The following is a 975,175-nucleotide window of genomic DNA, read 5'->3' on the forward strand; positions in this document are numbered from 1 at the left end:
GCCTCTGGAGCTTGTATATATGGACTTCCTTACCATAGAGGGTGACGACCACTGGAAGGGCAGTGTACTGGTAGCGACGGATCACTTTACCAGATACGCTCAGGCCTTCCCCACCCATGACCAAACTGCTCATACAGTTGCTAAAGTACTTTGGGAAAAGTACTTTTCAGTGTTTGGGTTACCAGCTTGGATTCATTCCGACCAGAGAAGGGACTTTGAAAGCAAGTTACTGCAAGAAGTACCGACCATTGCAGGAATGCAAAAGTTCCGGACCACCCTGTACCATCCTTAAGGGGACCCTCAGTCAGAATGTTTTAATCATACACTGTTAAACATGTTGGGGACATTGTCTCAGGAGCAAAAAGCATTGCGGAGCCAGCATATAGCTTACCTGGTTCACGCTTACTATTCTACTATTCTGCAAAGAATGATGCCATGGGAGTCAGTCCGTACCTCCTCATGTTTGGGAGACAGCCTTGGTTGCTCATACTGGCCTGTCTGTTATATAATTGTAGTGTCTCAGCACCGTGGAATGGCTGAGACTGGATGTCCAGGCTGCAGCCATAGGCCTAGCTTCTTTTTCCTGTTTCCCAACTATTGCATTTCAGCCTAGCTGTGCAGCTGAACCTCAGCCATATGTTTGTCTGTCAGATTTGGGCCAGGGTGAAGCCTGGCATGGTTTGAGCTAGGGTAAGACCTGGCACTTGTTGTCTACCCAGGCCCCAGTGCAGTATAGGCCTGGCTGGCTTTTTGCTGCCCAGTTCAGGCCCAACAAGATAGGCCTGTGCCTCCTTTTGTCCCTTTGGTAATTTATGCCCCAAACAAGTGATGTGGTTGGGTGCTAGTTGTAGTTCAGATCCAAGCCAAGATAGGCCTTATCTTTCTTTTAACTTCTTCTGCAGTTTTCTGCGCAACAGATCTGGGATTGGGACTAGGAATTGTGAAGTACTATATGATGACAAAAGCTGCGGTTAACCCCTCAAAGCCATCATGTGGAAATGGAGGTTGGCACTCTACCATGTCTCTAGGAGCAACAGAGCTCCTTGCAACACAAAAGGACTCACGCCCTCGAGCAGCTCCCTGCAGTGCAGTGAACCCAAGAAGCAGCACAGGATTCTGGTGTGGGCTCACCACTCCAGCCCATTGCTGAAGAGCAGGTATAGGGGTGCAGGTCCCTGGAACTATCCATTGGGGAGCTCCGCATCGCAGACTACCTGGGTATAGGTGAAGCCTCCCCCAAGAGGGTGCCACCTATAGACTTTGCTTTAGTAATAGTGTTTTAAAATTATATTTAATGTTTTCTTTTGTTCTGTTTTATTCTCTGTAATAAATTCGGATGTTTGTGTTTATACTGTTTGCAAGGAGAGGGTTTAATTTATAATTAATTAAATTAATTAATTTAGTGTTTCCCAGGTGGTCTGGGTTGGGGCTCAAGGCAAGGTAGAATATATTTAGTAGCTAAAACTGAATCCAGCCCTTGTTGCTGCCAGCAAAATGGTCATATGAGACTAAGCCAGGTCTTGTCCAATCTGCCCTTACTATTGAAAGAGGCCTCCTATCCCAACCATAAGTAGATCTCACTGTACCTCCTTGGATTGAATTACCTCAGTAGGTTGGGTTATAATTTTGTGGTGCCAGAATTTCATGTGTAAGGAGATTTCAGACCTACATGGCCAACATTTTTCAACATTCTCAGCGCTTCTTCTGAGGTTCCTACTCCTGAACCATCATAACAACATCACCTGAACTCTATTCATCGGCAAGATCCCTTTGACTTGAATATCTACAGCTAATGAGGCCTTTATAGTTTAAACCATTTTACAAAGCCATAAGTATGAGGATGATAGCAAGAGTGGGGATGTTAAATAGACAAGCTTGTTATGCTGAGGCTAGAGGGCTGGTGGATTTCTGAAGAACAGTGCATAGACAATTATATCTGTTATTTATCAGAGATAAAGAAAGAAGTCCACAGGGCTGATGCAACCTCACTCATAAAAAGTTACCATCATCCTGTGTGTTCTAAGAAGTAGTGTGTCTCAAGAGGAATCAGGTTCAGAGATGATGATACTTTCCTCATCTTCTTGTGGCTACTGATTGCAACTTATAAGATCATGTAATACCATGTAGAAGTTGCAAGATTCATCTGTGTTGTCAACATTATGAGTGTCAGACAAGAGATGGGCTGGAATTAGGACAAATGTAGCCTTACAGACTGCTTCCCTAGCAGCCACAGGTGCTCAATACTATGCTGATATGATTGGAAATGGAGAAGGAGGGTCAGGTTTTAGAGGGACCTCACAATATACTACCAGCAGCTCATAAATACAAGCCAGGGCCTTTCTGACTGAAGTAATACAACAGAGTAGGGCCTGTGTGGGCAGTCGGACATCAATTCCTCACTGAGCTTGGAGACTTGGGGGTCAGTAAGTATGTGATAAGCCCCTTGTGTGGGTGGTTGGGGAGAGGACTGTGACGGGACTGGGTCAGCTTGGTGGAAAGAGACACCAGCTTGGGAAAGTCCCCAGGATGTTTGTGTGTGCTAAGACCCAGGGAAGAAAGACCTATGTATTTGCATCTTCCAGTTAACATGGTCCTTAAGGCCCACCCATCTAACTAATACCCCCCACTATGTGGAGCCAAAGAGTGAAAGATATAACTAATTTTTTTGGGGGGGGGGGGAAGGGCAACTAAGGAAAAGGCAGGATAGAAGTCACATGGGGGTTAAAGGGTCAAAATGTGAAAAAAAGAGGGCTCCAGAGAGGGACACCAAGCAGAGCCCCCGGGCCACACCCACCAGTTCTCAAAGGCATCGAAGGAGCCGGTGGATGCTGCCCATTGCTACTCTGCCCAGAAACATTCATGGACAAGTAAGAGAAATGGGAATAAAGACCTGAGGGGAAGCCTCAGTGTGCCTGAGTGCTTAAAGGGAAAATGAGCCCAGAGGTGCTGCCTGGTCTGCTGGTGGAGGCTTGCTTTCCCTCTGTGTGTTTAACTGCATAAGCAGTGGACTTGGACAGGCTGTGCTCAGACACATAAGAGTGCATGGAGGTGCATGGAGAATAATTTGTATTTTGCAGGGGTCTGAGTGGACATAGCCTCTGCAGACTGTGAGATGCCTTGGCTGTGTGGGATAGCCTGAGGCAGTTGGAGCCTGCAAGCAGGTGATGAGAGAAATGAGGGACTGCCCCTCCCTTCATTCATTGGGTAATAGTCAGAGTGATGGCTATTAGTTGTAAATAATTCATTAGGGGATTAATACAATGAGTATTTAAAATAGTGCATAAGTTATTGGTTTATCCATTATCTTGATCACCCCTTGAGTGTAAATAGTTATCAACTGTTGGTTTTGCATAAGCTTGTCCTTGTGTGTTGTAAAGAGAGTATTGCAAACTTTTGATAGTATTTAATATTTGCTTGCATATACCAATTATTTTCTGTATATAATTAAATTCTGTAAATAGTTATTTCTGAGTCTGTAAGGTCTTTCCATTGTAAAGGGAGCCTCTGGTCACTCCTAGGTGAGCTGAGCAGGAGGTAAAGCTATCTCGCACCCCCTTGTCTGTTTGTAGGTCCTGAACAATTGGACATGGCTGTGGTTAGCGCCCTGTGCCAAGGGTAACATAGGTATCAGTTGAACACAATATTTTATTAATATATTTACAATTTTAAAGCAATTTGGAAGCCTACCAGTGCCTCAATCATTATAATAAAATAAATTCTAAATACCTATAAATTTGTGGCACCGAGCAGCCCTAATATGCCAATGCCCTGCCCATACCATTGTACCTCACATCTAAGCCACAGCCCCCCCAGACCTGCTCGTGCCCCTTACTCCTCAACCACAGCCCCCCACCCCACTAGCCCTGCCAGAGGGGCCCTCCAGCTGGCAGGGCTACAGGGCTAGGGACCTGGGTCTGCAAGCCCCACCACCTGCAGCAGCACCTGTACCCCAGCTGCTGCCCATGGGAGGCAGCAGTAGTTGCTGCAGCACAGTAGAGGATGAAGCCTGGCCACCACTCCCCCACGGGTGGCATGGCCAGAGCAGAGCCCATTGGTGGGGGCAGATGTGAGCTGCCCACTGTGGGCTTGGGCTCCCCACCTGGCTGCTTTCCCCCCTTGGCCTCTGCAGCCCAGTGGGAGGACAAACACAACAGGGAAGAGACACCCCCTGACTGCCCAGCAGCATCGAGGGGCACAACTCTGTGCCACCAACCCCTGTTGCTGCCAGGCACCTCAACATGGTGAAGTGGTGGTAGCACCAAGCTTCCCTGCCCTGCTCTGCCCTGCTGGGCCAGGTCCTCCCACTGGGCTACAGAGGCCCTGGGGGAAGGCAGCAGGGCAGGCACCCTGAGCTGGCAGCAGGCAGCTCACTCCCCCCCCCCCCCACACACACAGATCTCGGGGGCACTTCCCCACCCCCCCATATCCCCCTGTGAGTGCACACAGCAGCAGGAAGCCAGACCCCTGTCTTGCCCCTGGAGGAGCTGCCCACAGTCCCATCCTACTCCCTGCCTGAAGCCTGTGCCCATGCATTCTGGCCCTGGGTCCCAAGCACCACCCAAGCTGGACAGTGCCTCCAGCCCCAGCTCCACCCCTCCCTCCCCTCACTATGGGGGCCTCAATTCCTGCCCCCCCCCCGCCACATCACCACCACCAGACTTACTTGTGGGGAGTTGCTCTCATGCTGTCTGGTGGCCATGTGCTTGTGTACATGAGCATGGCGTCTCCTGCTGATTGCCCTCCTCCTGCCAGTTTCTTGCAGGCTGGAACTCTGCCAGCCTGCAAGGGGAAACCCACCATTTCTTAAAAGGAGAAAATCTGGCTTTCCTCTTTCGGGGTTTGCCGCATTTTTCTGTGGTGAATGGAAAACCCAGGTCCCTGCTAATCCTATAGGGCACTTTTACATATGCTTTCAGGGTGGGGGGTGGTGTTTTAATTAGAGTGTCCCTGCACTTAAAAAGACAGTGGGGGCACTTGACCAAAAGCTCATTCAGTGAGCTTTAGTTTAAGCAACCTCACCATCATTTTTAAGTATGAGGACACTGATACACAAGATGCAGGAGATTGCGGGAGCATGAAAATTGCTGCACTCCAGCAGATTTGATGAATTGAGCTCAACATGCTGCTCAAACATGCTGGAATTCCAGTGCAGCCTTCCTACTTGTGTATAGGCACCCATAAATACCCTATTCCAATATCAGTGCAGTAGTTCTCTTTGATTTCCTGCAGTTGTAGATTCTAAGGATTCAAAGTTTGCTGCCTGCAAATATTGCTTCCTTGTACTGCCTCAGACAGTTGACTTCATGAGTTTAGGATACATCTGTGGGATCATTCCAGGGTTCTTCATCCTATTCAGTTCCCTTTCCTTTATTTTCTGTCCTGCACAGTCACATGTCTGACCCACTCTGATGCTCCTGCTCCTCCAACCATGAGATAGTCCTTTTCAGGCCCCTCATGTTGGCTCAGAAGAAACAGGTCAGAAGAGCATATTGATTTTACCTGAGTCCCTGGTGACACTGCCAAAAGCTCCAGAGGGATACAGAAAGATGAGTACCCACAGGGTCAGGTGAGAATTCAGGGTTATTTTGAAGCTCTAAGAGCTCTCTAGGGCTATGTCCTCACCCCAAGGAATTTGTGAAGCTGGCTTACGAATGCCATGTGTTTGTCTTAGAGGCCTGCTCTCTCCTGCTTCACCCTTCAGGCACTCGACTGGCCACCAGCCCACTCACAAAGGGTTTGGCAGGCACTCGTGGAGTGGGACTATGCTGCAGAATCTTCCCAGCCTTTTCACTCAGCACGCACCTCTTCTCCCACCCCTCGGGGTGGGAAGAGACTCTGGTTTTAAGGGAAGCTGCCCAGTCAATCTTTGGGGTGGAATTTTCCCAGGCTCCCTAACCAATTTTTGAATCTTGCTTCCCTTTGTTGGGCTGAATACCGGACTACAAGTATGGTATCCCTGCTGGGACGATCTCCCTCAAGCATTCAGGCAGAGCCCAATGTAGGACACTTGGAAGGTAAGTGCCCCTTAATATGCCTGTTAAAATGAAACACCACATAGATATGTGTGGTGTTTCATTTTAATCACAGAAAAACATAGAATTTGGGGAGTTTAATCAGAGAAGTTGTGATTTTTAGACAGAGAAAACTAGGATTCCTGATAACTAGCAATAATATCTGTAGTTAGAAGCACTGATAAAAGTAATAAAAGGTCTACCCTCAGGGTGCACACTATCTGCATAGTGTTGGACAGGAATCTCCCCCCTCCCCACCCCTTAAATAGCTGAGGGCATTGTGGGAATTTTACACATTCTCCTAAGGCTGCAGAATTGGAGGCTGGTAGAAAGCAAAACCTGGGCCAGATGGGCCATGGTCTGTCCTCTGCAGTAATCGATCACAGCCCATTTCCAATCATTGTTAGAGATATTTGGAGTAAGTTAAAATACAGACAAAACCTTTTTTGATATTGAAAGGATGAAGAGCTTCCCTCTACCCACAAAGGAAAGACCAAATCTTGTCCTCTGATCTGTTTCCCTGGAACTAAGTGGAGTAGCACCATGCAAATGAGAGCATAATGTATCCCCATATTTATCTCTAGTTAATGATGCAGGGAGACCCACAGAGACCTATAGGGACATTTTGGGAAGCAGTATGCCATCATGGTCAGGGCAAGAAACTTAGCACTTCTAAAGTTGGGTCACCAAAATTAGTGTCTAAATATCAGTTTAGATCCTGGAATTAAGACTTCTAGCTTTGGCTGCCGGAACTAGTCCAAGGTCAGAAGGTAAGCCATGGACATGGTCAAGGATAGAACCCAGAAGCCCTGACTTGCACATTGCTAATGGGAGTACACCTCAGTTGGCCTTGATCTCTATGTATAAATTGCAGACTCACCTCCTCAAGGCACTTGGAGATTGTAGACTGAAACATGCTACTGGATAATTGAGGCCTAATCTGCTCATGGGCTAGGAACTATCTGAACTTTGTCTCCAGGCCCTGAAGTAGCAGAATAACCGTTAATTCACACCCTGACTCTGCAGACACTCATCTTTGTCACTGGGATCAGTTCTACATGTTCTAGGTAGCAGGAAGCTGTATGCTCCTGCAGCTTTATTTCTTTATCTACGGTCTGGCTCAGAGCTATGTATTCACTAGGACGAGCAGCAGGACTACCAAATTTGCATTATGAGACTAGTGCATGATAAAGGAAAATACTGTTCATCTCTGACTTCAGCTCAGACACATCACACATCTACTTCTATTGTGAAGGGAAAGACTTGACATTTTTATTTTTATTTTGCCAACTGGTCAAGGGATTACAATGGCCCAAATAAAGTGAGTAGGAACCAGTTACCTGGAGTCTGTTATATGAGGCGACAGAAAAGGTAAGTGTAGGAGGCACTTTAAACCTGAGACACACCTGGGACAGCTGCAAAGATGTCTGTATTTGTTTTAATTTACAAGTGTAATAACATTTAATGCTAACTAAAAGTCTCCAGCATTTCACATAGTACATTTGTTACAGATAATACACCAGGAAGACTGACTTGCTAGCAGAAACATCTCCTTATGCAAAGGGTGGGGAGTCTGGAAAAGGCACTAAAATGGGAATCTGTAGTTGGCAACAGGCGCATTCATTTTGTCATGAGCACTGCCTGCTTTTCCATCCCTTTCCAGGCCTCAGTAAACACCATAACAAATCTGATACCTCTGTGATAGTGGCTCTGGTGAGCTGTTTTGCAAGGCAATAATCCAGCCCCAGGGGATGCACTGCAGAGTGAAAGGCTAATTACCCTATCTCTAATTAAGAACTGGATTAGTATCTTTCAGTGCATCTCCATGATGCTGTTAGCAAGACTGCCCCTCTTCCCCCTGCCCACTCCCCAAAGCTGCTTTTGCTTGCTGATTTATTATCCCTCTGAAGATTTGGCTAGAAATCAGCTATTTTTGGCTTGCCACTCTCTCAGTTAATTTCTATTTATCGTTCTTACTGAAGGAGACAACTTCATGGGGACAAGTAGTGAGGGTACAGACCTGGAACACCGGAGGCCTGCAGTGTATTCCCAGCTCTGACACTGACCAGCCCTTTGGCCTTAGGCCAGTTACTGCACCTCTCTGGTTCTCTTTGTGCCTTTTGTTTGGCTTGTCTATTTATATCATCAGCTCTTCAGGGAAGGAACTGATTTTTCGGTCTATTTTGTGCCTGCTGCAATGGAAACTTGACTGTGGTTGGGCCTTCAAGCTTGTGATATTGCAAATTATTTACCAAAAACGGTATATTCAAACAACATAATTAAATAAGTAAAGTCAAACACCCAATAATTAGGTAGCGTCTTGCACAAAAATGCGTGTCAGCCAGGCAAAAGCTGTGGTGTCTTACACCCACTGGGGACCAAGTTAATGTTGAGCAGGCTTAATTCTTGCCTTTCCTAACTTGTGTATTTTTTCCCTGTGAACCCTAATAGCATTTTCTTGATGTTGGTTTTATCTAACAAGCATTATTGAGAAAAGCAAACTGAAAAGAACAGGAATTCTAACAAAGGGCATCATACTGACCTCTCCAAGGGTCATCATCAGCTAGGTGTAAGATCTACTGTGTAGAGCTTTACCAGTGTAGCGAATGGAATAACTGATAGGGCTGTGTGAAACAGCTATGTTTTGATTCATTTCAGTGTTTCAGATCACTGTTCTGTTTCACTGAATCTGTTTCAGAGTTTCGATGTTATTTCAGTGATTCGGCCATAGGCTATAATAGAGAAATCACTAAAATGACTATAAATTTGTCATTTTTTTGCCTGATTTGGATGAAAATTGTCAGGATGGTAGCCTGTTCTGAAGGCATGAAGCCTGCCAAGTTTCAAAGAGATAAGTAAAGGGGTTTCTGTGGAACTGTACCTCAAATTGTTCAAAGCAAAGCTTGTGACATGTATGACTTTCTGTGTGTTAAGGAGTGGGATAAAAACAGCAGGCATGGTAGCCGCTTCTAAGGCCATGAAGCCTGCCAGGTTTTAAGGAGATAGGTGCAGGGGTTTCCTCCGAAACTGCACTGCAAGCTTCTGAAAGCAAAACTCGTGTCACTTGTGTGTGTGTGTATATGCAGAGCAGGATGAAACCAGCAGGGATGTAGCCTGTAACAGGGGGCCTTCCCTGTCCCAGTTAGATCTCCGCCTGCCTATCTTTTTCTGAGCCAACCCCCTCCCCCCCCTTTTTCCAGCCATGCCTTGATGGAAAACTGATTCAGATGTTTCCAAGGTGGGAGGCTGCCCATTTAGGTGTCTTGGGGTGACATCCATTCTGCAGCTCCATATCTCACATAAAACTGTGGCCCATGCTTTGCACATTTCATCCTTCAGCCCTTCCAGGTGTGGTCCCCTCTCTGGGACCTTTGGCTCTGGCCCCACCTTCAGGCCAGTCGGAATCCTGAGCCTGTTGCTCTGGACATTCCTCATGGTGGTCCCCTGGCCCTTTGACACCCCTTTGGGTCCTGGCCCCAGCACAGACCAATTGAGGGTGCCTGTGATATCTTTTATTAGACCAACTGAAGGTGAGGTTTTATTCACCAAGGCACCCCCGGGGGTTACAAGAAATAATGGCCACAAGCTAGCAGAGAGCAGATTTAGATTGGACATTAGGAAGAAGTTCTTCACAGTTTGAGTGGCCAAGGTCTGGAATGGGCTCCCAAGGGAGGTGGTGCTCTCCCCTACCCTGGGGGTCTTCAAGAGGAGGTTGGATAAGCATCTAGCTGGGGTCATGTAGACCCAGCACTCTTTCCTGCCTATGCAGGGGGTCGGACTCGATGATCTATTGAGGTCCCTTCCGACCCTAACATCTATGAATCTATGAATAGTTGGAGAAATATATCTTAGAAAGCTTTTGGGTTTAAAAACCCTTCATCAGGCTGAGGAAGCATCTGCAGCTGGTGGGTGCTCTTCCTGGATGGAAGGAATAGTAAAAAAGCCAGAGGCTTGCATGCAATGCAGGCAAGAAAGCCAGTCAGAGAAAATGTAAATTGAGGTGTCAGGGGGTGAGGGACTGGCTGGGCGGGGGTTGGGGGGGATGTAGCAGGTAAAAGTGGAGAGGTACCTGGGGATGCAGATGTCAGGTAGGTTATAGTGTGTCATAAATCCAATGCCTACATTGAGTTCATGAGGTTTTTTTTTTCCAGGAGATTGATGAAGGGAAGTTCATAGGCTTGTCTGTGAAAAGTGGTTTGTAAATTCAAATAAGCACCGAATCTAGCTAACCTCATCACCAGAAGCAAACTTCCTACAGCCCAAAACACACCAAATGGATCCAAACCATGCCATGAAACGAAGTGCAAAAATTGCCAACATATCTCCAGTACCCATACAATTACTACACCCCACAACAGAACCATCATCACTCATGGATCTTACAGCTGCACCTCCAGAAATGTTATATATTTCATCCAGTGCACCAAATGCCCTGATGGCACATACGTAGGAGACATCAAACAACACCTGCATACCAGAATGAATGCACACCAGAAATCTATTACAGACAAGAATACCCAACTACCTCTGGGGACACATTTCTCACAAGAAAGCCACTCTGTCTCTAGTCTCTCAGTCCTGATCCTCAAAAGAAATTTACAAACCACTTTCACAGATGAGCCTATGATCTTCACTCTTAGATACAGAAACTCATGGACTCAATATAGACATTGGCCCATACCTCCAAGTTTGTCCTGGCATGGGAGCTCAGCAGGGACATGTTTTTCCCCTGCTGGCTAGTGATACAGTGAGTGCCCCTTCCAGCTCTGAGACTGGGGCATTAAATGTTTAAAGAAAAAAATTAAAAAGAAATAGGAATGAGGAGGGTAGCAGTCACTCTGTCTGCACATGGAGCTTGGGGAACCCCAGCAGCAGGAGGTTCACCTTGAGGAACACCAGCTGCTCCACCAAACCAGGATCCAAGGAGGTGCAGTGAGGTATCACAACATCCCCAGCAATGATGAACACCCTCTCACTTGAAACACTGACTCATGGACAAGATAGGTGTTCCTGGGCAACTGTGGACAAATCCAGCCACATCTGACTGCGGCTTGCTCAGTAGGCCAAGGGGTCATAGAGCAGCAGCTCTACATCCTAAGCGAGATAGGTAGCCACTGAGGCCTCAGTGCTAACTACCCAATGCTGGGGTTTGGTGCCTCTGGACCCCAATATAGAAGCCATGCTCTTCGCCCACATTGGCAGTGCTTGTGGTAGAGGATAAAGGCTGGTAGATGGAGTGTTGGTGTGGGACAGTGATTCCCCCTCTTCTACATTCCCCCACCTCTGCCCTTCTTCCTCCCTGACTCTTTTCACCAGCACCTCTGTCCAGTGATCCAGGGTTTTGGTGGTACGCACACTCCCCTTCAGCCTTGGGTCGCACATACCCACCAGCATGTGGACCGTACTGGACTGCAATGGATCCAGACATTTCTTCACGCCCTCCTTCAGCTGATTCATCAGTGTCTGTACCTGTGGTGACAGCGGGTTGCCCCAGTCAGGAACACTGATCCCCTGGAACTTCTCCATTTGGTTCTGAAGCTCCTTCATTATGGGGATCACCTGGCTAAGGAAAGCATTGCCAGTGCTGAGGCTCTAGGTGGTCTTAAGGAATGGCTTGAGGACCACCAAGATCTGGCAGATGGTATCCCACTCTGTTTTGTTAAGAGGTCCACTGATCCCAATCTCCTTGAGCACGGTCATCTCATGGATAGCCTTCTGTTGCTCAACCGGCTTTTTGAGTATCAGGTATGTGGAGTTCCATTGAGTCTCCATATCCTGCATGATTTTGTGCTGCAGGATGCTCAGCTCTGCCTTTTTGTGCCATGGCATCTTGCCCTGCTTGATGCTATGGTGGAAGTAGCCCGTCACCATCCTGCATTTTGAAATGAGCTAGCTGGTTGTCATGGCACCCTCACCGGCAGCTCTGTCCCCCTCCAAGGTGTCCCTGACTATAAGGTGGAACTTGTTTGCCACACAGCAGATGCCAACAAAGTTGGCATCATGCACCACCTTGACCATGTTGGCCCCATTGTCAGTGACCATGAACCCATGGATGAGCTTGCCCTGCCCAACGAGCCACCCCTTCACCATGTGGTTCATGGCCCCCATGCTCTCCATTGTTGTGTGGGACTCATGCATCACCTCTGCTTGAAGGAGAGCCCACCGATGGCCTGACTGATTGCACCAGTGCCCTATGAGGAAGAGGTAGGCATAATCTCCACTCTGGCTTCTCCAGATGTCTGAGGTGAAGTGTAAAGCCACCTGCAGACCTGCCTTGCACAGCTTCTCCCTCAAGTACTCCCTGCATACCTCATACAGGGAGGGTACCACCGTCCTGCTGAAGGTGGTGCATGCGGGCACATGGTATGATGAGACCATGAGTGCCACGGTCCACCTGAACCCTGGCTGCTCAGCAAGGGAGAAAGACTGGCCATCCAGAGCAAGCATCTCCCCAGTGCTCTTGGTGACCTCGCTCAACTTTGGAATGTGCCCCCCTCTCCCTCTACCTTTCCCTCACTGATCCAGGTTGGCCTGCCTCTGCTTCTGGGGGACTGGCACTTTGGAATGAGAAGGGGGCTTCCCTTTGGGCATGCTCCCACTTGTGCCAGGCTGAGAAGGACAAAGGGCAAGGGGGTGGTGCCTCCTGAGATGCATCATCATCCCCATGGTGCTGAAGTGTTTCTCGCCCTTGCCCCGGTTGGTTTGCATTGGCAGTGCAGGCAGATAGCATATATGGGCTCATCTGCCACCTCAACATGATCCCACAATACACTACCCCTTTGCTTCTGGGGTGTGGGTGGGGATCCTGCCTTATCCCCCTCCTCATCAGGCAGAGGTACAAACAGGACAAGCTGACTCAGCTGAGTCACTTGCCTCCACAACCTCAACCTCATCCAAGGTGCTTTCTGGAGAAGGAGACTTGACTTTAGAGGAACTTTGAGGTACATGTAGCACAAACTCAGATTCCCTGTCCTTTCCCAGAACTTCTCTGGCTATGGCACTGAGCTCCTCTGGTTCTATATGCAGCTCCTGCTCTGGCACTGGAAGGCTTAGGCTGGGAACTGAAAGTGGGATAGAGGAGACTGTCATGCTGGTGCTTCTCATGCCGGTGGTGCTGGCGGTTATTATTATTGCTAATGTTAGTGGAGGTGGGGCAGGTGCAGACACTGCTCCCACCTCCTTGCTGCTACTAGCAGTAGAAGCCTCATGCCTGGTAAAAAAGAGGGTGCATTTAAGTTTGGGGGATGGGGGAACTTACAGCTCTCCCTCTGACCCTTCTCATTCCCCTGCCAGAAGACTTGGCACCTGTCTTTCCAGTACACTTCATGTTTGGTGCACTGGAAAATGTGTGTCTGTGTGCTGTACATTTGTAGTGCTTTCCTGCAAAGTGATGAGACACTGCCAGGCAAAGCACAGTTTTCTTTTTGTTTGGGGTGAAAAGAAAAATAACAAGAATAAATAACAGGATTTTGGGGGAGAAATAGTTGAAACAGATTAACAATAGGGATGGTAGGCAAGGGTAAGTGGGAAAGGATTGGCTAATGACTGGCTACAACTTGGTACCAACAGACTATCTACTGCTACCAGCCTAGACCTTTCAGATGGTGTGCTCTGCTGCTCATGCTACAAGAGACAGATCTCACAAAAGGCAAAGAGCAGTTCAGAAACAGCCTTATATGTTCTTTCTTTGTCCCTCCCCCAGAGCACTGGGATTGGAAGGGACCTCAGCAACAGATCACAGGCACTGGTCAGCTACAGATGTCAATAGCAGAGCAGTCCTTCCTCGCCCCCTTCCCTCTCCCTCCTAAGTTTCTGTTTCCCCGCAAGCTCGTCTCTGAAACATTCCAAAACATTCCAAAATATTTTGTATGGTTCCATTTCATTTCAGAGATGTTTTGGAACCTTCCATTTTGTTTTGGAATCAGTGTTTTGGGTGCCAAAAGGGGCTGAAACACCTCCAAAACAAAATGGCTGCCGAAGTTTTGCACAGACCTAATAACTGATTATAGCAGTTGGCTAGAAATTAGATGCCTACTTTGCCAATGGTTCACAGATGTGTTGGCTTTAGGGGAACAGTAAAACTCCAAAATCCAGAATTTCATTTGAAGCTTTGAAGGGGAGTTCACTTAAGTGAGAACAGAAACTTTTGCCCATTTCATCCAAGTTTGACCTCCCCCCTCCCACCCTGTCTCCTGCATACTCCAGCATATCCCTGTCCTAGTATTGTTGTCTTATCACCTCTGGTTTTTTATCAGTCAAATTCTCCTTGCCACCTGAATCCTAGTCTCCCTACCTCCGTCCCAATCTTACCCTGCTGCTAGTTCTTCCCGTGTCCCTGGACTCCTTGCTCAGCCAGTCTTCTTCCTCTATTCCTGGATTCTTCCTTGTCTCCCAACCCTTGCTTTCCAGGTTCTCCTTTATTTTCTTCTCCCCCAATTCCCAGTCCCAATATCTTCCCTCACAGCCTGGTTCCTCATCATATCTGTCTCCTCTGGTACTTATAGTTCCTTGTCTTTGCCTCACTTGGGCACAGATGCAGTCTCTGGCAAGTTTTCCTTTCCTCCATATCCTTGTTGGATCTTGTTTTTTTTCTATCCACTGGCTCTCAATGCATCCCGCTGTTTTCTTCCCTTACACCATTTCCCAGAAATACCCAGTCTTCCCCATCCATATTGCAGTCACAGTCTCCTTGCATAACATGTCCCAGTCCTTTTGTTCCCTATTCCAATCCCCATATTAGTTACCCACTGGGCTCACTGTCTCAAATAACTTCTCTTCAGATCTAGCTTTTCCCCCGCATATGTTCACTTTCAGTACGATGCCCTGCTCCTGATTCTGGCCCTGGCCCAGTCCTCAGAAGTAACTGAAGGGAAGAACCTGCTCAGCTCCTGTAGCCCCCATTTGGAGTATGATCAGTGCAGGTGGAATCTTCTGACAGTCAAGATAATAAACTCTAGAAAATCTCTATATGTGAACTGAGATTTTCCAAGGCTTGACCAAATTCTGGTACCTTTTCTCGGGGATAGCAAACGACGCTTCCCTGACAAATGCCATCTACCCTGCCTCTTGTAATGTCCTTACTTGAAAGCATTGAGGTGCTGGAGCTTCTCGGAGAAAAGGTCACCAGAACTAACGTGAACAAGGCAATGTATTTTCTTCTAGCTTCATTTTCAGACAGAGCTGAATCAATGTGGGTTAACTTTTCAAACACATTCAGCATGAGGCAGATACCTGGCATGGATATTTTCAGCCTTGTAGTTAAAGTTCAGGAAAATTATAAGCATTGAAAACAGAAGATTATAATGAGAAGTACTGAGCAACATTATGAATATTGTTACTGGCCCTGCTATAACAGCAACACACAAAACTTCAGTTTTAAAGTTAAGATTTAACTTTAATTGGCCCAAACGCATAGCTAGTTCGTTTCATAGGCGTGAATCTTTTTGCAAAGGGTAAAGCTGACTTCAACCTCCAACAGGTTTTGTGTGAAACAAAAATCACAGAAGCTATAGATGAGAGAGAACTCCTGGTTGTTTGTAATGTCATCAAGTGCACCTCTCCCCAGACCCTGGCAAAGGAGATCATGCTGTCTGCATTGTGTTCTCTACCACGTATCCAATTGTGTTTCTAACCATTAAATGAGGATACTATACCATGGATAGAACTATGTCCTTACATCTAGATTAGTATGGTTTTGTTTAATGATATCATGTTACGCCTGCTACTCTTCAGATGCTTAACCCCATTCTGCTGTTTGGACATATTAATTCACTTACGCTATACTCACAATCTTTACCTAGTCTTTCCAAAAATACTCTAGCAAAGGAGTTTTATTAACCCAAATACTTGGAGCAGTGATCTTTATGCTTAAGTACTTGAATATTCCCCAAAAGAAAATTGCAAAAAAGTGTATTTAATTATAAGATTTAACATTCACAATTCCAATTGCATTTGTTCATTGTATGTCACCAGTCATGGAACAAGAATCAGTGTCCCTTGACTTTAAACAAGGAGAAGAGCATTGCAAGGCAAGCACTAAACTCAGAGAATGAAACCTCTGAATTTGGAGCGTAATCTGAGTGTATGGTTTTGAACTTTAGATATTTACAAACATTGTGCAAATAATTTCTGGCCAAAACCCCGACAGACTGCAAGAATAATTTCAAATGGAGAGATTCAGGGGGGAAAAAAATCACAATTTAGTTGCAGTAAAAAATACAGGCAACATTGTCATATAAATTATTATGACAAATGATTTCTCTTCTTCCTTGGCCTCCAAGGTGTGTAAACCATCATGGGAAAATGGATACATCCTCACAGTGAAGCCAGGAGAGTTCTTTTCCTTCCAACAATTAAGGGAGTGTGAAGAAACTCAAGGGGTAGCAGTAACAAATGCCATACACGGCAGTGTGCTGAACAACACCCCACAAGCCTGTGATGCAGCATTTTCTCAATCTATTAATCCACGATCCAGTGCAGTGGTATCTTGGGATCACTGTAAGTTCGACATGGTTAAACTATTGCAGGAACAAAACATTAATAAATAACTTTTATATTCTTCATTTCTTCAGTTGTGACATCTATAAAAGAGATAAAATGAGCCCTCTAAGAATCCAGCCTTAGCTTTTATCTTCCATTTGAACCATTAAATGCCAGCTTAGTGATTACTCATCCTCTGGACCATTGAAGTTTTTCCTTGGACAGTAATTTTTGTGCTAAATTACTGTGTGTAATCTCAGGGATTTAGGTGGCTGCATGCTCGGACTGGCATTCAGTAACAGCTGAAGCCAGCCATTACTCCTTTTCCTTTTTTCTGGTTTAGTCCCTAATAAAGTTGACTCCTACACCCCTTCAAGAGGTTGCAGTTTCCCCCACCACATATCTATGCATGTTTGAGGCAGGGAGAGAATGTAGTCTGCTCCAACAATTAGGGTGATCCACTGGCCCCACTTCATAAATCACTGTGAATCGGGAACACAAGAGAGCACCCTTCTCCTCTGAGTCAAACTTCATGCCTGTGTAGTTAATTGTCTTGAACCACTGAGGTCAAAGACAGCCATTCTCTACTGCTCTTCTACTTTGGCAATTGCAACAATGACTCAAAACATGTCCCAAACCAGGTGGGATCTGGACAGGGTGGCAGCAAGAAAATGAAATAAAGTCTAATGATCTTGTAGGATGAGGCACAGAGCTTGATTTTTCCGGAACGGATGGAAGCAAGGACTTTCTCCTAGTTCAGGGTATATGTAATGGGGAGCTTAGTGCTCCTGTCACTTTAAGAGGACAAAGGCTGCAGACAGGGCTCAGGTATAGGGTGACTATAATAATATGAGAGAGATCTGGGATGGAGTACTGGGGATATCAGGATGCATGTACATGCACACACATACACAGCCCTGACCCTGTAGCTCCCAGGAGTGGGGCTAGGTGGGACAGCATGGCATAAATACACACACACAGCCCTGACCTCCGTGAGCATGTGTGCATGTGCACGCGCACACACACATACACACCCCTGGCCCCCAACCTCCTCACACACGCACAGCCCCAAGCCTGCGGCTTCTCACATGTACTCCTCCTCTGACTCTGATATTGCATGTGCAATTCCACTCACAGCCTAGTGGAGTCCAGACTAGGGAGCAGGCCACCCACTGGCTGAGCTCCCTGGAGAAAACTGAAGCAAAAGTCCCAGATTGGCACGAATCCACCCTCACATGCCCAGCTCCTGGTTGAGGAGCTGCACTTGGGGGTGGGTTCCCACCAATCCAGGATGTTTTCTTTAATTTTCTCCAATGGCCAGGACACTGAGGCAGTCTCCAAAATCCAGGATGGTTCTGGCCAATCCAGGGTATATGGTTACCCTGCTCAGGTGGCATTCAAGGGAAGGCACCTGACTGGAAGGGGGCCAGGCTTAGACAATATATAAGCCCGGGGCGTGAGCTGGGGCAGGCAGTCTGGGCCTGGAGGCCATGGAAGGATAAGCTTCTGAGCAGGAGGGCTGCAGAGGAGCCACTTGAGATGCACACCAGGGATACACTTGAGTCCAGAAGCAGGGCAGGCAGTAGGCCTGTGTGAAGTGGCTAGTATTCACTTCAGATTCGGATTCGGCCAATTCAGGGGACAGTGATTTGATTCAATGATTCAAATCACTGTCCCAAATCGATTCAGCCAAATCTGATTCAGAGATTCGGCTGCTGCTGAACCAGCCACATCTCTGAATCACACAGACCCAATCCCCCGCCTGTTCTCAATAGCTGCCCCGCCTGGGCCCACCTCCCAGCTGTTAGGAAAAAAAAGGCCCCCACTCACTGGCTCCTGCCCAGTGGAAGGTGATCCCTGCTGCCTCCCACTGCCCCACACCATGTTGGGGGGCTCCACCACAAGCCCCGCAACCCCCACCCACTCTCCCAGCCCCCCCATGGCTGCCCCACCCACCCCAGCTCCCGGCCCTTAACCCCCCCCCCAAACCCAGACTCACTGGGTGCTGCCAGGTGGGGGGACAATCCCTGCTGCCCCCCATTTTCCCACACTGTGTGGGGGCTCTTTCATGAGCCCCCAGAAGCCCTGAGGCCACTGTAGCAGCTGGTAAGCCTGGGGGGGGGGGTTTAACGAGCTGGGAGCTGGGGTGGGTGGGGCAGCCATGGGATGTGGGGCTGGGACAGTGAGCAGGGGTCAGGGGACTCGTAGCAGAGCCCCTCCATGCAGTGTGGGGCAGTGGGGAGCAGCGGGGCTTGCCCCTCCACCTGGCAGTACCCAGTGAGTAGGGGATTTTTTTTAAACAACCCGAAGCTGGGGTCAGGCGGGGAAGCCATGGGGGTGGGCTGGGAGAGCAGGCAGGGGCACTTGAGGGAGGCTGGGGGAGCAGACAGGGGATGGGGCCTGGCAAGGATCCCCCCATGGTCCACACCCTCCTCCTCCAGTCCCCCCTCCCCTGCCCCCTACTTACCAGCATGGAGTTCGGGTCCAGTTCCCTACTGCAGCCAGTCTGGACTGCCTAAATCACCAAAGCTCTCCAAATCTTTTCTGAATCGATTCAGAGACCTTTGAATTGATTCGGACCTTTTAATTTGTCCCCTGATTTGATTTGGATGGAGATTCAGCCATTGAATCGGGCAGAATCTCCTCCAAAGTGAATCAGGACACAAAGCTTTGCACAGCCCTAGCAGCCAGGTAGACTACTGTGGACTTGCCTGGGCAACAGCAGTGGTTTGGGAATGGGACTAGTGGGGGAGGTCAGAGGTCCCAGCAGGTCCAGGAGCAGGGCAAAGCCCAGAAACAGGCTAGACAGAATATAATAGACCTGGGGGTAAGGCCACAGCCCAGGAGCAAGGCAGAGGAAGGGCTAGAGACAGCCCAGTGCCCATAGAGCAGCAGAGATGGGACTAGAGAGCTCATTGAATTTACTGAGCCTGGGAGCAGAGCAGAAACCAGGAGTAAGGTGTGTATTTCATAGATTTCATAGATTTCATAGACATTAGGGCTGGAAGGGACCTCGGAAGATCATCGAGTCCAGTCCCCTGCCCAAAGGGCAGGAAGTCAGCTGGGGTCATAGGATCCCAGCAAGATAAGCATCCAGTTTGCTCTTGAAGGTGTTCAATGTAGGCGCTTGAACCACCTCTGGTGGCAGGCTGTTCCAGACCTTGGGGGCTCGGACAGTAAAGAAATTCTTCCTTATGTCCAGCCTGAAATGGTCTTGTAGTAGTTTATGACCATTTGACCTAGTCGTCATCTCTAGGGGCGCTCTGGTGAACAAACGTTCCCCCAGATACTGGTGGTCAACCCGATAAACTTATAGGTGGCCATCAGATCACCCCTGAGCCTACGCTTTTCCAGGCTAAACAGCCCCAGGGCTCTCAGCCTGTCATCGTAGGGTCTGCTTCCCTGACCTCTGATCATGCGCATGGCTCTTCTCTAGACTCTCTCAAGCTTCTCCACATCCTTTTTGAATTGTGGAGCCCAAAACTGGACGCAGTACTCCAGCTGCGGCCTCACCAGGGCCGAGTACAGGGGGAGAATGATGTCCTGGGATTTGCTTGAGAAGCATCTATGGATGCAAGCCAGCGTTTTGGTTGCTTTACTAGCCGCAGCATCGCATTGCAGGTTCATGTTCATCTTGTGGTCAATGATGACCCCCAAGTCTCTTTCTTCCATAGTGCTAGCCAACATAGCACTGCCGAGCCTATAAGGATGCTGCGGGTTTTTCTTCCCAAGGTGGAGAACCTTGCATTTATCTGCATTGAACACCATCAGCTTCTCATCCGCCCAATTGCTGAGCCTGTCCAGGTCAGCCTGGATCATCCGCCTGTCTTCTGGTGTGGATGCTTTGCCCCAAAGTTTGGTGTCATCGGCGAACTTGGCCAGTCTGCTTCTGACTCCAGTGTTCACATCATTAATGAAGATGTTGAACAATATGGGTCCAAGGACAGAGCCTTGGGGGACCTCACTGGTCACAGAACACCCTGATGAGTGACTTCCATCAATTACTGCCCTCTGGGTCTGACCACGGAGCCAATTTTCCAGCCACTGGATCGTGGTGGACCCAAGGCAACAATTGGCCAGTTTCACCAAGAGGTGATCATGGGATAATTGATTGATTAGTAAAATCTGTGAGGTTTAGGTATAGCTAGAAAGGGGGGTGAGGAGTCATTAAATTAGCTCTTAAGATGATGAGCAATTAGACTATAGCTCATGAGTGAACAAAATCTCAGGGCTCCTTGGGCAGCCTCCCTTTTCTAAATATATATTTACAGCAAGGTGTGGCAGGAAAGTAGAAGGGGGGTATGCCCTAAGGAATTAGAGGAAACAAACCAGGGGGCATCACAGTCACCCCTGGGGCAGACCTTTGTCACAGTAGGCAAGTGGTCAGACCTGCAAGCTGGTAGCTTGCATTATCCACTTCCTAGCAATGTTTTCTAACTACCAAGACACAGGATAGGCATTACTCAAATTCTTTTTGAAGCTTGATCATGAGGTAGCCAAGAAAGGGAACCATATGGATCAAGGAGGAAAAAAATAAGCCAGGTGACATGTGGCTCAGTAACATGAAGCCTGACAAGGAAGGGGAAGGGGCTCTGAGGTCTAACTTGGACCCTTACTTCTAAGGGGACACACATTTCCTCAGTGCTGTTTAGGCTTCTTATCCAGTGAATATTAAATACAAGGTAAAGTGGACTAGCTTCAGGAGGAAGTCTAAGGAGGGGTCTGGGCAATGCCTAGCTGGTGAGAAGTAACAGATTCAGATTCAAATACCATCTGGCTGCGGGGAGGGCCTAGAAGCCAGGTCTTCTGATCTTTGAAAAGTGTTGTAACCACTAGACTACTGGGCTAGAAGACAGAGGATCTCCCCCTGGCAGGAATGTGCATAGATCAAAGCTACAGCGCCACAGGACAAAACAGAATCCAAAATTATTCATAAGTGCCAGAAATTGCAGTTATGTGTCTGAATGCATACCACTTAAGCCCATAAGGTGGAATAAGATTTAACTCACAGGGTGCATCCAGACGAACGCGGTCATGTGGTATGTGACATTGCAAACACGTTTGCAGTGCCACATACTGCACAGTCTGGAATTCTCTGTGCTGTAAGGGCACAATGCCTGAGCGTGCGCTGCTCCAGTTTTATTTCGGCAGGTTTTTTTTACCCCTGGACATTCAGGGGTCAAAAAAAAACTGTGGAAAAAGAACCTGAAGCAGCACATGCTTGGGCAGCGTGCCCTTGCAGCGCGGAGAATTCTGGACTGTGCGGCATGTGCTGCTAAAAAGCAGAGCTGTGCTGCGGCTGCTGGCCAGGCTCTGCCCAGCAAGATTACCATGGCTGCAGCTCCAGGAGGCCCCCAAGATCCCAGGTAAAGCTGCTGGGGCCAGCACTGTGCTGGCCCTAGCCTCCCCTACGCCACCCAGGGCAACTTGCCGTGCACCAAAATGCACACAGCAGGGACGTTCCCAAGGGACAAGAAATGGTGGTGCAAAATGTGCTGCTGATACTTGTCCCTAGGGAACCAAACATCCACGCATGTCTGGACATGCCCACAGTGTTCAGTCATCTTGGATCCAAGGAATTTGAGGCTTATTATTGATATTCCAGAATAGATGAAGAGCAGAAATCTTTCTTTGCATTTTTTAAAATAAGATTGCTAGCCAGTAAAGCAAGTGAAAAAAGATGCCTATCTATTGTTACAGTTCAGCCTCAGGGCATACATAATGATCAGGGCCTGCTCACACTCACTCAAGCTAGCTAAATTGTTCTGATGACAAGAAACCAAGTGCCTATTGCCGTTTTCATGTTTGCCTCCGCTCTTGAGAGGTCATACCTGTCGTGACTGCTTCCAGTCCTTAACAACCTACTTCAGCATTCTAAGGCCAAGCTGATGTTCTTCCCAAGACTGAAATACTGTTCTCATGGCCAGTTACTGCTCCCAGCTACAGAGGATACAAATATGGAGGAACTCAAATACTATTACCTTCATGTAGAGGCAGGATTATAAACTCTGAAATGCAAAGGCCAGTCACAATAAGTAAGGGATGAGGATATGTAGAGGACACCAGGATTATGTACAGGTCACACTCCTTCTGCTGTATCTTTTTCTCTCTCATTGTTCCTCTAGATGGGGGTCTAAAATATATATAACAATGAGGTCTTCACCATTTCACATGAGAAAAAAAGAAAGAAAGAAAGAAAGAAATAGTGCTAGTGAAGAGCATATAGCTAAAGTAAAGTCCCACTTAATGGGAGGATCACATCATCAACTGTGCCATTTAGCAGGGTCCCCAATTCCTTGATGATGTTAAGCTGTCACATAACTGTATGTATACATGATACTTCCTACAACCTCCACTTGGCCTGGTTACCTTGGCTCAATTATTCATACCTTTTCACCTTGCAGCTGGCTCACAGCAATGTCATATGGCTGAGCATGAAGCCTTCAGCACTAACAGCTAGTACAGAATGGTGCACTTCCTCAGTAACACCACCAACAGGGGCCCAAGCTTGTCATCTACTGTCTGTACTCCCTAGAATTTCAAATCTAGTTTAAGTTGTATTTAGAGTGGCCCTTTAGGCACCATCACTTAGGCATGGTAATATCTAAACATTAGGCACTCTGCCCCATGAGTTGATTCAAAGAAATGAAGTTAGGTGCCCAGGCTCTTTGTCCAAAGGGAGGTTTAGAGATGCATGCTCAGAAGGACAAGATCTAAAATAGATCTAATTATAATGCATCTAATTTTAGATGGCTAAGTAGGACTTAGCCATCTAAAGCAGAGCTGGAATTGGACCTAAAACCTTCCCAAAACAAGGCACTCCACTGCACACTCTTCTCTTCCTTAGTAGACAATGAGAACACTAAATACATGAGAAATGTCACATTGTTCAATTCACTTGAAAGCTGTGCGGATACTATGCTGCTGATTGTGGTATAAGAACCAGAAGAATAGAGGAGAGGAGGAACAACATAGGTCTTTGTATTTCTGTTTTCATGCATCTATAGTAGAGTACATAAGCTAACCACCATCTGCTATAAATGAACATCCAGCTGATTCCCCATCCTTATGAATTCTAGTATTTCCAAATCAGTTTCATATTTTTTCAGTAAGAGCAGCATGAAACATCTTGATTCTGAAGAACCACCATTAAAAAAACGATCCTTTCTCCAAAACGAATAGAATACACCATCGTCTACTCCCTTCTTTATCACCCCTAGTGAGATGTGGAGGGTCCTGCTGACCTTGTGTTTCATGTACAAAACAAATGGTTTCTCTAGCAGAAAGCTGCTGGCAGGGCTCCTCCTGGAGTTTGAATGAACCTCCTTTCTGCTGTTAGGTTGGTCCTCCAAGACCCCATAAGTACTATCCACAAGTAAAATATACTGCCTTCCCTTTAGACTTTTCACCCTGCTATTGTAAATCCCATTGGCTTTATGCCAAGGGCTATGCTAGACACAACTATAATACAGTAATTTTTCTTTTATGCTTCATAGAAGGAAACAGCAGAAACATTATTCTTTCAAATAATTTAACAAAATACAGATCCCAGCTTTAACTCTTTAACCTCCACCATGAAAGCCAACTTTGCTCCTGCCAGGACTCCAAAGCCCTGCATAAGAAACAATAGCTTACCATAGCCATGTTCAGGCACTCTTTAGGGAAAGACACTCAGAATTAGTATTAGGATTCATATTCATTTAAAACAGTGTTGCCAGTGAACAATCTTGTCAAGCATATTGATATGCAGATGCATATCAATATATTTCATGCAGTTACAGGCTAGGTGAAGGGAAAAGTTGACCAGTAAGCCTAAAAAGAATCACATAGAATATATATAGCAGCAGACAAAATATCACTCTAAATCCTAAAGCTGCTCAATCTGGCTCTGCAGCAGTAAATTGGATGAAAGTAATATACTGTAGTTTCTTCAACAGGTCCTGTGCATGTGTGTGCGTGCATGCACACACAGACACACATGCACTTAAGATTACACTTGTGTACAGAATTGCTCATTCCCATGCCTCTTATATAGTTTTATGCACTCTATTTCAGTGTCATGCCAGGTTATCAGTGGCCAGGTCTTGGAGTAACCTCAGGGTCAGGAGAAGCAGCCAAGGCCTGAGGGGGGTCTGCCAAGTCAGGGTGTAAGAAAGCCAGGAAGCCAGAAGGAGGAAAATCCATGTTTTCCTGCATTTTTCCTCCTTTAAAGGGAGAAAAAGCCTCATTTTTCCATGTTTTTCCACAGTGAATGGAAAACCCGGATCCCTGTTTATCATGACCTCCATCTGCTGATGTTGCAACCCCATCTGGGGTCATGACACACAGTTTGGGAACCACTGAGCTAGAAGGTATGTCAGTTAGGTTGCTACTATCCTGGAAAGGGAGGGTGTGACAGGAAGGGCCTTGGGGTGGCCATGGGCCACCCTAATGCTATCCACACTCCCAGTCCTCTGCATAACCTCCCCTGTTGATCTTGACTGCCACACCTTGATGTTCTCTTGATATATGAAGTGGGAGGCTGCCCCGGGGTCCTAGAGTCCCCTCGCTGGTGCTTTTCCTAGCCTGACTGAGCTCTCATAATTGCTGGACCCTCAGCCCACTAGCCTGAAACAACACAATTCTCCACAGTGCCTCCCACATCCCAGTGGTCCTTCTGGTACCTGGCTGACACTGTGAGCCAATGGTCACCACCTGTGGCTCAAATGGCCCTTAGGGCTCTTAATCATAGCCTCCTTCCACCCCCATTGCCACACCCATGCCAGGAAGATGTCACTCAGTTACTGTTTGCCTTCCTGTATAGACTTCAGTCTTTTTAGCCTTAGCCTACAGGTTACTCTGCCTGTTGACTGGTAGCCTAAGGCCACTGGCTTTGGCTGGACCTTTTCAATATCAGTCTGTTGTTGGCCTCAGGCCACTTTAATCACCCTACTCTCAGGGCAGGCCCTGGCCTTCTTGACCTCAGTCTGCCTGTGCCCCACTGTCACGGTAAGGCCCTGGCCCCTCTCAGCCTCAGCCTATTTCTTCTCCACAACTCTGCCCCCAGCATGGCTCAAATACTGGTGTGCCCCTCAGGCACACCTGTGACCTCCTTTGCATCCCTACAGCCACATCTGGTCCTCTGGTATAAAACTAAAACAAACTGCAAGAAATTGCTTTAAACTCAAATACTCAGTGCCCCATCTGGGTCACCATACTGCTGCCAAGCCACCTCCCTTTCTCAGCCCTGGGAATACCAGTCATGGCTTACAGCTTCCCACTCTGCACCCACCTGAGCTGGCAGGAGCTTCTCTCTCTACAGACTTCAAATCCCTGTTTTTTCATTATTTGCCCCAAGAAATCTGTTATCCCTTTTCCTGTAGCCTTCCCACCTAAGGGAGGCCAATGAGAGACTTGGTGGGCTGGGCCCATGTGTTTTAAAGAGTGACAAATAGGACTACAAACTTCAGGGCCTCCCTGCCCCTCTGCCTCAGGAGGCTATCTGCAGGTGTGCCCCACAGCCTCTAGGGAAACTTACTGCCATTTTCTCTGGCCAAACTGTAGTAGTGCCCTTGATGCCTAACCAGGGCTCTGCCCTACAGTCCTATTGCTAGGCAGCTAGCCCTGAAATAGGCACTTGCAGGCTGCTCACTGGCTGCTTATTCCCCTGCAGCTATCCCATAATGTGTGGCCTTCTCCCACCTGGAGCCATCCCTACTGCAGCTTTTCCCTTAAAGTAACAAGAGCCCCTGGCTCCCTGTTGCAGAGGGCCTCTAGGTTCTGGGTCACCAAAAGAGCAGAAACTTTACCATTTGTATCCACCTAATGATTATTCAATGTAAAGTTCAGTGGTTTAATTTCAAAAGGAGGGCTGGAGTAGAGACAGGACAATGTCTAAGTTGTGGCCAGGTGGTTAGAGTACAATTCTGGGTAGTCAGAAAATTATAGATTCTTTACCCCTTTGGTTGGGTGACAGGACCTTAAAACATGGATCTGCTGCTTCCTGGATGAGTGCCCTAAACATTAGGCTTAAAAATGAAAGAACCCTTTCATTCCCTCCCTGCTTTTGCCAATCTACCTTTTTGAGACATGTGCTCAGGTATATGTATACAGAGCCACATACATGACCTGCTAGAGTGCAGCATACTGATTATGTGAACTAGCTGTGTGGATCCCTGTGTGTCTACATAGCACATGAAGTAGAATTTCACTATCTATGTAAGTGCCAAAATGACAGTTATGCAGCTGGGTAGGTGTCATCTGGATGCACAAAGTAAAAAGGATTCTGCTGTGTCCTGGGTCAGTCTGAATATGTATGTAATCTATAGTCTACATCCTGGATGCAGGCCCCAAATTGCCCATGTGTTTAGGTAAACGCCAACATGTAGTGTGATCAGACCTGGTTGCTATTAGTCTATAACTCTTCTAGAATAAAAAGGAATCTAATTTAACCGTGGAACTCAACAGTTTTTCTTACTCAGACCCTTAAGAGAAAAGAAAGTAATTTACTCCCCTGTGAGTGAGAAATCGAAAAAAAGTCTTTCCCTTAGGGAGGTAAAGCAGGAGTACTCCAGACAGATTCCCCCAATGTACAATTGTGTAGGGTCTGACTGATCAGTGTCACTCATGAACTGGAAGTTCCCAACTTGTCCCACACTCTTATTAAATAAATCTATATGTAGTAGGACACCAGTGTGTAAATAATCAAACACCCTGCTCTTAGAAGCTGATCATCAATGTTGCATCTCTGAATTGTTCTTTAAATGTAAGCTTTCATCAAGTGCTTGCATTAAATGTTGTACTCCACGTAATGCCAGCTCCATGAACTGACAGAAGAGTAATAGATTGGACTGAGCTGGCCTTCCTGAGTCAGTTATAAGAATCAGGCAAAGTATCAGCTGGATTAGCATTGGCTGTCCAAAGGACAGCGCAATTGTTATTTATACTCAGCTCAGAGCTGTATAACACTTCTAAGAAACCAAGCATTTGCCTTTATTGACATGGATATATAGGCACTGGGCACAAATGCTGTGCATGTAGCACAGGAACAAAGCTTTACACAGCCCAGAGATCTCTCCAGACAGAAAGGGCTTTTCCAAAGAATAACATGACAGGAAAGACCAAGTAATCCCCCAAAAGAAACACTAGCACATTCCTCCAGGCAAACCATTACGTGACAAACAGCAGAACAGCTCCCTCCAAGCCGTCAGAGAACAGTTCGACAAGTACCATGTGTGGAAACTTCAGCTCTGATTTTACATCACAGGCTATAATAATGTAGGAGGTGGAAGCCAGCCCCTGCCAAGAATGCAGGGCCCTGCTCTAGAAAGAAGACTTTGTGGCAATCAGCTCAAAAGGCAACGCAGGTCATCTGCCAGAAACATGCTGTATGTGCATCTGGACCTGAAACTCTTCTCCAGGGGCAGACCGATGCTTTCACTGGGGGCACATATACCTGTGACAGAGCTCTGCTCCAATGCATGCTAATTAACATGCATTGGAGCAGACTTGGTTAATCAAGTCTGCTGAGACTCTAGTGGAGCAGCCTCCGCCTCTTGTGTATTCAGTATCCCTGAATTTCAAAGTGGTGGTGGAGGTGCTTTAACTAGAGTTCGTTAAACAAGGTTTAGTTAAAGAGCCCCCACTGCCATTTTGAAGTGTGGGATGCTGAATACATGTGACCTTGTGGGCACTTTAATTCAAGTGCCACCCCCTCCACTCTGGAGCACAGAATGGGTGTAGCTTGTGCATTTACCCATTTTACTTCTCTGATCTGTCACTATACCAAAAGGACATCAACATTTAGTGAAAGGGGTTAGGCCTGACTGCTGTGAGCATGTGTCACCCTAGTCTTAGGAATGGATATTGCAAAATAAATCAAAACAGGTTTTATTCAAACAGAGTTCCTTCCCGCAAGTCTGTCTATACAGTTGTCTGCATGCCACAGGAGGCCAGAGGACAGAAGTCAATAAGGACATCGGAATTAATTCCACTACTTGTTTATGTTGAAGAGTGGTGCTAGCTAGTTAGAGGAACACATCTATATTGGCTACCTACCACAGACCATGGTTATTGGCTTCCACCTCAAAGTCATCTCTTAAAGAAGTTCAGGCAATGCTGGTCACCAGCCACTGGCTACAGCAAGATGATGGACATGCTCTTACATGTTAATGAGTAAATGTAGTCAGTTAGGAGGCTTTGAGGGAAGTGTATAGGTCAGGGGTGAGCAATTATTTCATCTGCTGAGTCACTTGACAAGTTTTGGTGAGCTGACAAGGGCCACACATGTAAAATCTTTGAGAAGATGTCATTTTAACAAATTATAGATAAAAAAAAAACCATAGTCTAAAAATAAAACATCTACAATATCATATTTTAATTTTTTTTCCAAACATTTTTTTTCCCTGATTTTTGTTTTTTTGAGTAGTGTATATGGAGGCAATTAATAGCTCTAGATAAAGTCTTATTCTTGTATATTGTAGAGGGATTGTGGGAGGTGGGGTGTGTGTGGGAAGGGTCAAGGGGTACGTGGGGGTGGAGTGTGTGTATGTAGATATGTGTGTTGGGGGTGCTGGGTGTGTGGGGTTGAGTGGGAGTGGGGAGGGGTGTGTGTGCATGTGAGTGGGGGGGCTGCCTGCATGGTAGGTCCTGGGAGTAAGCTGGGGTTGTGGGAAGGGAGGGGGGGCAGAGGGCACATGCAGCAGAGCTCATGTGGGGCATGCAGGTGAAGATGCAGCCCATGGCCCCCACCTCTTGGCCCGCAGTTGCCTCCTTGGTGCTCCACATGGTACTGAGCCCTGCCTACCCCTGCCCAGGGAAGCCCACACTGGGCTCCCGCCCATGCCTGCCGGCTCCAGCCCATCCAGTGTGCACAGCTTCCCAACACGGGTATTCCTGATGGGGATGCAGCTGCCTGAGTACTGCTCAACTTTCCCTGCCTCCGGTGGCTCCTCCTCCTCCTGCCCCTGCTGCACTGTTCCAGATGAGGGGAGAGAGCTACAACCAGGCAGCTCCAGCTCCAGCTTTTGGCTGCCTTCCACCCGCTCGACAGCCTGCAAGTGGCTGCTCATTGCAGTGGATGGGTGGAGTGGGTGGAAGGTGTCCAGGAGCTGGACCTAGAGCCCCATATTCTGGGGCAGGAGCTGCCTCACAGCAGCTCCCCCATCCCACTCCTGCTTGGAGCAGTGCAACAGGGGCAGGAGAAGGAGCTGCTGGAGGTGGGGGAGGCCAGTAGTACCTGGGAAGCTGCAGCTGCACTGGGAGTAGCCATGCCAGGAAGCTGTGCATGCTGGCCAGGGCTGGGGCCAAGGCCAGGGCCAGGGCAGGGGCCAGTGGGCACAGGAGGAAGTGCTTCCCTGGAGCAGGCAAGTCTCAGCCCCAGATAGAGCAGCCACAGGCCAGATCTAATCAGTTGCCGGGCCAAGTCCAACCCTTGGACTGTATTTTATCTACCCCTGATGTGGATGGAACTCAGACCTTTGTAGGCAGAGGAGATTCGTTTCTTTCCGGGTGGCTTATTTAATTGAGAAAGAGCTATGAGATGGAACGTGGTTGGTACTGGGGCCACAAGCATATGCTGAATTGGGGACAGAGACTGGAGTAGTGAAGATGTTAAATGAACAGGGACCCAAATCTTCCTTTTTTACTTACCCTACATAATACCTTATTCTAAGTAACTCCTCTGCTATCAGTGGGACTGCTCAAGCAGCAAAGTCCAACTCAGCAGAAGAAGGAGTGCCTGAATTATTAACAGGCAAAAAGATTTCAAATGTCTACATAAAAGTGACTCCCTGTCCATTAGCCAGATTCTACTGGAGGAAGGGTGGTTAAACCCATTCTGTGAAAGTGGCTTCATTTATGTGGACTGGCAAATCTAGTTCTAAGTGATGCAGGGAGGGATTTTTAATTTGTGTGAATGGTGTCCACAATAAAAAATATGATTTTGTGACCTTTGCATAGGTGTACTGAAGTTGGAGCTGGTAACTACATCTATGGTTAAGAGTTGTCTGACTCTTCTTATTTGCAAAAGCTTTGTTTGCCACCTTTTATTCCCAAACCTCTACCAACTCCCATCCCCCCAAATCCTCAACAAACAAAATACAAGCTTTGACCCTTGAATGGAGAGAGCCACTAGAGGTTCAAGGGAAAAAGAAGAGCAAATTAAAGGTAAGGAACAATGTTGGTACAAGGACATATTGTCATAAACTGTCCATGGGTGTATTTACATGAGACGCTTACTGTGGAGTTGGCTAATTAGCTCTGCAATAAATGTCTCATCATGCACACATGTGGCTAAAATTAGGCCACATGAAATTAATAAACTCTGCAGCAGGTTAGTATTTGTAAATAAAAGCAGTGTCCTGCTGCAGAGTTCATTCATGTGCATCAACACATGTGTAGATGCTGACCCTGCCAGTTGAGGCACAAGGGTGCTTCATTGCAGGGGCTGAAGCACCACACTGAAGCACTCTTGTGTCCCAGCCAGCCCCTCCGCAGCACGTTGAGCCAGATTGGAGCAGCCCTGGGCTGGCGGCTGACTTCCCAGATCCCCTGCCAGTTGGGGCTGCTCTGTACCGGCTCAATGTGCTGTGGTCCTGGGCCCATGTGAAGAACTGGTGCCTGGGCATAATAGACTCCAGCACGGTATGTGCTGGAGTTTATTGTGTCCCATTAATAAGCACATGTAGATGTGTTGCATATGTAGTTTTAGGATGAATATTAGAAAGCTTGTGACCATTAGAAGAGTTAGCTTCTGAAACATCTGGCCACTAGGAGTCATGGAGGCAAAACCAGTTTTAACATAGTTCTTGATCAGTTTCTGAATGGGAGTATATGATGTGGTTACCGGCAGTAATGGGACTGAGCTCAGTGATCAAGGAGGTCCCTTCCAGTCCAATATCCAATGCCTCCATGAAATCCACAGAGACCTTTACTATTGCTATAGATTTTTAATGGAAGTGGATTTTCAAACTACAGTATGAAATTCTAAGTTCTATCTATTCACATCTATGAATCTATGAATCTAAGTTAGTTTAAGAATTTTTCCTTTGGCTGTGATTGATACTCATGTTTCATTTTCAATGGTTGAATCAAATGTGGCACAAATGTACAGAGCCAGCACTTTGTTACCATCATTTAAAGCAGCAGGATATGGTACTATTCACAATGAGCAAGGGGGAGGATCTAGTCCAACGTGGGTGCATCTACACATCACCCCATGGTGACATAGCAACACACTATGTTGCTGTATAGTGTGCTATGGCAACATAGCGATCATGTGGATCTACACAGGCTTGCCAGCTATGTTGCCATAGTGGCATGCTCTCCAGTTACTGCGTACCGCTACAGCGATGTAGTGGTGAAATCTACCTGTGCACTGTGTGTACAGTGCAGTAACCACCCATACTGTGCTGCACTTTAGTATTTCCAAAAGGAACAACTAATAACAACAACTAACACCATAGCAACATCTCCATATGGTGATGTGTATACTCAGCCTGTTTTACCTTTCTAGAAACCTGAACTTCCTCATTGGATTCCTTTAGACTGAGGCAAGGCACAGGGTGTGCTTCCTTAGTAACAGACTATATCACCTCAGTTGCACCTGCTTCTGCTGACAGCTGACTGCAATAAATTTAAAGGAGTAGAGTGCTGCAAACAAGTATTCAGAAATTAAATCCAGTTACCCACATCACAGAGGGGAGTGGGAATGGGATGCTCAAGGTTGCAGTAATGCTTCTTAGTAGGACTGCACGAAGCTCTGGTCGCTGATTCGATTCAAAGGAGATTCGGCCTGATTTGGTGGCCGAATCTCTGAATCCAAATTGAATCAGAGGACCCTTTAATCTCTGAATTGAATTGGAACCCTCCAAAGTGATTCAGAAAGATTTGGAAAGATTAAGAGATTCAGACATAGACGCAACTTTAAATGTTTTTTCTACATACCTCTAGGTAGCAGGCAGCTCATGAACACTATGATGCTGGGGCGCATGGAGGTCCCACAGGAGCATGGGTGGCTCCCTAGTGCTCTTGGCAGCAGACCTGGAAGTGGACCAGAAGCACTTCCGGATCCACCAAGGAGCACGCTGGGGGGACTCCTGGCTCAGTGACTGGTGCCTCCTGGGTCTGGGGGGGCATGTGCGGTCCCCCTGCAGCCAATTACTGAGCCAGAAGTGCATCGGGGGGCCCCCAGCATGCTTCCCAGAAGACCCAGAAGTGGACCAGAAGTACTTCCAGTCCACTTCAGGGTTTGCTGCTAAGCACGTGGACACCCCCTCCCCCGCCCCGCCATGCTCCTGTGGGACGCTCCTTGCGCCCCAGCATTGCAGTGTTCACAAGCCGCACTGGTACCTCGAGATATGTAGAAAAAACATTTAAAGCTATGTCTATGTCCGAATCACTGATTTTCCGAATCAGCATCAAACTTTCAGATTCAGATTTGGCCGAATCAAATCAGGGACAGTGATCCGAATCAACAGATTGAATCACTGTCCCTGATTTGGGATGAATCCGAATTGAATAGGGCCCGCTTTGCACACCCCTACTTCTTGGGACAGAAATCTATTTGTGCTTTCATAGGTTTTTCACAATAACTATTAGAGAAAAACAAAGGTGAGAGATCAAAAAAAATCTTTCCACTAGAAGATATCCACAGTGATACGTGGAAAACAGGTTCTACAAAATATTGAGACTCTATGATCACAGTCTGGAAGAAAAATGGGAGACATGAAACATGGCAGGTCATGTGGATAAGGAGAAATTTGAAATTAAAAGCAAATTATTCTTCTCTGTGTCTCACAAAAAAGACTTTCCAATCAAGGGAATAGCGTAAGTAGTCCTACCTTGGAGAAAAGGAGAAGGGCAACAGGGAGAGCATGTCAGCTCTGCACTGTGATATATTTCTAGGAAATTCAGCTTCCTAGGAAATTTATTCACTGTGAAGTCAACAGTGAGGTCAGCCAGTCTGCTGGGTAGGAGTTGAAGCCTGGCTTGTCTTTTCAGAAAGGGCACAGTTCCATAAAGGAACAGAGTGGTTAAGTGCAGGGTGCCCAACCTCACAGCTTGAGAGACGTGCAAGGCAGTGGGAACAAGGAAGGAACGGTTAAAAACTGTAAGGAAGAGATTTAGTAGATGACATGGGAGGAAAAGACTAATAACTCAGAGGTTTTGGGGGCAGATACATTTTTATAAAATACGTAGGTGTGTGTAAGTGGGTCTATAGGGCTCAAGAATGAAGCAGAGGGCAAGTTTAGGGAAATACCTAAATGAGTGGAGCTATGAAGATTTGTCCCAGTAATTTCATGGATACCGGAAATATTCTGGTTCTGATAGAACAATATCAGATTTGGGGGTAATTCTGTTGGAAAATGAAAAAAAAAGAAAAAGAAATGAGTGAGTATAGAGACACCTCTGTGACCCGTTCTGCCTGAGAGTTCTCCAAATAAGGGCATTCAAGGTCTGGGGGGAGAAGGAATCGTGTCAGAGCTAGTAGGGACTGTGAGTGTGTCTACCTATGTGCCCAGGTGAGGCTAGTGCAAGGTTAGTATTGAATTCATGGGTCCTGAAGAGTCAGGTTTAATGACTTAGAATCATAAAAGTATTGAAAGTTAGGGTTGGAAGGGACCTCAGGAGGTCATCTAATCCAACCCTCTGCTCAAAGCAGGACCATCCCCAATTAGATCATCCCAGACAAAGCTTTGTCTAGCCCGGTCTTGAAAACTTCCAAGGATGGAGATTCCACAGCCTATCTGGATAACCTGTTTCAGTGTTTTACTACCCTCCTAGTGAGAAAATTCTTCCTAACATCTAACTTAAACTTCCCTTGCTGCAACTTGAGACCATTGCTTCTTGTTCTGTCATCTGCCACCACTAAGAACAGTTTCGCTCCATCCTGTTTCAAACTGCCCTTCAGGTAGTTAAAGGCTGCTATTAAATCCCCTCTCAGTCTTCTCTTCTCCAAACTAAATAAGCCAGTTCCCTCAGCTTCTCCGCAAAAGTCATGTGCCCCAGCCTCCTCACCGTTTTTGTTGCCCTTCATTGGACTCACTCCAATTTGTCCACATCCTTTCTGTAGTGGGAGGCCCAAATCTGAACACAATAATCTAGTTGTGGCCTCACCAGTGCTGAACAGAGGGGAATAATCACTTCCCTTAACCTGCTGACAACACTCCTACCAATGCAGCCCAGTATGCCATTAGCCTTCTTGGCAAAAGGGCACACTGCTGGCTCATATTCAGCTTATTGTCCACTGCAGTCCCCAGGTATTTTTCTACAGAGCTGCTGCCCAGCCAGTCAGCCCCGAGCCTGTACTTGTGCATGGAATTGCTCCATCCTAAGTCCAGGACTTTGCACTTGTCCTTGTTGAACCTCATGAGATTTCTTTTGGCCCAGTCCTCCAATTTGTCTAGGTCACTCTGAATCCTAGCCCTACCCTTCAGCCTATCTAGTACTCCCCCTAACTTGGTGTGATCTGCAAACTCGCTGAAGGTGCATTCTATGCTATCTTCCAGGTCATTGATGAAGACATTGAGCAAAACCGGGCCCAGGACCAACCCCTGGGGCACTCCACTTGATATTGGCTGCCAATTAGACATAGAGCCATTGATTACTGCCCTCTGAGTCTGATGCTCCAGTCAGTTTTCTATCCACCTTACAGTCATTCATCCAGCCTGTACTTCCTTATCTTGCCTGGGAGAATGTTGTGGGAGACCATATCAAAAGCCTTGCTAAACTCGAAGTATGCCACATCCACTGGTCTCCCTGTATCCACAAAGCCAGTCACCTCATCATAGAAGACAATCCGGTTAGTCAGGCATGACTTGCCCTTGGTGATTCCATGCTGACTGTTCCTAATCACCTTCTTTTCTTCCAAGTGTTTAAAAATGGATTCCTTGAGGATCTGCTCCATGGTTTTTCCAGGGACTGAGATGAGGCTGATGGTTCTGTAGTTCTCTGGATCCTCCTTTTTTCCTTACTTAAATATGGGCACTATGTTTGCCCTTCTTCAGTCACCCAGGACCTCTCCTAATCACTATGAGTTTTCAAAGATGATGGCCAATGGCTCTGCAATCTCATTAGCCAACTCTATCAGCACCCTAGGGTGCATCCCATCCAGACCCATGGACTTGTGCACATTCAGCTTTTCTAAGTAGTCCCTAACCTGCTCACCTCCTCCCTAAATTGTGCTGTCCGCTGCAGTAGTCTGGGAGCTGACCTTGCCTGTAAAGACTGAGGCAAAAAAGGCATTGAGCACTTCAGCTTTTTTTCCATCCTGTCACTAGGTTGCCTTCCGCATTTAGTAAGGGACCCACACTTTCCCTGATCCTCCTCTTGCTACCAACATACTTGTAGAAAGCCTTGTTACCCTTCACATTCCTTGCTAGCTGCAACTCCAGTTGTGCTTTGGCCTTCCTGACTTCATCCCTGTATACCAAGCAATGCTTTAATACTCCTCCCTAGATATTTGTTGAAGTTTCCACTTCTCCACTTCTTATAAGATTCCTTTTTGTGACTTAGTTTACTGCTAAACCAAGCTGTTCTTCTGCCATACTTGCTAGTCTTCCTGCACATCAGGATGGTTTGTTCTTTCACTCTCAATAAAGCTTCTTTAAAGTACAGACAGTTCTCTTGGATTCCTCTCCCCCTAAGACTGGCTTGCTGCAGGCTGAGTTGATTCTACTGAGTGTCTGCATTTTAAAGCCACATTGGACCATGTGTCTCATAGTAATGGGACAGAAGTGAAATTAGGGCACCTTGGCCTACAGAGGACTCATCTTGGCACCCCACAAGGACATCAGATGGAGCCCTAGAGGCAATAGCTTAACTAGGATGGAGTAAGGGGAGCACCAGCCCCAGAAAGTGGTGCTGGATTGCAGATTTCAGTGACTGTGTTTTGCAGCAGAAGCAGCCCAGGTGCAAGGAAACTGCTTGGTGACTGCTTCCCTGCACTTTGCTGCTTGACAGCACCCTGCCCAAAGTGCCAAAATTTCTAGTTACGTCTCAACTAGACCCTGGAGGCAACCAGAAGAGAAGGAGCCAAGGGAGGTTCAGGCCCAGCAGGACCTCTGGCAGCAGGGCCAGCACCTGCTCCCTTCTGCTGCTCACCCCCAGTGCTGTCTCCGGTCCTTGCAGGCACTGTGGCACATTTGCCTCTGCTGCATGGCTCTCAGTCCCTGGTCATGCCCTTCTGCTGAGCACTGCTGGCTGCTGTGCAGGGCTGTCCACACAAGAACAGCTGCATGGGGGCCCAGAGAGCTGGAGCCAGATGCACCATCATGTCCTCCCCATCCTCCCCATTGAGGACTAGCCCTACCCATGTGCACACACCTGAGCCTTCCTCCTGGGGCCACAACTGGAGCCAGGAGGAGGTTGGAGACACCGTGGCCCACTGTGGGGATGTGAAGGTCCAGAGGCAGCTCGCGTGTTCTGGGTGCTTGAACACCCATAATTTTGAGGCCCTGTCAGGCAGGATGCATGATCGAGGGCACCCCTGGACAGCACAGCAATGATGCATAAAGACCTCATGGGCACAGTGGGTGGCTGTGACCAACCACAGTTATCATTCCGGTAATGCCTGCAAGACCATGCCCTTTATGGAGGAACTGACCCAGATTTTGGTGACCTGGGGCCCAGGCTACAATGCTGCAGTGCTCACCAGTAGGGGCAGCCTGGCCAACCCCCACCCCACCCTGACCCCTCCAGTGGTGACACCTCCCTGGAGGAGGACCCCTTAGGTGTTCAATGCCCCATCTTGCCCACCTCCCCAGTTGCTGCACCCACTAGCAGCTCAGGGAGCTCTGTCCAGCAGCTGCCTGGCCAGCTCTGCACCCTAGATCCTGCCACAAGGAGTGGTCATCTATGATACCACTGACTGCTACCAGTGACAGCCCCCCCGGGTGGGGGGGGGGGGCTGGCCAGGCACCAGCCCACCCCACACCATGGACCAAGGACACTAGGCCCAGCTGCTTGCTGTTACCAACAGTGAGCCTGCACCAAGCCACCAGCCTTACCAGTCCCAGACATGTGGTAAGTCCCAAACTGGGGGGAGGAACCTGCCCCTGGCCCCTGCCCCTGGCCCCAGCCCCAGCCCCAGCCCCTGCTCCCTAACCAGCCCAGCCTATAAGCAGTCCCTTAGCCCCAGGTTCCCCCCCACCCACGGCACAAAGAGAGGCAGGACACAGTTCAGAACTTTACTGAGCAGTCCATGTCCCCACAGATCAGTGGGCATGGGCCTCTCACAGCAAGGCATTAATGCCAGTGGTGATGTCCTCCTCAGCAGCGGAGGGCATGGATGTGTAGCGCTGCCAAAGGTAGCCCTCTAGATGGCATAGGAAGTTGCAGGACAGCCTGGGCTTCCTCCCCACATTTTCATAGCTCAGGGTCCCAAACCAGGAGTGCAGGTGTGCCTGAGGCACCAGGAATATCAGCAGCAACAGGCTGTAGTGGCTCAGGCACTCCTCCATCTGCACAAACAACTCATCACATACAACTTGGGGCATGCACAGAAGAGGCATGCTTGGGGTGCAGCAGCAGTGCAGGGGGGTCAGCCTCAGGGCCTCTCCCTGGAGAGGCCCTGTGGCAGGGCACAGTTTGTGCCTGCCACTTTAAGGGCCAGAAGGCAGCAGCCGGCAGGTGCCTGATTAGGGCAGCCATTTTAGATTCAGGGCTGCCCATATAAACAGGGCAGCCCTAATGATGAGGGGGAGGCAACAACATTGCTTGGCTGGAGGGCTGCTGGTGGCATCTGGAGGTAAGGGAGGAGCTGTAGGGGATGGATAGGAGGCTCCTTGGTCCTGGGCATGACCTAAAACTGTACCCTGCTAGGAGTGGGTGGCCTGGTGGGGCTCTCAGTGGCACAGGAACCCCCAGGAAATGCCAGGCCAGTTACCACCCCAGTGAAAAGTGGGTTGGGGTGCCTTAACCCCTAACTCCCACAACTGGGTGGGTTACCACTTGTTTGGAGGGTCAGGAAGGTGGACTCCATGAAGAAGAGTAAGGGCTGAACTTCCCCTGACTGGCCCATTCTGGGGCCAGGACTGGAAGGGTCGAAGGGCTGGAGGCCCACCATGAGGAATGCTCAAGAGCTGAGGGCCTGGGGTTCCGACTGGCCTGGAGGTGGGCCAGGGCTAGTAGCCAAAGGTCCCAGTGGGGGGATCATACCCAAAGGGGAAGCAGCTCAGGGAGCTATGTTGCCCGGTATGATGGTGGAAGAGTCTGCCTGAGGAGAGGATTCTAGGCTGGGGTTCAATCAGGAGAATTCTGGGGCCCAGTGTGGGGGCTGGTGATGATGAGAACATCTAGATGCCATCTGTGAGGCTTGGGCTATGGTGTAGGGGAGGAATGGAGCCACAGATAGTGCCCCCTGGCATCGGGGCAGTAAATGGGCAGCCTCCTGCTTAACTAACATCCATTAATTAATTATACCAACAAGGCGTGGTGGGCGAGAATGCAGTTGGTTAGCCTAGGAACAGGTGGGCAGGCCACTAGGAAGTCGGCCCTGAGTAGGCCTCCTGTTACAGGCCCCCTGCAGGGAGGGTGGGGGCTTGGCCAGCCCTTTGCTCCAGTTGCCTAGGAGCCCTGGACACCATGGGATTGGCAGCAGTGCAGCAGACTGGCTGGCTTGCTGGGTTGGGGGCAATGGAACAGGGTTTGGAGCCACAGCAGCAGGTGCTGCCATCAGCCTCACCTGTCCCACCCTGGGAAGGGGGTGGGGGAAGTAGGCTGCTTGTGGCCAGCAACCAGTGATCTGTTGGCCCCAAGGGAGCGAGTAGGGAGTGGGGGCTCAGGCAGCAGCTGCCTTGGCCTGGGCCTTATCAAGGTCCCCAGGCACCCATGTACAGACAAACCTCATTTTGAGGCTGGGCAGTGCATGGCCCCTGGTGGTCAGACATAGAGGGTAGTCATTGATGGAAGTCAATCATCGTGGTACCCTGTGACCAGTGGGGTCCCCCAAGACTCTGTCCTTGGACCCATATTGTTCAACATCTTCATTAATGATGTGGATATTGGAGTCAGAAGCAGACTGGCCAAGTTCGCCGATGATACCAATCTTTGGGGCAAAGCATCCACACCTGAAGACAGGAGAGCGATCCAGGCTGACCTGAACAGGCTCAGCAAGTGGGCGGACGAGAACTTGGTGGTGTTTAACACTGAAAAATGCAAGGTTCTCCACCTTGGGAGAAAAAACCTACAGCATCCTTATAGGCTTGTCAGTGCTACACTGGCTAGCACTATGGAAGAAAGAGACTTGGGGATCATCATTGACCACAAGATGAACATGAGCCTGCAATGTGATCCTGTGGCTAGTAAAGCGACCAAAACACTGGCTTGCATCCATAGATGCTTCTCAAGCAAATCCCAGGATGTCATTCTCCCCTTGTACTCGGCCTTGGTGAGGCCGCAGCTGGTGTACTGTGTCCAGTTTTGGGCCCCACAATTCAAAAAGGTGTGGAGAAGCTTGAGAGGGAACAGAGAAGAGCCATGTGCATGATCAGGAAAACACACCTTACGGTGAGAGTTTGAGAGCTATGGGGCTCTTTAGCCTGGAAAAGCGCAGGCTCAGGGGTGATCTGATGGCCACCTATAAGTTTATCAGGGGTGACCACCAGTATTTGGGGGGAACGTTTGTTCACCAGAGCGCCCCAAGGGATGACGACTAGGTCGAATGGTCATAAACTACTACAAGACCACTTCAGGCTGGACATAAGGAAGAATTTCTTTACTGTCCAAGCCCCCAAGTTCTGGAACAGCCTGCCACCGGAGGTGGTTCAAGCACCTACATTGAATACCTTCAAGAGTAAATTGGATGCTTATCTTGCTGGGATCCTATGACCCCAGTTGACTTCCTGCCCTTTGGGCAGTGGGCTGGATTCGATGATCTTCTGAGGTCCCTTCCAGCCCTAACGTCTATGAAATAATAGCCCCCACACTGCCCAGGCCTGTCTGGGGCCTTGCAGGGTGCTTGGGTCCCATCTGCTGGACTTGGGCAGGCAGGGGAGAAGCCACCCACCACTGATGATGATTCCACTGCCTCCCTCGGTCACTAAGGCCATCAGACCCACAGGGGAATGGCTTGAGGCTAGGGTTCTGGGCACCTGCCCCTGGGCTATGCCCCTTAGCACCCCCCACTCTGGGACCAAAAGACTGAGACTTTTTTATAAATAGTTGTCGCTTTGGGAAGAGGGTTTTTTTTTACTGATGGTGGGTAGGGAGGGTGGTGGAAGAGCACTGTGTTTGGGAGGGAGTGGGGCAGGTACTCTGTGTGTTTTTGATGGAGGGGGATTCATGTGTTGAGGGGAGAGGAGGGAGGAATGAGGGTGGAAGCTGAGAGGGTAATAAATCTTTTTCTTTTGCTGAAGCCATAGCTGGTACCATGGCTAGTAGGAGTGCAGGGCACTGGTCATCACTGGCTGGGGCAGGGATGGAGCAACAGGGCACTAGGTGTTGGTGGCAGGTACAAAGGCAGGATGGGCAAGGAGGAAGCTGCTGCATGCTGCTCTTGTGCAGGGCATGTGGCTTCTTGGCAGGGAAGCAGCTGGCTAGGGATCAGAATTTCTAAGATGGATGCCAAGTGGTGGCAGCTGGATCTGGCTTCAGCATAGCTACCAAGTGCTGGCACATGGCATGGCTGCGGGGACTTGGCACTAACTTTAGTGCCAAGTCACTGCATGTGTAGACACTTGCCAAAGTCACTGAATACTCATTAGCTTAGTGCATAGTAGATTTAGTTGTGCTTATTTACACATTTAGAAATGCCCTTTGTTCCCCCCTGTAGTAGAGCACTTGAGCGCCTGCCACTTTAAGGTTTGAATTTGGCAGTGGAGCGGCCAGCAGGTGGGTGCTAGCTTTATCAAGGCTAGCACATGACCCCAGGAGGGCCCTGAGATTGGCTGAGGGGGTGAAGTAGCCTCCATTTTAGCCCAGGCATCATAGGGGAAAGCAGCAGTCTGTTGGGGGAGAATAGAGCTACAATACTGGCCAAGCGGCTGCTCAGAAACATCTTGGAGGTAAGGGCAGGAGCTATGGGGGATGGCTGGAGGCTCCTGGTCCTGGGTATGACCTAAAACTGCACCTTGCTGGGGAAGGATGGCCTGGTGGGACTCCCTGTGGCAGGGGAGTCCCCAAGAATTGCCAGACTAGTCACCTCTCCAGTGAAAGGTGAGGAAGGGTGCCTGAAAACCCCAGCCCCATGTATGGGCAGGTTACAACATCAGAGGAGACTGGGGCCAGGCAAGAACAATGTCAGGGCTGCCTGAGCCCAGTGTAGGGGGGCAGGCATGGTGTTAGTTACCTGAGTCCCAACAGGTGAGAGACCCCAGTGTAGGGGCCAGGCACGATGGTAGCCACCTGAGCTCTCTGGGTGAGAGAACCCAGTGTAGGGGGCCAGGTGTGACCTTAGCTACTAGAACCCCACAGGGTGCAAGACCCCAACTGTGTGATGTGGCCCAGAGAGGGGGCCAGAGTGTAGAGTGGCCCAGTTGAGGGGCTGTGAGATAAGTAGCCCCAGTGAGAGCAGAATTACCAGATAAGAGAACGCTTGATTACTGGATGTCACAAGGCAGACTTACTTAAGCATTGCTAAAGGCCTGGTGTGTGCCACCTGACTGGAGGCCAGGTGCTAGGCCACATATGTGAAGGCCCAGTGTATGCCCCAGAAGGGAGGCCAGGTGCTTGGCCTAGAAACATCTGCAAGGCATGGGGCACATGGAAGGGGAAGTTGGAGTGTGTACTAAGGCCCCTGGCATCAGGAGGGTGAGAAATGGGCAACCTCCCACCTTTGTAATGGCACTACTACTGTTTTGCATCAAGGCCTGGCAGGTGAGCAATGTGGGGGTTAGCTCTGAACATGCAGGTGGCTGGCATTGAGACCCGGGCTTGTGAGGCCAACCTATTACACTCCCCCACCAGCTCATTCATCTTGCAAGGGACTGCAAATCAGACTAATGGGTAAGGACTTATTCAATGAGAGAGAGTCCCTATGTCTCTTATGCTAGAAACCACTTGGCATAATACATTTAGTTGTTAATCTAGGAAGCAGAGTTGATGACTATTCAATTTGCATTGAAAAGTTAAATGCGAGAGAGAGGAAGTGGGATATACAGCAGTGCCTGGTTATTCAGAGCAAACAGCAGAGGGAAAGACCACTGAGTATATATGGCAGGGCACCTTTGGTGCCTGCCACTTTAAGAGCAGCAAATAGGCAGCAGCCGGCTGCCTAACGAGGGCAGCCATTTTGGCTCAGGGATATAAGCTGAGCTGCAGTTTGCTGCAGGAAGGAAGGAGGAAGCATCAGGCCGAGAGGCTGCTTCAGCCAGAGTGATCCCTTGTCCTGGGTAAGATGTACAACTGCACCCTGCTGGGGAAAGGTGGCCTGGTGGGGCTCCTGGTGGCACCGGAGCCCCCAGGAAGTGCCAGGCCAGTTACCAACCCAGTGAAAGGCGGGACAGAGTGCGTTAACCCCCAGCCCCACATCCCTGGTGGGCCCCCTAGTGAGCAGGGGGAGCCCAGGGCTCTGTTAAGGAGCTCAGGGCAGAGGAGGGACCTGGGGTCTCACCCAGGTGGCAGAGGAAAGCCTGGGGGTGCGAGTCCGACCCTGTGTGAAGGGAGCAATGAGTAGAGAGACCCTGAGCAAGAGGGGTGACAAACAGATGGGCCCGTGATTGAGGAGGCCCAATGAGGGTGTAGAGCCCCGGCAAGGGGCTAAGAGTAAAATAGACCTACAGTCGTACAATTACTCAATCAATGCTCGGGTCAGGGTAGCGGGAGATTCCTTGGTCAGCCCTGGCGCAACCTGTTGGGTGAGCTAAGCCTAAAGCCGGGTGAGGCCAGGCAGCATGAGTGTGGCCCCTGAGAGACAGTGGTATGAAAGAGTCTGGGTGAGAGCCAGCCGAGTGAGTGGGACCCCGGTGAGAGAGGGGTGGTATGTGAGTGGCCCTCCGGGGATGTAGAAAAGAGCTACAACTGCGTGCTCAGTTTGCTACAGCCATAGGCTGGAGAAGTAACACCAGAGCAACATCTGCAAGGCATGAGACCTGTGTAGGGGTGGTCAGAGTGGGTATTAGGCCCTTGGCAGCAGGGCGAGTAATGGGTAGCCTCCTGCCCTTGTAACAACTCTCATATTTTTCCATCAAGATATGGCAGGAAAGTGAAGTGGGTGGTTACCCCAGGAGAAGGGCAGCCAGTGAAGACATAATGAGGGGGCACCCTGTTATAGTATACTATGAAGAAACTAGCCTTTTGTGGTCCAGGTCACAAAGGGAGATGCACTGAGTTGAGGAAAGGAGTGAGAGAGAGGAATCTCATAGATCTTTCACATGTGCCATTCCCATGGGGGTTGACCCAGCACCACTGTATAAGAGGCACATGGACTCTGACGATGTGAATTACCCAATGCCACCCACCACCTTTGTCTTATTTATGCATCCAAAGATCACTATAACAATCTTAAACTTAACATTGTAAAGGATACAAGAAAGATGATAGGCAAAATCCAGGCAAAACTCCAATTGATTTCAGTGGTTCAAAGCTTTAGTTGCTATTTCATGGGTGCACTCCATTAGAGATCCCCTTAGGATGTTTAGCAAAACAACTTCAAAAGAGATCTGCCATAACCCAAGGGATTGGACCATGTCTCAATTCCCCTGTTCCCTTCCTTCTCCCCACTCTCTTCTCTCTCACACAGCACATTCTCTCAGTGCTGTAGCAAACAGCCTGTTGTTCTTTCTTTCTCTGATTTAACGTGATTGCAGTCCCCAAACGAGCCATCCACAGCAACAGGAATCCTAGGAAGCAGATTTGTTCTCTTGCACTGAAAACACAACCTGTGTTATTCAGATGCAAGTATTTTGTCTGAGCAAATACCTGATGGGCAAGCCAATTGTCATGCACTAAGCACCTGTGAAATATCCAAATTAATGCTTTGCCTTAGAAAAATCCTGGCTAATGACTAGGGATATGGGTTTTCCATTTCCAGTGGAAAAACGGAGTAAACTGTGGATTTTGCAAACACAGATTTCTCCTTTTATGAGAGAAACTCATGGGTACCCCTGCTTCCTGGGAGTGTGTGCAGTGGTGGGGTCCCCCCAACACACTGCCTGAGCCCACAGCAGGAGGGAGTTAGGGACAGGGGGCTGCAGACCTGGGTCTGTAGCCCTGGAAGCTGGGGGGGCCCTCTGGCAGGGCTTGGGGTAGCAAGGGCTGTGGGTGCGGGGGCAAAGGGCACCAGCAAGGACTGTGGAGGGTGATGGTTGAGAGGGATGAGCAGCACCAGTGGGGGCTATGAGGAATCTTTAATTTTAATCCTGGATTTGGGTTTTTTTATTAGAGAATTTGTTAATTGGGGAAAACCAGGATCCCTGCTAGTAACAGTTAATTGCCATTTAAGTCTCATATGTAAATGACTGTTCTTGTACCTGTTTTAATGGGAATCAGATCTCAGACAAATCAAACCTGGATTGAGAATTAAACCTTTTATCTGCTGTTAGTCTTACTTCCTCATGTTTTACGTACTGAAAATGCTGGGGGCTTGGTCAGCCTGCTCCCACTGGTTAGCACTGTAGCATTGTGGTCTGGGTCCTGAGGCACCAAGATCTGGGTCAGTTCCTGCATAAAGGGCATGGGCATGACTGAGCTGACAATTGTGGTTGGTCACAGCCACCCACTCTGCCCACAAGGCCTTTAAGCATCACTGCTGCATCATCTGGGAGTGGCCTTGATCATGCATCATGCCTGACAGGGCCTCATAAATATGGGCATTCAAGTGCTCATCACACGCAAACTGCCTCTGGACCACTGCATCCTCCCAGAGGGCCATGAGGACTCCAACCTCCTTCTGGTGAGCTGCCTGGGCTGCTGCCCACCGTGTGCCCCCTGAGCAGAAGTAGGCTGGATAAGAATAAGGTTGGATAAGGCTGGACCATGCCCGCTCCCACCCCCGACTAAGGCCCTGGGCCACTGGTCTTGCTGCAGTGTCCATACCTGTGGTGGTGCCATGTGCCTCTCCCCAGGTTCTATGCCACCAGTGCTTCCATCCCACCATTCCCTGCTGACACTGCACACTCTCTTGTAAATAGTTCCACAAGGAAGAGGGTGTTTTATTGGTGGTGAGTGCTGGGGTTCAGGGGACGGGAGGGAGGGCAGAAGGGAGTGTGTTGTGGTAGAGAGAATACAATTGTTGTTTAGAAATGGTCCAGTGTGTGTGTGGTTCTGGGGATGTGCTGTGTGCCTGAGGCTTACGAGCAGCTGCCCAAGTGCCCTATTGCACAGGTTTGGGGGGAGGTGGTCTGAGTGTGCCTTGCAGACATGGTGCCCTGTCTGCCACTGCAGGGCAGAGGGTGGGGAACATCCACGGTATACTTTGCACAGGCTCCTGGGACAGTAACTCCAGCCAGGCTGAGCCTGCCTTCCCTGCAGACCCCTGACACTTAGGAAGCTGCATACAGAGCCTGCAGCTCCCCTGGCTACTGCGGAAAGTCAGAGAAGGGCAGGAGCAGGCCTGGATCTGCTTAATCTTATACAGAGCAAATCTGCTCCCAACAGGGTACACATGTAGATACTTACCCCTCCCTTGCAGCTCTTTTTAAGCCCCCTGTCCCCAGTAAGGAACCCAGGACAAGGCTCTCCTTGCTTCTGGGGCAGGGGGATGTTGTCCCCACCTGGGCTCCATCACTGGATCCCACCCCAGCAGCAGGCAGGGTGACAGGTGGCAGGAGCAAACTGTTGCCAGGAGCAGCAAGCTTGCTTCTGAATCTCTGCATGCATAGATTCCTGCCCAGGGTGTGTTTCCTCTAGAGTAATTTACCCCACTCCAAAGCATTTGCATGTGTAAACATGCCATTTAAACCAGAACCATAGAAAAGTAGGGATGGAAGGAACCTCCCCAGGTCACTTAGGCTTGTTCCTGCCTTGAGCAAGAGAGTGGACTATCTAAACCATCTCATAAAGTTCTTGTCTAACCTATTCCTAAGACTATACAGTTAACTCTTCTGCTGCACTACTACAAGGCATATTGCCCACAGACACTTGAGACCCAAAAGAGAGAGAGAGGCTCCCTTGCTACAGAGGAAGGCAAAAACCCCACAGTCCATACCATAAAGCAGCAGTTCCCTAACTGTGGTATGCATACCATCAGTGGTACTCGGACAACCTGTGAGTGGTACATGGAAGGCAAGAGGGGCACACACCCACACAAACACCCAGTTCAGCCTGCTGCAGGGGCCAGGAATGCAGGCCGGCTGCATGCGTTGAGGGGAGGGGTATGATGGGGGTGGGGGGAGATTGAGTCCCCACTTCGTGAGGGAAGGAGTGGGCCAGGGGCAGGGGTGAATAGGGCCCAGAGTAGGGTGGTGGGAGCCCTGGGTGGCTCATCCTGGAGTACAGGGGGCTTCCGCCACTGCACACCCTAGGGTAGTCACAGAGGAGGCATCTGCCCCCTGGATTTGTGTGGGGCGGGGGCGGGCTGCTGTTGCCTTGTAGCCATGCACTGGCTGCTCAGAGGTGGAAGTCACATGGTGGTGTGTACAGCTTCCAACACACAGAGCCTCCACTCTCCACAGAAATGGGGGGGGGGGGGGGGGGCAGGTGGCCCTGTGCCTACCCTGGGGTGCGTACAGTAGTGGGGCCCTCCGTGCCTGTGGAAAGGCCCAGGTCATTCTGGGAAAGGCCATGGTGAGTGGGCAGGGTGCCCAGTGACTCCTAAGGCGAGGGCCTGGCTGGGCCCATGCAGCTCCACAAGGGAATACCACCTGGCCAAGGCAGGATGCCAGGCTCGGGGGTGGGGGGGCTTTTGGCTCTGGCCTTGGCCTCCCTGTGCACTGGGCACAGTGCGAGTGCAGTGGAGCCATCCCTGCTGCAAGGGCCTGGCCTCGGGAACTCTCAGGAACCATCCTGGGGAGCTCCTGGGAGCTGTCCCTGCTCCTGGGGCTGGGCTACTGCAGCTTCCCCAGACTGCCTAAGCCCCAGCTTTGCCCACTCACAGCTCCCCTCAAGAGGCCAGGGCAGGTGCTGTGCAGGGCCACTGCATTGTGGGCTCGGGTCTGAGCGCTGCCTGCAGCAGCTATTCCCAGAGCCTAGGGAGTCCCTGCTCGCGCTGCACACAGCGTGCACAGATCAAGCAGGGAGCCCCCCCAAGCCCAACATGCAGCCCGGCTAGGCAGCATTTTCCTCTGGGCAGGGCAGCTGTGCCCTACCCTCACAGAACCGTGTGGCCTGGGCCTGGTCCCACCTCTGGTGCCTCTGAGCACCCCTACTGCTGCCCCTCCCCACCGCCCTCCAGCTGCCACCTTCCCAAGGGCCTGGCCAGGCCAGCCTGCTTGCAGCACCTCCCCCAGGTCTGCTTCTCCCCATGCCTCTCTGTATTCCCTCCCTCCTCTCTTTCCTCTTTTTCTCTCTCCCCCTTCCCTTTTGTCTCTGTTATCTCTCCCCCCCATCACAACATGCTTAACAAAAAAGAATGAACAAGAACAAAGGTAGTGTATGAAGCTTTGTCACCAGGTTTAAAATTTTTAGAAAACCTCATATTTACTGCTGTAAAAAAGCAACATTTATGATTATTAATATACAGTTCATCCTGCCATGTACCCTCTGCCCCAGTTTTGTTTTTGTGGTGTGCCCACACTCTGGCACCCTACAAGGTATACACTACAGATTTTCAGTACTTCGGCCAAAAATGTTGCCTACCTCTGCTTTACAGTTTTTTGTGGGGTTTTTTTTATTTTTATTTCCCAATTTACAATTGTTTTATTGTTTTATCAGTTATGGTAGCCATATGTTTTATGTTATGTTTACTAAATGTTTTGATACTGTTTTAATACATGGTCTCTTACCCATGTGTAAGAAAAAATTGCCAGTGGTACTTAAAACTGTATTATTTTAAGTTGGTGGTACTCTGTCAGAGTTTGGGAACTGCTGCCGTAAAGTAAATTCCATTTCTGATTGCTTCAATATAATTTAGAGGAGCCTCTAGACTGCTTTGTCTATAGAAAAATATAGCTGTTTTTCAGTCCCTTGTCAGCTATGGTGGTTCAAAATGGTCACACTACAGCAGCAAGTCCAGTCCTGTATCTTTTTTTTTATACTCTTTTTTTCATACAACCTGCTAAAAGCTGTGTGCGCAAAAATGCATGTTATTAGTTGAAGTGCAGTTCTTTTTATGAGCTGTTAATATCTATTACCTGTAGTCTATTTGTTGCCTTTATCTCTCTGAGTAGTCATTCCTAGGGGCAGAGCTACTGTCTGAAGGTTTTAACCATACAAAAGAAGACACTACAGGGTGTAGAAACATTTCCATTTATGTCTTTGAATACCAGTTGTCTAGCTGCATAAGTGGCACTCTGGTACATAAACAAGAGTGATTTACTACCCCTACAGCAGGGCTATCTAATTTTTGGGCAGCTGGGAACTGCTTGCCATGCGGGTAGCCCAGCTAACCCAGCTTCCCACTGTCTGGTTCTCCTCCTTCCTAGGCAAGCATCCTAACCATTCAGTTAGGGGGTGCTAAAACATGACTAGCCCCTCTTTCTCCCTGACTTGTACTCAAGTGTGTACACACACCTGCTTGGCTAGGGTATAGCCTATTGCACACACTCAATCTACATGCACACACTTAACACATTCACAGTGCAGAGGGAGGGTGTAACAAAGAATGAGCCTGAGGGCTACCGTGATGTCCCCTAATGGCTGCTTCAGTCCTGCTCAGGTCCTGCTTTGGCTTCCCAGGGTCCCACCCAGCTTCCTTGGCCGCTATGCCTTGATGTAAAAGGATAATGAAGGGAGGCTGCCTTCAGAGGCATGTGATCCCAGGATGCCTTCTTTCTCTCTACTCATTCCCTCAAGCCCTACTTGTCTTAAGGGCTAAATTTTGTTGCCTCCTTTCAGCCTTATGGCCACACTCATGTCTCGCAGATGTCATCATTTATAACTTTAATGGGACACCTTGCCCCAATACACTGTTAGGCCTTCTCAGGTCTCCAAGCTCTTGTTGGGGCTTGAGCCCTTACTGGCTTTGGCCCCTTTCCTCTGGCTGGGCCTTTCTCGGGTCAGGTCTACTGTGACAGACCTAAGCTTCTGGGCTCTAGCCCCTGTCTCACTCCACTCAACCAGGGCCAGGAGCCCAGAGCTTTTCTTTCTTTTTGGAATCTGGGCTCCTAGCCCTGGTTTTATCCCTCCCAGGCTCTAAGCCTTTGGCCATGGTTTTCCCCTCTTTGCCGCTGGGACCTTGGCCATGGCTTCACCCCTCTCAGTCTAAAGGCACCCCACTATGGAATCCTTATGATCCCATACAGCCACATATGGACTACCAGTTTAAAGCTTAAAACAAAAAACATAAGCACAATGCCTATAACTGAAACCATCCCCACACTGGATCAAACCTCACTGCAAGGTATAAACCCTTTACTTGCAGTTCCTAGGGTAACTCCCATGCCAGTCAGTCCCTCTCTAGCAGCCAGCATGCTCAGAAGCCCTCCCCCCGGCTACCTGCAGCACCAAACTGCCCTCCAGCCTGAAGGCAACCCTATTTATTCCCTGAGTGTTGCCCTTTCAAGACAGTCTGGCCTATTAGCTGGCCTGAGCACAGGGGCTGCTCATTAGACACTGCCTGGCCAGCTGCCTTCACCCCAGCCACAACAATCCTTCCCTTAAATGGCCCTTGCTGGCTCTACTAGCTTTGTAGCCCTCTCTGAATAACAGGATAAGGGTTCCCTGTTACATAGAGCAAAAAGTGCCGAAGTATGTGGCTATAAAACATCCATTTAGGCAAACAATGGTAAATAGAAATCTGCCCTAAAACACCTGGGAAATGGATATTTCCACATGCTCCTTACTGAGCAGTAAGCAGATAGCAGTCACTCTGGGATAAGCAGCTCAGGTATGGGACTGCCTTGGGGCCTGTTATACCATTAGTTTAGGTGGCTTCTGGCGCTCTTACTCCCTGGATTGGCTGCACATTAACATCTTTAAGTAGGTTTAAAAAACTCATTACTCAGTTTAAAGTTACTCCACTTCAGGGTAAGATTATCTTTAATCTGTCTAATCTTGCTCCTGTTTGGCCATTTCCTCCAGGTGTTTCACCCTGGTTGAAGTCCTCCAGCATTCAAGTAGGGATGCCAGGGCACAGTGGGGCCAGGCATGGTGCCTCATGTCTTAGGGACATCAGATGGAGCAAGTGCCACAGTGCCAGAGTGCCCAGTGGTCATAGTGTCACATTCTGCCTCCTGGACTAGCTCACTGCTCCAACCAGCAGTGGTATAGGGGAGGCCAACTCTGGAGGGAAAAAAAGGACTGGGTCTCTCAGAGTTCAGGTGGTGTATGGCTGGCTGGCAGCCCAGGCAGGGGTGATGTGGGGAGGTGAGCTCCAGAGAAAAAAAAAGACTTGAGAGCTCAGGGAGCACCCAGTTGGTTGGCAGTCCAGGCAGGGTAGCAAAGGGAGGCAGGTGCCACCTGGCTAGCTGGCAGCCCATTCCATGCACATCCAGCTGCATTTAGTGGGGGGTGGGGGGGGCGAGGCGGAAGGCAGAATCCAGAGAAAAAAAAATGGATTGGGCTGGAACTTGGAGGGGCTTGATCCTTTTTTTTTCTGGACCTTGTCCCCCATACCACTGCTGGGCAGACTGCCAGCTGGCTGGGCACCACATGGGCTCTGAGGGGCCCCATTCTATTTTTCTCAAAATAGGCTTCAAATGATACATTTTTATTGGTCTCCCAATTCGATTCAGATTTGGAGATTCGGCTACTGAATTGGGACAAATCTCCTCCGAATTGAATGAGCACCCAAAGCTTCCACGACCCTAAAAATTACTGCAAGGTAGATAGATAACTGGATCAAGCAAAAGGGTAATTATTAACAGGTCCACGTCAGAATGGCAGGGGGTTTCAAGTGAAGCCCCACAGGGGTCTGTCCTGAGCCTAGGTATGTTCAACATGTTTTTCTGAATGCTGACATACAAAGGTACTTGAGCAAATTTGCAGATGGTACAAAACTGAGAAGGATTGTGAACATGCTGGCAGATGTGCATGCAATTCAGAAGGATCTCAACATATTGGAAAGTTGGGTTAGAGCTAATGAGATGAAGTTCAGCCAGAACAGATGCAAGATGCTATAGCTCGGAAGGAATAATCAAAAACAAGTATAAAATGGGTGATACCTGGCTGGATGGCAGCAATATGAAAAAGGATGTAGAAGTCTTAGTAGATCACAGATTCAATGACTAGGGACAGACATTACACACAAACTGGTTTAAATGTGTAACAGAACAGATGTTCAGTGCACATAAACTAGCTTAAAAATGGCTAAAACCGGTTTGAGATACTACATCCAACCAGGTTTATCAGATGTAACTGATTTTGGTCAAACTGCTTTATGCAATATCTGTTCCAGACCCCTTGCTGATTTAAAATCAGAGTCCTCCAGCATCCCAGCATGCTTTCTGGGCTGGGTGGAGCTCTCTGTCCCACAGCAGGGCTGGCCCCTCCCCCCTCTGCTTCCTGGCCAGAGGTCTGGCAGAGACTTGCAGGCACAACAGGGTCAGCTGGCTACCCTTTGACCCCCTCCCCCTGTCCCCTCACCACTCACTGTTTAAGCAGGGATCCCTTCCTCTTCTCTCCCACACCAAGGACCATAGCCAGTATGTGGTATGCTAGCTAATGCTGTGTAAGGCTCTAGCAAAGAGTGCAGACACGCAGGGTCTGCTGCCTGGCTTCCCCCTGCCCCCCACCCCGTGTTGTTTAAGCAGGAAATACCCCCCCCATCCCTCCCTCCCATCTCCCACAGCCCAAACCCATGGATTCTAAGCAAGTAGTATGCTAGCTAATTGTGTGTGTGTCCAATTTCACTGGGGCAGGCAGACAGAACAGTGACTGCTTAGGGCTGTTTGGAGCTAATCAACAGGTCAGCTGGTAAGCTGTTTAAGATGTTTGGAGTAATGGAGAGAGGCCACTGTTTTACTAATTGGGTGATAAAGACTTATCACTATCAGCCCCCAGATGGCTTGCTTGCTTATCAGTTTGCTTCAGACAGTATGACTAAGGGAGAGACACTGAAAAGTTCCATATTATCAACAGTTGCATGCACTGCACACCCCGCCTTGCCTTAGAGTGTTAGTCCAGGGGTGGGGCTGGCAGCACTCCTGCCCCTTGAGCAGCTAGCAGGAAAAATCCTGCGACCATGCAGGCTGACCTCTCTAATGTTAGAGTCTTGCCAGGGCCTAGGCATGTCCCCCTCAGCTCAGCTCCCTGCAGAAGGGAAGGGAGGGATCATAGAATCAGAAGTAGGGTTGGAAGGGACCTTGTAGATGTTCAAGTCTGACCCCCTGCCTGGGCAGGAGGAAAACTAGGCTCAGATGACCCCAGCCAGGTAGGCATCGAGCCGCTTCTTAAAGACCCCCAGGGTAGGAGCCAGCACCACTTCCCTTGGAAGCTGGTTCCAGATCCTAGCTGCCCTAACTGAAGTAGTTCTTATGGATGTCTAATCTAAACCTACTCTCCAACAACTTGTGGCCGTTATTCCTTGTTATCCCGGGGGGAGCTAGAGGAAACAAGGTCTCCCCCAAACCCTTCTGGTCCCCCCCTAGTGAGTTTATAGATGGTCACAAGGTCCCCCCTCAGCCTTCTCTTGTGAAGGCTGAACAGGTTCAGGTCCCGTAGCCTCTCATTGTAGGGTCTGCCCTGCTGTCCCCGGATCATGCAGGTGGCCCTCCTCTGGACCCTCTCAATGTTGTCCACATCCCTCTTGAAGTGGGGTGCCCAGAACTGGACACAGTACTCCAGCTGTGGCCTGACCAGTGTCGCATAGAGGGGGAGGATCACCTCCTTGGCCCTACTTGAGATGCACCTGTGGATGCATGATAAGGTCTGGTTAGCGCTCCTGACCGTGACCTCTCACTGTCGGCCCATGATCATCTTGGAATCAGTGATGACTCTAAGATCCCTTTCTGCCTCCATGCTCTCAAGAAGGGAGTTTGCCATCTTGTAAGTGTGCTACTGGTTACTACTGCCCAAGTGCAGTACCCTGCACTTGTCCGTATTGAAACGCATCCTGTTTTTGTTAGCCCACCCCTGCAACCTATCCAGGTCTTTCTGCAGTCTTTCCCTCCATACTAGCGTGCCCACCTCACCCCAAATTTTGGTATCATCAGCAAATTTTGAACAGGTTGTTTTCCACCCCTTCGTCCAAATTGCTGATAAATTGAACAGTGTGGGCCTAAGGACCGAGGCTTGGGGGGACACCGCTGCCCACTTCCCCCCAGGTTGAATATGACCCATCCACCACCACCCTCTGAGTATGGCCCTTCAGCCAATTTGCAATCCATTTGACCGTGTAGGCATCAAAGCCACAGTCGCCTAGTTCTTTCATGTGGATGGGGTGGTTGACAGTGTCAAGGGCCTTGCTGAAGTCCAGAAAGACTACATCCACGGCAACACCTACATCCAATGCTTTTGTGACCTGATCGTAAAAGGCAGTCAGGTTGGTTTGACATGACCTGCCCCTAATGAAACCGTATTGGTTGGCCTTGATCATCGTCCCCGATGCTGGCCCATCACAGATGTGCTCCTTGATGATCTTCTCAAAGAGTTTCCCCAGGATTGAGGTAAGACTGACGGGCCTATAGTTGCCTGGCTCCTCCCTTTTTTTAAAGCTGGGGACCACATTGGCTATCTTCCAATCATCTGGCACCTGGCCCAAGCACCATAGGTGCTCATAAAGCTATGCCAAGGGCCCTGCAATAACCCCTGCTATCTCCCTCAACACCCTAGGGTGGAGAGCATCTGGACCTGCTGATTTGAACAAGTCCAGCCCCTCCAGAAGCACTCCAACCCGGTTGTCCTCAACCTTAGGTCTGGAGTCATTCCCCTCGAGTCCGTCTTGAATCACACTGGGGGAGTCCCCGTCCCTGCACAAGAAAACGGAGGTGAAGAATTTGTTAAAGAGGTCTGCTTTCTCCTCTGGCACAACCACCAGATTGCCCAGTGTATCTTGCAGGGGCCCCACATTTCCTGTTGCCTTCTTCATCCTCCCTATATTTGAAAAAGGACTTTTCAGTGCTAGATGCTCTAGCACCTCCTCCCTTCTTCCCAGCTTCTAGCCTGAGTCATTGCAGGTATGTGCCTGAATTTCCTCAGTCCAGAGAAAATGTCTGTCCAGTTTCAAACCGGTTCCACCTAGCCAGGTTAACCTAACCTGCAAAGATTGAATCAATTCAGGCTCAGGTTTTTTGAATGTCTGTCTCTAGCCAATTTAAGTCTGCAATGTGATGCAGCCACACAAAAGGCAAAATGTGTTTTTTGGGGTGCATCAATAGAAGCATTAGGTACATGACACAGGAGGTGATAGTACCTCTCTACTTGGCATTGGTTAGACCTCATCTCCAGTTCTGTGCACAGTTCTTTGCTTGCAGAAAAGGCACTTAAGAAGGGACATGATAGCAATCTTCAAATACTCGAAGAGTTGCCAAAAAGAAGAGGGAAGGCACATTTTCTCTTTTGCTGCAGAGAGGAGGATGCAAACCAATGGCTTGAAGTTGTAGCAAAGGAAGTTTAAATAAGATATCCAGAAAAAAAACTTCCTCACTGTTCTAACAGTGAGGCAGTGGAACGGACTGCCTACTGAAGTTGTGGACTCTCCATCCCTTGAATTGTTCAAGAAGAGGTTGGACAGCTTCTAGACGAGGATGATCTAGGCATAGTTATGTGCTATGTTCTACTATGGGTATTTCTCATGCTTCTGAGCTTTGCTGGTGGCTTCCCCACTCCCCCTTTCTGCTACATGTATCAGGATGTTTAAAGCCTTTGTCAGAGGGTTAGGGTGTTGTCTACAGCCAAGGCCGACTTTGACCTGGCTGTGCCAATGTTCCTGCTTGGACCAAAGCCAGAGGTTCCTGGCTGGAAGGTCTTGCCTCTCCACTCGAGTTCAGACTGATCATCATATTTGGAGTCAGGAAGGAAATTTATCCCACAATCAGATTGATACAAACTGTCGAAATTTTTACATTCCTCTGAAAGAGGAGCATGCAACTCTACCTAAAACCTCTAGAGCATATACTGAGAACAAGACATTGACTGCCATGATTCCTCTGTGTCACGGCGCAGGGTCCTGGAGGATGGCCTTGATCTCCCCAAGGCCCCCTTACCGTGCCAAGTTGGCCCAATGGGCACCCTCAATCCTTATCTGCCATGTCTTTGATGACAATATATAGTTGGGGGGCTGCCTTTCACGCCCTCTTGGTCACGGTTAGCTGTACCCTCTGACCCCGTGCCTTCTTGGACCCCTGGTAGGTCCTGCTCCAAGATAGATGGTACCACAGTTGTTTCAGGGCACCCTAGCCTTATGGGCTATGCGTTGCTCCAACCACCCCTTTACCATGCCCCAAGCCTTACAGATAGAATTTACATTGTTTGGTCATGGCCTGGTTATAATATGGCCCCCTTGTCCTCCCTGGGCCCCGTGCAGCCCTGGTCTCACCCTGTGCCCTCTCTGGCGCTCATCAATGCTGCCCCCTCTCTAGGGCTTCTCCAAAATGCTGCCCCTCTCCTGGGACTCACCATACCCATACTGGGGTTTCTCACCAGTGGCCCCTCTGGGGCTTCTTGCTGCCCCCCTTTCTGGGGCTCACCACACCCATGCTGGGGTGTTTCATCAGCATCCCCTCTCTGGGGCTGGGGTCAGTGCACCCCAAATGCTGCACCCTCGCTGGTGCTAGGGTCTCCACACTGCTGTGGGTCCCTTATGAGGCCTCTTCCAACCCCTAATAGCCTCACCCAAACCCACCGGTCTTAAACAGTAAACAAAATGCAAGCCCCTCGGCTATAACGTAAACTGAAGCCACCTGGCTATAACCACATTACTCAAAACACCCCAAGGATGCTCCATCCTTTACCCAGCTCGGGCTGTACCTGCGGTCAGGCCTCTCCTCTCAGCTTTGCTCAGGGAGAGCTCTTTCCTCCCTGGTTGCTGGCAGGGAACTGTCAGCCTGGTCTCAACCCTGAGGTTTATATGTGCCAGGCCCTGCCCCTCTCAGTCAGCTGACCGCTGGCAGGTGTGGGCACTAACTACCCTGGTGATCAACAGCTGGGTTCCTTACTCACTGTTAGGGCTCTTTCTCTAGCAGTTTCCCCTCTTTAGGAGCAGGGCACCTGCAGTTAGGTTATTAGTCCTATATTGTGTCAGGATTGATGGTAGTCTTATGTAGAATTTAGTTTGTGGTTTGTATAGGATGATTTAGATAGGGAGTTGAACTAAATGATCTCTGGAAGTCTCTTCCAGCCCTACTTCTCTATGACTCTATGAATACCTAATTGTAGGCACTCCTGCTTTTTTTTCCAAAAAATACCTTTTGGACTATGGACCAAGTCCTATTTCAGTTGTGTATGTCCACATGCTACTCACGCACTGCTGCAGTTATGGTGTTTTTTGTTTTTTTGTTTTTTATCTGACCACTCTTTCATGGACTTACAAATGATTACATACCTATATGGCAGAATGCAATCATCACAGAGCATATGGGGCCATAGTAAAGATGTCTGAGGGTATTGTGCAGGTGGAAATAGAACCTAAAATGCAAAATTTCCACTTGTGTAGTTATATTTTGCTGCATAAGCAGTAGTTAGGCATAGAGAGAGACCTGTTTATACATTTTCAAGTTGATCATTGGAGCATTCCCCTGTTATCTCACTATGATTAAAGAAGAATGACAGAAAAACTATTTAAAGAGATTTCAGAGATTGTATTTACCTGACATACCATAATCTTAAAATAACCTTGTCTGAAAAATCATAGTCATGGCCTAAATCAAATCAAGAGTGAGGCCTGGTTCCTCTGCCATGGTTGGAAAAAAGTTTGTTTTGGAACAACAGATCATGGGCATTACGAATCAAGTTAAGGGATACTTGGGACATTAACTCTGCATTTTCCTGAACTTAAAGAGCTTGGCTTTGCAGTCTTAAACTTCTTTTAACATAGATTTCTGCATGCAGTTCACTGAAAAGAAAGGGGATGGAGCAAGCAGTCTTGCAGGAAGCAAAAGTTGTTGCAGCCTAGAGCTAAGTTTTTGTTTTAGCCTATTTCAGAGGAAAGTGTGCCTCTTATTGTGTAGCAAAGGGAAGAGGAGGTGTAGTAGCACACAGAGGGTTTCATTTTGGAGACTCTGACCTTCTTGGAGATCTCCTAGCTTTGAATTAGTGAGGCCCAAGGCTGGCAGGCTCTCTGCCCATGGTGAGGAAGCTGCAGGCTCATTCATTTTTTATACTTATTCACACAGGAGTAGAAAAAAATGAATTATAACAGAACCAAAGTGTTTACCCCTTTTCTGTTCATAAGATAGCCATAGAGTTTTCTGTTTTCTCTGAGACATTTTCTGTTTCACTTTATTTAATAAATAATGCCTGCCAATGGTCCTGATTGCCTCTAGACTATTACCTGATGCTCACTGCAGGGATTCAGAGCAGTATAGCACTTGCCATCTGACCCATTGGCCAAAGTACATTATGGCTGGAATTTTCCAAAATAATTATGGGGTTGGGCACCATTATCCCAATGAACTGAATTTCCTTCAGCCACTGTGAAAATCCCTACTTTAGATATATTTACCAGTTTGTCTAGTCTGATAAAGTACAGATCTATACACAATGCTGCTAGTGCAATCACATAGGCAATGTATCTAAGACACCAGATGGTGAAAGGTTATTTCCCATCTGAACAACACTAACCAGGCTCAGTCCCATCTTAGTGCTACCAATCAGTCAGGATGAGACAAATAGAGACCAGCAGGGTAAAAAAAAAAAAAACCCAAACAAACAGCCAGTGCCTTTTCATGTTCCATTTACTGTGACTCTCCTGATTCAAGTTGTCAGACATGCTTGTACATGGGCACTTGAGTCACTGAAGTTTGTTAGCATGCTTTTCTATACTCATAATTCAATTATTTACTTTCAGTCCAAAGGAATGCAATTTATTTCAAAGAATTAACAAAACTAGAAAGGACAAAACTGATGTCTTCACAATAGACAGCACAGCGGATGTGCTTATACATGCATGAAAATGACTTCTCTAACATGCTGTATCCACCTTGCTTCACAAACTGTCAGCTCTGCCTGCAGACAACTAGTCATAAAACTGTAAAGAAGCAATGTATGCAAAATGAGGTCAGGACAGTTCTCAAGTGATTATAATACATAGTTATACTGTAAATTTTAATATCAGTAAGGGGACACTTTCCTGCTGGCAGAGCTGGAGTTTGGAGGATCATAAGAAAATAGGACTGGAAGGGACCTCACAATGTCATTTAGCTCAGCCCTCTGCTCAAGGCAGCATCATCCCCAACTAAACCACCCCAGGCATGTCTCTGTCTAACCTTCTCTTGAAAATTTTCAAAGATGGAGATTCTGCAATTTTTTCTAGTTATCCTGTCCCAATGCTTGACCACCTTCATTATAGGCAGAAAGTTCTTCCTTACCTCTGACTTAAATTTCCCCTACTGAAACTTGAGTCCATTACTCTTAGTCCTGTTCCCTGCAGTCACAGAGTAAAGCCCATCTGCATCCCCTCCATAATTGCCATTCATAGATGTTAGGGTCGGAAGGGACCTCAATAGATCATCGAGTCCGACCCCCTGCACAGGCAGGAAAGAGTGCTAGGTCTAGATGACCCCAGCTAGATACTCATCTAACCTCCTCTTGAAGACCCCCAGGGTAGGGGAGAGCACCACCTCCCTTGGGAGCCCGTTCCAGACCTTGGCCACTTGAACTGTGAAGAAGTTCTTCCTAATGTCCAGTCTAAATCTGCTCTGCTAGCTTGTGGCCATTATTTCTTGTAACCCCTGGGGGCGCCCTGGTGAATAAATCCTCACCAATTCCCTTCTGTGCCCCCGTGATGAACTTATAGGTAGCCACAAGGTCGCCTCTCAACCTTCTCTTGCGGAGGCTGAAAAGGTCCAGGTTCTCTAGTCTCTCCTCGTAGGGCTTGGTCTGCAGGCCCTTAACCATACGAGTGGCCCTTCTCTGGACTCTCTCCAGGTTATCCGCATCCCTCTTGAAGTACGGTACCCAGAATTGCACACAGTACTCCAACTGTGGTCTGACCAGCGCCCAATAGAGGGGAAGTATCACCTCCTTGGACCTATTCGTCATGCATCTGCTGATGCACGATAAAATGCCATTGGCTTTTCTGATGGCTTCGTCACACTGACAACTCATGTTCATCTTGGAGTCCACTAGGACTCCAAGGTCCCTTTCCACTTCCGTGCCACCCAGCAGGTCATTCCCTAGGCTGTAGGTGTGCCGGACATTTTTCCTCCCTAGGTGCAGCACTTTGCATTTCTCCTTGTTGAACTGCATTCTGTTGTTTTCTGCCCACTTGTCTAACCTGTCCAGGTCTGCTTGCAGCTGTTCCCTGCCCTCCGGCTTGTCCACTTCTCCCCATAGCTTTGTGTCATCTGCAAACTTGGACAGAGTACATTTCACTCCCTCGTCCAAGTCGCTGATGAAGACATTAAAGAGTATCAGTCCCAGGACCGAGCCCTGCGGGACCCCACTGCCCACACCCTTCCAGGTCGAGACCAACCCATCCACCACGACTCTCTGGGTGCGACCCTCTAGCCAATTCGCCACCCACTGGACTGTGTAGTCATCCAAGTTGCAGCCTCTTAACTTGTTCACCAGTATGGGGTGGGATACCGTATCGAAGGCCTTCCTGAAGTCTAAGTATACGACATCTACCCCTCCTCCTGTGTCCAGGCATTTCGTAACCTTTCAAGTATTTGAAGACTCTTATCAAATTCCACCCCGACCCCCTCCCCCCCCCCCCCCACATTTCGCCAGACCAAATAACCTTAGTTTTTTCAGACTTTCCTCATTAGTCTTGCCTCCCAGGCCTTTAACCATTTTTGTTGCTCTTTTCTGTGTTCTTTCCAAACTGTTTACATCCTTCTAGAAGTGTGAGGCCCAAAACTGGGCACTGTATTCCATAAGACCTCATAAATACCAAACAGAACAGAAGAATAACGTGCATGATGTTTTTCATCCCAAGTGCAGGATTTTGCACTTGCCCTTGTTGAATTTAATCTGATTGATTTTGGACCAGTCCTCCAATTTATCAGGGTCATTCTGAAAACTCACCCTACCCTCCAGAAAGTCTGCAACTACACCCTCTTAGTGTGGCTCACAATCACATCTTCTAAATTACATCTTCCAATCTGTTGTGAAAGAAAATCAGTTTCGTTAAGCATGATTTTATTCTTGACAAATCCATGTTGATTGTTCCTGATCATCTTGGGGTGCAGGCACAGGAATGCTTGGAGCACTTTCAATAGGGGAACTTTTCAAAGAGGAAGCAGCTGGTATATTTTAATTGTTATGTGTGAATGAGCTGAGGACCATATGGATGCAGCAAACCCTCCAACTTTAACACTCTTTTATCCGGGGTTTAAGTTGAAGAGCGTTTGCTGCATTTGACTCTAACAATAAAGATTAGAACAGAAGGTACTAGCTGCTGTCCTTTTTAAATGTCCACGTTTTGAAAGGGCTCCAAGGTTTGTGTGTCCACACCTTTGTTGTTCTCTACATGCTTAGAAATAGATTCCTTGTTGCGCTCTATAATTTTATAGAATATCAAGGTCAGTGTAGCAGAGCACTAAGGTGCCTGCTACTTGGAGAGCCGGGATAACGCATCAGGTGCCGGTTGCTAGGGCAACTAGAGGGAGCCAGTGACCCAAACCTGCTAGCGGTCAGCTGACCGAAAGGGGCAGAGCCAGGCTCCTATTTAAATTCCAGGGCTAAGGCCACTAGGGGAGTTCCCTGCTGGCAGCCAAGGGGGAAAGGTTCCCTGTTGGAATGAGTAATGCATAGAGGCCAAACTGCAGGTACGGCCTGAGACTGGGGACAGATGAAGCAACTCTGGTGTGGCAAGAAGAAGGTGGGAGCCAGATGGCTTAGATGTATATTATAGCCCGGGGGCTTGCGTTTTGTTTGCTGTTTTCACCGGCGGTTTGGGTGAGGCTAAGAGGGGATGGAGGAGGCATGGTTGGAGCCACGCATAGCTCATAAGGCTAGTGTGCACAGACCACCCAATACAAGAACGGGACTAGTGATAACAAGAGAACCGTGGCCAAGAGGATGAAAGGCAGCCTCCCTATAAAATATATATGACATGAAAGTCATGGCGGGCGAGAGTTGAGGGTGCTTGTAGGCAGCTTGGCATGGTAAAGGAGGTGACAGGGGAGAGCACGGTGACCCTGCCCACTTTCCTGTTACAGTCAGGCTAACCAGTCTGTAATATCCTGTGTCTTCTTTCTTTGCTATTTTAAAGATGGGTACTCCAGTCATCTAGGACCTCTTCCGACTTCCATGAGATCTCAAAGCACTCAAAGAGCCAGCACCTCTGCAATTATGGCTGCCAGTTCCTTGACTGTTCTAGGATGCATCTTGTCCATCCCTGCCTATTTGAAGACATTCTGCTTCTGGAAGAAATCTAACCCAGTGGTTTTCAATCATTCTAGTCTTGAAGCAGTCTTCATTAGTTTCAAGACCCTCCCAATAATCTCAAAACACCCCTTGGAAAATGCCTGCTCTCTGTTTTCATTCCTTTTTGAAGTGCAGAAAAAATAATGGAACAACTCTTAAGTTGCAAAGAATTCAGAAAGACCTCAACAGGCCAGAATTTCTGGGTTTAGCTTGTTGATTAGGTTTGTACACTTAGCAGTGCTGACATTGTGTGACACTCCCTGGCACCCTTAAAAGGATCTTACAGAACCCCACGGTGCCTCAGCACCCTGGTTGAAAATCATTACTGTAACCTATTCTTTTCCCTACTCTAAGCTGCTTATCTCCTCCCCTGTTCTTGCTACCAGCTGTGCTCATCTAGGCACCAGTCATGTTAATGAAGGCTGAAGTAAAAAAGACATTACATAGTTCAGGTTCTTTGCATCATGCATTATTCAATTGGTTTCTGCATTCAGTAAGGGACCTACACCTCTTCTGGTCTTTCTCTCTGATGGTGTTCAACGCTGATAAATGCAAGGTTCTCCACCTTGGGGGGGGGGGGGGGGGGAACCTGCAGCATCCTTATAGGCTCGGCAGTGCTATGTTGGCTAGCACTATGGAAGAAAGAGACTTGGGGGTCATCATTGACCACAAGATGAACATGAGCCTGCAATGCGATGCTGCGGCTAGTAAAGCGACCAAAACGCTGGCTTGCATCCATGGATGCTTCTCAAGCAAATCCCGGGACGTCATTCTCCCCTTGTACTCGGCCTTAGTGAGGCCACAGCTGGAGTACTGTGTCCAGTTTTGGGCTCCACAATTCAAAAAGGATGTGGAGAAGCTTGAGAGAGTGCAGAGAAGAGCCATGCGCATGATCAGAGGTCAGGGAAGCAGACCCTACGATGACAGGCTGAGAACCCTGGGGCTCTTTAGCCTGGAAAAGCGCAGGCTCAGGGGCGATCTGATGGCCACCTATAAGTTTATCAGGGGTGACCACCAGTATTTGGGGGAACGTTTGTTCACCAGAGCGCCCCAAGGGATGACGACTAGGTCGAATGGTCATAAACTACTACAAGACCACTTCAGGCTGGACATAAGGAAGAATTTCTTTACTGTCCAAGCCCCCAAGGTCTGGAACAGCCTGCCACCTGAGGTGGTTCAAGCGCCTTCATTGAACACCTTCAAGAGCAAACTGGATCTTGCCGGGATCCTATGACCCCATCTGACTTCCTGCCCTTTGGGCAGGGGGCTGGATTCAATGATCTTCCGAGGTCCCTTCCAGCCCTAATGTCTATGAAATCTTAATGTTAATATATTTGTGGAATGTGTTTTCATTGCCTTCTTTATTTTTTTTTTTTTTTTGTTAGCTGTACCTCAATTTGTACCCTGGCCTTCACATACCTTGTTATAAAACTGGGTCATAAGAGGGCAGAATCAATCCTGCTGTCTTCAGTGCCAGTGTTAAAGAATTTTATTTCCACGGGGTGTTGACACAGTGGTTGAAAAGTTGTTTGTTTTTTTTTCCCCATGAAGAACGTCATCCTGTTGTGTAGGTATCACTCCTAATCTGCACAAACTTGACTTTCACTCTGTACGAGGCAGCTGAGCTGTAGTTATTTGTATCTTCACCATTAAAGAGACTGAGACACTTGCTGCACAGTTCTCTGTGAGGCAAGGACACTGAACAGCTGGAGGGAAAGAAAGGAGAGATGAGCAACAGAGAGTCCCCATACTCCACTTGCTGGTCCTGCAGTGCAGGCTCCCTGAGGGATGTCATTCTGCCAAGACCTCTAAATCAGTGCCCAGAGCTTGTGCCCCACTTTCCCACTCCTAATTATGGTACTGGATATTACAATACTCCTGCACCTGTAGCCCCCCAGACTTATCTGTGCGGAAGCCCAGAAGCATCTAAATTATGCTTAGAGAAAAGTAGCTAGCCATGTTAGTCAAACAAGTGAAACTATGCTTCTCAGTGAGAATAGTGCCATAAACCTGATGTGTCAGTTGTGCTGTTTCTCCTTGTCTCCTGCCTTTCTTCCCTGGGTACTGCTGAGTCACCTTTCATTTTATACATAAGCTGTTTTAAATTAGCTAGAAAGAACTGGGAAATGGGAAACATACATTGTACAGAGGCAGAAGTGAAAACAGATGTGCAAAGAGAACAGGGCAGGAGGTTGAAACTGGGTCAGATTCCCTTTCATATAATTTCGGGCTAGCAATTTGCACATGGTAGCTCATAAAGGGAATGCATGGAGTTATTGATCCTACAAGGCTTGAAGGATGTTCTAGCCAATTTTTGGGCCTGGGATGCCATGGACATTTATAGTGCATTTGGTCTGATAATTACTGGGAAAAGAAAGTGTCAAAGTTAATGTGAATGGCAGACCTGAGCCATCTCAGGGGAGTGGAGAGAGAGGATTTTCTTCCATACAACATATACCTTTTCCCAAAAACCAGCTGTTGGAAATTGGAGTGTGCATTATTTGTGAGGAAATACAGTTACAGCAGTTCCTGCTGCATACATATCGGCCAGGCAAAAGTGAAAGTAAAGTCTGGAGGTGATCTACCGGGAGCAGAACACTCAGCCGGCTCAGAGGCTGGGCTCAGCTCCCTATCTACTGCTACTCAGTAACATACTGCAAGGAAAGATCTTTTTCCCTTTGTTCTGCCTTTCAGAAACAAGGTGTATATCTTATTTCAGGACACGTTGAATGAGAGAAAATATAGTATAACCCAGTGGCAGACTGATTGGGGGGGGGAGGGGGAGGAGGGAAAGGAGGGAGGGGGCCATGGCCCCCGGGTGCTGGCCGGGGAGGCACCAACCAGGCCCTCCAGAGTTCTTATTGCCCAATGTGGGGCCAGCTTGTTCTATCTGTGAAACTTGCTGCCGCAGGGGGCCCCACACAGTCTGCAGTGGCAGCCATGTTTGTTGCGTAGCCTGCCCACCCCATGGGTTGGATGTTTAGTTACCTGTTCCAGCTGGAAATTCAGGCTGCCACCCCTCCCCACTATACCCACTGTGCCAGGACTTTCATTTCCTTCCTGGCCAAAAGAGGTAACCAAACAATAGGGCTGTGGGAAATTTCAGCACCCTTTTTGTTTCGATCCTGTTTCGACCCATATTGACCTCAAAATAGCAAAGTTGAAACAAAACAGGCAGCCTCAAAACAGGGTCAAAACAAAACGGGGCAGGATGAAACATTTCAAAAAATTCAAAACGTTTCACATTTTGACCTTGAAGCTAGGGCTTGCCTTCAATGGCTTGCCTGCAGGAAAAGAGAAAGTAAAGTAACCAGAGGGAGGGGGAGGAGGGGAGAAGGTGCGGGGTGGGGGGGAGAATGAGTGCTCTTATTATTGATTGTGTAGCTGGCCAGTGACTGTCACCCTTCCCTGAGGTCCCTTCCAACCCCAGTGCTCTGTGGGAGGGATGGACAACTACATAAAAGCCATCGTTTGAACTGCCCTGCTTTCTGCTTTGGGGTCACTTACTAAGCTGTCTGTTTTAGCAGCTCACTGTCAGACCACTACGGCACTGATTTTCTAAAGGATTCCCTGCTTGCTACCCTAGCAAGAGGGATTTTGGAATACATTTTTCTTGTAGGTGCTTTTATTTTATTATTATATTCATTGATTTTATTCTTTTGAATTTTATACTTGTATTGGATAGGATTACTATAGAATTTACTTTATGTAAGAATTTACTATATATATTTGTTTTTATACATTCATTCTATGCACCACATCTACACTATTGAATTTATATATGGAGACAGATATACTTCTATCACTTTCATAAATTTATTGACTGAACCAAACCTACGTTTTTTTAATATATATGGAGACAGATATATTTCTATTGCTTTCATAAATTTCTTGATTGCACCAAACCTATATGTCTGAATTTATATAGGAACGCAAATACATTTCGATATTAGTAGAAAAAGAGGACATGAAAAACACCATGAAGCATGGTGGAAAGGCAGGTGGCCAGACTGGCCAGCCTTCAGGGAAGGGCGGAAGAGGGAGCAGAGGGAGAGCTGTAAGTTCCCCAATGCCAAACTGAGATGCAGTGTCTTTCCTCCAGGTAAAAGGAATGCGGCTCTTACAAGCAGCAAGGAGAGGGGAGCAGTGCCACTGCCCCTGTCTGTGCCTGAGACTGCACCCCCTCCATGTGCAGCAGCCATAACCCACCCAGCCCCACCATGACAACAACCACAACCAGCAGAACAGCCTACTCCATCCCTATTTCACTTCCCATGCTGAGCCTTCCAGTGCCAGAAGAAGAGCTGCCACTGGATTTGGATCTCAGTGCCCTAGCAAGGGAAATTCTGGGGAAGGAGTGGGAGTCAGCTGAGTTTGTGCTCAACACCCCTCAAGTTTCCCTTCAAGTCAGGTCTTCTTCCCCAGAAGGCATTTCAGAGGAGGTTGATGTAGAGGTGGAGGCAAGTGGCTCAGCTGAGTCCAGTCCTCCTCTTGCTGTGCCTCTGCCTGCTGAGGAGGGGGAAAGTGCAGCAGCATCCACAGATGCACCCACAGCCCAGAAGCAAGTGGGTAGTGTGGTCTGGGATCATATTGAGCTGGCAGATGATCCCACATATGCTATCTGCCTGCAATGCTGAGCCAAAACCAGCCAGGGCAAGGGAAGAAAATGTATGACCACCACAGGGATATTGATGCATCTCCACAGGCACCACCCCCTTGCCCTTGCTCCTCCTCAGTCTAGCACAAGCAGGAGTGTGCCTAAAGGGAAATGCCCTGCTCACTCCAAAGCCCCTGTCCTCCCAAAGCAGAGGCAGGCCATCCTGGAACAGTGTGGGAAAGGTGGACAGAAAGGGGGGCATGTTCCAAAGGCAAGCGAGCTCACCCAGAGCATTGGGGAGATGCTTGCTGTTGATGGTCAGCCATTCTCCCTAGTTGAGTGGCCAGGGTGCAGGCAGCTCATGGCGCTCATGATCCCATCATACCAAGTGCCCACATGCACCACCTTCAGTAGGACGGTGGTGCCATCCCTATATCAGGCATACACGGAGTACTTGAGAGAGGAGCTGAACAAGACAGGTCTGCAGGTGGCCTTACACTTCATCTCAGACATCTGGAGCAGATGAGGTGGAGATCATGCCTACCTCTCCCTCACAGGGCACTGATGTGACCAGTCAGGCCGTTGGTGGGCTCTCCTTCAAGCCGAGGTGATGGATGAGTCCCACACAGCAACAGAGATCATGGAGGCCATGAACCGCTTGTTGCAGGGGTGGCTTGCTGGGCAGGGCAAGCTCATGCGCCGGTTCATGATCACTAATAATGGGGCCACTATGGTCAAGGCGGTTCGTGATACTGTGTGGCGCACAAGTTGCACCTTTGTTGTCAGGGATGCCTTGGAGGGGGACAGGGCTGCAGGTGATGGTGCTGCCACTACCAGCAAGCTAATTTGAAAATGCAGGAAGATAACAGGCTATTTCCACCAGAGCATCAAGGGGGGCAAGATGCTGTGGGATAAACAAAAAGAGCTGAACATCCCACAGCACAAAATCATGCAGGATGTGGAGACTTGGTGGAACTCCACATACCTGATGCTCGAGAGGCTGGTGGAGCAACAGAAGGCCATCCATGAGATGACCTTGCTTGGGGAGATTGGGATCAGCGGCCCCATGAACAGAGCTGAGTGGGATACCATCTCCCAGATCTTGGCGATCCTCGGGGCCACTGAGAGCCTCAGTACTGCTGATGCCCTCCTTAGCCTGGTGATCTCTGTAGTGAGGGAACTTCAGAGCCAAATGGAGAGCTTCCAGGGGATCAGTGTTCCTGCTAAGGCAAGCCACTGTCACCAGACATGCAGGCACTAGTTAGGTGGCTGAAGGAGGGCATCAGGAAATGGCTTGATCCCTTGCAGTCCAGTACAGTCCATGTGCTGGCCACCATGTGTGACCCAAGGATGAAGGGCACCGTATGCAGCAGCCAAACACTGAAGCACAGTGGCACTGGTAAAGAAAGTCAGGGAGGCAGAATTGTGGAGGTGAGGGGACATGGAACAGGAGGATCCTCTGTCTCATGCTAGCATGCCATCCACTAGCCAGTCTTGTCCTCCACCACAGGTGCTGCCAATATGGGCTAAGGGCATGGCTTCTATGGTGGGGTCCAGAGCCACCAGACCCCAGCATCAGGCAGGTAGTTCTCATGCCTTGGTGGCTGCCTATCTTGCCAAGGACATGGAGCCGCTGCTGTGTGATCCCTTGGCCTACTGGGCAAGCCACAGCCAGATGTGGCTGGATCTGGCCACAGTTGCCCTGGAACACTTGCTTGGATGTTGCTTTGGTGGAGCAGCTGGTGTTCCTGAAGGTGAACCTTCCACTGCTGGGGTTCCCAAAGTTCCAGGTGCAGACAGACTGAATGCCACCCTCCTCACTCCATCACATCTATTTCATAGATTTCATAGACATTAGGGCTGAAAGGGACCTCAAAGATCATCAAGTCCAGCCCCTTGCCCAGGGGCAGGAAGTCAGCTAGGGTCAAAGTATCCCAGCTAGATAAGCATCCAAGCATTTCTTGAATGATTCCAGAGTAGGTGCCTGCACCACTGCTGGAGGGAGTCTATTCCAGGTCTTGGGGGCTCAGACCATAAAGAAATTTATTCTTATGACCAGCCTAAAATGGTCTTGTAGAAGTTTATGACCACTGGTCCTTGTTTTTCCTTGTGGCACTCCGGTGAACAGATGTTCTCCCAGGTCTTGATATGCACCCCTTATGTACTTATAAGCAGCTACCAGGTCCCTGCTGAGCCTGCACTTTTCCAGACTGAAGAGTCCCATGGCTCTCAGCCTCTCTTCATAAGGCCTGTTCTCTTGCCCTCTGATCATGTGTGTGGCTCTCCTCTGGACTCTCAAGATTCTTGACATCCTTCTTGAATTGCAGAGTTCAGAATTGGATGCAGTACTCCAGCTGCAGCTTCACCAAGGCCAAGTACAGCAGGAGGATGACATCCTGAGATTTACTTGAGAAGCATCTATGAATGCAAGCCAGGGTTTTGTTTGCTTTACCAGCTGTGGCATCGTATTGGTGGCTCATGTTCACCTTGTGGTCAATCATGACCCCCAAATCTCTTTCAACCGTGGTGCTAGCAAGCATAGCACTGCCGAGCCTATAAGTATACTGCGGGGGGGGGGGGGGGGGGGGTTCCTGAGGTGGAGTACCTTACATTTATCAGTATTGAACATCATCAGGTTTGTGTCCACCCACTTACTAAGTTTATTCAAGTCAGCCTGTCCTCAGGTGTGGACGCTATGCCCCAAAGCTTAGTGTCATTGGCGAACTTTGCCAGTGCACTTCTGACACCAATGTCCACATTGTTGATAAAGATGTTAAAGAGAATTGGGCCAATGACAGAGCATTGGGGGATGCCTCTGGTCTTGGAGCACCATAATGATTCACTGCCATTGATCACTACTCTCTGGGTCTGACCTTGGAGCCAATTTCACAGCCATTGCACGGTGGTGTAGCTGAGACCGCAATTGGCCAATTTTTCCATGAGGGGGTCATGGGACACCAGATCAAAGGTTTTTTTTAAAGTCCAGATACATGGTGTCAATCTATTCTCTCTTGTCCAGGTGATATGTCACCTGGTCATTGAAGGAGATGAGATTGGTCAGACAAGACCTACACGCAACAAACCCGTGCTGGCTATCTCTCGGGATGTTGCCCTCAGCCAGCTTATCCAGAAGGGTCTCCTTGATAATTTTCTCAAGAATCTTACCGAGAATTGAAGTCAAGTTGATTGGTCTGTAATTCCCAGGATCTACTTTCTGCCCTTTCTTGAAGATGGGTACCACATTGTCCTTCTTCCAGTCTTCAGGTACTTTACCTGAGTGCCATGAGTTTTTGAATATTTTGCCAATGGTTGGGCTATGACACCTGCCAGCTTCTTGAGTACCCTAGGTTGTTATCTGTCAGGACCAGCTGAATTGAAGTTGTCCAGCCTCTCAAGGTGATCCTTTACCAGATTAACACTGATGCTGGGTATAAATACGCCCTCACCTTGGCTGTCCCACATCTTGCTAGGCAGGGCTGTCCCATTGGACTGATGAAAGACTGATGTGAAGTACCCATTAAGCAGGTTGGCCTTTTCCTAGGTGTCAGTTATCAACTGTCCCATTTAGTTCAGCAGGGGTCCAATGTTACCCTTGCTTTTTTTTCTGACTCCCTACATATCTGAACAAGGACTTTTTGTTATCCTTGATATGTGAAGCCAGATGGAGCTCGGTTGCAGACTTGGCTTTCCTGATCCTCTCCCTGAAGGTACAGACCAGTGCTGAGTACTCCTCCTTGGTGGTAATTTGAGCCTTCGATCCTTTATAAGTCTCTCTTTTGAGTCATAGGAGGTCCTCAAGTTCCCTGCTGACCTTTGCTGAGCGCTTTTGCTACCCTTCCTCTGAGATGGGATGGCCATCCCTGTGCTGTCAGGATTTCTCCCTTGAGGAGCAACCACTCCTCTTGGACTCCTCTTCTTCTCAAGTTATGGTCCCTTAAGGCCTTGATAATGAGCCTCCTAAGTTTGTCAAAGTCAGCTTTCCTGAAGTCAAGGACTTCTGTATTCCTGACTGACTTGCCAGCTTTGTGATGGATAGCTCATGGTCACTATCTCCCAGCTTTCCATCGATTCTTAGGTCACTATGTCATCCCCTTTGGCTAGTACCAGGTCCAGCAATACTTTACCTCTTGTCAGCCCATAGACTTCTTGAGTCGGGTAGACCTCATCCACGCACATGAGGAACCTTTGCGACCGATCGGATTTGGCCAAGTGCTCTTCCCATGAGATGTCCACATAGTTAAACACCCCTATGACAACCATGCACTGAGAGCATGCAACCTCAGCCAGTTCCCTGGTGAATTCCTGGTCCAGCTCTTGTTTCTGCTAAGGAGGTCTGTAGTAGACTCCTACCATGGTGTCCCCTGTGCCACGTTCACCACATATTTTAAGCCAGAAAGATTCCAGTCATCCTTCCTGGGTGCCAATGTCAATTTGGAGGGATGTGTAGATTCATGGATGTAGGGTCAGAAGGGACCTAAGTAGATCATCAAGTCCAACCCCCTGCCCTGGGCAGGAGAGAATACTGGGCTCAAATGACCCTAGCTAGGTAATTATCAAGCCTCCTCTTAAAGACCCCCCATGTAGGAAACAGCCCCACTTCTGCTGAAAGTTGGTTCCAGATCCTAGCCACCCTGGCTGTGTAGTGCCTCCTAATGTCCAGCCTGAACCTACTCTCTAACAACTTATGGCCGTTATTCCTTGTTACTCCAAGAGGTGCTTGAGGGAACAGGGTCTCTCCCATTCCCCACTGGTCCACCCTGGTAAGTTTATAGACGGCCACCAGGTCCCCACTCATAGATTTCATAAATTTCATAGACATTAGGGCTGGAAGGGACCTCGGAAGATCATCGAGTCCAGCCCCCTGCCCAAAGGGCAGGAAGTCAGCCGGGTTCATAGGATCCCAGCAAGATGAGTATCCAGTTTGCTCTTGAAGGTGTTCAGTGTAGGCGCTTGAACCACCTCCGGTGGCAGACTGTTCCAGACCTTGGGGGCTCGGACAGTAAAGAAATTCTTCCTTATGTCCAGCCTGAAACGGTCTTGTAGTAGTTTATGACCATTCGACCTAGTCGTCATCCCTTGGGGTGCTCTGGTGAACAAACGTTCCCCCAGATACTGGTGGTCATCCCTGATAAACTTATAGGTGGCCATCAGATCACCCCTTAGCCTGCACTTTTCCAGGCTAAAGAGCCCCAGGGCTCTCAGCCTGTCATCGTAGGATCTGCTTCCCTGACCTCTGATCATGTGCGTGGCTCTTCTCTGGACTCTCTCAAGCTTCTTCACATCCTTTTTGAATTGTGGAGCCCAAAACTGGACGCAGTACTCCAGCTGCGGCCTCACTAAGGCCGAGTACAAGGGGAGAATGACGTCCCGGGATTTGCTTAAGAAGCATCCATGGATGCAAGCCAGCGTTTTGGTCGCTTTACTAGCCACAGGATCACATTGCAGGTTCATGTTCATCTTGTGGTCAATGATGATCCCCAAGTCTCTTTCTTGCATAGTGTTAGCCAACATAGCACTGCCGAGCCTATAAGGATGCTGCGGGTTTTTCTTCCCAAGGTGGAGAACCTTGCATTTATCGGCATTGAACGCCATCAGATTCTCGTCCGCCCACTTGCTGAGCCTGTCCAGGTCAGGCTGGATCACCCGCCTGTCTTCTGGTATGGATGCTTTTCCCCAAAGTTTGGTGTTATCAGCGAACTTGGCAAGTCCACTTCTGACTCCAGTGTCCACATCATTAATGAAGATGTTGAACAGTATGGGTCCAAGGACAGAGCCTTGGGGGACCCCACTGGTCACATGACACCATGATGAGTGACTTCCATCAATTACTACCCTCTGGGTCCGACCCCAGAGCCAGTTTTCCAGCCAGTGGATTGTGGAGGACCCAAGGCGACAATTGGCCAGTTTCTCTAAGAGGTGATTATGGGAAACCAGGTCAAAGGCTTTTTTGAAGTCAAGATATATGACATCAATCTCTTTTCCCTTGTGCAGGTGATAGGTCACCTGGTCGTAGAAGGAAATGAGATTGGTCAAGCAAGACCTACCCACAACAAACCCGTGCTGGCTATGCCTTAAGATGTTGGCGTCAGCCAGTCCATTAAGGATGGCCTCTTTGATAAACTTTTCTAAGATCTTCCCCGGGATAGAAGTCAGGCTAATGGGCCTATAGATAGCCAGATCCACTTTCCTCCCTTTCTTGAAGATAGGCACTACATTGGCCTTCTTCCAGTCTTCGGGCACTACACCAGAGCGCCAGGAGTTTTCAAATATCCAGCCTTCTCTTGTGAAGGCTGAACAGGTTCAGGTCCCGTAGCCTCTCCTCGTAGGGTCTGCCCTGCTGTCCCTGGATCATGTGAGTGTCCCTCCTCTGTACCCTCTCAATGTGTAGCTGTCCTTGACATAGAGAGCTACACCCCCACCCCTTTTATCTGCACAATCTCGCCTGTACAGGGTATAGCCATCTATACCTGTGGGTCAGTCATAGGTGGAGTCCCACCAGGTCTCCATTATCTCTATGAGATCCTAGTCCTTCTTCTTTAGCAGGAGAACCATTTCCCCTGTTTATTCCCTAAGCTCCTGGCATTGGTGTACAGGCAGGTAAGTGCCCCATTGGGGGCCCCTGCCTTCACTACAGATCATTCTGGGGCTAGGGTAGGGGTGGGTTCCCTTAAGCGCCTTAGCCTGCTGGCTAATTCAATGTATCAGAATTCCACTGTCTGATCTATATTGAGTCCATGAGTTTCTGTACCTAGGAGACTGATGAAGTCAAGTTCATAGGCCCGGCTGTGAAAAGTGGTTTGTAATTTGTTACCTCTCAGGATCAGGCCTGAAAGACTGGACGCAGAGTGTTTTTGTTGGTGAGGAATGTGCCCCTACAAGTAGTTGGGTATTGTTGTCTTTGATAGATTCTGGTGTGCAGTTTGTGGGGGTACTGGAGATTATTGGCAGGTTTTGTGTTTTGAGCAGTAGGAAGTTGGCTTCAGTTCTGGTGATGAGGTTAGGTACTTGTTTGAATGTACAAACCACTTTTCAGAGCTGGGCCTATGGACTGCACTTTATCAGCCTCCTAAGTACAGAAACTCATGGACTCAATATAGACAGTGGAATACTGGCACACTGCAACCTGCTGGACATCTGACTCCCCACGTAGGTCTGCACTTTTGCCTGCACTGCTACATCCCCTTTTCCTTCCCCTCCCCACACCAACCTGTCCCTCACCCCCCTGATGCCTCCATTTCCATTTTCACTGACTGGCTTTCTTGCCTGCATTGCATGCCAGGCCAGCCTCTCATTGTGTGCCAGGCTCAAAATGGCGAAACTGTTTTGATGGAATGGAATGGAACAGCTGTTTCAAATCGAAACAAAATTTGAAACAGAATACTGTTCCATCGAAACATCGAAACGCTGGTTGAAACAGAACACTTCCATTTCACACAGCCCTACCAAACAGGGCTAGGGCAGGAGACTAAGTATTACTATGAGAAGGATGGGAGTGGGGGTCTAAATGCAAGCATTGGCCCCTGGCCACTGGAGACCCACAGTATGTCACTGGTATAACCACTGCAGATTAGGAACTCCTCGTAGAAAATAAGAAACTAAATGAAATCTGACCATGGCAGGGTCATGTCCATCCCTTGCACCTGTCCCTCCAAGTATCTCCTCTTACCTACAGAGCCAGAGCACTTCAAACATGCTGTTTAGCTTGTTTTTTTGTGTGCTATAGGTGATCAGTCAGTGTAACAGGGGCCTCTAATCCCAGTTACTGGAGAAACAGAAACTGACTGTAGAACTGTAAACCTGATAGCAGAGGCAGGCTCCAAAACAGTTAACCTGTTAATAAAGTGGAAAACCCCTATAGCTAGTGGAGAGTTCCAGGTCAGGTTACTGGAAAGGAGTGGAGCATAGGACCGTATAAGCATAGGACCATATGAGCAGGGTGGAGTGAAGCATGGTTGGATACAGAAGTTGCTTTTTATGCCATTTAAAGTGTTTTATTACTGTGACTTAACGGAAATGCGTGGCTTTACAACACTTTAAAAATGGGCACAGTACTTTTAAATTAACCCTTTTTAAATGAGTTATTAAACTTGAAACACTGTATTTTAAAAAAATTAATAACCTACAGCTTTTTAAATAACTTCTGTACACTGGTCAAGGTTCTGACCAGTAGACAAACCCCAGGAGGCTGTGAAACACCCCCTACTACACACCCTATGGGCGCATCCAGATAAGCGCGCACATGCCTCTTGCTGCAACTCAAATTCAGGTATAAAAAGAAAAAAACAAAGGGGGGAAAAGTGGGGCATGGCACAGTGCCCTGGGGTAACCCAGGAGCCAGTCCTCCAGAGAGAGACTCTGGTTTCTGGCCAGAGCATCTCTATGGTGCTTCTGCTGCCCCAGCACATGGGGTATGCACCCCTAGCCTGCTGGGGCAAGCCGAAGGGTGGGGCAAGGCTACGGCATGAGCAGAACCCAGGCACTATCTCAGTTAAGATAGGGACCTGGGGTGGGGGGGTTGATGGATGTAGGTGGGTATGAGGAATGGCGGGGGGATGTGGGGGCTGTTGGGAGTAGTAGAGGGGTGGGGGGAAGTGTGTGGGTTTGTGGATGCGGCTTGAGCTGGGGCTGCTACATGACTGCCCACCCTCTCCCTACAGTGCTGGCAGCAGCAGCCAATGCAGCCATGGCCCGGCTGCAGGCACAGCCCACGGCAATGCGGTGCTGTCTGATGCGGCCTCTGTTCATGTTGAATGGACCTGACCTGGCCCAGCCCAGCCCGGCCTGCTAATGCACAGCTTTAGGCAGAACCAGGAAAGCCATGTGCTAGCGGACCGGGCTGGGCTGTGCTGGGTCTGTTCAGCATGTACAGTGTCCACATCACAGCGCCATGCCACTGCTGTGCTGGTGCTGCAGTGGAGGGTGGGGGGGCAGGCATGTGGTGGCCCCTACTCAAGCCCCTCCACAAAGCGCACAGCAGGACCTGACCCGGCTCAGCCAGGTAACACCCTCTAGCACACCTTTGCACAGAACCAGGAGGCACGGCTCTGGGATGTGTGGCTCCTGTGCAAGGTGTGCTAGCTGTGTAGACCAGGTCAGGTTGCATTGGGCTGGCTGGGCATGTTTTCCATGAGGCTCAGGTAGCAATACACCATGGCCCATTATAGCCACAGCGCAATGGCCATGCATTGCCATCTGAGCCACGCTTCCTGGTCCTGTGCAAAGGTGTGCTAGTGGGCCGGGCTAGGTTGGGTCTCTCCATGCATTTTATCCCCCCACACACCATGGGTCCGGCAGCACTGCCAATGGCATGATCCAGCTGGCTGCTAGCGCTGGATGTATGTAATGTTGGGACCCATGGAGGCAGGACCCAGCCCTGCATGACACCGAGTCCCTGCAAGTGGCACAGGGCCCTGGGTAACAGCTTGAGCAGTCTGGGGCTGCCTGAAGGCACACGGCCCTGCGCTGCACTGCACCAAGCTGGGCCAGACCCGCAACAAGCGGCACAGGCGGCAACAAGTCTGAGGCAGCCAGGGCCGTGCTGTGCCACTTGGAGGCTCTGGCCACAGCAGGCCTGAGTGCCTGATTGCCAGTGCTGCTGCAGGGGTGAGCTGTGGGCCCTGTGGGGGGGAGGCTGTGTGCCCTGTGCAAGGAGCTGTGGCCTTGTGGGGGGGGACTGTGGCCCTGCAGGGGGGCTGTGGCAATGTGGGGGGAGCTGTGGCCCTATGTGGGGGGAGTTGTCAGCCCGGGGGGGGGGGGGGGAGAAGTCCATGAGCAAAGGGGGTAGGGGCAGCTCTGAGTTTTCTATGACACCCCCCGCCCCCTCAAAGTAAATGCCAAAACATATAGATATTTAGAATTTATTTTATTATGATGATAGAGGCACTGGTAGGTTTCCAAATTGCTTTAAACTTGTAAATATATCAATAAAACATTGCCCAACTGATCCCTTTCTATATAGTGGCATTTCATTTTAATAGCAGAACACTATTTTGGGTATTTGAATGAGCGTATTTGGGTTTCTTGTCAGAGAATTTGCAATTTTTAAACAGGGAACACCAGGATCTCTGCTAGTGAGACAAGTGGCGAGACCCAGGAAAAGGAGCCTGTCCAGGGCCAGCACTGGGGACCCAGTTGTAGGGCAGATGAGGTGGCTGATCTCTTGGACCTGCAGCCTGATGGTCCAAATGGCCAATGGGGGCAGATGCTGTTGCAGGTTACAGGTAGGCAGCAGCCCCCACCGCCAGACTGCTGCGGTGGGTAGAGGGTGCAGGGGACACTCTAGGTTAGGGCTGCATCAGCAGTCCATCTGGCACAAGGGGCTTGTGTCCCCAGATACCAACTAGCTGGACCTCAGAAGCGCCCTCACCAGGGTAGGTTTTTATACTGCTAGGGCCAGCTCAGGGCAGATTTTTATACTGCTGCGGCCAAAACAGGTGCTGGCCCCAGGTTCTATCTCCCCCTGGCTGCAGATCTGAGAGGAGCTGGGCAGGGTCTTTTTGCCCCAGTTGGCACAACTTGCCTCGCACCAAAGTGCATATACTGAGGCAAAAGTCTTTGGCACAAATTTGTATATGAGTTGCTGCGAGTGCACATGCCTGCATGTGTGGAAACGTCCTGTATGTCTATGGGGAGCATATTACTTGGTCCATTGTGGGCTACTGAACCACTCCCTCCTCTCCTTTACCAGGCATCCTACCTACCTACTGCCCCACATCCAGTGGACCAGCCTGGCTATCATGCTCATCTCTTTCTGGCTTCTTTACTGACACCCCACAGATCCACAGTCCCCCTTTCCAAAACTCACCTGAGCACCCACTCCTTTGCTGTTTGTGGCCAGAGAGATACCAAACTGACCCTACAGTCAGCCAGTCCTACCTCTGTTATCTGTTACTCCCAACTCTTCTCTCTTTTCCCAGAATAACACAGGATAAATGTAGCTGGCCAAAAATATTGTATTCAAAATGTTTGTTTTTCTACAGAAATTTAATTTTTTACTAAATTAAAATGTTCCCTGGAATGTTCATTTTCTGCTTAAAAAATCCAGTTTCCCAATGAGAAGCCAAAGCAAGCAAGCAAGAAATTAGAAAGTATTGCCATAGTTTCTCATGGGAGTTCTATCTAGTCCACACAGTGAACCCTACACCTGTGCTACTCTGTGGTTTGAGTTCACTAATTGGACTACATTTCCCTTGACCCTTCACAGCCAGAATCTCCCACAATGCACTGAAGTGGCTCCACAGGGTTGGGTTAATAACACATCATGAAAAATGTAGTCCAATCAGAAAGGACATTCCATTGCAGCAATGGGAACATGAGTCACCAGAACTCCCGTTCCTCAGAAGCACCATAGTGGCATTTCTAAATCAAACAAATTGCGTTTGTTTGCTAGAAGCTTTTAAATTTTTTTTCCTTCTAGTAAAAGACAACCTTTTCCATATTGGAAAAAAAAAACCCCAACCCTAACTACAATGCCTGGATTTTGCAATATATTTAGTGAGCCTAGCTACAACTGTGTGGTCCAGGCCAATGTTTATGCCAGTGATTCTCAACCAAGGTTTCAGGGCACCCAGAGGCAGGGGTGACACATAGGGGTTGCATGCAGGTGCACATGCACCCCCTGAGCATGGTGGTGTACTCCCTATAAAAAGGCACTGCGCCTGTGGGCAGTCGCCACTTGCCACTTCCCCCTGCTCAGCTGCAGACACCTCCGGCAGCATCTGCAGATGGTCACTGACCCCGGTCAGCGCTTGCCACCCCCTCCCACCACCAACAGCACTAGCAGCATCTGTGGGAGCTCCTGCTTACCGCCACTATACTCCTGCCACTGATGCCGCCCTCCCCCCGCAAGCATGCCCCCTCAGCCGCTGGGGGCACACATCGTTCATGCCCAGAGGCACAATAGAGTGACCTAGGGTGCTGCAGGGGGTTATTCAATGTTAGCTTGGTTAGGTGTACAAACATGGGTCACAAGATAAGCCCAGAGATTTCAAACAGGGATCCACAGTGTTACAAACATTCTGTCCTGTTGTGGTCTTTGAGAGTTCTTTTCAACTGAAAAATTGCTCTATTACATTTTTGTAGTAAAAATGAAGGAAAACCAAGATCTGGCATTTTCTGAGGGATGCGTTAAGTCTAAAAGGTTGAGAATCACTGATTTTAGGACACCCTCTGGGGTGACATTAGTTGCCCCAGAGTATGTGTAGTTAAATGCAGGAGCTAGAAAAGAACTGAGGGTGTGTCTACATGTTCATTAATACACTTTAGGTAATGTGCATTAAATCTAGTACCTCCACTGTGAAGTTCTAGAAAGAAGTGCATTAGCCAATTTAAATGCACATTAGCAACAGGGCATGTGTTTTTGTGATGCTTTAATGCACATTAAAATAGGCTAATTCACATTAAAGCACAGGTATAGATGCACCATAGGTCTGCTTTTGTTCAGCAGCCTCCTAAAGAATATGGTTTATCTATACTATTACGCACACTGCGTGCTGTCTCCGTTAGTAAGTATGAAGTCTCACTGCAATAGATAAAGTTGTTGAGAGAGGGCCCGTATGTACTTGGGATCAGAAGTAGAAGCAATGGAAGCCCCGTGTTTGCCAACTGGAAGTTATTGGCTGTGTCCATAGTGTTCATCCCCCAGCATGCAAGCTTTTTTACCTGTGTTTGTTGCTATATCGTACTCATTCAAAAGGAAAAATGAGTTTTGCAGAGCTGAAAAATGTACATGGGATTCAGCACAGCACGTACCAAGAGGCTTGCCAAGCACTGGGAATTCTACAGGATGACAATGAATAGGATGGTGTTTTATCAGGCGCTGCACTTACACACATGTGCAGTCAGATAAGGGAGCTGTATGTCACAATGCTCCTCTTTTCAACACATCAACCCCAGCAAGACTCCTTGAACGTCACATTGATGTGATGGTTGATGACTTTGAGCTCTGTACAAAACCAGCTTCACTGTCTAGGGCTGTTCTTCATGCTATGGTTGTTTTTGATATTGAGAAAAGTTTAAGCAACCATGGCAAAAACTTGAAGGACTATCAGTCACCTCCCATCGATAGGCCGTGATCTCAGACAGCAAGCTTGCTCATTCTTGGAAGACATCCCCACTCAACGGCTGTCAAATGCATTAGTAGAGGAGCTGTACTATAACTGGCAGGAGCAACGCCAAATTGCTCAAGATTCACTGCCATGTATGCTTCCAGCTCAGCAACAAATGGTGGATGCAATCTTGAAAGCAGTGGAGAATCAAGAGCCACTTTGTGCATTGGTTGATGCACCTGGTGGTACAGGAAAACCATTCTGCTTCAACATGATTCTTTCAGCAGCGCACGGGGCAGGGAACATTGCATTGACTGTGGCATCCAGTGGAATTGCTGCTACCATGCTTACGGGAGGCAGGACTGTGCACTCAAGGTTCCAGGTACCTCTGAATGTGTTGAAAACCAGCACCTGCAGTATATCAGCAGAGCCTGACCTTGCTGAGCTGATTCGAGAAGCAGCTATCATCATCTGGGATGAAGCACCAATGGCTCATCAGTACATGCTAGAGGCTGTAGAACGGACACTGCAAGATTTACTGCAGAGCAATTTACGTTTTGGTGGCAAGGTGATAGTGCTTGGGGGTGCTTTATGGCACATCCTGCCTGTTGTGAAAAATGCTTCATGGCCACAAATAGTAGAAGCATGCTTGAAGTGATCAGAGTTGTGGAACCACTTCCAACTTCATGAGAACATGTGACTAAGTAAGGGAGATTTTGATGCACAAAGTGCAAAGTACTTGGATTTTGGATCTGGAAAATGGTCAAGTTCCAAATACTGACGAAATCATTACCCTGCCTCCTGAGAGCTGCATGCTTCTGGATCTCTCAGCAATGATAGAATGGACATTTCCAAATCTATTGCATAATTATAAAAATCCAGGATGGACATCTGAAAGAGGTATTTTGGTGTCACATTACTCCACTATACAGGAGATCAACAATGCTATTGTGGCAAAATTTCGAGGCCAAAAATGGATTCATACAAGTGCAGGTGCTCTTTTAGAGGATGAAAGTGTTAGGCTGTGCCAATTGAGTACTTGAATTCCATGGAGGTGTTAGATTTGCCTCCACATCAGCTCCACCTTAAGTCTGGGATGCTCATCATGCTTCTGCAAAACCTTGCCCCTAAGCATGGTCTGTGCAATGAAACACGGCTATTGGTGCAATCTGTCATCAACAGCAGACTACATGAGGCAAAATTTTTTTGGATCAGAAAGAACAGTACTAATTCCTTAGATAGCACTGAAGTTGTCTGACGACATTTCCATTGACATGGACATGTCAACAATTCCCTGTGCAGGTGGCATTCAGCATGACCATCAATAAAGTCCAGGGGCAAACATTAAAAAGAGTAGGAGTGTTCCTTCAGGATCCTGTCTTCACCCATGGACAACTATGTGTGGCTGTTTCCAGAATCTCCCACCCAAAACACATCTGATTTGCAGTGACTGCTGACTTGAGTAACAAAACAAGGAATGTTGTGCATATGGAAGTGTTGTAAAGCTCTTACAGTAAGAAAGTGTGATATGTTTCAGGATTCTGTGTATGTGGAAGTGTTGTGAAGCTGTTGAAGTGCAATAAAATGTGATCATGTGATCTCAAGCAAAAATTGGCTCATTGGATTTTCATGCAAGCAACACTGCACGGGGGATCTAGTATTTTATTATTCCTGAGTCCTGTCTCTGAACTACCACCAGACTCCTTGTATAAAATGTGAAGGTGCAAAGCACTTCAGTATGTTGCTTTTCTAGGAATAATTACAGATGCAGAGGAACTCCATTAGAAATAACAGCCTCCTAAGTTTCCACAGGTTTCAGCACCTCCAACACTTAAAGGCACAGTTCATCATGTATTTGCTTTCATATCAGAGAATGCTAATTGCTCACACTATTGCCCATTCATAAGTGCTCAGCTTTGTGGGAAATAAGAAAACTTTTCACATGTAGTGTTAATTCCTTTGATGATAAAGTTCTGGATCTGCTATATCAGCTCATAAACTTCCCTGTGCCAGGAAGCCTTTATTTAGCATCAAAATTTATCACTGCTAAGCATATAAATAATACATTAGCCACTCTGAGCAGTGATAAAATTAGCAGTATAAACAGAGAAAGTAAATGACCTTAGTGGAGAACCATTGTTGATTCTGACCCAACACCTACCAGGATGATTAGTCACAGCAGATCAGCACAGTGCAAAAGGGGCCCATGGGGCTTGTTTAGAAATCAGAGACTCTTACTGTTTATTTTATGGAACAGATTTAATTCCCACTGTGAGTTTCTCTATAAGCACCAGGTCATGACCTCATCTCCATTTCTCTGGACTCCAGAAATCTCAGGGGTAAAACAGTTAGACAACTGAAAGAGAATGTGCAAATAACTCCTGGAAGCTAAACTGATTCCACTTCCAAACTGAACATAGAGGAAAGCCCTTGGCTTTTGTGAGTGTCCAAGGTGAATGTGGGACAGACAGTAGTCACTGGAACAAGAGAATGTGATTCTGTATTGGACTAAAGCACTTGGATTTCCTCTGTATCATTTGAACCCTAGGAAATATCTAGCCTCAGGAGGAGGGTATGACTTCTCCTTCACTGCCTGTACATGTCTGATTAGTGAGGCATTCACATGAGTGTCCTCACCACAGGATCTAAGAACCTGCCACACCTTCTCTGGAAAAATTCTCAGTGAAATCTTAGTTATATGTGGTGTTTGCAATTCATGCCTGTAGAAAGAGCCAGCCCAAGCACTGACTGAAATAGGTTTCAAGACAGATCAGTTGTGTATTAGTTCTGTTCTTGCTCAATGCTTAGAGGTTGTGAGATCTATATGATCTGCCCCTGAATATTCTATACCATATTACAAACATTAGGGCTGCACAAGTAAGCACTCAAAGATCAGGATTCACACATAACCCTAACTCTGACCTGTGTGTTCACATTGTGATGCTAATCACATAACATCTCTCAAATAATATAACATAGGAGTATGCCATTCGCCCCTCCTCCAAATTTAGGATTTACATGGAGTGCAGGGTTGCGGGGGGGGGGGGGGGGGGGATGAAATTCTATCCCCATTGAAGTCACAGGGAGTTTTTCATTAATTTCTGTTACACTAGAATTTCAGCCTTGTTTAGTCAAAGCACTGGGTACTGCTCTATCGTGCTTCCAAGATAAGCCTGCATATAAATAAAAGACCCCAAAATTGTGATTTGAGGGTGAAAAGACTTTTGTTCTCAACAGAGTGAACATTTAAACTTTCACACAGATTCTTCATGTTGGACAGGCTGTTCAAAGTTGAGCTGCCAAATACCAAAACATAGAAAAATTTATAAGCATCTGTGTCCCTCTCTGTGCATGTCTGTGTGACTAGATGAGTGGTGCTTTCTTATTATTTCAGACCCACTAATTTGTTAACTTTTCATTGTTTAAATTATTTTTCAGTCATCACCTTTGAGGATGGACAACCTTCAGCTTCAAATGACTCAAAATACCTACAGGTATGCTGAATGACATGTTAGGTGTTTATTTTTGAGTCAATGGACTTTCTAAGAATGCACTTTTATTACTGGAACGGAAAGGTTTTTAATTATATAAAGGTTACCTCTCCAAAAAGAGCTGTTTAGGAATTATTAATTTATATTACTGAGTTTAATCAACCTGCTAATTCAAATAATTTGATATGTTATCAGAGATGGTGCAGATTTTAACTAGGTAACTGACAAATAGAATCATAGAACCTACTGTTGCAGTAGATTTTCCATTAGTGGTAATCTGTAAATCACAAAGGGATGCTTTTGAAAAAGATATGCTTTCATTCAAAGCAGAACTAACTCAAAGCAGTCCCATGGCCTGTATGGGTGCCTATACATGAACAGAGAGGCTGCTCCAATATGCTGTAAGATTAATTGAGTCTGCTGGAGCATGGTAATTATCACACTCCAACAGACTCAAGCATCACATGTATCAACGTCCCCACACTGAAAAATGGTGGTGGGGATGCTTTAACTAAAGCTGATTCAGATGGGTAGGCAGGATGGGAGCGCTATGAGAGGTATGGCAGAATTTTGGGCAAATCCCTCTTTCAATATAGAGTTAGCCCAGGCCCAAAGTTCTTAACTATATACAATTTATTGAGTTGCAAACATTTATATATAAAACTCTGTAAAATAGATACAGGTACAGGTATAGATACAAATCTACATATAAAGAGCTGTTAGCAAAAGGAAGTCTGCCCCAGGGAGGGCATTCAGGTAAGTACCCATGCCCCAGAGCCCAGAAGTGGTATGGATCCCGGGACTGTCAATCCAGCAAGTTTATACCACAAATGGGTTACCTAATAAAGCCATCCTTACAGAGCCCATTATACAGAATTAATACAACCAACTATGTATAACACCAACAATAGCAATAGATACCAAATGGGAAGCATAACTGTACCAGATATTAGATGCACCCTATCTGAGTTCCAACAACTTTGTCCCTCAAATAGAATAGTCTTCTCCTCCTAGACCCCCTGGGTGTTCCACAGAACCCTCCCTAGTGTATATTTGAGGTATCCTTCCCTCCTACCCTGGATCGTGGAGGAGGTACGGCGCCTTTCCCCTGCCCACTCCTCCCAGGGTCCCTTGCCCGGGGGCACCTACCCTGTGGGACCCGGGTTCCTGGTAACTCATGGTCCTTCCACTGGGGGCTGTTGATCTGGCCTCTGGGTCCCTGCACCATCTCAGGCCTCCTGGAGCCATCGGCTTTGAGTTAGAGGTCTTTCCTTCTGGGCCCTCTGCCCTGTGCTGGGCACCCAGAGAGCTCCTATGGGAGCCGAGCCCTCAGTGGCTCTGGTTCCCAAGCCTCATGCTGAGGGTCTTTCCCCTTCCCGGGCCCTGCTCTGGGCACCTGGGCTCTTTTAGTTTAATGCTGAGCCACACTGTGGGGCTCCGATTACCTGGCCTAGAGCCAGGGCTAACTTGAACAGCTTTGAGCTGCTCTCAGGGTTGACTCTCTGCGCACTGACTTGCGCGCTGTGTGGGGCCCGAGCAGCTTCGAGCTGCTTTCAGGGTCAGCCGTCTGTGTGCTGATCTATGCATCGCCCCACGCAGCCACTTGCTGGGTTTGCAGGCTCAAGCCACTTCGAGCAGCTCCCAGAGCCTGAGCACCGTGTCCCGATCCGTGCACCATTGAGGCTTAGGCAGGGTCCCAATGACAGTCTTCTCCAGAGCTCCTCTCTCCTCGCCATTCCTTGCCACATCTGCCCAGTTGGCTGAGCAGACTGGGCTTTTATTTACACTGGAGATCCTGCCCCGAAGTCCACCAGACCTGTAAAGCACATTCTTCAATCAGGTCCAGGGGCTTCCCATCTCCCTTCCCCCCCCCCCCCCAACCCCAGCAAACAGGGGTGGGGCAAGCTGCTCCCAGCTGTTACCTGATTGGTGGAAATGTTCCACCAATCTGAAGTGTCCTTCCCCAAGGCTGGCTTGCCAGGCAAAAGCAGTGACCTTGCCACAGGAGTAACCAGCCTCCTAACTCCCCACAGGTTTTAGCACCACCAACCCTTAAAGGCACAGTTCATAATTATTGGCTTTTGTATCAGGGAATGCTAATTGCTAACAGTATTTCCCATTCATAAGTGCTCAGCTTTGTGGGAAATAAGAAAACCTTTCACATGTAGTGTTAATTATTTTAATGATAAAGTTCTGGATCTGCCATGTCAGCTCTTAAACTACACTGTGCCAACATGTAGGTTGAATCTTCCTTCCTCACACATAACAGCTATTCTATATGCTCACTATTTCTCACTTCCAGAGGCTTATAGCTTGGTCACATAACACTTGTTTCTCCCCAGAACAGCACCAAGGGGGCACACTTAGGATGCTGCATGCTTCCTGACTCTATGACCTTAGAATTTGCCACAGAATTCACCCTGGCTCAAAACTGCACCACAAACCAATTTTTATTTCAAATAATATTTCCAGGCTTTTATGGTGGCAATGTGCATGCTACAAATAGGAATTAAATATAACTGATGTAGTGACAACTGTTTGAGTCAACCTGAATCATCGGGATGATGACTGAAATCTAATGACGCAAACAAGCATCCCAGCAAAGGTGCTCATAACACAGACTTACCCTGCTCCTGATGCACAGTACTAGTTCTTCTCCCTTCTGTCTCCTCCCCATGGCTTTTGCTCCTAAGTTTCCTTTCCCCATTCCTCATGTTATAGCTGACTTTTTGCTGCCTCCAACCCTGTGGGCTATCTATCACCCACTGGCTGTTAGGATTATCTTTAGAAAGGAGCTTCCCCTGCCACAATGCTTTTCCCTTCTGTAGACACTGATTTTCTGTTGCTGGTCCCAGTGTTTTCTTCTGCCACCTCTACTGGGGAACAAGCCATCATGTCACGCAGAACAATAATTTGTCATCACTAGAAAATTTCTAGGGCCTAGACAGACCTTCCCAGAGGCTCCCCACTCCAACATGCAGCTCAGCTTATTTGTATAAGGATTGGCCTCACATCGGCCACTTGCCTTAATTCTCCTATAGCTGACTGGAAAGTATAGTCGGTGAAGATTGGTGGCTTAATTACAAGCACATGCTGGCCAAAACCTACACACAGCCTGATGATTAGAGTTGTCTCAGGAAATGTAAGCAAACTCTGACGCGTGTATATGCCACGTTAGTTTTCCTGTTTTGCAGCTGATTGGCATGTTTAATCCAAACTAAACAATACCTAGTCTGTAGAATCCAGAGTGCTTTCCCAGTTGCAACTGCCAGGTGCTGGCAAGCATAATAGATAAGCAGGTTGCAATGTTCTAACACAGCTTGACATGATCTGCAGCAGTCTTGTGGGGTAATCAAACTATTCCCTCTGTGCTTCTCTATTTCCTGTTCACTTTGTGTTGTCATGCCTATCATGGAGACTCTGAATGGGCAAGGATAAGAGCTAGACCCTGAGGTTCTTGGCTACAGTCTGGAAATCCTTGTCCATAACATGCTCGACCAGTGCTCTCAATTTAGAGTTCTCTTGAATGTCTATTCTGCATTTGATCTTCTTTTGAAGCCTTAAAAGATGGGCCAAATATTGTTGCCAGGGCAGAAGTCGGTTTAAATTTGTCTTTCTTCAGCTTTTCACCTGTCTCTTCAACAGTCACCAGGCCCGTGAAGCCTTGCCATTTTTGAGAGAAGGGAGCAGTGTCTACAGGAGGTGTCATATTTGTTGGTATGGTGAGCTGTAGCTCTGCTCAGTATAATGTAACTAAATGGGGCAAGGCATAGGCAGATTAATGGACAGGCCAGCTGGGCCCAGGCCCAAGGGCCACTACCGATTCAGGGTCCCCAGGATCCTCATCAGCAGGGAAGTGAGAGCCACAGTTTTAAACGTGGTGCTGTTTTTTGTCTCCCAGCAGAGAGACAAAAATGACTCCAGTTTAAAACTGAAGCTTTTGCATTTGCTTCCCTGAGAGCTGGAAGCAGGACCCCTCTACCAATGGGGCGGGGGGTGGGGTGGGGTGGGGGGGGACAGGGCCAGGGCTGGGCCAGCCGGGAGAACAGTGCTGTTCCTGGCAGGGGGGTGGCCAGGGCCAGGTCGGGAGTGCTGTACCTCTCTGAACAGGTGGGCAGTGGCACTGGGTGGGCCTTGGGGGCTATATCCCCTAAAATTCATCTTATCTCCCCTGTAACCACCATTCCCAGTGCCACCACCAGCCCCTAGAGACATGACGTGGCACTCCCAGCCCAGCCCAGTCTGGTCCTGTGCATCTGCGCGGCCACCTAGAATACAGCCGCGCAGCAGCTCCTTGCAGGTAAGTCTAATAGAGGTGGGGGGCAGGACAGGGGGGAGCTAGATGGAGGGGTGGGCAGCTTGTAGTTGGGGGGGGGTGCCTCAGAGTGATCAAGAGTCGGGGAGGGGAAAGTTTGCGCGTCTGTGTGTGCCTCTGTGTCTCTCTCTGTCTCTGTCTGTTTGTTTCTGTTTGTGTGTGTGTATGCATGCGTGTGTGTGCATGAGGGCATCTGTGTCTGTGTGTGTGTCTGTGTATCCACGTGCAAAGAGTTAGTGAGAGTAGAGTGCATGCCTCTGTATGTGTGTGCGTGTATGTGTGTGTGTTTGGCCATGGCAGGGGAGGGGACAGGGAGCAGGGAGAAAAGGAAGGTACAGGAAATCCTCACCATTCACAGATTCACCATTCATCGTTTTGAATATTCGAACCCATGCTCTCTCCCCATGCATGCTCTCTCACATGCCCTCACCATTCTCCCACCACCCCCACCCCCTGCTGCTGACAGTGCTGGTGGCATCTGCAGGAGCTCTGCGCTTGCTGCCGCTGGGTTCCCACTGCCACCACTGTGCTCCCACCACCGCCACGCTCCCACCACCGTTGCCACCACATTTCCGATGTATTTGCAGATTTCACAATTCACAGGGATCTCTGGAAAGTATCCCTCATGAATGGCAAGGGTTTCCTGTATGTGCCCTCCACCCCCACCTCAGCAGGATCTACCTTGCCTCCTCTGCCACCACCAGGAGGGAAAGGGGCCCCTCTCTTTGCTGCTGCAGCCTAGCTCCCATGGGGGTAGGGAGCCTCCAATTTTGTGCTTGCCCAGGGCCCCAATACACATTAATCCACCTCTGGGGCAAGGTATCTGGATGCAGGTAAATCTGGGATTTTTGGCAGCAGGTAGAAGTGTAGCAGATAGAAAAGAGAAAAGAGCAGCAGATATCCTGGTCATCTCATGTGTTCCACTAGCTCGTCAGATATACCACAAGAATGAAATGGAGAGGAGGAAGGCAGCAGCAACAGGAGGAATGAAAATCCCTCCCTGGAGAGTCTGCATACTACAACTGAGATTCAAAGACAGCAGCATTAAAGTATAGAGAAGATCAAGTAGTACAGGTTCTACAGGGTTCTGATGTCATGGACCACATGGAAGGTGACACAGTGCATGCTGTGGTGCAGGTACTGCAGGGTGCTAAACCCATTGCTGATCATTAGAAATGGCTAGCACAGATTTCTTATAATTCAGGCAGTTAATTAAATTCCACCCCACCCGAAAACATGGAGCTTTATAAAATACCATTGCATGCCTGACAATTTGCTATTGGAATTAGGTATGCTGTATGCTGCATAATTCTCAGCAGGCCCTCTCCAGTTGGATTTGTATATTCAGCATTTAGTTCCAGAAGCACCACTTATTGGCACATTCAGTACAGAATCCAATACATGTAAGAAGTCTTATCTACACCTACCTATATTATGATCAGCAGTTGTGATTGCTACCTTACTGTACAGAGCTGAGACATCTCAAGTTGCTGGAGAAACACTATCAATGCTACTTTCGGAAGATTCTTTAAATCCAGTGAGAAGGCAAATGCACCAACATTAGCATTCTTTCACAACAAATACCATGAGCAGAGGCAACAATCATTCAACATTAACTTTGTTGGACCAGCCATGTCATCCAGATGTCTTACTCCAGGCTTCCAAAGCAAGTTTTATTCTCCCAGCTCAGTCAAGGAATAGGCTGAAGAAGAGGGCAGAGAAAGCTCTTCAAAGATGTCCTCAAGGCCAGCTTCAAAAATGCAACATCAACTTTAACTCATGGGAAGCCATCACCCAGAACTGCCCCAAATTGTTGAAGAGTTTGCTGTAAGGGTGTCAGTACTTTGAAACCTCAGGATGACAACAGGAGACAGAAATGTGGGAGCAGGAGAAAGCATTTTTGCACTTAGAAATGGAATTTCTAAACCTAGTGCTTTAAGAATTGACACAACGCTCAGTTGATGAATAGCAGAAAGGCTTGCTTTAATTACTACCAATTAGAAAACTAACTGACAGAAAAACAAAAGGCTTTTTCTTAGTGTTCAATAAATGACCTATTACAGTCCTTGTATTATCTTAGCTGCAAAGAGAACTTTACCCAATGCAAGCAGGAAGCAGTTCTTGTACAGCTTTACAGAGCATGGGTCCTTCACTGGTCGGTGGGTAGCAGGATGGCTTCTTGATCTTCTCTGGACTCCACACATCTTCCTGGCAGTTCTGTTTTGTTTTTGGTACTGTTTTAATTGCATAGCTTCAAAGCATTCCTTCTTGATAGTTGGTTAATCAAAGTCCAAACAAAGCAGGCAAGGACATCATTAACAGGGAGGTAATCCCAACAAGGATCAAAGGGGACAAGAGGGCACAAAAGCCCCCATGGCTCACCAAAAGCATGCGGGAACATCTCCTAGCTAAAAAGGAGGCGTACACCCAATGGAAGGGAGGGGCCATCACCAGGGAGGACTATACCTCGGTTGCTCAGGGCTGCAGGGGGGCTGTCAGGAAGACCAAGGCAGAGATGGAACTGGGACTAGCTACCCAGATCAAGGACAACAAGAAGTCATTTTTTTAAATACATAGGGGGCAAAAAGAAGGTGCTGGGTAACCTGGGGCCTCTGCAAGACATTCTAGGAAATCTGGTCATCACACCAGACGACAAAGCTAACCTATTTAATTTCTTTGCCTCCATTTTCCTGATCAGGGACCAGATCAGCCCGCCCGCCAGGACCCCCTCAGGCCCTGGGGGAGGCGCACCTAGGCCCAGGGTCAGTGAGGATCTAGTCAGGGAACCTCTGGAGAGACTGGACGTATTTAAATCAGCTGGTCCTGACGATCTCCACCCCAGAGTGCTGAGGAAATTAGCAGAGGTCATTGCAGGACCCCTGGCACAGCTTTACAAGCACTCGTGGTGCTCTGGTGTGGTGCCAGAGGACTGGAAAAGGGCCAGTGTGGTTCCCATTTTCAAAACAGGGAGGAAGGAGGACCCAGGAAACTATAGGCCAGTCAGTCTTACCTCGATCCTGGGTAAGCTTTTTGAGAGAATTATCCTGGGGCATGTCCATGAGGGGCCAGCAGGGGAGGTTATGCTTAGGGGCAACCAACATGGGTTCATTAGAGGCAGGTCGTGTCAGACCAACCTGGTGGCCTTCTACGACCAGGTCACAAAATCCTTAGACGCAGGGGTAGCAGTGGACGTAGTCTTTCTGGACTTCAGGAAGGCCTTCGACACTGTCTCTCACCCCATTCTCATTAAAAAACTAGGTGACTGTGGCATCAACACCTACACAGTCAAATGGGTCGCTAACTGGCTGGAGGGCTGCACCCAGAGAGTGGTGGAGGATGGGTCATTTTCAACCTGGAGAGATGTGGGCAGTGGGGTCCCCCAGGGCTTGGTCCTCGGACCCGCACTGTTCAACATCTTCATCAGTGACTTGGAGGAGGGGGTAAAAAGCACCCTGTTCAAATTTGCTGATGACACTAAGATGTGGGGGGATGTGGGCACGCTAGAAGGGAGGAATAGGCTGAAATTGGACCTAGACAGGTTACAGGGGTGGGCAGATGAGAACAGGATGGGTTTCAACACTGACAAGTGCAAGGTACTGCACCTGGGGAGGAAGAACCAGCAGCATACCTACAGGCTGGGGAACTCCCTTCTCATCAGTGCAGAGGCAGAAAAGGCTCTCGGAGTCATTATTGATGCCGAAGTAAACATGGGCCGGCAGTGTGGGGACGCGGTCAGGAAGGCCAACCACACCTTGTCATGCATCCACAGATGCATCTCGAGCAGGTCCAAGGAGGCGATCCTCCCCCTCTATGTGACACTGCTCAGGCCATAGTTGGAGTACTGCGTCCAGTTCTGGGCGCCGCACTTCAGGAGGGATGTGGACAGCATTGAGAGGGTTCAGAGGAGGCCCACCCGCATGATCAGGGGGCAGCAGGGCAGGCCCTACGAGGAGAGACTACGGGACCTGAACCTGTTCAGCCTCCACAAGAGAAGGCTGAGGGGGGATCTAGTTGCTGTTTACAAACTAGTCAGAGGGGACCAGCAGGCCTTGGGGGAGTCCCTGTTCCCCCGAGCACTACCAGGAGTGACTAGAAATAATGGTCACAAGCTGGCAGAGGGTAGATTCAGGCTAGACATCAGGAGGCGCTACTTCACTGTCAGGGCGGCTAGGATCTGGAACCAACTTCCAAGAGAAGTGGTGCTGGCTCCTACCCTGGGGGTCTTTAAGAGGAGGTTAGACAAACACCTAGCCGGGGTCATTTGACCCCAGTACTTTTTCCTGCCCATGGCAGGGGGTTGGACTTAATGATCTGCTCAGGTCCCTTCTGCCCCTACCAACTATGAAACATGTTACAATTGTATCCTGTTTGTGTGTTTGTGAAGTTTCTAAACTGGTCTTGGAATCAAATGGGATGGATATTAATTGAATGAGGTACCTTTAGGAAATTAATCACAGAATACTATTTTTCAGTAGTTATTTTAACAATGGAGCCTAATAAATAGCTGCATCAAATGGATTATGGAGATTGTGAAGATTAGAGACCATTGGAAACAGTAGGTGTGAGTTTCAGGAAAATACATACTGGTTTAGCATAATAAACATTTAGAAATGGGCTGCCTATTTTTGAGAAATATGCCCCAATTAATTAATGTAAATGTGAGGCAGTAAGGATCAGACAATAGGTGTGAGGTAGGTTAGATGCAGTCACATAGACTTATTTAGCATAAAACTTTAAACAGATATTGGATGTTTGCTTTGGGAAATAGGTCTCAATCAAAAAGGGAATGTGTTAACCAGGATATATTTACAGTCATGTTTTCAATGCACCCTTGGCTTTTCTCCTTGCTTACAGCCTTTGCTTTGAAGTGGATATTTTAGTTCTTTTGTTTTGTTTAGTGACACTTAGCTCAACTGAGATGTAGATGTAGTTTGTAGGTTTCTCCCCAGGACGCTTGGCTTTCTAGCTTGCTCTCTGAGTCTTGCTACGTATATGTCATGAGTGTGTCAGGTCTCTGCTATTACTTTTAACCACCACTTATTTTTTTTTTAGGCTCAGGTGTGGTAGAAGGTTGAGGACTGTTATTATGACTGCTATTAGCTTATGGCCTGGTTCTGGTATTTGGTACCACAAGCATTCTACTTTCTCTTACACTTAATGGCTTGCAAGCCATTAGTGAAGTTTGATTTTCTTTGAGGCAGGCTTGTTACCAAAACCCAGACTTGCCCCAGCCACTGTCTTGTATTTTTGTGCAATAGGCACTGTTCCAAGCTTTCATAGCTTTCATAGTCAGCACATGTCATGGACTGAATCAGGAATTCAGAGTCATCCACCCTGCAGTGATGTATGTGCCCAAGTTGCAGCAGAACCTGTCAATCCCAGATTAACCTTCTCAACCATATCTGGTAACACAGATAAGACAATCATGGAAGCGAGGAATTGATGATGATGACGATACTATGATCATCAGACATGCCCACAGCTGCAGAAAAACAATTCACCTGAAGCTTCACTGACTACTGCCATAAAAATGGCAAATCTCTCAGAGATGGCAGTTGCATCAAGCCTATTGTATTTTAATTTAGTCAGTCGATATTGAGTTGCTTCTATTGAGAAGCATCACAGTATTATACAATGAAATCAAAATCCAGACCATTATGGAAGCACTAAACTGCCAAATCAGCCAAAGAAATGAAGTAAATCTCTCATGTGGCAGTCCACAGAAACCTCCCACCCAGAGAGAAGCCAGATTCCAATTGCTACAAAGAACATGGGTATAAAGAGAGGAACACATTCAAAAACAAGCAAAAGAAACAAAAAATGGTCAAGAAAAAGCCAGTGGAACTACCCAGGTCAGCACTGTGCCATACACCATTACAGGCATTTTTTTCAGGCATCAGAGTCCTCCAAAACCAAAGACCCAATGCTAAGGAAGATCTTCCCTAAATACAGCCTTTTCCAAATCTCAGGAGTGAGCACACAGTTTGGTCAACAGGCTAAGAGCTTTTTTTATCTCCCTTCTGGGGCAGGATGGCATAATCCTGTTGAACAAAGTCAGTCCCCTGTGCACTAGTCCGAACATTAAATGCACCTCTGACAATGGCACAAGAATCTATGTGACACCTACCATGTATTGTGGGTGACACCAGTCAGGGATTTAGGCAGGTTCCTTGTGGTAAGCCTGGACTGTCACCACCCAAGAATCACATTCTTTCAGTTGCTCCCTTCACTGCTTAGCCCAGCTCAGTCCCCACTGTTTAGCCTAGATCAGTCCCCACTTATGGCCTTTGTCTCAATGGGTCATGCTCACAGCTGGAGGTCAGAGAAGGAACAGTGAGGAAGTTGCAAATGGGATAGTGGTCTGAGGGAGCCAACAGCTCTTGGTGAGAGGCAATCGGGAATAGAGTTGCCAGCTCACTTGGTTTCATTATTAATCTCACCATATTTGGTGTTTTCTGCATTTCTTATGATACCATGATTGCTAGCATCAAAGTCATGAATTCTGCCCTCATCCCAAATGGTTGTCATCTCCCATTACATTCAATGGCACTGAACTCTATCAAGGTACAAACTACACTCTCTGCATATGAAAAGGCGCCTACAAAAGAAAAGAAGCCCAGCTGCCTTCAGGAAAGCAGGATGCCCCTCCCCTTGCTTTCGGGCTAGGCTAGGAAGTGAACGGGGGATGATATGGTAGGGGACCTACAGATCGGTGGTCATCTGGGGGACAGCAATCACCAAATAATAGAATTCTTCATAAAACGTTGAGTAGGTAAGGTAACTAGTAGGGTGAAAGTGCTAGACTTTAGGAAAGCTGATTTCAATGAACTCAGGCGATTAGTCAAGGACGCCCTGCAGAGTAGGAGTTTTGAAGAGATGGGAGCCCAGGAAGGGTGGCTGTGCCTTAAGGAAATGATCCTTCGGGCACAGAGGGAGACAATCCCAATGCAAGGAAAAAGAAGGAAAGGGGCCAGGAGGCTTCCTTGGCTGACCAGAGAAATCCAGGGCAGCCTACAGGCCAAAAGGGGGGCACATAAAAAGTGGAAACAGGGAGAGTTTACCAAAGAGGAGTATACCTCCTCTGCTTGCGCTTGTAGGGAGACAGTTAGATGAGCCAAAGCTACCATGGAGCTGAGGATGGCATCCCAAGTAAACGATAACAAAAAATTGTTTTTTAGATATATAGGGAGTAAAGGAAGGCCCAGGGAGGAATAGGACCCCTACTAAATGGGCAGAAGCAATTGGCGATGGGCAGGGGGGACAAGGCTGAACTCCTCAACGAGTTCTTTGCCTCAGTGTTCCTACGTGAGGGGCAAGACAAGTCTCTCACTGGGGTTGTAGAGAGGCAGCAGCAAGGCGCCAGACTACCATGCGTAGACCCTGAGATGGTGCAGAGGCACTTGGAGGAACTGGATGCCTTTAAGTCGGCAGGCCCGGATGAGCTCCATCCGAGGGTACTGAAGGCACTGGCCGACGTCATTGCAGAGCCACTGGTGGGAATATTTGAACACTCGTGGCGCACGGGCCAAGTCCCGGAGGACTGGAAAAGGGCCATTGTGGTCCCCATTTTCAAAAAGGGGAGGAAGGAGGACCCGGGCAACTATAGGCCAGTCAGTCTCACCTCCATCCTTGGCACAGTCTTTGAAAAAATTATCAAGGCTCACATTTGCGAGAGCCTGGCAGGGCAAATTATGCTGAGGGGAAACCAGCACGGGTTCATAGCAGGCAGATCATGCCTAACTAATCTATTCTCTTTTTATGACCAGGTTACAAAACACCTGGATGCAGGAGTAGGGGTGGATGTCGTATACTTAGACTTCAGGAAGGCCTTCGATACGGTATCCCACTCCATACTGGTGAACAAGTTAAGAGGCTGTGACTTGGATGACTACACAGTCCGGTGGGTGGCGAATTGGCTAGAGGGTTGCACCCAGAGAGTCGTGGTGGATGGGTTGGTATCGACCTGGAAGGGTGTGGGCAGTGGGGTCCCGCAGGGCTCGGTCCTTGGACCGATACTCTTCAATGTCTTCATCAGCGACTTGGACGAGGGAGTGAAGTGTACTCTGTCCAAGTTTGTGGATGACACAAAACTGAGGGGAGAAGTGGACACACCGGAGGGCAGGGAACAACTACAAGTAGACCTGGACAGGTTGGACATATGGGCGGAAAACAACAGAATGCAATTCAACAAGGAGAAATGCAAAGTGCTGCACCTAGGGAGGAAAAATGTCCAGCATACCTACTGCCTAGGGAATGACCTGCTTGGTGGCACAGAAGCAGAAAGGGATCTTGGAGTCCTAGTGGACTCCAAGATGAACATGAGTTGGCAGTGACACGAAGCCATCAGAAAATCTAATGGCACTTTATCGTGCATCAGCAGATGCATGACGAATAGGTCCAAGCAGGTGATACTTCCCCTCTATCGGGTGCTGGTCAGACCGCATTTGGAGTACTGCGTGCAATTCTGGGCACTGCACTTCAAGAGGGATGTGGATAACGTGGAGAGGGTCCAGAGAAGGGCCACTCATATGGTTAAGGGCTTGCAGGCCAAGCCCTACGAGGAAAGACTAAAGAACCTGGACCTTTTTAGCCTCTGCAAGAGAAGGTTGAGAGGCAACATTGTGGCTGCCTATAAGTTCATCACGGGGGCAAAGAAGGGAATTGGTGAGGTTTTATTCACCAAGGCGCCCCCAGAGGTTACAAGAAATAATGGCCACAAGCTAGCAGAGAGCAGATTTAGACTGGACATTAGGAAGAACTTCTTCACAGTTAGAGTGGCCAAGATCTGGAATAGGCTCCCAAGGGAGGTGGTGCTCTCCCCTACCCTGGGGGTCTTCAAGAGGAGGTTAGATAGGCATCTAGCTGGGGTCATCTAAACCCAGCACTCTTTCCTGCCTATGCAGGGGGTTGGACTCGATCTATTGAGTTCCCTTCCGACCCTAACATCTATGAATCTATGAACAAGGATCTGAGAGGATGCCAGAGAGTGCAAGCCAGAGGTAGACTGAGGAGATACATGGGTTAAGAGGCAACAGAGAGGGAATTTACCAGAGGAAAGAGATGGTAGGATGAAAGAAGAAAAATAGGTTAGAGGCATAGGAGGCTGTGAGAAAGAATATGAGCTGAGCAGGTGGAAATGTGAGCACGAATGCGATTCTAGCAGGGAGGAAGATAAGATAGTGCTAAGAAGAGCTAGCGGGTGATAGGTAGCTCCCTGTCCTGCACAGTGGGGAAGAAGTGAATGAATCCACTTTGAGCAGGTTTCATTGTGACCCTGATGCAGAGCTAGCCTTAGTAGTGGGCAACATGGGTGCACACCCCTGGGGCTGGGAGAGCACCATACAGACGTACGGACTCATCCGCATACACACACAATAGCACCCAGCCCCACCATGTCAGTGGTGGTGCTGCAGGCAGAGGCAGGCAGACAGGGGTGTGGGGTGCAGTCCAGCGGGGAGGTAGAGCCGCCCACACTGCTCAGCCCACCCCTCCACCTTCAGCCACTGCTCAGGAAGAGTCACGCCAGGGAGTGTGTGGGTTCACCTCCCTGCTGGACTGTGCCCTGTGCCCCTGCCCATCTGCTTCTGCCTGCAGCAGTGTCACTGACTGAGGAGGGGGTGCCAGGGGTGGCAGCGGGGGGAGAGGAGGAGGTGGGGCACCCTTCAGAAACTAGATTGTTTATCATGTTAGTCTGGAGGTCAGGCAGCTAGATGTGGGTATGGGTGGTGGAGGCCAGCATAAAAAAACTTTGTAAAGCAGGAACAGGCAAACCCAAAACCATCCCCAGTGGATGCAGAGATGTGTCTGGGTTGGAGGGAAGGAAACAGCTATAATCTAACTCTGACAAGACAGTGTAATAAAGCTTTAGGAATTTGAAGCCAATCCTGTGCTAGGATAGGTCTGATGTGTGTTTGTTGAATGTATGGGGCTGGCCACCTGTGCAAGTCACACATGCTACCTGAGATGAGGTAGCCTTGGAAAACAGTCTCTGAGTACCTAGCTTCATACCCTGCCTCTGCAGCTTGGATAAGAGCCCTGAGGTCTGGGAGAGGTGGGAAGCTAACAGCTCCCCTCTCCCCATACACTCAACAGTAGTAAGAGAAAGCCTAGACCCATCTCTGGGGTGGGGAGATAGGAGCAGAGGTCATATGATGGAAATGGAGGGAGAAATCGCCATAACATTATTGAACTTGATTTCACTCTCTCACCTCAAGAGCACTCCTCTTTCCCACTTCTTACTGAGGGTTGCTTGATGGCTGGTCTCCTGGATAGGCTGTGAAGAATCTGCCTTTAGCAGCTCCTTGATCATGCAAAGAAAAAGCAGCCATAAAGAGATGGGGAACCACGTGGAGCCTTCAGACCTGGCCCCATTGGTAGGAGCCTTTGTAGGACAGGAATTCTTTGGGTCATCTCTCCTGCTGCTTTTAAGCAGAGAATACCTATACCCAAGGAGGCAGAAGACTCCTTAGGCTGGTAGGAGGTTTTGGGAGTAGTGGTATGGTTATTTCACTTCACCTCCTCTCAGCCTAAAGCTGTCTACTCCCCTGTCTTTGCCCTAGCTAAAGGGAAATTGGGGATGGATGATGAGTGAACTTAGAGGGCATAGGGAATGGGTGGCCCCTCCTTTGCTCTCAGTGCTGCCTTGATGCAATAGAGAACAGCAGCTGAGGATGGAAAGGAGAAACTGGAGAAAGAGGAACTCATGGGCCTGATCCTCCACTGATTTCAATCACCAAGATCTACTGATGGCAAAGAGCCTCTGACAGTGTGCCCTAGCTGGGTGTCTCACATCTGAGCTGAAGGTCAGTTGGGACTGTTCCGACTTTTCAGTTCAATCTCTTGCATAGCACAGGGAACAGACGCTCCCCAGTGATCCCTGCCTTGTTCCAGGCTCACAGGCAAGTTGCATATTAACGGCTATTCCCTGTAAGAACACTACCCAGCCCCAGTCCTCAGTCTCATCCAGCACTGTAGCTTACATTGATCTTCCTTTGATAAAATAGTTTCAAACATGCCTTGAAGCCTTCAGCTGCAGGGTCATGTTTGCTGGCTGCCCTCATGTTTGGGACATGATCTGAAATAGAAGCAAAATATTTATATTCTGTAAACTCTTGCAAATGTCAACAGACAGATTTCAGCTTATTTGAGAGGCTCTGGATCCATCACCTATGCACGTGCCTGATGCCTGCTCCAATGAATTCTAATTAGAACACGTTGGAGTAGACAGAATCACATGTATTCTGAGGCATTTTTCCCAAAGCTTGTCAAACAAGCCATTTTGAAATATAGGATGTTGAACACACAAGACACTATGGGAGCATGTGTAGATGCCCACTTAACCCAGGCTTCTGACCACCAGCTCTTGGTTTGTTCTGCTTGTTAAATCTATCCTGTGTTGTCTGGACTTTTTTTGCAGAAACAGGGTGACAAACATCAAAAAGAGTGATAGCTTCATAGGGTAAATTCAAATAAGCTCTACAGAGTTAGTCAACCGATCTGGACTTAAAATTCTGTTTCACCTAAGGATACACTAATGCCATTTGACTGCAATTTTTGGCACTTAAGCACAGCTTGGATTCTATTTGTATTTGCCTAGCCCTGTGCTTTCTTTTTAACCTTCATATGTTCCCATGGGGTAATTTCCTACCCCAGATAAATATTTTTTGTAGTATCTTAAAGTTAATTAATTCTAAAAAAAATTATTTTTAGGACATTGTCACTGGCACTGCAGTGCACAATATCCCCAAAGAACAGCCAGCTTACATGAATGGTTTGCTCTCTGTGGAAGAAAAACTGCCCAGGGTAAAATGTTACCCCAGGCATGAATGTGTTTTTCCACATGGGGTAACAACTTACCCCAAGCCCATGTTAACACATTGCAGTAACTTGTTACCCCAATGCAATTTCAGTATAAATGACAGGCCTAGACCTGTTTGGCCTTTTTGGGTGGATGCATCTGAAAGGTCAGCATTCTTTCACACCTCATTCATGCCCACTTCAGGTATCTGTGGTAACTAATAGAAGGCCATCATCCACTCTGGTTTTGCAGATGTGGTAATCGCTTTTGCTAACCACTTTGTTTGCAGGCTGCAAGGTCATCAAAACACCCTGCCCTTTACCAACCCTCCCCCCCCGCCCCAAAAAAACAAAACAACCAGCCTTTGTCACACCCAAATCCACCTGTGTTCTCTTTTCTCATGGCAAAACTCCACCTCACCTGCCCCTTTCATAACATACAAGCTAGTTTGCCCTGCCTTTGCTGGAAGTAAGGACAAGGAGCAAAGGGACAGCAGAGAAAAAATAGAACAACATCATACTGATGTACAGAGTACACTATGGAGTCCCCTTTAATGGTAAGGGCTTGACACCCCCATGTCCCTTTTACCTTCTCTCAATAAGCCCCTGCATGTGTGGTTTCCAAACAGCATCCACCCACATTTGGCTTGCTTGCAAAGGGTGGATGCTGCTCTCTGGTTTCTGTGCCCAGGAGGAAAGGGTGTTACCTGCGCTGCCATAGGGAAGGTTGGAATTACTTCTGTGACAGCACAGGTGTTTCATAGTTTCATAGTTGGTAGGGTCGGAAGGGACCTGAGCAGATCATCAAGTCCAACCCCCTGCCATGGCAGGAAAGAATGCTGAGGTCAAACAACCCCGGCTAAGTGATTTATCTAGCCTTCTTTTGAAGACCCCCAGGATAGGAGCGAGCACCACTTCCCTTGGAAGCTGGCTCCAGCTCCTGGCCGCCCTGTGAAGTAGCACCTCCTGATGTCTAGCCTGAATCTACTCTCAGTCAACTTATGGCCCTTGTTCCTTGTTACTCCCGGTAGTGCTAAGAGGAACAGGGACTCTCCCATTGCCTGCTGGTCCCCCTGGGTAAATTTGTAGATGGCCACCAGATCCCCTCTCAGCCGTCTCTTGTGGAGGCTGAAGAGGTTCAGGTCCCATAGCCTCTCCTTGTAGGCCCTACCCTGCTGCCCCCTGATCATGTGAATGGCCCTCCTCTGAACCCTCTCGATGCTGTCCACATCCCTCCTGAAGTGCGGCACCCAGAACTGGACACAGTACTCCAACTGCGGCCTAACCAATGTCGCATAGAGGGGAAGGATCACCTCCTTGGACCTGCTCATGATGCACCTATGGATGCATGACATGATGTGGTTAGCCTTCCTGACCACTTCCCCACATTGGCGGCCCTTGTTCATCTTTGAGTCAACAGTGACCCCATGATCCTTCTCTGCCTCTGTGCTGACAAAAAGGGAGTTCCCCAGCCTGTAGGTATCCTGCTGGTTCTTCCTCCCCAGGTGCAGTACCTTGCACTTGTCAGAAACCCATCCTAATCTCATCCACCCATCTCCGTAACCTGTCCAGAGCTAGTTGTAGCCTGCCCCCTCTCTTCTAGCATGCCCACTTCTCCCCACATCTTAGTGTCATCCACAAATTTGAACAAGGTGCTTTTCACCCCGTAGTCCAAGTCTCTGATGAAGATGTTGAATAGTGCGGGCCCGAGGACCAAGCCCTGGGGAACCCCACTGCCCACATCCCTCCAGGTCAAAAATGACCCGTCCAGCACCACTCTCTGGGTGCAGCCCTCCAGCCAATTTGCAACCCATCTGACTGTGTAGGCATCAACACCACAGGTGCCTATTTTTTTAATCAGGATAGGGTGAGAGACAGCATCGAAGGCCTTCCTAAAGTCCAGAAAGACTACATCCACTGCAACACCTGCATCCAAGGATTTTGTGACCTGGTCATAGAAGGTAACCAGGTTAGTCTGACAGGACTTGCCTCTAATGAACCCATGTTGATTGCCCCTAAGCATAATCCCCCCTACTGGTCCCTTACAGATGTGCTCCTGGTTAATTTTCTCAAAGAGCTTCCCCAGGACTGAGGTAAGACAAACTGGCTTATAGTTTCCTGGGTCCTCTTTCCTCCCTTTTTTGAAAATGGGGACCATATTGGCCCCTTTCCAGTCCTCTGGCACCTCGCCAGAGCACCACAAGTGCTTGTAAAGCTGTGCCAGGGGTCCCACAATGACCTTTGCCAATTCCCTCAGCACTCTGGGGTGGAGATCATTGGGACCTGCTGAGCTGAACACATCTAGTCCCTCCAGAAGTTCCCTGACTGGGTACTCACTGACCCTGGGCCTGGCTGCACCTCCCCTTGGTCCATCTGGATTCCCAGTGTGGGGTATGTCTCTGTCTCTACTCAGAAAAATGGAAGAAAAGAAACTGTTAAAGAGATTAGCTTTCTCACCTGGTGCTACCACTGGATTACCAAGCATGTCCTGCAGTGGCCCCACATTACTTGGTACCTTCTTTTTACCGGCTATGTATTTAAAAAAGGACTTCTTGTTATCTTTGATCCAGGTCACTAGGTGGACAGGCTTGTCTTTGACTGTTTTTATATGCATTCAGCAGTAATCGAATTTTTCTTTTTTTCTGAAGTCCAGGATGAGAAGGAAGAGCATACTCAGTGCTGAAGCCTGTCTTGCACAGGGAACCGGGGATAACAGTGACACATCCATTGATGAAATCTTATCCCAAGGCACTGAAGATGCTGACTTTGTTCCAGACATGGCAGACTGTTCAGAGCAAGAAGGCATGTCTCTATGGAAGATTCCTCCAGCTCAGATGAGGAGAAGTTGGTGCCACAAGCAGAAGTGATGCCAACACTTCCAGTGGGAAAGGGAAGAGGACCAGCCTGGGGCTGCCATAGAAGACCAAGGAGAGCCACAGCAGGACGTGGAGAAGAACCACTGCCACCACCCCAAAACACATTGCAGATGATGGCACCTTTAGAGGAAGAAATGGCAGTGTGTGGGGAAAAAGTCCACAGCTAATACATCATCAGAGAACAGCCAAGGACATAGTCCATGAAAGTGCTGGGCCAACAAGAGAAAGTAATAAAGGCACAGTGGTGGAAACATTCCACCTGTTTCTCACAAGATATCCTGCCTGTTATCATAAGAGAAACAAACAGAGAGGTAGAAAGAAGATTCAGGGAGTGGAATGACAGCCATCCTGAAAATAGAAAGAAGTAGAAAAAGCTGAACACAATTATGGTCACAAACTACTACAAGATCATTTCAGGCTGGACATAAGGAAGAATTTCTTTACTGTCCGAGCCCCCAAGGTCTGGAACAGCCTACCACCAGAGGTTGTTCAAGCGCCTTCATTGAACACCTTCAAGATGAAACTGGACGCTTATCTTGCTGGGATCCTATGACCCCAGCTGACTTCCTGCCCTTTGGGCGGGGGGCTGGACTCGATGATCTTCCGAGGTCCCTTCCAGCCCTAATGTCTATGAAATCTATGAACAAAACAGAGCTGAAAGCCTACATTGGCCTCCTAGTGCTGAGTGGTCTATACCACAGTGGTCAAGAGGCACTGGAGGAGTTGTAGGAGCAATATACCGGGCATCCTTGCTTCCATACCACGAGTTTAAAACGATTCCCTCAAATTACCAACTACCTGAGATTTGACAACAAACTGACATGTAAGGAAAGGAGAGCCGTGGACAAGCTTGCTGCCTTCAGATATATTTGGACACAATTTGTGGAGCAGCTCAGGAAATGTATATCCCAGGAATACACCTGATGGTTGATGAGCAGCTCATTGTATTCAGGGGTCGCTATCTCTTCAGGCAGTAGTATATGCCCAGCAAGCCTGCCAAATATGGCTTGAAAATTTGGTGGTGCTGTGATGCAGCAACGACATTCCCCTTGTCTGGAGACATCTACCTGGGCAAGCAACCTGAAGCTCCATGCCAAGGTAATCTTGGTACACGGGTCTTTGAAAAGCTGGTTCATCCCTGGTGCAAGAGGGGAAGGAATACTGTGGGTGACAAGGTCTTCACAAGTACTGACCTGGCAGAAAGACTGTAACTTTTTCATCTATTTTTGCTTTTGATGGGGAACTCACCCTAGTTTCCTATGTACCAAAGAAGTCCAAAGTTCTGCTGTTGCTGTCAAGCATGCACCATGACCTGTCATTGGGTGCATAGCAAAGAAAAACGGACATCATCCATGACTACAATAAAAACTAGGGTGGGGTGGAGAACCTTGACCACTCAGTCCATATGACCACCTGCAGATGGAAAATCACACTATTTTTCAATATGTTGGATGTGGCTGCCATTGCCAGCCACATCATTTAGGTAGGCGACAATGCAAACTGGAAGCAAAGGTCACATTTAAGAAGACAGTGCTTTTCTTTTGCAGGAGCTTGGAGAACAGTTGATCAACAGACAAATAAAACAAAGAATGATGGATACACGTAATCTGTCTAAGTTCATCAAGTCTGGTATGACTGTCCTAAATTACAAATTGCCCCAACACACCACAGTAGAACCTTCTATAAGCATGAGTGGACGTTATGCTTTTTGTCCAAGGACAGACGACCGCAAAAACCAGAAACGATGTGAAGATTGTAAGCGATTTGCTTTTGTGCACCACAGTACATCACTGCTGCTTTGTGTGGAATGCTATATTTACTTAAAGCAGTTAGGAAATGTTTTTGGAAGTAATTGTTAGTTTGAAAACAGTGTGAACTGCAGACTTAGCAAATTGTTCATTCACATTTTGAAACTCTAGAAAAAGTTTAAATCTTGTTCATAGTCATAGTCATGTCGAGTTGCCTGGCCTCTTGCTGGAGGAGCTGGAAGCAGAGCTGGGAATCTCTCAGGTCACTGCTCAGATCTTGCTGAAGCCGGGGAGCCTCTCCTGCTGGCCACAGCCTCTCATAGGGGATCCTGGAGCCCAGCAGGAGCCTCTCCGGTCGGCCACATGCCGCGCTGCTGAGGGTCCAACTGCTGCATGCAGGTCCCACTCCTTCAGGTGCTTCTGGGGCTACTGCTCCCACCCTGCTGGCTCAGCTCTTTGCCAGCTCTTTGAGACTCCTTCTTTGTGGTCCCTCGCTGGTCTCCTCTGAGTCAGCTGTGCTGCCCCTTTTATCCCCCTCCAGGTGACCCAAGGGACCAATCAGGGGACACGGAGGGTGAGTCTCTGGGGCTGACTGGTGAGTAAAGGGAATCCCAATCATCTTTTACCCCTTCAAAACCCCTGGGCTAAGTCACTGCCAGCTAGCCCGTCACATTCATTTGCCTCTGTTGTACTTACCTGTTACAGATAGCTGCTTACCTGCATAGGGACCCATGCTCTTTGAAGCGGTGTGACCCTTGGGACCTTTGATTGTAGAGCATAATGGTATTTGGTGATTTGGATATTGTATATATTTACCATTACTTTCCTGTAAGTCTGTACATATTGTTTGTTACCTGTATACTAATAAACCTGTAAATAGTTAAGCTGTCGAGTCCTGGCCTGACTATAAAGAATAGAGGGGGCTGGCCTGCACAGCAGACCCCTGTCTCAGGACTTCTGCCTGGCCACCCATCCCCTCCAACTGAAGGGGGAGCACATACTTGGGTGCACCTGGGTTACATTTTGGGGGCTCTCATGGGATTTGGTAGCAGGCAATTCAACATTGCAAGTGCTGCATTTCTCTATAGAGAATCAGAAAAGGAAAAATGTTGGACCTTGCCAGTCTTCAGACATCTGGAGGGGAGGATGCCCAGCAAGCCTTGGGGTCTAGAGGAGCATCAGCCTCAGTAGATTGGGTCATGGCCCTACAGCAGGTGATTAGGGAGGCGGCCAGCTCCTCCAATGAAACAGCCACATATAAAAGTTTGAGAAAATTTTCAGGAAAACTCCTGGTCCCTTTGGGAGAATAAGGATTTGAAGCATGGGTCGCTCACGTGCAGGAAACCCTAATGACATGGCCAATACCTGATGGTGAAATATGCCACTGTCTTCTAGATGTGCTACGAGAGCCCACTTTCAGAGTAATTCGCATGACCAAGCTCGAAAATCCTGGAATCTCGACTCAACAGTGTCTCCAGATTCTTCAGGATGCGTTTGGTCGGCCCTCACAGAGAGGGAGTGCTTTTTATGAGTTATTAAGCACCTTTAAACAAAAGGGTGAAACTGCTTCTTCATACCTGCTCCATTTAGAGCAGGTGCTTCAGTGTGTAGTAGTGCAAGGGGCTCTTATTGAGCTGGAGGCTAATCATGTGAGACTCCGACAGGTCCAAACAGGGGCTCGTTACAGTTTAACCCTCTTTTGGGATTTAAATCTGGGTGGAAGAAAACATGACCCTCCTGAGTTCCCTCAGCTTGTGAAAGAGGTGAAGGAGGAGGAGGAAATCTAACAGTTATGTGAGGCCATGTGGGCACTGGAGGGCCCACTCTGTCAGAAGAGGTCTGTGGGGCATGTGTTAGAGGTATCCCCACAAGAGGAGGACTCCCTCAAGGAGGAGGAAGACCAACAACCATCCTAACCACTGCAGTGTTCCAGGCACCTCCCCGATTGTGACCCCTGCCTAGACCAACCCCCTGAGGCCGGATAAAAACAAGGCCTTGCTCCAAAACCCCTGAGTTTTGTAACAAGTGTGGGGAGCCTGGGCATATGGCCAGGGGGTGTACCAGGCCAGAAAACCCTGCTCTGGTCTTCCAACAACTGAAGGCCCAGTGGGAGTTGGGAAACGGGGTTGGACAGTGCAAGGGAGTCAACTCTGCCCCAGGTCAGGTCAGACTCCCAAGTCATGGCCCTAAATGTGATCCCAGCTGGGCTGATAGGCCCCAGTGCTGAAGTTCCTGTAATGGTAAATGGTCACCAGTGTTCAGCCATCTTGGATAGTGGGTTCCAGGTGACTATCTTGTTTGAGTCTCTATACAAAAAAAATTTCAAGCACCTGCCTTTGTATTCCCTGTATGGTTTGGGTTTGTGCAGTCTGAGCAAGGACCAATATCCTTATTATGGGTATGTTAAAATCCAAATCAAATTCCTGGCATCTGTGGCTGGAATAGATAAAGAAGTGGCAACTATTGCCTTGGTGTACCCCAATCCAGGGTGGAGAAGAGGGGCTTCACTTATTATTGGGACCAACTCCAGTATTTTTCCGGTGTTGGCCCAGTACTGCAGGCAACAGGCAGGCCCCAGTTATCGAAGGTAACTGTGAAAGCACATTCTGTGTTGGGAGGCTTACACCCAATGGGAAGAGAGGGATACCTGGAGGAACTCCCAAATTTTGGGGATGCTGCATTTTGTGGGTTTAACCCCCCCCAGAAAATTCCAGCCTGGGCTCAATGGTCCTTACCCATGGTGTGCAGATGGGAAGGGGACCCCTCACCTGCAGGTCCAGTTGCAATTGAAACTCCTTCTGGGAAAGAGGGACCCCATTACATAAGGGTGCCTGATGGGCTATTTGAACCCCAAGGCTTGAGCGAGAAACAAGTCACCATTGTGGTGGTGAACCCTGCCCTGAAGGATGAGGTAGTATACCCTGGACAGAAAGCGGACGTTGCCGGAGAGGCTGACATGGTGACTCTTAAAGCCAAACCCGACACACCGCCTCTAGATCTAGCCCAATTTTTTTTCAGAGACTCTCCAGCACCTGAGGCCTGGAAAGCAAAGCTGTGTGAGCAGCTGCAGAAAAGGACCAATGTCTTTTCGCTCCATGAATGGGATGTGGGGAAGGCTAGAGAAAACATCAAATTCACCTCTATGATCCCCGTCCTTTCTATGAGAGGTTCTGACTGATTCCACTGGCAGAGATGGAGGAGGTGTGGTAGCATTTGCAAACTCCTTGACAATCACATCATCATGGGGTCTAGAAGTCCTTATGTCTCCCCTATAGTCACTGTGGTCAAGAAGAATGGGAAATTGCCAATCTGCATAGATTACCACGTTGAATGCCTACAGTGTCGTAGACCAATATACTGTTCCCCAGGTACAGGAGGCATTGGACTGCTTAGGGGGAAGTAAATGGTTTTCCATTTTAGACCTCTGGAGTGGTTATTACTAGGGGTGTGTGAAATGGGCCATATTCAATTCAGATTCAGCCCAAATCAGGGACAGTGATTCGATTTGTTGATTCAGATCACTGTCCCTGATTCAATTAGGCCAAATCTGAATCTGAAGACTCGATGCTAATTCAGCCATAGACAGTTTTAAATGTTTTTTCTACATACCTCAAGGTACCAGGTGTGGCTCATGAATGCTGCAATGCTGGGGCAAATGGACTGTCCCACGGGAGTGTGGGGGCTCCCCCATGTACTTGGCAGTAAACCTGGAAGTGGACCAGAAGTACTTCTGGTCCACTTCTGGGTTCACCACTGAGCGCATAGGTGGCCCCCCTGCTCCCTCCCCTGGCTCAGTGATTAGCCATGGGGGGACCCCGAGTGCCCCCCAGACCCAGAAGGCACCAGTCACCAAGCCAGGGGGGCAATAGGGGCTCCCAGCATGTCACAACCCAAAGTTGTGGTTTTTGTTTGTGTATGTGCTTTGGCACCGCTAAATTATTTTCCCGCTATTTGTCGCTTTCTTTGCACGGTAGAGTTCTCTGCTGCGAGAGAGAACTCTGGTGCAACGGGGGATTTCCCGCCAAATTACAGCTTCTTTGCAGGGTGCATGTCTTTTGCATACTGGTGATACACGCTGCAAAGGAGTTCCTGCCATTTGTATTCGGATTCGCGCCACATTATTGGCCAATTCCAAATGTAGGCACACGTGGCAGTTAGCTATTGGCTTGCTAGCCGTACAAAAGGCTTGGGTAGCTTCCGCCCAAGTCGGAGGAGGGAGGAAGAGAGAGACTCTGTGTGAAGATCTCCAAGCACTGTGGACCCTCGCGGACCCAACGTGCTTCCCCTAAGCAGGCAATAGAGGCAATAGAACTGAACCTACGGAGTTTTCGCTTCTAGCCTCTCCCCATCGCCGATCACAATCCCAGACATATCCCTTTCCTGTAAACTTCGGACCTGCGGAGCCTAAGCAACTCCGGGGAACCCTTCGAACCCCGAACCGGACCCGTGGAGCCTGAACAACTCCGTGGGAGCAATCGAATTTGTCGTGTTCCTCTAGCGAGGATCTAAGCGGGAGCTGTGCCTGGAAACCTGTCCAGCCTACACCAATACCATCTTTGGGTGTAAGTAAACAATCTTTTCAATCAACCATTACGCCTCTGTGACTAATTATAGCTCGCGCGGGCCAAACCGCCCCGCCGGTTCTCTCCAGCCCGGCATGCCCGGGCTGCTGGCCACAGCCCGCGTGCGCGAAGACGGGCCCGGCTCGCCCCTGGCCCGCACATGGCGGCGGGATTGGGGCCCGGCCCGCACACAGCACACTCCTTGACAGGTCCAGAAGTGGACCAGAAGTTTCACACACCACCAAAAGCCACTCTGGGAGGCTGACTAAGAAAAGACAGCATTTATCTACCCCTTGGGGTTTATTAAGTTTGAACACATGCCCCAGGGCATATCAGGTGCCCCCATCACTTTCCAGAGATTGATGGAGAAAGTGGTCAAGGATATGCATTTAACCCAGGTGCTTGTATATCTCAATGACATCATTGTATTTGGCTGGACCCTGGAGGAATACAATGAGGGATTTTTTCGGGTCTTTCAAGTGGTTTGAGGCCACAGGACTTAAATTGGCCATTGACAAATGCATGTTCTGTTAGGCCTTGGTCAAGTATGCAGGACACACAGTATCCTGAGAAGGGATCTGTATGGACCCCGAAAAGGTTAACATTATACCCAACTGGCTGTGTCCCACAAACTACAAGCAATTAAATAGATTCTTGGGGTTTGTGGGGTTCTACAGGAGATTTGTGGAAATCTATGCCATTATCACCCAACTGTTGAATCACCTCACTAGGGGCTACCAGGTGGGGAGCCCCTCCTGCAAGAAGGGAGCCCAAAGACAGTTCACCTCAGGAGGTAGGGTGCCGAGTCCTACAGAACACTTCAGGATTCAGTGGGACTCTCACCATGAGATTATCCAGCACCTCATCAAAATGCCAGTGCTGCCTTACATGACGGCTCGTAAGCTAGAATTTCTCATTCTCAAGTTGGCCGTTATGAAAAAATTCAAAGATAATTTATATGTTGCCACTTTTCAGGACTGACAGTAACCCACTTATGTATATATTGACCAGTGCCAACTCGGATGCTACCTGGCCCCAGTGGGTCTCTGTGTTGGCAGACCACTCATTCAGTCTACACTACTGTGCTGCACGGAAGAACATCGATGCGGATGCCTTATCCCAGTTGACCCCCAGCTGCTTGGGATGTGTTGCAACCAGAGGCGGTCTGAGCCCTCTGTGATTTACCCATCCAGGATCCCATACCAGCAGGAGAAAATGGTGTCTGCATGGCTGAAGTGCTAGGGGCACCTGCAGGCTTGGGCACATTATACCACTCTGACTCCCTCAGCATCACCCCAGGTGCCTGCTGCCAAGTGCCGAGCCGCTCAGGAATGTGACCCCAACATCCAGGTTATACTGTGGGCCTGGCAGAATGGTACCACTCCACCCTCCTTTACCCCCCTGGTATGCATCCTACTGAGAGACTGGGAGAGCCTACAGCTACTGGATGAGATCTGCACTGCAAGGTGCATGACATAGAGGGGAAGGGAGGTATTGCAACTGGTTCTCCCCAAGGGGTAGCGGGCCCTAGTGCTCAAAGCCCTGCATGATGAATTTGGGCACATGGGGGTAGAATGCACCCTAGCACTGGCTAGGGAACGGTTCTTCTTCTGGCCAAGGATGGCTGCGGACATAAGGGAAAAATGCCTCAACTGTGAACACTGCATGAAGTGGAAGACCCTAGCCATGCATACGGCCTATTTACGTAGCATGTACAGCTCACAGCCCTTGGAGCTAGTATGTATGGATTTCCTGTCTCTTGAGGGAGAAGGAAACCAAAAGGGAAACATTCTTTTGGGCACCGACCACTTTACTCAGTACACTCAAGCTTTTGCCACCCACGAGCAGACTGCCAGGACCGTAGCAAAGGTACTATGGGAGAAATACTTCTTGGTCTTCAGACTGCCCGCCCGGATACATTCTGATCAGGGCCAGGACTCTGAAAGCAGGCTGCTCTAGGAGGTGATGACCGTGGTAAGGATTAAAAAGTGACAAACCACTCCATACCACACACAGAGGGATCCTTGGACCAAGTGGTTTAACCAAACTATGTTGAATACACTGGGGACCCTCCGCCAGGAGCAGAAGGCCTCTTGGAGCCAGCACCTGGCTTTCCTGGTGCATGCTTACAATGCAAAGCAAAACGATGCTACTAGGGTCAGCACCTATCTTCTCCAGTTTAGCAGGCTACCCCACCTGCCCATAGATCTATGTTTTGGGGTAGAGAAGGATTTTGGGCAGCAATTAACCCATGGGCAATATGCTCACCAGCTGAATTCACCATCCAGCACAGGGTGTCAAAGGCCTGCAGCAAGGCAGCAGTCCTGGACTTCAGGAGGGTGGATTTCAGTAAGGTAAGGAGACTAGTCAGGGAGACACTGAGGTCCCAGAGGGCAGGGGATTTGGGAGTCCAAGAAGAGTGGTCGTTCCTGAAGGTGATGATCCTCCAAGCCCAAAGGGTGACAATCTCCACGCAGATCAAAGCGGGCAGGAGTGCTTAAAAGCACCCATGGCTTACCAGAAGCATCCAGGAACATCTCAAAGTGAAAGAGGCATACACCTAATGCAAGGGAGGGGCCATCACCAAGGAGGATTATACGTCCATTGCTCGAGATCGTAGGGGGGCTGTGAGGAAGGCTAAGGTGGACATGGAACTGGGACTAGCGACCAGGATCAAGGATAACAAGAAGTTCTTTTTTAAATACATAGGGGGTAAAAAGATGGTATCGAGTAATGTGGGGCCTCTGCAGGACACACTTGGAAATCTGGTGGTCGGACCAGATGCCAAAGCTAACTTCTTTAATAGATTCTTTGCTTCCGTTTTTCTGAGCAGGGACCTGCCTCTGCTTTGGGGTGACAGGGGCTTTGGAGTCAGAGGGGGACTTCCCTTTGGGCACACTCCCATTTGTGCCAGGTTGAGGAGCAAGGGCAAGGGGGTGGTGCCTGTGGAGATGCATCAGCATCTCTGTGGTGCGCATGTGCTTTGTTCCCTTGCCCCGACTGGTTTTGGCTCAGCAGTGCAGGCAGATAGCATACATTAGTTCATCTGCTAGCTCAAAATGATCCCAGACTACACTTCCCGCTCACTTTTGGGGTGCAGGTGCATGTGTGGATTCTACAATTTTCCCCTCCTCAGTGGGCAGAGGCAGAGCAACAGGAGGAGCAGACTCAGCTGAGCCACTTGCCTCTACAACCTCTACCTCAGCCTCCTCTGAAATGCCTTCTGGAGAAGGAGATGGGGCTCTAAAGTAAACTTGATGGGTGTGGAGCACAAACTCAGCTGATTCCCCCTCCTTACCCAGAATTTCCTTTGCTAGGGCACTCAGCTCCAGTTCCAGCTCTTCCTCTGGCACTGGAAGGCTCAGCATGGGAAATGAAATGGTTGTAGAGGAGACTGTCATGCTGGTGCTGCTGCTTGTTGTTGTAGTGGTGGTGGTGGGGTGGGGGTTATGGCTATGGCTGGTGCTCTTGGAGAAGATGCAGTCTCAGGCACAGGCAGTGGCACTGCTCCCTTCTCCTTGCTGCTTCTGTAAGCCTCATCCCTGCTACTTGTAGGAAAGAGGCTGTGTCTCATTGGGGAGGGTGAGGGGGGGGGGACTTACACCTCTCCCTTTACCCCCTTTTACACCCCTCCCTGAAGGCTTGCCAGCTGCCTTTCCGCCATGCTTCATGGTGTGTTTGGTAGTGTCTTGCTTTTATACAAATATATAAATGTATCTGCATTTCTATATAAATTCTGTAAGGCGTATAGTCTATGCCACAAGGTATAAATGTACCTCCCTTCCTATATAAATTCTATAAGGTATATAGTATGTGCCGCAAGGTATAAATGTATAGAAATAAAATATAAATGTGTCTTCCTATATAAATTTTATAATGTTTGTATATTAGGGCTGTGCAAAGCTTTGGATCACTATTCGGATTCGGAGATGATTTGAATGATTTGGAGGCTGAATCTATGAATCTGAATTGAATCACTGGAAGCTTTAGGCTTTCTGAATCGATTCAGAGCTTCTGAATAGATTCAGAAATGATTTAGAAAAGATTTGGCGATTCAGCCATAGGGTATAATGGGGAATCAATTAAATATCTATAGCTTTATTGTCTTTTGGCTGATTCAGATGAAACTTGCAGGTATGATATCCTCTGATGAGAGCATGATACGTACCAAGTTTCAAGGTGATAGGTGCAGGAGTTTCAAGGAAACTGTCCCTCAAATTCCTGAAAGCAAAACTCATATCACATGTGTGTATTAAGCCACAGCAGGGTCAAAACTGCAGGGATGCTAGCCCCTGATCAGGCCACAAAGTCTGCCAAGTTTCAAGGAGACAGGTGCAGGGGTTTGGGGGAAACTGCATGTCAAGCTGTGGACAAGCAAAACTTGTGACATGGGTGACACTGTGTGTGTTAAGGCAGAGCAGGGTGAAAACTGCAGGCCTGCTAGCCCCTGCTGAGGCCACAAAGCCCGCCAGCTGTCAAGGAGATAGGTGCAGGGGGTTCTGGGGTCCTGCACCTTTAGCTGCTGACAGGCAAAACAGCGTTGAAATGAAACAGCTGGCAAAATTTTGCACAGCCTCATGAGTTAGTATAATGCCATGTGATGGAATTTCTGTTCTTTTCCACTTGCTTTTTAATAACCTAGGAGACTTCAGTGTGAAAAACTGTGTGAAATGAATATACTCAGAAATAAGGAAGTGCCTGAAGATGGTCTCTGTAAATTTATTTGTCTCTCACACATAGGCACAATGAAGCTGTAATTAATTTCACTATGGGCCAGATTATATTTCATACGTGGATTTGGGCACCCAACTGTGATCCTATTCTGCCCTGCTCAAGTCCCTGGAAAACTTAATGCAAAAGTTAGGTGGGTCTCCCACTTCCTCAGTGTTTTTTTATGACTCAGTTTTAAGGGTCAGATGACAGTGTATTACAAAAGTAGATGCTGAATGGATTTTCAAGAGTTGAACAGGGTAGAATAGAATACCATTTAGATGCTCAATACGTGAAATAGCATCTGACTCTATACATGACTACAGGACCACTACTTCATTTAGTGCACAGGGTGGGTGTCCAGTGAATGAATCAGGGTTGTGTATTGAAGCTGTTTTCTGTATTCAGGGTGTTATAAAATAATATATTATTTGGTAATTAAATCATTTGTCATAATGCATACTCACAACAGGGAGCAAGTTTTACTTGCACAAGGAAGCTTGATGCTGGCATTTCCAAACTTTTCTAGGTTTGATTTTGCAAACATTACCTTATTTTAATGTGTTTTCTATATGTTATTCTATGTAATATTAATATTGAATGATATTAGGTCTAGCATAGAACCTTGAAGCCCCTACTATTAGTCTTTTAGGAAGATGAACACTTATTCCCACACTTCGCTTCCTGCTTCCCTACCAACATTTGATCCATGGCAAATTTTAGTCTTCCCCTCTGATTATTTAGTTTCTTTAGTAGTGTCTTATGAAGGGCCTTGTCAAAGCCCTTTTGAAACTGTTTGTCAAATGGTTCTCCCGTATTCTCTACCTTTTTGATGCACTGAGTTGTAATAAATTAGTGAGATATACTTTTCTTTTGCAAGGTAATATAAAGCAGTCAAATCTTGACTTCAACATCACTATGTATTCAGCTCTGACTTTCTTGAGGAAAAATAATGTGAGTTCAGCCTTGACATAGATACCATGCCTTACTGCACACTGATTGCACCCTGTCAAACCACAATCCAATAGCCTGAATTTTATACATCACTCTTTGTGGCTTCATATTATTTGTTATTCACAAATATTGGGAGAAAGCAAAATATTTTCTAATTTGGGTCATTTGACTTAATGCCATAAGTTGCTGTGGCCCATATGTCATCTAAAAACTGTCTTGCCTGATGGATACATGACATTCACATAACAGAAGTTGGCATAAATCAGGACGAGCTTATGAATGACATACAAATTGAAAAGTATGAATCCAGAGATACTTGTAAGTGAAAGAATGTGCGTTGCCAAACTCTGTACACTCTCAAGTCAAATCCAGAGAAAACCAGAGAGCAGTGGTAACAAAATCATTTGTATATTATAGTAATGCTATGTGATGCCTCTTATCCCATACATCTCTGACATTTAATTTGAAACTTGAGTTTTGCATCCCTGGATATCTCTATGTAAGTTCAAACTCCTTGTAGGCCACACCACAGAGCCTTTACTGTACATCTCCTCACTGTTCTTTACCTATAACTTCCTCCTTAGAATTCCTGGTAAAGCAATGAACTGTGTCTTCCTTTAAAAAGTCTAGTGGTCAACCCACATCTAAAGAATGATATTGTTTCCTATAGGGATTCTGAACAATGACTATCTTATAAAGAATAAAATGATCGCAGCAAATTCCAAGGACATCCAAGGAACTCAAAGTGATCCGATCATGTTTCCAGCTATAAGACCTTTGGAAGGAGCCACAGGAAGAGAGGGAAGCACATTAATTTTCTGTTTTTCTGTTCAACAAACAGAGCAGACTTTGAAAAGCGGCACTGTCCAGTCAAAAGTGTCAAGAGGTTTATTTTTGTTCAAACCTGTAACAGGGTTGAATTTGGGACTCTGTGTTTGGCTTTTCAGCCTGTAGTTACACTGTGTAAACAGTTTATTTAACATCATTTTTGGCACTTCTTCAGTAAACCCACCATAATAATCCTACTGGCAGACCAAACAGATCACAGATTAGCTGACAAAGCTGCTGTAAAACACCAAATTACCCATCCCCTGCTTTCCTGTTTTGTGAGATGTAAAGTCCTGTACTTAGCTGTGTTTATGCCTCATTTCATAGCTGCGCCAGTGGGTCACAGAGCTATTCCTATTGATGTGTTGCTTTGGAATTGCTACATGGAAGGAGAAGCAGAGGATTTTTTTCAGGCCTTTTAGAAGCTTATAAAATGTGCTGGGGTGCTGGCTGTTGTTTAACAGAGAAGGTATGTGGCTTGATCCAGACTGGAAAAGACTGTAATGCTAAAGTCACCTATTGCTTACATTTCATTTTAATGTGCTTGAGTTCAATAAAAGTTTATCATCTCCATTAAAATGGTGCCTATTGGAACTGATTTAATCTTGTTAGCACAGAAACCACATGAAAGAAATCAAGTTCACAGACAAGACTGAGCACAGTTACTTTCGGAGCATAAATTACATAAAAGCAATGGAGGATCAAGCAGAGCCACAGTGCCTGTCACCTGCATTATTAGCATATTTATGCCAATGTACTTTGCTATGGAAGGGTTTGGTTGTGAGCCATATCGCAGCAGGACTGAGTGCCTGCCAAGCACAGGAGTAATCAGCTGCTTAATGTCACAGCATCAACACTCTCCTGCAGAGACTATGAATTGTGTTACATTTGAACAAACAAATGTCATGTGTGAGGGTGCTGGTCAAACGTCTACTGGCAGCAATACAATGCACTCATAAATCTTGTGTTCAACATCACCCTGCTTTCAGCACAGAGATGCTCTGCCTTTCTTAAGGAAAAAGAATGTCAGTTTAGGTACTGGCTAACACGGCCATTTCTTGCTGCACACAGACTTTGCTCAGGGCTGTAGGGAAGAAGCACTTTTTTAACAGTAGAAGAGCATAAGAAGGTGCCAGCATTAGCATTTCAGACTACAGCTTACTGCACACCCTTTCCTAGCCAGCAGCAGCCCTGGCCTCAGAATGGATTCCTCCTGAGGTATTATCTAATCTCTCTCTTGGGAACTGTTGTTGCCATGGCTCTGAATATTCAGAGAGGAGGGCTGGCCATCTCTTCACACCCTCTCCCTGTATTACAGCTCACCTAGATGAAGTAAGACACCTGACCAAGTGCTACTATTGGCAAGAGGTTCATGTCTGGTGCAGACACTTGGGATGCATGCCCTCTTGTGATGGGAAGTCTGTGAAGCTGGGGTATTGTGACTTTCAAGCATGTAAACCCTCATGCCATGTTTTTTTTGTCTCAATCTCTTCATGGGTATCTTGTTTCCATGACTATATATGCAGTTTGGAGATAGAAATCCCATACCCACTTGCAAGGAAATAATAATAATAGGAACCATCCCTGCCCCCCACTCAGCTCAGCTGGGTGTTGGCAGTGCTGGCTGCTCTAAGGACAAAAGTCACCGAGTAGCATTTTACAAATTGTCAGCCCTCATTGTCCTAATAGTTCCTAGGGTGGAGAGGAACATTGCATTTCTTTCCAGGTGCTATTTCTAATACTCACTTTCACTTAGCTGTATTGATCCTCATTATGCAGATTACCACTGTGGTGCAGCTGCCTGCCAACTGTTTGGATATCCTTTGTTCTTGTAGCAATGCTGGTAGCCAACAGAAAATCCCTTAGGTCACTTTTACATGGCTTTGAGAGCCACTCTAATTAAAGTGCTACAGCATCTTGTTTATCAGTGTCCCCACAGTTCAAAATAGCAGCAAACAACCTTTTGAAGTGCAGGGCCATTTTAACTAAGCTCCTCCCTACATTCAACAAGCTTTAGTTAAAGTTCCCCTGCCACAATTTTGAAGCGTGGGGACACTGATGCATGAAACACAGAGGCTGGCTGGAGCTGGGTAATTACCATGCTCCAGCAGATTTGATTAACTGAGTAATTACAGAGCATTGGAGCAGTCTTGCAGAACATCTACAGGCACCCTTGGAGCCCAGCTAAAGTCACCACCAAATACATTCAGCCCCAGCTTTCTCAGTGCTGAGGTAAAGGGAACATTAAGAGTTTGATCCTGTATTCTGCCATGGACTTCACTGGGTGTATCTAAATGTGAAATTAACTTGACACAATAAACTCCAGCACAGTTTGCACCGGAGTTTATTGCTCCCAGGCAGGGTGTTTACACATGCACCTAGGTTCACAGTACATTGAGCTGGGGTGGAGCAGCCTCAGCTGGCAGGGACCCCCAGGGGTCAGCCTGCCAGACCAGAGCTGCTCCAACCCAGCAGAATGTGCTGCAGAGGGGCTGGTTAGGGCATGATGGTGCTACAGCACAGGGCTAGCCAGCAGGCAGCCCTGCACTGTAGCATCTTCAGGCCTTTGTACATGCCACAAAATTGGCCTTTAAAGCAGCTGAAATGCCTTTTTGCACCTCTTTAATGGCATTGCTGTTTACACTGTTGGCAGCATATTGCGCTTTAAACGACTTTGAGGCATTGCAAAATAAAACATCTCCAAAGTATTTTAGTTTGCTATCTAACAAAGTGCAACAGCTGTGGAAGGAAGCACTGGGCCCTGTGCAGCTCTGTGGTTTTGCAGGTAGTTCATGCAGGCAGCCCAGCGACAGCCCATGCAGGCAGTCTCCCCTAAAGAAGAAAAAAAAAAATTGGCAAACCTGATCTTTCGTTTTCTCTCTCTCTCCCTGGAGCCTGCCTGCCTGCCTGAGCTGTGTGGGGGCCCAGTGCTTCCCTCTGCAGCTGTGGGGTGGCTGGTCCTTCCCTCCATGTCTGTGGTGCCCCTGGGATTGCCTGGGCTGGGCACCTGTGTATGGGTGCTGCCTGGGGGGTGCTGCCACCGCGGAGGGAAGCACCTCCCCCAACAACTCAGGGACCGCTCGGCCTGCTGGCAGCTCACTCCCCTCTTCCTTCCCCTGCCACCAGAGAGGCAGGTTTAATTCTCCCTAAATCCACCACTTCAATTTAGGGAGAATTAAACTGAAGTAAACCCCCATGGTATGTACAACCGGCCCTCGTGCCCCAGACAGCCTTGGTCAGTGTCTACATTTGTGGTGTCGCAGCGTAAATAACTCAGCTGTAGGATGACAAGGTTCCTTGGGTGAATTTGATATCTTTTATTAGACCAACCCAATCAGCTGTAGGATAGTACTTGTGTTGAGCAGTACTATCTTACAGTGGAGTTAATCAGTTTACTTTAGTCAAGCAGCACTGCATGTGTAGATGCTGATGCTTAACTGTGAAGCTAATTAGTCAGCTCCATAGAAAAAGTCTTGTCAAGGCATGTCCACTGGATGCTGGGTTGGATCCAAAAGGTCTAAGAGGTAAACTTTTGGGGTGTAGAGTCCCCACCTACCTGTGTTTTTGTACAGTGTATAGGGCAATAAAAGTAAATCATTATCACAATCATTGCTGTCATTCCATTAAACTGAAATGCCAAAAGTCTGATATATTCTAACGTTCAATGGAACAAACCTGAAGGCACACATGGATTTGAAATTCTACACTCTGAGCTGGAAAAGCTAATCAGTTTGAGTTCCTGGGCTGCCACAGAAATGCAATTATCTAAAGGCATCTAAAATCAAGAACACAGTGTCCAAAACAAGTTACATCCAGCCATAAGACCCTAGAACTCGCCAATCACCACTTGACATGTCACCACATTATTCTGGATGTAATGTATTGTACCAGTTCCAAAAGCAATTCATTTTTAACTGCACAGAGTAACAGGCACAGCTGTAAAAAAATCCAATGTCGTTTTGAGCTGCATAGGCAAAGGTGGCATGTCCCTGAACAGGGGCATGGGGGAGATGATCTTCTCAAACTCAGGTGTCATTTCACCTGAATTACTAAATTCAGTTGTGGACTCCATGTCACTATATAGAGATTGACAAACTGGAGAAGATCCAGAAACAAGAGAAACTGACTTGATAAAGAGATTTAAAGAAATAAATATTTACAGTTTGGTTAAGTGATGACTAAGGGGGGACATGATAAAAGCTTAAACATATTTGAAGGATGTAAGCACTATTGAGGGAGATGAGTTATTTAGTGTGGTGCATGGGGGAAGAGCTGGAATGGATGGCATGGAATTAGGGGAGGAAAAATTTAAGGAAAACTTCCTGGCAGTGAAATGTCCTGGGCCTCCCTATGGATGGGTATGAAGCTGAAACATTGGGGCCTTTAAAGTGAGGAATCAAAACACTAAAACACTTGTGCTTCTTGCTTAATAAATGCTGAATTTATTCTAGGGAGGCAGACCTCATATATCTTTTCTGGCACTTGTCTCTGTACATAATAGGAAAGTTCTTGCCCTCTACTTGAGCTTTATCACGTACCCATGTTTTGCAAGACCTATAAACTCATTCTGTCATGCCTAGTTAACACCAGCCCTGTATACCTTAGCACAAACGAATAGGAAGCTACTAGGACAGGGGTGTCAAACTCATCTGCCCTGCAGACTGAATGAATGGTGCACGTCCAGTCTATAGCCAAACCAGACCCAAAGCCTGATTCCACATTCTAGTCCTGCTCCAGCTGCCTCCAGGCAATGTCATATGGCCCCAGAGCCATTGCTGCAGGGCTGTGCTTCATTGCCCCAGAACCGCCATCATATGCAGCACAACTTTGGTGGTACATACAATCCTTACATTTTGCCTGCGGGTCACCCTGAGAATCAGGCAGCACCAGTAGCCAGAGGATATGGATCTCTGTAGCAGATCCAGCCCACAGGCCATGTCTTTGACACCCCTCTACCAGTATATTCAGGCAAAAGGCAGGGCAAGGGAGCACCGTAGAGACAAACTGGTTCAGAGAGGCATAGGCAATAGGCTACTTTGTCAGATATAAGATGTTGTCTATGAAAGTGTATGACTCTGTTCCATGTAGTGTCTAAAGTACTACCTTGCCTTACTTTCTGTCTGACTTCAGACTAACATGGCTAACTACCTCTCTTTACTCAACAGTGATCAGGAGAATGGAGAACCTGTCTTCCAGGAAGGGACTCAAAGAAGTTGGTTTATATAGCCTAACACAATCAAAGCTAAGCAGGGATACAGTTGTTCTCTATAAATACATGAGGTAAAAAAACAGGGAATGAAAAGAGTTATTTAAATGTAAAAAAAAAACACAACAGTTTTTGAATGAGAGCAAATGGGGATACACTGGCTGTGAATAAATTTACACTGGAAATTAGAAGAACAATGCTAAGGAGCAATAAGGTTCTGTAATAGGAATCCAGTTGGGATACTATGGACAAAACACTTAACTATCTTTAAGATGGACTTGGATCATTTTGTGGAAAGGATTATGTGATACATTTGCTTGTGAAAGCAGGGTAAAGGCTTCAGTGTCCCAGGAGGTACCTGATAGTTCAGTGTTTGGGTAGGCATGGGGAAACAAAATGGGACAAGTCACTTTTTTACACCTAGATATGAATGAGGGTTGGGAAGGATGGGAAGCACAGTTGGGATGGCTGGAAGGGTTTTCTCTCATAGGTGATAACAGGGCATTGCGTGTGGTCATTTGGGAGTCTACTGTTGTTTCTTATGTGTGGATTGTTTGTCTTCTATTGTAAGTTGCCCCGAGCCTTTCTGGGTAGGGTGGAATAGAAATCTAATAAATATTAAACATACAACACAGAGCTGCACCTCATATAGAGACACCTGCACTAGATTTAAGATGGTTAGCTCAGGTACTGCCATCAGCATAACCACAGCAGCACTGGAGCTCAGTATAGGTTGCAAAACACACCAAAATGCTGAGTAATACTCAGGCAACTTGTCCACTCTGATCTCTACACTGACATGGCCACACTGCTAGCAGTACCTGAACTAGGTGGTTTAAATCTAGGTCAGGTATCTCCACATGACCTGTAGTGACTGCAGTGTAGATTAACCCACAGAGAGAAGACAATGCATTTATTACACCAAGAGCCAGCTTTACCTCTGGCTTGCTTCTCCTCAAGTATTGCAGTCACAGAAAAGGTATAGCTATCACATCTCAGTCAGGTTTAGATCCTGGGGCAGCTGAGAGAAATGACTGGACTTGTAAGAGTCTCTTCAAATCCCACCCCTCATTACTCAAAAGTCTTATTCATCTTCACCAAATTTGTCACAAGGTAAGTAGCTCAGCTAGGTTTGCTGTTCACTGGAGTATCATGGTGTTCTACCCTGCTGACCACTGCTGGTAGCATCTACAGTGTACTCCATTTCTGTACATATCTGCTTATAGTGATCCTCAGGAAATTACTGAGATGGCTTTTTGTGCAGTTTGCCAGCATTGCCAAATATGCCCACAGCTCCTAATAGCTTGCAAGTACAATGATTAATGTGTGTGCCAACCACATCTTTGGCTGTCACCCATCAATTGTAAAATATAATGAAGGTTTGACGTATAAAAATACCTAAATACCTAACACAAATAATTGGAAGCAAATGTGGAAAACTGACTTTAGAGCTGCACTCTGTGAGATACCACTTGGTTAGTACATTCCACTTCTCTAAATCTAATTATGTAATTAGAACAACCTTGTGGCACTGAGCCCCAAATGGCTGCTGCTGCTGTCATTAAAGCAACAGCTTGGGGATGTCATTGTGATGCAGTGAGCACCAAACAGAAGAGAATGTACAAATCAGCAGATCTCCTGTGGTGTATCAGCTGGTCTAGCTGCCTGTGGGATTGATTCCACATGTGCAGTGGGATTCTTGCAAGAAACATGTCCAGAGAAGACCCCATCTTAGGGGTTGCCTACACTAAAAGGCTTATGCCAGCAGGAATTCTGCTGGCAAAGAGAAGACATTGCAAAGAACCAACACAGGTTCCCTAAAAATGTCTTGGAACCAATTTTCCTGTGAAAGGGTTGTGGCAGATGCAAGGAAGCGTTGTGTGGCTACGTGTTGCTTCTGTCATCTGCCAGGTGACAGAAGAGGCTTTTGTCATGTGCAGAACTGGTGTTACTTTGCCACAGAAGAACAGGGACTGCTGTAACAGGGAGCCACAAGTGTGAATGCACTCACATTGTTGCTGGCAGAACCTGATTTCAGCTGGCAAAACAAGATAGTATAGCCAAGTTTGCTGGGTTTTTGGTTGTAGCCATGTTTGTCTAAGGACATAGTCAGGCAAAGTTCTTTGGGTAGATGTGGTATCATTTATTACACTGAGTAGTTGGGAAAAAGCTCTTTGCAAAAAAAGCGTTCTGATGCAATCACCCTTCTTCAGGCATAGGTAGTATAGCCAAGGCCTTGTTCAGATGAGTAGTTACAGTGATTGTGTCACACTGTGACGGTAAATAACAGAAATGATGTGCGCTTACATGGTACCTTTCATCTGAGGACATCACAGCACTTTGCAAAGGCACCTGGGACAAAGGAGACTTGTTCATAGCTTTCATTTATCTGCTGAACCAGAGATAGCAGTCTGTAATCAGTTTTCACATGTACCTCTTCTAATTGCAGGCAGAAGGAAGGACAGGATGGCACCATATAGATGACAGAGAATAACTAATTCAGAAAGGCAGATGCTAAGGTGTCATCCTGCCCTACCTTGTTAGTGTGAAGCCAGGCAGAAGGCATTCTGCCTGACTTCAGACTAATACAGCCTCTCTCTTCTGATGTGCATGAGATTCCGGGGCAATGTGGACACAAGAATCTTATGGAACATTTATTCTAAGAAAGATCATCTGCCCCACAGCCATCTACCACAATCATACTGTTAGCAATCTCAAACAGGATTTTCCCATTATTAACAATTGCTGAATTCAGGAACGTTCACAAAGAGCCTGAGCAGGATTTTTCCCCCTTTCAAATGACTGCCTGTATACACCACTTCAGAGGGAAAGAATGAGCATGAAATTCAATTATACAGGCACCCACTTAAACACTTGAACCAGAACTGCTTGCCTTAATCTTTATTTTGAGGACAGAGTGAGAATCTGAAGCCACTCGAGTTATTGCAGCACTTTATTCCATCTGCAGTCCCTGGAAAGATACACAATTCACTTAACTGACAAGTCAGGATTTTGAGCTCTCTGTTCCTAACTCTTTTCTTAATGAAAGTGTACTAGTTCTCTGCTACAGGGAGTTGTACTGTATATAGTAAGTGCCACAGTGTCTGAGTGTCTTCCACATAAAACAGATTGATAGTAGTGGCTAGAATCACTCCAAAATAGCCAAGAAAAAGAAATAGGCAATTTTCCAGTATACAATGAGACATAAATAACCATGCAAGTATACAGAATACATAGGGCAATAAGAAAAACAGGTAGCACAAAAGCTATATTTCTTTAGATATACCATGAGGGAAGGAGGGAATTGCTTTTTCATGGATCAGAATCTTATAGGATATATATTTTATCTTGAAGATGGTTCCTTTTCTGCTCATCTAACATGAGTAAGCATCTCCAACATACGGCACACTGCTTGTCACCTGATTTAAGATGGTTGGTCTAGAAATTCAGTTATATGGCTTAAAAAAAAAATTTTCAGGCCCAGCCTTGTCATATTACCATTACAGAACTAGACTGGTGAAGTATTAAACTACGTGATTGACTCTTTTTGGCAAGACCAGTAATTTTTATATGACCATACATGCTAGATATTTAATGCTACATATTTTAAACTATATTCCTTGATACTTTGCAAGGATGCAAATGCAAATTGCTCTGCTATGATGTTTTGGAAATTAAGAAACTCTTAAGGCTAGCAGATATGTTTGAAGCTGTTCAGAACAGGTTTCCTGACACGATTTAATAGTTCACAGCACTTACAGCAGTAAAGCACTTCCATCACAATGCATTAGCCTTCAAGCTGCTCCAAGCAGCAGGGCCCAAAACACTGATTTGATTAAAATAATACTGTTTTCCTTTTAGATCTACTTTTGAGTGCAGATCACTGGGGCAGGACTCAGGGCAAGTGCCAGAATGTTGCAGAGAGGGGGACATATCACTAAAGCAACTCCAACACTCCCTACTGGTTGAAAATATTTTTAGCAGCCTGTTTTGACTCTTCCCAATCCGATTCTGATCTCATTTACTCTGATTTGAAGTAACTCCACTACAGTTAATTGAGTTGGACCAGGCTGAAACTGGTATGAGATTAGAATCAGAGCTAGTATACCTAAGCCAGTTACTTGCAAGCTGCACATCTTATTTTAAACTTCTCTTTCCACCTCTGTAAAATCCAAACAAGCCATTTTCATCTAATGTTATATCCAGTGCTCCTAGAAGTATCACATAAGCAGAGGCAGAGCTCATCCTAAAGAAATCATCAAAGGGCAACATTACAAAATAAAATACATGCAACTAGGTGAATGTCTTAGGAAACAGATAAAATAAGCAAACCTCTAGTCCTCCTAATAGTAATATTGGGCACGTCTGCATGTGCATTAAAGCACTTTTCCTAATGCACATTAAATTTAGTACCGCCAATGTGAAGTACTAACCAAAAACACATTAGGCTGCCTTAATGCACAGTAATGAATGTGCATGATTTTTAAGTGTTTTTAATGTGCAGTAGCCTATTTTACTGTGCATTAGGGTTATCACATGGTTTTTTATGTGCTGTTTTAACATGCAGTAAAATAGGCTATTGCACATTAAAACGCATTTGTAGTCATGCCCAATGGCAGGGTTTGCACAGGATTAGCTGGGAGAACCTGGGACCTTGAACAGCATCTAAAAGCATTATTCTAGCTTTTCTTTGTGTGAGAGAGAAGCCTAATGGAGCCTGACCTAACTCCGGAGAACTTTTAAGGTAGAATTTGTTAGCTGACTATTGTCGTAGCAGAAGGAGCTGTGTGCTCAGCTGTTTGCTGTGGTGTGAACCTCTGGTGAACCATTCTGTTAATCAATTAGTGTGTGTCCCAAACACTTAGAAGAAGAGAAGATCAAAGCATACATTAAAGATGGGCCCCAAAGCACAAAAGAGTTCTTGGCAAAGGGCATTTTTCCATGTTACTCACCCAAGAAAACTCCTTTATTTCTGTGTCATACTTCTTTGTGCTCATTACACACCCTACGCATAGCCCAGTAGGCCTCACAGTACTCAGCTTTACTGGCTGGGTGGGTCATGCATTTTAAAATCAAAGTTGGTTTCGTGCTCCTGTTTCCTTTTCTCCCTTTAAAAGAAATTGCTGGTGTTTTACTGCCAGAACTGCAGCTACCCTGTCTGTGGCCACCCTGGTAAGTTCCACTGCAATGGTTGCTAAAATGCTTTCACAAACTGTTTTGCTCTCTCATATGTTTGCAGGCAGTGTTTAAATAGCTGTGCATTTGCAGACTGCTGAACCTGTCTATCCTAGGAATCTGAGATGTGATTAGGCAACATATAGGCTAATTAACATATATAATTAGCATCCCATATGGACAAAATCAGTATACAAATTTATTTGCTAATGTGGTTCCTTGGGGTGGCCAGACCTAGGGCCACTCAAAATTACTTGGTGCAGACATGTCAGTCTAAGAGCTTATGGTGAGAAGACGGGGATATGTCCATAGCTTATTTTTGGGTAAGAAAATAATTGCAAAACAATATATTTTCCTTATGGAACTTGTTGTTCTTATGATCTAATAATTTGACTGACCTCATATAACATCCAATATCCTTTCAGTGAACGTACAGTTTATATAAAAGAAATATCTCTTCAGGAAGAATTTAAAAAAATGTTTTCTCAACCAAGAAGCATAAACTATTCTGAGCCTGGACTGTGGAGACAGAAGAATTCAGTTGCTCTGGCTTCCTGAACATGGCTTTGTAATATCAATTTTTTTTAGAAAGGGCAATAAATGTGTTTCCTCTGTTTGCATTAAACACTGTGCAGATTCCTGTCATGAGGAATGAAAACAGGAGTTGGGTCAGCAAATGATAATGAGTCTCCATGTGCCTTTCAAAGGGTCAATGCCAGATCACTAAGCCCAGGCCTGCGCCAAGAATCCAAGGGAGGTTTCCTGGAATGGCTCAGAGCAAGAACAACCTAGACACTCTGGTCCCAAGTCTCTGAACAAGCCCCAAATGTGTGAGTTATAGGTTGTTTGTGAGTGCCTGAAACACCAATGGATATCGAACTGTTTGTTGAACTGCACTGACCCCTAGGCCTGGTCAGACACTTTCTGCCTAAAGATTGTCTAGCTGGAATTATGATGGGGGTTTTTTGGTTTTTTGGCCAGAACAGAAATTCTAATGAAGGATACAAACTTCTACTGAATATTTTTTTGGTGGGTGGGGATATTGGAAAAAAAGAAAACTTGAAACATACGTGTCTTTTGGTTACCATAAAACAAAATATTTTAAAAAATTAAAACTTGACTTTTTCATGAAAAAGAAAAAATTGTTTATTTTAATCATTTTTAACAGAAAAAACGTCTCCAGCAGCACCTCTTACTCTGTAACACCACCCTAATCCTTCAGGGGGTAACATTAGGGCTGAAACTAGGGACTCTTCTCCAGCACAAATATTCCACAATAACTATGGAAGAATACCTCCTATGTGGACATTCTTATTTTATGTGAAGAGTATCCAGTATGGTTTACCTCAGTCCACTTTGGGACTGTGGAAGAACTATTTCATTTTACATTCACCCCTCGACTTTGCTGTAGCCTCCTCATGAAGACAAGCCCTAAGGCAAGGGTGTCAAACTCATCTCAGGCCCTGGGCTAGACTCAGAACACGGGGGCTCTTCCCAGGCTGGATTTGTGGAGTTACATTTGGATGGCAGCATGTGTCTGGGCCAGGCAGCTGTACAGAGTCACATTTGAGCAGAGCAGAGCAGGGGACACGCGCCTGCTATGAGCCAGGAGTGTGCAGTGATGTGGAGCTCTAGCCGTCAGCATCATGGAACCATGGCCATGCAGCAGCACGGAGCTGTGTTTGACCAGAGCTCCAAGCTGCCTCATACTCTTGGCTATTTGTAGACATATGTCCCCAGCTCTGTGTGCCTGAATGCAGGTCTCTGCTACCTCACACCCTCAGCTCCATGCTGCTGACCAGCCAGAGTTCCACACTGTTGGGCAGCAGCACATTTCCTATTGGATACCTTTTGGTGGTTTCCCAAATGTGGGAATTGTCATGAATGAAGCAAAGATCTTTTCTTGGTCACTATATAAAGATCCTGGCCTTCTAATCCCATCTCTTTGAATCACTCTCTTGGGTGAGTGATCTGAACAGGGAACTGCAGAATAATAAAGCACCACAGACTGGATTGTGTTAAATACAATTTAAACAGAGACTATGGATTTTTATCCCATTACCTGGACTATCTTTTGTGACTTCTTTGGGTGTTTGTATACAGCATGGCATTTGATCCTCGTTAATTTACTGCACCTGAAAAATTTTAACCCGGTTTATTGTGGTGTGGCACATTTGTGTTTGCATGCCATGCTCTTTTGAGCGAGTTAAGTCTCATGTGTCATTCCCCACAGATTCCAGCAGGGGAAGGCAAAATACCAATCCACCCCCAGTAACGTCTTGCCAATGAATTACAGCAGGACGCACATGTGAACCAGCCTCCACCGCGCCCGCCTCCTGTCCCTGCTGGTCGTCTCCTGCTAATTCCCCAGCTTCCACTCTCCCCCTGGGCATGGTCACCTGAAAACCCTGTCACTTGCATCCACCTAGGCTTGGGCCACGCTCCCAGTAGGTGATGCCCATGGTGATCCTGATGACAAGCTGTGTGAATCATACCCTCCTGTCCCTTTCCCTTCCCTCCATGTTACAAATTACTGATCAGGTATATATATGATTTTTTTTTTTTACTATATCAATAACTGATATGATATCAGAAGTGTACTCAGTTAAGACTGGTGAGTGGGTGGATGGGTGTTGCCCTCACAGTTGGTTGGTGACTACAGCTGATGGTAGTGGCAAGCTCTTCTGTTTCTTGCATTTTAGGAATACATTTCCCAGCATTCCCAAGCTGCCAGGCTTGGAACAGTTTCCATGGGGATGCATGCTACTTCCCTTGCTCCCCTTCCCTGCCCACGTTCCACCATGAATCTGTTTGTATAGTACGACATACGGCTTTTGGAGGGTTGTTGTTATATGTTCTTGATGGTGGGTTGTTGTTGTTGGGCTTGGGGTAGAAAATGCCCCTCCCTTAGTCACAGTCCTAAAGTGGACTTCAGACTGTTCGCTCGCCACCCCATCTGCCTGCCCGCCAGCCCCCCCCCCCGCCCTCAGTAGGCCCATGAGAGGTATACTTAACCTTTCCGGTCCATCTTGCCCCCTGCCCTGCTTGTTCTCCCCTGCACCTGCTGTCCACTACACTACACACCCCTGCAGACAGACACAGATGTTTATGTTGTAAATTGTAAATTGTAAAAGAATTTATTGTAATCAAAGAAAGAATAAGCACTGCTAGTTGTTGTCAGCAATATGTGCTGCCAGGGAATCCTGCACAAGGGCTGCCCGACCAGCTTCTCCTTGTGCATATCTCCTTGGTCCCTGAGCTGCTGCCCAGCTACATCTCTGTCTGGCCACTGCCTGTCATGCCTCTTCACCCCATGCCTGGCTGAAAACCTCTCTGTGGGTCTCACAGATGTTGTGCAGCATGCAGGCTACCACTACAAAGGCCATGATATTTTCTGGCTGCAGCTCGAGCTGGCACGTAAGCACCCTCCATCATCTTTTCAGTCAGCCAAATGCACATTCAACGTTCATCCTGCAACTGCTCAGATGGTTGTTGAAAACCAGCTTCTGCAGGTCCATAACATTCCCTCCATAAAGCTTCATAAGCCAGGGCTTTAGGGGGTAGGCAGCATCCACTAATATTACGGGGGGAACGGCAACACCATGGATCACTGTCTCATGGACTCCAGGTGCATAATGTCCTTTCTCCATGAGGCCAGGGAGTGGGGAGTTTCTGAACATGCACGCATCATGTGTGCTGCCAGCCTGCCCTATAAAAATGTTTGTGAACCAGCCCCGGTGGTCCACCATGGCTTGCAGGATCCTGGAGGCAAATCCTTTCCTGTTTGTGAAAGACCTCCCCCTCCCCGAAGGGGACTGCACTGGGATGTGAGTGCTGTCTAAAGCCTACACACAGTTAGGGAACCTTATGGCATTGAAACCATCTGTTACTTCCTGTGGATTCCCTAGGCAGATAAATTTGTTTGCAGTGATATCCTGCAGCAGCTGGCATACCTCGCGAGTTGCCACCCTGGCTATGCAGGGAGCCACGCCGAACTGGTTCGTGATATAGACGAGTGTCGCAGGGCACCCCGGTGCGGGCTCCTAAAGAGGAGAAACTGCCAGGGAGAGAGCCCTGGCAGAGCCAATTGAGCACAGCTGTGGGTTGCCGGAGCAACTACGGGGAGCCAGCTGGCCAGAAGGGGGCAGGGCCTGGCCCTTATAAAGCCCAGGGCCGAAGCCAGGCTAGCAGTTCTCTGCCAGCAGCCTGGGAGGCAGGAGCTCTGGGAGTGAGGATGTGGGAAGGAGCTTAGTAGCAAGTACCATTGTCATATGGAGCAATGTTGTTATGGCCATAGGGCTTTGGGTTTGAGTTACAGCCAGACGGCTTGAGCTTACATTTGTGTTACAGCCTAGGGGCTTGTGGTTTTGCTTTGACGTTGTGATATTACACCCGGAGGTTTGGGTGAGGCTGTAGGGGTTGGAGGAGGCCTCATAAGAGGGCGCTGTGTCCTCATAGGGACCCCAGAGAGTGTGGAGTGCCCCAGTGCCAGTGAGGGCGAAGTCTAGCACCAGGAGGGCGCAACATTCTTACAGAGCCAGTGAAGGCGCAGCTTGCACGCCAGTGCAGGAGCAACTGGCGGCGAGGAGCGCGGCCAGTGGGTCGCGGGCGCAACCAGTAGGTTGCAGACGGGGGGGGGACATAGACCCTGGATCGCATGCGGAGTACATAGACCCCAGCCCCAGAGCGAGGGGCGATTTCATTGAGAAGCCCAGGGTGGGCACAGCGAGCCCCAAAGAGGGGGAGCGCCACATTGTATTCTTGAGAAGCCCTAGAGAGGGGTGATTTTATTGGGAAGCCCAAGGCAGGCACGGCGAGCCCTAAAGAGGGGGAGCGCCACATCGTATTATTGAGAAGCCCCGTGGGGGCATGGCGAGCCCCAAAGAGGGGGAGCGCCGTATTAGGGAGCCCAGGACAGGTGCAGCAGATGCCGGCAAGGGTATCACTTGCGGGGTACATAGACCCCAGCCCCAGGGAGGGGCCATATTGAGGAGCCCTAGAGCGGGGCCATATTGAAGAGCCCGAGACGGGCATAGCGAGCCTGGCTGCAGACTGGTGCGGCAACACCCCTCAGACCGAGGCAGGGCGTTGCGGTTGCCCCCGAGAAGCCGGGGAGTAGCAGCGCGGTGAGCCGGGGTCGGAGAGGGCACCCGTGCGGTTGGCCCGTAGGACCGGAGGCCTGCTAGGGAGTCCCTGAGTGGGACCACACCGTCAGGGGAGGCCCAGAGTGGGGCTAGACTCTAGAGGACGAGTCCCAGTGAGAGGCTGGGCACGAGAGAGAGCCCAGAGTGAGCTACACTATAGAGGAGGCCCGGGAAGCGGGCATGCAAACCTAACAACGTCTTTCCCATCTGCGAGGCTTGGGGCGTGGTATCAGGGGAGGTAGGAGCCACGCATAGCCCATAAAGCTAGGGTGTCCGGGGAACACCCACCGTATCGGGAGACCCCCAGGGGGTCCGGAAGAATCGCGGGGACAGAGGTCCCGAGTAGCTGTGCCCAGGGAGTCATAGGCAGCCTCCCAATCATATTCCAGCAAGACGTGGCGGGCGAGAACTAGAGGGTGCCTTGGGCCGGCCTAACACGGAGCGAGGGACCTCGAGGAGATCACGGCCCTCCGCGAGGACCCCGCCGTGACAAGGAGGCTGGAAGGGGTGTCCAGTTTCATGATGGCCATTGCCACTCTCTTGTCTGGCAGGATGGCCCGATGCATGTTAGTGTCCTGCCTCACAATCTGGGGCCCCAGCATTGAGACAATATGATAAAACATTTCCCTGGTCATTCGGAACGTGATCAGTCACTGCTGGTTGTTCCAAGTGGTCAGCACGATTTGCTCCCACCAGTCTGAGCTGCTCTCAAAGGCCCAGTCTGTGCAGATGCTGCTCCTGAGCCTTCTCAACACAGCACAGTCATCTTGCACTACTTCATATGCCTCTTGGTTTTCTTACTCCTAGGTACATCTCCATTTTCTTTTTTGCAATGCTAAGAAAGCTTAGATACATGCTAATATTGAATACCCTATCATCCTTATTTGGCAGTACAGCATGTCTTGTATTACTCTCAAGGCCAGCAGCAGTTCAGTCAGCAGCACCGTCACCACCACCTCCTCCTCCTCCTCCTCCTGCTAACCCATGTCCTTCAGATTCTCTGTGTCAGAGGAGTCTTTACTGCATTGATCTCCATTCTCTGCCTCCCATTCCTTACACATTTTGTCCTGATTCTCCATTTGGCCCCTCTCCATCATCAGCATGGGGCAGTAGGAAGGGGGTTGAGCTCTGTCTAGCTGCATTAAATATATGACCACTGCTTTTTCAACAAGTAACCCTGGGGCACTGGGTGTTTGCGCAGCCTTTTTTTGGTCCTGAGATAAGCAGCAGCAGATGCTCTGATGCATCAAGACTTGGTTCAAGACAACTTGTAATCAAGGTTGCAAACAAAAGATTTTGCCATAGCCCTCTCCTGTTAATGTAGAACCAGCTAACTGAATACTTTTGTGAGGTAAGTGAAAACAGACTGTGCTTCTGCAATAAAATTATTGTATTCAGCCATAACAAAACAGCTTTCATCGTGAGACTAACTAGGGCAGGGGTGTCCAACCTTTTTGAATGTGGGGCCGGATCATGAACTTTTTTTATCACACAGTGGGTCGGTGAGCCATATTCAAAGACCTCACAGGAAGTGGTATCACGTCAGGAAGTGATGTCATGTGACCTTTGACACCAATGAAGTTGCAGGAAGTGACAATGAAGTGGGTCTGGAAATGTGGTTTAAAACCTAAAATAAAAACAATATAAAAGCAAGAATGAAATAATACCAAACACTTGACTAAAATAAATACTTTCACTGCTACTCACTTCTCAATGAATGAAAGAAGCATAATGCAAGTTGACAGATCAAATGTGGAAGATATCAGCCAGAGTGGAAACTAATCAAAGCAACAAAATATGGACATTTTTGAGAATAATCTTTAAGAAGATTTACTTTTATTGAATTAATAACTTGTTAGTAACACATCTTTAACAAGTAGTAACAAGTTGAACCCCCAAGCCTGCACAAAGAGAAACAGAAGCACATGCAATCCAAATTCTGGACGGTATTTTTACAAAGTTTTTTACCTGCTCCAAATTCACGTTGGAGCCCAGGTCGTTCATGCTCTATTCTTGAGCATATTGTTTAGTCCTAAAGGAGCATACAGCACAGCTGCAGAGGGTTCAGCCACAGCTTTCCCTCCCTGGTGCAGCCTGGCCAGCCCATCCCATCCCATCCCCTATCAAGCAATGGCTTCCCCATGTGCTGCTGCACTTTCCCCCTACCTACGCCAGCTGGTTCCAAAAGGCAAGAGGCTTCACCGCCGCTTCTGCTGGCCAGTGCCGACCCAGCTGGGCATCCCCAGCAGCACGTGGGAAGCCAGCTTTAGCCACATGCTGCTCCGGATGGGACGGACCCAGCCGGGTCGGCACTGGCCAGGAAAAGCAGCATGCAGGTGAAGCCGGCTTCCCACATGCTGCTGGGGTGGAAGGAGGCTGGCCAGGTTGGCACCAGCCAGCAGAAGTGGCGGCAGAGTCGTGTGCCACTCGGGGCTCATCCCATCCCGAGCGGCACATGGCTCCACTGCCGCTTCTGCTGGCCAGTACAAACCTGGCTGGCCTCCTCCTGTCCCCAGCAGCACATTTGAAGCCAGCTTCAGCTGCATGCCGCTTTTCCTGGCCAGTGCTGACCCAGCTGGGTCCGTCCCATCCGGAGCAACATGCGGCTGAAGCTGGCTTCCCACAAGCTGCTGGGGATGGGAGGAGCCCGGCCGGATCTGCACCAGCCAGCAGAAGCAGCGGTGGAGCCATGTGCGGCTCGGGATGGGATGAGCCTGGCCTGAGCAGCAGGGGCTCGGCTGAATTTTCCCCCTGCCTGCACCGGTCAGTCCCGAGAGGCACATGGTTCCGCCGCTGCTTCTGCTGGCTGGTGCTGACCTGGCTGGCCTCCTCCCGTCCCCAGCAGTACGTGGGAAGCTGGCTTCAACGGCATGCTGCTCCAGATGGGACAGGCCTGCCCGGGTCAGCACCAGCCAGCAGAAGCAGTGGCGAAGCCGTGTGCCACTCAGGACTGACCGGCGCAGGTAGGGGGAAAGTGCAGCTGAGCCCCTGCTGCTCCAGCTGGGCTCATCCTGTCCCGAGAGGCACATGGCTACTCCTCTTCCCACACGCACTGTGTCAGCAACGTCAAGCTGACGCAGTGCATGTGGGAACCTTGTCCCTTCCCCAGCCCTTCAGCAGCCATTAGGAAGCTGCTGAGGGGCTGGGGGAGGGACAAGGGGAGGGAACAAAAGTAAACCATGTTTCCTTTCATTTCCCATCGCAGCACTGTGGGCCACAGAAAATGCCTTGGTGGGCCACATGGCGGCCCACGGGCTGTATGTTGGACAAGCCTGAACTAGGGGAAGACAGGCCAAAACAAAAGCAGGGCAGGTGTGATCAATTTTTGCAACATTCTGGGGCACTAAGCAGCCATCCCAATGGGGCCTTATGTACCCCATGCTCAAGCCAATCAACAAGTCTTTTATTGGTGAACGGGATGCTTCATCACCTTTGGGTGTTGTGAGACACAGGTGATGACTTCAAAATCTTTGGAATTTTTGCAGCGAGTGTATAAAGCTGACCCCCAAATTTCACCAGGGACCTGTCATGAAACAGAATCATTTGTCATTGACTACAAACTGCTTTGCTATGTCTCAGAAAGCTAAGGCCAGCAGTATGGAGGTGACAGAGCAGGAAGCTGACACCTCCAATGCCTGGGGACCCAACTGGACCCAGGAAGAACTGCAGGACTTAATCAACATTTGGTCAAAGCGAAGCATCATAGACAAGCTGGAATGTAGGAGGAATAAGCTTGTTTATGTCTCCATTGCAAAAGTGATGCAGGTGCAAGGGCACAAGCATTACTGGACCCAGGTGCGGTGCAAGATCAAGGCCCTGAGATCTATGTTTTACCGTGCCAAATATATGAACTCTCACTCTGGGGTAGGGCACCCAGTGGCTCCTTTCTACAACCAGCTGTCTATCATTCTCTCCAAGGATGGGGGTGACACTCTGGGTATGCAGTGTTTCAGGACCAGGGTTACTGGAGAGGAGAGCACACCAATACAGGCAGCTCCTCCTGCGATGAAAACAGGAGCATGTCACAGCTGTACAGAGACTGCTCCCTGCTCCCGGGTGACAGGGACTGCCAAGAAGAACAGAGGTGCACCACTGACTTGATTCCAGTGCCACCCCACCCCGATTCCATGGACTGGTACAGATGATGAGGTGGAGGAGGAGGAACAGGAAGAAACCGATTGCGGCCAGTGTGGTTTGTTGTGTTCCCAACAACACTCTATCATCATTTTATATTGCTGAGACCTAAAAAGATCTGCAACCAGTGAATTGTAAGTATCTGTGCCTCTTGCCACTGGCAGGCACTGCTCGGAAATGTGCTGGTTGGGTTTGGGGGACTTCAATAATGCTGGTTTTCAATAAAAATTCCTATGTTCTTTCTATGCTCCCTCCCTCCAATTTTTAGCTACCTTTCTGCTCCAAACTGGACACTACTAGTGGTGGTGACAACAGGCAGAGGAAGAAGAAGATGTGGAATCAGAAAAAATATATGCCTTAAACTTTGATTATTTTAGTTATAAGATGACATAACCGCTTTGTGTAGAATTGCTGGCTCGGTACAGTAGAACAGATAAGGGCAAGTGTTTGTTCTTTGTAACTCTTCTGCAAATGCTTTGCTCACCGCGGCCTTGAAGGTAAAAAAAAAAAAAGTATGTACAAAGTAGATTTCCAGGTGCAAGAAGGAGGTTTGTGAACTAACCCTATCTCCCCCATAATTCCCATCCTGATAACAGCAAAGAAATAATGAAGTAATATTATAGCCGCTTTTCATGCTAATTTCACTATATGATCACGTGAGTTGTAAGCGACTGTTAAAAAGTATATAAGCCTCCTGATTTTGCTCTTGGGGGGGGACCCCTTCCAAGTGCTTGGGAAATCCATGTCACTTTGGAACTCCCCCTACAGCTGTAGTTTCTTTTGAATAAAAGCTTCTGCTGACCTGACCCAAAAGTACTCTGTGTGTGTTTCCACGACAAAGAGGAAATAAGAGGAATAGAAGAGGTACAAGAGGAGGAGCCTGACACCACTTCCTTCAGCATTCTTTCAACAAGAAAGATCTATACCATTATACATTAATGTATGTATTATACTTATAGTAGACTTTTATTATATAGACTTATATATCCACTTATGTTATCTATACTTTATATAGACATAAAATAATCAGTACACTAGACTTATATATTATACTATTATATTTTTAGTGCTATTATACTATTGATAATTGTAACTTATAATAGCCATAACCATTGTGTCTTACTAAGGATTGCACTCCTTTGTAGCTTGTGGAGTGTAACCATCTCTGGTCTGGTTTAAATTTTGCACTTGGTGACCCATCACTATACTATACTATACTATACTATACTATACTATACTATACTATACTATACACTGTTTTCTATAGGACACTACACAGTATACACTACTTATACATACATGCATGAATAGCATAGCATAGCGTTGAGGGGACTCACGCTAACTGAGTGACAGTCCCCTCAATTAGTAGCCTACTATCAAGCGACTGTTGCTGTAAGGTCCATAACATAAAAACACAACAATCTACTGTTCTGGCTTCCACCCAAGCTGGAGGTCAGTCACCTCAAAATACAGCCTGTATTTGAACTCTTGTCTTCTAGCACTGCTGGTCTCGACCGATCAAAGAACATGAAATATTTTTCTAGACAGGTACAAAAGTGGCTCAAGCTCTGCCTTGCAAAGTGCTTCCTTGAGTCTCAGTGCACAGAGAAACAGTCACTCCTTCCTTGTTACAGCCACAGTAGTGGTAGTGTAAATATAACTAACTGACATTAGGTCAACATACATGCATGAGCACGCACAGACACACACACACACATCATCCATGCACACACGCTACTGTTTACAACAACAGTAACTTGATAGTAGTAATACCGGGGGGAATATCCCCTCAAGGGACATTGAGGGGAACATTTGAAACATCCATATACTATATAAACACATAAATCATAACTGAATAAATATGTAATACATGCGTAATGAAGAGAAACAATACATAAATATGTAAATGCGTAAATATATAAGTACATAAATCTCGGTGGACCGTGGTCATAGGGGCCTCTTATCACCCTACTTTTGGCTTGATTACCAACGGCATCCTAGCTTCCTCACTGCATGGTGGGCCTTCCAACTCTCACACACACACACACACCCCCCCCCCCCCCTTGATATCACCATCAGCCTGAACCAGGCCCCCTCTTGCCCCATTGCTGAGGGGAGCTCTTAAAATTCCCTCCCTCCATCCCTAGCTGGGACATGGCCAGTAACCAGGAAGTCGTTCCATCCCTCCCCCAGTAGCTCCCTGTTACCCCATGCTTCTGGCTGGGATAAAATTGCCTCCTTGTTTCCCTGTTGCCCCATGCCTGGGGCCTTATCACTCAGCTTCAGGTTGGTGTTTTACCCTCTTTCTGGTTACTGGCCATGTCCCAGCCTCCCAAACTCCTCCTTCCTGGTTAGTAGCCATGTCTTTAGCTAATGAACAAGCAAGCCCTAGCTCCCTGTTGCTCCATGGCTGGGCTCTCTTGTCTCCCCGATTCTGGCTGGGTAAAAATTTCCTTCCATAGGACTCTTAGTAACAAGCCCTCACATGAAAGATTTGCTCACTTTGAAAGCACACCCTGATGCTGCCATTGCAGCCTGGACTCCCTGTTGCCCCATGGCTGTTTGTTGCTGTGTTAAACTACATGCACACGTATTACTTATGTGCACATACTCGCCAATCAAGCAATATTTGCAAATCAAAACTCTGCCCCCCGCCCCCCTGGTTAGTTCACTTGCAATGTTTGCCATGTGTTTTTTAGAAGCAAATGTACATGGGCATGTTAAATATCTAATATTAAACAACTAATTATTATTATTATTATTGTTATTATTATTCACCATCACTTGACTACTAATGACATTGTTTATTTAAACAGTGCTGTCTATACTGTTTTAGCATTTAGATAGCATTTCAATTTATTGTGAATTCCCAATTGAAATAGATTGCATTTCAATGTATTGTGAAAAACCAAAGGACACAAAAATTTGTGGGCCTTCCAACCCTGCATGGTGGGCCTTCCAACACACACACACACACACACACACACACACACACACACACACACACACACACACACACACACACCCCCCAGCTTCATGCTGGGGAAAATTCCCTCCCTGCCTAGCTCCCTCTTCCCTGCATGGCTGGGACCTGCTTTCTGGTTACTGGACATCTCCCAAATGAATGATGGTGGGGGCCTCTTAGCACCCTGCTTTTTGGCAGAGAAAAATCCCCTCCCTGCCCAGTTCTATGTTGTCCCCCATGCCTGTGGGCCCTTAGCACCCGAGGTAGTGTTTTAAGGACCTGCTTCCTGGTTACTGGTCATGTCCCAAATGAATGCTGGCTGGGGCAAAATTACCAAGGGGTATTATATCATAGGTACAGTACTGGTTTGCTCCTCCATTTCTCGTTATCATCCCTCCAAACTCCCTCTTGCCACATGGCTGTGGGCTCTTAGCATGCAGGGTGGTGTTTTAAGGACCTGGTTTTAGGTTACTGGCTATGTCCCAGTTTGTAAAGTAAAGTAAACTTTGTGATATAATACAGGTTTCCCTTGATTTATGCGGTACATGCATTCCTAGAGAATGCCGCATAAATCCAATTTGCATAAAGCAAAACTACTTTATCGTGTAAGAAATAGGGATAGGTTTCCCTGTTGGTGCTCCCGGGACCAGCTGGGGTGAGTGCAGACAAACGGAGCTCCGGACAGTGCAGGGCATGGCACGGCACTCACCCCATCCCTGGCTGCAGCAGGAGTTGCCGGCACCAGCTGCCAGCAGTTGCTGAGCTGCACTGTGCCCTGAACCTCCTGGGGCTCTGCCTGTCCCCACTTACCCCAGCTCCTGCTGCAGCTGTCATGGGAGCAGACAATGCCAGCTCCCTGTAGCTGCTGTGCTGTACCATGCCCTGGTGCAGGCAGCTGGTGCCGGCAGCTCTTGGGGCTGCTGCAGCCGGGGCTGGAGTGGAGCCAGGCAGAGCGCCAGAAAGAGCCTGGAGCCCCTGAGTCTACAGTGACCACTGGCCCCAGCATGCTCTTGTCTGGCTGCAGGCGGCTACCCGCCCCTGCTGCAGCCCTGAGAGCAGTGGACACCCCCTGCTTGCAGCTGCTGGGCTCCACCATGCTGGGGGGGTTGGGGCACAGTGCCCTGGGGGAAATGAAACCCTGGGGGAGCTGGGGCATGGTGCAGCCCAGTGACTGCAAGCAGCTTGCAGCCACCTGCAGCCAGACAAGATCATTAATTATTTATGAAAATAATTAATTAAACTCCCTGCTTAGCTACCCCTTGCCCCATGGCTGGTGGCTCTTACTTAATTGCCCTCTGGCCATGTCTCCGCAAATGAGAAAGATTCACTCACTTTATTGCATATCCTGATGCTGTTGCAACCTTCAGACTGTTATTATCAGTCTGTACTATATACACTATTTTGTATACGACTAGACAGTATACACTACTTATACATACATGCATGAATAGCATTGCATTTTATTGTAATTCACCAATGGAAAAATCTGTGAATGCTTACTTGCTCCTCCTTAGTATCAAGGATGAGTCAGGGTCAGGTCCAGGGCCTGCCTGCTTATTAGAGTTGAGGTGAGGGAGGTCCCACCTTTTCTCGTATACATAGGTGCATGTATAGCATTGGAATTTATCACCACTGCAAGGTGGACCTTCCAACCCTCACACAAACATGCACACAGTTGAAAACCGTCAGTTTCAATATCCAGGATGAAAAGATGTCTGCTGCCAGGGAGGTGAGAATAAATGCCTAATGCTTTCCCAATGGCGGTTGGGTGGGGGCGGTGGGGAGGAGCATTGGGTTGCAATGTTTGTAATGTGTTTGTAATGTGCTTGCAATGTTTGTTTCTCCCCCTGGTTGCTCTGGTATCAGGAAAAGGGCAAATAAATGCATTAATGGATTGTTAAAAGAGAGTTTCCTGTGACTGACTGACTCCTGTCTTTTGTGAAAGTATTTGCAAAACTCAGAGCAAAAATTAGCAAAGCTGTTTCTGAGCTGCTCCTGAGCACCATGAGGACATTATTCTCCACCAACCCTCTCTCCCCGCCGGTGACCATGCATAGATGCAGTTGCCCCACCAAGCCCAAGCATTAGCTTTTTCTGCTTATCATTCTTGGTCCTTTTGCAACTACGAAAGTTTTCTGCAGGGACGGGGAAGAACGAAGAAGAGGATGGGGTTTTGGACCACAATCCAAAAACCGCCCTCTTGCACCTCAACCCTACCCCGCACAAAGTTGGTGGGACATTTCTGATACTACCTATATGTCACCCAGGATGCTGCATATCCTGGGAGGATTGTCTGGCGGGCAGCATCCACCTGAACTATTCTTCGTGTTTCTGTAGTGGGAACGTCAATTATAAGAAACAGGAAGATTTGAAAATTTCAATGACATCTTAGGGGTAGCACACATAAACAGTTGCAAGCTTACCATTCTGGTGATGCTGCTGTGTACTGCAGTTATGAACACCAAGGTGGGCACAGCAGGCAGGGGGTACAGGCGCAGGGGGGAGCACATAAACTATAAGTAGTGGTGGAGATAAGGGAGGTAAGGGCAAAATTACCATAGGGCAATATATCACAGGCACATTACTGGGTTGCTCCTGCATTTCTCTTGATCCCCCTGTATTAATTATCACTCCGTGCCCCTGCCTGCGCTGTGTGCCTGCAGACAGCTGTGGAGCAGAAGAAGGTAGAGGTGGGAGGGAGAAAGGGTCTGGAGGAAGGGGAAGAAAAGAAAATACCACATAAAATAAAACCACAGCAGCACCTACTGACTAAAGGCCTGAACTACAGAAATAGCACAGCGGCACCTGGTGGTGAAGGAAAGTAATTACAAGTCTTAGAGTAGCTCACTGGATGACACAAATCCATATATATGGCAGTGTAAGCAGGAGCACCGGAAAATAAACCAGGCCCGAGCAGTGTTAGGTTAATGCACCGAAAGGACTTTTAAAGCAGTGGGAAATCCTTCTCATCGAAACAGAAAAGCAGTTGCAGCAGCATAAACAGGAAATCACGTGGCGTGTACAAATGCCCTTTGTTCCTATGTGTTTACTGCTTTTGTGCTTGTCTGTTCCAGCACTGTCCCCCATCCTCCTCCCTTGTCTTTTGTTTTCTAATTTCTCTCTCCTTCTTATACTCAGCTTTCTGCAAGTCCTTTCACAGCAGCTGCAGCTCATGAAAGCTTGTGCTATGTATCTACTTTAGTCTATAAGATGCAAATTTACCCTGCTTTTTTTGCAGTTTCCAAAGCCTCAAGGGCCACTTCCAGACAAGCAAGCATGTGCCTTTTGCCACATTTCAAAGCAGTTTGAGATGCCACAAGAGGCATGCTGGGAATGAAAAAATGTTCCCCGCACTGGATATTTGCAGTACAGACTCCAAATTTGTTACCAGGAAATCCTCGTATAAAAAAAAAACAACCCAACAAACCACGCTGGAAAATGGACATGCCCAAGGAGGCCTCCACACACAGGAAATAAATGGAGCGTGTGCTACTGCAAAGGGTAAGCACATGAACTGAAAGCCTTGTATTAAGGTCAAGGAGCAGGAAAGTCAGCCATTGAAGATGCTGTGCTTTGCAGTTAGTGCTCTGCAGCTGGTTGGGGTCTGGGCTAAGCTGACTCATTTGACTTGAAATGCAAATGTGTGAACTTATAGGACTGAAGTGACCAGCATTTTATTTGGAACTTGACTGTGTTTGGGTTAAAAGTTAATGTTATCTTAAATCTGTGACTCAGCAGCCTGGTGTCCATCAAGGATCTCCAAACTCTGGGCTGTGGTCCAGAGAAAGGCACCAACTCAGAGCAGGAACAATGTAGTTGGCTCTCCCTAGTACAACAAAGGGCAGTGTCTCTAGACTGCTTTGTCTTGCAGACAAATCCTGCAAATGCAACTGAGCATGATGCCACTGAAGACAACGCAGCTCAGTGTCAACAGGCTTATACAAGGGACAACAGAATTAGTTAAAAAATCTAAGAGCCAGCCTGGGCTTCAGTCATTATATTCATGCTGAGCCTGAACCCTTAGGCCAGACACATAAACCATTTTAAGTAATCAGAAATTGGTTTTAACCTGTAACAGAACAGACATTCAGTGTACATAAACCAGTTTGAAAATGTCTGAAACCAGTTTGGGAGAAACCCAGTTGAATGTAGTATCAGACTTAATTGATCTGGCTCAAATCGGTTTATGCATGGTCTGTCCCAGCCCCTTTGCTGGTCTGAGTTAAATCAAAGACCCCCAGCATCCTGGCATACTCTCTGGGTGGGCTCTCTGCTCCAGCCCAGCCAGACTGGCCCTGCCCCTCTGCTCTGCAGCCTGATCAGGGACAGGCAGGGGCAGGGATCTGGACAGAGAAGTGTTTAATTCTCCCTCCTTGTGCCACCAGCAGGGACCTGAGCCAGGTCTGCCTGCACTCTCCCCTCGCTACTGCAGCAGGGGGGCACCATGGCCCCTGAGGCAGAGGGGGTCAGGGAACAAAGTTCATTTCCTAACTACCCCACTGGCAGCCGGGTGGTTCCCTGCCTGGAATAGGCCACCAGCTGTTCCCTCCTCCAAAGGAATAACCCCATTCCTGCCCCTGCCAGAAGCCCTGCCTGGCCATGCCCCCTCCCCACCACTGTGGCAGGAGGGGACACAGCCCTTACTTAGGGTGGCAGTCCCTGTCACACTGTGGAGGAGAGCAAGCCCCTTCCCAGGGTCAGGCTGCATGCACCAGTGGGGGGTGTGGAGTGGGCCACAGCCCTGCAAGCCCCCACAATGCTGCCCTGCTCCACAGCTGCTCTGCCAGCCCCATAGCACGGCCCCTCCAGAAAGCCAAGATGGGCTCCTGCCCGAGGGTCACTCACCTCTCACCACTCCAGCTGCTGGGTGGGGGTGGCTCCCCCCACTTGTTCAGTGGTGGGGAAAGCCACTGAGGGGGCTTATTTAACCCCATTATTCCCCCTGAGCTTCTTGCAGCCTGGCTGGGCAGACCCCACAACCAGCAGCTGAATAAGCCCCTTCCTGCTGGGAGGGGCTTTCCCAAAGCACAGAGAGAGGCCACTCCACTGCAGCAGGGTCTGCCCAGCCTGGCCGCTGATGCCCTGTGCTCAGAAACAGAAGCTGAATAAGCCCCCTCCTCCTGGCAGGGAGCTATCTCTGAGCACAGGGCAGCATTGGTCAGGTTGGGCAGACCCAGCTGGGCAGACCCTTCTGTGCTTAGAGCAAGCCCCTTCTCAGCAGAAAGGGACTTATTCAGCTGCTGGCCACTTCCATGGCAGCCAGGTCTGCCCAACCAGGTCCACCCAGCCTGGCCACTACTGCCCTGTGCTCGGAGAAAGCTCCCTGCTGGCAGGAGGGGGGTTATTCAGCCACTGCCCGAATAAGGGGGAATTAAGCCCCTCTCTAGCCAGTTCAGCCTGGGTTGAGCATGCCCCCCAGCACAGGTTCCCTTCAGGCAAGGGTCGGCTCTAGCACCCACTGCACCTAGCCTGAGCAACTGCAGGCATGTGCCCACATCGCCTCAGTCCAGAGAGCATGTTTGTCCTGTTACAAACCAGTCCAGCCTAGGCAGATTAGATTAACCTGCAAAGGTTGAATCAGTTCAGGCTCTGGCTTTTTGAATGTCTGTTCCCAGCCTTAAAGGCCATGTACACTCTGCTGTGCTCACTGTCCGCTCTTGTACCTAACCACATGCTTCTGCATTTTATCACTAGTTTCCATCATCTGCATATCCTCTGCACTCACAAACACCTTTGTTCTTTGTTCTGTGCTGTCCTTTAGGGCTGTGCAAAGCTTCAGTTCCTGATTTGATCTGGTGGAGATTTGGCCTGATTCAGTGGCTGAGTCTCTGAATCCAAATTAAATCAGAAGACCTTCTGATCTCTCCGAATCAAACTGGAACCCTCCAAATTGATTCAGAGAGATTCAGAAAGATTCGGAGATTTGGACATAGACACAGATTTAAATGTTTTATCTATGTGCCTCAAGGTAGCAGGCGGTTCATGAATTCTGCGACGGTGGGGCATATGGAGCATCCCATGAGCATGCAGGGGTGGGAGGTGTCCCAGCATACTCGGCAGCAGACCCGGAAGTGGACCAGAAGCACTTACAGTCCACTTCCAGGTCCACTAAGGAGCACACTGGCCTCCCCACCCCATGTGCCCCCAGGCTCAGTGACGGGTGCCTCCTGGGTCTGGAGGGGCATCCAGGGTCCCTCCGCAGCCAATTGCCAAGCTGATGGGGTGCAGTGGGGCGAGGCCCAGCGTGCTCGGCAGCGGACCCAGAAGTGGACCAGAAGTACTTGTGGTCCACTTCCGGGTTCACCACTGAGCACGTGCCCCCCTCCGGCTCCTGTGGGACACTTCATCCATCACAGCAGTCTCAAGCTGCACCTGGTACCTCGAGGTATGTAGAAAAAACATTTAAAGTTGCATCTATGGCCAAATCATTTATTCTCTGAATCAGCATTGACTCTTCAGATTCAGATTCAGCTGAATTGAATCAGGGACATTGATCCAAATCAGCAAATCGATTCACTGTCCCTGATTTGGGCCAAATCCAAATCTGAATTGAATAAGGCCTGTTTCACACACCCCTACTGCCCTTTAGATTTGGAATACCCTCCAGAAAGGAATAAATGAAGCCAATTCCCTCTCCCACTACCAGTCCCTGCTGGAGATCCCTTTCTGCTTCAATGTATGCAGAACAGTCACCCCAGAAAGAATAATTTTGATGGTGAAAGTAGGACTGCTGGCTTAGAATTAAGGGGAAAAAAAACCTTTAAAAGATGTGGAAGTGCCTGCTTATTATAGGACACTTGAGTATTGCATCTTGCAGTTAATACTGCCCTATGCTTCCCATTCTGAAATCTTTTTTCAGTGGTTTACAACTTTGACAAATGTTAGCTATTTAATCTGAAATGTTCCTTACTGGGTGTCCCCTCAAACTGAGGATTTTTGTAAAGTTTCAAGTACAATTGGGAGAGTGGGAGGCAGAATCCCTTGTTCTGCCCATGTTTAAAAAATACTTATTAAAATGTTCCACTAAGAAACTCCAGAACTACTGCACTTTGGAACAAGAACTCACAATCTGGCAACATATTGTCCTTGGATCAGGAATGTGCCTTGTGTCATTTTGGGGGAAAATTGACCTAAATTTTGTCATATGAATGTGAGACTAGAAGGAGCCTCCAGGGTGATGAGGTCCAGTCCCTTGCATTCGCAGGCCATTGGAATACCCCACATCCTTACCTTCTACTATAGTGAATAATATTCTGATCAAATGATAAGTCTCAGAAAATCTCTATTTGCAAGTCTCGCACTGTAGAATAGTAGTGTGTGATTATGTAATTAAAACTTTTGTCCAAATTAATACATATTAAAAGCTGAATTAAAGTTGCATAAGAAACAATGTGTTCAGAAATTTCCACCAAAAGATTTTTTTCTTTGGAAAATGCAGATTTGTCAAAATTAAAACTGCCACAGTAACATGTCAGTTTTGCTTTTTTATTGGAAAAAAATGGGGAAAAAAAGGGGTTTGGAAGAAGTTGAAACAATTTGATTTGACATTTTGGAATTAAACATTTCCATTTTTTCAGTTTGAATACCTTTTCATTTAGAAACCTATTACTATAACTTTTTTAATTATTAAAGTCAAAGTTGAAATAAAAACTTGAATTCACTGAAATAATGTTTCAAATGACTGGATTCTCTTTTTTAATTTATTTTTTATTTTTGAAAATTTGAGATTTTGGCTTTGCAGCCCAATGTTAGAAGAGAAAGCATTTCAGTATCTTGATATGGGCATAAGAAATCTATTTTCTGACTAGCTCTATAGACATAATCAAAATCTGACATTTCCTAATTTCTGGGTGCTTGACATAGCATCTGGCTGTGTCTACATGTGCAATTAATGCTATATGGGTCTACTGTGTGGTAATTTTGCTGTGGAGTAAACCCACCCTGGGAAGACATCTGCATGTGCAGCCATTTGGGAGCAGATTTGCTCCCCATGGTGGCACTAGCCTGCTCCTGGCCTTCTCTGGCACCACCCCCCTGCAGCAGCCAGGGGGAGCAAGAGGGGGTAGGAACCAAAAAACAGGGGCCCTCTTTAAAGGCTGTTCCCTGGCCACCTCCATTTCTGGCATGGAACAAGCTACACCATTATGGCACAGCACTCTGTAACTCTGTTGCCAGAGCCTGTGCCGACCATGGGATGGCTGCTCCAAAACCAGGCTGCAGAGTGATGACCCATGCCCCAGGCTCCTACTCACCACCCTTCTTGCTGTACTTCACTGCTGCGGCAACTGCTGCCTGGCCCAGGTCAGTCTTGGCCCTTCCTGCCCCCATCCCATGCCATGCAGCCACTTGGCCAGGCTCACTGCATTGTCTGAGGCCCCCACCACCATGTTGCTGCTGCCCAGCTCCTGTGCTGCCACCCAGACCCTAGCAAGGATGCCAATGATGCGCATGTGGATGGCACTAGTAGTGGCATCCACAAGCTCCTAGTACTCTAGCCCCACAGCCAGTTGGCCCATCAGGCCAACGAGGACTGGTGGCTGCACATGGTCCAGCACACCTGGGACAACGAGCAGTGGCTGGAGTGCTTTTGGATAACCCGGTCTACCTTCCAAGAGTTCCTTGATCAGCTCCATACCTGCAGTGGCAGGCCACTACCATGCAGCTGCCCCTCCCCACAGAGACCCAGCTGGCCATCGCCCTGCTCAAGCTGGCCATACCTGCCAGCCTGTGCTACAAAAGCCATCTCTTGGTTGTGGGCAAGGTGACCACTGGGGAGGCCATCCTGGAGGTCTATGGTACCCTCCAGGATGTGCTGGGGCACACAGTGCTCCAGGTGCATGATCCCTTGCAGGTGGTGGTGGTGTTCTGCACCCTAGCCTCCCCCACTGCATCAGGGCCCTGGGGAGGACCCACATCCCCATCACTTGCCTGCCCTGTAGCAACCACCCCTACTACAGCTGGTGGGCTTTCTCTCCATTGGGCTGCAGACCATCATTGACCAAAACAGTGCCTTCAGCAATGTGAGTGCTGGCTAGGCAGGCAGCACCCATGATGCCCGTGTCTTCGGAAACTCTGCCTGCCAGCCCTGGTGGTGAGTGGGCACCTTGCACCAGGGGTGCCTGACCTCCAGCTGGGCAAGGTGGCAGTCCCACCTCTCCTCACTGGAGATCATGCCTACCTGCTTCTCCCCTGGTTCATGCAGCCCTATACTGGCCAGCTGGACCCTGCCAGGCACATTTCAGTAGGTGCCTGGGCTGGACCCACATACTGGTGGAGTGCACCTTTGGCTGCTTGAAGGGACACTGATGAACCCTTTCTGCCCACCTCAGGGTCACAGAAGCCAACATCCCCTGGGCCATCATCGCAGCCTGTATTCTGCATAACATCTCCAAGGCCCCAGGGGGAGCTCTTCCATGAGGCCTGACAAAAGAAGTCACAGCAGGTGGAGGACACCTGGCACCGGGAACGCTAGCTGTGGTGGCAGTGACAGCAATGGGCCCCCCCTCCAGCAAGGCCCCAGGAGAGGCACACACCTGGCAGCAGGGGCCAGGACACCAGGTGCAAGAGGCACCGGTGGACCACCCCCTCCTGCACTCCCCATTGTAGTCCACCTGAATGGCTGGGTCTGGACCCCAGCCCCACCACACAGCCCCAGCACCATGCTTACTGTGGACATTTTTCAGAAAAGCACTTCATTCCCCTCCACTAACACAGACCCCCTGCTTCCCTCCCTCCCCAAAAACAGACCCTGTCCCCTCTCCCACCTCCACAACAGATGCCACCCCTGATCCACAGAGCCACTCCACCAACCACCCCACCCATCATCAATAAAGCACCCCCTTTCCTGTGCAGACTATGTACAGTGCTCTGTGTGGCCTCTTGAGGTGGTGGGCAGTGGGATGGAGATGTCTAAGGGGTGGATCCCAGGGACAGGTGCCCAGCACCCTGGCCTCTGGCTGCACCACTGTGGGTGTGCATGCTGCGGTGAGGCCAGTGAGCAAGGGACTTGTCTAAGGGAGAGGGTAGCTGCTGATCTGCCAGTGTGAGAAGCTCCCCCTCCTACAGCCAGGAAGCAGCCATGGTCAGCAGGTAGGCCCCTAAATATGCGCATATGTGTTCATATAAGTTGCATAGCTGCTTCCCTAACTTCATCAGGGTACAGGCTTTCTTTAATACAAGGGTGCCCAACCCCTGGCCCACAGGCCCAACCCAGCCCGTGGGGCCATGCCATCCAGCCTCTACTGTCCCAATATGTGATGAATCTCCATTTCAGCTAGGGATGTCATCCCTCTGGTGGCCACTCCTTGGTTGCTGTGCTAGCTGGAACATGATCTCGCTCCAAACAAGCCTTAACATTTGGCAGTGCAGAGAATGGTGAGTTATCTGCACAAGTCTTGTAGACTGACCTCATCCCACTCCATTGTTGTGATGTTCATCCCTGCTATTGCTCCTCATTCCTGTGCTCTAGGTGTTTGTGTCTTGCTTCTGACCTTTGGATTGCTCCCAACTGTGACTTGCAGCCCTAGACTATTCCTGATCCTTAGCTCCTGACCCTGACCTGTGTCTTGCTTTGTGACTGGCTTGTGACCCTGACCTGGTCTTTGACTCCTGATTATGGTTTCTGCCTTTGACTAGTCTCCCAGTTCCTGACTGTGCTCCATGGGTGAGGCCCTAACCAATAAGGATGACCTTTTGCTGGTGAATGTGTACTTCACACTGCAGTCCTGAAAAACTTTAACTCAGAGGAGACTAAGAGCATGTAAATTCTGTATAGCAGCTAGCAGACATGACCAAAGCTATTGAAACCAGGCAACAGACATACCAGGAGAGGCCACCTTGGAAACTGAGAGAAGACTAAAGGAACTTGAACTTGTTGAAAGGGTTTGGGGGATAAGGAAAAGAAGGGAAACAGAAAATGCAGAATTCAGGGACTGTAGAAGTTCTGTCTAGTTAGCAGCTTTCCTACTCCTCATGATGTACTCAGGATACCATTCTCAACCCTTCCCAGTTCCCTTGTTACTAATGCTGCAAATCAGCTGCGCACAGGGGTAAGTAGTAGCAAAGGTGGAGACATACCTGGAAAGACCTTGTGAGCTCAAGCTGGATTCTCCCTAGGGAAAAAGTGTGGGAACTTTTCAGTGTGGATGGTCACATGGTCTGGGCAGAACGTGGTCCCAGGCACTGCCTACCTATCAGTGTACATGTACCCAAAGATAGCAAGGGTGGACTGCTGCCCTGACACAATAATGCCAATATTCTCATTTGTATCTGCCTGGCAGGTTAATGAGAGGAATGTCCCAGTAATGCTTAGTGACAGAAACTAAAGAGTGATTCTGTTAATGTGGAAAGGCATCTCCCAGCACTGCTGAGAGCAACTCTGGGATTCCCAGTTTGCACCATGCTGCTGGATTCTTTTCCAGTTGGAGCTGAGCTTCAGCAGTAGCTGTGAGTTTGTTGGGATATTAAAGCATTGCATTCTTTATATACTTTTTTCCATTTGTTAAATTACTCTCAGTGGCTGAATATGGATTTAGGAACCTGGCTTAGGGGCCCAATTTTGTTAAATCTTGATGCTAACATTTAACTTTCCCTCTGTTACTAAAAGTCCATCTCTCCAACATGCACCCAAATTTTGTAGGTCAGCAATGGATTCTTGGACTCCAACTGGTGGTCTCCTGATTCTGTAGACACCCTGTGTGGCACATCAGCTTGGCCTCTCATTCTGCTCTAAACTATACCCACATATTATCTTCTCCAGTTCATGCTAGGGCCAGATATTCCATATGTAAAGGGACTAATGCTGCAGCTGCCTAAAGAAACCCAAGTGGTGGCAGTAAGCTCCTTTCCCATTGTGGGTACTACTGACCTTATGGCTAGCAGCCTAGTAGAGAACGTTCTTGGGTTACACCCACTATCACTCAGATCTCTGTATGTTGTCGTCGGGGGGGAGGCATGGAGAAAGTTTTTAGGCCAGAGGAATTGGCTGACTTCCTCTGCTGTGTGCCAACAGTAATGCTAACTTTGGAATTTCCAAACAAACCCAGTCTCCCCTGCAAACCCAGAGGCTGTTAGCATCCCCACGGTCTGCTGAGGCAGCATCACTCTTGAGCTTGTGGGATTCTCACAAGATCCAAAGAGATCAAAAGAACATGGCAAATCTTTTACCGCAAATGTCAACACACAGACCACCTTGTACTGTCCCTCTCCCTTGCTCTTCAGGATAGATCATGAGAGCCAGGGTGCCAGTCTGCTGCATTACCAGTGCAACACATCCATATCTCTTGGACATCAGATGTGAGGGCTGAAAGAAAAGCTTTTCTAAGTGGCCTCTCTTGGAAGACGGCAAAGAAAGAACAGGAAAAAGAGGATAATCTCAGGAGGTGCATGCAGAATGATTTGGATAGCTGGAAGTACCGGCTCTTCACTCCCACTGCAATCACAATGGCCAGTGTTATGAAGAACTTGGCACTTTCCTTTCTTGCTGACTTGGCCCTTCCAGATCTAGTTTTCCATAGGAGGCTGGGTGCATTTCCTGTTCACATTTAAGGTAACCCTTGATGGTGCCCTAGAAGCAGCCTGAGCTGTGCCATACATGCCTTCACAAAACCCAAAGCAAAACAAGCCACATTTTCAAAAAGGTAAAACATTCATTATGCTCTTGATTGTCATGAGAATTAAAGAGGCTGATTCCACCAACCGCAAATGCCATCACCTCCGCAGGACAGAAATTTCATTGCAAAAACCACACAATCCTTCCTTGGAAAAGTGACCACAATCCTCTGGGTTGTCCAGGGAGAAGGAGGAAGAAGCAGCAGGAGGATTATTTGAGGAATTGTTTTTAAAAAATCTGTATTCAGCGGAGGGAACAGCTCAGTCACTATCTTGCGATTCCTTCCAGGCATAACCTGGGTGCTTTGCACCAAAACCCAGTTCATGCATGGCAAAGGAAAGAAAATCAATAGCTCTTAGTGGGCATGTCTACAGGTGCATTAATGCTCCTTTTCTAAAGCGCATTAAATTTAGTACCTCCAAAGTTAAGTACTAAATTTATGTGCATTATGCTGTCCTAACTCACAGTAGCACATTTGCATGCTCTTTTGTGATGCTCAATGCACAGTAAAATAGTCTACTGTGCAGCAAAGCACACGTGCCACTATTCAGCAATAGGTGCAGCTGCTCTTGTGCCCAAGGTGCAGACAAACCTATATAGAAGGGATGTGTGAAATTTTGCCACCTGTTTCATTTCAACACTGTTTTGACTTATTTTGAGTTCAAAAAAGCAAAATCAAAATGAAATGAAGGGCTTTGAAACAGCCTCCGAATGAAACAAGGGCAGTCAAAACGTTTTGAAAGTTTTGAAATATTTTGAGTTTTGAAGCTGAAGCTGGGCTTACCTCCAGGGAAACAGAAAGTAAGGAGAGGGAGGGGGAAGAGTGGGGAAGGACTGCTTTGATATTGACTGTGTAGCTGGCCAGTGACTGTGATCTTCCCTGAGGTCCCTTCCAATCCCAGCACTCTGGGGGAGGGATGGATAAACAGCCTAAAAGGCAGCATTGTTTGAACTGTCCTGATCTCTGCCTTGGGGTCAGTTACTGAGCTGTCTTCCAGAAGCTCAGCAGCATTAGACAACAAAGGCTGCCATTCATTTCCTACTTGCTAGCCTAGCAAGTAGGATTCAGCAATACCTTTTGCTATAGTTTCTAAACCCTTTACTGTATTATTATATTAATTGATTGATTCCTTTCAATTTATTCCTCTCCCAAAATCCATTTTTTGTTTAGTCTATTGTGATTCTTTTCAAATCTGTGCTTTCTCTCACAGTGCGTATTTCATTCACTGTGCAAGGAAACACAGCATAATTATATTACATATTATAATATAGAATGTATATAGAAAAACACATATATACACTTATATATTTTTATTTTATTTATTACATACATACAAACATACATACATTACATACATACAATTATCTTATCTACATATATGACATAAATCAAATAGATAACATTACAGAAAAGACAGATTTTCCAGCACACCAAGACTGAAACAAGACACTATGAAATACACCATGAAGTGTGCTGGAAAGGCAGCTGGCAAGCCTGCAGGGAGGGGTGCAAGAGGGACTAGAAGGAGAGCTGTAATTTGACCCCCCCACCCCACCCCACCCCACCCCACCCCACCCCACCCCACCCTAAACTGAGATGCAGCCACTTTCCTACAACAAGCAGGCATGAGGCTTCTAGTTCTACAGGCAGCAAGGAGAGGGGAGCAGTGCCACTGCCTGTGCCTGAGTCTGCATCCCTTCCAAGAGCACCACACATAACCCCACTCACTACCACCCTGACAACAAGCAGCACCAGCATGACAGTCTCCTCCACCCCCATTTCACTTCCCATGCTGCGTCTTCCAGTGCCAGAGGAAGAGCTGGAGTTGGATCTGGATCTGAGTGCTATAGCAAAGGAAATTCTGGGGAAGAAGGGAGAATCAGCTGAGTTTGCACTCCATACCCCGCAAGTTTCCCCTAGAGCCAGGTCTCCTTCCCCAGAAGGCATTTCAGAGGAGGCTGAGGTAGAGGTTGCGGAGGCAAGCGGCTCAGCTGAGCCCATTCCTCCTGTTGTTCTGCCTCTGTCTGCTGAGGAGGAGAAAATTGCAGCATCCACACATGCACCCACACCCAGAAGTAAGTGGGTAGTGTGGTCTGGGATCATTTTGAGCTGGCAGATGATCCCACATATGCTATCTGCCTGCACTGCTGAGCCAAAACCAGCCAGGGCAAGGGAACAAAGCACTTGAGCACCACGGCGATGCTGCTGCATCTCCGCAGGCACCACCCTGTCATCCTTGCTACTCCTCAGCCTGGCGCCAGTGCAAGTGTGCCCAAAGGGAAGTACCCGTCTCACTCCAAAGCCCAGGCCACAGGCCACCTTGGAACAGTGGGGGAAAGGTGGACACAAAGGTGGGTGCATTGCAAGTGTGAGAGAGATCACCCAGAGCATTGGGGAGATGCTTGCTGTTGATGACCAGCCCTTCTCCTTAGTTGAGTGGGCAGGGTTCAAGTGGCTTATGGCACTCGTGGCCCCATCCTACCATGTGCCCACATGCACCACCTTCAGCAGGATGGTGGTACCCTCCCTGTATGAGGTATGCAGGGAGTACTTGAGGGAGAAGCTGCATAAGGTAGGTCCGCAAGTGGCCTTACACTTCACCTCGAACATCTGGAGCAGCTAGGGTGGAGATCATGCCTACCTCTCCCTCACAGGGCACTGCTGCAACCAGTCAGGCTGTCAGTGGGCTCTCCTTCAAGCTGAGGTGTTGGATGAGTCCCACACAGCAAAAGAGATCATGGGGGCCATAACCGTTTGGTGCAGGGGTGGCTCGTTGGGCAAGGTAAGCTCACCTGTGGGTTCATGGTCACCAACAATGGGGCCAATATGGGCAAGGCTGTCCGTGATGCCAACTTTGTCAACCTAAGAGGTTGATGAAGTGCAGTTCATAGGCTCATCTGTGAAAAGTGGTCTGTAATTTCCCTTTGAGGATCAGGCCTGAGAGATTGAAGACAGGTGGTGTTCTGTTCTTGTCTTTGATAGATTTTTGGTGCGCGCTCATTCTGGTGCACAGTTGTTGCTTGGCATCTTCACATACATTCCATCAGGGCACTTGGTGTCCTGATGGGGATATGTATTGTATTGTGGAAATATCTTCATACTGGAGAAATTGCAGGTTTTGCATGTCTTGTCATGGCATGGACTGGATCCATTCAGCGTGTTTTGGGCTATAGAAAGTTGGCTTCTGGTGGTGAGGTTAGCAAGGTTCAGTCCTTGTTTGAATTTACAAACTGCTTTTCATAGACGAGCCTATGAACTGCACTTCATCAACCTCCTAGGTACAGAAACTCATGGACTCAATATTGACACTGTAATTCTGACACACTACAACCTGCTGGACATCTGACTCCCCAGGTACCTCTCCACTTTCCCTGCACTGCTGCAACCCCCTTCCCCCTCACCCCAGCCTGTCCCTCACCCCCTGATTCCTCCATTTCCATTTTCACTGGCTGGCTTTCTTGCCTGCATTGCATGCTAGTCTCTGGATTTTTTACTATTCCTTCCATCCAGGAACAGCACAAACACACACACCGACTGCAGGTGCTTCCTCAGCCAGATGAAGGGTTTTTCAACCCAAAAACTTATTAAGATATATTTCTCTAACTATTCAGTTGATCTACTAAAAGATACCAGATTAGATTGACCCAAAGAACCTTGTCTGCCAGTGCCATGTCCTAAGACCAACACCCCTAGCACCTGTCCCTGGTCAGCTGACCAGAAGGACACAGGGCCTAGGGCTGGGCTGGCAGGGAGAGTTCTCTGGCAGCTGATGGAGAAGAAGCTCCTGCAGGAAAGGAAACAAAGGCTCTAGTCTGTGACAGTTTGGCTGCCTGAGATGCTGCTCGTGCTACTGTGCTGCTTACTAAGTAATCACCTGTTGTCATTTAAAGTGGTGGACCAGACTGAGGCTGTAGGGGAGGTGGAGACCTCATTGGGGCACACTACTGTGTCATGTAGAGGCCCCAGCACCAATGAGGGCACACCTTAATACACACTCATAGTCACACATGGCACAAGTTTTGCTTGTCAGCAGCTTGAGGTGCAGTTTCCCAGAAACCCCTGCACCTATCTCCTCAAAACTTGGCAGGCTTCCTGCCCTCAGAAGGTGCTACCATCTCTTCTCTTTTCATCCAAATCTGCTGAACAATGACAAAGTTATAGGAAGTTTTGTGCTTCCTCATTATAGCCTATGGGCAATACTTTGAAACAGCGTAGACAGTTTTGATGAAACAAAACAGAACAGTGCTTTGAAATGAAATGAAACTCAAAACAAAACACTTTCCCATCAAAACAGTGAAACGGAAGTCGAAATGACACAGTGCTGTTTTGCACAGCCCTACTATCCAGGATGCCTGCTAAGAAAGCTGAACAGGTTAAATTTTGGGTGTTATTTTAGAGAAATTGACTGAAATCAAAACAGACACAGTGGAGGTTTGCATGTCTACTTATGCCACACTGATCTGATTCTGAATCAAATTAAGCTGAACCTAAGTAAGGCACTTTTAAATCAAAATCAGAATATCTTTCCAAGGGTTGGCATTGGTTTATGTAAAGCTGTTTAAAATCCAAAATAAGTTAAGAAAATTATTTTCCTAGCCCATGCCATTGGCCCTGTCATTCCTGTCTTTGAACTCCCTCTCTGGCTTCTTGTCTGTGGCAGCAAATATAAGCTATTTGTGATTGCTTTCAAGGCCCTTCACGGACTGCCTCCTCCCTCCCTATCTTCTTTCAAAAGGACCCTGATATCAACATACATTGCTGACTCGCTAGATTGTCAAGCAAGCATTTCAATGCTTTCTCCCACATTGACCTTCACATTTGGAAGGAACTCCTAGCAAACACCAACAGAGCTACCTTACTTTTCTCCTTAAGTCTCCTCCTTAGAGTGCTATTTGCTGTGTTGCTGTATGGGGTAGGGAACATCTTCATTTCCAATGTTTCTATAATATCTAGCACAGAGCATTCTTGGGCCTCATCCAGGTATCTTAGGCACTGTCAACCTACTACTGATGCTGCTATGAGTGAGGGCATGGTTGGCATTTGCCCCAAGTCCTAGATTCCAGCCAAAGGGGCAGTGGCTCTGAGCTGGTCTATGAGTAGCTTAATAGTACTACCAAAATGCTACAGTAAATCTTGATAGCTGAAATCTCCTCCATGCCTCATACATTGAATCTTAATTCTGCTACCTGAACCACCACTCTCTGCTACAAAGGAATTCATGCCAAGGCCATTTTGCTGCAAGGGTCTGGGTTACCAGCAGAAATGGCTAAATATCAGTTCACCTCAAATTCTGAAAGCTCAGAAAATCTGTCTCCACAGTCTGAGTGGCAAACACTGTCTGCTTTGCTTTTGCCTGGTAACAGAACTAGGGCAGGGACAGTGCTGTAGCAAGGGAGTAGAGTGAGTGGGGTGACCACCCCAGGTGCCAACAGGCACTGCCCAGATGGCTATTTGGTGGGGCTTGGAGATGGGGGAAGGGTGGTTACTGCCACTATGTACACTCCTGGGTATAGGTGGTAGAATGCCAGTGCTTGGCCCCCTCAAATGTGGTGCAGCCTAGGTGTGGGCTCTTGGAAGCTGCAGCACAGGGGGAGAGGCATGTGCAGACACAGACAAGCAGCCAGAGCCTGCAGGCAGCCAGGAACTAGCCTGGCCCTGCCGCATGTGGCACTGTGTCCAGCAGTAAGTGCATAGGGGGAAGGGAGGGAGGGCAGGGTCATAGGGCAGGGAATATTGAGGCCCCACAGTGAGGGAGGGAGTGGGCAGGCAGGGACAGGAGCTGGGGTGAATGGGGCCCCAGGTTGAGTTGTGGGAGGGTCAGAGCCTGGGCAGCACATCCAAGGGTGCAGAGTGCTCCAACCATTGTGTGCACCCCTGGGACAGGCTTGGGCAGCACATGCCCCCTGGATTTGTGTGCAGGGTGGAGGCAGGCTGCCACTGTGGACTGGAGCTCTGCACCCCACTGCCTCTGCCCCAGTAGCTTTGCAACAACACGTGGCTCCCAACGCTGGATGGGCAGGGGCCTCAGCGTAGCCAGCATGCAGGAGACACATGGCATCGTGCACATGCTGGGGCAGAGGCAGCAGGGTTCAGAGCCCCAGCCCACAGTGGCAACCCGCCTCTGCCCCGCATGCACATTCAGGGGGCACGTGCACCCTATGACTGCCGCGGGAGTGCACAAAGTGGCAAGAGCCCCCTGTGCCCCTAGATGAGCCACCTGGACTCCAACCTTCCCACAACCCACCCCGGAGCCCCGTTTACCTCAACCCCTGCCCCACTCCCTTCCTCACCGTGCAGACCTCAATCTGCCCCACCTTGACCCTTGCCTCCCCACCTCTTCCCTCCTACACACTTACCTGCTGGGCAGTGTGTGTGTGTAGAAATATCTTTTAAGTTTAAGTTTTACTCAACCCCCCCAAATAAGATTTTCTCCTTCCACCTATGCTCCCAGGCAAGCATGGGGGTGTGTGTGGCCCCCAGATCAGTGCGTGGGGCAAGGGCGAGCTGCTGTTGCAGGCTTTGCCCCAGGTGCTAAAATTCGTTGCTATGGCACTGGGCATGGAGAACAGGGTAGCCACTGCCCTGGGCACCGACATGAGTGGGGAGTGTGGTGGAAAAAAAGCAGCTGCTGCAGCAGCCAAACTATTGTGCCAGCAGCGCATCAGCAGCCAAAAGTCACTGCTGCCACAGAAACCCAGCTGCCTTGTTACACATCTGCCCCAGTCTACATTTTCTCCACACGGATGGGTTGAGAAGCTTCCTTAACTGCCTCTCTTGTTTTGGTGATGGGCTGAAATACAGAGTTGATCACCTTTTTCCCTGTACTGGTCTAAGCCCAACAGGAAGGCTAGTAATAGACACACCAAGCTACTGATGATAGCAGCACACTTGTTCCAGACAAGAAATCTGGATACACGTGTCATAAAACAGCAGAGAAATCTTCCAGATGTTTTTGTGTTTTGGGTCTGCACAGATGTTTTCGATGTCTGCCCATAAATGTAAGAAATGTAAAACATTTGTGTCCCACAGATGTAGAGATTAAATTATGCAAGAGATGTGATAAATCTGTGGGTAATGCGAGAAGACCATGAACTATTCACATCCATTGTTTTAGTAAAATCCATGCCATTTTCTAGAACAAAGCTGTGAAGGACAGGTTTTTGTTTTTAAATTTGACGAAATGCTATGTAGGCTATTGAATAGCAGCATGCATGGAGCTGAATAAAATAAGACACTGCAAACAATTCTGAAACTTTTCTTGTTTCAGCTAGCTCTTTGCACAGAACTGAGGATAATGCCAGTGTACCTAGGATAGGATCAGAGTAAATGTTCCTAAATGCTGCCAGAAACAGTCTCCAAGCCATGTCCATTGTAGATTTTAATACAACTTGAGCAATGTATGCAGCAACTGAAGGAGCTATGTGGCCTACAGATGCACAAACAAGCTCCAAATTTTCATCTTGATTCACACTTTAAAATACCCTTCTTTCCTTCCCTCCTTTTCAGATTATTATACACATTTTCCACTGGAAAATGCAGGGGTGCACGCAGATATAATTCCATGAATAATATGTAATTGCTTGCATGAAAGCATGTTTCTACATGTTCTTCTCCATCCAGAGCATGTGTTTGTGTGTGTATATGTGTATATCTGTGTGTATGTGTCTGAGTAGCATGTGTGCAGGTATTTCTTTTTTCCATAAGCAGTGCATATGAGTTCTTACATATATGAGCATGTGTGAATTTATCTGGGCAGTGTTGTGTGAGTTCTTGCGTATGTGTCTGTGCATACGTTTTGGTTGGCAGAAGGGGATGGAACATCCCAGGAAGGCAGAGATTGAAAGAAGTCCCTGTAATCAGCCAGTTACTCTTTTTCATTTCCAGAATGAACAAGTAGATGCTACTGTCAACACTACTTTAAAATATTATATTTGTCCAAATCCTGTTAGTACTGCCCAATAGTACTGGATCCTATGGCTCTGCCCTATAGCACAGGGTACCTGTTCAGACGATGCTGCCTCTGCCCCATGGTATCACATGCCTGTTTGGAACCTATTTGTTCTGTCCATGGCATGGGATACCTGCTCAAATCCTGTTAGCACTGCTCCATAGCATTAGATCATGTTAGCTTTTCCAGAGGCATAGCACCACAGCCCTATGCCCAGGGAAGCCACCAACATAAGGGACAGCACTAGTTCCTGCTGTGTCAATTGTAGCAGTATGTCCAATCTGCTGCTGTGGCAGTGGCGGCTTCTGTGCCCCCATCCCCTCCCCACCACAGAGGCAGCGCCTGGGATGCTTACTAGGGCTGTGCAAAATGGCACCATTCCGTTTCGTCTTGAGTTTCAACGGTTCGATAGAACAGTGTTCCATTTCGAAATTCATTTTGAGTTGAAACAGCTGTTCTATTTCATTCTGTTGAAACAAAAATGTTGTTTCAATGCTGTTTCAGCATTTTGCTGGGGATGGGAGGTGAGCCCAGCTGGGCTGACCTCCCATCCTCAGCACTAGATTGTGTGGGGGACGGGAGGCAGCCCAACTGTGCTGCTTTCCTATCCCCAGGGCTAGATTGTGCCAGGGGTGGCAAGGCAGCCCAGCTGGCCTGCTTTCTCATTCCCAGTGCTAGATTGTGCCTCCCACACACTGGAGCCTAGTGTGAGGGATGGGAAAGCACCCCAGCTGGCCTGCTTCCCCCCACCACATGATCTATCCCTGGCTGCTTCCCCATCCCTGGCACTATATCGCGCAGGGGCTGGGGAGCGGTAGGCAGCCCAGCCCGGCTGCTTTCCCCATCCTCGGTGCTAGATTGTGCAAGGGGTGGGAGGCAGCTCAGCTGGACTGCTTCCCTATCCCCTGTGCTAGATCGTGCAGCTGCCTCCCACCCCCTGTGTGATCTAGCATGGGGGATAGAGAAGTAGCCCAGCTGGGCTGCCATCCACCTTCTGTGTGATCTAGCACTGGGGCTGGGAAAGCAGCCCAGCTGGGCTGCCTTCCATCCTCTGTGTGATCTACCATGGGGGACGGGAAGGCAGCCCAGCTGAGGTGCCTTCCGCCCCCCCCCCCCCCCCGATCTAGCGCCAGGGATGGGGAAGCAGCCCGGCTGGACTGCCTCCTGCTGCCCATGCGATCTAGTGTGGGGGATGGGAAAGCAGCCCAGCTGGGCTGCCTCCTGCCTCCTGCTCTCCACATGATCTAGCACTGGGGCTGGGGAGGCAGCTCATCTGGGCTGCCACCCACCCCCGACGCGATCTAGCGCTGGAGATAGGAAAGCAGCTCATCTGGGCTGCCTCTCACCCCCTGAGCCATCTAGCATAGGGGATGGGAAAGCAGCCCAGTTGGGCTTCCTCCCACCCCCCACGTGATCTATAAGTGGGGATGGGAAGGCAGCCCAGCTGGGCTGCCTCACCACCCCCCACGACCTAGCACTGGGGATGGGATGTCAACCCAGCTGGGCTGACTTCCTATTCCCTGCTGGATCTTGTGCTGGGGTGGGAAGTGAGCACAGCTGGACTGATTTCCCAACCCCTGCCTATGGTCAAAACATTTTGACTTTTTAAACATTTCGACTAGCCTCATTTTGTTTTGAGGCTATTTTGACGGCCTTTGTTTCGCTCCAATTTTGCTGTTTTGACCTCAGAATTGGTCTAAACAGTGTCAAAACAAGACAGCCAGAGAAATTTCACACAGCCCTAATGCCTACTCTTTTCATCCCCCTGCAATTATGCTGCTAAGCTCTGCCCCATAGTATTCTATGCCTTCTTGAATTCTGTTAGCACTATTCTGTAGCCTTAGACACCTGCTCTGATACCACTATCTCAGTCCCATGCTATGGGATACCTGCTTGGATCTTATGTCTTCATTTTGCACTCTCCTAATAAACAAGGTTGCTGTGCCCAAGTATAGCTAGTATGAAAGATATAGTACAAGTCTGGGACTGAGCCCATTATCTCAGAGATGATTCCATCTGTACACTCTTCCTAGTGCCACAGTTATGCAGCATGTCCTCTCTGTCCCATAGTTAATAGAATGATTAGGCTGACAACAACATCCTTAAAGCTCTGGCATTCCACCTTAAATCTAATCCCAGAGAATTCACTTGGCATTCTCTACAAACCTGCTACCACATCTCCATGACCTCATTGATATAACTCAAAGGGCTGAGGTTCAGAACCCCACAAAACTGCTAATGTGCCGTACATCAATCCTTGCAGGTACTTTGATCAGCCAAGTGCATTGAATGAAGAAGAGTCATGTAGGAAATGCCTGAGCCAGCCCTTTTCCTGCCCTGCCAGACTTCCAAGCTGTCAATAATGTGAAAGTCAAAAACACTGGATTTCATCTCTTCTATGCATATCTTAATCAGTCCCAAAAGGCACAGATTGTATTTGTCAGTAACATGAAATCTCCTAAGGAAGAATTTGTGTTTTGTCAATGGTGAAAGACCTTGTTTCTGCCATCATAAAGAGACAGACAGACAAGAGAGAGAAAAGGTATGTTTAATTGTTCTGCATGTGGCATAGCTACATCCATTCCCCACTCTGCAAGTGCATCTAAACATGCAGTTAATGTGTCTGAGTTTTCTTTGCAGAAAATTCAGGTGCATTAAACCGCACCCCTGCACACATGCAAATGTGGGCCCAACAGGAGCAAATTTCCTCCTGACAGGGGGAGCAAGTTTCCTCCTGTAGCAGCCAGGGGGAGCTCTAGGCTCCCTCTGGTACCAGCCCCAGGGGTTGGCAGAGAGTATGGAGGACAGTCCCAATCTCTGATGGACAGAGAGAGCTGTGCTGGCTGCAGGGGCAGCTGTCTCCCCATCACCTGGGGATCAGGATGGGTCCTGATCCCCACATGGCCAGGACAGCTCTCCTGGCAGCCAGGACTGCTGTGTCCCAGCCATGTGGAGATCAGGACAGGTCCTGAACTCCACATAGCAGGGAGACAGCTGTCCCTGTAGATGGCATTGCACCCCCTGCATCAGGGCTTAGCCAGGCAGCAGCAGGCCCCCTGCTGCCAGGGCTGACCAGAAGCAAATTGTTCCCAATCAGTGTCTACATGTGTACTACAGCACATTAGCAAATGTGCTGTTTGTCTAGTGCCTATACATGTTGGTACTAGCAAATCACACATAAGACCAGGGGTTAGCAACCCTGGGCACGCATGCCAAGCATGGTGCACAAGGCCATTTTGCTCGGCACACCACTGCCAGCCCAGGCTCTAAGCAGCTGTTGCCAGCCACAGAGCCCAGGCTGCTTCCAGCAGGTGGCTAGGAGGCTGCAAGCCCTGCTGCAAGCAGACCAGGCTCCATGGGCCAGCTGCACCTGGGAGGCTGCAAACAGCTACTCCAGGCTCTGGCATGTCGGCACTCCGGCACCTTCCAAAGTAAACATTGTGGGGTTTTTGGCACTCCAGCCAAAAAACGTTGCCTACCCCTGCATTAGACTAATTTAATGTGCAATAAATCCTGTATACCTGTAGACAGTGATGTGTTATCATGCATTAGATTACCCTAATGCATAGGCGACTGGTAGGGGGTGCACGTGGCCCACCTGACTGGGCTGGTGCCCCCCGTGATGGCCAATGCTGATGCTGTCAGCAGGGCTGGTGCCCCCCTGACAGGGCTGTTGCAGTTGGCGGCTTCTGCCAGTGCCTCCCAGATTCAAGAGGCACCACTCGCTCAAGGCCTAATGCACGGTAAAACATCTTGTGCAGATGCACCACCTGTGAAGGCCAGAAGAGCATACCACAAACGGGGTGGTATAATCATACCAGGATGATGGAGGTATGTGCTGCTACATGGTCATGTGCAGCAAGCTTCAGCAGTTCTGCCTTGCATCGCTTCACTTCCCTGTGTCTGGACATTGCTCTCATAGAATAGCAAACAGCACTGGGTCTGAGGTAGGGCAGACTGAGGTGCTCTGGGTCAGAATACAAGGGGGTCAGGAGGAAAGGGACCTAATGGTAGAGGTCTACTATAGGCCACCTAACCAGGGAGAAGAGCTGGACCGGGAATTCTCTGGTCAGCTTGTGGATGCAGTCAAGTCAAGGGACGTGGCACGTAAGTTCTCAGCCAAATTACAGGACCTTCATCTAACCCAGGAGGTGCACAGTTCCACCAGCGGAAATGCTGTGTTGGACCTGGTCTTGGCCACAGGCGATGACCTGGTGAGGGGACTGTGGGTGCTCGAACACCTGCGCAATAGTGATCATTGCTTACTGGAATTCACCATCCAGTGCAGGGTGTCAAAGGCCTGCAACAAGGCAACAGCCCTAGACTTCAGGAGGGCAGATTTCAATGAGGTAAGGAAACTAGTCAGGGAGGCACTGAGGTCCCAGAGGGGAGGGGAGTTGGGAGTCCAAGAGGAGTGGTTGTTCCTTAAGGAGATGATCCTCCAAGCCCAAAGGGTGAGAATCCCCATGCGGATCAAAGGGGTAAGAGAACTCAAAAGCCCCCATGGCTCACCAGAAGCATCCACAAATGTCTCAAAGCCAAAAAGGAGGCATACACCCAATGGAAGGGAGAGGCCCTCACCAAGGAGGATTATACCTCCATTACTCGAGATTATAGCGGGGCTGTTAGGAAGGCTAAGGCAGAGATGGAACTGGGACTAGTGACCTGGATCAAGGATAACAAGAAGTCCTTTTTTAAATACATAGGGGATAAAAAGAAGGTACCAAGTAATGTGGGGCCTCTGCAGGACATGCTTGGTAATCCAGTGGTAGCACCAGGTGACAAAGCTAATCTCTTTAACAGTTTCTTTTCTTCCATTTTTCTGAGCAGAGACAGAGACATACCCCACACTGGGAATCTGGACGGACCAAGGGAAGGTGCAGCCAGGCCCAGGGTCAGTGAGGACCTAGTCAGGGAACTTCTGGAGGGACTAGATGTGTTCAAATCAGCAGGCCCCGATGATCTCCACCCCAGAGTGCTGAAGGAATTGGCAAAGGTGATTGTGGGACCCCTAGCACAGCTTTACGAGCACTTGTGATGCTCTGGAGAGGTGCCAGAGGACTGGTAAAGGGCCAATATGGTCCCCATTTTCAAAAAAGGGAGGAAAGAGTACGCAGGAAACTATAGGCCTGTTAGTCTTACCTTGGTCCTGGGGAAGCAATTTGAGAAAATTATCCAGGAGCACATCTGCAAGGGACCAGCAGGGAGATTATGCTTAGAGGCAATCAACATGGGTTCATTAGAGGCAGGTCCTGTCAGACCAACCTGGTTGCCTTCTATGACCAGGTCACAAAATCCCTGGATGCAGGTGTTGTGGTGGACATACTCTTTCTGGACTTTAGGAAGACCTTCGACACTGTCCCTCACCCCATCCTCATTAAAAAATTAGGTGACTGTGGTGTTGACACCTACACAGTCAGATGGGTCACAAATTGGCTGGAGGGCCGCACCCAGAGAATGGTGGTGGATGGGTCATTTTTGACCTGGAGAGACGTGGGCAGTGGGGTTCCCCATGGCTCAGTCCTCAGGCCCCCACTGTTCAATATCTTCATCAGCGACTTGGACTACGGGGTGAAAAGCACCTTGTTCAAGTTTGCAGATGACACTAAGATGTGGGGAGAAGTGGGCATGCTAGAAGAGAGGGACAGGCTACAACTAGATCTGGACAGGTTACAGAGGTGGGCGGATGAGAATAGGATGCATTTCAATATGGACAAGTGCAGGGTATTGCACCTGGGGACGAAGAACCAGCAGCATACCTACAGGCTGGGGAACTCCCTTCTTGTCAGCACAGTGGCAGAAAAGGATCTTGGAGTCATTATTGATTCCAAGATGAACATGGGCCACCGATGTGGGGACACGGTCAGGAAGGCTAATCGCACCTTGTCATGCCTCCATAGATGCATCACAAGCAGGGCCGAGGAGGTGATCCTCCCCCTCTATGTGACATTGGTCAGGCCACAGTTGGAGGACTGCATCCAGTTCTGGGTGCCGCACTTCAGGAGGGATGTGGATAGCAACGAGAGGGTCCAGAAGAGAGCCACTCACATGACCAGGGGGCAGCAGGGTAGGCCCTATGAGAAGAGACTACGGGACATGAACCTGTTTATCCTACACAAAAGAAGGCTGAGAGGGGATATGGTGGCCCCCTACAAACTTGCCAAGGGGGACCAGTAGGCAATGAGAGAGGCGTGTTCCCCCGAACACTACCTGGAATTATAGGGAATAACAGCCATAAACTGACTGAGAGTAGGTTCAGGCTAGACATCAGGAGGCACTACTTCACAGTCAGGGCAGCTAGGAGCTGGAACCAACTTCCTATGGAAGTGGTGGTCACCCTTACCCTGGGGATCTTCAAAAGGAGGCTAGACAATCACTTAGCTGGGCTTGTTTGACCCCAGCATTCTTTCCTGCCCATGGCAGGGGGTCGGACTTGATGACCTGCTTATTTCCCTTCCAAACCTACCAACTATGAAACTATGAAACAGAGGCTCCATTCTGGGAGTGGTGAAGTAGCCAGGCCCAAAGGCCACTTTTACATGTGCTCCAGGGGTTGGTAGTGGGCAGGGGGAGGGTTCTTTAATTAGAGAAACTCCAAGCGCCACTCTAGTTAAAGTGCTGCCATGTCTCTTGTATCAGCATCCCTATGCTTAAAATTGGGGGTGGGGGCACTTAAACTAAAGCTCATTGAATGAGCTTTACTTCAAGTGCCTCTACTGCCATTTTAAAATGTGGGGACTGATACATGAGATGTAGGAGCTGCTAGAATGCAGCACTTGCCATGCTCCAGCATGCCATGGAATTCCAGTGTGTCAGAGCTGCCTCTGCACTCAAGTATAGGTGCTCAAAGGGATTACAACTAGGTAAGTATAATTAGGCATATAGGAAAAAAATTCATAGCTGTGTTCTGGCAACTGTGCAGTTATCAATATGTTCAAAATACAGCTAATGACCTGACTTTCTTTTTCAAATAAACCGTTTTTTACATAGATTTCAGGGGAGTCATTCTGGATTTACACCAAGATAAACGAGATCAGGGAAACAGGGTTTCTGAAGGCCTGTCCATACCACAGAAGGCATGATGGGTCCTGAGGATAATGGGCCTGATAACATACAAATCTACTGACAAATCTCCAGAGACAGAAGGTCACCAGTAAGGCTGCTCTTGGTTAACCCCCAGCTCCTGTTCTCAGGCCCACCAGAGAGCAAGTATGCTAAAGCAGGGACTGGAGATGATTGTAGACAAGCCCCACTGGTGATGGAGTAGACTTGGTGGTAGCCCCACTGGTGATCAGTAGACTTGGGCAGGCAGGGAGCACTCATGGCATGGATAGGAGTAACAACTCAAAGACAAAGACATTTAAAGTATTTCAAATACTTCAGAGGACCAAATGTACAAAAGTGCATGCACATACATTCCAAAAGTAGCTGAAGCACTTCATAATAGTACATCTTTAACTGAATCATAGAAAAGTAGGGTTCAAAGAGACCTCAGAAGATCATCTAATCCAATCCCTTGCTCAAAACAGGACCTACCACAATTATATCATCCCATCCAAGGTTTTGCTTTCCTGGGTCTTAAAAACCTCTAAGGATAGAGATTCCACAACCTCTCTGGGTAGCCTGTTCCAATGCTTTCCTACCCTCCCAGTGAGAAAGTTTTTTCCTATTATCTAACCCAAATTTCCTTTGCTGCAACTCAGAACCATTGCTCCTTATTCTGTCATCTGCCACCACTGGGAACAGTCTAGCTCCATCCTCTTTGGAATCACCCTCCAGGTAGTTGAAGGATGCTATTAAATCCCCTCCCCCCCGGGTCTTTTTTTCTCTAGACTAAATAAACCCAGTTCCCTCAGTCTCCCCTCAGAAGTCATGTGCCCAGCCCTCTAATCATTTCTGTTGCACTCTGCTGGACTCTCTCCAATTTGTATACATCCTTTCCACAGTAGGGGGCCCAAAACTGGACACTGTATTCCAGATGTGGGCTCACCAGTGCTGAATAGAGGGAAGTAATCACTACTTTCAATCTGCTGGCAACAGTGTGACAAATGCAGCCCAGTATGCTGTTAGCTTTCTTTGTAACAACAGCATACTGTTGGCTTATATTCAGCTTATTGTCCAGTATAACCCCCAGGTCCTTTTCTGCAGAGCTGCCTGCTCAGCTAGTCAGTCACCACTCCATGCCAATATTATGCGACTATTCTGTCCTAAGTGCAGGACTTCGCACTTGTCTTCACAGATCCTCATGAGATTCCTTTTGGCCAAATGCTCCAATTTGTCAATGTCTCTCTGAATCCCAGCCCTACCTTCCTAGATATCTACTACTCCCCCCAGCCTGATGTCATCTACAAACTTGCTGAGCATGAACAACATGTGCCCCCAGAGGTTGGGGGGGCATGGCGACTGCCCACAGGTAGCAGCAGCGGTGTTGGCAGCGGGGGTTTGGAGGTGGTGAGCGGGGAGCTCCCACAAGCAGCCTCAGCAGTGTCAGCTGGGGAGGGGGGAGTGGAGAGCACTGACCACCTGCAGGCATCACTGGCAGTGCTTTTCACAGGGGTGCACCACCAAACTCAGGGTGTGCGCATGCACCCACACGCACTCCCTATGCATTGCCAATGTTGCTGAGGGTGCACTCCATCCCATCTTCCAGGTCATTGATGAAGATGTACAAAACCTGGCTCAGGACCCACCCCTGGGGAACTCCATTTGATACCACTGCCAACTAGACATCTAGCCATTGACAGTTACCCTCTGAGCCCGATGAGCCAGTCAGTTTTCTATCCCTTACAGACCATTCATCCAACCTGTACTTCCTTAGCTTGCTTGTGAGGATGTTCTGTGAAACCATATCAAAGCCCTGGTAAAGTCAAGGTATATCATGTTCACTGCTCTTCCGAGATCCTTGGAGCCAGTTGTTTAATCATAGAAGGTAATCAGGTTGGTCAGGCATGACTTGCCCTTTATAAATCCATGCTGACTGTTCCTGATAGGGCTGTGCGAAATTTCGCTGCCAGTTTTGTTTCAATGCTGTTTCAACTTGTTTTGAGGTTGAAACAGCAAAATCAAAATGAAACAGATATCATCAAAACAGCCTCAAAACAAAACAAGGCAAGTCGAAATAGTTCGCTGTTTCAACGTTTTGCCCATAGGTTATAATGGGGAAGGATGAAACAGCCTATAACTTTGTCATTTCTGGCCTGATTTGAATGATGCCTGCAGGAATGGTAGTCCCTTCTGAGGGCATGAAGCCTGCTAAGGTTCAAGGAGATAGGTACAGAGGGGTTGGGGAAACTGCACCCAAAGTCTTGAAAGCAAAACTCATGTCACATGTATGTGTTAAGCCACAGCAGGGTCCAAACTGCAGGCATGCTAGCCCCTGCTGAGGCCACAAAGCCTGCCATAGTACCTCACAGTTGTTTAATGAACTTATTCTCACAACAGTCCTGTGAATTGGGAACTGTAATTACTCCATTTTACAGGTGATTAGCTGAGGCTCAGGGAGGCTAAGGAACCCAACCAAGTTTGCTCCAGAAGTCTCTGCAAGAACCGTTTCAAAGCCATATCTCCTAAGACTTAAGCTCCAGCCACCCATAGATTCATAGATTGTAAGGCCTGAAGGGACCTTGGAAGATCATCGGGTCCAGCCCCCTGCACCAAGCAGGAAAGACAGCTAAGGTCAGGTGACCCCAGCGAGGTAACTGTCTAATCTCCTCTTGAAGATTTCCAGGGCAAGTGATTGCACCACCTCTGGAGGGAGCTTATTCCAGTCTGGACACCCTAGTTCTGAAGTAGTTTTTTCCTAATGTTGAGCCTGAAATGAGCCTGAAATGATCTTCCAGGAGTTTGTGGCTATTACTCCTAGTTTTCCTCAAAGGTGCCCTGGTGAACAGTTGTTCACTGAGCCCTAGATGTACACTTCTGATGTAGCAGTATGCTGCTACCAAGTCCTCTCTCAGCCTTCTCCTTTTCAGGGTGAATAGTCCCAGGTCCCTCAGCCTTTCCTCATATGGCTTGCCGTGCAAGTCTGTGATCATATGGGTAGCCCTTCTCCAGACTCTCTCAAGCTTTACCACGTCCTTGTTAAAGTGCAGAGCCCAGAACTGGACACAGTACTTCATCTGCGGTCTCACCAATGTTGAGTAGAGCAGGAGAGTCACTTCTTTGCAATGGTTTTGCTGGAGATGCATCAATTGATGCATTCCAGGGTATTGATTAGGCCTGTGCGAGTCAGCAGTGATCTGATCCTGCTTCAGATGGCCATGATCCAGTCTGGAGCTCCAGACTGGGTTTCTGCCTCAATCTGGCTGAAGCGGCTCCAAAGCTTCAGAGCCACCCCAGAGATCCAGCCATAGGGTATAATGGGGAATCAATAAAATATCTATAACTTTGGTGTTTTCTATCCTATTTGGATGAACCCTGCAGGGATTGTAGCCTCTGCTGAGAGCATGAAACCTACTAAGCTTGAAGAAGAAACCCCAGTTTCTTCTCCCAGGAGTTTGGGAAAACTGTACCCCAAATTCGTGAAAGCCATACTCATGTCATGGCTGTGTGTTACAACACAGGGGGGTCAAAAGTGCAGGGGTGGCAGCTCTTACTGAGGCCACAAAGTCTTCCAAGTTTCAAGGAGATAGGTGCAGGGGTTTGGGGGGAACTGCACCTTAAGCTGCAGACAAGCAAAACTTGTGCCATGGGTGACACGGCACGTATTAAGGCACAGCAGGGTGACCCTGCAGAGATGGTGGCCCCTGCTCAGGCCACGATGCCTGCCAGCTGTGGAGGAGATCAGTGCAGGGGGATTCTGAGGCCCTGCATCCCTTGCTGTTGACAGGCAAAACTCGTACCAAGACTGTGTCCGTCTTGGGGTAGTTGATTGTCTGTATTGATTCTTTCCTCTCCTTAGCCTGGTTTTGTAGGTGCTAATTGATGCTTGTTAAGTCATTATGTAGTAGCTAGGTCCTGTGTAGTGAGCTGGTCCCTGAGTCCCTGGTCCCCGAGTGAATCATGATTGATTGATTGGTAACTGGTAATACAGCAGCTTACCAGCCAGGCCTGCAGTAGTGTCTCCCCTCCCTGGATAGAGTCAGTCCCACAAGCACCCATGGTATGAGTTTTGCTTGTCCGCAGCTTGAGGGGCAGTTTCCCCCAAATCCCTGCACTGATCTTCTTGAAACTTGGCAGGCTTTGTAGCCTCAGCAAGAGCTACCAGCCCTGCAGTTTGCACCCCACTATATTGTAACACATAGACGTGACAGGAGTTTTGCTTTCAAGAATTTGGGGTACAATTGCCCCAAAACCCATGTACCAATCTTGAAACTTGGCAGGCTTTGTGGCCTTAGGAAGAGCTACCATCCCTGCAGTTTTCACCCTGCTATTTTTTAACGCCTAGATATGACATGAGTTTTGCTATCAAGAATTTAGGATACAGTTCTCCCAACCCCCTGCACCAATCTTCTTGAAACTTGGCAGGCTTCATCCTCTCTGCAGTGTCTGCCACCCCTGAAAATTCCATCCAAATCAGACAAAAACCCCAAAGTTATAGATATTTTATTGTTTCCCCATTATACCTTATGGCTGGATCTCCAAGGCGGCTCGGAAGCTTTGAACTGCTTTGGGAAGCCTGATGAGGCCAGAGCTCCAAACTGGACGTGCTGCTTCAGACCCTGAAGCATCCAAAGCTTCTCCAGATCCGAAGCTCTGTCCGAAGCCTCGCACAGCCCTAGTATTGATGGCCCTGCTGACTACAGCATCACACTGCCAGCTCATGTTCATACTGTGGTCAATTATTACCCTCAGGTCTGTGGTGACAAGTGATGGGGGATCTTCAGTCCTGCTGCTTGAGGTGCAGCAGTTGTATAAGCACCCATGTCACGAGTTTTGCCTGTCAGCAGAACCCCCCTGCATGTATCTCCTTAAAAGCTGGCAGGCTTTGTGGCCACAGCAGGGCTTAGCAGGCCTGCAGTTTTCACCCCCCTCTGCCCCAGGACAGACACAGTCCCACAAGCACCCATGTCATGAGTTTTGCCTGTCAGCAGCTAGAAGTGCAGGGCCCCAGAGCCCAGAACCCCTGCACCTATCTCCTTGACAGCTGGCAGGCTTCGTGGCTGCAGCAGGGGCTAGCAGCCTGCAGCTTTAACCCTGCTGCGCCTTAACACACAGTGTCACCCATGTCACAAGTTTTGCTTGTCCACAGCTTGAGGTGCAGTTTCCCCCAAATCCCTGTACTTATCTCCTTGAAACTTAGCAGGCTTCAAAGCTGCAGGCATGCTAACCACTGCTGAGGCCACGACCTCATTGTGGCTTAACACATACACGTAGCGCAAGTTTTGCTTTCAAGACTTTGGGGTGCAGTTTCCCCAAACCCCCTGCACCTATTTCCTTGAAACTTGGTAGGCTTCATACCCTCAGAAGGGGCTACCACTCCTGCAAGCTTCATTCAAATCAGGCCAGAAATGACAAAGTTATAGGCTGCTTCACCCTTCCCCATTATATCCTATGGGCAAAACGTTGAAACATGGTCGAAATGGCAAAACTGTTTTGACAGAACAGAACGGACCAGCTATTTCAAACTGAGACAAAATTTGAAATGGAACGCTGTTCCATCAAAGTGTTGCTTGAAATGGAACGCTGCCATTTCGCACAGCCGTACTTCCTAATCATCTTCCTCTCCTCCAAGTGCTTAGAAATGGATTCCTTGAAGGCCTGCTCCATGATTTTTCCAGGGACTGAGGTGTGGCTGACCATCCTGTAGTTCCCTGGATTCTCCTTTTTCCCTTTCTTAAATATGGGCACTATGTTTGGCCATTTCAAACCATCTGGGACTTCTGATCACCATGAGTTTTCAAAGATGATGGCCAGCATCTCTACAATTACATCAGCCAGCTGCCTCAGCACCCTCAAATGTCATCTGCAAACTTCTGGGCCCATACACTTGTACACATCCAGCTTTTCTAAATGGTTCCTAACCTGCTCTTTAACAATTTTTTGGCTGCTCACCTCCTCCCCTAACTGTGCTGCCAAGTACAGTAATATGGGAACTGACCTTGCTTGTGAAGACTGAGGTGAAAAAGAGATTGAATACTTCAGCTTTTTCCACATCATCTGTCACTAGATTGCCTCCCCCAGTAAGTCAGAGATCCACACTTTCCCTGATCTTCTATTTGTTGCTGACATACTTGTAGAAACCCTTCTTGTTCCTCTTCATGACCCTTGCTAGCTGCAACTCCAACTGTGCTTTGGCATTCCTGATTTCCCAAACAATACTCTTACGCTCCTTCCTAATCGTCTGTTCAAATTTCCACTTCTTATAAGTTTCCTTTTTGTGTTTTAGGTCATTGAAGAGTTCCCTGCCAAGCAGAGCTGGCCTTCTACCATACTTACTAGTTTTCCTGTGCATTGGAATGGTTCATTCCTGTGTCCTCAGTAAGGTTTCTTTAACATACAACTGGATTTCCTGAACTCCTTTCCCCCTCAGACTGGCCTCCCAAGGGTTCCTGTCCATCAGTTCCCAGAGTGAGTCAAAGTCTGCTTTACTCAAGTCCAGGGTCCTGACACTACTGTTCTCCTTCCTTCCTTTCCTCAGGATCCTGCACTCAGTCATTTGATGGTTGCTGCTGCCCAAGTTGCCATCCACTATACTACATTCCCCACCAATTCTTCCCTGTTTGTGAGCAGAAGATCAAGAAGAGCATAGCCTCTAGTTGGACTCTCCAATACTTGCATCAGGAAGTTATCTCCAACACTCTCCAAAAGCTTTCTGGATTTCCTGTGCACTGGTCTGTTGCCCACCCAGCAGACGTCAGAATGAATGAAATCCCTCATGAGAACCAGGGCCTGTGATCTGGAAACTTCCACTGGCTATTGAAAAAAAACCTCATCCACTTCATTCTCCTGGTCTGGTGGCCTCTAGCAGACATCCACCATGACAATCACCCTTGTTTCTCTCCCCTGTGGTCTGAACACAGAGACTTTCAACAGGCCTATCTCCAGTTTCATACTGGAGCTCTGAACAATCATATGGCTCTTTTACATAAAGAACAACTCCTTCTGTTCTTCCCTGCCTGTCCTCCCTGAACAGTTTATACTCATCTACATCAGTACTCCAGTCATGTGAGTTATCCCACCAAGTCTCTGTTATTCCAGTCACATCATTGTTCCATGACTGTGCCAGGACTTCCAAGTCTTCCCACTTGTGTCCTAGTATCTGTGCATTTTTGTACATAAATCTGAGGAAACTAGCCAATTGCCCTACTTTCTCATGAGGTACTCTTCTGGAGTTTCATTATCTTATGTGTGCACAGGGACAGAGGACCCATAGATCCTCCCAAATCCCACAGCCCTGCAGGCTCTCCAGCCACTGTCCCACTCCAATCCTCAGATCAGTGCTGGGTCCCTGCCAGGACCCTCACCAAGATCCCTGAACCCTTCCCACTTGCTAGACTCTTGCTTGCCCTATGCCTGGCACTGCCACCAGAACTAGACTCTCCAGCCCCAAAACCCCACTCTTTCTTTCCCCTCACACAGTGGGTAGAGGAGAGGTTTGGGGGATGGAGGCTAGAAAGCCAGAATTTCAGAAGCAGGAAGCCCCCACTACTACTACATACCTCCCCTCCACATCTGCCCAGCTGCCCCCAGCCCCCTGCTGACCTCTGCACTCCAGCTTTCCAATACAGGGAGAGATATACTCAGCTTCCTGTACTCCTTCCTGGGCCTGCAGAGCTGTAGCTGCATGCAGCCATGGCAGTTCTGAAGTGTACCAACTGTGTGGGGGGCAAGGGTAGGACAGGGGCTGTACATATGTCCCCCAGTTAAAATGCTACTTTTAAAAAATATTTCAGAGCCTATTATACTTGGAAATATTCCAAGCTACTTCTGTTCACAATCTCAGCCTGGTACTTCCTAGGACATGCTGTCACTGCAATATATATAGGCCCTGAGAAACCCACAGGATTCTAAATAGGGAACAGCAGAAGCATTCAAACTCAGGGATAGATATCATGTAGGGGGTACTGGTGCAGTTGCACCCCACTTTGATTCTTTCTCCACTCAGAGTTTAAAAACAAAACTGTCTGCCTAGCAGTGGCAGCAGCATTTCTATTCAGACAACACTGAGGCAATCAATTGACTTCATGGCTCATTAAAATCTACCTGATTCCTTCTAAACTCTTCATTCTACAGTTGTTAATGATCTTCTCCCCTTTTTTACAGTCTTGATGTTCCAGTAGCCTTTCTTCTGCAATTCTGCTGTCTGTTAGTTGCTCCTGATAAGGTAGCTTCTATGTCACAGCCTTGAAGATTGGTTTTAACACATTCTAATAATTAAATATTTGTTTTTGCTTCAATCTTAAATCCTAGGCCCCTAACAAATCAGTAAATCTTCTAGCATCTTTTTACTTGGAGAAAATATGGTTTTTGTTATATGGAATGATGCATCACATCATCTGCACCCATCTTTTCAAAATCCTAGATCCATCCATGTTCAGACCTGTAGTTGCTGGGAAAAGAGTCTGTGTGTCTTCATATCAGTATGCTAAATTTCTACACTGAAGACGGTTCTTATCAGAGATGTGATATTCCCTTAAGAATTCTCCTCTTTGACAAAAATAACCTGTGTTTGAATCTTGAGCAGTGCTGAGGACATTAAATGTTAGGGCAGGGAACTGAATGTACTCAAGAAATATCTGTATTCTTTACCATGGAAGAGCTTGATGTCTATTTGCTTTAAATATCATGTGTGCCTGGGGAGTTAAACTGTAAACATGTTGCCCACAAGATTGGCATTTTGCCTGAATTTAACCTTCTATGGACTCTGGGGTAGTTGATACTAAATTCAGGATTTTAATATTTGGACCCCAAAGTCTCAGCTTTCAGATGAGAAAGTGAGGCCCAGAATTTTCATCCTAAGAATGGGTCTAAAGATCCATGGCCAGAGGCAGTGACTGGACTATGTTGACGTAGGAAAGTTTAAAATATACAGTTCTTCAGCTTGGGGACCCAAACACAGCAGCCTAGTGACTAACCTGCAAGGGGACCCTGACTGTTCCTAAAGCATCTTCCACACTAGGGACTGAATCCATCCAACAATAAACAGCAATAAAAAATATAGCTAAGCCTTTGCAACTTTGAAGGTTTCATTCTGGGTTAAAGTTACAACATTTTAGCTCACTTGCATCCCTGCAGTAGTCTGATGTAACATATATTGTAACAACAGATGTGACCTCCTAAACAGAAACTCCTCCTCCCTTTCAAAACCAGTTGAAAGCTACATCCACAGCATCCATATAGTGACTGAGTAGGGCAAACCCCACCTGTCCACAGAGTCTCCAATCTTTGTACCAGCCAAGCTGAAGACACTAGGGAGGCCAAGGCTGGATGAGACCTCTTCTTCAACTTTGGGCTGTGAACCAGCCAAGCATAGGCAGCTTTACGCTATGTCTACATGACAAATTTACTATGTCAGCAAATGGTGACCTTAGCATGCCACACTGCTCCACACCAGCTAGCTTCTGATAGTCAAGGAGTGCTCAAATGGCACTGTTAATTAGCAGTTAATTAGCCAACCTGCAGTATCACCCAAATGTGGTACAGTGCTTCGTGTTCAGAAGGCCACCAAGGCTGCAGAGTGGCTTGGTGCATCTCACGGTATCACTACCAGGCACATATAGACATGGGGAACAGAGGACTGGTGACTCCATTGCAGAACAAGGAGATGGCTGCAGTCTGGGAAACTTGCTTTTAAGTTTATTTTCTGAGGTCCTGTGACAAATACCCACATATCCTCAAGTGGATCTTGCTCATGGAAGACTCCTTTCTCTCTCGATAGTGAGCAGATGACCCGGAACTCAGGAGTCACCCCAGGGTTTGTCACAGGTCCCCTCTCACTTCCCCATATCTTCCAAATAAATACTTGACAAAATGAGATGGATTGCACGAACATGTAGTGATCTGACTTATTTAAACTATGGTGCTGCCTTCTTAGCATTGCTGGGCTATAACATCACCAGCCAGGCAGCCATACTACACACCAAATGGATGCAACTCAAAGCTCAGCCCTTTCAAATTCTGTATTTTAAACCTAGAATTTTGGCAGGGGCTGTGGTTGCAGTCCTTTCCTTGATGCAGCAAGATTATATCACTGGCTACAGAAGATTCTCTGTTCCTCTCACAGTTTACACCTGCTAGCTGATTCTTTTAGAGATGAAATATAAATGTTTCTAAGGGGATAATACCCTTCTAGCCTAAAATGCCATAACTACATTGTATTGGACATAGATAAACTTTTTTGTGCATTCCTGTTATGGACTGGAAGCTAAAATGTTTCTCTCTGTCCCTCTTTCCCCGCTCTCTCTGTCTGCAAGTATTTGCAAATATCCAGTGCAGACAGGAGAATTCTGGTTGTACATTTTTGGAAGTCTGTACATAGCCTACCACAGCGCAACTCTGACTCATACTTACAGCTACTGCAAGAATTGAAAGAGTAAGAGAGATGGTTGTTTTTCGATGGACTTTTGACATTGTTTGAAAACAAATTTTCTTGAACATGTATTAATTTTCTGAAAATTTCCCAATTTTTTTTTTGTTAATTCTTTTGGAATTTATTAAATTAGTTTTCATGTATTGTTTTCAGAACAAAATGATGTAGACTTTCTTAAAAATATAATGAAGCCTTCAAAGTTAAAATTTGTGCAATTTAAACAGTATTCAAGGAGTTTAACTAATAAAAACTGCAAATTAAGAGGAAATACTAGCAAACTGGATCTCAGTCTTTCCCACTGTGCTATATGGTTGCAATTATTGCATATAGACAAAAAATGACACGCCATCTTTTAGTGTTCCCTAGGGACAGCTGAATATGTTTGTGTGTCTCATTTCTCCAATAAATAATCTTTACTGACAAATGGGATCAGACTATGAGGCAGGATATTTGTCCTATTACTGAAACACCTTCACTGTAAAAATACTGTTTACTTGGCTATTCACATCCGTTTGATGCCAACATTTAATTAGCATCTTTTGAAGGCAGAGAATGGCTGCCTTCAACTTGGATTGGCTTATTAGGAATAAAATGGTTGTGATATACAACATGCCTTGTTGTCCTTTACATATTTCATTTCTTGGAAATGATGACTCATGGTTGGATGTGCAAAAATGTACCAATAACATAACCTTCAATCCTGCAATTCCAGACAAATCAATGTTAGCATGAGCTTTGTGCTGCCCAGATGAATGGTACATCAAGCCATAGTGTGTGTGTGTGTGTGTGTGTGTGTGTGAGAGAGACTTGGTCATTTTGCACTGTGTGGGAAAGACAAAAAAAGTGTAGAATGTCACTGAGGTCACTGTGCTCCCAGAACCACTTTCTATCAATTCATCTACAATCAGCTTCTTTCTCTCCCACCCAGATGGTTAAATAAGCAGCAGTTTCTGGAGTATGCCCTGTGTCCTGGTACATTTTACAGGGTCTCTTCAAATGACCTGCATATAGGATTTTAAGTTTTCTGAGTGTGATTCTAGGCTCTGGAATCACAGAGTAACATCACTATAATAACTCTGAAGAGTGACTATTCAACCTCATGCTACAAGATAAGGTTTATTATGTCTCAACTGGGGCCAGCTTGCAAAAAAAAAGGCAGCAACTGTAAACTCAGCTGGGCTCATTCAGTATATGCAGTGTCAAACAGTCTTCTGCTACACAAATCAAAACCACAGCCTCCAATTCTACCTTTACACTTCTGCAACACTATTGCCTCCAGTGAAGTTTCAAAGTGTGATCAGAGAATCAAGCCCTACAATTGGATCTTTGTTAGCAATTAGTGTATGATGATGGAGCCAGAATAGACACCAATTCTTGTCAGAGATTGATGATTCAGGTCTGATGGGAACAGACTCTAGTTTCTCCAGAGCTGGACTGACCTGTGGAACTAATCTGTAATAAGAAGCCAATTCTTATTTTTGTTAATGGAATCAGAAAAAGTGCTTGAGAATAAAAGCCCTGAGCTAGAGCTACTGCCCAGAGCAGAATCTCTCTCTAATAAACAGGACACTGTTGTTTACCACTTCTCTTGTCAGTGCTTTAAGCCTAACTGTGCATATCTACACGTGGGCATTTAATGCACAGTTACCCAATTTAAGGTGCATTAAGGGCACACATCTACATGTGTTCACGCTTAATGTGCCTTAAAAATGGCGAATTTAGGCTAATTCTGCCTCAATTTGATGCCTACGTAAAGCAAGTATCAAATTTAGGTGTGATTAGTTAAAGCGCTTTAATGCATGTGTAGATGCATTAATGCAGGGAATTTAGTGCTGGGCATGCCCAGCCACTAGGGGGCCAAGAGTCCTGTCCTCTAGCCAGAGCTGCTCCTTGGCCACAGGTGAGTGTTGCAAAGGGCTGCAGCCTGCTGTGTTCCTTGCCCATCCCTGAGATTCCTCTTATGACAGCAGGGCCAGCACCTGCTCCTGCTCAACCCCAGCTCTGTCTCTTTGCAGGCACTATGGTGAAGTGGCTTGGTCAAGGGCAGACCACATGTGCTGCCCAACTCGGGCAGCCTCAGGGAGTGCAGTGAAATTCTCCTGCTTCTCCACAGCTGGTTTTGCCTCAGCTGCTAGAAGTCTAAGGCAAAACTAGCGCAGACAAGTGGAAGAATTTCCCTTTGTTTTCTGAGGTTGCCCTGGGCTATCCCTGAGACTTGCAGGGTCTAAGGCAAGCAGCTCTGGTGTTCAGGAAGGCAAGCAGCTCTCTGGGGCTGACCCAAGCTGGGGGAGCCTGGGATGGGGTGGGTGGAAGCTCCCTGAGGTAGAGGCTCTCCGATGCCCCCATGCTGGGCTGCATGGACAGGCATCCAGCCAGGAGGACTTCTCCCTCCCTCCTGTGGCAGTGGCTGAAGCAATTGGCAGCTGGGAAGGGGGAGTGGGGAATTCCCCTCAGCTCCCCAGGGCTGTCTGGGCTGGGGAGCCCAGGCTGGGGGAAACCTCCTAAGGGGGAGGGGCCAGCATCTGGACTTCTTAATCCCCTGTGGGGGGACAGCAGGGGGTTGGGGACACTTATCTGGGCTGGCAACAGCCACTAGATTGGGCGATGTACTATAGCAACCACTGCCTACTGGCCTGGGGCAGTGTAGGCCTCCCCCTGGCTTTCTCAATTGAAAACTGAATGTCAGTGCGGTTGGTTATCAGTTGAACCTATGTAGCTTAGAGGAAGCTGCTTAGATTGAACTGATTTTGCCTTGGGCTTTCTGACTGTCTTCACTCAGCCAGCATCAGAGCCTATGGTTAACGCTTTGCTCACCCTGCCCTAGTTACTTTATTGCACAGACCTATTAGGCTTTCTATGACTGCTGAGCTAGGCTCTTAAGATATCTAATATTATGGCAGTCACAAAGGACAAAAAAAAATAAAAAAATTTAAGGAGATACTTATGAACTCAGCTTGGAAACCAATGCCAATTTCAGACCCAGACACACCTCTGTCTTGTAAAGGAAAGAAACATGGGCATGTGCTATCCTCTACTGCATTGTTAGAGGACGGAGTCCTTGGAATGATTTTCCCCCCATTGTTTAGCCTTTTTTAAAAAAGAAAATAGCTGACTTTTTTGTCTGTGCTTAGTTTTGTTTTTTGTTTCTTTGTTTTGGTTTTGGTTTGTTTGTTAGAAACCCAGGTCTGGTCTGCTTGGAAGTTTTGTCAGTGGCTAAGCAGCTAATAAAATGCAAGCATCCTGAAAATCATAAAACTGGAAACCACGTAATGAGGAGAAGGGATTTATAGCATAGAAAGCTTTCTGTTTATTTCAATGAACTTCCACTTAACTTCAAATGTTTAATTAACATTTTGAAGAAAAGATATCTCTGTTAAAGATCATCATTCTGTCCCTTTCATAAAAGTGAGAGCTCACCAATACATCCTCTGTAAATACTAAGGGAACCTCCAGCAAAGTCCAACAAGAGCTGGCATCCCTAACAACTGCTCTTCACACACAGTTTTTATACCACAATCACTGCACTACTATAAAGATATGTGAATAAGGCATACCAGTCTAAGCCCCTTAGATAACTGCATCTACAACAATAGTTCTTCCTAAATCACAGCATCATTAAAATAGCTGTATGAGCACAAGTATTTTGCATAGACCAGGACAAGCAAAATAAACAGAAAAAATCTGTAATAAAAACTAACACAAACTCACCATCATTCAGATCTCCTTTACATAGCAAAAGGGGCAGGAACCGAGTGTGACTCTTTTGCAGGTTTTGAAAAGTGCTAGACTCTGACATCAGTGATTGGTGTCATGTAGGGGAAGGCAGCATTTAGTCCAGGGGCATGTTTCATGTACAAGCACCCAAACAATTGCTATATATGTGTGTGTACACACACACACACACACACACACACACACCAGGTGGTTGTCAACCAGGGGTACCTGGGAAGGCCCCAGGGGGTACGCAGCAGCAGCACAGAGAAACAGAGGTACTTGGGAATTGCACTGCCATGTGCCTGCCGCTGCCTGCTGCTGCCACCAACCACCACCTGCCGCCACGCACCGCACGCCTGCCGCTGCCTGCCACCGCAGTAGTGCACAGCATCAGCACCCCCCCAGAACCCCCCTTTCATCGACCGGCCGCTGGGGGGGTACAGTCCAGGAGGAGTACCACCAGAATGGGTATGCTCCCTAAAAAAGGTTGAAAACCCCTGAAATACCAATGAGCTAGATCCAGTGCTACCCCTTCTCCTCTTGTCCTTACTCAACTACCGGGCACCTTTATCATTTACTTGGCCTTATCAGATGGTCTGGCACAGAGGGATGCTCTTGTTTCCTCTTGCCTTGCTAATGGATTCCCCTCCACTCAGATGCACTCAGAACTGCAGCTGGCATGCATCGTGTTCTGCAGATGTGCTCTGCACACCTGTGCAGGTCCACTAAGCAGTTGTTTTCACTTGTTAGCAGGGGAGGGTAGTGAAGAAATCACCTGTTCCTGTAGGGCAGCCTTGAATCTGAATAGATGTAGGTGGGTGTCAAGGCTCTCAGCAGCTTTGCCAGTAACAAATGAGGATGGGTCTGAGACTTGCTTCTTCCTGTGTTTTGGGGCAGACTAGTGCTTCATTCAGCAATCCCAGAGCACAAGGGCTGGGAGGCTACAGAGCACCTTGCTGCCAGGTTTCAGAATCTCAGATCCAGTGACTGGATTTTACCTTAGGCTGTCAGTGTGGCTGTTCTCACTGCTGCTACCATGTCCAACCCATATTATACTTCTATCTCTGTAGCAGGTCTTCTTCTTGTAGGGCCACCCAGCCCTCTCTTTCCCCTTGCACAGCACATGCTTCCCTGAACTCCCTAGGCCTAACACAGCCATCTCCATCAGGCAGTTTTACTGGCTGACACTTTAAAATGTTCTGTGCTTTCATGGATTTGATATTGTTTTTATGAACTTGGAGCTCAGTGCAACTGTTTAGTTTGAGATGAGCGAGGAATGTATTAATAGTTGAGGAAAGCGCACTCCAAGCTTCTCATCTGACCGAGCTATTTGCTTTAGGGAAAAAACATTTCACTTTTTCCATTCATTACTATTCTTTGTTAGTGGCTCAAGCACCCGCCCACAGCACAGCAGAGACTGTATTAACCCTTTGGCTGCTGCATCATAGACCTTACCCTTCATGTAGAGGAGGAGGATGCACATAGACAAGCTGGATCATTCTTGGGACCTTCCACACCAAATTCTGAGTTAAATGAGCTCCTTTTACTGACAGAGTCCTAACTTCTATCAACCTTAGGACCAGCACCAGAGATGTGGTCACAGGCACTCAGCCAGGATATTCCACTGACTGAAAAACGCTGATGCCACTTTTCCCTTCAGCCAGGCCAGTGCTACCTGCTTGCACATGCAGCAGTGACAGGTATTCCATTCTGAGGGCCCAACCTTCCACCCTTGTCTAACCACTAGCTTATTGGGCACCGGGGTGATGAACTAGAGCTCTGGGATCAAGAACCATATTTGCAAACAGGTCAGTGGCAACAAATGTAGTTAGGTGGTTAGCTATGTTAGTCTGAAGTCAGACAGAAGGCAGGGCAGAACCAGTGATCTTACCAGGTGTTTACAAAGGGCTCCTAGAGTAAGGAAGAAGTTCTGTCATTTTACCCTGCACTTCAGGTTTGGGGGGAAGGGTATCCCTGCATGTGTCCCTCCTACCTCCAGCATTTGGTCTATTCATGCATCCATCCTGAAGGACACTATAGCACTTGCAGTTCCTTCTGTGTAATTTAACCACTGCAGAAACTGAGTGTAAACCTCCCAGAAGGAACCTATAGCTTTATTCAGCCTAGAGCCAGGACTCTAGAAGGAAGCATCAACCTGGCCTTAGAACAAGGGCCACAGGAGTTTTGGCATGGTGGATCAGGAGTGTGCAATTTTAAATCAGATTACTGCCCTGCTCTTCCATTGATGAAAATAAAGGAAGCAACTTTGCTAAGCCTTCGATAAGCTAACTTTCTGATTATGGAGGACTCCTTGTACGCTGAAGGCTTGTTCGGCACACTGCTCGCCTGGATTCTTCCTGGAATGCAGCAATTGATTTACATTCCAATTAGAATATAAGAGGCATCCCGCCGAGTCTCTTATCCATCCTGGACTTTCCATAAGCAAGGTTCTATTTTTAACTCTGCGAAGTCTAGGACAAGGTTGGCTTCCAGACATGTTAAGGAGTCAATGGGGCTATTCACAGCCCCAGGCAACGAAAGATGGGAGTCAGATTTGCTGAGACCTGGTGAGTAGGATAGTTACCACATGGCTTCATATGCTTACTGGTGTTTACTGTACACATATTGAATTCGTTCAGTGGCAGGGCTAATGGAAAAGTAGGAAGAAGGCAACACAATGGCTCTAGATAAGCAATGTACTGGTAGCACTGAGGTCAGTGTTTGAATTGTTTACTGGAAAATATTATTACAGTGCAGAAGCAAACTGCACCTGTGCTTTGTCTCTGTCTTTCAATGGGCGCTTCTTTTTTTCATGACAGGCCTCTCCTTGCACTTTGCACAGAGTGGACAGTCAATATTTGTCCACTAAGAACTGGATTACCAGGCCACAACCTGGTGATCCAGCATCCCCTGTTTCACCAACACTTATGACAGCATAAAAAACAGTGATTCAGAACAGCAACAAATACTTAACTAGCAGTGGGAAATGGGATGAAAGAATGAATGTCTTTATGTATCTTCTCTGACTTGAACCTCAAAGTTGTCATTTAAGTCATTCTTACCTTAGCCCAGCTTTGCTTCTGAGTCTGCTCAAGCCAAATGCATGTCTCTGCACCAACTCTGAGTCTCCCAGGGTCTCCCTGTGTTGTTTGTTAGACTGCCAAACCAAGGGCAGGTGGGGGCGGTGTGGGGGGTTGGTCCTCTAAAGTCACCCTCCTGTCCCTTTGGTATAACTAGTCACAGGGAAAGAGAGTTGAAATTTGAAAGGTAATTCCACCTGGATAGTCCAAATCATCACAGACAATAGGATGTATCCGAAACCACTGGCTGCTTTCCAGTCTTCAATGCTTCCAGTTTTTGCAGGGAGTAACTGTTTGGTAATCACATAGTACATTATGCAACAGATAAGCAGATAAACATGGACATATACTATTTGCAAAGATAAAACAAGTATCTCCCCTTTTGTAATTGATGCTACTTCCATGCTCCAGCCAAAGTTACAGGATTGTTTTTCCAAGGCTGGGAGCCAAAAACTAGAAGGATGCTAACCAGTTATAAAGTTTCTTTCTCTCTCTCTCTCTCTCCCTCTCTGTGTGTCTTTTTGGAGCAGCGGCTGTTGACAGAGAACAGACTGATACAGAAATACAGACTCCACTGGAAGAGATGAAGAATCAAAATGGATCTGCTCTTGCCCTCTACTATAGGTTGAATGCGAGGTGCATAGGCATGCGGTCTTTTTATTGTATTAAAATTCCATTTAAAGTTCCTGCTGCTATGATTAAACAATGCTTTGTCTGAAGTAATTTGCTTGGTCATTGGGTTAATACCCAATCACAATGCAGGAAGGATGAATGCAACAGGTATGCAGGGGCTATAGCCCAGAGTCACTTTAAAATGCGTAAATAATAAGATTCCTCCCTGGATAAGGTGATACAGGCATGACACTGGCAGGTGTAGTCAGATTGACCAGAGAGGAATGAAATATACAGCTCATCCTATAAGTCTGACACCAGCAGCCCACAGATAGGCAGAGGCATGGCTCAGTTATTCACAAAGATGCTGTTTTTGCTTGAGAAAAACAGCACCGTATTCCCCTGTTGGAGGTCAGTGTGATGTGGGCTATTGCTCAGTGCCCTGCACTGTACATCCGTTGATAAGGAATAGGTAGCCTGGAGTATACTTTCATTCCAGAGTATATAGCCACTGTTGTAGGGAATGGCAGGGCATTTGTCCACAGCTCACAGCTGGACAAAGGGCAGAATCCAATGTGCATCTAGTGGCCAACTCTAAGTTACCCAATTAAAGGGTAAAAATGATTCTTTTACTCCCTCTGGGCATGTACATTGCCCCAATTATAGGAATTTTGAGATGTCTGGGCATCTCTGGAAGGCAATCCTATTCTTATAATGGGGGCACTTATGTGCCCAGAGGGAGTAATAGAATTACTCCTACACTTAGTTGGGTAAGTCAGAGTTGGTCACAAGATGTACCTTGGTTATACACTAAGTGAAACCAAATTCTGCCTCTAAGATTGACTCTTTATGCCATGTTACAGCCAGTATATGTCAGTTTACAAATCCAAATCTGGGTTTAGGTTGTCAGATACCACAGATGTCTCCTATATTTTAGTAACAACTACAACACGACATTTTTCCTGCATATCGTCCCCCCTTCCCCCAAATAAAAATATACACTGTTTCTGGAAAGTGGAATGAAGAAAAAAAAAATCTTTCCTTGAAATTACCAAAGAGAAAAAAAAACAGGAACCTGTAGTAGGGCAGGGTAGCAAAAACCTGTAGATGCTTCGTTAACCCCTCAGCTGGTCTAATCACAGCACTGCCTGCAGATCTGAACTATTTGGTCCTTCTTGAGCTGGTTGGCAAGCAGCAGTGCCTTCCATGTCAGCAAAGGGCCAGTTCAAGAAAAGTGCCTGGGCAGTATGACTGTGGCAAAACCTACCCCTCAGCTGACTCAGCACACCTCACTGCCCACAAAGCTCAAGAAAAGAGGCCAGGCAGTTCAGCTTAGCAAGAAGCATCTGCATAGTCAGCTGAGGGCCTGATCCTGATATGGCTGAATTGCTCAGCCCGTAGTCTTGAGCCAGATAGGCTCTCAGCTCACGCAGCAGGTACTGTTGGCTGCCCACCCAGCTCAAAAAGACAGGCCAGCCAGCTTGGCTTTTGCAGGCTTGGGCTTTCTGTTCCTCACATTTCCTTAAGTCATACACACCCATTTCTAGTGGCTAATTTTTAGGGAAAAGAGTTGTGTGTAATATGAAAATAAATATGTTCCAGTATATAGAAAGGCATTCTGAAATTAAGCTCTATCAAATTCCTGCCCTGTGTTAAATGTACTAAAGCTAACTTGTTTGGCTCCATGGGCTGAATCTGGATTGCAGTATTTTCTGCGAGCTGAATCCAAACCCAAAGATTTCCTTCAGGCCAGGTGATTCATAAGTAGGGGTGGCAGCATTAAGTCCAAAAACTGCTAGAGCCTCTGTTTCAGCATGGCTCTGGAAGCTAGGGAATTCATGCCACTGCTGCCTTCCCATCCCAAACACACACACCTTTTCCCCTGCTGCCAATTTTAGTCACCATAGGGAACTGAAAATTTTGTTTAGTAGCAGATAAGCAAGGGTGAGAGACAGACAGAGACAGACAGACAGAGAGAACAGTGCTAATAACATCACTGCAGGGTCTCTGGCAGCTGCAGTGATTCCCACCCTAAAACTAGCCTGTATAGGTGGTTAGTCTAAGCCAGGGGTGGTGTAACAAGGGGCTTGCTTGGGGCCATTTTCAGAGTGGCCCGCCCACCTGTTCTTGGGCCAACCACCCGTGTTCTTGCCCACCATGCCTTGATGTTAATTGATTAATAGAGATGTTAATAAGCAGGAAGCTGCCCATTTCCTGCCCTGATGCCAGGGGGCGCTATCTGCAGCTACATTCCTCCCCTACACCGCAGCCCAAGCCTTACAGATGGCATCTATGTTCTCATAATCACCAGCCCCTTGCTCTGGGCCCCAGAATCCTACTATTGAACCCCAACCTAGAATCCTCTCATCAGGCATACTCTTCTGCTGTCATACTGGCCAACACAGCTCCCTGAGCTGCTTCCCCTTTGGGTGTGATCCCCCCACTGGGTCCTTCAGCTACTAGCCCTGGCCCACCTCCAGGCCAGTCAGAGCCCCAGGCCCTCAGCCCTTGGGCGTTCCTTGCAGTGGGCCCCTGGCCCTTCAACCCTTCTGGTCCTGGGCCCAGCATGGGCCAGTCAGGGGAAGTTCAGAGAGGCCCTGAGTCAGTGGCCCTTACTCTTCTTCATGGGGGGTCCACCTTCCTGACCCTCCAACAAAGGGGTAACCCACCCAGTTGTGGGGGCTAGGGGTTAAGGCACCCCAACCTGCCTTTCACCAGGATAGTAACTGGCCTGGCATTTCCTGGGGGCTCCTGAGCCACGGAGAGCCCCACCAGCACACCCACTTCTGGCAAGGTGCAGTTTTAGGTCATGCCCAGAACCAAGGAGCCTCCTAACCATCCCCTACAGCTCCTCCCTTACCTCCAGATGCCACTGGCAGCCCTCCAGCCAAGCAAAGATGTTACCTGGCCTCTAGCAGCCAAGCTGCCCTGTTTATATGGGCAGCCCCAGATCCCAAAATGGCTGCCCTAATGAGGCACCTGGCAGCTGCCAGCTCCAGGACCTTAAAGTGGCAGGCACAACCAGTGCCCTGAAACAGATAGGCAATTATTTTAGGTGGAGGGCTACTTACGGAGTTTTCACAAGCTGTCGAGGGCCACATGGGAAGCCCCACCCTTTGATAGGTACCCCATCCCTGGTTTCATAGATTTCATAGACAGTAGGGCTGGAAGTGACCTCGGAAGATCATCAAGTCCAGCCCCCTGCCCAAAGGGCAGGAAGTCAGCTGGGGTCAAGAATCATAGAATCATAGAAGTAGTGTCGGAAGGGACCTTGTAGATCTTCAAGTCCGACCCCCTGCCTGGGCAGGAGGAAAACTGGGCTCAAATGACCCCAGCCAGGTAGGCATCAAGCCTCTTCTTAAAGACCCCCAGGGTAGGAGCCAGCACCACTTCCCTTGGAAGTTGGTTCCAGATCCTAGCTGCCCTAACTGTGAAGTAGTTCTTACGGATGTCTAATCTAAACCTACTCTCCAACAACTTGTGGCCATTATTCCTTGTTATCCTGGGGGGCACTAGGGGAAACAAGGTCTCCCCCAAACCCTTCTGGTCCCCCCTAGTGAGTTTATAGATGGTCACCAGGTCCCCCCTCAGCCTTCTCTTGTGAAGGCTGAACAGGTTCAGGTCCCGTAGCCTCTCATTGTAGGGTCTGCCCTGCTGTCCCCGGATCATGCGGGTGGCCCTCCTCTGGACCCTCTCAATGTTGTCCACATCCCTCTTGAAGTGGGGTGCCCAGAACTGGACATAGTACTCCAGCTGCGGCCTGACCAGTGTCGCGTAGAGGGGGAGGATCACCTCCTTGGACCTACTTGAGCTGCACCTGTGGATGCATGATAAGGTCCAGTTAGCCCTGCTGACCATGACCTCACATTGTCGGCCCATGTTCATCTTGGAGTCAATAATGACTCCAAGATCCCTTTCTGCCTTATAAGAAGCAAGATAAGCATCCAATTTTCTCTTGAAGGTGTTCAATGTAGGTGCTTGAACAACCTCCAATGGCAGGCTATTCCAGATCTTGGGGGCTCAGATAGTAAAGAAATTCTTCCTTATGTCCAGCCTGAAACAGTCATGCTGGAGTTTATAACCGTTTGACCTCATCATCCCCTGGGGCGCTCTGGTGAACAAATGTTCCCCCAGATACTGGTGGTCACCCCTGATAAACTTATAGGTGGCCATCAGATCACCCCTGAGCCTGCGCTTTTCCAGGCTAAAGAGCCCCATACCTCTCAGCCTGTCATTGTAAGGTCTGTTTTCCTGACCTCTGATCATGCACATGATTCTTATCTGGACTCTCTCAAGCTTCTCCACATCCTTTTTGAATTGTGGAGCCCAAAACTGGACGTAGTACTCCAGCTGCGGCCTCACCAAGGCCGAGTACAAGGGGAGAATGATGTCCCGGGATTTGCTTGAGAAGCATCTATGGATGCAAGCCAGTGTTTTGCTCGCTTTACTAGCCACAGCATCACATTAAAGGCTCGTGTTCATCTTGTGGTCAATGATGACCCCCAAGTCTCTTTGTTCCGTAGTGATAGCCAGTGTAGCACTGCCAAGCCTATAAGGATGCTGCAGGTTTTTCCTCCCAAGGTGAAGAACCTTGCATTTTTCAGTGTTAAACAGAATCAGGTTCTTGTCCGCCCATTTGCTGAGCCTGTCCAGGTCAGCCTGGATTGCTTTCCTGTCTTCAGTTGTGGATGCTTTGCCCCAAAGTTTGGTATCATTGGTGAACTTGGCTGGTCCACTTCTGACTCCAGTGTCCACATCATTAATGAAGATGTTGAACAATATGGGTCCAAGGACAGAGCCTTGGGGGACCCCATTGATCACAGGGCACCATGACGATTGACTTCCACAAATTACTACCCTCTGGGTCCGACCACAGAGCCAATTTCCCAGCCAGCAGATCGTGGTGGACCCAAGGCCACAATTGTCCAGTTTCGCCAAGAGGTGTTCATGGGATACCAGACCAAAGGCTTTTTTGAAGTCAAGATATATTAGATCAATCTCTTCTCCATTGTCCAGGTGATAGGTCACCTGATCATAAAAAGAAATGAGATTGGTCAAGCAAGACCCACCTGCAACAAACCCATTCTGGCTATCCTTCAGGATGTTTGTGTCGGCCAGTCCATTAAGGATGGCCTCTTTAATAAACTTTTCTAAGACCTTCCTCAGGATAGAGGTCAGGCTGATGGGCCTATAGTTTGCTGGATCCACTTTCCTCCTTTTCTTGAAGATAGGCACCACGTTGGCCTTCTTCCAGTCTTTGGGCACTACACCAGAGTGCCAGGAGTTCTCAAAGATCCATGCCAGAGGCTGGGCTATGATGCTTACCAGCTCCTTGAGTACCCTGGGATGTAGATTGTCAAGGCCAGCAGACTTGAAGGTATCCAGCCTCTCAAGGTGTTCCTTCACGAGGTCAGCATTGATGGAGGGCATAATCTCCCTTATCCGGACCACCCTGTCCCGTAGTGGGCATGGGCATCCCATGGGACTGACAAAAGGCCGACGCAAAGTACCCATTTAATAGGTTATCATCTTGTGACCAGGAATCCTGTCCCCTAACCCCCGACCTTTGCCACCAGAAATCTCTTTCCTTGCTTCCAGAAGTACTCCTTTCAGCAATGGTTTTTGCCATCTTGGAACCAGAAAAATACCAAATAATATTCTAAAAATCAAACATCTACAACATTAATTAATTTGATTTAAAAAAATATTTTTTCCTGATTGACATGTGTTTGTGTAGTGTACATAGAGATGATTGTATAATAGCTTAAAACAAAGTCTTACTCTTGTATATTGTGGGGGGGTGGTAGGCATGGGATGTGTATATAGGTTTGTGGGAGGTGTAGGTGTATGTGGGGGTTGTGGGGAGACAGATAGGTGTGGGGGCTGAGTGTGGGGTAAGGGAACATGTGGGTGTGTTTTGGATATGTGGAGTGTGGATGGGTATGGGGTTTGTGGGGGATGGTGCGTGAGGGGATGGCTGGAGTGTGTGAGGGGGTGTGGGTGCATGTGTATGTTGGGGTGTGCATATGGGACTCGCCCTACACACACACACACACATAAACACATACACTGTGTCCCTCCGTCATTTCTCTCTCTCCCCCTCCCTCCTTCCCTGATTCCCTCATTGCACGGATGCCTGCACACATGTGAGCAGGATGGATGATCTGATCTTCATCCCTCCTTTATACTTGCCTGCCATGACTTGGACTGTAAAGAAAAGAAAGGATATCAGTGCTCTCTGTGGTTGTGAGACAGATAAATGCTACCCTGATATCAATTGCTCACATTGTTAGTTTATTTTCTACTTAACAGTGGTATAGATACAGTATCCTCCCCAATTACTTCACTGGTGAGGGTAGTCTGTGTTACAGTGAGGATTCCCCATGCTTGATACTTTGTAGATATTTTGATACAAAGTTTATTGTCACTAATTGCCTCGTTAGCAACGCATGCTCTCCATGTCTCTCATATTCCATGGGTGTATGCTACATGGGTTGCAATCCCTCTTCCTCTCAGTCTTCTTTCCTGCCCTCTAAATAAACAATCCCAACAGAGTCTGGGCTTGGAGTGAGTTCCAACTCTCTCTCATCTGCGGGTTGCAATCCCTCTTCCTTTGAGCCACTGGCGGATCCACCTCCTGGTGTCTCCGTATCTCCCCGCACTCACCAGTGCCGTGGGGATTTGCATGGAGGTAATCCCCTTCACAGCTGACCCACCATGTTTCTTGATGTTTCACTCCCCTGGCATCCTTCTATATGCAGGTATGGCTTCTTTTTTCTCAGGTATCTCTGTCCCTCCTCCTTCATCTTCTGGTGCCTGAAGGCAATTAGTCTGTGTCCCACTGCCGGCTTTATGTTGGTTTTGGTGGGCTAATCACCAAATCTTGTCTCGGGTGTGTAATTCTTCCCACCTGGCAGGGTTCATTGTTGGGTCAGTCTGGCCCGATCTTGCCTAAGTAACAGGGCTCCTACCTGAGTCCCTGTTACACACCTCCCCCCCAAGTTCAATAGTTCCCCTCTAGGAAGGGCACTCTGGAACCCATAAGGGGCACCCATCAACGTAACAAGAGAAACAAAAAATAACAAGGAGGAAGAAATAAAGCAAACAGAAAAGAAAGAGGTCTTTGGAAGTTGCTGTCTTCATTCAACTTCCAACAGGTAAGTCTTGGTGTTGTCTTCTTTGTTGTTTGGGCAAGAGAGGAGATCAACATTCCCGCTTCATCTCCCAGCACGATGCCTTACTGTAAAATAAAAGGGTTGTAAGGCCAGGGATCACCTCATTAGCCTAGCATTATCCAGCTTAGCCATCCTCAACCAGCATTGGGGAGCATGATTAGTGATCAATACAAATTCCCTCCCTAGGAGATAATAACAGAACAATTCTATTCCCCATCAGATAGCTAAACACTCACTCAATTGTGAAGTAGCGAGTTTCCCCAGGGTTGAGTTTCTTACTAGCAAAAGCTATGGGCCTTTCTTCACCCCTGTCTTCTTGGAAGAGGACTGCCCCTAAGGCTACTCCCAACTCATCTGTCTGTAAGTAGAATTTCTTCTGAAAATCTGGGGAATATAAGATTGGATGTTGACACAAAGCTTCTTTAATTTGTTCGAAGGCTGAAAGTGCTTTTGTGTTCCACTGCACTGGGTTTCAACGACCCTTGGTTAGTTCTGTTAAGGGAGCCGCCTTTTCTGAGAATCCAGAGATAAACCTTCAATAATAATTAGCAAACCCCAGGAACGATCACAGTTGTTTAAGTGTCTTTGGCAAAGGATGTCGTCATATGGCTGCCACTTTGTCTGCCACCAATTTTATGATGCCCTAGCCAACTAGAAAGGCGACATACTGGGCCTCCCTCTTTCCAAGCGCACACTTACTGGGATTAGCTGTGAGTCCTGGCTGCTTCAGCTCCATTCGTATTTGACATAGGTGTTGACAATGTCTATTCTCTATCCACAGCTGCCATAGGAATCTGCCAATAGCCTTTGGTCAGATCCAGGGTGGATATATATTGAGCTTGGTCAACTTTCTCTAGCATATCATCTACTTGTGGCATTGGAAAGGCATCAAAGGTTGTAATTTCATTTATCTTGTGGTAGTCAATACATAAACGTATAAAACCATCTGTTTTTGGCACCACCACTATGAGGCTCCTCCATGGGCTTTGGGATTCTTCAATAAGTCCTAGTTTCTTCATCTGGTCAATCTCCTGTTTTACTGCTGGCCGAAGGTGATGGGGTAACCTTCTCCAATGATCATATATCACCTGTCCCGGTGGTGTCAGGATTTGGTGATTGATACCCCTTGCTATGCCTGGTATCTCTTGGAACACATTCCAGAATTCTAGAATCAGGGCTTTCAAATTTTCTTTTTGTTTGGTGTTTAATTGGTTATCAGTCTCTGGCTTTCCATGAGACTCTGTAAGGCTCTGGGGTATCACTATTCCCCCTTCATTTAATTCATTCACTTCTCTCATCAACCACCCGTCTCACTGGTGCCACTTCCATAATAGGTTGATATGGTAAATCTGCCTTCTTCAGGTAGGTGTGGTCTGGAGGACCACATAGTTGACCAGTCCCATTTGTCTTGTTACCCAAAAGGGCCCTTGCCACCGGGCCAAGATCTTGTGGGAGTTATCAGGCAGCAATACTAACACCCAATCTCCAACTTGGAGTTCTCTCTCAGTGGTCTGGGTGTCATAAGGTTGTTTCTGCTTTTCCTAGCATTGGCTCAAATTCCGCCGAGCTATCTCTTGGGCTCTTCTCAATCATTCCCTGAAATCAATCACCACTTGTGGTAGAGTTGAATCACTGTCCTCTCTTCTCCATTCTTCACATATAAGGTCAAGAAGCCCTCGTGGGCTATGACTGTAAACTAATTCGAATGGGGCGTACCCAGTGGAGGCTTGTGGGGCTTCCCTTATGGAGAAGAGCAGTGGAAGTATCATGGCATCCCACTCCTGGGGATCCCCCTGATCAGGCCCAAATCATCCCTTTCAAGTTGTGATTAAAATGTTCCGCTAAGCCATCGGTCTGAGGGTGATAGATGGAGGTACACAGTTGTTTAATCCTCAAAACTTGGCAGACCCCTTTTAGGACTTTGGACATAAAATTCTTCCCTTGATTTGTAAGGATTTCACGGGGAATGCCCACCCATGCAATCCATTTCAGGAGAGCTCCAGCTATGGCTGTAGCTGTTACTGATCTCAGGGGTACTGCTTCAGGGAAACGGGTTGCATAATTGATAATTACTAAAATAAATTGATACCCTGATCTGCTTTGAGGAAATGGCCCTGCCACATCCAGGGCGATACAATCAAATAGCCGTACTGCTAGGGGCATTGATATCAGGGGTAACCTCCCAGGTTTCACCCCTCCTGTCTTTTGACACTCGGGGCATTCTGCACAGAGTCTCTCTACCATTTTGTAAAGGCCGGGACAGAAGACCCGCCATTTCAGACGTGCCTCCGTCTTATCCCGTCCTACATGCCCACCCACAGAAAGCATGTGGGTGACCCATAGCAGGGTCTCCCAATACTTGTGGAGAATAAGGATTTGACTCGTCTCCTCCCCATCTTCTTGGTTCTCCACCTGATAGAGGATGCCCCTCCTTACCTCGTACCATGGATTTTGCCCAGCCTTCTGGTAGTCTACTACCTCTCCTTCATCTTTTGCCAGTTGGGACTGCCAGATATTCTGGAACAGGGGTTCTTGTCTTTGCTCATTCTGAAAATACCCCTCATCTATAAGTTGTTTCATATCCTGGTTATCTTGCTCAGCTTCTTTAGGATCCCCAAAGCAGACCGTTCCAGAGTCTCGATCCCACTCACCACCTTTCTTGGTGATGACTCAAGCAATTACTTCCTTGAGATAAGGCCAATCTACTCCCAGAAGCATGGGGCATGGTAGGGTTTCTGCTAGACTCACAGAAATCTCTTCCATGTGACTGAGTATGGTAAGCTGGACCCTCTTGCATTCGTACGTATATGAAGCCCCATGGATACAGATCATGCTCACCAGACTCTCTGAACTCCCCAGATGAGAGGGAAAAAGATCTGCCCAAATCATTGACTGGGAGCAACCAGTATCGACCACTGCCAGTTTGGTGGTGTCTCCGACTCTTACCTCGACCATTGGTTTGTTTTGATGGCCAGGGACCTTATGTAGGCCAAAACTACAATCCATTTCCTTATCATGTGTAGTATCAACAGAAGTTTCAGTCTGGGTTTTCCGTGGGCAGAATCAGAAGATGTGTCCTTTTTGCCCACATCTGTAGCATTTCACTTCTCTGGAGTACCAGGTTTGAAGTTCCCTTCAGGGATTTCAGGCATTCTCACCCCGCCACTACTGGTTAAATGTTTCTTGCTAAGTTCCAGGTGCCGGACCCCCTGCTTGGTCTCTCCTAGGAACTTCACCCTCCCCTTCAGCCACAGCATAGTCTTCAGCAAGTCATAGGGCTTCTTCCATGGTCTTAGGTTGGTGAAGTCGTACCTGTCTCTGAGAGCTACTGCTAAAATCAGCCAGAAATTGCTCAAGAACTGTAAGATCTATTACTTCTTGGAGAGTCTGAGTCTCAGGCTGTAACCATCATTCTGCAAGGTCTCTTAGCATCTGGGCTAGTAGACATGGCTGAGCCCCTTCAGGACCCTTCTGAGCCCAGAACTTTTAGTGATAAGTCTCAGATGAAATTTCTAATCAATATAGTATTGCTGCCTTTACCTTTTGGTAATCTCTGGCCTCCACCCTGTTAAGGGCTTGGTAAGCTGCTTGAGCTGGACCAATAAGAGGTCCTATCCATGCTGCCCAGCTTCCTGGGTCCCATTTCACAGCTGTTGCTGTCCTATCAAAGGCCTCTAGATAGGCTTCAACATCATCGTCAGGAGTCACGTGAGACAATCCGGCTCCATCCCCTTCTCTCCCCAGAGACATCTGTTGCACCTCAATTTTTTCACATAGATCTTTCTCTTGGGAGAAGAGTCGAATCCGTGCCTCTGCCTCTTGGGTACGTACTTGCACCATCTCCTCCAGCTGAGCTTGTTGGCCCTGTAAAAGTCACAGGGTAATACTATGTGCCTGCTGCCAGTCAGTTGGCACTTGGGTATCCATGCATTCCATGCTGCCAGAAGCTGCTGAAAGTTATTCCCGGGATAGTTGAGAGCATTTCCTGGCCAGTGCACCACTTTGTGAGCAGGTTGGATGATCTAATCTTCATCCCTCCTTTATACTCGCCCACCATAACTTGGATAGTAAAGAAAAGAAAGGATATCAGTGCTCTCTGTGGTTGTGAGACAGATAAATGCCACCCTGATGTCAATTGCTCACAATGTTAGTTTAGTTTCTACTTAACAGTGGTATAGATACAGTATCCTCACCAATTACTTCATTGGTGAGGGTAGTCTGTGTTATAGTGAAGAAATCCCCATGCTTGATACTTTGTAGATATTTTGGTACAAAGGTTATTGCCGCTAATGGCCTCATTAGCGATGCGTGCTCTCCGCGTCTCTCATTCTCCACGGGTGCATGCTACTGAGAGCAGCCTCCTGCTACGTTCTCTCTCAGTCTGCCTTCCTGCCCTCTAAATAAACAGTCCCAACAGAGTCCGAGCTTGGAGTGAGTTCCAACTCTCTCCCTTTTCTGAGGGTTGCAATCCCTTTTCCTTTGAGCCACTGGCAGATCTGCCTCCTGGTGTCTCCATAGCTCCCCACACTCACCAGTGCTGTGGGGATTTGCATGGAGGTAATCCCCTTCACAGCTGACCTGCTATGTATCTTGAAGTTTTGTTCCCCTGGTGTCCTTCTATATGCAGGTATGGCTTCTTCTTTCTTCTCAGGTATATCCGTCCCTCCTCCTTTGTCTTCTGGTGCTTGAAGGCAATCAGTCCATGTCCCACCGCCAGTTTTATGCTGGTTTTGGTGAGCTAATTACCCAATCCTGTCTTGGGTGTGTAATTCTCCCCACCTGGCAGGGTTCATCATCGGGTCAGTCTGGCCCAACCTTGCCTAAGTAACAGGGCTCCTGCTTGAGTCCCTGTTACAACACACACACACACATGCACACACAGGCACACACCCCTCCTGCTCTTGGCCCCGGGTTATTGGCACAGGCCCCATGCTCCTGTGGTTTGGCCATGCAGCCAGGAGCCACATGGTGCAGGAGTGGCTGGCAGGTGGGCAGGGAAGTGCTGAAAGTGGCAGCAGGCAGGAAGGAATGGGAGTGAGTGAGTATGTGGGAGTGCAGTGACAACTGTGCGGGAGTGTGGGGCCCATGCCGGTGTCCTGAGGTGAGCATCAGTGGGGCCCAGAGCAGGGTGGCAGAAGCATAGGGTGGGGCTGGCCCCATAGACCCCAGCCAGCCCATGCTCTGCTTTCCTGCCAACCCACTCTGGGCCCTGGTGCTGGTCCTGGAACACCAGTTTGTCCTCACACTCCCACCCAGTTGTCACTGCACTCCCATGTGCCTGCTCACTCCCACTTCCCCCCCCTCCCCCCACTGCTTTCCCCACATTCCTGCCTGCTGCCATGGTGCTCCGGTACCACATGGTTCCCAGCTCCATGGCCATGACCACAGGACTTATTGCCCGTGGTCCTCCTCTGCCTCCCTCCTTCTCTCCTCCCCCCCACCCCATTCTTATCTGAGTTTCCCTCTCCAGTGCAGGGAGGCAGGAACAGCCCCAAAATCCCAGGCCAGAAGTCACTGCTAGGCAGGGGCTTCCAGTTGGAGTGGGGAGGGGGGCCTGGGCCAGCCTTGCTGCTGGGTCCTGACACCAGCTTCCCCTGGGTCCTACTGCCCTTGGATCCTGTCATCTTTGACAGGAAGCTAGGAGCAGATATTAATTTTCTAAATGTTTTAGGGGCTCCACGGGCCAGATAGAATGGCCTGGTGGGCCGGATCTGGCCCATAGACAGCATTTTGTCCACCCCTGGTCTAACCCATGAGAAGTTCCACAGGCTGAATGATCCACCCTCATGGGCTAGGTGATTGACACCCCTGTAATGAAGTTACCTACCAACCCAACAAAGCTGAACTGGACTCTTTTCAGTAAACCTTCTAAATCAAAAGGCCTCACTCAGCCATGCTCTGGAGAAACACTATGATCTACAGATATACCCTTGAGCAGCAAACATTTATTTTCCAAGTTCACTCACTTTTCATACAGACAGCCCCATGATTAGCCTTTGCAACATGTTCCCAAGCACTTTGTCCCATCCAATTTTAAATTATTCCAACAATAGAGCCTCTGCTCTGTCCCCTGGGAGATTACCCCACTCAACTTTCTTCACAAAGCTTATACTCAGGATTTTCTCAATATCTAGTTTACATTTTCCATTGCTAAGATTTAGTGTACAGAACCTTACTGCTCTATGTATTTCTTCTAGTTCCATGGTACTTACATCTTTTACCTAGTTGCAAGGTCCACAGCTCCCTTTCTTGTCATTTAGCTAAACTACACGCATTTAACTCTTCCTCATACATCGGTCCTTTAACCACTCCAATTATTCATCATATTTTTTTTTTTGTTTGATGAATTTGCTCCAATATATGATGTTTTTATATGTGTGTAAACCATTGAGGTAGGTGATGTATGCCTCCAATTCATGCACGCTAATATTTTCTCATCCACAATTTCAGTATATCATTTGTAGTTTACATCAGAAGGTAAATCTCATGTGTATCAACAGATTTATCACAACAGTTGTATTGAAAGAGTCACTTGTTCTTATATGTTATACTGCATACACCACTTAAAAGCCCATTGCTTATACTCAGTGTATAGGCAATTAATAAATTAGACCTTTACAAATTAATGTATCAGTAATCAGGAACTGTGATTGATTTGAATATTCCAGATTGACTCTGGAAGCATCTCGGTTTACTAGAGCAGGGCTGACAAGGAAACAGAAGACATTTATGCACGTGCTCTGGGAATGCGATGGGTGTTTTAAGTGAAGCAGCTCCAAGAGCTGCTCTAATTAAAGTACCAGAAGCATCTAATGTATCAACATCCCTGCACTTAATGGTGCTGGGGGTGTTTTATCTAAAGCTTGTTTAATGAGCTTTAGATAAAGCACCACTGCCACCATTTTGAAGCACAGGGACTCTGATACACAAGATGTAGGAGGCTGTGTGGCAATTGCCATGCTCCAGCAGATTTGACTAATCAAATCACAGGGCTCTGGAGCAGCCTCACTGCTCATGTACAGGCACCCAGAATTTCCATCCTTTAGGAAATTCTAACATTTGAAATGTGTTTTGTTTTGCATGTGAATGAAAAATAAACATTTTGAAATTTACTACAGAATGGGAACTCTGAACATTTTTAATGCAGATGTTTCATTTTGATAATGTTGAGTTTTATAATATAAAATATTGAATATGATATACAATAGTATACCTAAGTTAATATTATAATGTTTGATCAAAACAAAATGAGACAGAACAATACAGTTGAAATATTTGTATTTACCTAAACTGAATATTTTAAATAAAAAGTTTTTTTATGTGAAATATCAAAATTAAAAGATTTTTTCATTTCAAAATGTTCAAATATAGAAAATATTGAACCTTTATCTTTACCATTTCTTTCCCATTTATTGTCCTGAATGCAGTAAAGTATAATCCACCCCTTCTCTCCACTTCCCCATTTCCCCCTTTTTCAGCTCTGTAACTTCAAAACTTTTGCAGGTTAGGGACAAGGAGAAATAAAATTGTGCTGCATTGTCATTCCCTTTGATTTCACAAGGCAAGAAAAAAAAATAATATTCCACACGTCTGTAATCAGACTTTCTCTAATGTGTCTTTTCTGTGAATGCAATTGCTGTCATTGACAGAGTATAATAACAGAGTGGATTGCATTATTAGAAACTGGATGTCAGTGTTCTCTAGTCTAGAACAACTCTTCAAATAAACAGAAAAAATCCCAGCTCCAATAATATCCTGGAATAGCAAATCACCAAGGCAGGATTCCCCTCTGGTCTCCATAACAAAACAGTTGTACTGTGCATTACTGAGTACAGCCCTTCAGGTCCTTAGGAATCCTTTGGAAATTGGGGAAGGTGCTGGCCCTTAGGAAACAAAAAACTTTCACTCCAAGTGAGCTATGATTATTTGTCACTATTGATCATTTATTACAAATGATCCAGAATGTTTTCCTTTTGCATATTACATTTGTAACAACACTCTCATAAGTTGCTATCCCTCCACCAGAGCTGAGAACCAAGCCACCAATAATAAACTGCTTCCATGATGGCACTGCAAAGACATCCCTATTCTTCAACTGTCACAAGTTATCAAGAGAAAAAAACAACACAAGCAATCTGATTGCCCCACACACATGGTAGTCATTCCTTCCCACAGAAGGACAGTCTGTAGGGAGATGTGGTTACTCACCACCCTGGACCTCCCAGACAGTCTGATACAGATCATAAATGGTACCATGGCACTTCCCTTAAAGCATTTAGCTGGACAATTCAATGTTTTCTTGTTTTTAAATAAAAGATCAGAGCCACTCTTAGATTTTATACATAAGATTAAACCAAATGAAGGAGGTTTACACCTCTGATTAGTTATAAACCTTTTATATTAATAGTGCTGTTCTACCTACAGAAGCCCAAAGCATGTGGGATGGGTGGAGAAAAGACCTTACACTTTGGGCTGTGGACTGGCACCCATAAACATAGGATTAGAAGGAACATTGAGATTAGTCTTCTGCTGTTATAGGCACAATATCATATAATACATTTCATAAACTTATCAAGCTTCTTTTCAAGGTTAGGTTCTTGCCCTCACAGCTCCTACTGGAAGGGTGTTCTAGAACCTCACTGATCTGAATCATTCTTCTTTCAACTCCTAATTCTTCCACAGCTCTCATATGATCTTTGAAATGCCACTTCATCTCCCTGGGCCTCAGATCTAGACCTGGTAAAAAAAATACTGTTTCCCATGGAAAATGTTGCTAACATTTTTTTTTTTAAGTTTCAATTTTCCAAGGTTAGGTTTGATTTACAAGAAATATTAAAATATCAAAACAGTTGTGATCAATGCCATAGTATTTCAAACAAAAACTAAAATATTTTGCTTTGATAATAAGGAGAGGGGCTGGTGTGCTGTACATGAGGCCACGGATTATTTTGTGTGAGATAAACTAGAGCAGGGGTTGTCAACGGGGGTACATGTACCCCTGGGGGTACTTAAGCAAGCTCTAGGGGGGACGCATGGGCAGTCACCATGTGCAAGCTTCCCCCACCCCATGGGGGCAAGCGCCCAGATGCAGGGGGCGGGGGAAGCTCACATGTGGCACCTGCTGCTGCTGCTCTGCGTCCAGCCACATGACCGCCCCCCCTCCCCCTGGCTTGGCATCTGGCTGTGCACCATGCCTCCCCCTCCACTCAGTGTCTGGCCATGTGCCACCCCCCCCCCCCAACATACTTGGTGTCACCTTTGTGGATGCATAGCAACCTTAGATGCCTGAAAAATGCTTGAGTCAGCTAGAATCTGTGACTACCAGACTCAGCCTCAGAAACAAAAAAAGGCTATTATCCAGCCCCCCTCAAAGGTGTTTTAGTTCACAAGCTCACCACCAACATGTTCTGCACACTGGCACATGTTTTGCCACTTATACAACTGCATGTGATGCAGCACAGTGCATGTCAGCTTACATGCAAAGCAGACTTAATCAAGTCTGCTCCAACGCATTGGATCTTTGGCGCATTGCAGCACAAAAAGGTATGTGTATAAATGCCCTAGGAGACCAGCTTCAAAAGCAATGCCAGAAAAGGCCCTGTTTAATGGCTGACCTGTTGTGTGGTGGTTTGAGTGGTGTGAGAGGAAGTCAGAGCAATCCAAGTTCACACCCCTCCGGGTGAGTGGGGACTCAGGACATGTGGCTTCCTGAGTATCCTAGCTACTTAGCTACTTTGGGGGAAAAAAATGGCAGCTCTTACTTGTAGTGACATAAGTTATAATTTAGATATACTTCCAAACAGGACACTGAAGAAGCAAGGAATTGGGAGATAGTCCTGAGTTAGAGAGCATCTAGCTAGTTAGCTAAAGAGTGAGATAAAGGGTCTGTTGAAGCTGCCATTTCAGAAGTCCTCTGCAGCTACACACAAGTGTTAGGTCATAGCTGTAGAGCACTTTCAGGGGCCAAATCACACAAAAAATGTCACTTTTGTCTTTGCCCACTGAGTCGCTGTTTTGCTATTAGGACTTACCTACATTGAGATTCTATTGCCAAATAAACTGGAGTGTGAATTGACAATACAGCAGCTATATTATACTAGCTTCTTGTACGGATGTGGCAGGCCAGTAGGGGGTGCTCCTGTGCAGAATCACTTACCTCACTGCTCCCGACCACCTTCCAGGCTCCGAGTGCCTCCCTGGGGGTGCCTCACATCTGGCTGACCCCCTTCCTGGAGAACACCCTCTAGCCTGGGGGTAATGCCACCACCACTGGACTGATCCTGGCCCTGTGCCCACTGATAAACACAGGCCCACTAGCCCTTGAGGGTACTTGACCCACTTCAAGAACTTGGGGTGTTTCCCTCAGTCTGAAGCACAAGGAGTGGTCTCCCTTAGTCAGCCAAACCAAGGGGACCCCAAGGCATAATCTAGACCCACTCCCAATAAGTCTCCCACACTAGGTACAAAGGAGGACTTTACTGGTTACAAGGAGTAGGGTTGGAATAGGGTACAGGGTAGAGCCATGTCAAAGAAATCCCACAGAGCAAACAGGGTGGCTGGGGTAGCCTTTGATCACGCATCTGAGTTACTGCAAGCTATATATCTAGTTAGATCTCAGGTAGCTTACTCACAAGTGTCATCCAGAGGCAGGTGGAGATTCCCTCTGGAGGCAGGCAGTTTATTGATCATAAATTTCAAGAGACAGAGCAAGTTTCAGATGGTTCAGCTTCTCTCTGAGTTTTTCATCATGGCTACTGCCCGTCTGAAGACATACCCATGAAAAGCATACATAGTAGAAAGTTCCATTAATTTTCTAGAGCTGTTGCTGCAGTATGTGCTGGACTGAGGCTGAATTAAAATTTCAATACACACTGGCTGACAAAGGCTGAACTCCTGAAAGGTGACAAGTGTAGCCTCATGGGTTAGGACACAAGTTGGAGTAAGTGTAACAGTAAGCAGAAAGCAATTGCTTTTGGATAAGCAGCTCACATGTGGGACTGCCTTGAAGAGGCTTTTCTAAGGGTGGCTGACTGGTGCTGGAGTGTTTGGGTTCCCCCCCGTGGTATGTGTTTGCTCCCCTAATCTGCCCCTCCTCTGCCCCCAGTTCTCACTCTCTCTTTTTGTTTTTTTCTTTTCTGGAGTGATTGAATAAAAGGGCTTGCTGTGGGTGGGGCCAGTTTAGGTACTTGAAGGGTGGAGCTAGGATGGGCAGCCTTATAAAAAAGCAGCCTCTAGTGAACCTTGCGAGCAGCAAGCAGAGGAGGAGTTTGCTTAGGAAGTTTGTCTGAGGAAGGAGCCAGGGAGCAGGAGACTCGGCGTGTGTATACGTGCAAGAGCCCTGGTGCAGGTGTTTGGTATGCACGTTCTTGTGCTGTCTTTTTTCCCGTCCCCCACCTCCTCTTTTTTTTTCTTTTTGTTTTCTCTCTTTACATCATAGGTGTTGTCTAAGGAGCAAAGGAGGCACAAATAGAGTCTGGGTCAGCCATTGTGATCTGCATGGGATGTGCCATGTTTGTGTTCCTCCCAGAGGGTCAGGAGCACTTAACCTGCACCAAGTCTAAGCTGGTGTCTGCCTTGGAGGAGAACTTTCAAAGATTGGAAGCATGGGTATACATGACGCATTGCATCAAGGACCAGGAAGATTACATGGATAAGAGTTATGAGAGGCTTGTACTAGAGGGGCCAAAGGGCAATGAGAAGTGGCAGCATGTGACTACTCAAAGAAGGAGGGACCCCAGAATTGAAGAGCAGTGGACTGAAGTCAGCAACCACCTTCAAACACTCTGTGGTGGAACTGCTGAGGAAGAGGCAAATGAGAGGACATCTGCAGGCATATAGGTACCTGTAGTAGTGTGGAGGAAGCAAAACCTGTGGCTTCTCTGTTGAAATCAATAGCATGTGATGTTGGCTAAGCTGAACTTCTGGGCCCCTCTTCACAAGCTGGGTGGGCTGCCAGGTCAGCTCAGCTGAGGTCCCACCCAACTCAAAAAAAGGGGTTGGGCAGTTCATCACCTGTCTAGTCTGAAGGCCTGATCCTGCTGGACCTGAACCACCTGACCCCTCTTCTTGAGCTGGGTGGGTCCTCAATTGACTTGACAGGTGCTGCTGGCTACCCACCTAGTGTAAGAAGAGAGACTTGGAAGCTACTTTCCTGCATGTGTGAGCTTTCTCCTCCCCACATTTCCTCATTTAAGACACTGTCACAACTTCCAGTAGCTATTTTGGGGGGGGGGGAAGGGTGCACATTGTATGCAAGCAAATGTGGTTCTACTGGCAATGGTGATTCCCTGGGAGGAAACCAGCCCTGTGAGATACAGGCTCACTTTGGGATGGTGTACTCATGGGCCCAAAGTAAAATTGTTGTGTGTTACTAACCCGGAACTCACAGGATGATGAACAGAGATGGGTCATGGTACCAATTAGCCTCATAGCTTAAGCATTTTGTGGCTCATGTGGATTGGTTCGGGGGAAATTATCCATTGATTAATTTGTGCATTTCTTTAAAAAGGTAAAGAATTACCTCTTCTTATTTTCATTAGTACTAATGAGTAGTATTAGCGGGCATTTATACACATACTTTTTGGTCCTGCAACGTGCCGGAGATTGGCCACTTTGGAGCAGACTCAGTGAATTGAGTCTGCTCTGCACACAAGATGATGCTCACTGAGCTGCATCAGGTGCAGTTGTATAAGTGGCAAAATGCATGTCAGTGCACAGAAAATGGTGGCAGTGCACTTTTGAACTAAAGCGCCTTCTATGTGTTTTAGTTCAAAAGCGTGCCACTGCCATTTTCTCAGTGCTGACGTGCATTTCAGCACTTACACAACTGTAAGCATGGCAGCACGGGGCACTTCTCAAAGCACCCAGCGCTGCGGCGCTTGCATGTGTAAAAATGCCCGGTATTACTGTTGTTGTTGTTACTGTTATTTCAGGTGAAGATAAAGAGAGTTGTTGCAAAACTAGCCCTTTGCCTTTTGGGCTCCACAATTCAAAAAGGATGTGGAGAAGCTTGAGAGGGTGCAGAGGAGAGCCACATGCATGATCAGAGGTCAGGAAAACAGACTTTACGATGAGAGGCTGAGAGCCATGGGGCTGTTCAGCCTGGAAAAGCACAGTCTCAGGGGTGATCTGGTGGCCACTTATAAGTTTATCAGCGGTGCTGATCAGGATCTGGGGGAACGTCTGTTCACCAGAGCACCCCAAGGGATGACCAGATCGAATGGTCACAAACTCTGCTGCGACCAATTCAGGCCGGACATAAGAAAGAACTTCTTCACTGTCCAAGCCCCCAAAGTTTGGAATAGACTGTCACCAGAGGCAGTTCAAGCACCCACTTTGAACACCTTCAAGACACATTTGGATGCTTATCTTGCTGCGATCCAATGACCCTTGCTGACTTCCTGCCCCTGGGCAGGGGGCTGTGGACTCGATGACCCTCCGGGGTCCCTTCCAGCCCAAATGTCTATGAAATCTATAAAACTGTTCCTATACTGATCTTCCCACTATGGCCTTTTAGTTGTGTGCTTCTAATGTGTCATAAGAAGAGAAAAGCTTGCTAATAACTAGAGTTGTCTGGTGTAGGACTTCCTATTTCTAGGAAATCACATGATTCTGAAATTTGATTTCATTCCAAATTGGAATAAATACAAAGAATTCTTAAATTTCCTGTGAAATGAAATTAAAAAAAATCATTTAAACCTTACTCAAAACATTTCATTTTGATTTTCATATTTTTTAAATTTATAATTTTTAACATAAAATAAAAATACTGTGAAATGAAAAATCAAAATAAAAAAGGAAATGCTCCATTCTAAAAATATCAAAGCGAATTCTTTCATTTGAACATCAACAAAAAAGTTTTGTATCTATGTTTTTTTTCTTTAAATGAAGGGGTCAGAATTAAGACATCTTCACACAAAGTTTCAGCTTAGATAAAATGGCAGCCCCATTCGAAAATATTTGACTAGATCTATTAATAATGTACAATGACCTCTCTAAATGCACATGCCTGCCCACAAATATGCATGTACACAGACACATATTTACCTGCACTCGCGCACACACACACACACGCACACACGTATATATCTACATGAGTAGCGCTTAACCTCCAGCCCATAGGCCATATCCAGCCAGCAGAGCCATGTCATTCAGTCTGTAGGTCTTCTCCTGGATCCAGAAATCTGTTGGCAAGGGAACAGCATCAGCATTGTCATTCCCCTGCTGTTAAATTTCTGGACCTGTGGGGAGCCAGGCAGATGATGTGGTCCTCTGTGCTAGTCTGTGTTGGTGCAAGCCAGCATGAGGACTCACTGCACAGGCAGACTGGGTGCACAGTGCCAGGCTGCTACATGGCCAGATATGTATACATGGGACTGGGCCAGCACGTGACTAGATCTGGGCATATAGGATCAGGCCAGAGCACTGACTGCACTCATAGACTGGCCCTGCATGCTGACCCTGCACTGGATCTTCTCTGTGCCCACGCTACTCATCTGACCTGCTGGTCAGGGAACGTTGAGCACCACGGATCTAGACATGAACATGCTGTGTGCGTGCATACATGTGTGCATGCATGCAAGTGCACATGTGCACGTGTATGTGTATGCACATATACACACGCACACAGTGCAAACACATGTATACTCATGCTTTAGAAATGTTTTCTTTAAGTAAAGTGTGAAATCATCCACAAATATCTGTCTGCCTCTCCTGGAGGTTAGACCTTTGGTTCCTGGGCAATGCTCACCTATCTGGTTAGGGCTTTTTAAAATTTTTTTCCAAAGCAAAGCAAAGCAAATATGACCCAAAGCCAGAATCAGACACCTTCACCCCAAAATGGATGCTGGAAGTCAATAAAGGGATGAGGTCATATGTTTTTTAATTATTTCTGCAATTCCAGATTGCTGAAATACCACAACAACTTTTCTTTCTGCGGGGTCACATTTTGCCATCAGCTTCCCATGCTGCACTTCCTTTCACATATGCAAGAGGGCAAACCCAGTCCCACTGTACTATACCCTAACAGGAAAGAGGGGAATGTGTCAATGCCCTGCAACAGGCTGTTTTCATCGGATTTGCTGACCTATAACGTCTTCCAGTTGGTGCAGACACCTTCCCCAGCTGCAGGAATCCTAAGGAGCTCTGGGACCATTTTCTAGGAGCTTGAACCAGTTGATCCTTGAGGTCCCTTCCAACCTTATGATTTATTTCAGATATGTGTGGAGAAGCTCACTGACTAATTCACAGTTTTTGCTGATGTGCTGAGAGCTGCTTCTGTGCCAAAACAGATCCATTTCCCATTAGTGGGCAGGAAACATAGCCCTCCAGCCTTCTCCTAGTCTCTTTCTGAGACTACAGAAGGTAAAGCTCTCTTGAAGTCCTGGAGCACTGCTATTGCTTGCTCTTCCATATGAGCAACTAAGCCCAGGGGCTGCAGTTTATTTTAAGAGAGAGGATGACACATAGCAAGAGAGCCACTGTTTCCACTGCTAGGACACTCAGCATGGTGGTGGGAGACTCACAGCTGTGTCCCTTCTCTGCCAAATCTGGAGAAGATATATGAATCAGTGCTGCCACATCCTACTTTTCTCACTGCCCCAGTGAATATTGAATGCATTATACAAAGTGAAAGAACCCCTACAGGAAAGATTACAAGACAGACACTGAGCATGTCTACAAGAATATCTGTGTCACTGTAGTGATGAGCTATGGTGACATAGTGTTGGTGGGCATGAACCATGATGTTGTTGTTACTGTGCAGTAGGGTCAGAAACGACCCATGTGCCACCAGGACTATGCAGTAATTGCAGTTACTGTGCAGTCATTTAGTACTTGCTAAAGCAAATACTAAATGACTGTGCAGTAACAACTGCACAGTCGGGTGCACATGTAGACGCACCCACTGACTCTGATGCCCTAGTCAGAGCAGTATCTTGGACCCAGGTTTAGGCCTTGTGTATTACACTTGAACATTTGAAGTGGGTCCCTGGCCCACTGGATATTAAGTATTCTGGTATCTGGTATCTAAGAACATTTTCAGAAAAAAAATGCTGAAACTGGTACATTCCTGTGAAAAGTTTAGATTTTAGTAAATCAGTATTTTCTGACAAAAAAAAAATGTAGATGGAAAACTCCTGACCAGGTGACTTCAAAGCACCAAACAAAGGGTGTGTATTATCATCACTCTTGGAGCTAGAGAGGATTAAGTGACCTGTCCACGGCACAGACTGAGTCACTAGCAGACCCAGCTATAGAACACATGTCCCCTGAATTGTACTTTGATACACTATGCATGGGACCATGCTGCCCTCTGCAGCATTATCTACCCCAACCCCCTGAGCAGTTTTGGAGCTGTGATGTTGTGATAGGAAATGTTCTAGTTACTCAGAAGGAGCTGTATATATTGTACTGGGGAGATGTACAGCCTCCCAAGAGTAGCTATGCCAAGAGTCCGTTATATTCTCCAGATGCCCTTTTTTCTTTTCACGAAGGCAGAGACTGACAATAAACAAACTAGCTGTAAAATTCCTATACAAAGCAAAAACCCATATTAAATGGAAACATCGATAACCCCTGAAGGTGTGCAGGCAGGGGGAGTACTTCCAGGACCTGAAGTTGAAGCAAATAGACATAGAACTGGAAATACACACAAAACTGGGATTTTCCAGCAGGCTGATTTACCCTTACTCAACAGAGAACATAAAATTGCCCACTCCCTTCCTCCCCAGCCTCTTTAGGCAACTTATTAATGAAACAACAAAGAAGACAAATAACATTGCTATGCACTGCTCACCAGCCTAGGAGGCTAAGCGAGAAATTACCTCCTTCATATACAGGGAGGAGCCCTTGGGATAGGGAGCCTTCATACTATCTCTGAAAGAGACTACTGACATGGGGTGGTACTGGAACTAGGAGATTGGAAGCAGCCAGACTTGTGCCTCAGTGATACTTCTTAGTGGCCACTATCACATGCATGGGCCTGGACAGCCACTGACTGGGAAGGCCATAGCCTGTGGCTCTCTAAATTAGCATAGGGATGACTCTGGCCTCCCAAGTCATGAAAGAGCCTATGGCACTGGGCAGCATAATCCTGGGCTAAACTAACCCAGCATGGGAGTACCTTGATGGGAGCTATACCTCAAGGGAGAATATGGCCCTTTCTTTTGAGAAATGTAGCTTTCTTTTGCGAAAGCTATGAGGTGAGCTTGGTAATATGTTATGTGAGCAGCAGTTCTACACGCTGGCCACAGTATGATTTGAATGCAATGAGGATTTAAAAGCTCCTCTTTCACATCTCCAAACTCACTACAACCCACTACTACCTACTAGCTTCATGCCATGTGTCAACAAAGCCCCTGCTCCTTCTCAATGCACTTTGAAACAGTTGTAAGTGTTGTAGTGTTGTAGCCATGATGGTCCAGGGAATATGAGAAGAACAATTTATTTTGGTAAAGGCATTTGTGCTACCAAATTTGTCTAAACATCTCCCTCAGCTATGGATCTTCAATATAAGATAAGAAAGTTTCAATCAAGGATATTATCAAACAAATTCTGCTTTGAAAAAGGCTGGTCAGCGTGTTTATGAATGATGTACATGCTGGAATAGTGAGCTTCTTGAGAAAACTTGCAAACAGCACAAAACTGGGAAGGGCTGAAAACACACTGAAGGACAAAAGTGCACATTAAACGGATCCTGACAAATTAGAAAGCTGGACTGGAGCTAACACGATGGAGTTCAACATCAACAAATGCAAGGTTTTCACCTTAGGAAAAACAATTGCAAACAGAAATACAAAATGGGTGACACCCAGCTGAATGGCAGCACTACGGAAATGGATCACACTCAGTTTGAGTCTGCAGTGTGATGCAGCTGCACACAAGATTAATGCAATTTTGGGCTGCATCCATAGGAACACTGGGCATGTCTATTAGAGATGATGACTGTGAAGGAGCCCAATACTACTGCGCAATAGCATCCCATGGCAAAAACCATAACACAACACTACTGTGCAGTAGCATCACCAAAAAGGTGTTAAGTGATGCTACTGTGCAGTAACTTGGGTACTAAATAAATGTGCAGTAACAACTGCAGAGTACTGTCTTGTGTAGATGCAGTCACTAAGTGCAAGACATGGGAGGTGATAGTGCCTCTTTACATAGCATTAGTTAGAACTCATCTAAAGTCTACTGTGTGAATTATTGGGCTCCTCATGCTGAAAAGGACATGGAGAAGTTAGAGAAGGTCCAGAAACAGGGAACAAAACCTATAAAGAGCAACAATGAGAAGACAACTCATACAAGAAGTTGATGGAAACAGGAAAGTTCAGCTTGCAGTAAAGGCAATTAAGAGGAGACATGATAGCAGCCTTAAAATATATGAAGGGTTGCCATAAAGAGGACGGAAAATACCTTTCCTTTCTTGCTGTAGAGAGCAGGACACAGAGACAGACCAATGGCTTGAAGTTGCAGCAATGTAGGTTTAGATCAGCTATAAGGAAAAACATCTTGACTAAGGACAGAAATTACACATAAACTGGTATAAGTGATTGGAAACCAGTTCAAATCTGTAGCACAACAGCAGTTCAGTGCCCATAAGCCACTTTCAAAATGACTGAAACTAATTTAAGATAAACCTGGATGGATGTAATGTCAGACTTAACTGATTTAGGTTAAATCAGTTTATTGAACTTCTGTCCCAGATCTCCTCCAGATTCAAGTTAACTCACAGTTCCCCAGCATCCCAAGGTTCTTTGCACCTCCCCCACAGACCCTCTCTTGCAGGGTGGGTGGGCTGGTCTTGGCCCAAGCTGTCTGTTCCAGTCAAGTAGGGAGGCATGCTCTAGCACCCTCTGGCTTCTAGCCTGGTCCACTGCCGGCATGTGGCTATTTTTCTGGAATCAAAAGTAAATGTCTGTTTGCTTGTTTCTTGGTTCAATCTACACAGCTTAGACTAACCTGTGAAGATTGAATTGATTCACCCTTGGGCTTTTTGACTGTCTGTACTTAGCCCTTTACTGTTAGAACAGTGGGGCAATAGAATAGAATGCCTAGGGAAATTGTGGAATCTCATTGGAAGTATTTAAGAAGAGGTTGGGTAGCATTTGTCATGGGTGATATCAGAGTAGCCTACCTATAGGCATTGCTGGTTGCCACATAGGACTGGGAAGGATTATTTTCCCCTGTTGTTGCTATATGTATCATGCTTTTATTGTTGTTGTTGTTTTGTATTTTACCTGTCTCAGAAGCATTGGGTGTTCACTGCAGCCAAGGCTGAGGATTATGACTGGGGCATGCCAATGCTCCTGCTAGGACCAAAACCCATAGATTTCTGGCTAGAGGGTTTTGCCCCTCCACTTAGAGTTAGACTGATCATGACACTTGAGGTCAGGAAGGAATTTTACCCCATGGTCAGATTGATATGGACCCTAAGGAGTTTTGCATTCTAAAGTACTAAAGCATGGCGCCATAGCAACATCATCATACGGTGACATGTAGACACACCTTTAAAGACTGATTTTTATAACATATTCTGGTGTGCCATTTGCTCAAATCCATTGTCAGTAGCCGTGCCTTTTTTTTACAGTAAAAAGTACAGTAAGTAGCAGGGATATAGTCCAAAACTTGCTTAACAAAAAAATACAGAGGGAATCTTTTTTGCCACAAATTCTAACTGGGCTTTGCAGAAAGTAGGCTAATCTTTTTCTGGATAATTTCTGTCCTGTCTGCTCATTGAAGGGGAGAAAATGACACCATGGTTTCCCACCAGGATTTTACTGCAGTGCTGCCACGTCCTTGATTTACCATCATCAAGTCCCAGTGGAAGTGATTTATTTGGCCTTTGCTGACTTTTTCACTAGCAGTTCAGGAGAAAAATCACAGAGGTTTGTGAATGTCACTAACGAATTCCACATATTTTAATCAATTAAAATATTGATTATATTCAATAACTGGGCAGTTAGCATTAGGGGCTATAGGCTCTACAGGCGGGTTAGAGAAGTAAGGAAGGGAGGAGGTGTGGGGCTTTATGTCAAAGAGCAATACACATCTTCTGCCAGCAAAATGGGGTCAGAGGAGGGGCAAGCTGAGGTGCTCTGGGTCAAGATACAAAGGGGTCATGGGGAGAGGGATTTAACGGTGGAGGTCCACTATAGACCTCCCAACCAAGGGGAGGAGCTGGACCGGGAATTTTCAGGCCAGCTTGCAGAGGCACTTAAGGCAAGGGATGTAGTTGTCATGGGCGATCTAAATTACCCGGACATCTGCTGGGAGGAGCAGTCAGCCAGGTCAGACCATTCCAGGACGTTCCTGGCCGAGATACAGGACCTCCATTTAACCCAGGAGGTGCACAGTCCTACCAGAGGAAATGCCCTGTTGGACCTGGTCCTGGCCACAGGCGATGATCTGGTAAGGGGGCTCCAGGTCCTTGACCACCTGGGTGACAACGATCATCGCTTCCTGGAATTCATCATCCAGCGCAGGGTGTCAAGAGCCTGCAGCAAAGCAGTAGCCCTAGACTTCAAGAGGGCCAGCTTCAACGAGTTGAGGAGATTGGTGGGAGAGGCGCTGGGGTTCTTGAGAGCAGGGGAACTCAGTGCCCAAGAAGAGTGGTCGTTCCTTAAGGAGACGATACTCAGGGCCCAAGGGGTGACAATCCCAACAAGAAGCAAGGGGGGCAAGAGTGCCCAAAAGCCTCCCTGGCTCACCAAGGATGTCCGTCCGGGAATACCTGGTTGCAAAAAAGCAGCGTACATCCGGTGGAAGGTGGGGGGGGGGCGGCGGCTCTATCCAAAGAAGAGTATACCTCCACTGCTCGGGCCTGTAGGGGGGCTGTTAGGAAAGCTAAGGCGGACATAGAGCTAGGACTAGCGTCCAAGATCAAAGATAATAAAAAGTCCTTTTTCAAATACATAGGGAGGATGAAGAAGGCACCGGGAAAAGTGAGGCCCCTGCAAGATACACTGGGCAATCTGGTGGTTGTGCCAGAGGAGAAGGCAGACCTCTTTAACAAATTCTTCACCTCCATTTTCTTGTGCAGGGACTGGGACTCCCCCACCGTGTTTCAAGATGGACTCAAGGGGAATGCCTCAAGACCTAAGGTTGAGGAGGACCGGGTTAGAGTGGTTCTGGAGAGGCTAGACATGTTCAAGTCAGCAGGTTCAGATGCCCTCCACCCCAGGGTGTTGAGGGAGCTAGCAGGGGTTATTGCAGGGCCCTTGGCACAGCTTTACAAGCGCTCGTGGTGCTCAGGCCAGGTGCCAGATGATTGGAAGATAGCCAATGTGGTCCCCATCTTTAAGAAAGGGCAGAAGGAGGACCCGGGCAACTATAGGCCCGTCAGTCTTACCGCAGTCCTGGGGAAACTCTTTGAGAAGATCAAGGAGCACATCTGTGATGGGCCGGCATCGGGGATGATGCTCAAGGGCAACCAGCACTGTTTCATTAGAGGCAGGTCATGTCAGACCAACCTGATTGCCTTTTACGATCAGGTCACAAAAGCATTGGATGCAGGTATTGCCGTGGATGTAGTCTTTCTGGACTTCAGCAAGGCTGTGGACACTGTCTCCCACCCCATCCTCATTAAAAAACTAGGTGACTGTGGCATTGATACCTACACGGTCAAATGGACTGCGAATTGGCTGAAGGGTCATACTCAGAGGGTGGTGGTGGATGGGTCATATTGACTTGGGGGGAAGTGGGCAGTGGAGTCCCCCAGGGCCCGGTCCTTGGACCTGCACTGTTCAATTTCTTTATCAGTGATATGGACGACGGGGTGAAAAGCAACCTGTTCAAATTTGCTGATGATACCAAAATTTGGGGTGAGGTGGGCGCACTAGTAGGGAAGGAAAGACTGCAGAAAGACCTGGATAGGTTGCAAGGGTGGGCTAACAAAAACAGGATGCATTTCAATACGGACAAGTGCAGGGTGCTGCACTTGGGCAGTAGTAACCGGCAGCACACTTATAAGATGGGAAACTCCCTTCTTGAGAGCATGGAGGCAGAAAGGGATCTTGGAGTCATCATTGACTCCAAGATGAACATGGGCCGACAATGCGAGGTCACGGCCGGCAGGGCTAACCGGACCGTATCGTGTATCCACAGGTGCATCTCAAGTAGGGCCAAGGAGGTGATCCTCCCCCTCTATGTGACACTGGTCAGGCCGCAGCTGGAGTACTGTGTCCAGTTCTGGGCACCCCACTTCAAGAGGGATGTGGACAACATTGAGAGGGTCCAGAGGAGGGCCACCCACATGATCCGGGGACAGCAGGACAGACCCTACAACGAGAGGCTACGGGACCTGAACCTGTTCAGCCTTCACAAGAGAAGGCTGAGGGGGGACCTGGTGACCGTCTATAAACTCACTAGGGGGGACCAGAAGGGTTTGGGGGAGACCTTGTTTCCCCTAGCACCCCCTGAGATAACAAGGAATAATGGCCACAGGTTGTTGGAGAGTAGGTTTAGATTAGACATCCGTAAGAACTACTTCAGTTAGGGTGGCTAGGATCTGGAACCAACTTCCCAGGGAAGTGGTGCTGGCTCCTACTCTGGGGGTCTTTAAGAAGCGGCTTGATGCCTACCTGACTGGGGTCACTTGAACCCAGTTTCCCTCCTGCCCAGGCAGGGGGTCGGACTTGAAGATCTACAAGGTCCCTTCTGACCCTACTTCTATGATTCTATGATTCTAAGAATTGTGAGAAGAGCAAAATAAAAGCAGAAAAAAGGAGAGTCAGAGAGGGAATGAGGAAGGATTGATCTGGAGGGGTATAGAAAATGAACAAATCTCTTTTGGAAAAACAAACTGTTATTCCTGTAAGTTTGTTTGTAAAAGACAATTCACAATTCATGAGATGTTTCAGTTATTTTCACACTTCCTGTTTGGAATTGCAGCTGTGATGAACAAGATCTCTTTTCATGTGCGTTTACACATTATGATTCACAAACACTGAATGGCTCTACCTTTTGCAACAACCTGCATTTTCCTTTATATTGTCTGGGTGAATTAATTATCATTGACACTTTGTACAAAACTTGACACCAGAAAACCAGAAAAGAACATAAAGAACCAGTAAAAAAACTAATGTTTCTGGTTACTTCAGATATTACTTAAAAATATTTTTAACGTTGTTTCCAGTTTTCTGGCTGATTTCCTCTTGGTAACTTGGGGGTAGGAAGGTCAGTGGTTTTGTGTGGGGAAGATGTCAGTTAAAGGTTGGTAAAAAAAAAGATGTGATTTTTTTATAAACTTTTTATCAGGTAAAAAATGCTGGGGAAAGAATGAAAATCTCTTTGCCCTGCTGCCTACAGTGGGATTTGTATTTATGCTAACAGTAAAGGCCTGGCCTTCCTTCTAAATACTGACAACTATCTGGGCTTGGAAGAAGTTCCCACCCAGGACAATGTTTAATTTCAATATACATTTAAGAGGACAGAATAGCTTTGGAATTGGCACAGATGTAAGTGCTCTTTTCCATCACATTGGATATTTTACAATTGAAATTGAGACCCTTGTACACACTATACCTTCTTTCGGGCAGCAAAAGTGCTGCCAATGGCAGTAGTATAATCATCATTTCTAAATGTCTCTAAGAACAGTTCCAGTATTGAGGATGGATGGTTCCCTTAGCTCTCTGTTGGTTACATCCACCCAAGATGGTGACTGAGCAATTGTTACTGCACAGTCATTTAATACTTGCATACCCGTGTACTAAATGACTGTGCAGTAACAGGCATTACTGCACAGTAGCATCCCTGCATGGCTTCCTGTTGATGCTGATTGCTCAGTAGCTCAGTACTAGTGTGCAGTAATGTCACATCACAGTTTGTGGCACACAACACTATGTTGCAGTAGTGACAAGCTACTATATAGTAAGCATCTTCTATAGGCACAGCCACTTATTCTAAATTCCTCTCCCTCTGCCTTCTTCCTCCTCCTTAAAGCCAAATTCAGGTAATTTGAGGGGAACTTCCAATGGTATAACTAGGGCAGGACAAACAGGGTACCAGCCATGGGTGCCAATTTAGAGGGTTTCAGAATGGCAGCTCCAGAGGAGCCTGCAGAGCAGCAGCAGCCTGAATATGCCTACACCCTGCTCCCCCCACCCTCATCCCTACCTCTCTGGATGGCTACCCAGGGCACCAAATTTGCTACCTCTGCTTCTAGGAAGAGCCAAGAGAATAAAGCTAATCCTGACTGACAGAGCAAAGAGAAACCCTGCACTCCATTCAGCAGAATTCCAGACTTGTCTGTAACACCGTAACTAGAATATCACATCTGATCTATTCCAAAATTTCTGTGAATATGCTAGTCATCAATGGGCAGAACTGTGTTGTTTTGAATGAAAACTGAAAAGTTAGGAATGCCTGGTTTCCACTGCTGTAAACAAGAGGACAATCAGTTCTACAGAGTGCCTACTTAGTCCTGCAGGAAAAGGAATCTCTTTGGTTCCCCTGCTCCTGAGATGGCAACTCCACAAGGTACTCTCCCTCTGGGGAAAAGCTTGGCTTGCATAACCAAAGAACAGTGCAAACATACAGCCCACAGGGCAGAGCTGGAGATACAGGCAGTCCTCAGACTTAGGATGCAATTGGTTCCTGAAAACCACATCTTAAGTTGAAAGGTTGTAACTTGGAACCAATTTTCCCATAGGAACAATGTTATAAATGGAGGATTAGTTCCTTTACAGTGCTTGATAAAGCTGAATCCAGCTGGTAAGTCTGTTGCAATGGAAAGAGAGGAGGAAGGAAAGGGGTGTGAAAGGGCAGATCAAGGCCCCCTGCGGTCAGGGAGGGGAAGGGACTGGGGCAAGTTGCTTGTCTGGTGGCTCCCGCTGCTCATCCAGGAGAGCATGGGTGGGGGGACATGTGTCCCTGGATCGAGGCGGGAGGCAGCGTGGGGTGTGGTGGGGTGGGCGCTGGAGCGAAGGCTACGCGTGGAGCCATAGCAAGCTACATGAAAGTCACGGGGGGAGGCATAGAATCTTTGTTCCCTGGGCCCCAAATGGACAGAGCCACTGGCAGCTCTGCCAAAAAAGGTTCAAATACTGATGTTTGCCCTACAACTGCTTGTCCCACTGTAGCTGCTGCCTCCACCATGCCAGGGGCTGGGCTATGATGCTCACCAGCTCCTTGAGTACTCTGAGGTGTAAACTGTCAGGGCTGGCTAACTTGAAGGTATCAGACTCTCAAAGTGTTCCTTCACAAGGTCAGCATTGATGGAGAGTAAGGAATCTCCCTCACCCAGGCCTTCCCGTCCCAAAATGGGCAGGGGCATCCCTTGGGACTGGTGAAAAACGGACGCAAAGTACCCACTTAGCAAGTTGGCTTTGTCCTGGGTGTGATACAAGGGGCCTTGAGTGTTGCATTGCCTGCTGGGTGTGTAGCCCCTCCCCTCAACTTGCCATGACTTGATGTAATGCTATAAAGAGAGAGGGTTCAATGGAGATCTTCCTGGGAGGGCTTCCCAGGAAACGGCAGTACTCACAATTTTGGTGCGATGTCCCACGGGGCTTCACCTCCCCTACACCCCGTCCACTCACCAACCAGATGGGTGTCCGCACAATGGTGGTTCGGCCTTGAGGGCTTGCCCACAACTTGCTTCGGGAGGAATTCCACATCCGAGTGGGCTCAGTTGGTACTTGTCACTTTGGCCTCGATGCGTAGCCTTCTCTCCCTCAAGGCTGTCAGGATATCTAGGCGTGATGTCATGCCTACTACAGTGCCTCCGAGTGGGGGCGCTTTCTTTTTACCCTGCTTCTCTCTATCTCTTTGATTTTTCCTTTTTTTTTTTTTCAAAAGAAATATACTTCTGGGGAGGAGAGGGATGTGGAGCTGCCTCCTTTCCCCCAGCCTCCTACAGGGGGCTCAAAGGTTTCCCCTGCTCTGCTTGTTGGTGCTGCGCTGGATGTGCTGCTCCCCTCCCATGCAGGAGCATCAGCACAGCTGGCGTGCTGCACCCCAGTTCTCTCGCTCTCTGGCTCTCCTCCCACCTGGGTTCTGGAGGGGCTTTTAAACTTTCCTGCAGTGGCCGGTATGGCCGCCACGATTGGTCCAGCTGTTCCCTGCCCTGGAAACAGCTGATTAAATAAATGGCATAATGCCAGCCCACAGGCTGAGGTCCCAGCTCCTGCTCTGGCTTCCTGGCAGGAGGTAAGTTTTCCCTGTGGGGGGGCTGTTTCTGGGGTTTGGGGCCTGAGGGGATTACCCTCTCCCCTTCGGGAGACTGTGGGGGCACCTCACCGCCACACTGGGTATCGGTTGTCAGTTGTCCCATCTGGTTTAGCAGGGGTCCAATGTTACCTTTGCTTTTCCTCCAGCTCCCCACATATCTAAAAAGGGACTTTTTATTGTCCTTGATACTTGTAGCTAGTTGGAGTTCAGTTGCAGCCTTGGCTTTCCTGGTTCGCTCCCTACAGGTCCGTACCAGTGCAGAATATTCCTCCTTGGAGGTGGATCCAGTCCTCCATCCTTTGTAGGTCTTTCTTTTTAGATGCAGGAGGTCCGCTAGTTTCCTGCAGAGCCAAGGGGGAAGCTGTGCCCTTTTGCTGCCTTTCCTCCAAGACAGGATAGACTTTGCTTGTGCATCCAGGATCGCTCCCTTGAGGAGCAGTCACTCATTCTGAACTCCCTCCCCTTTGGGTCATGGTCCCTTAGGGCCTCACTGACAAGCCTCCTGAGCTTGTCAAAGTCAGCTTTCCTGAAGTTGAGCACTTCTGTTTTGCTGACTGACTTGCTAGTTTTATGGCAGATGGTGAAGGTGATCAGCTCATGGTCACTGTCACCCAGCTTCCCTTCAATCATTAGGTCACTGATTAGGTTGTCCCCTGTTGCCAGTACCAGGTCAAGTAGCACTTTACCTCTTGTTGGCCCATAGACTCCTTGAGTCAGATAGAGGTCATACATACCCAGCAGCACCTGGATGAGAGAAGCTGGGTGCTGCTGCCTGGGACCGGTGGCGTGCAGGCACTGGACTGGTCCCAGGTGGCAGCACCTGTTTTCCCTCTCTCATCTGGCAGGCAGATTGGGACCCTGGGGGGACTGGCTCAGCCTCCACAGCCCTTCTGAGTTTGCAGGCCCCCAATCTGCCTGACGGATGAGAGAGGCTGTTTCGAGCTTCCCCATTATAGCCTATGGGTGAAAGTTGAAATAGCGTTGAAACAGCATCACTGTTTCAATGAAACAAAATGGAATAGTGGTTTTGAATCAAAACATAAATTGAAATGAAATATTGTTCTGTCAAAACATTGAAACGCAAGTCGAAATGGAATGGTGTCATTTTGCACAGCCCCACTGCTCTAGTTTATCCTGAGTGTAAAATTTGTCTCAAAGAATTGTGCTCTTCGGGTACTGTAAAGCTGGCTGCCTGTTGTAATAACATGTTTGCTCTGAGCCCTCAGGATTCTTATCATATGCTGTCCATTCTTAATTATGCTGCTTTTCCATTCTCTGTGCTTCATTTGTTGGGGCTGGGAGGAAATAAAAATTAGCTGGACAAACTGGCCCCAGAGAGCAATAGACAACATTCCCCAAATCATCTTTCACATTCCAGTGCAAGTTAGTGAGGACAGTCCACATTTGTCTGGACCTTTGGACATTTGTCTAGGCCTTTAGGTTGACCTAAACTACCCTGACATCTGCTGGGAGGAGAAGTCAGCTAGATCCAATGATCACGTTGGTTATGAACCTGCATACAGGACCTTCATCTAAAACAGGAGGTATACAGTCCCACTAGGGGAAATGCCTTACTAGACTTTGTGCTGGCTACAGGGGATTACCTGGTGTAGACTCTACAGACACAAGGTAACCTAGGGGACAGTGACCATCACTTGATTGAATTTACTATCTGGCATAGGGTGGGAAAGATAACCAGTAGGGTAGAAGTACTAGACTTCAGAAAGGCTAACTTCAGTGTGCTCAGGAAATTAGTTAGAGAGGCACTGAAGAACAGAAGCATTGGTGAGATGGGAGTCAAGTAAGGGTGATTGTCCCTAAAGGGAGAGATCCTACAGGCACAGGAGCAGAAAAAATGGGGAAAGGGGGCCAGGAAACCATCTTGGATGAAGAGGGAAATCCAGAAAAGCCTAGGGGCAGAAAAAGAGGCATATAGGCTGTGGAAGCAGGGGGTAGCTACCAAGGTGGAGTATACCTACTTGGCCCACACTTGCAGGGAGGCAGTCAGAAAAGCCAAAGCAGAAATAGAACTTAGGCTGGCAACAAAAATTAAAGACACCAAAAAGTCTTTCCTCAGGTATATAAGGAGTAAAAAGAAGGTGCAGGGTAGCATAGGACCCCTACAAGACAAACTAGGGCAATTAGTGTCAGATAGGGGGGGAAAAGGCAGAGCTCTTCAATTAATTTTTTACTTCTGTATTCCTGAACATGGATCAGGACAGATCTCCCAATCTGGATCATAGACAGGTACAAAAGAGACACCAGCCCACCAACTGTTAGTGCTGACTTGGTGAAGAGGCACCTGGAAGGACTGGATGTGTTTAAGTCAGCAGGCTCGGATGATCTTCATCCAAGGCTGCTGAAGGAATTCGCCAGTGTCATAGCAGAGTCACTGGCATGGATGTTTGAGTACTCATGGTGCTCAGGTCATGTCTCAGAGGACTGGAAAAGGGCCAATCTGGTCCCTATTTTCAAGAAGGGGAGAAAGGAGGATCTGGGTAACCGTAGACCAGTTAGTCACACCTCTATCCTTGGGAAAACAGCTAAAAAAATTATTAAGGATCACATTTGTGGGAGTCCAGCAGGAAAATTAATGCTGAAGGGCAACCAGCATGGGTTCATAGCAGGTAGATCCTGCCTGACTAACCTTGTTTCTTTTTATGACCAGGTCACAAAATGCTTAGGTACAGGAGTCAAGGTAGATGTCATTTACTTGGATTTTAAGAAGTAAATAAATAAACTGAGCGGTTGTGACATAGATGGTTACATGGTCAGGTGGATGGCAAATTGGCTTAGGGGTCACACCCAGAGAGTGGTGGTGGATGGGTTGGTATCAACCTGGAAAGATGTGGACAGTGGAATACCACAAGGCTCAGTCCTTGGACCTGTGCTGTTCAATGTCTTCATCAGTGAATTGGATGAGGGCGTGGGAAGCACTCTGTCCAAATTCACAGATGATACCAACTTATGGGGTAAAGTTAACACACTGGAGGGTAGGGAACAAATCCAGGCAGATCTGGACAGGTTGGAAAAGTGGGCAGAACAGAATAGGATGCAGTTCAACAAAGACAAGTGCAAAGTGCGGCACCTAGGGAGAAGGAATCACCAGAACACTTACAGGCTGGGGAAAGATCCTCTCAGCAGCACAGCAGCAGAAAGGGATCTCAGAGTCAATGTTGACACCAAGATGAACATGAGTATTCAATGCGATGAAGAGAACTGTAAAGCTAACCTCACTTTATCATGTATTAGCAGGTGCATGACAAACAGGTCTAGGGAGCTGATATTTCTATGTGTCATTGGTGAGGCTGCAGTTGGAGTACTGCATCCAGTTTTGGATGCTGCACTTCAAGAGGGATGTGGACAGCCTTGAAAGGGTTCAGAGGAGGGCCACTCATATGGTTAGGGGCCTGTAGACAAAGCCCTATGAGAAGAAATTGAGGGACCTGGATCTCTTCAGCCTCCACAAGAGAAAGCTGAGAGGTGGTCTTGTGGCCACCTACAAATTTATAGGCGGGGGGCGGGGGAGAGCAAGGAACAGGAAATGCTCTGTTTAGCGGGGCACCCCTTGGAGTAACTAGGAACAATGGCCACAAACTGACGGAGAACAGATTTAGGTTAGACATCAGAAAGGAAGAACGTCTTTATGGTAAGGGTTGCCAGAATCTGGAATTGGCTTCCAAGGGAGGTGGTGCTCACCCGTACCTTGGGGTCTTTAAGAGGAGGTTAGACGTGCACCTGGCTGGGGTCATCTAACCCCAGCGCTCTTTCCTACTCAAGGCAGGAGGTCGGACTCGATGATCTACTGAGGTCCCTTCCAACCCAAACATCTATGAATCTATGAAGTGAGTTACAGCTCACAAAAGCTATTGCCACACACACACACACACACACACACACACACACACACACGTGTGTGCACTTTGCTTAGTACTCTATAAGGTACAAGTCTACCCTGCTTTGTACTTGATTTTAGACTAACACAGCTAACTACATCTCCCTTGGGACATCAACATTAAAGTCCCTGCTCTGCCAAAAAAGGATCCAAAACTACAGTATTGCCAACCCCACCATGTCAAAAATCATGAGATAAACTCTTAAAAATCAAGAGATTTGGAATGTAAGTCATGAAATGCTATTTTTGAAGTGTGTATGGTGGGGCGGGGGCATTTTTTGTGAAGCTGTGGCAGCTGTGAGTGTGTGTGGTAGGGGGTTGGAGCCCAGGGAGCGGGGGTTCTCACACACCCCTGGCAGGATGCAGCATGCTGTGGGTCAGGAGTGAGGGACAGCAGCAGGGCTAAGGGGGCTGTGGCTTAGGAGTGAAGGGCAGACACATAGAAACACACAGACATATGCATACAGACAGAAAGCCACCCACAGCTCTGTTGCATGACTTGCTCTAGTGCCCCATTCACCCCTACCCCACGCCCTCCCTCATTGTGAAGGCCTCGATCTGCCCCCTGTCCCTTCCCTCTCCCCCTACCCCTTTGCCTCCACAGATTTACCAGCTTGATGCTCTCTAAATGCGCCAGAAGAAAAAAATCCCGAGATTTCATCTATCAGAAGAACATGGGTCAGAGTTCATTTGACTTGGAAATCATGAATCTCATGATTTTTTCATGAGAGTTGGTATCACTGTGTATATGTGCCAAAAACAGCACTTAAGTGTCTGGATAACTGTCATTTGGGTACATAAAGTAAAAGGGATGCCTCCCTAATTGTCATCACAAATCTAGCCCACAGTGCTTTACTTGAAAACAATTTGTGCTAATAGTAAAATTTTGACACAGTATACAACTTTCCCACACCCTACTTCTTTCTCAGTAATTACACTCATATCCTCTTGTTCACTGACACAAGCAGTCTGGACTCTGTGGCAAGTGGCAGGGACCTGCCCAGAGCCCAGGCAGCTCGTGGGGAGGTTGAAAGTAGCTGCACCAGGGTCTGCACACCCCAGCTATAGGTACTAGTCCCTGCTTTCCCCTCCCTCTCACCCTCCCACCTGCCCTGCCACCTTCTGGTTCCTGCTGGAGCACTGTGTGGCTTCCCCCCACCCTTCCCTGCCAGACTGTGCCCTGCTCCATGCTAAATAATAACCAGTTAGCTGGAACTGTTTATCACTACACTTATCAGCAGAGTGCACGGGGGTGCATGTGCATCCCCTGAGAGCACTGGTACACTCCCTGACAGGCAGTATTCACTGATTAGGTGACGGGCAAGGGGGGAAGGCAAGAGTGCTGGTGCCCCCCCCGAGAGCGCTGGCTGGGGGAATGCGGGCACCAGGAGAAGCGATCCCCGTGGTTCCCCACCTGTGGCTGATCACGCTGACCAGGTTGGGGGGGTCTGCCACGGCCAATCGCAATGACCTGGAAGTGCAGTTGAGTACATGGGAAGGGAATAACTTGCAAGGCACAATACTGAAAACCTGAGATAGATTCTTGCCATGGATTCCCCATAGGAGCACTTGTTTGGGATCCCTAGCTTTGAATAGGCTTTTTGAATACACCCTGAATCCAGCTCAGGTATAGCTTTTTAGAGCAGGTCAGCCCCTGACTCCTTGGACTCAGGGACCCAGCCTTTTGGTCCTCAACCCCCTAGTTATCCAGGACCCCTACAGAAAGCTACCATTTGGCTGAAGCTCCTAAAGTCCCTTTACTCTTCAGTGGATGGGGTACATCCAAAATCACATGCAGTGAAACACAAAGCTTAGACAAAAAAGTAACATAGCCACAGCAATAGCCAAGCCAAAGTCTTTGGGCCCCTGAAGTCCAAACTAAGTTCCTGGCAGTCTCTGTCAGGTAACAGCCCAAGCTCTTCTCTCTCAGACTGGTCATGTTCTCCTTTTCTGCTTTTCTCTCTACCTCCCCTTGCTTCCTCTGATAATCTCCCTTTCAACACAATCTTTTTGTATTGCAGCTTTGATGTCTCTCCTTGATACCAGAAACAGCAGGGAGTATCCAGGTACTGAGGGCTGAATCCAATGGTGCAATATCCATCAGTCCACTGTTTCCTTAATGGCCTGTTCTTCTTTAATAGAGAAATACAGCAGATCCTCACAGGCCTTCTTCAAAACAGAGTTAATGCATTCTTTCCCCAGGTATGAGCTAGCCAGGAAAACTCCCATGCAACATTCTTGTAACATAAACACCCTTAACCCCAACATATTATAAACAGCACCAGAGTCTTGCCACAGTTCTGTTCTCAGTTATGCCATTCTTTACCATGGGGCAACTCTACGAACTCCACAACAATCCTTCACAATCAACACTAGTGAAAACTGGGTCACTGCCTCTGAAACACAGTAGCTGGGCAACCATGTGGATAAGTCTGCCCCCTTTTCTCTTGCGTTGGGAACCAAACCACAGGCAAAGGTTGTGGTTGACAGGAGTGATGGAGGGAATTCACTGACTACAACTCTTTTATTACAACAACAGCTCTTTAAAATAAATTCTATCACAAAAGAACAGCATACTGATGTTCCTAAACTGAGACTTGTACCCTTTAGGGATTCTGCAAAACAAATAAAATGCCTTTTACAAAATAACTATTTAGAGAAAATATTGGAGAAAAATCTAGAGAAAATATGATTTTAACATGGTCTGTTTACAGTGTACTATTGTTGGTCTGTTTAAAACTGTGCTGTAACAGAGGAAAAATGCATCTACATTCTTTCAGTGTGAAAATATTCATGCACAGACATCATAGCAGTATTTTCCTTCTCCTTGTTTTTTCTATAATTTAGGATCATAGGAAAGTAGGGCTGAAAGGGACCTCACCAGGTCATTTAGTCTGGCCCCTGCTCAAGGCAGGATCATTCCTGACTAAACCACTCCAATTCAAGTGTTTGTCCAACCTACTCTTGATAGTCTTAGGGTATTTTTGTAGCTACTATGATCCAGGAGCTATGTGAGAGGCCAGTACTTTTTGGGTGATAACTTTTATTGGCTCAGCTGCATGGTTGGGATAAAGTTGGACAAGCTTTGGAATGCAAGACATTCTTCATCTGATCTGAGGAGGGAAACACATGCAGTGATTGTTAAGAAAAGTAGGTAGAGCTGTGAAACTGGAAAGTGGAGGCATTCCCGGGGTAACAGACAAACAATTAGCAGCTGACAGAAAGCTTGATTACATCTCATTAGTAAAGTGGTTAGATGTAGAGAGAGAAAATAACTCTAGTTATTTAGTTAGTGCATCTCCATAAGATGGTGATTTATCTTCTGTTTCTGGGTGTCTGGGGGTGTGCTTATATGTGCTCTTACGGCACCCTTGCTACTGCGCCATCATTTAGTACTTCCTTTTGGTGCACTAACAGTCCATACTGTGCTGTGCCAGTTGCACACAGTTAGTTTTGGCTGCTAATGTTGCCATAGCAATGCGCTATAATGAGGGATTGTGTTGCTACAGCGACATAGCTGCGGCATCACTGTTTGTAACCGCCAACAAGGCATTGCTGTAGCACATTGCTATGGTGACAAGATGTGCCCTGGGTGTCACAGATTCACTGTGTGACCTTGAGCATATACTTTTCCCTCTTGGCTCCTCAATTTCACTTGAGAAATTTATTTATAAAGGTTTGGGAAATGGTATAAACCAGTAGGGATCAGTTTGAGAGAGTGCCTTCACACACAAAAATCAATCCACTAATTCTCTGGGATGGATGGAGTAGGCTAAAGATGACCCTTTCTCCTTCCTGACTGGTGCCTGCACTGAGTATATGTCACTAGTTCAGTCTCTCACTATCTCTCTCTCAAACCACTTGCTCTATGTCATGTTTTCTTTGTGTTCAGGTAAGCTTTTATTTTTTTCAGGGGATTCTTCGCAATATTGTGGGAAATGCCATTTTTCACAGTGATCACAGAAACTACTGTTTTGTGGCTATTGTGAAAAACATGAAACTGCAATTTAAGTAGGTCCCTAATAATATACTCTCAAACTCTTTCCAAGAGCTGACTAGTTTGTTTTTTCTATCCTCTAGAATGATCCTTCGAGTGCCTTCACTCCCTAATCCAGGGATCTGGCCCACCAGGTGATTTCATCTCACCCGCAGGCAGGCACCCACCAATTAATTGCATCCAGCCCTGGCCAGCATGAACAGCTTCCCAGGGGGGCTACTATTGCCATTGCGGCACCCACCTACTTCTTGGCTCCGCCATCCTTCTTGGCTCCCCCAGCCTCCAGCAGCTCCTCATCCTATCCCTGCTACAGTGCTATGGGCAGCAGGTAAGGAAGTGGTAGTGGGCAAGAGGGAAGCTGCAGCTGGGCAGGAGCACAGAGCGTGGAGTGCAGGGCCAGGGCTGGTGGTAGCATAGGTACCAACCATTATTTTTTCCAAGTGGGGCCTAAGATGATGAAGCTGTGGAACATTTTACAGGAGCCTGCACCAGGGCTGGCAGGAGCATCGGGCACAGGGCAGAGGTAGTATGCAGCCAGCCCAGCTCCATCATGCAGGGCTCCCTGTGGCTCACGTGCAGCTCCCAGGATATGGCTGGGAGCCATGCACAATAGATCCGGCAACCTGGCCCCACTCCCTGCAACCACATGTAGCTCCCGAGACTTGGCCAGGTGTTGTGGGGAGCCCCATGCAATGGAGTTGGCCAGGCTCGGCCCCACTCCCTGCCACCCTCACTGAGTCCCAGGAGCTTCATGGGGCAGCAGGGAGTGGGGCCAGATGGCCAGCTCTTTTGTGCAGGGCTCCCCCCAGTGGTGCACAGCTCCGTCCAAGTCCCGGGAGCTCCACATAGCTGTGGGAAGCCCCACAGGATGGAGCCAGCTGGTCTGGCACTAATCCCTGCCATCATGTGCAGCTCCCGGGACTCGGTTGGAGATATGCACCACTGAGGATCTCAGTCTGCTGTGGGCCATGCACGCCCCAAGGACCTGCTGCCTATTGCTGCTTCTGCCAGCAGCAGGGGCTGTACACGATGGGGAGGCAAGGCAACCCCCAACAAACCCCCCCATACACCCACACCCTTCACACACTCTTGACCCACACATGCCCTGCACCCCCCACAGGCCCCACAAACCCCACACATCCACATACACACCATCCCCTCACCCCCCACACACACCACCACCAACCATACTCCACACACTCCTGCCAGCACACCCTATGAAACCCCCACACATAATATATGAGAGTAAGAGTTATTTTGAGATATTATGCAATCACCTCTACATACAATACACAAAAACACATAAATCAGTACAAAATATTTTTTGAAATAAAATTAAAATATGTTATAGTAGATATTTTATTTTTAGAATATGATTTTTTTTTTCTGTTTCCAAGATGGCACCCGCCTTCCCAGAAGGAGTACATCCAGGGGCAAAGGGAGGGACTTCCAATGGCAAAGGTTAGCAGTTAGGGGTGGAACTTCTGGCACCAGATGGTGACCTGGGGTCAGGGCACTTATCAAAGAGTGGTGTACACCCAATTAAATCAATGGCAAAGCTCCCTTTAAGAGCCAAGAAAGCAGGATTGGAACCCTCAATTTTTAATGAAGTTATTTGGACTATGTTCAGGATGAATGAGGTCCAGGCCCTAACTGAGTTGTGCTCCAGTGCTTCCTGAGGAGACTTGCTTGAATCATACCATACTCTAGAAGATAACTTGTCAGGAGATAGTGGTTTCTAGAGAGATGAGCACCTGCTAGTGGCAGTGATTTTCATGATACTTCTAATGAAATGTAGTAATTGTTTGTGAAAAGCTTGGAACTGGCTGTTCTGCAAACTAAAGGCAGAGCAGCCATGAGGTGGGTATTCCCATACACCATCCTGATAGCAAGCTTTTTGCTCCTGTGCCTTCTTTAGACAGGGCCACATAGAAGGCTGATATATTTCATGCTGTTTTTACTTCAGCCTTCACAAATAGGGGCACCTACCAAATGATGAGTTTAGTTAGCAGCAAAGATAAGGAAGGGTACTCTACTCAGTACCCTAGGGTACTGGAAGAACAAGTTAGGGATTACTTAGAGAAGCTAGATGCTTTCAAGTCAGCAAGGCCAGATAGGATGAGCCATAGGGTACTGAAGGAATTGGCTAAGGTAATTTCAGAGTCATTAGCTATCCTCTTTGAAGACTCATGGAGACTGAGTGAGGTCCTGGATGACTATAAAAGGGCAGATATAGTGCCCATCTTAAGAAAATGAAGGAGGATCCAGGGAATTACAGAACACTTGGCCTGATCTTGATATCTGGAAACATCTTGGATCAGGTCCCTCAAGGAAACTATTGTGAAGTATCAAGGAAACAAGGAGGTCAGAAACAGTGTGCATGGATATACTAAAAGTAAATCACCCCTGAACAATCTGGTCTTCTTCTATGAGAGTGATCATAGGGGAGAGCAGTGGATGTGATATACCTTGACTTCAGCAAGGCTTTTGATGCTGTTTCCCATGACATTCTCATGAATAAGATAAGCAAACAGAGACCAGCTGAAAGTACTTTAAGGTACATAACTGGTTGGAACCTCATGCTCAACAAGTAGTCATCAGTAACTTAATGTCTACTTGGAAGGTGGTATCAAGTGGTGTCCCTGAAGAGTCTGCCCTGGGCCAGGTATTGGCTAATATTTCCATTAATGATTTGGATGATGGGAACGAATGTAGGCTTAGCAAATTTGTGAATGACAAAAGTTAGGGGGAGTTGCAGACTCTCTGGAGTATAGGACTGGGGTTTGGAATGACCTGGATAGAGTGGCGAAATGGTCTGCCATCAAGGAGATGTAATTCAACACAGACAAGTTCAAAGACCTGCACTGGGGATAGAATGGACTACAGATACAAACATGGGTGACTCTTAGGGGGCACCAGCAGCCAATCACTGACCAGGGAAGCACTGGTCCCCTAGTGGCCGATTGCCAACCAGGGTGGGGGGAGGGGCAGGGGGCAATTACTGACTGGAGAAGCACCAACAGCAAAACCATAAGTGCTGCCAGCATTTTTCAGGGGGGCACCTCTGGTGCTGCCCACTTCCTGGCCAGCAAGGGCCAATCTCAGGGGGGCCACATGCCCCCCTCCACCCTGTGCTTCCCCTACACATCACCTATGGGTACAAATACAGACTGGGGAATGACTGGCCAGGCTGCAGTACTGCAGAGAAAGACTGGGGGGTTACAGTACAGCATAAACTGAATATGATTAAACAGTGTGCTCTTGTTGCCAAAAACCCCAGCAGTGTCACTTACATATCAAGAGAAGTGATTCTCCTGCTCTGTTCAGCACTGGTGAGGCCTCAGCTGCAGTACTGCATCCAATTTTGGGCCCCACACCTCAAGAACAATTTGGACAGATTTGAAAGAATCCAGTTCAGAGCAAAAAAAAAAAAAAAATTAGGGGCCTACAAAACATGACTTATGAGGAAAGGCTGAAAGGCCTAAGGGCATTTAGTCTGGAGAAAACAGTCTTCAAATACCTAAAGGGCACTTATAGAAAGGTGGAGATGGGCTCTTCTCTGCGGCCATAAGGGGCAGAACTAGTCCTACTGGCCACAAGCTGCAGCAGCGGAAATATAGGTTGGAGATTAGGAGGAACTGTAAGGGTGATCAAGCACTGGAACAGGCTATCTAGAGAAGCTGCAGAATCTCCATTCCTAGAAATTTTCAGGAATGGGTTGGACAGACACTTGGTTGGGATAATTTTGTCATGGATTATCCTGCTTGAGCAAGGGGCTAGACTCAATGACTTTGTGAGGTTACTTTCAGCCCTACTTTTCTATGACCTATATAGATCCTATATTTGTAATTTCTGCAGTCCCAAAGCAGATTGAATGCAGTCTCCTTATCACAGAACACAACACTTGATCCTGTTCTCATTCAGATCAATGGAAAAGCTCTTCATCTGACTAATTCTCAGGAATCTAGACATGCACTACATAAATTTAGACCAATGTCCCACTTTTCATTTCCCAAGAGAAAAGTGATTAAAAAAAACAAGGAAACTATTGAGACTAACACCACAGAGCCAATGGAGGGAATGGAAACCAAATGCAGAACCCTCAGCAATCAAAAACAGACAAGGCATGAGCTTAGTTATTGGTTTTGCATAGACTAAAAGTCCTAATAAACTGTTAATGGGAAAAATGATCATATTTATTGCAAGAAAACAAGTTTATGATTACTACATAGATGACATCATAAACCCCAGTGCCAGTTTAAACAATATTTGGAGAATTCATTTGTTTAGTACTATTTAAAATCATAGTGTAGGAGCCGATTTTAAGGGGGAGAGGGGTGTTTGTGTGTCCATGGTGTGTGTCTGTTGATGTACCCATGCTAATGTTTATTTTAATCTTTTATTTATAAAATTGATGTCCCTATGCCTAAAATGGAAATTTTCTGACCTAAAACATCTTTCAATTATGGAAAATTATTTTATATATTTACATTTCCCTTCCTATTTATACATGTGTGTTTATAAACAAATGTCCACATGAGTCTTCATACACACACACTCACACACACGTGCGCGTACTAGGAAAACTTCTTGATGCCACTATTAAGGGTGCAGGCCACACATACCATAGCTAGAACCACAAGCAAAGGAAATGAGAAATTAAGCCACATACAGCAGAAAAGAAAGAAAGAGTTAAAAGCAGTATCAACAGAATGGCCAGAAAAAGGTACATTCCCAGAACCCTTGTCAGGTTCCCACCCTTGTCATTCCCACTGTCAGCTCTTCCTCTGCCTGCATCCATTTGGGCATTGCCCAGGTGCAAACATTAACCACTGAAGCTTCCATCCAGGTCCTGATTGTGCAGGGATTGTAGTCTGCATATCCCTGCCAGGGACAGCCAGGTGTGGGAGTGCTTGCAGTGTGAAAAATGCCTCTTGATGGATTCTCTCAGAAGTCAGGTAAAGGAGCATTAGAAGTAGATGGATAGACTCAGGACCATCCTCAAGCATGAGACTTTCAGCCACTTAATGCATGGAGGCCTCCAGCATCATAGAAAAGGGACTGTCAGAGAGGGCATTGGAAGATACAGAAGCTAAAGATACTCAGGAAGGTGGAAGCAGGCAGCACAACTCCTCAACCTGCAGCTGTCCAGCTGAAGAACAGGTATGAAGTCCTGACATCTGATGAGAAGGAGTCTAGTGCACTGTTATGAGAGGCCAAACCATGAACCCCTAGAGGTGGGAAGATTGAGATCACTGCTCCCAAGAAAAAGTGGCAGGTGATGATGGTTGATGACTCACTCCTATGACGCATGGAGGCATCCATCTGTTTACCTGATTGTTGGCTCAGTTCTGCTTCCTGCCAGGAGCCTGTATATGAGTTATCACAGAAAGATACCAAGTTGCCAAGACTCATCCAGCCTTCTGACTACTATCTCATGCTCATCTATGTGGGCAGCAAAGATACTTCCAGGGGTGATCCTGAACAGCTCAAAAGTGATTATATGGCTCTGGGTGCAAGAATAAAGGGGACAGTGGTCCAAGCACTGTACTTCCAGTCAAGGGTAAAGGCCCAGGCAGGAGCAGATTAATCTTGGATATGAACCCCTGGCTGTGTAGATGGTGTCTCCAGCAGGCTTCATTGATCATGGGTGGTATTCCAAGAAGATAGACTGCTAGCAAGAGACAGGATCCACCTGCTGAAGACAAGTACGAAAAAAGGTAGGAACTGATTGAGAATATGAAGGCAGAAGATAACTTGGGTGACAGTGGGCATGTCTACACATGAAATTAATGCAAATTAATGAACTCCAGCATATACCACTCTGGAGTTCATTGCTCCTGGGTGCCATATCTTCATGAGAAGCCCAGGCTGACAGGATCCCTGGGAACCAGCCTGCCAACCCAGGGCTGCTTCAACCCAACTCAACATGCTGTAGGGGGGCTGGCTGAGGCACAAGTGTGCTCCAGTTCAGGGATAGCCAGCAGGCAGCCCTGCACTTGAGCACCCTCGTGCCCCAGCCAATCCCATAAGAGTCTACATATCCATTGCTATGCACTAAAGAATGCCACCGCAGTATAGTACTTGTGTTTAAAAGTATTAACCTGAAGTGTAGTTAATTTCCTGAAGCTTAATAGGGCCACATGTGTAGATGTTGAGACTTTATTGTGGAGCTAATTAGGCATCTCCACAGTAAATATTTTGTGTAGATGCACCCAGTGACCACAAAATGAAAGCGTTCAAGATCCTAAAGAGAGGAAGGAAGGAGAGCAGACAAATAAAAACACTGTACTTCTGAGAAGCAGACTTTAGCAAACTCAGGAAACTGCTGGACAGGATCTCCAGAGAGGCAAGTCTGAGGGAAAAAGGAGTCCAGGAGAGATGGCTGTACTTTAAAGAGGCTCTTTTATGGGCGCAAGAGCAAACTATCCCAATGTGAGAGAAGAATGAGAAGTTCAATAGGAGACCAGCCTATCTAGATGGCAAACTCATCAATGAGTTGAAACTCAAAAAGGAATCCTACAAAAAGTGGAAACTTGGTAATATTACTAGGGAAGAATATAAGACTATTGCAAGAGTGTTTGAGAAAAAAAATTGGACGAACAAAGCAAGCTTTAAATTAGGTTTGTCAGGGGATGGGGATGCAGAGGTGCAGGAGGACGCTTTGAGGTCAAGCCAGGTGATGTGAACAGGAACAACCCAGGTAAATGACAAGGGCCCAGGCATGCTTGGGAACAAGAGGACAGCATGAACACCCATAGGAAGTCTCAATTGCTTCTACACAAATGCTAGAAATATGGGGAATAAGCAGAAGGAACTTGCCCTCCTACTAGCAAGCAAAAACGCAGACCTGGCTGGGCTTACAGAAACCTGGTGGGATTCTACCCAAGACTGGGCAGTAGACATCAAGGGCTATAGGTTGTACAGACAAGATAGAGTAGGGATAAAAGGTGGGGGGTGGAGCGCTCTATGTTAAGGAGCAGTACACATCCTCAATGATCAGGATGGGTTCAGAAGAGGGGCAAACTGAGGTGCTCTGGGTTAGAATGCAAGGGGGTCATGGGGAAAGGGAATTGATAGTGGGCGTCTACTAGAGACCACCTCATCAGGTGAATGAGCTGGACCTGGAATTTTCAGGTCAGCTCACAGAGGCTGTAAGGACAAGAGATGTGGTTGTTATGGGTGCCCTAAACTACCCAGACATCTGCTGGGAGGATCAGTCAGCCAGGTCTGAATGCTCACGTAGGTTTTTAGCCTGCATAAAGGACCTCCATCTAACCCAGAAGGTACAGAATCCCACCAGAGAAAATGCCTTACTGGACTTGGTCCTTGCCACAGGCGATGACCTGGTGAGGGATCTGTGGGTACTTGACTACCTAGGCATTAGTGACCATCGTCTGCTGGAATTTACTATCCGGCACAGGGTGGTGAAAGCAAGCAGTAAGGCAAAAGTCCTTGACTTCAGGAGGGCTGACTTCAATGAGCTAAGTAGATTAGTAAGAGAGACATTGGGGACTCAGAGCCTCAATGAGATGGGAGTCCAGGATGGGTGGGTGTTCCTTAAGGAGACAATCCTCCAAGCTCAGAGGAAGTCAGTCCTAACATGAACCAAAGGGGGCAAGAGTGCTAAAAAGTCCCCTTGGCTCATTAAAGGCATCCAGGAGGGCCTAAGGGCAAAAAGGGTGGCATACAGTCAGTGGAAGCAAGGAACAATCACCAAGGGGGATTACACCTCCATTGCTCGTGATTGCAGGGAGGTGGTTAGGAAGGCCAAGGCAGAGACAGAACTAGGGCCGGTGACCAGAATTAAGGATAACAAAAAGTCCTTTTTCAAATACATAGGGAGTAAGAAGAAGACACCAGGTAACGTGGGGCCCCTGCAGGACAGGCTTGGCAATCTGGTGATTGCAGCAAAGGGAAAAGCTGATCTTTTCAACGAGTTCTTTGCCTCCATATTTCTGAGCAGGGACCAGGACAACTCCCCCAACTAGGATTACAGACAGGCTCAGAGGACAAGATGCCATGGCTAGGGTCAGGGATGATCTAGTTAGGGAACTTTTGCAGGGGCTGGACGTGTTTAAATCAGCAGGTCCGAATGCTCTTCATCCGAGGGTATTGAGGGAATTGGCGGAGGTCATGACAGGGCCCCTAGCATGGCTGTATGAGCACTTGTGGTGCTCTGGCCAGGTACCAGAGGACTAGAAAAGGGCCAATGTGGTCCCTGTTTACAAGAAGGGGAGAAAGGAGGACCTGGGTAACTACAGGCCAGTTAGTCTCACCTCGGTCCTTGGGAAGACCTTTGAGAAAATTATCAAGAAGCACATCTGCGGGGGCCCAGCATGGGAAGTCACGCTCAAGGGCAACCAACACAGGTTCATTGCGGGCAGATCCTGCCTGACTAACCTGGTTTCCTTTCACAACCAGGTCACAAAGTCCTTGGATGCAGGTGTTGAGGTGGTTGTTGTCTAACTGGACTTCAAGAAGGCCTTTGACACTGTTTCTCACCCATTCTCATAAAAAAAACTAGGTGACTGTGGTATTGATGCCTACACAGTCAGATGGGTGGTAAATTAGCTAGATGGTCGTATCCAGAGAGTGGTGGTGGATGGGTCGTTGTTGACCTGGAAGGATGCGGGCAGTGGAGTTCCCCAGGGCTCAGTCCTTGGGCCTGTGCTATTCAACACCTTTATCAGCACCCTGGAGGTAGGCATGGAAAGCATGCTGTCCAGATTTGCTGATGACACCAAGATGTGGGAAGAAGCGGGCACACTGCAGGGGAGGGACAGAATCCAACTAGATCTAGACAGGTTACAGGGGTGGGTGGATGAGAATAGGATGGAATTCAACGCAGACAAGTGCAGGGTGCTGCACCTAGGGAGAAGGAACCTGTAACATACCCACAGGCTGGGGAACACCCTTCTCAGCAACACGGTAGAAGAAAGGGATCTTGGAGTCATTGCTGACTCCAGGATGGACATGAGCCGCCAATGCGAGGAAGCGGTCAGTAAGGCTAGCTGCACCTTGTTGTGCATCTACAGATCCATCACAAGCAGGTCCAGGGAGGTGACCCGTCCCCTCTATGCGGCGTTGGTCAGGCGCAGTTGGAGTACAGCATCCAGTTCTGGGCACCGCATTTCAAAAGGGATGTGGCTAACTTTGAGAGGGTCCAGAGAAGGGCCACTCGCACGGTCAGGGGGCAGCAGGCCAGGCCCTACGAAGATAGACTAAAGGGCCTGAATCTTTTCAGGTTCCACAAGAGAAGACTGAGAGGGGATCTGGTGGCCGTCTATAAACTCACCAGGGGGAACCAGCGGAAAATAGGGGAGGCTGTATCCCCCCTGGGCACCACCTGGGATAACAGAGAATAATAGCCACAAATTGATTGAAAGCAGGTTCGGGCTTGATATCAGGAAGCATTACTTTACAGTTAGGGCTGCCAGGTGCTGGAATGGGCTCCCAAGGGAGGTGGGGCTCTCCCCTACCTTGGGGGTCCTCAAGAGGAGGTTGGATAGATATCTGGCTGGGGTATTCTGATCCCAGCACTCATTCCTGCCCAGGACAGGGGGTCAGACTTGATGATCTGTTTAGGTCCCTCCCGACCCTGGAAACGATGAAACTATAAGGCATGATTTGACATGCAATGGCAAGGGATCTTAAAAGGCCATAGAAAAAGATTCTACAAGTATGTCAAGAAAGAGGAAAACAAAAGAAGCCATAACTCCCTTATGTCATATAGAAGGAAATATAGTTGTGGATGATGCAGAAAAGGCTGATTTATTTTATGACTTTTTTACTTCAGCCTTCACAAATAACAGCATCTACCAGATGATGAAGGCACTTGGCAGCAAAGATAGAGAAACAGGCAAAAAGCCTCAAACAGTAGGAGAACAAGTTACAGATTAATTAGAACAGTTAGATGCTTTCAAGTTGGCAGAGCCAGATAGGATGCACCATAGGTAGGGACATTCACAATTTCACAATTTTCATGGATGGAAACCACGAATTCAGTTAGTGTCCACAAAAAAGCCCAGTTTCAGTGAAAAAGCATGGGGACCGTGAAAAGGAGCAAAATCAGCGAGTGGAAGAAAAGAAAAGAAAAAAAAAAAAAGAAAAGAAAATGAGGGCAGCTCTGACATCCTGAAATGCGGGGGGGAAGGAGTGGGGAAAGGGAGCAAATTGGAGGCTGAACCCCTGATGTAGGCTCAGTCCAGGAGCCAGTCAGGGGCAAGCCTTGGAGCTTGCGAAGAAGCAACACCACCCTCTTTTTTTCGATTTTTTTTCCCACATTTCATTGCAAATGCCTAGCCTGATGCTGCCTGCCTGCGCACTGCCAGGGTCCTTGTGTTTCAGCAGCGCTGTGTGGGAAGCTGCCTCCCCTCCTGGCATGTGGCCAAGTCTGTGGAAGCCATAAACTGCATTTTAGACTGCTTGCTAATGCATCAATTTATGGCTTCCACAGCCTTAATGCCCTGATCAAGCCCATGGAAGCCTTTAATTGATGTGTTATTAAGCCATCTAGCACATGGTTAATGACTTCCACAGGCTTGATCAAGCCTACAAAAGCCATTAACCCTATATTATACTGCTCATTAACATGCTAATTAATAGCTTCCATGGGCTTAAATAGAGAATTATGCTGATGGATAATAGGGGATTATGCCAATGGATTAATTGATGCATTAGCAAGCCCCAGTTTGGGACCATTTGTCAATCTCTGGGGAGGAACAGAACTTCCTGGGCCCCTCAGGCACTTACAGGTATTGAGGGGGGAAGGAGACCACAGTCCCCTGCAAAAATGGCACTGGGCACCATGCTTGGACCACAAAATTGGACTGCAGCCACACCGATTTTGGTAGGTCCCTAAACATAGGGTACTAAAGAAATTGACTCAGGTAATTTCAGAGTCATTAGCTATCCTTTTTGAAGACTCGTGGAGGTTGGATGAGATCATGAATGACTGTAAAAGGGAAAATATAGTGCCCATCTTAGAGAAACTGTAGGAGGATCCAGGAAATTACAGACCAGTCAACCTTATCTTGAAACCTGGAAAGATGCTGGAGCAATCCTCAAGGAATCTATTGTGAAGCACTGAGAGAACAAGGTGGTCAGAAACAGGCTGTATGCTTTTACCAAAGGCAAATCACCCTGAACAACCTGATCTCCTTCTACAATAAGGTTACAGGATATGTGGGAAAGGGAGAGCAGTGGATGTGATTGATATACCTTGACTTCAGCAGGGCTTTTGATTTGTTTCCCATGACATTCTCATTAATAAGCAAACAGAGACCAGCTGAAAGTACTTTAAGGTACATAACTGGTTGGATCCTCATGCTCAACATATAGTCATCCATAACTCAACATCTACTTGGAAGGAGGTATCAAATGGTGTCCCTGAGGAATCTGCCCTGGACCAGGTATTGGTTAATATGTCTATTAATGATTTGGATGATGGGACTGAGTGTAGGTTTAGCAAATTTGTGAATGACACCGAGTTAGGGGGAGTTGCAGACCCTCTGGAGTATAGGACTGGGGTTTGGAATGACCTGGATAGAGTGGCGAAATGGTCCGCCATCAAGGAGATGTAATTCAACACAGACAAGTTCAAAGTCCTGCACTTGGGATACAATACTGCAGGTACAAATACAGACTGGGGAATGAATGGCTAGGCTGCAGTACTGCAGAGAAGAACTGGGGGTTACAGTAGACCAGGGGTTTTCCACTGGGGGTACACATACCCCGGGGGTACTTTGGAAGGCCTCAAGGGGCACACAGAAGTGGCTCAGAAAAGCCGGTGACACTTCCAAATCAATTCTTCTGTTCTATTCAGCACTGGTGAAGCCTCACCTGAAGTAGTGCATTTAGTTTTGGACCCCACACCTCAAGAAGGATTTGGAAAGATTAGAAAGAATCTAGCTCAGAGCAACAAGGAAGATTAGAGGCCAGTGTAAGGGCCTTGTTACATGGTAGTTGTGGGTGGCTCCTGGAGCTCTTAACCCCTGGATTATCCTCAAATTAACACCTGAAACTAGTTTTTTAACACTCATCAGCAGGATCCTGGTTTTCTCTGTTTAAAAATTGAAGATTATCTGATCACCCCCCCCAAATTAGCATTTTTCTGCAATTAAAATGAAATATATATAAGTATCAATTGAACACAATGTTTTCTTGATGTATTTACAATTTTAAAGCAATTTGGAAGCCTACCAGTGCCTCAATCATTATAATAAAATACATTCTAAATACCTATATATTTTGGTGTTCTGTTTTGTTTTTTTTATCATGGAAAATCAGAGCTCTCCTTGGCCCTTCACTCACCAGGATGCATGTCCAGCTGCAGCTGTCCCCACCACTGCTTTGTGGTGCTGAGTAGCCCTAATACGTCAGTGCTCTGCCCCAACCATGTTGTTGCCCCTCACTCCCAAGCCACAGCCGGTGCCGCTTAATGCTGACCACAGCCCACTAGCCCTGTCAGAGCCCCAGTTTTCCTCACTGCCTACCCTCAGCCCTCTGGCCCTGACTGTGGTTCTTAATCTAGAGCCTCCCAGTCCTGCTAGTGACCCTCACTCCCGACGTCCTGCCCCTACCCTCCTCAGTGTATGAGGAATGTAGGGGGTGTGGAAAAGATGGGGGGGTAGGAAACAGGTGACATGACAGGGGGTAGGCATGTGCCCCCCGAGATTTCTCCACCCAAAGCAGGGTGTGAGGCTGCAGCTGGGCTGGGCTAGATCAACTCTGTGCAGAAGCCACCTCTATGAAGCAGCAAGCAGGACCTAGTGCTGGAGGGAGCACTGTACTGCCTGGTGAGGTGCGGCAGTGGCAGTGGTGTGGACTTGCGCCCCTGCTGCTGCTGGATGGGTGGGTGGGCAGGGGCACCTCAGCTTGTTGCTCAGGGTGCCCCTGCCCACCCACCCACCCAGGGTGCAGCACTTCTTTCTGTGCTAGGTCCCCGCTATGGGCTGCAGAGGTGGCTCCTCCAGAGCTGGACTGGCCCTGCTACAGCCCTGTGCCCTGCTGTGAACACAGAAATCTCAGGGGTCACATGCCTCCCCCACCCCCACAACACATCACCTGTGCCTCCTTCCCCCCACATGGCCTGTCCCCCTTTCCAACCTCACCCAATATGTGGCCTGTGCTCCTTTCCCCCTCCATAGACTTATCTGGAGGGAGTTGCAGGACCTGCTCTATACCGCTGTCTGACCGTCACGTGCATTTGTGCATGCACATACATGGGGATCCCCCTGCCTGACAACCCTCCTCCTGCTCCCTGCAGCCCCAAGCATCCCCTTGCAGACTGGAACTGTCCCAGCCTGCAAGGGGAACTTTCTGCTTCCCCTGTTTTTCTCCTGTAAGGGTGAAAATCCATGATTTTCTCCTTTAAAAGAGAAATTCTGCATTTTCTTTGTTAAAGGAGGAAACCCACATTTTTCTGCAGCGAACAGAAAACCCAGATCCCTGCTCATTAGGCAGCTCAAAGTTATGGCAGCTGCAGGCAGCTGCAGGCAGACCTGGATAGGTTGGACGGGTGGGCAGAGAACAACAGGATGCAGTTCAACAAGGAGAGGTACAGGGTGCTGCACCTAGGGAGGAAGGGTGTCCGGCACACCTACAGCCTAGGGAGTGACCTGCTGGGTGGCACAAAGGTGGAGAGGGATCTTGGAGTCCTAGTGGACTCCAAGATGAACATGACCCGGCAGTGTGACGAAGCCATCAGAAAAGCCAATGGCACTTTATCGTGCATCAGCAGATGCATGACGAATGGGTCCGGGGAGGTGATGCTTCCCCTCTATAGGGAGCTGGTCAGACCGCAGTTGGAGTACTGCGTGCAATTCTGGGAGCCACACTTCAAAAGAGATGCAGATGGCCTGGAGAGGGTCCAGAGAAGGGCAACTCGTATGGTCAAGGGCCTGCAGACCAAGCCCTACGAGGGGAGACTGGAGGGGCTGGACCTTTTCGGCCTCCGCGGGAGAGGGTTGGGGGGTGACCTTGTGGCTGCCTATGGGTTCATCACAGGGGCACAGAGGGGAATTGGTGAGTATTTATTCACCAAGGCGCCCCCGGGGGTTGCAAGAGACAGTGGCCACGGGCTAGCGGAGGGCAGATTTGGATTGGACATTGGGAAGAGCTTCTTCGCGGTTCGGGTGGCCGGGGTCTGGAGCAGGCTCCCAGGGGAGGTGGTGCTCTCCCCTACCCTGGGGGTCTTCAGGAGGAGGTTGGAGGAGTATCTAGCTGGGGTCATCTGGACCCAGCGCTCTTTCCTGCTTGTGCAGGGGGTCGGACTCGATGATCTGTTGAGGTCCCTTCCGACCCTAACATCTATGAATCTATGAATCTATGACACTGTAGGGCAGGATTATTTCTGGTCCATGTTACCCAGCTTGTGTTACACCAAGGTGTAGCCACTCTAGGTTTACAATTTAAATTAAACACCCCACCCACCCTCCTCTCAAGCTAGCCCAGATTGGGCCACCACCCCCCTCTCAACACCCCTGATTCCTGCTCACTGACTCCTCCACACTTGTCACTGCCTACCTTTTCTGTCCCCAGGGAGCAGGTAGGGAAGGCTTAACCTGCTTGCCCAGCAGCCCCCACTTCTGCTGCTGGGCAGTCTTAGCCTGGGGAAGAAAAGCCACTGCCACCTTGTCCTGTACTGGATCTGTGCTCCCTGTGGAGCCAGGTCATGTGGCATGGACCAGCACTGCCCTGCCATGTGACCTGGCTCCGCAGGGAACAGAGATCCATGCCGGGGTCTCCTCGCTGCTGCTGCCCACCCCATGCACCCTGCATTGCCGGTGCGGATCTCTGCTCCCTGCGGAGCTGAATCACATGGCAGGGCAGCAGCATACAGCTGTTTTCCTGCAAGCCTGGCTCTGAAACTCCGAAGTTTTCTGAAATATCTCCAAAACATTTCCAAAATGTTTTGGATGCCTTATTTTGTTTCAGAGGTGTTTCTGAGCCTTCTGTTTCAATTTGGATTCGGTGTTTCGGGTACCGAAATGGCTCGATATCCTTCTGAAATGAAATGGCTGCAGAAATTTTGCACAGCCCTAGATATTACCACTTCCCTTCCATCTGGTGATGATGAGGCACAGAAATAGCATCTACTGCAGAAGCCATCCTGGGAGTGCTGATTGTCTATCTGCTCTGTTAACTAGGTTATATCTGCTTACAAAACCAATATAAATTGCACCAGTATTAATGTACTATATGGCCCACCATGGGACCTTTTGTTTGAGACCCTGGGTAGGTCTACAATGGGACTGCAGAACAGCATATACAAGGTAGGTTTAAGTTACCTATCTTGGGTGTAGGTAACAAACGAGCCACAGAAGCATGGAATCCAGTCAGGATTAACTGGCAGTATATTTATCCTATTTCTTGATCAAGTTTTGTAGCTTGAATTGAGTTCTATGTTGCTACAGTTAAACTACTGCCATTATATAAACTTACTAATTTAAAGCCATCTGGTGACCCTCGGATCCAAAGAAAAATACCAATCTCATTAAAGCCAATACGCCAAGCATTTTCTGTCTCAACAGAAACAGAAGTTAAGTCCTTTCTGAAGTACAACTATCTGCAGACGATGACAAATAAAGGCCTAAGGCAGTAGGCTTTCTAGCAGACTAGACCTAATCCATGTGGATTGCGGGGTTTCACTGATTGACAACCAATATATGACACTGGTTTTCAGACTATAAAAATATGAGTTTTTAATCCTCTGGGTAACTAATGAATGTCGAGGTAAAAATACAGTAAAAATGAAACACTTAAGTTTTATCTTCTGTTCAGGGTATTTTCTTAGCTCGTTGTGTTCCTGATACTATATGTTGTTCAGTGATCACTCAGAATCAAAAATGTGACAAAAGCCTGCTTCTTGTAGTCTCTGAGTTCTAATTTATCAGCATTGTACAGCATAGGTTTCCAAAAAAGGACCATCTCGCCTGAGCCTATTTAAGGTGCTATTCCACGTATCTTCCTTCCCCAGTCAGACATACTGGTGATAAAACAATTAACAATCAACATTCCAAACACATATAACTGAATTACTAAGGAAATTAATTAGTTTATGAGGCTCACTACAATGTCTGTTTTGTGCCAATCATAATCTACTCTTCCGTATCTATTAGCTAACTGTTCCTCCAGACTTAAACCAACTGCAAGCTTCCGCATTTTCACCTTTTTTTCTAAAAACTTACCATATTTACTCAAAGACTAGAGAAAGTTTTTTCTCTTAATCAGTATGGGGGGAAAAGCCCCTTGTTTTACATTTGCATACAAGAAAATCTCATTAAATATGTTGTCTATCATTAAACTGCTGCCAAAAGCAGCATGTGTTCAGTAATAAAACCCAACTATGAAGCTGATTAAATTCAGCCAATACTATGCATGCTATAACATACACAGTCCATAAACATACTGATGGAAACCTTTTTTATTTCTTTTTTTGTTTTGTTTTTGAGTGGCATCCTATGTGCAAACCCAAGCCCAGAAGTCTTGGAGTTCAAATACCACCTAGTATTGCTTGCTCCTAGCCAGCTAGGAAAGCAGCTAGGGGAAAAGCATGAATGCAGTCCTCTATTGCCACAAAGTTGATGGGAACCTACCACAAGGATAGATTAGTGCAGCCCTGATGGAAACTTTGGTTTTTTGCATGGCCCTTAAACAAAAACAAACAAACAAAAGACAGGCAGGTATTCCTTTCACAGAAAACTGGCACCAGGCCTTGAGGTACTGCAATACCAAGTCAGCACAGGGAGGGACAGAGCCAGCCCTGACACCCTTCCATGGGTGTCAAAAATGCTTGATTTTAGCAAAAAAAATGGAGACACTGATGGGAACCCCCTTTTTTTAAAATTACAAAACAACTAAAAGAAACTACATTGACACAAAACTTGACAACCTCCCCTACAACAATACCTTGCTCTTCTTATACCCCTCTTCACTATTAACACTAACCTCTCACAAACCACCCCCCAACCCAGAAGGAAGCAATAACTTTCACTCTGTACCTTTGTCCTTTTTTAAGAAACACCCCCATTTCTTTTTCCTCCATCTCTTCTCTACTTTATCCTAAACCATCTCATCTGCATCTTGATCCATAGTATTTCAAGTCAGGCTCAGCAAGTGGGCAGACGAGAATCTGATGGTGTTCAACGCCGATAAATGCAAGGTTCTCCACCTTGGGAAGAAAAACCCGCAGCATCCTTATAGGCTCGGCAGTGCTATGTTGGCTAGCACTATGCAAGAAAGAGACTTGGGGGTCATCATTGACCACAAGATGAACATGAGCCTGCAGTGCGATGCTGCAGCAAGTAAAGCGACCAAAACGCTGGCTTGCATCCATAGATGCTTCTCAAGCAAATCCTGGGATGTCATTCTCCCCTTGTACTCAGCCTTGGTGAGGCTGCAGCTGGAGTACCGCGTCCAGTTTTGGGCTCCACAATTCAAGAAGGATGTGGAGAAGCTTGAGAGAGTCCAGAGAAGAGCCACGCGTGTGATCAGAGGTCAGGGAAGCAGACCCTACGATGACAGGCTGAGAGCCCTGAGGCTCTTTAGCCTGGAAAAGCGCAGGCTCAGGGGTGATCTGATGGCCACCTATAAGTTTATCAGGGGTGACCACCAGTACCTGGAGGAACGTTTGTTCACCAGAGCGCCCTAAGGGATGACGACTAGGTCGAATGGTCATAAACTACTACAAGACCGTTTCAGGCTGGACATAAGGAAGAATTTCTTTACTGTCCGAGCCCCCAAGGTCTGGAACAGCTTGCCACCAGAGGTGGTTCAAGCGCCTACACTGAACACCTTCAAGAGCAAACTGGATGCTTATCTTGCTGGGATCCTATGACCCCAGCTGACTTCCTGCCCTTTGGGCAGGGGGCTGGACTCGATGATCTTTCGAGGTCCCTTCCAGCCCTAATGTCTATGAAATCTATGAAATCTATGAAAGTCACATATTGCCAGCTTCAAACATACACTTCTGGTAAAAGAAGAGTCACTTGATCAACAGTAGGTTCCCCACCTTCCATATTGCTACTGTCACACAAAGTAGTATGGTTCTCAGTCTCTGTATCTCCAGTCCTTTGGGCATTAACTCATATAACACCATATAACACTTGCAGGGAATCAATTATATAACACCATATATGAGTTATATAACAGAAATATATCCGTTATATAATGGCATATAACACTTGCAGGGAATCAGTTAGGCAGGCCAAAGCAGCATTACAGCTGAAGCTGGCAACAAAAAATTAATGACAACCAAAAGTCTGTCTTCAGGTATATAGGGAGCAAAATGAAGGCACAGGGCAGCATAGGACCCCTACAGGATAGACTAGGGCAGTTGGTGACAGATAGCAGGGACAAAGCAGAGCTCTTCAATGAGTTTTTTTGCCTCTGTATTCTGAACATGGATCTAGACAAATCTCCCAAATGCATTACAGATAGAAGCAGGAGGAACACCAGCCCACCGTCAGTGCTGACCTAGTAAAGAGACACATGGTGGGGCTGGATATGTTTAAGTCATCAGGACCAGATGAGCTCCACCCAAGGGTGCTGAAAAAATTAGCCAGTGCCATAGCAGAGCCATTGGCATGACTGTTTGAGCACTTGTGGTGCTCAGGGGATGTCCCAGAGGACTGGAAAAGGGCCAGTGTTGTCCCTATTTTCAAGAAGGGGAGGAAGGAGGATCTGGGTAACTATAGACCAGATAGTCGCACCTTTATCCTTGGGAAAACCATTAAAAAAATTATCAAGGATCATATGTGTAGGAATCCAGAGGGTAATATAATGCTGAAGGCTAACCAGTATGGGTTCATAGTAGGTAGATCCTGCCTGACTAACCTTGTTTCTTTCTATGACCAGGTCATTAAATGCTTAGATGCTGGAGTCAAGGTAGATATCATCTACTTGGACATTAAGAAGGCCTTCTACACACTATCCCACCCTATTCTCATAAACCAATTGAACAGCTGTGCCATAGATAATTACATAGTCATGTGGGTGGCAAATTGGCTTAAGGGTCATACCCAGAGAGTGGTGGTGGATGGGTCGGTATCAACCTGGAAAGATGTGGGCAGTGGAGTCCCCCAAGGCTTAGTCCTTAGGCCAGTGCCGTTCAATATTTTCATCAGAGACCTGGATGAGGGCGTGGAAAGCACTCTGTCAAAATTTGCAGATGACACAAAACTATGGGGTGAAATAAACACACTAATGGGAAGAAACCAAATCCAGGTGGACCTGGACAGGTTAGAGAAGTGGGCAGAGAACAATAGGATGCAGTTCAGCAAGGACAATGCAAGGTGCTGCACCTAGGGAGAGGGAATCACCAGCACACGTATAGGCTGAGTGATGACCTTCTCAGCAGCACAGCAGCAGAAGGAGATCTCGGAGTTGTTGTTGACTCCAAGATGAATATGAATCGTCAATGTGACAAAGTAATTAGCAGAACTAACCACACTTTGTCATAAATTAGTAGGTGCATCATGAAAGGGTCAAGGGAGGTGATGCTTCCCTTCTATGCGGCACCCGTCAGGACACAGCTGGCGTACTACGTCCACTTCTGGGTGCTGCAATTCAAAAGGGATGTGGACAACCTTGAGAAGGTCCAGAGGAGGGCCAGTCATATGGTTAGAGGCCTGCAGGGAAGGCTCTATGAGGAAAGACTGAGGGACTTGGACCTTTTCAGCCTACACAAGAGAAAACTGGGGGGGGGGGGGATCTTGTGGCAGTATACAAATTCACTGGTGGGGGGAGTGGGCAGCAGGGGATAGGAGATGCTCTGTCTGGGGGTTATTATCTGGCCTGCGGTTGTCTTGGGCCAGTCTCTAGGAAATGATGGCTATGGTAGCACAATGGTCATCCTATCAAGGCTCGGCAAACAGAAAGAAAAAAGAAGGAGAATACAAAGCAAAGACCTGGACCTCAGGTAATTCTCTTACCTCTGGGGCCATTGTGACTGCTGGTGGTGACCCCACTACAGAGCCTGTTATTTCTGAGGGCTGTGTGCTGTTCCTTAAAGCCCAGCCCTATCAGATAAAGGAAAACTATAGAAGAACACAGGCAAAATCCTGATCCATTGCACATCTGAGTGTGGGAGATTGTCTTGATGCCTAACACTTCGGTGACGGTTCCCCAGGACCTCCACCACAGAGGCCTGTTCCCACTAGGGAATGGACCTTTTCACAGCCCTTCCTTAACAAACTGTTTCTGGAGGGAGAGGACCCAGCACTTGCTCAGTGTCTCCCTGGCCCCAGCCTGCAGGTGGTTTCTTCCTTCCCCTTCCCCAGGTGATGGGGACTCAGCCTGATAGGCTGCCTGATTAAAAGTGAAAGTAAAAATAAGAAAAAATAAAACCCTGGTTCCAGCACTGCCAGCTTGCCTGCAGTGGCTCTGCCTCCCTGTGCAGCTTCCCCAGCCATTCTTGGTGCTGTTGACTTGGTGCTGGCTTGGAGATACGAGAGCCTCTGGCTGCAGGACAACACTCTCTGCGGCTTCTGGAGCCTCCGTTCTGGTGTTCTGATGCTCCGGTGTTGGAGAGTTCTTTCTGCATTCAGCCTGCCCACCATCTGGTCTCGGCAGCAAGCCACAAATACCGGCACAGCTATGAGGTGGTCCAATCCAGACTGAACAGCTGCTGATAAAATGGGGCTACTGCATTGGCTTCCAGTTTCTTGTGGCCTCTGGCTCCAGTGGAAACAAGTGAGTTGGTTCCCTCAGTGGCTCTGGGTTTAAATAGGGCTTTTCTTGCCTCTTTACACACATCTGATATGACATCTCTCATTAACCATAGAGTCTGGGGTATCCTTCTCTGAGGAACAGCACACGTTTGTTCTTCTTGAATCACATCTGCTAAACAGTCACACATTCTTTAGGCCAGTGCTTCTGCCATCTAGTTGTCTGCATTTAAAAGGGTTAAAATCATAGAAAGTTAGGGTTTGAAGGGACCTCAGGAGGTCATCTAGTCCAACCCCCTGCTCAACCCCAGTGAGATCAACCCAGCCAAAGCTTTGTCTAACTGAGTTTTGAAAACCTCCAAGGATGGAGCTTCCACCACCTCTGGTAACCTGTTCCAAGTGTTTTACTAGCTTTCTAGTGAGAAAATGCTTTCTAATATCTAACCAAAACTTCCCTTGTTGCAACTTGAGTTCCTTGCTCCTTGTTCTGTCATCTGCCACCACTGAGAACAGTCTAGCTCCATCCTCATTTGAACCCCTCTTCCAGCAGTTGAAGGCTGCTATTATGTCCCCTCTCAGTCTCCTCTTCTCTAACTAAATCATCCCAATTCCCCAAATCTTTCCTCATGAGTCATGTGCCCCAGCCCCCAAACCATTTTTGTTGCTTTTTGCTGGACTTTCTCCAATTTGTACATATCTTTTCTGTAGTGGGGGCCCCAAAACTGAACATGGTACTCCAGATGTGGCTTCACCAGTACTGAAGAGAGGGGAATAATCACGTCCCTTGTCCTACTGGAAACACACCTACCAATGCAGCCCAGTATGCCATTAGCCTTCCTGGTAACAAGGACACACTGCTGATTCCTATTCAGCTTATTGTCCACTGTAACCCTCAGGTCTTTTTCTGCAGAACTGCTGCCCAGTCAGTCAGCCCCCAGCCTGTACTGGTGCATGGGATTGTTCCATCCTAAGTGCAAGACTTTGCACTTATCCTTGTTGAACTTCATGAGATTTCTTTTGGCTCAATCCCCCAATGTGTCTGAATCCTAGCCATACCCTCCAGTGTATCTCCTACTACCCCCCGCTTGGTATCATCTGCAAATTTGATGAGGGTGCACTCTATGTCATCTTCCAGGTCATTGAAGAAGATATTGAACAAAACTGGCCCCAGGACCAACCTGGCAATCCTGACTGCCAACTAGACATCAAACCATTAATTACTATTCTCTGAGTCCAAAGTTCCAGCCAGTTTTCTATCCACCTTAAAGTCCATTCATCCAGTCCACACTTCCCTACTTTGCCTGAAAGAATGTTGTGGGAGACCGTAGCAAAAGCCTTGGTAAAATCAAGGTACACCACATCCATCAGTCTCCCTGCATCCACAGAGCCAGTCATCTCATCATGGAAGGCAATCAGGTTGGTCAGGCATGACTTGCTACTTGTAAATCCATGCTGACTATTCCTTACCACCCTTTTCTTCTCCAAGTGCTTAAACCTGGATTCCTTGTGGATCTACTTCATGATTTTTCCAGGGACTGAAGTGAGGTTGACTGGTCTGTAGTTCCCTGTATCCTCTTTTTTCCCTCCCCTGGGAACTCTCCTGATTGCTATGAGTTTTCAAAGATGATGGCCAATGGCTCTGATATCACATCAGCCAGCTCTTTCAACAGCCTTGGGTGCATCCCATCTGCCCCCCTGGACTCGTACACATCCAGCTTTTCTAAATAGTCACTAACCTGTTCTTTCAGCACTGAGGGCTGCTCACCTCCTCCCCAAACTGTGCTGGCCAGTGCAGTAGTCTGTGAGTTGATCTTGCCTTTTAAGACCGAGGCAAAAAAAGTATTGAGCACTTCAGCCTTTTCTGCATCCTCTGTATAAGGTTGCTTCTCCCATTCAGTAAGCGACCCACACTTTCCCTGATCCTCCTCTTGCTACCAACAGACTTATAGAAATCCTTCTTGTAACCTTTCACAACCCTTGCTAGCTGCAACTCCAATTGTGCTTTGTCCTTCCTGACTTCATCCCTGCATGCCCAAATAACAGTGTTCCCGCTAAGTTGCATGTGTGTGCAGCCATGCAGAATAAAAAATCATACCGCACAGTAACTTTTTAATGCCACAGACACAGTGGTGTACCGATGGTGGGGGGGGAAGGAGGTGTTAGGGAGCCATGGCCCCCAGGCACTGGCCTGGGGGGATAGCCATGTGCCATAGCAAGGAGGTGCCAATGCTCCACCCGCCACCGCCAGCTTCACATCCAGCCACTCACCACCTGCCCCAACGCAGCCACTGGCTGCTGCAGGAGTGGGGAGGGGCAGGCACAATGAGATACCCATGCACTCCCAGCCAGGATTGCTCATAGATCACTAAACCTTAGAAGGAATACTGCCATACTTGATAGTCTTCCTGAAAATCGGGGTGGTGTGTACCTGTACCCTTAGTAAGGCTTCTTTGAAGTGCTCCAATTATTGGCCTCCAGTTGCCTAACACATCTTCCTTTCTCTTCTTGAATATCAAAATTACCACACCTTCTGCAAAATCCTCCCCTATGTCCCCAGTATTTCCCTGTATTACTCTGTTATATCTGTCCCCAGCCATTGCCAATTTTTTTTGGAGAATTCCAGTAGAAGTCCATGTCTCCACAGAGCCTTCCATCTCTTGACAACTTTTCCTCCACCTCCTCTCATACTTAACTTCTCCAATTTTTGTTTCTTTCCATCTTCTATTCCTTCCTTTATCCCCGCAAGGAACACCCTCATTTTTCTTCCATCCATTCCTCCTCTTTTGTACAACTCTATAAAACTCTGCCACTACATCCAACACCTTCACCCTTTCTTCTACTCAGATTCCTTCTTCAGTTCTTGCTGCTTTCATTTCCTTCCTTCTTTTCCTCAGTTTTGGTGAAAAACACTTACACCATCCTTCCACATTTTCCACATAAAGTGCTCTGGTAAGGAAGATTTTCTCATCTGTTTTCCTTTTGAACTATTCTTCAGTCCATCCCTTTGTCTTCCAGTTTTTCGTTCCCTTGTATTCCCCTTACCACCCCCTTTAATAATTCCTGCTTCCTTTCCTACAGTTCTTTTAGCTCTTTGACCCTCTTCTTCACCTCTCTCTAACCAATATTTATGAAAAAACCACTTGTTCTTCTCTTTATCATGGTCCACCACTCCCAGACACTTTTGTAGCATCTCTTCTGAGTACTTCATCCTTTATATAGTTCCACATATTCTTGACAGGTCTTCTCATCTTGTAATAATTGAAAATTGAACTTCCACATCCCTTTCCCCCAATCTTCACCTTTTTTTTAAACTCACTTCCATTCTCAGCATCCAGTGATCACTGAAGGTTACATCTAAGATCTTTGTCTTTCCAATCCCTAGCCCATTTGATGCTAATACAAAATTTATCCTCAACACTTGTCTCCCACTCAGTTCCATCCTCATAATCACTTTCTTCTTTTAAGCCTTCTTCTCTTATTATTTTAATCAGTACTTTTGATGAGCTATCTAGCTCTCCCTCCCCTCTGTCCCATCTCCTATCCTCACCTTGATAATGCAATTGAAATCCCCTACCAGAATCCCCACTATCTCCACTTGCATACACCTGATGATTGTGTTGTGAATGCCCACTCAATTAAGAGCTGGGTCACTCTTGACTTCTCCTGTGAAGCGTATAAAATGCTTGGACTCACTGTCAGTTTAATGAAAACCAAAATATATCCTACCAACCTACCTGGAACCAACCAGCTGCTACCCCACATATTACAATTAGAGGACATTTCATGAAAAATGTTTCATAGTTTCATAGTTGGTAGGGTCAGAAGGGACCTGAGCAGATCATCAAATCCAACCCCCTGCCATGGCAGGAAAAAGTACTGGGGTCAAATGACCCCAGCAAGGTGTTCATCTAACCTCCTCTTAAAGACCCCCAGGGTAGAAGCCAGCACCACTTCCGTTGGAAGTTGGTTCCAGATCCTAGCCGCCCTAACCATGAAGTAGCACCTCCTCATGTCTAGTCTGAATCTACCCTCTGAACTGACCCTTTGTTGAGCACTTCCCCTACCTGGATAGTCATCTTTTCCAAAAAGTTAACATGCATAACGATATTCAACACTGAATAAAATGTGCTAGTGCTGCCTTTGGATGCCTCTAAAATTGTGTGTTTGATGATCAGGACCCAAACCAAACTGCTTGTTTACCATGCTGCTTTCATTACTACACTGATGTGAAACCTGGACAACATATTAGAAACACCTGAACACCTTGAAATGTTACCATCAGTGATATTTTTGGAAAATCCTCCATATCAACTAGGAGGACAGGAGAAATCCCTTCAATCTCCAGCTCCCTCTGTGCAAAAATGAAGTTTATTTCCTACCTATGGGGACTTTTTACTATCTTGTACCATCTATACTTTTCCCAGAGCCTGACTAAGGGACTTTGATCCTGAAATCTTGCAGAGAAGGACAGTTTTCTTGCAATTTTCCAGTTGGTCTAATACAAGGTATCATTTTGGAACCAAGAGGTCTAGTTTTTTGTAAGTAATTAGCAGCTCATTCACAGGTGCTGGGAGTTGAGTCTGAGCATGATACCCGGCTACTTAAACCCCACCCCCCACACCGGAAGGGGGAGGAGAAATGCATCTGAATAAGACTAGAGTCAACATCGGTGAAAGGTGGAGGAACCAGCAGCAGAAAGCCTTGAAGCTGTAGTGAGATGATTCAGCTGCAGAGAGGTAAAGGAAGACCACCAAGAAGGGAAAGCAGCTGACTGGTGAGACTGGAGTACCAAGGGAGAGGGAGACTCTAATCTGAAAGGATAGAACTTGGAGGTCTTCAAGAGGAGGCTAGATAGTCACCTGGCTGGGGTCATCAGACCTTGGTCCTCTTTCCTGCCAGGAGCAGGGGGTTGGACACAACGATTCATTGTGGTCCCTTCTGACTCTACAATCTATGAATCTATGAATTTTCTTTTCTTTAAAAACAGATAAGGTTCTTTGAGTAAATCTGATATATTTTTACCTTTTTGCCACATCGGAGACAGAGGATCTTTATTTTTATTAAGCAGATGCATGATCTTTTTATTTTTATGTTCTTAAAAATTGAAAATAGGAAATTTGGGTTGGGGACTTTCAAAGGAGTGGAGGAGGTCCCAGCAACGCCTGAACAGAGGCGGAGATAGGGCCAATGGGCCCAGTACCCAAAAAGGGCAAAAAGTAGGGGCTTGGACTGGTGAAGGTGATTCCCAACAAGACTTTCTAATGCAATGATGACTAGCAGTTTGTAAAAGAGAGAAGTCCTGGAACTTTTCACCAGAAAGGATGACCTGTGGGCCAATAAACAAGAATGGATCCGAACAAGTTGCTACAGTTGTTGGTACAACAGCAAGAAACCAACCAATGTATGCAAAATGTTATGGTCCGATTGATGCAGAGACAATGGAAGCAGATGGAGGAACACAGGGAGTACTGTTGATCCATTGGCAAGTGATCTTTGAGGGCCTTACCCTCTCTGCACGGCAAAAATAAGGAGAGACAGTTGACACCAACAGTAGCAAGTTCACTTCCACAAAGATGACACATCAGGATGATCTGGAGGCCTTCTTGGTCATGTTTGACAGGATGGCAGAAGCAGCTGGTTGAATACAGTGTAGATGGTCACTGCATCTAGATCCTTTACTGACCAGGGAACCACAAGCCACCCATTGGACCCTGCCTAAGATAGAGATAAGTCAATATGTAAAGGTGAAAGATGTGATACTGAGGAGATTTGGAATATTGACAGAATATCAGCAACAGAGATTCTGAAACTGCTAAGACAGAATGACATTTTACATCAGGCAGTGGAGACAGATCTTACAGGACCTTGAGTGTAAGTGGTTAGGCCCAGGAAAGAAGATGAGGGAGGAAATAATAGAACAGGTGGTACTTGAATAATTTATCTGGGACCTAGAAGGAGAAACGAAAGAATGGGTTCAATGACACTGGTGCACCACATTTGAGGAGGCTGTAAGGCTAATGGAAGCAGCTGAAGAAGTGGGAGAGGTGGCAAAGAGAGGCAAACATAATTGAAGCAAGGGCAATAAGACCAACAACCCAAAGAATGTTGAGGAGATGATGAAAAGAAAGGAAGATACCGCACTGTAAGCGACAGAGGGTTATCAGAGCAGTTGACTTACTTTCCTGGTGGAACTAGGTGCATGCTAGCCCTTAGGTCCCAGCAGGTATCTTATATCAGATGTTCAACAGCATGACCACCCTATCTCAACTGCCAGGACTTGATGTTAAAGGGAAGTAAAGAGGAAGTCTTGCTAGCCTGAACTTCTGTTGACCCCTGGCTAACTGATGTTCCTTGGGGCTCTGTCTTCCCTTCCACCCTGGCCTGGCGCTGAACTGATGGTGCAGTCCCCATACACTATGACCTGCTTTTCGGTCAAAGATAAGTATTGACAATGGGTCTGAAGACTCGGCCTTAACTCTGTCTACAGGGGCTTATCACTAGCTCTCTATAGCAACATAGTCCAGGTCCTTCAGCTTGTGCAACTTAACTGCCCACAGCCGTGGGGTCCCTGGCTGGGGTATGTCCATTTAGATCAAAGAAATATCCTCAGCTTGGTAACAGGGTACCTGGCCTCAGGATTCCCCCCAATCACCGGTCCTGAAACTCAACCACTCACAGTTAGCTGTCTTCTCTGTTCCTGTAGGTACTCTCAACCCTGGCAGTCTGCAACTCTCTGAACGCTGGCCCATCTTCTTCTCAACACTGAACTCTGGTGAGTAAAGAGACTCCTCCAAGCCTCAAAAAGGAGAGAGTTTACCACTCTCCTCCTTTGCCCCTGCCAGGGCATAGTCCAAGCATCTGCTCATTCAATAACTTCTCCACCTCTCCATTCTCTGTCTCTCTCTTCCTCCCCTGCAGCCATTGCTGGGTGTGCTTTCCTGATGTCATTCATCAAACACCCAGCCAACTGGAGCGGGAAGGAACTAATAAATCATGTCATCTGTGGTTCCAGCAAGTCCCACGCTTCTGTCTCTCATTCCTGGCAAGGTAAGCACTTACGCCTGAAACAAACTCTCTGGCAATCTTTGGGGGTCCTTGAGGCCCTTTCCCCTGAGCCCCAGACCATCCTCAGAACTGGAAGCATGCTCTTCACTGCCACACCCACAATGGGCCACTAGTGGATTGATGTTACTGATGTGGAAGGTTGGGACATTTTGTGAGAACCTGCCCTGAACAAGGAGAATAGGAGAGGACTATAGCCAGCCCAGAAGAGAGGAGAATGCAAGTCCAGAGATAGAGCAGATGGCTTGCAGCTTTGGAGAGATTAAACCAAGTTGTGATCCAAGCTGAAGGGAACCCACAACAGAAAGTACCTACAGTGGTTGGTTCAGGATGTACTGAAAGGTTGATACAACAGAGCCTGCTGTTGAAGGCAGGGCAGAGGGTGGTGGTGGACTATCAGGACCTTTTGGGCATTTATACACGTGTTCTGGGGTGGAGGAAGGGTGCTTTAATTAGAGCCTTTAAGAGTGGATATGGGCAAGCCTGAAGGTGGACAGCTATACACATGAAATGTTAGTATGCCTATTGCTATATTTGGCTTATCCAGTGGTCCTGGGCTGTAACTGGCCACTTCAATGAAGTATTAGCAGGATCACAGAAAGCAGGGAAGAGTACAAAGGAAGATGGGATCCAGACCCTTCCCATAGAAGCACTAGCTGTGGAGGCACAGAGACCAGCAGTGGGTGGGCACAGGAACCGATATTAGATCTGAACACCCTCTTGAAAGATAACCCATTCCAGTTGGAGCAAAGCCAGGAGGATGATTTCAAACATGCATTTTAAGAGGGCCTGGTGCACTGCAACAAGGAAATACTATAACCAGAGCAGACAACCATGACACCCCAATTTGAGGTAAGAAAGTAACTGCTTTATAAAATTGATTGGTGTAAGATAGAGGGAGAGGAGCTAGAGCAACTCCTGGTGCCACAGAAGTACCTGAAAGGTCTACTGAAGATAGCTCATGAGTTGCCTACAGGGGGTCATTTGGGGAAAAATAATATGGAGGCCAGGATTAAGGGGAGGTCTTATTAGCTGGGTCTATGAAGGAAGGTGGGAGACTTTTGTGAGCCATGCCCTCTGTGCCAGAGAGTAATGCCCAGTCAACCACCTAAAGCTCCACTGATTCCTCTTCCCATTATTGAAACCCCTTTTGAAATGCTAGCTGTGGATATCATAGGATATTTACCAAAAAGGGAGCACAGGATACCAGTATATTTTGGTCCTTGAGGATTATGCAACACTGAAACACCTAAAGACTTTCGTTTACCTTTCTCAGATGGATGGGTTGGTCAAATGATTTCTGGACTCTGAAAAGCACGATAAGAACATTTGTGAATAAAGGACCGCAACACTGGGAAGGGGTGCTGACTTCTTTACTGTTTGCAGCGAGGGAGGCCTCAATGTGCTTCTCTTTGTTTGAACTCCTCTATGGACACCAACCAGTGTGATACTGAATCTGATTAAAGAAGGCTGGGTAGCTATAGCATGTCAGGATTCCAGGGGCAGCTGTGATGCTCCCTGGTGGTTCGGCAACCATGCCCTGCTTTGCCCTTCTGTCTCACCCACCACACCTTGATGTGATAATAGAATTAAAAGGGAGGCTGCCCACGGGCCTTAGCATGGACCACAATCTAGATGAATGCCCCCCCCTTGGGGTTGTTTGGCACTCTACTGTTCTCAATTAAACTACTCCCAGGCCCCTCACTGAGCCTCACTATTCCCAGGCCTCTTGCTGGGCCTTTCTTGGCCATGCCACTGTAGGGCACCTGTAGCCTTAAGGGCTAATTGTGTGGCTCCATTCCTCCCCTAAACCACATCTCAAGCCTTGCAGGTGTTGCTATATCATCACTGTCTCCTGTTGGGGCTTTGGCCTCCTTAGCCACAACCCCTTTCATCTAGCCTGGGACCATGGAGTTGGATCTGGTTTTGAGGCACCAGCTCTGGTATAGCCTTTTTTGGCACAAGGCCCCCTGTCTACCTATGCCCCTCACAGGCACCAGGCCTCTGACCCCTATTTGCCTATGCCCCTTGTGGGCACTTGGTCCCTAGCCCCCATCTAGCTACACCCCTTGTGGACAACAGACCCATGGCCCCTGTCTGGCTATGCACCTCATGGGCACCAGGCCTCTAGCCCCTGTCTGCCAGGCCCCTGGCCCCTGTCTGGCTCTGTGGCCTCACGCTCTGTCCCACTCCAGGCTCAAAACTTGTTCAGGCCCTGAGCCTGCCCCTGGCAGGGCTCAAGGTGATTGCATACCCCTAGGGCACTAATAGGGCCTCCGTATACCACCCCTCACAGTCCAAACCCAAACCACTGGTGCCAACTGCAACTCAAACCAAAAGCCCCCACCCCTGGACTATAGCATAAACAGTCCCCTCTGGGCCTGCTAACATCAACACCAAAGGGGACAAGAGGGCACAAAAGCCCCCATGGCTCAACAAAGGCTATGGAAACGTCTCCTAGCTAAAAGGGAGGCATACACCCAATGGAAGGGAGGGGCCATCAACAGGGAGGACTATACCTCGGTTGCTCAGGGCTGTAGGGGGGCTGTCAGGAAGGCTAAGGTGGAGATGAAACTGGGACTAGCTACCTGGATCAAGGACAACAAGAAGTCCTTTTTGAAATACATAGGGGGCAAAAAGAAGGTACTGGGTAATGTGGGGCCTTTCCAAGACACGCTAGGAAATCTGGTCGTCACACCAGACAGCAAAGCTAACCTATTTAACAATTTCTTTGCCCCCATTTTCGTGAGCAGGGACCAGGTCACACCCCCCCACCCCCACCGGGACTCCCATAGGACCCAGGGGAGGCGCACCGAGGCCTTGGGTCAGTGAGGACCTAGTCAGGGAGCTTCTGGAGGGACTGAAGCTGGGTCACTAATTTGACCCAGTCAAACGGGTCACTAACTGGTTGGAGGGCCGCACCCAGACAGTGGTGGTAGATGGGTCTTATTCGACCTGGAGGGATGTGGGCAGCGGGGTTCCTCAGGGCTCGGTTCTCGGGCCTGCACTGTTCAACATCTTCATCAGTGATTTGGGCAAGGGGGTAAAAAGCACCCTGTTCAAATTCGCAGACGACACTAAGGTGTGGGGAGAAGTGGGTACGCTAGAAGGGAGGAATAGGCTGCAATCGGACTTAGACAGGTTACATGGGTGGGCAGATGAGAACAGGATGGGTTTCAACACTGACAAGTGCAAGGTGCTGCACCTGGGGAGGAAGAACCAGCAGCATACCTACAGGCTGGGGAACTCCCCTCTCATCAGTGCAGAGGCAGGAAAGGATCTTGGAGTCATTATTGATGCCAAAATGAACATGGGCTGGCAGTGTGGGGGCACGGTCAGGAAGGCCAACCACACCTTGACATGCATCCACAGATGCATCTCGAGCAGGTCCAAGGAGGTGATCCTCCCCCTCTATGTGACACTGGTCAGGCCGCAGTTGGAGTACTATATTTAGTTCTGGGCGCCACACTTCAGGAGGGATGTGGACAACATGGAGAGGGTCCAGAGGAGGGCTACCCACATGATCAGGAGACAGCAGGGCAGGCCCTACGAGGAGAGGCTATGGGACATGAACCTGTTCAGCCTCCACAAGAGAAGGCTGATGGGGGATCTAGTGGCCATTTACAAACTAGTCAGAGGGGACCAGCAGGCACTGGGGGAGTCCCTGTTCCCCTGAGGACTCCCAGGAGTGACAAGAAATAACGGTCACAAGCTGGCAGAGGGTAGATTCAGACTAGACATCAGGAGGTGCTACTTCACTGTCAGGGCGGCTAGGATCTGGAACCAACTTCCAAGAGAAGTGGTTCTGGCTCCTACCCTGGGGGTCTTTAAGAGGAGGCTAGATGAACACCTTGCTGGGGTCGTTTGACCCCAGTACTCTTTCCTGCCCATGGCAGGGGTCAGACTTGATGATCTGCTCAGGTTCCTTCCGACCCTACCAACTATGAAACTATGACTTCATCAATTCCATGCTGGAGGAAAGCTCTAGGACTGCAGGAAGAAGGACTGCCAGAGGTGGTGCTAGAAAAGAAAGAGGGCATGGACTCCCAGGAAGGTGGAAGCTGGAACCTTGAAACCTCTGGCAGCAAGAAGTCATCATCCCCATGTGCAGTGGTTTGATTGAAGAACAGATATGTAGTGCTAGCAACAGAGGGGGAGGAGCTCATTCTATTGGTGGAAGAGGGCAGGCCAGGAATCCTGAAGGTGGGGAGGATAGAGACCACTGCCACAAAGAGGCAGCAATGGAGGTGGTTGGAGACTCCCTTCTGTGGGGGGACAGAGGGATCTATCTGCTGGCCTGACCTGTTGTCCAGGGAAAACTTCTGCTTGCCTGGAGCATGGCTCTGAGATGTCAAGGAGGGATTACCAAGACTCTTCTGACCCTCTGACTACTACCCCATGCTGCTCACCCATGTGGGCACCAGTGCTCCTGCCAGAGCTGACCCTGAGCAGATCAAGAGTGACTACAGGGCTCTGGGTACAAGGGTGAAGGACTTGGGGGCATAGGTGGGGTTCTCCTCAATTCTTCTGGTCACAGGGAAGGGCCCTGGCAGGAGTAGATGCATCCTTGAAGATCAATGCATGGCTGCATAGGTGGGGTTGCTAGCAAGGGTTTGGCTTCTTTGACCATGGCATGTAGTTCCAAGCAGAGGGATTGCTAGGAAGAGATTAGATCCACCCGACAAAGAGAGGGAAAAGCATCTTTGCAGATAGGCTCACTAACCTAGTGAACTGGCCTTGACATTAGGTGCACCAAAGGATGGAGAACCAAGCCCTGAGGTAAGTTGAGAATTGGGGGACCTGGAGGCAGTAGAAGGGGGTAGCATGGGAGAGCTCATTCTTCCTGACAAAGTTGGGCAATCAGCTAGTCACCTCAGGTGTCTGTACACAAATACACAGAGCCTGAGAAACAAGCGGGAAGAATTAAAAGCCCTCGCACAGTAAGGAACTATGGCATAAGGGAAATAACAGAGACTTGGTGAAAGCTCACATGACTGGAGCACTGCCATGGGTTGGTACAAACTGTTCAGGAAGGACAGGCAGGGAAGAGGAGGAGGAGTTGTGTTGTATGTAAAAAAGCTGTGTGATTGCTCAGAGCTCCATTATGAAACTGGAGATAGCTCAGAGACTCTCAACAAGACTAAGGTTAGAGGGGACAGCAACAAAGGTAATGTTGTGGTGGGTATATGCAAGAAACCACTGGACCAGGAGGATGTGGTAGATGAGGCTTTCTTCAGACAACTAGTGGAAGTTTCCAGATCACAGGATCTGGTTCTCCTGGGAAACTTCAATTACCCTGACATCTACTGGGAGGGCAGTATAGCAGTGTACAGACAATCGGTAATGTTTTTGGAGTGTGTTGGAGACAGCTTCATGGTAAAAGTGTTGGAGAGACCAACTAGGGGCTGTGCACTTCTTGACCTACTGCTCACAAATGGGGAAGAATCGGTGGGGAGATGTAGAAGTGGATGGCAAGTTGGGCAGCAGTGAACACAAGATGACTGAGTTCAGGATCTGGACAAAAGGAAGAAAGGAGAGCAGCAGAGTAAGGACTCTGGACTTCAGAAAAGCAGACTCCCTCAGGGAACTGATGGGGTAGAATTGCCTGGGAGACCTGTCTGAGTGGGGAAAGGAGTCCAGGAGAGCTGGTTGTAGTGTTTTAAAGAAACCTTATTGAGGGCACAGGAACAAACCATCCCGATGCGCAGGAAGACTAGCAAGTATGGCAAAAGACCAACTTGGCTTAGCAGGGAACTCTTCAGTGAGTTAAAACACAAAAAGGAAGCTTACAAGTGGAAACTTGGATAAACAACTAAGAAGGAGTTATAAGAGCATTGTTCAGGGATGCAGAGATAAAATCAGGAAGGCCAAAGAGCAATTGGAGTTGCAGCTAGCAAGGGACGTGAAATGCTTTTTGTTACCCTTCTACAACTATGTCAACAACAAGAGGAAGATCAGGGAAAGTGTGGGACCCTTCCTAAATGGGGGAGGCAACCTAGTAGCTGATGATGCAGAAAATGCTGAAGTGCTCAATGCCTCTTTCACCTCAGTCTTCACAGGCAAGGTCAGCTCCCAGACTACTGCAGTTGGCAGCACAAGTCTAGGCAGGAGGTGAGCAGCCAACACTAGCAAAAGAACTGTCAATACTGGGGATATTTTAGGGTACAGTTATAACAAAGAGCAGAGTTGAAAAGGAACACAGAATCAGACTAATTAGATTTAACAGTTTCGTTTGCTGTTGTTTGTACCTTTTTTCATTCCTCTATTTTCACACAAATAAGGGAGTGAACATTTCACAAGCATTATTCCGGAAAGCAGAAGTATCACAAACCCTAGTGGACATGAGTAACAGTATTATTTTTTTCTTTACTCTTATCACCATCACAAATAAGTCTTGTTGCAATTTCTTCTCAGGATAAAGACAATTGATGTGGTAATTTGCAACTAGACAAAGCATCTTGCCTTTTAGGCCGGGGCAGGCAATTATTTCGGGCAGAGGGCCGCTTAACAAGTTTTGGCAAGCTGTCAGGAGCTGCATAGGTAGCCCCTGCTCTATCACAGGGGCATCATGTCATGCACCTGCAGCTCCTACCCTCACAGCAGGAAAGCCTTGCACTGGACTGCAGGAATGCAGGGGGTGGGGCTCCTTCTACTCCTCCGGGGAGTGTGGGAACCTGAGCAGCAAGGGGCAGGGAAAGCAGCAGGCTCTAGCAGTACAAGAGCTTTAGAGAAGAAATGGAGAATCCCTTGGCAATTTGTTCTAATAATCCACACACTCAATGTTAAAAATTTGTGCCTAATGTGCAATCTTTTTTTCCAGCTTCAGCTTCCACTCATTGCTTCTTGTTATGCTTTCTCCATAAGATTATAGAACACCTTGGTAACCAGTATTATCTCCCTCAATGATACTTAAGCATTATAATAAAGTCAACTCCCAAATTATTTTGATAACCAAAACAATTGAGCTCTTTTTGAGCATTTTTCCAGCCTCAAATCTTGCTCTTTCCTGCATAACTCCAATTTTCCACATTATTTTTTAATGTGGAATCTAGAACTGGACCCTGTATTCTACTATCAAAGGACATGTCTACACATGCATCTATACTCACTTAAATTTACTGCACATAAGTTACCACACAGTAAGCAGGAACAGGCCAGCATTTATGCATGCAGGTGACCTGGGACAAAATTTAGCCGCAGGTCAGAGCGGCCTGCCATGTGCCTCAATGGCCACTGGGGGGAGCTCCAGCCTCCAGCCACACAGCTGCCAGCCCTTGGGACCAACTTTAGTCCCAAACCCAAGCCTGGAGGGGTTGCTAGCCAGGAGCCCTAGGGCTGAGCTCAGGCCAGCCCCCTAGTGGCTGGGCAGACCCAGAAGGGAGCTCCCGTAGTTACAGAGCAGTAGTGCATTACTCATTACTGCGCGGTAACCTAATCGGGCATAAATTTGATATCTGCATGATGCAGGTATCAAATTTATGCTCAATTTGGCATGTCACCATATTTACTGTGCAGTATGGGCATGCACGTGTAGATATGCACATGTGCCATACAATAATGTCAGTTACTGCACAGTAAATGCACACGTGTAGACATATCCAGTATCACCAATGCTGCATACAGACATAAAGTCATGTCCCTACTTCTATTTCTCCTTTGATTTTTACAATCAAGGATCCTATTAACTCTTTTCATTGCTGCATCACATTGACAGGTCATATTTAATTGTGACCGCTATTCAAAATCACTATCTTCCCAGTATAGTCCCTTGTGTGTGATCTTCATTTCTTGTTCCTCAATGTATTACTTTCCATTTATTTTTATTAAAATGCATTTCATTTTGAATGGGCCCAGCTTACCAAATGATCCATATTGCTCTGTAGCACTGCTTTATACTCATTGCTATTTAAATCTCTATCAATCTTTGTGTCCTCTACACATTTTATCAGAAGCAATTTCATCTTTATTTCCAAATCATTGGTATAAATACTGAATATCACTGGGCCCAACCATTTGAGTCAGAGTTGTAAAATGGCCTTTTATAACTTGGCATTGATCACTATCAATGTCCTTGGATAACACTTACTTGCTGATATTGACAATGAAGTGACGATTTAGCTATGGCACAAGGAGTTTGGCTAGCAGCTACATAACTCAACTATTGCAGGCAGAATGTAGAAATCTGCCAAAGTTAATAGTCCCAGAAGCAGATGAAATCCAGCTTGATTTGTATGATTGTTTTAAATCTAGTTGCAAGGCCTGCAAACATTTTGACTGTATAACTAAGCAACTTCTGATCTGAAGTCAGTTTAAGGGAATATGTCTTCTTCAATTCACTTGAACTAGGGACAATTGCATTGATCTGTGATGGTGTTTGTGATAGCTTCATTCCCAGTACCACTGACAAGCAGGCAAGTTGTTGGTGATTTGATTAGTCCAAGACAAGCAAAAATAAATAGTCAATGCCCCAATTTGGGCAGCATGATTTTGAGCAGAGGCACAGAGAGCTGTGACTGATTTCACAAGAATTCACATATTTTTGTCTTGGTGGCTTGGACCCACCCATGAATTTTCATGAAGCAGTTTACTCATGAAAATAAGCCAAACAGTGTTCGATGTCTAAGTGAAATGTCAAGGACTATTTTTAAAGGGAGGGAGTCTCTTTTCAATCAGAAATATCCCCATAATGTTTTGCAGTTAACTGACTCTTCTTCCTAATCTGAGGCAGAGGAGTTAATGGGCTCTTCAAGAGGTGAACGGGAGTATTTGGGATATTGAGGATGTTATTACTGGTGAAACAGGAAAAAAAGATTTTAAAGGAGACATGGTGGGAGAGAGAGGTCTTGGATGTTGGATTAGGGCTTGGAAACAAGGACACGAGTCACGATGTGATATACAGGGAGCACAGGTCAGTAGAAGGATCCCAAAAAGGAGTGATATGGTCCCTTGGACCTTTCACCCCGTGTGTCGACCCCAAATTTGCAACTCACAAACCACTGGAGTATCAGCCATATGTGATGCAGGGGGTAGAGCTTGTTGTGACCCAATAGCCCAGCTCCCAAGCTGCTGAGTGGCAGCATCTGGCTAAACTCCTGGCTGCATTCTAAGGTTTCCCAGCAACCAATTTCATCCCCCCACAGCATTGGGAACAATGGGCATAAAGGGTCTGTCTTCCTGGAAAAGGAATCCTGAGCAAAGTCTAATTAGCCCTTCTCACCCTGCCAAGCACTAACACTAAACGGAATTCCTTGGAAGGAGCAGAAAAGATTTTTTTCACAAACCCTTCCAGATAAACCCAACTTATTTAGCTGATAATATATAAACAGTTTATCAGCTTTGCGCATTTTCTGTGCAGTGGGATGGATGTTGTTCTTGGAATTCTGTTTGGTCATAATATTTAGAAGAGGGCTCTGATAGCAAAGATAAGCAGCTTGCCTGCAGCAGATGGCTTGTGAGACACACAGTTGAGCCAACTTTCTGCAGAGAATGAATAAACTTGAAATGCAAGTTGTTTGTAAGTGGTTTTAGCTAAATGTCACATGTAAGACTGCACAGACATTCTCTGTCCAAGGTGTTTGAATTTATAGGAGCAATGATTCAAAGCCAGGGGCCAAATTTGCTTTTAAACTTCCTTAAACAAATGTACAGAACATAAAATACCTCTGGATTTGCTGTGAGCAAGGTTGTGTTTGTAATTGTCTTAATGCAAGGAAAAGAGTTCATAGTCATTCTTCAGGGACTCCTTGCCAAGAGGATATATTACACTCCTAGCTCAGGACTGTGTATATGAAGGAGTGAAAATGAATAGGTCACAAGGCCTTCCATTAATATCTCTGCAGGATGCCACCATCCACTTTATGAATGACCTCTGGTGCCTTTGGCTCATTCACCTTCTGACACATGGGAGACAAGGACCCTTGATATTTGTTCAAAATACATTATTTTCTTATCAATGGTCCTGTGGTATCTTAATTTTATTGTCCCCCATCTAGATGGAGAGACTTTGAATGCGTCCAAGGAAAACTCGGGGTAGCTCTTAACATCAAAGGAATGCTGAAACACAAGCTTCTTCAGTGCAGCCTCTGCATTCAGATGTGCCTGGCTCCCTGTCACTGCATAGGTAATTAGCCAAAACTGTTGCCAAGATGCACTGAACTTGCAGTTCTGTGGATGTGAAGAGGTTACAGTGAAAACATTAACAGGACTGGTGTAGATTAACATACTTTAATATTTACATTGTGTGTGTTCTTGTAAATATATGTGGTAGTGATGAACAACACCAGTCCTCTAGGCCTGCTTTGAATGTGGAGATACACAATACTTCATTCTTACACCTCAAGCTTAACACAGATTGGTTGTTATGCCACACAGCTACTGAATGCCCAAACAGATGTGACAGTAAAATACACCTGCCTCCCTTTGCAACTGGTGAGAAAGTTGCTCTCCATTCTATCAGTGATACTGTGAGCCATGATTTGCTGACCTCCAGGATACAGGAGTGCCACTTGTTTTTATCTAAGAATGAAGCTCCATCTGATGGCAAAGACACCACTCCACTATTTTGGCTATACAGGTCACCACAAACCCATCATCTTGGTGTGCCTTGCTCTGTGTCAGCTGTCCATTAGGCTAATCTACTGTGCATTTGTGCATTAGTATGATTTTTGCCAACTATGCTAATGTGCAGTAGAAATTAGTCCAATGGGCATTAATCTCAGGATGTCATCCTCCCACTGTACTCAGCCTTGGTGAGGCCACAGCTGGAGTACTGCATCCAGTTCTGGGCTCCACAATTTAAAAAGGATGTGGAAAAGCTTGAGAGAGTCTAGAGGAGAGCCATGTGCATGATCTGAGGGCAAGAGAACAGGAGTTATGATAAGAATCTGAGATCCATGCGACTCTTCAGCCTGGAAAAGCACAGGCTCAGGGGTTACCTGGTGGCTGCCTATAAGTATATAAGGGGCGTGCATCAGGATCTGGGGGAGCACCTGTTCACCAGAGCGCCCCAAGGGATGACAAGGTCAAATGGTCACAAACTCCTCCAAGACCATTTTAGGCTAGACAAAAGGAAAAACTTCTTTACTGTCCAAGCCCCAAGGCCTAGAATAGACTCCCTCCATAGGTGGTGCAAGCACCTACTCTGGACTCTTTTCAGAAACATTTGGATGCCTATCTTGCTGGTATCCTTTGACCCTAGCTGACTTCCTGCCTCTGCAGCAAGGGGCTGGACTTGATGATCTTCCGAGGTCACTTCCAGCCCTAATGCCTATGAAATCTATGAAACGTATGAAAACTTCATGGACTTGACTCTAGTGGAATGACACCAGATACTGGTCAAGACAAAACAGAACCCCAAATTGTAGAGACTGGATGGATGCCCTTTCATCAGAGCCCCTCACCAGCAAGACTATTCCATTAGGAGTGATGATAGGTGACCACCAGGAGTCTGTTTTCATCTGATTTGTTCCCATCACTGTTTGGTTATCCTGGGGACCCCTTGGTTGTCCCTCCATAATCTAGCTATCTTGTGGGGGTTGAGGGAGATACAGTTCAATTCACCCTACTGCTTGCACTCTTGCTTAGAGGAGTGTCTCCCAGCCAATGCCAGAAGCGGGGCTGAAGGTATCAGGTTCCTGGCACCAACGATAGAAGATCCACAGCCTGCCTTAATGGGAAGTACACATCCCATGAACCCTGACCCATCTTTCCCTGCTAAATATCAAGACTAAACAGTTTTCAGAGATTTCATAGACATTAGGGACTAGAAGGACCTCACAAGATTATCAAGTCCAGCCCCCCTGTCATAGGCAGGAAGTCAGCTGGGGTCAAATGATCCCAGCAAGATAAGCATTCAGAAGTTTTTTGAATGAGTCCAAAGTAGGTGTTTACACCACCTCTGGGGGAAGACCCTGGACACTAGGACTTTAAAGAAGTTTTTCCTTATGTCTAGTCTGAATCAGTCTTCCAGATGTTTGTAGCTGTTAGGCCTTGTTATCCCTTGGGGTGCCATTGAGAACAACTGTTCTCCCAGATCCTGGTGCACTCCCCTTATATACTTATAGGCTGCCACCAAGTCCCCCCTGATCTTTCTCTTCTCCAAGCTGAAGAGTCCCATGTCCCTCAGCCTCTCCTCATAAGGCTTGTTCTCTTGGCCTTCGATCATGCACGTGGCTCTCCTTTGGACTTTCTCAAGCTTGTCCACGTCCCTCCTGAAATGGGGGGCCCAAAACTGGACACAGTACTCCAGCTGCGGCCTCACTAAGGCTGAGTAAAGGAGGAGGAGGATGTCTGTAGTTTTGCTTGAGATTCATTGGTGGATGCATGCCAGAGTTTTGTTTGCTTTTCTGGCTACAGCATCGCATTGGTGACTCACATTCATCTTGTGGTCAATCAGGACCCCCCAAGTCTTTTTCAGTCATGGTGCTAGCAAGCATAGCACTGCCAAGCCTATAAGTATGATGCTGTTTTTTCCTCCCAAGGTGGAGTACCCTGCACTTCTCTACATTGAATGCCATCAGGTTTTGGTCCGCCCACCTTGCAAGCCTGTCTAGATCAGCCTGTATCCCCAGCCTGTCCTCCAGCGTGACTGCCTTCTCCCATAGTTTAGTATTGTCCACAAACTTTGCCTGTCTGCATCTGATGCCCAAATCCAGATTGTTAATGAAGATGTTGAAGAGTACTGGTCTGAGTCCTGAGCCCTCCAGCACACCACTGGGCACCTTGTACCACGTTGATTTGTTCCCATCAACTAATACAAGGGTCTGGACACTTCTGTGTCCTTTGGTCTCAACAAGGAGCCTAATGATGCTCTCAAGTGAGTAACTTTCCCCAAGAGCATCCCTGAGGAAAAGATCTGAGGAGCCAGTGTCTCCTGCAAGGGATCACCATCCTCCACCAAGTGATGGTTGCCTTACTCCTTTGTGGGAGGGAGGGTCTTAGACAAAGTCAAGTTTCCAGAGACCATGGGTTCCTCTTCCTCCCCATTCTTGGGCTCTGAGTCAGTGCCCTGTTCTGAGCAGTTTATGAGGCCTTGAGAAAGGTGTGTGGGTGGGACTGCCAATGCTCATGGGGAGTCACTTCTCTTCAGGAGCATTGGCATCATCACCCCCAGAGGCACATTTCTCTCAGTGGGTTTTCCAAGGTCTCAGACATTTCTGTCTGTATAGTCCATTTTGTTAAGGGTAGTTAATAGTGAGCAAGTCACTCGGAAAAAAAGTTGAGCTGAAGTCAGCTGTTCATCTGAAACTGGACTGAGTCCCAGATTTCATAAACATACAAAAGTTGTCACGTTGTATCAAGGCTGCATAAGAGCTGATCTATTCTTGATTCAAACTAGTATCCAACAAAAGTAGAAGATGCTGTACCCATGGAGCTTTTACATTGTCCTGTTTTTTTTCTAGTTAACAGATCTGTTATTTCCAACCAACTCATAATTCATCCATTCTTTACTATTAAATCTTACACCCATCCAGATAATATAGAATCATATCAGTCACACTATGCTAATGTGGCCTTGTACAAGAGCTATAAAGGGTTGTGTTTCCACTGGCCTAGCTTCATGGTCTAGCATAATTGTATTGGGATTCTTTAATTGCATCTTCTAATTGTCTAGATTTATGGGATTCTACTGAAATGTCTAAGACAGACTTTACTGTCCCTCAGCTCTTGTTCTGTTTAATTCATCCCTTTTTTCCTTGAGTTTATGATTCCAGTTCAACATGTGCAATTGCCAACATTTTCATTTCCAAGACAGATCTAAATCTCTGTGATCCTGTTTCTTTCTCTCTTGTGGTCTTCCTTCACCTTTTTACAAGTTGTTTAACTGGCAAATTAACCTGAGGGACTAGGGCCCTTGTTCATGGTGTAAACAGCCCAGAACTCAAGAGTCTTAACTCTTAACCCCCATATCCACGGATAAAGAGCTTCCTGCTTCCTGAGTGAGGGTATCTATGAGTTAGTTTCCAGTCACTCTGATACATTCTCACTATTTGTTCAGCCATTCATATAGGAAGTCCCAACACCCCTTTGTTACCTGCTAGGTCTTAGGAAGTTAGAAGTTGCAAAACTTCATTACGCTAAGGACTGGATTCCATTTCCCTAGCAGTTTTCTAGGCATGTACCTGGGTTTTTTTAGTTCTGCCTCTGCACTGTGCACATATAAATGTATACACACAGACTGAGCTTGCTATAGATATGCTATGTGCTGACTGAGCACATACATGTGTACCTAAGCATAAGTCTGGTAAACAGCTGGGGAAAGAGAATGAGGAAGATGACTTACTCATGCTTTAGTTCCAAGTTGCTGAGGAATAGCTGAGTACTCACCCAGGAAGCTGGAGATCCAGGTTATGGGATGAAAGGGAAGAGCTAGGATAATGCCCAACCTGTGGCATAGTGATCCGTGCATTGTAATAGGAAGTAAGATGTGGAATGCCTAGAGCCCAGGTCTCTGGCTTCCTGGGTGAGCACCTTAGCCATTCTAAGTTACTGGCACTAAAATATGGGAGGACCTGTCCTACTCTAATGCCCATTACTTAGGTGTTTCTCACTGACTACATATTTGGGACTTGGATGCAGTTGGATTACCAGATGGGTGTGCATATATAGCTACGTAAATACCTGCACAATGTGCAGCCTACTGTGTGTGGTTATTCTATGCACAGATGCCTACATGTTCACAGTGCAAGGAAATAGAATCATCACTTGTGTGTAAGTGTCAAAAATCACTCACATGGCTCAAAATTTGCCATTTCACTGCAGAAAGGGAAATAGAATTTGAATGGTCCGCTAATGGTACTGCATTTGGTATGCTCTCTTAAAAAATGACAGGTAACAGGTACAGCAGAGGAAGGCACCATAATTAGAAACGATCAGAAAATGTGACAGAAAATGTTGATTTGTCAAAAGAAAATGGGCTTTGTGGAAAGGTAATAGATTTATTAAAACTTTTGCTGTAAAAGGTTTCTTAGCTTCAGAGTAGAATTTCAGGTAAAACTAAAGAGTGCCAATCTTGCTTTCAATATATTAGTGATCAAGGCACTCATCTAGGATTTAGAAAACTCATGTAAGTCCCTAAGCTTCCTTATTTCGATCCCAGTATTAACTTTAAGTGTTCCACCTGCCAGATGGCTCCTAAATTTGGGTAATCTGAAGCAAGTCTCTCCTCTTGATTACCTTACAAATGTAATTAGAATTGACTGGGACAGGGGTAGAGAGCCTGACACTGTAGCTTGTGTAAGACTCAAGTTGCTGCTGCAATTAATATTTATTTACACAAATAAGGATTAAGATACAAGTAAGGCCATTTTGCTTCTCAATAAGAGTGTCCACACCAGTGTCTAATGCACTTAAACGTCACATATTTAATTGATTTTAAAATTCCCAGGTTCTCCCTTATAGACAAATCTTTACTGTATCATTGTGTATCTCTTGTTTATAAATCTTTGGCTGTTTACTCTTCTGAGTTTTCCTTCAGCTTCTCTCTAACCTAACCTACTCAGTTGTGACTAACAGTTGAATAGGACCCTGGAGCCCTTTGCATGATAAATGTATAACATGGCACACATACAAGAGATTTATGGCATGTCAAAGCCAACCATAAAAGATGTTCCACATTTTATGTAGCACATCTTTGTGGCTAGATTGTATCACACTGTAATTTGCATGTGTGGCATGAATGTCCAAAAAGCTGTGTGTGTAGTTGGGCTGTACATGAAGTTTTTAAAAGTCATGGAGCACTAGGACTTTTAAAATTAGAGGCTCCCCAATCTTGAGGTCCCAGCACCCTGGGACATCTAAAGACCACATGTGCAGCTGAACATTTAAAGACCACATTTGCACCAGGATCAGGGAGAGGCTCCATGGTGTCAGGCTCTTGGTGGCCCTATACTTTGAAGAACTGTATGCTCAGTTTTTTAAAAGTCCAAGGGCACTAGGAACCAAAGACTGGAAGCCTCTCCTCAGTCCTGGGGTTCTAGCATGCAACCCTACATGCCGGGCTGCCAGGTGCGTAGGTTCGAACTTGCTGAGCACAGGGAGACAATCAATTCACCCTGTCTGGCATTTGCTGCACCTCTCAGCTTTCAATAGGCTGGGGTCCATGGAGCCCTGGATTGTAATCCCATGCTCCACACACACTGGCAAGTTGAAAGGGCGTTATGGAAATGCAGCATCAGAAAGGGTTTCCCATGCTGTACTCCCTGAATCACAGCACATAATTGGGATATGATCCCCAAAATTGTGCATTCTACCATGCAACCATGTCATAGCTGCATAGTGTGACTACTGGCATCTGGGATCAGACCCCATGGTGCCATTAGATTAAAATCTTCCACCACCTATTGTCAAAAAAAAAAAACTATCTTGAAGAGAGAGCTTGATCAGTTCATGAAAGGGATTCTATGACATTGCTGCCTGCAATAACAAGGAACTAGAAACAATGACCAGGAGGTTCCTTCTAGTCATATGTGTCAGCATTCTGACCAAAGATGCTAGACTACTCTGTTTATAGTGAGCCTTGTCTCCATCTATTTAAGGAACAAGAATCATGATCTAGGAATTGTGGGGATTCAACAGGGGAAGAACCTGGGTCAGAACAGATATGAGCCACTTTCCCACAAAAGGTTACAACTGACAAGTGGGTTCTTTTGCCATCATTTATTGCTATACACTGAGATGTAGCCATTGGACGTTGTTATTGTAACTAATACTATTTGTTGATAGCAAACAAAGTCTTGGTTCTTCCTGTTGCCCAGTGAAATGAGTTCATAAAGATCTAGTACCCCCCATTGCCTGAGCTCTTCATCAGACCAGATCACTGACACAAAATGACACACCGTTTCTTATGCTTCATTTCTGCCTCAGGGAATTTCTACTGACCCTATGCTATTTTTTGTGGCATGGTTAGGTACAGACTTCTACAAACAGTGTGGATTTCTGAGTACTAGAATTGCATGTCTGTTCCAAAAATGCTCCTCTAAGTAATGGCATCACACAGCTCGGGCCTCAGTAGAGAAGAGGCACTGTGTGAGGCGTAGAATTATATAGCTTGTCTAAGCAACCATATCTGAGAAAGAGTTAAGCACTGAATGTTCTCCAAGCATGAATGGCTGCATTGCTTGTGGTATAGTGCACCCAGTGTCTGCCCCACCCTGACATCATCCCCCTGACACCCAGCCTACAAACACCTTTGTCAAGCTGAGGGGGAAGAGGAGTTATCAAGCTTATTAAGTTGAATTTTCTAAAAGTAACTATACATGGTAAAAGCTCAATGTCTTGCTTTCTCTGGAGGTTTTGAAGCTAAATAACCCAAAGAACAGCAGCTTCAACTTTTATTCGGATGAGAAAACATTCTTTTATTTTGACATCATCTATGTCCATTTTTATCATAGGGATAAAGTATCTTTTATCTGGACATAATGCATCAAGTTGCAGTGACTCATAAAGTGAATCTATACAGATACTTGAGCCAGAATGCAGTGTCTCTTCAAGGCCTGGCAGGGTCTAAATGTCACACACAAGGTACATAGCAATAAATAGCAGTCTGTGCTTTCTCACAAGCTGGATCTGTGTCAGCGGAGGTAGCGGCATCAACCCCCTCAGTGCCATTGATCTAAGTGAGCTGGCCATAATGTGTGGCATGGGAGGCTGCCTGATTTAACTCTTTTTATCAGGTAGTTGATTCAGAGGAATGACAGGATTCATTGATCTCTACTGAATTTTGTTAAACACTCTGGAATACACAAGGATGCAGTGATAACTGATGGCCCATGGTGATGGGTCAAGCTCAGTTTCAATCATAAATCTGACCAGGTACACCATTCTCTCCACAAAAATACAGTTCAAATGTCACACTACAATTGGTCCAAGGGTTAGATATAATTATCTTCTAGAACTGGAAGCTTATTGGGCGCGTTGTTGCTGAATGAGAGCATATTGAAATTGAGGATTGCACCCAAAATCAGAAAGTTGTCAGGGATGTAATCTGAAATTAGGACAGAATTTCCTTTCTTTACTACTCCAGCTGAGTACCACTGCCTAGATTCAACATGTATTGATATCTAATTCAGGGGTGGGCAATTATTTCGGCTAGAGGGCCACTTAGGGCACTTACACGCATGCAACGAGTTGCTCTGATGCGCTGGAAATCTTGCGCATTGCAACAGACTCAGTTAGTCAAGTCTGCTGGAGCACATAATTGATACACCTGGTGCTGTGTTGGGTGCAGTTGTATAAGTGGTGCAGCACATGTTATTGCTGAGAAAATGGCAGGCGCTGTGCTTTAAACTAAAATACATTTAATGTGCTTTAGTTCAAAGTGCGCTGCCACCATTTTCTCAGCACTGACATGCATAGCGTTGCTTATATACCTGCACCTGATGCAGCACTGGGTGCTTTTAATTATCATGGGTTGCTAATTAAAAGCACCTACCACTAGGTCAGGAATACATGTAAAAATGCTGTTAATGTTTTGGTGAGCTGTCAAGGGCTGCACACACAAAATCTTTTAAAAGATATCATTTTAACAAATTATAGATGAAAAACGAATGGCATACTAAAAATCAAACATCTACTATGACATATTTAAATTTTATTTAAAAGATTTATGTTTTTTTCAGTAGCGTATATAAATAATACATAATAGCTCAATATAAAGACTTAGTTTTGTATATTGTATAAAGGGGTGTGGCAAGGGGTGAGAGAGGTGTGCTGTGTAGGTGTGTGGGGGGGTAGGGAGGGTGGGTGTGCTAGTGTGTGTGTGTTGTAGGGTGGGTATGTACGTCGGGGGAGGGAGGGATGCCTACATGCTAGGTCCTGGGAACTGGCCAGGGGATGGGGGGAAGAGGGAGAGGGGGCACGCAGCAGAGTTCACCCAAGCAGTACAGGTGCAGGTGTGGTCATGACCCACACACCTTCCAATCTGGCCTGCAGCCTCTGTGGCACTCCGCATGGGGCTGAGCCAAGCACTACCCAGGCAGCTGCAGCTGCACTCAGAGCAGCCTTACCAGGAAGCTGTGCATGCTGGCCAGGGCCAGGGCCAGGGCCAGGGCCAGGGCCATCAGGGACGTGGATGGAGCGTGGTGTGGGTTGCCCCTGGAAGGAGAAGGTGGGACTCGACTCCATGCAGAGGGCCTGTGAGTCGCATACAATCAATTGGCGGGGCCTTCCTGCAGGCCAGATCCAATCAGCTGGTGAGCTGGATCTGGCCTGCAGGCAGTATTTTGCCCACCCCAATCTAATGTTTACACTTAGGGCAGAATCTTTCTTTTTTCTCACAAACAGTAGATACTCACCTATATAGCTGCCATTGTTATCATATATACACAGTTTATAGCCCTGTTTCGCATGCAAATAAGCATCCACATGGCTACTGAGCATGCACAGAAAGCTATGCACTGGCCAGGCAGGTTTGCAGCTCTATATAAATTTACACTGGGCAAGAGTAATTCATGAAATTGTAGTTAGCAAAAACCTACATGGGGGCAGAGTGGGATGCAGGTAAGGAGAGGAGGACTTTCCTATGTTTTAGACCAATAGCTGAGTGGTTAGGAATTTCCCCCTGGGGAATGGCAGACGGGTTCCAGGCCCCCTGAAGAAGAGAGCTGAACCTGCATTTCTCTGAATTCCTAGTAAAGTACTATAGCCACCAGGCCACAGGCTAGCCATTATTCAGTGTCTTCTCCAGCTCTGCTTTTGAAGCTGGCCCCTCTGGGCAGCCAAAACAGGGAGTTTCATAAGACCAAGAGGAAAAGCAGAAGCTAAAGGGTATCCAATTCAATGTGATGGATGCTGCTGTAGAAGGGAGCAGGCCTGAGGCTCTGGCCTTTTCCCCAGGGTTTGAATTACACTGACTTGGGGTGGGGGGTGTGCAAAAAAAATTGGGCTGCCCTTCACAATGCCCTAATAAAATCAGAGAACTTCCCAGGTTATGATTTTCGAATCTTGCAGGGGGACGTACATGTCTGATGGCAGGGGAGGGGAGGGGAGGGCAGGGGGGGGAGGCTCAGCCTCCCCCACCCCCTCCAGCTCCCCCATAATTCAAACCCTGCTTTTCCCAGTGACTTTTGTTTAGGAGCATTGGTGTAGCTCACTGACTCTGGTGAGCTGATCTACTGTAACAACAGGAGATCTAATCCTTCCTGATAAAAAAAGAAACAGCCCTGCTTCATTTCCCTGTACAGACAGACCTCAGTTGTGAATCTGGAAAAGCTTCGCTGAAGAAGAGAATTGTTCTGTAGAAATGTCCTTGCAGGAGATAATATGGGGGGCTAAGGCTAGAAGGAAGGGAGAGAGGGAATCATGAACCTCATGGTGCAGTAGAGCTCACAGTAGTTCACCTAAGGATCGCTAGAGATCTCTTCCACTGTAGACCTGGAGGAGGAAATGACTTGTAACTTGTGGCAAGGCCCAGAAGAAAACTACAGGCGATGCTCTGAGGAAGAGCTGTGTGTATCATTTAAACACACAGCATGTATACTGACCCTAAACCTTTCTTCATATTGAGGTCAAAATTCCCCAAAACAGGAATTAATGGGGGGAAAGGATAAAACACAGTACTACCCAGCCAGATCATGCATCTCATTAGCAAGGGGACATTTCAAATCAATGAAATATTAGCCATTAATTTAGCCCATAACAGCCCACTTCCTTCAACAGAACAAAGAAGCTCCAGTTCATCTTCTCAGAGCAATACAGAACTCCCTGCTGCATACCGTGGTATACTTTTGAAGGCTGAAGACTTCTGAACCCTATAATCCAGCATGCCAGCATGTATCTGAGCTAATGCAAAAATCCCTTATCCATGTAACCAAACACCACCACAAGTATATATATGGAAACAGACACTGAATGACATGGCACAATAACAGTTTGCTGATGGTAGCAGACAAAGATATAGGGCACAGTGCACCTCTGTCACTCACCATCTCCCTCTGCCACTTATAGTAAATTATTTATTTTTTAACTATTCTCTTTTTGTTCCCATGGACCATGATTTAAAGCTGCCCCCTGCAAGATTGGGTCACTCTCCATAGGGTGAGAAGTCTTCCTCACAGTCACTTGGTCATGCTACACTGCCCTATTTTTTAAGAGCAAATTAGTTCTTCCCAGGAACAGGAGATCTCTACCCCTGGAAAGATACCAATATCCCTTAATTTAAGGGAACCATCCTGAGGTTTATTGAGACTGCACCTTCTAGGAACAGGTCAGTGCATTGCTGCTTTAGGGGTATTTCTGGTCCACATACTGTATCTTTGAATCTCAGTTAAGCCAGTGGTGACAGTGCAGATACATAAAACAAAAACATGTATTTTTTATTTCTGTGAATATTGTCATTGCCCCATTAAACCATTTCTGTTACTAATCTAAGAGAGTAGGACATGAGAAAATAAACACTCTGGCTTCCCAGAGACAGTTTGACTAAACCACATGTACAGGGTTTTCTTGTATTCACAAAGAGTGAAATGTGTTAACATCTTCTGTGTAAGTCTTCAATGAGCATCTTACCTCAGGCACAGCAGCTTTCCTAGCAAGAGCAACTGGAATACCTAATGAGAGGAGTGGAAACACATTTTTAAAAATGCCGGTGAAATTTCCCCTTAGGCTGATGCTGTGGTGAGTCAGAGATAAGCTATGGAACTTCCCTAAAGGAACACAGCCACACTTAATAGAAATGTCTGTTCTGACTCTGATAACCAGCACTCTGCACTACAATTTGGCATGCACATCACAGGTGATAGATCTCCTGCAGAGTCAGGAAGACTCAGCTAAATGATCCCTTCCCTCCCCTGTTAGAGATAACATAACCCAGTTTAGCTTTTACCTACAGACTTCACAAAACAGTCTTTTACTAACCAGAGCCGTTACCCCATCCCCTTTTCAGAACTCCTACAAAGCCACTGGATTAAGATTCAAAGGTAAAAGCACTGCAGGAAATGCTTTGATATCAACTAAATGAGGCAGCAGAGGAATGTTACAGAGTTTTTTCCATGGCTGTTTCTTCTCAAGCATGCACACAAGCAGCACTGAGTTATGCAACATTGTATCAATGTCTTTAAGTTGTTCCAGGAATAGGTAAAGCTGGGAGTTATTTAGAAATATCCCCATTCGCTAAATCAAGCTGAGAAATCTCCACTGGCACATGCTGCCCAACTAAGTGCACAGATTACAAGTGTTTGAACTGGTTTGCACATTACAGCATCCTTCCAAGAACAAGGGAAAATCTAAATGTCCATGACAACCAAATAACACTGGATGCTACACAAGTAGTGATTTATCACTGTGGGTGAGGAAGCTCCTGCAGGAATGGCAGGGGTTACTACGTCAGCCTGAGCTTTGGAAGAAGCTTGGAGACTACTCCTGGGGAAGGATGACACTTCAGCATCATTATACATTTCAGATTCACTTATCCTGGGTCTGCCACTCCCTTAGCCATTTTCTGGCTTGTCTATTCCCCACTCATCTTTCCAGTAACATCCTAATGATTCCAGTAGACCATCAGCACTGAACTAGAGTGCTTGCCAGCAGAGCAGGTGCCTTGTAACAGGTTGTAGCCAGCAGCAAAAAAGGGCACCTTCCACCATGACAAATGCCAGTCAGAGGCATGACATGCAGACTTAAGCTGAGATGGAAACTAAAGCAGAGGGTAGGAACTTGCTTAAGCTTCCTGAGTTATGCGCAACTTCTTCCTGAGAGCTCAGAGCTCCAGTACAGGAGGTGATGCTGTTGCCATGATGGTCCAGGAGATATGCAAGAGTCAAGAATTCTTCAAAATAATATCTTTTATCGGACCAAACCAGAAAGGGTACTGTGATACCCAAAAGCTTGCCTATGTCTATAACAACTGTATAGCTGGACCAATAAAAATGATCACCCACAAGAATTCTTGCCTCAAAGAAGGAAGTTTCCACAAATTCCCTGGGCAGCTTGTTTCATTGTCCAACTGTTCTTAAAGAAAAGAAGTTTTTTCTTAGATTTGGTCCAAATCTGCTTTGTTGTAGTTTAAAATAATTGTTTCATGCCCTTCACTCTTCTTTATGGCAGCCTTTCAAATATATTCCTAACTAGCTGAAGTACCCATTCTTCACCTGGGTTGTTATTTTTGTAATTGCAGTGTTTACTTATTTTCAAAGAATTTAGTACAACATATTTAGGTAAAAAATATTGTTTATATGTAAAGAATATAGTACAACATATTTCATATTTAACGTGGAGCGAAAAATAGGCAAGCATCAATATAATAATGACAATTGAGTTGAAAAAGAAGGCAGCTAGCAAACAGGAACTGCAAACAGGCGAAGCAGTTTGCAGGCAGTTGCTGGAGAGGAGGAAGGATGGAGAGAAGCCAGAAACCAAATCCTGCCCAGGAAAGTAAGTGATCCAGCTGCCTGTGCCTTTGTTTTTGCTGAGTGTTTGGTGGGCTGTGTGTTTGGTGCATGTGCTCTGAGAAGCTGGGAGTGATTTGTGATTGCAGAGTGATTGCTAATTATTGATTGTTGTGGGAGTGCTGAATGAGTGATTGCTGAGTGACTGCTGGCTGGGCGGACAGAAGCTCTAACAAAGGGGCTGAGTCAGCCCAGGCCCAGAAGGGTATAAAAGGAGACTCCCCAGGCAACCAGGGAGCCAGTGAACAGGGACTGCAAACAGGGGAAGCAGTTTGCAGGCAGTTCACAGGCCCATTCCTAGGCCAGTTCCTGGGGAGCCTACTACCATACAATTGTGGGGACGCATTGTACCCCACAGCTTCCTGTCTTGGCCCCAGCTGGTGCTCCCTTCTCTAGCACCACCAAGGACTCCACCCAGATGGAACTCCTAGCTCCGAGTTGTGGGGGCTGCCTGGCATGGCTGCCAGCAACCGGGAATGGGAACAAGGTCACCTTCACCTGTGGTGCTCTCGAGTGAGGTCCCTGGAGTCCCAGGTGACTGAGCTGCAGGCCCAGATAGGCAAACTTCGTGCCATCAGGTCCCATGAGCAGGAGACTTATGACTACTATAGTCAAGTTTTTCTCCTGAAGAACAAAGAGAGAAGAGATGACTGACTGCATGAAGATGGATACCAGTAAAGATGTGGGGTGAGGTGGACACACTTGAAGGGAGAGAGAGGCTGCAAATAGATTTAGACAGACTACAAAAGTGGGCAGACGAGAATAGGATGGGCTTCAACATAGATAAATGGAGGGTGCTGCACCTTGGGAGAAGGAATCCACAGCATACATACAGGCTGGGAAGTTCCCCTCTTGAAAGCACAGAGGTGGAAAGGGATCTTGGAGTCATTATTGACTCCAAGATGAACATGAGCCGCCAATGCCAGACCACAGTCAGCAAGGCCAGCCATACCTTGTCATGCATCCAAAGATGCATCTCAAGCCGGTCCAGAGAGGTGATGCTCTCCGTCTGTGCGACTTTGGTTGGAGTACTGCGTCCAGTACTGGGTGCCGCACTTCAAAAGGGTGTGGCCAGCCTGGAGAGGGTTCAGAGGAGGGCCACCCACTTGGTGAGAGGGCAGCAGGACAGGCCCTACGAGGAGAGACTGAGGGACCTGAACCTGTTCAGCCTCAGCAAGAGGAGGCTGAAGGGGGACCTGCCTACAAACTCATTAGGGGAGATCATCATCAAATAAGTAGAGCCCTTTTCTCCCCAGCACCACCTGGGTTGACGAGGAACAATGTTAATAAGCTGATGGAGAATAGGTTTAGGTTGGAGATCAGAAGGCAATATTTTACAGTTAGGGTGGCCAAAATCTGGAACCAACTTCCCAGGAAAGTGGTCCTCGCCCCTACCTTGGGCAAATTCAAGAGGATGTTGGACAATCACCTGTCTGGGGTCTTGTGAACCCAGCATTCATTCCTGCCTATGGCAAGGGGTCAGGCTAGATGATCTGTTCAGGTCCCTCCTGACCCTAGCTGCTATGAAACTATGAAGATCAACCAGGAGCTGCACCCGAGGGATGCTTGGAAGACAGTCATCTCAGGTCCCCAGACATTAAGTACCAGGGTCACTCCTGCCTTGGAACTGAGCAACAGGTATGCACCACTCACACCACCAGCAGTGACATCAGCAGAAGCATTGGCTCTGGATGAGGGGAGGCAGTTAGCTGCCACCCCTGAGAAGAGATACAGGGTGGTCATGGTGGGTGACTCCCTCCTGAGAGGGACAGAGAGAGTGATCTGCCACTGTGACCCCCTCACCAATGAGGTCTGCTGCCTACCAGGGGCCCATATCCAGGATGTGGCAGACAGGATTTCTAAACTCATCTGGCTCTTCGACCACTACCACATGCTCCTCATCCATGTGGGCATGAATGACACAGCTCGGAGCAATCCTGGCTACACTACAGGGCTCCAGGGGCTGGGCTTAGAGGGTTGGGGGCACACATAGTTTTTTCCTTAATCCTTCTGGTTATGGGTCATGGGCACAGGAGGGAGAGATGTATTGAAGAAGTCAACAGAAGACTGCAGCATTGGTACCATTGTGAAGGCTTTGGCTTCTTCGATTACAGTCCGCATTTCAGTGAGAGAGATAGCTGTTTGTTGGGAAGGGACAGACTCCACCTCACTCTGATGAGAAAGAAGCTCTTCTCAGCCAGAATGGCTAACCTAGTTTACAGGGCTTTAAATTAAGATCACCAGGGGATGGGTGGACAATCACTAGTGCAAGCCCTGGAAGTGACAACCACAGACTCAGCAGGTCAGGTAACACAAAGTAACTCACTCCTACCCCAGCCCAAGGACAGTACTCTTCTAAGAGGACAGGGAAGCCCAGGACTTCCAATGGCAGGCTTAGCTGCCTGTACACAAATGCTAGGAGCATGGGGAACAAACAGGAGGAACTTGCCCTTCTGCTAAGCAAAAATGAATATGATCTCATAGGGATAATGGAGACCTGGTGGGACTCCACCTATGACTGGACCACAGGTATTGATGGCTATACCTTGTACAGGAGGGATCATGTTGTAAGGACTGGTGGGGGTGTAGTTCTAAATGTGAAGGAGGAGTACACTTCCCTACGAGCAGAGATTGGCACCCAAGGAGGGTGACTTGAGACCCTCTGGGTTAGAATACGGGGAGAATGTGGTGAAGGGGATATAACTATAAGAGCCTACTACAGACCTCCTAACCAGAAGAAAGAGGTTGACACTCTCGGCGCATGGTCATCATGGGCAACTTCAACCACCCTGACAACTCATGGGAAGAGAATTCAGCCAAATCTGATTGGTTGCAAAGCTTCCTCATTTGCATTGATGAGCTCTATTTGACTCAAGAAGTCTTCAAGCCAACAAAAGGTAAGGCACTGCTGGATCTGGTACTGGCCAACAGGGATGATCTAGTCAGCAACCTGAAGATCAAAGGGAAGCTTGGTGACAGTGATCATGAGTTGATCACTTTCTCTATCCATCGCAAAACTGGAAAATCAGTCAGCAATGCAGAAATCCTTGACTTTAGGAAAGCTGACTTTTTTACAAATTCAGGAGTTTAGTAGTTGAGGCCCTGAGAAACCATGATCTGGCAGGGAGGGGAGTCCACAATGAATGGTTGCTCCTTAAGGACATGATCCTAAAAGCACAAGGGAAGTCAATTCCAGCCCATAGGAAAGGTAGCAAAGGACTGGGAGACCCCCTTGACTCAATGGAGAACTCATGGACCTCCTGAATCTGAAAAGAGAAACTTATAAGGGATGGAGGTGGGGAACTACAACTAAAGAGGATTACACAGCACTGGCCCACACCTGTAGGGAGAAGACCAGAAAAGCCAAGGCTGAAACCAAACTCAAACTGGCTACAGGAATCAAGGACAATAAAAAGGCCTTCAAATACGTGGGAAGTCAGAAAAAAAAACCCAAAGGCAATATCGGACCCTTGCTGAACCAAATGGGGCAGCTGACAACTGACACCCAAAAGAAAGCTAATCTCCTCAACAATTACTTTGCTCCAGTTTTCCACCAGTCCAAGAGGATCACCCTGCCTGACAGGACACAGGACTACCAGGGTAAAGGTAATCATATGCCTATAATTGACAAAGATCTTGTGAGGAAACAGCTTGAGAGGCTGGACATCCATGAGTCAGCTGGCATGGACGGAATGCACCCAAGAGTACTAAATGAGTTGGCTGACATCATATCATGACCAATGGTGAGGATATTTGAGAACGTGGCACTTGGGAGAGGTTCCTGAAGATCGGAAGATGGCCAATGTGGTGCCTAGCTTCAATAAAGGAAAGAAGAACGATCCAGGGAACTACAGGCCAATCAGTTTGAACTCAATCCCTGGAAAGATCTTGGAAAAACTCGTCAAAGAAACCATCAACAACAGGCTAATGGAAGGCAACATTCTGAGAGATAGCCAACATGGCTTCATTGTGGGTAGGTCTTACCTGACCAACCTCATTTCTTTCTATGACCAGGTGATGCATCACCTGGACAAAGGAGAAAAGGTTGATATTTAGATTTCAAGCAAGCCTTTGACTCGCTCTCCCATGATGTCCTCATGGTAAAATTGGGGAACTGTGGTCTCAGCAACCTTATGATATGATGGCTTGGGAACTGGCTCCATGGTTGGAACCAGACAGTGACAGTCAATGGAACCGAGCCAACATGGTGCATGGTGACCAATGGCATTCCCCAGGGTTCAGTACTCAGACCTGTACTCTTTAATATATTCATAAATTACCTGGATTTGGGTATCAAAAGCGAACTGGCTAAGTTTGCGGACAACACCATATTATTGGAAAGTGCAGTCACTCTTGAGGATAGGCTGGTGATTCAGGCCGACCTCGACAGGCTAGCAAGGTGGGCAGATAAAAACCTGATGATATTCAATATGGAGAAATGCAAGGTGCTCCACCTTGGGAGAAAAAACCCACATCATACTTATAGGCTTGGCAGTGCTACACTCATGAGCATCATGACCAAAAGAGGCTTGGGGGACATGATTGACCACAGGATGAATATGAGCTACCAATGCCAAGCCACAGCTGGCAAAGCAAATAAAACTCTGGTTTTCGTCTACCAATGCATCTTAAGAAAGACCTAAGAAGCCATCCTCCCACTTTACTCGGCCTTGGTGAGGCCACAGCTGGAGTACTGCATCCAGTTCTGGGCTCCACACTTTAGAAAGAACGTGGAGAAGCTTAAGAGAGGCCATAGGAGAGCCAGGCATGTGATTCAAGGTCAGGAGAACAGGCCCTATGAGGAAAGGCTGAGAGGCATGGGACTCTTCAGCCTGCAGAAGCGAAGGCTCAGGGGTGACTTGGTGGTAGCCTATTCTAATATTACAAAAGCCTAAATCTGTCTGTCTGTCCATAACACTTTATTCATGCTCTGATTGACTAACAAACAGCCAATCAAAGAACAATGAAGCATTTTGACAGAAGGCAGCCCACCACCATGACGGTGGGGACACAGGGGACGGAGTGGGGGGGAGGGGGCGAGGCCGGCAGAGTGGGGCTCGTCCCTCCCCTCTGTTCCCTAGAGAGGCCAGCAGGGCTCCAGGTAGGTAATGCGAGAGGAGGGGGCACGGGCCTGCCACAGCAGGGTGGGGGGGGGACAGTGGGCCCGGCCTGATGCGGCCACCACAGCAGATGGGGGAGAGAAGGAGAGGGTCTCATCCCCACCCTTGGGCCCAGGCCCACTCCTCCCCCAACCCCCTCTCCCAGTTCATCCCCAAACCCGCTTCTCCTGTCCCCAAGCAGGCCCGACGCAGGGGGAGAGGAGCGAGCGCACCATGGCATCGGCGGTGATAGTGGGGTCAGGGGAGGACTGAACCAGGGTCCAACCAGGGGGCGATGAGCAAGCCCAAACTGGGGGAAAAGCTGACCCACTGCAGCAGTGGTGGGGTGGGGACAGTGGGCCTGGCCCAGCCCAGCCCAACATGGCAGCTGCGGGGGGAGGGGAGGGGAAGGAGTGAACTTCCTTCCCCTGTCAGGCCCGGGCTCACTCATCCCCAACCCCTGCTTTCCTATGTTGGCCCTGAGCCTGCTCCTCTTGTCCCCCCACCGCCTCCAGGTCGGCCCAGGCCTACTTCTTTCCACCCTGGCCCCGTGGCAGCCCAGCTTCTCCCCACCCTCAGGCCTGGTCCTCCCCTGCATGGGGCCCAGGCCTGCTCCTCCCTTCCCCACACTGCTGCGGCAGGGAGGGGGGAAGTGGGCCCGGACCCCAAGCAGCAGCAGGGAAGGGGTCCAGATGGTGCTGGGGCTCCATCCCCACCCAGTCCCCCCACCCTGGTCATTCTTGAAGGGAAATTGGCTAGTAAGTATATAAGGGGTGTGCATCAGGAACTGAGAGAACATCTGTTCACCAGGGCATCCCAAGGGAAGACAAGGTCTAACAGTCACAAACTGCTGGGAGACCATTTTAGACTGGACATAAAGATAAACTTCTTTACCGTCTGAGTCTTCACAGTCTAGAATAGACTCCCCCCAGAACTGGTGCAAGCACCTACTTTAGATACTCTTAAGAAATGCTTGGATGCTTATTTTGATGGGGTAATCTCACCCCAGCTGACTTCCTTCCCTTGGTCAGGGGCTGGACCCGATTATCTCGCAAGGTCCCTTCCAGCCCTAGTGTCTATGAAATCTATTATAATGAGAATTGAACTGAATTCACTGCATGCAAAACCTTTCCTCTTATGGCTTCACTTCCAAACCCTTTATCATTTTTGTCACTCACCTCTAGATTCTCTGCCGTTTCCCTACATTCTTCCCAAAATACAGAGCCCAGACCTATGTACAGTGTCCCAGCTGAGGCCCACCTGATGCCAAGTAGAATGGTTCTATCATCTTCTGTGCCTTGCATACAGTACTCTGGTTAATGCAGCTCCAAATCTCATGTGCTTTCTTAGCAACTCAATCATGTTTTTAGCTCATATTGAGTCTGTTCTCCACCAAAATTCCCAGATCCATCTCAGTGATGCTACTGCTTAGCCCTAGCTTAGTGTCAAAGATATCACTGTTTCATCTGGCCCATAGGGCTCCTGGAAGGGCTAGAAATACAGGAGCAGAGACCATCACCAAAACCTGAGCTATGGAGCTCTGTTGAGTAGGTGTGTCAGCAGTGGGGGGGGGAAAGATAACTATGTTAACCCATGTGCCACTACTGCTGCACCAGATCTGCCCCAGGGGCTGGGTAACTTGGACACCCTTAGTTTGTAGCAGAAAGCCCCTTTTCCTCTTGCCTGCAGTTGCTCTCCCCTCCTTGGATATGTTTTTCCTCTTCTACCTTTTCTTCCTTCCTCTTTCTTTCACTTTAAGATAAGGAATTGTGTTTTGAAATTTGTATGTGTGCATTTTGTATCTTCCCTTGTATTTTGGTATTTTTATCTATTTGTGTGCCATGGCATTACATTTGTAGCTTATATTTTATACTCCTCACCTTTCAACTTTCAACTAAACGTGTTTAGTTTCATAAGTAAGTTATACATTGTAACAATGTTAACAAGGGCAGGAATCAAACTGCCCTTCTCTGTATCAGGCTGGCCCCTGAAACAGAGAGTGAATCAGTGATTGAATGTGTAACACGGTAGCAGGCAGCAATTAACACCTAAGAAAACTGCAGAGCAACCAATGGAAGAGCTCAATAGAAGACAATGTAACAACCGGGAAATCGCTAAACCTCACTGATCAAAGGCTAGAAGCCCTGGCCTGAGTTAATCAATGTCGGGGACCAACTTTTGGGCTGAATATCTCCAAATCGACCACTCCCAGAGCCCTATTCAAAATTCATCAACGGACTCCCAAACCTGCACGTACATGCGGACGACCCCTGGGGCTGACATATGCCATCCAGTAGCCACCGAGGGGGGAAGTCCCACGAGGGTCAATGACCCCTGGATTGGGCAAACCTGAAAACTGGGGAGTCACCAAAGTCTGTCAAGGACAGATAAAAAGCAGTGAAAAGTGACCCTCAGTGGCGCCCTCTTGATCTCCAACTTGACCAGCACCCGACCTGTCCAGCCTGAAGGACCAGCCGGCGACCCCCTTCTGAAAGATAACACCATGCTGAAAGAAGCCTCAACGACAGACTCCAGCACCTGTGGGATAGGTATACCTGACTCTTGTAGCTTGCTACTCTGTGTGTGTGTGTGTGTGTGTGTGTGTGTGTGTGTGTGTGTGTGTGTGGAAGGACCAGCCCCAAGGTTTATGATTTAACTCATTACAATGTTTAATCCGCTTAATAAACCAGAATTTTAAGGATCCCTAGTTGGACATTTGTAGCCAACAAGTTCTGCCAGTTATCTCCCCCTCCTTGTGTTTTTGTTCTCTTTCCTAGGTGTAACACCTTATATTTGCCTTTGTCGAATTTATTTTTGCTGTCTCCAGCTCAAAAAGTTCTCATCTGAAAAAAGCACAAAGTTGAGGAAGCCAAAGGTGAAATCTGCAAGAAATAGAGGCTACATACACACAATCCTGGGCTCTGATCTACAATCATGTGGCTTACTTTTAAGTGGCATAATTGTAGATCGGATGCCAACTATATAGACACGTGTTGTTCCCAGAAGCCTGATCTAAATAAGGCAGAGTGCAGGGAGGGACAGGGGGATCAGAGGAGTCCAGTGGGTCTGTGAAGGCCACCAGGTCCATGGAGGGGAGTTGGTGAGATCTGGGGTTGGGTAGGGTCTGGAGGACAGGTGTTGGGAACAGGGGTCCAGCAGTTCCTTGGAAGAGGCAGGGGGGGAGTTAGGGTTAGTAGGACTGGGGAGGTTGACAGGTCTGCAGGGAGGGGTTGGTAGGATTCAGGGGTTAGCATGTCCTTGAGAGTGGGGTATCAGGATTGAGGGGCTCTGGCAGGTCTACACAGAGCGGTTGGTGGGTCTGTGGGGTTGGGTGTTTGTTTTTAAATATGACTCTTGCATGATATATTAGATAGCAATGGAATAACACACTGAAAAATCACTGTTTGCTTGACAGGGGATTTCAAATAAATTAATAGAAGCTAATAGACCATAAAATAAATGTGGTTCATTTCGGCAAATAATCATGAGATGTCAGTTCAAGACCTCATTATGCAGTTGGAAGAGTTAACATAAAAAGCAGAGAACATGATTAATAGTAGATATACTAGATCCATACTTATAATTGGTCACATATCACAGGACACTTCATGATTCTTTACTGGTTGCTAGAATGATGGGCAGAGCAAAATTTGAAAAACCAGTGCTGATACATAAGAAGCTTCTTCAGCCAAAATCAGTTGCCCCTAGAGCAGGTGGAACTCTTCAGTAGCAGAACAATTGCCAACTGTAAGAGAATGCTGCAGTGCAAATGAGGGTATTTATAGGACTCGTGACCTTCCCAATGGTCTGTTCTACAGGACAGGACATGTAAACAGAGCAACAGCCCATTTAGCCATGAATGGCAGGCTGCTGCATATTATCAAAAAGCAGTTTGGCCCCTTCTGCTAGGTAGCTAAGATCCTTCCTTATTGAGCCCTTCTAATACAGTCGCTATTCAGACCTACAAGAAGCTGGCAGAGTCAGTAGTTTTTTGGGTAGTGAAGGGAGAAAAAACAAAACATCTTGTCAGAGCAGTTTTTCTTCCTCCCTTCTCTCCTGTGGGCAGTGGGTCAGCATGGTCCTTCTCCCTTTCTCTTCTATCCTGCAACACCAAACATTGGAAGCCGGCAAACCATGGAAAGCCCTTGGAACTACCAGAGTCCAGTGCTTGAGATATGGGAGTGGAATTGCCATGGGGGCAGATTTGGTTTGGTCAACATAATTAATTCATCAGAACTGTGGGGTTGAGAAGAAGCTGAAAGCTCTATGCCATCAGGCAGCCATGAGCATGTAGCTGCATTAAAACTGTACTTACCTGATGCCAGAGGGACAGTGTGAAGAGACAGAGTTTGTCCCAATAGGGACACCGTCAGCCCTGAGGGTGAGCGAAGCTGCTCTGGAGGTAGTCCTCTTTGAAGTGGGAGGAGTGATGTAACCCTAGTAGGGGTTTGAATTAGCAAGAGCCCAGGAAGACTCCTGGCTGGGGATTGGTGGAAGAGGCTTGTTTAAAAGTAGGGAGCAGTTTTCCCACAGGGGGAGAACAGAAGGGAAAAGAGACTGGCTGAAGGTCAGGCAGGGAGGAGCAGGCTCAGGTGCTGGAGGGAGCCCTGGGCTAGAGGGGCAGGGATTGCTCCAGACACCAGAAGCTCCTGGACAGGCAAGGCCCAGGGAGGGGCTGTGTTTGCTGGGTGCTGTGAAGCTGTGCTGGGCAGGGAAACTGCTCCAGCCTGAAGCCCAGATGCTCCTCCCTGCTGAGCCAGGAGAGGGGTCTGGCCAGGAATAAACTCACTTGCAGGGACTGCAGGGGAGGAGCTACTGCCTGCTGCACTGAGACTCTGGGAGCTTGGAGAGGGACGCCAGCAGCAGGGACCACCCACGGCTCCTGTGCAGGGGCAAAAATGCAGCCCTGCTGTCTGACAGACCAAGCCAGAGGCAATGCACACATAGCTACCCTGGAGTATACAAGTTATAGGCTGAGTGCGTAAATAAGTTCTAGATAGTTTATTAGTTGATGTATCAATATATTTATTCATTGGTTCCTTATTTATTGTGGGTGATTTGTATGCACTCCCCTGGTGTGAGGTGCATCAGAGAAGCATTAACCCTTAAGCCACCATCACCAGGTTGTGTTTGTGTAACATTATTTTATTGTATTCATTATATATTATCTTGTAAATAATTAAATTATGTGAATAGTTTTATAACAGTCTGCAAGATTGTTTGATTGTTAGAGGAGGCTTTCCGCTTCAGGACCCTGCAGCAGCTCCCCAGGGAGCTGAGTAGGGCCACTGGGTACCCCAGGATCCCACTATTCAGGTGAGGGCTTGGGTAGTGTCATGCCCAGGATAACAAGCACAATCACCTTACTGAGTAAATGGCTACTTGGAAATGTCAGTTGTTACACACACGCACACAGTGGGGCCATGCAGGGGGAGTAATAGAATCATAGAAAATTAGGGTTGGAAGGGACTGTGGCAGAATGCCATCTCTCTCTCTCCCCAAACTCTGCTATCAGGTGGGTGACCAATCTGACAATTTGGTTACCATGGTCACTGCAGAGGTCAGGCACCTCTGGCCCCATTGGCTTCAGGTAACCTGAAGCTGTAACCTGAGCTGGATTCATTTGTAACCAGTTGTAACCTGAGCTGGATACATTCCTGAGGGAGGGGGAAACCTGCTTCTGCTGCCTATATGACTACCATCACATACCGGTGTGGGGATTAATCTCCCTTTTGTTCTAAGCAATGTCATCATGACTGGGAGGGGGTTGGAGACCCTGCCAGTCTACCTGGCAACCAGTGATGTATTTAAAATTGATTGGATGGCAGCCAACAGTTGCTGGCCTTCATTAGATCAGGTAAATGATGTCATAAGATCTATATAAGTTAAGGACTGCCCAGGAGGTGGGGCAGCAGCCATGATGAGAAATCTCAGAGAAACTGGACCATCTGAAACTCTGTCTCTTGAAACTCATGGTCAAAGAACTGCTTGCCTCCAGCGGAAATCTCCACCTACGTCTGGATGATACTTGTGAGTAAGCTACTTGAGATCTAACTAGATATATAACGTGCAGTAACACAGATGCATAATCAAAGGCTGCCATGCTACTGTTTGTTCTAAGCGATTTCTCTAATATTGTTCTACCCTGTACCCTATTCCAAACCTACTCCTTGTAACAAATAAATTTCTCCTTTGTACCTAGCTTGGGAGACTTATTGGGAGATGGCCTAGATTATACCTTGGGGTCCCCTTGGTTCAGCTAACAGAGACCACTATTTGTGCTTCAGACTGAGGGAAGTTCTTGAAGTGGGTCAAGTACCCTCAAGGGCTACTAGGCCTGTGTTTCCCAGACCCTGGGTGGTGGTGGCATTATGCCCAGGCTCGCAGGGTTCTCCAGAAAGGGGGTCGGCTGGAAGTGAGTCACCCCCAGGGAGGTACTCAGAGCCTGGCAGGTGGTTGGGTGCAGTGAGGCAAGTGGCTTAACGCAGGAGAGCCCTCTACTGGCCCACCACAGGAACCTCAGGATGTCATCTAGTCCAACCCCTGCTCAAAGCAGGACCATCTCCAAATAGATCAGGGGTCTCCAAACTTTTTGAATGTGGGGCTGGATAGTGAACTTTTTATCACCCAGTGGGCCAGTGAGCCATATTCAAAGACCTCACAGGAAGCGGTATCTCATCAAGAAGTGATGTCATGTTACCTTTGACATCAATGAAGTTGCAGGAAGTGACAATGAAATGGGTCTGGAAATGTGGTTTGAAATCCAAAATAAAAACAATATAAAAGCAACAATGAAATAATACCAAACACTTGACTAAAATAAACACTTTCCCATAATGCATAATGAAAGAAGCATAATGAAAGTCAACAGATCAAATGTGGAAAAGATATCAGCCAGAGTGAAAACCAATCAAAGGTGGAGAGACACCTGCGTGGTGCTTTGTAGTCTCCACTGCTCGCTGCCTTGCAGGAGGTGGGCAGGCAGGGAAGGAGGAGAGAGCGAGAGCTCCTCAGTGCATCCGAGAGGCTGCAAGAGACTCACGGCTCAGCTGGGCACAGCCACAGCTGCAGCCAGGCATGGAGTGGAGCGGGGCAGGGAGAACATGGGAGCCCCAGTCCTGGCTCCTCCTCATCCTCCTGGCCACACCCTCCCTGGGATGTGCGGGAAAGGCGCCCTCCACTCCGCCGTCACCTGCCTCACTGCCCCAGCAGCCGTGTGTGCCTGCACCGCCCCCTGCTCCTGCTTTGGCCCCGCACAGCTCTGCCGCTGAGCCCCAGCCCCACACCAGCACCTCTGCCTGCTTTCAAGGATGCCCAGTAAGTCATCCAGGGACCAGGGAGCGCATGTATGCCTGGGCCCTGCTGTGGGGCATTGCTCGCTGCGGGCTGCGTGTGGGAACCTTGTCCCTTCCCAGCCCTTCATCAGCCATTAGGAAGCTGCTGAGGGGCTGGAGGAGGGACAAGGGGTGGGAACGAAAGTAAACAGTGCATAATCACCTAAATTCCCTTGCTGCAACTTGTTCCCCAGCCCACTCACCATTTTTGTTGCCCTCCTCTGGACTCTCCCAATTTGTCTATATCCTTTCTGTAGTGGGGTGCCCCAAACTGAACACAGTACTCCAGATGTGGCCTCACCAGTGCTGAATAGAAGGGAATAATCACTTCCCTAGACTTACTGGCAACACGCCTACCAGGCTATTAGCTGGCTATTAGCCTTCTTGGCAACAAGAGCATACTGCTGGCTCATATTCAGCATATTGTCCACTGTAACCCCCAGGTCCTTTTCTGCACAGCTGATGCCGTCAGTCAGCCCCCAGCCTGTACTGGTGCATGGAGTTGTTCCATCCCAAGTGCAGTATTTCGCACTTGTCCTTGTTGAACCTCATGAGATTCCTTTTGTCCCAATCCTCCAGTTTGCCTAGGTCATGCTGAATCCTAGCCCTACCCTCCAGCGTATCTACTACTCCCCTCAGCTTGGTGTGATCTGCAAACTTGCTGAAGATGCATTCTATGGTCATTGATGACATTTAACAAAATTGGCCCCAGGACCAACCCCTGGGGCACTCCACTTGATACCAGCTGCCAACTAGACATTGAGCCATTGATTACTACTCTCTGGGCCTGATGCTTCAGTCAGTTTTCTATCCACCTTACAGTCCATTCATCCATCCCATACTTCCTTAGCTTGCCTGGGAGAATGTAGTGGGAGACTGTATCAAAAACCTTGCTAAAATCATGGTACACAAAATCCGCCAGTCTCCCCACATCCACAGAGCCAGTCACCTTGTCATAGGAGGCAATCAAGTGGGTCAGGCATGACTTGTCCTTTGTGAATCCACATTGACTGTTCCTAATCACCTTTTTCTCTTCCAAGTGCTTAGAAATGGATTCTTTGAGGATTTGTCCATGATTTTTCATGGGCCTGAAGTGAGGTTGACCAGTCTATAGTTTCCTGGATCGTCCTTTTTCCCTTTCTTAAATATCAATTTATGCTGGCCCTTTTCCAAGCATCAGGGCCGTTCCTGATTCCCATGATTTTTCAAAAAAGATGGCCAATGGCTATGCAATCACATCAGTCAATGCCCTCAGCACCGTTGGCTGCATCCCATCTGGCCCCATGGACTTGTACACATCCAGCTTTTCTAAGTAGATCCTAACCTGTTCTTTCACTACTGAGGGCTTCTCACCTCCTCTCCAAACTGCTGCCAGGAGCAGTAATCTGGGAGCTGACCTTGCCTGTGAAGACAGAGGCAAAAAAGGCATTGAGCACTTCAGCCTTTTCTGAATCTTCTGTCACAAGGTTGCCTCCCCCATTTAATAAGGGACCCACACTTTTTCTGATCCTCCTCTTGCTACCGACATACTTGTAGAAGCCCTTCTTGTTACCTTCACATACCTTGCTAGCTGCAATTCCAGTTGTACCTTGGCCTTCCTGACTTCATCAATGCATGCCCTAGAAATGCTCTTATATTCTTTCCTAGTTATTTGTAAGCCTGTGTGAATAGAGAACTATTCAATTTGGATTCAGCTGATTTGGATGCCAGCAATTTGATTCAGAGATTCAGATCGCTTTTCTGATTTGATTTGGCTGAATTGGCTTCAGAAGATTCAGCGCCGATTCAGAGATTCAGCCTTACAGTATAAGGGAGAATCAATGAAATATATATATAACTTTGCCATTTTTTGTCTGATTCATAAGAAACTTGCAGGGATGGTAGCCCCTCCTACAGGCATAAAGCCTTGTACGTTTCAAGGTAATAGGTGCAAGGGTTTCTCAGAAACTGCACCTCAAAATCTTGAAAGCAAAACTCATGTCACGTGTGTATGTTAAGACACAGCAGGGTGAAAACTGAAGAGATGGTATCCCTTGCTGAGGCCACAAGGCTTGTCATGTTTCAAGGAGGTAGGTGCAGGGGTTTCTGGGAAACTGAACCTCAAACTGCTGACAAGCAAAACTCATGACATAGGTGAAACTGTATGTGTGTTAAGGCACAGGGGGATGAAAACTGCTGCAGGCCTAGGTGCTAGGCCCAGCTGTGGCCATGAAGCCTGCCAGAAGTCAAAATCATAGGTGCAAGGGGAGACTGGGTTCTGGGGCCCTGCACCTCTGGCCACAGACATGCAAAACTCATGACATGGGTGCTTGTGCAATTGTGTTCGTCTTAGGGCACAGGGGGATGAAAACTACTGCAGGCCTGGCGGTTAGGCCCTGCTGTGGCCATGAAGCCTGCCAGCTGTGTCTGTCTTAGGGTGCAGTGGGGGTGAAAAGAACTACTGCAGGCCTGCTAGGCCCTGCTGCAGCCTCAAAGTCTGCCAGCTGTCAAGGAGATAGGTGCAGGGGGAGTCTGGGTTCTGGGGCCCTGGACCTCTGACTACAGGCAGGCAAAACTTGTGACATGGGTGGGTGACACTGTGTGTGTTCAGGTGCATCCTTCCTGGCTCTGGGGACTCTGCATAACATGACAGTGTGTCCCAGTGAGGTCTCCTCCTCCCCTATAGCCTCAGTCCAGTCCACCACTTTACATGACAACAGGCCAGACAATCTGGTGTCTTTTTAGTAAAGTAGCTGTATAGGTAGAGAAATGTATTTTAGCACACTTTTGGGTTGAAAAAGCTGAGGAAGCACCTCTAGTTGGTATGTCTGTTGGTCCTGGATGAAAGGAATAGTAAAGAAGCCAGAGGCTGTCCTGACATGCAATGCAGGCAAGAAAGCCAGTCAGGGAAAATGGAAATGGAGGTGTCAGGGGGTGAGGGACAAGCTGGGTGGTGGTGGGGGGGGGGGGATGTAGCAGCGCAGGTGAAATTGCATAGGTATCTGGGGAGTCAGATGTCCAGCAGGTTTCAGTGTGGCAGAATTACACTGTCTATATTGAGTCCATGAGTTTCTGTACCTACTACCTAAAAGGCTGATGAAGTGCAGTTCATAGACCCAACCTGAAAAGTGGTTTGTAAATTCAAACAAGCACCTATCCTCATCACCAGAACTGAAACCAACTTCCTGCAGCTCAAAACACAAAATCTGCCAACTATCTCCAGTACCCCCACAAACTGCACACCAGAATCTATCAAAGACAAGAATACCCAACTACCTGTGGGGGCACATTCCTCACCAAAAAACACTCTGCCTCCAGTCTCTCAGGCCTGATCTTGAGAAGAAACAATTTACAAACCACTTTTCACAGCCAGCCCTATGAACTTCATTTCATCAGCCTCCTAGGTACAGAAACTCATGGATTCAATAATAGATTACACAGTGGAATACTGACACACTGCAACCTGCTGGACATCTGACTCCCCAGATACCTCTGCACTTTTACCAGCACTGCTACTTCCCTGCCCTTCCCCCACCCTGAGCCTGTCCCTCACCCCCTGATGCCTCCATTTCTATTTTCACTGACTGGCTTTCTTGCCTGCATTGCATGTCAGGCCAGCCTCTGGCTTCTTTACTATTCCTTCCATCCAGGACCAGGAGACACACAAACTGCAGGTGCTTCCTCAGCCTGACAAAGTGTTTTCCAATGCAAAAGCTGGCATCCCAGGCAGCTAAGCTGAGCTCACCTGGAGCCTCACAACTCTACGGCAACCAGCAAGCCTCAGGCATGTCAAAGACATGACAGGTCTGGGCTTTCCCCATCCAGGACTTTGTGCATGTGTGTGTTAGCTGGAGATTATGGTGCCTTCTACCTGCCTTTCACCAGGGGATCATTGGTCCTGGCATTTACAGGGCTGCCACACCACCAGCAGTACCACCAGGCCTCCCTACCCTGGCAGGGTATAGTTTTAGTGGTCATGCCCAGGACCTGGGGTCTCCTCCTTCCCCATAGCCCCAGCCCATACCTCTAAGTTTGTCCTGGCAGGGGAGCGAGCTCAGCAAGGACATGTTCTTTCCTTTCTGGCTGGTGATGCAGTGAGTGCCTCCTCCAGCTCAGAGTGGGGCGTTAACTGGTTTTAAAAAAAATGAAAAAAGGAAATAGGTGCAGACAGAGTGAGGACGGTGGCACTCTGTCCATCTGCAGGTGGAGCTTAGGGAACCCTAGCAGTGAGAGGTTCACTTTCAAGAACACCAGCTGCTCAACCAAACTAGGATCCAAGCAGGTGCAATGGGGTGTCACAACATCCCCAGCAATGCTGAACACCTTCTTGCTTGAAACACTGGTTGGTGGACAGGATGGGTGTTGCCAGGCAACCATGAACTGATCCTACCACATCTGGCTGTGGCTTGCCCAGTAGGCCAAGGGGTTGCAGTCCAGTGGCTCCACATCCTCAGTGAGATAGGTAGCCACCAAAGCCTTGGCGCTACCTGCCCAAGCCTTGCCCAAGCTTGGGGTCTGGTGTGTTTGGACCCCAGCATTGAAGCCATGCCCTTGGCCCACATTGGCAGTGGCTGGCATGGAGGAAATTGACTGGGGCTAGTGCTCGAGCCAGTGGCGGTGCTAGTGCTATGAGTGCTTGCACGGGAAAGTGGATTCCCCTCTTCTACATCTCCTCACTTCTGCCCTTCTGGCTCCCTGACTTTGTTGACCAGCACTTGCGTCCAGTGATTGAGGATTTTGGTGCTGCCAGTGCACATGCTCCCCTTTACCCTCACGTCACACATGTCCACCAGCATGTGGACCATACTGGACTGCAAGGGATCCAGCTGTCTCCTGATGCTGTCCTTCAGCCACCTCACCAGTGCCTGCATGTCTGGTGACAGTGGCCTGCCTCATCCAGGAACATTGATTCCCTGGAACTTCTCCATTTGGTTCTCAGGTTCCCCAACTACAGGGATCACCTGGCTAAGGAGGGCATCCCCAGCGCTGAAGGTCTTGGTAGCCTTAAGGAAGGGCTTGAGGACCACCAAGATCTGGGAGATGGTACCCCACTCAGCTCTGTTAAGGGGGCCGCTGATCCCAATCTCCTCAAGCAAGGCCATCTTGTGGATGGCCTTCTGTTGCTCCACCAGCTTTTCGAGAATCAGGTATGTGGAGTTCCACTGAGTCTCCACATCCTGAATGATTTTGTGCTGAAGGATGCTCAGCTCTGCCTGTTTCTCCTGCATCATCTTGCCCCCCTTGATGCTGCGGTGGAAGTAGCCTGCCCCCTTCCTGCATTTTGAAATCAGCTGGCTCATAGTGGTAGTGGTGGCAGTGCCGTCACTGGCTGCCCTGTCCCCCTCCAAGGTGTCTCTATGAGGTGCAGCCTGTGTGCCAAACTGGATGCCAGCAAAGTTGGCATAACGGACAGCCTTGACCATATTGGCCCTGTTGTTGGTGACCATGAACCCATGGGTGAGCTTTGTCTGCCCAACAAGACACCCCTGCACCATGCAGTTGATGGCCACCATGATCTCCCTTGCCATGTGGGACTCATCCAGCACCTTGGCTTGCAGTAGAGCCCACCAACGGGCTGACTGATCACACCAGTATTCTGTGATGGAGAGGTAGGCATGATCGCCACCCCGGCTGCTCCAGATGTCCAAGGTGAAGTGCAAGGCTACCTGCGGCTCTGCCTTACACAGCTCCTCCCTCGAGTACTCCCTGCATGTCTCATACAGGGAGGGCACCACTGTCCTGCTAAAGGTGGTGAATGCGGGCACTTGGTAAGATAGGGCCATGAACACCATAAACTGACTGAACCCTGGCCACTCAGCTAGGGAGAAGGGCTGGTTATCCAGAGTAAGCATCTCCCCAGTGGTCTGGGTGATCTCATTCGCCTTGGGAACCCCCCCCCCCCAACCCCGCCTTTGTCTGCAGCTTTCCCCCACTGGTCCAGGGTGTCCTGCTTGTGATTTGCAGGGATGGGGACTTTGAAGTGAGCAAGAGACTTTTCTTTTGGCACACTTGCACTGGTGCCAGGCTGAGCAGGAAGAAGGATAAGGGGGTGCTGCCTCCTGAGATGCAGTAGCATCGCTGTGGTGGTGAAGTGTTTCACCTCCTTGCCCCAGCTGATCTGCCTTTGGCCGTGCTGGCAGATAACAAACCTGGGATCATCCACCTCCTGAAAATGATCCCACACTACACTACTTGCCCGCTTCTGGGGTGAGGGATCCTGCCTTATCCCCCTCTTCAGCAGGCTGAGGCACAACAGCAGGAGAAGCTGCCTCAGCTGAGCCAGTTGCCTGAGCCTCCACAACCTCCTTGACCTTCTCTGAGCTGCTGCTTTCTGGAAAAGAAGACCTGGGTCTAGGAGAACTTTGAGGGGTGTGGAGCACAAACTTTGATTCCTCCTCGGTCCCCAGAATTGCTTGAGCCATGGCACTCAGCTCCCTTGGTTCCAGCTCCAACTTCTCCTCTGGAAGTGGGAGGCTCACACTGGGAGATGACATTGGGGTGGAGGAGACACTTATTCTGCTGCTGGTGCCTATTTCTGGAGTTAGGGGAGGTGGTGCAGGTGCAGGGACATCAGGTACTGCTCCCACCTCGTTGCTTCTACTGGTAGCAGAAGCCTCATGGCTGCTCAGGAAGAGGATGCGTCTACGTTTGGGTGAAGTGGGACTTGTAGCTCTAGCTTTCCCCCTACCCCCTCTAACCGTCTCCCCCCCCTGCCAGAAGACCTGGCACCTGCCTTTACAGCATGCTTCATGTTAATGTTTCCTGTGCTGCAAAAGGTGTGTGTGTGTTGTGTGTGTGATTTCTTCTGTGTGGTGTTGTGCGTGGGTTCTGCTGCATGATTGCTTGCTTGCTTGCTTGATTATTAATAATGATTGACTAATAGTAATAACTAATATACCATCTTCAGTGACTCTATGAAATATGAATGTGAATCTCAATCTGTGCCTTTTTTCTTCTCGGTGGTGTGGTTTCTTCACTATGCATTGTGTTGTGTGTGGGGTCTGCTCTGATAAACGCTTGCTTACTTGATTATTAATAACTGTTGATTAATATGCTGTCTTCTTCAGTGATGTGCTATTAATGTGAATGTGTGACTACTACTACTATACTTCTTGTTCTTCTTCTGTGTTGTAATGTATACCTAAAATAATATACCTCCTTCTTCTAGGACTCTGAGTTCTGTGTTGTGTGTGTTAATCTTAATCTGAAGCTCTATCTGATTTCTGTGTTGTCTTTACTCCGTATGTAAACTAACTATAATAATATTAATTACTAATAACTACTATATATAATCTGAATCCCTTTTTCTTCTATGAAGATCTGATTTTTCTTCTTCTCTGATGTGTGTGAGTGTGTGCAATGTGTGCTTCCCTGCACAGTGATGGATCACACTGCCAGGGAAAACATTAAGCTTTCTCTTTCAGATGTATTGGGAAAATAAAAAACAAAATTGAAAGAAATGAATTGGAAGTAGACAGATACTAAGCCAGGGCTGGGCAAAATGTGGTCCATGGTCCAGATGCGGCCCACCAAGCCATTCAATCTGGCCTGCAGTACCCATAAAAAATGTAGAAAATTAATATTTATCTGTCCCTGGCTGCCTGTCATGCAGCCCTCAGTGGCTTGCCAAAACTCAGTAAGCGGCCCTCTGCTCAAAATAATTTCCCACCCCTGTACTAAACTAAACTATGCTAAGCTAAATTAAGCTAAGCCAAACTAAGCTATATCTATCCAATCCTTTCTAACAGCAAAAAGTAGCATGCCACTGACTAGGAAGTCAGGCCAGTAGCCAAAGTACCTTTGAGATGCTGTTGCTCAGGCAGAAACAGCTCAGGAAAGGGATAGAAAAGCCTACACATAGAGGCTTTTATGCTGTTTCTATGTCCCTACCCCAGACACTGTGATTGGAAGGGCAGTCAGGGAGAAATCACAGTCACTGACCACCTAGAGATGTCAGCCCTTCCCCCTCTGCTTCCCCTCCCTTCCCCCTGCTCTCCCTCCCTCTTCTAAGTTTGTTTCCCCTCAAAGACCGCCTTCTGAATCTCTGAATCACTGAATCTCTTCCGAATCTTTTCTGAATTGATTTGGAGGCTCCTAATCGATTTGGAAAGTTTTAAATTTCTAGTGATTCAATTTGGATTTGGAGTTTCGGCCTCTGAATCAGGCTGAATCTTCTCCAAATTGAATTACAAACTGAAGCTTCACACAACCCTAGTTATTTGTCCAAGTTTCCACTTCTTATATGCTTCCTTTTTGTGATTTAGTTTACTGAAGAGTTCCCTGCTAAGCCAAGATGGTCTTCTCTCATACTTGCTCGTCTTTCTGCACATCAGGATGGTTTGCTCCTGCACCCTCAGTAAGGCTTCTTTACAATACAGCCAGGTCTCCAGGACTCCTCTCCCCCTTAGTCTAGCTTCCCAGGGGATCTGCCCATGAGTTCCCTGAGTGAGTCAAAGTCTGTTGTTCTGAAGTCCAGGGTCCTTACCCTGCTGCTCTCCATCCTTCCTTTCTTCAGGATCCTGAACTCCATCATCTTGTCATCACTGCTGCCTAAGTCACCATCTACTACTACATTCCCCACCAATTCATCCCTATTTGTGAGCAGCAGGTCAAGAAGAGCATGGCCCCTAGTTAGCTGCTCCAGCACTTGCACCAGGAAGTTGTGCCCAACACTTTCCAAAAACTTCCTGGATTGCCTGCACACTGCTGTATTGTCCTCCCAGAAGATGTCAGGTTGATTTAAGTCCCCCATGAGAACCAGCATCTGCAATCGGGAAACTTCTGTTATCTGTTTGTAGAAAGCCTCATCCACCACTTCCTCCTGGCCTGGTGGTCTATAGCAGACCCTCACCCCTTGTTGCTCTCCCCTTTGGCCTAACCCAGAGACTCTCAATACGCCTATCTTCAACTTCATAATGGAGCTCTCAGCAATCATATGGCTCTGTTACATAAAGTGCAACTCCTCCTTGTCTCCCCTGCCTGTTCTTCCTGACCAGTTAGTACCCATCCATGACAGTGCTCCAGTCATGCAAGCTCCCACCAAGTCTTTATTATTCCGATCACATCATAGTTCCATCACTGTGCAAGGACTTCCAATTCTTCCTACTTGTTTCCCAGGCTCCGTGCATTTGTTTACAAGCATCTAGGGTAATTAGTTGGTTGCCCTGATTTCTCAGGAAGTATGAGAGCACCTCCCCTGTTGTCCCCTCCTGCTTGCTCTTCTTCTAGGTCTTCTACTTCCCCACTTGCCTCAGAGTCCAAAACACAAGACACAGACCAAAAATATGACATGATTGATCATTAGGCCAGTTTTCCCAAGATTGTGTGTTACCACGCCCCTACTTAGTGAACTTAGGGTCCAGAAAGGCCCAACTTAGTCCACCCTGTAATTCTGTCCCAATATTGCTCATGAACTGCCTGTTACAGGTTTGAGTCCTAGATCAGATGGAACTGACTTAATAGACACATCTGATGGGGCTGTGGCTTCTTCCTTTGTGGGTTCTGCGGTGCAGCATATTCCAGGCAAACCCTAGCCTCAGCCAGGCACAAAGAGGTCAAACCTGGCTAGAACCCAGGGTTCTCACCCTTCTAGCCTAACAGCCACCTCACTGAGCAACTTACTCCTTGCTCACCTCCTAGCCCTACATCTCTCTCACAGATCTCTGTGCTGTAAGTGCCCTAGGGAGAAATTTCAAAGGAATGCCAGAGAAGTACCTGGTTAATGGATGGCCTAGGTCATGGTAGTTAGGGTGCTGTGCTAGGAAGTCAGAAAGACCAAGGTTCAAATTCCCTTTGTGTGAGAAGAATCCAAGACGTTTGGTTACCAGTTGAGTGGCACGTATTTAGAGGAAAAATGCAAGTGCGCCCCCTCATTTTTTGCTGTCAATCTGTGCAACTACTTAGTTATCCATGTGGACCCAGGAATAAAGTTCCTTTGGGTGCATAAATGCAAAGATTTGCTTCAACTGGGAAAGAATAGAATGTTACCCATAATTGCCCCAAGACTACCTGAGTGAGGCAAAAACATGGTAATGTGTCCAGCCCTGTGTGTGACTCTGAAATCATGGCATTGAAGTTTGTTAAACTATCTGATAAGTTGCCTCATATTTCTTTAATCTAAAGAAACATCACAGGGAAACACAGGCTGTCTTGATGACAAACTTCCTCCCATATACACACTGGGAACACTCTTCTATAGTATTGAAATTATTCTATAGATTTAATCTTTGACAGGAGTTCCTGCTAGGTGATCATTGACAGAAATTCCTACTCTCCTTATGGAAAACCTGTATTATAACATTTGTTTGTGTAAGCCTTATAGCCTCCCTCAAGTATTTATAGCTACAGACCCATTAACCATCTACCTCACCCATCAACCACAGACAACAATCCATCCTGACCCTGAAAGCTCTGCTGACCGTTAGGGTTTGATTATGAGCCTTCCTTTAACCTGCCTTTCCATGCAAGATGTTCAGAAATCACTTGGGCACTGCAGGCTGGAAGAACAGGATGCCTGCCAGCAGCACCCCCACAGCTTTCTGTTTGTGGCTTCCAGACTTTCTGTATCCTATTTCCTCACTCTACCAACTATAGTAAGAGCCAAGCATAGAAGAAAAGAGAAGACATCTGCTGACTGATTCCTAGAAGGGCTACATTTGAGGATCAAGAATTACAATGTAGTAAAGGCCTCAAGATAAAATATACATGGGAAGGATTGGTTCGACTTTAAATATCAGTGTAAATACACATTTAGAGATTTAGCTGGTGTAAACTAAGTCCTTGCTGTTCTCTTATAATACTGACCCCAGCTCATAAGCACTAACACCTATTCCCACTACTTAAAGATTCAAATATAAAAAGGTCAAGACAGGCTAAATCAAACTCTGTTGATGACAGAGAAAATGTCCTTTTCTTACCCCCTCCCCTCCCCCTGCAACATAGTGATTTTTCAATATCTGCAAATCCATAAATAACCATTCTGTAATAGGAGTCTGTTCCTATAAAATTCCTTACATCTGTAAATGTTAGATAATTTGGTCAGTTGTGCACAGGCAAAGTTTTCTTTTAGTCAATGTAAATCCCTTCCTTGTTGATTATGTATCCATCGTAGCTTACCTTTTCCTGAAACAACTAATATTGTTTGGGGTTCAGTTTCAGACAGGCATCTCTATGCTTATAACAGACCATTGATAAATGTAAGAATTCTTGTTCAAAGGTTTTTGCATGTACCAGGATACCATCTAGGTATAACAAACAGCCCAAGAAAGGCTCATTTGCATACTCTTCATGTTGTCTTTTTTAGACCAAGCAGGTATATTGTACAAATCTACAGCCATCACTCCAAATTGCCACAGGCCTCATTTTGCTATGAAAACAGCTTTTCCTTGTTCCTTGGATTCACTTTTGCTCACCAGTACAAACTGTTAAAAATCAGGGTAGAAACCAGATTTAATCTGCTACAGTATCCTGGATATCATTTATTCTTGGTAATAGATTATATGCAAAATAAGTAGTGACATCATTTCAGACACTTTTCCTGGCATTATTAATCATAATGAAGGCCAGACTGATTATTTTCCCAATTTTTGGACAGCTGGTGTTTCTCAGTCATTTTCTCCATTTGAGATCACTTAGCTGATTTGCTTTGGGGTACCCTATTTCTGAACTTTTTCAATATTTCTGGTCTAATACCTTATATTTTGGCTAGTGCCTACTATTCCTCTGCAGTTCACATATTCTGCTACAGGCTCATTGTCAAAACCCTATTATTGTTAACTACTCAGATCTCAACAAAAGGTTTTGCCTTTCATGTGGTATGCCCCATGAGTATAACTAGGTTTCCCTAGACCAGTGATTTTTATCCAGAGAGCTATGGCTCCCTGAGCTTCCATGAGATCCTTTCAAGGGTGTCACATGGTGCTACACAATATAGCACTGTTAGATGTGCAAACACCTACATGTGATCCACAAAATAAACCCAAAGATATCAAATAGGAAAGCATAGTGTCAAAAACATTGTGATCTGTTCTGGTCTTTCTGAGTTCCTTGCAACAGCAGAATTGCTCTATTATTTTTCTGTAGTCAAAAAAAAAGATTGAAATGCAAAAGCTGGCATTTTCTGTTGGGTGCCTTGAGTCTAACAAGAGAAATCTTAACTCTAAAAAGGTTAAGAACCACTACACTAGACACTTGAGATGTCCTGGTCTGGCCTCTAAATTTACAAAAATAGTTCTTTTATATGCAGTATTTCTATAGTGCTAGCATTTAACTGAACAATAGTTCCTCTGCCAGTTCAGATGGTGTTTCTTTTTTCTCTTTCCCTCTAGGTTTTAGTTGTGCCCTGGCCAACTCAGATTTTTTACTGGCTCCAATCACATGTCAAGAGCTTCTATCAGATCTGGAATCTAGGGGCCAAATCCTATTCCACCTATACAGCATTTAAGTGGACTTAGATACCTAAGTGTGATTCTCTTCCACCCTGCTCAAGTCAGTGAAACATGGTTCATACAAAAAAAGGATAGGTCCTCCTCCTTCTTGCTGTGTTCTATGACTTAGACTAAAGTGAAGATGAAGGAGTACTATGAAGGTTAGTATGTTTCTCAGGACCCTGAACAGTGTGAAATCTGATCACACGTGGGCACCTAAGTCCACATAGGCATCCAAGAAGTGGAATATGATCCAGTTCTAGGTCTTTTTTCTTGGGAGTAAATTTGGTAGCAGCATTAGACTTGGGTCACTCAAACTGATTGTTAGACACTCCCCTTTCAGGTGATATTCCAAGGCATTTCTTTGGAGTATGATGTTGAACTGAAACAAATAATAGAAGATTTTTCCTTAATGACAGTGCGATTTTGGTATCATTTGAGCTAGTCTATTCCAGGTTCTCCCCCATGGGCCTTATTGGATTAGAAATGGAAAGACACACTGTTGTAAAAGTATGGATTTCTCAAATATTATGGCAAGTCCAATGCCACATGACTGATCTGTCTTGCTATTCTTGAGTGGGAGTGTTGCAGCTAGACTTCCAGTCTCCGTGGGCACTTTGAGTGATGACAGACATGCAGGCGCCATGAGTTACAGCTCCCCCTCCAACTGGACAGACATTCACCTGTTGGGTTAGGAGGGGCGGCGGGGAATCGAGCTTCACTTTGGGGCTGATCAAGCAGAGGAGCCTGCCTGCAGCCTCTATCCCCTAGCCATGCCCCCCTGCTCCCAGCTCTGATGCTGTCTGCAGAAATGGAGGGGGCAGAAGGAGGAGGAGTGAGCTGTGGACTGGGGTCTGCCCAGCCTGAGCTGGAAGGGGAGGGGCCTGGGAGGGGACTGCAAGGTGGGGGACTCCAATCCATCTGCCCCCTCCCCCCAGCTCAGCCAGGCATATCCCAGCCGGCAGCCTGCCCCTCCCCTTCCTCCCCCCCCCCCCGCTTCCTGCAGACATCATCGGGGGGGGAGGGCTAGGCTGTATCAACCCAGCCCTGATAAAATGATGGATTGACCCTGGGGAATAGAAATTCCCTAAGGTGCTTCAAAGTGGAGCCTGTATATCTGATGCTTCATTAGATGAGGGTTAATTTCTTGCATGATCAGCCACTTTTAAAGTGCTCTGCAGCTGTGCATGTGTGTTACAGCATGGCTGTAGAGCAGTTTGGGGGGCCAATTGCACAACAAATGTAACTTCTGTTTATGCTTTTTGCTATTCCAGAAAACAAATACCTCTGCCTGCAAGTCAACTCTTCAGCCTTCACATGAAACCTGTAGATACTGCTAAATGCCTTTCATATAGTCTTTGTTTTAGATCCTGTTTACTTCCTTTTATATACTTTCATTTTCTTTAAATCATTTGTCCTGTCCTGTTGCATGAGAAATATCAGCACACAATCTCTCTTCCTGGAAACTGGATCCCACTGCTTACAGCAGTGTTGCACCTTTCAGGCATGGGCAGTTGGTCAAAATTTGGGGTCTGGCAGGTTGTCTCCATTAAGTGTCAGGCATTCCCTTGATGCAGTCCTGATTACTGACAAATAATGCACTTTTATTTCCTGTTTTTCTGAACCCAGTAGGATTCAAACTGCAGCAAGCAGGAGGAAGTTTCATCGTCTCATGCACCTGTCCAGTCAGCACTCTATGAAAAGCTCACCTGCTAGACTTTGTTTACGGGCTATATTCCCAATGCTTGTCTGCTGTCTCCTGTCTTCCTTATCAAAACTCCAATAATCAATACTGTATCTCAGGGGGTGCTCAACCCCCAGCTCACAGGCCAGATCCAGCCTGTGTAGACATGCTGTCTGGCCTGTGGGGTCCCCGTGGATCCCAAAATATGGCAGCAGGGGAGACACTTCCCTGCTGCCAAATTCCAGACCTGTGGGGAGGCCCATGGTGAAAAGTACTGTATGCTAAATTTGAGGAAGGGGGGGGGGGGGGGGGCTGATCCTTCAATGTGGGGCCGAGCAGAGGCAGTGCAGGAATGAAGGAGTCTGCCTGGGTCTTCATTTGGCAGAACCAAAGGAGGCAACACAAGGCCCTGATCTGGCAGTGCAGAGCTGAGGGAGGTGGCAGAGCCCTGATCCAGTTGACAACTGGAGGCTGAGGGGAGTGGTGCAGGGTCAGTCCTGGCATGTGGAGCCTGATCAACCCCCAGACCAGCCCCATTCCACTCATCTGGCCCCCAGCACCAAAAGGGGGTGTTTTAAAAGAGTTTGCTATATACTTTTACTTTATATACAGTACACATACACAATTTTACTTACTGTATTATGTGTACTGTATATAAAGTAAAAGCATATACCAAACTCTTTTAAAACAGAGTCACTGAGCTCTCTGTAATAAAAAACAAATAATACAGTAAGTAAAACCATGTATGTATAAAGTAAAATATAGCTGTTTTAAAACTGAGTCACCTCTGAAAATGTTTTGGTAAAAGATAATACCTTTAGTTTTAAAATATGTAGAGGTCTGCTGTTAGAAGCTCTGGTCAGACATCTACTTTTTTGCTGGTAGGTTTATCTTTACAACACATCACCTGGTTCCGAGAAATTGACCACCCACTCTGTCCCACCCAAAAATGATAGCCCACTCTGCAGAATAGCACACAAACCCTCTGACAATATATTTTTTTAAATCAGTCTTTATTTCCATCAAAAAACCTTTACAATATTTACTGGTTTATTTTGCTGAACCTTCTTGTCCGAAGAAGGGGTTTTATAATTTCTTGAGACAACTAAGTCTCATTGGCTTTATCTTTACAGCATGCCCCCATATGAATATGCTTAGAGATCGGAGACTGTAAAGCAAATGGTAATCTGTCCAGCTGAAAACAATTGTTGTGCTTTAGTCTTACTTCAATGATTGTACTTTTACCCCCCCAAAAAGTAAAAGTTGTAAGACACATTTTAAACAGTTTTTGCTAAACCCTTCTCTTAATCAGGGTTTTATAATTTCTAGTGTCAATTAAGCATTCAATATAGGGTAACAGAGGCTTATCCTCTTCAGTAATCAAACCATAAAGAGCAGCATTAAGATCTCCTGCAAAATACACAGCATTGAGAAGCTCTATCCCCTGAGCTAAATGTTTCTCAGTAATTCTCAGAATTCTCTTGGCAAATCTGATCACCATAATAGCATTTAGAACACTTGCCGCACACAGCTTATCGCAAAGTTCCTGAATTGTTTGATTTACATCTTCATCTAACAGGTAAAACAACCATGACAATCTTGATGTCTCCCCCCGCCCCCTCCCCCCCAATAACACAACCTATGCACTTTCCAAAAAGCCTCATCCTTAAACAATATTTCATTATGCCATAAAAAGAAACACATATAGACTTCATGAAGAGTTTACATTCTTGACATGAAACAGGAATTGTTGATTCAGTGCCTAATTGTCTTTGAAAACCTTCATCATCATCTGGTCTCTGTTCTTGGCAAAAACAGCTGCTTCTTTCTGGTGTCAGGTTTATGGGGTGCTGGTAGGCAGGCTTTCTTGAGTCATTAAAAAGGTGTCATGTTACTGCAGAGGGGTTCAAATAAAAACTTTAGTTAGCCACATTTTAATCAATCCTTAGCTAATTCTTACCACCCTGTATGGGATGACCCCCACCACCACCATGAAAACCTAAGTGTCCCCCCCCAACCATGCTTCAAGTCTCTTACTGGCATCGCTGCTCCCCCATTGACTTCTTCCTTCCATGCAGGCTCCAGCACAAGGCCACCCTCTTCTTCCAAATGCTCAATGTCTGCTTCAGAAACATGGGTCTCTGGCTCACAGATCTCTTGCATGTTCATATGAACTTCTGGACCAGGTTCAGGCATCTCAGGGAGTCTTTGGGCTAGGGGGCTGCCCTCCTCAAAACTATTACTATGGGAATGCTTTCTATGCAAGTGTCTAAAAAGTCTTGGTGGTGAAGTGAGGACAAGAAGTCTTACTGGCATAGTGTGAGAATCCATATCTGCCCCTGCCTGCCTTAGTGCAGGCTCAGACAAGAGGGCCCACTTGGGAAAGCAGATAGACTGGGTGGACTTGCAGCCTAGGCCCCACCCCTGTACTTGCTTCGGTTGGATTAGTACTGTTCTTCAGGAGGTCTGAGGCCTCTAAACCCCCCACCAATTTGGTGAGGGGTGGTGAGGAGAGTTGTTAGAGGGGTCACAACCCCCCACCACCTGATAAGCCATGCCTGTGCCTGGTGGGCTAGGGTGATGCCATGCAGCATCTGGAGTGGGGGGGGGTGGTTTGGAGCTGTTGGGCAACACTTCTGATGTCATGCATCATGTGATGGGGTGGGAAATTCTGGAGCCGACATTGTGGTCAGGGGCCTGATAGGTTATGACTGTATCATGTGGTCTAGGGAAGGTCTTGCAGCATGAGGGGTGGGCTTTGGGACCTGAATGGGCTGTACTTCTGATGTCACAGACCATATGATAGCAGTGTCAAGCACCATGTGATGGGGTCAGGGGTGAATTTTTTGGTGTCATGTATTATGTGACCAGGGGCTAGAGTGGAATTTCTGATGTCACATGTCATGCGGCCAGGGCAGAGTTTCTGATGTCATGCATCATGTGACTGGGGGCAGAGGCAGAGTTCCTGATGTCACGTGAATTCCAGCCTGAGCATTCCCACTTTGTAGCAGGGCACTGGGGTGCCCCTGTTCCTTTGAGGGAGCAAGCATCCTGACAGGCCTCTTGCAGGTGGCGCAGGGGCCTAATGAGAGACTCGCCTGACTGGATGAAGACTCAAGCTTAAGATATATAGATATAGATATACAGCAAAAGCTGCGTTTTCTGGCACCTTACAAAATGGCATGCTCCATTAACTGGCACACTAGTCAATGTGGCAAAAGTGAAACTGAAGTGCCCACCGTGGTGTCACAACCAAATTAATCAGTGCCCATGTCACTTGCAAGAGATACCATTCAAACCATCATCTGATCAACTAAGGGTTAAAACAAAATCCTGGTGGAGAGCTGTATATAATTTATGTCCACGTCACAAACAAGAAACAAAACTTAAAACTGGTCAGGGTGAAAGGGGATAGCCCTGCCATAAATCCCTACAATTGGTCAAGAAACAAGCGTAGGTACCTCACACGTAACATACTAGAAACCTAACCCACTACCTTATAACCTGATAGCAACCTGAGAGCACAAAGAACTGCTGCTTTTCAGATAATTAAAGATTCCATTTAGCAGTTCATCATTGGATATCTCTGAGAGACACCTCTGTCTATAAATAGTTTAACAACTTCCGCCTAAGTTGGAGACCTCTGTGGGAATCTCTAAAGAGAAACCTAAGATCATCATCAGAGTAAACTGACAGTTTGATCAGCTGTCAATAGCTTCCCGTCAGCGTAAATATTGACGTATCAAAGCCCTGCAGGCATGATAGCTCGTTCCCGGCGCCACGTCCGTCATCGTTAGCTGTAACCCGAAACTGTATGCTTGATCGTAATCGTTGTATCGTTAGCTGCAACCTGAAACCATATGCTTGATTATAATCTTTATAACTGGAAAAACTGCAACGGAACAAAGGCTCAGCCTGCGTCGCGCATCACTATCTGAGCGACGTAAGTAAACAAATTCCTATAACCAACACGCGTCTGTGCCTGGTTAATTCCACCCCATCCATCACTACCCGCCTGTCAGGTGAAAGTTTTACTGCTCTGGTGGGGGGGGGTCAGCAAGCGGCTGCCGGCGGCTACTCTGATCTCCGACACATGGCACTTCCAGTTTCACTGAGCCCCTACAGCCTGGGGCAAAGCAACCTGTGCTGCCGAGCCCGCATGGCCCAGGACATAGCAGCCTGCATGGGGCTCCCCTCCCTCTCCCCTGGCACACTGATGCCGGGAAGAGGCGGTGGCACTCCAGACGCAGCGGGAGGGGTGATGGCCTGAACAGGCAGAGATGACTGTTCAGGCCTCTCAGGTAACCAGCATATTTGGTTATCCAGCACTCCCATTCCCCATGGGTGCTGGATAACAAAGCTTTTGCTGTAGAGATATAGATATAGATATAGATATAGATATAGATATAGATATAAGCCCGGAGCCTGAGCTGGTTAGGTGGCCTCTTCCTAGCAGTCACAAAATATCAGACTACCAGGGCTCCTGAAGGGACATGGATTTATGTAAACAACTCTCTGCAGGCCTGGGAGGTCACCTGGTCAGAGAAAGATGGGGTTTTACAGAAAAGTGGCTGTAACAGACTGCAACCTGGAGCACCTAAAGAGCCACAGCTGGCTCAATTGATCAGAACAGGAGAGAAAGTTAACTGGCTGACCTGGAAATAAAAAAGAACAGGAAAAGGAAGTGAGAGAGAGGGCCTGGAGGGGGAATTGTTTGTGTGGAGAGGCAAGTCTCTCCAAGGAAGAAGGGAGTACAGTGTGAAAACTAAATCATGCTTGTAGGTGTTCATTGTGGACTTCTTATATTTTCTGTTGCACTGTGTGGTGCAGATTAACCCAGGCCTTGGAGCTTATATTTAATTTTTCATGTAGCAGGCTTACCTTTTCAGAGCTTGGGTTGAATCCCAGGATCAAGGGTCTGCTGTTTGATGGGTGGAGCCCACCCACCACTCCAGAGGCAGTACAAAGGAAGCAATGCCCCGCTCTTTTCCAAAGGGAGGGGGCAAGGAGCAACTGGACCTGAATTGGAACTGTGCCAGCCAGGTCTGGAGAACTTTGGGGGTCGAACCCCTGAAGAGTATCAAGGGGGAGCATACTCAGCAGGCTGGGGAGAGATGACAAGGGGCAGCAAGGAGAGAGGAACTCCAGCGATGGCCATCCTCAGGACCCTGGTTGAACTTCAGTGGTGCGTGAATCAGCACACGGGGATCAGGCCCTAGGAGCCACTCGAGGCAGCTTGAGGCTACAAACCCAGCAATCAGCTGCGCAGTTGGTATGCAGATCAGCACATGGGGAGCTGGCCCTGGGAGCAGCTTGAGGCTGCTAGGGCCTCACCCAGTGCGCAGGTCAGTACACAGAGAACCACCTTGGAAGCAGCTCAGGGCTGCTCATGTTAGCCCCAGCCCTAGGCCAAGTGACCGGAGCCCTGCAGTTCAGATCCACTTTTAACTAAAAGAGCCCTGGTGCCCAGAGCAGGGCCCGGGAAAGGGGAGAACCCCCGGTGCAAGGGCTTGGCTCCTGCGAGAGAGAGAGAGCCCTGGGTGCCCAGTGCAGGACAACAGGCTGTCGAGGAGAGCCAAAGGCACCGCTGGGGAGAGATTCTTGTGGGATTGGCCACCAGGGGACAAGGCCTGACTTCTCCAGAGAGGAAGCGTGAATTGCTGAGGAAATGGGCCCCACAGGGAAAGCTAACATGGGTGAGGAGGGTCTGCTACCTTCACCCTCCATTGCGGGAGGAACATGTCCACATCCCGGGGCCCTAAAGGGGAGGGGCTTCAGGGAAACTCCTCGGGGAGGTGCTGAGTGCACTCCCTATCTTAAGTGTTGTGTTAAGGGCTATATAGCTAAGGGTATTCTTTAAGGGGGTTTATATGGTTTATGTGTTTTAATGTGATTGGCGGGTGGGCTCCACCAATCAAATATTGGTATTATTATTTGTGAAGGTTTAAAGAAATATTATTGTTAATTTACTTGGGTTATATAGATTAATATCCCTATGTGTTAATTGTGTTGTATAGGTTGTGGTGAGCCAGTAGGGGGAGCTCCTACGTTAAGCCTCCCACCTCACTATGCCCGTCCACCTTCCAGACTCCACGTGTCTCTCCAGGGGTGCCTAGACCCTGGCAGACCCCCTTTCAAGCCCCACCTCAGAGTCCGGGGATAACGTGTGCTGCCACCACCCTGAGAGGGGGCCTTTTAGGTTCTGTGTCCTCAGGGAAACACAGGCCTAATAGTCCTATGGGTACACGACCCAATACAAGCTCTTGGGGCACCTCCCCAAGTCGGGGGCCAAAAAGAATAGTCTCCCTTAGCCTGCAGACCTAAGGGGCCTCCTAGGCATAATTAAAACCACCCCTCAATAAGTCTCCTACACCAGTCACAAAGGAGAACTTTATTGGTTTCAAAGGGTAGGGTTAGAATAGGGTAAGAGGTAGAGCACTATCAAGGGATTACCATTGAGCAAAACAGTCTGGCTGAGGTAACTGTTTGATATGCAAATGCATCACTGTGAGCTGACTAACTCTCTAGAAACACTTACAAGTATCATCCAGAAGATGGTAGGGATCTGGCTCAGAGATTTCTGAGAGAGAGCATATCAGATGGATCAGACTCTCTCCCTGTGTCCTGGTGTTTGGGACATGCTGGTAAAATGGCTTCTCTCCCCCTTCTTCTTGGACCAGGCCCTTATATAGCCTTTCTGACCTCAGCAGTCCAGTCCAATAGCAGCCAGCAGTGTTGGCAACTAGCCAACCAATTTAAAAAGCATCACTGGTTACCTGGGCAGATGAGCAGGGGCTTTTCCCTCCCCCCACTCAGGTGACCAGAGGGACCACACCCTTGGCACCAGGCTTTTGTCACGTAGGCAGAGGGATCAGGTTTCCCCCCTCCCTCAGGAATGTATCCAGGTCAGGTTACCCAAAGAGAGAGGGTAAGGATGTGTCTCTGCTGGGCCCATCCTTATCAAATTGTCACAGCGCAGGGACTTTGGGGAGAGACAAAGGTGGCTTTCTGCCACATAGGTTGTAAGTCATTTGGTTCATATTTGCTATTATATGTGAATTGTAGAATATTATATATAGTATTATATGTTAAGCCTTGTAAATATTCTATGTTTTATATTAAGTGTCTGTATTTATTCTTGTAATAAATTGTACATAGTTAAGTATCTGGTTTTGGCTTGGCTCTATAGAGAGGGAAGGAGGCTGCTCTAGTAGTTGACCCCTTCCTCAGTACCCTGCCTGACCACCACAACTGTCATCGGAGGATGACAGGCTACATTCATATTTTCTACTGAACACTGTGGTGCAGAAGGTCCCAGGGCATTATTGCCTGTGTTTCATGGTTTCATAGTTGTTAGGGGCTGGAAGGGACTTCACAGGTCATTGGGTCCAGCCCCTCTGCACTTGGGCAGGAAAGGCTGCTGGGATGAGATGACCCCAGCAAGATGGGCATCAAGATGCCTCTTGAAGATAGCCAGGGTGGGTGACTGTACCATCTCTGGGGGGAGCCTGTTCCAAACCCTCAGCAGTGAACTTGTAAAGAAGTTTTTCCTTATGCTGAACCTATAGTGATCTTCAATCAGCTTGTTCCCATTATTTCTTGTCCTCCCCTGAGGGGCCTTGGTAAATAGATGCTTCCCCAAGCCCTGATGTGTGCCATCAGGCCCCCTCTGAGTCTTCTCTTCTCCAGGCTGAAGAGACTCAAGTCTTTCAGCCTTTCCTCATATGACCTTGAAAAGATTATTAAGGATCATATTTGTGGGAGTCCAGTGGAAAAAATAATGCAGAAGGGCAACCAATATGGATTCATAGCAGGTAGATCATGCCTGACTAATCTGGTTTCATTTTATGACAAAGTCACAAAATGCTTAGATGCAAGAGTAGAGGTGGATGTCATTTTCCTGGATTTTAGAAAGGCTTTTGATATAGTATCGCATACCATTCTCATAAATAAATTAAGAGGCTGTGACTTAGATGTTTACACAGTCCAGTGAGTGGCAAATTGGATTGGGGGTTACTACCAGAAAGTGGTAGTAGACGGGTCGGTATCAACCTGGAAGGATGTGGGTAGTGGGATCCCGCAGGGCTCGGCCCTTGAACCTGTACTTTTCAATGTCTTCATCAGTGACTTGGATGTGGGCATGAAATGTACTCCATCCAAGTCTGTGGATGATACTAAATTGTAGGGTGAAGTGCACACTCCGGAGGGTAGGAAACGATTGTAGGCAGACCTGGACAGGTTGGAAAAGTGGGTAGAACACAACAGGATGCAGTACAACAAGGATAAATGCAGAGTGCTGCACCTAGGACATAGAAGTATTCAGTACACCTACTGGCTAGGAAATTACCCTCTCAGCAGCACAAGAGTGGAAAGGGATCTCGGTCATAGTGGACTCCAGGTGGACTCCATGATGAACATGAGTCATCAGTGTGATGAAATCACCAGCAAAGCTAACCGCACTTTATCATGCATCAGCAGATGCATGATGAATAGAACCAAGGAGGTGATACTTCCCCCTCTATGCAGCATTGGTCAGGCTGCAGTTGGAGTACTGCATCCAGTTTTGGGCGCCGTACTTTAAGAAGGATGTGGATAGCCTCAAGAGGGTCCAGAGGAGGGCCACTCATATGGTTAAGGGTTTACAGGCCAAGCCCTATGAGGTGAGACTAAAGGACCTGGACCTCTTCAGCCTCTGTGAGAGAAGGCTGAGAGGTGATCTTGTGGCTGCCTACCAATTCATTAGTGGGGCGCAGCAAGGTATTGGAGATGCTCTGTTCATGAAGGTGCCTCTTGGGGTAACAAGGAACAATGGTTACAAACTGACAGAGAGCAGACTTAGGATAGACATGAGGAAAAACTTCTTCATGATGAGGGTGGCCAAAATTTGGAATGCGCTTCCAAGGGAGGTGGTGCTCTCCCCTACCTTGGGAGTCTTTAAGAGAAGGCTGGATAGGCATCTGGCTGAGGTCATCTGACCCCAGCAGTCTTTCCTGCCCAGGCAGGGGGTTGGACTCGATGTTCTGTTGAGGTCCCTTCCGACCCTATGACCTGCTTTCTAGGCCTCTAATCATGTGTGGCCCTCCTTTGGACTCTCTCAAGCTTCTCCACATCCTTCTTGAAGTGCGGTACCCAGAACTGGACTCAGTACTCCAGTTGTGGTCTCACCAAGGCCTAGTAGAGTGAGAGGATGACATCCTTTGTCCTGCAAAAGATGACACAGTGGATGTATCCCAGTGTTTGATTAGCTCTGCCAGCTACAGCATAGCATTGGTGGCTCATGTTAATTTTGTTGTCTAGCATGACACCCAGGTCTCATTTAGTTGTGGTGCAAGCAAGCATAGCACTGCCAAGCCTGCAAGTGTGTTGTGGATTATTTCTCCCCAGGTGGAACACTTTACATTTCTCTGTGTTACACGACATTCAGTTGAGGTCCGCCCACCTCGCGAGCCTGTCCAGGTCAGCCTGTATTTCCAGCCTGTCTTCAAGCATGACAATGCTTCCCCATAGTTTGGTGTTGTCAGCAAACTTTGCAAGTTTGCTTTTAATACCCAAATCCAAATCATCAATGAACATGTTAAAGAGCGCTGATCCAAGTACTGAGCCCTGTGGGATGCCACTGGTCACTTTCCTCCATAAGGACTCAATTCCGTTAATCAATACCCTTTGGGTCCTACCACAGAGCCAGTTGCCTAGCCACTTGATCATAAAGTAGTTGAGGTGGCATTCTTCCAATTCTCCCATGGGGCCATCATGGGAAACCAGGTCAAGGGCCTTTTTGAAGTCCAAGTATAAGACATTAACCTTATTTTGCCTACCCAGGTGGTGAGTTACCTGATCATAGAAGGAAATGAGGTTGGTCTGGCATGACCTGCCTGTTACAAAGCCATGTTGGCTATCCTTTCAAATATCATCTTCAGTTATCCTGTGTGTAATGGATTCTTTGATAATTTTTTCCAAGATTTTACCAGGGATTAAGGTCAAACAAATTGGCCTGTAATGTCCTGGGTCCTCCCTTCTCCCTTTCTTAAAGAGAGCTACCAAATTGGCCTTTTTCCAGTCTTCTGGAACCTCTAGTGAGTGCCACGAGTCCTCAAATATCTCTGCCACCAGTTGCGCGATGACATCGGCCAGTTCTTTTAGCACTCTTGAGTGTAGCTTGTCTGGTCCTGCTGACTTGCAGATATTTAGCCTTTGTAGGTGTTCCCCCACAAGATCTGTGCCAACTGTGGGAAGGTGGTCACCCCCATCATGATGATTTGGTATCATGTCAAGCAGGCTAACACCCTTGGACTGGTGGAATACCAACGTGATGTATTCATTCAGGAATTCTGTTTTGTACTGAAAGTCGATTATCAGCAGAGATCCGGGTTTACCGTTTCCCATGGAAAAATGGATAAAAACATGGATTCCCTGTTTTTATCAAAGAAAATGCAGATTTCCTCTTTCAGCAGAGAAATCTGTGGATTCACTGCTTTTGCAAAGAGCTCTTCCAGGTTGGCACAGTTCCAGCCTGCTAGAGCTCATTGCAGAAAGGGTGGGAAACCCCCAGCCCTGTCCAGAGTGGGGAGAAGAGGGAGAGAGGGAAGGGTGGGGCCTGAGCTTCTAAGTCATCTGTTAGGCTCAGGCTCGCCCTTCATCCTTTAAGCCTGGAGGTAAGTGGGGCTTGGGGGTTGTGGGAAGGGCTGGGGCGGAAGGTGGCTGGGGGCTGAGGGAGCGGGACACACCCTGGGCACTACTGGCCCCAGGCAGCATACCACAGTTCCTCCCTGCCCCCCATCTCAGCCTGCTCCCAAGAGCGAGGTCAGGGAGTAAGGGCAAGGGTGCCCTTCTGTGGGCCGCACATGCACCAGCTGGCCAGCACTGGCCTCGGCTCCCCCGCCCCACTCCCTGCAAAAGGCAGAACAGCAGTAGCATGGGGTGTTAGGTGGCGGCACTCCATCCCAGCCCCCACCCCATCATTGTTGATGGGCAGTTGGCTAGTATATATATAAACCCTTGGGATAAAGGCTTAAAGCTATAAGGCATCAATAATATCCATAGTGAAATTCTCTTGGAGATCTGTGTTTATTTCAATATTCATATATGATTTTTAATTTTTAAAAAATAAGGAAAATCCCCAGACCAACAGGAGAAAAAAAGATTAAATTAATATTGAGTGTATTTCAATAATTTGTGGTAATTTAGTTACAAGCTTGCTGTGTTTATCACAAAACCAAACACTTAAACCCAGGACATTCTGAGTTGAGGTGAAATTTAACTGGCATCTAAATATGTTAAGTTCTGGAAAGAAAAAATTAAGCTGGCCCAACAACCTTAAAAAGACTCTTCAAACTTCTCAATTAGTTAAAACTACTACAATCTTGTGGAAAGGCAACATTTGAAGGATTAGAAGTAAGTGCCCACCACTTTTTCTTCACAACTCAGGTCTCCTTGGCAGAAGGAAAATTTATCTCAGCCTTGTAGTGACACCAGGTAAAACCAACATGATTATAAATGTAGGTATTTTAGCATTTGGGGACCAAGAGTGAATTAAACAGGTTTCTAAATATACAGTAGAGCTTCCCATTTTCTATCCCCATGTTATGTCACTATGGGACAGTTACAGTGGTGGTGGTGACAACCATTGATCCTCTTGGATCATAGTGTATACATGAGAGCCATCCAGACTTTCAATGCATATACCTTAGCAGGAATTTTTTGGAGGAGTGGAGGCTGCTCAGATCTTCTATCCTCCCTTTAGTAGGCCACTGGGACAGAATCCAAAAACCAGAATGAGTCCAGATGTTTGGCCCCTCTGTGGCTGTAGTTGTATAAGTGTCTGGGAATTGAACACAGGTCTTCTGCATGGTAGGCAAGGGTTCTACCACTGAACTACAGGGGACCCTGTGGTTATTGGTGTATGGGTAAGAATGGCCATTTTTGCTAGATTCTATCACAGAAAACCTCTTCAGAATGCTATTTTTGTAGGATTTCAATCCCAGTTCCCAGGCCTAAAGATTTCAGAGGCATTTAGGCATATGCTGTGCTAAAGGAAACATACAGAGAATTTGAGGGATAGGGAGAAAATGTCTTCCAAAGAATACGATAATTAAAGTTGGTCAAAACCCAAAAGATTTCCTGAGTGAAATTTCAAACAAAATTTTCTTTCAAAATATTTCAGTCAAAATATACCGGTGTTCCCCAGGGAAGCTTGAAACAATTATTTTAATTTTGAATCCATTTGAAAATGGCATTTTAATGTAAAATGTCATTTTGTTTTATTTTTTTAAACTAAAAAGCCAAAATGAAATGACACTTTAAGTCAAAAGAAAATGAACATTTTGTTATGACGTTTCCTACTCAAAAATAAAAATTTAGAGTCACAACTGACATTTAAATGTGAAAAAAATTGCTTTAGTGAAACTATTTTCAGCAGGAACACTTACAGCATGAAAAACTATAGCAATAACAGATTCAAGGCTCCAGAGCACCATGTTTCAGGAAGCAAAGCTGAGTCAAAGTAGTGAAGATTCAAACTACCTTTTGATGTTGCAGCAGGACTGAGGCCCCAGGGGCCAAGCTCCTCCTGCCCCACTCTGGCTGCTTGGGGTACCTGTCTATACAGCCATCCTGCTGCACTTTCCCCTTAAAGTAACAGGAGTCACTGGCTCCATTTCAGATGCATGCTTAGTGCTCACAAGGCAAAGGAAGCCAGACAGTCCGGGTGCCAAATCCCTAATGATTTTATGCAGTTTGTGGAAGTTCTATTCTAGTTGCTCTTCTGTGTGTCATAAACCAGAAATGAAGACTAACCAAGTCCTGACAATCATGTGAAGAAGCTTCTTGACCCTCCTTGTACAAGGGTTTATGCCTGGCTGTCCTAGGAGTGACATACATAATGTACAAAGACCAGCCTGAGGCTCATACATCATTTCCATAATCAATGCCTCAATGAAGTGGTACCTAGGCTGTGCTGATCTGCATAGGGAGAATTTCACATCACTCAAGGTCTTTGGCACAAGGTACAATACAGTCTTGGAATCTGCAGATTCCACCTGCCCTGCAGGATTAACAACGTGTTCCTGTGACAGTGGCTACTCCTGCTGAGCTGCTGGAATGTTAGCATTCCAGACCTTATTCATCCCACCTGGATATGGGTAACTGATGGCTATAACTTAGACCCCAGTACAGACAAATGGGCACCAGGATTCTTGCCCCAAAAGCAGTGGAGGAGCTTCACATTTGAAGCGGGGGCAGACAAAAGGTTTTTTGCTACATTATTCCCCCCTTCCCCCCTTGACATCAGCCATCTGGGTGATGTCACTATAATATTCAGCCTAATGCTTTAGCCTCATCTATTTTAGCATGTACAGTACATAGGGTGGCAATGAGTTTACAGTACAGGAATATAGTTAGGAACGTTAAAATTATCATTAGGGTGAAGAGTATTACAATGGGGTGCATCATGAGTTTCAAGGTACCAGTGGCAGTTGGGGACCAGCCAGGAGGGTTTCCCAGGGGCTGTACTGGGTGACTTCTTTGATTTTGGTGAGTACCTGGGTGACTTAGTGGTTATTAGTCTGGATGATAGTATAGGTTTTGTTGGCTTGGGACTATAATGCTTGCAGGGCTTGTTGGAGTTCTGGGTGTGTGGTAGCTTGGGGGGGTATACCTAGGTGGACTGGGGTAAGTTTAGATTTTTAAAAGGCTGTACTGTGGGGTGATTGACTGGTGTATCATGGTCCTCTTTCTGTGCTGAATGTCACACCCAGTGATGAATCTGACATTACATAGACAGATGTTGTGTTGCAGGCCAGTAATATTATAAAATTCATAGCAACCCCAACATGACACATAAGATTACATAGTCCTTTGCAGGCTCCCCAGGGGTCTGATGACTTGCCCCAAATTGTCCCTTAAACATTTTCCTTCCTAGATTAATTCCCAAATCCATTACACTCCAGGGAATAGTGTCTACCCCAAAGCCACTCTCAGGGCTCATTGTTGCCTGAACCTCCAAGGTGGCACAAGCCCTTAATAGGCGGTGCCATTCATGGGTACTCAGGGTTTCACACTCCACTACATTCAAGGATTTCTGCAACCAGTGTCCCAAATTCCTAATGTTAGCAGGTCCCAGGATCTTACCCAGGGCATCTAGATCAGCTCCACTAAGGGGAACTGCCACTTATGTGGTCCCCCTAGGATTGCCCTGCGCATCCTGAGTAACAGGTCTGCGTGATTGCACTCATTTTAAGTACCAGGGTGCTCTCCTTTTCAGATTTAGGGTCTTTAGAGGAGGGATCCCCTGTGTCCTCTAAGTCTTCCCACATCTCCCCACCCCAAATCTCTCCCAGATTGAAGGAGATGTCTGGATCCTAGGCTTGGTGTCCCCAGATGATAGCTGCTACTTGCAGGCTGCGCTCCTGGAGCTCCTTTTTCAAGTGACTAATGGTATTTAGACAGGGACCATGGTTTACTTTGGCTCCCTTCTCAGCTTGGTCTTTAGCCATTGGCTTTACCAATTTTTGCAAGGCTTCTTGGCTAGCCTTTCTTGATAAATCAAGGCATTGTCTTGATTTATCTTTCTCAATTGCTCATTCTCATTTTCCAAATTCTGGGACAACCCCTTTAGAGTCTGATTACTGGTTTCCAATTGGAGACATTTATCTTTCAGAATTTGGATTTGCTCCTCCTTTTCTTCAATGTCAGAGGCTTGCTGAGCTTCTTCCTCAACTGCTGTTTTTACAGCATGCCACAGTAGCCAGACTAAGGCACTGTGTTGCCTTTGAGCCAAGGGTCTCTCACAAAGGCAGAATTTTTCAAATTGGTCCTCCATGTCCCCTATGGAGAAGTCTGGGGTGCACACATCCTCCCTCCATGGGCTGGGCCCACTCTTCAGAATCTCCTTATGCAGGGGGGAAATTTCCTCCCTCCATATCCACCTAGCCTCTTGGTCTCCCACTTTAGGGGCCCTTTTCCTAAACAGGGACATTTTCCTCAACAAACTTGAAGCCTTACCCCCCAAACAACAAAACAAAACAAACAAAAAGTCCGAGCCCTCCCGCTCCCCACGGACTATTTCCAAACAATGAAAAGAAAATCAAACAAAACAAACAATTCCCGAGAGTCAGTTTCCTTGAGCCCTCATGCTCCCAACTCTTCACAGGAATTCCCTCACCAATTCTCACTCCCTCACAGATGCGGCCCTCCCCTGTTCCACAGGTTGGACGTGGGTTCTGTCTGTTTCTAAATCCTGAGTCCTGCCCTCCCCTGTCCTGGAGATTGGGCATATAACCAAAGCCCACTGCCTTGGGTGACTATAACCAAATGCTCACTCCTCTGTACATGTGGGTTCTATCAGGAGACACTGTCTCCACAATTACCAATCACCAATCACCACAACCTATCAATAATCTCAGAATTTTGCCAGCATTCTCCACCAGATAATGTTGGCTACAAAGCACCAACTCACAGGATCATCACAAAATTCTAGTTTATTGAATGGATGCAAAAGTCAGACCATAAACCTTGATGCTAATCCCCTCAAACGCATACACATTCACGCACACACACACTCACAATAGCTAGCTATGAACACTAAGCACTGGTGTCACAATGTACCTATCCCTAAGTGCTGGAGTCCACCGTCGATGGCCAATTGAGGCTTCTTTCAGTGCAATGTTGCTTCAGAAGGAGGTCGCCAGCTGGTCCTTCTGGCTGAACAGGCAGGGTGCTGGCCAGGTCAAAGAGGGTGCCGTTGGGGATCATTCTTCGCTGCCTTTTATCCCTCTCTGGCAGACTTTGGTGACTCCCCAGTTCTCGGGCTTACCCAATCCAGGGGTCATTGATCTCTAGGGACATCCCTCTTGGTAGCTGCTGGATGGCAGCTGTCAGCCCCAAGGGTCACGTCTGCAGGTATGTGCAATCTCGGGAGTCCGTTGATGAATTTTGATTGATTCACTGCCATGATGAATAGAGCTCTGTAAGTGGTTGATCAGTGGGTATTTCAGTCCCAAGAGTCTGTTTCCAGCATTGATTAGTTCAAACCAGGGCTTCCGTACCTTTAACAGTGAAGTTTCAGGGAGTTCCTGGCTCTGTATTGATTCTTTCCTCCTCTTGGTCTGTAGTTTTGTAGGTGTTAATTGCCGCTTGTTAACTTGTTTATCCAGACTAGCTACTGTGTTATGCAATCAACCATGATTCATTCAGGGACCGGCTCCATACAGAGTTTCCTGCCCTTGCTAACATTGTAACGTGGTACAACTTACTTTTAAACTTAAAGTACATTTGTAAAAGCATCTACAAGCTCTATTTTCACTACAAGTACACCTTATATAAAAATAATAATATAATAAACAACAAAGAGAGAGGAAAGAAGAAAAGGTAGAAAAGAGAAAGCATCCCCAAAATGGGGCAAATACTGCAAAAGGGGCTTTTGCCATATGGAGGAGCTTCACATTTGAAGAGGGGCAGGCAAAAAGGTTTCTTGCTACACTATATGTCCTACCTTTAATGTTCTACCTTTAATGCCCTGCCTTTAATGTACCTGACCTTCCCTACCTCAGTGACATCTCTCCCTGGATCCCCTTGCTTCTATTTTAAGACCAGAACTTTTTCTGACCCCTACTTTATAGCAGGGCGTTGACAACAAGTGTAATGCAGTACAAACAGTAGCTATATTAATTATAATAAGCACTAGCTCCCATTGTCTATGCAGAAAAATACCACAGGGAAAGTCCTGAAGTTGCCTGTTTCCATGGAGTACCCAGGTGCACATTCAATGTTAGGGGGATGCTGAGCCTTTCCCACTAACAGCCTTTTTCATTCACAAGCTACATAGATTTGGCTTTCCCAGATGTTTGCCAAAAATGTTAAGACAAATATATTTGAGCCATATTTATAGCATGTACTTACTCAGAAACAAATGTTTTCTTTGTAGATGCAGGGCATCATGGGTATTTCATCTCAGCACAACATAATGAAGTGTAAGACATGGAGCTTACCTTATCTCTCATGACATCACATGGTATGGCAATACACACACATAATATCACTCTCTCTATATAGACAGGGTATATATTCTGCTTAGAAATGTCTGGCCTATAAATGCCAGAATCTTCCTGCAAGGAACTAAAAACATTTATTCTGGAAGAGTCTAGAGTGAAATGGCTAAAGGCAATAAATACAGATTTAATTTCATAGTTAATTCCATGCTCAGGGTAAAATGCTCATTTTTATTATTGGTGCCTGTGATCTGACATTACCAACAAGATGTAGCAATACAATATCTGAGTCATTACGCAGGAGATAATGGTATTTGCTTGAGTTCAAACTGGAGGAGAGTTGGGCCTATTAATCAGGCTTGAAAAAATGATGCCAAAGAGTCTGCCAGAGAGTCTGTCTGGCCTTCACTGAGTGTGAACAGTTACGTGACTGAAGGCTGCTGGGAGAAGGGTAGAGTGAGTAATAAGTACCTCAAATACAACAATGAGGTGATTTCCCTTGAGAGGCCAGCCTGCTGCTGTCTCACAAACATTGGCTATTTCCCAGAGTCTGCCAACAGGCTCCTGGGTTCTGATACAGTGGGAGTCAGGAATGGTCATATCATTCCAGATATGTTTCATCACTTTCACACCTATCCCAAAGTGTAACCAAATTGTCCCAAACTCAGGGTATAGCTGTTTAGGAACTGGCTGTATAATATAACATGAAGCTAAATTTGGCTAATGCTGGTAGCAGTTAATGGGTGTGACAGGGCAGCAATATGGACCTCTGCTTCTGAATGGTCTCACTAGTGATCTAGAGGGCAGAGTGCAGTGGTGGGTGATGAAATAAATACATTGATAGTATCCTGCCATTGCTAAGTGGATGAATGCCTGTAGAAGTGGCCTCTTAGAATTGGAAAGTAAGTTTATTCCTTTAGAGGAGTTGTTGCTTGGTTTGTTAAAGGTTCCAGTGGGATTGGAAATGTTATTGTAGGCCTATATAAGAAACACAAACCAGACAAATTGATTTTTACAGAATCCGGTCAAAAGAGCTCTGACCAGATTGGGAATCGGGAAGGTGTATCCTGAAGGGCTGTGTACACACTGTGATGCAGCAGGCACAGACCTGAAGACAGTAACTTTGCTGACAGGGGAGCAGAGGCAGATTTTGGGGGGGGGGGGGGGAGGGGGTGAAATGGTGCAGTTGTATCCCACCCCTCCTTTATTCCTGCTCTACCCAAAATTTAAAACTAACAGCCTGGGAAGGCATGTGGTATTTCTGTTCAGGTGGTGATGAGAGAGTCAATGGTATCCAGGTTGACTTCAGAGTCAATTGACTTCATGGCTTATAATCATCTCTCTGATTCCTGCTAATCTCCCTCCACACCACAGGTTTTAATGACCCTCTATCCTTTTTAATTGTCTTCATATCCCACTATTCAAACTGTCCTTTAGTCTGCAACTGTGCAATTGTTAGCCATTCCTGGCAATGTCTGTCTTCTATTTCACAGTCCTGCAGTCTGTTTCTAGCTCTAGTTACAAACTTAACTCAGATGTAGAAATGATTGTAAATGAAGGTGGGGGAACTGTCAAGAATCCTAGATTTTGGTTAATGAATCTGAATAAGAGATATACATTTAACTATAATGACTACAGGACTAATGACACAATATCTTTTGACTATTTTCTGCCTAGATTGTTGTGCTTTTTAAAACTGTATATATAATCTAGCAAATGAGCACACATTTCAATAGTTATATTTGTTTTTTCTTTGATTTTAAGAAGAATAGTATAGTGCTAATTCCCTAGCATATTAGTAGAGCTTCTAGTTTCTCTTTAATAGGAGCAAATGATATGTTGCATTATATGTGATGATGTGCCCCACCATCTGTATCCCACTTTTCAAAATCCCGGATCTGCCCATGCAGGGGAGGCCAATAAGATATCTCCCACTGACTTCACGAGCAAAGGATGAGGTCCTTGTGAACAAGATTACTCAATGTTAAAAAGTAGCTACTTTGATATCATGTGGATTGATTACCTTTTAGTCTGGCTTCAAGGCAGAGAGGGGACAGACAGGCTTCGGATTGCTGAACTGGGGCATGATGCTACAGAAATTTGATATGGAAGTTTTGCTTATCCAAGAATGTTGGAGTGTAATATCGTGCACTATTCCTGTGTTGTTTTATTTTAGTTATGATGACTTTGAAATATCTGTGGAGGCTACCTTTAAGTCATCATATTTCATTAGGCAGACAGTGTCATGAATTCAGAATATTTATGGTCTTTATGGGATGTCATGCATGTTTTCTTGAATTTGTTTTACTGATATGGTATATTTAGTTTCTACACACAGGCATGCCTACACATGAGGCTACGCTGCCGTAGTGACAGGCATACTACAGTGACATAGCTTCAGCAACGTAGCATCAGCGGGCACAAACAGTGACACCAATGCTACATCACTGTAGCAATGAGCTGCCTTGCTTGAGCACATCACTACAGCATCGTAGCTGCTAAAAATAACCATGCACCACCGGGACAGCACAGTAATAACTGCACCATTGATGGCACATGTAGACACACCCAGGTTGTCTTTAGCCTTATCATCCTTATGTTAATATGAATTGTGGTATTTGAAATAAATGTATATCTTTTATGTTATAATAGACCCAGGATTGCATAATATGACAATGATCTTCTCTCTAAACAATGAGTTTCTCTCCTAAAAGAGGTTCAGAGCCTAAATAGCTAAATAATCACTGTGGCACCTATACATGTGCAGTGAAGCTGCTCCGACACAATGTAATTATAGCACATCACAGCAGACTTGATTAATTGAGTCTGCTGGAGCGTGGTAATTACTGTGCTCCAGCAGACTCCAGCAGACTCCAGCAATGTGTGTATCAGTGTCCCCTTGCTGAAAAATGGCAGTGGGGGCACTTTAACTAAAGCTCATTCAATGAGCTTTAGATAAAGTACCTTCGCTGCCATTTTTCAGTGTGGGTATGATGATATATGTGCCACTCTGGGCCCTTAATTAGAACAGCTGCTGGACCCCTCTCTAATTAAAGCATTTCCCCACCCTACCCCCCAACTCCCAGAGCACATGTATAAACACCCTGAGATTACTTCAACAGAGCCAGACTCAGAACCCACTCTGATCTACTACATTACCAACCCTGAAACGAGGACAATAGGATCCCTGTGGTTGTCACCTACAGCCCCCTGTTTGAATACCTTAGTCACATGATAAATTACCTCCAACCCATCCTGGAAAATGCAAACCATCTCAAGGTAGCTATGGGGGATAAATCTGTCTTATCTTATAGGCAGCCCCTCAACTTCAAATGATGTCTTTCCAGATACAAACTACCTAACTGCTATTTTCCCCCAGGTATTTTCACCCTTGCTCCAGACCCAGATGCTAGCTGTGCCCACCCAACATTATCACTGCATTATCACTGAAACAAATAACATGGACTATAACATCCTAAATTCATTTAAATGCATCTCTATCAACACCATAGATTTCATAGATTTCATAGACATTCGGGCTGGAAGGGACCTCAGAAGATCATCGAGTCCAGCCCCCTGCCTGAGGGGCAGGATAAGCAAGATAAGCATCCAAATTTCTCTTGAAGGTGTTCAATGTAGGTGCTTGAACCACCTCCAATGGCAGGCTATTCCAGACCTTGGGGGCTCGGACAGTAAAGAAATTCTTCCTTATGTCCAGCCTGAAACAGTCTTGCTGGAGTTTATAACCATATATGCCATCACTTGCTTAAAGAGTGCTCCTTTGCAGTCTGTGTCTGTGTGTCTGTGTCTGTGCACCCCACCCCACCTTCCTGCTGCAGCAGCCCAGAGCCCACACCTGGGCTGCCCTGTGGCTACTGCCCCACTGGGAGGCCTGGAGGCAGCAGAGGTGATGGCAGTGGAGTAGAGTCTGGGTGCAGGCTTCAAAACCACATGTACAATTAATGTGTTAAAAAATTAATGCATGAACCAATTAATGCATTAATTGTGCATATTAACAGCATGTAATTGACAGCCTTAGATATAAGACATTTTAAAAGTTGGATTTATTTATCATTTGTGAAACTTTTCTAAGGACACCATGAATTCCTGGCCTCTGAAAGTCTTTAAATCATGATCACTGGCCTCTTTCTAGTTCAACTAGGAGTTATAGGTTTAATAATCCATAAATTAATTGTTCTCTCCTGATAATCCAGAAGTCAGGCTAGGGGATCTAAGGCTTCCTTCTGCCCTTAAGCTCTATTAACCTGTTATACACAGACTTTTGGGGCTGGGATTCTTAGAGGCAGCAAAGTGACTTAGCAAAAGGACACTACCTTGTGAACTGAGGAGGCTTTTAAGTAAGCTGCGCCCAAAGAAGGCAGCACATTGTGTACCCATAAACATGGAAGGAAATAGGCCAAGTGAAAGCTATGAGAATTAGTGTGATGCTGTTCTAAGTACTTCCCACAAATGTTCAGAGGAACAAACTTTCATTAACAAAACCATTTGTGGAAGGAGAAATACAGAAATTTGATAATATAGGGCTCTTCAGTCTGGTAGACAAAAACACAAGAAGTTTTAATGGCTGGAGGTTGAAACTAGACAATTTCAGAAAAGAAATAATGTGTAAATTCTTTATAGTGAGAGTAATTAACTATTAGAACAACTCACCAAAGTTTAAGGAAGATTCTTCATCACTGTCAATTTTAAATCAAAATGGGATGTTTGTGTAGATCAACTTCAGGCAAGAATTAATTTAGAGTATACCTGTGACATTAGTTTTAATGAGGGTTCGTTCCAAATGATTGCAATGGTTTCTTCTTATTAATCTACACATCTCTGAAAAAGAGCTGTGTGAAAATAGCTTTATCATTAGCATATTCCTGACACCAGAGCATCTCTACTCTTTTAAGCTAAAAGATGGTTATACCAGCCAGTTCTACAAACTTAACCAGGCTTTGAGTCCCTCTGGTTCCTTCTTGCTTTCACATCACCATAAACAACACTGTACAATGGTTAGTAAAATTAATGCTATGGGAGTGAGAACCAGCTCCCTACCTTACAGCTGGATGGTCTTTACAGGGCAAACAGAGGTAAAATGTGACAGAAGCTTAGTATAGTCAATAAACTCAACAGATCTGACTGAATACACCATGGTGCCATTCAGAAGGAGTTAAGTTTACACAGTTACTTCTCACAGTAAAACTGCCTTTTAAAAATCAATCAACCCCTGAAATATTGTTAACCACATATGCTCTAAGCTTGATGTACTTTCACTTAAGTTTTTCCATTCCCAGGTGGATTCAGAATTATTGCTACTGAGCATATACAGTTGGCCAGGCCTAGTCACACAGGATGGAATATGGCATAAAACATGTGTAAGTGGCACTAAGCATTGCTTACATTGCTAGGAGGCAGAACAGAATTGTGCTAGCAAGTTTGACATGCACCAAGCAATGCAGAAGTTTGTCCATAATGCATAATTAAAAAATGTAAAAAAAAACCAACAAAAGTTCAAAACTGAAACAAAATTATTCAAAATTATCAAGAAAATCCATTTTGATTGTCCTCATCCCTTTCTTCTCCAAATTTTTTATTTGGAAAAATCTTTGACTTCAGACTTTTTTGTCTCAATTAATGATTTCTTGAAATCTGTCAAGTTCTTACAGATAAGAGAGACGTTTCCCACACAGCTCTTTTTGAAAATCTACCATCTTCCTCCTTCAAATACACTGCAAACCTATTCTCTGCTGTGATGAGTGCAGATTACCCATGCCTGGCAGTAGTTGGGAAATGGTTGCCTCCTCTTTTCCAGTCTCTAACATACGTATTATTAGTTCCCTAGGACAAGAATGATTTTATTTGGTACCTATCTGTACCCTGCACACTATGATACTGATGACTCACTGGGGTCTCTACCCAATACAAGTGAAGTATAATAATAAATAAGAGTCAGGCTCCTTGTGTGCACAGTGGAATCAGGATCTACTTAAAAACAGCACTAGTGCTCCTGAATGTACCTTAGGGGTGCTTGTACATGTGATGGGGTTTAAGTTTCAGGTTGCATTTTATGCCCCCTAAATTAAAATGATGAGTTTTATTTTTTTGTCACTGTATATACATTATTGTCCTGGTGGCTGCAGGCACCTGCTGAAGGCAGAAGTGGCAAAGGGACCAATCCTTTTTTTTTCCATTGGAGCCTGAGCACCTCTTCCATGGCCAGGGGGCCATTAATCTGTGCCATGAATCTGTCAGTTTTCCCCCCACCTGTGGGAGAGGCAGGCAGACTCTGCGAAAAAAAAAGGATTGGGGCCCTTGCTGTCTCTGTCTTCAGCAGGCTTCTGTGGTCCAACAGGAGGCCTGGGGCCCCTGGAAAAGGCCTGGCTTGCCCCTGGGGCAGTTCAGGGAGGTAACAGGAGGCTGGCTGGGTGTGTTGGTCATCAGAGCAGGTGATGGGGATAGTGCACAGGTGCTGGAAGCCAGGGTGGGCTTGGAGAAGCTAACAGCCTGCCCAGGCAGCCCTGCACCCAATGCACCATCCCCGCTGCCCTCTCTGGCCACCAGCACACCCAGCCACCCTCCTGCTACCTGCCCACATAGCTCCAGGGACAAGCCAGCCCCTTTCCAGGTGGCCCCAAGTGTCCTGTTGGCCACAGGAACCTGTTGAAAGCAAAAGCGGCAAGGGGCCCAATCCTTTTGTTCTGCAGCCTGCCCACTTCTCCCTTGACCAGGGGAAAAGCTGACTAATGGCTGCAACATTCTAAATTGCAACATTGTAAACTAAACTACATCAGGATTTAGTTTAGTTTGAAACAATGCAAACTCATTTTAAACCCCAAGAAACCCACATTATGTGTAATATGTGACGCCATTAAGTTACACAAAGGGAAATTTTTGTCATGTGTACATTGTAACATCATCACACGTACAAGCACCCTAAAACAACACTATTGGATTCCTAGAGGGAGCTCCAACCCACATTGCACTGATGAATGCTATGCTCGATCTAAAGCAAGATGCTTTGAAAAGAAAGCACTGCAGTGAACTGAGAATAGAACATATGTAGTTGGAATGCAGGTTTGCTTTGATGGTCAAGTCAACTACAGAGAGCAGGATTAAAAGACAAATCTGTGGCTACAGCAAGAAGCTATGAACAAGGACCATTTACAACCCTTGTCACTCATGCTTGTAATCCTGAAAAACTCCTGTAACTTCTTTCTGATGTACGAAAGGTATAATAACAGCTGTCTACCATAGGTGGGGCTGCTTGGATGGTTAGAGTCTGCAAAGTGCTGTGAAATCATTGGATCATAGTGACACTTTGTGTAAAGTCTTGCAGTGTGTAAAGATGCAGGTTCTGCAGAGCATCATGAGAGGGAAAGCTGTTATGGATGTGAAATGCTGTAAGAGAGCTGGCCAAGCTGATGTTAGGAGGGAAAAAAGCAATCATGGTACTGAGTCATGCAGATGGGTGAGGGCTCTCTTCATCAAGTTCTATTTGTCCTCAAAAAAAAAACATTCCAGCAGACAATAAAGTAACACCATCCATTGCACAGTTCTTGCAGAAAGGCTGGGAATTCTGCAGCTGGTGATAGTAGCAATGCCAGTTTGACTGGCATTTGGGTCTGAGACAGACACATGACTAGGGCTTTTAATGTAAGAGGTGAGTCTAGAGGAAAGAGCCCATGCCAGCTGCACTGAGCACAGCTGTTTGTTTTCCCTTCCTTTTTGCATTCTAACCTTCTCCCCTCTGTCCTCTTGCCAGTAGACACAGTGTGCAGTCTGTGATGACACCAGTAGGACATAGACTGGCATTACAGGGCAGAGGCCATCTACAAAATCCAAACAGAAAGAATTGCTTGGATTTGCATAGGCTGGTGTGCGCCAACTTCGGATATGTTTTACAACTGACCTGCAAAGAATGTGTGTCATTGAGGAGGATATGCAGCCCTGGAGAGCATAAAACACAGCTGCATTGTTTAATAGTATCTTGTCCACCAGATCAGAATAACAGGCAAAGATGATCTAAGGGAGATAACTCTACCGAGTGTGTTAGCAGGAACAACTCTGCTACCTTCGCCAGTGGAAGATTCTTATAAATTCACTCTGCCTGCCATCATTTTGCAAAGGGTCAGGAGATGTCCTGACAATAGCAGTATGCAAATATTTCAGGACTTGGCCACACGCTAAGTAAACATTCTGGATAACTTCACAAGTAGATTAAAATGCCAGATCAGCCAGCCATGGTGCACTTTAAATATGCTCACTAATTTATTACGTTTATTCTTAGCAAGCTTGCAGACATCAGAAAGTTAAATTTCTTGGTGACAAATGGCTGTGGAGTGGGGCTGCAGGAGTGCAAGAGCTGCAATCAGATATCTATGGAGAATGTAGCACAAAAGAACAAATACCAGAAATTTCAGAGCTCAGGAGTAAAGCCCCAGTTAAAGAATCTGTATAGGTGTATTACTGAGAACAAAAATGCAAGTGCATGCCACAAAGCCAGTGCCTTTGACACATCTTTCCCAGCCTTTTCTGAGGTGCTGATGCCTCTTATTTTTGTCTTAAACATCCTTTAGTCTGTTTCCAAGGTTCTTGTTTTACTCCATGGTTTGAATACTGTGACAACTGGTCCATAAAATACATGTGGATATAATCCTTATACTGCAAGAGAGAATTTTTCAAAATGCATCTGTGTTGGGAAGGTTGGTGGGACCTGCTTGAGCAGGGGCAGGCAATTATTTTGGGTGGAGGGCTGCTTACTGAGTTTTGACAAATCATTGAGGGCTGCAAGGGTAGCCCCCCCCCCCCCTTTGACAGGTGCCCTACTCCCTGGTCAACATCTTGGGACCAGAAATCCCACCCCCTAACCCCTGACATTTGCCACCAGAAGACCCCCACCTCGCCTTCTGAAAGTACTCCTTTCAGCAAGAGGGTTTGTCATCTCGGAACCAGAAAAATACCAAATTATATTCTAAAAAGAAAACATCTACTACAACATTAATTTGATTTCAAAAAATATTTTTGTCCTGATTTACATGTGTTTGTGTAGTGTACATTAAGGTAATTGTATAATAGCTTAAAATGAAGTCTTAATCTTGTATATTGTGGGGGGATGGGAGGCATGGGTAGGTGAGTATAGGTTTGTGGGGGGTTGTGGGTGTGTGGGTATGTGGGAGGATGTGGGTGTGTGGAGGGGCTGTGGGGGTGATAGGTATGGAGGGTGTGGGGGGTTATGTGGGGTGGGGAAGCATGTGGGGGTCTGTGTGGATATGTGCGGTGTGGTTTGGTATGGGTTCCATGCAGGACTGTGAGTGTGTGGAGAGTCAGAGGCTGGAGAGGGTTGTGGCATGTGTAGAGAGGGAGGGTTTGCCCACAGTCCCCATCACAACAGGCAGAGACCCTGTCAGTACTCCTCCAAGCCTGGTCTCTGCACTCCTGGCCCCAGGGCACCAGCGTGGGCCCCATGCTCCTGCTCACCGCCACTTTCCCTGACCTGCCACCACTGCTTTTTCATGCTACTCCTCCCCTACACCCCCAACTCATTGCTCCAGCACCATGTCCTGGCTGCATGGCTGAGACCACGGGATACAGCAGGAGCTGGACCAGTCTGGTGGGCACTTCACAGAGCCAGCTGAGAATTGTGGGGGCCAGACCAGTTCCTGCTATGTCCTGTGGGCCAGTGCTGCAGCCAGAAATCATGTGATGCCAGAGCGGTGGGTGGTGGTGGTGGTGGAGGGGAGCAGTGAGCAGGTACACGGAGCTCAGTGACAGCTGGGTGGGAGTGCAGGGCCCATGACAGTACACCAGGGCCAGAGCCAGAGGGGACCCAGGGCAGGGTGGCAGGAGGGCGGGACTGAGCCAGCAGGGCTCTAAGGAGCTGGGCCAGCTCCTATCTCTCCCTGCTGACACAGCTTGGCCTGGCTCCATAGAGCCCTGCTGGCCTGTGCCCCATGCTCCTGCCATCCCACACTCCTGCTGTCCCACTCTGGGCCCCTGCTGACCCTGGCTCCGGATTCTGCCCAGCTGTTGCTGCACTCTGTGCACCTGCTTTCTGCCCCTTCCTTCACCTACCTTCCTGCCACTGCCGTTGATCCCCTCCACCCTCCCTCCCCCCAACCACCCACTGCTGTGGCACCACATGGTTCCTGACTGCAGCATGGAGACTGCAGGAGCCAGCCCAGCCCAGCTCTGAGGACTGGGGTGATCATCTGTGGCCCTCCCCTGCCTTCCCCCTGCATTCTTATCTAAATTTCCCTCTCCAGCGCAGGGAGGCAGGAACAGCCCCACTGTCCCATGCCAGAAGCCTTTACTGGGTAGAGGCTTCCAGTTGGAGAGGTGGGGGTGCCAGGCAGGCCTTGCTGCTGCAGCTGCTGGATCCTGTCACTGGCACCCCCTGGGTCCTAGTGTCCCTGGATCCTGTCATCTTTGACAGGCAGATGAGGGCAGATAAATATTAATTTTCTAAAATTTTTAGGGGCCCTGTGGGCCAGATAGAATGGCCTAGTGGGCCGGATCCAGCCTGTGGGCTGTATTTTGCCTGCCCCTGCTCTTGAGTATGCTCAGTAGGGTAATGGTGGTGGCTGGCTGCCATGGAGGTTGAGGGGAGTAAAACACTATCCTAGCAATGAGGTTGGAGGTGCATGGCATTTAGAGCCCAGAGGGGAGTGCTCTGTGAAACTCTGTGAACAGGGACAGGGTCTGGTTGATGGAAGGGACTGTTCTCTTGGAAACACTGACTGATGAGGGTTGGGTGAGCTTTAGCTCCTAATGGCAGAGGTCTGGCAAATCTGTCCAGTGTCCAAGGAATTGAACAATACTGAGGGAAATTTGGATGACTTTTGTCTCAGCCAGAGTAGTGTGCTCATGCTCTGAGCACCTACTTGGAAGAAGAAATTTACCAGTAGCACACTGGATTTGTCCAGGGGCTCCTGAGGAGATGGATTCAATGTCTACTGAAAGCAGCTCTCAGATATAATGTATATATATTGTGATTTTTAGTGTTTTCTTTGTAAGTGTTTTTGATTTATTGTTTGTTATCCATTTGTTACTGTATTTGTTGTTGTTTTTTTTTTAATTAAAATACATTTGGACACTTTTTATTTATTATTATTCATTGAGACAGATTTAATGCCAAGTGAATCCAGAGAGGTTGTACCCTTAATATTGCATAATCCTTTCAAAAGCACTGCTGGTTTTCATATTAACCTCCTCTTTTCCAGAAGAAAAATGATACCCTCAGGTCATAGTAAGACTCACATGCAGTGGTGGGGGGCCCAGCTGTGTCTACCTCTCTACCTTCCCCTTATCCCAAAGTTCTGCTTCTGGAGCACTTCAGTGGAGACCCAAAGAACTTCTGGGTGTTTTCAGAGCAGCAGAATCTGCTGTTCACACTTTGCCCCTATACCTACCTTACAAACCAGGCTAAGATACAAATGGTCATTAGCCTCTTTTTAGGGAGTGCTCTGACCTGGGTGTTCCCACTCCTAGAGGTCTTAGGCCCCTTCTGAAATACTTGGAAAGATTCTTGAAGGCTATGTTTTACATGTACAGGACCCTTTGCCATCCCAATCTGCAGAAATAGCCCTCCTGACTCTGGCAAGGCAGCAGATTACATCACAACTGTGCCTAAGTGCCAAAAATGTCACTTACACAGCTGGAAAACTTCCATTTAAGTGCACAAAATGTGATAGAATTTGAGTCTTGGTTCAGGTTCTCCTTAAAGCCAGAGACTGGGCATGACTTGGATGAGACTCACTCTTTTGAAGAGTACAAAGTAAGGTAACATTAACTGTGCTGACCCCCTATCAAGGAACTCTGTTTTCCCCATCTCTCCCCATGTTCCAGCTGATGCAGGAGCCCCCAGTGTAATGAGGAGAGTTTCACGTAGAAATTAGACCTAAGACAGCTGCTAATGCTGGTGCACTTCTATAAACCACACCCAGGCTTGTTAGATGGGGATGGCCCAGAGTTTCATGTGAAGACTGTGGCTTCATTTCAAAGAGAGGGAGCTTTCTGAGTCCAGGAACCTTCAACCTGGGGCACTAGTCCCACAGTGCTTGCATGTCACCTGTCTGGATGCCCAGGGAAGAATTTTAGCTTGTCACAGCTCTAGCTGGGGCATGAGCTGATGTATTTGCTAATATTAATGGGAACCCTAGGCCCTTGCTGCTAACAACAGCATCTAGTCAGAAGCTATATAGAGGGGCTCTGTCCTCTTGACTATTCAAGTGTAACAGTGCTCTCTGTAGAACAGGTCCTGTCCATTCTGGCATTTCCTGCCCCTGCCCTTGAAAAGAAATAAGTTTAGGATACACATTTTAAGAATGGGAGCTCCCAAGGGCTCCCAAGGGAGGTGGTGCTCTCCCCTACCCTGGGGGTCTTCAAGAGGAGGTTGGATAGGCATCTAGCTGGGGTCATCTAAACCCAGCACTCTTTCCTGCCTATGCAGGGGGTCAGACTCGATGATCTATTGAGGTCCCTTCTGGCCCTAACATCTATGAATCTATGAATCTATGAATGATATGGAGACGTTAAAGAGGGTCCTAGGATGGGGGAGAAATAGAATACAAATGATAAAGGTCTTGAAAAGTAAGTCATATGAGAAGAGGGTGAAATAAATAGGTATGTTCAGATTGCAAAGAAGTTGCTTAAGAGGAGACATAAAAGCAGTCTTCAAATATCTGAAGGGCTGCTATAAAGAAGAGGAAGGAATCTTCATCAATGGAGGCTTTCAAAAACAGGGTGGATAAGCATTGTTCAGAGATAATTTAGATCTAGCTTTGCCTCGAGTGTTTTGTAAAGAGAAATAGTTAGGTTGATATTGGAGGGGACCATGTTTAGCAGCCAGAGAATGAATTATAGCTTCACAACTGACCTGGTTATGAAAGAAGTCTAAAGAAGCTGGAATAAGTTTATGGAGGGAATACAGAAAGAGGAGTTCTGGCTGTCCAGTAAGAGGGTGTGATGTGTGCAGTTATGCTTGCTGTCCTCATGTTCCAGAGCAAAAGTTCCCTTGGTGGTGTTTGGCAGTTTCCATGTTTCTGGGCTTTGCTGGTTGCTACATGGTGCCAGGAAGGATTCCCCCCCCCCCCCCTTTTGCTACAGATGTAAGAGATAGTTTTCACTTCCCTCAGAAGCACTGGGTGTTGGCTGCAGCCAAAGCTGGGGACTTTGACTGGGGTGCACTAATACTCCCACTGGAACTAAAACCTGGAGTTTCATGGCAAAAAGGTCTTGCCTCTCCACTTCGGGGTCAGACTGATCACCACATCTGGGATCAGGAAGGAATTTTACCCTGTGGTTAAATTGGTGTGAATTGTAAACTGCTTTCTCTCTAGCAGAGTCACAGCCTTCTCCTTTGGGTCTCTTGAGTGCATTTTAACGATTGCAGCAGCAAAATACTAGCTGCTGCTGTCTCCCTGCTTTACCTGTGGCACTTAGGGTGCTATGCCTCGTAGTTGTGCAATGAAGTTGATTGTGTAATTTAAGTAATAGGTTAGAGAGTGATTTGTATGGGGTTGTTCAGACAGGGCTGATCCTGCTTCAAGCAGGGGGTTGGATTATATAACCTCCAGAGGTCCCTTCCAGTCCTATTTTTTTATGATTTAGTGATTTAGGAGATCAGCCCTGAGGTTGGCACACTATATCTCTGGGAAGGATCTAACAGCTGTAGAGAGAACAACCCTAGACTCTGGTCTTTCAGTAGAAGGATGCAACTGTTCCAGTGCGGTAGCAGTTTCCAGAAACATTATGCTGGAGGGAGGACCAGTTTCTTATTGGATCCACAGATGTATGTGACCCTAGATGCTCACTGACAGAGGGTGCAGCATACACTAGCTTTGTACCAGCTTGACCTAATTTACAGGTATGGAGGAGGGAGGGCAGGTGATGCCATTCCCACTCTGCTCCTTTGTGAGGGCTGATACAAGGTTTCACATGAGTATTCAGCACTCCTGGTACAACACCAAGGTTGAGAATATGACTAGCTCTTGGAAGAGACTTCCTGCTCTTCCTTACTTCTGAATACAGGCAGCCTGGCATGTATGCAAGTTGTTCGGATCCATGGATGAGAAATTCTGCCCAATATCTGTTAAATACTGTTCCTGACCAGCTCAAAGCCTGTCAATGACTAAAGCTATGAAAACTAGCACTCATGCATTGGTGGTAAACCAAATTGGCCTTGCTTTGAGAGACCTGCTATCAGATAGACATTTTCCAAACAGAAATCAATTGCTTTTGAGAACCTTGAGTCCCTGCAGTCCCTTGAGTCCCTGCAGTCCCTATGGGGCCGTTCTGTAAGAGTCACATGAAACAGCGACACCGTGCCATGTGGAGCAAAAAATCAGTTCTATTACTGAGCTCCATTATTTTCCAGTTCTCTGACACGTTATCACATTCTCAGGACAAGTCTAATCCCTGACCAGAAGCAGGAAGCTGTTTGCTGACAGTAGATAAGCCATGTTTGTCTGCATTTCAATAACACCCAAACAAGCAGAATGTATTTTTGGCCTAGTTTGTAACATAAATTAACAAGAGACAGAAAATGCAGTTGGGATAGCACAACTGCCAACACCCCAAAACCCAGAAGCCCTGAACCTATCTTCTTGACAGCTGGCAGGCTTCATGACCGCAGCAGGGGCCACTATCCCTGCAGCTTTCACCCTGCTGTACCTTAACACACACAGTGTCACCCATGGTATGAGTTTTGCTTGTCTGCAGCTTGAGGTGCAGTTTCCCCCAAACCCCTGCACCTATCTCCTTGAAACTTGGCAGGCTTTGTGGCCTGAGCAGGGGCCACCACCCCTGCAGTTTTCAGCCCACTGTGCCTTAACATACAAAGGGTCATCTATGTCATGGGTTTTGCCTGTCAGCAGCTTGAGGTGCAGTTCCCTGCAAACCTCTGCACTGTTCTTCTTGAAACTTGACAGACTTTGTGGCCTCAGCAGGGGCCACCACCCCTGCAGTTTTCAACCCCCTATGGTGTAACACATGTACATGACATGAGTTTTGCTTTCAAGAATGTAGGGTGCAGTTTTCCCCAAATCCGTGCACTGAACTTCTTGAAACTTGGCAGACTTTGTGGTCTGAGTAGGGGCCACTTCTCCTGCAAGTTTCATCAAAATAAGACAAAAAACAACAAAGGTATTGATATTTCATTGATTCCCCATTATACCCTATGGACAGATCTCCAAGGCGTCTCCAAAGCTTCAGAGCTGCTTCGGCCGGATTGAAGTGGAAACCTGGTCTGGAGCTCCAGATCAGATCACTGGCATCTGAAGCGGCTCGATCTGAAGCCAGATCAAATAGCTGCCTTCTCACACATGCCTAGTGGTTTTGCTTTCTCTGCATTGGGAACATGGTCCCCTTCTTTGGATCTGTTAACAAAATACTTTCTGTCCATGCTGTGGCAGAACATTAATAGTGTGTAGCAGGCTGCCTGGCAAAGGCTTGCAGCAGACTGCATATTCCATACTCCAGACTGGAGGAGTATGCAGACTTGCAGGGACTACAGCTAGCTACAGGCAATCAAACCTAATTACAGGTCCACTCAGAGGACTTGGCCAGCTGAAGTAGATAATTGGCTGTCCACAGAAAGTTAAAGGATCTTAGGGTGGGCAGCTAGAAGAGAGACAGGGAGGAAGAGGAAAAGGAAAAGGAAAATCATAGAATCATAGAAAGTTAGGGTTGGAAGAGACCTCAGGAGGTCATCTAGTCCAACCCCCTGTTCAAAGCAGGACCAGCCCCAATTGGATCATTCCAGCCAAAGCTTTGTCTAACCAGGTTTCCAAAATCCCCAAAGATGGAGCTTCCATCACCTCTCTGGATAACCTATTCCAGTGTTTTACTACCCTCCCAGTGAGATACTTCTTCCTAATATCTAACCTAAATTCCCTTGCTGCAATTTGAGATGGTTGCTCTTTGTTCTGTTATCTGCCACCACTAAGAACAGGCTAGCTCCAGCCCCTTTCGAACCCTGATTCAGGTAGTTGAAGACTGCTACTAAGTCTCCTCTCAGTCTCCTCTTCTGTAGATTAAATAAACTGAGTTCCCCCAGTCTTCCTCATAAGCCATGTCCCCCACCCTCTCACCATTTTTGTTGCCCTCCGATGGACTCTCTCCAATTTATCCACATTCTTTTTGTAGTGGGGCCCCCAAAAATTAACACAGTACTCCAGATGTGGCCTCACCAGTGCTGAGTAGAGCAGAATAATCACTTCCCTTATCCTACTGGAAACACACTTCCCAGTGCAGCCCAGCATGTCATTACCTTTCTTGGTAACTAGGGCGCACTGCTGACTCATATTAAGCTTATTGTCCATTGTAACCCCCAGGTCCTTTTCTACAGAGCTGCTGCCCAGCCAGCTACCAGCCTGTACTGGTGCATGGGATTGCTTCTTCATAAGTGCAGGACTTTACACTTCTCCTTGTTGAACCTTGTCACAACCCAAAGTTGTGATTTTTTGTTTGTGTGTGCTTCGGCACTGCTAAATTATGTTCCCGCTAAATTGCAGCTTCCTTGCACGGTGGAGTTCTCTGCTGCAGAAGAGAACCCCGGTGCAACGGAGAATTTCCCGCCAATTTGTAGCTTTCTTTGCATGGTGCATTTCTTTTGCATCTCAGAAATGCACGGTGCAAAGGAGTTCCCGCCATTTGTATGAGGATTCGTGCCACATTATTGGCCAATTCTAATACATGCACACGTGGCGGCTAGCGATTGGCTTGCTAGCCGAATAAAGAGCTTGGGTGATTTCCGCCCAAGTTGGAGGACTCCACGAACATCAGGAGGAGAAGACTTCGCGCTGTGTGAAGATCTCTACGCGCTGCGGATCCTTACGGACCCAATGCATTTCTTTAGAAGGCAACAGAGGTCTAAACAGCCTCTAGCCTCTCCCCGTCGCCAAGCGCAATCCTAGACGTATCCCTTTCCTGCATATTAAAGATTCGAACCCACGGAGCTCTAACAATTCCGGGGCCAAAGAACCAAACCCACGGAGCTTCGACAACTCTGTGGGAAAGAAATTACTGAACCCGCGGAGGCTTAACAACTCCAGGGCCAAAGAACCGAATTTGTCGTAGTCCTCCAAAGAGGATTTAAGCGGAGCTGCACCTGGAAACTGTCCAGCCTACACCGCGACCATCTTGGGTGTAAGTAAATAATCTTTAAATCAACCACTACGCGTCCGTGACTAATTCTAGCTCGCCCCTGGTCTTCTCCGACCCCACGTGCCCGGGCTGCTGGCCACAGCCCGCGTGCACAAAGACGGGCCCGGCTCGCCCCCGGCCCGCACATGGCGATGAGGATGGGATCAGGAGGAGACAAGTTAGAGCTAGAATTGGTTAAGAACTGCCCTTGGCGCGATAACCAACGCCAAGTGAAAAGCTTTGAAGAATTGGAAGCGCATATCGCTTACCACCAGGCGGGCGGAACGGGTGAAAGATTTGTCAGCGGACGCCTGTCGCTAAAGGGAGAAGAAGGAGTCTCCGAAGACGGAGCCCCGAGAGAGTGGGAAGTGTATTTGCTCCCTGCGGCGTTTGGGTGATAATGAGAGACGAGCGGGTCCTGTTCAGGCCCCTCGATATCGTGTCCCTTGCCGGACCCAACCCAACGGGCGAAACGAACCCGACCTTCACCAGGGAGTGTGCCCGATGCCGACGATATGCTCAGGAGAGTGAAGAACCGGAGCCCATCGGCCGGTTCCCTCCCCTCATGGCAACTAGATTAAGGGGTCGCGAGTTACCATCCGAGCTCCGCGAAGACCTGGAAGCGGAGGAACGAGCTGCAGATGAGAGGGTGGCCCCGTGGTACAACAAGGGGGGAGAATGTAGTGCAACTTTTCGTACTGTAATGAATCTAATGCACAAGAATTTAAGTTTGAAAGCCCAGCTGCAGATGGCTATCCAAGCGGTCAAAGAAGCGGCTGAGAAAAAGGAGCCTGAAACGCCAGTCCAAGAGGGCGCTGAGCAAGAGGGAGACCGCGTGGAAGAACCAGAAAAGAAGGGTGGAGCTTCGGAGGAACCCGCGAGAGTTCGGTCAGCGACTCCGCCCATAGACGCAGCGTCGTCGCAGGCAACCCCGCCTAGCGACGCAGCGACACCCCTACCAACCACGCCTTCCTGCCAACGAAGGAGAGAGTCAAGCGGAGGAGTGCATCCGCCCCTCCTGCCTGAAGCAGCAACAGCAGCAGTGACTCCTGCGGCAGCAGTTCAGCCTATAACAACATCAACTCCCAAAAGAGCAGCTTTCCCTACAACAACAACTAATCGAATTGCTACTGCCTACTATGCTCACACCAGAGCTGAGTTGCAGGATTTATGTAGAGCATCAAGAATCCAGCCTGAAGAAACTCTAGCTGTATGGTTGGGACATTTGGTCATGGAACTTGGATCCGACCTGCTGAACCAGGAAGAAGCAAGCTTCCTAGTTAGACAAGCTTCATGGAGTAGAGGACATTGTCGCCGCCGAGAGCCGCGGCGCGGGGTTCGGGGCCTTAGGAGCCCTAGTCAGCGGGCGGGTACTTGTGACGCTTGGAGTGGAATCAGGTACTGACGCGTTTTGGTTAAGCAAAAAGATTGTTTACTTACACTGCTCGTACAGTGCAGGTCAGAAGCTTGCTTCGATTACAGTTGTAAACTAAACTTGAGTCGGGCAGAAATTACAGAGTTTCTTTGGTCGGTCTGCAGAAGTGTTCGGGGTGTTTGGGCCGGCAGTCCTCTTACGTCTCGGGTGGGGGTGTGCTAGGCCCCCTTGGGTCGGTGATGGGGAGTCCTCAGTGGTTGATCAGGCCGCTAAGTTCGCTCTGAAACACGCGTGGAGTTTGCTAGGCTCCACAGTGTACTCAGAGTTCTCCACGAGGTGTGTGTGGAGTTCTCCAACTTGGGCGGAAACTGCTTCAACCTCTTATATGGCTAGCAAGCCAATCGCTAGTCGCCACGTAGGAATAATTTAGAACTGGCCAATAATAATGTGAATTTGCATATGAGTGGCGGAAACTTTTTTCTAAACTGTAATTTTCCACTATTGTAGCATTTGGCCACTGGGCTCAGGCACAGCGGAATTTTCCTCCATGACGTAGTTACTGCCACCAGAATGATTGACAGCAAAACTATGCCATATGTATCCAACCCATGGAGTTTTCCTCTGTGCTATGTCATTTCTCCTCTGGGCTATACCAATTCTCCTCTGGGCTATACCAATTCTCCTCTATGCTATAGGCATCTAATTAATGGGTTCTGACAGACATGTCACTGATATCGACATGATAACGGTCAACGTTCACTGGCCTATTCCACTGCCAGCGCTTGTTGCAGGACTGATTAGTCAAAAAGCCCATGTATGGCATGCAGGACAGCCAGAATATACCGGCGCAGAGCATCTTATGCTAGCAATCATCGGCATCTCGTACCGTGCCTGGAACCCCAGAGCATGTGTGCTGGGACTAACATCACTCCAGCGAATAAGACCATGGCCTCACCCTCATCTACGAGATCCTGGAACCGTTCCAGTAACCGTTCACAGCTTAGACAGTTGCCTCGAGATTTATGGGCGGAAAAACATTGTCGTCCTCCGAATTCTGCTCAGTCCAATGGTGAACCAACCTGTAAGCAATCTTCTTTGTCAGTTGTCACGACTGCGTATCCTGATGGAGCAAAAATTGTCTCTTGATTGGGACTGTCGACACCCAACCAGACTTCAAGGCACCAGATGTCGTGAATCCGATCTTCCACCACTGCCACCAAGAACCTTAGAGGAGCGATACATGTTTGGATTTCTCCCACAGCGTTCCAGACTCAACGAGCGGCAGTTTCAGATTCTAGGGGATGCAGGCCAATGGCAATTGGCCTATGAGTTAGGTTTTCGTTATTTAGAAGAGCCAGATGATGGATCCTCAACGATTTCATCCAATTGAGAATATGAGCCATAAAAATTGTGTAAATTTGTTGAATAAGATCGTTAATCTACTTTTTTTTGAGAGCTTTCTGTTTACAGATCCAAGATTCAGAGTGCGTGGCGAAGAGGAGCCCTAAGAGGGATGACATCACTGAAAGAAGTGAGGGCCTGATGTACAACTTCGCCATGACGCCCACTGAAGCCCTGATCGTGCAGTTTTGTTATGAATCAGATTATGTGTTTGTGTTAATTATTGTTTCTTGATTATTATGTAACTCAATTCCAGGACAGCGAATTTTTATTTGTTTGTTTATCTGTTCATTTGACGACTCACAACAAGGTTCTAGAGTGATGAGTGTATAGCATAATTTAGCATAATTAATGCTCTCAGCAAGGGGGGATGTCACAACCCAAAGTTGTGATTTTTTGTTTGTGTGTGCTTCGGCACTGCTAAATTATGTTCCCGCTAAATTGCAGCTTCCTTGCACGGTGGAGTTCTCTGCTGCAGAAGAGAACCCCGGTGCAACGGAGAATTTCCCGCCAATTTGTAGCTTTCTTTGCATGGTGCATTTCTTTTGCATCTCAGAAATGCACGGTGCAAAGGAGTTCCCGCCATTTGTATGAGGATTCGTGCCACATTATTGGCCAATTCTAATACATGCACACGTGGCGGCTAGCGATTGGCTTGCTAGCCGAATAAAGAGCTTGGGTGATTTCCGCCCAAGTTGGAGGACTCCACGAACATCAGGAGGAGGAGACTTCGTGCTGTGTGAAGATCTCTAAGCGCTGTGGTTCCTTACAGACCCAACGCATTTCTTAAGAAGGCAACAGAGGTCTAAACAGCCTCTAGCCTCTCCCCATCGCCAAGCGCAATCCTAGACGTATCCCTTTCCTGCATATTAAAGATTCGAACCCACGGAGCTCTAACAATGCCGGGGCCAAAGAACCGAATTTGTCGTAGTCCTCCAACGAGGATTTAAGCGGAGCTGCACCTGGAAACTGTCCAGCCTACACCGCGACCATCTTGGGTGTAAGTAAATAATCTTTAAATCAACCACTATGCGTCCGTGACTAATTCTAGCTCGCCCCCGGTCTTCTCCGACCCCGCGTGCCCTGGCTGCTGGCCACAGCCCGCGTGCGCAAAGACGGGCCCGGCTCGCCCCCGGCCCGCACAAACCTCATGAGATTCCTTTTGGTCCAATCCTCCAATTTGTCTAGGTCACTCTGAATCTTAGCCCCCCCCCCCCCCCCCCCCCAGCGTATCCACTACTCCCCTCAACTTGGTGTCATCTGCAAACGTGCTGAGGGCACACTCTATGCTCACTTTTAAGTCATTGATGAAGACATTGAAAAAAACCAGCCCCTGTATGGACTATCTTAAGTTTGTGTTATTGAGTTCTGAGTTACACTGGTGGCATTTTCTGAGAGACTAGTGGGCCCAGAAATAAGGACTGCATCTTGTTTAAAGACTGTTTGGGCTAAGCAATAACCCCAAAACCATTACAGTGCCTTTGTTTCCCTGCTTTACCTGTGGGAGGCTAGGGTGTTTTGGAGCAATATGCCTGGTGCTGTGTTAAAGGGCTGTTTGTATATGTTTAAGAATAAGTTAAACAAACATTTCAGTGGGGTGGTTTAGATAAGGACGATCTTGCCTTGAGCAGGGGGCTGAACTAGATCTCCTGAGATCCTTTCCAGCCCTACTTTTATATGACTAAGTATGCTGACTATGGTTGTTTCTGGCCAGATGAAAGGCTAGGTATGTCACAAAATTGTAGCCAGGCAAAAACCCATGACTAACAGGTGTTAAAACACCAGAGAAAGTGGAAGGCCCTCCCATGTTTTAGCCTAATAGTTAGGGCATTCATCCATAAAAGAGAAGACTCAGGTTTTAACCCTTATCACCCACCTGGGTCTGCTGCAGGAGGGGAAAAAGGGAGAGGATGTTGAATCTGTATCTTTTTCTTCTTACCAAAGGTCTATAATCACTAGGGCTGTGTGAAATTTCACTGGCTGTTTTGTTTTGACACTGTTTCAACTCATTTTGAGCTCAAAACAGCAAAATTGTAATGAAACAGAGGGCTTTGAAACAGCCTTGAAATGAAATGAGGGTAGTCAAAACATTTCAAAAGTTTTGACATGTCTCGAGTTTCAAAGCTCAAGCTGGGCTTGCCTGCAGGGAAACAGAAATTAAGGAGAGGGAGGGGGAAAAGTGGGGGACGATTGCTCTCAGATTGACTCTGTAGCTGGCCAGTGACTGTGATCCTTCCTTGAGGTCCCTTGCAATCCCAGTGCTCTGGGAGAGGGATGGAAAAACAGCATAAAAGGCAGCATTGTTTGAATTGGCCTGCTTTCTGCTTTGGAGTCTGACAGTTACTGAGCTATCTTCCAGCAGTTCAGGAGCATTAGACAATGAAGGGTACTACTAGCATTGATTTGAATGATTTCCTACTTGCTAGCCTAACCTAGCAAGAGGGATTCCAGGATATCTTTTTCTTTCTTCTAGATGCTTTTATTTTATTATTATATTCATTGATTTATTCTTTTCAATTTTATAATTATATTGGATATTACAATATAGAATTTAATTTACATAGGAAGAGAGATACATTTCTATTTTATTTCTATACATTTATACCTTGTGGCATGGACTACATACCTTACAGAATTTATATAGGAACGTGGATACATTTATACCTTGCAGCATACACTACACACCTTACAGAATTTATATAGGAATGCAGATACATTAATATATTTGTATAAAAGCAATACACTATGAAACACACCATGAAGCATGGTAGAAAAGCAGTTGGGAAGCCTCCAAGGAGGGACGGAAGAGGGGGTACAGGGAGAGGTGAAGTCCCCCCACCCACACGCACACAAACTGAGATGCAGCCTCTTTCCTACAACTAGGAGAGATGAGGCTTCCACAAGCAGCAAGGAGAAGGGAGCAGTGTCAGTGTCACTCCTTGTTTCTAAGACTGCATCCCCTCCAAGAACACCAGACATAACCCCCCACCCCCTCACCATCATGGCAACAAGCAGCAACATGAGCACCAGCATGACAGTCTCCTCCACCCCCATTTCATTTTCCATGATGAGCCTTCCAGTGCTAGAGGAAGAGCTGGAGTTGGATCTGTATCTGAGTGCCCTAGCAAGGGAAATTATGGGGAAGGAGGAACAAGTTCTTCCTCAAGGCCACAGAGTCCCTCAGCACTGGTGATTCCCTCCTTAGCCAGGTGATCCCCATAGCGAGGGAACTTCAGAGCCAAATGGAGAGATTCCAGGGGATCAATGTTCCTGGCTAGGGTGAGCTGTTGTCACCAGATGTCCAAGAACTGGTGAGGCAGCTAATGGAGGGCATCAGGAAATGTCTTGATACCGCACGGTTTATTATGGTCCACGTGCTGGCCGCCATGTGTGACCTGAGGGTGAAGGGCAGCAGCCAAAGCCTGAATCAGTGGATGGAGGTGCTGGTGAAGACAGCCAGGGAGGCAGAAGGGCAGAGGTGTGGGGATGTGGAAGAGGGGTATCTGCTGTCCCATGCTAGCAAGCCATTCACCAGCTAGTCTCCTCCTCTACCACAGTAGCTGCCAATGTGGGCCAAGGGCATGATTTCCATGAGGGGATCCAGAGGCACCAGACCCCACCATCAGGCAGGTAACACTCAGGCCTTGGTGGCTGCCTATCTTGCCGAGGACGTGGAGCCACTGCTGTGTGACCCCTTGGTGTACTGGGCAAACCACAGCCAGATGTGGCTGGATCTGGCCACAGTTGTCCACAAACACGTGTCCTGTCCACTGACCAGTGTTCCAAGTGAGAGGGTGTTCAGCATTGCTGTGGATGTAGTGACACTCCACTGCACCTCCTTGGATCCTACGTTGGTGGAGCAGCTGGTGATCCTTAAGGTGAACCTCTCACTGTGGGGTTCCCCAAGCTCCAGGTGCGGACAGAATGAATGCCACCCTCCTCACTCCATCTGCATCTATTTCCTTTTTTCATTTTTTAAAAGCCATTTAATGCCCCACTCTCAGAGCTGGAGGGGGCACGCACTGCATCACCAGCCAGCAGGAGAAGAACATGTCCCTGCTGACCTTCCGTGCCAGGATGAACTTGAAGGAATGGGCTGGGGCTATAGGGAAGGAGGAGACTGCAGGTCCTGGGCATGACCACTAAGATTGCCAGGGTCATGGCAGGGTCAGGGAGGCCTGGTGGGACCACTGGTGGTGCAGCAGCCCCAGGAAATGCCAGGACTGAGGATCTTCCTGGTGAAAGGTGGGTAGGAGTTGCCATAACCTCTACCTACCACTTGGATGCACAAAAGTCCTGGCTGGGGAAAGCCCAGACCTGTCATGTCTTTGACAGGCCTAAGGCTTGCTGGTTGCAGTGGAGTTGTGAGGCTCCAGGTGAGCTCAACTTAGCTGCCTGGGATGCCAGCTTTTGTGTTGAAAAACCCTTTGTCAGGCTGAGGAAGCACCTGCAGTTGGTGTGTGTGTGCTGTTCCTGGATGGAAGGAATAGTAAAGAAGCCAGAGGCTGGCATGCAATGTAAGCAAGAAAACCAGTCAGTTAAAATGGAAATGGAGATGTCAGGGGGTGAGGAACAGACTGGGGGGGGGGGGGCAGCGGGGATGTAGCAGTGCAGGTAAAAGTGCAGAGGTACTTGGGGAGTTGGATGTCCGGCAGGTTGTAGTATGTCAGAATTCCAATGTCTGTGTTGAGTCCATGAGTTTCTGTACCTAGGAGGCTGATGAAGTGAAGTTCATAGGTCTGGCTGTGAAAAGTGGTTTGTAAATTCCCTTTCAGGATCAGGCCTGAGAGACTGGAGACAGTAGATATTGGTGAGGAATGTGCCCCCACTGGTAGTTGGGTATTCTTGTCTTTGATAGATTCTGGTGTGCAGTTTGTGGGGGTACTGGAGGTTGTGGGCAGGTTTTGTGGTTTGAGCTGTAGGAAGTTGGCTTCTGGTGATGAGGTTATGTTAGCAAGGTTCAGTGTTCGTTTGAATTTACAAGCCCCTTTTCAGAGCCGGGCTTATGAACTTCACTTCATCAGCCTCCTAGGTACAGAAAGTCATGGACTCAATATAGGTACTGGATGTATGACACACTACAACCTGCCAGACATCTGACTCCCCAGGTACCTCTGCAATTTTACTTGCAGTACTACATCCCTCTTCTCCCCACCCCAACCCTGTCCCTCACCCCCTGATGCCTCCATTTCCATTTTCACTGACTGGCTTTCTTGCCTGCACTGCATGCCAGCTTCTGACTTCTTTATTATTCCTTCCATCCAGGAACAGCACACCTGCACACCAACTGCAGGTGCTTCCTCAGCCTGACAAAGGGGTCTTCAACCCAAAAGCTTGCTAAGATATATTTCTGTAACTAACTATTCAGTTGGTCAGATAAAACATACCAGATTAGATTGACCCAAAGGAAAGGACCTTGTCTGCCAGTGCCATGTCCTTAAACCAACACCCCTAACACCTGACTGGAAGGACATAGGGCCCTGGGCACATCTAAGCCCCAGGGCTGGGGCTGGCAGGGAGAGTTCTCTGGCAGCTGATGGAGAAGAAGCTCCTGCAGGAAAGGAAAGAAAGGCTCTAGTCTGTGACAGTTTGGCTGCCTGAGATACTGCTGGTGCTACTGTGCTTCTTACGAAGTTATTACCTGTTGTCATTTAAAGTGGTGGGCTGGGCTAAGACGGTAGAGGAGAAGACCTTATTGGGGCACACTACCATATCATGTAGAGGACCCAGCACCAGTGAGGGTGTGCCTTAACACACACACACACACACACACTGTCACACAGTGAGGGCACACCTTAACACTCATGTCATGAGTTTTGCTTGTCAGCACCCTGAGGTGCAGTTTCCCAGAACCCCCTGAACCTAGCTCTTTGAAAGCTGTCAGTCTCCATGGCCTCAGTAGGGCCTAACATGCCTGCAGTTTTCACCCCACTATGCCTTAACACACACACGTGACACAAGTTTTGCTTTCAAGAATTTGAGGTTCAGTTTCCCAGAAACCACTGCACTTACCTCCTTGAAGCTTGGCAGCATTCATGGCCTTAGCATAGGCTACCATTTCTGCAAGTTTAACTTGAATCATGCAAGAAATGACCAAGTAAATAGGCAGTTTTATGCTTCCCAATTATAGCCTATGGCCGAAATGTCGAAACAGCATGGTTTTGAAATGAAACAAAACTCAAAATGAAACCTTGTCCCATAAAAACATCAAAACAGAAGTCAAAACAGAACTGTGCTGCTTCGCACAGCCCTAATAATCACCATGCTAGCAGCCTGCTTTCATCAAGAGTGCTGTTCATCCCTCATCCTGAAACTGGCACCCTGGGTAGAAAAGAGAAGAAGATATATGGGGCTAGGAGATGACAGCAAGCCAAAACGTATGTCTCTGTGTGGTATTGACACTGCCCTGAATGAGGAGGAGCCCTGGATACAAGCCTAGGCATTTGATTCAAATGATGAGGAAACTTTCCCACTACTTTCTAACAATGAATATTAGATGCAAGGTGTAAGGTCAGATTCAGGAGGAGAGTTAGACTATTGGGTTAAAAAATGATAGGGACCTCCTCCTCCTCCCTTTTGTTTCCAGCAGATATGTGTGCATGGTGATTCTATTTTGCCCTAAAGCAAAACGAACACCCAGGCTGCATATAATTCCCCAAATTTGCAGTTGTACCACTACATACATGTCTCTTAGGCATGTACAGTGAATACTGTATTTACCCAAATACAAGATGACCCTGAATTTAAGATGACTCCCTCTTCCCCCCCCCCCCCCAACAGTTAGATTCTATACATGGAAAACTTATTTGGAGAATCATCTTACATTTGTTCCTCTGCTACTGTAGGTGCTAGGAGGAGAGATGATGAAGTGAGAATTAATGAGGCAGATGGTGGAAGGACAGACAGTGAAGGAGGTGGTAGTGGTGCACATGGTAGAGCAGGTGGTGGGGGTAGGCAGTGTGGAAGTAGGGGAACAGGCAGTGAGAGATGCAGGCTGCTTGACTCCTGCTGCCTTCCCACCCCTCCCCCCCACCTCTGCACCCACAGGCTGCCCTGACTCTCCTTCCCCTGTCTCCCCTACCTCCACACTGCTTCTTCCCCCCACAAGGTCAGATCCTCGTCCCTACTTCCTCCTGTCTCCCCTCTGCCTCCCCAAATCTCTTCCTGCTCTCTTCTCCTCCACCCTCTTTTTTACCTTTGCTCTGTGCATACAGGCTCTGTCCCTGCTGCAGCCTGAGGCATGGAACATGGCTCCAGACTAGCCCTGTAGCAATGACATGGAGCTGGCACTGCTTCTACAGGGCCACACTAGAACCTATGCTACATACTCCAGGCTGCAGCAAGGACAGAGCCTGCAATACAGAGCAAAGGTAAGGAGGAATGCAACAGAGGGGGAGGTAGAGGGAGAAGAGGCATGGGGTAGGGAAGACTGGGAGCTTCAGGGGAGGAGTAACTGGGCATGCAGAGGCAGTCCTCATGAAGAGGCAGATACAGACCTAACCATTGTCTTATATTGCCTTGTGCCTTATTGTAAGATAAGGGACATTATCCCCATGTTAAGTGGTGGGGGGGGGAACCACATCTAACCAAGTAAATATAGTAGAATTATAGGAAAATAGGACTAAAAAGAATCTTATGAAGTCATTTCATCCAGTCCCCTGGATTTCTTAGAGTATGCTCCATAGAATCATAGAAAATTAGGTTGGAAGGGACCTCAGGAGGTCATCTAATGCAACCCCCTGCTCAGAGCAAGACCATACCCAACTAGATCATCCCATCCAAGGCTTTGTCCACCAGGGTTTTAAAAACCTCCAAGAATGGAGATTCCATAACCTCTCTGGGTAACCTGTTCCAGTGCTTTCCTACCTTCCTAGTGAGAGAGTTTTATTTATTATCTAACCTAAACTTCCCTTGCTTTAACTTCAGACCATTGCTGCTTGCTCTGTTATCTGCCACCACTGAGAACAGTCTAGTTCCATCATCTTTGGAACTCCCCTTCAGGTAGTTGAAGTCTTCTCTTCTCCAGACAAAATAAGCCCACTTCCTGCTTCTCCTCAGAAGTCATGTGCCCCAGCCTCCAAATCAGTTTCACTGCCCTCTACGGGACTCTCTCCAATTTGTCTACCTCCTTTCTGTATTGGGGGGCCCAAAACTGGACACACTACTCCAGATGCGGCCTCACCAGTGCCAAATAGAGGGGAAGAATTACTTCTAGCAATCTTCTGGAATGCTTCTACCAATGCAGCCCAATACACTGTTAGCCTTCTTCATAGCAAGGGCACACTCTTGGCTCCTATTCCGCCACTTATTCAGCCACTTATTCAGCCACTTATTGTACACTGTGACCCCCAGGTCCTTTTCTGCAGAGCTGCTGCTTAGCCAGTTGGCCCCCAGCCTCTACTGGTGCATGGGGTTGTTCCATTCTAAGTGCAGGACTTTGCACTTGTCCTTACTGAACTTCATGAGATTCCTTTCGGTTCATTCCTTCAATTTGACAAGGTCTCTCTAAATCCTAGTCCTACCCTCCAGCATATCCACTACTCCCTCTGCCCCCCACCCACTCCAGCTTTGTGTCATTCTTAAACTTGCTGAGGATGCACTCCAGCCCATCGTCCAGGTCATTGATGATGCTGTTGAACAAAACTGGCCCCAGGACTGACCTAAATCTGGCCTACAAGGAGCCCTGCAGTCCAGATCTGGCCCAGGGGCCCACATGATTTTGAGATCCCTAAACTATAGACAATTTGCATGATCAGTTACATGCTAGGAGCACACAGTTGTCATGTAGTTCAAGGCCATACTGTGGCACTTGGATGCCCTGGGGATGACTGCTGTAGCATGGTTTATATATAGATACTGTGTCAGTTCAAGCCAAACCTGGGTTGATGGTTTCATAGATTTCATAGGCATTAGGTCTGGAAGTGACCTTGGAAGATCATCAAGTCATGCCCCCTGCCACAGGGGAAGCAAGTCAGCTAGGGTTAAAGGATCCCAGCAAGATAAGCATCCAAATGTTTCTTGAAGGGGTCCAGAGTAGGTGCCTGCACCACTTCTGGAGGGAGTCTATTCCAGGTCTTGGGGGCTTGGACAGTAAAGAATCTGTATTTCCTTATGTCCAGCCTAAAATGGTCATGGAGGAGATTATGACTGTTGGTCCTTGTTATCCCATGGGGCGCTCTGGTGAACAGAGGTTCAACCAGATCCTGATACACACCCCTTACGTACCTATAGGCACCCACCAGGTCACCCCTGAGCCTGCCCTTTTTAAAGGTTGCAGAGTCCCATGGCTCTCAGCCTCTCATCATAAGGTCTATTCTCTTGCCCTCTGATCATGCATGTGGCTCTCCTCTAGACTCTCTCAAGCTTCTTGGCATCCTCCTTGAATAGTGGAGCCTGGAATTGGATGCAGTACTCCAGCGGTGGCCTCACCAAGGCCGAGTACAGCAAGAGGACGACATCCTGACATTTACTTGAGAAGCATCTATAGATGCAAGCCAGAGTTTTATTTGCTTTACCAGCTGCGACATCACATTGGTGGCTCATGTTTATCTTGTAGTCAATCATGACCCCCAAGTCTCTTTCAGCTGCAGTGGTAGCGAGCGTAGCACTGCTGAGACTATAAGCATGCTTTGGGGGGTTTTCTCCCTGAGGTGGAGTATTTTGCATTTTCGGTATTGAATGTCATCAGGTTTATATCTGCCCACTTACTAAGCTTATCCAAGTCAGTCTGGATCACTAGCCTATCCTCAGGTGTGGACACTATGCCCCAAAGTTTAGTGTCATCCACAGACTTGGCCAGTGCCAATGTTACCCTTGCTTTTTTTCTGAGTCCCTACATATCTGAAAAAGGACTTTTTATTATCCTTGATATGTGAAGCCAGATGGAATTCAGTTGCAGCCTTGGCTTTCCTGGTCCACTCTCTGCAGGCAGAGACCAGTGCTGAGTACTCCTCTTTGCTGGTTATTCCAGCATTCCATTCTTTATAAGTCTCTCTTTTTAGGCATAGGAGGTCCTCAAGTTCCCTGCTGAGCCTTGCTGAGCCCTTTTGCTACCCTTCCTCTGAGATGGGATGGACAACCCTTGTGCTGTCAGCATTGCTCCCTTGAGGAGCAACCATTCCTCTTTGACTCCTCTTCCTGTTGAGTCATGGTCCCTTAGGGCTGAGAAGAGCCTCCTCCCCAGTGGAGTGAGGTGGAAGGCATCTCTTCTCAGCAGATCACTGCCTCTCTCACCAAAGAGTGGACTGTGATCATGGAAGGCAAAGCCTTCACAATGACACCAGTGCTTTAGACCCTGGTTGATTACCTTGATTCTCCTTTCCCTCCTCAGCCCATAGCCCAAAACCAGGAGGATCGTGGAAAACACCACCTGTGCCTCTAACCCCTTAAGCCCCACTCCTAAAGCCCTGTAGCACCTCATGACCCAGCTGGGATTGCTCTGAGTTGTGTCATTCGTGCCCATGTGCATAAGGAGCATAGGGTAGTGGTCAGTGGGCTGGATGAGTTTTGGGATCCTCTTGCCCACATCCCAGATATGGGCTCCTGAGAAGCAGCAGACCTCCTGGGCTAAGGGGTTGGGGTGGCAGATTGCACCCTCAGTCCCCCTTAGGAGGGAGTATCTCATGACGACCACTCTACAAGTGGCCCTAGGGAGAGCAGGGATGGTAGCTGAGGATGAGCCTGCGTTACCTGTAGGAGCTTGCATCTCCCACAGGCTTTACTGGGGCTGCAAGAGATTCGTACCTGTTGCAAAGCTCCAGAGGGCCTTGGTGCAGCAGGCCTTGGGGCCTCTGACCACCTTGGTCCAACCCCCTGGCTGGACAGCTTGGGGGATCCCCGAGTCCTCCCTTGTCCTGAGAGGTGACCTTGGTCTACCCTTTGCCTCCAGAGGGTGAAGGACTCACCCTCCTGCACAAACTCCCATGCTCAGTTCACATGCCGGGTCCAGAAGCGTGCCTGTTTGAGTGTCCTGTTCACAAGGTTTTGGTCACGTGGCTCCTTAGGGAGCTGGAACAAGTAGGAGCCAAGGCAGGGCAAGACCCTCCTCAGCTCCTCTCAGCTGCCTCCCCACAGCTGAACTAAGGTAGTCCCCTCCCACCATGGGCCCTGCTTACCTCCGGCAGTGCTGGGGGTTGGCAGGGGTGCTTTGTGGCTGCTGGGGGGCTTTGGGGTGCGGAAGCGCGACAGGCTTGCACCCATGTGTCTCATGCCTCTCCCTGGGCCCAACTGGTGCTAGTAAGATATTAGTGGTAACTAACTGCTTGGTGAGTCTTATAATAGAAATTAATGGTCTCAAGCTCATTTCTTTATTCCACATATATATTGCAGTAGGACCAAGAAGCCAACCAGGTTGGGGTCCTACTGTGCAAGGCCCTGTACAAACATATAGAAAGTAACAGTTCCCACTTGAAAAAGTTTCAATCTAAAACACAAGGAGTAAAAGACCAGTCAAGGTGGAAGTGGTTGGGTAACCACTGTTCAAGGATATTTTCAATATAGCTGGTATCTGACCCCAGCTACTTACTACCTAATTGCAGAGCGGTGCTTTCTATGATTCTATGATTTGGACCCACACCCACCTGCCACTGCAGGTGGGAATGCAGTGTCAATAACCTGAAGGGATTAAAACACTGCTTAAATGCATCCCTAAATGGGGACTCCATATCCCAGAATTCAGAAGCGGGCCCTGCTTGCCTCACCCCTGAATTCCCAGACCCTTTAGGAGCCCCAGTGGTCAGATGGCACAGACCTGCAGGTCATATCCAGCCCATAGACTTTATGTTTAATACCCCTAGCTTCAGGTGAGTGAGCAGAAGAAAAAAAATACTTTGTCCATTCAAACATGTAGTATACATGGTAAAATGGCCTATACCATGCTCTGATGCTATCAGATAGCCATGTGCTGGAACAATGCTTTTGTGCAACAGACAGCAAGACCCCAGTGACAGAACAGTATTTTTTTTTTTTTTTACTCATGACATGATTTATGAAATGTTGTTGGCAAAAATGTGAATTTCTTTGGCTGCCTTTTGAATGAATCCGGCAAAAATATAACATTAGTTTCTCCCTTTGAGAAAACTCTATTGAGTAGAACAAAGTCAGATATTTTTAGCTACCCATTGTTAGATGAAAAACAAAGCCATAACTAAGATATTTTGTCTGTTACATTTAAATATGAACATCAGACAAATCCAAGGACAGTAATACATGGCCATTCATTAACATCAACAATTGATGGGTATCTATGCTGACTGCATCTACACCACATAATAGACACAGCAATCTTCCTATCTGCATGAACCCCCATCATCTTTAACCCATGGGAAAAGGCAGCAGCAAATACAATGATATGTTGCTACTGGGTACCAGACATTTATGCTACTTCTCAGACTGTCACACAAATAGGCAACTTCCATAGTCTAGAAGAAATGTTACTTTCCTGCAGGGTTTTTTTTCCAGCTTCATTAACAGACTGTGGGGAAAACCAAACAGAGACCACGTAGGCTTCAGGAGAAAGACTTGCCTCTTGCCTTAATAGTGTATCAGTGTTCTTAAAAAATTGTAGAAAATCAGAGGGATAGTCACTGCTAAAGGTAGGCTTCAACTGCATGGGAATACCCTGAATTTGGTCACAGAACCAATGAAAATGAAAGCAGATCAACAAATTGTTGCACCAACAATCCATTCTCAGATCTATCCAGACAGTTTTTTGGTGCACAAGTTAACAGTTTCCAAATATAACTGTTTAGCTGCTACTAAGGTGGGGCTTTAAAAAATATTAACCCTCTACCACCACCACCAGTCTTAAATGTCTGATTCTGTATTTGGATGGGTAAATTCTCTGTATGTTTTAGTTCTGAACAAATGAGATCAATAGTTTATGCCATGGAGCCTTTTGCAACACATTTATTTAAAAGAAAAGAAACAAAGTGGCTCATAAATGCCATGGATTTCTGAGTGTTAGCATTGCTGGGAGCTTTTCCTAAACAGTTTTAGTAAGATGCATTTCTGAGTCATGGTGCTTCTTAATTAAGTGACTGGGAGTTCTGTGTAACTGGAGGAATGATCTTCCAGAATTTAACAGACATGACACGATACTGCTGTCAAGGCAGGAATAAGAAGAACAAAAGGTGGTCCCAAGACACTTTCAGTCTTCATTTTACATAGACCAATCTTATGGGAGGGATATTTTATGAACAGCCTGCAATGTGGAGGGGTGGGTGGATTAAATTAACTTTCTGGGAAGCTTTTAAACATCTATAACAAACCAGAAGTCTGGCCTCCTGAAAGTCCCTGCATACATTTTCACTCATTTCATTCCTTTCAAACCAGGAACTGAATCCTTTCAGTGTTTCTCTAAATATAACACTTCAAAGGCCAAAGAGGTATGCCTGAGACCCTTAATTGAAACTTTGCAAAATGCACTGCTTAGTCAATTTCAAGCTACAACCATCCATACACACACTCCATGTATGGAGGTACTTAAATAAAGATTCATCAGATGTCCTGGCCAGTACAGTCAGATCTGAGATAACCAAATAGTAAGTAGCAGGTAAAAATCATGGCTGGCTGGTTGGTTGTCTGTCTGTCTATAGTATTTCTCTTGAACTAGTAACCATAATATTTAGGCTCTTTGTGTATATATAACTGCATGCATGTGACAAAGCAGCTAGAAGTACACAAAGACAATTAAGTATGAAATGTAAATTACCTGAAGACTTTTCAGCCGAGCTAGTTTCCTGAGTGAGATGATGGATTTGTGACTCCTTGCTTTCTCCAGTTATGGCTGGTTTTATCAAGGAGCAGTGAATGTGTTTTTGTTTTTTTTTTAACTTGAAGCACAGTAAGAGCTAGTTTAAAATAGAATGAAAGGAGCTGGTGTGCATAGAGTTAGACACACTTTAAAAAAAAACCATTAACTTCTTGCTGCCCACAGCATAGGCAAGAGCATGCCAAAGGCTCACCAGGCACAGGTCCTTGGGTGTAGCAGGTAATGGAAGTTGGGTTGGCTGAGTGGCTTTTACCTTGATGAACTACATCACAAGGTGAGTGTGGGGAAAGCATCCTGACTTGCTAAAAGAACAGAAGATTCTGTGTGTTACATACAATACAGACACACATACACACGGATGTCAGCCTCCAGCTCATGATTCCCCCCTCTCCAGGCAGTTCAACAGAATGGAATCAGTTCCTGGGCATGAAAGGCTCCTACCGCGCAGCATGTGTCAACACAGGCACACTACAGTAACATTCCAGCTGTACAGCCCCAGATCTTCTGTCCCTCCAGGAGTTAAGGAAAAGGAGGAGCCTCCTCTCCGACAGCTCAGATAACAGCAGTGGCTGCAGTATTCCCTTCAGCTGTACTTGAGGCCCCTCTGGAGTAGGCTCCCTGTCCCATGTTAAGAAGTCATTTTCTTTACGTGCTTTATGATGTTACTAATTATTGGTGAAATTTCAAGTTGGTCTCTCTGAACAGTTCCAGAAATCACTGTCTCACCCTTTTCCTCATGTTCTTTCCTAAATAATTCTCCATTTGCATCAAGTCTTGTAAGCAAGGTGCTCTGGAGCTGCACTGACAGTCTTATAGGCAATCCTCTAATCTACATCTGCTAGCTTCCACTCAGGAGACTCCTTAATTATGGCTTCATTGTGTGTTATGCTTACAGTGACAACTTTATGCTTCCATCTTCTTTAAACATGTTGCAATAAAGAGCATGCACCTAAATGCTGATGAACTGCCATCACTGAGGTAAGGGTCATCAAAATGACCTTTGCAACCTGCTATGGGAGACTCCCTATTTCTTTCTTGCTGGCCCAATTAATAATTAATCATTTATAAAGTGAAACAGTTCCTATAGGTGAGACCAAGAGATACTGTCCAAAGAATAGCTAGTAGAATTAGATTAGGGAGCTCACCTGGATTGGTGGATACTGCAGTTTAAATTACTGGACTGAATCAGGCAGTATATGCTAACCACTAGGACAGTCTGTGCTGTGAGTCTCTCATCTTTTGACTTTTACAAGGAATTCAAGCCTTGATGAACTGAGCCTCCTTTCTTTGACTAGCCACTACAATAATACAATATGACTCCTGTCCCCCTCTAGTGGCTGGACAATGTAGAGATGCAGGAATCTTTTACTAGTTTGAAATTCTAGGAAGAGAATCTTTGGTTCACAGAGGTGAGATACATTCATTCAGGGATATGCTCTGAGAGTGCTCTGTTTCATAACAGATGAAAAACATTATTGTAAGGGACCACTGTGGGGCTTGTTACTGGATTACAGTAAGCCTTTGTACTGGCCCTGTGCTTTGGGGAGACATGTGACCCAGTGGTGCCCCAGGCATTAGGCAAAATCCCAAGATTATTTCTACCTTTGTGACATCCAGGAAGATAACAGAACACTGTAATTATCATCACTGGCTTAATACAAAGCAATATAGACCTAGGTCTTTGCAGGCCCCTGAAGGCAAATTCTTATTTATCAATTGCACTGCTCAGCATCTTTGGGTCTTCATCAAGATCAGACCATGTTTTCCTAAGTAAAGTACATGCACAGCAGGATATGTGAGATAAATGGCATAGGTGGCAGGGCTTAGCCCTCCCAAATGTAGGGCACTGGTGGCAGTGGGTAGGGCTGCAGAACAGCCCAGGAGATGTGCTCCTGGATCATTTTCTCAAGGAGCTTCCCCAGGACCAAGGTAAGACTTAACCAGCCTATAGTTACCTGGGTCCTCCTTCCTCCCTGTTCTGAAAATGGGGACGACACTGGCCCTTTTCCAGTCCTCTGGCACCTGGCCAGAGCACCATGAGTGCTCGTAAAGCCATGCCAGGGGTCCCGCAATGACCCCTGCCAATTCCTTCAGCACCCTGGGGTGGAGATCATCTGGACCTGCTGATTTAATCATGTCCAGCCCCTCCAGAAGTTCCCTAACTAGGTCTTCCCTGGCCCTAGGCTGGCTGTGCCTCTCCTGAATCCATCCAGAATTTTGGTGGGGCAGATGTCCCGGTCCCTGCTCAGAAAAATGGAGGCAAAGAATGGAGCACTGCCCAGTATACCAGGTAAGTCTGTTGTAGGGAGACAGATTGAAGCCCCCACAGTGAGTAAGGGAATGGGGCAGAGGCCAAGGGGAATGGGGCCCCAGGGCCAGGGTGGGTTGTGGGATGCTTGGAGCCCAGGCAGCTCATCCAGGGGCCCAGAGGAGGCTCCCACCATTGCATGCACCCCGGTGGAGACCCGGGAGTCATGTGACCCCTGGATCTGTGTGCAGGGTGAGGGTGGGCTGCCTTCACAGGCTGGGGCTCTGCACCCTGCTGCTAGTGCCCTGGAGCAGCGTGATACCACCTTCCTGCTGCATGCAGGGCACAGAATCCAGCCTGCAGCAGCAGCCCACCCTCACCCCATGCATAGTTCTGCCAGGGTGCACACAGTGGCACCCCCCCCCCCTCACCCCATGCCCCTGGACAAGCCACCTGGGCTCCAAGTGTCCCATAACCCACCCCGGCCTTGGAGCCCCATTCACCCCAAGCCCTGCCCCTGCCTCTGCCCACTCCCTCCCTCACCATGGGAGCCTCCATCTGCCCTGCCATGACACTTCCCCACAACAGGCTTACCTTGACTGGGGGGCAGGGTGTGCATGCACTAAAGTGCACATGTGCTCAGCCCCACCAAATAATATTTTCACCCTGTGCCTATGCCCAGAGGGCTTATGTACTAATGGGTACAATCTTCATTGCCTCTTTTACCCTTTCAGGTAAAGTCAAATGCCCTGCAGCTGACATATCTTGAGAGATCCAGAGGGAGGGTCAATATAATTTGCCAGTAACTCTTCCCTTTAACCCTTTGCCTTCCTAGAGTTTGGTATTTAACCCTGGTCTTTTTTCTTTATTTATAATTACCTTAACACTTGCATGTGAGCTAAGTTCTACCTTTTCTTTTTCGTGTTCTAGTTTTAGTTGTAATTCTTTCTCTGTATTACCATGATTTATGCACTTGATACGTGATTGTCTGCTTAGGAAGTTGTTCACACACCATCTGTATCATCTCTGCATTGACAATAAAGTTGCGGCATTCTTTAAAATGTATCTGTTTCAACACCAACCAAAAGCAGTCAGTTTCTACCTAGTCAGAAGTTTTGTGATACATTGAAGAAATTAATTAAATGTTACAGAGGACATTTCCATGACATATAGCTTGTCTACATTCTGAAGATTTTGCAGCCCAGCTGTGACTGTTATGGGGGTATTTTCCCCTATATATTTAAGCTGACCAAAGTCCTACACTGGAATCCACTTGCAGAGCTTCTGATAGAGCTTCTGCCATTCACCTAAGTCAGGCTATGTTTTATTGGTACAAGCACTTGTATGCTGCTCTGACTCTCTTCACACAAGGTGATGTCGCTGGTGAAACACTATCTCTTTTAACAAAAATGTGTAGTCAAAATGTGGGTCTTGCAGGTTGTTTGGCCAGAAAGAAATTGTTCATGGAGTCAAGGTTTTCTCTACTGCAGTCTTATTTATTTACTAGAAATGTGCAAAGTCCTGTTTCCCTGAACACAATAGGAATCCAATAACAGACAGTGCCTTTGCTTACAGTTCAAAGCTCTTTTTCCTATGAGCACTTAATCTAAATCCTCTGTCTCCTAAAATTTCTTTTCAGGTCTACTCTTCCAGCACTGTTTCTGACTGGGTCCTTGGCTTTTCTGCTTCATCTTCTTTAAAGTTTTCTCCTGTTTCTCTTTCATAGACACATACACAGTCACAAAATACTAGCCAGAGAAACCTATTTGTCCACATGTCTTGAATCTACCTTTGTTTTGGGAAATACAGGTGCCAGTGCTTGGAAACAGGGGCTGCTGCCAACCACGTGTGCTATTTAAAAAGACACTTAACTGTTTTTTACCTCTGACTTATTGTACCAGCATGTACATTGATTGCCAAATTGTAGATGACACCTCTGGTCACCTCCACACATGCAGGCATGTGCACTTGCAGCAGCTCAAATGGCAATGGCACAAATTTGTGCCAGAGATTTGTGCCTCAGCACACATGCCTGAACATGCATTTTGGTATGGGGCAAATTGTACCACTTAGAGCAAAATGACCCTGCCCAGGTTCCCCCAGACCCGCAGCCAGAGGGAGGTGAAGGCTGGAGCCAAAACCTGCACTGGCCCCAACAGTATGAAAAACTGCCCCGGTGAGCAGCTCAGGGCTACTTGCCCTCAGGAGCTTCTGAGGGAGGAGCCTTTGGGAGGAAGTTGGCCACACCTCTTCTTATCCCAGGCTGTTGCTGTTGCTGAAAGCTTGATCTCAGGAACTTCTGGGGAGAGGATAGGCAGGACCCTTCCTGCCTCTGGCTGTTGTTGGCTTGTTCTCAGAGCTTTTGGGGGTAAGCTGGCCATACCCCTTCCTGCCTTGGACTGCTGCTGCTGCTGTTGCTGCCCCCCACCCCCACGGGGGGTCCTAGGCTGCACAACACTACCCTCTCTCAGGGAGGGGCCCACCACACTGCACAACACCCCAGCATTGCACCCCAGCTTCTGCACTCCTGTTCTATCCTGCTGCCCAGCTCTGGTCATGGGACAGCCTGGGAAGGGAGCCTGTACTGCCTGTGGGCCCCTCCCCCACCATCACTGCTGGAGCCTAAAGGTCCATTCTTAATGGACTGGCCGATGGCAACACCCTGAGGGACAGCCAGCATGGGTTTGTTGTGGGTAGGTCGTGCTTGACCAATCTCATTTCCTTTTACAACCAGGTTACCTATTACCTGGACAAGTGGAAAGAGATTGATATCATATATCTCAGCTTTAAAAAAGCTTTCAATCTGGTATCTGAAAAACTGGCCAGCTGTGGCCTTGGGTCCACCATGATCCACTGCCTGGGGAATTGGCTTTGTGGTCGGACCCAGAGTGTGGTGGTTGACGGAAGTCAATCATCATGGTGCCCTGTGACCAGTGGGGTCCCTCAAGGATCTGTCCTTGGACCTATTTTGTTCAACCTCTTCATTAATGATGTGGACACTGGAGTCAGAAGTGGACTGGCCAAGTTTGCTGATGATACCAAACTTTGAAGTAAAATATCCACACCTGAGGACAGGGTGGTAATCCAAGATGACCTTGACAGGCTCAATAAATGGGGGACAAGAACCTGATGGTGTTTAACACCAAAAAATGCAAGGTTCTCCACCTTGGGAGGAAAAACCTGCAGCATATCTATAGGTTCGGCAGTGCTATGTTGATTAGCAGTACGGACGAGAGGGACTTGGGGGTCAGGATTGACCACAAGATGAACATGAGCCTGCAGTGTGTTACTGCAGCCAGTAAAGTGAGCAAAATGCTGGCTTGCATCCATAGATGCTTCTCAAGCAAATCCCAGGACATCATTCTCCCATTGTACTCGGCCTTGGTGAGGCCACAGCTGGAGTACTGCATCCAGTTTTGGGCTCCACAATTCAAAAAGGATGTGGAGAAGCTTGAGAGAGTGCAGAGGAGAGCCACGCGCATGATCAGAGGTCAGGAAAACAGACCTTATGATGAGAGGCTGAGAGCCATGGGACTTTTCAGTCTGGAAAAGCGCAGGCTCAGGAGCGACCTGATGGCCACCTATAAGTTTATAAGGGGTGTTCACCAGGACCTGGGGGAATGTTTGTTCACCAGAGCGCCCCAAGGGATTACAAGGTCGAATGGTTATAACCTCCTGCAAGACCATTTCAGGCTGGACATAAGGAAGAACTACTTTACTGTCTGAGCTCCCAAGGTCTGGAATGGCCTGCCGCCCGAGGTGGTTCAAGCACCTACTTTGAACGCCTTCCAGAGAAACCTGGATGTTTTTCTTACTGGGATCCTATGACCCCAGCTGACTTCTTGCCCCTGGGGCAGGGGGCTGGACTCAATCTTCCGAGGTCCCTTCCAGCCCTACTGTCTATGAAAGACATAGAGGACCCCCCTCACCTTCCCAAGATCATCACATGGGCAGAAGGAGTAGTTCAGCTTCTTGGGGCCTCCCCAGCTGCACCCAACACCCCACCCCAGGGAAAATTAAATGGGTTATCCCAGTAGAGGAGCCTTTGGGGCTGCTGGACACTCACAGACAGGAACTCAAGCAGGAAGTCCGTCACTCCAGTGGCCAGGGCCTACCCCCTGAGACCTCGGGCACTGAGTCTGAGGCTGATGAAGAAGAAGGCAATGTAGGGCCCCTGCAAGACACAACGGTAACCTTGTGGCTACGCCAGACAAGAAAGCTGATACTTTTAACAGTTTCTTTGCCTCTATTTTCTTGAACAGGGACCGGGATATCCCACCTACCAGAGGTGGGGACAATCTCGGGGATAACTCTGTCAGGCCTTCAGTCAGTGCAGATGTAGTTAGGGATCTTCTGGAAGCGCTAGATATTTTTAAATCTGCAGGTCCAGATGCCCTCCACCCAAGGGTGTTGCATCTCAGCTCTGTGTTCTTGGGGAACCGTGGCACAGGATGCTGTCTGTCTGACTCGCAAAGAATTCCCCCTCCCTTCCCCCCTCTACATAAATGAAACTGATTAAGATGCAGTGAGAGACACATCTAAGACCCTCCAGATAATGGTGACAAGAGTGAAACAACTGCCCTAGGTCTCATTTGCATCCGAGATGGAACCAGATGACCATTCATTTACATGAGAGATGGAGAACAGCAAGCCTGAAGCAGAGACTGCAGTGAATTCTGGGACCAGAGAAGCAGGGAAGCACTGCATGATGGGGAATCTGTGCTCCAAATGTTAATCAACCCATGTTCACACACACCCAGCTCAGCATTTATCAGACCAGTTCTAATCTGGTTTTACAAAGGACTTTCCCCCCCACCCCCCAGACACACACAAACCTCTAAGTTTAATAGGCATCTCGGGCCGTACATTCCCCGGTCCCACTATGGGAGGCCTATTTAAACTTGATTGACTAAAACTTGGTTGCCGGGTTAGGGAATGCTGAGGCAAAGAGACCGAGTCAGAGGGGGCATGGGCAACATCTGAACAATGGTTAAGGATTCATCACAGCATCCAGCCCATTGGAGCCCTAATCACAGATGTTGCCATACTTTTCCCGAGACGACTAGTGGAAGTCCTCTCCACAAAAGGTTATGAGCACCCCAATAATTGTCTTAAGTCTGTTAAAAGACTATAGTAAGATCTGGAAAAGTCATGCTAAGCTGAGGCTTGTTCACAATAAGTGAAAATCCAAAATCCTGATGCTGCAAGCTATCTATTGTTTCTGAAGAAACCATGAGATATCCCATCAGTATATCTGCTATTCATAGGAATTTCAAGCTGGCTCCCAAGTATCTGGTTACTCCCTAACCTTATGTGTTTCCTGATTATCAATCAGTTTGTTGAGATGTTCCAAACCAGATAACCCCTTGTCAAGAGAAAAGACAATGATTTACACTATCGAGAATGCTTCGAAGCAGCTGAACTGAGGGTATAAAAATCTGTAAAAAGCAGCAGTGTGTGTGCTTCAAGAAGAAAAATCATGTGCTGACACCATCCCCTGTTGTTCTTGGGATGCTGGAAGAACAAATCGTCTCCCTTCAAGGACTGTACTAGGAATTTTACTTGTCAGCTTTGAGACTCGAGTACCTTGGACTGGTGAGATCCTAGCGCTCTCTCTCTCTTTCTCGCTCTCTCTCTCTCTTTTCTCTCTAGGCATAAATTTCTGAAGCTGAACTGTATTAGTTAAGCTTCAGCTAAGTTTCCCCAAATACTTAGTGAAACCAGGGTAGTATTCTAATTGCTTGTGTTTGTTTTTCCTTTGCATGTCTATTACTATTAGTACCATTATATATTTCATATGCTTAGCAATAAATAACTTTTATAGTCAAACTGGTAGTAACTGGGTATATTTTTCCTTCTCTGCTTATCTTTCCTCCTGTGCTCTGCAGCAATGCTTCTTTTACCTAAGCTACAGATCGCTGTGAAGCCTGAAAATACTGTGGGGTCTGCTCATCAAGAGGCCAAAGATTGGGATGTGCTGAGTTTGAAACACATAAGGGGATCAGCTTGTACAGGCTGATTGACCCAGTTTGACTCAGATGTGCCCTTATGAATTGAATGCTGGCCCATGAGGGTGTCAGCTGGACACCCAGCTGGATTCAGAGGGATTCTGTTCACCTGTGTACTTGTGTCTGACTGCAGTTTATTGTTGGTCTGATGAACTGATTCTTGGCATATGAGGGTGTCAGCCTGTCCATGCTGATCAACCCGGCCGGGTCAGGCGTGTCACGTTAATCTGTGTGTGTGTGTGTGTGTGTATGACTGATTTGGGGACTGGAGGAACCCAGCCCCATTGAAACTGAGTCCTGCAAGATAGCTTCATTGGGGGTGAGGACTTGCAGAAGGGAGATATACAGCTCCGTATAGAAACACAAGTAACACAAGCAGCACATTGACAGAATTACCAAGACCCTAGCAAACTATCCCTAATAAATGAGCACACCCAAAGTAATGGGCAAATCTAGTAACAAGGGTGTTGAGGGAGCTGAAAGGGGTCATCACGGAGCCCTTGGCCTAGTTGTATGAGCATTCATGGTCATCTGGCCAGGTGCCGGGGGATTGGAAACTAGCTAATGCGGTCCCAATTTTCAAGAAAGGGAGGAAAGAGGACCCAAGTGATTATAGGCCTGTAAGCTTTACCTCCGTGCTTGGGAAGATCTTGGAGAAAATCATCAAGGAGCACATCTGTGGGGGGCCAGCAGGGGAGATCATGCTCAGGGGCAAACAGCATGGGTTCATCAAAGGCAGGTCCTGCCTGACCAACCTGATTGCCTTTTATGACCAAGTAACTAAATCCTTGGATGATGGTGTCACTGTGGACATAGTCTTTCTAGACTTTAAGAAGACCTTTGACACTGTCTCTCACCCCATCCTCATCAATAAATTAAGTGACCGTGGCATTGATGCCTGCACACTTGGATGGGTAAAAAATTGGTTGATGGGGCGCATCCAGAGAGTAGTGGTGGACGGGTTGTACTCAACCTGGCGAGATGTGAGCAGTGGGGTCCCCCAGGGCTCGCTTGGTCCTCGGGCCTGCACTGTTTAACATCTTCATCAGCGACTTGGATGAGGGGTTGGAAAGCACGCTGTCCAAATTTGCTGATGACACTAAGATGTGGAGCGAGGTGGACACACTTGAAGGGAGAGAGAAGCTGCAAGTAGATTTAGACAGACTACAAAAGTGGGCAGATGAGAATAGGATGGGGTTCAACGTAGAGAAATGGAGGGTGCTGCACCTTGGGAGAAGGAATCCACAACATACATACAGGCTGGGGAGTTCCCCTCTTGAAAGCACAGAGGCAGAAAGGGATCTTGGAGTCATTATTGACTCCAAGATAAACATGAGCCACAAATGCCAGTTCTGGGCACCGCACTTCAAAAGGGTGTGGCCAGCCTGGAGAGGGTTCAGAGGAGGGCCACCCGCTTGGTGAGAGGGCAGCAGGACAGGCCCTATGAGGAGAGACTGAGGGACCTGAACCTGTTCAGCCTCAGCAAGAGGAGGCTGAGGGGGGACCTGGTGGCTGCCTACAAGCTCATCAGGGGAGATCATCAGCAAATACGTAGAGCCCTTTTCTCCCCAGCACCACCTGGGGTGACAAGGAACAATGGTAATAAGCTGATGGAGAATAGGTTTAGGTTAGAGATCAGAAGGCAATTTTTTACAGTTAGGATGGCCAAAATCTGGAACCAGCTTCCAGGGAAGCAGGTCAGCGTGCATGACTGGGACTAGCTGGAGGCTTCTCTCACTCTAGCCAAGTTTTCAGCCTCCCTCCACCTGATGCCTGGAAACAAGGTGCTAGGCATCAACAGGCTGACTGCGGAGTTCTACCAGGCCTATGGGGCATCCTCGGCCCGGACTTTGCCACAGTCTGGGCCAAATCCAAGGGAAGTGGGGAGCTCCCCCTGTCATGCTGGAGGACTGTGCTGACCTTCCTGCTAAAGAAGGGGGATCCCCATGACCTGAGGAACTGGCATCCTGTGTCCTTCCTCTGCATGGACTATAAGGTGGCAGCGAAGGCCATCTTGCTGCACCTGTGGTCCATGCTGACGGACATGATCCATCCTGACCAGACATACACAGTGCCCAGACGTTCCATCTTTGACAAGCTGTACCTGGTTTGGAACCTCCTCGAGCTAGCGTACCAGAAGGGCCTGTCTTTCTCCCTTCTGTCCCTGGACCAGGAGAAGGTGTTTGACAGGGTGGATCATGGGTACTTCACAGGCACTCTGCAGACTTTTCTTTGGCTTTGGTCCCCGCTTTGTGTGGGCTCTCCAGGTGCTGTATGCGTCTGCAGAGTGGTTGGTCAAGCTCAAATGGACCCTGACAGAGCCCATCCCATTCCAGAGAAGGGTGCATCAAGGCTGCCCACTGTCAGGCCAGCCATATGTCATGGCCCTGGAGCCCTTCCTTGTTCTCCTGCAGAGGCAGGTGGCGGGGTTGATGCTCCAGGAGCCGGTGGTGTGGCTGGTCCTGTCAGCATATGCTGATGACATACTCCTCATGGTCCAGGACTTGGGTGACCTGGCGCAGGTGGAGCCCTGCCAGGGATTGTACTCGGTGGCTTCCACTGCCCAGGTCAACTGGGTTAAGAGCTTTGACCTGATGGTGAGTGACAGGTGGCAGGTGGGTTCACTCCCACCCGCGCTCTGTGGGATCCACTAGAATGTGGGCTCACTGCTCTACCTGGGGGGTCTACCTGTCCCCCATGGACCCGTGCCATGGAAGAACTGGTACCAGCTGGAGGCAAGGGTGGTGGAGCAACTCCAGGCATGGGCAGGCCTCCTGAGATGTCTCTCTCTGTGTGGGAGAGTGCTGGTGCTGAACCAGCTGGTCCCGTCCATGCTCTGGCACTGCTTACACAACCTGCCTGTGCCCCCTGAAGTCCTAGTGGGACTCCACAGAAGGGCACTGGAGTTTTTTCTGGCTGGGATGGCACTGGGTCACTACAGAGGTCCTGAGCCTGCCATTGTGGAAGGGAGGCCAGGGCCTGGTTTGCCTGCACAGCCAGGTCCTGGCATTCCACATACAGGCCCTGCAATAACTGCTATTATGGTGTTGGTAGCCATGCATCATGGGGCCACCCGGGGCATGCTTTTCTCCTCTACTTCCAGGGTCTCTGATATGACTGGCAGCTCCTTGGCCTGCGGGGCTTTAGAGCTGCCAGATTTCTGCTATGACCTCCTCCAGGCCTGGAAGCTGGTCTCCACCTCCAGGTCCCCTGCAATAGTCGCCCAGGGCACCAACCTGCTCATCGAGCTCCTCCTCTGAAACCCCCAGCTGGAGGTGTTGACAGCAGAGGTGCCCCAGTTGTGACAGAGGTTGATCCTGGCTGGTGTCACCCATATTGGAGACCTCTTGGACTATGATAGGTGGGAGTGGGTGGACCCCCCTGCACTGGCCCAGTGCATGGGTCTATCCATGACACGTGCAACCTACTGTCTAGTCCAGGAGGTGAAATCTGCCCTACCTCCTGATGCTCTTGCCTTTGTTGACCAGGTCCTGCACGGTGGTTGTCCCGCCCCCACCCCTGTCCTCCAGCCCACTGGAGTTCGTGGGGCAAGCGCCTCGCCCAGTCTCATGGTGCTCCCTGCTCCACCACCTGAGCTGGATGGAGGACACAAAACCAGTTTGCTTTTCCACCATCCATCACCGCCACCTCTACACACTCATACACTGCACTATCCATCATGCACCCCTTGTGTCCCACCCAGACACCAAGTGGCAGGACCTGCTCAGCAAGGGCATGGGTCGGGCACCCCAGTGACTGAGTCTGTACTCCACCCTCATCCCATGAGCTACTAGGGAGCCATCACCATAGGTGTATACGGTGAGCTTCACAGATACCCTGGTCTCCTGCCCCTTCTGTGGACAAAGGGAGACCTTGGCACACATGACCCTCGAGTGTGCCAGGCTGCAGCCCCTCCACCTCCAGAACCTCCTCCTGAGGTTCTGGTTGAATTTCACCCCCCACCTTTTTGTTTTTGGGCACCCCATCCATGGCCCCACCAAGTCTCGGAACCTCTTGGTCAATGTCCTCCTGGCTCTCGCCAAGTGGGCCCTGTACATGACCAGGAAGGAGGTTCTGGCCAGGAAGGTGCCTGGGGACTGTGGGGCTGAATTCCTCTCACTTGTCCATGCACTTTTCTGGGCAGAACACCAATGGGTGGTGTCCACCATCTCCTTAGATGCCTTTGAAGACCAATGGGTGTGGCCTGGGCTGCTCTGCCTGATGTCCCCCCAGGGTGCACTTGTTTTGTCCCTATGACCTCATGAGCATACCCTGTTTTTTTCATTTGTTGTCCCCAGCATTCAGTTAGTGGTTTTAGGTCTCCTCACTGCCCATAGGTGGTAGCCACAAGTTGTGTAGTGAGCTAGCCCCATAGCCTTTAGTCACCACATAGGCCTAGTCTGTTTGGTTTTTTTCCTTAGTAGTCCCAAAAGAAACAAATAAATTAGTTGTATCTTTCAATATTTGGCCCCACACAGTAGGGGCTATTAGTTAATTGGGTGGGCCTTAAGGCTAATGTCCACTGGAAGATTCAAATAGTCAGGAGCTTCTGAGGCCTGGTCAGTTGATATATGGGGACATTAGCCCCCAGTGTCACCTGGACTGCTGCAGGAGCTCTGACCTAGACTGGCCCCTGCACCCTTGATCCACCGCAGCAGTCTGGTAGTGGGGGCTGCTATCTGGCTGTGACTTGCTGCCACCTGAGATAGTATCCAGCCCCTTGCACCTGCATCCTCATGTCTGCATACATGCCAGACCTGGATGAGGACTGCATGGCCACCTGGGCTCTGGTACAGGCACTGCAGCAAATGAACAGGAGGTCAGCCAACTCATCTGCCTTCCATCTGGGTCCCTGGTGCCAGTCCTGGGCAGGCTTCTCTGCCTGGGTCCTGCCACTTGCCTCACAAGCAGGAATACTGTTGTTCCCTGTTTTAAAATTACAGATTCTCTGATGAAGAATCCCAAATTCACTCATTAAAATATCCCAAAATCTGTGTTCTTCCACAATTAAAATGAAATGCTAGTATATATATACAGTAGCATTTCATTTTAATTGTGGAAGAACACAGATTTTGGGGTATTTTAATGAGTGGAAATATATATATATATATCTCAAAGAGAAAGATAGGTCAGTTGGGCAATGTTTTATTGATATATTTACGATTTTAAAGCAGTTTGGAAGCTTACCACTGTCTCTATCATCATGATAAAATAAACCACTGGCACCAATAACAGTCACAGCATGCAATGGGGCTACAATGAGACCAATAAAGATGGTGAAGCAGCTGAAGCTTGGTTGGATGCATGCCAGCTGATTAGGATCCGTTACCCAAAGCTACCTAAATCATTCAACAGCAGCTGCTGGAAACGAAGATACAACCTAAACCTTATATTCACTAGCAACAGAATTCCTGGGCTAAGTCATAAAATGATATTAGAACCTATCCCACATATTCAATATCAACCAATTGGCATTCAAAATCAAAGCATCAGTAACATGTATAACAGTGCCATTTTGCTGACACTTCAGCCTTAAAAAGGAAATCTGGAAAGGCTTTTCAGAATACCTTGATACCACAGTCAACACCATCAATGCATTGCCTGAGAACTATGATCAATTCACAAAAGATGTATAGAAATCTGCAAGGGAGAACATCCCCTGGGGCTGCCACATGAATCATATCCCAGGCCTCACTCTGCAAACCACTGGCCTATACAAAAACTATAGATGACAGTATGAACTAGACCAGGAGTGGGCAAAATGTTATAGTAGGTGTTTGACTTTTTTTCTGGTTCAAAGATGGCAATCTCCCCTCCCAAAAGAAGTACTGCTAGGGGAAACAGGAGGGACTTCTGGTGGCAAAGGTCAGGGGTTAGGGGTGGGACATCTGGTCCCAAGATGATGACCAGGGGGTGGGGTACCTGTCAAGGGATGGGGCTACCTTTGTGGCCCCCAGTAGTTCACCAAACCCATTCTGTGGCCCTCCAGCTGAAATAATTGCCCACCCCTGAACTAGACCATTTTTCTGCAAACACTATTACTACAGGCAGGAAGCTCATGTTAGTCATCATGGAAGAATGCAGAAAATCCTGGCAGACCCTGATTGAGTCAACTGATATGACATATAATAGTAAAAAGCCATTGGTCACAATAGGTAAACTAAGTGACAACACACAAAAGGTAGATCAACATCATAATGTCACCATGACCAAATTGCTCACCAGATGCTTTTCAATGAAAAAAGCCCCCAAACCAACCAACCAAACAAACAAAAAAATAAAAAAAAAACTCAGACTGGAAAGGTACAAGCACCCCAAAGACCTGAGTTTTATAAGCCCCTTCTTAATGATGGAGTTGAATGCTGGTATTAAAGTACTGAAGACCGGGAAAGCAGCTGGCCTTGACAACATATTTACTGAACAAATCATGCAATTTGGATCCCAGACTTGAGAATGGTTTCTTTACCTATATAACTCTAGCACAGTCAGTCAAAAAATCCCAAAAATATGGTGACATGTTCAGGTAGTGGCACTTCTAAAGCCAGGAAAAGTTCTGTCTAACCCAAAGAGCTTCAGACCTTTCTGTCTGCTATGCCACACATGCAAATTGTATGAACAAATTATAATAAACCAGTTTGCTTCATACATGGATAAACACCTAATCCCTGAAAAAGGTGGCTTTCACCCTGGAAAATCAGCAATGAGCCAACTTCTCAATCTAACTCAACATACTGAAGAGGTTTTGAAAGAGACCAAATCACCTAATAGCCACCTAGGATACAGTTAACCACTGATCACTCCTCCACAAGACCCTGGAAATGCCAAAAGATCTATACCTTACAAAGCTGATATGAACCCTGCTTGAAAACAGAGTTTTTCTGTCAAACTGGATGGCAAGCAAAGCAGATGGAGGTGATATATTAATGGCCTGCCCCAAGGAAATGTACTTGTACTGTTCGTTGTCACCCACCATGCTTTGTTGCTATTATTGTGGACAGGAAGAATGTGTGCCCCGTTAATGAATTCTGTCGCTGCTAGCCCTTGGGGCAAGTTCTTCCCAGGGCTCCTCCTCCCCTATACCCTGGTCCATCACTCACCCAGATGATGTACTTAGGAATTATAGTTTAGTTACAAAGTACATGACTCTCCCATCACCCATTCTCTGGGTCTGTTTCCACTCAGGTCCAATCGAGTAAATCATAAATATAAACCAACTTAAATTAATGAATATGCTAAACAATCCTCAGTTTGACAAGCCTCTCCTCCTGACCCAATATCAGTCCATATCAGGTTCTCTTATATCTTGGACTACCAATCATCCATGAACTTCCATCTTGGACTCCCGGTTCCTGACCAGTCCAGCTTCTCCAGTTTAATTTAGTGCAAATCACCTCTTGAGAGATCAGCTGATCCCTTTTTATGTAGACTCTCAGTTAATTACTGGTAACCCCCACACCACACAGTCTACCTGGGATTCAATCAATTCCCTCCTAATTTTATGTTTCATGCTCACTATAGCTTAGAGCCCTTCCCAACAAAGTCCTGGCTCTGTTCATAGTTTCGTAGTTGGTAGGGTTGGAAGGGACCTGAGCAAATCATCAAGTCCAACCCCCTGCCATGGGCAGGAAAGAATGCTGGGGTCAAATGACCCTGGCTAAGTGATTATCTAGCCTCCTTTTGAAGACCCCCAAGGTAGGAGTGGGCACCACTTCCCTTGGAAGTTGGTTCCAGATCTTAGCTGCCCTGACTGTGAAGTAGTGCTTCCTGATGTCTAGCCTGAACCTACTCTCAGTCAACTTGTGGCAGTTATTCCTAGTTACTCCTGGTAGTGCTCGGGGGAACAGGGACTCTCCTGTTCCCTGCTGGTCCTTTCTGGTAAGTTTATAGATGGACACCAGATCCCCTCTAAGCCTTCTCTTGTGGAGGCTGAATAGGTTCAGGTCCCATAGCCTCTTCTTGTAGGTCCTGCCCTGCTGCACCCTGACCATGTTAGTTTAGTTATTTAATCTTCCAAACTTGTTCCACAGTTTATCAAGACTAGACTTTTATCAACCCAGTTAGGACTCTGACTCTGCACTCCTGTCCTACAGGCTTTAACTGGCTCCAACTTCTGGCTTCACTTTACTCAGGCCAGGTATTTGTCCTAAATCAATTCACTCTCTCACTCCCGCTCTCTAGGTTTTCCATTTTTCCTGTTTCAGGACTTGCCGGCCCTCCACCAGGGAAAACTGATACCCTTTTTGCCCTCTTTACCAACAAGGCAATGTTGCTGCTAGTTTGAAGTAGTCCACACCAGTGGCAATTGTGTGAGGCATCTCCCTTCATTCCCGGCAGCTGTTGATCCAACATAGCCCTCCCCAGCAGCTCATCCACACCTTCATGCTGATTCCAGGTAAGTGTCCTGGCTTTCCCCCTTTCTAGGGGACAAGAACCATCCAGCTATTCCCACAGTCTCTGTTTTAAGGAAGACCGGAACTCCTGAGGTGTCTTGGGAGCTTGTCTCCACTGTGCTGGATCACAGCATGGGGAGTTTAACTGTTTCATTGCTGTCTCAGAGTTTCTCCGGGGCTGGGTCTCCATGTCAGGCTCACCTAAAGGGGTGAGCATAGCAGGATTTGAAATAGACCCCCTGCTACACCCTTAATTACAGTGGTCCAGCCTAGAGGAGCCAAATGCATGAGCTACTGTAGCCAGATCCTCACATCGGAAGAAGGTGTCACAGAGCACTACGGTGCCCTGCTCCTTTAAAGAGCTGAAACTGCTAGGGGAAAAGTCCTAGTGGTCAGTTGGAAGCCCCAGCTGCCGATTACCAGGGCAGCCAGAATGAGCTAGTGGCCCACACCTGCCTGTGGTCAGCTGATCGGAAGGGGCTGGGCCTGGCTCATATATAAACCCCAGGTCTGAAGCCAGGAAGGCAGTTCCCTGCCAGTAGCTAAGGGGGAAGGAGCTCTTCCAGAGCAAACAAAGGTGAGAGGCCAAACTGCAGATACAGCTTCTGATACTGTTGAGGGACAGAGTAACCCCAGTGTGGCTTGAGTGATGTTATAGCCAGGCAGCTTGAATTTATGTTATAGCCTTGGGGCTTGCAGGTTGATTTTTGTTTACAAGACCGATGGTTTGGGTGAGGCTACTAGGGGAAGAAGGAGGCCTCATGGGTTGGGGGGGGACACGGCAGTGTAGGGACCCCGGCGCCAGAGAGGGCGCGGCACTTTGCAGGGCTGCAGAAAGCCCAGGAGCCAGAGAGGGCGCAGAGTGAGACGGTGCTGCAGAGAGCCCAGGGAGGACAAGGGGGCTAAATTACAACTAGGCCCAGGCCAAACAATGTTAGTACCATCTGCGAGGCTTGGGGCATGGTAAAGGGGTGGTTGGAGCCACACATAGCCCATAAGACTGGGGTGCCCTGAAACACCCGTTGTGACATCTATTTTGGAGTGGGATCCACCAGGGGTCTGGAAACCCATGGGGTCCAGAGAATCATAGATTCATAGATGTTAGGGTCGGAAGGGACCTCAATAGATCATCGAGTCTGACCCCCTGCATAGGCAGGAAAGAGTGCTGGGTCTAGATGACCCCAGCTAGATGCATATCCAACCTCCTCTTGAAGACCCCCAGGGTAGGGGAGAGCACTACCTCCCTTGGGAGCCCGTTCCAGACCTTGGCCACTCGAACTGTGAAGAAGTTTTTCCTAATGTCCAGTCTAAATCTGCTCTCTACTAGCTTGTGGCCATTATTTCTTATAACCCCCGGGGGGTGCCTTGGTGAACAAAACCTCACCAATTCCCTTCTATGCCCCTGTGATGAACTTATAGGCAGCCACAAGGTTGCCTCTCAACCTTCTCTTGCGGAGGCTGAAAAGGTCCAGGTTCTGTAGTCTCTCCTCGTAGGGCTTGGCCTGCAGACCCTTAACCATACGAGTGGCCCTTCTCTGGACCCTCTCCAGCTTATCCGCATCCCTCTTGAAGTGCTGTGCCCAGAATTGCACACAGTACTCCAACTGCGGTCTGACCAGCGCCCGATAGAGGGGAAGTATCACCTCTTTGGATCTATTCATCATGCATCTGCTGATGCATGATAAAGTGCCATTAGCTTTTCTGATGGCTTCATCACACTGCCGACTCATGTTCATCTTGGAGTCCACTAGGACTCCAAGATCCCTTTCCGATTCTGTGCCACCCAGCAGGTCATTTCCTAGGCAGTAGGTATGCTGGACATTTTTCCTCTCTAGGTGCAGCACTTCGCATTTCTCCTTGTTGAATTGCATTCTGTTGCTTTCTGCACACTTGTCCAACCTATCCAGGTCTGCTTGCAGCTGTTCCCTGCCCTCTGGTGTGTCCACTTCTCCCCATAGCTTTGTGTCATCCACAAACTTGGACAGAGTACACTTCACTCCTTCGTCCAAGTCGCTGATGAAGACATTAAAGAGTATCGGTCCAAGGACCGAGCCCTGCGGGACCCCACTGCCCACACCCTTCCAGGTCGAGACCGACCCATCCACCACGACCCTCTGGGTGTGACCCTCTAGCCAATTCACCACCCACCGGACTGTGTAGTCATCCAAGTCACAGCCTCTTAACTTGTTCACCAGTATGGGGTGGGATACCGTATCGAAGGCCTTCCTGAAGTCTAAGTATATGACATCCACCCCTCCTCCTGTGTCCAGGAGTTTCGTAACCTGGTCATAAAAAGAGACTAGATTAGTCAGGCATGATCTGCCTGCTACGAACCCGTGCTGGTTTCCCCTCAGCATAATTTGTCCTGCTGGGCTCTCGCAAATGTGAGCCTTGTTAAAATCAATAAAGACTGTGTCCAAGAGGACTTAAAGGCAACCTCCCTATCAATCATTCAATCAAAGACGTGGTGGGTGAGAATAGAGGGTGTCCATTGGGCCAACTTGGCACAGTAAGAGGCCCTTGAGGAGATCGCGACCATCCTGCAGGACCCCATTCCATGACAGAAGGGAAGAACTTTCCAGTGAGTTAGAAGTGAAAAGGGCATTTTAAGACTTCTCTATACTGTTGTTGACTTGACACGCACCAGATTAACACTCGGGATCTCAATATTGCACTGTTAGACAGGAGGGCATGATACAAAATTATACACACAAACTGCACAAACACTCAATGTGTTCATACACACATGCACATACACAAACATCCACTTCTGTGGCTGTGTGTTAACACTAGGGGGTGTTTAGGGTACTTTGGGCTCAGGGTTACTCGGGGTCATGGTGCTGGGGTTACTCAGGGTCACCTGGTACTGGGGTGGAAGCGAGGGGGAAAAAGCTGGGGTTTTGGAGGTAGCAGAGAGGGAGCCAAGATGGCAGAGAGAGACACAGACAGACAGACACAATGAAGGTCAGAGGGGCAGAGAGCAGAGATTGAAGCAGGGTCAGGAGGTCAGTAAGACAAAAACCCAACTCAGGGTTCTAAAATAACAGTTTTATTAAACGGGCAACACACTACAGAGCCCCACGAAGTTATTGGTTTGCACCCAGACCCCCCACCCGGACAGAGTTCAGGTCCCTTGCTTGGGGCTGGGGAAGAAGGTGGGTGATAGCTACCTATCCCAGACTGAGAGTTGATCCACAATGGCCAGTTGGGGTCTTGTCTTGCAAGGTGTTGTCTGTTGGGAGGGGAGGGGTCACCAGCAGGGACTCTGGATGTATTGGTGGCATGGCAGACTGCTGGTCCAGATGGAGAGGAGATTACACTCTACCACCCTCTTTATAGGGGTGGGCTACCTGTGTCTCCTATGGGAAGGACATGTCTAGGCAAGGACAGTACTGCTTAGATGCATATGTGCAGATCCAGGTGTCCTTATTGTCTGGAAGGACACAATGGTGGGGTTGCTGGTTTCTGTAGGGTCTTTGTCTTCCAAATGTTGGGTTTCTGTAGGTCTTTATCCTTCAAATGCTGGGTCTTGTCTCTGTTCCTGCGTGAGGTCTGTGGTTCCTGCGTGAGTCAATGCAAGGCAATGGTCAGGTCATTAAGTTGATGGTCTGGTCATTGAGTTGATAATTCAGTAGAGGCCTGTTACCATTGTACCTCAAGCACCCTCATTCATTCCCATTCATTCAGGAACCAATTTACATGAGACTGGTTAGACACGAGTCATTGTTACAACATAGGTTATACCCAGACAGAAGACACAAGATGGAGGCTTGACATACAATATGGAAACTTGACATTACTTTACAGACATAGGCCTAAATCATATAAATTCAATACAAAATAGTAAAATCAATACAAACATAATAGAACACTATTTACAATACTGAAAGGGCTTGTTACTATAAGGGAGTATAAGAACTTAGCTTACCTAATATTACTTGTAATTACTTATAAGTGATAGAGAGGGCAGAGAGGAAGTCAGAAATGGTTGGGGAAGGGGAGGGAATGTATTTTTAAATAATAATAAAAAAGAAAAAGTGGGGGTTATGCTACACTGTGGCAGTAGCATATTCCAGCCAGGACAGATCTAAACATATTGCACCCATGCCCTATATGTCCTGGAGACAGGCTCAAACCCAGAAGTTCACTGGTGATGATGCTCAGAGCATCCCCCTAAAGCCTTTCTCACAGAATTATAGGGTTGAAAAGGACCTTAAGAGTCATTTAGTCCAACTTCCAACATGAAAGCACTATGTGCATTCCTAAAATACTACCCTAATGTAGTACACTTGAGCCCTTGGTCTCAGGCATGATTGAAAGCAGCCACTGGAGGTAAGCCTGAAATACTAGAGTTCTTCCACTGGAGTACTTCCAATGAAAACAGTGTGCATACAGACTGTGCGGGCCGGGAGCAATCCGGGCCCTTTTTCGCACCGCGGGCTGTGGCCAGCAGCCCGGGCACACTGGGTCGGAGAAAGCAGGCGACACGCTAGAATTAGGCACAGACGCGTAATGGTTGATTCAAGATTGTTTACTTACACCGTAGACGGTTGTGGTGTAGGCTGGACAGTTTCCCAGGCAAAGCTCCGCTTAAATCCCCAGTTTGAGGACTCGGACAAAAACTCTCACTCACACGGAGTTGTCGAGGCTCCGTGGATCCTTTTTGCGCGCAGGGAAGAGGGATACGTTGAGGATTGCGCTCGGTGACGGGGAGAGGCTAGAGGCTGATCAGACCTCTGTTGCCTTCTTGAAATACGCTGGGTCCAATAGGCTCCGCAGCACTTAGAGATCTTCACAAGACGTGAAGTCTTCTCCTCCTGATGTTCGTGGAATCCTCCCTTGCGGGGTTCTCCTCGGAGTTCTCCAAGTTCTCCAACTTGGGCGGAAACCACTCAAGCCTCTTATACGGCTAGCAAACCAATCACTAGCCGCCACGTGGGAATATTTTAACACAAGCCAATAACGGGGCTCGAATTTTAATACAAATGGCGGGAACTCTTTGCACCGTGCATTTCTGTGCTGCAAAGAAGAAATGCACCCTGCAAAGAAAGCTTCAAAACAGCGGGAAAATTATTCAGTGGTGCCAAAGCACACACAAAAACAAAATCACACCTTTGGGTTGTGACACAGACATGAGTGGGCAGGGCAAGGTTCTGGTTGGGAAACACCTTCACTGAAGTGTAGACAACTTCTCATCCAAAAGCTTTCTGATATCTTAGAAAGAGCTGCAGGCCATCACTTGACAAATGAGATGCAAAGGTACAAGTCATCAACGTGCTATTGACAGCTGACCCCATGGCATCTCACTTTCTCTCCTAGTGGCAGAAAATGAAGAGAAATGGGGACGGTGTGGATCCTGGCAAGCCTGTTCAAGTAAAGGCCATTAGACAAGAGGAACAGTTACCCATTACTATTCAGTTCTGCTGGAGAAAGAATCCTGGGAGTCACTGCAGCTCTCCATTGTGTCAGAGGATATAAAGACATAAGCACAGAGATCTCACCTCTGTGCTTGTTTTAGTGTAAGTACAGCCATTTCTGTCCTGTGCCCTCATCTGAACCCTGACTGATAAGCATGCAGGAGAATGGTGATTATTACTTTCTCAGTTATTTTTTTCCAGGATTGAGAGGCTACAGAAAGGCATAGTAATCCCTGGAGAGGTATTCAGGGTCAAGTGTTGGAATCTTGAGGGTTGGGTGAACTATTACATTGTCCAAGAGGGTCGTTTGGTGTGGTTCTCTGTTGGAGGCATTGACTATTTCCATTAAGAGCAGTGTAACAGTATGACCTGTCTCTCTAAGGCAGCGGTTCCCAATCTGTGGTACACGTACCACCAGTGGTACACAGAAAACCTGTCTGTGGTATGTGTTAGCAGATTTATTATAATTACTGTATATGACAAATTTGATGGTGGTACTTAAGGTTGTATTGTTTTAAATTGGTGGTGCACAATCTATCAGAGTTTGGGAACTGCTGGTCTAAGGGGAAAGAGTCTGCCCAGTTGAAAGAGCCCAGCTGCAGTGCATTTGGATAGGCAAGGAATATCTCACTAGGAACTTTTAAAAAGGTCCCAGAAGAGTAAGCAGGGGAGGAGGAAGCAAGCTGTGAGTAGAACAGCTTGCTTGAAGAAGGGGGCAGGCTGCTGTGTTGAAGCCAGAACCAAAAGACTCCTCTACCAGTACCCAGGAGAAGGCAGAAGGAGTTGCTTTATTTATTAGGTTGTTTTCTGCTTAAAGACTGTGTTTTATTTAGAAGAACTGGCTGTGGAGCTCCTCAGGGGGCAAAACCCACCTGCAGAAGAAGGCTGGATAACCTTCTTACAAGCAGTTGTAGTTGTTCTTTACTGTCCTTTGCAAGGTAAAGGGGCATGCATCTGTATCAGAGGTTGCAGCTGTTATATCATGGTGCTTTGAACTTTGTTACGTGTGATGGTGCCAAACTCAGTCAAGGACAGCATGGCATGGAGTGCAAGCTGACCAAGGAGGAATTTGCTTTCCCAGCTAGCTCCACTAATAGACTTCATAGACTTCATAGACATTAGGGCTGGAAGGGACCTCGGAAGATCATCGAGTCCAGCCCCCTGCCCAAAGGGCAGGAAGTCAGCTGGGGTCATAGGATCCCAGCAAGATAAGCATCCATTTTGCTCTTGAAGGTGTTCAATGTAGGCACTTGAACCACCTCCGGCAGCAGGCTGTTCCAGACCTTGGGGGCTCGGACAGTAAACAAATTCTTCCTTATGTCCAGCCTGAAATGGTCTTGTAGTAGTTTATGACCATTCGACCTACTTGTCATCCCTTGGGGTGCTCTGGTGAACAAACGTTCCCCCAGATACTGGTGGTCACCCCTGATAAACTTGTAGGTGGCCATCAGATCACCCCTGAGCCTGCGCTTTTCCAGGCTAAAGAGCCCCAGGGCTCTCAGCCTGTCATTGTAGGGTTTGCTTCCCTGACCTCCGATCATGTGTGTGGCTCTTCTCTGGACTCTCTCAAGCTTCTCCACATCCTTTTTGAATTGTGGAGCCCAAAACTGGATGAAGTACTCACGCAGTAATGTTTGATTCAAATGTGTTGACAGCTCCTCATACCAGCGCATATCAGGTCTTTGTGCTATGTAATTTGGTTTGTTTAGCTGGGTCACAAGGAGAAATAGATCTGTTGGCCATGATCTGACTATATTGACTTCAGAGGAGTAGAAAGCCTGTTTTGCCTCTATTTATGTCAGTGGCAGAATACAAGTAACTAATGAGTTACAGTTCCTGTTGCTTGTGCTGTAGGCTGGGGAATTCCAGTTTTGGTTGTCTGTTTGTTTGTTTTTTGCCACTGACATTCTGCCTTTCTGTATCTGCAACAGCTCATCTGTGAACCACACTGATTTTCCTGATTACTGTTGTACTAACTCACTGGTGCCTTGATCTTGTATTGTATGCCTTGATCTCCCAGGGTGAGCTGAAAACCTAATCTCTGTTGGGAGGGAGGGAAAGCCTGGATAATATAAAGAGCAGATCATGAGAGAGTAATTGGTGATGTCCCTAGTATTACCAGTCCTAGGCTGAAGATGGGATCCAGTATGTGTGGATGCATGTGGGGGTCCAGAGATTGACTGAAAGAATTCCATGGTTTCCAGGTAGGTCAAGTTTGTTTTCTGTCAAGTGCCACATGGGATATAACTCACGGGCAGTGAACTCAGGCGGTTAATTTCAGTCACTAAATCTGTAACTGAGAAAGGTTTTTTATAAGGAGGCAGAGATTGCGTTGGAGATCTCCTAGAAATCAAAAGAAGGGAGTGTGACTGGTCTCTGCATGCATGCAGGGTTCTCACAGATATTGTCAGCAGGACACGAGGCACATAGGCCAGCTGGTAACAGCATGGGCAGTGCCTGAAATGCCCACTCTTAATGGAGAACTGTTAGTGAAATGCATTGCATATGAAGAGGAATGAGGCAGGGACTATTCAGGCTATTGGAGAGGCAGCTATTTTTTGCCTACTGTGCTTTTGAGACGTGTTTGGTGTCATCAAGGCAGGAGCTTCTAGGGGGAATGAAATATGTGCTGCAGGGTTATTACAATCAACCATCAGAGTGAGTTATTCATAGATTCATAGATGTTAGGGTCGGAAGGGACCTCAATAGATCATCAAGTCCGACCCCCTGCATAAGCAGGAAAGAGTGCTGGGTCTAGATGACCCCAGCTAGATACTCGTCTAACCTCCTCTTGAAGACCCCCAGGGTAGGGGAGAGCACCACCTCCCTTGGGAGCCCGTTCCAGACCTTGGCCACTCGAACTGTGAAGAAGTTCTTCCTAATGTCCAGTCTAAATCTGCTCTCTGCTAGCTTGTGGCCATTGTTTCTTGTAACCCCTGGGGGCGCCTTGGTGAATAAATCCTCACCAATTCCCTTCTGTGCCCCCGTGATGAACTTATAGGCAGCCACAAGGTCGCCTCTCAACCTTCTCTTGCGGAGGCTGAAAAGGTCCAGTTTCTCTAGTCTCTCCTCGTAGGGCTTGGTCTGCAGGCCCTTGACCATACGAGTTGCCCTTCGCTGTACCCTCTCCAGGTTATCCGCATCCTTCTTGAAGTGTGGCGCCCAGAATTGGACGCAGTACTCCAACTGCGGTCTGACCAACGCCCTATAGAGGGGAAGTATCACCTCCCTGGACCTATTTGTCATGCAACTGCTGATGCACGATAAAGTGCCATTGGCTTTTCTGATGGCTTCGTCACGCTGCCGGCTCATGTTCAACTTGGAGTCCACTAGGACTCCAAGATCCCTTTCCACCTCTGTGCCACCCAGCAGGTCATTGCCTAGGCTGTAGGTGTGCTGGACATTTTTCCTCCCTAGGTGCAGCACTTTGCATTTCTCCTTGTTGAACTGCATCCTGTTGTTTTCTGCCCACTTGTCCAGCCTATCCAGGTCTGCCTGCAGCTGTTCCCTGCCCTCCGGCGTGTCCACTTCTCCCCATAGCTTTGTGTCATCTGCAAACTTGGACAGAGTACATTTCACTCCCACGTCCAAGTCGCTGATGAAGACATTAAAGAGTATCGGTCCAAGGACCGAACCCTGCGGGACCCCACTGCCCACACCCTTCCAGGTCGAGACCGACCCATCTACCACGACTCTTTGGGTGCGACCCTCTAGCCAATTCGCCACCCACCAGACTGTGCAGTCATCCACATCACAGCCTCTTAATTTGTTCACCAGTATGGGGTGGTATACCGTATCGAAGGCCTTCCTGAAGTCCAAGTATATGACATCCACCCCTCCTCCTGTGTCCAGGCGTTTCGTAACCTGGTCATAGAAAGAGACTAGGTTGGTCAGGCACGATCTGCCCGCCACAAACCCATGCTGGTTTCCCCTCAGCATAATTTGTCCTGCCGGGCTCTCACAAATGTGAGCCTTGATAATTTTTTCAAATACTTTACCAAGGATGGAGGTGAGACTGACCGGCCTATAGTTGCCCGGGTCCTCCTTCCTCCCCTTTTTGAAAATGGGGACCACGTTAGCCCTTTTCCAGTCCTCCGGGACTTGGCCTGTGCGCCACGAGCATTCGAATATTCCCGCCAGTGGCTCTGCAATGACGTCGGCCAGTGCCTTCAGCACCCTCGGATGGAGCCCATCCGGGCCTGCTGACTTAAAGGCATCCAGTTCTTCCAAGTGACTCTGCACCACCTCAGGATCTATGCATGGAAGTCTGGCACCTTGCTGCTGCCTCTCTACAACCCTAGTGAGAGACTTGTCGTGCCCCTCGCTTAGGAACACTGAGGCAAAAAACTCGTTGAGGAGTTCAGCCTTGTCCCCCCTATCTGTCACCAATTGCTTCTGCCCATTTAGCAGGGGTCCTATTCTTCCCTGGGCCTTCCTTTTACTCCCTATATATCTAAAAAACAATTTCTTGTTGTCCTTTACTTGGGTTGCCATCCTCAGCTCCATGGTAGCTTTGGCCCACCTAACTGCCTCCCTACAAGCACGAGCAGAGGAGGTATATTCATCTTTAGTGATCTCACCCTGTTTCCACTTTTTATGTGCTCCCCTTTTGGCCCTTAGGCTGCCCTGGATTTCTCTGGTCAGCCATGGAAGCCTCCTGGCCCCTTTCCCTCTTTTGCCTCGCTCGGGGATCGTCTTGCTTTGTGCCCAAAGGATCGTTTCCTTTAGGCACAGCCACCCTTCTTGGGCACCCATCCCATCAAAACTCCTACTCAATGAATTGAGTATGAATTCATGAATTGCATGAATTCATCCCATCTACAAGCCTGACCCCAGCCTTAGTTTCCATGGCAGTAGGGGCAGGTCCATGTGGAGGCAGAGCAGTTGGCCTCAGGTTGCAGATCCTGGAGTTACGTTACCTGTAGTGGGGTTGGAATGCCTCCTGCCTGCCTGGAATGGAACCACCTGTGGTCTCTTAGAAATCATTTAGGGTCTGATATCTAGACTTGTTCTGTCCTATATACCCTTCAGGGCAGCAGGGATGGATCACTAGCTGATGCAGCAGACTGCGTTGTTTCTTTTCTCCAACAATATGGGGAGCAGGTAAAAGGGGGCAAGCTGTGGTACAGCATGTCTGGAATGCATTGCACTGCAGTGATCCTGGGTAAGCAGAATGGTGCCTAGGGGCCATTGCAGCTAGCCCGCGCAGAAGCATCCTCACCAGCTAACCCCAAATTGAAGAGCATTAGGCAGCCTACTGCCTCTGTCTCTCTTTATTTGATCTAGCACTGACTTGAGGATCTGACCCCTGAAGTAGTTACTAGTATCCAGACAGCTATTCCTGGCCTGGGACAGAGAGGAAAGGGGTACAAGTAGCCCTATGGAGTCTCAGAGCACCATTTATCCCTGTGTCAATCCATCTCTAAAGCCCGTTCTGTTACATACAAGTGCAGAAGACATGCATAAAATGGTTCAATTATCCTGTAATCTGAGACTTCTTCTTGAGCTGAGTACTCCATTACTGGGCCTACCTCATTTTATATGATTTCAGTGTAAAGCCAGTGAAACACCATTGATACAGAGCAATTTGTTTTCCCAGCTCCCAGAGCTCAGTGTGTTCTTCGTGGTTCTGAAGAAGTTAATCCCATTATGATCAAATCAGTTTATGAATATTTTCTCAGTGGATTCAGACAAGTTCTGGATGTCTAACTATGGATTAGTTGCAGTAATCCCATTTTCAGCCATGACAGCATTTCTCATTGATGTGCACATTTGTAAAATAGGATGTGGAGCAGAACTGTATTGATAAGTTAGACTTTGGAAAGTGTAGCTTTCTGTCTGCAATGTGGCACAGAGGCCGAGGATTTAATGTCAGCATGAAACTCCTGAAAAAGCCTTGTAGAACATAGTACAGGAGTGTCCTTGACCGACAAACTCCATGGCCTGCTTGGTTTCCAGAAGAATTACCCAATAAAATTCTAGGTGTAGGAACAGCTCGGATGCTACAAACTATGCAGATTAGATGCAGAGTAAACAATTAACTAAGGAGGAAGTTTTAAAACAACATATCACTTTCTCATGGTGACCCAGTTTATAAGAAACATGGGATGTTTCCTGATGCTAAAACGAGATTTTCCTGTGAGAGTTCACAAGCTGACACAGAGTAGCATGGTGGCAACCAGAAGAAGTGGAAGGCTCCTGACATTTCAGTGTGGCACATGGGCTAGTTACTGGAATACACAAGCTCCTAGAAATGTTTCACTCACAACCTAATTGTGCACACAGTTATGCATATTCTTGCCTATTTGCCCCCTACCCCTGATATACTTCTACAGCTAAATATGCTTGTACATATACTGTACACTCCCACCCTTGTGCTTGCACATATATATACTTTCAGTTTTCAAAAAGTGCCTGAATTCTGTGCATGTGACTAAGTGTAGCAGAGCACAGGTTGTGCCTGCCACTTTAAGGGGTCTGAGCAGGCAGCAAGCAGCCTGCAGGTGGGAGTAGACCCAATCAGGTAGTCACATGTTGGGCAGGAGGCTGCCTGATTGGTGGAGAGGCTGGGAGCCTGGGTATAAGGCTAGGCCCCAAGAGTAGAGCTGGCAGTTGCTAGAGGGGGCTGAAGGAATAACATCACCCAGTTGGAGATCTCTTGCTCCCGGAACAGCTTGTGGGATCAGGGTAGGAACTATGGGGATAGAGGAGGTTCCTGGTCCTGGGGAGTGACCTAAAACTACAGCCTGTTGGGGCTGCATGGTGTGGTGAGGCTACTTGTGGCAGGGCAGCCTCCAGGAAATGCCATAACTGTGCCTCCAGTGAAAGGTGAGTATGGGGTGATGGAAAGCCTCAGCCCCTACTGCCTTGCAGGTGACCCTGTAAAGGGGAAGGACAAGGGGAGCACAGCCCAACAGAAAAACACAGGGCCAAGGCTCACTGAGTGGGGCCTGAAGCAGGGCCCAAGCTGTGAGAAGGCAGTCTGAGATGGGGCCGAGGCCCACTGAGTGAGGTCTGAGGCCCAAGGGGCATTAAGCCCAGCAGCCCAGTGAAGGGCACGGTAGAGTTTTGGGTGCTAAGGCACACAGCTGACAGCCTGGTTGCAGATTTGAGGACATAGCAGGAGCGCTCTTGGTGGGTGTGGCCTGTCAAATTCCAATGAATCTGTGAATTTTGCTAAATAGCCCTTTTCGTGCCCTTGTGAAAGGAAAGAGGCTGGAACAGGGTGGAATAGAATCACACTTAGGTGCCTACGGCCACTTATGCAGCTATTGGTGGAACAGAATTTGGTCCTTTTTAATTCTAGCCTAATGCCTTCCAAGAGCAGCTGGGCACTACAGGGATCTAAATCTCCACAGCAGCTCCAGTAACTGGAAGGATCCAGATTCAGATATCAGGAGTCAGGAGTCCTAAACTGGGTAGAAAAAAGATGCCCTTATCTACAGGGAGTTTTGAATTTCTAATAAAATAAAATGAAACATTCGTTTTCAAATAGAAATAAAGTATCTTTACATTCTCATCTAAACAAAATTTTTGAATTTTTTTTTTTAAGTCCTCTGAGCTTTGAGTATCTGCTGGCCTTCCTGGAGCCTAGTTCAGCTGCCAAGGAGCTGGAAGCCTAAGGTCCCCAGTAGTCTACGAGGATTTTATCAGGCAAGCTGGCAAGGAACCTGGCTTCAGTCACTATTTCATCAAAACTGACATGATCCTGTGAAATAATTAAATTTTACAATATTTTTCCAGTGGAAAAATGTTTTGTCAACTCTCTTTGCCCCCTCTGCTGTGCTTCCCCTCCCCCCTGCCAAGTACTATAAGTATTGGCTTATGAAGAGCCAATACTTGGGCTCTTCTTTGCCGTTTGGTACCACAGGTATTTGCGGGGCATGTTTTTACCTTATTCTTACTACCAGAAGGACTAGAAACCTACCTTTTTGGACCATGAAGCATGAAGACTTAAGGATTTTAGTTGACTCCAGGAGTCAGAACCTTAAAAACAGCACATATTGCACACCTTGTGATAAAATTATTCAGTCTAGTTCCTATTGTAAATCTGGCTTCACTTCAGCTGGGGCTAACTGACTTTCTTACTAACAGACATGAGGCCCAGAATCAAAAGGGCCATGGAGACTGGAATATCTACTGATCTATCTAGTCTAAGGCTTCTTTCTAATGGCCAGCTTATTCAGGGGGCTTGAATCTATGCTGTGGCCCCTTTGTGAGGAATCCACAAGGTCCCTTGTGACACTAAGGGCACAAGGACCCTGTCAGAGTTCCTTGTATCCTGCCCTTTTAATTGGATTGCCCAGCTTCTCTATGTGAGCTGGGGCCAGTGCATTGATATGACTCCTGGCATTTTCTTCCCTGCTTAGCTGCCCCATGGGTACTTAGCACTACTGGGAGGAAATGTTATTCTCCTTTTGTAGATGGCTTGTGCTTTGATGCTTCAAGCAATGTGCCAAAGCAAGAAACCAGGGCTCTGCCTACTGCACTCCCTAGCAAGGGAGCTATGCTGCTGCTGTACTGCTAGAAGTCAAGAGACATCAAAGAGGCTACAGGTAATCCCTTCCCTCTCCTATCACAGCTAGAGCCCATTCTGTTTCCCAGAAGCCACAGGGTTAGAGTGTGTACTAGGGTAGGGGGGTTGAGGGCAGGGAAATGAGAAACCTAGCCTCACTAGTTTAACTCCTCCTTCCCATTGACAGAGAGAAGCTGGGGCACTGGAATCCTCCATGTGTTAATTGTGCTGTACCAGCCTAGACGTAGTGGTTCTTCCAGCAGGCAGCATACCCAGGAGGGTAGAATACAGAGGCAACTGCTGTATTAGCTCACAAATAGTATAGACCATGTTGGGTCATTCCTCCTAGCCAGCAATGCCATGGGACCCTGTATTCTGGCTGAGCAGGGAGCAATTATTGCCATCTACCCAGTCAGGGATCAGACTGTGTCCCCTTCAGGTTTCCTGCAGATTAGAACAGGAGTCGTAGAGGGCATGACTTAGAGGGTGACACCAAGAAGCTTCCAGGAAGCTCCATCTGCTTGAGGAATTGAACAACAGCTCTGAGCATAAAATGCATGACACCCCTGCAAGCAGCAATACTGAATACTGTGTAGATCCAAGTTGCTACAGTTCAAATGAAGTCCTTTTATTATTGCACAGAGCTCTGTTCAGGTAACATTGCCCAGACCTAATAGCAACAAGCCACATGGTTTCAATACCAGTGGGAATGCAGCCTGGACCCTCTTAGCCTCCATTGCATCACATGAGTAAAAACGCTGTCTCATAATATGACTATGTGAGGCCATTCATAGGAAATGGCTTACTTTGCTCTTTACCTGCCTTGTTACAATATATGCACATGGCAGCATTGCTCCAGGGCTGGGGGGCCTGGGTGCTACAGATACAGCCAGCAATACACTCCCCATGCTATTCTTAGGAAAGGGAAAGTTTATACAAGCGATTTTAAGCTTTAAACCAGGCACCATAAATAGTCTATTTTTCAAGGGCTCCAAGTCAGTTGTAGGCTTAGAGCCAGGGCCAACATTTGGCAGCTGTCTTTGTTTAATGATTAATTAAAATGAGGTAACAAAACGAGACATATCTATTAACGAGGGTATTTGCAGCGTCAGTGGAGGATTCCAAATGGCTGAATTTTCTCCTTTTAATCTTTAAACTTCTTGTTAGGAAAACAAGCTCTTCCCCTGCTCGTGAGCCTGCCCTGGGTGGAAAGTGCCACTCCACAGCCCAATCACTTCTGGTAGCGAGAGGAGAGTAACTCTTAGGTACAGCTTTATCTTTATGGTTCTTTTCCTTTTAAACAAAATGAAACCTCCACATAAAGATTTTTCCAGTTTTAAATTTTTATTAGACTTTTAAATGAACTTAAATCGAGAGACCCTTGACTGAAATAAAACCATCCAGCACAGAGTGTCCAGGAATGAGGACAGTTCAGCCAAAGGCACACACCTCTCAGGGCGTGCTGGTCATTAGCCATTCAATATGCCAGGGGTCAAACATCATCTTGTTAGCATTCATGCACATCTGTCTTTGAACAGAAAAAGAACTCTGAAAGCATGGGAGAGAAAATCTTTTTCCTCTTCTGCCATTGAGATGATACTGTAGCCCTGGCCATGCCAGACCCAGCCTTGAGAGCAGTAGGATCAGTGTTGCAGGGGGCACTGGGTCAAGGATGATGCTGTACACTGTTTACAGCTTTTGCTATCTGCTCATTTCATTCTGTCAGCCAGGCTGCAGTGCAGGATAATAAAAAAAAACAACCCTGCATTTTTCTGGGTTCCTCTTTTTTCCCTAGGCATCTCCAGTAGAAAAAACTGATTTGAGCTAACTGATCCACAGCCTGCTCTGGACAGAACATAAATGTAGAACTCCCATTGGAATTATGGGAAGGCAGAATTAGCTCTCAGGCAGCCATCAGTTAGCCCAGCCACAGCCCACGTATTTGGCAGGTGAGAGGGGTGATGCCGACAGTCTGACAGAAAGATGGTGCTAATGGAGCCAGAAGTATTTTTTTTCTTTCTAACCATGTCCCTGGCTTTTTTCTAACAGCAGATACATTTTCCACCTTGAAAAAACAACTGAAGATCTAAGGAGACCCGTGTAGGAGGAACATTTGGCCAAAGAAGGGTTAATGTGTGGGGGAGGGTTTAAAGAAAACTCTAAAATGGTGTGTAAAGCAGGTTCACCCTCCCCAGGGCTCCAGAGACATAGCCACATGGGAAAGCACCCAAGTATGAGGAAAAGAAAAAAAATCCTAAAATAGTTTAGTCTTGTTTTCTGCACTGAGACACCCAGACAGGGTGGGAGTTCTGGTTGTGTCTGAGCTGAAAATTACAGTAAATAGAGAAGAGGCTGCAAAACACTGCATTTTGGATAAGAGGCATGTGTACAAAAGTCATCCATTAGGACAAAGACGTGCAGGAGACAAAGCCCCATAAATAAATGAGAAGGGGGATGGAACGAGTGCCCTGGGAAGGGGTTGCTCTCTGCAATGGGCCTTTACATAGAGAATTACAGTAATGCAATCAAGACAGTCGGGACTTAGTAAAGGAACAACTGTATTCTGTGGTTTTGGGGATACTGGGCAAACATAAGCCAATTAAACAGTGGCAGTGAGCTAGGGGAACTGACTCAAAAGATTACCAAATCACTGACACCTTCTGGGAGCTGTGATGAGATCACGGAAGTAGACATAAGGAATTGGGCTTGTTCTTCAAAATAGGAGAAAAAAACAAAATGGGCAACTACTGCCCTGTATGTGTAACTTAAATTTCTACTAAATTAAAGGAGCAAATATCAAACTTGGCTGAAGGATAAGGAACCATGAGAAGAGGTTAATATGGACCAAGGATGAGCCTAGACCCTGAGTTTGCATCTACATCCTGAGTCACTTAGTAGGGGCATACTGAATTTGTGCTTCTGAGCATTTGTTTGCAGATCATTTCTGTAAAGAACAAATGATTCCAGACAAACTCAATTACTTATTTGGCACTACTACACCTTGAGTAGGTAGAAAGGGTCAGTCCTCTATCAGGCAAAGACAGAACAAAATCCAAGGACTAGAGAAATTTCTTAGAGGAAAGGTAATTAAACATGGGAATAGCTCCATGGCAGGAGATAACAACCTTTTAATGATGGCAGGCTGATGCTTGTGACCTGCTGGGTGCTGATCCTTCCTTACTTGACAACCCCTCCCCTCTCCTGCCCCCTGCATCAACTCCCTCTCCCCCCTTTCCTCAGGAGCGATACTACTGCAAGAGGGAGGTATCTGCCCAGCCAATGACCTGCAGGTTAATGCAGCAGCCCTCAATTATAGAGGCTGCCGCTCGCCTCCATCACCAAATGCTACTTATTTTGGTTGCTAATGGCAATCAGGAATGGTAAAGTCAGCATTGAGAGAGGCAGCAGGTGCAGTGGGGATGGCAGTTGGCCACACTGACGCCTACCCCTGCAGCAGCAACCTTCCAGGTTGGGGGCAAGGATGCTACAGCACCCATGAGGCCCCAGCTGCCCCACTGGCTGAAGGAGACTCTGCCACAGGCTGGATCAGATCTTCATAGGTGTCAATTGTTGACTTCTATTCTAGAGTTCTAGCATCCAGGGGTGCAATGAGCTCTCTGTCACTTGGAGACTTTAACATTGGGTGGGTTGCTTCAGGTTCAGCCAACAGTCACCAGGTTGGATGAAGGCATGTTTAGGAGAGGTCCTCTGACCAAATGATGCAAGGCTCAAACTCTACAGCCAGAATGGTTCCTTTTTCTTTTCAGTGTTCTGTGTTTGTTTCTCTGAGCCAATGAAGAGCATGGTTTTGAGCAGAGCATTTGGCACAGTGGGCTGAGTTTTCATACTCAGAATTCACACTTTCAAATTCTGGCACTGCAGCCAGCACTAAAAAGGAAGGGTGAGGCTTTACAGAAATGACCCAAAGACATAAGCTTCCTTTCCCCAAGGAAGCTCACGGTGTCCATACACATGCTTGAGGGTGCTGTTTTAATTAGAGTGGTTCCTGGAGAGCCTCTTTAATTAAAATGCCTCACCATCATGTGTTTTAAGCCCCCTGTTGGTTTAAAAATGGCTGTGGGATGCTTTATCTAAATCTCATTTGATGAGGTTTAGATAAAACACCCCAGCAGCCATTTTTAAACCTGCAAAGACTTGTACATGTAACTATGCTGGAGTGTTTTAATTAGAATGTGGAGCAGACTTGCCTGCTTTGACGAGTTCTAATTAGAACATGAACAAGCACCTGTATAGGCAGCTTAGTGCCCAGGAACCCTGCAGGGTTTGGCTCATGTCTGTAGGTGGTAAATGTAGCACTGATGCTCAGTGTCTGCACTAGCTGTGTGAACTTAAATCCCAATCAACAAACAAGCTGCTGGGCTAGCTGTGACATGCTGGTACCATTGCTGTCCAAAAGAATGCTATAAAAGTGCAGACAGTCAGAACAAGTGGCTAATGCTGCCACCTAGAGGAGAGCCTGGGCTGCTGCAAGGAACCAGAACCCTTGGGTACCCAGAACCCAGGTGGATATCCTCTTCTGCAAAGAAAAAACTCAGGAGGTGTGTATGCTGCCATACATGGGCTTAGCTCTTGGGCCTGGCCCAGAGTGTCAGCACTAGCCTTAACTGGCTGCAGGCAATGCAGGGAATGCTACATTGCATGCAACACAGTATATATCACTGGGGTGGAGAATTCACTTGGTAAGGGCAGGGCTCTACACTGATTGATACATCCTCATCCTGATGCCAACAGGAACAGAGGGCTAAGTACAGCCCCATGGTCTAAGGAGACAAGTGAGGGGCATAAGCAGGAGAATGAAGGGCTAGAGCCCAAGATTTGGGGTCAGGATTAAGGTTCATCAGAGGAACTTTGTGTGTGCTGGGGGGAGGATGGGAAAGTGAGCTCAGGCCTAGGATAGGAGAAGGGAAATGAGTCAAGATGGGGAAGCACCAGCAGAGCTTTATGTGGGAAAAGAAGAACCAAAACAGCAGCAGACTACTACACTGTCCTCCTTTTCAGCTTCCCTCCATGGTCTGCTATCTGCACCCTGATATTTTTATGAATTCCTGGTCAACTAGCCTGTATGACTCTGAGCTGTGCCCTGAACTGTGCCTTTATCTTGCAATTCCTCCCCCTGAAGCCCTCTCCAGAGGTAAGCACCTCTATGTTGAGCAGTACATTCATTGCTATGTGGCTGGGGACAGGGCTTTAAGCACCGTCGCTGCAGGACAGCTTGACGCTTTGCTGAGCATCCAAAATTGGGAGGCCCAAACCCTGTTGGTAGTGGTGACTAAGGCTGGCTGGGACCAGACTGAAAACAACTTGTCCCTGTCAGTGGCTACAAAGCTGTGACCTAGCAATTGGATGCTGAAGGCAGGGCCAAACCTAGGCAATGCCAAGTGATGACAGCACCACAAAAGACATTGCTGCTGGGGACTTCTGGCAATACTTAGCCTTATTGTCAGAGCTGTAGAAACAGCATTTGATGGCCATGAAAAGGTGCCATGGACTAGACTCTGTGGTCTCCCATGCTCTGTGTGCTATACCATGTACCTAGCACAGCTTGTCATGGGTTCTCCCTGTATTGTGAATCATCTCTGCTCCCAGTCCCTCATATCCAAGGTCCTAGAGACAAGAGGGGATATCCAGTGTCTAGAATGGTTTCAGAACATGGTAATTCAAGGCCCTGATGCAATAATACTGTAAACGATGGCCAGAGAGGCTGAGGTAGTTTCTTAGGAACAGGAAGCTGTGGAGGTAGGATTAGTTTGGTGCCAAATATCTCTGCCAAACAAACTGATCTGTATCTGTGTTTAAGCCCACTTGGCCATCCAAGCTCAGGCAGGGGACAGAGGCTTCCAGCAGTTGGGTGTTAACTGACAGGACTGTGCCTGAAGCAGTACATGGCCACTGATGCTCAGAATCCTTGGGGGTTTTCAAGACCCATCTAGACAAAGCTTTGGCTGGGATGATCTAGTTGGGGATGGTCCTGCTTTGAGAGGCAGTTGGACTAGATGGCCCCCAGAGATCCCTTCCAACCCTAATTTTCTATGATTTCTAACACTTATTAGTAGGGGTGCACTGATTTTTGGGGCCGATACCGATAGCCAATATTTAAGGAGGCATATCAGCCGATACCAATCTGATTTCCAATACAGCTGCCTCCAGCTAGTAAGTCTGGTGTGGTGGAAGGGGATGGGGAATGGAAGAGATCGGGAGCAGATCAATGTACCCCACAGTGAAGGAGGGGGCATGGGAAAGGGCAGGCGCTGCCCAGGCAGGGTGGGAAAGGGGCAGAGCTGCAGCTTGTGGGGGGAGGGAAGGTGGCTCTCACTACTGCTTGCACCCTGGGAGGGCACAGGGGGTGGGGCATGTACCATCTGGATCTGCGCAGGGTGGGTTGGTGTGGGGCAGGCTGCAGCTGGGGTGTGTGGGGCTCTTCTTGGCGGGGGCTGGGCTTGAAGTGGGCATTGGTGGTGCTGGGAGGATGCTGCATCCACCCCAAATTTCACCGCTGCTCTGCTCCCAGTGCCGCTGCTGCCAGCCACCACCCTGGCTCAATGCCCTGCCTCCACCCACATGCCAGGAAGAGCCAGGCTGCACCGGGCAGCTGGCAGTGGCACAGTGGCAAAATTTGGGGTGGATACAGTATCTTCCCAGTGCCACCAGCACCCGCTCCGAGCCCAGCCCCGACTGAGAAGAGCCCTGTGCAGTCCTGGCTGCAGCCCACCCCATGCAGATCCAGGGGGCACGTGCCCCCCCCAAGGTGCAAGCAGTGGTGGGAGCCACGTCCCCTCTGAGCTGCGGCTCAGGCCTCTTCCCCACCCCCTGCCCCACCTGGGCAGTGCCTGCTCCTGCCTCCTCTCTCACCACGGAAAGAATTGATCCTGCCCCCAACACCCTTTCCCTCTCCCTTTCTACCACACTGGACTTACCAGCTGGAGGCAGCTCTCCATGCTGCCGGCTGTGCTCCTTGCTGCCTGAGTGCTGCACTGCGGTTGCACACAGAACAGGCATTTATTGGCCAAATTATTGGCCCCATTGGGCCGATATCTTATTCAGCCAGTTTTCTTTATATCGGTACCAATCTGATATTGGACCGATGTATCACTGCACCTCTACTTATTCTCTCTTTTAATAGCTCTGGAAAATTGTCCTGGGAAGTAGTGAAGGGCTAGTCAGAGAGCCGCAGACAGTGATTGAAGAGAGATGAGCTGAAGTACTTGGGCACTAAACTTTTAGACCCAGTGCCAGATGCATCCCCAAGTATTAACATCCAGGCTCAAAACCCTCCCAAGACAGATGGGACATGCGTTCCACTAAAAGAAAGGCCTCGTGGGCCCTGTCCCTGAATATTCATGCACCCTTTGCTTCCCTCCATTTCTCCCATTCTTTGGGTCTATTTCTTGTCTTTTCTTCTGCACCAACTGTTCTGGTCTGCTTCACTCACTCATCTTGCTTTCTTTCTCACATTGATGTCCCTCAGTTTCCCTCCCCTCCCATATTACCTGGGGCACCCCTTGCTTCCAACTAGACAGAGGTCTTTGTAGGAGGCAGAAATATTAAGCTCTGACTGCCCGCTATCTCAGCAAGAACACTGGCCCTTTTCCCCTGCCCCCTGCTTCTCTCTTGGGCCAGTGGTTTCTGATCACACTACTGTCCCTAGAGTCACAGTACAAAACACTCTAACAAAGACCCACACATTCTCCTTGGGACAACCATGCCTAATATCCTGGTCAGATTAGCCTTTAAGACCAGAACTAGATGACCTCTTGAGGACCCTTCCAACCCTAATTTTCTATCATTCCCTTTTGCAAGGACAGAAGAAACAATTTGTCATCCAGGTTTGGGGTCCTGGAAGGTGTGCTGTCTGCCTTGAACCTGAATTCAGGACAGAAAGACTGGCAGAGCTCATCCATTCCTCAGATTACTATACTTTCCCGCTTGTCCATGTAGGCACCAATGATACTGACACTGCAGATCAGAGGAGACTATAATGAGCTTGGCAGGAGGATTAAGGAATTTGGACCACAAGTGATATTCTCATCAATCCTCCCTGTGGAAAGCAAGGGTCCACGCAGTGACCATTGTATCATGGTAGTAAACAAATACCTGAGACAGTGGTGTTAACATGAAGGCTTTGGATTCTTCAATAATGGATGGATGTTCTGGCAGGGGGAAGGCAGCTATCAAGAGATGGGATACATTTAATTAGAACAGGAAAGAACATCTTTGGCCATCATCTGGTTTCATGGGGGATGGTGAACAAAACCCTTCAGTAACATATCAAACAATCCAGAGGGGAAAGGACTGGGAGAAGCAACTCAGCTCTGGGAAAGGGCTAGAGAACCACAGAACAGTAACAAGTGATGCAAAAGGGAACAAGTAGATAAAAATGCAAAATACATCTGATATGTATATACAAATGTGAAAAGAATGGGAAAGAAACAAAGTGAGCTGGAAGTTGTAGCCTGTGAAAAGAACTATGATCTGACTGATATCACAGGGAATTTATGGGACAGCTGTTAGGACTGGAACACCAAGATTGAAAGCTACTCTTTTTCAGAAGGACAAGGTTGGTGGTGTCCCTTGTACATCAGGAACATATATACTAGTTCCCTGGTTCAGGAGTGGAAGATAGCAGATCTGAATGCATTTGGGTAAAGATAAAATGTGAAAGATACAGCACTGATATAATGGCAGGGGATTTATTGTAGGTTACCAAGTCAGAAAGAAGAGGGGGATGAGGCACTCTTCAAGGAGGTGACAAAATTATCCAAAAATTTTGAGATTGTACTGATGGGAGACTTCAAGTTACCAGACATCTGTTAGAAGAACAATAGAGCCAAATATAAAATATTAAGCCAATTCCTAATGTGTGTGGAAGACAACTTTCTGTTCCAAAAAGTTGAGGATACAACTAAGGGAGGAAGCAATCATGATATACAATTATAGATTCTGGAATAGGTGAAAGCATGAGAAACTATGGTGCTATATTTCAAAGAGACAGATTTCAGCTGACTCAAGGACTTAATAGGCATGGTGCCATGGAAGACAAACTGAAAAATAAAGGCACCCAGGAGGGATGGGAGCTTCTAAAGGGCATAGTACTAGAATCCCAACAAGAAAGTGTTTTGTCATGATGGAAACACAAGGACAATTGCCAGAGACCAATGTGGCCACACAAGGAGCTTCTAGGATGCCTCAAATGCAAAAGGGAAGTGTAAGGCACTGAGACAGAGGTGGTCTGGCCTAATGGCACTGAGAAATGGCAGGAGCCAGGGACTGGATCAGAGTTCAGGAGCCAAGATACCAGGTCTGGGTGGAAATCCAGGGACAGAGTCCACAACACAGGCCAGAGTCAGAATCTGGGGATCAGATGCTGAGTTACCAAATCCAAGGGACAGCCCATAGTACCAGGTCCAAGAACAGAACCAAACCAGGCTAAGGATCCAGGAAACAAATCCAAAGGATAGCTAAGATCAGAATCTAGAAACAGGCCAAAACCATGACCCAGAACCAGGAAAGCCAGAGTACAGGAACCAGGAGACTTGCCACAGCAGCTTGGGTCAAAACTGTTGGCTGGCCTGGAAGCTGTTGCCACAGCCTGGAATAAATGGGGAGACTCAGCTTTCAGTAGCCAATCAGGAAGGCAGCTGGTTAACTAGCTGGGGAAGAACTTGTCAGCTGGAAACAAAAGGCAGGTGTAACTGCCTAGGCTATTAGCCCAGGCTGGGCTGCCTACTAGGGTCCCTGGCAGAAAGCATACAGGCATTAGGAAAATGGGCAAATCACCAAGACATTATACCAGGAAACAGCTAGTGCCTACAGGACAAAATCAGGAAGGCAATGGTTAAAAGAGCTGTACCTGGTGAGGGAGGTTAAACCCCCACCCCCCAAGAAATATGTTGGCCAGAAAAGAAAGACCAAGGAAGCTGTGGGTCTACTGCTAAATAGCCAAGGGGAACTCTTAACAGAAGATGCAAATGGAGCTATTCAACAGCTACTTTGCCTCTGTCTTCACAAAAAAGTTAAGCTGCAACAAGACAGCTAATAAAGATTATTTGGGGAAGGAAGGGGGAAAGCTGAGGCATGAGATAACAAAAGAAACAGTCAACAAGCTTTTGATACATCTTAATGAATTCAAATCAGCAGGGCCTGATAAACTTCATCCCAGGCTACTGAAGGACCTGGCAGAGGGAATCTCAGAACCCTCAGCAGTTATATTTACTGGGTTGTGCTAGACAGGTGAGTTACCAGAGAACTGGAACAGAGCCAACATAGACCCCCCCCCCCTTAAAAAAGGCAAAAAGGAAGACCTGAGAACGATAGAAATGTTAGCTTCACCTCAATGCCCAGGAAGTTACTGGAGCATATCATACAGAAGTCCATTTGCAAGCCTCTGGAGGAGGAAAGGCTGGTCTCAAGCACCCAGTATGGATTTACTATGAACAAATTATGTCAAACAAACTTGATCTCCTTTGACAAAGTAATTACTTGGTTGGAAGAAGGGAACTCTGAAGACACAGTGCATCTGGAATTCAGCAAGGCATTTGACAAAGTCCCACCTGACCTTTTCATAAACAATTTGGAAAAATAGGGATAGACAACTGGCTCAACAGCCACACACAAAGGATAATTATAAATGGATCTACAGTATGTCAAAAAGGCAGGAGGTTTCAAGTGGAGTCACACAGGGGTCTGACTTTGAACCAGTGCTGTTTAACATGTTCATTAATGATTTGGATGCAGTGTGATGCAACCACATACAAGATAAATGTGATTTTGAGATGTATCAATAGAAGCATTATGTGCAAGACATGGGAGGTGATAGTGCCTCTCTACTTGGCCCTGGTTAGGCCTCATCTAGAGTATTGTGTGTAGTTTGGGGCATGTTCATCTTGAGGAAAAGGTGCTTAAGAGGGGATGTGATAGCAGTCTTCAAATACCTAAAGAAGAAGTGTAACTCGGAAGGTACTCAGTTATGTACCCCCTCTCCAAGAATGTTAGCAGGTGCAGGTGCACTGTGGGGGGCATAGCTGCATAGCCACATGCAGCTTTCCTCCTCTCCCTATAGAGAAGAGCCAAAATATGTGTTGAGACTTAACTATATACATTTAACAGGGTATAGATCTATGCAAATACTCTATAAATCATTGAGTCAAAACAAGGGTCTCACAGAACATTATGCAGTCTTATACTCTAATAGGCTGCTAAGTTACAAAGCATGGGGTGCAGGGTTCACAAATAAAAAAGGCTCAGGGTTTCACAGAAAAGCAAAGATTAGTATACTGCCTGAGTGCAACCGCTGTGCCTCAAAAGAAACTACCCTGGACGGGGAGAAGGGGAAGAAAAAGGGAGAATGGATACCCCGATGGCCTAAGGGGCAACTTTACCTGCCCAAATCATCCAGTTGGCCAGGCTTCAACCTGGGAACCCTCTTCCCTCAGGGGGCTTCCCCCCAGCTGCTTGCCGCTGAATGGTGCAGCCCTTGGGATGCCTACCTGTGCCATTGAAGACTTGGGGAATTGTTGGGGTGGCCAGGGTGGATACCCAAATACAATTTGGGTATTCTTTGGAGAGTGAACATAGGTGGACTGGAAAGGGAATTTACACCTTTCCTTGTATGGAAAAGAATAGTACAAAACACTTTCAAAGCTGGCAAGTTGACACTAGATAGGCTGCCAAGTTGGGCAGACCAGAACCAGATTAAGTTCAAAGTCGAGAAATGTAAAGTGCTCCACCTCTGGGCGAATGTTTCCCTGCACACCCACAGGCTTGGCAATGCCAAGCTGACCAGCACTATGAATGAAAGGGACCTGGGAGTAATAATAGACCACAGTATGAATGTGAGCTGGCAGTGTGACACTGTGGTCAGCAGGGCTAGCAATACCCTGGCATGCATCAATCGATGCATCTCCAGCAAAACCAAAGAAGTGATTCTCCTACTCTGCTCGGCATTGGTGAGACCATAGCTGGAATACTGAGTCCAGTTCTGGGTGCTCCGCTTTAACAAGGCCATGGTAAAGCTTGAGAGAGTCCAGAGAAGGGCCATCCATATGATCAGAGACTTGCATGGCAAGCCATACGAGGAAAGGCTGAGAGATCTGGGACTCTCAGCCTGAAAAAAAGAAGGCTGTGAGGGGACTTGGTAGCAACTTACGACTCCATCAGAGGCGTACATCTGATTTCAGGCAATAATCTGATTTCATAAACTGAGGTGACAGCAGATGAGGAAGCACTGCCTAACAGGCACACCACCAGAGGGAGTAATACAGAATTCCATCACCTCTCTTTTGACATGTATGCCTAGCTAATTATAATTTTAAAAAAGGTACATGCATTCAGTTACAGCTTGATGACTGATGACTGCCTGTTCACTGGAAATTCTATTAGGATATCACTTAGCTTTGGGTACTCATGCTTTAGGCATGAAAACCTGGTGCCCCACAAGATGCCTCCCTCTTGGACCCCTGGGGCTGCTCAGTATTCTCCTCCTCTTCATCCCTGAACCGGAGTGGCACTCTCCTGTTGTGGATAGAGGAAACATGGCTCTCTTTTGGAAGAGAATGAACAGTGGGTTGGGGTGGCCTATTGTTAATGATGCTCTCAGTGTTGCCATCATGAAAGTATGTTAAAAGCTGCTGTCTAAACCTTTCCTCCAGATGCCCTCTATGATCAGCATTCTTACTGAAATGCTGAACAGCTTCTAAGATCTGATTAGTGCTCCTCTCCAAAAGATTGAAATTGGCTTCCCTCCCTCCTCGATAGCCTATTAAAGATATCATTAATGTTTTCTGTCATTCGTTCACTGGTTGTAGATATGTTTTGGGATGCTTCTGCCAGTACCTGAAGAATATTTTCCTTAGTTGTTTGTTGATTTGCTCTGTAATTTCATTGATGCTGAGCATTATCAACTGTTCTTGATTATCTAGGCACCACAGCTGCAGTAGTAGAGATCTCCCACTGCATCTTCATTGTCTTTTGTAAGTCCTTCCTCTAATCAGTTCTTGTTCAGGCTGAGGAGAGGGGTGAGTCCTTTCAGTCAGACAGCCTGCGTCCTGTGCCAGGGTTTCCCAAGAACACGGAGCTGACAGGTAACAAAGTATGGTACAGTTCTGATGGTGCAGTTTTCTAATTTTTTTTCCTCCAAATGACTCATGCAATGGTTGGCATATTGAGGTGTAGCAGGCCTGTGGCCACAGGGGTGGCCACGATGTCCCCTGGCAGGCATGCAGCTCTGCCTGGCTTATGCTCTAATGTCACCTTTCCTTGTTCGCTCATCTACACCTTGTTGTTACTGAAGGTTGTGAGAGGGAGGCTGCCCATGGACTCCGAGTGAACCTGAATCGCTCACCACTGTGCCCCCCTGGGTCCCCTCACAGTCCTGCACCCCCAAGCTAGTAGACCTGTCTGTATCTCTGCTGGGCACCTATAGTCTTAAGGGCTAATTGTGTGGCTCTGTTCCTTCCCTACACCACGCCCCAAGCCTCACAAGTTTTCTCTCCTATTGATATTGTCTATTTACACTCTCACACTCCTGGTCCTGCACACGGCCCCTTCTCTGGGATCTCAGGTTTAGCTTAGTTTCTTCTCTGGGCTTGTAGACTTTCTGGCCCAGCTGAACCCTTCCTTGGGCACAGACCCTGTGGTTCATGTCTGAGCCCTTCCCTCAGCTTCTTGACCCCTTACTGGGCCCCATCCTCAGCCTGTGGGCTCCTGGGTTACCAGTTCTCTAAGCAGTCCTTGAGCCTACTGCTGCAGGGCTCAAGGTTAAACCACTAGCACCACCCCTGACAGATCCCTCAGACTCTCTCCGGGTTCAAAATAAATCAAAGGCCACTTACTTGTAAAACCCTGTCTTCCTCTGCCCAGGTAACCTTCCTCTCTTCCCAGGCCTATAGGATTTTTTTATATAAACTCCAATCTCTTCAGGAGCCCTGCTGCCAGGGAGAGACTGCCCAATTAACTCAGGCTCTGGGCTTACATAGCCCTTCACCAGCCCTTCCGGTCAGGTGAGTCTCTTGTTGGCCCCCTGCACCACCTGCAAGTGGCTTTGCAGGCTGCTTGCTCCATTAAAGGAGCAGGTGCACCCCACTGACCTGCTACATGGGGCAACATTTTTGTGCCCATACTTATGCCCATGGTTTGGAGGAAGTGGCAATTGTTGAGGGTAAAGTGGATGCTATGTGCAACACACGTTGTTGCAAATATGAGTGTAATGTATGTTCTTGAAGGTATTTCAGGCAGGCAACTATGACTTTATGGTGTGGGATGTTAATGTACAGGCTGGTAATGTTCATGACGTCTAATATAGCTTTCTCAGGGAGGTGGTTGATGTTCCTGTTGAGGAAGCCTGTTACAAATGTTTTTGGATAGTTTCTATGATGCCTTATAGCTCTTTGATGAGGATACCACAGTTGGATAGGAAGGGTCTGCCAAGATTACCTTGTTTGTGGATATTTGGGAGCATATAGAAAGTTCCTGGGGTGGGAAAGTGTAGGGATAAATGGAAGCAATTTTTCCTGAAACTGGCATGATATTATTTTCCATGTACAGAATCGAATCTAATTATTGGATAGTTGTCTTAAATTTATTCCCCCCACTGCTGTGGTGGTGAAAGCAACGGGGTGGGGGGAGGCCAGACCGCCATCCCTTGCCTCTGCATCTGTGCCTGCCACCCTGCCACTTGCGCCCTTTGGTGCCTATGTGCCTCATGAGCTTCCTGCTGCCTGCCCCCCATCATGTACTATCCCCACCCCTTCCCCACCATGCCTATGCCTGCCCCCCTGCAGCTTCTTCCCACCAGAGCTAAAGTTTAGCAGTAGGGAAGCTGCGCCATCTCCGCCATGCACCCTCTCATCACATGGTCTCCCCCATTTGCCCCTTCACTGCAAGCCCCCTTCCCTTCAAACAAACCACCCTTGCCTAAGGCAGGTGGGGGCTTAGCTCTGGCTTCAGCCCCAAGTCCAGGGCCAAAGCCAAAACCAAGCTGCTGCCTGCCTTTGGCCAGTACTCAAATATATGAGGCTCCACCCCCACCCCATGTTGATTGGGGAGAAAAACTTTGTCTTGGATTGAAGGAAATATGCAGAAGAAATGTGAGTTCAGACAAGTAAACAAGACTGCTTATCACCCTGAGGCAAACAGGTTGGTGGAAACATTCAATGGAAAAATGTCAGGAAAAAATCAACAGATGTAAATAAAAGCCGAGTGACTAGGGAGTTGATTTGTCCTATATATTGTCTGCCTATCAAGAAGTAATCTGGGAATCAATGGGTTTTCTGCCCTGTTGAAATGATGGATAGCCAGCAAAAAAGTTAGGGGCGTTGTAACAAGAAGCCGAAGGTTCCTGTTACTAAATTGGAGATTATTGGTGGCAAAGCCCAGCAGCAACCAAAGAGCAAGGCAAACCAAACATTAGACTTAATAAGATGCATCTGTGCTGAAGAGGAAGGATCACATGATTAGATGGGGCTTCCACAATCTGAGATACTTAAAAACCCCAGATCTCCTAGGGTTGGGGGGACTTCAGAGGGAAATGAACTCCTAGGAGGAAATGAAGATACCCGGGAGACCCTGACTAGCACTGAACCTCTGAAACAGTGCTGAGAGCCCCCAGGGATGAGCTGATGTGTGTTTGTTCACCCCCAGAAGAGGAGGGTTTGATAAAGTGACACCATGCTTTTTCTTTTTTTGATTTTTGCCCTGAGCAGGGAGTGTGTGTGTGTGTGTGTGTGTGTGTGTGTCTGTGTTTTTTTAAGCAGTAGCTTCCTTTTATGTTCTAGTTTGAACTGGTGGACCAGTTGTGGCTAAAAGGGGCAGTGAGGAGGCTACAAAGTGCTAGGGAGGCATAGTAGTGATCCCTGCCAGGGCAAGGGTATGAGACAGAGAGCTAATAGCTTAAACCAGGGAGAGATTAGAGAAGGGGAAAGGGCTGAGGCCAGGAGGACCAGAGCTCATAGCTTGGGAAGGATAAACCTAGGTGGGCTACAGACAGGAGGGCCAAAGCCTGTACTAGGGAGAGAAACAGGTGGTCTGAAGGCCAACTGAAGCCTGGAAGGGTGAGATCAGGGCTGGGTCCCAAGGTTTGGGGTCCAGAAGAATGGACCTTTGGATAGGGGACTGAGCTAGAGGAACAGGACCAAAGCTGGGAAGGCCAAAACCCAAATAAAGCTTTTGTGGTCAGAGGGCCAAGCAATTTGGAGGAGTGAGGGGCAATTGTGCCACCTGTGAGGTATGAGCATGGCTGTTGGGGTGAGAGAAGGCCACAAATCTATCCCTTAAGGCCAGTGGGGCCTGAGAAAATGAGTACTAAGGACAAAGAGGAGAGAGAACTCCAGAAGACTCATCAATCCCATGTGGGCAGCCTCCGCTTACTAACTTTTCTTTACCAGCAAGGCATGGAAGGTGAATGAATGGGTTGAGATCAGGAGAGACTTGAGTGGACCAGACAAGACTGAGGGGGCCACAAATGGGCATCACAAAAACCCTTGGGCACCATCTTGTCACAGGCACCCAGGACTTGCTCAGGAAATACTGGGAAGAGACTGAGAGCTCAGGGAAGGAAACAGTAGTAGAAGGTATTTTGTATTCCCATGGCAAGATTAAGAACACATTGAAATAGCAAAAAAGTAACACGTGCCCAAAACAGACCTAAATTGTGCTACAATAACAAAGCTGGAGCTAGAATTTATACCATGGGAGAGAAGGTGGTATTGCTCCTTGTAAGGAGCCTGCAACCTCCTGGCTGCTTGGGATGAACTCTTTAAAGCAATTAGAGCTGGCAGGTGAGTTAGTCCAGATGCTAGTATACTCACAAGAATGAACAATAAGCTGCACAATTAAAACCAAGTTACCAAGGCTGTTTGAATAAAGGAGGTATCAGGATTTGTTTGAAAAGAAAAAAAGAGATGAAGAAAATGTGCAGCTAGTATTTCTTTAAGTTTCTATTAGCTAGTCTAAACTTAAGAAATCTTTTATGGTGGTCATGAATATATCGGAAACTGGACTGAGAGCAGTTCTGATGAAACAAGATAAGGGGGGAAAACATCTAATTGTTTACTTGAGCTAAAAATGATTGTTCCATGGAAGTAATTATGTGATGATGTAGGAACACTGTTTTGCAAATTTTCAGTTCTCAGAAATCTTCAACGCTATTTATTTGGAAAGGCATGTAAAATCTGTTCAGACTATTATCTTATCTCATTGCAGCATATCAAAGGATTGAATGGTAAATTCCTGCAATGCTGTGTTATATTCCAGGAATATGGTATGGAAACTGTCCATGAATTGGAGGTCTATGACCCAAGTCAAAATCCCCATTTCATTCTGTAGGAGGAGAATAATGTGAATATAAGACTATGACAAGTTGAAACTGTAAGAATTTATAAGTGAAATTTCTGATGGGTTGTGTTATTCAATGAAGACCAAGAGTACATCTATGATTGGGTGCAGAGAAATTCAGAGTCCTAGGCAGAAACTCACCAAATGGCTTATTTTGAATGGTGGGTGTCATGCCACCACTTAATCGGCACCTGACCTTGAGAGTATCCAAAGCGAGCCTTCCTTCCCTCAACTCACCTGCCACGACTTGGTGTCAATCCTGTTCTGAGGAGTGGTTCAGTGGTGCCAGTACTGAGGTCCCCGCTAGGGGTACTCACAGTTTGAATACAGTTATCATTGGGGCTCCGCCTCCCCTACACCCTGGTGTGGCAGGGCACTGTTGGTGACTGCCACTTAAAGGGCCAAGCCAAGCGGCCAGCAGGTGATTGTGGCAGCCATTTTAGATCCAGTGGCTGAGGGGGATCTTGGTGTCACAATTGACTCCAAGATGAACATGAGCTGGCAGTGTAACGAAGCCATCAACAAGACCAACCCCACCTTGTCGTGCATTAGCAGGTGCATGACCAACAGATGAAGGGAGGTGATGCTTCCCCTCAATGTGGCATTGGTCAGGCTGCAGTTGGAGTACTGTGTTCAGTTTTGGGCACAATTCAAGAGGGACATGGAGAATCTGAAGAGGGTTCAGAGAAGGGCCACTCACATGATTAGTGGCCTCTGTGAAAGACCCTACAAGAGGAGGTTGAGGGATCTGGATCTCTTCAGCCTTCACAAGAGATGTCTGAGGGGAGACCTTGTACCCATCTATAAGTTTATCAAGGGAGGACAACAGGGAATTGGAGATGTGCTATTTATCAGGACACCCCTAGGAGTAACTAGGAATAATGGGTGCAAATTAGTGGAGTTGATTCAGGTTAGACATTAGAAAGACATTTTTTACAGTAAGGGTGGCCAGAGTCTGGAATGGGCTTCCAAGAGAGGTGGTACTATCACCTAACTTGGAGGTCTTTAAGAAGAGACTTGACAGTCATCTGGCTGGGGTCATCTGACCTTAGTCCTCTTTCCTGCCAGGAGAAGGGCGTCGGACATGTTGATCCTTTGTGGTCCCTTCTGACTCCATAATCTATGAATTCCTGGCTGCCTATATAAATAGAGCAGTTCCTTGCTGGCAGGCAAGGCAGTAACATCTCCTGGCTGCTAGGCTGAATACAAGAAGCTGGAGGTAAAGGGCAGGAGCTGTAGGGGATGGTTTGGAGTTCCTGGTCCTGGGCATGACGTAAAACTGCATCCTGCCGGGAGTGGGTGGCCTGGTGGGGCTCTTAGTGATGCGGGAGCCCCCAGAAAATGCCAGGCCAGCTATCACCCCGGTGAAAGGTGGTAGGGGTGCCTTAACCCCAGCCCTCGCCTTTGGGTGGGCCATATGCCATCAGAGCAGGGTAGGCCAGGTAAGCTTCAGGAAGCACCTGAGCCTGCTGGGAGAGTGACCCTGCAGGGCCAGGCACGCTTCCAGAAGCACCTGAGCTGGGAATGGGGGACCCCGATCTCTAAGTGCAGGCAGGAGGCGTAAACTCAACTGAGGGACTTGACTGGTTAATGCTGGGGCCAGGACCAGAAGGGTCAAAAGGGCCAGGGGCCGACCGCGAGGGACGCCTATGATGAGCAAAGAAGCTCAGGGTCCTGACTGGCCTGAGACAGGGCCAGGGCTTATACAGAAGCTGAAGGTCCCATGATTGGGGCCACAGCTAATGGGTGAAGGGGACGGTTGAGCCAACTGCCTGAGATGCCATCTGCGAGGCTTGGGCTGCGGTGTAGGGGTGGAGCAGAGCTGCGGGTAGCCCCCACAATATCAGGGTGTACAATGGGCAGCCACCCGCCTAATTGACACTCAATTATGTTCCATCAAGGCGTGGCAGATGAGACAGGTGGGCGGCGTGCCTGGAGCCAGGCGGGGAAACTAGCCCTATCGCTGGTCAGGGACCCTCACTTTGCCACACCTGGCCACACACCAACTGTTGGTGTTGAGGCATTGAAGACACTTATGGCTCCTCTGGCCTTGTTTGGTCCTCTCATGGTTGCTAGCTGTTGTCCTGCTGTTTCGCTCTCAGGGTGGGTTGCAGCACACACCTACGCAGACTCTTGGGACCTGTTCAGCCGGTCACCTGCTCTTGGTACTTTGAGAGCCAGGCTCAGGACTAGCCCTCACTCAAGGGCCCTGGTACCCTGGCCTCATGGCCTTACCTAATTCAGCCAAATGAAATAATACTGTAACAGGGGGCACGCTCAGGGCTGGATCTCATGCCAGCCTGCCCACCTGTTTCTATGGGCAACCGCCCGCCTTCTTTCCTGCCATGCCTCGATGATATATAATTATGGTGTTAATTAGGCAGGAAGCTGCCCATTCTTGCCCTAATGCCAGGGGCACTATCTGCAGCTCTGTTCCTCTCCTACACCACAGCCCAAGCCTTGCAGACGGCATCCCAGTTCTTAACGTCACCGGCCACACACTGGGCCCCAGAATCCTCCAGTCCAGACCCCAACCAGATCCTTCCAATCAGGCATCCTACTCTGCCCTCATTCTGGGCTGCCTAGCTGCCTGAACTTTTCCTCCTCTTGGGTGTGCCTCCCCGCCCCCCGAACCTTTGACCACACAGGCCCTGGCCCTGCTTCCAAGGCCAGTTGGACTGGGTGTCCCTCACGGTAGGCCTCTGGCCCTTTTGACACTTCTTTGGTCCCCAGCATTGACCAATCCAGGGTGTTTCAAGTCAGGCTTCTGAGCCTCTACCCCACTCTCTAACATGGGTTAGCCTTCTTGGCCCTACTATGGGGTAACCCACCTGGTTGTGGGAGCTGGAGTTATTAAGGTACCCCGACTCACCTTTCACAGGGGTGGTAACTGGCCTGGCATTTTCTGGGGACTCCCATGCCACCAGGAGCCCCACCAGGCCTTCCATCCTCGGCAGGGTGCAGTTTTAGGTCATGCCCAGGATCAGGAGCCTCCAAACTATCCCCTTAAGCTCCTGCCCATACCTCCAGGATGTTGCACACAACCTTGCAGCTAGATGATGTTTCTGCCTGGCCTTCCAGCAGTGAGCTGCTTTGTTTATATAGGCGGCCAGAGTTCTAAAATGGCCACCCTAATCAAGCACTTGCTGGCTATTTGGCTCAGCCCTTAAAGTGGCAGGAACCACCAGTGTCCTGCCACAAATACTAAAGGAAAAAAAAAGAGCCTCCACTCTGGAGGGACTATCTATTCCAGGCTCAATAAGATGGTGTCCTTTACTCCCTGTCCCAGGGGGACAGAAACAAGGGAACAGAAGACCCCTCCCAGGGCAAGACCTGGGGTGGACACAGACCATCCTCACAAGGAAAAGGAAAGCCCTGAAAACAGGGCAAACTTACCTTTTTCAGGAAGAGAAGAGATGGATGAGCTATGCTGGGACGGAGCACCCGCTTAGTTTGTCAGCCGCTTTTCTTTCCAGCTAAAAGCGGCACGGGTGGAAGACATCGTAAAAGAACGCTGCCTGGCAGAAATAAAAGCTGGCAGCGAGGAAACAGCTGGGAAGGCACTGTGGGGAGTAAGCTGCAGGAGTGCTTCCTGGGCCGGGCAAAGACTGCACCAGCTGCCACCAAGGGACCCGAGCGCAGACCCATTGGAGGGGCCCTTGAGCAATTAAGGAGATGAGGATGGCGTGAAGGGACTGTGGAGCTGCAGACACCAGAGTTGTGAATGGGGATGGGCCAAGACCCTGCTCCCTTTTTCTTTCTTTGTTAATTTCTTTTTTGGATTACCCGGAGGGGCCCTAAAATAAGGATTAGGGCCATGGGTGATGCTTAGGGAATAGGAACGGCCAGGGCAGTACTGCACGCAGCAGCGCAGCAAAGAAGACCTGGCATAGCAGCAGGGACAGTCTAACGTCCTGAAAATAACTAGGGCAGGGCAAGATAACCAGGAGCCCAGCAGACGAGGAGGGTCCAGGAAGCAACATCAGAGGGTGAGCCAACTGACCGTCTTAAAAGCTGTTGCATGGCTGGGGTGTAGGGGAGGTCAGAGCCCCAAGAATACCTGCTAAGAAGTGTGACTGACCCATGAGGGGCTATTGGAGGGAGCCCCACCACTGAAAGGAAGACCCAAGTTGTGGCAGGAAAATTTCAGGGTCTCCCTCGGGAAGAATGTGAGCCCTTGCCAAGACCACAGGAAGAAACGCTGCAGCCAACACCGGGTGCATGCTCCAAGGTGGCAAGGGATCACCTCTACGAGACCAGGCAGGCACACTTCTTCCAAGGGATAGCCCCTGAACAGGGCTAGAGCTGTCGTCTCTCCTCATTCCTGGTAGGGCTTTCCTGCCCTGGCACAGTGCCCCGAGTCCTCTCCTGCCCTGGCCTCAGCTGGCCAGGAGGCAGTTCCTTCCTCTCCCTTGCTGGCAGTCTCAGGGCCTTTTAAATTCCCTGTGGTGGCACCAGTGGCCACTGCCTAAGTTGACTGACAGGGAGTTTTTAAATAGCCATGGCAGTGCCACGCGCTGCAGCAGCTCTGGCTATCCCTGCCCTGAAGGTAAGTTTTCTGTTTTCCCCAGGATGTTCTGCTTGGCCCATTCTGGGTTGACTGGGGATCCTGGGGTACTCGGGGGGGCGGGGAGGCATGTACGGTTCCCCTTGTCACCCTGGGACATTAGGAACAAAAAGAATGTTATTTGGGTATGAGATGGAAAAGAGACCAAGTATGGGAAAGGCATTGTGTATTTTATGTAAGATATGACTTTTTTCTGGAAATAGGAAAGGGTGTGTTTTTTTTTAAATGTATGCAAAGTCTTTCTAAGCAGGTCCTTCCCCTCTGCTCTCTTTAGGTTTTAAGCTCCCACTAGGATACTCCCTCATTAACAGAATGCTCCACAGCTGAATGTCCTTAGCAGGGTTGACTGCCCCTTCTTAAGGAGACAGACCACCCTATTACATACCTCTGCACGCCCTACAGGAGTAGAGTCTAAGACCTGTCTTCCAAATTTAGTTTCTCTCCTTCTCATGAAAAGAAGTCTGTGTCTGCATGTGCAATTTCTGATTGATGGCAGCTCCCAAAGTGCAGTTGTAATGCTGGGAACCAACACATTGGTCTGGGGTTGGTTTGTCACATTGCTTTCAACTATGTTAGAGGGCCATGATTGCTAGCCAAAGTAAAGGAGATAATACTGATGACCTCCATTTGCCACCTTATGGCAAGGCACTCCTCAGTCAGAGCAGCTTTGCTTTCAGCGAAGAAGTTTCTGCCTTAAGTGTAGGATAGGGTGCTCTCCATACTCAAAGTCCTGAGAGAATAGCCCTAAGGCCTCACTTGGAGGCCTCCATCTATAAAGAAAACCTATGGTCAAAGTCTGGATTGTGCAACACTGGAGCAGTACATAACATCCATTTTCTTTCCCCGAATGCCCTTGCACATACTAGAGACCGCTGCTTAGATCAGGGTATTGTCCAGAAAGTCTGAAATAGAGTTCCTGACAAAAAATGCAGAATAAACCACCTATAATAACCTGCCAATCTGAGTAAGGACTTCAGTTGTTTGTTTGGGATACTGGCAACTCCATTAAGGCCTTTACCTTATCAGTGAGTGGTCTCATTTCCCTTTGCCTAAAGCATACCTCAAATTCTTGATTTCTGCATAGCCAGGTCAGTATTCTGCTGGATTTGCCACAAGGACTGAAGCTGGAAGCAACTGTAGCACTGACCTGATCAGCTGGAGATGTTCCTTTCAGGTACTTGTGAACATGACTACATCATTAAGGTAGGCTGCATTATACTCTTGATGTGGCTGCAGTACCTTGTCCATTAGCTGCTGTGGAAGGAAGATAGTTGGGGCACCACAGAGCTTGAAGGGAAGGGTTCTGAACTGACACAGCCTCCAAGGTGCTAGGGATGCTGTTAACTCCTGGGACTCTGGAGTTAGGGAATCTGTTAGTAACTGTTCATCAAATCTAGTGTTATATATTTAGCCTTCCTCCACCACTGTAGTAATTCATCAACCCAGGATATTCGGTATACATCAAACTTCAATACCACATTTAGTTTCTGGAAATTGATGCAAAACTGGATTGTCTTGTCCAGTTTGGAAACCTATATGACTGGACTGCTCCACTCATTTGGAGACTCTTCAATCACTTCCATATTCAGAATACTCCATACTTCTTTTCTTAGTTTCCCATATCACTCTAGCATTCTGGAGAACACTTTTTTTAAACAGGGCACCTTGGTTTCAAGACAATGCTATGATAGTCAGGGTGGTTCTCTTAGGTTTACTTGAACCCATCTGAAAAATCCTCCAGTAGGGTCCTTGCCGCCACGTTACTGAGCTACAGACAAGTTCTTTCCAAGGATGACCATATCAATTAGGAGCTGAACTGCCAGCTCCCATATTTGCTGCCATCTAGATTTGAAGCATTAAGCATTTCTTGGGCCCGCCATGGTTTTGGGAGATTTATGTGATATATCTGGGACCCACATTATCTCCTGATTTATAGCTGACCTCCCCAGCTCATCTCACAATCTCTTAGGGCCCCTGCCATTTGACTAATAGTTTGCTTCTAGCAAGGGAGTTAAGAGCAGGACTCAGTTCCCCAGCTGATATACTCAGTCATGCATTCTTACTATAGTGACATTCTTAAATCTCTTGCACAGTTTGCAGATTCTCCTGGATGAATGCTCCAACAAGTTCCAACAGTTCCAGTAGCTGGAGAATATTGTACTACATTTTGAGATCTCAGGCTCTGTCTACCAGGTCTCCTTGTAAGTGGGTTACCTAGCCAGTTGCGAGTCTAGGCATTGGCATTTAGACCTGTAAGGGGGGAAGTTTTCACTGAGCCTTGGGCCCAAAACTTGAGGGAAGCGAGAGAAGCTGCAAGATGTACACAGAGACAAGGAGGTCAAGGGAGGTGGGGGATTAGACATTCAGGCAAACAGCAGAAAGGGCGCTGTGATCAGAAATTACCTGGTGGCACACACAATGGTTGCTCAGCAGGGGAACAGCCCTTGTAACTGTTTACTGGGATTTTTTTAAATTTCATTTCGTATTTCATATTACAGTAAAAGCTCTGTTATCTGGCATCCCTTGGGAATGGGGGATGCTGGATAACAAAATATGCCGGTTAATTGAGCGTCCCGAGTGACCATTTCTCCTGCTGCATCTGGGGTTTCCTGCCACCCCTCCCGCGGCATTGCTGCACCTCCCACGGGCCCTGCAGGACAGGGAGGCAGGCTCCGCACAGCCTGTTATGCCCGTGGGCCGTGGGGGCTCAGAGAAACTTCCAGTTTCACTTTATCTTACAAGCCAGCATGCTGGTTAATTGAGCATGCCGGTTTGTAAGATGTCAGTTAACAGAACTTCTACTGTACTTTGAAACTGAATAAAGTCTTTCTGAGAAAACCTTTTGGACACCTTTGTTGATAACAGGCTCTGGGGGTTGATGCAAGAGTGGTTTCACAGGGGGCAGGGGGAGGTAAGAGAAGGGAAGAGGACATCCTTCCTGCAGGAGGGAGTGGATGCTGTGGGTACAGGACAAGGGGGATGGGTGTCTGGTTGGTTGGTTTGGGGTGGTGAGTCAGGCAGGTGCCTGAGAAGAAAGGACTTTTAACAGAAAACCATGGGGAGGGGGAGATGACTGTAGGCACTGGGGAGGAAAAAAAAAGGTCTGGATAGTTTCTCTAGGCAGCCAAACTGTGAAGCAAAGGTTCTTAAGTAAAAGGTGTAAAATACAAAGAAAGAATGATTTAAAAAAAAAGGGGGGCGGTGTTAATGCTGTAATATGAGGTGTGCCTATAAACCCTGGGCACATCTGGATCATAGTAACCAGATGCAGGAAAGTGGAATGACATGCAAATAAGAGTATTTGATAAGACAATGCCTCTGAGTGAGCTGAAAATGATTCACTGACTGGCAAAAAAAATTGTGCTTATGAGAGGTTCAGCCAGTGGAGGGGGTATTTCCCAAAAAGAGCACCCCCACCTTTGTGCCCTGAGGTTCCGCTAGAATGCACCCCAGCTTTCTTTGGCCAAGGTAATGGCTGCAAGTATCCAAACAGGCTTTGCCCAGCAGGCAACAATTTCTTCTGGTCTTTGAATTAGGGGCTCCACTGGAAACCCCAAGAGGCCCCGCAGCGACGGAAGACACCGGGGGGGGGGGGGAAGAAGGACTAACCAAAAGCTACCAAAAAAATAAACCAATCATCAAATAAATAAATTCCTAAACTGCCCCCTGCTGTAATTTAGTATTACGAGGTCAAGAGGGTAAAATTGTTGAGGTGCCTCCTAGCGCCTTTTACCAGTAATAATAGCATATTAATCCATTATGAGTCTTAAACATGTGACATAATGTAAATGTAATATCATTCACTGTGGTGCGTTGCGAGAGGGAACACCTAGGGAATGTCTTTAGCTAGAGAAACCCGATGTCATGTACAAATGCCCATTGTACCCAGCGACCTTTACCAGACCTTGAACTAGATCTTGCTCCTGCCCAAAACTGCTTCTCTTGTTAACTGAGTGGCACTTACTGAATGATGTAGGCCAAGATCCAAACAACTCAGGGTCAAAGGGGAATAATCCATCCAAGCAGCCTTTTAGAGGTTCTTGCCTACTCTTCTGTGCAAGATGCAACACTGTTTGGTCATTGGGCCCTAGTCTCAGCCCACTGCCAACGGGTAGGTAGTATGCTAGGCTATGGCTGCTGTTGTTTTCACTGTCTGGCTCCTAACTGTTAATTCTATTGTTGTGGTGGGACAGGGCCTCGCACCTCCATGAATGTAGATCACATACATATACTCTACTGCTGCTAGCTGGTTGGGGTCAACAAGCCATTTATGGATGGCTTGTCCAGAGCCTGGAGCCACTAGGCTGAGGAGCTAGGTACCCTTTAACTGAACCCATGCAGCCCATGCATCCAGGAACGTCTTGGGTCTGGAGGCTCCAGGGCCTCCAGACCCAAGAGATACGAGTCAATACATAGCGGCAGGTCACCTGTGGGCAACCCCTGCACTAGTGGCCTAGTTTTCCATCCGTGAAACAGACCAACAATTCCCCTTTTTTATCACAAAGGCAACATATCACAAAGCGCATCCTCTTCTATTCCTAAACTATCTGCCCTGTATCGTTGAGCCTGCCTCTGCCATTGGGGGGGTTGGGGGCAGGATTCCCACATCTGATGCAAAACCTCCACCTAAAGGTCTCCTAGCCACAGGCAGTCCTCCTCCAGCCTGGTAGGATCCTACGTCTCCGTGCAGCAGGGACCTTCCCGTCTTCTAATTCGGCCTCCAGGAACTTCTCAACCAGATGAGCTGTGGCACTGAGGTCACAACTCCACACCTGACACTGCGCTCCCCGGCACCTCGCGGAACTGCTCTAGGGTTATTCACTGTTTGTTGTGGCTGAGCAGGACTCTGGCTTAAAGCCCGAGCATACAAGGACTCTGGAGGGGTTGAGCAAGTGTCTGGGACTGGGACACAAGGAGCTCAGCCTTCGGCGCCAGCTGGCCAAGCCTGCGCTGCCTTCGAGGCCGGTGGGAGGCAGCGGCCGCGGCCCGTGCTACGGCAGAGCCCACGCGGCGCGCGACAGGCCGCTCTGTGCAAGGAGGTGACAGCCATGCTACCTCTACCCTTCCCGAAGCCGAGGCTGCCCCCAGGGCCGCCCCCCGCCCAAAAGGCAGGGCCGCAGCGGCCTGTCGGACACAGCCTACCTTACCTCTTCAGGCCCAGCCCTATTGGCTGGGCTTTGTCACGTGACAGGTGAGTGCGTTGCGCGTAGCCCCGCCGGACGCGACTGAAGAGGAAGTGACGCCCACTTTGCATTGGCCGGTGTTGGTCACGTGAGCGCGGAGCCCTACAGCGCCAGGCCGCGTGCAAGACGTGCGCTTGAGCCGCGTATGTGGGCTGCTGACGTGCGGGTGCGGGTCCGGGGCCTGGCCTGGGGGTGCTGGCGGTGGCTGCCGCTGCTCAGAGCGAAGATGACGTGCGCCGCGCCTCCCCCGCGCGCTGCCGAGGACACGCTGTGCCCCCCGCGGAACCGCGAGGAGCCGCGGCGCAGGCTCGGCCCCTCCGACGTGCACGTGCAGGTGGTGGCGGCCGGGAGCCGGGACGCGGCCGCCGCCGTCTTCGTCTTCTCCGAATATAACCGGTCAGTGCGGCCGGGGGCGGGGGGCGCTGCGCGGCGGAACGAGCCCTTGTCACCGGGCCGCAGCCTTTGCCGCCCGCCGCGCTGCGCCGCCTGCTCCCCGCGCGGGTTCCGCGGGGGGCGTGGCGCCCTCAGCAAGTGGGGTGGGTCCCTGCGCCCGACTGCAGTAGAAGTGTTGTCTCGCCCCAGGCAGGTGGGTGGATGCTGCAGGCAGGAGCCGGTCCTGGCTTGCGGCCTTGTTTGACCTGTGTTGCGCGGCTTTGTCACGTGGCAGGGAGCATAAAGTAAATGCTGACTTGGCATGGCCAAGGACAGCGGTGCCTTCCTCCCTTCTCTGATGCCCACTTTTTCTCCCAGGTATCTCTTTAATTGTGGTGAGGGGGTTCAGCGCCTTATGCAAGAGCACAAGTAAGTTTGTTTCTTTTGTTGCTGAATCACAACAGTTTTGATTGCTGTTCTTTAATTGTGTCATCATCAAGGAGGCCACGGGATTGGGATGGACCTCAAGAGGCCTCACCTGTTCTAGCCCTCTGCATGGCTGCAGGCTCTGCTCTTCCTATCCTGCATGAGGCCAATGTCTATCTAGGAAAACTTTTTTTTTGGCTGTTTAAAACCATTGCTTCATATCCTACCCTATTAATAAGGGAGAACAGCTGTTCTCTTTTTCTTTGGGAGGCTTTCAGAAGTTTGAAATCAGAACATTTTTCTCTCCAGGTTAAAAGTGACACGCCTAGACAATATCTTCCTGACCAGCATGACCTGGGCAAATGTCGGTGGTTTGTCTGGTGAGTGTGTTAATATGGTGAGGAAGTATTGTTTAGCCTGGCTGTTTGGGATTGTGTTCCTCATTACACGTTATTGCCGTCCACTCCCAAGCTTGTCCATGTTGCTTTCCTGCAAATGTTAAATAAACTCTTAAGGTCTCAGATGCTATCTCAGAGATTTATAGGCAGTGGAAGCAGGGGGCAGCCACCCAGGAGGCATACACCTTCCTGGTGTGCTATTGCAGGGAATCAGTTAGGCAGACCAAGGCAGGACTGGAGCTTAAACTGGCTACAACAATCAAGGACAATAAAAAGTCCTTCTATAGATGCATAGTGAGCAAAAGGAAGGCACAGAGTAACATAGGGCCCCTGCAGGACAAATCAGGACAGTTGGTGACTGACACAAGGAAAAAGGTGGAGCTCTTCAATGAGGTCTTTGCTTCAGTATTCCTTAATACTGACCAAGACAGTTCCCCCACCTTGAGCATAGACAGATGTCCAAAAGGCACCAGACCACCAAAGGTTAGTGCTGACTTAGTTAAGGAGCACTTGGAGGGGTTGGATGGGTACAAGTCAGTCAGCCCAGATGACCTCCATCCACGAGTGCTGAAGGAATTGGCCAGTGTCATAGCTGAGCCACTGGCATGGCTATTTGAGCACCCATGGTGCTCTGGCCAGGTTCTTGAGGACTGGAAAAGAGCCAATGTGATGCCTATTTTTAAGAGGGGGAGAAGGGATAAGCTAGGTAACTTTAGGCCAGTCAGTCTTACCTCTATTCTTGGGAAAATACTGGAAAAAACCATTGAAGAGGGCATTTGTGAAGGCCCAGCAGGGGAGATGATGCTGAAAGGAAACCAGCACGGGTTTGTCACAGGTAGATCCTGCCTGACAAACCTTATAGCCTTTTATGACCAGGTCACACACTGCCTTGACACACGAGCTGAGGCTGATGTCATCTACCTGGACTTTAAGAAGGCCTTTGACACAGTTTCGTATCCAATTCTCATAGGGAAGCTAGCAGGCTGTGGAGTGGACACTTACACAGTCAGGTGGGTGGCCAGCTGGCTTAGGGACCGCACACAGAGAGTGGTGGTGGATGGGTTGTTCTTGGGCTGGAAGGAGGTAGGCAGTGGGGTCCTGCAGGGTTTGGTCCTTGGACTGGTGTTATTTAATATCTTTGTCGGTGATTTGGATGAGGTTGTGGAGAGCATCCTCTCCAAGTTCGCAGGTGACACGAAGTTATGGGGCAAAGTTAACACACCAGAGGGCAGGGAGCAGATACAGGCCGATCTGGACAGGTTGGATCAATGGGCAGAACGAAATAGGATGTGATTCAACAAAGATAAATGCAAGGTACTCCACCTAGGGAGGGGGCATCACCAGCACACCTGTAGGTTGGGGGGTGACCTCCTTAGCAACTGAGAGGGTTCTTGGAGTCATAGTTGACTCCAAGATGAACATGAGCCGGCAGTGTAATGAAGCCCTCAACAAGGCCAGTTGTACCTTGTCGTGTATTAGCAGATGCATGACCAATAGATCGAGGGAGGTAATGCTCCCCCTCTGTGGCATTGGTCAAGTCGCAGTTGGAGTACTGTTTTGGGCAATGCAGTTCAAGAGAGATGCGGAGAATCTGGAGAGGGTTCAGAGGAGGGCCACTCATATGATTAGCGGCCTCTGTGAAAGACCCTAAGAGAGGAGGTTGAGGGATCTGGATCTCTTCAGCCTTCACAAGAGACACCTGAGAGGAGACCTTGTAGCTGCCTATAAGTTTATTGAGGGAGGACAACAGGGAATTGGAGATGTGCTATTTATCAGGACACCCCTAGGAGTAACTAGGAATAATGGGTGCAAACTAGTAGAGAGTAGATTGAGGTTAGGCATTAGGAAGACATTTTTTACAGTAAGGGTGGCCAGAATCTGGAATCCAGAAAATGGGAAGAGATTGTGGACCACTACTAACTTTTGTACGCTGCTGATGTGCTTTGATTTTTTTTTTCTTTATTTTATTTTCTTGTGCTGTTTGTATTCTCTGTTATAGGTGGGTCTAGCAGGGAGAGAAGAAAACTGTTAAAGAAGGGGAATGATTACAAGCCTTCCAGAGTTGGAACTGTCAAGTCCTTTCAATTGCTGTTTCCCCACTGTTTTCTGACTGTGTATAGATGTACATAATTCTGGGGTGGTTGAATGCGATTCCCAGAATTTATGCATTGGAAAGAACTGGACTCGATGGCCCAGTTACTCATTCTGGCCTTGTGTTCCTGTTTGCCTCCTGGTTCTGTAGAAGCGTTACTTTTCCCATTCTGCAAATGGGGAACCAAGTACAAAGACAGCGGTGATTTGTTTCACATTTTACAGTAGTGGTAAAAATTGAATCTAAGTCTCTCTCAGTCTTTTGTAGGTCCCTAATTGCATGACAGTGCACTCTTATAGAATGGGGTGTGTAATGGAGGTTTGTAATGGAGTGTGAATCACAACTTTCAGGGCTCTATAATGAAGGCTGTTTACAAAGCACTGTGTTCTTTGTTCTGTTTTTTTAGGAATGCTTCTTACCTTAAGGGAGACAAACCTTACAAAATGTGTTCTGTCAGGACCACCAGAGCTGGTGAGTAGTCATATTATTTTTAAACAAGGAACTGTTACAGTGTCTGAGACCTTAACCTGTGAGTGAAAGGCTAGTACAGGGGTGGGCAAAATGCGGCCTGTGGGCCAGATGTGGCCCACCAAGCCATTCTGTCTGGCCTGTGGGACCCCTATAAAACTTAGAAAATTAATATTAATCTGCCCCTGGCTACCTGTCATGTGGCCCTTGATGGCTTGCCAAAACTCTGAGTGGCCATCCACCTGAACTAATTGCCCGCCCTGGGCTAATACCTAGTTCTTCAGGTATTAAGTGACCTTACCTTGTAAAAAGTTACTGTGTCTGCAAGGCACTGGCTCTGACTGAAGAAACAACTCAGTTGTTCAGTTCTGCTTTCTGGAGTGGCTTTGTAAGGTGAACACCTTGTTTTGTGGGTTTGGGGTGGGGGGGTTGTTTTGTTTTTCCCCAGTCAAATTCAGAGCCCTAGACAGTAGCAGATTTGGAACTTTCATTTTTCCTAGTGCCTCATTGAGATATTTAATACCTTTTAATGCTGCTCCACCCATACTGAACCCCAAAGAAATTGATGGACAGTTTTTGTTTCTTTTTTAATTCTGATCTTTAAAGCAGAATTTTGGGGTCCCTTCAAAAGTTTGAACACATTCCCAAATCAAACTTCTGAGTCTCCTGTGACTACTTGAATGTGTTTGTAGAGGGTGGAGGTGATTGCATGGATTTAATACTGGTTTTGGTTTCTGTGTTCTAGGTTGTCAGTTTCCACTTTACAGCCTTATTTCCTTCCCTTCTTTCCCTCAGCACCTATTGGAGTTTATTTAGGTTGATGTGATTGAATGTAGCCCCAAAGAACAAACAGGCATTTCCATTTTTTTATTTTCTTACTTTAAAGGAAGTGTATGCAGGACATGGAACTCTAGAGAATTCTGGTTAGCTTGTTTGCAGTGTTCTACTAATTTGAAATTGAGCCTGTACATATTTTTGCATGTTAGGGGTCATCCTACCTCACTAGGCATAAGCTGATGCTTTAAGAAGTTGAATTTATGTTAAGCTTTGTACTTGGTTCCCTAGATGCACATTCATTAATGCGCCTTAGCTACTGCACGTTAAGTTTAGTACCTCTAATATGAGGTACTACATAAAGGCACATTAGCCCATGCTGATACTCAGTAGCAAAGGCGAACATTTATTTTTTTTGTGTGTGTGTGTGTGTGTGTTGCTTAATGTTTAGTAAACTAATTCTGCTATGCATTAGCCTGGTGTTTGCCATGATGTGCTAATGCTCAGTAGATTAGGCTACTGCACATTACAGTGTCTTGTGTAGATGTGTCATGTGAATAACAGACTTCTGTTTAGGAGACAATCTTTCTCTGTATTGTTTCTTCTAGCGAGGCTACCTGGAAGCTATCAAAGTGTTCTCTAGTACCCTGAAAGGAGTAGACGTAGGTATGTATAGAGCACATCTGTGTGCACTTAGTCTTCACTGTTTGCAGGTAATTGATATTTTTATAAAATTGGACAGTAGCCTTGAGCTAAATTTCAAGAAGACTTCTTGGGACCCAAAGCATTAAGTAATAGGAATTGCAGCCTCTGAATGGGAAGAGAGTGTGTTTTTCCAGCTACATTTATTTTGGAGCCATTGGTCTCTGGTTTTTCATGTGTCCTTGAGTAACAGAATGAAAGTACGATGTTTTCCAGTGTGTGGACAGTTGTGAAACTTGGTTGTCTTGGGTCCAAGTTTTCCAGTATTAGGAGTCTGTACCATTTGTCCTGATTAGAACTTGCTTTTAAAATAAAGTTACTTGCCTTGATGATTGGGAATGGACAACAGATTCTTTCACCTTAGTCGTGGGTTTAAACCTAGCATAGTGCAGCTGGTTACCCATTTTTAAAAATGAATTGTTTCCAGTATGGTTTCTGGTTCACAGCTTTGTTGCTCAAATGTTATAACAGTCATTTATTGTTGGAAATATGAAGGCCAAAGATTGAACAAGTATGGAAAACTAACTCCCTTGCTGTTAAAAATAATCCCTCCAAGTGAGAAGAGCACGGTAGGATACATGAATTACTGTAATGGATCATGTTATTGGTCTGTCTAGTTCAGTATCATGCCTTTGATGCATGAATTTTACTAGATGCTTCAGACAGAGTTACAAAACAGTGTTGTGGGCAGCTATGGGGTAATTTGTTTTTTCAGAGAAGACTTCTTGAAGATGCATTTTGTCAGGGGAGAAGTTTGACAAAGCCAGCAGTACAACAAATATCTGCATTGACTCTTCAGAAATAAGTATTTTCTGTTAAAAATGGATCTCATTTCCAGGCTATTTTACCAACTGGCCAGGGTTCTGTTGTTTCTGTTGACTTGTTAATATCTGCCTTGGAGAAGTTAACAGTCACTCTAACACCTACTGTTTTAACTGTTCTGTTGGTAGCAGTGCGACCCTGTACAGAGCCAGAGTATGAGGATGACACTATGACAGTTTATCAAGTACCTCTTGTTGGTGAGTATAAACAGTGGATACTAATAGCCAGGGTGGGTTTCATTTAAATCAAATCCAGTTTAAATCACTGGTCAGGAAGCCTCAATTTAATAATTTTTTTTCTACAAAAAGTGCATTTTTGTTATTTGATATCCTTTATTCATTTAACTTTTTGAAACTTTGTACTTTTACAGAAAGGTAAGGGCTTGACCATGTGTTCACAAACTTAGAGAGCCAATAGGGCTGATGGGTGGGTAATCAGGTCTGTTGTCTCCCACTTCCATATACTGCTATTAACAAGGATGACAAAGTTGTCTGGGGACATCTAACTCACCCTGTGCCTGAAGAAGGGTGTTTGTACCCAAAAGCTTGCAAAGAACAATTTTCCCAATTATTTAGTTGGTCTAATAAAATATATCACATCTACCTGAAAAACCTTGTCTGCCTGTGATCTCTGGAGACACAAATCCACAGTCTGAAAACTGAAACTAAGCATCAGAGAGATGCTTAATGGGATCTTCTAGACTGAGCACTGAGTCCCGTTGGGTAGAATGTTTTTCTTTAGAGGTGCACCGATATACTGGACACTGCTCTCCAAGCCTCCGGGTTGCATTCTTGGGTGTGTGCATGCTGTGGCTGTGTGTATGCACATGGCATTTATTGGTGACATTATCAGCTACACTGGCCAAAAAACGCTGATTCCAATAATGTCAATTTTCCTTTTATCTGTGCTGATCCAATATGCCATCGGCACATCTGTGCACCTCTAGTTATAATCCCTATTCCGTGATGATATCTTTTGAGTTTCAACGTATCTTTAAAAAAACAAACAAAATAAAACACATTTTTTATTTAAGTATCTTAACAAAAAACCCAATAAAATACAACTAAATAAAAACAGCTGATTTAAAAAAAAAAAAGAATAAAAATAATTTTTTTAGGGGGTGGGTGCATTTTTCTTTTTTAAAAAGTTGATATTTATCAACCATAATAGCAGGATGCCTTGATTATCTCAAGCTACAGAAGTGGTGCTGCCTGTTCAGGGTTTAACTAGTTATTGTAACAAGCTACTCTGCTGACCCAAGTCATAATTAAATAAAGGGCTGTTCCTTAGTTTACTACCTTTCTACTGAGTGTTTCTTTCAAAGAAATATAGGCTAGGGCAGCTCTGAGGGGTCCATCTGGTAAAAACACATTGTGTCCACTAATAACTGGTAACATCCTGCAACGGAATGCATGTGTAGACAAGTGTTAGGGAGTGCTTTAATGAACCTTAATTTTCTGCACAGCCACGTTCATTGCACGTGTAGATATGCCCATGGGCAACTACGTACACAACATATGCTTAGGTTTGGCAGGGTTTTAATACTTTTGAAGTCTCCAAAGAGCCTAATGAATCCAAGCAGATAACAGTTCTTGAAATGAACAATGTACAAAATATAGAAGCAAGGAAGGGGAGCTCCTTGGTCCCTGTTTACTGTATTTATTGACTAGAAGATGACCCTGATTATAAGATGATGCCCCCAATAATTAGATTTTATGCATGGAAGATTTATAAATTTATTATAACTTTCCAGGTGTAGAATTGGCGGTTTAGCTTAAATTTATTTCCCTTCCCACTGCTACAGAAGGGGAAAGATATCTGGGGATGGGGGCAGGTAACCTTGTTGTCTCTGCTTCTCCCCAACATTTTCCCCTGGCAGCTCCCTCCCCTTCTCTTTCATGTGCTCGGGGAGAACAGGGTCTGACAGTAAAGTGAGGAGCAAATTTGAAAACAGCTGTGAAATTAGACATGACTGTAGCAATTTGAATAGTACCAGTGCACTTAGTTTATCCAGAAATAATGCATGGTTACCTTTTTTGAAACTGCGCAAATTTTTAGCATAAGTACTCCATAAACACACTTTTGAGCAGCACTCTGGTGCCTGTTTATGTGTAGAATAAACCATGCATGATATTAGTTTGAGCCAAAGGCTTGTAACTTTCGTAACTTACCACATAGTCTGTTTGGCTGGGCTCCACCAGAATCAACGGTATTTCAAGCCATGATGACCTTGCATCTCAGCACTGCTCAGTATAAGCATGTACTCCAGGTCCTGTCCTGTCCTGTCCTGTCCTGTCCCATCCATGTCCCCCCTCCCCCCCCCCCCCCCCCCCCCCCCCCCCAAAAAAAAATCAAAAAAAAATCGAGAGCTAACTAGCACATGGCTCATTACTGGAACTGGGTGTTCTTGGGACAAGTTTTGGGATGCTTCAAAAATATATGTGCAGGTGAAATGCAGGGAAACCAGGACCAGCTTCATCTCATGGAGGGTGGGGCCAAACAAATCATATGCATTGGGCTGAGAGATGGAGTGGCAGATTCTGGATGAACTGTATGCAGTGTTGTGGCTCACCACGATTTTATAGAGTTCGTGGTGAGAGGGACTGCACTTAATGGGCATTACCATATGTCTGTTCAGAAGGGCTAACCTATTTTTGTGGCAGGTTACCATCAGCATGTTTGCCTATTGTGGGCCATGTATTTTATAGTTGTGCGCAGTGTGGGCTACATTTAATCAATTTCATAGTTTCTATTACTAAGAACATGCTGCTTTTGGCAGCAGTTTAATTATAGGCAGTGAATTCAGTGAGATTTCCTTGTATCGGATCATAAGATGAGGGGCTTTTTTCTCCATCCCAGTTGGAGAGGGGGGAGTACGTCTTGTATTTGGGTAAATACAGTAAAGTGCTGCAAGTTATTGTGCAAACACTCCAGAATAAGATTTCATCATTCTCATTTCTCATGTTCTTCTCTCCTGAACAAGTTTTTATTTTTTTTGGGGTCTGGGACAGGAAAGCAGCCAACTAGCAAGCCTGAAGGGCGTTGGATTCCTGAAAGATCATCCCAAGGTGGTGTCAGTCCAACGCATACTCCTGCATCTCCTACAAGTATAGTTCAGTGTCTGGAGGAAGACAAAAATGAAGAGTCCCTGAATAAAAGAGGTGGAGGAACTTGATTTTTAAGTGATGTCATTGAAACAGTAACGATATCAAAAGGGACTGTATTTGCTTCCCCTTTCAACACATCTTCAGGACAGATATATTTAAGGCTATACAGTGTCCATATATACTGCAAGAGGGCAGGGGGGATAACCTATGCTGAAGGATAATATGGTGGCTGAATGTGAAGTGAGACAAATACAGACTAGAAAGAACCAAAGTCTTAAAGTTGGTGGTAGTTCCAGTAGTTAATTGTATACTTCAGGAGAAGATGGATTCTCTGTCACTTGATGTTGTTCAGTCAAGAGTGGGTGTCTTTTATGTATTATGGGCTTGATGTAGACAGAATTTTCTGACCTGGGTTATGCAGCTGGTTGGTGTGGGTGATATTAATGATCTGTTTTCACATCAAGCACTTTCTTGCTCTTTAGGTTTTTTTCCCTCATGAATTCAGAGAACAGGAAGGCATGAAAGACTGCAGGTTCAGTTAACTTTAGGAGAAATTGGCATCTTTGGTTTTAAAGAAAATAATATTCATGCTAGATAATTCTGTGTCACTGCTTTTTATTTTTTAAAGGATATGGCAATCAAGGATTTAATAGCGGAGATCCGACTCTGATCGTGGCTTTCATCTGTAAAGTAAGATTTTATGCAGGCTTTAAATAGTTTTCCTCTAATTGACCAATTTAATTACACACACCAGTTTTTTTTTAGCACAGATGGGACTTTTTACACACTGTTCTATACTAATATTTTTATTCTACAGCTTTGTGTTCTCCCTAATAACATTTGAATTGGAATAGCATTCTAGTGTTTCAATCATAGGAGTGATGTCCAAAAGATGGGGAAAAAATCTGTTGGTTACTTTTTAACTTGATGCAAGAAGAGTAGATGGATGCATACATATTGTGCTTATTTCCTTTGTTGTCTGCTGTATTTTTCCTAGTAGAGCAAAGCTAGTGAGATTATAAGAAGGGATGTATCAAAGAACTGAAAGCTGAGTAACAGGAGCTTTAGTCACTGAGTGGAACTCTTAATTGTTTGTTTCTTGAAATACTTAATTCAGCTGCATAACTTAGAAGACATTTTCTTGCTGAAGTTTGAGGCTCTGCTTCTGTAAGCTAAAGTTCATATTCATGTATCTGGGTGTTGTAAAGCAGATCAGTCACTGAAAACTTTTGGGAGGAAATTGCATCTTCATGCTTCATAAAGAAGTTTATAACTATCTTAACCATGTTTCATGTCTGTTGTCTTTTTTTGGCCATGTTTAAACTCAAAGTATGCTGTTGGTAATAGTTCTTTATGAGAGAACTCTACTTTCTTTTAATTCTCAGCTTCACCCAAGGAAAGGGAACTTCTTGGTGCTTAAAGCAAAGGAGTTGGGTCTGCCAGTGTAAGTACAAGAGCCCTGCCTTGTGCTCAGGAGAGAGTTCCAGTTGCACACTCTTGGTCTAACTGTCTTTTGTGTTCTCATTTTCAGTCAAACTGCAGCTATTCACCCTATAATTGCAGCTGTCAAAGATGGAAAGAGCATCACTTTTGAAGGCAGAGAGGTACGATGATACTGTGCCTTGTGCTATTAGCTGTTCAGCCGTGGTATAGGCTGGGTGGAATCCATGTCAGGGTGAACATTATAGTAAGCAAGTGGCATTTTTGTACACTTTTATGGGAATCTACTTTTTGAGGTTAGGAGACTGCAGTTGCGTTCAGAACCTTCCCTTTCCGCTTGCTGGAAATGCTAATTTGAACCTTTCCCCATCCATACTTTATCCTTGAGTGTCTTAGCCCTGTATATCTTCTGGGGTGCTGTAATCTCCTTTGGTAGTTGTTCTACTTAAGCTTTCTGTGTTTCACCAACCAAATCATTACGGTAAGTAATGTGTTCTCCTTGTGCTTGTTATGGCAGGCAGAATCTGTACTGTTCTTTTTGATAGTACGGAGAGAGAAGATGGTTAAGAAAAAACATACTCTGAAATTAGCTGTAATATGTGCTAGTAATGTATGTCCCTTCAAACCCATAGTGGTTGATCTGTTCTAAAGATTTGAACTGGCAGTAGTTTGAGTTTATAAGCTTTAGTCCTTCTTTAGGTAAAGGCTGATGCAGATTTTAAATTACAAGATGCAGGTGTGCTTCTCGCATGCATGACTCAGAGCAGTTATGAGCTATCACTGCATTTACCAATTCTTAACCTTTCTGTTACCTCCAGAGTAACCTAAGTGGCTCCCATGTTAAGGACAAGCAAACCTTTAACCTTTTTGGTTAGTAATTGACATGAGGGAAAGGCAGCTCTGGATGTTACTGGTCAGTCAGTAGTAACTGGCAGCCCTCTGCGACTTAACCACATTCTGTACTTTATTCTCTAATTGGGGATCTGTTCCCTCAATGGCACAGCAAAACCTTTTAAGTCATATAATAAACAAGGGGAGCAGAAGCTAGAAAATACCAGAATGGGAACTGTATTCACATTTGCTGAAGAGTAAATGCATAATGCTCTGTTAGTTCTTTTGAGATCTCTGCTTGGCTGAGAGATGAACTGAACTTACTGATGGAAGAGCAGAGGCTACTGGTTATGTTGCTGAAAGGCATTTTGACTCAGAAATCCATCTAGCACACGTGTGTTAGGACTCCATGTAACTGTTATGTTCCTTATTACAGATTTTGCCTGAAGAGGTTTGTTCTCCCCCCGATCCAGGCCCCATTTTCATTGTAATTGAGTGTCCTCATGAAGGCTTTGTGGACGCCATCTGTGCAAATGATACATTCCAAAGGTATGGAGTAGAGGTGCAGCAATATATTGGTTGCAGATCAGATCGGCACCAATAAAAGGAAAATTAACATTATTGGCTATCATTTTTTTTTTTTGGTCATTGTAGCTGACTTAATATTCACCAATAAATATAATGTGCCTTCTGGCTGGGGCCTCTGGACGCTCTATGCATGTATGCACGTGGCCTGGAATGTGTCCGAGCAGTGTGGAAAGCAGTGCCCTGCAAGCATGTCTGTGGAACGGACATGAAGGGATGGAGAGGGGGGGCTGCAGATCAAGACCTCCATGGTGAGGGAGGGAGTGGGGCTGTGGTTGGGGGTGCTGTCCAGCCAAGGTGGCGAATAAATCTGGGGTGGGGAGCAGGATGGAGCTATGGATGGCTTGTCCAGGGTGCACTGGGGGGCTGGGGGGGTGATGGCTCCCCACTGCTGTGCACCCCATAGGGGAGCAGGTGCCCCCCCAGACTTATGTGCGGGGCAGTTGTGGGCTGCTTGCTGTGGGCTCAGGGGTCTCCACTCTTTTGCCTTTCCCTTGGAAGCCCTGTGCTGGCCACATGTCCCCTGCCTGCCCGGCAGCAGTGGGTATGACAAGTTGTGCCCCCCCTGTGGCTGGGCAGACAGGGGATGCATGGCCAGTGTGAGACTCCCAAGGGAAAGGCAGCAGAGCAGAGCGCCCCAAGCCCACAACAGGCACCCCTCATCTGCCTTTGCCTAGTTCAACTTTGCTCCAGTTAAGTGTCCCTGCACTTAAAAATGGTGGTGGTGCTTGAAGTAAGGCTAATTTGGTGAGCTTTAGTTCAAGCGCCCCACCACCATTTTTAAGTGCTGTGATGCTGATCCCTTGGACGAGCCACCCACAGCTCTGTCTTGCTCCCTGCCCCACTCCCTCCCTCACCATGGTGTCCTCAATCTGCCCCTTCCTCTCCACAGACTTACCTGCAGGGAGCTGCTCTCTGCACTTACAGGAAGGCAGCCGGGCAATCGGTTTGGGATTGGTATCGGCCAATATGGCTAGTTAATAATTGGCTATTGCTGTCGGCCATGAAAATCTTTATCGGTGCACTCCTAGTATGGAGGGTGGTATGGATGTGCTCCCTGGCACGCAGAGTGAAATTTTTGCAGTTTTGGTATATGCAGAGTTGGTGACACTATATGAGTGATACTTGAGCCATATTATAATATTCTTCTTTCCTGATGTCTTTAAAAATCTACAAATGACGTGTTGAAAGCAAGAGATGTCCAAAATGGTCATCAGATGTTGCTAGTGGAAAGATCTCTTTTGAGAGACAGCTTGTTCTCTTTGGTTTGGGAAGTTTAGGTTTGTTAATTTTGGGGATTTGGCTGACCTGACTTTCAGAGCGCCTTCAGTGGAGGACATGTTGTTTAATGACTGGTGATCAAAGATATTGAGATTTCCATCCATCTTGTGGGATTGCTGCTGTCTTAATCTCAAAAAGTTTAAGGTGCATGTGTTGGGTAGTAGGCTACTTTTTTTTCTAGGGTTGAGGGTCTTGATGCTCCATAGATACTGAATTTACTCATTTAACTGAGAGGAGAATTGTTTTCCCCTTTCACAGCAAGATAGTGGAAACTGTATTAAGCATCTTACTAAGACTTTCTTGGAGTCTTTCCTAGAATTTAAATGTGGAGTTCAGGGCTCCTTCATTCAGTCCATGCTTTTAACTTCTGTGCTGTGTTTTCCTTCCTGAAATAGAATATTACGCAGTTTGAAGTACCTGGCAGTAGATTTTAGAGAATGTGGCTATTTTTGGTGAGGGTATTCTTGTGTAATGTGTGCATCAAACATGTACTTCTTTCCTTTCCTGCTAAATGTGTTCTAGGTATCAAGAAGGAAAATCTGAGGATCATGTGGCCTTGGTCATTCACATAACCCCTGAGTCTGTGCTCCGGGACAGCCGGTACAAGCAGTGGCTAGAAAAGTATGTGGCTTTCACTAGATTGATTTGATTTAAAAATGATAGCCTTACCTGAAGCATAACCCACAGATATTCTGATTCCAGGCTCTGTCCCTAAATTGTAATAGGTGTCAATGTGGGTTCGAATGTTTTTGTTTCAGAGGAGCATTTGGCCACTGGCTTGGGATGGTTTGTGGGGGTTATCTGGCTAGCCCTGAGCCTAGGGCAAATGTGGCTTATGCTTCAATGTACTCTTTACTCCTTCCACTTTCCAGGTTTGGATCCAAAACTCAGCATTTGATACTTAATGAAAATTCCAACACTGTGCACAATCTGCGCAGCTATAAAGTACAAACCCAGTTGAACCTCATTCACTCAGAAATCTTTCCGTTGTTGACCAGTTACCAGAGTAAGGTAGGAAGGAGGCTCTGCCTGGTCTTTCTACAGGTGATAACCTCTGGTTTTCCAGAGCCAAAGTAAAATGCTTAATTGTTCCATTTCTACAAACTCTTCAGGAAGAAGAAGCTATTTTCAGCGTACCTGTTGTCCGGGGAGAGTGTCTCTTGAAATACCAGCTGAGACCCAAAAAAGAATGGCAGAGGTTGGTGGGAATTGGATTCTTCTCTTGGTTACACTTAAACTAAAGCAGATGGTTTGGAGAGAACTCCCATGGGAGCAGAACTAATTTCATAAGCTGACACCAGGGTTTAGGCCAAGTTATGCCTTTCAGCTAGGGAAACAGTGATTTAAAACCAGCTTTGTCTTCGAGACCAGTCTATTCTGGGTTTGACCTATCAGGGGCAACTTCAAGCAGTTGGTTAAGTGTGAGGTTCTCATGGTGGTAGCCTTTTTATGGGTCCCAAATGATGGGTGGGTCATGTTGTGCAAAGTGCTGTACAAACCTGCATTGCCTCGGAACATATGCAGTCCAAGTGGGAGCCAGACTGTAGAGGACAAATCTATAGAGAGAGAGGTGGTTAGCCTGAAGTCAGTCAGAAGGCATGGGAAATGTGCACTTTCATAGACTAGCTAAATAAGTTTGTCACAAGATTTAGTGACCCCAAGTTCACTTAATCAGATTTAACAGAAGGACAGATGTATGTCTTTTGTATTTCCTTGCTTTCTTAAAATTTCTTCTAAGAACACTGGCCTGAGAGATCAGGTTGCTTCATGCTTTCCCAAGGTGTGGAGAGGAAGCTCTGGCCAGAACAACTTTGCCTTTTTAAGATGATGAGGGGCCAGATCCTGTTCATCCTACTAGGTGCTTAGATGTGATCCTATTTCATCCTTCGAAGGGTGCTGAAAAAGTTTAATGTACCTGCTTTTGTATTACACCATCATCTTAACTTTAAGTCTGTATCACAAAAAGCTGTCAAGCAGGGGGGAGGAGCCATCCACCTTTTGTGTTTAACTTTTTCAGGGATTCAAGGATGGAATAGGTTATCCCTAAGAGCTCGTTCCTCAGAGCAAGTTACTATGCTGCTTTATGCTTCAGTTTCCCTGTCTAAAGGTCTGGTGTCATGGTTGACTTGCAACATGGGGATGTTTAGAGGATAAAAGTGTGAAAAGTACTAGATTTTAAGTGTTTCTAAGGAGGCTCTGTATCTCTAAAGGAACTACCTGGTTAGAGCAGAGCTAAAAATCCTAAAGGGAACTCAAAAAAGGGATTATAAATGTATTTGGGCTTCCCTTTTATCTTAGTGGTTCCTAAACTGTAGGTTGTAAACTACAGTCTCTCTCAGGTACTGTACGTGCTTTTAATTACAGGCAGAGCTTTACTGTGCCATAGTTTCACCACACTAATTGTCTTACTGCCTGCAGTTACCCTGAAGATAATGAAGGGTAAAGAGGGTCAACTTGGTCTGGGTTAATTGCAGGGTAAACTGCTGGTTTCACCATTTTTGCTGGATAAGAGTAGTCATACAGATGGCTACTGTGGAGCAAATGACTTGCAGTGAATCGCCACCTTCCTCTTTTTTTGAGGGCATGAGAACAGCAATGACTAGTATACCAGATTGCAAGGAAGTACTGGACTGTATGTGGGACTGCAACCAGAAAAAGTTTGGGAACTGCTGCTCTTGCTTCATCTTGTTAAAAGACTTTAAAGCCTATCCATATCTTGCATGTGCACAAATACAAGGATCACTAAAACGGGCATAAGTGAGCAAAGATTTTTCAGGCACTAGATATGCAGGGTGTGAGCATGTAATTTTATGGATATGCTTCCACACTCATTTGGGGTTCTGGAACTCGGTCTCATAGAATTGCATGTACCATACATTTATTGCCCTCTTGGCTGTAGTGCCAGCAGATGCACCAGTGTTAAGAGTTTAATAAAACCTTTTTAAAAAAACATCAGAAGCAGAAAGCCAGCAAGAGAATTGGTGAGATCATTGAATGACCTAGGTGTAAAAGGTGCATTCGGGGATGATACAAACATAGCAGAAAAACTAAACAAATTCTTTGTGTTGGTTTTTACTGCAGAAGATACTGATGGAATTTCTGTGCCCAGATTAATCCTTCCTAGGAAATAGACAAGGGGGATATTCTGGACTTTCAGAAAAGCTTTTGACAAGGTCCCTCAGCAAAGTCTTTTAAAAATCTGAGTTGCCGTAGGATTAGGAAGGTTTTCCTGTGGCTTAAGAGTTGGTTACAAGATGAAAAGCAAGGGGTAGGAATAAATGGTTACTCTTCAGGATGGAGGGAGGTCAAAAATGACCATAGAGTAGTCCCACAAGGATCTGTGCTGGGCCTAGTTCTCTTCAATATTTTCATCAATGACCTAGAAATAGGGTGCATAGTGAAATCTCCCATGTTTGCTTCTGATAAGTTATTCCAGGTAGCTAGATTCCAAGCTGATGGAGAGGAGCTTCAGGAAGATCTCACCAAGTTAAGTGAATGGGTGTGGCAGGGCTAGTCCTGCAGGGAGTGTTGTGTGCCCCAGCAGCCAGCTAGCTTACCCCCACCCCCTTCCTAGCTCCTCTGATCTGCCATCTTCTGTCTTGCCTGCTATGTTTTGATGGAATCAATTAAGTGGGAAGCTTTTCGAGCTTTGAAGGGAGGTGGTTTCTTTTGGGCCACTTGGCTTTTGCCCTTTTGCACTTATCCAGGCCCTGATTCTTTTGACCGGGGCCTGATTTGTTCTAGCTGCTCCCTTCAGCCCTGGGCCCTGTTGGTCCAGCCTCGGCTCTCTGGTAGCAGCAGCACAGCTGGGAATTGGATTCCACAGTAAAGCTCTGGCCCTCCCTGTCTCCCTATCTCTCAAACCATGACCGCAACACCCCCCCCCCCCCAATCTTTACCTTCAAGGCACATGATGACCAGGGATCTTGGTTTTCTCTGATGGGGGGGGAAAACCCCAAATTAGCATTTTGACCGCATTTAAAATGAAACACCGCTGTATACATGTATAGGTATCACTTGATTGATATTTACAATTTTAAAGGAATTTTGGAAGCTTTTCAGTGCCTCCATCATAATAAAAAACCCAAAATCAAAAGCCAAAATATATAGGCGTTTAGAATTTATTTTATCATGGAAAATCAGAGCTCTCCCTGCCCACTTGTTCACCAGGACGCGGGTCCAGTTGCAACTGTTGCCTCCACCGCTTTGTGATGCTGAGCAGCCCTGATACACCAGTGTCCTGCCCCTGCCTATGCTGTTGCTCCTCACTCTGAAGCCACAGCTTCCCCAGCCTTAGCGGTGCCCCTCACTCCTGACCCATAGCCCCCCTGCCACTTCATCCCTGCCAGAGAGGGCCCCCAGCTTCCAGGGCTACAGGACCTGCTGGCTGCATCCTGTCTGCTCCCTGCTCTGTGCCCCCTGGGCACCAGCTGCAGTCTGCCAGCAGTGCCTGGGCCCTGTCTGCTGTGCATGGGAGGTGGTGACTGCTGTGGTCAGAGGGAGGAGCGCAGAGCTCAGCCAGACTGGATCCTGTGGGGGTGAGGTGGGGAGGTAGGTTGCCTCTTGTGGGGCTTGAGGCTCCCTGCCCTGCTGCCTTTCCCCCCCAGAGGCCACTGCAGCCTATTGGGTGAGACCTGATGTGGTAGGGTGGAGCAGGACAGGAAAACTAAATGCTACTGGGAACCCTGTGTCAGTTGTGCTGCCATGGTGAGATGTCCCCTGGCCACCCAACAGCAGTGGGGACAGTGGTGAGGAGTTGTGTCCCCGTGCTGCAGCCGGGCAGGCAGGAGGTGCCTCACCTTGGCAGCATGACTGGCGTAAGGCTCCCAGCAGCAGTGGTGGCAGTACCAAGCCTCTCCACCCTCCTGCTCCAGGTTCCATCCACTGGGCTGTGAAGGTGGCTGGTGCCTGCTGCTGGTCCGACCAAGCTGCAGCCCCATGGCCTGCTGTCCATTCAGAAGTCTTGGGGGGGGGGTGCCCTGCCACTCCTCTCTCCAACACTGCCAGTGGGTGTGCCTGGATGGTTACTAAGCCATGGGTCTCCAACCCCTCCTTCCCCCCTGCCGCTCCCCACTTTCACTGCCCCAAGATCCTGGGGTCTCCTCAGCCCTGCCTGCCTGTCTCGTTCCCATCGCTCCCAAATGCCACTCCCCACCAGCTTGCAGCCCCATCCCAGCTGCCTAGCTAAGCACCCTTTCTGCATGGGTCTTGCAGGGCTGGGTCCAGCAGTGGCAGCTGGAAGGAGCCACCATTGCCAGGGCTGCTGGGAAATGGAATCCAGCTGCCACACTGCCCCAATCCCAGCCCCAGCCTTGGGGCACATGCACCATGGCCTTGGTGCGAGTCAGAATAGGTTTTTGCTTTGCATTTAACACTGAGCTCCAATTTGAAACCTGGATTTTTTTTTTGTCTCAGCTGTATTACCTAGGGTCTTATATTTGGCTATTTCCTACTTTACTGTAACTTTGGCCAATGAAGAAACAAGCTTAATGAGTTTGTGCAGTGTAAGTGACTGCCCTGGAATTTTATCTGGCTGCTGGGGCAGTAAGAAGGAACTGTGGTGCTGCGCCTGCCCATTTTGGCTTTGGAGGCCTGTAACGATGTCTGTGTGATAGCCACAGTCAAACCAGCATTCTCAACCAACAAAATCCAGTCATGTACACTTGAAACGTACATGCACGAGAAACAGAACATAGAGGGGTCACTTGAACCTCTTGTCATAAGGCAATCTTTAAGCTGTAGTTTGGTGCTTTGCTCCAAAAATTAACCATCTTCCAGTTAGATCCCTCCCTTCTGATCTGTAGCCTGTTTGTCATTTCAGGGATATGGTTACTGTTTGCAATTCCAGTGAATATGTGGCTGAAGCACTGGAGCTTCCTAACTTCCAGGACTGTGTGAAGGAGTGCAAAGAGAACCTGCAGGCTGGACCAGTCACATTGGATAAAGAAGGTGCTTGAGGCCGTCTGAAATGACCACGTGCTTTGATTTAATTGGCAAATGGGCCTGGTTTTACAGGGGAAGAGGGGCAGGCTTATGTGAGTCTTCTGAAGGAATAGTGTCACCATGAAATAGTCTAGTTAGCCTTCAGGTTAATGAACCCTGTGTAGTATTAGGGCTGTTTTGAATGGCTTGCTTAACCCAGAACATGGGGTGGAAGTTCATTGTCTCTGTGCTTACTAGTTAGTGTGGCATAAGGCAGTTGTTGCTTTGAGATGGCTAGTATTGTGTTTCTACCACTGTAGGGGAGAGATTAAATGCAAGCCAACTGAAGCTTGGTTTTGCTTTTAACTCTGTGTTCAGAGCAGTAAAAATAAGAGTCCAAATCGGATACTGGAAAAGTTAATGACTGACTTACAATAGGTCTCTTCTTGAATGCCCAGCTCTGGTCATCTGGCTTCACCTCCATTTGAAGTGATGCTCCCATATCAGAATAGAACCATATCAGTCTGTGTGTGTTTGGGTTTTTTTGTGCGTTCACCAGAGCCCTCTGTAGTAAAAACAGGTGGATTGGAGGACAGGCTGTTAAAAGGGCTGGGTCCCTTTCTGTGGCATAGCTACTGTCTGTCACAGGTTTTGACTAGCTACATTTGCTCATATGTATATACGAATAAAGGTTCACCAATACATCAGTCCATATCATATCAGCTTTGATAAAAGGAAAATTGACATTATCATCAATCGGCATTTTTTGGCTGATATGGGTGATAATGTTGCCAGTAAATGCCATGTGCATGGGTGCATCTGTGCCGTGCATGGGTGCATCTGTGCCATGCATGCGGCCAGGTTGCAGCTCAGTAGCTTGGAGAGCAGCGTGTAGCTGGTAAGCCTGGTGGGAAGGGGTGTCAGGGGTTGGGCGGCAGATTGAGGCCCCTGTGGCGAGGGAGGAAGAGTAAGTGCTGGGGCTGGGGCAAGGGTAGGTGCTGCCTAGCTGGGGTGGGATGGGGTATGGCACAGAGGTGTGAGCTGCTTATTCAGGGGACCTGGGGGTGGAGGGGTGGCTCCCATTGCTGTGTGTACCCTCGGGGGAGGCATGGGGACAATATGCCCCCCCCGCTCTGGATCTGTGCACAGGGTGAGGGTGGACTGAAGCTGCAGGCTGGGGGTGGTGCTGGGCTCTTTCCAGTAGGGGGGGTTGGCCTGGGGCTGCACTCGGGGAGGAGGGGGGCTATGGCCAGGCTGGCTGTAGCTCCCCTGCCCCCCTGCCCCTGGTAGCCCTCCTCTTAGTGCCTTCACCCACCTTGAGCATGGCCCCAGCCTAACCCCCCTCTGGAAAGATCCTGGTGCTGCCCTCACCCTTTGCACAGATCTGGGGGGCATGTTCCTCATGCCTCTTCCAGGGGTGCATGCAGCAGCTGGAGCTGCCACCCCACCCCCACACCCCATGGATGAGCCACCTGCCACATCCTCACTCAGCCCCACTCCCTCTACCACAGAGGCCTCGATCTGTCTCCTCCCCTTCTTCACAGACTTACTGGCCAGATGCTGCTCTCCAAGCTGCCAGGCTGCATATCAGCAATTGGATTGACCAGCCATATCAGCTGATACCAATAATTGGCTATCAGTATGAGCCTCAAAAATTTTTATCAGTGCACACCTATATATGAATCCAGGTGTTCTGCTTCCACTTCCCAGAGAATTCTGTCTGTTCTTCCCCATCCCCTTCTAGTAATGATCCTATGGAGAATCTGTAGGTTGATACTTCCCAGGAGCTGTATTCTGACTAAATTCTAACACTTAAGTGGACTCTTAAATTAGATTAGAGCCAAATTTACTATAGTGTGGGTTGCTCTTACTGTCACTAATGCAAATATGTTGTATACCTTCTCTAGGAAGAGCAGAAGCTTATCCAGAAATCGTGTTCTTAGGAACAGGCTCTGCGATCCCAATGAAAACCCGGAATGTTAGCTCCACCTTGATAAATACCAGGTGAATTTCTTCTCGAGAAACATGCAGAGATTGGGGGAGGAGAGGTCACCTGGGTTTTTTTAAAGTTACACTAGAGATAGGCCAGTGTATAAAATACTAGCCAAGTGCCCGTCAAAAATGACAGAGGAGAGGGTCTGGGATGGAGTGCCGCCACCTAATGCCCCATGCTGCTGCTGTTCTACCTCTTGCAGGGAGCAGGGTGGGGGAGCCGAGGCCAGCTCCCCGACCCTCTGTCCAGTCCTCAACGCGGCTTTGGTATCATGGCGGCTCTCCTCCATGCTTAGAGCAATCTGATTGAGTGGCTGTTTCCATCAGCCAATCAGAGTGCAAATAAAGTATGACAGCTGGACAGACAGACTTAGGCTTTTATAATATTAGAATACCGATTAGAATAGAAGTACTATTTCAGAGTACTTAAACTATTTCCAGCCTCCCTTTGGAAGTTCATTAAAAGCTTCTTTCTGCATGGCATCATTTGTTTCCTCATGTTGACAGCCTCACTGCAGAGAACAAGAAGTAAATGGACTATAAAAACTGAACTGTTTCTGATTTTAGCTCCTCTGGTTTTTTCTCCCTGAAGAGAGATGGCATTAGGGGCAGAAGTGCTGTGAGTCTGCTGACTCTTACCACATGGTCTGGAACATGGCCCTTTCTGAACTGAAATGTCAGACAGAGATCATTTGTTTCTCATTGGCTTCTGCCAAAAACACACCTGCTCTTTCTCTTGGCAGCTCTACCCAATCCCTGCTCCTGGACTGTGGAGAAGGAACATTTGGCCAGCTCTGCCGCCATTATGGAGGGGAGATTGACAATGTCCTTTGTAACATAGAAGCTGCATTTGTGTCCCATTTACATGCTGACCATCATACCGTGAGTTTTTTGCAAGAAAACTTTGCCTGAGTTGTTGTGCGATGTGTGTGTGTGTGTTACTATTTCAGCAGCAGCTTATGTCATGTCAGGTTCTCTGAAGTTTGTTCCTTGTTTCCTTTGTTTGAGGTGTCTTTTCCTTTGTGATTGTTTTGGTAACTGTTCCAATGCTTGCAGCTGTCGGGACCCAGGGCAGCCGGCCAGCAGCTCTCCCTGACTCCCACCCGGGCAGATAAGGGTCCGGGGCCTTAGAAGGCTGTCAGGCGGGTACTTGTGACGCTTGGAGTGGAATTAATTAGGCGGACACTTATCGGTTGCAAAGCAAGATTATTTACTTACGCCGTCAAGGTGGTGAATAGCGGAGGTCAGAGATACTTGGTTAGTTACAGCTTAAGGTTCGAAGGTTGGTCTGCATAGAAGTTCTTTGGTCGGGCAGATAAACGGAGAAAAAATCGGGCCGGCAGGTCGTTGATTTATGTCTGATAAGGTCGAGACGGGGGAGACTGACAAGCGATCAATTTGTCAGTTATTCTCACGCATACGTTCAGAGGTTTTTTTAGGTGTGTGCGTGGAGGTCTCCCGTTCTTCACGGAAGTGAAGACGGGTTTTATTTGTGTAATAGCCAATTGCTTTTTGTCACGTCATAAATTTAATTAGAATCGCCAGTTATCTGGTGGTCTTCGCTAGGGTGTTATCTCACAGGGTTACTCCCTGTTTTCTCTGACCAGTTATAATAATTTATGTACGGCACAGAAGGCTAAGTTTCATTTCTAGTTAGTGTCGCAGTTATAAATCTCTTTGACATGCGCAGCAAAAAAAAAGCGGTTACTATCATTATTGTTAACCCTTGGTTAACCTAGTTCAGAAAAAACTGTTTTGAATGGTTTTACTTGTTTGTGACATGGGCACTACTTAATTTGGTTGTGACAGCAGCCAGTGTGCTGCCTTGCTCTGCCACTAAGAATTGTGATCATCATTTTTTTTAGATGTTGATTTTAACCATCTAGTGGTATTGGACTGTCGTATTGCAGTACTTGCTGCCACTGTTTCTGGTGCTGTTTAGAGACTTCAGTTGTGACTGGAGGTAGTATCCACACTCTTTATAGCTTGGAATTTGCTTGCACAAAAAGCTTCAACCTACTGACAGGCTAGCTTGCTTCACTGTGGGTGTAATACTGTGCCCAGATTTACCCAAATCCAAAATGACTTCAACCCTCCCATAATTATTTCCATAATTCATGGAAAATTATGACAACTTGTATAATGTAATTATAGGAGGGGGTCATCTCTCTAGCACACTGGTGACCTCCCCACCTCACCTGTCAAACAGTCTGTTTCAAATACCAGACCAAACACCTGGTCTTGAAATCATACATTTTATATCACTAGTTGGGTTACTTTTAATAACCTGCCACCTCCCTTACCAATGCATTAGTTTAGGACTGTAGCCCACTCTTACCCACAGGGCCTCAGTTAGCCTGCTTTCACAATTCCATGGGCCTCATTTAGCCTTAATTCAGTAACTGGGCAGGGGACTCCTATTACAGGTTTCCCTTGCTGCTCTGCCCTCTCCCCTGCTCACTCAATCAGGGAGAGTTCCAGGTTTCACCACGATATTGATTAGTGCCTGTGAAATCAGCTCTGTGTTACGGCAGCCTTTTCATGTGAGTTTATTACATATTGATGGCTTTGTCAGATGTTTACTCTGAACCCTCTCTTCTAGGGCTTGTTGAAGATTCTACTAGAGAGACATAGAGCTTTTGTAAGTACCACTGATATTTAAAATGTCAGGCCAAGCTCAGAATAGTGCCTTGTGGGATAGAGCTGTACCTTTATTTTCCCCAAGCTGAGTTTTACTTTCTATCTGACTTATGAAACTCTTCTATTATTGATTGGCTCTTTCAGGCATCCCTGGGCCGATCATCCAGGCCACTGTTGCTGATTGCTCCCAAACAGATCATGATTTGGCTTCACCAGTACCATGACTGCTGCCAGCACATCCTTGGTCATTTCAAGTGAGTCTATTCCTGCCTAATTACAGGTAGTGGGAAGTACTATAAATACATTGTCAAATACATTCATCTTTGTCAGAAAAAATTGTTGCCTTCCCACACAGCAGTATGATCTGTATATGGGCCATGTGCTGTTTTTATTTTTCTGATTAACATAAATGGTCAGAAAAAAATTTAATAGAACAATATCTCCCAAAGCAAAAACTGAAAGAGAGACTGACCAAATATCTTGCTTTGAATGTAAATGAGCTTCTCACTTATCCTGAACATGCTCAGGCTTTGGAGATTTGTTTTGCACTGAGGCTGGGTAAAGGATTGCTAGCTAAGGAACTGCAACATGCTAGTAAAGTACTTGGAGTGGTTGTTCGGGTCCTTCTTGAGCTGTAATCTTGCTTTTCACAGTTTTACGGTATATGGCTGGGTTACCAGAACATGTGTGCACCCAAGGTAGCCATGTATAAGCAAAGACCACTAATGACTTCACAGGTGTGAATATGTGTCCTGGCCCTTCTGTTCAATATTACAAAGGCAGAAGGAAGTGATGCTTGCTGCACAGCCTGGCATTGTTTGAGGGCCTGAACAGGCTGGTAGATTTCTACCTGAAGTGCTCTTATCTCTTCACATAGATTAGAGTTCTGCCTCAGCCTTAGGGAGGAGGGCTTGGAAAACCAGAAAACTGAATAAACCAACACACCAGTGGTTGTTGTCATTAAAGAGTTTGAGTAATGTTATTGGCAGTACCTTCTGGCTGGCCCCTGCCTCTTGCTGATCCTCTGTTGCCTCTGTTTCCCATTCATACAATTATCTGAGCCTTTTTAGACTAACCTACTGCTACTACAGTTGCTCTAGTGGTCCACAGTTAATAGTACCTAACAACAGGTGTGTGTTGTTAGGCCAGTCATGTAGGCTTAGACACTAAACTTTGAGAAAAGAAGAAGAAGAAGAAAAAAGTCCTAGAATCCTGGCCTTTTTTTGAGGGATCAATGACATGGATGGACAAGAGAACCTCTTGCCAAGAGTCTCTCTTATTTAAAAAGGTTTGTGGGGGGTCACATCTCACTTTTAGCGGAGGCACTGCAGAAGGTGTTGCATGGGGCAAGGCAGATACTGGACTACTGGTTTGGTAGGCTTCTGCGTTCTAACGTAGTAGAGGGTGCTTGGACTCTTCCCTGTCTCTTGGGGTTTTGGGGGGTTTTTTGTTGTTGTTGTTGTGTGTGTATTGTAATCTGGAAAGGGGAAGATGCTGTTTATTGCTATTGAATTTGTCTGGCATGGCACCTCAATCTAGCAAATAGTCTCCTGGAGAGTTTGGTATGAAATAAGACAATGGTGGGCCTGGAACCACCGTTTAGGCAAGAGGGAGGGGTAGGACAAGACAGAAAACAATTCCTAAAAGATTGGTTTGAGGTTGGGGAAAGAGTACTTTTTGGAAAGGACTTGGCTTTTAGGGCATGAAGTAGAACAGGAAAGCTGTAAATAAAGGCACAGGTGGCAGAAGCTGTGTTTTTAAGGCACTTAGTTTGGGATTTAAAGAATGACACATGAGGATTTTCAGTCTGAGGTTAGAAAGGCAAAATGTAAATTGCCCCAGCAAGTACCTGGTAAATGAGTTGCTCCTCAGGAAACCTTGCTTCACTATAGATATGCTTCTCCCTCGTTGGAGCTCATTGTTTTCCTGACATGAACAGTTTTTATTTAAGCCTGTACTTCATAAGCATCTTCTCCTTTTTTTTTATTCTTACAGTCTGATTCCTGCCAGTTCACTGGTTGAAGATTGTAAAGTTGAAAAATGTAAATTTAAAACATTTATTAATTCCCTGCTAGAGAAATATGGCTTTGCAGAGGTAAGCTGACCAACCTCTAGGGTACAGGGACAAACGGAGTTGGGGAGACTTATGGTTGATAACACTTGTGGTCTCGCTCAGTTTCAGACTTGTGAGGTTAATCACTGTAGAAATGCCTTCGCTTGTTCAATGATCCACAATTCTGGTTGGAAAATAGTCTATTCTGGTGACACGATGCCCTGTGAGGCTTTAGTCAAAATGGGTGAGTAAAATGCATTGGGAGTAAAAGTAAGCTAGAGTTACTTTGCAAGAGGTACTTAGGCTATTACTAAAAGATGCTGATAAACCTTCTCCAATCTACTCCAGCTAACATCAGTGTTACCTATGCCTGAGTGGCCTTGGGAGGAGTTGTGTGCTCCAAAAAGAGGCTATTAAACTGAATACATACACTTATTGTTTGTGAACTAGTGAGTTCTACTACATTGTAACAAATGCGAAATACACTTGCCAAGTGACTTAACATGAATTCTTTAACAGATCACTTTGTGATATGGTCTCTTTTTTTTGTGGATTTACTGCTGGAAATATAGGGAGATGAGGTATGAATGTCCCCTAATGAGCATGATAGGTGTACACTTAGTGAAGAATCCTGCTCTTTGCCACTTGTGTGGAGCTCTGCAGCAAGAATACTAAATATATGGTCTTACACAGGGAAAAATGCTACACTGTTAATCCATGAAGCAACATTGGAAGATGACTTGGAAGTGGAAGCGATAGAGAAGATGCACAGGTAGAGTACCTCTGGGTGATTATTGCATATAAGGCCACTTGCTTCCAGGAAGGAGATTCTGGCACAGGGAAGCTATTCAGAAATATTCACCTCGGGATATAGAGTTATTACTCTAAAGGTAGAATAGCTCTGAGTGGAAGTGAGGGCTCCTAGCTACAACTCTTAGACTTGGGACTGAGGTAACGAATTGGATCATTTAGCTTTCTGTCCTTGTGTGTGCTCAGGCTCAGCACTGTTCAAGGCTGACTTGAGGTTTGAGAAGCAGTGTTATGAGATACTGAGTCTTGTCTGTGGAATAGACTGTTACACCTCTGCTTTCAACGCTCTGTTAATTATCTTGAGTTCTTGTGGTTCCTTTGCAGCACAACTTCCCAGGCGATAGAGAGTGGAATGAAGATGAATGCTGAATTCATTGTATTAAATCATTTCAGCCAACGGTATGCCAAAATTCCACTATTCAGTGCACACTTCACTGAGAAGGTTGGAATTGCATTTGACCACATGCAGGTAAGTTGGGAGCTTTTGAGGCAGGTTTTCAAGAGATCTTGCATCTATTCTATGTAGTAGGACCTCTTTAGCACTAGATTGTCTTGAGTACTTTGCTGCGTTAATGATATGTGCTTTTGCCCTAGATAATAGTAGACTTTAAAAAAAAAAAAAGAAGAAAAGCTTTCTGAGTAAAGTGGGTTTTCCTGGTAGCTTTTATGTGGAGATGAGAATCTTGCTCAGGTAGGCATGTGCTGCTTGTTGGATAGTGAGAGTGAGGTTTTCAGTAAACTGCAGTAAATAGGTTCAGGCAAATTTGACAGTTTAGGAGGTACCTGGAGGAAATTCTTCTGTGTCTGCTCTTACAGAATCATAGGTGTGATGGGAGGAAGGTCTGGTTAGGAGGTGACTTGTTTACTCCAGCCACCTACACAATGCAGGATAATCCCAGCCAAGTTCTTGTCTAACCTGCTTTTAAATTTCCTATGATGGAGATTCTGCAGGCTCTTTGATGTTTAACCAGAAAGTTCTATCTGACATCCAAACCAAAATTTTTCTTTTGCAATTTAAAGCCATTATTTCTTGTCCTGTCCCCTGTGGCCACAAAAGTTTATTACCAGCCATTTTGTAACAACCCTTTTTGAATTTGTTTTGTGCTGTTGCCAGTCATGCAGTAGCAAACCTAGATGAGCTGTTGTGTTAAGCATAGGCTTGATCGTAAAGGACCTGAAATTTTGCAAGGGCTACCTTGTGCTTAGTGGAACACGTCACCTTTTTGGTGACAGCAGGATTAGTTAGACTGGGTTTCTCCTTTTTGTTCTGGTTCTGCCCCCATTTCTGTACAGCTGCCCTCTGTGTACCAGGCTGGCAACAACTTTACAGCAAGTAATATGTTTTGTCCAATTACATTGGCATAAAAGCCAAGTGGAGGAATGTGGAAAGATAACACTTTTCTTTGCCACTTGAACAGTAAGGACTAAGAAGTCACATTCTGGTGGCTGCTAACAAAAACTAGAATAGACCCTTAAGAAGGTGATGCTGAAACTGGGTGAAATGCAGACAGCAAAAGTCTTAGCACAAGCACTTGTTTGTTTTCATTATTGCACATGCTGCTAATAATATGTTCAGGAATAATGAAAACTGACTGGGATATACTGTTTGAGATCCAGCTGGGTAGAAGTTAGAGGTGCACTGATATATTGGATCAGCACTGATAATGGGAAAATTAACATTATCGTCAACTGGCTTTTTTTGGCTGAGAATGTCACTGATAAATGCTGTGTGCTGGTGCATAGCCACAGCATGCATGTGGCCAGGAATGCAGCTGGGCATGGTAAGGGAGGGAGTGGAGCGGGGGCAGGTGCTGCCCAGCCAGGGTGGTGAATGGGACTCTGGGGCGGAGTGTGGGATGGAGCTGCAGGTGACTCCCCCCTAACGCCAACCCTGCTCAGGACACTCTGCTCTGCTGCCTTCCCTTGGGAGCCCTGTATTGCAGGATGGGCAGGGGATGCGTGGAGTGTGCCGCATAGGGCTGGTTCTAGGGGAGGTTTGTGGGGGCCAAAGCCACCCCAAAATTCCTCATAGCCACCTCTCCCAGTGTTGTCGCTGCGCCTGCCCTGTGCAGCTGAGTCTGTCCTGCCCTGCTCCCTCCCACACCATGGGGGCTTTGATCTGCTCCCTCCCCCTCCCCCCACCTTACTGGCAGGACACTGCTGTCTATGTTGCCCAGCTGCATTCCTGTAAATCGGTTATCGGATCCATACTGGCCCTTTTTTTTTAATTTTTTTTTTTTAATGGCTGGTTAATAATCTGCTATTGGTAAAGGTTACGAAAATCTTTATTAGTACACCTAGTAGAAGTGTATCAGGGCTTATTTCTAACATTGGCTTTTTACAGAAATGTCGTCTTTTCTTTTTTTCCTCCCCCATCTGCTAATTTTTTTTTAGCATAGTTGTTCATTAGCAGTTGGTACCTCTAAAGCAGTGGTCTTCAGCCTTTTTAAGTAAGAGGTCACTTTTGGAATTTTAAAAGCAACCCAAGATCTACAAAATCTAGTCCCCCCACCCCCCCAGACGCACAGCAGGTAGGTCTGTGGGGAGGGAATTGGTGGGGGGGGGGGCTGATCAAAGCAGAGGGAGAAAAAATTATTTGGGGGCACGCCCCCAAGCTGGAAAGTGTGGGGGGAGGGGAAAAGTGGTGGGGAGGCAGATTGAGACCCCAGCTCCCTTCCCCCCACCCCGCAACGGCAGCGAGGGAGGGAGTGGGGCTGGAGCAGGGGCTAGCACCAGGGAGCTGCGAGCAGCTCATCCAGGGGGCATGGGGAATGGGGGGCATGCACCCCAGGAGGGCATGGGGGGGGCGGGGCATGTACATGTGGGATGGGGTAGGGCAGGCTGCAGCTGCAGGCTGGGGCTGAGCTGTTCCCAGTAGGGAGGCTTTCCCATGCTGTGCTTGGGCTGGGCAGCGGTGGTGCTGAAAGCAGAGCTATGGGGGGACTGCAGCCACCTGAAAATTTGCTGTAGCCCCCAATCCCCGCTCCCAGCACTGCTGCCACCTTTCCCGAGCACAGCGTGGACCAGCCTGGCGCAAGCGCCCCACCCCACTCCGACCTGTGCAGATCCTGGGCACATGGTCCCCATGCCTTTGGGGGGAGGGGGAATGGGCAGACGGGGAGGGGAAGGATGCATCAGGCTGCTCCCGACAGAGGCTGGCTTGTGCTGCACTCGGGGCAGGTGGTGGCAGCAGGGGTTGCAGGAGCAACAGCAAATTTTTGGGTGGCTGCAGCACCCCTGTAGCCCTGCTCCCAGTGCCACTGCTGCTGCCTGCCCAAGCAAGCACAGGCCAGCCTACCCGCTGGGAACAGCCCAGCCCACAACTGCAGCCCGTCCTGCGTGCAGATATGGGGGCATGTGCCTCCCTCTCTTCATGCCCCCCTGATGAGCAGTTTGTGGCTCCATCCCACCCTGCCCCAGCTACAGGGCCTGCCCCTATTCCAGCCCCGTTCTCTCCCTCGCTGCAGCTGCCTGCGTTGCCCCATGTTTGGCGGGACCGCCCCCCCCAGATCTGTGTGGCAGAGGCAGCTGCCATTGTGGGCTGGGCTTTGCCCCTGAGCCCTGCTGCAGCTGGCCTGGGAGCAGCTGGATGTCATGTGCATCCTGCCACTGGGCTGAGCTGTGCCCACATGTGGCCAGCTGCAGCAGGGTTCAAGGCGCAGTGGCAGCTGCCTCTGCCCCATGCAGGGTTGGGTGGGGTTACACGCCCCCAGGGCCTCTGCTGGGCTGTGCTCAGTGGCGGGAGCCCCCGGTCTCCACCCCTGGATGAGCCCCCAGGCTCCAATCCTCCCACCACCTGGCCGGGCTGGGGCCCCACTTACCTTCCCCTGCTCCTGGCTGGGCCACACTGTCCCTTCCTCACCTGCAGTGGACTCAATCTGGCCCCCACCCTGTCCCTCCTCCAGACTGACCTGGGTTGGGGTGGGGACAAATGCACCCAACCACCCCAGCCTAGGATTGCCTAAAAGAGGTTCCCCGATCTGCTGGTTGGGGACCACTGTTCTAAGGAGATCAAGGTGCTGCCCAGTAATCTGCTTTTTATAATCAGAGGTCTGCTCTACTTGTTTTAAATTCTACTCTTGTATATGGCCAAGGGGCAGCCATCCCTGGGTCACTTAATTTCTTTCAAACTGCTCCTGTGTATCAGATTACTATTATTTGTTAATTCATTTCTTCTCCTTACTATGCTACCTTCCTTTCTGGCTTCTGGATGCACCTGTATGTAACAAAAAAACACTAACACCTCATTAACAAGCTACTTCCTTATAAGTACTGTAAACAATACATAGCAATTGAAAGCATCCAGCCAAAGTACCAGAGATTGAAGTTGTTTATATTACAGTAGCAACTATATTACAATAAAGGCTGCTAGCTGAGGTCCTAGCCCCATTGGACGTGTCCAGATGAGTGTGCACGTGCCTCTTGCAGCATCCCAGACCAGTTTGAGACACTAGAAGAGGCATGCTATGAACAAAGAAGTATTCCCCGTGCTGTGTATTTGCAGTGTGGGCTCAAAACTTGATACCTGGAGATTAAGGTATCAAAAAATACCCCAGTGGGGAAAAAGTAGGACAGGAGCTAACCGGGAAGCTGGTTCTCCACAGACGCTCTGGTTTCTGGCCTGGAAACGTGCACAGATAAGGGAGAAGACAGCAGCCTCACAGTGTCCAGGCACCTTCCTGGCCAGAGCCTCCTTCCTGGTCAAGTACAGAGCCCGTTTGGCCAGGGTCAGGAGGAGGTTGCCCAGGAGATCCCGGGACTTGGTGGGGCTGAAGATGGGGTGACCAAAAACAAAAAGGTGGGGGGTGAAATTCAACCAGAACCTCAGGAGGAGGGGCTGGAGGTGGAGGGGCTGCAGCCTGGCACACTTGAGGTTCATGTGTGCCAGGGTTTCTCTCTGCCTGCAGAAGGGGCCCCCAGAAGCTCCTGAGCTGCTTGTCAGGGTAGGTTTTTATACTGCTAGAGCCAGCACAGGGGCTGGTCCTAGGCTGTAGCTCCCCCTGGCTGCAAATCCAGAAGGAGCTGGGCAGGGTTATTTTGCTCCAAGTGGCACAACTTGCCTCATACCAAAGCACACGTCCAGGCATGTGCACTAAGGCAAAAATCCCGAGCTCAAATTTGTGCTGCTCCTGTTTGAGCTGCTGCAAGTGCACGTGCCTGCATGTGTAGATGCACCCATTGTATCTGTCTGTTAGGCGTTATGTCTCATTCTGTACACCTCAAAGAGCCTGCAGTCAGATAGGACAGGGCAGGCAAATGAGACTAGAGCCTAGATGTTGTTGCTGTGAAATGCACAAGATAGAATGTTAATATGTGACTCTACATTTCAGATACGTTTTAGTGACTTTCCAACTATTCCTAAACTGATCTGGCCTCTTAAAGCTCTATTTGCTGATGACATCATAGAGATGGAGGAGCGGAAAGAGAAACGGGAAATCGCTCTTTTAAGACAGCGGATGAAACTGCCTGATGGCAAGAACCAAGCCAAAAACTCTGGTCCATCTAAGAAGAAACACAAAAATACAGAGAACTATCAGGCAGTATCAAGCAAGAAGCTTAAAATGACAAACTAAGCAAAGCATCATATGGCTTGTCAAGAGAGAGGCTTTGCACGTTGTGTTTTCTTGTTTTTCTCCTGAATTTGTAATGTGCAGCCCTGGAGACTTCAGAAATGGGTATAGCTGACAGGACACTGGACTAGTGGAGGCACCATTTGATGTGTAGTTTTGGGGTTCCCTATAGGCTGGAATTACCAAGCAAGCATAAGACAGCCGGCGAATAAAACATGGAATCCTTGTTCCTTTCTGGTGTCCTCGGTCTGCCTGCCAGAGTTTCTTTTTTTGTTTGTTTGAGAGGTTTTTTTAGTGGCTTTTTTCATTTTAAAGTGATTTTATTTATTTTTCTTGTTAAATTGAAAGCTATTGATGATGTATTAGCAATTGTGATGCTGAAAGTAAAGTCTGTAAACCCCCAGGGGGCTGTGGATTCTCCAAAGTTGGAAAAGCTATATTTTGTCTGGATCAGAATGAGAAGGGATACTTTCACAAGAAAATGGGGCCCAATTTAATTTGCAGCAATTATATGGGCTCATTGGGGTTTAATGCAGGAGTTGTTAAAGCAGGGGTGTCAAATATCTAGCCCACAGAAGTGCTCTCTCCAGCCCACAAGCCACTGGCAAACTACCAGAAGTTGGGGAGTGAGGCTTCCTGCAGAAATTGTTGTCCCTGAGTCCTGATTGGCATAGCCCTTGGTGGCAAGAGGACAGGCTGCTTGATCCTTCACCACTGCTGGACCTGTGTGCTTGTCCTACCTCCTCTGCCATGTGCCCTGCTGCCATTCTGGGCCTGAGCTGGAGCCACTGCATGCACCTGGATGGATCTGTCTTGGGACATGAGGTAAGTTTGACACCCCTGCTTTGAATTAATTTTGTAGTGTTCACCTTTACAACTTGTGTTGTCTTACTGAATTCCAAAAGTAGTCTCAGAATCTGAACAAATGGGTGACTAATGCTCTTGCAGGTGTGGTCTTTCTCTAGAGGTAATCTGGACCCAAATGCACTGTAAATGACTGACACCCTGATGTTAGATCAAATTTACCCCCTTGGATGACAAACGTGTGCAGGCCAGACCTGGCCCACATTGGCAGTCCATCTGGCCTACTAGGCTACCAGTGGATAAGAGAGTGTTGAGGAGGTTGGTCAGCATTGGGCACAGCTTACTGTAGAATCTGGGGCCCTAATAGACCATTGGCAACAGGGTTGCGAGCATAGTTTGTGGCCATGTAGCTCTTGCTTACTCCACTGTCACTTGCAATGCCTCTACCATGGCAAAGGCCCACACAGCTGCCCACAGCTGCTTATTGCATTACAGCCCCTTTGTAAAGACCAGAAATCTCACTTTTGCTGGAGTTGTATTTAGTGCCTTATGATGTATCAATGCAAGGAAAAAAATCTTTCCTGTCATAAAATCAAGCTTACTTTATTAGTGCAGATACAGTAGGCAAACAAAGCTAGAACCTGATTCTCTACTGCACCAGAATGTAGAGTAAAAGTGCTGAACTTCACTGCTAAATTTGCAGTGCTTGGTGCCTCCTGGTTGGAGTATGCTCAGAGGAATTCAAACTAGTTACGTTCGAGTCCTTAATGAAGGTGATGGAGAAAGTGGGATACCAAATGAAGACAGCTGAGGGTGTAGCTGCAGCTCTGATGTCTGAGACTTTTCTGTGAAGTCCCAATAATCAGGCAAGTTATAACTACATGTACATTTGGGCAAACCCAGGGTGTTTAGCTTTCAAAGTTTATTTTTAGTTATGACACATCTAAAAAGGTTTGCTTGAGAACTGATCTGGAGTAACTGCTGTTTTTTCTATGGTCAAGGAGAAGCTCAGCCAAGACCGTTTACTCCTTATGAAATAGCTTATGTAATCAAAAAAAAAAATTTAGTTTCCACTAGATGGGGGGGAGCAGACACAAAATGGTTATTGTTAATCTGTGTCAAGTTCAGGGAAGGAACTTAGCATGTTTTGTCTATATTCATATCTGAAAAGACAAATTGAACAGTAAATCATCTTTTGTAATATAGCAGGTCTTTTGTCTAAAGAAGGAAAAAAAACATATATTTACAGGTACAATGCATGCAGTACTACAAATGGCACCTTTTTTCTTGGATCCTACATCTGTGAAATATCTTACTCCTTTATAAAATGTAAACATAAAAGTCAGATGATTCTTCATGAGAATGCAGCTGCCTCTGGGGGAGAGGAAGAATACTGTCATGGTGTGCAGTTAAACAGTTGCTGAATTTAGTAATAAAGAAAGACCAGGCTGCTGCTTTGCACTTCTGAGAGAATTAGGAAGTAACCTGCTTAATTAAAATGCAGACAGGAATGTTTAGAGTATCTGAACCCAACAAAAACAGTAGTTGCGCGTGTGTGGGAATAGATGCTAGAATTCAAAGCAGAAAAGGAATCAATCCTAGCTTTTAGCATATGCTACAAGCGTCAGTCTCTAGTAAGCTATTTTTAATAACGGATGGTGTTAAATTATGAAATGGGATTCAGGACTAATGTAAAAAGGATTGACATGAGAACTCCTTACATGAGTGACAGGCTTTATTTACTACAACTATTCACTGTTAAATGAGCCAAAAGCAAAGCAGTCCAGTATACTTAACTGTAAAAGTGATAGTGTCTCAACAATGCAAGCAGAGGCTGTCTCAGTCTTGTCAGCTTCTCAGGGTGTGGATCCTTTCACCAGATCAGCTGGGTGCAGTAGCAGTTATTATCAGAATGATTGCATGCTTCAAGAATGAGAACTGTTAGCTGCTTTGTTCTTTTAAGCCCTTTAGTTCAGTATCTTCTAAGCGTTCTTACAGTTGTGTAAATCAAGAGAGAAACCCAAACAGTAATTAACAGGAAAATCCTGTTAATCAAACTGCTCATTACTGGTTTTCAGAAAGTGCCAATTTCTATTGAATTACCTTCCTCAGTAAAAGGAGGTTATCAATTCCTACCCAGTTGAAACATTAAGAAATTGATTAACAATCAGGAAAAACAAAGCTTTTGAGGAGTTGTCCCTGGAAGATCAAGGGAACCACTGAGGCAAAACAAAAGGAAATCAGGAGGTGGTGCCTATCAAAACCCTTATGAAGAATGTCTCTTCCTGCTTGTAACAGGGCCCTTCCCAGGGTCAGCTAGAAGTTGGCCTGCCCACCTGTTTCTGGGCTAACTGCTTGCCTCTAGCCTGTCATGTCTTGATGGAAAATGATTAAGATATTACACAGCGGGGAGGCTGTCCATTTCCTGCCCCAATGCCGCCTCTACACTGCAGCCCATGCCTCGCAGATGGCATCTAAGTTCTTGACGTCTCTGGCTGCACACTGGGCCCCATAACCCTCCAGTCTGGACCCCAACTGGATCCCTCCTATCAGGTGGCCTACTCTGCCCTCATTCTGGGCTGTCTAGCTCACTGCACTCTTCCCCCCTCTCAAGTGTGCCCCCCCCCCGGACCTTTGGCCACACAGGCCCTGGCCTCACCTCCCAAGGCCAGTCAGAACCCCAGGCCCCTTGCTCTGGGCTTCCCTCGCAGTCAGCCCCTGGCCCTTTTGACCCTTCTGGCCCTGGCCCCAGCATTGACCAGTTGAGGGTGCCTCAAGTCAGGCTTCTGAGCATCTAGCCCACTCTCTCACATGGGTCCATGTTCCTGGCCCTACTATGGGGTTATCCACACGGTTGTGGGAGCTGGGGTTATCAAGGCACCCCGACCCACCTTTCACTGCACTGGCCTGGCATATCCTGGGGGCTCCCACACCACTAGGAGCTCCACCAGGTCACCCATCCCTGGCAGGGTGTAGTTTTAGGTCATGCCCAGGACCAAGAGCCTCCTAGCCATCCCCATAAGCTCTTGCCTTTGCCTCCTAGCTGGGGCCTTGGCTCCGCCAGCTGATGTTCTATGGCTGACAGCTGCAAACTCCTGTTTCAACCTATACAGGCTTCCCTTGATTTTATGCTGCATATGTTCCTGGAGAATGGCGTGTAAATCAAATGCACATAAAGCGAACCCACTTTACAATGTAACAAGTAGGGATGGGTTGGGACTAGGGAAGGGGTGGGGGGAGGGGTGCCGCTCCCAGGGTGGCACAAGGCAGCAAAGCAGAGGGCACAGAGCGGCACTCGCCCCAGCCGCAGCAGCAGTGGCCCTGGGAGCGGCTGATGCTAGCTGTCTGCAGACTGGGCTGCACTGTACTCTGCCCGCCCCACTTACCTCTGCTCCTGGGCTGCGCTCTGCCCTGGTGTCAGCTGCTCCCGGGGCCGCTACAGCCGAGGCTGGGGTGAGTGCTATGTCCTGTACCATCTGGGGCTCTGCTTGTCCGCACTCACCCCAGCCCGTGCAGGAGCAGCTGACACCAGCTGCCTGCATCATGGCACGGCACAGCCCAGGAGCTGGGGTGAGCCCAGCCACGGGGACAGGAGGAACACAGTGCAGCTCAGCAGCTGCAGGCAGCTGGCGCTGGCCGCTCCTGGGGCCGCTGCAGCTGGGGCTGGGGTGAGTGGGGCTATGGCCCTTTCCCCTCCCCCCACAGACTTACCTGCTGGGGGGGGAGGGGAGGGAGGCATGGAAGCTGATCGGATAAGAGCAAGTTTACCTTGAAAATAATTATGGTCTAAATACGCTCATCACCTAAGAGTGAATTTGCATATAAAGAACCCGCATAAATCAAGGGAAACGTGTGTGCGCATGTGTATCTGGGGTCAAAATGGGTGCTGTACTCAAGTACCTGGTTGCTGCCTGCTCCAACCCTTAAAGTGGTCAGCACCAACAGTGCCCTGCCCCACTACTTATAAATGTAAGTTAATGACAAATATTTACTATACTAATTAATCAAGAATAGACATTTCACTCAATTACATACTAGACATGTAGGAGCCTGCTTAAAATCAGTATAGGTATGCTAAAATAACCTGGAAGCCTTATTATTTTGTTTCATAAGGTCTAGCTGTAAACTTGCATCCTCTTGCTTTATGCACTTGTCATCAATATTTTGTATTTTAATGTTTGTGAGGAGGCCCAGCTTAGCTACAGTCATAGGTGTTTAATGGATTATAGTAGAATAATTCTTAGTAAAAATCAGCCTGCAGGCTCCTGTAGGAGCAGAGTCTGCAGGAGCATGGAAAGAATAGCCACAGTTGAACAACAGTGGTAGGCCAACAATTTTTGGTAGCCACCCTCCTCAACAGCCACTTCTTACCTTACCCTGCTTGGTTTTCTGCTCCTTGCCATTAACTTGTGCTGCCTGTCCTCTCACACAGAAAGGCTGTCTATGCTACATGGGGCATGCGCCCTGCAGGCTGGTTGCCCCAGGCCTAACGCTAGCGCTCATCTGTAACTGTATTGTCTCCCTGCAAATGTAGGAAAGCCTTTTGTACATGTTATCCACCCTGGCATTTGATCAGGAAAGTGGGACTGCTTTTACCTGGTGGAAGGATTGCCCTTGTCTTGGTTTTAAACGTGAGCATCCAACTTCAGAAATAAGCAGTGTGACAATTTGTCATCACTTCCTTTCTGCTTTAACTATACCTGTCTAAATAAACTTGACTTTCCTGTTTCACCTGTGCACCGAGGGCCTGGATTATATAATCTACTCCTTTCTTACTGTGTAGAGCAGTTAGGCCGGGCAGCTCTGATCTTGGGACAGAGCCTACTTTTTGCCACTTGTTACTTTATAGCAGGGGTTTTCAACCTTTTTAAACAAGTGTACCCCTTCTGCCTCAAAGCTTCAGCTCATGTACTGCTTCATATTTTTTTTCTTGGTTCTAAGGGGCAGATCAAAGCTCCTGTGGTGAGGAAGGGAGTGGGGCTAGGGCAGGCACTGCACAGCCATAGCAGAATGCTGGATGGAGCCGCAAGAGTGGCTCGTGCATTGCGGGGGGGGGAGCAGTTCCTGCTGCTACGCACACCCCGGTGGAGGTCCAGGGGACACGTGCCCCCCAGATTTGTGCACAGGATGGAGGCAGCTGCTGTTACAGGTTGGCCTCTGTATCCCGCTGCCCCAAGAGCTGCATTCACAGGGGTGAGGGCAGCAGTGCTCCTGTCGGCTGCACACACGCTGCCTGGGGGAGGTAGAGCTCATACATGGTGGCTGCCACCACCCCACTCCACTTTTCCGTGTCTGGTTGCACGTATGGCTGCGCAGGGTGCTGACACAGGGAAGCAGCATGGCAGTGTGGGGTGGTGGTAGCTGCCACATATGAGTCCCACCAGCCCATCGGGGTGGTGTGTGCCCTGTCTACAGAGGGGCACCGCTGCCCTTGCTCCCCCCATCCGTGCTACTGTGGGTGGCACAGAGAGCAAGCTCAGATGGGAGTGGGAAGGGGCCGCGGTGTGCCACATGGGGCTGGCAGCACCTGGCGCTCCCCTCCCCCTAGTGAGAAGTAAAGTAGGGGGGAGGCTACACCCTGGGGCGTGCTCTGTTCCTGCCTGGCTGTATGTACCCCCTACAGCCTAACTTCCCCTGGGGATATGTGTACCCCTGGTTGACAACCCATTTTATAGGAAATACAATGCAGCAAGCCTCAGCCTATCCCTGAAGAAGCTATTGACCAGAAACAATGGGGACTTTGTAGATGCTGGCTGCATGAGCACTCGTGCACCATGAGGACTATCCCCAGCTCTGTTAGAGTTGCACCATACCTTCTAAGGAACCTTTTGGTGTGTGCCCCCCTGGAGCTCACCTGAGTCCTGCACAGAAGCAGGTAGAGGGAAAATCTGAAGCCAACGGAAAAGTTCCTACCAACTTCTGTAGGGCTGGGATTTCACTGCAACCCTAAATCCTGCTTTTTTTGCAAGTCTGCAGCTAGTTTAGCCTGGTTTAGATTTGGGATATCTGCCTATTTGCTTAAGCAGAGATACAATGTCATACTTGCATTGTCGCTTACAGGGTGTAGGCCTGGTGTTTGTTTCCTTGCAACTAGCCCTGTGTCACCTTTGGCTCCCTAACCTGTCAGCCACTCATGGAAGAAGGTTGTGCTAGAACGACACTGGGATGGTTCAGGAATTAGGCCAGAGGAAAGGGTTTTTTTAGGCAATGTCTTTTATTGGGCCAACTTCACAGCTGGAAGAAAGTGAGGCAAGTGTTCAAATGCAAAACCTGAAAAATGCCTTCCCTGCCACCGTCCTTGCCTCAGGCCTGGGCAAGGGCCCAAGTGGTCAGACCACACTTTGTTTCCTGAAAGGCTGAGGTTAAGGTTCCTAATCTGACCTTACAGACAGCGGTGAAGCAGCGGAGGAGCGTGGGTCCTGGTTCCGTTGACAGGCAGCTCTAGGGCGACAGGAGCAGTGGGGGCGGCAGGGACGCGGGTGGGGATGGATGACGTCCACGGGGCCGGCTCCCTGCCGGCTAGAAAGGAGGCAGCAGGGGTCGAGCTGGCCTGGGAGCTTTGAAAGAAAAGAAACCTCGGGGCACTTCGAGGCCAGGATACGGCCCTTCCCCGGGGCCGTGCGGGCGCGCTCCCCCTCCGGCGCGGCAGCTCGGAGGTGGCGGCCCGAAGCCCCGCCCCGGGGCCTGGGCCGCGGCAAGCAGCCTGCCCGCCCCCCCCGCCAGCCCCGGGGCCCGCGAGCTCGGGCTGCCTCGGCCCGCCCCGCCCCCGTGTCGCGTCGCGTCGCGTCTCCAGAGCAACGGCGGCAGCTGCACAGCGGCGCGAGCGCGAGCTGGCGGCGGCGCCATGGGCGGCTCGGAGGACGAGGCGGGCTCCACCCGGGCCGGCGCCCTCGGCTGGGACCCCCGGGTCCGGCTGCTCGGGGAGCGCGTGGCCCGGAGCCTGCGGCTGAAGCCCGAGCGCTGGGAGCGCTGCGCCGGCAGCCCCGAGGCGGAGCCGCTGCTGCGGGGTTTCCTGGACCGGGCGGCGCCGCCGCTGCTGCTGGTGTGGCCCGGCCCCGCGGGGCAGCTGGCACTCGGCTCCCGCCTGCCCCCCGACGCCGGCCGCGCCAAGGCGCTCTTCTTCCTGCGGACGAGCCCGGGCCCGCTGAACGCGCCGCCCGCCCCCGGCCAGCTGCTGTGCGGCGACCTGCCCGCCGCCCTGCTGGAGCACTGCGCCGCGCTGCTGGAGGAGGTGAGGGCCGGCCGGGGGCTTCCCGCGGGGCGGGGCCCTCCGACTAGGCGGGGCTGCGCCGCCTCCAGGCCCCTCCCCTGCAGGCTGTGGGGCTGCCCGCCCGCCAGCCCGCCCGCGCGGGCTAGGTCCCGTTTGTCCCGCGGGGGCGGCTGGGCAGGAGTACCTGCCACCTACCTTGCAGACCTCCCTCATGAGCCGCCTTGCCTACGCCAGGCAGTTTCGGTCACCCTCGCAGCTTGGCCAGGCCCCACACCCCGAGCCGCGCCTGCCAAGCCAGGTGCCTCTGCAATAGGTGCGGGGGGAGGGGGTTGCCTCCCCTGTCCTAGACCTCGTCCAGACTCTTGGCCTCCAAGTGAATTACCAGAAATCAGCGCTGACCCCAGTTAAGTTTCTGGACTGAACCCCAGTCCTTTAGAGCGTTCTTCTCCCAATAGTGATGGATTGATTTCTCACTGTGAAAAGTCTGATGCTCACGTTGGAGAAGCACCCAAGAATGTCAGTTAGATTGTGCAAACAGCAAGGCAGGTTACACCCCAGAGGCATGCAAATCTGGGCACAGTTGGTCTATGACTTGGACCGGTACCGGCGCCTGGGAATGAAAGTGATGGACCTTCGTTACACCATAGCCTTCCTGGCTTGCAAGCAGTGCTTGCCAGTGAATGCCCTTTCAACCCTCACAACCTACAGTTCGTTTAGTGATGGGTATATTTTGGGTCAGCTGTGGAGCACACACAGACCATTGTCAGGTTTGGGTCATGGGGTTGCATCAGGAGAAAATCTTTTAAATAAACGTACTTGAGCTGAAAGCCATCAGAGGAACTAGAAAGCCTTTCTTCATTACATCCATGGCCATCACATCCAGGTAATGACGGTTTTGTCCTCCCCCTCCCACATCACTTATGCCCTCCCTTCCCCCATAGACGTACCTGCAGGGGGCTGTGGAAGCTGCTCTTTACCATGCTGCCTGACTGTATTGCTGGCCATGTGCATACACCTCCTCTGCTGTGACCAGTGTTCATCCTCCTCGTAGTCTGCCAGCTTGCAGGACGAGACCCGCTGTTCCCTGGCTTTTTCTCCTTTAAAGGAGAAAATCTGCATTTTTCCATGGGAATTGGAAAACCTGGATCCCTGGTTATGAGCCAGGGTGTTAGTAGCCGGCAAGGTCAGGAAAGCAAAGTTTCAAACTAGAGTCAGAAGAGGAGGCTGAGGTCTGCACAGGGCCAAGACACTGGCAGTCACCAACACAAAGTCACAAGCCGGGGTTTCAGGAACAGGAAGGAGGGATCCGGACTGGAGTCACTAACCAGGAGGTCTGGAGAGGGAACTGTAGCTTAAAGGATGAGGACATGGGCAGTCGCCAAACTAAAGCCACAAGGTCACAGTTAACAGGAACATGGAAGTGGCCATCAGAAAGCAAGGGTCTAGGAACTATAGACCTGGGTTGAGTCTGGGGCTAGCAACAAGGAGCCAGACCTAGAAGCTAAGAGCAAAGAACAAAGATTCAAACAATGCCTAGCATCCAGGGGCTAGACAGATCCATCTGTCCTATTAAATAGCCTGAGGAATATTGAGAGTTCAGCTGCTTGTATAACAGCAGCCACACCCGCACTTCTAACTGGGGTCCACTGGGGGTGGTTAGGCCATTGGCAATCAGGTCTAATTTAAGCAGGGCCAGGTAGGGGCTGAATCCTGCCTGCTGCCCTGATTCCTGACCTTTCTAGGGGGAAAGAACCAGTGTCTTTTCTGTTAATATTGTGAAGTAAAAAATGCCACTACTGTTTTTTCCTGACACATATTTGACTTAGTGAATGTGTTATACATAAAACATTCATTTTTTGTGTATTCTGTTGGAGCACTGGTGTTCAGTCCTGGCCTATGGGTCAGGTCTGGCCCCTGGTGTCTTTTCATCCACCCCAAGGGCTTCCCACATATCTACGTCCCCATTGAGCTCCACAGGCCATGGCTCTGTATGCTAGATCTGGTGTCCAGGGTGGCACATAGCTCAGTCACGGCATGCAGAGGTGAGGGGATGTGATGTGGGCCTTCAAATCTCAATCCCCACATGCAGGTCTGGGTAGAGGTGATGCAGAGTTCTGGGCCCTGATTTTGCCACATAGAGTCTGCCGGAGGCAGCACAGGTCCCAGGACACTGATTTCAGCATGCGGGCCCAGGTAGAGGCAGTGTGGGGTCCTGGGGCTTTGATCCTGGCATACATCACTGGACAGAGGTGGCATAGGGTCCTGGGGCCCTGATCGCAGTGTGTGGAGCACTACTGTATTAGAGTTTAAAATGAGAAATTGGTGTGATGGAAGTTTATAAAGAGGGAGTTGTGGCTGTTAGTGTTTTGGAGACGTTATTTTTATATTAAGACATCAAGCCACTGGATTTCAAATCCCAAATGTACATTGTCAAACTAGTTATTATCTCTACTGCTTACTTGAATTTGGACATTTTTTTTTGATTAGAAGACATGTACATTGTTTCCTGGCATTCTGTAAAGGGAAGAGTTAATGGTATCTTAGTATGACCCTGGTGGTTGTAACTAAGGTGAGTTGATTTGCCAAGGGAATGAAGAGCAGGTGTTTTTAAGTATCTGAATGTGTGTGAGAAGGGAAAAAATGTAGGTTAATGGTGTTGTGCTGTATTTTGTGAATTTGAGGGTTTGAGTTTTACACTTGTCCTTTAATCACCTGAATTGTTTTTCACAAAGTGTCCTTTGTGACTGGATTTTCCTATATTGCAAAACACGTTGGAAATAGAAGGACCAACAGTCTCAGGGGGAATCGATCAGGATTCCTTCAGGGAGGTTCCCCCTTCTGCACAGGGCAGCTCAGGTCATGTCTGCATGGTTGTTGATGTTGCCTGTGCAAAGTGGAGTGAAGTTCTGCCAGGGCCAGTGAATGCAAAGGGGCTGTAGGACCCACCTAGACCCATCCATGCTCAGTAGGCTGCCAAGGCAGTTGCAGAGCTGACCCTTCCAGCTCTATGCCAGCCCTTCATATTTCCTTGGCTGCATAACAAGTATGTTCCCATTGGATCACCTCTGACCTAAATCAAACAGACCATAGCTTTCTGCAAAGGCCCTAGACACTTTTGGGGAAATTCTCAAAAGACACCGTGCAGTCAAGAAAAATAGGTCATTGATCTGTGAAACCCACTGTCATATAGGCTGAAGCCCTTCCCTCCCCTCCTTTTACACTAGCAGTGGAATAGCCCTTGGTGTTCTTTGGTTATTTTGCCCTGGACTGGATCCAGAGTTATGTTTGACTAATGAAAGCCTCTAAAACCTGTGAGCTGCACAGTCCCATTTAGCTGTTTTTTCTTTATTTTTTACCTACTCTAATGATTTATATTACAGGTAGTAGCACCAATCCTAGGCAACAAGAAGAACCACCACAGCTGGCCACATGTGGTATCACAAGACATTATGCGTCATGTCCACAGCCTAAAAAGTAATATTTTCATGATTGTTGGTCAAGTAAATGGCAAGACCTTACTTCCTCTTCCAGAAGGCTCTGAGAAAGTTGAATGTATAGATTATGAAAAAGAAAAAATGTAAGTGCTACTTCCAAGTTTTTATTTCCATTATCCACCCCATGTTTGTTTATATTGCAGTTAAGAAATGTATAAGATAATGCAAAAGTGAACAGGACTTTTTTGTTCACTGTCCATTCTCTTTGCTAACATCGTTTAATATATCCTTTGGTTTACAGTTTCACTCTTCAGGTACTGTGTGACAGCATAAGCAAGGAATATGTAGATTCTTTAAAGACATACACATATATTATTTATAAAGAAATAATGAGAGCTGTACAGAGAAATACCAAATATTTGCATGCAAGATCCTGTATCAGTTTTGTGACCTTTGTGGATCTAGATATCAGGTCTGCAGCCATGAACCCAGAGCCTTTGCCTGACCAACAGAGCTATCTATATCAACCTGCCAAGCTGCTACTGTTTTCAAAGGTTGGATGAGGCCTGCCTACAGCCCGCATCAGTGCCAGAGTCTCTGCCAACTCCTAGATATCTGAGTGGCTAGCTCCTGTCACCTAATTGTACACTTCCATTTACGTATGGACTTACCAAATCACGATTGTGTGGATTTTGAGGAAATCAGGTGATGTCTGCAAAATCCATGGAGGGGGAAAAAAAAAACTTACTAAAAAATAAAATGCAGGCTCCCCAGTGGGAGCCAGCAGCCTTCCAGGCTGCATAGCCTGCCTGGGGGAAGGATGGAGGGAAGATGCCAGCAAAAAGATGAGCAGACAAGATGACTGTTGCCCCCGCCCCTTGCTGGTGTTGTGACCCACCCCTCTCCGGCAACCATTGGTGAGGGGTAGGGCCATATGACATACAGACCTTTCTATCAGTCAACAGTGGAAAGCAGGGTCATTGGGGCCCCTTGGCCAATCAGAGGCATGGGGATTCCCTGGCCACAGTAAGCCCTTGAAAAGGACAGCCAGCCCCATGATCTGCCTGCAAAATCAGCTGGCTGCCTCCTTGAGTTGGGTTAGACCCATATATATAAGACAAGGCAGATGAGCAGGAAGTGTCTGGGCAGCCAGGCTCTTCTGGATTTCTAGACTGCATCTGGTAAACACGCTTCTTGACCTCCTTTGTCCCTTACTTGGCTTGCTCGTAGACTTTGCTCTCTTGGTCTCCTGGTTTCCTGAATCAGATTGCCTATGGACCTTGCTCACCTCTTGACTTTCTGGCTTCTTGATCCAGCTCATCCTTTGCCCTCTGCTTACCTCTTCTAACTCTGGCTTTTATCCCAATCCAGGGATTGGCCTCCAGGTCTTGCTGCTCACATGGCACTGACGCTAGAAAGTATGTTAGATCATAATCGCTATCTTCCAGGGAGTACAGGAGTCTTTTGTTACATCTCCCCTCTTGGCAAGATTTATATTCTGGTCATCTGTGCTTACAAACACATATTTAGTCATGAATTCTGTCATGACACTTCATGCTTCAGCCAAGCTGCAATCATCGGTTCACCCCTGCTTCTCTCAGATCATTTGGTGGAACTGATAGCTGATTAACAAACCAGTAGTTCTTTCAGGAAGTCTCTGTTAATTTGCTAGGTTAATGTTATTCTGTTGTCAATAGACCTTAATTTCCCTGCCATTCCAGGCCGCATAGTCCCTCCTAAACACTAGAGATATGATTCAAGGATGCACAGAAATCAAACTGGAATTTATAAGCTCCCTGAGACAAATTCCCAAACTCATATCTTGTCCCCCAGAGAACAAGGCCAAAAAGGGTATTTCCCAAGTACTTCAAGGATATTCTTGCACCCATCTTTCAAGATTATGAATCATCATTTATCTTTTAACAATTTAGGGATGTCTACTCTGTGGCAGCAGTCTGTCCAGCTGGGATGTCCCTTTGTGGTCTTAAATGCTTTCCATTTGTATAGTACAATATCTTAACTAAGGTTACCAACATTCAATTTTCACGGAACAGTCTCTGATTCATTTCATAAATAATTTCTATGTGGACCCTGCAAGTGAGACACACTGGGGAGAATGTAGGTGTTCCCATCAGTTCTTGTTATCCTAATATTCCTGGTTCATTGGAGAGGCCAAGCAGGCCTTAATGATGTAATGCCTTTTGTAGATGAAGAACTCCACCTTTTGGTAGCTAACACTTCTGAGGAATGTTTCCACAATGGACCTAGCTAAACATGCAGTGCTTTCACTGGGGGAAAAAGTTCTGGACCAGTGATGCTCAACATGCAGCTGTGTCGCCTGACCCATAGGATCTTCATGGGTGTGTAAATTTGGCAATGAGGGAGCAGTAGAGACATTAATTGCTACTAGAGCCATGACAACTAACACTGCTATCATTCCCCCGCCACATGGGGAGCCCTAGTAGCATAAAAGAGGTGGGAAATGACCAGGGCAGCAGCCCTGTGTGCCACCTTTGTGGGAGGGATGGGGTGCAAAAATAGCTACCACAATGCTGCCCCAGGTGGGGAGTTGCCTTTAACTATATCGCCCTTTAACTTTAAAAGCCCACCAAAAGTCCCCTTTAACTTTAACAAGGGAGACTACACTAAAATGAGGAAGCTAGTTAGACAGACTTTAAAAGGGGCCCCTCAGGAAGTGGAGAATGGGGAAAGAGTGTGGGATTTGCTCAGGAACACCATATTAGAGGCACAGAACAAATGCATGCTGCAAATCAAAAACAATGGAAAGTAGACCAAAAGAAAGCCAGATGATACTTACACTGGGATGAGTTAAGCCTGGCCTCAGGCTGGAGCCGTACACAGCTGTCAGAAACATCTGCGAGGCTTGGGATGCAGTATATGGGAAGTTGGAGCTGCATACATAGGCCCTGAAAAGCAGGGCATCTGAAGGGCAGCCTCCTGCCTAATTAAAACCTTAATTTTTGAACAATAAGGCATGGCAGGTGAGAAAGGCGGGTGGCATACCCAGAGGCAGGTGGGAGACTAGCACTGTGGCTGGTCAGGGAGTTCCTACTTTGCCACACTAGATCTATTTAATTTAGAAAAGAGACTCTTGGGAATGGACATTACAAGGGTTTACAAAATACTAAATGGCAATGAGAAAGTAAATAAGGATTTATTATTTGCTGTCACTCACAATACAAGAACTAGGGGTCACAAAATGAAAGTAGTAGGTAATAAACTTAAAACTAACAAAAGGAAGTTCTTTTTCACCCCATGTATAATAAAAGTGTGGAATTCATTGCCAACAGATGTTGTAGAAGCTGACAGTTTAGCCAGTTTAAAGAAAAAGGGTTTGAACAAATTCTTGGAGGAAAGGGGCATCAGTAGCTATTGAGCATGGGAATTAGGGGCACAACCTCTGAATTATAACTTCCTAGACCTTAAATGCTCAAGTCTGCAAGTGAGAGAGGGACAGTGGAAGTGGACGGTGGAAGTCTGCAAGTGGAGAGAGGGACCTGTTCATGCTGAGCCAGGGTTGATTGATTTAAATCAAGGTGATTTAAATCATTGATTGACATTATGGTTTAAATCTCCAAGAGATAACCCTGCTTTAAATCATTGATTTAAAATCATGTTACCCACTGATTCTTCTTTACATATTTTTTAAACAATGGCACAAATGTGATCGCTAAAACATGGTAATTTACAATTCAATACAACATTTTACAACATGTCTTTAAACATTTTTTTTATATTCAAATTTTATTAACTCTAACAGATAAGTCATCACAACACTAAATGTACGCTGTCCTTAAAACTTCTACAATTTAATCTCATTTTCCTCACTCCCACTGTCATTTTTTTTAATGGACTAAAACAGAAATAGGAGTTTCCTGCTTTTTCAACTCCCGGTCAATTTCTTAGCTTTGAGTGAATAATAACAAACGATGAAAATATTCTCTCTGTGCCTGCAAGGGAAGCTACTGCTGTGAAAAGTTGGCTTAGCATCTGAAGGGACTCTGTTTCAAGGTGCCTGGCTAACGATTTCCACCAATTCAGGGGAATGACTTTGTTCAAAATATCATCAGTAAACATGTATTGTTTAAATGGTTCCCCTCCAGAGTAGTATATAGGCTCACTCCCCTTCAATGTAGATATGGCAGGTGGGTGGGACTGGATGTCCCGCCCCCCTTCACCGACCCATTTCCCCTTGTATGGCATGTGATGTCACCAGCCCCGCCCTTGACCCCTGTCATGTGGTGCATGACATCAGCAGCCCCTCCCCCTGATCCCAGTCACATGGTGTGTGACATAAGCAACTCCGCCCCCACACCAGTCACGTGGTTTGTGACATCAGCAACTCCACCCCCACCCCCAGTCACGTGGTGTGTGACACCAACACCTCATGGTCCATGGCATCAGAAGACAGTCCATACAGACCCCAAAGCCCAACCCCTCATGCTGCAAGAACCGCCCTAGATCACGTAGTGCAGTTATGACCTAATGCCCAGGCCCCTGAAGCAGACGCTGAGGATTTGGAAGATGGTATCTTTGTGCCATGGTTTAAATTTGTCCTCAAGCATTTGAATGCACCACACAGGTGTTAGCATGGGGTGGGTGTTGGGGAAATGGTTACCAGACATGTTTACACAGGAGGCTATGTTAAAGGAAGTTTATTACTCTCCTGGTGAAGCTGGCAGTTTTGGTGGGGTGAACATGCTTTTTGAAGCCACCGAAAGGCAGAATAAGGTTCTGAACAGAAGCGGGGTGGCTGCCTGGCTTTCACAAACCGGCAAGAAGATGTTTTAAAAGAAACAAGACTGCTGTTTCAGATATTGATGCGCAATGGCAGGCAGATTTGGTGGATATGCAGCAGTTTTCCAAGCACAATCGTGGGGTTAAGTTCATCTTAACAGAGATAGACATATTATCAAAGTATGCCTGGGCCATGGGTTTAAAAGACCAGTCAGGCAGTGAAATAGCTCGGGCCTTTAAAACCATTTTTACAGAGGGCTGTGTACCTTGAAAATTACAGACTGATCGGGGAAAATAATTTTTAAATAAGTCTTTAAGCAAGCTGTTAAAACAGTATAATATTCACCATTTTGTGACGAATAGTGAAGTGAAAGCAGCGGTGGTAGAGAGGTTTAGCAGAATATTAAAATCAAAGACGTGGATGTATTTTATAGCCCGCAACACCTTTCGCTACATTGATGTGTTACCAGAGTTTATAAAGAGCTACAACCACAGTTTTCACAGAACTATCTGCCCCAGGCCTGTTGACGTGAACTTCGCAAACTCTCCACAGGTGTGGAAAGCCGTGTACGGTGACTATTTCAAAATAAAACTAGCAGCGCCTGTGTTTAGAAAAGGAGACCAGGTGAGGGTGTCTAGGACCAAGGGGAGGTTTGAAAAAGGTTATGAACAAACATTCACCGATGAGATTTTCATAGTGGATGAAGTCCTTAGACGCATGCAGACACCTGTGTACCACCTAAAAGATTACAAAGATGAACCTATCAAAGGTTCTTTCTACCCTGAAGAACTACAAAAAGTGAACCCCAAACAGGACTGAGTTTACAGGGTTGAAAAAGTTCTAGCAACGAAAGGAAAGGTAAGTAAGAAGCGGTTGTTGGTGAAATGGTTGGGGTGGCCGTCTAAATTTAACAGCTGGGTGGAAGCCTCCCAAGTTTGTAACGTATAGGGATACCTCAGTCAGAAGGCCGAGATGTGTGATGGCAACTTTTACATCGCTTTGCCCAGAAATGCTTGCACCAGCATTTTGCCGTAGAACACCAGCTCGAGCTTTACCATACATCTCGTTAAACCTCTGGATCTGCTGGGGAAGGGGAGATAGGGTTAGTAGAAATACAATACCCGCACAGCTGGAACAACATCAACAAAGACACCCCTTTCAAAATCATTTCTGGGACTAAAAAATAGGGGTACATCCTGCGTCGGGGGTATTATACAACCATCACAGAGATACTGGATCTTATGAACAACACAATTACCACCAATCCTACTCTGCCCGAATTAGTTATGCACTATGACCAAGCGTTCGGGAAAGTGAGACTTAAATCCAAAGATAACTCTTATGGTTTTTATACGCATGGTGAGCTAGCCTATATTTTGGGAATGCTACCCGGGGTCTCTGTTAAAAAAACACCCTTCCCAGCTGATATTACCGGTGAGTTCAATTCGCTGTATGTCTACACGGACATTGTGGAACATCAGCTTGTCAGGGAGTTTTTGGTACCTTTGCTACGCTGTGTCCCTGTCTGTGGGAGCAACAACATGTTTGTCACCATCACATATGACAACCCGCATTATGTCCCCATCAGTCAGCACCAGATCGACACAATCAGCATTGAAATAAAGACAGATCAGAACAAACACATCTCATTTTGCTTTGGTAAGGAGATCGTTAAGCTTCACCTATGCCCCCAGAAGACTTTGAGATTTTAAAATAAGTAAAAGTACGAAGATGATGGTAAAAATCTATGGGGACCCTAATCTGTACAGACATTATTATAAAGCCCAGGCTGGGTATGGTCTTCCTGGATATCAGGGGGTGCCCGTGATGTACGGGGCGGGCATGGGAGGCATATTTTGCAGCCTCTTTAGAAAAGCCGTTCCACTTTTGAGAAGGGGTCTGGAGATTATTAAGCCCCATGCTAAAAATGCAGCACAAAACATAGCCAAAGATGTGATCAGTTACATCTCCTGAGCTGTCCTAGATAAGGTGGTCAAGCCGGCAAAGTAGGAGGTGTCTGACCTCATGTAAATTCAAAGAAAGAGCCTTAAAAGAAAGAGAGATGCATCAGACTCTGGACGTGCAGGACCTCCTCAACACCTTAAAAAGAAGAGGGTAAGTCGACGGGGCAGCCAGACGTGAAAAACCAAGCAGCAGCCTGGGAGAAAGAAGGGGTGCTCTCCTGGAGGAAACAGAAATATATTTTAACTGCCATGGCCTTTGTTCGCTGCGGGTCTGAAGATAGCGCCAAATCTGAACTGGATGTGTTTCAAATAGCCCCTACGCAGACCTGCATTGAGAAAAGCCTGTATGTTGAGATCCCCCCACTCTTGGCTGTTACTGAGTCCAGCCTCTTTGACTTTTTCATAGCTGGGAATGGCGAAGATTACATGGATTTGAACAACACGCTGCTGTACCTTTGCTGCAAGATTGTAAAAGGCGATGGAACTGATCTTGATGCTGGGGCAGCGGTGGGTCTGGTGAATTACCCGCTAGCCTCTGTCTTCAGTCAGCTGGATGTCACTCTGGGAGACCATCTCATAAGCCAGAGCAACAGCTGTTACCCTTACCGAGCCTTCATCAAATTGGTTCTCAACTACAGTGATGACACCCTTGCCACCCAATTTTCTGCTGACCTGTTTTACAAAGATACCCCCGGGCATCATGAAACAGTAGCACAGGATGGCAATTTTAAGGGGGTTTGAAGATGGGCAAACCTGACAGACTGGAGCAAAAAGATAGAGCTGCTTGGTCATCTCCATAGCGATTTGTTTTTTCAAGAAAAACTGTTGCTGAATGGCGTGGATGTGAAAATTAAGCTGACATGCAGCAAAGATGCCTTCTGCTTGATGGGCACCACAGTGGCTGGCCCATGTAAACTGAAAATCACATCTGCCTCACTTTTTGTGAAAAAAGTGAAGGTAGCCCTGGGCGTCTGACTGGCCCACATGGAGGCCTTGCTTACGGCCAATGCTAAATACCCCGTAGACCGCATGGGTATGAAAGTGTTTAGCATTCCTGCTGGCAGCTGAGTCAGCAACCAGGAGAATCTGTTTCTGGGGCAGTTGCCCAAACTCATCGTCATCGGGTTCGTGGGTAACGATGCCTTTAGCAGTAATTATGCTAAGAACCCCTTTAACTTTAAACATTACAATATTAATTTTGTGGCCCTCTACGTCAATGGAGAACAAACCCCAACAAAGCCCCTACAACCAGATTTTGAAAATGGTAACTGCGTGAGAGAATACACGCAGTTGGTACAGATAGCTGGTAAACATACGAAAGACCGGGCCCTGATAATCATCCGTGAGGAGTTTGCTCTGGAGTACACCTTATTTGCCTTTGACCTGTCTCCTGACCTGGAGTGTGCTGATCATTATTCGCTGATTAAAATCGGGAACCTGAGAGCAGAAATACGCTTTGCTGCAGCTTTGCCCACCACGGTTAACATGATTGTGTACGGGGTCTTTGACATCGTCATAGAAATAAATCAGAGGAGAAATGTCCTGTTTGACTACATGTGAAGATGGACACCGAACAGCTCGTCAGGGTTTTATCCTCAGACCCTTATGCCAAAGAAACTTTCTTAGACGTTTTCCCCTGCGACTGGCTTCCTAAGACTCGACTGTCTAAAAGGCCCCTGAGCTTGGTGGTCAACACGCACCTACATAATCAACCCGGAGAACACTGGCTGGCTGTTTACCTGGAGGATTGGAACCGCAGAAAATTTTTTGACTCATACAGTGACCCCCAAACAGCACTCTCTTTCCTCAAAATGTTATGTTGTTTTTAAACAAGAATGCTACCAACACTGCTTTTCAGCTGAAACAGTTACGAGACCCCCAATCTGTTGCCTGTAGATACTATTGTGTGTTTTTCCTACACCACCATAGCAAGAGGCTATTGTTTGAACAGATTTTAAAATTGTATTATTCTGATGATTTAGCACAAAATGATAGGGTGGGATGCATTTTGTAAAAAGTAAATATAAAAATTTCCATGTGGCCGGGCCTGCTCAAAACATGTTTCAACGTGCCCAGACATGTATTTCTTGCTATGACTTTCACAAATGTTTTGTCTAAATAAAACACTCAGCTGATGCTGTATAAATAAAGCTGTTGTTATTTAAATGTGTGTGTGTGTGTGTGTTTTCATTCAAAAAATCCTCTGTAGACAGAAACTTTATACCAGTATAGAATAGTTTAATTCAAAGCGTAAAACTTTACAGGGAAAGCCAATGGCTTTTAGAGACAGTTTTTCGCTTCTTAGGCAGCGTTGTTGGTGTTCCTTGGTCTGAGGCAGGTACTTTCAGGCGTTCCAGATGATCATAATTTACAATGTTGCCCATAACAGAAGATGGTACGTTCAGCTTGGCCATGGCTTTCATAAAGATGTCCCAGCCTTTAGGCGAATGTTTAGTAGTCCCGGCGTGAGTCTGAAGGGTTCTCCGGACCAAGTCGAGCATGTTAGAACCCTTGACAAGCATCCCTTTGTAGATGAAACCCTCTTGATCATCCCAAGAAGAAATATCCTCATGCTGGCTCAGTTTAGTGAGCAGTACTTTAGCATTTTTCCTGTATCAGGCATGCACGTTATCCAATACTTCCTGAACGACTGTCGGGGTTCATGGGGGTTTCTAGGGAGTATCTGGCTTCTATGGGGGTCTATTCCAGCAGAAACAGGGTTAATTTCCCTCTGTCCAGATTGCCCTGCTTTTATGTAGGTCAGGTATTTCTGAAGTACAGATGCATACAGTTTAGCCTTATCATATTCTGCTAACCCTGGTCTTTGCAGAATATCCCTCATTTCAGCATCCAATAAGCGGGTTGCCTTGGTTCTGATATTTTCCTAAGGTGGTGGGGGAGCCCTTAATTGTTCCAGTTCATGTTTGGGCACCAGGTACATTTTTTCTGCGTGCTCCATCACTGGCTAGCCAAAAGCCCCATAATCAGAGGAAGAGCAAAACTTAACAGAGGGCCGAGAAATCCCCCAGACTGTTTCACCAGCTGTTTTTTTTTTTAAGAGGCAATCTTTTGTTACTTAGGTTTTTTATGATTCATAGATTCATAGATTGCAGAGTCAGAAGGGACCACAATGGATCATTGCGTCCGTCCCTCTGCTCCTGGCAGAAAAGAGGACCGAGGTTAGATGACCCCAGCCAACTGACTATCTAGCCTCCTCTTAAAGACCTCCAAGCTAGGTGATAGCACCACCTCTCTTGGAAGCCCATTCCAGATCCTGGCCACCATCATGAAAGTCATGATCCCGCATCTTTTTTTCAGCACGCGAATTTGACGCGGTGTCAAAGAGATGTTTCCTTTTAAGGTGTTCAGCGCAATTTCTGAAATGGCTGCTACTAAATCATCAGAGGCCGAGCAGAGTATAGCTTTTCTCTGCTGTAGGGAGGATTGAAGAAGCAGTTTTAAGAGAGCCAAATTTCTTTTTACATGGTTAGACATGTTCCCCTTCCACCGTCTCGAGAGCTAAGAGGCCACTGCTACATTATCTCTTTTTATTCCCACCTGCTGGTTTTTTTTCAAAGTGTAAGCAGCTGGTTGGTCGGGAGGAAAAAGCCGGGTTCTTAATCTAAAAGCATCTGGGGTAAAAGCGTTTAAATCAACCATCAGATACCTGTAAGGTGTTTTAGTGGCATTCTCAAAAGCTTCTAGAAAGAACTGGGCCTTACCTGGGTACATCTGACGCACCAGGGACACTATCTGTAGCTTATTCCTGGGGTTTTTAAACAAAACCATGTATTTTATGTTAAGGGCAATGGTGCGGCTCCTTTTCCCTTGACAGAAAACATTTAAAACTATATACATAATGCTAAGAATCCGATGGTGCACATACTTGGTAAAGGCTTTCTTGATTTCGCAGCTATCACAGGCAGAGTCCATCAAATCATCTGCCACAACCATATTTATTTTATTAGGAGGAAACAAACCGTTGTCATTGAGATTGTCCGGTAGACCCTCCACAAACTTGATAAAAGGATATTTACAAAGCAGTTCTTTATACAAAGGCTGCCAACAGCTATAGCATCACACAATATTTTCAGGCATAACAGACAACATTCGATCAGCGTGATCCAAAAGGTTTTTTATAAAGTAACTTTTACCACAGTTGCTAGGGCCTGCCAAAATCACAGAAAAGGGGTGCTTCCATCGCATATCCATCTTTAAAAACCATAGGGGATGCTGTTAAAGTTTTCTGTGAGGACGCTTTTGTCATAAACGACTTTCTGCGTTTTTCTCAAGGTTTTGGTTTCTATCATCCACTTGCTTTTTTGTTCCTGACGATAGAGCGCTGTTGTATCACAACTGTCTTAGGGGTGCCCCCAGAGGGGTTTGCCCCATAATCTAGAACAAGATCTCTCAAGGTTTCAAAGTTGACTTTTTCAATGTTGGCCACATTCAGGGTAATCCCTTTCACCTTCAAGCAAACCTTTCCCCTGGACAACTTGTACCCGTAGGTTTTCAGACCGGCCGACACAAACTCTTTTTGGGGGTCAGGTTTAGTTTGGTAATATAGACAGATGGCATTAGCTCTCCCCCCAAAAAGAGCATCCCTAGGTACCAGTGGAGAAGACAGTGGGGTTCTGTTTAAAAAATCTGCCAGCTCCTTATCCATTTCTAACAGAGCCCTCTACTCATGCTCCCAAATGGTCCTAATGGTAAACCCTTCTCTCGAGATAATCGGTCTTGTGCAATGCCTGATAATTCAGAAACTCGAAGGTGGTCCCCGTCAACGGGTTCTGGTCTTTTTCATTGTAGCAAGTGACACAACCGTGGAAAAAGCATCCATTAAATTCAAACGCCGTAGGTTCCCCATCATTGTTGGTATAGCCATCTAAAAAATAGGGGCCTACCTGAAATTCCCTACCCTGTAAGGCATGTCAAATTTGAATATTTTCTTTCTCCGAAATGTTCATTAGCCACTGAATAGATGGGGTTGAAAACCTCTTTTTCTGTCTGTGATAGTTGTCTGGGGGGAGAAGTGCTATGGTCTGCGGTTCCAAAAACATAAACCTGTACATGGCCATGCAGACAGAGGCCAGTGTGATTTATTGGAAAGGATCTATGTAGCGTACTACATTTTGGAGTTCACCATCTACTTTCACTCAGTCTACCCACCGTGTCATTTTCATAATCTCATCCCTGTAGAGGCAGCAGGCCTCTTTCAAAATTTCTACGTCCTGCTGGCAATAATAGGCCAGCTCCTTCTGCATGTCAAAGGTCTTATCGCGGTTATTCTGATACCGTGTTAAAAAAATGTGGGAAATAACTTTTGCATGCTTCAAACCCCATCGCCTGTGGAAGCCTGCTAAGTTTCCTTGGCAAAAAGTTTAAAGAATCTATGAAAAGGATGCCTAGCCTGGTCACTTGAATGCACATGAGTTTACCGCCCTGAGTGATTAGTTTCACGCCCATTTTTTCCTTCAATAACTGGCTAACAATGAAGTAACCATCGTAGCCTTTGGCGCTGTGAGCTTTGAAGTCCCTGAACTTTTTATCCATAAAGACCGTAATAAAATCAGACAGACACTCTTCACCCTTAAACTCCCAAGTGCTTTTTGGTTTTTTGGGCTTCGCTTTACAAGCCTTTTTGGGTTTTTTGCCTGCGGCTTTCTGAGGTTTTTTTCCCCCCTGTCTTTAGTCCCATTGAAAAAATATAGTTGGGCACATGCATCTACGTCTCCTGCACATGTTCAAAATCATAAAAAATGTACCCCTCGCCTTCTTCAGGCTCTTCAATCTGGCGCATAAAGTACCAGTGCTTGTTTACGTCCGTGATTTTCCAATAACACTGTTTGGACTGCTGCCCTTTGCACACATATGATTTACACTCATCGCACAGAGTTTTAGTCAGACATTCAATCCGATTTTCAGAGGCCAGGGCCACGTGCCTTTCTAAGCACTCTTTGAAATGACAGAATACCTTACAATTAGGGCACCTCTGTGTCCTGCCCATGTTTTCAGAGCAGTTTGGGCTCAGGCAAAGACAACATTGGAACCTGCACGTGTGGCTATGGCTGTACAACGTCTGACAAAGATTGCAATAATTTCTCATGCCAAACAGTTTTTTCACATCCAAAATACCATCATAATGTTCACCATGCAGCAGAAGAAAACAGGTGTTAGGGTATTTGGCTGCATCCTGTGTTTTAAATAAACAACACCCATTTTTTTCCTTATGCATCACTATGTGAATGTTAACCTGTTCAAGGTCTTCAAACAAAGGTGTCACAACCCAAAGTTGTGGTTTTTGTTTGTGTGTGTGCTTCGGCACCGCTAAATTATTTTCCCGCCGATTGTAGCTTTCTTTGCACGGTAGAGTTCTCTGCTGCGAGAGAGAACTCTGGTGCAACGGGGGATTTCCCGCCAAATTATAGCTTCTTTGCAGGGTGCATTTCTTTTGCATACTAGTGATACACGCTGCAAAGGAGTTCCCGCCATTTGTATTCGGATTCGCGCCACATTATTGGCCAATTCCAATTGTAGGCACACGTGGCGGCTAGCTATTGGCTTGCTAGCCATACAAAAGGCTTGGGTAGCTTCCGCCCAAGTCGGAGGAGGGAGGAAGAGAGAGACTCTGTGTGAAGATCTCCAAGCGCTGCGGACCCTTGCGGACCCAACGCGCCTCCCCTAAGCAGGCAATAGAACTGAACCTACGGAGCTTTCGCTTCTAGCCTCTCCCCGTCACCGATCTCAATCCCAGATGTATCCCTTTCCTGTAACTTCGAACCCGCGGAGTCTCAACTCTGGGGAACTTTTCGAACCCAACTGAACCGGACCCGCGGAGCCTAAACAACTCCGTGGGAGCAATCAAATTTGTTGTGGTCCTCTAGCGAGGATCTAAGCGGGAGCTGTGCCTGGTAACCTGTCCAGCCTACACCAATACCATCTTTGGGTGTAAGTAAACAATCTTTTCAATCAACCACTATGCGTTTGTGACTAACTCTAGCTCGCCGCCGGCTCTCTCCAACCGCGCGTGCCCAGGCTGCCGGCCACAGCCTGCGTGCGCGAAAGACGGGCCGCGGATCGTCCCTCCCGACCCGCGCGCGGCGGCGGGAGTGGGGCCCGGCCCACACAAAAGGTACTTGATGGAGCATAACCTTTTGGTATATAGACACGCCTAATTTCCTGTGCAGTTCTTTGGCACCATCTAGCAGTTTGGCATCTCTGGCCCCTCTGTGTTTTGTAACAGCCAATAGACTGCCTGCAAAGGACAGGTTACTATTATAGGTATTCAAGTCAGTTAAATACTTCCTCTTTTTAGCAATGATCTGGGAATAGGGGATAGAGCTTATAACTCTACGGTTCCCATGGCCCCGGCCTTTCAAAATGACCAGCTGAAATGTCGAATCGAGTAATATTTCTCTCTGGCTTTGTAACAGGTTACTGAACCACTCTAAAAACAGGTCTGGGGTCATCTGGTTATTAATAGATCGAGAGTATAAACAGTTTGCTATGCTATCAGCCTGAATACGTAACTGGGCATAGTCATTGCCTGTGAATCTGATGGAGTTCTGCTACAATTTCTTCTACCCCTCTGCCTATGGCTTCATATGCCATGTGTAATGGCACACGCTCCAGATTCATGAAATGGAACTCCTCTGTGTACCTCATGCCCCCAAACCTGGCTACAGACCCCTCTTGCCTTCTTACCCACACCATATGTACGTCCAGTAAAACATCCTCTGGTGACTCAGGAGACCAGGGGGCGCTTGAGGGGTGCTGTATACTGTCTTCTACACCAGATTCACTATCCCAACTCTGACTCTTCAGGTCTTGGTGGTGGGTCAGGCCTGGGAGGCTGGGGAACATTTGAGGGGCCCTCTAAAGGGCTTCCTAAATCATATTCTCCACCCCCTCTCTCTGGCTTCATGGGTCCTGGTGGAGGGTCAGGCCTGGGAGGAGGGGAAGTGTTTGAGGGGCCTTCTAAAGTGCCATTACTAGGGGATCTCTAATTTTTTCTCAACCAGTGTTTAGCCTTCTCCACGCTCCTCTTTAACCAGGCCATTACTTTTCGCCCTGCAAGCCACTTGCTGGTTCGCCACCCATTCTTACACCTGCGTTTACCATGGCTCCCCCTCTTATGATACAGGCCATGACTGCTGTCCGAGTTACACAGACTACCTCCTCTCTGAGTAAAATGTACCCTTTTGCTCCGGTAGTAATCATGATCTTTCAAAGCGCTCTGCACACTCTTTCTGAGATGTATACACCTGCCAACACCACCCCAAACCCCCCTCTTTTTTTTCCACAATAATCATGATCTTTCAAGACAAGGTGATTACATCCACCCTGAAAACTCACCCTCTTTTTTCACAAAAAACTTGATCTTTCAAAAACAGAGAAAGACTCTCCTTTTTCTCTAAATTTTGTGAGCAATGAGTCCTGGGTTTCTTATTTATGGGGTCTGGATCACCTGTTTTGGGGTTGTGAATCCTTGTCTTTTTACATATGGTTTTCTCAGAGGTATGTGGCTTGTTTTCCTCTGAGGAATCACACCATTCTGTTCTGTCCCGGTGGTTTTCTGATCCTTGGGTGTTGTGATCTGCAGGCTGAGCATTTCTGGGGTTTTTTGCTTGTGCTTTTAGAAGTCTCTGCCTAGGCTCCCACTCTTCTTCGGGAGCGGTGCGTGTGATCACTTAGGAAATATAAAATTTTCATCTCAGCATTGAGAATTCACTTTCCTCACACACTACAAGTTTAAAATTTGCTTAACCCCTAGACACAGCTTCTCCTCCCACAAGAAACACATAAAGTTTCAGAAGCTGATTTCAGAAAAATCACCTTTTACTACTGGATAAAAACATGACTGTATGTACTTGTTCTGCTTTTCTATTTTAGAAGAAGAGGTTGTTTGAAAACAAACAATTACAAACAGTTGTTATAACTTAATGTGATTATAGTAACACAGCCACAAATAACCCACCATTTAAAAATAATTTTACCTTGCTGTGGTAAAATTGCATGGGGCTTCCCCACCTGATAAGCTCTCTGTAATATAAATGAAATGATACAATAAGTAAATCCTCTGTATTAAAAAATTAAATAATAGATTAAGGAAAATAGTGTATGTATAAAGTAAAATATAACTGTTTTAAAATAATCACCACTAAAAGACAACTCCACCCTTTTAGTCTTAAAATATGTCAAGATCTGGACACAACGGTCAGCTTTTTTTTTTTTGATCTGGTTTATCTTTATGATACACACCCGCCACCCCTATACCACACACAATCTGTGAGAATATATATATTTAAATTCAGTCTTTATTTCCATCAAAAACTTTTATAATATTTACTGATTTATTTTGTTAAGCCTTCTTCTAAGAAGTGTTTTTTTTATCATTTCTTGTGACCATTATGCCTTGTCGGCCTTATCTTTACAGCAGGCCTTTTGGTAAAAGATAACTCCTTTAGTCTTAAAACAGGAAGAGCTCTGAACCCAATGGTCATCTTTTTTATTTGTGGTCTGGTTTATCTTTATAACACCCCCCCACCCAACACCCCCATACCATACAAAAGCTGTGAGAATATATATATTTAAATTCAGTCTTTATTTCCATCAAAAACTTGTAAAATATTTATTAGTTTATTTTGTTACCTCTTCTCCTAAGAAGGGTTTTTAAATCATTTCTAGTGACCATTAAGTCTCATTGGTTTTATCTTTACAAAAAACCCTATATGTATGTGATTAGAGATCCAAGACACTAAAGCAAATGCTAATCTGCATTAGATGTAGAAAACTGTTGATGTGCTTTACAAACTCATATCTCCCAGCCTCCCACCAAGATCAGCAAAAGATATAAACCCCACCATTTTAAACTGTTTTGCTACGCCCTTCCTTCTCTTAAGCAGAGTTTTATAATCTCTAGTACCAATTAAGCATTCAATATGGGGTATGAGTGTTTTATCTTCCTCAGTGATCAAATCATGAAGGGCAGCATTAGGATCTTCTGCAGAATACACAGTGTTTAGAAGCTCTCTAACCTGAATTAAATGTTTCTGAGTAATTCTGAGACTGTTCCTGGCAAACCCAATGGCTATAACAGCATTGAAAATGCTATCAAGACATATTTCCTGGCAAAGTTCCTGAATTATTTGATGTCTTCATCTAACCAATTAATATATTCGTGGGCTTCTTGACCCCCTAGGTCAAATGTGTACCCCTAGCATAGGTCAAAAAGTCTCTTCTTCAAGCAGTATTTCATTATGCCATAAAAGGAAACACGAACAAGAGACTTCATAAAGACTTTATATTCATGAGTTGTAACAGCTTGTGTTGATTCAATGCCTAGTTGTCTTCTGAACTCTTCAGCCTCATCTGGTCTTTGTTCTCTGCAGAAGCATACACTTCCTTCTTGTGTACTAGTGAGTAGGTTTTCTGGAGTCATTAAAAAGGCTTCATCTAACTGCAAAGGCATCCAAATAAAGGACTTAGTTAGCTGCTGTTTAATCACTCCTTAGCTACTTCCAAACACACGTGCCATGAAGTGAACCCACACCACTACCCTCAAAACCCAAGTGTCCCCACAGCCATGCTCCAAGTCTTTTGCCAGTCTCTCCTCTGCAATGACCTCTACTTCGCATGCAGGCTCTGGCACAAAGATACCATCTTCCAAAATCTCAACATCTGCTTCGGGGTCCTGGGCCTCCTCTATTTTCCTGTTCATTGGGTCTTCCTGAACAGGGTCAGGCATCTCAAAGAGTCTTTGGGCAAGGAGCCGGGTCTCCTCAAAACTATTTCTACGGTAACGCTTTCGATGAGGCCGTCTTGGGGTTGTAGTGAGTGGGCCTACAGGCATTGTGAAAGAATCCATATCTGCCCCTGCTTGCCTTAGCATGGTCTCAGATAAACAGAGGGGTCATTTGGGAAAGCAGACAGACCTGGTGGGGCTTGCAGCCTAAATCCCACCCCCTCTGCTTGTTCCAATTGGCTCAGCGTCATTCTTGGGAGGTCTGAGGCCTCTGAAACCTCTGCCAATGGGTTGGGGGTCGTGGGACAGGTTGTTAGAGGGGTCACATCACCACCTTGCCACCCCATAGGCCATGCCTGTGCCCTGGCGGGGGGCTAGAGCAGTCTGGGACCTGATAGGTCATAACTACCACGTGATCTAGGGCAGTTCTTGCAGCATGAGGGGTTGGGCTTTGGGGTCTGCATGGGCTGTCCTTCTGATGTCATGGACCATGTGGTGTTGGTGTCACACACCACGTGACTGGGGGGTGGGGGTGGAGTTGCTGATGTCACACACCACATGATTGGGGGGTGGTGGAGGAGTTGCTGATGTCATACACCACATGACTGGGGGTGGGGGGACGGAGTTGCCGATGTCACACACCACGTGACTGGGGTCAGGGGCGGGGCTGGTGATGGCACACACCATACAAGGAAAAGGGGCGGGGCCAAGGGGGCAGGACTTCCGGTCCCGCCCACCTGCCATGTTTGCATTGAAGGGCAGTGAGCCTATATACTACTCTCCAGCCCTGAATTTTATTATGACTGGCATAACTGAGGAGTGATTTTGAGATGCCCATGCCATGGCAGCAGCATCTTCTTCAGAAGTTAGGCATCTGCCTTTATATCTGTGCGGGCCGGGTCAGACCCCGGGCCCTTTCATCGCTCTGCACGCGGGCTGTGGCCGGCGGCCCGGGCAGGCCGGGTCGGAGAGGGCGGGCGCCGAGCTAGAATTAGGCACAGACACGTAACGGTTGATTTTAAGATTGCTTACTTACACCGAGATGGTCGCGGTGCAGGCTGAAAACTTGCTTGAGTTGCGGTTACAACAGAAAACACAAACAATCACGTGGAGTTTGCTAGGCTCCACGCAGACAAAACACGAACAATCACGTGGAGTTTGCTAGGCTCCACGCAGACAGAACTCCGGATGTCCAGGACAAGCGCGCATCAAATAGAAAACTCGTCGATACGTCTTATAGAAAGTTACCGTTCGAAGACGGGAAGAGGTGGGCGGTGGATCAGGCCGCCAAACTCTGAGCAACACACAGGGTTTCTATTACCCTGCCGCGCACACCCAGAGTCCCCACGAGATGGATGTGGAGTCCTCTTCGGCTTGGGCGGAAACTGCTCAAGCCTCTTATATGGCTAGCAGGCCAATCGCTAGCCGCCACGTGTGAATAATTTAGTACTAGCCAATAGCGGGGAACAAATTTGCATGCAAAGAGCGGGGACTCCTTTGCACCGTGCATTTCTGTGTTGCAAAGAAAATGCATCCTGCAAAGACAGCTGCAAAGTGGCAGGAACTTTCTCCTTTGCACGCGGGTTCTCTGTGCAGCAGAACTCCACCGTGCAATGAAGCTGTAAACCCACGGGGATAATTCTTAGTGCCGAAGCACACACAAAAAATCAGACCTTTGGGTCATGACAATATCCGGGGTTGAGAATGTTCACGAGAAAATGAGGTGGAGTTAGTGCTTGATCCATTTGCTTCTTTATTGCCTGCAGTTTAATTTTCTGGTTAGGTATTTCTTTCTTCAGTGCCTTCCAAATTTTGACAGCATCAGCAATGCAGCAACAATCTCTGAAGTTTGTTTAAGGCTGTGGATATAGGCTTCAGTATACTGTGCATATTTTCTACATTCCTCTTTAATCCAATGTTAGATACTTTGGATGAAATACTTCCATCTCTTTTATCACAGTTTTCGTCATAAATTTTTATAAGAATAGGCCAGTTCTTAATAAATTGTTCAAAACAATCAACCACAGAATTCCATCGAACATCTTGAAGGAGAAACAGTTTGGATCCTCCTGCTCTCTTCAGTGAAGCTGAAGCAAAATGGTTGTTACGAAAGTATTTGGTGACTTCAACAACATTTTCTTTTATTCCTAGAGAAGTACTTAAGTCTTTGGCTAAAATATGCATTAAATGGGCACTGCAGCCATATGTTATTAAGGAGTATCCTTTTGTTTCTTCTTCTAAGTATCTTCTCATCTTTGCCACGTTTGCAGCATTGTCTGTGAAAAAACTGTGCATGTGACAGTTGAATTTTTATTCATAGTTTATTACAGCTTTCACTGCCGTTTGTTTTAAATATTCTGCTGTGTGGGCATTTTCCAATGCATCTGTTGTTTCTGAAAGATATGCAACCCCATCTTCTGTTGTCACACAGGCACATATTACTGGATCATTGTGTACGTTGCTCCACCCATCAAGGCTTAAACTGGCAAATTTCCCTTCAGTATTTCTTGTACACTGTTCAAGTTCCTTCTCATAAATCATATATATCAACCTTCCACCAACATCTGCTCTACCAGGTGGAGTGTAGCCTGGTTGTAAGGACTCAACCATGTCAATGAAGTGTTTATTGTTAACAATGTGAAAAGGAGAAATTGTGGCAAAAATGAACCAAGCAAACTTTTCATCTATGGTGCCTTGTTGGCATTTGCGGGTCCTTACTACAAATCCATCCATGGTGGTGGTTTTACTGGGTGATTGAAATATTTTGCTTGCTACTGATACTGTGTTGTCTGAAATACATTTAATTGCAGCACTGCTGCTAAAAGTACTAATGGATGACGCTGAAGTTGTTGCAGGTAGACAGTCAAACTCTCTTATGCTTAAATGGGATCCTGAAACAAAAATGATTTTTGAATAGTCATTCTTCTCAGTTCTTCTCACTCTATTATTCAGTTAATCATTTACATTTTTTTTTCAGCAAGGATGCTGATCCAATTCCAAATTACCAAAGAAGTTAAGACTGACTGCACTTAGAGTGCAGTTAATTTTGGAGTAAACCCCATTGAGCTCACCGGCACTTCTCTTTTTTGAGAAAACAAGTATAGGATGGGGTTCCCTTGGGAAAGCTGAGTTATGCTGAAGTAAAATAGGGAATAGACTTATGGAGTCACCATTATGGTCTGGGGGCATGATGTTCCAAAATAAGGGGCATGCATTATGTAATATAAAATAAGAAAATGACACCCAGTGGCAATTGGCAACTCTAGAGTCCTCTTACTGCAGCTTTCTGTACCGTAAACTTGGGTGATAGATTCTAAACCTACTTAACTAATTAAACAAGCCATAAGGATTAGCTAAGCTAAACTTTTTTTTCTAGCAACATCCAACATAGAAAACAGCTTGGGAATTTACTGGTTAAATCACACTTATACTAAAAGGCATAGAGAGTCTTGAAGAGTGATGCATTGCCAAGTGAATTATTTACTTTAATAACCAGTTGATCCACATTGTTCTTCAGACATATCCACATCACTTTCTCCCAATAAGCAGTTTTCATTATGATGTTTTATTCTTGCAACTAGGCCCTGCATCTCCTTTTTGGAGTGCTTACACTTCACACATTTTCCCTTTTTACCCAGGGAAGGAATTTCTTCAAAATATTCCCAGATAGGGTCTCTTTTACACTCAGAAGCCATGACAGTTTTTCTGTGGCAAAAGTGTGGGGGAATATAGGAAGCTGTGTGTGTACTTCTGAATAATGTCTTCCTTTTTTTCTTTCCAGTCCATTCCACTGTTCCTTTCTACTCTGCCTCCATCCTTTCCTATATTGTCTCTCTGTCTTTAAGACAGTGTCTTAACTAATTCCTCTGCCTTGCTTGGCCCAGTTCCGCCACCACATAAGCACAGAACAACAACAATCCTATCCAGCCTGTGTCTTTGCACATGTGACTTTAGTTTTCTGAGAAACAGAAACTGAAAGCCCAGGACTTTCAAGAAGCAACAGCTGGTAGTTAGGTTGGACAGAAAGACTAGAGCCATTTTCATGAGATGAAAAACTGAAATGAATGCCCATGTTTGATTGGTAGGTAACTCAATGTGTGTGTGTGTGACAGAGCCATTAATTCATTTTTATGAGACTGCAAGTGTAGGTTTAACATGTTTGTTATGAGATTTAATTGTAACTGCTATTTTTTAAACAAGAGGGACATTTAGGATTTTATTGATGGTTTAAAAAAAATCTGATTTAAATTAAAAACAAAATCTGATTCTTTTGTTTGTTTGTTTTTAAATACTTGATTTTTAGCAACCCTGTGCTGAGTTGACTCTCCCTTTCAGGATCCCCTAGGGAAGATACTAGGGAAGGTGGACCTATGGTCTGACCCAGTAAATGGCAGTTTTTATGTTCTTATAAGACCCTGTGGGTCAGATGATGTAGCCCTGCATGCCACATTGGGCTGGCACACAAGGCCAATCCACAGCTGGATCTGGCATGCAGGGCTGGTCCATGGCTCTGTTAGGCATGCAGAGCGGGTCTACAAGCATGATATGGCCTATAGACCTGTCCTGCATGCTGGATCTGGCAATAGATCAGCCCCACATATTGGTGTAGTCCAGCCCACAGACCAGCCTAGCACCGCATTCAGTCCACGAGGCCAGATGGATTGGGCACCTCTGTTCTGGACCATTCAGGCAATCGGCTAATGTCCTGAAGCTTGAGAGGAACTGTACTTTGATGTAGTGACTTGGTTACTTGAAGCTTATTGATCCAGGCCTTTTTCATGAAGGTGACTGAATTCTGGACATACAGGATAAGCTCAGATAATGGCATCATTGAATCTGTGTGTGTGATCCATATAGACCCTCACTCTTGGGATTTGTCAAGGCATTATATTAGCCCACAACCCTCTGGAAAGCTGGGATCAGTGAAAACCAAGTGAACATCATTGCTAAAATGGAATATCCTTAGTGAGATTGCGTAAATTAGAGTGGTCCCAACTTCTAGGCTCCAGGGATACAAGACAGAACCACCTCTAGTCCTTCAACTTGATGGCTATCTTGCTAGGTTTCTCTCGTAACTTAATAATAACAGGGGTTACATGATATTGATGGTCAAATGGTATTGATGGAGCAGATGGCTATCTGAGGCTAGAGCTCCAAGGAGGCTGTGAGACAGTCCACAAACATTGCCCATCCCTAAGCCCCTTAATTTCCAAACATATTTTCCTTGTTTGTGGACCATATAAGGGGACCAATTTGAAAAGCTACTCCCCAGAAGAAACCTTCTGGGAGAACTTCATTCACAACAGCTGACAGGGATTTCAGAATCAACGATGGCTGCTGCATGGGGAAACAGAATAGAGACCCAGGGATAAAAGATAGAGATCTGGCAAAATAAAAAAAAAATCAAGATAAGCAACAGAAAAAAAAAAGGGTACAGGTAAAATTCAGGACATAGAAAATTGTGAGACAAAAAATAGCACAAGAATTAGAGGGCTTCCCAGTGTTGAGAAGGGAAATCCACTGGGACATAAAGCAGGCCCTCTACTCCCTACAGCAGGAAGGAAAAGCAACAGTCCTTATAGGCAGAACACACAGAGCTCTTTATACACCCTCCCCCAACTCAGACTCAGAGACATGGTACTACAGTTGCACTATTTTGAACAAGAGCAGCAGAGACAGACTGAAGAGTCTACTCGGTGAGGACATAAAATATAAGTGTTTTAACACTTGTCACAGGCTACATTAAGGAAAAGGAAGGAACTGAGTGAGAATACAGGTCCTCTCAGAGCAGCAAATATAAGACACAGATGCATCTTTTCTTTTAACCTTATCTTCACACATGAAGATCAGAAGTACCTTACAAAGGTAGCTCAGAGAACAAGGAAGCAGCTATACTCTCTTCTGGAAGGGCAAACAGAAAGGAGAACACTGACTTCAGAGTTGGCTTTGCCTTAAAGAATAAACTCATAAACCAACTCAGTGAGTTCCTTATAAGACTTTATGAGCACTTCATGACTCGCCATCTTAAATTGGTAAGGAGCCAATACGCTGCTGTCATCAGTGTATATGCCCTGATTCTTATGCTACTGATGAAACCAAGGAGGACTCTATGCCAACCTTAACCAAATCCTCTCTAACATTCCAGAGGGAGACTGACTTATTCTACTCAGAGATTTCAATGCCAGAGTCAGAAGGGACTTGAACCTCTGGAATGGAGCCATTGGCAAGAAGGAGTGAGAAAGGCAACTCCAGTGGCTTTCTCCACTAGACAAAATGTGTGGAACATGGACTCAGCATCACCAACACCAAGACCAACACCTGTTCTGCCAGAAAAAAACAGGTACAAGACATCATGGCAACACATGCAATCTAAGCATTGGCACTTGATTGACTGTGTCATTGTTCGTGTCCAGGATTGCAAAGACATCCATATGACTTGAGCTATGCTAGGAGCTGATGATTGCTGGATCGCTTACTGACTGATACACTCAATTATGTCACTTAAACTGGCTCTCAAACAATGACTGCAGGAGAAGCAATGCAGATGGAAGGTCAGTGTCAAAGCACTTGAGAACCTAGTTAAGTGAGGCATCTTCTACCAGTGCCTCAATGAAAAACTGGTGAATTCCAATCAAGAACAATGGGAGAATGTCAGCAGCGCTTGAGATGCCTTCATGTTTGCTGTCATCAGTGCCTGCGACGAGACACTTGGATTCAGTGTCAGGAAACATCAAGACTGCTTTGATGAAAATGGCTGGGAGATCCAAGAGTTGATTGACCTTAAGCTCAAGGTGTTTTGTGTTTGGGAAAATGACATAAATCCGAGCAAAAGAAATTGAATCACCAACAAGCCAAGGTAGTGGTCCAGAGGATAACCCAGCGATATGAAGAACAGATGGTGGGAAGACAAGGCAAAGACATCTTGCTGACATCCACAATATGTAGTTTTTTAGTGCCACCAAAGCCTTCTATTGTCCAAGCACTCAGGAACCAACCCCCTTGAGACATAAGGATGGAGGAGACCTGATCAAGGAACGGGCAGCCATCAATGCCTGTTGGAAGGAGCATTTTGAAGACCTTCTCAGTGGAGACTGTAAAGAGTGTTCTCAACTCCACCCACAAGTCCCAGTAAGAGATGATCTTTGAATCTCTCTAATCCTCAATGAGGTGAGGAAAACCATCAAGCAGATGAAGAATGACAAGGCTTCTGGAGTAGATCGAATCCCTGCCAACACCTTCAAGCGGGGGGGGGGGGGAGAGAAGCTTACATCACAGCTTTATGCTCTCTTAAGGATCTGGAATAATGAGGAAATCCCAGATGACCTCGGAGATGCCTTAATCATGATGATCTTCAAGATAGGAGTCAGGTCTGACTGTGGAAATTACAGAGGCATTGCCTTGCTGTCTACCACAGGAAAAATCATTGCATGAACATTCCTGAACTGTCTCCTTCCACTTGCTGAAGAGCTCATCCCAGAATCTCAGTCTGGGGTTAGGGCTTCAAAAGGCACAACCAACATGTTCTTCATTGCTTGCCATCTTCAGAAAAAAATGCCAGGAACAACATAAGCTTCTCTACATGGCCTTCTTTGGCCTCATGAAAGCCTTCAGCTCTGTCACCCAAGAAGTTCTGTGGGGGATCCTTGTGAGGTACAGATGCTTACTGAAATTCATCACCGTTTTTTGCCTGCTCCATGACAGTATTGTATGTGAGTGGTAGTTCTCAGTAATGGATGTCTCACAGATCCCTTTGAGGTTAAGATGGGAGTTAAGCAAAGCTGTGTCATCACTCGAACACTTTTCAGTGTTCCTTACTGCGATGGTATATTGACCACCAACAAGCTTCCAGTCAGAGTGGAGCTAAACTACTGAATGGATAGTAAGCTGTTTAATTTCAGCCAACTCTGATCCAAAATCAAGACTATGCAAAGCTCAGCTCCATTACACTGATGATGCCGTAGTTTGTTCTCAATCAGAAGCAAGCCTTCAGGCAATCATCCATGTCTTTACCAAGGCATACAAAAAATGGGACTGATGCTTAACATTCAGACAATTCAGGTCCTCCATCAACAAGCTCTTAATGAGCAGATCCCAGCTCTGGTCATTCAGATACACAGTGAGACTCTGGAAAACATTGAGTGTTTCCTGTACCATGGAAGCCATCTCTTACAGAAGGCTGACATGGCAAAGAAATCCAACATCACCTCAAATGTTCAAGTGCAGCCTTCGGATGCCTGAGGAAATGGGTGTTCAAAGATTGTGACATCAGATTCCAAACTAAGCTCCTGGTTTATCAAGAAGTTGTAATCCCTGCCTTATGTACAAGTTGAGACATGGACAACATATAGGACACACCTCAAGTTGCTGGAGAAGTACGATCAACACTGTCTGTGGAAGATCCTTCAAATCCCCTGGGAAGACAGGTGCATCAATGTTAGCATCCACTTGCAAGCAAACACCATGAACATTGAGGCGATAATCATCTGATATCAACTTTGGGCTAGCCATGTCATCTGGATGTCTGACACCAGACTCCTAAATCAAGTTTTATTCTTCCAGCTCAGTCAAGGCATATGCTAAAGAGGAGGACAGAGAAAACACTTCAAGGATGTCCTTAAGGCTAGCTTGAAAAAATGTAACATTAACACGTGGGAAGCTGTCACCCAGGACCACTCCAAATGGAGGAAGAGTTTGTTGCAAGGATCTCAGTACTCTAAAGCCTCATGATGACAACAGGAGATGGAAAAGCAGGAGTAGCAGAAACAGTATGTTGCAGTCTGAATGAGGATTCCAAAGCCGTCCACCCTGCACAGAAACATGTGCCCAAATTGCAGTATAACCTGTCGATCCCAGGTTGGCCTTGTCAGCCATCTTTGGACCCACAGATAAGATGGTCATAGAAGATAAGATGATCAACCTCAACTGTGAAGGGTTGCCGATGGTGATGATAATGACCTTAAAAAGAGAAAATGGAAGGCTGTAACAGGAAGCAAGGGGTTCTGTTACTTTAAGGGGGGAACAAAAACCAGCAAAGCAAGATTTGCAATCTGGTACAGGCAGCTAAGCAAAGGTCAACTGCTAGGAAGTAAACAGCCTAGAGGAGATAGGGCTAGGAACTACAAAATCATGAGTGGCTATACTGGAGTTAACTCCCCTGCAATAAGTTGCAAAGGTGCAGAACTCTGAAGAGCCAGATAAGTAGAGTGAAGAGCAGTTGGATACTCATAGCAGAGGGAAGCAGGCTTATTCATAAAGGAGAAACCCCAGTGCCTGGTTCAGAGAATCAAGAGATCAGATGACTGGCAGGGGAGGAATTTGGGGAAGATAAGCTTAGCTCCTGAAATACAGCAGGCAGTCTGACCCTGGCCTCTGCAGGCAGAGGAACTCCTAGGGAGGGAGACTGTTGGAAATAGACCCACAGGCACCTTAGAGAGAGAGAGGGAGAAAGCAAAGAGAGGAGTAGGATTTGCTGTGCGATAGGGACTCAGATTGGTGTTTAAGTATTTTAGTTTGAAATAGTTTACTTGTATTTCTGTTCTTGAATGGAGGCTTGGGGTGTGTCTGTGGGGCTGAATGGAGGTCACAGGCAGGGGGCCTAGGAGGCGCTTCATGCTATTAAGGGGCTGAGGCTAGGGTAGAGCCCTGGAAGTGTCCAGGACCTGGAAGGGTGTGGGTAATAGTCAAGTAATTCAGAGTCAGAAGAAAATAGCTCTTTAAGGGTCAGAGACCTAGGGGCCTAAAGCCATTATAGGGCCAGAAGGCCCACTGAATAGAGCCAGAGTACGACCTGTAAGGCATGGGAGTGGTGATGGAAGGTCACGATTCATGCCCCTAAGGCATGATTAGGGTCTGTAGGGTCATGGTTGGCACTTATAGGACAACTTGGTATCTGCAGGGTACAAGTGGTGCTGGGCAGGCATGAGAAGCACTGGCAGGAAGCAGAGTAGTTTTTTGTTAGCAGACTGTGTCTAGAGGCAAGTAGGACCAAGCGTCCAACCAATTAAGCAATGGCCCCACTACCAGGATTGCGTCAAGACTCTGGGGCAGCCTTCTAATGTACTATGACATTCATATCAGGGCATGGCAGGTGAGACAGCATGGGGTGACAGAGGAGCTGGAGTGAGGCAGGATTAGCATGGGCACCAAGGCTCAGCCACCCACAGGGGCAGGTCCTGTCACAAAGGTCCTAAAATCCTTGAAAATTTGAAACTTAATAGAAAACATTCTGGAAACTCAGGCTGAGTCTGACACAGATAGTGAGAAGAAGTACCATACCAGGTATAAATGGAAAACTTTGTCAGGGGTATGACCTGGACATGGAGGGGGTCAGGGCTCAAAAAATGAGGGTCTATAATACCTTAAGTCCAGAAGCCAAATCAAAGGTCACAGTACCTAATGTCAGTTAGAGTCTGATAGTTTATGCTAGGGGATCAAGGAAGTTGAGGTCAGGTCTGGAAATAGAGATTTCCTTCCTGACCTGCGCAGAAGACAAACGTCTAATAAACCAGAGTCTAGCCAGATTCTATTAATACCATCGAATGTAATTTCTATATATACATTATTACACTGATAGTGGAGGTGATTTTTTTAAAGATTTGTAAAGATGTAATAACTTCATGCATTCTAGAATTTCATTTCTATATTTGCCTGAGTAAAAAGTAAAAAAAAAAGATAAACTTTGAAATGTTTCTCTTTTGAAAGGGCTCTAAATCAGTGCCTCTAAACCTTCTTACACCCAAGGCACCCTTCAGTAGACTTGAGGCACCCCTTGAAAAATGTCAGCTCTTAGTTTTGTGTGTTTTTTGACTACAGAAAAATACTAGAGAAATATTCCTATTGCAAAGGCCTCAGAAAGACCACAGCACGTCAGGATGGTTTTAACACTAAGGATTCATTTTTTAAATATCTGTGAATCATGCTTGCACGCCTAACGTTCTTAATGTTGTTTGGTATTCTGTGGCACCCTAGACAGGATCTCAAGGCATCTCAGGGTGCCATGTTGCCCTGACTGAGGATCACTGCTCTAAATGTATGTGTGTTCATACCTTACATTTAGGCAAGATGGAGCAGGGTATCCAAGGAATAGTACTGAAAGAGTTGATCCAGCTGTAGGCACAATCCTCCCTGTGCCCCTTCCTGGGGCACAGGATTCCTATAGCACTCTCTAGGTGGTGCAGTAGCATAAGTACCACAGTCTGCCCAAGATATACAAAGTCAGCTGCTAAATGTGACCAAAGCTTACACTTCAGGGTTGTTGGTTATAACCATTGTGGCATCTTGCGCCCTTCTGGCCGCCCGGCCTATCGGGGTGTGGCCCCTCCCCTCAACTCGACTGCCACGACTTTGATATTAAACTTACTATTAGAGGGGCCTTCAGTGGAGATCTTTCCTGGGTGGGCCTTCTCGATGGACGGCGGTACTTATGATCGTTGGATGCGATGTTCCATGGGGCTCCGCCTCCCCTAAACCCTGTCCACTTGCCAACCGGTTGGTGATGTATTAATGATGTTTTCTGGCCCTGTAGGATGGCTGAGGGCCTGTCTACAGGGTTCCAGTTGCTCTTTCTTCCCTCTTGGGGTTGTTTTTACTTCAAAGAAAATATTCCTCTGAGTAGGAGGGGGCTGCAGCGCTGCCTCCCTTATCCCAGCCCCCTCTAGGGATCTCAGATGCCTCCTCTCTCCTACCATAATCAGGGAGCTCCCCTGCCTCCTCGGTGTCAGCTTCTTCCAGGGGCTGTGTGGGTGCTCCTGCTTTTCCTCCCGCAGGAGGCTTAAAGCTTTCCCTGGTGCTGCCTGCGTGAGCCACGCAGGCTGGGTTGCTTCCCCACTGTGCCAGAGACTGCCTCACAAACTGCCAGCCCGTTCTTTCTCTCTCCGGCTCTCTCCCCACTCCAGAACTGGCGGGGCTTTTAAATTTTCCCGCAGCCGCTGGTACGGCCACTGGGATTGGCTCAGCTGTTTCCTGCGCTGGGAACAGCTGATTGAATAGCCAGGGTAATGCCAGTTTGCGTGTCTGTGGCCACGGGCACGGCTCCTGCTCCGGCTACCCTGTGGGAGGTAAGTTAGCTCCACCAGGGACCTGTTCTCGGGGTCTGGGGCCCACGGGGTCCACTCTCTCCCCCTCAAGAGTCTGTGGTGGTGCCTCGCCACCACAACCATGTTGGTCTAAGGAAGGACATAGACAGACAAGGTTCTTTGGGTAAATGTGATTATCTTTTATTAGACCAATAAAATAGTTGGAAAAGTTGTTCTTTACAAGCTTTCGGGCACAAACACCTTTCTTCAGGCATAGGGAGGTCTGCTGATGTTTGTGTACTCTCCATGATGGAATACAAGCTTAAGCCAATATGCAAAATGCAGGTCTTTGAAAATACAAATGCATGACAGGAAAGATCAGAGAGGGGAATGTTGACCTGGTGATAGAAAGTAGTTGGTAAAATATAGAGAGGTTACCTGGTGTTATTGGTTGGCAGGCAGGTTATAATGTGCCATAAATTCAATGTCTATATTTAGTCCATGATTTTTTTGTATCCAGTAGATTTATGAAGGGAAGTTCGTAGGCTCGTCTATGAAAGGTGTTTTGTAAATTCCCTTTGATGATTAGAACTGAGAGATTGGAGAGTGAGTGGTTTTCTTGTGAGAAATGTGCACCCACAGGTAACTGGGTATTTTTGTCTTTTGATATATTTTTGATGTACATTCATTCTGTTGTTTGGTTTCTCCTACATATTTTCCATCTGGGCATTTTGGATGAGATCTATTACATTTCTGGAAGTGCAAGTGTCAGATCCAGGAATGGTGATGGTTCTGTTGTGGGATGTAGTTATTGTGGGAGTGGTTGAGATGTGTTGGCAGGTTTTACATTTCTTGTCTTGGCATGGTCTGGATCCATTCAGTGTGCTTTGGGCCATAGGAAATTTTCTTCTGGTGATGAGGTTGGTGAGGTTTGGTGCCTGTTTAAAAGGCTAGGACAGGTGGCTCTGGAGAGATCTCTTTAAGAATTGGGTCTTCTAGTATGGGTTGCAATGGTATGAAGATTTTCTATATAGGTTCCAGGGAAGGATGGTATGTCATAACTAATAGTGTGTGATTCATGGGGATTTTCTCCTTGTTCTGCAGCAGTTCTTCACGTGGTATCTGGGTGGCTCTTTCAAAAGTATGATCTATCTTTTTGGAGGAGTGTCCTTGTTGAGTGAAAGCTGTTTTGAGATTTGTGGGATGACGATTGCGGGGGTTGTCCTCTGTGTAGATGTGGTGGTATTGGAGGTCTTGGCTATATATTATAGCTTTCATGGTGTGTTTAAGGTGATTGCTGGTTCTGTGTGCCTATGAATGCTGGCTTGTGGATTTCCTGTATATGGTGGTTTGTATTTTACCATTCTGGATGTTGATCATAGTGTCTAAAAAGGAAATGTTGGTGCTGGAGTATTCAAGACAGCCTGATGGAGGGGTGATGATTATTGAATTTGTGATGGAAATCAATCAGAAATTGCAGGGTCTCAGTCCAAATGATGAAAATGGCATCTATATATCTTAGGTATAACATGGGATTGATGGTGCAATTTTTGAGGAATTCTTCTTTCAGGTGGCATAAAAAGGTTGGCATATTGTGGGGCATTTTGGTGCCCCTAGCTGTGCCCATGGTCTGGAGGAAGCACTGGTTACTGAAAGTAAAGTTGTGTGAGAGGATGAAGTGTATAAGTTCAGTAATATCTTTAGGTCTGTACTCTGAGTTGTAATCTTGCTCGTGTAGATATGCAAGGCAGTCTTGTATGCCACAGTGGTGTGGGATGTTGGTATATAACCTGCATTTTGCATATTGGGTTAAGCATCTGCTCCATGCAGGAGAGCACACACACACCAGCAGACCTCTTCATGCCGGAAGAAGGATGTTTGTGCCTGAAAGCTTGTAAAGAAAATTTTTTTCCAACTATTTAGTTGGTTTAATAAAAGATATCACATTTACCCAAAGAACCTTGTCTACCTCTGTGCTTCCTTAGATGAACACAGCTGTAACCAGCACCCCCGAATTGTAAGCTTTGGTCACATTTAACAGCTGACTTTTTATATCCTGGGTAAGACTGTGGTACTGTGCTTACACGTCAGGGCATTAATTTCTTTCCATTTTCAGATAAATGATAACTAAGCAAGCTTCTGTTTCTTTCACCCTCTCTTTGAATTATCATCCACTGACCACTACTACCTGCATTAGATAGTTTTATCTGTTATACAGATATTTTAGATACCTTAGAAACTTTCTCCAGGATACAGCTACTACACTAAAAAGTTGAAGTTAAACTGTGGTTTATAAAATAAATGTTGATGTATGGTTATTTGACACAGTTCAAATTACAACAAAATTAATCATAAGATGTTTTTACTTTTTGCAGTGGGGAGCTAGTAGATAAATCTTTTATACATGCCATTGAATCAGCAGTTATAGATTGGAGTTACCAGGTACAAGGAGCATTGAAGAGAGAATCATCAGAACCTCTTCTACAAGGCAGCAACCCCAACCCAAAGGTGGAATTAGAGTTCTGGAAAAGCAGGTACCTTGTGGGCAGCTTGGCAGTTTATGTTTTTCTGTTAAAGCTTGCATGTTAGAAAAATGCTTGCAGTGGCTAGAATTATTTGTGCAAGATATAAAGACTGAGCAGTTTGAAGTTCAATAAAGACTCAAGAGGGAGAATATAGTACATAAACAATCATGAACAAGTACAGACATGATCATGAGCCGTGAAATACATTTGAGGTTACTACTTGTGCAGGTGGCATCATTTCAACAGAGCACCAGGCTAGGGGTTTCAGTCTTATTTAATACCCTTTTCATCAGTTCACCAAGAACAAGCAACATGATAACCACTGGCTGTGTCTACATGAGATGGTGACTGCACAGTAGCTCATGACTACTGCGCAGTATTGTTGTGTGGCAGGAAGCATGATGTAATGCTATTGCACAGTAGTCATGAGCTGTTGTGCAGTCAGCATTAAGGAAAAGCCATTCCTCAGCGTGACTCTGAGGTAACAACTGCTGAGTTAGCATCTCAAGTAATCATGGCCACGGATGCTTGTTTCCTGAAGAGCTACTGTCATCTGCAGGAATAGTTAGTGGTGTTTTTCCTTTCAAGAGGGTAACTGGTATTGCTATCACTGTGGAACCTATGTTCCATTTGTCAGATGTACGATGCACCCTATCTATTGGATAGAGATTATTGTTCTTCTGGAGGATCTTCCTCATTTAAACTATTCTTCTGTAGGAGATGTCCATGCAGCTGTGGGTCCACAGCCCCTAACATACCTCTGCCAGGGAGGAATTCATTTAATACAATTGCTTTGGAGGTACTCCTGGTTTGATTGGTAGATGACACTGACTCTTGACTGTGGAAAAGGTAATTCCTCTCAGAATTTGGTATCGCTTTTAGCTCCTTGGAACCAGTCAGGCCTCACAAATTCCCCTGAGCCAGCACACCTATACAGACTGGCCTATGATATGCTGAACACACACAGAATAAAAATGGATGTGTTGAGCTTCTGTGATCTCCATGGAAAGTTACATTATCTCTTGCTTTGTTTTAGGTGTGACAATTTGGAATGCATTTACAATCAGCTAAATGCCAGGAAGGTTAGGAATATGGCAGAACTTCTGGACAGAGTGCAGAGCAGCTACTTCCCATCCTTCAAAGCAATGTTCAGAGATGTTGCAGCAGGTAAGGAGAGAGCACTGCTTTACCACAGATGCATGAGCTGCTGATTTCACTGTTGGTCTTTTGTCCATCTCCTTGTGTTTGTAGCACAGTCCCATTACATTTGATTGCATTGGCTGCTTGACGTTCTAAAAGCGTTTGAGAGGCCTCAGAGCCTTGAGCAGAGGAGACTGCAGGGTGGGGTCTGCTGAGGAAGACATCATAGGGAAGAAAGGGCTAGCAGGAGTAATAAAAATAGGGTAATGATTCTAATGATGTTATGTCCTTATGATCTGGAATATGAAATTAGAGTACTATAGTTTTAGTTCTATACTGGGACCAGTTTGGTTTTTGGTCTGTAGATCCAGAGAGCTCCTAAAGGTCTTGGAGAGTTTTTGGAGGATTTATTCCATTTTTAATAATAATATTGTATAATCCAGAATGTCTCACTGTGATGGATGTCAAAGCACTCCATTATTTATTGGATTAATTTAATTCTTTATTAAAGCGTGGCAGTGCTGCACAACAGTTTGGTGTAAAAATGATAAAACGATGAAGTTAAAGTTACAAGAGGTGTTTTAATTAGATTCTCATTGACCAAATTGGAGTTTGGTCAAAACTCTGAGATTTGTTCCTTCAAACTTGTTGAACTAATGATAATTTGCATTTCGGCATATAGCATCTTTTGATCCGAGGCTATCAAAGCACTTGTCGGAGGTGAACAAGTTTTGTTGCTCTCAGCTGTGTGGAGTGCTGAAGTAACATGTTCAGTCACACAACAGGACGTAGTTGAGTTGATTGTAGACCTTAGATCTTGACTCTCAGTCCCCTGTTTTAACAAGTTCATACCATCTGTGAGAAAAGTGGCAAGGGCAAGTTAATATAAGTACTTGATTTTGTTTCATCTGAAAAGTGCCATTATAGTTTCTTTCAGCATTAGGTTGAACTGTATCACAAAAGCAGCCTCCATGTCATTTCATGTAGCTCCTGCAATAGTCATTGAGGTTTTCCCTACTGAATTGCTTAACAAGATCTGAAGACTGTGGCTAAAAGTGGTTTAACTTCAGAAGAAAATAAAATTGTAAGAGTTCAAGCCTGGTCTAGTGTCCTCTAGGTGTTGTAGTGGATTAGCATACCAGCCTTTGTCTGGAACAGTGGAGCTACTACTTTGGATAGAAAAATAAAGGAATTTGACTTCCTATGTAAAGAATAAAATGTAAAGAATGTTAAGATGTTTTATTCAAAGATTTTGTAATTCTTACAAAAAACGTAGTTGCCAAGAATTTTTCAGCTGTGTGTGTTTGAATAAAAAATTTGATTAAAATATTCCTCTCTTCAGAAATTCCCAGATAGGCCTAGCCAGTGGAGTTCAGTCCAGCCACAACAAAATCTTGAGAACTCACTGCTCTTTCCTTCACTGTTGGTGAAGGCAAAAACTAAAAGAAAGTCAGTGATAGATTTCCTGTTTTATGCACATGGTAACTAGGGCACCTACATGCGTTCTGGGCATCTACTCTGACGTGCTAAGTAACACACATTGGTTAAACTTGATCCATTGAGTCTAATGGAATGTTCTAATTACTGTGTCATGTATTCAGTGTCCCCGTGCTTCAGAATGGTGGCAGGGGCTCTTTAAATAAAGCTCTGAACAAGCTTTAGTTAAAGCTCCCCCGCTGCTGTTTTGAAGCGCAGGATGCTGAATACATGTGACGCTGTGGGTGCTTCAGTTAGAGTGGCTCTTGGAGCCTCCTCCTGCCCCCCTCTCCACCCTATTTTTTATTTCTCTCTCTCTCTTTTTTTTTCTTGCATGATAACAGTGCTGCAACCCTCCACCTGCTCCCACAAAGTCTTCTGCAGCAGAATAAAAATTGGCTATTTATGGAGTAGCTTCCATGGAATTGAGGAGTAGCTTCTTTTTGTGCTGATATGTGTTGCTGTACCATAACCACTCTAATGGTAAAGGTTTTAAAGTTTTTGAATCAAAGAAAATTAGGGTTGGAAGGATCTCAGGAGATCATCTAGCCCAAACCCCTGCTCAAAGCAGGACCATGCCTAACTAGACCATCTCAACCACGGCTTTGTCAAGCCAGGTCTTAAAAACCTCCAAGGATGGAGATTCCACCACTTCTCTGGGTAACCCATTCCAGAGTTTTACTACCATCCTAGTGAGAAAGTTCTTCCTCATATCTAACCTAAACTTTCCTTGCTGCAACTTGAGACCACTGCTTCTTGTTTTGTCATCTGTCAACGCTGAGTACAGCCTAGCTCCATCCCCTTAGTAACCACCCTTCAGGTAGCTGAAGGCTGCTATTAAATCCTGCCTCAGTGTTGTCTACTCTAGACTAAATAAATGTAGTTACTACATTGTAGTTTCTTCAACCTCTTCTCATAAATCTTGTGCCCCAGCCCCCTAACCATTTTCATTGCCCTCCACTGGATTCTCTCCAATTCGTCAGTTTTCTTTCTGTAGAGGAGGGCCCAAAACTGGACAGAGTACTTACCTGTGCCTAATAGAGGGGAAGAATCACTTTCCTCAGTCTGCTGGAAACGCTCTTACTAATGCAGCTCAGTATGCCATAAGCCTTCTTTGCATCAAGGGCACACTTTTGACTCCTATTCAGTTTATCGTCCACAGTACCCCCAGGTCCTTTTCTTCAGAGCTGCTGCTTAGTCATTAAGTACTGAAACCTGTATGCATGGGGTTGTTCTTTCCTAAGTGCAGGACTTTGCACTTATCCTTGTTGAACCTCATGAGATTTATTTTGATCCAATCCTCCATTTTTTTAAGGTCTCTCTTAATCCTAACCCTACCCTCCAGGGTACCTACTACTTTCCTCAGCTTGGTGTCATCTGCAAACTTGAGGAGGGTGCACTCCATCCCATCTTTCAAGCCATCAATGAAGATATTGAACAAAACCAGCCCCAGGACCGACCCCTGCAGCACTCCATTTGATACCAGCTGCCAATCAGACATTGATCCATTTGCATCAAGCCATTTACCCTCTGACTCTGATGATCCAGCCAGTTTTCTTTCCACCTGACAGAACATTCATCCAACTCATACTTCCTTAGCTTGTTTGTGAGAATGTTGTGAGGATGTACAAAAAGCCTTGTTAAAATCAAGGTGTATATCATGTTCACTGCTCTTCCTGCATCTACAGAGCCAGTCATCTCATCATAGAAGGCAATCAGGTTGGTCAGGCACAATTTACTCTTGGTGAATCCATGACGACTATTGTTAATCATCTTCTTCTCCAAGTGCTTAGAAATGGATTCCTTGAGGACCTGCACCATGTCTTTTCCAAGGACTGGGATGAGACTGACCAGTCTGTAGTTCCCTGGATCCTCCTTCTTCTGTTTCTTAAAGACAGGCACTATGTTTGCCCTTTTCGAATTCTCTGGGACCTCTCCCAATTGCCATGAGTTTTTAAAGATGATGGCTAGCAGCTTTGCGATCCCATTGGCCAACTCCCTCAGCAATCTCAGGTGCATCCTGTTTGTCCCCATGGACTTGTACACATCTGGCTTTTCTAAATAGTCCGTAAATCTGTTCTTTTGCCACTGGTGACTGCTCACCTCCTGCCCAAACTGTTCTGTCAAGTGTACTAGTCTGGGAGCTGACCTTGCCTGTCAAAACTGAGGTATAAAAGGCATTGATACTTCAGCCTTTTCTGCATCATCTGTTACTAGGTTGCCTCCCCAAGTCAGTAAGGGACCTACACTTTCACCGATCTTCCTCTTGTTGCTGACATATTTGTAGAAGCCCTTCTTGTTACCATTCATGTACCTTGCTATAGCTGCAACTCCAGTTGTGCTTTGACCTTCCTGATTTCATCTCTGTACGCCTGAGCAGTATGCATCTACTTCTCATGAGTTGTTTGTTCAAGTTTCCACTTCATATAAGCTTCCTTTTTGTGTTTTAGTTCACTGAAGAGTTCCCTGCAAAGCCAAGCTAGTCTTGTGCCATACTTGCTAGTTTTCTGTGCATTGACATGGTTTGTCCCTGCACCCTCAGTAAAGTTTCTTGAAAGTCAGCTCTCCTGGACTCCTTTCCTCCAGGTCTGGCTTTCCAGGGTATCCTACCCATCAGCTCCCTGAGGGAGACCAAGTCTGCTTTTCTGAAGTCCAGGGTCCATACTCTGCTGCTCTCTTTCCTTCCTTTCCTTAGGGTCCTGAACTCAATCATCTCGTGGTTGCTACTGCTCAAGTTGCCATCCACTACTACCTTCCCCACCAATTCTTCCCCGTTTATAAGCAGCAGATTAAGAAGAACAGGGCCCCTAGTTGGTCTTTCCAATGCTTGCATCAGGAAGTTGTTCCCAACACTCTCCAAAAGCTTCCTGGATTGCCTGTACACTGCTGTATTGCTCTCCCACCAGATGTGAGGGTGATTGAAATCCCGCAGGAAAACCAGGTCCTGTGATCAGGAAACATTTGCTAGATGTTTGAAGAAAGCCTCATCTACCTCACCCTCCTGGTCTGGTGATCTATAGCAGACACCAACCATGACTTCACCATTGGTGCTCTCTCCTCTGGCCCTAACCCAGAAATTTTCAACAGGCCTATCCCCAGTTTCATACTGGAGCTCTGAAGAATCATACAGCTCTTTTTACAAAAAGAGCAATTCCTCTTCTTCTCCCCTGCCTGTCCTTCCTGAACAGTTTATACCCATCCATGACAGTGCTCCCAATCATGCAAACTATCCACTAAGTCTCTGTTATTCCAGTCACATTGTAATTTGATGACTGTAAAAGGACTTCTAATTCTTCTTGCTTGTTTCCCAGACTCTGTATATTTATTAACAGACACCTGAGTTAACTAGCCAATTGCCCTACTTTGTCATGAAGAATCTTCCTAAATCATAGATGACGTTCACTAGAGGTACACCAATACATCCGGCTATATCATATCAGCACCGATAAGAGGAAAATTGACATTACCGGTAATCGGATTTTTTCGGCTGATGTGCCCGATAATATCGCTGATAAATGCTGTGTGCATGCGTGCAGCCACAGCACACATGCAGCTTGGAGTATAGCCCAGCAGCTTGGAGAGCAGTGTCTGGCCGGTAAGTCTGTTTGGGGAAAGGAGTTTGGGGTAGGGAAGGTATATAGGGGGAGACACATCAAGGCCCCCGCGGTGAGGGAGGGAGTGGAGCTGGGGCAGGTGCTGCCCAGCTGGGGCAGGGCAGGGGACGGAGCTGACGGCTCATCCACGGAGTGCAGGGGATCAGAGCGGGAGGGTTCAGGGGAGGGGGGCGGCTCCCACCACTGCATGCACTGCTGGGGAAGGCATGGTGGGCGTGTCCCCCCCCCCCCCCGGATCTGTTTGAGGGGTAATAGATTTCATAGACATTAGGGTTGGAAGGGACCTCGGAAGATCATTGAGTCCAGCCTCCTGCCCAAAGGGCAGGAAGTCAGCTGGGGTCATAGGATCCCAGCAAGATAAGCATCCAGTTTACTCTTGAAGGTGTTCAATGTAGGCGCTTGAACCACCTCCGGCGGCAGGCTGTTCCAGACCTTGGGGGCTCGGACAGTAAAGAAATTCTTCCTTATGTCCAGCCTGAAACGGTCTTGTAGTAGTTTGTGACCATTCAACCTAGTTGTCATCCCTTGGGGCGCTCTGGTGAACAAACATTCTGCCAGATACTGGTGGTCACCCCTGATAAACTTATAGGTGGCCATCAGATCGCCCCTGAGCCTGCGCTTTTCCAGGCTAAAGAGCCCCAGGGCTCTCAGCCTGTCATCATAGGGTCTGCTTCCCTGACCTCTGATCATGCGCGTGGCTCTTCTCTGGACTCTCTCAAGCTTCTCCACGTCCTTTTTGAATTGTGGAGCCCAAAACTGGACGCAGTACTCCAGCTGCGGCCTCACTAAGGCCGAGTACAAGGGGAGAATGACGTCCCGGGATTTTCTTGAGAAGCATCTATGGATGCAAGCCAGCGTTTTGGTCGCTTTACTAGCCGCAGCATCGCACTGCAGGCTCATGTTCATCTTGCGGTCAATGATGACCCCCAAGTCTCTTTCTTCCATAGCGCTAGCCAACATAGCACTGCCGAGCCTATAAGGATGCTGCGGGTTTTTCTTCCCAAGGTGGAGAACCTTGCATTTATCGGCGTTGAACACCATCAGATTCTCATCCGCCCACTTGCTGAGCCTGTCCAGGTCAGCTTGGATCACCCACCTGTCTTCTGGTGTGGATGCTTTGCCCCAAAGTTTGGTGTCATCGGCGAACTTGGCCAGTCCCCTTCTGACTCTAGTGTCCACATCATTAATGAAGATGTTGAACAGTATGGGTCCAAGAACAGAGCCTTGGGGGACCCCACTGGTCACAGGACACCATGATGAGTGACTTCCATCAATTACTACCCTCTGGGTCCGACCACAGAGCCAATTTTCCAGCCAGTGGATCGTGGAGGACCCAAGGCGACAATTGGCCAGTTTCTCCAAGAGGTGATCATGGGATACCAGATCGAAGGCTTTTTTGAAGTCAAGATATATGACATCAATCTCTTCTCCCTTGTCCAGGTGATAGGTCACCTGGTTGTAGAAGGAAATGAGATTGGTCAAGCAAGACCTACCTGCAACAAACCCGTGCTGGCTATCCCTTAAGATGTTGGTGTCGGCCAGTCCATTAAGGATGGCCTCTTTAATAAACTTTTCTAAGATCTTCCCCAGGATAGAAGTCAGGCTAATGAGCCTATAGTTAGCCGGACCCTCTTTCCTCCCTTTCTTGAAGATAGGCACCACATTGGCCTTCTTCCAGTCTTCGGGCACTACACCAGAGCGCCAAGAGTTTTCAAAGATCCGTGCTAGAGGCTGGGCTATGATGCTCGCCAGCTCCTTGAGTACCCTGGGGTGAAGATTGTCAGGGCTGGCTGACTTGAAGGTATCCAGCTTCTCAAGATGTTCCTTCACGAAGTCAGCATTAATGGAGGGCAGGGGATCACCCTCACCCAGACTTCCCTGTCCCGTAGCGGGCATGGGTGTCCCATGGGACTGATGAAAGACCAATGCAAAGTACCTATTTAATAGGTTGGCTTTTTCCTGGGCGTCAGTTGTCAGTTGCCCCATCTGGTTCAGCAGGGGTCTAGTGTTGCCCCTGCTTTTCTTCTGGCTCCCCACATATCTGAAAAAGGACTTTTTATTGTCCTTGATGCTCAAAGCTAGTTGGAGATCAGTTGCAGCCTTGGCTTTTCTGGTATGCTCCCTACAGGACCGGACCAGTACAGAATAATCCTCCTTGGAGGTGACTCCCATCCTCCATCCTTTGTAGGCCTTTCTTTTTAGCCTCAGGAGGTCTGCTAGGTCCCTGGAGAGCCAGGGGGGCTGCTGTGCCCTCTTGCTGCCCCTACCTCCGAGATGGCATAGACTTAGTTTGTGCATTGAGGATCGCTCCCTTGAGGAGCAACCACTCTTCCTGAACTCCCCTCTCCCCGTGGTCATGGTCCCTTAGGGCCTCACTGACAAGCCTCCTGAGCTTGTCAAAGTCGGCTTTCCTGAAGTCAAGGACTTCCGTGTTGCTGACTGACTTGCCAGCTTTTCAGCGGATGGTGAAGGTGATCAGCTCGTGGTCGCTGTCACCCAGTAGGTCGCTGTTTCCCAGTGAATAATAGGCTGCTGCTGCAGGCTAAAGCCAGAGGCTGAGCTGGGCTCTTCCTGGTGGCTGTGCTGGGGTTGGGCAAGGTAGAGGTGGGTTGCGGCGGTGCTGGGGGAGAGGTTGTGGGGGGGCTAGAGCCACCCCAAAATTTGCTGTAGCCCCCATGTACCTCCCTCCCAGTGCCACCACCTCCTGCCCTGCCCAGCATGAGCACAGTTGCCAGGAAGAGCCTAGTGAAGCCTCCAGCTCCACCCTGCAGCGGCAGCCCACCCTCATCCTGCGCAAAGATCTGGGCGGCACATGCCCCCCATGTCTCCCCTGGGGGTGCACACAGCAGTGGGAGCCGTGCCCCCCTTCCGAGGCCCCTATACCCACCAGACAAGCTGCAGCTCCATTCCACACCCAGCCCCACTCCCCACCTCCCCGAGGTGGCTTGATCTTCCTCCCATGCCCCTTCCCTCCCCCATGTCTCTTTCCCCCAACACATTTGCCAGCCAGATGCTACTCTCCAAGCTCCTGGCCTGCATACCGGCAATCAGATCAGCATCAGCCGATATGGCTGGTCAATAATCGGTCACCGATATCAGCCCAAAAAATCTTTATTGGTACACCTCTAACATTTACCTTTCTTTTAATAGGAATCTGGAATCACTTAACGTAAAAGAGGTCCCCTATATCTAATGTTATTCATTTTGGATTAAAACACTTGAATAAAGCCCTGGCATCTGAGATTCTGGAGAAATTCAAGTGCTTTACCATTGTCTGCAGTAAGTTGATTTGTGGAGAACTATGCCCTGTCGCCATACAGCTAATTATTTTGATTCAGTTGGCAGCCAAGTCTGTGGCCTGCACAACTGTTTTTTGTGGATCCTTTCTTGCCCAGTGTAACGGGACCAGTGCCTGGGGCGGCCGTTGCCCCCTGTGGTGAAATGACCTCTGCACCATGCTAAGGCACCCTTTGCTCTTGTCAGCTCTGCCTTGATCTTATTGTTGTGCCTTCTATGATTATTAATGAGATTTTGAAAGTGAGTCTGCTGAAGAGTCTTAGAGCATGCCATAACATGTCCTCTTCATTTGCAGATCCCTCTTGGACCCTGCTGCTCCCAATCCCTCTTTCTCGCTAGGTAGGCCCTCCTGGCCCGTGTGTGCCCGAAGGGCACTCACTACCTTATGGACTAATCATGGCCTCCAAACCTCCCCTACAGCAACATCTGTACCTCGCAAGTGTTTCTAGTCATCACTTAGGTGGGCACCTTTTCCCACACCTTAGGCTTCTACTCCCTTGTTGGGGCCACAGGCTTTTCAGCTTCTGTCCCCACTGCTCTGGCTAGTCCCTTTGGCCTAGACCCATTACAGCAGGTCTGGATCCCCAGGTTCCAGCCCTTGCTTGCTGTCTTGGGCTCTTATCTTTGCCATGCCCAGGCTGTGGGCCCCCAGCTCCAATCTCCGTCCCTGTCTAGGCTGTGGGCTCACTAGTTTTGTTTCCACCCCTTGTGGACTATGGGACCTTGACCCTTGTTTTGCCTCTCCCACGCTTTTCTCTCTCTCTTGCTACAGTCAAACCCCTGCCCTCTGGCAGGACTCAAGACAGCCACACGCTCCTTGGGCACCACTGGGATCTCTGTTCTCCCCTTTCTGGTCCCACCCAAATCACTGGTTAAACTCAAACCACAAACATAAGCACACTAGTAGTAACTTAACTGTCTAAGCCTACTGACTGTAATACAAGCATCATCCATACTGGTACCAATCCCCTGCCAGCCCTCAGTTCCCTACTGGGCAGGCCGGGCCCCGATCCCGCCCTCTTTGCCATGTGCAGCGGTGATTCCGATCCCATTCTGGCCGCCATGGGCGAGCCGGGGGCGAACCGGGGTCGTACCGGACCCGTCTTCGTTGCGCACGGGCTGTGGCCAGCAGCCCGGGCACACGGGGCTGGAGAGAACCACTGGGCGGTTTAGCGCACGCGAGTTAGAATTAGTTACGGAGGTGTAATGGTTGATTGAAAAGATTGTTTACTTACACCCAAAGATGGTATTGGTGTAGGCTGGACAGGTTTCCAGGCACAGCTCCCGCCTGGATCCTCACTAGAGGAACACGACAAATCGATTGCTCCCACGGAGTTTGCTAGGCTCTGCGGGTCCAGTTAAGTTGGGTTCGAAAAGTTTCCACGGAGTTACTTAGGCTCCGCGGGTCCGAAGTTACAGGAAAGGGTACGTCTAGGATTGCGCTCGGCGACGGGGAGAGGCTAGAAGCGAAAGCTCCGTATACTCGGTTCTATTGCCTCTATTGCCTGCTTAGGGGAGGCGCGTCGGGTCCGCGAGGGTCCGCAGCGCTTGGAGATCTTCACACAGAATCTGTCTCGTCCTCCCTCCTCCGACTTGGGCGGAAACTACCCAAGCCTTTTGTACAGCTAGCAAGCCAATCGCTAGCCACCACGTGTGCCTACATTAGGAATGGGCCAATAACGTGGCGCGAATCCTAATACAAATGGCGGGAACTTCTTTACAGCGTGTATCACTACGATGCAAAAGAGATGCACACTGCAAAGAAGCTGTAATCTGTCGGGAAATCCCCCATTGCACCAGAGTTCTCTCTTGCAGCAGAGAACTCTACCGTGCAAAGAAAGCGACAAATTGGCGGGAAATAATTTAGCAGTGCCGAAGCTCACGCACAAACAAAAAATCACAACTTTGGGTTGTGACACCTACTTGTGGCTTAATAGGCACAGTAGGATCTCACTCTGTGGAAGAAGAAAACCCCAGGCCTTAATTTCTACTGACTTCTTGAGTTAGTGCACTATTTGCTAAATGATTGCTTTTTCCCCGCCTATTTTGCAATCTGCTCTTTCTCCCGCCCTTTTTCCCTTGTTGAGCTGAGTAGACCTATGAGGTCAATAGATCAAATCACAGTCTATGCTCTCTTGCAACTTTCTGGTTCAAACCAGTTTTTCTTTGACTTGTTATACCTTGTGTCATGTGACCTGAATTGAAACACGTAAAAGGCTTGCTTCAATTGTCTGTTGGCGGGGGCATGCGGGACTGATAAGAGGAAGTTCTGTCTGTCCAGTGCTCTCCTCAGTAGCTGCTTGTAAATAAAGGTCTCTGACAACTTCGTGACCAAACAATAGAGTGAAGCCTGTTTCTTCCACAACTGTCTCTCTCACCAGAAGACATCTCCCCGCAGAGCAACTTTCCCTTTAGCCTCTAGGGCAAGACTGTTGGCTCTGACTCAGACCTGGTTTTGTATGCCGCTAGAGCCTTGCCCCCTTCCATCATGTGATTCCCCGAGCAGTCTGTGGGTGCTCTGTAATGTGCTTGGCTTACCAGCCTGCAGGATGGTCTATAGTAGCAGAGCTAGCAATGTAGTAGTTCTCTTGGAGCTTCCCCAGGTTACTCTCCTACTGTACTATTGTACTATTGCTGTACTGCCAATAATAGAAATGCCAGAACAGCAGTAGGCATTTCTCATTTAAGGGGTCTTGCTGCTTATCTCTTTACAGCTAGTCCCACTCTTGGCTGCATGAGTGCAGTTTGCCTCTATTTTTTCTCTTTCAGTAACAGAAGCTGTAAGTTCTCTGTTACACTCAGTCTGCCAAGTCAAATCCTTTTCAAACTTTGGTCTAAATTAACCTAGGTTAGTAACCTTCAGGAACACAACTGTTATGACTCACATATTTTAGGGAAGTGGTCTCCAACCTTTTTAGGTTGGAGATCACTTTTGGAATTTAAGAGGAAGCAAAGATCTACCACCCAGCAGGTAAGCCGGGGGGGGGGGGAGGGGGGAAGAGGCCTGTGGGGGTGGGGGACTGGGCCGATTGCGGCTCCCCACTCCCTCACCTCTGGGGCCTCGATTGCCCCTCCCCCTGCTGCACTTGCCCCTGGGCCTCTGTCGCTTCCCTCCCTCACTGACTGACCTGCTGGGCTGGGCAGGGGGGACAGGCACACACACATGCATGCACTCATTCCCCCCCCAGCCCAGGATCAACTTGAAGAGGCTCTGGGATCCACTGGTTGATTGCTATTGACCGGTTGGTAACCACTGTTTTAGGGTATATTATGTATGTAGCAGACCTAATTGCTTCACAAGACGGTTTGCTGTGTCCTGTACACTAGGTAGACTTGTACTAGAAACACCTGGAAGTTGGTTTCTTTTCATGATCCCAAAGAGTGACCATCATTATCTTTTGTTGTCATTGTGTTATTTTTGTTTCCCTTTACTGTTGACTCTTCTAAAGAAATCAGTCATACCTATTTTGTAAATTCAGCTGCTGCCTGTTAATCTGAAACGAAGTTGTGGTCAGTGTAATATCTCTGCATGCCAGGAATATAAAAAGCTGATCACTTCTTGTGTGCTACTTTTTAATGCAGCTTTGAGTGAGGCCCAGGATATTAACCTGCATCTGACACCTCTTCAACATCACTTGGAGGAAATAGAAAGTGTGGAATTCAGTGAGGTGAAGTCATTGGTCAGCCCCTTGCTCCATGTGGTGTGTTTAATCTGGGCCACATCTAAGTACTACAACACACCTGCACGGATAATAGTGCTGCTTCAAGAAATATGCAACCTGCTGATTCAACAGGTAAGTTGAGTACATGTTTTAAACCATGACCATAACCCACTGGGGGCACTTAGAATTTTTTATATTAGGAGTCAGCTCACAACATTCCATCTTGAACAAGGTATTATAGCTTTCATGATTTCCATTGGGATTATTTGGGTTTTTGAACCCATGACTTTGGCCACCCTAACTAAGGCCACTTCAGCTCATTTTTCCTGTAGTGCTTCTATGTTGTATCCATGCTATTTTCTAAGTAACCATTTTTTAATCATCTTCAGGGCATTTTTGGCACTTCTGCACTCAGAAAGAATTTTGTTCTTGCACATATAGCCCTCCATACATGGATGACTATGTTATTGCACCCACACTGGGCAACAAAATGAGAGTGAAAGACCTCTCATTTTTTTCCTTGAATTGCTGAGTGGCTGGGACATTCACCTGGGAAGAGAGAGGACCTGGATTCCCTCAGAGGGAATTTGAACCCAAATCTACCATCGCTTTCCTACATAGCACTCTTAACTACTGCACCAAATGTTAGCTATTATTCCTTGTCTTCTTTGGCACTCCTTTTGAAGCTGGCCACCTGGCCAACAACACTAGGAAGGTATATGGGAGATATGTGGGGCCAGGAGGAAAGGCATAAGCCAGTGGCTCAGTGAGGTAGCTTATGGCATAGAATGGAGGGGGGCCTGCATTCTAGTTGGAGTTATTGTCCCCAGTGAAGCAGAAAGTTCTTCCTGCATTGCCCTATATCCATTTTTCCAGTGACTACATTAGTGGCTCGCTTTCAAAAGGAGCAGCAGAGACAGGTCTGAACATTGGCTGGTCTGGTGAGATGGTTAGAGTGCTCTAGTAGGAAGCTGAAAAACATCTGGGTTCAAGTTCCCTTTGGGTGTGGCAGGCATAAAATCCAAGACTTTCTGCTTCCTGGGATGAATGTGCTAACCGCTGAGCTGTGGCTGAAAAAGGGACACATGCATCCCATTTCTGTTCCTGGGGCTGGTAGCCACAGGTTTTAGCTGACTCCATTTTTAGGTGCCTGTGTTTGCTACAAATCCATAAGAGGCTTACATGCAGACTCTGGCTGCTATTATGCATATTTTGTATGTGTGACTAAATAGTGGTGCATATTCTTTAAGAAAAAAGAGAGAGAGAGATAGGAGAACCTGGGGAATTATAGACTGGTGAGCCTGGCTTCACTACTTGGGAAATTACTGGAGAAAATTATTTTAAAAATTGTAAATATCTGGAGTAGGAAAAGCTGATCATGAGCAGCCAGCAGGCCTGCGCGAGTTGACAGCGATCTGATCTGGCTTTGGATCCGTCCGCTTCAGATGGCAGTGATCCAATCCAGAGCTCTGGATCAGGTTTCCGCCTTGATCCAGCCGAAGTGGCTCTGAAGCTTTGGAGCTGCCTAGGAGATCTGGCTACAGGGTATAATGGGGGAATCAATGAAATATTTATAACTTTAAGTTTTTTTGGTCTGATTTGGATGAAACTTTCAGGGATGGTAGCCTCTGCTGAGAGCATGAAACCTGCCAACTTTCAAGAAGATCGGTGGAGGGGTTTGGGGGGAACTGTACCCCAAATTCTTGAAAGCCAAACTCATGTCACGGTTCTGTTACACCACAGGGGGTGAAAACTCCAGGGGTGATGGACCCTGGTGAGGCCACAAAGCCAGCCAAATTTCAAAGGTATAGGTGCAGGGGTTTTGAGGGAACTGTACCCCAAATTCTTGAAAGCAAAACTCCTGTCACGTCTATGTGTTACACCATGGGGGGTCAAAACTGTAGGGGTGATAGCTCTTACTGAGGCCACAAATCTTGCCAAGGTTCAAGGAGATAGGTGCAAGGGTTTGGGGGAAACTGTACCTCAAGCTGTGGACAAGCAAAACTTGTGATATGGATGACACTGTGTGTTTTAAGGCGCAGCAGGGTGACCCTGCAGGGATGGTGGCCCCTGCTGAGGCCACAATGCCTGCCAGCTGTCGAGGAGATCAATGCAGGGGGGTCTGGGGCCCTGCACCCCTAGCTGCTAACAGGCAAACTCGTGCCATGGGTGCTTGTGCAACTAACTGTGTCTGTCTTGGGGCAGTTGATTTTCTGTATTGATTATTTCCTCTCCTTAGCCTGGTTTTGTAGGTGCTAATTGATCACAATTAAATGGCTACATTAGCTAGGTCCTGTGTATTGAGCTGGTCCCTAACTGAATCATGGTTGATTGGTGATTGGTAACTGGTAACACAGTAGCTTAGGAGCCAAGCCTGCACTAGTGTCTCCCATGCCCCAAGACAGAGACAGTCAGTTCCACAAGCACCCATGTCACGAGTTTTGTCTGTTAGCAGCTAGGGGTGCAGGGCCCCAGAACCCCCTGCACTGATCTCCTTGACAGATGGCAAGCTTTGTGGCCGCAGCAGGGGCCACAATCCCTGCAGCTGTCACCCCGCTGCACCTTAACACGTGCAGTGTTGCTCATGGCACGAGTTTTGCTTGTCCACAGCTTGAGGGGCAGTTCCCCCCAAACCCCTGCACTGATCTTCTTGAAACTTGGCAGGCTTTGTGGCCTCAGCAAGAGCTACCAGCCTTGCAGTTTTGACCCCCGCTGTGTTGTAACACATAGACGTGACAGGAGTTTTGTTTTCAAGAATTTGGGGTGCAGTTCCCCCAAACCCCTGCACTGATCTTCTTGAAACTTGGCAGGCTTCATGCTCTCTGCAGAGTCTACTGCCCCTTAAAATTTCATCCAAATCGGACAAAAAACAATAAAGTTATAGATATTTTATTGTTTTCCCCATTATACCCTATGTCCGGCTCTCCGAGGCAGCTCCATGGTGGCTCAGAAGCGCTTCAGAAGCTCCAAACTGCTTTGGGAAGCCTAACGAGGCCAGCGCGTTGACCTGGACATGCTGCTTTGGACCCCCAAGCGTCCGAAGCTTCTCCTTATCCGAATCTCTGTCCGAAGCCTTGCACAGCCCTAGCAGCCAGTATATATTTGTTAAGAATAATTTATACCAAAGCAATTGATCTTCTTCTTTCACAGAGTAATTAGTCAGGTGGATGAAGGAACTACTTGGGTAGATGGAGGGAATTCTGAGGACATTGTGTACTGGGACTTTCTTAAGGCTTTTGACAAATTTCCGTATGACCTTCTCATTAGTAAATTGGAGAGATGTGGGCTAGATAAAATCAATACAAGATGGATACATAATTGGTTCAATGACCATAAGCAAATGGTACTTATAATGGATCAGTGTCAGACTGGAAGGAGGTTTTGTTTGACATTCCATAGGGGTCTGTCCTGCATACAATGTTATTTAAATGTTTATTAATTATTTGGAAAATAATAATATGCTGGAAAAAAGACCTTCCTTAGCAAATTTGCTCATTATATGAAACTGGGAAGGACTGCAGTCAAAACAGGGGATAAGAGGAGAATTGTGGCCTTGTGGATCTCCACAAGCTCCCTGGATTTAGCAGCTTAGGAGAGAGGCTGCTCCTTATTCTTAGGGGAAGGACCTCCCTTCTGTGGTCTGTTGCTATGTAGAGTTTGTCTTTCCATCTTCTGTGGTGTATTTAGTTCTGAAGCAAAGCAAGATGTTTCATGTCAGAATCTTACTTAGAAAAGCCTTTCCTGTGTCCTGTACCAGATTTAGATCCTGAGCTCTGCAAATAGAAGGCAAGGTAGATATGTACCTTATAGACTAACTAAATAAGATATATAGCGATCATCACGAGCTTTTGTGAACTTGAGTGCAAATAGGTCAGAAATTTGAGTTTGTCCAGCAATATTCATGGCAGGCAGAGGCTGTGGGACAGTATCCCTGCTTTTAGTTCCCAGATCTTGAGATTTGTCTGGGAAAACTTCATAAGAGATGAACATTATCTTCAATCTTCACCATTTCCCTGTATAAGTATTTTCTAAATAATATTTAGATCAAGAAATCTATTAAAATGTATCCAGCATTAAAAACCCCAAACAAACCCAAAATAGACCCTTGGGGCAGGTGAACTTCAATTCTGACTCTATCACTGTAGGCTCGGAACTACCTGAACCCAGAAGACATTTTGAAAGGAGAAACAGAAGAAAGTCTGGGTAAAGTGCAGGAGGTGCTTGGCATATTGAACCACTTCAAGCAGACATTTGAGGAACGAAGGAAAAATCTCTACATATACTTTAAACCTGACCAAGAGATGAAAGAATGGGACTTTCAGTCTCACTTAGTTTTTACAAGATTGGATGGTTTTCTAAGAAGACTTGAGATTGTAAAGGTGAGAACTTGATCTAGAAATATGGAGTAAAACTGAGAGAAAATACTGCAAATGTAAGGCTACTGAGGGTGGAATTAATTCTACATCTCATTGTGCACCTAAATGGTAGTTTTCTAGCTGCGTACCTGGACATTTGGCACTACTTCTTCAATGTAGGTTGAGCACGTACAGTAGCTTATGTACTGGTCATGCATGTAGGCATATACTGAACCTAAGTCTGGGAAAAGGAACAAGACCCTCCCCCGCAGTGTTTTAGTTCCTCTCTGAATAGTTATGGAATTGTACCTGGAAGTGGGAGGCCTGGGTTCTAAGCCCTCTCATCCAGAAGGGGCTTGAACTTAAAACTCACTTCCCAACAGTGTACTCTTTCCACTGTGCCATAGCTTAGGCATTATACTGCCCTTTCTTCAGTGGTAAGGCTTTTCCCCAGAAGATAAGGCTACTGCAAAATCCATATTCTAGTCACTGACTGAAATGGAGAGTGGGGATGTTTTTGCAATATTAGGAGCAAAATAGAACCCAGGGATGCTTCTTTCCAGTACAATGGGTATATCAGAACTACATATCCTTTACCTTGCACTTATCTTCTTGGCCCCACATATCACCCTCTCCTGTGTGCCTGTGGGGCCAGCTTCTAATTAGCACGTGCTAACTCTAAAGAATGTTAGGCTTTTTTAAAGTTAGCACATATTGTGAACACTATAAAATGTCAAACCAGCCATAAAAATGATCTACATGTATCATAGAACATTTTAATGGCTGGTTCTTACCATATCTTAAATTGAATGTATGACAGGTTTGAGCTTGGGGCTGATAGTCAGTTTCAGCCACAGGACTGTACTGGGGTCTTGAGCTGGCCCTGTTGTGGTCCAGGGGATCAGAGCTAGCAACTGGCTGATTGCTGGTCCCAGACCAAGCCCTGGACCAAGCTGAAATGATCTTTCAATTTTCTGGTGCAAGGAAGCCCTGGATCATAATCCTGGGCTCCTCTTGGACTGGCAAGTAGAAAGGGTGCAATTGGGAACTGGGCCCCAGTCCCAAAATTGTACCTCCTGCCATACATGAGTGGCATGGCAGAAGGTGTGATTGTTGATCAGATTCCATGGCACCTTTAAGTGAATGTGTGCCAGGGGACCTATTTAGAGACTACTATACAAAGTCTAGGCTTAAAATTAAAATCCAATAAAAGACTTAGGTGCCTAGAGCAGGAATTTGGCAAATCCAAAAACTGTGGTCTGGAAAACCTCTGATCATAGAAATCATAGAAATTAAGGGCTGGAAGGGACTTCAAAAGATCATCGAGTACAACCCCCCTGCTCTGGGCAGGAATACTATTGAGATCAAATGATCCCAGCAGGTTGTCTGTCCAGTCTCCTCTTGAAGACTTCCAAGACTGGGGACTGCATTATCTTCTTGGAAAGTCTATTCCAGATTCTGGTCACCCTAACCATAAAGAAGTTCTTCCTTACATCCAACCTGAAACCATCCTGTAACAGTTTATAGTCATTGCTCCTTGTCCTCCCATGGGATGCCCTAGTGAACAGTTTTTCTCCCAACTCCTGATATTCACCCTTGCATACCTACAGACAGCTACCAACTCCCCCTCAGTCTTCTCTTCCCCAAGCTGGACAGTCCCAGATCCCTTCCTCATAAGGTTTGTCCTCTAGGCCCTTAATCAATTTGAAGCCCTTCTCTGGACCCTTTTAATATTCTCCATGTCTTTTCTGAAGTGTGATGCCCAGAACTGGACACAGTACTCCAGCTGGGGTCTCACCAACGCCGAGTAAAGAGGAAGTATCACTTCCTTAGCCCTGCTCACTGTGTATTGGCTAATGCATCCCAGTATGCTATTAGCCGTGTTGACTACAGCATTGCACTGGCAGCTCATGTTCATACTGTGATCAAGCATAACCCCGAGGTCCCTTTCAGCCAGCGTGCTGGCTAAGCCATCTCCTCCTAACCTATATTCATGTCTCTGGTTACTTCTCCCCAGATGAAGCACTCTGCATTTATCCTCATTGGGTTCACTGTGGGGCTTGTTCCACTAACTGTCCTAAGAGAATGCCTAATACCCACAAACAAACTGCATTTGGAGCCACTTTTTGTAAAACATGGCCAGGATTGGGGGAAGACATACTGCTGCCTATATTGTGTATCACAATGTAGTAGTTAGAGCTCTTATCCTTAAAGAATGCAAGATTCATGAAGCTAGGGGGAGAGAGTGAGAAAGGGAAGATATGACTATAAAGTCAGAAGGAAGAAAGAGTTCTCAGTTCTGTTTTCTGCTCCCAGGACTGTGTTAGTAGCTTATCCAGTGAATACTGTATGTAAGTACAGAAAAAGATCTGGGAACAGGGACATAATTACAAAACTCATAATTAATTATCAGTATTCTTAAAACTCTATCTACTTCAGTCACTTTGTACGCAGTTCTGTGTGTTAATAACACTTTCCGGGGAGATGTTAGTTTGAGCCCCTGTTAGGATGTAGAGGACATTGAACCTGGGTCTTCCACTTAGTGCTTTATGAGGTTATTTACAGAAAGGAGATAGAAACCCTACCTCCTTGTGTTACAACAAAGCAGTGTGTATTTGTCAGGGGTCCTAACAGGCAACCCAGCCACAACTAATTGCTCTTCCCCAGTATGGCAAACCTGCCTGAAGCTCTAGCTGGCAGCCCCACCCTGGCTGATGAACCGAATGGCCACTGGTAGGTGTTCCTGATTGGCTGCTGGGGACAGCAGATGCCCTCCATTTAAGTCCACCTGTGGCAGCAGACTGCTGGCCAACTTATGCTTCTGCCTGAAGGTGTGATGTGATAAGCTTATCTGGATCCTCTGTGTTCTGGTGCTCTGGCTTTTGACCCTGTGCAGCTCTGCTTCTGGACTCTGGCTTTTGGGAACTCCACTCAGCTTTGGTAATTTGATCCCCAACTCAGCCTGTGTATTGGCCTCTGCCTCTGGTTTTCTCCTTTGGATCTGGTAGTTTGGTCCCTAATTCTGGACCCCTGACTCAGCCCATAATTTGGGCTCCACCTTGATTCCTGTTCTTCCCCAGTGGCCTAACCACTAGGCAAGACTGCCTATGATTTGGTCCTTACAGCATCATTCAGTTTTTGGAAAGAACAGTTGTAGGCACTTTTCCTCAGGATGAGATTCTAGGTTCTGGAGGATCCAAAGGGATAGAGGTTCCTGGATCCTTTATTTGGGTACCCAAATTCTGGAGAGGGATAGGACTGTGGACATATCCCCACCTGGGACATCTCTTTTAGCTAATTCTAGAAAGCTTCCTACTTGATGTGCAAGTTTTCATATTACCATTCTGAGACAACAGACTTTATCCATGCACTGTATAGGGAGATAGGGGCCTCACACAGGGTTCTGGATTCCACTCTGAGGCTACGCACCTAAAAGTTAGACATAATAGCACCTAACTTATTGGTTCGTAAGTCCAGTATTGGATTTAGCACTAAGGCGCTATCTGTACTACTTCCATGTTGCTCTTGGGACAGCCCCAAAAATCACAACTGACCCAATGACTCCTGTTCCACTTATGTCAAATCCAAAAATGAAGCAGTGAATGTCAGAACCTTAAGTCCAAATTTCTGCTCTTGAAAATGCCAGATTTTCTGCGGCCTAGTCTGAAGGAGTCTACATTTTGTAGGAGCATCATTTTTAAGCTTAGAATACTGCTTCCTTGTATGTCCAGAAACACCTTAGTCTTGACAGGACTAAGCAGCTTGGCACCTACTTCATGCTTTAGCCTGACTGGGATCATTAACTAAAGAATTCTTCTGACTCTGTTTTTTGTGAGGGGTTTGATATGGTATGTGTACTTAGAAATCATCTAATGGATTGGTCTCCATTCAAAGTACAGAGATGGCCATCATTTTCTTTAAAAAAAAGTCTCTGGCAGAAGAGGTGGTAGTGATGCCACTTTTCACTTTTTATGCAATAACCTCATGCTTAGCCCCATGCCCCATGCAAGAACAGGTTCATTTTTTCTTCTACCTGAGGGGCTTCAAACCCAAATCCCCTCCCTCTTCTCAAGTGCCCTAACCACTAGTTTATTGGTTGTTTTGAGGCAGTGTGCTTTACACCATCCTGTAGAAGTTACTGCACTGTGTATAAAATAAGTAAGGTTCCTTAGATCTAAAATCAGGAGAAAGAGTAAGCCTAACTCTAACCTAATGGTTAAAATGCTCATCAAGGTAGGGAGGATCCTTTGGTTCCAATCCTTGCTCCAAGGGCTAATTTATTAGTATTTTATATGAAGAATAATTAAATACCATATTTATCTGAATCCACAATGACCTTGAATTTAAAGACAGCCCCATCCCTCCCCCATTTAGATTCTCTACATGGAAAAAAAATATTAATTTGCTATAGTTTTCTATGTAGAGAATCTAATTATTGGGGGTGGGGTCTTCTTCATCCTCCCACTCCTGCTGCAAAGGGGAAGGCAGCAAGGAGCACTTGCTGTGGGGAAGTCAAGCAGCTTTCCCCCTGTTTGTGCCTGCCCCCTTTCCACGTCTGCTATCTGCCCCTGCCCCATTTTCCCTCCAGCCTCTGCTTCTTGCTTTCTTCCTCTCCTTCCCTTACTCTTGCTTTGTGCCAGCAGGCTCCATCCTCATTCTAGTTTGGGGCATGGAATGCAACCCCATCCCAGCTCCCTCTGTAGCAGCCTTGTGGGTTGTGCACCACTGCTTTGGGGCCAGGCTGAGGCTATGCTATTGTAGCCTCAGGCTACAGCATGGATAGGGCCTACGAGTAGAGCAAGGATATGTGGAAAAGTAGAGAGAGGCAGGTGGGGAGCAGAAGTTGCATGGCAGGGGGAGATGGAAGGATACAGAGGCAGTTGGCAGGTGTTGGGAGAGGCAGGTACTGCTATGGCCCTGACACTGGGTAGGGGCTAAAGCCAAGCCAGAGCAATTGACTGCCTCCCCCACTGCTCTCATATTTGGTTCTAAGATAAGGTGTTTCGTCCCACGTTAAGTGAGGGTTGGGGTGGGGAGCCCCTCATCTTAGAATCAAACACATACGGTAGCATTCTTAAACTTTTTAAGTGTGTTGGATGGGTAAAATCTCATGCTGAAAAACTTTCCTTGAATTTTTTAGAAAGATCACATGACTAAGTGATGTTCTGGATTTCCCACCAGGCATTTCAGGTAGAAATGCTACTGTACTACTCAGCTCTGCAAACTTCTGTCCTTTTTTGGATCTAAGCTGTAGGTATCTAGAAGCATATATTTTACCGACTTCCAGTGAGACTTAACTTTCTAAGGGTCCAATTTTAAAGGTCTTTAGGGTCCTAAAAAGTCAGGACCTGGATCCTTGAAAATTTAATTGGGCTTCTATTTGTATCTTTCAACAAGTAAATACCTTAAATATGGCTTTACAATTAGCACAACCCTTTTAGGAGTGAAGTCTCAAAAATTAAAAGAATACAAACTATCCTTCTGTTGCCCATCCTTCAAGAACTAGAGTAAGTAAACTGCTGGAGCAAAAAACATCTGAAGAACGATGAGATATGAGTACGGGCTAATAGGTTGCACAGCCAACATGAATTGCAGACTGGTTGTGCCAAGGATAGTCCAACTTCAGTGCTTATCAGCACTGAATGTGCTGATAGTCTGTGAAGAGTCAAGGACACTGTCAACATGGTTTCACAGTATGAAACTACTTTGTTATGAAAACTGTTTATCAACATATTAACTGGTTCCTTTGTTAATTGACTCTAAAGGATCTCCTAGCAACTGCCTTGGACATAATGAAGCTGGAAAAGATAGAGTTCAGCGGGATAAAAGGGAAGGCTCTAAGCCAGCAAGTCTTGAGCATGTATGAAGAGTTCCAGGAAGTGTATAAAGTATTGTCAGACCATAGCTACGATTGTCTTGACACAACAAACTTGGTAGGTGTACTGGACTCCAAGACAACCAAGTATGAGTAAAAGCTTTAAACTTTTGAAAAATCCCAGGTCTACTAGAAAACGTATAGCTGTTTTCAATCTCTTCTTCCATCAATATGTCATTTTCTGGTTTGTTTGTTTTCATCCCCAATTAGAAGAATGTTTGTTTTTTGTCAGATGACACAAGAAATCTGGTTTCTGAGTGTACATCTGCTCTGCATTTCATACCTAAATTGGCTTTAACTTAACTAGCTTGGAGGTCAACAACAGGGCAGCTGTAGCATCACAGATTTGTTGAGGGATGTATAAGCCTTCTTGGGAACATTTTAACACACTGACAGTAAAATCAAGGAAAGTATTCCACATACTCCTTGTATCACAGACTTTATACACTGATTGATGCACTTACAGCTCACACTAATATCTAAAGCTCAAGCCAGTATTTGCATGATCATTCATTATCTGGTAAATCAGCATTCAAGAGCCATTGTAGGCATCAGTTTTAGGGTTTAGTTAGAGATTTTATTCCTTAGACCTTTGTTGCTATGTAATGTAGTCTACCTGTCAACATTTCAGTAACAAAGCAAAGGTCTCAGTTATATTTTCAAAAGATATATTGTCCATGGTTATATGCAATATAAAGGGAACTTCTGATTTATCTTACTTTTCACCATTTACCTAACCTGGGGATTGCCTTCACTGACTGGTTTGTAGTTTGCTAGTCTGTGGCAGCTTCTTAGTGGCACTCTTAATTCTGGCCAAGTATACAAAGCTTACACAGCTGCCATGGTGGTGATCAGTGGTATTGTACAAGGGCAGAAGTATTCTCCGAGATCATCTTTCTCAGTCGGAAAATAAATCAACATCTTACCCTCCACCTGGACGCAAGAAGACAAGTTAATACCAATGAACAAGAATGAATGGCAGGAGACATACTGATTAATAAGCAAGTTGCTGCTGTACCAGTTTTACTTGTACTGATTATTTAAGGTATAGCTGCATAGAGAGAATACGTGGATGTCTAAACTGGAGTGTCTGACAGGAGATAGTAACACCCAGTATCTCACTAGCCTGCCCCCTACCCTCTTCTCCCCTCCTAGTGTTTCCAAACTGCTTCCCTGTATCTTATGTGCCATGCCTTGATGAAACAACCTATTTTGCAAGAAGCATCCCAATCCTTAGAGTGTAGTTTCCCTTGGGTCACTTGGCTCCACCCTTTTTATACTTGTCTAGGCCCTGGCCCTCTCGGCCCAGGCCTGCTTGCTCTAACTACTAATTTCAGCACTAGGCCCACTTAATTTCAGCCCTAGCTTCTCAGTAGCAGAGACACAGCAGGGGATTAGACTCTACAGTTGGGGCTCTGGGCCCTCCTGGTCCTCCAGCCTTGAAGGGGTGAATGAAAGAGAGAAAGAGAGACCCCCTTTACCAACAGAGAGTTAATCTCACAAAGCAATGTAAGGCACCTGCATGCAGCTACTTCCCAGGACAGAACTCCTGGCTGTTGCAGCAGCCTTTTTCCCAGGCCATAAAGACCCTACCCTTAAAAGGCCCCTTGCCAGTCCTGCTGGCCCCATAGTCTTCCTACAGTAACAGGGCAAGGGTTCCCCATTGCAGAGAGGATGCAGGCTTGATCACTAAATCTTACATTTAGTAAGTTCAAGTGACATAGTGAATAAAGAAGGGTAGGATGGCTATAGCAAGAGGCACAGTGACCACTGTGTGGTAATCTCTTTGCTGGTAATCAGAGATTACACAGAAAATAATTAAGGTTATCTGGAAACTTTGAAACTGGTGTTTGTTGTCTTTCCTGTGCTTCAGCTATTGTAGTTAGCAAATTTACTAATTTTTGTATGGTTATTATATGAAATTATATTGTGCTTCACTGCATAATAATGCTTTACTCAAGTAAAAATAACAGGCAGCTGTCCTGAGTATTTATAAAAGGAACTATCCAACTTGGTGACTGGGCAAAAGAGGTAATAGTTGCAATCCTGTAAGTCATTGATTATGGTTTGCCTTCTGTAGTCCACACTATTAGTGTGCCTGTGCTGTGTGTGAGATCTCCTGTGTTTGTTAAGCGTTCTTTATAAAGTATGCAAATTGGTACTTTTCCAAACAACTTCTCCACATGGAGGAATTTGGCAAGAAATGGTTACTAATATAATAGGCAGAAATTGCTCTGACATGGACGCTGAGCAGTGTCTTCTGATCTCAGGCCTCTTACATGATTTTTTAACCTGATTTATTCATTTAATAGTTTAAAATTTGAGTCCTACTCTTAGTGTAAGAGTTTCCCATGTATGTGAGAAAACCGTTATCTTAGGCTCCACTGAAATGCAATAATAATAATATAACAATTACATACCACTCGGCATCTTTTTAGATGACTGTTATGCAACTTAATTTTGGTAGCTTTATCTCCATTCTGCAGCTTGAAATTTGACTGTATGCCAAGTCAAATTTTAGTTCAAAACTATTTTACCTTTAAAAAACACAAACCTCAAACTTAGTTTTCTTTCTTAAATTTTAAGGTTTTGTTTTTTTTTAATCTTCAATAAGAAAAGAATGCATAGTGCCTCAACATTGTCACATTTTCAGTATGTTCTAGCAACAAAATTTCCACAACACGAATTTGGTTAAAAGTACTGTATTTTCTTGCATACCATATGCCTCTTGTTTTTGCAATCTGGAATAAAGAAAAAATATCTTTCCTTGAAAATACTGGTAAATATGGTATTTCTGCAGGGAAAACACAGGCAACCTCAGTAGGGTGTAAGCCAAAGCCAGTGGCTGCTCTGTTAACCCTCTAGGTTCAGGATGAGGTGCCCACCCAGGTTGAGAAGTGGGGATAGATGGTTCAACTGCAGAATCACAGCCTCAGCTGATGTCACTGAACCAAACTGCCCAGCCCTGCTTCTGATGCCAGGTGGTCAGTCACAAGTTAGCTGATGACCCAATCCTACAAGAGCTGAACTGTTCAGCCCCACTTTTCAAACTGGGTGGTCAGCCAGCAGTGCCTGCCAAGTCAGCTGAAGGCCCACCCCATTTGAGAAGCAGGGCTGGCCAGTTTGGCTCCAGCAGGATTATGCCCTCAGCTGATGTTGCTGACTGAACCAAACTGCCTGTCTCAAGCTGTGTGAGCCCTCAGCTGACTTGGCAGGTGTTACTGGCTGCCCGCTTGGCTTAAGAAGTGGGGCCAAGCAGTTTAGCTTTGGTAAAATTGGTCCCTCTGTTCCTCACATTTCTTCATTTAAGACATGCACCCAATTCTTAGCAGCCAGGTTTTTGGAAAAGGTGCATGTTTTATGCCAGCAAATACAGCATGTCTGCTTTCTATGTAGAAAGTACATTTGTGGAATTTCTGACCTACAGATTTAATTTGCAGACTCTAACTTAAAAGGAACATTTTTAGCAGCCTGAATGATTATAAAACAATATCAGAGAAGCTATAGAAATGCACATGACAGAAGGAGACTTGAAAATAGTTAGAGCCAGCTCCCCAGCTACTATAAGATAGTGAGGCTGAATTGTAATTGATGGTGCTTTATGAGTTTATACCAACTGAGGATCCACGTCTATTAACTAATGTGTTTTCAGCTCCTAGAATGAGGGAAATGGATTGGAAGTGTGTGCCAGGTAGTGATTGCAGCCATTTTTGTCAAGGACATTGTTTAATAGCTTCGTGTGTTGCCATTCCTTAGGAATTTGAACAAGATGCTTCTAACTTCAAGCAACAAGTAGAAGATATGGACAGAAGACTGGGGACTATTTTCTGCCAGGCTTTTGATGATGCATCTGACTTGGAACATGCTTTCAAGGTTTGTGTTGTAATGAGAGAAAGCACTTTCTTGCAGGAAAAGCTCAAAATAAACTTCTCCTCTGGTTTTGCTCTGTGAGTGAAGGTTATGACGATGATTTGTCTAAAATGCAAACCACTGTTTTAGTTGCTTGCACAATGGGTGCTTTCTAAGGCCCCCTCAACACATGCAGGTAGAGGCACAATGGGATCTAATGTGTGATTCATAGAATAGGGAGTGTGGTGAAACCCTCTGGGGCCGCTGAACGTTTCACACATCCCTGGGGTTGGGAGATCACACCTGTAGTGATCTTCCCACCCCAGGGGCTTCATGCACCCCCAGGGCTGAGAGTCCTTAGCAGTTGTAGGACTTGCAGTCCTGGCTGGGCAAAGTGCACCCTGCTGCTGGGAATTTTGTGAACTGATGGGACTCCCAGCTTCAGGGAAGACCATGCTACATATGCAAATTAAAGCTTGATAACAAATATATTTTTGAGGTCTATCTTTATAGTTGGTTAGAGCTTTTTACTGTTTGATAAGTACTGCAATTACTAAAATATAATACAAAGATTTCCCCTGCAATCAACTTGAGGAAAAAGTCCCTAGTCTTACATTTTAATGCAAGGAAACCACATTAAATACACTAAGTTTAAACTGCTGCTAAAAGGAGCTAAGTAATGGAAGCCAACTATGAAGTTGATTAAATATAGCCTATACGGAGCATGACAGTAAAACACATGGCTCATACAACACCATTTCACATGTTAAGTTACAGTTCATGTTGATTGCCCTCACAAAACGATGCATTCCCTCACATACCCCTTGCACAAAAGGGCAGTCCCAAAATATATGTGATACAGATCTTTCAGCTCCACATCCCTCTCTCAGGCATGCTGTCGATTTTGCCAAGCCCCATTTATGGTGAATGCCCCTCACAGGAAGAATATCCTGCATCATCATCTATATGATATCTGTACGTTCTCTTTTTATTCAGTTATATCTGTTACTTCTTTCCACATATTGGTCATCTGTCCTTCTGTCAGATCTCCAACTAATGTTATCTTATCTTTCTTTCTAATAATATTAATCACTTTCTTATGGTCTTTCAAGTACTCTAATCTCACTCCCTCAAGTTTATTTACCCATATGAAGCTCTTGATCATCGCATAGTGGGCTTGTGGCTGCCATGCCCACAGTTTTTTCATTCTGCCCCGTATGTGCCCCATCTTCTTAACGTTCTCCCTGCCAGGTAACAGCACAGCAGAAACATGCAGTCTTCCCCACCTCCTCTATCTCTTTACAGAGCATACTTATAAAGTAAGTATACACAAAGCTTTCAAAATCTGGTATTCCCCAACCTCCTATTCCCTGGCTTTGTATAGCTCCATTCTGTCTATCATTTCTCTTTTACTTCCCCCCTCAAAACACATATTTGCTTCTATACCCTCCTTATCTGTTGCCATGACGGTAGATATACCACTCCCATGTAAAGGATGATCAGCAAGAGTACTGTTTTCACTGCAACTGCTTTATCCTTGGAAGATAACATTCTACCACTCCATGATCCCAATATCTGTCTCACTCTTATCTCTAAATTCTCTCACACCTTTGTTCCTTTCCCTTTGGCATCCATTACGATTCCCAAGATCTTGATTACACCTTCTACCACCCGGAGCCCAAACTTCTGTAAATTCTCCCAATTCCCCACACCCATCGATGTACTTTTCATCTAATTTAATTTCACCCCTGACACTTCACCGTAGTCCTCAGCATGCTTCGATACCCTCTCAATTGATATGTTGCCCTGACATGTATGTTCACATCATCCTTATGTAATGTACATTTAACGAATTATCTGTGCCAATGGCTCTGCCACATACACAAAAAGATAGGGGGACAGCAGGCATCACTGTCTTACCCCTGTTTGAATGGGGAATGTTTTGCTCAAGTAACCATTTACCAGTGCTCGGTTTCCTGCTTTACTGTATAGTACTTTGACCCATCCTTTCATCTTAGCCAGAAGCCATCCTACACAATACTTCAAACATGACATCACATTTACCCCTATCATAAGTTTTTTCACCAGGGCACCATTTCCTCCCCACTGCAGCCTGTTTCTCACCCATTGTCTCTTACCCCCTCTGACCCTCACTGGCACACTTTTGCATTTTCACAGACTTGCATTCTTGCATACTGGCTTCTATTCCATCCAGGAAGAGCACAAAACAACTGCAGACACTCCCTCTGACTGAAAAAGGGTGTTTGTAACTGAAAACTTGCAAAGAAGAATTGTTTTTAACGATTTTAGTTGGTCTAATAAAAGATATCAGATTTAGCCAAAGAACCTCTCATGTCCTTAGACCAGCATGGCTACAACCAGTACTGTGCTCCTGTGTACCCATCAATCCAGTGCTTTTACTTATCATCATCGTCATCACTGTCCTCACCTTTGTCCTCATTCTTTTTGGACGACTTCCTCTGAAAAGCCTATGCCAGTCCCCTCTCTTCTATATGAGGTTCACCATCTCTTTCCCATTGTTCCCTTCTGTCTTTCTGCAGTACCAGTACATTTCACTCAGCCTCATTTTAATACAGTCCTCAACTGTTGGTCTGAGTGCCTTTTTGTGAGCAGGTTCCTGGCCTTCCACAGGCATACCTGAAGCAAGAGACGAACTGGTTGAAGTGGGCTGTTGGGGCCCCTTGTTGTTTGGTCAAGTGTCCATAGAGGACTGCTTCTCTGGTCAGGATTCTGAAACCTGTCACCAGCAGAAGGAATACATGTACTTTCTTCCACACCTCCCTGGCATATGGGCAGTCCCAGAAAAGGTGGTCAGTTCTTTTTGCCTGTCACTGACAGGTTGGTCTTGGACAGTTAGATGGACCTTTCTGCTCTGTGTTGTTTCTCCATGCCCATACAGGGAATGCCCAGTGGGCTATCTGCCAGTTCAGGTGTCTGTGCTCCTTCTGCAAGTCCTTGTGGAAGATTTGCTCCCATGCAGCCTGGCAGTTGTCACTAGGTAGTAAGTCCATGGGTGATAAGATGTCTCTTGCCCTTACGACCTCCTGTATCTTGTGGTGGTTCACCAGGGTTGCTAGAGTCGTGTCATGCAGCTTGTAGTTTTCCCGGAAGTTTTCAGGACCTCATAGAACCACGGGTACACTGTGGTCCACAGGCTCCTGTTGGTTGTGTACACTTGCCACTGTCGCAGCAGCTGCCCTGCAAAATACTTGACAAAGTAGGCTGTTTTGGATTCTGCCCCTATTGCCAGTTTGCAAATCTGGCTCATGTACTTGGCCTAGAGGAAGAGCAGGATGTCTGACATTGCTCTTCCTCTGGACCGTTTTGCTTTGTACAGCTTGGTCCTCACTACTTTCTCTCACACATGGCTCTGTACTGATATTGCTCCCATTTAACAGGATTTGATGTGCACCAACTGATCAATGTATATTTTTTAAAGAGTATTTCGCAAAATTATTTTCTTGATGTTTTTATTATAAGTACATGATCTAATGACTGGTGTCCTGGATTGGAACTCTGGAGCACTGGTTTAATTGTCGAGAATGCTGGTGACTTAGGCAATTTGTTTCATTTCTTTGTTTATAAAATGGGTCAATGATACCGACTTTGTGTAAAGTGCTTTGACATCAGTTGATGAAAACCACTGTATAAGAATATTGGGCTGTTGGGTTTTTTTCTTATTATGACACTAACATATTTTGTTAGCTAAAAAGTGTATTTTCAGTAAATGAAAACTTTTTTGTTTATTTAAAAAGCCTAGCTTGGGGAGTGAAAATTTTTTAACATCATTTTCAATAACATTTTTAAATAAAAAAGTAGTAACAAAAGTCATGAAAAATCAAACTTTAAAAAAATACTTTTTAATGACAATTTTGATTTCAATATTTTTCATTCAGAGAATTATTAGTGTTTCATTATTTGTATTCGATATTATGAGTATTGAAATGTGAGCCATATGATGGAGAAAGTTTGAGAAGTATTTTTAGAAAGAAGGGATTTCCTGGAAAAATGTGTGGTGTATATAGTGCAATAGGGGACCCTAGCCCTGGGATTGAGAAGAAGGGGCCAGGGAAGGAAAAGTGGCAGGGCCCCATTAAGGCCAGAGCCTTTGTAGCCCAGAAAAGGGAATGGTTGCCTGCTATAAGGAGGGGACCAGTCAGCACAGAGGGTGTGGAGGGGCCCCTGGTTGTCAAGGGAGATCCCAGCTGGACAGCAAGGGGGCAAGTAGCTGGTAGTAGAGACATGAGCAGATACCCAGAGAAGGGATGAGGCCAGGCCCTAGGCCAGGGGCTCACACTTGCAAAGCTCAGCCTGCAGTCAGTCAGCTGTAGGGCCCAGCAGGGAGAGGAGAGCAAGAAACTGAACCCACCTGCACTCAGGGAACAGGAAGCCCAGTCAGGTGACCAGGTGGGTGGAGCTGAGTGAGATATAAACTCTCCCCGGGCCAGAGGAAGGGAGCTGGCCACAGCTGTGGAGTGAGACAGCCCTGTAGGGAGACAGGGGTGGGAACTCCACTGGCTGGGATATCTGATGCCTAGAAGGAAGCATTTGCAGAATGAAGAAGCAAGTGCCTGGGAAGTACTGAGAACCTCCATTTTCCCCCTTTCCTTTTCTACCTGTTGTAATGCCTTGGAAGGTTCCCAGAATGGGATACAAAAATCGGAAGGAAGTTTTATATTCACCCTAGAAGAGCCCCCTAGTGGGGTGAGGCACTCCGTGTGCCCAAACAGACTAAGAACTGGTTGTGGTGAGACCAGAGGGGCCCAGGGAAGCAGGATACCCTGAGGACCGCAGGCAGTCTTAAAAACACAGTGCGGGCCTGCTTGCTGTTCTCTTTTTTTTGTTGTTTTTCTGCTCATGACAATAGGAACACCCAGCGGACTGGGTTGGCTGTGAGGGGAGGCAAGGAGCTTGCAGAGCAGAGGGCCCCGCACACTGAGGGTTTTTTCCTTTTCTGGGCTTGCCTTGATGGTCTTGGGGGGTGAGAGACCAGGGAAGGGGGCCAGAACTTAGACTGGCCAGAGCCTGGACAAAAAAGAGGAAGACTGAGACAGACTGAAGACATGCATGCCTGGTGATCCACCTACTGGGAAAAAGCGGGGGGCAGGAGAAAGAAAGAAGGGGCAAAGCCTCACACAGCACTGCTTGACTTGGGGCTTGGCACAAGATAGGGAGACAAGGTGCCTACAGCCTAGCCTTAGATTCCTTAAAGACAGCTTCTCAAAGAACATCTTAATTAATACTAAGCTGTGGCAGGTGGGAAAGAGAAAAAGAAAAAGGGGGCCAAACTAGGGGACCAGAGTAGGTAGCCATGTACTGCCATTCCCCCCCCCCCACCCCCCGAGGGGGTGTGCCCAGTTGTTTCTGGAGGAGCACTTTATTACATACAGATTTAATTTTTTCCCCTTATTGTTCATGGCATTAAGACTTTCTAAGGAAGAAGTTCATAGAGACCAGGGCCTGATGGAGAAGGTGGTACAGTATAATGATTTTTTATTGTTGTTGCTTTTCTGTTTATTTCTGTCCCTAGTTGCTGGATATGTTTGGAAGCCTTCTGGAACGTCCACTGATAGCTGCTGATGCTGCTGATAAATATCCTTTGCTCATTACTATGTTTGACAGAGACCTAGAAGATGCTAAAGTGATCTACTCTAGGCATATTCAAAAGGAGATGGAGTTAGGTATGCATTTTTACTGGTGCAAAATGATTTGATGAGAAACCAGAGTGAATGACTTTTGCTTTTTCTTTTCTTTTTTAACATTTTGGCTTTTAATTAGAAAATTAAATTGTCATTTTTGAAAGCTGTCCATTGCTTATAACTCTCTATGATGATGTAAATGTTCAGAAAAATCTTTTTTGTCAAAAGGACATTTTCTGTTGAAAATTGCTTCAGGGGAAAATTTGTGGTCAGGACTGTAGAACATCCACTTTAATAGTCAAGAGCTGTAAAAAATGTGAAGAAAATAAAGAAATTCATGCATGCATATAAAAATTAAGTAAAATGTATATATTAAAAAAAAATTCCTTTTAAATCCACTCTGGAAGTGATGTATAATTAGGTTTATGTCCAAATAAACTGGGACACCCAATAAGCTGGATGTTTCTGCCATCATTGGATACTACCTTCAATATTTAGTGGGACTTGGAGAGTGGTTCACAAAGGCCCTAGATGTTAATTTCTACAATTTTCCCTGTAATTTGCAAATGCACACTATGCCAATAGGCAGTCTGTACTATGTATTTTAATCAGTCTATGCCTGACATGTTTGGTTTTCCATATGTAATGATACCAGAAGGACATAGAGTTCTATCATATTGTCAGGATCACAGAGTAGCTTTTTGAATAACACCCCAGATCATACCACCTGAAGGGAATGAACCCTGGGCTTCTTGGTTTAAAAGCATGAGTTTCCGGTGTTTGAATTAAAGCAGATTCTAACCTTTGGTGGCTATGAAAGACTTAAATCCATGTAGACCAGTGGTTCTGTAGCCCAGACTTGAGGCATCCCTGGATGGACTTGAGGGACTCCTTAGAAAATGCTAGCCCTTAGTTTTCAGACTTTTATTTATGTATTTAATTATTTATTTTGACCACGAATAATAGTAGAGCTATTTTTCTGTTGCAAAGAACTCAGAAAGACTACACCTATGGATTTTTTTTTTAATTTTTTCATTTGAAATCTTTGGGTTTATCTTGGGAATTCTGTTTCACCCTGGTTGAGAATCACTGGTACAGGCACCCCCCGCTTATTGCTGTTTCACTTAGCACTATTTCATTATAATGCTTATTTTAAATTGATACCTGATTTCACTTAGCGCTCAGTGAGTTTTGTTATAACACTCATGGTCACCATCTTGTGTCATTAAATACAATTGCAGTTGCCATCTTGGGTCATCAAATACTTCTGGTTTCGCTTAATGCTCATTTCACTTAATGCTCATTTTTTCAGGAACCAATTAAGAGTGCTAAGCGGGGGGTGCCTGTATAGGCTGCCACTAAGAGAGGATGGCGACTTACAATGTAAGTTTGTGATGGTGCTGTGTAGCAGGGCATTAAGATGTACCTGCTACTTAGGGCCGAAGAAGCCTGGCCAGGGAGCTCGGTAGGTCAAGCAGATCTACCCAGCTGCAGGTTGCTGGGGTAACAGCATAAGGAAGTAATTGGCCACACCTGCTGATGTCACTTGACCGGCAGGAGACAGGGTTCTGGGACATATAAGCCCAGGCTGTAGCTAGCGGACACACGCACCCTCTCTCTGGCAACTGAAGGAGCTCCTGCCTGCTGAAGCTACTTGAGACTTGGTGCTGGCTGCCTAGCTCTCTCAGTACTGCCTGCTCTGCTATCTAGGTGCTACATGACTACAGGGAGTCTCCCAGGTACCTAGAATAGGGGCATGTTACTCTGAGTGGAAGTTTATTCCCTTTAAGGGGCATATCACTGTTGTTATTGTTAGTCTTTAAGTTATTGCCTAGGGGCTTGTGTTTGTGTTCATGTTTACCCCAGAGAATCGGGATGAGGCTGGAAGGGGAGGTTTGAAGACCTCATTACTGCCTAGAGAGAGGGCGTATGATTTGGTAGAGCCCAGTGTCAGGCATAGCGCTAGAGGGGCACAGCTGGAAGGGCGCAGCGAGCCCAGAGCACCAGAAGGGCGCAACCAGAAGAGCGCAGTGAGCCCAGAGCACCAGGAGGGCACAGTTACAGGGGCTCAGTGAACCCAGAGCACCAGGAGGGTGCAGTTACAGTGGCACAGTAAGTCCAGAGCACCAGGAGGGTGCAGTCAGAAGGACTCAGCGAGCCCACAGTGCCAGAGGGGCACAGGTACAGGGTTGGATGAGTCCATAGCACCAGCGGGGTACATCCAGAGGGGAGCAGCACCCATAGCACCAGAGGAACACAGCTAATGGGGCACAGAACCAGGTGCTCGGGAGAGAGGCATAGAGTCAGGCATCTGAGAAAAAGGCACAGAAAGCCAGTCACTAGAGAACTCGGTGCCTGTGTGTTACAGAGAGACTAGAGGGCTCAATGCCAGGGGCGTATAGAGTTGATGATGGTAGTAACACCTGCAAGGCATGGGGCACATGCAGGGGAGGTCGGAGTGCATATACACTGCCCAGTATAGCTGGGTGCACAAAGGGCAGCCTCCCACCTAATGAACAACTTAATTATTTACTAGCAAGACGTGGCAGGCGAGATAGGCCTCAGGACAGCCCCCTGTCACATGCTGTAATTACTGTATACTTTCTTCATTTTTAATGTTCTAGGACAGGAAACAATTATACATTAAGGAAGAGGTGGGAGTGATATAGCTATGATGGGGCAGGAATATGCTAGAGGCAAGAATTTTTGTAGGTGATGTCTTTTATTGGACCAACTGCATGGTTAGAATAGACTTAGACTCGTAAATGAAAAATTTTAAAGGCTCTTAAATTATAAGTATGGCACATTTTTAGAGTACTTGTATACTGTTATTTACCTCTGATTCCTTGTTTGATGATTGCAAAGACATAATACATCTTTTTTTATGCCAACTGAAAGAGGCAAGTGAAAAAACAGTGTGTCTAGCATTGGATAAAATATGGGGAATGAAATCTGGGCTCCCCTGCAGTCAGTGTCAGAACAGCTAGGAGGGTCGGATCTCATCTCTGGTATATATTTTGCAAATGGTTCTAAAACAATGCAAAGATTTGGTGGTATTTTGTAAAAGATGTACATATGCTCAGCCCTGTGCTGCTCCAGATTTGTACACTTAGCTTTCAGCAATGCCGCTGCTGCCACTGTGTCTTAATTGCCAGCACAGTGTAAGGTTTCTGTGCGTCAGAAAGGCTTGTAAATTTCCTAGCCCTGGATGCAAGTCAGCTGCAAGCCAGGGGATCAAGCAACCTGCTTAGACAAAGAAAATCTGTTTCATATAAAATTGGAGGCACAGACAATTACAATATGCAGTGGCATCTGGCAATGCTAGGTAATGGCAATTCTTTCAGCATTTGTTGACTTCACTATGGCTGCTTCCAGATGTGGAAACCACCCCCAAAACGGCACTTTAAACTTGGTGTGCTCCCGCACTGAGCCTAGCACATTCCCAGAAGAGGCATCACGTTAGTTGGACCCAGCTAGCTGAATATCTGTATAGATCACACACTTCAGTGGGGCACTTTTATCTAACAACTGATTGAATCAGCTAATTGATAAATGCACCAAAAAGCCCTTCTAAAGCACCTGATCTATACAGATGCTGGGTTAAAGTAACGTGCTGCTGCTTCCAGTAAAGAGTGTATCCCCCAGCACAACACGTCCATCAGTGCCCATTGTTAAACAGAATCTTTGGATAGGTTGAACTGTGGTTCGTTATCAATACAAATCTCTCCTGGGACTCCATGTTGCAAATACAGACTTCCTGTAATATTGCTATGTCATCATCACCAACAGCATTCATTATTAACAAAACAGAGCAAAAGATTTCAACAGAAATCTTTAGGGTTTTCCTAGCAAGCTGTTAAATTCTCTCTCTGCCTCGGAGACTACATCAATATATCAGAATGCTTTGTTTAAAGTGAAATGCTAGGGAATCACTGAAATATTATACAGGTAAGTTACTGTCAACAGAATCTTTGCAGTCAGAGACCATGTAAGTGTAGAGTTTAGTAATAAGTACCTTCAAATCCTCTCTAATTTTCTTTCCCAGGCTACGCCCCTGTACACAGGAACATGCCATTAGTTGCTGGGACTTTGCGTTGGACTCAGGAACTGAGGGACCGGATCCAACTTCCATTCAGTAATTTTAGGCACATCACACATATGTATGTATCTTTATCACAGGTAACCATTTTAGATCTAACTACTAGATAAAAATAATTTATCATATGGAAAAGTAAAATGTACTTCTGATGTGAAGAAGCAGTTATAGTTGTGGTTTCAGCTTTCATGAAGTCATATTTTTATAAACTTATTCATTGGATTTGTTTTGAAGTGGTGATAAGGTACAGTGGGAGAATACATAGGATTTTCAGCTTTCACATTGGCCTTAGGTTGTCAGCGAAAATTATTGGACATCTTCCCACTATGATATACAATGGTTTGGTCTGTATTCTCTGCTCACAAGTGGTTTAAGACTAGAATTATAAGGGTTGCTTCAAGTTTGTGAAGGGCAAAGACCTGCTGGATTGTATTAAATTGAGATGGACTGGCAGAGCTTTGTGGAGTTTCAAGAACTGGAATAGCGGGAGTCTGGAACTGAAGGGTATTTTTACATGTTCTCCAGGGTATTTTTACTTTGGTTTGGGATGCAACACCAGATGAGCTGCATTAATTAAAAGCACCTGCACATTATGTGTGTCACAAGCCCTGCATGTCCCTGTGCTGAAAAAATGGCGGTGGGGCACTTTGAACTGAAGTTCATTGAATGTGTTTTATTTCAAAGCGTCCCATTGCCATTTTTTCAACACAGGGACGCAAAGGGACGCTGATACACGGGACTTGGAAGGCTGCTGGTGCACATCAATTTTTGTGCTCCAGCAGACTTGATTAATCTAGTCTGCTCCGATGCACTGGATTTCCAGCACATCAGAGCAGGCTCCCCGCACCTCTATATGAGCCCAAAGTGCCCAGGTAGAACTTTTTACCAGGTAATTTGTTCAGTTCACAAGCAAATTAGAAGAATTAAAAGCAGTCATTTTCACATATAAAGGCTGTCACGGGATGGAGTCCTCCTGCAGGATGGCCGTGATCTCCTCAAGGCCCCCTTACCCTGCCAAGTTGGCCCAATGGGCACCCTCGATTCTCGCCTGCCATGTCTTTGATGGTAAATATATAGTAGGGAGGCTGTCTTTATGTCACCTTGGACACAGTTTTGCTGTGCTCTTTGACCCTGTGGGCTCCTGGACCCCTTGTAGGTCCCGTTCTGCAATGGGTGTTTCGGGGCACCCTAGCCTCAACCACCCCTTTACCATGCCCCAAGCCTCGCAGATGATACCAACATTGTTTGGTCTAGGCCTTGTTGTAATTTGGCCCCCTTGTCCTCCCTGGGCTCTCCGCCGCCCCATCTTGCTCTGCGCCTCACTGGCGCCTGGGCTCTCCGCAGCCCCTGTCTCACTCCGCACCTTCACTGGCCCTGGGCTCTCTGTGGCCCCTGTCTCGCTCCGTGCCTTCACTGGTGCCTGGGCTCTCCGCAGCCCCTGTCTCGCTCTGCGCCTCACTGGCGCTCGGGCTTTCTGCGGCCCTGTCTTGCACTGCGCCTTCACTGGTGCTCGGGTCAGTGCACCCCCAAATGCTGTGCCCTCTGTGGTGCTGGGGTCGGTGCACCCCCAATGCTGCGCCCTCTGTGGCACTGGAGTTGGTGCACCCCCAATGCTGCGCCCTCTGTGGCACTGGGGTCAGTGCACCCCCAAATGCTGTTCCCTCTCTGGCGCTGGGGTCAGTGTACCTCCAATGCTGTGCCCTCTCTGGCTCTGGGGTCAGTGCACCCCCCAATGCTGTGCCCTCTCTGGCGCTGCGGTCCCCAAGCTGCCATGGGTCCCCTATGAGGCCTCCTCGTTCCCCTAATAGCCTCCCTCAAACCATTGGTAAACAAAATACAAGCTCCTGGGCTATAACATAAATTTCAGCCGCTCGGCTATAACCTCATTCAAACTGCACCGGGGTGCTCTGTCCCTCACCAATATTAGAGGCTGTACCTGCAGTCAGGCCTCTCCCTTTTGCTTGCTCTGGGAGAACTCCTTCCCCCTTGGCTGCTGACAGGGAACTGCCATCCTGACCTCAGCCCTGGGGTTTATATGTGAGCCAGGCCCTGCCCCTTCTGGTCAGCTGGCCGCTGGCAGGTGTGGGCCACTAGCTCACTCTGGTTGCACTGATAACCAGCAGCTGGAGCTCCCCAGTCACTGCTAGGGCTCTTTCCCCAGCAGTTTCCAATGCTTAAAGGGAGCAGGGCACCTAAGTGCTCTGTGACAAAGGCAAATATGAAAAAGCCCATGATCTGTTTATGTAAGCATATTTCTTGTTTATTATAAGCCATCTGAGAAAAATACACTATACATGTGATGTTTCCATACCCTAGAGCACCATGACTGTTTCTAGACCAGGGGCAGGCAAAATACAGCACATGGGCCAAATGCAGCATGCCAGGCCTTTCTATCCAGCCCTTGGGGCCCCTAAAAAATTTAGAAAATTAATATTTATCTGTACCTGGCTGCCTGTCAAAGATGACAGGAGCTCAGGGCAGTGGGACCCAGGGGAAGCTGCCGGCAGGATCAAATGGCTGCAGAAGCAAGGTCCCTGCCCTCTGCCCCCCACAGCCAGAAGCCCTGTGGAGGGTGGAGCCCCGGCTTGGAGGAGCGCTAAGGGGGAGGTTCTGCTTGCCATGGTGGGGGTTGGTGGGCAAATCCTCCCCTTCTACACATGCCGCAACCCTCTCCAACCATCCTCTCCCCACACACTTACAGCCCCCTGCAACCCCATACCCACCCACACCACATATCCACACGCACGCCTACATGCTCCCTCACACCCACATCCACACCCCCCTACAAAATACAGGAGTAAGACTTCATTTTAAGCTATTGTGCAATCACCTCCATGTACACTACACAAACACTTGTAAATCACGACAGAACCATTTTTTGAAATCAAATAATGTATTTTGTAGTAAATATTTGATGTTTAGAATATCATTTAGTATTTTTCTCATTCCGAGATGGCAAACCCTTGCTGAAAGGAGTATCTCTGGGGTGTCAAGGGGTGGGACTTCCGGTCCCAAGATGGTGACCAAGCAGCAGGGCACCTGTCAAGGGGTGGGGCTACCCTTGCGGCCCTTGATGGCTTGCTAAAACTCGGTAAGCGGCCCTCTGTCCAAAATAATTGTCTGCCCCTCTTCTAGACACACCTGATAAACCAAAAACAAAAAAAAAATCAAAAGTCCAATAAAACATGTAAGAATTGAGTGATATTATGGTTTTGGTTTATGAAAGTTGAAAGAAATCCATCAGCATGACTTTGGAACTCAGAGAAAATCTGATTGCTTACTGGAAAGAGATGCTTTTTATGCTTTCCTTGAAGATATGTTATTTCCATTGCTATGTACTGCCACTATATAAACATCTAAATATACTATTATTATCTAATAATAAAGATGCTGGCATGGTGAAAATAGGCTATATATGTAGGGCAGCAGGGCTCCCGAGTCCATCACATTATATTGGAATTTTAGTAGAACATGCTGTGAAGGATGGCCAGATTTGCATTTTAGGCAGATTATCCTCACTTCATTTAACTCAGCTAATAACCTGCCCTCCAGTTGTGGGTGAGAGGATATTTGAAGCTTGAAAGAATTAAAAAACAAGATTTAAAAAGGGAGGAAGACAGGCTGGGTCAGGCTACTGGAAATAGGATAAGATCTGCACGTTGCTGAGATCTGACCTAGTGATGTTTATATGTCAATATCATTACTGTAGGGTGACTACAGTGTTCTTTGCAAACTTCCTGTGAAGGTTGTGTATGATGGGGAATGGCTTTTCAGTTCACTCTGCATGAAAATTTGTCTGCTCCTGTACAAAAATGTTCGTGTTTTCATTGAAAACTCCAAACCTAAAATATTTTTCATAAAATCTGAACATTTTTGAAGAAAGAAAATCCACAGGAACAAAAATCAGTACTTGCAATCTCATCTGAGTTACTAGCAGCCAGTTTGCTCTAAAACTAGCATCCTGCAGGCCCAGATGCCCTTGAGACCTGAATTTACCTTACCAGGAAAGTGTCTTTAGGACACATTGGGCATGTCTACACATGCCTCTTTTAAGCACGCTTAGGCTAGAATTGCCATTTTTAAGGCGCATTAAGGGTGCATAGATTCATGGTTGTAGGGTCGGAAGGGACCTTGCAGATCTTCTAGTCTGACACCCTGACCTGGGCAGGAGAGAAAACTGGGCTCAAATGACCCCAGCTAGGTAATCATCAAGACTCCTCTTAAAGACCCCCAAGGTAGGAGTCAGCACTACTTCCCTTGGAAGTTGGTTCCAGATCCTAGATGTTTACATGTGTGCATCCTTAATGCACCTTATAAATCAGGGGTGGGCAAGATGCGGTCCGCGGGCTGGATGCAGCCCACCAGGCCTTCCTATCTGGTCTGCGGGGCCCCTAAAAAAAATTTAGAAAATTTATATTTATCTGCCCCTGGCTGCCTGTCATGTGGCCCCTGATGGCTTGCCAAAACTCGGTAAGCGGCCCTCCACACGAAATAATTGCCTGCATAAAGCAGGTATCCAATTTAGGTGCCACTAGCTAAGTTGTATTAGCACAAATGTAGACGTGCTTATGCTCATTAGCGCGGTGTGCGTCAATGGATACACACACACTGCATCTATGCGCATTAGTGCATCTGCATGTACACTAACTCAATGTAGCTATTCGCACCTAAATTTAATGCTCGTTAATGCACATTAGCATGTCCATGGGTAGATGCATGCCTTAATGCACCTTAACTAAAGGCGTATTAAGTTTAGGTGCACATAAATACACGTGTAGACGTGCCCATTTGGTAGATTTCTGTTTTCCTTTATTTACCTAAATTAACCCATTAACCCAGCTGCATAAGTGGCTTTTCTGGTGCTTATGAACCATTTGCTATTCTATTGTCTCTGCACAGTGAATGCATGCATCTACTTACATATGTTCATATACAAAAGTGTCTGGTATCTCATACATGTTTTCAGCATGCTGGTTCTAACACTTGTGAATGTTTCTGCTGTCTGTTCAGTTTGAGACACTGCAGTATTTGTTATTGTGTATGTATGTACTAATGCAGGTAGTTTTCCTAATGTAATCCTACAATGCTCTATCCTCCTGTCCTGATGTGGGGCAACACTGGCTCTCTCATGTAAGACCTTGTAAGTGGGTTGCTTAGCTTGCTCCCTTCTGCAGGCAGGTTTGCTCCCTGAGAAGCTCCTCAGCCAGGTCTGCCAAGCAAAGCAGTCTCTTAAACAAACAAAGAAAACAAAATCCTTCTCTTCTTTCCCAAATACAAGGAGGTGAACCTGTTTTGCTTTGGCCCCTCCTTGCAACATGCTGTTCCACTCATAGCTTACTTCCTCCTCCTCCTCCGCTTCTGAGAGCTTTTAATGCTCCCAGAAGTTACTCCCTCTTTATCCAAATGCTCTGCAGTTGTGCCTTCTCAACAGGGCAGACTGTTCCTTCTTCAAGGGACAGACCACCCTGTCACATTCCTACTCCTCCTGCTTATGCACATTCCAAAGTGTTTTCTCCAATCTCCGCTTTGTAGATGAGAGAGATGCCTCTCTTTGATCTGTCCATTTTAATGATCCTAACTGACAGACTAATGTAGAGTTCAGGAAGTTCTTGCACCCCATGATGTCCAATTTCAGGCATTACTGTGCAGACAATCCAGGGGTATGCTCAGAGTTACCATATAACAAAGCCCTTAGCTTTTTCAGAAGTTAGGCTAAATGACAGCATAATGTCTTCAGTTTGTGACCCAATAAGAGATACAGGAGTTGATAAACTCCTGCTCTGGGTTGTTTTTCAGGATGGAAGCTCACCTAAATCATTCAAATCTTTGTCTTCCATTCTGTTCAGTTCTTACCTGCCTCAAAGGTGAATTGTTCTGGAAATAATATCTGATAGGCAGGATCCCAAGTGCCTAGAGCCAAGGCTCATATCTGGTTTCTTTGTGAATCACGCAGAACTTGTTCTCAGTTTTGTCCTCAGGTTTTCCACTATGAGCCTCATGCTCCCACCATGTAATGTTTGCTCCTCTAGGGGGAATAAGCTTACTCCAGGACAAACAACAGAACAGTAACTCCAAGTAAGGAGGGGAAGGGTGCAGCATTATTGCAATTCCACTCAGTACAGCTATGCAGCTATTAATCTTCTCTACCTACTAGACCTCAGCAATTGATTCTCAATATCAGGACAACTGCACTCAAGTGACCCCTGGCTGGAGCACAGATGCATAGATTAGATTTTACTGTACATCTCTGATGTAGGTTTCCTTTCTGGAAAGTAGTTTGGGATTCACTTTTAGGGTATAATACTTTTGTTTTAAAGTTTGAAGGCAATCCGTGAATCAATGTACAACTCAGTAATTCTTAAATATAAAACTTGTGAATTTTTACCCCACCTCACTTTTTTTTGGCTGTCTAGATTAGGGGCGGGTGATTATTTTGGGCGAAGGGCAGCTTATTGAGTTTTGGCAAGCCATCGAGGGCTGCATGACAGGCAGCCCAGGACAGATTAATATTAATTTTCTAAATTTTTTTAGGGATCTCGTGGGCCGGTTAGAATGGCTTGGCAGGCCACATCTGGCCCCCGGGGTGCATTTTGCCTACCCCGGTGTAGATTAACAAAGGTAAAACTATAAAACTTAATTCTCAGAGTTTGCACAAATGTAAATATGAGCTAAACAAAGGCAGAGGCTAAATTATAAGTTCCACATTAAAAGAATTACTTACAAAACCTGCCCCTGTTTGATAAAGTGATCCAGAATTTTTAAAAATGCAGAGCTGGGTGAATATGTAAGGAATATGCAATACCAAGTGCCTGTGCATGCCCCAGCAACACATGGGATACTTAACATCAAAATGTTTATTCATTATTATTCTATGAGGAGAAAGTCCAAATTTATCTTTCTACTACAGTAACCAATGGATAACAAAGAATAAATGAAAGAAAAACACTAAAAACCACTGTGTGTTATGTGTGCATGCACACTGTACTGCTGTTTGGTAGTGAATAAACTGCTTAGCAGCTTCAAGGTCCCTGATACTCCTTGTATTCTTGAATCAGTTTAGCATAGATTGAATCCACCATCTCTGGAGCCTCTGGATAAACTCAGTGTGCTTGTTTTGTTTTGATTTGTGGGCTTTTTTTCCCATTCCCTCAGCAGGCTCTCAGTGAAGGACAGACTTTACTCTGGTTGAAAGAAAAGTCATCTGAATTCCCTGAAAAGTCATCTGCCAGCAAGAACCAAAGCTCACCCAGCCCTGATCAGTGTTTTTAATATGACCGTCCCTTCCAGTCTACCAGACCCTGCTCCTGTTCACAGAGAGTTCTCTCCAAACAGTCCCCTTTGGGTCCAGCTACCACACACCCTCCACCCTGGTTGCTAGGATAGTGTCCACCCTTTCCAGCTCCCACCATTTCCCATTATGCATTCTTAAGAGGGTCTCACTTACCTTCCCAAGATGGATGTATTTTCAAAAGTTCCCTCATATAGTACAAGGAGGTTACAAGTACATCACTTAAATATGGTGAAGCTCAGAAGGAGCTGAGGAAATTTGTGAACATTGCAGAGTATTCCCATTTTTGCAGGGGCATGCAAACAGACAAGAGTTCAGGACTCGAAAGTTTTTCTAAGCTGCAGGAGTGTGGGTTGTAGCCATGTTGGTCTAAGGATACAGGCAGGCAAGGTTCTTTGAGTAAATATGATATCTTTTATTAGACCAGCTCAAAACTTAGCCTTTCTAAACTGCAAAACTCTATTAGACCAGGTGCTTTAACACTGCTGCTCAGTATGTAAATGTATTTAACTTAAACCTGAGCAGTTATTGATAGAAAAACAGGGCTGGAAGGGACCTCATGTCCAACCTCTGACTCAGAGTAGAATCATCCCTGTCTAAAGTGTTGTAGAGAATTGTTTGTCTAACCTAGCCTTAGAAATTTCCAAGAATGGAGACTGAATAGCCTTTGTGGGTAGCCTATTCCAATGCTTAATTGTACTCATAGTTAGAAAGTTCTTAATATTCAACCTAAATTTCCCCTTCTGCAATTTGACATGCTTTCTCCTAGTCCTATACTTGGTGGCTGCAGAGAATGGTCTATCACCATTTAATGTATGGTATTCCTACAGGTATTTGAAGACATATCAAGTCTCACCTCAGTTTTCTTTTCCCCAGACTAAATAATACCAGTTCTTTTAATCTTTCTTTAATAGGTTATGCTTTTTAGATATCTAATCATTTTTGTTGCTGCTGCTGCTGTTATTGTTGTTCTCTGGACACTCTAATTTATTCATATCTTTCTTGAAAAATGATACCCAAACATTGGACACAGTCCTCTGGGTCAGGCCTCACTAGTGTTGAATAGTGGGAAAATCACCTCCCTTTATTTGAAAATCATGTTGATTAATACAGCTCACTATGCTGTTGGCTCTTTTTGCAAAAGAAGTACACTTTTAGCTCGTATCTAACTTATGGTCCAGTTCCTTTTCTGTAGTACTGTAGACTAACCAGTCATTCCCGGTTTTGATCTGTGCTTGGTTCTTTTCTGTCCCAAGTCAGGGCTGTGCACTTGTCTTTATTTGATTAAATTCTGGAACATTTCTCCAGTTTATTACAGTCATTTTGAATTGTAATCCTATCTTTCAGTGTCTGCAACTCCAACTTGGTTAACAATATTGAAACAGTTTAGAGAGGATAGAAACATAACCAATTATTATTAATAATATTACAGTTGCACTGCCTGCAGAGCTTGAATGTGCTTGCATTTCAGTCTTTGAGATTACAGCTACATAGAGTATCTTTAAATGTTAAATGTGAAGGCATGAAATTCTCTTTTACAGAATTCCCAAAGTTTTAAAAAACTGTTTAAAGTGCTTAGCTAAGCTGCAGTTTTCTTTCAGTGTATAACACTTCTTGTATTCAATTGTGTTAACAGATGCATGGAATCTGTTGAAGGAAAAAGAATGAAACAGAAGTATCAAGATATAATACAATTGCTAGAAAGGTAGGTGTTCCTTCAATAACTGCCTTTCTTATGGATTTTCAAAGGCCACGCATCCCAACAGTATCTGAGTACTGTACTTAGACATTCCAATTAGCAGCAGTGGACTTTGGAACAGAATTCTAACTTTCAGTCAATTTGTTTTTGTGTTATTAATCTTACTTTATCTCTAATCCCTGTAATCACAGTATTAGCCTTTTAGTGATGAAAAACACTATGTTATTTTGGTTTTCATTTACTTGTTCCTTTGGAAGTTTGTATTTGGTAGGTGAACACTGGAGAATCTTATTTTAATCAGGTTCCAGGAAATGTGATGCTCTCCTCATTAAAGACTCTTTTATGTTAATGAGAAGAGTCTTCTAATGGATGATGGAAAATAAAGTAGAAATTTTAATTACTGTGTAACTTAAGGAAGTAAATATTCCCAAAAAAAGACATTTTAGGATGAACTCTGAAGCTGTGAACATATGTTAAATCCATAATGTTACAAAAACGGGGTGTCTGTGTATTCACAACAACTATAGCAGGGGTGGGCAAAATACGGCTTATGGGTCGAATCTGGCCTACCAAGGGATTTTATCTGGCCCATGACAGGTCTCTCAGCCCCACCCAGCCAAGGCGCAGGGGACGGCCTGGGCTGTGGTGCATGCAGCCATCCCGTTGCCCTCGGGTGTGCGGTGGGTCTGGGGCGTCATGGCAGCTGGTCTCAGCTTTCCAGCAGTCCTGGTGGTGGCGGTTCCTTGCGGCTGCCACTGCTAGCGTCACTGGTGCCTCCAGACACAGCCCTGCTGCCCAGGCACCTTGGCCTGTCCATCTTGCACCCACCACCAGGGGTCCTGGATAGAGCAGGCAGGTGGATTCTCCATGGACACCAACCCAGGACTTGTGCAGGTATGGTGCACTCAGCTGAATGGATAGAATGGAGCTGTGGGTGGATGGGGAGTGGTGTCTGGGAACAGGACACATGGGGCTGGGACCTTGTGGCAGTGACAGTGTGGAGCCTGGAGCAGAGCCACAATCCACTGCCTGCATGTCCCTGCGTTGGGTGATGGTTCTGCAGGTAGGGTCACGCTGGGAGTGGATTACAGCTCTGCCCCAGCCCCATGCTGTCACTGCCCCAAGATCCTGGCTCCAGCCCTGGGTGGCTCCATCCCATCCACCTGGGTGAGTGTGCCTTTCCTGCATGGGTCCTGGGCGGGTCTCCGTGGAGACTCTAGGACTGGGACCAGAATCTCCAGACAGTGACAGCATGGGGCTGGGCTCCAGGGCCCAGCCACTTACGGAGTTTTGGTAAGCTGTCATGGAGGGGGAGGGGGGATGATGACCCAACCCATAACAGCTCACCAAATCTTCTTCAGTGGCTTTCCAGCCCAAATAATTGCCTACCCCTGATCTGTAGAGACACAAAAATGGTAGATCCACCAGGAAAATGTTCCCCTTTCAAAGAGGAATTTCTCTCTAGACCCGTGTTTTGTTGCACCATATGACAGTTGCATGTAGTTCTGTAGTTGGGTCTTCTAGTCCTCCAGCACTCTCTTTTCTCTTTCCATATGGGTGAGAAGGAGGAGGAATGACTGATTCTTTTAGGGCTTTGGCACAGGTTACCTTTAACTTGTCATAAAGGCATTTAAAATGAGAGCAGTCATTAGTTAAGGGGTGTTAAGACACCATAAGTACCCTCTAAGGGCATTTATACTCGTGATACGGGAGTGTGTGTGTATGGGGGAGGGGTGCTTTAAGTAGAGTGGCTCCGAGAGCCGTTCTAATTAAAGCATCTGGAGTGTCACCTGTGTCAGTGTCCTTGTGCTGAAAATTGGTGACGGGGCCATTTTAACTAAAGCTCATCAAACAAACTTTAGTCAAAACACCCACGCCAACCATTTTTCAGCTGGGGGACACTAATACATGTGACACTGGAGTCTTTTGGAGCATGGTAATTACCATGCTCCAGCAGACTTGATAAATTGAGTATGCTACAACATGTTGTAATTAGAGTGCATCGGAGCAGCCTCTTTGCTCATGTATAGGTGGTCCAAATGTTTCAGAGATATGCCACTACAGCTACAGCTGAGGTTTATCTTTGATTTGTTTTGCCCAGATTATTCCAGGGTATTGTCTGGATCAGGGGAGGCCAAAATATAGCCCGTGGGCTGTATCTGACCCTCTAGCCATTTTATCTGGCCTGCAAGTCCTCTAAAAAGTTTTAAAAATTGTTATCTGCCTGTGGCTACCTGTCTAAGACCAGCAGTTGCAGGACCCAGGAGGAGCCGGCGGCAAGACCCAGGGACAGCAGGACTCAGCAGCAAGGCCCACCTGGCCCTGCCTCATCCCCAGCCCCCAACTGGAATCCTCTGCCTAGCAGAGGCTTCTGGGCTAGCGACCCTGGGGCTGTTCTCCCACTCTCCCTCTGTCCAGGAGGTCAAAATCAGCTACAAACAAGGGGAGGGGCTGGGCTGGCTTCTGGCCATGCAGCCGGAAACCACGTGGTGCCACAGCAGTAGGCCACGGAGTCGGATGGACTGGCGGCTGCTGGCAGGAAGTGGTGGTGGCAGCAAGCAGGCAGGTGGGAGTTCAGGAAGAGCTGGGCGGGAGCATGGGGCCTGCACCAGTACCTCGGGGCCAGAGCCAGTGTGGGTGTAGAGCAGGGCGGCAGGAGTGTGGAACCTGGGCTAGCAGGAGCTGTATGAAGTTGGGTCAGGCTGCACCAGCAGGGAGAGGGGAAGCTGGCCCAGCTCCATGGGGCCCCTGCCATCTTGGGCCCTGTGTTCCTGCTGCCCCACCCTGGATCCCTGCCGGCTTTGGCTTTGGGGCGCTGGCACATGCCCCATGGTCCTGCCCAGCTATTGCTATACTCCTGCCCACCTGCCACTTCTCCCTCCCTGCCTGCTATGACTGCTGCTGCCTCTTCTCCACATACCCCTACACACTCTTGCTGCTCCAGCACTATGCGGTTCCTGGCTTCATGGCTGAGACCACAGAATGCAGCAGGAGCCATCTTGGCTTGGTCCCCGCAATTCCCAGCTGTGTCTATGCAGTGCTGGCTAGGCCGGGCTGGCTCATTTTGTGTTCTTCAGCCTCAGCGGTGGGTGGGAAGGTAGGAAAGCATCAGGAGAAGGGCAGTGGTGGCAGGAGGTGGAAGGGTAGTGGCAGCAAGTGGGTGGGCAGGAGTGTGGGGCCTGTGTCAGTGTCCTGGGGCCGTGGGCAACAGTAGTGTGGAGTCTGGGCTGATAGAGGCTCTGCCTGCTGTGGCCTGTGAGTGCCCCGAGTCCTCACTGCCAGCTGCTGCTGCTCGTGGCAGGGTCTGTGGGTAACGAGGGAGGGGGTATGTGTTTGTAGGGGTGTCTCACATGCACACCCCACCATACACATGTACCCACACTCCCCCTCACACCACCATACACACACACACACACATACACACAGACACACACACCAGCCACCCTCTCCCTCCACACACACAACCCCCCACAAACCCCATACACACATCCACACATATGTACAGCCCCCCACACCCGACATACATACATACCTCTACCCCCACATACATCCACAGCCCCCACAAACCTATACTCACCCTCCCCCACAATATACAAGAGTAAGATTTCATTTTAAGCTAATATACAAATCACTTCTATGTATACTACACAAACATTGAAATCAGGACAAAAATATTTTTTTAAATCAAATTAATGAATATCTCTTCAATATCTTCATCAGTGACTTGGATGAGGGAGCAAAGTGTACTCTGTCCAAGTTTGCAGATGACACAAAACTGTGGGGAGAAGTGGACACGCTGGAGGGCAGGGAACAACTACAAGCAGACCTGGACAGGTTGGACATATGGACAGAAAACAACAGAATGCAAATCAACAAGGAGAAATGCAAAGTGCTGCACCTAGGGAGGAAAAATGTCCAGCACACCTACAGCCTAGGAAATGACCTGCTTGGTGGAACGGAAGTGGAAAGGGATCTTGGAGTCCTAGTGGATTCCAAGATGAACATGAGTTGGCAGTGTGACAAAGCCATCAGAAAAGCTAATGGCACTTTATCGTGCATCAGCAGATGCATGACGAACAGATCCAAAGAGGTGATACTTCCCCTCTATCGGGCGCTGGTCAGACCGCAGTTGGAATACGGCGTGCAGTTTTGGGTGCCACACTTCAAGAGGGATGTGGATAACGTGGAGAGGGTCCAGAGAAGGGCCACTCGTATGGTTAAGGGCTTGCAGGCCAAGCCCTATGAGGAGAGACTGGTTCACCTGGACCTCTTCAGCCTCCGCAAGAGAAGGTTGAGAGGCGACCTTGTGGCTGCCTATAAGTTCATCACGGGGGCACAGAAGGGAATTGGTGAGGTTTTATTCACCAAGGTGCCCCCAGGGGTTACAAGAAATAATGGCCACAAGCTAGCAGAGAGCAGATTTAGACTAGACATCAGGAAGAACTTCTTCACAGTTCGAGTGGCCAAGGTCTGGAACGGGCTCCCAAGGGAGGTGGTGCTCTCCCCTACCCTGGGAGTCTTCAAGAGGAGGTTAGATAAGCATCTAGCTGGGGTCATCTAGACCCAGCACTCTTTCCTGCCTATGCAGGGGGTCAGACTCGATGATCTATTGAGGTCCCTTCCGACCCTAGCATCTATGAATCTATGAATGTTGTAGTAGACGTTTGATTTTTAGAATATAATTTTTTTTTTCTGAGATGGCAAACCCCCTTACTGAAAGGAGTACTTCTGGGGGCAAGGGGTGGGACTTCTGGTGGCAAAGGTCAGGGGTTAAGGGTGGGACTTCCGGTCCCAAGATGGTAGCCAGGGAGTGGGGCACTTTTCTAGCAGCAGGGTTAGCCATGTGGCCCTTGGCAGCTTGCCAAAACTCATTAAGTGACCCTCCAGCCAAAATAATTGCCTGCCCCTGATATAGAGGAGGAGCCATGTCTGTGGCCCAGCAGGCGTCCATGGTGGCATGGTGCTCCCTTCCACGCTGGGTCCTGCCTGCTAGGCTGTTGAGGTGGCTCCTGCCTGGAGCTGTTTCAGCCCAGCTGCAGCCCCATGCCCTGCTGTGGGTGCAGAAATCTGGAGGGTGGGGGGCACATGCCCCTCCTGCACCTCCTGATGCGTCTCCTATACCCACCCCTGCTTCCCCACACAGTCATCCTATTTCCCACACACCCACCCTCTTCCTCACCCACTGGGGGGTAGTAGGTCAGGAAGAAGGGGCACTGGCAGAGTCAGGGGCTGTGGGTAAAGATAAATTTGTGAGAGTGAGGGGCAGGGGCAAGGCATCGGCATATTAGGGCTGCTCAGTGCCACAAAGCAGTGGCAGGGACATCTGTAGTTGAACACGTACCCTAGTGAGCAAAGGGGGCAGGGAGAGCTCTGATTTTCCGTGATAAAAAAAATCAAAATCAAACGCCAAAAGATATACATATTTAGAATTCATTTTATTATTATGATTGAGGCACTAGTAGGTTTCCAGATTGCTTTGACATTGTAAATATATCAAGAAAACTTTGTGTTCAAGCAGTGCCTCTATATATTGGTGTTTCATTTCTGTTGTGTAAATATGCATATTTTAGGGTTCTTAATCAGAGAATTTTGGATATTTATAAAAAAAAAATTGGATTTTTTAAGAGAGACAGCTGTGATCCCTGGTGATGAAATAAGATTTGGATCCAGATTTTCAAAGGTATCAGGCACCTAAAGATGGAGAAAAGCACACAGTGGACTTTTCATAGGAGTTAGGCACCTAGTTAGATTTTAAAAAATGCCTAAGCAGAATAGGTTTTTATCTACAGCTCTAGGTGATCCAATGTCCTAAGTTCCTTTTCATAATGGGCCTTGGCTCCTCAATCACTTTTGAACATCTTACCCATGGTCTTTGTCATTTTGATTTGTATTTTCCTTAGTTATTTGTATTTTTAGGCTTGGTCTGCTTGGAAGTCTTATGATTTAATTTTCTTTAAGTTTCATCTTTAGGAACCATGAATTGATTTTTTTCTTTCATTCAACATGCTTATTTCTTTGTCTTGTAGATATCTGATTAATTTTGTCCCTGGCAGGTATCGGGAAAAGCTCTATAAGGAATGGTCCCAGACAGTATCTGAAAAATCAGAGTACAACCTCACTCAGCCACTTATCAGACAAGATCAAGAGACCAAGTTGATTGCAGTCAATTTTGATCATCAGGTAAAACTTGATCTTGATTAATCCTACTGCAAGTATCTTTCTTTATGTATGCACAATGCTTTATCACTTTATGCCACATTTTATTGGAGCTGTTATTTGATTCAAGGCAGTTCTGTACTGGATCTGTGTTGTTCATGCAGCTTTCTCCATGAGAGACAACTTGGATATACTATCCCCTTTTGGGTCATGCCTCCTGTCATGCATCATCAGGTAGAATGAATCTTTACTGTAAGAATTTCTGTTGCCTAAGAAATCCTAATTAAAACCTGAGACAAAAGCCTTCATTATCACCAAGTTAAGATTGCCTAGTGTTAGTTTGTGTTCTTCCAGAAGGTTTACTTTAGCAAAACTCACATTTCTGAAAAACAAAGTGAAGAGTTAAGGTACTGGCTCATGCGGCCTTAAATCTATCAGCTAGTGCAGGTAGCCACTGGAAATTATCTGAGAGCATTGGTGATCATTGACTGTGTTAAATATAGTTTTACTGAATGACATTTATAGAGTAGTTGAAACAGTTTAGCAGAATCAAGACTGTATGTAATATGAGGTGATCCATGAGGGCAATGACTCTGCTTTGCCCTTCTTTGTTAGGATACTGGTGCACATGTACTTTGAACAATGCAATGTAACTCATGTCACTGTAGTAGGCAGATTGTGTCAGTAGCACTGCACAGGGATCTCCTTGCTGTGGGAACTGTGAGCGGAAAATGGGAAATGAATGTGGCCTGTGAATTTGATCCAGATAAGTGAAAGTACAGTATGAGATGGCATGAGGTGATGGGGTTGTCAAGAAGGGTTGAAGGAGATTTAAAGTGTAGCAGAAGTGAAGAGATGGTTCAGTGTTTGTTCAGTAAGTGTATGCAACTCCTGTTTTCTTACAGTTCAATGTCAGAGTGACTGTATGTGTTTATATCTATATAGGGGCTTTGCTTAAAATGTTACTTATGTCTTCCCTGGTTTTCAGAAGTTTGAATTTTGCTGGACTTAGTGTTCTTGAAGGGCATATGATATCCCCCTGGCAATGTTAATTTTTGGTCAATATAAAGTGCTTTTTTAATTTAATTTCCTGTTTGTGTTCGCTTGCTTGTTTTAATGGAACAGAAACATGGAGAGAAATGACTCCATGTGTATGTCTGCCCATGCTCAAAGGGTATGGATTGCTGTGTCTTGTTTGGGGTAAATATTGAGTGATTGAGGTTACCTTGTACACTGTGTTAGGATTTCCTGACTAGGCACTGAGAGTCAGATTTTCCCCACAATAGCTGCAGGGTGGGGGGGAGGCCCCCATGGAGAAGGTGGCGGTGGCGCGACGGGGGGAACGGGGTCGGGGCCGCTGCAGCAAGGGGGGTGACAGAGGGAGTGCAGGGCTGGACACTGGGTTCTGCCCCACTGGCCCCCTGGGTGGGGGTGGGGGGGAATGGCTCTGGCCCCGAAGCGGTGAGGGTATGGGGCAAGGGTGAGGGTATGGGGAGCAAGCCTGGCCCTGGCCCTCTGTCCCCAACCCCCTCCCCCGGCAGGCCAGTGGTGCTGGCTTCGCCCCCACCTGCAGCAAGGCCAGTGTCGCTGGTCCCAGCCCCCTGACTCTGCAGGCGGCAATAACTGAGTAGATGCGGGGGCAGCAGCGCTGGCCCCATCCCCTGCAGGCCACGAAAATGGAGAGGATGGGGGGGGTAAGGCCAGCACCTCTGGCCACACCCTCCTGGCTCTGCAGGAGGCAGCAATGGAGCAGACGGAGGCAGAGGGGGAGAGGGGTGCAGCTGAAGGTGGGGTGGGGGAGCAAGGCTGGACACAGGCCACTGTCCCTGCCCCCCCCCTCGTCATTTTTGACAGGCAATTAGCTAGTATATATATAAAAGCCTTAGTCAGTCTGTCTGTCTGTCTGTCTGTCTGTCCATTATACTTTATTCGCATTCTGGTTGTCTTGGTAGCCAATCAGAGTGCTCCAAGAGTGTTCCGGACAGGAGGTGGTGGAGGTGGCGTGGCAGAGTGCTACTGTGATGGCAGGAACAGAGGGACAGAGCAAGCTGGGGGAGGGGGCGAGGCCAGTGGTGTCAGCATGGGGTGCTGGCCAAGGGGGATGGAGGAGATGGCTGGGCAAGCTTCCCCCCTACCCCTCTGCTCCTTGGAGGTGGCGGCAGTGACATGGGGGGTAGAAGTGGAGTCGAACCTGCCACAGTGGGGAGGGGACAGTGGGGAATGGGGCTGGACCTGCCGTGCTGGGGGTGTGGAATGGGATTGGGCATGCTGCATGGGGTTGGGGAACGGGGTTGGGCCTGCAGTGGCTGGAGGACATGGGGAGTGGGGCAGGGAACAGGGTCAGGCCCGAAGTGATGGGAGGGGGGGAGGGTTGGGCCCGAAGCTGTGGGGTGGGGGAGGAGAGGCGGATGAAGATGGGGGGGTGGGGGCGCAGGGCCAGAGGCTGGGCTCTGTCCCTGCCCCTGTCATTCTTGATGGGCAATTTGCTAGTTTCTCATATTAGAGATGTCCTGCAAATGAATTGAGAAACAAAAATAAGGAAAAAAAAAAGTCCGTCATCTTGGGTTGTTTTTCTAGCTGGTTTCAGTGCTTAGGGAAGTGAGTTACTTGACAGGAAGCCAGATGGAGAGCATCCCGCAGACAGCAGCAGAATTCTACGCCTCCAAGGAATCATACCGGAAGCTGGTGGCTAACTTGGAACTGATGGTGAACAGGTACAACAAGATCCTAAGGACAGTTCTTGAGGTAGAATACCCTCTAATAGAGAGACAACTTCATGATATTGACTTACACCTGAAAGATGCAAAAGAGACTCTAAACTGGAAAATGGAAGGTGAGGCTCTGCTTTAGTTAACACTCTGTTAAATGTGGAAGGTAATGAGTGGCCAAATGAACTTAAACCAGTTACTGTGTTTCCCCCAACCCCAGATATGGAATATTCTATTGATCACCATCCTAAGGCCTACAAAATGGTTAAATTCCCAGATCCTGGCAAAGTGGCAGAGTTGCCACCCGACCCAGGAATGGGGCATGTGCAGGACAATACCCCCCTCCCCTCTTCCCCCCGCCCCGCAATTTTCCTTTTCTAGGTCCATATCTGCTTCCCTGTGCCCTCTTAGTTTGGGATTGCAGGTTCAGAAGACTGTCTGTCCAAGGACAATGTAAATAATGCAAATATCCAGTGGTGACTATTTATCATGAGTTGATGATTGGCGTTGACTGCTACATTGCAGTCCAGCTTAGTTGTGAGGTCTCTGAAGGAAAGGCACTTACTTGTGCTGGGACAGTTCCTGACTCATCAGTTCTAGGGCAATTGGGTACTGTTTCCAGTGCTGTTATTCTCACAGCAGAATGGACTGTGAACAGGAACCGAGCTCTAAAACCAGTCAGGCTCTATAGGAGGACAGCACATGCATTGATGCCTGATTATGCAGACCCTTAGATTTTTTTTTTCCCAGAAGGATGAAATAAAAGAATGTGATTAATAACTTACAGTCTATTAGAATGCAGCTTTTTTTATATCCAACAAGCATGAGTTGTTTTAGAGCAGTTAGTGCTGACAAATTCCAGGTCTCTTCATACAGAGCATTTTGAAAATAAAAATGCAAGGTCTCCTGCCTCTTATCTTCCAAGTTACCCAGCATTTGCTGATGTCTAGGGTGAAGGAGGACCCCCCATACTGGCTGAGGACCTTGAACTTCCATTCCTGAAACTGAGGGTCAGGCTACTCCAGTCCCACTGCCAGGGCCATGCAGGCTCGCTCCCCCCTATGGTGTAACTGGCTAGGTTCCACTCTGCATGTGTGACGAATGAAGAGCTGTGAAGTGCTGCGGGCTTAGGCATTCTGGGCATTCTGGGCACAGGGGTGTGCAGCATAAGGGAGGCTTGAGAGCCATACAGAAATAATAGTCTGACGGACCCTGTTTCTGCTGTACATCTGACCTCCTTAGCCAACTCCATTCTTTTAGTTGCTTGATTTAATTGATTTGTGACTTCTCCTGACCTTGTTTTTTTTGCAAAAGGACAAATTCTGATCAGAAAGGACACCACAGTAAGTAGGGATGGCAGGCTTGCCAGTGCTGCTGACAAAAAACAGAGAGTGGGCAATGCCTTTATTATGAAGTGCTGGCATAGAAAGGAATTAGAAAAAAGCTAGGACAGAAAATGCCCCTTACACTCTAGACAGTAGATATGGTGGGTCTGTCATATTCACAATGAGTTGGGACCCAGGCAATGGTTGTGGGAACTTCTTGTGAAGGAAAAAGTCACAAACATTCCATAACAGAACTGACTATATGAATAGTGTGAGCCCTACTGAATTGCTATGAATATATTGAATAAAATTTCTTTATTGAAAGGCCTCTGGGATCACATCTCTGAAGTGACTGACAGTGTTCATGACCTTGAGAGAAGGATCCAGAAAGCCAAGGACAATACTGAGGAGATTCAGAATATCATGAGATCCTGGGTGTCACCCATTTTTGAGAGGAAAGATGGGAAAAGAGAATCACTGTTTAGTTTGGATGACCGGCATGAATCATTGGAAAAGCGTTACAAGCTCATCAAAGAATCTGGGTTTAAGATTCATTCTCTGGTGAAGGTGAGCAGTCCTACAGAGCTGTTCGAAAATACCATAATGGAATGTTTTCTTTCCAAAGGGTCTGTTTCTCTTCCCATTCTAATTAAAGTGTCTAGAATTGCTTAACCTTAAGGGCACTGAGGTAACTGCCTTAACACTTTCAAATAACTTAGCCAGAATCAACTGAGTCCCAAATTAAGAACCTTTATGAATATGCAGTGTGATGCCATCAGTTGATTCATTATTACTAGGGTCTGAACCCTGGACCCAAAAAGCATGCACTAGTACTTTTTGAGCTAGAGAAACCAGGTGCTTTAGTGCAAAAGCTATATCAGACTCATGAATCTGTTTATGGTATATATCCACAAGAGGGAGATAGAGACCCACCCTCTTAGCCAGATTACCAAAATGAAATGCTTTCATGAAATATTTTCTTTAGGTTTCATTAAAAACATATAAACAACTGGAGTTTTGGAGTTGCAGTGTTCTGCTACAGAATTGGAAAACCCAGAAATTACTACTGTGTGAGATATAAAATGTAACACTTGCAATCAGAAGGAAAAGTTAAGTGAAATGCTGAAAGCAAATGTAAAAAATAAATGAAATTAAAATTCTTTATTAACAAAGTATGGGAGGATAACTTAGGGTATTATGGAAAGGGTTTTTTTTTTAATCCTAATGCTAATACTATATGATACTGAGATTTGTTTCAAAAAATCAAAAATATAATATTAGTTACCAGATATATCAACTTTGTCCAATACTACTTGGAGCAATAAACCTGAAAATGTTATGTACACAGATGTTTGAAAAAAGGAAGAACATTTTTTTTCCAAATTCAATATTAAAAACTGAGAGCTCTTAAGTCCACCTAAATAAGTGAGCTGATTTTCAAAACTAGTAGGCATTTAGGAGTTACTGGGCATGTTTACATATGCCTCTCCCATGGCACAGTTGTAACTGCGCCATTGTTTAGTACTTGCTTTAGGAGTGCTGTCATGGTGGCGCATGGTTATTTTTAACAACTACATTGCCATAGCGATGCACTATAGCTAGGTAGCTCGTCACTATGGTGGCGTGGTGTTGACCTCACAGTTTGTACCCACGGACGCTACAGCGCCATAGCAACTAGCTATGTCGACATACCATCACGTGTAAATATGCCCACTAGCTACTAAGCACGAGTGAATATCTGGCTGATTATTTAAGTGCCTAAACATTCATTTAATTGTCTCATACTGGGGTAACATTGTTGAACATCTAGACTCCAGTCTCTGTAAAAGATACTAGGCATTTATTTTTTTTACATTTACCAAATACATACTCTGCCAAGTGACAATGATAGAAGATCCTGGACTTTATCAGAATAACTAAACAGTTTATGAAAGAGGAGACCTTCTTTAATTTACTTCCTCTCTCTTTCTCTTTAAATTCTTTTAAATTCTTTCATTTTCTTTTATTCTTCATTGGCTGACTTCCTTCATTTCACCACCCTCCCCCAGTTTCCTTTCCACCTCGCACTTCATTATCTATTGGCATCCCATTGACTCTCTGTCTCCCAGCTCAAATTCTCCCCCCGCCCCCCTCCGCCCTCCTAGAGCATGGATAGAAGCCTGTCCTTGCTCAGGAAGGAGGCCTGTAATGGTAGCTCCTAACTCAAACTCAAGCTAGCACTACCACAGATCAATATTTGAACAGCTCAAAGTCCACTACTTCCCTAGGCAGTCTATTTCATTGCCTCCCTCTTCTAACTAAAGACGTTTCCTCCGGATATACAATCTAAACTTACCTTGCTGAAATTTGAAGAAAATCCTCCACACTGCAGCGAGAGAAAAGGTGCTTTCCCTCTTCTATATGGCAGCCCTTCAAGTATTTGAAGACTGCTGTCATTCCCCCTTTTAAGCACCTTTTCTGCAAGATGAACATGTCTAGTTCCTCCAGCCTCTTCTCATATGGCTTACCTTCCAAGCCCTTGATCATCTTTTTTGCCTTGCTTTGAACCCTCTCTAACTTCTCTACATCCTTTTTAAAATGCAGTGTAACAAACCCCTGCAGTGTCAGGCACAATCACTACAGCCAGTGAGGGATTTACTTTATATCAAGTGTCTTAGGGGTTAGGGTCACAGGCCAACAGATCAATGGGAAGGGGCAAACAAGTACATAAGCATCCAAAGCATAACAACATACACTTACAGGGCAAGAAAACAGGTAGTGGTCAGTACCACTTGGGTACATACATTCAGCACGTAGAGTCCCATGCCCACCTCTGAAGATGTTCCCAAGAACCAGTCTTTAGTCCAGAGTTTCTCTGAGAAGGTTTGTTGGTTGGGGATCATGTGCAGTTGGTCTGTGGCTCATCTGTGCTGCACAGAGGCTTCCCTCTACTTGGGTCCATCTCCAGTAGGCACCATAGTCAGCAGCTTTTCTGGCAGTAGCCTGCCAAGGCTCAGAGGTCACCACCTCTTCCTCCAGCCCCCAAAGTTTTCTGGGATTTGCAGTCCAGCAGCAGGGCTCTACAGGGTTTCTCACCACTTCCCCTTCCTGCTTCCAAGTGCCTCTGGGATTTGTAGTCCATGGTCAGTCAGCATGCCTCCACAAGGTTGCTCCCCTTTTGTCACACACTCATATCACATTTCCTGCCATTCTGACATGGACCTTTTAATAATTATCTTTTGCTTGTGGCTGTTGAGCCAGTTATCTATCTTGTAGTTTTTTCAGTTTGTTTATGAGAAAGTTATGTGGGACCTTGTCAAAAGCATTGCTGAAGTTCAGATACACTGTGTACACAGCATTCATGTCCCAAAGTAGTTACTATGCCAAAGAAGGAGAAAAAATTGGCTCAGGGCCATCCTAGGGGAGCGAATCAGGGAGACCGCCCTGGGCCCCGTGCTTTGGGGGGCCCTGCAGTCAGTGCCCTGTAAGCCCCGCCGTGGCTGGCACATGCTAGCGTTGCCGGGAGCTGCCGACTCTGCCACTGCTGAGCGCTGCTGGCTCTGGCTGTTTGCCACCCCCTTCCCCCCCAGCTCTGGCCGCTCGCCACCTCCCCCCACCTCTGGGCCCAGGGAATATCAGCACTAACTTTATAGCTGGTTGGCTCTTTTTATAGCTGGGCTGTCATTTTAATCGTGTGATAATTACTTTCCGCATGTGGCCGGTCTAAATTTATTGCACAATTAACGAGTCAATTGTGTAATATATGTTACATGTAGCAGGGGTCTAACTCTCCCTGTGAATTTTAGAGGGAACCTGGGTATACTATCTTTTCAGACTTCTGCAAGCTTCTTCAATTTGAACAGTGCTCCTTCAGGCCCCTATAACATGACTGAAATTCAGTCAAGCTATATTTGATGATCATATCCTTTCTTTTCAGGAAAACCTGAGCCTATTCATTGCAGACCCCACTTCTGACACCTGGAAAGCATACATTGATTATGTGGATGAAATGGTCCTGGATGGATTCTTTAGTGCTATTGAGTGTTCACTGAAGTATCTTCTGGAAAACACAGGTAATTGAGATTTCATTTTCTTTGGCAAGAATGCATTCTTTTTCTCCTTTCAGTGGGTTTGAAAAATGTGTGTGCAATCAGAATGATACAACCTGCTGTCTAGGGGTCAGTGGTGTTTATATCTAGGATGAAGTGAGGTGATTTGTTACTGTCTGCAGTGTGCAATTTTAGCATCCCTTGTGTAAAATGAGAGAAGGATGCCTTGCATGCTGGTTAAATATGTGTACAGTGCCTGGCCATGGTTCCTGTCTACATTAAGAATCTCACTACGTGAGCCCACAGACATGAGGGGTCAAGGAATGACCAGTTAGAGGAATAATGTGGGAAGCAAGGGTAGTAGTATTTATCTGTCTGATTTATCTGTGTGATCTGTCTGATTTTGTTTCATTCTGTACCTTGAGGCTAGCACACTGTAGTTACCTGGATCCAAGATAACTTTGAATTTAAGATGACCTCCCAATATTTAGATTCTATACACAGAAAATTATTGTATGTATAGAATCTAATTATTGGAGGATTATCTTAAATTCATCCCCTGCACCACTGTAGTAGGGAAGGCCATGGCAGGGGGGAGGTGGTAACAGGGCACACAGTGGGGGCGGCAATGGGTGGACAAGTGGGGAGACAGGCAGTGGGGGAGTCAAGCAGCCTGACCTCTTTCCTTTGCCTCCCCATATTGTATCCCCTGCTGTCTGTCCCCTCCAGCATTTATCCCCCTGCTGCCTGCCTGCCCCCCTTCTCCCTCCCTGCCAGTGCCTGTGTACCCCAGCACCTGCCCCCACTTCCACCCTGCTACTTGCTTGCCTGAAATCTCTGGCCCCTCCCCCTCCCCCCAGTGCCTGGCCCCTTGCTTGGGCCCCCTGCTTGGGCCCCCTGCAACCTCTGTATCCTCACTTCCTGACCCCCAGCCTTCGCTTACTTGCTGCTGCTCTTTGGCTTTAGCAGGGCTTCAGAACTGCTTCAGCCTGGGGCATGGAGCATGTGATTGCTCTAGCCCCAGCCTAGCCACACAGCAGCTGTTGCAGTGGTGGTACCTCTGACTGAGTCCTGGAGCCAGAGCCTGGGTTGGAGCTACTGCCACTGCTACCAGGCCAGGCTGGGACTGGAGCAACCACTAGACCCCTGCCAGAGCTGAAGTGTGGGTAGCAGTGGAGGAGCCAGCAGAGTTGAGGTAAATGATCATTGTCTCAATGTTCAACATGTTTTCTTGTGAGAGGATGCTAATGTTGGTGTGTTGGTGTTCCCGCTGGATTTGAAGTATCTTCTGAAGGCAGCATTGATGGTACTTGTTCAGCAACTTGAGGTGTCTCCTTGTAGCAAGTGCCCATCTCATGATGCCTCCTGATTGGTGCTCAGCCCTTGCCCATCTGGTTCCCTTTGGGGCCCTCTACCCTTTACTCACCCACCACACTTTGATGTTAAAAGGGAGACTGCCCCTGGGTTTCCTAAGCCTGGTCTTACTCAAAGGACCACAGGTGCTCATTGGTCACTGCCTCAAGGGCTAGTTTTGTGGGCTTCATACTCCCTCATACCCACTCCATTTTCTTGTATGCCTTGATAAAGATCAATGATTGCCTGGAGGTCCATTAAAGTGGTCACCGTGTGCTTGTGTAAAGATTCAAGGAGATGCATATTAACTTCTGAAGAGCCACATGTGGCTCTGGAGCCACAGGGTGGCCACCCCTATACTAGAGCATCAGCAGCATACTGCAGCTCAGTGACTGAGGTTGAGATAGTCTTGGTTTTGGCTCAGAGTTGGCTAAGGTTAAATGGCTTTTCATCCATTTGGTAGTTTAGCTCCACTCCAACTGGAAGCTTATTGGTGGTAAGTAGTACTGAAAAAAGTATTGGAGCTATGACACAGCCTTGCTTAATTCCCAACTTAACTTTAGTGGGATCTGTGATAGATCAGTCAGTGAGAACCAACACTCACATACCATCATGGAGCAGGTGAAGAATAGTGATGAATTTCAATGGGCATCCATACCTCATAAGATGCTCCCAGCGCTTCTCAGGTGACAGAGTCAAAGAATTTCATGAGGTCAGATAAGGCCATGTAGAGGGGTTTAAGTTGTTCTGACCATTTTCCTGCAGCTGGTGAGAAGTGAAGATCATGTTGGTTGTGCTTCTTGAAGCGCTACCAACACTGAGATTCTGGGAGGAGGTCTTCAGCAAGTAGAAGAAGATAGTTCAGGATTTTGCATTTTTTTTCTGTGGTGGACAACAAGGTAATTCCTCGTAATTTCCACAGTCAGACTTATCTCCTATTTTGAAGATTGTCAAGAGCATGGCATCCCTGAGGTCATCGGGTTTCCTCATCGTTCCAGATCCTTAAGATGAAGGCATGGAGCTGTAATGTAAGCTCTTCTCCCCCTTTCTTGAAGATTTTGGCAGGGATTCCATCTGCTCCAGATGCCTTGTCATTCTTCATTTGCTTGATGGTTTTCCTGCTGCTGCTGAAGTCTGCTGCTTCCCGGGGGCCTGCATCCAGGACATTGCGGAGAGGATCCCAGAGCTCCTCAAACCCACAGACCACTATCCCATGCTCCTAATTCATGTGGGCACCAATGAGATGGCTCGGAGCGCTCCCAGCCAGGTCATGAGGCGCCACAGGGATTTGGAAGCTGGGCTAAAGGGTCTGGGGGCACAGGTGGTGTTCTCATCAATCCTCCCAGTCTCAGGCTATGGGCCGAGGGGGGAGAGGAGGATCCACGTGGTCAACCAAAGACTGCGGCGCTGGTGTCGTCGGGAAGGCTTTGGCTTTCATGACCACAGCCTGCTGTTTGGTGAGAGAGGCAACGAGCTGCTGGGAAGAGATGGCCTCCATCTCTCTCCCCTAGGGAGGAGGCTCTTCTCAGCCAGACTGGCTGACCTGCTCCAGCGGGCTTTAAACTAAGCCCGCTGGGGGACGGGGAGACTACCGCCACTGCTGGCCCGCTGAGCAATCCTTGCAAAGCCAGCAGTTCAAGGCACTTAAGGGAGCCCACCCCTACCTCAGCCCTGGTAAAATCTGTGGGCAAGGAAGGAGCCCCCCAGGGGGCACTTGCTTGCCTGTATACAAATGCCAGGAGCTTGGGGAATAAGCAGGAGGAACTCATCCTCCTGCTCAATGCAAATAATTATGATGTCATAGGGATAACGGAGACCTGGTGGGACTCCATCCATGACTGGGCCACGGGTATAGATGGCTATACCCTGTACAGGAGGGATCATGTAGAGAAAAAGGGCGGGGATGTAGCTCTCTATGTTAAGGAAAGCTACACATCTCTGCAAGCTGATATTGGCGACCAGGGTGGACGGCTGGAGACCCTCTGGGTTAAAATCCGTGGGGAACATGGCACAGGGGACACAATGGTGGGAGTCCACTACAGACCACCCACCCAAAGTCTTGAGCTTGACCAAGAGTTTGCCCGGGAACTGGCCAAGGCCGCATGCTCCAGGAACATGTTTGTCATGGGTGACTTCAATTACCCGGACATCTCGTGGGAGGATCGCTCAGCAAAATCTGAGCGGTCGCAAAGCTTCCTCTCGTGTGTGGATGATCTCTACCTGACTCAAGAAGTCTATGGGCCAACGAGAGGCAGAGCGCTGCTTGACCTGGTACTGGCTACTGGGGATGACCTAGTCAGCGACCTAGTGATCGATGGGAAGCTGGGTGACAGCGACCATGAGCTGATCACTTTCACAATCCGCCGAAAAGCTGGCAAGTCAGTCAGCAACACAGAAGTCCTTGACTTCAGGAAAGCCGACTTTGACAAGCTCAGGAGGCATGTCACTGAGGCCTTAAGGGACCATGACAACAGGGAGAGGGGAGTTCAAGAAGAGTGGTTGCTCCTCCAGGGAGCGATCCTCAATGCACAAACTAAGTCTATTCCATCTCGGAGGAAAGGCAGCAAGAGGGCACAGCAGCCCCCCTGGCTCTCCAGGGACCTAGCAGACCTCCTGAGGCTAAAAAGAAAGGCCTACAAAGGATGGAGGATGGGAGTCACCTCCAAGGAGGATTATTCTGCACTGGTCCGGTCCTGTAGGGAGCATACCAGGAAAGCCAAGGCTGCAACTGATCTCCAACTAGCTTTGAGCATCAAGGACAATAAAAAGTCCTTTTTCAGATATGTGGGGAGCCAGAGGAAAAGCAGGGGCAACATTGGAGCCCTGCTGAACCAGATGGGGCAACTGACAACTGACGCCCAGGAAAAATCCAACCTATTAAATAGGTACTTTGCGTCGGTCTTTCATCAGTCCCATGGGACACCCATGCCCGCTACGGGACAGGGAAGTCCGGATGAGGGTGATCCCCCGCCCTCCATTAATGCTGACTTCGTGAAGGAACATCTTGAGAAGCTGGATACCTTCAAGTCAGCCGGCCCTGACAATTTTCCCCCCAGGGTACTCAAGGAGCTGGCGAGCATCATAGCCCAGCCTCTAGCATGGATCTTTGAAAACTCTTGGTGCTCTGGTGTAGTGCCCAAAGACTGGAAGAAGGCCAATGTGGTGCCTATCTTCAAGAAAGGGAGGAAAGAGGATCCGGCTAACTATAGGCTCATTAGCCTGACTTCTATCCCGGGGAAGATCTTAGAAAAGTTTATTAAAGAGGCCATCCTTAATGGACTGGCCGACGCCAACATCTTAAGGGATAGCCAGCACGGGTTTGTTGCAGGTAGGTCTTGCTTGACCAATCTCATTTCCTTCTACAACCAGGTGACCTATCACCTGGACAAGGGAGAAGAGATTGATGTCATATATCTTGACTTCAAAAAAGCCTTCAATCTGGTTTCCCATGATCACCTCTTGGAGAAACTGGCCAATTGTCGCCTTGGGTCCTCCACGATCCACTGGCTGGAAAATTGGCTCCGTGGTCGGACCCAGAGGGTAGTAATTGATGGAAGTCACTCATCATGGTGTCCTGTGACCAGTGGGGTCCCCCAAGGCTCTGTCCTTGGACCCATACTGTTCAACATCTTCATTAATGACGTGGACACTGGAGTCAGAAGCGGACTGGCCAAGTTCGCCGATGACACCAAACTTTGGGGCAAAGCATCCACACCAGAAGACAGGCGGGTGATCCAGGCTGACCTGGACAGGCTCAGCAAGCGGATGGACAAGAATCTGATGGTGTTCAACGCCGATAAATGCAAGTTTCTCCACCTTGCGAAGAAAAACCCGCAGCATCCTTATAGGCTCGGCAGTGCTATGTTGGCTAGCACTATGGAAGAAAGAGACTTGGGGGTCATCATTGACCACAAGATGAACATGAGCCTGCAGTGCGATGCTGCGGCTAGTAAAGCGACCAAAATGCTGGCTTGCATCCATAGATGCTTCTCAAGAAAATCCCGGGACGTCATTCTCCCCTTGTACTCGGCCTTAGTGAGGCCGCAGCTGGAGTACTGCATCCAGTTTTGGGCTCCACAATTCAAAAAGGACGTGGAGAAGCTTGAGAGAGTCCAGAGAAGAGCCATGCGCATGATCAGAGGTCAGGGAAGCAGACCCTATGATGACAGGCTGAGAGCCCTGGGGCTCTTTAGCCTGGAAAAGCGCAGGCTCAGGGGCGATCTGATGGCCACCTATAAGTTTATCAGGGGTGACCACCAGTATCTGGGGGAACGTTTGTTCACCAGAGCGCCCCAAGGGATGACGACTTGGTCGAATGGTCATAAACTACTACAAGACCATTTCAGGCTGGATATAAGGAAGAATTTCTTTACTGTCCGAGCCCCCAAGGTCTGGAACAGCCTGCCACTGGAGGTGGTTCAAGCGCCTACATTGAACACCTTCAAGAGCAAACTGGATGCTTATCTTGCTGGGATCCTATGAGCCCAGCTGACTTCCTGCCCTTTGGGCAGGGGGCTGGATTCGATGATCTTTTGAGGTCCCTTCCAGCCCTAATGTCTATGAAATCTATGAAACCATCAGGGAGCACATCTGTAATGGGCCAGCAGCAGGGATGATGCTCAAGGGCAACCAGCATGGTTTCATTAGGGGCAGGTCCTGTCAGACCAACCTGATTGCCTTCTATGATCAGGTCACAAAAGCATTGGATGCAGGTATCGTGGTGGATGTAGTCTTTATGGACTTCAGCAAGGCCTTTGACACCGTCTCCCACCCCATTCTCATCAAAGAACTAGGTGACTGTGTCATTGATGCCTACACAGTCAGATGGATTGCAAATTGGCTGAAAGGTTGTACTCAGGGGTTTAGTGGTGGACGGGTCTTTTTTGACCTGGAGGGAAGTGGGCAGTGGAGTCTTCCAGGGCTCGGTCCTTGGGCCCGCACTGTTCAATTTTTTTTTATTAGTGACTTGGACGACGGGGTAAAAAGCAGCCTGTTTGAATTTGCTGATGATACCAAGATTTGGGGTGAGGTGGGCACACTAGTAGGGAAGAACAGATTACAGCAGGACCTGGACAGGTTACAGGGGTGGGCTAACGAAAATAGGATGGATTTCAATACTGACAAGTGCAGGGTGCTGCACTTGGGCAGTAGTAACTGGCAGCACACTTATAAGCTGGGAAACTCCCTTCTCGAGAGCACGGTAGCAGAAAGAGATCTTGAGTCATTATTGACTCCTAGATGAACATGGGCCGACCACTCGAGGTCACAATCAATAGGGCTAACCTTACCTTGTTGTACATCCACAGATGCATCTCAAGCAGGGCCAAGGAGGTGATCCTCCCCCTCTATGCGACACTGGTCAGGCCACAGCTGGAGTACTGGGTTCAGTTCTGGGTGCCGCACTTCAGGAGGGACGTGGACAGCATTGAGAGGGTCCAGAGGAGGGCCACCCTCATGATCTGGGGACAGCAGGGCAGACCCTATGAAGAGAGGCTATGGGACCTTAACCTGTTCAGCCTTCACAAGAGAAGGCTGAGGGGGGACCTGGTGGCCATCTATAAACTCACCAGGGGGGACCAGCAGGGTTTGGGAGAGACCCTGTTCCCCCTAGCGCTCCCCGGGGTAGCAAGGAATAACGGCCACGAATTGTTAGAGAGTAGGTTTAGACTAGACATCTGAAGGCACTACTTCACAGTCAGGGTGACTAGGATCTGGAACCAACTTCCAAGGGAAGTGGTGATGGCTCCTACCCTGGGGTTCTTTAAGAGGAGGCTTGATGTCTACCTGGCTGGGGTCATTTGAGCCTGGTTTTCTCTCCTGCCCAGGGTCGGGGGTTGGACTTGATGATTTACAAGGTCCCTTCCGACCCTACTCCTCTGAATCTATGAATCACCTTGTCAAGGGTTGGAAGGATTCCAAGATCATCTCTGTCTGGGAGCTGTGAATGGAGTTGAGAACACTTTTGTCAACAACAGAGTCTCAACTGACAAGGTCTTCAAAATGCTCCTTCCAACAGGCATTGCTGGCTGCCCTTTCTTGATCAGGTCTCCTCCATTCTTATGTCTCAAGGGGGTTGGTCCTTGAGTGCTTAGACCATAGAAGGCTTTGGTGGCACTAATACATCAATATCATGGAAGTTAGCACTCCAAGTCATTAGTCCAGTCATTATTGGACATTATTGGACATTGGACATGTCCAACATGAATTATTGGTCATTATCCAATGTCCAATAATTCATGTTTGAGCACGAGTGCTCAGACAAGATAGCTGTGTTGGCTCTGCTGTGACTTCAGCTAATTCCCTAAGTACCCTAGGATGAAGATCATCAGGACCTGTTGACTTAAATACATTCAACCCCTCCAGGTGCCCTTTTACTAGGTCAGCTTGGACAGTTGGTAGGTTCGTATCTATACTGGGCTTACTTAAGGTCCCAGTGGGATGCGTATTTGTATTCATGTCCAAGAACACTGATGCAAGGAAATAATTTAGAAGCTCTGCTTTGGCCATCCTGTCTGTTACCAGTTGCCCTAGTTCATCCTGAAGGGGCCCTAAGTTACCCTGTACCTTCTTTTTGCTTCCTATGTACTTAAAGAATGGCTTTGTGTTATCCTTAACTTTTGCTGCCAGCCTAAGCTCCATTTCTGCTTTGGCTTTCCTCACTGCTTGCCCCTGTTAAATCTATCTAGTATTCTTTTTTGTAAGCTAAACAGAATGAGATGTATTAATCACTCTCTGAAGGACATTTGCCCTCTGTCAGGTAATTTTACCTTTTGCACCCTCCCCCAGTTTCAACATCTTCTAAGAAATATGCAAAGGAGAATTGTGTACTGTATTTCAGTATTAGTTTCACTAATGTCATGCAAATAAATAAATTAAGTCTACTTACTACTGTTGCAGTTTTAAGTTACCAGGAACTCTAAAACAAGTAATGGTGTCTATAATGTAGAGAGCCACTCTCCATATGCCTCTTATCCCACCCAGTTCCTCCTTAATATGTTGTAACCAGTGATTTTTAACATTTTGGTCATGAAAAGTGTTCACTGTGGTTGAAATGGTTCCTTCCTAGATGCAGAGATTGGGAATATGTGGTGATGAAATAAACTCACTTCCTTTTATATCTGAACCTGGATTCCATTATCTCTTTTGCTCCATTAGATCCCAAGGCAGGACTCGCCCCCCTATTTGAAGTACAACTGGATTTGGTGAAGCCAGATTTGGTATTCCACCCTTCTTTGGACCCTGGTGCTAATGATGGCTTTTATGACATCATCGAAGGACTCATCAACGACATCTATCGAATCTCATCGTTGGTACCAAGGCTAACTGAGCACAGCATTTTCCCTCATTATCAGGTCCCGTGTTCTGTCAGACATTCTTTCGTTGTGCAGCATTGTACAAAATTTGCTCCAGATCATCATAAAGTCACAGCACCTTTCTTTTGTTTTTTAGGCTGATATGGAGGACATGGGTGATTTAGCTGACATGCGCCACAACCTGATGGAGCGTGTTCAGAATGTTATGTCAATTTGCTGTGATTACCGCAGTTCCTTTGACCATTACTCATACCTCTATGGGGATGACAGGAAAGAATTTATACGCCAATTCCTGCTGTATGGGCATGTACTTACTGCAGCAGAAATTGAAGCCCATGCTGAAGAGGGTGTTCCAGAGTCCCCTCCCACATTGCAACAGTTCAAAGAACAGATAGATTCATATGAAAAGATATATGATGAAGTCAACAGCCTGGAGATGACGAATGTTTTTGATGGTTGGATGAAAATTGATGCCCGGCCCTTTAAAGCTTCTCTGCTTAATATAATCAAAAGGTGGAGCCTGATGTTTAAGCACCACCTCATTGATCATGTCACACATAGGTAACAAATACTTTTTTGCTCCATTTCCAGACCTCCATCTGTTGGGTTTTGTCCAAAGTTCTATAGTGAACCATGGGGCATTTATTTTCCGTCCATTGAACTAATAAACTAAAATACAAACAATTGTAGTGTCCGTCCATAGTGTCATGGACTGGCAGCTCCATTATATCCAGTACGTATTCCATTCTCTGAGACTGTCACTTCTGATTTGATCTGTGACTGAAACTAAGCCTAGATGTCCAGTGCATCTGAGTGGCTGAATAGAGTTGTGAATCAGGATTTCTAGGTCCCACTTCTACTTCTTCATGCCTCTTGCTGTAATTACTCTGTCACCTTCCACAGTCTCTCTCTCTCTCTCTCTCTCTTTTATTACTTCTGTCTAATTGTAGGGATTTGTAATTATCCTGTACACACTTCAGCTTACCCAACAATAAAGGCAGACTAATATTACAAGCTATTTCATGGGAACATTTAACTTACATTTTTGACATTTCTGAATGAACTTTCTTTGTGTACGCTGTTTTGTCTTCACTCCTTTTATGGATGTTTTATCTAGTTTTGTTGACATAAGTGCAAAATTGAGGAGTTTTGAAATGGAATTAGAAATTCACATATGATAAATGCTGGAAAGATGATAAATGCTGGACTCGTTTGTCCAGTCAGGAAGAAAAAGACTATGTGATTTACCGGGCAGTCATGACTAAAAACTGTCTGTCTTTCCCTGAAGTATTCCATTTGGCCTGATTCAGCAGCCCACCTTATTCTTTGGCAAAGCATCTGAAGATGAGCTTAAGTCCCTTGGACTTTCATGGGACTTAAGCATGTGAGTAAGGGTTTATTGAACTGCAGTTTTAAAGCCCCAGTTGAAGGAATTGGACAGGAAGGAAGACAGCCAGTGCTTGAAATGTCCATTCCTCTTGGTTTTTGTACCAATCCAAATGTATGGGCTAAAGCTGATAACCGGTGTAAATATAAATTGCTCTGTTTTTCTCCTTTTTTTTTAGCTTGGCTGACCTTAAAGAGTTTATAAACATTGCTGATAGAGGTTTAAGCAAAAAAGTTGAAAAAGGAGATTATGATGGGTTGGTAGAGATTATGGGTCACCTGATGGCTGTTAAAGAAAGACAGAGTAGCACTGATGAGATGTTTGAGCCCCTAAAGCAAACCATTGAACTACTGAAGATATATGAGCAAGAACTGCCAGAGGAAGTATATAAACAACTTGAGGTTGGTACAGAATAATGACCAGTATACAAAAGTACTAAATAATAGACACTTAAAAGGAAGTGATACATTTATGTTACTTAATTTTTAACCACCTGCCAATATTAGCCATTGATTAGACTGTTTTGACAACTGGGTTGCAGAAAATCTATTGTGGATGGGTCATAGCAGCACTGTTTAATGTTGCATTGAAATTTTCATTTAAAGCAGAGATAAAATCTTTTGTTTCTTATGAAAGGCATAGCTTTTGGCTGTCAAAACTTGTAACAATTCCTCTTGAAGAATGTAATACATTTTTAAAGTACAACCCTTTATTAAATATGAGTTATAATTATTTGTATAGGTCCAATGAGCCATTTTTATGAGTGTGGTACTAGGGTGGTAATGCTTGGTGGTAATGCCTATGTTCAGAGCATTAGTTTAAGGTCTTATCTATACTACACTTTTTTTTGGACTTAGATGTGTTATTTATGGATGTGAAGAGATCACATCCTTTTAATGATGTAGGTTTATGCAAGTAAAGCTCATCAAGATACAGGTATGCTACTGGAAACGGTCTTCTACAGCTTAGCAAGCATGATATATACATGCAGAAAACTCTTTTCCACATTTCTCCTAGGAGTATCTGCCAACATAGCTATCTTGTTACAGCTGTAGCAGCAATAGCTCCATAGTGTGGACAAATCTCTGCATTCTGAAGATGTGTATTTGGTTCCTACATCTTCCAAGTGCTTTCTGACAGACCTTGGCTAAGTCACCAAGGGCAGGCTTTTATATGTAGCTAAGTACCTAAACATGTGAATAGGAACCTAGACATTGTTCAAAATCATACTGCCAAGCTGTCTTTAAGAACCTGGCTTTATCACTCTGAGCTGCAGTTCTCCATTTTTAAAACATAGGTAAAAGATGTTTATCACTCATAGTTGCTGTGGGGGTATGTTAAAGATTGTGAGGTGCTCTGAACCATGTTATCTAAGATATTATTAAAATAGAAAAATACATAACCAGAGGCTTATTTAAACAGCTCCCATTACAGTCCTTGTGCTGGTTGTTAGGGCTAAAGCAAGACCTTTCTAAAAAGTGCCCCTCTATTATAAATTTATGGAATGATAATTCTGTTTTTGTTCTCCAGGGAGAGCTGTTCTGTGTATGAGACTTGGCTTTGACTAAACTTTTCCCTTTTTTAGTGTTTGAATTTTTGTGATTATAGTAAAGAGAGCACATAATTTCTTTGTAGGGAAGCTGAAACACCAAAGCTCTCCTTAGGATATTGGAGCCAGGAAAGTCTTTTTTCTTACCAGCAACCTGCTGGCTTCATACAGCTAAATAAAGTACAGGTTTCCCTTGTCAACCCCTGGGGTTAGGTTCCTTAAAGTTCCCGTGGTTAGCAAAACCATGGTTGGCAAGACAAAAGGCTTATGGGAGGGTGGCGGGCTGATTTGCGGCCATGGAAAACTGTGGTTACTCAAAATTGTATAGTATGGTAGCCAAAATGGTATATGGAATATTAAGCGTGGATATTCAAATCCGTGGTTGGCAAAACCATGGTTGGCAAGGTTAACCTGTACTGATTGCTATCTGCTCTGTACAGAAACAGAAGTGGATATGTTTCTTAATGTAATGTATCCAGTATGTAATGTTTCTTAACGTAATGCATCCAAGATGCTGCAAAGGAAGGTGTAGTGATGGCAGCAAGTGCACTATGCATGTGTGGTGAGCTTACTACGCATACATCCACCACTTGCAACTGGTGCTCTCAGTGATGAAGTGGAGTGCAACTTCACCACATCACTGCACCCTCATACCCCTGGGTCTGTTCCTGAATGAGCACCTGTCTACCAGACTGACTGGTGCTTTTGTATTTCATGTGGTTGGAGATATTCTAACTGGTAAGCAGACACAAGTATTTTGAGTAGTGTCAGACAGACAATGGGTTCTGAAAAAAAAAGTAGTCCAAAGTTCTGTTGTAACTGTTCCTTTTTTTCCCTCGTTATTTTCCTGTTGTGATTTGTACTGGGAAAAGAAATGGAATAAGGGAAATAGCCTCATAAAAATAAAAAAAGAACGGAAGCAAGATGTAGAAAACTAAACAGGGCATTTTGGAACAAAGAGGGCTTGTATATATGTAAAGGGAGGGGGGAAGCTCTTAACTTTCAAGGTGGAATAGTTCAGTTCTGTTTTAGTCAAGTCATGTGTTTGCCTTTTATGTCATGATAAAACTATCCTTATTGGGTAAGAAAGTAAGTCTTGTGCTTTTCCAGCATTGTAACTATAAAGAGATCAGATACATATTATATTAAGTGGAAAATAGTGTCTGCCAGCTTTTAAATTTTGTTTGTAGGAGCTGCCAGAAAAATGGAACAACATAAAGAAGCTGGCAATAACTGTGAAACAGCATGTGGCTCCTTTGCAGGCAAATGAAGTGACAGTTCTTCGCAAGGGCTGTGCAGCATTTGATGTTGAGCAGCATAAATTTAGAGAGAAATTTCGCAAAGAGGCACCATTCAGGTATGATAAAAAAAATGGCATGACAAGAATCACAGAGAGAAAGCCTTATTAGGACATTTCTGAGCTGCCCTTAAGGGCATATATTTTAACGTTTACTTCTCTCTTTTTATTTGGTCACAAGGCCAGAGTTGATGTGTGTTATGTTCTCTCTCTGGGGACCCTGTCCTATATTAATCAGGTATTGGATTCAGTGAAACTAGTTTTAAAATATTCAGAAATTTCAAACGATTTTGGGGTCTAAGTCCCATTTTCAAAAGTGACGGGTGTGCATAGGAAAGGACTGATGCATAGGAAAGGACTGGTGTCACTTTGAGGAGTAGAACTGGGGTTTTTATATGATTTATGGTAATATCCTGATCAGCAGTATAGATATCTCTGTTTATGCTTCAGCCTGCCTAAAAATATGTATCTTGCCCCAGGAGCGTTATCTGAATTGACAGTTAGGCACCTAGAATCCTTATGCAGCAACTGGGGAGAGTTAGGCATCACCAAGAAGTGGTTCATAGCACCTACTGGCGATGAGCAAGCCAGTGGGAGATGTTAGGCATAGAGGAGGGTCTGAGCTTCTGCTCCTCATTGGAGTTTAGGCACCTCCTTGGAGTTTAGGCATTAAAACCCATTAAGGGTAGAATTCATTGCTAAAATGCATAACTGAAATTATACAGTTTTTAGGCATCTAAGTCATCCAATGACATTCTGTTTTACCTGGCAGTCAAGGTGTTAGAGCACCTACTCAAGTCAGGGGATGTCTTGTGGACTCAGATTATAGCTTCATTTCCCCTTGAGAGAATCTTGATGTCCCTTATCTGAATCATCTGACCACAGACCAGGCAGGACAGCATGTCCTGTCCTGTTGATGATAAGCCACTTGGCAGCCAAGAGGAAAAGTGTCCAGGAGATAGAAGGAAAACAAGCAAGAGGGAACCTAACAGTTGTAGCTTTGGGACATGGATGTTGTTCTAGAAGGAGGTTTGAAACTCCCATGAGGCTGAGGGCAGGGAATTAGAACCCAGATTTCCCATGGCCTCAGCAAGTGCTCTTACCACTAGGCTGTTTGTAGAAGGGACTGTAGCAGTTCTCACTGTATTGGTGCTGACCCGATATGCCCCTGATACATCTGTTGTCCTCTACAGACTGTGATACTAATTGCAGCAAATTAGTCTACTGTGCAGTTAAGCAGATATGTAGATGCACCCAGTGGGTCAGAAGCTTCTGGACTGCCCTCTATCCTTTTTTTCCTCAATGATTATGATAGTAGTTCAACTTCAAAAGGAGTACTGGAGAAGGCCCTGAACAATGAATGACCTATGGTGATTAGAGTGCTGTACTGGGAAGTCAGAGAGGTCCCAGGTTCCAACCCCATCTATGTGAGGATGATGTAGAATTCAGGACCTTTGCCTTCCCCAACATGTGCCCTAGGCTCTTAGCTGTGGGAACACATACACAGTCACTTTTCCTTCCAGAGGCTAAGACCAATAGATGCATGTTCTAGGCAGCTCCATTTGCAGGCATCTAAGTTTGGTACATATCCACAGAAAATGTGTACAGGCTATGACTGTTACTGCACAAGATCAATGTAGTTGCACAGTTGCCTAGAGGCATTTTATTCTTTGGCATGTAGCCCTGACATGTAAGTGCTAAAAAATCTATGTGAACATTGGGAAAAGAAAAATATGCCATCCTAAGTGCATGCCAGTTATTTACATAATGGCTTTATGTTTAGAATACTCTTCCAGGAAGTCTGAGACCTGGGCTTTATGCACTTTTGATCATGAGGGCTTTAAGTTTGTATTTTGCATCTCACTTTAATTGCCATGCTATAGAAAAGTCTGAGTTATGCGATTCCCCATCCCTGCTGCTGAAGACAGGCCACTAGATAGCTAAGAATGCATGAATACTGGGGCCAGAAGCAGAACAAGCAAGGGGGAGCCTGACTTTATAGCACTAAGCTTTCCTCTCCCAAGAAGCAGAGAAAACCAGGATTCCAGTCCTTGATCCTAGGTTATTTCTGTTTTTAAATCAATGTTTGAGTAATTTATAAATCATTCAGGGAGCAGGGATGAGAAACTCCATAAATTGCATCTTCCCATGCCAGGAGCCTCTGATCCCCTGTATCTGGAACCCCACTGGAGCTGCCGTATCATGCCCCATTGGAGCTGCCAGAAGCATGGTTGAAACTCCGTAGTCGGGGAAGCCCTTGAAACATTTGAGGCAGAGGATCAGCTGGACTGGGGGCTGTCAGGCTCGACTTGACAAACAGCTGATTGTCAGCCTCAGCCAGGACAGCTCAGGGGCTTGAATCAGACCCAGTCCTGTCTGGTGCCCTGGCTGACAATCAGCTGGGCCTCAGTGCAGGCATCCCCAGCTCTCCAACTGAACCTAGGACTGGCAGGGATGGGGGAGGGAGAGTGGGGAGACAGCAGTTAGCTGATTGGTGCCCTGGCCCCAGGGGCAGCCCCAGGTTATGTGGGGCTCCGGGCACCTGGCTTTCAACTTGCCAGTGGAGGAACAGCCTAGGATCATTATCCTGGGGTTCCCTTTGCACTAGTGAGTACAAAGGGTGCAACTGGGATCTTATCCCTGATACCAGAATTTGTGTCCCCTGATATGGATGTGTTGCATGAGAGAGGGCTAATTGTTGGGACCGGGGATCAGATTCCATCATGCCGTTAAATGAACATGTTCCAAGATCCTTAACTTTTTAGTTTCTTTTGCCAGTAACTTGTACCTCAAAGTAGCAGCAGGTACAGGTATCTGAAAAATAGCACAAAGAGGGAAATTTTCTTTTGGGTTATTTTTCCATAAGAAGCTAAAAATGTTGCTTACAATGTTGCCTTCCTTTTCACTACTTTTTATCAAACAATTTACTCTTTGTAGAAACTAAAGGTAAAAAAATCACTGACTTAAAGGGGAAATGATTAGGGCACCTCATGATTTGAAGCTGACATCAGTACCACTATGTGGAGTATCCAGTGGAACAAGTTATAGCTGTTTCATCTCTGTTTTGTCTCTTGCATAAACCAGTTGGCTTATATTTTATTTACAAGTGATTATAGTCTTACTTATGGAGAAAAATTCTTTCTAGGTTTGATACTGAAAATCCTTACCAAATACTGGATGCAAACCACATTGAGATTAAACAAATGGAGTCAACCGTGGGTTCAATTTATGAATCAGCTGGTTTGTTTGAAGTCAGTGTTCCAGATTATAAACAGCTAAAGCAATGCAGGAAGGAACTTTGTCTTCTCAAGGAACTCTGGGATATGATCTCTGTTGTTGACTCGAGAATCAACGATTGGCAGACCACAAAATGGAGGGATATTAATGTTGAAAACATGGACATTGAGTGCAAAAAGTTTGCTAAAGATATTCGAAACTTAGATAAAGAAATGAGGGCATGGGATGCTTTCATTGGGCTGGACAATAGGGTAAAGAACACCCTGACATCTCTGAGGGCTGTGGCAGAACTTCAGAATCTCGCCATTAGGAAAAGGCATTGGAACCAGCTGATGCAGGCAACAGGTGTGAAATTCACCATGGATGCAGATACTACTCTGGCTGATCTGCTGCAGCTCAACCTTCATAACTTTGAGGATGAGGTTCGCAGTATTGTGGATAAAGCAGTCAAGGAAATGAGCATGGAAAAGGTCTTGAAAGAACTTAAAACAACCTGGAGCAGCATGGAATTCCAATATGAACCTCACCCCCGGACAAAAGTTCCCTTGTTGAAATCTGATGAAGATCTAATTGAAACTTTAGAAGACAACCAGGTACAGCTGCAGAATCTAATGACTTCCAAGTATATTGCCTTCTTTCTGGAGGAAGTGTCCGGATGGCAAAAGAAGCTGTCTGCAGCAGACTCTGTCATTTCTGTCTGGTTTGAAGTGCAGCGTACATGGTCTCACCTGGAAAGCATATTCATAGGCTCAGAAGATATCCGGGCACAGCTCCCTGAGGTACAAATCAGAAAAACAGAAATCATGTTTCTTTCAGTTTGGAAGACATATAGGATAATATTCTTTATTTGAACCCAAGTTACTGGAATTACCCTGTTAACCACAGTGGCCCCTGCCACTTAACATGTACTAGTTACACTGGTGACTCTTTTATTTGCCTAAGCTTATCTAGCAAGCCACATAGCCTTTCTATAATGAAAGTTGTGCTGTTTCCCGATTGGGTGATTCCTCAAGGATGAAAACCCTTAATGGGCTCCTCTTTTCTTCTCTGTACTTTGCAAATACAAAATCCTTTATGTGAGTGCCAGGCTGCCAGCATTATTTGTTATACAAAACACATTCTTCCATTTACTTTAGAGGAGGAAATATGGATAATTACCTAGGCAAATAAAAAACAAAAAAGTTTGGACTAGACAGTCCTGACAGGACCTTTCAAAATGCAATTACATGCAGCTGGGCCAGTTGTTCTGCTATTTATTCTTTGACAGGAAGAACACAAACCCATTATATAAGAATTTTACTGTTCTCCAGTGCCTTTTAAAGGAGTTTCCAAAAAAAAAAAAATGTTTCCAATTAAGAAAGAATTTTTGGTTGGCTCCTGGTCTTTATCTGGACTGCACACACCTAGTCTGAGTTGGATAAAGCACATATTCTTATGTACAGACATGTCAGAGTATAAAGCTTGCTTTTTCACTTAGCTACCATCATGTCTGTGTGGAGTACATGATCCCTGGTATAAACCTGAGTAGTCTGTGGGCTGTTTTAACTTGCAATAGCTGTTAATAGCAAGAAGTACTGAAACTGTTTTTGAGGGTGAGCACAATAATCCTGGTTATACCCACAATTGTCCAACCATTCCCCTTACATCATCTTGCATTCCTTTCTTACTTTTGTCATTGTCTGTCTGACCAGGTGTTCTTCTAGGACTTTCTTCCTCTAGTTGAATAAGTACCTACTACATTTTTGGTGCTAATGCAATAAAAATAAAATGCACAGTGATAAAACAGCCTGGAATATTAGTGACAGAAAGCTATTACTATCTGATAGCTCTTTGGTGCGCATGAAATCTGTCTATGATCTAAATCTGCTTTCTTACCCCATCACAAGTGGGAGTCCCCATCACAATAAGAACGTGACATCTGGCACTAATTTGCAGTTTCTTCTTTTTTTTCAGAAGAGAGGCCAAAATTCAAATACCTCTGGAGATTGGATTCCCATGGGAGTGTCTCAAGGGCAGGGTGATAACATTTTGCCAAGAAGTGGGATGCTTGTGTGTTAAATTCACTTGAAGTGAAACACAGAATTTGTTATTTACAGAGAAATTGGAGACCACTTTATTGAGTTGTTACAAAAATATTTGCAGGGGAGGGGGACAGCTTGGCACTATTGTGTGGTTTGTCGTTAACTTTAAACAGAGCCAAGGCTTTTCATAGTTTCATAGTTGGTAGGGTCAGAAGGGACCTAAGCAGATCATTTTTAATGCAGCGTTTATTCTTCACTGAATTGCTTGAGCAACTCAGGAGCCTCACATTAGGTGGAGAATTTAATTTGTTAGTGGATGGGTCTACACATGCACTTCAATGTGCATTCGCCTATTTTAATGTGCACTAAATTGTCACAAAATCTGTGCTTAGTTAATGCACATTCAAATAGGAGAATTTGCATTGTGTCATTTAAAAACCATACTCTATAGTGAATGTGCATTAAGACAGACTGATGCACATGTTCCTTGTTCCTTATAATGGAGGTACTAGATTTAATGTGCATTAACTAAAACGTATTAATATATGTGTAGACATGCCCACTTGGTTCTCTGCTGGACAAGTAGGATTTCCTCAGCCATCCCTTTGTAACCAAAGTGTGGAAGGACCTTTCTCACTGGTAGTAGGTGTGTCCATATGAGTGATGGACTGACCACTCCTCATTCTGCAGCAGGGAGGGAAATGATCATCCTGGAGATGAGAAAAGATTTGTTGTTCTTCCCATGGAAGGACTTTAACTGTGTTCAAGAGGAACTTCTGCTCTAAGACACTTCTTCCTTATCCAGAAGAAGGATACCAGGGGCACAGCCAAAGAATGCTCAGTTTCCTAACAAAAAAAACCTGCATAGGGAAATGGGCTGTACCGGGGAACAGTTACTGAACAGATCCTTTAATACATCTCTCTCTTAGATAGGTGAGGATTAAACAATGGGCCATGATGCCTTCTCTAGTCACACAGACTGAATGACTTAAATGGAATGGTGCCAATGATACTTTTTGGCCTAGAAGAGCACCCATTCCAGCTGTATGAATAAGGCCACAGTCAAAGGGATCCCAAAGAATAAGTCTTTTTTGGTAAAGAAACAAGTGTGTTAATAGTCAATGTGGTTTCTGTTTTACCATTCATAGGACTCCAAACGTTTTGAAGGAATTGATGCTAATTTTAAAGAACTGGCCTATGATGCTGAGAAAACTACAAATGTAGTTGAGGCTACCAACAAACCAGGTCTATATGAAGAACTGGAGGATATTCAGAGCAGGTGGGCTACCCTTCTCTCTGCTGGCATACAGTGCTGGGTTCAGCAAAATTAAGTTGACATACCCTGTGTTCTTAGATCTCTTTCCTGGACTGAGGTGGGCAGTCTGTTTTCAGCCAATCTCAATAATTAATTTATTCATTCTTTTTTATTTGTGACTCACCAATTTATAATCCCAAATCTTGTTATCTCAGTGTTATAGCTGAGCATTCCTGTTTATAAGAGGCAAGAAATTTATAAGGTTTTGAGTGCAATGTGAGCTCACTTACCTCATATATATTCTATATTAGGTATATATTTAGCAATCTAACAAATAATAAAAAATACACATATCTGTAGCATGACTGAGTCAGTGTTCATTTGACATCCATAATTACTAGGTATTTAAATTCACAACCTTAATATTGCAAAGCTGTCCTTGATGCACAAAACTAGATACTCTGAGGAATCATGAAATGCATTGGAACAGATAAATATACACTTCACATTTAACGTAGTGGTAGTTTGGTTAGAAAATGCACACTTAAAAATGTAGAGCTTAGAGAGATGTATTTTCATCAGTGTCACTAGTATAAAAATAGTAGGAAACGTGATGTAAAGCCCTAAACTAGGGTAACTTTACCCAGTCTGGTATAGAATTTAAAATAAACATGTTGAGTTACAAAAGCTGCATGTTCCTTATGAGGACTAGCTACATGCTATGCACGAGCTTTATACATATAGCTATTTTAGCTGTGAATCCAAAAATGTAATGAGTGTTATTTAAAGAGGTTTTTTTTTTTTTTGACTGATTGAGTTTTTTCATATTCAAGGTCACTGAATGCAAATTGTTAAATGGGCGGGGAGCAGTGTCTGGAAGCGGGATGGGCAGGCAGGGCTGGGGCTGGGATTGGTATCGTGGGGCCATGATAGCGCGGGGCTGGGACCCAAGGCTCTGTCCTGTGCTCCCAGAAGTGGGTGCAGGACAGAAGGGAAAGGGTGTCCAGGCAATGTGTCCAGGTCCAGTGGCAGCGGCAGAGACTGGCACCAGCAGCTAGAAGGAACTCCTGCTGTGAGGGCTGCTGGGAAGTGAGTCTGGCTGCCATTCCACCCTAACCCTGCCACGTGCCTGGGGGTGGCAGGACTGGCTGCACACATCATGGCCCAGTTTGCCCCCTATACCTGGGCTGGGTGGGGCTGAGGGATGTGCTGCATGTCAGACAAAATCCCTTGGCAGGCTGCGTACAGCCTGTGGGCTGTATTTTGCCCAGACCTGGTATAATCCTCTGAGTACCTTACACATGATATCAGTAATGATAGTTAAGACCCTTGCAGACATGAAATCTGTTTCTGGTGTCAGAATTGTATTTGTTCATCTGACCTGCAATGCTAAATTCTAATGGAAATATGTCTGCTTATTCTGGACTGTATTTCTCTGCTTTGTTTCCCTAGATTGTGTCTGTGTGAGAAAGCCTTGGCTGAATATTTAGACACCAAGAGATTGGCCTTCCCCAGATTTTACTTCATTTCTTCTGCAGACTTATTAGACATTCTTTCCAATGGCACCAACCCACAACTAGTAAGTTTTGTACAGTTTATCTTTTTATTTCCAAATTATATTGATAATGTCATAGCGGACTAGAGTGACATACTCAGAATGTTCTTGTACCTTATTGTAGAATGAAATAATGTGTTTATTCGCCATTAGTGTAGCTATTAATGACAATTTGTATATATTTGTTCTTAGTTTATAACTGTCCATTAGATGGCAGCATATGCATTATTTTGTCTTGTCTGAATATTTGTATTCCAAATTGGTCTGGCAAAATTTCACTAACCGTGACTAGTGTATATTTTTGACAGCATAAGAGGAATGCATTGAGTTTTGAAGAAAAGCATTTTCTTTAAATATCTTAGTCCAAACACCCTTGAGGAATACCTAACCGCTGGATACGTAACTGGAGAATCTTGATATTTTCAGAAAATGCTTAGCACTCCCCCTTTAAGAGACACAGGTTGGGCAGTCTAAAATGGAGACATCTGAAATGTCAAATCACTTTTGAAAGTTTGTTGGAATATCACTTAGCAGAATTCATTGGTGACGTGTAGGGGGCGCATGCAGGTGCACATGCATCACCTGAGACTGGTTGTGCCCTCCCTGAGAGAAGCGCCGGTGGCACTTCCTGGTTTGCCGCCGGGCAACCTGGCTGTAGGCTGCTGCAGCAGGGGCAAGGGGTGCACTGGGCTCGCAGCCTGCTCAGCACAGTAGGTAGGTAGGTAAAATTTCTTCGGGGGAGGAGGGGACGGGAGCAGAGATTAAGCCCCTCACAGTGCAGGAGGGAGTGGGATAGGGGCAGGGGCGAATCATTTACCCCCACCCCTCCCCACTCCCTTCTGCGCTGTGGGGATTGTCCGCTGGGCTGGGTCATGGGGCAATTGGGTCGTGGGGCAATTGGAACCCGGTGGCTCCCACCGCTGGTCACACTGCAGGGGAGCCGAGGGAGGGGCGGCACGTTCCCCCAACCCGTTGGCTCCAATGCACCGTGGACCTGGACGAGCCGCTGGGCTCTGATTACCCCACGACTTGGCCATTCACAGTGAATGGAGCCCTGGCCAGACCAGGTAATGGAACATGCAGAGCCCAGTGGCTCCTGCAGAGTCGGGGTGCCAGGGAGCCAAGGGGGGCACATGCCCCCTCTCCTATCTTTTCACTGGGCAAGGGTGGGCTGCAGCTGCGAGGTGAGCTGGGCTCTGCCTGCTCTGCACCTTGCTGCAGCCTTTGAAACCGGCACAGCACAGCACCATGTGCTCCACCCAGCAGCGGTACAGACATGGCAGCGCGCCGCTGTCAAAGGCTGCAGCAAGGCACGGAGCCAGTAGAGCCCAGCTTACCTTGCAGCTGCAGCCCACCCTTGCCCCATGCAAAGATCAGGGGGGCCATGTGCCCCCCCTTGGCTCCTCAGGGCTGCGACTCTGCAGGAGCTGCTGGGAATGATTTAGGTGGGGCGGGGCGGGGTTCCCGGGGCTTCCGTCTCCTCCGTCCGGGTGGCACAGCTGAAGCTGGCCCTGCTTGGGTGCAGCCACATGGGTGCAGCAGACCCCAGCCCCGAACCCAATCCCTGCCCGGTGCAAGCCCCAGCCTCATTCCCTCCCCACCATGACCCTTTCCCCTCCCTCACCCCTTCCCCCACAGACTTTTGCATGGGGAGAGGGTGCGCATGTGCCCACACACAGACCCCTCTGGCCCCGGCCCCCCAGTCGGCAATCGGCCGGGGACCCCTTCCCCTGGTGGGTGATCAGCAACTGTTGCCCCCCCAATATTAGGAGGCACCAGTTGCCCATGGCAGTATTCATACTTCTGGGTTTTTGCTTCTGACTAACAGGCTGGTGAAAGTCCCTGGGCTCTTTAATTTGACTCTTGAAAGCAGTGATAGTGGGAAAGGAACAAGGCATTGGTCACATTGTGCCACTTTTGGTACATTGATAGCTGAAGTTGATGGCAGTGAACTATGGCTTTTTATTTTATCTAGTTACCTCACAAGAGAAAGGGCCAAGGCGGGCAGTACCAGGATGCTATGCAGCTCCTATAGTGCTGCTGAAGGGACTGGCTTCAGGCAGTACTGCACTGAAATGATCAGATTTTCCTTTCTGCATCTGTATGTATATGCATCATAGGTTATGGTGGCAATCGTGGTTGCTGATATAAACCGCTGTGTACCCTTTTTTATTCAAGTGACAATTCACATTGTTTCATATTGGCAAGAAAACTTCTTTGTGATTTCAGCTGGCTCAGGGCTGGGATGATACTATACCCAGGGCATTGTATATCCTTACGTTGTCTGATATGTTTAGTTCACTTGCACTTCCTAGTGTATATCTAGAAAACCAGTACTAGCAAGGATATAAAAGCTAGTGATGATTTTTCGATTTAAGGCATCCAAAGGTATAAAAGTAACTAGGGTCGAGTCCACTTTTCTTGCAGGTGGGGAATATACTCAAGCACATTCAGCAGGACCTGGCTTGTAGTGGGTGGAAACTGTTTGGGAAGCAAGTGGATTAATTTTCTTTCTGGGAAACTCTCCTACAAAGTCAAAGGGACTCAAAAAAAAAAAAGACTGGAGTCAGGTGGTGATACTTCAAAGAGGTTGTCCTGCAGCCATACCATTATTATTGCCCTGAATGGTTAAAAATGACTCTGAGGAGTCCCATCAATTCATAGAAGTCCTTCTTCACAAAGCAGTGTTTCTTGAAATAACAACAGAAAGGGCAATACTGTGAAGACAAACTGCACAAAATATTGCATCAGACAATAATATGAATTCTGGGATAGAGCAATGAGGAACCACATTATAGAGCAGTGGTTCTCAACTTTTTTAGACTCAAGGCACCTGCTATTTTAAGGAGTGAGAATGCTGCAGTTAGGACCTAGGGCTGCTGAATAGAGGCTAGCTTCGAGAAAGCAGGCAGCCAGGCATCCCTGCCACTGAGGAAGAGAGCTGCATTAAAAAAAAAAAAAGAGGCAATGCCTACAACCAGTCAAAAGACAACTGGTTAGCACAGGCTGACTGTGGGAGAACTTGTAGCCAGGAGGCCAGCTAGCTATGAGGAGGTGTCTGTCAGCAAAGAAAATGTCAGCAAGCTGCAGGCAAGGACCAGACCTGGGAGATCAACTCACCCAGGGAGTGGAAGTGGAACAGACAGTGAGGCAGCCTAGAAGCAAAGGGCTGCAGACTGCTGAGCTAAGCCCTAGCTGGGAAAGCAGGCAGGTCAGCAGACACAGGAAAGGTACACCTGTGGGAGAGGCTGCAGCATCAAATGACCTGATGAGCACCGCTTAGGAGGCACATAAAGCCAGTGCCTGAAGGCAAACAGGTAGTTTGGCCCTGCAGGCTGCAGGAAAAGAAGCTTGTGGAATGAATGCTGCAAGGGAATGCCTGGTGGACTGCTGAGCTGCCTTAAAGGTACCAGTAAGGTTCTGAGGTCTTGCCGGAGAGAGGGGGAGAATGTAGCCTGGAGCTCGGGGAAGCCTGATGCATACAGCTAGTGAGCTGGGATTTATGTTCGGACGCAGTGTGAGGATAGTTTGAGTTACAGCCAGAGGGCTGTTGTATTGTTTAAACTGGAGGTTTGGGTGGGACTATGAGGGATGGTTTGAAGTTCCCATTAGTATCCAAGGCGCACATGACTGCCTTGAGCCCTGGCACCTTTGAAAGGATCTCAAGGCATCGTACAGTTCCACAGCACCCTTGTTGAGAATCATAACTATAGAGGATGTTGCATCAGTTTTTTTTTTTCTGTTTTAAGAAATTAACAGTACTGTTGAGGGCTCAGGGTAATTCACTCTACACACAGTCTTTCACTCCTTTTTCAGGCTTCTTGTCCTTACTACTCTGGAGTAAGCTCCCTCCTACTACTGGAGCTAATCAATGTATGCCATATGCATAGTCCCTAATACACTCACAGTCTCTCCACGCTCTGTGGTCGCCTTCACAATCGCAGGCCAACTCTCAGAATAACAGCACTCCAGATATGGTCCCCAGGCTCCACCATGAGCTGATCTGCAGGCTCTTTCCCTCTCAACTCTCTACTTGCAGACTTTCAGCTTGCAGGCCCTTGGCTGTTTGCCTACTTTTAGCTCTTCTCCCTAGGAGCCTGTCTTCCCCACTGGATCCTTCTGAAATCTCCACCCTAGCTCCCCTTCCTGGGAACCTTTTAATTCCCTGCCAACTAATTAGTTAAGGCAACTGTTCCCATTGCCTAGGCAGCCTGCAATCAACCCTTACACCCACTGGCTGAGCTGTAAGCCTTTCACAGCTGCATACTGCCCTCAGGCTCCTAGAGCTGGCAGTCTGCCATAGGCGATGCATGCCTCCTGAGGTTGGGCGGGGGCATGGCGACTGCCCGCAGGCAGCAACACAGGCGTTGGTGGTGAGGGTGGGCTGAGTGGGGACTGTCCACAGGCGGCCGCGGTGGTGTGGGGGGCAGGGTCCCCCCCTGGCTGGACACCAAGCCTGGAAATGCGGGCAGTGTGCCTGGAAGTGCCTCTCGGCACTTTTTGGGGTGGGCAGCGCTCCACCTGCCTCCCCCCCCGTCTGTCACCTAAGCTGAGAGTGCTCGCTCTTGGGGGAGGGGGGGCACCAGCACTCTCAGGGGGTTCACAGGCTCCCCTGTGCACCCCCTACACGTTGCCTACACAGTCTGCTATACCGTTACAAACCCTCCCCTCCAAGAGGGAAGCCTTCTTCTAATTTTCTATCCCCCACCTTCTCTGTGCAGAAGTATAGGCCTCAACTCCAAGTTCTAGGCCCCCTGGCCATGGTGTCTCCCTTTTCTTTGCCCTGAGCTTGAACATCTACTGAACCACAGCTTTCCTTATGTTTCTTGGTCAGGGCAAAGCTGTCCTCTTCTAGTTCTCACTCTGGACACCCTGGTCCCTACGTCTTGCTCTCTTGACTTCGGCCCAAGTTTAAACAGCTACTGGGTCACAGTTTTGCCTATGCCTCTTGCCCAAGATAAAGCTGTCCTCTTCCAATTCTCACTTTGGACCCCTTGGCATGGGTCTTGTCCAGGACAGCCCGTGCTGTACTCCCACCCACACTTGCTGGCCCTGCCCCAGCCAGCATTCACAGATTGGCAGGGTTGCTTCCAATGTAGCACTCCCCTCACCTCCAATGGCAGATCCTCCTCCTGCTCCTGCCCCTGCAGCATCACTCCTGGCAAGGTTGGGGAGGAAGCTTCAGCTGCGTTTCTCCTGCCCCAGACCACAGAGCTCCAGTTCCAGTTCCTGGCCACCTTTCACCCACTCTGCCCACCTGCAGGTGGCTGCTCATTGTGTCATATGGGTAGAATGGATGGAGGGTGGCCAGGAGCTGGAGCCAGAGCCCAGCGTGCTGGGGCAGGAGCCTCCTGGCTGCAGCTCCCTTGCCCAGCCTGGAGCAGTGCAGCAGGGACAGGAGCAGGAGGAGCCACCGCCATTGGAGGCAAGGGGAGCTGAGCAGCACCTGCAGGGCTGCAGCCATACCAGAATCAGCCCTGCCAGAAGCTGTGAATGCTGGCTGGGGCTGGGGCCAGTGGGCATGGGCAGCTCAGTGCTGGCTGCCCCAAGCCAGGCTCAGCCCCATGTGGATTGCCATGGGGGCAGCCACGGGCCAGTTCCAGTCAATTGGTGGGTACCTCCGCCTCCCCCTGTGGGCCAGACCCAATAAGCTGGTGGGCCATATTTTGCTTATGCCTGTCCTTGTCCCTCCTGATCACTGGACCCTCTGGATTTCCCCCTCCCCTCCCACCCAGGCACTGGACCATCTCAATGTGCCTCCCCTCCCAAACCACCCGTGTTTACAGTGTCCAGCCTAACATAACATAAACCCAGATATACGCTCACTATCTAACTCCAACCGAACACATATAAGCCCACTGGCTATTACACTCAACTGCTCAAATGCCCCCTACTTGGGGTTTTATCAGGTCCATAGTTCACTTCAGAGTAATGCTCCCCTGCTGCTCGGGTGACCTTAACAGGACCCTCCTCCATACTAGCAATCTCAGGCTGCCCATTCCCTGCAATCTGTCCAGAAAGGCCATGATTTCTCCCACCTAGGGATCTCCCTCTTCCCTGGGACCACCTCCCATTGGGACCTGGTATAATGCACCCCATCCTGCACCTCTTCCCAGGTACAGGCCTCCATTTTAAAGTTACTTCTCTTTCAGTGAATTGAGATGGGTCTTCCCCTTATTCTGTACCCTATCCCAAGGTCCCCTTGCTTGCAAAGCAATTGGGGTCCCACATGGGTCTCTGCATGGTCGTCATTATACTAGGCAGTCTCTTTGTCCATTTTTTACCCAAATGGGCCTGCCCTACAATATCTGTCCATTCAACCTGGAAACTGCCTGAATGGCTGGGACCTTCAAATGTAACTGTCCCAGGTTTTCCTAAGCCTGTCCCTCCAAAGGTCCACATATATCACTCTAGTTGCTTGTTGGAAGACTTGCTTTAACTTCCTGCAGCTGATGCTGGAGCACAGGTTCTTTAGAAACATGGTGCCAGCCTTCTGCACTGGCTTCCTCTTGGGCTGGACTTCCAGATCTCTCATCACCCCAGATCCAGTTTCATCATCTCTTTCATGCTTGGCCTCAGTTCCTTCTCAATTATTCCTGGGATTTTGTCCACCCCTGTCCCTGGCTCAGGACTGCTAGTGTGTCTCTCGTGCCTTCCCTGATGTTTGTTCCAGCTAGGGCCTACTGATCCCTTCCTTGGCCTGCAGGCTGTTCTGTCTCCTCCTGGGTCCCCATCTCAGGTTGTGGGCTCCTTAGGCTTCCACCTCTGTCTCTTTGTGCTCGCAGAGGTGCCACTCAGTCTTGGTCAGCTCTCCTAGCTTCTCCTGAAAAGCCTTCCACTGGGCACTGAGTCAGTTCAGGTTCTTAGACAGACCTTCACCATGAACTAGATTCATAGATTCATAGATGTTAGGGTCGGAAGGGACCTCAATAGTTCATTCAGTTGGACCTCTTGCCCTGGGCAGGAAAAAGCGGTGGGGTCAGATGACCCCAGCTAGGTGCTTGTCCAGTCCCCTTTTCAAGACCCCCAGGGTAGGGGAGAGCACCACCTCCCTTGGAAGCCCATTCCAGATTCTGGCAACCCTTACTGTGAAGAAGTTCTTTCTAATGTCCAGCCTATATCTGCTCTCCATCAATTTGTGGCCATTGTTTCTAGTTACTTCAGGGGGGTGCCCTAGTAAATAGATCATCTCCTAATCCCCTCTGCCATCCCCTGATAAATTTATAGGCAGCTGGGCCTTGCCTGCAGGCCTCTGACCATACGAGTGGGTTTCCTCTGAACCCTCTCAAGATTCTCTGCATCCCTCTTAAAGTGTGACACTCAAAACTGGACGCAATACTCCAACTGCATAGAGGGGAAGCATCACCTCCCTGGACCTGTTTGTCATGCATCTGCTAATGTATGATATAGTACAGTTAGCTTTACTGATCACTTCATCACATTGATGGCTCATGTTCATCTTGGAGTCGACTGTGACTCCAAGATCACTTCCTGCTGCTGTACTGCAGAGAGGTCATCCCCCAGTCTGTAAGTGTGTTGGTTCTTTTTACTCAGGTGCAGCATTTTGCACTTGTTCTTGTTGAACTGCATCCTATTTTGTTCTGCCCATTTTCCAACTTGTCCAGATCTGCCTGGATCTGTTCCCTACCCTCTGGTGTGTTAATGTTGCCACATAATTTGGTATTATCTACAAACTTGGACAGGGTGCTGCTCTCTATGCCCTTGTCCAAGTCATTGATGAAGAGATTGAATAGCACTGGTCCAAGGACCGAGCCTTGCAGGACTCCACTGCCCACATCTTTCCAGGTCGATTATTGACCCGTCCATCAACACTCTCTGAGTGCGAACCCTAAGCCAATTTGTCACCCACCTGACTATGTAATCATCTGCATCACAGCCTGTCAGTTTATTTACGAGAACAGAATGAGATACCGTATCGAAGGCCTTCTTAAAGTCTAGGTAGATGACATCTACCTCCACTCCTGTGTCTAAGCATTTTGTTGACCTGGTCATAAAAAGAAGCAAGGTTAGTCAGGTAGGATCTATTTGCAGTGAACCCGTGCTGATTTCCTTTCAGCATTATTTCCCCTGCTGGGCTCCCACAAATGTAATCCTTATTGATTTTTTTTTTTTTCTTTTTTCCAGAATTTTCCCAAGGAGAGAGGTGAGACTAACTGGCCTATAGTTTCCCGGTTCCTTCCTCCTCCCCTTCTTGAAAATAGGGACCACACTGGCCCTTTCCCAGTACTCTGGGACCTGACCAGAGCACCATGAGTGCTCAAACAGCCATGCTAGCAACTCTGCTATGACACTGGCCAATTCCTTCAGTACCCTTGGATGAAGTTCATCTGGGCCTGCTGATTTGAACATATCCAGCCCCTCCAAGTGCCCCTTCACTAAGTCTGTGCTAACAGTTGCTGGGCTGGTGTCCCTCCTGTGTCTATCTATGATCCAACTGGGAGATTTGTCTTGGTCTGTGTCTAGGAATACAGATGCAAAGAACTCATTGACAAGTTCAGCTTTGCCCCTCCTCTCTGTCACCAGTTGCCCTAGTTTGTCTTGTGGGGGTCCTATGCTACCCTGCATCTTCTTTTTGTTCCCTATATACTCAGGTGATTAGTCAAGGATGCACTACAGAGTAGGAGTTTTGAAGTGATGGGAGCCCAAGAAGGCTGGCTGTGCCTTAAGGAAATGATCCTTTGGGCACAAAGGGAGATGATCCTGATGCAAGGAAAAAGAGGGAAAGGGGCCAGGAGGCTTCCTTGGCTGACCAGAGAAATCCAGGGCAGCCTATGGGCCAAAAGGGGGGCACATAAAAAGTGGAAACAGGGAGAGATCACCAGAGAGGAGTATACCTCCTCTGCTTGTGCTTGTAGGGAGGCAGTTAGACAGGCCAAAGCTACCATGGAGCTGAGGATGGCATCCCAAGTAAACGATAACAAAAAATTGTTTTTTAGATATAGGGAGTAAAAGGAAGGCCCAGGGAGGAATAGGACCCCTACTAAATGGGCAGAAGCAATTGGTGACGGACGGGGGAACAAGGCTGAACTCCTCAACAAGTTCTTTGCCTCCGTGTTGCTAAGTGAGGGGCAAGACAAGTCTCTCACTGGGATTGTAGAGAGGCAGCAGCAAGGTGCGAGACTACCATGCGTAGACCCTGAGATAGTGCAGAGTCACTTGGAGGAACTGCATGCCTTTAAATCGGCAGGCCCGGATGAGCTCCATCCGAGGGTACTGAAGGCACTGGCCGACATCATTGCACAGGCACTGGCAGGAATATTTGAATGATCGTGGCGCACGGGCCAAGTCCCGGAAGACTGGAAAAGGGCCAATGTGGTCCCCATTTTCAAGAAGGGGAGGAAGGAGGACCCGGGCAACTATAGGCCAGTCAGTCTCGCCTCCATCCTTGGCAAAGTCTTTGAAAAAATTATCAAGGCTCACATTTGCGAGAGCCCGGCAGGACAAATTATGCTGAGGGGAAACCAGCACGGGTTCATAGCAGGCAGATCGTGCCTGACTAATCTAGTCTCTTTTTATGACCAGGTTACAAAATGCCTGGACACAGGAGTAGGAGTGGATGTCGTATACTTAGACTTCAGGAAGGCCTTCAATACGGTATCCCACCCCATACTGGTGAACAAGTTAAGAGGCTGTGACTTGGATGACTACACAGTCCGGTGGGTGGCGAATTGGCTAGAGGGTCACACCCAGAGAGTCATGGTAGATGGGTCAGTTTCGACCTGGAAGGGTGTGGGCAGTGGGGTCCCACAGGGCTCAGTCCTTGGACCGATACTCTTTAATGTCTTCATCAGCGACTTGGACGAGGGAGTGAAGTGTACTCTGTCCAAGTTTGCGGATGACACAAAACTGTGGGGAGAAGTGGACATGCCGGAGGGCAGGGAACAGCTGCAAGCAGACCTGGATAGGTTGGAGAAGTGGGCAAAAAACAACAGAATGCAATTCAACAAGGAGAAATGCAAAGTGCTGCACCTAGGGAGGAAAAATGTCCAGTGTACCTACCGCCTAAGGAATGACCTGCTGGGTGGCATGGAAGCAGAAAGGGATCTTGGAGTCCTAATGGACTCCAAGATAAACATGAGTCAGCAGCGTGACGAAGTCATCAGAAAAGCTAATGGCACTTTATTGTGCATCAGCAGATGCATGACGAATAGATCCAAAGAGGTGATACTTCCCCTCTATCGGGCGCTGGTCAGACCGCAGTTGGAGTACTGCATGCAGTTCTGGGCACCGCACTTCAAGAGGGATGTGGATAACCTGGAGAGGGTCCAGAGAAGGGCCACATGTATTGTTAAGGGCTTGCAGGCCAAGACCTACGAGGAGAGACTAGAGAACCTGGACCTTTTCAGCCTCCGCAAGAGAAAGTTGAGAGGCGACCTTGTGGCTGCCTATCAGTTCATCATGGGGGCACAGAAGGGAATTGGTGAGGTTTTCTTTACCAAGGTGCCCCCGGGGGTTACAAGAAATAATGGCCACAAGCTAGCAGAGAGCAGATTTAGACTGGACATTAGGAAGAACTTCTTCACAGTTCGAGTGGCCAAGGTCTGGAACAGGCTCCCAAGGGAGGTGGTGCTCTCCCCTACCCTGGGGGTCTTCAAGAGGAGGTTGGATATGCATCTAGCTGGGGTTATCTAGACCCAGCACTCTTTCCTGCCTATGCAGGGGGTCGGACTAAGTGATCTATTGAGGTCCCTTCCGACCCTAACATCCATGAATCTGAAGAAGGAATTTTTGTTGTCCTTAATTTTTGTTGCCAGCCTAAATTCTAATCCTGCTCTGGCCTTCCTAACTGATTCCGTGCAAGTGTGAGCTACCAGGGAGGTATACTCCTTGGTAGCTACCCCGTTTCCACAGCCTGCATACCTCTTTGTTTGCCCCTAGGCTTTCCTGGACTTCCCTGTTCAGCCAAGAGGGCTTCTTGGCCCCTTTGCCCCTTTTTATACGCAATTGTTTTCTTCTGTGCCCATAGGGTCGCTCCCTCGAGGAACGACCACCCTTCCTGGACACCCATTTTGCCAATGCTTTTGAGCTTTAATGCCTCACTAACTAATCTCCTGAGCACATTGAAGTTAGCCTTTCTGAAGTCTTGCACTTCAGCTCTGCTGGTTAGTTTACCCACCCTTTGCCAGCTAGTGAATTTAATCAGTCAATAGTCACTATGCCTTAGGTTACCTTGTACCTGCAGGTTCCCCACTAGGTCATCGCCTGTAGACAACACCAAGTCCAACAAGGTGTTCCCCCTAGTGGGATTGTATATCTCCAGCATTAGGTGGAGGTCCTGTATGCAGATTAAGAACCTATGTGAGCAGTTAGATTTGGCTGACTGCTTCCCCCAGCAAATGTCAGGGTAGTTTAGGTCACCCGTGACAACCATATCTCTTGACTGTACAGCCTCTGAGAGCTGTCTGGAGAATTCCAGGTCTAGCTTATCCTCCTAGTGTGGCAGTCTTTAGTAGTCTCCCACTACCAAGTCCCTTTTCCCCCCCTTCCTGACCCCCTTGTATCCTAACCCACAGTACCTCATTTTGGCCCTCCTCTGACCCTATCTTGATTATAGAGGATGTATATTGTTCCTTAACACAGAGCGCAACAACCCCCCCCCTCCCCTTTTTCCCCACTTCATCCCAACTGTACAACCTATGACTCTCAATGCCTACTACCCAATCATGGAGTAGGGTCCCACCAGGTTTGAGTTAGTTCAGCAGATTGAAGTTGTTGCCTGCAAGCAGGAGTGCAAGTTCCTCCTGGTTGTCCCCCATGCTCCTAGCATTAGTGTAGAGATATTTAAGCCTCCCGATAGGTGCCTTTGATACCCCCCTGTCCTGATGTCTATCGGGCCCCATAGTGCTTAACTTAGTGCTTACCTGGGCTTATCCAGTACACTGCTTGTGGGTTGCCGATCCTAGGTTCTCCTTATCTTCTGCTTCCCCATCCCCTGAGAAACCTATTTTAAAGCTCTTTGGAGGAGACCAGCCAACCTGTAAGAGAACAGAGTTTACCTTCAGAAGAGAAATGAAGACCATCTTGACTACAGGGCCCCCGGAGCCCTGTAGTCATTCATGACACAGTCTGGATTACTCCTGGCCGCATCATTTGTGCCCACATGGACAAGGAATATGGGGTAGTAATCAGAGGGCTGGATGAGGTTGGGAATCCTTGCAGTGATATCCCGGATCCTGGCTCTGGGTAGGCAGCAAACCTCCTGTGCCGTAGGATCTGGTCCACAGATAGGCCTCTCTGTGCCTCTTAGGAGGGAGTCGCCCACCATGATAATCTGGCATCTTTCTCCGGTTGCTTGGGTGTCGCTCAGCCTGCCTGGTGTTTGTTGCGGATGTGTCTTCTCCGGCAGCTTGCTTTGCTGTATCATCTCCTCCAGTGCTGCCAGGGCTTTGTATCTGTTACTGAGTTGCGTTGGGGAAGCATTCACAGCTGCAAGCTGTCTAGCTCTGGAAGGGACTTTCTTCTATTCAGCTGTCCTGGGACTCTCCCGTGATGTTTCTGTGCAGAGAATGAAATATCCATCTGTCACAACCCAAGGGTGTGATTTTGTGTGTGCGCTTCGGCACTGCTAAATTATTTCCCACCACTTGTAGCTTTCTTTGCAGGGTGCATTTCTCCGTTGCAGCTCAGAAATGCACATTGCAAGGAGTTCCTGCCATTTGTATTCAAATTCATGCCCCACTATTGGCCAGTTCTAAATTATTCCTACATGGCGGCTAGCGATTGGCTTGCTAGCCGTATAAGAGGCTTGAGTGGTTTTCGCCCAAGTTGGAGGACTCCACGAACATCAGGAGGAGGAGACTTCACGTCTCGTGAAGATCTCTAAACGCTGCGGAGCCTATCGGACCCAGCGTGTATTTCAAGAAGGCTATAGGGGTCTGATCAGCCTCTCGCCTCTCCCCGTCGCCGCCTAATCCCTCGACGTACCCTTCCCTGTGCGCAAGTTCCACGGAGCCTAGCAAACTTCGTGTGAGTGAATCCAGAGCTCTGTCCAAGTCCTTAAACTGGGACTTAAGCGAAGTTTTCCTGGAAGTTTTCCAGCCTGCACCACGACCATCTATGGTGTAAGTAAACAATCTTAAATCAACCATTAAGCGTCCATGCCTAATTCTAGCGTGCCACCTGCCTTCCCCGACCCGGCGTGTCCGGGCTGCTGGCCACAGCCCACTGCGTGAAAAAAGGGGCCTCGGACCGCTCCCGGCCCACACACCATCAATCTTATCCTTTGCACCCTGATCCCTCACAGCCTGCTCACCTCTGCCTGCAGTTGCCTCACCTGCCCATCCAGCGCCTCAATCTGGGCACATGTGGGATAGGCAAGGGAACCCTCAGCCCCAACACTACCCCCAGGCCTCAGAGGTCCCACCAGGCAACCCCTGCAGACAGAGGCCAGGCCATTGCCGACGCATCCAAGGGGCCTGTCTGGGTGGAGGCCAGAGGCAGCAGCAGGGCAGGGTCCCTGGCTGAGCTTCGTGTCACCACCCCCATAGTAGCCCCCCTCCTCATTCACTTACCTGAAATCTGTCAGAAGCTTCTGTTTACTCCTACACGGTGTGTACTCCTACCCATGGACTGGCCCACAAATTCATCCCCTGTTGGCAGTTCCTGTTTGCTGGCTCTTTGGTCGCCTGGGGAGTCTCCTTTTATATCCTTCCAGGCCTGGGTTGACTCGGGCCCAGTCAGCAATCCCACAGCAATCAAGAATCAACACTTATTCAGCAGTCAGCACTCACTCCCAGCTTCTCAGAGCACACCCTCCCACCAAACAAACAAACAGCCAACTAAACCAAAGGTATAGGCAGCTGGATGGGCTTGATCTGGTGCCTCACCTGGCTTCTCTCCTTTTTTCTCCCTTTTCTTGCCTCTAGCAACTGCCTGCAAACTGCCCCCCTGTTGGCAGTCCCTGTTTGTTGGCTAGATTTTTCACTGCTAGCTCTCTCCATTTGAGTTTAAGGCATTCTAGCAGTGGTGGTCTTAGTATCTCTCTCCCGTTAGCAGCAGCACACAGCATTCCTTCTGATGTTCTCTCTGTGATCTGTGTACACTCAGCTAAGGCTCCCATCAGTTGCCTGGGTGTGTCAAGCACTCCCTCACGTTCTTCCTGCTGGATCATCATCTCCATTTTGGTGTAACATTGCAGATTGCATTGTTCCAGCGCATCCTTCTACCCCAAGTCTTCATCAAAGGTTTGAGCCAGAGAACATGCCTCCATCTCCTCTCTAGCTTTAGCCTCTGCACAATCTTTTGCTTGTCCACATATTCCTCCAGCTCCTGCTTGAGATGCTTCCTTTTTTTTTTTCCTCCCCCTACTCATCATAAACTATCAGTACCTTCCCCTTTAAATGGGGGTAGTGTCCATCCCTCCAGTCAGATTCTTCCAACTCGTGCGGGGCTTGTCTTATTGCCTGCAGGCCTATTAAGATGCCACTGTTCATTCCCAGTTACTATCCTTCACTTTCAAAGTGCTGGAATTCACTTCAGAACCCCAGTGTGCTTTAAATACCTCAGTCCATTTTAACTTTTATCTGCTTTATTACCTTCAGACCCTTAAAATCACCCAGGGCCTTTTTACATGCCTGTGTTCTCAGGATAATTAGCTCTATACACAGTCTTTCACTGCCTATTTACAGGATAACAGCCTTTTTCATTGTCTTTACTCCTCCGGGGCAAGCCTCCTCCTGGCAGGAACCAATCAATGTGCACCATATACACAGTCTGTAATACACTCATGGTCTCTCCACAACCCATGGTCATCTTCCAAATTGCAGGTCAACTTTCAGGATAACAGAACTCATGGAGTGGTCTCCAGGCTCCACCACGAGCTAATCTGCTGGCTGTCTCCCTCTCAGCTCTCTGCTCACAGGTTCTCGGCTTCCAGGCTCTCAGTTGTCTGCCTACGTCTAGTTCAGGGGTGAGCAAAATATGACTCGTGGGCCAAATCCAGTCCATCACCTGATTGGATCCAGCTCACGGGCACGCATCTACCAAATGATTATCCAGCCCATAGCTGTCCACACGCCACACTCCCACCTGTGCCTACCAGTGGTCCTGGCTTGCATGCCTGTATTCTACTCTCAGGATCCTTAACAGTGTAGCAAACTGCCAGCTTATGGGTACATTCCTGGAATTCTTAGGTTTGGTGTTTGCTTTTCTCCTCCCCCAAAGGGTTGAGTTCAGAGTATCTCACTATACTGTGGGAGTCGTATCTCAACTGCTACTGCTTGTGCTTTTGAGTTTCCACATTCTGGAAAGGTATAACAAGAAGAAGCTCTAAAGAACCACGGAGACTTTTTGTAAATAAGTAACACTGTTGTAGTTAAGGCACAGCCCCAGCTTTTCCCTGTGTGTGGGTGGAGATAGGGTGTTGAACCGGGGCTGTGGCAGCAGTTCTGGGAGCAGAGTGGCGGTGAAATATGGGGTAGAAGCAGCATCCTCCAAATGCCGCTGGCATCCATACCGAGCTCAGCCCCTGCCCCGCCCCACCATGCACAAATCTGGGGGGCACATGCCCCCCTGCCCCCACCCTCCTGGGGTGCAAGCTGTGGTGGGAGCCATGGCTCTGTTTCCCACCCCACCACTTGGGCAGCATCTGACCCACCTGGGTAGCACCTGCCCCTGCCCCCTCCCTCTCTGTGGGGGAATTAATCTGCCATCCCCCACACCCCTTACCTCCTCCTCCCCTTCCACCACACCAGACTTACCAGTTGGAGGCAGCTGTATTGGAAATCGGATTGCAACAGAGGCTGCGGAGGCTTTCTGCACAGGGAAAGCCTCCGCAGCCTCTCCCACTCTCCCTGTTTCTCTTCCGATGCTCCCTTTTATCTTTGCCGGCTAGCAAATATTGGCTATCAGTATCAGCGCCAAAAATCTCTATTGTTGCACCCCTAGTTAAGGTTGATCAAGGAGTTTCCTATCATTGTGATATATGAATGTTTGTCTGATCACTAAGTTGGAGTGCCTGACAGGTGATGTAGGATACTGGAGAAAGAACTGAGGGCAACTACAGGAGTGTAGGTTGTAGCCATGTTGGTCAAAGGAAGTAGGCAGACAAGGTTCCTTGGGTGAATCTGATATCTTTTATTAGACCAACCCAAATAGTTGGAAAATAATTATTAAGCAAGCTTTCGGGTTCAAAAACCCTTCGTCAGGCTAAGCAAGTTTCAGCAGTTGGTGTGTGCTCTTCCTGGATGGAATGAAAAGTAAAGAAGCCAGCAGCTGGGCTGGTATGCATACAAGACGGGTAGTCAGTGAAAATGTAGATTGAGGAGTCAATGGGTGAGAGACAGGCTGGGGGTGGGGGAGAGAGAGAAGGTATCAGTATCAGCTTATTATTGCTTAATAATTATTTTCCAACTATTTGGGTTGGTCTAATAAAAGATACCAGATTCACCCAAGGAACCTTGTCTGCCTGAGGGCAACTAGTCATTTTGGAAATGCCAGGTAAACCCATTTATTCTTATAATTCTGAACAAGTGTTTGCAATCAAATATCATAATGTGACAGCATGGCACTATTATGAAAATATGTGGAATAAAACAGCAAAAAGAAAATTGGCAATAAATGTCAGGTTCCTGAATGCCACATAAGTGTTTTAATCCTTTTTCTTTTGAATCAGTGCTTTGTGAATGACTAGATAGATCCTTTTGTTAGCTGGGATACCCTTCTATTACAGGAAGGCAAGCTACATGTCATGTTCACAAAACCAGGAGTGTTGTGACCCTCAAGTTCAAAGTTCAAGCTTGGAGAGTGGCATTCATTTTTATTTTAGCTTATTTTTAGTTTAGTTTTATACTTTTTTGCCCACTTCACTTCGAATACCTGCTCATGCACTGCTCTAGCGCATGTGTGTGGTGGTGGGCATGGTGAAGGTTCGTGTGGCCCTTGATCATCCTGGAGAAAGCCCCTAAACATTCCTGCCACATCTTTGAATGTATTTCCAGTGGAGGGGACTTCCTGTGTAGGTCCCGCAGGTCAGTCACTCCTCCCAGCGCATATTCATGGGCCTCCACCTCCCCTCCACCCCTTCCTTATACCAACCTCCAATGGGCCACTTGGATGCCGGTGCTGCTCATAACTGGCACAGGATTTATTCTCTGTTACCCGGGGTGCCTCTCCCCAAGCGTAATCCGCCCCTTCGCACCGGGGCTGCTTGCCACCTGTGCAGAAAGCCTCCTCAGCCTCTGTTTTATCTTCGCCAGCTGGTGATTGAACCCGCTGGCTCCAACTGTATGTAGGCACGGCTCGTGAACCGTGCGGGCTTCATTCTTTGTTCCTTCAATTGTCTGGTGTCCTGTGGCTGGTAAGTGGTTTCTTTTTTCAGGGTTTTTTCTCCCAGGGTGTGTAGCCCCCATCTCAGGGTCCCCTGAAGGGAGGGTCTCCAGCTCCCCCACGGTTGTGCCCCTGGAACATAATGCCCCCCTTTAAGATGCCTTAGGGCACTTTGGTTTTTTGTTTTGATATCCTACCTGTCATCCTGGGTGTTCCGCTAGATATTTGTTTGGCGTCACCACGTTCGGTCTCGTTTCCGCACGTGGATAAGAAATCCGCCACTATGTTACTTGTCCCTGGTTGGTGTAGTATATGGAACTTGAGTGGCTGAAGTGCGAGGGCCTACCTTGTAATTCAGGCATTATTGGTCTTGGCCATGCTTAGCCATTTTAAAGGAGCATGGTCCATTACCAGCTTAAATTCCCTCCCCATCGGGTAGTACATGAAGTGTTCTACTGCCCAGTGGATTGCCAAACATTCCAGCTCTATGGTCACATACCGTGTTTCTGCAGGCAGTAATTTTCGGCAAGCATAGGCAACTGGCCTCTCTATCCCTCCGCCTTCTTGGGTTAGCACTGCCCCAATGGCGGTCTCCAGTGCGTCTGTCTGTAATATAAAAGGTTTACAGAAATCGGGTGCGTGTATCATGACATCTTCGCATAGGACCTTTTTGAGCAATTTGAAGTTCTGTGTCATTTTGTTTGTCCATTTTATGCTTCCCACTCGTTGCCCTTTTAAGGCTTCTGTAAGAGGCACTGCTAGTTCGGAAAATCAGGGAACAAACTGGCAGTAATAATTGGTCAACCCTAAAAAGGATCTAAGTTGTTTGCTGGTCTGGGGTACCGTAAAGTTGCGGATGGTTTTCACCTTGTTAGCTAATGGCCTGATCGCACCTTGTCCAACCAAAAATCCTAGATATTTGGTTTGTCTCTGAGCCAGTGCGCATTTTCTTGGGTTCACCGTCTTTCCTGTTTTTCTTAGTTCTGACAGAGAGCCCTCTTGTGCTGAGCCCAAGTTTGCATGAACACAACGATGTCATCGATATAAGCTGCAGTGTACTCAGCGTGTGGCACCAGAATCTGGTCCATTAGACATTGGAAAGTCGTGGCTGCCCTGTGAAGCCTGAAAGGCATGCAGACGGACTTGTATAGGACCCATGGCATCCTGAAAGCTGGCTTGGGTCGGTCTCTGCTGGCCACAGGGATTTGCCAATACCCCTTTGCCAGGTCGAGCATTGTGATATATTGGGCATTCCCGATGCCTTCCACTAGGTCTGTGGTGTGGAACATAGGGAATGTGTCAAAGACCGCCATTGCATTCAATCTTTGGTAATCAATGCGTAACCTCAAAGAGCTGTCTGTTTTTGGGAAGGGGATCAGTGCGCTACACCACGGACTTCTGGATGGGCGTATGATCCCTTGCTCTAGCATCTTTTCAGTCTCTTTGTGTATCTTCCTTGAGAGGTGGTGGGGAACCGGCCGCCATCTCTCCCACACTATGGCTCTCGGTGGTGTCTGTATTGTGTGGTACGTGCCCTGGATCCACCTGGGTTCTTCTCAGAATACATCTTTTAAATTCCTTAACCAGAGCCTGCATCTCGTACCTTTGTGATGTCGACAGTTCTTCCCCTATTTGGACTCGGTCCTCTGTTCTAGCCATCCCTTTCTCTTGGGTTGCTCCCTGGAGTCCCAGGTCTTCTGTATCCATCTCCACAAAGGTTGCCTATCCCTTTGGTTCATGCCATTCATGCAAGAGGTTGACATAATATATTTGTTTCTCACATAGATGGCCTGGTTGGTGAACCTCATAGTCCACTGGCCCACCCTGTGGTGTATCTCAAACAGGATCTACCACTGGGTTAGCAGCTTTCTCAAGGACGTGGGCAGCAGCACCAACACCCACTGTCCGGGTTTGAATTCCTGCTCTTTGGTGTGCACATCATACCTCTCTTTCTGACAATGTTGTGCCTCCTGCATATTATCCTTGGTCAAGTCTCGGGCCAGCTGTATCCTTTGTTGGAATTCTTGCTGATATGTGACTGAATCCCTCGCATTCCCTGCATCTTGTTCCCAATCTTCTCTCAGAGCCTGGAGTAGGTCTCTGGGGTGGTGACCTAATACTAGCTCAAAGGGAGAGTATTTCATCAACTCCTGTGAAGTGTCCCAAAGGACAAACAAAACTAATGGAAGAATCAGATCCCGCTTTCACGGGTCTCCTCTTATATAGTGCTGCAACATTCTTTTTATTGTCCCATTGAGATGTTCTACCAGGCCATTAGTCTGGGGGTGGTACATGGATGTATGCAGGTATTTTATCCGCAGGGTGCGGTATACCACTTGTAACACCCCAGACATGAAATTACGCCTGTGGTCAGTGAGGATTTCCTGAGGAGTCTCCACCCTCGCTATCCACTTAATGAGTTTTTCCACGATCCGTGGAGCTGTTACTGCCTGCAGGGGCATGGCATCCAGATACTGGGTGGCATAATCTATGAATACCAGTATATATCGGTGTCCTGTGCTGCTATGGGGAAGTGGTCCAACCACATCCATGGCTATCCTTGAAAATGAGATATCAGTGATAGGCATGGGTTGAAATGGGGCCCTCGTTGGGTGATCCTTCCTGGCCTTCTGACATTTGGGACAAGCTGTGCAATGGCACACCATATATTCCCTCAACCCTGGCCAGAAGAACCACTGGGACACTCTAGCGGTGGTCTTATCCTGACCTAAGTGTCCTCCCATGGAGTTCGAATGGGCCAGTCGCCAAATGACTTGGTGGAAACGGGTGGGTACTACCAATTGTTTCTTTTCAGGCTCCCCTACCCTCCAGGGTTGTATGTGAGTTGGTTCCTTATCTTGAATTGTGGAGTCCCTTCCAGTGCTGGTGTCTGATTGGCAGTGGTGTTCAGGGGCAGTGACCTAAGCTCCTGAAGTCTGGGATCTTGGGCATCCCAAAACTGCTAGCTGCTGGCTACATTGCGGAGGTCAATTTCATCCATCATGTTTGTTGATGCCTCGCTTTCCTCAAGTTCACTGAGCCAGGCTTCATGGTTCCGGATCTTTCTTTTCTCAGCCTCAGCATCCTGGACTCTTTCCAGCGTATCGTATATTGGTGTGCAGTCTCATTCTAGTAGCATGTTGCAGGCTAAGCGGGGTACTATGCCCACTAGTAAGTCTCCCTGGTGTTCCATTACCCTGAGTTGTACCCACTGGCAATCAACTTGTTTGGTCTCCCCATGAAGACATGCCATGTTCACCGGGTCAGCTCTACGATCTCGCTGATGGGTGATGAGATCCATCCTCACCAGGGACTGGGTACACCCAGAGTCCAGGGTAGCCTGAACAGTGCAATTTCTGATCCAAGCCTTAACTACGGGACATACCCATATTGCACCCTCTCCTTTGGCAACATAACTGCAATCCATGGGCTCACTGGGGTCTTACTCTTTTTGCTCCTTGGCTGGTATCCTTGGAAACCACTTACCAGCCACAGGACACCAGACATCAAAGGAACAAAGAACAAAGCCTGTGCAGTTCTCAAGCCGTGCCTATATATGGCTGGAGCCGGCGGGTGACCTCAGGAGCAATCACCGGCCAGCAAAGATAAAAAGGAGTGTCAGAAGAGAAACGGGGAGAGCGGGAGAGGCTGCGGAGGCTCTCCATTCTGGTGACAGGCAGTGCCGGCTCAAAAGAAAGTATCTGGACCAGAGAGCAGCAGCGGAGGCTCTCTGCATAGGCGGTAAGCAGTCCCAGTGCGAAGGGATGGATTATGCTTGGGGAGAGGCACCCCGAGCAACAGAGAATAAACCCCATGCCGGTTATGAGCATCACCGGTGTGCAGGGGATGACCTCACTCCCAAAGGAGCCATAACAGACCTGGAGATAATGAAGGCTTCCTACTCCAGATTCTCACAGGTGCCAAGCCATGGAGGGAGGCTGACCCAAGGAAGGGCAGAAGATACACCAACAAAAGTGTAGAGTGGATCATCATCGGGGGACGCCATCTGGCTCAAGCCGTAGGGCAGAAAGAGAGAAGCAGCAGTTGATCCTGATCTCTGTCTATTCTGTCTGCCCTCTTATCTTTTTCTTTTAATCCTTTTCTCTCCTTAGTTACTATTAGCCTGTATACAGTCTTTTGTGTTGCTGTTATGGTCTGTCCTTTTTTCTATTATTTTTGTTCTTTGAGTACCTCTGGGGTTATGTCTGCCTTGAGGGGGATCTGACCGACTCCACACCACCAGAGTGATCACGAGGCTTAGCAAGTGGCTGTAGACACCAGGGAAGAGAGACAAGATGGGCATATCCAGTAGGCCCGTAGCCTATGAAAGAAACAAATTTAATAACCAATCCCAAAAAGGGAGTAAAAAATAGAAGGTCATCTACACCGGAGGGATGGGCACCTTAAAATCAAGTGGCCTGCTGGAGGTTGGCATCAGGTGTAGGGGAGGTGGAGCCCCATGAATATCCACCAGGAGGAGTGACCGACTCAAAGGGACCTACAGAGGAAGACCCCTCCACTGGAAATACATTCAAAGTCATGGCAGATGAGTTTAGGGGCTTTCTCCGGGGTGATCAAGGTCCCTCTCAGTGGCCACACAAGCCCTCACCGTGCCAACCACCAGGCACACATGCTAGGGCAATGCATGAATGGGTGTTCGAAGCAAGGCAGGCACAAAGTGGTCCATTGGATGGAAATCAAATGGAAAGCCCGGTGCACAAGGAGCATCCCAACATGGAACCCGTAGCCATGGCCCCTCCGGACATTCTAGGTCAGAATTTACAGGCCCTGACACAGATCCTTGATACCTAGTAGCAAATGATGGTTCGACAACAGGATTGGTTGCGTCACAGCATTTAAAATGCCAAAGATGACAGGAGAAGATGATCTGGAAGCCTATATCAACATGCCATAATGACGGGACTTGGTAAAGGATACTGGGCCAGTCGACTTGATGCCCTCATTGTGGGTAAAGCCCAGCTGGCTTATCGGGCCCTCCCAAGAGACAAGGCTCGCAACTATGATCTGGTGAAAGCAGCAATGCTGTACCGGTTAGAAATCAACTGGTGCACTATAGACGGCTCTTCCAGGTGAAGAAGGGACTGGAGGAGAAACAGCCCAGGCTCCTACTGCAGTTCCTGCGGGATCTTTTTAATAAATGGGTAAACCCTGCATCATGCAAATCAAGATGCTCTGGCTGACCAAATACTGCTAGAACAGTTTCTTAATGACCTGGAGGAATGTACGCAATCATGGGTCTATCAACATTCCCCACGCAACTGTGAAGAAGCTGTAAAACTAGCAGAAACCTTTGCAGCATCAGAGATCGGCTGTAGTTCATAGATTCATAGATGTTAGGAAGGGACCTCAATAGATCATCGAGTCCAACCCACTGCATAGGCAGGAAAGAGTGCTGGGTCTAGATGACCCCAGCTAGATGCTTATCTAACCTCCTCTTGAAGACCCCCAGGGTAGGGGAGAGCACCACCTCCCTTGGGAGCCCGTTCCAGGCCTTGGCCACTCGAACTGTGAAGAAGTTCCTCCTAATGTCCAGTCTAAATCTGCTCTCTGCTAGCTTGTGGCCATTGTTTCTTGTAACCCCCGGGGGCGCCTTGGTGAATAAATACTCACCAATTCTCTTCTGTGCCCCCGTGATGAACTTATAGGCAGCCACAAGGTCACCTCTCAACCTTCTCTTGCGGAGGCTGAAAAGGTCCAGTTTCTCTAGTCTCTCCTCGTAGGGCTGGGTCTGCAGGCCCTTAACCATACGGGTTATCCACATCCCTCTTGAATTGCGGCACCCAGAATTGCATGCAGTACTCCAACTGCGGTCTGACCAGCGCCCAATAGAGGGGAAGTATCACCTCCCTGGACCTATTCGTCATGCATCTGCTGATGCACGATAAAGTGCCATTGGCTTTTCTGATGTCTTCATCACACTGCTGACTCATGTTCATCTTGTCCACTAGGACTCCAAGATCCCTTTCTGCTTCCGTGCCCCCCAGCAGGTCATTCCCTAAGCTGTAGGTGAGCTGGACATTTTTCCTCCCTAGGTGCAGCACCTTGCATTTCTCCTTGTTGAACTGCATTCTGTTGTTTTCTGCCCACTTGTCCAACCTGTCCAGGTCTGCTTGCAGCTGTTCCCTGCCCTCCGGCATGTCCACTTCTCCCTGTAGCTTTGTGTCATCTGCAAACTTGGACAGAGTACATTTCACTCCCTTGTCCAAGTCGCTGATGAAAGTAGTTGGGAGAGGCAGAGCCCTGGCCCGCCAACACAGACCCTCGGGGAACCGGAGAGGAAACGGCCCCCCCTATAGGGGTATAACAAAGGATACAATTTTCTTCTGCTCTGGGAAGACCAGGCACTTCTCAAGAGATTGCCCGAGCAGTCACTCAGAGCGATGGTGCCCAGGGTCTCCAGCTCCCCTGTGGCTGTGCCCCTGGGAAAACTTTATTTAATTTTAATTTTTATTGCATGTAACAGTAGCGATTTTAAGATGTTTATTACCATATTAGAAAAAGAACTGCAGACCTGTCCATCTCCTAGGAGGTGGAAGTTCATGGCAGAAACTTATTATAACAATTCCAACAAACTACTACTTTTCAACTGTTTAATTTAACAGGCTTAAAAAGAGCTTGATTCCTGAATCATTTTTTCACCCTTAGGGTTAATGCATGTAGGTCAAGATCAATTAATGGAGGGTGTACTACAGAAGTCTTGTATCACTATGCCTCTCCTATTGAAAGATGTTATGATCATAGTACAAAAAATGAGACTGTATACTGTACTAATATACATGCTGCTTCTCATGTTACGATGAACTACCCAACATAACTCTTCTTGCAGATTCAACGCCATCTTTCAAAACTATTTGACAACTTGGCTAAGATGAAATTTCAAGTGGACTCTGAGCAAAATCCAACCAAAACTGGATTGGGAATGTATAGTAAAGAGGAGGAGTATGTTGACTTCAGTGATCCATGTGACTGTAGTGGACAGGTGAGATGAAGGCACTCCATTTTCAATTATGAAAATTAGAAGTCCAACTTCTACTTTTTTATCCCATTCTTTTATTCCTGCTTGACAAGGGCACAAGTCCAACACAGCCTGCATAGCTGTCACTTAAAGTATGATAATACACGCTCAAAGGGTGAGAGAGGCTGCAATTAGACTTAGACTACAGAAGTGGGCAGATGGTAATAGGATGGTGCTCCCCCCTTGTGAGCACAGAGGCAAAAAGGGATCTTGGAGTCATTATTGACTCCAAGATGAACATGAGCCTCCAATGCCAGACCACAGCCAGCAAAGCCAACCACACCTTGTCGTGCATCCAAAGATGCATCTCAAGCCGGTCCAGAGAGATGATACTCCCCCTCTACACAACATCCGTCTGGCCTTAAGTGGAGTACCGCGTCCAGTTCTGGGCACCGCACTTTAAGAAGGATGTGGCCTGCCTTGAGAGGGTTCAGAGGAGGGCCACCGGCTTGGTTGGAGGGCATAAGGACAGGCCCTATGAGGAGAGGCTGAGGGACCTGAACCTGTTCAGCCTCAGCAAGCGGAGGCTGAGGGGGGATTTGGTGGCTGCCTACAAACTCGTTAGGGGAGATCAGCAGCAAATAGGAAGAGCCCTGTTCTCCCCAGCAGCCCCTGGGGTGACGAGGAACAATGGCCAGAAGCTGCTAGAGAATGGGTTCAGGTTAGAGATTAGGAGGCACTATTTCACTGTCAGGGTAGCTAGGATCTGGAACCAACTTCCTAGGGAAGTGGTCCTCGCTCCTACCTTGGGTAAATTCAAAAAGAGGTTGGATGAACACCTGTCTGGGGTCATGTGATCCCAGTGTGTGCTCCAACCAGTGGCAGGGGGTTAGACTAGATGATCTATTCAAGTCCCTTCTGACCCCTAACTACTATGAAGCTATAATGGGCAGAAATTGTGTCTGTATAAAAATGACACTTCCTTGCTGCCCAGTGCTCCTCCTTGCTCTGTTTGTGTAGTTTATGTCTTTGTCTCTTCACATCAATGACCTCCATACATTTCTTCATTCTCTTTTTGTTCATTCAGTGCTGCAGAGGCAGGTAAAGATGGAATATACCTGAACTGAAAACCAGTTTTTATTTTTCAATTTTGTAGAAAAAACTGGAAAATCTGAGGGGAAAAAATCCCCCCAAAAGCAATTTTAGTCTAAAATGAATTGACCGTGCTTATATTGGCCTCAGGGCATATTCTAACATAAAATGTGTGTTGAAATAATGTATGATATAAATTTTAAAGTAGAGTAGTTAATCCAAAGTTCCTTTCTGTGTGGACCTACTTAGTTCTGAATAAACATGCCCTTTTCTGTTTAATTTAATTGAAGTGGATAAACCTAGCTTGGAAAAACACGCTTTTATTCAGGAATAAAAGAATGCATACTTGAATATATTCCTTGGATGACCAAGTCTCATTTGTAAGTCTCCACGTAGACCTGAAAATGGGAAAATATTGGATTATATTACTTCTCAGCAGAGTTCATTCTACTTCATTTAGAAATGTAGCAAAGTTTCAATTGCCTTATGAGTGCTTTGTTTAATTCTGGATGGAATCCTGTGAGCATGTGCTAAAGCTAAGGCACTAAACTCAGGTAAGATACATGGTCTAAAAGGAGACTTTGGGGCATGTTTTTAACACTGCAGTTAAAGAAAATTAATGTATTCTTATATCTCTATTTATTGGAGGTGTCTAAGTAGAGCAAATATCTCTGGTGTTTAATACCTTCTCTAGGTTGAAGACTGGTTAAATCATGTGCTGGATAATATGAGGGCTACTGTGAGACATGAAATGACAGAAGCTGTGACTGCTTATGAAGAGAAACCAAGAGATCAGTGGCTCCTTGATTACCCTGCCCAGGTATCCTCTTTGACCAGCCCAGTAGGGAAAGCATCTTGTTGTGAGCTCTTCCTTTGCCTTCTACTAGTAAATCTGTTTTGTCAGTGAACAAGTAGGGAAGCTTTATGTGGTCCCTGCTCCTGGACTCTAGCTATGCTGTCCTAATGGATTGATTTCTCTTGGTCTTAGTAAACTCCTGAATTGAAACTTCAGATAAAACACAGTCATTTGTTTCTGCAAACCCAGGTGCCTAATTCTGCTTAGCTGAGTGGGTTCAGAGCAGTGAGCTGCAAGCTACAAGGCTGCAAGCTGCAAAGTTGCTAAGTATATAATGGAGAACCCCTGCCACAAAAGATAATGGTAGTGGCTGGAGGGGGCCAAAGGGGACTGTGAGCAGGGCTTTAGTACAGAGTAGGCAGTCTTCCCCAGGCAGGGGAACAGAGGCAAGCTTCTTGTAAAAGAGGGAGACTGGCAAAACCTAGGCCAAGTGGCAGGGGAAGAGAGAGGCAGAGACACTGTGGCTTTAAGCGGAGAGACTCTGATGATAGGAAAGGACGAAATACACCCAGAAGGCTGAGACCTGTTTATATTAACCTAAGGGGAGTCCAGAGGAGAGACTGCACCCGAAGCAGTGAGGACTGCTTATGTTAACCCGGGGGAGTCCTGAGGAGTAGATGTACCCATAGGATTGTGGGGATTGGGGAATGTTTAAGTTGGCCCAGGAGAGCAGGAGCCACCCAAGGGCTATTTATGTTGATACGAGAGGGGTTTGCTTTTTTTCCTTTTGTGCTCATTTGTTTGTAACACCTGGCAGACCAGAGTGGCTGTGAGGGGAGGTATGAAGGCCATGCAGCAGAGTGCCCAGCATCCTGTGATTATTTTTTTTTTTTTCCTTCCCCCCTGTGGCTTTTTTGTTTGTTTGTTTTGTTTGGGGGATTTTTGTTGGGTTTTTTGTTGTTGGGTTTTTTGGGTTTACCCATTCCTCTCCTTTTCTGTTGTGAGTCTTAGAGAGGAAGTTAGGCAGCTAGATGCTTTGTCTAGGTAGAGGCACAGATGGGGGATGAGGCCCTGACTTATGCTAGGTGGACTACAATGCAACAGAGTTGGAGCCACAGCTAAGGCTACAGAGGGAATGTGGGGGAGAAAAGGTCATCCTTGCACTACTCAGGTTGGTATCCAGAAGAAGTTGGGAGGCAAGGCACCTTCACCTAAACTCTGGTCACCTAGAGGCAGCCTCCTAAATATCATTCTAACTATAGCATCAAGGTGTGGTAGGCGAAAGAGAGAGGGGAGCCAGCTAAGGAGGCTGAGGCAGGTAGACAGGTGCCATACAGCCACCAGTGGGTGACACAACCACCCCTGGAGGTGCACCCTGCTACAGCCAGATATAGGTGGCTCAATGATGAGCAGTGTGGGTAAAAGGCACTTAAGGTGTCACTTGAGTAAAATGAGGGCTTCCTCCCAATCCTATAATAAGTAAGATAAAAGGCATGGCAGGAGAGTATAGGGTAATGCCCTGGGAAAGTGGAGTGCCAAACAGGCCTGAGTCAACTGTCAGAGGGCCTTGGAAGTTGAGGCCTATTACAGTATATGATATGAATGTGTTTTATGACAGGAGGCTGTAAAATAAGGTCAGAATTCAGAGGCAGCAGTTCTACATATAGGTTATAGGGAACTTATTGGTTCAAGAACTGGACGATCGGATTTAGAGCTCATTAACTTTGGTAAGGTTAGTAACATACTGGCAAGCATGTGGGAATGAGAATAATTAGCATACCTAATGGAAGAATGGTAATTGTAGCAGGAAAAATAGCCAGAGGGAGTGAAATAAAAAAACTTTTTTTTCCCACCTTTCTTGTACTTATGCTGTCCTGTTAATTGCTTTTCCTGTTACTCTCCTATTTAGCATCCCATGACACATGAAAGACAGCTATTTTCTGATGGTGAGCTGCTATCTCTGACTTTGTGCCAGATACCAGCATCAATTAACATATCACTAAGCATGAATTCTTTGCAGTTCTCTATCACAGTGACTATTTGTTATTACCATTTTGAAAAATACCTTTAATTTTGTGTTCAAGCCCCCTTTTTTTTTTTTCCTTTAAAAATCCTACTGCATTATCAAGAGCATATCATTTCAAACACAGAACAGGCTGTCAGTTTTGTTTCTGCAATGGATACTGAACTAAATCTCTTTCCCAAGGTGGCCTTAACCTGTACCCAGATCTGGTGGACCACAGAGGTTGGAATCGCCTTTGCCAGACTAGAAGAAGGTTATGAAAATGCAATGAAGGAGTACTACAAGAAGCAAGTGACCCAGTTGAATACTCTCATCACCATGCTCATTGGTCATCTCTCCAAGGGTGACAGACAGAAAATCATGACCATATGTACCATTGACGTGCATGCTCGGGATGTAGTATCTAAGATGATAGCTCAAAAGGTTTGGTTCCATCCCACATGGAATGACCCCTTTTAAGTTGCTGTCCTAGCAATGTCTAGTGCTCCAATAACAAACAGCCTATTGAGTTAACAGAATATGGTCCAACACTGCCATCTTTAATCCCAATGGAAACGGGTATTGCACCCATACCCACTCATATCCCAATCCTGCTCTATATAACAGACATTCCAGTTACTACTTGTTTCTCTTGAAACGGTGTAAATGGCTTTTCCTTTGGGGGTAAAAATACATCATTTTTGCATGAGCTGCCGAAACCCTCGCAATAAATCAGCAACTGTGCAGTGTGACGGACCTTAAAGCACCACAGGGCTTGTGTTCAGTCATCTGCTAATGCAAGTTAGAGGTTCAGTGAATGGTTTTGCCACTCCACCTCCCCAATGCTCAGCTCAGGCATGTGTTAATAGGCCAATAAAATGCATTCCTAATGGATAATGGGTGCTATCACATTTACAGAGTAATGGAGTTTTTATGTTTGGAGGTTTCTTCCCACTGGAGAGGTACACAAGTAGATCATGAGAAGTACAGCCAAGCTAAGTCTTCTATATTGTTTTGGGCCTGATCCTAAATCCATTGAAATCAGTGTGAAGCTCCCCATTGACTCCATTCGGTTTTGGATTGATCACCTTCCCTACACCCATTCTTCTCAAACAGTCAAATGCTTTTCCTCTTCAAATGTCTGCACTTCCCAAAATCCTAAAGCTTGCCTTTCTTTCCCAGTATCAACTGGCAGAAGGTTGTGGGCTGGGTAGGTGGGGTGTCGGAAATGGCTGCCCTCTCTCCTTCCTCTTGCATTGTGATTTCATGGGAAGTTCAATGTTTAATTTTCTTCAGAAATGCTGAGCGGGTAACATCCTATTAGTTTGTCCTGCTGCCCTCTCTCATACATTTTGCTTCATGAGAACCTCTTTCTTGAACATCCCGTCTATACCATCCCATCTATACCTTCTCTGTCACTTCTTCATGTGGCTTTCCATTCTGCTCTTTACACTTGAGCAGACCTTCATCTCTGTGCAAGAGATATTGCTGGCTTTCATTTATGTCCTTTTTCCTGAGGGAGAAACCTTCTTCCATTATAAAACACTGGGCCCAGTTATTTTTTGGTAAACAAAATTTTGGTTGAAGCCAGTGGGTTTATCATCCAAGTTGCATTTGAAGTCGCATTTTGACCACCCCCCGCTTGATAAATGCCCATGGATATCTATGTGTATTTGCAGGTGGACAATGCTCAGGCATTTATTTGGCTGTCACAGCTTCGGCACCGGTGGGCTGATGAAGAAAAGCACTGCTATGCGAACATATGTGATGCCCAGTTTCTTTATTCATATGAATACCTCGGTAACACTCCTCGCCTTGTAATCACTCCCCTGACAGACAGGTAGGTACCTACATGGTCTATATGCCTTATCACAGGGTTGCTTCAGCTTTAGTGCTCTCCCAAGTAGGGCAAAGAAACAACTGTTAGCTGCATACAGGTGTTCATGGACATGAACAACTCATGCCCCCAGCAGCTGGGGGGGCATGGCTGGACTGGCAGTGGCAGGAGCCTGGCGGTGGTGAGTGGGGAGCTCCCACAGACACCACCAGGGGTGCACTGCCACGCTTGGGGTGTACACATTCACCCTCTTGCACCCCCTACATGTCACCCCTGTTCATGGAGTTCTTTCTTTCCCTTCCTATCCCAGGTACCCTGCAACAGAACTCTAACTACCTTGCTGTAGGATTCATTGTAGGAGATATCTGGAGTAACTTTCCCTCTCTTCCCTCATTCTAGTGTGCACCAGAGTGGGACTGTTTTTGGAATCTGTCATGGTTATCACTAGGCCAAACAGAAGGGATCACTGCACAATGGACTGCTCCAAACCTGAGCTAGCTAATCAATAATACAAAGCACTAAAAAAGAAAATTTCTAGGACTCTTCTTTAGTTAAACTTGTATGGCTCCACTGCTACCGCTTTGTAATAGGGTGGTGGACCACACGCATAACGTCAGACAGCTTAATATTTAAAAGGAAAACCGTGCCCTTGACACTGAAAAAATTGGGATTCTAGGATTCCATATGGAAGACTCAACAGACTAATAACTGTGAATCAACAGATTTTTTGGTTTACAAACTCAGTCTGAATGCTCATGTCTTGCTCAGCATGCATTGATTCAGTCCAATTACCCCATAACCTGTCAGTAGACTTTTGAATAAGGAACCAATATGCACTGACCCAATATACATTAGGCCTCCTTATGGTATTGCCAGGTTCTGTCATGTAATTTGGGTGTATTTGGGCCATCTGACTCCTTCATCTCTTTTTGTTTTTCTCTCTTTTTTTTTTCTTCCTCCTTGTTGCTGGAAGATGCTACATCACCCTTACCCAGTCTCTACACCTGACCATGAGTGGTGCCCCTGCTGGGCCTGCAGGGACTGGTAAAACAGAGACCACCAAGGATTTGGGGCGAGCCCTTGGCATCATGGTATATGTGTTTAACTGCTCTGAACAGATGGATTACAAGGTATTGGTTCTGATGTAACCCAGGTTCATGTCATGTTATGGGAATAGACAGGGGGTGGGACAGATCTGAAACCTCTGTAAAATCTGAGGACTAAGAATAAATTGACTTCAAAGTGAGGTACCTTGTTTATCTTCCACTCTTTAAATTCACGCTACATTTTTTTTTTTTTTTTATGCCAAATTATTACTCCTCTTCTGGGAGCTGTATGCATGCACACTAAACTCTGAGAGGCAGAGTCAAGCTTCTTGTTGTCTCTAGGGACCATTAGTCCTATGAGGCTGGCACCTTCTGATGGTATTGGCTACAAGGTCCTTTAGGCTGGCTCACCAGATAAAAAACAAAACAAAACAAAAAAATGAACAGGTTTGGAAAAGAAACAAAGATTATTGTGGAGAATGTCTGAAGGTCTGTTTTTAACAGTCTCTTAAACCGGAATCCTATTTCAAAGGGCATAATCATCATCCTTCTCATAGTTTGCTACTGGGCTCTTTTATTCCGGCGCAGTTTTTGAGTGAGAAATTAGCAGGCTTCATGGATTTAGCTACCTCAGATAAAAGGGAGAACCTACTCTCCCTAATTTCAGAAGGTCAACTGAGTGCAAAAGGCAACTGACACTGCCTTCAGGTGCATGGCCTTTTCAGCTTGTCATGGCTGCAGTGACCGGACTTTCTCATCCAAGTCATCCAATCTGCAGTTAAAGACTTTTTGAACCAGATTATCTGATTTTAAAATGCCCAAATTTATGTTTTTCCATGATTAAAATGAAACACCATATATATATATATGCGCATGTATTGTGTGTGTGTGTGTATTAGGCCTGTGTGAAGCAGCTAGTATTCACTTTGGATTCAGATTCAGCCGATTTTCTGGGGACAGTGATTCGATTTGGTGATTCAAATCTCTGTCCCGAATCGATTTAATTTGGCTGCTGCCAAATCTCTGAATCACACAGGCCCCAATTGCATGCCTCGCCTGCCCTAGCTCCCAGCTCTTTGGGAGAAAAAAAAAGAAGCCCCCATTCACCATCTCCTGACTGGCGGGGGAGGGGGAGTGATCCCTACTGCTCCCAACTGCCCCATGCCACGTGGGGGGCTCTGCCATGAGACCCCGCCCTCTCTCCTAGCCCCCCTCCCCCCATGGCTGCCCCAACCACTGCAGCTCCTGGTCCTTAAAAACAAAAACAAACAAGCCCTGACTCACTAGTTCCTGCCCAGCAGCAGGGCAATCCCCACTGCCCCGCACTGCATGGGGGGGGGGGCTCTTCCATGAGCACTCCGAGGTCACTGCAGGAGCTGGTGAGGCCAGGGTTTTTGTTTATTTATTTTTTAAAGGGCCAGGAGCTAGGGCAGGTGGGGCAGCCATGGGGGATCTGGGAGAGCGGGGGGAGTGGTCAGAGGGCTCATGGAAGAGCCCCCCCCCCCATGCAGCATGGGGCAGTGGGGATGGTGCCCCCTGCCTGGCAGGACCCAGTGAGTAGGGGCTTTTAAAAAAAATAATGAGAGCTGGGGTGGGTGGGGCAGCCAGGGTGGGGGGACAGCAGGCAGGAGGTGCTCAGGGGGGCTGGGAGAGCAGGCAGGGGATGGGGCCTGTCAGGGCTCCCCCCCTGGTCCCCTCTTTCAGCCTCCCCTCCCCCCGTGCCCTACTTAACAGCTTGGAGTCCAGGTCCAGCTCCCTCCTGCAGCCAGTGGGGACTGCCCAAATCTCCGAAGCTCTCTGGATCTTTTCTGAGTACATTCGGAGAGCTACGAATCAATTCGGACCTTTTATTTGTTCCCCGGATTAAATTTTGGGGAGTTGACCACTGAATCGGGCCAAATCTCCTCTGAATCGAATTAGCAACCAAACCTTCGCACAGCTCTAATAAGTGTGTGTGTGTGTGTGTGTGTGTGTGTGTGTGTGTATATATAATATATAAAATGTATATATAAAATACATAGTGTGTGTGTGTGCACATATATATGTGTGTGTATCAATTTAAGACAATGTTTTATTGACATATTTACAATTTGATAGCACTTTGGAAGTCTACCATTGCCTCAATCATTATAATAAAATAAATTCTGAATACCTATATTTTCTGGCATTTGATTTTTGGATTTTTTAATCATGGAATATCAGAGCTCCCTCTGCCACCTTTGCTCACCAGGTGCAGGTCCAGCTGTGGCTGTTCCCCCTGCTGCTTTGTGGCACTGAGTAACCTTGATATGCCAATGCCCTTCCCCTGCCCATGCTGTTGCCCTTCACTCCCAACCCATATCCCCCTGGCCTTGCCAGTGCCCTGCAGTCCCAACTCCATCTCCCTGCGCCATGCTGATGCCCCTCATTCCCAACCTGCAGCCCCTCATCTCTGCCAGTACCTCTCACTCCTGACCCGCAGTCCCCTGTCCCTGCCAGTGCCCCTCCCTCCTGATTCACAGCCCTCTGGCTCTGCTAGTGCCCCCTACTCCCAATCCATAGTACCTGCCCCTGGGCCATGCTGGTGCCCCTCACCTCCCAACCCACAGTCCCCTGTCCACCCTAGTACCCCTCACTCCCAAGCCACAACCCCCTTTAGCCCTGCCAGTGCCTCTCACTCCTGACCTATAGCTCCCACCAGCCCTGGCAGAGGGGGGCCCCAGTTGGCCCTGTCTCACCTGGCCTGTAGTGTGGTGGCTCTAACTTGTGCCGGCAGTGGTAGAGTGAGTCCAGGCTGGACACAGGCTGGAGGGAGGAGGAGTAGAGATCTGTGGTCCCCTTTGCCCTGGGCTGGTTGGTGCACTTCTGCCATGCCAGGCCTTCTGGCCACATTTCCTTCCCCCTCCCCCAGCAGCATCTCCCTGTCGTCCTGCCCCTGAAAGCATGAGCACCAGCCCCAGTACCGACACCCACCCGTGCAGCTCCCTGCCCATCCCAACCCCCCCTCCCCCACCCTGCTCCTTTCTCCCTTCTACCATTGAAAGGGAAGGTGCCTCCCCCTGACTCTTCTGCCCTGCCACAGCCCCAGAACCTGGACACCTTCCCCCAGTGGTGGCAGGCACCATCCCCCCCCAACATGCTCATCACCTCCACACACCCCTGCTATGCAAACACACACACGCCCCTCTCCTATAGCCTCCAAACAGTCCCCAAGCCCTGGCCCTCCAAACAGTTCCCCCCATAGACTTACCTGCATCCAGTTGCTGGGGCTTCTCTCACCACCTGGCTGGCTGTATGCTGGTGCCCCCTGCCTCCATTCACCCTCCCTTCACTCCCCCCAGCCCCAAACAGTTCCTTGCAGTCTGGAAGTCTGTCAGGCTGCAAGGGGAAACCCACAGATTCCCACTGTTTTCTCCTTTAAAGAGGAAAATGCACATTTTTTTTTCCTTTTAAAGGAGAAAAACCATGTTTTTTCTCCTTCAAATGCAAAAATCTGTGTTTTTCTACAGCAAATGGAAAACCCAGATCCCTGCTTATTAGTAACTGAAGTTCTTCAAGATATTTTGTCTGCATACATTTACAAACCAGAGAGCTCCTGAAAAAGTAGCAAATATTTCATAGAAGCATCCATCTGCATCATGTTCCTTAGTGTATAGTACAGACATTTCTAAGCAGGATTTGGCAGTGTGCTGAAGAGAAATAAAGTTCTGGCCAACCACCCATTCTACCAAAACAATTTGACCTGATTCTCCCATATGTGGGCTTGTGAGCAAGTCATATTCTCTTCCCTTGGAACCACGCTGAGTGATTTATACCGCAAGGTATCCCCCAACACTCACCTGCCATCCCTTGATGGAATTTATGTCTGGGAGGATGGATGTTCTGGCTTGCACGTCTGTCTGATATCGTCACAGATCTTCTGCAGGGCTCCAGCCTTCCCTATACCCTGCTCCTTTCCTCTCAGGTGGATGTTCATTGTGCTCTGTAGATGCTGAGTGGAGACAGTCCAGCTTGCTCACTCTTACTCTCTCTCTCCCTCCAACCTTCAGCTCATGGTATCTCATCCTGGTTCTTCCTCACCTCTGTCACTCTATGAAGATTCTCCTCAAATCAAAGAAGTGTTATCTCTCAGAGATCTCTTGGAGTTCTTCCCTTGTAGGGCCCCTGTGGCCTCTGCCTCAGTCCCTAGTACCTCTCTCAGGTCTTCTCTCCCCCCTTCTGGGTCTGTTTTGCCATTGACAACATATCTCTGCTTGGCTCTTCACTCACTGGCAAGATACCTAGGCTCTATTTTTTATGCTGGCATCCTTAGGGTAGTCTCTGTATTGGCTTGCTGCAGCAACCAGTCCTCTTTCATTCATTCTCTTTCCCTCCTTGGTGGGCTGGCCCAACTGCTTCCCACAGGGATTCTTCCCTTTTGATAACTAGCCTGGGCTTCTGCAAGGACTGGGTCTCTGTCCTTCCCCCTTTTTCCCAGTTACTTCTCTCTCTCAGGCAAAAGGCTTGATCTCTCTCTTCAGAGCTTGTTTCACTCTCTGCAGCTCTTGAGAGTCTGGCATGCTGGGCTGTTCTTCCAGGTTCCTCCCCCTCTCTGCTGCCTCCAGTCAGGTTTCTTCCTGGGAATGCTGAACTTCCCTCAGCATCCTCTCTTTAAACTGCCCTCCACCTGCTGCCGGTCAGTCAGGGCTGGTTCGCCAGAGCACAGGTTCCTGTGCTTCTGGGATTGCTGGCAGCTGTGCTCTCCTGGCTGTCAGAGTCATGCTGTGTGTCTGGACCCAAACAGGTGAATTCCCCTGCATGCTGGGATGTTTCTGTGGGAGTGTGGCAGGGGCTAGGACCCTGTCCTTGCCACGGGGCTTTATATTACTGATGGATCTTGGATCCAACGGTGACTGAATGGTCTATCTGATTCTACTTTCTGCCTATCCTTAGAATCATATAATCATAGAAAATGAGGGTTTGAAGGGGCCTCAGGAGGTCATCCAGTCCAAGCCCCTGCTCAAAGCAGAAGCATCCCCGCTTAGAACAACCCAGCCAAAGCTTTGTCTGGCTGGGTCTTGAAAACTTTCAAGGATGGAGATTCCACCACCTCTCTGGGTAACCTGTTCCAGTGTTTTTATTACCCTCCTAGTAAGAAAATTCTTCCTAATATCTGCTGCAAGTTAAGACCGTTGTTACTTGTTCTGTCATCTGCCACCACTGAGAACAGTCTAGTTCCATCCTCTTTTGAACCTCCCATCAGGTAGTTAAAGGCTGCTATTAAATTCCCTCTCTCTTTTCCTCCCCAAACTAAATAAGTCCAGTTCCCTCAGCCTCTCCTCATAAATCATGTGCACCAGCCCCCCATCCATTTTTATTTTCCTTTGTTGAACTCTCTCCAAATTGCCCACATCCCTTCTGTAGTGCGGGGCTGAAAACTGAACACAGTATTCCAGATGTGTCCTGAATAGAAGGGAATAATCACTTCCCTTGACCTACTGGCAACAGTATGACATTAGCCTTCTTGGCAACAAGGACATACTGCTGGCTCATATTCAGCTTATTGTCCACTGTAACCAAGGTCCATTTCTGCAGAGATGCTGCCCAGCCAGTCAGCCCCCAGCCTGTACTGGTGAATGGGATAGTTTAATTCTAAGTGCAGGAATTTGAACTTTTCCTTGTTAAACCTCATGAGATTTCTTTTGGCCCAGTCCTCTAATGTGTGTAGGTCACTTTGAATCCTAGCCCTGCCTTTTCGTGTATCTACTCCTCCTAGCTTGGTGTCATCTGCAAACTAATTGAGGGTGCATTCTATGCAGAGCTGACCTGAGCAGGGTGTGGGGCCTGGAACAAATCAGCTCATGTGGGGCCCGGTCCCTGCTCTGATCCCACGGGCCGTGGACCTGAAGAAGCTGCTCTGCCATCGGTGGCAGCAGCATCGATGTGGGAGGGGTAGTGAGCTCCGTGTTGCTGCTGCTCTGCCCAGCTCCATGGGGCCCCCCAAAGCGCGGGGCCCAGGGCGGTCACCCTGATTTTTCCCCCCCCCCACCCCCCCAGGATGGCCCTGCTTCTATGCCATCTTTCAGGTCATTGAAGACATTGAACCAAACCGGCCCCAGGACCAACCCCTGGGGTATTCCACTTGATACTGGCTGCCAACTAGACATTGAGCCATTGATTACTACCCCCTGAGCCCGATGCTCCAGCCAGTTTTCTATCCACCTTATGCTCCATTCATTCAGTCTGTACTTCTTTGGCTTGTATGCATGAATGTTGTGAGAAACCATATCAAAAGCCTTGCTAAAATCAACTACCACATCCAGTGGTCTTCCCGCATGCACAAAACTAGTCATCTCATCATAGAAGGCAATCAGGTTGGTCAGGCATGACTTGCCTCCAGTGAATCCATGCTGACTGTCCCTAATTGTGACAGGGGCATGTTCAGGGCTGGGTCTCAACCTTGGTCTGCCACCTATCTATATAGGGCAGTCTGCCCAGTCTCACCTGCCATGACTTTGCTGCAATAATAAACTGGTGGTAAATGTGGGTGGCTGCCCATTTTTATACCCCGATGCCAGGGGCCGCTATCTATGGCTCCGTACCTTCCTTACACCGTAGCCCATGCCTTGCAGATAACATCCAAACAAGTTCTTACACTTTGACCTAAATTTGGCCTTAGCATCTGAGGACTTACTGGGGCCTCCGTCTGACCCAATCACGCAGCCTCGACATGCCTGAGGAGTTACTGGGGTTGTGACTTGCCCTGACTCCTTGGCTGAGCCACACACTCAGCCTTTGGCCAGTTGCAGCCTCAGGCATCCATAGACTAACCTTGGCCTGTCCACCCCACTGAGGCTTCAACTTGTGCCCTTTGGCTAGGGCCTTTCAACTGTGCCCTCTCACTAGGGCCTTTAACTATATCACTGATGTTCTTACTCATGTGCGGGTTGGTCTATGTGCTGTTCTTCAGGCCATCTCCTCAGCCCTGTTCAGCACCTAGATTATAAACAGCCCTTCAGGTCAGAAAGACACCCCCTACTCTGGGCGATCCAGCTTGGCTCTCATGCCCTCTCCCTAGGGCTACAGTACTGCCCCCTCTCTGAGACCACACAACTTCCCCTCTCACACTGAGGCTTCTGGGTTCTTGCACCTCTGTGGGGCTCAGGTGGCTGCAGCCATGCCTGGCCCCCACTCCTTCACCAGGGTCTTACCCCCCCACCCCCAGGGCTCAGGTAGCCACAGCTGTGTCTGGCCCTCTTACCCACAGTGTTGTGGGAGCTGGGGTTATTAAGGCTCCCCTACCCACCTTTCACTGGGGGTGGTGAGCAGTCCTGGTATTTGGATGGCGCTGCCTCAATACAGGCAGTCCCACCAGGCCTCCCTACCCCAGCAGGGTACAGTTTCAGGTCATGCCCAGGACCAGGAGCCTCCAACCATCCCCATAGCTCCTGCCCTTTCCTTCAAGTTGTTCCTGAGCAGTAGCTCAGCTGGATGTTATCTCCTTGGCTGCTTGCAGCAGACAGCTACTTCTGCCTGATTTGCCTTTTCCGCATCCTCTGTCACGGGGTTGCCTCCCCTGTTCAGTAAGGGACCCACACTTTCCCTGATCCTCCTTTTGCTACTGACATACTTGCAGAAACCCTTCTTATTACCCTTCACACCCCTTGCTAGCTGCAACTCCAGTTGCACTTTGGCCTTCCTGAATTCATCTCTGCATGCCTGAGCAATGCTGTTATACTTGTCCCTATTTATTTGCCCAAGTTTCCATTTCTTATAAGCTTCCTTGTTGTGGTTTAGTTTACTGATGAGTTCCCTGCTAAGCCAAGCTGATCTTCTGCCATACTTACTAGTCTTAGCCTCCTTTCCTATCCCTTTTCAGCAACGTCTTTCACAAAAGTCTGCTACAGAGAGCTTCTGGCAGTGAGGGCCATAGAGGGAGTTCCATTGCATCTCAGTGGAAAGGCATTTTACAGCAGTTACTTTTTGGACCCAACAGAAATGTGGGGTTGGGAAGCACACTTGGACCTTGGAAAACTTAACCTGTTCATTTGCAAGCTCAAATTTAAGATGGACATTCTAGTGGCATTAATGCCCTATCTATATTATGGAGACTGGTTTTTATCTTTCAACCAACAAGATGCTTGCCTCCACCGTCTCAATAAGCTTGTATTTGAAGGGGTTCTTACATTTTCATAAAAGGTATATTAGATCCAAGTCCTTACAATAGATCCACTCTATGCCATTTTTACCCAGATAGAGTAACTCTGAAAATTCATAAGTTTCTGCCTAAAATAATTGTGGAGTATTATTAAGCTTGGTACTTAAACTTGACAGTTAGTAAAGTTAACTGACTTTACTAATTAATTAACTTTAGTTAAAGTTAGTAGTTTAACTTGCCAAAGTTAAAAGTAGTTAAACTTACATTAGTTAAACGTACAGTACTTGTAGTAGTTAAACTTACCAGTTTAACTTGCCATAACCTCATTCCTCATGAGTAGGAGCTTTCTTGCATTCACTGGATTGGAAAAGGGCACAATCCTGTTGCTTTTGTAGAATAAAACTTCAGAAAATCTTCTTACTTCTTTGTATCATTACCTAAGAGATTTAAAGATGAAACACTATCCACCCAGAAGTTATTGATCTGGATCTTGGACTGTATAAAGCTATGCTATGAGGCTGCTAGGACTTACAATCAGTGATAATGGCACATTTAACTAGAGCCCAAACTACTTCCATACCATCCTTACATACCATTTTCATAAATAACATTTGCAGTGCAGCTACCCTTTATTCTGTCATTGTATCAAGCTGAAATGTCAGAATGTATCTTCCTCATGTGTCTGGTGCAGTAGAAGGGCTCAGCCTTAAATCCTCTTTTATTCAGTCTGTTCACTCTCCATTAAGCAGGGCCATCAGTAATTCTATAGTGCTAACCTTTAAAAAGGACCCTTCCTCAAAGTATATACTATACATCCAATTAACAAATCATGTAGCAAGTGATACAGAGCTATAAATACTGTAACTTAGTTCTGGCTGCTGTTGTACAGGTTCTCCAAATAAACTATAAAGAAATAGGCTGGAAAATGGATTATACATTTTTTGCTGAAGGCAATTCCATTTGTAATTTATCTTATACTTTGTTATTGCAGTCTTGTGGGAACATTTACAAAGGCCTTTCCCAGACCGGTGCTTGGGGCTGTTTTGATGAGTTTAATAGAATCTCAGTCGAGGTACTTTCAGTAGTAGCTGTACAGGTAAGTGGAAAAATACTTGTAAATAAAATGTCTCAGTCATATTCTGCTCTTTGGAATGACTATAAATAGGGAAACAAAACTCTTGGGATAGGTAGAGGCAATATCTTTTATTAGACCAGCTAGATAGTTGCAAAAAAAATAATAAACTTTATTTCAAAGCTTTCAGGCCCAAGTGCCCAAAAGGAGAACTCAAAGGCAAAGGAAAATTCAAAGATTGTAAAATTTCTTCCAGGTGGAAACAAAACTTCATATTGCACAGGAAAACTTAAAGATGGCATAGTTCTCCTGATTAAGGAAGTACATTTGTAAAAAAGCTGCTTGTGAGTCTGCCAATTAGGCTCAAACAAGGGCTGGAGTAGGCCGTTTACCTTAAGTGTCCAATGGTATGCAGGTTGCTGAATTTTGCTTCTTCCTTCTTAGGTTGGGGAGCCTTTGTTTGAGCCTAATTTGTGTACTCACAGAGCAGATTTTAAAAAAATGATCTTTCCTATCCAAGAGAACCATGCCATCTTTTAGTTCTTCTGCGCAATATGAAGTTTCATTTCTACCTGGGAGAAATGTTACCATCTTTAAATTCTCCTTTGCCTGATGAAGGGCATTTGGGCCTGAAAGCTTGCAAATTAAGATTTTTTTTTTTTTTTTTTGCAACTATCTCATTGGTCTAATAAACAATAATGCCTCTGCCCCAAGAGTCTTGTCTGTCTTTGCCTGTAGACAAACATGGTTACAACCAATATCCCTATAAATAGGGAAAGTATATGTCTTTGGTTTCGGGGTTACAGTATCTGTGCATTGAGAGAACTTCAGCTCAACACTGATTTATTTTTCATGGCTCTGATATTAATTTAATACCTCAATAATTTAGAACATTATATTCCCTCCCCTGCACTTCAGTCTAACATACTGCTGGGTAACTGGAGCCTCCTGCCCTGGGGTGGACTCCCCACTACTTTCCTGCCATGTCTTGATTGTCAGAAGTTAATGATAGAAAGGGAGGTTCCTCCAGAAATAGGATGATTCTCCAGACTCAGGTTGACTTAGTACTGAGGCAGGTAACTTGGAGCTCTGCCTCCCCTACACCCCATTCACTCACCAACAGGGTCTAGTTGCAGCTACTGTGATGTAGAAGGCTGCCACACAAAATGTCCTCACTCATTTTCACAACTGCCTGAAAGACAGTGCTTACATCTGAACAGTTCAAAAGTCCATACTGCCTAGTTGCCACCCTAGGTGTCCTGTCACTAAACTATTCTCCTTGGTAGTGCTGGGAGCAGCCATGTGGGGCCTTCCCACACTGGTTCTCAAATTCAAATTAAATCAAGGCTACTTAGCCCTTATCTCTGGGCCTCAGTGAGCCATACCAGGACTCTCCCATGTCAGCTCTTCCTTTTATCAAAACAAAAATAAAGGAAACCCCAGAGTGGTTCAGGTGTGGTGCTGCATGGGGGAAAGGACTTGGGCACCCAGCGTCTGGGCTCAGTCCCGAGGCAGGTCCTACCGCTCAGGTGAACACCTCACAATTCTTGCCTTCAGGAGCAGGAACCCCTCTGGGTTCCTTCTGGTCTGGCTCAACAGCAGATCTTCGGTGTCCCTGTCAGGCCCCGCCAAATCAGTAGGGGAGCTCCGTGCTGCTAGTGCTCACACCTTGGCAGCTGCCGCTGCACGTCAGAGCTCCAGGTACCTTTTTATGATGTCAGCCTCAGCGTGCCCTCCCACACACAGGGAGAGTGTGTTTTTAAAACAGTGCAACGGAAACACACATGCCTCCATTTCTGGGTGGCTGGCTGCAGGCAGGTAGAGCCAACCCTTAGCCCTTTCCGGGGCAAGATGCCCCATCAACCAGGGGCTGTTGGGGGGGAATCTACCCTGATCCCAGGGCACCTGGGAGGCTTGTTGCCCCACAGAGAGACACTGATCATGAAAATTTGTAGTATTACTATCTTCTGCAACAATTGTAGAGGTAATTTTAGAAGTTATGACTGACTTAAACATTTGTTATATCCAGTAACTGTCTCTTGTCACATAGAGAAGATGGTAACAATTTTTTATGTGGGGGAAAGATGATCTATGGACTGATCCAAGATGCACTGGAATCAGAAGGATTTTTTTCTGCTGATTTTGAGCTTTGGATCAAGCACTATGGAAGTGTTGAACTTTACCAATAGTAATGCTTAGCATTATTCAGTATGCATCTAGTTGTACCAATATTTGTAATAACTTGTTATTTCAACATTTGTAATAAATTGTGTGAATTATGTACAGAAGAAAAATATAGTAAAAAGTAAAATATTTTTAAATTAATAATGTACAACCCAATGAGTGCAATGCAAAACTACTCATACCATAAAACAAAGATTGACATTCCTCAGTTTGGAGCCTTTATTTATTGATTGTATAGAATAATAGAAATGAGAGATAAGAAACAGCAATTAGACATGGCTAGATACTTTACGTGCTGGATGTTTTCTAGCTTCACACTCAAGTTTCACTGTTTGTGCATTTTATCCAATGACTGCTTCAGGTACAATAGAGAAATAGTGTTTTGCATGAAATACTTCCCTTGGGAGTCTTACTTATCCTTGTTTGTACTTTCTTCTTGGCACAAGGCATCTTGAATTCTTTTATGTAAAGTGGAACAGTTTCAACAGCTGGGGGTGAAAGTACTTTGTGCTTTCTTTTTGGAGCAGAATCTACCTTTGTGGTTGGAAATGGGTGCTGATGACTGTTTTCATAAAATAATAGAAGAGTAGGACTGGAAGGGGACTCAAGAGGTTATCTAGTCTGACTCCCTGCTTAAGGCAAGATCATCCATGCCTAAGCCATCCTAGACAAGTGATTGCCTAACCTATTCTTTAAAAAATTGCAAATAACCCTCTCAGAAAAGTACCAGGCAAAATACCCCAAACATCAAAAAATCTCCTAACTTGCCACAGGTAAAGCAGGTCATGCCTTGAAGGAAAGCAGTCCCTGTTGCTGCGTTTTGGGAAGAGGCCAATCCCATGCTAGTGCTCTGAGAGTGCCTACTGGGTCAGGAAGAAACTGTCTCCTCAGAGGAAACAGGTGAATGTATAGTTTATACATACTGATACACACTTGCTTGAGTGTGAGACAGGTGCTGAACTTCTCAGCATTTATCTATATTAGGTTTCTATGCCACCCTTTTCAAAAAAAGGCTCAAGGCAGCTTACAATAAAAGAAGTAGTAACATATAAAAGAAGATAAATAAATACCTCAGCCAGGTCATGAGTGGCTACAGGGCTCTGGGAGCAAGACTCAGGGGGTTGGTGGTGCAGGTGTTTTTTTCCTCAATCCTTCTGGTTACAGGTCACAGGAAGAGGAGGGAGAGACGAATTGAGACAGTAAACAGAAGATTGCGGGACTGGTGCCACTGTGAAGGCTTTGGCTTCTACGACCACAGTCTGCTTTTCAGAGAGAGAGGCAGTGGTCTGTTGGGAAGAGGCAGCCTCCACCTTACTCCACTGAGGAAGAAACTCTTCTTAACCAGAATGGCTGACTTGCTTGACCGGGCTTTAAGCTAAGCTCGTCGGGAGATGGGCGGACAACCACCAGAGCAAGCTGACCAAGCATCAACCAAACCAAATCAATCAAAACCAGCAGGTTAGGATGCTTAAGGGAACCCACTCCTACCCAGCCCAGGAGCAGAGCTTCTCCATGAGTACAAGGAAGCCTAGGGCCTCCAACGACACTTACATGTCTGTACACTAATGCTAGGAGTTTGGGGAATAAACAGGAGGAACTGGTCCTTCTGCTAAACAAAAACAACTATGATTTCATAGGGATCACGGAGACCTGGTGGGACTCCTCCTGTGACTGGACTACTGGTGTAAATGGCTGTACCCTGTACAGGAGAGATCATGCTGAAGAAAGAGGTAGGGGGGTAGCTCTCTATGTGAAGGAGAGCTACACTTCCCTACAAGTTGAGGTTGGCACCCAAGGAAGATGGCAGGGGACCCTTTGGGTTAGAATACGAGGTGAATGTATTGAAGGGGATACAATGGTAGGAGCCTGTGGGAGGAGACCTCCAAACCAGGAACACGTGCTTGACCAAAATTCAGCAGGTAACTGGCTGAGGCTGCACGCTCTTGGTGCATGGTCGTCATGGGAGACTTCAGCTACCCGGACAACTCATGGAATGAGCACTTGGCCAAATCTGATTGGTCACAAAGCCTCCTTACATGCATGAATGAGCTCTACCTGTCCCAAGAAGTTTATGGGCTGACAAGAGGCAAGGTGCTACTGGACCTGGTACTGGCCAAAGGGGGTGATCTGATCAGTGACCTAAAAATCAAAGGGAAGTTGGGTGACAGTGACCATGACTTGATCACTTTCACTATCCATCTCATAGCTCATAAGTCAGCCAGCAATGCAGTAGTCCTTGACTTTAGGAAAGCTGACTTTCATAAGCTCAGAAGGCTTGTTTTTGAGGCCCTGAGAGGTCATGATTTCACAGGGAGGGGAGTTCAAGATGAGTGGTTGTTCCTAAAGGAAGCAATCCTAGAAGCACAAGGGGAGTCCATCCCCATCCATAGGAAAGGTGGTAAAAGGGCTCAGCAACCCACTTGGCTCAACAGGGAACTGATGGACCTCCTACGTCTAAAAAGAGAAGTGTATAATGGATGGAGGACAGGAAACACCACTAAGGAGGAAAATGCTGCATTGGTCTGCACCTGCAGGGAGTGAACTAGGCAAGCGGAGGCTGCAACTGAACTCCAACTGTCTACACAAATCAAGGACAATAAAGTCCTTCTTCAGAAAGTCCTTTCTTTCAATCAAAAGAAAAACAAGGGCAACACTGGACCCTTGCTAAACCAGCTGGGGCAGCTGACTACTGAAGTCCAGGAAAAAGCCAATCTGCTTAATGATTACTTTGCATTGGTTTTTCACCAGCCCAAAGGGACCACCCTGCCTAACATGATGAGCCATTACTGGGGTGAAGATGGATATATGCCCACCATTGGCATGGATCTTGTAAGGGAGCATCTTGAGAGTTTGGACCCCCATGAATCAGATGGTCTGGATAGGTAGCACCCAAGAGTGCCAAAGGAACTGGCAGACATCGTAATGCAGCCACTGGTGAGGATATTCAAGAACTCATGGTGCGCAGGCAAAGTGCCTGAAGATTGGAAGAGGACCAATGTGGTGCCCATCTTCAAGAAAGGGAGGAAAGAAGACCGAGGAAACTACAGGCCAGTCAGTTTGACCTCAATCCCTGGGAAGATTTTGGAAAAAAAAATCAAAGAAACCATACTTGATGGGTTAACAGAAGGCAGTATTCTGAGGGATAGTCAGCATGGATTTGTTGCAGGTAGGTCTTGCTTGACCAATCTCATTTCCTTCTACGACCAGGTGACATATCACCTGAAGAAAAGGGGAGAGGTTGATGTCATATATTTGGACTTCAAAAAATCCTTTGACCCTGGTGTCCCATGATTTCTTTATGGGAAAATTGGGCAACTGCAACAGTCCGATAGCTAGAGAACTGGCTCTGAGGTCAGACCCAGAGAGTGGTAGTTGATGGAACTGAATCAACATGGCACTTGGTGACTAGTGATGTCCCCCAAGGCTCCGTTCTTGAACCTGTACTCTTTAATGTCTTCATAAATGATCTGGACACTGGAGTCAAAAGTCGACTGGCCAAGTTCACTGACGACACTGAACTTTGGGGAAGAATCTCCACACGAGGTTAGGCTGGTGATCCAGGCCTCAGTGGGCTTGCAAGGTGGGCGGATGAAAACCTGATGACATTCAATATGGAGAAATCCAAGGTGCTCCACCTTGGGAATAAAAACCCACATCACATGTATGGGCTATACTTGCTAGCACTATGACCGAAAGAGACTTGGGGTCATGACTGACCACAAGATGAATATGAGCCACCAATTCAATACCGCAACTGCCAAAGCGAACAAAACTCTGGCTTGCATCTACCAATGCATCTTGAGCAAGACCCAGGATGTCATCCTCCTACTGTACTCCGCCTTGGTGAGGCCACAGCTGAAGTACTGCATCCAATTCTGGGCTCCACAATTTAGGAAAGATGTGGAGAAATTTGGAAGTGTCCAGAGGAGAGCCACATGCATGATCAGAGGGCAAGAGAACGGGCCTTATGAAGAGAGGCTGTGAGCTACGGGACTTTTCAGTCTGGAGAAGCGCAGGCTCAGGAGTGACTTGGTGGCAGCCTATAGGCACATAAGGGGTGTGCATCAGGATCTGGGGGAACACTTGTTCACCAGAGCACCCCAGGGGATGACAAGGTCCAACGATTACAAACTCCTGCAAGACTGTTTTAGACCAGACATAAGGAAAAACTTCTTTACTGTCCGAGCTCCCAAGGCCTGGAATGAACACCCCCCAGGGATGATGCAAGAACCTACTTTGGACACTTTCAAGAAACATTTAGACATGTATCTTGCTGGGATCCTTTGACCCTAGCTGACTTCCTGTCCCTTGGGTTGGGGGCTGGACCCGATGATCCTACGAGGTCCTTTCCAGTCCTAATGTCTATGGAATCTGTGAAATATTATATAATTGTATAATTTCCCCAAACAATACCCCTACTTAACCTTTTGCAAGTTGGTACATGTATTCTTGATGGCCCCTTTTCTAGCACCTGATACATATAATTCAGAAATCTGCCTTCACCCCCAAGTCTGATTCAATGCAATGTTAACCCATTCTTTCACAGATATCACAGAGTATGTGAAAGTCAGGGAAACCAAAGCATGCAAATGATTTTAAAACCTTAACCTAGAACTATTAAAAGCAATGCATTTAATTGTTTGATAGTACATTCAGTGGTACTGAAGGAACCAACATTTTTCACATGGAACATACCTTTCCCTCCAAAGTCAGCTTCCCAAAATTGCAGTGCACATTTTAAGTAGGGAGGCTCTGTTCTTCACTGGGCAAGCCTGGAGACACTGCATGACATGCAGCTGCGAAGATGGCTTCCTAGATGGGCAGAATCATTTGTTAACCCTCTCACAGCCATAGCTATTGGTTGAGTATTGCACCTTATGCCTGAAGAAGCAAGTAAGCTGCTGGTAGCATCCTGATGAAGCTTGTGATGTGGAAACAATGCTTTATTTACAGGACCTTATATAAAGAACTACTTACAGTAGAGAAATAACATTCTTGCTATTGTCCTTTGCAAGGATCTAGGGCCTTAGCTTGTGTAACACAGAGTAAGTCCTCTGGAAACATAGAGTGTCTAGGAAGTGCAGCATCCCAGTGTTGGCACTGGATTTATGACGCAATGTGATACCTCATTCTGGGCAAGCATAACCTTTCTTTAAACTGATCATAACTCCTTCCATTCAATAATAGGCTAATTTTATTGATAAGCAGTGATAGAAAATAAGAGTAATGCAGCCAAAGTAAACACAATGATTAGAAAATACAAGATCACTTATTTACCAGTTTTAGGGCTTTGCAGGGAGACAGGATGCCTGGCTCATACGCAAGCACCATCCTGTGGTTCTTGCTTGAATGTCAGACATCAGCAATCTTGGAGATTGAGGTCTGATGCCACCCTGCTGTTCTGGAAAACCCTCCTTTTGTATTCTTTTTTCTCCTGATGAGTCTTTATTTTTAGGTACCATTGACTGGTTTCCTTATGATTGCTGTCCACGTTCTACTCTGTTGGCCTAATCCTTTGTTTCGCCAAACCCATCACATGCATACATCTTAATCTGGTCATTTGCCAGTGTTTTAATTTGGGCATCCCTGGGTGTGTCTACACATGGTGCTTTAATGTGCATTAGCCTAAGTTAATGAACATTAATGGCGTGTGTCTATGCATGCATACCCTTAATGTACATTTAAATGGCAAATTTAGGCGATTCGTGCCTAAATTTGATACCTGAAAATACAGGTATCAAATTTAGGCATGAATATTTAAAGCACATTGATACATGCGTAGATGTGTTAAAGTGCATTAACGCCGTGTGTGTGGACTGCTTTGGGACTAACAATGTTAATGTGCTGTAATGCTTGCACGTGTAGATGCCTGCCTAAACCTGCTTAATGTGCATTAAACTAATGTGCATTAAATTTAGGCTTACTTAAATGAACATGTAGACACGCTTCTTGGTCTCCTAATTTGGTCATTCTACCAAAACCAGGAATTTCTCGCCAAGTTACAGCTCATCACTGTGACCTGATGCTAATTCTGCATGTTCTAATCTTGTTATAGGTTCTAAGGAAACACAATGCCTGTTTTGTTGGTACATGTTTTCAATTTTCCAGGATGTATGTGCCTGTTTGTCTAACTCAGTGATGAGAATATGAATCTTCATCACAAATAGACTTACAAACCAGGTAACCCTTGCTGTTCCCCTGGATCATTGTTCTAATGCAATATTTACTTTACCTACAAGCCAATTTCTACAAGCAAATTTCTAAATATCATTCTGTAGTCATCCATCAGCTGACACCAGGAATCTCCTGGGGTCATACTTCCTGGATACTCTAGGGTCATTTTCACACATGCAAACACTGAAGCGCTTGGCACCTTGAAAAGTGCACCACACTGCATCGCTTGCAGTTGTATAAGGGGTGAAATGGAAAATCAGTGCCCAGAAAATGGTGGCAGCACGCTTTTGAACTAAAATGCAGAGAACGTGTTTTAGTACAAAAGCACACTGCTGCCATTTTCTCCATGCATTTCACCAATTATACAACTGCAAGCGAAGCAGCACAGTATGCGTCAGCTCACGTGCTGAGCAGACTTGGTTAATTGAGTCTGATCCAGTGCGCCACATCTCTGGAGTGTCTGGGCACAAAAAAGCATGTGTATCTGGACACAAAAAGCCCTAGGTTCCCAAGAGGACTCATTCTGTCAGACAATTAGCCATTAATCTGGAAAAATCTTTTTTTCATCATTCTGCCTTCCAGAAACAACTTGTTTGTTTGTTTTTTTTAATTTGAGGACATGTATGCAAGAAAACAGTATTTCTGGGCATGTGCAGAAGTGGAACATCAGGCACTTGGGGAACTTTAATGTAAGAAACTGAAATGTTGATGGACTTTTTGTGTCCTGGGGTTAGGCAACAGCTGAGCATAGGTTTTGAGCATCCTAGTTTTTATTTTGCTTATCCAAATCCCTCAAAATCCAAGACATTTTGTGGATCTAGATCTTAAGTGACTTGTCTAGCAATCCAAAGACTTGGATATAGAGCCCAGCAGTTCTGACAGCCAGTTCTGTGAAGTTCAAGACTATAAATTGCTATTAGATTATCTAACCTGATTTTTGGCCTGCGGTAATCTCTCCTCTAATCATAAGGATTAGTTCATCTGACATCTTCAATAAATGCACGAATGGTTAGAAAATTTTATATATTACTCTGTTATAACTTTTGTTCTTTCAGACTATAGTTGAAAGTTGACACTGAAGATCTTTGAGGGTATTCAAATAAAACTGGAAATGAAACACAGAAATGGTTTCATCTTTAATAATTCTTTCTTAAATTAGTAAAAATGCTGCAACTGTATAAGTGTCATTGCTGTCATTTAATCATCATATTTGTAAACTTCCACTCGGGAGCGTTACCATGGTCATATTTAATTACATGTCTTGCTTATACGGCTAAAGTCATCAGAGTTTCTTATAGGATAAATGAGTTTAATTGATTACTTTCTAAGGCAACATAGGGTGTTCAGATTGCATGGGTGGAAAAAATATGGAAATCTGTTCTCTCACTGAAAATACTGTTATTAAAACACTGATTAGCCTTAACATTTAAAATTCCTTAGGAACTTTATGAATGAGAAGTACCAAACAAAAATCTATTGAGACAAAAAGACAAACATGATACCAGTGAAGAATGGGTAAAGAGAAGGTATATCACAAGTGTGTTTGTTAGTGAGCTTTGAAACAGCATTTCACATAGTGTTTCTTAGCTAATTTGGTGATCTTTTGGAATTATTCTTTATGGGTACATCCAGATGAGCAGGAACGTGTGCTTTGCAGCACCTCAAAGGCTTTTGAGGTGTTGCAAAATGCATGTGGTGCCTGTAAAAAGGTTCTCTGCACTGCATATTTGCAGCATGGAACCAAAATTAGATACCAGGAAATCCTTGTACCTAAAAAAATGCTTAAAAAAAAAAAAAGCAGGGTGGTGAACATGGCTGCAGCATGCGCCGCCTAAAACCGGAGCTTGGCCAGCCAGAATGACACTGTGGATGCTGGCCAGGCTCCATATGCCTGGATCACCACTGCTGCAGCCCTGAGAATATCCCAGGTGTGACTTCCGGGGCCAGCCCAGGTGCTGGCCTCAGCCTCCCTACCCCACCTGGGGTAATTTGCCATGCACCAGAGCATGCTTGCAGGGGTGTTCCCCAGAGAGAAGTAACAGCCACACAACTATGTGCTGCTGCTGTTTGTCCCTAGGGAAACACACATGCATGCTCATAGGGATGCACGCTATGGGCGTGTCCACACGAACGCACACGTGCCTCTTGCACCGCCTCAAACCCCTTTGAGGCGGGGCAGCAGGCATGTGTGGGAACAAAAAAAAGTTCCCTGCGCTGCAAACTTGCAGTGTGCGGAGAATATTAGACCCTTGGATATCCAGGGGTCTAAAAAAATTGATGTTTAAATAAGCGGGGCAAGGCACAGTCCCTGACCGTGGCCTGAGGCAACCAGAGGCTGGGTCCTCTACAGAGGCCAGGCCACATGTTTCAGCACCAGGGCTCCAGTGCCGGTAAGTAAAGGGTCAGGGAGACTGGAGGAGGGGGGAGGGGACCACAGGGGGAACCCCAATGGCCCCGCCCACTCCCCCAGTATCCCCTCCCCCTGCCAGCCCCCCCAAGATCCCCGACCCCTGCTGGCATGGCCTCTCCCCCCGCCAGCCCCCTGAGGCCCCCAACCACTGCCAAGGCTGGCCCCTCCCTCTGTGAGACCCCCCCCCCGAGGCCCCCAACCCTTGCTGGGGCTGGCCCCTCCCCGTGCCAGCTCCCCTGCAGGCCCCCCTGAGGCCCCCAACCCCTGCTGGGGATGGCTCCTCCCCTGCCAGCCCCCTGAGGCCCCCAACCCCTGCCAGGGCTGGCCCCCTGCAAGCTCCCCCAAGGCCCCCTCTCCCTGCTGGGACTGGCCCCTCCTCCTGCCAGCCCCCTGAGGCCCCCTCCCCCTGCTGGGACCAGCCCCTTCCCCTGCGAGCCCCTCCAAGGCCCCTGACCCTTGCTAGGGTTGGCCCCTCCCCCCACCAGCCCCCCCCAAGGCCCTGACCCCTGCTGTGGTTGGCCCCATCTTCCCAAGCCCCCCCGATCCCTGCCCCCCACCCTATAGTTTAAAAAAATCAACCCCCCCTGCACTTACCTGCCATCTGGCTGACTGGGACCCCACCCACACAATGTGAAGCAGGGTGACAGCCCCAGCGGCCCCAGCCTGGGCCCTGCTACCCTCCTGATGCCCTGTGCTGCCCCAAGGGACTGTGCCAGGAGGCCCTGGAGCCCCCCCCATCCCTACTTCTAAGGTAAATTGAGGCTTTTTTTTCCATTTTTTCCTGTTTTTTTCTGGGTTTTTTTAAAGTGATGGTGCCTGGGGTTGGGGTAGCCATGGGGGCCTGGGGGTGCAAGTTGGGGGGGTTAAGCTGGGTGGGGCAGCTATTGGGGGGCCTGGGGGAGTGGGAGTGGGGCTGGGTGAGGCAACCATTGGGGGGCTGCAGCAACTGGTGGGGGATGGGGCGAGGTGGGGCAGCAATTGGGGGGGCTGGGGTGGGGCATGTGGGCCTGTCAAGGGGTGTAGTAGCCCCTGTGGGGGCCATTTGGCCCCCGTTGGGGGGCCATACTCCTTGTGTGGGGGCTGAACCCCCTATTGGGGCCTGTACCCCTTGTTTGGGGGTGGAAACCCCTGTTGGGGGGGCATACCCCCTGTTGGGGGGGCAAACCCCTTGTGTGGGGGTCATTACCCTGTGGGAGTGCAGCAAAACGTATTCATGAATTCATGAAACATGCATTTAGCGTTCACTTTATTATTATGATAAGAGACTTGCTTTAACACCATAAGATATATCAATAAAACATTGTCCAACTGATCACTGTCTCTGTCTCGTTCTCTGTCTTTATAGTGGTCTTTTGTTTTACTTGTGGAGGAACATGGATTTGGGGCTATTTTATAGAGTGACTTTGGGATTTTTTTATCAGGGATTTTTCAGTTTTCCAATACAGAACATCTGAATTCCTGCTAGGGAGGCCAGTGGCAGGACCCTGCTTGCTCAGAGCTGGCACCTTGGACCTATCTGGCTGTGGCCTACCTCCTGGACAGATGGAGCCAGGAGGACCTGCTTTGACAGTTCAAAGCAGGCCACCACACCCGGAACATCTTCCGGGTGAGAGCTGCCCAGATGGCTGGGCAGGGGGCACAAATGGCAGTAGTGCCACACAAAGGCCAACTCTGTAGCCACAGTCCGCTGGCAGCTGGCCCAGAGGGGCAGATGCCTCTACTGGCTGTGCTGTCCCATCCGAGTCTGACAGGTGCACAGCAGGTCACAGCGAGGCAGCAGCCCCCACTGCCAGACTGCTGCAGTGGGTAGAGGGTGCAGGGAACTCTCAGGGCTGCTTCAGCAGTCCAGCTGGCACAAGGGGTAGTGTCCCCAGGTACCAATTGGCTGGGCTCCAGAAGCTCCTGAGAGCTAGTAGCCCTGAGCTACTTGCCAAGACGGCTTTTTATACTGCTGGGCCAGGACAGGGCAGCTTTTTATATTGCTGGGGACAGCATAGGTGCTGGCCCCAGGCTCTAGCATTCCCTGGCTGAAGATCCAGGAGGAGCCAGGCAGGGTTATTTTGCCCCAAGTAGCACAATTTGCTCTGCAACAAAGTGCATGTCCGAGCACGTGTGCTGAAGCAAAAATCCCTGGCTCAAATTTGCACCACTTCTATTTGAGCTGCTGCAAGATCACATGCTTGCATGTGTGGACGCACCCTATGAGTTTTCATGGAAATAATAATAATTCTGTATAGAACCTTGTGTTTCTCTTTAATAAGCAGTGACAAAGACAGGGGATTTTAGGGTGCAGTGAAAGTTTGTAGTGCTTGCACCATGACTGGGGGGTTGATTTTGTTGCCTTGATTAACCCCAGTTTTATGAAGTACCATGTCTTTATCATAGAGGTTCAGTATGAATCAGTCATTGAAGAATACTTTGGTGTGGGTTTTTTGTAACTGAATGCTAAAACTAATATATTCGGTCTTATTTTCAGGTAAAGAGCATACAGGATGCTATAAGAGACAAAAAACAACACTTCAGCTTCCTTGGAGAAGAAATTAATTTAGTACCCTCTGTGGGTATTTTCATTACTATGAATCCTGGTTATGCTGGACGAACTGAGCTACCTGAAAACTTGAAAGCCCTTTTCAGGTAAAGTCAGATAAGCTTTTGGACTCGGCGTGACAAGATTTGAGGAAGTAACTTGTTACTGTCTTCAAGCAACTCCAAACAAACCATATTTCACTGTTGTTCCAATTCATTTTTAATGAGAGTTAATTGACATCTCACGTCTTGGACAAATTATCTTGGTTTCTAAACATATAAGGAAGATAAATTGGTAGAATTTTCTGAGACAGTATGACAGGGGCAAACTCCCAGGTCTGATCTCAGTATCGGCCTGCCACCTGTCTATGGCCAACCTGCCCACCTCATTCGCCTGCCACACCTTGTTGTTAATTGATCTAGATATTAATTAGGCAGGAGGCTGCCTTTTGAGTGCCCTGATGTACAAGGGCAATAAGTACATGCTGCAACCTTCCCTTAATGTGTCCCATGTGTTGCAGATAACATATTGTTTGTTCTCTCTCCGGCTTAAGGCCGGGCGAAACTCAGCACATAATTCAGTCTCTTACACAACACCCTGTTAAGGGCCACATTCATACCACCCCTCTCTCACTGGGGCCTCTAGTATACTGCCTGTCCGTGGGCCACACTCACTCTGTCCTGCTCCTATGAGCGACCCCGGAGGGCCATCAGGCTTGACTCTTCATTCCTTGGGTGGCCCTAGCTCAGCCCCTTAGGTCTCTCCTGCTACCCTCATCTGAGCAATTGCCAGTCAATTCACCAAACTGTGGGCTAACTTTTCCCCTAGCTCCTCACTGAACCACATTGCCCCTTCCTTGGGTCAACACTCTGCCCTTACTCTGGGGCCCTGGGGTTGAACACCCCGCTCAGGCTCAGGTGCTTCCCTCTAAGAATGCCTGGCCCTAAATCCACCCTCTCACTTGGGCCCAGGGATGAATACCCCCTGCAGGCTCAGGTATCCACTCTGAGCATGCCTAGCCCACCACTCTCAATGACCTATCAGAGGTTGGGGCTGGGGTTAAGGCGCCCCTACCTGCCTTTCACTGGGGAGGTAAGTGGTCCTGGCATTTGAATGGCACTGCTCTGGCACAGGCAGTCCCACCAGGCTTCCCTGCCCCAGCAGGGTGCAGTTTCAGGTCATGCCCAGGACCATGGGGCCTCCTCCTTCCTCATAGCCCCACTCTTACCTCCAAGATGTTCCTGGAACAGTAGCTTGGCTGGTTGATATTACTCCCTTACTGTCTGGCAGCAAACTGCTGCCCTAGCCCTAAGAGCTCAGCTCTAAAAGGGCCACCTTAATCAAGCACCTGTCAGCTATCTGCTCCAGCCCTTAAAGCAGTGGAGCACTGAAGCTCCATCACAGATATTAAAACAATATTTAAGGGATTGGTGAACTCTGCAGAATAGGAATCCATTGCAAATCTGCAAACTCTTTAGCCATTCAAATCTGCCTTGGGCTGGTAGTGAAAAAAGATTGCTACGTCTTGGCTGTTTGGTGACTCTGTAAACTGAGTTAGCATTGTAGGTTTAGTGACACAATATAGATGCCACCATCTTAATTAATACTAATGGTCCCCCTTTTAATCTCAACAAAGGGGCCTAATTGCCTTAGGTCTCATCTCAACCTAATGGTGACCTTTTCCCACCAGGGCTGGAGACTACCTTGATGACCATTATGTAACCTAGGCTTGGCATGACCTCTACCATACTCCATACTCTACTATATTCTTTCTAGATTGGGAAGAGATTTAGGACAAGTTTTTAAGAGGTGCATAGGCACCTGTGGCAGAGCACTGTTTGTACCTGCCACTTTAAGACCTAAGCCAAGCTGCCAGCAGGTACCTGATTGCAGCAGCCATTTTAGATTCCGGGCTTCCTATATAAGCAGGGCATTTTGCTGCTGGCAGGCCAGGCAGCAACATTGTCTGGCTGAAAGGCTTCATGGAACATCCTGGAGGTAAGGGCAGAAGCTGTAGGGGATGGACTGGAGGCTTCTGGTCCTGGGCATGACCTAAAACTGCACCCTGCCAGGAGTGGATGGCCTGGTGGGGGATCTCAGTGATGTGGGAGTCCCCAGGAAATGCCAGGCCAGTTACCACCCCGGTGAAAGGCAGGTTAGGGTGCCTTAACCCCAGCTCCCACAACCGGGTGGGTTAACTCTGAATAGGGGCCAGAAGGCAGACCCCAGGAACGAGAGTGGGGCATGTAAAACACCTTTTTCTTCAGTTAAAAATGAAGTAGAAGCTTTATTAATATGTTAGAGGTCTAGGACTGTATTATTTGGTTAAGGACTGAAGCAAAAACAAATATAACTTTGTTGGAATGGGTTAGAAACAATCTGCAGGGATGTGAAATAGGAACATCATTAGCAGGAGGAGCTAACAAGCAGCAGAATCACAGAACAAAGGATAGCTTGATTGGTAGAATATTAAGACCATTAAAAAGAACAGAGGGTTATTAAAACCTGTATTCCACAGGGTTAGAAGCGATCAGGTAGATTACAATGAGTCATGGAGTCAATTGACTCCCTCAGCAGTACCTGACTAGGAATGCTGCTGCCACTGCCAGGCAGCTGGTTTTAAACTTTGCATTGAGCAGGACTCAAAGAGGGTTGAAAGTGTATTAGTGCACCCTGCCTTTGATCCACCCCTGGTCTTGACACTGACAGTTTCAGACTAAAAAAACACATTGTTTCATGGCTAGAACAAGGCTCAGGTAAATCCAACTGGCTGGGAAAAGTGTTTATCCTGAATTTAACAGATTGGCCTATGATCCAGTATTGCATCTTTATGGGCTTTGTATTTTATATAGGCCCTCCAAATCAAAATCAACACTAACCTCGACTACCCTTCATCGTTAGAATGCTGCAACGTGTGTCGCTCATTTGTGCAAAAAAATGTCTATTTTGTGGTTTATATATACTGTTTGTACTTAAAGAGACAATGTCATTCTATTATATTTTCTCTATCTTTGTATGTAGACCATGTGCAATGGTTGTGCCAGACTTTGAGCTGATTTGTGAAATCATGCTGGTGGCTGAGGGATTCATTGAAGCCCGGCTGTTAGCCAGAAAGTTCATTACTCTCTACCAGTTATGCAAAGAGCTCCTCTCAAAACAAGTGAGTTTGCTGCAGTGGGTTTCAAATCTAATTAAATTTCTTGATCTCTTAATAACCAGAAACACTAGGGGTGATATTCTCCTTTAAGCTCTAAGACTTGACTGAAGTTTGTATCAACAGATATACAAGATTTAATTTAATGAATACGTTTAGGCTGAAAATTAGGTAAACATTTCTGTTTATCAAAGCAACGAGGTTCTGGAACAGATTCCACTAGGAGTACTGTGGTAACCCCTCAAACAACATTGTAAGTTGGCAGGAGGAAAGGGTTTGTATCCAAAAACCAATCAGAACAAAGGAAGGAATGTCCCATATTAAAACTGTAGCCAATAGGCTAATGACATTATCAGGATCTGAAAATTCTTGCTGCTCCTTTTGGCTGAGTTTGTCATAGTCTACCTCAGCCATAGCATTTCTTACTTCTGAGCTGATAGGACTAGGAGAAAATTGGAGTTCCCTGCAGCGTAATGCTCCTAGAGCTGTGGATCTTCCCTGCACAATTTCAGATCTAGAGGAGCACTGGACGAAGTAGAGAGGGTAGTGGACTAGGGAGGATGGGGATAGAGTAGAGAAGATGGCTTGGGTCTCATCTCAACTTCCCCTTGTGTTTTGTACAATCTGACTATTATACTGGCTGATTCCTGTTGAAGGAGTCTGGTCTTGGAAATCCTTCCAGGAGCCAGATACAATGTGTTCTGCAGTGAAAACTGTGTTGACAGTAGAAGATTGAGATGAATTGTGGCTGTTGGCTTGCATGGCATTGTGGCTGTTTGAAAATACTATGCTCAGGTTCTGGTATGCTAACTAAGTATCAGTGACTCATTTCATTCTGGCCTTAGGATCACTATGACTGGGGCTTGCGTGCAATTAAGTCAGTTCTAGTTGTTGCTGGATCTCTTAAGAGAGGTGACCCAGATCGGCCCGAAGACCAAGTTCTTATGCGCTCTCTTCGTGACTTCAACATCCCTAAGATTGTGACAGATGACATGCCAGTGTTCATGGGACTAATTGGAGATCTTTTTCCTGCTCTCGATGTACCCAGAAAGCGAGACTTGAATTTTGAATCATTTGTGAAACAGGCTGTGTTAGACCTAAAACTGCAAGCTGAAGACAACTTTGTGCTCAAAGTAAGTGGGAAAAAATCATCCATATCCACTCAAACTTTCATTGAAACTTTATCATTTTCTAGGCCAGGGTAGTCTAACTGGTGGCCCATGGGCTGCATGCAGCCCCTGAAGGGTTGGAATGAGGCCCACAAGCATGGACTCCAGGCACAGCTGCCACTCCCTCACTCCCTTGGCTGTAGCTCCTGCTACAGCAGCTAGGTTATTGGGGTTCTCCTTCCCTCCCCTGGCTTCTACTTTCTTCGGGCAGCCTGATGTGAGGCAACATAATGGGAGAGGGCTGGGGTGCCCATGTTTTGTGCGTGTTGAGGGAGGGTGCAAGGCTGTTTGCACTGTGCACAAAAAAGGCAGGAGCCAGGCAGCCCACACTGCAGGTGAGTGTAAGTCTGGGAGGGAAGGGGAAGCTGGGCTGCCCTTATGCCCCGCACAGTTGGGAGAGGAAAGCCAGGTTGTTTGTGCTGTGTGCATGGTGCTTGGGGGCAAACTAGGCTGCATGTGCAGCAGGAGAGAGCCTTGGTTTGTCCCAGCTGTCCAGAAGTCAAATAGCCCTGTTGTAGGCCATTCTTTGGTTTTAGTGTTCCATGCAATATTCTCATTTTACCCTGCCTGAGGAATATTAGACTGTGGTATTTTTGACACTTACACACAGGACGCTGACAAACATACCCCCCCCCCCAAAAAAAAACAAAAACAAAAAACCCAAACAAAACAAAAAACCCAAACACAAACAAAAAAACCCAAGCATCCAAACCCAGCACAAGCTGGAAGAGTAAATGCATTAGTTTGACGTGGCTCCCCAGTGTCTATATAGATTGGGTGCTTCAGTGGGGCTTCTTGGCACTTTTATATAAAAGCTGATTGAATCAGCTTTTAGATAAAAACACTAAAAAACCCTGCTGAAGCGTGCAATCTATATGACCTTGGACAAGCTGGGTCAAACTAACACGATGCGTCTTCTGGGCATGTGCTGTGAATATGTTAGCATCTACACAGCTGCTGAGCACAGGCAGTAGGATAATGGGCATAAGTCCCAGAATTGTACTGGACAAAAAAATAACTAGCTGGGAGCAAAGGTTATCTTATTAAAAGTTTTAACAACCGAATAGTTGGTGCATTTGCAAGGAAGTGGGAGACCCAGATTCTAGACCTTCTCATACAGAGAGGGCTTGAACCTGCATCTCTGACTTCGAAGCACACTGCTTGAATCATCATGTGGCAAGTTAAGCATTATATAGGTTCCTTCTCTAGCACTTCTTTAAAGCTGGACCCTGGGGGCCTCAACAGCAAGAGCTATGTGGGGCTAGCACGAGGAGCAAAAGCTAGTAGGTTTGTGCCTTAATAAATTGTGTGCTGCCCTAGAAGGGAACAGGCCCTGTATTTTAGCCTGGACACCTGCTCCCATTGGGGCAAAAATGTTCCCTTTCCTTTTACACATAGGAAACATAAGAATACAATTTTTCTCTCCTGGGGGACTTATGCATGTGTCTAACTGTACCTGCCTTGCCACTGTGCAGGGGCGGATCACTGTGGCGTGGGGTGTTGAAGTTGCACCCTCCTTTAATTCCTTGGAGTGATTCAAGCATGGCCATGTACCCCATGCACCCACCATCTGAAGCCCCCTTTCCAAAATCCTAAGGTGTCTACACATGCGAATGTTATGGAGGGGTTTACTCTACAGTAAATGACTTTAGAGCAGGGGTTCTCAATCCCCGGGCTGTAGCCCGGTGCCAGGCCACAGTGGGTTGGCTGCTGGACCAGAAGTGGCTGCGGACCAGAAAACCACGGCCCCCAAGAGCCAGGCAGAAGACCGTTGCTCCTTCTGTAGGGCCTGCAGCAGCGTAGGGTTTGGCCCACTCACCCACCCATGGGGTGGGGGGGTGTCTTTACCTGTCTTCCAGCTGGAAATTCTGGCTGTGATTGGCTGTGACTGCTGGGCCACGGTTTGCTGGGTCATGGCATGAAAACTTTAGGAACCCCTGCTCTAGAGTAAGCCCACCCTGGGCAGGTGTCTACACAAGCAGGGATGTGGTAGCAGATTTGCTGCTCCTGGTGGCAGTCTTCTCCCACTCACTCCAGCCCTGCACCAACCCCCTGCAGCAGCCAGGGGGAGCTCTTGGCTCCCACTGGGTGCTAGCCCATGGGCTGACTGGGAGCACAGGGCCAGGAGACAGCTGTCTCCTGGCGGGGGCTGCGAGATTGTGCCTTGCCTCCAGGAGCTGCCTGCTGCAAGGGTGGGCTTCGGTGGTGGAGCTTGGGTGGAGACAATGTCCCCCTGCCCCAGCAACAGGTAGCTCCTAGCCCTGACTCCCAAATCAGGAGTGGGGGGCTTGGAAAGAGCTGCAGGGGAGGGGCAGGTCCCAGCCTCCTGCCCCAATATGCTGGTGCGGCAGCTAGCAGCAAGCCCCCGGCTGGGCAAGGATTCTCCACCTTGCCAGACACTCATTTCTAGCTGCCCCACCAGCAGATGGGGTAGGGAGCATGGATCTGCCCCTCCCCTACAGCTCTTTCCAAGTCTTGCACCTTGATTGCCTGATCAGGGCACAGGTCTGGGACCTGCCTCTGGCTGGGACAGTTCCTGGTCAGCCCCGGGCTGTGCTGGGGAGTCTGCACGTGCAGCCTGGAGCTGGCTGGGGAGTGCTCATAGGTGGCAGAAGAGGGGGGGGTGGCTAATGGGGCTTGGCCTCACTAAATATGGGGCAGCAGTAGGGCCATAAGGCAGCCCAGCTGCAGGCTTCCAGTGGCTGCAGCAGGGGTGGGGAGGGGGATGCAGGCAGTACTGAGGGAGGGAGTGGGGATAGGGCTGGGGGAGGGGCAGGCACTCGGGGTGGGGCGTGGAACTGAGCCCTGAGCAGCTTGTTTGGGGGTGCGGCTCCTGCTGCTACGCATGCCCCCGGATCTACGCAGAGCAGGGTGGGCTGCAGCTGCAGGCTGGGGCTGGGCTCTTTCCAGTGGAGGGAGGAAACGGTGTGGACTACACTCCGGGTGGGTGGCGGCAGCCCTAGAAGGGGATTGGAGGGGGCTGCAGCCACTCCAAAATTCGCCATAGCCCATGCAACCATCCTCCTAGTGCCACCGCTGCCCACTGAGAGTGCAGTGCACCTGCCCTGCCCCCAGCGGGGAATGCCCAGCACTGCCTGGCCCCAGCCTGCAGTGGCAACCCACCCTGGCCTGTGCAGATCCGGGGGCACCCCGCCCCCCCCCCCGGGACATGTGCAGCAGTGGGAGCCGCCAACCCTCCCCATGCCCCGTGGACGAGCCACGGTTCTGTCCTGTGCCCTGCCCCCCTCGCCCCCTCTGTTCAGGGCCTGGCAGGGTGGGCTCGGAGGTCCCGGGGGCTCCATTCCCTCTAGCCTGGTGGCACAGCTGAGGGTGGCTCCTCTCCGGCCCCTGGCTCCAGGCCCCCTGGGCAGGGCTGGGGCAGTGCTGGTCAATGCTGTTCCCCACTACAGCTCTTTTCCCTCCTCCTGCCCCTTCCCCGGCAGACTTTCCTGCCTGGCAGGAGGGGCGGTGGGGTTGGCACATGTGCATGCACATACTTAGCCCCCTCCCCCCCCAAATTCTTTCTCTGCCTATGGGACTGCTCAAAATGGGACAGTCCCCAGCCATGTCCAGGCTGCATGTGCAGACTTCCCCACAGAGCCCAGGGCTGGCTGGAAACTGTCCCAGTCAGGGGTAGGTCCCATCCAGCTCCAAGCTGGGTGGAGAACCCTCTCCATGCAAAGAGTTCCCAGCCTGAGCTCTGTGATGGCAGAGCACAGGATGGGGAGCTTGTTCCTAGCCCCAGCTCTGTGATGGTGAGCTAGAGCTGGGAGCAATTTCCCCAGCCCCCACTCCATGATGGCAGAGCAGAGACTGGTGCTCCCTGCTGCCGGGGCAGGGGCACATTGTCCCTTCCTGGGCTCCAGTGGGGGAGCCTGCCCTGACAGCAGGCAGCTCCTGGGGGCAGGGAACAATTTCCCTCTCCCTGCTGCTTGGCTGATCTGGAGCAAATTTGCTCCTAGTTGGCTGTCTATATGTGCTGTACTGTGCAGTAATTAGTCATGAGTAAATTTGCTATTTGTATTTACATGTCGGATATTTACTCACAATTAGAGCAAATTACTGCACAGTAAGGGTCAGCACATAGAGACGGTGCCTCTTACTACACACAATAATTAGCTCTACTGTGTAGTAAAGAGTCTTGTGTAGACCTGCCCCTAGATCTGTTATTGCTGATGTATGTTTACTTCACATGCTTAGTAGCTGGGTGTATACTTATGTGAACAGGTAATAAAATGCTTATTGCACAAGTAATAGAATCACAACTATACAAAGTTGCCAAAAAATGCCACTTTCACGGCTGGAAAACTGCCATTTGGGTGTGGAAAGAGAATTCTGTATACATGTCATATCCTCTGCTAGTCTATGTCAAAGCAGGTTTTGATTTTAGTGGTTCTGTGGAGGTTTAAACCACCAGTGTATCTGGCTTTTCAAGTTCTATCATGCCGTGGTCTGTCTTCATCCATGTGACTGGTCCAGAGTTCATGTTGGAACCAGATTTCTCTAATGACAACTCTGAAAGAGGCTGGGGATAGCCTACCTTGTAGAACTTCACAAACAGCTCCTTGGCCTTAACATTACAGTAATACAATGTTCCTCTTCCACTTTGCAAGAAAACACTGATGTCAGAAGAACTGTCCTAATAGTGCCAGGTAACCTTTTAGTGAAGTTTGACTTTTGTATTATGATGTGAAATTTGGAGATTTTTTTTTCTTTGACTTCTCTTCCAGGTGGTGCAGCTAGAGGAGCTTCTGGCTGTGCGACACTCTGTTTTTTTGGTGGGTAATGCTGGAACAGGCAAATCTCAGGTTTTGAAATCTCTTTACAAGACTTACCAAATAATGAAGCGTCGTCCTGTCTGGACAGACCTCAATCCCAAAGCAGTCACCAATGATGAACTTTTTGGCATTATCAACCCAGCAACAAGAGAATGGAAAGATGGTAAATGTATTCAGCTCCAACACCCTCAACAGTGAGAGTAAACTTAATCAAATACAATGACAGCAGTAACAATAGTTCTTTGCACTCATGCATAGTTCCAAAGCTCAAACGTTCATTCATCTGACATCTGCAGTATACTGTGGTTTTGTTGCTGATAGGACATATGGGATACTCTAGCCATTCTAATTTTTAATGCGTTGTCTTGATGTAAATCTTGCTTTTATATAACTATACCATAAATATCAACTGCCTTGTTTGATAATCATTCTATGTACAAAAGACTAAATGGAATAATCTGCTGCTTATGATGGGCTAAACCAGAATGCTTGGGATATTTTCAAATCAGGAATTATCTAATTACATGAGAGTGGAAAGGGTCACTGTTACTCCACTGTATCTTGTCTTCATCATGCACATTTCACCCTCTCTCCACCATTAGCAATACAAATGCCAACGGCTTTTCCATAAAGATTTCCCATGCCTCACAAGTGGCATGTGCTGGCTCCTGGTCCCTTTGTAAAATACCAAATATTTTTATGTGTAAGTATTTATGTAGGGAAGAGTGATCATTTTGTGGACTTTTGGTCTGTTCTGCAGAGCTTCTGCTATATTTTCAGGATTATTATTCTTAATATTCATTATTTAATTCCCCTCAGTCACTGTGTTGTATCACAGTATCATATTGCTTAGAGTCGGAAGGGACCTAAACGGCTTATCAGGTCTGACCTCCTGCCCCAGGCAGGAACAGATGGCAGGGTCATATCATCCCAGCCAAATATCTGTTCAATCTCCTCTTGAAGACCAAGGTAGGAGAGAGTACCACCTCACTTGGGAGCCCATTCCAGAGTCTAACTGTAAAGTAATGTCTCCTGATATCCAGCCTGAACCGCCTCTCTAACAATTTGTGGCTATTATTCCTAGTAACCCTGGGTGGTTCCCAGTGCAACAGAGCCTCCCCCAATTCTTACTGGTCCTCCCTGGTGAGTTTGTAAATGGCCACCAGATCCCCCCTCAGCCTTCTCTTGTGGAGGCTGAATAGATTCAGGCCCTTCAGCCTCTCTTCGTATGGCCTGCCCCGCTACTCCTTGACCATGTAAGTGGCCCTCCTCTGGACCCTCGTAAATGCTAGCCACATCCCTCTTGAAGTGCAGCATGCAGAACTGGACGCAGTACTCCAATTGTGGCCTGACCAATGCCGCATAGAGGGGCAGGATCACCTCCCTGGACCTGCTTGTGATGCATCTGTAGATACACGACAAGGTGCAGCTAGCCTTACTGACCGCTTCCTTGCTCTGGCGGCTCATGTCCATCCTGGAGTCAACAATGACTCCCAGATCCCTTTCTGCCACCGTGTTGACAAGAAGGGTGTTTCCCAGTCTACAGGTGTGTTGCTGGTTCCTTCTCCCTAGATGCAGTACCTTGCACTTGTCTGCATTGAATTCCATCCTATTCTCATCTGCCCACCTCTAATTTGTCTAAATCTAACTGGATTCTGTCTTTCCCCTCCAGCACGCCCACCTTGCCCCACAACTTGGTATCATCAGAGAATTTGGACAGCATGCATTCCACACTCGCATCCAGATCACTGATAAAGATGTTGAACAGTACAGGCCCCAGGACTGAGCCCTGGGGGACTCCACTGGCCACATCCCTCCAGGTTGAAAACAACCCATCCACCACCACTCTCTGGGTATGACCATCTAGCCAATTTACCACCCACCTGATCGTGTAGGCATCAATGCTGCAGTCACCTAGATTTTTTAAGAGAATGTGGTGGGAAACTGTGTCGAAGGCCTTCTTAAAGTCCAGGAAGATGACATCCACCCCGACACCCTCTTTCAGGGGCTTTGTGACCTGATCATAAAAAGAAACCAGGTTAGTCAGGCAGGACCTGCCCTCAGTGAACCTATGTTGATTGCCCCTGAGCATTAGCTCCCCTGCTGGGCCCTTGCAGCTGTGCTCTTTCACAGATTTCACAGACATCAGGGCTGGAAGGGACCTCATAAGATCATCAAGTCCAGCCCCCTGCCCCAGGGGCAGGAAGTCAGCTGGGGTCACAGGATCCCAGCAAGATAAACATCCAATTTTTTCTTGAAGACGTTCAAAGTAGGTGCTTGAACCACCTCTGATGGCAGGCTATTTCAGACCTTGGGGGCTCGGACAGTAAAGAAATTCTTCCTTATGTCCAGCCTGACATGGTCTTGCAGGAGTTTATAACTGTTCAACCTTGTCATCCCTTGGGGGGATCTGGTGAACAATTGTTCCCCCAAATCCTGGTGAACACCCCTGATAAACTTATAGGTGGCCATCAGATCACCCCTGAGCCTGTCATAGTAAGGTCTGTTTTCCTGACCTCTGATCATGCTCATGGCTTTTCTTTGGACTCCTTTGATAATTTTCTCTAAGGTCTTCCCAAGGACCGAGGTAAGACTGACTGGCCTATAATTGCCAGGGTCCCCCTTTCTCCCCTTCTTGTAAATGGGGACCACATTGGCCCTTTTTCAATCCTCTGGTACCTGGCCAGAGCCCCACAAGCACTCATAGAGCAGTGCCAGGGGCCCCGCTATGACCCCTGCCAGTTCCCTCAGCACCCTTGGGTGAAGAGCATCTAGACCTACTGATTTGTACTGATTGTATTTGTCTCCTTGATTTTACTGACCTTTTTTTTCTATCAGTATCATCCTTTGTGTTTCTCCCCTTAGTCTTTCCAAAATTTTCACCCAGGGCTTAATGCATCTTGATTTCCCTGAATATAATTTCACCTGAATAAGCATTTATAAGAAACTCCAAGACATAATCAAATCATTTTCAGTTTTTTGTGTGTGTTAATTCACATCTCTTTTTATAAGTGTAGAAGATCCATAATTCCCTATTCCTGCCTTCTGCCATTCCCAGGAGTATTGAGCTGCATGCAGGTCAATAGTTTTCACTAGTGCTAACCGAACGTACCTTTTTCTCTAAAGCAGGTTAGTTCGGGATTGTGCTATGGTGGTTTGTATTACTTAACTTGCACAAACTAACAGTGGAGTAACAGAGCTCTAAATATGAAGCAGAAATAAAGAAGGTTGATTCCTTATCGAGTGTTGGATAAAATTAGTAGGGCAGGATGAATATTCACTGAACAATCTGTGTCATCCTCTTAGGACTCTTTTCATCGATCATGCGAGAGCTGGCCAACATCACACATGATGGTCCTAAGTGGATAGTACTGGATGGGGATATTGACCCAATGTGGATTGAGTCTCTTAATACTGTCATGGATGATAATAAGGTAATATGTGTGAGCTAGGGAAATGGCTATTGCTTGACCGCATGGCACAAATCAAGCCTAGAAGAAGCACATATGCTGAAACAATTGCTGATAGTATAAAACAATTATTATTGTGTTTCTTCAAATAGAAAAAAAAATATCAAATGAAGATAATATTGCATCAGATAAGTAGAAGAACAAAGCATGGCTTTCTGGGATCATGTTGTTATATTGGAGAGGTGCAGATAAAATTGTTTTTCTGTTGCAGCCACTACTTCAAAATCCAGGAGCCCTCTTAAAAATAAAAGACGTGCTCTTGTTACAAAATGTGTTTTTTGTCCTTTCCTCTTGCATAGGGTTTGCATTCTGGAATACAGTTCTTTTCATAAGATATATGATAGTGGAGAGAGATATTTATATGGTTCAAAATTGCCTACTTGTAATTCAGCATCTCAGAAAATATCCTTGGGATCCTTGCTTTTGAGCTGTATGCTCCATGCAGGATTTTTATAAATTTTCTGGCACATGAGCCACTGATGTGTCTTCAACAATGCAAAGCAACCATCTCTTTGGAGAATAGTGCTTAACCTTTCTCCTGTGGGACAAATATGGCCCATGGAGCTATGTCATCTGGCTCACAGGGTTCCCCACAGGTCTGGAAATTTGGCAGCGGAGACGACTGGCACTTAATGCTGTCATCACAACCGTGCTAACAAATTTACAAGTCTTGTGGACAGGTGACATGGCTGTGTGCATCAGGTTGGTCTGATATGTGGGATTGGGGCTGGGGCTGGAGCTGGGGCCCGCCCCAGTGTGCTAGGCATCAGAGCTGGAATCTTATATGACATATGCAGGGCTGGGACCAAGTCCAAAGCCTGGCCCAGGATGTCGCATGCATGGCCATAAGCTAGCAGAGAGCAGATTTAGACTGGACATTAGGAAGAACTTCTTCACAGTTAGAGTGGCCAAAATCTGGAATGAGTTCCCAAGGGAGGTGGTGCTCTCCCCTACCCTGGGGGTCTTCAAGAGAAGGTTAGATAGGCATCTGGCTGGGGTCATATGAACCCAGCACACTTTCTTGCCTATGCAGTGGGTTGGACTTGATGATCTATTGAGGTCCCTTCCGACCCTAACATCAAATCAGATATAGATCCCGGTAATGCACTGGTAGTGCAGCGAAAATGAGTTCTCAGGAGACATGAAAAGTTTTAGCAAATGGGTTTAAGGAAGTAAAGCTGATTAAACGTCAGACCTAGACAGGTTACACAGGTGGGCGGATGAGAACAGGATGGGTTTCAACACTGACAAGTGCAAGGTGCTGCACCTGGGGAGGAAGAACCAGCAGCATACCTACAGGCTGGGGAACTCCCTTCTCGTCAGTGCAGAGGCAGAAAAGGATCTTGGAGTCATTATTGATGCCAAAATGAAAATGGCCCGGCAGTCTGGGGACGCGGTCAGGAAGGCCAACCACACCTTGTCATGCATCCACAGATGCATCTCGAGCAGGTCCAAGAAGGTGATCCTCCCCCTCTATGTGACACTGGTCAGGCCGCAGTTGGAGTACTGCGTCCAGTTCTGGGTGCCACACTTCAGGAGGGATGTGGACAACTTGGAGTGGGTCCAGAGGAGGGCCACTTGCATGATCAGGGGGCAGGAGGGCAGGCCCTACGAGGAAAAGCTAAGGGACCTGAACCTGTTTAGCCTCCACAAGAGAAGGCTGAGGGGGGATCTAATGGCCTGTTACAAACTAGTCAAAGTGGACCAGCAGGCATTGGGGGAGTCCCTGTTCCCCCGAGCGCTACCAGGAGTGACTAGAAATAACGGTCACAAGCTGGCAGAGGGTAGATTCAGACTGGACATCAGAAGGTGCTACTTCACAGTCAGGGCGGCTAGGATCTGGAACCAACTTCCAAGTGAAGTGGGCCTCGCTCCTACCCTGGGGGTCTTTAAGAGGAGGTTAGACGAACACCTTGCTGGGCTCATTTGACCCCAGTACTTTTTCCTGCCATGGCAGGGGGTCTTACTTGATGATCTGCTCAGGTCCCTTCCAACCCTACCTAGTATGAAATTATGAACATGAGATTTTACATTGCCAACTTGTATTTGTCTACTCTTTGCAGGTGCTGACATTAGCAAGCAATGAAAGAATACCCTTGAACCCAACTATGAGGCTGCTCTTTGAGATCAGTCACCTTCACACAGCCACTCCAGCAACAGTGTCCAGAGCAGGTAAGTCATGAAACAAGAAGATGGAATTCATGTGCACTTGCAATATGCAAATGGATCTAGACTTAGCCTGGGATTTTTAATGGATGTGAAGGAGTTAAATATCAATTGCCCATTGACATTTCATATTTAGCTTCCCTTTGAAACTCCCAGACTTATTTCATAGTGCCATTAGTAGCCAGATATGTGGTAGAGGAATGGGTAAACACCTTCAGAAAAACAAGAATAGTCCAGAGTCTTAAGCCAAAATACTAATTACATCAGTGGAGGGTCACCTGGAAACACAAGCTGTTTCTTGTTACACTTTTCTTCTGAATCCTGTAGGTAGTAGCTTGAGATTTTAAGCAGAATTCATTGATGAATGACAAGTAATGATGAGCAGGAGAATTCCAGAAGTGCTTAATGAACTCTGTTGTAGGGCAGTGGATGAATGCAATGAGACAGTCCCTGCACAGAAGAGCTTGCAATCTAAATAGGTAAGGCATGCAGTGTGAGAGAATGGAAGGATTGTTGCCCCTTTGTTATAAGTGAGGAGGCTCAGAGAAGTGGATGTAAACCATCTATTAATTTTCCATGATGTTGCTTCCACAGACCTGGTCCTATCAGAACCATTCTGAGAAGTCTGGCAGCTCTCAAGGCACTTGCATACATCCTTCACAACTAGCATGCCACTGTCCCAGGACATAGATATACCATCCTGTCTAGCCTATTAGTTCTTCAGTTGCTAGTAGCAATTATGCATACCAACCCTTATTTTTCCCTTTTTGTGGAGAGTACTTGGCTGTAGGTGTAGAGATTGTGCCTTCATGTGTGAACAAACAGCATCCAGCACTTTGTGAAAGTCTATCTATTGCCCACATGCAATAGATATAAGGAAACAATGTTACCTGGATGCCATGAAGCACAGCTGAAAGTTCTGCTAGTCCTTCAAAGGTAGTGCAGTGATCAAAATAGAAATCACCAGGCATGTAGCAGGATAACTACTGTACTTACTAAATGGTTATTTGAATGAATGGTAGTGTTAAAGTGATATTATAGCCGTGATGGTCCAAGGAATAATTCAAGAAAAGGATTTCTTAGGATGATATCTTTTATTGAACCAACGGCATAGTTGCAATAGAGTTAGACAAGCTTTCACATATAAGCTATTTTTTCGCCTGAAAACAAAGATGATGTTACATCCTTTCTGTACCTGTCTTTCTTGCACTGTGCCTGTAGGGATTCTGTACATCAACCCAGCAGACTTGGGCTGGAATCCTCCAGTGAGCAGTTGGATTGACAGACGAGAATACCAGTCAGAACGTGCTAACCTGACAATTTTGTTTGACAAGTACCTGCCATCTTGCTTGGATACACTTAGAGTGAGGTATAGTATAAAAGATATATACTACCTATGCTTCAAGCAACTAAAGAGTAGCACCTGTGGCAGAATGCCACCTCTGTCTCTCCCCAAAACCTCAGCTATGTGACAATTTGGTTAACGTGGTCCCTGCAGAGGGCAGACATCCCAACTTTTTAGGTAAACCTGAGTTGTAACCTGAGTTGGATACATTCCAGAGGGAGCGGGGAAACCTGCTTCCTTTGCCTGCATTACTGGCATCACATACCTGGGTGTGGGGCTTAGGCTCCTTATTGTTCTAAGCAATGCCAGTCTACCCAATAACCAGTGTTGCATTTCAAGTTGGTTAGCTGGCAGTCAACAGGTGCTGGCCTTCATTGGACCAGGTAAATGAGGTCATAAGGTCTATATAAGTTAAGGACTGCCCAGGAGGAGGGGCACTAGCCATGATAAAAACTCAGAGAGAGAGAGAGAAGCTGGACTATCTGAAACTTGCTCTCTCTCTTAAAACTCATGATCAATTAACTGCCTGCCTCCAGAGGGAATCTCCACCTGACTCTGGATGATACTCACGAGTAAGCTATCTGAGATCTAACTAGATATATAGGTTTCAGTAACTCAGATGCGTAATCAAAGGCTACCTAGTCACCCTGTTTGCTCTATGGGATTTCTCTGACATTGCTATACCCTGTACCCTATTCCAAACCTACTCCTTGTAACCAATAAAGTTCTCCTTTGTACCTAGCATGGGAGACGTATTGGAGTGGGTCTAGATTATGCCTTGGGGTCCCCTTGTTTCGGCTGACTAAGGGAGACCACTATTTGTGCTTCAGACTGAGTAAAGCACCCCAAGTTCTTATAGATTTATAGATGTTAGGGTCCGAAGGGACCTCAATAGATCATCGAGTCCGACCCCCTGAATAAGCAGGAAAGAGTGCTGGGTCTAGATGACCCCAGCTAGATACTCATCTAACCTCCTCTTGAAGACCCCCAGGGTAGGGGAGAGCACCACCTCCCTTTGGAGCCCATTCCAGACCTTGGCCACTCGAACTGTGAAGAAGTTCTTCCTAATGTCCAATCTAAATCTGCTCTCTGCTAGCTTGTGGCCATTGTTTCTTGTAACCCCCGGGGGCGCCTTGGTGAATAAATACTCACCAATTCCCTTCTGTGCCCCCGTGATGAACTTAAAGGCAGCCACAAGGTTGCCTCTCAACCTTCTCTTGCGGAGGCTGAAAAGGTCCAGTTTCTCTAGTCTCTCCTCGTAGGGCTTGGTCTGCAGGCCCTTGACCATACGAGTTGCCCTTCTCTGGACCCTCTCCAGGTTATCCGCATCCTTCTTGAAGTGTGGCGCCCAGAATTGCACGCAGTACTCCAACTGCGGTCTGACCAGCGCCCTATAGAGGGGAAGTATCACCTCCCTGGACCTATTCGTCATGCATCTGCTGATGCACGATAATGTGCCATTGGCTTTTCTGATGGCTTCGTCACACTGCCGGCTCATGTTCATCTTGGAGTCCACTAGGACTCCAAGATCCCTTTCCACTTCCATGCCACCCAGCAGGTCATTCCCTAGGCTGTAGGTGTGCTGGACATTTTTCCTCCGTAGATGCAGCACTTTGCATTTCTCCTTGTTGAACTGCATTCTGTTGTTTTCTGCCCACTTGTCCAACCTATCCAGGTCTGCCTGCAGCTGTTCCCTGCCCTCCGGCGTGTCCACTTCTCCCCATAGCGTTGTCATCTGCAAACTTGGACAGAGTACATTTGACTCCCTCGTCCAAGTCACTGATGAAGACATTAAAGAATATCGGTCCAAGGACCGAACCCTGCGGGACCCCACTGCCCACACCCTTCCAGTTCGAGACCGACCCATCCACCACGACTGTCTGGGTGCGGCCCTCTAGCCAATTCGCCACCCACCGGACTGTGTAGTCATCCACATCACAGCCTCTTAACTTGTTCACCAGTATGGGGTGGGATACTGTATCGAAGGCCTTCCTGAAGTCTAAGTATACGACATCCACCCCTCCTCCTGTGTCCAGGTGTTTCGTAACCTGGTCATAGAAAGAGACTAGATAGGTCAGGCACGATCTGCCCACCACAAACCGATGCTGGTTTCCCCTCAGCATAATTTGTCCTGCCGGGCTCTCACAAATGTGAGCCTTGATAATTTTTTCAAAGACTTTGCCAAGGATGGAGGTGAGACTGACTGGCCTATAGTTGCCCAGGTCCTCCTTCCTCCCCTTTTTGAAAATGGGGACCACGTTAGCCCTTTTCCAGTCCTCTGGGACTTGGCCCGTGCGCCACGAGCGTGCGAATATTCCCGCCAGTGGCTCTGCAATGATGTCGGGCAGTGCCTTCAGCACCCTCGGATGGAGCTCATCCGGGCCTGCCGACTTAAAGGCATCCAGTTCTTCCAAGTGACTCTGCACCATCTCAGGATCTACGCATGGAAGTCTGGCGCCTTGCTGCTGCCTCTCTACAACCCCAGTGAGAGACTTGTCGTGCCCTTCACTTAGGAACACTGAGGCAAAGAACTCGTTGAGGAGTTCAGCCTTGTCCCCCCTGTCTGTCACCAATTGTTTCTGCCCATTTAGCAGGGGTCCTGTTCCTCCCTGGGCCTTCCTTTTACTCCCAATATATCTAAAAAACAATTTCTTGTTGTCTTTTACTTAGGTTGCCATCCTCAGCTCCATGGTAGCTTTGGCCCGCCTAACTGCCTCCCTACAAGCACGAGCAGAGGAGGGGTGTGCTTGGAGTAGGTCGAGTACCATCCAGGACTACTAGACCTGTGTTTCCCAGGGGACACAGAGCAAGGATCAGTCCAGACCCTGGGTGGTGGCAGCGTTACCCCCAGGCTAGCAGGTGTGGTCCAGGAAAGGGGTCAGCCAGATGTGAGGCGCCCCAGGGAGGCACTCGGAGCCTACAAAGTGAGCAGTGATTTGGGTGGTTCAGTGCAGAAGCATCCCCTACTGGCCTGCCACAGCACCCACCATGCCTCCAAGCCCAGCAGGTTTTGGTTGTAATAGAGCTGCATATGACACCATTGAACATTTTCCTTCCCTGCCTCTGAAAGGCCAGGGCATTTTTCGTTTTAATTCAGTATAACAAGTTTGTATGGGAAAGGAGAAATAACTCCAAAACTCACTTTCTTCACTTAGGTGGGGCCCACTGTTCATATCCTTCGCCTATCCTACCACAACAAAGAAGAATTCAAACAATTTGTCAGGCAAAAAGTTTCTATCTAATTATGAGCAAAGTTGGGGGATGGGTCACCTGCCTTACAAGTACATTGGTGGGCTGGCAAGGAGCCACCAATGGGCTGGCACCAATAAGGCCCACCAATGGGCTGGCTTCTTGCCAGCCCATTGAAGAATTGAAGATTGAAGGATTGAAGAAGCAAGGAGCAAGACTACAGTTCAAATTTGTATTCTTTACACTTAAACTACAAGATGCACACTTATCCTAGAACCTGTCTAACGGGTGCAGCAGAGCACATGTTCTCACCTGAATTCTCAGGTGAGGACTTGGTGAGATAGATGGGATCACACTAGCCCTAGGTTCTTTCAGGGCTTCCTTGGTTTTTTCTTTATAATTCTGATTAATCCTATCTATGTGTATGTTTCTGGGATGTTTGGGAACCAATGTAAGCTTGACTTTCCAGTGATCTGCAAAGTTTCAGTTATCCCAAATCGATGTCCTTGTTAAGTTACAGTTTTTGTGGGGGAAATTCTTATCGATTTCATTAGTGTTCTGGAATGTCTCTGTCACTTTTCTTCTTTTCTTTCCTTCCTTAATAGTCTCACTAACAAAGCTGTCTTCTTTGTATCTGTCTCTAAAGTTTTTAACAGCTTAGTTATGAAAACAGGAAAGGGCTATGCAATGCCAAGTGTACAACCTGCATCACCCAGTGTGGGACACCTGGCATCAAACCCTCCTCAGTGAAAAATAATGAACAAAAAAAAAAATCCAAATATATATTTTAATTATAACAACAGAAGACAACACAATAACAATAGCATAATAACAACGGACCCAGCACAATAACATCAAAGAGCAAACAAAAACCTTACGCAGAAAAGCATTAAAAATCACAATATGTATGTATGTTCATTATATTTCTCCTTGGTAGTGAATAATTTGCTCACCAGCTTCACTGTTGCTGCTGCTCCCTGTATTCTGAATGCAGTTAGCAGCACATTGAATCCACCACCTTCTCTGGAGCCTCTGGATGGATCCAGCATACTTCTATTATTTCTTCTTCCCTTCAGAGCAGGACACATGCTACTCTGGCTGAAAGAAAAGTCATCCAAATTTTCCTCAACCTCCTTCAGTTCTTGAGACACAGGACAGACTTTGTTGCCTCTCTGCCAGGTCACCCAGCCCTGATCAGTGTTTTCAATAGGACAGTTCCTTACCATGTACCAAACCTTGCCCCTGTTTACAGAGGGCTCTTGTACACATGATGAGGGTTTAGTCCTTCAGGGTTGCATTCTTTGTCCCATAAATTGAAATGGTGGGTTTTATTTTTCCATCGTTGTTTACACACCATAGGTCTTAAATCTCATTAAATGCTCAGTGTGCTATTCACAGTAAATTACTGCAGGGAGTGCTGCATAACAGTCCATCCTGCTGATCTCTTCATACTAAATTAGAGTAGGGGGCACTGCACACCACTCTTCCCTGCTACAGACTGGCAATATCTGTAGCTCACAGCTTGCTGATATGTACAGGCAACGAAAAGTGGTATGATTTCATTAATTTAATTAAGTATAATTTGATTGATTTCTTTATTTTGCACCCCATGAATTTCTTATATATATCTTTGTACACGTATTGGAATGTGGTGGTGCACTAATTCAAACTCTGATAATGCATTCCCTGCATTATCTCACAGATTCACAGAAGTTTAGGGCTAGAAGGGACCTTGTGAGATCATAGGATCCAGCCCCCCTGCTCTGGGGTTTATGACCATTGCTTCTGGTTTTCCCCTGGGGTGCTTTGGTGAATAGTTGTTCATCTAGCCCCTGATGCTCACCCTTAATATATTTGTAGGCTGCCACCAAATCCCCTCAAAGTCTTCTCTTTTTAGGCTGAACAGTCCCATATCTATCAGCCTTTTTTCATATGGCTTGTTCTTCAGGCTTCTAATCATATGAGTGGCTCTTGTCTGGGTTCTCTCAAGCTTTTCCACGTCCTTCTTGAAGTGTGGTGCACAGAACTGGACATGATACTTCAGCTGTGGCTTCACGAATGCTGAGTAGAGTGGAAGAATAACTTCCTTAGTTTTGCTCTAGATGGATTGGTTAATGCATGCCAGTGTGTTGTTTGCTCTGCTAACTGTATCATCACACTGGTGGCTTGTAATAATTTTATGGTCAATTATGACCCCCAGGTCCCTTTTGGCTCTGGTACTAGCTAGCGTAGCATGACCAAGCCTGTAAGTTTGTTATGGATTTTTCCTCCCCGGATGGAGCACTTTATATTTCTGAGTGTTGAACAGCATCTTGTTCTGGTCCGTCCATCTAACTAATCTGTCTAGATCATCCTGGATTGTCAGCCTACCCTGATGCGTGGCCGCACTTCCCCACAGTGGTGATTGGCGATGTCTCAGCAGGTGAGGACGCCCCAGAGGCTTCTGACCCTGTGCGTTCACGGCAATCCAGTACCTCCATTAGCTGCTGGAGGTCTCTGTTATGGGCCACATCACACATTGGGGTGCCCTGCCACTGTGTTCTGGAAAAATCCATGTGGAAAGCAGCCCGTAGCATCTTTGCTTTGATATGGCACTGAACCCCCATCCTGTTATTCCCCTGCTTACCCATTCTCCTGGCAACATCAAGGTAGATGTGCCAGTTAGCCCATGGACTGCAGACAAACTGGTGCACAGCCTCAGGATCCCCCAGCACCTGCACAAGCCTCCTTGTTTTGGCTACGGTCCAATTGGACCTAGACTCAGCCCGCTTTATTCTCCCTTGAATATCAGACATCTTTGATCAATAAGGGGTACCCTAGGAAGCTGTGCGCTCAATTTATAAACCTTGAGGTAACAGAGCCAAAGGAAGTTCACCTCCCTCCCACCCTGTTGTTGCTGGGCAAAGTTTGGACATTGGATATGCTGCTGACAGGCAGGGTCAAGGCAGGGAACAGGGCTCTGCATCCATGGCAACTTTGTATCTTATGGGAATACTTGCTCTGGATGTCTTTTAGCCCTTCTAGGTCTTTTAGCCCCATGTATGCCATGGCACAGTAACAGGCTACCCAATGAGCCATGTACTGAGATGCCCTTGATGGGTGCCCATAGGTGCTCTTGGGGCATGGCACAGCAGCAGGCTACCCAGTAACCCATGTGTCAAGACACTGTTCCCAGCGGGACATGGTCTGAACTGCTGAGCAGTTCAGACGTAGCTTGTGAAGGAATGAATGCTGACCGAACTCACCCACTATCCATTAAGGGGGCGTGCTTAATGCTTATGTGGGCTTGCTTGTCAGGTTTACGTAAAATCAGCGAGCGATTAATGGTACTATGAAGACAATTATGCTGCAGCCAGCCGAAGAGGGATGTTTTAGAGGGGCAGAGTAGAGGGGAGCAGGGTTCCTCACAGCTGTTGCCAGGCAAAGTCTGGGGATCTTTGGGCACATGAGAGCTATGCTATGTGACTGTTGCAAGTTTTGGCACTAGTCAGCAGTGTTCACCAGGGCTCCCCCTTGGCCTGCCAAGGGTATCCTAAAACATTCGTTACACACAAATACCTGCAAATTGTAGCAGCACTTGGTGGACAAGGGGGCTCACTACATGAAAATTGTTGTGACACCCAATGGACAGAGGGGTTCACCACATGTTATTCAGTGTACATGTGATAGATTCATAGCTGCACCGTTCCAAGTTGTGTCATCACACACTAAACTACATCGGGATGGGGATTAGTTTATGATGATGCAGACTCATTTAAATCACCAAAAACTCGCATACCTGTAAAGTGTGATGTCATTAAGCTGCACAAAAGGGCAATTTTCATCACATACACAAGAGCCTCTGGGCCCAGCTACCACTCCCCTTTGGACCCACCTACCACACACCCTCCACCCTCATTGCTAGGATAGAATTTCTTATCTCCCCTTAACCTTCATAGTATACCCAACATGTCCACCAGCCACTACCATATCCCCACTGTGTATGCTCAAGAGGGTCTTGCTGCCCTTCCCGAGATGAACTTGGTTTTAAAAGTTCCCTTCTACAGGACAAGGGTGAGTTACATAAGCTTATAGGGACCATATAGCAATACATAAACTATACAAGGTTGCATACTAATTATTATCAAAATAACTATGGGTATAGCATCTATGTAATCTGGCACTCCTGCGGGGCTCTCTGACCTTTATTATTGTACTCTGTAGTGTTGCTCTCTTATCCTCTATAGTGGGTATCAAGGACACTGCAAGGACCCAGATTCTATGATCATACCAAATCTATCACAGGGAAGTTTCTCTGAAGTGAAGAGATGAGCTCTTTCCCTATGAAGCTTCTGCTCTAAATACATTTTGTGACAGCTTTGTAATAATTGAAGTTAGTGCTTGTCCATTTCCAGCCTGGACACAGTTCACTCTTGGCACCAGTTCTGTCAAAAGCAATTGTTTTCTTTTCAATATAATTAAGGTTTTCAGTAAAACATTTAAGCTCCCTGGGCATTTTAACACCTGCTCCAGGGGTGGGGAGTGCTTTAATTACAGTAGCTTTGACAGACACTAATTAAAGTGCTGCAGCATTTCATGTATCATCATCCCCACGCTTCAAAATGGCAGTGGGGGCACTTGAACTAAAGCTCACTTGATGAGCTTTAGTTCAAGCATCCCTGCTGCCATTTTGAAGTGCAGGGATGCTGATACACGAAACATGGGATGCTGCTGAAGCACACTAATTACTACACTTCAACGCACTGTAATTACAGTGCATTGGAGCAGCCTCTCAGCCTGTCTACAGGCACCCCCTGTTCTGTACAGGTTGAACTGTTACCCATTTAACTTCCAACTAATGCCCATGTTTTAGGAAGGGTGACCAATGATGAGGCATCGAGGCCCCCATTTTATTAAATGTTTGTCTTGTATAGAGCTTCTATGAGGCTGCACTTGCATAGCAGCCTTGGAAACTTATCATCTCAACCGGGAAATGACTGAGACTGGTAGGTATGGAGTTCTGCAGATAGACTACCACCTTCTATTCAACTGCCTTTACTGGTCAAGCTCAGTTAATGAGCAAAAAACCAGCTTAAATATGTGTACACTGGGGCAGAGATCACTTAATCAAAAACTAGGCAGCTGCTTCAGTGGGAAACACCCTAACAAAATCGAGGGTTTGTAGTAGCAGGGTTTTTGCTACCCTAACTCTGGGGGTTGTGTAACCAGTCAGCACCACAATCTGTTTTCTGTGCATTGTGATGGAGTATGAAAATCCCAGGATTACCTGTAGGCAGTTATAAGCCAAATGTTTTTATAACTTGTTTAATTCAGAAATCGAAGCACCAACAAATAACAGGAATTATTTGATGAAAGACTTTAGCGTTATGCTGGCTGCCTCAATATAAGTTAATAATTCAGTAAATATAATGTAAGTCAATGTAAAATGGCAAGATTAAATTTTTTATTATTTTTCTATCTGACTGTTACCGAACTCATCCTGTTCTCAAGAAATCTTTGCCTCTAGCAAATTTCCTATTTTACTTCTTCCAAGAGGATCAAAGCTTGCGGCATTTTAAAACTTTTGATTATTGTTATTACTTGTGTGTGTGCTTGTGTCAGCAGGTCCAAGGAAGAGAAACTGGTGTTTTATTTATTTGTTGTACTGGTGAATGAGAGACTGCAAAACAGTAAAATGTTAATATTCTGGAAGTGGATTTCTATGCATCTATTGTGATGGTGAATGACTATTGTTATCAGTCCAGTTATACTTTACATATAACCAATTTCCATCCCTTAGATTTAAGAAGATTATTCCTGTTCCAGAGCAGAGTATGATTCAGACATTATGTTTCCTCCTTGAATGTCTCCTGACTAAGGAAAACACTCCTCCTGACTGTCCCAAGGAACTCTATGAACTTTACTTTGTTTTTGCTGTTGTCTGGGCCTTTGGTGGAACGATGTTCCAAGACCAGGTAAGATGGAAGCTACTAAGTACAGGATGAATTAAGTTTACCTCTCATTTAGACAGGACTTTCTTTTCTTACACTTATTCAAAGTAGTGACTCCCAAATGGCATTGTGTTTTAGTGGCGCTAAAAGTGTAACTGTCAATGGGAGAGAAATCTCCGGAACAGTGAAGGGTTCTGTTCTTTTGCCGATCTTATAGATAAAACATTTTTGCAAAAAGTGCTGTTACATAAGGGGTAGTATAGGAAGGAAAGGGACAGTGATCAAAGATAAGAGGGATTTTATTTATAAATAAATATTTTGTTGTAAATATTAAGTTGAAGTAGTAACACATAACATAACATGACGGTGGTTAAAGAGCAACCTTCCAGATGAATACATCATTGGAACAGCATATCAACCAATTGCTAAAGCTTGTTATCCCATTGCAGATTAATAAGTAGAAGCTTCATTGTAGTAGCGAAAATCAAATCATACGTTGTTATCAATTAACTCTGTAAAAGACGAGCAAGTATAGGCAATAAGATTTCCAAAATTTCCAAAACTGAACAGAGCGGAATGTAGCACTGAGATTATTGAGTCTATTTTAAATACACATTGGTGATTCATTAGTTAGGATCTGTACAAGTTTACAGAGGCTTCAGAAGAGCTCACATGCTGGGTGCATTCCAAGTGTGGCAGTATTCTGAAAATCTCATAAGTATCACAACTGGCTGCTGAACACTTTTGGAAATATTATTTTTCTTTAGGTGAACTCTGGACTCTTGGGTTGGGGATAGACATTCCAAAAGCCTCAGCCTGAATTGATTCAATCGTTGCAGGTTAGTCTAACCTGCCTAGGTTGAACTGATTTGTAACAGCGCAGACATTCCTTGAGGCCTGAGGAAATGCAGGCACAGTTGCCTGCTGTTGCTCAGGTCAGGAACCAAGGGGTGCTAGAGCACGCTCTTGGCTGCAGGGAAGCTGTGCTGGCAGGGTGTGGCCAGCCCATGGAGTAGCTTTGGCTGAACTGGCCAGAAAGGACTTAAATTCCCCCCTCCATGTCCCACCAGCAGGGACCCGAGCCAGGGCTGCTGGGTGTTCCCCCCTGACTGCTGCAGCAGGGGGCCAGCATGGCTCCTGAGGCAGAGGGGGCAGGGAAGGGGGTTATTTCCCGCTCTACCTCCACTGCCCCTAGGGGACTGCAGGCTTGACCACCACCGCTTGCTCCCTGCGTGGGGCCAGATGTCGGAGGGAGGGGGGTAACTCCTGTCCTTGCCTCCCGCCTCAGGGGACCTGCCAGCCAGCATCTGGCTGTGCCCTCACCCAGCCGCTGCAGCAGCAAGGGGGCAGGGCCCTTGATGCATCACCCCTATCATAGTGTTGGGGAGTACAAGCCCCTTCCTGGCAAGGGGGTCTCTCTGTGGGGCAGGCAGAGCTGAGGCAGACTGTGCATGCACCAGGGCTCAGATGGGGCCAGAGCCCCCCAAGCTGCCGTTGCCACTGTGGTCCACAGCAGCTTTCCCTGCTGGGAAGAGGCTCATTCTTGGGAATATCATGACAGGAACTGCTGCCTCTCTCATGGTTGCTCCCCTCTTGCTGCTCCGGCAGCTGGGTGGGGGTGGGGCCAGATGCCAACTGGTCCCTTAGGCAGGGGCTGGGAGCGGGGTTATTCCCCCCTCTGCCCCAGGGGCATCACAGCAGGGTCTGCCCTTCCCAGCCATTGCTGCTTGCTCTGTGCCTGGGGCAAGCAGTGAAATAAGCCCTGCCCTGCACCCTGATGTCCAGTGGAGGGGGCTTATTCTGTCACTTGCCCTGGGCACAGAGTGAGTGGCGGCGATGGCTAGGGCAGCCAGACCCAGCTGCATGCTTCAGGCAGCAGAATGGGGAACAACCTCATTTCCTGCCCCCCCACTGAAGGGGCCCTGTGAGCCAGGATGTGGACCTACCCCTGCCCCTGCCCCTGTGCAGCTGCTGGAACAGTGAGGGTGAAGCAACCATGATGGGGGCAGCAGCCCCTGTCATGGTTTCCCCAAGCACGCGCCTCTTCCCAGTGAGAAAAGCTGCTGCAGACCACCGTGCTGGCAGTGGTGGTGGTGGCTTGGAGGGCTCTGGTTCCCTCCAAGCCCTGGTGCTACTACACACAGTTTGTCACAGCTCTGCCCGCCCTGCAGTGGGGCCTCCCCACAAGGAAGGGGCTCACACTCCCTGACACTATCACAGGGGCTGCTGCCCCCATCAAAGGCCCTGCCCCCTCACCGCTGCAGCAGCAAGGCTGCAGAGTGGTCAGATACCAGCTGGCAGGGTCTTTTAGGTGAGGGGCAGGTACAGGGGTTATTTCCCTTCCCTCCAGCATCTGGTGGAGGGGGCTTTTTCTGCCACTTGCCCCAAGCAGGAAATGAGCATGGCGGTGGCAGCGGTCAGGGTGGGCAGACCCAGCTGTTGTCCCCTAGGAGCAGTGAGGGTTGAGGGGGGAGTAACTCTCCTCCCTGCCCCCTCTGCCTCCTGGGGCCAAGCTGCCCCACTGCTGCAGCAGTGAGTGGGAACCTCCATCAGGCAGACCCAGCTCAGGTCCCTGCCAGTGAGACAGGCAGGGGGGGGATTAAACGTCCCTCTAGCCAGACACCCACCCCTGCCTGACCCTGCTTGTCCCTGCTCGGCTGGGGAGCAGAGGGGTGGGGCTAGCCCTGCTCAACTGGAGCACAGAGCTGAGCCCAGAGAGCATGCTGGGATGCTGGTGGACTCTGGTTTCAGTTAAACCAGGAAGGGGTCTGGGACACACATTGCATAAACCAGTTTGAAATCAATCAGTTAAGTCTGATATAGTACATTCCACCAGGTTTATCTCAAACTGGTTTCGGCCATTTTTGAACTGGTTTATGTGCACTGAATGTCTGTACTGTTACAGGTTTAAACCAGTTTCTGATCACTTAAATCAGTTTATATGTAATGTCTATCCCTAGCCTTGAAAATCTGTCCCAGAGTTTTTCTGAAAAACTAGTCCTAGGCATCACTTTTGTTGTGCCATAAATGCAGTTGCAGGGTCATTTTATCTGTAAATGTAGAAAGTTGAAAGTGGGTATCTTTTGGCGCTATGCCTGACACACTGCTGTAAGACATTTGTTAGGTGTTGTATGAAAGTGTGTTGGTGAAATTCATTCAAGATTTTGATGGACTGATATCAACAAAGATGAAAGTACCAGTGGGCAGCATTGCGGCCAGAATCAGAACGGGACATATAAATGAATTACATCTCTTTTTCTCAGTCAAGAGATATGGTTGTCACGAGTGACCTAAACTACCCTGACATCTGCTGGGAGGAGCAGTCAGCCAAATCTAACCGCTCACGTAGGTTCTTAACCTGCAGACAGGACCTGCACCTAACGCAGAAGGTATATGATTCCACTAGGGGAAATGCCTTTCTGGACTTGGTGTTAGCTACAGGGGATGAGCTGGTGGGGAATCTGCAGGTACAAGGTGACCTAGGGGACAGTTGCCATCGAATGATTGAATTCACTATCTGGTGAAGGGTGGGTAAACTAACTAGCAGGGCTGAAGTGCTAGCCTTCAGAAAGGCTAACTTCAGTAAGCTCAGGAGATTAGTTAGTGAGGCATTAAAGCTCAAGAGCATTGGTGAAACGGGGGTCCAGGAAGGGTGGTTGTTCCTCAAGGGAGTGATCCTGTGGGCGCAGAAGGAGACAATCCCATTGCACATAAAAGAGGGCAAAGGGGCCAAGATGCCCTCTTGGCTGATAAAGAAGTCCAGGAAAGCCTAAGGGTAAAGAAAGAGGTATACAGGTTATGGAAACAGTGGGTAGCTACCAAGGAGGAGTATACCTCCTTGGCCCACACTTGCAGGGAATCAGTTGGGAAGGCCAAAGCAGGATTAGACCTTAGGCTGGCAACAAAAATTAAGGACAACAAAAATTCCTTCTTCAGGTATATAGGGAGCAAAAGGAAGGCACAGGGTAGCATAGCACCCCTACAGGGCAAACTAGGGCCACTGGTGACAGAAAGTGGGGACAAAGCTGAGCTATTCAGTGAGTTCTTTGCATCTGTATTCCTAGACACAGACCAAGACAAATCTCCCAGTTGGATCACAGACAGACACAGGAGGGACACCAGACCAGCAACTGTTAGCACAGACTTAGTGAAGAGGCACTTGGAGGGGCTGGATGTGTTCAAATCAGTGGGCCTGGATGAACTTCATCCAGGGGTGTTGAAGGGATTGGTCAGTGTCATAGCAGAGCCACTGGCACAGCTGTTCAAGCTCTCAAGGTGCTCTGGTCAGGTCCCAGAAGACTGGAAAAGGGCCAGTGTAGTCCCTATGTTCAAGAAGGGGAGGAGGGAGGAACTGGGAAGCTATAGGCCAGTTAGTGTCACCTCTCTCCTTGGGAAAACTCTGGAAAAAATCATTAAGGGTCACATTTGTGGGAGCCTAATAGGGCAAATAATGCTGAAAGGAAATAAGCATGGATTCATTGCGGGTAGATGCTGCCTGACTAACCTTGTTTCTTTTTCTGACCAGGTCACAAAATGCTTAGACACAGGAGTTCAGGTAGATGTCATCTACCTAGACTTTAAGAAGGCCTTCAATACAGTATATCATTCTGTTCTTGTAAATAAACTGACAGGCTGTGATGTAGATGATTACATGGTCAGGTGGATGGCAAATTGGCTTAGAGGTCACACCCAGAGAGTGGTGGTGGATGAGTCGGTATTGACCTGGAAAGATGTGGGCAGTGGATTCCCACAAGGCTTGGTCCTTGGACCAGTGCTATTCAGTGTTTTCATCAATGACTTGGATGAGTGTGTGGAGAGCACCCTGTTCCGTTTCTCAGATGATACCAAATTATGGGGGAAAGTTAACACACCAGAGGGTAGGGAATGGATCCAGGTTGATATGGACAGGTTGGAAAAATGGGCAGAATGAAATAGGATGCAGTTCAGCAAAGACACACACAAAGTGCTGTACCTGAGCAAAAGAACCACCAACACACTTACAGGCTGGAGGATGACCTTCTCAGCAGCACAGCAGCAGAGAGGGATCTTGGAATCATAGCTGACTCCAAGATGAACATGAGTCATCAGTGTGACTAACTGCACTTTATCATGCATTAGCGGATGCATGACGAACAGGTCCAGGGAGGTGATGCTTCCCCTCTATGCGGCACTGGTCAGGCCGCAGTTGGAGTGCTGTTTCCAGTTTTGGGCGCCGCACTTCAAGAGGGACACGGAGAATCTGGAGAGGCTTCAGAGGAGGGCCACTCACATGGTTAGAAGCCTGCAGGCAAGGCCCTATGAGGAGAGACTGAGAGACCGGGATCCCTTCACCCTTCTCAACAGAAGGCTGAGAGGTGGTTTGTGGCTGCCTATAAATTCATCAGGAGAGGGCAGTAGGCAATAAGAGATGCTCTATTTACTAAGGCACCCCCTGGAGTAACTAGGAACAATGGCCACAAATTGACAGGGAGCAGGTTTAGGTTTCACATTAGAAAGAACTTATTCATAGTAACGGTTGCCAGAATCTGGAATGGGCTGCCAAGGGGGGTGGTGCTCTTGCCTTCCTTGGGGGTCTTCAAGAAGAGACTGGACAAGCACCTAGCTGGGGTCGTCTGAGCACCCCAGCGCTCTTTCCTGCCCAGGGCAGGGGGTTGGACTTGATGATCTACTGAGGTCCCTTCTGACCCTAACATCAGGCGATTAGGCAAGGATGCACTGCAGAGTAGGAGTTTTGAAGGGATGGGAGCCCAAGAAGCGTGGCTGTGCCTTAAGGAAACGATCCTTCGGGCACAAAGCAAGACGATCCCCGAGCAAGGCAAAAGAGGGAAAGGGGCCAGGAGGCTTCCATGGCTGACCAGAGAAATCCAGGGCAGCGTAAGGGCCAAAAGGGGAGCACATAAAAAGTGGAAATAAGGTGAGATCACTAAAGATGAATATACCTCCTCTGCTCGTGCTTGCAGGGAGGCAGTTAGACGTGCCAAAGCTACCATGGAGCTGAGGATGGCAACCCAAGTAAAAGACAACAAGAAATTGTTTTTTAGATATATTGGTAGTAAAAGGAAGGCCCAGGGTGGAATAGGACCCCTGCTAAATGGGCAGAAACAACTGGTGACAGACAGGGGGGACAAGGCTGAACTCAACGAGTTCTTTGCCTCAGTGTTCCTGAGCGAGGGACACGACAAGTCTCTCACTGGGGTTGTAGAGAGGCAGCAGCAAGGTGCCAGACTTCCATGCATAGACCCTGAGATGGTGCAGAGTCACTTGGAAGAACTGGATGCCTTTAAGTCAGCAGGCCCGGATGAGCTCCATCCGAGGGTACTGAAGGCACTGCCCGACATCATTGCAGAGCCACTGGCGGGAATATTCGAACGCTCGTGGCACACGGGCCAAGTCCCAGAGGACTGGAAAAGGGCTAACGTGGTCCCCATTTTCAAAAAGGGGAGGAAGGAGGACCCGGGCAACTATAGGCCAGTCAGTCTCACCTCCATCCTTGGCAAAGTTTTTGAAAAAATTATCAAGGCTCACATTTGCGAGAGCCCGGCAGGGCAAATTATGCTGAGGGGAAACCAGCACGGGTTCATAGCAGGCAGATCGTGCCTGACCAATCTAGTCTCTTTCTATGACCAGGTTACGAAACACCTGGACACAGGAGGAGGAGTGGATGTCGTATACTTAGACTTCAGGAAGGCCTTTGATACGGTATCCCACCCTATACTGGTGAACAAGTTAAGAGGCTGTGACTTGGATGACTACACAGTCTGGTGGGTGGCGAATTGGCTAGAGGGTCGCACCCAGAGAGTTGTGGTGGATGGGTTGGTCTCGACCTGGAAGGGTGTGGGCAGTGGGGTCCCGCAGGGCTCGGTCCTTGGACTGATACTCTTTAATGTCTTCATCAGTGACTTGGACGAGGGAGTCAAATGTACTCTGTCCATGTTTGCAGATGACACAAAGCTATGGGGAGATGTGGACATGCCGGAGGGCAGGGAACAGCTGCAGGCAGACCTGGATAGGTTGGACAAGTGGGCAGAAAACAACAGGATGCAGTTCAACAAGGAGAAATGCAAAGTGCTGCACCTACAGAGGAAAAATGTCCAGCACACCTACAGCCTAGGGAATGACCTGCTGCGTGGCACAGAGGTGGAAAGGGATCTTGGAGTCCTAGTGGACTCCAAGATGAACATGAGCCGGCAGTGTGACGAAGCCATCAAAAAAGCCAATGGCACTTTATTGTGCATCAGCAGATGCATGACAAATAGGTCCAAGGAGGAGATACTTCCCCTCTATAGGGCGCTGGTCAGACCACAGTTGGAGTACTGCGTGCAATTCTGGGCGCCTCACTTCAAGAAGGATGCGGATAACCTGGAGAGGGTCCAGAGAAGGGCCACTTGTATGGTCAAGGGCCTGCAGACCAAGCCCTACGAGGAGAGACTAGAGAAACTGGACCTTTTCAGCCTCCGCAAGAGAAGGTTGAGAGGCGACCTTGTGGCCGCCTATAAGTTCATCACGGGGGCACAGAAGGGAATTGATGAGTATTTATTCACCAAGGCGCCCCCGGGGGTTACAAGAAATAATGGCCACAAGCTAGCAGAGAGCAGATTTAGACTGGACATTAGGAAGAACTTCTTCACAGTTCGAGTGGCCAAGGTCTGGAACGGGCTCCCAAGGGAGGTGGTGCTCTCCCCTACCCTGGGGGTCTTCAAGAGGAGGTTAGATGAGTATCTAGCTGGGGTCATCTAGACCCAGCACTCTTTCCTGCTTATGCAGGGGGTCGGACTCGATGATCTATTGAGGTCCCTTCCGACCCTAACATCTATGAATCTATGACTATAAATTTATGGAAGTGGAATCTCCAGTTCAAAACTCATGTCCCTAGCGGACCCTGTGAAGGCTGCTGCTCGTGTTGCTACACTTTGCATATCCAGCTAGTGGATTAATAGGAGATCTTAGTCTTCAGTGCCATCGGCTTTTATGAAACAAATTGGGCATGAGCAAACAAATTATTAAATCAAACAAACTTGACTTAATTTCTGAGGTCAGTTTCTCATTTTTTGGGGTTTTCAGCCTTTTTATGAGTGCTATGATAAAAGATTAATGGGAGAAACAGGCAAGGAAAAGAGATGGTGTTGGTTTAAGAATGATCTTCACTCCAGCTCTTCTGAAACATGGTCACCCCTACCCATTGGAAAACCTATATTGTTACTATAGTATGGGTAGCAAAGGGTTTCTGAGGTGCCTTCTTCCCAAACTTGCATACCCTCCAAGATGCTAGAACTTTAATGGTACATCACTCTGTCTATCTCAGTTCAACATTGTCTCAAGCAACTCATACAGACACTACCTTCCTCCTCCTGAGGTCTTTTGTAGGAAAGAGAAAGATGGGTATTTTATTCCAACCCTTAACCCACATCACATCTGTTTTGTCAGCTGATGCTCCTACCACTACCTTTCTGTTATATGGCTCAGTTTGGTACAGCAAGTCTGTTTCTTGGTTTCCCGGTAGTTTTAAAAGCTACTAGTCATAGAATCATAGAAAACTGGGTTTGGAAGGGACCTCAGGAGGTCATCTAATCCAACCTCCTGCTCAAAGCAGGGCCATCCCCAACTAGATCATCCCAGCCAAAGCTTTGTCTAGCCATGTTTTGAAAACCCCCAAGGATGGAGCTTCCACCACTTCTCTGGGTATCCTATTCCAGTGTTTTACTACCCATCTAGTGAGAAAATTCTTTCTAATAACTAATCTAAACTTCCCTTGCTGTAACTTGAGACATTTGTTCCTTGTTCTGTCATCTGCCACTACTGAAAACAGTCTAGCTCCATCCTCTTCACATCCTCCCTTCAAGTAGTTGAAGGCTGCTATTAAATCCCCCCCTAAGTCTCCTCTTCTATAGACTAAATAAGCCCAATTCCCTCAGTCTTTCCTCATAAGTTTAGTCCCCCAACCTCTTCAGCATTTTTGTTCCCCTCCACTTGACTCTCTCCAATTTGTCCACATCCTTTCTGTAGTGGGGTGCCCAAAATGAACACAGTACTTGAGATGTGGCCTCACCAGTGCTGAATATAGGGGAATAATCATTTCCCTTGACCTACTGACAACACATCTACCAAGGCAGCCTAGTATACTATCAGCCTTCTCAGCAACAAGGACACATTGTCAGCTTATTGTCTACTGGAACCCCCAGGTTGTTTTCTGCAGAGCTGCTGCCCAGCCAGTCACAGTCAGTAGCCTATACTGATGCATGGGGTTACTCCATCCGAAGAGCAGGACTTTGCATTTGTCCTTCTTGAACCTTATGAGATTCCTTTTGGCCCAATTCTCCAAATTGTCTAGGTCACTCTGAATCCTAGCCCTACCCTCCAGCATAACCACTACTCCCCGCCCCCACCATCCCCTGCCAGCTTGGTGTAATCTGCAAACTTGCTGAGGATGCACTCTATACCATCTTCCAAGTCGTTGATGAAGATTTTGCATAAAACAAGTCCCAGGACCACCCCCTGGGAAACTGCACTTGATACTGGGTGCCAACTAGACATTGAGCCATGGATTACTAATCTATGAGCCTGATGCTTCAGCTAGTTTTTTATCCACCTTACAGTCTATTCATCCAGACTATACTTTCTTGGCTTGCCTGCGAGGATGTGGTATCAAAAGCCTTGCTAAAGTCAAGGTGTACCACATCCACCTGTCTCCCCACATCCACAGAGCCAGTCACCATGTCATAGAAGGCAGTCCGGTTGGTCAGGCATGACTTGCCCCTGTTGAATCCATGCTGATTGTTTCTAATCACACTTTTCATGTAGTCCTCATGGGAGGATTCAGCCTGAGCTAGAGCAGATGCATAGCTAGTTGCCTGATGGTGCTACAGCCTAGTTTTTGCCTATGGGTGCTATGGATCATGGTTTGAATCTCAGGGCTCACCCACCTGTTCAGGATAACATTGATCTCCCTGATTCCTCTGCTACCCCTTATTTTCCTCCTGGTCCCACACATCTTCCTCTCCTGGCTGCCTTATAGGTCAATTTTAGGAGGAGGACTAGTAAGTGTTCAGGCAATGCCTAACCCATGGCCTGGTAGCTAGCCAGATCACTTTCCTGGGAAATGGGAGAAGAATGTTCACTCAACTCTAGTGAAGAGAAAGAATGTGAACCTGGGTCAGTTCTTCCTGGGGAAGTACCTTGACCACTAAAGAGGAGGGTCTCTGGTTTTGGTCATAAAGGGTTTTGATAGACATGCTTTGGGAGATGGTGGGGGGGGGTGCTTTATTTAGCAAGCCACGATAATTAAAAGCACCTGAGCATCATGCATCAGCATCCCTGCACCAAGAAATGTCAGTGGCGTGCATTGAACTAAAGCTCATTTAATTCAAAGCACCCCACCACCATTTTTTGGTGCCTGGCCACTGATATACATGACACTGGAGGCTGCTGGAACAATTTCTGCGCCCAAGCAGATTCAGTTAATTGAATCTGCTCTGATGTTCTGGATTTACATCACATTGGATCAGCCACACTGCACATCTATAGGAGCCCGAACTCATAGGCATGTTTTTCTGTACTTAAGGTTTTTGGAGTAAAATGGAGTGATACACATACCTGGGTGATTCTGTTCCACCATGGAGCTCACATAAACATAGTACAGTCTTCTAAGGAATGGAGTAACAAACAGAGTTGCCATCCAGGGCAAACCCTGCAGGAGAGATGGGGGGAGGGGGCAGGACATGTAAAGGTGAAATAGGATTTAGCCCAGAATCTTTGCTTATGATGCTAGACTATGTATTTCTTCTTTTGATATCTGAGCTGGGAATCTAAACATATAGCAGACTGTACAAGACCAAGCAGTAGCCTCATGAAAAATAATCAAATATAAAATCTGTTTATTGCTTACCACTGAATGTGCCCTTTGCTCTGACCTTTTGCTGATGAAATGTCAGGATAAACAATCAGGAAATCTTTGAATGACTGTATGCTTGTCCAGTGTGTGTGAAATCCCTATATAAAAATAGATGATAGATTTGCTATTTCAAGGTTCTGAAATTAGCAAAAATCCACAAGGGGTTCTTATGGAGGAAACAGCTCAAGGTTAACACATCTATGGCAACATGAGTTGGAACTAAATTGCTCCAGTTAAATCACATAAGAGAAAGTGAATGGCAAATTACAGTGGAGCTGGAGGCACTTCTGCACAGTGGTGAGGTACCCTTGAGAGAGAGCTTTTAGCGGTGATGCATCTATATCTTTGTTGAAGGCAGGTTTATCTGCATCCAATACTGAGGAATTACAGCAACAAGAAAACTACGAAATACAGTTATTCAGCCTCTCTGAGCAGCAAAATCCTAGATAGCAATATTTTTTAGAAAACATTGTTAGGGGGTTCTTGAGTAGTTCAAGATGGCAAATGGCCTGCAATTTTTCACACAAGGCACCAGTTAAAACTTAGTGAAAATCAGTGCTTTCTGATACAAGTTTGTTGAGCTGGTAGAAATATCAGGGTTTCTGTTTTGGAAGAAAATGCACAGCAAATAAATCTAAGGAGAAATAAATCATAAGAGAGATTCAGTGAGATCTTGGAAAATCTGCATACATTAAATATACCATTGAGGCATTCCCACTATAGCCTCTGAATACCTCAGAGACATTAAGGAACATTTTTTTTTCTTAACACTCACAGGATAAAATGCCATTATTTCCATTGTATATGTGGGAAACAAAGCCAGAGTAAATAAGGGGCCCTACAGATGTTTAGGGCCCTGCTCTAATTCATGGCACCTTACATAAAGCACCATGAGTTGGAGCCCATCCAACCCCAACCCAACAAATGTTCACCTGTTTGGTCGGAGGCGGGGCTGAAGCCAGCCAGTACTGGCCCTGGCCAGCAAGTGGGGGTGCTCCAGCAGCCTCTGAGGCAGCTTCTGAACCATACCTCTCTTGAACCACACCTCTCTCACGTAATTGGCCATTTTAGAAGTGCTCTGCTGCTGTGCATGCATGTTACATCATGGCTGTAGAGTGCTTTCAGGGGCCCAATCATGTAAAAATTGTAACCTGTGTAGGCACTCTAAGTGACTTGCCTAATGTTGCACAGGATTTCTCTGGTGGACCAGGGGACTAAATCTGTACCTTTGGAGTCCCAGTTCAGTGTCTAACTCACAATTGTCATCTTTCCTTCATTGAAATTTGATCTATACTGTTAGGAATAGTAGGAAGCGCAGGATATGGTGAAACAAGATGCGTAAGGATGCTAAGACAGAACAAACTGACACATACTTGCATACTTTGGCTAAACATGATGGGAATCAGGATCATGGAAACTCTTTGCAACCAATCTAAGTAGTTTAACGCATATGTAGAATGAACAACACAAGAAAGATGCATTTATGGCTATAAATAGGAGTAGCATGAGTAAAGTGCAAAAATGAAAAATTAAGCTAAATATTAGGAGAAAGGCCCTGGCACAATTTTGTTAGGCTATAAAATATTCTGATATGGAAACAGTCTGAGCAGAACACTAGGGAACATAGATAAGGGCTAGGGAGATCGTTTAGATAACCTTTCCCATCAAAAATGATTTTCTGCAGTTTAACCTATGTTTTCCCCATTTTGTCTTGCAGCTTGTAGACTACAGAGTAGAGTTCAGTAAGTGGTGGGTGACTGAGTTTAAGACCATCAAGTTTCCTTCTCAGGGAACTGTCTTTGATTTTTACATTGATCCAGAAACAAAGAAGTTTGAGCCTTGGTCTAAACTTATCCCCAAATTTGAATTTGATCCAGAACTGCCATTACAAGTAAGTCAATCTGTTTGCTTTTCTGCTTTTAAAGAGTATAGGAGCTATATATGTGTGTCTGTGTGCACATTGCATCTCTTTACACTATGATTCATTAGCACTGGAGTGATAAAATGAATGTTTGTTAATAAAAGTGACATTCTACGGTAAGTATATTAATTCTAAAGTTATTAAGCTGCCCAACTAGTTTAGTCTTTTGTGATTACAAAAATAAGGTTCATTACGGAAATGATACTCTTGTTACAGTGAATGGGAATGTGTTTGCTAGGTGGGGCAAATTGGATCAAGATTACCTGCAAAAATATAGTGCTTTCCCAATTATTAGTCACATATCCTCATGCTGTATGGATCTTTTCATGAAAATTCACTGTAGCAATATCACAAAGTAATTCATTTTTTACCTGAAAAAATGAAATATTTCACTTTTGAGGTAGATTTTTTTGACAAAATGGAACTTTTCCACAGAAAGAGATTTTAATGAAAATGTGTTTAGTTACAAAAGTTTCATCAGGAAACACTTATGATGGAAACATTTTGATCAGCCCCTGGGAAAACCTATTTTACTAATGACACACAGTTTCACCAAGGCAGTTATTAAACTTTCAATTTAAGTGTTGGGCAGGGGTTTATTGAACATTGGTGCTGCTTGCTTTGGGTATGCATGTTTCCTTACATGTTTGTATCTTGCTTGGCTTGATCAGGATTCTCCCACACCTGTCATCTGACTATGGCTGCAAGAGGAAGGTTGGTTTGAGACTCACTGCGTGTTTCCACCTTGCTTTCTATAGGCTTGTCTGGTGCCTACCAGTGAAACCATACGAGTAAGGTACTTCATGGACAAGCTCCTGGAACAACGGAGGCCAGTCATGCTTGTGGGTAATGCAGGCACTGGGAAATCTGTGCTGGTAGGAAGCAAACTCTCTTCACTGGATACTGATGAGTACATGGTGAAGAATGTTCCATTCAACTATTATACCACCTCAGCCATGCTTCAAGGTAAGATAACAGATGGGCTATTAGAATTCCTTGGAGGCACAAGTTAAACAATAATTTTCCCATTTGACAAGCATAAATGAATTCACAGTTGGGTGTGAAGGGCAACTGGACACACTGTAGTGAGCATTCTGAATAGTTGGGGAAGGCACCTTCAAAGGCTGAAGCTTAGTTTTATTGACATTAGTGTTTCACAGAAACCTCTGAACTCTGAATTCCACTGTGAAACATAATTTTTTTTTACATTATCCCTTCCTTCTCTCAGTGTAAACTTGACAGTTTGTCACTGATTGCTGTGAAAGGAAGTCACAGGCCATTCAAGGTCTCCCCACAATCCATGTAGCTCTGACATTGCACATGGTAGTGGAGTAGGCTTACGGAGACACTATTGGAGTATTTTCCTAGGAAACAGGAGGCAAAGCCATCTACTAGAGCTAAGAGTAGTCAGAGGTGCACATGTGTCAGCATCACCAGTTTATCTGGCCTGTGACTCATTCAGGGAGCCAAGTCTTTTGGGGCTCCCAGAGTCAAGAAAAAGTCAGATTTCTTATAAAACTAGGCCAAAGAGATTACAGCTCCCCAGGGACACATGAGCCTTTCTCACGGTTCAGGGCAGCCAAGTTCAGTCAGTGCAAGATAGGGGATGAATTTGGATTAGTTGACAGGGAGAGGAGCCATTCAGTTTTTTATTGGGTGGGCGGCAATATGGGAATGGGGCAGTTGGTGAAGTATTGCAGAGATTCATTCCAACTGGGGATGAAAGAAAAAGCAAGCAGCCCTTTCCCCTGCAGTTGCTGTCACTCCACTCTAGGCTTTGCCTTGTTATTTTCCATTCTTAGTGGCATGCAGTCTTGTGTGTATTGTTGCCATTGCAATAGCTCATGGATATGATCCACTTCAGTTCTTTTTTGGTTCCCTGTTTCAAGACTAGCCCCAAGGGCATCCATGACACCCCCTCATGGGGGGAATTAATCCTGCCCCACTCCAGCTCCTCAGGCTAACCCCCTTTACTGCTTCACTTGTCACACTGATGCAATGTGTTGTTGCTTTGGGATGCTCCCCCTGCAGAGTCCTTGATTGAGCCTGATGAATCTGCACTTGGCCTAGCTCAAACTGTTTAACCCTTCTCACCAACAGACCCTAAGTCCACTAACTCCAATTCTGTGCCTCACTGGCACTGATTGTGCCCTGTTAGTCCTAATCATGGCCTCCTGGCCCTAACCATGCCTTAGGGCCATGAAGTGTTGACTCCACCCTCCTCTGTAACCACCCCCATGCCTTGTGGGTTTTACTCTTAGTTCCATTTGCTGGGCCCTCTGGCCCTATATTAAAATCAGCTCACCTACCTCTACCCCCAACTCCTGCCAGCCCCTAACCCTTGCAGGGCTGCTGCTTTGCTGCCTTGAGCCCAGTGGGTCCCAGACTCTTGTAGGGTTCAAAGCACAGAGTGCTTCTCAGAAGGCCCTGTCATCTCAGTCTGCCTCTTTAGCCACTCCCAAACCTCCAGTTCAACCAAAACAAAACCCACACTAACCAGTCTCTGACTTAGACTAAAAACCCCACCTCAGGTCTCTACATTACAACAAAGCCCCATCCCCTATTTGCTGACTCCCTCCCAATCTTCAGGATACTTTCCTGAATCTGCAGAAGTTACTTGTAGCCCTGTAATCCTTATCTCCAGCTTCCCCTGGCTGCTTACCCTTTTGTAGCTATCCCTTAGCCATCTGCCTGCATCTGATTGCAGGTGTTGCCTGCTGCACTTTTCCTCTTAAGGTAGCAGGGTCCTGTGACCCCTGTTACATTCTCCCTTTGTATTTCCTCTAATCATTTATGATGGGGGAAAAAGAACTTATGTTAATGTTTTAAAAAACGCCATTCATAGCTACAGTGATGGAATAAATGCTTTCTTCTGTAATAGTAGGTGAAGTCAGGTAGGAATTTGGGCATGGTTTAATTAAAACTCTTCAAATAAGCATTTAGCTTTTATTTGAAATGTTTGCATGGATATTGTATGCTAGGAATGCATAGATTATTAACATCTTTATGAATTTAACAGTGATTTTAGAGCAACCTTGAACTTGAATGAAGAGAGGAATTCGTATGGAATGAGATGGGCAGCAAGAATTGCTTTTAAAGAGAATGCCATTTAGATCACAAGCAAATGCAAGCTGGCATAATATCACAAGTAAATCCATGCCAGCGTTACACATAGCTGAACTTATGGAAGTATTGGCCCAGTGTCTGAGCAACGTAGTGGTGGCAAGGAATCTTATTTGTTATATGATAAAACTCAATATGCTATGGAAGAAATAGTATGATAGGATAAAGGGTCTTGGTTTAGAAATCACCTTGTGTTATATGCAAAATCAAGTACTTGCAATGTGCATGTTTGGGTATAGAGGTAGTTCTGCAGTGTGGTAGAGGTCTAGCAACCCCAAGCTTCAGCACTTTGGCTGGTCACTTGCAGGGGTTAGCAAACATTTTTTTTTCGCTTTCATAAATAGTATTGGCTTCTGGGAATTTTTTTGCCTTCTTCTGAAGCAGCAGTTGTCAGCCAGGGGTTGGGTACTTTGAAAGGTCCCGGGGGTACACAGGGGTGAGTGAGGATGGAGCACCACCACCCCATGCTGCTGCCTCACAGGAGCAGGGCTGGGGCAGGGCAAAAGCAGGACCACACAGATGTTGCATTGCCACTGCTCCACCATTCGCCACACCCCCACTCGTTCTGACCCGCTTAGTCCAGTTGCTTGCCGCCCCTCCCCCCGGGGGGGACACTTACTAAAAAAGGGCCGCCAGGGGTCACTTGTTAAAAAAGAATTGAAAACCCCTGCTCTGAAGCACTGGACTTTGGCTGCAGCTAAGGATTTGAGGGGGGTGGGGACTAGGGAGGAAGGGTTAGACCAGGCTGGTACTTAGAAAATTTAGAGGTTCCTGGGTCTTTTGCTGAAAGTCATACTGGGTGTGTCTACAAGTTTAAATGCTGCTAGAGAGGCTTACTCTGGAGTAAATTACTGCAGATGGTGATACTTACTGCGTAGTAATTTGCTCTACTGCACAGTAAAGTGTCTCATGTAGACACACCTACTTACAGTCAAATCTGATGTCTGGAAAAAATGTTATTACTTAAGTCAGAATTGCAGTCGGTGTGTAGTGGGGGAGATCTTTTTAGCATGGGACATGGTTCTTATTCTAGGATCCTCTGAGTTAGGTACTGATCAAATACTTTTCTGCCATTTTAGTAGGACAACATTGGCAATGCTCTCATCTCCCCTACTTCTTCTTATAGCATGTCATAGAGTATCAGTGGTGTTTCTGGGTACATACAGACATTTGGACAGCATTAAAAATGGCCACCCAATCTAACTTAGTTCATACAGAAAGGACCTTACACCTATATCCCTAGTTAGGTGGTTCTAAGTGTGAACTGTACAGAAGTTCAGGAAGTTTAGATTGGTCTAACATGGCCAACCCAATCTAAGTTAACTGTACCTCCAACGTAACATAATGTAGATTGGACCTGAGAAGACTGAACTACATGAACTTCTGTATAGCACCCAGCACATACCTGGTCCTGGGAAAGACCACCCCCTGGCCCCAGCCCGGAGCTGCACTTAGCCTACTACCAGGGAGTGGGTAGGAAATGTTTAGCCCCTCAGCCCTTTACCCCATTCCCAGATGGACCTCCCCCCCACCATGGACCAGCCTGCCCCCCAAATACACTGTTCCACAAGCTGCTCTCAGTGTTGGTTTTACCAGCGTTTGCCGGTGCTAGAAGCTGAGGAAATAAGTTGGGGTGCAGGGAGGGGTGGGTGGGATTGGGGGGAGGGTTGATTCTCTGTGGGGGGTTGCTTTTTGAGGCGAGGGGGAGGAGAGGTCTAAAAGTAGCCCCTGGTCCTGGGGTGGGGGGGTGGGGAGTCCATTCCCCAAGTCCCTCTGAGGACCTGCTAGCCCCCCTCCTGATATAACCTCTGCCTAACCTCCCTGAATGTCTATATGTACCTTCTGGTTTGTGCCTTGTAGGTACATAGGAAGGTTTGAAATGGTGACTTTTGGAGAACCCTTAGTTAAACCGTCATATGAGAATATAGAGACTAGACTTACTGGCCTAAGAGGCCTGTTCCAGTCCTATGTTACTATGCTTCTCCAGAACCTGCTGTGGAGCACCAAACCAAAAAAGGATTCTTAACTACCAATAATCAGGAAGTTGTCCATACTCTGATCACTACTCCATCTCTCTGTCCTGCATATTCCCTCCCATGAATGCCCTCTTTTACACTATGGATGTAACACTCCTATCCAGAGATCTAGGCACATTGTTCGTGTCCCCTTATGTCACTTTGGTCCAATATGAAAGGATGAATTTCACCCTCTGAGAATGACTGGGGAACACCACTTTTTTATATTCCATTCTTCCTTCTCCAAATGACCTTTTATTTTTTTTTCCCCAGAAAGCACCAGTAGTCTTTCAAAAGAGCTCTTCTGAAAGAATGAAAATGCAAGCCTTTTGTCTTCAAGCCTTCCTAACTGAGTAAAAGAACTTTCTCTCTCTCATTTGTCTCCATATGAACTGTGCAAACATATGCAGTTGGTGAGATTTATATAGGCAGATCTGGCATCCTTTTTTATTTACTCAGACTGTGAGCTATGGCTTAATTTTGGAGCTCTCTTTTTCTAAGCATATATGACTAAGTCATCTACTGTGTGAATGAGTATGAGTGAATCAGACATAGCTTTGGTGTCTGCATTTGTTAGGAAAGATTTGTTGTTAAATTGTTCTTTACTGCTCATGTTTTTTACAATTAATTTCCTCTTTTCTGTGTAGATTGTCAATTGGCTGCTTGGTAAAACTCAGACACAGTGATTTTTGTTTTTAAAGAAAAAGGAAAGAAGGAAAATTTTAAAGCAGCGATTTCATTTACAAAGTGTTTTTCAGTATAAGGGTTTGTAAGAACTAGAGTGAGCAGTTCTTAGGAGCTCCATGGGGCAGATCTTCAGTTGATCTAAACTGTGCACAATGGATTTATAACAGTTTACACTGGCAGAGTATCTGCCTCTGTGTGCTTAGCATACCCTTTGTAGACCTGGCCTATCCATGTAGCTTTGTATTTTCATTTTGAACCTAATATGATTTATAAACTCTCATATGAATACAAACACATAGTGAGTCATCTGCTCACTCAAATAGTTGTGCCTGCAAACAGTTGTGAGAAGGGGGAGGATCCAGGGGTGTTGCAATTGCTTCCTCCTTCCACTGAATACCTCACGTGTACACATCCCCAGATGCCTGGGTTCTCTGTGAAGTCTGTGAAATGACTGAGCTCAGACCATGGGTGGGGGGATGGGTCAAGGTGCAGCTGGAGCCCCAGGGTCATCAGGAGACAAGCGGGGGTGGGGGGGTGGGGAAGGGGACTGGGAAGGAAGGAGGCACAGGATTGTGGAGAGAACTCACCTGCCACTTCTGCTTTCCCTAGTTGACCCAGGAGTGGGAAAACCCCAGGGCCACTCCTGCCCCTCTCCAGCCATAAGTTATGTGGGCATAGTGTGGGGAAGTGCCAGATTTAGCTTTGGCAGCAGTAGCAATGGATGGGTCTCCTATTCCTGCACCTGCTCCCTGCCAGCACCTTGGGTGCAGCCCACTGACTCAAGAGCAGATGCAAGAACGTGGGACCTGCTCATCACTGCCACTGTCCCCAGACGAGCCTGGCACCGCTTGCAGCCACTTCCTGCAGTTCGCAACTGGAGTGGGTCAGGAGCAGCCTTGGCCTCTGGGTCACCTGAAAACAGTGGCAGAGATGGGTGGGTTCCCCCTTCCTTTCCTGCAACCAGAGGCATAATAAAGTGGGTTCATGTTCTAGGGGGAATATTATCTGTTTTGGGGATTCAGAAAACTCCCTGGTGTCAGTAGTGTAACTGGGGGGGAGGGGGCACAGCTCCAGGCACCAACTTAGAAAGGGTGCCAAAATGGTGCTTCCCACCCTAGACACTGCTGCCTGTCTATAGGAGCCAGGGGCAGGGACACGGCAGGAGCCATTTGGATATTTGAGTCCACAGAGCACGTGAGAGAATTGTCCATTCTCCTTCCCCTCTCCTCCCCTTACTTTCTGGCATGTCACATCCTATTCACTCACCCCCTACTTCCCACAGGAAATTCTTGTCCAGGGAACCACACTTGACAGTTAAGCCTCTGTCTGCTGCTGCTGCCACCAAATCATCCTACATTGGTGGGTATGTGACAGTTCATGCGATCAGACCCTAGGATTCAGTCCTGTCCTTTAAGGGTCACCACAGCCTGTCTTCATCTCTGAGCACCCAAATATCTAGTGCCTTGCTTGACTCACCTTGACAGAAGTTAATGTAAACCCTTAGTCCAGACTAGAACACAATCCCCCTGTCACATCACAAGTACCCTGGCCTAATCTTCAAAGAGAGGCTTTCTCTGGGCCTCTGGCCTGCTATACAAATAGTCCACTATTGCCCTCCCCTGGCAAAGCCCTTGAGTATAATAGAGTCCCTGCTACAGCCTCCCTACTCCCTTTACAGCTTCCCGTAGCTCTTGGCATTTAACACTCTAAAGTCTAAAGTCTTTCATAACTTTTTTTGAGTCAAGAAGTCTATCAAAAGCTCTCAACACATAAACCAAACCATAGTCTCAAAAGAAGATCATCTACACTTGCAGGGCTGTTGCCCTTAGCAGTCTTTCCCAGGATTCATCCTGCATAGCACAGCCCCTTTTATTCCCTGTATCTGACAGTGTCTCTCCCAGCCTCTCTCCAGGCTTGGGTGCTAACTAGCTCCTTGCTGCAGCTCAGACTGCTTGCTACTAGGCTCCTCACTCCAGTTCCTTACCCAGGCTCAGCCTCCTACCACCTGGCTGCCCTGAGGCCAACTAACAAGCTATTTTGGCTGTTGTGCTTATATAGATAGGAAAGGGACAGGGCCTAGTTTGTGCTTGCTGCCTTAATGGCACAGATTCCCCCCCTCTGCCCTTATCCATAATGGGGCCAGAAGTCTCCCATTATAGGGTGTGCATCATGCATATGAGTTGTAGTTTCCAGTAATCTTCTGGTCCCACTGCTATAAATTTGAATTAACACACTTTTGAGAATAAACCAGAAAACCTTTTATTCACTCTGGGCTAAATCATATATTGCAGTTACACAGGCCTATAACTGGAATTTTTCCATATTTGCACATAGTTTGAGATTCCATTTCCCCTTTGGCAAAATTAAGTTGCCTTGTGTGTATACCTGCTGGAAGCAAAGTGAAGGAGGAAGAAGGCATTCTTACTTTTTAGCCCAGTAGCTAACAGACTTGCTCAGAAATTAGAGACAGAGGCGCTCGGCCATCCTCACTTTAAAAGTTTTATCACTTGCTTCCTAGCTTTCATCGCTTGCTTCCTAGCACAGTTCTCTAACAAGTAGACTACAGGACAGGCATTGCCCAGGCCCCTCTACAGCCCCCCTTTTGAATATGGCTATAACAGGGGATCCAAACCCTATTACTCAGGTATAATGGAGGGGGAAGAAAGGGGCCTGTAACAGGGAGCCAGGGGGCTCCTGCCACCTTAAGAGGATACAGCAGACTAAGCTGGGCACAGCTGCCTGAGTGCAGCCTAGCCTTTAATGAACAAGGAAAACCCCCCTGTCCAGAGCTGGCAGAAGGCACATAGAAAAGTGGTGTTGCTTTGAGGCCTATACACCCAGAGTCTAAGCCAGAGCAGACAGTTTAGCCCTGTCAGCTGCAGGTAAAGGAGCTCCTGAGTGCTCCCTGGAGCTGCCAGGAGAGACAATGGTCTCTAGTGAGGCAACAGTTCAGAGCTGAGTGAGTTTATAGTTGTAAAGCAGTGACTTAATGTTATGATTTAAGCTTTATACCAGAGGACTGAGTTTGGCTGATAAGGGTGGATTGGAGGTCTCTACGCAAGGACTGAACTGTGGATAGAGTAACATCTGCAAGGCATGGGCATGGCTGTAGGTGTGGAAGGAGGCCACTAATTTAGCCCTTAAGGCACATAGGGCCCAAGGAAATGAGTACTGAGAGAGAGAGAGAGAGAGTGCACCTGAGGCTTTACCAGCCTCTGAGGGCAGTCTTCACTCATCAGCTTTTAACATCAAGGCATGGCAGAAAGGAAGCAGGGTGAGACTCTGGGAGGATAGACCAGGGGCTGGGCAGGAAGCTGCAGGTTTTATGCTTCCTGGATAAGATTTCTAACCATTGGGCCATTGATTCTCAACCTTTTAAAACTCAAGGCACCCCTTGGTAGTCTCAAGGCACTCTTTAGAAAATGTAGGCTCTTCATTTTCACTCAAGTTTTACCAGAGAAAAGTAATAGTGCAGTTCTTCTGTTTCAAAGAACTCAGAAAGACCACAGGTGGTCAGAATGTTTTACATCTATTTGAAATGGCTGGATTTATCTTGTGAATCGTGTGAACACCTAGCAGTGTTAATATTGAGTGGCTCCCCACAGCACCCTTGACAGGATCTCAAGTACCCTAGGGTAACATGGCACCCTACTTGAAAATCGCTGTACTAGCCTAATGGGCTAAGATGGGAGGGACTCTCTTTCTCCAGTGTCTAGAAGCTGCTAGTTGGTTTTTGTTACTAAAACTTGGGGGTTTATGTGGCATTATGTAGGCTATTCTACTTTCCCATGTAGCCCAGCCAGAGTAAACTGCATGGGCATGCACTGGCAAAGCTGAACTGCATTCTGTGCATGCCAAAAAACTGTAGTTCTAGAGTCATAGAAAATTAGAGGTGGAAGGGACCTCAAGAGGTCATCTAGTCCAAACCCTGCTCAAAGCAGAACCATCCCCAACTAGATTATCCTAGCCAAACCTTTGTCTAGCCAGGTCTTGAAAACCTCCAAGAATGGGGATTCCACGACTTCTTTGGGTAACCTGTTCCCGTACTTTACTACCCTCCTAGTGAGAAAATTATTTCTAATATCGAACCTAAACTTCCCTTGCTGCACTTTGAATGTGTTGCTCCTTGTTCTGTCATTGGCCACCACTGAGAACAGTCTAGCTCCATCCTCTTTTGTACCCCCCTTCAAGTAGTTGGAGGCTGCTATTAAATCCCACCTCAGTCTTCTCTTCTCTAGACTAAATAAGCCCAGTTCCCTCAGCCTGTTCTCATAAGTCAAGTGCCCCAGCCCCCTCACCATTTTTGTTGCCCTTTGCTGGACTTTATCCAATTTGTCCATATTATTTCTGTAATGGGAGACCGAGAGCTGAACACGGTACTCCAGAGGTGGCCTCACCAGTGCTGGGTAGAGGGGAAGCATCACATCCCTTGACATATTAGCAACACACCTACTATTGCAGTCCAGTATGCCATTAGCCTTTTTGGCAACAAGGGCACACTGCTGCCTCTTTTTGGCTTATTGTCCTCTGTAACCCCCAGGTCCTTCACTGCAGAGCTTCTGTCCAGCCAGCCAGGCCCAAGCCTGTACCAGTGCATGGGATTTTTCTGTCCTAAGTGCAGGACTTTGCACTTGTAATTGTTGAACCTCATGAGATTTCTTTTAGTCTAATTTTCCAGTTTGTCTAGGTCACTCTGAATCTTAGCCCTACCCTTCAGCGTATCTACTACTCCTGCCCCTTCCTTCCTCTCAGCTTGGTGTCATCTGCAAACTTGCTGAGGATGCACTCTATGCCATCTTCCTGGTCTTTGGTGAAGATACTGAACAAAACCTGCCCCAGGACTGACCCCTGGGGCACTCCACTTGATACTGGCTGCCCACTAGACATTGAACCATTGGTTATTACCCTTTGAGCCCGATGCTCGAGCCAGTTTCCTATCCACCTTACAGTCCATTCATCCAGCCCGTATAGGTTTCTGTCAATTTATGTGATACATGCGTTCCCAGAGAACGGTGCACAAATCGAATTTGCATAAAGCAAACCCACTTTATAATGTAACAAATAGGGATAGGTTCCCATGGTGGTGATGGAGGGAGGCAGTGAGGCACTCACCCCGGCTCCGGGAGCAGCCAACACCAGCTGCCCATAGCAGCTGGGCTGCACCGTGCCCCAACCCCCCAGGGCTCTGCCCCACTCAACCCTTCCCATGCTGGATTAGCCCCAGGAGTGGCTGACACTGGGCAGCCACTGTGCCCTGGTGCAGGCTGCTGGTGTCAGATGCTCCCACAGCTGCTCCGGCACGAGCTGGGATGAGCATGAACAAGTGGAGTCCCAGGCAGCATGGGGCATGGCACTCACCCCAGCCCTGGGAGCAGCTGACACCAGCTGCCTGTAGTAGCTGGGCTGCATCATGCCTCATTGCCCCCAGGCTACCTGCCCAAGGCTGGGGTCTGGTGCGTCTGGACCCCAACACTGAAACCATGCCCTTGTCCCACATTGGCAGTGGCTGGCATGGAGGAGACTGGCTGGTGCTGGTTTTGAGTTCTGGCACGGGAAAGTGGATCCCCCTCTTCCACATCCCCTTGCCTCTGCCCTTCTGCCTCCCTCTGTTCACCAGTACCTCCGTCCAGTGATCGAGGGTTTTGGTGCTGCCAGTGCGCATGCTCCCCTTCACCCTCAGGTCGCATGTGCACACCAGCATGTGGACTGTACTGGACCGCAATGGATCCAGCCGTTTCCTGATGCCCTCCTTCCAGCTGCCTCACCAGTGCCTGCATGTCTGGTGACAGCAGCTTGCCGCAGCCAGAAACACTGATCCCCTGGAACTTCTCCATTTGGTTCTCAGTTTCCCTCACTACAGGGATCTCGTGGCTAAGGAGAGCATCACCAGCGCTGAGGGTCTCAGTGGCCTTGAGGAATGGCTTGAGGACCACCAAGATCTGGGAGATGGTATTCCACCCTGCTTTGTTAAGGGGGCCGCTGATCCCAATCTCCCTGAGCAAGGCCATCTCATGGATGGCCTTCTGTTGTTCCACCAGCCTTTCCAGCATCAGGTATGTGGAGTTCCACTGAGTCTCAGCTCTGCCTATTTCTCCTGCAGCACCTTATCCCCCTTGATGCTGCAGTGGAAGTAGCTCACCACCTTCCTGCATTTGGAAATCACCTGGGTAGTAGTGATGGCACCATCACCAGCAGCCCTGTCCCCCTCCAAGGCATCCCTGACTATGAGGTGCAGCCTGTGTGTCACATAACAGATGGAAAGAAAGTTGGCATCACAGACAGCCTTGACCATATCAGCCCCATTGTCGGTGACCATGACCCCACAGGTGAGCTTGCCCTGTCCAACAAGACCCTGCACCATGCAATTCATGGCCACCATGATCTCCCTTGTCGTGTAGGACTCTTACATTACCTTGGCTTGAAGGAAAGCCCACGGATGGCCTGACTGATTGTACCAGTGCCCTGTGAAGGAGAGGTAGGTATGATCTCCATCCTGGCTGCTTCAAATGTCCAAGGTGAAGAGCAAGGCTACCTGTGGCCCTGCCTTGTGCAGCTCCTCCCTCAACTACTCCCTGCATGCCTCATACAAGGAGGGCATCACCGTCCTGCTAAAGGTGGTGCATGTGGACACTATGTAGGATGGAGCCACGAGCACCATGAGAAGCCTGAAACCTGGTCGCTCAACTAAGAAGGGCTGGCCACCCAGAGCAAGCATGTCCCCAATGCTCTGGGCAACCTCGCTTGCCTTCGGAATGTGCCCCCCTTTGTCTGCGGCTTTCACCCCCTGCTCCAGGGTGGCCTACGCCTGCTTCGTGGGGACAGGGGCTTTGGAGCAAGAGGGAGACTTCCCTTTGGGCACACTTCCACTGGTATCAGTCTGAGGAGTAGCAAGGGCAAGGGGGTGCTGCCTCCTGAGATGCAGCATTATCGCTGTGGTGGTGAAGTGTTTCACCTCTTTGCCCCAGCTGATCTGCCTTTGGCAGTGCTGGCAGATAGCATATTTGGAATCATCTGCCACCTCAAACTGATCCCATGCTACACTACCCCACCAATTCTGGGTTGAGGGTGGGGATCCTGCGTTATCCCACTCCTCAGCAGGCAGAGGCACAACAACAGGGGAAGCTGAGCCACCTGCCCCCAACAACCTCCTCTGAGGTGCCTTCTGGAGAAGGAGACCTGGCTCTAAGGGAACTTTGAGGGGTGTGGAGCGCAAACCCAGATTCCCCTTCAGTCCCCAGAATTTCTTTTGCTAATGTGCTTGGGTCCCCTGGTTCCAGATCCAGCTCCTCCTCTGGCACTGGGAGGTTCACGATGGGAGATGAAATTGGTGTGAGGAGACTGTCATTCTGCTGATGGGGGTTATTTCTGGTGCTAGGGGAGGTGGTACAGGTGCAGGGACAGGTACTACTTCCACCTCCTTGCTCCCACTGGCAGCAGAAGACTCATGGCTGCCAACAAAGAGCAGGGTGGGGGAAGAGGTGGAACTTGCAGCTCTATGTTTGGGTGGGGGGAGAGGTGGAACGTGCAGCTCTAGCCCTTCTTCCTCCACTGCCAGAAGACCCAGCACCTGACTTCATATTAATCTTTCCTGTGCTGCAAAAATTGTCTCTGTGTGCAGCTGTAATATCTCTTCTTCTTCTCTGATGTACGACTGTCTGACTTCTTCTGTGTTGTGTTTAATAATATCTCTTCTTGTTCTATGATGTGTGTCTCACTACTTCTTCTGTGTTTTGTTTAGTCTGTATGTGTGTGTAACTATATAATATCTCTTCTTCTCTGATGTATGGCTGTCTGACTTCTTTTGTGTTGTGTTTAATAATATCTCTTTGTCTGTGATGTATGTGTCTGACTTCTTCTGTGTTGTGTTTAGTCTGTATGTGTGCGTAACTATAATACCTCTTCTTCTCTATATGTGTGTGTGTGTGTGTGTGTGTGTGTAATGTATGTACTTTCCTGCACAATGATGGATCACACTGCCAGGGAAAAAGCAGCTTTCTTTTTTAAAAGTGTGCTGGGGGGAAGGGGAACAAGAACAAATAAGAGGTTTTTGGGGGAAGAATAAGTTCAAAGAAATGGATTGGGTAGGGATAAGTGAAGGGATTTTAGTAAGCTGTATCCAATCCCTTCCAAGAACAGAAACTAGCAGCAGACTGACTAGGTAGGAAGCCAAGCCAGTCCAGTACCTTTCATATGCTGTTGTTCAGGCAGAAACAGCTCACAAAAGGGACATAAAGACTGCAGACAGAGGCATATATGCTGTTTCTACATCCCTCCCCCAGAGCACTGTGATTGGAAGGGGACTCAGGGAAACATCACAGTCACTGGCCACCTATAGATGTCAGTCTTTCCCCCACTCCCTCTTCTCAGTTTCTGTTCTCCTGAAAGAGTGGCTTCTGAATCTCTGAATCTTTTTCCAAATCTTTTCTGAATCGATTCAGAGGCTCCAAATCAATTCAGAGGGTTTCCCCTGCCCCCTCCTGATTCAATTCAGATTCGGTGATTCAGCCTCCAAATTGAGCTGAATCTTCTCCGAATCAAATCGGTGACCGAAGCTTTGCACATCCCTAATACACAGAGCCAGTCACCTTGTCATAGAAGACAATCACGTTGGTCAGGCATGACTTGTCCTTGGTGAATCCATGCTGACTGTTCCTAATCACCTTTTTCTCCTGCAAGTGCTTAGAAATGGATTCCATGAGGATCTGCTCCATGATTTTTCCAGGGATGGAGGTGAGGCTGACAGGTCTGTAGTTCCCTGGATCTTCCTTTTTTCCCTTTTAAATATGGGCACTATGTTTGTCCTTTTCCAGTCATCCGGGACCTCTTCTGATAGCCATGGATTTTCAGAGATGATGGCCAGTAGCTCTGCCAAGTATGTGATTGCAGAGCTGCTGGCCATCATCTCTGAAAATCCATGGTTATCAACAGAGGTGAGCCCTTGGGTGCATCCCATCTGGCCCCATGGACTTATATATGTCCAACTTTTCTAAATAGTCCCTAATCTGTTTTTTCACCACTGTTGGCTGCTCACCTCCTCCCCAAACTGTGGTGTCTGCTGCAGTAGTCTGGGAGCTGACCTTGCCTGTGAAGACTGAGGCAAAAAAGGCATGGAGCACTTCAGCCTTTTCTGTGTCTTTTGTCACATGGTTACCTTCCCCATTCAGTAAGGGACCCACACTTCTCCTAATCCTCCCCTTCCTACCAGCATACTTGTAGAGACCTTTCTTGCTACCCTTTATATCCTTGGCTAGCTGCAGCTTCAATTGCTCTTTGACCTTTCTGACATCTGCCCTGCATGCCCAAGCAATGCTCTTATATTCGTTCCTAGTTATTTGTCCAAGTTTCCACTTCTTATAAGCTTCCCTTTCATGATTTAGTTTACTGAAGAGTTCCCTGCTAAGCCAAGCTGGCCTTCTGACATACCTTGCTTGTCTTCTGACACATTGCAATGGTTTCTTCCTGCACTCTTTACAGCCAGCTGTCCGGGACTCCTCTCCCCATCAGATTGGCTTCTCAGGGGATCCTTAATTACAGTACATCAGAGCAGCCTCCCTGCATGTGTAGAGGTGCCCTAGTTGCCTAAAGAATTAAGTGAACAAGAATGGATCGTTCTATGCCTGGACAAAATTGGTACCAAACAAAAGCCAGGAATGTAATAAATTAAAAATTTATCAGAATGTAGAATGTGAAAATGTCAAATATTGAAAGTAAATCCTTGTTAAATGCCTTCCTGACTTATGCAGCTATGTATGTGCCTGTTACGTGCATAAAGTGAAATAGGATTTAAGCCATCAATAAGATGGTCAAACTAAGAAAAGGGATGGATATAACGTTATGCAAATCCAAAAGTTTTCAAAATCACGCTTCTTTTAGACATACAGTCTCCCTTGAATACGCCAGTCACAAGCTAATAAATGTGCCATTGCACAGTGCCATTTTCTGATTATGTATTTATCAATCAATCAAAATAATGATTGTGAACCAAGCAGGTATCTTTCACTATCTGACATATTTTCACATTCTACATTCTGATAACTTTTTAAGTTATTACAGCCAGGGCATTTGTTTGGTACCAACTTTGTCCAGGCACAGAATGATCATTCTTGTCTACTTAATTCTTCAGGCAACTGGGGTGCAACTAAGGCAACACATGTAGGAAGGCTGCTCCGACACATAAATCAAGTCTGCTGAAGCATGTTAATTACTGTGTTCCAGCAGACTCCAGTGTCACATGTATCAGCCTCTGCAGGGGTGCAGTTTTTCAATGTGGGGATGCTGATACACGTGACTCTGAGTGCTTTAATTAGAGTGTCTCTTGGAGCCACTCTTATTAAAGCACCCCACTCCCCCCCAGAACATGTCTATAAACATCCTTAGTGCCTACCAATACATTCCACATTTTGTTACATGAAAAGGTTTTGTTACATCAAGAACCAGTTTGGTCCAGCAATTCAGTTATTATACTAGTTCTAGATAGTTTCAGAAGTTAACGCTTTCCAGTATTTTAACTAAGCCTACTAACTCAGCCAACAATATCTTGACTAACAGTCACTCTGCCTGCCCTATAAAAATGCAATCATAGCACTATGGGTTTATCTCCATCTCTTGTTCCCTCCTGCATTCTCTATCCCTGGGTCTCCTGCTTTCCTTTCTTTTTGTCTCCTCCCTTAAATATTTATGGGTTTCTTTTCACCTCTCCCTTCATTATAGTTTCATAGATGTTAGGGTCGGAAGGGACCTATTAGATCATCAAGTCTGACCCCCTGCCCTGGGCAGGAATGAGTGCTGGGGTCAGATGACCCCAGCCAGGTGTCTGTGCAATATCCTTTTAAACACCTCCAAGGAAGAGTATAGCACCACCTCCCTTGGAAACTTATTCCATATTTTGGCAATCCTCACTGTAAAGATTTTTTCCTGATGTCCAATCTGAATTTGTTCTCTTCCAGTTTGTTGACATTATTTCTAGTTACCCCGACAGGTGCCCTGGTATTCCTTGCTGCCCCCCCTCTCTCCCCTGATGAGTTTGTAGGTGGCCACGAGATCATGTCTCAGCCTCCTCTTGCAGAGGCTGAAGAGGTTCAGGTCTCCCAATTGGTCCACATAGAGTTTTTTCTGTAGGCCTTTAACCAGACAAGTAGCCCTCCTCTGAACCCTCTCCAGGCCATCAACATCCCTCCCGAAGTGTGGTGCCCAAAACTGGCAGTACTCTATCTGCAGCCTAACCAATGCCACATAGAAGGGAAGTATCACCTCCGTAGACCTTTTTGTGATACACTTACTTACGCAAGAAAGGGTGCGATTAGCTTTACTTATTACCTCATCATACTGGTAACTAATGTTCATTTTAGAGACGAATACGACTCCGAGCATAGTTGTGCTACTTAAGAGTGGTACCTTCCAGGCTGTAGGAGTGTTGATGATTCTTTCTCCCCAGGTGCAACACATGACACTTATCCTTGTTAAACTGCATCCTATTCTGTTTGACCCATTTTCCCAGCCTGTCCAAATCAGTCTGGATTCACTCTCTGCCATCTAGTTTGTGTACCTCCCCCCATAGTTTGGTGTCATCAGCAAACTTGGACAGGGTGCTTTCTACTCCCTCGTCCAAATCACTAATGAAGATATTGAATAGTGCTGGTCCCAGGACAGGGCCTTGGGGGACTCTGCTGCCCACATTTCTCCAGGTAGAAACTGACCCGTCCACCACCACTCTCTGGGTGTGTCCCATAAGCCAATTTTCTACTCGCCGGACTGTGTAATAATCTACATTGCAACTGTTTAGTTTATTTATAAGAATTGGGTGTCACACTGTGTCAACGGCCTTTTTAAAATCTAAGTAAATAACAACATCTACCTCTATTCCTTAATCCAAGCATTTTGTGATCTGGTTGTAAAATGAAACCAGGTTATTCAGGCAGGATCTTCCTGCTATGAACCCATGCTGATTGATTGCCCCTTAGCATAATTTTACCTGCTGGTCCCCCACAAATGTGATCCTTAACAATTTTCTCAAAGGTCTTGCCAAGGATAGAGGTGAGACTAACTGGCCTATAGTTACTTGGTTCCTCTTTCCTCCCCTTCTTGAAAATAGGGACCACATTGGACCTTTTCCAATCCCCTGGGACCTGTCCTGTGCACCATGAGTGCTCAAACAGTTGTGCCAGCAGCTCTGCTATGACTCCAGCTAATTCCCTAAGTACCCTAGAATGAAGATCATCAGGACCTGTTGACTTAAATACATTCAACCCCTCCAGGTGCCCCTTTACTAGGTCAGCTCAAACAGTTGGTGGGTTCGTATCTATACTGGGCTTACCTAAGGTCCTACTGGGATGTGTATTTGTATTCATGGCCAGGAAAACGGATGCAAAGAAATCATTTAGAAGCTCCGCTTTGGCCATCCTATCAGTTACCAGTTGACATAGTTCATCCTGAAAGGGCTCTAAGTTACCCTGTACCTTCTTTTTGCTTCCTATGTACTTAAAGAATGACTTTTTGTTATCCTTAACTTCTGCTGCCAGCCTAAGCTCCATTTCCACTTTGGCTGTCCTCACTGTCTCCCTGCAAGCTTGAGCTAAGCAGGTATACTCCTCCTTGGTAGCAGCCCCCTGCTTCCACAACCTTTTCTTTTTCCCTCCAGCCTGTAGGCATCTTTTTTCCCCTCCAGCCTCTCCTGGATTTCCTTGCTCCACCAAAAGGGTTTCTTTACTTTTTTGCCCCCTTTTATGTGTACTGGGATGGTCCTTTTCTGTGCCTGCAGGATTAGTCCCTTGAGAAATGCCCACCCTTCCTGGACTCCCATCTCTCCAAGGCTTTTACCAGTTAGTCGGTCCCTAATTAATCTCCTAAGCTTGTTGAAGTTGGTCTTCCTGACGTCTAGCACTTCCGCCCTACTAGTTATCTTCCCCACCTTTCTCCAGATAGTGAACCCTATGCATAGGTGGTCACTATCACCTAGGTTACCTTGCACCTGCAGTTCCCCCACCAAGTCATCCCCTGTGGCCAGCACCAAGTCTAGTAAGGCATTTCCCCTAGTGGGAATGCGAACCCCCTGTGATAGGTGAAGGTCCTGTAAGGAGGTTAGAAACTTTTGTGAATGGGCAGACCTGACTGCCTGTTTCTCCCAACAGATGTCTGGGAAGTTAAAGTCACCCATGATGACCAGGTCCTTTGAGTGTGCTGCCTCTGAGAGCTGTCTTGAGAATTCTAGGCCTAACTCATTCCCCTGGTGTGGGGATCTGTAGTAGACCCTCACTACCAAGTCCCTTTCACCCTGACCCCCCTGTAACCTGACCCATAGTATCTCAATTTGCCCTTCTTCCTGTCCCAAATTAACTATGGAAGATGTATATTTCTCCTTAACATAGAGAGCAACTCACCCACCCCTTTTTCCCCACTCTATCCTGTCTGTACAGCCTGTAGCCTTCAGTGTCCACTGCCCAGGCATGGGTAGGATCCCACCAAGTTACTGTTAGCCCAACCAGGTCGAATTCTTTATTAACAAGCAGAAGTGCAAGTTCCTCCTGCTTGTTCCCCATGCTCCTACCTTTACTATAGAGGCATCTAAGCCCCACAATAGGTTCTGTTGCTACTTCCCTATTCTGATGCTTAGCAGAGCCCTTGGTGGAACCTGGACTGTTCCAGCACCTGGCTTGAGGTTCATTGTTCCTGGCCTCTCCCTGTCAACATCCCTGTCCCCTGATGAACCTAGTTTAAAGCCTGGCATAGGAGGTCAACCAACCTGTAAGAGAAAAGACTCTTACCTCTTGGAGAGAGATGTAGCCCATCTCATCCAAACAAGGCCTTATCCTGGAAGTACAGGTAGTTGTCAAGGAATCCAAACCCCACACAGTGGCACCAGCTCCAAAGCTGTGAGTTGACCTCTCTAATGCAATTGCTGTGGTGTTGTCCTCGACTGCTGACTGGTAGGATGGATGAGAAGACCACCTCTGCCCCTGCTCCTCTGAGCCTGGCTTCCAGCACCATGTAGTCACTCATGACCCCACCTGGACTACTCCATGCTGCGTCATTCGTTCCCACATGGATGAGAACCATAGGATAGTAGTTGGAGGGTCTAATCAGGTCTGGAATCCTCATTGTGACATCTCTAATCTGGGCTCCAGGCAGGCAGCATATCTCCCATACTGTGGGATCCGTGTGGCAGATGGCTCCCTCTTTTTCTCTCAGGAGGGAATCACCCACCACGATGACCCAATGTCTTCTCCTCCGGCTGCACAGCTCTCTCTTAGTAGCGGTGCTTGGTAGTGCCTATGGCAGTGGCCTCCACTGCTGCGCTCTCTGCCAGCGATGCCAGGGCCTTGTATCTGTTCTCCAGCTGCACTGAGGGAGTCACCCTGGCCTTGCGATGTCTATCCCCTGAGATGACTGTCTGCCATCCAGCTGCATCAACTCCCTCCTATGTCTCTTTCCCTCCAGGTGTGTGAATCCATCAATCTCCTCCTCAATTGCCCTGATACCCTGCAGCCTGCTCATCTCTGCCTTGAGTTCCCTCACCTGCCTCTCCAGGGCCTCAATCTGGGCACATGTGAGACAGGTGAAAGGAGTCCCAGCCCTCCCGCTACCTCTGGGCCCTCAAGGGCCCACCAGGCACCCCCTGCAGGCAGGAGGTCTGGGTGCCACTGACCCACCCAATGGCTCCATCTGGGTAGAGGCTTCAGTGGAGCCCTGGGCAGGGGGAAGCATCAGGGCAGGGTCCCTGGCTGCACTCTGAGTCACCACCCCCATTAAAGACCCTCATGTGCACTCACCTGACAGCTCTGCTGACTCTGTCCAAAGCCGCTGACTCTGACGCATGGAGTCTCAGGCCCCTCCTGCTCTTCCTCCTGTGTGAACTCCTGTGCAAACTCCGGTGCCCCTTGAAGAGCACACCTGTTTGCCTGGCTCCGGAGCATGGCTCCCGCCCAGCGCATCTAAGTGGGGATGGGAGGGGAACAAAACCGCTTCCCAGTTCCCTAAAGTTGGCCTGGCTCGGCTCTTCCTTCCCTCACCCTGCCCAGCTTACCTTTTTGCTGCTGCTGGCTCCTCACTCCTCACTGCTCTGCTTGGTGGGGTCGGGGGAGCTGAGGGCACATGTGCACTGGTGCACACATGTGCTCGCAGGACCATACCAACTATATCATCCCTCCCAAGGCTTTGTCTACCCAGGCTTTAAAAATCTCCAAGGATAGAGAGCCCACAACCTTGCTGGGTAGCCTGTTGCAGTGCTCTACTACCCTCCTTGTGAGAGATTTTTTTCCTAATATGTAACCTAAACTTCTCATGTTGCAACTTGAGACCATTGCTCCTTGTCCTGTCACCTGCCACCACCGAGAACAATCTAGCTCCGTCCTCTTTGTAAACACCCTTCAGGTAGCTAAAGACTGCTATTAAATCCCCTCTCAGTCTTCTCTTCTCCACTCTAAATAAGCCAAGTTCCCTCTGACTCTCCTCAGAAGTCATATGTCCCAGCCCCATAATAATTTTCATTGCCATCAACTGTTCTTTCCAATTTGTCCACATCCTTTCTGTAGTGGGTGGTCCAAAATTGGACACAATCCAGATGTAGTTCACTAGTGCTGAATAGAGGGGAAGAATCACTTCCCTCAGTCTGTTGGCAATAGTCCTACATGTGCAGCCCAGTATGCCATTCTTTGCAACAAGGGCACACTGGTTCCTATTATTGTCCACTGTAACCCCAAGTCCTTTTCTCCAGAGCTGGTACATAGCCAGTTGGTCCTCAGATTGTATCGATGCATGGGATTGTTCTGTCCTAAGTGAATAATTTGCACTTGTCCATGTTGGAACTTCATGACATTTCTTTTGGTCCAGTCTTCCAATTTGGTGAGGTCATTCTGAACCCAGGCCTACCTTCCAGCATATCTACTACTCTCCACAGTTTGGTGCCTTGCACAAACGTCCTGAGGGTGCACTCCATCCCATCTTCCAAATCGTTGTTAAAGATATCGAACAAAACTGGCCCCAGGACCGATCCCTTGGGCACTCCACTTGAAATTGGCTGCCAACTAGGCATCGAGCCATTGACTACCCCTTTGAGCCCAACGATACAGCCAGTTTTCTATCCACCTTAGAGTTCATTCATTCAACCTGTACTTCCTTAGCTTACTTAAGAGAATGTTGAGGGAGACCATATCAAGGACCTTGCTAAAGTCAAGGTATATCACATTCACATCTCTTCCTCCATCCAGAGAAACAGTCCTTTCATCATGGAAGGCCATCAAGTTGGTCTGGCATGATTTGTCCTTGGTAAATACATACTGACTGTTCCTAATCACCTTCTTCTCCTCCAAGTGCTTAGAAATGGATTGCTTGAGGACCTGCCCCATGATTTTTCCAGGGACTGAGGTGAGGCTGACAAGTCTGTAGTTCCTTGGATCCTCCTTCTTCCCTTTCTTAAAGATGGGCACTATATTTGCCCTTTTCCAGTCATCTGGGACTTCTCCCAACTGCCCTGAGTTTTCAAAGATAATGACCAGCAGCTCTGCAGTCACATCATCCACTCCCTAAGCACCTCGGGTGCATCGTGTCCAGCCCCATGGACTTGCCATTGTTAGCTGTTTACCTCCTTTCTAGACTGTGCTGCCAGGTACAGTAGTCTGGAAGGTGGCCTTGCCCGTGAAGAATTAGGTGAAAAAGGAATCAAGTACTTCATCTGTCACTAAGTTGCCTCCCCCATTCAGTAAGGGACCCACACTTTCCCTGATCTTTCTCTTGTTGCTGACATACTTCTATAGATGCTTCTTGTTACCCTTTATGTCCCTTGCTAGCTGCAAGGCCAATTGTGCTTTGTCCTTCCTGATTTCATCTCTGCATGCCCAAGTAGTACTTCTCCTGATTTGTTTGTCTAAGTTTCCACTTCTTGTAAGCTTCCTTTTTGTGTTTTAGCTTACTGAAGAATTCCCTGCCAAGCCAAGTTTGTCTTGTGCCGTACTTGCTCTTCTTCCTGCGCATTGGGTTTGTTTGTTCCTGCCCCTCAGTAAGGTTTCTTTAAAGTACAGCCAGCTCTCCTGGATGCCTTTCCCCTCAGACTGGCCTCCCAGGGAATCCTGTCCATCAATTCCTTGGGTGAGTCAGTCTGCTTTTCTGAAGTCCAGGTTCTTTATTTTGCTGCTCTCCTTTCTGTCTTCAGGATCCTGAATGCAGTCATTTCATGGTCACTGTTGCCCAAGTTGCCAGCCACTACTTCATTCCCCACCATTTTTTCCCTGTTTGTGAGCAGCAGATCAAGAAGAGCATGGCCCCTCATTGGCCTCTCCAACTACAAATTACAAATTCCACTCTGGAATTTCACATACTAATTCCAAATACAGTTCTGATATCTGTACTAAGTGGAGTTAGTGAGTCCAAATCTGAAAGAACAATATAGCAAACGTAGTATTGCATCCACCAGTGGCAGGGTGACAGGGTCAGCTCCCTGAGTGCCAGTGGGGATGGCGAGGGTGAAAGAAACTGGCTTTTTCCACAGCCATGCAATCATGACAGCAGCAGCAATCAAAAGTTTCTGTTGTCCCTGTGTGTGACAGCTGTCTAAGGTGCCTGGTCACGTTGTTTTTCTGCTGGCATTCACAAGCCATGATAAATTTGTTAATACCATTGGACCAAACGAGCTCTCAAAAATGTAAAAAACTTGCAAACAGCCTCAAAGCTGTTTAAAAATATGTTATTATAGAGGCTTAAGAAAAGTGAATACAACAAATCAAAAAGGGCACCAAAACATTCATCAAAACCCCTTCATGGTTTAATAGCAATGTTAAGGTTTTGAAAGGCAAAATGGCACCAAAGAATGAAGGGTATGTCAAAATGAGGGAAACAGAAGAGCCCACAAGCTCCATTAGGACAGTGTAAAAGTGTAATAAGGTAGGGGAAAACAGAGTTTGAGAACCATTTCAAAAAGGGTGTTAAAGTTAATAATAACAACTTCTTTAAATGAATCAGTAGGTAGGAAGTTAGCTAGAGAATTGGTGGGATCATTAGATGTAAAAAGGTGTACTCAGGGATGATGATGAGGGGATAGAAAAGCTAAATTAATTATTTTAATTCGTTTTTTACTATAGGAGATATTGGTAGAATCCCCACATCAGATACATTCTTAGCAAATAGTTCTGAAGGGTTGGATCATGTTGAAGTGACAGCAGACATGTGACAGGCCTCCTGCCTCTGTTACATCATTGATGCCCCAGGGCAGCCAGTTGGGGCTTGCTTGGGCCCTCCAGATTACTAACAACCTCCCTACCTCTTCTTCCATGCCTTTGTTTTTGGTCTTTGGTTTGGGAGGCAACCCTCACATCACTGGAGTGGAAGCTCAGGTGCTTTTTTCTGCCATGCTCATCACAGGGCTCCTCTGCCTGGGCTAAATTCAGTTTCTTCAGGGTTCCTTGCCTCTCTGTTTAGTCCACTGGGCTATTTGCCCCTTAGCTTGGTTCACCTGAGGGCCTGATAAGCCATTTTCAGCTTCCCCAGGCCTGGCAGCCCAATTAGCTTCCCTAGGGCCTGACTGCTCCCTGGTATACTCAAACCTATACTCAAACTCAAAATAGACTATGCACCTTTTAAGAGTATCTGCAACAGTCTCCGTTCTCTCCTTATAGCCATCCATGTCTGATGGGTTTTTGGCCCCAAATTAGCAACAAACATAAACTCTCTCCTGTATGCTCACTTCCCACGTTCTCCTCAGTCACAACTCTCACAGTGCCACTGGGAACTCTTTCCATGAGCACAGCCTGGGCCAGAATGCTTTCCTCTGCCCTGGAGCACAGCTTGTCTCTCTCTCGGTTCTGTCCCTTCCACAAACAAATTTCTTTGCCTTTGTGGCAGGGGCTCCCCATTACCTAATTACCAGGGATCCTGGTTTTCCCTGATACAAAATCACAAATTCTCTAATAAAACCAGGGAACAGCAGGGCCTCATGGAGAAGCTGCTCACCACTGTGAGCTCAGTGCTTCCCTGGTGATGCAGCCCCTGCAGATGCGACTTGAGGGGCGCAACCCCTGCGCCACTGCCCTCACTGCAGCCACATGCAGGAGGTGCGTCACCAGGGCAGCGCAGAGCTTGCAGCAATGAGCAGCTTCTTTATGCAGCCCTGCTGTTCCCTGCCGTGCCAGGTCACACCCACTGGGCTGCAAAGGCCCCGGGGTAAGGCAGCAGAGTGGGAGCCCACGCCTGCAGCTCGTACCTACCCCATGCACAGATCTGGGGGGTATGGGTCCCCACTGCCCCCCTCGGGAGTGCATGCCACAGTGGGGAGCTGGCCCCACCCCCCAGATGAGCCTCCTGGGGCCCCATCCCACTCCCTGCTGGGGCCCTGCAGCCACATGTTGCAGCCTCAGGCCCCAAGCCCCATGCAATGCTCAGCTGAGCAGCAGCCCCAGCCCTGCACAGCTCCCTCCCTCCCTATGGGGGCCTTAATCCCCCTGTTCCCCCCACCTCCCTTTACCTGTGGGAGCTGCTCTCCAGACTGCCTGGGTCCATGTGCATGTACATGCACGTGGCTCCCTCTGTCTCATCGCCCTCCTTCCGTTTGATCCCAGCTCTTGCCAGCCTGCAGGGAGCTCATTGTAAAACTGCCAAATCAGCGGTTTTCTCTAGTAAAATGAGGAATCCAGGTTTGCCTCCAGTAAAAGGTAAAATCTGCAGTTTACTTCATTTTTCCATGGGAAACAGAAAACCCAGATCCCTGCTAATTACTCTTGTTACTATGCTGTTTGTAGCCCTTCAGCTTATGACCTTGTACCATCTGACCTGCAGGAGTCAGAAAATAGATGCTCCCCTACTGCCACATTTCCAGACTTGTAGGGATCCTTATGGACTGGATAATGTGCTAGATCAGTGGGTGGAGGTGGCCCAGGCCAGATCCAGGTACATATGTGCTGGCTAGAGGCAGTGTGGGCTCCATCGAATCTGGCTGCACAGGACTGAGGGAAGTGGTGCAAGGCCCTGAGTGGGGCTAAGGGACATGTTCCAGGGCCTGATCCGGCCCATGGACCAGCCTTGCATGACTCTTCTGTCCTACTGTATCCAAGGGTTCCATACCACTGGTTTATGGCTTTTCAGGAAGGCCCCTTCTAAGTAATGGGATTCCCCTGGTACAGGAAGTTTTAGTATCAATCAGTACATTAAATGCTTGATTAGTCACTGGGATTGGGCAACATTCACCTGAGAGTTCTGAAGGAACTCAAATGTTAAAATAGAAAACTGTTGGCAGTAGTATATATCAGTATGTATCATTAGCCCATGTCAAAAATCAATATCAGTTTTGAACATCATTAAGAAGGGAATTGAAAATATCATTATTCTACTTAATAAATCTGTGATGTGCTTGCATCTTGAATACTGTGTGCAGTTCTGGTCTCTGCAGCTCAAAAAATATATATAGTAGAATTAGAAAAGGTACAGAGAAGGGCAACCAGGATGATTAGGGGTATAGAACAGTTGGCACACCAGGGAGACCAGAAAGCCTAGGACCCTTCAGTTTGGGAAGGAGTAGGCTGAGGGTGGTTATGATTAGACCTACTGAATTTGAGGCGACTGCCCGCTGATTTCCCAGGCAGAATGCAGGGTCCAACAGCCATTTCATGGGCAGGGTGTGCCACCCTGCCATGCCTCTGATAGGCCAAAGGGCCCTAGTGTCCCTGCCCCTTGCTGCTGATTGGCTGCAAGGGCTGCCTGTCATACAGCCCTGCCCCTCACTGCTGGTTGGCAATGAGGACTGTCCATCATGTGGCCCCACATGCATAAACATATTTTTATTGTGAGTTATTGGTTCAAATTAAAATCCTTCTTTCACGAGTATGTCATTCGATCCTCAGTAATCACATATCATTTTGATGAATCTCTTGCATGCTAGTTTAACCTCAAGAATGGCTGATTTTATATGCTAACTAAACACTAATTACATTTAAATTAAATGCATATTTGAAACACTTCATGCTTCCAGAAATCTCAACTATTATGGTTTTGTTGAAGAAAGAAATATTCATAATTCATAGCACTCATATTTTCCTAGTGCTTCAAGTTATTTTGTGCAGCAAACTGCCAAAAGGCAAGAAATTATCTGAATTCTGAATAGTGTAGAAGGAAAGACATGTGAAATGCAATGAAGAGAAAATATTTTAAAACATATACGCATGTAATTGGTGTTCTGGAAAAAAGAAAATATAAATTTCCCTTACTTACTTTTCTACATAATATGTGAATTAAATATACATTGTAACAAACAGACATTTTAAAATTGCCAGCGCCAATTTTTTCTTTCCAATTTGCTGTAATTATAAAGAATTACCTCTTTTTGTGTGCTCTCAAGAGGAAATGCATTCCTAAAATAAACAAGCATTAGGAAAAAAATCTGTAGAATATAATTCGTTAGTTGTTTTTGCAGCAAGTGAATGCAATAAAGTTTGCTTCAGTTGTTTTTAAGGAGTTGGTAACTTATGAAATAAAAGATTCTTGGTTCAATTACATGGCTGTGATTTTTGTTAAATATTTATCTAGTTTTTTCATGGCCTCATGCTATAAAACAAACCCAGTTTTTCTTTTCTTCCCCCCCCCCCCCCCCACCAAAAAGAAAACCTGAAAAAAAATTACCATATCTCATATTAGTATCACTCAGGGTGAATTTACTTGTTACATATAGACCAAACTAAGGGGACTTAAAATGCACACAACTATACTTTGAAGCTCATTTATTTATGCTAAATGCCCCCTGAGCATCTCAGAGTTATGCCACTTTAGGTGCGGGTTAGCTTTGGATTGTGCTACTTAGCTCTTCAATTCCTTTTTAGTCACTGTTACAAGCTTCCCCAATAATAAGAGTCCTGGGACAAAGTACTGTACATCCTGTATGGGAGAAACATTCCCATCTCTTTCCTGAGGTTTGTTATTATTAATATAAAAAGGAAGGAAGGTAACAAATACTCTGGTAATATCATGGCCAGTTCAAGCCATTCTACAAGTTTGGACTTCCTCAGCTTGCTACCTCTGGGCTATTTAGTCCAACCCTTAATTCCTGTGTAACAAGCCAAAGATACTTTGGTCAGGGCAACACAGCTTTCAATCATGTTTCATCCCACCTGTGTCCTCCAGGCACTGCTTGATATTGCAAGCAAGATCAATCTAAACCAGTGTCTCTAAGACGTACTATTAACCCCTTTGTGTTTTCACCATGAGTGGATTTGACCACTTGGTGACTGGTTTACAACAAGCATGTTATGTACCTCACTATTCACATCAATGATGAGTATAGCTCAGCATTTTTAACTTTCTACATTTGGTCCCTTACAGCTGTGCTTGAGAGGCCTCTGGATAAAAAGGCTGGTAAGAATTATGGTCCACCTGGCACCAAAAAGCTCATCTACTTCATTGATGATATGAATATGCCTGAAGTAGACACATATGGGACAGTACAGCCCCATACACTCATCAGGCAACACCTGGACTATGGCCACTGGTAGGTAACTTCCTGGGTACTGTTATTTATGATCTCTTTGCTGTTAATTTAGTATTGAGTTTGGAATTTTCTTTTTGAAATCAAATTATTTCCATAACCCTTTGCCTGGCTTAATTGACTGTTTAGCAGCAGACATGCTCTTGATGTCTTGGACTAGAGTTCCTCTTCAGTTAGAGCCACTGGGATAAATCTTAGTCATATAGAGCACATCTAAATGAGCAGCCACGTGCACTTTGTGGTTCCTCAAAGACTTTTGAGGTGCCACAGAATACACCCCACACACATTAAAAGGTTCTTTGTACTGCATATTTGCAGCACAGAATCAAAATTAGATATTGGGAAATCCCTAAAAAAAAAAGGTTTTAAAAAAACAAAGGGAGCGGCACCCATGGCTGCAGCATGTGCCTTCCAAAACTGGAGCCTGGACAACCACAGCCACATACTGGCTGCCAGACAGGCTCTGTGCACCCAAATTGTCACCGCTGCAGACCTGGGAGGCCCCCAGGACTGTAAGTAAGACTGCTGGGGCCAACCCAGATGCTTGCCCCAGCGTCCCCTACTGCACCAGGGTAATTTGCCATGTACAAGAGTGCACATGCAGGAGCATTCCCCAGGGACAAGTAGCAGTGGCACAACTATATGCTGTTGCTATTTGTCCCCAGGGAAATGCATGTGCATTCTCATCCGGACATGCCCATACATTCTGTAGTTTCTTGGTACTCCTATCCAACAGCAGTTTGCAAGCTTGTTTAATTGTAGGCTTTTATGGAGAAGCCTTTGCATCTTATAAATGCTCCCTGGTAGAGGTCAAAGAGTAGCACCAGGTATTTGATTATTATCTGTTTGGTAGGATTTTTACTACTGGATCCTGCATCCCTAATTTAAAAGATCTGTATGATTTTTTTTATTATGAATCAGCAAGAAAGAATGTTTCCTGACATGAGTAACTTGAAGAAAAAACTGTTGCAGTATTCTAAAAGATACAACTTATATTTTTGAAGCCAGTAGCAGCAAGTATACAACACCTCTGTAGGGTAATGTTGAGGGAGTCATTGCAGTTTGTTCCCTAGTGTACTTTCCAGATCAGGACAGTTCCTGCAAACCCTTGGTTTCAGTTAGGGTCTTATTGTGAAGAGAAAAAAACCCCAAAAAACAGAGGGATACATGAGAAGAAGCAAAGTGACAAGGAATAGGATTCTTGCTTTGTGGGCTGTGAGAGGGGATGGAAAGAGATGAAGCATATATTAAATAAATAAATAAAGAAGTTATTTAAGTGAGATTTGCTGTCTTTCCCGATTTCCTAACACCGCATTCCATGTTGGCACTGGATTTATGACCCAGATACCTTGTTCCAGGTAGACCCAAACCCTCAGACTGACCATGACTTCTTTCATTTGATAATAGGCAAATTTCATTGCTATTCAGTGATAGCAGGTGCGAGTAGTATAGGCAAGGTGAACAAAATAACACACCCTCCCCCCATTCTATATCTACCAGTCCTAGGGTTCACAGAGGAAGGGTATGCCTGGCCAGTACGTGAGCTTTGACCCTGTGTTTTTTTTTTTCTTGAATGTTAGCAGTCTTGGAGGTCGAGGGCTGACCCATCATATGCATACATCTTAATTTGGTCTTACTTTGGGCATGCCCAGCCTCCTAATTTGGTCCGTACACCAAAACCAGAAATCCTAGGGGCTCTGCAGCTGGTCACTGTGACTTAGCCAGTGCTGCAGACTCCCTTAATCTTTGTTATGGGTTTTCAGGAAACAGTGTGATCCATGTCTTCAGTTTCCCAGCCTGTTTGCCTGCTGGCTTCAGACATAGTGGCCTTGCAGGAAACTTTGTCACAAACAGGCTTTTAGAAACCAATTAACCCTTGATGTTGCTTTGGACTACTGTTTTAATACAATATCTACTTTAACTGCCGTGCAATTCTTAAAAGCAAATCTCTAAATATCATTTTCTAGCCATGACTGCATGCGTAAGAAAACGTACGCTGCATCAAATATCTAGTTGATATGCAGATTCCTGCTGCCGACATACAACTGCCACTATGGGCCGTGCTCCAAAGAACCCCCCTGGGTGTCATGTAGCCTTTTGCATAACTAACAAACATTCTCTTCAAAGCTTAGCACCTCCATCATCACAGCCAGATTTGGCAGCACAGTGTTAGGCTCCTGGCCTACATTCATTTTATAGTGCTATGTGATCTGAAATCTAATCCCAACAATCACGCTTCTTGTCATACCATGTGTGCATGACAAGACATGTGATTTTGGGATCAGGAATTAGATCCCAGTCTCACTATTACTGCATGCCAGTGCAGGTGGAGCCCATGATTGTGAGCCAAAGCTACCCCTGCAATGGCAAGTTGAAAACAAGACACACAAACTCACATGCAGGAATGAAAATCAGCTGATTGTTGGAGTGGTCTGAACATCTCTGGGTTCAGTTTTCAGACCTAGAGCTTTCTGGGTTGGGGATTGAAAATTACTTGATTTTAGGCCCTGGTAGGGATAGCTCTGGGTTTTTTCAGCCCCTGTCCCTTGTCTGTCCATGGCTTATCAAAACTTCATGCCTGGCAGCTCTGGCAGGAGTACTGGGTACGGGGGTTTAGAGACTCCTGGCAGGGGAGCCAAAGGGCTTCTCTGCTGGGGATTTTAAACTGTGCACCTGTCAGCCCAACTAGACTTGCTGCACATGAGGTTTAATGACCCCAGTGAGGAAGCCCTTTGTTTCCCCTTCTGACTCGTCACCTCAGGAGGGGCTGACAGCCAGTTAGATCGTCCACTCCAACTGCATATTACTTTTGAGGTGGCATACAAACCAGCCATAAAAATGTTCTATATTATATGCAGAATATTTTTGTGGTTCATTTGCCATTTTATGGAACCTTAAATAGGGTGCATATGTAGCACCCTTGTCATTTATGAGATGACTAACACATTAATCACTGCATAAACATAATTTGTAGAGTGGACCTTAGATTTGCAATTTCCCTCTAAGCCTTCAGGCTTGATGAATGCTCTGCCCTTGTTAAAACCTCCTGCCTTTCCTCTTTGAAAACGAGTCTAAAGTACAGGAAGAGTCCTAGAGTGAAAAGACTCTAGATTTGCCCCTGTTGTATATCATTACAGTGCTGGCAATGCTCACAATGTATTTATTTTTGTCAGAGGAGGACTCGTTAACACACATAGGGCGTGTTTACACAGGATGTATACTCTGGAACTGACTAATTAGCTCCACAGTAAAATGTCACAGTCTACATGTGCGACCCTATCAGGTCACTGGACTAACAAACACTGTCAAACACTAACACACAGCATAGTTCTGTGCATCACAGTGCATGTGTAGATGATGATGGGGCTGGCTGGGGCATGAGGGTGCTGCCTGCTGGCTAGCCTCACACTAAAGCACCCGCCTGCCTCAGCCACCCCTTCTGCAGCATGTGGAGCCCCATCAGAGTAGCCTTGGGTTGGCAGCCCCACTTGCCAAGTTGCCTACCAGCCTAGACTGCTCTGGGGTTCAACATGCTGCACATGAATAAACTCCATAGCAATATGCTCTGGAGTTTTTTGCTTCCAGGTTTACTTTCAAATGGCGTGCCTACGAGCAGTAAACTCCAGAGTTTATTTGCACATATTAATCGCACATGTAGATGAGTCCACTAACTGTTAATCACTCTTGTTCCAAAACATATGTACTCAAAAGCTGGCAATACTTGTTTGTTTAATTTTGTTGACATCTAGTTAGAATAATTAATATGTAGAGTTGGAAGAGTTTGCAAAGGGTCACTCAGTCCACCCCCCTGCCCAGACAGGTACCCTATTTCGAGACCACCTCAGACAAGTGCCTATCCAGACTCTTTTGAAAGGCACCAATGAAGGAGATTCTATAAGTTCCCTGGGCAGCTTGTTCCATTCTCCTACTTTTTATGGTTAGGAAGGTTTTTTTGTTTTTGTTTTTCTTTTTTCTGAGATTTGATCTAAATCTGCTGTGTTGCAGTTTACCCCCTTACTTCATGTCCTGGTCTCTGCAACAAGAGAGAAAAGTTGTTCTCTCTTTACCTTATGGTAGTCTTTCAAATATTTGAAAGCTGCTATTATATCTCCCCTAATCTTTTTACTGACCTTTTCTCTCAACCTTTTTTCATGCAGGTCTTATTCTAACACCTTTATCATCTTTATTACTCATCTCTTGATACTTGCCATTTTCTCAATATCCTTCTTAAAATGCCGAACCTAGAACTGCACACAGTACTTTAGCTGATGCCTCACCATTATTGAATAAAGTGATGCTATCATATCCCATGTCTTGCATATAATACTCCTGTTAACACAGCCCCAAATTGGATTTGCTTCTTTTGTGACAACTTCACATTACTGATTCTGCTTTAGTCTGTACTCCAGCCAAACTCCCAGGTTCTTCTTGGCAGTGCTACTACCTATCCAATTATCTCCCATATTAAACTACCTCATTTTGAAATAGTTTCAGAAAAGTCCTAAATACAGATGCCTAAACTTAACATTGTAAATAGTTTCTTACAAGGGCAAAATTTCTTGTTGAGGGCAAATCCTGTATTGAATCAATATAACTATATATGGAAACTGAATTGTTATTGTCCTTATTTATAAACATTACTGTAGGGCTTACCTTTTTCCTGTTCTTGAATGCATGCTTTTGCAAGGCACATGTAGAGTCATCTACTCCATTCCCTTGGTGAAAGCAGGAACATTGCTATCTAAGCCATCCCAGATAAATGTTTGATTAACCTGCCCTTAAAAGTTTCCTGTAATGGGAATTTCACTCCCTGCCTAGGTAATCTAATTCCAGTATTTAACCACCCTCCTAGTTAGAAAGTTCTTCCTAATATCCAACCAATAGTGTAAAGTGGGGTGCGTGTGAAGGGCCTGTGTCCTGGGTGCTGCCTAAGGAGAGGGGCACCAGAAGGGTGGAGGGAGAGTGCTTCACTCCAGGACTCCTGGCTGCTTCACTCTACCTGTACTTCCAGTTACAAGAAGCAGCTGGTGTGTCATAGAGCACAAATTTTTTTGAGAATTGCAGCAGGGCAGAATTGACCTCTTTTTCTTTTTTGCTTCCAAAATCAGCATTTTTTTTCCCTCTGGACATGGGCTTTGGTGGGAAAAAGGGATGAAAGTTTTATCCTGGCAGCAGCAAACTCCGCTGCTGCTCTAAAGAATTACAGTTCCCAGGACACCTTGCACTGGCTGCTGCTTGCTGTTGTTTTTGTACCTGCAAACCAGAAGGCATGGGAGAAGACGGGGAAGGGTGTGGGAGGATTCTCTAGTGCGCATTTTTTCTATGCTATGCCTCTGCATTCAACCAAAATGTCCTGTGTAGCATTTTAAGCTCATTACTTTTTGTCCTGTCCCTGTGGGCATAGAGAACGGCCCTTTATAACAACTCTTTCTATATTTGACGACTTTAAAAATATCCCCTCTCAGTCTTCTCTTTTACAAGCTAAATAATCCCAGCCTTTTCCTAGGGTAGAATTCTGTTTTCCTTTGTGCATCTAAATAACAGCTTTCTAATCATGTAAAATGGTATTTTTGGTAAATATATGCAGATAACAATTATGTTTCCCTAGTAGTATGGATGCAAAACTGTGCATGCATTGACCAAGTGTGTGCAGTAAGCTGTGTATTGGCCAGGCATGTATGTGGCAATGTACTTATGCCCACTCTGGACATGTACATGCGTCTAAGTCCCAAGATCATAGCTAGCCAGAAACCTGTGACTAGAGGATGTAAGATGGAGAAGAATGAGTCTCCACATTTTGGCTCCAATACCTGAGTGGTTAAAACATTCACCCAAGAAGTGGGGAATCCTGTTCTAGGCCCCCTCACCTGGAAAGGGTTTGCCCAGAGATGCACAAATGCCCTCCTCCCCCACCTGCTGGTGCTGCTGCCACCGCCTGCCAGGGTTGTGCATCATAGGGGGATGTGGGAGGGGGTCCCCACACCCCCCACCCTCCCTCACATCTACAAGATGCCCACCCGAGCTCTGCACTGCCGCTGACCCCTGGGTGTGGGCTGTGCGCTGCTGTCAACCCCACACCCTATTCTCCCACCTAGCTGCAGCTCTACCCCTGCTACTTCCTTACCTGCTGCCCAAAATGAATGGGATGTGAAGGGATCTGAGCAGGTCCCTGGTGGCTTCAGCAGCAGCCCTGCCTGGAAGCTGCCTGCTGGCTAGGCCTGGCCCATCCGCCCCCAAGGGCGGGAGTGAGGCACAATAGGGTATGTTGGGGGCATAGGTATATGTGGATGCCTTGCTCCCATCCTTGCATGTGGAAGGGCTGGACAGGGTACAATTCTGTGGTGTGTGCTGCAGGCCAGAGTGCCTAGCAGGCTGGATCTGGCCAATGGGATGTATTTTACCCACCCTTGGTCTAGGCTGGTCTGATATGCCAGCTCTGGCATTATTCTGTGCTACTTTGTAGCAGGACTGACAGATATGTAAGTGAAAAACTGTCACAGATGCACTCAGACACATTTAGCAGACAGATGTTTATAGGTGGCATGGTACTACTATAATTACTGTAATTTTTTTTTCTTTTTTCTTTTCTTTTTTTTTTTCTTTTCTTTTTTTTTGCAAAAGGTATGACCGAAACAAATTGTCCCTGAAAGAGATCATGAACGTGCAATATGTGTCATGTATGAACCCTACTGCAGGGAGTTTCACAATCAACTCACGCCTTCAGGTAGAGACATATTGCTGATTACATTATGATTTTAGCATCGTTAGACTATCTTCAAAGTATTCTGAAAAATAATCTGTAGGAGAAGATAGTATCTATGACCCTGAAATTAATACTTTAGCCTTAATAAAGATTCATGGCCATATTCTGGTGTCAATAACATCAATATAAATTCATTTTTAAGTCAATGTATTGGCAGACTTGAGTGTGGAATAGTTCCTTATTCCCTCATTTTTGGTCTTTCACCTCTATATTTCCTAACATACTACTGTTTAGAGCTAAAGCTGGACTAAGACTTCTTCCAGCCAGCCAAACCTGGTTTCAGAACAGGTGCTAAAGCATTACAAATTTATTTTAAATTAAACTATTTTAATTAGAATGTTCTTTTAAGTATTAAATATTTAACCCTCTGATTGTATTCACTCAAGCCTTTTTGTCTTGTTTTATAAAAGTTAGCTACATTTTTGGCACCAACAACATAACATACAATTTAAAAATTATGAAAGTATATGGTAGTCTAAATTTTGTAACAGGTATTAAATCTGTACTAAGGATTAAGTGATCCTCTATTACAGATGAGGCAGAGCCCTAACACAGGGGGCAAGGTACTCCACATTTGATGTATATGAATTTGCTTGTCTCTTCCTGTAATATATTTGGGGTTAGCTACTGTGAAAAACAGGATTCTTTGTATTATGGACCTTCAGTCTGAGTCAATGTGGCAATTACAATGTTTCTTACGTAACTTGAGAAAAGCGTTCTCTTATTAGAGGATGTTCTTCTCTTGGCATTGAACGGTAGCACTTACCAAATGAGTCTCAAAGAGGCTAGGGCATTGCTACTTCCTGATCAGGTATACAGCCGTTTGCAGTTACCATGCCAGCAAGAAGTATGGAATCAAGCTTAGTTTTATGAGAAAAACAGAGAAACTCAGAAGGGATATGAAAGAATGACCATGGTAGTTATACAGTAGCAATATATTTTGCATGAGGATTAAATTCTGCCCTCAACAGCTATGCACATATATTGAACTGACATCAATTGAATGTTTATGGGAACATAAGAACTGAGAGCAGAATTTGCCCCTATTTCTTGACAAGCACTTTATGAAAGGAGTTGACCTCCTTAATCTAACTCCTTAATCTTCTTTACCGAGGTGCATTATTTTGTTAAAAATGGTTTCTGAGCAATGCCCAAGGCCATTGCACTTAGAAATGAGGCCAATACAATTATAAATTTGTCTGTGTTTTCCTTCTCTTCCTCAGCGTCACTTCAGTGTGTTTGCACTCTCATTTCCTGGATCAGATGCTTTGTCCACCATCTACAGCACCATCTTAACGCAGCATCTGAAAAGTGGGAATTTCCCTGGGCCTCTGCAGAAATCTGCTCAGCAACTAATAACCCTGGCACTTGCTCTGCACCAGAAAGTAGCTGCTATGTTTTTGCCAACAGCTATCAAATTTCATTACATTTTCAATCTACGAGATTTATCCAATATCTTTCAAGTAAGAATGGCAGCTTTTCTTCTTGGGCATTAAAGGCAGCATGTGGGTATTTAAGAGTATGTATTCCCCTCTCTGAGTCCTGCTAGGCTCAGCAAGGCCACATAAGCTTCTCAGGACATTCAGCTCAGTTTACCAAGAAAAGACTAAGCATAATTTTCTGAGTAAACTTTTCATAAAAGCTCCTTTACTTTTTGTCAGTTTGAAACTTGTGACAGTAATTGAGGGCTAAGAAAACTGGTCCAGCTGTCAGAATGCTAATCTGGGATTTTTGTGACATGGGTCTGATTCTATATTATATTAAAGGGGCATAGGTTGTAGCCGTGTTGGTCTAAGGACATAAACAATGTTGTTTAGGTAAGTCTGATATCTTTTATTAAACCAACTCAAATAGTAGAGAAAATACTTCTCTGCAAGCTTTTGGGTATAAATACCCTTTGTCAGGCTGAGGAAGCATCTGCAGTTGGTGTATGCTCTTCCTGGATGGAATGACTAGTGAAGAAGCCAGAGGCTGGTACACATGCAAGAAAGCTAGTCAGTGAAGATGTAAATTGAGGAGTCAGTGGGTGAGAAGTTGGAGTTGGGGGGTGGGGAGTAGAATTGTAGCTGGTAAAGAGTGGAGGAATACTGGGGTGTCAAATGTTAGGAAGGTTATATATTATAAATCCAATGTTTATATTTAGTCCATTATTTTTTGTATTCAGTAGATTTATGAAGTGAAGTTCGCAGGCTTGTCTGTGAAAGGTGTTTTCTAAATTCCCTTTGAGGATTAGAACTGAGAGATTTGAGAGAGAGTGGTTTTCTTGTGAGAAATGTGCCCCCACAGGTAATTGGGTATTCTTGTCTTTAATAGATTTCCAGTGTGCGTTCATTCTGGTGCACAGTTGTTGTTTGGTCTCTCCTGTGTATTTTCCATCAGGGCATTTGGTGCACTAGATGAGAGATACAGTAAAAGTTCTGTTATCCGGCATCTTACAAGCTGGCATGCTGGCTTGTAAGATAAAGTGAAACCGGAAGTGCCCACCGTGGCACTTCCAGTTTCTCCGTGCCCCCATGGTTCGGGGCAAAGTAGCCTGCACTGCTGAGTCCTGATGGCCCGGGGGCATAACAAGCTGTGTGGGGCTGTGTGGGACCTGTTTTCCTGTCCTGTGGGGCCCACAGGGCCCCACATGAGCAGCAGCAATGCTGTGGGAGGGGCAGCAATGCTGCGGGAGGGGTGAAGGGATGCCTCAGACGCGGCGTGAGAAGCGGTGGCCAGGGCCGCTCAATTAACATATTTTGTTATCCGGCATCCATATTCTGGAGGGATGTCGGATAACAGATCTTTACTGTATCACATTTCTGGAGGTGCAGCTGTAAGATCCAGGAATGCTGATGGTTCTGTTATAGGGTGTAGTAATTGTGGGTGTGGTGGAGATATGTTGCCAGGTTTTACATTTTTTGTCATGGCATGATCTGGATCAGAGATGTGGGTTTTCTGGAAAATTTTGAATTGGAAAAATTTCCAATGCCCTAAATAGAGCATGATGTGAGTTATCATGTTTATTTGACGTATATGTAGTAAACAAAACTAAAACAATACCCCCGTGTTAATTTTATGTTCCAATAGCCACAAATATTTGAAGTGAAATATTTGATTAGGAAAAAAAATAAATACAGCACACTTAATGTGGCTTAAATGTTATATTCAAACAAATTCAAAGCTTTATGTGGAAAGAAATTATTTTTATTTGAATACTTGTAAAAATGTAAATATAATACACAATAGCATGTACTTCCCTTATATTGTTTGTTTAAATTTAAGAAAAAGAAGAAGGCACTGAAAACTGTTGACACACTAATTTTAGCATCAACAAAGAACTGTGAATGATATGCTGTGGTTGTCCACTCATCTACATCAACAGAGTTTAACTCTCGTCCACTAAGGCATTGTGGCACCTCCAGTTTCACTGTCACTATCTGTAGAATCACTTGCACTAGTTATTAGTTTCATTTCAGAATGAGACTGAGGCAAATCTGATTCAGAGCTACTTGAACCACATCCTCTTTCGCTAAAGGATGGTTTTACCGATGAGTCTATGGGCAAGGGCAACTTATCATCACACTGCATTTTCTCCATGAACTGTAATTCTGACTGATTCTCCAGAAGCAAGATATTTTGAGAAAAAGAAACTAGCTTAGCAGTGTGTTGATTTGGTTTTGATTTGAACTGCACAGCCAATTAGGAGAATTCATAACTTCATGTTTGGATTATTATGTGAGTGTATTTACCCTCCTGTTTACAAATCAAGAAAACATATATGTACTCTCTCTCACACTTCCTAGGGATAATCATCTGAAAAACATTAATTACAACTTTGAAACTGCCAAGCTTGCCTAATATTGTATTGGCATCCATTCATTATTACTAATGCATTTTATGAAACAGTGAATTTTTAGAAATGTAAAATTCCCCACAGAAAAATAAAACACTGGAAAATTTCCCACCCCATATCTCTGGTCTGGATCCATGGCACAGTCTGTTTTAACATGGCTCTGGTGTGGGGTCTGTTTTGCTCCAGAACTAAGCTAGTCTCTACAATGGCAATCAGCAAAGGGAAAATCGCACACAAGGAAAACTCACTAAATATATTTTATATCATTAAATTGCTGCCAAAAGCAGCATATGTTCAGTAATGGAAACCAACTGTGATGTTGATTATATGCAGCCAACACTGAAGATGACTATAAAACACATGAGCCACATGGAGTAAATATCCAGATGGTAACTTTTTTTTTTTTTAAATGTTATTAAAAACACACTTATCACCCTACACTTACAAAACTGCACATATTGAGCATCCTTGTTTTACCAGTACTTCATATCACAGAAACAACTACATATCAAAAACATAAAGCTACATATATTAAACCCTTAAACAACATGCATCACATTCCCACAAAAAAAAAAACCCCTTACAGAAATCTTTTTCTTCATACAAAAACCCATGAAAAAACAATTACCTCAGTAACCACCTGAAACTCTCCACCCCTCCCATCATTCTTCTCTGTTGGTTTAGCAAAACAAGCATCCAGTCCTTTTTCTTCTACTTCTTCTCTGCCTCTTCCATTCCATTCTCGTCTTTGTCCAGTTCAATGTAGTAGTTCAGTTAATGCAGCTCCAGCTTCAGGCACTCTGTTTCAGTGAAAGCCAACTCCTTAAACACCCAGAGGTTTCTTAGTTTCCATAAACTAGTTTTAAAACATGCTAATGAAGTCCTTAATAATGTCCATATAGTACCATCTCCCTTGCATATGACAAATTTATTTTGTTGACACTCAGAAAGTGGCAGACTATTTCCCACACCCCCTTTGCATATGTACACTCCCAAAACATGTTCCACTGTTTCTTCGTCCCTGCCTCTCTTCCTCGGACGCCTTGATGAGCTCGTTAAGCCCTATTTGTGTTGCACTTCTGTCACTGGCAAGATATTTCTTACAACCATCTATGCTAGGTCAGCATGTTCATAAAACCAGAAGTAGCACAGCTTTAAATGTCACCACTGTTCTGGCAAAGGACTGTGTCCTCCTGGACCATAACCAAAGTATTTGCCATGGCTTTACTGTCACCTTTTCTCATACTGTATTCCCTTTCCCCTTGGCGCCCATCAGGATCCCTAGCACTCTGATTTCTCCCTCCCTTATTTTAAGGCCCAACATCTCCAAGTCCTTCCAGTTTCCCGCTCCCATTATGGTGCTTTTTTGATCTATTGAGTTTAGCCTCTGTCATTTCTCCATACTCTGATGTATGCAGTAGCACCCTTTCTATTGAAAGGCTATTTCTAACTACTACATTTATATCATCCAAGTATAGTATGCATTTTACCTCACCCCCTCCCAGTATTTTTACTCTGCTTATGATCTTGTCTTTTCTTATTCTTTGTGCTAAGGTTTCATGCCACACACAAACAGTAGTAGTGACAGGGAACACCTTTGTTTCACCCCTATATGGATTTCAAAGGCTCTGCTTAGATTCCCATTAATTTGGACTTGACTCTTTGCTTCTCTACACAACAACCTTATCCAACATAAAAATTTGTCTGGGAACCCCATTTTTCCTAGTACCTGGTATTGTAATCATGATCCACTCTGTCATATGCTTTTTCTAAATCCAGGTTTGCTATAACTGTGTTTGTTTTCTTCTCTTGGAGCTGATTGCATTAGAGATCCTTCTACCTGGTACTGCACATACTTGGTCTTCATGTATTATCTTCTTCAGGTTTTTGCTCATCCTCAAAGTCACTGTCTTGGCCATTAACTGACAGTTTATATTATGGAGTGTAATCAATGTCCAGTTTTTAAGGACGTCCTTCTTCCCTTTCTTCAAGAGTAAGATCACAATATTTCTTGTAAAATCTTTTTCAAGATCACAACACCTTTGCTGCACTGTTTTTTTCAAGAGCACAACACCTCTTGTAAAATCTTTCCCTGACTCTCCTGTTTCTGCCATTTCCTCAGGCACTTCCACTGTATCCCTTCCTACCCACACTGAAAACTTCTCATAAAATTCCATAGGTATTCCATCAGTTCTTGGTGATTTTCCTCTTTTAAAGGGTATTAAACACTCCTCCACTTCCTTTAAATTTATATTTTCTTCTATTTTCTTTGTTTCCTCCCCTACTTTCTCTTCAATCTTTGCCAAGAAATTAATCTTCCTGTCTGTTTCCTTCTTCTGGTATAGCTCTTCATAAAATCTTCTTGTCACCTCTAACACCACCTCCTTTTCTACCTGGGCACCACTTTCTTCCCACACTGCTTTAAGTTCTTCTTTTGCCACCTTTACTCTGGCCAAAAAATACAGGGACCACACTTTGTTTGCCCCCACCCAGGGTGGTTGTGCTAACAACATTTTCTCTCTTGTCTTGCTTTTAAACCAGGTTTCTAACTCTTGCCTGGTTTCTTATAGCTCTTCTTGTACTTGTTTTCCTTCTGAGGCTTCCTTTGGCAACTCCTGCATCTTTTTTTTGCATCTCTCTTAGCACTTCCGTTTTTTTCCCTGCACATCTTCAGCCTTCTTTCCTGAAGAATTCTCTCATCCTCTTCTTCACCATTATCCATCATTCTCTGGTAGTCTCAAAAGATTTATTCAGTGTCTGCCACCCCTCATACTGTCTTGTATATGGTTGATATTGTACCTATCTGGCCTCATAGAGGTGCTCTCTTACCACTTTAGAGCATGCACCCAGTGTCAGCTGCAGGGGGTGTTCTGTTGGATTTGACATTGGGTCACGTTCACCCTGAAGGAGGCCCCAATACTCTCCTGCCATGACTTGGTCTTTTCCTTCAGTGTTGGGGCTTCTTCTCCCCACTCTTTGTGGACTGGGCACTGCCCTAAGTGGGTGTTCTTGGGGCTACACCTCCCCTACACCCCCGGCCATGCACCAACCCTCAAGATGGCCAGCTGCTGGACCCCCAGCTCACCCTTATGATGTCCTCACCTGCCTTCTTTCTCCCTCTCTTATCACCCAGCCTCTTTCAGTGTAAGATGCCTATGGGATGTTGGACTGTCCTGGTCAAAATGTCAGGGTTTCCTTCACTATGCAGCTGCCTGCTATGCTATCCTGGTGCCTCTTGGCCTGTGGAGGTTGCCCTTGGCCCCTACTCCCTGCTTCAGGGCCCTGTGAAACTCAAAACAATTTGGAAAAAAAAGGAACATTTGGGTACGGGGTTTCAGCCAGCGCCACTCATGGCTTCAGCATCTTTGGCCCCAAAGTCACTTGACACTGTCCTCTTTAGCCTGGACACCCTGCCGGGCCGGCGTGGTACCTCTCTCAATAATTCCCAGACCCCTCCATTGGGTCCTTGCCAGTATCCTTCCTGAGCTGCCGACACTGCTCATGTGCAGCCTGGGGAGCAGCTTCACCTTCTATCCCCAGTGGTGATGCTGTCTCACCCTCCATTTCCCTGCCGCCAACTTTTAAATCAGCCGGGCGGCAATTCTTAATGACGTCATCAGTTGGTGCCGCTCCCAGCCAGCAATAAAAGCAGCTGATGATCTGTGTAGGTGGTTCAACTCAGTGTGGCTTGTCTGGCTCCATTTTTCCTACGGAAGGTAAGTGTGCCCTGCCTTCAGGGCTTTTCTCCTCCTTCCCTAAGGAGAAGGCAGGGTGGGTCAGCCCTGCCTCGGGACCCACCATAGGAGGGTATGCGGAGGCCTCCACCTGTCTGTCCCTGAGACAGACATATCTTTTCACCTTGTAACAGGTGCACATTTAACTTTCACAGCACCTTTCCTCTCATGGGGCTCTTACCAAAGCTCATTTCCACCTTCAGCATCTGAAGATTGCTAAAAGCCACATGTATGGTTTCTTTCTTTCTTATCCCTATTTCTTTTGCTACAAGCACAAAGTCAATTCTTAATTGTCTCCGCTCCCTCCCCACCACTGGCATCTGTTCTAGTGAAAACTTTCTCCCGTGCCCACACATCTCTTAGTGAGTCCTCTTTTATTATATTTGTTAACAGTCTGGATGAGCTGTCTAAACTCTGTTTCCTCCTTTTCCTATTCTGTCACCCACTTTGATTATACATTTGAGATCTCTTGCTATTATGCTTGGTCTTCCTCTGACCACTTAAACTGCTAGCTTTCTAAGCAGTGCATTCCTTCCCTTCGTCTCTAGTGGTGCATATACATTGAAAATTTCTAATTGTGTTCCTCTGACTGATAGTATAATTCATTGCAATCTGCTACTGATGACTTCTTCTACCTGCTTTGCCCTCAGCTCTGTGTTCTTGAATAATACTGCTATCCTTGCTGCAATGTTCCCATTTGTCCCTGACCACCAGGGATCCTGTTTTTCCCTGATTAAAAAAAAAAAAATCCCAAATTTTCAGATATAAAAAAGAACCCAAAATGCAACTTTTTCCATTATTAAAATGAAATAGATAGATAGAGTGACAATGTGTAGGGGATGCATGGGGCGCATATGCACCCCTTGAGAGTGCTGGTGCACACCCTGACAGCTGGCATTCCCCACTTAGGCAATGGACTGGGGGGCATACAGGAACATAGGTGTCCCATCTGAGAGCGGTGGCCAGGGAGTGGGGGTGCTAGGAGAAGCACCGCTGGCATTTCCAGGCATGCCCCTAGCACTTCTGGGTGCACCATGATTGGCCGTAGGGGGGAGCCCCTCTCCAGTTGGCATGATCAGCCGTGGGGGGGACCTCTTGCCCCTGATTGCTGACTGGCCACTCTTGGGCAAGTGCCCCTCTGACTCAGGAGGCACCAGTTGCCCATAGATAGATAGATGTGTTTCATTTTAATCACAGAAAAATATGGATTTGGGGTTTTTTTTATATATCCAGAAATTTGGGATTTTTTTTTATCAGGGAAAACCAGGATCCCTGTTGACCATCAAGATAGTCCCCATCTCCACTTTTTCCTCAAACTGTTTATAATCTCTCTCCCCAGTAGACCACATTCTTGTAGACAGATGATGTCTGCCCTGATTAGTTCAACCCTGGTTCAATCTGTTCCCATCTTTTCTTTGTTAAAATACTCCTGACATTAAGCGACACTAATGTCAATGCCTTTTATGCTTGTTTTGAAATGAATGTGCCTGTCCCTTTAAGGTTTATCTGTGCTACTGCTTGGGGTAGTTGACTCCTCTCCCTCCCTCAGTCTCATTCCTGTAGCCTTTGCAAGCGGTAGGATCACTTTTGCATTTAGGAAGGTTTATATATTTCCACCTCCTCTCTGCTTCCTGCCTTCTGGTCTCCACTCCAGGTTGGAGCCTAGGGGCACCAGCAGCAAGAAACTGCTCTCCTGCTCTTCCTCTGACTCACCTCCCTCATTATCAGGTTTCTTCTTCCTGCTCTTCAGCCTCTGCATTTTAGTTGTTTTCCTGGCTTGTCTCTGGTTGTTTCCCTTGCTTCATCTCCACATCTGTTGTCTCTGGGGGTTTCTTCTTTCTTCCCCACCCCTACCTCCATGTCTGAGCTGTTGGCTATTCCTGCCTTCCCTTCCATTCTGTCTCTTGTCTCCTGTGCTGCCTCAGTCACAGAAATTTTGCCCCACTTCTTCTCTCTTTCACCCTTATGCAGGGTTTCTTCCACCATTTCTACCTCAGTATCCAGCTCCTCCTCTCCTCTGTTCTCCTCCTCTGGTTTTCTTGTTCTTCTGGGGGTCTGACTATACTTACAAAGGCTTTGGGGCACCTACAAGTGTCCCTTTCTCTTACAACTAATACATTTTAGGGACTCTGGATCTCTTCTGCTCTGTGCCCCGTCCCTTCACACCTGCACACTGTGAGGGGAGAGTGTGCAGACTGGTGACCCACTTTTTCTGCACTTGCTGCAGTTTTGGTTGCTGGTGGTATATTATAAAACCCCAGTTTGCCCTGAACTTGATCACTGATGGGAGGCACAGCAGCTCACCTGGGCTCCACATATATGCTTATAATACTATCCATGCTCTCCAGGTCCTTGTCCAGATACCATATTTGTCCTTTGCTTTCTCTGCCAACATTTCCCTTTGGACAATCATTCCCATCCATCTTTCTGTGTTTTATGTCTATAGTAAATCTGTGTACGTTTGAACTATAATCACTCTTTCTCTTAATTTTTTCTTTGCTGTGAATTTTATCCCTCTTAATTCTTCCCTCCCACATTTCTTTGCGTATTTCTTCCAAAAGTTCTCATACCTTTCTCCATCCCAGTAAGTCAGTTCCCAAGTCTTTCAGTTTGAGAAAGCAATCATGCTGGTGAGATGCTCTGCCTGCAGTCACCAAATCTTCAGTACTAATCAAAGTTAGCTGAACTTTTCTGCGGCTTTTGCCTCTTCGGAGCAGGCTGGGGGGCTGAGATCATATCAAGGGGGCTAGGATAGGCTGGGGCCTGTGAAGTGTTCTGCACAGTGTAGCCCTCTCCCACCACTCCCCACCCCAGGATGGGAATATGGGAGGCCTGCAGATGGAAGCCACAACCTCTATTGCTCCATGTTTCTCTGTTGCCATGCTCTTGCTGCTGCTACCTTCCTCCTGATACTGGCAGGGCTCTGCCTGTTCCCAGGTAGTACCACCCTTTGGCCGTAGAGTTTGTGAGGGTAAAATGTTTGTCTACAGAATGGCGGGGAGGGGATAGGGGGGAGAGAGCAGTGCATCCTGGGATTCTGGAGAATTGCAAGTTGCTTGTTTTATCTCCACGGAGCAGGTGGAAGTTACCCTAACATGAGCTGGATATCACAGTCCAAAGTTAATCCTCACTGAAGCGGCATAACTTTAAGATACTCAGAGGGCATTTAGCAAAAGTTAATCAGTTTGAACTTGTGAACACTTATGTTTTAAGTGCTCTTAGCATGGTCTAAATGTATTGTGTAACATTACCCTTAGTCTCCCTCAAGATGAACTTGGAACCCAGTAAAGCAAGTGTAGGTGCTACCCTAATCTTTTCTCCTGCCTGAAGGGGTGCTGCTTCTCACCATTGCTGGGCAGGCAGGTACTCCACTGCTGCTGTCATTGCTCTGCATCACTATATTGGGAGGGGGGCAGTGCTGCACACCACCAGTAAGGGACACTGCTCACCACTATTGGGGCAGGGGGAATGTAGTTTTACCTGTCCACGTCTGATTGTGGAAGCAACCCAATCTTTTAGACCTTTAGTGAATTGTAGGATTTTAGCTCTCTGAAATCACAAGTTTGTTACCTGACTCACGAGTGCTCCAAGGATTTCTGTTCATTAGAAACAAGTAGATAATAGGGCTTAACCTGCACCTGCTAGAAGATCACCATCCCTATGTCACCATAGCATATGTCACTGCCCTATATCACCATACAATGTACTATGGCAACGTAGGGGTCACGTGAGTTTGCATATGATTGGTGATTACTTTGCTGTAGTGGTATACTCCCCCCATTTTAGTGTGCCACTGCAGCAAAGTAGTGGCAGAAAGTAACCATGCACTGTGCACATGGTGCAGTAGGGGCAGTTACTGCACCATGCTGTAGTACTTCCTTTTGGAAGTACTAAAAGGAAGTACTAAAGCACGGTGCAGTAACAACATCACTGTAGGGTGACGTGTAGACATGCCCTAAAGGTAATTATGTATCCTGACAATCTTTACTTTGCTGCTGGTCAGTGGTGAATACCCCAAATCTTATTGAAAAAGGAAGTGTTTAAGCCCCAGGCCATAGTTAAATGCATGTGTCGCCCTCAATTTGTTTTTCTCTTTCATTTTAGGTTACTAGAGAGTATCAAGTTTATTCCAGATCCCTGAATGATTTCAAAGCCTTGACAGTCTGTCATATCAATTTCTGCATGCTGCTTTGAAGTGTGACAAAAAATTGGAAGGTGTTTCTCATTCTGATAATTAACATATTACCCAGCTTCTGTGCCAGATCTATATTGTCTCCTCAGAAGATTATTATATTCAGTAATCTGTCATTCAAGATTACCCTTTAATAAATCCTTATCTAATTGGTCCCAGCTGGAAGGCATTTGGCTCATAACAGAGTTTATGCATGTATTTAGGAACTCAGAGGCAATGTAATGGAATTATAGCACTACATGTGACAACTCTAATGAGCATGGTTGTTTTCCTGAGCAAATATTCATGCTGCAGTGTTGCAGACAGTCACTGTTTTATCAGGTTTTTCTTGATATATGATGTTTTATCTAACACCCCATTTTCTGGAAGCAAGTGATTAGCTCCCATGACTGAAGGGAAACTTTTCAGTGTCACCCAAGTGTATCCCATGGGGCCAGACATTTAGATATTCTTAGATATTGTGATATCTTTGGCCAAGAGACCTTGTTTTTGTCTCTTTGTCTGTAAGCAGCTAAGACAGTGGAGCCACTCAGGAGCCAATCAAATTAAAACACCTGCAGCATCTCATGTATTCAGCATCCCATGCTTTAAAATGGCAGTGGGGGAGCTTTAAACGTTCAACAAGCTTTAGTTAAAGTGCTCCTGCCATGATTTTGAAATGTGGGGGATGCTGAATACATGTGATGCTGAAAATGCTGGAGCATTCTAATTAGAATGGTTAATTAGATGGGTCAAGTTTTTTAATATAATAGGCTAATTACATTAATAGAATCTGCTCCGACATATTCTAATTAGAATGTGTTGGAGCAGGCATCGGACATGTGTATAGGTGCCCTTAGGTTCTATCACAATACAATTATTGCTAATAAAAATTACAAAAAAAATCTTAACAACCTTTAAGCTTATCTCATGATTATTTTGAGATATGACTTCTTTTTTGACATTTGTATTTGACAGCACTATCACAGATTGTCTTATAGCAAGAAGACAGTTTCTGTTATTAAATTAATGCATCCAACCAATTAAGTCAGTCTTTATGAAAGTAATGTTTTTATTAGGTTACAATGCATTAATTTGGATGAAAGTATAAGGTATCTGCCAGAGGGCACAAGAGGCTGACACACCGCAGAGAAACCTTTAAAACATGAAGTTGCCAGCCATTATCTGAACTTATATTTGTTCAGAAAAAAGATAATTTTCCATTCATTAAATGTTAAAAAACAAAACAAACCATCATCAGATAGAAGAGAGAGAATGCTTTATGTCACTTTTTAATGCATTTTATATTTTATGTATAAATAATTAGTTTTATATTTAATTCATGTAATTAAAAACCTTATGTATTGTTAATAGGCTTAGTTATAGGCATCATCTCTTTGAAACATAATTCTTTTGTGAATTTTAATAGGGTACATTGTAAACATACTACAATAAGCTGACACCAATGAATGCTTCTTTTTTAGACAGTATATGTCTAATTAAAATAATTATTTTTTTAAGTTGGTAAAACCGAGATTTCCAGATTGTTTTTCCTTTTGAAGATGAGCACCCTCCAGTTGTAATGTATCTGCCTGGGTGAATTAATTGAGCTCACTGGGGCTTGAAAACCTTACCAGGGAAGGAAATGCCAATCGCAACTCATACCCTAAAAGTAGGGAGGCCTGGGTTTGGAAGCTGATTGGCTGACTTCTCTTCTCCAAAGGGTTTTGTGTGTTTGGGTTGTCCTCATGGGGAGCCAAGGTAGTTTAGTAGATAACACATTGAATTGGGCCCTATTAGAAATGAATCCTAGCTGTGGTTTTGCTATTGCTCTTCTGGACAGCCTTAAGTAAAAGATTGCCTCTTACTGTGCCTCAGTTTTGTCTTTAAAATGGGAGTATTGCCATGAGAATTGCTTTTTCAATGTACTTTGTGGGCCATTAACCAAAAATGCTGCATAAGACCTAAGTATTATTTTGATTCTGGTGCTGTTGTTCTGATATTTAGATCGTATGTGTTCTATGACTTACTATCAGCTCTACTTCTTCATGGTTGCTCTTCAGTGCTGGAAGTCTGTTATGTACACAGAACAAAGCAAAAGTAATGTAAAATTCATTGTTGCAGGCAGATTGAGAAACCAAAGATAACAAGGACTGCATTTTCTGTGGGCTTTTTGGCCATGGAATTATCAGTCTGATCCCATGGTTCTTATAATAATCCTGAATTTAATAAATATTCACCTATAGTTCCTTGAACTAGTCCAGATATAGAAGGTGAGAATTCAGCTTGTCTCCTGTGTTGACAAAGGAGCTTTGGTAATGAATGTAGTTGATCTTTATATCCATGTCTTCTACACAGGGCATTCTGTTTTCTACCCCGGAATGTCTGAAGCATCCCCAAGACCTAGTGAAGCTCTACCTGCATGAGGCAAACCGTGTGTACCGGGATAAGATGGTTGATGAAAAAGATTTTGACATCTTTGACAAAATGCAGATGGAGATGGTGAAAAAATTCTATGATGTAAGTGTCATGGTTTGGATTTGTCACGTTAACAAACTCCAGAATAATTTTTCAAAGCCAAAGATGTACTGAATGCAGAAATGTCTTTAGGAAAATGTAACAAAGAGGTCCTGAAATCTGCTCAAGTCATATTATTTGTTTGGTGTACCTTATTTTTCTTGTCTATAAAATAGGTAAAATAATACTACCTTAACTCACAAAGGTTTTTTTAAATTTTATTTAGCTAGTATATATAAAGAGCTTTAAACATCTCAAATGAATGTTTAAACTCAGGCTAAGGGTTCCTTCATTTCAGTTGGAAGAGGCTGAATCCAGAGTGCAGCAAATTGTCCTCAGTTCAACTAGAGTATAAATATATATTTCCTGATATTGCATTTGTGCTGCCATAAAAATGTGAGAAAACAGATGTCTCTACCCTTTCATGCCACATCAGTGGCCATGGCTGTCTATTTGCTCTGTGGTGGGTGAGTGTGGGCAGCCCTTGTTGCCCCCTCCTCTTGCCCATCACTCCCTGCTACTCCTGTGTGCATATTTATTTTAAGTGCAGATGTTCTCATCATCCATTTAACTACCTAATCCTGTGGAAAATACTGTAGAGCTTTTATTCTCAGTGATGCATTCTGGCAGGGCTGTCTTGGTGGTGGCCACAGGCCACCTGCAACTCTTCCCATGGAATCCTGTCACCTTTACCTCCTCAACTTCCCACACTTCCCTTCACAGATCTGGATGTCATTCCTCCTGATCATCACTGGCTTCCTCCATTGCTCCTAGCTACTGGGGTCTCCTGGCTTTCCCACCCTCCTTCCCTCTGGACCTAGGTGAACTTTGGGAACCACACTACTTCATTTCTAAATTGCAACAGAGCTTATGCTAGAACTGCACTGATCTGTCACTTCAGAAGCTTTCCCTGTGGGGAGTTAGTGAGAAGGCAGTCAAACTTCTCTTTTGCATTTCCTTGGCAGGAGACTGAGGAGATGCTAGAACAGACCAAGAAGATGAACATGTATTGCCATTTTTCAAAAGGTATTGGGGAATCCAAATACATGCCTGTTCAGACCTGGGAGTCATTGAACCAGATCCTTGTAGAAGCTCTGGATAACTACAATGAAGTCAATGCTGCCATGAACCTGGTCCTTTTTGAAGATGCCATGTGCCATGTGTAAGGAAAATTTCTGTCTTCATACTCTCGTATAATCATTTGCCAGAATATTTGCAGAGATTGTTCAATGCAATTACTTTTCTTTTAATGTTCTCCTGTGCAAGGATTATCCATTATTTTATTTTATTTGTTGTTAAGTGGATCTGTAAGTATCCAGCATCTCAGAAGGCATTGATACCTCTCTGTCTCAACTTCAACTTCGTAACTGAAACAGGAATTCTTTGTCCCAAAAAGGTCTTACGAGCCTTTTCTCAAGGATATCTGGAAAACTAAGAGATCACACTGCAATGATACAATGATGAAATACACACAGGTGACAGTTGTCACATGTACTTGCCTAAGGGGGCTACTCCACACATCTTCAGGAGGCCTCAAATGCCTCTACACAAACGCTCATAGTATGGGGAACAAGCAGGAGGAACTTACACTCCTGCTTGCTTACACCAAGCCAGACATAGTGGGGCTCACAGAAACGTGGTGGGACCCAACACATGACTGGGCAGTGAATATCAAGGGCTATAGGCTGTATAGGAGGGACAGGACAGGGAGAAAAGGTGGAGTGTGGCACTCTACATCAAGGAGGAATACACATCCTCATCAAGTAGCACAAGGTCAGATGAGGGGCACACTGAAGTGCTCTGGGTTAGAATACAAGGAAGTCTAGGGGAAAGGGACTTAATTGTGGGGGTCTACTACAGACCACCCAACCAAGGGGAAGAGCTCGACCGGGAATTCATAAATCAGCTCACGGAAGTAGTTAGGTCAAAAGATGTGGTCATTATGGGTGACCTGAACTTTTCAGACATCTACTGGGAAGAGCACACTGGAGGAGAGGGACAGGCTGCAACTAGATCTGGACAGGTTACAGGGGTGGGCGGATGAGAACAGGATGGGTTTCAATACTGAGAAGTGCAAGGTACTGCACCTGGGGAGGAAGAACCAGCAGCATACCTACAGGCTGGGGAACTCTCTTCTCATCAGCACAGAGGCAGAAAAGGATCTTGGAGTCATTATTGATGCCAAAATGAACATGGGCCGACAGTGTGGGGACACGGTCAGGAAGGCCAACCACACCTTGTCATACATCCACAGATGCATCTCAAGCAGGTCCAAGGAGGTGATCCTGCCCCTCTATGTGACACTGGTTAGGCTGCAGTTGGAGTACTGCGTCCAGTTCTGGGTGCCGCACTTCAGGAGGGATGTGGACAACATGGAGAGGGTCCAGAGGAGGGCCACCCGCGTGATCAGGGGGCAGCAAGGCAGGCCCTACGAGCAGAGGCTGAGACCTGAACCTGTTCAGCTTCCACAAGAGAAGACTGAGAGGGGATCTCGTGGCCTTCTACAAACTGGCCAAGGGGGAGCAGCAGATTATGGGAGAGCCCCTGTTCCCCTGAGCACTACCGGGAGTTGCAAGGAATAACGGCCATAAATTGACTGAGATTAGATTCAAGCTAGATATCAGGAGACACTACTTCACATTCAGGGTGGCTAGGATCTGGAACCAACTTCCAAGGGAAGTGGTGCTCGCTCCTACCCTGGGGGTCTTCAAAAGAAGGCTAGACTATCACCTAGCCGGGTTCGTTTGACCCCAGCATTCTTTCTTGCCCATGGCAGGGGGTCGGTCTTGATGATCTGCTTAGGTCCCTTCCGACCCTACCAACTGTGAAACTATGAAAGCCCTTAGCTTGGTTCTTAGTGCACATGCATTTAGTTTACACGATAATGTTCCAAGCTTATTGCCTAATATGCAATAAAGATACCTAACTGAGATACCACTTCTAAAAACTTCTGTGTGGGGAATATTTTCAAAGGTATCTAAATGATGTTGGAGTATAAGTCTCAATTTTAAAATTAAATTACAACCAAATTTAGTTGTATTAAGTATCTTAAGTTTCAAATAGGCATCTAGTGGAATTTTCAAAAGTGTGCAGGTAAGTGGTTAACTTCCATGGATTTCAAGTTATGCTTTTATATTTTTGTTTTGTTTTTATCTTACTAATGAATGGCTAAAGGGGGGTGGGAGACCATTGATAACATTTTCTGAAGGGAATTAGGTTACATTACTAAATGTATGGGCTTCCAGAGGCCCAGTAGACTGCACAGAGGGACTGAGAGAGCCCCAAACTGTGGAGTTACTTTGGGGGAGGCACTGAGACATGTGAAACCGAGGATTGCTATTTTGGGGACAGCAAGAAAACCTATGATCTATGCAGAGCAGAGCAGGGCATCTGAAGCCACACCCCCATTTTTGCAAGATAGCCTCCCAAAACATGTTTTAAATCAACAAAGGGGTGACAGGCAACTGTGAGAGAGGTGATCAGAGTGGCTGAAGGACCTAAACACATCTTATCCTGCTTCTAGAGGGCATAGAGAGAAGCAACAGGGAATCTGAGACCTATTATAGCTCCCAACACCTGTCTCCTGGCTGCATATCCCAGACACTGCCCTGTCATGACTCTCCAGGGAGCCAACTTAAAGGATTGCTGGCCAAGGGACTAGACCAGGAGCAGGCAATTATTTTGGCTGGAGGGACGCTTAACAAGTTTTGGTGAGCTGTTGAGGGCCATGGGAGTAGCCCTGCCCCCTGGTCACCATCTTGGGACAGGAAGTTCCACCCCCTAACCCCTGACCTTTGCCACCAGAAGTCCCTCCACTTGCCCCCTGGACATCCTGCTTTTGGGAGGGGAGGGTTGCCATCTTGGAACCAGAAAAAAAACAAAAACAAATCATGCATTAAAAGTCAAACACCTCCTATAACATATTTTAATTTTATTACAAAAGTATTTTTGTCATGATTTGTATTTGCATACTGTATGTGAAGATGATTGCATAATAACTAAAAAATAAAGTCTTACTCTTATATATTGGGTGTGGGGGAGTTGGGGTAGGGGTTGTGTGGTGGGGTGTGGGGGCCAATAGGTTATGTTGGGGGATGTACATGTCTGGGGCTTGTGGGGGTTGGGTGTGGGTGTGTGGCTTTTGTGGATGTGAGGGATCATGGCGGGATGTGGGGACCCCCCACACCCTCCCACTCCCCCATGGGACGCAGCTCCTGCTGGAAGCAGCAGAAGCACCAGCAGGCAGGGGTGCTCATGCCTGGCACAGGCACTACTGCCCAGTGGCGCATGTCTCTGGCCAGCACTGCACGTGGAACCGAGGGTTGTAACCTGGCCAGGCCACCCCTATACAGGGGATCTGCACAACCCATGTGCAGCTCCTGGCACTCACGGATCTGGCCCACAGGCTGTATTTTGCCCACCCCTGTACTAGACCATGGCTGACCATTGGTGGGGCAGGTAAACTATTGTGTTAGGAAGTGAGAGACCCAGGTTCAAACTCATTCTTGGTGAGGGGGGCCCAGAACCAAGGATCTCTAGGTGAACATACTAGTCACTGAGATATTTGGAGGAAAAAGATGAGGCCTCTCTCATTTTGTTAGAATCAATCTGTACAAATACATAATCATCCATACACACAGGGCTGTGTGTTCAGAAATAGAATACTCCTGGATGAATAAGTATTAAAAATGCCCTGTCATCAACCAAAAATGGCCAGTTACATGACCAGGAAAGAATAGATTGCCATAAACTGCTTAGTCACATTTGAAAATGCTGCTAAGCACTATTGTGTCTTCAGGCACCTAAGTATCTTTGAAAATTTGCTTCTTAGGATCCAGTCTTATAAAGATCAATTGAACAGATACAGATGCATATCTGGGCTAAAATTCTAGTGTTATTTACATGGCTTTCAGGTATCTAAATCATTAAATGTAAATGCAATCTTAATCAACCCTGAACAACAGCCACCAAGCTATTAAAATTCTGTATTCCTTGTGTATCTCCATTTTGGCCTATTGCACATCTCTAGAAGCACATTGCTAAACCTCTAACTATACTTTACTCTGTTGCAATCCTAATGCCCTTGGGAACTGCCTAAATTCAGTATAAGTCCCCAAATTCTTAGGTGGAGAAAAGGCATATCTAAGACTGTTAGAGATTAAGAAGAATCACTCATGTGACTAGCCCAGTAGACCAGTAGTTAAGTCTAAGGGCATCCCTCAGCCCTCCCTGGCCATGTCCACACAAGCATGACAGTGTGGTATATGGTGCTGCAGACATGTCTGCAGTGTCACATGCAGCACATTCAGCTATTCTCCATGCTCAAGGTAGCAGTTCATGGTGGGGGAGGGGGTGACCCCAGGAGATCCTGAGATCAAAAAAACCTCTGCAAAAAAAAAAAAAAAGTGGAGTGGTGCACACAGGGTCAGCACCCGCCACCCAAAACTGGAACCCAGCTGGCTGGAGCCACACTCTGGCTCCAAGTGACAAGATCGCTGTTGGAGCCCCAGGAGGCCCCCAGAACCCCAGATAAGTCTGCTGAAGACAGCCTAGTGTTAGCCCCAGCCTCCCCTACCCAACCCAGGGTAATCTACTGCACACCAAAGGGCACATGGCACAGGCATTCCCCAGGGACAAGTAGCAGTGGCACAAGGTGCGTCGCTGCTTCTTGTCTGTGGGGAAACAAATGTCCACAGTCATGTGGATGTGGCCCCTGTGGCTCACTTTTTTTTGTGGGGGTCAGGGAGTGGAATGGGGGGGCACTGGATTCTAGCTACTACTTCTGATGCTCTTTATCCATTTTGCAAATACAGCACTGGTCAGAACACAGAGCCCACTCCTTTTCAGGGCAGTGCTTTTTTACTGAGACCTTGCTTGCTTTCCTTTTGACTCTTTGTCCCTCTGTAGAAGAAGGGTGCAGGCTTGGAAGGTGGGAGAATCTTCCCTGGGATTGGACAGTGCTGAGAGTGGGTGGGTGAGGTAGGCAGAGGTGTGGAAAAAGACTTCTTGTATCTGGCTATGAGTGGCAGCTGGGAGACATGGTTGAAACTGGTGGGAGGCTTTGCTTATATCGAGGTTTGAGCTGGAAGACAGTGGTTCTGAGGGAAAGTTGGAGTTCTTGGGTTTTGGGGTGTCATTTGTGGAATTCTTTATGTGGGCTGTTTGTTTGTTTAAGCCACTCTGAATCTGTTGGATATGGTGGGATATACATCTAATAAAATAAATACACCATGTTCAAAGGCTGTAAACAGATGTCACCCTTGTCATGCCAGAGAAGGTTTTATGGTATGAAACATAACTGAACAGATGTCCTTGCTCCTTGTAATGCCCAAAGAACATTTGTGTTATGATTCCTATTAAGTGTCTGTTGGCTTATGACACAGTCCCTGCAGCCTGGGGCTGCCTGTACTCTTTGGCTGCCCTGGGCAGGGTATTCCAGGGCATACATTTCACACTGCAGAGCATGGGGATTCATGCTCCATGCTTGCAAACATGTAACCTGGGAATTCCCCAGCAGAGGATTCTGGGATGCATGTTTCCCAGTGCAGCGCAAGGGAACCACATGGTATTCCCTGCTCTGTGCTTGCAAACATCACCCCAGGTCAAGTTCAGACATCCAAGACTGTTGCCCTGCAGGTTGGGCCCCTAAAGTCCTGGGAGTAGCAGGGGTCCAATCCTGAGAGACAGCAGCCCTTGGTGACATCTGTACCTGCTAATCAGTCAGATCATCTGTGCTGGGATATTTCCTGGCCCCAGCTGATCCCACAACAAAAATGCCATCTATTTCTACTCAAAAGAATAGTTAGAAATGAGTTAATGTCTAATTGGAAGAAGATATCAAGTGGGATTCCCAGAAGTTCTGTCCTGAAGGTAATAGAAACATCATTTACAAGTCAAAGGAAGGAATAGTTTTGCACTATTTGTCACTGGCTAGGGCTCAGATATGAAACACTGTGTCCTGCTCTGGCTGCCAGTCTTCAAGAAAGATACAGACAATTTAGAGACTTTTGGAGAGCAACAAAATGATTAGAAGTCTCAGAAACATGATTTACAAGAAAAGCCCTAAAGAACTGGCATTATTAGTCTGGAAAAGAGAAAATAGAGGAGGGGGGACTTGTTCAGTTTTCAAATACCTGATGGATGGTTATAAAGAGGATGATGATAGTATTTTCTCAGTATTACAGGAAACACTGCAAGAAGCAATGCTCTTAAACATACTCTTAAAGTCTTAAACTGCCTCCAGCCTTGTTACAAGGAAGAATTTTCTAATTGTGAGGCTGATTAAACATTGGCTGTAGAAGCTTCATGCTTGGAGGGTGGAATCTCCACAGTTGGAGGATTTTAAGAGTAGGTTAAACAAACAGTTGTTTGGGATGGTTTAGACATGGATGACTCTGCCTTGAGCAGAGGAATGGATTAGATGGTCTCCTGAAATTCCTTCCAACCCTACTTTCCTACAAATCTATACCAGTAGTTATCTCACTTAGGCACCCCCCTCTGCCTTGCTTTCTTGCTGCTGACCCCACACAATTCCCTCTCTTGATTCCCAGGGCCATCTTCAAAAGGAGGGCTGGAAAGGCCCTTGACTAATGCCAGAGCTGTGATGTGGTGGTTAGTGCACTTTGTTAGGAAAGGCAGAACAGTGCAGGTTCATGTCCTCTTAGATGAAGAGGGGCCCTAGAACCGAGTCTCTGGCTTTCTGGACAAGTACTCTACAGGTACTTAATAGTAGTAATACTCAGTATTCTAGCTACTCAGCTGTCTGCCTATTGGTTATGGATTTTTGTCTGCCTATAATTTTGGGATTTAGATGCAAGTATACAGGCACATACATGTAGCCACTTATGCAGATAACAAATGCATAGGCTACTGTACCTGCTTAGTTTATGCATATCCATTTCTGTATCCCCACTGCAGGGGTAATAGGATTTCTACCTGGATGCAAGGAGCATTTTGGACATTTAGATGCAAAAGCTGCCATTTGGATGTACTAAGGGAAATACTGTATTTACTCGACTAGAAGATGAACACCCCCCCCCCCCCACCCCGGCCATTTAACATGGGGGGGGAAAAAGACCCTTTCCTTATAATTGAGAACAAGGCAGTGGGGAGTGGGGGTGGCAGCTGCTGTGGCTTGGGCCCCAACCCAGGGTTGCGGGGAGAGCTGGAACCAGAGCCTCACCTGCCACCTATCTCTCCTCTGCTGCCTCTGCATGCCCCTGACAATGCTTCTCTCTTTCTCTCCCACTCTGCTGCAGTCCTTACTTTTGCTCCTTGCCAGCAGGCACCATCCCCACTGCATCCTGGGGCACAGAGCATGGCTGCAGCCTGGTCCCATAGCAGCAGGGGTGGGGAGCTGGCACTGCTTCTATGAGTCTAGGCTGGAACAGCAGTCTTGGCTTCATGCTGCTGTTATGGGGCCAGGCTACAGCAGGGGCACAACCTAATAGCATGGAGCAAAGGTAAGGTGGGGTGCAGTGGCAAGCATTGCAGAAAGAATTTGGGGTGGGAGGAAGGGGGGCAGGGAACTGAGGCTGCAGGTGGCAGAAATGATGTGGAGAGGTGGGGAGAGGAAAATGGGAAGGAGGAATTGGGGCAGCCTGAGGCTGTGGGAGGGAGGGGCAGGTATGAGGGGCGGTAAGTTGAGGGGGGCAGGCTGCAGGGGGCAAGCTGCCTGTCTCTCTCACTGCCTGCCCCACCTCCTCCACACTGCCTGCCCCCATCCACCTGCCTTGCACCCCCCCAGTGCCTGTACCATTAGTGCCCCTCACCTCGTCTACCACATTTCCCCCCCTCCCCCCGCCCCGGTACTGCCTCCCTCCACTATCTGTCCCCCACTGCTTGCTCTATTACTGTCCCCCTCATCACCTTTCCTCCCATCCTCTAGTCCTCCAATCATTAGATTTCATATGTGGAAAATTATAATAAATTTATACATTTTCCATGTGTAGAATCTAATTATTGGGGTATCATCTTATATCCAGGGTTGTCTTCTATTGAGGCAAATATGGTAGAATCCCACCCTTATTACTCTGCTGGATTCTGGGTTCCAAGCATAATGTGATTATGCACAAGGACTTTTTTCATTATAATTTTTTCAGAATAATAGTGTAAAGGTTGCCTCTGTTAGTTTTGCATTTTGCATGCACCAGAGAACAGTTAGGATTTCTTTACAAAATCCAATGGTAGCTTGCCAATAAGTGTTGTGAAGAATAAGGAAAACAAACTCTGATATATAATGTTCACTTTCTTCAGGTTTGTGTACCTTTTTACAGCAACATGATGCAATTCCAATTAACCCAAACAAAGCGTGTGCATTTATATTGAATTTGCTGAGTAGTTTCTATGGAAAAAGATTTTCAAGGCTGGCTTAAAAAACAGTGCACAGGAAGGTCTAGGAGGATTTTGGAAAGTGAGTGTTAAGGGCAGCTTCCTGGTGTAAGTGTTGGAGGAGCTAACTAAGGGTCATGCTTTTCTTGACCTGCTGCTCACAAACAGGGAGGAATGGGGGAGAATGTAGTAGTGGATGGCAACTTGGGCAGCAGTGACTATGGGATGACTGAATTCAGAATCCTGAGGAATGGAAGGAAGGAGAGCAGCAGAGTAAGGATCCTTCACTTCAGAAAAGTAGATTTGGACTCAGGGAACTGATGGGCAGGATTCCCTGGGAGGCTTCATCTGAGGGAGAAAGGAGTGCAGGAGAGTTGACTGCACTTTAAAGAAACCTTATTGAGGGTACAGGAATGAACCATTCAGATGTTCAGGAAGACTAGCAAGTATGGCAGAAGACAAACTTGTCTTGACAGGGAAATTTTTAGTGAGCTAAATCCCAAAAAGGAAGCTTATGAGAAATGAAAACTTCTACAAACAACTAGGGAGGAGTAAAAGAGTATTGCTTGGGCATCCAGGGATGAAATCAGTAGGCCAAAGTGCAATTGGAGTTGTAGCTAGCAACAGATGTGAAAGGAAACAAGAAGAATTTCTACAAGTATAACAGCAGCAAGAGGAATGTCAACAAAAGTGTGGGTCCCTTACTGAATGGGTGAGGCAACCTAGTGACAGATGATGTGGAAAAAGCTGAAGTACTCAATGCTTTTTTCACCTCAGTCTTCACAGGCAAGGTCAGTTCCTGGACTACTTCATTTGGCAGCACAGTTTGGGGAGGAAGTGAGCAGCTCTCGGTGGTAAAGGAACAGATTAGGGACTATTTAGAAAAGTGGATGTGTAAAAGTCCATGATACAAGATGGGACGGACCCCCAGGCTGCTGAGGGGGTTGGACTCTGTGATTGAAGAGCCACTGGCCATTGTCTTTGAAAACTCAAGGTGATTGAGAGAGATCCCAGATGATTGGAAAAAAGCAAATATAGTGCCTATCTTTAAGAAAGGGAAGAAGGAGGATCCAGGGAATTACAGACCAGTCAGCCTTACCTCAGTTCCTTGAAAAAAACATGGAACAGGTCTTCAAGGAGTCCATTGCTAAGCCCTTGGAGGAGAAGATGATTAGATTAATAGATTCATAGACGTTAGGGCTGGAAGGGACCTCAAAGATCATCAAGTCCAGCCCCCTGACCCAGGGGCAGGAAGTCAGCTTGGGTCAAAGGACCCCAGCAAGAAAAGCATCCAAACATTTCTTGAATAAGTCCAGAGTAGGTGCCTGCACCACCTCTGGAGGGAGTCTATTCCAGGTCTTGGGAGCTCAGACAGTAAAGAAAGTTTTTCTTATGTCCAGCCTAAAACGATCTTGTAGGAGTTTATGATGGTTGGTCCTTGTTTTTCCTTGGGGTGCGCTGGTGAAAAGACATTCTCCCAGATCCTGATGAACACACCTTGTGTACTTATAGGTAGCCACCAGGTCCCCCCTGAGCCTTCACTTTTTCAGACTGAAGAGTCCCATGGTTCTCAGCCTCTCTTCATAGGGCCTATTCTCTTGCCCTCTGATCATGCGTGTGGCTCTCCTCTGGACACTCTCAAGTTTCTCGACATCCTTCTTGAATTGTAGAGCCCAGAACTGGATGTGGTAATCCAGCTGCGGCCTCCCCAAGGCTGGGTACAGTGGGAGGATGACATACTGAGATTTACTCGAGAAACACCTATAGATGCAAGCCAGGGTTTTGTTTGCTTTTCAGCTGCAATATCGCATTGGTGGCTCATGTTCATCTTGTGGTCAATCACGACCCCCAACTCTCTTTCAGCAGTGGTGCTAGCAAGCATAGCGCTGCCGAGCCTATAAGTATGCTGCAGGTTTTTTTTCCCCCGAGATGGAGTACCTTAAATTTATCAATATTGAACTTCATCAGGTTTGTATCCACCCACTTACTAAGTTTATCCAAGTCAGCCTGGATCACTAGCCTGCCCTCAGGTGTGGACGCTATGCCCCAAAGTTTAGTGTCATCAGCGAACTTAGTAAGTGCACTTCTGACACCAATGTCCACATCATTGATAAAGATGTTGAAGAGAACTGGTCCAAGGACAGAGCCTTGGGGGACACCACTGGTCATGGAGTACCATAATGACTCGCTGCCATCAACCACTACTCTCTGGGTCCAACCTCAGAGCCAATTTCCCAGTCATCGAACTGTGGTGTAGCCAAGGCCACATTTGGCCAATTTTTCCATGAAGAGGTCATGGGACACCAGATCAAAGGCTTTTTTAAAGTCTAGGTATATGATATCAATCTCTTCTCCCTTGTCCAGGTGATATGTCACCTGGTCATAGAAAGAGATGAGATTGGTCAGGCAAGACCTACCTGCAACAAACCCGTGCTGGCTATCCCTCAGGATGTTGCCCTCAGCCAGCTTGTCCAGAATGGTCTCCTTGATAACTTCCTTGAGAATCTTACCAGAGATTGAGGTTAAGCTGATTGGCCTGTAATTCCCAGGATCTACTTTCCACCCTTTCTTGAAGATGGGTACCACATTGGCCTTCTTCCAGTCTTCAGGTACTTCACCTGAGTTGCATGAGTTTTTGAATATTTTTGCCAATGGCTGGGCTATGACACCTGCCAGTTCCTTGAGTACCCTAGGGTGTAGTCTGTCAGGACCAGGTGACTTGGTGTCCAGCCTCTCAAGGTGGTCCTTTACTAGATCAACACCGATGTTGGGTATAAATACAACCTCACCCTGGCTGGCCCGCGTCTTGCTAGGCAGGGCGGTCCAATTGGACTGATGAAAGAATGATGCAAAATACCCGTTAAGCAGGTTGGCCTTTTCCTGGGTATCGGTTGTCAACTGTCCCATTTGGTTCAGCAGGGGTCCAATGTTACCCTTGCTTCTTTTCTGACTCCCTATATATCTGAAAAAGGACTTTTTGTTATCCTTGATATGTGAAGCCAGATGGAGCTCAGTTGCAGCCTTGGCTTTCCTGATCCGCTCCCTGCAGATACAGACCAGTGCTGAGTACTCCTCCTTGGAGGTAATTCCAACCTTCCATCCTTTATAAGTCTCTCTTTTGAGGCATAGGAGATCCTCAAGTTTCCTGCTGAGCTAAGGGGATTGCTGCGTCCTTTTGCTACCCTTCCTCTGAGATGGGATGGCCATCCCTTGTGCTGTCAGGATCGCTCCCATGAGGAGCAACCACTCCTCTTGGACTCCTCTTCCAGTCAAGTCATTGTCCCTTAGGGCGTCGACAACGAGCCTCCTGAGCTTGTCAAAGTCGGTTTTCCTATAGCCGAGGACTTCTGCTTTGCTGAAGGACTTGCCGGCTTTGCAATGGATAGTAAAGGTGATCAGCTCATGGTCACTATCACCCAACTTTCCATTGATTCTTAGGTCACTGACTAGGTTATCCCCTTTGGCCAGTACCAGGTCCAACAACGCTTTGCCTCTTGTCAGCCCATAGACTTCTTGAGTCAGGTAGAGCTCATCCACGCATGTTAGAAAGTTTTGCAACTGATCAGATTTGGCTGAGTGCTCTTCCCATGAGATGTCCGGGTAGTTGAAGTCTTCCATTACAACCATGCACTGAGAGCGTGCAGCCTCAGCCAGTTCCCTGGCAAATCCTGGTCCAGCTGTTGTTTCTGGTTAGGAGGTCTGTAGTAGACTCCTACCATGATGTCCCCTGAGCCATGCTCCCCACATATTTTGACCCAGAGAGACTCCAGTCGTTCTTCCTGGGTTCCAGTGTCAATTTGGAGGGACTTGTAGCTGTCCTTGACATAGAGGGCTACAAGTTTTTGGAACAGGATTAGAAATAGTCTGCATGGATTCATCAAGGGCAAGTTATGGCTGAGCAACCTGATTGCCTTCTATGACGAGATAAGTAGCTCTGTGGATGTGGGGAGACCATTGGATGTAATATACTTTAACTTTAGCAGGGCTTTTGATACAGTTTCCCACATAATTCTTACAAGCAAGCTAGGGAACTATGCGTTGGATGAGTATTCTTTAAGGTGGATAGAAAATTTGCTGGATCATCAGGCTCAGAGGGTAGTAGTCAATGAATTGATGTCTAGTTGGATGCTAGTATCAAATGGAGTGCCTCAGGAGTTGGCCCTAGGGCTAGTTTTGTTTAATATTTTACAATATTATAACAAGACCTGGAGGATGGCATAGAGTGCACCCTCAGCAAGTTTTCAGGTGACACCAAGCTGGGGTGAGTAGGACTAAGTCTCAAGGTGACCTTGAAAAATTGGAGGATTGGACCACAAGGAATCTCATGAAGTTCAGTTAGGACAAGTGCAAAATTCTGCACTAATACAGGCTGAGGACTAACTGACTAAGCACCAGCTCTGCAGAAAAGGACCTGGGCCTACAGTAGACAGTAGGCTAAATATATATCAACAGTGTGCTCTTGTCACAAAGAAAGCTAATGGCTTGCTGGGCTGCATTAGAATGAGTGTTTCCAGCAGATTGAGGAAAGTGATTCTTCCCCTTTGTTCAGCACTGTTGAGGCCATATCTGGAGTATTGTGTCCAGTTCTGGGCAGCCCTCTACAGAAAGGATGTGGACAAATTGGAGCGTCACAGCAAAGGAAGTTTAGGTTAGGTAATAGGAAGAAAAATTCTCACTAGGAGGGTAGTAAACGATTGGAACAGGCTACATGGAGAAGTTGTGGAATCTCCATCCCTGCAAGTTTTTAAGATATGGTTAGATAGAGGCTTGGCTGGGATCATTTAATTGGGGATGGTTCTGCTTTGAGCATGGGGTTGTGCTAGATGACCTCCTGAGGTCCCTTCCAATCCTAATTTTTTTCTGTTTCTATGATTCTATAATTGTCCTAATCTCTAAATCATGATCATAAGTCCCTCTTGTGCTCTCTCTTTTTGTTATTGTGACTCTTGATTCCTCCCCAAATATCTAATATAAATTGAATAAACTCTTTATCAGTACAGACCAGAACCCTTCCCCATCTAGGCTGGGTGTCATAAACAGTCGGCTATGAAGTCACGCTCCTGATTATTTTCTTTCCTTCTAGCCCCATGACTGTATTATTCTTGAATGTCCAGTGGTCCAGCTTCTTCAGCCAAAGGGGTGGAGGCTGCACCTCCTAACTATTGTACAACTAGATAGTGAGGACAGTATCTGGAGATGTAGAAAATATAGATAGAAATCTCTTCAAGTTGGCCTAGAACCCTACTATTCCACTTCTTTGGTAAATCCTTCACCCACTAGACTTTTGAGGAAAAAGTGTTTTTAAATTTAACATGTTCAAGAGAAAACATAATATGCACTTCTTTATTTTGAAATCATTACTGCTGTAAGTTAGGTGTTTTGGCTCAAGTAGGTGTTTCCCCTTCAAGTGAGTTGGGTCCTAACATGACAGAAGTGCCACCCTTAACAGACCTTAGTCAGACACACATGACAGAATCCTATTTCACCTTATGTAGTCAAACAGCAGTTTACCTAGCTGCATGAATGCTATTTTTGGCCCTTGAGTTCATAAAGTGAAATAGGATTCTACCTGTAAGCTTCAAGAAAAAGCAAGAGTTCAGATACATCCCTGTTTAGCATTTCCTATTGGCAAGACACTCTGTCCTAAGTGACTATGTGATGATCTAGATCATTCTTTGGAGGCACTGTAATTACAGCGCATCGGAGCAGACTGGATTAATTGAGTCTGCTGGAGTATGCTAATCACCACACTCCAGCCAGCCTCTGTGTCTCATGTATCAGTGTCCCCATGCTTCAAAATGGCAGCAGGGGTGCTTTAACTACAGCTTGTTTAATGAGCATTAGGTAAAGCGCCCCTGCTATTTTGAAGTGTGGGGGAACACTGATACATGAGACGCTTTGAGCACTTTAATTAGAGCAGCTTTTGGAGACACTCTAAAGCACCCCCACACCACCAGAGCATGTATAAAAATGCCCTTAGGCTTTCCCACTTGCTGTATAGAAAGCCTGGGCACCTAACTTTTTTGATCTGTAACACATTTCTGGGGCAATTTGTCTAAATGTTTAGGCACTGTGATGCTTAAATGAAGATGTTGTATAACTTAATTAAGCTGTGATCCAGAGAGTCTACTTTTAAGAAAAGACTAAAAGCTAAGCTGGTTTACCTTAATATAGCAAAGTCTGACAGGGCATACTTTTTTGCTCTCTGTAAATGCATCAGATAAATAAATAGCAGGAGAAGAATTTTTTGAGATACCAAAGATGGGCTATGTAGATGTAAGACAAATGAATGTGAACTAGTCATGAATACATTTGGATTGGAAATTAGAAGGTTTCTAACAATTAGAACAGTAAAGTTCTAGGAAAGCCTTTTAATATGACTGAGGCAAAAACCTAAGTACTTTTCACTCTGAGCTTGATCACTGTATGAAATGGATTGCATGACTTGTTTGCTTGGCATAAAAAGATGACTAGATTTGATGAACCAAGCAGCCCCTTGCAGGTATACGTTCCCATTCTGGAGTGCTAAGGTGATGGTGGTAGTTTAGAATGCAGGGGCAAGTCCCCTACAGACTATCTACAAGCTATCCCACTTTCCCCATGTTTGGCAATGTCAGCAGTTGCCTATGAGCTGAGGGAGGCTGGTATTCAACTCTTCTTGAATGATGGCAAGGAGCCATGGTTTTTGAACGAGGCTTTCATTGTCCCCATCTTCTGAATACCTGACTAGGGCTGTCAGTCTGGCAGTACACTTTTTTTCATGCATTTTTTAAGCCCCCTCCCCACCTCATTACCAATAAACAAATCATAAAGAAACCACTTCTCCCATTTTTATCCGTTTGACATCTTTTTTTTTTTTTAACTTCAGCAGCACACATAACTTTGATTTCTGTGAAGAAAAAAAAAAGTAAATTACAACCCCATGGAGACCAGGATAGGGTTGTGGAGAGCCCAGTGATGACAGGAAGCTGAGCTACACTAAGGCCTCAGAGGAACAACATTTGAATACCACCTGCGAGGCATGGGGTGTGGTAAAGGGGTGGTTTTGGAGGCACGCATCTAGCCCATAAGGCTGAGGGTGTCCCGTGAGGCATCCATTTTGAACCAGACCAAAAAAGGGATCCAGGAACCCACAGGGTTCAGTAGGGTCCATTAGGACTGTGTCCATACATATACTCAAGGGCAGCCTCCCTGTTTATCATAATTACCAGCAAGACATGGCAGGTGAGAAAAAGGGTGCCTGGAGGGTGGGATTGGCATGGTCTTGGAGCCCTAGGGTCATCATGGCCATCCCTGGGGATCCCACACCATGACAGTCACCTTTACATTGAAAACATTTTGGTGCAATTTGAAGATTTACTCAGTGTACCCCATAGGCCACACCTCAGCTATTTTCTTGATATTTTAAAGGAAATTATCTTAATTAAAAAGCATTCTTCTCAAAAAAATGTTTTATAACTTCAGCAAGTACAAATATGGATGCTAAGGAATCCTAGCATGACAAATGAATGATTTTTCCTTTTGAGATCTGTTGCTTAAATGATTTGCCTCCTAGAAACCTTCCCATGATTAGTTCATTCTTTATATAGAGCCTGTGCTTCACCCACAAGTGTAGAGGATATGGCTTTTCCTTGAGGGAGTACTACTCAATATGAATGAGGGTGGCAAAACCTGGCCTATAATAAGTTAGTAACTAAGAGGTATTAACATAGCCGATCACTATATAAGATAATATTAAATATACATACTAGGACTTATGTGAGTAATTGTTCATCACCAGTAACATGTACATAGTTTATGTGGAACCTTAGACACATTCTCAGTAGAAACATCTACTTGGGAAATTAATCAAACATTTACTAATATTTGGATATAAATTGGCCAATGAGGTCTTTAGATTTTGTTGTTGTAGGCAACTCATTGCCATAAGCAGCAACTGTGTTCCAGGCAGAGGTGGTCTACCTGTGTTAGAGAAGTCATGTTGCCAGTCTGGCAAGTAGTGTATGTAGCTGCCATATTGGAATCCAAGATGGTAACCGTGAATTCACATTTTGGTCAATATCTCAGCCCCCAATAGGGTTAAGAAATTAATTCCAATGACAAAACCAACATTGTATGAACCAAGATCAATTGTAACATTTCCATTGTAATAACCATATTGCATTCCAATATGGCCGACACATTAACATGTATGTATTGACTCAATGTAATTAAAAAACCTAGCAAACAGTACTTTAATGCTAAAACTTCAAAAATCTATCACTATAAATGTCATAGCAGGCCTACTGAAAACATTATAACTCAGGCTAGCCTACTTGTTTGAGTTACACTGAATAAGACTTTTTTTAAAATTTCAGAATGTAAATGCCTGATATTAATAATACATAACTCACTGGTAATGAAACACACAGGCATATGTTCACCTTGAGGCAACACAAAAATGTAATAGTTTAATCCACTGGTAATATAACGACAATCTTAATGGGTTGCTTCTCTTCATCCAAACCTTAGGCACAAGATTATACCATAGCAGAAGGACTAGTATGCCTGTGTCATTGCATGAGAATACTATAGAGGAGTGTCCCTGGCTGACTGCATGTTTGCTGTGTCAGAGCATTCTTGTGTCTGTCTCTTCTTGCTGTGAATGTTTTTGCAAAACATCACTTTAGCTGGAGTGCTCTGCTTTTCTATTAGTGAAACAACCAACAATGAGCACTTGTTAACTTCAGAAACATTGGCATGATTCCTTAAGAAGCTCCTCACTTAGTAAATTAACTAGTTTTTCTTTGTTTGCTGGTAAGGGTATGAAACTACTCCATCATGCTGGTAACAGAAGAGATCTACTGCAAATGATTCTGTGGATCTGCCTAGTAGTGTGAGTCTTTAATATTCTCAAGCCTGCCTTTATGAATAGAGATATGTATCTATTGAAGGGAATGTAAACTAAATTGCACAAATTGGAATAGTTGGCAAACACTTGTTGCACAAAGCAATCAGCCGAATCTCCAAATGTTCATGCTGTTTTTGGCTTTCCTATTCTCTGTACAAGATCCATCAATAATAACAGCTAATTTCTCAGAAATAGCATCTGTGTGATGGGGGGGAGACACGAGGTCGGCCTGCCCACCTGTCTAGAGCAGACTGCCCTGTCTTTCCTGCCACAACTTGATGTATAAAAGAGGCTGTAATAATGTGGGAGGCTGCTCATTTTATGCCCTGATGCCAAGGGTGTTATGCACAGCTCTGAACCTTCCCTTATACTGTGTTCCAGGCCTCACAGTTGGCATCCAAAGTAAAAACCCTGCCTCAGGCATCCTCATATGTGCCTGGGCTTCCTGCCCTCTCACTAGGGCCTCCAACCATGCCCTTTCACTAGGGCATGAACTATGTGTGCCCCTGGTGGCTGGGGGGATGCGGCAGCGGTAAGCGGGAGCTCCTGCAGACGCCACCGGTGCTGTTGGCAGTGAGGGGGAGAGGGGCATGGCAAGTGCCAACCAGGGGTCAGCGACCACCCACATATGCCGCCAGCAGCAGTGGCTAGTGGGGATCACTGACCACCCACAGATGCCGCCAACCGTCTCAGCAGCGGAAGGGAGAGGGTGTGGCAAGCAGTGACCGCCCGCAGGTGCCAGTGCCTGTTTGTAGGGGGTGCATGTGTGTACTCCCTATATGTTGCCCCTGCACTAAGATCTCCATCACCAAACTGTTGGGGCCAGCCTCTGCGCAGTCCTTTGGGTCACACAGACTCTACTCTGTGTGCCCCTACGCAGCCCTTCAGGTCACACAGGGCCTACTCTGTGCTCTCATGCACAGTCCATCAGGCCACCCCTGCAAACCCTACTCTATGTGGCCTGTTGCCCCCTTACTGGGGCCACTACTTGGTCCCCCTTCACTGGGGCTGCAGGGTCTTACACCCCATGGGACTCAGGTGTCTGTAGATATGCCTGAACCCTTAACCTGTCTCTGCTACAGATTTACCCAACAGTTTCTGGGGGGTGAGACTAGGCATCCCATACTTGCCTTTCAATACGGCGGCAACTGGTGTGGCATTTCCTGGGGACCACCCCGCCACAGGCAGCCCCACCACCCCATCCTGCCCTAGCAGGGTATAGTTTTAGGTCATGCCCCAGGACTAGGAACCTTCTTCATCCCCATAGTCCTGGCCCTGTACCTCCAAGGATGTTATGTGAGCAGCAGCTCCAGCCGGGTGATTTTCCCCAATCTGCCACCAAGTCATCCCTGAACCTATGCTTTTCCAGGCTGAAGAGTCCCATGACTCTCAGCTTCTTCTCATAAGGCCAGCCCTCTTATCCTCTAATCATGCGCGTGGCTCTCCTCTAGACTCTTTTAAGCTTCTCCACATCCTTTCTGAATTGCGGACCCCAGAATTGGATACAGTATTCCAGCTGTGGCCTCACTAAGGCCAAGTCTTAAGTTCATCACAGGGGCACAGAAGGGAATTGGTGAGGTTTTATTCACCAAGGCGCCCCTGGGGGTTACAAGAAATAATGGCCACAAGCTAGCAGAGAGCAGAGTTAGACTAGACATTAGGAAGAACTTCTTCATAGTTAGTGGCCAAGGTCTGGAATGGGCTCCCAAGGGAGGTGGTGCTCTCCCCTACCCTGGGGGTCTTCAAGAGGAGGTTAGATAACCATCTAGCTGGGGTCATCTGAACCCAGCACTCTATCCTGCCATGCAGGGGGTCGGACTCGATGATCTATTGAGGTCCCTTCCGACCCTAGCATCTATGAATCTATGAATCTTGCTTGAGATGCATTCATAGATTCATAGATGTTAGGGTCGGAAGGGACCTCAATAGATCATCGAGTCCGACCCCCTGCATAAGCAGGAAAGAGTGCTGGGTCTAGATGACCCCAGCTAGATACTCATCTAACCTCCTCTTGAAGACCCCCAGGGTAGGGGAGAGCACCACCTCCCTTGGGAGCCCGTTCCAGTCCTTGGCCACTCGAACTGTGAAGAAGTTCTTCCTAATGTCCAATCTAAATCTGCTGTCTGCTAGCTTGTGGCCATTATTTCTTGTAACCCCCGGGGGCGCCTTGGTGAATAAATACTCACCAATTCCCTTCTGTGCCCCCGTGATGAACTTAAAGGCAGCCATAAGGTCGCCTCTCAACCTTCTCTTGCGGAGGCTGAAAAGGTCCAGGTTCTCTAGTCTCTCCTCATAGGGCTTGGTCTGCAGGCCCTTAACCATACGAGTGGCCCTTCTCTGGACCCTCTCCAGGTTATCCGCATCCTTCTTGAAGTGTGGCACCCAGAATTGCACGCAGTACTCCAACTGCGGTCTGACCAGTGCCCGATAGAGGGGAAGTATCACCTCCTTGGACCTATTTGTCATGCACCTGCTGATGCACAATAAAGTGCCATTGGCTTTTCTGATGGCTTCGTCACACTGCCAACTCATGTTCATCTTGGAGTCCACTAGGACTCCAAGATCCCTTTCCACTTCCGTGCCACCCAGCAGGTCATTCCCTAGGCTGTAGGTGTGCCGGACATTTTTCCTCCCTAGGTGCAGCACTTTGCATTTCTCCTTGTTGAACTGCATTCTGTTGTTTTCTGCCCACTTGTCTAACCTGTCCAGGTCTGCTTGCAGCTGCTCCCTGCCCTCCGGCATGTCCACTTCTCCCCATAGCTTTGTGTCATCTGCAAACTTGGACAGAGTACATTTCACTCCCTCGTCCAAGTCACTGATGAAGACATTAAAGAGTATCGGTCCAAGGACTGAGCCCTGCGGGACCCCACTGCCCACACCCTTCCAGGTTGAAACCGACCCATCTGCCACGACTCTCTGGGTGTGACCCTCTAGCCATTGGTAGATGCAAGCCAGAGTTTTGTTTGCTTTTTCAGCTGTGGCATTGCATTGGTGGCTCATATTGATCTTGTAGTCAATCATGACCCCTCAGTCTCTTTCAGGCATGATGCTAGCGAGTGTAGCACTGCTGAGCCTATAAATATGATGTGGGTTTTTTCTCCTGAGGTGGAGTACCTTGCATTTCTCCACGTTAAATGCCATCAGGTTTGATCCACCCACCTTGCAAGCCTGTCAAGGTCGGCCTTAATCACCAACCTATCCTCTAGTCTTCCCCATAGTTTGGTGTTGTCAGTGAAGTTAGCAAGTCTGCTTTTGACACCAGAATCCAGATCATTTATACATACATTAAAGAGTACAGATCTCAGAATGGAGCCCTGGGGATGCCTCTTGTCACCATGTGCCATGTTGATTCGATACCATCAACTATCACTCTCTGGGTCCAACCACAGGTCTGACCTATGAGAAATCAGCTGTTATTATTGATGTCATGGCTCTTGTACAGAGAATTGGAAAGCAAAAAACAGCACGGACATTTGGAGATTTGGCTGATTGCTTTGTGCAACAAGTGTTTGCCAACTATTCCAACAAGTGCAATTTAGTCAACATTCCCTTCAATAGATACATATCACCATTCACATAAGTTTCTCGAGGCTGCAGTTCCCCAACTGTGCCAGGAGGGCATCATGGGATACCAGGACAAAGGCTTTTGTGAAGTCCAAATAGATGATATCAACCTCTTCTCCTTTGTCCAGATGATGTGTCATCTGGTCATGGAAGGAAATGAAATTGGTCAGTCAAGTCCAACCCACAACAAAGCTGTGTTGGCTATCTCTCAGAACATTTCCTTCTGTTAACCTGTTGTTAATGGTTTCTTTGATTTTTTTTTCCCCAAGGTCTTTCCAGGGATTGAGGTCAAAGTGATTGGCCTGTAGTTCCCAGGATCTTCCTTCCTCCCTTTGTTGAAGATAAGCACCACATTGGCCTTCTTCCAATCTTCAGGTACCTCACCCGAGTGCCACAAGTTCTTAAATATCCTCACTATTGGCTGTGCTATGGTATCAGCTAGTTCCTTGAGCACTCTTGGGTGCATTCCATCCAGGCCATCTGATTTGTGGATGTCCAGCCTCTCAAGGTGTTCCCTAACAAGATCTATGCCAATGAAGAGCGTGTGTTCACCTTTACCCTGGTAAACCTGCATCTTGCCAGGGAGGGTAATCCCCTTTGGCTGGTGGAAGACTGACACAAAGTGATCATTAAGGAGATTGGATTTTTCCTGGGTGTCGGTTATCAGCTGCCCCTTTTGGTTTAGTAGGGGTCCAGTGTTGCCCTTGGTGGGGGTTTTTCAACTTCCCACGTATCTGAAGAAGGACGTCTTATTGTCCTTGATTCTTATAGCCAGTTTGAGTTAGGTTTCAGTCTTGGCTTTCTTAGTTCGCTCCCCGGTGCTGAATACTCCTCCTTAGTGGTGTTTCCTAACTTCCATCCTTTATAAGCTTCTCTTTTTACGTACAGGAGGTCCATGAGTTCCCTATTGAGCCAAGGGGGCCACTTGGCCCTTTTGCTACATTTTTTATGGGCTGAAATGGACTTCCCTTGTTTTTCAAGGATTGTATCCTTAAGGAGCATGCCATTGTGGACTCCCCTTCCTGTCAGATCAGGGCTTCAAGAACTAGCCTCCTAGGCTTGTGAAAGTTGGCTTTCCTTAAGTCAAAGATTTCTGCATTTCTGACTAATTTGCTATGGTCAACTCATGGTCACTGTCTCCTAGCTTTCCTTCAATTCTCAGGTCACTGACTAGATCATTCCCTTTGGCCAGTACCAGATCCAGCAGCACCTTACCTCTTGTTGGCCTGTAGACTTTTTGAGACAAGTAGAGCTCATCAATGCATGCGAGGAAGCTTTACAAACTATTGGATTTGGCTGACTGCTCTTCCCATAAGATGTCAAGGTAGTTGAAGTCACCCATGACAACCATGCACTGAGAGCATGCAGCCTCTGCCAGTTCCCTAGTGAATTCATGGTCAAACTCCTGTTCCTGATGAGGTGGTCTGTAGTAGACTCCTACTGTTATATCCTCTTCACCACATTCCCCCTGTATTCTAACCCAGAGGGTCTCAGGTCACCCTCCTTGGGAGCCAATCTCTGCTCTGTAGAGTTCCCTTGGGAGTTCCCTCTGTAGGGAACTGTACTGCTCCTTCACATAGAGAGCTACGTTCCCGCCCTTTCTTGCAACATGATCCCTCCTGTACAAGGTATAGCCATCTATACCTGTGATCCATTCATATGTGGAGTCCCACCAGGTCTCTGTTATCCCTATGAAATGGTATTTATTTCTGTTTAGCAGAAGGGCCAGTTCTTCCTGTTTGTTCCTCAGGCTCCTGGCATTTGTGTACAGGCAAGTAAGTCTGCCATTGGAAGCCCTAGTCTTTCCTGCACTCCTAGAAGAGTCCCATCCCTTGACTGGGGTAGGAGCAAATTCCCTTGTGTAGCCCGACCAGCTGATTTTGTGGTTGATGCTTGGTGGGCTTGCGTTGGTTCATCCACCCCCCGGAAAACTTAGTTTAAAGCCCAATTGAGCAGGTCAGTCATTCTGGCAGACAAGAGCTGCTTCCCCGTTGGAGTGAAGTGGAGGCTATCCTTTCCCAACAAACTGCTGCCTCTCTCTCTCTGAAGTGTGGACTGTGGTCAAAGAAGCCAAAGCCTTCCCGAGGCACCAATGCGGCAGTCTTCTGTTTACTTCTTCCATTTGTCTCTCCCTCCTATACCCGTGACCTGTAACCAGAAGGATTGAGGAGAAAACCACCTGCAGCCCCAACCATCTGAGCCCCACTCCCAGAACCTTGTAGTCATGCATAGCCTGGCTGGGATTGCTGTGAGCCATGTCATTTGTGCCCACATGGATGAGGAGCATGCAGTAGTGGTTGGAGGGCCAGACAAGTTTCAGGATCCTCTCAGCTACATCCTGGATACGGGCTCCTGGGAGGCAGCATATCTCACGGGCTAAGGGGTCACGGCAGCAGATCTCTCCCTCTGTCCCCCTCAAGAGGGAGTCTCCCTTGATGACCACTCTGTATTTCTTCTTAGGGGTGGTTGCTGGTTGCCTTTCTTCCTCAGGTACTGGCTTTGGCAGCTCTACTGGTGCTGTGAGGAGTTTGTACCTATTGTGAAGATCCAGGGGGCTGGTGACCCTGTTGCAGCGTACCTTGGGGCCAGAGACAACCTTCATCCAAGCAACCCCTGGCTGGACTTTGTGGGAGCTCCTCTTGTCCACCCTTGTCATGCCAGGCAACCTTGTTCTTCCCTCTTCTTTCTTCAGGTGAAAAGCCTGGCAGTAGGCATTGATCTCCTCTTCACTATCTCTTATGCAGGTTCAAAACACCATGATTTTCTCTCAAGAATACTGCCATAACAAGTGACAAATTCAGGAATGATCCTACACTGAACTAGTGCCTCATTTATTCGTGCAATTCCAGTAGGTGTACTTGGGCTAATCATTGATGGCAAACCTACTACAAGACATATGATGCATCTTATAGATTCCAAGTCATACCTACTGTGCTTTGCTGGACTCAGTGATGCTGTTGGCTCCATTATAACATTTGCTTAAGTGTGGTAAGGGTGCATCTCTTGTTGATAATCTGAATTAGAGGTGTTCATGTCAAGGTAATGTGAAAGAGAACAGAGTTGATGTAGCAATTTTGCAAACCTTTTAGGTATCTAATAATGAACAAAACTGTAAATTGGTGACAGTCATATTGGAATCTAATATGGTTTCCACAATGGAAATATTATGATTGGTCTCCTCAGTTCATATAATGTTGGTTCCATCATTGGAATTAATTTTCTATCCCTACTGGGGGCTGAAATATTGACCCAAATGTGAAGTCACAGTAGTCATCATGGATTCCAATATGGTGGCTACTTGCCACATTAACAACATGACTTTTCTGACACAGGTAGACCATCTATACCTGAAACACAGTGTTTCTGCTTGCGGGAATGAATTGCCTACAGAGTGACACATTTACTCTTTTTTTTACCGTACTATAACAAACATATTCTGATTTGGCCTGTGTTCTGCAAATGGAGACAAGAGATTTACTTTAAAATGTTTCTACTCAATTGAAGTCATCAGCTAAAACAGAAATTAGAGACTGACAAGGCTGGAATTACTACTTTAGCATTTATGTTTGATTGCATTTTTTACTCATCAAATTTATATTGATTGCAAATATGCTCCCTAAGATATGGACAGAAAAAGACTATGATGAGTTAAAAAGACAGCAACTTTTTCCTATGTTATGGAAGCTAAGCTCTGCTACTTCAGTAGTCATTACATTCAGGATTATATTTCCCTGGTCAAACTTCCAACTGTTGCTGGACATAGTCGGCATAGGAAGCAGTTCCTATGGATCATGAATCTCCCACTCCCACTCCTGATCTCAGTAACTCAGTATGTTTTGTTAATCTGTGTGTTCTCTTAAAGTAACATTTGAGGTTTTATTTTTGCCTCCCATTCAGAAAACAATTTCTTAGTCGATAGATATTCATTGAAACCTTCCAAACAATAAAAAAATATAATTTTTTAACCAGTAATTATGTATGCTTCAATTTAGCTGCCGCATCAACCGTATCCTAGAATCACCCAGAGGAAATGCTCTCCTCGTTGGTGTAGGTGGAAGTGGCAAGCAGAGCCTGACAAGACTTGCAGCTTTCATTAGTTCATTGGAGGTTTTCCAGATCACTCTGAAGAAAGGTTATGGGATCCCTGACCTGAAGGTAGGAGCTTTTTAAAGTGGGAAGAAGCAGAAAACAAAATTTCTTCCTCTGATAACTTTGTCTATACTATGTTTTGAATGCTCACAACTTGATAGTTGTTCAGTTCTTTGGAATTGTAAATTCTTCCTTTTTATTTATATTGTTCTGTGATAGATTCCTCCTAGATGATATTTTTTTCTTGATTCCATTATAATTAATTATTCTGCAAACATAACACGGAAGGAATCAGCTAGATGGCTATGGGAGCTGAACTACAATGAATTATTCTGCTAGAAATTCTGTAGCCCTGTACAATGTTTGCTATGGCACCGGCAATTTTTCAAACCTTGCTAGCATGCCGTATTGCCTGCTTGGTTGAAATGTTTACAGATGAGAGATTAGTTGTCTTGATCCAAAATCATCCTTCTACAATCTTTTCATATACCATAGGAGAAAAAAAACAGCTAAATCCTTCATATATTCAAGATATACTGACCCCCATCTTATGTAACTGGTATGATCATGCACCGTTATCAGTGGAAGCATTTCTTCAAAAGCATATAAATGCTCATGCCAGTTTTCTTCACATTCAGCCCTGATGAAGCACAAGAGAGCATTGACTAGTTCAAATAGTTCATCCAGTACTTGAATATACCTTGATGGGAGTGTTCTTCCATAAATTCTTGAAGTAGAATGACAGTCTTTTGCAGATCCACTACTAGGTCTCTCACTGTATTCCTTCCTGCTTCATAGTCATTGTTTCTGAATGCAACAACTATGTTTGGAAAGGTGGTCAGCAACATCATAATCTAATTCAGGGGTGGGCAATAATACCTAGCTCTTATATAGTGCTTTTCATTGGTATATTTCAAAGCAGTTTTCAGTAGAGGTTAGTACTGTTATCCCTAAACTGGTTGTTGCCTTCCTCATTGGGTAAGTAATCTGTTCTGTCCATAAAAGGTATATTTGGATTTTAGTATTTATAAAATGTTTCTCAAAACAGGTCATTCTTTCAGTTTCTGCAAAGGCATAATATAATGTGATGGTTCTTTCACTCTGCACCCATTGTAGGAGAATTTATGACATATAAGTTGATTAGTTTTTCAGGTATAAAAGAGCAAAATGGCAACAGGTCATTCAGTCTTCCACTGCCTATTAATGCACAAATATTTATGGTGAATATCATAATAGCAGACAAACATTTACTTCCTGAAGCACTAAAATTATTTAGAAGCAAGTTTGAGTGTATTACCTTCAGTTTCCATAGCATCATTTTGACACAAATTAATAGAAAAGCCAATTCCAATTCTACAAAATAGAGGTGTTTCTATAGCTGAAGTGGAAACAGTTTTCTCTTCTTGACTTAGAAGGTGACCATTCTATCAATGAGGGAAGATATATGTTGTAATCATTAAGGCCCAATTGTTGCAAACTATTTTATCATCCCATAAAAGTTTAAAAAAGAATCCCTTATTTACATCAGGATGAAACAAAGATCTTTGAATGAAAGGAAGGCCAGTGCATTCATTTCCTGTATAGGACACTGACATTCAAATTCTTGTTCAAACCCAGACTGAGCAAAACTTTACCTTCTGTTGTTCATTTTCAGTAGAAATGCTTTATTTCTTTGGCTGTTGGTTATTTTGGGTTGAATACATCTCTACCTTGCTATTCCTAGACCAAAGAAAAGTTTCTTGTCAAAATTGCTATGCACATTTCTGAAAAAAATGGATTCAATGGATTGTCATTTTACAGCTAAAATAAATCTTTATTTATTTATTTATTAATTAGATTTTGCTCCCACCCTATGCAAAAGACTCAGAGTGGCTTGACTGCCTTTAAATGGAATCCCAATGAAAACAATGCAGAAGCAGGCAAAAATAATTGTTAAGAATAAAGTATGTCAAACCATTTGGGTTTCCCTCTTTAATGGAGTGACTAGTCTGGTAGAGGAGGGGAATGTGGTAGAAATAATATACTTGGATTTGAGTAGGTCTTTTGGTACTATCAGACATGACATTCCATTAAAAACAAAACAGAGGGAATAGGGGCTGATAGAAGTACTCTTAGGCAGATACCTTTAATGGCCCTGAGCAGTGAGTAAACTAGGAAGGGCATGTTCTGGGTAGTACTGTGTACATGAAAGTAGTTGGAGTTCTTTGAAGATATTAACAAGCACATAGACAAGGAGGTTCCAGTCAATATAATATACTTAGATTTTCAAAAAAACTTTTTAACAAGGTCCATCACCAGAAGCTCTTAAAAATTGAGTTATGAATAGGAAATAACCACCCAGCTGGGAGCTTGCAGCTAGCTGCCCCACTACTGGGACTTGCCCTTCCCCTCTGCAGCTCTTTCCTAGTCCCCTGCCTCTGATCAGGGAGCCAGGACCTGGATTTCCATGCTGCTGGGGCAGGGAGACATTGTCCCAACCCTGGCAGCAGTCAGTCCCCAGGGGCCAGGGAACAGTGTTCCAGCCCCTGCCAGGAGACAGCTATCTCCTGGCCCCATGCTCCTTGCAAGCCCTTACACTAGCACCCAGGGGGATTCTAGAGTTCCTCCTGCCGGCTGCAGGGGGCTGATGCAGGACCAGCTGAGTCCGGAACAGATTGCTGCTGTAAGCAGCAAATCTGCTCCTTGGACCTTTATGTGTAGATGCCTGCCTGGGAGCGTTTACTCATGAGTGGTTTACTCAGGAGTAAACTCTCCTAGATCAAATACATGTGCAGACAAACCCATTGCAAGTAAGGGCCCAGGCTAGAACCTAGTCATCAGGCATTTCACTGAGTCAAACCCACCCTGCCTTGCTTTCTCCTGACCCCAGATGTCTCCTTTTCTTGACTGTCAAGGGGGTCTGCTTCAAAAGGAGGTCTGGCAACAAGTTTAGATGATGTTTGACCTGTGTCATGGTACTTATTGCATTGTATAGAAGTCAGAAAGCCACAGGTTCAAACCTTTTTTTCTAGGTGAGGGATACTCAGAACTTGGGGCTCCCAATTTTTATATGAATATGCTAACTATTCAGCTATTGGGCTAACATATGAGAGCACTCTTAGAATCATACAAAGTTACAGTTGGAAGGAACCTCAGGACGTCATCTAGTCTAACCCCTTCTCAAAGCAGAACCATCCTCAGTTAGATCATTCTAGCCAAAGCTTTGTCTAGCCAGCTTTTGAAAGCCTCCAAGGGTAGAGCTTCTACCACCTCTCTGGGTAACCTGTTCCATAACATACTCTCCTAGTGAGAAAATTCTTCCTAATGTCTAACCTAAATGTCCCTTGCTGCAACTTGAGACTTACTCCTTGTTCTGTTATGTGCCACCACTGAGAATAGTTTAGCTCCATCCTTTTTCGAACCCTGCTTCAGGTAGTTGAAGGCTGCTATTAAGTCACCTTTCAGTCTCCTCTTCTCTAGATTAAATAAGCCCAGTTCCCTCAGCCCCTCCTTAGAAGTCATGTCCCCCAACTCCCTCACCATTTTTGCCATCCTCCACTGGACTCTCTTCAATTTGTTCACATCCTTTCAGTTTTGGGTCACGCACTACAGAACACAGTACTCCAGATGTGGCTTTAGCAGAGCTGAATAGAGGGAAATAATCATTTCCCTTGACTGACTGGCAACACACCTATCAATGCAGCCAAGTATGTTGTTAGCCTTCTTGGCAACAAGGGCACACTGCTGGATCCTATTCAGCTTATTTTCCACTAACCCCAGGTCCTTTTCTGCAGAGCTATTGCCCAGCCAGGCAGCCCCCAGCTTGTCCTTGTGCATGGGATTGTTCCATCCTATGTGTAGGACTTTGTACTTGTCTTTGTTGAACCTCATGAGATTCCTTTTGGTCCAGTCCTCCAATTTGTCTAGGTGACTCTGAATCCTAGCCCTACCCTCCAGCAGATTTATTACTCTACCCAGCTTGGTGTCATCTGCAAACTTGCTGAGGGTGCATTCTATGCCATCTTCTAGGTCATTGATAAAGACATTGAACAAAACCAGCTCAGGACCAAATCGTGGGGCACTCCGCTTGATACCAGCTGCCAAGCAGACATTGAGCCATTGATTACTACTCTCTGAGCCCAATGTTTCAGCCAGTTTTCTATCTACCTTACAGTCCATTCATCCAGCCCATACTTCCTTAACTTGCCTGCGAGAATGTTGTAGGAGACGGTATCAAAAGCCTTGCTAAACACAAGGTAAACCACATCCACTGGTCGCTGTACATCCACAGAGCTAGTCACCTCATCACAGAAAGCAATCAGTTTGGTCATGCATGCCTTGCCCCTGGTGAATTCATGCTGACTGTTCCTAATCAAATTTTTTCTTCTCCAAGTGCTTAGAAATGGATTCCTTGAGGATCTGCTCCATGATTTTTCCATGGACTGAGGTCAGACTGACTGGTCTGTAGTATCCTGTATCCTCCTTTTCCATTTTTTAAAATATGGTCACTGTGTTTGCCCTTTTACAGTCATCTGGGACCTCTCCTGATCACCATGAGTTTTCAAAGAGAATGGCCAATGGCTCTGCAATCACATCAGCCAGCACCCTCAGGTGCATTCGATCCAGTCCCATGGATTTATACACGTCCAGATTTTCTAAGTTGTCCCTAACCTGTTCTTTCACCACTGAGGGCTGCTCACCTCCTCCCCAAACTGTGCTGCCAAGTGCAGTAGTTTGGGAGCTGATGTTGCCTGTGAAGACTGTGGCAAAGAAGGCATTGAGCGCGTCAGCCTTTTCTGCATCCTCTGTCACAAGGTTACCTCCCCGATTCAGTAAGAGACCCCGCACTTTCTCTAATCCTCCTCTTGCTTTCCCTGATCCTCTTCTTCTCCTCCTGCATCTAATACTCACTAATTGTGGGTTTTGGGTTAACTCTGTTTATGGGGCCAAGAGTGCCAATATACATCCATAAGGTATGTATATACATAGTTTTGTATGCACCTATTCTGTGTATAGCGTATTGCACATGTTCATTATGCACACACTGTTAAGTGCCCTCATTGCCAGGAAACCGAATCACTACCTTGGCATAAGTGCCAGTAATGTCACTTAGATTACTAAAAACTGCCACTTAGATGATCAAAGAGAAAAAGAACTTTAGGCCTTCCAGTTGCAGCATCCCTAGTGCCACTCAGAGCCCTGAGGTTTGCACTGGAATCTCTGAGTTAGCTGAAAAACAGGTAAAATTCATATGTAAGCAGAGTTTCTTAGTTATTAAGTAGAGGGCCATGTTCCTTGTTTATTCTTGTAAATCTGTGTGACCTCATGACATGTCCTACTTTGTTTGATATTTTTCTAGTGTTGCATAGTCATAAATGACATGGTATGAGGTACAAAACTACAGATGTTGAAGAAAAAGTCTCAACACACCTGCTACTGGATAAGCACTAAAAATAACCTGAAGGTTGTTTCAAGACTTTTTGTAGGAGAAATATTCACAGCATCTCTGTTTCTGCAGAGCCTAGTGTAACAGAACTGCGTCCCCTCAGGATACATCACTGTGCTGCTCACAAAACCCTTTCTGATATTCAGAGCTACTGCATTGATTTATATCCTTAAGCTCAAGCCTTTGTCAGCTGAACTGCACAATTTGCTTTCCATTATCAGTGAAACATGCAATAAAAAATGAGTAAAACAATAAAAACATGTCCAAAATAACAGAGGGAGCTTTTGGTTCAGGAAGCTCAAGCTTTGCAAATACGAGCAAAATGCATATCTTTCTAGGGCCATCTAAGCTGAGTCTGTTCAGAAGCTTCAGTCCTGTTTTATCTTTAGGAAGCAACTGTTTTTTGTTGCAGTTCCCATTTTGCTGTAATTTCATTGCAAACCTGTCCCTCTGCAGTGCCCAAATATATTTCAATAGAGGAGATCACGTGACTATGATAGAAATTGAACCATCTTGGAGAGAGAGAGAGAGAGAGAGGCATCTGATATGTGCTATAGAATCTGTTTGGATATGCACTGTTGCTACTAGAAAGGGATGAAGGAAGGAAGACAGCACAAGTTAACAATCCTGACTGGGAAGAAATAGTTTTAGTTGTTCACAGCATAGGAAAAGAAATGAGATAGTGAAGAACATCTTTTATAATATTTATTAGTTTCACTCCTCTGCAGGCTATTCTAAACTACCAAGGTGTGGTCTGCTGGCACCATGCCAACCTCAGTGCTCTTACCTAAGAAATTATTTGTTTTATTGGGATGCATTTATTGGAGAAACAAGGAAGAACTAAGGAATAAGGATGGAAAGGAATGGGCTGTCCATGTACTTAAATCATCTTTCTAGTACTACTCACTTTATTCCCACCACATATATGGCCCACCATGTTCCATAATTTGCCCAAAACCCAGACTTTACTTACTCTAGCAGCAGCCACTGCTTGAATTTCACTGTAAAAAGAGTCTCCACAGTCTAGTGCTATCTACACTTCAGGCTAATCTGGAATTTTAGCATCTATTTCAGCTGAGAAAGCATCAGTGCTTCATCTTCAACAGTATTAAAAAAAGACTTTAAATAGACCATTTCATGAATAAAATAATTCAGAACATGATGACATACTTTGTATCTCAGCACCTTGGGGAAGGGTCTGTCTTTTGCCCAGCAGTGAGCACATTGTCAAGGTTTACTACAACAGCAATGCTTTTTTAACAGTGTCCTTGAAAATGTCCAGCTATGAAGGTGGAGATGATGCAAGGAACAACCTTCATGATAATTTATTGTTACTGATTTTTTTTAAATTTATTTTTATTTAATGGAAAGATTTTTTAGGGACTAACCTCCCTCTTCAAATGTTCCAATTGAGAAAACAATATGTAATTGAGACATTGAAGCAAATAACAACAAACTGCTTAGTCTGTTTTTAATTTCAATCTACAGGCAGACTTGGCAAGCCAGTACCTTAAAGCCGGAGTGAAGAATATTGGCACTGTATTCCTTATGACTGATGCACAAGTGGCTGATGAAAGGTTCTTAGTGCTGGTGAATGACTTGTTAGCTTCAGGTATGTGTCTCATTGACTATTTCTGATTTCCTTTCCCATGTAAATTTGTACACTGTGATGTCTGTAGCCTTTACAAGGAATTCTAACATTTGTTAAAAGGAATAAAATAAGGTACAAAAAATATTTGGACATCCTTTGAGCAGGTGGGGTTAGGTATTGAGGTATTGCTTGGGGTATCATTTAGATAATTGTTTGCCATTTGCTATTCCATTTTAATATTAATATCTTTTTATTATTTATTTTGTTTTTTATTGGATGCTGCCCTGAGCCTTATTTGGGGACAGTGGCATATAAATCAAAGAAATAAATAGTTATGTCAGCTAAACCATGAGAATAGAAGTAGTGCTGATATTTGTTTACCAGGCACAGGCTCTATTATCTAATACAGAGGTGACCAACCTGTGGCATGTGTGTCACAAGCAGTCTCTATATGTGGCATTCAGCTGAGCAGGGAAGGGCCAGACAGCACAATAGCAGGTAGAGCGGGGAGCATATAAATCAGAGCAGCACATTTGACAGGGAACATGGGGCAGGAAGCAAAAAGCACAGCAGTAGATCGGGCAGATAAAGGGGATCAGTGGCACTTGAGAAAGGTGTGCGACTAATTTGTGGCATGACTGCCCAAAAGATTGGTCCCTACTCATCTAACATATTTTTGTTGTCTCAAAAGTATAATACCCAGTCAATTAATTTTCTCTAAATGTGCATGGCATTTTTTAATTTTGCTTATAACTTTTAAATTACAGTACTGTGGCAATATGTCAGCAGATTGAGCCAGAGGATGGAGATAGACATTATATTTGAAGAGTTTCAAATTTCAGTGAATGCTCTCCTATCTGCTTGCCTCCACTCTCCCAAAGCATCTCCTGCTGGAACCCACAGATAAGACTTGGACAAGTAGCTAGGGATTCAGGTTGGGGGCGGGGGGGGTGGGGTCACAGGGCCTCCAGTCTTTTGGCTCTGGTGGAGGCAGTGGAGGTCAACTAGACAGGAAAGCAGTGGGGCAGTGGAGGAAGACTAGACAGAAGAGTGCTCATTGATACAGTGCCCAACTCATTGTAGGGGGAGAGGTGAGAGGAAAGTGAACTACTCTGGGATTCTGGAGGGTCCAGGGGGCCCTGTCATACTTCACTGAGCATGCAGACATAAGAGGAAGTGCTTTATTTTCTAAATCAGGGATGGGCCAGATATGGCCCCTGGGCCAGATTTGGCCCACCAATTAATTGGATCCACCCTGCAGGTATATGCCCACCAATTGATTATATTTGGCCCACAAATTCCCCATGAAGCTGAGCCCTGCCCATTCCCACCTGGGCAGCCCACACCACTGGGTTCCTTCCCATGCCTGGTTCTTCCCAGTGGAGCTGCTTCTGGTGTGGCTGCAGCTACCCGGGTACTGTTCAGCTCCCCCAACCTCCAGCAGCTCCTCCTCCTTTTCCTCCTGCTCCTGCTGTGCTGCTCCAGACAACAGGTAGCATGGGGTAGGGTGGCAGCTGTGGGGACACGCATTGAGCACTACATGCCCAGACAGGTGATGGAGAAGCTGCAGCCAGGCAACTCCTGCCCCAGCGCGTGGGGCCCCAGCTTCTGGCTGTCTTCCACCCACTCTGCCTGCCCAGCATGATGAGCAGCCACCTGGGGGTGGCCAAGTGGAAGGAAGGTGGCCAGGAGCTGAAGTTCTACATGCTGGCGCAGGAGTCACCTGGCTGCATCTTTCCCACCTCGCCTGGCTGGGCATGTGGTGCCCAGCATGTGTCCCCACAGCCACTGCCGCTTCCCAGCACTACCTGCTGCCCAGAGTGGTGCAGGAAGAGGAGGAGCTACTGGAGGTGGGAGGAGCCAAGCAGTACCTGAGTGGCTTCAGCTACACCTGAAGCAGCCCTGCCAGGAAGCTGTGCATGCTGGTTGGAACTGGGTATGGGCAGAAATGCGGCAAGGACTGCTCTGGGTAGGAGCAGACAGGTGTCAGCCAAATGCGGAGCACTGTGGGTACAGCCGTGGGCTGTTTTTTTCAGGGGGGGACTTCACCTGCATCTGCACCACCCAAGTGAGCTGTGCTGCATCCTCCCTACACACACCCCCACACACAAACACCCCCACACACACTCCCCACACACCCACCTCTATGCACCCATCCCCTCATACACCTCTCAGCCCACCCTTCCCACACACACTCCCCCACATCGTACTCACATGATATGCAAGAGTAAGACTTTATTTTGAGCTATTATGCAATTCTCTCTATATACACTACTCAAAAGAACATGAATCAGACAACAATTTATTTATTTAATAAAATTAAAATATGCTATAATAGATGTTTGGTTTTTAGTTTATGATTTGTTTTTTATCTATAATTTGAAATTATATTTTCTAAAATATTTTGTGTGTGGCCCTCGACAGCTCACCAAAACTTGTAACATGCCCCTGTCGCTGAAATAATTTCCCACCCCTGTTCTAAATACTACCAGTTTCTCTTGTGGGTTCCTTTTGGAGTGTTTCAAAGGGTGTAAATGTCTGTACAGCTTGCCTTTTGAAGAGCTTCAGAAGCACCTGAAGCACTTCAAATGTTATATCTGCCCACGCCAAAAGGAGATGTTTCCATGAAGGAATTATGTTCTTGCAATAAGAATAAATTTCATGGTGTAACAAAGCTTCACTTGGTTTGTGAATTCAGTTGCACTGTTTCCCAGAGCCGGGTAAACAATATATTATAATGAATAGATCATCTGTCCGAATATCAGATTCATTCCAATCCTGTTTCTTTCCTATATTTTTTTTAATCATATTTGTATGGCTCAGGGATCTTTGTCTTTTGGGGGAGGGAAGGGGGAAGGGGGTTTCAAATGATTGGAAAATAGCTGTTCTATTTGTGAAGGTCCCTATTTTCATGCCGATTACACTATTTGCATGTGAATTTAGATATTTTTATTTGCAAAGCATCTGACACTGTGTGTGTGTGTAAGCAAACAAATCAGACTTCCTGCCTTGCTTCAGGTCTCTGGCTCTGAACTTCTCCTCAGCACCACAGACCACAGCCTGTCACCTATCCTGTCCCTTTGCATTCTTCTCCTGGAGCTCTTAACCCTGTCTGTGGCTATACCCTCATTTACTAGTCAAGAGTTGGAGATGGCTCTCAGCCTTCCAGCTAGGCAGACTTTTAACTGCTGACTACTCACAGCTGTGTTTCAGCCTCCAAAAGGCTGAGCACCTCTGTACAATGTTGTAAAGATAGCTTAGTAGAGAACAGAAACAATAGCATGTGGCATATGTGACACAGTACATCATATGCAGTGGTGATGAATGATTGATGACACAGAAGAAACAAAGAGTTTATGACCAATCCACAGGCTGCACTGGGTTGATGCAAAGTATTCAGACAATTCAGCATAGAAGATGAATCCTGAGGCCAGAGCACGTTGAGATGTGATTCATGGGCAGAAAAAAAGGATTGAAACTACTAAGTAACTTTGTTGCCCTGTGGGTTCAGGCCAACTCTCAGGATCTCAATATTGCACTGTTAGACAGGAGGGTGTGACACAATTGCACATATACAAACACACAAATCAGTACACATGCACACTACCAGCTCAGGCACATACACATCCAAACCAGCCTAGGCACATGCATACCTATCACCAATTCAAGCACATATACTATACACCCCAGAAGTTAGACACAGATCACTAATTCGTATATCCTGCACACAATGCCATACACACACACACAACCCACCTACACATACACACAGGTGAGTTCCTAAGTTGGGTGTTTTTATGTGTGTGTGTGTGTGTATGTATGTATATACCTGCTTGGTGTACTTGAGATACCTGGGGTAAGGTTAAGGTAAGAAAGTAGGAGTGTAGGGAGTGACAGTTCCTGGGAGTGAAAGTCACCGGGACCAGGATTAGAACCGGTAGACTAGAGGGGCCTGGGCTGAAGAACTGAGGCTCGGGGGTAACTTTTAGCCTGCAGGACAGGGGAGTGATGCTGGCACAGAGGCTGGGACTGGAGCCAGAACTATGGGGGAGCTGAAAAGATAGATGGGGAGAGGGAAAATGGGACTAAGGGAAAGTGTGGGTGTTAAAGAGGGGCTCTGGGTGTGGGGAGCCAAAGGATGGGTCTGGGGTAGCTAGAGAAGCTGCAGGGAGCAGCAGTAGGTGCTGGGAGCTGGAGAAAGGCTCCAGCTGCTGGAGAAAACTGCATGACAGCCACAAGGAGCTGGGAAGCTACAGGGGGCGGGGGGAGGACTACAGAATGTGTGGGGGAAGCCTGAAAACAGAGAGACGGACAGCAGAAAATCACAGGAAAAGCAGCAGGAGAGACTGAAAGGTGGCAGGGACAGTGAGAAAGCAGAGAAAGGCAGCAGAAAGTCACAGTGAAAAGGCAGCAGGAATTGAGAAGAGATTGGGAAACTAGTGGAGAGGGGTGGGGGCTGGAGCTGAGAGAGAGAGAAAATGAGGCTGGAATTTAAGATAAGGAAGGGACTGGGATTCAGTAAAACATGACCCAACTCAGGGTTGCAAATGACAGTGGTTTTATTGAACAGGGAAGATGGTGACACAATGCCAAATTGGTTCCCTTGTACCCACCCACCCACCCACGCACACACCCACACACACACAATGCCAGTAGGGGTTAGAGAGGCTTGGTGCAGGGTCTGCAGTCCACTGAAGTCCAGGAGGAGAGAGAGAGACAGAGAGAGAGAGAGTCCAAATTGTAGGAGGAGGTGTGCAGGTAATATCTACCTATCCAGGCTGGAAAGGGGTCTTTGTCCAGTAGGTGTTGTCCAGAGGGGAGTCGCCGGCAGGGCCTCTGGGTGGATAGGTGGCATGGCATGGTGCTGGTCCAGATGGAGATGGCATCCTACTGGGTCTGTCTTCACGTCCTCTTTGTATTAGGCCAGACCTTGTGTGACCCTAGTGACAGGAGGCATGTGCAAGCAAGGGTCAGTCCCTGGCGTACTGAGCATGTGTGCTCCATGCAGGGATGTGCAGTTTCAGGTGTCTGTAATGGTACAATGGTAGAGTTGCTGGTTCTGCAGGGTCTTTTGTCTTTCAAATGCTGGGTTCTTGTCTCTGTTCCTGGGTGAGGTCCGTGGTTCCTGGATGAATCAGTGTGAGGTGATGGCCCAGTCATTACAGGCCATCCAGTAGAGGCCTGCTACCATTGCATTTCAATCATTCCCAATCATTCTCATTCATCCGGGAACCAATTTACATGGGAGGGTTACATGACTCATACAGTTGCAACATGGGATGCCTGGGCAGAAGACACAAGATGGATGCTTGACATATAAACTGGAAACTTGACATGACTTTGGTTCACTTACAAACACAGGCCTTAACCATATAATATCCATATGAAACAATAAAAATCAATACAAAAATGATAATAATACAATATACAACAGTAAGAATCAGTACAAACCTAATAATTATACAATATAAAACAGTGGATATCCACAACCAAAAACTTGCTACCAAAATAAAAATATGTTAAAGCTTATCCTAAGTCTGAGCTCACTTATACTTATCTATAGGGAATAGAGAGGGAGAGAAAAAGTCAGAAATGGTTGTGGAAGGGGAGGGAATACATTTTAAAATAAATAAAAAAAAGAAAAAACAGGGGTTTTGCTACAACTTGTTATCTCCTTGTAGTTCTCTCAGGTGCACTCCCTCCTGGAGGGTAGCATGGACACCATATGTACCATTTAATGCATTGTAAGCATCTGCTAGTAGGGAGAAGGTCTAAGTATTGTCTCATAAATTTCCTGTTTTCAGTCACTAGAGTACTGCTTATTTACTTTTGTGGATCTGGTCTGAGGTTCATTGTGATATTTCTGATAACAAATCAATAGCAGTTGATCACTGTGGATGTGAGTGGAGCTGTAGACAGGGCCTTTGAGTCCTATGATTCTTTTTATGGAATTATTATTAATGCCTTTGCATGCCACGCTCTGGCATGCATGTTGAGGGTTGCCTAACCCTGTGATAGAAGGCCATTACCACCTGTGAAGTAGAGAAATATTAACAGGAATCAGGGAAATGATAATGAGCCATGAAATATATTGATTCTGTCAGCACGGCCTGAGTAGAAATGCCCCTGTGCCTCCCAGGCAGTTGGTTTTCAAGTTTTTGTGGAACAGGAAGCAAAGAAGGGTGCAACTGCATCAATGTACTCTCCCTTCCCCTCCTCCCCCCTTCCTGGATCTGCCCCAGCCCAGGCAATCTGGTTTCTCTCTCTATCTGCCTTGTATGATGGTTGTAGTTGGAAAGGGGAAGAGGCTTCTTTTTTCCTTTACCATTCCCCCTTTCAACCCTTTGTTGCTTGATGTTGGGGAGCCAGTGAAGGAAGAGGTGGAAACTGCAGTTAGCACTGGAGCATCCATAAAAGGAGGAAGAAAGGCTAGGGCTTTCCTGGTCAGTCTCTCTGCTAGTTAAATGTGCACTTTCTTTCTTTTTTCTATAGATTAGTGGAAGGTAGGGGCAAGCTGGTTGGAGGTGGTCTAACCACAGAGGCACATTTCCTACACACTTTCTCCTCTATGGTGCAAGGAGATGGTTCATTAGATAAGTAGAAGTACTGGCTCCTGCTGCTTGTTTTAGATACATTTTCTTTTTCCATTTTTTTCCCCATTTATTTTCAGCACTGAATGCATAGGAATAAAATTACTTGTTTTCTGAATTTCTTCTTAATAAGCTGGTTTCTGATCAGCTACTGTTATTTTCCTAAACTGTTACTATCAAATAAAGATCAGAATTCATCAATCATTTTAGTTTAGACAGAGGTCAGAACAAAACAAGTTAGGAAGCTGTAAATAGTCACTATAATTCTATTTGAATAGATATGTTATTAGCCATTAACTGCATGTGCCATTAGCTTTTTAAACATTGTGATCTGCCACTTATTTGAATACAGCTGGAGATAACATTTTAGAGAGCTGCAGAAATAGCCTCACCTATATGATCAAGCATATTCATTTGCATCTTTGTAGTGCAATCCAGAGACTTGTTCTATAAAAAGGCTCTGCTCCATGCACAAATAAATGAAGAAAATATTTCATTTTGCTTGTAAGTTTGCAAAAACAATCCATTTCCCTTATTACTAGGTGAAATTCCTGATCTCTTCCCTGACGATGAAGTTGAAAACATCATCAGCAGTGTGAGAAATGAAGTCAAGAACCAGGGACTAATGGACACCAAAGAAACATGCTGGAAATTCTTCATAAATCGGGTTCGACGACAACTAAAGGTAATGTGATACTCATCATTCACATCCTTGTCACTGAGCTCAGTTACAACTGAATAGTTGGAGAAATATATCTTAGCAGGCTTTCAGGTTTAAAAAACCTTCTTCAGGCTGAGGAAGCACCTGTAGTTGGTGTGTGTGCTCTTCCTGGATGGAAGGAATAGTAAAGAAGCCAGAGGCTGGCATGCAATGCAGGCAAGAAAGCCAGTCAGTGAAATGGAAATGTAGGTGTCAGGGGGTGAGAGAGGCTGGGGGCAGGGAGGGGGCGGGAAGGGATGTAGCAGGTAAGAGTGGAGAGATATCTGGCCAGTATGGATATAGCTTCACAATACAATACATATCTCCATCAGAGCACCAAGTGCCTTGATGGGAAATATGTAGGAGACACCAAACAACAACTACGCAGAATTTCCCTTGCTATGGCACTCAGCTCCAACTCTTCCTCTGGCACTGGAAGGCTCAGGCTGGGAAGTGAAATGGGCATGGAGGAGACTGTCATGCTGGTGTGTTGCTTGTTGTCATGGTCGTGGTGGTTATGGCTGGTGCTCTTAGAGGGGATGCAGACCCAGGCAGTGACACTGCTCCCCTCTCCTTGCTCCTAGTAGAACTGGAAGCCTCATGCATGCTAGTTGTAGGAAAGAGGCTCTGTCTCAGTTGGGGGTGGGGGGAACTTATAGCTCTCCCTCTACCTGCTTTTCCACGCCTCCCTGAAGGCTTGCCAGTTGCCTTTCCAGCATGCTTCATAGTGTGTTTCATAGCGTGTTTGCCTTGGTGTACTGGAAAATCTGTGTGTTCTTCTGTAATTTAATCTGTATTTATGTAATATATGTAGATAATTGTATGTATATATTTATGTAATAAATAAAATATATAAATGTATCTATGTGTTCCTGAATAAATTCTATATTATAACATGCAATATATGATCTGCTTTGCTGCACAGTGAATGGAATGCACACTGTGAGAGAATGTACAGATTTCTTTTCTTGAGAAAAAGAACTAAAATAGACTAACAAAAACAAAAAGAGAATTCTATGGGAGGAATCAATTGAAAGGAATGAATATAATAATAAAAGGGTATTACAAAAGCAAAAGTTATTGGATCCCACTTGCTAGTAACAGGATAGCAAGTAGGAAGTGATAGCCTTTCTCTGATGCTGCTGAGCTGCTGGAAGACATAGCTCAGTAACTGACCCCAAGGCACAGAGAAAGCTCAGTTTAAATGCTGCTTTTTATGCTGTTTTTCCATCCCTCCCCCATAGCAGTGGGATTGGAAGGGACCTCAGGGAAGGATCACAATCACTGGCCAGCTACACATGTCAGTATCAGAGCAGTCCTTCCGCCCCCCCCCCCCCCCCCCCGTTTCTATTTCCCTAAAAGTAAGCCAGCTTTGAAACTCAAAACATTTTGTAATGTTTTGAGTGCGCTTGTTTCATTTCAAGGCTGTTTCAAAACCTTTTGTTTCATTTTGATTTTGCTGTTTTGAGCTTGAAATGAGTCAAAACAGCCTTGAAATGAAACACCTGGTGAAATTTCGCACAGCCCTAAAATATATGTGTAGACACACCTGTAGAAAAACACTGCAAATTCACTAATAATGCAGTTTGCTACATCATGGTTCTGTTTCTGGCCAATTTTTGGCCAAGGCAATGCTGTATGTTTTTATTTTAGAGGGAAAAGAATGCTTACTGGACACAGACAGAAGTGCAGCTCCTGGGTCTGACTCATGGTGATTCATAGCGACTATGGAACATGTCATTTCTGTCTTCGTCCATTGTTAGCTTATCTCTTTATATGAGATTTGTGTGTGCAGACTCAGAATTAGTGGCCCAAAGCTCCAGAGATTATGATGGATTCAGTTTCTGATTTTATTCTGAAATTCTCCTAGAAAATCATCCTTCCAGCAAGAAATCCCCAAATCTCCAACTGTGCCATTAGTCTTCACACCTAGTGTCCTCTCTTTCTCAGCACTGTTGTCCCTCTTGTTCCTTAGGTTGCACTTTGTTTCTCACCTGTTGGTAACAAGCTGAGAGTCCGCAGCAGGAAGTTCCCAGCCATTGTGAACTGCACAGCAATAGACTGGTTCCATGAGTGGCCTCAAGAGGCATTAGAATCTGTCAGCATGCGCTTCCTGCAAGAAACACAGAATATTGAGGTGAGGGTCTTCACATAGCCCAACTTTTCAGCTTACAGTCTTTCGCCAAGCAACCCCTCTTTCAGCAAGAGGGAGAGATGGAACTTCGTGCAATTGTGCACTCAGCCTGATTTCATCTGTTCATCATTCATATATATGACCTCTTTCAGTCTTGGCTTCACAAGCAGAAATGAGACATGACATCATTGCTCCAAGTCTGGCTTTCTTTTAATCTCTTTATGGAAAATAGATATCAGTGCGTATTCTGTTAAACTGAGTTTGGGTGGTGTGTGTATACTTCATTTGAAATATCTTCTCTTTTGTGTTTAGCTTTCAGTCAAAGATTCCATAAGCAAGTTTATGGCGTATGTCCATACAAGTGTGAATGAGATGTCCAGATCTTATTTGAGCAATGAACGTCGCTATAACTACACCACACCCAAATCATTCCTCGAACAAATCAAATTGTATCAAAATTTACTACGTAAAAAAGGCAAGGAATTGACTGCTAAAATGGAACGATTGGAGAATGGCTTACAGAAACTGAACAGCACATCAGCACAGGTGAGAAATCAATTTAAACTGGGAAGAATTGTTATTTTTCTGTGCTCTGGTTTAGTAAAAAGAATCACAAGTTAAACCTGAGATGTTAGGAGTGAATGTTTATGCTAGATCCAGAATCTTATTTCACTATGTGCACCTAAATGGCATTTACCCAGCTGCATAACACTCATTTTTGGCACTTAAGCAGTTAGAGATCATATTCCATGTATATTATATATACACAAGTGTCCACATGGCTTCTGAACAGGTATAGTAGCCATTAGGGCTGTGCAAAGCTTTGGTAGCTGATTCAATTCGGAGGAGATTCAGCCCGATTTGGGGACCAAATCTCTGAATCTGAATCAAATCGGGAGATCAAGTAAAAGCTCTGAATCAATTTGAAACATCTGAATCAATTCAGAAAAGCTCCGGCCGATTCAGAGATTCGGCCATAGACTAAACAGGCAGCTGACAGCTGCCTCCAGCTGCTAAGTCTGTTGGGGTGGGGGGAGAGAAGAGGCATGGGGGAGGGATTAGGGCTGGGGCTGCTGTAACAAGCTCCCCAGCTGTAATGGGGGTCATGTGTTACTGGGGGGGGGCAGGATGCAGACTCAGCAGCACTGGAAGTGGGGGCTATGCCCTGCTGCTGCCTGGAGTGAGCTGCACATGCATTGTGCCCCCACTTCCCCCCCATGCTGGCTTGGCAAGCAGCAATAGGGCACAGCCCCTGGTTTGATTCCCCAGCTCCCTGGTTTGACTCCCCAGCTCCTGGTTTGATTCGCCTGTGAGCTGAGGTGTCTCTACATGTAAGCTGGAGCCCAGCAGCACTCACTCCCAGTGGCCCCAGCTCCTAGGCAGCATGTGGTGCCCTGCTGAGCCGTGCTGCATTTGTGCCATGGGGCTGTGCAGGTGCCAGGCAGGGGGGGACAATCCTCACTGCCCCCCACTGTCCCACGCTGCATGGGCCAGCTCTGCCACGAGCACCCAGAGGCCCCAGTCGCTGCTTCTGCAGCTGATGAGTGCAGGGCTTTTTTTTTAAGTGCTTTGGCTGGGCAGGGGATGGGGCCAGGCTAGGCAGCCATGGGGGCTTCTCCCATGGCTCCCTCGTCCCAGGGAGAGGCAGGCACAGCTGGAGGAGCCGCCGGAGAACATGAAGTCACCCAGCTGTGCCTGCCTCTCCCCGGCAGATCCAAATCTCTAAATCTCTCCAAATATCAGCTGATTCAGCCGAATCAATTCAGGACACTGATCTGAATCTCTAAATCGAATCACTGTCCTCTGAATCAGCCAAATCCATATCAGAATTGAATATTTCCCTATTCACACAGGCCTAGTAGCCTTTTAAATGAGTACCTAGGTTTGAGGTAGGTCCCAAATTTGTAGCCAGGCAAAACCCCATGGTTAGCAAAGATGAAGAGGAAGGTACACCCACATTTTGATCTGTTGGTTATGGTGCTTCCCTAAGAATCATGAAATCCAGGTTCTAGGCTTCTCACTCAGAAGGGTTCTGAACCAGCACTCACCACCACACTGCTCTAATAACTAGAGCACAGGTTGGGTATCATCCAGCAGCATCTCCAGCATCATTTTGAATCTGGCCCCTGGGCAGGAGCTATGTCTGACTAGGAGAAAAAGATTAAGTTGGAAGGTATGTGACTCGGATTAATTCTGATCTAGAAGGGAAGAAGCCTTGAGTTTTACTTTTGACCCTTGTTTCCAATATGGAAGAAACTACCCCACCCCTCTGTATCCATTTTACCTAATAACTTTTCAGTGCAAGATTCAGTGACTAAGGGCCTTGTTGTACGTTATACTTAGGATTTATTTTATTTAGATTGTAGTAATCTTAGATTTCATAGATTTCATAAACATTAGGGCTGGAAGGGACCTTGTGAGATCATTGGGTCCAGCTCCCTGCCCAAGGGCAGGAAGTCAGTTGGGGTCAGATGACCCCAGCAAGATAATCATCCAAACACTTCTTGAACGTGTCCAGAGTAGGTGCTTGCACCACTTGTGGGGGGGGGGGGGTCTATTCCAGACTCTGTAGACTTGGACAGTAAAGAAGGGTTTCCTTATGTCCAGTCTAAAATGGTCATGCAGGAGCTTGTGACCATTGGACCTTGTCTTCCCTTGGGGTGCCTTGGTGAATAGACGTTCTTTCCGATCCTTACGCACACCCTTGATATACTTATAGGCCCCCCTGAGCCTATGCTTTTCCAAGCCAAAGAGTCCTATATCTTTCAGCCTCTCCTCATAAGGCCTGCTCTCTTGACCTCTGATCATGCACGTAGCTCTCCTCTGGACTCTCTCAAGCTTCTTCATGTCTTTCCTAAAGTGTGGAGCTCAGAACTGGACACAGTACTCCAGCTGTGGCCTCACCAAAGCTGAATAAAGCAGAGGATGACATTTTGGGTCTTGCTTGAGATGCATCAGTAGATGCAAGTTAAGGTTTTATTTGCTTAACCAGCTGTGACGTTGCATGAGTGGCTTATATTCATCTTGTGGTCAGTCATGACCCCCAGGTCTCTTTCAGGCATAGTGTAGCACTGCCGAGCCTGTAGGTATGACGTGGGTTCTTTCTCCTGAGGTGGAGCACTTTGCATTTCTCTGTGCTGAAAGTCATCATGTTTTGTTATGCTCACTTTACGAGCCAGTCCAAATTGGCCTGAATCCTCAGCCTATCCTCTAGTGTGACTGTGCTTCCTCATAATTTGGTGTCATCTGCAAACTTAGCCAGTCCACTTTTGACACCTGAATCCAGGTTGTTTATGAATATGTTAAAGAGTAATGGTCTGAGTACTGAAATGCTGAGGGATGCCACTGGTCACCATGCACCATGTTGACTTGGATCCATCGACTGTCACTCTCTGGGTCCAACCACGGAGACAGTTCCCCAGCCATCAGACTGTAAGGTTATCAAGGCTGCAGTTCCCCAATTTTGTCATGAGATCATAGGAGACCAAATCAAAGCCTTGTTTGAAATCCAAGTAAATGACATCAGTTTCTCCTCCCCTGTCCAGGTGATGTATCGCCTGGTCATAGAAGGAGATCAGGTTGGTCAAGCATGACCTACCCATAACAAAGCCATGTTGGCTGTCTCTCAGGATGACAGCTTCTGTTAGCCTATGGTTGATGGATTCTTTAATATTTTTTCCGTGATCTTTCCAGGGATTGCGGTCAAACTGATTGGCCTGTCATTCCTTGGATCTTACTTCCTTCCTTTCTTTCTGGAAGATAGGCACCACATTGGCCCTCTTCCAATCTTTAGGAATCTCTCCCAAGTGCCACGAGTTCTCGAATATATTTGCCATTGGTCGCGCTATGATGTCAGTCAACTATTTTAGCACTCTTGTGTGCATTTCATCAGGGCTCTCTGACTCATAGACGTTCAGCCTCTCAAGGTGTCCCCTCACACGGTCTTCACCAGATGTAGGCGTATGGTCACCTGTGCCCTTGTAATCCCATGTCTTGTCAGGCAGGGTGTTTCCCTTGGGATGGTGAAAAACCGACATAAAGTAATCATTAAGGAGATTAGTTTTTTCCTGGGTGTCAGATGTCAGCTGCTCCATTTGGTTCAGCAGGGGTCCAATGTTGCCCTTATTTCTCTTTCTACTTCCCACGTATCTGAAGAAGGACTTTTTATTGTCTTTGATTCCCATAGCCAGTTTGAACTCAGTTTCAGCCTTGGCTTTTCTGGTCCACTCCCTACAGGTGTGGGCCAGTGATGCATAGTCCTCCTTAGAGGTATTTTGCACCTTCCATCCCTTATAGGCTTCTCTTTTACGATTCAGGAGGTCCATGAGTTCCCTGTTGAGCCAAGGACATTTCCCAGCCCTTTTACTACCTTTCCTATGGGCTGGAATGGATTTCCCTTGTGCTTTTAGGATTGCATCTTTAAGGAGTGACCACTCATCTTGGACTCCCTTCCCTGCCAGATCATGATCTCTCAGTGCCTCAACATCAACCTCCTGAACTTGTAAAAGTCAACTTTCCTAAAATTGAGGATTTCAGCATTACTGACTGATTTGCCAGCTTTGCAATGGATAGAGAAAGTGATCAGCTCATGATCACTGTCACCAAGCTTTCCTTCAATCCTCTGGTTGATCACTAGATCATCCCCTTTGGCCATGACTAGATTTAGCAGTGCCTCACCCCTTGTCAGCCCATGGACTTCTTGAGTCAGAGCTCATCAGTGCAGGTAAGGAAGTTTTGTGACCAATCAGATTTAGCTGAATGACTATGAATTAAAATGTTTTCTGAGCAGTTGCACAGATGCTTACTACAATCTAAGTATAACATATTCTAAACACCAAATCTTCTGAAGACTTGGTCCCAGCTCCCCACCTTACCCCCCTGCGCACATGCACACACACCCCACAGTGGAGCCATTTCAAGAGTCCAGTGTAGTGGGAAGGCTGGGGTTGTTATGCTGGGTCTAGGGCCTCTCTGGAGTCAAGGTACCAACTAGGGTTGGGAGGAGTGAGCAGAATCCGGGGACAAGCTAGGTCAGGAAAGAAGGAAGTTAGTCCAAGAACTTGGGGTCTAGGAATAAACTGAGTCAGGAAGCTGGGAGACCAGCTACAGAGTGGAACCTGAGAGCAAGATGGATTAAGAAGTTGGAAGATCTACCAGAGAATAGTGTCAGAGAGAAAACCAGGACATTGAGCAGAGAGCAGAGGTAGAAAACAAGTCAGAGGGAGCAGCAAAACAGTCTGGGATCAGGTTAAGCCCTGTTACCCAGCTATTTCCTGTTCATGCTCAGGAACTGATATGGGGGAAGTGGAGGGTCAGCTGAGTGGATAGCGAGTTGTTAGTTTGCTGGCGGGGTGCTTGAAGATCACATTATTGTTATAGTTGACCAGTGGTCCAGAGCAGAGGTTCCCAACCACTGGGCTGCGGCCCAGTACTGGGCTGCAGAGGGTTGGTTGCCAGGTCATGGCATGAGCCCCCTGCTTGGCCCCCTGTCCATCTGCCCAGGTGAGTGGCTTCTGCTGCTGGTGGTGATGTGTGGGGTTAAAGCTGGGAGGCAGGGCAGCCCCAGGAGGGAGGCAGCCAGCTCCGCCACTTTCATGCCAGTCCACTACAAAAAAAGTTTGGGAATGACTGGTCCAGAGAAAATGTTCTTTTTGGAGAGTGGACCCTATGAATTAAGAAAGCGAGGCACCAAAATAGATGCCTTCTGACCTGGACTGAAGGCCTTTATCAGTTATCCATCAAAGGCATGGCAGGGAAGACATGAGGCATCTGAGCAGACAGAGAGGCAGACAGGCGGTGGTGATCCCTAGGGGGCAGGACTGAATCCAAGGGCCACAGGGCAGAAATCGTTACATTGGTGCATTGGCTAGGAAATGTTCAACAGCCAAACTCTTTTTTGGCTGTCAAAGTACAAGATCCCTACGGCTGGAGGTATGGAACAGGCTGATTGAGTTGAGTATAGAAACCTAGATACAGAAGAGGCCAAGAGTAACATACACCTGTTTAGACAGAGGGCTTATGGCCAACAGACCAAGAAAAGTGAGGTATCAGAAAGAGATGGAAGAAAGACCAGGAAAAGAATTTGAGTGGAAAAAGCATGCTCACAGCATATTGCAGTATCATTTCACTAAAAAGAAAAAGTCCTTGAAGCAAAGAGAAGAAATGCTTGCAAAAGATGGAATAATCACAGATTCAGAGTAGCCACCAATGGAGAAATTTCAGATCGTTTTGAAAATGTAGGACACTCAGATTTTTAATCAAGACAGCTCAGGTGCTAAAAATGTCTGAGGATGAGAACACAAAGGTAGAACCCCAAACACTTCAATGTAGTGGAGGAATAAAAGATTGTAGAGTAACAGATAATATTGTGGGAAGTAAAATGCAGAATAGCGAAAGAAGAACCTACACAGGAATTTCTTATACATGTTAGAGTAGCAACTGAAGAAAACAGAAGAGTAGAATAAGATGCATGTAAGTTGTTTCAGATGCTGCAGGGGAGGCCAATTGCCCCAATAGGCAGGAAGGTCAATTATATAAGAAGTTTAAAGGATGAGTTAATGAGGAAATAGGTGCATCTACACGTCACCCTGCATTACTGTAGTGATGCGCTATGGTGATGTATCAATCATGTGGGTCTACACGTGACCGGCAGCCACTTCCAAAAGGAAGTACTAAAGCATGGTGCTTCAGTAAAAATGTTGCCATAGGGTGACGTGTAGACACACCTATAGTCACAGAAGCTGCTAAAAATAGGGGAAGGTGGAAAGGAGGAAGCAGACCTTTTGAGCTGGAAGCAAAGCCCTGATGGGTTAGAGTGGTAAAAGGTATGAAGATGAGCTCTGAAGGGAGTAGATGACTGAGCAGATAAACTTAAACTCTAAAAACCAGGAATGCCACTCCCAGCACAATCTTATCTCTGACCCCCTGGGGCTGGGTGTAGGCACTAGGAGTGGGTCAGTGAGGCTGCAGAAACCCTATCTTGTACTCTAGATTTGAGCTCCAGCATTCAAATGCCCGTACACCATCTGTGTCCACTGTGCTAGGTGTGTCTGTATCAATTGATGAAAAGGTTAGTTGGTGTTTGTTGGAAAAGCTGTTGGTGATACTGTTACTGGGGACCTCTTCTCCCTGTTACTTGAAGAAAGTATGAATAGGTAGCAGAAGGCAGGCTATCAGCAAAGGGCTAAAGAACCTTTCTTACGTTAGCAGAGAAAGGAAGTTTGTCAGGAGGCTAGCTGCAAAGGGCAGCAAGTGCGGTAGGACACAACCTACACATTTCAGGCAGTAGGGCACTGGGCTGCTGATTAGGGAATTAGCAATGCCTGGGTTTTAGAAACAGTTAGCCAGGTCAAGTGATTGGAAGTAGGAAGAGAAAGGGCCATATAAGGCCTGAGCCTGGAGCCCAAGGCTCAGATTAGTCCTCATAACAGAGGCAGCGTGGCATGGCTTAAAGGGAAAGAGGTCACAAAGGGGTTCTCAAGTGAAGGTGTTGTTATAAGAGGATGTAGAGAGAGACAAAGTGCCGACACAGAATGTTGTCCCTGTCACACAAGTGACATATGCTGGCATTTTGAGTGGTGGGTTTAGAGCCTGTCATGTCACAGAGTATTGAGACTAGTGCCTGGAGAAGAGCCTAAAGGGGTAGATGCCCCAAAGCACATTCTGTCAGGGATAGGTGAGAACGAGGGGTAGGTGCCCCGAAAGGCAAACTAGGAGAGAAAGAAAAAGCCCTTCTCAAGTTACATTGTGAGAATGGGCTGATTGGCAGCCTAATGATGAGCGTGCCAGGCAAGGCATTGAAAGCTGAACTCAGGATCTTTGAAGGCAGCCTCCAAATATATTAACTTTGACATCAAAATCTGGCAGGAAAGAGAGTGAGGCCATATTAAGAAAGCTGAGTAGAAGAACAGTGTGTGGCCCCTAAGGGAGGAGGAGCTTGTTACAGATGCAAATTAACATTAATGGTACCTTGTGGGATCACAAACATTGTTTTTTTGGCTTATTACAATTTTCCTGGCCCCTCTTTTTAATTTCCACTAGGAGTAGCAGTCCTCTTACCTTTTGAATGATCTCACTCTTTCACATAATGAGGCTTATATATTTCAACTGCTCCTTGCTTGGTCTGTAATTACTTTTGTTGTTTACTCCGTGCTCCACAAATTGACTCCCCTCTTTAAGTGACCATTTTCTTCATTCATGTAATGGGGTTAAACAAAAAATATTTTTCTACCTCGTACTTAGTTTAAATTTTCTGCCTCTTTCTCAGATCTGGGGAAGGGCATTTCACGCCCAAAAGTTTGTCAAATGTCTCTCCCAACTATATTGTTGGCCCAATAAAGACACTTCCTAACAAATCCTGGGTCATATATATGTCCAGACCATCCTAGCTACAACAACACTGTAACTTTAGTATTTCATGAAAATATAAGTCTGTCTCAGTTTCTTTTTGACTGACAGTATCACCACAAACCTAGAGTTATTTTGATGCACTTCACTGACTTCATGTTTTCACTATATAAGCTATGCGTTTCCCTGTGAATTAGGCATTTTTGCCTTGTCTTTAATGCATGCTCAAATCCAAGCACAAGCACAGTTTTAACACATTAGCTAGTGAAGATAAATGTTAGCACAGGGTTCACCACAACTATGTACAATATTTTTACATTCCAGCTTGCCCTATTTATATTGGGAATTTAACACATTTCAGCTAATATAAGTTTGAAGAGACCTTTTCACATAACATAGATACGACTTTTTAGACATTTTCATATATTTTTGTTTTGTTTTGTATTTCTGAATGCCATCCTAACTCTGAATGGCCCTGAGTTCCTGCTGCTTTCTGTTATTATTACAACTTCCGTAAAAAGTCTTACCTTTCAATTATTTGTGTGCTTTCAGCCTTAACTCCAGCTGATAGCAGGATTGGTTTTTTTAATGGAAATTCTAGTCTCACAAAGAGGTGTGGTATGACTGAGGTTTTTATAAAGCTGCTTTTATAAATCTGTTGTAAGAAATGTGTGGAGCTGTCAGGCTAATCAGTGTTTGCCATGTCATTGTTGTTTAAAACCCTCAAAGCTTCTATTGATATGTGCATCCAAGACATTATGACTTATCTTGAGGAGAAGGTCATAAACCATATCTGCAATCAGCAAAACTTCCCACTTCAATTTTCCAAAATCTTACAAGATTTAAAAATGAACAAAAAGTTGCTGTTGAGTTTGCAAACTAAAATGATTATATACCTCCTGTGAGCTCCCAGTAATTTTATTTTACAATTGCATCTTTATCCTGCTAGAAATAGCATTCTACAATGAAACAACAGGAGATGAGAATGGATTAACTGTGCAGCATAGGGAAACAATGAGAGTTGTAGAGACTAGGTCTCCTCCGCTTGAAGTTAATACAAAATGCCAGTGGCTTTAGTTTATATGATTATATTGCTTTAACAGGTGCCATTTTTCTGGTGTAAAAGTAGAATTATGAGCAAAGCAGCAATATGATTTGTATTGTATGTATTATGTACTTTTACTTAAGATGTACCCCTGGAGTTTTAAACAATCTTTTATGACAAAGACTGCATGACAGTGGAAGGTAAAATAGTCACTGAGATCCATTAAATGATTGTGACAATTCACTGAACCTGATGTGTTCAAAAAGAAAATGAGTGAACATTAGTTAAATACAATAACATTGATAAGTATATTGTACTCTGTTCTGTGTTGGAGTCCATATACTCTGTGTTAGGAAACACTATATACATTGTACATATATGCCATATTTGCCTCATTGTCAGATGGGTAAATAACTGAAGAAGAAAGCTGAGAACTGCTGCTCACTGATAGATCAGAGCATTGAAAGGAATATATAGTTCATTCTGGGTGTGTCTACACATGTGCCAGACTGCATGGCTGTTACTTAAGTAAGTACTAAGTAACCACCATTACTGCACAGTCCTTGTACCACATGGTTTTTTTTCAATGCTACTTCAATAACGTGTCATATACACAGACCCTCTGTAATGAAGAGCTCACTTGTAAACCTATGTAAAGTCACTTCATTGTTTTCTTTCTGTAGTAAACCCACCCTGGGCAGGTGTCTACACATGCACCAATATGGGAGCAGATTTGCTGCTGGCAGCAATCGACTTCTGCACCCTCTGGCCATGCATTGACACCCTGCAGCCACCAGGGGGAGCTCTAGTCTCCCCTTGGTGCTAGCCTAGGGGCTGGCCGAGAGCTGTCTCCTGGGGAGATTCCTTCCTATCCCCAGGAGCTGCCTGCTGCTGGGGCAGGCTCTGGTGGTAGAGCCTGGGTAGGGACAATGTCTCCCTGCCCCAGCAGCAGGGAGATCCTGGTCCCAGCTCCCCAATCAGGGGCAGAGAACTTGGAAAGAGCTGTGGGGAAGGGGCAGGTCCCAGCCCCCTGTCCAGATCCACTGTTGCGGCAGCTAGCAGTGAGACCCTGGCTGGGCAGGGATTCCCTGCCTAGCTGGGAGCTTGCTGTTAGATGCAGGGCTGGAACCTGCCTCTGACCAGGACAGTCCCAGGCTGCTCAGGGAAGTCTGCACATGAAGCCCTGAGCTGGCTGGGGACTGCCTGAAATGAGAGAGTCCCCAGTCAGCTCCAGGCTGCATGTGCAGACTTCCCTGCACAGTCTGGAGCTGGCTAGGAACTGTCCCAGTCAGGGACAGGTCCCAGCAAGCTCTTGGCTGGGTGAGAAACTCTCCCCATGCAGGGAGCTCCCAGCCCCAGCTCCAGAGTCATGGAACATGGGCTGAGAGATTGCTCCCAGCCCCACCTCCATGAATGCAGAGTGGGGGCAGGGAGATTGCTCCCTCCCCCTGTTCCATGATCATGGAGCTGGGGTTAGGAGCACTCTCCTTACTCCCGCTCTGCAATTGCAGGGCTGGGAGCAATCTTCTTGCTCCTGTTCCATGATCATGATCATGGAGCGGGGTCTGGGAGCTCCATTCTGCGAGGGCAGAGGGATATTCTCCCCACCTGGGCTCTGGTGCTCCCCAGCAGAAGCAGCTCCCAAGGGCAGGGAGCAATCTCCTGCTCTCTGCTGCCTGCTGACCAGGAGCAAATTTGTTCCTGGTCAGCCATCTGCACATGCCTTACTGCATAGTAATTACTCGGCAGTTAATTTGCTACCTGCATTTGCAGGTAGCAAATTAACTGCCAAATAGAGCACATTACTGCACATATAGATGGTGATGCTTACTACACAGTAATTTGCTCTATTGCACAGTAAAGCATGTAGTGTAAACATGCCCTGTATCTACCTGTCTTCTCCTCTTATCTTATCTACTTGAGCCAGGGGCCACCGTACAATCCCCTATTTGTTTAGTGGCTAACATAGTGATATCCTGGTCCAGGACTAGACTTCTAGGCTCTATAGTAATAATGAATAAATGAAATAAAAGCTTCTGATAATCTCCCAGTGGGATCCTGCTCAAAGCAAGTATTGGAATGACTGTTCTGGGCATCATTTCACTTTCTAGTTTGCTTATATGTGCCCTGAGGGTGGTAGAATTGGCTTATGGATCAGGAGAACACACGTTTTATCCATATTGAGATATTCAGTGCTTCCTTGCCAGCAGCTCAGCATGGTGAGGTCTGTTCCATGTATGTTCCCTATGTATTGGGTCCCTGAGCCTGACCAAGGCAACTGGGAGTAAAGGAGGAGAATGGGAGCAGTTGTCACCTTCTGCTCCTGTATTGGGTTCCTAGGGCTTCATTGATTTGTCTTTGTTTTTTCTTCCCTTACTGCTATTCTTCATATCCATCAGTCTCCCTTCTGTCTGAATCATGGCAGGAGGGAAGAGCAAGGTGTGGCTGGGAAGAAACTGGGGAGAGCTGAGGGAAGAGGCGCCTGGATGCCTACCACAACTGTCAGCAGTAACTTCAGGAAGATGTTAAAAGAGGGCCATGGGAACACAGCGCACCTTGGGGGCAGGGAAGAAATTATTATAGTACAGTGTTATATAGTATTATAGCAGGGGTGCACAAACCAGGCCCTATTTGATTCAGATTCAGCCTGAATCAGGGACAGTGATTTGATTTATTAATTTGGATCACTGTCCCTGATTCGATTCAGCCAAATCCGAATCTGAAGATTTGATGCCCATTTGGAGAATCAGCGATTTGGACATAGACACAGCTCTAGAAGTTTTTTCTACATACCTTGAGGTAGTAGGTGATTGCTGCGATGCTGGGGTGGATGGAGCATCCCGCAGGAGTGATGGGGGTGGGGCTCCATGTGCTCGGCAGCAAACCCGGAAGTGGACCAGAAGTACTTCCGGTCCACTTCTGGGTCTGCTGGGGAGCGTGGGAGCGTGCTGCCCCCCCTCCATGCCTTCCCAGTTCGGTGATCAGCTGCAGAGGGACCCCGGGTGCTCCCCTAACCCAGGAGGCACCAGTCACTGAGCCAGGGGGGTAAGGGGAGGTCCCTTGGCGCGCTCCATGGCGGACCTGGAAGTGGACCAGAAGGGCTTCTGATCCACTTCTGGGTCTGCTGCTGAGGATGCAGAGGAGCTCCTCATGCTTCTGTGGGATACTCCATGTGCCCCAGCATTGCAGCATTCATGAGCCCCTACTACCTAGAGGTATGTAGAAAAAACAGTTAAAGTTGTCTCTGTCTGAATCTCTGAATCTTTCTGAATCTCTCTGAATTGATTCTAAGGATTCCGATTCGATTTGGAGAAATTAAAAGGTCCTCTGATTTGGATTCGGAGATTCGGCCACTGAATTGGGCCGAATCTCCTCCGAATTGAATCAGGGACTGAAGCTTCACATAGGCCTATTATATAGTATATGATTATAGTACTTACAGTAAGGGGGAAATATAGAACTGTTACTGCAGTTAAAAGGAGGGCCTTAAAGGGTTAACCTCAGTGAGGGCAGAGAGAGATGTCCACTCAATACTAAAAGTGAATTCTTCTTTTCAAAGATTCTGGGAAAGGATGCTGGTTTGCTGGCCATTTCCAAACACCCCACGAAGGCAGGAGGCCACAGGCAGACACTGAGGCCCCTGTCACACATTACACTTAAGGCATGATTAAATAGTTAATAACATTTTTAGTTGTAACCCAGCCATGCACTCAATTAATGATGTGATAAGATGAGGAATAAGCCACAAAGTTATTCCATGAAAAATATGTAATAAGGGTCTTGTTACTTATTCATTTTAGGCAGCACTTAACTCCTAGTGTGGGGACAGACATTACACACAAACCAGTTTAAGTGATCAGAAACTAGTTTAAACATGGAACAGAATAGATGTTTAGTGCACATAAACCAGTTTGAAAATGGCTGAAACCAGTTTGAGATGAACCTGGTTGAATGTAGTATCAGACTTAACTGATTTGGCTCAAACCAATTTATGCAATGTCTGCCCCAGACCCCTTGCTGGTTTAAGATAAACCAGACACCCCCAGCATCCCCATGCTCTCTGGGCTGGGCAGGGCCATCTGTTTCACAGAAGGGCTGGCCCCTTCCCTCTGCTCCATGGCCAGAACTCTGGCAGAGATGTGCAGGCACAGCAGGGTCTGCCTGGCTTCCCCCTGCCCTATCCCCATCCCCCTTGCTGCTTGCTGCTCAGGCAGGAGTGCCCCCTCCCTCCCTCCCTCTCATCTCCCACAGCAGGGACCCATGCCCCACAGACCCTATGCATGTGCTACGTTAGCTAATGCCGAGAGGTGTCTCTGCATGTGTGTGTCTCCAGTTTCACTGGAATAGGCAGACAGAACTGTGACCACTTAGGGCTGTTTGGAGCTAATCAACAGGTCTGCTGGTAAGCTGTTTAAGAAGAGTTTGAAGTAATGGAGAGAGGCCATTGTTTTGCTGATGAGGTGATAAATACTATTATTAGCCCCCTGTTGTCTTGCTCCCCTGTAAGTTTGCTGCAAACAGCATAAAGAAGCAGGGAGGGAGATTGAAATTTACTACTTCTTTATTATTTTTCAATTTGTTTCCTTTTCGTTTTTTTACTTTTTATTTTATCCTTCAGTGGCTGAGTTGCTTCATTTCACACCCCCATCCCATTAACATTCTGCCTTCCAGCTTCATGTGTTTTTTCCCTGCAACCCATCTCTCATATTCCCCCACCCCCACCTAGAGCAGGTATAGAGGCTTGCCCTTGGTTATGAGGCTTGTAGTGGCAACTCACAGCTGTAGCTCCTAGTCAGGCCCCTGCTCACCAACCCTCTAGTAGCAAGTCACAGCTTTAAGGTGTAACTGCTCCAAACTGGAGCTAGCACTAACACTGATCAACATTTGATCAGATCAATGTGCAATGTGTAACAAGGCCCTAACATTGTGTCTGGCTCTTATCACACTATTAATTGAACATGTAGACATGTAAGCCCCTGTGTTTAGGGGCTCTGCCAGCTGACGGGGCTCCAAGCCACGGGCAAACCATGTGCTTGTGTTGCTGGGAGCTTCATCGGATCCCATCATGCCTTTACCTGCATGTCTGGAGGGGCCCTGAAAGGCAGAGGTATTTAGGACTGTTTTGGGTTAATGGTGTTTTTATAGGCAAAGGTCAAGTAATTTTCATCAAACTATCTGATACCTACAATGCTAAACCAACGTTTACGGTTTTCCCTACCCTTCCACTCTCCGCTTCAGTAAGATCTGTTACCACTTGTTTTCTATCTAAAATCAGATTCTTGTAAACAGTAACAGGGCTTTTTGTACCTGCCTCTAGAGCAACTGGTGTTGGACATTACTGGAGACAGGATATAGGGCTAGATAAATGCAGGTCTGATCCCATATTGTAGTTCCTATTTGCTAAAATAAAATTCCATTTCCCCTATGGTGGACCACCCACTACCAATGCACTAGACACTTTTTCATATGTAATTTTACTGCACTTGCATCCACCTCTTTTCCTGTCTTAGTTCATATTCTTCCTCACTTTAGGTAGATGACCTGAAGGCCAAACTTGCAACCCAAGAAGTGGAGCTGAAACAGAAGAATGAAGATGCTGACAAATTGATACAAGTGGTGGGAGTGGAAACAGAGAAAGTGAGCAAGGAGAAAGCCATCGCTGATGAGGAGGAGCAGAAGGTGGCACTGATAAACCAAGAGGTCAAACAAAAACAAAAAGATTGTGAGGAAGACCTGGTCAAGGCAGAACCAGCCCTTGCTGCTGCCCAGGCAGCTCTCAACACCCTTAATAAGGTATGGGAGAGACTCCAGAGGAATTCCAGTGTCTTACATTGCACAGGCACACTCAGTTCAATGTAGATTAGAGAAGATGAAGTAATGTAATGTCCCTCCTTTTGAGGTGACCTGTCATAGCCTACCAAGTGAGAAATCTGGGGTAATCACATGAGGGGTGATAACACAGTGGGACCCAAGTTCCCAAGTACCTCATCCCTCTTCTCCTGAACTATGTGCTGCTTGCCTGGGTAAATCCAAGATCACAGCAAGGGATGTGTAGCCACACTCTTTTCAACTGCAGGGTACCTGCATGTTTGAGAGCTCACTGAGTATGCACCAGATCGCCAAAGAGGGGGTGACAGTGCCCTCTTGCCATGATCCAAGATGCCAGTGAGCTCAGTGAGCTTAATGCTCTGAGCTCACAAGCTGATCAATGCAGGGTCTGGCTGGAGCCAAGGGGGTGCATGTTGACACTTGACATCTCTTCCCCTCTTTTCCCCTGCCACTGAATTCATCAGGGGAGCAAGAGGAGGAAAGGGAAGGGCAAACAGTAGCAGCTGCACTCAGCCCCTGGCTTCCAGAGCCCTGTGAAAGTATGGACTCCAGCTAGACCCTGTGCTGGCCGGATTGTGAGCTCAAAGATCACGGCATATATGGAGCTCCCAAAAGGAGTTGCACTGATGTGCTGGTGAGCTCAGGGAGCTCACTGCACCTACAGCACACAAACAAAGAGTGGTGTGACTATGGCACTGCACACCCCTAGATCCACTCCTTACTGTTCTGTGACTATTGACCATCTGATTGCATCCTCTGCCATCTAGTGTGACCTAGAGGAGCCTGAAAAGCTTCTCTAAATTCTGTTCTGCTTATGGACTGTGGGAAGCAGAGAATAGCTGGAGCTGTATGTTCTCTGTTAGCACCTTTTCTCTGCCATGGGCCTACTTAATTGTGCTTCTCTCTCTGCCATGAGGAGTGGGAGCTGACTGGAATATAAACACTCCACCAGGACTTTTCTACATGGGAAGGTTATTGTCCAGGGATCACCATTTCTCCTCCACAACCATTTATGCCATAGGAGCAGTACAATATGAGCCAGCATAAGAAAAAACTGCCCTTGTTTTTACATAAATGAAGTGGTGAGTTTAAATCTGGTAGAGGGTGTCAGGACTACATTTGAATGGACCAGGATTTGTAGAAGAAGGAGATAGGCCAGTCCATGGCCATCGTCTTCTTGCTTCAGAGCTTGCGAGATATATCAGGAGTAAAGTCACAGAGAAGTGGGCAGAAGTGTGGTTGTCAAAAGCAGAGTAAAAACAGTGCAGGTATCACTGTCAAATTCATTGCCTATTAGCAGTTTAGGGTGTCCTCAAGCAAAACACATACTTGCTGTCTTTGTTGGAAGTACCATATGGCACTTGCCTATACAATAACAGCAGAAATAAGCCTCTAACATTAAGCACTGTACAATTTGTTATTAGTGCACTGCCTAGGAACTTTGTAGGATTGAGCCTGCAGGTCTTCTTTATAGGAGTTGTGATGCAAATCAATAGCCATAATGGTAAGTGGGTGTGACAGCTGCTTAGCTATCACATCAGTAATTGAACTCAGGATATTGAGTGGAATGTGTAATATAGTCTTATCAGTGGGTCACTGGGGCACAGTATCCCAAAGTATTCTAGTCTTCCTTCCCCCTGCCCCCTACAGGCAAGCTATTTTTATAACCATTTTTGCTTTTCTTTGTGTTGCCTTTCTATATTATTCTTTTGTGTTTTATGCATCTTGAGGCAAGCTGCTGACAAGATCAGATCTGAACTAGCTGTAATGCCTGTGACATTTCATGTAACTGAAAGATATTATTAACTTTTCTTGTTTTGCTTCCAGATTATTTCTATGCAGGAGTATAAACACCAAAAATGCCAGTTAGATGCAATTTATAATTTAGGTTTTCTTCAGCTCACTTAAAATAGGATTGTCAATGATCTAGCTCATGGAGCACCTTCATCCAGCATCCAGTGCTGCCTCTGGGTCTGTTTTAACCCACATGCCACTGGACCAGCCCTGTGCATAGCACCTGGATGTGCACTGCAGGCAGTGCCCTCTCTGGCTGGTCTTGGGTCTGTGCTACACTTGGTGGCTTCCCTGGCTAGTCTAGGACAGTGGCATATAGTGCTCCCTGCTCCACCCAATCCAGGACTGTGCTATGTGCGATGCACATCCCAGGCTGATGGGGGTGGGAGAGGGTGCTATGTACAGCACAGATCCTAGACTGCCTGGGGTGGGCACCGTGTGTAGAATGGATCCCAAACCAGCCAGAGCAGGTGTTCCAGAGCAGGTGCTGTAGGCACTGGATCTGGCATGGGATGGGGATGGAGACCAGAGGGGTCCATAGGCCCAGTCTGGCCCATATAACAGCTCTGTGCTATTCATCCATCCCATTGGGCCAAATGAGTTTGATGCCTCTGACTTAAAACACAACATTATAGCCAGAGTTTCAAATATTTATCACAGGAAAATGTCACACTAATCTCCAAAAATAGTTTTAGCAGATGTAGTAATACATGGCTCTTAGGAATGACACAAGTATGATATTTAACATTGAGTTTAGAGCTTCTGAATTAACTCATGCTTAATCTCATAGACTACATAGTGTATTAACTGGGATAAAAGGGCTAATACATGAATCTACTTGAGGTCTGCCATTCCTAGTCAGTATGGTGAAGAATGTTTCCAGATAACTGGTCTATGGCTGAAATGGTTGAACATGCATATTATCACCCACTGCTTTCTGCATCAAACTATTTGCAATGCCTGTATAATAAGGTACAGCCCAACATCACGCAGATAGGTTTGTGTAAGTGAAGCCATTCATGGCCCTCTCCTGTCCTAGTTCAGCTTGCAATGTTAGGCATATGACTTTGATTGTTAAAGGTACTGGAATAATGGCTATATGTTTGATGTTTGTCACCATCCCATTGTTTACTCTTGTTACATCTTCTAACCTGCCCTGTTACTTCCTTGTCCATAATGTATGTAGTACACTGAAAAGTTTGCTGACACAGCTGTGTATTGAAGAATGTGAATAAATCACCTTGCAACTAACTTAGCTATGCTGGTCAAAACCCTAGTCTAGATGTGTTTACATCACCAAAAGAGGCCATTCTCCAGTATAGCATATTGTGACTGGGGAACTGATTTGAGTTGTAGGGGGAAAACCACTCTTAGACTCTTACACTTGTCTAGTAAGTGGATATTGAAGTAGTTCTGCAGGTAGTGTTATACTGGCCAGAAGCCCTTAGAATGCAAGCTTCTCAGGGCAGGTACTCCCTGTCTGCTACTGTGTATGCAAATAGTGCCCAGCACATTGTGCTGTTAATTCTGTTTTTGCTTGTAATTTTCTTCATTCTACCTGCATCTGCAGAAGCAGAGTTAGCTTATTGCATTATATATAATTGAAACAAAACTTGCAAAATACATCCTTGTAGCACCCACACCATTCCTAACATTGTCCAGACCTCTGGGGATGCTTCACCTTCTTCCAAAGCTGCTTTTGGTAATTAGATTTCCCCCCATAATTGACTGAGTGAAATGAGGTCTAAAGCTTGACTTGATGACTTTTTTTTGTTCTTTCATAATACAATGGCAGCACTGAGTAAAACAGTGGATATTGGGGAAAAGTCTCATGTACTAGAAAATATGGACCCCCTTTAATGAAAGCAAAGGTATCTCTCTGCCCACCCACGTATATATGAAAAATGGTAGCATGACTGCCATTCTTGGGAGATTGTCTTCAGCCTGAACTCACTAAGGGAGGGTTTGTAGGAGGAAGCATGGGCCTGGGGGAGTGGAGAATAGAGTGTAGATGAAAATGGGAACCTGGGGAATAAGGAGCAAAAATATAGTTATGAGGGAGCTACCTAGAGTAGAGGAATGGAGCAGTGCTGGTTGGAGAAGTGAGGACACTGACTGGAAGATAGGGAAAAATAAAGGAGCCAGAGAGTATGATGGGGAAGGGGACTTGGCAGGAGATCAGGGACTTAGCATTTATGTGGGGGTCAAAGCAGGGACTCGGAAGTGGTTGTTGGGGATTGGTGGTGATAGGGGAAGCAGGGACATAAAAATGGAAGAACTGGGGACTTGGAAGCAGGGTCTTTAGCAGGGGCAAGGGAAACAGAAAGAAGAAATTAAGGCCCTAATAAGCAGGGTGGGGGGGTTGGGGAGGGAGGAAGCAGGGTCCCACAGAGAGATAAGGGAGCTAGTAAGAGAAACCAGGGCACAGAAAGTGCATCTTCTCTGATCCCTGATTTCACTCTGGAAAGGGTAAAAGGGTAAGCTGCAATGAGGATGGGGTAATGGGATTAACATAGAGCTCAAGGCATAGGTACAGGCAGCAGCCAGGCATTTGACATAGGGACAAATAGGGATTATGTCGAGTCCCTGCCATAGGGCAATTGTGGTGGGGGGGCAATGGTACAGAACAGGAGTGGAATGGGAGCATTCAGCCACACACCTGAATTAGTAAAGTTTGCAAAAAGTATCCTGAACCAGAGGAGTGGGAAGGTGACAGAATGGAGAGAGGAATTCTGAGAGCCCTTGGTGAATGTGATGTATTCAGCATAGGGTGCTTCTACACATACTGTTAATGTGATTGAATAAACTCGGACACAGTTTTGGTAGAAAACTGGTAGAAAAAATAATAATAATAAAAAAAAAATGTTCAGCACATGGATGAACATGACTTGCTGGGAAGGAATCAATATGGAGTGAATAAACAGGGACAGCAAATAGGACAGTCTGCAAGCAGTTCACTGGGAGCAAGAGGAGAAAGGGGAAGAGGAGCCAGGCACCAAATCTAGCTTCTGGAAGGTAAGTGAGTGAGGGATATCTGTGTGTTTGGCTTGATGAAAGCTTTTTTGGTTGGCTGTGTATTTGGGCATGTTTTCTGAGCATCTTGGAGTGCTGTTAGTCAAGCGATTGCACAGTTATTCCTGTCTGTATCTGACAAAAGCCCTAACAAGGGGACAGAGCCAATCCAGGCCCAGGAGGAGTGGCCAAGGAATGAGCGACCAGGGACAGCAAACAGGAGAGTTTGCAGGCAGTATACAGGTTAATTTACGCCCCTCCCTCCCCCTTTGAAGGGGAGCCTTTAAAGTTAGTTTTTTCTTTAATTAAGTGTAACTAACCTAGATATTCAGTATAAGTAGCTAAAACTCAGCAGTTATATCAGTACTTAAGTCTCTTGTTTAACTAGAGACCCGAGTGAGTGGGGAGTTCATTAGGGAATTTGCCTGGAAATTCTCTCTCTCAACTTCTTTCACTGTAAGCTTGGTGAGAAGAAGCAATGAAAAGGAAACCTTTCTGGACCAAGAAGCAGAGAACAGGCTAGCTTACAGGTGAGTATGCTAGGGAAGGTCTGTTTGGAGAGAGGGGCAGGAAGAGGTAGGCAGCAGATTTAAAAGACCAAGAGAGAGGGCTGGAGGATATTGCGATGCCAGAACTGCTGCCACCCCCACCCTTCCTCTCCTTGCACCTGTGAGGTTTCTGTCCAGGAAGGACCACTCACCTTTGAGGCTTCCATCCAGGTCCTGGTTTGGGGCTGTGGGGACTGTGGCTTGCAGGTTCCTTCTAGTGACAGCCAGGTGGGGGAGTGCCCGTGATGTGAGTGGTGCCTTCTGGTGGCATCCCTCAGGGAACAGGCAAGAGAATTACAGGAGGAGGTGGTGAGGCTGTGAAGCATCCTCAGCCATGAGTTCATTGATTCGATGCTGGAAGTGACCTCTTGGACTGTGGAGGAAGCAGTCAGAGGTGGTGCAAGAGAAGGAAGAGGCATGGACTGTCAAGAAGGTTGAAGCTGGAAGCTTGTGACCTCTGGCAGCAAACAAGTCTTCATTCCCACCTGCAGTAGTTCACCTGGAGAACAGAGATGGAACCCGAGTGACAAGGAAACAGGAGCACATTCCATCAGTGAAAGAGGTCAGTCCAGGCCTCCCCAAGATTGGGAGGACTGCAACTACTGCCACTAAGAGGAAGTCATGTGATGTGATGGTTGGTGACTCCTTTCTGCAGGGAATGGAGGCATTCATCTGCTGGCCTGAACTGTTGTCTACTGCTTGCCCAGAACCTAGATCTGAGATGTCATGGAAGGATTACCAAGACTCACCTGGCCCTCTAATTATGGGATCCACCTGACAAAGAGGGAAGAGTATCTTTGCAGATGGGTTTGCTAACCTAGTGAGGAAGGCTTTAAACTAGGTTTGCCAGGGGATGGAGACAAAAGCCCTGAGGTAAGCAGAGAAGTGTGTGACCTGGAAGAAGCACAAGCAGGAGGGACAACAGGGGAGGTGCTCTTGTTCTTCCTGAGAAAGTAGAACTAGTTACTTCAGATGTCTGTACAAGAATGCATGGAGCCTGGGAAACAAGGAAGAATTGGAAGTCTTCACACAATCATGGAACTATGGTGTGATTGGAATGATAGAGACTTGGTGGGATAGCTTGCATGACTGGAGTACTCTTGTGGTTGGTTATAAACTGTTTAGGAATGGTAGGCAGGGGAGGAGAGGAAGAGGAATTGCTCTTTATGTAAAAGAGCTGTGTAATTGCTCAGAGCTCCAGTATGAAACTAGAAAAAGACCTCTTGAAAATCTCTGGGTTAAGGTCAGAGGGGAGAGCAACAAGAGTATCTGCATTGACCACCAGACCAGGAGGATGAGGTGGATGAGGCTTTCCTCAAATAGCTAGAGGAAGCTTTTCGAACACAGGCCCTAGTTCGCAGGGGGACTTCAGTCGCCCTGAAATCTGCTGGGAGGTCAATAGAGCAATTCACAAGTAATCCAATAAGTTTTTGGAGAGTGTTGGGGAAAACTTCCTGGTGCAAGGGCTGGAGAGGCTAACTAGGGGCTGTGTTCTTGACCTGCTGCTCACAAACGGGAAAAAAATTGCTGGGGAATGTAGAAATGGATGGAAACTTGGGCAGCAGCAAAATAATGAACCTGGATTTCAGAAAAGCAGACTTGGTCTCACTCCGGGAACTGATAGGCAGGACCCTCTGGGAAGTCAGTCTGAGAGGGAAAGGAGTCCCAGAGACCTGGCTGTACTTTAAAAAACCTTAGTGAGGGTGCAGGAATGAATCATTCTGATGTGCAGGAAGACTAGCAAGTATGGCAGAAGATGTGCTTGGCTTACCAGGGTCAATGAGCTAAAACACAAAAAGGAAGTTTACAAGAAGTGAAAACTTGGACAAAGACAAGGGAGGAGTGTAAGAGGCAGACTGGGATGAAATCAGGAAGGCCCAAGTGCAACTGGAGTTGCAACTAGCAAGAGATGTGAATTGTAACAAGAAGGGTTTGTACAAGTATGTCAGTAGCAAGAGGAAGATCAGCAAAAATGTGGGTCCCTTACTGAATGGGTGAGGCAACCTAGTGACAGATGATGTAGAAAAAGCTGAAGTACTTAATGCTTTTTTCACTTCAGTCTTCACAGGCAAGGTCAGTTCCCAGACTACTCCACCTGGTAGCACAGTCTGGGGAGAAGGCGAGCAGCCAGCAGTGGCAAAAGAACAGGTTAGGGACTATTAAGAAGAGCTGGACATGTACAAATCCATGGGGTTGGATGCAGTGCACCCAAAGATGCTGAAGGAGTTAGCCGATGTGATTGCAGAGCCAGTGGCCCATTATCTTTGAAAACTTACCGTAATCGGGAGAAGTCCTGAATGATTGGAAAAGAGCATAAGAAGGGGAAGTTGGAGGATCTGGACCAGTTAGTCTCACCACTGTCTGTTGAAAAAACATATTGCAGATCCTCAAGAAATCCATTTCTAAGCCCGTGGGGGAGAAGAAGATGGTTAGGAACAGTTAGCATGTATTCACCAAGGGCAAGTCATGCCTGACCAACATTCTTGCAGGCAAGCTAAATAAATCTGTGTTGGATGAATGGTCTGTAAGGTGGATAGAAAATTGGCTGGATCACCAGGTTCAAAGGGTGCTGGTAATCAGTGACCCGATGTCTAGTTGGCAGCCAGTATCAAGTGGAATTCCCCAGGGTTTGGTCCTGGGGCTGGGTTTTTTTAATATCTTCATCAAACATCTGGAAGATGGGTAGAGTGCACCCTCAGAAAGTTTGCAGATGATGCCAATCTGGGCAGAGTAGCACACATGCTGAACGGTAGAGCTAGGATTCAGAGAGACCTAGACATATTAGAGGATTAGAACAAAAGGAATCTCATGAAATTACTTTGTATATAATGAAATGTTGGTATAAAAAGGGTCATTGCATAAGAGCAAATAAACACGTACAGAACCCACATAAAGTGAGGGAAACCTGTACAAACGTAGCCATAGAGGCATCAAACATCTGGACTCAGTCTGGCCTTTGGATTCTGTCTCAGTGTCCTAAAGCAGGGATGGAAGATCTGGGCAGCCTCCACTCCTCCAAAACCCCTGCCTAGGCATATGCATTGATGGTCTGGGTGACCTCTTATGCATGCACCATGATCTGGAAGGATCAACGGTTGCCAAACACATGATAGACTGTAACTTCACTCTATACTATGAATTTTCCTTTCTGATGGTTATGTGCACTGGATGCTGTATGCTGCAGCAAACACAAGTTTTTCTATCCACTATGTAGCTGATTTGGCTGGGCATAAACCACTGGGGCTTAGTAACACAAGAAAAAGGGTCCCCAGTGTGGTAATCATGCTATGCTCTAGCATTTGATACTACAGAGTCTTGGGGATCTACTTTCCATGTAGAAATAGAAAGTTTTAGAAATCTCAGCATTTGTTTCTCTCCATAGTGTGAATAGCTAAGACTTGTTTAGCTGCAAGTATCAACACATCACTTTTCTCTAATATTCATATTAAGCCAGTATCTTTCTGCAATTTGAAAGCATTTGTATGAACATTTTTTTAATTTAATTTTACTAGAGTCAGCCACAGACATTCAAAATCCATATTCCCAAAATCATATGATTGACTTAAAATTTTAAGATATTTCAAAAATAATGTTGGACCATTTCTTTGTCTTGTCATTTTAAAGAATTTAGGTTGTACCCACTTCACATTTCCGAGTGTTCTTTGAAGTCAGAAGACGTAGAAACTTAGAGTGAAATCCTTTTTCACTTTTACATGACAATGTGTCATTTATGTAGTCGTGTAAGTGTAACTTATGGTACATGTGCAGAGGTTAGATTCTTTTTGCACTTGTGCAGCTACATTTGATTTGTACTTCCCTTCTGAGTATGCTTACAAGGCCAAGTAGACTCTGGGGCAGAATAGAATCATCTAGGTATGTGTGTAATATTGTACAAGTACTGAAACTTTGGTTGCAGAAAAAGCACAGCTAGTGAGTGTTTGACAGTGGAAAATAGGGCTGTGTGAAACAGCACCATTTCATTTCGACTTCTGTTTCACCATTTTGAAGGGACAGTGTTTCATTTCATTTAGTGTTGAAGCACTGTTCCATTTTGTTTCATTGAAACTGTTTTGCTGTTTTGACGTTTTGCACATAGGCTATAATGGGGAATCATGAAAATGCCTAATAATCTGTCATTTCTTGCCTGATTTGGATGAGAATTGCAGGGATGGTAGCCCCTTCTGAGGGCGTGCAGCCTGCCACATTTCATAGGTGCAGAGGTTTCTGGGAAACTGCACCTCAAACTGTTCAAAGCAAAACTAGTAACACTTGCTGGGAGTGGCAGTGGCAGCCTGCTGTCATCCAGCATGCAGATTCAGGGGCCCGCACCCCCGAGAGGAATCTGGCACAGTCCCACAGCCCTCCTGCACACCGGGTGACAGGAGTGGTGCCCTGGGTTTCTGTGCAGGGTGGGGTGGTGCCCACTCTATTCAGTGTTGCTTCAAAGCTGCTCTCTAAGATTGATAAATCAGGAGCTTGACTCCATTATTAGCTCAGTAAAAGGAAAACCTGTTCATTTTACTCTAACAATCTTGTTTTTCCTTTTCAGAACAATCTGACAGAACTGAAATCATTTGGGTCACCACCTTCAGCTGTCAGCAATGTCACTGCTGCTGTAATGGTGCTCATGGCCCCAGGTGGAAGGGTTCCCAAAGACAGAAGCTGGAAAGCAGCTAAGATTACCATGGCCAAAGTAGATAGTTTCCTGGATGCCTTAGTCAACTTTAATAAGGAGAATATACATGAGAACTGTCTCAGAGCTCTTCAACCATACCTACAGGATCCCGAATTTAATCCTGAGCTTGTGACAACCAAGTCCTATGCTGCTGCTGGTCTCTGTTCTTGGGTTATAAATATTGTGAGATTCTATGAGGTGTACTGTGATGTGGAGCCTAAGCGACAGGCTCTGAACAAAGCCAATGCAGAACTAGCTGCTGCACAGGAGAAGCTGGCTAACATCAAAGCCAAAATTGCTGTAAGTTTAAAAAAATGTTAAAAGTGTGACATGCATATTCATCAGCTATAGCTGTAGCTTCCCTCCCAAAGGAGAAATGCTCAGTACTTAACAGTACAGAACCTTGTCTGTCCAGTACTTAACAGCACTTCTTTACAATTCTGTATATTTTTGAAAGAGTGTATTTAAGAACTTGGCAGATTTAAGTCTTTTTCCTACTTTCATTTTTTTTTTCTGCACTCTATAATATTCTGTCTCTTTTCTGTTCTTGGCTATTCCTTGATACAAAGGTTCAGGATCCTATTCTCATTATTCCTATTAAAATTTTTCTCTAGCATGAGTTTGGGATTTCCATATTAGCCATGCACTGTTAAAATTTAATGCAAGCCAAAATATATTCTGCATATACTACATATGTATAATCAACAGAAAATGGATTCTAGAAAGTTTTAAAACATACTAGAATTGATTTTTTTCCTGTTCACCAAACACACATCCCATGTACTTGTGATATTTTGCAGAAAGCCAATTCCACTTTAACTGGACACAAATGATCTGTCAAATCAGGCAGCCCTACTGACATATCTGATACACCTTTCCCTATTTAAATTTGTGCAGGAACAGAAACATTAATGGGGGAAAAATGTTTTAATTAAAAGTAGGTTTCAGTGGAAAATAGCCACCCACTTCCAAATATATTTTCATTAAAAAAGCCATACCTAACATCCAACTAACTGAAAAGTCTGGAAATAAACAGAGAAGTTAAGTTACATCCAGCTAATTTCCTATTGCCACATAATCTCAGTTGTTCTCACCTCACTCAATCTAAACCAACCTACATATTCATCTTGCCCCCTAAAATATGCCAATTTCAGAATATTCTTGGGCAATTACAAAATGCAATTCTTAATCAAAGGACATTTCTCCAATCTTATCTAATATTGCAATTAATAAGAAAACAAAACAAATTGTTCATGTTGCTGGCTGCAAACTTTCAAGGCACATCAAGCTATGCTATACCACAACAGACATGCTTCATAAAACCAGACAGGGGAGTGCAGTTATTCCGCTGAATTAATAAAAATACTCTATTCTACCAAATCATCAAACTGTTGGAAAATACATAATACTCTTAACATAACCATGCATCTTAAAATATTGCTATACACATTTATTTACAAATGTATAAAATCTACAAATACATTCAGTCACCCATTTCTATTTACAAAAAAGCACCTATAAGGCTGGATAGTGATAGGGATTGCTTTGAAGGCATTTATCTTTCAATACTCTTATCTTAAAAGTAATATATGAGTGGATAAATGTTGGGATCTCTTAAGCATTCTTATTTCCAGAACTTCTAATATTGGCGTTAGTTTTTAAAGAGGTAAGATACTTGTAAAGAAAGTGGAAATCTTTCAAAACATTGCCTGTATTTCACTGAAACACAATTTCAATAATAACTTCTTAAAATTATTATTTGTGTACATATAATGCTATACTATTCAATTTGTACTGTACTAATACATGTACAAATATTGTATGTGTGCATTAAGTAATATTTATTATCAGATTTTTAACCAGCATAAACTGGTATACTCTATTGACTTCTGTGGAACTATACTGCTTTATACTTGCTGGGACTCTGATCCTAAAATTGTAATATACAGCCAATATTTTTAACTGTAGGTGCCCAATGCTATATATTAAACACTTGTTTATTGTATTTGCTTCAATGACAGATTGGGCTGTAAAGAATTTCTGGAAATTACACAAATACATGTACACATGTTTGCAAGGGGCAACATCCTATTTGTCATTGTACACCTAAATGACTGTTTTCTAGCTGCATAGGTGGGGGGAGAGGGGTTTGCCACTTTTTATATAGGTTGCAATTCTATCCCCCTGCAGTGCAGATGTGTAAGCATGCACATAGACTGAGCTGGTACATAGGCGCACACACATTGGTTGAACATGTATGCAGCTCTGTTAGTACTTACTAGAGCATATAGCACAGAAAAGCAAAGCTGCTTCCTTACATGTTTTAGTCCACAGAACTGCTTGGTTAGGACATTTGCCCAGGAACCCCTTCACCTAGGTTCCAGGCACCCCCTCACCTAGAGAAGGTTTGATCTGCACCCCTCTAATGATCTACCACAACACTTATATCAACAGACCACAGGTTAGGTTTTAGCCAGTCCTTATTCAACACTCCTTTCAAAGCTGTTCCACTTTACCTTGCATTTAACAGTTGTTGGACAAAGTGGATGGATGGTAGTTCGGTGCAGAAGTTTCAGCCCATTAGCAGCAAGAAAGCACACTCATCTCTCTTTGTCACTCTCCAACTTTGGCCTTTTCCTCCTGGCCAGAAATATCTCCTGTTTTTGGCTGCCCATGGGGCCAGCTTTTAAAGGAGGGATGGAGAAAGTTTTGGATTATGCCTAACCTGTTCCATGATTAGAGCCTGTTGCTGGGGAGTCAAAGAGATGCAAGTTCAAGTGCCCTTCAAGTGAGGAGGGGCCTGGAACTCTAGTACCCAGCTTCTAGAGGAAATGTTCCAGCCATTCAGCTTCTAGGGCTAAAACATGAGATGATTCTGTTCTTCCCTTTCCTGGGAATTACCCTGGTATTCCCTTATGTCAAGCTCATCTCCTACAACCAGAATGATTTCTTGGGGCTGTGAGCTAGAGAAATATATAAGAAATACCTTGAGGACTTATCCACTAACATGGCAATAGTGCTAGGAAATTGTTTATTAATTAATCCTCGACCATAATCCAAGACCTGAGCCATCATTGTTAATCCACCTGTCACCCCCTTTTTTCTGTTCAAAATCAAGCCATGGCAGTGCCTGGGATAAATAGCCTTTGCACTATTCTGACATCAGCACCTTACAAATTATATGGCATACCATGCACATCTGTGGTCTGTATCATGCTCTCCCTTCCATTCTGTCTCATTTTATACCAGATAGTTTTTCAAGGGTATCATCCAGTGTCCATGCAAGTCAGTCAGAGGACAGTGATCTAAACAGGCATTGGATTGCATCCTAGTTGACATGCAAGGTGCTGAGATTTCACAAGCTGAGATCTTAATGTAAGTGGTCTTTCTTCAGGGCTGAAGATCTTCCCTGCCATTCCACAAGATAATCAGAATAGCAGTAAATCAGAGTAGGATTTGACATGCAGAGAAAAAAAAGTTGTTAACTATTGTATTTTTAAAAGGTTTTGCTTAATGTTGTTGTTATTTTTCATAAACAGCACCTTAATGAAAACCTGGCAAAACTCACAGCCAAATTTGAGAAGGCTACATCAGACAAACTAAAATGCCAGGAAGAAGCTGAAGCTACTGCATGTACCATCTCTCTTGCAAATCGACTAGTGAGTATCAACAGGTAGAATTTGAATTATATAAATGAAAGTTGTCAGGTACCATCAGGATGCAGACTATGTGAACGCAGGGCATTTTATTTTCTAAATGTTTAGACTACATTATATTTTCTGCATTGCAACAATTTTACAGTACTTCCATATGAAAACTGCATCTCTTATCCTAATCCTTCATGTATACCTGGTCTTGTTCTGTGCATATTCATACACAATATACCTTATATACACAACTATAGATGCCCAACTCTGATACCTTTCATTATTACTTTTCTGATCAGTCAAAACTATGTCCTAAAGACAAGACCTTACTAACACCAGAGATTATTAGACAATGGATAGATTTATGGCTACATGTTATAATAAATAATGAATTAAAGCATTTTTGCACTTCTTTCAATATCTGAAATTACTAAAACATAATTATAAATATATAAAGAACAGCGCTAAAGTGCTGAGAGTATTAGATGGACCCATTATTCTAGTACGAATCCTTCATGATTAATATTATCTGTGAGATTTAATTTTAAATATCCCCTATGTAAAAATACAGTCATCCTTGTTTTGCAGGTAGATGGAGATCCAGATTTCTGAATAGATAGATACAGATTTTTAAATATAGTTAGGCATCTCCTTCCATAAATTGCCAAGAGGACTGAAGTTCCTATATATCTGTAATATTTCTGGTGCAGAACAGTTAAGATTTTTAACAATATATTTAAAGAATTCTCAAATGTATATAATATTACAAATGAGATCAGTAACTCCAACTCACTTGTTCCTGGGTGCCTCCTACTCTACCCGTCTCCTTTGGAAAAGACAGTATAGACTAAGAGGCCTTGCAGTCTGCCCAGAAGTTCAATAAATCTGAGTGCATCTAACCAACTGAAGGAGCAGCTTCAGTTGGAGGCCTTCCTAAGAGATTTTTTTGCATCCAGATGATGGACATATAGGGAGTGTCATCTTTAGCTTCTTGGTCAATAATTGGTGCCTTTTTCCATACAATCTCTGATTCTGACACAATATTCTGGGAATATAAACATCCAGATCTCAATCCTACTTTGTTACTTAAATGCAACTCATATTGACTTCAAAGGAGTTCCAACCATGTGACTAGGAACAGAAACTGAATAGAGAATAAGACTGTGAGCAAAAGCTTTGAGGTCATATAAAAATACACCCCACTAACCAACTTTAATTGACGTTTTGGAATGAAATGCAAAACAAGGGATGAAGAGAATGCAATAGATTTTAACATGTCTTCATTTTAGTAACAAGTCACCTAAAATTAATTAAATTGCCTTGGATAAGAAGTATCTGCTACATGAATCTCAAATTGGCTGAAGAATAAAAAATGAAGGGTAAAAATAAACTCCCGCATTCTGAGTTATGGAAAGTGTGTGCTAGGGGTACAGAGGGATCTATATTGGGTCTGGTCTTAATTAATTTCATGTTAATAATCTGGAAGACAAGGAAAGCAACATATTAATGGTGTTTTCAGGAATTCTCCACTTAACAGAGAGAAATCATATAAATAGCCCTAAAGGAATGAGGAAAATGGACAGGAAATGGATCTGGTCTATAAAAATGAAAAGAAGTATAAGTAGGAGAAAATCATGCCAAATACAGACACTCTACTAAATAGAGAGTTTGCAAGAAATCTATATTAGGAGTCAGGATGAGATGTGTATTTTCAAAGCAGGATCATAGGAAAAGTGAATATAAATGTAGGCTACAGACCAAACATTCCCATATGCTAGCATGCAAAAAGCTTAAGATTGTCTTAAAAATAGAGCTGCCAAACAATTTAAATTTTTGATCGTGATTAGTAGAGCAATTAAACAAAATTAGTTGCAGTTGATCACAATTTTAACCACACTGCAACAAACTCAAAATTATGCACAGAAAAACTCACAATTCTGCAAAATTATGCAGGTACTTTGTATGGTTGTGGGATGGGGTGGGGTATGTATGTGTAACGGGGTATTTATGAAGGTGTTGGGGGGCTGTGTGTGTGTGTAGGGTTTGGAGCTGAGGGAGGAGGATTCCCACATACCCTGGCAGAATGCTTGTATTGTGGGTCAGGAGTGAGGGGCAGCAGCAGGGCTGGAGGGGCTGTGGCTTAGAAGCCAGGGACAGACAGACACACACATACCCACCCCCACCCCACATACCCACAGACACCACCCAGTAGGTAAGTGTGTGGGGGAGGGAAGGGGTGTGGGGGAGGGAAGGGATGGTGGGGGCAGATCGAGCCCCCCACCCCCCTCCCCGTGAGGGAGAGAGTGGGGCAGAGGCAGGTGTAGGGGCTGGGGTGAATGGGGCCCCAGGGCTGAGGCAAGTCATAGTATGGAGCTGCAAGCGGTTTGTCCAGGGGTGCAGAGAGGCTCCCACCACTGTACACACCCTGGAGGAGGCATGGGTATGTGCCCCCTGGATTTGTGTGTGGCAGAGGCAAGCTTCTACTGTGTGCTGGTTTCTGCACCCTGCTGCTGTTGCCCTGGGAGCTGTATGACAGCATACTGGTGGGCGGGCAGGGGACACAGTGTAGCCAGCATGCAGCTCCAAAGGCAGTGGGGCACAGAGTCCCAGACTGCAGCAGCAGCCCACCCCTGCCCTGAGCACAAATCTGAGGGGCACATACTCCAGGGAATGCGCAGTAATGAGAGCCTCCCTGGATGAGCTGCCTCAGTTCCATCCCATAACCAGCACCAGCCCCAGGGTCCCATTCACTCCCTGCCCCAGCCACATTAAACAAAATTAAAGTGAAAAAAATTAACATGTTAATTGCCTTTATTAACCACAATTAATCAACAGGCCTACTTAAAAATTGAGATTATCTTTTAAGCCAGGGGTGTAAAACTCATCTGGCCTTGTAGGCCAGATAAGGGTGCTCAATCAGAAGAATGGTGTGTGGCTGGCCCCACAGGCCAGACTGGGTATGTGGACCAGTCCCTGCCCCAACCTTCTAGGGGAGTGAAGACCTCCTTTTGGATAAAGATAGACTAGAGAAAGTCCTGGAATACATATTGTCAGGGCAGTCTTTCAGTAAATGGGAGAAACAGCTGGCAAAATGATCTAAAATGTATTTTCCTGTTCTTAACACTTTTCAAGTTTTGAAATTTTTGTAGAACAATTTGAAATTAGAGTGAGAAGAAGCATTAAACATCTAGGACAAAGAAGGAATGTTCTAGGAGTCCATATGAAGTTTAATTTTATATTTGAAATTCTAGGTTGGAGGACTTGCCTCTGAAAATGTGAGATGGGCAGAAGCTGTGAAAGACTTCAAACAGCAACACAGTACACTGTGTGGAGACGTCTTGCTAATCACAGCATTTGTCTCTTACTTGGGCTACTTTACAAAGAAATACAGACAAGATCTGATGGATAGAATCTGGAGACCGTACTTGTGCCAGCTAAAAGTAAGTGTCTGTTACTTAGTTGTGTCTATTAATTAGTTGTTACTAAGCATACATTCATCGATTCATAGATGTTTGGGTCAGAAGGGACCTCAGCAGATCATTTAGTCTGACCCCCAGCCCTGGGCAGGAAAGAGCGCTGGGGTCAGATGACCCCAGCCAGGTAGAGGTCTAGCCTCCTCTTAAAGCTCCCCAAGGTAGGGGAGGGTACCACCTGCTTTGGAAGCCCACTCAACATTCTGGCAAACCTTACTGTAAAGAAGTTCTTCCGGATGTCTAATCTAAATCTGCTCTCTGTCAGTTTGTGGCCATTGTTCCTAGTTACTCCAGGGGGTACCCTGGTAAACAGAGCATCTCCTATTCCTCGCAGCAACAAGATCACCTCTCAGACTTCTCTTGCAGAGACTAAAGAGATCCAGGGCCCTCAATCTCTCCTTGTAGGGGTTTTCCTGCAGGCCTCTAACCATATGAGTGGCCCTCCTCTGAACTCTCTTGAGGTTGTCCACATACCTCTTGAAGTGTGGAGCCCAAAATTGGACACAGAACTCCAACTGCGGCCTAACCAATGTCACATAGAGGAGAAGTATCACATCCCTGGACCTGTTTGTGATGCACCCGCTAATACATGATAAAGTGTGGTTAGCTTTACTGATCGCTTCATCACATTGAATACTCATGTTCATCTTGGTGTCAGCAATGATTCTAAGATGATTTTTTGGTGCTGTGTTGCTGAGAAGGCCCTCCCCTAGCCTGTAAACATGCTGGTGATTCCTTGTCTGTAGGTGCAGCACCTTGCACTTATCCTCATTGAACTGCATCCTATTCTGTTCTGCCCACTTTTCCAACCTGTCCAGAACTGCCTGGATTCGTTCCCTACCCTCTAGTGTGTTAACTTTACCCCATAATTTGGTATCATCTTTGAATTTGGACAGAGTGCTTTCCACGCCCTCATCCAAGTCACTGATGAAGACATTGAACAGCACAGGTCCAAGGACCAATCTCTGTGGGACTTCATGGCTTTCCAGGTCGATACTGACCCATCCGCCACCACTTTCTGGGTACAACCCCTAAGCCAATTTGTCATCCACCTGACCGTGTAATCATCTGCATCTGACAGTCAATGAATCTGGTAGGGGTCTACTATGTTTTTTGCCAGAAACTGGAGTGAGGAAGCAATATACAGTCGTACTGCCTCAGGAGCATCCAAGCAACCTTCCTTCATTCCCACCTTGCTCTGCTGCAATATAAACCATGCTCTTTCTCACTGGGGCTGATTCTCCCTCTTTAGCCTAATCACTTATTTATAAAAGTTACCTGATTTGCTAAGATTCTGAGATTCTGTGTCACCCTTAAATTTTACCAGCAACTAGGACTATTCTGGACTTAATGACTAGGCCCAGTCCTGTAGAATTTTGGCTAAGAGACCCTGGACATGTCTACATGAGACGCTTTACTCAAGACTAGTGAAAATTACTGTGCAGTAAGCATCGCCATCTACACATGCAGACGCTTGCTGCACAGTACATTGCTCTACTCATGAGTAAATTTGCTACCTGTAAATACAAGTAACAAATTTACTTGCAATCAGTTACTGTGTAGTAGTGTGGGTGTAGATGCTGACTAGAAGCAACAGCCCCACCACCAGCAGCCCAGTCCCAGAGCCCTGGGGTAGATGGCTCTTTGCCTACCCCAGCCCCTGGCACTTAAAAGCCTGTGGGGATGCTGGGGCCTTGGGCTACCTTCAACCAGCTTCTGGCCACTGCATTACACAGCGGAAGCCCCATGGCAACTGCAGCAACCAGCCTACACCCCAGCGCTGCTCCCTGGCACTGCCTCACCATGCAGCTGCTAGGCCTATTCCATGCCCCTGTGCTGGGTGCTGCAGACACCTGCCAGGCCCACCAGGACCCTAGGACACCTGCAGCCAGTCTCTGACCACCAGGTTCCAATCCATCTGGCCCCAGGCCACCCACAGCAGCCAGCCTGTAACTTGCCACTGGTGCCTGGCACACCCTCGCCATGCACCTGCCTGTCCCACACCATGCCCCTCGTCTGGGTGTGCAGGAACCTGCTGAGGCCCTCCAGAACCAGGACTGTCATGCAGAGGCCTAGCAAGCTGTTGAGGGATCCACACTGGTGTCCTTCCCAAGCCACACGCTGCCTCCCAGGGCCTCATCTGGTCCCAGGAGGAGACTTCAGACCTCTTTGCACTGTGGGGAAGAGGCTGAGGTCCTCGGAGCAGGCACTTCAACATACACGTGAACAAGAGCCTGTCAAGCCACATGTAGGATTGTGGGCGTGACCAGTCAGCACACCAATGCCGCATAAAAGTCAAGGCCTTGCGGGCACAGTGGGACACCATCACTGACCACAACTGCTAGTCAGAGACTCCTGCAAATCCATGCCCTTTATGCACCAGTTGGATGACATCCTTATGCCCTGGGACCCTGGGCTGAGCAGTGTCATCTATTTGAACACAAGCGGCCTGCCTGAGCCTTCTCTGAAGCCTGGGACCCATGGTGATGTGTCACTGGTGAAGGGCCCCTCGGCCCTGCAGGAACTTGTTCCAATGCACTCCCTGCCTTTGGCCTCCTCCAACAGCTCTGGGAACCTGAGCCAGTGCCTGCCCCACCAGCTCAATGTGTTCAGCCCTGCCCAGGAGGCCAGGTTGGCCATGTCACTGCCGGCCGCCAGCAGCTCCAGTTTCTCCCTGGAGGGAGCTCCTGCCCAGGCACCTGCATGCTGCACCTCTTCACCCTAGGGCACAGCCAGGAGTCATGTCTTTGCCATAAGCAGGGACCAACTCAGGCTGCCAGGTACACCTGCCACGCCCACCTAGTGAGCCCTGCACTGAAGGGAAGGCCCTCCCTGCCCCTGGCCCTGCCCTCCCTCTCCACCTGCCCCCACCTAGCCTGCCCATACACCCCCTGGCTCCTGGAGCCCCCCTCATAGCACACAGGGAGGTGGGAGACAGTGCAAAACTTTATTGAGCAGCCTGTGTCCCCACACCACAGTGGGCATGGGACTCTTACATGCCGAGGAATGTGTTGATGCTGGCGGTAATGTCTTCCTTGGCTGCAGGGGGCAAGGACTTGTAGCGCAGCCCCAGGTAGCCCTCCAGGTGGCAGTGGAGGTTGTGGGGCAGGGTGGGCTTGCCCTCTGCACCATCAAAACTCAGGGTCCCATGCCTGGTTTACAGGTATGCCTGGGGCACCATGGCAATCAGCAGCAGCAGCATGTTGTGGGTTGGTCACCCCTAAGCCTGTGCAAACAGCTCCTCACACCATGCCTGGGACACTTGTAACTGGGGCATGCTTGGGGCGTAGAGCTGGCATAGGGCGGGGTTGGCCCCAGGGCACCTCCCCAGAGACACTCCATGGGGAGAGGGTGGGGGCACCAGCAGCTCTGCATCCCAGTTGGCTGGGAGCCCCTTGAGCCCTCTGCCTGGGTGCCATGGGCTGGGTGGCAACACAGGAGACAGGCTGGCCTGCAGGAGGAAAAGGGAAGGAATGGCTCTGGGGCCATGGCAGCCCTAACCACAACCCTAACTCTGGCTCCTGCTGGTGAGAAAGTGGCTTGCCCGGGGCCTCAGCAGGGTGGCCCACTACTGCTGCTGCCACTTCCACAGCAGCTGGCACTCCTAATGCCAAGCCGTCCACTTGCTGTGCCTCCTCCACCCAGGCCTCGTGAAAGAGTTCCCCCAGGCCTCATAGATGTTATGCAGCACACAGGCTGTGATGATGATTTGAGAGATGTTGGCCATGGTGACAGGTGGTGAGGGTGCACCAGCATCTCTTCAGCTGACCAAGTCCTACTCCACCCGGGAATAGGTCCAGCTCAGCCACCAGTTGAAGTGTGCCTGGCGGTGGTCCAGCTGGCCAATGTAGGACCACATGAGCTAGGGGAGGAGCAGATAGGTGGGCTCCCCTATGAAGAGGGGCAGGACCACCACTGCACCCACCTGGAGGTCCAGCACTCCAGAGTGAAGCACCTGCTCTCCACCAGGGCTGGCAGGGCAGAGTTGCGGAACATGTGGGCATCCTGGGAACTGCTCACCCAGTCAATGCTCAAGTTCATGAAGGCACCACGGTGGTCAACAACGGCTTGGAGAATGATGGAGTGGAAGCCCTGCCAGCTGTAGTAGGGGTGGTACTCTTCAGGGGGGACAGTTGACAAGGATATGGGTCTTGTCCAGGGCCTCAGAGCAAGTACTCAAGGACAGATCATGGCAGCAGAGGCAGGTCGGGAAAGACCTATCATGCCCTACTCTACTCTCCCAAGCCCTACATGTCCCTCACCCACTGTGCCAGCTACTGTAGGTGGTAGGCCATCTGCTGGGTGCCTGTGTCTCGCTGCATGAGTTTGTCTGCAGCCCTGGCAGCTTGGACAAAAAGCTTAGGGTCTGCACACCACTGAATGATATGCCCCGCTATATTCTTCTGTCCTTTAGTCTGGTTCAGAAAGACCAGGAGACCTCCGTAGTTGGGGGCGAGCCTGCCAGAATAGGCTGGACATCCCCACCAAAGAGTGGTGGGGCTGCACCTCAGGTGAGAGCTTGCCTGAGAGTGCAGCATCCATGCCCTCGATGTTTAGCAACTGCATCCTCTTCTCATCATCTGGGCCAAGGACTGGTTCTAGAAGGGCAATCCCAGCCATCTTGTGGGGAGAGATGTCATCCTGCTCCCGAAGTCGCTTATAACGCTTGGAAAGCTGGACCTCCAACTCATCATCATCCCCATCTGGTCCAGTGGGCTGAGGCATGACTGAGGGGTCAGTAGACTCTTCTACCACCCCCTAGGTCAGGCCCCCACAAGGGAGGTATTCAATATCATCTTCACTGCCACCTGACTCCAGGAGCTGGAAGCCGAGCGAGGTGTCAGTGGATCTGCCACTGCTTCCCATGCCGCCAAGTCATCCCCAACTGTAGCCACATGCAGTTGGAGCGAGGTCAGGCTCCCCAGCAGAAGTCTTCCCAGCACTAACCAAGGAGGGCCCTGGTTGGGGTGAAGTGTCCTGAGAAGCCCCTTTTGTTTTCCTCTCTCTGTTTTTCTTCTGTGGAGAAGCAGTGGGTGACCTCCCCTTCACAGGGGATGGATCAGGATACTCCTGGCCCGCCTCCCCGAGGCCAGTTGCCTCAGACAGGGCAGCGGTGGAGGGTGGCTGGGGGGAGGCCTGAGCTCTGTCGTCTGACAGGGCCCTGGTGGCATAGGCACCGGCTGCCTCGGCTGGAGCAGTCAGAGTGGGTGGGGGCCAGGTGGAAATCTCATCCCCTTAACTTGGTGGAGCTCCTGCACTGCAGGGAGGTCGGCACTGTGGCTGTAATGGGCGAGGTAGTGGGCTGGGTGGAGGTTCCAACCCCTCCATCCGATGGTGCTCTCGCGCCAGAGGCCCCAGTTTCCTCGAATGGAACAGGGGTGAAAGGAGGTTGGGAGGAGGTCCCAGCTCCTGCACTAGGCGGGACCTGCATCCCAGAAGTGGATTTGTCATCCTTGGTGCAGCCGCAGTTGCTGGTGTCTTGGCTGCTCTTCTCATTGAGCACTGGGTAGCGAAGTGGGAGGAGTTACCATGCTGGAAACACATAGTCTCCCCCAGGAAAAGATAAATCACGAACCTCCTCCCATCTAGTCTGAAGCTCAAGGAATGAGGTAGGGACTGGGGGCCTCCCTTGAGAAGCATGAAGACCTGCCTCTGAAAGGACAGGACATGCTTTAGCTTTGGATCTTTGCTTCTGATAGTCAACCAGTGAAAAGGCCTCGTAGGAATCCCATAGGTTTCAAGACCCTTGGCCAGTTCCCTATCAGACAGGTGTGGGGGTACATTGGAAACCACCACCCTCGCCACCTGGGTGTCTAGGGGCGCGACAAGGTATGCCCACGGTGTCCAGGCCTTCCACGCAAACCCTGTCGATCAGGGTGTGAGTACCCGGGTAGATCACCGGGACCATGTTAACACGAGCTGCATAACATATGCTACACCATCCCAGGGCACCTGGGCACCTGCACAAACCTCGACCCTGACATGGGGTGGGGTATGGACCCTCAAGCCATGGTTAAGGGGGAAGTCCTGAGAGGCACCCCCATACCAGCCACCATGTGTAGAAGCAGCCATTCCTGATAGGACAGGGTTAATCCCAAAAGCTAAAGCTAGCTAAAAATAAGAAAAATAAAAAGGAAGGGGGGGGGATCCGAAGGGAAGGAGAGGGGGAGTGAGAAGGAAAGGGTACAGCTGCAGGGAGAGGGAGGGGAAACAAAAAACAACCTGAGGGAGGGAGAAGGGAGGGGCAGAGAGTTACTGCAAGAGAGAGGGTTGAGAAAAGGGGGGAAAAGGCAAGAAAAAGTAATGAAAAGTGTGGGGCTGTGGTGGGAAAAGGGTTAGGTTCCATTTTGGTGGAAAGGTTCCATTTTGGAAGGAAGGAAGGAAGCAGCCTGTTCATTAAGATAACTGGTAAAGATCACTTACCAGCTATCACATCCATGTTTCCTGTATGTAGACACTGAATCCAGAAATGGCCTTACCTGCCAGAAAAGTGTTTCTACAATCTGAAATGCAAATGCAAACAACAGACCTATGAGGGTAATGATTATGTTCTTCAAAACTACCATGTCAAGAGTTTGTACATGGTATAAAGTATACATCTGAACCTGTTCTATTTAGTTGTGATAGCTCAGTCCACTTATCTTGCTGCAGGCAATATTCTTTTTTCTCCTTTTATAATTTCTTTCTAGTCATCACAGGAATGAGTGAATTCAAAATCAAACCTATTCTGTAAACTGTTGACCATCAAATAAATTATATGGCTGGGTTGTTAAGTAAGCCTCATTATTAGAATCAGTTCTTCTGTTTCATCCTTAGCATATATGACAACTGCTGCTTGCAACCTTGCATGACACTCATGGGAACATTTTCTCTTTTTGCTTTCAGGTCCCAATCCCTGTTACTCCATCATTAGACCCTCTGACAATGCTGACAGATGATGCTGATATAGCAGCTTGGCAGAATGAGGGCCTGCCAGCTGATCGCATGTCCACAGAAAATGCCACAATCCTTACAAACTGTGAACGATGGCCCCTCATGGTTGACCCCCAGCTCCAGGGTATCAAATGGATTAAAACAAAATATGGTGAAGATCTAAGAGTGATCAGAATTGGGCAGAAGGGGTAAATATGAGCCATGATACCAAATAACACACACCATTGTTAGCTGCCTGTCAAATATGATGAACAGCATGGGCAGAATCCTGCTTCACTTTGTCTGCCCATATGCTGGTTACCCCTTAATATAACTGCCATTTTTGGCACTCATACACAGTTTTCAGTCCTATTCCTGAGCTGTATGCAGCCTGGACAGAAAAGTGCACTACTGTGTATGCAAGTACTTAAGTATAAGTCCTGAAAAAAGCAGTAGGAGGAGGCTATTTTAACCACTGTACCTTACGTTTAGTATTAATTGAAGCAGACAAGAAGAAAAAAAGATTACCCTAGGGAGTAAAAGATTGGGTGTGAACCTGGGGCCTAGTCTCTTATAGGGTAGAAAACATCTCACTGAACCATATATGCTTAGCTCCAGGGTTTTTTTTTCCTCTCCTGGACACACACATCTCACTTTCTTGGCAGCCCAGGGGAGCAGCTTCAAAAAAAAAAAAAGCTGGTGAGGGGCCTGGATAATTCCTAATTTATGGCCTATGCTCAAGGAATCAGAGAACTGCATGGTCAGACTCTATAGGGGTGAGGAGGGTAGGATAGACCCTCAATCTCCCACTTTGTGGGCAAGTGCTTTGACCACTACTCTATTGGGGGAAAAGAACCAAAGCTCTCTAACACTTGCCAGCTTTGGGGAATTTGCCTAGTTATAATTCCAAAGACAGGAGAACAGAAATGTTGGCTGTCTGGATACATATTTTCTGTACGTGGGTTATGCCTTAGGCTCAGGTTGTACTAGTGTATGCTTGGCTTTATGCCCCACATGGTTCAGTTCCATAGTGTGTTGGAAAGAAAACAGAACTCGCCTATAAAATCAGAGTGGAAACAACATTGCCTTTCATTGCCTATGCCTTCACACCACATTTTATGGAGGCACAGAGGCCAAGCAAACAAACACATGGGCTCCTTCTCATTCCACAAATAGTGATGGTGACAATTGCGGTATCAATTTGTGCCACTATTTAGTGGCAATCACCTGTTTATTTTAATCTGTCAGACTTGCCCCAACTTTTCCTACTTACCTAGGCACCTCCCAGAAATCTTGAGGGCACAATCCCAGTAAGTGGAGAGAGCCAGGCAGGTGGTCCTGGGGGTTGAGGGGCCTGTTCTTATGCAGGAATCCCCAGGGTGTGCAAGACTGGGCCCTGCAAGCCCTAGAAAAGCACATTACCCATTGTCCCACCTGGTGATGCTGCAGGTGATATGTGGTATTGCCTAATGTCATTTGGCACATCTATTTCTACCTCAGAGAAAGGCTGAAAGCCTAAACAGAGATTTAGAATAGAGCTACATGTGATAGGATATTAAAAATGCCTATCCCTTCCCACAGTCATTTAATAAAGTTTTGAAAGAAAATTCAGTGTTACAGACAAGATGTAGAATAGGGACAAGGTATATATAGAAAGAAGTCTTAATTTTTCTGTTTTGTCTGCTCATTGGCTGTAGAAGCCATTTTTCATATGGGAAGAACTGAACACTGAGCACTGAAACTTACTAGTGTCAGAGAACCAAGATGATTGGCTAGTTGGAATTCTAGTCACAGAACCTGGACAATCAGGTAAGGGTTTGAAAGTGATGCTAAAAAAAAAAGAAACCTTTGAGATGAGATCAGCAAATTCTGATCTCAGCTCTTTTTCACTGAAATGGGTTGAAAAATCATTTTGGCAAAAAAATTCCCATTGGAAAATGGCAAGTTATTAAAACTGAAACAATAGAAATTTACCAGTTTTGATGAGACTTAATTTTGGAAAGGTTTTTCAATTCCAGGATGAAATACCTTGTCAATGCATAAAGGAGATTTCATTTTTTCCCCAGACTAGCCTATAACCCAATAGTTAGGACATTTCTCTGGAATGTGGGAGATTCAGGTTCAAATCACTACTCTTGATGAGACCCTGTGAATGTTTGTTCTCTGTGTGTGTATATCTATCTATCTATCTATCTATCTATCTATCTATCTATCTATCTATCTTTGTGTGTGTATACATTCATACATACATATATACATAATATATACTTGTATGTGTATATGTACAAAGCCCCAATAGGAGGGATTCTATAGCCTCACAGTCAGGAAACTCACATGGGATGTTGGAGGCTCAGATCCTGTCTTTTGTCATGTTTTCACACCTGTAGTTATGTGCTGTACCTTTTCTTAGTGTCTTGTGTGGGCTCATGTTTCTTGATGCCCTTGTCTGCTGTATGCCATTACTATACCAAAGCTATCTCCACTAGGTATTTGGATATTATGGAACGAGCCCTTGCTGCAGGTGAAGTTGTTTTGATTGAAAATTTGGAGGAATCTGTAGATCCAGTTTTGGGCCCCTTGCTTGGTCAAGAAACAATCAAGAAAGGAAGGTAAGAATCCAGAACACTGAATGAGGCACCTTTTTATGTCCGTATCTGGCCTCTCTCTTAATTTTCCTAAAGCTTCTTGGGGAAAAGTGAAAATAGATCACTAAAAATCTCTATTGGTCTAGGTTGAACCTGGTTCTTGGGTAGTTCTTGGATTTTTGGAGAAAGGGACCTTTTTTTATAAACCTACTCTAGCACTGTGGACTGATCCTAATCTTGAACCTAATGTACTTAAGGTGATTTGAAGGTGAAAGGCATGTTGAACATGTGGTCAAAGTGCTGAATAGGGACCCAAAATGTCTGGATTCTGTCATGGTCTTTTTGTGTGACTGTGAAAATATCATGTTCTATTGTTCTTTATTTTCCTTCCATAAAAACAATGTTAATACAGCTAGCCAAAAACAAAACAAAACTGGATCTTGTGTTTTGCTTCTAGTCCTATGTCGTTTGGGTTTCCCTCACATACATAATACCATTCATATTGGAAGGCTACTCCAGAACTTTGCATCTCTGACTTCAGCAAATTGTAGTTCAAATTTATTTATGGCTAGTTTATTTCCATGGCTTCTTGTGCCAACATTGTCCTTCAGTTTAAACTGTTTTTCTGCTTTGTGACAGTCTTACAGCCTTGAACCCCAGACCTTAGCCTCATCAGCACAGCCATTGATCTCAATCCACCAGCCTGCTGCTCTTCCCAAAGGGCATTTGCAAATATTATGTTTTGTGTGTGATGAGCCCCAGAATTTCTGTACAGCTGTAATGTAAAAACCTTTCATGACTGCTTTTAAAATGATTAAGCATGCAAAAATGTAACCCTCATCTGATGAAATATCAGATGGGGTGTTTTAAGGCAGAGTGCCTTGTTGCAAGGGTTAATTTGGGGCAATTCTGCCCACATCTATACAGCTTTGCAGGCTGAACTAGTGAGTACCAGCCCAGCCTAGCTCCACCCCTGGGGCTGTCACTGACAGGAGACAGAAAACTTCTGTCTCCTCCATGAGCAGTGTGGAAGGGAGGCAAGGTGAGAGAAGGGAGCTTCCTCTGTGGTATGTGCCCCACCCCCCACCCAGCTACCCCCTGCCGGGGTCTTGGGGGCAGCTGGACCTGGCCCACAAGTTTGGGGCTCTATTCCTCCTCCCCATGCAAACATCTTGATAGCAACAGTCTTGTTGTTGCTGAGCCTAGAACTGGGGCAGTGGGTGGGGGGGGGGAGCCCTTCCTACTGTGAAGGTATGGTCTGGCACCCCCTAAGACCCCAGCAGCAGTAGTGGGGGGGCATGCACAGTACGGGGGTTCCATCCCTCTTTCCCCACCTCCTGCTAGTTACCAGCTGGCAAGGGGGTGGGATTGGGGACAAGGACAGTCCAGCAGCTTCCTGGGAGGCTGCTGGTGCATGTGCACCACTGGTGAGGGTCAGTGCAGGCAGGCTCCAAGCATCCCCTGCCCAAGAGGCAATCACCTGTTGGGTTCAATAAAGCTCTAACTTGTGGCACTTTTTTTAAAGTGCTATGAATTAGAGCGCCTCCCTGATAAGCTGCCTGAAGTTGTGTACACACCCAAAGACGAAATGAAGTATGCCTAAAGCCTTTCTTAGTGTCCAAGTGTCCACCTATTCCCTGATACCTGAATGGCTGACTCTTGTTACTTGATCCACTTCCCTTATACAAGCCCAGGGAGAGGAACAGGAAGCATCTGGGTAACAGGGCTTTCATGACTTTAAATTGCACCTCTGGTAACTTGACCTGTTTCCTGACCTGGCTTATCTCTGGACTCTGCTTGCTCTCTCTGAATCTGGTTTATACCCCTATCTAGTTATCTTGATTCCTAATTCACTCCCAATTGCCACGTTTCAGCAGATTCAAATAATTGAGTCAATGCGCTGGAATTCCAGTACATCGGAGCAGCCTCACTGTTCATGTATAGGCACCGTTTAATATGACGTACTACATAAAGGAACATGAGCCCACGCTAATGCTTAATGGCAAAGGTGAATGGTTCTTTGTGATGCTTAATGTGCAGTAGAGTAATTCTACTACGCATTAGTGCATTAGCATAGGTTTTGCCTTGATGCATTACTGTGCAGTAGAATAGGCTACTGTGCATTATGGCATATTGTGTAGATAGACGTGCCCAGTTTAAAGAAACAATTACAAAGGGCCTATAATTGTTCTCAGTGAGGAAAAGAGTCGGGGTACGGAATGTAGCTGTGTGGTTGCACCCTCCCTTTTACCATTACTGTTTCTGCCCGAGCTCAGCACTCCATAGGCACGTCTAGATGAGTGTGCATGTGCACACCACTCATGCAGGTGTTTGCCATGCTGCTAATTTGCAATATGGTGGTGGTGGGCGGGGGGGTTTTGACACTGACAGATACCAATGTCAAAAAAACCCATGCTAGAAAAAAGCAGGGTGGCACACATAGCAGCAGAGTGCACCATGCGAAACAGGAGCCTGGTCAGCCAGAGCCATACTCCAGCTGCCAGCCAGGCTCTGTGCACCTGGATCGCCACTGCTGGAGCCCCAGGAGGCACCCAGGACCCCAGGTAAGACTGCTGAGGCCAGCCCAGTTTCTGCCCCAGCCTTCCCTACCCCACCCAAGGCAACGTGCCATGCACCAGAGCAGGCATGCAGGGTCACTCCCCAGGGACAACTAGCAGGAGCACAAATATATGCTGCTGCTAATTATCCATGGGAAATGCATGTTCCTTCTCATGCGGATATGCCCTATGGTGCCTCTCCGTGCAGCTGAAGCTCTGGGCAAGGAACAGGCATAGGAAGGGAGGAGCACACAATGCCGTTGCTGTCCATGGCTGACCCAGGTGTCCCAGGGGGAGCTCTAAAGCTGCTTTTGCCCTGCTCCAGCTATGCACTGTGACTGCTCAGGGTGCCAATCTCAACTGGAAACAGTGGCAGCAGTAGGCACATCCCCCTCTTCCTGTGTTTGCTCTCTGCTGCTACCCCCATGGTCTCTACTAACCAGGGAGCAGGTAGAGGAAGAGGAAACCATCCCCTTTCCCATATCTCTGCCATTGTTGCCAGCTAATAAGCCCAGGGAAGCCCCAGAGCTGCTCCTGCATTGCTCCAGCTGGACTACAGGAAGCAGCTGCCCAATGTGCTTGGTTCAGCCAGGAACAGCAGGAGGGGGAAGGGGTTTATCTTCCCAGTGCCTACTTCTGGGAAGGGCATGGCAAGGGCAGGTGGGAGAAAAGGTCAGGTGGGGAGAAGGTGCAGAAAGGAAGGAGGAACTGGCTCTTCATTGCAAGCACCATATACAACCACTCCCTGCAGCTATTCCTATGCCCATCAAGTCCCAGGAGATGAGGGGTGCACCTCTGGGGCTCCCCCATAAAGCAGGGGGCAAGCTACATACCTGCTCACTGCCTGCCCTACTGCCTGCACCCTCACTACCTGTCCGGCTACCATTGCTTTTCCTACTGCAGTGTTGGGGACAAATTTAAGACAATTCCCCAATAATTAAATTCCAAACATGGAAAATTATAATACATTTATAATTTTTTCATGTATAGAAGTAATTTTGGGAGGGTGAGGGGTATCTTAAATTCAAGGTAGTCTTGGATTTGGGTAAATGTGGCAAAATAGTTTTAAAGAAAATAATTGTAAAAACTAGATATTTGAGAAACCCCAAAGTTCTAGAAAAAAACTGCTTTTGGGAAGGTTCAGAATTTTAGACAATCTCAAATATAAGTTCTTTGTTTTGAAACAGCCCAGCATTCTATGAAGAGAAGGACCTGGGTATACTTGTCAGTTGCAAGATGACTATGAGTTGTAATTGTGATGTGGTCTTAAAAAAGACAAATGGGATCCTGGAATGCACCAAGAAGGGTATTTTCAGTAGAGATTGGGAAATATGCATTTCACAGTACTGATAAGACCTGTTGGATAGATGAGAGGCCCTATGCCTCTGACACTGTTGTGCTAAAACTTTAATAAACCTTGGCTTGACAAGGCTTCAGCTTCTAACCCATCTCCTTCCCCCGTTGCCTCTCCTTAGTTTAACACCTTAATGTTCACATTCCTTAGTTTAACAAGATCTATAGGATGGTAATTTGGGCTGTACAAAGAAATGAGCAGGGAGGTTTCAAAATCCTTACAGATCATACCTGGTAAATGATAAGTTAAATGATATATCTTCTAGGAAAACAGGAAGATTTGAAGGAAGGTTTAACAATGAGGAGACCACTAACCTGTATACATACCAAAGTTGTGAAATAGAGTACATCAGCATGGATATGTGTGATAACTGGCCAGTGATTTTTTAAATGAAATGACTACAGTTGAATTAGTGTTTGTAGTTATTCAATGTATAACATAGATATGAAATATGTAACTTTTCTATCACACTTTGGACATCTAACCCCTGCCCCTCTGCCAGGCAGTCTGATCAATTAACTGAAAACAGGGGAAGAGCTAGAATTCAATAAAAGGGGATGTAGCAAACAACCCCTCAGAACATGGTGGCAGGTGCTGGTACTGCTGCTATGGGGCCAGGTTGGGGTGATGCTATGTGTTCCAGGCAGAGCAAGGGTGAGTTGGGGGAAGAAAGGGGTGGCAGGAAGGGGTGTGTGAGGTCAGGGGGGCAAAGGGACCCTGAGGCTGCTGCAGGGGAGAGGTAGGCAACACAGAGGCAGCAAGGTGTCAGACAGCAGCTGTGATTCCAACCCTGACCCAGGGCTGGGGCCAGAACTGGAGTTTCAGCAGCTGCCAGCCCCTCACACACCGGCCTCATACTAGATTCCAAATGAGGGTTCTTTTCACCACAGTAAATGGGGGGAAAAACCCTTATCTTAGAATCAAATAGGGTATGTATTGGACATATATAATCTAATACTAGAAATGGCATTAGTAATTGGGCTAAACCACTTTTGGAAATCACATGAACAGTTACTCCTGTTGTTTCTATTTCAGGTATCTTAAAATTGGAGATAAGGAATGTGAGTATAACCCCAATTTCCGTCTCATCCTCCACACAAAGCTAGCAAATCCCCATTACCAACCTGAGATGCAAGCACAGTGTACCCTCATCAATTTTACTGTAACTCGAGATGGTTTGGAAGACCAGCTATTAGCAGCTGTAGTGAGCATGGAGAGGCCTGACCTGGAAGAACTAAAGGTTAGTTACTGGTTGCAGAAACTATAAGGCAGTATTGACAAATGTTCAAGAATCATAACTCAGAGTTGAAAATTTTGAGTTAAGCTTACAATCATTAAGTTTTGATAAAATAATAAATATGGGATTCATTTCCTTTATCATTTGTTTTTGAGGCTTTTAGAGAGCAATAGGGTCATTTTTTCAAGATTTCCTCCAAAACAATGAAGGCTAAAAACTTCCTTTTTTGAATTATTGATACTCTAATCAAAAAGTATATTTCTGCAGGATCTCAGGCTTTAAATTGCAACATGAAATATCAGTTGACTTGCAATAAGATCATGAGAGCTTTTAATACTGTTAAAGTGTGAAAGCTTTTCCATTATAATTCTCATAACTTGCCAAAATATTCTGTTTTGGGTTATAAGACTTTTTAAGTGTGGCTTCACTTTCAATGTAAGCTTTTAGTTAGTCTTAGCCAAATATCCATGCAGTTGTTTTTCATTTTCATAACACTAAAAAAAATATGTTGTGGGGCATTGTAACAAGTCGCCCACCCCAGCACCATCTTTCTGGTCATATGCGCCTTACGTGGAGTGCCCTTGGAATCTGATTTGGAGCTCTTATGTCCCGCCCTATACTCATCTGCCATGTCTTGATGGAAATTATTGTTGATGTTCTTGCGAGCGGGAGACTGCCTGTTGTATTTTGTATGTTGGGGTCTTTCACCTGCATGGCCCTGACCCCTGTATTTCTCTAGCTAGGCCTTCCCGTCCAAAACCCACCAAACAGGGTTTGACTCTGAGGCTCTAGCCTTTTATGGTGTCAGGCCTTGTTACAACTTGGTCCCCTGGTCCTCGGGCTCTCCGCAGCGCTGTCTCACACTGCGCCTTCTCTGCCCCCACTCTCTGGGGCTTCTCTCACCGCCCCCTCTCTGGGGCCGGGTTCTCACACTACCGTGGGTCCCCTATGAGGCCTCCTCCATCCCCAGTAGCCTCACCCAAGCCACCAGTGTTAGTCAATAATCGAAAAGGAAAAAATAATAATTGCCACTAGTCACTATGATCAAACAAAGCAGCCGGTCAGCTTACATTTGCAGGCTTCATGCTTCGACTCCCAGCCGTCGGTTACAGTCCTTGTGGTGCGGCTGCCGTCTCTCCACAGCTTCGTAGTTCCCGCCTTTGGGCCGCTCACCCAAGCTTCTCTGTGGAGCTCTTGGAGGCACTCCTTCCCCTTCGGCTGCTGTCTCCCCCCTTCTGTTGTTCTGCCCCAGGTTCTTATAGTCCTGCCCCTTCCGGTCAGCTGACTAGTGGGCCAGGACCAGTCTTTAACCCCTTCTGCACCAGTACTCCAGGTCCATAAAGTTTTGGCCTTAAAGGGGCGGGTCTGCTTTCTAGTGACAGGGCTAGGGTTCCCTGTTACAGGCATGTTTGCCATATTTTTTCTGGCTTGTATAATTTTTGTTTGCTTTTATTTTGTTTTGAAAATCCAACCCAGTGCTCTGAATATTTTCTACTCTCAGTCTGACAGGCATCAGGAAGTCCTGGTTATCCAATTTATATGAAGGGGCTACTGGGAGATTGATGGCTTGAGTGCTCTGGGCTGGGAGTCAGAAGTACTATTGGGTTATAGTCTCATATTTGTTACTGGTATGCTTGAATGAGTCTCTTTACCTCTTTGTACTTTGATTTCTCCCTATGTGGACTGGAGATTTTAGTAGTACATCTCTTACTTTTAACTTCATTGCAGAAAGATGCTATGACACAATTTATTATAACACATCCTTCAGGAAAACAATTGAAGGAAATCATGTGCATGAGGAGTTTACCACACGCAATTTTAGGTTTTCTGTATTTTTTTTTGTTTTGCATTTTGTAATATTTCACAAATATTAACCTTTCGTTTAAAAATCCCATTATTTAAATTGCCAAGATATATCCAACATGTTGCTCAAATATGAAGCTGGCCTCTAGCCAATGATTTTTTTAAAATGCCTCAAGTAAAACAAAAGCTGCAGGACACTTGTGAATATTAACTCTGTTTTCCTCAAAGCAGAGATATACAAATGCAAACATATTAAATTTGTTTAATTTTGACCAATGCATTTGAAAGTGACTAGTATTGTTGGATGCCCCGATTTTGGGGCCTTCTGAGAAGCATTAAGGGATTTAAATTTTTTCATCCGGACTTTCAAAAAAATCAGGGGCTTTAAATTGCATTTAGCCACTCAACATTGTTAGTCATTTGGAAAATCATGGTTAGGAAATTCAGAAGAGAAAACTTCTACATTAATGTAACACTAACAAACAGTTAAATAGGTTTGCATAAATTTATTATCTAAGTCCTATTTCACCAATTAGCTATCTAATATGTGGCTGCTAGCAACATCCTGAAGTAGACAACCAGAATTAGGGAGACTTCCTCCATTACCTGTGCAGATGCATAGTCATGTTGTTTGTCATGGCACAGGGTCCCCAGGGATGGCCGTGATGCCCCCAGGGCTCCATGACTATGCCAGCTTCGTCCTGTGGGTGCCTTCTAATCTTGCCTGCCATGTGTTGCTGTTTAAGATAAGAAGTAGGGAGGCTGCCCACGAGTTTCTGTGTGGCCACAGTCCTGCTGAACCCCACTAGAACCTGTGTGTTCTTGGATCCCTTCTTGGCTTTCACTCCAAGTTGGTGCCTCATGGGACACCCTAAGCCTTATGGGATAGATACGTGGCTCCAAAACATCCCCTTTACCACACCCCATGCCTGGCAGGTGGTATATAAATATTGTCTCTCTGATGAGCTCTTGGCCTCTGTCACTGTGCCCTCTGGTACTGGGGCTGTACAAAATATTGTGCCCCAGTGAGACCTCCTCCTCCCTTAGTAGCCTCATCCCAGTCCACTGGTATGGATGACAACAGAAACACAAGCCCCTGGGCTATATCATAACAATAACAATGGAGGCCACACTCTGCCCCTTTAAGAAGGCAAACAGCTGCACTGGGCTCCACAGCTCCAGCATCAGCTGCGTGCTAGCAGTGACTGCATGGGCACCTCAGAGTGGGCTGCGCTGCCCCGCTGTCCACCCCGAGGTGCCCGTGCAGTCGCTGCCAGCACAGAGCTGGTGCTGGAGCTGTGGAGCCTGGCGCAGCTGTTTGCAGCCTGCCTGCTGTTTGCTGCAGTTGCCCAGAGCCTGGGCTGGCTACAAACAGCTGCACCAGGCTCATCGCCTCTGTGCCAGGAGTGGGGGAGAAACCAGGGCTGCGCTGCCTCAGGCCCCTCCCCCACCACCTGCTCTGAGGCGCACCTGCACGCGCCGGTGCAGAGCTGATGCTGGAGCCCGGCACAGCTGTTTGGAGCCTCCCAGCTGCAGCTGGCCCCGGCTCTGGGGAGCTGCTGCCAGCCGGGACCCCGGGCTGATCCCAGCAGGCAGCTAGGATACTACAAGCCCTGCTGGGAGCAGCCCGGGCTCCGTCACTGGCAGCAGGTACCTGGAGCCAGGGCTAGCCGTGGCATGCCAAGCAAAATGGCCTCACGTGCCACGTTTGGCATGCATGTCAGGGTTTGCTGACCCCTGCATTAGAACAGTAGTCCAAGGCAACAGCAAGGGTTAATTAATATTCAAAAGCCTGTTTGTGACAGTTGCATCAAGGCCCACTGTGTCTGACATAGGCAAGCAGCAAGCAGACACACAGGCTAGGAAACTGAAGACATCTACCACACTGTTCCATAACATGAGATAAGGGACTCTGCAGCATTGGTGCTAGGTCACAGTTCCCAAGAGCAGAGCCCTTGGGATTTCTGGTTATGGTAAATGGACCAAATTAGGAGGAGAACTGGAGAACGCCTAATTTAGGGTGTGTGAATGTGATGAGTTTGTGGAAAAAAGGAATATGCTGACAGGACAGAACATGGGCAGTATAACAACCACAGGAAGACCAATCAATGATGCCCAAGGATACAGTGTCATCACAGAGGGAAAAAGATACAAAAGAAGGGATTTCAGAACAGCAAAGGGTCCCCAAGAGGGGAACCCGAGGCCACAACTGACAGAGGGCACACCACCAACCCATCTCACCCACCCCATTTATGAGGGGTGGGCCTCATCCTCTGACCTCCAGGTTGCTGACATCTGACATTCAAGAGAGAACCTCAGGGTAAAGCTTGTGTACTGGCCAGATATACCTTCCCTCTGATGTCAGCTCTAGGACTGGTAAATATGGAATTGTTTGCATTATTCTTATCTGCTATCACTGTGTATCAACAGAATTTGCCTGTTATCAAATGGAGAGGTCATAGTTGGTAAGGGTTTGCTTCCACCCAGAACAAGATATCTGGGTCATAAATCCAGTGCCAACAATAATAAGTAAAGAATAGGATAGTACTGTTTCACAGTTCCTAAGTTCCAAAGTGGTAGGGGAATATCTAAAAAAACACAAATTGCAACAGGACGGGGAGAATTGCAGTCAAATGGTACAGTGGGTGGGATGGGGTTGAGCGCAGGGATGCTGTCTTGGGAAAGACTGAAAACTTGTTTGCCCTGAGAGGCTGCATCCAGACACACAGGCACATGCAGTTTGTGGTACTGTAAGCCTCTTTTCAGTACCACAAACTGCACACCCAGAACATTAACATGTACCTCTTGCTGCAAATTTGAAGCACATAAGCAAAAATTGCTACCAGGATTTCCCAGTAGCAAAAAAAATAAAAAGCCCAAGAAAAAAAGCATTGCGGTATACACTATTGTAGTGCATGCTACAATAGTATGTGTGGGAACAAATGAAGGCTTGGTCCTCCAGGGAGATGCTCTGGCTGTTGGTCAGAGCATCTACTATTTCATGTGTGCCCCCTCAGCACTCAGGGAACTGGGAGGCATGGGGCAAGGGAAGTTTGCTTCAAGTGTGACAATTTGTTGCTCACCAAAGTGCATGTGCAAAGGCATGTGTTGTGGCACAAATTTGTGCTGCTGCAAGTGCATGTCCCTGCACATATGGACATGGTCAGAGGTAGGGAGGTAAAGCAGACCTAATTTCTCTCAATGGTTGTACATATAGAGAAATACAATTATTTTGTCTGTTATTAAGACCCAGTGGTATGAAAGGGGTGCTAATCTGTCAGATTTGAACAAGCCCATAATGTGATTAGCTTTTTGTTCTGGAATAAAAATTGCAATGTCCTATGGTAATTTAATCTCCATTTTCAGTTATAGCAAATAAAGTCAAATAGACAATTCAATTGTAAAAATAACTAACTTCTAAAATGCATAAATATGGTAAATCTGTATTAGACTGAAGCTGCATACATATATTCATACTCTCTGGGAGAATTGTTTGAGGCTTGTTCTGGTAGAAAAACTTACTCAGAGCCATGTGTATATACATTTGAATGTTGAAACCCTGGAGTGAAGGGCATGCAGTACTGACATTGTGCAGCCAGCAGGGGGACACAAGATACACTTGCAAATAGCATATGTAATATTTTAGTCCAGTATTTTAGGAGATTTAGGGTAGGTTTATTATTAATGAACAAACTGGTTGAAATCCTTTCTCTACAGACCAAATGGAGCATGATAGGATTTCTGTGCGTGTGTGTGTGTGTGTGTGTGTGTGTGTGTGTGTAACAGTCCCATTTTAAATGTGTGCCCTGGACCTCTGCTGAAACAAGACAAAAGTGTTAATTTGACCAAACTGACAGTATGCTTGGGACAGGTCTTCCTACCTGATCTGGAAGTACAGTATTGTTTCAAGGTACTATTTGGTCCGTATCTTGCAACAGAAACTATGAACCAAAGTAATAACTAGGAGATGGTTTAAATACCTGCATGCCAGAAGTGGGACTAAGATACATGACAGTATACTCATATCTGATAGCAGCTCTGAACTCAGGATGGATCCAGCTCCAATGGATTCTCTCTCCATACTGGGAGTTGGTTTGGAACACTAGTGTAGAAAAGCTCTATATCTTTTACTAGCTCTTTGAGGTGCTCTGTGGCACTACTTCAGCATTGTCTGAAGATTCAAAGGTTTCTCTCTGTCAAAGTGTTGTTCTACATACCAAGATCACTAATATTTTTTTCCCCTTAAAATACAGAGAAGCAAAACATCTAAACTTGTATTATGCTCGGAAGTGCGTGTCAGATGCACAGGTTTGATTTCTTTGATAGTGTTAAAAAAGGGCATTTGTAATAAAACTATCCATAATATACTTTAATTCCTGAAATGGCACTGTGACTCTCAAAATAGACTGAATAATCCATGCAACTGTTGTCAGGAAAGACCTGCTTTTGGGAGGTTCATAAAGCCAAATGGGAGAATAGGCCTTACTGGAGTATTAATTATTACAAGCATTGATCAGTGCATATACAACTCCTGTAAGGCTTTGCTAAAGCATTGACAAAGCAGATATGACTGAAAACTGACCTTGAACTCATGGGGGCATGTCCAGACTGGTAGGTGTGCCACTGGACAGCACACATGCAGGCATTCCTCGTGGTGCTGGGATTTGATCCCAGTCTCAAAAAAGCCCAAGCTAGAAAAAAGCAGGGCGGTGCTTGTGGCAGCAGCATGTGCCACTCAAAACTGGATCATCACTGCTGGAACCCTGGAAGGACCCCAGGGCCCCTAGGAAGTCTGCTGGGGCCACCCCAGGTGCTGGCCCAGCCTTCTTTACCCCACCCGGGTTAACTTGCCACACACCAGAGCATGTTTGCATGGACATTCCCCAGAGAAAATTAGCAGCAGCACTATGAAAGGAAGAAATTTTGAAATAAAATTTTGAGCTTGCTTCACTTCAGTTTATTATTAAGGATTCTGGCTAAAAGCCTTGCTCCTGAAAACAACATGACAAACATACAACCATAATATAAATAAATTTAAACAAATATAACAAAAATACAAATATCATAATAAAATAAAGCCAACCATTATAAAAACATTAGTCCTACTCCTAGAATGAACATACTCAAGTATAAATATAATATAAATGGTTAAAGTATAAATATAGTGATAAATCAGATCATGAATCAATAAAAATATTGTACATAGGTCCACAATTGACACAGTAAAATCAAATATAGTGATAACATGTATCAGTCAGATCAACAATAAAGACTGTTTAAGTCTGATTGCTTCAGCCTTATAAGCAAAAATTGCAAGACAGTTTACTAAATATGCATCTGTTTGCTGAAAAAGCCAGATTAATTTCTCTCTGTTTGAAAAGTATATCAATTTCTGCAAGAACAGTGATAAATTCTTTCTCCTTATGTCATTATATAAAGAACATTCTAAAACATTATGAACAGTGTCTTCCACAATTCCTAGACAAGCTGGGCAACATCTTTTAGCCCTTGGAATAGAAAGTCTACATCCAGCCAAAACAGCTGTAGGCATCTGTTTGTAGCACAGCTATGTAATGCTGCTATTTGTCTGCAAAACACATGTGGACATTCATCTAGATGCGCCCATGAAGTTCTTAGACTGGATGGGGCTGGGCAGGTTATGCTTTAAGGGCCCCTGACAGAGGTAGCAGCTAAAGTTGGTTCTTACACTGGATTGTTAAGGATGGTTCCAGAGAATCCAGAATGTACATAATCATGACAGGAGTACCAAGAATTAAGGTAATTTGGTATAGATGTTGCTGTTTTCTAGGTACATATAAATTGAATTGTTCCGATCTTTGTATAAGAAAAACTGGAAGCTTTAGGAATGTTGCACTAGGCCTGGGGGATGTTATAGTTGTGCTTGTGTCTTATCACAAGCATCCAGGGCTAATATCTTGTAACCCTATCGTTAATTATATTAGTACAGAGGTTGCCAAACTGTGGCGCACATACCACTTATGGCATGCAGCAGATCAAGGAGGGGGCAGATAGCACAGTAGTGGATAGAACAGGGAGCAGAAATCACAGCAACAGATTGGACAGAGAGAACAGGGCAGGGAACATAAGGTGGAGCAATAAATTGAGCAAGGAGAACAAGACCTGGAGTAGAAAGCAGTGCAGCAGATCAGACAGGGAAGGGCATTGGAGTGGAATTCAAGGATGGTGTGTGGCTAATTGGACATGCCTGACAAAAATGTTGGACCAAACTGTAACATGTCTGCCAACCATATGAACCCAGGGTCTGAGCCAGAACATTCAATCTGGCTCTGGGAGCTGCTGAGTGACGAGCTACAGCGCAGGAGAGCTACAGAGAAGCTCCTGGCTGATGCCTGGACTACCCTGGGAATGCTGCAAGTAGAATGGGGATGTCTTGTAGAGAAATAGGGCTCAGGGTAGCAGGGAGCTGAGTGATGCAGCCAAGAAGCTAGGGCTGGGCCTCAGACCTAACTGGAAAGTACTGTTATAGGCAGAGGGCTTCTCCCTGAGTTTTTAACTGGTGGTTTGTGGAGGGACTAAGAGGTAGTTTGGAGGTCTCATTAGCACCCAAGGGGCATGTGACCACCTTGAGCCCTGCCAGGAGTCAGCTTCAAGGTGCAGTCTGGGGCCAGAGGCCCCAGAGTCCAGGGAGGGGCAGAGCTTGGAGCCAGAGCAGGTCTGAAGTAGAACCAGGGGTCTCAGATAGAGTCAAAGCAATCTCAGTGCCCAGAGCAGGGTGAAGACAGGGCCAGGGGGCCCAGAACCAAGGTAATCAAGATAAAAGCTGGTGCCTAGAAGCCAGATCCAGTACAGTAGGCCCAGGTTAGAAGGCTCAGCTAGAGAAAGGGGTGAAGGCTGGGAAGGCTGAGGTCCCAACAAGGGAATGTTGGTACTGTGATATCTGTGAGGCATGGGCACAGCTGTAGAGGAGGTACAGAGACTTTGATTAACCCATAACGTAATGGCTGCCTTGGGGGCACATATGGGCCAGGACAGCATAGGCAACTGTTAGGGGGTGCACGTGCCCCGCCGATGGGGCATGTGTCCCCTGACGGCAGACACTGGTGCTGTCGGTAGGGCTGGTGCCCCCCTGACAGGGCCGCAGCTGTCGGTGGCTTCTGCAGGTGCTCCCCCAGATGCAGGAGGCACCAGTGCCTCATGCAGGAGGGCCCACTTAATGGGAGAGAGTGGTGTGATCAGTGGAGTCAGAGAGAGAGGGGATCTGCTGGTGGGAATTGACATGGGCTCATTGTGAGACCCGTGTGCAGCCTTCCTTTTTTAATCTTTTAATAAGAAGAAGGCTTTGACAGGTGAGGAATCAAGGGAAGGTATCTTAGAGATTGAGCCAGGTAGGAGCCATATGACCACCAGGGGGTGTCACAGCTGCTCCTGGGGGTCTGGTCCTGTTACAGTGCCACTGCAGATGATCCATTTCATTGGGCAAACACGTGGCCCATTGTCCTACATTAAGCAGGGTCCTGCCTGATCCTGCAGCAAAGCGGGAAATGTGTTCCCTGATTACAGAGATATATCTGTAAGATTTCTCAGAGCACATGGAAAGAGGAAAAGGCTGGGGTTCTTCACGTACAGAGATGCACCACAGAGATTGCCCAGGATGCGTCTGTAAGGGGAAAGCTGGTTAAGAGGTCCAGAGTCTGATAAGCTTGATCCTGTGCAAGTATTCCCAGGATTGAAGCCCCAGAAATGCCTGTGTTAGTTGGCTGGAGACCTCAGGCAGTTCTGGGCTGCCCATGGTCTTACACCTTAAAGCTAATAGCTGTCTCCCACAATAAAGTAGCAGAAATTGTTACCACGTGTCATGGCCACAAATGTCGGGCATTTGTGGCGTGACAAGAGGTATAAACATCTATTTGCTTGGCCTTCGTTCGGCCATAAAAATGTTTGTCATGGCACAAAAGTGACATCTGTTTCTACCTTGATTCAGAGAAAGAAATAACAATAGAGGAGAAAGGAAAGATGCCCTTTGTTTCATCATGAATACTATCTAGTATTTATTAGTTTTCCTGTGTTTTTACTGGTTAATAGTAAGTGGTATCTGAAAACAGGGTAGGCTGTTGAAGGGCAGAGTTGTTTTGTGAAGGAAAACTCAAAAGAAATTTCACAGTTATTGACAAGGTTTGGATCTTGGCAAGCTACTTAGTTGTTTAATTATTTCTGATTGACTGCCTTGTCTTTCTAATATCAGTCTGTTTAGCAGAGGAACTGTCTTCTCTTTTCTGTATGTGCGGCTTCTAGCACAGCGGAGCATTGCTTGAATACAAATAACAGTAGAAATTAAGCAAGTTTGTTATTGTGACTTTGATTGTGAGAGACTTTGATTGTAAGAATGAAATAGTTCGAAGTATGTTCTGAACCCATCTCCTTGAATACAAGTATATTTTCTGTTGTTTGGCCATCTTCATTTTTAGTTATTAATCTTCAACCAGTTTTACAACACTGCTTAGATTTCTGTTGTTGTGAATTGGACAGGGATACTGAGGGTTCCTGGGGAATCCCAGATGGGTGGGGGGGGGGGAATAGTAGCATGTTAGTAGCTTGGTACTACACTGAGGGAAACACGTCTCTAAACTGAGTTAGATGGGTATGTTAGTGGGGTAAAATGCTCATTTGAAATTGTGGTGTATACTCATGGATGTGTGACTGTGATCTGTGCCTGTCCTTTTTTTCCCAGCTAGTTTGCCTTCCCTAATTTTAATACAGTCCTTGCTAAGGGGATTACTTCTTCTGTCACATCTCATTCCCATGTCCTTTGTTTCTCAGAGAAAATTGTATCCTAGGATCTGAAGTAATGTCCAGAGCCGTGCTTGCATGCAGAAAACTTAAAGACTGAGAATAAACAGATTATTATAAATATTAGCCTGTGAAAGTGCTTAATGGAAGTGTCTTTCTAACATGGTAAAGGCTAATCCTTGCTCTTAATATGTATCTATGGCTGAAATTTCCACTTTTGATTATAGTCAGACCTCACAAAGCAGCAGAATGGATTCAAAATCACCTTAAAAACCTTGGAGGACAATTTGCTTTCCCGGCTCTCATCAGCATCTGGGAACTTCTTGGGAGACACAGAGTTGGTGGAAAATTTGGAAATCACCAAACAGACAGCTGCAGAAATTGAAGAAAAGGTAAAAAGGCAAAGTCAGAGTCAGGAGAAAGAACCTGGGAGGTGTTACTCATCTTTAAAGAGTTGTTGATGTCAGCTCTGCCTCTTCTGCTACATAGAGAAATGTAAATCCTTTCAGTCCCCATTTTGGCTGGCTTCAAGCTGTTTAATTTTTCAAAGGTTATGTATGTTAAATGGCCTTTTTAAGACCAAATGAAATTAACAGTGCCTGATATAAAGACAATAAAACTTAAACACTATATCTAGATAGTTTAGATTGTTCCAGATTAATATTTGACTTTATTTTTTACTACAGTTAATTCTGAATACTTTACATTTCCTCAGTTAAACCCAGAATTTTAGGCCAGATGGCAGGTTGGAATCCATTAGTTAGTGATATACAGTAATCTTCACAGAACTCAGATGCTTAGTACCATGCAGGTCCCTGCTTATAAATTTGCATTCTAAACCAATCCATGTTGTTGTCAGTGGGTGTGTCTACGCATGCCTGGATTTACTGCACAGTGAATAAAGGCTCATTAAACTGCTCCCTGGTGCATGTGTACATGTGCATCTGGGTACAGAGCAATTTGAGCCCTACAGGAGCAGCTTAGTCCAGGGCTGCTCCTATCCTGCTCTGCCTCCCCTGCAGCAGCCAGGGGGAGCTCCACGCTTCCCTGGGTGCCAGTTGCAGGCTGGCAGAAGGTACAGGGTCAGGTGTGAGCTCTGGAAGGCATGGGAGAGCTGTCCCTGGCTCTGCAGGCAGCTCCCAGCTGCATGGAACTTGGGGTTGGCTGTAGCTGATGTTCCCAAGAGGAGCGTGTGTGGATCCGAGCCACCGGCTGGGGAGGTGGGGCCCTTGGTGCTCATACCATACCTATTCTTCCTTACCTCAGTAGCGGTGATCACAGTGGCAGTGGGGCCCGCAGCTTCCCCACAGTGAATGTCCTGCAGCTGAGGGGGAGGTGCTGGGGTGTAGGGCAGCAGGGACCAGGCAGCAGCTCCAAGGCTGGGAACTGCCTTCGCACCACTGAGCGGCCAATCCCATCCCACATTGGGGTGTCTGGGCCCCTGTTCCCCTTCAGTATCTGGTATAATGGCAGAGCCTGGCCCAGCTTGTCACCAGCTATGCCTGGCTCTGGGGCTTCTATGGAGCAGGGGTCCACACTGGCATGCCTCCTGGCCTGCTGCTCCCTGTGTAGTTACTACACTGGTGCAGGGCTGTGCTCAGTGCACCTGCGGAGCTCTCGGCAAAAGACAGAAAAGTGCCAGTGTGCTCAGACCCTGCATCCCCACACCTGCCTGTTCCTTGCTCTCTGCCTTGGGCTGTGTGCTTCCACCTCCCCAGCCAGTGGCTTGGATCCACATGTGCTCCTCCTGAGAGCACCAGCCACAGCCAACCCTGAGTTCATGTGGCTGGGGGCAGCAGCTCTACCCACTCCCTGGAGCTCAGGGCTTAGCCAGGCAGCAGTATGGCTCCCTGCTGCCTGGGCTGACCAGGTGCAATCTGCCAAATTCAGTGTCAGCTTTTACAGCCCATGCAGCCACATCTTCACTGCAGTGGTACCAGATTTAGCTAGGTTATAGCTTTCTCCGATATGACTGTCCAGAACGAGAGCAGCCCTCTTGATTGCGGGGCAGACATAGCTTAATGTAGGTTTTGTAATGACAAATTATACCTCTTTAACCTGGCAAAATGTAGTAAAAAAATAATTAAAACAAACTAGGCCAGAGGAGAGAATGGGATAAACTCACAACAGGATCCTTGTTATCGACAGGTGCAAGCAGTATGCATCTGTTTTGGATTGTTCTCTATTTAAGAAAGGAATCAGAAGTAGGAGTAGTAAATGATCAATTCTCAACCTGGAAAAGTTTAATAGTGAAGGCAACTAAGGATCAGTGCTAGACCTAGATGTATTCTGTGTCCTATATTTATTAATCACATAAATGGAGGATGAAAGATGATTCATAAGGAAAAAATAGTTGGTGATAAAAAATAATAATTTTGGTTAATCAAGAGTAGGGATAATTATTGGCAACCTTCAGGGACCTATTAAAAGTAAACAATTGGGGAACAATGATATTCGGTATCAAAGAGTGCTAAAATACATTTGGAAATTTTTAAGATTGCCAAATGCTTTGTGAAACACTTTCTAATTCCATAAAGAGGGAAGCCAGGGAACAATCCTAATGAGCATGTAAAAAAACCTGTAGGTGGGTTGCTTCTCCTGCAAGCTTCTCCAGGTTACTCCCTGAGGAGTTCCTCAGCCAGTCCACACAAGTAAAAATCCTGTTGTCCTGTCCTGGACACTGGGAGAGGACCCCTGTGGACACTGGGACACTGGGAGAGTGCACTGGGAGAGGACCTCTGTGGCTCTGGCCCTACAGAGTAGTCTGGCTTCTCCATGCAGCAAGCAGTTCAGCCCACTGCCTGTCTTTGGCTCGCAACTGTTCCCTCACAGTTCACTGCCTTGCTGCTTTTCTTCCTGGTGTTTTTAAGTTCCCAATGAGACACTCCTTTATCAGTAGCCAACTCAACAGGCCTGGCTGCTCCCTCTTAAGGAGACAGAGCACTCTCTTACACAAACAGAACCCACAGCAAATAGCTAAGGCTAAAGAGGGAAGGATAAGGATATCCTTAGGATAAACAATATTCTGGTCTGTCTAGCTATCACCAGTCTGAAAACAAACCTGCATGAAAAGGAAGGAAGGATGTCTTAGTTGTTTAACAGATCAAGGTCTCACTTTACAATGTGTAAAGCCATAGTGGCTAAATCTCTTTGCTCCATAGTACAAAAAATTATTTTATGCGTTGATCATAGAGGGATTTCACTTGCTTTTTAGTCCTCTATTTGCCTTTTATGTACTAACTTTACCAGGGACTGTAGAGAAGCATCAGTCTCTCCATCCTCATACTTTTTTAAATTAGAAGGATTCAACATTAAAATAGATATTTTTCTGGTTTCACAATTGTTTTGGTCTTTTGTTTCCTCACAGGTCCAGGAATCCAAAGTGACAGAAACAATGATAAATGAGGCAAGGGAACACTATCGGCCTGCTTCAGCCCGGGCTTCTCTGCTTTACTTCATAATGAATGATCTCAACACCATCCACCCAATGTACCAGTTCTCTTTGAAGGTACAACCCTTTTAAGCCCAAAGAAATCTCCCACATGGTCTTCTGAATAATTTGATTGTTTCATTTACTAGCTATGTTGGAAAGGAATCTCTTGTTTTCTTGGGCCAGATTGAGGGCAGGGTGGTTTAACTCTTAATATAAAAATAGGTTTAATTGGACATGTTTACACAAGGCACTAACTGCGCAGGAGCCTAATAATACTGCACAGTAGTGCATCACAGCACAAACAATGCTAATACGCTACTGCGCAGTATTATTAGGCTACTGCACAGCAGTGTCACTAAAAGGGTGTATGCTGGCACTACTGCACAGTAATGACAGTTACTGCATGTTAATTTAGTATTTGATTATACAAGTACTAAGTTTAATCTTTAAGTTTAAGTTTACAGTAACTATGGCACATTAATAAATGTGTAGACATGCCCATTCTTTTCTATTGCTCAGTTTTCATGGGAACTGAAGACTGCTGTAATTTACGACTTTCTAACGTAACTTTGGTCCATATCCTGGGTATCTAAGTAACTAAACACAATCATAATATAGGCTGGTCCAATCCTATGCTTCAAGTATTATTTATGCATTTTGCATTGAGCATATTGATAAAATACAGAAACAGGCTTGGAGTCAGGCATCAAAACCCAGGCGCACCCTCTCCCAGGCCAGTGCCCTGCTCACTGGAGCACAGTCACATTCCCACTTACTCTTTTTCTGACCCCAGGACTCCTTCCCTCTAAACAATAAATTCTTCCATGAGTTAAACCTCAAAAAAGAATCCCATGAAACAGAAACTTGTGCATACAACCAAGGAAGAATATAAGAGTATTGCATAAGCATATAGGGAGAAAATCAGTAAGGCCAAAGCACAATTTGAGATGCAAGTGGCAAAGGGCCTGGAAGTGATATAAAAGGATTCTGCAAGTATGTCAGAAGTAAGAGGAAGACCAAAGAAGGTGAAGGTTCCTTATAGAATGCAGAAAACAATCCAGTTATAAATGATGCAGAGAAGACTGAAGTATTTAATGCTATTTTTTGTTTCCACCTTCACAAGTAAAGTCAGCAACCAGATGAGTTTTGTTGGCAGGAGAGATAGGGAAGGAGGCAAACAACCTGGAGTACTGTAAGAACAGGTTAGGAATTATGTAAAGAAACTGCATGTTTTCAAGTCAGCAGGACCTGATGGGATGTATCCAAGAGTATGTGAGGAATTAGCTACAGTAATTTCAGAGCCATTGTCTGTCATCTTTGAGAACCTGTGAAGGTTAGGATTTCTTCCAGACAGTTTCTAAACTTGCTAAGTCGGATGAAAAAGGTATAGACAAAAAAATATAAAAATACTAAACTCATGCCACAGTCCTAAAGAGGTATCTTTTCTGTGATATATAGGGCTGAGATATATTTATTAGAGAAATGTACAAGTATGCCATTTAGTAGATGCATTCCTCATATCTATCAATATAATAGATAATAGAATCATCTAATGCCACTGACAGATGTTCATTTAAAGACTCAATGGTCTACATTCTTCATTTAAAGAATTGCATCTCCTGCCATGGCACATGTGCATAACAGGATATGTGATTTTGGAATCATATGACGTCTGTACACGTGCTGCGGGGTGGGGGAGTGCTTTAATTACAGCGGCTCTAAGAGCAGCTTCATAGTTTCATAGTAGGTAGGGTCGGAAGGGACCTGAGCAGATCATCAAGTCCGACCCCCTGCCATGGCAGGAAAGAATGCTGGGGTCAAACAACCCCAGCAAGGTATTCGTCTAACCTCCTCTTAAAGCCCCCCAGGGTAGGAGCCAGCACCACTTTTCTTGGAAGTTGGTTCCAGATCCTAGCTGCCCTGACAGTGAAGTAGCACCTCCTGATGTCTACTCTGAATCTACCCTCTGCCAGTTTGTGACTGTTATTTCTTGTCACTCCTGGTAGTGCTCAGGGGAACAGGGACTCCCCCAAGGCCTGCTGGTCCCCTCTGACTAGTTTGTAAACGGCCACTAGATCCCCCCTCAGCCTTCTCTTGTGGAGGCTGAACAGGTTCAGGTCCCTTAGCCTCTCCTCGTAGGGTCTGCCCTGCTGCCCCCTGATCATGTGGGTGACCCTCCTCTGGACCCTCTCAATGCTGTCCACATCCCTCCTGAAGTGCAGCGCCCAGAACTGGATGCAGTAGTCCAACTGCTGCCTGACCAGTGTCACATAGAGGGGGAAGATCGCCTCCTTGGACCTGCTTGAGATGCATCTGTGGATGCATGACAAGGTGTGGTTGGCCTTCCTGACCACGTCCCCACACTGCCGGCCCATGTTCATTTTGGCATCAATAATGATTCCAAGATCCTTTTCTGCCTCTGTGCTAATGAGAAGGGAGTTCCCCAGCCTGTAGGTATGCTGCTGGTATGCTGCCCCAGGTGCAGTACCTTGCATTCACATGCATTCAGCATCCTGTGCTTCAAAATGACAGTGGGGGTGCTTTAACTAAAGCTCATTCTATGAGCTCTAGTTAAAGCGCCCCTGCCACCACTTGAAATATGGGGGCACTGAATACACATGATGTGAAGGCCGCTGTAGTGTGCTAATTAGGACGCTCCAGCAGACTCTCAGCAGACTTGATTGATTGAGTCTGCTCCAATGTGTCCTAATTTGCATGCATCAAAGCAGAAGTCTGTCAAGTGTATAGATGCCCAAAGCTCAGATCCTAATTGTGCTTTACTTGCCAGTGTATGTGGGAGCTCAGGATCATGATCCCAGGCTCTACCTGCACCAGCAAGTTAAAAGCCAGGTGCCAACAATCAGCTGATCATCTGATTGCCAGCCAAATGGGACTGCACTGGAGCTTGAACCCCAGCACAGTTCCTGCTAGCCATTGATCAGTTGATTATCAGCAGGATTGGGACCCCATCAGGAAGCCCTGGTACAGTCGTTGCTGGCCAATAATCTGATTATCTGCAGTTGGCAGGGACCACACCAGGACTGGCTTGAGCTCTGGTGCTGTTCTGGAATCAGTCGATGATCCGATGATTGTTGGCTGGTGGGGAACATGCCGTTTACAGTAAGAATGAGCTTTAGTTAAAGCACCCCCACTGCCATTTTGAAGCAGAGGATGCTGAATGCATGTGACACTGCAAGTGCTTTAATTAGAGTGCCATTTACAGTGGCATCATTTTCTCTTTGCTGTAGCTTATACAGTTCTAAAAATAGTCTTATCAGCGTGACTGTATCTAATTTATTCAGTAGTATTAATTTGTAGTGGCCAGTTATTTTAGATTAGCTAGGATCCAATTGTTGGAGTCTTCTCATTTTTAATCAAGTTATGGTCATGTTTTCAGTTGTGCTGGATAACTTGGTAATGTGTTCTGTTGAGTATGCTCTGAAGGCTATTGGGTCTTTTCTCATTTAGCTCAGAAATGTTGGTGTTTCTTTAAAACCTTCGTGTGTCATATTACCTCCTCATCAGGAGATGCCTTCAGGGAGCCTTATTGGGTAATCTCACCCCAGGTCATTAGATGTATGTACCTTTGTTTGTTTTGTCTCTTCTGCTGAATTCAGACAGTAGAAATAGTAAAAATGTTTTTAGAGATTTTGTACAACTGCAATAAGGTGTATTTTTCCTCTAAATACTCCATTGTCCTTCAGCTCAATTTTTGCAGAAAAGACAGAGGTGTATAATCCCTATGAGAGACTATGCCTTGTCCATGAAATATCTCCTGTAAATAATTCAGTTTGCTTGTCTATGCACTCTCTCCCAAATGAATGTTTACAAGGTCATTGTTTTATGACTGTATACCCATCAAATAGTTGTAAACTAGAGCTTATCCTGTAAAAAGAGAAAACAACTAAACACACCAAAAAGCTAGTACAAGGCCTAGCTTCCATTCCAGCCCATTACCCTTTTATCTAGAGCTGGCATCTGATACCACTTGACCGGGTGGTTTACTTAATTTTTGATTTCTGAGACTAAAAATTAAAAACCCACTTGAATTAATTTACTCTGTTGAAATGTTACACAACATCCAGGGGCATAAAAGAGGAATTATAAAACAGTCTTTCTTATGTCTCACAACCCAGGCTTTCAGTGTTGTTTTCCACAAGGCCATTGAGAGGGCCCTTCCAGAAGAGAACCTCAAAGAGCGTGTAATAAACCTCATTGATAGCATCACCTTCTCCGTGTTCCAGTATACTACGAGGGGGCTTTTTGAATGTGACAAACTCACCTACACCGCCCAAGTTACCTTCCAGGTAAAAAACAAGATCAGCTTTTATACATTCAATCACTTATTTTAAAAATCAAGTTATTGACATTGTACATTATCTTCCAGAACAGAATGCAAAATTGCACAGCCTTCAGCTTCATAACAGCTGATGAAGTTGGTTTGGGAATATGTTGTCTCTTTCTGCCCTTATCCCTGCTAGCAATCACAGGTGGTGTGTTTGATTTTTATTAAGCTGGCAACCAGTAATGGTTGATTGAGGGACCTAAGAAAATGAGAAGGTTGGTCCTCATGGATAAGTTTTGGGCCAGAGAAAGGTGGTTAGCTGCCACTGTTTTGTCTTAGACTGACTCCTTTTGAATTGTAGGTAGAAGTCCTTTCTATATGCATATTATATATTTCAATTTCTATATTATATCTAGAGGTTGAATTAAAATAAATGCTTATACAGTGACTGTTGTTATGTGGTAAAGTTACTATGAATTATGCATGATGAGTAGCAGTCGGAGAGTTAATGCATAAAATGCCATGGCTTTGGAGAGATCTAGCATGAGTTTCATTTATTCCTCTGCAAAATATATATTAATGTATAATTAAGTTTCCTCTAATTCTTAATGTAATCCTTATTAAAAACTATATAACAAATACATTACACTTCAAAATGTTTAATTACTACAAAGTGTAGAGGTTACCAGGAAAGGGAATTTATAAAAAATATCCCTTTACAGTTACTGTCGGTACATTAAATTATTGTCTTGTGAAAAATAACTTTATATTTTTACAGACTTCCTTAATTCTGCCCACAAAATATGTATGCACTTTCAACATGCCCATCATGAATGTGTACATGTCTTTTTCTATGAAAAGTATTTGGTAGCACATAAGTTGGTATCACATGCTAAACTTTTAATGAATTTATTTTGAGTTTTCAAGAACATTACATTTCTGCACTTAACAATAAGTGAAGTAAATATGGAGTTGAGATTATTTTTATTCATATGAAAACATAATTCCCATTTGAACTAAATAACAAAACAGAATTTATAAAAGTTCATATGTTAACCAGGATTTTTTTACAACAAAACAATGACTTTATGAGCTAATATTTAGATACAATTGCCAAATCTGAGATACAGAAAGGAGTAAAAGTCAGCAGTCATTCCCTGATAACCTGAAAAATAAATGATGGCTGAATATCCCAGAGAGAGGCAGTTATTCATGTTAGTCTGAAGTCAGTCAGAGGGCAGATACATTTGGACATTATGGACTAAGTAAATCAAAGATGCATAGCAAGAATTTTCATTAGATGAATGTCCCAGACGATCTTTAGCTCACAGCTGTTCAAATGCCAATTTCAGGAGAACATGTTATATATAACATGCTCTTCTTCTTCCCATGTGTACCACTGGTTTTCAGTGTCTTCTGAATGTCATTACACAAACAGTGCCGAAGAATCTTAGACTAGATAAACCACCAGAGCCCAGTAAACCTGACATATTACCTGGTATATTCTATTCAAAAGTGCATACAGGATTTTTTATTGTTTCCTTTCTCATGATTGTGAAATAATTCCTCTCACCAGTTTTACATATTTTTGATATTTCAGTGAACTGAAAACATATTTTCATTAATAATGTACTGCCCCCCAAAAGCCAGTAGTTAGTTGGTTATACAGCAGCCAGTCTTTCTATAGCTATAGATTTTTAAAGTCAGAAAGGACCCTTGTGACTATGTGCTCTGAGCTTACACAAGCAAGGACCAGATATCCTTGCCCACTGATTTCTAAATCAAGCCCATATCTTCTGTTTAAATTGAAGCTGCTGTTTTAGAAAGACATCCAGTCCTGACTTTGTACACTGCAAGAAATAGAGAATCCCTGAAATACCCATGCCTTCTCTGCCAGCAGGCATTCCCATTTGCTATCAGTGGCACCTTCAGGTTTTGTCACTATCCAAGTCCTTTTTAATAACTTCAATACCATTGAAGTACTGGACTAGATGCTCTGTTCCAGCTCCCATGCTTTCTTACAGTATCTAGAATGTATTTTACCAATCCCATTTGGCTGGTCGGGCTTCATACGGTTTAGCCACAGATTCTGACATGTAATGTCTTAATCTAGTCTGCTGTATTCCAGTCTTTCTAAAGTACACTGTTTTTTGACATTGCAGATACTTCTGATGAATAAAGAAATTAACATTGTGGAACTGGATTTCCTGCTTCGCTATCCCTTACAGCTAGGAGTCACGAGTCCAGTAGAGTTCCTATCTAACCATTCATGGGGTGGCATCAAGGTAACTATTTAACTTTAAGTAAATGTACTTGATATCTCTTATATTCACTAGGGCTTCATCCAGAATTGATGAAGTAAATGGGAATCTTCTGTTCAATTTCAATAGGCCTTAAATCAGTCCCTATAGGATCTGATAAATTGGAGGCTGCCCACAGTTCAGAGATGACACAACGTGTTCCATTCCTAAAGAATGGAATAACTTTAAATGGTAAGACTATGGGTTGGGAATCAAGATTTGTGTAATCTATTTTTGGCTGTATAATGGACTGCCTAGGTGAGTTATGCCCCCACACCTTTATCAGGGTGTTGTGAGGAATAATTGAGTAATATTTGTAAAAGACTGCAGTAATAGACACAGAGAAACCAATACATGGGATCCAGTTTCTAGAAAGCTACTTTGCCTACAGGAAATTTGAACCTGTACCTTTCTGACTTCTTAAAACATCATTCTAAGCACTACATCAGAGGCACTTTCTAGTCTCCCTTTTCAGCCCTCCTTTTGAAGCTGGTCTGTTTGGGAAGCCGTGAGCAGGAGCTATGTGGGGCCAGGAGTAAGGCTAAGAATAGATGTTAAATTTGGCCCTGGATAAATTGTGCCTGTGTTTATCGCAGCATACAAATATCATGGGTTTGGTGTGTGTAGTCAGGGTTTAGTAAGCAGCTGAATGCAGTACTACTTTGCTGCCATTGATTCAATGGCAGAATCCTAGGATTACTGTAGACACATACTTTACAATATCCTGGGATAAGCCATTACCACCTCTTATCTAGGAAACTGCTTTAGGATTTATCCCAGGACAGTGGACATGGACATCTGTGTAATTTTGCTTTGTTTTAGGATAAAATGGTTTATCCTAGCATAAATGAGAGAACCATTTGCAGTTTAAGAGAGTAAGCCAAATGGTTTATAACTTATGAGATAACTGCAGCTATGGGAGGGAGCTAGCCCCGGGTCCTAAAAGAAATTTCTGCACTGCACTGCTCTCCATCTATTTTAAATTCAAAGGGCACTGGTTCAGCCTCAAAAGAAGCACTGGAGAAGAAGTTAGCTGCTGCCTAGTCAATGGTGTTATAGTTAGTGCACTATGCTATGAATTTAGGAAGAATTGAGTGCAAACCCTTCTGAATGAAGGGGACATTGATATCGTGTCTCTGGCTTCTTGCCTGAGAGCCCTAACCATTCAGCTTTTGGGGTTAAACCACCTTGCTCTTCCTGCTTTTTCTGGATTTCTACTCAGATACACACATACAGCAAGCACATGGCATACTAATTGTGCTTATCTATGCATGCATGCTTATTCATCCCCAGTGTAAAGGAATTTGCACAATTGAGGGCTTTAAATTTATTGCTGGTGATGGCTCTCCTCTAATCATTGCTATGGTTTAGGAATGTATTTAAGGCAGTGATTCTTAACCAGGGTTCTGTGGCCCACATACTGTTAGCACTGTTAGGTGTGTAGATATGACTTATAAAATAAACCCAGAGATTTCAAATAACAATCCACAATGCCTACCACATTCTGACCTGTTGTGATCTTTCCGAGTTCTTTGCAACCAAGTAATTGCTCTGTTCTTTTTCTGCAGCCAAAAATGTATGAAAACTAAGAGCTGACATTTTCTAAGGGGTGCCTTGAGTCTAATAAGGTTGAAAGTCTCAGGAAGAATAGATTCAAATTAAGCTTTTTTTTTCATTTTTTATGAAACCACGGAATTAAAGCTCTAAGATGCAAATTGCAACTCACAGGCTAGTGCAGCTCTTTTACCATAAGCAAAGACATAAAGACACCTGATCCTGGCTTGGAACAGCATTTGTTCTCAGCAGGAAGCTATAGGTTGTACCTCTATATTATAAATGAGAATGGCAAAAATATGTTCCATTTAATACCTCATATACACTTGGGCTTTGTATCAGGGCATTCTGTTCCTTTAAGAGGAAACAGTCTGGAAATCTGTGATCAGAAAATGCTGAGAATGGGGTGTTTGCCTGCTGTACTTAGTGTTTGCTATCCAGGAGGTTCCTCAGTCCTCCATGGGGCTCTCTCCTTTTGAATTTTCATATAGAAGGTAGCCCCAACATATATTGAACCTCTTTCAGAGACCTGGTAGACACAGGACATGAAGTCTCAAAATGTCATCCAGTCAGTTCTCAGACTATGAGAATGGCTGGACCTAGTGGGGGCCTTCACCTGAGATAAGGACTGAACAGCAGGCTCCAGAATAATACTATAATAAAAACTCATGACTCTTGGTCTGTCAGTCTGGGATTTGGATCCTGTTGTTGCTCCCTTCATCAGCGAGTAAATTGCTCTCTAAATGGCAGGGTCACAATAAGATCATAAGGCAAGTGGGGGATATGTATCTTGGGCAAGGGGGAGTGGGGCATGGGGAGAGATGGTATGGGTCCTAAATATATCATGAATCTTCTGATACCCTGGCAAGTCCAAGGAACACTGAACATTTCAACTATTTTTTCAGCAAATACCAGAAATATGGAAAAAAATAATTCAACTCCCAACCAGTGAGGGTGCTCTGGGGGAAAACTTGTCCACAGCTCAGTAGGAGGTAAAGGCCCTGTGGAAGGAATTTCCAGATGTGTTCACAACCTGACAATGAAGGACCACCCTGATTTAAACATAGGATCATCCAGAACCAGGATGTCCTATCCAAAAGGGATTCTTCCAAATACCTGAGAAACTATGGGAAACATTAAAGAAGGAAGTGCAGAATATGCTAGGTATGGAACTGATTTAGCAGTCATTAAATGAATGGTGTAGCCCCATTGTGTTGGTTCCCAAACCAAAAAAGATGATCAATGTTTGTATTGAATTCTTTCAGCTGAATGTAGTGTCAGTTTGCTGCCTACCTGCTGCCCCTGGTCAATGAGTTATTACAGCAGCTGAAGAAAGCCAAATATATATAATTGTGGGATTTGACTGGCAGATACTGGCAGATTCCCTGTGTTCTGAAGTCCTGAGAATTAAAAGCATACACAGTGCTTTGAGTCCTCCCTTTTGACTTCCATGGCACCCCGCCACATTTTAGCACCTAATCCACAAAATACTGCAGCTGCACCAGAAGTATGCAGCACCCTATCTTGACTATGTGACAGCATTCACTGGTGGAGGGAAGGAATAAGTATAGAAAGTACAGACTTTCTATAATTAGGTTAAGTAGTCATGGCTTCTGTATGATTTATAAACAAGCTAAACTCTTTTTTTTTCTTTCATCAGGATGATTCAATGCTGTAATAAATTGTTTTTTCAACAAAGCTTGAGCAAAGTATATTTCAGATATATATTTCAGCTTCTAAATAGAGTTTAATATTCTGTTTATTTTTCATGGGGACATTGAAAACGTTGCTGTGCAAAGTACTGCACCTTCCAGACATTTCAAGGTAGCATAGTTGTGCCAAAGAAATTCAGCATTAATATTTCAGGCCATAGTATTCTTCCCATTTGAGGCATATTAACTTCAAAGAAAACATCATTAAATGCTGGAGACTCTGGGCATACAAACAGCCCTATTAGAATCAACTTATTATTTATTATTGTTACCCTATTAATAATTTATACATTCTGATAATGCCTTGCAGTTCCATAGCACTTTTCATCCAACAATCTTGAAGCATTTTACAAACATTCCATAACTTCACAGTTTCTTATAAATTCACGCAAGGATTATGACCTATGAGCAGAACTGGGTCACCTGCTTCACTTGGAACATTCAGGTCGTTTCTACATAGGACACTGACTGCGCAGTTGTTATTGCATAGTAGCATCCCCGAACAGCTTTTTAGTGACACTAAATGTGCAGTAGCTCATTACTACTGTGCAGTAGCATCATATCACGCTTTGTGCTATGTGATGCTACTGTGCAGTAGTGACAAGCTACTGCGCAGTTAAGTGTCTTGTGTAGATGCAGCCTCAGTCACCTACTTCAACCATGGAACAAACCAGTTAATTTGTCCACTTGTGTTGAAGAGCATGAAAAGGCAACATTTATGGAAGGAGGGGGCCATAGCCTTAAGTAATGGAATACTTAAATTTCTCATTGAAAAATTAAATTTAATATATTCATACCTACCTTCTTTGGGGGATTCTTTATAGTGGATCCTCACTGATGTTTTTTCAGCCCCTTCAGGAAGCCACTTCATCCCCATATTGCCCAGGCTATATTTCAATGGAGGAAGTTTCAGTGAGATTTCCTTCCAAACCTATCATCCCATTTGTCAAAGGCCAGGAGTCAGGAATAGATTTCATAGATATTAGGGTTGGAAGAGACCTCGGAAGATCATCAAGTCCAGCCTCCTACCCCAGGGGCAGGAAGTCAGCTGGGGTCATAGTTTCATAGTTGGTAGGGTCAGAAGGGACCTGAGCAGATCATCAAGTCCAACCCCCTGCCATGGCAGGAAAGAATGCTGGGGTCAAACGCCCCGGCTAGGTGTCTATGTAGCCTCCTTTTGATGACCCCCAGGGTAGGAGTGAGCACCACTTCCCTTGGAAGTTGGTTCCAGTTGGGGACAGTGAAAAGAGTCACTGGGTCAAGGAGTCAGGTGAGAGGGGGAAGGTGGGGGGAGAATTTATGACTCTGGGTTGGAGAGGGAGACTGGGAGTAGGGAGAGTAAATTGAGACTTTTTAGGTAATGGGTCATAGGATCCCAGCAAGAAAAACATCCAGGTTTCTCTTGAAGGCCTTCAAAGTAGGTGCTTGAACCACCTCCGGTGGCAGGCCATTCCAGACCTTGGGGCCTTGGACAGTAAAGAAGTTCTTCCTTATGTCCAGCCTGCAACGGTCTTGCAGGAGTTTATAATCATTCGACCTTGTCATCCCTTGGGGCACTCTGGTGAACAGATGTTCCCCCAGATCCTGATGAAAACCTTTGATAAACTTATAGGTGGCCATCAGATCGCACCTGAGTCTGCGCTTTTCCAGCCTGAAGAGTCCCATAGCTCTCAGCCTCTCATCATAAGGTCTGTTTTCCTGACCTCTGATCATGTGCGTGGCTCTTCTCTGGACTCTCTCAAGCTTCTCCACATCCTTTTTGAATTGTGGAGCCCAAAACTGGATGCAGTACTCCAGCTGCGGCCTCACCAAGGTCGAGTACAATGGGAGAAAGACATCCTGGGATTTGCTTGAGAAGCATCTATGGATGCAAGCCAGCGTTTTGCTCACTCTACTAGCTGCAGCATCACATTGAAGGCTCATGTTCCTTTTGTGGTCACTCCTGACCCCCAAGTCCCTCTCGTCCATACTGCTAGTCAGCGTAGCACTGGCGAGCCTATAGACATGCTGTTGGTTTTTCCTCCCAAGGTGGAGAACCTTGCATTTTTCAGTGTTAAACACCATCAGGTTCTCATCCACCCATTTCATAAGTCTGTCAAGGTCAGGCTGGATTACCCCCCTGTCCTCAGGTGTGGATGCTTTACCCCAAAGTTTTGTATCATCCGCGAACTTGGCCAGTCCACTTCTGACTCCAATGTCCACCTCATTAATGAAGAGGTTGAACAAAATAGGTCCAAGGACAGAGCCTTGAGGGACCCCACTGGTCACAGGGCACCATGACGATTGACTTCCATCAACTGCCACCCTCTGGATCTGAGTATTCTGGGGTGTAAATTGTCAGGATCGGATGACTTGAAGGTGTCCAGCCTCTCAAGGTGTTCCTTCACGAGGTCAGCATTGATGGAGGGCAAGGAACCACCCTCACTCAGGCGTCCCTGTCCCGTAATGGGCAGGGGCTTCCCATGGGACTTGTGAAAGACTGAGGCAAAGTACTCATTTAGTAAGTTGGCTTTTTCCTGGGCGTCGGTCGTCAGTTCTCCTTTCTGGTTTAGCAGGGGTCCAATGTTGCACTTGCTTTTCCGCCGGCTCCCCACATATCTAAAAAAAGACTTTTTATTGTCCTTGATACTTGTAGCCAGTTGGAGTTCCATCACAGCCTTGGCTTTCCTGGTTCACTCCCTGCAGGTCTGGACCAGTGCAGTATATTCCTCCTTGGAAGTGGATCCCGTCCTCCATCCTTTGTAGGTCTGTCTTTTTAGATGCAGGAGGACCGCTAGTTCATTGTTGAGCCAAGGGGGCCGCTGTGCCCTCTTGCTGCCTTTCCTCTGAGACGGAATAACCTTAGCTTGTGCATCTAGGATTGCTCCCTTGAGGAACAACCACTCTTCCTGGATTCCCGTTCCCTTGGGGTCATGGTCCTTTAGGGCCTCACTGACAAGTCTCCTGAGCTTGTCAAAGTCAGCCCTCCTGAAGCTGAGGACCTCTGTACTGCTGGCTGACTTGACAGTTTTTCGGGGGATGGTGAAGGTGATCAGCTTGTGGTCGCTGTCACGCAGCTTCCCTTCGATTGTTAGGTTGCTGATTAGGTCATCCTCGGTTGCCAGTCGAGCTGCGCTTTGCCTCTTGTTGGCCTGTAGACTTCTTAAGTCAGATAGAGCTCATCCATGCATGTGAGGAAGCTTTGCAATTGTTCAGATTTGGCTGAGCACTCTTCCCATGAGATGTCCGGGTAGTTGAAGTCTCCCATGACAACCATGGACCAGAAGCGTGTGGCCTCAGCCAATTCCCTGGTGAACTCCTGGTCAATCTCTTGATTCTGGGAGGAAGGTCTGTAGTAGACTCCCACCATTATATCCCCTGTGTCATATTCCCCACAGATTTTAACCCAGAGGGTCTCTAGTCTGCCCTGGGTGCCAATGTCAGCTTGTGGGGATGCGTAGCTCTCCTTGACACAGAGAGCTACACCCCAGCCCCTTTTATCCACTCGATCCCTCCTGTACAGGGTTTAGCCATCTATACCCGTGGTCCAGTCATGGGTGGAGTCCCACCAGGTCTCCGTTATCCCTATGACATCGTAATTGTTTGTGTTGAGCAGGAGTACAAGTTCCTACTGTTTATTCCCCAAGCTCCTGACATTGGTGTACAGGCATGCAAGTGTCCCCTTGGGTGCCCTTGCTTTGCCCGCAGCTCACATTAGGGCTGGGGCAGGGGTGGGCTCCCTTAAGTGGCTTAAGTGCCTTGGCCTGCTGGCTTTACAAGGATTGCTCAATGGGCCAGCAGTGGTGGTAGTCCCCTGCTCCCCCCATCCCCTGGCAGGCTTAGTTTAAAGCCCGGTGGAGGAAGTCAGCCAGTTTGGCTGAGAAGAACCTCCTCCCCAGCGGAGAGAGTTGGAGGTCATCCCTTCCCAGCAGCTCACCACCTCTCTCACCAAAGAGTGGACTGTGGTCATGGAAGCCAAAGCCTTCCTGATGACACCAGTGCCGCAGTCCTTGGTTCACTACCTGGATCCTCCTCTCCCTCCTCAGCCCATAGCCCAAAACTGGAAGGATCAAGGAAAACACCACCTGCACCCCCAAACCCTTAAGCCCTGCTCCCAAATCCCTGCAGTGCTTCATGACCCAGCTGGGAGGGTTCTGAGCCGTGTCATTGGTGCCCACATGGATAAGGAGCATAGAGTACTGGTCAGTGGGCTGGAGGAGTTTAGGGATCTTCTCTGCAATGTCTCGGATACGGGCTTCCAGGAACCAGCAGACTTCTCGGGCCGAGGGGTCAGGGTGGCAGATTACCCCCTCAGTCCCCCTCAGGATGGAGTCTCCCACAACAAACACTTTGCGTTTTGTCTTAGGGAGAGTGAGGGCGGTAGCTACAATAGTGCCTGTGTTGCCTGTGGGAGCTGGCAATTTAGCAGGCTCTGCTGGGGCTGCAAGAGGTTTGTACCTGTTGCATAGCTCCAGTGGGGCAGGGGCCTTGGTGCGGCGGGCCTTGGGGCCCTTGACCACCTTGGTCCAACCCCTTGGCTGGACAGAATGGGAGGTCCCCGAGTCCTCCCTTGTCCTGGAGGGAGACTGTGGTCTGCCCTCCGCCTCCTGGGGGAGCAGGGCCTGGCAGTAGGAGTCGATCTCCTGCTCACAGTCCCTGATGGCACATAGTCTCTGGACTGTGGCCTGGAGCACCTCCAGCTGGCACGCCAGAGACCCCAGAAGGGAGCAGACCTCACAAGGGGAGGTGACCGTGCTCCCAGGCCCCAGAGCCTGAAAAAGTGACAGGCAGCCCCCACAGCTGAGAGCCAGGGCTCTGTCTGCACGGAGCTGAAAACCAGGGGCTCTGTCTGGGTGGAGGTCTCTGAGGTGCCAGAGGTGGGGGCCGCAGACCCCGAGGGGACCCTCAGGGTGTGGCGCATGCCCATCCGTGTCATGCCACTTGTGGGTTGGCTACGGCTGGGAATGCCTACACAAGGGGCAGGGCCTTCGGCCCTCCCGCTTGTCCTCCTGCACGAACCCCATGCTAACTCACACGCTGGGCAGACAGTCAGAATGCTGATTCAATGTACTCCAACCCCTATCAGCAAGAGTCCAGATTCTGGTTTGTGTTCCAGTCGAATATGAGTTAGTTCATAAACTTAACCCATAATGCTTATGGAACAATTCTACTTTGATGAGGGATATAAACATTGGAACAAGAACTTCACTATTCCTTGGGTTTCACTGATTACAGAGCCAATTAGCTGTTGTCCCATGGAGACAAAAGTGGAGGCACCAGAACAGCCTCCCATGGCAGGACCCAAGGCAGGGTTGACCCACCCAGAAAAGGAGGTAGAAAGCCCTGAAAAAAGGGCATACTTACCACCTCCAGGAAAATCAGAACCACGCTGGGAAGGGCTGCCGGCGCAGTTCATCAGGCGCTTTTATTGCTGGCTGGGAGTGGCACCAGTGGATGACGTCAGAAAAAACGGCCGCTCAGCAGATTTAAAAGCTTGCAGCAGGGAAATGACAGTGGGAGCAGCAATGAAGCCAGAAGGTGAAGCTACTCCCTGGGCTGCAACTCAGCAAGGTCAGCAGCTCTGGAAGGGGCCAAATGGAGATCTGCCAGAAGGGTCAGGACCACATTAAGAAGCTCCCACACCCATCTCGGCGAGGCAGCCAGGCCAAGGAAGGACAACATTAGGGGCTCTCGAGGACCATAGATGTCAGACCCGTGAGTGGGGTGGGGCAGAAGCCCATACCCCAATTATCCTTTTTTTTCTTTTTTGTTTTACTTTATTTTTGGAGGGCGTACAGACTCTGACCCAGGGAAGGACCCTCCAAGGGACCCCGGGTCAAGAAGGGAGACTGAGGTGGCATTGCAGGAGCCTCAGAGGGAGCACGGACGCAGGGACAAGGATGATCCCATGCCTCATGGTCATCCAGGGTGGACAAATCATCCAGGGACAGGCAAGGCAAGAAGGGGATGAGCAAGGACACCAAAAGGGGACAGGCTGGCAACCCATCATCTGGAAGTCCTGAAGGCTGGCGCATGGTTGGGGTGTAGGGGAGGTGGAGCCCCAAGAACGCCCACAGAGTCCTCAAGAATCCATGAGGAAGAGTCCCACTGCTGAAGAAAAGAAGACCAAGTCATGGCAGGTGAGTGTCAGGGTCTCTCTTGAGGTGGAACGTGACCCAACACCCAGGTCCTGGGGATATACTCCTCGGCCAGAGCCGGGTGTGCACTCAAAGGCTGCTAGATAGTGCCTATGTGAGACCAGGTGGATGCACTGTATATAAGAAAAAGATGTTTTTCCCTCCTTAACTAGGTAAAGCCCTTAAAGTTTACTATAAGTCCAACAGTCTTTCTTTTCCTCTCTGTAGGCATAGACACATATACTCTTTTCTGCTTGGGATTCTGTGTTATGTCTTTGAATTGCCTTTTCTGCATGTAATGAAGACTGCCATGACAAGACTTCCAAATAGTGCAGTCTGTGCATGTATTCCAACCCCTTGAGGAAGAAGTTTCAAGCAGATGGAATCAGTTGTTGCAGATGCACAACCAAGAGCTTACTTCATCCTGAACCACACACACCTTGAGCCACATGGTCTGGGTTGCTTTACGTTGTTTTTTTGTCTGTTCTCACAACACTTTCACTCATGGCTGCCCAATGACCTAGTCTTCATAGAAATATTCCTTCAGTTCTGCCTGATATGTTGCCTGGTGATTAGGCTCCTGCGCTTTGATTTAGTGTATCAGGATTTGGATCTTTTTAAGGAGAGGTGAGCCTAAGACTGTGGTCTCCTCTGTACTTGTAAGTGGTCTGATCACATGGCTGCTGGGCAAAAGATGGACTGGACATTAGGCCTGTGTGTAGCGGCTTGTATTCACTTCAGATTTGTATTCGGCCAATTCAGGGGACAGTTATTCGATTGTGCGATTTGAATTACAGTCCCAAATTGATTTGGCCAAATCTGATTTGGAGATTCAGCTGTGCCAAAAAAGCAGAATCTCTGAATCACACAGGCCCCATTGCCCAGTCCCAGCTTCTGGCTCTAAAAAAAAAATGCTCACACTCACTGGCTGCTGCCAGTTTCCAGGGGGACAATCCCTGCTGCCTCATGCTTCCTGGGGGGCTCTGCCATGAGCCCCCCCGACCCCCGCCTTCTCTCTCAGCCCCACCCATGGCTGCCTTGCCTGGCCCCAGCTCCCAGCTCTTTGGGAAAAAAAGCCCTCATCCACCAGCTGCTGCCAAGTGGGGGGGGGGGTGGATCCCCACTGCCGCACACTGTCCCACTGTGCATGGGGGACTCTGTCACAAGCCCCCTGCCCCTCTCCCACTCTCCCAGCCTTTAAAAAAAAACAACCAAAAAACCCATCTGGGCTTACCAGCTCCTGCCGGGGGGGGTGGGGAGGGTGGAGGGGTGATCCGCGTTACCTCCCACTGCCCCACTCTGCATGGGGAGTTCTGTCCCCTCCTCCCTCCTTCAGCCTTCCCTCCCCTGCCCCCTACTTACCAGTATGGTGTCCGTGTCCAGCTCCCTGTTTTAGCAAGTGGGGACTGCCCAAATTGCCAAAGCTCTCCAAATCTTTTCTGAACCTTTTAATCAGTTTCCTGATTCGATTCAGAGATTCAGCCACTGAATTGGGCCAAGTCTCCTCCAAATTGAATCAGTACTCAAAGCTTTGCACAGCGCTCTTGGATATACCCACCAAAATCATATAGTCCCTAGGTCCGATTTTTGACAGATTACAATGTCAGGGGGGTCGCTATATTTCCATTTGTCTCTGAAGGAGTTGAATGTCAATGTAGCATAAATGGTCCTTGGTACTTCTGGTTCAGGAGCAAATTGTTTCCAAGGCTGCCAATGTGTGACTTTGAGCCTAAAACATGCATAAGTGCCTATCTTAGGAGGGAAACAGAATTCTGCTCAGTATGTCATGCACAAAACAAATACTAAACATTCATGAGAAATTTTACTGAATCAATTTGTTGTGAGGCACTAAAAGGGCATGAGGTAAAATTAGGCTTATGAGAAGGTTAACTTCAGACTGAATAATAGAAAAATTAGTTTTTCTCCACAATAGTCAAACCATAGGAAATCCATGATTCACTGTTAATGTGGCCTATTACACTTCCAAGTGCCTATCTTGTGATTAAGACAAATTATTCAAATGTCCTTTACTTTTATGTCTTACTGGATCCAAACCAGGTTGTTATAGATCTCTGGTCATGACCACTCTGGTACAGGGTTGTATAAATAGATCTTACTGTGGCCAAGGTAGAAAGATTCCTCTTGTCCTGTTTCCACTGCTGCTCACATTCACCTTGGCTGCATAAATCAAGAATACATCTGGCTAACTTGGATTACGCCTTTATCCCAATCACTTCCATCATCCCTTTTGGAAGAGGAAGTATTTTTATTATGCAGCTATGAAAAAGCAACTGAAAGGACATTGGTTAATAAATGTACCGTTGAATAGTGAGTTCTGAACACTAAATTCAGCTTTTGAGGAGAACAGTAGTAGACAAACATAGTATATTAACTCTGTATTTCTAATTTTGTAAAATACAGATTATAAAATTATATATGTGAATTATGAGATAAAATACTGAATCATATATTTTATATTTTTTTTAAATCTTATTTTCTTGACAAAGGAACAGAAAACAACCTCCTTATTTTTCATTATATGTACTTTTTTTAGTTTTTTAAATGTTCTATTCTCGTCAAAGATTCATTGCGATACAATCTTCTGCCTCTGCAAAATGCACATTGTGTTCTTTGTACATCAGGAAATTCTTTTGATCAGGCTGGCTAGATATGAAAAATTTCCAGTTCACAGGCTTCCTTGTATATTCAACATATTAATATGACAGACTATCGCATTCTTAATTAAATCCCATTGATTCACCCACTTCTTTAGATGCAGAAGAATTTTTACAGCATCTTTGATAGAGTTGATTATGACTCACTCACATGCATTGATCTTTGTTCATCTGGAATTTAATGAAGGACTTTTAACTGTTCTCACTGGGATTATAGGCTCAGAGAAATGGTCTAGGATCTGTGATTCATGAAAATATTTAGATATTTGTTTTACCTTCCTAACTGAAGGATTTGGGGGGGAGGGTATCTAATGGAACTGCCTTTATTGGCAGCCTGGGATGACAGCGGTCCAACTTTAAAATAAATTATTCTCATTGTTAACTGCTGGGAAGATCAGAAATCTACTTGGCCTGCTAGCACTGTGAGACTGCAGTTTTTCTGCATACTTCTGTCGCGTGCGGTGGAGTTAAACGCTCTGGGCGAGAACGAGGAGGTAATAACACTGAGGCAGAGTCCCTCAGCACTTAAAGTGTAATGCAAAAAGTTTTATTTTTGTACTCACGTTGGCAGTGAGGCTCAGTTTTCTTAAAGCTGTTACAGATACTGCAGTTATTTGCTCCCCTGGGAGAGATCACTCGTTCGGGATACGGAGGGGTCGCCCTGGGTTTTGGCTATCGGTGGGCATTTGCGAGACTGGGATAGAATTGGCCAGATTCCACCCTGCTTGTTCAGTCTCGGTCTCCGGAGTATTCTCTTCCGGATTCCTTGGTTGTTTTATAAGACTGACACAATTGTCAGTATCCCCGTGAGCCAACTGGCTTCTATTATTCTGTTCGTTCCCTTATATGGTGGTCTCCCCCCGGGTTTGAGGAAGTGCCCAACAATTACGGCAATAGCATGACAAGATACGCAATGCCTGCGGCTGCTTATCTGTGAGTTAGTACAGTCATAGATTCATAGATTCATAGATGTTAGGGTCGGAAGGGACCTCAATAGATCATCGAGTTCGACCCCTGCATAGGCAGGAAAAAGAGTGATGGGTCTAGATGACCCCAGCTAGATGGTTATCTAACCTCCTCTTGAAGACCCCCAGGGTAGGGGAGAGCACCACCTCCCTTGGGAGCCCGTTCCAGACCTTGGCCACTCGAACTGTGAAGAAGTTCCTCCTAATGTCCAATCTAAATCTGCTCTCTGCTAGCTTGTGGCCATTATTTCTTGTAACCCCCAGGGGCACCTTGGTGAATAAATACTCACCAATTCCTTTCTGTGACCCCGTGATGAACTTATAGGCAGCCACAAGGTCGCCTCTCAACCTTCTCTTGCGGAGGCTGAAAAGGTCCAGTTTCTCTAGTCTCTTGTCTTAGGGCTTGGTCTGCAGGCCCTTAACCATACGAGTGGCCCTTCTCTGGACCCCCTCCAGGTTATCCGCATCCTTCTTGAATTGTGGAGCCCAGAATTGCACTCAGTACTCCAACTGTGGTCTGACCAGCGCCCGATAGAGGGGAAGTATCACCTCTTTGGACCTATTTGTCATGCATCTGCTGATGCACGATAAAGTGCCATTGGCTTTTCTGATGGCTTCGTCACACTGCCGACTCATGTTCATCTTGGAGTCCACTAGGACTCCAAGATCCCTTTCCACTTCCGTGCCACCCAGCAGGTCATTCCCTAGGCTGTAGGTGTGCTGGACATTTTTCCTCCCTAGGTGTAGCACTTTGCATTTCTCCTTGTTGAACTGCATTCTGTTGTTTTCTGCCCATTTGTCCAACCTGTCCAGGTCTGCTTGCAGCTGTTCCCTGCCCTCCGGCATGTCCACTTCTCCCCATAGCTTTGTGTCATCTGCAAACTTGGACAGAGTACATTTCACTCCCTCGTCCAAGTCGCTGATGAAGACATTAAAGAGTATCGGTCCAAGGACCGAGCCCTGCGGGACCCCACTGCCTACACCCTTCCAGGTCGATACTGACCCATCCACCACGACTCTCTGGGTGCGACCCTCTAGCCAATTTGCCACCCACCGGACTGTGTAGTCATCCAAGTCACGGCCTCTTAACTTGTTCACCAGTATGGGGTGGGATACCGTATCGAAGGCCTTCCTGAAGTCTAAGTATACGACATCCACCCCTCCTCCTGTGTCCAGGTGCCTCGTAACCTGGTCATAAAAAGAGACTAGATTGGTCAGGCATGATCTGCCTGCCATGAACCCGTGCTGGTTTCCCCTCAGCATAATTTGTCCTGCCGGGCTCTCACATATGTGAGCCTTGATAATTTTTTCAAAGACTTTGCCAAGGATGGAGGTGAGACTGACTGACCTATAGTTGCCCGGGTCCTCCTTCCTCCCCTTCTTGAAAATGGGGACCACACTGGCCCTTTTCCAGTCCTCCGGGACTTGGCCCGTGCGCCACGAGCGTTCGAATATTCCCGCCAGTGGCTCTGCAATGAGTCAGTACTTTCTCAAAATGGCAGCTGCTTATCTGCAAGTTAGTACAGTCAGTACTTTCCCAAAACGACAGCTGGTCACTCGGGAGCAAGCAGCAAGTATTATACAACAACTTCAATGCATCTGTTGTGGATCCTGAAACCTGTGCCCTTCTATAGATTTCCAGACAAGGAGGAAGACTTCTTACTGAGAGGAATTTCTAACCTAACACTGTACTGTACACTCCACTCTGTAGCAGGAGGCCAGGTGACCTGAAGAGGGAGAAAGAAAGGTATGTAAGCCTAGCCGAGGCTCAGAGGCTCAGACTGACTCTGACCCTGGAGTTGGAAGGAGCTGCTGAATACGTCTGATAGAAAAGTGTTTGGGGGTTCGAGTTGTTCATATTCTGACTGGAGGTTTGAAGTGGTTGGGAAGCCACAGACAGGGTGCCTGGGAGGTCTTTCACCCTAGTGGGCTAAAGCTAAATGGTTTAGAGGCTGAGGCCAAAAGAGAAAGGGTTTGGGATCTGGTGGACTGTATGGGCAGAAGCCAAGACAGGGTCAGGGGCCCAGTGAATGAACACAAGGGGTTGGAGCCCAGAATGAGCCTTGCAGGGGTTGGGAACGCAGTGGGTAGATGCTGAGACAGGACCAGGAACCTAGTGAATAGGGAGAGACCTGCCAGGACCAGGGGCCTGGTACGTGAAGTAGGCTAAAGCTGAGAGGGCAAATGGGTGCCCAGCAAACTGGCACTTAGATGAAGCTGGGAGCCCTGTGGAAATTTGTTGAGGAAGATCCACAAGGTATGGGTGTGTCTTTGGTGGGGGGTGGGGGGGTAGAGGCCACAAGTACCATTCCTAAGGCAACTAGAGCTTGTGGGGCAAAAATAACACCAATAGTGCCACATTTGGTGCTAGCAGAGCACAAGTGATACCCACTAGGTCTGAGGGATTAGCTAGAGGGTCTGGGACCTGCAGCACTGAGACAGGACTGGCAGGCCCAGAATCAAGAAGGAAAGAAAGGTAAGACCAGGGGGGAGAGAGAAAGGATAAAAGTGTAACACCTTGTGCAGGCAGGGACTGGGGCCAGAATATGACCTCCCAAGGATAAGCAAGGCAGAATAAACACCCCAGAATTACTCTGGTCTCTGAGAGCAACCTCCCGTATATTTTATTTAGATATCAAGTCATGGCAGGAAAGCATAGAACAGTGATCTGAGAGATCAGAGGGGCAGGACAGGGTTGCAGTAGCTACTAAAGGATGTCAAGACCATCCTCAAGAGGCAGATCCTGTCACATACTTTTGGTAATGCTTGAAAAGAGGGTCATTTCTTTGGAAAAGGTATGGTATGGTATGGTATGGTATGGTATGGTATGGTATGGTATGGTATGGTATGGAAACACTGGTTGGAGCTGCATGATGTTAAAACTGAGTAGAGTTTTGCACTTGAAACCAAAATTCAGTTTTGTTGTGTATGAAGAAGACAGCACTTGGTCTACTTGCTCCCTCTCATAAAAGCAGGAGCACCAGATCCTCTTCTTCACTAGAGGAGAGGAAGGAACAGTGTTCCCTAGTACCATACTTACTTGACTATAAGATGACCCTGAATTTAAGACAGCCCCCAAATAATTAGATTCTATACATGGGAAATTTTCTGTGAAGGTGGTCAAGCATTGGAAATGACTACATAGAAAAGTTGTGGAGTCTCCATCCCTGGACATTTTCAAGAGCAGGCTAGGCATATACTTGACTGAGATGGTTTGCTCAGGGATAATCCTACCTTGAGCAGGGGCTCAACCAGATGAGTTCCCATCCAGTTGTTTGATCCTATGATGCTTTTTATGTCTGCTCCCAGCAGAGCAGAAACTCTCCTTGCCCATCATCAGTTTCATCCAATTAATCTTAAATGTAAGGGTGCAATGCCTCAGCTTCAGGACAACAATGTAGGTAATGCCTAACCTGTGGTCAAATGATGAGAATACTGTGCTTGGACGTCAGAGAAGTTCAGGTTCTCGAGGGAAAAGTAGGGAGGAGAACCACATCCTCAGGAACTGTGTGAACACTTGCAAATACCAAAATTTGCACTTATGTGCCTGGGTGTCATTTAGCTTTCTAAAATGAAATAGGATCATGTCCCTCCTGTGCAATAGTTATAAGGTCAACATTAACAGCAACCTATTAGGAGGACTGTGGGTAAGCTAAAAGAAGTGTTTGTCTAGTGTCATTCAAATTGGTGCTGCATATATTTTCAAGTCCAGTAAAATAGTTTATACTTAGTCAAGGAGAGGAAGCAGCAAAGGTTTAAAAAAACCCAAAGAACTGGGGGATAAGGTGCAGTGATCTTGTCTCTATATGTAATGAAGGTGATTAAAAAATAGTTATCTTGAAAGCTGATGGAAGTTTAGCAAACACATCATGTTTTTATTTTTATCTTCATTAGTTTTGTGCTTCTCAGATGAGTAATTCAAGTAGTTCAGCTAAACAAAAACAGAGCTTCCAATGAATGAATAATACAAATAAGTAGACAAGGTTCTTTGGGTAAATCTGATATCTTTTATTAGACCAACTCAAATAGTTGGAATAATTCTTCTTTGCAAGCTTTTGGGAACACTGTTTGTCAGGCTGAGGAAGCGTCTGCAGTTGGTCTGTCTTCCTCAGCCTGACAAAGGGGATTTGTACCTGAAAGTTTGCAAAGAAGAATTTTTCCAACTATTTTAATTGGTTTAGTAAAAGATACCTGATTTACACAAAGAACCTTGTCTTTCTATGTCCTTAGAGCAATGCGGCTACAACCTATACCCCTAATACAAAATAAAACATTGTCTAGGAGAGAGAGCAAATAATTCATAATTTTCTACACTAATCCTTCTAGTTAACAATGTTACTTAAATTGAATAATTCATTTGAAAATAAATCTGCTTCCAAAATAATCCAGGCTATCAGTCCTTCTTACACAGATGTATGGCATTGTCATCCTTCTCCTACTTGTGTTCGTGCAGCTCCAGGGTTGCTGATTTCCAGGAGCAGCTCTTATCTATAGAACACAGCAGAAGAAAATGAAAAAATGCATAGAATTTTCTGATGCCCACTGAACATTTCAAGTTTTTATCAAGTGCCTTCTAAGTACCCAAGCCAGCTAACAAGGCTACTACATGTAATTACTTGAGAGTTCTGTTTTTCCCCACTGCGTACATTCAAAAAGAGATTTATAAACGGTTTGGGCACATCTATAAACTAGCATCCCACAGTGTTGAGGTTGTGTTAACTTTACCGTATTTCCTTCTTAGCAGTCTGTGTCCCTTTGGTGTGTTAATGGAACAGTGTTGACCTACCTGGAGAATCCGTCATGTACGAGTCAGATCTAAGTGCTAGAAAATAATTCAGGCAGACTTTAAGTTCCTATGTCACAGAAGTGCTCCAGAATACCCAAAAACCACATTTTGTGTTACATTTTGGACTGCAAAGAGGCATGCAAACTTAAATCCCAGTCTGAGAAACAGGGCACAAAGCTCCTCCTTATCTCCACTGTAGGTCTGATATGAGGCAGAACAACACTTAAGCTCCTGTCCGTAGGGGCCTGTCACAGAGCACTGAGGTGCCCTGTGCCTGAAGAGGGGAAAACTGCTAGGGAAGGAGCCCTAGCAGTGACTAAGGAGCACAGCTGTGGGTTGCCGGGGCAACCAGGGAAGGTCAGCTGACCAGAGGGGGCAGGGCCTGGTCCTTATAAAGCCCAGGAGCTGAGGCCAGAGGCAGTTCCCTGTCAGCAGCCAGAGAGGCAGGAGCTCCTGGAGTAATGATGCGAGAAGTAGCGAGAACCGCAGGTACCGCTTGACTGGAATTGAGCAATGTTGTTGTAGCCAGGCGGCTTATGTTTGAGTTATAGCCAGGAGGCTCAAGTTTGTGTTGCTGTTTGTGATTACCGGTGGTTTGGGTGAGGCTATAAGGGGATGGAGGAGGCCTCATAGGGGACTCACAGCGGAGTGTGAGGACCCCAGCGCCAGCGGCCGCAGCACACGGGGGTGCATAGACCCCAGCCCCGGAGAGGGGCGTTTGAGAAGCCCAAGTTGGGCACAGTGAGCCCCAGAAGGGGGGTCGCATGCCTGAGAAGCCCAAGTTGGGCACGGCGAGCCCCAGAGAAGGGGGGCAGCCCTTCTAAGAAGCCCAAGTTGGGCACGGCAAGCCCCAGGAGGGGGGTCGCATGACTGAGAAGCCCAAGTTGGGCACGGTGAGCCCCAGGAGGGGGGGGTCGCATGACTGAGTAGGTGAGGAAGCGGAGCCACAGATAGCGCCCCCTAGCGGAGGGGGCAGTATAAGGGCAGCCTCCTGCTAATTAATACTAATTAATTAATTAAGATCAAGGCATGGCAGGCGAGTAGGCGGGCAGTTGCCCCAGAGACAGTTGGGTGGGCACATTGAGGGCAGCCCAGAGTGACGACCTGTCACAGGGCCCAATCTGATAGAAATGCTCAGAGCATACCAAACACATGTGAAAGGCACTGAGTTCAGTACAAAGTTTAGCACTCACAATCGCTATCATTCTAAAACATGTGATGGGGAATGCACTATCCACCTTTTACATAATAACATTGTGAGAGAACACTCGCCTGAAAATAAGAGATTTGACTTCTAGCCCCTTTTAAGTCTGAGAGGATTCAAAGCATCACCATTTCCTAAAGTAATGATTTAGGGTCATTGTTCACATTACATTTAGTGGGTGCATCTACACGTTCATATTAATGTGAAGCAATAAAATCTAGCACACATCGTGCAAGAATTCATTGATCCTAGGTGCTGCATTTACACATACACCTGGAACCACAGCATGCTGAGCCAAGTTGGAGCAGCCCCTGTTGGCAGGAGGCCCTTGGGGTCAGCTTGCCAGCCTTGGGGCTGCTTCAACCCAGCTCAACGTCCTGCAAAGGGGTTGACTGGAGCAGAAGGATGCTTCAGTGCAGGGCTATCCGGCAGGCAGCCCCCACACTGAAACACCCTCGTGCCCCAGCCAGCCAGGTCAACATCTACATGTGAGTTACTACACAGGAAAAAACTCCACAGCAGGATAGTACTTGTATTTACAAGTACTGATCAGCTGTGGAATATGTTAGTTTCCTACAGCCAAATAGGGCCTCTGCACATGTAGACAGTGAGATGTTTACTGAGACTTCACAATGTGGATATGTTAAAGTGTTTTAATTAAAATGTGAAGCAGACTTGATTAATGGAGTCTGCTCCAACGTGTTCCAATTAAAACGTGAATGAACATGCATATAGGCAGCCTTAAAGACTAGGCTATAGAGTAGTCTGGGTACTTTCTATCCCTCCTGTTTAAAACTGGGCCCATTGTGCAGTAAAGAGTACAAGATGCAGGAAGCCAGATGGACATAAAACTAGAGAAAGCCCAACTGTGTCACTTAGGGCACGTCCACACATGCAGGAATATGCGCTTGCAGCAGCTCAAATAGGAGCGACACAAATTTGTGCCAGAGATTTTTGCCTCAGCACACATGCCTGAATATATACTTTGGTGTGGGGCAAGTTGTGCCACTTGGGGCAAACTGACCCTGCCCAGCTCCTTCTGGATCTGGATGGGCCCTATACTTGACCAGAAAGGAGGCACTGGCCAGGAAGGTGCCCGGAGACTGCAGAGCCATTTTCCTCTCACTTGTCTGAGCATGTTTCTGGGCAGAGCACCAGTGGGTGGCGTCCACTGGCTCCTTGTATGCCTTTGAGAACTGGTGGGTGCAGTCCAGGGGGCTCTGCTCAGTGTCCCCCTCCAGAGAAATTCTTTCCACATTTTAACCCTTTGACTCCCTCATCACTCCTGTCCTGTTTTTGCTTTTGTTGTCCCAAGAAATTAGTTGTATCTTTAACCTTTTGGCCCCTCAAAGGGGCTATTAGCTTGGTGGGCCTTAAGGCCCATGTTAATATGGAGGATACAAATAGACAGGAGCTTCTGAGGCCTGGCCAGTTGACTTATGGAGAAACTAGCCCTCCATGCCAGCTGGACTGGTGCAGTAGCCGTGATCTAGAGTGGCCCTTGTACCCTCTACCCATTCCACCAATCTGGAAGTGGGGGCTGCTGCCTGGCTGTGACTGATGTCACCTGTGACAGCATCTGCCCCCTTGGACCTGCAGCCCCATTACCTGCCGGACGTGGATGGGGACTTCATAGCCACCTGGGCTATGGCATAGGTACTGCAGCAGAGCCATCTGCACCTCTGGGCCAGCTGCCAGTGGGCCATGTCTTCACAAATGGCCAGGAGGCCAGCCACCTTATTTGCCCTCCATTTGGGTCCCGGTTGCCAGCCCTGAGCAAGCTCCTCTGCCTGGGTCCTGCCACTTGCCTCACCAACAGTAACCCTGGTGCTTCCTATTCAAAAACTACAAATTCTCTGATTAAAAAATCCCAAATTCACTGTTTAAATCCCCCCCAAATCCATATTCTTCCCTAATTAAAACAAAAGACCATGAGAGAGAGATCAAATGGGTAATGTTTTATTGATATATTTACAATGTTAAAGCGATTTGGAAGTCTACCAGTGACTCTATCATCATAATAAAATAAATTCTTAATATCTATATGCTTTGATATTTTCTTCTTATAGAAAAATCAGAGTTCCCCCTGATCCCTTCACTAACCAGGGTGTAGAGGCAGCTGCCCCTGTAGCCACAGCTCCTGCCAGCAGGTCTCATCCTGTCTGGCAGCTGGGCATGCTGGGTGTGTGATGCTGGGATATGGGGTTTTCAGGAGTGGGGTGGGAAGGGGAGTGGGTGGGTGTGGGGGGGGATGTCATGTATATGAGTGGGTATGGGGGGATGTGGGGGGGATCTGGGGTTTGTGGAGGGGTTTGAGGGGAGCTGCCATATGCCCACCCCCCCACCCACTCCCTGTGGCCCATAGCCCTCGGTGCTGCCAGCAGCATCCAGCCGGGCTGTGCCCACTGCACCACTGCCTGACCCGCAGTTGATGCCTGGCCTGTGGTCTGTGCATGGGTAATGGGCCCAGCCTATCCCGACCTGGCCCACCTCACTAATCTGCCATTGGATCGGACTGGGACAGCTCCTGCTACCACCTGCAGCTCCTGTCCAAAGGTGTGCGCTAGTGGGGCAGGGCGGGGTGGGTTGAGACAGACCTGTTCTCTATGCACAGACCAGGTATCAAATTTACATCCCGCGCTGCAAATATGTAACATGGAGAACATTTTTTTCATTCTTAGGGTGCCTCTTGCAGTGTCTCAAACTGGTTTGAGACACCGCAACAGGCACATGTGTGTTCGTCTGCACGTGCCCTTAATGGTTAGGGTACTCAAGGGGGAGAAGAACAAAGGGATCTTCATTTCTGTTTACTTCTCATTTTAAAAGAAGTTTCTAGCCCTCATGGTCAGGGAGTAAAGCTTACAAAATTGAAGCAATTACACTTTAAAGGCTCAAAAAATTAAGAATAAACACCTTTTTTTAAGCCCTCATTTGGTTTGATTTTTTTTTTTAAAGCTATTTATGGTAGAACTAGAGGAAACAATCCTGGTCATATTACTATATTTTTTTAGGTTTTTAAAGGATTATTTAGGAACACTTAAATTTGGGGTCAGATTTGATACTAAAATGATTGTACTCAGTGATAAAAGTAACACTCTCCCTAATAAAATAAAACAAAAATTTACAAAGGCCTACTGTAGTATATCTGGAACTGGGAGATAACTTATGTGTACTAGCATTGACACCAAACCTTTGAAGTTGTTGTTTTGCATAAAACATTCAACCCATTCTCTAGAGACAGCAGCGTAATGAGGAGTTAAGTATGTTATTTCAATTCTTCTACCCCTGCCTAAAACTTCTCCTCCTCTGTGTGAGCCACACTCTCCTTTCCTTTTTTTTTTTTTTTTTTTTGTCTGTAAAGCTCCCCTTTTTCGCTGGCATCCTACAAAATTCTGAAGTGTTGAGTGACAGTGGATATTAAGAATACTGTGGGCACATCTACACAAGATGTTTACTGCAGTTGCCTAATTAGCTCCGCAACAGAGTCTCAGTGTCTGCACATGTAGTCCTATTAGGCCACAATAAACTATTTAATTCCACTGTAGGTTAGTACTTGAAAACACAAGTACTATTATACAGTGTCTTTCTCTAGTGTGCCACTGTCTCCCTGTCCTGGCAGCAGGGAGCTCCAAGCCCCCTGCTCTGAGATCACAATCAAGGAGTGGGGGCTGGGAGATCTTTATCTCTCAGCCCCTGCTTTGACATTGAGATCAGGAAGTGGGGGGCTGGGAGACCCTTACCTCCTAGCAGAGGTTTAATGATTGGGGGGCCACTGCTGAGAGATAAGGGTCTCCCATCCCAAGACCCATGACCACACAGCCAGTGCTGGGAGCAACCTACTTGCGGGGGCAGGGTGCCTGTTCCCCTTCCAGCTCCATGAGCATGGAGCTGGGGAGGGAACAGGCTGGGGAGTTGTTCTCTCACCAGCTACGTGCTCATGGAGCTGGGCTGTGCTCCAGCCTGCACATGCAGACTTCACCACACAGCCTGGGGCTGGCTGGGAACTATCCCGATCAGGGGCAGGTTCCAGCCATGTGCCCTAATCAGGTGATCGAGACACAGGACTTGGAAACAGCTGCAGGGGTGGAGTAGGTCCCATCCCCCTTCCCCTATCCATTGGTGGTACAGCTATCAGTGAGCTAGGTGCCCCACTGGCAGATTTGGACAAGGGGCTGGGACCTGCCCCTCCCCTGCAGCTCTTTCCAAGCACTGTGTCCCAGACCAGGGAGCTAGTGCCAGGATCTCCCTGCTGCCAAGGTGGGGGACATTGTCCCCACCCCCACAGCAGGCAGCCCCTTGGGGCCAGGAGACAGCTGTCTTCTGGCCGGGTGCTCCTTGTGAGCCCCTGGGTTAGCATCCAGGGGGAGCCTGGAGCTCCCCCCAGTAGCAGCAGGGGCCCATTGCAGGGCTACAGGGTCCTGGGAGCAAATCTCCCTAATCCCTGCATGTGTAGACATCTACCCAAAAACCCTTACTATGTAGTAGCTTACTGCACAGCAAATCTAGTTTGGAGTAAATGCATGTGTAGACACATCCAGTCTGTACCAATCTTCATCACGGGGCACATTCATCCCAAATGTGGCAATTTATCTGACCCTGAACAGAGGGATTAAGCAAGACCCTCTAACCAGGAACTTCAGTGTCTTAGTCCCAGCAAGAGCATTGGCACACCACAGTCAAAATCCCAAGCCCGAGCTACAGCCAACACCCAATGCTTCTGAAGAAGTTGAGAAAAAACAAGAAAATGACACCTATAGCAACAGGAGGGGGAACAATTCCTTCCCAGCCCCATCTCACAGCTATCAAAGCCCAGCAGCATGGGAAAAAACAAACGCTCTCCATTTTTCCCTGCAGCCTGGGGACAGCAAGCACATCACATTCTCTCCCTGGACAACTAGAACTCCCCTCTCTGTATCCCCTCCATACTTTTCTCCCAGTTTCTTTAATTTATCTTAACCTAAACCAGTTATGAAGCTGTGCTTCATTCTGCTGCCTCTGAGCATGGTGTTCTCCAATATCTACCTGCTCTAGGTTGCAGAGCTCTTCTTGTTTTATCCCAGTGATCTCTTTGTGTGTGTGTGTGTGTGTGTGTGGAGGAAGCGGGACTGTGAGGGGGGCAGTCCTAGGCTTCCAACTGTTGCAATTTACAGAGCACTAAAACCATAGCTACTCCTATATCATTCTTCCCCAATGCTCATCCAACTGCTTCTTGAACACCTCCAATAATGGAGATTCCACGGCTTCCCTGGGCAGTCTGTTTCACTGCCTTACAGTTCAAACTGGGAGTAGGCTTTTTTTCCTGATAGCCAATCTAAACCTACTTTGATGTAACTTCATGCCTCAGTCTACATCATGCCCTTTGCAGCAAAGAGAAATGGTGTCCTTTGTGGCATCTCTTTAGCTATTTGAAGACTTCTAACATTACGCCTGTCCTGAAGTGGCAAGTATTTGATTCGGATTCAACTTATACGGAGGGTCAGGGATTTGATTTGGTGATTCGAGTCACTGTCCCTATTCGATTTGGATGAATCAGATTCAACGATTCAGCGCTGATTTGGAGAGTTGGCCCTAGACTATACAGGTAGCAGTCCTCACCTTCACTGGACACAGCTGCTTTCCGCTGGTATGTCTGTTGTGGAAGGTGGAGGGGGGAGGGAAGGGCTGTGTGTGGCAGGGGGGCAGATCATTGCCCCCACAATGAGGGAGGGATTGGGACCAGGGGTGGGACAAGCTGCCCAGCTGGGGCGGGAAGGCATGGGACTTGGGGAGGGTGGCTCTCACTGCTGCATGCCACTGGTCCGGAAGCTGCTCTTCCAGTGGCTCTTCCAGTGGTCATTGCCACTGTTCTGGGAGGGTATGAGAGCAGGCGTGTGTCCTCGGATCTGCACGTGGTTGGCTGGGCCAGGCTGTGATTTGGATGGGCGGCAGAGGGTGCTGGGAGTGGGAACTATGCCCTCCCACTGCTCGCCCAGCCGGGACGGGGGCACGGGACGGTGCCGCTGCACTGCCTCAGACAAACATGCAGTGGCAAAAGCCGCTCCATCCTCCCTGTGCCTCCTAGACAAGCTGTGGCTTCACCCTAGCTGGGCAAGCAGCAGCAGGGCATGAGGTTGGGTGTGTGCACCCAGATTAGGGCTGGATGAGCAAGAGAGGCTACGGGGAATTTTAGGGTGGCTGCAGACCCCCCATAGCCCCCACTCCACTGCACTCTGTGGGCTGGGTGGATCCAGGGCTGCGCTCTGGGCTGTGACTGGGGCTAGCCACCCGGAGCACATTTCTGGCTTACACCACCCTGCGGAGCGCAGCCTTGCAGCAGGCAGCTGGGGCTATCCTCCCAGAGTGCAGCCCGGCCCAGCCCACCCCGCACATGTCCATTCCCAGACCAGCAGCGAGAGCCGCTGGAGCAGCCACCAGAAGAGCGGTTCCTGAACCAGCGATGCATGGAGGTGTGCATTGGCAGGAGCCCCCCTCCCCGAGTCCCTCACTCCACTGCCCTGGCTGGGCAGCTTGTCCCACCCCCAGCCCCAATCCTTTCCTCACTGTGGTATTGTTGATCTGCTCCCCACCATGCCCTTGCCCTCCTCCCTCCATCTACCACAACAGACTTACCAGCCGGAGGCAGCTGTGTCCAGCGTGGTCGAGGACTACTGCCTGTTTAGTCTATGGCCAAATCTCCAATTTGGTGCTGAATCTCTCCAAATTGATTTGGAGGCTTCTGATTCGATTCAGACCTTTTAATGAGTCTCCTGATCCAATTTGGATTCAGAGATTTGGCCACCGAAAGAGGTCGAATCTCCTCTAAATTGATTGGCTACTGAAGGTTCGCACAGCCCTAGCTAACATGTCCCCTCTTAATTGCCTTCTCTGCAAACTGAACTTGCCTATTTCATTCAACCTCTTCTGATTATAGCTTGCTTTCCAAGCCTTTTATCACTTTTTTCACCCACTTCTGGACCCTCTCTAACTTCTTTATATTGAGTCCGTGATCCACTAGATCAAAGTGCCACAAGTAACAACAAGCAGCCTCTGTGTGTGGCACATGGAAGCTTAGGGATGGGACAGGCACTCCAGTGGCAGATAGGGAAGGGAGCAGAAAGCAGAGCAACAGGTCAGGTAGGGAAAGGGGATTGAAGTAGCACTTGGGAGGGCCCAGGGCTAATTTGTGGCACTCTTTCCAAAAAAGGTGGCCCAGAATATCCTAGATACTTCTCTGTAGTGCTGCCATCCAGCCAATTGTCATCTATCTTGTATTTGTATTTTTTATTATTCTTCCTGAGGTGCAGTATTTGCATTTGTCAGTATTGAACCTCATCCTGTTAGCTCCAGCCCATCTTTCCAATCTGTCAAGATCCCTCCAAATTTGTGCTCCTATCCTCCAGCACCCTCACAGCCCTTCCCAGTTTCATGTGGTCTGCAAACTTGCTCAAGAAACTTTCTATGCCAGCATCCAAATCATTAACAAACATGTTGAACAGCACTGAGCCCATGACAGACCCTGTGGGATGCCACTCAAAACCTCCTGCCATTCTAACATGGATTCATATTTATTCTTTGCTTGTGGCTATGGAGCAAGTCATCTATCCACCTTCTAGTTGTTTTGTCCACCAAGCATTTCTCCAGTTTGTTTATGAGAAGGTCATGTGAAGCTTTTTAAGAAGACCCGATGCAGAATGGCTGACGGAAATGCCGAGGACATACATGTAGTTACTTGATCAAACTTATTCTTGATAACTTATTCCTAGTAAATTTCTGCTTTCTGCTTGTGATTAGCCTTTCTTCTTCCAGATGCTTGCAAGTGGACTTCTTTAATGCAGGGGTCAGCAAGGTATGACCCATGGGCTGGGGAACTTTTGAGGCATTTTGATGGTGGGGAATTTTGGTAGCCCTTCTGCATCTGGGGGCTTCATTTATGCACCATCTGAGCAACAGGGAGAATTAGTGACAGTGGCACTTCAGGAGGAAGCAGTGACTGTTGCTCCAGCTCTGGTGGTACAAGCCAAACTGGAAGTGACTACTTAGAGATAAGCTCTGGGGGGAAAACAAATTATGGTGACACAAAGTGAAAGGAAACAAATGGTCATATCTTCTGTTGTGCCACAAATGCTCAAATTCATGGCTGTGACAAAAGGTAGTAATGAACTGGACTGCCTCAAGCCTTGGGAATACCTGCCTTGCTTTCCCCACTTACATGCAAGTGTCCCTGGAGGGACACATCTGGATGAGCAGGGAAAGTCAGGGCTTCAGGGTGCGGCAAGCGGGGGAATCCCTGCTCCCAGACATGTACCCTATGCAGTTGGGGGGGAAATCCCTCTGCAGGGGATTTCCCTGTGTGTGCCTGCAAGTGAGGGGTAGGAAAGGGGAGCTCCTATAGGGTGGGGTCCTGCCTTCATGTTTTCAGTCTATGCTCTCAGCTGCCCCAAGGGCCCTACAGAGGAATTATCTGTGTATGCCTGCAAACATGGAGGTGGAAACCCCTGTGCAAGATCCCCGCTCCACACTTTCAGGGTGGTGTGGGGAAATCTCCTGCAGGGGATTCTCTGACTTCCCAGCATAGATGGCTGCATCTGCATGCAAGGGTTGCAAATGTGCCCAAAGTCGGGGATCAATACTTGATAAGAGTCTTAGGTAAGGCACAGGAGATAATTGTGTAAACCTCCTTGTACTGTAGAAGGGAACTTTTCAGAGTTTATCCATCTTAGGAATATTAGTGAGACCCTCCTGAGCATGCTCAGTGGGGATATGGTAGTGGCTGGCTGCCATGCTGAGTGTACCACAGAAGTTAAGGGGAGAGAAAAGAAAAATTTCCTAGTGACCAAGTTGGGGGTATACGGAGTTAAGGTCAGAGAAGACTGTCCTGAGAGAAGTCTCTAGATGTATATCTACACATTCATTAATGTGTTTTTGATACTGCACATTAAATTTGGTACCTCTAATGTGGGGTACTAACTAAATGCACATTAGGCTGCCCTAATGTGCAGTAGCCTAATTTTACTGTGCATTAGCATGCTTTAATGTGGAGTAAAATAGACTAATATGGACTAAAGCGCATGTGTAGACACACCGTCTGTGAACAGGGGCAGGATCAAGGGCTGCATCTACATGAGCGGCTGACTGCATAGTTGTTACTAGTGTTACTGCACAGTCCTGGTGCTGCATGGTTATTTTTAGCTAATACTGTGCAATAGCAAAGAGCTACTGCACAGTAGCACCAGCCTCATGGTTTGCGCCCAGTCATGCTTCATCACTGTAGCAATGAGCTATGGCGCAGTAGCTCATGGCTACAGCGACGTAGTGTCTCATGTAGATGCACCCAAGGAGACAGTAAGTGTCCTATTTTAAACACTGATTAATCAGGACTGTGAGAGCTCTAGCTCCTGCTGGGGGGGGGGGGGGGGGAAGAGAGAGAGGTGTGCATCCTCCTGTGATCGCCAGCTGGAAGAAAGATGTGACACAAGCACATTCGATCTGTCCAGAGGTTCCAGAGACGAGGGATCTAATCTGCTGTAAACTGGACTAAGAATACAATGAGTATCAGAAGCTCATTAGCAGCTTATTCACTACCAATGAACAATATAATTTGTATGTGTACATAGCTAGATTTTTAACATTTTCCTTTGTAAGGTTTTAGTTTGTAGTTGTTCATTTATTCTTAAATTTGGTATTATAGTAAAAAGATTAATTTGAATTTCTTTTTATTATTACTTACTGAAGAAAATGTTATGCCAGGTGTCCAGGTACAATACCAAATGCACAACTGCTCTGGGAGTCTGGGTTCTTGTGTGTGTGTGTGTGTGTGTGTGTGTGTGTACAAGCACACACGCACACAAATATTCTTCCAAAAACAGGGACCAGCACCACTATGTGGTGAACAATTTAAAAATAAATGAATAAACCTTCCTTAGTTTGCTTTATTTATTCATTCACATAAGCATGCTGAACATTTCATGCTGTTGGGAGGTTAACTGTTCATCAAGGGAGAGTGTAATCCCTCTTGTACTATGGAAAAGAACTTTTCAGAGTCTGTCTTTTCAATTGCTAAGTCTGTGGGAATCAGCTAGTATTCACTTCAGATTCGGATTCAGCCTATTTGGGGGACAGTGATTCATTTCGGTGATTTGAATCACTGTCCTGAATTTGATTTGGAGGTTTGGCCACCACCGAATCAGCCAAATCTCCAAATCAAACAGGCCCCATCCCCTGCCTGCTCTCCCAGCCCCATCAATGGCTGCCCTGCCCATCCTTAGCATCCTGGCTTTAAAAAAAAAAAAAAAAAAAAAAAAAAAAAAAGCCCTGCAGTCACTGGCTGCTGCCAGGCAGGGAAGGGGTGATCCCCACTGCCCTGTGCTGTGGGGGGGGCTCTGCCATAAGCTCCCAGAAGCCCCAACGGTCACTACAGCAGCCGGTTAGTGCAAGGCTTTTTTTTTTAAAGAGCCGCGATGCTGGGGCAGGGTGGGAGAACCATTGATGGGGCTGAAAGAACGGGTGAGGTGCTTGTGGCAGAGCCCCCCATGCAGTGGGGGGCAGTGGGGATCACCTCCCCTGCCTGGCAGGAGTTGGTGAGTGCAGGGCTTTTTTTTTTTTTCCAAAGAGCCAGGATGCTGGGGCTGGGCAGAGAAGCCATTGATGGGGCTGGGAGAGTGGGCAGGGGTTGTGGGGCATTCAGGGGGACTGGGGGAGCAGGGAGGAGATGGGGCCTGGTGGGGGTCCCCCCAATGTCCCCTCCCCCCTCCTCCAGCCCTGCCCCCTACTTACTGGCATGGAGCCCAGGTCCAGCTCCCTGCGGTGGCAAGTGGGAACTGCCTGAATCTCCAAATCTTTTTCCAAATCAATTTGGAGGTTTTGGCAGGTCATCTCAGGACTGTTAAACAGAAAATGTTAATGTCGAAAGTATGGAACATAAATGTAGTCAGAGGAGGGTTGGCGGTATTGCTCTTTGCTTGCAGTCAGATACAGATCTTAAAATGTCTGTAAAATAACCACTTAGGGTGCCTATACACATGCTCCAACACATTCTGATTAAAATGCATCAGAGCAGACTCAATTAATTGAGTCTACTGGAGCGTTCTAATTAAAAACCCAGGATGCTGCAGCATCTCATGTATTCAGCATCCCATGTTTCAAAATGGCTGCAGGAATGCTTTAACTAAAGCTCATCAAACAAATTTTAGTTAAAGTACCCCCTAGGCCATTTTGAAATGTGGGATGCTGAATACAAGAGATGCTGCAGCGTTAATTAGAGCAGCTTCTGAGAGCTGCTCTAATTAAAATGCCCGCTCCCTGCTAACCCAATGCACGTGTATAGCCACCTTTAAATTCTTCCCTGCTGTGTGCCTGCTGATATGGGAAGATGTTCATGCTTTTTGCACAATGGCCTCTACTGATTCTCATTTCTGGATAATGTGTTGGGAAGCAAAGAAGTGAGAGCCAGGAGTAGAACTCAGGCACCCTGGCTCACATGCTACTGCTTTAATCCAGTAATTCTCAGCCAAGGCATTTTGGCATCCTGTGGTGCAGTGAAAGCCTTTTTAGGGTGCTATGGGGTGCAACAAAATATTAGCATTGTTAGGTGTGCAAATGTCTACATGATTCACAAGATAAACTCAAAGATATCAAATAGGAAACCATACTGTCAAAAATATTTTGATCTATTGTGGTCTTTTGAGTTATTTGCAGCAGAACATTTGCTATATTATTTTTCTGTAGTTAAAAAAAAAAAAAATCTTGAAAATTAAGAGCTGACATTGTCCAAGGTGTTCCTTAAGTCTAACGAATGGTACCTTGAATCTAAAAAGTTTGAGAACCACTACTTTAACCATTGAAAAATGGCAAAACTTTTATAGCTAGTAGCTGTAATAAATGTTTCAGAATCTCAGTTATTAAGTAGTTTACTAAACTTTTCCAGGCTCTGACATCCATGGAGGAGTTCCGGAATTTAGATCGGGATATTGAAGGGTCTGCTAAACGCTGGAAAAAATTTGTAGAATCTGAATGTCCTGAAAAGGAGAAGTTCCCTCAGGAGTGGAAGAACAAGTCAGCTCTGCAGCGACTGTGCATAATGAGAGCCATTCGGCCTGACCGCATGACATATGCTGTCCGGTGAGAGATTTATAATGCTATCATCTAGAAGATTACTATTTGATAGTGTAATCAGGAAATGAGGGGTGCAGGATTGCCAACCCCACTGTGTCAAAAATCATAAGACAAAGTCTTAAAAATCAAGAGATTTGAAATGTCAATTATGAGATGCTATTTTGGAAGTATGTGTGTGTATGTGTGGAGGGGAGTTAGTATGTGTGTGTATGTGTGGGGGGTTTGGAGCCTGGAGAGGCGGGGTCACCATACACCCTGGCAGGATGCAGGGTACTGTGGGTCAGGAGTGAGGGGCGGCAGCAGGGCTGGGGAGTGTTGGAAGTAAGGAGCACACACGCACACACCAGCAGTCACCCACGGCTCTGTTGCATGACTCACCCCAACCCAGGGCTACATTCACTTCAGCCCCTGCCCCACTCCCTCCCTTACCAGGGGTCCTCGATCTGCTCCCCCACCCCTTCCTTCTCCCCCTGCCTCTTCCCCTCCATAGACTTTATCAGCTTGGCATGCTCTACATGCTCCAGAAGAAAAAATCCCGAGAATTGATCTCTATCAGGAGATCATGAGTCAGAGTTAATTTAACTTGGAAATTAGGAGTCTTGTGATTTTTTTCATGAGAGTTGGCATTACTGAGAGTGACTCACAAAATGTGTCTGCATTTATTTATACTAAGAATTCCACAAAATGTCTTGTTCTAAAAGATTATTTAGCATCTTACAGCATCTAATGAAGTGAGCTGTTATTCATGAAAACATATACATCTCTGATTCAGTTAGTCTGTGAGGTGCACCTCTAACCTACTTTCTGAAAAAAAACTTGTAACGACCTAAATAAATAATCTTTAACTGTGCGGTGGAGGTCACACATTCTATTTAGTCAAAAACCTCTTCTCAGGAAACCTGTTTCATTAAGATACCTGTCAAGGAACCAGTTCAACCCTAATGACACTTAATGGCAATAATTTCAGCTTAAATAGATTTAAGCATGTGTGGTCAAAAATTAGGTAACCTCATACAGGTATTTCATATCCACTCATGTCTTGAAAATTTAAGAATAAGTAGGTCTGGCAGTAACAAACAGCATAATTAATTTTAATTTCTATTAGATAATAAAATGGTTTATGTCCACTCTTCCATTAGATCCTGGAGTTGGAGATGCCTTGTAGTATTGATTCTTGCTGGAAAATATAACATTTATGTGATGCTGCTTCTGAAAGTTGTAGTTCAACTGTATAATGAAGATAATTAGAAAAATCTAAAATTAATGTAGGCTTGAGAAAGCAATCCATATGTATGTATGTTCTGGGAAAACAGACATTCTTTCACTCTGAGGACTTGTACTTTATATGTTGTTGTCTTCCAAGATCTGATATTTTAAAATGTCTCCCACCCAAAAGACTCTCAACTAGCCTTATACAAGTAATCAATCCCATATAAACTATAACTAGCAAATTATATGTTGCTCAATTTAGGAATTATGTGAGAAGCAAGGATTTCTTAGGGTTATATCTTCTATTGGCATTGCCAGGAGATAGTTTGACAAGATTTTGAATTCAAGGTATTCTTCTTCAGGTCTGAGGAGTTAAAAGCCAGCACAGCATAGTAAAAAAACAGTTGAAAGAGGAGGGAGAGAAATTCCCAAGGGTAGGAGATAAGCAGACAAGGTTCTTTGGGTAAATGCGATATCTTTTATTAGACCAACTAAATAGTTGGAAAAAATGTTTTTTTGGCAGCTGTCAGGAACAAATACTCTTATTAAGGCAAAGCGGGGAGAGAGTTTGTTGGTGTTTGTGTTGGGAGACAAACACTTAGCAGAAGAAAAGATTCATAGATTCATAGACTTTAGGGCTGGAAGGGACCTCGGAAGATCATCGAGTCCAGCCCCCTGCCCAAAGGGCAGGAATTCAGCTGGGGTCATAGGATCCCAGCAAGATGAGCATCCAGTTTGCTTTTGAAGGTGTTCAATGAAGGCGCTTGAACCACCTCCGGTGGCAGGTTGTTCCAGACCTTGGGGGCTCGGACAGTAAAGAAATTCTTCCTTATGTCCAGCCTAAAACGGTCTTGTAGTAGTTTATGACCATTCGAACTAGTCATCATCCCTTGGGGTGCTCTGGTGAACAAACGTTCCCCCAGATACTGGTGGTCACCCCTGATAAACTTATAGGTGGCCATCAGATCACCCCTGAGCCTGCGCTTTTCCAGGCTAAAGAGCCCCAGGGCTCTCAGCCTGTCATCGTAGGGTCTGCTTCCCTGACCTCTGATCATGCGCGTGGCTCTTCTCTGGACTCTCTCAAGCTTCTCCACATCCTTTTTGAATTGTGGAGCCCAAAACTGGACGCAGTACTCCAGCTGCGGCCTCACCAAGGCCAAGTACAAGGGGAGAATGACGTCCCGGGATTTGCTTGAGAAGCATCTATGGATGCAAGCCAGCGTTTTGGTCGCTTTACTAGCTGCAGCATCGCATTGCAGGCTCATGTTCATCTTGTGGTAAATGATGACCCCCCCAAGTCTCTTTCTTCCATAGTGCTAGCCAACAGCACTGCCGAGCCTATAAGGATGCTGCGGGTTTTTCTTCCCAAGGTGGAGAACCTTGCATTTATCGGCGTTGAACACCATCAGATTCTCGTCTGCCCACTTGCTGAGCCTGTCCAGGTCAGGCTGGATCACCCGCCTGTCTTCTGGTGTGGATGCTTTTCCCCAAAGTTTGGTGTCATTGGCAAACTTGGCCAGTCCGCTTCTGACTCCAGTGTCCACATCATTAATGAAGATGTTGAACAGTATGGGTCCAAGGACAGAGCCTTGGGGGACCCCACTGGTCACAGGACACCACGATGAGTGACTTCCATCAATTACTACCCTCTGGGTCCGACCCCGGAGCCAATTTTCCAGCCAGTAGATCGTGGAGGACCCAAGGCGACAATTGGCCAGTTTCTCTAAGAGGTGATTATGGGAAACCAGGTCCAAGGCTTTTTTGAAGTCAAGATATATGACATCAATCTCTTCTCCCTTGTCCAGGTGATAGGTCACCTGGTTGTAGAAGGAAATGAGATTGGTCAAGCAAGACCTACCTGCAACAAACCCGTGCTGGCTATCCCTTAAGATGTTGGCGTCGGCCAGTCCATTAAGGATGGCCTCTTTAATAAACTTTTCTAAGATCTTCCCCGGGATAGAAGTCAGGCTGATGGGCCTATAGTTAGCTGGATCCACTTTCCTCCCTTTCTTGAAGATAGGCACCACATTGGCCTTCTTCCAGTCTTCGGGCACTACACCAGACCACCAAGAGTTTTCAAAGATCTGTGCTAGAGGCTGGGCTATGATGCTCGCCAGCTCCTTGAGTACCCTGGGGTGAAGATTGTCAGGGCCAGCTGACTTGAAGGTATCCAGCTTCTCAAGATGTTCCTTCACGAAGTCAGCATCAATGGAGGGCAGGGGATCACCCTCACCTGGACTTCCCTGTCCCGTAGTGGGCATGGGTGTCCCATGGGACTGATGAAAGACCGCCGCAAAGTACCTATTTAATAGGTTGGCTTTTTCCTGGGCGTCAGTTGTCAGTTGCCCCATCTGGTTCAGCAGGGGTCCAACGTTGCCCCTGCTTTTCCTCCGGCTCCCCACATATCTGAAAAAGGACTTTTTATCGTCCTTGATGCTCAAAGCTAGTTGGAGTTCAGTTGCAGCCTTGGCTTTCCTGGTATGCTCCCTACAGGACCGGACCAGTGCAGAATAATCCTCCTTGGAGGTGACTCCCATCCTCCATCCTTTGTAGGCCTTTCTTTTTAGCCTCAGGAGGTCTGCTAGGTCCCTGGAGAGCCAGGGGGGCTGCTATGCCCTCTTGCTGCCTTTCCTCCGAGATGGAATAGACTTAGTTTGTGCATTGAGTATCGCTCCCTGGAGGAGCAACCGCTCTTCTTGAACTCCCCTTTCTCCATGGTCATGGTCCCTTAGGACCTCTCTGACAAGCCTCCTGAGCTTGTCAAAGTCAGCTTTCCTGAAGTCAAGGACTTCTGTGTTGCTGACTGACTTGCCAGCTTTTCGGCGGATGGTGAAGGTGATCAGCTCATGGTCGCTGTCACCCAGCTTCCCATCGATAACTAGGTCACCAACTAGGTCATCCCCAGTAACCAGTACCAGGTCGAACAGCGCTTTGCCTCTTGTTGGCCCATAGACTTCTTGAGTCAGGTAGAGGTCATCCACGCACGAGAGGAAGCTTTGCAACCGCTCAGATTTTGCTGAGCAATCCTCCCACGAGATGTCCGGGTAATTGAAGTAACCCATGACAACCATGGTCCTGGAACATGCGGCCTCAGCCAGTTCCCAGGCAAACTCCTGGTCAAGCTCAGGACTTTGGGTGGGAGGTCTGTAGTAGACTCCCACCATTGTGTCCCCTGTGCCGTGTTCCCCACGGATTTTAACCCAGAGGGTCTCCAGCCGTCCACCCTGGTCACCAATATCGGCTTGCAGTGACGTGTAGCTTTCCTTAACGTAGAGAGCTACGCCCCCGCCCCTTTTATCTACACGATCCCTCCTGTACAGGGTATAGCCATCTATACCCGTGGTCCAGTCATGGGTGGAGTCCCACCAGGTCTCCGTTATCCCTATGACATCATAATTATTTGCATTGAGCAGGAGGATGAGTTCCTCCTGCTTATTCCCCAAGCTCCTGGCATTTGTGTACAGGCAGGCAAGTGTCCCCTGGGGGGCTCCTTCCTTGCCCACAGATTTTGCCAGGGCTGGGGCAGGGGTGGGCTCCCTTAAGTGCCTTTGACCTGCTGGCTTTGCAAGGATTGCTCAGCGGGCCAGCAGTGGCGGTAGTGCCCCTGTCCCCCAGCGGGCTTAGTTTAAAGCCCGGTGGAGCAGGTCAGCCAGTCTGGCTGAGAAGAGCCTCCTCCCTAGGGGAGAGAGGTGGAGGCCATTTCTTCCCAGCAGCTCGCTGCCTCTCTCACCAAAGAGCAGGCTGTGGTCATGAAAGCCAAAGCCTTCCCGACGACACCAGCGCTGCAGTCTTTGGTTGACCACGTGGATCCTCCTCTCCCAACTAAAAGAAGGTGATTATTTGAAGATCATGATCTGTCAATAAGAAGGAGGGTCATTTAACCTGTACACTAACGTCCCACACCACAAAGGCAAAGCTGCCTGCCTGAAATACCTAGAAGAACACAGAATATACCTAAATTTGCATAAAACATATTGCACAAATCATCCACTTTATCTTCATCCAAAACTTCACTTTCAACAGTTGTCACTTTTTCCAAATTGTGGGCAAACCTGTGAACATAAAGATAGCCCTTCAGTATGCTAACAACCTCATGACTTAGCTGGAGGAAAAAATGGCAGAAAGCTGCACCATGAAAACTGCATCATATCTGTATTATGTAGGTGATATTTTTATTGTCTGGACTGAACACCTGGACTCATTTATTGACTTCCACCACAGGTTTAACAACTATCACCACAAAATCAACTTTCCCTAGAACACTCCTACAGCAAGATCAACTTTCTAATACCACCATCCACATCTGGGATAGTACTGCACAAACCACCATATACAAACAACCCAAGATCACTATATTTATGTCCACAGAAATCATCCGAAGCACACCAAAAACAGCCATAATCTATAGCTCCCACCTCATCTATTATGAGGAGAACAGTCATGATTCCCACCTGTCTAGCCTCAAATGTTTCTTTATACAATAGAGACACTCCAGTAGAGAAACAGACCATACATTTGAAACAGCTATCCAAATACCCCTCAGTAACCTGCTACAATACAAGAACCCCCTTGTGACCACAAACTCACCCTACACTGGAACTGATCAGAAGAATCAACCACAGCCTATACTCCAAGAAGACCAGACCCTGAGAGAAATACTACCAGCCCTTCCACTCCCAGCTTTCAAACAGCCTCTTAACCCTGCTCAATTTATCATCCAAATCAAGCTCTTCAGTGCCCAGCAAGACATCAAGTGGGACACCACCTTGCCTCAGCAATAAATGCTTAATCTGTCAACATATCTCCACTGCTGCTACAATCAACACCCCACTATAAAAAACACCATCAGAACCCATGGTTCTTTCACATGCCTATCTCAAAATATTATATATCTGATTCAATGTACCAAATATGCTCATGGCAACAACATGAGTGAAACTAAATAACAACTACACACCAGAATTAATTCTCACAGAAAAAATATAGAGGACAAAGACCCACATACACCATTTGGATCACATTTCTCACAGAACAACCACTCCCCATTTGACTTCACTATCCTCATGCTCAAAGGGTATCTACATACCTTACATGAACTTGGGAACAAAAATTCAGAAGCTATCCGGACACTAAAAACCACTGATACAGGATACCCTTGCTATTCATGGGTTCGGCATTCATGGTTTCAAATATTCGCGAATGACAAACCCACGTTTTAAATACACTTTATACACTTGCACTAGCTCCCAAGGAGTTTTTGTTTGCTGCCGCTAGGCTCCCGCTGCCACTACACTCCTGCTGTCACCGCCTTCACCGTGCCTTCCCCCCACCAGCCACTGGGGGCATTGCATTCATGAACAAGACAACGTTCATGAATGCAGTGCCTTATTTGCAGATTTCACCATTCACAAAGAATACAAGAACATATCCCCCACATATGGCGACGGTCACCTGTACTAGTTTTATAGCATATAATAAGCTACCTAATTCATGAATTCTTCCTACACATTAAAATCTGATAATTCCACTCCTGTCTTTTGAGAGGCCTTGATCTCCTAGCTTGCCCAAACCATCATGGCTACAACAACACGAAAACAATCTATTTAGGAGTTACTTTTTGTTGTATTGATATATAGCCTAGAACAAGGAGGCCAGCACACTGAAGGGGGCTTCCATTGTTGACTCCAATAGAGGTCAAGTCACAAAACAGGATAAATGCAATATTGGTCCTCATGCAAATGATGTCCATCTGTTAACCAACTGTTAATAAACACCAATAATTATGCTAATTAGGGATACCAACTGTTAGAACTGAACTCAAATTCTGAATATGTAAACAGTAAATTTATGAATGGTTCAGACTCCAAAATAACCAAGGCACTCCTGCTATTAGGAAGTGGTCCACTATTTAAGCTTGAAATTTGGCCAGCTAAGCTTGGTACAAAATGAAACAAGTAGCCAAGGCTGGGTGTCCCTCAGGCTTCTATAGGAAATTCACTAGCAGTGAAGAAATAAAGAAATTCAATAAAACAGCTATATAAAAAGAGCACAATTATTCACAAATATTAACAACTGCTAAACAGATTTGATATTAAATACCCCAGCATAGGAACTCTTGAGCAGGCTGAGCCTTCTGGCTTCTCTTCAGTAGGAGTGGGCAGTAACAGCAATTGCCTAATAACCCTAGCACTTAGATATATTCACTCTCACAGTGCATTCATCTCACTCAAACACTTTCAGAGGACTTGCTTTCTCAAAACCTTTTCACCACCACAAACAGTAATGCAAATAGGAACAGAAATACCAACACAAATATCACTAGCACCCAAACTCCCAAACCTATCATTACACACACATACATAGGGGAATCTCAAACCACTAATATCAGGAATATTACCACACAGGAATATTACCTATTTCTAGTCATTCCTGAGATGAACACTCTGGTAAGTATGTGTTATCATACAATCCTTACCCCACACACTCTTAAGACCTTTCCCAGCTGAGTTTCTCCAGCCAGGACAGAAACTAGGTTCTCATACCTCAAAAAGGAGAGGATATACTTTACCTATCCAGGTAAGTATGCAGAACCCCATAAATCTTTTGACCCCTCAGGTTCTCTGGCCATATGCTCAACTCAAGGTTGCTACCCACAGTAAGCTGTAACCTCCACTTGAGGGTAGATTCTCTGAGGAGACTTTCGTGCATCTGTAGTCTATCGGTCACAACGATGCTTCAGAGCTGACGAGCACAGCTCCCTGCAACACTTCACAGCATTTCCCAGTGGCAAAGAATGCAGATCTCTGGCAACTTGGTCACCCCATACATCTAAACCAATCAAATCACTCACTCGCTTGTCAATCATACATCATTTATCCGAACTGATACTCTTTCACAGGCTAAACAGTCACATCTTCAGTCAGTTCAGGCATGTTCCAACAGTATTTCCTGCCTAAACTTTGGCCTTAGTGCACATGATAATTATATGTAATCAGGTCACTGACGTCATGTAAGTTAAAAGTTCAAGATTTTTAGAAGACTCTTGGTCAAGATGCCATTGTACATGCCTGGACAAGTTCATACACTAAGTAACATACTAAGTAGAATTCTCCATAATGCAAACAACATACCTAAAGGACAAAATAAACAGGAGAGACAATGGAAGCCAAAACTCCCCCAACACTACAGCCATGGGAACTATCACATGGTGATACTGTTGCCATCCTAACCATTTTCTCTGCTCCCTCTTTTCTAGTAATTTGTAACGATCTCAAATATATACTGGGAGGGATTTTCTGAAATTTATCTCAGGCCAAAAGATATATATATATATATATTTAGAAAGATTAGAATAAAATCAGCTGTGCTATTTCCAAATTTATATGACTACAATAAAATAATTTCCTCCATATATTGCAATAGAAATATTTGCATTCATATAAGTCAAACCTTCAAGTTCCATGTTGTCTGGTTGTTCTTCAAGAAAAGGGAAAAGAAATGAAGTCTAAAGAAATCATCTAAGTAATAGTAGAGTTCAAGACATGTAAAACTGGCCTGCTAGTGTAAATTAATTTTTTCTTTGCCTTGGAACTCTTTGCAGCATTGGACATGCACAAATAGGTTTATGGTGGGAGAGCATAGTTAGCCCACAGCTACCTGCACTCTCCAGCCACCATGCCGGCACTCCCAGGTCTTAAATGCTCCAGGAATTCAGTCATTCCCAGGCATTCTGAGTGCTCTGGGAATTCCCATTTCTGGGGCATGCAGGATCAGGCCTGTCAAGCCCTGGAAGCATCTGCTGGGATTTCCTTTTTAAGATTCCCCACACATGCATCGAAACTCTGGGGTGGTCCTGCGGCTAATCAGCTTATTGGTGGCCCCAGCCCAGGGACTACACCAGAGTGTCCAACTTTATCCAGTGCAGTCCCATAGAGTGTCTGTCTGTCTCCTTTGTGGTCTCCAGGGTGCATCTCTGGGTGTGTCTACACATGAAATTAATGTGATGCAATAAACTCTAGTGCATACCATGCCAGAGTTTGTTGCTCCTGGGCATCACGTTTACACATGCACCCAGAACCACAGCATGTTGAGCCAGGTCAGAGCAGCCCTGGCTGGCAGGTAGCCCTGGAGGGTCAGCTCACCAGCCCAGGGCTGCTCTGACCCAGCTCACTGTGCTGCGGAGGGGCTGCCTGGGGTACAAGGGTGCTCCCATGTGGGACTAGCTGGCAGGCAGCCCCCGCACTGAAACACCTTCATACCATAGCCAGCCCTGTTAGGGTCTACACATGTGTTGCAACATGCTAAATAATTCTGCCATAGGATCGTACTTGTGTTTACAAGTACTAACCTGTGGCAGAGTTAATTAGTTTACTGCAGCGTAACAGGGTTTCACATGTGGATGCCGAGATATTTACTGCAAAGCTAATTTGGCAGTTCTGCAGTAAACACCTTGCGTAGATTCACCCAGCTCATTGAATCATCGTTTCTCTCCAGCTTTGTTTCCTCCTGCCTTCTCCCTCCCATCCATACACACATATCTCTCTCTTGGCTGACCAGGAGGACAGCTTTAAAGGGAACACTATAGAAAAGACTGGATAATGCCTCACTGTGGTATGGCAGAGTGATATGCTGAGAAGTCATAGAGATGCAGGTTCAAAGCTCTATGGGAGAAGGGGACCTAGAAGCTGTGTCCTACTGGGTGTGTCTACTCAAGATGCTACGTCACCATAGCAATGAGCTACTGTGCCGTAGCTTGTTGGTATGGCAACATAGCGTTGCTGCGCACGAACCATGACACCAACGCTGCTGCACAATAGCAATGAGATACTGCTCAATAGCTCATTTCTACTGTGCAGTAGTAGCTAAAAATAACCATGCAGCAATGGGACTGCACATTAACACCAGTTATTGCGCGGTCTTTTATTACTTGCTTAACAGTTCCTAAATGGCTGCACAGTAACAACTGCATAGTCAGCTGCTCACGTAGTGTAGTGTAGTGGCCACTGGGTATGAGATGTGGGAAGGCTCTTCTCCTTTATCTAATACTTACTAACCATGCATTTTTGCCAGGCAGAATTATGTGACTTAGGTATGTCCAATACAGGAACATACATATCCATGTACCTGCCAGTAGGCCTACCAAGCACATGTGTATGCTGATGTATCCACACTGCACAAGAAGTAGTCACAAACTATGCATAAGTGCCAGAAATGCCACTCTAAGGGTGTATCTACACGAGACGCTTTACTGCACAGTAGACTAATCTTCTGCACAGTAAGGCATCACTAGGTAACTGTGTGCTGAACTACTGAGCAGTAAAATAGGCTAATGTGCAGTATATCTGCTACCTGTATTTACAGGTAGTAGATTTACTATGCATGGTCTAATGTGCAGTAATGCCTGCATAGATGCTGACTGAGAACAAATTTACTCCCAGGGGGCCAGCCTCCTGCAAGGGGCAGAGCTGGGAGTCCTTCCAGCCATGGGGCAGAGTTTAACCCCATGGCTTTAGCAGTTCCTGGCTGGCCTTTAGATCCCTAGCTTGACCTCTGGGGCCTGGGCCAGCTGATGCCTGCTCCTGGCTCCTGTGTGCTGGTGTGTTGGCCACATGCTGGCTGCAGCAGTACTGCAGAACCCCAGCCTAACCCCCAGGTTTGTGTTAGCTACTCCCTGGCCCCTGGGCACTATGTCCCTGTGCTGTGAGCATGTGCTAGTGTTAGGCCCCAACTCAAGTCTGGGTTCGTGCCCGGTATGCAAAGGCCAATAAAGATACCAGGGGTGAAAGTATAAAAAAGATTTATTGCTAGCAATAAAAGGTGCAAGCGGAATAATTTCACAAGACAAGCACACACATATTCAATACTGAGCCCCTTATATACAAGAGTTGAATCTTCATAAGCATCCTTGTTTGCTAATTGGTTATAAAGGAGTGACGCAAGGAGTTCTTTACTGAGCATGTCTCTATACCTGTGTTTTAGCTATGTATCTCATTAACATACATATATGTTTCATTAGCCTATATCTTCCCCGCCTAGGGGTGTGATTTTTAGTATTATAATGAGCTCTTTGTTCCAGTAACTCTGATTCTGTTTTTTTGTTTTCAAGCTTCCTCTATCTAAGACTGTCTGCTCCTTATCATTGCAGATGGGCATTCGACACATAACATTCACTTTTGCTTAGGCTTTGCATAGTAGTTTCTAGGTCAAACCTTACACTAGCTCCAGCAACCCTGCAGACCACTGGCCTGACACTCAGGACCTGTGCCTGCAGCTGCCTGGCCCCTGGGCAGCACCCCACTTTGCTATGGGTACATGCCCGGACCTGATGGCACCCGGAGTCCCTGTCAGCCAGAGTCTGCCCCCTGCCAGAGTAAACCTGCCCCCTGGCACCCAGGGAGCTGCATCCAGAACTGGCAGCTCCCCCTGTCTGCTGCAGGAGTTCAGAGCAGGGCAGGAGCAGGCATAGATCTGATTAATCCTATAGGCTAGGGACAGATATTCAAAAAGCCTGAGCCTGAATTGATTCAATCTTATCAGGTTACTCTAACCTGGCTAGGCTAAATCAGTTTGGTAACCACACACACATTCCAGAAATGCAGGCACATGCCTACAGTGGCTCAGGCTAGAAACCAGAGGTGGGGGGGTAAAGCAGCCCTCCCTTCCTTCTACAGCATTGAGCTGAGGGGCAGGGTGGCCAGGCCCTGGTAGGACCTGTGATTAGCCCAGCAGGGAACTGATAACAGTGTTTATGACCCTTAAGTCAGTGTTTATCACTCCATTAAGAAAAAAACAGAGGGACATTGCCAGCTACCTGTTGATTCTTCCTGATGATACTACCAATATGTGGTCTGCTAGCTAATACAAAGACAACTCCTCAACAAGGCAGAGGCGGGGCGTGTTTGCTGCTTAGCAGGGAGTGTTAAGGGGAAGGGGGGAGCATCCTGCAAGTCTCTGGAGCTGCAGCCAGGGAGCAGAGGAGGGGCCAGCCCTGCTGTGGAGCAGAGAGCCCCACCCAGCCCAGAAAGCATGCCAGGGTGCTGGGGGAGTCTGATTTATCTTAAACCAGCAAGGGGTCTAGCACAGACATTGCATAAACCAGTTTGAGCCAAATCAGTTAAGTCTGATACTGCATTCAACCAGGTTTCTTAAACCAGTTTCAGCCATTTTCAAACTGCTTTATGCGTACTGAACATCTGTTCTGTTACAGGTTTAAACCAGGTTCTGATCACTTAAATGGGTGTATGTGTAATGTCTGTCACTAGCTGTAAGGAGCAAATCCACTCCCAACAGGGTGTATATGTAGATGCCTTCCCAAGGCTGGTTTACCATGCAGTAAATTACTGTGCAGTAAATCTAAATAGTATTAATTACATATATAGACACACCCATGAAGATGTAAAAATGCCACTTAGGTGCATACAAGATAATAGAATTCCACCCTTAGGTATTCTAGAACAAATGGGCAATTTTATCCATTATGACACTGAAAATAATACCTATTTACTTACTGAGTGTATTTTAACCCTCCATTTACCACAAAAGAGCCCTTCTATGTTACATAGTTGAGTTACTTTCTGTGCAGTTAACTGCCTTTTCATTTCTGAACAATAATATGCATGGTTTCTACTGTGTGTATGCATTCCTTACCAGCAAGAAAATGAGGCTTCACTTCACATGGAAAAGGTGTAAAATAAAAATGAAAAGACATGAAGTGCACAAACTGGTGATATCATGTGGGGCAAGCAGAAAGACTGTTGTGGGGTGGGACTGGAAATTATCAAATTTGGGACAGAAGGTAGAAATCAGGAGAGAAAAAGGGGTGAGGGAGGAAATTGTGTGTCTGTTTGTGTGTGTGAAAAGGAAAAAAAAAAAGCAGGTAGATAAACTAAGGACTAGGGAAGCCAATGACAAGATGGCAAAAATAGCCAGATACTGTTCTACCTATGGGATGCCTATGGACATTAACACCTAAATGCAATCGTAGTCAGTCCATCTTGCTCTAATCTCTGAAAAAAAAGTTAACACAAAAGGCCATGGGTCCTTCTCTTTACTGCTTTTTGTGACTTAGTTTTAAAGACTAAGATGAGGGCATTTTACAAAAGTGGACATTTTGACAGTCTTTCACATAAGTGCCCTGTGCTGGAAAGTTACAGGGCTGTAGATTCAAGCTATCTCTGGTTGCGTCTACATGAGACATTGACTGCAGTAGTCATGAGCTATTGTGCAGTCAGCATCATGAAAAAGCCATTTAGCAACACTGCTGCACACTAGCTCCAGTTACTGGGCAGTCGTTCAGTACTTGTTTATACAAGTGCTACATGACTACGCAGTAATGACTGCGTAGCCAGTGTCTCATGTAGACATGGCCTCTGGGTACAGGAGGCACATCTAAAGTCTTTGGCTACATATCAGGGTTGACTGAGGTATAAGCAGTCAGTCTTAGTGATTCCTGCTAAGACAGGTGCTTATCAAAGTGAAAGCCAATGTCAAATTTGGGTATCAGTTCAAGTTCTACAACATCAGGCCAAAGGCCGAGACAGGGTTGTGGTCAAATCAAACAGTCAATCCAAGGCATTAACAAGGTCTAACTGGAATCAGAGCAGAAGGGTACTAAGTAGCTAAATCAAGTAATGCTGCTGATGGGCAAGGCTCTGCAGGAAGTTGGGAGAGTTTTATAGCCCTCCAATCATGTGCTTTCAGCACATTGGGTATACGCTGAGCTGGAGTTGGTGACTGGCCCGCCATCTGGTAGGCCTGTGGTCTGGACTTCTACCTATGAGTACTAGAGTTCCAGGTTCAAATCATAGGGATCCTGATATTGCTGCTTCCTGGGTAGTGCCTAAACAAATGTTTTATCTATTAGTGTAAAACATTGTAGGCCTGCTCTCTTCACCCTGCATCTAACACCTTCTAGTTATGAGTTTTGTGCAGCAACATTTTAGGGTACTTACCCTTGTCCAGGTACAAGTATACTATACAGTGCTGCGCACCTTCCCACCCAGAACATGCATGTACATATATGTATGTATGTATGTTGTTGTTTTTGGCAGGGATTTTGTTGACGAAACGCTTGGGAGTAAATATACAATAGGAAGATATCTGGATTTTGCAATATCCTATGAGGAGTCAGGACCTGCAACCCCAGTGTTCTTTATCCTGTCCCCTGGTGTTGATCCTCTGAAGGATGTGGAGAAACAAGGTAAACAAATGATGCATCCCAATGGGCAACAGCATTATTTTATTATTGTTTATCTTCTATGTCTTTATCTTGGCATGAAACTACTTACCTTGCTCTTGTTTCCATATGGAAAAACTTAAAAACAGATAATGATGGGAGAATGTGTTTTATAATGTTGTGAATGTTCACCTAAAATTTAGTTTGAACTTGTATCTTCCATACATTATCTAGAACATCAGTAATGTCCACACTGCTGTGGCTTGAGTTTTTCTCATACAACCTATAATTTACATAGAGTATTAATATTATCACCAATAGCTAAAAATAATAACTTTTCCTATAACATTTTCCCAGAAAGAATTTCCAATATTTGATCTCTGCTCTGTAAGCAGTGAAGGCTAGTGCAATCTGCTCATTACAGAACGAAAGGAGCTTCTATGAAGATGCTCCATTTGATAAAACATTGCTTTCAGTAACATCCTGGACTGCTGCAGTCTGTATATGTTCTCGAAAGCTTCTGACCATGAACGATTCTCATTCTGTTGTCTTAGATCAGTTGGATTCAGAAACTGTCTTAACCCTTAAGGTATTTTTATCCTTGAAGGCACAGTAGCAAGGTAAAGCACGAGTTAGGTTCCCTGGAGATAGCTATTGGCACCCCTGCCTGTGATAAAAGCTGTCCTCAAATCATTGTGGTTAGTTCCTTCTAGATTTTGGTAGGAAAAGGCATTCTCTGCACCCCACCCCCCCACCCCAGCCATCATGCCAGCTCAGCTCTGGATTGCAGTCATGTTAATCAGATCTGATCCTTTCTCCTTTTTGGACCTACCTTCCTGTGTATGTGCCATTTAGGTATATAAAACAAAATAGCATTTAGGTCTAAGTGGTTATTGGCAGAGTAGAGCATGGAACTTGGTTCTCATAAGTCCTAAGCTAGCATCTATCACATCCTTCTCTGTAGCTTTAAAGCCTACTGATAAATGGCCCACCTGAAATAGCTATAACCCTTCAGAGTCTTGGAGAATTATGCATTGCTAATTGATGGTATTATGTGCTTTGACACTAGGAAAGAGGAAATGATAATTTTCTGTACTGAGTGGCTGCATCGACGTGAGATGCTGACTGCACAGTCGTTACTGCACACTCATTTAGTACTTGTATAAATAAGTGCTAAATGACTGCTCAGTAACTGGAGTTACTGCATAGTAGCATTGCTGAATGGCTTTTTCATGATACTGACTGTAGCTTGTTAGTACTTTGTAGTTGCATTGCATCATGCTTCCTGCCATGCAACACTACTGCACAGTCTGCATCCCATGTAAAAAATGTGAAGAGTGATTTGGGTACAACATTACTAATGCATGTTGTAAACTGCTACCCGTTAGGATCAGTCAGAGAGACTCCCTCTTAGATTCAGTTCTGACAAGCTGTATAGAAAAAGATATATGCTTTGGGCTACAGTCAGGCCAAAGAGGTTTTATAACAGGTAAGGGACAATCTAAACACCACAGTAATTCTCTGTTGTGAAAGCAGTGGTAACTAAAATGAACATCACATCTTTATGTCTGATGTTCACTATGGTGACTATTTTCTGTAAATTGCCAATGGATTTTTTTTGGTGTAACTGAGGTCACATTTGTGTTGAAGGCTGAGGGCTTACTGGCTTGTGTTGTCTGAGAATATATCTGTCTTCCTGAGTTACAGGAACTGAGTTACAGAAACTGGGTACAAAGACATATCCAGTGGGTGCATCTATATGGGTGCTCAACTGTACAGTTGTTACTGCACAGTTCCAGCAGTGCATGGGTCATTTCTCACCCTACTGTGTAGTAGCATCGGTGTCATAGTTTCTATCCACCGATGCTATGTAGCCATAGTGATGAGCTATATCACTGTAGCTCGTTGCTATGGAGATGTAGCATCTCGTGTAGACACTCCCAGTGTGCAATCCTCCCTCCAGAACAGCCCTTCCTATGAGGACCTGCTGTTGCCACAGAGAGCACAGAAATAATATATGATGTACAGCACAAGACACCAGCACTAATTTCATTTCAGCTACCTTTTAAGAAATGAAAGTAACCTAAAAACATTGCTAGTTATATTGTGGATTGGCAGACTGAATTTCTCCACTAAATGTATGGTTCAAAGCTTATTTAATCAGCAGGAAATTACTTTAATTTAATATAATTTAAAGTGCATTTTAATACAAGGTTACAGGGGAGTAATATTTTTAAATAAAGCTGTTTTTCAATAATCACCCTTTGTGTTAGTGGGCACGTTTACATGTGCGCTTTGATGCTCAGTAGATGATTTTGCTGTGCATTAAAGCATCACGTAAAAAGTGACATTACACTAATGCTCAATAAAACAGTCTACTATGCATTAAACATCACTAAAAAGCATGCAAACATGCTAATGCACATTAGTGCAGCCTAATGTGCATTAATTTAGTACCTCACATTGGAGGTACTAAATTTAATGTGCTTTAGAAAAGGCATATTAATGGACATGTAGATGTGCCCAGTGTCATACTTCAATTAAAGGTAGTTTAGAAGAAGCTAGTGCTGTTTTCAATGCCTTGATAAAGAGTGCTTTAGAAATAAGATAATTATTCCATAAAATATGATGGGTATTTTCTAAAGAAGTCTTGATAAGCATGAACTGTGCCTTGTTCTTACTGTGAGAAATCAACTATACACCCCTTTCTGGTAAAAAAAAAAAAAAAAAAAAAAAAGGCTACATTTTTTGCATTTTTCTTTTAGGGAAGAAACTGGGTTACACGTTTGACAACAGGAATTTCCACAATGTTTCCCTTGGACAGGGTCAAGAAGTAGTAGCAGAGCAAGCCCTAGACCTAGCTGCAAAGGAGGGTCATTGGGTTATCCTTCAGGTATGTACTCTTCAGAATAATTCTCACTTTTAGAAGTAGGCCAAATCATGCCAAGGGCAGATGTGGCATGGGCATATTGAGCTGATTCTACTAATTCTGGCTTGGCTATCAGCTGCCTCTGCAGCTTTCATTGCTATTGGCTGTTCCAGATGCAATGGCAACAGGTAAATGAGTATGGAGATGCACATCCTTGTAGAGTAGCTTCTTCAAACCACAGGCACATCCTTTGAGGGAAACCTGCACAGCATCTCTGTGCTTTCTTTCTTTTGTGAATAAATGAAAGCCTTTGTGCTCCAGAACTGTCATTTAAGTGCCTTTCACCAGCTCTCACTTCACTTTATTGAGGGGAGCAGGCAAGGATGGAGCCCCGTGCCTCCCACCCATTCTGGTCTTGCTCCCTACTTCCCTCTTGCTGCTGGAGTCCAGGCCCGCTTCCCTCACTCCCCCCCCCCCCAAGGGTGGGGAGAAGCCGGGCTGCTCTGGCGGGGGGGGGCAGTGGGCCCGGGCCAACCCGGCAGCAGACGGGGGCAGGAGGAGTGGGCTCAGGGCCAGGACAGGGGAGGGAGATGAGGCAGGAGTGGGCCTGGGCCTGAGGGGAGGAGGAGGCCCACTCTTCCCCTTGCCCCGATGCTGCTGCATTGCCCTGAGCTCCTTCTCCCCCCCCCCCAGCGGTGGGCCCACTCCTCCCACCACCCTCCCTCCATGCTGGGCCTGGGCCCACTCCCCGCCTTCTGCTTGGGGTCCAGGGCTACTCCCCCATTCCCCGCCACAGCAGCAGGGGGAGGGCAAGAGCATGTTCACGCCCGTTCCTCCCTTCTCGGGCCTGCTACCCACCCACACCAGGGCTGCAGCCACTCCCCCCCTGCCATTTGGGGTCCGGGCCCACTCCACAGTCTACTATGGGTTGGGAGGTGAAGACAGCTCCTTTCCCCTCCATGTTGGGCCTGCTCCTTCCCACACCATTGTCGCATCGGCTCTGCAGGTGGCAACGACAGAAGGGGGGGAGGGGTCGGCCAAGGCCAGCGCCAGTGGCCTCGCCCTGCCACAGTGTCCTGACCCCACTCCCCGCCCCCATGCCACCACTGCCACCATTACCTCCAAGAAGTGGGGTGGGGAGCAAGGCCAGCTTAGGTGGCCTCACCCCCCACCTCCGCTCCATCGTCGCCACCTGCAAGGAGCAGGGCTGGGGGGGAAGGCGAAGCCAGCTGTGCTGGCCTTGTCTCCCACTGCTCCGTCCCCTGTATCTCCACCATCAAGGTAGCAGGCTGCCACCTTTCTGAATACTTCTTCATGCTCGGATTGGCTATTTGTCAGACAGACAGACAGACTTAGGCTTTTGTAATATTAGAATATAAATAATAGGGGTGTATGAAGTAGGCCCTATTCAATTTGGATTCGGATTGCGGAATCCGAGCCTGGATCGGGGACAGTGATTCAATTTGTTGATTCAGATCACTGTCCTTGATTTGATTCAGCCAAATCTGAATCTGAAGATTCAATGCTGATTCAGAGAATCAGCAATTTGGACACAGACACAGCTTTAAAAGTTTTTTCTACATACCTTGAGGTAGCAGGCATGGCTCATGATCCCTGTGATGCTGGGGTGCATGGAGTGTCCCACAGGAATGTGGGGGGCCCTCCACGTGCTCGACAGTGAATATGGAAGTAGACTGGAAGTACTTCCGGTCCACTTGCGGGTCTCCCAGGGAGCACGCTGGGGGCTCCCCATGCCTCCCCAGGTCGGTGATCAGTCACGGGGGACCCTGGGTGCCTCACCCAGACCCAGGAGACACCAGTTGCTGAGCCAGGAGGGCACAGGGGGTTCCCCAGCACACTCCCCAGTGGATCCAGAGGTGGACCAGAAGTGCTTCTGGTCCATTTCTGGGTCTGCTGCTGAGCGTGCTGGGGAGCACCCCCGTGCTTCTATGAAACACTCCATGCGCCCCAGCACCAAAGCACTCATGAGCCCCTGTTGCCTAGAGGTATGTAGATAAAACATTTAAAGCTATGTTTATGTCCAAATCTGCAAGTCTTTCTGAATCTCTCTGAATTGATTTGGAGGGTTCCGATTCGATTTGGAGAGATTAAAGGGTCCTTTGATTCGATTTGGATTCAGAGATTCGGCCACCGAATTGGGCTGAATCTCTGCCGAATTGAATCATGGACTGAAGCTTCGCAGAGCCCTAATAAATAAGAAAGTGTCCACTACTGTGGAAAGTATTTGAAATGCAGCTGAAGTTTTACTAAAACTTTCATGCCATCAGTCTGACAAACCTAGTAAGTGTCTGAAACCATAGTCTTCTCTTGTCTATTTTCTTTACAGTACTTTTGAAGTAAAATGCAAGTTTATACAATCCATGTTTATCTTTGTAGCAAGACTATCCCAGCTCTGACACTGGCTTTATGTGTGTGATCTGTAGAAAGCCGCTCAGCCACTCTGTGCCTCTGGACATTGTATCCTCCTCGGAATGTGAATAATTTATATTGACCTACCTCACAGTGAGATCTACTAACCCATTTGTCAGTATTTGTGAATCTGAAATCCTTGATGGAAGGAGTATTATTGGATATTACTGATCTGTTTGTATTTAGATTAGATTTAGCCCAACTCATTTCTAGTATGAAACCCAATAAAAGTTTGACATTAGATATATGAATTCACTCATGTAAACTCATTTTCAGTGTTACTGTCACCTGTTCCATCTACAGTTGATTACTTCAAAGCTCTCTCTACCTCTATGTCCAGCAACTATGAAGATTAATGGCTACAGCATTGCAGATTCCTTGACTATTGGTGCAGTAGAATATATACAAACTTTATATATATATATATATATATATATCTTCCAATCTGTGGGACAAAACAGAGTAGCCTATCATATTAATAAAATAATTTGGGGAACTGGAAAGGGTTTGTGAGCAATGCCATTATTTATCTCTTCTACCCTAAACCAAGCAAGGTATCAAGCTCCTTCTAAGGGTTTTAAGTATTGACATTCTCCTCCATCAGCATCTCCTATGGTTGTTACAGCCATCAACAAAGTGTCTAAATGGACACTAAAGATGTACTAAGAGTGAGATTCATAGTTTCATAGCAGCTAGGGTCAGGAGGGACCTGAACAGATCATCTAGCCTGACCCCCTGCCACAGGCAGGAATGAATGCTGGGTTCACAAGACCCCAGACAGGTGATCGTCCAACCTCCTCTTGAATTTGCCCAAGGTAGGGGCGAGGACCACTTCCCTGGGAAGTTGGTTCCAGATTTTGGCCACCCTGTAAAATATTGCCTTCTGATTGCTAACCTAAACCTATTCTCCATCAGCTTATTACCATTGTTCCTTGTCACCCCAGGTGGTGCTGGGGAGAAAAGGGCTCTACCTATTTGCTGTTGATCTCCCCTGATGAGCTTGTAGGCAGCCACCAGGTCCCCCCTCAGCCTCCTTTTGCTGAGGCTGAACAGGTTCAGGTCCCTCAGTCTCTCCTAGTAGGGCCTGTCCTGCTGCCCTCTCACCAAGCAAGCGGCCCTCCTCCAAACCCTCTCCAGGCTGGCCACATCCCTTTTGAAGCGCGGTGCCCAGTACTGGATGCAGTACTCCAACTGCGGCCTGACCAAAGTCGCATAGAGGGGGAGTATCACCTCTCTGAACCGGCTTGAGATGCATCTTTGGATGCATGACAAGGTATGGCTGGCCTTGCTGGCTGTGGTCTGGCATTGGTGGCTCATGTTCATCTTGGAGTCAATAATGACTCCAAGATCCCTTTCCGCCTCTGTGCTTTCAAGAGGGGAACTCCCCAGCCTGTATGTATGCTGTGGATTCCTTCTCCCAAGGTGCAGCACCCTGCATTTGTCTACGTTGAACCCCATCCTATTCTCACCTGCCCACTTTTGTAGTCGGTCTAAATCTTTTTGCAGCCTCTCTCTCCCTTCAAGTATGTCCACCTTGCCCCACATCTTAGTGTCATCAGCAAACTTGGACAGCATGCTTTCCACCCCCTTGTCCAAGTTGCTGATGAAGATGTTAAACAGTGTGGGCCCAAGGACCGAGCCCTGGGGGACCCCACTGCTCACATCTCACCAGGTTGAGTACAACCTGTCCACCCCTACTCTCTGGGTGTGCCCCATCAAGCAATTTTTTACCCATCCAACTGTGTAGGCATCAATGCCATGGTCACTTAATTTATTGATGAGGATGGGGTGAGAGACAGTGTCAAAGGCCTTCTCAAAGTCTAGAAAGACTATGTCCATGGCAACACCATCATCCAAGGATTTAGTTACTCGGTCATAAAAGGCAATCATGTTGGTCAGGCAGGACCTGCCTTTGATGCACCCATGCTGGTTGCCCCTGAGCATGATCTCCCCTGCAGGCCCCGCATAGATGTGCTGCTTAATGATTCTCTCCAAGATCTTCTTGAGCACCGAGGTGAGTTTACAGGCCTGTAGTTACTTGGGTCCTCCTTCCTCCCTTTCTTGAAAATTGGGACCACATTAGCCAGTTTCCAATCCCCCGGCACCTGGCCACATGACCATGAATGCTCATACAGCCAGGCCAAGGGCTCCGCGATGACTCCTGCCAGCTCCCCCAACACCCTTTTTACAATTACAATTGTAAAATTACAATTACAATTTAAATTGACAATTACAATTTACAATTACAATTATCTTGAAGTGGGTACCTGTATTGTTGCTCTTTTGATTAAGACTCTGTATCAGACACCCATTTGTCTTTCATTCTGTCTCTTAGAGGTTGAAGAATTTGCAGTTTTTGAAGGCATGCTGCAGACTGTGTAAAGCTCTCACAAAAATGAGCTCAAAATTAAAGAAACATTTTCAGAGTATCTCACAACTAAATATTTGATATGGTTCAGAAAGGCAGGTTCCCCCAAGCTTACTTCCTAAGAAGAAAGATATTGTGGGGGGTCTACACAAGATGCTTTACTGCACAGCAGACTAATCTACACATGCACACCATTTAGTGTGTAGTAAATTAGTCCACCGCACAGTTAGCTATTACCTGGAAATACAGGTAGCAAACTTGTGTGTATAGATGCCAATCAAGAGCAAATATGCTACCAGTCAGAAGGGGGACAGCTCCCATCCTGCCCCCAGCTGTTTGGAGAAGCCCTGCTGGGCAAGGGTCTTGTCTCCATGTGCCCAGGGCCAGGAGAGCTCTGCAATGGCAGCTGTCTCACTGCCCCATACACATCAGGAACCTTCCTGATGTGTATGGGGCAAGGAGACAGCTGCCGCTGCAGCTGGCAGAGCTCACCTGGCCCCATACACATAGGGACTGGCCCTGAGCTCTGGGCTAGCACCCAGACCCCTGGGCTAGCACTCTGGAGAAGCCTGGAGCTCCCCCTGGCAGCTGAAGGGGGACATAGCAAGGTAAGCGCAGCCCTGTACCCAGCTGCTCCTGTTGAGTGCAGATTTGCTTCCAACAGGGAGCATATATGTTCTGTTAGTTTCTTCCACTTGTCTTGTCTGTCCTGTCTTCAGAGTTAGAACCACCTCTCATATATATCTACAAGACATAGCACAGTAAGGCTTCAGTCCCATTTGTTAGTAGCAGTAGTAGGAAGAGGAGGAGGAATAAGAAGAAAAACAGATGATATAACATTATCTATATAAATTAAGTCTGAACATTTCTTGTGTTGCAAGAATTGCTGGCTGAAATGCAGTGCCTTGTGCTATGTAGATTGGGTATGGATCCTATGGAGCTCATCTGGCTTTAAAATGGATCCTTTATTATCTTCTCCAGTTCTTTTCCCACAGAAATCCTCCTAGCATGTATATATGAAACCAGGCTTTGCAAAGGTATTAGTAGGTAGTGAAGTTTGTTAGATGCCCCCAGAACTACCATGTCTTAAATCAGTTTTCTCAGTCCTTTGACCATATCAGTCTACTGATAAAAGAGAAAATAGCTTTCATAATTCATTTAGACTTTAAATACACCTTTGAAGAATTCTACTTGGAGGGGCTATTAAGAAAAACTTCAAAGTTCTTGAAATAAGAGTTAAAGAGTTAAAGTACTGTTATGGGTCAGAAACTAGCTAAGAAAAGGATGGGTTGTCTATACTGCAGGTAAGATCACAGCATGTGTACACATGTTTGAGCTGGCTCTAATTTGGCTAGCTCTGGTACCAACCACAGTGAATCTGAAGAATCATGGGCTTCAGCTTGGGGTATAAAGGGCCACCCAGGACTATAAGTGTAGTGATAATTGGGTTCAGTAAACACAGACATACATGAATGAGAAGAACTAAACTACAAACTTTAATTCTAGAGCAGTAGGCTAACCTCTGAAAACCATTTGTCTTTAATTCCGTAACTGAGGAATCATGTCCCAATTCCCAACTCTTCTAAATTAGGATGCATCTCTAAATTATAACTTTGATCACTACACATCTTCCCACTTAACAATAACTACAAAAAAAAATCAATTAGCACCTATCTGCAGAGGAGAGGTTACTAGCATGTCATTCTGAACTGGCTACATGGTAGGACCCAGAGAGTTCTCATGAATGGATCTGTCTCGTCCCAGTGCAAAGTGGCCAGTGGTGTCCCTCAGGGGTCTGTGCTTGGACCAGTGCTTTTTAACATATTTATCAATGATTGGATGTGTGAGTGAAAAGCTTGCTGGGCAGGTTTGCGGATGACACCAAGTTATGGGGCAGTGTGGTCATGCCAGATGATAGGTTGCAGATACAGACAGGCATGGACAGGCACGAGAGTTGGGCAGAACAGAACCAGATGAAGTTTAACACTTCCAAGTGTAAGGTGCTCCATCTGGGAGCAAACAATCCTCAACATACATATAAGCTCAGTGGTGACAACTTGACTTGCACCGTGGCTGAAAGGGACATGGGGATAATGATCAACCATCATATGAATATGAGCCATCAGTGCAAGGCAGTGGTCAGCAGGACAAACAGCATGCTGGCATGCATCAACCGATGCACCTCATGTAAAATTAAGGAAGTGATACTCCTGCTGTATTCAGCAATGGTGAGACCACAGTTGGAGTACTGCATCCAGTTCAGGGCACCGCACTTCAATAAGGACGTGGAAGAAACTTGAGAGGGTCCAGAAAAGACTAAATTAGGATGCATCTGTAAATTATAACTTTGATCACTACACATCTTCCCACTTAACAAAACTACAAAAAAAATCAATAAGCACCCATCTGCAGAGGAGAGGTTACTAGCATGTCATTCTGACCTGGCTACATGGTAGGACCCAGAGAGTTCTCATGAACAGATCTGTGTCGTCCTGGAGCAAAGTGGCCAGTGGTGTCCCTCAGGGCCCCTCCCCATGCGCTCCCCTGCGGATCCGGAAGTGGAGACACTTCCAGGTCTGCTGCCAAGCATCCTGGGGAGCCCCCTGCGCTTCTGTGGGACACTCCATCCACCCTAGCACTGCAGTATTCATGAGCCATCTGCTACCTAGAGGTATATAGAAAAAACATTTAAAGCTGTCTCTATGTCCGAATCGCTGAATCTTTCTGAATCTCTCTGAATTGATTTGGAGGGTTCTGATTCAGTTCAGAGAGATTAAAGGGTTCTCTGATTCAATTCAGATTTAGAGATTTGGCCACCAAATTGGGCTGAATCTCTGCCGAATTGAATCAGGGACTGAAGCTTCACACAGGCCTGCTGAGGAGCTGACTTACTGATGATCTGGTACTTTTTTCAACTTAATGTAGGAACAGTTGGTTAAGAATAGCCCATGTCTACCTTTTCTTTTAGGTCTTGAGAGCTCTCTGGGAGTGCTCATTGATCCCAACAATTACCCCTTAAAAATTATCCCTAGCCTTTAAAAATTATCCCTTCTGTTATTGAAAATTCATGCCTATAGTAATAATCTGTTAAAAGCTCTACTGCAGTCACTTTTGTCTTCTGGCCCCTCTAACTATCATTTCTTTCAGGAGTCCCAATGAATTATCTTTCACTCTTTCTGGTTTTATTTGCTGCAGTTTCCTATCTGTGACTTGATAATTAAATCTACATAGACTTGCAGCTCTGTCTTAAATGTATTTTCTGGTTCCACAGACGCATATATATCTCTAAAGAATGCATTTACACTAAAGCTAAACTTAGGTAATTTACAGCTAAATCATACATTCACAGCTTGAGCATCATTCTTTGAATCCTCAAAGTACAATTATTTAATGGCTTGCTAAACAGTTTCCACATACGGAGTCTGACCATAGATATATTGATTAAATCTCCCACAGGCAAACAGTATTCCTAGTAACCCCTTCTCAACCTGTACTTATCTGGTTTCTGACTCTGTCATCCATCTGGATGCATAGGCCACTGATTGCCAATAATCAGGATCATACTTTTGAAAAATTGCTATACCAACCCTCAACTATGAGACATCCACTAAAATTTTTATAGGTTTTCCAGGAGTACAAAATTTAAGATGGGCTCTTGCATCAACTCTTGTTTCAAGGCAGCCCATCATTCCTCCTGTCCATCACTCCAGCAATATTTATTTTCATTCTCAGAGTATCCTCAATGACATTGTATTTGCTGACAAATTAGATATACATTTGCCCAGATCAGCCGATGCCTTCATGGTTTCTGCTGCCTTGCAAATTTGGATAGTCTTTTCTAGGAACAAGTCTCCTTCTTACAAGAGACTTTTTTGTAACACAGTGCCTGCAATACCACAAATAATCCTTTTTTTTTTTTCCCTCCCCCCCCACCCTTTTTACCCTGAGGAAGCTTGAAGCTACATTTCTCTTGACTTCCTAGCATAGTGCTCAAACTACTATATCACAGGTCAGGCACCTCTCTGGTACTCTTTTTGCAACTGTTTCTTACATTAACTACTCATTGGATGAAATGGTTGGAAAACAATGCAGCCCAGACATTTTTGTCTTCCTGGGAGCAAAGATCCAGGCTATCACTCAGGTTCTGCTCCAGGTCACCAGCCATCTCACTGACACACAAACTCTCAGGCTTGTACTTATCCTCCTGGGTTTATATCTCTTCTTTTCTGGGTTACCTGGAGGTGGGGAGGTCAGCTTCAAAAGGTGAAACAAAGAAGGGGTGGATTAAAACCTAATCTTTGGGGTGGCAGTTGGAGAACTATGCTGGGAAGACAGATGCAAGTGTAAACCCCCTCTGTAGATGGGGAACCTAGAACATACCTTTCAGCTTCTTAAGTGAGTTCCTTTATCACTCAACAACTGGGTTGAATCCAGAAGACCCTTTCTGCTGCTACCCTCTGTCATGCATTCCAGGCCTTAGATCAGAGGTGGGCAGTTATTTTGGCTGGAGGGCCACTTAATGAGTTTTGGTGAGCTGTTGAGGGCCGCACACCTAAAATCTTTCAGAAGATATCATTTTAACAAGTTAAAGATAAAAAACAAATCATATATTAAAAATCAAACATTACTATAACATGTTTTAATTTTATCTCAAAAAATATTTTGTCCTAATTTATGTGGGGTTTTTTAGTAACGTACAAAGAGGTGATTGCATAATATCTCAAAATATAATGTCTTACTCTTGTATATTGTGTGTAGGTGTATGGAGAGCTGTATATGGGAGGCCTGGGGGGGGAGGGGAGGTGTGTGGGGTGGGTGTATGGGGGATGCGGGGTGGTGTGCATGCACTAGGTCCTGGAAGCTGGCCAGGGATGGGGGAGAGAGAGTGGAAGAGCCAGGGGTTGCATGCAGTAGAGCTGTACCAGATGATGCAGTTACAGGTGCTGGTGCAGTTCCCCCTACAATCTGGCTCATGGCTACCCCTGTGGCACTCTGCATGGGGCTAAGCCCCATCAGCTTCCACCCAGGATAACCTGCATTGTGCACCAACTACCTGCACTAGCCAGGCCTAGCCCTGGCCCTGGCCCTGGCCCTGGCTCTGGCCCTAGCTCCGCTTTCTGGTGGGGTTGCCTTCCACCCACTTGGCTAGCAGCCCACAGGTTGCTGTTCATTGTGCCAGGTGGGCAGAATGAGTGGAAAGCAGTTTGCAGCTAGAGCTGGAGCCCCACACACTGGGGTAGGAGCCGCCTGGCTGCAGTTTCTGCCCCTCCTCCCCCCACTTCCCCACTATACCTGGAGTGTAGCAGGAGGAGGAGCAGCTGGAGGTATGAGGAGCCAAGCAGTACCTGGGCAGCTGCAGCTGCACTTAAAGCAGCCCCACTGGAAAGCTGTGTGTGCTGGCCAAGGGTCAGGGTAGGAGGGGAAGACTGCATGGGCTGCCCCAGGCAGGAGCGGGTGGGGCTCAGCCCTATGCATTGGGCTGTGGGGCCATATTTTGCTCACCCCTGTTTTAGATGTTAGTACGCATCCACAAAAGGTGTACATACATACCAGGATATTGTGTGGGCCGGGGGTGAGCCGGGCCCGTCTTTGCGCACGCGGGCTGTGGCCAGCAGCCCAGGCACATGGGGCCGGAGAAGACCGGGGGCGAGCTAGAATTAGTCACGGACGCGTAGTGGTTGATTTAAAGATTATTTACTTACACCAAAGATGGTCGTGGTGTAGGCTGGACAGTTTCCAGGTTCAGCTCCGCTTAAATCCTCGTTAGAGGACTACAACAAATTCGTTCTAGCCCCGGAGTTGCTGAAGCTCCGTGGGTTCGGTTCGGTTCTCTCCCACGGAGTTGTTAAAGCTCCGTGGGTTCGTATCTTTAAGATGCAGGAAGGGATACGTCTAGGAATTTATCGGCGACGGGGAGAGGCTAGAGGCTGTTTGTTCTTTTCCCCGGAGTTGTTGAAGCTCCGCGGGTTCGGTTATCAGACCTCTATTGCCTTTTAAGAAAAGCGTTGGGTCCGAAAGGATCCGTAGCGCTTAGAGATCTTCACGCTCTCCCCCTCGAACTCCAATTGCTCTCTCTCCGACTTGGGCGGAAACCACCCAAGCCCTTTATACGGCCAGCAAGCCAATTGCTAGCCGCCATGTGTGCATGTATTAGAATCGGCCAATAATGTGGCACGAATCTTCATACAAATGGCGGGAACTCCTTGCACCGTGCATTTCTTGGATGCAAAAGAAATGCACCATGCAAAGAAAGCTTCAAATTGGCGGGAAATTCTCTGTTGCACCAGGGTTCTCTTCTGCAGCAGAAAACTCCACCGTGCAAGGAAGCTGCAATTTAGCGGGAAAAATAATTTAGCAGTGCTGAAGCACACACAAACAAAAAATCACAACTTTAGGTTGTGACAGATATATGCCTGAACAGTGCATATCCTAATGTGCTTGTTCTGTCAATATGCATATACAGCAGGGGTAATAGAGTTGCTATCTGTGTGTAAATGTGATTTTGGCACTTACACGGCTAAAAACTGTCACTTAGATGTGCATAGGGAAATAAACTTCCACCTCAGTCCTGACTTATTCAAAGAATCTTTCATGGGTTTCAAAATCTGGTGGAGAAAAATACATATTGTAAAGCTATGAAATACCTTTATAAACCTCAGATGGTTCTATGACTTACAGAAGTGAAAAAGATTGAAAACTGGTGCAACATACACTATGAAAAGTATAACTGAATATGTTTCCTCCTGGCTGCTGGGAAAGGCTCGTGCTTTGGAACAGTTTCCAAATTTCCCTTGAGAGTTATAAATCACCTTTTGCAAACCTCTTTTTCTATGAAAAGGTGCCATATTTTATGAAAAATACTTATTTACTTATTTCTTTTGTGGGAGTGTTCTTCTGACCAAGGCTATGAATTCTTAATGTTAACAAATGTTCTACTGCTTGCAATCTTTGTTCGCCTCCTTTAATGTAACTTTTAATAATTATAACAAGAAAGAAAAATTAGCAATAGAATTTCTGGAGTCTTTTTCCCCTACAATAAAACTCAATTATGCATCAGATCAGAAATGTTCCATATATCAGTACTGAAAAGGATAGGAAGTATTGATAGTGACATTAACACAAAGTAAATAAAAAAAATGTTCAACTTTATTTTTTAATGATTTTAAACTTCATGATTTGTATATTAAAACCCTTACATTCATAAGGGTTCAAACCATTTTATTTTGAAATTTAAGGCAAAATATATTGTTTTTCTTTTTCTAGTGCAACATTTCCATAAAATATTAGCTCTTTATGAATGTACATTGTTTTCTTAATTCCTGTTTTATTACTGGACTAATATTATTAGAATCTGTTGATAACCTGAATTCAGTGAGAATCCCTTGTTATTTTGGACCCTGACTCAGTGAAAAACAGCTGCTGCATAAACTTTCAAGATACATATAGTTGCATTGTCTACTGTATTAATCATTGTTCTAACTCATATGAAAAATACATTCCCCACCTCCTCCCTCATAACACAGTTCCTTTGTTAAGGCATCTTCTACCATGATTGGATCCAGGATTCACTAAAGGAGGATGTGGCACACCACCCCTCAGAACATGGTGGGATGGGGTAAGGTGTGGCTGGTCAGACACAGGGGAGCTGTGACTATGCTTTTAAAAACTGATCTCGAGTGTTTTGTTACCTCCAAAGACTTTTTAGGGTTCTCTCATACAGCAAGCTTTGCATGCATTTTAGCTAGGAAAGTGCCACTATAAAGTCCACTGTGTTGCAGACAAAGGCATTGAACTTTTTAAAACCAGGCTGCTTGGGGTTTTGGGTTGAATGGCTTCAGAAACAGACTGAATTCTTACTTTGAAGGCAACAAGTGTTTTGTACTCCAGTTCTATTTGCAAAGTATACTGACTTTTAACATTCTGTACATTCTCAGTGCAGCTTTTGTTCCTATATACTGGTAATGTGGTCTCAGTACAAAAAGATACACAAAAAGACTGTGTTAAAATGTTGCATCCCTGTGGTCACAGAGCCAGCATCCCTGTGGCCATGGAGCCAGTTCTCAGAACTCCTTGCTGGTGAGAGCTGGGAAGCTTGTTCCCCACCCAGCTCTGGGAGCAGGGAGCAGGGGGAGGGCGGGAACAAGCTCCCCAGCCTGTTTCCCCCCCCAGCTCTGCACTCATGGAGCTGAGCAGGAAACAAGCTCCCCAGCCCCGATCCTGCATGCCCAGGTGGGGACCCCCTACCATTGCGGAGCAGGGGCTGGGGACAAACTCCCCAGCCCTGACTCCATGATTGCATTTGCGATCATGGAGCAGGGGCTGGGAGCTCCTACATGGGGACAGTTCCCCATCAAACCTGGAGCTGACTGGGACCTGCCCCTGACTGGGACAGTTTCCACCCATCCCCAGGCTACATGGGGAAGCATGTGAAGCCTGGAGATGGCTGAGGACTGTCCTGTTTCAGGCAGCCCCCAGCCAGCTCTGGGCTGCACATGCAGACTTCCCTGTGCAGCCGGGGGCTGGCTGGGAACTGTCCCAGTCAGGGACAAGTACCAGTCCCTTGCCCCATTTGGGTGATCAAGGCACAGGGCTTGGAAACAGCCACAGGGGTTGGGTAGGTCCCAGCCCCCTGCCCCGATCTGCTGGTGGGGCAGCCAGCAGTGAACTAGCTGCTGGCTGCCCCACTGATGGATCGGGGCAGGGGGCTGGGACCTGCCTCTTTCCTACAACTCTTTCCAAGCCCGATGTCTGTGATCGGGGAGCCAAGGCCAGGAGCTCCTTACTGCCGGGGCAGGGGTACGCTGTCCCTTCCCTAGCAGCAGGCAACCCCCTGGGGCCCGGAGACAGCTGTCTCCTGGCCCAATGCTCCCTGTGAGTCCCTGGGCTAGCACCCAGGGGGATCCTGGATCCCCGCCCCCCACCAGTGGCATTAGGGTCCCATTTCAGGGCTGCAGGGACCTGGGAGCAAATCTTCCTAATCCTGCATGTGTAGACACCTACCCAAAAACCCTTGCTGAGAGCATCTACACAAGACGCTACGTTGCAGTAGCAACGCGCTACAGTGACATAGCATCGGCAGGCACAAACCATGATGCTGCAGCTGCGTTGGTGTAGCAATGTGTTCCTTTGCTATAGTGTGTTGCTATGGCAATGTAGCACAGTGTAGTATAGGCTATTGCTTTCCCATTAATTAGTACTTCCAAAAGGAATTACTAAATGACGGTGCAGTAACAATGGTGCCTTAGGGACACATGTAGATGCACCCACTGTGCAGTAGCTTACTGTACAGTAAATCTAGGCTGGAGTAAATACATGTGTAGACGTGCGCTGTAAGGAGGAACCTACTCACTGCCACTGTTGTCCCTGGCCAAATGTGGAACCCAGCACAGATGCTTCCTCCCGCCTGTCAGGGTTCCCAAGAGCATCATGCCTAGTGAGTATATGCAGGCATGGGAGGGCAAAAGGGGAGGGGATGTGCCCTGAGCATGAGTGAGGAAGGAGAGGGGCATTCTTACTTTCTTTGAGACTTAAATCCTGGATTGCTCCTATGATATGGTCTGTCCACCTGGGTTGGGGGAAGAGTGGGAGGAGGCTGGGAGTGTAGAGGTGCCACTACCCCTGTGGTGTTCGTTGGTGCTTCTGCACACCCCTTTGTAAAATCCTGTATCTGCTTCTGGTAGAGGTACATCAGATTTATACCACTATAACCAAGAGCACACCTGTATATAAGTTTAGATACATGCAATGTATAACATCACCCTTAGCTGGAGAAAGTGAAAGGATCCTTGCTTTAAGTTTGAAAAGACAGACTTATGACCTAACCTGTTGTGACTTACTTTCCTTCCTGCCTCACATGTGGTATATGAGGTTCCACAAGCCAACGACTTCTATCTCTTTAAACAGTGGCACCAGCAAACAGCAACTGGACTCTCCTCCTGGCCCTCTTTGTCCCTTGCCATCCCAGGCCTGCTCTGCACTGGCTCAAATTACTACTGCCCCAGGTGCCCATGTAGATTCTGTACCCAGGAGTAGTTTACTCTGGCTCAAACTACTCCAGAGTTTATTATTTCACATTAATTGCATGTGTAGACATGCCCGCTGATATTAAGGGTGATCATTGTTATTATACTAAAAACAATTAAGCATGTTCATTTCAGATCACTTAGTAAATTTGCTACTCCAACAGCCATACAGTATTGTACTAAACATCAAGTTATTATCCCTAAGAAAACACAGCCTCAGAATTGTTTCCCTAATTGGTAGTTACTTGTCATGATTATTTTGAATTGCAAATCTTCATCCTTTATATGCAGTACATGTTTGTGCATATGAATTACACTCTCGAGAACTATTAGAAAAGGTATAAACTTATACAGCCTGAAGCATGGGCTTTAACTCATCTGTACAATATAGTTGACTGTTCACTATGGATGTAAATGACAGCAGTTAAAGCATTGTCCATTTTTTCCTGCTAGAATATCCATCTGGTGGCCAAATGGCTGAGTTCTCTCGAGAAAAAACTTGAGCAGCATAGTGAAGGCAGCCATCAAGAATTTCGTGTTTTCATTAGTGCCGAGCCTGCACCTTCAGCTGACAGCCACATTATTCCCCAAGGAATCCTGGAGAATTCCATCAAAATCACTAACGAACCCCCGACAGGGATGCATGCCAACCTTCACAAGGCCCTTGATAACTTCAACCAGGTATGTCAACATCTCATATGAAGTTCTGGCTCCCCTCATGTGGCTGCTATAGTAACCAGACAGGCTACCAAATCAGTTAGGAACTACAGTATCCAGATAAGCAGTTCTGGGTGTGTATGGAATAGTTGCACATTCTATTATGAGGAGCCCACAGAAAATACCACTTGTGGAATGCAAGCCTCTCACAGTGCCAAAGCTTTATGGACCTTGTACAAGAACTGTGTCCACTGGGACTGCACAAAACCCATTTCATAGCATCAGATATTCATGAATGAAGCTATCAAGGGTCAGGTGACCTAAAGCTGCTTGGGTTCTTCTATTTCTACAGCAGACTTCTGGATCCCATGACCATTGTTCTGTGCCCATACTTTTTGTAGGTTTTTTACATCAGATTTTTTGGTTTAAGTGACAATTTTTAGGAATCTTACTTTTGTTCAGATAGTATTGAAGCATTTTAAAAATGTTTTGAATCCATTTTTATGTCATTGTGCAGTTGTATTCAGGCACCAACTGTGCCTTAAGATCAGGAGCATCTTGGCTTACCCAACCCCAGATGTGGAAAATAGGCATTATTTGCGTCCTTATCCCCTACCATTACCTGGAGTAAGATGCCCAATCCCATTGTTCCCTGGCCAGGGCCATACTCCAGCTCAGGTATAAAAAACATTTGGTTTGCAGGCTGGATTCAGCCCATGGAGCTATGTCACTTGGCCTATGGGTTCTTAGAGGAGTTGGGAATTCAGGGGAGGGGCAAGTGTAGGGTGGAGCCTACTATTGGGGGTGTCAGTGGTACATACTAACTCTTTACATGCATATTCACACATCTACAATACAGTAGTGAAGGCACAGGAATGTGGCTAGAAAACTGTCATTTAGGTACACAAAGGGAGCTAGGGAAGAATGCCACTCTGTGAGTTACATTAGCTGGTTGCTAATGATTCTATAGAAAGTAATCTTTGCTTTGAACTGGTACTGTAATTATTCTATTTCAGAGTAATAGTGACAGCAGTGCAATTGCCAGAGCTTCTGGATGACAGGTTAAGTCAAGGTCTTGATGCTAATGTATATGAAAAATCCCATGGCACCTGTCCTAGGGACAAGGAGCTTTATCTTACCTTAGCAAGGTTCCTGTGTGACTAGCTACATTCCATTTCCCTAATATCCACATTATCTTTCTCAATTATAACTGGATAGTGTAGCTGGTACATAACGGCTGCCTTGGTTCCAACTCGGAAATTGTCAGGAAGTTATCTTTACAGATGCAGAGCTCTCATAGCTAGAGTTCAGATGGTTGAAGTAGGTGTGACAAAAACTCCTGAAACCACATTGGTCCATTTGCCTGTTTCTGTGCATGCCAGAGTGCTAGTTGCAATGCCCTTGACATCGATGTTCTCCTTTATTTATATGGTTCTGTTCACCAAGAATAAAGCATCTGCATAGCATGATGGGTTCTGTCTTCCAACATGTCTCTTTATACAGCCAGTGAGGGCCAGCTGGAGTATTGCCTATGTACCATGGAAACCATTCTTTTTCAGGAGGGGAGAGGGAGATGTCCCTCCCTCCTGGTCAATTACATTTGTATCCTGATCGATGCTCTTCTTTTAAAGAAACTCCATTGTAAGTACCAAAATCTCTGAGCAGGCACAGTGGTGAGGCAACAGATAATGATTAATGCTAATAATCACAGAAGATCATTCCATTTTTATCTAGTGTTATTCATCATCTTGAATTTAACAAAAACTGCCATAAAGCCTTCAGCTAAAGTAATGTATTCCATCCTGCTGCTGCTCATTTCAATCAGCTAGTAATTAATCTTTTATAAATTGCTAAAGTATTCTAAAATATCTCATAGAATCTTGCAGTTTTGGGGAGTAGCACCTTTACATTTCATTTTACTTCCTTTGTACTGGATTCTTGCTCAATGTATGGAATAGACATTTAAATTTAGCTTGTGACTAAAAGTCACAAAAGAACCTTATTATGGCATCTGGAGAATATGGTTCTAAATTTGTAGCTAAAGAAAAATATAAAATTAAGCAGAAGCTAAATGAGACTATGAGCTGTATTGTTTTTCAATTTGTATTGTTTAAAAGTCCCCAAGACATCAAAGGGGGGAATAAGCTCAACGCCTATTTCATCCACATTCTTGGTGGGACAGTTCCACTCAGCTGGTGGCATCAGCTGAGGTATCAATCCTGCTGGAGCTTAACTGGCTGGCCCTGCTTCTTAAATTGGGGGGCGGTGGGGAGGGAGGCACTACATCCTACAGCTAGGGGATTAACAGAGCAGCTTACTTAATGTAACTGCCTATGTATTCCCTGTGAAAATACTATTCTTATCAGTATTTTCAAGGAAAAAATGTTTTATTTCTTTATTCTGCCTTCCAAAAACAAGGTGCATGTCTTATTTGTGGGATGAGTAGGAGTGGAGAGAGGAGGGAACATGGTATGTGACAAATTACAGTAAAATGTTGATTGAGTTCCTAACTTGAGGGGAGAAATACTTCCTATTTCAGGAAATTAAGCATGTGAGTTGGGGATTATACATCTTTGATCTTGTCCTGACCAACAGAGAAGAATTGGAGGATATAAAGGTGAGGGGAGGCTTGGGAGGAAGTGACTGTGATAAGATAGAATTCATGATTCTGAGGAAGGGAAAATATGAGGTAAGAAAAACTAAGACACTAGATTTCAAAAGGTCAGATTTCCATCAACCAAGGAGATAGTAGGCAAGGTGCCATGGGAGGACAGACTGAAGGTTAAAAGCCCCCAAGAAGGCTAGCAACTTCTAAAGGTCACAGTACTGGAAGCCCAACAAGAAACTACTCCAACATAGTGAAAGCATAAAAAGAAAGGCAAGAGACTGTGCAAGGAGCTTCTAGGCTGCCTCAAAAGCAAAAAACAAATCACACAAGCAATGGAAACATGGGAAAGACACCATGGAAGCAGACTAGGAAATAACAAGAACAAAATTAGGAAGGCAGAAGTAAAAAAGAGCAACATGTGAAGAAGGAAATCAAGGACAAGAAGTGGTTCATTAAATATGTTAGCCCGGAAAAAAAGATCAAGCAAGCTATGGGTCCACTGATAAATAATCGGGGTGATCTCTTAACAGAAGTTGCAAAAAGGGTCAACAGGAGCTTTGACTCTGTCATCACCAAAAGTAAAATGCAACTAATAAGGATTATTTGGATAAGGAAGGGGACAAGCTTAAGGTAGAGATAACAGAAGAAATGGTCTGAGACCTTTGGATAAGCTTGAATGCATTCATGTTAGAGTGGCCTGATGAAGTTCATTCCAGAGAACTGAAAATCTCTAAGTAAATAACTAGAGGATCTTATTAAGGGGAAACAATAGAGAAAGTTTTAGCAATATTCTCAGGGGGAAGATAGGACTATCAGTTAGGGCTTTGTTACATGTACATTTTAGGCAGCTCAACAACCTCTTAATCCCAGGCCTGTCCAGATTGGGCAGCATTCCCCCACTACCACCTCTCCCGCATTGGCCTGGATAAGGATTATGGTCCCTACCACCATCCCCCATCAGCTGAATAGAACGACTTCCTCCCACCCATCCCTCAGATTGGGCCTACCATCCCCCACACACCTAGCACCCCAGATCCCTGCTCACTCCCACCTGCCCTCCGATGCCTGTCAACGTTGTCCTGAGGGAGCAGCTAGGGAAGGGAAACCTATCTGGCTGGCCAGCACCACTGCCACTCTCTGGGCTTGGCTCAGTCCAGAGAACAGCTGTGGCAGCAGAGGTGATTGGGCAGGTGGGTTCCTCTTCTCTCCCTGCTCCTCTGGGATAGTGTCAGCAGCCACAAGTAAGCTGGGGAGATGGTCTCAGCTGAGCCATGAGGGCCAGGGATGCAAGAAGGAAGTCCCATGGTTGGGGTGAACAGGAGGGTGGGGAACCTGAGGGATGGGGAGAGCCCTGGGAGGTAATGAGCAGAAGGGGAGCCTGAAATGGGAGGGGAAGGGAGTAGGGGAGGATTTTTACCTCAAAGCCCCTGCTCACCTGAATGTGTGACTGCTCTGAAATCAAGCTAACACTAACACTAATTACCACTTTGACAAGCATAATTATAATGTATAACAAGACCCTTAGATGCATCATTTGTTTGTATACTAATATAAGAAACATGGGGAATAAGCAGGAAGAAGTTGTTGTCCTAGTGCAATCAAAGAATCATAGAAAATCAGGGTTGGAAGGTACTTCAAGATTTCATCTATTCCAACCGCCTGCTCAAAGCACGACCACCCCAACTAGATCATCCCAGCCAGTGCTTTGTCTAGCCAGATCTTAAAACCCTCTATAGATAGAGTCCACAACATCTCTGAGTAACCTGTTCCAGTGATTTACTATCCTCCTAATGAGAGAGTTGTTCTTAATATCTAACTATCTCTTACTTTTGACATTCTTCTTGCTGTAACTTGAGACCATTGCTCCTTGTTCTCTCACCTGCCACCACTGAGAACAGTCTAGCTCCATCCTCTTTGGAACCATCCTTCAGGTAGTTGAAGGCTGCTATTAAATCCCCTCTCAGTCTTCTCTTCTGCAGACTAAATGAACCCAGTTCCCTCAGTTTCTCCTCAGAAGTCATGTTTCCCAGCCCCATAACCACTTTCACTCTCTACCGGACTCTCCAATTTGTCTACATCCTTTCTGTAGCAGGAGGCCCAAAACTGAACACAGTTCTTCAGATGTGACCTCACCAGTGCTGAATAGAGGGGAATAATCATTTCCCTCAATATGCTGGCAACTGTCCTGCTAATGTAGCCCAGTATGCCGTTAGTCTTATTTGCAACAAGGGTACACTGTTGGCTTCTATTCAGCTTATTGTCCACTGTGACCCCCAGGTCCTTTTCTGTAGAGCTGCTGCTTAGCCTGTCAGTCCCCAGCCTGCATGGGATTGTTGTATCCTAAATGCAGGACTTTACACTTTGTCCTCATGAGATTTCTTTTGGTCCAATGCTTTAATTAATGTTGAGATTTTTCAGAATCCTAGCATTACTCTCCAGACTATCTACTACTAAACTATAAGTAGAATTCAAATCACAGGCTGAATCAAAGATCAGGAATTAAGGATCAAAATACCAAAGCCAAGGGTATTTTCTAAATAGCCAGAGTCCAGAAACTCAGCTGAGCACAGTCAAGAAGGAGAAAACTAGAGAAAGGTTTAGTAGAACAGACATTCAGAAGACCTCTTGGCTGGCCTGCAACATGTTGCAGCAAGTGTAACTAAATGTGGGGGCTGCTGCAATCAGGAGGCCCTAATAGTGCTCTGCTGGTTCATTAGCTTAGGTAGGGCTGCCACTCACAGGTGCGGGAAGGTTTGGCCAGCTGAGTTTACGTAGGCTGGGCTACCAGATAGGACTAGGGTGGTCATCATAAAGGACAATCTGGTTGTCCTCTGTCCTCTATTGATACAAAACCAGACACCTTTATGTCTTGAAGAGAAAAATAGAGGACATAAAGGCATCAGGTTTTGTGTCAATAGAGGGCAGAGGACAGAGTAGCAGAAAACTGGAATGTCCTCTATGATGGCTGCCCTAGATAGGGCCCCTAACACCAGGACAGCTGGCTGTACTTTTAAGAGATCCTTTTAAAGGCACTGGAGCAAGCTATCTCCTTGTGAAAGTAGAATGGAAAGTGCAACAGGAGATCAGCCAGGGTAGGCAGCAATCTATTCAATAAGTTTGTGCCCACCTCCATTCAATTAAGTGCTCCTGTGCTGCCTTAGCCCGGACTATGGATCGTGTCTGTCCTGGGCTCACGGGTGGACCCCACAGGCTACCCCTGCTGATGTCAGGGGGTCCCCTTAACTTGCCTACCACGACTTGGGATGTTGCCTCAGTGGAGGGGTTCCCCCTTGGGGCAGCCTCCAGGGTCATCGCGCCTCTCGGCGGGCACTCATGGGGCTCCGACCTCCCCTACAACCCAGCCACTTGCCACCTTGGGCTGCCAATCTTCGGGCCCCTTTGGTGTCCTCAGCTCTTCCCCCAACCTCTGCCCACGGCTTGCCAGCTGCGTGCCTGAGTCTTCAGGCCAGGTCTATGGTTGACGAGGTCCTCCGACCTGGTCCCTCCAACAAGACTCCCTATCACCCTATACTAATCACCCTGTGACGTGACGTGCCTATCCCACCATGGAGATAACTAAGGCCCCTAAACTACTGGGCCAGGAGGTCCAAAAGGGTGCCCCTGGCCTCTGGGCCGTGTGGATTGCCCTGGGCTCAGCTTTCACAGCCCTGGCGGCTCACCCCACTGGGGTGTTGAGTCCCCGCCTCTTCCTAAGGCTGCTGTGGGCCACGAAGGTCCACTGTCTAACCCCACTTCGGTCTTCGGCCGCCCTCTGGTGCGGCCCAACGAGGCCCTGTTGGACACGCCCCTTTGTTACCTCTTCTCCGAGGTTCCCGTGCAGGCTTGCTCCTAGGTCTCAGCGCCGACTTGCCCCGACGCTGCTGTCTCGGCTCCTGCCTCCGGTTCCTCCGTGGGTGCTGCCGCTGGCTCCGCTGCAGGTGCGGCTGCTGGATCCCCCATTGGCGTTGCTCCCACCTTTACTGCCACCTCGGCGGCTGACGTCGCTGCCGGCTTTCCAGCTGGCTCCGCTGCTGGCATTACAGCCAGCTTCCCTGCCGGCCCTGCTATCGGCGTTCCAGCCGGCTCTGCTGTCAGCGTCGCTGCCGATTTCATTGGAGCCTCTCCTGGCTCCGCCCCCAGCTTCCCATGCTGCCGGGCGCGGTGGCTGATCCCCTCCGTGTGAGGGCTCTCCCCTCAAGCCTCCACCCACCGCATTGTCAGGGCCACTTTTTATCTTTCCTGGGCGGTGTTTCCCACCCACGCTGCTTGGCTACAGCTGGATATTTGCGCAGCTAATCACCCTCACCGGTGGTTTAACTGCACCCCTCTCCTCTGGCTCTCTGAGCTCTGCAAGAGGTAAGTGGGGCTCTCTTTTGGCCTAGGGTCCTCCTGCCACCCCAGCTCCCCTGGGACAGAGTTTAAAAGGAATCGTAAAAAAAGTGGAAGCTTGATTTTACTAGGGAAGAGTATAAGACTGTTGCACAGGTGTGCACAGAAAACATTAAGAAGGACAAGGCACAATTTTAGATGCAACTGGCAAGAGATCTAAAAAGCAGTAAAAAGGGATTCTAGAAGAATGTCAAAAGTAAGAGGAAGACCAGAGAAACCATAGGTCCCTTACAGAATGTAGAAGGCAATGACATAGGGATGATGCAGGAAGAGTGAGATAATTAGTGCCCTTTTTACTTCGGTCTTCACAATTAAGGGCAACTACCAAATGATGAGCATGGTTGGCACAGTTGGCAGCAAAGATAGGGAAGAAGTCTAACACCTCGTACTGACAGAACAGGTTAGGAATTAATGAGAGAAGCAAGATGCTTTCAAGTCATCAGGGTTAGATGGGATTCCTTCTTAGGGTAATGAAGGAATTTGCTGAAGGAATTTCAGAGGTATTTGCTGTCCTCTGCTGCCATTTTGAAGCATGGGAACACTGATACACAAAGCACTGTGGGCATTTTAATTAAAGCGACTCCATTTAATTAGAGCAGTGCTATTTTGAAGCACAGGGATGCTGATACACAAGATGCTGTGGGCGCTTCAATTAGAGCATCTCTCAGAGCTGCTTTATTTAAACCCCCCCCCCCCCCCGACTCTCAGGGCACATATTAAAACACCTTTAGGGCATTTATACACATACATTTTGGTGCCTGGAAGTGCCGGAGATCTGGTGTGTCAGAGCAGACTTGATTAACTGAGTCTGCTCCACACATGAGCTGATGCTCGTGGCACTGCAACGCTTGCAGTTGCACAAGCAGCACAATGTGCATCAATGCGGAGAAAATGGTTGTGGTGTGCTTGCAGATGTCACCAAGTTGGATGGAGTTGCAGGTACTTTGGTGGGTAGGGCTAGGATCCAGAATGACCAGAATAGACTGGATAAATGGTCTGTAATCAACCAGATGAAATTCAGTAAGTACAAGTACAAAGTCCTGTACTTAAGACAGAATACCTGTATGCACAAATGACTGGCTTGTCTGTGGTACCGCAGAGAAAGACCTGGGGGTTACAGTGGACCATAAGCTGAACATGAGCCAATGTGCTCTTATTGCTAAGAAAGCCAACAGCTTATTGAATTGTTTTAATGGGAGCATCACTTGCAAGGGAGTGATTCATCCACTCCATTCAGCAGTGGTGAGCCTGCCTCTGGAGTAATATGTCAAGTTTTGGGCCTCACACTTCAGGAAGGATATGGACAGATTGGCAGTCCTCTCCATGAACTGCCACCTTGACAGGGTGGAGAGGCTTGCATGTACTGATGACCCTAAGAGCAACACTGTTAGGAGTCTTGTACTCCTGATATGGTCTTCCATGGTAGAAAGGTCAAAGGTGAGGTATCAGGTTATGTCCAACATAACATAAATACTTCAATGGTGGGGCAGGCGGATGAAGTCACTTCACCCTTGGAATGGGACAGGAGGATGATTTAGCAGCTGTGATTGCAACTGAGCAGCCCTTTTTAGGATCCCCTCTGCTCATCCTGCATGGGGAGGGATTAGAAAAGGTACCACTAACATAGGCTGCCCCACCTTATCTTACCTGACTGGATAGCTGCTTCCAGGAGGATCACTCAAATTGTGGTTGAAACACAAAAATGTCTTTTGCATCCTGGAATGTATAAACCCTACTAGACAGCCTGAGCAGTGACAATCTGAATGTAGAATAGCTGTTGTTACCTGAGACTTCTCACAATACAACATTGATATCACTGCTCTCTGCAAGACCAAATGTGCATATGAAGTCCATCTGAGGGAGGAAGGAAGTGGCCATACATTCTTCTTGAAAGGGAAACCTGAAAATGGCAGGCAAATACACAGCATTGGGTTTGCCATGAAAAACCAGATTGTCAGCCAAATGACCGAATTCCCTGTTGGCATTAATGAGTGCCTCATGACTCTCCACTCCAACTGACCAGCAATTCATTTGCTATTACTCCAGCACATGATGCTGAGGAATAACAGAAATAACAGTTTTATTCTGACCTTGACGAAATCCTGACTATCATCCCAAAATAGGATAAGATCATCCTCTGGATATTTCAATGAGACAGTTGGCCAGGACTTTAACATCTGGAGGGGAACCATTGGGAAGGCCAATTCCAACCGCTTCCTCTTATTCAGTAAATGTGCAGAGCTTGAACTTGCCATTACTGACACTATCTTCAGACAATGTAACATGTACAAAACAACAAGGTAAAACCCCCACTCAAAACAATGGCATCTCCTTGACCATATCATCGTAAGAGCACCTAATCTAAAAGACGTTCATATCACACGTATTGTGAGAAAAGCCAGTGACTGCTGGACCAATCACCGCTTATTGAGGTCCATCATGTCCATTAGGGTTGTACTGAAACATCAAAAGCAACTCAAATTGGCCTGAAGACAGTACAACATCAAATGCCTTCAGACTCCTAGACATTGTGAAGCCCTCTAAACATATCTCAGCAAGAAACTCACCAGTCTTAGGATTGAAAATACTAACACTTGTGTTGAGGAAGATTGGCAAGCTCTAAAGGAGACCATCCATGAGGCTTGCATAGAATCAAAGAATCATAGAAAATTAGGGTTGGAAGGGACCTCAGGAGGTCATCTAGTCCATCCCCCTGCTCAAAGTAGGACTATCCCCAACTAGATCATTTCAGCCATAGTTTGTGGAGCTGGGCCTTAAAAACCTACAAGGATGGAGATTCTACAACCTCTCTAGGTACTCCACCATCCACCAGTACTTCACCACACTCCTAGTGACAAAGTTTTTCCTAATATCCAACCTAAACTTCCCTTGCTTCAATTTGAGACCATTGTTCCTTGTTCTATCAAAGAGAGTGGCATTGATACCACAAATTGGGAAAAAACTAGCTTGGAACAGGACTACACAACCCTTTTTCATAGAAGGTACATCTTACCTTGAAGAAAATTGTTTCATTCTAGAGGCATAAAATTACAAAAATGGAAGGAAATGAAACAATAGTGAGGAATCCATGGTCCGACCCTCCCTTTAACCACCATCTCTGGTGTTTGCCAGAGAGCCCGCAGCTCTAGGAATGGCCTTCTTAGCCATCAACAGACTCATTTACAACCGTTTACTTGACCTGTTGGAGTGATCATTCTTGACTGTGAGGGTTTGCCACCACCACTGGCCAGATTGCAAAGAATCCAGCGCAGAGCAACAAAAATGATTAGAGACCTGGGGAGTATGACATGAGGAAAGATTTAAAGGAAAAAAAAAAACCCAGTTGGGCTCCGGGAGCGGCGCAAGATGCACAGGTGAAAACCTGTTGCTCCCCAGCACCCTGAAGCCCCTCAGTGACACCCAACCAACCCCCTGCCAACCCCGAGCACAGCCGGAGGTAAGCGGGGCCTGTGGTGGGAGGGGACTAGCCCTGCTCAGCTGTGGGGAGGCAGCTGAGAGGAGCTGAGTAGCGTCTCACCCCACCCCAGCTCCTATTTGGGCCAGCCCCCCAGGGAGAGAGTAGGAGAGGGGGAGAGGTTACTCACCGGTCCCTCTCCAATGGGGTAGGGTCCCCCAAATCCCGGGTAGGGCCCCCTGGGTAGGGTCCCCCCCTTGCCCAGGAGTAGCACGGTGCTGGTAGCAGGCCCACTGCACATGCACATAGTTTAAAAGGGCCTGCCAAAGGAAAAAAAACAAAACAGTTGGGTTCCAGGAGCGGCACAAGATGCACAGGTGAAAGCCTGTTGCATCCCCTCACCCTGAAGCCTCCCAGCAACCCCCCTACAGCCGCAGAGTGCCACCAACCCCCAGCACAGCCAGAGGTAAGCGGGGCCCGTGGTCAGAGAGAACTAGGCCAGCTCAGCTGTGGGGAGGCAGCTGAGAGGAGCAGAGGAGGGGCTCGCCCTGCCCCGGCTCCTATTTCACCCAGCCCCCAAGGGAGCCACACAACCAGAGCCTCGCGAACAGGCCGTGCAAACAAATGCACTTGTCTGCCTGGTGCATGAGTTAGTGTGGGAGTTTGTGCAGGAGGGTAAGTGGGAGGGCCTGAGGCCCTGCCTGTGAACCCTAGGGAGGCTTGTCCCATCAGTAGCTGGACTCCCAGTGGCTCAATGCGGATGGACACACACCACACCCTGAGGCTCCCCTTGGAGTCTACAGCCTCCCACTCTGGTACCACAGAGGCCTCCACCCAGACAGAACCCATGGTTCTGGACTCCATGCTTACAGAGTCCCTGGCTCTCAGCTGCGAGGGCTGCCTAGCACGTTTCCAGGCTCATGGGACTGGGAGCATGGCTACCTCCTCTTTTGGGGTTTGCTCCACTTTTGAGTCTTTGGGGAGTTAGACTGAGGAGCTCCAGGCCGCAGTCCAGAGAGTGAGTGCCATCAGGGATGGCGAGCAGGAGATTGACTCCTACTGCCAGGCCCTTCACCCCCTGGAGGTGGAGGGTAGATCAAGGTCACCTTCCAGGTCAAGGGAGAACTCAGGGATCCCCCGTACTGTCCAGCCAGGGGGTTGGACCAAGGTGGTCAAGGGCCCAAAGGCCCGCCACACCAAGGTCCCCTCCCCTCTGGGGCTTTGCAACAGGTATAAACCTCTTGCAACCCCAGTAGAGCCTGCAGAGATGCCATCTCCTACAGGCAAGGGAGGATCACCCACCCCTACTCTTCCTAAGATGAAACACAGAGTGCTCGTCAAGGGAGACTCCCTCCTGAGGGGGACTGAGGGGGCAGTGTGCCGCCCCAACCCCCTAGCCCAGGAGGTCTGCTACTTCCTGGGGGCCCACATCTGGGACATAGCTGAGATGATCCCAAATATTCTCTGGCCCTCCGACCAGTACCCTATGCTCCTCATCCATGCAGGCACAAATGACACAGCTTGGAGCAATCCCAGCCAGGTCATGAGAGACTACTGGGCTCTGGGAGCAGGGCTTAGGGGGTTGGAGGCACAGGTGGTCTTTTCCTCGCTCCTCTTCGTTGTGGGTCATGGGCTGAGGAGGGAGAAATGGGTCAAGGTAGTCAACCAAAGACTGCAGTGGTGGTGTAATCGTGAAGGCTTTGGCTTCCATGATCACAGTCCACTCTTTGGTGACAGAGGCAGTGGTCTGCTGGGGAGAGATGGCCTCCACCTCACTCCACTGGGGAGAAGGCTCTTCTCAGCCAGACTGGCTGACCTGCTCGGCCGGGCTTTAAACTAAGCCTGCCGGAGGTTGCGGGGATTACCGCCACTGCAAGCCCACTGGTCAGCCTCTGTAAATGCAGCAGGCTAAGGCACTCAAGGGAACCCACCTCTACCCTAGCCCTAGAATGATCTGTGGGGAAGGTAAGGGCCCTCAATGGGACACTTGCCTACCTGTATACCAATACCAGGAGCTTGGGGAATAAACAGGAAGAACTGGTCCTCCTGCTAAACAAGAATGACTACAACATCATAGGGATAATGGAGACCTGATGGGACTCCACCTATGACTGGGCCACAGGTATAGATGGCTATATCCTGTACAAGCATGAGCGTGCAGATAAAAGGGGTGGGGTTGTAGCTCTCTATGTCAAGGACAGCTACATGTCCCTGCAAATTGACATTGGCACCCAGGAAGCATGACTGGAGTCTCTCTGAGTTAAAATATGTGGGGAACATGGCACAGGGGACATCATGGTAGGAATCTACTACAGACCTCCTAACCAGAAACAACAGCTGGACCAGGAATTCGCCAGGGAACTGGCTGAGGCTGCATGCTCTCAGTGCATGTTTGTCATGGGAGACTTTAACTACCGAGATATCTCATGGGAAGAGCACTCGGCCAAATCCGATCAGTCACAAAGTTTACTCACATGCGTGGATGAGCTCTACCTGACCCAAGAAGTCTATGGGATGATGAGAGGTAAAATGTTGCTGGATGTGGTACTAGCCAAAGGGGATAACCTAGTCAGTGACCTAAGAATCAATGAGAAGCGGGTGATGGTGACCATGAGCTGATCACCTTTACTATCCATCACAAATCTGGCAGGTCAGCCAGCAATACAGAAGTCCTAAACTTAAGGGAAGCTGACTTTTACAAGCTCAGGAGGCTTGTGGTTGAGGCCCTAAGGGACTACGACTTGACAGGAAGAGGAGTCCAAGAGGAGTGGTTGCTCCTCAAGGGAGCGATCCTGACAGCACAAGGGATGGCCATCCCATCTCGGAGGAAGGGTAGCAAAAGGGTGCAGCAACACCCTTGGCTCAGCAGGGAACTTGAGGACCTCCTACACCTCAAAAGAGAAACTTATAAAGGATGGAAGGCTGGAAGTACCACCATGGAGGAGTACTCAGCACTGGTCCGTACCTTCAGGGAGCAGATCAGGAAAGCCAAGGCTGCAACCAAGCTCCATCTGGCTTCACATATCAAGGATAACAAAAAGTCCTTTTTCAGATATGTAGGGAGTCAGAGAAAAAGCAAGGGTAACATTGGACCCCTGCTGAATCAAATGGGACAGCTGATAACCAACGCCCAGGAAAAGGCCAGTCTGCTTAATGGGTACTTCACTTCGGTCTTTCATCAGTCCAGTGGGACTGCCCTGCCTAGCAAGATTTGGGACGGCCAGGGTGAGGGTGTATTTATACCCAGCATTGGTATTGATCTAGTAAAGGATCACCTTGAGAGGCTGGACACCTTCAAGTCACCTGGTCCTGACAGATTACACCCTAGAGTACTCAAGAAGCTGGCAGGTGTCATAGCACAACCATTGGCAAAAATATTTGAAAACTCATGGCGCTCAGGTGAAGTACCTGAAGACTGGAAGAAGGTCAATGTGGTACCCATCATTAAGAAATGGCGGAAAGTAGATCCTGGGAGTTACAGACCAATCAATTTGACCTCAATTCCTGGTAAGATTCTGAAGAAAATTATGAAGGAGACCCTTCTGGATAAGCTGGCTGAGGGCAACATCCTGAGGGATAGCCAGCACAGGTTTGTTGCAGGTAGGTCTTGCCTGACCAATCTTATCTTCTATGACCAGGTGACATATCACCTGAACAAGGGAGAAGAGATTGATGTCATATACCTGGACATTAAAAAAGCATCTGATCTGGTGTTCCATGTCTTCCTCATGGAAAAATTGGCCAACCGTGGCCTTGGCTTCACCACAGTCCGATGGCTGGGTAATTGGCTCTGATGTCGGACCCAGTGAGTAGCGGTCAATGGTAGTGAATCATCATGGTGCTCCGTGTCCAGTGGTATCCCCCAAGGCTCTGTCCTTGGTCTGGCTCTTTTTAATGCCTTTATCAACAATGTGGACATTTGTGTCAGAAGCACACTTACTAAGTTCGCTGATGACACTAAATTTTGGGGCATAGCGTCCACATCTGAGGACAGGCTAATGATCCAGGCTGACTTGGATAAACTTAGTAAGTGGGTGGATACAAACCTGATGATGTTCAATACTGATAAATTTAAGGTACTCCACCTCTGCTGTGAGCTAGGGGACTCTTCAGCCTGGAGAAGAGCAAGCTCAGGGGGGACCTGGTGGCTGCTTACACCATATAAATGGTGTACATCAGGATCTGGGAGAACGTCTGTTCACCAGAGTGCCCCAAGGAAAAACAAGGGCCAATGGTCATAAACTCCTCCAAAACCATTTTAAGCTGGACATAAGGAAAAATTTCTTAACTGTCTGAGCCCCCAAGACCTGGAATAGACTCCCTCCAAAAGTGGTGCAGGCACCTACTCTGGACTCACTCAAGAAATGTTTGGATGCTTATCTTGCTGGGATCCTTTGACCCCAGCTGCCTTCCTGCCCTGGGGCAGGGGGCTGGACTTGATGATCTTTGAGGTTCCTTCCAGCCCTAACGTCTATGAAATATATGACGTTGAGGTTGTTTATTCAGGAGAAGAGAGGAATAATGTGGGATTTGATAATAGTCCTCAAATTCCTGAAGGATGATTACAGAAATAATGGAGATGGATTTTTCTACTTTTCTCTGCTGCTGTAGGGGACAGGACTAGGAGCAATAGCTTCAAGCTTCAGCAAAGTAAATTTAAGCTGGAGATTAGGAGGAACTTTCTGTCTATGAAGGTGGTCAAGCATTGAACTGGCTGCCTGGAGAAATTGTGGAATTTCCATCCTTGGAAATTTTCAAGAGCAACTTGGATAGACATTTGAGTGGGATGGTTTCGTTAGGGATGATCCTGCCTTGAACAGGGGCCTGGACTAGATCTCGTCCAGATGGCATGAAATTGGGAAGTACTGTGAACATAATAGAGGTCAGGAGTGCAATTCAGAAGGAACTTAATAGGTTGGATAGCAGGGCTGAAGCCAACAGGATGAAGTCCAACAATGACAAATGCAAGGTGCTACACCTTGGGAGCAATAATTGAAAACACAAAACAAAATGGATGGCAACTGACTGAATAGCAGCACTTTGGAAAAAGGTCTTGGGATCTTTGTGTTTCCCAGACTCAATAAGAGTGCATTGTGATTCAGCTGCAAAAAAAGGCTAACCAAGTTTTAGGTTGCTTCAAAAGAAGGATTAAGTGCAAGACACAAGCAGTGATGGTGTCTCTTTACTTGCTGCTTTTTAAGCTTTATCTAGAATATTGGTTACAGTTTGGGATCCCACATTTTTAAAAAAGATGTTGATAAGTTAGAGAGGGTACAGGCAGGTGACACAAATGATAAAGGGCTTGGAAGGCAAGTAATTGAAATAGGCATGTTCAGCTTGCAAGAAAGGTGGTTAAGAGGGTGCGTGATAGCAGTCTTCTGAGGGTCTTCCATAAAGAAAAGGAAGCCCTCTTTTCCCTTTCACTGTTGTTTTTTCCCCCACCTTCCTCAGAAGCATTGGTTGTTGGCTGCTGTCAAGGCTGGGAATTTTGATAATGGTGTGCTTATGCTCCTGCTGGGAATAAAAACTAGATGTTCCTGGTTGGAAGGTCTTGCTTCTCCACTCAGGGTCAGACTGATTGGGATGCGGAAGAATTTTTCCCCATGGTCAGATTGGCATGAGTAGGGTTTTTTGTTTGTTTTTGGGGGGTTACTTCCTCTGTAAAAGGGGGCATGTCCCTCTTAGAGCTCTTCAGTGCATGTTAACACACTAGGAAATCTGGTTGTCTCACCAGATGACAAGGCTAGCCTATTTAACGGTTTCTTTGCCTGCATTTTCCTGAGCAGGGACCCGATCAGGCTGTCCACCGGGACCCCGTCAGGCCCCAGGGGAGGTGCACCCAGGCCTAGGGTCAGTGAGGATTTAGTCAGGGAACTTCTGGAGGGACTGGAAATATTTAAATCAGCTGGTCCTGACAACTTCCACCCCAGAGTACTAAGGGAATTAGCAGAAGTCATTGCGGGACCCCTGGCACGGCTTTACAAGCACTCGTGGTGCTCTGGTGTGGTGCCAGAGGACTGGAAAAGGGCCAATGTGGTCCCCATTTTCAAAACAGGGAGGAAGGAGGACCCAGGAAACTATAGGCCAGTTAGTCTTACCTCGATTCTGGGTAAGCTTTTTGAGAGAATTATCCTGGGGCATGTCCACGAGGGGCCAGCAGGGGAGGTTATGCTTAGGGCCAACCAACATGGGTTCATTAGAGGCAAGTCCTGTCAGACCAGCCTGGTGGCGTTCTACAACCAGGTCACAAAATCCTTAGACGCAGGGGTAGCAGTGGATGTAGTCTTTCTGGACTTCAGGAAGGCCTTTGACACTGTCACTCACCCCATTCTCATTAAAAAACTAGGGGACTGTGGCATCAACACCTACGCAGTCAAATGCGTCACTAACTGGCTGGAGGGCTGCACCCAGAGAGTGGTGGTGGATGGGTTATTTTCGACCTGGAGGGCTGTGGGCAGTGGGATCCCCCAGGGCTCGGTCCTCGGGCCCACACGGGTCAACATCTTCATCAGTGACTTGGACAAGGGGGTAAAAAGCACCCTGTTCAAATTTGCTGATGACAGTAAGATGTGGGGGGATGTGGGCACGCTAGAAGGGAGGAATAGGCTGCAATTGGACCTAGACAGGTTACAGGGGTGGGCAGATGAGAACAGAATGGGTTTCAACACTGACAAGTGCAAGGTGCTGCACCTGGGGAGGAAGAACCAGCAGCATACCTACAGGCTGGGGAACTCCCTCCTTGTCAGTGCAGAGGCAGAAAAGGATCTTGGAATCATTATTGATGCCAAAATGAACATGGGCCGGCAGTGTGGGGACGCGGTCAGGAAGGCCAACCACACCTTGTCATGCATCCACAGATGCATCTTGAGCAGGTCCAAGGAGGTGGTCCTCCCCCTCTATGCGACACTGGTCAGGCCGCAGCTGGAGTACTGCGTCCAGTTCTGGGTGCCGCACTTCAGGAGGGATGTGGACAACATGGAGGGGGTCCAGAGGAGGGCCACCTGCATGATCAGGGGGCAGCAGGGCAGGCCCTATGAGGAGAGGCTAAGGGACCTGAACCTGTTCAGCCTCCACAAGAGGAGGCTGAGGGGGGATCTAGTGGCCTGTTACAAACTAGTCAGAGGGGACCAGCAGGCATTGGGGGAGTCCCTGTTCCCCCGAGCACTACCAGGAGTGACTGGAAACAATGGTCACAATCTGGCAGAGGGTAGATTCAGACTAGACATCAGGAGGCGCTACTTCACAGTTAGGGTGGCTAGGATCTGGAACCAACTTCCAAACAAAATGGTGCTGGCTCCTACCCTGGGGGTCTTTAAGAGGAGGTTAGACGAACACCTTGCTGGGGCGTTTGACCCCAGTACTTTTTCCTGCCATGGCAGGGGGTCGGACCTGATGATCTGCTCAGGTCCCTTCCAACCCTACCGACTATGAAACTATGAAATACGACTTGCAATGGCACTATTAGTTCTTCTTCTCCTGCTTTACCTGTGGTAGGTTAGGGTGTTATTTGTTTTTTGCATATGTGCTTTCCAGTTGTATGACAGGATGGATTGTGTACTTTTAGGAATATGTAATAGTACTTTAATATTTCATCATGACCTCATTTTGTTCACACAGGGCTGTTCAAATTCTGGTTTGTATAGCTTGTTCAGAAATGATCCTGCTTTAGCAGGGACTAAATGACCATCAGAAATCCCACAGACCCCTATGATTCTGTGATAGCAGCACAATGTGCTTTAGGGGTCAGGGGATATTTACTTCATTTACTCAAATACAAGATGTGGGTTTTTCCCCCTAGTCTACTTGGGGAAAAAAAGCCCCTTATAATCAAGTACAAGGAAACCTCATTCAATACATTGTTCATTCCTCCATCTCTTCTCTGCCTTCCCCTTTCCCATCTCTGCCACACCTTGAACCACAAAATATTTCAAGTCATATATTGCCAACTCCAAACACTCTCTTCTGGTGAAAGCCAGTCCCTTGACCAACAGTAGGTTTATCACCTTCCATATTGCTATTGTCTCACAAAAGTATTAAGGTTCTCAGTCTCTGTGGGTGCGTCTACACAAGACACTTTACTGTGCAGTAGAAATAATTACTGTGCAGTAAGCATCTGCATCTACATGTGCATATACTTACTGCACAGTAGTTGGCTGTAATCCTGACTAAATTTGCTACCTGCAAATGCAAGTAGCAAATGTACTCAAGATTACTTACTACAGAGGAGTACATGTGTAGACACATGACCAGGAGCAAATGTGCTCCTGATCAGCCAGGCAGCAAGGGGTGGGAGATTGCTCCCTGCCTACGGGAGATACCTCTTGCTGGGGTAGTCTGTGGCACTGGAGCTTGGATGGAGACAGTGTCCCCCTGCCCTGGCAGCAGGAAACTCCCAGCCTTTGCTCTGTGATCATGGGGCTGAGGCTGGAAGATTCTTGTCTCCCAGCCCAAGCTCCATGGTCACATGGCCCAGGCTAGGAGATTCTTATCCCCCAGCACCAGCTCTGGGAGATAAAGATCTCCCAGTGCCAGCTGTGGAACTGGTGCAGGGAGATAACTATTAGGGCTGTGCAAAATTTCGCCGGCAGTTTCGTTTCGACGCTGTTTCGACTTGTTTCGATCTCGAAACAGCAAAATCAAAATGAAACAGAGAGCTTCAAAACAGCCTTGAAACAAAACAAGGCAAGTTGAAACCTTTTGAAATTTTCAAAAGATTTCAAGTTTTGAAGCTCAAGCTGGGCTTGTCTGCAGAGAAACAGAAACTAAAGTAAGGAGAGGGAGGAGGAAGGAGCGCTCTCATTATTGACCGTGTAGCTGGCCAGTGACTGTCATCGTTTCCTGAGGTCTTTTCCAATCCCAGTGCTCTGGGGGAGGAATGGAAAAACTACATAAAAGGCAGCATTGTTTGAACTACCCTGTTTTCTGCCTTGGTGTCAGTTGAGTGAGGGCACACCTTAACACACACAATGTCACCCACCCATGTCATGAGTTTTGCCTGTCAGCAGCTGGAGGTGCAGGTCCCCAGAACCCAGACTCCCCCTGCACCTATCTCCTTGACAGCTGGCAGGCTTTGTGGCTACAACAGGGCCTAGCAGGCCCGCAGTTTTCACTCCTGTGTCCCAAGACAGACACAGTTCGACAAACACCCATGTCACGAGTTTTGCTTGTCAGCAGCTTGAGGTGCAGTTTCCCTGAAACCCCTGCACCTATCTCCTTGAAACTTGTCAGGTTTCGTGGCCTCAGCAGGGGCTAGAAAGTCTGCAGTTTTGACCCCACTGTGGTTTAACACATACATGTGACATGAGTTTTTTGCTTTCAAGACTTTGAGGTGCAGTTTCCCTGAAACCCCTGCATCTATCTCCTTGAAACTTGGCAGACTTCGTGCCATCAGAAGGGGCTACCATTTCTTCAAGTTTTATCCAAATTGGGCTAGAAATGACAATGTTATAGGCTGTTTCAACCTTCCCCATTATAGCCTATGGGCAAAACGTCAAAACAGCATCGAAACAGCTAAACTGTTTCAAAGAAACAAAACAGAACAGCAGTTTCAAATCGAAACAGAATTAGAAACGAAATGCTGTTCCATCAAAATGTTGAAACGCAAGTTGAAATGGAACAGTGCCATTTCACACAGCCCTAATAACGATCTCCCAGATGGGTCCCCATGATCGTGTAGAGGGATATGGGGGCTCCCTGCTGCTGGGGCAAGGAGACATTCCCCCCCCCCCACTGGTCTTTGGGCAGCAGGCAACTCCCAAGGGCAGGGAGCAATGTCCCAACCCCCACCAGGAGACAACTGGCTCCTGGCTCCTGGGCTAGTACCCAGGGGAACCTAGATCTTCCCGTGGCTGCTGCCGGGGCCTGTTGCAGGGCCACAGGGGGTGGGATCAGTCTGGTTCTAGGAGCAGCAAATCTGCTCCTGCATCCCTGCACATGTAGACAAATGCCCAGGAGAATTTACTCTTGAGTAATTTACTTGAGAATAAACTTGCTCCCAGATTATTTGCACATGTAAATACACCCTGTGTCTCCAGTCCTTTGGGCATTAACCCATACAACACCATTTCAATTATTGTTACATTTCATATTGACGACCCTCAAAAAATGGTGTACCTCTTCCCATACCTGTTGCACAAAAGGGCGGTACCAAAATACATGCAGTACAGATTCTTCAGCCCCACATCCCTTTCTTGGGCATGCTGTTGATCTTACTAAACCCCATTTATGCTTAATTCCCCTCCGAGAAAGAATATTCCATATCATATCGACATAATATCCATATGTTCTCTATTATCTGTCACTTCTTTCTACACATTTGCCATTGGTCCTGTCAGAACCTTGACACTCTCTCTATATATAAAGGGCCTATTCTATCTGTCTGTCTGTCTGTCCATAATGGTCTTGCGGGGCATGGCTTTCAGCAGGGCATGGCTCCAGCCAGTGCTCCATCAAGAATGCCCATCAGAAATGATGGCCGTAGTGTGGCTTCAGCGGAGCAGGCCAGGTGGAGCAGGCCAGGCAGATGCAGGGAGCGGGGCGGAGTGGCAAGGGGCTGGACACAGAGCATGTGGGGGCGTGGGGCTGGATGCAGAGCTGGGCAAGTGGGGTGGCACATGGCTGGACACAGAGTGGGAGAGGGTGGCTCACGGTTGGCACAGAGTGGTGGCAGCACAGGACGATGGGTGGTGGTGGCAGCATGCAAGCTTCCCCCCAATACCTGCTCCTGGGAGGCAGCGGTGATGCAGGGTGGTGGTGCTCCATCCCTGCCCCCCCCATCATTCTTGATGGGCAATTCGCTAGTTGTTATATCTTTCATATCATATTAATCACCTTCTTACAATCTTTCAAGCACTCTGCTTCCATTCCCTCTAGTTTATTTACCCTTAAGAAACTCTCCATCTTTGCATAATGGGCCAGTGCCTGCCACACACAGTTTTTTCCAATCTCTCCTGCACTTGCCCCATCTTCTTAATGTTCTTCCTGCAAGGTGATGGCAGAAGCATGAATTCTTCCCCACCCCCTGATTTGCCTCCTTATAGAACACTAGCCAATTGTCCATCAAGAATGACGGGAAGCGGAGGGGGATGGGATGGAATGCCACCACCTAACGCCCCATGCTGCCACTGTTCTGCCTCTTGCAGGGAGCGGGGTAGGGGAGCCGAGGCAAGTTCTGCTGGCCTCGGCTCCCCCACCCTCTGTTGTCTTCTGCGTGGCTTCGCAGTCATGGTGGCGCTTCCCCATGCTTGGAGCACTCTAATTGGGTGTTTCCATCAGCCAATCAGAGTGCGAATAAAGCATTATGGATGGATAGAGAGACAGACAGATTTAGGCTTTTATAATATTAGACTATAAAGTAAGTTTACACAAACCTTTCTAAATCTGGCATTCTCCAGTTTTCTAATTCCTTGGCTTTAAACAGCTCCATTCTGGCTACGCTTTATCTTTTCCTTCCTCCCAAGAAATGCATTTCTGCCTTTGTACCCTCCTTATCTGCTGCCATTATGGTAAATACACCACTCCTCTGTAAAGGGTGATAAGCAAGGGTGCTGTTTTCACCACAGCCTCCATCCTTTATACAGCTCCGCATATTCTTGACAGGTCTTCTCATCTTGTAATAAGTGAACATTTAACTTCCACATCACTTTTCCCCTGCATTTGCTTTTATCTAAACTCACTTCCATTCTCAGCAACCAGTGATCACTGAAGGTCACATCTATGATCTCCTCCTTTCCAATCCCTAGCCAATTTCACATTAATACAAAATCAGTCTTCAACACCTGTGTCCCACTTGGTTCCATCCCTGTAATCATGTTCTTACCGCCCATAAATATTTTAAACTCCTACTTTTATTATATTAATCAGTACTTCTGAAGAACTGTCTAGCTCTCCCTCTACTCCATTCCCACTCTTATCCCCCTCCTTAATAATGCAATTGAAATCCCCCACCATAATTTGCTCTCTACCTCCACCTATATACACCTTTAATTTCTTAAACAGGGTGATCTTTCCTTCTCTTTCTGTCAGTGCATATATATTAAAAATCTCTAATGCTTTCTTTTCAAACTCTATGACCATTTGTTGGAATCTCCCTTCCACAATCACTCGCACTTGCCACGCTTCCACTTCCTCATTCTTGAGAAAAATCGTGACTCCAGCCACTTAGTTTACATCTGACTTTGCCCACCACAATAGACCTTATCCCCATCTCTTTATAAAACGCTTGTAATCCCTCTCCCATGGGATTCAACACTCCTGTAAACATGTTATGTCCACTATGACCACACTCAATATTGACATAATCTTATCCCACCTCTTCCTCCATAACGCTCTTCTGACATTTATAGACGCAATACACAGAGTCATGGTTGTCCACTTAAATTCCACATCTCAACCACTTTTATGAGTGTTCTATGCTGCTGCTTGATGCAGTCAGCTCTAATCCTCCTCCCCTTTGCATCTCTGTAATTTTTCCCAGTTCTTTTATTGCTTTGGTATTCAAAAAGGCTCCCCTTTTCCCTCCCCCCACATTTCTATTCCCCCTCCCCTTCCCCCTCTGTGTTAGTCCCAGATTATGTAAGCAGTGATTCATTTTTCATAAATCCATCTCCACTGCCCACATTTTTCCAGGTAGATACTGACCCATCCACCACCACTCTCTGGGTGCAACCCCTAAGCCAATTTGCCACCCACCTGACCATGTAATCATGTACATGTAATCATCTATATCACAGTTGCTCAGTTTATCTATGAGACTATAATGAGATACTGTATTGAAGGCCTTCTTAAAATCCAAGTAGATGACATCCACCTCGATTCCTGCCTCTAAGCATTTTGTGACCTGGTCATAAAACGAAACAAGGTTAGTCAGGCAGGATCTGCCTGCTATGAATCTGTGCTGATTGCCCTTTAGCATTGTTTTCCCTGCTGGACTTCCACAAATGTGATCCATAATAATTTTTTCCAAGGTTTTTCCAAGGATAGAGGTGAGACTAACTGGTCTATAGTTACCCAGATCCTCCTTCCTCCCCTTCTTGAAAATAGAGACCACATTGGCCCTTTTCCAGTCCTCTGGGACCTGACCTGAGCACCAAGAGTGCTCAAACAGCCATGCCAGTGGATCTGCTATGACACCAGCCAATTCCTTCAGCACCCTTGGATGAAGATCATCCAGGCCTGCTGACTTAAACACATCCAGCCCCTCCAAGTGTCTCTTCACTAAGTCTGTGCTAGCAGTTGGTGGGCTGGTTACCCCTTTATGCCTGTCTTTGATCCAATTGGGAAATTCCCCCTCCCCATCTGTCACTTATTGCCCTAGTTGGTCTTGTGGGGGACCTATGCTACCCTGCAGCAATCCTGTCCATATGTAATATTTATTGTGCATCTTTTCAACATAAATAACTTTTTGTACATAATTCTCCAACTATTTCTCTATTTCCCCCATCTCAAGCATATCTGTGTATATTTGAATAAGTATTGCCTTGTTTCTTGTCTTTTCTCTTGCAGTAAATCTTATCCCCTTAAGTTCTTCTCTTTCACCTACTGCTGCATACACCCCCCAAGAATCCTCATAACCTTCTCAGCTCCAATACAAAATATCCCAAGACTTCTGGTTAGGAAAGGTGACAAAGCTATTCAAATATTCTACTTTAACATCTAAAACTTCAAACAATACTCTAATGTAATCAAGGCCTTAGCCCATTTGCTTGTCCATCCATCTGTAATGCTCTTGGAGCACTCTGGTTACCGAAACAACCAATCACAGTGCTCCAGTAGCGTTACAGACAGGAGGTAGCAACAGCATGGTGGGGATGGTGAAATGGAGGGGACGGAGTGGCCCTGCTCCTTGGAGGCGGTGGCAGTGCAAGTTGCTGACAGATAGGGATGGAGGGGACAGTGGGGCTACCTTCCCCTCCCCCAGGAGGTGATGGGGGTAGGGTTAGGGTTAGCAAGCTTCTCCCCGCCCACCCCCTCCCCTCATCATTCTTGACAGGCAATTCACTAGTTTTATCTATAAATTCATATCTATTCATCTTCTGAATTCTCCATTCTCCTCCCCCTGTTAATACTGCTCTTCTGCTCAGGCATAGATTACCTGCTACTCCATCTCTCACTTCCTCCCATCTCCTTTCTTTTTTCAGGTCTAATTTATTCTTCCCATGAGTCTTCTTCCCTTCAATCACTATTTCCTTTCTGATTTCTCTCTTCTGTCCTCCTCGTCCTCTCTTCCCCTGTTCTTACTGCTGACTGGATTCTTTCCTCATTGCTTCCCTCATAAAGCTTCCTCCAAAACCACACCTTTCTTTCCTACCTTCTTTTTTCCCCTCTTTCTCACCTTCATCCATCTGACTCTCAGTCTTCATTTCCACTCTCCAATTTGCTTCTCATCTCTTGATCCACTTTCCTTTCCTTAACTGCCACGCTGCTCTCCACAACTGCAACTGATGCTCTTCCAGTCTCTGAGAACTCCACCCCCAACTCCTCCCTGGCAATGCCCGGATGCTACTGGCATTGATCAAGGCAGGAAGCTGGGCCTCCACTTGGCCGCTACACTTGATCTTAGCCAAGAAGCAGCTGAGTAGCTGTGCCACTTGTGGGAATCTACCACAAAGATAGTTTAGTACAGCCCATCTAAGTAAAATATATGCTAGCCCCCATTGCATGCAGTCCCCCTTAGTGATGACTTTTTTTCAAGTCATGGTGAACCACTACATTGAATACACTTCAACATCCTCTTCGCTCCCAGAGCTAAGTTGCACCTTTCTTTCCCATTTCCAATTATTTCTGTTTCTTCAGCATCCTTAAATATCTGACAGACATCACCAAATGGGGCACCAAACCATTTGCCCAGAATAACTCTGCCTCTCTTCTCTCTCTCATGATTTACCATATAGTTCATTGAGCTGGGCCCCAGCAGAGTCAATAGTACTTCAAGCCATGGTGACCTATTATGAGCCAGCAGTGTGCCCTTGTTGTCAAAAAGGCTAACAACATATTGGGCTGCATTGATAGGAGTGTTGCTGGCAGGTCAGAGGAAGTGATTATTCCCCTCTATTCAGCACTGGTGAGGTCACATCTGGAGGACTGTGTCCAGTTTTGGGCCTGCCACTACAGAAAGGATGTGGACAAATTGGGGAGAATTCAGCTGAGGACAACAAACATGGTTTGGAGGCTGGGACACATGACTTCTGAGGAGAGGCTGAGAAGAGAAGACTGAGAGGGAATTTAATAGTAGTCTTCAAATATCTGAAGGATGGTTCAAAAGAGGATGGAGCTAGACTGTTCTCAGTGGTGGCAAATGCCAGAACAAGGACCAACAGTCTCAAGTTGTAGCAAGCAAAGTTAGGTTAGATATTAGGAAGAATTTTCTCACTAGGAGGGTAGTAAAATACTGGAACAGGTTACCCAGAGAGGTTGTGGACTCTCCATCCTTGGAGGTTTTTAAGACCTGGCTAGACAAAGCCTTGACTGAGGTGATCTAGTTGGGGATGGTCATGCTTTGAGTCTTGGAATCCTCCAAAAATTTATATATACATAAGATGGAGAGCAACCTGGTCTGGCTCCATTTCATGGAGGGCAGTGCCACTCTAATCATATGCAACAGGCTGAGGGTGCTGAGTGTTCAGTGGCATCAGATCTGGGTGCAGCCATCAGGTTCTGAAGCCTAACACAGAACCTTCTGGCAGTGTCATAGCTGATGCCTACTTGATATGGTAGATGCTTCTGTCTGGATCAGGAGCTGAGTGTCAGGATTCCTAGTGAACTAAAACTTTGGCCAGGTTCTGGAGGGAGGGAGGGAAAGGGAGGGAGGGAAAGAAGGGGTAGAGACAGAGAGAAGAGAAGGTACAGAGAGAGATGCTGCTGCCTGCCCAATGTGGCAGCAGCTGCTGCCTGAGTCCATGGCTGATGCCACTGGCAGGTTCTGCATTAGGGCTCTGGGCAGGAACTTCCTCTGCACCAGAAGGGTAGAGGGTAATCTGTATCTGGGATCCTAAACTTGCCTGCAACATCCACAGATGATGCTGATGCCCACCTGCTGTGGTGAAAATCCCTAATGGGCCCAGAATTAGTGCCACCTACCTGCCTGCCCACCTTGCACCATGCAGTGGCCAGAGTCACCAGCCACCAATGGACCAGATCCAGTGAACTAGCTGCTGTCTACCCACGGGCTAGATCAAATCTGTTGGTGAGCTGGATTTAGCCTGTGGGCTATATTTGCCCACCCCTGGGTTACAGTGGCAGCCTCTGAATAACTTCATAGAATCATTGAAATTTAGGGTTGGAAGGGACCTCAGGAGGTCATTTAGTCCAACCCCCTGCTAAAAGCAGGACCATCCCCAACTAGATCATCCCAGCCAGCTTCATAGCTGTGAAGCATGTGTTTGCATAGGGACAATACTGTATAGTTTCATAGTTTCATAGAAGTTAGGGTCGGAAGGGACCTATTAGATCATCGAGTTTGACCCCCTGCTCTGGGCAGGAATGAGTGCTGGGGTCAGATGACCCCAGCCAGGTGTCTGTCCAATCTCCTTTTAAACACCTTGAAGGAAGGGGACAGCACCCCCTCCCTTGGAAGCTTATTTCATATTTTGGCAACCCTCACTGTAAAGAATTTTTTTCCTGATGTCCAATCTGAATTTGTTCTCTTCCAGTTTGTGGCCATTATTTCTAGTTACCCCAACAGGCATCCTGGTAAACATTGTATCCCCTATGTCTTGCTGCCCCTCTACCCCCGATGAGTTTGTAGGTGGCCACAAGATCACGTCTCAGCCTCCTGAAGAGGTTCGAGTCTTCCAATTGGTTCACATAGGGCTTTTTCTCTAGGCCTTTAACCAGATGAGCGGCCCTCCTCTGAACCCTCTTCAGGCCATCCATATCCCTCCCAAAGTGTAGCACCCAAAATTGGATGCAGTACTCCAGCTGCAGCCTGACCAATGCCACATAGAGGGGAAGTATCACCTCCCTAGACATGTTTGTGATGCACCTACTTATGCAAGAAAGGGTGCGATTAGCTTTACTTATTACCTCATCATACTGGTGACTAATGTTCATTTTGGAGTTGACTACAACTTTGAAATCCCTTTCCGAAGTTGTGCTACTTAGACTGGTACCTCCAAGGCTGTAGGAGTGTTGATGATTCTTCCTCCCCAGGTGCAACACATGACACTTATCCTTGTTAAACTGCATCCTATTCTGTTTGGGCCATTTCCCCAGCCTGTCCAAATCAGCCTGGATTTGTTCCCTGCTGTCTAGTTTATTTGCCGTCTAGTTCCCTCCGCTACACCCTGGGAGGTATGGTCTTCCCTACAGCCAAGGGCATGGCTGAGTCATTCAAACTAAGTCCATGTCTGTGGCATTTCACAGGTCTGCAGATTTCAGCACATATCTCTGAACTAGTTGTACAGTTGGAAGATATAATGAAATGAGAAACATTTTCATTTTTATGAATATGATACAGACTTCTGTGGGTTACTTAGATCAAACTGGATTATTAAAAGAACTAAGCAGGAAAGAAAAAAAATAATGAAACTGATAAGAGTCCATGATTAAAAAATGGGGAAGTTATTTATAGGAGAATCAGCCTCTACTTGGCTCAAGCAAGACAGCCAAGATCAAAAGAAATTTACTAAATTTTAAAGGACTTTGGACTTAGAAAAGAAGGGGTGCAGTGAAGTGAGTAACCAGCAGCTGGCAGAACAATTTACAAAAACAGATTTAAGATTTAGGTAAAGAGAAATGTTCATAAATACCTTTTATATTTGTCATTCTTTGTCCTGCATGCTTTGTACTTTTGGTAAATAAATAAACAATGCTTTGCTTTGTGTCACTTTAGCTGCCTTGCTAATCACAGGTCCATGAATGAAAAACCTTACAAGTGCCAAATTGACTTGGGTGTGTTGCATTAGCACATTTGAAAAATGAGGGCTGATACTCAGAGACCCAGTCCCACATGGTTCTGTCCAGCATAAAGACCTGTCATCTACAGGATGAACTCAGGAGAAACTGAACAAGTCCAGCACACCGTTCACCATGACAGGAAGATAATTCATCATTAGAAGGGATAGAAACTTAAGCAAAATTAAAAGAATAATGCCTTGGGAACCTATAGGATGAAGAACACTGTAGAAATGCACAACATTGATGTTTTGGTTCCCTTTTAGGATACCCTGGAGATGTGTGCCCGAGAGAATGAATTCAAAAGCATCCTATTTGCCCTCTGTTATTTCCATGCTGTTGTGGCAGAAAGACGCAAGTTTGGACCCCAAGGCTGGAACCGCTCCTATCCCTTTAACACTGGAGACCTGATTATTTCAGTCAATGTCCTCTATAATTACCTGGAGGCCAATTCAAAGGTGTGTGAAAGAAATGAAGCTCCTGAATATGGGGAGTTAGCCCTTGTGCCTATGTACTGAAACTTCTGAAATCTCTATGCTAAAATAATGATTCCTAGCCATTTTCAGATATTTTTACTTCGTAACTTTGTGTGTCATTAGAATAATAAAAGAAACCTCCATTCCATTTGCATCTACTGCAGTTTACAGACTGCATTTATATAAAATATCATCTCTGATCTATGTGAGTGTCCTTGCTACCATTTTAATGAAAATACTTAGAGATGGTTGACTGCCTAGACAGATATGTTTACTGTAGGGAACTTCAGTAAGATTTGCTTTGCAACGTAAATCCCTACAAAGTCTACTCTGTAGTCTGGCTTTCTCTGGGTTGGCCACCTTCCTGCATGTAGTGATTAATCTGCTACATAATATTCAGTTAGTTAGAAAAATGAACAAGGGAAATGAAAACATTCATCCTGAAGACTGGTGCTTTTGTTTCATAGTATGCAGCACAATGATGTTGTCAATGGGTTAGCATCTTTTAAGATTCTTTCATGCCCTCTTGGTTCACTGTTTAGGTTCCCTATGATGATTTGCGCTATCTCTTTGGTGAGATTATGTATGGCGGGCACATTACAGACGATTGGGACAGGCGACTTTGCAAAACCTACTTGGAAGAATTTATTAAGCCAGAGATGCTGGAGGGAGAACTGCTTCTAGCTCCAGGGTTTCCTCTCCCAGGGAACATGGATTATAATAGTTATCACCAGGTAAACTTTTGTTTTCTGTTATTACTTATAACACAAATCAATAACTTCCATGATAACCCCCTACTTTGTTATATGAGTCAGTGAATAGGGTTACTGCATTTTATGCAAAAACCCTATTGCTAAGGTACCCACCCACCTGCTCCCTTCTCCCCACATCCCCTTCTTCTTCCCCACTCTATTCCTGCCCGCCCTTCCCATGCTCCCCTTCCCCTGATTCCCTACCACCTGTTGTGTTGTGGATTAAGTTTACTGAGGCAAGAGCTACTTTTACAAAGAGGTTTTTTTATTCATGCTAACAGCACATGCAAACAGCCATCAGACTCTTCCAGCTCTATCTCTAACTCTACCTCTCTCAAAGTTTTATAATCATGTCCCCTTTCTAAATAGAAAACACAGCTTTATTTCAACCAATATATATAAATGCACACAGTAATTTAAATTTTAATAAACTAACAACTTTTCATCTTTGCAGTGCTCTTCACAGTGTTGCAGATCTGTGAAATATCACATTAGTCTCTGTGCTGTCTCACTCACGTCTGTGCTCTAATCCATGTCTGTCTCTGGTTTGGACTCTATTCCTTCTCCTGTCCTTCTGTGGTGTGCTGTGAGTGTTTCCTATCCATTTGTTTACATTTCCTTAACTTGTCTCCACTCAATAAGACCATGAGTGACAACTGTCTCCTGCATCCATGTTTTACCATCACATATGTACGTCCTATTTTGGGGTAGCAAAGGTTCTAATTCCGGTGACCCCTTATCTAAAACAGCTTTTGTTTATATATATTATGGATCTTGTAAGCATTTATATCAATTTTGTAGTTTATTATTGGTAATTAAAAATTAGGTCGTCTTGTTCTAATTTTCCCATTAAATAAGAGCTCAGCTGGTGAAAGCCATGTTTCAAAGGAGATGTTCTATACTTTAGAAATGCTAGGTAAGGATCTGTATGAAACTCCTCTGCTTTTTTTTTATCAGCCTTTTAGTTATTTTGACACCATTTTCTACATGTCCATTAGACTGTAGATATCTGGGGTAGAGATAATGTGTGTAAAACCATATTTCCTTGCAAAGCGCTTGAACTCATACCCATCAAATTATAGTATATTGTAAAGCCTGACCACAACTGGTATGCCATGTTTGGCAAAGATAGATTTTATGTGTGCTAGTACATGCTTTGCAATAGTGTTGTCTAACTTTTGCTGTTTTCATATAGTGAGAATAATGGTCTAATATCAATACATATTTTTTTCCAGCATGAGTGAACAGATCTATAGCTAGTTGGGACTATGGGGCCAATTCTGTCTCAGTCACTGTTGTCAGCTGTTTTACCAGACTTTATTTTTCACAGGTTGAACATGCTTTAATATACTTTTGTATGTCCATAATCATTTGTGGTCAGCACAGAGCTTTTTTAGCCCTTCTTTGCATTTCTCTATACCCAAGTGTCCGTCATGTATCCTCTATGACATATCCTGATGAAATGCTTTGTGAACAGCAAGTCTGTCGTTTCTAAACAAGAGCCCATCAATTACTGACAGCTCTGCTTCAAACTGGTGATATGGACTGAGTATGTATTCTGCAGGCCATCCTGCATTAATGGCTTGTATTACTATTTGTGGAGTCCCATCTTGTGCCATGGCATCTGTGAATACACTCTACATTTTATCAGCAACTGGGCACATTTTCTGTAACAAACTGACATGCACAATGTCTAACTCTCATTTGGTTCTACTTGTCTTCTATCAAAAACTCTAGACAAAGTATCCACTACCATTAACTCTTTCTCTTGTTTATCCCTTCTAATCTTAAATCCTATAACTGCAACTGAAAGAATAATCTCTGAAATCTCTGAGTTGCATCAAAGTGCCCCCTCTTTACTATTGTCACCATTGTCTTCTGACCCATTTCAGCTAATACAAAAAGATATAGAACTTTTTAGATCCATGCACCAGTGCTAAAGCTTCCTTTTCAATTTGTGCATACTATAATTCAGTTTTAGTTAAAGCCCTAGAAACATAAGCTATGGGTCTCCAGTGTTCCCCAAACTTCTGCATGAGTGCTTCCTCAAGACCCTCTTTAGGGTGCATCCACATATGCAAGCACGTGTGCTTGCAGCAGCTCAAATAGAAATGGTGCAAAGTTGAGCCAGGGTATTTTGTCTGGTGCATGTGCTCAGACATGTACCTTGTTGTGGAGCAAATTGTGCCACTTGGGGCAAAATAACCCTGTCTGGCTCCCCCCAGATCTGCAGCCAGGGGGAGCTAGAGCCCAGGGCCAGCACCTGTGCTGTCCCCAGCAGTATAAAAAGCTGCCCTGTCCTGGCCCCAACAGTACAAAAAGCTGCCCTGCCAAGTAACTCAAGGCTAGTCACTCTCAGGAGCTTCTGGGGCCCAGCCAATTGGTACCTGGGGACACTACCCCTTGTGCCAGCTGGATTGCTGAAGCAGCCCTGAGAGTTCCCTGCACCCTCTACCCACTGCAGCAGTCTGGCAGTGGGGGCTGCTGCCTCGCTGTGACCTGCTGTGCACCTGCCAGACCAGGATGAGGCATCTGCCCCTCTGGGCCAGCTGCCAGTAGACTGTGACTACAGGGTTGGCCTCTGTGCAGCACTACTGCCATGTGTGCCCCCTGCCTGGCCACCTGGGCAGCTATCACCTGGAAGATGTTCTGGGTGTGGTGGCCTGCTTTGAACTGTCAAAGCATGTCCTCCTGGCCCCATTTGGCCAGGAGGTGAGCCACAGCCAGCTGGGTCCAAGGCGCTGGCTCTGAGCAGTCAGGGTCCTGCCACTGGCCTCCTCTCTGGCAGGAATTCTGGTGCTCCCTATTGGAAAACTGAAAAATCCCTGATAAAAAAAAATCCCAAAGTCACTCTGTAAAATACCCCAAAATCCATGTTCCTCCACAATTAAAACAAAAGACCACTATAGAGAGAGAGAGAGTGAGACAGAGACAGCAGTCAGTTGGGCAATGTTTTATTGATATATCTACAGTGTTAAAGCACTGGCTGTTGGAAGGCTATGGCCACATAAGGGTTACGGCCCCCCAACAAGGGCCAAATGGCCTCCACAGGGGCTACCACCCCCCTGCAAGGCCCACATGCCCCACCCCAGCCACCCAATTGCTGCCCCACCTGGCCCCATCCCCTGCCAGCTGCTGCAGCCCCCCCCCCCCGTCCTCCAGACCCCCCAGTGACTTCCCTGCCTGACCCTAGCCCCCATTTGCACCCCCAGGCCCCTATGGCTGCCCCCCCCAACCCCAGACACCATCACTTAAAAAAAAGGAAAAAAAAACCTGGAAAAACCAGCCTTTACTAACCTTAGAAGCAGGGGCTGGGGGGGGCTCCGAGGCCTCCTGGCAGAACCTCCCCAGGCAGCACAGGGCAGCGGGGGCCAGGAGGGCCCAGGCTGGGGCCTCTGGGGCTGTCCCTCTGCGCCGCACTGTGCAGGCAGGCAGAGCCCCAGTGACCCTGATGGAAGCTCCGACTACCAGTAGGTGGGGGGGCGGGGTTCTTTGTTTTTTAATTTGAGCATGCTGCGGGAGCAGGGAGTGAGGGCCTTTGGGGGGTGGGGAGGATGGAGCTGGGCAGGCCAGGGGTTGGGGGGACTTGGGGGGTAGGTGTGGGGTGGGACCAGGCACCGCAGGGACTGGGGGCCTGGGGGGGGGCTGGCGGGGGGAGATGCTGGGCAGAGCAGGGCTGGGGGGGGGCTGGTGGAGCGGGGGGGTCAGTGGAGGTCTGGTGCTGAAGCAGCTGCTTCATCCCCAGAGCAAGCAGCCAACCATAGAGACACTCTGGCAGCCAGAGCATCTCTGTGGAGGACCCAGCCTCCAGTTGCCTCAGGGCACAGTCCAGGACTGTGTCCTGCCCTGCCTTTTTCAACTTCGTTTCTTTTAGACCCCTGGATATGGTCTAATTTTCTCCCTGTGCTGCAAGTTTGCAGGGCAGGGAACATTTTTTCATTCCCACATGTGCCTCTTGCCCCGTCTCAAAGGGGTTTGAGATGGGGCAAGAAGCATGTGCGCGCTTGTCTGGACATGCCCCTAGAGGCATGTCTGGTGTTTGCTGTTGTAGCATCTAAGCACTGTAATAACTGGTTTAGATTCCTCATCATGATGTGCTTCCCATATATATTGTTTATTATTGTGTAGTGAAGTTTAGATTGCTGCATTTTCCCCACTTCACCACAAAACTTACCATGCCCATAACTTTTGCGCTCCTTTATCTATATTAGTAGTTGATTGCATAGCTTGCTGAGATCTATCTGTATGCCTTGATTCATTCATTTTTTTCCCAAATATGTTATTTCTCTGACTCTCAATTTGCATTTTTGCCTACTGAGTTTTAACTCTGTTGACTGAGCCTTTTCCAGAGCTCTCTCAGGCCTCTGATCATGTTCCTCTAGTGTAAGTCCCCATATTAAAATATCATCTATGTACACTTTGGCACCTTCTATGCTATCAAAGACTTATGAAAATTGTCTGATTCTGAACATAATCCAAAAGACAATCTGTGAAAGAAAAATCTTCAATATGGAGTGTTGAATGTGCACAAGTGTCTGCAATTTTTTTCTAATGAAACCTGCCAATACCCAACTGAGGCATCTATATGCTGTTTGTGCTCTCTCTCCAAAGTTTTCTTCCCTAGTGGGAATGAGAAAATGTTCCTGTTTTACATCTTTATGTAGTTCTTTTGGGTCTAGACAAAGTGTTCCATCTTTTTATTACACTATTACTAAAGAATGATACCACTCTTGTAGGTTCCTTTATTTTCTTAATAACATCCTGAGCAACTGTTTTCTATAGTTTTGCTTTCTGGTTTTGTCTTAGAGCTGAAGGGCATTTATACACATACTTTATTTCCTGCGATGTGCTGTAGATCTGCTGCTAATCGAGTCTGTTCTGCATGCAAGCTGAGGCGAACTGTGCTGTGCCACTTGCAGTTGTATAAGCCGCAAAATGCGGGTCAGTGCACAGAAAATGGTGGTGGTGCGCTTTTGAACTAAAACACCTCCGAGGTGCTTTAGTTCAAAAGCGCTCTGCCACCATTTTCTCAGTGCTGACATGAATTTCACTGTTTATACAACTGCACGTGTTGCAGTGCTGGGTGCTTTTCAAAGTACCTGGTGCTACGGTGCTTTACATGTATAAAAATGCCCAAAGGCATTTTTCTGTGAACATGTATTAACCGAGTATAGGGTTCAGACAGCTCAATCTTATATTTTTTTGTGCAGCTTCCCAGACCCCTCAAATACATTCTGAAACGTATCTTCAATTTTACTGTGCCCCTGTACAATATATATTCTCTGAATAAGACCTAGTCACTGGCAGGTCTTTAGCCCTAATGTAGGTACACATTTTCTAGCCACAACTACAAACTGATTTTTTCCATTATCATTTTTTAGCTTCATCTCCAGCTTATATATGCCATCAGTAGGAATCAATTCCCCACTGTAAGAAGGGAGCCTTATCTGCTAGTTGGGAATACTTGTTTTTTTCTCAAGCTCCTTACAATAAAGTCTGGTATAAAACATTGGCTTGTGCAGCAGTGTCAAGTTTCAAATTCACAGGAGTTCCATTTGTTTCCAGCATGATATTCCAGTCTCCTGATGATGTCCTACTTTGTATTATTTCTACATACAGCTCCTCTTCATTGTTGATTGCAATATTGCAGTTCATCTTGCTGTACAGTCAGGGCTGTCCCTAGTGGGGGGCAAATCAGGGCAACAGCCATGGGTCCCACACTTTGGGGGCACCCCGCAGAGCCGGGTAGAGAGGCTGTGGCTGCAGTTTAGCCCACCCACCCGCTTGATAGGTTGGACAGCTTTGTGCTTGTTGCGGCCAGAAGTTCCAGACACCACCTGTCCTGCCATGTCCGGTGTGCCAGGGCTTTCACTCCCCAGCGTAAGTGTGCTGTGGGATGGAGAGGGGAGCCCCACGCAGGCTGCTTTGCCCTGGGCCCTGTACCCTGCTGGGATCATCTCTGTGTACAGTGCTTCCTTGTGTTCCTTTCTGTGTCTGTAGTCCTCTCTTTTGCACACTGTAGCAAAATGGTTCAGTCTTATGCATTTGTTGCAGGGTTGTCTAAAAGCAAGACATTGCTGTGGTCTCTGTTTCTTACCACAACTTATATAGCTCTTTATACTGCTTTTCTTCAATTCTACCTGATATCATTTTTCAGGCCTTGCCTTGCAATTTCTGTTTTGTCTCTGTTCTTTTCTGGGAGAGTTCATTATTCCATCAACAATATCAGCATCTGGCCTTCCTTTCGAAGATTTCCTTTTAGCCCAGGTGATAACTGCTATTATGTGCATGCTGATTGCTTCATCTAGCTGGAGATCAGGATCCTTCAGCAGTCTTTTCCTGAGCTGCATGTTTATGATCCCTATTTTTATCTTATTTTTAATCATTAAGTCTGTAACTTTTCCAAAATTGCAAGACTTACTCAGCATTCTGAGATCCTTTTCAAATTCCTCAAAGGTTTCTCCCTCTTTGTAACTTCATGTGGAATTGATATCTTTCTAAAGTCTTATTCTTCTTTGGCGTGCAGTACTCCTTAAGCTTTTTGAGCACTGTCTCACAATCAGTATGTTTTGCTTCACTGTTAAAATCATCCAGCAGCTCAACAGCTGTTATAGTCAGAAAAATAGCTAACTTTTGGTAACTTCTCAGTGGCTCCACTTGCCCTCATATATAGATTGAATGGTTACGCAAACCTCTTCCAGTTCTCTGCTACATGGCTAGAGAATTTCAGCCCTGCTGAAGCCCGTAGCTGTTCCATTTTTTTCTTTTTTTTCTCTTAAAGCTCACTCCATGCAGTAGTCACCTGTTTTCAATCACTCCTCCATGCTGCGTTGTAGGTTCTGTTTATAGTGGCAGGACCTCCTTTTACTAAAAGGCTTCTTTATTCATGCTAACAGCACAGGCACATACAATCATCAGACCCTCTCTCTCCAGTTCTGTCTCTGACTCTGCCTCTCTTAAAGAGATAAACATCACACCTTCTACCCCTTTTTCCTCTCTCCCCACTCATCTTCTCCCCACTCACCCACTGCCCAGCTATCCCTAGCTGTCAGTCCAAGGTCATAAGGCATCTTTACATGTGCTCCGGGGTGGTGGTAAGGGACACTTTAATTAGAGTGGCTCTCTGGAGCTGCTTTAATTTAAGTACCTGCATCATCTCATCCTGTGCTTCAAAATGGAAGCAAGGGCAATTTAACTAAAGCTCATTTGACAAGCTTTAGTTAAAGCACCCCCACCTCCATTTTGAAGTGCAAGGACACTGAATACATGTGACGCTGAGGCTACTGGAGTTTGCTAATTAGCATATATTGGAGTATGCATGGAGCAAGTGTATAGGTGCCCATAGAGTCCTGGATGATAGCTGGTCCACTTGGGAACAGTGCCTCCTGGGATACTGGAGGACTGTAGATTGGTGGTTTTATCTCAGGTGAACACCCAGAAATTAAGGGCCTTGTTACACATTACACTATGAGCTGCCCAAATATTGGTGAGTGTTAGCGCTAGCTCAAGTTTGGAGCAATCACACATTCAGGCCCGCAGGGGTCTGGAGGACTGAAAGGTAAGAATCCCTGCCACTCCCATTCTGGGCTTCCCCCTTGCCCTCTCCCCCTTGGGGCTTCCCCAGTTCTCCCCTCCTGCAAGGGCTCTTCTCCTGCCCCTCAGAGTGGTGGCTGAGTAGGCAGGTTAACCCTTCCCTGCCTGATCCATTGGGACAGCCAGCACAGGCAGCAACAAGTGAGTGGGGAGCAGTGAGCATGGATCTGGGGTACTGGGGAGGACAGGAGAGAGCAGTGGGCCCATGGTGGGGTGGGATGTGTGGGGGTGTTTACACTAAGGTAGAGTGGTTACACCTTAGTGTTACATGAGCTGGGTAACAGGAATCAGAAATAATCCTGTCTTATAGATTCATAGATTCATAGATGCTAGGGTCGGAAGGGACCTCAATAGATCATTGAGTCCGACCCCCTGCATAGGCAGGAGAGAGTGCTGGGTTCAGATGACCCCAGCTAGATGCTTATCTAACCTCCTCATGAAGACTCCCAGGGTAGGGGAGAGCGCCACCTCCCTTGGGAGCCCATTCCAGACCTTGGCCACTCGAACTGTGAAGAAGTTCTTCCTAATGTCCAGTCTAAATCTGCTCTCTGCTAGCTTGTGGCCATTATTTCTTGTAACCCCCAGGGGCGCCTTGGTGAATAAAACATCACTGATTCCCTTCTGTGCCCCCGTGATGAACTTATAGGCAGCCACAAGGTCGCATATCAACCTTCTCTTGCGGAGGCTGAAGTGGTCCAGGTGCCCCAGTCTCTCCTCATAGGGCTTGGCCTGCAAGCCCTTAACCATACGAGTGGCCCTTCTCTGGACCCTCTCCAGGTTATCCACATCCCTCTTGAAGTATGGCACCCAAAACTGCACGCAGTACTCCTACTGTGGTCTGACCGGCGCCCGATAGAGGGGAAGTATCACCTCCTTGGATCTGTTCATCATGCATCTGCTGATGCACGATAAAGTGCCATTAGCTTTTCTGATGGCTTCGTCACACTGCCCACTCATGTTCATCTTGGAGTCCACTAGGACTCCAAGATCCCTTTCCCCTTCCGTTCCACCAAGCAGGTCATTCCCTAGGCAGTAGGTATGCTGGACATTTTTCCTCCCTAGGTGCAGCACTTTGCATTTCTCCTTGTTGAACTGCATTCTGTAGTTTTCCGCCCACATGTCCAACCTGTCCAGGTCTGCTTGTAGTTGTTCCCTGCCCTCCGGCATGTCCACTTCTCCCCACAGTTTTGTGTCATCCGCAAACTTGCACAGAGTACACTTCACTCCCTCGTCCAAGTCACTGATGAAGATATTGAAGAATATTGGTTCAAGGACCAAGCCCTGCGGGACCCCACTGCCCACACCCTTCCAGGTCGATACCAACTCATCCACTACGACTCTCTGGGTGCAACCCTCTAGCCAATTCGCCATCCACCAGACCGTGTAGTCATCCAAGTCACAGCCTCTTAACTTGTTCACCAGTATGGTGTGGGATACCGTATCGAAGGCCATCCTGAAGTCTAAGTATACAACATCAACCCCTACTCCTGTGCCCAGGTGTTTTGTAACCTGGTCATAAAAAGAGACTAGATTAGTCAGGCGTGATCTACCTGCCACGAACCCGTGCTGGTTTCCCCTCAGCGTAATTTGTCCTGCCGGGCTCTTGCAAATGTGAACCTTGATAATTTTTTCGAAGACTTTGCCTAGGATGGAGGTGAGACTGACTGGCCTATAGTTGTCTGGGTCCTCCTTCCTCCCCTTCTTGAAAATGGGGACCACATTGGCCCTTTTCCAGTCCTCCGGGACCTGGCCCGTGCGCCATGAGTGTTCAAATATTCCTTCCAGTGGCTCTGCAATGACGTCAGCCAGTGCCTTCAGTACCTTCGGATGGAGCTCATCCGGGCCTGCTGACTTAAAGGCATCCAGTTCCTCCAAGTGTCTCTGCACCATCTCAGGGTCTACTCATGGTAGCCTAGCACCTTGCTGCTGCCTCTCTACAATCCCAGTGAGAGCCTTGTCCTGCCCCTCACTTAGGAACACTGAGGCAAAGAACTCGTTGAGGAGTTCAGCCTTGTTCCCCCTGTCTGTCACCAATTGCTTCTGCCCATTTAGTAGGGGTCCTATTCCACCCTGGGCCTTCCTTTTACTCCCTATATATCTAAAAAACAATTTTTTGTTATCCTTAACTTGGGATGCCATCCTCAGCTCCATGGTAGCTTTGGCCTGTCTAACTGCCTCCCTACAAGTGCAAGCAGAGGAGGTATACTCCTCTTTAGTAATCTCTCCCTGTTTCCACTTTTTATATGCTCCCCTTTTAGTCTGCAGGCTGCCCTGGATTTCTCTGGTCAGCCAAGGAAGCCTCCTGGCCACTTTCCCTCTTTTTCCTCGCATCGGGATCATCTCCCTCTATGCCCAAAGGATCATTTCCTTAAGGCACAGCCGCCCTTCCTGGGCTCCGGTCTCTTCAAAACTCCTACTCTGCAGTGCGTCCTTGACTAATCGCCTGAGTTCATTGAAATCAGCTTTCCTAAAGTCTAGCACTTTCACCCTACTAGTTACCTTACCCACTCGACGTCTTATGGTGAATTCTATTATTTGGTGATCACTGTCCCCCAGATGGCTACCAATCTGTAGGTCCCCTACCATATCATCCCCTGTTGCCAATACCAGATCCAGTAAGGCATTTCCCCTAGTGGGACCGTGTACCTCCTGCATCAGGTGGAGGTCCTGTACTCAGGATAGGAATGTGCGTGAATGGTGGGACTTTGCTGTCTGTGTCTCCCAGCAGATGTCTGGGTAGTTTAGGTCCCCCATGACTACCGCCTCCTTAGTTTTTATGGTCTCTGAGAGCTGCCTCAGGAGCCCCAAATCTAGTTCTTCCCCTTGGTGTGGGGGTCTGTAGCAGACCCCTACCACCAAATCCCTTTCTCCTTGCCCCCCATGTAACTTAACCCACAATCCTTCTACTTTCTCCTCCTTCGATTCTGTCTTGATGAGGGTCGAAGTATATTGCTCATTGACATAGAGTGCAACCCCTCCCCCTTTCTTCCCCACCCTGTCCTTTCTGTACAGCCTATAACCCTCAATATGTACTGCCCAGTTGTGGGAAGAATCCCACCAGGTTTCAGATAGCCCTACTAAGTCGTAGGTGTTTTCTGCAAGTGTGAGTGCTAGTTCATCCTGCTTGTTCCTCGTGCTCGTAGCATTAGTATATAGGCACTCGAGCCCTATGACTGGTGCCTTTTTTGCCCCCCAGCTCCGATTCCCAAAGGGCCCCTTATTGCTTACCTCCTTACTGCTTACCTGTGCTGTATTGCTGGCCGCCCCATGGATTGCAGGTTCCCGATGTTCTCCTTCTTCAGGCTGGGCTGTCCTTGTGGGTGCCACATGGTTTGGTGGTCCATGGTTTCCCCCACCCTCATCTTCCCCTCCCCCCAACAAGCCTAGTTTAAAGCCCGCCGGAGGAGATCCGCCAACCTAGGAGAGAACACACACTTACCTTTGGGGGACAGGTGAAGCCCGTCCCAACTGAGCATGTCCCTCGTCGTGATGTGCGGGTCATTGTCCAGGAAGCCGAAGCCTGCCTCGAGACACCATTGCTGAAGCCGCCAATTGGTCTCTCTAATGCAGTTCTCGTGCCGTATTCTGCGTCTGCTCACTGGTAGGACAGAAGAGAATACCACCTGTGCACCGAACTCCCTCAGCACGCCGCCCAGGGAGTTTGGTGCACAGGTGGTATTCTCTTCTGTCCTACCAATGAGCGGACACGGAAGACGGCACGAGAACTGCATTAGAGAGACCAATTGGCAGCTTTGGCAATGGTGTCTCGAGGCAGGCTTCGGCTTCCTGGACAATGACCCACACATCATGACGAGGCACATGCTCAGTTGGGATGGGCTTCACCTGTCCCCCAAAGGTAAGCGTGTGTTCTCTTCTAGGTTGGCGGATCTCCTCCAACCTAGTCTTGGTGTAGCATAATTTCGAGCTGCCTAACAAGTACTTAAAACTAATTTCAGGTGTTAATGCGTGGACAATCCAGGTGTTAAGAGCTTGAGGAGCTGCCAAAAACTACTGTGTAATAAGTCCTAACTTAACTCAGAATGCATAACACAGCTCAAAGATAGTCCTTGCCCAAAGTGGCATAACTTTAAGATACCTAGAGAGCACTTAATGCTTGTTAACAAGCCTCAATGTGAGATCATTCAAGTTTTAAGTGCTCTTAACACGGTCTAATTGTAATGTGTAATATCACCCCAAGATGATTTTTTTTTTTCCATAATCACCATGAGAGGGAAAAAAGTCTCATTTTAGATTCAAGTACCAGCCTGGGGGAGGCACAGCTCAGCTCTGGCTTTAGCTTTCGGATTGGGGCTGAAGCCAGAGCTGGTCTGCTGCCTGACCTGGGATGCAGTGGTTTGTGGAGAAAGGGAGCGGGTGTTTGGTGAGAAAAGTGTGGGAGAGACTGCACAGTGCAGAGGGGAAGGGCACAGAGGAGAGTCTTGCAGTGTACAGTCTGGGGGGAAGTGTGAGGAGACCATGAAGGCTGCCCCTCCCCACCACTACCTGGCCACTTTCCCCTCCCACTGCTGGAAATGGAATTTTATAATTCTCCATGTATAGAGTCTAAGTTTAATGATAATTTGATACTTCATCATGAGCTCATTCTGTTCATACATTCTGTTAATACAGGGCTGTCAGTTTTCTTAGTGGCCACATGCTGCATCATGCCACATGGGTCCCACACTACACTGTGCCAATGCCCCATGCCCCACACACAGCACTGTGCACCTCCCAAGCCATATCATGCTGGTGATCCTGTGCTTCATGGGGTCCCCAGGTTCCCTCAAACACTCAGCCACGGGCTCCCTCAGCCCCACCCTGCCACCAGGAGTAGGGGTGGAAGCACAAGCTGGAGGGGAGAGGGGAAAGCCAGAGCCTCCAACTATGGCAACAACAGCTAGAGCGGTGTGGGGAATAGTGTACAGACCAGGATCATGAAGACTTGGAGGCCTGCATGCAGCCCACAGACCACCAACTGGACAGTCCTGCAATAATAAAACAATGTTATTAGCTCCTGGGACTTGAGACGGTCTCATGAAAAATTATATCCATGTGCTGTTTGCTAAAATGGAACTTTCAACTTTTTTTTTTTTTTTTCCTGGTCTGCTGTGATGAGAAAGTAGGATTCTTGAAGATACAGTTACTGATTTCATCTGTTCTTTATGTGTAAAGGTAGCATCAGGGACAAGTGTATTAGGTTGTTTTTATTAATAAAACTGGTAAGACTTATAGAGGGAAATAGAATCCTGCCCCTAGGGCAAAACCGATATATTGTATATCACTCATGTGAGGTCTGGTCTTCCTGTGTAGTATATAGATGATGTCCTACCTGCTGAGTCTCCATATCTTTATGGTCTCCATCCAAATGCTGAAATTGGGTTCTTAACTCAAACCTCGGAGAAACTCTTCCGCACTGTGTTAGAGATGCAACCTCATGACACAAATGTTGGTGAAGGAGGAGGAGCTACCAGGGAAGAGAAGGTAAGATAATGGAAAGAAATATTGTCTCTTTGGTAACTTTGTCTCATTTGCCTGCATACTGGTTTAACTCTGTTTTCCCTCATGACCACTCTAATGACATAACCTTTTTCTAGTTTATACACAGAACTGAAATGTTTGGATTTGCATTGTTCAGAAAATCAACATGATGCATTGTAATTGGATTATTGTGAATTTTAGGACAGTGATTTTAACGTACCTCTGCAGTCCAATATCTTAATTATCATCTTATGAGGTTGATACAAATACACCTGACTGAGGCCACTGCTGACTCACAGCCATCAATCCCTGTGTACTTACAGGATCACAGAATGTACCATACATAAAAAGCCAGACAAAATCTTTGGTAACCAGGATTCACCCACACCAGACTACAGTTTCCTACCACTGCCTGGTCCCACCCATCTCAATAGCTTCCCTAAGGGCATAGCACTTTCTTACTTCTAGTTATGCTCAGTCGATATGCCTAAATGATAAGATAACACCACGACCTCCCAAAACTACAATTTACACTTAAATTTCTTCTGATTTGGGGGGAAACATTCACGAGATTTACAACTAGGCAGTTTTCATTGAACTTCTTCTGATTTTGCAAAATCAAGTTCCAGACTTTGCACAGCGCCTTGTTGATGAAAAAAATAGAGGACATAAAGGCACCTGGTTTCATATCAATAGAGGACAGAGGACAACCAGACTGTCCTCTATGATGGCCACCCTACTGGTGACTGATAACTTCACATCCTTAATAGGAACAATGCACTTTATTACCCCAGCAGCCATCCTTCCCCTCCTGGAGAATATCTTTTTTTGTTTAACAGTGCTATTACTTGGTTTGGCTTTATTTCCTTCCCTGAAGTGCCTGCAATGAGCTTCTGTCTTTTGCAGGAGTAGCACACCAAAGACTTCAAAAGAAACTGGAAATAAAAGGAGACATCCACTGGGTTTTATTGTCATGTTGATAGTTGTTGCGGACAGACAGAAATTGTTGGCAAGAAATCTGTAGGCTGGTATGTGAATGGATTTGCTATTCTGCAAGGAATACCCTGGGATGAATTTCATCCGGCCATGCTGACTTGAATTAATTTAAAAGCTCTCTGATGTTTTCTTTTATTATCAAAATCCTCAGCCTTTTCCCTTCCTTGTCTATAAAAATTTATTAGCTGCCTGGTTGCAGCTTTTTTTTTTTTTTTTTTTGTGAAGACTGAGCAACTCCTCCTCTGCGTGTCTTGTTAATAACTCACCCTGACTATTTAAGTTGACTCAGAAGTTTCTTAGTTCTTCTTTTCCAACCAGTGTATCTATAGACCCCACTTCTTGCTGTCCTTAACTTCCATTGCCAGATGTAACTCATGTTTATCTTTGCGTTCATGACAGTTTTTGCTCTTTGCTGGTATGCTTCCTTAGTGACCTACTGACCTTCCATTGTTTGTATGTTTCCATTTTGATTTTGAAGCATCAAAGAAGCTTCTTTTGAAGCCATAATGGTCTCCTGCTGTTCTTGTGCTTCCATCGTGTCACAGCAGCTTCTTTTTGAGCTTCCAGTACCATGTATTTTAGAAACTGTGATCCCTCCTGGGCTCCTTTACCTTTTGTCCTCTCATGGAACCTAATGTTTGCATAATTTTTTTAGCTCCTTGAAGCGTGCCTCAGCCATCTCTTCTTCCTGATGGTGTAACAGTCTCTTTTAGAAGGAAGTCAGCCTTGTTGAGAGAGCCCAATTGTGCGACATTTGAAGAAACAGGGGCTGTCCCACTGGAAGCTGTAACAGTTTCCAAAAAAGTAAGCAAGGGAGAGGAGGAAGCAAGCTGTGAGTAGAACAGGGTGCTTCAAGGACAGGATAAGCTGTGGGGCTGGGACCAGAGCAAAACAGGCTTCCCTTCTTGTGTCTGGGACAGAGCAGAATGATTTGGCTTTGTTTGTTTGTTGGTGTATTTAAAAGATTGTGCTTTGCTTGGGCACATTGGCTGAGGAGCTCCTTAGTGATTGAACCCACTTACAGAATTTAGCAAGGTAAGCAACCTGCTGTAAGGACCAGGCTGTAGGTGGCCTTCTTGATTGCTTTAAAATCCTTTGAAATAAAAATAAAATCAATGGGAGCGCACCTGTGCTCTGGAGTCCACTCTTGTCACCAATTTTTCTTCCCTTGCACCCAAGCATCTTTTAAAACTGCCTCTTTTAAAATGTTACACCCTTCCCAAGCTACCCAACCCCCGAGCCTCTCCTCCTTTTTTGTCTATTGCTCAACTGGTTATACAGTTAAAATCCCTAGCCACCACCCAGGCCCTTCCACTCACCACACAAATTGCCAGTTTCCTAAAGAGCTGACACCTGGGGTCTCTCCATAGGTGTGTAGACATTAAAACAAATTCTATTTCTGTTCCCCCATCCTCCTCCATCATGTGCAACAGTCTGCCCCCAATCACTCCCCTCCACTCTCACAATTTTCATCTGCCACCCTATTTCCATGCATACCTGACCACCACGGGTGCCCTCCACCTTCACTTCAAAAGTGCCGTGATCCAGGTTACTTGGCTGCCCACACTCTTGCCAGCACAAAATATCTGCATTCACATAGTCCAGCAAGGCCTCTACCCAATCCCACAACTTCCAAGTAAAAACATTTCTCACATTAAACAGTGCCACTGCTAAAAATGCAGTAAAATATCCCTACTTATACACCTGAACTGCTGCTGATGTTTGGGCCATCCTCTTCCTCCCTTAATCAGATTCCCATTGCCTCCACAAAATGTTTGATTCCTTGTTTACCTAAAAACTTCTCCACTGCTTTACTGATCTCTTTCTTCAATATCTTTGCCACCCATCTGATAGCAGGGGGAATCTGGATCCTCCCCAGATCCCCCTTCTGTTCCCCTATCTCAACTTGTCTTAGGCTTCTTCCCTTTTTTACTCTTTTTATTAATCTTTCCTGCCAATTTCTCTTTCTTCTTCCTTCTCCCCTGACACTCTCACTTCCTTTCCTTCACCCTCCTGATCTTATTCACCTTCCTTCCTGGTTTCACTTCTGTTTTTCCACTCCCCCTATATCTTGTGTCCATCTCCTTCCCCAGTTTTTCTGCACCTTGATCCACCTCTTCTATGTTAATCTCAAGGCCATCTCCCTCTTCCTCCCTCTCGGGTGTCCATGCCACCTCTTCTGGCTCTTCTTTCTTTCCTTGATTCCTCTTCTTGGGAGTCTTTTTTTACTCGAAAAGGACTTGGGGCATGTCCAAAATACATGCCTCTCCTTTCCACACAAATTAAAGTTTCTTTTACCCTGGCACTTCCCTGTCACGTGCCCCTTCTCCTCATAGTTAAAACAGGTGGTTTGAAGGCAGTGGAGTGCCAGGTGGCTTGTCTCCTCACACTTGTTGCACACTATATGTTGCACAAAGTAAATCACATATCCAGGATGCATGCCTAACGTGATCACTGAGGGAAATTCTGGATTCCTCCGGTGTTCATGGGATCTGCTTTCAGTAATACATTCACCCTCCATGCTCCTTTTCATATGCAAAAAACATCCTGCGGTTTGTCCACAAAATCCACCATCTCACAAGATGTGCTTAACCAGGTTTCCACATCTTCCAGGTGAACTAGATCATAGAGCATTCTGATTGTAACCACCCATTCTCTCACCATCTCTGAACCCGCAAACTGTATCTGCTTTAATTCCACTCCATTTTGTTCCTCTCAATATCTTTCTCAAAATTGTTCATATGCCCTGGTATTGCTAAAGTTCAACTCCCACAACTTGTTATTTTGAAGTGTTATCAAACTGTTCGGAGCACCGAGCTGTACTTTCAGCACCCCAAGTACAATGTCATAGCAAAACTCATATGGGGTCATCTGTGCTCTCTCAGTTCCTTCTGCTACACCCAAGATTGCTTGTACCAGAACCTGTTGTCCCCTACTACCCACTGCTTTGGTCTGTCCTCTGCAAGCTGAAAAATCACTGTATTCCAGTCATTTTCCGTCCTCTGTTTGCTATCTGTCGCTCACCACATGCAGTGGTTCATCCTCTGATTGCCATTGTCTGTTGGTCCACCACTGTTCCTTGTCCTCCATCTACCTAGCCTTCTTCCAATGTTGATTCATGATTTGCCATTCATCATTATGGCCAGGATCATTTGCTGCCATATCTTGTCCTCCAGTTGCCCAGTTCACACCCATTACCATGTACAAAACCACTGGATCTGCTCCCAACACATAGGTGTATGCAGATCCAGATGATCAGGATGTTGCTGCTGCTTCCTCCTCCATCACCCCATGCTGCAGCCACTTGGAATCCCACCCCAGCCTCTGTAAGTTCAGGTGTGCACCCAATCTCAGCTGACAAAAGGCGAGAAGTAATTCAGGGAGTATTCCCACAGCAGACCTTCTATAGAACTGTTGGTTGGCCTGCAATCTGCTGCCAAAAGGGTAAATGGGGAGGCTGCTGTCTCCATCAGTCACTCTGGAGGCCCTAACAGTGGCCATCTAGTTCATTAGATGGCCTGGGCAGGTTTGGCCAACTAACCAATTAGACCTGTTGGGCTGCCTGTCAGTGCTCCTCACACCCACTTCCAGGCATACCATAACACATTTCAAATAACATCAAAACTGTTCTTTTCCACCTTTCTTTTCATCCAAATACATACCAATCGGCTATGTTCTTCTTCCTCTGCCAGAGAACAAGTGTATATATTTTTGACATATAATGTAATACCACCTACTTTGTTCCCAAACCTATCTGCCAAAAATGAAGTCTCTCTCTCATGTTAATGTTTCAGTTATGAGTTGTCTCAACAAGTCTCTGTAATACCAATTAAATCATAGGCTATCTTTGCCAGCTAATCCTACTAGTTCCTCATTTATACCTTGCATTTATATGTATGCCTCTAAAGTATTTCTCATTTTGACGTACTCATGTCTTTCTTTAATCCCTTTTTGCTATCATATAGCTTTTTAACCTTTCTGAGAATAGCCAAGTCTGGAATTCATTCTGCCTTTCAAAAACAAGGTGTGTATTTTATTTCAGGGCATGTAGTATGTGAGAAAATATGGTAATGGAGGTCTTTTATCATTTCTGTGCGCAAAGGGAGACAGTTGGATTTTTCCAGTCATCATGCATATCAAGTTAACAGAAGAATAAGTCTCTTAGCTCCTTTGAGTGTCTTTTCATTTGTAGGTTGCCATTTAACATCTCTAGAATTGAAATCTATACACTACTATTACAGAAGAATACAGTTCCTATGTAATCCCATGCATAAACTTGCATAAACTGCTCCATTTGATTTTTCTGTAATGTCCAAAGCATAGGTGACACATAGCAGGGGCATCGGGGAGCACGTGTCCCCCTGAGATTGGTCTTCACTGGCCAGGGAGTGAGGGGTGACAGCCGGTGCTCCCCCCCCCTCCCCCCCCCCCCCCCCAAGAATGTGGGAGCAGCAAGACAAGTGCTGCTGGCACTTCTGCTGCTGCTGGCAATCAGCCGCTGGGGGAGCCCCCCTCTCCCCTGGTTGGCAATTGGCTGCTGGTGCCCCCCTCAGAATCAGAAGGCACCAGTTGCCCATGGTCGAAAGAGTGGGAAAAATGTAGTTCATGGGAGACAAGAGTTTTAGTTGAAACCTCTGCTTTTTTACACATGTAGAGAACGGGACAGAGCAACTTGGCTAGAAGGGTACAAGGGGAGTATGTAGTATTTACATGAGATACTCAGTGGGTGCTTCTACATGAGATGCTTACTGCAGAGTAGCCTAATACCACTGCACAGTTGCACAGTAGCATGCTGTTAAAAACCATGCTAATACACTACTGTACAGTGTTATTAGGCCACTTCGCATTAAGTGTAAAAAAACCCCAAAAAACATGCTGAGGCACTACTGCGCAGTAGCACGAATTACTGCACATTGAAATAGATTCATAGATTCATAGATGTTAGGGTCGGAAGGGACCTCAATAGATCATCGAGTCCGACCCCCTTCATAGGCAGGAAAAAGAGTGCTGGGTCTAGATGACCCCAGCTAGATGGTTATCTAACCTCCTCTTGAAGACCCCCAGGGTAGGGGAGAGCACCACCTCCCTTGGGAGCCCATTCCAGACCTTGGCCACTCGAACTGTGAAGAAGTTCCTCCTAATGTCCAATCTAAATCTGCTCTCTGCTAGCTTGTGGCCATTATTTCTTGTAACTCCTGGGGGCGCCTTGGTGAATAAAACCTCACCAATTCCCTTCTGTGCCCCCATGATTAACTTATAGGCAGCCACAAGGTCGCCTATCAACCTTCTCTTGCGGAGGCTGAAAAGGTCCAGTTTCTCTAGTCTCTCATCGTAGGGCGTGGTCTGCAGGCCCTTAACCATACGAGTGGCCCTTCTCTGGACCCTCTCCAGGTTATCCGCATCCCTCTTGAATTGTGGCACCCAGAATTGTACGCAGTACTCCAACTGCGGTCTGACCAGCGCCTGATAGAGGGGAAGTATCACCTCCTTGGACCTATTCGTCATGCATCTGCCGATGCACGATAAAGTGCCATTGGCTTTTCTGATGGCTTTGTCATACTGCCGACTCATGTTCATCTTAGAGTCCACTAGGACTCCAAGATCCCTATCCACTTCCGTGCCACCCAGCAGGTCATTCCCTAGGCTGTAGGTGTGCTGGACATTCTTCCTCCCTAGGTGCAGCACTTTGCATTTCTCCTTGTTGAACTGTATTCTGTTGTTTTCTGCCCACTTATCTAACCTGTCCAGGTCTGCTTGCAGCTGTTCCCTGCCCTCCGGCATGTCCACTTCTCCCCATAGCTTTGTGTCATCTGCAAACTTGGACAGAGTACATTTGACTCCCTCGTCCAAGTCGCTGATGAAGACATTAAAGAGTATCGGTCCAAGGACCGAGCCCTGCGGGACCCCACTGCCCACACCCTTCCAGGTCGAAGCCGACCCATCCACCATGACTCTCTGGGTGCGACCCTCCAGCCAATTCACCACCCACCGGACTGTGTAGTCATCCAAGTCACAGCCTCTTAACTTGTTCACTAGTATGAGGTGGGATACTGTATCGAAGGCCTTCCTGAAGTCTAAGTATATGACATCCACCCCTCCTCCTGTGTCCAGGCGTTTCGTAATCTGGTCATAAAAAGAGACTAGATTGGTCAGGCACGATCTGCCTGCTATGAACCCGTCCTGGTTTCCCCTCAGCATAATTTGTCCTGCCAGGCTCTCGCAAATGTGAGCCTTGATAATTTTTTCAAAGACTTTGCCAAGGATAGAGGTGAGACTGACTGGCCTATAGTTGCCCGGGTCCTCCTTCCTCCCCTTCTTGAAAATGGGGACCACGTTGGCCCTTTTCCAGTCCTACGGGACTTGGCCCGTGCGCCACGAGCGTTCAAATATTCCCGCCAGTGGCTCTGCAATGATGTCGGCTAGTGCCTTCAGCACCCTCAGATGGAGTCATCCAGGCCTGCCGGCTTAAAGACATCCAGTTCTTCCAAGTGACTCTGCACCATCTCAGGGTCTACACATGGAAGTCTGGTGCCTTGCTGCTGCCTCTCTACAATCCCAGTGAGAGACTTGTCGTGCCCCTCACTTAGGAACACTGAGGCAAAGAACTCGCTGAGGATTTCAGCCTTGTTCCCCCTGTCCGTCACCAATTGTTTCTGCCCATTTAGCAGGGGTCTTATTCCTTCCTGGGCCTTCCTTTTACTCCCTATATATCTAAAAAACAATTTCTTGTTGTCCTTTACTTGGGATGCCATCCTCAGCTCCATGGTAGCTTTGGCCCATCTAGCTGCCTCCCTACAAGCACGAGCAGAGGAGGTATATTCGTCTTTGGTGATCTCTCCTTGTTTCCACTTTTTGTGTGCTCCCCTTTTGGCCCTTAGGCTGCCCTGGATTTCTGCGGTCAGCCAGGGAAGCCTCCTGGCCCCTTTCCCTCTTTTACCCCGTATGGGGATCGTCTCGCTTTGTGCCCGAAGGATCGTTTCCTTAAGGCACAGCCACCCTTCTTGGGCTCCCATCATTTCAAAACTCCCACTCTGCAGTGCGTCTTTGACTAACCGCCTGAGTTCATTTAAATCAGCTTTCCTAAATTCTAGTACTTTCACCCTACTAGTTACCTTACCTAGCCAAATAGTACTTGGTTAATTAAGCACTAAACCTAATGCGCAGTAACTAGGGTGCAATAATGAACATGTAGACACACCCAGTGACTGTTTCCGTTTACATTAGGGGCAGTATGCAGTATCCATACATTCATCCTCTGATAGCTAATCAGAACTCAGTTGAGAGAGACTATAAATATGGAAGCTGTGAACAGTTTTGTACACTTAAAGGCTGAAGATTCCTTGTTTTGCTGGAAGCCACAGAAAAAGTTAATTAGCTTGGGGATTATTTATTTTTGAGGAAACTTGAACTGGGTTTTTTTGAGTTTTTAGTATGTTGAATAGCAAATTGAGGGACTTTTTTGGTCTTGGCCATGTTGGTCTAAGGATATAGGCAGGCAGGGGTCTTTGAGTAGATGTGACATCTTTCATTAGACCAACTGAGTAATTGGAACAAAGTTCTTTGCAAGCTTTCAGGCACAAAAATCTTTCTCCCTATCCTTCTTCAGGCATAGGGAGGTGCTGCTGTTGTTCTGAGATCTCCAAGGAATGGAGAGGAAATTGAGAGGCTGCCACTTTCCTGAGGCTCTGGAGAGCCTACATAGCATCTAGAGAAATGTCAGTGCCATGCTATAGTAACTGAGAACTCAATGGCTATGAGAAGATCAGAATAGTGTGTGTCTGTATAATGGTGCACCACATTTTAGAAATGTCTGGGCATGTTGACACATGCGCATTTACTGCACAATAACCAAAATTACTGCACAGTATGGGTGTGTGGCTACACGTGAATACCCATACCGCACAGTAAATATGGTGACTTAAGCCAATCTGAGAGTAAGCTTGATACCTGCAGCGTGCAGATATCAAATTTACGTCCAAATAGTTACTGCGCAATAATGCACGTGTAGATGCCTTACTGCGCAGTAACACAGCATTAATGCGCTTTAACACCTGCACATGTAGACACCAGCCTATTCCTGCTTACTGCACAGTAAATTTAAGTCGGTGTAAGTGCATGTGTAGATATGCCCTCTGTGTCGCATTCAGAATTATAACTGCAATTCAGATGGACTTATGTAGGTTAGATTTATATTGGTTAGCTAAGATACTTCTAGCAGTGTAGCCAAGTCAGCAAACAGCTCAATACAAGCAGCAAAATCTTCCTGAGAAACTAAGTAAATACTTGGGAAATTAGCCTGTGCTAAGCCCTGTGATACATTTGTTACTCTCTTATCTGTACATGAGCTAGTTAATTTATACACAAGCCAAAGCTACCCTTTAAACTTCTGTGTAGCCATCCCCTGAGAGTATGAATTGATTCTCAGGCAGGGTGCTGGGACAGATAAATTAAGCGGATAAGCACAGGCTCAGGCTTGCCTCTGCCTGAATGATTCCCCACCCCCACTTCCCAGCCTTTCTGCAAGGAGGTGTAAGCATAGCTCTATATAAACTAGTTTTTGAAATTTGCTGCCGCTCAATTCACAAAAGCTATGAAAGACTGCCTCAAGTCCAGTGAGAGGTGCATCAAGTCAAGAAAGGCTGGGAACTAATAGTCTATGCACTGTAGTGTATGTAATAATAACCAAGTGGGAAAATCTGAATAAGGAATTCCAGTAGATTTACTGATAATAATTTTGCTTAAAACGTTATTTAGGAGTGTTCCAAATACCATTTGCAAATGTTTTTTAGCTGAGCCTTTGTATGGTACTGTCTCTTTGGGACTGACCAGCAGTTGTCATTAATGCTTGAATTCCATATTTATCATGTCATAGCTTTGAAGTTCTATTTGGAGTAATGCTTTCCTATTAAAATCCTCAAAAAATAGAATTTTGGTTTGTGTTTCAACACACAGGCAAGTTGAGCAGGGAAGGAGGTGGTGAAATATATCTATGCATAAAATGTCCTCCGTGCCCCTTTTCCCCATGACACAAAGGCTGCTTGTACATGCCACAGGGGTTTAATTTGGTTTAGTTCTCCCTAAATTTAAATGGTAGGCTTTTAAAAACACCACTTCAATTTAGGGAGAATTAAATCAAACTAATAAGGGGCCCGATTCTTATTTGCCTCTTTGGCAGCGGTGGGGGAGATGTGGGGGGGCAAGCCGCTGACTGGCTGAATGGTCCCTGAACTGCGCAGGGAGCCCTCAGGCAGCACCTACCCACTGGCACCCAGCCCAGGCAGTCCTGGGGGGGGCACCACAGCCATGGAGGGAAGCACCAGCCCCCCTGCAACTGCAGAGGGAAGCACTGGGGCCCTGCACAGCTGAGGCAGGCAGGCTCTGGGAAGAAAAAAAAAATCAGGCTTGGTGCTTTTTTTTTCTTCAGTGCAGCATACCTGCATGGGCTGTCACTGGGTCCCACAGCCCCTGAGCCGCACAGAGCCCACCAAGCCGTGAGCACGTCAGCTTCCAGCACCCTGTGCACTGTTGCACTTTGGTAGGTAGCAAACTAAAATACTTTGGAAGTGTTTTATCTTGCTACATACCAAAGTCGTTAAAAGCAGAATATGCCACCAAGCATGCAAACAGCAATGCCATTAAAGTGGTGCAAAAGGGGATTTAATCCACTTTAAAGGCCAATTTAGTGGCATGTATAAAGGACCAAAAAGCTCAGTTAATACATTTAAGATCCTTGATCTCATTCTGACCCATAAAAGTTCTTGATTTTTAGAACACAGAAATCTCTTATTGCTTTGGAGTTTTACTGGTACACTTTCTGCTTAATTGTGATAGATTTAGTGTCCTGTTCCTGAATCAAACTGTGTGGAAGAACTAAGGGAAGTATCTTGATTCATTATGTTCCCCTCACCCCCACTTCTCTTCTTGTATAGAATACAAAATTCAGCTTGAAATTCCATTTGAAAAAATCATCTATTTTAATCACTAAAACATGAAAGAATTACTTGCAAACTCAGCAGTCTTGGGTCACAGGTATTTGATTTTACCTTTATAGCACTTTTCATCATCTTACATTGATCTTCTCACACTGTTCTGATTTTAGAAGAACCAACAGTGCCAACTTGGATGGAAGGAGTGTATGATGTGGCATGCTACATGGATATTTCTAAATCATCTTTTTTAAAAGTTCTTGTTTGACATTAAAGTTTATAACATTTGAATTTTAGTTGGATGGATTAAGCTACTGTGGGAAGTTTCATACATGAGCTAGTAAGGCACTGATTTCTTTCAAATGCAGTAAGTATCCAGAGTTCTCTTCCAACAATCAGGTAACTACTGGTAGAGGAAACAGTGGAAGTCATTCACTGACTTCTCTCTCTTCTCTTTGACAAACAGGTAAAAGCTGCTCTGGATGAGATTCTAGAGAAACTGACTGATGAATTTAACATCCCAGAACTGATGGCAAAGGTGGAGGAGAGGACACCATATATTGTGGTTGCTTTCCAGGAATGTGAACTCATGAACAGCCTCACAAACGAGATAAAGCGATCACTTAAAGAACTAGATCTGGGATTGAAGGTAGGAGCTTTTTCTGGTAAAGACTACAGCATTGTGAATCCCTCATGTGCACTAATGATTGAAAAGAAGATATGATGAGGGAATTAAAAATTGCCCTATTGTGTCTTAAACAGTTACATTTTGAAACATTGCTCAACAAATAGCATCCCCTACTGCAAAAGTTATCATAATTCCATGGAAAAAATGTTCACTAATGTTTTTCAAGTTCCATCTGGCTTCCTACCCTCTGCTATCAGCTCTTTGTGGAGCTAAAGATACACATAATAATGTCTGGTATAGGGAAGAAACATCAAGCACTTGTGGTGAATACCCTTTAATAATACAGCAGTGGTACATGCCAGAAAACTGAAAGATAGCATATTTGAAAGCAATGAAAGAAAATTCTTTTTCACCAAATGGGGAAAATATTAATAATTTATTTTTAAAAATCCACAAAAAATATCCACAGCTATAATAACAAAGATTTAAAAAACAAGGGTTAAGGAAAGGTTATAAGCCCCTCCTTCTTGAGGGTAAAAGTATATCTTTAGGAGGTAGGGATTAGGAGTGTACTTGTCCTATGATGATCTTGTTATCTTATATTCTTACACCTTCTTGTGAGGCACTGGTCTGATCCATCATAGCAAAGCCTTTTTTCCTATGATCTACTGCTATGGCAGGTGTTTATGCAAAACCTTGAGGTAGCTGCACAGATGACAGAACAAAAACAGCTAGAATGCAAGTTGTTCTTTGAATAACATTTATGAGAGTAATGTGTTTTGGGACTGCATGTACCAGCAAGCACTGCACTCTGTATGTGGTCCATAGCATGTAAATTCTATTTTAAGTAGACAAAAGGTTGAAAGGACTCCATAGGTTATGGAAACAGCCATGGCCTAAAGTCTTGTACAGGTAATCAAGTCATACAAAAAGCTATTGAATTAATGTTCTTCCATTTTATATCTGTTCCCATCTCCCAACAGACATACGGAGCAGTTAGGATTGTAGTGCCATGTGCTGGGAAACAAGCAAGTGAAAGAACTGATGGATCCTACCCCATCCATAAAAGCCCTGGTCAGTTCCCACTCCTGTTCAGATACAGAATTTTCCAATAAAGAACAAGGTCAAAAACAGAACCCTACTTCAGATGAGTAGGGGGGCCCAAGTCTCACAGGACAGCAGTTCTGCTCTTTGACCGAACAGAAGGTTATCAAGACACCTAACTGCAACATCAAGGAGTCTGTGCCCTGGAGAGGGACTACTAGATCTTCCTTACCTAGGGTGCCTACAGATGTTTAGGGGCCCTACTCTAACTCATGGTGCTTTACACAAAATGCCATGGGTTAGAGCCCTGCCACCTCCGACCCAGCCGCTACTTACTGCTTCCTCTCCCTCCCCCTCTTTCTCCCCACTGACAGCCCTGCAAGCACCAGCGCAATCCTGCAAAGCAGGAAAAGTTAACCCTAGAGGGAACAGAAGTTCCCTAAGGTGCTCTGCTTTAAAGTGCCTTCATTAACATCTCATTTGACCAAGGTTAATTTTTCGCATGATCAGCCATTTTAAAAGCGCTCTGCAGCCATGCACATGTGTTATGTCACAGTTGTAAAGTGCTTTCAGGGAGCTGATCTCACGAAAAATGTAAGCACCCTTAGTCTGATTGCTTCTGGATCTGGCTCATGGAGTCACAGTGTTTTGCCAGTTCCTATGCCAGCACCTGCACTGTGGCTAAGAAGCAAGCAACTGTGCTGGTGATGAGCAGATTTAAGCTGTGCCTGTGCTGCCACTGCCACTGCCTCTCCCCACCCCACTACAAAACCCAAAAGCTCTCAAAAAGAATCATAGGCTGTCCTCACTGGCCCTGTCACTCAACAGTGCTAATTAACTAATCAGAAACACCCTACCAACATGATTACACTACTTCCAGTTTAGGAGGCAGCCCACAGGGAAGCAGCATAGCTTGTTTGATAGTACTACTACCAGGAATGGTAAATTTACCACATAGGGCAAGGTATTTTATTGAATCCAGCCTCAGAAACTGGAACAGGCAACAGGATTGAATTTCTGGTGGACACTCATCAATATGTCCAAACTAATGCATTTGATGATAGGCACACACAAATGTATTTAAACACCTGCAAACATGATTTGATGTGCAGAAAAGAGGATGCGGAGTTTCAATTCTTCATTAAGTTAGTTAAGTGATTAAAAGGATTCTGTTTTCTAATTGTCTGTTAATTTAAAACACTCACTTGTATCTCTGATCATAACTCAGAGCCAGGCTTATATGACTCAGCTTCCAGACAGAGATGTTGTCAAGACTGTTAGGCTAAACTGCACTCAGCGGTCTAGGCAGTACATACAGTCATGCAAGGATATTGGCCAGGGGCTTTCCTAAGACATCTGTTTCCATATCTTACCCAATGGAGTGATTATTTCCTTCTTGTAGATTGTGTCAAGATTTTTTTCTTTCTTTTTATTGGAAGATATAGATATCTATCTATCTATCTATCTATCTATCTATCTATCTATCTATCTATCTATCTATCTATCTATCTATGTAGATAGATAGATATAGATATCTCTCTCTCTCTCTCTCTCTCTCTCTATATATATATATATAGCGCTAGACAGATAGATATAGATATCTAGATATTTATATCTAGATATCTATATCTATCTGTCTAGCGCTATATCTATAGATATCTATATATCAATATGTCTATATCTGCCAATAAATATATATATATATATAAATCTTCCAATATATCTATATCTAGATAGATAGATAGATACATATTTTATTATGGCCTAATTTCGGCTCAAAGCCTTTGTAGTTTAGTTCAGGACCATACTTCTCACAATTTCTGTATACTAGTAAGCAGTCATATATATTTTTTGATTTTAAATTTAATTGCTGAACATTGACCCAGCTACAATAATATCATGCTTGCTTCTCAGAGATTGATACATTAAATCACTTCTGTTTACCTATCTCAGGAAACATAATTTCCTATTCAACTACCAGATGTTGGTAAATAAAGCAGATCTGTTTAAAATAATTGGCAAGATCAATTATCAGCCCATTTTCAAATGGATTTTGTATTCTATGCAATTACTAATTGCATGTAATTATTTTTTTTAGTCAAGAGAACAAATATCAGATTTTTATCTGATGTCATCTAGGTTATTGGACTTCTCACTTTTCCGCTTCTGTGAGCAGCAACCAAGCTACTAGGTCTAGGCCTTTCAGAGCACTGTATCTCACCTGGAGATTCAGGTATCAAAAAGTACCCCAAGGGAAAAAATTGAGGCAACTGAATCAACCGAAGCTCAGGTCCTCCAAAGAAATGCCCTGAGCATCTCTATGGCTGGCTCTTGCCCCGGTGCTGAAGCACACTGCCTGCCCGTGTGGGGCAAGCAGTGGTGCAGGCTACAGAGACCTGGATCCGGGCTCCATGCCAGGAAAGTAGGGGGTAGGTGGGGCTGGAAGAGGGGGGAGGAAACCATGAGGGGCCCCATCTGGCCCTAGCCCCACCCCCTTGTTCTCCCAGCTCCTCCTTCACTCCCCAGTCACTTCCCCATCTCCCTGCTCATCCCCCCCAGCCTCCGCTTCTCCCCCCAGCCTCCGCTTCTCATGCCAGCCCCCCAATCACTCCAACCCCCCCACTCACTCCCCTGCCCCTCCCCCCCCACAGCCTGCACTTACTGGCTGTAGCAGCGGCATCAGGGCTGCTTGAGGCCACATGACACAGTCCCCCTATGCAGCAGGGGGTAGCAGGGCTCAGCCCTGGCCACCTGGTACAGCTGCTGCTGCTGCCACATCGTGTGGGTGCAGCCCAGCTTGGCAGAGTCCTGTGCAGAGCTGCATGCTGTCTGGCAGCTCAGGGGCACTCAGGCTGAGCAGCACCAAGCCCTGCATGACAGCCACAGCACACCTGAGATGCCCAACAGTGCATAGCATCCTGCCAAGCCAGGCTGCATCCATGCAATGTGTCAGTGGCAGCGGAGGTGCCAGGCAGGCAAGGCCAAGTCCCGCTGCCCCCTGCTGCCCTGCACTACACTAGGGGTTGGGGCGGGGTGCTGTACCACAAGGCCCTGAGTGCCCCAATCACTGCTGCTGCTCTTGGTAAGCTGAGAGTGGTGCAGGAGGCTGTAGCCGGTCAGGGGAGCGATTGGGAGGTGAGGGGCAGGAGCCGAGCTTAGGAGCGATCAGGAGGCTGAAGCCAAGCAGGGGAATCCCTGAATCATATCCAGCTTCCTGATCACTCCTCCCTCACTTGTCTCTACCCCCCTGCTCATTTCCCCACTTGGCCTGGGGAAGCCTGCCAGGAATGAGCAGAAGGCTGGAGACGAGTGAGGGAATGAGCATGGGGCTGGAGATGAGCAGGGAACAAGCAGGGGGCTAGAGATCAGTGGGGGAACAAGCAGGAGGCTGGAGATGCGGGGGGCAGCAGGGGAGCCCTGGGCCCTGGGAGGGGTACTGTAGGGGGGGCCTGGGACCGTGCAGGCAGGGCAGTCCATGTGATGGAGGGGGCTTCACGCTGTGGGGGGGCAGGGGACCTACCCCTCCTACGCAGCCCCACCTGCATCCCCCCACATTCCTCCGCACCCACCTACATCCCCCTACCTCCTTTTCCACCCACCTACTGCAAATCCACATCCCCCATCACAGACCCACCATGTGATAAGGAAACCAAAAGCAAACATCAATACATATAGATATTTAGGATTTATGTTGTGTTACCACTTCCATAGCCTGTCAGTACCCCCTGAGGTCCCGGCCAGGCTCCAGAGATGGGCACTGCAGTTTTTCTGGCCGGGATTATACTGGGTGATTGCAGAGGTCCTGAGCCTCCCCTTGTGGGAGGGTGGCCAGGGCCTGGTTTGCCTGTGCAGCCAGATCCTGACATTCCACCTGCAGGCCCTGCAGTGACTTCTATATGGTGTCAGTAGCCACATGGCATGGAGCCACCCGGGGGGCACCTTCCTCCACCACTTTTGGTGGCTGAGGTATGACTGGCAGCTCCTCGACCTGCAGGGCTTCTCCCTGCAGAACTTGCAAGGGCTGCCAGAGTTCAACTAGGACCTTCTCTGGGCTTGGAGGCTGGTCTCTGCCTCCAGGGTCCCCTGTGACACTCACCCAAGGAGCTGACCTGCTCATCAAGCCCTTCCTCTGCAACCCTCAGCTGGAGGTACCAATGGTGGAAGCACCCCAGGTGTGACAGAGTCTGGTTCTGGGTGGTGTCACCCATATTAGAGACCCCCTGGACTATAATAGATGAGAGTGGGTGGACCCTGCTGTGCTAGCCCAGTGCATGGGTTTACCTATGATGCGTGTGACCTGTCACCTAGTCCAGGAGGTGAAATCTGCCTTACCTCCCAACACCCTTGCCTTTGTTGATGCCCCCCCATGTCCTCCGGCTCATCAGAGTTTGTTGTGAGGCTGGCGCCTTGTCTGGCCTTGTGGAACTCCCCGGTCCACCACCTGAGCCAGCTGAAAGACACCAAAACAATCTGCTTCTCCACCGTCCATCGCTGCCACCTCTACATGCTCATGCGCTGCACGATCCACCATCACATCCTTGTGTCCCATCCAGAAACCAAGTGGTGGGATCTGTTCAGTGAGGGCATAATTGGGGGGGTGCCCCAGTGGCTGAGCCTGTACTCCACCCTCATCCCATAAGCCACTGATGACCAATGTTCCCTCTAAGGTGTAGTAGTCCATGAGTGTGCCACTTTGGTCCATGAGCATCTTAGAGGGAACACTGATAGCTACTGATGCCCCTTTCCTCCAAGAATGTATTCAATCCCTTCATAAATCTGGCTGATTGGAGTCATGGGAACCAGAACTGGGCATGGTACTTAATGTGCGGACAGACCATGGATTAACAAAAGGACATGAAGATACTTTCATAATACTCCCAGCAATCTCTCCCTCATTTTAGGCCCAGATGGTCCACAGATAATTCTGTCTCTAATAAGGGAATCTTTATTTTTCCAAACTTACATGTGATTGCCAATGCTTTCAGCTGTCACATAATTAGTTATTCCTCCTTTTGGATCCTGATTCTAGATTGAAAAAATAAAGTAGTATCTTTTCCAATTGCAGTACCCCTGCAACTGGTGTTCCAACCTGCAGAGTTGTTACACAAAGGAGCTACTGGGGGGCAGCCAGCACCAGGCTGCCTGTGCAGAAGGCCCTGATAAGCAGCACCAGGTTGACTGCATCTTGATCCCGCCCGCCTGCCCTTGCCCCGTGCAAAGATCAGGGGCCAGGCTGAGCCACATGCCCTCACTTGTCTGCCTGCGCCATGCATCTGGAGGGCCCACTGGGCTCCGGGCCAGGTCGTGGGGCAATCAGAGCCCAGTGGCTCATGCAGGGTCATGGTGCAGGGAGAGCTGGGGAGGGGAATGTGCTCCCCCTCCTCCACGGTGCACACAGTGGCAGGAGCCACAGCCGCCCACCCACACCCCTAGATGAACTGCCAGGCTGCAATTGCCCCAGGCTGGCTGGGGCCCCATTCACAGTGAATGGGCCCCCGGCTGGGCCAAGTTGTGGGACAGTCCCCACAGTGCAGGAGAGAGCAGGGCAGTGCCCTGCCCCTACCACACTCCCTCTGTGGGAGGTCTCAATCTGCACCCCGCACCAGGCCAGTGAAACTTACCTGCCTGCGCTGGCATCCTAGCTGGAAGTGTGTGGGCATCTTAGTGTGCCTGTCCCTCCCCTCTCCTGCAGCAGCCTTTGGCCGGGTTGGGGCGGGTGCGTGGCATTAAAAAGTTACTGCGTAGCAAAAAAAATTCTTGTTCACGGCTGCTCATGTGCACAGCTTAGAGGGAACCTTGCTGGGGACCTCAGCTGGTGACTCCTCCGTGGAGCCATTGCCATGGGCATGTATGTGGCAAGCTTTACCAACACCCCAGTCTTCTGCCTTTTTTTGGGGCAGAGGGAGATTCGGGCACAAATGATGCTCGAGTGCACCAGGCTGCAGCCTCCACCTCCACCTCCGGAACCTCCTTTTGAGGTTTTGGATGCATCTTACCCCCCACCTTTTTATTTTTGGACACCCCATCCATGGTCCTACCAAGTCCTGGGACCTCTTGATCAACCTCCTCCTGGCCCTGGCCAAGTGGGCCCTGTACATGACCAGGAAGGAGGCTTTCTCCAAAACAGATTTGGCTGAAATGAAACAGGACAGTGATCCAAAACACCGAAATGAATCGCTGTCCTCTGAAGTGGCTGAATCCAAAACCAAATTGAAACACAGCCGTTTCACACAGCCCTTATAGCACAGTAAGTTTACTACCCGGAATAACAATTAGTAAATGCACTGTAATAGGTGCTATTGTGCATTAGCCCAGATGGACACTTTTTTGTAATCTTAATGTGCAAGAGCTCACAGTACTGAGGAGACAGATCTTAGACATGGAATGAAGAAACTCTGGGCAGAAAAAACAACTTCTTTCAATTCGCTGAAGGCTTTTCAAAGCCTTTAAAATATAATGTCACCACAAAGTGTCAGGAAATATTGTATTTATGTTCTTGGTAGAGCTCTGGCTTTTTATCTGTCATATTGGAGACTGGTGGGGCCTGAGAACATGATCAATACAATTGCTTGTAGGAGCTCCAAGGGGAATGGAGTATGCTTAGTACAGATAGGATCTTCAAAGATTCATAGATTCATATATGTAGGGTTGGAAGGGACCTTGTAGATCTTCTAGTCCGACCCCCTGCCCTGGGCAGGAGAGAAAACTGGGCTCAAATGAACCCAGCCAGGTAAATGTCAAGCCTCCTCTTAAAGACCCCCAGGGTAGGAGTCATCACCACTTCCCTTGGAAGTTGTTTTCAGATCCTAGCCACTCTGACTGTGAAGTAATGCCTTCTAATGTCTAGTCTAAACCTACTCTCTAACAACTTATGGCCATTATTCCTTGTTATTCTGGGAGGCGCTCGGGGGAACAAGGTCTCTCCCAAACCCCACTGGTCCCCCCTAGTAAGGTTATAGATGGCCACCAGGTCCCCCCTCAGCCTTCTCTTGTGAAGGCTGAACAGGTTAAGGTCCCATAGCCTCTCGTCGTAGGGTCTGCCCTGCTGTCCCTGGATCATGCGAGTGGACCCTCTCAATGCTGTCCACATCCCTCCTGAAGTGCGGCGCCCAGAACTGGACACAGTACTCCAACTGTGGCCTGACCAGTGCCGCATAGAGGGGGAGGATCACCTCCTTGGCCCTGCTTGAGATGCATCTGTGGATGCACGACAAGGTACGGTTATCCCTACTGACTGTGTTCTTGCATTGTTGACCCATGTTCATCTTGGAGTCAGAAATGACTCCAAGGTCTCTTTCTGCCACCATGCTTTCAAGAAGGGAGTTCCCCAACCTATAGGTATACTGCTGGTTCTTATTGCCCAAGTGCAGCACCCTGCACTTGTCAGTATTGAATCCCATCCTATTTTCATTTGTCCACCCCTGTAACCTGTCCAGGTCCTGCTGTAATCTGTCCTTCCCTTCTAGCGTGCCCACCTCTTCCCAAATCTTGGTGTCATCTGTGAATTTAAACAGGGTGCTTTTCACCCTGTTGTCCAAGTCGCTAATAAAGAAATTGAACTGAAATTGAGATTTTAGATGTCAAAATTCTAACCAGCTCTACTAAGTGTATAAGTTGGCTAGATTTTGGATGGAGTTACATAGAGCCTTTTTTACTTCAAAGCTGTTCCTGAAGGCATTGAAGCCCTTTGAAGAAACAATTTTTTTTTAACATTAATAGAATGACCCATTTTCCCCAAACCTCATTCTCATCAACTGGTCAGCTGTTCCCAATTAAACTCTCCAAAACCATTCAGCCTGAGGCAGAAAGAAAATGTGAGTTAAAGTTTGACAAAGTGATAAACAATTAAAAATAACTCCTTATATGGAAAATACTAATCAACTTGAGCCAATGCTGGCACCCTTACCTTAATTTTGTAAAACACCTCTAACTATTCAGAAAAGGGCGTTACAGGAATAGAGTGACCAAAAATGAACAATTGGAAGCTTGGGGCCAAATCCTGTTTCACTTACATAACCCAAATAGCTTTTCTGCACTTTGCATTTAATATTCATTGGGTAAAATTGATAATAGTGGGATAACTTTGACCCCCACATAGGTCTAGAAACCAGGGCCAGAACCTAAGGCAACTATTTTTCCAGGGTAGTGTCCATCTCACTGAGCCATGTTTCTCCCTTCCTCTTGGCCCTACATATTTTCCCCTCTAGATGTCTGGGGACAGGTTCAAAAGCAGAGAAGGTGAGCAGTTTGTACATTATTCTGCAGTTTCTGATTTAACTTGTTGTGCAAAGTGGCCACTGCCCAGTATTAAGCAGCTACCATATTCCATCACAAAAGTGAGAACATTTCATTGTTCTGCCTTTGTTTATTATTACCATCTTCTTTCTGGTACTTCTTCAGGGGGAGCTGACCATGACTGGTGATATGGAGAACTTGCAGAATGCTATCTTCCTGGACACGGTCCCTGAGTCTTGGACTAAGAGGGCTTATCCTTCTACAGCTGGCTTGGCTAGCTGGTTTGCTGACCTTCTCAACCGCATCAAGGAACTTGAGACATGGACAGGAGACTTCTCCTTGCCCTCCGCAGTGTGGTTAGCAGGATTCTTCAACCCTCAGTCTTTCTTGACAGCCATCATGCAGTCCATGGCCCGAAAGAATGAGTGGCCTTTGGATAAAATGGCCCTGCAATGTGACATGACAAAGAAGAACAAGGAGGATTTCAGCAACCCTCCTCGTGAAGGGGCCTATATACATGGCTTATTCATGGAGGGTGCACGCTGGGATGTGCAGGTAAACCCACTAGTATCTTATTTAAAAAAACAAGGCATTGAATCTTACTGTCTGCTTGCTTGGGAGAAGATGGATACAAGGGTGATCAATATTCTTTATCAGGTACCAGGTATGTGTGGTCAGTATTTCCCCTAGCCCTTGTGATATCAGTGAATGGATAGATACCATAAAGTTTCCTTGAAATCGTGATATCCCTGCATGTATTGATATTACAGAGCCTGCAGGAACATACTGTCACTGTATGCTTGAGACCAGATTTTATTTCATCCATTAGATGCATAAGTGCCTAAGGGTGATTCTTTTTAGCCTTGTTCAAATCCATGAAAAAATACTGAATTCAAAAGGTAGGTGAGTTCTCGTCCTCTTTGCAATTTTTTGACTCAGTGGGCGCATCTACATGAAATGCTTTACTGGAGGCTAGAGCTAATGACTACACAGTAAGTGTCACCATCTACACATGCAAATGCTTTATACGCAGTAATTGGCTCTAAGTGGGAGTAAATTTGCTACCTGCAAATGTAAGGAGCAAACTAACTCTCAATGACTTACTACACAGAAGTGAGCATGTGGACACCTGACCAGGAGCACATTTGCTTCTGTTAAGCTGGGCACAAGGGGGCGGGACATTGCTCCCTGACCCTGGGAGCTGCCTGCTGCTGGGGCGGGCTCTGCCACTGGAGCGATCTCAGGGCTGGGGCTGGGAGGTCCTTATCTCCCAGCCCAGGCCTGTGACTGCAGTGCTGGGGCTGGGAGATAAGGATCTGCTTCCACGTCCCTGCACATGTAGACACATGCCTGGGAGAGTTTACTCTTGAGTACTTAATTGTAGAGTAAACTGCTCCCAGGTTAATTGCACATGTAGATGCACCTAGCCATAAGGATCAGATAACAATATGTTATAAAAACAGATGCATTAATGGATTTTCAGGGACTTAAACATGGTGAAACAAAGTCACAGTTAAGTGTCTAAGTCCACTTAAGCCTCTGACACAGGGGTGGACAATAATATTGGCTGGAGGGCCACTTAACAAGTTTTGGTGAGCTCTTGGTGGGGGATGGGCTCTGTGGGCTAGGCTCAGGGGTTTGGGGGCACAGGTAGTTTTCTCCTAGTTCCTCTTGGTTATGGGTCATGGTACAGAAGGGGCAGATGCATAGAAGAAGTGAACAGAAGACTTTGGTGCTGGTGTTACTGCAAGGGCTTCAGCTTCTTTGACCACAGTACACACTTCAGAGACTGCGGCCTGTTGGAAAGGAATGGTATCCACCTCACACTGAAGGGGAAGGAGCTTTTCTAAGCTAGAATGGTGGACCTCATGAATAGGACTTTAAACTGAGATTGCCTGGGGACGCGCAGACAACTACTAGTACAATCCCAAGAAATGACAACCATGGAACCAGCAAATCAGAGAACAACAGGAAGCATATTCTGACACCAGTCAAAGGACAGGATTTTTTGCAGCACGCCAGGAAGCGTAGGACCTCTAATAGCAGGCTTAGTTGCCTGTACACAAATGCCAGGAGCATGGGGAATAAGCAGGAGGAACTGGCCCTCCTGCTAACCAACAAGCAATACAATCTCATAGGAATTATAGAGACCTGGTGGGACTCCACCTATGATTGGACCACAGGTATAGAGGGGTACACTTTGCATAGGAGAGATCATATTGGGAAGAAGGATGGGGGAGTTGCTGTCTACATGAAGGAAGAGTACACCTCCCTAGAAGCGGAGATTGGCAATAAAGGGCAACTTGAGACCCTCTGGGTCAAGATATGAGGAGAGCATGGAGAAGGGGATTTGACTGTAGGAGTTTACTACAGGCTTCCAAACCAAGAGGAAGAACTCAACCAGGAATTCTCTAGAGAACTGGCAGAGGCTGCATGCTCTTGGAGCATGGTCACCACGGATGACTTCAACTACTCATGAGATGAGCACTCAGCAAGAGCTTCCACACTTGCACTGAAGAGCTCTGTCTGACTCAAGAAGTCTAAGGGCTGACAAGGGGTAAGGCAATCCTTGACTTGGTTCTGGCTAAAGGGGATGATCTAGTGAGCAACCTGAAGATTGAAGGGAAACTAGGCGACAGTGACCATGAAATGATCACTTTTTCCATCCACCGTAAGACAGGGAAACTAGTCAGTAGGGTAGAAACCGTAGATTTTAGGAAAGCTGACTTCCATAAGCTTAGGAGATTGGTTGGTGAGGCCCTGCAGGACCATGGTCCATTTGGGAAGGGAGCACAAGAAGGGTGGTCATTCCTCAAGGAAGCAATCCTAGGAGCACAAAGGAAGTCCATTCCTTTTCATAAGAAAGGCAGCAAAAGGGTTGGGAGACCTCCTTGGCTCAATAGGGAAGTCATAGACCTCCTGATATTGAAAAGAGAAGCTTGTAAGGGATGAAAATCAGAAATTACCACCGAAGAAGAGTACAGAGCAATAGCCCACACCTGTAGGGAGTGGATTACAAAAGCAAAAGCAGAAACCAAATACAAATTTGCAACTGGAATCAAGGACAACAAAAAGTCCTTCCTTAGATATGTAGGAAGTCAGAAAAAAATAAGGGAAGCATAGAGCCCCTGATGAACAAAATGGGACAGCTGATAACCAACACTCAGGAGAAAACCAAACTCCTAAACAAATGCTTTGAATTGCTATTCCACCAGTCCACAGGAATTAGCATGCTCAACAGGATATAAGATGATCAAGATGGGGGTGATCACCCTCCCATAGTCAGTCAAGATCTTGTGGGGGAACACCTAGAGAGGCTGAATATCTACAAGTTAGCAGGACCAAATGAACTACACCCAAGAGTGCTAAAAGAACCATCCGACATCATTGCGCAACCCATAACAAAGCTATTTGAGGACTCGTGGCACTTGGGAGAGGTCCCAGAATACTGGAAGAGGGCCAGTGTGGTGCCTATTTTCAGGAAAGGGAGAAAGGAGGACCCAGGGAATTATAAACCAATCAGTATGACCTCAATCCCTGGTAAAATAATGGGAAAAATATCAAAGAATTTATTATTGATAGGCTAACAGAATGCAGTATTCTAAAGAACAGCCAACATGGCTTCACTGCAGGTAGGTCATGCCTGACCAACCTCATTTCCTTCTAAGATCAGGTAATTCACCACCTGGATAAGGGAAATGAGGTTCATGTCATATACTTGGACTTCAAAAAGGCCTTTGATTTAGTTTCCCACAATGTCCTCATAGTAACATTGGGAAAATGCAGCCTCGACTACTTTATGGTCTGGTGGCTAGGTAACTGGCTCTGAGGTAATACCCAGAAAGTATTAATAGACATAACTGAGTCAACATTGTGGGAGATGAACACTAGTGTTCCTCAGGGTTCAGTACTCAGACCAGTACCTTTCAACATGTTCATCAATGATTTGGATTCAGGTATTAAAAGCATACTGGCAAAGTTTGTGAATGACACCAAATTATATGGAAGTATGGTCACGCTTAGGGAGAGGCTAGTGATACAGGCTGACCTGAACAGGCTTGCAAGGTGGGTGGATCATAACCTGATGGTGTTGAACACGGAGAAATGTAAAGTGCTCCATCTGGGGAGAAATAATCTGCAACACACTTAAAGGCTTGGCAGTGCTATGCTTGCCAACACCACAAGTGAAAGAGACCTGGGGCTTGTGATAGAACACAGAATGAACATGAGCCACCAATACGATGCCGTAGCTGGCAGAGCAAATCAAATGCTGGCATGCATTTATGAATGCATGTCAAGCAAGACTAAGGATGTCATCCTCCAGCTCTACTTGGCCTTGGTGAGACCACAGCTGGTGTATTGTAACCAGTTCTGGGCGCTGCAGTTCAGGAAGGATGTGGAGAAGCTTGAGAGAGTCCAAAGGAAGGCCATGCACATGATTAGAGGTCTAGAGAGCAGGTCATATGAGGAGAGGTTGAAAAACATGGGACTGTTCAGCCTGGAATAAAAACAAGACTTAGAGGGGACTTGGCGGCAGCCTATAAGTATATAAGGGGCATACATCAGGGCCTGAGGGAGCATCTGTTTACCAAGGCACCCTGGGGGAAGACAAGAAACAATGGGCACAAACTGATTGAAGATTGCTTCAAATTAGACATAAGGAAAAACTTCTTTACAATTTGGGTGCCAAGGGTCTGGAACAGACTCCCCCAGAGGTGGTACAGTCACCTACCCTGGCGATCTTCAAAAAGCATCTTGGTGCCCACTTTGCTGGGGTCATCTGACCCCAGCAGCCTTTCCTGCCCAAATTCAGGGGGACTGGACCCAATGATCTTATAAGGTCACTTTCAGCCCCTAACATCTATGAATCTATGATGCTAACCCAGCTTCAGCCCCTCTTACAGCTGTTTACACTGCCCAGGGTGATGGCAGTAGCAGCAGCAGTGAGGGCAGGTGACCTAGAGAGATTCCAGTTTATCCTTTCCAGGCCCATCTGCCCTGCACCCACCACCAGGGGTGCTGAATGGGGCAGGAGGGCAGGGTTTTCATGGAGATTGGTTTGGGACCCCTACGGGCATGATACACTCAGCCAGGCAGATGGGATGGGGTCACGGATGGGCAAGGAGCAGCATTCAGGAATGAATGGATGGGTGGGGTGTTGGCCAGGATCACAGGGTGGTGACAGCATGGGGCCAGGGCCCAGGGCAGAGTTGCAATCCACTCCCTGCACAAATGAGCACCAGTTCCACAGGGAACCGCAGGTCAGGGAACTGTCTCCTGTCACAATGATGAGTGGGGAATGGATTGTGGCTCTGTCCTGGGCCCCAGTCCCACACTGTCACTGCCCTGCAATCCCAGCCCCAGCCCTGGGCCCTGCCCCATGCCCACCTATCCCACTCCTGGACACTGCTCCCCACCTGCCCAGGCCCACATCCCATCCACCAATTCAAGCATGACCTTCTTCAGGGGCCCAGCTGCTCTCCATAGAGACACTGCCCTCATGCTCCATCTAGTGTCTCCCATGGTGGGTGTGAGGTGGATGGGCCGAGGATGCCTGTGCAGCAGGGCTGGGATCTGGTGGTAGTGCTGGGGCACATATCTGCTTCTGGGTGGTGGGGACTGCCAGGAAGCTGAATCCAGCTGCAATGCCACCCCTGGCCCCACCCTGCCACCCTGATGCCCAGCCTTGAGGACTGTAGCTCCCAGCATGCTTAAGAGCCACGTGCAGGGATAGGGTGGGCTGCTCCAGACAGCATCTTCATGCCCAGGGGCAGCAGGCCTGGCTGCATGTGCCATGACCTGGGCTACCCCCTGCACCTGGACTAGGTGGGGCTGAAGGACCTGTCATGGGCTGGAGGTATTTTGAAATTTGACAGGCTAGATGTACTTTGCCCACCCCTGTTCTAATGGGTGAAGTAAGCCCTCAGTTAGCTTGTGAGGCTGTATTCTGTCCCTGAACCTTAAAACCTCTGAACCTAGAAATGAGTTACCATCTGCTTAAGTAACCTCTCTTCTTAATCTCCAACCTAAATTTCCTCTGCTGCAGAGGCACATTATGTGCTGCTGCTACTTGTCCCCAGGGAGCACCTGTGCACATGAGCTCTGGTGCATGGTATATTGCCCTGGGTGGGATAAGGGAGACTGAGGGCAGCACTTGGATTGGCTTCAGCAGACTTACTTGGGATCCTTGAGGCCTCTGAGGGCTGCAGCCACAGTGATCTGGTAGCAGGGAGCCTGGCTGGCAGCTAGAGGTGGCTCCGGCCAGCCAGGCTCCGGTTTAGGGCAGCGCACACTGCTGCCATGTGCACCACTATGCTTTTTTTACATTTGTTTTTTTTTTACGTCAGGATCTCCTGGTGTCAACCCCCAACCCCATGCTGAAAATTAGCAGCACAGGGAATGCCTGCATATGTGGCCCATGTGGTGTGCTGTGCCACAGATGGGTCTGCAGCACCACATACTACACACTCCTGCTCATCGGGATGTGCCCACTGAATCCATGCTGACTGTTCCTGATCACCTAGTTCTACAAAATAGATTACCTATTCCATGATCTTTCCCTGCACTTGGGATGGAATAAGTGTATGCACAGATACAGAATAATTAGCTAGGCTGTAGTACTGCAGGAAAAGCTCTAGGGGGTTACCATAGGCCATCAGCTGAATGAGAGTTAACAGTGTGCCCTTGGTGCAAAAACAAAAAAAAGCCAACAGCATACTAGGTTATATTAATAGGTGTGTCACTTGCAAATCAAGGGAAGTGACCCTTCTGCTCTGTTTAGTGCTGGTGAGGTCTCATCTGTGTCCAGTTTTGGGTTCCATACTTCAAGGGAGATGTGGACAGGTTAGATAGAGACCAGCATAATGCAGCAAAAAGTATTAGAGGCCTGGGAAACAAGATTTATGACAAAAGGCTGAAAGAGCTGAGATTATTTAGTCTGTAGAAGAGGACTGAGGAGGGGATTTGATAAGTACTCAAGTACCTGAATGGTGGTTATAAAGAGGATGGAGACTGACTATTCTTTTTGACTGTTGGGTCTCAAACTGCAGCACAGGAAATTTAGGTTGGAGATTAAGAAGAGAGGTTACTTAAGCAGATGGTAACTCATTTCTAGGTTGTTTTAAGGTTCAGGGACAGAATGCAGCCTCACAAGCTAACTGAGGGCACATATTGTGCTGCTGCTGTTTGCCTATGGCGGAATGCATGTTCCCGCTCATGAGGATGCACCCACTAAGAGCACATCATGCTTGACCAACTTGATTTTCTTCTCTTATAAGGTGATAGGCTCTGTGGATGGAGGAAAGCAATGGATGCACTATATCTTGATTTTAAGCCAAGCTTTGAACCCTGTCTCCCAAAACATTCTCATAAATAGGCTAAGGTTGTACAGACTAGACCAAAGTAATGTAAGGTAGATACAAATATAAGGTGGATAACAGCACACTGGGCTGCATTAATAGGAGCTTTGCCAGCAGATCAAAGGAAGTAATTCTTCCCTTCTATTCTGCATTGGTGAGGCCAGATCTGGAGTAGTGTGTCCAGTTTTGGGCCACCCACTATGAAAAGGATGTGGACAAGTTAGGAAGAGTCCAGCAGAGGGCAGTGAAAATGGTGAGGGGGCTGGGGCACGTGACTTCTGAGGAGAGGTGAGGGAACTGAGCTTTTTTAGTCTGCAGAAGAGAAGACTGAGGAGAGATTTCATAGCAGCTTTTAACTACCTGAAGGGTGGTTCCAAAGAGAATGGAGCTAGACTGTTCTCTATGGTGGCAGATGTCAGAACAAGGAGCAATAGTCTCAAGTTGCAACAAGAGAGGTTTAAGTTGGATATAAGGAAAAAACTTTCTCACTAAGGGTGGTGAAGCACTGAAATGGGTTATCTAGAGAGGTGGGGAAATCTCCATTCTTGGAGGTTTTTAAGACCCAGATTTACAAAGCCCTAGCTGGAACCATCTACTTGGGTGTTGGTCCTGCTTTGAGCAGGGAGTTGGACAAGATGGCCTCCTGAGGTCCCTTCCAATCCTAAGTTTCTGATTCTATGTTTATTTCCAGGTATTGAGGTGAGACTTACTGGTCTTTAATTCCACGCATCCTCCTTATTTTCTTTCCTAAACATGGGCATTATGCTTGCCCTTTTTCTGTCATCTAAGACCTCACTCAATCTCCACGAGTTCTCAGAGAGGATAGCCAATTATTCTTCAATTACCTCAGCCAATTCCTTCAATACTTTTGTGTGCATCCTATCTAGCCCTGCTGGCTTGAAAGCATCTAGCTTCTCTAAATAATTCGTAGCCTGTTCTTCCACAGCTGTAGGCTGTTTGTCTCTTTCATTATCTGAGCTGACAATTACACCCATCATCTGGTAGCTGACTTTATTTGTGAAGCCCAAAGTAAAACAGGCATTTATATACTGCAGCCCTGTCTGCATCAGCTGTGACTAAATTACCTTCTACATTCTGTAAGGGATTTATGGTTTCTTTGATCCTCCTTTTACTCTTGACAGACTTGTAGAAACCCTTTTTATTGCTTTTTTTTTGTCACTTGCCAGTTGCAACTCAAATCATGCCTTGGCTTCCCTGATTTTCTCCCTCCATGCCTGTGTAATACTCTTCTACTCTTCCCTTGGAATATGACCAAGTTTCCATTTCATTAAAGGAGGACAGGTTAACAGTTGTCAAATATTTTAAAAGTTAATTATAAAGAAGAGAGGAAACAACTTTTTTCCCTTGCCAGACCATGCAGGACATAAAGCAATGGGTTTAAACTGCTGCAAAGCAAAATTAAATTCTATCTCAGGAAAATCTTCCTAACTGCAAGGACAGAAGGAACAAGCCACCTAGGGAAGTTGTGGAATCTCCTTCATTAGAGATTTTCATTTGTTTGTAATGGTTTAGGGATAGCACATTCTGCATCTGTACAGGGGGTGGATTGGATGGCCTTTCCAACCATTTGCTCTGGTAAAGCAGATAAGGTCCGAGCAGCAGTGAGACACTCCTGCTTCTGCATGTGCCTATATGAGGCTGCTGTCTCTCCTTATGGGAAGGAATCCTGCTTTAAACCTGAGATGGGCCAGGATGTTCAATTGTACTTGCAAGTGAGGGTGAAGAGTCCAAGAAACAGGGGTGTTAGCAAAAGAAAGATCAGGAGATGTGCTTAGTTGAGTCTCTGCTTTTCCATTGTGTCATTTAGAAACTACAATCTACATAAAATTCTGAGAGGCCAGGGAGAGAGAGGGAAACAGGAAGGAATTGGTTCTGTAGCTACCCAACCTGTGCTGGTCTCCAGTGGGCATCAGAGACTACAGTGACACTGTTGTCTTGCACTGTGGGTGAGTCTACATGTGCAATTAATGCATACAAATAAACTCTAGAGGTTATTGCTGTGGAGTTTTTTGCTCCTGGTGCTTTAGCTGCTTGCAGAGGGTTTGGGATTGAGAGAGTGGTTGGGGGTAAAAAGGTAAGAATGGTTTATTGATTTAACAAAAATACAACTGTGCATAGTGACAAGACAACAATGACAGATGATAACAATGTGCATCGGCAACTTATTGGCAGTCCCCTCTGATGCCTGAAGTATGGCAAGTTCCTCTTCTATAAAGCTCAGCAAAGTCAGGCATCCCTGATCAGTGCTGTCTGAGGGGTACCGGGAAGGACGTTGGTATTCAATCTTTGGGATCCTTGAGATCGACTGGACCACCGAATCTAGGTCAGCAGCTAATTTTAAATCAGTAGCTTCTCTCACAATGCTGCATCTCCCTTCTAATGATTTCCAGATGTGCTAGCCAATTTATAACTTCTGAGCTACGATGATAACTTACAGCCATTTAGATTTTCCTCCTACAAACTTTCCTTAGGACTGACCAATAGCAATACAAGCCTTTGCATTCTTTTGATAAGGTTAATTTTGACTACGCCACAAGGCCTACTACTGCTTCTCCAAGGCCTTGCTAAATTTACTAGGCCTCACTACGTACAAGGCCTCACTAATTTTACAAGGCCTCACTACATAAAAGGCCTCACTAATCTTTTACTTTAATTAAACTCTTAGCAGCAACATGCAGCTCTACTACATAAACGAACAACAAAAACATTTGGTCTAATCCTCACAAAACGTTCAGCAAGCACCTTTATCACACAGGCAATTCTTAGCTGTTATACCTGGGTGCAGTGTTTGAATGTGTATGTGGGAGCAAAAAACTCTGGAGTATATTTCTCCAGAGTTTATTCACTCGCAGCACATTGAACCTGGTCAAAGCAGCCTTGGCTAGCAGCAGCCCAGGGCTGTTCTGACTGAGCTCAATGTGCTGCGGATGGGATGGCTAGGGCACAAGGGTGCTTCAGTGCAGGGGTAGCTGGCAGGGAGCCCCTACACTGAAGCACGCTTGTGCCCCAGCCAACCAGGCAGCATCTATATATGTGCTGCTGTGCAAAAAGAACCTCCAGAGAAGGTCAGTACTTGTATTTACAAGTACTAGCTTGCTCCTGAGTTTATTACTTTTATGTGCCCTAATAGGGGTGCCCATGTAGATGATGAGATGTTTACTGCTGAGATAAATAGGCAGCTCCACAGTAGACATCTTCTGTAGATGTGCTGTCTCTGGAGTACATATGATCACACCTGTGTTGTCACAGATACTGTTCCCATTTGATGGTTTGAGTGAGTATATGGAAGAAGTGGATTTAGCTGGGTTTATAGACAAAGGTGGTCATCTGAGTCATATAAGTAGAAGGGCTAACTGGGAGTATGGTGGGGATACATCAACTCACATGCTGGTAACTAGTGGGTTGGGATTATCAAAGCAGGGGGTTCCCTGGGATTTTGGAGTTGAAGGGGGTTAGTTAGGCTTTTGGGGAGGAGCCTATCTGAATTTATGAAGGGAAAGGTTAACTGGGACTTTGCAGTTGAGAGTTAGCTGGGGTCAGGAAGGCAGAGTCCAGTGGGAGTGATCTGGAGTTGTGGAGGAAGTAGTTAGCTGTTATTATGTAGGCAAAGTGTTACCTGGGGTATTATAGCAGTGGGTGAGCTGAATTAAAGAGAAGTGAGGTTAACTAGGTAATGGGGGCAATGATTAGCTGGGATTATGGAGGCAGGGGGTTTATGGTGTTATGGAGCTTGTTTGTTAAGATTCTACCAAAAAGGGGTTAGTAGAAATTGTGGAAGCAATTTGAGTAATACAGCTAATGAGTTACTGGTGTTCTGGAAGCAATAGGGTACTGGTGTTATTTTTAGAGTGGGTTAGCTAGATGTATGAATGTTACACTCTTCTGTAGTAATATGACCAAGTTTCCACTTTTTGTAGAATTCCTTCCTGAGTTTCAGATTATTTAAGAGACTGCTGTATAGCCAGCCTGGTCTCCTGCTGCACTTCCCATTCTTTCTTTGCACTGGGTTAGCTTACTTCTGTGCCTTTAGCAAGGCCTCCTTAAAGTACAGTCAGAATTGTTGGACTCCTTTTCCTCTCAGACTTTCCTCCCAGGGAATCCTGCCCACCTGTTCCCTGACTTTGTTGTAATCTGCTCTTTTGAAGTACATTGTCTTTATTCTTCTGCTCTCTTTCCTTTCATCCCTTAGGATCTTGAAATCACTCATTTCATGGTCACTGGGTATGTCTACATGAGACATTTACTGTGCCATTGCCTAACTAACTGTGCAGTAAATGTTACAGTTGGTACATCTACACGTGCCCCTGATTGTACATTTGGTACTGCGCAGTCATTTAGTACTTGCTTTAGCAAATACTAAATGATTGCGCAGTCCTGGCGGCACACGGTTATTTTTAGATACATCACCATAGCAACAAGCTATGACATAGCTATGTCATTGTTACTGTGCAGTAGTGTTGGCATCACGTTTTGTGCCCACTGATGCTATGTTGCCATAGCTGGTCACTATGGTGATGCACCCAGTGTCTACACATGTGTGGGCACACAAAACTAATAAATTCTGCAGCAGGATAGCACTTGTAAATATAAGTATTACCCTACTCCAGAGATTTTTCATGCACACCAGCACACATGTAGACACCAACCCAGCTGGCTGGGGCTCGAGGGTGCTTCAGTGCAGGGGCTGCCTACCAGCTAGCCCCACACTGAAGCATTCTTGTGCCCCAGCCAACCTGTCCACAGCACACTGAGCCTGATCAGAGCATCCCTGGGGTGGTGGAATGAACCCCCACCCCAGACTTCCTGCTACCCGGGTCTGCTGGGACCCAGCTCAATGTGGTGAGGTCAGGGCACACATGCAGATACATGTTAATAGGCATGTGTAGTTGTGCCCACTGTCACCCAAGTTACCCTCTGCCTACACATTCATAAATCATTCCCCACCCTTGTTTGTGAGTAACAAGTGTAGAAGAGCTTTCTCCACCCATGGTTGGCCTTTCCACCACCTGTACCAAAAAGGTATTTGTAACCCAGTCTAAGAGCTTGCTGGGTTGCCTGTGCACTGCTGTGTTTTCTTCCCAGCAGATGACACAGTAATTAAATGCTCCCATGAGAAACAGCCGCTGCAATTTGGAAACACCAGTTTGTTTTTTAAAGAAAGTCTTGTATACCCCTTCCTCCTGGCTTGGTGGCCAACTATGGCATCCCCCCTGCTGTTCTCCCCTCCAGCAGATCTGGCTTCTACTTCATACTACACCATATGTACACATTCCTTATATATAGGACAACAGCTCCTCCTTTTTTACCCTGCCTCTCCTTCCTGAACACATTATACCCTTCTGCGACAGTACTCCTGTCATAGGAACTATCCCACCACATCTCCATTATCTCAATTACATGATAATTCTATGATCACACTAAGATTTACAATTCATCCTTCTTGTTCCTCATTTTTCTTAAATTAATATTTAAACATTTCAGGTAACTAAATGACTCTCTTAATTTCTCTCTGAAAGCACTGTTAAGGGTTTAGCTATTGCTTCCTCACACTAGGTTTTTCTTCAAGTCCCCCTGGCTCTTTACTTACTTCTTGGCTTTTATCTTAATCTCCTGGTGAACCTGACTTAAAGCCTTCCTCACTAGGTTAAAAGAAGACATTCTTCACTCTTTTCATCAGGTGGACCACTTATCTTCCCACTACTCCTTCATCTTGGAACACCGCCCCATGTTCAATGAAGTCAAAGCCCTGCTGGTAACACCATCTATGTAGCCATGTGTTGAACTCTAGGATGCACCTGCTCATTCCCAGTCCTTTACCCTTGACTGAAAGGGTAGAAGAAAACACTATTTGGGCCCCTGTCCCATTCACTCCTGCTTTCAGAGCCATGGGGTGCATCCTCAGGAGCTCGCATGTGCAGGGGTCTGCATTTAGCAGGAGCATATATTTGTACCATGTGTTTTGGGGTGTCACAAACCTCACGTGCATGCTCATATAGCCACTTGATTTCCTCAGGTTCTCCCCTGGTGATGTATTCCAGTTATCTCACTGATTCTCCGGCTTCCTCCTCCTTGTTTTTCTTTTCCTGCTTCCTAGAGCAAGGCTGTCCAACTAGCAGCCCACAGGCTTCATGTGACCCACAGTGGGTTAGTTTGCAGCCCCAGGGCTCCCACTCAGCCCCCACACCCCACCACCCATCACTTTGACTGCAGCAGAAGCAGCCAGAGGCTTCAGGCTCCCTCTCCCTCTGGCTTCTGCTTTCCACTCTGCCCCAGGGGATGGGATGGAGCAGCATGGCACATCCACAATGTCAGAGAAGCCCATACTGTTGGGCACTGGTGCCATGCCATGCAGTATAGTGCAGTGCAGTGCAATGCAGTGCAGGGGAGGAACCCAGGAATAGGGAGCTGAAGGTGGAGCAGAGGCATCTGCACAGTGCAGTGGGGACTAGGGAGTGCATCCATGGCCAATGCAGTGTAGGGGAAACACCCACTTGCCACATGCCTGGTGCTGCAGGGGTGGGGAGTCTCCATGTGCTCAGTGTAACTGGACAGCACCCAGGGAGCCCATGGCTCATGTTAGTGTGGCCTCCATGTCATGTGACCCTTGCTGGTATGGCCCATGGCATGTGTGGCCCCTGGCAACTAAGAAGTTGGGCAGCCCTTCCTTCTTTGCCTGCTTCTATTCTTATTGGTTTTAAGATAATAAACCTTTTCTCTTTAAAAAAAAATCACAGAATGGGTAATTAGGGAATGTTCAAAATGAGATCATCATCCTTGGACTTAGTGCTTTTCCTAAATTATGATCTTATGTTCTGCTGCAGAGATGCACTGTGACTTTATTAGTGGTTACTAAGAACACTGACAATGTCAATACTAAGGATGCTGTGAGCAGGTATTACTCATGTCCTGCTCTGGATAAATACTTCATATGCTGAATATCCTTAGTGGGCGCAGCAGGATTATTTCCCTTTATATGACAGGTCAACAAAGAAGCCTTGCAAGGCAAGAGATCTGCCAGCCCACAGAGCTCAGCCCGGTGGTGGGAGACCCAGTGGTGGAGCCACTTCCAGCGCAGCCCTGGCTCCGACCGCAGCCCTGGTGAGCACAGCCTGATGGCAGGAGGCTCCACAGCCTCACAGAGCTGAGCCTGGCAGCAGGGGGCAGCAGAGAGCCAGTAGCAGAGCCGCTCCAAGCACAGCCCTGGCTCCGGGTGCAACCCTGGCCAGTGCTTGTCTGCCGCCTCCCACCACCAAGCTCAGCTGTGCGGCACTGTGGAGCCTCTCACCTCTAGGCTGTGCTTGCCAGGGCTGTGGTCTGAGCAGCTCCACCACTGGCTCTTCTGCCATCTCCCATCACCAGGCTGAACTGCGTGGGGCTGGTGGAGCCGCTCGGAGCACAGCCCTGGCAAGCACAGCCTGGTGGCTGGAAGATCTGCAGTCCCACAGAGCTGAGCCTGGTGGTGGGAGGCAGCAGAGAGCCAGTGGCAGAGCCACTTGGAGCACCACCCTGGCCAGTGGCTCTCCTCTGCTTCCTGCCACCAGGCTCAGCTTTGTGGGGCCAGTGGAGCTGGTCAGAGTGCAACCCAGTGGCAGGAGGCAGCAGAGAGCCAGGGCTGTTCTCTGAGCGGCTCCACCAGACCCATGGAACTGATCCTGGCAGTGGGAGGTGGCAGAAGAGCCAGTGGCAGAGCAGCTCCGAGCACAGCCCTGGCGAGCACAGCCCAGCGGTGGGAGATTCCACATCTCCATGGAGCTGAGCCTGGTGGTGGAAGGCAGCAGAAAGCCAGTGTCGGAGCCACTCCAAGCACAGCCTGGCTATGAGCACAACTCTGGCCAGTGGCTCTCTGCCGCCTCCTGCCACCACTCTGTGGGGCTGCGGAGCCTCTCGCCACCGGGCTGTGCTTGCCAGGCCTGCTCTCTGAGTGGCTCTGCCACTGGCCCTCCCGCCACTGGGCTGAGCTCCACAGGGCTGGTGGAACTGCTTGGAGCACAGCTCTGGCTCCGAGCATCCAAATGGTTCTTGAAAGTTTCCAGAGTAGGTGCTTACACCACCTCTGGGGTGAGTATGTTCCAGGCCTTGGGGGCTCGGACAGCAAAGAAGTTTTTCCTTATGTCCAGCCTGAAATGGTCTTGCAGGAGTTTGTGACCGTTGAACCTTGTCATCCCCTGGGGTGTTCTAATGAAGAGGTGTTCCCCCAGATCCTGATGCACACCCCTTATGTACTTATAGGCTGCCACCAAGTTAACCCTGAGCCTGACCTTCTCCAGGCTGAAGCGTCCCCTAGCTCGCAGCCTCCCTTCATAAAGCCTGATCTCTTGCCCTCTGATCATGTGTGTGGCTCTCCTCTGATCTCTTTCAAGCTTCTACCCATCATTCCTGAATTGTGGAGCCCAGAATTGAATGCAGTACTCCAGCTGCAGCCTCACCAAGGCCAAGTACAGCAGGAAAATGACATCCTGGGTCTTGCTTGTGATGCATCAGTAGATGCAAACCAGAGTTTTGTTCACTTTGCCAGCTGCAGTATTGCATTGGTGGCTAATATTCATCTTGTGGTCAATCATGACCACCAAGTCTCCCTCAGCCATGGTGCTAGCAAGTGTAGCACTGCCAAGCCTATAAGTGTGATGCGGGTTTTTGTTCCCAAGGTGGAGCATGTTTCATTTTTCTGTATTGAATGCCGTAAGGTTTTTATCTGCCCACCTTGCAAGCATATTGAGGACGGCCTGGATCACCAGCCTGTCCTCAAGTGTGGACACTCTTCCCCAAAGTTTGGTGTCTGGTGGAGAAGGAGGAAGAGCCACTGGAGTCAGAGGGAACCAAGCAGTACTCAGGCAGGTGCAGCCACACCAGAATCAGTCCCACTGGAAAGCTATGAATGCTGGCCAGGGCTGGGGCAGGCAGGCACATAGTACAGGCTGCCCTGGGTGCAAGGGGGTGGGGCTTGGCCCCCTGCAGAGCACTGTGGGTCAGATACAGTCAATTGGTGGGTGGCCACCCTCAGGCCAGATCCAATTAGTTGGTGAGCTGGAATTGGCCTGTGAGACGTATTTTGTCCACCCCAATCAGTTTGAGGCCAGCTGCTGATTGAGATGCCCAGTTGATCACATTTCAATGGCATGCTGCCACATGTTTGGGGCATAAATGCTGTATGTGAGTTCACTTACTGATTGAACTAGCAGCAGAAGTTGTTGATACAGGGGAAAAGGAAAGGCTTTGGCATCCCCCAGGATCTCTGCTTCATTACTCCTAAATTCCTCATCCTACTAGGCATGGAGAGCAGATTGACATAAACCTTCAAGAGTGATACAGTGGTTATCAAAGATGTAGTTGAAGTGTTGACATGGTTAATTTTTAGTGCATTTCAACACAAATAATAAAAGCACATGGTTACAACCTACATCCTAGTCTTGAACCCTACTCAGTTCTTTCTCAGTCAAACATGAATTAGGGGGTGTTCTTTTTGTATGAAGATTGTATAAAAACTGAGTGGGAATTTCAGGATTAGCCATTAATCCTCAATTATTTTCCTGTGAAGTCTTGGGCAAGAGTAGGTTTGAAGACTGCAGCATTAATCAAAGACAATGTTAGTATATAACTGCACTCTTTCTCCATCAATAATTTACATAACAGCAAAGTTTCTGATATATTTGACACTGACTACTCTTATCTCAAAATACTCACCTCTACCACATGCAGTTTAATACCTGAAGGAAGATAATTGCACCTATTCAAAATCATATGTACTTTTTTCCTCTGAAATGTACATGCCCAGCACCAGTAGGACTGTCCCTTCACATTATTACCAGAAGATTTTCTAGTCAAAGTACATCAGGAGTTTGATATACACAGTGTACAGCAAGAAAAATGAGACAATTTCTTCTTTTCTCCGGGGGAGTGGGGGGCAATGGATGGTGTCTTCACTGCAGTATGTTACATGGATCCAGACTGAGAACCAAACAGGAGTCTCCAAAAGAAACAGGACATTTATTTATTTGTTCCTAGACAAATCTTGGGGGGGGGGGGTTGTTTGTTTGTTTGTTTTGTTACTTAACCTAACAAAGCCAATTTTTATACATTTTATTCTGGGAAAAGTGACTTGTGTAGGAATGGGGGAAGGGGAGGTTACAGTTATCCACAGGAAGAAAAATTTTATATTTTCCTTTTATATAACACAATTTTATTCAGCCAGGGGCACAAGCAGTGGCAGTTGTTAAAGGACAGAGACAAGAAGAAACACATGGCAGGAAACAGGTTGTGGAAGTTGCTGGGGGCTATTGATGATAATGCATATTAGGGTCACAGTTGACAGCTGGTGTTGAAGAGCTTGGTTGGTAGCAACTAAAAAAAATGTTCTTTCCTCTACAGACTGGGATAATCACAGATGCCAGGCTGAAAGAACTCACCCCAGCTGTGCCTGTTATTTTCATCAGAGCCATACCTGCTGATAAACAGGACACTCGCAGTGTGTATCCATGTCCTGTGTACAAAACCCGTCAAAGGGGGCCAACTTACGTGTGGACTTTTAACCTTAAAACTAAAGAAAACCCTTCCAAGTGGGTCCTTGCTGGCGTAGCATTGCTACTGCAAGTTTAGTTGCTTCAAGGCAGGATGCATTCATGGGAAACTGTTAACCATTTCTTATTTGAATTTTTAAAGGAATATATGAAAGATGAAATAATTATGTTTAGACTAATAAGTATTGTAATTTCTCAAACTCATTCTTAAAAAGATGTCAGGTATAGCAAGAAACACTAAAGAAATAGTGTAGGATGGATTCTCTGCTACTGTAAATTAGAGAATTGCTTTTTACTGTATTTACTTGAATAGAAGATGACTCTGATTATAAAATGACCCCCCACCCCATAATTAGTTTCTATATATGGGAAATGTATAATTTTGTTATAATTTTCTAGATATATAATCTTATTATTGGAGGTTTGCCTTGAATTTGTCCTCTTTCAACTATTACAGCAGGAAAAAATAATTCTGGAGGATCAGACAGCTCCTTTGCTCTTTGCTTCTCCCCAGCTTTTCCCCCTGATAGCCCCTCCTTTTTCTTGTTACTGTCAGACTTTGCTCTCCCTGAACATATAAAAGCACAAAGCGAATTGGAAAACAATAACCTTGAAAACAAACATGGCTATAGTAACTTGCATATAATGCCTATATATTTAATTCATCCAGAATCGATGCATATTACTTTTTTTTTTTTTTAAACTGCTGTACATTTTAACACGAGCATGCCATAAACACATTTTGGAACAGCATTTTAGCACTTACTAGTATGGAGTGCAAACTATGCATGATATCTGCCCAGAGCCAAAGAGTCATAACTTACCATGTATTTCATTGGGCTGGGCTCCTCCAGATTTAATAGCATTACAAGCTACTGTGACCCCACAGCGCAGCACTGTTCAGCATGTTTCTGTACTACAGGATACCCCCCAACAAAGGATCCATGTGCTAATTAGCCCCCACTCATGAACAGAACTGGATATCCTTGTCACAAGTCTTAGGATCCTCCAAAAATGTACATGCAAATAAGGCAAAGGGCAGCATGGTCTGGCTCCACCTCATGGAGAGTGGGGCACACTAATCATATGTTCCAGGTTGAGAGAGGGGTGACAGAGGGATTCTGGCTGAACTGTTTGGGGCCTGTTTCATCATGTTTGCCACAGGACTATGTGTAATGGGTATAAGTCTTGTTCAGGTCAGCTGCCCTAACCTAGCCTTGTGGTAGGTTTAGCTTAGCCTTTTAGCACCAAGGGAAGGGTATCAGGGTTGGTTCTGACCCTTCTAATGTTATTTTGATATTGCAGGGATTCCAGGGGTTGTACTAGTTCCCTGTGGAGAGAGCACCCACAATTTTTTTTAGGAGGTCTCAGATGCATGCACATGGGGCCTGTCCAGAGGAGCATGGTCGTGCGGTATGTGGTGCCACAAACATGTTTGCAGTGCCACATGCTGCACAGTCCAGCAATCTCCACACTGCAAGGGCACACTGCCCGAGTGGGTACTACTCTGTTGTTTTGTTTTCTGTGGTTTTCTTGACCCCTGGATTTAGGTATAAAAAAATGCGGGGGGTGGGAGGGAGGGGAAATGGAGCAGCACATGAGCACATTCTCAGGTAGCGTGCACTGCTGGAAAGTAGAGCCAGGCCGCCTGGAGCCATGCTGCAGCTATGGGCCAGGCTCTGCCTGGCAGGATTGCTGCACCTGCAGCTCCATGAGGCCCTCAGGACCCTAGGTAAGGCTGCTGGGGCCAGCACAGTGCTGGCTCCAGCCTCCCCTACTGCCCACTCCCCCCACCGGGGTAACTTGCCACGTACCAAAGCACACGTGGCATGGGCTTTCCTTAGGGACAAGTAGCAACGGTGCAAGGTGTACCGCCACTACTTGTCCCCAGGGAACCAAATGTCCATGCATGTCTGGACATGCCCATGGTTGCCATCAGCCTGCTTATCCACTATAGCCTATGCATTTCATAGTCACACTTAGTGTTGGTTGCATTTAGTCAATATCATAGTTGTTTTCCATTGCTGAGCACATACTGCTTTTGGCAGTAGTTTAACAATACCCAATGTATTTAGTGTGACTTTCTTGTATATGATTGTAATACAACAGGCTTTTTTCTTGTGCCAATTATGGGGAAAAAACCTCTTCTTGTATTCAAGTAAATATGGTATTTCAATAGCCCTAAACTGATTTACTTTTCTTGAAGTTCTAGGTAGGTTTAAATTTGATGAAACCTACATTTTTCTTTGTTTATGTCCTTCTCCTAAGTCAGCTGAAGTCAGTGGGTCCCACTCTATTGGCCTTAACAAGCCTTGAATTAAGCCTGTAGCTTGGAATAATCTGTGTGATTCTTTCCACATTGTTGTTTTCTTCAAATAAACATTTCAGTGAGATATGAAGGAAAGTGCTAATGCTGAGGAACCTGACACTTATTGTGAAAATCAGTTGTTTTAATATACTGTAAAAGTCCTCACTGATACCCCATTAATCTTTAGAAATATTAAAAGAAGTGGTTATTCCCAAGGTTTTTAATATAATTGAAATTAAATATATAGTACAGAAATTATTTCAGTAAAGGAAAGCATTTCATACTTGTGTAAATTTCCTAATAAAAATCTTATTTCTTGCACTTGCATCCAGAAGCAGCCTGTGTGGTTTTGTCTAAAACAGAGGTGCTCAACCTCCAGCCTGGGGCTATGGAGTCACATGATCTGGCCCACAGTACTCCCCAAGGGCCTGTACATTGGGAGATCAGTGGCAAATAATGGTTTCACCATGCAGGATCTGGCCAGTGTGTTCAGGGTCAGTCCTGGGGCCTAGGGCGTGGAAAACATGTGGGAGGGGATTGGGGCCAGGGTTGGGGTGTGTTGCAGAGCACTTAGGTGTCCTGCTCCTAAGAAGGGAAAACTGCTAGGGAAGGGACCCTAGCAGTGAGTGAATAAGGAGCCCAGCTGTTGGTTGCTTGGGCAACCAAGCTAACAAGCAATCATACCTGCCAGCAGTCAGCTGACTGTAAGGGGCAGGGCCTGGCCCTTATAAACCCTGGGGCCTGAGGCCAGAGAGAGTTCCCTACCAGCAGCCAAGGAGGAAGGAGCTCTCTGCTATGTAAGAGAAGAGAAGCCTGAATGCAGGAGCAGCATCTGCCACTCCGGCGGGATGAAGAATCCCCGGTAGACTTGAGCGTGATTATAGCTGGGCGGCTTCTGTGTATGTTATAGCCAAGGGGCTTGTGTTTGTGTTTGCTGTTTATTACTGGTGGTTTGGGTGAGGCTATCAGCAGATGGAGGAGGCCTCATAGGGGACCCACAGTAGAGTGGAGACCCCAGCACCAGTGAGGGCGCAGCATTGTGTGAAGAAGGCCCAGAGAAGGGGGCAGCATTGTGGAGAAGCCCCGGAGAGGGGTCACTGCTGGCTGAGAAGCCCCAGTGAGGGCGCGGTGAGCCCCGGAGAGGGGCGGCATTACTGAGGTACCCCAGAGAGGGGACACTGCTGAGAAGCCCCAGTGCAGGCATGGTGAACCCCGGAGAGCAGCAGCATTACTGAGGAACCCTGGAGAGGGGGCACTGCTGAGATCCCCAGTGCAGGCCTGGTGAACACTGAAGAGGGGCGGCATTACTGAGGAACCCCGGAGAGGGGGCACTGCTGAGAAGCCCCAGTGCGGGTGCGGTGAGCCCCTGAGAGAGGGTGGCATTACAGAGAAGGCCCCTGAGAGAGGGCGGCATTACAGAGGAGGCCCTGAGAGAGGGCACGGAGAGAGACAGGGCTGTGGAGAGCCCAAACGCCAGAGAGGGCGTGGAGACACAGAGAGAGACAGAAGAACATCTGTTACACCTGCAAGGCTTGGGGCGTGGTACAGGGGTGGTAGGAGCCACGCATGGCCCATAAAGCTGGGGTGTACAGAACACCTGAGATAGGAGAACCATGGATAGGAGAACCATGGCCAAGAAGACAGAAGGCAGCCTCCCTATAACAATATATAAAATCAAAGTCATGGCAGACGAGAATTGGAGGGTGCAAGTGGGCAGCTTGGCATGGTAAAGGAGGCGGCAGGGGAGAGCATGGTGACCCAGGCTGCCCTCCTGTTACAGGGTGCCATATTGGATCTGTGGCCTTTGCTCTGAAAACTGCCATGCAATACTCATCCGTCCCATGGGCCCGAAAGTTTGGGTACCCCGATACAAAATATCCACTGTATTCCATTGCACAGTGGGTGCTTTACATGCATTACTGGTGCATTACTGTGTGTTTGCCTAATTTACTGCACAGTATGGTAAGCATTTACATGTACACACCCTTACTGCACAGTAAAAATGGCTAATCATAATTAAATGTGATACCTGCAAATGCAGGTAGCAAATTTAAGCACAGTTAGTTACTGTGCAGTAACACACATTTAAACAATACCCAGCAGCAAATTTGCTGCCAGATTGTGTCTACAGATAAGTTACTGCACAGCAACTAATTGCACTTAAATTTGCTACCTGAATTTGCTTTGATGTGTTTTAGTTAAAAAGCGTGCTGCCACCATTTTCTTAGTGCTGTCTTGCATTTCGCCATTTATACAAATGCATGCGCCGCAGCACCAGGTGCCTTTAAAAGCAGCTAGCGCTACAGCGCATGCATGTGTACAAATGCCCACAGTGTCTTAAAAAGGGAAAAGGCAATAATGTGTGTAAACACAAGATGGAAATAGGAACCTTCTGGCAAACTGAAAATCTACCAAAAATTAATTCAGATCTTCTTGAATGGATCCAGAGGCAAGCAAAATTAGTTAACACAATTGATCTTAACAGAGGTGGTTTGTTTTGGCTTTGGAGGGATGGCTGGCTCAAACATCAATGACCTTAGAGTGAAGAAAAGCTACAAAAAGTAAGTTTGAAACAAAGATCCTGACAGGGTACAGATGTCTAGTTTTTTCTCCTGAAAAACCTTTTTTCTTCCCCGGGAGAAGAGATTGATGTCATATATCTTGACTTCAAAAAAGCCTTCGATCTGGTATCCCATGATCACCTCTTGGTGAAACTGGCCAATTGTCGCCTTGGGTCCACCACGATCCACTGGCTGGAAAATTGGCTCCGTGGTCAGACCCAGAGGGTAGTAATTGATGGAAGTCACTCATCATGGTGTTCTGTGACCAGTGGGGTCCCCCAAGGCTCTGTCCTTGGACCCATACTGTTCAACATCTTCATTAATGATGTGGACACTGGAGTCAGAAGCGGACTGGCCAAGTTTGCCAATGACACCAAACTTTGGGGCAAAGCATCCACACCAGAAGACAGGCGGGTGATCCAGGCTGACCTGGACATGCTCAGCAAGTAGGCGGATGAGACTCTGATGGTGTTCAAAACCGATAAATGCAAGGTTCTCCACCTTGGGAAGAAAAACCTGCAGCATCCTTATAGGCTCCGCAGTGCTATGTTGGCTTGCACTATGGAAGAAAGAGACTTGGGGGTCATCATTGACCACAAGATGAACATGAGCCTGCAATGCGATGCTGCAGCTAGTAAAGCGACCAAAACGCTGGCTTGCATCCATAGATGCTTCTCAAGCAAATCCCGGGACGTCATTCTCCCCTTGTACTCGGCCTTGGTGAGGCCTCAGCTGGAGTACTGCATCCAGTTTTGGGCTCCACAATTCAAAAAGGATGTGGACAAGCTTGAGAGAGTCCAGAGAAGAGCCACGCGCATGATCAGAGGTCAGGGAAGCAGACCCTACGATGACAGGCTGAGAGCCCTGGGGCTCTTTAGCCTGGAAAAGCGCAGGCTCAGGGGTGATCTGATGGCCACCTATAAGTTTATCAGGGGTGACCACCAGTATCTGGGGGAACGTTTGTTCACCAGAGCGCCCCAAGGGATAACGACTTGGTCGAACGGTCATAAACTACTACAAGACCGTTTCAGGCTGGACATAAGGAAGAATTTCTTTACTGTCCGAGTCCCCAAGGTCTGGAACAGCCTGCCGTCAGAGGTGGCTCAAGCGCCTACATTGAACACCTTCAAGAGCAAACTGGATGCTTATCTTGCTGGGATCCTATGACCCCAGCTGACTTCCTGCCCTTTGGGCAGGGGGCTGGACTTGATGATCTTCCGAGGTCCCTTCCAGCCCTAATGTCTATGAAATCTATGATCTATGAAATCTAATTGAACTCTGGGGCCCAAAACTGGACTCTAGGTGTGGCCTCACCAGTACTGAATAGAGCTCTGATTTGCAAGTGACAATTCTGTTACTGCAATCCAGTACTCAGGGAAGGAGTGAGTGGGGCAGTGCATTTTAAACAAGACAGCTACAAGACTCCCATTGTGTCATCCACAGATACTACTGTGGCATCATTTTCCACAAACATGCTTATGATTTTGGGTAGCTGTCCCAAAACTAGATTCTCTTGATTGCTAACCTGATTACAAACACAAAACACTTTTATGCCCACTCAGTCTATGGGGTATTTAGCAGTGGTTATAAACAAGGTCTCTGTATAACCCAGGCAAATACCAGCACCAGGGGCTACCTGCACTTCCCAAAAAACAGGTCAGATATATCATATTTACTCAAATCCAAGATGATGCTTTTATTCTATTCAACATAGAGAAAAAACCCCTTTATCTTAGATTTGAGTACAAGTGGTGTGTGTGTGTGTGGGAGCAGCGGGACAGATCAGCAGCTGCAGTCCAAGCCCAGGATTGGTCAGAGCTGCAGCTGCTGCCCCCCCCCCCGCCGCTTCCTGCCCCTACAGCCTCTGTTTCCTCCTGCCTCACTTGCCCTTCACCCCCACCACACTTCTCATTCTCCTGTTGCGGTCTGTGCCTTCCCAGCTGCAACCAGCACTTTCTTTCCTGTTACAGTTCTGGCTATAGTTGGAGCCTACTCCAGCCCAGAGCACACGTTGCCCCTAGTGCCCGCTCGGCCACAAAGTGGCAGGGACAGCAGCAGCAGGTGTGGCTCAAGTTTCTGCCACTATAACAACTGCTGCATGGCTGGGCCAGGACAGGAGGCAGCATGTTCTCCATGTTTCAGGCCAGAGCAAGAGCTGACAGGAAGGAAGATGGTGGTGGTGGTTGGAGGAGGCACAGAAAGAGGGGTAATCAGAGGTAGTGGGGAGATGGCACAGGGCTGAGGCAGAGCAGGGAAGCAGAATCGGGGGCCAGGCAGGAGGCAGAAGTCGGGGCAGGAACTGTTGGGCCCCAACCAAAACCAGAGCTGAGATGGGAAGAATAGCAGTGGTGGGGATGTCAGATAGTGGCTTGGGGGGCAGGAGGCAGGAGGACCCAAGTGCAGGGGCAGGTGCAAGGGGAAGGCACCAGGAGGGGTAGGCAGGCAGGGAGGGAAGCAGTTGGGAGGACAGGTGTCAGAAGGAGCAAGCACCAGGGGGAATGGCAGGCATCTGGGGCAGCAACCACAGAGGGCAAGTGAAAGGAGGAGAAAGGGAGACGGGTACCAGGGGATGCAGGTGGGATGAAGAGCTGGTGGGATGGGGCAACTGGTATATGAGGGCAGTTGGAATAGGGGCCAGGTGGGAGGGGGCAAGGTGCAGGGCCACACAGGCACCATCAGGGGGCAGATAGGGGGCAAGTGGCAGGGAGAGCCAAGCTGGAGAGGAGCAGGCAGAAACGGGAGCAAGTGGGAGGGGCAGGAAATAGGAAGGCAAATGGCAAGGGGAGGAAAGCCTCAGTGGGTACAGGCACTGCAGGTATAGATGCAGGGTATACAAGCAAGGGATTGTTCATGGGTTAGAATTTAAATTGTCCATGGTTAGAATTTAATTATTGAGGAGTCATCTTAAATTCAAAATCATCTTGGATTCAGTAAATACAGTAATTTTTAGTTAATATTGGCCAGGTACAGGGGTGCTCATTAAATAGAAGATTTCTTTATTGCATGTCAGTTTAATTTTCACGTCCAAAGCATTCAACAAAAGTTTTTCTTGAAAAAAACAGTTATCTGTAGAAATGGCCCTGCTCTGGGCTGTCAGGTTTGCCCTCCTCCAAAACCCTCCTAAACTCATGGGCTCCTGGCAGATGTGGGGGAAAAAAATTAAATGAGCTTTAAGGGAAGTGTCAGCATGTTAGGTTGACCTGGCTCTGCAGCCTCTGTACAGATTGGGTGCTTCAGCAGGGCTTTTATCTAAAGCTGATTCAATCATCTGTTAGATTGTTTGGCAACCATTGATCCTTCTGGATCATGGTGCATGCATGAGAGGGCACCCAGACTTTCAACTCATATGCCTAGGCAGGAGTTTTGGAGAAGTGGAGGCTGCCCATACCTCCCATCCCCTCCCCCCTTGAGGGCACTGAGATAGAATCCAAAAGTCAGACTAAATCCATTTGGTGCCTCCATGGCTGTACTTGTAGAAATGTCTGGGAATTGAACCCAGGTTTCCTATGTGGCAGACAAGGATTCTACCACTGAATGACAGTAGATAAAAGCTAGCAGATAAAAGCTCCAGAAAAGCCCTGCTAAAGCATCCAGTCTATACAGACGTTAGGAGAGCCATATCTGACTAATACAATGCCTCTTTGGCATTCACTGGGCTCAGCCTGGGGGCACACTGAGTTTAAAGTAATGTTATTACTTTTTTAGGTCTGTAAGCAGCCATGATTGCTACCATCCAACAGGAGTGTTTCATGTTCCCCAGGGGTGTCTTTGTAATACAGGCCAGTGGAAAACTGAGTGGCAAGGCTGTCATCACTGTAGTTGAGCACCAATTTTGATGAAGGCCCAGTAAGGGCAAGAGTCACCTGACCTATGTTATGAGTGACATTCAACTGGATAAAACTAGAAACCAACAAATAATTCACCAGGCCCACAGATACCCCTACAGCAAGGTTGTTTCCACCTCATTTTATAATCCTGCAAACAAACAAACAAACAAAAAAAAACCCCCAAACCCCAATGTTTTGTTTAAATCCTATAATCTCTGCCATTTCCAGTAATCAAGTCAAGGTTTAGGGGTGGCCTCTTTAATAGCTAAGAACCAGGGCCCTCATTGTACAGATTTTCTCAATGCTGGGAGTTATTTAAAACAGATCTAATTTAGATTTGGTGAATTCTTCAGACCTTCAGTGAACTAAAAATATCTATCTATTTTTTTTCGCCAAAAGAGTGTTTCATCTTTCTTCCAGATTTCTTCTTGCTCTTCCATTCATGGCCGACTTGGTGTCTTGCCACCTTTCTTTAAAGTGTTTGCATGGACCTGTACACCATGGGTAGGACATATAGAGTTCATAGATTTCATAGACATTAGGGGCTAGAAGGGACCTCATAAGATTATTGTGTCTGCCCCCTCTCCCCCCCCGCCCAACAGGAAATCACCTGGGATCACGGGATCCCAGCAAGAAAAATATCCAGATGTTTTTTGAAAGAGTCCAGAGTAGGTGCTTGCACCACCTCTGGGGGAAGTCTGTTCCAGACCCTGGACACATGCACCATAAATAACTTCTTTCTTATGTCTAGTCTAAATCAGCCTTCCTGGAGTTTATGGCCGTTAGACTTTGTTATCACTTGGGGAGCTCTGGTGAACAGCTGTTCTCCCAGTATACCTCTCTTATGTAATTGTACACTGCTACCAAGTCCCCCCCTGAACCTTCTCTTTTCCAGACTGAAGAGTCCCAGATCCCTCAGCCTTTACTTACATGGCCTGCCCTCCAGGCCTTGAATCATATGAGTGGCTCTCCTCTGGACTCTCTCAAGCTTTTCTACATCCCTCTTGAAGTGGGAGCCCTAAAACTGGATGCAGTACTCGAAGGCTGAGTAAAGCAGGATGATGACATCCCTGGTTTTGCTTGAGATGCATCAGTAGATGCATGCCAGAAATCGGTTTGCTTTGCCAGCTACAGCATCGCATTGGTGACTCATATTCATCTTGTGGTCAATCAGGACTCCCAAGTCTCTTTCAGTTGTGGTGCTAGCAAGCATAGCACTGCTGAGCTTGTAAGTATGTTGAGGGTTTTTCCTACCGAGGTGCAGCACCTTACACTTCTCTACACTGAAGGCCATCTGGTATTGGCTCCACAGTAGAACCCAGAGGGTGGTGGTTGATGGAAGTCAATCGTTGTGGTGCGCTGTGACCAGTGGGGTCCCTCAAGGCTCTGTCCTAGGGCCTATACTATTTAACATCTTCATTAATGATGTAGACATTGACCATAAGATGAACATGAGCCTTTGTTGTGATGCTGTGGATAGTAAAACAAGCAAAACCCTGGCTTGCATCCACAGATGCTTCTCCAGAAAATCCCAGGATGTCATTCTCCCATTGTACTAGACCTTGGTGAGGCCACAGATTTCATAGATTTCATAGATTTCATAGACATTAGGGCTGGAAGGGACCTCGGAAGATCATCGAGTCCAGCCCCCCGCCCAAAGGGCAGGACGTCAGCTGGGGTCATAGGATCCCAGCAAGATAAGCATCCAGTTTCATCTTGAAGGTGTTCAATGAAGGCGCTTGAACAACCTCCGGCGGCAGGCTGTTCCAGACCTTGGGGGCTCGGACAGTAAAGAAATTCTTCCTTATGTCCAGCCTGAAACGATCTTGTAGTAGTTTGTGACCATTCGTCCTCGTCATCCCTTGGGGCGCTCTGGTGAACAAACGTTCCCCTAGATACTGGTGATCACCCCTGATAAACTTGTAGGTGGCCATCAGATCACCCCTGAGCCTGCGCTTTTCCAGGCTAAAGAGCCCCAGGGCTCTCAGCCTGTCATCGTAGGGTCTGCTTCCCTGACCCCTGATCATGCGCGTGGCTCTTCTCTGGACTCTCTCAAGCTTCTCCACATCCTTTTTGAATTGCGGAGCCCAAAACTGGATGCAGTACTCCAGCTGCGGCCTCACTAAGGCCGAGTACAGGGGGAGAATGACGTCCCGGGATTTGCTTGAGAAGCATCTATGGATGCAAGCCAGCGTTTTGGTTGCTTTACTAGCCGCAGCATCGCATTGCAGGCTCATGTTCATCTTGTGGTCAGTGATGACCCCCAAGTCTCTTTCTTCCATAGTGCTAACCAACATAGCACTGCCGAGCCTATAAAGATGCTGCGGGGTTTTTTTCCCAAGGTGGAGAACCTTGCATTTATCGGCGTTGGACACCATCAGATTCTCATCCGCCCACTTGCTGAGCCTGTCCAGGTCAGCCTGGATCACCTGCCTGTCTTCTGGCGTGGATGCTTTGCCCCAAAGTTTGGTGTCATCGGCGAACTTGGCCAGTCCGCTTCTGACTCCAGTGTCCACATCGTTAATGAAGATGTTGAACAGTATGGGTCCAAGGACAGAGCCCTGGGGGACCCCACTGGTCACAGGACACCACGATGAGTGACTTCCATCAATTACTACCCTCTGGGTCTGACCCCGGAGCCAATTTTCCAGCCAGTGGATCGTGGGGGACCCAAGGCGACAATTGGCCTGTTTCTCCAAGAGACGATCATGGGACACCAGATCGAAGGCTTTTTTGAAGTCAAGATATATGACATCAATCTCATCTCCCTTGTCCAGGTGATAGGTCACCTGGTCGTAGAAGGAAATGAGATTGGTCAAGCAAGACCTACCCGCAACAAACCCGTGCTGGCTATCCCTTAAGATGTTGGCGTCGGCCAGTCCATTAAGGATGGCCTCCTTAATAAACTTTTCTAAGATCTTCCCCGGGATAGAAGTCAGGCTGATGGGCCTATAGTTAGCCGGATCCACTTTCCTCCCTTTCTTGAAGATAGGCACCACGTTGGCCTTCTTCCAGTCTTCGGGCACTACACCAGAGCGCCAAGAGTTTTCAAAGATCCGCGCTAGAGGCTGGGCTATGATGCTTGCCAGCTCCTTGAGTACCCTGGGGTGAAGATTGTCAGGGCCGGCTGACTTGAAGGTATCCAGCTTCTCAAGATGTTCCTTCACAAAGGCAGCATTAATGGAGGGCAGGGGATCACCCTCACCCGGACTTCCCGGCCCTGTAGCAGGCACAGGCGTCCCATGAGGCTGATGAAAGACCGACGCAAAGTACCTATTTAATAGGTTGGCTTTTTCCTGGGCGTCAGTTGTCAGTTGCCCCATCTGGTTCAGCAGGGGTCCAACGTTGCCCCTGCTTTTCCTCCGGCTCCCCACATATCTGAAAAAGGACTTTTTATTGTCCTTGATGCTCAAAGCTAGCTGGAGTTCAGTTGCAGCCTTGGCTTTCCTGGTCTGCTCCCTACAGGACCGGACCAGTGCAGAATAATCCTCCTTGGAGGTGACTCCCATCCTCCATCCAGATGAAGTACTGCG

The 975,175-nt window shown here is 46.7% G+C and overlaps 2 protein-coding genes and 3 long non-coding RNA genes across 7 annotated transcripts; 3 read left to right on the forward strand and 2 right to left on the reverse strand.

Annotated features, from left to right (window-relative positions):
* Positions 1-82,992: 82,992 nt before the first annotated feature.
* On the forward strand, positions 82,993-89,752 carry LOC109281784 (uncharacterized). Its single transcript, XR_002088547.2, has 4 exons — positions 82,993-83,050; positions 86,693-86,764; positions 87,238-87,347; positions 88,290-89,752. It is a non-coding gene; the product is annotated as an uncharacterized LOC109281784 (long non-coding RNA).
* Positions 89,753-372,117: 282,365 nt separating this feature from the next.
* Positions 372,118-410,163, reverse strand: LOC132252135 (uncharacterized). The gene is made up of 2 exons (XR_009463916.1): positions 410,077-410,163; positions 372,118-372,645 (listed from the first exon to the last, which is right to left on the reverse strand). It is a non-coding gene; the product is annotated as an uncharacterized LOC132252135 (long non-coding RNA).
* A 21-nt stretch (positions 410,164-410,184) lies between these two features.
* On the forward strand, positions 410,185-442,821 carry ELAC2 (elaC ribonuclease Z 2). 2 transcript variants are annotated; one of them, XM_014598159.3, is made up of 24 exons: positions 410,185-410,508; positions 410,863-410,913; positions 411,220-411,290; positions 413,807-413,871; positions 415,251-415,308; positions 416,295-416,363; positions 419,178-419,327; positions 419,902-419,963; positions 420,659-420,717; positions 420,805-420,877; positions 421,981-422,093; positions 423,933-424,031; positions 424,283-424,421; positions 424,523-424,608; positions 429,232-429,359; positions 431,240-431,336; positions 432,068-432,206; positions 433,927-433,965; positions 434,109-434,218; positions 435,960-436,059; positions 436,141-436,261; positions 436,711-436,789; positions 437,152-437,296; positions 442,158-442,821. In XM_014598159.3, exons 1-24 carry the CDS (start codon positions 410,258-410,260, stop codon positions 442,398-442,400), a joined length of 2,547 nt encoding a protein of 848 aa, XP_014453645.2. In that variant the 5' UTR covers positions 410,185-410,257; the 3' UTR covers positions 442,401-442,821. The 2 variants fall into 2 exon arrangements, with proteins under 2 accessions (XP_014453645.2, XP_059588591.1); XM_059732608.1 differs by having other exon boundaries at positions 410,235-410,255.
* A 7,027-nt stretch (positions 442,822-449,848) lies between these two features.
* Positions 449,849-965,581, forward strand: DNAH9 (dynein axonemal heavy chain 9). 2 transcript variants are annotated; one of them, XM_059732606.1, is made up of 69 exons: positions 449,849-450,432; positions 453,792-453,988; positions 485,702-485,860; positions 486,888-487,018; positions 498,961-499,172; positions 503,186-503,419; positions 509,161-509,328; positions 513,027-513,143; positions 518,671-518,821; positions 522,825-522,939; positions 531,800-531,868; positions 537,916-538,042; positions 540,596-540,851; positions 542,377-542,618; positions 545,968-546,103; positions 554,588-554,784; positions 554,882-555,306; positions 556,311-556,533; positions 558,872-559,038; positions 562,124-562,994; positions 565,385-565,515; positions 566,944-567,070; positions 591,180-591,332; positions 593,095-593,220; positions 595,403-595,642; positions 596,878-597,038; positions 598,009-598,165; positions 607,189-607,293; positions 620,514-620,671; positions 623,586-623,724; positions 624,564-624,851; positions 629,618-629,828; positions 632,972-633,099; positions 635,199-635,307; positions 636,523-636,670; positions 645,615-645,789; positions 658,371-658,544; positions 659,333-659,540; positions 686,690-686,855; positions 693,474-693,576; positions 694,839-695,078; positions 707,714-707,875; positions 708,838-709,034; positions 733,649-733,811; positions 740,659-740,782; positions 747,894-748,036; positions 750,027-750,188; positions 750,498-750,731; positions 765,109-765,369; positions 775,309-775,734; positions 778,974-779,093; positions 782,333-782,521; positions 789,440-789,675; positions 791,953-792,075; positions 796,999-797,203; positions 808,000-808,164; positions 811,140-811,280; positions 815,342-815,512; positions 817,653-817,775; positions 848,705-848,898; positions 863,151-863,299; positions 866,041-866,168; positions 881,418-881,645; positions 910,192-910,383; positions 910,944-911,135; positions 924,057-924,227; positions 935,613-935,795; positions 945,219-945,608; positions 962,798-965,581. In XM_059732606.1, exons 1-69 carry the CDS (start codon positions 450,046-450,048, stop codon positions 963,023-963,025), a joined length of 13,431 nt encoding a protein of 4,476 aa, XP_059588589.1. In that variant the 5' UTR covers positions 449,849-450,045; the 3' UTR covers positions 963,026-965,581. The 2 variants fall into 2 exon arrangements, with proteins under 2 accessions (XP_059588589.1, XP_059588590.1); XM_059732607.1 differs by lacking the exons at positions 449,849-450,432; positions 453,792-453,988; positions 485,702-485,860; ... (26 more) ...; positions 623,586-623,724; positions 629,618-629,828 and having other exon boundaries at positions 624,771-624,851.
* Positions 785,515-798,434, reverse strand: LOC132252136 (uncharacterized). The gene is made up of 3 exons (XR_009463917.1): positions 798,271-798,434; positions 788,978-789,057; positions 785,515-788,056 (listed from the first exon to the last, which is right to left on the reverse strand). It is a non-coding gene; the product is annotated as an uncharacterized LOC132252136 (long non-coding RNA).
* Positions 965,582-975,175: the final 9,594 nt, after the last annotated feature.

The sequence above is a fragment of the Alligator mississippiensis genome, chromosome 8 (assembly GCF_030867095.1).
Source record: "Alligator mississippiensis isolate rAllMis1 chromosome 8, rAllMis1, whole genome shotgun sequence".
Classification (NCBI taxonomy): Eukaryota; Metazoa; Chordata; order Crocodylia; family Alligatoridae; genus Alligator; species Alligator mississippiensis.

Coding starts and splice junctions, on each gene's coding strand:
- ELAC2 (XM_014598159.3), top strand. CDS start 410,258: ATGTGGGCTGCTGACGTGCGGGTGCGGGTCCGGGGCCTGGCCTGGGGG. Junction 416,364..419,177: donor TTATCAAGTACCTCTTGTTG/GTGAGTATAAAC, acceptor GGTCTGGGACAG/GAAAGCAGCCAACTAGCAAG. Junction 429,360..431,239: donor AGTCACATTGGATAAAGAAG/GTGCTTGAGGCC, acceptor TACCTTCTCTAG/GAAGAGCAGAAGCTTATCCA.
- DNAH9 (XM_059732606.1), top strand. CDS start 450,046: ATGGGCGGCTCGGAGGACGAGGCGGGCTCCACCCGGGCCGGCGCCCTC. Junction 567,071..591,179: donor ATGGCACCAACCCACAACTA/GTAAGTTTTGTA, acceptor CTCTTCTTGCAG/ATTCAACGCCATCTTTCAAA. Junction 911,136..924,056: donor ATTATAATAGTTATCACCAG/GTAAACTTTTGT, acceptor CTTCCTGTGTAG/TATATAGATGATGTCCTACC.